This window comes from Sceloporus occidentalis, unplaced genomic scaffold, assembly GCF_023333645.1.
Source record: "Sceloporus occidentalis isolate IW3139 unplaced genomic scaffold, rSceOcc1.0.p SCAF_3, whole genome shotgun sequence".
Classification (NCBI taxonomy): domain Eukaryota; kingdom Metazoa; phylum Chordata; class Lepidosauria; order Squamata; family Phrynosomatidae; genus Sceloporus; species Sceloporus occidentalis.
This window is the reverse complement of record NW_028316983.1, coordinates 96,474,358-97,627,790: the sequence shown is the minus strand read 5'-3', so window position 1 is coordinate 97,627,790 and position 1,153,433 is coordinate 96,474,358. Positions and strand designations below refer to the sequence as shown.

The 1,153,433-nt window shown below is 39.7% G+C and overlaps 1 protein-coding gene and 1 non-coding gene across 21 annotated transcripts; one reads left to right on the top strand and one right to left on the bottom strand.

Annotated features, from left to right (window-relative positions):
• Nucleotides 1-400,020: 400,020 nt before the first annotated feature.
• ADGRL2 (adhesion G protein-coupled receptor L2) lies at nucleotides 400,021-1,110,005 on the bottom strand. Of its 20 annotated transcripts, XM_089515518.1 has the most exons (27): nucleotides 1,109,733-1,110,005; nucleotides 1,011,267-1,011,410; nucleotides 971,358-971,418; nucleotides 696,833-696,875; nucleotides 588,034-588,210; nucleotides 503,647-503,860; nucleotides 478,788-478,897; nucleotides 466,148-466,948; nucleotides 452,038-452,331; nucleotides 451,401-451,504; nucleotides 448,699-448,884; nucleotides 447,963-448,001; nucleotides 444,377-444,560; nucleotides 438,954-439,076; nucleotides 438,485-438,690; nucleotides 437,243-437,416; nucleotides 435,183-435,392; nucleotides 433,106-433,326; nucleotides 430,777-430,843; nucleotides 418,435-418,526; nucleotides 417,342-417,386; nucleotides 417,015-417,041; nucleotides 416,086-416,254; nucleotides 410,273-410,401; nucleotides 409,536-409,632; nucleotides 405,379-405,507; nucleotides 400,021-401,834 (listed from the first exon to the last, which is right to left on the bottom strand). In XM_089515518.1, exons 5-27 carry the CDS (start codon nucleotides 588,104-588,106, stop codon nucleotides 401,080-401,082), a joined length of 4,449 nt encoding a protein of 1,482 aa, XP_089371644.1. In that variant the 5' UTR covers nucleotides 588,107-588,210; nucleotides 696,833-696,875; nucleotides 971,358-971,418; nucleotides 1,011,267-1,011,410; nucleotides 1,109,733-1,110,005; the 3' UTR covers nucleotides 400,021-401,079. The 20 variants fall into 20 exon arrangements, with proteins under 20 accessions (XP_089371644.1, XP_089371642.1, XP_089371645.1 ...); XM_089515530.1 differs by lacking the exons at nucleotides 696,833-696,875; nucleotides 971,358-971,418; nucleotides 1,011,267-1,011,410; nucleotides 1,109,733-1,110,005 and adding exons at nucleotides 402,565-402,617; nucleotides 640,646-641,661 and having other exon boundaries at nucleotides 401,745-401,834; XM_089515516.1 differs by lacking the exons at nucleotides 696,833-696,875; nucleotides 971,358-971,418; nucleotides 1,011,267-1,011,410; nucleotides 1,109,733-1,110,005 and adding an exon at nucleotides 640,646-641,661.
• Nucleotides 1,110,006-1,138,534: 28,529 nt separating this feature from the next.
• LOC149316455 (U1 spliceosomal RNA) lies at nucleotides 1,138,535-1,138,703 on the top strand. The gene has a single exon (XR_016280794.1). It is a non-coding gene; the product is annotated as a U1 spliceosomal RNA (small nuclear RNA).
• Nucleotides 1,138,704-1,153,433: the final 14,730 nt, after the last annotated feature.

Sequence of the window (1,153,433 nt, the reverse complement as noted above, 5' to 3'; positions counted from 1 at the left end):
CGTTAGATCCTCTACTGAGGAGGAACTATAGACCAGTCTCCTTACTACCATTCTTGGGCATGGTGATCGAGAGGGCAGTCGCTTTCCAACTCCAAGCCGTCTTGGATGAAACCGATTATCTGGACCCATTTCAAACTGGCTTCAGAGCAGGATACGGAGTCGAGACTGCCATGGTCGCCTTAGTCGATGATCTCCGTCTGGGCATCGACAGGGGAACTGTGACCCTGTTGGTGCTCTTGGACATCTCAGCGGCCTTCGATACCATCGACCATGGTATCCTTCTGGAACGCCTGAAAGAATTGGGTATTGGGGGCACTGTGCTCCAGTGGTTCCGGTCCTACCTCTTGGGAAGGTTCCAGATGGTGAGGCTGGGGGACTGTTGCTCTCGGAAAAGAGAACTGACATCTGGCATCCCACAGGACACCATTCTGTCCCCCATGCTGTTTAACATTTACATGAAGCCGCTGGGAGAGATTATCCGGAAACATGGAGTACGGTGTTATCAGTATGCTGATGACACCCAGGTCTATCTCTCCATGTCTCCAAATGACACAGTGACTAAGGAAGGCATCTCTCCTCTGGATGCCTGCCTGGAGTCAGTAATGGGAAAACAAACTCAAGCTGAATCCAGAGAATACAGAGGTACTCATGATAGGCACACCAGGTCCAGACAGGGAAATTTGCCATCCAGTCCTGGATGGAGTCACACTTCCCCTAAAGGACAAAGTTTGCAGTTTGGGAGTACTCCTGGACTCATCTCTACAGTTATCATCTCAAGTGGATGCGATGGCCAGGAGTGCTTGGTACCAGCTTCGGCTGATATGCCAACTGCATCCCTGCCTGGACTGAAAGGACCTTGAAACTGTAGTACACACACTGTCCGGGATTGCTGCCAGCAATCTCTGACTTATGCTGATAACCAAGCCTTCAGCCAACACGAGTAAGCAAAACAAACCTTGTGGAGAAGCAGTCTAAGAGCAAGCCGAGGAAACAAGCCGATGTCAGGGTTACAGAAAGTCAAGCATACCGAAAGATGAGCCGAAGTCAGGAATCCAGAAAGCAGCATGGTCAAAACAGTCCGAGGTCACAATAGCCAAGAGATAACAAAGGTCTGGTCCGAGGTCAAGATAACAAAGCAGCAAGGTAACAAGATATCAGGAGCTAGAGCAACAGCAATCACACCAAGAGCCCATGCAATAAACTCTAGCAACAAATTCAAGACTCTCTCCCACTTAAATCAGGGAAACTCTCCCTTGAGCCACCTGAGGCTGGTTTGCTAATTGTCTTTCTGCAGTCCTTCTGGATCTGCGCCTGCAAGCACTCTCAGCCCGTCTCTCTTGATAAGAAGGCACCTGCAGGCAAGCCTCGTCTCCAGAGTCACCACTAGGCTGTGGCACCATAGGAGGCCTCTCCTCAGCACTAGGACCTGGTTGGACCTCCTGCTCTGGGGCTGGGGAAGCACAGCTGGGACCTGGCAGAGTAGACCTAACACCTGGCGTAGCCTCAATCAGCCCTTGCTCTGGAGGAGGCTCATCCTCCTCCTCATCCTCCAAGAGCTCATCTTGGCTGGCCATGACACACACTGGTAACCTCTCGCTTAGATTTCTGTAATGCGCTCTACATGGGACTACCTTTGTACCAAGTTTGGAAGCTTCAGCTAGTCCAAAATGCTGCAGCTAGATTGGTCGCTGGAATCTCAAGGTCAGACCACATAACATCTGTATTAAAATCTCTTCACTGGCTGCCAATTCGCTTCCGGGCCCAATACAAAGTGTTGGTTATTACCTTTAAAGCCCTACATGACTTGGGCCCAAGTTACTTGAGAGAACGCCTCTCCCTACACAATCCGCCCAGCTCTCTCAGAACAACTGGGAAGTATCTACTCGAGCATCCCAAGGTGAGACTAACAACTACTCACCAAAGAGCATTTACGGCCATGGTCCGTACTCACTGGAAAAATCTTCCGGAAAAGATCCGACTTATATCTACCCTAGATGCCTTCAAGAAGGCGCTGAAAACTCACCTCTTCCAATTAGCATACCCCCCTGACTCTCTATAATAGAACATCATTCCCAAACAGGAGCCTACCTCAAGATGCTAATTAGGATTGCACATTGCATGTTTTTAGACAGATGATTGTTTTTATACTTTGTTTTTAATAATTGTTACTGGAATTGTTTGTAATTGCATTTGTATCTGTATTGTTGTATTATATACCCTGATTGTAATCCTGCTTTGATCCATCAGGAGAAGCGGGAAAATACAAATAAAATTTATTATTATTATTATTATTATTATTATTATTATTGCATGTGAACAGCAGGTGAAGTGTCAGGACTGTTTCTGCTTTGTGCCACATCACGCCACAGGTGTGGGTTCTCTCTACTGAATGTTTCTGCATATAATTAACACACCTCTTGCATATGCAAAATGTGATATTGGTAAGAATGAGTTTGCCTTCTTGGAGTGATTTGTTTTTTTGGACAGGTTTTTCCCTTCCAGGGGAAGCTTTTGTGGGGGGGCAGTCTGAAGGAGGGGTTAGCAATCTCCTCCAACTCTGCACAGTTCATTTCAGTTTGTTTTCTGAGATTTGAGGTAAACTTGCAAAAAATGACCAAGTGCTTAGGAGGTGTTGTCCTGCTCCCTCTGATGTCTTGCTGCCCCATCCTCCCCTCACTTTCAGTGTTTCCCAGTACTCAAACACAAACTCTAAACTTTCCTCTCCTTTCCTAAATTTTCCCTTTCCCTTTCTCTTCTTCTTATTGTTTTCTTTTTTGTATGTCTTCAAGTCATTTCTAACATATGGCTGCCCCAAGAACCTATCATGGGGTTTTCTTGGCACGATTTACTCTGAGAGGGTTTGCCTTTGCCTCCTTCTGAGGCTGAGAAAGTGTGTATGTAAACATCTTGTATTGGGAAGGGGAGAGTCTTCCCTTCCCTTCCAGAAGCCAAGGGAAAAAAGAAAGCCTCCTTTGTGACAGTGGAATATTTCAACAATGTGTTCTCCTTAACCATTAGAAAGTGGAGGGTGGGCAGAGGCTGCAGAAACTGCTGGGGAGTGCATGTGGCCTGAAGGTTACTTGTTACCCATCTCTGATCATGAAGTTAATTGTCACAAGAATGAGAAGAATACATTCCCTGACCAAGGGCTAATCTGCACTGCAGAAATAATGCAGTTTGACACCATTTTAACTGCCATGGCTCCATCCTATAGAATTCTGGGATTTGTAGTTTCATCAGATATTTAGTCTTCTCTGTCAAAGAACTCTAGTGCTCTAACAACTTACAGTTCTCAGGATTCCATAGCATTAAGCCATGCCAGTTAAAGCGGTGTCAAACTGCATTATTTCTGCTGTGTAGATGCATCCTGAGCATAGATAAATAGTGTTGAGTAGATAACTAAAGCTGTTTCAGAACAAGCTTTCTATCTCATGCCAGAATTGGAGCTTTTCCACTGCTAACGACTCTGATACTTTGCTTTCCCCCCACACCCCCACAAAATAAAAATAGATTATTTTAAATCAGCACATCACTGGAGTTTAATTTGGAAGTGGAGGTTAAAAGTAGATACCTCACATCTTCCTTTAAATTTCTACAAGCACTCCTTGCTATAGTGATTTATTTATCAAAGCTGTTAACTACAAATCAGACTTGGGCTGAGTTGTTTTAACAAGCCACTGTGGCTTGTTAAGACAGCTCAGCCTAAGCTGAATTGTAGTTCACAGGCATGACAAATAAATCAAGCTGAAGAGGAGGAGGAGGACTTCCTAGCATTTGCAAAAAATCAAATTTTAAAAAATCATAAGTTTGGAAGAAACAACTTGAGACCCTTTTAATATAAAAATGAGGGGAAAACAAAACTGAAAGAATAATCCATCCAGTGGGCTTTTAGATCTTAAAATACTGTCTTTAAATTTCTGTGCATTCTTCTATGTTTGTATTACAAACATAGCTTTGCCATCTCTGCTATCTCTTTGCTCTCAGCTGACATTCTTTTAAAACCCTATGACTTGATAACTCTTCCTTTGAAATGATCCAAAACAAAATAAATAAATAAAAATCATTATGCAGTTCTTGTTCAAGTTTGCCTCTTATTTCCTGTTCCAAGATCAATGTCCAAATGTGACAAGAATGTTTTTATCAATCAGTTTTATTTTCAAACTTTCTGGCTCCAAAATTCATAAACTAGAATAATTATGCAAACTGATGAGAAACAAGCATAAATCAGCCTCACTTTATGCCATTGTAGGATTTTTTAGTACAGCGCATCTGTGCCATATGCTGGCTACCATACGTGAACTCAAGGTCATGGGGACATTGAGTCCTGCCCCATTTAATGGCACCCACGCATGCATGCAGCATATGCACTGTGTGCCACTCTGGAGTGTGCCACCATTCAAATCATTGGGACTTGAGGTCTCACAATATTTCCCTTATCCAGGGCAGTCTGGAACAGATCCCCCACTTAAAGCATGGGACCGCTGTATTCTGTATGTGTTATTCCTTGACAATATAAGATATCGGGACTCTCTATCCACTTAACATATCGGAATAATAATTTATACCCCAAAAGGTCTTTGATTCATTTCCTTCTAACTTATGTTATATGAATCTAACCCTTCCATCTCAAGTGGATTTTCACTATCGACGTTTATCAGCCTGTACGGTGCCTCATGTTGAAGCAGGTTTTTGAGCATATATAGGTGAACTTTAAAAGAAAATCCCACTCCAATCACCCTTTAAGATCATTTTTATTGAAATCTAGCTTCTATTTAGTGAGGGAATACATCATCACTTTTTTTTTTACATTAATCACCTTGGATAAGGAATAATAGTTGTTATGATAATGTCACAGACACAGCTGCATGAGCCAAAGGGCAATACAGGAAAATAACAATGTGATGCAGCTGTAGCAGTGAATATAAAGTGACTTTAGTGATGCCCTCAAAAAGAGTTCATTTTCTTTTCATTTGTACAAATGTTTGAGGGCATCATCTTCTTTCTTGAATGTTGTTTCCTTGTACAAGGTCTCCATTGTACAAGGTACAAAAATGAAACAGATGTGAAATCAGCTGGACTGCTATGGTGCTCTGAGATAGTCATATGCTTCTATTTCATTGTTGAGCCAAGATACAGGTATAACAAGACCTAATTCTACCAGCAGTTTCTGTGAAGTCAGTAAATTACCTATTTTTGAAAAAAAAATCCTCAGAAATGAAAGGATATTCAAATGCTCAGGAAAATGGAGAGTATAGGAGGAAGGATCATGTAAACATGGTGTCTAGTAACTGAATCCAATTCTTCATCTCAGCTAGAGTAGAGTAGGTCAATGGGGATTTAGTAAGTCAAAATTTATGTAAGTCAACATTTATGTAAGATACATTTATTCAAAAGTTCTACTCTACTAACAATTTAGGTCTAAATCATGGGTGGGCAATTGTGGAAGCCTAGGTCTTTATTAACCCCTCCATGAGACCTTGGAGGGCTGTACTTCCCACTACATTTTGCTGCAATTTTTATGTGCTCCTCAATGCCCCCAAATAAGCTTTAGGGAAATTATGGTCTTTTATGCCATGTTTGAAGCCCACCCAATCTTGGCCACCTTAGGTGCAGGAGAGGCCTTTTAAACAATGAGAAGAGAGTGAAAGTCACTTCTAGTTCATTAATTTATTTATATACTTATATATTTAATGTATATCCCACCTTTATCCCAAGATGGGATTCAAGCTATCTTCTTGTTTCAAACAAAGACCTTTCCTGAAACTAAATTTTACCTGGAGTAAAGTGGCAAATATGTTCCGTCAGGTCATTTGAGGTCTTTTTAGGCAATAAAAGAAAAGAAAAGATGACAGAAAGGGAAGAAAAAATGACTTCACACTTTTGCCCACCCCTGGTCTAAATCAAAATTGATTTATACCTCTCTGGGCTTGTCTACATTGGGCCAAATGAAAGTGTCACCTCATTTTTACTGCAAGGAATCCACACAACGTACAGGAAGATTTGGGCCAAATCGGGGCCTTTTAGGGCTTTAATCTAGAGGTTTTAAACAGTGGCAATTTACTCCAGATTTGAGTGGAAAATCAGGACATTCATGTGTATGCATGGACTGCACTCCATAGTGACATAGATGTTTGTGTGTGGGGGGGGGAGGCTGTTTGGTTCTGGAAAACCTGGTGTGTGTCACCATATTTTCATACTGCAGTGTATGTTTATCAGAGCAGCAGTGAGGGGTTAGATCAAGCTACTCCTTTCCTCCCCCAGCCCAAGTGTTATATTTGTTTAACTTTTTGTGCTCTTTCCCTTCCATTCACCCCACACACACACACACACCTGATCAATGTTGCCTTTGTTTTGGCTTTAGTGACTGGTGCACATGCATTCACACAAACACACACACACACCGATCATTTGCTTACTTGCTCATGTGGAGATCTACAATGTATGTATGGGGTGGGGTGGAGAAGGGAGTAGATGTCATCGCACAAGTGAATGAGTGAATGGTCAGAGAGGGGAGAGAGACTGTACACTTTACAATTTAGCAATATGCCACTGAGATTACCATGCAAAAGAAAGTGTATTAAGTCGGAGTAAATTACTTGTCCATGTAGCTCAGTATTGTTGAGATGGACTGGTAACATCTGTCTAGTGGAACATACTTCTGAGGATATGTGTCAGATTCCATTATTAAAATATTAGTCCAACCTCGAAAGTGGCTTGGGTTAAGGACTTCCAGAAGTGCATCCCTTGCAGTTTTGACAGCAGGAGAAAGCCATGTTATACTAGTGACAAGACATATAGTGAAAAATCTTCTGAAAATCTATGTCATGATTATAAATCACACTAGAAATGTTACTGGTACTTCGTTCTGCAAAAACTGGTTCTGACAACATTGCAAAGAATAAGTTTCAGGTAAAATAATAATTCATTCTGACAATGAGCTCAAGATAAAACTGGATAACAGAGTTTAGTAGCCATTACTTAAAATAAATAATTAATCAGGATTAATTACTCCCCTCAATTACTAATATGTAAGTTAATAGCATTGCAGTTGCAACTTAATGAAAGCTGATGCTACTCCTTTTGTGGTGTAACATCAATTTTAACATTGCTTCTGTTATTACTGCAGAGGAGAAATATCATACATTGGGCTGTAGCTACTACTGACGAATGAACCCACCCCCCACCCCCGTGTATAATTAAAAATAGCTAGTTACTTTTGAGAAAAAGAAAAGTAAATGGATATATTTTGAAAAGTGTAACTATAACAGTAATTTGTAGTTCTATGATATACTGAAACTAATTAAACAGCAATTTGCCAGTGTTACCTATGTGAATGTCAAAGGAGTGCAGTTAGGTACAGTGGACCCTTGTTATATGCTGGGGTTTGGTTCCAAGATCCCCCGTGGATAACAAAATCCATGGATGCTCAAGTCCCAATAAATATAATGACATAGTAAAATTGTGTTCCTTATAAAAAATGGAAAAACAAGGTTTGATATTTGAAATTTATACTTTTTGGAACATTTTCAAACTGTGGATGCCTGAATCTGTGTATAAAAAATCGGTGTATAAGAAGGGCTGACTGTATATCTACCAGACACTGCTTGACTCACATTTTTATAAGGTTGTTGTCCCAAATAGGGAAGAAAAAATGTTTGTGACTTGCTATTCTCTTGTGAATTATCTCAGGAAATGTACTGACAGACACTGTTTACTGAGGATCTCAATTTCCAGCCTCTGGAGTGATGGGTCAGATGAAACTGATTATTGCCATCCCCAGAATGATGACTCTCAATATCTCTGCAGCCTCACAGAACACCTTCTATTTAACCCCAAATGAAATTTATGAAGTTTGCGCAGCTGATGGTGTACAGCCTGAGTCGCTTCCTCATTATTAAAAGTGCACTTTTCTAATCTTGCCCCCTCTTTGTTCTCTATTTAAAAAATGAAAATCAATATTTATGGCACAGAAAGCTTTTCTTTTCTCTTCAGTGAAATCTCTCAGCACATCCTGCTCTGATTTCTCATCACCGCCTGTGCATATCATAAACATAATGGATGCATTGCAACCAACATTAAGCACTTTTGAATCCAAATTATTTCAATGGGTAATGCTAAAGTCTGGACTTAAATTGTGGATTAGGATGAATGGAATTTTAAAATACTTATCTGTGGTTGGCTCTAGCCAGTTCTTCCATAAAATTAACTGGAAGGAAAAGAAAGAGAAAACAATGGACACAATGCGGTGTGTTGAAGGTATAATGCTTGAGGGGAAAAGTTGTCACTGGGACTAACACAGCTCTTTGTCCTATCCAACCTTATCCTTCATTCAAGCTGAAGACTGATTAATCTGAATTTTTGAAGGTTTCTTGTTTTGTTTTCCATTTTTCTACTCCTTAGTTTGATCCTTTCTACTTCTGCATCAGTTTTCCACTTTTTAAAAAAGTTCAGATGAAAATCTACATTCATTTTTCTGGGCACCCTTTCTAATCCACACAAATTTGTATGCGTTTTTTGTCTTTTTTGGAAACAGTTTATCTTTTTAGAATGGAGAGTATATTCTTACACTTTTCCCTTCACATATTTGCTTTCTCTATGCCCTTTCTGGCTGGAGAACTCCATCACAAAATTCTGAAGAAACGGAAAGATAACTGCACTTGGGCATGTAGTTCAATATGGAAAATGTGAATTTAGTTCTTAAAATATGCACTACATAAAAATTCTCCCATTCCTGCTTCTATTGTACAAATAGACAACACAAAGAGTAGTTAGGGGAAACAGAATGTTTCTGAATCCTTTGATTATTCCATCTCTGTCATTATTTATAAATAACATATGCAGAATAAAAGGAAGGATTTTATATTTAATATCTCAAGATATTAGCAATGAGAAGAACAGAGGATGATATGTGGGTTCCCAATAGGATCTCATTCTTCCTACATGTGCACTCATTCTTATGTGTAGGCTGCTGGGCAGGTAATGTGGTTAGTAATGGAGTAGTTAAAATATTGGATGAAGACTGAGCACCTGGGTTCAAATTAAATGTCAGCCATGAAGCTCAGGCTGGGCCAGTTACTATCTGTTAGCATACCCACAGATATATTTTGAGGATAAAACAATGCAGGAGGTCTATGTATGCCACCATGAGGAAACTGGGGTATTCATGTTACAAACAAACAAAAAGATGGATCAGGACTTCTGTTTTTAAAAAACTAAAGAGAAAATTAATTGGGAACGGATATATATCCTATATTTCGAAAAGGCCCAAAATATACACCACCAATTCAGGGGAGGCCAAAGAAAGAGACACACATTGGTGTCAAATGTGAATGTATATGTATATGTATAGATGCAAATTTAGAAAGAATGCCTATAAGTCAGATAAAAACGCAATATTTCTCATTGTATCGTTACCCAGGCTTTAATTTTGAGGAGCAATTTCAAAGTTTTGGATCTATCTCCTATTGTTTCTCAATCTTTCAGTCAGAATTGCATCAGACATACTTTCAAATAGAGGACATCTGCAACAGACGGCTGTCCTCAGATGTATAGATCTTCTTTTGTGCACCTTCAAGTTGTTTCTGGCTTATGACAACCCTAAGGTGATCCTATATATTTATATGCCGCCCAGATTCCCAGTGATTGGGTGGCATATAAATAAATCCAATTATTATTATAATTATAATAATTATTATTATTATACACAGCAGATTAATTAGTTCCAGTATCTCACCAAACTACAAATTACTATTATAGCTATATGGGGGTGGGAGCAAGATTTTTCAGAAGGGGGTTATCTTTGCCTTCCTCTGAGGCTTTGGCATACTGAAGGTCAACTAGTGGGTTTCCATGGCTGAGTGGGGATTTGAAGCCAGGTTTCCCAGTGTCCTAGTCCAACACTCAAAGCTTTAGGCAATGCTGGGTCTCATAGGACTGCCCTCTATAAACCAGAACATATGGCCACCTAATCAATTATTTTTACTTGGCCGGGATGCCTGCTATAATATTAATTAAAGAAAAGGATTTAGATGAACAGCACTTATCTTTGGTAGACAAGATAATAGTCATTGTAGAATTTCTCTCTTAATACATTATTGAGATAATTGCTGAAGTAATATCTCAGGAGCAGCATAATGAGAAATTCAGACCTTGGACTATGCAAGAGATCTTGCAAGAATACTTATATATTGGTTATTACAGGACTTGAGGAATTTGTTTTGTAAAAAAATATTCTAGCCAATTCAGTCTCTCATTTTCTTTCTTTCTTTTCTTTTCTTTCTTTTCCTTCCTTCCTTCCTTCCTTCTTTTTTTTTTTTTTTTTTTTTTTTTGAAACAATGAATGAATACCCACTATAAAAGGAAAAAGTATGCTGGTCAATGAGCTATTCTGTACTATATGTAAAGGTGAATTTCCAAATACAAGAGCTGTAAAATTTGTTAACAAGTGAACCATTATGATCAGGAAAATAATCATTGTTAAAGTGTCCCTAAGACTAAGAGTATATACATGGCATTAAAGACTGTTTCTATTCAACTCACATTTCAAAGGTGTTTAAGAAAGAAAAGGAAGACAAAACTTTTACAGGTAGAGTTGCAGCTGAAATATCAATCTGAACTGATAAAAGATGCTCACAGCCATTGTAACCTACTTTATTTCAAGTGACAGTGATGGATAAGAAATCCTGTCCAAACTGCAAAATTATTTGGTAAGGGAATTCTCCACTGAAGAGCTCTGCATCACTTCCCTAGCAGTACTGCAGCTGTCTAACAGGGAAATTTAAGTATCTCCCTAAACTACAAACCCCAGGATTCCATGGGATAGAGCCAGGGTAGTGAAATTTCTCTAATCACTATAATTCTATAGTATGGATACACTCCAGGAGCACCCAAAACTGTGCATCTGATCCTTCACAGAATAAGCTGGATAGACCACAGCCACTGACAGGTTCAAGACAACCAAGAGATGTGTATAGGTTCCCTATCCTTCTGGTGATACCACAGAGCAAACAAGGCAGTTTCCCAAAACCAAACCTGAAGCTTAACTGAGGGGCTGAACAAACCAGCTGTACGCACGGTGAGGGCTGATCGTTCGCATGCTCTGAGTCCTCACCACACCACCCAGGCAACATCTTGACACATGCCTGTACACACGGCATGCACCATGATGATGCACATTGTGCACAGCACCCAAATAGTGCTGAACGGAAGGGATGTCATGACGCAGGGCGCTTGTGGTGCCCTTTCAGCAACGCCAGAAGGAGCTCCAAAATGGAGCTCCTTTTGCTGCACGTATCGCTGCCGTGTCCTTTACATGTAGTCTTTGAGGCCCCAAAGTGCAGACAAAGGAATAACAACAATCTAAGATATGCAGATGACACCCTATTGCTAGCAGAAGACATCAAAGGCTTGAAACAGGATTCCATGGGATAGAGACATGGTAGTGAAATTAGTCTCTAATTACTATAATTCTACAGTATGGAAACAGTTACTAAGGAAAAATAGAGAGGAAACTGCTAAGGCAGGCTTATTATTGAACAATTAAAAAACAAAAATCATCACGATGGTGTAGATACAGCAATTCAAAGTACACAACATGGACATTTGAATAGTTAAGGATTTTTCATACCTTGAATCAAGCACTGATCAGAAGAGGGAATGCAGTTAAGACATCAGAAGAAGACTAGGGTTAGGAAGGGTAGCTTTTAAAGAACTAGAGCTTAAAATGGAAAGATATCAAGCTGAATACCAAAGTCAGGATCGTCCAAGCCGTATTTCCCATCACCATGTATGGATGTGACAGCTGGACAGTGAAGAAAGCCAACAGAAAGAAAATTAACTCACTTGAGATGTGGTGCTGGAGAAGAGTGCTAAGAATAATTTGGACAACAGAAAAACAAACAAATGGATCATAGAACAGATCAAGCCTAGATATTTCATATTTCAGTCATATCATGAGAACAGATGTCTCACTCAAAAAAACAATAATGCTAGGAAAGATGGAGGGCAACAGTAGAAGAGGAAGACCACATACCAGATGGATAGACTCAGTTAAGATGACTACAGTCATGAGCCTACAGGACCTGAGCAAGGCAGTAGAGGATAGGGGGGCTTGGAGGTGTCTGATTCACAGGGTCATCATGAATTGAGATCAACTTGAGAGCAATTAATGAGAATATCAACAAAAACAATGAGTAATTAGCATACATAGATAATTTTTATTTGTATAATATAAAAGTCTTGTCTGCTATGATATTATGTTAGAGCATAGAACTGAAATGTAGACAAAACTTCATAATTTCCTTCCAGATTAAATTAATTAGAAAGTGTTAGTCTCAGAACCATTTTAAGAATAGCAGCTCTTTAAAACCTTTCTTAGCAGACAGCGGGATTAAAGGACTATAATAGGATCAAGGCTGCAGATCTCTGCAATGAAACAGAAAGACAAGGAAAGGGGCAGGAAACTTTATACAATGAGATTAGAGAGGTATGTATGGATAATAAGATTGTGATGATGGGTGGATAACCTGCCCATAATACTAATGTGAAAAACCTTCCAGGGGGAGGAGCACTGCTGTTATGCTTTCCTGCTTCATATTAGAAAAACTGAAATGTAACCCCACACAGACAACAATTATTACATCAGCCAGTATCATTAAACAAAAATTACATAGAAATACTAATATTAGATGATCATAGTAAAACAAAGCAAACTAGACTTTTGTATTAACAAAAGGAAAATAGAAATTCTGCAGTCAATCTAGCTCTAGCTCTGAAGACAGGCCCATATAGTGGCTTCTCAATCCCAAATGACTGTTTATAGGACTGAGGCTAGAAATATCTATTTCCTTCAGATTCTAGTAATATGACAGTAAACAAGTAAGTTACAGCTTGACCTGTAACTTACCTTTTTGTATAAAGCCCTTCTGATACTTTGATTTCAGCCTGTGCCCTTTCTCTTGAAGGATGTAATCAGAATTATATATATCTATATCTATATAACAGTATCTTCATACTTATGATATGGATGTTTTGAGAATTAACTTGATCAAGCAGATGTTTCTCCCCAGCAAATTTAGCAAATCTACAGCACACAGAGCTCAGTATGAAGTTTACATGGACAAAATTTGCATGTGAGTACAGTGGTACCCCGGGATACGAAAGGACCGGGTTACGAAATATTCGGGATACGAAAAACGCGGCTTGTAAAAAGCTGTCCCGGGTTACGAAAGATTCTTCGGGTTACGCAATCCTTTTCGGCGCGAAATTCAAAAGATGCAAACTGCAGCGATAGGCTTTCCAGGGATTTAAAGGGCTAACGGCTAACCCAGGGGGCTGGGTTAGGGGTTAGCTTTGGCGCGAATTTTGAATTTCGTTAGCAGCAGTGATTGGCTTGCGAAATCAAGCTGATCAACTGTATTGGCTAACGAAATTGGGGGGGGTGGCCTGGCTTGAGGTACAAAAGCCGGCTTCCATTGATCTGCTCCTTTGTCTGGCCCTGTGGACTGTGTGAGGAAGAGTTGATATTTTGAGCTCTGACTCTTGGGTTCACTTGCGGTTCGGACTTTGCCTGGCTTTGGACTTTTGCTGCCTTTGCCAGGTGTATCTTCGGATCAAGACCGGCCATCAGGAATTTCTCTACAGGTAGGTTGATGGATTTTTACCTTCTTCTTGTGGGGTGGGGTGGGCTGAGACAGTGTGACCATGCTTTTGCTCTGGGGTGCTGGGGTGCTGTTTTTTTTTTTTAAATTTTTTTAATTTTTTTTTAATTTTTATTTTTTTTATTTTTATTTTTTTGGTGTTTTCAAAGTGTGGATTGTGGGTTTTGCTACACTACTGGCATGTTCAGATTTGTGGATGATGGGCTAGAGCTGCTGGGTTGCATTTTTGGGGTTTTTTTGCTGTTTGGGTAACATGCTCTGATGTGTGGATGATGGGTTAGAGCTGCTGGGTTGCTTTTTTGGGGGTTTTTTGCTGTTTGGGTAACATGCTCTGATGTGTGGATGATGGGTTAGAGCTGCTGGGTTGCATTTTTGGGGGTTTTTTGCTGTTTGGGTAACATGCTCTGATGTGTGGATGATGGGTTAGAGCTGCTGGGTTGCTTTTTTGGGGGTTTTTTGCTGTTTGGGTAACATGCTCTGATGTGTGGATGATGGGTTAGAGCTGCTGGGTTGCATTTTTGGGGTTTTTTTGCTGTTTGGGTAACATGCTCTGATGTGTGGATGATGGGTTAGAGCTGCTGGGTTGCTTTTTTGGGGGGTTTTTGCTGTTTGGGTAACATGCTCTGATGTGTGGATGATGGGTTAGAGCTGCTGGGTTGCATTTTTGGGGTTTTTTTGCTGTTTGGGTAACATGCTCTGATGTGTGGATGATGGGTTAGAGCTGCTGGGTTGCTTTTTTGGGGGGTTTTTGCTGTTTGGGTAACATGCTCTGATGTGTGGATGATGGGTTAGAGCTGCTGGGTTGCATTTTTGGGGGTTTTTTGCTGTTTGGGTAACATGCTCTGATGTGTGGATGATGGGTTAGAGCTGCTGGGTTGCTTTTTTGGGGGGTTTTTGCTGTTTGGGTAACATGCTCTCATGTGTGGATGATGGGTTAGAGCTGCTGGGTTGCTTTTTTGGGGGTTTTTTGCTGTTAGTGTGGCATGCTCTGATGTGTGGATGATGGGTTAGAGCTGCTGGGTTGCTTTTTTGGGGGGTTTTTGCTGTTTGGGTAACATGCTCTGATGTGTGGATGATGGGTTAGAGCTGCTGGGTTGCTTTTTTGGGGGGTTTTTGCTGTTTGGGTAACATGCTCTGATGTGTGGATGATGGGTTAGAGCTGCTGGGTTGCATTTTTGGGGGTTTTTTGCTGTTTGGGTAACATGCTCTGATGTGTGGATGATGGGTTAGAGCTGCTGGGTTGCTTTTTTGGGGGTTTTTTGCTGTTTGGGTAACATGCTCTGATGTGTGGATGATGGGTTAGAGCTGCTGGGTTGCATTTTTGGGGTTTTTTTGCTGTTTGGGTAACATGCTCTGATGTGTGGATGATGGGTTAGAGCTGCTGGGTTGCTTTTTTGGGGGGTTTTTGCTGTTTGGGTAACATGCTCTGATGTGTGGATGATGGGTTAGAGCTGCTGGGTTGCATTTTTGGGGGTTTTTTGCTGTTTGGGTAACATGCTCTGATGTGTGGATGATGGGTTAGAGCTGCTGGGTTGCTTTTTTGGGGGTTTTTTGCTGTTTGGGTAACATGCTCTGATGTGTGGATGATGGGTTAGAGCTGCTGGGTTGCTTTTTTGGGGGTTTTTTGCTGTTAGTGTGGCATGCTCTGATGTGTGGATGATGGGTTAGAGCTGCTGGGTTGCTTTTTTGGGGGTTTTTTGCTGTTTGGGTAACATGCTCTCATGTGTGGATGATGGGCTTCATTTGCTGCTTTGATTTCTTCATGGCTGTGCTGTTTTCAAAGTGTGGTGTGAGACTTTTAACACTTTGGCTATGGTCACATGTGGCCAGAGACTCTCACCATAGGGTTGCATTTTCAGATTTTGGGTTTCTGGCCTATGGGCTTGTGTTCTTGTGTGCTTTGGCCATGGCTGTGATGATTTGAGAGTGTGGGGTGGGACTTTTGCAAGTTTGGGCCAGAGAGTGTGACCATGGGGGTGGGGGTGGTTTCCAATTGTGGCTTTTGCTCAGTGCCTGTGCCTTTTGTCCTTTTTAGGCTTGAGCTACTGTACAGTATGGCTCCCAAGCCAAGCGGTGAGAAGAAGAAGAGGGCTCCCTTGTCCTTGGAGGACAAGAAGGACATCATTGCCAAGCACGAGAGGGGCGTGCGCTTGGTGGACATTGCCAAGGAGTATGGACGCAACCCATCGACGATTGGCACTGTCCTCAAGCAGAAGGAGGCCATCAGAGCTGTTGTGGCTCCAGCGAAAGGCGTGACGACCATCGCCAAGCAGAGGACACCGAAGCATGAGGAGATGGAGCGCCTGCTTCTCCTCTGGATCAAGGAAAAGGAGCGAGTCGGGGACACTGTGACCACCTCGGTCATCTGCGAGAAGGCCACCGCCATCTACGAAGACCTGGCCAGCAAGGAGGCAGGCGAAGGAACTTCTTCGCAGGAGGAGCCAGCCACCCCGGACTTCAAAGCATCACGTGGCTGGTTCGACAGGTTCAAGAGGAGGACCGGGATCCACTCTGTCGTCCGTCACGGCGAGGCGTCCAGCGCAGACCACCAGGCCGCTGAAGCATTCGTCGTCGCGTTCAAGGCCATGGTGGAGGAGGAAGGCTACGTCCCGCAGCAAGTCTTCAACTGCGACGAGACGGGCCTCTTCTGGAAGAAGATGCCTCGCCGCACCTACATCACCCAGGAGGAGAGGAGACAGCCAGGCCACAAGCCAATGAAGGACCGCTTCACACTTGCGTTGTGTGCCAATGCCAGCGGGGACTGTAAGGTCAAGCCCCTGTTGGTGTACCACTCCGAGAATCCCAGGGCGTTCAAGGCACACAACATCCAGAAGGACAGGTTGCCAGTGATGTGGCGCTCCAATGGCCGCGCATGGGTGACACGCCTCCTTTTCGTCGAGTGGATCAACAGTGTCTTCGCCCCGACAGTGAAGCGGTACCTGGAGGAAGAAGATTTGCCCCTGAAGTGCCTCCTCCTCTTGGACAATGCTCCTGCGCACCCGCATGGCCTGGAGAAGGACATCCTCGCGGAGTTCTCCTTCATCAAGGTCCAGTTTCTGCCACCCAACACGACCTCCCTCTTGCAACCCATGGACCAGCAGGTGATCGCCAACTTCAAGAAGCTGTACACCAAGCACCTCTTCAAGCGTTGCTTCGATGTGACCGAGAGCACACAGCTGACCCTTCGTGAGTTCTGGAAGCAGCATTTTGACATCGTGGTGTGCTTAAAGATGGTGGACTTGGCCTGGCAGGCGATCACCAGGCGCAACCTGATTGCTGCGTGGAGGAAGCTGTGGCCTGATGCTTCTTCCTTGGAAGGGTCACAGTCCGAGGGTGCTGAGCCAGGTGAAGAGGAAGAGGTGCACGAGATCGTCTCCATCGCGAGGTCCCTGGGACTCGACGTGGACAACGAGGACGTGGAGGAACTCATCGAGGAGCACAACGAGGACCTGACAACAGAGGACCTGAAGGCCTTGGCGGCGATGCAACACTCGGCCGTGGATGAAGACGTGCTCCATTTCGACAGGGGCCAGGAGGAGGAGGCTGCGGGGGCATCTCTGCCAACGGCAGAAATTAAAGACATTTTGCGGCAATTCCACAATGTGGCTTCCTTTGTGGAGAAGCACCACCCTGAGCAGGTGCTCACCAGCCATGCCATTGCCCATTTTGATAATGTCTGCCTTAGCCATTTTAAGAACCTGCTTAAGGGCCGGCAAAAGCAGACATCCTTGGACCAGTTCTTCCCTAGAGCGGGAGAACCGTCTTCCAAGAAGGCAAAAGGTGACCCTTAAAAAAAAGGTGACCCTTAAAAAAAACACCAAATTCTTTTTAAAAAAATGGTTAACTTTGTTAAATTGGTGGCATTGGCTAAATTGGCTGAATTGGTTAAATTGCTTGAATTGGCTAAATTGGCTGAATTGGTTAAATTGCTTGAATTGGCTAAATTGGCTGAAGTGGTGAAATTGCTTGAATTGGCTGAAGTGGTTAAATTGCTTGAATTGGTTTAAATTTGGCTTTTTGGGCTGCCCCTCTCCTCCTCCTCCTCCTCCTGCCTCACTCCGAGATGCCAGGACCAGATGCCAAGACCAGCAAAGATAAGAAAAACACTTTTGTACTGTATGGTCATGGGTGTGATGATTTGAGAGTGTGGGATGTGAGGTTTGCATGTTTGGCCTTGATTTGATGTGGGCCAGAGAGTGTGACCATGGGGTGGCATGTTCAGATTTGGGGTTTCTGGCCTTTGAGTTTGGGTTCTGGGGTGGCATGGTCATGGCTGTGATGTTTTCAAAGTGTGAGATGTGTTTGGCCTTGCTTTGATGTGGGCCAGAGAGTGTGACCATGGGGTGGCATGTTCAGATTTGGGGTTTCTGGCCTTTGAGTTTGGGTTCTGGGGTGGTATGGTCATGGGTGTGATGATTTGAGAGTGTGGGATGTGAGGTTTGCATGTTTGGCCTTGATTTGATGTGGGCCAGAGAGTGTGACCTTGGGGTGGCATGTTCAGATTTGGGGTTTCTGGCCTTTGGGTTTGGGTTCTGGGGTGGTATGGTCATGGGTGTGATGATTTGAGAGTGTGGGATGTGAGGTTTGCATGTTTGGCCTTGATTTGATGTGGGCCAGAGAGTGTGACCATGGGGTGGCATGTTCAGATTTGGGTTTTCTGGCCTTTGAGTTTGGGTTCTGGGGTGGTTTGGTCATGGCTGTGATGTTTTCAAAGTGTGAGATGTGTTTGGCCTTGATTTGATGTGGGCCAGAGAGTGTGACCATGGGGTTCCTTTTTTAGATTTGTGGTTGCTTTGGTCATGGCTGTGATGATTTGAGAGCAGCTCCTCCTCCTCCTTCCCCTGCCTCACTCTGAGATGCCAAGACCAGCAACACTTTTTTTCTTTATCCTTTAGAATGGGCCTTACCATGGGGATGCATGTTCAGATTTGGGTTTTCTGGCCTTTGGGTTTGAGTTCTGGGGTGGTTTGGTCATGGCTGTGATGTTTTCAAAGTGTGGGCATCGATTTTTGCAAGTTTGGCCTTGATTTGATGTGGGCCAGAGAGTGTGACCATGGGGTGGCATGTTCAGATTTGGGGTTTCTGGCCTTTGAGTTTGGGTTCTGGGGTGGCATGGTCATGGGTGTGATGATTTCAAAGTGTGAGATGTGAGGTTTGCATGTTTGGCCCTGATTTGATGTGGGCCAGAGAGTGTGACCATGGGGTGGCATGTTCAGATTTGGGGTTTCTGGCCTTTGAGTTTGGGTTCTGGGGTGGCTTGGTCATGGGTGTGATGTTTTCAAAGTGTGGGCATCGATTTTTGCATGTTTGGCCTTGCTTTGATGTGGGCCAGACAGTGTGACTTTGGGGTGGCATTTTCAGATTTTGGGTTTCTGGCCTATGGGCTTGAGTTCTTGTGTGCTTTGGCCATGGCTGTGATGATTTGAGAGTGTGGGGTGGGACTTTTGCAAGTTTGGGCCAGAGAGTGTGACCATGGGGTTGCTTTTTTAGATTTGGGGTGCTTTGGTCATGGGTGTGATGATTTGAGAGCTCATCCTCCTCCTCCTGCCTGACTCTGAGATGCCAGAACCATCAAAGAGAGAAAAAAACTTTTTTTCTTTATCCTTTAGAAAGTTTAGAATGGACCTGTCAGTCATTGTTAAGATCATTAGAAAGTTTAGAATGGACCTGTCAGTCATTGTTAAGATCCTTAGAAAGTTTAGAATGGACCTGCCAGTCATTGTTAAGCTCTTTAGTGCCTCAGGCAACTTTGTATTACATTGTATTGTAGGGTACTTAGCTTAATAGGCCTCTATTGTGACTTTGTTTTGACTTGCAGGTTCAGTCTGAGGTCATGGAACGCATTAGTTATTTTCAATGGGAAAAGCGCTTCGGGTTACGAAATTTTCGGCTTACGAAAGGAATAGCGGAACGAATTAATTTCGTAACCCGGGGTACCAGTGTATCTGTACCTTTCTGAATTTTGTGATGCAGGGCAGACAAACAAGCAAGCAAGCAAAGTGTGCCTGACAACATGACATTTTTTAAATGCATTAAGAAAAAAATACATATAATGTGGGCAAGCAGCCTTCATGGAATATCTGTCCAAAACTGCGCACAACTGAAAAACAATTGAGCACAATATTTATACAAATGTTTATATGGATTTCTGAGAGGAGTGAAACATAAAACTGGAATGGAAAAAGCCTGCTGGTAGGAAAATGGAAATATTGTTGAAAAAGACTATCTTACCCAATTTGTGTAATTCAGTAAGCCATCTGTTAACACTTAGAAAGGAATGCTGTGATCACTAAAAGTCAACATGTGCTTCTTAAAAACAAGGCATGCCAGACAGTCTTATCACTCTTGTTTTTATAGAGAGAGTTACAATTTTGGTAGATGAAAGGAATGCTGTGGATGTAATATATCTTGATTTCAGTAAGGCCTTTAATAAGGTCCCCCATGATATTCTTGCAAAAAAGCTAGTAAAATCTGTGCTGCACAATACTACTGTTAGGTGGATTTGTAAGTGGTTACTGACCAAACCCAAAGGACACTCGCCAAGGGCTCCTCTTCATCCTGGAGAGAAATGACAAGCAGGTTGCTACAAGATCGTGTCTTGGGCCCAGTGCTCTTCAACATCTTTATCAATGACTTAGATGAAGGAAAAGAAGACCTGCTTTTCAAATCTGCAGGCAACATGAAATTATGCTACATCAATAGTAGTATAGTGTCTAGATCAAGAGAAATAATAGTGCCACTCATATTCTGCTTTACTCAGATCTCACTTGGAATAATGTGTCCACAATTCAAAAGTTAGAATGTGTCCAGAAGAGGGGAGCCTAAATGGTAAAAGGTCTGGAAACAATGCCCTATGATGAATGGCTTAGGGATCTATTTAACCTGGAGTAGAGAAGGTTAAGAGATAACATGATAGCCATGTTTAAATATTTTTAAAAGTGTCATACTGAAGATGGTGCAAGCTTGTTTTCTGCTTCTCCAGATACTAGGGGGTGTATCCACACCGCAGAATTAAAGCAGGTTGACACTACTTTAACTTCCATGACTCTATCCTACCAAATCATGGGTTGTGTAGTTTAGTGAGGCACCTGAGCTCTCTCACAGACCAGACTGAATACTTAACCAAACTATGGCCTGTTACAGACAGCCAAAATAAAGCTGCTTCGAGTCACAGTGGAGGTATGATGTTTCAATGATGCATGCGTCCTAAGAGTCCAGAAGCCACACCAAAGCCACGCTCCAGTCCTTAGGGCTGGAATGTGCCTTTGGTGCGATTTCTGGACTCTTCGGACACATGCATCATTGAAACACCATACCTCCACTGTGACTTGAAGCAGCTTTATTTTGGCTGTCTGTAACAGGCCAATAAATCCTAGTTTTGTGTAGGATAGAATCATGGTAGTTAAAGTGATGTCAAACTGCTTTAATTCTGCAGTGTGTATACACCATAAGGAACAGAGCAATGGATTCAAGCTACAGGAAAAGAGATTCCACCCAAACATTATGAAGAATTTCCTGACAGTAAGAGCTATTTGGCAGTAGCATAGACTGTCTCAGAAAGGGTCGTCTCTCCTTTTTTAAAATTGAGGCCGGATGGCCATCTGTGAGCAGTGCTTTGACTGTGTCTTCTTGCATGACAGGGGGTTCAACTAGATGCCCCTTGTGGTCTCTTCCAACTCTATGATTCTATAATTCTAAGACACTCACTGTGAATCTAAGAATATGTTTTAACATATTGATGATATTTATTCAAAACAATGTTTCACTTGTCAGTTTTAGATAAGGAAGTTACACAAAGAGTTTCTTAAAATTGCTGTCCCGGAAAGGGATTTGTTGAAGCAACTATGAATTTGCACTAACATTCATAAATATCAATGTCATTAGAGACCCTGTACTTTTCACCTGAACCTTTTCGTTTCAGTTTATGAGATAAGTTTTGTGATGAAATTTTGGCTTTAAGAATAAACTGAAACTGACTAAACAACTCTATGCATTTCTATTCAGAAGCGAGTACCATTGAATTCAAAAGGTTTTGGTCCTAGGTAAGTGAGGATAGGATTGCAGTCTAACAACAAACTCCTATGTGTGACTATCATATGCACGTCTTAACTGAGTTAAATGGGTCTCATTCTCATGTAAATTTATATAAGTCAGTAGCTTCTCACTCTTCCTGGCTTGTTTTCAAATAACCTAAGCAACCTCATCTCTAGACAGCTTCATTTTTATTTCCATGACCAGTGCGAGTAGGCAGCCATGTGGCATTACAAATGTCTGTATCTGTTTGGAATAATAAGCCGTCTCTCTCATATATATATATATATATGAATGACATGAAAAGGGAATGATGAAAGTAGAACAGGCATGTTGCAAAGAAAAATTAATCTTTTCAAATGTCACTCCTCCGTGTCATCTAAAGAAATTTAGCAGTCTTATCACCAAGCACATCTTTCTGAAATGCCTGCTAATATAAAGCTATCATTTTGCTCTTCCCCTTTTTGAACAGAGTCTTGGGGAAACATGTCTTGGAAATGATGGCCCTTATCAAAACAAGGCAATATGGGATGAGTCACCACTCTACATACAAGAAACATCACCGTCAAATAGTAACAGTGGCAGGGAATACTGCATCATTTATTTTCAGAAGTCCCTTGAAAATCAGTCTAATGGTTCTGGAGTTTACTGATTAAATTTTCTGGCTTCAGAGTTACTCTATTTTAGGTATGATTTTAGAGGGATGGTTTAAATAGGAAAACCTTGAAAGCTCTATGGCCAAGCATAAATTGATTCAACACAATAAAACACCTGAACACTGCTCGTTGTTCAGACTCATTTGTGTACCAATGGTAGACCTTTGCGTGAAAATTAAACATTACCAGCTGCTGCTGACCTTTCTTAACGTTTGCATGTTCAATGGAACATTTTTCCTTGTGCAATAAACCCTGAAGATGAGAATGCAATAAACTGCTTTATTTCACTGTTACAAGGTCAGGGGGCTTTATACTCCATCAGAGATGCAATGACGTAAAATAACGAAGGAGGGAAATCTTAAACATAACCTAAATGATTTAAACATAAAAGAGATATGAGAAGAGATAACAGCCTTGGTTAAACAGAATTTTTGTATGTCCATGATCCCCCTTGTGAGCTCTTTATTATTCTCCTGCTCTTATAGCATGACATAGTAAGATCATCAGGCACAATTCCTCTTACCATTAAAAATTAATGATAAAGGCTCTTGTTACTAGGCCACAGACATTTCTTTTGCTGGTTGTCACCAGAGTTGGTCCACAATATGGCAGAATGAGTCAGATGAGGGTGGAGATAACAGAGTTGCATATGTTTGTGTGCCCTGTGGCCTGCTGTGATCCCTCTTAAGCTAGTCTGTTTCCTCAGTACATTGAAGCATGCTGCCCCATATCTAGTGTTGAATTAAGATGCAACTTAAAGTCTACAGTGGTTTATTTTGGTGCATGGAGATAGGCAACCTTGTCCTTTGTCTCTGGCAGTTCTATGCCATATCAATGCTATATACCACACATGCAAAATAATGTGATGGGAAAATAATATTGGAATAGACAGGCCTTTGGGCTGTTCCAGCATGGTTCTTAGAATCAGCCCTTCCATTTCAACAGCACTTGCATAGATACTTGTGAACATAGTCTTTTGATAGTTTCTTATTCTGTTTATTTCAAATCAGTAAGATCACCCAGTGTCTTCCAAGTTATGCAAAGGCCATTCAACCTTCTCATGACTACCTTAAAATGGCCAGCGATGTAGACTCAAGTCAATTGACTTGGATTCATGCTGGACTCAAGTCAATTGTGTAGCATGAACAGGCTGCTGAATAGACCTCATTTTTTTAAAATGCAGTCTTGATAAATTTCCTATTCAATTATTTTACCTAACTTTCTGCAAGTCATCTTGATTTCCTAGTTACTGAAACTCCAGACACAACGCCCCATATACCCCACCACCACCTCTTTGTTTTCTATTAAAGTTGGCTCCCAGACTTGAGACGACTTGAGATTTGACTTGAAAGTATCTTGCTAGGGCTTGAGACTTGAGACTTGAAGATAGAGACTTGAAACTTGGAGTAAAAGACTTAAATACATCACTGGAAATGGCACCTTTATGTGCCTAAACAATACCTCATGAAGTAGTCTCTCTGGAAGCAACCATCTTCTACCACTGTACTGTGCTACATGCACAGTTAATAACTGTTCAGTGAAGTAATTAACAGAGTTAATAACTTCCCTGACTGGTAGCCTGAGTGGGAAACATTAGAACTATGCAGGTATGGAGCTGTTTGAGTGCCTTCTGAAAACCCTCATGGGTTACTGATTTTATAGGCAGAACCCACCTGTTCTGAGCACCACATGTATCTACACAGAGCTCAGTGAATTACTCACAGACCCATGATGCCTTGTGATGCCTCCTAGGTCTTTCCCCTAGTTCATCAGCACTCAGCAGTGGACATTGGTCTTCTCTGGCTAATGACCTCATAAGCTACTGCTTTATTAGAAGCAGCTGGGAGAATGGTCCTTTAGAAATGGACGTATTTAATTTATTTGATTTAGCACCTAATGATTACAGTCTGACTAGTCTCTGTATAGCATTTATTTAGCTAAGTAAATCATTCAGTATATTCTCATAGTCTTTTTGTCCGATGTAATTTGAAAAGAGAAGCTTATTAAATTAAAGTCTGCCTGTGTTAATATGTGTGTGTGTGTGTACATGTGCTGTACAAATTCTTTAGACAGCTTTTGCTAAACTGCTTTAGAACACCACTGGTATTGTTGTTTTTCTCAGGCCAGAAATCATCAGCTTGTAGAATTACTCATTATAATCCTATTTGTGTTTATTAAAGATCACCAGAAGCACTCACAGAAATATCTGAAGGAATAGTTGAAATGCTGCTTGCAAAAGCCTTTGTCTTGCAGCCAAATCTCATAAACATGGTAATATTAGTATTGACCATTAATTTGTACAGCATCAATTGAATTTTGCAGCAGCTTAGAGATAATATTAAACTTCCCCTAGGCAAAATCTATAAGCAGACAATTATATCCACTTCATCTGCATAACTGATGTTGTGTATGTGATAACAAAGGATGAAATTATAGAAACAGGCTGAGAACAACAATTAGTGAAGGGTGGTGTTTTCTATTTTTTTCATTCGTGTATGACAGTTCCAAAATCCCAACTAATAATGATAGCATCATGGTGGGATGTTTTTCCTGCTTTTCCCAACAGAATTGGCTCTCACCCTTTCTTCAGGGTCGATTGCCATGGTGACATTAGCAGCAGCTTGGTAGTAACAGTGTTTTCAAATATTCAAAGTATAGCAATGTCTGCTACCTCCAGTAGCCAGCTGAGGAGCACAGCTCTGTCTTCAAATTTTGTATTCAGGTACGGGCACCTGAGTACTAAATATATGCATGTCTTGCTAGGTCTGAAGTGCTGCATGTGTAAAATGTGGCATGTCTCTCTTCAAAATACTTGGAAATGATAACCATGAACAGTGTCCAAGTTTTTAGAAGGAACTATGCACTGAATTTTATATGTACCTTCAGGATGTGTGAAAGATGCATGGTTTAGGAAAGTTATTTATTTGGATTAGAAATCCCAGAATCTCTGAGCAAACATGGTAACTGAATGGGGAATGTATTTAAAACACATACACACAACTTTTCCAGACTCTGATAGGTGTGTCTATATGTGGTGTGTGTGTGTGTGTGTGTAATACATTCTATAGTAGGGAAACTAGCTTCATCACAATGTAACTGAAATACTAATAATAATTCTGATTAATGACATTATCAGATTTGAATGAATGGAGTGTCCTATTCACTTAAGTTTGCTTCCTTTGTGGCGAAGTAAGTCCTATTCAGCAGCAAAAGTTGCCACCTGAGCAGAAAAAGGGCTGTGTCAAGTAGTCCAAGGTAGTCCAAACCATGATGTGATGTCACTGTATAATTGCACCTCCCACCAGGATCCATACTTACTGAAAATATGCTTGCAGTCAGAAGATCTTTATGTGTGATACTGTACACTTGGTTCTGTAGGCTTCTGCATCTTGTGGAAGGCTCTGTGCATACTGCAGTGTATATGAAGGCCTCTCCATTCCAGATCTACATTCTGTAAAGCCGTGGAGCTATGCAATCATATCACAGCACAGGGCTTCTTGGCACAGCCCTGTCCCTGCATCCATCAAGAGTTTCATTACTTTTCATAACACCTACATATGGCCCTGCTCAAAGACAATTTTTTCCCCAGATTTTAAAAACAGTATGCTGGGTTTAGATGGAGTGATCAGTGCTCTTGTCCATTTTGGTTTTATTGCTCCCCTCCCACCAAAAATTCATGTGCACACACACAGACACACAAACATTAAAGGCATTCAGGATCATGGAGACACCAGAAAGGAAGATATCAGCTACTGCATGCCATTTGAGTCAATATAATGTTGTGGAAATAAATAGATGAACAAGGGATGGAACCAATATTGAAAAATATTTGAGAAATGGTTTAAAAAAAAAGTGTTTTATAAGTGTTTTTAAAAGCTGATTAGGCAAACATGGGGCTAAAAGGAATCTTCACAGTTTGTGACTTATTATGCACAAAGTTTGCTCATGCACTTTTTTGCACCAAAAACAGTATTTTTCTGCATAGGAAATAGCATTTTCTGAATACTATTTTCTGTGCAGAAAATGCTGTTTACTGCACAGAAAGTACGGTTTTGTGAACAAAGAAAAATGTGTATGCATTTTGCACTTAATAAATGTCAAACTGTGAGTATTCTTGGAAGTTTCTGAAAGCTCTCTCAAAGAGAAGAAAACAGCTAAATCATTGTTTCTTTCAAGGACAAAATAGCAAAGAATTCTATCCCTATGTTATGGTTTATTTGGAAGAAACGACCTTCATACAATGGATTATGCAGATGGATTGTTGGAACAAAACACAGCAAAGCAAAATGGAAGCAAAGGTTTTTGTCTTGTTTTTTAAATCTTCTCAACATTGTCATATAAGGGTGAAAGAATGCATTCCAATGTAAGGTTCCCCTGTATTTGTTCTCATTGTAAGAAATCAGTTTATATTCTAAACACATGAAGAAAGGTAAACAAATAGAACAAAAAACATGTTTTCCTACACAAGGAGGAATTGCACTTTATCTATATTGGGATGAGAACTAAATTTATTCTGTTCAAAACAGAACTGATAACCCAACAAACATCCACTGAGGTTCTTGTATACTCATTGCCTGTCTCTGCTTACTGATGGTCCACTGGGTTATTTGTTTGCAGCTGCACCTTCTCTGTTGTTTTGAACAGAAATGCATCCCTGGTGATATAGTCTTCTGGTAGAAGAACCGGTGCTCCTGCAGTAACTCTGGATACAAGCAAGGCACTCCTCTCTGTTTCTTCTGAAATGGAAATTTGGGGTACTGAGGGTTCCCCCAGGTCTTCAGTTGAAGTACAGTTTTCCACAGAGTTCAAAGCCTCTTCTTCCAAAGTGATCACTACTGTGTCTGGGCTAAATAGAAAACTGACAGAAGGCAGATAAATGTACTGCAAAGTTTACTTCACCAAAGGCAGATATTCTAATCTGAATAAATCAGTGCAGAGCTAAGTGTGAAGTTCAGTATTCATTATTTCAAGATTAGTATATGTGTGCTTATATAGTCATGTTCTTTCCAAGGTGTTGTGATCCAAATATGTGCTTATTGCCCTTCCTAGTTCTGAATTTTTCACTTTATTCAGTATCAAACATTTAGTAGAAGGTACCAGCCCTAGTTTAAATTCATGGACTATGTGACAAACCTTGTGATAATGTGAATAGTTACTTCTTATGAGTGGTGTCCTTCAGTTGTCTGGCCATCCCACGCTCCTCCATTAGCAGGTGCATTTTGCACAATGTAAGCCATGAAGAACTGAACTCTGTTATGTGCAAGGGGAAAAAACTAAAACTAAAATGAGAACAAGACATTCTCTTCTTCTATCTGAATAGGGACAGTACACAGATGTTTCCTCTTTCAGTTTAATCTTCATTTCTCTCTCCAGCCCTTACTCTCATGCCGAGTTTGTTTTTAAATTTGCTTAACTCCTCACCTCAGTGGCATGGTTTCTTCATTATACTCTACCCCTGCTGGCACTGTGTTTATTCAGAGATTATTGTCCCATGGTGACATTTCAAGAATTTCCTTCTCTACCTTCTGACCTCAAATGCTGCTATTCTATATTGGAGAGTACACCCATGCTGAGGGTGCATTTTGGAGAAAAGCCATTGCTTTTCTGGATTGTTATGTACCATCTGATGAACACTGGCTAATGCTAAACATTAGGTGACAATTCTTGATTATAAGAATAATTAACAATGAAATGGGCTTCTTTGGAAGGTAGTGGGGTTTCACTATCTGGAAATGCTTAACCAGATACTCTATAGCAGGGATGGGTAGTTGTAGCCACCCCAAGGACCTAGTTTTGCCCTAGAGACCACATGGATGGCAAAAATCCATTCCCCTCAACTGATGTTAACTTCTGAACTTGAACAGGCACTTTTAATGTTAAAAAGTATATAGGAGGTTGCAAACTATTTAAAATTTGAACTACAACTCCTGGAGGTTTTCAGGAAAGTCCATTTTTCTTGTGGTCAGAAAAATAGCAGTCCAGCTGCCCCCTTCCCACAAAAAAAAAGCCTTTGGGCTGCATGCAATGGCAGGTTAGATTTTGTATGTACTTGCACTGCAGATCCTACATTAATCAGGGATTTGGAACAGGTGACTTTCAACCTTGCGCTTCTGTGAGATAATGAAAGTTTGGGTTTGTTTTTTAGAGGGGCTACAGACTCCACAATTACTCAGCCATCATGGCCAGTGCCTATCTTTGCTGGGACATTCTGAGAATTATATTCTCCAAAATATAACTCTTCCAACCTCTGGATTCTGTCACTGGAATGAATCATTAACATAACTAATCACATTTTAAAAAAGTGAATTTATGTAGGTTCTCCATGGTCATTTTTGTTTCTTTATATTCAACAGTAAGCCTAACTTTTCATTTTCTTCTTTGATCTTTCTTAGTAGTTGTTCAAGGTCTGTGATGTTTTCTGCTAGTATTATGGTGTTGTCAGCATATCTCAGATTGTTGATATTCCTTCCTCCTATTTTCACTCCTCCTTCTGTGTCCAAGCCTGCTTTTCTTACAATATGTTTTGCATATAAGCTGAACAGATAGAGTGATAAGGTGCAGCCTTGTCTGACTCCTTTGCTAATTCGGAACCATTCTGTTTCTCCATATTCTGTTCTGACAGTAGCATCTTGTCCTGAGTACAGATTCCTCATTAGCACTATCAGATGGGTTGGCACTCCCATGTCTTTAAGGGTATTCCATAGCCTTTCATGGTCTACACAGTCAAAGGCTTTGCTATAATCTATAAAGCACATGCTGATTTTCTTTTGGAATTCCTTGGTGTGCTCCATTAGCTATCATATGCTTGCAATGTGGTCCCTAGTGCCTCTTCTTTTTCTGAACCCTGCTTTGACCTCTGGGATCTGTCTTTCCAAGTATAGTTGGAGCCTATTTTGCAACATTTTGAGCATGATTTTGCTTGCATGGGGGATCAGTGTGATGGTCCTATAGTTGCTGCAGTCTCTTGTGTTTCCTTTTGTGTGAACAGGGATGTACACTGATTGCTTCTAATCTTTTGGCCATCATTTTGTTTTCCATATCTGTTGATATATGCTGGTTAGCACTAGAGTTGACTCTGTCAATGTGGATTGAAGCAGTTTGACTGGAATATCATCTTTTTCTGGAGACTTGTTTTTGCCATTTCCTTTTTGCAACTTTCACCTCACTTTTTAGAATCTGAGGTTCATCTTCATATGGCTCTTCATTCCATGTGTCCTTCATGTTGTCATCTCTTTTATATAACTCTTCAGTTTATTGCATCCAAAGTCTTTTTATTCCTTCCTAGTCTTGAATTATGTAATTTTTATTGTCATAGAGTGTCATGGTCCTTGGTATGAACTTAACGTTTGTTTCCTAAATCTTGAATCTTTTGGAATAGGTCTCTCATTCTTCCCTTTTTGTTGTTGTCTTCTGTTTATCGGCATTGGTTTTTGTAGTAGTTTTCTTTATCTTTACGCACTAGCCACTGAAGTGTTGCATCCATGGTTTTTAGTTTATTCTTATCACTTTTTAAATTATTATTATTATTATTATTAACCTTTATTTATAAAGCGCTGTAAATTTACACAGCACTGTACATACAATCTTTTTAATTAGATGGTTCCCTGCTCTCAGACTTACAATCTAAAAAGACAAGACACAAAAGGAGAAGGGAGTAGTGGTGGGGAAGGGGATGAGGTCCAGCAGTTCCTCTCTACCTCCAAGGCCTGGACCAAGGCAGATGGACTGGAGGGAGGGCTTGGCTTCATAATGGATGGTTATATTTTATTATCCTGTCCAGGATCTCCCCTATTTTTTTTCTTATTCAATTTGTAACTGCCTTCAGAATTTGTAGCCAAACAAAGGAAAGGAGGGCTTTTATTTTGGTCCAGCACAAAAGCTGAATCTCTTTTCTTGTCATTCAGGAGACAAACAGAATTTCCATTGTTACAAATTGGCACCAGCTATTGTAACAGAGAACCCTTACTGTATCAGCATGATATAGAAAAAACATCTACCTTGAAATTATGTAATGAGATGAGAGAAATTCCTTTTGGACTAAGCACAGCGATCTTCCTTCCTGATAATTAGCAATGGATCCAAAATTGAATGAGTACTTTCATGCAGAGCCAGCATCTGGTGTCCCAAACCAAATCTAGATTATGGTGCTCCATATGGAATGATGAGCCACAGGGGACCTTTTTAGCAGAGGTTTTCAGTAGCTAAATGAAAGATTTAAGATTTAATTTTGCTTCAAAAGAGAGAACACCGACAGGAGCACATCTTTCCCTTATGCTATCAGTTGACAAAATGTTAGCCATATCAGTGAGGTTACAGCTAAAGAAGAATGTGTGAGCTCTTTGGATGGAAGCACAGCTTCTGAGGCTTTTTTAAAACAAGATGCTCTTTGGCAGTGCCAGGGCTGCCAAAGACTTCTGCTGCTGCTTCTGCCATCATTGGGACAGATGTGACCCACCAAACACACTCAGGCATCAAAGGAAACCAAACATCAGAAGAAAATGAATAAAAGATCCATGTGAAAACAGCTGCTTCCAGGCCTCAGAGTGGAACTGGCACATATACAGAACCCCTAGAAAGCTGGCAAGAAGACAACAGCCTTTACAGATGGGCAGTTTTAATTTAAGAATGGGGAGGAAAAATACAAGACATGTCTTGTTGTCTCAGACCAAAAGATGCATCAGTAGTACACTGTTCCCAGAAAGAGCTGACAGACAAATACTTGGACTGTCAAATGTACATGTTATGTGGGTGTTTCTTTCTGGTACCAAGAAGAGAGTGCCCTGGCTATACTGGCTGATGGATTCTGGGAGTTTCAGTCTAAAATTAAAAAAGTTTTCCAAGCTTTGGCAACTGTGGAGAACAAAATATAAGAGTGATTTGTGGGTGGAGGCGGGGGTAGGGAGATTGTTGTTTTTGTATGCCAATAATAATAATAATTATTATTATTATTATTCCGCCTCTCCCGAAGCAAGATTACAGCTCACTAAAATATATATAAAACACATCAATAAAATGGAATAATAGTTCATATTATAACTAACTCATCATCAGGTGGAAATGTGATAGAGTTATACAGTGGTCAGGAGGATAGGAAATATCTCAAACACAAGGTAAGGTGGATAAGCTTGCCGAAAGAGATCCATCTTAATGCCCTCTAAATGCCTCCAAGGAGGCAATAAGACGGATCTCTTCTGGAAGACCATTCCACAATTTCGGTGCAGCTACAGTAAAGGCTCTTTGGAAAGTTGACATGAGCCTAGTCAACTTCCAATTTAAGTTGTTTCCAATTTGTGACCATTCTAAAGTGATCTTATAAGGTTTTCTTGGCAAGATTGGTTAAGAGAGGGTATCTTTGCTTCCTCTGATGATGAGAGCATGTTACTTGCCCAAGGTCACCCAGTGGGTTTCCATGGCTGAGCAGGGATTCAAACCCTGGTCTCCATAGTCATAGACCAGAGTCATAGTCCAACACTCAAACCACTACACCTTTCAGGGCTGGAGCTGATAGGCGGCATAATGGATCCTCTGGGTAGACAAACCTAACTCCCATTTTATGGCACTGACATAGGTTTCTCAAACAATGGACCTGTGCAGATGGGCCTTAAAAGCCGGCTTGGGGGCAGAGTTGGGATCTAGCGTCTACATGATGTACACCCTAGCTCTGCCCCCATGACACCCCTATGACCATAAAGCTGTGGTGCCATGGCTATCATGCCTTTTCCAGGGCACAAAAAGGAGATGCTTTTGGTGGCTCCTTTTTGCACCCTGGAAAGGCCATATCGGGACCATGGCATCCAGTTGCCGTGGCCCCAAACTGGCTGTTCAGAGCTGTCTGCACTGCCTCAACACCTTACAAAAAATTGAATTTTGGTCCAAACAGCACAGCCATCACACTATATCTTGCTTAAAGACAACTCTTTATGACAACTCCCATATTCTGAGAGATTCTGGGAGATATAATAGAAAGGATAATCTTTCCAAATCTCTGGGCACTACCAGTTGTATTGTTGGTACAGCTGAAGTTAGGAGTAGATATTCAAATGTGTCTACAATTATCAATGAATTCTACCTTTATAAAAGTACAGTGTGTACTTCAGTCACCAGAAAAGTTGTTTTAAAAATATGAAGTTGCTTGGATGGCAAAAACCTAGGATTGCCAATTGACCAAAAAGTGACTTAGCTTTTACTTAGGTTTTTCCTTCAGACTGACTTTAAAACAATGGCTCTGTTTGGCCTTGGCAAGAATGTCTGGAATCCCTTTACCAGAACTCTTAGGCCCATCTTTGGCCCAACTGCTGAACTACCCTTGGACTCTAATGCTGATCAAATGTCTGTACCCCATGTTCCAGAATTCATTACCAGACCTTTTGATTTTCAGAAATGTCACAACTCTAGAAAGATTGCAATCTTGGAGAGATGTTGTCAGCACAGTTAATCAAACGTACATTTGTATTTGTCCATACTTTTTACTTTTACTTTTACCCAAATAAGACCATAGGATAGATCCCAGAGACGTATGTTCATAATGCTGGGTCTTGTTTTGCTTCTGTATTCCCCCTAGCACTTTGTAGAAATGGATCTGCATACCCGAGAGAGAGAGAGAGAGAGAGACTGAAAATCAATATATGTGTATATATATATATATATATATATATATATATATATATACACACACACACACACACACACACCTTAGAATTGCTTAGAGGTGGGTCCAGTTTTCATTCCCTGCCCCACAACTAGCTATGCTGGCACACCAGCTCCCTGAAATATTTCTTCCAGGTAACTTTTTATTCCCCAGTGGCTTGGAACTGCTGCTAAATGTTCAAGTTATACTCCATCAGCCTATTCTACACATCTTAAAAACTGCTGGAATCTGTCAAACTTAACAAAAGGAGAGAAACAGGGAGTGACATTACTTCTGTTTCAATTTCAGCCAATTTTTGACCAGTGGAGAGGAGGGGGAAGTAAGTTTTTAAAGGTATACAGGAGACTTGGGGGTCTGGGGGAGCAAAAGCTGAAGTGTTTTACAACACGTTTGAACCATTTTAGGGGTGAGTGAGCAAAAAATTGCCAGAAAACTTAATTTTAGGGCCTTGGCAGGTTACAGGTAACAATTTGGGAGCTCAAAGCTCACCCACCCCCCAAAAAAGTGTATGTTGCATCATACCAAACATAATTCTAACAATTTGCACACTGGCCAATCAGTTGCCTAGAGGAAGCCTGAGAGGAAAACATAAGCAACAGGACTCTTTCAGTTGTATGGAAAAACTTTCTGGCATGGTGTATGGCAAAGAGGTGACAGCTGGTAGGAAATCAACAGAAATCAGGATGGGTCACTTTCATGAACACAGGTTGTCATTTGTTTGAGCAGCTCCTTAGATCCCAGCTATTATCTCTGAATGGGGAAATTTTATTCATAGTTGTTAAAGCTAATAAGTATTGATGGATTTAACAAGAATGACAGATGATGTAATCGGTTTGATTGATAGGAATTGTGTGGGTGAGAGACAAAGAAGTGAGAATGAGAAATAGGGAGAGTCGTAGAATTCTGTAAAGAAGCGAGTCCCCTTGTGAGAGCAGAGACTAAAAGTTTTAAAAGCATTGGACCTTCTCCCAGTTTTTAATGTGGGGTTAGACCTTTCCCCAGCATTGATGACAATAAGAGAGAATTAAATGTGTGAGACTTAGGATTTGAGACTCATGTGCAGGAATAACAAGTAAATTGGTTTTGTAATTATCATTATCCAACTTTTAAAAGTAAATGTTAAAACTCAAAATAACCACAACAAAAACTGTCTCAAATCACTGAAATACAATGGAGGAAATCCTGAAGCAGGAGACATCACATAAGACTGGTCACTTTACTGATAGCATAACTAAATAAGGGTGGAGAAAATGTCCAGAGGTTTAGAGAAGAATTTATTTGGTGGAATTAAGGGGCTGAACAGACAGCCCCGAAGGGGTAGCCTCCAGCTGCCTTTTTTACAGCCAGATCAGGACCATGGCAACCGCACGCTACGGCTCTGATCTGGCCTTTGCAGGGCACAAAAAGAAGCTGCAAAAAGCAGCTCCTTTTTGTGGCCTGCAAAGGGTGTGATAACCACAGTGCTGTGGCTTTATGGCACTCCTTCAGCACTGTGTTGTGTGGATGCAGCACCAGAAGAATGCTGTGATGCCACAAGCTGTGTGGTGTGGCATGTGGCATCACACTGCCTTGGGGGCAGAGACGGGGGTGTGCGTCATGTAGATGCTACACCCAGAATCTGCCACCAACCCAGGCTACGATGCTGGTGTGCACAGCTCCTAAGTCTCTCGCTACCCCCACTCCACCTTCAATCCTTTCACAAGCTCCAACTTTCAAAAAAGAAAAAGTCTGCATTTTCAACATAAACTAAGTAGTTCTCAAAAGCCACCCTGCAGCAGAGCAGGTTAGAATCTCAGCAGGCCTCCTGTGGAGATAATCAATAATACAAGGCCCTCCTAGAGATCACACTGATATACAAATTAACAATACTTAAGAGCTTGTCTACACAGAATTTTAAGCAGTTAATCAGCTTGTGTTTTCAGCAACAGGGCTTACTTAAGGTTAAACCCAGTTCGTTATCCTTTTCTTACATTCTTGGGTGTGAACTACACGTGGCGCTTCAACATGGTTGGCTTTTTCAACAAGAGAAGCAGGAGAGACAAATCTTAAACATTCATGGACATGCTCAGTGCATTTACTACTTGCTGTGTAATAAATTACGCTACTCATCTTTTTTTTCTTCCTCCAACATTAAAATGAGGGGGAGCTTTGGAGTAGGGTGATTTGGAGCAGGGAAATGTTGAGCAGGAAAGAGTTAAGTAAACCACCACTTTCCCCTTTAAACCTCTACCTTGATGCTTTTCTTTTTTTAAAAAAAATCCAGTACTTTAAAAATGTCTATAATGTACATCTGTACAGCTGAAAGTATCCACTTTCAACAAACCCTAAGAAACATAATTGATTGGAACTTGAAATAAATTTCCTAGTGTTTAGTTATTTTATTATAACTTGGTACACTTTTACTAAACATATGTAAAATTAGAACAAAGAGTTACCCACATTCAACATCAAGAATTACCCCCAAATGGTATCCATAGGGAGCAGCTGAGAGACCAAATGTGCCTTTATAACACTTAGAGAAACAACTGATGTTGAAGGTTGCATGATATTAAACCAAGGGTCAAAGTTTCACACCTCAGCACTACACTATACATTTCCCCTTGTTTTTCCACAGTGATTTTTAGTTCTGAAGACTTATGACCCTTGTGGGGAAAGTGTCCTTTCCCCACAAATGCAACCCAAGCATCTGGTGGTTTTGTTTTTGTTTTACAAAACAGCAGTACTGTAGATATGAAAGAACTAGAAAGAGCCTAAAGAATAAAGACATACAACTGAGGACCAAAGTTAGAATTGTCCAGACCATAGTATTTCCCATCACCATGTACAGATGCAGAAGCTGCACAGTGAAGAAAGCCAATAAGAAGAAAATCAACTCATTTGAAATGTGTTGATCAACTCATTTGAAGAAGAGAGCTGAGGATACTGTAGACAGACAAAAAGAGAAACAAATGGATCCTTGAATAGATCAGACATGAAATGTCCCTGGAAGCCAAGATGATCACACTGAGGCTATTGTACTTTCGTCACACTATGGGAAGACATGATTCATTAGAAAAGACAATAATGCTAGGAAAGATAGACTATCATTGAAAGAGAGGAAGACTGCATGCCAGAAGGACAGACTCAATCAGGGAGATCATGGGCCTGGATTTGCAGGACCTAAGCAGAGCCGTGAAGGACAGGAGCTCTTGGAGATGTTTCATCCACAGGTTCACCATGGCTTGGGGGTGAATTAAAGGCAGTTAACAACTACTACAATAGCTAGAAATAGTTTCTCTCACACCTTCCAAGTTCTTCTGCTTCTATTCACTCTCCTCTGCAGTTGTATGTCTTATACTCTTCCTCAAAGCTCTACTGAGAAGATTTCCATACCTGCCTGCATCACTGCTAAAACATCCCTGAAACATCGCTCAAAGATGGAGGAAGCGCACATGTCTGGAGGCCTGGCACTCTTCCTCAATTGTCAGGAAATCGTCGCTCCCTCTAGCACCACTGAATCGTCACAAGGGGAGCAGATTTCCTATGAATGCAAAGTTTGCATACAGAGAAAATCCACTCCCCAGGAACAATTCAGGAATGCAAAGGAGGGAGCAATGATTCCCTGACGATTAAGGAAGCACGCCTGGCTTCCAGACACACGCGCTTCCTCCACCTCTGAGGGACATTTTAGCAGCAACGCAGGCAGGTATGCAAATCTTCATAGTCAAAAAATTTGGTACATGTAGTTTACAATATACCACTGTAATGGTATATTTCTGCTCCTATCTAGGGATTAGTTTGAGAGTTCCCCCTTCTCAAGTGGTGTTCTTGTCAGAGAGATGTCACAGAAGCCTCTTCACACACTGGAGAATTAGGAAGCCGATATTGATCATAAGCTGAAACTTTTCTTACGCCTCTGCATTTTAGAGCAATACAGAGGGATAGTTATGTGGTAGGAGAGCTATCATCGCCAGTTAGCTAAACCCAGCTGCTGCAGAGGATACAGCAGGAAGTCCTCCCCTCTGGTATGTTTATACGACTATAAGCTTTATATGTCAGAAATAAAAATTGGAAACACAGTCAGTGCAAATCACCCAGCATGGATGCCATTGATCCCCCTGGACAAAAGCATTGATCAGCAGTGCTATTTGTTCCTACAATATGTCAAGCTATATGTAGATTTGTGTTCCAAGAGTATACACTAGCGAAACGCTTTATAACAGATGAATGAATACACAACCATCATCACAGTATGAGCAGTCAGAAAGCTCTCACTTCAAACAAAGGCAATTACTAATGTTAATTATATTCATTCTTCTTCCCAACTTAAAATTTCAGCAATTTTGGCAGTACTGGCTTCAAGATGCATTGTTGGGGCATGATGGTTTAGCTATTAGGAACTACCACCTAGAGAAAGGAACTAAAATAATATTTCATTGACGAGCTGCTCCATGTGTATTGCCAAAACCTTAATTGTAACAATGTAAATGAAGATGATAATGTACTGCTGACTGTTACATTGAGGACTGAAATGGTGCCTTAGAAAGGTAAAGGCAAATAATTCGACTTGAGCTCAGAAAGAAAATGTGTCTCCATGTACCTTTTATAAGCTGATGACTGGTTGACTATGAAGGTGTTTTTGGCCAGTTATGTGACATTTATGTTAGATTCAGAAATCCTACTCCCTTTCTCAAGTCACAGGTAACAGCAGAAATTAACTTGAGTTGAAATATTATGAAATAAACCAGGAATGACTTGTACAGTGTGATCTGATTTGTATAGTATGACATAACAAAGGAGCTAGTAGCTTCACAAAGGACTGGGTCAACTTGGATCTCAAGAAGAGCATCTCTTTTTGTCTTGCTAATGTAATTTTAATTGTAAATTTAATGTAAATCTAATGTAAGTTGTGTAAGGTAATGTAATTTTTTTTCCTGGAGTATCTACATAGCCAGGAGGAGGAGCGGCTGGCTTGCATGAATGTCCCTCCAACAATACCTGAAGTGAGAACAGCAACATCTTGACAAAATTCAGGGTTATGACTAACATAGTCATTTGGGAAGGGGGGGTATGTATCGTTTTAACACTTTTGCCTAACGAAGAAGGCAGTGGAGCTTTGAAAGTTTGCAACATGTGTTTTGTCCACTTTGGTTGGGCAATAAAGATATCACTATTTTATATAGTATGAATTTTTGCATACAATAGTAATGCTTCCCCCCATACACAGATTGGTTTGAACTTTGGTTGGAGGGTTTACAAAATTCCAAGACCTTCCATGGTGTGCTAAGACTTTATTTTTTCTTAATAGGTGGGGAGAGAGTTTTGCCAACCATGTTGATTCAGCTATCCAAGCAGAAAATTAGAAGCATCCCAGCTACCTCAACTGAATGCCTACAGTACCCCACCATGAAGGGCATACCTGCTCCTCCCATTAAGAATCTTTGACATTTTGCATGTTTAAACAGTAAGAAATCTGTCCCAAAGATTGTAGTACTGTGTGTATGTTTGTGTTTAAAACTCCAAGGATGCCCCCGAGAGGATCTTTTTCTTCCCTGGATCATTGCCACGGCAATCACAACCACACGAGTGTGGCAATGATCTGCTCCAAAGAGGAGCTATAAAATGCCATTAGCTCCCTGGAGCAGCACGGTGACGTCTCTTGTGCACTAGCCTGTTTGGACGTGGCACACAAGGCACGTCATTGGCACACATGCTGTGTGAACGTGCGTACGCCAAAATGGCACCCAGAGAGTACAGAGCATGTGGACTCTCAACTCTCCCAAGTCCTAATTTCTGCCCCAGGATGGTGCTTTTTGCCTGGCTTTATCAGGCCTTTGATCCCCCAGATAAGAGTTCTGTTTTCCACAGTGCAATTTTATTTTAGTTGAACATTCAGTTTCCATTGAAGGAGAAGAGGAGAAATATCAAATTTCGAGCTGTGAACAGTTTTCAATATCTCACTCCCTTCATTGGGAAAGAGAATTTTTATTTGGGGCTCTATTCCTTCATCCACCACCACTACCCACAATAGCCACACAATTGTAGGAATGTTTGCCTCTGTCAAGACCATGTTACACCCTGATCTGGAAAATGACATGGATGTGGCCACTAGGTGGAACTGGAGCAGAAGTTACTACTGTTCAAGTGGCAGGTGCATGAGTCAGAATTAGGTGAGCCATGCATCATGGAAAGTCTGATGCAATATGCACAGTAGGTGAAGTCAGCCAGCAGTGCATCATGGGTAGTGTTCTGATGCAACAGGTATTGGGTATGAAACCAGCCAGGTTTCATTGGTGGCATGACTGTCACTTGACTGCCAAGAAGACCACCTATATACGGGAGAAGTTGACTATCTCCATTATTGGGTTTTTGTGGTCAGTGGTTGGTGAAGCACTTTGTTGGATTGTATGATAGTGAGTATTCAAGATGGCTGTCTGGTACTCAGTGTAATCTTTGTAAATAGTTTGCAACAAAGATTAAAAAGCCCTCATGTTGAGTGAAGTCTTGCTGTCCAGAGATTCTTTCCCTCATGTTGGGAGCTCAAGGCTGCAGCCTGTGTGTGGGAGGAAATTTGCTGTGCAACTCAGAGGCCTCACAGAACCTTTGCTCTTCACAGACCTTTTTCTAGACATCCAGCCTATGTGCATTTACTCTGTGTGCGGTCGTAAGGGACACAGCTCTTCTATCTACACCCCAAGAGGCTTGGCATACAATCCAATCAGTTTTTCTTAAAATTTAGAAGAACAAACAGTTAAAAAAGTGGATGCTGAACAACTTGATGTTGGTATCATCTAGCTCTACTGTGTAACAAATGGAGATAGGATCAGTTTCAGCAGGTTGCATTTTTTTGAGCCTTAGTGGCCAAATTATTAGTTTTATTTCTCTGTGTCACAATGTCTATTACAAAATACTGTGCCAATAAAATATACCTCCTAAAACAGATTGAAGGTAACCAAAATACTTACTTATGTGTGACAACAGAATCATACAAAAGGTAGAAAATAAAGGACAACACAAAAGTTGAGGAAACAATCCAGTCTGAGACCATTTTAACTTCCCTGGATCTGTGCTAAGGATTCCAGGGCATTGTAGTTTATCGCAGCACCAAAGCTGTCTGACAGAGAAGGCTAAATGTCTCACAAAACTACAGTTCCCATAATTCTCTAGCATTGAGCCAGGACAGTTAAAGTTGTCTCAAACTGGATTATTTCTGCAGTGTGTTTTAGACATAAAATAACTATACTGCTTTGCAGTTCATTGTCAACAGCGTTTTAAAAATTGCAAAGAATCTTTTAAGCTGCTAATGTGGAAGTGGCAAATTTGACTGCAATATATTTAGTGTGATTTGCCAACAGATAATGCCAGGCAATGCCCATCCAGAAATTTCTCTCAAAGTCGAAAGTCTGTATTGTGGGAATATAGTGTGCCTGCGTCATAGGCAGGCACACCTTATGCGGCTTTCAGCATATGCTGAAAGATGCAAGGGGAGGAAGGGGTGGTGCATCCCATAGGGACAAATGGGGTGCGCTCCTATGGCACGTGCATGCCACCACACCACCGCGTGCACGAGCCCCATTCATTTAAATAGGGCTTGAGCATAAGCGTTATTTGTTTTACACGGGGGAGTCTGGAACAGATCCCCGTGTAAACAAAGGGTGCACTCTACCATTATTAGCCCTACAAAAATATACAAAATAAAAATATCAGCAAAAATAGTTTATTTTAATTTCAGTATGTTCTATTGTGTGTTTGTTCTGTGATCAACACTGATACTCTTGTTAGGTTTTGATGTAAGTGATCAATACATTATACCTCAATATGCTCTCTTAGGCCATCTGGATTTTTCTAAAAGTGAAAATAAGATCAGCTATTTTCCCTAACCTGAGGAACAGGTCTGAAGCATTCCAAACTTATGGTTGCTTTTTATATATGCAGAAAAGCAGGGTGCCTTCATGTAGAAGAGTGGAGGAGCGAAAAAAAACCCTGGGAGGATCCTTGTGCCTCCTGCTACCACTACCACTGCAGGATGATCTTTCCAGTTTTGGTTTTTAATCCAAGGCAGAGAAAAGTTCAAAACTTATATGCTTGCATCTCATTTGGAATGAGCTTTACCGACTCCAAAAGCTTGCTTCTGGATCTTAGCCAGATGAACTTCCCAGTCAACTGTATTCAAGATGTTTATGCCCATGAGACCAGCCTTGGATAAAAGATTAATGATCCTACAACCACTATTAGCAAGGTTTCAGTGCTGTATTGACAGTATCAAGATTAATTTAGCCAGCTAAACTCTGTCTACTGATGTATGTAACTAGCCAAACTCATTTTGTACATAGGTCAGGCCTTCTAATCCTACTTTCCTCAATGAAACTTCCCCATTCTTAGTAGGAACTATTTGTGTGTGCATTAACTACTCAAAGGAAACCTACAGGAAGAATAAAGAAAAGTTAAAACATAGGTACGGAAGAGACTTTTTAATGGAGGAGGGAGATAAAAAAGAAAGAAGTTTTTGGCTCCTCCTTCTCAGTCAAGATGTAGAAAAAAGGTGAAGTAGTTTGTGAACTTGTGGGATAGACAGTCAGTTTTCATTAGTGACTACAATGTACTAAGTACAGAAAGAGGTTAGCTATTGTCAGAGTAAGGCAGATTATAAAAGGACAGTGCTTGAGGTAAAAAGGGTACTTGAAAAAATAATTCTTTCTTTCCTTTACCCCTTCTTTCTAAGCAAAGGGAAAGACATAGAATCAAACTATTTTTTCATCTGAAAAGAATGAAGAAACAGATTTCTTGAGGTCAGTGCAAAGACTTCAGACAAACATTCTACTTTTTAAAAAATGAAGGGTGAAGAGAGTAGACTGTGAAACTTCAAGGTATCTTAATACAAGTGCAGCAGCACTGGTTTATACAATCATCCAGGTGCGAAAAGATGCAGTTTGTTATAAACCTGAAAAGATTATACTGACCAGTACTGGGAATGGGGACTGTGTGCTCACAGGATCTGAAGTCAAGTTATCTGGATGCTACATGCTCCCTACCCCACCCCCTTGAAAAGGAATTCATTTGTGGGCCTTGGAAAATGTGTACAAAAGTTTATAAGTATTACCATCTAGGAATCAAAAATAAATCCCAGCACCTGATATGAACAAATGGCAGGATGAAAATGTGGTAATAAGGCAAACATTATGCTAAGCATCACTACACATATTAAAAGATTGTGGAATGTGAGAAGCATGAGCCAGGGGAAGCTAGACATAGTTTTTAAAAAAAGGAAATGGAATGCATTAAAATAGCTATACTAGGGGTCAGTGAGCTAAACAGGACAGGAATGGTTCAGTTTGGGTTAGATAACTACACAGTGTTCTACTCAGGAAATGAAAAAAACATGAAGAAATGGGGTGGCTTTCATACTAAGGAGAGAAGTAGTGAAAACAGTCAAAGGATACAATGCAAAGTAAGACAGAATCTTGTCAATAAAGCTTTAGGTAAAACCTATAGAAATCACCATAATTCAAGTATATATGTCCCAAAGGCAAAGAAAGATGAAATTAAGAGATTCTATAAAGTAGTCTAGGAATAAATTGACAACACACCAACAGAAGACTGCAAGCTAACCATAGGGGACTGGAATGCTGAAGCTGGTAGCATCAAAGAATGAAAAACATTAGGAAGATTTGGACTAGGCCACAGGAAATGAAGCAGGAGAGTGACTAATAGAATTTTGTGAAGCCCACAAACAATCTATTCATAGCAAACTCCTTCTTAATACAACCAGAAAGGACACTATACACATGGACATTACCAGATGGTCAATACAAAATTTAGACAAACTATATACAGTCATCCCTCCATATTTGCGGCTTTGATGTTTGTGGATTTGATTATTCATGAATTTCATTAATATGTTCTCTCTAGGACTGTCTAGGTCCTCCAGTGCAACTCTGTGGTCAACTTTAACTAAAAGTTGCACTGAAAGACTATTTGTAGCTACTCCGGTGCCATTCTATAGTCAGCGTATGTTGGACATTGACCACAGAGTTGCACTGGAGGACCTAGAGATTCCTAGAGAGGTGTCCTTCAGGTAAAAACATGGTGTTTTTGTTATTTGTGGTTTTTCCCTTGTCTTATTCCCCTAACCCTAGCGAATATGGAGGGACAACTGTAATTGGAACAAAAGATGTAGAAGCTCTCTTCTTGTGGCCCAAACTAGACTAGGCACTGACTGTGGAACAGATCATTGACTACCTATATCAAATATTAGAATAAAGCTGAAAAATAAAGCAAAAACAGTCACCATATCAGAATATAATCTGAGCAATATCCAACAGAATTTACAAACAATGTAAGAAATAGATTTGCTGTATTGAGCATAATCAATTGGGAACAAGAGGAACTATGGTTAGAAACCAAGGACATAATCAAGAGAGAATGAAAAACAGTGGCCAAAAAGAAAGAGAAGAAACAATGGATAACACTGAAGCAGTAAAGAAAAGAAAAGAAACAAAAGAAAAGGATGTTAGGAACAAAACTGGAACCATGAATATAACTGTCTAATGACTAGTGAGCTAGGACAAAGAAAACAATCAATTCAGAGAAATAGAATAGAACAACAAAAAGAAAAAACGAGAGACCTCTCCCTCAAGATCTGGGAACTCAAAGCAAAGTTCAAACCAGGGCCAGGGATGCTCTATGATCAGAAGAGGAACTTACAATTAGATCAAGAAGAAATAGAAAGATGATAGAAGCAATAGACAAGAGAATTGTATAAAAGTGAAGAAAAAAATGAATGACACATGCAGAGAAGAACCATAGGAAGATGAACCCCAAATCTGAGAGGATGAAATGGAAACTGCTATAAGAGATATTGGGAAAAATAAATTACCAGGAACAGATTCCAGTAAAATTGCTACAATCTACTTAGACAGAATCAACTCCAGTGACAACTAAATTATGCCAACATAGATGGAAAATAGAAAAGTTGCTAACAGACAGGGAATGCTCAATATATATCAAAGCCACAAAAAGAAGACACAAAAGACTACAGCAGCTATGGGACCATAACACTATTTCTCACACAAGCAAAATTATGTTCAAAATTCTGCAGCATAGACTTTAATTATATATGGAGAGAGAAATAGAAGAGGTACAAGTGGGATTCAGAAAAGGCACTAAGGACCACATTTGCAAACATACAATGGTTAATGGAGTGCACCAAGGAAGTCCAGAAGTAAATCAGCATGTGCTTTATAGACTATAGCAAATCTTTTTACTGCATTGATCATGAAAAGCTATGGAATGCTCTTAAAGACATGGCAGTGCCACTACATTATATAGTCCTGATGATAAATTTGTATTTAGTACAAGAGGCAACTGTTAGAACAGAATATGGAGAAACAGAATGGTTCCCAATGAGGAAAGAGGCAAGTGTGCATTCTAGCTGCCTGTTCAATGTGTATGCACAAAATATCAGACAAAGAGCACATGTAGACTCAGAAAAAGCAGAAGTGAATAAAGGAGAAAAGAACATCAACTTGGAACAATTACTAAGGAAGGTCAATGGAGAAAATGCAAAGACAGGCTTACCACTGAACACAAAGAAAAGAAAAATAATGACTCCAGAGGAACCAGATAAATTCAACCTAGATAAAGCGGAAATTGAAATGGTTAACCTAACTTAGATCAAAGATTGATCAGAATGGAGACTGCAGTCAAGAAATCAAAAGAAGACTAGGAATGGGAAGGGCAGCCATGAAAGAACTAAACAAAATCCTAAAGTGTAAAGATGTACAGCTGAACACTAAAGTTAGAATCATCCAAGCCATTATATTCCCCACGAAGAAATTTGAAATCTCTCCCTAATTCAATAGGCACAACTGTTTCTAGTAAGAAAAAGACAATGGACCTATCCACACTGCAGAATGAAAGCAGTTTGACAGCACTTTAACTGTAATTACACTATCCTACAGAATCCTGGGATATGTAGTTTGGTGAGGCACCAGAGCTCTCGGACAGACCAGGCCGAATACCTCACCAAACTACAAGTCATGGTAGTCAAAGTGGTGTCAAATGGCTTTAATTCAGCAATGTTGATACACTCAATGGAGATTACCACACTCTCTTTTAATGGTCCATATTCCCAATGGGATAAAGGTGCATTTATTTTTAAAACAGGTTTTATTGCATTTGCCCGGGGGATGGAGAATGCATCCCGTTTACAGGCCAGATGCCATCCAGGCTTATCCTGCACCTTTTCAAATCCCGTTCTTGAAAAGCCACAGAATAAAACCAGCTGGTATCCTGGCTGTAAATGGGATGCATTTGCCTGCCCATGGGTGAATGCAATAAAACCCATTTAAAAAATAAATGCACTTTTATCCCGTGGGGAATAAGGAGCGTTAAAAAGAGAGTGCACTAATCTCCAATGTTGTACCTGTCTGTCATGTAGCAATTAATGCTGAGGAGTGGGTCAGATAACAAGACGTAGTAACCCTAGTTCAGAGCTAAACTATTTACATAAGAATTTAAACCCACATGTTTAAATTCTCAAAGTCCTCTACTTGAATGAATCTTCTAGTGTCACTTTATGTCACATTTGAATGTTTAAAAGCTTTGCCTTCTTTCTGTCAGCCTTATGTTCTAAAGTGCAAATTTTAAAAAAGTTCTTATCAGGCATGAACTAAATGAAATTATCTTCTGTCAATAGTATCCTGTGCCATTCTTTAGTATATAATTGAGTGCAGACCATAGACATGAGCGGAGCAGTTCTTTACAGTGATTTACAGTACCAGAAATCTGTTTTTGTTTATATTTATTTCTTACAAATAGCCAATGCATCTTGTTCTTGTTTAAAAAAAACAAAAACAAAATGAGGGCATGCACTCTCCTTCACCTGGAAATCAATTTCACATAAATTATATTTAATGTTAATTTAATTATAAGACCCAAGCATAGCATATTGAACATTTATGATCTATGATACACATGTTTCTGCAGAACTAAAGAGAGAGACTATTAAATGGTTGGTCACCTTCAATAAGTGTTACTATCAATTACACCCTTAATTATTATGATCTGTCAAGATAAGTTCTATGAGTGAGTACACGGCAGGGTTAAGGGGTTATGTTTCTATGTCATTAATTTTAAACTTGAGCAAATGAGAAAGTGTTTGGGAAATTGATCTTTGATTCTGCCTTTTCCCCTCAAATGAATAATCTGAAAAGATTGGTGTTGGGGTGGAGGAACAAACGGTCCAGTGGATAGTGCTAAGTACTACAATCATCAGTCTGGCTAAGCCTCTGGCTGAGAAGGAAGAATCTTGTGCAATAAATATACACTGCAGGTATTAGAGATAAAACGTTGACCTTTTGTGCATAAAATCCATGTGAAAGATACGGAGTTAACATTGCACCATATTCCCTATTGTAATTTTTCTGTTGCATGGGTTCTCTGAGAACTACAAACTATGTTACTATCCTGAAAGTGTTGCTGAAGATGGCTGTAAAGCATCCTGGATATATTTTCTGGCAGACCTTATGCTGTATTGTCCACAATGTCATTATGTGGAAAATGACAGGTCCTTGTATACAGTTGTTCAAGCACCGTAAATCATTCCAAAAATAAAAAAGAAGAAAATTTAAAAAGTATATCATTCACAAAAGTAATAAGAGATCTGACAAATTTTGCCTACAGCTGGAGAAGCAAGAGGTTGTCTCTAATTTCTAATACTGACACAGTGAAATCTGATACTGTTGCAAAGGGTCAACCTATTGCAAAAAATGAGCAAAAAGAGTCTAGTATTTATTTCCTATTTGTACATCTGGGTATACCTTTTGGTGCTGTTAGCTGCCTTCAAACTGATTTTGATTTTTGGCCACCCAATGAATGAGAAACCACCAAGTCACATTATCCTCAAGAGAACTGCTCATGTTGTACACTCTCTGGGCTGTGGTTTCTGTGATTGGGTCTATCCATCTTGATTGTGTACTTCCTCTTTTCCTACTGCCTTCTGCCTTACCAAGCTTTATTTTCCTTTTTAGTAAGTCATGCCTTCTCATGATATGACCAAAGTATGATCGCCTCAGTTTTGTCATCTTGGCTTTTAGGGATTGTGCAGGCTTGATTTGGAGCCCTGGTGGCGCAGTGGTTAAATGCCTGTACTGCAGCCATTCACTCGAAACCACAAGGTTGCGAGTTCAAGACCAGCAAAAAAGGGCCCAGGCTCGACTCAGGCTTGCATCCTTCCGAGGACGCTAAAATGAGTACCCAGACTGTTGGGGGCAAATTAGCTTACTTGCTAATTAGCTTACTTGCTGTTCACCGCTATGATCTTTGGAATAGCGGTATATAAATAAAACAAATTATTATTATTATTGATTTGCTTTAGGGTCCATTTATTTGTCTTTTTAATAGTCCAGGGTATCCTGAGAATTCTTCTCCAGCACCACATTTCAAATGAGTTGATTTTCTTCAGTTCACTGTCCAGCTTTCACACCCATGCATACAGATGGGTAATACTATAGTGTGAACCATCCTAACTTCAGTGATATATTTTTATCTTTCATGATCTTGTCTGGTTCCTTCATATCTTTCATTCCAAGTCCCATGCTGCAAAATAAATGCAGTTTGGCACCACTTTAATGACTTCATCCTATGGTATCTTGGGATTCATAGTTTGTTGTGGCACCAGAACTCTCTGATAGAGAAGGCTAACCATCTTCCAGAACTGTAAATCCCAGAATTTCATAGCATTGAGCATTAATTCTGCAGTGTAGTTTCAGTCCCAGTCTTCTGATTTTTTTGACTGTAGCCTCCATTCTATTTAATGATTGAGCCAAGGTATGGAAAATCATGAACTATTTCTCTGTCTTCATTGCCTCTTTTAAAATTATATAAATCATTTGTATCACTATTTTTGTTTTATTGAAGTCCAGCTGTAAACCTACCTTTGCACTTTCTTCCTTTACTATTTCAGTAGTCATCTCAAGTCTTTGCTATTTGTTTGACAATAACTCTGGCAACCAGGGTTCAATTTCCTGCTCAGCCATGGAAATTCACTGGGTGACCTTGGGTAAGTTATACACTCTTTGCCACAGAAACCCGCCTGATACAGGAGGAACATAATGGAGGATGACGCCAGCAGATCTTAATATCCAAGCAAACATATACAGAAAGAGGTGGTCCCTCAAGTATTGATGTGATAAGCCATTTAGGATTTTTGATGTCATTGTTTCTATATGTTGTTCCACACATGGTAAATCAGGGATGGGAGAAGTGTTATCCATGGGACACATGTGGTCTCCCAAAGGTGTTTTGAGGTCCTTGGGAATCCCATTTCAGTTGGGAGAAGGTTGTCTCCAAATATCTTCCAAAAACCCTGGGAACATGAAGAATAATTTTATCATGATTTTGCCACTCCTGGGCCATTTTAGGACAAGAGGGCTTCTTTTAAGCAAGACATGAAGCTGAAGTTGACTAAGTATGGGACCTGTGCAACCCTTCAAATATTGTTGGACTGCAACTCCCAACAGCCCTAGTCAATTGCAAATAATGCTGGGAGTTACAGTTCAGTAACATATGGATGGCAACAAAATTCCTACTCCTGGTTTAGGCCAATCAATTCCCTAGTAAGTACTTGTAATATTCAAAGTTTGTCCAATCAAATACACTGCTTTTTATTTCTTTGTTTCTTTTAAAGAAATTATCTGAAAGTAGTTTAGCAAATACAATGTGACCATATATTGAAACACTTTTGTTTGCATCCCATGCAAGATTAGATAGAGTATCTCTCTATAGCTGCATTATGCAGGTGCACTGACATTTTTAACTAGCTCACTGAATCTCTGACACCATAAAGCATGACAACATAGTTATTTCAATCCATGCTTAATGATAATTGAATTATCAAACCTGAACGTACCATACTGAGCATTTACAATCATCATGTATCTCTGTGAAAAACAAAAGCGAGAGAGAAAAGCTGTTGAATGCTTGGTCACTTTCAATAAGTGCTATTATCAATAATAGCCAGTGATTCTTATTATTTGTCATGATCTGCACCATGAAGATATGAGAAGTAGCTATGCATGCAGGAGTTTATTTTTAAATATTTATAACTCAGATGTTTCCATTAAAAATAAGTAATCTGGTTTATATTACATGATAAGAGATTGAGGAAAACAGATGAAAAAAGAGTTTTGAAATCACTGAACTTGAAAAACCATCCATAACAAATAAAGTACTTTTTAGTTATCAAGCCAAGTCTTTTGATACTATATCATGTTTCAAAGCCACAAATGAAGTATATAGTAAGTGCAAGAGTAATGGAAAAGTTTGCATTCCAATGCTCAAAAAGTTGCTTGCAAGTTAATAGAAAATCTTCCACATTTAAATTTATATTGTAAATAATGAGCAAGGGCCAATAGCAAACTTTTGCTGGAAGATGTCTCTTTTGACATCACAGCCTCTCCCTACATTGGGGGCATCACAGAGGGTTGTACGGTCAGGGAAAGGACTTATTTACATTGTGACTACCAGAACAACACTGGCTTTATCCCAAAATTCATACAAAATCAAATAGGGAAGAAAACATGGTTCGGTTGTCTTACTGCTAATGTGGAATGAAAAGCTATAACTGTATAACTATAAAAGAGATTCCACCCCAACATTAGGAAGAACATCCTGACAGTAAGAGCTCCTTGGAACACTCTCCCTCAGAGTGTGGTGAAGTCTCTTTCTTTGGAGGTTTTTAAACAGAAGCTGGATTGCTATCAGTCAGGGGTGGTTTGATTGTGTGTTCCTGCATGGCAAGGAGTTGGACTGGTTGGCCCTTGTGGTTTCTTCCAACTCTAGGATTTTATGATTCATTATTCACTCATTATCCAGATTTTTTGCATACATTTATTTGCATACATTTCAGGGTATAGCACCCTTCATATATACAATATTGTAAATATTTATGTCCAGCATATGTGCTTTCGCAAGCAATTCTGGCTTATACAAAGGACCAAACCCTATTATTTAGACCCCAGTAGAGGACACTCATTGAATACACTGTTGAATGGTGAGTCAACACATAGATGAATCCTTTTGATTCATTGAGTCTACTGAAGCTGAAGCTAATGATAGGATTCGAGGCAATGTGTTGTGTACATGTTTTTACTAATGTAAGCATTATTGGTGCATTTTTATTTATTTTTTTGAAATCACATCTCACAATTCTGAGAAGTTCAGATATGAAGGAGATTATCTTCTCCTTTGCATATTGATTTGAGAAGTACAAGCTTGATAAATTTCTAGCAAAATTACAGTTTAATGAACTTGCTTCCAATCTCTACTAAAAGGTTGAATATAACAATCCAGAATTACAGCAGAATCAGATTTGGCTGTGTGTTCTAGCTACCTCTGGTAGGACTCTACATCTGACAGTTTCAGCGTGTAATTCCGATAACCCTTCTTTTCATGAAATATGTAAGACCTAGAGATGCCCCTTCTGTGAATATTTAGATATTAACTTAGAGAATGACATGAAAGCCCTGTAGGCTAAGAGGAGATAACACAGAGAGCAATGTTCCCTGTAATTTTCTGACACCACCAAAAAAGAAAAAAACAGATGGCTTCAGGTTTATTATTTAACTTTTCTTAGCCTGAAGACTGAAGGATTTGCCGTTATTTTTCTCTCTGTGTCCCACGCTTGCAAAGAGGGCCACAATATCTATTTTTAAAATGAGCAAGCAACAAGCAAGTATGTGGATGCATTTCACTTGTTCTCTAAACAGAGGAATTACTAACTATGATATACCACATCTGTGGAAGTGGACTGCCATGCAGGGGAAAACAAAAGATCTAACACAAGTTCAAAGCCAGTCTCTCCGAACTGTAACTGTCTGCCTTGACACCAAGTCTGCCCAGCACCTCCTTCACACCTGGGGACTAGTGTGGTGGGGAAGTCATTGACAGATTTCCCCTGTAAATGAAAAGGGACATCCTAACACAGAAGCTACAGGTCAGGGCAGTGTTGTGTAAGAAGTGTCACCAAAGCCAATCTTTTTCCTGACTGTAATTGTGGTTTCAGAGCCACATAGAGAAATCTCCTCAGTTCCATTTGCAAGCCTGTGAGGTGTAAACTAGAAAATCTCACAAAATGTGAAATTTCACAATATAGACTAAACAAACTTAACACCAAACACTATGAGAACTTCAGGTCTCCAGATGTGGCTCATTACATAGTCAAAATGGCACTAGGGGAATACCCTAAGGTTTGCAAAAAAAAAAAAAAATTCATAAAAGTGGTGGAGGGGGTTTGAAGTGCAAAGTCCAATGAGGACTAGTTATCTTTGTTGGCCATGTAATGCTGACTGATATATTGGGTTGGTGGGGGGGATCAGTATGCAAAGGGATCTTGTTGCACCTTTGAGATTAAGGGGTTTGTCACATTGATTAAAAAGAGGGAAGCTCCTGACTTTGCAAATCAGCCGGCTGAGCTCGGATTCTAGCCAGAAGTTACCCAGGATACACCCACCCAGCGGCGGCAACAAAGTGTGTGTGATAGTATTCAGATGCAGCCCAAATTAGAATTCAATTTGGCAGCAGTAAGTCACTTTTTAAAGCAATGCAATAATCTCCTAAATGAAAGAAATTAGTAGAATGAGCTTTTGTAGACTTGAGCCTGCTTCCTCAGATGTGAAAGCTCATGCTACCAACTTTTTTTTTTCAGTTAGTTTCAATGGTGCTATAAGTTTGCATACTGAATTTCCAGACTAATTTGGCTATGTCATTGAATCTTGGGGTGGGGGGAGCAGGACCAAGGGATGAGAAAACCAGTGCCAAGGGAGAATGGAATGGAGTGCCCTAAAAGAAATCATGGCTAGCTGACTAGAAAACAAGAGATTCGGTGTTGCAATATTTTGTTGCACATTCCCCTTGTTTTAACTGTGGCTATTATTAGACTAGTAATATGTTTTCTAAAGTGAATTTAGAATGGCTTTGACTCTTCTATAATAAAGAAGTGAAGATGTTTGCATGTAGCTATGAGGTGGCATTCCTGAAAAGCTCACCAGATTAAGAAAAAAACTTACCAATAAAATGTCTTGCAACACTGAAATGGTTCAGAGTTCTTTCCTCTTTTGCAATAGCCCTGCCTTCACATGGTTCAATATATCATGCACTGTAAGATCTTTCACCTCACCTTTGGTTAACCACAGGCAAGTCTGTGATGACTTACTTATAGTTATGGTGCATGGTTACAAGGGACAGGTTCATTGCTCAGTTACAGCAGTGTGAAACATGGTACATTTTAAATCAAGCCATGAAACTGAGTGATTTAACCTTTCCTTTGGGGTCAGTGACCCACTCTGAAAACTTTTTTAAAAATCTGCAGTTTTATTGTGTCATTCAGTATTTCTAATGGAGTTAAAGGAACAGCAGGCATCTACGTATCTATTATGATTCAGGAAGTGTCATGTTTATGATCTGCTAATGTCTGTTTCCAACTGCTTCCCAGTTTCCATGTTGGCTTATCCATCTTCTCAGCAAAAGCAGGCATGGTGTTCCTTTTCTGTTTTATCAAACAAAGTGAAGTACTCAAATGTTTTAGTGTGCTGAATAACATGATGTTTAATTACATAATAGGCTGCTATATTGTTAGTCAGGCAGGGACTTCAATGAGGCTTTAGTCTATAGAAGAACCTCTGGGTCAATAGCACAGTGATCACTACAAATCTGTACATTTTCTGCTGTGTAGCAAACACAATGCTATGTCCTGTTTAATCAGTGAAAATGCTTCACACTGTGGTTATTTGCTGAAGTTCTGAAAATGTGCTTTGTCTCCAAGGAGTCTTTTTTCTCTGTTGAACTTGTTGAGAGTTTCATATACACCTGGCTGGGCAAGCACTGTTTTGCTTTTGAAAATCAAGAAAGTAATTAAAATACTGTGAAAATGTATTTGAAGTGTATCTCTGCTCCACAACCAATAGAAAGCTCAAAGCAGCTGATATTTTGCTATGAACCAATGTAATCCTTTCAAGTACTATTTCTGAAGGAGCTGGTGTAGCATAAAGGCTAAGACTCAAGCAACATGTTATATATGGAGTTTTGCAACACTTTCCACCATATTTTTAACCCACAGCAGTATGTTCAGTGGAGTAGAACAAGAACTGTTGAATGTGGTTGTTTAATCCTTTCCCTTTCTGGAAAATTCAAAATCAGTCACCCCCACCAAGCTGCTTTTTCAACTAGCAAGGCAAATACACAGGATTCCCACAGGTATAATTTTACTTATATGTTTAAATATACAGTTTGAATTTCTCTTGAGACCAGAAGTGTTTTGGATTTTGGATTTTTTTCCAGATTTTGGAATGTTTGCTTATACAGAATGAGATATTTTGGAGATGGGACACAAGTCTAAATGTGAAATTCATTTATGTTTTGAATGCGCCTTCTACACATAGCTTGAAGGTAACCTTACACATAATATTTTTAAAATAATTATGTGCATGAAACAAAGTTGGTATATACTTAACCACTGTAAAGTAAAGGAGTCTTTATCTCACCCCCCATGTGGACAATGTTGGATTTTGGAATATTTCGAATTTTTAAATTCCAGATAAGGGAAACTCAACCTGTAGCTGTAATTTGAGGCAGCTTGGGAATGAGAAAAAGTTATTTAGGGAGGAAAAATTTGAGATTTTAAAAACAAAAAAAGGTGAAAATATAGCCTGTAAAAGAAAGTTTTATGATTTAAAAAAAATGGAAACAAACATTTAGAATATTTGGCCCGCATCATTTGATCGTGATGCACCCTGTTTTAGATTGCTTGGGGTGGGGTTGTTCTCTCTCCCCACACACAAACACAGAGGAATAGGAAGGCTATAACTCAATGATAGAAGAAAGTTCCAAGTTCAATACATGTAATTTCAAGTTAAAATGGGTAACAGTTACTAGGGAAAGCCACTTTCTTGGTGCATCTAGATGGAACGCTGCCACCACTCACAGTTCAAAAGCACTGTGATACACACACACACACACACACACACACACACACACACACACAGAGAGCCTTCTCAGAAAGAAGAAAAAATGGGAAAGCATGTCATGATGTAAAACTTGCATAAATGTCAATGAATGTAGCTTTCTGACTATACTGGGAATGTCAGGGATGATGAGAGTTGTAGCTCTTCACCTCTGGCTCGAACTCACCACCTTGTTGCGCACCGACGCTGACCAGTTTTGGCCAGTGGATAAAGCTTTGCTCTAAAGCAGCAGAGTTACAGAGAATAGGCTGAAGACCCTGACAAACTCTCCAAGCCTTCTCACTCTTGCTTCCACAGAAGTCTTCCCACTTCTTCAGGATCCAGCTGGCTCTTGTATCTTCACTCAAGACACCAGACAACTCAGTAGTCTTATATAAAAGATCTACTTTATTCTACTATATACAGCTCCAATAATATCCAACACAACAATACTCCTCACTACTCCAATACTACCCAACTACTACCCACAAAACACATTGGGATTCATAGTCATTATTATAGTCCTTGGATCATACCACCCACTCTTGTCAGTATCCACCCAGTGGGCATGTACAACCACTTTCACTGGTTCTCTTGTTTCTACCCAGAATTGATGATTTCATCATCTCAGCCTTGACCACTTAACAATTCTCAGGTGTGTTCAATTAACTACTTTGCTTTTACTGTCCTTGGCATTCAGGACTTGTTAATTGCATTACCATTTTCACCTGTATGGCTTCTGATTTGCTTCTGCTGAGTCACCCTGACTCTCACATACAAGTTTTATTTCAATCACTGTATGTCCCATGTTGCTTTTTCCTTAACAGGGAATGCCTTGTCCATCTGAGGTCTTGGAGAATGGCTATCAGACAGCGCACACAACTTGAGGCCAATCATCGACAAATATGGCCTCCCGACACAGCGGGCAGGCTGCGTTGCCACCGGGGGTCCCCAGTGCCACTGGGTTTTCAGTGGGCCCAGTTGTGCACCAGCATGCCTTGCTGGGGCATGTGAGGCCACAATTAGCTGGCCAGGAGGGGATGGGGAAGGACTTCAGGGTAGCCAATTGGTTGGCTGGCATGGGGGGCAGGGCTGCCTCCCTCCCGGCTCCTTCCCTGTGTTGGCCTATTTAAGGCTGCATGGTGTCTTTAACAAGTGACATTTGCAGCTCAGCTCTGCAGCATACAGAGCTGAGCTAGAGAGTGGGGAGCATTGCAGCCTCCCTGGCTCTTCGTCCAGGCCCTCACCAGCCCAGTCAGGACCTTGGGTGCCCCATAGCGTGCCGCAGCCACCATTTTTTGCAATCTTCCCGTGGCTGCCATCGCAGCTTGGGGATGGCTTGTTCGTTCACTCAGATGCAGCTGGGAGTCTTGGTTTTGGTCTTTATTTCAGAGTCAATGGTGTGCTCAGCACTGGCCTCTTCCTTATTGTGGTTGCAGTTCATATCTGGCGCCTCGAGTTCACTATTAATCTTGTGTCTGTTTTTGGAACGACAACAAGGCAGTTGTTATTTGTTAGTCAGTCTTCCATGTCTGAAAGAGTTATGTTTTTAGTTCATCTCTTTGTACTTATCTGTTTGATAACAATGCTTTTTTCACAACCCCTTTTGTACCTGGCCTCCTAAATAATTTGCAGACACTCTTTTATTTTTTGGAAGCTAGGTTTCGCCTGTTGCCACCCGAAGCTGACCCATCGCCCACTCCCTCCCCAGAGGACCTGTGGGAGGTTGGATGTTTGATGTTTCGCAGGGCGTCCTGTCGTCCCTGGCCCCTTGTTTACTCAGAGCTTATAAGAGAGCTTTCTCCAAGTTATACAAATTTTGGTGCGTCAGGCCTCCATGCTAGTTGGCCAATTGATTCTAATGTTGTCCTCCAATTGTTTTTTGGTGTGGTTAAAACATGCTGGTATTGCTCCCAGGACCATTTTGGTCCACCTGGCAGGTATTTCTTTCTTTTCTAAAGCAGCAAGTGGATTTGTTGTTCCATGTTCCTCCTCCCTTGTCAGGAGGACCATGTAAGATTGGAAGAGATCTCACCAGGTTTCTGTGGAAGCCAGGTGTCCTATTTGTATTCAGCTGCTTGCTATGATTTCTTCACAACTCCCACAGTCCAAATGCAATCAGCTTGGTCATGGATAGACCATCATATTGAGAATGCTCCATGGCTCCCACCTCTGCCTTGTACGAACCCTGCACAATTTTGGTCAATTCACCCATCGATTAATGGTTCATTGTTTATCCCCGGTGACAGATCCCTGTTGATACGATTCCATGGCCATACGTCGCTTGAGCCTTCCTCTCGAAGAATTTGGAGGAAACTCTTTTTGGATTGGAGCGGCAACTTCTGCATCTCAATCTAGAGTGCCTGTGGAATCTATGCAAAAGCTGGGCAAGTGGAAGTCTAGAGCCTTCGCTGGCTATGTCTGCCCGCACTTGGATTTTTGTGTTGGACTTAATTTGTTTGGGTGTAGTGTTGGCAGAATGGAATGGTCTTTGGTGGCAGCATAGGTCTTGGCTGCAAAAATGGTGTTCCCTTAGCCCCTAGGTCATCCTGAAGCCTGGCCGTGACCAGGCATTTCGGTTCATCGAACAACCAGGTTGTTATTCTAGACACAGACCTTATGCTTTGGGCCAACCCTACCTTGGTTGCTGGTTGTTTAAAAAAGTTGTGGCCTTTCCTCTATAAACTAGACCTTGTTTTTCATGTGGTGGCGTCCCTCCTAGACAAATATGGTCACCAGACTCAGTGGGCAGGCCGTGTTCTCACTGGGGTCCCCACCGTCACTGGGCCTTCGGCGGGCCCAGTTGCCCAGCAGCATGCCTTGATGAAGTGCATGGGCCCGCAATTGACTGGCCGGGAGGGGATAAGGAGGGACTTCTGCCTCCCAGGATCGCTCTGGGAAGTGTGGGGTCTCTCTTTATGGTTGCTCCAGGGCAGCCGATTGGTCGGCTACCCTGGGGGGCAGGACTGCCTCCCTCCTGGCTCCTCCCCTGTGTTGGCCTATTTAAGGCCAGGTGGCATCCTTAACTGGCGCCATTTGCAGCTCGGCTCTCCCACCCTCCCTCCCTCCGGTTCATGGTTTCTCCTGTCACAACTTCTGGGGTGGCAGCATAGGTCTTGGATCTGGTGGGCATGGTTTCCAGGGCTGCATAGCACTGGATCAGGACTCCTTTGGGGACACGGGAGCACTGAAGGTATGCATTGTGGCCATTGTGGGGGCCACATCATGGCAGCGCCTCCCGGTGACTAGGGGCTTGATTGAGTGTATGTGATCAGCTGGCTGCATGGCTGCAAAAGCGGCATTACCTTAGCCCCTAGGTTATCCCAAAGCCTGGCCATGACCAGGAACTTTGGTTCATTGAACAACCGGGGTGTTGTACGATGTTCCAGATCCAAACCTTATGCTTTGGGTCAACCCTACCTTGGTTGCTGGTTGTTTAATAAAGTTGGGGCCTTTTCTCCATACGCTGGATCTTGATTTTCCTTTGCCCCTCCTAGGCAACCAATAACTGAATTATCTTGTTTTCCTTTTCCCTCTCCAGCATGATTTCCTTTGTCTGTCTGTCTTTTACAATCTCCTTTCTATTGATGTGCATGCTGTTTGGGAAGGCTTTCTGGCCAAAAAACATGGTATACATGCTGTAGAAAAAACACATCAATAACTTAAAGAAAATCTTATGAATTGGAGTTTAAAAAAAGAAAGGAGCACAAACTGATTTCCTTTAGCACCTCCTAATATGGTGTTTGAGCCTAAGGACTTTATCACACCACCCCTGTTCTTGTTGTAATGGCATCAATAAAGGGAAGTGCATACATACTGATTTGGGAGCTCTCCCTACCAAACATACCTCCATTAGCACAACTGGGTTGCTACTGGCCCCTCACACTCTCTTGCACCCTTGTCCTTAACCCCTGCCTCCCTGACCTATGACCTATCCAGCATGCCTTGCATGTGTGTGTACATGTTTTGTTTTGTTTTAGTGCAGTCCTAGAGTAATGCTAATGTGTGTGTTTTAAAAAATTAAATAAAGTATTGAAATACAAATGGCTATTCTGGAACAATGAAGGGGAGGGAGGACAGGTGAGAGAAGGAGACACTGGCATCACATGATGGTGCAATCCTGGAACTGCCATGGGAGTAATTTATCACACCTGTAGACAAGTAGTATACCAGTATGGTTGGGAGCTTATTAATGGGTTTTCCCCACCAGTGTCAAGGTGTAGGCTATTCATGACTGGAAAATAAGGCAGCAATGAGGAGATGGCGTCATGTGATAGGTATCACTAAAGGTGTTATTATCAAAATTTTATGACAGTTTAAAAACCACATGCGATCAAGCCCAGAGAGTGAGATTCTTAGACCAAAAGAAATATCCATTTCAAACCTCATACCAGAAATAAACTCAGCGAATAGTTTTAGCCTATTTTCTATTTCTGTTTTGTTTTCATCTCCTGGATATGGTCTTCAAATATTGTTAATTCTAACTTCCTACTTTTTAACAGTTTAACAGTCATCTTCTCCAACTGTTCTAATTTGGCATGGACTGTCCTGTTTATTCCTCTGCCATCCCACTTTTTTCATCTGCTTTTAAAATGTCCCAGTTTCTCTTTTCTCCTCCCACCTCTCCCTTTGATCTCAGCTTACTTCGCCTACTACAAAAGGAATTTAAAGGGCATAAATAACTGGCACTCACTTAACTCAGGAGTGAGTAGAGTGCAGAATCTTGCCCTTCCTAGTAGGCTGAGGCAAAAAAAAAAAAAAAAAAACCAACACTTCAGTTTCTCCTAGCTAATGTGTAGCTTCTCATTAATTACTTTTGCCTTCTTAATCACACTTGAATGATCAAAGATATAGCTGTGTTGGTCTGTAAAATCAATATGCAGAGAGATCTTGTAGCACCTTTGAGACTAACTGAAAGAAAGAAGTTGGCAGCATAAGCGTTCGTAGACTCAAGTCTACTTCATCAGATGCATTTGAATGTTGCTTGCCATATGTGTTCTGGTTTTTATCTGTGAAATGAAAGGCCCATTTGAAAACTACTCAATATTTAGTATGACAATGGTACTTATAATTATTTTTTACCATGAGCAATGAATGTCTAGAAAACAAATTAGGAAAGATTAATACCCAGGAACCATCTACTACAAGACAAATTAAAAACTCAAAGTGAAAGAACACCTCTAGTTGTTACCTACAGTCTCCAGATGAGCACACTCAAAAGTGTCATCAATACAACCAATTCTAACAAATAACATAGCCCTCTCACAAGCTCTGGTTGGCAGGCCCTTATTGGCCTTCAGATAGCCCTCAAACCTTCAACAACAACTCCCTTACAACAGCATACGTAAAATGCACATTAATACAGGGATAAGACTATCACAAATCCAGATGCCACCTCTGACCCCACATCTTCTCTGTAAGAGACGGGGCAACATCATCACCCACAACTTCAGATGTACATTTACGTGCTCTTCCTCCAATATGAAATATGCCATCCTATTCCAGCAGTTCCCCTCTATTTGCTACAGTGGACAAACAAGGGACCCTCTCCACAAGAGAATTAATGGACATCAGTCTGACATTAGAAATGGTAATAGAACAAAACAAGCTGCAGAGCATTTCAACCTTCCTGGACACACACATGTGTGTAGTGTGTGCCTTCAAGCCATTTATGACATATGGCAACCCTAAGGCAAACCTATTATGGGCTTTTTTGGGCAAGATTTATTCTCAGGAGGTTTGACACTGCCTTTCTCTGAGGCTGAGAGCATGTAACCTGCCGAAGGTCACCCGATGGGTTTCATGTCCAAGCAGGAAAATGAACCTTGTTCTCCAGAATTATAGTTCATCACTCAAACCACTACTGTGCCCTGGGCATATAGTAAGGGATTTACAGGCTGCAGTCCTAGAACAAGGAAATTACAAAGGAAGACTACTCATAGAAAGAGAGACAGATGAATTGAATTATATTATATTCACAAGTTCCAATACATAATCACAGATACAAACAAATACAATGGCTTATTGGCACACTACATATATTAATCTAAGCATCCTTGTTACTGCACATATAAAAAAGTAAGCTACTCAGAGAGAGTTGTGAACCCAGGGAAACTGATTTTTGGTAAGCAGATTTATTACTTTCACATATCAACACTAACTGACCACCGAAAACAACAGAAAGACCTGTATAACTTTACCCAACTCTTTGAAAATCTCGAGCAAGGGACATAATTTGCATCTTTCTGGATCCTATTAGATTCTACCCCTCTCCCACAACTGTATAAATATGCTTTATAAATGAGGCCTTAATATCACTCAGTACTGCCTCAGAAGAAGTGGGTTTCTATCCATGAAAGCTCATACTAAAATAAAAAGCAGTTGGTCTTAAAGATGCTGCCACATTTCATCCGCCCTCCTTGCTCCCTTCCTACTTTTTATGTTAGAAATTTTGAGTCTCTCTCTCTCCCCCCCCCCCATTCGTAATCCTCTTTTGAAGTTTTAAGACCTGCACTTGGAATGTGTCCGTATGTGGAGGGGGTGCTGGGGGTGTTTCTCTTAAACTAGCTATAGCCAAGACTTTGTAGGCCACATTTCAACCTGGAGTGAATGTGACAGTTGAGTTATTGCAGACATTGCTGTAATAACAACATTACCATCCAGAATGGATGAGTACACTGAATGTGCTCTACACAGGGACTCAGATTGCTTGTTTGCAATTCAAAAAACTCAGCTTGAGTAGTGAAATGGCTTGTGACTGTGCAATGATGTCCCAGGGTAGGGCTTCAGGGAATCACTTGCTAAAATTATATCACCAAACAAGATTTTTTTTAAAAAAAAAAATAAATCCTTATTATTTTTGCATGCCATAAAATCATAAATGAAATTTGAAGAATGAATCATTTTTGCCTTCAGGATAAAAACAATTATTACAAACTTGTCATATGGCATTCATATCTGAGGAGCAGCTAGCCAACAATCTCACTTTTCTTCTCATTCCATTTTTGCTATGTCTTCTAACGCAGGGATATAATTAGAATATGTAATACAATATTGTAATGTAATATGTTATTATAACATAATACGTTAATGCTACATCTGTCTCTCTTTCTCTCTCTTGCCACACACATAATTTATCTCTTCAGATTACACAGTCTTGGGGAGCATTTCAGAATTCTCTGTCTGTTTTCAAGGACAGCGTCTTATGTATCCAGCCCAAGGGCACTTGATAAACATTTGCCCAATGCTGTCAACATACTTTTTGACAGTCAGGGTGTGAAAGCACAGTTCTGAACATGTTCATACTGGATGAGGATGTTATGTTTCTTCCCCCATTTATTTGCCCCTGGGGTCTGGAATTTATTTCATGTCAAATATGAAGATGAGGTACAGATTATTTTTAAATTGCTGAAAGAATGAGATCTTACCACTACCAGTATAACAGCACAGATGATATTGAACTAAGTGGAATACAATAAACATGAGAAAATATTTCTTCTTTCCAGCAGGGAAAGTGGCAATATGGCACTCATACACTGTGCCAAGTTCAAAGTATGATGTTAATCAAGAGGCAGTAATAGCACTGTTCGACCCAAGGCACAAACTATATTGTGATTTCCTTCAGTACAGGATTCCTTGTAATGATAATTCCATTATAATTAATTCATTTGCCTGACAGACCACTCTAAGCATTTGGTGCTTAAGATCTTAAAATGTAGGCTGCATAATGTTCATTGTTCACAGGGGACTGGTGCTCTCACAGCTCAATCTGAGTCAGAATTTAACTCCAGAACTCATTGTGTATGGGGCATATAAAATAATGATAAAATGCACAGTTTTTGTGAACATTTACAATGTATCCAAAATTCACAGCAACCAGCTGCTCAGACACCTGAGGTCCTCTCTTTCTCACATGGGAAAGATGTGTAATTCCAAGAGGCATGCTAGGCTGAAAGACTTGATTCACAACTTTATATCTTCCCAGTTGCAAGACATATTATATTCAATGGATTTCTTCCCAGACAAGTGTGTATTAGACTGAAACTTAACTGGATAACTGGTTCCATTTAGGGAATACCTTTGCATCATACAGACAAACTAGAATGTAAATAGATTCCCTATTCTTATAGAGGACAGTTCTCTCTTTGATCTGTTGACCACATGGCATATATTATTCCTGAGGATTGGGGGTTAGCCATTATTATTCCTATTTTTTTAAAAGGAGAAAAATTAGATCCGGCCAATTACAGACCCATCAGTCTTCTGAAGATAATCAAAAAATTATATGCCTCATATCTCCATGAAAACTGATCTGTTTAAAAGGCTGTCCAGTCCTCCAGTTTCAGAATAAGAAGAGTCAGGCACCTCCTAAAAGCTTTCACTTGGTGGCAGAGGGAGAAGAAGGAGGGAGACATCCTAGTCTACCTAGGGAATGAGGTCCAAAGTCTGGGGGCCGTGTAGTCAACAAACATTCCTGGGAATAGACTTTGAGAAATCAAAAATCCCAAAGCCTCCAAAATCCAAAACTTTTATCATACGTGGCTAAGATAGTGACACTTTTGCTTTTTGATAGTTCAGTGAACTCAAACTTTGTTTCATGCACAAAATTATTAAAAATGTTGTATATAAAATTTTCATCCGTCTCTTTATAAAGTGGACATGGGTCCAATCTCCAGGGTATCTCATTATGTGTATTCAGCTATTCCAAAATCTGGTGGTGGTGGGGGGGGGATCCAAAACCCCAAACACTTCCATCCTCAAGCATTTTGAATAAGGGACACTCAACCTGTAGTGTTTAATTATTACGGCAGAATACAATTCATCCAACTAAGTCTTCACATCAGATCACTCTAATGGATCTGTAATGTCAATCATTCCTGTCTTTCTTCCCTATTGTAAGAATGGGCAATTTCACAAATTTGGTCACCACATGTCTGGGAGAACATGGGACCTTTAGTCCACTTCATAATACATTGTTTTCAGAAAAGAAGACCATGTTTGCTCTTCCATCATACAAATAGGTACGGCAGCTTAAGATAGCCTATCTTTGCAGGCACACATCTTTGCTGACACACAAGATTTGGACACAAAGCTGTGTGATGTACATTTTGGAAATTAATTGCTCATGAGAATGTTGTTCATATCCTTTTGTAAACCCCCCTCCCAAGTCTGGCTACATCTCTCGCCTGATATACTCTTATGATCAGTTTCAGGGGGGAAAACAGTGCTATGTTTATTAAAAGGTCTTTCTTCTTTCCAGACACTTGCCTTGTTTTGTATTTTTCAAATGAATCTCAAGCATAAACAAAGTCAGTGGGGAAACAGCCAAATAGATCAGCTTACAGTAAATGTTTTGCAGGAAGCAGGGGGAATGGACAAATATCAAAAAAGCAGGCATTTATGTTACATACTTGCCCCAGGCTGGTCTAACATGCATGCTGAGTCACTGCTACTATCATAAACACCACACCACAGGAAACCACTAACACTACGCATGACCAAAACAGTCTTGTCTTTCCAACATTCTCAGTATAATTGCTCTAATGAACTCACACAGCATTAGAAAACTTTCCAGCATACAGTAGTAATTCACTATTAAAAGCAACTGGCTGCATACAATAGGGTCCTGTGTTTCCATCCCATTAGGAAACCATTTCATCATCCCTACCTGGGTAGAAATACAGTATGGAGTAAATGACAAGCACTTGCAGGTGGAAAGTTATCTAAAGTCAGCTATAAAATAAGACATAACTCTTGTCAGAGGCAGATTAAGACCACAAGGTCTACTTCATCCAGGATTTTAGGTCTCCCTGAAGGATTATTCACCTATTTTCACTAAAGGGAAGCTGTGTTGCAAGGTTGGGATTTATTTATTTTTTTATTGTCTGTTATTGGAAGAATCCATAAAGTGGCTGTCTTAAAATGAAATCATGTCCATTGCCTCTAGTTTTGAGAGACTTTTGAGAAGAGATATATTCATGGCTAGGGATTAAAACAACACTAGATTTCAAACTCAAAAAAAGCACATTGGAATTCTGACTTGTTTCTGGGTTTATGAATGTTCAGAATTAACATACCCATTTTTTTCCTTTCAAAACTTTTTGTTAAACCTAGATGTGTATCTGGGTCTTGGAAGATTTGACTCAAATACTGAAAACTAAGAGACATTTAAAACAAGAAAGAAAATTATTTAGTAACTTTTGGGTTTTATGATTAGAAAGATAAGTCACTGAAATAAGATACTAGAGAAGTTGCTAATATGTTGCTAATGGAGTTTAAATTTTATTTGCTGGATTTTATTACTGTTTGTCTCTCAGAACCCACATGTCCAAAACAGGAATGGTCTCTGTCTATATGGATAGTCTTCAGTACCATCTTAACTAAGAACAACAGCATCTTGACAAAATGTAGACCTGTGAGTCTGACATCATCATTTTTCTTTCTTTCTCCTGTATAATTTTAAAACCTTTGATGAAGAAGCCAGTGGAGTTTTGAAAACTTGCATCATGTATTTTGTACATTTTGGTTGGCCCAACAAAGATATTTCTGTTTTGTGGATATTGGGTGCTGTTCTATTTATACGTATATATAATCATCAAGAGGAAGTTTGAAAGTTAATTTTTTGCCTTCTCTTCTCTTCTCTTCTCTTCTCTTCTCTTCTCTTTCTTTCCTTTCCTTTTCTTAATTTCTGTAATTTTAATGTATTTTTTAAAAATATTTTAAAAAAGAAAAAGAAATGCATAGTTTTTCAAAACCTTTCTTGTAGAATAAAAAATCGTTTATGTTGCTTCCTTTGAGAACAAAACTAGCAAATATTTATTTCCCTGTGTCTCATAGATATGCACCTCAGGAGGTCCTGTACAAAAGGTGTCAATAGGAAAAATTCAGTGTGGTGTGAGGAGACTTCTGTTCATCTGATCTAACTTTTCCTTAATATCTTTCTCCTTCTGGCTTTCAGGTTCTCCCAAAAACTGCTCTAGCAGAGGCATAAGAAACCCAGTAGCTGAACTGTGAAGTTGTATAATGGGACATCAGCAAGAGTGTTCCAATGAACATTGGTGTCTGGTGCTCATTGGGACCAATGCAATGTGCATTATGACCAATGTACATTGGTCCCATTGTGCAATGGTCTCATTGTGTAGCACGCACCAGTGAGCATCAGACACTTTGCCAGATCTGCTATGTATTAATGTAACAGCAGCCCTCTACTGGATACAGATGTTGCTCAACTGCACAAATCTGAAGACCCAACCATAATGGGCTAAGTTGATTTTCAGGTTTCTGTTAAATTTTTGGATCTGTGATAGATATATATTGTATGTACTGACAATGTTAACCCCAGGCAGGGAGCTAGCCTAAGTATAAATAAAAAATAAGCTTGCGATAAATAACCAGCTTATAATAGTAGCAAGACCCTTCTGCTCATGAAAAGGAGACCTCAGTAGAATTTTGAGAGAAGACAGACCTTGGTATGTGCACTGGTTGGGAAAGATAGAATAATAATGGCATCTATCTTATCTCAAATCCCAGGCAATTTCTGATAACCTGAACTGCTATGTGTTGTAAGATATTTCTTTCTTGATGTAGCTTGTTATTTAGTACCCGACTTAATGCTGGCATAGAGATAAGGTTAAACAGGCATGCTAGCAGAGGGGGTGTAACAATTTGCTATATAATTCTAATAGAGGTGTACACTTATTATAAGAATGTGCCTAGACATATTTGAAGTATGCAGTATGTAAACTGTGCTGCTGAGGTCACCATATTTATCTGTATTATTTGTATTACTAGATTATTATTATTATTATTATTATTATTATTATTAACTTTTATTTATGAAGCGCTGTAAATTTACACAGCGCTGTACATGCAATCTTTTTAGTTAGACGGTTCCTTGCCCTCGGGCTTACAATCTAAAAAGACATGACACAGAAGGACTGGAGGGAGGGCTTGGCTTCATAATGGATGGTTAATCATTTTCCAGGGAAAATACATACTCTCAAGTAGGATAATACATAGCAATACAGGAATTGATTCGATAAAACAGACAGAATAAAAAAAACAAAATACTAGAATAAATCTTAGATTAATTCTGCAACTTGTTCTCCTGTTAATTTCCTGATAGATGAAGGCTTAAAAACACTTAAGGGAAATACAGGTGGTGATCTGACTATTTGGGGTAGGTTTTGCAACCTTGAGAACTCAGGCTTCAGATTCAGACCAATTGGTATAAGTCAAAGAATCTTTAATCTTCTATGAGGCTTAGGAATGGATGAATCATACCTGTGTCATAATGCCTGTGTTACAATGCTACAACAAGATTCTGACTTTTATTTGTAGTCCAGCAACATTAGAGGACAAAAGTTTCCCTATTCTTGTTCTAGTAATATCATAAAGGAAAATCTCAAGTGTCATCTGTGAAATTTGTGCAATTCTACTAATAACCAAGTTCAATAGCTCCAGTTGCTTTCCTGAGCTCCTCCCCCTGCCCTTCCTCTTATGATTTATTACACATGCCCTGCTTCTCCTTTGAGAAACTTGGAGTTTCCAAAAGCATGTGAAAATTCTTAGTGCATGTCACACCACTATTCCCACCTAGTCCAGTATGGTCTCCATTAAGTAGCAGTAGCTCTCCAAGATCTTAGGACTCCACTACTTTACATCCATCTAATTGGAGATGTGTTTTAATTGTTACCTGATAGGTCTGCAAAACACTGTCACATTGACAAAATTAATCATGCTGGCTAGGCCTGCTAGGCCTTGCAGTTCATCAACATCTGGAGGGCCATATGATTCCCACTCTTGCTATAAATGGAATGTTTATTGCCCTGTTTAACAGAGTACAAAGGGATCTTATAGCACCTTTGGGACCAATTGAATGAACAAAGTTGTAACATAAGCTTTCGTAGACTTGGTCTACAAAAGCTTATGCTACAACTTCTTTCATTCAGTTAGTCTCAAAGGTCTACAAGATTGCTTTGCATACTGATATTCCAGACTAAGACAGCTATGTCTCTATTTAACAGAGATTTTTTAAAAGTATGCAGAACAAGCTATGACTCTCATTTTTTTAAAGTAAGTGGATATCTTTGAATCAAGCTTAGAACACCACATTATGTAGCCTTACCTGATGTGTCACAATCAGCAGCAGCAGCAGCAGCCGCCACCAGTTAAAAACCCTCTCTGTGTGGGCAAGCAAAGCTATGCCAATTACCTAAATCGCACTGACCCAGATTAGTGCTAGAGAAAAGGACTCAGGAGCTGCTGTCTATTGCCCTGGTGAAAGGGACACAGTATTTTAAGAAAGCCAATATAGCTTGTGTGAGATGGGTAAAGAGATCAGCCAGGGCAGAGACATTTAAAGCAAGAGAGCTAAAGGTCAGGTAATATTATACAACATATCACATAGGCAGACTACTTCTGAGACACAGGAAAGAGAACTGGAAATGGAAAAAGAAGAGCTTTGGGAAATGGGTTTGGGGGTCTACAACCTTTCCAATCCCTCAGCTAATGACCTGGAGGAATTTTCCCACACTCTAAGGAAGAGGTGAAGCAGAAAATCTCTACAAACCTATTTCCACAATCACAACAGATAGCTTCTGTCGGATATAGATGTCACTTCTTTCCAAAGAAAACTTCAAGTTAGAGAGGTCCTAGATGATATATCACTCCATCTGGAGGTGTAAAGACAAAAGAGCCTTTGCATTCAATGTGTGAAGAAAATGGGACCATGTCAGCCCTGCTTCCATCTACATCCATCCATTGAATCCACAGGCAATCTCAGCGCATTAGATAAGATGCTGTGCCATATTGTCTACACATACAACTACATGCATATAGGGCATGCATGTGTGATTTGGAATGTGCATGATATCCCATTGTTAGTGAGACTAACAGTTTTTTGAGATTTGACTGATTATTTGTTGTGGAAATAACATAAGCAGTAGAGAAAGGGTTCTCATACCTGGGATCAAACATTGATAGAAAAAGAGTCTGTGGTCAGGAAATCAGAAAAAGATTAAGAATGGGGAGGTCAGCTATGAAAGAACTAGAAAAGATTCTAAAATGCAAAGATATACAACTGAACACAAAAGTTAGAATCATACAAGCTATTGTTTCCCCTGTTGCCATGTATAGATGTGACAGCTGGACAGGAAGAAAATCAATTCATTCTAGATGTGGTGCTGGAGAAGAATGCTGAGGATCCTATGGACATCCAAAAAGACAAACTAATGGGTCTAGAGCAGATCAAGCCAAAAATCTCCCTCAAAACCAAGATGACAAAAGTGAGGCTGTTGTACTTCAGACACATCATAAGAAGGCATGACTTGTGGGGAAAAATGATAATGCTAGGAAAGGTGGAGGGAAGAGGAAAGAGAAGAAGGATGCATGCTAGATGGGTGGACTCTAATGGGGATATCGTGGGTATAAGTTTGCAGAACTAAGCAGAAGAGTGAGGGACAGGGAGTCTTGGAGATATCTCATCCAGAGGATCGCCATGGGTTGAAATTGACTCGAGGGCAGTTAACATCAATAAAACAAGGGTTATAGTATAATTCCAAGATTTATGGATCTTGTAGCTGTATGCATGTGTGTGTGTGTGTGTACTTGAACATGGGTGAGCATTTGGCATAGTAAATATTAGAGCACTTTAAAGGATTAAAAGGTGCACTTTAAGAAACAGTGGCCTTAAGCATGTGTCTAATTCACTCTTATAGCCAACCGTTTGTCAGGCTTACATATCTTTGTCACAAGTATTAAAAAGGCAACTGAAAGCAAAGCATTCTCTGCTGCATTGTGTCTCTTTTTGCTTCAAATGTTAGTTTAATATGATCCAGCTTCCTCTAAAAAGACCTTTGAGGATACTGCCATTAGATAAATGGCCATCATCAATTTATGCAGTAAGTGGACCAATTGATCTCTGAGGTAGCAGTAAATCACTGCCTGTATACTGAAGATAATATACGTTTATTTGGTCTTCTTCTCTCCTTGCCTTTCTTTTCTTACAGACTTCCTGTGACAATAGGGCTGGATTAATCATTATAGTATGGACGCAACAGTGTTCATACACCTGCTGTGAGGAAATAAACTGGGAGCACTCTGGCATGAAGATTCAACTTGTCCTACTACCTTTAAAATTCTCCACAGACTAGTCCATAGTTGTGAGGAGGAGCACATCAGTTTCTTTTACAGGAAAAACAAGAACCACCTGTTGTGATTTTATATTCTCAACACTTACAGTAGGCTGTCATGTTTTACTTTCCTGCCTGTTCTTCTGTAATAATAATAATAATTAATAATATAAAAATCACCCTGATTTGAAAAGCAACAAAACACCCTATTACTCAGACATCTTGCTGGGTTATGAGGTGGAACCGTATTCTTTTTATGGTTGCAAAAAATATTGAATAGCTAGAAAACGTTGGAGTTTTACCTCTTCATTGTAGTTATTTAAAAAATTAGTTTATTTTAGTTTATTGACCAGTTTCTTTGCAATTGTGTATTTTACCAACCCCGGCCTGTTTTTAAGAGCTGTTTTCAGTTCAATCAAGGACTTGGCCAAGGCCAGTGGACCATTCCACATTTGATTTTTAAATAGTGGACCATTTTCTGTGATATTACAAAATATGGAAGCCCACTCCACCCCTCCCCATTCCAGAATTAGTTGTTAAAGTGCCATTTAAACAGGTCTAGCTAGTTCCTTGTTTCTTTCAATCCCGGCTCTAAGATTGGTTAAAGCATGTCTTAATGTACTATTTACATGCAAACTGCTTACAAAAAATACAGGGCTCACATCTTTGCCATGTCATGGAGAGCTGGCTCCATTTTTCAGTCATGTAACGCTGGAAGATACCAATATTCTGTCCATTACTATTCACCAGGGAAGATTACAGATGAAATTTGAATAGAAAACTGAACACTGTTTGACCTATGAAGTTATGGCAGATCTATGTCTGAGTTCTACAACAGTGTGGTTCAGGTCACGTTAGTAAATATTCCTTCATATGATGACAAAAACCAAACCAACAAAAATATTGTGAGGGAACTGGATAAATCTACTCCCTGGGGTGTTACAGAGTTGACCCCATACATGCTAACTACACATATTAAATTGCAATAAGAATTAAACACATTAATTGCATTACACAATTATGTGATATATAGTTTAGCCCCTTTTTTATTCCTGAAGGTGCAAAACATGGTTCTGTTCTGATTCCATGATTTCATCATAGGCCTAGATATTCTAAAGGCACCAGAACCCATCTTATCTTGGAAGTTAAGCAGGATCAGCCCTGGTTAGTACTTAGATGAGAGACTACCAATGAATACCAGTTGCTGTAAACTACATTTCAAAGGAAGGAACTGGCAAAACCACCTTGGAGGATTCCTTGCTTAAGAAAACCCTGTGGAATTCATAGGGTTACCATTCGTCAAAAGGTTGTTTTGAAGGCACATATACAAACACACAAGAAGGGTGTTGATTTATACCATGTGCACTATGTGGACATGGATGGCTCTCCACAACCCTACATTGAGATGTCAGGGACTGAACAGGGGAACTTCTGCAAACAGAAGTTGAACTTATTTAAAATATTAATACAATTCCACATTTCTTCTGTGATTAATAGAACTCAAGGTGGCATACTGAAAATATCCAAGTGGCCTCTCATCCAGACACAGGACTGACCCAGATTTACCTAACTTCAACAAAAGTCTATTCCAAGTGCCCTAAAACTTCAGCATATTCCTTTGGTTTGTTCTGTTCTGAAATAATAAAATAGTTAGAGAATTATAGCACTGGAATCCTCGGCCAATGCCTGAACACCCGGACTGAAGCATCCCTAATACCCAACCTTTGTTTAAAAATCAGGGATGGGATATTTGAAGGTATCCTCCCATTCTCCCTCCCCTTTGTTTCCCATCCCATCAAAATTGGTGGAGAGGAACAATTTTGCACTAAAATATACAATAGCAGGCCCAAGTGTTGACGGAAAGGCCGTAATTCCATATTTTGTAGTGTTTGGGCCCTCTCGCACCTTTTTAGACTGCTGGCCAGTTGAGGGCAAAAACAATTTTCACCACCACCCTCTTTTCTTTTGTGGGGGAGTGGACCCTTAGGAACCACAAAAGCAGCCCAGGGAGTTTTGCTTCACCCCTGCACAACATTCACAGCATTTCTGTCATATTGTAATAAGAAAAAGAGAGAAAAGAGAGAATGGAGATTAGTCTGGCATGGCTTATTTTTAAGAAACCAATGCTGTCTCTTAGCAATTAGAATGTTCTTGTGTAAGTGTTCACACTTGTCTAATGGCCTGCCTAATGATCTGTTCTTGAATTTTTCCTGGCCTTATTGTTAATCTGACTGGTCAGTGCTTTCCTGGGTACTTTTTATGAGAATACTATGCAAAAAGATTTAGTCAATATTTTTATATCAACAGCCTTTTCAGTAAAGGAACAAACTAAAGACCTGAAATAGGGTGTTGGGTCAGAATCCTGTATCAGCTTATAATTAACGAAGTACTTAACATAGGGGTAAAGAAGACTGGCAGTAAGAGCCAGCTTGGGGGTGGCATGGGGACATGCCGCCCACCTGCCCGTCCAGATGGTGGGCAGCATGGGAATGCTCCTGCGGCACAGTGATTAGACACCGCATGCCACAGGAGTAGAGAAGAGTCACAGTGGCAGCAAAAGGGGCACCTTTTTTCTGGTGCAAAAAAAGGGTGGTGTTTTGCCACTTGTTTTTGGGCTGGAAAAACACCAGATTGGACCTGTGGCATGTTTAGCCCCTAAGTAACATCTCCTGGCCTGACCTTCCAAAAACTGATGGAAACATCATTCGCCCATATTCTGACTGCCAGCAGAATGGCCCTCCTTCTCCCTATTCAGCTGATGACCAGTAAAATGATTCCAGTACTATTGCCACAATGATAACTTACCCCAAACCTACTTTTCTTGGCATCAGCTGCATGGAGAGAATGAGGACCATTTTGCCAACAACTGGAGCATGGTTGAATGATGTTTCTATATAGTTTTGCAAGGTCAGTCAGGAGAAGTTACTTAGCTAAATACTTAAGCTGATACAGGATTCCAGCCTTGATTTTTTAAAATAAGACAAATCATTTGTTCTCAGTGGCTTATATAATGAAAGTATTGCAGAAGTTAAAAAAACCCCTATACTTCAGACTTCTGCTTTATGCATTTATTTAATCAAACTGTAATAATTTAAGCTTATTTTCCACACTGTCCACATAGTTTTCTCCCCCCCCACCGCCCCGTAATTCAGTTTGGATTTTCCTTGTGCTGGGTGTATGAATTAACATATAAAGTTGTTAGCTTTTATTAATGGCCTGGGACAGTGAAAAAGCATTGCCGTTGTTGTAAATATCCTCTGGAACATGGAGAATGGTGGTAGGTTAAAGTGTTTTGGATAGCAGTCCTTGCACATTTATTTTCAGGAATGTGCAGGTTTCAAGAATGGGCAACTGTCTCTTTAAACTTTCCATCATTTCTTCCATCTCATTTCCCCTTTCTTCTACTGGTAAAGAAAAACTGGTTGTTTCCATCATGAGCTCACTTCAAAGAATGAAAATAAAAAAGGTGGAATGAAATTATGTAGTGTGGATCCTGTTAAATTTTGCAGCTGGAATTTTAATTGATCCCTGGCAGTTGCTTGGAACTGAATTCTGATTCTGTAGCTTTAATGATAATGGCAGAATTCTGGTGTGATAAATTTCTTCAGCTTCCTGACTTATGGAAAGGGAAACATTTAAAACCTGCTCTTTCTTCCCCCTCCCTATGAAGGCCACTGCTGCTATTTTACAGCGTTACAGCATTTAAGGCACTGCCATATTAGTTCACAGTGAAATATGTCAATGAGCAGAGCAGACTGTCCTGATACAGACATAATGGACAACTAAGGTTTTCTACTATATGGATGAGCTTTAGGTTTATAAGATCCATTTTTTATATACAAGAGATAAATATTTGAAGTAATCACTTTCCATGTCTAACTTGAACCACTGTTCCTCATGATTTCTCAGTTTGGGAAACTGCAGTTTGCATTATGACTTCAGAATAAATCAGGTTCTGAAACCATAATTTGTTCCTGGCACGTTTTCTCTAACTAACCATCATTTAAACAAATTCCTGTTCAATTAAAATCTGCAACAAAAGGTGTTGATCTTCTTCTGGTGGCACCAAAGTGGTAGATGTGAGCATATGATTTACTGCAATTCATTCACATAATGCAAAGGTGGGCAGGTTCTGGAGGTTCCCTCTCAGTTCAGTTCAGGACACAGTCCCCCAAATGTGGAAGAAAAGCTATGCAAAAAAGGAAACCAAATACCTCGAAGGGAAATATAAAAACATCCTCAAGGAGCAGTGTGTTTCCATTTGTGGAAGTGGGGATATTGAAGACACCATACACTATATGCTACACTGTAGGATATATAAAACCCCAAAAGATAAGTCTCTGAAGCAAAGTTTAGAACTCATAGCTAACCAAAAGGACCTGGAGAAAATCACTTACTTGTTAGCTAATACAGCAAAGTCTGTTATGTTTAACACTGCCAGATTCACTGTGTAAGCAGCAAAACTTGGATCAGATTTTGAGGATAAAGGCCTGCATGGGAATCTGCAATAAATAGATTATACTAATTTGAATGGATTATGTAACAGTGTGATGTATGAAATATATTTTTGTAAGTTTAGTGTAAACATTTTGTTTCATATGTTATAGAGCCAACTGGGACTGTAAACATTTTACACCAGTTTAATCATTTTTGTAATTTGATGGCTACAACCTGTATATAGTGGTCGTGAAAAAACTGCACATATTCAAAAAATCTTTGTTAAGATTGGGCCAGAACAGGCCAAAATAAAGCTGCTTCGAGTCACTTTGGAGGTATGCTGTTGAAATGACACACACATTTTAAGAGGTCAGAAGCTGCACCAAAGCTGTGCTCTAGTCCTTAGGACTGGAGCATGGCTTTGGTGTGGCTTCCAGCCTCTTAGGGCGCAGGCATCATTTAAACAGCATACCTCCAAAGTGACCTGAAGAAGCTTTATTTTGGCTGGTCTGTTCTGGCCTATTATTTCTTATTCTTAACCCATGGTTGTACAGAATATTTCAGATTTTTTAAAATGACCAATATTAGAAAAATGCTAAGGGGGAAACAAATGCACAAGCTGTTATTTGGAGACTTATTTCATCTACTGAGTGTCCTTTAGAAGAATATAGTTATTGATTTGAGTTTAAACCTTCCCACTCATTCACTGCCACTATTGCTTTGAAAAATGAGGAGAAGTGAGTTATACCATTGATATTGACAGTATCCATCACAGTACTGTCATCAAATTAAGAAGGGCCAGCCTGCAGAATGAAAGATCCATGACTGTCAATGTTCACTCTGCCCTGACAGATGTCACGATGACAGAGTGTCTTGTTGGAAATAAAGTGTTGATACAGTCTTCATGTTTGAAGATGATTTGGTTTTTTTGCATGGCAGTCACGTTTTCTGGGTGCCCACAACATGTCTCTCAAAAACACTGTGCTGATGGGAGCTGATGTCAGGGATTCTTTCTCTGTACATTGGCATTCTCCAATTGGTGGCTCTCAAATGTTCTTGATTACAACTTACATCATCCCTGGTACCAGTTCTCTTGTTCATCATGAAAGAAAGATTACTCCATCCATATTCTTATAGAACATGGGATAAATGAAACTGAACATTCAAAAAAGAGGATTTATGGTGAAAGCCATTTCTCTCTCTCTTTCTTTCTCTCCCACCATGTGAGAACTAACTTTATATAAATACCTTGCTTTTTTTTTTTTTTAACAGACTGCACTGTTATGCTTAAAGAGGCACAAACATGTTGGGAGATGGCTGTAAGAGTGAGGTCTAAGTCTGTGTAACAGAATCTTCCAGCCAACCAGGCTAGTATAGTATTGTATATTGTAGTAAAAGGAGGAAGAGGAAGAGGAGGAGGAAGAGATTTTTCAAGTTCAGATAAAGAGTACATTCCATTAGGAATTCTTAAAACTTGGGAAACTCCTGTCTTGCTTAGTCCCAATTGCAAAGACCCATTGGTGCAGTTATTGAATGGTGAGCCAAGACTTAGTTAAATCTCATTGATTCAATGGCCCCATATAGACAGGCCAAAATAAAGCTGCTTCGGGCCACTTTGGAGGTATGTTATTTAAATTATACATGCATCCTAAGAGTCCAGAAGCCACACCAAAGCCACAATCCAGTCCTAAGGCCTGGAGCGCAGCTTTGGTGCAGCTTCCAGACTCTTAGGACGTATGCATCATTTAAACAGCATACCTTCAAAGTGGTGCAAAGCAGCTTTATTTTGGCCTGTCTGTATGGGGCCAATGAGTCTACACCAGGTGGGACTTAAAAAAATGATTTAAAGCTTTCAATGATGAAAACCATCTGGTTATTTAGGAAGGATGAAATGAGCATTTTCTTAAATGTCATTATTCTTATTGAGACCTATGGTTCAGGATAGTGAGGAAAATGTCCGGAGGAGATCATAAGACCAAATAAAGTTAAAGCCATGCTGAAGGAAAAATATCCTCAACCAAGAAAAATGTTAGAAGTCATAGAATTATTAAACTGCTAGGAATCTCAAGGAAAAGCAAATCAAGCAGTTATTGAACATACTGACCTACTGTCAACTAACTGGTACTTTCTAGTAAAAACAATAACAATCTCAAATGTTCCACATAAATAGTTTTTTCATGGTGCTTCCTTAGTAATTTTCCATTATGGTTTAATGAAAGCTGATGAAGAGAAAACATCTGGCATGTTGTCTTCCTCTCTTTATACTGTCTTTCATCTTTCCTCATAATGTGGCCAAAATACAACAGTCTCAATTTGAACTCTTCCAGAGAGAGTTCAAGCTCAAGGCAATGCATTCTAGAATCCATTTGTTTATCTTCTTGGCCATCCAGAGTATTCTTAGTACTTTTCTCCTGCACCTTGTCTCAAATGAGTTGATTTTCTTTCTATTGGCTTTTTTCACTTTCCAGTTCCTACACCTGTATGTGATGATGGGGAATAAATAACTGGAGAAAAATATTTCAAGGTATTTCAGCACAATAGCTGAAATTTGGAATAACCCATTTGTTGAGAGATTAAGCAAGTCTTTTTTTTCTTTAAAAGCTTATCTTTTGAATCAGAATATGGCAAATTTAGAATTGGTAACAGAAAACTGACTTTTTAACTCATTTATTTGTCCTTTGGTAGGTTGCATAATATACACAAAGCATAATTCCCGTGGGGCAAGATGAGCGGCCTGTCTATTTTTTTTAAAGCAAGACATTGTTACAGAATCTCATTATCTGTACATTTCTCATACACCAGATTTTTATAATAAGCTTGAAAGAAGAAGGAAACCCCAGATCTAAGGTATACATCTTTCAGGAGCTCTGCTTCAGGTTCATTATATCCTGTGTGCTTTGACCAGTAATCTCTGCATGACCGTGACAGTTGGAAAAAAATAAGGGGTAAGGCAGACTTTCTGGCTCACAATATAATAGGATACTTAATGTACTTTATACTCTTTTATTCTGTATTACACCATTTATACCCATAACACTTTACAGACTTCTGCTGCAAGTGTTGTGGAACTGGAGACGGAAGAAAACAACTCCCATATTATAGATGTCTAATGTCACCCAAATTCATTCCAGAGGGCAGGGCAAGAAGGAGGGGTTGTGGTCTTGCAATTTTCATTGACTGTTTGCGTTCCAAAAGTATCTTCATTTGAGCAATCACTTACACAGCAGTTAGGCATGAAGCAAATCCTTGATTACTTCCAGATAGCTGGCTGAAAGAAAAGGCCACCTGTTCATAATGCAGGTACCTGACAAATTCACAGCATTCAACACTTTTGTCTTCCATCCATCAACCAGTCTCTCAAGAGCCTTTTGAATGATTGTGCTGTGCAAATGGAAAGGCATAAAGAAGCTTGCATTTCCAGACTGTTGAAGCAGTGCACTGTTTAAGAGCAGGAGTCCTTTCCATACGGCACGATTATAGAACTATGATACCCTTGCAACTGTGATGGCTACACCCTATGCAGTCCTCATATTTGAAATTTGGTAAGGCACTAGAGCTCACTGGCAGAGAATTCTAAATGCTATGCAAACTGCAAATCCCAGGATTCCATAGGACTGAACCAGTTAAAGTGAAATAATTAATGCTATAGGTGTATTGAGTGAATGGCCTCCAGGAATCTCACTCCAAGTTTTCTGTAACATGTAGCATGATGTCATGGCCCCCCTTGAGAGTTGGGCTTCTGAGGATGAAGCAGACCCAACCATTAGGCCCCACCTTGATAGTCTGGCTTCTGACAATGAAGCAGACTAACTACAATTGTGCCCTCCTCCAGTACTGTCTGACAGCCAACTGAGTGCTCCACAAGAGGATGAGGTAGGAGAGATAGTCCCAACTCCTCAAGAAAGGAAAAGGTCTGGCACAGGCTCAGTCCCTCCTCTGCAGGCAAAGTGAGAGGCTGTGCATACACAGTGCAAAAATGCACTCCTGAAATACAGTATGCAAGTTGGGTGGGGCTGAGTCAGCATGTTTTATAAGTCAAGGGATTCCCCCCCCCTTTTTTTTTTTTTTTTTTTTTGGTTGCTGGAAACAAACATGCTTTTGTTCTCAAGCCTGCATTACAGCAAGATCTGACTGTGATTTATGGACTATTTTTTTTACCTTAGTATGCGCTGCCTGTGGGCTTTGCTTAGAATTTATGACCCTAGACTGTTTGGTTTTGGATACTGCTTTCTCCTTTGGCTTCTCAAGGTCTGAAACCCTGCCTGCTGGTGGAGTGTGAAAACAGGTCACATACATTTGTTCAGTTTCCTTTACTATGAGGATCAGATCGAGATCAAAACACTACACACTACCATGACAATATGTGTTAGAGGGCTTGATGAGGTCCTTATCCAGACTGGGGATAACACATCTTTACTGACATGTTGACAGACCTCCATTGAAGTGAATGGAAAAATGATAAAACATTAGGCTTCCTTCAATGTTTATTAGCTTTTAACTAAGATTATAAAACAAAAACAAAAACAGAATTGTAGTACTACTACATTATAGTTGTTTTAAATGAGGGTTGAGTCTCCCTTATTCAGAATTCCAAAACCTGAAATAGTCCAAAATCTAAAATTGTTCACATGGGTGACTAAGGGGCTTGACAGTTCTGGAGCTGCCCATTTTTTCTCCGGAGGGAGCCTGCAGCAACCAAATCATGCGGGCTCCCTCTGCATCAAAAAGAATCCGCTAAAAGTGGGTTCTTTTTGGCGGGCGCAGATGCCGCCATCAGTCCACCATTGCATACTGTGTCACATCAATGACTCAAGCATGGCGCCCCGATGCATCATCATGGCGATCCCCATATGGATGGGAGGCCACCATGATGGCAGCATCCATACAGACTAGGGCTTAGAAGTGTGAAGTTGGTGTGTGATCCTGAATTCTAGAATCAACATGGACAAGCCCCTTCCCGCCCATCTGTCTCGGGCCTAAGATAACACCTTTGATTTCTGATGGTTCAGTATACACGAATAATTCATGCACAGAATTATTAAAAATACTGTCTATAAAATTAATCTTCATGCTATGTTTATAAGGTGTATGTGAAACATAAATGAATTTCATGTTTAGACTTGAGTCCTATCTCAAATATATTTCATTTTGTGTATACAAATATTCCAAAATCCAAAATCCAAAACACTTCTGGTCCCAAGCATTTTGAATAAGGAAGAGTCAACTTGTATAATATTTAAAACAGATCACAGAACTAGTAAACACGCTTTATTGACCCACCTTTGTATCTTCCAGGAAGTTTCTTCTGTTAGCCTGTAGAGAAAATCTGTATGTTAAAAAATATGTGAACCTTTCCACAATAATTACATTCCCATTATCTCTTCTAATCCCCTGAAGGATAGAAAAATGAAGGTGTTATCTCGCTCTTTGTGGGTTAGTGTCCCCTTACTTTACACGGGGATCCGTTCTGGACTCCCCCATGTAAAGCAAATACCACCAATGCTCGAGCTCCATTTAAATGAATGGGGCTCGTGCACACAGTGGCACAGTGGCGCAGCGGCACGTGCCCCATTCGTTCCTATGGGACGTGTCGCCCCTTCTCTCCACTCGGCTTTCAGAGTATGCTGAAAGCTGTGTATGATGTGGGTGCGCTGTATATAGACACGTGCATGCATGTGTGTAATTCTTCATAATATCAAAAACTAGATTACCTTCCAAACAAGCTGTAAAAATATTTTAAAAGGTAACACAACATTTTCCTAATATTATTATTTTCTTACAATGCAGTTTCTTCAGGTCTGCTGTGCAGGAGAGCAAACATTTCCTTATATTTTCCTCTTTTTTAAAGGCATTTTTAATAGAACAGAATATATAATTTATTAGCCTGAGAAAAACAAACAAAAGAAAATAGAATAAACACAAAGGCTTCAAAGCTTCAAAGATTGTACCAAATATTGTTGCCCCTGTTAAATAATACCTCCTTTAAAAAAAACCCAAAATACCACCCAAAAAACAAATGGCACTGTTTAACCCAGTATGCTTCTTCATAGGTTTCCATGTGGGGGGGGGGGGGGGGGGAAGGATGTATAAACCAATTCTGAATTTACTATGGAATAAAGATTTTCATTCGTTTGATTATTCCACAACACCCTCATATTTTGTGTGAGTTTCTCAATTAACATTTGATTCCATACTAAATTAGTACTATTTATGAGGAAAATTTATATATTTTTCAAATATTTTCATGGATAAAGAATCTGTGGAAATGGAGGGCTGACTGTAGTTTCCATGTTTTAGACATGTTGTTGGTATTTTCAAATATGATGTTAATTTGGTTCCATGTATATCAGGGGTAGGCAACCTTTTTGACCCGGGGGCCGGGTTGCTGTCCCTCAGACAACTGGGGGGCCGAAGCAAAAAAATAAATAATTAAATATTTTTTTTAAAAAAATTACATAAATAAATAAACTGGGACAAATGGAGGACAAAATTTTCAAATGGAGGACACTTTTAAAAAATGGAGGACACACGAAAAAAATTGCTGATTTTTAAAAAATGTTAATATAAATGCATGCTTCTATAGACAATTGCCCCCCTTGCCTCCTCTTGCCCGCCGCTTGCCCACCTCCTCCTGATAGGCCAAAGGCCCCGCTCCCTTGCGCGAGAGGCCAAAGGCCCCGGCGGCAATCGGCGGCAGGACCGGGCTGGGGCTGTTCCCAAGGCCTCACCGGGCAGAATCTGGCCCACGGGCCGTAGGTTGCCTATCCCTGATGTATAGGATCTGTATGTCCTGGTTTGTGACTGAAATAACTTGATCCATTAATCAGTGGATTCAGTCTTTCAAACAAAACTATAAAACACAGAAAACTAGCAACCATCTGAGTTATATAAAATAGCCCTGCACTATCTATCCTCTGTGAATAATAACAACAGATCTAGCTCAGGAAACTTCAGCATGAATTTTCCACCCTTTTTGTAACATTTGTTTCCCAAATTATATTAGAACAGAACAATGCCACCACATGTGAGCATACAAGACTATAGCTTCCAGCATTTAATGCCACTAGAAACAGTGATTTAGCTTAGTAGTGAAGTGTAAGATACCACCTTTAAATGACTTTAACATCATGTTCTCTGGTTTTTGATGAAACAGATTTCATCACTGTCATTCACTTCATCGCACTCTAGTCATTTCCCTCAATATATATATTAAAGTTCTATTCCCAACTGTCTCTAACCCTCATTGAATTCCCCTACCACACATTAGGAAGCAAATAATAGAGTTTAGGTTCTATTGCATTTTACACTCAAAAAGTCAAATCAAGTATTCAAACAAAGAAAGAAATTTCACAACTTGTCCTTTTAACTGTGAGACAGGAAAGTGGAAATATTTCCTGTTGGACTCTGTAGAATCAGTAGATGAGTGCATAGAAAAGGGAAGATGAAGGGGTCCTCATTTTGTGCCTTTCCTACCATACACTGAAGGTTGTACACATGAATGAATTACTGAGCAAGCAGATTGTTCTGAGTGTGGGTGGTGGAAAAAAAATCTTTTAATTTATCTACAATCCAATTGGAAGCCTTGGGATCATATGGCCTTTCATATTTGAAGATAATCCAGTTTGCAAGGCAGAAAAGATTTCTCAGTGTCTCCAACCTATCTTCCTGGAAACATTGTATGAGGGCTTTGGGGAGCATCAGCTTTCTCTAAGTATGTGATTGCAATGTCCATTATCCTTGTCAATGTTTTAGCTAGATTGGGTTGGACTGATGGGAGTAGTAGTCCAAGACATCTGGAGGACACAACATAACCTCAGATTGTCTCCTGTGTAAGGAGACACCATCGTCTAAGCACCTGATTTGAGTCTCAGTTCTGTACATGGGAAGAATCATAATACTGAAACAAGGCGTTTACATAGGTTGCCCTGAGGCTGTGGAATAAATTTATCCTGACATTCACAATTCTCCTTCTCTATTGACCTTCCAAAGAAAGTTTAAAACCATTTCCCTCATTTGGGAACATAGTTCATAGCTCAGATGACTATTTTGCTTGTTCATTTCTGTTTTCTTGGCAAGTTTTGGGAGGTGTTTACTCTGAGCATTTATTTTACTGCTTTACTTCATTGTAGATTGCCTTAAGCATATGGAAAGGGAGTGAATGCATCATTTTAATAAGCAAACAAACAAATTGCCTTTCAATGGAAAACACAACTCTGTAAACACATGGAGCTTTAGTAGTTATATGCTAAGAACTCCATGATCAAGTATTAGAAATCTTAAATCTCATTTATTCCATGATGTGTAAATTGAGCCCTCAGGGAAAGGTCTTAAAAGACAGGAAGTGTACAATATCAGCCACTCCAGACAGATGCAACACAAAAAAGGACCTTCTGTTGTTATTTCATGGGAGCTACTAAAGTATGTTACCAGTATTAACCATACTAACAAGTTGGGCCCTTTGTTGTTGGTTGAAGCAACTTGTATGTCTGAACTGTGAGCACTGGAAATTCTGTCAAACCCTATTCAAATGTTCATCCTAATATAAATAATAATAAAAATAAAAGCTTTATTTCTAGCCCACCTTTCCAGAGATCAAGGCGGGTTACAGTGGTGGATTTTCCAATCCAACAACACAGAAATTACAATAAAAACATTGATCACAATATCATAAATACACAGTATAAAAATAACAATAACAATAACAATTCCAAGCTAGCAGGATGTAATATCAATATAACAACAGTTATAACAACGGTGATAACAACAGTGAGGGGGAGAGGAATCACAACAGGGCTATTGTGGGTATGCCTGTTGGAAAAGATGTGTTTTCAGCCCTCTTTTAAATTGGTCTATCCCTTTGCCTCTGTGTCATCATCTAGTCCTGGTGCTTTCCATGCCTGGGGCAGAGGAAGAGTGAAGCAGATAGTGTACTCGGTGCAAGCAGGGTCACTGTATGTGGAGGAAGCCAGAAAATAGGAAGACTTCCACTTCAGACCTTCTGCATCTAATATGTGGAAGACCGTGAGTTAGAAGATGTGACAGATGAGTAGGGGGCCATGACTTTTTCTTATGCAGTTCTGATCATATGAGGAACAGGCGATAAACCTAAACTGTTTGCCTGATCCTTGAGATCAGTTCAGCATACTATGCGAAAAAGAAGTAATTTAAGCTCTTAGAACTTTGACTTTAATGAACTCGAGAGAAAACATTGCTGATTGTGTTCGATGTTGCCCTGATCCTACAAATGCATGATTAGATAGATTTTCACACACACATGCACAGTTGCTACAGGCATTTTGTTGCCTGAAAGTGCCATTTGAATGAACTTATATTCCTCCTTGCTTTTTTTAAAAAAGCCTTCAGAAATGCAGAGGAAACTAGTGACTTTCCTTAAATTGGTTCAGTAATTCTCTAGACTGTCATTCCCCCTACAGTGCCATTTGAACTCAATTTGCTACCACTTTTACCAAAACAAAATATTCAAACACATTCATGGGAAGCTAAAGGATTTGCTTGTGGGCATGCCCTGTTTCTTTAAAAGATTCTAACCACAATCCTGCTGGTTGCATAAATGAGCTTAACCTCCGATGCATGCCCCTTTTTGTGGTTGTTGTAGAAGGCGGTATCCAGGTAACTCCATGTGAAATGTCTCCTTCCTCATGCAGCAAATATGTTTATGCTCAAAGGGCAATGGCTATTACTTTTTCCTGGCTATAGAATTACAATCAAATTTTACCTGCACCCACACCTCCATGATCAGCTGTGAGTAGCAACTAAGTGCACCCAAAAAGTGGGCATAGGTTTTCCATTATACAGCAGAATAACAGTTTGCTGACCAACCCAGTGAACAACACGATCAAACACAGAGAACTGGGTTATAAAATGGGCAACTTTATTCAACTCAACCTATTTATTATAATGGTCCCTATCTAACTCTCCCTCTCAGCAAGAGCCCTATTTATCCTCTCCAGCCTTCACTGTGATTGGCTGGCACCAGCTCCCTTCCTATTGGTTGTTGTTTGGCTGGCTTATCTCTGCCAGCTCTCTTCCTACTGGTTCTATTGATTAAGAGAGCCCCTACTGGGATATCTTAATCGCTGCCCTCATCTGAAGAAACCACTTCTTATATATGTTTTTTTTTTTTTTGGGGGGGGGGCTTTGGGGCAGGACCCCTAAACTTACCTTCCCCAATTCCTTTATCGAAATATGGATAACCCAGTATTGGCAGTGTGTGTACCTAGATGACAGCCAGATATATTAAAAAAAAATCTTAATAGCAATATCCCATCCAAATATCAACCAGGGATAACCCTGCTTAGCTAAAAAAAAAAAAAAACAGGGGGAAAAGGGGGTGGGATGGGGTAGGGAGAGTATACAATAGATGCCAAACTTCAATTAAACACTATGTGAATTTGGAGCCATTGAAAATTGCTTTCAATGAGTATTTGATGGCAACCAAAATCAGGAGGTGAACAAATACCCAAGTTTCTAATGTCAAGCCAAAATTGAGTAGGATATCACCCCACTCAACCACACATCAGACTGGGGATGGTGTGCAACTGTGTTATAGTAAAATATAAAGCCAAAAGCAGTTGCATTTATTGGTGGACTCCCATCCAAAACCCGCCCAGACTGACCCAGCTTAGTATGGCAATTAGCTCTAAAACCAGTGATGTCAGTTTGCTATTGCAGAGCTGGGGTCCTCTTATGTTGTATAAGATCCCCCCACAAGGCCACAGGCTTATTCTAAACAAGTGCAGGGATATAAAATAGCCACCAGGCCTATGAGCAAAATGGCTATAGGTGCAGCAATATAAAATGGCTGCTGGGCCTATAGTCAAAAGGGGCCTAAAATGGCCACTGGGCCTATAATCAAAATGGTTGTGGGGCTTAGTAGTGGGAAAGGGGCATTACAGAACACAGAAGGGCTCCCCAACTCAAACAACCCAACAAGGGGGCCTAGTGCGAATGACCCAAGCCCCCCAGCCCAGTAGCTTAGCCTCCTTTATTATGTGAGCGATGCCAAGTTTCTTGCTGCCTCCTCAGGAGGTGATATCTCCCAGCTGATCTCCTGGTTTCTGGGGGTGCTCTGCTGTCCAAAACTGTCCATTTCTCTCACTGACTGCCGCTGCTCCAACAAAAGAGCCAAGAGCCAATGCCAAATGGCTATCCAGGAGAGAACTGGCTCATTGGCAATGCTGGCTCTCGCTCTCTCCCAGTCAAAGCTCTCCAGACCTACAAATCAAAGAGTTAGAGCAAGGCAGGATCGTCCTGGCTCCAGTGTTTCAGGAGACTAAGAAGGCAGGGTGGGCAAGCCTCAAGTAGGTTGAGCCTCAGGAAGGCATTCAGGGGGAAGCCTCAGAAAAGCCATTTTTATTAACGGGCTTTTTTGTTAATAAAAATGGCTTTTCTGAGGCTCCCCATGAATGCTTCCACGATGGAAGGATAGCGGGAAGCCTCTATGATGTTTCAGAAGCACGACGGATGGTCCCACCTCCAGCACTTCTGAAACATTTGGGTAACACTTGGGCAACACTTCAGCAACGTTTGGGCAGCAGTAAGTGCCCCGTGTGATAAACTCCTTACAGGCCAGCAAAGGCTCCTTCCTGGATCACAAGAACGTGGGAGAAGTATTCTCTTTGCTTTGCTTATTGTCTTTCTTTCTTTCTTTCTTTCTTTCTTTCTTTCTTTCTCACAGGTATATTTCCTGCAATAAAGAGATAATAGAACACAAGGTAATAGAACTAAAAAGATAATAGTCCTAAAATAATAAAATAAAACTAAAAAAATCAGAGGGCCTTGAGTCCAAATAGAAAAGCTGACATGGCGTTTGTGATTGTGCTTCTTTGCTAAGATGACAGGCAGTTCCTCTGTTATGTGCATAAAATTCACCTATTTCTATAAATGCTGACTTAGTTGTCAGGAACAGTTTCACCATTCTTTTTAGCCTCGTGTCATGTAAGATTCCTTTGAGCAACTTTTAAGCAACACCCCCCAAAACAGGCACAATGCATTTGATTTTCTTTCTTCCCAAGGGGAAAACATCTGACAGATGATAAATAGCAACTGCTGACAGTCACCAATGTGAAGCCATCATGCTTTTACATTAAATACAAAAACAGAGTTGTGAAGTCACAAGGGATAAGACTTTCGACACATAAGAGACAAATATATAATCCTTAGAACTAAATCAATGTTGTGATCTAAGCAATGGAAAGAAAGCACAGCTGCTTTTAGAATCTCACAAAGTCAAACTAAAGCTAACTTTGATATCTGGAACTATATGCATGGTCCAGTCCATTATTCCATAATTTGCATACACATCATCTGTTAAACATATAAGCATGTTTGGAGTGTTAAGGCACTTAAGACAAACAGAAATGTTTTTTGGTAACTCTTTTCATTTTCCATTAACAAAAAAGGCATTCAAAGAAGACATTCACCTGAACTGTAAATGCCTTTGTTTTCTGTTTTGTTTTATTTATAAGACAATAAAATGGGGGGGGGGGGAGGGGTGTGTGAAAATTAACAACTGATAATACTGCTGTTAGGTTCTGAACCAAGACAGAAACGCTTGCAAACTCAGCATAGAAAAATGGAATTTTTCCTTATTTCCCCTCCAAAAATGTATAGAAGCCTTATCTTTAAATCTCATGAGGATGACACTTTTGCAAATCATGCCTGTTTTTTAAAATAATAATAATAATAATAATAATAATAATAATAAGTAGGACTGATTTTTATTTTCTTACATTGTGCTTGATGCTATATTTTTATAAAAATATAGGATGCTGAGTCCATAGTCTTTAATGTCAAATATTGGCAGTTAGGAGCACCCCAAAAGTTAAAAAGAGAGTATTTTATAACCAGGATAATGAAGGCAGGAAATAATTGGAATCAAGATTAATAATTAGTCATAATGAGCTTGAAATTTAGGAGCCAAACTGAATATTCAAACAATCACCAACCAGAATTTACATTATTTTGTTGTTATTGTTGCACGGTAGAATCACACAGGTGGAGGGATCTATTAAGTCACTTAGAACCATGCTCAGCTTGATGCAAGAAATCCAGAACTGAAATCTCTCAAACAGGGTTATCCATCCTTTTCTAGAAGACCTGCAGTGAGTGTCCAGTATCAAACCACCTTTAATAATGCCTCCTACTGTTCACCTGAATTCTTCCCCCTTCAAGCCAGTCAAATATAATCCTGCCACCCAGCAGAGAATAGGTCCTTCCTACTTTATGTGGCAGACCTTCAGATTCCCCACAGTCTTCTTTTCTCATGGTAAAACACATCTAGGCCCTTCAAATTTTCATCAAAGAATTTATATTTCACAGTGCTCATCATCTTTATTGCATTCCTCTAAATGCATTCCATTTTGTCTACATCTCTCTTAAAGGACTTTAGAATTAGTCACAGGTCTTTGGCTGAAGTTTGATTACTGCAGAATAAAGGAGAAGTATTGCTTTCATGAAGTAGTGATATATTCTACTTGTGATCATCTATAATCCTGAAATCTTTTTCTCTAATTTGCCCCAGGATTTAATTTAATTTATTCTGCCATAGGATTTAATTTAATATCCTCTTGATTAGGTTGATCAGCCAGACACATTTTCTCCAGTCTTTGTGAACTGAAGTAGCTCCTCCTAACAGACCTTCATTAAAGAAGTTTAGACCACTGCCAGCAAAATCCATCCTCTCTTATTGACACTGTCTGTGGAGCCAGTTAGATGCCTGGAGCAGTGTGCACATATGTTCTCTATCTTTTACAAGCTGTATTGAAAAAATACTACCATAAAACCATAACGTCTACCATTTTCTTCCCGAGAAATTTGTCTACAGGAGCAATAGGTCCATTGTGCCTGGTGGTGCCATTCAGTCCCACATGGCTCAGCAAGAAGGAACAATGATCAATCAATAGTTTTGATAACCTGTCTCTCACATCATAGATTCATATGCAGAGGGATATTGTAGCATCTATGAAACTAACTGGCTTCTTTCAGTTAGTCTCAAAGGTGCTACATGATCTCTTTGAATACTGATCCATTTTAGCATAGATGTATCTTTGATTTGTACCATCATACATGCAGGAGAAGAAACCATACGTCATAAGCAACATCGGGGACTGCCTGAAGGAAGAGGCCCCTCCCTCTTCAACTGTCATCTCGGCCTCAGAGGGAGCCATCAGGCAGACCCAGCAACATCAAGGTCTGCCTGAAGGAAGAGGCCCCTCCCTCTTCAACTGTCATCTCAGCCTCAGAGGGAGCCATCAGGCAGACCCAGCAACATCAGGGACTGTCTGAAGGAAGAGGCCACTCCCTCCTCAACTGTCATCTCGGCCTCAGAGGGAGCGATCAGGCAGACCCAGCAACATCAAGGTCTGCCTGAAGGAAGAGGCCCCTCCCTCTTCAACTGTCATCTCAGCCTCAGAGGGAGCCATCAGGCAGACCCAGCAACATCGGGGACTGCCTGAAGGAAGAGGCCCCTCCCTCTTCAACTGTCATCTCGGCCTCAGAGGGAGCCATCAGGCAGACCCAGAAACATCGGGGACTGCCTGAAGGAAGAGGCCCCTCCCTCTTCAACTGTCATCTCGGCCTCAGAGGGAGCCATCAGGTAGACCCAGCAACATCAAGGTCTGCCTGAAGGAAGAGGCCCCTCCCTCTTCAACTGTCATCTCGGCCTCAGAGGGAGCCATCAGGCAGACCCAGAAACATCGGGGACTGCCTGAGAGCTGGTGGAGGACTACTTCTGCCGCTGCCCCCCCCCCCATGTCACCTGGGAAGAAGCTCCCCAGAACTGCAGAGGACTATCTTGCCGCTGTGGTGGCTTTTTACCAGGGGGGAGGGGTCAGTGAGAGAGGGGGTGTTTTTATGTATTCTTAATTGTTTTATTGATATTTGCTGTGAACCGCCCTGATCTATGGAAGGGCGGTATAAAAATAAAAAATTTATTTATTTATTATTATAAGTTATTGAAGCTCCCTCTGTACATCTTCACAATGAGTTCCCAACCACCAGAAACATTCTCCTCTTCTTCTTGTAGATGGTAGCTGTGTGACTTCTGCTCTTGAAGGGTGAAAATCTTTATTTCTATCTAGCATCTATGTAGCTTTTTTTAAACTTAGGGGCTGTACAGACTCTGCTCCCAGGCCGGTGTGATGCTACCTGCAGCACCACATGCTGCATGGCATCACGGCACTCCTTTGGTGCTGCGTCTACCAGATGCAGCACCAAAAGTGCACGGAAAAGCTGTGCACCAGTGGCTCTGGTGCCCTTTTGGGGGCGCAAAAAGGAACTGCTTTTTGCAGCTCCTTTTTGCTCTGTGGAAAGGCAAGATTGGTGCAGCGGCATGTAGTTGCCGTGGCCCTGATCTGGCTCTAAAAGTCTGTCGAGCCCTTTAGTCTTGATATTGTTGCTGTGATCTGGATTGTTTGGTTTTAGGATTGAGCCCTGGTGGGACCTCATTTTCTTAATGTAAAGCAAAACAGAGGATAAGCAACAACATATCCTATAGCTATGGCACCCAAACATTGGTTCTCCAGATGTTTTGGATTTCAACTCCTAGAATTTGTGACTGTTGGTCAAGCTGGTTAGGGCTTCTGGGATATGAAATCCAAAACACCTGGAGGACCAAAATTTTGATAATCAATATCCCACAGCATCAATTGGTTATTTAGGTATTTCTTGAACCAACAGCTGAACAATAATAGTTAAATAACTGCTCACAGTGGGCCCGTACAGACAGGCCAGAATAAAGGACTGGATCGTGGCTTTGGTGTGGCTTCCAGACTCTTAGGACACATGCATCATTTAAACAGCATACCTCCAAAGTGACCCAAAGCAGCTTTATTTTGGCCTGTCTGTACAGGGCCAGTGAAAGCAGGAGAGGTATGTAAAGATCTGTGGACATTTGGTTTTGCAGGTCAAGCTACAATAGTGAGATTTTACAGTATAAAGTTATACCAGCAAAGCTACTGCATGAGTGTGCTTTATTAACCTTATAAAGAATTACATAACCTGCATCGCAATAATGTGTCCCTCTAAAAAGTTGACATAAGTGTGACATCAGCAGGATTCTAACAGGGTTACCTGGTTCCAGTTGTAGCTCACACCACGTTGAGCATCTGAAGTGGGTAAAAAAAGTTGAGAAGCAACAGTATGTATAAGTAACTATTAGAATCACAGTAAATACTCATCAAGCGCATCAAAAATTTGCTGAGAATAGATAAGCTGTTATGTGATACAAAGTCTTAATATGCCTGAAAATCCATCACACACCAAGATAACACATTCAGGTAATGTTTACTCTGTCCTCTCCTTCCTTGTACTTCAGTAACAAACTTATGAAGTTATAAATGATATGATTAGAATTTTTTCCTAAGGTGATATGGTGGTATTCCAGAGATAAGCTCTTGAAGAGCATTTTGTCTGATGTCAGTGCCGGGGAAGAGGCAGCTCTAAGTTCTTTCACAGTTTCATAGAAAAAATATTAACCATTTAAAAGTATGATATGGTATGCTTATCAGTGGTAAGAGTAAAAATGTAGTTCTGGAAAATTTAAAATAAAACATTCTGAGGCAAGGAAGAAACATCAAATGATAAGAAAGCGAAGACAATTGCAAAGTCTTTCACTGAAATTGATTAGAATGGTGACAATTTGGCCTCCCAAACATTTTGAATTCATAAACATTTGGAAGTTTTAGAGGGTGCTGTGCTGTGGCCACTGCTTTCCAAAATATCCCCCGCCCCCAGTTACCAGCTCAGACACATACAAAAATGCAGACAAAGAAATACAAACCTTGCTTTTTGGTAGTTTGAGCCTAGGTGAAAGTGCAGAGTTTATCACAGGGGAGCAACTGCAAAAATCCCATGAAGAAACAGGGTTTAAAAACCAGGGGTGGGGAATGCAAAAGTGGGTACTTTTTCCACACACAACAGGATTAATGTGACGTTAACCCAAACAGAAAGTAGACAAAACCCGTCCCTTTTTACTTTCAGGATTTTCCAAAAATAAAAAAAAACGTGTTTGGTTTTTCCGTTCAGGTTAATGTCACGCTAATTCTCATTAACACTAACGTTGTCTGAAAAACTACCAGCTTTTGCAGGTTTTTTTCCAGTTCAAATCCAGTTTCTGCACAGGATCTGTCCCATGTGATGAAATCCTGAGACCCAGTATATTAAAACCAATCTTGAATTTCTATGATTTTTACAGATGGCCCTCCTTAAACCAACACCAAACTAAAGTTTACTTGAGTGTCTAAAAATCACATCTCTGACATTGGCAGAGACTGATAGCCTGTAATTCCTTACTGGAATCTATAGATATAAGCCAAAAGTTTACATCATGATTTGTTGTTATTTGGGCCAAACAGACCAACAGCTTGGAGTGGCATTTGGCTGCTCCAGCCCCAGTTGCTCCTCATTTGGTGCAGGACTGCGGCAACCAGACACCATCGCCCTGAGGCTGTCCACTGCAGTAGTCCCGAACAGGCAGCCAGCAAGGAGGGCTTTTATTTTTTGCCCTCATTTGCTGGTGGCCTCAGGCTGTCTTAGGCAGCCATAGTGAGATGTCTGCCTGATCCAGGGGTGTGTGTCATCTGTACACTGCACACCCAGATGAGCCTAAAGCTGGTACTTTGGCTGATGCGTTTTGGGCTATTGTTAACCCTGGTGGCACAGTGGTTAAATGCCTGTACTGCAGCCACTCAGTCACAAACCATAAGGTTGTGAGTTCAGTACCAGCCAGGAGCTCAGGCTTGACTCGGCTTTGCATCCTTCTCAAGTTGCTAAAATGAGTACTCAGCTTGTTGGGGCAATTAGCTTACACATTGTAAACCACTTAGGGAATACTTAAGAGCATTGATAAGTGTTATAGAAATGTACTTGCTATTGCTATGTGCCTTCAAGTCATCTCAGATCTCTATCATAAGACTTCCTTGGCAAGATTTATTCAGAGTAGGTTTGCTGTTGCCCTCCTTTGAGGTTGAGAAAGTACAACTTGCAGGAGGTTTCATCTTGTTTCTGAGTGAAGATTTGAAGCGTCTCCTAGGATCCTAGAACAATTGCTATGCCATGATGCTTTTTTTATCAGGCTAATGGAGTGTAAATTACTGCCAGTGTAATTATGGAAGGTGGTAGAGGCAGTGGAGGCAATTGCAGCTGGAAGGGAGCAACCAGGTGCTGCTCCAGCTCTCCAAGCCACTGATCAGCTCCAGATGTACACTTAGGCTTGTTTCAGCTGCTCTGCAGTGTGGAGAGAAGATGGAGCAATATCTGTTTCTAAAAGTTATCCAGCTGGTGTTGCACATTGATGGGAGTCTTGCCAAACTAGGTATGGTACAGTGGACCCTTGTTATACGCTGGGGTTTGGTTCCAAGATCCCCCATGTATAACAAAATCTGTGGATGCCCAAGTCCCATTAAATATAATGACATAGCAAAATGGTGTCCCTTATAAAAAATGGAAAATCAAGGTTTGATATTTGCAATTTATACTTTTTTGGAACATTTTTAAACTGTGGATGCTTGAAGCCATGTATTAAAAATCTGTGTATAAGAAGGGCTGACTGTATACCTCCTTTCACAAGGTCTGAAGAAGTCTAATTATAATCCCATAATAACACACGTGTGTATCACCAACAGGATGTCAGCCATAAAAGCTTGGACATCACTGTGAAACAAACCTATACAATTGTAAAACTCTGTTTAATAGTGGCAATTTTAAATCACCAGGGCCAATGCTATATATAAAGGCAAAAATCTTGTCTATCACAGATGACACATAAAGCTCTGCCCCTATAATTCTGCTGGCCTTCCCTTTCTGCCCCTAATGCAGCAATCCTTTTCAGCACTAAGAAATGCTCCTATGGCCTGTTAGTGTCAGGGGGAGGGCAGTGAATGCCAGGGTTGTATCCAGCTGCAGTTCCACAGTGGCAAGTACAGGACACAGATTGCCCTTTAAGAGGTCCAATAAGTGCACTAGATTTATTCTCATATACACTGGCGATACAAGAGAAGGAGTTTATCCGGCCTGTCTAAGGAGATCTGGCCACTGTTTAGGTTGCCTCCCAGCCTTTCACAGAGAGTAATTTGCCATGCGGCATGCTTCAGCAACAGAAAGATCCTTTGCACCGGAAAGGATCATTGTGCAAGAAAGTATTGAATGTTTCCACCCAGAGTGACCAGAAAATCACATATACTGTGTAACAGAAGATTGTGGCAGTATATGTCACCAATGGGATTCTGCCCCCAAAATCTATGTAGATCTGAATTTATTTCTGTGAAATCAAGATAGAAGCTATCCAAGAATACTGCCTTCATGTATAAGATTCCAGGAGTAAAAGGATTTAATTGGAAAAAAACTGAGCAAGCTCTCTTCTTTTCTGGACTTAATTACTGACCTGCCTCCTTGTGATAAGGGAAGGTTTGTACTTTTTGAGAATATTTGGGGGGAAAGTATAGTAAGTGCATGCCACCATTTTTGCACATGTATGGGTTATTAAGATGTCTTTTTTTTTTTTTAGTGAGATGATGTCAATGATCTCATTAATGCATTTCCATTTTGTTGTTCACATTATAGAATCTCATTCCTGTGCATCTCTTTGAGTTCTGTTGCTCAAATATGTCAATGATGTGAATTTATTCAAAGTACATTCAAGGCATGCAGAGTTTTATTCTGGTTTATCCCAGGTCTATTCACATTGGTTATTCACACAGCTGATGATGCAAATATTTTAGAAAACTTCAGAAACATCTGAGATCAATTATCCTGGGTTAAATGGGTTTTTTTTATAGCCCTCTCAAAAATTAGTCAGATAGATTCAAAATGCATGCGAACAACAAAGATTCAACCCAGATTTTACCTGGATTATTTTCATCATTAGTCTCACTTCAGATTTATATCCTGACATGGAACAACAAATTGACCATGATTCTTCATTCCAGTAGATAGTGCCACTTTGGACTACAGGTGAATGCTTTTTTGATGATTAAACAAAAAATGTCATTGCAAAGAGAAAGCCATCACAGCAGGCAGAAAGATTCTACCTCAGAGTTATGCCTGCTTGTTTTTCAAATAAATATTCTCATTAAAAGTTTTGATTGATTTAAAGCTAAATGAAATGTAACCTCTTCTTGAATCTTGGTTCACTCCTAATTGCTAGCACACTTCAGAACTAAGTAGAATTTTCTGCCTTTTGCAGATGGATAAATCATCCTCTGAAGTACTGATATCCATCATATCACACCTATTGAATCTCAGAAATATGTTTCATACCATATAATATGGAAAACAGAATGACAGATTTTGAAGATGTATAATTCAGAGACGGACCATTATCTACAATTAAAACACAGGACTGGTTTTAATAAACACAGGAGGCAGAAATTGCCTTTATTTTAGTTTTTTTAAAAAAGAACAAAGTCAATTCCAAATAACATATTGCTCTCACTCCTAATTTGCTTAATTTGTTCTCAGTGAGATAATGTTTTATTGGTTTAACCAGTTGGAAATGTCTATTTTAAGTGAGAAAGCATTTAATATATTTTTAGCATGGTGCAGTGGTTTGAACATTGGACTATGACTCTGGAAACCAGGGTTTGAATCCTTGCTTGGTCATGAAAAATCACTAGGTGACCCTGGGAAAGTCACACTCTGAGCCTCAGAGGAAGGCAATGACAAACCTGCACTGATGAAACTTGCTAAGAAAACCCAGTGATAGGTTCACCATAGGGTCATTATAAGTCAGAAACAACATGAATGAAAAGAACAACAAAAACATTTTAAAGTCTTGCAAATATTTATTGCCAATTATTATTGTTTTGAATTGGTTTTAATGTAAGCCACCCTCTGATCCTCTGAAAAAGGCTGAGATATAAATATTTTAATTAATAAATAATCACATACCCATGTATCATTAGCTATACAGTTTCAAAATCATATTGTTTGCTATGAATTTCAAAACATTATGTTTTAAATATGTTCCCCATCTTATGTTCCCCATCTAGTCAGTCTGACATCAATACCAGGGAAGATTCTAGAACAAGCTCATTAAACAGAGAGTCTGTGAAAATCTAGAAGGCAATGCTATAATCACTGAAAGTCAATATGGGGTTCACAAAAACAAGTCATGCCAGACTAATCTGATCTCTCTTTTTTAAAAATAAAATTACAAGCTTGGTAGATGAAGGGAATGCGGTAGACATAGCATATCTTGATTTCAGTAAGGCTTTTGACAAATTCCCTCATGATATTCTTGCAAACAAGATAGTAAAATGTGGGCTAGACAATACAACTGTTAGATTAGCAATTGGTTGACTGAACCATCCACAGGTTGCTCAGCAATGGCTCCTCTTCATCCTGGAAAGAAATGACCAGTGGAGTGCCACAGGTTCTGTCCTGGGCCCAGTGCTATTCAACATCTTTAGCAATGACTTGGATGACAGAATTGGGGGTAGGAGGAACTTCCTGACAGTGAGAGCTGTTCAACAGTGGAACACACTCCCTCAGAGTGTGGTGGAGTCTCCTTCTTTGGAGGCTTTTAAACAGAGGTTTGATGGCCATCTGTTGGGGATGCTTTGATTGAGAATTCCTGCATGGCAGGGGGTTGGACTGGATGCCCTTGTGGTCTCTTCCATCTGTAGGATTCTATGATTCTAAATAATTTTGTTGAAAGCAATTTTGAAAACCTTCAGAATAACAAGGTAGATTATCTAGCAATAAATATGTACAGGACAGAAAAGAATGCTGGGACTACTCCAAGAACAAGAAGCCCTTTATCTTTCAAGCAATGGTATCAGAAATTTGAGTCTCTCAGATTTCATGTTTTATAGTCAAATCTACTCATAACTAAAACTACAGTGAAGGCATTGTGTGGGGAGAGGTGTTGTTGTTTGTTTGTTTTTGCAAACAAAAACACCTGGGACAAAAATATACTCCCTGCAAATCTCCTACTGTTCTTGTCCCCCCTCTCCTGACAAAACTGGAATTACCATGCCACATCCTCTTTGTTTTCTTTTCTTTTTGGCCTAACTGACATGAAACAAATTAGAAGTGACATGCTCTGATCATCAGTAGGGTAGCCCCATTCTGGCATGTGGAGATAGGATTGAAATTGTCTTTGGGGTCGCTGATCCAAGAGACATACATTAAACAGCCTTAGCCATATGATATATTAGAATTCTCACTAGGTTCAAAAATTCATTCAATGCAAGTTGATGTTGTTGCTACAAATGCTGTTCTTTAAATACTGGTGCATGAGAGTTTAAAACTGCAAAAGTGGCATATTAGTTGGGCGGGGGGGGGGGGGGGGGGACCTGAAGGAAACAGAAATGAAAAGAGGGGGGGGGGAGAGAAATGATCAGATAGATAGATTAGATTAGATTAGATTAGATTAGATTAGATTAGATGACTGACAGATAAATGGATGGATGTAGCTGTGTGTGTGTGACTTTTTGCTTCCCACCGAAAAGGTAATTCTAGTCCCCAGACAATGAGATCACGAACATAGCAGCAGCCCTATTAAATTTAGGTCCTCCTTTACTGACTTCAAAGCTCCACTCTCTTTGCTTCTAACAACTGCAGATTACACATTAAATAGTTTTAACATACCAAATCTTTCCTTCCTTTGTCATATCCTATTCATTATTATGTTTTAATTTAGACAGGCTGTAGGATTATTTTTGGTCCCTCATCTCATTACCTTTTATTTCTTTGCATGGAAATGCATAAACTACTTAGCATCCCCCTAAGCTTAATTCTATCCAAATCATTATGACTTTGTTTGCTCTGTTCCTCTGTATTTACTACCTCTCACTTCTGTGCCATCAGCACATTTAGTCTTTCTGGAAAAAGTGTCCTTCACAAGGTCACAGCTGTACAAGCCAAATAAGAAGAATCCACGTGTGAACATTTGTAATACCACAGGATGTATGTCTAAGGGTGCATCTACACTGTAGACATAATGTAGTTTATTACCACGTTAACTGCCATGGTGCTATCATCCAGAATCCTGGGATTTGTAATTTTGAGAGGCAGTGTTACATTTTGGCAGAGAAGGCTGAAGACATTGTAAAACTGCACTCCCAGGATTCCATAGGATGGAGCTACAGCACTCAAAATGATGTCAAATTGCATTATTTCTACAATGTAAATGGACCCTAAGGATATCCTAAGGGTATTGTTGGCGTTTTAACCCTCCCATGATGAGAGGCCAGTAAAAAACATCCTGACATGAGTGTTTCAACATGAAGCATGGGAGCCAGCTGGAGTTTTTAGAGGCTTGTGCCATCCCTTGTCTTCCTCTTTTCTCTTCAGTTCTTGGCCATCCTCCCATCAGGTCCCTGTCCCATCATATTCCCATTGTTCCCACCCGGTCGCAGGAACGATTTTCATACCGGATTTGCACTTATCCTGTCCAGGAAGCATGAATGATGGTGATTGCAAAACAGGCTTTCAGATGAAGTTACGCAGATCCTGTCATTATCCTGCCATTAACCTGTTATTAAAGTGACATTGGCTAGCATTTTGCATTTATGGAAGTTTATGTTAATGCAATGCTGCTTTAGTAATCGGTGCTACGATTTGAAAGCCTTTCACAACATCGCAGTCATAGCCGGGTTAAGGATGGGATAAGGATGGGGGAGCGATCCCATCATTATCCCATCCCTGTGTGAAAATCTTCATAGTGCAAGCTTGCTGGTTACTTCAAGCCCATTTTTAAAGGATTTTTTCACTTTTCCATGGAGTTTTGTTTGGTTGGTTATTTTTTGCCTAACCTACATTGTCCAAAGGGGAATTGAAAATTAGACTGGGGACGTGTTTTAAATAAGTAGTCACTTGGCTAGTAGTAGGGAGAGCGGTAGGAGCTTGGTGAGCACCCATGGCACCCATTTGGTGGGAGGCCTCCAGAACTGCTCCTACATGTCACGAGATACAGGATAGGATGGGGAAGGAGACTGTCCTTTGGACTAGCCTGAGGTTCATTGGGGTGGGGAGCTCAGGGTGGTCTTCCGGTAAATGATCAGCCTGGAAGCAACCCACTTCCTGGGTTCTCTTTGGAGCTCAGGTGTCTCATCCAAGGAAAGCTAGGGAGAAGGTCTGGGGGAAACCCTTTGTTTCCCCTCCTCTTTACACATCTCAGGGGACAAAACCTAAATAGTAAAAGTTTAAATAAAGCACCCCATACCCAGGCTGTGCTGTGTGATCTCACTATTTCATGAGTTCATCAGCAAAAATCATCACCCTAATTCAGAAATAGAATGGAGAGGACTTAAAGTGAAATGGGGAAAATGAGTAACTGAGAAAAAACTCTTGAAACTGACAGATTCATCACCATCCCTGTAGAACATGCATATCCATATCTAGGTTCTAAGGTCCAGTAATAGAATTCTCTGGTTAAAGGATATTAGGTAGCTGCTGATGTAAAAGACCTCGCACTGCTACTGTGAATTAGAGTAGATAGTGCTGAATTAGGTGGAGCAATACTCAGTTGGGGACTAGTCAGATTTTTATGAGACAATACCCCAATTTTGTTTGGTGCCACATCATCATACAGTCCACTATGCCACCATACAATCCACAACTTGTCCCTTTGATATTGACAGTTGTCTCTCATGCAGCTCTCAAATGGAGCCTCCCTTATAGAGATAATGATAAGTCCCTGGCACCTGAGGCAAGGAGAATGAATGTATCACATGCATCTATATGTACAAGTACTTATATACGAAGCAGGCAGACAAGTAAAGAGACAGCATGGCTATTGAGGGACAGCAGGAGGTTCATTTTCTCTGAAAGCCAAATGAATTCTTTGCCTAAGTGTTCCCAAAAGAAGGGGAAGACAACATTCCAGAGACTGCAATACATTCTCCTTGGGGAAATGTGAAATGTTAAAAGGTTTTACCATCATACTAGAGCAGATAATTAGGCAATTATGACTATTAACTTTGACAGAGCACCAGGCTTAAATGCATTACATGCCAGCATTCTGAAGGAAATACCAAGGGAAATAGTAAAATCTTGGGTGAATAACTCTGTGAGCTCTTTTATGACAAGTTAGCACCAGAGGACTAAACAGTGTGAAAATAATACCCTCATTTTGGAAAGGAGCCAAGAATGATCCTGGAAACTATAGGCCAGTAATCTTGAATTTTGGCATCAGTTATTCCAAATGTTTATAAGAAACATGGCTGAACATAATGAACAGGAGGGAATAAAGCAAAATACAACCGGAACAAAAGCTACAGTAACCTTAATGTGTCAGACTGAATTTCAGAGCTGCCCCAAGGTTCATGGTGGTAGATCACAATGCTGGATATAAACTTCTAGCATTTTAAAAAAATTAATAAATCAAGATACAGACCAATGTAGAGCAGTTAATAATTATTTGTAGTGCTTCATTCCACTCCACATCTGTGATTCCCTGTTCCCAGAATTTAGATAATCCCTCTCCCCAGCACTTCTCCAAACAGTAACTCTCAAAATGTCTGACCATTGATCATGCTGATAGGGATTTCTGGGAACTGAATTCCACAAAATATTGGGAGGTCCAGAGACTGAAAAGCACTCATTTGTCTTTTTATTTACATTTGTTTGTCTGCAAGTTTGAATATTGTCTTTTATTTCCATAGGCTTTTGATAATGTTTAAGATTTCATAGATTTCAATTTGTTATTGAAATTTATGCCCTGCCTCATGACCTGCCATGAAGAGCTTAGGTATAACAAGTTGCTAACTAGTTATTAGTAACTAGTTACTTTTAGAGCTACAAGTATAGCAACATCACATTCCAAAAGTAATGTAATGAGAATGGCATTATTTCACTGGAATATTAAGTAACGGTTTCTAGTTATTTTAATTTCAAAGGATATTTTATATGTATTTATAGCCATTAAGGAATTTTCAGGTTTTATGCCATTGTCCTATCAATCCTATATATTTTTCTCTTTCAGAAAAGTAATGGAAAGTAATAGCATTCTGTCTGATACTGACACAACATTTCTCTTTTTGTCATCAATGAATCAATGATAAATTGGGCAAGATTTATTGCCGATATTGCAGATGAATTCTCTGGGGACTCTCCTATATAATCATAGAATTGTTGTTTAAACTTGATGTGTTTTAATTGTACTGATTTTATACACACACACACACACAAAATCTATAATGCTATTTATTTAATGTTATAGTTTTATATTGTTGCACTTTTACATTGTACTTATTTATTTTGCATGCAAATGGCCTATGGTCTAAGCATCAACAAATTACTACTACTAATAGAAAAGTAACAGGCAGTGCAATAAATAATGTAACAAGTTACTCTTTCAGCACTGTTAATAACAGCAGGGATGAGTAAATTCTCAAACACAGCAATAACTAACACAAATGAAATCCTTTTAAAATGTAATTTTCCAACTTGTCTGTTTATGTTCTTGCTTCTTAGCACTGGCTCTCCCAATTCATTTCAGTGCTGTTTCTTTGCGGTTATCTATTTTTATTATAGGATTATTGTATTTCATTTTTTTTAAAAAAATTTTTTTGATAGCCATTGTGAATATCTCCAAAAAGGTGGTATATATATAATGTTTAAAGAATTGCATGGTATAGAAATATCAATAGGGCTGTAATACCTGAAGGCATGAGATCCTGTCTGATCCTGGAAGCTAAGGAGGGTCAGGCCTGGTTAGTATTTGGATGGAGAACTGCCAAAGAATATCAGGTTCTGTAGGATATATTCAGATGAAATAACTGGCAAAACCACCACTGAGTATCCCTTGCCAAAGAAAACCCTGTGAAATTCATGGGCTCAACTTAAGACAACAGGTGGCATACAGACAGGCAAGCTATGATTCAGGATGGTGCCACTGTATCTCCTATACGTATATATCAGATATACATAAGGAAAAATGGCTGTCAATAGTTCCTGTCAGAATTATAGTCAGTGCATCAGTGAATTCATCATGTTTGTAAGCTAGAATTAGAAGCAAGAGTAATTGTTGTTGTTGTTGTTATCTGTGCTCAAGGCAATTGATTAAAAATAATTGATTAAAATTGTTAAAAATTCACACATAAACTGAGAGAGAGAGAGAGAGAGAATGACTAGGAAGGTGCCCAACTCATGTCACTATCTTCATTTGTCGATTGATACTAGAAAAGTGTGTGTGTGTCCATGTGTGTGTGTTAGATCAGGGGACTTTCCCAGAAAATCCCACTTGTGCCCCATAACTAAATAACTGTCAGCTTTCTGCCTTTAATAATACCAAAATGTTATGTGTCTTCCTTCACCTTGGATCAATCTTATTAATACCAGAATCTGTGGCCTTCTCAGTTCTTGTCGATGGTGATTGTAAATATGCACAACAGAATGGAATATGAATAACCTTCATCTTGTTACTGGATTTTCCCCCAGCAGTGTCTGCACATATTCATATTTGTATTCTTCTCTTCTATAGCCCAGTTCAAGGCTAAAAGTCTGTCTGGGCTGGGATGCACATATAACCATAACTCTCAGTATCTCCATCTAAAGAGGAGTTTAAAATATTTTTGCTTGATAGACTAGGTTTTCTGATAATGCAGAATCTTTTAAGCTTATTCAGTCAAATGTACTTGGGCACCCACTTCAGATCTTCATGCTCTGTGCGTGGAAGATAAGCCCATATGTGCAGGAACAATGGGGAATTAACAACATTAGTCTGCTCTTACTTAAGTTAACTAAAGCGCGTTACAAACTGCCATTTAGTACGCGCTCTGCGCATACTAGGGTTAGAAAGGGGCATGCTAGGGTTAGGAAGGGTCTTGCCTTCCTAACTGGCCCTGTCCCTAGTACGCGCGGAGTGCGCAGTAAATGGCGGCACCCATCCACACGGGCACTGCCATCTTTACATCTCGGACGCGCAGCGTCCGGACGTGGCGCAGCAGAAGTGATGCCGCGAGTGCGCACCTCGCGCCTCGCAGTGCCACGTCCGTGTGCCAAGAAGAAGCACCATTTTGACGCTTCTTTTTAGGTGCGCCGGGAAGCCTCACGGTCTGGTCGCTGGGGCTTCTCGGCGCAGCTAATGACGGCGGCGGCAGACCGCCCGCTTTTGGGTGGTCTGTAATGAGCCAAAGATTTTTAATAAGTCTTTTTGTGACTGCCCAGCACTCTTTTCCTTCTCATCCTCTTTCTAGCTGAAAGTTTTAAAGCCACATTTGGAGGAGAATAGATAAGAGTGACACATTGCACCAGCATGTCTGCATCAAACAGCGTAATAAACTGACCTGAGAAAGAATGGGATTCTACAGAGATTATTGCATTACCTTTGCTTCTGACATAGATGTAGGATGTAATTTAAAGAAGGTGGATCTTAACACATTTACCTATTCATTTTTCTCTTCTTTTTAGATATGCTTATCACCTTCTTTATCTGTGTTTTCACTGGCTTGAATCAGCCATATCAAGTATGTCTATAAACATGTAAGCAATGCATTCCAATGCTATAAGCAAGGTACTCCTGATACTCTAAACAATATGTTTCCCCTGCTCATCCCTTTTATTTTGGAAGCTAGCATGAAGGAAAAAATAACCTGGGCCTTTAGCTAGCTGTTGTAGCAACGGTCGCCCACCTCGCCGGGCAGACTGTTTTGCCGCTAGACGCGGCTGGACTACAAGCCCCAGAGTGCTCTGGGGCTTGCCCGGCTCCCTATTGGTGCGCGGGGGCGGAAGGGGCGGCCCTTCCATTCCGCGATGCTCTGGGAGACGGTTTCGTTGGTGCGGGGCTTCCGGTCCTCCAAGGCTGCCCATTGGTGGGCTGGGCCTTGGAGGCGGGGCCCCGCACAGCACGCAGGGAGGGAGGGGCCTAGGCCTATATAAGGCCGTGTTGCTGGCCCTTTCCCTCAGTCGGTTGCTTGGCTTCGAGCAGAACGGAGCCAAGCTGTGGAAGGGAGCAAGTCTTGGTGCTTCTCCCGCCTGCCCACCACTGTTGTTAGGTGGTTTTTAGTCACAACTTGGCGGCAGCATAGGCCAGGATCTGCACGTTGTGGTACCAGGGCAATGGAGCGCTGGTTTGGGAGTCAATAGGTACCCGGGGGCGAATAGGGCAGGCGTTTGGCCATTGCGGGGGCCAGAACGCAGGAGCGCCTCCTGGTGACTAGGGGCTTTGTGAATTGGTGAACGCAAGACAAGGTTTGTGGTCAAGTTGTGTTCCTTAGCCCCTAGGTCATCCCAAGCACTGGGTGGGTGCCCGGTTTGGATAATCAGACTACATCGGGTGGTTTGATTGCACAGATCCTGACCTTATGCTTTGTGCCAACCCTACCAATTGTTTGCAAATAAAGTTGTGGCCTTACTTCCAACATGTTGTACTGTGGTTATTTGACAGCAACATCTGAGGCAACTAACATTCCAGACTGTGCAGAAACAAGAACCGTACAGAGATTCCATTTGCCCAACTGGCTGTTCATAACCATTTGCACAAATGATAACATGCCCAAGGGACTCACAAAAACAAAAGTCTTCCCATGCATGCAACCAGGGAAAAACAACCGCCACAGAACTCCCTTGACATACTGTTTTCCTTCACTAATGTGATGCTGAATCTAGACCTATATCTCTGTATGTGTATGTGGTTGATCGTATGTATTCCCACTCAAGAACAGAAATCTGCTGAAGTTGTTCTCCCCTCATGGGAGCAATAACTGTGGGAACGGGAAACAGTTTTTACTGCTAAATTGGTATTACTTGGACAACCTCTAATTCCATGCTACAGGATGAGAGATAAATACTTTAATTAATAAATACACCCCCTACCCCAAATACAAACACAAAAATACTTGGCACTTCAGAGTTGTATTTGGTGTAAAATCTCCAACTTGGCTTTAATTATTCTGGCCTAGATGAGACAATAAGCTATCAATGATATCATTACAGGTGTTGTTGTTAATAATACTAATCTTTTCAAACCTAGAGCTTTCATGTAAGTAGCCACCAGTGACATTTACAAATTTGTTCTAGGCTTCATAGCATTTAAAGAAATTCAGCAGGTTGTTCCCCTGGTTTCAATAGACACAAACACTACTGACAGTGACACAAAATACCAAGTTAGGAATGTGGGGTTATGTTATGGAGTTATTTAAATGAGGTGAATGTTGACTGAGCAGTAAGCTATATAAATACATTCTCATTCCAAGGTGAGGAAAACACATTTTTACAAGTTTCTGAAAAAGCCAATCATTTTTCTTTTCACCTTGAGTTTTCCTGAGGAAATGAAAAAGGGTTCAGTTTTCACAGTTGGAAGAGAATTAGTTTTGCATGGAAATATTTGTAAGGTGCAAATCAATTTTTGGACAGCTGTATGCAACACATACAACATCCAGCATTTTTTCAGCCAAGAGCATCTAGAGCGTACAGATGTTTTGGAGAGAGCTTTGATATAAAGTCAAGGGGAGGGTCTCTCTCTTTCTCTCTCTATCTCTGTCTCTCTCTTTCACACACACACACACAGTGATTCATATAAGTCAATTCAGTGTTAATATATACAGCTTCCTGTTTTCAACCAAGTATTCATAAAATGAGAATAAATCAGTCCTTCTTCAAACAGTTAGCATCGTTCCAATTTTAGTCAAGGGATAAGTTTAACAATATTCTCCTACTGATTGTGTGCAACCATGATGAAATATTTGGTTTGTTTATTATAATATGTGTTTCTCAGAATAATTCAACACTATAACCTTTAGTATCTCCACAATTCCTTTGTCTTCCAAAGCTACGCCTATCATCATTACCAAAATAAGCCCATGCTAACCATCTGGAAACCAGGTGTGCGGCTTCTAAGAGCTACTCATTTCATTGTTATTTTGCATGATACAAAGATAATATGTGCAGGAATATCACCCCCCCCCCCCCCACACACACACACATTTTCCTAACTCCATCACTTCTCTCCTTTCCTAAATGTAACCCTTTCCATATATCCTGACACTAACATTCTCTTGCCAAGCCACAGAAGTCAGTCAAATGTTCTAGCTGTGACTCTATAAGAGTCCTGTTGGGTCACTTGAAGGATCAGTCCAATCAATATCCTGATTTCAGCAGTTGTCTGCTAGGTGTGCAGATGGGAAAAAATTCATTTGGTTTAAAAATGATTGAGAAAAGTATTCATTTTGCACTCTTCAAGATCTGGTGTGAGACAAAGCACACCTTGCCTTACAAATGCAGCTACCTGTCAAGCTTACAATACATTTCTGAAAAATAAAATATACCCATGTTTTTAAAACTCCAGACAACTCAAAAAGACAACAATTTAGTCAACAGCAAATATAGATAAAAAACCTACATAAGAAAAAATACAGACAAAAGTTAAACGCTTTAGGGCAAACTGCATACCAAAATATGAATGAGTTCCCATGTGGGAAGAGGGGGAAGGGTCTTGTAAAAGAAATGGGACAGAATGAGTGTGTTTTGGGGAATGTGAGAAATTAATGAAATTGAAACTGGCAGTTTTTCACACACAACTGCTTTCAGAAAGTCTACAGTTAATCCGGAAAAGCAACCTGTATCTACACTACAATGTTGTCAACATGCAGTGCACTATCTTTGAATATGGGAATGCAATATAAACCAGGGGCTATTGTTCAGTGATAAAACACAAGTTTTGCTACTCAAAAATATGTAAGCTAACCTTGTATTAGATAGCTTCCTGTGCTGCAACATTTACCAAAAATCTTACCCAGCTGCACCATGAGAAGAGAGAGTTCGGGCAAATATTCTATTTTAGGTGTGCTTAAAGTGCATTTCAAGTGTAACCATAGACATAAATATTTTAATTGGATATCAGTTACCAGGGAAATGATAAACATCTAAAAAAAGGGTTTTTTAAAAAAATTCAGAACAGGATACTTCTTGTGGATTTTCTAAAACTCCGAATGATATTTGATTTATTTCTTGCTCTGTCATGTATTCCAATTTTGATAGTGCATTGATAACATTGATCAAACATCTCTGGGGGCAAAGAACTTGGTTTCTTTAGAAAATATCTATCTATCTATCATTATTGATTTATTAGATTCCTAAAATAGGACACAAGACAATAAAACAGAAAACAAAAGCTATTTAAAGTTTATTTAAAATAGCATCTGCTGGAATCAAAAGTCCCTGTTGCTACAAGCCAGTTTAATACCAAAGGCTTGTCTAAATAAAAAGGTCTGTTGGTGAAGGGAGCTGCACATCTTGGGAGCAGCCATTGAGAAAGCCTTTTTTTTTTTTTTTTTTTTTTTTTTGCATCCCCATCAAATACGCTTCTCAAGATGGCAGGGCTTTGAACAGATCATTATTTTGTACCTTATATGCTGCTTCCCTGTGGAAAGTATTTTGAAATGGGCAAGTGAAAAAAGGTAGAAATATTAAGTATTTATTATATCACTGCCTATATTGGGGAGGGAAGAAGGATGCAGAAAGCAAAATGGCAGAACAACTAATCTGTGAGCACACTTATCAAATGATTTGTTCTGTTCTGAAACAGTCTTAAAACAAAATGCTCATATAAATAATCTGAATTTCATTCTTTGAGAAGTAATATATTGCAGTAACAACTTCATTCAAGCTCTTTCCTTGTTTTCAGAAGCACTGCTAACCAGGGTCTTGCCTCTTACTTAGCATTCTCCCTTCTTTCTTCGGAACAAGTATGTTTTATTTACTGTATTCATTTCACCTTCTGAAATATGAGCCAACATACTGCTGCAGAAGTGTGAATATTTACCTCTCAAAAGCTGTAGATCTTAATGAATAAGCTTGCTGCTCCTTGCCACCTAATCTTCTATTCCAGTTTAAGGAGCATCAGTTTTTTTAATGGCACTACAACTTCATACTCCTTTCTTGTTCCTCCTATTCCACAGAGAATATTCAGGCTTTGTAACATATCCTCCAATAAACTGATTTCACTTAGGCTTACCAGAGTGCAACCATTGAGACAGCAGGCAAAATGGCTGCATAATTTTGCTTTGTTTTGCTTTTGCTTTTATTTCATTTCTTCCTCTTCCTACGTTTGATTCTCTACAATGCCAAAATATAATAATGATGAATTAATAAAGCCTTTCCAGTAGTCCTGCACCACTATTCAGTGCCATTCATCTTGAAACAGCAGTGGGGGAGTGGAAGTATGTGATTCCACCATCATCCCTTAAATAGTATGTATTTTTCTAATTCCTTGGATGAATGTTTGATCCACTCTGAATAAGTAAAGGAGACCGAATTGGCTATCTCAGTTATGATACCTTTCTCCATGTATTGTGAAACATGACACTGAACAGTTATTCAGGGTGAACATCAACTGACCATTGAACTAATGAGGGAGAAACTTCCCTTGTTTTGAAATATATAATGCTTGTCAACTGCAAGCCATGTCTGAGCATTGGACATTTGGTTGTATTGCTGTTGTTCCTAATAATAGTAGATATAAGAACACAGACTGTCAATCACTGTTTTAGATAAAAGGAAAACATTTTTGAAAGAGGTGTGCGAATGGACATGCTAATGGTAATGGTGGTGGTGATAATTATGCTCATCATATAACCAAAATAGCAGTAAAATTCAGTGAAGAAAGCACAGACTGTCTTTCCAACTAATGCACTTTTCATATTGATTTTTTTTTTAAAGCCAGGGACCTTTAGCAAGACAAAGCCCAGGAAAGGAAGAGGGTTGCTGGAGGCCAGCACTGCCAAATTTGAACAGAGCCATTGGGAAAGGGAGGGGGAAGAAGAGGAAACTCTGATTCCCTTGTAGGGAAAGAAGCTGGCACTGGAGTAGTCCTGAGGGTGAATTACCCTGGAAGAAAAGGAGAGTGGGACTGACCATCGATTAACCAGAAGGGGATTCATTTGGGAAAGGAGGAAGGGATTGGAGGAGAACTGATGCCTATGAGTGTCCAGAAAGCTGCCAGAGCTGACAACTAGGCAATTACTCAGTCACAGAGATAACTGACTCATAACAAACTGGAGGCAGTTTCAGAGGCAAAATAGATCCAGGAACGAGAGATACACATAGTAGTCCAATAACAGTCCGAAAGTCAGGGCTCACAGCAAGTAGGGTCATCAAAAGCAGGTCCAAGATAAAACATAAATTCTAGGCAACAAAGGGGCTATTCCCACTTGGGGTATTCCAATCCAGCTCTGCCCCGCTTTGCAAAGCCATTCCAAAAGAGTCCATGTTCTCATTATGAAAAGGGACCTTTTGTGGAATTGCTTTTTTTGCTGGGAACACTTGTCCTTCCCATTAGATGGAGCTGGGGAAGGCAGAGCAGCCCTTCAGCCAGTCGCACCCTGACCAGACTCCCCCCTCTTTCTTTCTTCCTTCCTTCCTTCCTTCCTTCCTTCCTTCCTTCCTTCCTTCCTTCCCTCCCCCTTCCTTCCTTCCTTTTTCCTCTTCCCCTTTCTTTTCCTTCCTTCCTTCCTGGCTCCCCCCTTCTTTCCCCCACGGAAGAGACAAGCCCACTTTTTTGAGTAACATCCGGCAGCGCATGGGCCTGGCCAGCTGTTTCAAGTCACTTTGGAAGTGTTCTGTTTAAATGATGCATGCATCCTAAGAAGCTGGAAGCCACGCCAAAGCCATGCTCCAGTCCTAAGGACTAGAGCCCAGGTTTGGTGCAGTGTCTGGCTTCTTAAGATGCATGTGTCATTTAAACAGCATACCTCCAAAGTGACCCAAAGCAGTTTTTTTGGCCTGTCTGTTCAGGCCCTGAGATAAAATGGAAGATGGAAAATACAGAAAACAGAAAACAATAGAACCTGAAAATTGTTGTAAGACTTGGGATTGTCTATACTGTACAAAAATGCAGTCTGACAACACTTTAAGTATTCCAGCTCCATCCTATAGAAACCATGGATTTGTAGTTTTACATGGTCTTTAGGCTTCTCTGCCAAAGAGTGTTAGTGGCTCACAAAACTACTAATCCCAAGATTATGTAGGATGGAGCCATGACAGAGTGGTGTCAAACTCCTTTATTTCTACAGTGTAAATACACCCTAAAGGCCCTTAGAACCTGTGTCAAGAGTGAAGGAATCTGCTAGAGGAAATGTTCTACTTTCTGAGGTTCACCTTTGTGACAGCAGATGATATTTTCACTATGGCTGTTCTCACTGATAGACTTCCACTAATTATGGGGGCCAAAAATATAGTAGCCTAATAGGATGCTGGTATGGCTTTGGTCTCCCAAAAGCATAGCCTTTCTGAGACTGGCCATCAGTCCAGAAACTGCACTAGTAATTAATTTCACCCCATTTTAGACAATAAGATCAGAGAAATAGAAGGAAAATAGTATAATTGCCTCTACATTACCATCCCTTTGAAAAATGGCACAGTTTAGGGAATGATGCCAGTTCCACTACAAACATCATCCTTCAGTAGCAGCAGTGTTGTTCTGCAATCAAGATTTTACTTATGAATAGAAAGGTAGTCTACATGTAAGTGGATTATGCGATTTACTGTGCATTTTCATACATTTGTATTCATGTTTAATTGTCCTTTTCCTGGTGCAAATTCATCTCCCTTTGCATCTGTTCAAACTCCCTAAGCCAAAAATGCACAATTATCTGAAACCAAGCAAAGCAGATGGATGGCCAGGCATGTGAGGATGCACATTTCTGCAGATTTCTGCTGAAACTCTAGTAAAAAGTGTTTTCCTGCAGTGTTATGGATTTTTTTCACCCACCAACCCCCCTCCAAACTCCTGTAAATTGCATGTGGCCAGATCACATGCTATTCAGCTGGAATGAGGAGTATTTTAATCATGTAGGCTAGAAATGGTGACCACCGAAGACCTCCACAAGTTCAACCTAGACAACGAAGAACTAGAAAGAGTAAAAGAATTCCCATACCTGGGATAAACATTGATAGAAATGAGGACTGTAGTCAGGAAATCAGAAGAAGATTAAGAATGGGAAAGACAGCTATGAAAGAACTAGAGAAATCCTAAAATACAAAGAAATAATAATAATAATTTGTTTTATTTATATACCGCTATTCCAAAGATCATAGCGGTGAACAGCAAGTAAGCTAATTAGCAAGTAAGCTAATTTGCCCCCAACAGTCTGGGTACTCATTTTAGCTCCCTCCTCGGAAGGATGCAAGCCTGAGTCGAGCTTGGGCCCTTTTGCTGGTCTTGAACTCGCAACCTTGTGGTTTTGAGTGAATGGCTGCAGTACAGGCATTTAACCACTGCGCCACCAGGGCTCCATATACAACTGAGCACAAAAGTTAGAATCATACAAGCTATTGTATTCCCTATTACCATGTATGGATGTGAGAGCTGGACAGTTAAGAAACATTATAGGAAGAACATCAATTCATTTGAGATGTGGTGCTGGAGAAAAGTGCTGAGGATACCATGGGCAGCCAAAAGGACAAACAAATGGGTCCTAGAGCACATCAAGCCAGAAAGTTCCCTAGAAGCCAAGATGACCCAACTGAGGCTGTTGTATTTTGGACACATCATGAGAAGGAAAGACTAATTGGACATGACAACAATTACATCTAGGATTAGTTAATAAGTTATCTAAATTCACATGAACAGCAATCTTGAGTAGAAGGGGGAAGTGAAATTCTTCCACTGGTCCTGCCCCTGACCTTCCAAGTGCAAACCCATGGAGCTTATACACTGAACACAGATATACGAAGGGTAGAACTAACATGGGCAGATGCACTCATGTAAGCTTTCTTCCTCAGAATTTTGTGTTCAGCATGGTGTTGTCAAGGAACAGACCTGGGTGATGGGCAAGACACTGCGGGGTAGGAACAATAATACAATCCTGCTCCTCTTTACAACGCTTGCCCCATGTTGTAAATGGGGTTAATGTTTCACTTAGAGCTCAGAAAGATTTCCATTTTAGACTATCTGCAGAGCTTTTCTATACATGTCTACTCAGAAGTCAGTCACACTGATTTCTATTCGATTTACTGCCAGGTAAACACATTTCTTCCTTAAAAGGTAAACTAACTTGGTGAAATAGTGATTCGTACTGAAAATCTCAGGCTGCTTTGGGAGCCAGTGAAATGAAGGTGTCCATGCAGCGTAGTTTTGAGAAATGACTGTACATGATGAGGCTTTGAAAGTGTGGGATGGAGGAAGATTATTAGAAATGGTTGCAAGAGAAAATTGGAGTGACAGAAGGTAGACTGTTGATAAAAATAAATAAATAGATAAATAAAGATACAGGCCTGCTACTAGATTGATTTTCTTGTTACCACTAGCCCTCCCCAAAGTCATACATGAAACTAAAACAGAGACAAAATGTTTTATAGGGAGAATTGTGTGGAGAGATGAAGGTTGCAGGCAAATGGGATGGAGGCAGGCGTAGGAACAAAGAACTCTGACAACAAAATACTGTCAGTTTGGAAACACCACTGTTGACAGTGCACATGACAGGCTTGCTAAATTCTATTAACCTGTTTGTTCAGTAGAAATAATTTCTGTGTGACAGATGAAGAAAAAATTATTATATTTTCCACACTCATCCATCATCCTGCTAAAGTGGATTTGTGCCCAGGCAAATTTTTAAAACAATTTTGTTACATTGCTCTCCTTTACATTGTAACCACCACAATATTTGTTCACTCTTCCCTCAACTCCCTTCTCTCTTTCTGTTTTATAGTCAAAATCCCCCCCCCCCCGGTTCAAATTTCTGCAGCATCTTCATTTAATTGTCTCTTCCTACAGACTGTGTTGTCTTCATATTAGTTTTCATAATTCTATTTTACTTTAGGCAGATACTATCAAGAAAATCCTTGCATTTTTAAATAGAAAAAATAAAATATAATAACACATTTGTATATATTAGAAGCATACAAAACCAAGGGCACCTAGAAAACAACAACAATAATTTCATTATTTTTGTGGGTTTTTCAGGCTATGTGGCCATGTTCTAGAAGAGTTTATTCCTGATGTTTAGTTAGCACTTCCCAGCAGACAATGATCACCAGTCAGCAGACACTAATCCTCTTTTGCGTATCCTCCCACCCTGAAGCCCTGACATCAACAACAGAACAATACACAGATTAACATGAGAATCACTCCTCCCTAACCAGGGTCACATAGTGTGTGTGTGTGTGTGTGTGTGTGTACACACCCACTCTCTTACAGGTCAGCATTCTCTGAAGATGCCAGCCGCAGATGCTGGTGAAACGTCAGGAATAAACTCTTCAAGAACATGGCCACATAGCCCAAAAAACCCACAAAAAACTATGGTTACCAGCCATGAAAGCCTTCAACTTCACAAACAACAGTTTCACTTGTGTGCTGTCTTGCTCCCAGATCAGGATCCAAGGTGGCTCCAAGAAAGAGTCAATTAAAAAACAAAACTTCATAATAAAAATTTAAAAAGTATTAAAATCACATGCCTATACATTAAAAGCCTGCTAAGATAAAACAAGAAAAAAATCTTTGCCTGCCAAGGAAAGCAGGGAGGGGGCCAGCCAAGCCTCCTCTAGAAGGGAGTTCCAGAGGATGGGAACATCGTACAGCCTCTTTCGCGTGTCCTCACCAAATAAGCCTGTGGTGGTGGTCGGACCAAGGCAAAGTATTCCCCTGTACATATTAGACCTCTGTCAGGTTCATATAGGAAGACACAGTCTTTCAGATATTCTGGACCTAATCAATTTAGGACTTTATAGGTCATGGTCAGCACTTTGAATTGTTCTTGGAATTAACCTGGCAGCCAGTGAAGCTGTTTTAAAGGGGAGTCATATGCTCCCTCTAACTGGCCCTGGGTCAGCATTTTGGTTGCAGCATCTTGGATCTGCTGAAGTTTCCAAACAGTTTCCAAAGGCAGCTCTAGCTAAAGTGCAATACAGTAGTCCAAATGGGATGTAATCAAGGCATGTGTCATCATAGCCAGATCTGACATCTCAAGGAACAGGCGCAGCTGGTATACTAGTTCTAGCTGTGCAAATGCATACCTGGCCATTGCTGAAACCTGGTGTGACAAAATGTTTTCCCGACAACCAACCCTGGTTTGGGCTGGCTGTGGGGCAGGTGCTGCTGAGGGGAGGAGTAGATATAAAAGGAAGGAGTGAGTGACAGTTAACAGTCCAGTTAGATGTAGTTGAGTTCAGCTGGTTCACTGTAGTGTTCAGTTAGTTCAGCTCAGAGTTTCATTGAGGGAGCAAAGAGTCAAGCAGATGAGTTAAGTCAGAGTTCTGTTCAGTAGAGTTCAGGGAAGAGAAATTGAGAAGGGAATTGTCTGCAACTGTTGAATTATTGTAACCATACCACCTTTGAAACTATTCTACATAAGCTACATTTTTGCTACATGTTACTAAATAAAGTTAAAATTTGTTACGAAAGACGTTTCTGCCTGGGTGAAGTCACAACCATACAGGCTCATAAAACATACTACAAAATAGATAAAACTTGTAAGACTCGGGATCCTAGCCCTTATACATTTAGGGAAAGTGTATAAGGGTGGATGCTGGGCAGGTGTCATTGACAAGGGGTTTTCAAGTGTTTCTGAGGTAAAAGGTAATCTCAAGGCATAGTCAGGAAGCCCCTTGTGACATCTGGGCCTTGTTCACACTATGGTTTAAACCGGTTCGTGATTCCAAATGCTCCGGTTTAAACCATCATGGTTCCCACTTAATTCGAATCACTGAAGCGATTCAGAAAGGGGGGCCATGATTTCTACCCATTTAAGCCATGTCAAAAAGTTGTTGGTAAAATGGGGTGTTTTTTGGGCTGAATCGATTTATTTAGAAATAAATCAATTCAGCCCAAGTGGGAACCAGGCAGATTCAAATTGGATTTGAATCCGCCCTGGTTCCCACTGGTAGCAGCTTCCCCGGCCTCCTAGCCATACCTCCATGCCTGCTCTGTCCTCAGTCCTCCGTCCTGCCTCTCTCCTTTCACCCCAGCCTCTCCTCTGCCCCCTTCCTATCGGTATAACCAGGAGAACGGAGGGAGGCATGGTGGGGAAACCGTGGCTGTTGCTTCTTGCACCAATTCTCAAAACCGGCACAAACACAGTGGGGACTACTACGTTTGCTGAACCAGTTTCAGGAATCAGTTCAGGAATTGAATCAAGCGGTAAATAGGAATTGGGCCCAAGGATCCTGTCCACATCCTCAGACTGCACAAACTGAAACATATCCAATAATACAAGAAAATCAATCACCACAATTGCATCCACTGGACCTGTATCAACTACAGCATCCAAGTCATGTAATACAGACCAGTTTTAATCAAGTATCAGCAACAAATGTAACATTCTAGTTGATGTTGCTACCTTTTTTTCCATCTGATGATAGTATCTGAGGCTACTTATGCAAGCATGAATGTATGCAGTGTTGTTGGCAAGCTTAGATTCCCCAGGGGAGTCTATGAAAAATGAAGGTGTCTGGCTTTTTCATTGTTTTTTCTCTTGAAAAATCCTAGCCTAGAGTCCATTATCAGTTGTTGGATGAAATAAGTGATGTAGAAGACTTTAGTTGATTATATCTGTCCCTGCCATTAGTTGTCTTCATAGTATTAGGGCTAGAACAATGAATATCCTAAAGAATTCAGTGCCTGTCCAAGAAAATATAAATGTATTTTTTAAAGAAGAAGGAGAAGGAGAGCATTTCCATCTAATGCTGTTATATTGTTTGTGTATTAATATGTGTAAGTTGTTTCAGCTGCATTGGCATTGTAATATATGCCACTCTAAAGCCACTGACAAGTTAATAATCTATCACTGATTCCTCAGTGCCTCTTGGGTATCCAATTCATTAATTATTTTTTCTCTGAAATATGTAGGTTGCTCACCTTCTGCCTTTTATTATTATTTTTCTAACAATATGAATATTTGTCTGAAAAAGAAGAAGAGAAAATTAGTGAGAAACCTAGTGGACAGAGGTGGAGAAGAGATATGGCTTCTGAAGTTTAAAAGGCAAATGTTACATTCTGTTGTAAACAAAATGGAAATGATGTGTTCAAGGGGGAAAACTAAAATGGATTGGAACATGTGCAGCACAAACAGACTTCCTTAGAGATATCACAGTTAAGAATAGATTAGTAGCACTGATCACTGTAATAAACAAAAGCTAATGATCATGATATTGAAGTCTCCTCTGTAATATTTCTTTAGAGTATCATGACACTCTGTAAAGTTCTATGGGCCAAACTAGATGTAACACGTATTGCATTAATGTAATTAATGTATACATCTCTAAATAGCAGTAGTAAATTTGAAGGAATTAAGCAGAATCAGAACCATGAGAGTGGGAAGGTACAAAGTAACCCATCACTCTGTACCTTGCAACCCACTGCAACCCAAGGAGCTGTTGCAAACAATGTTGGAATGGAAAGGCTCTTCACTTCCTTGATGAAATGTGGGTTTCTGAAGAGTAACTCAGGCTGTATCCACAGTGCAGAAATGCTCCATTTTGGCACCACTTTAACTGCTATGGCTCAGTGCTATGGAATTCTGGGAAATTTTGTTGGTTGCAGCAGCAGAGCTCTCTGACAAAGAAAACTAAATAGCTCACAAAACTACAATTCTCAGAATTCCATAGCCATGGCAGTTAAACTGGATTATTTCTGCAGTGTGGATGCAGCCTCAGAGACAAAATTGTTCAGAGTTTTCAACCAGTCTGCGCACATCCTGAAATGTTTCAGGAAATTGTTCTGTGCTAAAACATGTGTTTTTTTCCCCTGCAAAAACATTTTTGCACTATAAAAAAATCACTTGTGATTCTGGAAACTGGTTTTTTTGTGGGGAGAGGGAACACAATTATACACAAAAAATCCCAACATATGTCACAATACCTAATGCTTTTCTAAAACACTTGGGGAAATGTGAACACCAGACTGAAAGTATAAATAAAAGAGTGAAAAATATTGCATCTCTAATACAAAGGATACAATTAATGCCAATAGAAGTTTTCTTTCTGATGCAAATAGCAGCTTTATAATAAGGAAGGCTTGAATCATCATCCTCACTAGCCACAATTTTGAACCTGCTCAGCCTCTCTAGAACTGCTGTTTATATGTTTTAAAGTCCAAATTGCACTCAAATGATATTTACTTTTCTAAAGTGAACATTAATTGTATTTGTATATATTAATTGGGTATGAGAAGAATGGATGGAAAGTGTTGAAAGTCCTATGGCTAAAATGCATGTTAATAGCTAAAATGCATGCAATCAGAACAAAATATTCATAAACACACATTAATCAATGGGGTAGTTCAGTCAAATTTCATAGGTAGGTAAACTGTGGGAATTATTTGTAGGCAGGGGGGGGGGGGAAGGACAGTAAAATTTGTGCAAATGTCAGAATGGGAAGAAAACACTAAAGTCCCACAACCTGGCATGAAACAAGGCAGGAAGAAAATAGAGGTGGGACTTGGAAGAAATGAGATCAACTGAACAATTTTTGCATCGCTGTAATTAATGTTGCATCTAGTTTGGCCTTCTCTCAAAATGCTCTCAAAGGCTTCCCACTAGTCAACAACATGCAGAAGATTTTGTGAAGCATAAAACAAAAATATGGAATTAGAACAGCTTTATAGCAGACAACAACAAAGTAAAGACCACCAAATGTGCATCAAAAAGATTTTATAAGGTAAGATAAAACAAACCCAAACAAGAAACATTTCAGTGTGTATGCCAGCTTCAGGCACAAGAGTGGAATAAATCATCTCACTTTGGAAAACGCATTTATTCTAAATTCCTGCACAATCTGGCATATCACTTAACGACTGACGACTGAACTACATGATCTACTAAATCATGTGGGGCAACTCTTCTGACAGCTGAACTGCACCAATGGGGACTATACTTGTGAAGCCTTTTTTTTTCCTGGTGCAGAATTCGTGATGCATTGGTTATGTGGTTGTGTAAGTCTCATACATAATTCAAATGCTGGATCTTAGCATTTGTTAATTTCTGCAGGCTGTATTCTGGCTTGTCTGTGGGTTATTTTCATTAGGTTTTATATAGTTAAACTTAACTAAGCCTGGAAAAATATTTAGGTATGGAAGACACTACACAAGGTTGAAATGGCTCTGAACACAACCTAAACCTAGAAAAACTTTCATATCCATAGCTAATGCTTTTGGCTGCTAATTTCTAAACGTGTTGCCTTCTGCCATGTTAGTTCTTCACTCTAATTGTGTAGTGTGAAAAGGCCTCTTATCTACACCTCCTGTAGTGATACAGAGACTGGGATGCAGCTATCCCCCAGATTTTGCATTTTCTAAATCTTATGTCAAAATGCATGCAATTATCAAAAATATATATTCTGATAGAAAAATGTTATAAAATGAATTTCGATTTTTTAAAAAATGCATAAAATAATTTAATCTATGTTTTAATGTAAATCTTCAGGGATTTTAAAAGAAAAATGCAGATGAATGAGGAAACAAGAAAGAGCAGACAAGTAATGCATATAAGAAACAGGGTGTTGGCCAGTCTCTTTTTTCAGGTAGAAATCTTCTCACTGTTGCTTTTGAAAAATATTTCTGTAATAAAATACATTTGTGATATGCATACTGTTATTAGACACATGAAAAATGTGTCAGAAAAAACACATGACAAATCAATCTGAAAAATCGAGCATGTTGTTCCAATGCCAGTTTCAGGAACTTGTTATTGCTGTTGTGTGTCTTCAAGTCATTTCCAATTTATGGAGACCCTAACGTGACCTCCTTCATGGGGTTTTCTTGACAAGTTTCTTCAGAAGGGCTTTGCCATTGCCATCTTCTGAGAGTGAGAGACTGTGGCTTGCCCAGGGTCACACAGTGGGTTTTATGGCTGAGCAGGGAATTTAACACTGGTCTCCAGAGTCATAACCCCAAACTCAAACCACTACAAAATAGATACCTGACATGTTGATATGGAACTGTGAATCCAATGAATGAATTTCTTTGCTACCCATGCATCTGATCACATTCATGTAATCCTTATGTGCAGGGATATTTCTGGATACTACAGAAGAGATGCAGAGTGCTTCTTCTGAAGAACAGAGGGGCCCCTGTGGGAGCAGACACAATTGCAGATCACGTCTTGCAGATCAAAAATATCAGCTCTTGACATGATTTTTTAAAGCTCTTACAAAGAACATGAAAACAAGCTTGATTCACATGAAATACCAAAAAACAAAGCAAAACAACAAAAAGGTGTGAGGCTATGACAAATAGTGGTATTTTGACATTCAAAAGAAACAAACAGTACCTGCATTTTGCTCTTCATGTCAAGATGGTGATAGTTGGTTGGTTGGTTGGTTGATTGATTGATTGATTGATAATACTGATTATAATTTACAATACAATAAAATATTTAGAACAGCATAAAATGACAAACACTAATCACTACAAAGGTAATAACTAAAAAACTGAAATAGCAGTCCCCTCCACACGCACACACACACACTAATGAATGAAGACAGGAGAATCAACTTGGATTTAAACATGAGTTTAACTTTATTTAAATTAAACCAGATTACAATGTGTTAACTAACATCAAGCAGTGCAGTTCCAGGGGCCATTCCTTAAGGGCAATTTGAAGGTGAAACACTTCAGCTGAAAAGGGTACACAAGGTAATGCCCCATGATGTCCTGCCACAACCAAATTTCTGAGCTGGATACACAAATGGAAGGTTTTCCCAGTGGGCCATAACAGGGTTGGGCATGCCCTTGTAGTAGCACACCTGGAAGTCTGCCACAGACATGTCCCAAAGAAAGGTCCCTTGCTGGAAGACTGTGAACACACTCCCAGCTTGAGAAATTCTTCATTGTGATATTGCTAAGGTGTTCACCAGGAAGTTCCAAATCTATATAACCACTTTGGAGCACACCATGCTGTCTAACTTCAGCTGTCAAACTCAGTAGTCAAACTCAGAATGATTAAACAGCACAAGGAATAAAAGCCAATTAGCCAAATTTCATAACAGAACACAATGCCAAGCTAAGCGGTAGTTCACATAATCAGATTAACCCCCCAAAACTGATGAAAATCCATCCATGAAGGCATAGCATGAAACAAGGGGGGGGGAGGAGGTGATCTGCCAACATTCATAGTCCTCTCAAAAAAAAATCAATGTAACCCCAAATATGAAAACTGGCTAAACTCATACTGAAACTCAGTGCAATGAGAAAGTTGATGTCACAGAAAAAGTCCAGATTTGAAACAATAGAGGGATGGGAATTGTTGTTACTGAAATCAACCCAAGTGTGAAAGCCACCTCTTTGGCTAACTTCCCTTAAGAAAAGAGATAATTGTCTTCACTCCTTCCCCATAAATGGGGACAGAGAATCTGCAAAAGCAGCATCTAAATAGATAATCTGGGCCCAGGATAGACAGCTGTGGCAACCCCACTAGTCCCTTCTCTCCAGGATGAAGAGGAGCCATTGGTGAGCACCCTTTGGGTTTGGTCAATAACCAATTACAAATCCACCTGATAGTAGCCTTGTGTAGCCCACATTTTGCTAGCATTTTTGAAAGGATATTATGGGGGACCATGTCAAAGGCCTTACTGAAATCATGATATGCTACATCCACAGCATCCTCCTCATCTACCATGATTATAATTCTATTAAAAAATAGAAAGAAGATTAGTCTGGTATGGCTTGGTTGTGAGAAACCCATGATTTGGGATAATTTGGTGTACAGGAAAAGGCCACAAAATCCAAAATCACAAAATGGTGATGCCAACTAAAAAATACAAAATACATCATGCATGCTTTCAAAGCTTTTGAAACCTTTAACTAAAAGGAGTTAATGGACTGGGACTTAAGAGTTTGAGGTTTCTACCTTCAGCAAAGATAAAACTCTTTCATTTGAACTACAATTGGCAGGGTTTAGCTATGTGCATGTGTATATATATGCCTTAAAGTCATCTGTTGACTTATGGCAACCCCATTATTTTCATAGGATTCTTTTAGACAGGAGGTGATTTGCAGTTCCTCCCTTTGAAATTTAGGAGATTATAGCTCCCATGAATCCTGGCGGGAGAGACGTGAGATCTAAATGATGAAAACGGATGTTATCGCATTTACAGATGTCCCCTTCTTGAAAAAGCCACTGCAGAAGTCCAGGTTTCAGGTGGGCTGCCCAAGTGGATAGGGGCTGTCTACAGCCCAGAGACAGGTAAATGCAATAGCATCTATTATTGTCACTTAGATCATGCACCTTTCCTGCCAGGATTCTTGACTGTGATAATATCCATAGTCTACAGCACCTGGTATTTGCTGGCAGACTCCTATTCAAGTATTAAACAGGACTGACCCTGCTTAGCTTCCAGAATCAGATCAGATCTCATGCTTCTAGGATAATTAGGTCCAGTTTTACCTATACAAAACCTAAACGTTTTTCCAGATGTAGCAGTAGAAAGATTTTTTGAGAATTCCAATGTTTTCTGCCTAAGAAAGGAATAGTTAGCCTTGCATAGGAAAATATCGCCTGGATCTCAATGGAAGATACTTTGCTGCTGCTAGTGGATTTGAATCCCCCTCTGCCCCTATATTTTACTACTATTGCATTGTTTTCAATCCCCACACAGGAAAGAAGGGAAGTGATCTCTGCCTGCTTCAATATCATCCCAAGCCACCTTAACTGACAAGAGAATTAACACGTAAGACAAAATGTAGGCCTGTGACTCTAACATGGCCACTTTTTTCTACTGTATGATTTTAACATCTTTGCCAGATGAAGAAGCTAGTAAATTTTCTAAAGCTTGCAAGATGTATTTTGTACTTTTTTGTAGACTCAATAAAAGTATCACAATTTTGTGGTGAATTTTGGATTTTTAAAATATTTTTGTTGCATGGTCAACACGTTTAGCCCTGAATATGTTTCAAGGAAAGGTCACATCTTAAAACGCTTGTACGTGAACATGAATAGTAACAACAACAACAACATGCTGCTTACTGTGTGGGCATCCTGAAATTAATGTAACAAAGAAAAATGCTATAATTAGGGGAAAAACAAGTCAGATATGACTGAAATTATGTGTCTCATATAATAAATCCATGGGTTTCATACAGCAAAACACTAAACCAATGCTGGTCACAAAAATGTCAAGCTTTTGTGAATACACTAATACATGTTTGATCCATCATTAATATATGTTTTTAAATTTCCCTACCATGTGTCTTCTATTACAACCAGTTCATTAAATGTGACAGAACTGAAAGACAGCCCCAGAATGGCATGTTCAGTGCTGAAAGAGTAGATGTCCACTAATTTCCATCTTTCTGTACTTTGGTTAAATATTTTGCAGAGAAACGTAGTAGGAAGACTTTCTTTGTTGGCTGTCATTTACAGGACTCTTTGTTCTGTCCAAGACATCATTCACTCCCTTCGACTTTGCTTCAGAGATACTCAGGGGGGTGTCATTGCTTGCTTGCATTTGGTGCACCTGATCTTCCTTGTAAGTTGGCACTGGCCAACTGCCCAGTTTGCCACCATCTGTTGCTGTTGTCAGTAGCGACTCATCATTAAGTGTTTGAGGGAGCCACCATCCCTCCCAACCCATCTGCCTTTCCCATGACTGTACATAAGGAACCCAGAAAGCTTAGTCTTTCTAACTTTCCATTCCAGATTATACACCATGAATTGGAAGTTGCTTAGGAACAGAATCATTTATAATTATTTTCCCCCATACTGCATGGTTTGTTTAACAACTTCCAATGGAAAAGGCCAAAAAAAATTTAGAATTCAGAAATACAGCAGCAAATTGATATAAGACAGACTATGAATGTTCTTTTCAAGCTAATTTTGAGATATATACCACCTAAATGAGAGATTATATCATACAAACAATTTTGGAGTCTTTTACACTGCAGTGCAAAGTAAAAAACTTCACTGTCCAGATCCGGAAAACCTCACCACAATGGATGTTATAAAAACAAAACAAAACAAAAAACCTAAACCTTGACATAGGAACTTTTGTACCTGGTAAAGAAATGAACAGGATTTGATAGGTATGCTGTTAACACTAAATATAATAATGGGTATGGTTTCTAGATTTCTACCCAGTTTTGCTGCTGTGTGTTGCCTATCATGCTGTCAGTTTTCATTCTCATTCTCATCTCCTTCCTCCCTCTCTCTTCTTTTATTTCCATCAGAGTTTTCTGAGTTTGATGTATGAGAAAAGAACTTATTTGGGACATTTATTTTGTATTATTATTATTACACATTAAGATTATATGTTTTGATATTATTCATTAAAATAAAACATTTATTCAGTATCATTCTATCTGACATAGGGCTTTTGGTCACATTCTGACCTTTCTTCTTCAATTATTCTCAGGATCTACCTCCTTTCCATGCAGCAGAAATCCTTAAATGATACTCCCCAAATTGAAATTTGATCCTGGCCTCAAAACAGTTCTTTGTCCCTGCAAAAATACAATAACAGTATATATCTGAATCACACCAAACATACTGTTATTAGGCAGAAAGGCACTTTTCCATTTAATTGTTATATGAGTAAACCTGAGTTTTAAGATCTTTGGGGGAGGTCTTTCTCCCAATTTCACCAACATTATAGGCCTGCCTGATTGAGAACATGGGAGAAAGGGGTCAATCAGATTGTGAAAATGTGGGTTGAATCTTTGTTGTTCCTATACATTTCAAATGCACCCAAGTAAGTTTGATGGGGGGGCTGCCAAAACTCAATCCAGCATAATCAATTTTGGCTCCCCCTCCCAAGTTTTTCTAAAAGATTCGCATTGTGAGCTGTGGGAATAAGTGATGCGAATAGACCAAGGATAAACCAGGATATTCTGCATGTCTTGAATGTGTTTTTAATGCATTCACATCATCAGCTCCATCTTTATTCAAGTGTTAACACTTGTCAGCAGCAGAACTTGCAGAGATCTGATTCCAAACAACAAAACTGGAATGTGTATGTGAGATTATTCAGATAGTTGAGCTAAAAACCACAGCAACATCTGAATAGCCTCAAAGTCTTCTCAATGGCTGTATTTAGGCTGTGGAACATTTCCTTGGGAGGTTCAGGTGTCCCCTTCCCTATTCTGTTTCTGACAAAAAGCTAAAACCTTTCCATTTAGGTAGGCCCTTGAATTTAATCATATAGCAGCAGGATATTTGAAAGTGAGTGTTGTGTTTTTCTCTTGTATCCTTTCAGTTGTTTTTAAAATCTATTTAAATGTTTTAACCATAACCTTGTTTAAAACAGAATTGTAATTTAACAGTGGTTGTAGTTTGGTAAAATAAATTTTTAGCTAAACTTTTAATTTTGTAAGCTACCTTTGAGCCCATGTCAGGAGAAAAATGGAATATGAATTATAGTAAATGTACGCACAGCTAATCTGCAGAACAATAAATTTCCTAAAAACTCTGCATCGTCTCAGTCACAACCCTAGTCATATTTTTGAGAAGAGAGAGAGTAATAATATCTGGAAAAGCAACATGTCTTGCAGCACATTTTATTTTTAAAAAATGTGTTATTTTTCTATATTAAGAGAGAGATGATTTTTAAAGAAGAGAAGGCCAGATTGCAAGGTTATCATAATAACATTTTGAATTTGTTTGCTTTTGATTTTGGAGATACTAACAGTTGTCCACATTTCTTTCAAGCAGGTGAAATTAACAATTAGGACCTGTCACAGATGCTGTTTATAAGAAAGAAGTGGTTTGCACACTCTAGGTGAGGTATGGTTTAGAAAGTTGCACATGGCCCTGAAATAGACAGACCCGGGGGGGGGGGGGGGATGGCTCAATCCTGACTTTTCCCAAAATGGGTCAAAACCCTGCTGCCTGCACAGTCCACTTCCAAGGGGTTGAATGCACATGGCCCAACTGCACTGCGCAATGTCAAGCTGCACCACTGGGAAATTATTTTTGTTGTCTCTACACCATACATGTGCATCATCATATGAGCACACTGCCAGTGACCCCCCAAGTACCTCCTAAGTTCACCCAGATGCCATCCCATTGGATGGCTATCCCTTTGAATGGCCACACATTCTGATGTGTGATGCTCTTTCCGTACACAGCATTAGAGCATCAGTGTGAGAGAGGTACATTGGCAAAGTACAATCATAGAGCCCCCCCCCCTACATGCCCCCTTCATCCCCCCCTTCGCTGCATGACCTCATTGGACTGTCTGGTTTGTGTGTGTGTTGTAATTAAATCTATTAGGGTTGTCGCACTTTAATTTTGTTGCTTTCCCATAGCCCCCCCCACACACACACACACTCACTCACATTGGGGTGTTTGTATGCAGGCACGAAAACACACATGTTTTGCACTAAGCTGGACTATGCCAGGTTCTGTTTGCTCTGATTTTTGCTGTGGAGTGCAGCTTGGGTCTGGTTTCCACCAAGTTTGGAGGCATGTGCCATGTAAACACCCCACCTTCAAAGTGGTTAGAAACCACTTTATTTTGCCCATCTGTTCCACTACTTAGTTATTTGTTCAGTTCAGCAGCTTTCAAGAGTGGATATTTGGAGACAGAAATTACATTCCACAGTGGTACAGTCTGTATTGGGAGGCAGCATGGTAGTGGTTTGAATGCTTGGCTAGGACTTTGGGAGACCAGGGTTCAAATCCTCCCTTGGCCATGGAAACCTACTGGGTGACCTTGGACAAGTCACATTCTCTTAGCCTCAGAGAAAAGCCATGGCAATCCCCGTCTGAAAATATTTTGCCAAGAAAACCCTGTGAAAGGTTGCTCTTTGGACTTCTGTAAGTCAGAAACAGCTTGAAGGCACACCACCATAACAACAGTTTGTGCACATATCTACACAGTTTGTTGTTCTATACACTAACAGAAATATTTTTACAAGCTTCTGCATGAATGTACTTCAGGTGCCAATACAAGCACAATGTACTTAGTGAATCCACCCAGAATCAGGACATATTTACTCTAGATCCAGGCAGTGTAAGTCTAGAAAGTACTATTTAGAATTAGAATTATTTAATGACATTTTATACTTAACATCTTTTTTAAAAAAAAAGCTGAAAGATTACAATTAAAACAGATAAATTTCTAAAATTAATAAAATAACAATAAAGCACACACAAAAAAGAACTGAATAGAACTAAAATAGTTCTTTAAAAAAGGGGGAACTGGAAATCTTAAAAATCAGGGAAATAATCAGAAAAATGTCTGAAAAAGTAATTAGGTTTTTATATGACAGCAGAAACAGTTGGCACTAGGAGCCTATATAATCTGGAACAGGAAAGGTATATTTCTATGGAATGTCTATAGTATAATTAAAATTGCTTTCTGAAAGGCTGAAAGAAACTTCACAAAACTTTGTTTCAATGACATTTGGCAGGCTTAATGCTCCAAAGGGAATATGAAGTTGGATACCCTAAGATTATAGTAGATCATGAGCATCGCTGGACTTAAGGTAGTCAAAATAGATTTTAAATACAATACATCTGGTTCCAACCCATGTAGTTTAGACAACTGTATGCTGGAGATGTGATAATTTACCAGCATATCTAGTGAAAGTGTCTTAATACATGAGAGACTTTACTTTTCTGCTTCCATTGCAACTTCATGATGTGGAAACTGAAGTTATTGCAGGACCTGGTGGACATGCTATTGAGAGAATCAACCTATAGCAAGCATGTTGTACTTTTGCTATAAGAACAATGCTGATTGCTAATATATTGTGCCACTGATGAGCCCAGTTCTGAAAACATTGCATCAGGTAACAAATTAGAGAATCTAATCATACAATGCTTCAAATGAAATTCTGGCTCAAATGCTATGCATCTAATCAAACACTATGCATTTAATTGCTAAAATGAATATGGTTCTTAAGAAACATTAAAAAAGAAATATTTATGTTGAATAACTGATTTCCTAACTTGGACATAATAACGGAGGGGAAAGTCTACAAAACAATACAAGATATACAGATGCCAGTAGCCTTTTTAGTCTAATAAGAAAATGTCAGGATAGAATGTTATGAATCAAGGATACATTTAGAAACAGGAGCCCAGAAATATGAAGTGGCAAGGATTTTTCTCTTGAAAAAACAGAAAGGCAAAAGAAGCCCTGAGACTAGATGAAGAGGTTACAGTGGTGACCAGGAGTGTATTTGCCTAGTTAAAATTAATACATCAACTGCACCTGTTGCTAGAGAGATCAGATCTGCCCATGTTAACACATGCCTTGGCTGTATCGTATATGGATTACTGTAATACATGCTACATGGAGCTTCCTTTGAAAAGTGTCAGAAACTTCAGTTGGCTGCAGCCAGATTATTAACAGTGGTTGGTTGCAGGGAGCACACAGTTCCCTTGTTGCAAAGCTCCACTGGCTGAAGGTCTGTTTCCGAGCACAATTTGCCCTAAATAGCTTAGGGTCCAAACTAATTGAAATACCGTATCTCCACTTTTTAGCCCATTAAAGATCTTCTACAAAGGCTCTTCTCTTTTCCATCCCCTTCTCAGGCGTATTTGGTAGGAACAAAGGAGAGGGCCTTCTCAGTGGATATTCCCAGAATTTAGAACTCCTTCTCTGTCATCCAGGATAGTTCTGCCAACAAGCTGAAACATGTTGATGCCATCAGGATTTTAGAAACTGAGTGAGGTGGCCTTTTTTAGCTGTGTGCTGTGATGCTTTATGGGTGTATGTAACCTTTTAATTATTTTTATGGTTTGTAATATCACAAATTGTTTAGTAGTTTTTTAACTTTTATATTTTTACTTCTATTGACATGTTGTATACTTCTTAATCTGTATTGAATTTAAACATAAAGTAAGCTGTTAAAATGTGTGACCCTGAGTCTCTGGAGTTTATCTTACTAGGGAGATCCCAAAGAAAAATGGGATTTAAAAAAAAGATTAAGATTTAAAGAAAACCTGAAAATGCTGGAAGTTTATCACACAAAATGATCCCCAATGTGAAATAACGCAAAGATAAATTGAACGTAAAGCAGAGAAAACCGGCAGCTTTTTACATTCGGAAAGTTCTGAAAGTAAAAAGCTGCTGTTTTTCTCTGCTTTACGTTTGGTTTAACTTCACGTTATTTCATTTTAACAGCAACATCATCTGATAAACTTCGGGCATTTGTGGGTGGTTTTTTTTTTGCTTTAAATCTAGTTTAAATCCCATTTTTCTTCGGGATCGTGTGATAAACTCCTATGATGATTTCTTTTGCTTTGCTTCAGTGCTGCTAGAATGTGTATAGTAGTTGACTGGCAAAAGAGCAAACATCTATGTGTTTTCCAAGTTTAAACAAAAAGTTAAATAATGTGGCAAATTGCTCAGTAGGCAGATACAATTTGTCAGTATAGATGGGGACAAGCAGGAGTTCTTTGCAATTGCCCTACAACCCCCATAAGCTTTAATGTGTCTAATGATAAAGATTACGAGAATGACAATTCCAAAACATCTACAAGGGGCCTGTTTGTTCACCTGGATTAGAAGATGTCGGTTCCTACACAGGTTTCTATTTAAAAAACAACAACCCTATGCATTAAAAATTACAATGTTTGGTTGAACATTACTATTAATTGTTTCATCGAAAAATGTACCATACATTGTAATTTTTAATGCATATTGTCTTTCCATTTCTCTTTTAAGGAGAAGAAGGAAAGGAATGGAATCCTATATATCTGCTCAAATGTAGCTCTCCTAGCAAACATGTATAACAAGTCCTATCAGATGTTTTGACCCTGCAATACCATCAGCACTAACCGCACAGTTGAAATCCAGCAACATCTGCAGAGTGGGTGGTAGTTATGAGCTGCCTACTTTATAGGATTTCAGTTCATGCCTTTACCTCTCTATTTTTTTAAATGTAGACTCAGATCTGAAAGGAGTAATTATGCACTTTATAATTATAGTCTTCCCTGCCTAAATAAATATCACAGACTGCAAACTATTTATTTCTCTCAATCTGTATGAAAGACCATCAGATGGCTTCTGCTGTCACATTTTCAAAATTTGTAAGTGACATTTGTTCAAAGGCAGAATATCAAAGTATTCTTTTCAAGCTTTCAGAAAGGACTAAACTTCAAGAATAATTCTGAACTTTTGTGTAAAGCCTTGAAGTGGGCCCAGGAGTTCGCAACACTTAAAACTGACTTCTATAGTTCAGACAGATTCTGACAATTTAACATGATAATAAAAATGTCTTACAACCTCAAAGATTAAATAAAACACTTTCCTTTTCTCTCTTGGTTGGGAACAAATATAAGCACTTAATGCCTTATGTTGCTATTACAGAGCTGTTTAGTTTGAGTCACTATATTATTCTGGGATGCTCCACATTTAATGAAGAAGATAAAATTTGTAGAGTCTGGGTAGTACATTTATGGAATTGGTGCTGGTGACACCCACAATATGCAGAGCAGATGAAAGTGACTTTTATGTTCACCATATGCACTTCTCTGGATTTTTCAATGCAATTCTCTAAACTAAAAATGTGTATCAGCAATGGATATATTAGCAATGGATATATCTGGGACAAGTTCACAGGCAAAAAACCATGCATTTATTGAAATAAATGGAGAAAAAAGTTGTTATATATGAATACCCCTTGTTTCTCAAAATAATAATAGTAGGCAAAATTCTGCATTAGATTAATCTTTCTAAGGATATTTGAGGTGGGGCCAGCAGTTGTTGGTTTTTTTGCAGTGTACCATGGACCAAGACTACATTTGCACCCATTGTGCAAAACTGTTTCTTTCTTTCCTAGTTACCAGTGACTAGCCACCAATGGTTGAGGTTGTGACACAGGCCCAAGGACCACCACTTTGAGTCTAATAAAAATGCATGTGTTAGGGAAAAACTGAGAACCGGTGTGTCCTCCAGGGATTTTTTTCTGAACCCCAGCACCCCCGCCCCCCGATCAAAAATGTTTTCCCCAAAAATAAATTGCTTCAAAAAAACCCAAAAAACAACACACCCCAAAATGACCTCTGCTGTTGTGGAGGGCATTTTCACCATGGTTTGAGCCCCACTGGATCCCCAGGGATAAAAACAGAATTTTGCAAAAATTTACAAAAATGCCCTCTACAGTCCTTGAAAAGCCCCAAAATGTGCCCACATGTTAGAGAGCATCTGCAGGAAAACAAAAAGGAAAGGAAAAAGAAGAAAAGAAAAAAGATTATTATTTTTTTCTTGGAGGGGAACTAGTTCAGAGGGTTGTGGCCATCCAAGCTCTCCTAGATGGCTAATGTGGCTTCTAGTCTTCCAAAGTTGTCTTTTTTGTTTGTTTGTTTGTTTGTTTTTCAATTCTTCATAAAGAATTTCTACAGTCCTTTGGAAATGGAACATATTATGTTTCCTATTTTCATTCATTCCCTTTTCTTTGTGGTAGATATCCTACTGCCTGCTCCCTCCAATGCATGGAGGGATGCAGGGACAGGTGACATGCATGTAGTAGAGAGGACAAGCCCAATAGGTTCTAAGTGTGAGATTTGACTACTTAGCTTTCTAGGGGGAAATTTCAAGATATCATTTCCTCTCATTATTGCCAGTGGGTTCTAACTCCACAGGGTGTCACTTGCTTTTCTTTTCATTCTCCCTCTCCAGGGTTTTTAAAATAATTATGTTGGGGTGGAAGGAAGGCAAGTGTTCACAAAGACTGTATTTGTTAAATTAAATTTAAAATTATATGCTGAATGTTAACTCAAAATGTGAACCATGTTTGTTCAGAGCCAAGGTCCATCTAGTACACCATTCTCTTCCTAGAATAGACATACAGATGTTCATGTGGCAACATAAAAGAAATGAGCTCAAGCAAGACAGGAACACATTAGCAACCTCCTACCTGTTTTCTGCAGCAACTGATATTGTTGCGATGTGGCTTCCACTTGACTCCCACTAATGGAAACCCTATCATGCAAGGGTTTTCTTGGCAATATTTATTCAGAGGAAGATTTCCATTGCATTGAAAGAGCATGTCTTGTTCAAGGTAGCCCATTTGGTTTTCATGGCTGAACAGGGATTTAACCCTGGTTTCCTAGAATCTTAGTCCAAAAGTCAAACCACTGCACTGTATTGCAATGTAGTAGCAACTGATATAGTGGTAACATCAATCCATCATGATTAGGAGCCACTGATAGCTCTGTCCTCAGGTTGATAGAACAATAATGGTTGGACTGGATGTCCCTTGTGGTCTCTTCCAACTCTATGATTCTCCGATTCTGATTCTCTTTGAATCCAATTAGAATCCAATTCTAGAATATCAGAATCCAAAAATTTAGATGGGTCATAACCATTAGGCCATAATCATTTATAACCATAAATCCAAACTTATATAGGCACTACCATCACAACAAGCTTTTTTGCCCTCCCCTGCAGCCTTCAGTGACACTCTAAAACCAGCTATAGACCTTGTAAAACTACAAATCCCAGGATTCCATAGGATGGAGCTACAGCACTTAAAGTGGTACCAAACTGCATTATTTCTATGGTGTAGATGCATGCAAGAATAAATAGAATGATTATTACTGGATAGAGAAGATGGATTAAAGTAAAGAAAAGCTCACAATAACATTTCATCAATGTCATCAGAGCTTCCAAACTACAATGTCTGTGTACCCCCAGGGATTATGTTTTCCACAGGCATACACACAGTTGCCCTGCAGTAAAAGCCATGGAAAGGTTGTAAGGAAGTTTAAGTATTTCATTCTGATACTTTTGGACAATAGAAAGTCAAAGCAGTCAAAATAAAATACCGCACTATCCCTCCATGGCCTGGAAGCACAGTGTGGGCACAAAAGGATCAGTTAATTTTTCAGATAGAAGGGTATATGTCGATTATTAATATCTGGAATGCTATACAGATGAAGATTCAGCAGCCTAGCTGCTGTGTTCTGTGTGATAGCCTTCATTATTCGATGTCTAAATTATAAAGAATTTAAGACCATGACAGGCATCAAGACGATGTCTGTGAAATGTTCATGTATGTATCTGTTCTGGTGGCAAATACTTTCCTAGGAGTCAATGCTTGATCTGGAAGGAGAGGTGGCTGAACTCATGGAAGTTCCTTCAGCAGTTCAAAATGTGTTGGAGCTCTCATGAATGTTATTTGGTGTTTCACTAAATATGATCATTTGTAAACACAAGTTCCACAAATTCAAGAGAAAGAAAAGTAGACAATCAATGCATGTGTCAGTGCCACTCTGTGACCAGGAATTTGCCACTGGAAACCCAGATTCTAAAAAATATTTCAGAAGGAGTGAATTTCAAAGGCACATGTAGTAGAAGGCAAGGCCTTGTTTGCACATGACATTGTAACTGAAAATTTGCATTCAGTTTTAAGCTAAAATAGAATGTTTTTTGTGGTGTCTTTTGGGCTATGAGGCCATGTTCTAGAAGAGTTTATTCCTGATGTTTTCTCAGCAGCTGTGGCTGGCATCTTCAAAGAAATTCTCTGCATTATTATTTCTGCAGTGCTGATGCAGCCCTAATGGTGTTGGAAATGAATTAGATGGCCCTGCCCTTGCCTAACTTTCTGCTGGTATTGCAGCAGTGTTCCTGGGCTGGTGAATATTTGGATCTGACATAATTTGGGTCTCCCCATGTCTCACCTCTTCTTTGTCTCATCTGCTGGAGTATAGCTCTGTCAGTACATCATTGAATTCAGATGGGAAAGGATAATTTTATCTAATCCTGTTCTGTTTTGTATGCTTTATTGCTGATTAAACATTTTACATTCCAGGATCTAAGATGTGGTATTTTATACATTATGCTCTTGGTTTTACATTGTGAAATGGGCTATTTATTTATTTATTTATTGTGCAGACTATGATTTCCAATGGCTTTTATCTTGCCACTTCTGATGGTTTTAAGAGAAACAAACTAATAGTAGTAATAATAAATTAAATGGCTTAGACAAGACAGGAATAGCTTTGTTAGGCTGCTGTATATGTTTCCATTTGCTGAGAGATGAGAAACAAAATGACATTTTTACTGAAATAATTAGTCCTGTTTCTCTCCCTGATAGATTACACTTTTAAGAAATTGTGGTGATGGTGGCAGTAGTGGAAGTGGCAGCAGACTGTTGTTGTGTCATCATTCTTGCTGTTGTGTTGTTTTATTGTCATTCATTCCACAGAAACTGCTTTGAAGGAGCTTGCAAGTAACAGAGTTAAATGTAAGAGATTCTAAAAATGGAGTTCTAAACAGATTTTAAATTCAGAAGTATCTTTTCTGGGAGCTTGGTATGGAACTAGTATAACAAGGGCATCCCAGTAAATTGTGGAGGGGGGCACTGAGGTGTTTTTCTCTCCCCTCTTCTTCTTTTCTTTCTTTTTAACTTTCCTTTTCTTTTTTACTTTCAGGAACTATTACCTAGCTCACATTCTAATTCCATTTTGAGGGGTTGGGTGTCATTTCCCACTCATCACATTCAAAAGATAAAATCCCATCCAAAAGATTCTATTTCAAGTGCTTGGCCCTAGAATACAAACCAGCAGCAGAGATGCTTTTCAAATGACAAATGTGTTTTGGTGCCAAGAGAGATCCATGGAGAGGTTAATATAGACTGGGTTGCTTCGTTGAGGAGATCAGATGGGGAGAATGAGCAGGTCCCTCCATCAGAAAAAGAGTGTGGCAGAGCTCGAAATGACAGCCACAGCGTCAGCTGCTCTCTCTTTGCCAGACGGCTCTGGCAGAAATGTTTGAGGCAGCAGGGTGACAGGCATAACGGGTATGCAAATTGCCCAATTAGGTGTAACCTGCTATTGAAGAAACATTTGCAAAGGCAACAAAATACAGTGGAAACCATTCTGCAACACTGTGGTGTCAATTTAAAATTTGTCCCAGATTATAAATATAGAAGACTTTTTTGTTAGTTTGTATGCTGAGAATTATAAGGATCCCATGAAATATGCAGTTCTAAAAATGTCAGGTACCCTGTATACATAATAATAAGGGTGTGACATGCAGGAGTTCTGGTAAGAACAAATGCTGCCTCCTGGCTCCAGTCGCATGCAAAAGGTCAAGGTTTCCATATACGTAAGGCAGAAGTCAGTACCCTATGTTGATCTTCAGGGATCTGAACTTTCAAGGAGCCAAGTGCCTTCCATGGCATGCTGAGCACACTGAATGTATGTTGATTATAGTGGGATGCCACTGGGACTCTAAAACACATACACAAAGACACACACACACACACACACACACACACACACCTCATTCTGTCAACTGCCAAGTAAAATATCTAGTTACTCCCTTTACAGTTTTATTTTGTATTTCACCCTATAGGGCAAATACTTATTTTTAATAACATAATCATCTCCAAGGGATCAATGCAGAGCCAGGATCTACATCTAGCATCACTGGGCAGTTGTTGAGGTCTCATAAAACACCAGGTGTCACTGATAATACCAGATTTCCACCTGCCCATTATCTTTTCTTATGTCCAGGCATTTATGCAATCCCAGAAAAATTGGTCTTACTTTTTTTTATTGTCCACAATGTCCTTTATTTTGGGATGGTTAGATCCAGTGATCAGCTTTGCTTCAGGTCCTGCTGCCAAGTTAGATAGCCTCCCAATGTCAGGAGACGGCAAGCCATCATCCCCCCACCTTCAAATTCAGAGGAAGCTCTTGGCTACACACATAGTCCTCAATACTATTGGTAGATCTGTTGAATAAATGAGATTTACCTACGTATTGGCTCTATAGTCAAAGTTGCTTCAATAGGTCGACTCAAGTTGGTCGAAACCAACATGATTGAAGACACATACACTCTGTATGAAACACATGCTGTTTCAGAACTTAGAAAAAAATGCTTTTTTGAGCTGTAGTTCCCAGAACCATCCAGCCAATATGGACACTGGTCTGAAACATTCCAAAGAAGTAACTTTCCCAAGCTCTGATCAGTTTCATTCTCTCTCTCTCTCTCTCTCTCTCTCTCTCTCTCTCTCTTTTGGTACAGTTTGCATTAACTTAACCTGGCTGCCATATTTTGAAGTACCTGAAGTTTCCAGACTAGGCACAAGGGTAGCTCCATATAGAGCGCATTGCAGAAGTCGAGGTGTGAAGTTACCAGCACATGTACTATAGTTTCCAGTAAGGAACGCAGCTGGTGTATCAGCCGGAGCTGATAACAAGCGCTCCTGACTGTCGTATTTATCTACTTTGACATTTGAAGCGGTGAATCCAGGAGTACTACTGGATTCAAACCTTGAAGAGAAGCTAGAAGAATGGAGGAGGAGGAGGAGGAGGAGGAAATTGGTATTTCCAAGCATTTTGCCACTTCTCTTCTAGAAATTCTTAAGAGCTTATCACATGACTTAATAATCCGTATTACCTCCATCCATCTTAAGTCTTAATTTGGGCTGCATCCTTATCATATCGGAAGGTTTTTTTCCTGCTGAATCTGCGACCTTAATACCGGGTGCATCCCCGCTTCCAGGAGTGCTCTGTCAGCCATTTTCTTAAGCTGTAAAACTCCCAGATCCAAAAAGAGCCACAAGGAGTGCTCCTGGCAGCATGGGGATGCACCTGAGATGTATTCGGGTGGCAGATTTGGCAGCAAAAACCTTCCAATAAGATTAGGATGCAGCCGGAATTAAGACTCAAGCCAGATAGAGGTAAAACTGATTTTAAGCCATGTGATAAGCTCCTTAGTAGCAGAAGCAGCTACAGCAAGAACCCTCCACTAACTTTAACAGTTTAATAGCAAAGGAGAAAAATAAAAGCCAACAAATTTCTCACTAGAAATGTGTGAAACCCTCCCTCTATCAGAGGGAAAAATTCAGGGCAGGATAATTATAGTGTTGACTGTTCTTTACAACACTTTCCTACCCATTCATGGCTCTGTAATGGGCCATCTGTGAACAGTGTGTGTTTGTCCACATATTTATTTTCACCATTTGTTATTACAACCTCCTTCACAATATTTGAAGTTCAGCCATGCATAGATTAAAGAAACACATCTACTTTACTTTTGTGCCTTCATGAAATTCAAAAGCAGCCAGCATTTGGTCCTTTCTCCCCATAAGGCTAAAATCCAATATTCACTTCTCTAAAAGCATGACAAGTCAATGGATTCTGTGGGATTCATATGTGAATCGAAAGTTGTCTGATTTTATTGCAACTTGCAATGATTTCGTTCCATATTACTGAAGGATCCTGGCTGTCTTGGGTGGGTCTACTTATAATCGGAAACCTAATCACTTCATTTATTTTGTTTTATTTTTGAACCAATACATTAAGTGAAATAGATTTATTTTTTAGCGTTTACACTCTCCTACATTTGGGGAAGATGTGTACTAATACACAATGTATCTGAAAGGTGCATACACAATGAGAATTATTATTGCAATATAATGTACAGAAATGAATTATATTAGGGAAAATTTCTTGCAAAAATGGGCATATTAGTCAAAATCGCTTACAAAAAATCATATTTTAAAAAAAATATGATGAAAGAAGAAATTTAATCAAGTTAATAGAACTTCAGATAGAGTGACCAATAATAAATATGCACACATTCATCTATAAATGGGTTCTAAGAAAGTATACATACAATATCTTCAATAACACACTGTAGCTATAATATTGGAAAGAGAGACTATTAAAGCAAATTTGAACATGCACATTTTAAAAACCTGGGTGAGCAGAAAGACCAACCTGTGAAGGATATAGTTTGGATGCCTGTCATACATAGAAAACATTCAGAGTGAAGATGCCATCTGTAATCAAGCTCTCCCTTTTACATACTTGGAAGGTAAATGCTTGGCATGACAGAAGATGATCTTGTAGATAGTCTGATTCCTCAAAACCGACTTCTTGTAAAATGATAGGAGCCTGGATAGGGTTAATTAAACTAGTGCAAATGTAATATATATATTAAAAACACACACCATTCAATCTCACAGTGGAACAGGCTTTCTTACTGGCTCTGATGCAAATACAAGCTGCTCTGAAACCTAGTAGGTTAAGTGATCACTCCTTTCTAGAGGATTGCGTGCAGCCGGCATTTAAATGTGCATTTATTTTCTATTTGTTAAATCATGTTCCTTTATTGGATAAATTGAATGGCTTACATATAGTATCATCTGTAATTAATTGATATGCTTACTACTTAAGAGGGCACATACAACTTGTGTTATTAAATGGTGTCATGTCAGATTTAATGGATGTCATTATAGGAGTACCTCAGGGATCTCTCCTTGGACCATTGTTATTTACGATCTTTATAAATGAACTGACAAGTTGGCATACTGAGTGCAGTGTTCATTTTTATGCTGATGACACAGTCCTGTGCAGGCACTTCTAGTCATTAACTGAACTTAGAGCTGACCTGCTTAGAGATTTCAAACATTCAGCATTGCTTGGGTGCCAAGTGTTTATAGAAGACAAGATAATGACATTAGCAGTGTTCATTCTGTAAAAGCTTAGGCCTCTTAGGGTTGTATGTTATTTAAAATGTCCTCCAACAATAACTTCTTCTGCATATAAGAAAACTGAAAAAGAAAATTTCAACAGAATATCATGTTCTCATTGGCTTCTGTGAAGGCAATAATACGGCACTGCCAAACTCTCTCAAAACCTTTCACTCCTTTTCACATGGTGAGATTCACCCATCCTACTACTTTTCTCTTATGGCCGCGCAATGGTCCTTTATATCCCACCGCTGCTGCCAATATGTCACGGGGTGGAAACTATCCCACCAGTTTGCTGCCTGATTTGTGATGCAACACTCAAACTCAGTTCTCTTCTCTAGTGCTACCTACACTAGAACTCTCTCTAGATGCCAGCCTTCTGGGTCTTCTAATCCCCTCCCTGCTTGGCCCAATTACTCGTTGACAACCACACACCCACTATCCGATGTGCCCCAAACTTAAAATACTGTTCTTTCTGTTTCTTTAACCACTTCAGACACTGCTTGTTGAACAGTCCAGAGGCATCGCGTACCTGATCTTGCTATCACATACATGCTATCTGGCACTTTTTGAAAGAATGGGATTTTCCCGTTCTTTGCAAAGAATGGGAGAAGTACAAATCAGGAACGGGATGCCAAGATCGGGTACATGATGTCTCCGGACTGGGCATGGAGGTGTGTGATAACACCCATTTTTAAAAAGTTTTCAAAAATTTGAACCCATGCTGAGGCTGGAAGGAAAGGCAGTGCTACAATCTCTTAGGTTCTCACAGAACCTTTATCTATCTTCTGTATCTTTTAACCCTTCTAGTTATCTGTGACTCCACTAGTCACCAAGCACTATATTTCCCACAAGATACTACCACAACAGTTTAATTATATTTCCAGTGCATGTTTCTCAAAATAAAAATATAAAAAAGGTTTTGTACCCATTCTTCCCCTGACTAAAGCACATTTGTGCTCGTTTTTTCAAATGTGGATATTTTCAGATGTATAAATGTATTTACCATTTGTGTGTGTGTGTTTCATACTGCAAAACTGACAATAATGAAGTCTTTTAGGTAGCAAATTTTGGGGGTCAGTGTTCAGTTCCAAGAGATGCAAACTGGATAATCGCACATTAAATGTAAATTCCCAACAAATTTCTTATTCATCTCCATTAAGTAAGAAGCACACTTTGTTTAAAACTATGCTAACAGCCAGTACTTTCTGGTTTTGTTTCATGTAGTAACCCAGTGCAAACAACCAGTTAATATTGATTTTAACCAGTTTAGGTTTTTGATAGGCTGGATGTTTAACATTACATCAGGAGGTAGGGAGCCATTAAGATTACTTACTTTAGATTTATCTATTGCACAGGCGTACAGTATCTATAAGAAACATTCCCAGTCATTTCAAATGCCCTTCTTTCAGTTGTCTAGTGACTATTGCTGAGTCACACTGGCGCGTTACAGATGGGCCCATGAGGTGTCATCATCGCGCCGTCATTATGCGCGAGGGGCGGTGCTTCCTGATGCGCCTTGCCCCTCGTACGTAATGAGTGCATCAAAATGACACCGCTGCATACGGATGGGCGCCGCCATTTTGATGTCGCAGATGCGCAGCGTCCGGACATTGCGGACCAGAAGTGGCACTGCAAGTGCGCGCTTCGCACTTTGCGACACCTCTTCCGGGACCCGGGAAGAAGTGCCATTTTGGTGCTTCTTTGTTGCTGCGCCTGGGAACCGCGTGGTTTGGCTGCTGCGGTTCCCGGACGCAGCAACCAGCAGCGGCGCGAAACTGCCCCTTTTGGGCGGCCTGTAACGCGCCACTGACATTATTTTGTTCCAAACAGCAATTGTTCTCTAAAGCTATATCCAAGGTAAAAGTGTGTGTGTGTGTGTGTGTGTGTATGAATACAGGGAATGATTGCTTTAAAAAAAAACAACCTTTGGGCCTAAACCAGCCTTCTTCACTGGCCATGTCAATGGGAGTGATAGGAAGCACGTGTGGAGAAGAGCAAGAGGAAAAAATTCAGCCATCTGTCATAGTACCAGGAAGACAATGCAATTTATTGACAAAGTTCCTTGGGTAGGAAACAGAAATAAGATAATTTCCTGGAGGCATTTGATGTTTCAGATCACATGATCCAGCATGTTAACGAGCCCTTCATGACAGCTCCACTGCTAACTTAATATAAGTATAAAAGGAAAGGGAAAAGAAAGATAGACAACTTATGGACTTCTTGACTGTATGACTCTTGCCCCCTGCATCAGAAGGCATGCACCCTATTAATTTTAAATTTAAGAGGAAGAGGATAATTTGACATATGAATGGGATAATTAATTGAAGGACAAATGATTTTTGAGTAAGACTAAAATTGTTCAGTTTTGATGCCCTTAATTGTTTTTCTTTACTTAGTGCACTGGTTACCTCCCATTTGTTTGATGGCTATAGTGTCATCTTTTAATCAGATTGGCTCATGGGGCCCTTTCACACTACACAGTTATAGTGCAATGTTTCCACTTTAGCCATGGCTGCATCTTATGAGATCCTAGGGCTTGTAGTTTGGTGAGACATGAAGATCACTGACTGAAAATTTTAAATACCACCTTCATAAACTGCAAATCCCAAGATTTCATAGACAGTTAAAGTGAAAGTCTAGCATGATAATTTTGTAGTGTGAAAGAACTCAGGTTTAGGCATGCACAGTGAAATTGGATTTTTATTTACTCCTTTCACTTTAGAGTTGTAGTCCAACCCCCCCCCCCAAACCAAGGGACCAAGGATGAAAACATAGAAAAATTGACCTAAACAGCGATGACCAACAGCCACCTTTCAAGGAAAGGGAGACTGTCTGTTCTTTGCTACAGTTTTCAATACTTTGAGAATTCTAGAAATGAGGAAAGAAGAAAGGTACATAATACATTTACCAGAAGAAAATAGTGGATGTTTCCTAACATCCATGCCTCATCAAGAAAAGAGAAAAATAAGTGTATTGCAGAGCATAGTTATGGCAAGTGACTCATCAGAAGCACAGAGCACCTGAGATTGAAATAATTATGTATCAAGAAGGTTTCCTGCATATTTAGTGTATGGCTCAAACCACTTCTTCATGGAAAAATAAGTTTTAAAAAGTGAGCTGTTTGGTATTTTCTCTCTAAAAAACTGCCTCTTGGAGCTAGATGCAAAAGCAAGACTTTTTTTTCTAAACAGAAGCAGATATCAGGGGAATGGTTTCCCTAGTGATGATCTCCGCCTGTTTTAAGAACCCAGCTCAAATGCATTATGCGAGCTAGACAAAGACTAAGCATGGAATGACCTACCCTCTTGCTCCTAGGTTGGCAGAAAGACTTTCCTTTTCTCTCATGAAAATGTTCAGCAACAGATGGCTCTTCTTTGAAGAAGCTGGCCTGTTATCAAAGAATATTTCAATTTCAGAGTGTTGAAAGTAAGGTTCTAAAATACTTCAGCCAGAGAATTATCACCAAATCTTACATGGGACTCTTTCCAGCATATCTCTTCTAGGGGATTCATTCCCCGCATTATCACAATTAAGCATAACTACTTCCACTTATAATGTGTGTCAGCAGAACTAGACAGGGTGACTCAGGTACTGGGGGATGACTTAAGCATTGCTAGGCAAATATTATGTACCAAGAGTATGGCATGGACCATGGCAGTAGCAATGGGGAGAGATGTGGCTGGTTGCATTACAATAGTATCTCTATCAGCACATCTGGAATGTGCTGGTCCTTATGATTCCACTTCAGTACCATTAATACATAGATACTTGTGATTACAAATACCTTTTTAGAATATAAATATATAATGTTGTTGTTGTTGTTGTTTTTATCCACCCTCGAGTCAATCTCGACCCATGGCGACCCTGTAGATGAAACATCTCCAAGATTCCCTGTCCTCCATTGCTCAGCTCAGTTCCTGCAAATTCATTCCCACGGCCTCTTTTATAGACTCCATCCATCTAGCATGGAGCCTTCCTCTCGTTCTGCTTCCCTCCACCTTTTCTAGCATTATTGTTTTCTCCACTGAGTTGTGCTTTCTTGTGATGTGGCCAAAGTAAAACAGCCTTACTCTAGTCATCTTGGCTTCCAGAGAGATTTCTAGTTTGATTTGTTCTAGGACCCATTGGTTTGACTTCTTGGCTATCCATGGTATCCTCAGCAATCTTCTCCAGCACCACATTTCAAATGAATTTATTTTCTTCCTATCCCCTTTCTTAACTGTCTTGCATCCTTACATGGTAACAGGGAATACAATGGCTTACATAAATTCTAACTTTTGTGCTCAGAATAAATCTTTATTACAGTCATAGAACAGAGCAAGAGGATGAGGTACTTTCAGTTAAAAACATAAAAAAATAATATATACATTTGAATTTTAAATTTATGCTTAAAATATAAATTATAGAAAAATATTAAATTATTATTATTAATATTTTTTAAAAAAAAACATTACAAATAGTATGTAAACCATCCTCACCATCTATTTACAGAACAATATTCATTAGGTCTGCTCTGTGGCATCGGTCATCATCCAATGAATTCTAAACGCTGCTGCACAGAGCCTAACAACATTGTATGTTATAGCAGGATTAGTGTTTGAAAGCAACAGGAAAGTATAAAATTGTCCCACAATATGGGTGAAATGAGGCTACTGCAGATGTCTCTGTAATGGAAACATTGGAGTAACACGTGCTCTATTGTTTTTATATAACCAGACTCATGGGGCATTGTCTCTCTGAATGAGAGATCTTCCTATTGGCCTCCAAGGACAATTGAGGAGAGAGCATGGCATTGTGCTAGTAAAGGCCCTCTGATGTTTAGATATTTCTAAATTAGTTAAATACGCCATAGGGGAGGTCAAGTACCTGTTAGAGTCACCAACAATAAAGGCTGGAAACTGAACTGAATTTGATTGGTTTTCTATGTCTACTACATATGGTTTAATGGCATCTTTGGCTTTATCATATTGCATATTAAACAGAAGGTCTAAAGAGAAACCAAGTGATAAAATTTTATTTATCACTGCCTGTTTCCACATAGACTAGAAATCATCATTCAAAGTTAGTGATTATATATATGTGTGTGTGTGGAAACAAAGAGAGAGTGAGAGCTCATTTGCTCTTATTTAGAAGGTTTGATGGTATCAGTATACTTTACTGGTTGCATGCTTTAAAAGTACTGTTTCATTTGGAAAGCCACAATTGCTTTAGCATAGTTCATTTTCCTATTAAAAGCCAATTGCCATTTCCCCAGTCCCATCCTCTGTCCTAGTTAGGTCACCAAAATTTTTTCAGAGGTCAAGACCCAAACCTCTCCCTCTGGCAGGAATTCACAGCGAGGATGGAAGCTTGTAAAAATGCTATCACCCAAGTCTGCATTAGACTTACAGCTCCTTGAGATGAATGATCTTCAATTGCCTGACTGGCTGCGGGGAGTCATTGACATGGACACAACAATGTCATTCAGCTTCCTCCCCCAGGAGTTTTACCTCATCTTGAGGCCAATTGCCTTCCACTGACAAGCTGACCCAGGGTGCCTCCTGACAGCTTTCAATGTCATCTTCCACTTGCTGTTTGTGTCTTCTGTGAAGTCACCTTGAGTGTTTCAGCTGCTTCTATTAGGATATACTTCTGCCTTTTAAATGTCTACATTAACTGACCAAACTTGTCCCACTTAATGCTGGACAATATTGAGTCTGTCCTTTGACTCTAGCCATAACTCTCTGATCAGTCCCCATTTAACTTATTGTTAGTTGCTAGTCCATCGGTTTATGAGCCAAATGAAGTGTCCAAAATGTTAGCTAAACAGCTCATCACAACCTGAACTTTTTAAAAATTCCTTTGTCCAGCATATAAAACACTAAGACCAAATGTAAAATTGCTAAAGCAGTGATGTGCAAGTTTGTTGGGACTGGAAATAGGACAGGAATCTACAGGAGTATCAAGAAGCATTTTGGGTAGAGTAAAAGAGAGGTTGGTATTGCAGAGTAAAATGAATCTTTCTCCAGGTTGGCAGTGCACTTCCAACCTTTGGTCACCTATCACTCACCTTGTCATTTTACCATTGAGATTCCCTTCTGGATCTGGTACTCGGATCTCAGTGCGACCTCTATACTGGACAAGGGGCTGTGATGATAAGTAGGTTCAGGGTGGTAGTGCATGACAACTCTACTTTTCATCTCTTAAATGTAAACAGACACCAAAAACAGTTGGATACAGAATAAAAAAAATAAAGTAAGTTTCCTATAATTACCAGGTTGTCAACACTAGGTCTCAGTTAGAGGAAGCTTTTGTTCTCCCATAGATTGTTGTTGTTGTTGTGAGCCTTCAGGTTGTTTTTGATTTCTGGCAACCTTAAGTTGTTTTCTTGGAAAGATTTGTTCAGAGAAGGTTTGCCACTTCTTTCCCCTAAGGCTGAGAGTATGTGATTTGCCCAAGGCGACCAAGTTTTCCATGGCTGAATGGGGATTTGAATCCTGGTCTCCAAAGTCACAGTCCAGCACTCAAACCACTGTACCCACTTATAATAAAAGCAATTAAACATTTGAACCTTAGAATTAGGTATAATTTTTTATCTTGTTTCTCCATGGTATGGTCTGGGGAGACAGATTAATAACGACATCTGATGTGACCTGGAGACCATCTTAGGCCTCCAGAGATGAAAATGATTTAGTCTCAATATTCAAGAATTGATAATCTGAATATGTCAGGGGGGATTTCTGCTTATGTGATATTCACCAGAGACCAATTATAGACTTTAGGGTACACAGACAGATTGACAAGGAATTTTTTTTATGCTAGAAAGACCAGAATAGGAAAAGTGTCTTGCACTGTGTCTTTATTCCAAATTTTATCTCAATTTCATAATTCACATCTTATCTAAGCAGCATGGATGCTTCTTCACTATGGCGGGTTATAGACCGCCGCTTTGAGGTGGTCTGCCGCTGCCGCTGTTTGCTCCGTAAGGGAGCCGCTGCAGCCAAACCGCGCGGCTCCATTATGGAGCAAAAAAGCAGCTCCAAAATGGAGCTTCTTTAAGCGGCGCCTCTATGACGTCGCGAGGCGCCACGAGCGGACTCGCGACGTCATAGACGCCGCGACACGTGCAGACGCACAGCGTCCGATACGTAAATATGGTGGCGGCCGTGCAGAAGCACCGCCCCTTCCTAACCCTAGTACGTATTCTGTACGTACTAAATGGCGGTCTGTAACCCGCCCTTGACTGCATTTCACAATGTTCTATTAATATATGAAATATGTGATTGTGGGGAGGGACTTCTATGGAAAACCACTGAAGGTGGCTCAGATTGTCTGCTGTCCAGCTATGGCTGAAGTAAAAAATGTTACACTGTGTCGCATTGTGATATGTATCTCAGATGTCATTGCAAGAATGCATCATTTGTTTTAAAATCTGTGAATCCAAGATTTTTTCCCCTCCTCATTTCATTTCTATGCCACCTTTCTCTGAGAAAGGAACCCAAGGTGGCTCACAAATAAAATCATTTAAAACTTTACAATAACATTTTAAAAGACAATTAAAATCAACTACCTAACTTTTTTTAGTCTCTAAATCCTTTGTATGAGCCTCATTATCTATGTGGAATGCATAATATTGTAAAAGTATGATCATAAACATGCCTTACCTAATTGGGAATAAGGAAACTCTGGCCATTGCAATGCTCCCAAATTCTACACTTAGCTAGGGCTGAAACAAAATGATTTCTGCTTGCAAGAGGAGGATCAACACCTCACTGGTCAAACAAGGTTTCATTTCAAGCTTGAAAAAGGTGGAAAAGATGTGAAAGGGATGTGAAAGATTTTTCCCTTCTTTTTATGCACTGGGTCACAATGAGAAACTGCTTCCAGTCAGAGCTAATAACACAAATCTAGATGGACATGTAGCCTATGCTTCTTCAAGGCATCTTCTCTTACGTGGCAATATTCTGCTATCTCATTGCAGGGGATGGACTGGATGGCCTTTGTGATCTCTTTTGATTCTATGATTCTATGAGACAGAGTACATACTTTGCTTACAAAAGGTCTCATGCATCTGCAGTATGACTGAGAAGGACTCCCTTCCCAAACCCCGAAAAGTCACCGGCAATTAGTGCAGGCAATACAGAACCTGATAGAGTTAAGGGATAGAATCTTGTTGGTGGCGTACAATCATGTAACACTTGGATATACCCTTCTTTGGACATTGCAGAAGGATGTATTCAATATTTGTAGTTGCTGCAGATCTTCAAGATCTGTCTTTTCCTGGCTGCAGAACTACAGCTAGTTCTGTTGCTTTGGTGCTTCCTTCCCTCTCCAAGCCATAAAATGCCCATGGCAGGGCACCCCAGAGCTTGTAGGATCCCAGAAAAGGTCCAGTGATCCAGGATATACAGAGTTCCATTGACAAAATACCAACTTATTTAAGATCTCATTGGGTAATTGTCAACAAGCTAGTGTCCCTCAGCCTCAGTTCCTGAAAATTTGAACAAACTGGATATACATAGCACAGGGCTGTTCTGGCAATAAAAAACCCAATATTCTAACCACATGCACATTATTATCATGTTGTGTACATGAGAAGCAATAGAATAGAATGGGACAGAAGAAGGGGTTAGTTGTGGGGGTAGATGAAATGTGGGATATAGGACCCAAATCTGCCATAGCATTTTCTGTCTAAATAGGTTCTTTAGGTTCTGGAAATAGGTTCTTCAGCACTCATTTGGACTCCAACCCCAATTCCATACTGTGTTTCCTCAAAACTAAAGATCCACTAAATTATATGGGGGCTTATTATCCAATGAGCTTGGGATGGCAGCCAAAAGCACACTTACTAGGAATTAAGACCCACATACACCTCTATGGCTCTTTACTCTTAAGTAAACTGTACCTTGTGACATGTCAAAGACTGCCAAGTTTTGTTTGGCATTTTGTGAAGTGCAGCTTAATTCACTAGAGGTAAATTAGCTGAAATCTAGAAAAGCTTATGTCAAGTAAAAACTGTGCAACACCTAGTTACACAACTTCTTTGAGCTCCTGTCTGCTGAGCATTGCTTGTTGAGGCACAAAGGTCCTTGGTGTCGTGTGTTCTTTTTACTCTTTCAAGAAGGAAGAAAATACTTTCCTTGCAAGGGAATCCTTTGGGTGAACTGTCCCATTGGGAAGGTGGAGAAGGTCTCTGGTTGGCTTCTATAAGACAAAATAGTAAAAATTAGCAACTCTCTGTGTGAGCAGGCATGCACATTTTCCTTAGCTCTCTGGAAGCAGGGGTTGTGTGAGCTGCTCCTTGTCAGAAGAGGAGAATGAAATGAGCACCTCAATAGCAGATTGGAATTGTGAAGGAGAATAGCCCATCCCTTTTTGTATTTCAGGACAGGAAAAAAGGAGGTCTAGTCAATTACCATCTTCTGCCCATGTGCTGCAAATGAATAAGATGAAGCAAGCCCACTTTTCCTTCACCTATCTTTTGAGAAAAGAGAAATATGTGTGCCCTTAAAGCCAAAGCACCATTTAGATATAACAGGGAAATATTGAAATAAATTATTTATTTTAAATAAGTAAGAATAAATCAGGCTAGTAAGGCATCATACAGCTTACCTGTCATGATTTCAGGAGGAAAGGGGACAACATCAATAGTAGCACACAAGCTGGGACATCACACATTCATGTTTCTATCTACTGCCATAAGGGCTGCACAGGTGAGAAACTTCTCAGCCAATACTTAACCAGCTGCTTGATTTGTGCTCCCAGAGTGACTGGATGCAAAGAGAGCATTGACCAAGCAGCCAATCGAACAATGATCTAGCAGCCTCTCACCTGCGTCAGCCTTTGCCACAAGGACAGCAGTAGTCAGAAGCATCTTGGGCTTGCTTGCTGCTCCCAATGTGATTGGTGCAAAGGGAGCAGTGTCCAAGATAGGTTGTTCTGAATTTGCAATAGACCTAATATCAAGAAAATTGGGGAGGGCTCTCGGGTTGTTATTGAAGAGGAAAGGTGGCAGTAGCCAAAAAAAGTTAAGGAGCCATTCAATTAAAATTATATGTTGTGGAAACAAAGATAACTTGAAGTGATGTCAATTACTACATAAATTTAATATGAAACAAGTTTTTAAAAAAATTATTAAGCATTCACAACAATGAGATGTATCTATGGCTCATCTACTGTCTCCAGTATCTTCAGTGCAAAGCCCAGCTTGTAAGAAAATGAAATGGCTGTCTGTTGTTCTGTATGCTTCTTCTTCAGAATGAGGCTCTAGGGAACATACTGCCTCAGAGCTCTTTAATTCTGAACACTCATATCCAGTGCTGTGCAGAGTCAGAGTGGCCATTCCTCTTAAGCTGGTGATAGTAGGGGGAAAGCTGTCATGTGTGCTATATTACAGTAGTTCTTTGTCACTGGAGGTCTCATGGACGCTAAAGGAATTTTGCTAGAGGCAATAACAGCACAGCTTAGAACTATTTTCAGGCAACAGGTCACAAGAGTGAATTGGCCTCTGCACATTTATCTAGTATGATCAAGGTATTAATATTCATGGCTTCAGGTGTTTATCTTTCCGACAGAGCCTTTACTATAAAAGATACTATGGGGAGAATATTATCCCCTTAGTGGATAGAAAGACCTGTTCACTATCATTTTCTTTCACTACTGAGAATTCAGTAGAGATGTTCAAATGAATTTTAGGGATATGATTAGCTTCCCAGTTAGAGTTATGAGCATATTTGATATGTGTTTTGAGCTGAACTATAGCTAAATACTTGGCTTTTCAGTACAATGTCTCAAAAGATAAGAGCAGACACTTGCATTAACCTCTTACTAAATCAATTGTAACTCTTTGTAACATAATTTGCTGTCTACCTGAGTTGCAGCATATTACTTCAAGGTAGTAATACATCTGCAAGGCTGATAAAATCCTGCTATACTGCCCATAAAGACTTAGAACAGTAGGGATGTGCAAATTAATTTTAACAACAGAACAACTAAACCATGTCATTGCTTAAAAATAATGAACTGAAAGGTTTTACTGCATTTATGTTAGGAAGCATATGTGCCTTTCAGAATGCCTTCAACTATAGGCAAGACTTGAAACCACCATCAGGTCTGCTGCCAACCTGATACATATATAAGACTTAATGTTCCATTATCTGTGCAACACATTATAGCTTGCTTCCTCAAAAGTTTTGCAAGTAGGGATGTACATATTCCTCACAAATACAGTAAGTTGTTTATTCAGTCATTGACCAGTATAAAATATAATTAATAAAATTACAATAAAATAATAATTGTACAGTACAATTATTAGAACAGGATTCAAAGAACAAACATCAGAGTCCAACTCCACCAGCTATCATCAGTTGTCACCAGCCACTCACAAATACACTCAACAAGAAAGGGTGTCTCAGCACATCATGAAAATGGGCAGCCGCTGTGAGACATTTTTCTTTTCTTTCTTTTCTTTTATTTCAGGACTCAGGGGCTGTAAAGAATGCCCCTAAGGGGTGGCCTGCAGCTGCCTCTCCCTGCACCAGAGTGGGGCCATGGCAATCTGATCTCACCTTTCCATGGCACAAAAAGGAGCCACAAAAAGTGGCTCTTTTTTGCACCTCAGAAAGGGTGCCATAACCGCCGTGCAGCTTTAGCGCACCTTTGGTGCTGCATCATGTAGATGCAGTGCCAGAGGACCACCATGACACTGTGCACCATGTGGTGCAGCACACGGCATCATGTGGATGCCATGGCCTGACTCCACCCCCAAGCCAGCCTTAATCGCTGGTCTGTATAGCCCCTTATTTAACAAAAATTCATTTACACATACACAAGTGTTTTAGGCAAAGTACACTATTTTCTATGCAAAAAAGTATGGGTTTTTTGCACAAAAACTTTTAGGCAAATATGCATTGTGCAAAATAAGGGCTGAACATATGGGGGGAAATTAAAATGAGGAAACACTCTCATAGCCTTGTTCAACTAGCAGATGTGAGAAAGAAATAAACAAAGATTTATATCTTTGCTAGCTTGTGGGTGAAATGGTCCTTGATCAAGAGGGAAACGATTGCTCCTCTTCTACACTGCTGAAACCTACTTTATTTTTAATTTTTTCAAAAATTAAAAATCATGGAGAGCAGCAATGGAAATTAATCCCAGGTTGCTAAACCTCTAAGTTATTGCCCCTCCCCATTTTTGAATTATCCCTCACTCTTGAACAAAATATGACTTTCTTGTGCCACCACACAAGTTCCAAAAATGCCTTATCTCCTTTGAATCCCAAGTATGGGACTGAAAAAGTGGTGAGTGGTACTTTAAGATTAGCCTTGATTTACAGGAACAAAATGAAGAATTGTAATCAATGAAATTATCATGTGATATATTCTCCTTTCATCATCAGATTTTAAACTGTTTAGTATAGGACTGCATCAACAATTCTCCCACAACTCTCACTTTCAGCAAAGTTATTAAGAGATTCAGTTCATCCATTAGTCTTCCCAGCACAGACAGGAATCTCAAACATCAGCTTAAAAACAAAACAAAAGGGTTTTTTTCTGGCCTATCAATCCTGGTAGTCTTTGTAACAGTGATCATATTAAACAAAAGCAGGGGGGGGGAGGATCTATTTCCACATCTTAATACTTCTTGAATGCCAGTTATGGAAAAGGGGGTTGTAAAGTGATAAAGACTTATCTTACACATAAGACAGAAAATGTGGAGAGAAATGTCATTTCCCCTAGTTTTATTTCACATAAGGATAGAGGTTAGGAAGGTTATTTTTTTTGGGGGGGGGGGGGACTACAATTCCCAATGGCAATGTTGGGATTCTGACAGCTGCAACCAAGAAAGGAGTGATTCCTTATCCCTGCATAAGGAGAACCTGCCAAAGAGGTTCTGAGGAGCATACAGTTGCATACTTGCTGGAAGAGATATTCCGCTTTTCACTTCAGTTTAAAGCTGGCAGTGAAAGGATTTATCTTAATGTGGCCACACAATTGGCCTCTGCACAAGTGAACATGTTTAAAATCAAATTTGGCTTTAGTTTGTTGAGCTGACACAGCTTCCCACTTATATGACAAATCACTGAAAAAGCAATTCAGACAATGTGAAATTTACATTAGTCTGTTGCTGCATGAAAATAGAAGTGAAATATAGTTCAAGAATAAATTAACAGTCTAGTTTATACTTCTTAGAGAGTTTAAATGTAAAACACCATTAAATGTTGGCATTTCAATCAGCATTTAGTTTTTTTAAAAGTCCGGAGAGAGAATGAAGGAAAGGAAAGGAAAGGAATCCACAGTCCCCTCTCTCCGTGTCAATAGGACCCACCATCTTCTTTGTCAATAGTTGGTTATCTGGGTTCAGAGAAGAAAACGTGGTTACCCAGCCCTGTAAAATACTGTTTTTCCCCAACTAGAAACAGAGAGGTGGGAATGACAATCCTCATCGATCAGCTAATCAATGGTCCATGATGATACAGGGATTACCACACATACCTTCCTATAGATCCCATCTATAGTTGACTCAAGATTCTTTTTGTGTGCTGCATGTAAGCTTTGTCAGCCCATCAGATGCTGAGATCTTCTAGAGAAGCCCTTCTCTTTGTCCCACCACTTTGTCAAGCTCATTTGATGGGGAAAAGGAAGAGGGCTTTCTTGGTGGTGGCTTGTTGACTGGAGCTCCTTACCCTCCAAGGAGGCCAGGATGATTCCATATTTGCTTTACTTCTGTCAGCAAGCTATAATGAATTTTTAAGGTTTCTAATTTTATAAATTGTTAAACTGCCTATCAAAATGAAGTTTGGGGATAGTTTTTAAAATTGTTTTAATCACTGATCTTACATATGTTGCAATCAATGAATAAATAATTCTTGCAGTACTCTGAGGGAGCTTTTCCTCTTGGGGGAGTAGATTTTCAGAGGGGTTCTCATTTAGACTTTCCATAAGCCAAATTCAAATTGTCCATGCGGAAGAATTTTCTCTGCCATCATTTCTCTGTACCATTTCTTCTTCACAGGCATTTTCTTCATTCTCTGAATACCTTTAAAAGGGGGGGGGGGGGGTTATAGAAGCGTCTAAAATTGAAGCATGTCCTGTCACTTTCTTCATTTAAAATATCCTTCTCCTCCACTGTGGCCTACAAAAAGAAGGTAGCCTTGATATGATCCTATCTGTGTTTCCTCAAGGCTCTTTTTGTGTCATCCACATAAACCTATGACAGGTCTATGACAAGCTTGTGAGTGTTAATAAAACATGATTTCCCCCCACAAGTGAACTGCTAATTGGGAAAATAATTCTTCACTAAATTGCTTCTCAAAGGTAGCAACAAGTAATTTCTGCAGTTTTCTTCTTGCTGTGAAAAAGTCCTTAAGAACCGCAACATTTGAAGTCTATTCCCAATTTGAGACTTATTCACAACAACCTGCAAAGAGTGAGGAAAGCCCACAAAAGACCATCTGGGAGTGAGGGAAAGGGAGTTTGTTGCTGCTCAGCAACTGTGTATCCCATCTGCCACCTCTTTCTTCACCCAGGGACTCCTGCACCTCCACAGAGAAAGGTGCCTCTTATCAGGACTGAGGCCCAGCCAGCAGTTCCCAGGAACTGCCCAGGTCAGTGAATGGTAAAACAGCTGCCATTCAGGACCTGATCCTGGATGAACAAGCTGACCTGGCCTGTATTACAGAGACCTGGTTGGATGAGGCTGGTGTGTGTGTGTGAATCTCTCTCAGTTTTGCCCTATAGGAGTCTCTCTGCAGCAGCAGGGAAGACCTAGAGGGCGGGGAGGTGGAGTTACAGTGGTCTATCGGGATACTATCTTCTTGACCAGGCATCCTATCCCTCAGTCTGCAGGGTTTGAGTGTGTTTATTTAAAGGTGGGCAGGTGGGACAGATTAGGGATTCTGTTGGTGTACCACCCTCCCCTTGCACACAAATTCCTGCACACGAAAAATCTGTTTTCTACACAAAAATTGCTGTTTTCTATGCAAAAAAGAAAAGAAAAGGATTTTATGCTCAAGAATTAATATTTCTGTGTTGAAATAGTACTCTCCATGCTGAAAATGCTATTTTCTTTGCAAAACAATCATTTGTGATTTTTGCACAGCATAAGTCCTGAACTGCAATGTTTCTTACCAGCCCAGGATTCTACTCATCAGGATTTCTCAACAATCAAAATACCAGCCTCTGAGAGCCATGGATGTGGGCAAAACGTCAGGAATAAACTCTTCTTGAACATGACCACATAGCCCGAAAACCCCACAAAAAACTCAAAATATCTGTTTTTCAAAGTTTTTCGCATCCTTAAGTATCTGCAATCCAATATGGCAGCCCTAGCACCAGTCTTTGGATGAAGGTAGAAGAGACTGGGCATGCCTTGCTTTAAGGGAAAATCATGTCTCCTGAATGTTTCTTGATCCTTTTTTATTTTTTCAGAAAAAAACTGGAGCACAGCATTTGATTTGGCAGCATGTTATTCACCTCTATAGACACAGAGAATCTAAAACAGAGAATGAAGTCATAGATATTGAAGACATTATATATGCTCTCTATATAGAAAAACTATCCTGTACAAATTATTTTACTTATAATAAAACATCTATCCTGTGTTCCCCTCCAAACTCCTCATAGTAGCTATCCGAGCATTAAAAGCAAGCTAAAAAGAAAGTAAAGAAAAAGATAAATCAATAGCTGAATAATTAAAAATTGGGAGGTAAAGACTCAAAAGAGACAACCTATGCAAATAATAATGCAAATACAGTTGATTTTAAAGGATGGGATAATTTGCATGGGAGGAGCAGGTCCTTCAAAGAGCTTGGTCCAAGCTTTAAGGTAACAACCATCATGCGGAACTGTGCCAAAAGAATAAACAGAAGACATTGAAGTTAATCCAGAACATCTTGGATCCAGTACTTAAACCTGATTCTTAAAGTGTACAATCCCATAGAAAACAGAGTTAGCAACTAAACTGCATTCAAAAATCCTCCCACCCACTAGATGAATTTCAGTTTGTTCATTCATATCCAAATTGCCATTTGTTCTTAAGCACAGTTAAAAGCAGATTTTATAAAAAGAGAAAGAGAGAGCGAGCCCAAGAAATGCCTTAGAACTCCTTCCCTGCTCTCCTGAGTTTTTCAAAGATCACAGTTTGTTTTTGTTATATTTTAAAACCTGGTTACTTTAGTTCTGAGGCAGCTATTTGGGTAATAAAATTAATTTCAACCTCTTTAGGCCTTTCCCATTGAGCAAAGCAAAAACAAAGATTTTTTTAAAAAATAATCCATAGCAACATACTGATTATGACTTTGCTTCCTCATTGTCCAGAAATGGGAAAACAGCAGATGACTGGATCATTTACAGATGATGAGAGTCTGACTGTCTGGCCATGCTTAGGCTAGTCTTCAGAGAGCCATTTGCACTGTTAACTCATCATTTGAGTGTCAACATTAATGTGCCTGCTGCACTATCTGTACTAGCAATTGCTGCAGGGGTTGGCCTCTGAATGCTCTGAAGCTTCATTGTCTGACAAATTAGAGGAGGTAATACAATCTAAAAATATTGAACTATGACTCTATCTCAGGAGATGACCCTGACTTTATCACCCTAGCCCACCCCCATACACATTTCTCATAATGGGCATTACAATTTTAGCAGTTTAATAGCAAAAAAAAAAATCATCACAATAGACTTCACTACAGCTTTGGTAAAGAGAAACCTTTACAAACTGTCATGATGTAGCTGAGCATGGAGGAACAGAGGATTGTGAGAGGTGGAAAAGGGGGAAAATTAGTGCTTTTTCCTGAAGAGGTGTCTTTCCATGTATCAACCCTCTAACTAGAAAGCCTTTCTCAATTAGACCCATGTTGTTAGGCTTGTTAGGCGGCGGAGGCATTTCTAGCTCCAAAATTTCTCAGAAAAGAAATTTTTATAGATGAAAACTGGGACACATATGGCCAAGCAACATCAAAGTGTAGTCAAAATGGTAAAAGTGATGATGATGATGATGATGATGATGATGATGATGATGATGATGATGATCATGCTTGTTGCAAATCCCTTTTGCCTGAGAAGGGACAAGATTTCACCTCCTCCTCTCCTCTCCCTGCTACTGAGGGCAAACTACTTTTATACTTTGAATTCAGTTTGTAATAAATGAAGTAAGATGAAGATAAAGAGGGAAATGGGGGAAGGAGAAAGAAACTTGGATCTTTTAAAAGCAGCTGGAAAAAGTGGGATGACAAAGGATTAATTAAGACTGTCCCTTCCAAATCAGGAGAGTTGGAGGACATAAGGCAATTATTTAGCCCATAAAGAAGTAATGTAGAGAAAGCATTTATATAAAATTCCATATGGGTTTTCTGAGCAACTAAGCATTAGATTTCCTTTTTTTACATACTGCATAACATGGGATGTAATGAGCCAAATTAACCATGTATTGTGAACCACCAAATGTTTTGACAAGCCTCATCTCTTTCATTTAAACTACTCCAGGTTAGCCACCATCATACATACTTATAGGATGCTATCATCTTGGTTGGCCAAAATCTGCATTCTTTTGCTACATCACATTCTTTAATGGTGATTCCTATATAATCATAGCAGGGAATCCTTAGACCCCATGTGGGCAAAGGGCAGTCTGTGTGTTATATGTGGCCCCATAGGAGCCTCATTCCCTGCCCCATATTTCTGTCTCCCCACTTTTCTAAAATAAAATCTTAAATTGAAAATTGGCCTTCATACCCTTTTTTCGGGGAGCCCAAAAGAGCTGTCCTAGTATCTTTCTCTCCTGACCTCACCACATTTGATGGAGGTGCCTGGAAGAGGGCTATAAATGAAAGGATATACAACTTTAAATACCGTGATCCCAAGCCTTTGAGGATTTAAAAGTTATACCATCATTCAGTTCTAATCATGCAGTTTGCTAATAATCATCAGGGCTGTAGTGCATGGAGAAAGAAGAGATAACCTGTCGCACCACAGTTTTGATCCTACTGAAGAGCTCCCCTTCACAGCAACTGGGATTCGGAGATGGGGCCAAAGCACTCATTGTCCCCAGTGAACCTCCCCCCTCCAACTTAATTAAGATGTTGCTGCCTCATGCCTTCAAGTTGTTTGTGACTTATGGCAACCTTAAGGTGATATGTTCATGAGGTTTTTCTTGGCAAGATTTGTTCAGACATGGTTTGGCAGTACAGTGGACCCTTGTTATACGCTGGGGTTTGGTGCCAAGATCCCCTATGGATAACAAAATCCATGGATGATCAAGTCCCATTAAATATAATGACATAGCAAAATGGTGTCCATTATAACAATGGAAAATCAAGGTTTGATATTTGAAATTTATACTTTTTTTGAACATTTTCAAACCATGGATGCTTGAATCCATGTATAAAAATCCATGTATAAGAAGGGCCAACTGTCTGACTTGGCCAAGATGACCCAGTGTGTTTCTATGGCCAAGTGGGAATTCAAATCCTTGTCTCCAGAGTCATAGTCAAACACTCAACTACATCATTCAGGCTCTCTTAATTTGCAGTTTAGGGACATGTTTCCATAGAATTTTAGCTCAGATAAGAAGGGTTCACCTTCTTTGTTTTGTTTCAGGGGAAAGTCTACATCTTCATTACATCTTTTTTAAAACGATGTAGTTGCTAAGGACCGCCCTGATGGTGCAGTGGTTAAATGCTAATACAGCAGACAGTATTGCAGCCACAAGGCTGTGAGTTCGATCCCAGGGCTCCAGGGTTGACTCAGCCTTCTATCCTTTCATAGGTCAGTAAAATGAGTACCCAGTCTGTTGGGGACAATTGGTTTACATGTTGTAAACTGCTAAGAGACTTCTTAGTTCAGTATGAAGTGGTTTAGAAGTGTAAATGCTATTGCTATTGCTATCATGTGTATTGTGCTTGTGAGTTAGCATGAACCTAAGAACAGGAAAAGTTCCTTATTTGACTTTTATTAACTTGTGGTGAGATCAGGTATTTCCCTTACTTCCAGTTATTGATCTCTGACTCAAAGGAGGACTCTTTTGTCTTATGTCAATACAAAAGGCCAATTTTCTTTTTCTGTGTCTAGTTGTCTCTTATTGCACACCCAGAGTTTTCTCATATCATGTAACTTACCAATTGCCTGACTCCAGTTTTTCTCTGAAAATGGGTCAGTAAAATGCAACCAACTTCATTCAGTTCTGGCAGGGGGTGCTGTAGGAGACAGTGCCATTTCATTTCAAAGCCTGTCAATTGGGATGCTTCATGGCAAAGAATGACTGGAAAAAGACCTGTCTGTCATTGCACAACCTTTTAGAAGAAAGAGGCAAGACGCGGGAATAGAGTAAGCCAGATCCACTTTGTTCAGATAGATTCACATGGATGTCTAGTTATATATAACTATTAACAAGGGGATCTCGAAATAGTATATTTTAAGTAAGGTCAGATTTCCATTGACTGTCCATAGAATTGGTGATTCTCTCCTGGTGGTAGCAAGGTATATATAGTTGGCTATTGATTTTTTATATATATACATGGATTGAAAATATTCAAAAATAATATAAATTCCAACAGCAAACCTTAATTTTCTTCTTAATGGAAATAAAATGTTGTTGCTTTTGCTAGTGGGTGCCATGTAATGTTTCAAGATAACAGACATATAATGATTATATAATAATCATTATGTGAGATGATCACTTTTCTGTAATAGATATAAAGCTAGATTTTATTCAAGAGTATTTCTTTCATGTTCACTGATGGAAACTTTTCAAAGAGAGAAATTAAAGCTAAATGAATGATTTACAAAGTGTTGATAGAAAACAAAAAAGATTAAAATTAAGAGAAATAGAATATGGAAAATATGCTAAACTGATTTTGTTGTAGACAAGTATTTGAAATGTTTTAAATGTACAAAATAATTACAGAGTTTGAAACAATGAAATCTGAGTTGCAGATTTAATTATGTACTGATGATGACCATTTGATTGCTAAAATGTATAAACTGTTATTGGGATTTGAAATTGAAGGGGAAAACGTAAAAGATTACATGATGGAGACAAAATATTGGCTCCCCAATTCAAATGGACTAACTGGGAAAGATGTGGACTTTGACATTTACTTTGTTATGATTTGAGAGAAAAGTTTTATAAGATGATGTACAGATAGTATCTAACTCCAGACAGATGATCAAATATGTTCAAATAAATTTTGGAAATGTAAAGAGAAGATTGGAACTTTTTACCATATATGGTGGATTTCTGATGAAGCACAGAAATACTGGATTAAAATTCATTTAATGTTGGAAGGCATTTTCAAAGTTAAAATGCAGCTGAAACCATACACTTTCTTGTTGTGAATGTTAAATGAACAAATTGATAAGAAATTTGGAATGGCTTTATAATATATGATTAACACAGCTAGAATTATCTAAAAATGGAAAGATGATGTTACCCCAATAAAAGAAGACTGGCTGATGAAGATAAATGAACTTGCTGAAACTGACAAATTGACAGTGTCAATTAAGTAGAAATCTTTGAACATTTTTAAGAAAGATTGGGAATTGTCTATTACATTTTTGGAGTCCCACTGGAATTATACATCTGTCTTAGGCTTTGTAAATTAAACAGAATTTATATGCAGTAGAAGCATAAATATAATATCATATAAAGGAAGTTTAATAATAGTGGAATATAACCATCAGTTTGGGGGTGGGAAGTCAGTCGTGTTAGCAATGTTTGTTTTAATTTTGTTGTTCTGTTGAGTATGTTGTTCTGTTGTCATGTATCTTTTTAAGTATATGTTTAAAAAGTGTATGTGGTTATGATGATGTTTAACAAAAAAAGTTTTTTTTAAAAAAAAGGTTGACAGAAATATAATCTTTTTAAAAAACAAAAAAAGAGAGAGAGAATTACAGCAATAAATACAACAGCGAACAACAATATTTATTCTTTCTGGATATCTCCAATGATAATGTGCCCTAGGCTACCCCCGAAGGTTATTCCTCTGCCTACCTCTGTGTCAAACAACCTGAAGGGAAAATCAGATAATCATCTTTCACCAGAAAGGAATATTTGGCAGCGTATTGTCATTCTGGATGGAACCTACTGCACTAACCTGCCAATGAGGCCATTCACTTAAAGGCAAAAGCCCAATCTGGATTCCTGTCTTCAACCAGGGAAAGACAGATGAAACCATCATCCCAAATGAGACAGGAGGCAAAAGAATTCCTATGTTGCCCTAACACAACCTTCACTGGTCAAAAGGGATGAGTAGGTAAACTGATAAAAAACAGGGGGAAGGCGTGACAATATTCTCTTTTAGTGGTGCCTTACCCATCATGATGGGTAACATTTACCCTCTTAGTAGGATGTGAAAGGCTGGCTCCACCCAAAGGAGCTGTGAGTTCATTGGGGTCATATCTGAACATGGGCCCAGCATAGGACATAGACCTTGTTCAGTCCACCTCTTTATCTTAATGTTATAGTTACAAGTGTGCTATTTCAGATTACAGAATGGGAAAAGCAAAGAGATGGTAGGGGACAAGACCTACATATAAAGACAAGATTTATAAAATAGATCTGCAAGAAAAGCTGCATATTTTAAAAGCATTTATTGTGGTTACTTTTCATACCTTAGAACAGTTTTATCAGATTACTCATTTGCTGTCCTTGGCAAGTACACTTAATTCATATTAATTTACTCGATTGCCCAGAGCATAAAAAGATAGGGATTGGGCTCCTGATGAATCATCACAAGAAGTCTGAGACACAGGAAATATTGCTGACTTCTCCCTTCATTAAATGGTGCCCCTACAATGATGACAGTATAATGTGACACATGTGAGGGCAGTAAAATTATTTGATGTTCCAATTCCTTATTCCAATATTTTCTTACCTTACATGATGTTTTCTCCAAGCTTTTCCTTTGTGTTCAGGGAGTTAAACTTCTGCATTTTTCTCATGTGCAAGATCATTTTTAAAAAAGCCAATATAATATGGATCCCAGTCCATGCATATAGCTAATATATTTAGGAGACATCTGACTGTGCCCTACCCCAGTAGCTGCACATCCCCTGTCTTCTATGTATTCAACATGGCACTGGAAAGGGGGCCTCTGTATGTGTTCATTGGGTTGCCAGGTGTCAGGGCACTAAAATTTCAGGGAATTGCTGTGCTTCCCTAGATCTCCAGGTGGAGAGGCAAACCTCAAGGCAAGCAAAACTGAAAAAAGAAGGGGAAAATATTTTACATTCTGCCCTCCATATCTATAGATTCCTTATCCACAGATTCAACCGTCTACAGCTTGGAAATATTTTTTAAAAACATATAAATTCTAAATAGCAAAGCTTGACTTTGCCATTTTATAAAAGGAACACCATCTTCATATGCCATTGTATTTAATGAGGCTTGAGCATTTCTGGATTTTGATATCCATGAGGGGGGTCCTGGAACCAAATCCCAGCTGATACCATGGGTCCACTGTATTTTGTAAAATGGCCTTAATATCTGTGTTCATTTCCTCTTTGTTGCTTCCAGGGCTGATATGTTGTATGCATGTTTCACTTCTACAATGTCAGTATTCCAAAAAGTCAGGAGTAAGGAAAGGAGGCTGGGAACAGAACTGGTGGGTCATACACTTGAGCCCACCATGCTATTTGGAGCAAAGCAGGAAGTGAATTGTAAGGAAGGATTGTAACTTTGCATTGGCATATTACCTGTTTAACACATTTTTATTTAACTATCATGAGGACCCACTACTTGGTTTCAAGTGTTGGCCCTGACAATGGGATGCTGCAGACTTAGCAATGCTATCGTACAGCTGTGTAAGCTCATATTTTCTCTATGATCTGAATTCCCCTTTTCACATCTAAAATTTTGCTGTGGTAGGCTCCAATGTCAGATCTCATGCAAATGGATGGGCATGCAGGTTAGGGGAAGGAGGATCACCAGCACAATTCTTCTGGCTACTTCATGTGGCCAGAAGAACTTCCTCTATATGTGCTGTACTGACTGAAATTCAAACAACTGGATTAAACAACTAGATTAAAATTGCTGTGCTGTTAAGTATGCAGTGGGAAGCTAAGTGCCCAAAAATGGCAGGAATAATAAAGTGCAAAGCCCACTTATATATGGTCTAATTATAATTATATGCATCACTATAATGGGCAGTGGTGGCAAAAGGAAGGTATTAGTGGAAATGAAATGGATACAGCATACAGAGGTGGAAGATATAGAGGTATTCCTGCAAAAGAACGTACTTGTGTATATGGTTGTCAAGAGGTAGAAGACCTTGTTCATTACATGTTATTTTTCCCTCTCTACGAAGAACCAAGAGAAAGGTTCATTATACCTATAATAGAAACCAGTCCCAGTCAAAACCCACAGGATATGATTTGTTATCTTCTATTGGACCTGAATAAATATGTAACCTGGAAAGTAGCTTTGTTTGCCTTATCAGCTAAAAAAAATCAGGAATAAGTATATAACAGGGATAGCCATAAACTGTAAAGGTGATTACTATATTTGACAAAATTTTAATGCATAATGACAATTGTTGCTTGTTCGTTTAGAAATTCTATACCAGATATGAGATACCCGTATTTTAGATATAATTTACGTGTATTTTTATAGTGTTATATTGTTATATGTATTGTTATATTGTTGTGCTGTGCAATGACCTTTGGTCAAAAGCAATAAGGTTTTGAGTTGGAAATGAAATACAAAGGATGCCAGAACATTTAAATGTAACTGCTAGCCCCAGAAAAGCAAAAGGAGCATAATAGAAGAGGTAGACTGATCCAGTGGACAAAGGAGAGCAAGATTGTGAGCAGACATGAAGACAAGCAAATCTGGCAGTGACGTGCCAAAAGGTAGAGAGACAGAGGAGGGAATGAAATGATGGATATCTGAGAGAAGAGAGAGTAGGGAAATGCTGGAGGCTTTCCCTGTAATTTAGCACCAGATCAATATTGCTGGAGACTCATCTTCTCTGTTCATCTGCTCACTGTGAAAAATCTGGGCAGCATATCAACCCTTAACTCTAACCCTTCTTGAACTCTTAACATGCAGAGACTGCCTCTGAGAATCAGAGAATAGTTCACATTCAGACTTTAATTTGCCTGCTGAGATTACTGACTACCTCTGGAAAAAAAAGAAATGCTTACTATCACCTAACCATCTATGCAGTGAACTCAAATCACTCACTTTGTCCAAGCCAAAAGAAAATGCTTGGGGGTAACTAGTATTTACTGAACTGACATTTGTGAGACTCTGGTGTGAAAGGCTGAATGTCTATGTATGAGAACTTAGGGGAAGGCCTTTAATAAGTAATGTAGGTGATTTCCTCCAATTTTGATCATTACCCGTGTACCCTATATTCTCTCCAAGGAGCTTAGAGAAGCCAAATGTTAAATAGCCTGTAATTTTAAAAGCTATTCCAGTATACCTTTGTAGAATTGGTAAGATATTGGCTATTTTCCAGTTTTCTAGTAGGAGTACAATTTTATGCTCAAATGGTGCTGATTCTTGTTAGAAACATGGATGCTCAGTGATAGAAAGACAGCAATCTGATCTGTCCCTACAGTGCTAATGTATGGACTGGAATGCAATTTTCCATCAGATTTTTCATCTCCCTCATTTCTTAGATTCTTGGACTACAATACCCAGAACTCCCATAATAATTGGCCATTTTGGCTGCTGTACTCTGTGGATACAAATCCAAATCTGCCTAAACTGAAATAATTGTCTGGGAAAGCTGCCAATGAACAGCTGATAAGAGTGTGACAGGCAAAGGTAAACAAAAGCAAAGAAACAGTTCCGAATGAAAATACCAGTCCAATGTCTGATGGAGCAAAACCAAAAGCCAGTCCAGAGTCCAGGGTTGCAGAGAATTGTTCCACAAGTCCAGTCCAGGGTCAAGAGTGCCAGAGAATAGGTCAATGAGTCCGGTCCAACGTCAAGAGGTCTAGGTCTATCCGAGGTCTAGGAAGCAAGGAGTCCGGCAACAAAGTCCGAGGGATTCAGAGAGAACAGGTTTCACCAAAAGAATACAGATAGATTCTGACAAAGAGGCTTGGCATCTGCCAGGTGTTTATATCAGGCCAGGTCCTTATCGCAGCTGCTGGGTGATTAATGAGCATTTCTCAGCTAACCTTCAGGAATGCCAAAGGCACGCCCTTTCAGTCCTTCTTTGACTGAAGGTAGGTACCTCAGTATTTTGTTCCTCTATGGCGGGGTACAGACCGCCGATTTGCGGCGGTCTGCCGCCGCCGCCAGTAGGTCCGCGGGGGAGCCGGAGCCTTCAGACGGCCCGACTCCCGCGCGGACCGAAAAAGAAGCTCCAAAATGGAGCTTCTTTTACCGTCGCGTTTGCGACATAGCGAGGCGCCAGGGGCGCGCTCGCTACGTCACAAGCGGCGCGACGCGTACGGACGCTCAGCGTCCGATACGCAAAGATGGCGGCGCCCATGTGAAAGGGGCGCCGCCATCTTGTACGTATAGAATACGTACTAGGGTTAGGGGGGTGCGGAAGCACCGCCCCTTCCTAACCGTAGTACGTATTCTATACGTACTAAATGGCGGTGTGTATCCCGCCTATGTCTCCCATACCTGGAACCTCTGCTAGGGAAAGACTGGGCTGCTGAGGGTCGACTGGAGGTGATACAACAGGGCTAGGGCCTGGCTGAGCCAACTCTCCAGGAGCTGGGAGAGTAGAGCTGGGACCTGGCAGGGCAGAACTGGGGCCTGGCTCAGCCTCAGGTTCCCCTTGCACCAGAGGGGCCAAGTCCTCTTCGTCGTTCTCTGAATCCTCCTTGTGACTGGCCATGACAATAATAAAATTTCATGGTGATGGATGACAGACAAGATGGCTGATCACTCTGAACTCCTTGATAATGTAGCTTTGTCCTTTTGAGCAACATTGTCCAATCTGATAAAATTTTAAGGGTCAGAAAATGTTTAGGCTTATTTTTTCCAGTTACATTTCAGTTTAATTGAATAGAATAGAAACATTATTATGATCATAGACCAGCACAAATAAAAAAGGGGATACAGAATAAAAGAAGGTAAAAACACAGTTTAAAAGCAGTAAAGTATCCTTTCAGATTCCAGTATGGCAGTCAAAATTGATACTAGCCTGCTGTAGAGGTCATTGCATGGCGAATTTTAACTACAACTGCACAAAATCTGGTAATATTATATGTTGTATCAGGGCTGATATCTGAAAGCAACAGAGAAATATAAAATTGACTGGTGTGTCCTTGATATTTATGCAATAAAGGAAAAATAAGGCTGAGGTGGATGCCCTTGTAGTATGAGCTCTGGAGTAGTGCATGCTCTGTTGTCTAGGGCATAGTCTGTGTGAGAAGGAGATCTTCTAATATCAGCTTTCAAGGACAGCTGAGGGAAGGACATGACATTGTGCCAAAGTAAAGGCTAGCTGGTGTTTAGGTACTTTGCATTTTGCTTAGTATGCCATAGGTGATGCAAATATCTTTTGGCACTACTAGAAATAAAAAATTGGGGCATTAGCTAATCTAGTTGGTGCTCTATATCTACCACCCATTGTTTGATGGTTGCTTTAGTCTTGTCATATCCCATGCTGAGCAGAAGATCTGGAGAGATGGCCAGTGATGAAATTTTAGTCATCACCATCTGTTTCCACATAGACTGCAGGTCATCAGTCATGATTAGTGCAGTAAGGCCGGTGGGGAAGAAGGATAGTCTGAGCCAGTAACTAAGGGCCTGAACAGACAGGCCAGAATAAAGCTGCTTCGGGTCACGTTGGAGGTATGCTATTTAAATGACACATGCATCTTAAGAGGCTAGAAGCTGCACCAAAGCTGCACTCATGTCCTTAGGACTGGACCGTGGCTTTATCATGGCTTCTGGCCTCTTAGGACACTTGCATCATTTAAACAGCAGACTTCCAAAGTGGTCTGAAACAGCTTTATTTTGGCCTGTCTGTTCAGGCCCAAAGTATAGTCATCCACACTCTGGCCTCCATTTTTATAAAGCCTGACTCCAGTCTCAGAGTTGCATTAGATACACATTTTGGAGCTTTGAATGCTGATCTTAGAAATTTAGATTGCACAAATTCTAATGATGCAGAGTTGGGGAGGGGCCACACTTGATATCCCTAAAGCAGTTGTGCAACTGATTTGGCTTCAAAAAGTTTGAGTGCCTCTGGTATATAATGGCCTCCTTTTCTCATAAGAAATTTGAGAATGGCTGTTGAGCTCCTCTGTGCATTACCAGCAGCATACCCCCCATGCGCTTTCCTACTACCAGTAGCATGAAAGATTACCCCCAGATATTTGAAACAGGAAACCTGTTTGATCTTGTGGCCCTCTCTACTTCAGTTATGTTCTTGGGCCTTTTAATAAATGCCATGATTTCATTTATTGATAGCTGAGTTCTAGCTGATAATCTCCGCAGTACTGTGTTAGTGATCTTAGTGATCTTTTTAGACCAATGGGTGTTCTTGAAAGTACCTTGTCAAAGGCCTTACTGAAATCAAGATATACTATATCCACAGCATTCCCTTCATCTAACAAGCTGGTGATTTTATCAAAGAAAGAGATCAGATTTGTCTGGCATGACTTGTTTCTCTGAAACCCATGTTGAGTTTTTGTGATTATGGCATTGCCTTCTAGATGTTCACAGACTCTCTGTTTAATTATCTGCTCTAGAATTTTTCCTGGTATGGAGGTCAGACTAACTGGACCATAATTGTTGGGATCCTCTTTTCCCCCCTTTTTGGGGAAGATGGGGACAACGTTTGCCCTCCTCCAGTATGCTGGGACTTCTGTTCTCCAGGAGTTCTCAAAGATTATTGCCAATGGTTCTGATATTACATTTGCCAGTTCTTTTAATACCCTTGGATGTAGTTCATCTGGTCCTGGAGACTTAAATTCATTTAGATTAACAAGATATTCCTGTACTATCTCTTTATTTATTCTGTACGGAAACTCTGATAGAAAGAGCTAAATGTATCACAAAACTACAATGCCCAGAATTCCATAGCATTGAGCCTTGGCAGGTAAAGTGGTATAAAACTGTATTATTTCTGCAGTGTGGATACAGGCCTAGTTTAATTAACATAGAACTATTATAAAATACAAACATGTTTTGTACCGACACCTTTCTTCTCTTTATAGCAACCTCAATATATACAGGATGTCTGTAAATTATTTTTACAGTTTCAATTGTATACAGAAGTGAAATTGTAAAAATAATAGTCAAACCCCTAGACACTGTGTGAGTAACTGAAGATTGTTATACTTTTGTTACAATATATTCTCCTTTGTCTGCCTTCCAAATTCCATTCTTTTGCCAGCTCAAGAAAACGCTCAGTAATTTGGTATAGGCCGGGAATAGCTACAGAGTATCTACCCATTACTATATTATTTCCTGATATCGTTTTAGAGACAGCAATTCTGTGAAAAAATGTGTTTCTTCAATGTTTTTGAGAATACAGGATCATTCACTGTCTAACATATAGGATACAAATAGTACCCATCTTCATTATATTTATGATCTCTTTGTTTTATGTATGGGGACAATCAATTCCTTTTGATGTCTTTCTTTGAGTTTTTCTGGCAGGTTTACCCAGGTTCACAAATGCACATAGAATATTAAATGGATTTATGGTGGTGAAGGTGAAACTATTTACAAAGCAGAACATATTTTCATGGCAAATTTAACCCTATTCCCATCCCTGAGCCATCTGATCCCAGAAAGGGTCAAGGACAGAAAGCCATAGCTGTATCAAATAATGGATCCAAGTAGATAACAGCTGCATGATTCAGAGATATAATTCACCTGAAGAAGGAGAGTGCAGCTAAATGTAGACCAACACTCTAAAATAAAAGGCACTTAGACTTGCTGTTGTTGTTTTCCATAGCAGGTTGCAATTTTCTTAAATAGTCTGTATGGAGTGATCTTTTCCCAGCCTCAATATATTACATGTTGCAGTACAGCTTGAAGTGGGCAGGGCTGAGTTGTTTCTGATTACAGCTTTTAGCAGCTACTTTTTGGCTGTGCTGATAATTGAAAACTTGTTCATTGGCATTGTTTGTTGTACATTATTTAATTGCAATTTCTCCTTGGGAACTGGTTCTTTATCCTTTTAGAAGCTGGCTCTTTACACAGACCCTGTGTGTGTGTCCACGTGTGTGTATACGTAGGCAGTGTATTTGTGTTTCCCATCAGGGTAACCCAGCTCCAAGCAAATAAATGGATTTGTAATTTGGATACCGTGGCTAGTCAATAGCTATCTTGTCACCAAGTAAAGCTTTGAAGTACTTACAGTATTCCAAGGAATAAGTCTCTCTGCTAGTAAAGTACTCACATAAAAGAATGAAGTGTGTTCTTTTAAAAAAATGGATTAGCACATCTGCTGTCTGCTCAAGAGCATCACTGAAAACATAGACCACCCGATATTTCTGGCTTCTTATTTTAAATCTGTAGAGTTTGATCAGTGCTGCTCTGTTTATCAAAGTGGACCCTTGTTAATTGCTTACATTTCTATTTGATCAAGCTATATACAGCCTATATGGCTTCTGGTTCTAATTTGATTATCTCCTTTTCATCTTCTGCTTGACTGTTATTTTAGACTCATTCTTCATTAGTCCAGAGCAGGAAGAATGATCACAGAACTCCAGAATCCAGTTCTTTAGGGTCTTTCCCAATTCTGGCATTTCATAAACATGCATGCATATAATGTTAAAAGGCCTAACTATCAAAGGAACATGACATGTAAGAGCTGCTGGCAGTGCCCCCCTGCCCCATTTAATCTAGTTTGCTGGCAAACAGAAGAATTTATTGGCTTCTGCTACAAATGTGTACACATGGTCATGCTAAAATCCATGCAAAATGTATAAAATAAATCTGCTCAGTGAAAAATATTATTATATCTGCTTCTCACTTTCTCATCTACATTACTGGCAGAACTTCAACCAGTTAAGTTCAGTTTTGGCCAGCAAAGGAAACAGGCTGAGAATGCATTTAACTTTGTTGGAGTATCTACTAGCATTATTACATAAGAGCTGCATCTGCACTGCAGAAATATTCCAAGTTTACACTGTTTTACCTGACACGACTCAGTGCTATGGAATTCTGGGAACTGGAATTTGTTGTAGCAGCAGAGCTCTTTAACAGAGAAAGCTAAATGTCTCACAAAGTATAATTCACAGATTTCCATAGCACTGAGCCATGACAGTTAAAGTGATGTCAAATTGGAATATTTCTGTTTTTAATCTCTCTACAAAGCTTCAGCTCATTCTGCACTTTAGCTTTTCTAAATTTCTCCCTACACAGGCTGGCTATTTGTTTGAATCCCTCTTTGGTGATTTCCCCCTTTTTCCATTTCTTGTACATGTTCCTTTGAGGTGACATCTAACAAAGGACCTTATTGCACACACAATTTTCAACGTTTTGGGAACTGAAGGAGGACGCTCGTGTGCGCACGCGTCCTGCAGAAAATGGAGTTTATCGCACAGGAAGACGTCCTCCAAGAGGCCCTGTTCCGTCCCCCGGCGTGCACCCGTTCACGTCCAGTCCTGACGGGCATGATTTTTGCCTGACGGATTACCTTCAGGCAAATTACCTTATTTTAACTGAATGTGTTTCTTGCTGAATTTAGGATTCACAGCTCCTACTTTTGAAAGGTATGCACTGTCACAGATTTTGCAGATCACACTTCTTGATTGAGAGTGGGAAGCCAGAAGCACTCCAAACATTTCTCATTTATAAGTTTTTTCATCCTTGAGTCACTTGCAGTAGATAGTGTCTTCTACCTAAATACACATTCCCTTCTAACCTTTAACTAAAAAGATGTTTCAAGAAAAAGTGTACAAGTTTCAGAGAGCAGGAAGTAGAAAGAAGATACAGATCAGTGACAAAACATTACAAGTATGATACCATATCTTACTGTCAAACCAGACAATTTCTAGATATGTTGAGCTCCCAATCATTCTCAGGCAACAATTTTATTATGAGGTTTATATTACATTTGGAAAAAAAACAGGTTAGAGGAAGACAACTTTAAAATAACTAAAAGATGACAGTGAGTTTCCATGACTAAGGGCTGAAACAGATGGCTCAAATGCACCGTGCTGGCACTGATTTTAGGGTTAGGGACCGCTCGGCAACCACACAGTCGCTAACCCTTGCATGGCATGGTGGCACTATAATGGCAGTTTCCGTCCATACGGGTGCCGCTATTGTAACATAAGCAATGGACGGTGTCTACACATCACCATGCATTGCTTACATAAGTGCGCCATTGGCGTACATTACATCTGCCCTGAGGCTCTAAAAGAACCCATTTTTTTCTTGGTTTTTTTTCCTCCGGAGGGAAGCCGCACAATTTGTCAGCTGTGGCTTCCCTCTAGATGATTCCTTTTAGTTGCATAGCTGGATGAAAAAGTGTAATAAAACCTGAAGAAAATCCCAGTAGGAAAGCAAACTGCAGACCATGTGAAGAAACATGTGGATGTAGAGATGCATGTGTACTAGTACCTACACTCTTAGCCTCAGAAGAAGGCAAAGGAAAACCCCTTCTGAACTAATAATGCCAAGAAAACCCTGTGATGGGTTTATCTTAGGGTCACTATAAGTTGGCAACAACTTGAAGGCTCACAGCAACAATAGCCTAGATCTCAGAGTGAACTAACTTTTAACAGAGTAAAGATAGAGGACAAACACAAAGAATTAAAGGAGCACACAGGTTTCACAAAGAGTCCTCTCTCTCTTTCTCCCTCTTCGAATATGAACTAGTTTGTTATTACTTTGAATGGAACCCCTACTGATATTTAGCCTGTGGTTTATTTTTCCATCCAGAGAGATTTGCCTGGGCTGTTTTAAGGAGCATGGGCAATTTTGCACCACTTAGCATCCTGCAGTGAATTATCACTTGATCCAGTAGCAGACTGTGACAGATTTGAACATATCAGTATCCAGAGAACAAAAGGTCCACACAAAGAAAACACAGGTGCTTTTTCTTTAAAGCAAACTTCTTACCAATATGACTCTATTCTATTTGCATAGCTATTCAAAATGGTTGCTGCTTATGACTGCCAAAAGCCAACACTGAACTCATGGATTTACTACTGGGAGTCTAACCAACTTTCATAAATATATATTCATGTCAACTTAGATTCATAACAAAAAGAAATATTCTGTTTGCATTATTTTCTGTGAAAGACATGGGGACAGCCACCAAGTAAGGTACTCTCTTCCTATCTCTCTTTCTCTTTCTTTTTAACAAAAGAACTACCAGATAATTTCCCTTTGTTATTACAAACCTGGTAGATGTACTATTTGGGGAGTAAAAAGGGGGAGACATAAATTATTCTTTCTTCTTCCAGGTGCCCATAGTATAACCTGAAACCTATTTTGTGAGTGGGAAATAAAGTAAAGGTGGAAATATCTAGACAACCAAATGATTCCCACTCCTGCAGCAATAGTAAGTCACAATGTCATTTGGGGATGGGAACCATATGGCCCTCCAGTTATTGCTGGACAACAATGTGGCACTCCTCATCATTGATTATTAAAGATTTTGAAGGTTTTTACAATGGGCAACTACAGAGGTTGCACATATATAGGGCTTCTCATACATAAATGGTCACATTAACATTGTCATTGCTGCATCATTGCCAGATCATTTCTTTCATAAACTCCCTTCTGTCTCTTTCTCTCCCTTCTGTCCCCCAACCATTCTCATTCTCCTTGTTTCTTGCTGCCATTCCCAGTGTGTTTGGCCATGTACAGTATTTTGAGGGATTTGGTAAAGCCGAAACTTGGTGCAAAAAGATAAAACTATCAAAATTCATGTTCTGCTACACTTTTTTATGACAACTACTCAGAAAAGTCTTCTCAGTAAACCTTAATTTCAAGGTAAGTAGGAAAGGATTGTCCCATCCACCTATAATAAGCCCATTTTCCTCTGATGATCCAACAGAGAAATTCTTAGGTCTCCGTTATATTATTTCCTTTGTACACTTATCCAGTCCACTTTTTGGAGTCAAGGTTTATTCATACAAAAAGAGCGAGCATAAACATAACCTTATTTCATTAACCTCACAATTGAAGGTTAAAAGGTTTAAACATATAGGTATTAAGGTAAGAAGTGTGCAGGAAATAATGGGCTTATTGGATATGTGTTATTTTAAACTAGGCGTGCTACAAATTGAATTTGGAATCACTGGCTCCTACCTGCATAATATGAACTCTGCCATTCATTGTTGCAGATGACAATTCTTGCCTGGGAATGAAGGTAGGATTCCGTTTAGCAGAAAAATGTTTTTGTATCCTCAAGGGCTTTCAATAAATTTGTGATTTGATTCTCCACCCTTTATTCACTGACCAATCTTTGTAGCTACAAGCTGTGTCTCCCTTATCTGGAACTGTGAAATCCAAAATATTCCAAGAACCAAAAGTTTTTTCATGGGTGGCTGAGATGGTGATAACATCTGCTTGCTGATAGTTCAGTGTATACAAACTTAGCTTCGCACACAAAATTATTTTTAAAATGTTGTATAAAATTACCTTCAGGCTATATGTACAATGTGTAAATGAAACATAATGAATTTTGTGTTGAAACTTGGGTCCCAGGTATTTTGTTATAAATATCCAAAATCCCAAACATCTGGGGTCACAAGCATTTTGGCTAAGAAAGGCTCAACCTGTACTGACTTATTGCTCTACTTATGTTGGGTCAGTTTTTTCGATCTGAAATAAATGACTCCTTTATTAAGCTTTAATAAATAGGGCATTTAAAAAGCCATTGGAGTGTCCATGTTGCTGAGGTTGGAAAGAAAAAGAGATGCCGACAAATGAGTTTACTAGATAAGATGGCATGCTTTGCAACAGCCTTTCCCATCCTGACAGTTCCCAAATGTGTTGGATTCACACCTTTCGTACACAACAATCATATTATGGCTTTTGTAATCCAAGTGGGCGTAAAAATCCAGATTAGAGGCAAACAACTAGAAGATCAAAAAGTGCCTTTTTGAAGGATATAATAACAAAATGTGCTCCCTTATGGTCACCAGAGAAAGTTTCCATGTTATAATCTGTAAATTCTATGTCCAGCCCAACACTGAACTCTTGATCAATGATTTCTTTAATAACTTCATTGTTTATTTTTTTCAGCCACTGATGCTTATAGTATTGAATCAGTGTTCCAATTTCAATATTATTGAATTAATTTTGAAACCTCACGTAACATTCCAAACTTTTCTCCCGCACACACATCCTCTTCCTATTTTCAACTGTCATATATATATAAGATGGGTGGTTACCTAAGGCTTGATAGGGCTTTTCCGGTGGTGGCTCTGCATTTCTCGAATTGTTTCCTTAAAATCCATTTCTCATTCACTTTCTGATATGCTGTGTCAGACCTGAAGCAGCCGAGGAGGGCTCCAAAAAATGGAGCCAGAGGGACACAGAAATGGCCTTGGGGCTGCCATAGCTCACTCACTGCCCACTCTTCCTATGAGGCTATAAAGAAACTATTACATTACTGAAACTATTTCAGAGGAAAGGTGCTGTTAAAAAAGAGCTTTTAAAAAGTTTAGACTGAAACCTGGAGTGCATTGAGTACCTCACTGACATGGAATTCACCAGTCACCATTGATCCAATGCATAATAGGACATTGTTTTGAGAGACATACTTCTTTCATTTTTTTTTTTTTTTTGGTTTTTAAAACTAGATATAACGAAAGCAGAACTGAACAAAGAAGCATGCAATCAAAGAAGGACGAATGTATTTAAATGTCTCTCCAGGATTTGCACGTCATCTTAAAAGCCTTCAAGTTGTAAATCTAAATAATACGAAATAAATCAAATTTGACAAACATTTCTGCTAAATGCCTTCTGCTGTGATCTGAGTGCCAGCTGTGTAATGTCTTCACATATAAAAAAGGTGGTGAGGCTAGGCTTAACGTCATCCCACCCAGGAAGGTGAAAATGGTGTTCTCGCCTCTGGCTGCATCAAGGTGATAATTAACTAGAGATGAAGCTGTAAAGACGATGCAACCGTGATATGGATTTACACTGCTGATATTAGGATGTCAGTGGAAACCTCCTCGTACGCATGTGGGGTCAGACTGAGAAGAATAACAAGAAATGTGGATTTTTGGAAATTTACGTGCTTTTACTAATCCCAGGCGTTTTGGCAGAATAGTTAATGAGTAAAATAAGAGCTTGTCACTGACAAACAAGGCATCATTTTAATCCTGACATCAGGGCCAGATTAAGAAATGTCGAGAACAGAATGTTAACTTCTATATCCCCAGAAAATATTGGATTATGTAAAAATGCAGTTCAGTTAAATATAGAAAGAAAGAGAGGGAGAGGGAGATTGAGAGAGATTCCTCATAATCGGAGCCCCTAACAGAGAAGACATTAGGAGTAGTGACAGGTATTTGATCAACAGTAAGGTCTTGTAAAATACCACCAACAAAATTATTTAGACCTCATCACTGGTACCCTTTTCATCGTGATGAAATAGAAAGTGGGTTTTTGACACATCATGTAAAGGGAGAGAAATTACAGAAAAGGAAATCAAAACCTTTCTTAATAAGACAAAAGAAAATATGGTGGGTAAGCTTGTTCTGACATAATATTAACACCTAGAAAAGGCTTTCGCATTATGAAGGGGGAGGGAAAAAAGCTTTGTCATTATGAAGGAGAGAGAAAAAAGTTTACAAAAATGTTAAACATCTGAAGTATTTTTGTTTCCATGAGAGCTGGATTGTAGGATGTGCCAATTCAATGCCAAGCAGGAAAATAACTCTTCTTTGTGAGAGGGCTCGTTTTTATGCCAAATTTTGTTTGTGGATTTAAATGAGATGTCATTATTTAATATCCCCACACATTTCTTATTCCAGTTTTTCCCAGCTATGGTTTTCCATTCTCTCACCATTGTGTCGCTAGGCTGGAGAAAGTACTCTTCATCTCTGTTAAAACAATTGCTATTTCATCCATTCCATGGCTCCACGGGTGATGTACTGTCCAATCATTTATTTATGGCCATCCTGATTCTCATACTCTACAGTGCTGGATTGGTAGATAAAATTTTCCATCACATCAGTATTAGGCGACCCCTTGGATGGAGGTAACATGACAGCAAGGATTCTCCCCCCTTCCCCAGTATATCTCACATACTTTGAATATAGAATAGGGATGGCCAGTTTCCAAAATCTAGAGAGCATGTGTACCCCTTGCTTCACCTACCTCCATTGTCTTCCACAAAGGAAGGAAGGAAGGAAGGAAGGAAGGAAGGAAGGAAGGAAGGAAGGACAGACAGAGGGACACACTCACAATTTGAAAAAAAAAGGTTCATGTGTTCTCTAGGCCTTCTGAGAAGCAATTTTTCCAGATTTTCATTGCCAAAATGTAATTTAGACTAAGGAGGATTTAGGCTAATGATTTTCAAAATCATTAGTTTTGAAAAAATGTTTCCCCCTCGGCCAAAAACAAATGGGTGGGTCAAAGGTCCTCTCCTAGATGCTATAGAGCAAAGTGTCTTGTTCTCTTCATATGAAAGAGACTGTCCCATAGTCCATTTAGCAAGTGACCCAGGAAGCAGGTGGTTGGAGTGCAAGAGCTGTTGGGTAGTCCAGTCCAGGTCAGTCACAGGTTATTCAAACAAGATGAGGGGAGAAGCAAGAAGGTGGTCAGCAGTCACTCCAGAATTCATACCAGCAAGTTGGTAGTCCTGAATTCAGAAAAGAGTAAACATAATCTTTACATTCTATCCAGTTCAAGTTCAAGAAAACACAAACTCCAAAGAATACTGCAAGTCACCTAGCTAGGACAGTTGCAAGCAACCCCATGAAGCTGCTGAGAGATTTATAGGCAGCTGTCTCAAAACAGCATGTCCCTAATTACTCAATGTCTCCTACTGAACAGCCACTGGGAACATTATAACCTCTCAGTGTCTCCTTGCCAATTTGCAAAGGATGGCATTATGTCTTCAGCATCTGCTACTTTCTGCTGGGGAATAACCCACCACCACCACAGCTCCCAGATCCTTGAACTTGGAAAAACCATGGTCATCAGTAGTGGTAAATTTCTGGACATCTGACTACAAACCATTTTACCTTGTTTGCCTCCAGGTATGCCCTCAAATCTAGCCCAAACCAGAGCCTGGAATTCTGAGAGTTGTATCTTAAAAGGGGGAACTTTTCAAAGCTCTGCCCAAATTCTAGGTACTTTCTTCCCTAGCCTCTCAACCCATCGTTAACTAGACCAGCAGCTGGCAATGGATCCTGCTGCTAACCCAAGGCAATTTTCCTGCTTTCCTACCCCAAATATGCACAATTCCTCTTGCAGATCTTGAAGAAGAAGAGTGCGTGGGGGAAACTTGAGCAGGATCATTTTGTTGCAGGTATGATAATAAATATATTCTACCCAAACTGTACATAGAAAAAGGTGGGGATGCCATTTGCAATGCAAGCACTGGACATATTATTGTAGTACAGTCGGCCCTTCTTATACACGGATTTTTTATACACGGATTCAAGCATACACGGTTTGAAATGTTCCAAAAAAGTATAAATTTACCTTGATGTTCCATTTTTTATTAGGGACACCATTTTGCTATGTCATTATACTTAATGGGACTTAAGTATACACGGATTTTGTTATACACGGGGGATCTTGGAACCAAACCCCAGCGTATAACAAGGGTCCACTGTATTACATTATGCGCAGCTTCCTGAAAGGACAGAAGAGAATGCACCCATGAATCTCTATTACCACCATCTACCTTCCCTCTCCCACCTATTGTGATAGATGCTTGTTTACCCTACATGAGCAATTTGAATGAGCTTCAGAAAGAAACCTCTCTAAGGTGACCTCACAAGTTCATGACGCATGTCATAAATAGACTCCTGGCTTTTAACATCTGAGTCTTCACTATCTTCTAAATCATGTTTTCTCAGAGAAATGACAGCAGGAGAGAGAAGCCCAACTTCCCAATAATAACAGTTTTTATGTTCCATGATTTTAATAACAGGGTGTTTGTTTTCTGAAACATCCTACCTAACCTAAGGCAATTTTTATCATTATTATTATTATTATTTAGATGTATTAAATATTATATTGCCAAAACAGAATGGGTGATAGTTTCCTTTCCAGTATCAATTAAAGGGGGGAAAAATCCCCTTTGCCCAGCTTAAATTATCTCCCTGCACAAAGGCCCTTTTTGACGCATTGAGGTTTATTGTGAAATGAAAGGCTATATACCCTTCCTATAGCTTTTGATGAGATATTCATTTTGAAACTTGGTGTCAGGAGATGTACGAGTGTTATCTGTAAATGTGAAATGTATGCAAGGTAGTCAGCCTCATGCTGAATTTCAATGAACTTTTTGGGTTTCAGCGTCATGACGCTCTGTCAAATGTTAACAGAAATTAAAGGTAAAATTCATATGGAGCCTTCACAAATCACAGCCTTATCTGTCAGCATTTTATAATAACCTAACATCTATGATCTATCAGGATACTAAAGTGTAATTCTAAGCCCCAGAGGAAAAATCATGACATTCTCAGACCGCTATAATAGCGATATATATTTCCATTGAGCAGAATTGTCAAGCTTTCCTTTCAAACTTTGCTCACTAATTGCATTTCAAACAAGTTCCATTGTGAATTCTAGAAATAATAGACAGAAAAGACACCTAGTCTGTTATAATTCTGAAATATTTTTCGTTAACCATGGTTCATGTTTATTTAACATTGCTTTCTCTCAGCATTTAGAAAAAATAACACTGATTTTAAATTTTTGATAAGGTAGCTTTCTTTACAAACACACTGGGAAAAAGAAGTCCCCATAAATTCCTTTTAACAGTACAAATGAAACAGTAAAACATATTGAGCATTCCATTCACTATGTGAGTACTATTAAATTTCCTTTTAAAAATGTCTGTGTTAGATAAACCTAGGCAATGTGCTGTAACTCAATTTTATATTCAATTACTAGACTCCTTTCATTTGAGAAAAGAAACCAAGTTTCCAGAAAGAGGATGGGCCCAAGACATTATTTATTCTTCCTAGTCTACTATGACTAGTGACCTCATCATGAAAGGCCCTGATCTTGAAGAAGGACTTACACTCACATGCATGCTTGATGACTGAAAGTTTGGATTAAAAAAAAAACCTTTCCCCAAATATTTTTACAGACATTTGAGGGAATCACAATTTCCTAAAGGTGGACAGTTGAGTTGTACTCTGTCTGCCTTGCTAGTGCTTAATTGGAGGATGCAGAAAGGAATGCAATCAAAGATTTCTACCTGAATGGTCAAGGTGAGGAACTTTCAGTTCATTTGTTTCTTACTTTGGTATCGAAGGAGCCCTGGTGGCGCAGTGGTTAAATGCCTGTACTGCAGCCATTCACTCAAAACCACAAGGTTGCGAGTTCAAGACCAGCAAAAGGGCCCAAGCTCGACTCAGGCTTGCATCCTTCCGAGGAGGTCGCTAAAATGAGTATCCAGACTGTTGGGGGCAAATTAGCTTACTTGCTAATTAGCTTACTTGCTGTTCACCGCTATGATCCTTGGAATAGCGGTATATAAATAAAACAAATTATTATTATTATTATTATTATTATTATTATTATTATTATTATCCTGTGTGGAACATTTGGAGCTTAAGTACTACCACAAACCTGTCTATGTTTCTCCTTTTTCTGTGGCTATTGTCATATCAAGATGTTTGTGTTCATGCCAAGATGTTTGTCATCAAGACCACTTTGCTAATGGTCACTGTAATCATTTATATATCAGGCTTCTTTAATGAACTAACTGGAATTAGGCTTCTTTGTAATTATATAATGGCTACTCTCTGCTTTTTGCAAAAATATTCTCCCTCATCCACTTACAGCATGTCTTCCAACTCTGGATAACACTTCATATATTAGTCATGTGTCAGACTGTTTTCTCATGGAGAATTGGTGGATCCTTCTACAAAAAAAATCCTTCTACAAAAGGTACTGATTCCCCAAGCAGAATGGAGAGAAAAAATGTCTTTCTTCTGCTTCCATTTCCCCCTATAATCTCTAATGATCTGCTCAGGGATATCCTAGAGGGCTAATTTGATGGGGGAGAAGGGCTACAAGGAAGATGGAAGCAAAACAAAGTTTCCTTGTGCAAATGTACAATATTGCAACCTTGGATTTGTGCAAGGTTGGTGTCTACCCAGTGTCAAATCTTTATAAACAGGTTTGCCTATGGCATTAGAAAGGTGTCAGATGGTAACTGTGGCATCCTCTTTGTCAAATAGCCTTTCATTTGGCACCCTTTTCCTGGTGCAGATGAGCATTTAGAAAGGATGGAGCCAGTGAACCAAAGAGATCGGGGCGGCAATGCAAAAAAAGTGTGACACCTCCAATGGATATAACATACACAAACAGACAGTCTAAGAGGGGGCATGGGATGAGGTGGGGTGAAGGCAGCATGTGAGGAGGGTATGATTGTGCTTTGCCAGTGTTTTACTGAGCACATTGACACTCTGGTGCTTTGTACTAGTGGAAGATTGCAGGTGCAACTGTGTGGCCTATCAAAGGGGCAGCTATCCAATTGGGATAGCGTCTAGGCATCAGGCAGTCACCAGTGGTGTGTTTGTGTGATGGTGCCTGAGGATGGTGGGGAGGTGACAAAAATAACTACCAAGTGGTGTGGCTTGACATTGCACAATGTGGTCGAGTGATGCACATTCAAACTGCTCTGGGAGCAGCTGGTGCAAACTTGCTTCTGGAAAATGCAGTTTTCAAACACTTTTTCCTGCCCATCTCTCCCCTCCTTTGTCATGGGGACACATTCCTCAGTCATCTCAGATCCCAATGAAAATTTCTCCCATCTCAAAAATTGGTATTTCCAATAGGAAACATTCATTGCATGGCATATATGATTTGTTGTTATCTTCTTTCAGGTCAACTTAAACTAATAGTGACACCATGAATGAGAGACCTCCAAGCCACTCTATCATCAACAAGTCTTGTAGATTCAGGGATGCAGCTTCCTTGATTGAGTCTATCCATCTACAATGCGGGTGTCCTCTTTTATTGTTGCCATCCATTTTTTTTACAGCACTGTTCTCTTTTCCAAGACTCATGTCATCTTGTGATGTGTCCAAATCTTTTCCAACTGTTTTTTTTAATCCAAAATAGTTAATTAAGCTGCATTATATTACTAATTAACCTGGCCTAAATATCCTAAAGGCACTAGATCCTGTCCCATTTTGGAAACTAAGCATGGTCAGCCCTGCTTATTATTTGTATGGGAGACTGCCAATGAATACCAGATACTGAAAGCTATATTTCAGAGGAAGGAACAGGAATAAAAAACCACTCTGAATTTTCCTTGCAAGATAAAACCCTATGAAATGTATGGGGTTGCCATAAATTGACAAGTGACTTGAAGGCACAAACATGTATAAATGTTGTTATTCAAAAATTTGTTTTAAAATATTGCTATCTCTATTGGATTTTTTGCTGTTTGCTTGTTGTTGTTATTGTTTTGTAAGATATATTAGGTTTTGCCTTATTATACATTTTCTTTCTCTTGTTCATTTTATCTGAAGTATCTAGACTAGGATTGCCTGAGAATAGAGTGCCAAAGTAATGTAGTTGTGCAGTTAAAGAGGGTGGACCTTGGTGATGTCACACAGGGTAATCCTTAGTAATGTCATTAAGCATAAAACATTAAACTTTAAATGCCAGTTACACAGTGTATTACATTCCAATTTATAAAATCTACATTTAACAAATGAAAATATATACACAAATTTTTCAAAGCAGTGCTCTTGCTCTGGGATACATTATCTTCATCCTGAGCACAGAGAAGAGAGTTCAGTTCAGGGCCAAGCCATGAAATCTGGGAGTCCCACTCTAGACCCATTCAGAGTTTGGAAGGAATAGCTTCCAAAAAGTTGAAAAAAGTACAAAAACATTCTTGATTTACAAGCAAGGAAGAACAGGCTGCAACCCCAAAATGGGCCAACAGAAACAAGCCATTTTGGTTGGTGTAGCCTTCTTCCCTCCTACCCACCTCCTCGTCTAATACAATTGTGTTTTTGTTTGTTTCATGTTATTGTTTTTTGTATAACATAATTTCTACACAAGAAGAAAAAGCATTCTGTTTGTTATACAGAAAAAGAATCAAAAGACAACATTAGAAAATCACCCTACAATGAAAAACACAATCAAGCATCATAAAAATGAAATGAGCAATAGTAATTGCCTAAAAACAAACTAACCATCTGAACATGTTTTTGAAAGCAAATTATCAGCCTCCTTGCACCCTCCATGTTTTATTATGCTTTTGGCTTGAAAAAAAATTATAAAAATAAATACCATATTTACCTGTGTATAAGGCGACTGGGCATATAAGACGACCCCCAACTTTTCCAGTTAAAATATAGAGTTTGGGATATACTTGCTGTATAAGACTACCCCTCTTCCAATGCACACCAAATAAAAATTTAAAAAATCAGATTTGATTTCAATATGGTAATTTTAATTCAAACGCTTATGACATGCAGGTACTTTGCAGGAAAATTTGTTGTATGCAAAGCCTGCTTGAATTGGTCAGCTCTCCCTGCCTGCCCAGCCCTCCCTGTCTCCAAGATTTTATTCTACCGTACTTGTACAGCACCTACCTTCCTGCTTTTATATGGTCGCCACATATGGAGAGGATGTGGCCGTGGCCATTTTGAGCTCCCCCACCATATACGGCAACTGCAGATTCTCCAGTCCAGCACCTGCCCTATAAGATGACACCTGGCGTATAAGACGACCCCTGACTTTTGAGACGATTTTCCTGGGTTAAAACATAGTCTTATACGCCAGAAAATACAGTACTTCTTCTGGTACTGAAAAGACCACAACATAGGTGCCAATGAAATCTTTTGGGGGCAGGACAGTCCAAAATTATGGCATCACAAATCAAACAATTCTCTTCTTATAACTTCCCTGCCTCCCCTGCATGCACACCCACACACACACATGCACTTCATTTGGTGAGAACACATGGAGAAGGGCCTCTAAAGATCATCCACATAAATGCGATGTTTCACATTCCCCAAGTGCTAGACTAGCCTTGGGAGGAGGTTGTCTGAACAACCTATTTCTAGTATTAAAGAAATTATGTTTTCAAAACTTCAAATGGATTTAAAGCAGGAGTGGGCAACCATAGAAGTCCTGGGGACAGAAAGAATACCAAAAATCCCCAGAAACAAAAATTTAAAACAGCAACCTGGAAATGGCCAGAAGTTCACCTCTGGTTTTGAAAAATAGGTTCTTCTTTATGTTTGGTAGTGCAGGAGAACCATGGAAGCTATTTAAAAGTTGAATTGCTGCTACTAGAGACTTCCAGAAGAAACAGTTTTTCATCTTTCATATGAACAGAAAAGAGGCAATCATGGAAGTCTTTACTATCCCAAAGACAGCATTGGAAACTGCATCCAGTGCAGCCTTGAGACACCCATTGCCAACATCTTGGGCCCTTTCGCACTACATAGTTATACACTGTGATTCCACTTTAACTGCTTTGGCTTCATCCTATGGAATTTGGCATTTTATTGCTTGGTGAGGCACTAGAACCCTGGTTGGGAATGACTGGAGAAAACGGGATAGTAAATAAAACTAACTGTATGGAACCAAACTCATTTAAATTATGGTACTGGAGTAAATACTACAAACAGTCAAAAGTCAAATAAATGTGTCTGAAAGCAAATCAAGCCTGCACTTTTGCTAAAGCCCAAACTGTCTAAATGGAGGCACTTATACCTTGGGTAGTTCAGTTCATATTTATTACGGTCATAGACCAGCACAGGTAAAAAGGGGATACAGAATAAAAGAAGGTAATGTTAAAAACAATGGTAAAATCAAGGTAAAACAGGGTAAAACCAGGTAAAAACATAGATTAAAAACAGTATAGCCTCAACAGGATTCCAGCCATTTGCTGTTGGGGATACAGAATAAAAGAAGGTAAAGATAAAAGCAAGGTAAAAATAAGATAAAAGCCAGGTAAAAACAGTATTTCCTTTCAAAATCTGGTGTGGCAGGGCAGGATTAATACTAGTCTGCTGTGGATGTCATTGCTTGATGAATTTTAACTGCAGCTTCACAGAATCTGGCAACATTATATATTATATCCAGATTGGTGTCTGAAAGCAGTAAGGAAGTGTAGAATTGGCTGCTGTGTCCTTGGCGTTTATACAATAGATGTGTGATAAGGCTGAGGCATATGTCCCTGTAGTACAATAGTTCACAACCTTCCTAATGCTGTGACTCTTTAATACAGTTCCTCATGTTGTGGTGACCCCTAACCATAAAATCAGTTCCTAAGACCATTGGAAATATGTGTTTTCCAATGGTCTTAGGTGACCCCTGTGAAAGAGTCATTCAACCCTCAAAGGGATCGCAACCCACAGGTTGAGAACCGCTGCTGTAGTATGAGCACCGGAGTAATACCTGCTTTCTATTTGGCCAGAGTCACATGGGCATAGTCTGTCTGAGAAAGGGTATATCATGCAGTGACATGACTCATTATACAAGATGATAATACTCAACAAAGTGAAAGGCAGTAAGAAAACAGGAAGACTACAGGTGGATAGATAAACTCAATTAAGGAAGCCATAGACCTGAGTTTGTAAGATCTTAACAGAGCTATTAATAACTGATGTCTTAGAGGTCTCTCAAACAGCCATAAATCAAAACTGACCTGACAGCAGTTAACAACAAACAATAAATCCCAGGATTCCACACGATGAAACCATGATGTTTAAGGCAGAATCACATCACTATACTTGTGTAACGTTCAAGGGCCCCAAATTTAAAAATCTCATATGAGACAGAGGGACAGAAATAATAAATGAAGGGCATTGTTTATTTTAAGACAAGTAATTATTTTCATTTGGTGGGAATAATGGCCCATAATTTCCATCCTGTGGAAGTAATCACCTTCATTTTTTGGATGACATCAGGAAAGGAGTATGTGCTTTCTCCACCAACAGTTTAAAATTTTTCATAGATTAAAGAGGGTTTATTTTTACATGCCCTGATGATTTTGAGCCAGATGCATATGTGAAACTAACCTTTAGGTGCAGTGCCTCAAATAAGGCACCAGTTCACTTCAAATAAATATAATCTCCATTCCTTAATATAACATTAGTTGTATTTTGCTGTCACTATTTTTCTGTGCCTGCAGTAATCAGAGAAGTGGGCATTCTGAAACAAAGTAAATGATCGAAATAAATTAGGGAATCATCTTAAGTAAGCAAATTCTAACTCAGAAATGACAAGGGCATAAGACAGATGAAGCACTACTCTGTTGCTTCTTTTACTTTTAGTCTAGAATTACAATCTGGACTCCTTTTGCACACATAGGTTAACATATACAGATATGTGTATGTGCATATCTGCACCACTCTTTTGGATTGACTGACCATGACAACATCATCTATAAGCCAGAAGAAGGGAGTGCACAGGTTTAGGTTCTGATTCAGAAAACAATATGAATCCATTTGATTGTGAAACAGTCTGTTAGTTTTTAATCTCAGTCCACAAAGCTAGTGTGGATATTCTACAATCATCAATTTAGGTATGTGTAACATTTCTTGATCTGATCCCACCCTAGCTCACCTTATCAGCAAGCAGCCAGATTGGGCATAGGAGGTCTGTTCAGCTACCAGTCAGGATGCAAGAAGGGTGATGTTTCCAATACCCTCCTGCCAGCAAGCAAGATTGCAACAAGGACTTGTGTCAGGTTCCTACTTCTGATTTTATCAGCCTCACTTGCTGATGGGAGAGAGTTGTAATTGTCATCCTTCTTGAACCCTAAACAGCAACTAAAAAGATCTCCTTCATCCAATCCAGCTACTGGCTGTTAAAATTGGGTGGGGGCTTTACATAGTCCTACAGTGAGACTACACAGTCTTATTGAATATAGAGCAGTTACGAATCTGTAACTCTATGTTACAAATTCATAACTGCAATACTGACTGATTGCCCTTATCTTCATGCTTGCCATTGGCTACCAGTGTGTGTGTGTGTGTGTGTGTGTGTGAAAGAGCCAATGTGACCTAGTTATTTGGGCATTGGTCGATGATTCTGGAGACCAAGGTTTGATTCCCTGCTCAACCATGGAAACCCATTGGGTGACCTTGAGCAAGTCACACACTCTCTGCCCCAGAAAACCTTGTGATAGTTTTGCCTTAGCATTGCCATAAATCAAGAAGTACCTGAAGGCACAGAATAGGAACATAATGATCCACCCTCCTTATCAAAGCTGGATGAAATATGCACCCATAATTGTATCTTGAGAAGAGACTATTCCTGCCAAAGTGTATGAACTCATTCATCCTATGCACCTTGTTTTTTAATGATCAAAATGCAACCAATAACTGTTTAAACAAAAAGTCTAGGCTGAATGGCTAAAATATGCATGGGGCAATTCCCATTCTAAAGGGATTAAAACATTCATCCATAACTGTACCTTAAGAAGGGATTGAGTCTGTCAGCTGTGAACCTCACAATATAAATAAGAATGCAAGCACTGAATTAAATTCATCCTGTTGTTTACAAAAACAACCTTTAGGAAGGGATATGTTTAACACACCACCCCCCAGTTTTGGTGAGGATCATTGTTCTAGGAATGACATATAGAGTAGATTTGGCCCTACTTAAAAGATCTGGGGGGAAAATCAGAAAGATAGTGCAGAGTTGGGGGTTGAAGGGGAGTGTGTACATTTTTAGGCTGTGTGCTTTTGTTTCCCCATACTATTACTGTACAGATTTGGGGTGAAAATGGTCTAGAAATGCCCACAGAAAATAAATGTCCAGAATTTCAGAAGGGTAAGTCTGGGGAACCAGGGAGTTATAATAAATGAAATACAACTGAAGACTTCATTGATTTTCTACTTAGTTGCCACCAAAGTCACAGAAAATGTAATAGAACCAGGATGGATGAAGGATGTGCAGCATACAAGGATACAGGCAGGAGGACTTGAGCATTAGCAAGCCCCATGCTACTCTCTTTCACATCCCACAGACTCCACCAAAATAGGTCTAGTATTCCTACTTTTTTGAGAGACAGAGAAAGCAATGATAATAACAATAAGAATAATGACTAAATGTGTGCTGCATCCTTCCTTGAAAGCCTAAACACAAGATCCCTAAAAAAATCCAGTGTGATCTGAAGTGCTCACAAAACTCATTGGTGTCAGTAGGGTTGGTATCACCCAGTGCAGCAACTCATGTTGTCACCTCCCCACATTGAGTTCCTCCCATATCACACCATACAGAACCATTAGTAATGTTTTTGTATCAATGTTACTCATAAATCATAATTGCTATATATCACAATAGTTGTGACAGAACTAGCAAAACTAAAGTTATACCTTTAAACTGCAATGCCATGCACACAGATTAAATATATTTACATGTACATAGTTTCATGTGCTTACAGTGATTTTTGTAAGTTGTGATGTTTTAAAAGAAAATGTTTAAAGACTTTAAAAAAATAAAAAAAATTATAGGAGGCTTCCCTTTCCTCCCACTAAGCCTCACACAACCATTTCCTCTGAGCTCCAGCATTTTAATGGGACACAGCTGAACACCACAATCTGTTTCTGTTTCTTGCTCAACCTTTTTGAGCTTCCTTATGCATTGATGACTAATCTCCTGGACTAGGCCATATAAGTCAGATGTATTAACCTCCATCCCTGCCTTCTGTAAAGCTCCTTTGCATGCTTTTGCTGAGCTATGGATAAAGAACTGTCCATTGTTTACCAGGATCCCTTGGGAATGGAAGGGTGCACCTGTAGCTCCTGTCAAACAAGGTAAGTAGGCGAAGATGGGTGGAGGTCCCTATTCAGGCGCTACTTGTAAAGAAATCAGATAAAGACAGCTGCCACCTGGTATGGACAATTTAATTGACACCTGGCCAACTCAACTGACACTTGGCCAATTCAATTGACATTTGAACTAGGCAAGTCTCTTCCTTTTTATAGACAGAAACAAACAGGTAGAAAAATACAGAATGGTTGGTTAATCAAAGCGTGGCTGGTTAATCATCTGTGCCTCAACCTTTGGATTTGTGTACTGGTAACAATTAACTTGTTTTCTTCCTTAGACAGGAAGTGCCAGATTAACTAGTAGGAAATTCTCCCGTTTAATCCAAAAGACAAGTGCTTCTCATGTTTGCATAAGCACAAGGATTGTCCCTCAACATGTATGGAAAAATTCTCCTACATGGGTATTATTTTTAACTCCCCTCACTCAACCATCCCTGGTGACTGCCATCCCATTGGATGGCCAGCCCTTTGAAGCTCCACATAGTCACATGTGCAGTCTTTTACCGGGACAGGGCATCAGAGCAGAGCTGTGTCCATGAAGACACTAGTATGGTACAATCATGCTGTCCCTTCAACCCATGCCCCCACTTGCACTGTCTGGTTTGTGTATGTTGTATTGGCATCCATGAGAGGTGTCACACTTTGGTAGCTTTCCATTACTGCCTCCATCACTTGTGTATGATGGCTCTGTCATTTTAAAATGTGCATCTGAATTAGTGCATTTATATGCATGGGGTTATGATAGATCGTTCCTTTAGAACCACTCTGGTGTTGATGAGTTTATATGCAGGGTCAAAAGTGCACACCTTCCAGGAAAGAGCAGAAAAATTCAGCTTCTTTTAGTCTGGCTTTTGTGCCCTTAGAGGGGCTGCACCGCAGTTTCTGATTGCTTCAGGGTGTCATCTAAACCCCATATCCCCAAAGTGTCCTGAAAGCACTTCTTTTTGCCCATCTGTTTGAGGCTAAAATCACACTCCTAACCAGTCTTTAGAAGGATTCAGTTTCTGAAGTGATTCTTTCAGGAAGGGGCCTGTTTCCTTTCAGATATCTCCCATACCCTTCTGAACCAGCCCAATTTAATTCTGAATTCAGGATTTGCCTGAATTCAGGATAGATTATCAGATATACTATCCCCTTGTCTCCCACTTCACTTCTGGTATTTTCCTTCTATTGAGTATTTGAGAAGAAAGTATTCATATCTATGTCTTCATATCTGGTTTGTAGTGCTGTCAATGAGTGGAGGAAGCCCTTCCATTAAAGATACAAACCTCAGATATTTTGCCATTGTGGAATGGATCTGGCTGATATACTTCTGTCTGAATGCAAACATTACATTTAACAGAGAACAGTCTAAACATTAAGAACTAAATCCTGTAGTGATTTTTAGGGATTTACATTGTGATTCTATTTACTCAGAAATAAATTGTGCTGTGTATGCTGGACTTACTGACAAGGATGTGTAAACAAGACTGTAGCTTTACAGTACGTATGTTTATAGCAGTACACAGATATAAGGCCTACTAACTTCAGTTAGTCTTGTGTATGAAATAGCTACCTAAGCATCTATGGCCTTAGTCCCTAAACTGCTGACCTGACAGTGTGGAGCATTCCACTTTTAAGATGACTCCATCTGGAAACACTTGTTAAGGATGTGAACCGATCTTTTGAGAAAGAGAGAGAGTGATACAGAAAATAAAACTGAATAATTTAAGTCCAAAGTACAAACTGGCTGTGTTTCTCCTGTGTATCCCTTTTAAAGATGGGCCTTTCAAACTGCCTTTTCAAATTAGTCTATGAGTTTTTTATAGATTAATTTAATTTCCTGGTTCTTTAAAATATTGTATTGTAATGATGAAGGTTGCAATGAGCCTGAAGAAAAGGACAATACATAAGAACAGAAAAGATAAATATGGATTTGATTGGCATCAAACAGCTTTTGAAATTTTGTTTGCAAGTTGCTGTCCTTTCTTTTGATGAAGTGCTTAATGGGCCTGCCGAAGCCCAAAGGGAAAATAAATGAGGAGGGAAGAAAGAATGTTATATTTACAGCAAATGACTGGAGACACAAAAGGTTATATCTGAATAAGAAAAAAATTCATTTTACAGATCAAGTCCAACTAATAGTGCTGAAGATACTTAATGAAGGCCAATAAAGGAGAGCATGAACAGAAGGTTTTTTAAAAGATGTGGCTAATTTTTTTGAATAGGAAATAAGGTGTTGCTTCTCACATCAAAGGACTCTTTTTATATTATTCACAAGGTTACCTCTTTTGTTCAGATCAAGTAGCTGCAAATTTAATTTTTATTTTTGAAAAGGTTATATGAAAATGTGCCAATTTATTGAGCTTAACTGGGAAAAAATATTTTCTTGTGGGCAGAGATGTCAAACAAACACTACTTAGAAAACTTGATTTACCTGTTTTTAATTTCAGACATGTAAATTACTGGATCCCTTCTAGGAAACATATACCAGGATAGCCATGTCAGCTAGGCTGCAAATTACAGCAAAATACAAAATCCACAAAACACTGATAATTTCATTGGACCAGCTAAAAAGCTTTCTAAGCTTTACAGGCATCTTCGGGGGGGGGGGGGGGGATGTTAAAATTCATAAAGGAGGAAAAAAAGTGACAATTTCACAGGCCTACTCCTGTTGTCCATTAAGATGGTCTGGAGGGATCTAAATGCAGGCAAAAGCCACTCCACTTCTTGGCTATGTTGAGGACCATGAACAAAGAGCATTAAAACACAGGCAATGCAATTTCAAATCCATTAGCAGCAGCAAAGTAATGTCCATTGAGAATTAAGAACTGTGCATTTTAATTGGTTCAACAAGGTATTTTGTGCATTTTATTTATCAGTTGTACTACTGATTTGTTTTTGTTTTGTTTTGGATTTTGGATGACTTCAGTAGGTTTGATTTATTAGGTGCAATGTGTATAATTAGATTTTACAAGGAGATATCATCACAATTTTTATAGCTCTTCCTTCAATTTACGTTCTAAGGCAATACTGGCAAATAGTTCAAAGATGTGTGGAAACATAACTAGTGAAACAGTTTGTATATTCTGTGCATAAATTCCCGAGACGTACAAATGCACAATCAGCTGAACAGATACCTGAAGCATTCACCAGTTGCTAATTGTCCTTTTCTCACATATTTCAGTTTTTTTTTTCTCACCTGCATCTTTCTATAAAAGTCACATGGGAAGTAGTCCCATGGAGAGTATAATCAAAGCATGCATTATCCTTCCCTTTGCAAGAAGGACACTTAAGACCTCTTTTTCTACCCTCCTTTTGGAAGATATCCGCACAAAGCTGTGAAAACTAACTTGAAAATGTAATATGGTAAGGGTGACTCATTCATTTACTTCTAAGAAAAGATGGAAAACTTGCAGAACTATTCCAGCAAAGGATCTTGTCTTGTCTTGTAGTACAAAGGAGCTTATTGAAGATGGACACATTTGTGCAAGGCCTCATTTTCCATATAGTTTGGTTGCTGGCTGCAAGCAAAATGTTAAGCTAATGAGTAAGCAAATTGAAATACAGTATATCTATATTCAGTGTAGCCCTCTGCTTGAGCTGAGATTTGGATTGATTTACAGTACTATCCAATGTATCTCTTACTCAGAAACATGCCCCACTGAGATGAATGGAGTTTACTCCAAAGTAAGTACGTCTGCGGCTTCAGCTTTCGTTGCATTATTGACTGTTTGGAGATTATCACAAAACTAAAAAAAAAGAAAAAAGAAAAGAGGAATTTGATCAAAATAAAAGCAGTTTTGGCCAGTACTTATTGCATAATGTTGTATCCATCCTGCTGCTGCTTTGAATCTCATTCTTTAGTGTTGAGCACCTTTTTACTCATTTCATTTCATTGATTTCATTTCTGCCTTGGTATAGTAAGTCCCTTCCACTGCAGTTCCACTTCTCATGCAGTCAAATGGTGTGATTGGGCATGATTCTGCTCCTCTCCTCCCCAATCCCTCCTTCTTGCACTGATTGAAGCTGCCACTACTTTCCTAAAGCCAGTAGTTATATGGACATTTAGACTGGCTTCAGAAACCTGAAAGATTAAATGTATAAGAACACTGATGATAGATGTTGGAAGTGTAAAAGAGGAAAAGGTACCATGATGCATATGTGGTAGATGTGTGTGAAAGTAAAAAACTGTTGGTCCCAAATTCATAAAGAAATAATGGAAATCTTACAAGAAAAATGTGGTAAAAATCCTTAAAAATTATATTGGGTATGGTAGAAGATGATCTGAAAAAGAACATATAACTTATATTATATGATTACAGCAGCAAGAGTAGTATATGACAGAAAATGGAAGGAGGAAAATGCACCAGAGTAGAAATACAAGATGTATGATTATTTGAAGAACAATAAATTAACTCCACTGCTTAGAGATGTCCCAATACAAAAATTTGAAAGAGACTGGGCAAAGATGAGAAAATATTTTTAAAAATTACTTTAAAACAGAATCACTTTTTTTTACAGTTACTGAGAAGTATAACTAATTGTAATGAATGGTATTCAAACATGAAGAGGTACAAGATAGGAACGGTACTTACAGCCCTGAAAAGTGGGCTGGAGGTGCCCAGTTTTCCTCTGGAGGGACACCGCAGCAGCTAAACTACACGGTGTTCCTCTGAACCAAAAAGAACCTGGAAAAAGCTGGTCCTTCTAGGAAGGGGTTCAGGGCCCGGAAGCAGCCAGCAAAAAGGCCCTCTCTTGTCTTCCCAGAAAACATGACTGTGAAAAGCATGAGGCCAAGAGAAGGGCTTTTCCTGAAGGCCTCTTAGCTTGGGCAGGCTCATATGTGGGGATTCAGTCCTTCAAATTATAAACTGTATAGAAATGTATTGGTTATAACCAGCACTTTAAATTGTTCTTAGGGGAGCTCTCATAATAACAATGGCACTGTAGGCTACCTATAACTGACCATGGCCAATAGTCTAGGTATAGTTCTTTGTTTCCTGCTGAAGTTTCAAAATGCTTCTCAAAGGCAACATCAAATACATCTTGTAACACTAACTCAGATGGAATGTAACTAAAGCAGAGTAGCCTATCTCGAACCTATGAGAATATAGTCAGCCCTCTGTATCCACAGGTTCTACATCCACAGATTCAACTACTGAAAGCTTGAAAATGTTTTTATAATATATAAATTCCTGAAAGCAAACCTTAATTTTGCCATTTTATATAAGGTACACCATTCTGATACACTGTTATATTTAATGTGACTTGAGCTACTGATTTTGGTATCCATGGGGAATTCTAGAACCAAATCCAATGGATTCTAAGGGCCCACTGTACCACAAACAAGGCATTAATCCTTTTCCAATGTGGCTTCCAAGCAACTAAGAGGCTTGTCTATTCCAGTAAAAACAATCCAGCTGCAATTCAGAGTATTCTGCCCCAAAGCTGCCCCAAGGAGAATTTTTTTTTCCCAACATGGCTGGTCTTGGCCTGGCCCTCGTAGCTTGAGAGGAGGGAAAAGTCTAAGTAGATCCAGAGGAGTGAAGTACCTGTTCCCTTTCCTTTTCAGATAAGAGGGCTACGTTCCTAAAAGGGCGGAAGTGTGCTGATAACAAGGGAAGAGTCTAGGACATTTGATTTTACAGTAGTTCTGTGCAAGCTGCAGCAACTTATCTCCCCCCCCTCCTTTTCCTCATCAAATATCTGACAGTGGTAAAGCAAAGACTCTTTGAGCAAAAATTCAGCAGGTTCTGGACTACCCTCTTCCCTCCCATTCTTCGTTTATTGTGTGTGTGTGTGTGGAAATATAAGCATTACAACACCTGTATTAACAGAGGTAAGGCACAGAGCAGAGTGCATGTTCTAAACAGCAATCTCTCCAGCATCTTGCTACTGCTTCCTTTCTACAGCATCTGGTATCCAATGTGCTCATTTGAGTTGGTTTAACACAATTATATCACTGTCCCATCCATTCTGTCTATTCATCTGTTTCCCAATGTATAGAAAACAGATCTAAAGAGCGTGGTTTTAAGACCCTTTGTAAGAACAACATGTGGGTTCTTACAAAGAAAACCAGTAACATCCCATGATTCAATTGAATGTTTTGTTTTTCAAAAGTGTAACCAAACAAGCTAAAGATTTGGGGAGAAGCTGTTTGAAATCCATGCCAGTTACCTTACTTCATGTGGCTTTCATCAGTGAATGTTCAATAAATGGCAGCTGTTAAGTAACACACCTTCAGTGGAAAATCTTACGCCAAGCATTACCAAGAGAGCAACAGATCCATTAAGTTCTTAATAATAGATAAAAGCTTCAATTGATCTCTACTGTAATTTTAAATGCATGGAGGAAGAAAAGAAATTAGAAATGTCAAATGAACGAACTTGACTTGTTCGTCTTCTGCTTCACTTGCTGTTTCTTGGAGAGTAATGTCTTTCCTCTGTGAGATAATATTCATGGGTGTTTCTCACAATTAGGAGCAGTCCATTGGTAAAACTTTACATGCTGCTATGCCTTTCTTGAAGAGGTGGGATTCTATAGCATATTAAACAAGAAAGGAAGACATTTTCCCACAAATTAGACCTCTCTTTCCAAAACATCCCAGGCAATAATGTCTCCTCAAGCTTGACCCTTTGGTCTCTCTCAGAACTGAGTGTCAAATGTGATGTACTCCATAAAAGACTCAATCAAGGGGATCAAGGCTGAACTCTCATTTCCCCCACAATCTTGACTATTCTGACACACTGTCAGAGCCTAATGCGTCATCTCAAGGGAAATCCATTTAATAAAATGAGGGATTATTATGGTTAATTGTTATATATTCTCTGAATAAAATTGCTTCCCCCTCCATCATAGTGAAACATATTTTCTCTTACTTCAATTCACTGCAACAATTATTTAAACTGATTTCAATTACCATATTACTTTGCACTAAATTAACTGTTATTATGAACCCAGGAAAGGAGATAGATTTGACAGAAATGGTTTGGTTCTCTGTGCAATGTAGAATCAAGATGATTAAAAGAAAACTTTGTGCTGAATGGATGAACTGAAGCTTGCAAATGTCCCTTCAGATGAGGAAAGAGAGGAAAGAATTGGTCTATAGCTTATCAAAAGGAGTGTGTTGTATGTGTATAGACACACCATTACCTTATACAGTTCAGGGCACTTCTGTGGTTTGATTTGTTTTTCCCCGCAGTATGGCAAAGAATTTTAAAGATAAAAATTTGGGCTATCCTGAGACAAATCATAATTCACACTTCTTCCAAATGCTGCTGAATGTTTACACATGTTAGTCTTAAGCATTTTCTCCACTTTGCTCTGAAAAAAATAAATTTAAAGCAGGTTAATTTTTTCTAAAAGTTCTCTGAAACTCTTTTGGCAGTATCATAAAAAGGCACTAGAGAATCTGTAGCCTCTGCATGTTCATGGACTGCAGCCCCCCAATAGATATTGCCAGTATAGCCAATGGTGAAGGATTATTCATTTGCAATTTTCACACTAACAGACCAGGAATCAATAAAAAACAGGACTAGCATGTTCACTGCATTAAGTGATTGATCCTTTTTCAGTATTTACATAGTGATTCATATCAGTTTCTCAGTTCCAAACATGGAACAAGAGGGAAGTGTCTCCAAATTAGAAAAACAACAAAAGAAAATGCCCCCGGGGGGGAGGGGGAGCATCTCCAAACCAATTATCAAAAGAGTATTAAAAAGAAATAAATATTATGAAGTATATAAGCAAGCAGTAGTGCGTGTGTGTGGTGCATGTGTAATGTTTGGCTGTACAGTGGGCCCTCGGTATTTTTGTTCAAGAACCCTCTGTAGATGCTGATGTCCCATACAGACAATGGATAGTAAACTTGTGTCCCTTATATAAAATAGCAAAATCAAGGTTTGCTTTCTGGATTTATTTTTTTTTAAAAAAAAAAAAATTCTAGTATGGTTGAATCCGTGGCTAAAGATTCCATGGACATGGAGAGCCAACTGTATATGTCCGTACTAACTGTTACACATTGTCATATTGTACTGCTTATAGACAGCTATCATTTTGATTATATAGTGGTCCCTTACTTTACGAGGGGATCCGTTCTGGACTCCGCCATGTAAGGCAAATTCTTCCTATACTTGAGCCCCATTGAGAACAATGGGGCTCATGCTTGCAGTGCGCAGTTCAGGAAATGGCATGGGGCTTTCAGCGTAAGTGTAAGATGAAAGCTGCATAAAAGGTGCCTGTGTATGACGCGTGCGCACTGTATATTAGCTTACCAACTCTTAGTTGTAACCTTCTTTATACACCTCATATGGAATCCTCATGCAGTTAGTACTGGCATATATAGGTGAAAACAGTCCCTTAGATTATGATACTCTCGCAGGCCTCCTGTGAGCTAAACAATTCCCCCAACATTTAAGGAGATACTGACATGATTGGGATCCCCAGTCCCACCACACAGAGACCTTTTTGGGTAACAGCTAGCAAACACTTATTACACTGTAACTCTTGACTGATTTGTGAAATTACATTTTTTTAGAAGCAACTCAACTAAACACAGCATAAACTGTGATTTAAAATATTCGGTATATTTTTTGTTTGTCAGTGAGAGGAGTGCCTCGTATTTAGAAATCCATTTCTGAGGAGCATTTATTTGATACTAACATGCCTTTTGCTATAAAAGAAATTTTTACTTTTTAGGAAATACATCATGTACAAATAATGTTACAGTCTGGAATTCAAAAGAATTCACATACTGGTTCTTCATAAAGATGGGTGTCTCTAAGATCCCTTCCTGTTTCTCCACACAGTCCTTCACACTTCATGCTGTTAAAGAAGACAATCTCCAAACTCAGGAGTCATTTCAGAAAAGCTTTTAGTACAGCATAAGTAATTAAAATCAGGAAAACAATAGACACCGAGGTCTGTGTGCAAAACAACTTTTGTACACCTAATGAATTTCTGGATCCATCTGGCCTGTATTTATTTTATTTATTTATTTTCAAAAAATGAAACTTTAGCTCCTAAACACAATGGCCTGTCTGGGCATGCTGTAGCAAGGTTCATTCTTACTCTGGAAGTGCCTTTATGTTTTCTATTTTGACATGCTTTATATCCCTCGTATTATGCATACCTTTTCATTGTGGACACAATTTATATCCTTGGGCATGTCTGCATGAATTGAGGCTTTGCTGATAGATTAATTACCCCATGCTGTCATTCAGTGCAAAGAGATGGAAGGCAGCAGCTATGAGCCATTATTTTATTTTCTTGTAAGGGACACCAATGCCCTGGTGATGAGTGTAAGGTGGAAAAGATGGCAATATATAACCCATCTAGATAGTGGCCCTGTCTGTTAGACAACAATAGTGCATATAACACAAAATAGAAGGGTGATAAATGATGGTGTGTGACACAGTTCCCCTTCTTACCAACTCTCTATATCTAAGAAAGGAAAAATAGAAAAGTATGCTCTCCAATCATCACTAACACAGCTCTAGTGCAGGCATACCATGGACAGAGCAACAGGTATACTATAATTAATGAAGCAGATATGTTCCTGGACATTAAGTCTTTAACAGAAATTTATACCTGTAGATCTGTCTTTTTTTTAACCTGCTGGGGACAGTTGATGCATCAAGCATATCAGCTTTCCTTTTTCTCTCTGTTTTCCTGGTTATGTATGTTCAGTAAGGGATTCTGGAAGGGGCCTATTGTAGGAAGACACACGTGGCTACAGTTAGATCGGCTAGGGTAGAATTCAGTTATTCCCCATCTCAAGCTTTATTATATTGTTCATTGCAGATAGACTAGTGCAGTCTAGTGCAGCAAGTTTGTTTTTCTTGAGCCTTTCTTCATCATTCTCCCCATCCTGTTAAAATATTTCCAGCTGAGTAGAATTTGAGGAGGGAAAGCGGGGCTGGATAGGTGTAAAAAAAACCTTTATAAAAAGGAGCTTCTTTGTTACCTGAGATATGCCTGTGTGAAATGAAACAATCAAGTCTCCCCCAAAATACAAGTTTACTATTCTGTTCCCAGGTGTCTCTGGAAAATCCACAAGTTGGAAATGGGTGCAGCAGCCCTATCCCACTTGTCTGCCTCAGCTATTACACAGAGAAATTCTGGTCTGATAATAGAACTAGAAAGAGAGAAAAGGAAAGAGGAACCAACATGACTAGCAATTTTTGTTGGTGTCAAGATTGCCATTATTTTGTTTGTTTGGTGGCAATATTTAAGCAACAGATCTTAGAGACCATCATTCTATTTATTCAGTAGTGTGAGCACGATAAAATGGTTCAGAGATTGTTTAAAGGATAAAGTTGAATCAGTGCAATCTCTGTACACTGTATAATCTCATCTTCTATGTGAGGAATCAATTGTCTGAAAGCATTTACATTTAAGTATCATAGTTGATATTAGAAATGCATCACGTCGGGCCATAGTCTACCAGTAAGCAAAATGAGGTCACTAGTCTCATGTAACATATATTTGGAGCATCATTAAAAGACCATTTATTTTTATATGTTTATTTATTATGGGACAGTCATTATTGAGATTTTTATTTCAGGCACTGAAATCTTTTATAGCATTTTTGACTTCTCTCTGATGGGTTTGTTTTTCTGTTAAGACACTTCAGCTGCTCGCATACAATTTTTCCTGTGGGAAGATTGCACCACAGCAGTTTTGCATCTTTAACTGCTGAAACTTTTGTATTTAAACTCTGAGGCTGTGATTCACAAGCTCCAAAATTTTAAAAAAATTAAATCTGGACAATGGGGACAATAATAAAGACAACCTTATTAAAATATTTTAGGAGTCTTCCAGACTGGCAAAAGCCACATTGGCAAGTGTACATATGCATATCTGGATTTCTTTTTATTAAAAAAAATGTTGTAGCATATTATTTACTTCCAGTCTGAGTCTATTTTTCATGAATTTCCAGGACTAGTCATGACTTTACCAAGACAGTTCAAGACTTGAACCAAATTCTTGGATTCAAGATTTGAACCCAGGACAGTTTTTTCCTCTGTCTCAAGAATGGCCAGTACATAGAGAAGGTAAATTCCCACATTAATATCCATTATTTCAGTTTCTTCTGTACTTCTGAGCCATCACACTGATGTCATATTGACAAGGATGTGAGCTTTGCTACATAAAGTGACTTTTCTTCCTTGTTTGCATTTCTGATTACCAGTCTGAATGCTTCCTCTGTGCTGTGCTACATTCACATTATGATCTTTTATATTCTGTTGTTATGGTATTGGTTTTTTTCTTCCATTTTGTATATTGATAGTATTAAAGAGGTATATCACTTTATCTTTCTAGCACTATGACTTTAAACATTATTTTAAATAAATAAATAAACATGCCAGATTGTAAACATATATACTAGGGGAGGAACTTCGTTGGTGTTGAGTTCATAGTGGAGGATGACGAGAAGGGAAGGAAATCCTGTCCATATCACAATTAACCACATTCTAATAGTGGAGGGGGGGAATAGATGAAACCCTGGTCAATTTAGGAAATGGCCAGATAGTGGAGAAGAAAGAACCATTACAAGACACATGATCAGAACAATTGGACAGTCTGGAAAAGCCCTTACAAGATCTGTGTTCTCAGAACTGTGAGTCATGCTTTGTGAATTAACACAAAATATACACACACCTCATATTGGAATACAACAGGAAATAACTTTTATTGGTTACCGTTGCGCATAAACATGGTACTCATATGAGTCCAGATCCAGGTATCAAGTGACACACATGTTGATTGATGAACTGCAAATCCCCGGTCCACTTGCCATGCAGCTATAAGCTTGGCAGCTGTGAGACTCCACCTGGGTGTGTCTTGCTGCACAGTTCCCTTGTCACCAGGAGTGTGGTCAAAGCAGACATCCATTGGCTGGATGTGACCCTGTCCACTGATATGGGACAGCACAGTGGTTAAATGCTGGTACTGCAGCAGAACGTTGTGAGTTTGATCCCAGGACTCCAAGGTTGACTCAGTCTTCCATCCTTTCGTAGGTTGGTAAAATAAGTACCCAGCTTGTTGGGGGCAATTGGCTTACAGATTGTAAACCATTTAAAGAGTGCTGAGAGTGCACTATTAGGCACCATAGAAATGTGAATGCTATTGCTATTGCTTTATTATTCTGAGCCTGTAGCCCATGAATACCATTTTCCTGGATACACATCCCGTTCCACACTTCTACAAAAGGCAAGCAGGGGTGTGCCCACGCCTACCTACTTCAGCTGCAACCAACACCAAAATTCATAACTAAGGAGATTACATCACAAACCTGTGAAGTCAATACTGAAGAGGGAATACATTGACTTATTCTGCCCCACACTGCACGTCAATGTTGATACACTGTTATCTTGTTGCTTTTGTGTTTTTATAGAGCTATATCACATTCATGAGGGAGAACCATGAATGACTACCAAGCTCACTCCAATAGTGGAAGCCCACTTGTGCAGATCCTTATAGCTATGCTGCATTAATAATGCATTCCTACATGATATGTTATTAGGGATGTCTTATCTCAGTCACCCCAGCAACATAACATCACAGCAGTTCCCGTCTTTGTTGTCAGGAAAGATGTCAACTGCTCAAAAATAATTAATACTTGAAATAATTTAAGTTTATTGTAGGTTGGATTCCCCCCCCCCCTCCTAAGGAAAACTCAGGGCCATGGGGTAGTGAGATTTTGCTTTAAAAAAATTAAACACTGCATGTTCATTAAGAGAGAAGTTGTAACCTGTGCAGAAAACCAATGAGAAACACGTCTGTTAAAAACCAAGGACAATGCTGGATTTACAAGATAATGCAGAAAAAGTTATTTCAATAACATCATTGCCTTCATTGTGATTACAAGAATGGAGTTGTGTGAATGCAGGTGAAAGCACATACAGTAATGTCCTAAGTGTATACAACCACATATCCTGCACCCATTCTGACAAATGTACCCCACCCAGCCTATACAGTGCCTCCTGACAAGACACATCACCAAGTCCCTGATTACCTTTGCCATGTTAGGCCACACTACATCCAACTTTTCCAACTGGTTCAATCCCCTCCAGCAATGCCATTCCAGCATGTCAGACCAAAGGATAATTGTCTATGGGAAAGGGAGTAAGCTTCTCCCAAATCCCTCCTAGCCACATCCAACAAGTCCAACCTTGGGGAGATTCCCAAATCATTATTCCCCAGCTGTAGCTATTCACACTGAACTTTCTGCATGGAGTGGGCATCAAATTGTCCTACAGCATTCCTCTTCTGCAAATCCATGTGATGCATGCTTGGTCTTCCAGGCATAAGTGCTGTCCCCATCTATTGCGAGACAAATGCATATAGTAGACACTATGCTTTATTAAATTGCCAGCACACTCTCTTCTGGGAATCCTTTTTTTCCTGCCCAATAAGAAGGCTTGATAGTTTTCCCTTTTCCTTTATGTGTGGGCCAGTCATGCCCAGCCAAAACTTCTCATTAATTAGGTCCCATCTGTCCTTCGTGCTCTAGGAGGATCTTTTCTAAAATTCTCTATCATACTTGATAGTAGCCAAGTCACCAGCCACAGGACAAAATTTCTGCATATGTCTCAAACTGTGGGACAGCTGCCATTCCTGCTCAGGGTAGGCTGACTGAATTACTCGTACAAGTGCAATGTAGCCCACAGGCCAACTGCTGAAAGAGCATTCAACCAGCTTCTTGATTATCTGGTGCTGCACTTCTTCTATACTTCTAGATTCTTGCTGGATGTCAGATGCTGTGGTACCCCTCTTATTCTTCATAGGGGCCAGATCTGCCCAAGATTTTTGTTCCTGACCTGCTTGCCCTCTGGTTCTTGGCAAAGCTTGCTGCTGGGACTGCTGCATTTTCTTTCCCTTGAGAGGCATCCTAGAACTTAAGAAAAACACACCGGCCCCTTCCTTCACTACTCCACAAACAGCCAACACTAACATATAGTGATTCAGGTTTTTTTAAAGATGTGTTACAGATGCACTTGCTTGCAATAGAAAGTAACCAGAAAGCCTTTTATGTTGTTATGGGGTTAGTGCCCATCCAGATAGCCCTCCTGCTCTTACTAAGGCTACTTACAAAATTATTGCCCCTTAGCTGGATGACTCAGCCAACTGCAGCACTGCTTTGCTCTCCCCTGCTAATCCTCCTAGTATTTCTGCCGTGCACCTGTTGTTTCTTCAGCTGAAGGGAGTCTTTTACCAGGTCAAGGGCTCAGCTCTGATTCCCTTATGAGATATATTCCTTTAGACCACCTCCCCTTGGGCCATTCTTGTCTTATGTTATAGTCCTTGTAAGGGCTTTTTGTCAGTATTTGGAACAATACTCTTACCAGGACTGTTACACTATGTGGGTGGCAAAAGCATGAGCCACCAGCTCAGAGGTCTTTATAAGGACTATATGATGTGGCTGCAGCAGCCTCCATTAGCATCTTCCTCCCTTCTGCCTGTTTGCTTGTCAGCTAGAGCCAATCAGTGCCATTGCTCCCAAGACAGATCACTGCTGATGCCATTTCTCCTGCCTTCTTCATTGTCTCTGGGTTGCCTGCAGCTGTCTGATCACCTGCTGTTGCCTTTGCCTTTGTTTTCTCCACGAAACTCCAAATCAACTGCTGGCTGGTGCCCTGAGAAGCCACCTTAAATAAGGTGGCACCCAATCAGACTGAAACGTACCCCCTGGCTTTCTCTAGCCCCACTTAGCAGGCAGCAATTTCAAACTCATTGGTTGTTGGGTTTTCTCCTTCTTTCTGAAGCGTATTCTAGCCACATGGGGCTCTGGGAAGAAGAGAGTGACCCAGTGCCATTGCCGCTCCATTCCATGACACTTCATGCTGCTGTGCAGTAAGTCACAAAGTGCTTTCCTGGGAAATACTAAGGATTCATCTTTGGCAAAGGTTCCACGGTTGCCGGGAAACCACCAGGAAGCATCTCTGTGTGTTCTCCTTGGAAAGCCTTCAGATGTGTGTGACATCATTAACTGGCCATTCCTAGAAAATTAAACCATTTTCTGTTTGCTGTCAGTCTGAGATATTTTGAAAATGTAGTAGGCTTTCCGGTTTTACTCTAATTGCTCCATACCAAAATGGAGAGGGAGGGAGAGAAGGTCTTTTTGTTAACTTAACCAATGCCATGTATGGATAGGAAACGGTGTGCAATATATTTTCTTAGAGTAATCACAGTGGATATATCAATAACGCAAAGTTCAAGATGTGCATTAAGCAGAAATTACATTTTAAGGAAAAATCCTTTCATATATAAAGCATTAGGATGACTTATAATTAGGTAATTATTAAGAATGCATGTACCTTTCAGCATAATTAATGACACTTAAAACAGGAGAATGTGAATGGCAATCCATCTATTTTAAATTATGCTTAGAAATTAGCACAGCTCAGAAGAAAACAAAATAAATGTAAGGCTCTTGGCTTAATAGGTATAGAATTGGTAGACTAAGCTTGCATTTAAACATAGAAACACACAAAGAGTAAACAGTAAATATAATAAAACATAGGGGAAATAATAATCATTTTACAGTTAATCTAACTGTAGGATATTTTCCATAACTAATATTGTTATCTTAGCTAATTTCTCAAAGAGAAAAAATGTGTTGTGTAAATAAGCCCTGTATGAAATGTGCAAAGTAAATGATAATGAATTGATCCTAATGATTTCTAATAAGTATAGACAAAAAGTTTTAAGAAGAACAAACTTTTTTTCCTTATAAGGGTATAGCAAATTAATAAATAAAAACAATATAATAATAGGATCTGTGGACTGATGAAAAGAAAACCAAAGTATCAAAGCTTGCCTCTGTGGCTTAGGTCCAGACTATCTTGAAGACCACTTCTTCTCATACGAACCTGCAGGAACACCAAGATCTGCAGGAAATGCTTTTTGTATGTATATGATTGTAGCCTAACACTGCAGACTTGATCATATCTATGCAGAAGTTAGTGCCATTAATGGCAAATGTGGTCTACTTCCAGTTAAGTAGGCATAAAACTGAAGTATTAATGATGCATGTTATGTAAAAAAGATTCTATTCATAACTGATTTTTTTAAAAAAAAACACCACATGAACAATGTCTTTAAGAAACTAATTTTGAATCAGCTATTATCTTTACATTACCAGCCACATTTACGAACAGATTTATAATTTAAAATAGCCCCATAGGAGTTATCCCAAATGTGTGTGAGCTAGTACAACTTCCACTAGCTCTTGAAATTTACCTGAATTAATTTGGGGGAAAAACTCAACTTGCCTATGGAGTTTATCACACGGGGCACTTACTGCTGCTCAAATGTTGCTGAAGTGTTACCCAAATGTTTCAGAAGTGCTGGAGGTGGGATCATCCTTCGTGCTTCTGAAATGTCATAGAGGCTTTCTGCTTTCCTTCCGTTGCAGAAGCATTCACAGGGAAGCCTCAGAAAAACCATTTTTATTAACGAAAGATCCCGTTAATAAAAATGGCTTTTCTGAGGCTTCCCTGCTAATGCTTCCACGCTAGAAAGAAAGCAATGTTTGGGCAGCAGTAAGTGCCCCGTGTGATAAACTCCTATGTGAGAGGGGGTAATGTGATAAGCAGGATCCAGCACCAGCTATACCAGTACTCATGATAGAGACTCCAGGCACTGGCACAATTAAGCTTCCTCAGGGTCAGCTTCAATCCACCCCTTTGGGATGGTCTGTTTCACCCCTAAGTGTTGTAAAGTCCATGATCAAACCTTCTCATTCTCCCAAACATTCAAACAAATTCTTCAGTTTGGAAACCTTCTCAGATTCCATCAGAAGTAATCATACTTTTGGGTTTCCTATAGAACTTCCATGGGTTAAAAGTATAAATTTTACTTCCAAATATTACTTTCCCATTTGAGTCTTCATTCTTCCTGGCTTTCTGTGGACCTTTCTCTTCAGGTATCTATTGCCTCACCCAACCCTCTTTTTCCACTGTTCTCTTCCAATTCTCTGTATTTTTTTAGCTCTTTATGCTGTGATTTCAATGTGTGATCTTAGTATGGATACTACTATATATACATGGATACCATGTAGAGTGGTGTGCAGCATCACGGCACCCTGGGGGCAAAGTCAGGGCATGTGTCATGTGGACACCACACCCCAACTCTGCCCTCAGGTCAGCCTTAACAGCTGGTCTGCACAGGACTTTAAACCACTTTTGGTCACTATACATTAGGATAAATTAGTTTATAACTATATAATTATTATTGTGTATGAAGCCCTTTTAATTTAAGATTGGGCAGAGCAAAATGCCCTCAAGGACACATGTATGATCAAGATGAAAGAACACACAAACTAGGAGAGGCTGCAGCAGTTCCTTTCTGCCAGACCCTACTGGGAAGGGCAAAATTCTGCTTCTCTCTTCTTTCCCTGCTTTTGAGTTGAGTGAAAATGATTTTGCACATTGAACTCAGTTTGCAACAACTGAAACAAACTGAGGACAAAGGTAGAACCTGGGAGCAAAACAGGAATTTGACATATTAAAATACCACTGAAAATGTGGAATGACAGAGGATCAAGGCAGTTGCCTCTCCCAAATTAGATCTATTGGAAGCTAAGGACCAACAGAAGGGAATCAGGACAGGGAAGGTTACTTTTTAAAAGGAAATATATTCAGGGTAGCTGCATTGGCTGTGCAGCAAAATACAAAACAAAAAACCGCAAAATCCACAAAACAGTGATATTTTATTGTGTTCTGGAAGGCCATGTGGCCAAGAAGAAGCATGGCTTCTACCTGCATTGTGATCCCTCCGAACCATTTTCACTGATAACCGAAGTGGCATCTGAGACAAAATGTAGGCCTATGATTCTTAACATGGCCACCTTTCTTCTCCTATATGATTTTTAGCATTTTTGCCTGACGAAGAAGCCAGTGAACCTTTGAAAGCTTGTATGATGTATTACATGCATCATATAAGCCTTGTACAAGATATCGCTGTTTTGTAGATTTTGGATTGTGTTGCATTTTTAAAAGGAAGTCGTTGTATTGCTTGCTAAGGATCGAAGGTGAATGTTTAATTAACATTATCCGTTTACTTTTAAAACTTACTTAGTTTCATTGCAAGGAACATTACCTTTTATTGCTTACCTCCTCAAGTGCTCTCTCTCTCTCTCTCTCTCTCTCTCTCTGTGTGTGTGTGTGTGTGTGTGGTCAAGACGGTGTACTTTCCTGAAAGATAGTAGCTTCTCAATTGACCAGAATCCACCACAGCACTTTTCTTACTATAATGCAACACTCCTTAGACTGCCCAGAAAGTCAGACAAATATCCTAAAATGGAGTACAGAATGATGTGCTAGCTATGGAAAGTACTGTTGAGCAATAAAGACCTCCTGTTACTAATTTCATCAAGAGATTTTATTCATTCATTCATTTATTTTATATCTTGACTTTTTGCAAGTATGGAACCCAAAGTGGTTTACATCACATGTAGTATCTAACTAAAAAATCCATCCTAGCCTTCAAAACCAGTTAGAAGAACAATTAAATCATACTAAAAATGGCAGTGAATTAAACAAAATTTAAAAGCATTTAAAACAAAACAGATACAGGAAAGATAAAAAGGACTGCAACCCCCCCCCCCTTAAAAAGAATCTCTCTCACATCAATCAGGTAATAGGCAAAAATCAAGAAAAGTATTCATCTGCCAGAGAAAGGACAACCGAGCCTAACTGTGTAGTATCCTTTGCAAGGGAGTGTTCCACATCTTTGGAGGAGCCACTTAGAATGCCTTCTATCTTCAACTGATGTGCCTGCAATGGTGTTGGGGGGGAAAAAAGCTTTCCTCTGTGGATTTCAAAATTGGGGCAGGCTCATATTGTTGGTTCTCATTCTGTTAACCTTTAAATATAAAAGTATCCTTTATCCTCATTATTCAGAAAACCAATGTGTATCAGATAAAAGCATGAATTTTAATGTGCTACTACCAAGCTATGAAATAAATTACACACACACACACACACACACACACACATATATATATATATATATTCAGTTCCATTATTTGGTTCACATATGAGTAGATGGTATCTGCTTTTACCTTTTATTGTAAACTTTTCTATCACCTCTCAGGTAGTACAGTGGGATTAATAATCCTCATTAAAAATTGGTTCCATAGCAATTAATGGAAGACACATGATCCACATAGTGCCATGAGCCCACTTCAAGCATTAATTATATGAAGGGTGGCTCCTATGATTACCAGGGAGCAAGGCTACCCTCTTGGAAGTGAGAGGAGGGTAGACTAAAGGTAAATTTATTATGCAAATTGCTGTGGATTTTCGCACATTCAGATCAATGCTAAAGTGTTGTCACTCTCCTGCACAAATTTGTATCTATTCATGCTCCTTCTGCTGAAATTGCACAGGCATGAATCCATGAGAAACTGATGGACAGCCACAAATTCAATATTGTGGATACTCCAGTAAAAACCATGGATCCTTTTTCAGTGGCGTTTATGGAGTCCCCACCCCCACTGCAATAATTCCTCCAAATCACATGTAGCCAGATCACCGTCTACTGGATTTGATGGAGGAGTATTTTAATTCTGTAAACAAGCCCAAGATTATGAGGGGGAAAAAGTAGGACCACTCTTACATCACACTGCCACTGACCCCATCACCAGATATCTGTGAAATAATGGAGATATCTCCACAAATGAAGTCTATGCATGGTCAATTGCTCTCATCTTCTGTGCAATTAGGACCCTGGATCACTGGGAAGTTTATTGATGAGCAACTGCTCACACATAGACTTTATCAAGACAGAGAGATCCACACCAACTTGTGGATATGCGTTGTTTCAGAATGCCGCCAGCTGTTTAGGCCTTTTCTTTGGTAATTGTGTAAAGCCCCTTTCACTTAATTAACATGCAAAGGGAGTGTTAATGACATGACAGCACATTTCTTCAGGCAATAGCATAGGTAATAGACCCAGGTCTAGCTACTTTACCTTCAATAATGACATTTTAGGAAGGCTGCTGTCATTAACTGTTCTAACTGCACAGGGAAGACATCTCAAAGATGCACTTACAGCTGTAAAATGTGACTGTGATAAATATGTGTTTTTTAACAGTGATATCAACTGGCATCCTGCCCATGAGATTGTAAAATGGCATTAGAATGTTTTAACTGCTAATAATTGATGTGGTAGATATTGTTTCCCAGTGCTCCCATATCCAGCCCTTTTGAAACACTTCAGCCAATGCATTGCCAAGATGAAACTGTAGGTTTTTAAGCATTCTCAGAAGTAAATATGACTATGGAGTAGAGATGTAATTCTTCACTAATTTTCTTCTGGAAGGAAGCAACAAGTATTTTTTAGCAATTTTCTTCTTGGTGAAAATGTCTTTGAAAACTACATAATTATCAAAGCTCATTGAAAATTCAGGATTTATTCTGCTCAAAAGTTTGCATGTGTTTGATTTGCACAGAAAACTACATTTTGTGCTCAGAAAACATAGTTTTCTGCACATAACAACTATTTCCTATACACCAAATCTTCTATTTTTGTGCATGTTTGCCATGTACAAAGTTTGTACAGAATAAATCCCAGACTGTTGAAATGCTTGTCAGTCTACAATTCTTAACAAAGAAAGAAAGAAAGAAAGAAAGAAAGAAAGAAAGAAAGAAAGAGAGGGGATTTGACATTTTTTGAGTATTTTTGAATATTCTTTCTATCCCTATGATGGTACTTGGTCACTGTAGTTATGTTGATGATACAGGATATTGGCTTTCATATATGTAAACTTTTCAGGGAGATTAGTCAATGGGAAACTGAAGTATGAAATTAAATTTAGGGCAAGCAGCAGTTTTCTTTAAATAAAAAAAGGTTGTTAGCAGGGTGAGATATTAACTTATAATTTTAGAGGCTAGCTCTCAATTTATATACTCACTGCATTTATAGCTTCTTTATTTGCCACCAAGTCATAACCCAACCAAGGTAGGTTACAACATCATATTTGTGCTTATATGATTAAATTTATGCTCCATCTATCCTCTCAGAACACTAGCCAGGATATATGGTTCTCCAAGTATTCATATGCACACATTATTCTGTCTTTGCAACAACCTTGTGAAGTGAGCTGCAGGGAAAGATAGTGCTTTGCCCATTCAAACAGTTGGCTTCATGGCTGACTCAACAAGCAGATATAAAAATGAGTTGGCCTGACCCTAGCCTACCATCAGAGCTGATAGTTCTTGGGGGCGGGGGTCCCTTTTGGACTACACTTCCCAGCATTCTATGCCCAAAATGATCACTGGCCATGTTTAAAAGGGAATTCTGAAAACTGTGGACCCAAAAAATGTAATATTTCCAAGCTCTGTTCTACCACATGGGCTCTCAGTTTACATAAATTTGATAAGAAAACAAGACAGTAAAATAAGCAGTGAAACCTTACATCTGGAAGTACTAAATATGAGCACATGCAGAAATTAAAGTAAAAAATACTTTGTTGCTTATGGAATCCTTCCGTAGAGACAAGGCTGGGGAAATTTTTTACCAGAAGTAGATTCATCAGGTAACTAAAATAAGAGATAAATTTGACTGATCAAAGTCATTCCATCTTAACCTCCAGATATATTCTATGAGCAGCAGATAATGAGATATGCTATTTTAAAAGTGGCAAATTACACCTTGCAGTGTGATTATTTTAACAATAGGAGTGAGATAACCTATGGGCATTATTTCTTTCATGAGTGGGACTATATTATTGAAACAGGAATTATCCAATTACATGTGTATTTTATCAGGTTGTGAGCAGGCTGAGAAATAAACCAGGCTAAATGAAACCAGGAAACTGTAAGTAAAGTAAAGCAATATTTTGTTGTTACTGCTACAGGCTTAGTTAAGGATTAGCGTAATTCAAAACCAATACCTTCATGAAAAGTAAGAAAGTTGTTGAAATTTTTTAAAAAATACACACAGGCAAACTACTAGGAGGATTAAATTTTCATTCTAAAAGTTTGGGATATTTTAGATTTAAAAAACCCTGTATCTTCACTAATACTGTGGCATGATTTCTATGCTCTGTCCTCACCATGTGATTATGCTTGATGGAGTATTTGTGAGTGTCTATAGGATAAAGGAATGGTGAGGCATCAGTATATGCAATATAATCTGTCCCTGTTCCAGTAAAATACATAATAGTGAACACCGTCATTCTCCATTAGGACTATACTGTGGTGATATCTACTTTCTTGACTCTGGAAAATTGATTGCTACAGCATAACATTTTGATTGAAGAGAACATTTTTAGATACCATAAGTTTAGTTTGTGGAGGCTTGCACTAAAAATACATCTTCTGCAGTTTCTAATGCTACCACTTTTGCCCAACAGAAATGCAGAGGACTGAGTCCATGTAAAAGGGGAAGCAAAATAGCAAATGGTGCCATATTTATATTTCAGTAGTCAGAATACAAATAAACATCCTTGGTGAAAACACATCACTGCTTCCAATTAAGGCAATATAATTGCATGCTTTGAACTGGAACAATGGAAAAATCTGACAATCCATTGTGTTTATATGAGACACAGACTTCAGAGACATCTAAAAAAATCTCATCTAATCTGTATAATGCATCTACTATGAACTACTTTTTGCACAACATTTGAGTATTGTGTGCAAATATACTGCAGGCAGATAAACAGAAGGCATCGCTGATAAATAAGGGTTTGAAAAATGAATGAAATCAACACTCTTTAGGTGGTTTCCTGAAAGTATTCTTTGATTACTAGTTTGGATTTTCCTTCTGTTTCTTCAGATGTATTTTAAAAAAGAAAATTAGGACAAAGGGCAATTTGTACTTTGCTACTATTTTCTGGTTTTAATTGATATTTTCTTAATGAATTGTGGCCTTTGTTTTTCATTGAATCACCTAAAAGCACAGTAACTATGTGTCTGCTGGCCAATTATATGATGACAGAGAATTCACAGACCTAATGTAGATAACATTAAGAATCCACAATTAGTTGCAAGAGATAAAAGCCCCTCTTTAACTCCGTTGGGGTCCCCCTTTGGAACCAAAAGACACAACAGCAATTAATACTCTCTCAATCACCACAGTGCAAATGGTGAGATAGCCATATGCTTGTCAACTTTGCACTGAATTTTCACAGATTTATTATATACTAATCCAGTAAACTGGAATATAATACATACTATTCCATAGCCGAGGGCCTGTGATGTCCTCACAGGGGGTCCATGAAGGATTGAAAGACTGAAGTCTCCATAGCCTACCTCCTTCCACAGCAGAGTGGCCACATGACAGGAGCCAAGGCAAAAGCTGGCTGGCTGACCTGCGAGTTGTCGTTCAATCTGCACCAATGGCAAACTGGTGTGAAGATACTGTTGCAAATGTTAAAGAACATTATTTGGTTAAAATATATAGATTGTTATTCACTTGTCCCTCTGCTGCTAAGTTGGCAAACGTCCCTCAACTGGCAGCTGTTTGTGCATAGGCATCCATGTAATTGGGATTCCCTACCACATGAGGGTTTGATGTGAAACCTGTAAAAAGCTGTGAATGGATACTTAGGCCTCCTCCATGCCAGTTAGTTTGGTATACACTGAATGTAGAGGAGAAAGCAAAACTAGCAGAATTACTCAATCTAGTGAGTTTTTGTTTCTTAAAAATCCAACTTTGAGTCTATGTATTCAATATTTTTAAGGTGCTGAATCAGGCTGCTACTTCTTTTTTTCTGACTGGCTCATCATTTCTAACAGCAATATGGGAGACAAGTAAAACATGCTCCAATCGAGGTTATATCTCTTCAATCTGACCACAGAAAATGATTGCATTTTTGGTTTGGTTCTTTTTTTTTAATCTAAGGAGATTATTGCCCTTATTAAAAACCTTACTGCTCCCCAGCAGGATACAGTTGGTTTGTAGGTTGCTACCAGGTATTATCAGACTTAATTTGCTGCCAATTTCACCGGGCAATTGCAACACATCTGCATTCTGGGTCCCAGGTGTGTTTCGGAGGCCATTTTTCCAAGATGGCAAGCTCTCTTTTTTTGCAAAAGCTGCCTCCAAAGGGCTCCTGGGACTTGGGATGCAGCTGGGTTGCAATCACCCAGTGGAATCAGTGGTGAATTAAGTCTGATAATACCTGGTAGCAACCTGTAACCTGACCTTATCCCTTTGGGGAGCAGTTGGGTTTTAAGTAAGTGTGATAATCCCCTATGAATGTGCCAAAATTTGCACATTTCTTTATGAACAGGATGAAAACAAGAAACTAGCAGATTAGGTGATCTTCAATGAATGTACAGCGGCAGGGTGAGCACTGTGGGAATCTCATTGCAATATATAAAGCTAGTTTAATATCCATTTCAATAAGTTACAGAGTTAGAAGGTTAAAGAGACAATTTTTAGATGAGTTAAGCTTAACACAGCGAGAAGGCATATTACTAGGAAAAGTAGCAATGGAAATAGTGTTATTAAAACAAAAGATTTGAGTTGAATTGGAAGCTGTGTGTGTCTGTGAACTGGAAATTGGCTTGGGACTCTATAGTGTTATTTGCCAGCTGTAATGTGGCATTAGTGGTCATTCAGCAGGAATTGATTTGCTTTTGTTTTGTTGTACTACTGTCATCGACATGGACAGTATAAGTCTCCAGCACCAGTGGTGTCACTAGGCAGCTGTGGGGGGTGTGGACTGCTCCAGGTGACACCCTGAGGGGGAGTGGCACCACTGTTCCTCAAACACCTACCTTTTGGCAGAAACAGGCTGTGGCATTCGCCTGCTTCCATTTAAAATGCTCTAAAATATTTCGCCCTTCAAAAAGTTTTTTTTTTTTCAAAATCATGAACTTTTAAATAAGCCAATTTTAGATGCTATTGGCATAGCAACTTTTTGAATAAAAAGGTATCAGCAATAAGCTGTCTTGGGAATGTATTGATTCATTCACAGTGTGACATGGTACAGTACCTTTTCACTGTTCAGGAAGGCAGCTTGCTACAAAAATGAGTAATTGTTGTTTGCTGTGCCTTTTCCAAGTATTTGAAAGTTCAAGCTACTTATTTCTACAATAGCACTCAGCTACTGATGGAAATCAAAGCTGCTCCAGGCATTCTGAATGTAGCCTTTGAATTAAGCAAGATGAAGTAGGTCATACCATCCATTTAGAGGATGACTGGAGATGGCTTTGGCTCATAACCTAGGAATCACTAGGAGTGATATCCCCCCCCCCATTTCTTTAAAGCTGATAAGTGCATATTTCATGGTTGCTGTTGTATCACTGTTCCCGGGGCCCCTACCCCCGGGGGAGGCTGGGGAGGGGTGGTCCCTCTATGTATAGCTCACTGAGTCGTTGGGGAATTGCTTGCTCAACAGCAAAGTTTAATGTGCTTCAGAGCTGAAAGAGAAACTAAATACCACCCCAAAGGGAGAGGAGGAATGTTACTGCACACTGCCCCTTGCTTCTTCCTTGAACACCCAACAATCCGGATAGTCCTCCAAACTTAAGGATTCTGTGTCCTTAGCGTTGTTGATACTTTTCTGCCCGTTCAGCTTCAGCTTTTTCAAAGCCCCCCAGTTTTCAATAGCAGTGGCTCACCTGTTGGTGTCTAGCAAGGGCGTAAGCCCTGGGTCTCTGGAGGAGTCAGGCTCCAGCGCCGACATCATCCCAGAGGTCTGTGGTGACTCAGAGCAGCTGTCCACCTCTCGTGCTGGGCCCCCTGGACTCTCTCTCACGCTTCGTCCCATACACCACACCATCCTCATCACCCTTCTCCTCTTTCATCCTCCTCCTTGGACCCGCCTCTCCGTCATGCTTTGAATCCTCTCCCTCCAGCCCTGGCCAGGTCCCAGGTGTTTCCCTTTCCGTTCCACTGGTCCCTGCTCCCCTCATCTTTCTTCCATGATGGACCACTTTCCTGCACTCCACCAATCTCTTTGTCACAAACACTCTTCAGTGTTTTTGGTTAACTTGTCTCTTTGTTGAAATGCTTCTTGAAATACTTAAAATGGAACAGCTAATTAATAAGTTTGTCCTCCATAGATGAATGGGTGGGACACATGTAAACTACAAGGCTGTTTTCTACTGGGGCCTAACAATTGACCATCTTGACCAGTACTGTCGTCTTCAGATGGTAGCATCACCCTGGAAAGTCTAAGGTAGATATCTTTCTCAATCCTGCCTCTTAAAATCCTTTGATCCCACGATCACAGTAACTTAAGCATGCACCCTTTGTGCAGACAACTTCAAGGACTCAGTGAAGAAAAATGAAAAATTGGCCAATGGCAGAAAATAGTCTTTGGTTCATTTAGAAACCATTATGATGTTAGCCCTGTTGAAGTATTTGGCATGAAAGCTGAAGGTGTGCCATGCAGTAGTAGGCCCATATCTTAGATGCCAAGTTGTGATCTGCATCATTCTGAAACATACACATCAGACCTTTTCATGTTTGTGACTATTAAAGTGCTGAGGTGGGTTTAATGCATAATAATTTAATGTATAAGAATTTGTTATTTCAGAACAGAATCATTCCCAATATCTTTTTTACAAGCAGAATAACCTCTAAATATAACTACTAGTATTTACTTAGATGTAAGTGATGCTTTATAGCCAGAGATCACTATCTCTAAGTGCTTCTCACCTAAATTAATTTGCTAGTTGAGGAAGATAACAGAAGAAAGTGGGGGAAAGGCCTTCCTTTGCCAAGATGGTACCCTTTGCTGGCTCAGGGTGCTTGGAATTAAAGTCCAACATATCTAGAGGATGCCAACTTGGCTAGAATAACAAGGACTAAATTTGAGGAAATGCAAGAACTCAATTTTGGGTTTTATTTCAGAAAAGGATGAAGATTGCTACTTACATTATTATTTATGTTAGGTCAGGTCAGGTCATTCCATGTCAGGTTTTGTAATCTTGCATGATTACAGCCTTTGGAACTTTAAAACAAACAAACATCAAACTCTATTTGTTTTCTTATCATAACATATCAAAGGACTGTATATCAAATTATTTCTCTTTCAGTGGGGTTTCTTTTATTTTCTTATCCCTGGTGAATTCCTAGAATATGCTCTTGTTCTTTTGATGAAAGCCAATTATAATGGGAAGGGTGGTCAGTTGTGTGTGGCCCTTTCAGCTATGTGAACACTAGATAACTGGAGGTTAGACATTAAATATTTCTCTAATGAGCAGAGGGGTGAAAGGGAACAACAATAGTAGTCATAAAAGCAAAATACCCTACAGACTGTAGCAGATGGGCCTAAAGCTGTCCTGAATATCAACACTTGTGCAGATAGCAAGAAAATACGAATAAAATCTGTAGAAAAGTACATGGTATATAAATTGAACTGATTGACCAAAGATATATTAGCAATCCAGAAATGTGCTGAAAGTAGCATTAAATATATCTTGGGATTTCATGCTTGTGATTTTCCATATTTAAACTAGCAATAGCTGTGGACCAAGATCATGCAACTGATATAGGGAATTTTAACCCTTCCCACCAGCCATACAATTTAAAAGTATCATGCAAATATGTGGTGTCCCCTGAAGCTGCCTTGTGGGACAGCTGTCAATTAGGAAATGATATTGTTAAGAAAATCTCAACTTCCCATTTAATCCTCGGCTATCAGTATCGTAATTTCAGTTTGAATTTCTCCTCCCTTAAACTGGTATTCTTAGAACAAAAACAACACAAATTCCTGCCAGATCAGATCTTGTGAGCCTCATGTTCCCAGCGTCATATTTTCATATTCTCAAAAAAAGTTCTCAGATTAAAATCAGAAGACCAATGGCTGAGTAACATCAGGGTCACCAAAAGGGTGTGGCTAGGAACTAGTAGGCAAAAAATTAATAACAGGGAAGAATAGATTTTAAAAATATTTTTTTAAGCAGAGAAGCCTCATATCTTGAGTTCAGGAAAGCATTTTTTTAAAATCTCTAATTCAGTAAATACAATGCTCTATGTATGTGGTCATGCATGTATGTATGCGTCATTATTTAAATCAATATAATACATAATACAACATTATAAAATCAAAATATTTTTATCAGACCCTGCTCAGAATTCCCAATCTATGACCACTGTATAAGCTCTGTCTTCATGCCCACTCTTTCTACCCAATTCAGAGCTGGTTGGTGAAATCCTAGCTACTCCAACAGTCATGTAGTTACCTCACAGCCTAACCTACTTCAAAGGGCTGTACAGATTTTTTAAAAAGGGATGGTGGGGAGGACTAATGTACAATACTTTTAACTCCAGAGGCTAAATAGAATGAAATGAGTACTGTTGATCCTCCGTATCTGCAGGTTCTTTATCCATGGATTCAACCAACCATGGCTTGAAAATATTCCAGAAAAAAATTCCAGAAAACAAATCTCACTGTTTGCCATTTTACATATTGGTCACCATTTTACTACATCATTGTATATAAGGGGACCTGAGCTCCATGTATTTTGGTATCCATGAGGAGGGGAGGGGGAGGTGTGCCCTGGAACCAAACTCCAGCAGATGCCAAGGGCCCACTATAGGTGGGGGAAAACATGTCTGCCATAAAGAATTCTACACATTCCTATTCCCTTTTCTCCCTTAAGCTACAATCCTGTACATATTTATGTAGGAGTAAGTCCCAGTGAACCCTTTGGGATTTACTTCTGGGTAGATATGTGTATGATTGCATTGTTAATGTAAATAGAACATTGCTTTATGAGGAAGGGACTTTCAAATTAGACTAAGGCCCAGTACAGACTGTCGGTTTGAGGCAGCCTGGGGCCAAAATTAGGGCTTGGGAGTGTGGAGTATCCATACGTTCCTGAGCCCTAGCACGCGGCGGCAGTACCATCATAGCGGTCTCCTGTTCACATGGGGGCCACCATGATGACACAAGCATGGTGCAACATCCACACATCGCGGCGCCACGCTTGCATCATCAATGCACAACAGTGCACCAGTGGTATATTCATGGCAGCGGCCACGCATACCAAGGGAGTAAATAAAATCAGCAAAACTGTGGAGCTTATCGCACGGGGCTTGGGGAATGCAAATGGAGCAGAACGGAAGGGAGTGGGGAGGGAATAAACTCCCCTGTCTTAATATCTGAAAACTAGAACTAATGTGAGAGAATTATTTTTCCAAATCAGGAATTATTTTCTGCAATACATATCTTATTTTAGGAAAATTAGAAATGGAAGAGAATCTAACAAAACAGATTAAGGGTGGGATCTGTGTATGGGAAAGAGATATTTTGAGACAGCATGATGCACAGCTCTGGGGACATTGCAATTCAAAGGGAATTCCTTCAAGGAAATCCTTAGTAGGTTGTGGTATTTAGTTTTTTTCCTACTGAAAGAATCAATTGGGATCATTCCTTCAAGAGGAAGGTTCCTTCCAGAGCTTGAGCATCTGCAGCACATTTTCCTTTACATCTTGCACTGAACCTGCTGGGATGTACAAGACTTGCCTGATCCTCTCCTCACCTCGAGAAAGGGGGTGCTAAGGAAGGCAACTGAGTGCAAAGTATTTGTCAGCTTTGAAGCTGGCTGCAAAAAGTCACTTTGCAGCCAACTATTTAGGAAAAAGAAGGGAGGAATCTGGCTCTCCTTAAGACAAACTGAAAACCCGAGGATGCAAAGGACCTGGCGTGATTTTCCCAGCCAATTCTTGACTGCTGGAGTGCATGTGTGTAGTTGCTCCCTAGGCCTGGCAGACTGAAGGCTTGTGTGGAATTTGGGGCAGTGCTCAGTTGTTTCTTAGCTTGTACAAAAGGACTCAGCAAATTTCAGACGTATTTCACCAGAACCACATGAGGGGCATATTACTGTCCATTCTGTTTCTGCTAAAGCTACTATAATCAACATTTGGCAATGGCTTCTATATTTGCTGTGGTAGCTTTCTACTGTGCAAGAGGGACTGAGAGACTGCAGAGCAAAACATCTGCTTCCCTACCTGAAATGACAGCAAGGAAAGGTAAAGAAGAACACTGCTCTGATTTTGGCAGTGTAAATCATGGCAGTTGCCAATTCTGCAGTGGCAGAGGTTAAGGCTACCAAGCAGGGATGCTGGGTTTGTGTGGATTTAAAAATAGCTCTAGAAATTCACATTGAAGCCCTATGATACATTCACAGCCACTAGAGCCAAGGCAGTGCAATGCAGTTAGAAACAAATTTAGGCATGACACATTTTGCTTCATAATTCATTCCACAATTATCAGACTGACAAATACTAAAATTAAAATCCTGTACATACAGCTATTCTGAGTAGCCCTTGACTGACACAGCTTCTCATGTGGTCTAGCTGCAATATAGCAAGAGACAAGACACTGGCCTTTTTAATTACAAATTTTCAATCCATCAGATGATTTAGTGGGAGCTTTGCCATTAAGGCTTGGAATACAGTCACACTTGTGATTGTTTCTTATATTGGTTTGGTGATTTCCCAGTACAAACCGTTCTAGAACTCAATTCCACAGTGGGTTTTTTTTTTCTTTTAAAGACAAATGTACTATAATTGACTCATCTTTATGGGCTTAAAACTAGTTTGTTTAACAGAGGCAGATGGATTAGACACACATCTGAATGACTCATTGTGTACTGTGGCAGCTATGAGTTTAATTGAAAAATATATGTAAACTGCTTATTTTGTAGATATGTATAACAGGACAAACATATCAACATGGCAAAAGGAATTCTGATTGTTTGCAGCACTGGCATTCCTTCACTACAGATTGTTGTATTAGAAGAAATGTCTTTCCTCAATCTACTGCAAAACAGCAGTCTTAGAGACGCAAAATTCATCCTTAGCTGTAGAACAGGGTTCTGCCCGTGCTTCTATTTCCTCCAGTAAAGAAAATATCCCTAAGGAAAGTGCCACAGTGCCACTTTTTCTCCTCTCTTCTTTCTTCTTCTTTATTCATTTGCAAAGATATTCTGTCTCATGTCCCAGTGCCAATCAGGAATGAAGCTCAAGAGGCAAGTGATGGCAATGACATTTCTGTTACTAGGCTGTGACCTTCCCTTTTCTTTTAAATTGGCTTTAAAAGACAAAAAAGGACATCAAAATGAGACACGTATACCTGAAACCTAACAACCATTCAAAAGGTCACAAATCCTAATCACTACAGTACCCTCTCTGCCCCCTTCACCCCATAATAATTAAAAAAAACTGAAGAAAATATACGCTATTGTTATTAATTGATTGCCTTTCATCAGTATCATTGACTCAATCAGTATCTATGATTGACTCCATCAGTACCATTCATCTCCCCCAGAGTAAATGTGGAGGGTTTTTCCCTCCATCCATACTTTGTCTACAAACAGACTTATTATTATTAAGAGATTAAGTAACACTCTATCATGCCAGTTCTTAACACAACTTTATAAATATTCTAACTATATAATACCCTTTGATAACAGAGTGAAGGTTATGGAATGGTTCCTCACAAGGCTTCCATTTAATATTCCCTGTTCTCTCTAGACACTAATTTTCTGTGTTTAGTATGTTCCAAGTTGCAGCTGTGAAATTTTTCCAGGTGCACAAACTATTCACTTATATCTTCTTTGAACCATTTTAACAATTTACTAAGAATTGGTATACTTACTAGATCTGGAACACAGCTTACTAAGAATTGTTTTATAAATTGCTTTTAAGATCATTGTTGGAGCAGGACCCATTGTTGGCCTAACATGAAAATCAGAGAGAGAAGTGGATTTTATGGGTAGGACTTTCTCGGTTGTGATGTCTACATTAGGGAACCTTTTCCCATGGGATGCATGGCTGATGCCCTCAGTTAGAGAATCAGAAAAGGCTTTGAAAACTCATTAGGCTTGAATGGCTTTATACTAGTGTTTCTTATTTTAACCAATTCTGTTGAATACATTTTTGTTGGTGTATTTGAATATTAATGGTTTATTAAAATATGATAAGGTGCATTTTATTTCTATCTATACAGCTAGTATTAGGCCATACTAGCCACTTTACTGATAACAGCATTTTCCTCATGAGAAAAAAATATCTCTCAATAGAACTACACATCTATTAGGAGATCTTTTTTTTCTCAGTTCTGGAAAGAGTATTGCTGATTCTCTCTCCAGGAAATCTAGTGGCTCCACAAGCAAGTGACATCCCATGTATCTTGCTAGGCATACATCACATTACATTGCATGTGTGTTAGGCTGAAGGAGCACCAGAATACTTTCTTTTTTAAACAAAAAATATGTTACTTTGTTCTCTTAAATGTTAATTTGATTTTTTAAATATTGCTTTTCCTTTCAGTTTGTAATCAAGACAGCCATAGTCTGTATCGTCAGTGACTTTGTTTATCCTTCTGCCCTCCTTGTTCAAGATATGAGTAGATCAGACCTTCCATAGAAATATAACTGCCCATTTGGCAGGTTCTTTGGAATTGGGATAGCAATGGTTGCTGTTCAGCAACTGTTCCGGGTTACTAGCTTCACAAAAGATGAAGGCGCTCACACTGGATAAAACACAATTTGATACACTAACAGTTTTAGTGATGAAATATCTATCTCTCCCTTCATCTTATTCTCAACCCAGGAAGATCAACTCCTTTTGGGGCCAGATTTGGGCCGCGCAGCACAATACCAGAGTGGCCTGTCCATCTGTTTCAGGCTAAAGTTATGCTTTCAGCAGATATTTATTTTTCTTGGTCAGTTACTGTCTGATTAAACTGACAGCTCATCTACTATACAATTCAGACTTCAGACTACAATTTTTTTAAAAAAAACTGTGAGAAGAGAGGGTGCTTAATCCTTCCTTGCAGCACTTCTTTCTCTAACTTCAGACAGTGTGATATGCAAGTTACAATTCTGTGGACATCCATAAAATGATACTGGGAGCACAGTTCAATTTCCAGTGAATCTCAGCTTTCATTTAACAAAGAGCAAGCTTCCACCCTTATTGCAAATATACACCTGAAAAGTGGGGGTTAAAGAAAAGCTGAGATCTAACATATTTTGATGGATCTCCATCTTGTTCATCTCTCTCTTCCTGGAGAATCCATCCATCTCCTATGTGGGACTTCTATATTGCCATTTATGGGGAACAGCTACAACACATCCAGATATAAACAATGATAACATCGTCCTCTGGTACCTCAGGAAGCTTCCAAGAGGTCAGGAGGATGATATTCTGATTGTATGTCCAGCTATAAGAACATAATTGGATGCTAAGCAGCTGTCTCCTGCCCTCCCTTAATGTCCATGTGGGAAGAGTAGGAAACAGGGAGTGTAGTAGTCTGGGAGCTGTTACACAAGGGAAGAATTGAAAATCTCCCTTTGCAACAACTATACAAAGACAAGCAACAGTGTAAGTTGATTTATGCCTGCGTCTGTCACCAACAGGGTAATATTAGGGAGTATGACCCATGGACCATAGTTAGTCTTACTACTGATTAAATGTGTTGGTTACAATCATGAGTAAACTCTTCCAAGTGGATTGCAAAGGGATCTGCTGTTCTCCCAAATTCTTTCCTGGTTCTTGTGAAAAGAAAACCAGTAAATTATGAAAGCAGTTTTTAAAAATGCAGAATTAATTATGTAAATAAGAAATTATGCAAATTTCCCCCTCTACATAATTTACGGAGGTCACAGAATGGTGCTTTTCTCAGTGCAGTTTTTTTATTTTATTTTATGGGTGCCGAATGTTAATATTTTTAGCACAAATTTTGGTGTGAGGGAAAAGTAAGTGCTAGCCATTTATTTCATTAATTAAACATTGGCTAAAGTTGAAAAAGGACAAAGCAAGGGCATTGAAGGAATTCATTCCCAAGAGGAGACAGAGGTAGTGAAGTTTTACAGGGCTAAATTAAATGCAGCCAGAATCCTTGGTGAACCCACTTTTGCAAATATAAAAACTAACATATAGTTCTACACTTACCTATAGTTCTATGTTAACAAAGGCCATGGTGCAGACCTAGCTAGTGACAATCATGAGAAGTGTGTGTGTGTATCCTTGACTTCATTTATATAAAAATTATTTTCACTAGCCAGGTCTGCACTGTGGCTTTTGTTAACATCTAATTATATGTTAGTTTTTATTCCTAGTTGCAAACGTGAGCTCACCCAGGATTGTGGCTGCATTTTAATTCAGCCACTCAAGTTTTCCCTAGCCCTGCCTCATCTTGGAAATAAGTTCCTTTAGTGCCATTGTTGAGCCCTTTTCACTTTTAGCCAATGTTTAAGGACTAGAGAGACTGAGGTTGAGATTATTTTGGCTGAGTTTTCCATTACAGCTAAACATTATCTCAATTTACATTTTTAAATGTGGCTTATAAACTAAAAGGCATAGGTAGATCTTAGGCTGAATTAACACTGGAGAGATAATCCAGTTTAACAGCACTTTAATTGCCATGGCTCAGTGCTATGGAATCTTGGGAACTGGAGTTTGTTGTGGCACCAGAACTCTCTGGCAGGGAATGCTAAATGTCTCACAAAACTACAGTTCCCAGAATTCAATGGCCATGGCTATTAAAGTGTTGTCAAACTGGATTATTTCTGCAGTGCAAATGCAACCTAGGTCTCGGTACAACAGTCAGTCAACATCGACATATAAAGAAATGGGAAACTGTTTAAATGGTCACCATTTAAAATGTCATGGCAGACAGATACTTTGAAGTTTTTACAAACAGTAGGCAGCAACTGAAAGATAATCAGAGGCAACTGCAAAGTATAGGCTAAGGGGAAATACAGTCATAGAAAGCCAAGACCACTTTGATAATTGGTTAGTTGCCACTTAGTCTCACATGTGGGAAGAAGTTGCCACGAATTTCTCAAAGAAAGAATACCAGGAGAGTCCAGTCCGCAAATCAATGATGTTGGCAGTTCAGAAGAAAGTGTGGCACACAGAACAACAAAACAAACAAAGAGTGAGAAGCTGGTACAATCACCAGCAAACACGGTTGACCATGACCCCTTAAATATCACAACAGACCAGTGGTCAAGGTGAGTTCCATACAGTGGGCTGTGTGCTAGTAACCTCTAGCAACAACAACTGAATGAACATTCTTTATTAGAAACTATTGAAAGGAAAGATGTGCCAATATGTATAGGCCTCTGAAGTAAAATAAGAAGTAGGAGGGATGTGGAATTTGAAGGACAATCAGAAGAGCTATTCACAGTGTGTGAGAGAGAGTGTTAGGTGAAGAGAGGACAGTAGATCCAAACCTGCTGTGTAGGAGCTTATTAAGTGAAGTACAGAGTAAGATGTGTTGAACAGATGTGAAACAGTGATCAAAATTCTTTAAGATTCAGGTTATAAATAAGTGGGAAATTATCAAAGAAGTCCAAGAGGAACAGTCACAATTGACTTCAGAGGAAATGTCTGAAAAAGTGAGAAGGTTAGTAAAAGGAAAGTTGAAAGGGAACATCATGATCTCCAAAATGGTTTAGAGTTATTCAAAACCACAGTAAAGCTCTGCTAAAATGAGTCACAGAGATTAAGATAAGTATCACTAGGGTCAAGGGAATGCATTTCTGGCAATCATACTAGAGAACAGTTTCTGCTGATGAAGAATCAATGTGGCTTCTAGAAGCAGACAGATAGGCATGATCTAACAGGCACTCTGTATTTGCACATTCAAAAAGTGTATGATAATGAGTACCAAAAGCTCCTGAATAAATTCAACAGTCATGGGATAAGGGAAAGGGATCTGTTATGGTCTGATAATTGGACACAACATAAAGCAGAGGATAGGAGTTAAGGGACAGTGCATACAATTTAAGATGCAAGAAAGGTGTAAAAAGTGGGATGTAATGACAGGTCCCCCAAAGATTTTTATTAATCCAATGGTTTTTTATTTGTTTATATTTGATATGACGGTACGGGCAAGCAATGAGGTTGACACGTTTGAATATGACCAGGTAGTAAAAACCAAAAAAGATTGCAAAGAGCTCCGAAAAGATATTTCCAAACCAAGCAAACATACAACTAAATTATTAAAGTGGAAAATGATCCACTGTAATACAAGTATAACGTGATATGTTGTGGGGCAGAAGTTCTTTCCTCCACACATGCACCATATTCTGAACTGCCAGTGACTAACTAGAAAATCATCATGAAGTCATGATAGAAAACCTAGTGAATATATCATCCTAAATCAAAAATAATATTGTTAATGTTGTATTGCGTCCGTACAAGTTTATGGTGCAATTATATTTAGAAAACCATACTGTAACTTAAAAATGATATTGTACAGCTCAAGATAGGTGTGATAAGAGAAAACCAAATGATCAAGACACTGTACCTTCTCCCCAATGAGGGATAATTGCCATGTTAGGGACTGTTTGTATTAGATTTTAAAAAGGTGAAAAAGGAAGACAGATATCTGGGGTGTATTAATTATGTTTGGCATGGTATAACTTTTTCTCCCCTTTCTCATAATATTTGAACTTAAGGTCATCTTGTGAAGCTGAACAATGTGTGATTCATACCCTTTTCTCGACACATAGGCTATACGTCTGCAGTGTTTCGTTTCACATCTCAATAAATGGTACAATTACATGCTGCTGTTGAATTAAACCAAAATGCACCAGCGTACAAGACATAAGCAAACAAACCAGAGTTTGTAGAATTCTTTGTCTGTATGTACATTTTAAAAAGTGAGTCATTTTTGAACCTCAGTGAGAAATGAATTGACAAGCCCTGCAATTATTCAGCTAACAACACTGTCATGTAATTAGTATTTCAATAAATGTGCAAACCTGGAATTATTACAGAAAATACAATTTTACTGCAACAAAGGCTGGTGACAGTGAATCATTGAACCACAAGGGTGTGCTTAAATGTTCTTCAGTCATACTCAAAGGAAGCTGCATTTTTAAAAATTCTTACCGGGAATTTCAAGTGGATCATTTCAGCTGTGCAAATGTGGGAGAAAGATAACTGAGTATTGCTTGCAAATGGCCAAGAACATCAAAGAAACTGCTCAGAAAGCAGAGTTTCCATGCTCACTGGTGGAAAGGTACTTTTGCAGTGACAAAACATGAACCATGTGCCTTTGGAAGTGCTTTGGTCTTCACAAGCTTTATTTCAGAAACAGCTGAGTGATAGGTGCTATACATATTTTTATATATTTATTTAAACAGTGTCAAGTTTTTATGTCTTCCCCCATGGCCAGTGACAAGTAGTATTTTATATTGTTAGCTGTTTCCATTGTGGAACATCAGCATTTCAGTTTTTCTTGTTGTAGCCACACCTGTGCACTCTCTAAGTGTCATGGATCAGCTGGGATGGCCACACTTAATCCTCTGCATTCCTGGTTTCTCACTGGGTGATGTCCCACTTGCCCCTTTCTCAGCCACTGTGTTGCTTGCTACTGTTTTCGTTATTTGCCATCAGACACTGCAAACTACTGCTAAGGATATCAGCTTCTCTCTTCTTTTTGGTGATAACTGTGGGTTTATGCCTTCATTATAGTAGGACTATGTTGCAGACAATGTCATTTTTTATGGTTTGTTATTTATTTCTAATCCCTGTGCATAATAAATCACCAGCACGTGCCCACCTTTTCTCATGATGGGCTCTACAGAAATAGAGAGCAAGATATACCACTTGCTGGCCTCTTGTTGTTGTTAACAGCCTTCAAGTTGACCTCAGCATGGTGACCCTGTCAATGAGACATCCCTGTGTCCCCCTATCCTCAACTGTTCTGCTCAAATCTTGCTGGTTGAGAATCATGATCTCCCTGGTTGAGTCTAGCCACCTGGCATGCAGTCTTCCTCTGTTTCTATTGCCTTTAACTTCCCTAGCATTATTGCCTTTTCTAACAAGTCATGCCTTCTTATGAGGTGGTCAAAGGACGAGAGCCTTAATTTAATCATCTTTGCTTCCAGAGAGAGTCCAGGCTTCATCTATTCTAAGACCAATTTGTTTATCTTCTGGCCACCAATGGTATCCTCAGCACTCTTCTCCAGTACAACATCTCAAATGTATACATACTTACAATATAAACAGTGCTTTGTAGAGTTATTCTAGTAAAGTACAGTGTTTGTGATGATTCTTTCCCATAAGTCTCCAATAAGTATCAAATTACTGTATATTTTTCATTTTTACTCATTCTTTGGAACATGGATAGTTGTTCAAAACACCTTTTCGCAGACCAATGTAATAGAGTGCATGCAATCATACTATCATGAATGAAAAGTTCAGATTTGTAGGAGTGTCCATGAATCTTTCAGAAGTAATGTTGGTGATGAATCTGTTGTTCTTTGTAGGAACAAAGAACAACAGATTCATCACCAACATTACTTTGTCCCTGTAAAGATATTAAAGATATAAGAATGAGTTTCTTATGACCCATCCCTAGGGGGAATACAGAGGGCTCAGATAGCCCATGTTGTCCACCTTAGAAGCAAGGCAGCTGTCATTCTGACTTCTTTTTAAAGAATCCAGGTTATATATCTAAATTGTATAGGATGATGAAGACATCACGACCACTTCTTCATTTCAAGACAAAGCAATTAGTTACATACAGATGTGTGTAGCTAGCAAACCATTATTTCCTTTCTCTCTCCATCTCTTCTTTATTTTTCTCAAAAAGATGTTTTGGAAGCTGGGCATTTTGGCTGGTAATAGGAGAGGTCTCTGCCCATCATTTCCACTTTCCAAATGCTTCTCATGAACCTTTGCTTCTTGCAAAATTTCAAAGGTGTTCTTCCTCCAGCTTTTCCACTTTGAATTGCACCCTCTTAAGATGGTATACAATTACAGCCTCATTGTAGAATAAGCTTACATGGGATTCTAAGACTCATGAAGTGGGTAGTCAAATCAGTTAGTGATGAGTGTGCACATAATAGAGAGTAAACACAGTTAACAGTGTAAAGGGGGTGGGGTGGCAGAACAAATTAGAATCTATAACCTGACTACAAAGAGGGGGAAAGATGGATTTTGTACAAACTGAGGCCAAAAGATCAAGGAATCGAAGAATAAAGTCTTGCATTGCTTGACCTTTTTGCCTCACTTCAATCAATCAATAAATAAATAAATAAAGAGGGTTGGGTTTTTTTTTTCTGAAATGAGGGCATATATGTTTGGATCTCTTCATGCATCTGATGAAGTAGGTTCCGGCTGTCATCCAAGAAAGCTTCCACTGCAATACATGTCATTTCTTTAGGGTGCCACATGATATTTTGTTGTGCAGCTGTGACAAACCATCATAGCTACTCCTCTAAATTAATCATTTTCTAATGACATGTCAGCGTAATTAAATATAAGCAAGTTCCTTGCAGAAATAGGTGTTGTGTTTCATGTTCCTGAGTTGTTAGTAGTTAGTACACAATGAACATGAAGATAATTTGGCCATATCTTAGAGGGCCCTTCCTCAATCTGGCATCTCCCAAATGTGTTGACTGTTTATTCCCACCAATCTGGCCAGTATAGTCAATCTCCTGCTGGCTGGATACAATGAGAGTTATAGTCCAAACAAACTGTATACGTCTCTTTTAAAATATGAGAGAAAGGAAACAACAGGGACTGTTCCACCAAAAACAAAAGCAAAACCTGTCCAACTGCCAAAGAGAAATACTACAGTGCATAGCAATTTAATGCAGAACGTCAGCAGTTACTTTTTAAGAAGCCAGAGATATCTTACTTTAAAGGTATGTAAATCTTTTGTGGTCATTATTTTTGTCTTCTTGATAGTCAACTCTAATCCTGTTTTTTGTACTTTACTTTAGTTACTCATTTTTAAACAGCTCAATGCTACAAGCTACTGATCTATCGTTGAAAGCCCATGTGGTATTGTGGTTTGACTATTGGAGTAGGACTCTAAGAGACCTAAGTTTAAATCCACATTCAGCCATGGAAACCCAGTATGTGGCCTTGGGCAAATCACACTCTCAGCCTGAGAGGAAAGCAATGGCAAACATCCTCTAAACTAAGCTTCTCAAGAAGCCCTTGATATGGCTGTCACAAATCAGTGCTTGAAAGCACACAACTGCAGCAACAACAACAACCAACTAGTCTATGGCACAAAAGCGTCTATGTTCCTCATTGTCACCTAAACACCTGCAATAGAACATCTGGCAGCAGCATGCTACCCATGAGGCAGCATTTGAATCTACTTAAGCTTGAAAGCCCCACAAATCTTTGTGAGCTTTGCTTGGACTTGGCTGGCAGGTCGAAGCTGAACTGCTGCTCCTGCTTTCTTTTATAGGGCAGACAGAGAGAAGCGGTAGGAGAAGAAACAATGTTTGTGGGGGAGGAGATGACTTAAATCTGTGTATGGAAGGCACATCTCTGGGAAACTAGGAAAAGGAGTATCTGGAGTAGATTCTTGGAAAGAGTCCTTCACCTTGGAGTGTCTCATGTAGTTAAAATCTCTCCCTTTCCTCATTCATGCCGGTTTCCATTCTAGAGCATATGGCCTTTGTAAACATCCTACACTCACACTGGCTGCAGCCCTCTTCACCCCAGCAAAGAAGGATAGAGAGTCCTTCCTCACTGGAGAGAAGCTTCTCCTTTTACACCTAGTCATCTTGGGTGCAGTAACTGATCAGCCAAGCAAGCAGTAACTGAGAAGCCTCTTGCTCACACTGGCCTTTGTTGTGAGGTTGGCAAGGGTGAGGCTTCTTGGTTGCTTCTCCCAATGTGACTGGGTGCAAAGGAACCAGCATTCAAGATTAGTTGTTTTGAATGTTCAGTAGAACAACACAACTAATATCAAGAAATAGACATTGGGAGATGCTACTGTTGTCACTCAAGAGGAAAGGACACCTCAAAAATGTTTGGAGACCTCTGGCCTAGAGGTTGTGTGGTCCCTCTCAGCCTTGATTTCCCAGGGAGTCTCCATCAATATAAAAGTCATCCCACACCACTGGTTCATGTTCAATGTATGGGGTCCTGGTATTCACTACACTTGAAGGGGGCTAGTAAGTTCATCTATGAAGAGACTGACTCTGAATAGAACAATTATATTCCAGACTAGATTTCCCAAAATCTTTTACTATTAGCCATGTTGGCTGTGTCTGATGGTATTTATAGTCCAACATAGCTATAGGGCACCAACTTGTCTGCTGCTTGATGTAAACAATAGCAGGGTTATGCCTAGTCTCATTATGTAATAGTGAACCACAGTTATATGTGATTTCACTGTGTGCATTCAAAAGTGTAAGTACTCAAGATTCTACACTATATTATTCTCCTGGACATATGAATTATCTGTAACGTATAGTTTGGACCCACATTGGCCAGTCATGTGGATCCCACAAAAAGAACATATGGGAAAGAAAAAGAAGCTGAATAATTTGCTTAAGGATAATCTTGACAATGTATCAGACAGAACTATAGGATTTGATTTTAACAAGCCTCTCTCATCTATTTGATAGGGTCAGTAAGATGTAAACTCCCCCAGAAAGCTAAATTCAGAATTAAATCACAATGTACAAAGTTTTGTTGCATTAGAAATAAGCATAATGAAAGAGTTTATCTGTTTTCCAAGTTCTTTCTTCCAGTTTATAACATTGGTATGTGTTGATGGTAGCATTTCTTTTAACAGGTGGCTGTTCTCTGAATATCAGCATTGATAATCACCATGCTGGTGGGGAGATTCTGTAAGTTCAAAGAGGTAACTTTTCCAAGCTCTACACATTGTTCTAATGCATTGTCCTCAAGAAACAGTAGTCCTGTTGGTGGAGTAAATCAAAACTATCACCTCTAATTTGTCATTCTGTTTGCCGGTAGTTAACGAGGGGGGCTATTTCAGTACCAATGGAAGGGGTCACAGTTTCCCTCCTGAAGTGGTTTTGGCTCCCCAAAACTAATTATCCCACCAGCATGGCATTATTTTGTAAATTTCATGTCCATTATAAAAGTCCATATAGGCTTTATTCAGTTGTCCAATGATTGTGAGGGGGGAGGACAGGAGGATCCCATGCCCTAGGGTCCTTTCCCTTCTCCTCGTGTCCTTTATGTTGATGGAAAGGGCTACAGTAGAAATTTAATCTTGTTCGTACAAATGTGGTGGCAGAGGTGACGGAAACAATGATAAAGTGGGCTCAAGAAATTGGACATGTTATACCATTTGAAAATTGGGAAAAAGCATGGATGCAGTCAAATAAATTTACATGCTCCCAAGACTTAAAAGAAAATTATTTAAAAACAGCCAATAGATGGTATTACACCCCATTGAGACTTTCAAAAATATATGGAATACAAGAAAATTTATGTTGGAAATGTCAAATTAAAATAGGGTCCTACTATCACGTGTGGTGGACATGTAAAAAAATTAAGAAATTCTGGAATAGAATACATGAAGAGATACAAAAGATAATTGATTTAAAATTTCCATGTACTCCGGAATTTTACTTACTTAATATGACCTCGGTATTAGGAACAGAAAAGGAAAAGAAATACTGGAGACTGGTATTGTATTTGATAACATCAGCTCGAATTGTCTTGGCCAGACATTGGAAATGGAAAACAACACCTAATATAGAGGAATGGTTGGAAAAAATAGTGGAAGTGAGAGAATTGGATAAAATAACGGTGTGGAATAGAATAGAAAAAAATCAACAGACTATTGGGAAAGAGAATGGCAACCCTTAACAATGTATTTGAATAATTTAGGTGGGGAAAAAATTGTAAGAACATATGAGAGGAAAACATAAATGGATAATGGTTAAGATTTTGTTATTTGTGTAAGCGAAAGGGAAGGAGATTGGGAAGAAGGGAATAGAAGTTAGAACGGAAGTTCATCGGGAGATGTGTGTATGTACAGTTTATAAGAAATGAATTGGTGATGTTAATTTGTATATAATATTGTACATGTGAAAAAGATAAAAACAATTTTAAAAAAAAACAAATGTGGTGGCAGAGCTCCGAACGATCAGAAACTTTGATATGACAGGTCTCATCTATGTGAAGTTTTTAAAAAATGTTAAAAAAATTAAATAAACTTTATTGACAAATCAGTTTACAAAAAAGTCAAACAAAACACTTACAAAATAAAAAATGAAATTGACTACAAATATAAAGAAAACATATACATACATAAAACCATTATTCCTTCCCCCAACTCTTCCCCACCAATTCCCATTGACTTCCCACACTATGATCTCCAACTATAACATCTACTTATGCCCCTAGAGCCTCGTGCCTTATGTCTCATCTATGTGGAGTTTTGTATACATGGCCATGGTTGTATTTATGCTGTAGATCTTTCAGAACAGTGAAGTCACAAGTACATGGGGCAAGACCAGAGCACATGTCCCCACACCTCTCTAAGCTTATAATGCTTGAACCACCAAATAGGGCTCCAGTTTTATAGTAATCAACAAAAGTATATCATCACCCAACTTCTCTGGATGTGCTTTCAAAGTATAGTGAAACAAGCACTTAATGCATTACTTCTGCAGGACACAATGGGTCATGATACAGGATTAGCCCAGAGATTCAATAGACTTCCTTGTTATACCACTGCATATCTTCAAGCATCACAACTTTCTGTAGACATCATTTATTGTTTGAGAAAAGTGCTGTTGATAAATAACTATGCATAATTTTTTTTCTTCTTTTAGCTAAAAAATATGTAAAGTTATATTAGGCCTAGTATAATGGGCAATTCATTCCATTTACTCTTTCACAAAGGCATCGTTATTTTTAAAGTAATTATTATAATAAATAAAAGTAAATAGAAAGGAACAAACGTGCCCATGCAGAAATCGTACCTAACAAAAGAATGTACAAGAGTTTATACGTTTTGAATGCAAATGAAGGGGAAAAGGGTTACAAACACAACCAATTATGCCTTTATAATTCAGGAAACACTCTATATCCATTAAACTAATGGTAAAAAATGTTCTCGCTTTCCTTTCAATAAATTGCAAGAGGAGAAAAACAAGCTTTTAGTTTTGAAGGATGAACATCATTCCTTAAATTGCTGAGCAACAGCATCTGATAACAGGTCATATTTCAAATATTTTTGACATATTTCTCTACACAATAAATTCCTACACTCATAGGCTATTTGACAACTTAGTTTATCTGAATTTACTTCCTAACACCACAAATCCATAAATGCCTACTCAAAAGTATATCCAATTGAGACCCATAGGGCTTATTTATTTATTTTATTTATTTATTTGCTGCCTTTCTCCTGGAGTGGTACCAAGGTGGCTCACAAATAAAATTAGTTAAAAAAAATTCCAATCCATGATATGCATATTAAAAATCCAGCATATAAAAAACAATTAAAATCATTTTATTTAAGCAATATAAAATTATGTTAAAAACACAAAAGTTAAAAGTGTAACTAAACACAGCACTCACCCCAATGAGAAGCCTCCCTGAGGATGACTGCATATTAAAAGTCTGCTTGAACAGAAACATCATTACCTGCTAGCAAAAGAAGAGTAGGGGACCAGCCTAGCCTTCAATGGAAGGGAGTACCACAGGGTAGGAGTAGTCACTGAGAAGGCTTTCTTTCATGTCTTCACCAAGCGAGCCTGTGATGGCAGTGGGACTGGGAGAAAATTTTCCCCTGGTGGTTTGGGTATTGGACTGTGGCTCTGGAGACCAGGTTTCAATTGGTAGCTCAGCCATAAAACCTACTGGGTGACCCTCAGGGGAAGGCAACTGCAAACCTCCTCTGAACAAATCTTTTCAGGAAAACCCCATGATAGATTCATCTTAGGGTGATCCTTTGTCAGAAATAATTTGAAGACACACAACAACAACAACAAGTTAGTATCTCCCTTTCCCTTCTAGCCTAGTCATTGGCAGACACAGAAATGAAGCAAGATGTGAAGTACTGGTAATGATCATATACCAGGGCCTAGGCAGGGAGCACCCAAGATCAAAATATACACATATACACAAACATGGTATATGGTGGGGAGAAGGAAAAACATGTGGGTTCCCACTCAACAGTGCATACTTTCAGAAATGCAGACATCAAGACAATTTGCATAGCCAAGGAGAGCACAAAAATGGTTTTATTACACTGAGTTCAGTTCTCCATTTCTTCATCTGAAATCTCTTTGAATCTTTCATGATTGCCTCACATGATACACTTTGTTGAGAGAACCTGACTCCTAAGTCAAACCTGGGTCAGAACTGCTACAGATTTTGCATTCTCAAAACACTAGAAAAACATGAAGTAGACTTTTTTAAGAATATCCCACTAAAGTCTTTGGCACAAATAACCCTAGATCTCTTTGATTTTTTTTCCAGCTGACTACACTGAACATTCTGAAGAATATCTCGCTTGGTTCCATGCACAATGAAAAACTGGTTACAAATATATTGTATTACTACAGAATTATTCATTCTCATTTTGGCAGTGTAAAATTGCCCTGCAGTCTTTTTATTTCTGTGAAATGAAAGAAATAGCAATTTTGAGAAGATTATGAAAATATCAATAGAATGCCATTTTGTAAAATTGAAGGGGACACTCTGTCTTCTTAGGTAAAGATTGGTGTCCCTGCTGACTCCTGGATGCATGGGCCCATAGAATGAACAATACTAAACAAGAATGGTTCCAACTATTTCAGACCAACATATAACTATGCAGCCATAAATTCCATCTTTACAACTGACTTACTGCTACCTTGCCCATTACAACTGAAGTATGTTTATTATTTTCTAAATCACATCTTTCCAGTTGTCTTAGTATGTTCTTATAGATAGTCCATCTAAAAGCTTTGTTGAAAAGAATGCCCATTCACAGTAGAAGGCCAGTAGAGCTATTCATGAAAATAAGCTTCTTTTAATAGCCTTTCTGTACTAAGGGATCTTTGTCCAGTAAGCTGTTGTCACACACACCACTTTTGATTTTGGAATCAGTTCTGAAAGAACTGCCACGTATTTCAGTTGTCCTGGGCAGAACAGAAAGTTTGGTACCAGAGGGAGAAATACTATGGAAAAAATGGGGCTGGCTTCCTGCATCACCACAAAGAGCAGTTTGACATGTTGAAGCAAACGTTTCAACCAAAATTAAAAATATGCACATGTGAGATGAAACAACCAGGTAAGGTAAACTTTGCATAAGTAAACAAAAACTTTGTGAGCCTTCTAGAAGCCACATGAAAACCTCTTCTAAAATACACACAGGGATGGGTTTGCTTTTTTCTTTCAACAGCCTTCATATTTCTTATGATTTACATTTTAGTGGCCAGATATACAGATCCATGGCTATTGCTGGTTTTTTACATGCTGGGGAGGAGGGTCACTTGCTTTCCCCTTTTCCTTCTTGTTTTGCAGCTCCCACCTAGTCAGTAAGGGATTCTGGAGGCAGCAGCTGTTTATCTTGCCTGTTGTTGTTTATCTTGCCTGTTTATCTTGCCAGCTGTTTATCTTGCCTGTTGCACACAGAGTTCCAGTTGAATTTGTTATAGAGAAGAATCCCATTCTAGCCCAGCTCAAGCTTGTATTGCATTGTTTACTGCAGACACACTGCTGTAGTCGGTCAAGCTTCTGAAGTGTCATTGAGGCGTTCCGCTCATTTCCCAGCAATGAATCATTTATGGAGCAACCATTTCTGTAATAACAGAAGTTCTCATTATTACAGAAATGGCTGCTTCATGAACGATTTGTTGATGGGAGAAGAGTGGGATGTGCTCCAGTGACTCCTTAGAAGCGCGACTGGCTATCCCACCTCCGGGCTTCTGAAGCGTTTGGGCAACGATTCCAGTGTGGTAAGTGCCTCATGTGAAAGTGTCCTATGTAAAAAGGAGCTTCTTTGTCAGAGGCTTTGTTAACTGAGATTTGTCTGTACATCCAGATGTGCATGACTGAGATCTATTCTTCCATGGAATTTTCTCCCTCTCTTTCTCACTGCAGGCACCCATCAGTTTTCACTAAATTTATTTTCCACAAATGCCCCAGAAGGTCAAGGAATCACTTGTAAAGGGACTGAATGAGGCAATGGCAGCTGGTGGCTTTCAGGTCAGTGGTGTGTTGAATTCACTTCACATTTTACCAAACTTGAGCTGTGCCTTTAAAGATGGTCAACTTATTTGGAGGGAGGGATTCAATTTTCACTAAGTTTCTTCTCAAAGGTAGCAATAAATCATTTGAGCAAGTTTCTTCCCACTGCAAGAAAGTCACATAGTTTTCATATGCTATTTGCAATTCAGGACTAAGGGGCTGTACAGATTGGGGGAAAGGGGCAGCCAGAGGCCACCCCTTTCTCCCCTGGATGGAGGCCACAGCAGACAAATGCTGCGGCCTCTGTGAAGCTTAAAAGGAACCCGCTCCCTGAGGGTAATAATAATAATAATAATAATAATAATAATAATAATAATAAATATTTATTTATATCCTGCCTCTTCCTTTTTGGGGATCGAAGCAGGTTCTTTTTCTACTACACACAAGGCACCATTGTGCAACAATGATGTCTGTGCAGTGCAGCGCTGTTTGGGCACCACACAGTTCAGACATCATAATTGAGTGCCCTGTATGGACAGGTGTGTGCAACCATGGCACCCACACGGCGATTGTAGGGCTGGATGCGTGCAGTTGCCCAGCCCTACAAAGCCCTAAAATCAGCCCCAGACTGGCACAAAACGCCGGTCTGTATTGAGCCCAATTTTGCATAAAATTCACACATGGTTGATTTGCCTAAAAAACATCATTTTTTGCAGGGAAAATAATATTTCAATGCAGAAATATTAATTCTTATGTAGGAAATACTGCTTTCGTCACAGAATATGCTGTTTTCCATGTAAATCAACCATGTTTGAATTTTATGCAGAATCCATAAGTACAGTACAGAAAACATTTTCTTTACAAGAATTAACAGTTCTGTGTTGAAATATTATTTTCCCCACCGAGAATGCTTTTTCCTGCACAGTAAATGCTGTTTTTGCACAAAACAACTTCTTGTGAATTTTGTGCATTATAAGTCCTAAACTGTGAATATTCTTGACAGTCCAGAATTCTTCTCATCAGGGTTTCTCAACACTAAAAAACATGTTTTCCAACAGTTTCATGAACATTTTGAAATATTTTTTTCCAGTACTATTTGGAGGATAGGGTTCAGATTCCTTGATAGGTTCTTTAAAATTCAGACAAATACCTGGCTTGATCACCTCACAGACACTGGGGCTGCAAGTGTCCACTGGTATGAGGAATTGCATTGGCATCAGGTACTGGCAGGACTGAAGCAGTGGGCTGCCTGTTCAAATAAAATTGATTTCCCACTTTGTATTCAGCCTTAATTTTTAAAAGATTTCGGTCCTCCTTTGACTTTTAGTAATATTTTCTAGCTCTCTCTTCCTAGCACTAGTCTAAATTCACATCCTATCCTACTTCTTTCAACACGACTTAAGCAATTTGCACAGAACAGAAAAGTCTGCTGTGATGGTGGAGCTTACTTTTCTACAATAAATTTATTGGACAGCAGAAAACAGAATTATCATCATAGTCACTGTTAATCTTTAGACCAATTCCTTTACAGAAATGTTGTGGGATGGTGTGACAGGTGAGACTGGTTTTATTGGAAATGTTACAAATTTTCATTCATGGTTGTCAGGCAATACTTCTGGAAACCAGGCAATAAAAATGAGATATGCTCGGCCCTTTTCAATATTTCACATGAAACAATATGTGCTTGTTTTATGACACATAAGAAAGTCTTGTCTCCTGAATCAGTGGCATCATACTTCTTCATACTAGTTAGTTGGCAACTTAACCAGAACAGTGTCATTGTTCATGCATGAAGCTTGTGTCATGTATGCAGGCTTCCCATAGGCATCTAACTGCCTACTATAGCAACGGTTTGATGAACAGACAGTGTTAATAATATAATTGTCACAGCCAGTACTTTCTTCATATCATTTATGTCTAATCTGACATCTGCAATCCCACTCCAAACACATGGCCCTGTTAGCATACAGTCAGATATGTACAATACGTCTGCCAAGTATATCTGTATGCTCAAAACCTGAACCACATTTAACTCTCTGGCCTAGGAGAGCAAAGATTAGCTGGAAAAGGCCTATCCTGATCAAATCATATAGCCTGTACTTCTGCTGAACTCAGTTATGTACCAGCATCACATTTCCCTAGGTTTTCTGATTAAAAAATTGAAACACAGAATATGCCCAAGACAAGGTTGTATCTCTCCCAGCATGTGGCCCTGCAGTTAGCAAATAATTCATTACAGACAGGAAATGACATTGGTGTGTGTGTGTGTGTGTGTGTGTGTGTATAATTATATATATAATTATAGGGGCAAGGGGATTGACTCAACAGTTATGTATTTATGTACCTTTTCTTAAGTGGGTGCTAATCTGAGCCATTACCACCTTTGGTTAACCCAAGTATTGGATATTATGACTCTTGATGTTCAGGTAGACATCCTTTGCTTGAAAAAGTCTCTATGGCCCGATACACATGGGCACAAAGTGGCGTACCACTGCCGATTCTAGGGTTCTGGACCGTGCCACCATGATGACGTGCATGACGCACAGCGTCTGCACGTCCACAAGAAGAAGCAACATCATAAGGGCTGCAACACAGCCCATATGACGTCACAGGAAGGTGCTGCATTTTTTAGCTCCTTCCTTGAGCGGATCATTCCTGCAGCAACCACATGGCCACAGGAACGATCCTGAGGAGAAAGGGGCCGTCCCTTTCTCCTCTGTAGGGCCGGGATGTCCGGAGACATGAAGCCCCAAGGACACCCCTTTTCCGGGACATGGAGAAGCAGCATTTTGCCACTTTTCTGTGGCCTGGAAAATGCTGGCTTGGGGCCGCAAGGCTGCTGGTGAGGTTGCCCTGGCTCCAATCCAGTGTGAAAAGGGGTGGGTGCAGGCCCGCCAGCGGTCTGTACTGGACCTTTGTTTTAGAGAATTTTTGACATCATGCTTGGGCCTGATGTGTTTCAAAAAGAATTCAAAATTCAGATCAGTCTATTCTGTGGTGGGGTCTATTTCAACCAAGAGCATGAGCTACGTGCCTTCTGGAAGCCCCTTGCTGAGCTGAAATAATTCTTTCAGACACCCCCCCCCCCCCCCGGAATGTTAGATTTTAGTCAGAGACTCTCATGAGCTTATTCTGTTTTCCAAGTTTCGAGCATGGATGTAAAGGACTTTGATCAGCTTATCCTCCTTTCACTGCACTGTTCCAGATTCCTAGTTTCTCACAAGTCTAACAGGACCAAGAAGAGGTAATTTCTCAGTCTCTTAAATCAGTCTTTCAGGGAGTACTTTTCCTTGCACATTACTGCTCACCCAAACGTCCCTCTTTCTCTGGTGTGTGTGTGGCTTAGGGAAAGTGTTATTTTGCCCTTACTTTTGAACCTCTTCCTCTCATCTTTCCCTCCCATTAGAAACCCCTACACCTTCAAGCTATTTTTAAATTCCAAATCCTCACAGCCTTTCAAGTTTGCTATTCTGCATGTACTGTTGCCATTTTTGAAGTTCTACCGTAATATTTGTTATTCCCCAGTACAACTATTGTGTATATTTTAGTTGCTGTATGCTCTGTAAAATTTCTCTTTTAAAGAATTCTTTGAGAATCTGGATTTTGAGTCCAATTTGCTTGACACACTCTTTTGGCAAAGTAATAAGATCCCCGATAGGTATGCATATTCAAAACATATATGAATTTATTCATATGTTCTGAGAGCAAACCTGGTAACACACTTTTGAAAATTATAGGAAATGGGCATAGCTGATTAGATGTGTTTTTGCTCTGCTCTCAGAAGGATTCTTAATTCTTTAATTGAGCAGGATATAATCTTGCGCTCGTGGCAGCTGTCTCCCAGGATTTTTTTTAAAAAAGATGTGAGACTAGCCTTCTGAACTGAACCTGGGTGGGCACAGGTCTTCCAGCCTTTCAGTTATAACCCAGTTGCACCTGCCTCCATTGGTGCACCCTTTTCCGGCTTCAGATTTTGGGAAGAACTCCACTCTTGGCACTCAACCCACAGAAATCTTGCTTGGAGTTATAGTGGAGTGGGAGACTGGCACTCGCCCAAGTTCATCTCAGAAGGAAGGGAGAGAGGAACAGGGCCTCAGGGCTGGGCCTCCCTTTTACTCCAAAGAGCCTTCCTTTTTGTCCCTCCTCTATTTACACCCCTTGGCCAAGATTTCCTCCTCAGAAGCCTCATTTCTCTCCTCGACGGGCTGGAAAAAAAACAGCTCAGGAAAGCCAAACCCCGGGCAACCTGGGAGAAAGGTGGAGGCATCATGGTGCCAAGGGAGAGGGAACTATGGCCAAGATATAGGCCAGAAAAGGAGACAGAGATTAGGAGAAAGGGGTGAAGAGAAGGATAACAACACTATAGGAGATGTTTGGAGCAGTGCCTGATTGTCCAGAAGGCTGAGGCAATGGAGGAATGGCAAGCTCAGCCTCAAAGTGAGGTGTATTTTATTGTCACAGAGAACATCTTAAAATGTTCGGATTTATTTCACATTAGCAGCAAATAATGTGACTGAATGTTGAAAACACATGCTACTAAGTGTGCAAGGATTATCATACATATACAACAATCAAGATTCTCTATACAAACTGGAAGAGTTGCGCCCTCTCTTCCACCAAATTATGAACATAGCCCACCACTAAGTTGAGCAATAGGTCAAAAAAGAAAATCTTTATTAGGTGATCTGAAAAGCCACAAACATGTACATGATCAACATTTCCTTGAGGCAATACATTGCAAAAAAGCAGACATGTGTTTTGTGTGTATCTAGAGAGAAGACAACAGTAACTGTGTGTCTATCAAGCCAGCAAGAAGGTCAATGGCATTGTGCTGTGGAAGATGGTGGGGAAAGGAGCAGATTATCTGTTCTCCTTGTGTTGCTGCTGCATGAAGGGATGACGTACTCCATAAATAATAATTATAGTTTTCTGCCTCACAACAGTAATGGTTTGTGGATACTGTAGAACACTGCAGTTTTGGCTTTTACTTTCCAGTTTCTAATTGCTAACTCAGGTGGGCTGCAGGCTGCTTCCATTCTTTGGCAAGGCTGCTGAGAAAATGTAATCAAGACCTGTTCCGACATTTCTGGGTCTCCAGCAGATGATGTTCAGCCATTGTGGGAAGTTTAAAACAGAGGCCTTTTGCTTGGTGCTGGAGGTCCCAGATATGGTGCTAAAACTTTGACTGCTGGCAGAAGGTACTGGATGGAGGTTCCATGTCTGATTTCACCAGAATTGAAATAGCTTGTAACAATTTTCACATGAGAAGGAGGTTGAGCTTGGTTTTCCTCAAACCACTCTTTATTAGATGCAGTGCAAATATTTCATGTCTGTATGTGTTTAGAGAGAGAAGCATGGTCATCTGATATTGTAAGTAAACCTGATGGAATACAGAGAACAAATTCCCAGAAAGGATAGGACTGCGCTCTCTTATGTCACTATAGGATTTTTAAGGGTACCTATTTTAATGGATCCAGTTAGGCCACAAAACTAAGATACTGTACCATTTGTCCATTAAGCAACACAAAAGAGCCAGAAGAAGTTGAAATGGCCCTAGAATTTTCTTTGCAACATGAAGTTAGACCTTTGTCTTCATACACATGATTTTTGTAAGTAAACTTGTTTTTTATGTCACTCTAACTAAAGACTCTGTTTTAATTTGCTGACATGTGGGGCTGGGAGATAAAGTGGACCTAGTTTCCTACTCACCTATATTCTGCTACGTTTGCTTGGCTGGTGAGATTAAGCAATCTCTCCAATTTCCTGAGTTTTCTAATGAATATCAAGAAAGAAAATTCCAACAAATTATGTAAACATATAACCAAAGAATTGAGGCATATTTCATTAAACAGAAAATGTGTTCAGTCTCTGTTCTCTCTGCACATTTTAGTTTAATTTAGAGTGAAAAGTGTCTAATTCATTAAAAGAATTCCAGTCAAATAGTCTCTTAATGTGATGTCTGAGAGAGTAAGCATTAAAATTATTTGTCATTCCAGTCATTTCCACTAATCCTCTGATGCATGGGTCACCATTGAAAAGCTGTGGGTTTTTTTCAACTTTCATTCAAAATGAAATTGTGAAGGTGAGATAAATAGTGGTAATGCCCCCTCCTCTTCTCTTCTCTTCCCTTCCTCCTTCTCCTCCCTCTTTAACTGTCATCTCGGCCTCAGAGGGAGCGATCAGGCAGACCCAGAAACATCAAGGACTGCCTGAAGAAAGAGGCCCCTCCCTCTTTAACTGTCATCTCGGCCTCAGAGGGAGTGATCAGGCAGACCCAGAAACATCAAGGACTGCCTGAAGGAAGAGGCCCCTCCCTCTTTAACTGTCATCTCGGCCTCAGAGGGAGCGATCAGGCAGACCCAGAAACATTGAGGACTGCCTGAAGGAAGAGGCCCCTCCCTCTTTAACTGTCATCTCGGCCTCAGAGGGAGCGATCAGGCAGACCCAGAAACATCAAGGACTGCCTGAAGGAAGAGGCCCCTCCCTCTTTAACTGTCATCTCGGCCTCAGAGGGAGCGATCAGGCAGACCCAGAAACATTGAGGACTGCCTGAAGGAAGAGGCCCCTCCCTCTTTAACTGTCATCTCGGCCTCAGAGGGAGCGATCAGGCAGACCCAGAAACATCAAGGACTGCCTGAAGGAAGAGGCCCCTCCCTCTTTAACTGTCATCTCGGCCTCAGAGGGAGCGATCAGGCAGACCCAGAAACATCAAGGACTGCCTGAAGGAAGAGGCCCCTCCCTCTTTAACTGTCATCTCGGCCTCAGAGGGAGCGATCAGGCAGACCCAGAAACATCAAGGACTGCCTGAAGGACGAGACTTCTCCCTCCTTTAACTGTCACCTTATATTTGTTTTGTATTCAATTTTTACTGTACACCGCTATGATCACTGCAGAATAGCGGTCTATAAATAAAACTTATTATTATTATTATTATTATTATTATTATTATTATTCAACACACTGATAATCTCAATGTATAAGGATATTATAAATATATACTTTACTTGGAGGAAAAAATAAGAAAATATGACAGTACACTACCAGAAAGAACACATATTATAAGATTATGAATAAAGTTTATGATTCTTACTGTTTGGTTAAAGAAAGTGATGGTTTTATGTAAATATTTGACACAACAGCAAAAGACAGAGGAGCCTGATTTAGTTAATTTCCGTTTGAATCTCCTTTGATTTAGTGATTACATATCTAGAATTTCATGACATTACTTTTGTGGAACCCTGATGTATATCAGTGTACAATATTTGGCCCTTTCCCTCAATATGATAGAATCTGAGCATGAAGCATTGTTTGAAATGGCATGTCTGAAAGGTTCACAGCTGCTGTGTAGAACATAGGGTTGTAGTGTTCATCTTTGCAGCACCACTTTGGTGACCCCTCATCAACACCTACATGATAAAGCCTGCAGCAAATCTTCTGGCAATGCCCTTTAGCCAGAACTGACTGCTCAAGAGATCTTATATGACAGATCTAATGTCTAAAGAAGTACAGTGAATGACCTCACTCAGGAACTGACCAGGGAATGAGAGTCAACCATTCAAAGTTGTCTTTGTCTTAGGATACTGGCAGACAGAACAACCCCAGGCTCTTCAATGAGTAAAATGTGTAGTATCAAACCAAAGTCCCCTACAGAGTTCTGGAAATGCTTTGAGACACCAATACTCAGCTGAGTTTGGACTTCATGTGACCAACATTTACCATCAGACAGATAGCTCATTTTCCTGTATTGTTTATCAGCGCTTTATTCTATTATTGCTTATTGAACGATGATATTCCATAGTTTCCATGTTAAATTGATAGTAACTCATATTTTTACAGAGATTCAAGGCACTATATTTTTAAATAGGACAGCAACAAAATGCAGACATATGTACAATGACTTCCTTCCTCATCATTTATGTACATAGGCAGTGAAAAGGGAGCTGATTGTGTCTGGCATCTTGCATAGGCTACCCCAACACTGGAAGGTTTTTCTGAGGGCCAGGGTAACATATTTTATAGAGCTGATTTTGCATAGGGACAATTTGTCATTGAAACAATTTGACATAGAACCCAGACAAACATTTTTAAAATTTGCTTTGCTCCAATCTGACTTTTTTTGCTGCAGTTCTTTTGCAGACTTAAACCCTATTGAGTTAGATGGGGTGTACCTCTCAGTAAATAAGCACAGGACTGCATTACATGACCCAAATATGGCTAGAACTAAGAATTTCCATGTTCACTGTTTAGCACTGATAGGATGAAAAATATGGCTATTTTCTTCCTCCTTTTTCTTCTCTGCTATAGTTTTGTGCTGGAAGAATAGAGAAAAGATTCTGTGAGCCTCTGGAATAGCTTTCATTTAGAGATGACTTGATAAAGGAAAGGAATAAAATATCCTTTGCCAGAAAGCTGTGTGTGCATTTTAATTAGAAAGCAAAACATGGTTTAAAGAGGAAAGCGTTCCCCCTCCTTTCTCCCCTCAATTGTGTAGCATAAACAAGACAAAGTAAGCCAGCTTTGCTTTCGTGTTTAATATAGCTCCAGTTGCCAGGTTAGTCCAGTGTTTCAAATGCAAGCCTTTTTCAACTGATAAGGCTGCCCTCCCTTGCCTCTTACATTCTTTTCATATTGTGTTCAAAGTGAATCTGCATGATCTATTGTTGGCTCCAAACTATGTCCTTTGTTTTATCCAACCCTATCTGTTTTTAAATTAGTAATTTTCAATCCTTCACACAATCTTCTAAATTACTTTTTGGAGTACTAGCTATTAATATTTTAGGTGGCTTTGATGTTTTACTTTATAGTCTTCAATTTTATTTTACATTTCACAGGTTCCTAGTTGCAAATAATCCTACGGGCAATTTTTTCGCATTGCAACTATTCCTTGAAAGATATGCTAATGTAACCAGGCACTTGTAGTACTGGAGGTTAAGTTAATCACCCAAAATGAGTTGTATTACTGTCAGCGGTGTATAAAGACATCCCACACTGAATTACAAGGCAGACTAGTATCAAAGCTACTTTATAAAATACCCAGAGCTGAAGATGGGAAGAAATAAGTATTCATTTCAAAGTCCATTGAGCTAAGGAACCAATTGTTTGTATGTGCATTTGTAAGAGTTTTCCCTTTTCCTACCCTCATTCTGCTCTTGAAGATATCAAGTAGAAATAAGCTGATAGCAGTTTCCTTCTTTGGTAACCCTCCTCTCCTAAAAACACTTATTGGGATGTTTCTTTCAAATTACAGGATTTCTGGTGATGACATACCAAATGACAGTCTCTGTCCATTTCTTCTGTTTTAATTGGACAGGGAAAACCAAGTTTATGAACATTTGACTGTTAAAACTAACTAGGTCATTCCTAACAGTTTTTGAAAGGCTGTTAAGTTGATGATCTTTTGTTGAACTGACATCTGCTGATATGAATATGCGTACTGCTGAATTACACAGGATGCTTCATCTGGCAAAGAGAATGAGTGCAAAATGAGTAGTTGCAAATGCTTTTTCTGGAACATTTTGTGTGGAGGTGATCCAATTACATAGGCTAAAATTCTCTGCCCAACTGTTCATTTTTAAGTCCCACCAAAGTCAATGAGATTCAACACATTTTGAGAAGGGACTCCAGAGGCCACTTTTTATTTTATTTTATTTTCCACATGTGCAAACTGAATTACCAAGCTATATTGGTTAGTTGAATAACATCCCATCCTTCAAAATATAAAAATTATCAGTGTGTTTTGCAGTTGATGAATATTACAGTAAATATAATGTCAGACTCCTGTTGGGCATCATAAACTAGAGTTATACACTTGTGACTGTTTCATATTCATAATCTCAATGTAGCTCCTAGTTTAGTTTAGCAGCTACATAAGGACCATGAACATACTCTAATCTCCACTTACTGGGCAGCTGCTTCCTGAGTGATGGGAAAAGATCTTCATCGGCTGCAGTATGTGAAGATTGGTGGGACTGGGAATTAACTGTGAAGCACCACAACTATTATGCTTATGCATTCTTAACTCCCCAACCGAATTCCAGCCATAAAAAGTAACAATGTTACATAACAATAAAAATAGGCAAAAGCAGCATAAACTGTGTAACCAATTATTTCAGATAGTGTTAAATGTTCTTTAAAGGGTGCAATTGACAACACCGATACCAAATAAGTCCCTTTGAGAAGATCCAGGAGTGTAAGTATATGGAGAAGGCAAAGTGAAGGTACTGTCCCAAGTCCCCCTCCCATGAAATTTTTCTTTAGTCACCAGATTTCTGTGGTCTGCAAGTGGCTTGCCAAAAAATAAGCAGAAGAAGAACAGTAGAAAAATAGTTTAATGTCCATAGCTGTAGCAATAGCACAAGAGGACTTTGAATAGATCAGAACCTTATTTCTACTGAATTCCTTCACCTTTGGCTTGCTCCCCTGATGTCTGTGTTGTCCTGTTGATATATGTGCCATCTCTCCCACCCATGCGAACTGGAGCTGGCATTTGAAACCAAACATCAACCTGCTGATCCAGGACAATGATTTTCTGTCAGTGTGGCTTCAGGCCCCAATGAGAATGCTATTCTTATGCATTTCTGGTACATCTGTATTCTTGCTAAGGCAACTTTCGTTCTGCAGGCTGGTTTTTCTGTCAGCCCTGATTTTTTTTGGTTCTATCACTAGCAATGTCATCACGTTGCTCTGTAGGAACAGTTAAACAAGGAAATTTTTAAGACATCTATTCTGTTCCACCAAAAACCTCATTTCCCAAATGAGAGAGACAAACCCAGACAATGTTCTGGGCTAACTTTTCAGTGCAGCAGAACCTCTGTCACAAACCTCTACTTCTAATAATGATAATTTGTCTTTTATGTCTGGAGTAGAGGCTGCATGGGTAGAGAGGAACAACAGGGGACCAAGATTTAGTATCTTAGAAGGATATGGATTTTAAGGAGGATAAATGTACTTTGAGGAGCAGCTTTGTATATTTGATTTACTTACAGCTTTGTGCAAGAATGCTTTTAATAGCAGAATGAGTGCTTGTAAATAGATTTAAACTGAACATACTATTTATTTGGTAAGCAATTATTAAATACAATCAGCTTTCCTTATCTACAGAGTCTGTTTCCACAGATTGAACCACCCACAACCTGAAAATATTAAAAAAAAAAATCCCAAAAGCAAACCTTGATTTTGCCATTATATATACACCATTTTACCACACCATTGTATTTAATGGGACTTGAGCATCCACAGAATTTGGTATCCATAGAGAGTCCTGGAACAAAACCCCAGCAGATATCATGGATCAACTGTACACAATAGTGTCTTATTGTCCTCAAGTGTAGTGAAGTATACTGGGTTTGTTGTTGTTCTTTTACCAGTGGCAATGTTTCAACAGCAATCTGATCAACTATTGGACAGGAAATTCCAAGAGGCACCATTCTGTCTTTCAGTACAAGCCAGAAATGTCCTTGGCAGCACTAAAAAAAAGCATTACTGTTGTTGTTGTTTTAAGTCAATCAATCAATCAAAACAAAACTACTGAATATGTGAAAGGTAGCTAAAGGACTGCACATTGCCATACAAATGGGCCCACACTGACATTCTCTGAGAACTGGCTAATAAATCCTTTTAAAAAAAATTGATCTTTTTTTGTGCAAATGTTTCAAGTGCCTGAATTCTAAGACGATGATAAAATACCTTATTGCTGCATCTTCCTTTCAATTCACTTCCTTATAAATTTATATGTTGTAGTGGACATCCAAAATTTATTAAACCATTTAAAAGCCAGTACAGTGCACCTGCTCCATAGGTGGGTGCACCATACATAGCTTCCTGTTTATGCGGAAGCCGCATTACTATTAAATGAATGGTGCACACACGAACCATGCACACACACTTCACCACCACAAGCATGAGCCCCATTATACTGAATGGGGTTCAAGCTTACATGGGATTTGCCTTACTCAGGGGGGCAGGCGGAATGGATCCCCCGCATAAGGCAAGGCTCATTGTACAGTTCTTTGTACTGTTGTCTGCCTTCATTGGTAAACAACAAAAATAACAGGAAAAAATATTTTGTTGTATTTCCAAAATTCAAATTTTCACCTTCCTCCCACTTACAGTCACTGTAAGGTATAGATGATGATTCCCCCCCCCCCCCCCTACGTAAGTCAAATATTCTAAAACAAAGCACTAAGTATTTGGAATTATCACTAGGGTAAAAATGGCACACTGTATGTATTGAGCTCATTACATCGTTCATTAAAGACTATAAAGATAAATGATTCAATAATAAAATATGTTTCAAAATAATTAGGGAAGTAGATTAAATACTATACTACATTAAGAAATGATGATGATTATAGTTCTGTTTCTCTTTTCAGAGTGATGACAAGTTAGGAGTCCATTATAGGCTTCATTTCCTTTTGAAAAGAACACTGGAGGTTGTGGTGCTTCTTTCTGAAATTTAAAGGTGTACTTAACATGTAAATTAAACAGACAATTAACAAAATATTAGTGCTCTGTACACACATCACACTAGGCCATAGAATGCCCTATAATATAGATTTGTTAGACTGTCAGGGTTCCCAAGGATTCCAGGCTCCATGACATCCAACACAGGAGTTTATCACACAGGAGGGAAGCGGCCAAATCCCATGCAAAAATGGTTTAAAACTGGGGAAATCCCATGAAAGCGGGATTGTTTTCAGACAATGTCAGGCACACTGAGTATTAACGTGACATTTGGGGAAATCCCAAAAGTAAAAAGTGGTGTGATTTTGTCCACTTTCTGCACAGATTAATGTTGCATTAATGCTCAATGAGTCCAATGTGTGTGAAAACAATCCCACTTTTGCAGAATTTCCCCAGGATTTAAACTCCATTTATGAATGGGATTTGGGCACTTTGCCTCCCATGTGATAAACTCCACAGAGATGTTTAGAATACACAGATAGGAAGGAAAGCCCATGCTTCATATTCTTCCCATACATCCATTGTTCCAGTTTCTATCATGTAGAGAAGAACCACCATCTAAACGCCTCAAACATGCTTGAACTTTCTGTCACTTCCTTTGTAGTGTTGGAAAGAGACGTGCTAAAGTACATAATAATAATAATAATAATAATAATAATTTATTTGTATCCCGCCCCTCTGAGAACAATCAGGACGGCTAACAAATTAAAAATATACAACATATCAAATACCTGGTACCCTCCCACCCCCTTAAAAATGTATTAAATCTAACAAAGAATTAAAACCATACAGGTTAAAACTGACCGAAGGGTCAAACAACAAAACAATACGACAGAACAACAGAACAATAATCAATACAACAGTGATCAATGGGAGCAGCAGTATCTCTTTATGAGATTTTCCTGAGGCCGGGTTGGCTATTCTGGAAAGGCCTGCCGGAAGAGATCTGTCTTAACATCTCTTTTAGGTGTGTGGCCCTTTCAGACTATTCAGTTATAGCACTATGATTCCATGTAACTGTCATGGTTCCATCCCAAGGAACCTCAGGATTTGCAATTTAGGAAGGGATACTTAGAATTCTCTACCTGATAGCTCTAGTCTCTCACCAAATGACAAAGTACAGGATTCCACAGGAAGCAGGCATGGCAGTTAAAGTAGAAGCAAAGTACTTTAACTGAGTCATGTGAAAGGACATGCAGATTCTTTTTCATATTCTTCAGTACTTCAGTAATCTACAGCACTATATAAATAAAGCATAATAATAATAACAACAACAACAACAACAACAACAACAACAGGTGAAATAAGCAAGGCAGGCATTCTCTTCCTTTCAGTGCACAGCATAATCTGCTTATTCCATGGCATGTCTGGGCCACATCTGAGCTATTTCTCTTAGCTGAGGCATGCAGGTTCATGAACACTTTAATAGAATTTTCCTTCTAGTACATCAAGGTTCTTTACATGGTTTGAAAATCTAGGAGCAACCTCTGTGCTCCAAAAGCCTACAGATAAAATAGAAGTACATTCTGGATAATCTGTGCAAGATTGCAACATAGTTTACCTTCTCTTGTTCAGATTAGTCTTAAACAGGCTGTCAAGAATGACCCTGAAATTATAACAGTGCAGATATGCTCCTTGCCTTCATTTTTGGGAAATAGGATGCTACATCATCACAAGTGCGTAAGCAACAGCAAGTAAGACAAGAAGGAGAAAGCGGGAGCAGGATTGTATGGATTTCTGGCAGACAGCCACCCTGCTGGCCCCAGTCTCTCTGTGGCTTTTTGGCTGTTCAAGTGGTCAATGGCAGGGCAGGGATGGGGGCAGGAAGCACCTCTAAGACTTTCTGGTCACTTTGGTGGTTAGTGGCAGAGTGGCACCGGGGGTGGCAGATGTCTGACAGCTGGTATCCTTGCCAGTTCTTAGCCTCTCTTCAGCCTTCTTCCTACTCTGGAGGTCTGGTGGTGGGATGTACCTAATTCTAATCATGTTAGTTTACACTGTTTTAAACGTATTTTATGTGTATAGATAATCTCACTCTTGTTGATTATTCCTCATTCTCCTCCTGTATTTTTACTCATTACCTTTTGATTCCTTTTTTTTCTATAGAAAAAAGTAAGAAAATACCTCCAAACATGGAAAAAATCACCTCAAAACGCCTTCAATAGCATATAAACCCCAACAAGAAAAAGGAACAAGTCATTGTTCCATTTTTGTTTGTGTAACAATGGTACCTTCTGGCAACAAGAACATTGTTCTTACTGGGGTCCCCCCCCCAAAAGAAAAGGAATGGCACTATACCCTTGTAAATCCCAAAAGTAACTTGTGGTTCATAACACTTTTCTTCTAAATTCTGTGAGTTTCATTCATTCATTCATGAATCTGCTGTTTTGGAGGATCAGAGCACTGGTGTACAAATATAACAAATATGTTTTTTTGGTAGAGTAGCTCTATTAACTATAGCAGTATAAAACTGAAAAGAGTGCTTATAACAAACAAGAAATGTGATAGACTGTCATGGAGATTATTTGCTCCATGTTTGCCTTATGACTGCAGTCTTTAGTCTGTGTTCTGTTTCAGGTTGTTATCATTTTATTATTGCAATGCCCTGTGGTTAAACAATAAAACTAACTTTGTTTAGAGTTGAAAGTGTGATAACACCTATGAATGGCACAGAGAGCTCTTCAGTGTAAAGCAAAAAGAAGGGGTTATTAAATACTCTGTATACAGATTTGTTGATTGACTTCTCTTTCTTTGAACATTTTCCCAAGGATTTTGGCTGGGTCATGCTCAATTAAAACAAGGGAGGACAAAGTAATGTCCTGGGACCTCATGTGGCCTACCAGTGCGGTTGTTTATGGCCTTGAACCTCTCTAAACCTCCCAGATTGGCTTTTATCTGGATTGGAAATGTGAAAGAGCAGCAATTCTCCTTTTAAATGCATTGCTGCAGCCTCCTACATTGTTTTAATATTTTACAAATACCTCTTCTTCAAAAGTAGAAATGGGCTTCTGGGCACATCTTTCTGTTTGCCATTTTAGGCAGTCTGTGAGGTCCCAGAAGATCTTGGGGCAGACAATTGCCTCCCCCCACCATATCCCTGATTTAAAGACTAAAATGAAACAAAAGATTGAGGGGGGGAGACAGTCTTGGCTGGTTCACAAGTCACATATGCATCACTTCAGCATCCAGCGCTGGCATTCATATGTGAATGATCAAAGACAGCATCAGTGTCCAAACTGGGGGCATTTGGAATATGAACTCACACATGTTCATCCAATATGACATAAGCCTGAACTCAAAACTGAGACCTGGGTTAAATTTGCCTCGTCCCAAGGTTTATTCTCCCATTTCCAGTCCTGATAACCTGACAGAGCTATACAGAGAGACATTCTCTATATGCTGATATTTGGTGAAATGCTGGTCCTGTTTTGCCTTCACAAAAATTCAAGATCTTTAGAAGTTAAAATCCTGCTAAAGAGGAGGCGGGGCCTCTTGACTCCTATCTAGTACATGCATGCATATGTGCACATATGGACAACAAATGCTGTCCTTATATCCACCACCATCCCACTTCCACCACAGCCACCCCAGATTTCCTGCTGAACACATCCGAGTTGCAGTTTTTGTTTAATAAGTACAACCAGATCCTTTACTTTTTTTTTAAGTAAACTGTTCTGGTCAGTTTAATGTCTAACAGATGGAGAAGAGCTTTTGGCAATCTGCAGAAGAGTGTGTCCATGTGCTCTGGCAGTGATCCTTGTTGTTAGAATATAGGCATTAAAAAGTACTTGTGAGTCTCTGTATTTTCATCTGTGAAGCATTGGAGGGTATGTGAAGCCTTGCTGGTTTTTCTGCATCCAAGCTCAGCACTTTTATACAGTTTGCTGTGCTGCAGGGCTGTGATGATGATATGGTTGGAATTGTTTGTCCTTTGATGGTGTTTCTGCTGGCAAAGTCAGTTATTCGCATTCAAGAAAAACAGAATCCTGAAACTGGGTCCCTGTGCTGATTATGAAATGCAAAAAACAAAGAAGTCTCCATGTTTCTTTCCATGTGTTAGGATAATTAAATCTCCCCATATGCAATTTATATCAGTAGCGGCTGGTGTCTGTGGGGCCCTGAGTATACTCTGCATTGCTGTCCAAATCTTAAATTAGTTGCCCAAGGGGTTGAGACCTCTCCCCCAATAACATTTTGGATAGTTCCCAAAAAGTTCAGTTTAAAACCTGGAGCAGATTCATTGTCATCAGAGACATCATCAGATGTTCTTTTATACACATGGCATGTATAAAATCTGAAGCTGCACATTTCTCATTTCACATTTCACTGCTGAAGTGGAATGGAACCACTCAGAAACAGAGTGTCTAACTGAAGGTATTTATATCTGTAAATTAACAAAACAACCCTCATGTGAAATCAGAGTGCATTTATGGTTGCAATGCTCTAACATCCAAACCAAGACATGTTTCTGCCACTTCCTTCCTTTAAAAACATCTCTGTCCCTTCCCCCAGCTGCTGCAGTAGGATGAAACTGCTTAGTCTGACTCCCAGGCAGCTTTAAACCTCAGCTCCTCGTTACGTTGAGAATGTGCTGCAACATAGGGTGTGTTTTTTTTAATATTAGTTAGCCAGAGTTCGCACCAGAATGTCCACATTACATCCTCTCATTTTAGATCTTGGTGAACCAAATATCAAAGGTAAGGAGAGTGCTTCAGATGTTTCTGCAGAGGCAAAGAAGAGGGAATAACCACTTCATAACTATACACATCATACCACATACATTTCTCCTCAAAAAATATCCAAAGTTCCTTTTCTTCTATAGGATCAAACTAGATGATACGCTATACAATCATAGGATTGGAATCAACCTCAAGGACCATCCAATCCAATCCCTTGCCTTGTAGGAAGACACAATCAAAGCACTCCCAACAGATAGCCATCCAGCCTCTGTTTAAGAACCTCCAAAGGAGGAGACTCCACCACGCTCTTAGATGATGTATTTCCTGTAGTTTTGTTAGGAAGGATCGAATTAGGGGAATTTAATTAGCTCAAATTTATGAGAAGCGTGTCCTAACAATGCACGCAACGGGGTCGGGTCCGTATGTGTATACCAGAGGTCATCTAGTCCAGCCTCAGAGAGAAAGAGACTCAAACCGCCAATGAGTTGCAATAAAAATATAAAACATTTATTAAAGCCACACAACAAAGGGGATCACACACGCATACACACATTCAATGCTAAAGCAAGGGAGGGGGTGAGTTCGGGAGTAAAGGAGAAAGGATAGAGGCACCGTTGGGATAATTACTTTAGGAGTCTTCGCCAAAGCGACGGATGTGAGGGATGATGAATGATGAGACACAGCCGCAAGAACGGGAAAAGTAAGCGGCAGCCGCGTTGGCTAGGATCTGAGTTCCAGTGGGCAAAGCTAACAAGAGGCCCGGTGACAGTGAGCTTGGCTTCGCTCAAGTGATTTCAGCAGAGCAAAATGCTCAGGAAATGCAAGCTTGGAGCAGGCGGCTCGACAAGCAAGAAACTCAGGCACGGAACTGAATCTACAAGCCCACTGGAGGGTTGGAAGTGGGGTCCTTTTATACCCCTAAACATAACCTCAGGCTATGGCAGCCTGGCGAACAAAGGCTTGATGACTTTATCTTTGTTTAAGCTGAAACTTACACAATGGATACACAAAGAAGAGGGAACAAATATCTTGATGGCAGAACTGATAAGTTAATCACTTGCTCATTGAAAAGGAGGCTACCTCTATTGTCCTCTCTTCTTTGGGTAGCTTGCGAAACTAGTAGGGCAACTCCCAAAACTGCTTGCTGAAAGGTTTAAATTCTACCTTTCCTTGACCATGCCTAGCAAGTAGTAGCTGGCTATGTGGTCAGCTCGCTTTTAGGGTAATGGCAATGGGGTCAGTCAGGGGTCATAGATTCAGATCGCATGGCACCCAAACTTTATATAAAACCAAACTTGATAACAGTTTGAATCCATTGCTTTGTGTCCTAGTCTATGAAGCTGCAGAAAACAAGCTTGCTGCAGTCTCAATATGATATCCCTTCAAATATTTAAACATGGTGATCATGTCACCCTTTAGCCTTCTCTTCACCAGGCTAAACATATCCAACTCAATAAGCCACTCTCATAGGGCACAATTTCCAGACTTTTCACCACTTTGGTTGCCCTCCTCTAGACATGCTCCAGCTTGTCAATATCCCTCTTGAATTGTGATGCCCAGAACTGGACACTGTATTCTAGGTGAGTTCTGACCAAAGCAGAATATTGTGGCACTACTACTTCCCTTGATCTAGACACTACACTCTTATTGATGCAGCCTAGAATCACATTGGCTTTTTAGGTTGCCAGTCATACTCTTGACTCATGTTCAGCTTGTGGTCTGCTGTTGTCAAGGCAGGTGTCATCCATCCTATATCTGTGCATTTCATTTTTATTGCCTATGTTTAGTACCTGGAATTTCTCTTTGTTGAAAGACAGGTGAAAAACATATGTGGTTTTCCTCTTCTGTATGTCTTGCATTTAATGTACTTTGTTTTGTGATTGGTCACTGGAAATTAAATGGTTGAATTTGCAAGTCTGATAGCTGAGGCATTTATCACTGAGGAATTCCTATTTTCAAAACAGCTTACTCCTTGGGAGTATGCATTCCCCTTAATATCTAGGCTGACCCTAACAAACAGAAAACGTGTACCTTTTTCCTTGTCCACCATGTCGTTTAACGTGTATGGTGGTAAATGAAAAATGAGAAATCCCCTCCTCAAGTTGATTTATGCTAGTGGTTATCAGAAACAGCCCACAGTTTTCTCTTATCATGTGTCAAAAAATCCAGTTAGCTGTGGAACAGCAGTAAGTCTCTCACACATAAACACACCATAGCCACTGAGGGTGTTTTAGCTTAAGGCTCAGACTATAAAACCTTGGGAAATTAAGTAAACCTGTCAGCCAATTAAGTCACTGTGTTGCTTTAAGCAATTAATTGATTACTCAAATCAATTTTTAAAAACTTAGCACAAGAGACTCTCTCTAAAGTCTTTTGACAGGGGTGAGAGTAATAGAAATGTTTCTCCTCTCTATTTCTTCCAAGGTGAAGAGACTTGCCTCTATAGAACCACCCCAAAATATTCATCTTCCATCCAGCATTTGCTTCTTTGTCCCTGTCATGTAGGAGAGAACTCTGTTCTCAGATTGCTTTAACTCCCTGAGTGGTCTGTTTGTCTCACTGTTCCAGTACTAAACCAACATAGGTTCAGTCACCTTGCAATTTTTACAGCAGCAGAGAGTGACGGTGGTAGTTGCAAGAAAATGAAACATGCAGGCAGAAAAGTCAGCTTCTCTTTACTTTTAGCTGGGGGGGGGAGAGCAATTAAATGATTAATCATATAGGCTAATCAATTAATTCCTTTTGCTACAGTGTTAAAAAATCATCTAGGACTCAGTCCTGTGCCTGAGCCAGGCACCATGGCAGCTTAGACACTATGTTAAGTAAATTGGAAGGTAATACAAATATAAAGCTTGGTATTAAAGGCAGTAATTTCAAAAAGAATCAGGCTAAAAGAGGCATGCAAATGCTGAATTCTTGTCTTCAATTGCTAGCCTTGTATTTAAGCAGTGCATGATGCATGCAAAATGAATATAACCTGGCTATAGGCTATTACATAAATAGATAAGAGTGCAGATTGGTGTTAAGCCGAATAATTTAGGCTTATTGTCGTTTGGACCAAAGGACACCTTGAGTTCAAAATTCAGCAACCAACCTGAAGTCTGCATTTGTATTTCCTCCTTACAGAAAGTTAGCAACAGGTAACATCACCTTATCCATTGTATTAACCAGCTGCTAGGCTACCACAAAACTGAAAACAAAACAAAACAGGAACAACTGATTTTAGTATGATGTGCTAAGGGCTGCTCCTCCACTGGTAATGTTTAGAACTGCTGATGGGATCCTTCTGGCTGTATGATCCTATGTTATGCAGGAATAAAAAAATTAAACAAAAAAAACCCAGGGATTAATTTTAATCCAAACATCTGAGAATTTTCTACTGCAGTCAGGGTACCTATTCCATTTATACTTCTGGTGCTTTGTGGAGTACCATGACTACTGATGGTGCAGTGGACCCTTGTTATATGCTGGGGTTTGGTTCCAACATCCCCTGTGTATAACAAAATCCATGTATGCTCAAGTCCCATTAAATATAATGACATAGCAAAATGGTGTCCCTTATGGAAAAACAAGGTTTGATATTTGAAATTTATACTTTTTTTGAATATTTTCAAACCGTGGATGCTTGAATCCATGTATAAAAAAATATATGTATAAGAAGGGCCAACTATACAATATATCACTAACAGTGATAGTAGTAATAGTAGTAATAAGGTGGATAATAATAATAATGCTAGCAATTATAATAGTGCTGATGAGTTTGTGATGAAGGCTGAGAAGAGTGAACTGAGTCAATTCAAATACCAGAAAGTGACCACAGACAAACTAACATGTCTCAGCTTCTGCTCTCCATTTACAAAATGTGGGTATAGTATCCTACTTTCTAGGTTCCTGAGAGAAACCTCTGAAGTACTGCAAGAACATGAAGGCTCATTAACTAAATGTTTGAAACTGCTGAAACACATTAAGATAAGATTGTGTATTTTGCATCACAATCATCACTGTGGCTTTTCTCATTGGGTATGCAAAAGGTTTGGTGGCTATTTTCAAATATGGTCTGAAATCTTTGTTTGTTTGTTTGTTTGTTTGGTCCTGACTAGAATCAATTTGAATCAATTGGATTTACCTAGATATTGATTCACCAATTAACTATTGATTCAGTGGGACCATTCTAGTTGCAACTAACCAATAGGATTCTGGCCATGGTATGTAAACACTTCCAGATGTGGTACCGAAACCAATCTTCTTTCAGGTTCCATTGGTTGGACAACTTAGTTTTGCCTAATGTTGGCATCATGCAGTAAGTACTAAGTCCATGGACAAGGACAGTTTCAAAATCATAGCTTGGATTGGGAAACCAAGCAGTGCTTGCCAAACTGTTCTTTTCCTTTTGCATATGATGCAGTGTAAGTATTATCACTTATTAAACTGGTTATGGAGAAGGTTACGAGTATGACTGTTCAGTTTTAATTAACATTCTTGCCAGACACATTACCAAACAATAGCCTTTAATAACAGTTTGTATCCATTGTCCTGCCCCCATCCCCTGAAAAAGATGAAGAAGTTACTGAAACAATAACAAAACTAAGACAGTAACTTTTGTTAATATGGGGCACTGTATAACTAGCTAATATCTATGATTATTAAAAAAAAGAGTTCACAATAAAGAAGACTATCTCAGTGGAGAGATTGACTTCAGGAGCAAGCTCTTTATGCTCATTTTGCGTTTATAACCTCTGCAGGAGGGAGGCGGTTTCCTGTGGAGTTTATAATCACTTCAAGGGCAAATTGTGTGGCTTCAAGACGCAATTGGTCAGATGGGTTACTCTGTGCTGGAGAGTAAAGGATGGATGCAAATAAATGGGAATTAATGCATCACTGCAGGACATCTACAGCCATCTATTTGCAGAGTTTATTGCACAGACTCTTTCCCAAAGAAGATGGTGTCCAACTTCTACAACACAGTGAAAGCAGGAATACCTTTTCCCATCCTAGCTAGGGAGAATAGTCTGTGTATTAGAAAAAGAGATTGGGACATGAATATGGATGGCCTCTGAGAGATAGAACAGCAGCCAGACACAGTATCACTGTGCCTTGATTCTAACAGCTGAGGAAAGACCCTTTTTCTATGCCAAGTGCCATTGCTTTGGCCTCTCAGGACAGGACAGCAGTCAGTATTTGCTGGATTTAATACCCTCTCCACCCCCCACCCCCCACTGCCATCCTCTTTGACTTGTGTTTCATGTCTTTTTAGATTGTAAGCCTGAGAGCAGAGAACTGTCAAATTAACAATTTGTAACACCTTTGAGACTAACTGAAAGAAAAAAAGTTAGCAGCATGAGCTTTCGTAGACTAAAGTCTACTGCCTCAGATGCATATGGTCCATGAAAGCTCATGCTGCCAACTTCTTTCTTTCAGTTAGTCTCAAAGGTGCTTACAATTTGTAAGTTGCTCTTGTAATTTGTAAGGAGCCTTTTTGTCAAGGCAGGGTATAAATGTTAGAAATAAATAAATACATAAATACTATAGGTAGTATTTTTGGAGCGACTGCAAAAGAAAAGGATCTAGTTTTAAGCTCTGGGAAGTATGTTTGAGCGGATTGCTTCTCTGAGATACAGGAGTATATTTGTGTTGGACTAAACAGGGTATCATCCCAGGGCCACAACACAGTGTGTGTCGCCTGGCACCATCTGACCCACTAGGAGTCTCTGCAAAACTGTGGCTTGACCAGTGCTATCCATCCCTTGTGCTCCTGTTGTCTTTGCCACTGTACCTTAGGAAGCCACATCCACCAGCACTACTATCCTGGACTTCTCTCCTCAGAGTCCTTCTACTTCCACCATTTCAGCAGCAGAACATCCATTCTTTTCCTTTCTTAAGGGTACCCAGCAGGACAACCACTTCCTTTCTTTAAGTCCAAAGGAGAAAGTGTGAAGCAAAATGAGGTTTTTAGGGGCTGGGGGCTGGGGGGGAGTTGCTACTAAAGCCCCAGGAAACTAAGCTGTTGAGGACTCATCTATACTAGCCATAATACTCTGGACTGTTCCTGGCATATTCTCCTACATGTAGCATCACCATAAAGGGAGGAGCTACAATCAGGTCCTTATGAGCTTGGCTGAATCTTCCTTCAGCTTGGCTGATGGTGAGGCATGATGGGAACAGTAGTTCATCAGAACCTGGAGGGCTTTATGTTCCCCACCCCTGGATTATGGGAATGATGGGGTGAATTCAGTGTGGAAGTGGCCTTACGTCGTGAAGACAGTCCACCCTTGAATCAGGAATTTGGTCCTGTGTTGTGTAAACAGATTGTAGTGAGGACAGGGGGAAAGCAATTGAAATGGTCCATGTAAACATACCCTGGGTGCAGGGCAGCAGCTTTGCTAATAGAGAGCTTTAGCTGTTTCCCTCCATCTCTGATTGACCCATGTGTACTTGGCATATTTGCAAGTAAAGTCAAGTATTGCAAAGCACCATGTACCTTGAGTAGTGTAGTTTGATAGCATGCTTATCCTAATGTTATGCATATGCTTCCTTAGGTGGTCTGATACCTGTATGACAATTAAATATGGCATTGGACTGAACCACATGACCACAATGCTTTATTAAAACATGTCCAGACTAGCATAGGAGCTACTCAAGAGGCAAATGCATTCAAACTGTGAAACATATGTTCATTATAATGGGGATGGTTCCATCTATTTTGGAGACAAGCAAACTGGTAGTTGATTCCACCTTAAGACTTGTAGGTTATGAGAAAAGTTAATATCAATGACAACTATGAAAACAAAGTTAAAAGGTAATATATGGATTCTTTTATTTACTGATTTTATTAATTAATTAATTACTGCTTTTTTATCATTATAGTTTTTATGAGGCATCTTACGAGACTTGTAGGTGACTTAAGAGAACAGAAAAAAATGGGAAGAAATATGCCCTCCCACCCCCATATGATATTTGTTACCTAAAAATTGTGGTGAAAGAACAGGCATGTTGTGACTGGCAAGATGAAGATGTCTCTAAGGTGTTATTTCCCTTAGTGATAGTAACTCACAGAAAGAAAAATACCATTAAAAATGCTACCAAAGATCAGGGATGTTTTGGCTATTATGCCTTTGGTAGAAAAGAAAAATAAGAATACTATCCTGAAAATGAGATAAGGGCAAAATCTGGAATGCAAGCGACTATCAGTCTTCATTTTCTTCCTCTCAAGCATGTTTGAGGCATTCAGCTGCCTGACTTCAGCATTCACCTTTCCTTCATGTCAGTGAAAAACCAGTACAGATAAATTAAGGCACTTCAGTATGAATCCCTTGGTTTCATTGTCACTTCAGTTTACTAGATATAGGAGAGATTATAACTTCAGAGACACTAGGAGAGGAGATTTTATAGCAAAGCATTAGTGACACTAGAGAGAAGGTTAAGAGGGTACATCCATTATAAACATCTGTATTCAGTGGCTTAGAACTTCAAAATACAAACTCCTCTCATGCTGAAGTACTGCACACAGAGGCTCTGTAGTTCCCTAAATGAGATTTGATTTGTTATTTAGATACAAAAGATACACAACACATACTTTACAAGGGCACCGGGTAGATTGGGGGGGGGGGGGGATGAAGAGTTTTTATTTTTCAGAGAACCATTAAATTAATTTTTTTTTTAATATTATAAGGCATGGTAGGTAGCACATGGTGATCTAGAGTGATTTACTTTTAACAAATACACAATTTTTAAAATAATAATATTTTCAAATGACAGATGTAGTTCAAGACTGAATACTGGCTGCAAAAGGGCAAAGTATTTCTGCATGACATTATCAATAATTAAATTACTGGTATGTGAGGAGGGGTTAAACTTGCAAACATTCACAGTTCAAGCATTTCCATTCAATTGGGTGAGAATGGGAATTGGTGCATTACAGATATTAACAAACAGATCTGCAACAGAATATAAGAATGCATGTGTAACATTCCCTATGAGGAGTGATTCTGTTCAACAAACCAGACAGTCTAGAACAGAAAGCCTGTAAGTGTGAGGAGGCTAAACAGAGTAGCTAATTATATTAATAAACTGCAAGAGACACTAGAAATCTGCTGGTGAACAGAGTGAACTTCCATGCCTGTATTGGCAGAGTATTCTTTAAGGAGTTTATCGCACAGTCACTTTTGCCTGATCTGGACACGAGACGGGATCAGGACTGAATGGGGAAAAACAGGTGTTATCACACACAAAAATGAAGACTTTGGGGAGGTCTGCAGCCACCCTTTTATTGACCAGATCAGTGCCATGTCAACTGCATGCCGCGGCACCAATTTGGCCTACATATACCACAAAAAGGAGCCAGAAAAAATTGCTCCTTTTTGTGCCCTCAAAGCGGCACTATAGCCACTGCTGCACATGATGCCCTTCTGGCGCTGCGCTATCTGGGCACTGCACCAGAGGTGCGTCATCATAGCACATGTCGTGTAGACCAGCATGTGCCATAATGATGCCCTGCTGGCAGCAGTAGGGTTTCAAGAGTGTGGACGCTCAGCCCTCACCCCACCACAGGCTTTTCGTTGGTCTGTACAGAGCCTTTGTCACAGGGCACCACAAGCTGAACCCCAGCTGTGCTTAGCTGGCAGATTTTGTGGGACAGAAAGCCTCCATCCAACAAAATTTGCTGGCTAAGCACAGCTGGGGGACAGCTTGTGGTCACCTGGTGACAAAGTCCACGTTTTTGGGTGTGAATCAGAAAACCATATGAATCAGAACCAGATCATGTGAAGTGGCCTCCTCCTAAGAGGACAATTCCACTAACTTGTAACACAGTGCAGATGGATTTTGGGTGGCATTCTGACAGCTCCTGCTTCAAAGCTTCAGATTTACTTCCATATGCTAGAATAATGTCTTTCCTTGTCTCTGGTCACTGCCATTTACTCCTGAACATAACTTCTTATTACCAAGATCATGTCTGACCCTGATTTTGGATCACTCTGTCTGGCTTTCTTGTGTGCTGGATTGGAATTTATTGTTTGGAATGTGGAAATGATTCAGAACAGTGCTACTGGGTCTTATCAGAAGCATAGACAATAATATTCTAGATAGAGGCTGGACTCCTGATGGTTAGTAATGCCATTCAATCAGTTGTCAATCAGTGAGTTAAGACATAGGTAAATCCAGTTCAGTAAATGGTTTTATTTATGCAAGACAAATAATGTGACCTATATAAAACATTTTCCTATGTTGTTATAATGTGAGTTTGTCAGTTTTTCAGGTGGTTGTCAGTACTGAACACAAACATTTTATAACTCAGAGTGTACTGAAAAGGGGGGAAAGTCAATGTAGCGGTATGTTCCTTTGGATAGAAAGCACAAAACAGATTAAATCTGATCTTTTGAGGCTGGATGGTATTTTATCTCTCATGATCATGGTGATGATTATGACAATGATTATGATGTTTTTAACACATTGTATAATCCCAGGAGCATTCCAAGAATGATTATCAGACCTCAAGACTACATTAAGATCATAGAATCTGGAGTTTATCACACAAAGGAGGCCAGGAGTTTATTCCTTGAACATCCGGAAAGATCACGTAATTACGCAAAATGATTTCACATGGAGTTGCACAAAACCCGCCATTGAAGTGGTCACAAAGAAGCATTAACACACATCTTTTTACTTTTAGGATTGCAGCGACAATGCATTTCCAATATTACTTTAGAGGAGGTGATTTTAGTAACTGTTTAGACGTGTTCCTGAAAATCGCCTCATCTGGGGCAGATCTGGAATGCAATGGGAACTTCTGACAGTGGTGGCGTTCTGCTGTACAGTAGAATGGGTGATAGCACCCATTCTGTTCTCATCCTGCTCCCTTTCATCACATCCCCATCATGTCCCTGAGGGCAATGCAGTAAGGTCCCTAGACTCTGGAGCAGCAGAAAACAAGCTTATTCCATCCTCAATATGATACCCCTTCAGATATTTAAATATGGCCCCTTAACTTTCTCTTCTTTAGGTTAAATATAACCAGATCCCCAAGTTGCTCCTCATATGGCATCATTTCCAGACCTTTCTCCATTTTGGTCACTCTCCTCTGGGCATGTTCCAGCTTGTCTATATCCCTCTTAAATTGTGATGCCCAGAACTTGACACAGTAGTCCAGGTGAATGATGACTAAAGCTCCAGCTTGTCAACATCCAAGAAGATCCTCATATCAATCAGAGTACATACAGATATTTTTAAAAGTAAAAAGAGACACAGACAAGGATAAACCACCACTTGGCTAGTTCTGAATAAAGTTTAAAAGGGAAGCATTCAGCAGTGTTTCTCCAATGCAAATTTCTCCTCCTTTCCCAAACCATCTTCAGAGACATATTCTTTCTTCCCCATAAATACAAAAAATATATAGGTGACGAATATTCTGGATAGTTTTAACTTTAAAATGTTTAAGAAAAAAATAAAAATAAAATGAAGTAACATACCACCAATGTGTTTGTTTCTTTCTATAATGTCTCCAAGCTTCACTTTGACTCCATGGGAGAGCAGCAATTAAGAGAATAATGATGTCAGAAATTCATTATTTGTTCCCCTTTCTTTGGCAATTGCTGTTTATGAGAAGCAGTACTATGATAGTTTGCTGCAGAGGTTGATGTTTATTTGATTAATATTCATTTTCAGTTTCCATTCATATTTGACTATAGCTGTAGGTACAGTTGTCCCTCGGTATTCTTGGGGGTTAGGAGCAAAGGACCCTCATGAATTCAAAAATTTCACGAATAACCCCTGCACCCCGCCCCCAGTTTCAGAGTGACAGGGAGGGATTAAAGAGGAGCACATGCACTTGCCTCTCTTCCTTCCTCCGGTGTCTCAGAGAGTTTGCCTGAGTTCTCTGAGGCTTGTGAATGCTGCTCTCATCCCTCCTCCTTGTCGAAGGCAAGCTCTCTGAGGCATCAAGGAAAAGAGAAAGAAGCATGCGCGACATTTCCCCACTTCCCTTCCACTGCTTCAGAGAGCTTGCCTCAGCTATCTGACACATCAGAAGGAAGGCAGGGGGCTCGCTTTCTCTTTTTCTGGCTGCTGCCGCCCTGGAAAACCTTGGGAGAAGCCTCCCCAAGACCTTCCAAGGTGGCAGGGGCTTGGAGGAAGGACATACTGTCTTCTTCCAGACCCTGCCACCCTGGTAAATATTACCTCCTCTACAATCCTAAATTTCCACTGTCCAATTTCCAAACCTCTATTTTGGTTAGCTCTGTATCTTATTTCTTTTTTAATTACTATTGTGTGTTTGGGTCGTACTCATGCATATTTCCAAATAGAATCCTTCATATATTTATTAAACGTTGGAGTCCTCCTGCAGTTATTATTAATATACACAGGTGAAAATGATCCTCAGGTTACCCAACCTCTCACAAACATCCTTTTAAGCTAAGAGAAAATTTACAGGCTTTTTCACACTACACAGTTACAGAACTTTTATTCCTCTTTAAATGGCATGGCTGCATCTTATGGAATCCTGGGATATATAATTTGGTGAAATGGTGCTTTCTGGCAGAGAAAATTACAGCAGCAAAACACAAAACTACAACTCCCAGGATTTCATAGTATGCAGACATGACAGTTAAAGTGGGATCAAAGTGCTATAATTGTGTAGTGTGAAAGGTCTCGCACAAAAAGAACTACATGTTTTTTTTGTGATAAATTGTACCTGGATTGTAGTTGCCTGCACTTATCTATTTGATTTTTGACACCTTCTGACATTGTGAGTCCTTGTTCAGCTGCATAGTTTGGATCTACCCATTATCTAAAGCAAAGATGATCATCTGTCAAATCTCAGCTGATATGTATTCATGAGGATACTGGATGAATTTGATTGGGAAAACCAGTCACATTAGAAGTATTCTCCAAACAGCCCTTCTTAAGATCAAATCTCTAGTCTCCATACTCGTATTTATGAGTTCAATATTTGCTTTCTCCTGTATTCACTTAAAATTCATTGTCTTTATTAACCTTTCTACAGATTGGCTTGTGTGCTTGCGTGCACACACAAAAGGGAACACAAGGAGTTGTAATCAGCAGTTAAATATTGCTGTGGGGCTCTTGAATAAATGCACACACATAGATAAGACAAGATTAGTTATAAACAGTTATTTATTTTGGAAATACCCATGGAAAATATCTACTGATATTAGCCCAGCTCTAATCAGCAATTGTGTATAACAACAAAGATACATTTGCTATCCAGCACACTCTCATTGTCTCTCGTCATAAGGACTCTATGCAGACTTGGGAGCTGACCATACCATCTGCTTCCAGCTGCTTCCCACATTATGTGATTAATTAGCTATGTCTATAGGTGTAGGAAAAGAATACAGATTATGCATTTAGTGTAGAATATTATAAGCACTGTTCCAGTCACTTTGGTATTGAAAAGTGTGGGAAAGTTCTGATGAAAATACTGAAATGAGGGGAATTTCCCATGGCCAAAAAAACAGGGCTGTGCTGCCCCATGTATTTCATCTGCTCCTTTCTGTAACAAGCAGCAGCAATATAGGCTTAGTACAGGTGCAAAAATATGAACCTGGATATATACACATTTCAACTTCATAAATTACCCACATAGCAAAATTCAGCATTTTAAATAGAAAATTTGTACTTATTTGGGGTTGATTTTTTGATTTTACATGCACACATAGAGAGCACCCTAGTTAAAATATGTTGACTATCATTTACGGAACAATTTCTTCTATGCTGCTCAAAATAATCAACAATATGACAAGAAAGAACCATGGGTAATTACAAATGTTCAATGTGATTGTGAATTCATATTTCCTACCCTGTTGCTTGCTGGCCATCACAACAAATGAAATCCACACACTTTTGACTTCCTATATAAAATAATGCCAGTATAAATGGATTCCTTGTTCAGCACACTTCCTTCTTTCCAGTTGTTAGGATAGCTCACAGCAGTTGCCATCCCAGTCAACCCTAACTACCATCACCATCCACTTTATTTCAATTCCTGACACACTTCTTTTGTACTTTACCCAGATGTCCTTCATTACACAGATAATTCTCAAAACAGGTGCACCGGTTCCTGGAAATGCCAACAGAAATTCAAGGGAGGTTATGTGGTGGGAAGGAAGTTTTTTTGCAGTGAAGTGAAGAGGGGGTGCAGGGGACATAATGCTTATAATGAGATCCTTTAAAAGAGTTTCTCTGCTCAGATAAACAATTCAAACAATTATTAGATTTGCTGGACTTTTTTTTTTTACATTAAGATTGCAGTGTGTTGTTCTGAGATACCAGTATGCACGCAAAACTGTAGCCGTTGTATGTTGCATTTCCTTACAGAGAGTTTCAGCAATGTCAGCAATGAGATAACCATTCAAATAAGCCTTTTTGCTTCTTAGGAGATTTACTGCTTATTTGGCAAGGAAACCATGGAGGATGTGTTACAGGTTTGCTATTCATTTCACCAGAAAGAATACCTTTGTCACACTTCCTTTCATATGCATAGACCTGGCCCCACCACTGAAACAAAGATAGCAAACTGAGTAGAACTATTTATGTTCCAAAATGTATATGGGTGCAGAGTTCTTTTCTACCTAAAATGAGGGCTGATGGAATTTTCAGCTCATGTACTTGATTTAGGTCCCAGGACCATTTTGTGGGCCCTGGGACCCTCCCAAGCTGACTGACTGCCTCCCATTCCAAATGTCTCAGTTTGTCAGGAATAGTCCTGACTATTATCCCCAGCTGCTTTTAAAATACCTCAGTTTCATTGTCCTCCTTTTCCCCTTTGTCCTCAGCTTACTTCAGTTGATGCAAACTGAGATCAAAGTACAAAAGTAGTTTGCACTCAATTAACTCAACAAGGGGAAGAGGAGATAGTGAAACCCTTCCCGCTCAGTCATTTCAGGCCTAAAAAATTGTTGCAAGCCTCCCTGGCTTGTGTGTTCTTCTTCATTAATAATTTTGGCTATTTTTACCATGCTGTGATGTTGCTTGCTCACTGTGTCCTGGTTTTCATCTGTAAAATGTTGGAGGACATGACACACTGATATTTATTTTGTAATAACTCATCAATTATGACCCCAGAATGCTTACCAGAACATCAGTTTTGCATGAAAACTATTGTACCCCACTGTGTCTAGACCCTCCACCCAAAAACTCAAGATGTGGATGTCCAACTACAAATGGTACTAACCCCCCCCCCCCCTCATTTTAGAGGATGGTGCTTCCCACAATGGTTCCCGGACTTTGGAGTCTTTCTCCACCCCAGACTTTCAGAAGTTTCTCAAATCTGAGCTAAAGCATCTGGGTCATCATCAAAAGTAGGTCTTTGTTGGTTATAAAGCCAAGAATGGCCATGGGCAATCCAAGTTTTGAACACCAAATGATGTATAAGAGTCAGATGTTAGAAGGCATTCCTTTTATCATCCATTCACTCTGATGAAGGCTGTTTGCTCCAGAAGCAAGAGCAGCCAGTGAGTAGTAATGGGGGCTGAATATAACATTATAAGAACACTTGATCAGACACAGTTACAGGTTGAAGACAAAGGAGGAAGTGGAACAAATGAGTTGATCTTTCTCTCTTGTGGAATCAGTAGTTCCTGCCATCCATGAGGATGTAAGTTTCTTTTCCTGGTTCTGAATATTAGCTTTAGCTTTTCTTTTCTTTTTTCCTTTTTTAAAAATAGCCAATCCTAATAATATTGCTACAAGTATAGCTACGAAACTATGGATGCCTGAGACCTTTTCAGAGCAGCTGTGCTGTTTTTAATCATGCTAATCTTTTGTCTTATTTTCCCAATTCCAAATACAATGCATCTCTTTGTGCAGTCTGGCTGCTGAAAAGGTAGCAGTGTGTGTGTAAAATAGCTCATTTGCAAGCTGAAAACTAAAGCCAAACCAAAAGCTAAAGCCATGTTGATGGGAGGGTATTTATTTAGGATGGGAAGAGATTTTCCTTCCGAGGAAAAAGAATGACTTTAAGGTCTTCAAAGATGCAACATTCTTTCTAGAGCATGCATTAGTGATAAACAATATCTGTTGCTATGGTTCAGAAGAAGTCTACACTGAACTCCCCAGAACTCTTTCAACCTCTCATCTCTAACTGGCTAAACATGAAAGAAACAATAAATCTTGTTGACAATTGCTTCCACATCTATTGGCAGGAAGTCAGCAGCAGTGTGAACAGTATTGTACACAATATGTGTGGCGTAGCCAACACCCATTAACTATCTCCCTAGTTTCCCCAGTGATTCATACAACATGGTATTTTCCCCTAGAAAGCAACTTTTCAAAATGCTCAAATTAGTAATATTAGCACCAAACACCACTCATTTGTCAGCCAAGCTCAGTTTTTTTCCATGGGGCTCATAACAGCAGATGATAGCTACTTTGCTATGCAACTGAGCGAAGATGAACATTCAGGGTAGACCTCCATTTGTATAATTTTGGGAAAGTGGATTTAAAAGAAAATAATGCAAGCACTTCCTAGAAATTGTACTGGAAAATCACTGATGCTTCTAGTCAAGCAAAGCCATTTATTAAAAAAGTAAATAAAATAAAATCTAATATGTTAAACATGATTTTCTTTTAATTCTATGCTTTGCTATTCTGTAAGACAACTGCTGAAAATATTGGTCCAGATCCAAAAAGCATTTTTAAACATGATCAAAGTGTTACTCAGTGGTATTTGGGCCCATGTTTTCTCAAAGAACGGGCCTGTTCCATGATCTGTGATGAAGTACATTTGAAAATCCAGTGGAGGCATGTTTAAAGGCAAACTAGGCTAAACACCCTTGATAATAGAGAACAACTTCCTCTGTTCTTTGGTTCTTCAATGTAAAAGGTAAATATATTTTAAAAAATCCTCCTGGATGCTGGCATCTTTCTCTAAACATGTTACATAGAAATAAGCTTTCAAATGGTATAAAGAAATGTTTGAGATCAATGGGCCTCAAATGCTTAGTGGGGATTTTGTGGAACATTGAAATCATGTTCAATTGTGCACTGATGTACCTTGGTGAATGGGTAACTGAGGGCCTTGACAGACCAGCATTAAATGCCAGCCTTGGGGCAGAGTGAGGGCATGGCATCTGCACAACACATGCCCTGATGCTGTCCTGATGCCACTGTCACACCGTGCATGCAACTGCATGGCGGGCAGCATCACGACACTCCTCTGGTGCTGCATCCAAATGATGCAGTGCCAAAGGAACGCCAAAAAGCTACAGCACTGGCCAGAAAGGTGCCCTTTCCATGGCACAAAAAGGAGCCACTTTTTGCACCATGGAAAGGCCAGATTGGGGCTGCAGCATGTAGTTGCTGCAGCCCCAATCCAGTGCTTTAGGGGGAGTCTGTTCAGCCCCAAATGCATGAGAGCTTCATGGTGCATCCTAGTTGTGTTTTTTCAATTTCAGTAATCATCATTTCATTGACCATTAGTTGTGCAGTATAGTATGCATGCTTACCAGTGTGTGTGGCTTTATGACCAAACAAACCCACAACTTTTTTTCAGCAGGGACCAAAAACATCAGTTAACAAATAGATCATTAAGCCTCATTAAACCCATTTCTAGAGTTGCACAAATTCTTTGTTCTTCCTTTCAAAAATAGAACAATTCAAGAGTTAGTGGCTGGATGCTAAGAAAATACTCTGTCTAGAAAAGACTGAAAAAAAGTCTCCTTTTCCCATACTTTCAAATACCTGGGTGGTGGGGGAGCAAATATGGTTATTTTATTTTAGGTAGACAGTAATCATGAGCACTGAACTTATTCACACATATTCACTCAACAAATATCTATGTATATAATGAATTCATAGCCTGTAGGAACTTCCATCAATATTAGTGAAGGGGAAACAAGCACAGAATATGAAATAAAATATAGTCACTGGTTGAGGGAGAAAAACATTATTCACAGTGTAGATTCAACTTTATCACACAGTTAATGAAGGCAAACGTAAATGATACAAGCTTGAGTCATCCACAACTCCTTATTGAAATTCACCAAGTGTCCCTCATAAAACCGCACACCAAGGCAAGCTCTTGTAAATAGTTCCAAAAGTTTTATCTAAATTCTAAATGTTCAATTCACCACTCAAACCGAACATTGCTAGGCAAAAATGGAGCTATATGTAACCCCAATTAAACAACACTTCCTGTTGGAGAGACTTATCCAATGGAATTGTCCCTTAATTTGAATCCAAGCACTGGAAACTGGTCTCAGTTAGGATTATATAGCCATTAGCTAGAGAAGGCCCCCTACCTCCCCCTTCCCAGTTCCAACTTGCATGCCAGATTCACAAAGGGTTAGGTGCAATGGCCCATGCCACCACAATTGAAAATTAGACTGGAAGATTGTGATATTATATGTGGTTAATCAAAGGGTTTAATCCACAGCTGCATGTTATTATTTTTAGCCCGGGGGTTTAATCTACCCTAAGACTAAAATGTCTTTCCTTAAGTCTGTGAATGGAGATCTTAAGCCTTCTCCCATAAGTAGGTCTCGTGGGACATGCTCAAGCACTCTATTAAAATACATGACAATCATGACAATCAAGTCAGGGGGCTGCATGCTGCGGAGAGCAACAGCATGAGAGGATTAATGCTGCCTCATGTGCTTCCTGGTAGTTTAAGAAATGAGGTAGTGAATTAGCCCTAAATGTGGATATTGCCCTATTAGACAGCACAGGAGGGGAATGTGGGTGGGTTATAATTCGGCTGACAGCTGTAGTTGGTCTTTTATGGTCTGCAGATATTTCATTCAATTGAAGAGGACTTCTGACATGTAACTGTGTATGCTTCTCTAAGGAGAGCCAGTGTGGCATAGTGGTTGTCTAGGCTTATGCCTCTGGACACAAGAGTTCAAATCCTGGCTCAGTCAGGTAAACCCACTGGATGACCTTAGCCAAGTCACACTCTCTCAGACTCAGATGTAATGGTCTTTTTGGTGTATTGCTTTCAGATTGTGGAATTATGACCCCCCCCCCACCAAGCTTTTAGGAAAATGATAAGGCATATCTTTTTCAGCATGTCTTTTAGTGGTCTTTTTCTTCTATGTGGGTGTGTGCTATTGTTTTAATGGGCTTATATCTCTATGGTTTTATTGTTTTGTTTTATATTTGTTGTATGATACCTTGGTGGATTTGGACAAAAAAGACAATATAGAAATATCAATAAATATTGAATTAAATTAAATTAATCCCCGTATGTCAGATGGGATTTTGAAAGAATGAAATAGTAGCATGTCTAGAATAAAACAATAAAACAAAAAAGTAAAATTAAAGCTTGCCTAAGGCTAGCTATTGAAGTAAGATTTGGACAAAAGGCTTCTCAACTCACACAGTTACTCACTTATCCGTGCATCAGCTCTTGATGTGCATGTTAGAATCTTTGGCAGTTTAGATCATAATTCAGCAACATATAAGAATGAGCCAGATTTACAAGATCAAATCATATAAAAATCTTAATAAATACTATCTGTGTCCACTGCCACTTACACAAATTGAATCACAATCAGTGTTCTATGATAAATTATGCAGTTTCAGACAGCCTAGCTTGATATGACATCCAGATTTTGGTGAGAGCAAAGTTAAACAAGCTGGGAGAGAGGGATTCTACTTCTATGGTGCCAACATGGAAACATTTGTCTAAAAATTTCTTTTGAAGATTCTTGGGGGTTGTCCACATGGGCCAAAAGTCCTGGGTCTCCCCCCCCCCCCCCAGTCTCATGTCATTGAGTTTAGATGACGCAGGCCAAAACCATGGGGCCAGATCCGGCTTGATCTTGGTAGAGCAGACATAGATACAGTGGATCTGGCCCAATCCCAGGGTAAGCAGTCTTTATCCTGGATCATTTTACCCTTGGTTTGCAATTTAGTTTCCTGGAAACTTTGCAGTAAACCCCAGCTGTTTACACACACACACCATGCTATACATAGCACTCAGTCCGAGGAAGCTCATCATTTGTACGAGCGGTACAATTGTTACACAGAACTGAGTTTGCCGTTTGTGTGAAAAGTCAGATTCACTGCATGATTAAGGATTTTGTTGTTATTGTTAACTCCTCTCATGCATGATGACCTTGTTGATGAGACATCTCCAAGACTCCCTATCCTCCACTGCTCTGCCCAACTCCTGCAAACTCATACTCATGATCTGTTTAATACAATCAGCCCATCTAGCATGCAGCCTTCCTCTCTTTCTAAATCCTTCTACCTTTCCTAGCAGTATTGTTTTCTTCAGTGATTCATGCCTTCTTGTGATGTGTTGAAAGTACACCAGCCTAAACCTTGTCATCTTGGATTCCAGGGATAGTTCAGGGAGTCCTGGTGGTACAGTGGATAAACCCCTGTAGTGCAGCCACTCACTCACAAACCACAAGGTTGTGGGTTCAATAACAGCCAGGGGCTCAGGGTTGACTCCACCTTCCATCCTTTTGTAGGCCGGTAAAATAAGTACCCAGGTTGGTAGGGGCCATTAGCTTACACATTGTAAACAGCTTAGGGAGTGCTTAACTGCACTGATAAGTGGTATAAAAATTTACTTGTTATTGCTACTGATCTGCTCTAGGACCCATTTGTTTGTCCTTTTGGCTGTCCATGGAATCCTCAGCACTCTTCTCCAGCACCACATCCTATCTTCTTTCTTAACTGTCCAGCTCTCACATGGTACTGGGGAATACAATGGCTTGTATGATTCTAACTTTTGTGCTGAGTTGTCTATCTTTGCATTTTTGGATCTTTTCTAGTTTTTTCATACCTGTCCTCCGCATTCTTAATCTTCTTCTGATTTCCTGGCTGCAGTCCCACTCCTATCAATATTTAATCCCAGATATGAGAACTCTTTTATTATTTCTATTTCCTCTTTGTCTAGTTTGAATTTGTGTAAGTTCTCCATGGTCATTACTTTTTATTTCTTTATGTTCAACATTAAGCCTGCCTTTGTGCTTTCTTCTTTGATCTTCCTTAGTAGTTGTTTGAGGACTGTAAGGTTTCTTGCAAGTATTACGGTATCATCAGCGTATCTCAGATGGTTGATATTCCTTCCTCCTATATTCCTAATGAAAAGCCCCTTCTTCTTCTCCTGCTTTCCTTATAATAACTTTTGCATATAAGTTGAACAGGTAGGGTGATAAGATACAGCCTTGTCTGACCCCTTTGCCAATTGGGAATCATTTTGTTTCTTTGTGTTCTGTTCTGACAGTAGCCTCTTGTCCTGAGTACTGATGAAGGATGCCTGAGTACTGATGAAAGATGCCTGTCACTGTTTCACTATAGATTTAACCACAGTCAGTACATTTAAATGGATCTTTAAAGCCTTTGTGGGTAAAAGGCTTGGAAGCATTTGGAGGCTTCCCAGCAAATATTTGTAAGAAGTAAAGCAAAGCAAATTTAAAAATATGTGTATCTGGCTGAAGATTTTCAATGAACTCTGTATGTACATATTCCGTCTTTGCCTAGGAGGGGCGCCACTGAAATAAACCACAGAAACTTGTCTTGGAGGAAAGGCCACAACTTTATTAAAATGGCAACAGTAACAACCACAGCAATTGTATAGGGTTGGCCCATAGCATAAGGTCATGATCTGGACAATGGGACAACACCCTGGTTGTTCGATGACAGCAACGGCTGCCCTCGGCTGAACATCGGGGTGACCTAGGGGCCATGGTATGCCATAACCAGCCATCTGGATGTATATCTCGATAGCCCCTAGTCACCGGCAATGCCAAACGTTATGGCCCCCGCAATGGCCACAACGTACGCCCTCAGCATACCTGTGTCCACTCCCACTCCAGTGCTCCGCAGCCCTGGAGACCACTACCCCAGATCATGGCCTGTGCTCCGCCCAAAGTTGTGACAAGCAACACCAACCCAAGGGAGGGAGGGTGGGGAGCCGAGCAAAATGGTCCTGAACATTGGGCCGCGCAGCCTTATAAAGGCCTAGCAAGGGGGAGGGGCCAGGAAGAGGTTGCTCCTCCACCTCCAGGCTGCGCCAATCAGCAGCCTGGAGGACAGGAAGAAGCAACCATAGAGAGGCCCTCTCAGGGTAGAGAGGCCTCTCCCCACCAAAGCTCCTTCCAACCCCTCCCAACCGGCTCAGCCGGCCTTGGACACCCAGCAAGGCATGCTGGGGCACTCCGAGGTGTGCACACAGCAGCAGCAAGGCGCGGCCTCCCCGTGGGAACACGGCTGAGCTGGTGAGCCCGCCTGCTGTCCTTTCTCAGAATGTTCACCACCTGTTTTGTTCCAATGCCCCTTGTACCCCAAAAAGGGGGTGTCTCAACAAAGCACTTTGCTGACTGAGTCAAAGAACAAGGTGGTAGCTCATCCCATTCCATATATAAACAACAACATGAAATGGTAGCTGAATCTTTCTTTGCTAATTTTGTTCTTTGAGGAAACAAAGGAGCTTATTGCACAGGGCCTGGTGCAGAACGGAAGGGGACGAAAATGGGGATATCACCCATTTTACCACACGGGAGTATACTGCCAATGCCGCCGGAAGACCCTGTTCCGTTCGTTCCCCATCCATCCCACAGAGGCTGATTTTCAAGAACTGTTCAGAACAGTTCTTGAAAATCACCTCCTGTGAGACGGTTGGGTAATGGAACAAGGACTTCCAGGGGCATCGGTGGTGTTCTTGCAGAGTTGCCTCATGCGGTAAAATAGGTGATATCCCCATTCCACCCCCTTCTGTTCCACACCAGGCCCATTCCTCAGGCCCCATAGGATAAGCTCCAAAGAGTAATTACATATATAAGAATTTTCTTCATGCTGGGAGAATTAGCACAGTTTTCAAAGAATATTCAGTTTGTGACTTATTCTGCATTAAATTTTCATGTGGGGTGTATCTAGAATGCAGTATTTTCTATACAGGAAATAGCCATTTTTATGCACAGAAAATAATACTTCTGTGCAGAACCATTATTTTCTGAGCAGAAAATGCTATTTCCTGTGCAGAAAAAAAATTAGTTGGTGACCTATTCTATAGAAAATAAACACAAAGTTTTATCTGTGTGTGTGGGAGTGTGTTTGTGTGTGGGAGAGAGAGAGCAGAGAGCAGAGAAAAACAGCTGAAAACACTTTTTCCCCAGCCAAAAAAGGTGTTCAAATTTGCACAGAAGTTCTGAGCTGCTCAGTTCAAGATTTTCCTCATCTGGGTTTCCCAACATTGAAGAAAAACATTTTTCCATAATTTGTTTATCAAAAATTGTTTGAATGGTCTTTCCATCCTTACAGCTTGCAAACAGAAGACTAGCTAAAGGGGGCTAGAGGCTACATGGCCTTTAACGGTCAAATCCTTCCATTTTCCTTTCTCTCACATTTGGCTTTTTTTTTTTTAAAGACTCCTTTTTTTTCTCTTATGAAATATATGAAACATTTTGGTCATTGAAGAATGTTCTTATTTTTTTAAAAAAAATATATAAAATTATCACCGATCTCTTCTCATGGCTCCTCCTCCAATATCCTGCTCCCACCTTCCAGCAACAACTGATTGTGTTGACTTTCCTCCCTCTTTCCTAATGATAGCAGAAGCCCTGTCCAAAAGCCATACAGTTAGAAAACCGGTACATGTTTTCCCTAAAGGAATGTAAACTGCTCAGAATGTTGCTTCATTTGAAACATTTCGACAATCCAAGATTATTGAAATACTAAATTACAAGCACACATGATGATGAGATGATTGTTTTCCTGCATTTACTGTGCACACAAAATGATGGATTGGAAGGGAATCCCAGCAAATATTTTGACTATTATTTATGAGATAGAACAGCCTGATCTCCACAAAAGAGAAGATGCAATGGAGATGGAGAGGGAGTGCCGCAGGAAAGAGATCAGAAGAGGCAAGAGCGAGCTTCATATTACAAGGGAGATAAAATTAAAAGCCTTTGTCAAACTAAAAAAGAGAAACAGACTTAATTATTATTTTGTGTTTATTCCATTTTGGGAGCTTTAGCTCAAACGATAACTTACACAGAGCAATTAGAAACAAATGGTGCCCAGCATGAGTACTTCTCTGGTGGATTCTCAGGGTTGATTGTCTTCATTTCGGCTCTCACATCAGCAGCATGATACATTGCCCATTGGAAGCCAGCAGGACTAGCTGCAGAAAAACAAAATGCAAGCCATGCAGTGATTTAAACATACAGCTCACTTTGCATGTTCCACATGGGACCTGCAACCTGGGCCACAGTGTCACTTCCTCCAAATAAATGGTTTCCTCCAATGAGGCCGAGCTATATTAGTTAGATTATCCTGTCATTTGAGCAAAAGGAGGAGACACAAATAATTTCCTAGAACAATCCAGAGAATTACTGTACGCCTCCAATATTGATCGCCTGGGAAATAATTTTATAAACATTTTAGAATATCTCCCATTTCCTATTATGAGCTTTTGGATTTCAGCAATTTGAAAGAGGAGATAGTGCCTTTAGAAAACTAATTATATTTTATATATATATATAAAATTCTCAACTCTAATGGAGTGAATCAAAGAGACTGAAAAGATTTCCATACGGAAAGATCAATGTTTGGAATAGAAGATAAAGCTTCTTACCTAAGCATCTTCCTTTCTTCATCTTTGTTTTCCTTTCTCTTTGTTCCTATTCACTGACTAATTAGCTGAGCTTTTGTTTTGTTTTTAATGCCCTGTACAGTGGGTTAATTTTGCCTAGCTCAACAGCAGGGGTTTCTGTAATAATAATTCACATTGCAATGTCAGTGATTAAAATCCTTTCATTACCATGGAACCTAAAATAAAAATGAATGTGAAATTTATACACAGTCTCTGGATGTCCAAAAAAAATCTTTTTAAAACAAACAAACAAAAACAAAATATAAATACCTTATGCACAAAGAAAATTACTTGGTAATATTAGATCTTGCTAACAGAACAAATGAGATCTTCATCCGGGGTGTATGACAAACACAAAGCTGTTTGAATCAAAGAGCGTTTATTATCACTACAATGATGTCGTCTGCCGCTTTTGACAAAAGCGTTCTAATAGTGTACTTGAAGAATGCAAAATAGGCATTCAGAAGTGCTAATTTTCTGGCATCCTTTTTTTGGATGGCAGGACTGTCAAATCACAGGTAATTGGCAGAAGGGTGAAAGGGCTTCAAGCTTCATGTTGCCAGCAACTGTATCAGAGGTGTTTGGTGCTGGACAAGACATTCATCCTAAATCTCCTTGAGAATTTTAAACATTTTAGGGTTCTTGTTTTTTTTATTTCCTCTGAGTCAGAATAGAGGGGTCTTAATTAGGGAATGCTAAATGTAATTTGGGTATACAAAGTTTCGATAAAACAAACAATTTAGGATCTACTCTTACACTAAACATTCACTCTTTAGAGAAATTGCCTTTTCCCTACACGCCCAGCTTATTTTACTTAATGCCAGAGATGCTTGCCTTATGAATTCACTCAAAGTCAAATTGTATTACTAATAGCGAGAAATGCCTTGGCAACAGTGACAGGGTAGCATCATTTCCCAGACTCTGTTTCTTCTCTTGCATTCCTGTCATTCTTTCAAACAGAAAAGAAAATCAAGTCAGCTCTTATTTTGGCCATGTTAATATGACATGGGCCTGTTACAGACAGCCAAAATAAAGCTGCTTCGAGTCACAGTGGAGGTATGGTGTTTCAATGATGCATGCGTCCTAAGAGTCCAGAAGTCACACCAAAGCCACACTCCAGTCCTTAGGGCTGGAGCGTGGCTTGGGTGTGACTTCTGGACTCTTAGGACGCATGCATCATTGAAACACCATACCTCCACTGTGACTCGAAGCAGCTTTATTTTGGCTGTCTGTAACAGGCCATAGTTCTAGAACAAAAGGTAAACTGAAATCACCCCAACAATTTTTGGATTTTTTTTTGGGGGGGGGGAATCCTTTCAGGGGGTTGGAAGGACTAATGTTAAATTGTGTTGGGAATTGTTAAGAAAAAAGTCAATTGAAGACGTAGGGGAGACAGCCCTGGAATATGAGTGGCTGAAATGAAAAGCTGTGTCTATGACCTTATCGGGGGGGGGGGGGGGGGGAATGTTGAACTATTGGGAAAAATTTAGTTTCAGCCAAAGTATTTCTTTCCTGGAAATGCCATATTGTGGACAGACATTTCAAACTCTGTTTATTGATCTATGATATTTGTTACATGCTTCATAACAGATTTTTTCCCCTTAGGGGTGTTCAATACAAAATAGCAAAATAATAAGCAGGGATAAAATAAAACATTAATAAAATGCTCAAATATTTTATTTGGCTTTAGAAACTTTACAGTGGAGAATGATAGTTTCCTGTTCATAAATGGGCAAAAAGAAACTTACAGCAAGAGGAAATGAAACAGAATATGGATTATGTTATCAGAAACCTGACTGCCCATTTGCCTTTATATTAAACCAGATGAAGGCTGGCATTACATTTTATACTAAATACTGGGGTACATTTTCTCTTTGGCTGATTAGAGTTTTCATTTTTAGGCAACACAAGTTTCAGGAAAAAGAACCACATTAACAAAAGTTTCCTTTTTATTAAGTTATTTCAAATGACCTGGTTCATAACTTAATCTGTTGTATGATGTTAATGGAATCTGATATCAAATATGTGCAGTGGATATGTGATTCCGCCCGCCCCCCCCCCCCCCCCCCCAACAGAGCTAGCTCTGTTCTTAGAGTGAGGCAGATACCAATGGCAGTAGATCTTGGAGAGGGTCGCTGACTACTAAACAAAGCTGTGTGAAAGGACAGAGCTGTGTGTATTATGCACTGCCAAAAATAGCCTGCTGCCCTCAGATGCAGTAAGTAGTAGCTTCCAGTGACCAAGGTTCAGGTAAAATTGCAGTCCAGTTGGAGCCAGAATAGAGATGTGAATGTCCACAGAAAAATTAGGAGGAAAAAAAAAACATTTTTGTCTCTGTGTTGTTGTTTTTCTGAATCATGCTAAAATAAAATATTAAGGACTATGGAATGGAGGAGTGTCTTGCCCCTTGCCTCATGGCAGCCAAATAACTAGAGCCAGACCTGGTGAGTTTGCTTTGAGATGGGTTACATTTTGGGATTATGTTTATACCACAGAGATAATATTCTAATAACACATAGTGTGGGACATCTGCTGAGACTTTGCGTTGGTAGGCCACCTTGCAATCCAACTATTAATACCATTGTTTCTAGACATCAAAAATTAGGGGCTGTATCCATTGCTGGTCTTCCGTTCATCCAGCATAGTATGTGAGGGAGCAAAATCTCTTTGTCAGGCTATGCCTACCAAGTACTCCCCAAAGATGCTCCATTGGGCTGGAATACTCCCCCAAACATATTTTCAGCATTAGAGATAGCTACAGAGGGAAGGGCTGAAAAATCCCACTGCTCCTGTAAGGATTACATTAGAGTTAAGCAAGGCTTGTCACACACAAGCATCTCAATTATACCTATAAATGAACAGAAGCAGCAACCATCATTCCAAGTCTTGTTTTTGTCCCCTCCTGCACTGTTCAAAGTTATTGGGGAAGAAATGGAGAAATCAGCTGGGAAGAAGTGGAAACAACACTATCTTATTTCACTAATCTTTCAATAGCTCATGTCTGATGTGCACACTGGCAATCATATCTACAATTCACATGAAGTGAACGTAATATAGAGAAATCCGGGATTCTTCAATCATCTTGTCCATGGGACTTTGACCATGTCAAAGAGCACTGGTGGTTGGAACTACATAGACTTTAAAACACAGACAGATAGTTTTTCCCATATATGTGCATTTCACAATAGCACTTTTCTTGACATTGCTGCCAAGTGTACAAACTCTTTAAGCAACTGACATCTAGATCTACAACTACAAAATTCAACATTACAGAATGTGCAGCAAACAGCTGCTCTCAGGATGGACTTCCAGGGAAAGGTGATTCATTTATTTAAATAAATCACATGGCCAGTTTAAAAAGGAGTCCAGTGGCAGGGTAGTTAGATCAAATGTTCATTGGGGTTGAGTCTGTTCTGTAATTTGCCTGTGGATATGCTTTTTGTTTTGTTTTTTTAGTGTACAGCATTTCCCACTGCTCTCATAAGCACAAATAATTACTCCCATTTTTTAAAACGAAGGAAAGCAAGATATAGCCCCCTAGAAAGCTGAGCCACTCTGCTAGCTACAAAAATTAATATTGAATACTCCTAAGTAAAAGTTGCTACTGATAAAGACACTAATATGAAAGCTGTAAATAATGGCCCTATTTAAGAAAGCTCCAGGCAAACTTTGTAAGTTTTCTTTTCCAGTTAAACTTTCAAGGTTAGGAGTTCTGTTGCTACCTCGAGAATTGGTGTTTTCTTTTCCATTCATCCATAGCTGTTTGTCAAAGGTAACTTGCTGTTAACTTTGATGCAACTGTACAACAAAGAGAAGCTGTGCTTACAGAGAAGGTAGGAGATCAAGAAAAGTAGCATACATCTCCTGACAACTACTAGCACCAGCTTTATCCCAAATAATGGCAAGCCTTGAGCCTACATGCCCCACCTTCTCCCCTCTCTTTTCAAGCACATACATAAGCCATGAAGCCTTCAGATAACTACATTCAACTGAGAAACTATGATTTTTTTTTATTTGGAACAAGCCAGGATCTTAATCCAACTTTTCAACATCTTGTTCCAAACATAGTAACAATCGTTTGTGGTTTGGATGCAAAAAATAAATTATTGTTCACTGAAGATTTTAGGAGTTATTCACACTGAGTGTATGGATAAGAAAGAACAGAATGGACAGCACATGTGCTGCCCACTCTAAGCTAAGCATAACTCAGCTCCAAAATGGAGCTCTTTTTGGGTGCCACATCATTCCTGCAGCAACCAAACAGCTGCGGGAACGATGCTGGGGAGAAAGAGGCCAGATGGCCCCTTTCTCCCATGGCTTTGGCTCCCAGAGTGTCCAGGAGCATGAAGCCTCAAGGACACCCTTTTTCCGTGCCATGGAGTAGCGGCATTTTGCCGCTTCTCCATGGTCCAGAAAAATTCTGGATTGGGGCCGCAAGGCTGCCAGTAAAGTTGCCCTGCCCCTGACCCAGAGATAAAAAGGGCGGGTGCAATATGCCCCAAAGGAGCGGTATGTACTGCACCTATGTTAGCTAGGTTATGTATTTTTACACTAGGCCTTTGTCAATAATAAAGTGCCCACATAATGATGCCAGTTTGTTAACTTTCTGAAGGAATGAGGTAGAAGTTAGGATTTGAGGGAGGTCAATCCTATTCAAGCTATTTAAAAATGAGTATACATAGCACTTAGGTTACACACATACACTGAGTGTACAGTGAATGTACCACCAAACCAATTGACCTGGTCATTATGCATAAATGATCTGAGTTTTAAAAATGTAATAGCTTCTTCATAAAGCACTGCAACCAAGAATTTGCAAAAACTTCCTTATCCATTCAGCAAACCTCATAGCTTTACAAAGTTATTGCTTCAGTAGAATACATCTTACAATAGATTACAGCAGTGGTCCAGTAGGTCCTAGCTGACATTACATACTACAAATCCATAAAGTATGCATTTTGTGATGTTAAGTGGTCAACTCCATGGTCATATTGCCAGCATGAATAAATGGTGAAGCACATGGACCACTATTACCTTCCCAAAGTACCTATTTGTCTACTTGCATTTTTACATGCTTTCAAACTGCTAGGTTGGCAGGTGCTGAGACTAGTGACAGGAGTGCACTCTGTGCCACGTGGGGCAACAAATACACTCTTGATTTTACTGTCACTCCTCTTACATGTTGCTTGCAGTTGTATATGAGCTGTTTCAGTGGTGGAGGCTATCTGGGAGTTTCAGCACCAGTGGAGCTCCCATACAAATGAGAGCAGCTAAAGAAGGAGAAGCAGTAAAACGAAGATTGGATTGCCACCCCCATAGTGGCAATCCACCGACAACAACTACCCAAACAAGAAATGCCAAAGATGCAAGGAATGAAGTACTTCTGTATCTGGAAAATAACTTTGTAGCAAAGGAAAAGGTTGGCACTTGCAATTTTCCTTCCCATCTACTGGATAAACCACACCTGCTAACAACTGTAGGACATCAACAGGAAGAAAAGCCTTCTGCTTTCTATCTAGTCACTTTACTCAAGACTGGCAAATACATTAGGCTTCTCATTGTTTGTGATGGAATGTTATGATAGGCCTAGTCATGTTGCACATAATAAAGAGGTAGAAAGTGATCAGACCATAACAGAAAGTTCATATACTTTCCAAGGAAACCTGACCTGATTTTTTGTTTGTTTGTTTGTCTTGTGTTCTATGGATGAGGGAAGGGAAGGGAAGAGAGGGAGGAACTTTTCCTTTCTTACCATCCTCATAAAGTAACTGTGATCTAAGAGCAAAGAATCAGCAAACAATCATATTTTTAAAGGCTCTTGAGCAAGAAAATGTTTGAAAGCTTTTACTTGAAATCTTTCATTCAAAATTGATCATTCAGTATAGGAAAGCCATGATCTTCTGTCTCTTAGACTAATTCAAGGGCACTCTGCCTTCATAAGCCTTGAGTCACACTTTGTTGTAATTCAATTGGTGAAAGCCATTTAGACTGGTGTTTTTTTCAATTAGAGAACAAATTAAAAGACTAAATTAACTTGTTTTCTCACTGAATTATATAAAAGTTCTCACCTACATTACTGCTCTACTTAATACCAGGATACTCTTAAATAAGCAAGGGATGAAGTTGCTTAGTGGTTAAGATACCAATTGTGACGATCTTAAGGTCGGAAGGTTGGCAGTTCGAGGCCCAAGCACCGCAAGATGGGGTGAGCTCCCTTTACTAGTCCCAGATTCTGCCAACCTAGCAGTTCAAAAGCATACAAATGCAAGTAGATAAATAGGTACTACTTCAGTGGGAAGGAAACAGCATTCTGTGCAGCCATGCTGGCCACAGGATCACGGTGTCGTCTTTGGACAATGCTGGCTCTTTGGCTTAGTAACCGAGATGAGCACCACCACATACAGTCAGTTACGACTGGACATTCATGTGAAGGAGAAACCTTTACCTTACCTTTTTATTCCTAAATAAAGCACAATAAGTTAGGAACCATACTCTCCATGGACATTTCAACTCCTCCTCTCTTTCTTGCTCATGACAGCTCTTCCTTCCTGGAATAGATGTTTTTGTTATCTCCACTACTGGATGTCTTGTGGTTGTTGAGGTTTTATTTATTTTTTCAGTCTTTCTCATTATGAGCTTTGTGAAAGGGACCTATAGAAAATGGCAAATTTTTGTCACTGCCCTTATTGTCTGGTATGGGATTTAATTTCAATACATCACAAGCCACCAAGACAACCCTGGCATTGCAATTTGTCACAAGTTTTTTATGAGCTATATCTCACTGAAATGCAGTCCCTGTCCCCCCGTCCCTCAGTCTACTGCCATAGGCTTCAAGTTTAGAACAAAACTCTCTTGCATAGTGAAAGAGGTTTTTAAAAAATGTATCAGATAAAATTAATGGCCACTATTTTACATTTCTACAGACCTTGGGATTACTCTTTCATCAACTCAAGCTCAGTAAGGGGTCCACATTGTCTGCCTGAACTTACGGAACATTTTATAAGGCAAGTGGTCCAGAAGGAAATGGCATTTTGATCTTAAATCAAATGATTCAGGTGGTTTCTCAAGGCTGCTTACAAACCAGAAAGTCTTAGGCTGCATCCACACTGCAGAATTAACCCACTTTGACACCACTTTAGCTCAATGCTATGGAATTCTGGGAGTCATAGATTGTTGTGGCACTACCAGAGTTCTCTGATGGAGAAGGCTAAATATCTCACAAAACTGCAAATCCCAGAATTCCATAGCGCTGAACCATGGCAGTGTCAACCTTAGAAGGCTTTTTAAAAGATGAAGACTTTGTGATGCTATAGGAGCCTTTAAAAAGGCTGACTTGGGCTTCTTTAGGATTATCTATTGGGTAGAACAGTGGGGTTTGGACAAACAAAGTGAATTGGAGGTGGATTGATATATACTGTATAATATATTTCCATGTGCCTTTTTTTAAAAAAGAAAAAAATCTCAAACTCCCTCATCTCACTGCTTTTTACCCTAAAGATAAAAACACACTAGCACCTATACTGTATATGTTTGTATATGGTGAAAAAATAGGGTTTGAGAAAGGGGAAGTACATACCTATTCTTCACCACTACTTCACTGATCAGAGCTATGACTGGGAAGAAATTTCATTGGACTCAACATTCTCAACAAAGGTAGTATTTTTGCACTTCCCAAGACTTGTTATGAGAAAATCTGCATCTTGTCTCATGCATTCACAGATTTGCAAAACTTACTGGGCATTTGCAAAAAATAAAGTGCATGCAAAATGTGCATATTTTAAAATGTGAAAAGCTAGCTAGATTGAGCATAACTGGAAAAAATTCTTGAGTCAATGGGGAAAACTTCTGCAAATGAGGTAACTTGCACCAATAAATATGCAAATTAGGAAAATGGGTTTTTAAAATGTGTGAATCTGTACAGCAAGAAAACACAAAGTCTCATCATCCAATATTAAACAGACAGAAAGGGAATGAGAAAATAAAACTGAGATAAAGGTTTTCACAACTTTATCCAGCTTTTTTATTCTAAGCTGGAGCATCTGTGCCTCCATGAGTTAACTCTGAGCAGTAATGTGGTATCAAGTGTTGAAGTGAAAGACAGTTTACAGGACAACTGCCATAGTCCAAAAAGGCTCCAAAACTGCAGGTCTATATCCTCTACTTCTAGCCACTCTTATTTCCACTTAGAATGGTTTTGTCTTCTTTTCTTTTTTTGTTTTTTTTAAATATTATCATCATCATCATCATCATGTAAAACTAAGAGCATTAATGGCCAATTCAAGACTAGCTCTTCCTTTCTCACAATAATATATTATTGCTGTTGGAAAGTCCATCCCAACTACTGAGATGACTAACTAAGCTCAGAGAGAAGATGGATGCTTGAGGAAGAGGGGGGAAGATGGCAGCCTTATCCCTGATCAAGAATTCCTAGCACTTTGACTCTGGGAAGTCCTGACTCCACTATACAGTGGTCCTGAGAGGTCCTACAAGGAGATCAGGAATGGAATTCATGCAGAAATGGAAGTCCAAGCAGGAATGGAAATGAAGGCTTGAATTTGCTTGGTGTCTTATTCACAGATATGTTTCCTTGAGAAAACAATTGGAGATTTTTGCTCAGTGCTCAACATTTGCCTAGCAGGGGCACCGCCACAATAACCACATAGACAGTATTGGAGGAAAAGGCCACAACTTTATTTAATCAAACAGCAAACAGAGTAGGGTTGGCCCAAAGCATGAGGTCAGGATCTGGATTATCGAACAACCCCCCCGGTTGATCGATGACCAAAAAGGCCTGTCCACGGCCATACCTCGGGATGACATAGGGGCTAGGGAATGCCATCTCGCAACCATGCAACCATCCGATTGCATGTTTCCCCCTGAGCCCCTAGTCACTGGGCTACGCAATAACATTATGGCCCCCGCAATGGCCACAACGTATACCCTCAGCACTCCCAGGTCCCAAAGGACTCCCGCTCCAGTGCTCCACAGCCCTGGAAACCATTCCCACCAGATCCATGACCTATGCTGCCATCCCTTAGTTGTGACTAGCAAAACACCAATCCCAGGGAGAGAGGGTGGGGTGCCAAGCTAAAATGGCCCTGGCCACATGGCCTTATGTAGGCCAGACAAGAGGAGGGGCTGGGAGAAGGTTGCTCCTCCCCCTCCAGGCAGAGCACCAATCAGCTGCCTTGGAGGACTGGAAGGAGCAACCACAGAGAGGTCCTCCCAATTCCTAGAGAAGCCTCTCCCCAGAAGTCCTTCCTCCGGCCCCTCCTTCAGCCAACCACAGGTTCCAGACGCCTCAGCAAGGCATGCTGGGGCATGCCAGGCCCAGCAGAGCCCCGATGGCTGGCGCGGCCTCCCGGCTGCAACGTAGCTTGCCGGGGCAGTCCGGCGGCCGTCCTTTGCATTCAGATCAAGCCTGGAGAATGAGAATTGTACATGCAGTGCCATTAGACATGCAGACATGCGCTCTTGACCAATCTGTATCTTCCTGCCCTTCAACTGTGTGTTAAGTTGTACATTCAATTGCCTATCCACTTGCTCATTTTGTTGTGCATTTGCCTTCACAGTGTTGCCACTCAATACAAGCATTGTGTGGCACAATCAATACAGAACTCTGCATTCAGATTTCCACTATACATTAGCAATATAGGATATCAGCCCTTAAGTTTTACATCAAGATATCATAAATATGTTCCTAGAGAACCCTGGATTTTGTGACTAGTCTAATTTGTTCAAATTAAGCAAATTTGCTTGCATTATCTTAATTTGTACAATTTGTTCTTCTTTTATACTATGAAGCTATTGAATGGGCTAAAGCTCTTTGTCCAATAGAAATCTCATCCTCTCTTCTCTGCTTCATCAGTGACAGCAGTAGGAAAGGCATTACCATAGATATTTGACACTATATCTTACCCCGCCCAGCCCCCCAAAATGAGAAACTTGGTTTTAGAATAAAAGCTAAAAGGCTAAGGACTTGATTTTAGAATAAAAGCTAAAATTCTGGGCTTTCTGAATTCTTAATCACTTTCAGTTTTCTGGAAAGCAACAGTTCAAGTGTAGAAAAATAATTAGTAACCTGCAACTAAAGTAGGAGAAGTATGGGAATGGAGGTGAAACCTATCTCATCTTTGTCTGTGGTGGTGATATGCCAGTAAATAAATCTCTGTGCTTGAAGGCTACTGGGCAAGTGTAAACATAACAATGTGACAAAGCCTAGTTTTCTTCCTGTAAATCAAGACAAAGGGGAGATGATTTAAAGCATAACATGAATTGATGGCAGAGGAAAACAGGAACATTTCGCCACCCTTTCTTTTGCACCCAATAAAAATAAATCTTATAAAGTCATTAAACTCAGTGGGAATTACTCATCGTCTCCACATCATCTCCACACAACTACAGATTCCTCATCTCCCCAGTACACTCACCCCTCCACATTTGTGGTTTTGACTTTTGCAGATTTTATTGTTCACAGATATGATTAATATGTTCTCTCTAGGAATACCTAGGTCCTCCAGCACAACTCTATGGTTAACTTTAACCAAAGCTGCACTAAAGGACCTAGAGGTTCCCAAAGAACACACTCCACTAGGCATTTGTAGCTCCTCCAGAGGAAATCTAAGGTCAATGTCTGGCAGATGTTGACCACAGAGTTGCACTGGAGGACCTAGAGAGATTCCTAGAGAGGTGTCCTCTCAGGTCAAAACATGACATTTTTTGTTATTTGTGGTTTTTCCACATTCAGGGGGGTCTTGTTCCCCTAACCCCAGTGAATGTTGAGGGACAAGTGTATTATGGTTTTACACTACTATTAAGCACAGTATAACTACATGGACCCAAGGAATTAGACTCAGCTCTACAAAAGCTCATTCTACCAACCTCTCTCTTTCAGTTAGGGGAGAAGCAGATGGGTGGCTAGGAGTGGCCTCTGCCTGCTACAGCTATGATCAGACCCTGATTGGGACCACCATGACCAGATAGCCCACTCCCTAAGTGGGCTGTTGCCGCAGTCCCAAATGAGCCAGTTTTTACCACTCCTTTTGCCAGTGGCTTCAGGTTGCCTCAAGCAGCCTCAGAGCATCTTCTGTCCACCTCAGGGGTGTGTGTCATCTGCACACCATGCCCCCCCCCCCCCAATGCAGCTGTGAGCTACTCTATTTGTTCCGTCTGTTTCAGGCATCAGTCTCAAAGGTGCTTCAAAATCCTTTTGCATATTGATTTCCCAGACATGGCTATGTCTTTGACTTCTAGGTACAATTAGTCTTGAATAACTTTAAATAAACTTAAGCCATTCAGGATGAGTGACCAAGATGGAAATAGTTCTGTTCATGTCACTTCCAAGCGTATGGGTGCCTTTTAAAGGTAAACAACATTAACTACACTGGAGTGTGTGGTTAGTCTATTTTGCATTACGATGGAAAAATGGGAACCTTTTATTATCCTAAATTGGATTATCCTCCCAGGATCATTCTTTGTGTGGAAAGGAAAGCTTCCACAAGTGTCAATGGACGTTTTCCTCCAGCCCTAGTGGGAAGAATTCCAGATCACAACCATGGTAGAAGCCAGAGGTATAGGTCTCTTACTTTGCAACGTTCTGGGAGGGACAAGAGGTTAAAGTCCTATGCCACATAATCCAGATCTTGACTAGATTCTCCCATGGCTATTTTCATTAATGAAAACATACATTCAATTCATAATTTTCTGAATACCATTACTTCTACTATGGCCATAGCTTGTACCATAGATTACAATAGAATTTAGTCCCAAACTATATTTTCCCTTTCAATTTAATACATATCATGGATTTTAAAAATTATTATTATTCAAATGGGAGGTATGATCTCATTTATGACTCCCATGTAATGGATAGAGAGCTTTATGTACTTTACCCCCGCTGTGATTTCAGTCTGGATTCCTCCTACCCTCTGACTCCATTGATGCTTTTTTTTCCCTTATGTTAATTACAAGTATTCCCACCCACCCCAAATCTGGATCTAGGCCCCCATCTTCCACACTAATGTGGTTGATGATAGAATGACTTGGAGGTCTCTCATTTATAAGGTCACCATAGATCAAAGTCCACTCAATTGCAGTTAACAATAGTGACAAATAAATAAATAAATAAATAAATAAATAAATAAATAAATAATGACTATAGTCTTCCAGATATATAGGACCTGATGTTCTCCTATATCACATCATGATAAATAATCAAGGTGCTGTTAAGCACACAACCATCCATGTTTGAATAAGAACTCAGAGATATTGTTATTCTACTTCACGTTTCTCTTCAAGGTCAGCAATTGTATGCTTGTAGGTAGGAATTATTCCCTGGCAGCAGTGAAGGGGATGTTTCCCTTTCAAAATTCAGGCACACGTCTGATGTCCAGCTTAAGCAATGCTTGTCGTTTGCAAAAATGCCACTTTTAATCCTTGTGATGATTTCCCATTATATTTCTTTGTATCATTATCCTTATCATGTCAAAGTAGTTTGCCTACACAGAGCAGTTTTGTTTATATCTAAAATCATATATTAAATTTTCTTAGAATTCACTAAAGAAGATACAGATAAAATCTGATTAGGATTTTATATTCCTTATTTTCTGCTCAGATAACAAGTTTTGGTACAAGCTGGTTTGCCATGAAAACCTGCCCAAGAAAAGATGGAAATGACATGTTAAACCCACATCCAGAGACATAACTGAGAATGCTAAATACAGATTGAGTCTCCTTTATCTCAAATTCCAAAATCCAAAATACTCCAAAAATAAAAACATTTTTCATATGTGGCTGAGACAGTGGCACATTTGCTTTCTTATGGTTCAGTGTGTACAATATTAGTTACATGCACAAAATTATTTAAAATGTCTTATAAAACTACCTCCAGGCTATGTATATAAGGAGTATATGAAACATAAATGAATTTTGTGTTTAGACTTGGCTCCCATCTCCAAGATATCCCATTATACACGTATATGCAAAGACAGGCGTACTGAAATCCAAAACACTTCTGGTCTGAAGCGTTTCAGATAAGGGAGCTCAACTGTATCTGCAAAAAGAGCAATGGAGAGGGAGTTAGCTGGTGTCGTACTAGTGTGTTGTGAGAGGGTAAGTCCAACATTCACTATCATAAATCACCTTTTTGGTCATAGTAGTGGTTGGTGTCGCCAACCATGCAGTGACCAAAATTCCCCTCAAAAGCTATCTTATTCAATTATACAGTCCTCCTCCAACATGGCTATTTCCATGTTGGACAGCAGTGAAATCATCTTGCATGTCCAGCTATTTTCCTGGAGCTGGACAACCTCTACAGAGATCATGTGCAGGGACTTGCCAAGGACAATGAAATGGCTCCTGCAGATGCCTGATGTAGTGTGTTGTGCAATGGGAAAATACCTTGATAAATTTCCAATGATACCCAATCAAATGAAAATGTTCATTTTGGGTAGGCTACATTGTTTTAACAGTGGGTGTTGTGGGGAGGTGGTGGAGAGTCACATGAGATGTAGCTACAGAGATGTAGCTATCTGCCAGATGTATGCCACAGTCACTGAAGAGTCACAAAGCAGATCACCAAAAGAACCAGGATAGGCTTTTAAAAAAAATGACCTATTTGTGTGATTCGCAGAGACCACGAAGAAGATATATATATATATATATATATATAGAGAGAGAGAGAGAGAGAGAGAGAGAGAGAGAGCCAAAAAGTCATAGCCTGACGGGAGTGTCAGTCCTGTCTGCCAAATGAATAAAATCAGTAACATACCAGAACCATAAGACAGTCCATTTTCTTCCAATCAGAAAAAAAGAGGACAAGAAAATGCACTTGACTTTCAGTGTCAGTTGTAACAAGGAGTCATGGACCAGTGCCAGTGTTGATATCAAGGAGCTGTAGCATCACTTTATATGTTATTATAAGCTTTCCTCCCCCCAATGAAGGGGCAGAGTGCACTTTACTGGAGGTCAGATGTCCAAAGGGGTCCAGCCCAGGTGGCAGTCCCCATTACTGTGAGAAAAACATTGAGGAGAAACTTGAAATTGTGCTGGGGGATGTTTGTAAAAATTATTTCCTTTTATTGATGTAGCTTCTGCCCAGGTCTTGTTGGATATGTTGGAGCAAATCAGAAGTTATGTTGGAGCAATGTCAAGCAATATTAGTTTTTTGTAGGTTTTTCAGGCTATGTGGGCATGTTCTAGAAGTTTCACCTGCATCTGTGACTGATATCTTCAGATAATATTATATTATATTATATCTGTTTATATATTTGTTTATGTATTTGATTTATCTCCCACCTTTCTCCCAACGTGGTACCAAAAGCAATGGGACCTAATCTGGTCCCAGTCTAAGGCTCTTCTCTAGAACAGAGGTAGTGTATTTGTGCAGTTAAAACAGGACTGAGTAAGACAATAAAGATTTGTATCATAGAATCATAGAGTTGGAAGAGACCACAAGGGCCATCCAGTCCAACCCCCTGCCATGCAGGAAATCACAATCAAAGCATCCTCGACAGATGGCCATCCAGCCTCTGCTTAAAGACCTCCAAGGAAGGAGACTCCTCTACACTCTGAGGAAGAGTATCAAAACCTGCAAACCCACGAATTTCTTATGTGTAGGCAAGAGGAAAAAACATTTTGTGGGAAGGGTAAGACAGGTAAGGCAAAGCACCACAAACAATGGGTGCAAGTGCAGATACTTCCTCTGGGGAGATTTTCAGGTCTCTGAATAAATGTCAGTCCACTCCCACCCTCTTTTATACTGACATGTCTGGCCGTGACTATAAATACAAATCAGGCAGCCAAAAACACAAGGACAGCTTTCGTATCAGACATGCCCTTTCTGCAGTCAGATACTGTATCAGTGCAGTAAATAGGGAAACAGATGAGCAAAATCAAGCTGTAAATGATTTTAATATAAATCCCAACAAGCCTGTGACTGTGACAAAAACAAAACAAAAAAGGCTGATAGAACAGACATCATGTGACCTCAGTGAAAAACAAAAGATGCCAGAATAGACATCATGTGACTCCAATGTAATGCCTGCTATAAGTTGTACCAGTGGTACTCAATTTTTTTACTCTTGGGATCCCCGTTGACATCTACATGTGAGCGTTGTGCTCCCCTCCACTCAATGTAGTATATGAATAAAAATAGTTTGTTTATTTAGTGTATTGTCATTCGCACATTCATGTATATTCATATTTTAATATTTTATAAGGAAATAACATAGTTCAAACTAGAACAGTTTTATTTAATTAAATTCAATATTTAAATACACACTTATGTAAATTTCACACATAAAAGGTTTGGGAAGAAGAAGAGGAGGAGGGGGGATCAGGGCTTCCATGTCTCACACACCCCTCAAGCAATTCTTGTGCCCCCCTGGAAGTCTCACCCCACCTTTTGAGAGCCACTGGGTTGTACACAGCCACATTCATAAGATTTACCCAAAACAGAGGTGTGTTATTTTTCAACAAGGCTTCATAACCTGGAATCTGAAGACCCCAGATTTCAAGGTGTCTGTAAACCTGAATTGGGGGTACGTGATATTTTCACTAACTTCTCTAATGGAGAAGGTAGACTACAAACAATGCTATTATTAGCAGTACTGTGACTGTGTATCGCCAATACACAAATATTTTCATAGCACATTGCAGATATTTTGAAATATCATTTACATTCATTGGTACTTTGAAATTCCTGTAGTTATAAGACTTACAGAAGGGAGTGAAGCCTGTGGCCCACCACTATTCTCAGAAGGGGTCTACAGGGTTTTTCCGGATTGCCCAAGAACCCCCGTTCTATTTTCAGAGGTACAGGCTTAGGTCCTGAAAACATTAAAGAACCATCAACATTTTATCTAGCTTTTGTCCTGACTTTTGAAGAGCAACAGAACCTTGCAAGGTCAATGTGGAGAAGATGTTAATGGGAGACATTTTCCTGACTTTTGTTTTTTTCCCAAAGGAAAATTCAAACATTTTCCAAGAGACTGGCTTGTTTGGAATGATACCAACCAAGCACTATATGCTTTTCCATGCTTTTTAGTTCCCAGAAGGGAGGTATAAGGAAAACAGTATGCTAGTAAAAAGGGAAGGATAGTCACTGATTGTGGTAAAATGTCATAATCTATATACTAAACTATACTAAACGTCCTTAACATAAAACTCACTAAACGTCCTTAACAAAAAACTCACTACTGCCAATGGAATCAATTACATCAGGCACTGTATGAATGAAACAGAGGAATGAAACAGAAAGGATTTGATCATGAGACTACTGAGCCTGTATGTTTAGGGGTTTTTTTTCTGTTCAGTCCAACAATTTGTGATATTGAGGAACTAAAATAAGCTTCTAAATGTCTCCTTCACAAATATCCCACAGATCTTCCATATGAAAAGTTGCACCTGAGAGGAAAAAAACTCCACACCTACTTTTAGAAAAGAATATTAATAATTCCCATTTATATTATTGAATGAAATATATAAGATACAACTGAAGTGTGCACAGCCCTACAGATGTTTTCTTCACTGACACTAATGGTCACAGGAGTTGAAAGAAGTTTCTGTAAATTGATAATAATAATTTTAAAAATGAGAAGTTCCAAATAAACTAGGAAGAATTAAACCATCTACTTAATTGAATATGAATATTTAGCAATGAAATGGGCCATGAAAAAACAAGGCTTCAAAATTAATGGTCTAAAATTTGGTCCACTAGAATAAAAAAAAACATCAAGATAATCTCGGGCTATTCTCTTTATTAATAACTTCCCAAAATAACAAAATAACACACTTGTAAATTCTAAGGATAGATATTATTATTAAGTAGAAATAGCAAAATTAATGTTCTTCAAAAGTGTAGAATAAGTAGTAATAATTTGTGAGTTAATCCCACTCTAGACTCTTGAGATTATATGTATGGAATAAGTAGAAGGTGGCCTTGTTACAAGTTTGTAGTGGGCTACAAAAAATAATCATTGAACATTGGTGGTAAATAAGGAATGGCCTAGTGTGGCTTTGTAGCTCTCCATTACTGTTTTTATGGCTCTTGATTCCACCTGTCTCCCTAGACTGCCCTTTTTCTGGCCAATAACAAGATGTGAGAGAGAGACAGAACAAGATTATAGAATGGTATCTCCCAAGACCCTTTCAAAGTACACAACTATAGCAGTATGATTCCACTTTAACAGTCATGGATGCATCCTACCCCTCCCTAAACTGCTGATCCTGGGTTTCCATGGTAGTCAAAGTGGAATCATCCTGCTATATTTGTGTAGTATGAAAGAACACTTTGGCGGGTTACAAACCGCTATAAATTACGTATTGACTACGTATTAGGGTTAGGAAGGGGCGGTGCTTCCGCACCCCCCTAACCCTAGTACGTAGTCAATACATATAATATGGTGGCGGCCGTTCCACACGGCCGCCACCATATTGACGTAGTGGACACTGTGCATCCGCACGCCGTGCGGCACTTATGATGTCGCGAGTGCGCCATTGGCACCTCGCGGCGTCATAACAGCGCCGCAGGAAGAAGCTCCATTTTGGAGCTTCTTTTTTGCTCCACGAGGGAGTTGCGTGGTTTGGCTGCTGCGGCTCCCTCGCGGAGCAAACAGCAGCACTGGCAGACCGACGCAAAGCGGCGGTCTGTAATGCTCCTTTGAATGTTTTTACTCTACACAGTTATAATGTTTTGATAAAAAGATGTGCCCATCTGAAACAGAATCACAAATCAGTTCAAAAACAGCATGTAATAAACTGGATTGATCTGTCCATTTCTACTTTAAGCTTACCAGTTGCCTCCTATTCTGCTATAGTTCCTTCAAAAACATTAGGGGAAACTAAAATGAAAATATTCCACTTCTTTGAAAGGCACATAAAGTTTCCCACTTAAAATGAATGCCACATTTCTGTTGGAATAATTATACCCATTCTGGCAGTTCTAAAATAAGTAATTTATATGTCAACAGAAAAAGCCTTGGTATGATCTTTTCAATTTCTGCTTTTTCATCAGTGTTTTTCTAATCCCACAACTGCTTTTGTATGGCAGTAGAAAACAGTCTCTTTATCCATTCAAAGAATATGTTGAAGTAGAATTACACTTCATTTTGTTGTCCAGGAGTATTGAGTTTTCCTGATCCATGTGACTGATTGGTTTCAGACTCTGAAGTCGCACCTTCAAATCTTCATTTGATATGCATAACTGCAAATAATGACATAAAAATCAAAATCATGTTCTCCAATGATTTACTGTTGTCCACATTGCTGGAAGACCAAATGGCTGGGTAAGCTAAGTGGCATCATGCACGTGTTATTTTGCACTTCTCTGCCATTGTGTTGGGAGATTTTTGCAATGATGGACAGCAATGAAAGGCTCAGAAACGACATACAAGCTGTCCCCCTGTGTAATATATGCAGAAGAGTTTCACAATAACAATTTGAGAGTCAACAGGGAAGCTTGGCACAGAGAAGTGCCATGAATCAGGATGATCAAATGACTTTATTAGTTTACTTTAATTAGTCAGATCTATTACCATTTTTAATATGACCAGGGAAACAAAACAAAACAAAAAAAGGAGAAACAAAATAAAGTAATTGTAACTAGTTTATCAAATCAAGCCCTTGCAGAAACCATGCCACTGATAAACTTGCTTTCATTCAAATTATGCATGCTGGGGTTTTATGTTTGTTTGTTTGGCTGGGTAGATGTTTTGCTTTCATATTTTCAGAATGCATTCTCTGCAATCATTCATCTTTCTCTTGTTGGAAAGGGATAGAAAGGGAGACTATGAAATGAATGACAGAACCACCTTTTTGGTTGCATTTCGGAAAACAAATTCTGAGGGGGTAATTTGTCCCATTTGGAGTCCTACTGGGCAGATGAGGTTTTTAAAGGCAGAGGCAGGATTAAAAACAAAATCATTAATTTGTCTTCAAACTGCAGGCTATAGATCCATCACAGTCTAAGCTCTGCCAATGTTTTTGCCCTCTCTACCAATCATGGGACCTTCACCTGGCATAATCACATGCTCAGTGGGAAGGAAGCGATTCAGCCACCATGACAGCTAATTCCTAAGCTTCCCCTAAGCAAAGACAAACAATTATTATACACTGTTGCAAATTATAGATGGTAGTCTCTGCAACAGAGACTCCTGTAGACCAAGCTGGGACAATTATCAAATGAAAGAAAATATTATTATTTTAGGAAATAGTAACGTTTTAATACAATGTGAAAAATGATGAGGGAATAATAAATGGAGGACATAAAAATAGCTAATAATAAAAAGACGCGTGGTGAGGAATCCCGCTGTCATATTTGCATTTACCCTGAAACTAATGTTGTGCACGTTTTGGAATGCAAATAATTCACAAGGGGAAGCGAAATGTGAATGTTAATAATAACTTTTCCTTTAATGAGGAGCTGCGCCTTGACTAAAGGAAGTGATAAAGTGGCCCAAACGGAACCTAACAAAAGGGGATAGCCCTTTCTCTTTTCTTTTTTTTTTCTTTCTTTTTTGAGTATTTGAAGGAATACTTTGGAAAAAAATATTCTTTTATCTGAAATCCCCAGCATGAGTACACGTCTGAAATTTTATTTCAAATTTGTAAAGATGTGCTGGCAAGAGAATTAATTTCTTCTATGGCATCCTCTTTCTTTCAGCTTCCTTTTGTGATGAGCAATATCTCGCAAAATAGCTCACAAAAATATCAGTATTTCCTATTATTTCATACTGCAAAAGACTGTGGAATAGTCGTCACATTAACCTAAGACTAGGATAGCCTCTTACTGCATTCTGAAAACTGATATGACACGAATAAACAAAAAGACACAGGGGTGCATCTAACCAGTAGAACTAATGCATGTAGTTCCATACTATGGAATCCTAGGATGTATCATTTTACAAAATCTTTAGCCTTCTCTGCCAAAGAGCGCTGCTGCCTCACAAAACTACAAATCCTAGGATTCTGTAGGATGGAGCCATGGCAGTTAATGTGGTACCAAACTGCATTATTTCCACAGTGCAGATACACCCACAGTACTTAAAGCAGTTTAATTTCCCAGATTTAAAATGATGCATAAAACAGGAAGACTAAGGGGCTGTATAGAAGATTCCTAAGGTGTGGTCCCGGCATTTATCGCTGGTCTGTTCAGGTCCTAAGTTATCTAATGTGGGGACTGGCAGTTTTTTTCCTCAGTGTGGCAGTGACTGGCACCATATTAGTGCCCATTGATTATAGCTCGCTACAGTCAGCTAATACCAGGCCAGAGACCACCATGTAGAGTGACACTGGCCTAAAACACAAGACATTCTGTATAGTGGTCCTCTGGCTGCAGAATATCCCTCCAAAGAGAGTCAGGCTGCCTCCATGAAGATCCTTTCATTGAGTTGTCTATACAGGAACCACTGGCAATTAATACCTTTCTTTAATAGTTTTTCTCTCTCTTTCAGTTTAGGTTCTTTTTCTGTCCAGTTAAGTAAATCCTTGTGCTTCATCCAACCACTATCGATTAAATTTTCATTTTATAAAAAGGCTTCACGAGGGGAAACACAACCAGGTATTTTTTAATAGATCTTCTGTTTATATTCCTGCCGTGTCATCAACACAGCTCTTCTTATAATGTGATCATTGAATTCTTTATTTGTCTCTAATTTGTTGTACCAAAGGTATGCATGCTATCTGTATGTAATGTTGAATTCTTCTAAACTTATTAATCTTGTGTCTTTTAGTAGTACCCAATCCTTCAGCCAATGTATACAGCATGCATGATGGTATAATTTGGAAACCTGGTATTCCAAATCCTCCTCTGTCCTTAGAGTCTTGCATAATTTTCTGTCAGATTCTCAGTTTCTTCCCTGCCCATATGAATTTAGAGATGTCCTTGTTCCATTGGGAGAATGTTTAGTCTTTTTATTATGATGGGCCAGTTTTGAAAAAGATAAAGACTTGTATTTGTTAACAAAGTTTGCGTTCATAGGAAATCCTCTCCCCTCAAATGATTCAGGGATGCTAAGAGGGAGTGATGATTGCATGACGATTGAGGAAGTGCACCTGGCTTCCACACGCGCATGTTTTTTCCACCTTTGAGGGATGTTTGAGTGACATTTTACCAGCGATTCAGGTAGGTATGGTGTGCAGTTATTGCAGCCCTGATCCGGCTATCAGAGTGGTGGCATCAAGCCGACACTTTGGGACTGTCCCTTTTGCCCCATATATTACACAAATAATGAATAAAAATACACTACAGTAAAAAAAATCTCTTACAAAAATGCACATATTACGAAAAATTAGCACAAAAATAAGTACAAATTTTTACACTGAGGGTAGTTTTTTAAAAATGCAGACAAATACCAGGACTGTTCTTTTCTTCCATTTTCTCTCAAGATTCAATTTTTCATTATTTTCTAACTGTGAAAAATATATGAGTTGTGATGTCTAATGAAAAGTACATGTTAGAGTACTGTCTGCAACCTAAACTTCTAAATAGCATCTGGAGTCTACTTGAAAAGTCTATTTTCCATGCACAATGACCAGAAGAAGTTTGGGAGAAAAATTAAGTTTTACAATTGATTCACTTTATATGGTTGCATAAAATAAATGTTTAAATTTGAGATGTAAGCAGATAATTACACATTCTTATATGGGATGTTTGATCCAGATCAGAGTTTCTCTATTATATATTTCACAAAGTGAACACCTGCCCTGGGCACGACTCAATATTATTATGTCCCAGGGCTGCTCTCAGAACTCACATTTACTTCATAACCAAGGAGTAGTAAAACACTTTATGCTAACCTAGTTAAGTTTCTCAATTCATCTTGGCAACTAATGAAATCTTTAAAAAAAAAATCATTGCAATCACATCCTGACTTGTCACCAAGATTATTTGTCTTATATAACTAGTTATTAGAAATCTGACAAAATGGCAGTAAAGCCACCTTCATCAGAACAAAAGGCACTTCATGGAAAGAAAGGAATCATTTACAACCAGTTAGATTTACACCAATCTTACATTTATTTACCCAGAGACAAGCCCCACTGAAGAAAGCAAGTGTGCCATAGTGTATTATTATTATTATTATTATTATTATTATTATTAGATTAGCACTCTGAAAGACCAGGTTCAAATCCTTGCTGCCTTGACCATGAAAACCCACTTGGTGACCTTGAGCAAGTCACACTCTCTCAGAGGAAGGCAATGACAAACTTCCTTAGAATCAGTTTTGCCAAGAAAACCCAGTGATACACAGTCATCGTATGTCAGAAATGATTGGAAGGCACAGAAAAAATAAGCTCAAGCCTACTCATACTCTGTAGATACAAAGACAAGTCTGTGATGACCTCTATTGGCCATGATTTTTAATATTTGACCGGTTTGCCAGAAGTTACTTCATGCCTTAAAAAGACAATGCTTCATTTAAGGAAAGTTAATCACTAGACCTAGGTCTCTTGCTAGATCCTTCTCTCTTTTCATGTCAATAACAGCCTCTCTCTCATCTGCCTCATCTTCATTTCCATCTTTTTTTCTATTCCCTGTTAAGTGTCCTTAATTGCTCTGGGAAATTTCACAAGATCTTGGCCAGTGTTTCCCCAGAATAGTGTTCCAATAATAATGCTATCTTTCCCTTACAATATCTGATTCAAATACAAAACAAATTTGTTAGTAGGTAAATTAAAAATGGTTACCTAACTCAGCCCTCCTTATCATAAAGAATGGAAACTTAATTAGCATGTTTCATGACTGGCTTTTCACAAAGCAATATTAATAGGCCCATGTCATAAGGTACACGGATTCTCTTTTGTCCAGTGCTGGCAATTCTTCGTTGTTTTCATGATTTTTAGTCATTTTTAAAAGCTTTAATTAGGTCCCTGCAGTTTGCAATGAGCAGTTATGGGGGAAGTAATAGTACCATTATTTTGCTTTAGGCAGAACTCACCTGGCATCTTGTGTCCAGTTCTGATCACCACAGTTCAAAAAGGATGTTGACAAACTGGAGTGTGTCTAGCAGAGGATGGCCAAACTGGTGAAAGGTCTGGCAACTATGTCCTATGAGCAGTGGCCTAGGGAGCTGGGTTTTTTAGCTTGGAGAAGAGAAGGTTAAGAGATAAAATGATAGTCATGTTTAAATATTTGAAACAATGTCATATTAAAGATGGTGCAAGCTTGTTTTCTGCTGCTCCAGAGAACAGAATCCAGAAAAATGGATTCAAACTACAGGAAAAAAGATTCCACATCAATATTAGAAAGAACGTCCTGATGGTAAGAGCTGTTTGACAGTACAATATGCTGCCTTAGAGTGTGGTGGAGTCTCCTTCTTTGGAGGTTTTTAAACAGAGGCTGGATGACCATATGTCAAGAGGGCTTCGGTTATTTATCCCTGCATGGCAGCGGCTTGGACATAATGGCCCTTGTGGTCTCTTCCTACAGTGTGATTCTATGGCTATGAGTAAGAGACAGAAGCCTGGAACACATGGGCCAAAAGAAGCGGCTTTCAGTCACTTTGGGGACATGGTATTTAGTGACGCACATCCCCAAAGCAGCAGAAAATCACACCAAGGCCACAATCCAATCCAAAGGACCAGATCCAAAAGTAGTCAGTTTAAACTGATGTCTGGTGGCATCAGCTTGGGACCACAAGCAGCCCACTTTGGGAGCAGGCCATGTGGTTGTTGTGATCCCAGCCCAATCACTGCTGTAGCAGCCAAAGGCCGCTCCTTCCCAGCCATCTGCTCCCCACCTATGATTCCAAGTTCTTCATCTAGTGCTGAAAAGACAGTCCTAGACCCTTATCATATGAGAAAACAAAGCAGAAATTGAGCCAGAAAGAAGCAGATTTCTCCATGTGTTACTGCATGTCATCATAGCACTTCAGTTCTATTCACATGGGAGATGGTTGTAAAAGTGCATCTTTTGCTAAATGGATTGTCCAAGCTAGGAAAAAAGAAGTGGCAGTTCTGCCAAAAGAACCCCTGAACCTCCCAGCCCCACAACTCAACCGTTGTTGTTCTGCTTTCTAGTCAGTTTTGACTCATGGTGACCCTGTGAGTAACAGATCTCTATGTCTCTCTTTTCTCAACCTCTTTGATCAGGTCCTGTAGGTTCAGGCTCATGACCTCCCTGATTTGCATCTGATTTGCAGTCTTCCTCTCTTTCTAGCATCTTTGTCTTTCCTAGCATCCTTGTCTTTTCTAATAATCCATGCCTTCTTGTAGATGAAACATGACAGCCTCAATTTAATAACCTTGACTTCCAGGAAGAGTTCAGGCTTGATCTGTTCTAGGACAACCAAACTACACCATACCAAACTACCAGCAGCACATTTTCAGATCACTCCTGACACATTATTGTAGGTGGTGTAATTTCACGCAATTGGGGGATTTGTCACAATGCGTTGTCATTGGGTTTGAATATTGGTTCCCACACTGGTGACAGTGGCCTGCTCTTGCTCTAACCACTAAACCATACTGATGCATTTATCTCTCATAGTTCTTGCCATTAGTACATGTATAATATACAGTTAGAATGGGTCTTTGTCACAGTGAGTTTTAGTGTGATAGAAACCCAACCAGGTATATGCCATGGATGTCACATGGCAGTTGAGAATCATCATCATCATCATCATCATCATCATCATCATCATCACCACCACCACCATTTCTTACCTGCCTGTTCCCATGGATTAAGCCAAGGAACAGCAACAGATTAAAATACAACCCATGTTGGTTAAAAACACATAACATCAGTTAAAACACAGAAACCAATTAAACCATATAACTTCAGTTTAAAAGAATATGTAAGACCAATACTTATTATAATCAGCCCATAGTATTCAAAGATATAACTGTGTTAGTCTGGAAAATCAGTATGCAAAGGGATCTTGCAGCACTTTTGAGACTAACTAAAAGAGAGATGTTGATAGCATGAGCTTTCATAGACGCATAGAGGAAGTAGGCTCAAGTCTATGAATTCTCATGCTTCCAACTTCTTTCTATCAGTTAGTCTCAAAGGTGCAGCAAAATCCCTTTGCATAAGTTTGTGGTCTTCATGTAGCAGTGGTATTTTTGCATTTTATATTGAATATTTTAATAGACAATGTTTATCTTTTTCTTCATCACTTTAAATGAAGTTGAGATGTGCTGAAGGATACACTGAGAACAGAAGGTGAGATATAAATCCACTATATTTAATTGTTTAATTTATATAAAGATCATTGTTACAAAATGTACTGCTTCAGGACAGTATAGGACTAATTGTCCCTAAAACATAAAGTTGTAAAAGATGCTGAAAAATCTTAATTTAATTAGTTTAATTAAATCCATTAGGGCTTCTAAAAGAGATTTAACACTAATTTGAACCTCTAAAATTGAGAATTTAAATTGTTAATCAGTCAAGTGAGATAGAGGGTTATTCTGTTCATTATGTATATTGGTAGAAGGGATGATCAGCAAAGAGGTTGGTCTGTGCCAGCCCTATTCACTATGGATCAGACTTCCCATGAAGTCAATAGCAGGCAAGAATTGTTTTTAATTCTGTTATTTTTGTACCAAAAGGCATTATGCCATATACTGGGTAAAAAGGAATGGAAAGGAACCCAAGGGTCTTCCAAAGCCTTTGTGTCTGTTGAAGTGGAAATTATATTTTATATCCCATCTTTCTGTAGTCCATTCTTGGGGGGTTTTCCCCCTACATCCTTCCATGCTTCATTGTTTCCTTTCTTCCTTTCTCTTCACCCATCTCTCTCTTTGTGCACAATATAAATTTTTGTTTGTTTCTTTGTTTATTGCACTAGAAATCCCATATTCAAAGGCCAATGATTCAGTCATATATTCATTCAATTTGTATCACAGTTTATCATGCCGCCGCCACCAATGATGCTCAAGCTTGATGATTATAATAATGTTGAAGTCTAGCCTGGGAATGCCTCAAATGAAATTAGAGGGATGGAGACTAAAACTGTCTCAGAAGAAGAGGTATCAGCAGAGTCAATTCTTGCACAACTATCATCTTCCCCTCTACCATTGACCACTATCATGGAGCACAATCTCCGCACCACAAGAATACTATAGTGTATTTAGAAGCCTGCCTGCAGTGAGGAAAATTAATTAAAGTATTGCTTTATCCCCTTCAGGAATGAGTAATTTAAAGAAGCGCATCCCTGCTTCTCTGCCATGATAACACCTGCACAGAGTCATCAGCCAGAGCTGTCTCGGGTGGTTAGAAGCCTTCTGCATCTGTCCTATAAAAAATAGAATGCAGGCAACTTGACAACCTGCTGTGAAGAATTTGCAAGATCTTTTGCAGACAAAATAGCCTGGATTTGTTCTGAGCTGGATGATGTAGTTGATACAGATCTAGTGAATGAAATCTTGGCTCCTGCTTATGGATACCTTAAAACTTGTGCAGCCTGAGGATGTGGAAAAGTCATTGGAGAGTTGAGAGCCACCACATGGTGTTAGGCACATGGCTTTTCTGGCACATAAAACTAGGCAAGTGGGGGAGGGGTGACTGGTTGAACAGGTGAATGCCTTACTGCAAAGTTAGGGCTCCAGAGGATGAGGTGAGAACTTTACTGAAAAATATTCTCAAACCTCCACCAGCCAGTCTCTAATATCCCTTTTCTGAGATGGGTTCTGGAAAATGTGGTGGTATCTCAGGTCCAGGGGTTCCCAGGCTATATTATCTAGATTTCCAGGCTATATTATCTAGATAATATAGCCTGGGAACCCCTGGACCTGAGATACCACCACATACTCCAGTCTCAATCTGGCTTCAGTCCTATATAGGGAACATAAACTGAAATCTCAGGTTCATAGCTTGGGCCTTCGTGCTCTTAGACTCAATCTTGATGATGGTTGGGAGTGCATTTACACAATTAAAACTAATTTTTCAGCTCCACCTATTCCTCAAGCTATCAGATCTGGCCATAGTAACATATGCCTTCATTACCTCCTGTTTGGATTACTGTAATGCTCCCTTTGTGGAAGTATGAAACCTTTAGAAACCCTTTGTGAAATCTTTAGAAACTATTCAAGAATTTAGGCAGATCCACCAATGCTGCAGCTATACTACTGTCCAGGCCTGGGCATAGGGAACATTTAGTTCCCCTGTTAAGACAACTTCACTGGTTACCATTTTGCAGGCATAATTTAAAGTGCAGATTGCAATTTATAAATGTTTATGCAGCTTAGGTCCAACCTATCATATCTTCTCATATAAGCCTGTCTGAGGTTTGTGATCTTTGCAGGAGAGCTTTTTCTTTCTTTCTTTCTTTCTTTCTTTCTTCCACCCACCCAGGCACCCACTCTCCCACTGTGTTGAAGGGATTTTAATTGTTTTAACATTTTAAAAATTGGATTGGTTGTGGAATTTTATTTTATTTTATTTTTTTACATTTTTGCATTGTATATTGTTTTAGCTACTTTTTAAACATATATTATAAACCACATTGGGTGCTATATCATGGAAAGGGTGGGATAGTGAAGCAAGCAAGCAAGCAAGCAAAAAAGAAAGAAAGAAAGAAAGAAAGAAAGAAAGAAAGAAAGAAAGCTTAAATATAGGCCCGGTCCAGACCGGCCTGGCCATGTACTAGGTTTGCACAAGGGCAGAGTGTCCGCACGCCCTGCAACCCTAGTACATGGCAGTGGCAGCATCATGGTGACCTCCCATCCACATGGGGTCCGCCATGATGATGTCACACACCCGCCGTGTCCAAAGAGTGTGGCGCGTGCATGATGTCTCCGTGCCATCCCAGGCACTTACCAAACGGCTGCGGGAACAATACCAGCCCCTTTCTCCCATGGCTGCGGCTCCCGGGGTGTCCAGGGGCATGAAGTGGTGTTTTGCCGCTTCTCCATGGCCATGAAAAACTCCAGATTGGTGCCACAGGGCTGTTGGTGAGGCTGCCCTATCCCCAACCTGGAGATAAAAGGGGAGCCACAGACCTGCCCCTTTGGGGCACTCTGTACCGTGCCATATTTTGATGGTCCCTTTGTTTCTAAAAGAGACAACATTTATACTAGAGTTCCAACTGTTTGGTAGTAATCACTGCCATTCATTTCTGACCCTGACCATGCTGAAGTTGTGTCAGAGGTATATTTTTATGGGTGGAAGCTACAAGATGTCTTGTTTATTCCATCAAACATCAAAAAAATTGCTATCAATTGTCTAGAAGCTTTGCCACAATCACAAGAGTAGCAAACTCAAGCCAATGTGAGATATTCAGAAGTTAGATGATGTTCATCCACTGGCACTGGCTTTGCTCTTCATTTTGTTGGAGGTAATCCAATCATTCTTGCATTTCTGTACTGACACAGATTAGTTTCCCGAAATCAATGCAAACATACATCAGTGAATACCAATATGGACAGGGGCTTTCTGCACTCATCAGGGAACACAGGGAAAGAAATCTGGACTCACTTGACTGCTTAAAAACTGACTATTTGATTCACAAATAATGAAAATACAGCCTCATAGCCTATAGTAATCATCAATAATTCTAATTATAGTTGTAGGGAATAGTCATGTAAACATTTTCAGACAGATGTTAATATCCATGGTAACCAGATAGAACATGGTCAACATCCATGGCAACCAGATCTTGGGACCATGTTTAAAATAGTTGTGTAAATAAGGCATTGATTGCCAGGCTACAGCTAAACTGCAGGTTTGATGCATATTCTCTTTACTGGTGTTTATGTGCATCTGTCACTATTAAATATCTACTGTCCTATGATTGGTGAAGCAAATAGTGCCATTTTATTTATTTTATTATAAATGTTGAAAGTGTTGGCATATGAGAACTGTTGCCAATGGAATCCTATACTTTGGAGCCAGCGTGTGTGACAGCCACAGGTGCCAACGGAAATACTGTGCAAAAATATTGCTGATCACCCTCTGCTTCAGTATTCAAAACAAGCAAAAGCCAGTGATGCCATATGTTCTAAAATCAGTGAGTATTTGTTCATGCACAGGAAATGCTGATACTTGTTGTTAGAAATCACTGTTAGATCAGTAGCAAGCACAGAAGACTGAGAAGAGGTTAATTAATTATTCTTTCTACTCTGTTCCCTTCCTATATGATATAGGAAATGTAACCGTCTGGAAACTATATATGTACTGGGTAAATTACAATTAGGTGTTAGTAAATATTATGCTTAGGACTGAGCAAAGTTCTTATACCAGGATTTAATTTCAGCTATGCATGTAAATCCTCAACTATTTTATCCTCACATGAGAGAATGAAGCATTATAGTAGTTTTCTCTCCACTGTGGAAAAAAATGAATATCACCTTGCAAGAGTCTTCCTATATTCAAACATTCCAATGTGTTGTGGAGTAACCATTCGGCATAGAAAAACACATAGGTTTTAAAAAATCCTGGGGTCTGCACAGAAAAAAAAATCCTGCAGAGGAAACAATGTTGTTTTTTCTCAGAAGACAGGATTTTGCACAGAAAACTGTTTTGGGGGGGTTGTTTTGCACAGAAAATTCTCATGCATAATTCTTCCACAATGCTTTGGGACATTCAAATACTGCAACAAAACCATTCAAATTTCTTTCTGGTCCATTATTCTTCCCAATGGGGTTTCCTAGCTCTTGGAAATCCACATTTTTGACCTGGGGACAAATAATAATTAATATCTTTTCCATTCCTACTCTAAGCTCTAAATTTGCTTGGGGAAAATGTGAGTTTACTATCACACTGTACTGAAAACTGGACTGGTATTACACATTAGGCCACTACCTTTAAAAAGGCCTAGAATTCAATCTAAGAATTATTTTAATTGTCAGAATTACATACACATGTCTCTCCTAGAACCAAACAAAACAAAGAAGAAAATGAAGACAGGAAGTTGACCATACATTTGTATTTTATCTAGTGAAGGGTAATCATGAATTTTAAAATATATACATAAACCAGTGGTTCTCAAATGGTGGAGTGGGACCCCTGGGAGAACAAAGGGGGTGCAAGACTTTGAGGCCCTAATTCCTTCTCTTCTTCTTCTTCCTGTTCCCAAACTTTTTAATGTTTGAGATTTACATGTGTTGAATTAAATACTGACTTTACTTAAACAAAGCTATTCCAATTTGATTGATGTTATTTCCTTATAAAATGTAAAAAAAAAAAAGAATGAATATACAGTACATGAATGTACAAATGAAACTATCCACACAAAATAAGTATTTTTATCTTATACTTTGTTGAGTTGGATGTGTGTGATGTCCACATGAAGATGTAAAGGGGCCTCCCAAGGTTAAAAAAAAAATGAGTACTACTTCCATAAACACATTTTTATTTCATGCCCGAACCCTTCGCCTATTAATCTCCATGTTCTTTTGCTTCAGAAGCAGCATTCCAATTCCAAAACCAGAAACTGCCTGTGCTGAACTTTCTCATTATTTAAGATCCATGTATACAGCACTGATGTAGAAAGAATTCTGACAAAACAACTTTAAGAAGGCATCATGAAAGGCACATGTAGCATGTGTGCCTATGCATTCTTCAACCATGAAGGGGTTTTCCCCTAATATAGACCTTTACACAGTTTACCTAGAATATCACCAGAGAGTTGATCTATGTATTGCAACCACAGCATGAAGGACCTATAACATGCTTCAGTGTGGTTATGGTGTGATATGTTTCCATGGCACCGGTAGGTATTCTTGAAAATGAATAATGGACAGTGTTTAAATTATTAATGCAAGTGAAGAAATCCACATTATGCATTTCATCATTGGTTCTCCGGCTGTGGTCCTCCAGATGTTTTGGATTTTCCCACATGCCCCAGCCAAGGATTTGTTACATTGCAAAGTACCTATAAAATATAATGTTGGCAACCATTGTTCAGTATAGTACAGATATTTTGAGGATATGTCACTGAATGGAAGCTGGTTCAACTGACCTCCAGAAAGTGTAAAACAAAAAACATGGTTTAGTAGCAGCAGACGCATTAGTCTTTTTATTGCAGAGGAACTCATGATGGTAGGTGGAATTATGATATTCTTCTAAAATAATAGTTTTGCTAAAATTTTCTTTTAATCTTCCATTTCTTACAGTCTCTTTTTTCAACTCTATCCACCAGACAACTATAATCTGATCTATACCTGCAAACTGAACCATATGCTGATGCTCACAAGAGGGAAAAGGTGAAACAAAGAAGCCATGATGATACCCAAACAGTAATGCTAAATGTTGTACCAGGAGCTGGAAATGGACAGAACCTCAGTCATAAAACAGTGTCTCCTTTGTGAACCCAGCTGGTTATTTGAAGGCAAGTTCAAGGCTATGGCTTCCTTGATTGCATCTATCCTCTGGTAATGCAGTCTTCTCCTACTGTCTTCAACCTTATCAAGCAGTGTTGATATTTCAGATGAGTAAGCTTAATTTAAAAAAAAAAAGATAGTCAGCCATCTTGAATCCCATCTTAGGAGAAAGGCAGAATATACATTAAATAATAAACAAATTACATTTTGTCAACCTTCCTGCCACGCCCCCTCTGCCTCCTCGCCGGACACCGCCGCCAGAGCCGCGTTTCTGCCGGGTGGCCTCCTCCCGGTGGTGTCGGAGGTGCGCAGCTGCGAAGCTGCGCATCGCCCCGGGAGTGCCACCCACGGACTGCAAAAGGGGACCGCTGCGGGACTCTTTTCTCCTTTTGGCTTGCCTTGGCGTTTTGCGGCAGCCGGGGAGGGGCCCTTTAAGGAACACCTGGGGGGAAGGCAAGGAGGAGAGGCTCACCAGGTGAGAGCGGTGAGCATAAAGACGGGCGTCCGGACCTTCCTGCCACGCCCCCTCTGCCTCCTCGCCGGACACCGCCGTCAGAGCCGCGTTTCTGCCGGGTGGCCTCCTCCCGGTGGTGTCGGAGGTGCGCAGCTGCGAAGCTGCACATCACCCCGGGAGTGCCGCCCATGGACTGCAAAAGGGGACCGCTGCGGGACTCCGCAGCGCTACCACCGCGCAGCTGCGCAACTGCGCAGCTCTATTGGGCTAGGGAGGGTGTGGGTTAGCCTTAGAGCAGAGAATGCCTGAGGTGGCTAACCTCTGCTCTCTGAGTTGCTGGAGGAGGGTGGGGGGAGGTCATGGATGCGGGGGATGCAGGGGCTGGGGAGGAAGGGGATAACATCGCCTTGAGCGGAGCTCCCATTGAGGTTGTGTGGGGCAGGGGGAGGTATGGCGGTGGGAAAAGGGACTTGCGTTCCAGGGGAAGGCGAGATTGATGCGTCATATCTATCTCTCCTTCCGGTCCCCTTCCCAACCTAAGGGACCTGAGGGTCGCTCCAACCGTGCCACAAACCCTGTCGCTGCTCCTGTGCAACGCCAGATCGATTAACAACAAGTCCCACATCCTCCACGATCTGCTGGAGGACCAAGGTTGCAATCTGGCTTGCATTACCGAGACCTGGCTTGGGCCTGAAGGGGATGCTGTGTGGGCTCAGGCCCTGCCTGCCGGTTTCTCGGTGAAGGACCAGCCCAGGTTAGGTGGGCGGGGGGGGGGTGTGGCCTTGATACATAGGAACACCGTGTCCCTCACCAGGAACCACATTCGTCAGACGTCCTACATTGAGTGTATTTACCTGACCCTAAAAGCAAAGGACAGTCTAGGGATTCTGTTGGTGTATCGGCCACCCCGTGCGCTAACGGACTCCCTTAACGAGCTGACACAGCTGGTCGCTGAACTGATGCTGGAGACACCCAGGCTACTTGTCCTGGGCGACTTCAACATCTCCCTCACGGCCAGCTATGTTCCACCCGGTGCAGCTCGCGAATTCATGGATACCATGGCGGCCATGGGCCTGTCCCAGCTGATTTTGGGTCCCACGCATTGTGCGGGTAATACTCTTGATCTGGTCTTCTGTTCGGATGCGGAAAATCCGTGGGCGGAAATAACTAATATTTCCCCCTTGCCATGGACGGATCATTTCTTGGTTGAGGCAAAAATCAAGGTCTCTACCCAAATCCCTCCCGGGGGTGGTGGACCTATTAGGATGGTCCACCCTTGAAGGCTGATGGAACCCAAAAGGTTCCAAGAAGCCCTAGAGGGATACATGGTTGGAAGTGACGGCGACTCTGTTGATGCCCTGACTGGTATCTGGAATACCGGTCTCTCGAAGGGCTATACACAGTATCGCTCCTTAGCGCCCTCTCAGACCTGCTTCCAAACGTAAGCCCTGGTATACGGAAGATCTCCGGGCGAGGAAACGGGAACTGCGACGGCTAGAGTATCGTTGGCGGAAACACCTTCGCTTAGACGACAAGACTCTCCTAGCCCAACTGTTAGTGGACTACAGAGAGGCGATACGAGCAGCTAAGAATTCGTTCTATGGTGCTCGTGTCGCGTCCGCGGAGTCGCGTCCAGCAGAGTTGTTCAGGGTAGTCAGGGAGCTAACTCAGCTCCCTCCTGCCCCGAACCAGATCCTTGAACCTTCTAAGGCCTGCTGTGACCAATTTAACAACTTCTTCACGGATAAAACTTCTCGGATAAGCGAAGGTCTTGACGCCGACATTCAAGCAGAACCTAGGGTAGAGGCATCCAGAGCCTCCGTGGACTTTGTTAAACTGGATCGGTTTGAGTTGGTAAGTACCGATGATGTGGACAAGATCCTCGGAAGTGTTCGGAAAACGACCTGCTCTCTCGATCCCTGTCCCTCATGGCTAGCAGCCCAGGGGGGACTGGCAGTGACTTCACTGTTACGCCGGATCATTAATACATCCTTGAGGGAAGGGCAATTTCCATCTGATCTCAAATTGGCCACTGTAAAACCTTTATTAAAAAAGCCCTCCCTTGACCCCCTGGTACATAATAATTATCGGCCAGTCTCGCTGCTGCCATTTTTGGGGAAGGTGATCGAGAGGGCGGTTGCAATCCAGCTTCAGGCGGTCTTGGATGAAACGGATTATCTGGACCCATTTCAAACTGGCTTTCGGGCGGGTTACGGGGTTGAGACGGCCATGGTCGCCTTGGTCGATGACCTCCGTCTGGGCATCGACAGGGGAAGCGTGTCCCTGTTGGTGCTCTTGGACATCTCAGCGGCTTTCGATACCATAGACCATGGTATCCTTCTGGGGCGCCTGGCAGAGGTGGGAATCGGGGGCACTGCGCTCCAGTGGTTCCGGTCCTACCTCTCCGGGAGGTCCCAGATGGTGCAGCTGGGAGACGTGTGCTCCGACGAGAGGGCCCTTAAAACTGGGGTCCCTCAAGGAGCCATTCTGTCTCCCATGCTATTTAACATTTACATGAAACCCAATGATGACACCCAAATAATTTTCTCTATGTCTCCGACTGATGCAGTGACCGAGGATGGCGTCTCTCCTCTCGTGGCCTGTCTGGAGTCAGTAATGGGCTGGATGAGGGAAAACTGACTCAAGCTGAATCCAGAGAAAACGGAGGTACTTGTGATAGGTTCCCCTGGTCCAGGAATGACGGTGGTTCCACCTGTCCTGAACGGGGTCACGCTCCCTGTGAAGGACTCCGTGCGCAGTCTGGGGGTGCTTCTTGACTCGTCCCTTCACCTGACTGCTCAGGTGAATGCGACGGTCAAGAGCACCTGTCATCAGCTTCGGCTTATTCGCCAGCTGCGTCCATACCTGGCCCAGAGGGACCTTGAAACTGTGGTACACGCTCTGGTAACCTCGAGACTGGATTTCTGCAATGCACTCTACATGGGGCAACCCTTATACCAAACCCGGAAGCTACAAATGGTACAAAACATGGCAGCCAGGCTGGTCACTGGTACTTCCAGGGCCAGCCATATTACACCGGTGTTAAAAGATCTGCATTGGCTGCCGATTCGCTTCCGGGCGCAATATAAGGTGTTGGTGATGACCTATAAAGCCCTAAATGGCTTCGGCCCAGGATACCTGAAGGACCGCCTCTCCCCATACATTCCGTCCCGCACCCTCAGAACATCTGGGCAGCAATTACTTAGGGTCCCCGGGGCTAGGCTTGTCTCCACCACTAGGAAGACATTTTCCATCGCCGCCCCGACCCTTTGGAATACGCTGCCCATAGAGCTCCACTCGGCCACCTCCCTGGCCCAATTTAAAAGGGATTTGAAGACCTTCCTTTTTGGTAATGCATTCCCCGATTAAGATGTCTTATGGACCTCCTTCCTCTTCACTGGCAAGGGGATTGGCTAACTCGGGGCTTTTCTGTTTTTATTGTAATGATATTGTTGTTGTAATGTACTGTTTTTAAAATGCTGTAAACCGCCCTGATCTGTGGAAGGGCGGTATATAAATAAAAATTTTATTATTATTATTTAACCATATATAGAGATCAGAAATAGTATTCTATGGGTAAACCTAAGTTTGATATTCTGCGATATATCTTTACACTTGCAAATCTAGTCTAGTTTCTTCACCTAGTTTACTTATTGAACTACTATACTTACCATTAATAAAATGAAGGGAAGTTTTCCAGACATAGCGCCTCTGTAACCTTTGATAAGGTAGAATAGAAATCAAATAAATAAATAGTTAGGAGCACTAACACAACTGCTCTAGAAAAAAAAACAATACTTCTCTCTGTGTGCAGTGTTTGAAAATCTTATCTTGGATACTATGCATTGATCCAAAGAGGAAGGGATAGAAATCAGATTTTGCATGCTGCTCATGGTAGCTGCGAGGTAATGAATGAAGAAAAAGTCACTGACAATATTTTAGGGATTTAAATAGTTTCTCTCATTATTTTCTTCACAGCAGGCTCCAGGGCAAAGATTTAGCAGGAAAAATACCGAGGGTTAAATAGAACTAAAGAGGAATTCAAATATATTTTAAAATATAGTTTTCTCCTGGGCTTTATTTTAGACATTGATTTGCATACCTCTAAAAAAACCTAAATGACATTTTTAAACTTTTGCAAGGATTTTTCTATCCCTTGTTTAATCTTTAACTCCTGGCTCTCACATTATTAATAATATCAAATATTTGCCTTCAGAATGTTCACTGACTAGCAAAGAAGAAATGTGACTTGGCAATGTTGTTCCTTCTGTTAGAAATAGAGTGATGGTTTAATGTTAATAGTCGAAATTTTAGAGTCAGCATCTTGCTAGAAGAAAGTATGACAGTCTTGTCTGATTGCAATGAGTATCAGATTTTTTCTAATTGCGACAGAGAATATGCATTAATAAATTAATGGACTACCCACTATAGTAGTTAAAACACCTTGGATCCATGAAGGAGACTCCTCAAGGAAAAATCTTGTATCATAAATCATATTGGAACACTCTGACTGTCACAATCTATGAACTATGTACCTGTGAAACTGAGGAGATCTTTGCCATTAAAAAGCAGCAAGAAGACTTGCTATTGTTGCTGCTTTTGTTGTTGTTATATGTCTTCATGTTATTCTTGATTTTTAGCAACAATTCAGTAAGAATTGTTCACAGGGAGTTTTCATTGCCCTCCTCTGAGGCTGAGAGAGTATGACTGCCTCAAGGTCACCCAATAGGTTCCAGGTGACTAACATCAAATGGTACAATTTCAAAACAATATAAAATATAATGCAAAAGCATTTTAAATTAAAGATTTCCATACTTTCATCCATGGCTGAGTGGGATTTAAACTGGTCTCCTGGAGTTCTTGTCCAACACTAAAATCACTACCCTACTCTGGCTCTTGACAAGATGACCTTAAACAGTTGTTTTTTTAATTTATTTTATCATTTTTATTATCTATTAAGGTCATTGATAAGTGGTATAGATATGTACTTGCTATTGCTATTGCTATTGTGTGATTTTATATTGTGTGTAGACCACAAGTTGAACATGAGTCAGCAGTGCGATGCGGCAGCTAACAAAGCCAATGCGATTTTAGCCTGCATCAGTAAAAGTATAGTATCTAGATCAAGGAAAGTAATAGTGCCACTCTATTCTGCTTTGGTCAGGCCCCACCTGGAATATTGTGTCCAGTTCTGGGCACCACAATTTTAAAAGGATGATGAAAAACTGGAGCGTGTCCAAAGGAGGGCATCTAAAATGGTGAAAGGTCTGGAAACCATGCCCTATGAGGAACGACTTAGGGAGCTGGGAATGTTTAGCCTGGAGAAGAGAAGGTTAAGAGGTGATATGATAGCCCTGTTTAAATACTTTAAGGGATGTCATACTGAGAAGGGAGCCGACTTGTTTTCAGCTGCTCCAGAGACTAGGACCCGGATCAATGGATGCAAGCTGCAGGAAAAGAGATTCCACCTCAACATTAGGCAGAACCTCCTGACAGTAAGGGCTGTTCGACAGTGGAACAAACTCCCCCGGAGTGTAGTGGAGTCTCCTTCCTAGGAGGTCTTTAAGCAGAGGCTGGATGGCCGTCTGTTGGGGATGCTTTAATTGAGAGTTCCTGCATGGCAGGGGGTTAGACTGGGTGGCCCTTGCGGTCTCTTCCAACTCTATGATTCTATGATTCTAGATGTTTTTAATTCTTTTGAATTTTATTGAGATTTTAAATGTTTTGTCTTGGATCCCGCAGGGGAGAAAGGTGGCATATAAATGAAATAAATAAATAAATACATTTTGGGAGATTTAAATCTAATAAATAAAAATAAATACAATGTGTTACTTTCAGACTTCAGCACAAACTATGCAAGTTCTCTATTTCCATTGTCCTTGAAAGCACAAAATAGAAGCATGGCCCTTTCATTTCCTCTGCTATATCCTTTAATATGTCCAAAAGACCTTCCTTTTAATGTTGGGAATTAGCTTGTAAAGGTTTGGATACAGGACTCTTGATGTTTAAAAAAAATGTTTCCTCTCTCATTGTTCAACTTTCATTCTTAAATTAGCAGATGGCATTTTTCAAATCTATTCTTCCTAGTGTAACTTCTGTTTTCCCTTCCTGGGATTGAGGCGACCTGGTTTCCCCCTCTGGAATAAAGAAAATCCATATTTCCTTCAGCCAATATGTTTTAGCTAATCCAGCAATTAGTAAAGAAACAAAGCACAGTATGCCTCCTACTGTGAATCCTCCTTGAAGTCTTTTAACTACATTTCTGTATCATTTGAGAAGTTATCCCAAAGTGAGGTTTGGTCTAATAGTATGTAGGCTTTAATTGAACTACCTTGATCTTTTTGGCAAATGTATACATATTTTAATTTTCATTCCAATGACTAATCATCACACTATTAGATATGCTGACTTTTCCCTGCATTACAGGCAATGGCCTTTATTCTCAGCTATAGTGCCATTATGAAAGTTTATGATTACAGGAAACCAACAGTTTTGCAATGGGGAGGATAACATCATGATTTAGAATATTTTCGTATCTTTTTTCTTGTTAGATAGATCTCATTAATGGGGGGGGACTAAAAATGTTTGATCATGTGCCCCATAAGCTTTGCTCCCTTCAAGCACATGTTGCCATTTCAAATAATTAAAGGAAATGAAGTGCCAATCCCTGTTATTTCCATATAAATATGGTCATTAAGAATTCATTTGCCAATTTCATTTCAAAGAGATTCATAACAGTAGGGTGGAATGGTTAAATGGTCATTTAAAATATTAATTTCCTTTTATTCTTGTAGAAATAATAATCATTAATGCCTGTCTGCTATTCACAGGGAAGGTTCATGACCTGAATGTGACTAAATTGTATCTACCCACAGTTTTTTCATGATTTTTATTTTTAAAATCTGTTGTTTGGATATGTGAAAATAGTAAAAGTAAGGACTGGTGATTTCTCTAGACCATTTTCAACCACTACATCAATTCCAATCAACCTTGTGCCAGTTATTAGAGGCTGAGTCTCTCCTGAGAAGAGTCTGTTACCCTCACTAAATTGTATAGTAGTTTCATGTGAATAAATGTGCACCAGGGATTTCACAATGGGGACTCTTAAAATGGTTTCCCTTTCATAAGGCAGACAGATATTATACTATGCGTCTGAAGGAAAAGAAGAATTGCCATCATATTTTAAAGTCCACTTAAGTGAGTCCAAGAACTTATTATGCAAGATAGAAGTAGCAAGCTGAAAGTGATTATTAGAACAATTATTCTTTTCAAGCAGAACATTTCTGACAGCTTACATTTTTCATGTGTTATTCAATCATGATTAAAAATAAAAAAAAAAATCACACAATCTAAGATTTGTTCTTAGGAGTCCTCTTTAGTGAAAGATCTCCTGAGGTGCTGTATCTGTGCTCTGAATACTTCAGGTTCAAATAAAAGTTTTGTTGCTAGATAACCAAACAATAAGTGATTTCCTGTACAATGGAATCATATTGATTGCTAAGATGTCTAAAACAAATTCAAATCATGAAAAAAAACCCAGGTTTTTGCCTCAGAAGAGCATGGTTGCTAGTGCTACATGGTTTGAATTATTCAGATATATATGCAGATTTCAGATAGGGTCATTGCTTTGAAGGGAATCAGTGCAGAAGTGTAAATTTTGTTGAAGGAAAAGCCTACTTGAAACAAGGCTAGTCAAATGGTACAGTGCACATATCTAATATTTGAAAAAACCAAATGGAAAAGAGCTTGGTATAATTGGATCAACATTGTTGAATATATTTATTATTATCAATTTAGGGACCAATATAGGTTTCAGTTTCATATTTATTCATTTTCCCCTAAAGTTATGCTGTGTATACTCATGTAAAAATTATGCTGCAGGAAAATATAATGTTCATGAACATGTTTACAATATTGCAGTCAGGTATTATAAGTAGATTTAAGAAGTTCAGACAATAGGCCAGTGTGACAGTACTACAGTAGTAAATCATTTTAGCAAACAATACTGGAGTATATAGATTGTGTGGAGTCCATCTTTGGCACATGTATAAACCATTATATTGCTTCATTGCACTCCCAGCTTTCGACTCAACCCATTTTTACCATGTTCTGTCAATTTGTAGCTGTTGGTATTGACCCAATAAATCTGAGCTGAACTGTGCTTGGAACCACTGAACACCTTCACTGGCAAAGTTACATTAACAATCATCTAGTTTCCTTCAGAAAGAGCCTGGGGGAGTATGAAAAAGCTACAACTGTGTTTAGTGATCATATCAGTCATTCCAAGTGCGATGAATGCCTTGTATTAAAAAGATCAGGTTTCGGTGAACCAGTTCAGAATTTTCTTTTGAACTGGGGTAATATGGAAGTGTTTTGTCCTTTGATGAAGATTATTAGAAGAAAGATAATTAATGTTTAATTTATATCCAAAGCCAGATTTATGTGCCATATTAATTGAGCAGTTTCAACTAATCATTTTTGGACGGCCAATTTCAGGATAGTGGTGAGCTATTCAGCTTGTCTGCTGGTGGGGGCTAGATGTACCAGTACCAAGTCCTGGTCAACTGTAACCCACCACACAGAGTAACAGGAGTATTGCTTGGGGGGGGGGATGGGGGGTTGGACTAAAACTCCCAGAGTCCTCATAGCCAGGTACAGTTACTTTTCCCAGCTCAACCTCAGAGGCCAGAACAGGCCAGAACTGGCATCAGTCACAGACCCCACCAGGGTAGCTTTCTGCATATGCTGGATGCTTATGCCAGCTCTAATTTCAGGTTGCCACTTTGGGCAAGCAAGTGCGATATCGCTGAGGAATTTTAAAGCACATACATGTTTAGCAGAAATCTCAAGTTGGTGTTCACCGAGAAAGTCTGTCGTAGAAATAGAGTAGAAGATGAGATGCCAGTCTCTCATGCTGAGCTCTGTTCCCTTCTTTACCAAGAGCAAGTAGTTGCAGTTGAGTTGCAGTCCTCCAGCTAATTTATACAGAGCATTCCTATTAGAGGTTTTCATACAGGCAACGACTCTAGTGTAAGTGTTTTGGGGATTGCAGCCAGACACTATCAATCAATCTAGGTTAGATGGTTGAGTATAAACTGAAAAAGGACCCCTGAGTGGGCCTAAATTTTTAATTTTAAAACAGAGCCAAATGCTTTATGTGGTATCATATGGGCTTGAATCTACATCTATGCTATAATTGGTATGCTTTTATGTTCTTAATTCTAATGACCTTTTGTTTTATTAAAAAGGTTTCCTTAGCTAGAGGGGATGGCTTAGGGATCTAAGCATATAGTTCAAAATATATTAACTCCCTCTCTTCAGGGTTTTGCCTCTTGTCAGGGCCAACTCTCCAGTTTCGTCACTGAAAATTGTTGCTGTGCATATACTTTGCATATTTAGTAACATTTACTTTGTACGCTATTCTCATATCTTCATGTTTATATATGAATTTCTCTATTGTAGGGAAACATGCATGTTATATTTCTGTGTTGTATGTGGCTTATTTCAAAACATGCGTGTTATTACATAAGAGCCAAGGGGGCAGATGTCCATCTTTTTCACCAATACCGTTCTCTCCAATATTCCTTTTATTTTTATTTTCATATTTGCCTAAGCAATAGCATCATCAAGTAATCCTTAGATACGTCATACCCAGTTTACTTCAGTGGCATTATTTTTATATTTTATACTAAATAATAATCAATATTAATAATAATGTTTACACTGACTGTTTACTTATATATATGTAACTAAGGCCTGTTACAGACTGCCAAAATAAAGCTGCTTCGGATCTCTTTGGAGGTATGCTGTTTAAATGATGCATGCATCCTAAGAATCTGGAAGCTGCACCAAAGCTGCACTCCGGTGCTTAGGAATGGAGTGTGGCTTTGGTGCGACCTCCGGACTCTTAGGACCCATGCATCATTTAAATAGCATACCTCCAAAGAGACCCGAAGCAGCTTTATTTTGGCAGTCTGTAACAGACCAAAGTAACATCTCCTGGTTTCTTCATCCTCAGCCCACTTTAAGAGCCAACAGCTGGTTTGAGCAAAGAAAGCCATTCATCGTCTAACTGGGGCATAAAAAGGATGACTTTTCCATTCCCTCCAGAAAGGAGGCTGTGACAAGAACTAATGATTGTCACAAACTTGCTCACTGGTGGTAGGGGATAGTAAATGTCATCTTCCTTGCACCCCAGTTAAAAACCGAATATACCTCCTTTGCCCTATCTGGCTGCTGTATCTTAAGATGGACTGGGGAGGCATTTACCTAGTTTTAATAGTAAGACTACATTGTCTTAATGAATTCAGAGCAGTTATAGATCTGTGATTGTAAGTTATGGATCTGTAACGGCAATATCGAATGCCAGCTAATAATGATATCTATTGTTGTTGTCCGTTTTATTATCCATGCTAAAGCAATCCCTAAATATAACCATGGCAATTTATTAGAGGGGCAACAATTGACAATGCTAATGTGGTCATAATTTCATTATCCACATGTATTTCAAACTGAACAGCTGCCACACCTGCAGAATCAGTACAGTAAATTCTCATCAAAGTGTGTAATATGGTGATATAGGCTAAAGAGGCCACAATGGGGAATTAAAATGGAAGTCAGCTCCTAAATGCTGTCCCCTCTCAAGGAGGAGAGGACAAGACAGGTGTGCATTGACAGAGTCCTTGGATCCAGACAATTCCCTTTGTATGCTGGTTAGTTGAATTAGATCTGTTTTCTCACATGCTACTTCTGCCAAACAAGTGACTAATAATTAAGGATCTTCTAAAATTAGAAGCTCAGGGTAATTTTGCAGAAATATCTTGTTGTAGACCACTGTAAGATTATGTTATAGAACAAAACAACAAGAAAGCAAAATCTTAGTTTGTTGCAGGAGCAAAGTCAGATAAAATAACAGCAGGAAGGTGGGCTAGCATGAGTAACTGAAAAACTATGTAAGATAACAAAACATCATGTTTATTTTTATGTAACCTAGGCTGTATTCTCTTTCTTCACATTGCAAACTTTATTGCCCTCTCCTGCTTTTGCCAGGAGAAGATTTTTTTTACTTAAGAATAAAAATAATGATTATGCTCAAAAGATGAAAAAAGAAAGAAAAATAGAAGAACAAATGATTAGGGGCTATTGTCCTTCACCAAATAGGATGGAAAATATTTTAATGTTTAAGAGAATGAGCTAATACAAGTAAGTCATCAGAAATGAATTCCAAGGTTATGAGAAACAAACTGACATGACTGGTGTGGCAATTGCACATAATAGAGAAATATGCTGTTGTTCTGAAGTTAGAATAATGTATGGGAATGATCAGAAAATTGATCCCTTATGTTCAGAGCAATTCCATAGCCTTCAACAAGCTAAGATCTTAGTTCTAAAGAAATGGACTGATTATTTATTCAGCTAATAGAGAGATAAATTGGATCTCATCTTATAAAAGAGGGGGGTGATGTAAATATCTTGCTGGGATTAAATAGAAGCAGCCCTGGTGAAAGTATCTTTTCAAAATGCTATGAGGGATACTCATTTGTTGAGTGTGTTCAACATTTCTTCTCAAGGAAGCCTGTCTCTTTGCATTACCAGCAATCACATACTATTTCTGGGGAAATAATACTCCTTTCTGAACAGACACAACTCTCTCATATTACAGTAACTGAAGTGTTCAATGAAGTTATGGGGGAGCATTATGGCATCTGTGGTGTAGCACACACTTATGTGCTAGACCTCACATCACCAGGATGGGTTGCCCGAAACTCTAGAGAGCCACTATCACTATAGACATTTATGAGATAGATTGACCAAGTTTCTTATGTTAACCTTTCATCTATTATTATTATTTATTTATGGTATTTATATTATGTCTTCCATGTCACAGGTGATGAGGGATAGAAGTTTCTCCACCTACAATTATGGCTGTTGCAGATTGTGATGAGCATGCAAGTAGATTTGTTTTGGGAACTGACTGCTTTCAAGCCAAAGTATCAAGAAGCTCTTATTTTTACATGTAAGTATATGTATTTTTAATATTCATAAAGCACCTCTCCTACTTGAGATACCCAAGTTAACTGAACATTTATAAAACAACATCATACTGAACAATAACAAAAATCAAATTAAACTGCACATATACCACAGACCTCAGATGTTGCCTTTACACCAGACGTCTACAGGATTTGCTTTAAAACAAATGAAGTTACCTGTCAATTGAACATTCAGCTAACGGCACTTATGCTTTTTGGATTGAATCAGAAATACAACCACACATGCTGGATATGTACACATTTGCATGTGCAAGTACTCAATGGACATTCTGGCTTGTCCATTAGTAGCATCATTTCAATGCTCAAATTTGGAGGGGAAAAACACATCTGGCAACATTGTACTAAGTGCCACTGCACTCACTCTCAGTGGACAACTGAATAGGACAGCTGACATGACAAAGACAAGAATAATCATGTGAGCCTTGGTGTACTGTGTGGCAGTTTAACAGTTACCAGATTCTAATTCTGATGTATTCTCAAAAATAATGCATATCACTAAACTATTATTACTATTTTATTATTATTTTACTATTGTGTGTGTATATATATATATATATGCACACACATAGTTGGACCTTTGTTTTCATGAGAGATCCATTCCAGACCCCCCCCCCCCCCCCACAGATACAAAAAAATGTGGGACTTCAAGTCCTGTTGTTCACTGGGGACAATGGAGCTTGCCATCTGCAGATGACTAAATCCACAGACAACAAGCCCACAGATAGTGGGGCCCCAGTGTGTGTGTGTGTGTGTGTGTTCTTTCTCTTTTTTTGTGGAACTTGGTTCCGCTGCACCATTTGCAGTTTTGCACCAAATGTCCTATCGTAAATCCAACAATAGAAAATATCTGGGGTGCCCTCTTCCCTCAATGCCCTAAGCACATGCTTATTTTGCTTATTGGTTAATCCAGCCCTTATCCCATAGGAACCTGACTCTGCCTTCTCTATGTTAGGCCTTGTTCAAAAATGTGTCAGCAGAAAAGAAGACAAATAGGATACAGATTTACATAAAATGTGTATATAATATTGCATAGATATAGGTGCAAATTTAAAAATTTAGAAATCAAACTTAGAAATTTAGGGATGCAGTGGCTGAAGTGGTTAAGATGCTGACTTTGTTGATTGCAAGGTCGGCAAGTTGGCAGTTTGAGGCCCAGGTGCCACGTGATGGATTGAGCTCCCGTCACTAGTCCCAGCTTCTGCCAACCTAGCAGTTTAAAAGCAAGCAAATGCAAGTAGATAAACAGGTATCACTTCAGTGAGAAGGTAAACAGAATTATGTGACGACATGATCACAGAGTAGTCTCTGACAATGCTGGCTCTTTGACTTAGTAAGAGATAGTCAGACACAGCTTGACAACCTTGTCAATGGGGAATACCTTTACCTTTACCTTTAATTTACCCTTACAATCTCAATCAATTTGCTCATTCACTCTTTCACTCTCAGTTCACTTACTGTGACCTTCAATCACTTGCTTGAACTTTCTACTCTTCATCTTCATTCATACAGTACTTCCATCATTTGCCAATTTATCTATCCCTCTATTACTGACTTTCTAACGTTAATACGTGTTGCAGATCACATCTACTTAAATTGTTATAGATTCATTACAGCTAATGCAAGGCACATCTTTTCATGCTTCAGTCATGCAAGTGAAGAGTGCAACTCTCATTACTTACATTATTGCTAGTCAAGCCAAGAGTCAGGGATAGGAGAGTAACTTCCAAAGCACTTCCTAGGATTGGAACTCTGTCCCACACAAAGTGATATTTCTGCCCAACTTTCAGTGGATTCTTTTGTGTTTGAGTTTATAAGAACATAAGAAGATCCCAGCTGAATCAGTTTAAGTCTTGGCATAATCCAGCATCCACAATGACCAAATTCTATGGAGAAGCCCACAAGCCAGTCATGAAGACATCCACCCCATTCCTTTGTTTACATCCCACAGAATAATTATTATTATTATTATTATTATTATTATTATTATTATACCGCCTTTCCAGAGATCAAGGCGGTTTCACAACACAACACATATCAACGATAAAAACCATTAAAAACATCATAAAAACAAATCATACAGTAAACATGTTAAGGAAAATGCAACATGGGATATACAGTGAATGAAATAAAACATGTATGTGAGAGTCAGGATGACTCAGCAGAAGCAATTAGGAGCCACACAGGTGTAAAAGGTAATGGAATTAGCAAGTCCTAAATGCCAAGGACAGAAATGCAAAGTGGATAATTGAACACACCTGAGAATTGTTAAGTGGACAAGGTGAAATGATGAAATCATTAATTCTGGGTAGAAACAAGAGAACCAATGAGAATGGATGTACACGCCCACTGGGTGGAAACTGACAAGAGTGGGTGGTATTATCCAATGACTATAATAATGGCTATGAATCCCAATGTATTTTGTGGGTAGTAGTGGATAGTTGTGTTGGATAGTTTTGGAGCTGTATATAGTAGAATAAAGTAGATCTTTTATATAAGACTACTGAGTTGTCTGGTGTCTTGGGTGAAGATACAAGAGCCAGCAGGATCCTGAAGAAGTGTGAAGACTTCTGTGGAAGCAAGAGTGAGAAGGCTTGGAGAGTTTGTCAGGGTCTTCAGCCTATTCTCTGTAACTCTGTTGCTTTAGAACAAAGCTTTAACCACTGGCCAAAACTGGTCAGCGCCGGTGCGTAACAAGGTGGTGAGTTCGAGCCAGAGGTGAAGAGCTACAACTCCCATCATCCCTGACATGCTAGCTCAACAATGCTGCTGAGAGGAGAGGAGAAGGGAGTACTGAAATAGTATTTAGAGGTACATTGTGTCAACAGTTTCTCTATGCATACGTTTATATAAACAAATATGGCATTCTTTCACACACAGGTTTTTCTTTTCATAGAGCTCCAATTTTACACATACTTGGCATAACCTCATAATGCAAGAATGTTTTGACAAAGCAATGATGGATGATTAAAAACAGGCTGATATCCATTTTACAGAGCAACTGTTTCACAATCGAATGCTGTGTACCTTTAAATCATGTCCAGAAAATATTTAAATAGGACCATTAGCACATATATTATAAATAGCACATTTGTAGATGTCCTTTCTGGAAACAAACACACATACTTTTCCTGCATTCCTAACTGGGGTGGGGAAATGGCAGCATGAGAAAAACACAGTAGCTGTGTTCCCTCCCATGAAGCAAGTCTGTTAAGCTAGCCCCACATTCTGCTGACAAGGTCTCTGATCTGCATCATCCATAGACACAAGTGTGGCAGCTCACATCGTCTGAACTCAGGCTGCACATGCACTGCAGAAATAATGCAGTTTGACACTGCCTTAACTTCCATGGCCTAACTCTATAGAATTCCATTATCTATTGTTTTGTGAGATATTTAGCCTTCTCTGTCAGAGAGCTCTAGTGCCACAACAAACTACAAATCCCAGGATTCCATAGCATTGAGCCATGACAATTAAAGCAGTGTCAAACTGCATTAAAACTGCAGTGCAGATGCAATCTTAGGCACTGATTTGTTCATCTCTTTAGGTACCTATTCCACCAGAACTGTTCCTTACTCTTCCCATAAGTCCATTACCACCTAACATCATGTGAGAAGCAACCCTATGAACTGCAGTATTTGAATAGTGATTACTGAATATTGTTAATAGTACATTGTTTTACTTGTAAACCAATTTGGAAGGATATGTTGAAAGGTGGTATATAAATGATTCTAGCATTGATGGTGGTGAGCATACCAATAAAACTACATTCCTTCCCTTGCCCCCCATTTAGATCTGGAAGTCTTTAGGCACCTTTGGGTTTCCCATCTGTACAGACATTATCCTTCAATGCCTGACTGCAGTTCCTGACTTTGGCTACAATCTCCAGCACGGAATATGATAGGAAAAAGGCAGATGGATATTCCTATAAGCAAGAAGAAAAATTGAGCTTTTGAATGGGAGACCATTATTTATAAAGAAAGGCAGATCCAGACACTGTAAAAATAAAATCAAAACCATATGGAGAGCAAATAAAAAGCAACCCCCACTCCTCAATGAATATACACCACTCCTGAAATATTACTTCAGTTGGGCTGTTGCTCTTCTTATTTGTCATAAATGTGATACAAAGAGGCTGAGGGAAGATATTTTTCTTTCACAAAGAAGCTTACAAATACAGAGCTCAGTGCCTAGAACCATGGTAATGTTTGTTTGAAAATAAAACACAACATTGAATCAGGCAGTACAAATTTTGCAAACGATGCACTATGCCCTAAAGATGAAGACGTGCTCAGTTGTTCCTTTTCTTAATGTCACAAACAATACAAATGCTTCTGACTAAGTGTAAAGGTTGATGGGGACTGCAGCCTTCAGTTGGATGGCTTACTAAGAAGGACGTGGTCCCCAGTTTTAGGGAGCATAAGCTAGCAAGTCAAAAGCCCTCTCATTTTTGACACCAACTCTTTTTGGTTGAGAAAAGTACATGCAATCCCTGGGTCCCAATTTTGTCCCCCCCCCCCATTACCCAAATTTCAGGGGGTCCTGGAAGGGCACCCACTGATTGAATTCAACGGGTGAATTAATTTAGCACAATAGGAAACAGCAAGAAGGCTAGGGTAACTGTAGTCGGCACATTTAGCCTACGTATATTATTCCAAACCCAGAACGCCAGAGGCAGGTTCCAAATTAGTTAGTTTTATTTATAACAACAAGGGGAAGCCAGATTCCACTCAGAGACATTTACACACTCAAGAGCTAACAATATAAAAGGTGAGAGCCTGATATAAAATCAGAGGATAGGACAATATATTATCAGTTCCAGAGATGAATGGATTGTGCCAAGATCATTACCTGGAAGTGAATTGCCTAGCGTACTGAGGAGTCTAGCTGAAATCCAGCAGAAGATTAGCCTGGTTTCAACTGAGACTGAATAAGAATGGCCCAAACAATTGTTTATATAAGGCAAACTGGGTCTTTCGGGTAATTTCTCAGGAATTTTAAGTGGATTTTTCCAGGAGGAAGAATGGCCAAAGATGTGGAAATGAATGGGCAACAAATGCAACCATCCTAAACAAAGAGATGTTACTCCATATGGCAATGTCCTTTGATTTCACACTTTCCTGGCAGACATCTGGTGCCATCTCACCATCACATTCCTATGTGAAGGTATTGTACATGTTCCAACCTAAAAGGGTCTATCCTGTCTACATGTGCTAGTGCTTCAAAGCTGAGTCTACCACATCCCCATATGTTGGCAGAGGGATAGCTCTGATGACTTTCTGTTGTCTTTACCTTGCATAAGAACTCAAAATGGGAAGTGTAGGCCAGTGTGATGCTTTGGAGCCAATAAACCCCAGGGCAGGGAAATCCTTATGCAGTCTGTGTGTGATGACCTTTTCTTCCCCACTGAGAGAATGGGCAGAGTTACAGTTACATATTGTTATTTAACTATTTTATCATAAACCACTCTGGAAAGAGCCAGCATGGTATAGTGGTTTCAGTGTTGCCCTATGACTATGAAAACCAGGGTTCAAATTCTCATTCAGCCATGGAAACCCACTGGGCAAATTACATTCTCTCAGCCTCAAAGGGAGGTAAAGCAAACCCGCTCTGAACAAATCTTGTCAAGAAAACCTCATAGTTCATCTTAGGGTTAGAAATGACTTGAAGGCACACAGCAACACATCACTACTCTGGAAATATATTTGAAAGGTGGAGGGATATAAATGTAAATAAATAACAAAACCAGAACACCAGTACAAAATAAGATCTTTATGCTGATGCTGTCATAACAATTCCAGAAGCAAATATGGCGACATTAATATTTCCGTTTGGATGCCCTTCTTAGTTTCTATGTTGGTTGACTGGTTTTATTTTGGTCTTGGATAATATCTTCCAACAGTACCCCAAAGGAGGAGGGGGCTTATAGAAACCAACTATGTCCTCTTACCCACTGAACTTGGCATAAAAGCAAAAAAGAAAAGGAAAGAGAAAAAGAAAGAAAGAAAGAAAGAAAGAAAGAAAGAAAGAAAGAAAGAAAGAAAGGACACAGACACAAACGTTTCCAGAATGGCCACATGCTGCATTTTCATGTACCAACTGAAGTATTTGTCTACATAAGACAGGAAAAATGCAATGCGGTATGGAAAAAGGGCAAATGCCTCCAAAGACAATGCATTTTTATGCTTACATAAGCCACATATGCAACTGCTTATATTCTGCTATTGCTTGTAAGATACCATTCAGTTCTGGCATGCAAAAGATGTGAGAGACTGAGTGCTTACTGTGAGGTGCACCTTAAGCCCACTGTTTCCTTTCTCTTTCTGACTGAAAGAAATCTATCCAACACACCAAGAGGTTCTGTCATTGTGGGACAAAAAGGAAACCTGAATCATTTATTAGGTGGAATACATGTATACTCATTGAATCCCAGATTGTGTCCATTATCCTTTGGCATATAGTGGATCCACTCTGTGGGATGGGAAGCTTTAGAGCTGAGTGCTCTTAAGGTGCTATAATACTTTTTTCCAAATACTTTTTGAAGGGGAGGATAAGATTCAGCTCCCATACTTTGTCTTTCAAAATAGTACACCCTCCTATCTTGACACATGGTTCTACAGAAGCAATATGATCAATCTGGTCTACAGAAGCAATATGTTCAGTCATGAGATGAAAAAAGATGAATCTCAAATATATGACAAACGTGTGTGTGTGTGTGTGTGTGTGTGTACATAGCCTTCAAGTGAAATTGTGTTTGTTTTTTAGTGTTCTGTGTGGATTTATTTTTAGTTTTGTATTTTTCAATCATCTTGTAATGAAGAACATGTTGAACGTGAAATTTTGGAAGATGCTTTTACCACCATCTTGGCAGTCTTAAGGTTGCTGTCCATAGGTCAGTTAAGAACTGGACATCTGTGGGTATCAGCAGTTAAGAACTGGACATCTGTGGGTACCTGTGCCTTAGGAAGTGAGACTGGTAAAATACAGTTGTAAACCTGAATGATCAATTTGTCATGTGGTATGTTAATGTAAATACAGAAAATAGCTTATCTGTACAAAAAGCAAATCTTGAGGAAAGCAGTGAATTGTTATTATTTTTAAATTAACCAAAATAGGCTGATTTTCTACAAATCTCAGATAACATGGAAAACAATTCCAGCATTTCCATCCTGCCTCTTTTTATTAAGTGATGTATATGAATGCCCAGAGCTAATAGTATGAAACAGTCTAGTCTGAGCACAGAATAAGACAGCAACTTGGAATATGTCAAAGGAGTCATACTAGTTTACTCTGTATGCCTGCATTACAAGTTAGATGTTTCTAACTACGCCATGCACATTTCCTCAACTTGTCTTCCTTGGGCTTTCCATAGTTTTGGATGTCCTCACTGCATTCCAACTTATCCAAAGAGCAGTTGCTAAAACTTTGCAATGAGGTTGAATTAGTGCAAAATAAGTGGAGATTTATTGAAGATCCTGTATCAGATGTAACTAAAATGGTAGAACTCCATCTTTGTGGTTATACCTGATGTCACTCCTAAAAGAAATCTACTGTTTCAGCATGGCAGCACCTCAACTAAAAGGGTTTTGAGGCACTGCAGATCAAGGGTACTGGAAAATGACATTTACAGAACTCACCTTGTCACGGGGCCTGTCAAGAATAGGCTCCTGGAGAGACCCTTTGGAGTCCTGACATGACTGCTTGCATCAAGGCACTCTCTAACTGGGAAAGCACTACATGTATAATTTCCCAGTGGCCTAATCTCCAGTGCGTTGTCAGCCCTTCAGTTGAGGCACTGCCTGTCTGAAACAATAGGTTTTAGGGTCTTGTTTAGTTGTTAATCACTGTACATTTGAATCCCCAGCAGCTACAAAACAATATGATCTTGTAAGTTCTGAAGAGGATGCCAGTTGGACTGCCTCCTGCATTATAGATTCATAAGTAGATGTTCCATATCTGTAACTGCTCCATATTTTCCTATGCTATATGTTCACAATTGTGGCACAATTACCATGATCATAGATGCCCCCCCTCCCCCCCGAATCCCACTTAAAGCTCCAGGGAATGCTCCATGTGACATCTACAGAGGTCTGCAGTGCTGTTGAGTTGGACACTTCAGGATGACATGCTCAGTCTCCTCCTACCCATATCCATGGTGTGATAAGGAGAAGCAAGACTAAGACAAGCTCACTGGTGGGAGAGGGCTGGCAACATCACTCTGAAGTGCCCCACTCAACCATACTGCAGACCTCTGTCACTCAGAGTAGCTCCCTAGAGTTTAGGGCAGGTTTCATGGGTCATTTATGGTGTACATTGTTGGAATGGAAAGGTGTAACATAGAATTATACTTTCTTTGAGGAAGTGGCCTCTATGAACATTTGTGCCATAATACAGGTCTATACAGGTGCATTAATACAGATGTATTATCTATATTAGCCAGCAATTCTATGAAGTCCCCCATCATGACTAATGATAAAGAATTCTGGAAGTTATGGTCCAACACAACTGGAAGGCCAAAGATTTCTTAACCTGCTCATAATTCATCTTGTTAGTTTTTAAAGTATGAACTATCTTTGCTGGTTTGGATACACCAGACTAACATGACTATCCCTTTGGAAATTTGTCTTAATTTATTGTAGTTGGTGGCTGCTCTGTAAACAGATCTATGAACCTATGCAATACTTAATTTTAAAAGACAATCAATATTTGGTCTATCAGCCATCCTCTATCTTCCTGGTTTATGGCATATTTCAAGTAGATGAAGAGAAAGTAAATAAAGATGAAGGGGAATTTGGAGAAGCTGTATTGAAAAACTGGATCACCAAGTGATTTCAGCCCCCTTCTCCCCAAAAGTTTATTTTGAAGATAATGGCTGTTGGATGAGAGTTGCTCTATGGATTCAAATGCACCTGAACACTAACAGCTGTTTGCTTGCTTTTGGTTTTGGTTTTGGTACCTTTTCAATCTGGCTGCTCCTGTTGATGTGGGGCTCTGACAAGACTTGTGGCCTTGGTCAACAGTCTGAGCCTTAAAATCAATAAAGCTAATTGTACCTTATTGATTATGTTAATCCCATTAATTGCTCCCAATTGATTCTCTCTGTATGGTCTTTGATAGTGTTAATCATATGTTGGTCCTGGTGCAATGAAGAGACAGGAGGCCATTCACAAGACTACTCTTGTGATGTTCTGCCATTCTTATGCAAGCAAGTCCCAGGAAGGACTGGTCACTTGTTCATCATTGCCCTGCAACTTTTCCCATGGGAATTTACAGGTTCAGTTTTGCTGAACATGGAGACATAGCACTGTGGCCAATGGATGAGATCATATGGATCTTTGGTGCTGTCCCTATGCTTGTAATGTTTACTTCCATTTGCTTTTGTTCCCCACTCAGTCTAGATGCTGGAGTTTCATGCTTACTTTATGTCTGACCATCTACTCTGATGCCGAAGTACAATTGAGATGAAACTGAACATAGGCATGCCAGACACTGCATTTACACTGCAGAATTAATGCAGTTTAACAACACTTTAATTGGCATGGCTCACAGCTATGGAATGCTGGGATTTTGTGAGATATTTAGCCTTGTGTCTCAGAGAGTTCCGGTGCCACAACAAACTACAAATCCAGGATTCCATAGGTTGGAGCCTATGGACAGTTAAAGCAGTGTTGAGCTGTATTAATTCTGCTGTGTGGCAGCAGCCTGAAGCCATTGTAATTGGCTGATCCTGTGTTGTGGTTCTCTTGATGACTCAAGTTTAGTCATGGTAAATGTCTGAAGATATCTCTATATCTGAGTTGTGACCAGGGCCACTTTCTACAGAGAGTTGTGCCCTCCTATCTGAGGGAGACCTCCTGACTGGTGATAGTTCATTCTTTCATAATCTCAGAACTCAGCTGCTGTAATTCATTCCACATGAAGCTTCCTTTGATGGGTGCCCAGAAACATTCTGATGGGGATAAAGCACTCAGGCTGTCTCTCATCAGAGACTCAAAACATAAAGTGGTAAGGATAGATAATTCTGCCTCATTTTCTGTAACGTGCATATTTCAGCAAGCACAACTTTATTTAGGTTCATATCTGCATCAGTTTGTACTATATTTTTTAAAAAAATATGCACAAAATATGCGTATTTCTAAATAATGTCCCCTAATGTACAAGTGCTTGCTATTAGTGTGTGCCTTTCTGTATGCTGCTTTCCAGAGAAGTAGTTGGGGGTGGGGGTGGGGGTGGTTGTAAACACATTTGTCATAACAGAACCACATTAGAAAATGCATGAAAAAATGTGAAAAACAAAGTATAACTGTGTCCTTGTTAGTTTATTAGTTTAGTAAGCACACACACACGAGAGAGGGAGAGAGAGCCAGACAGCCATACACAGAGACAGACAGACACTTGTTTTAGTGTAAGCCCCATAGAATGTAGTGAGGTTTACTCTCAAACAAATATGCAGAGGTGTGCATTGGAAGTGCAAATTAGGTCAGTTCAACTTAAAATGTGTGTGGGGGGGATTCTCAATTTCCATAAAGTATATAATTTTTCACTGTTATTTTGTTGACTTTTCAGATATTAAACTTTGAGATTATTGTCACTTTTTTACTTACAAACTGTATAGAGATTTTTCTTATCAATACTTATTCACTCTTGTTTAAACTTTTTTTTTCACATCCGAAAGTGATAACAGTGGCCATAACACAAATAAAAACAAGTGCATTTTTCAGGATGTCTCTAAAGCTGTTCACAGTAGCGACGTGGAGAACATTTCTTTTCCTGGTCAGAACCTTTCCACTATGCATCTTGAAAGGTCTATTTGATTTTAATTGACTTACAAATTCTAGCTGAATCCATGCAATTTATATCCATCTTTTCAATTTTAATAGTGTTACCAGGGAAAGGACCTTGGCTTTTCCGTTCTTCAAATTTGCTCCCATCATTTTCAGTTTCCACCTACACAATCTGCTTATTATTACTAGTATATGTTAATTGCCAAAACCTTAGTGTAAATCAAGGCATTAATTGTCTTTACATCTGTGAAAATACAGGGAGAATACAAGAAGTACAAACTTTGGAAGATACATAATAGGTCTGGTTGCATCATCAGAATGCATAGCACAAAATGATTCACAGCATCACTGCAACTAGTAGCATCATGGTTTTAAAAGGGCTTACTGGAGGGCCTAAATACCCTAAAGGCATGAGATCACATCTGATCTTGGAAGCCTAAGCAAGGTCAGGCCTGGTTTGTAAGTGGATGGGAAGCCAGGAACAAATGCTGAGGAAGGAAATGGCAAAACCATTTCAGAAGAAGAAACAGTCAAAAAGTACAGTATTCATTGCCTAAGAAAGTCCTAGGAAATTCATTGAGTCACCATAAGTCAACAGTCAACTTGAAGGTATAGTGGATCCAGATATTTTTCAGGAACATTTCAAGTTTTTCAAGTGGGAGGTTATAGTATGTTGGAAAAGTAGGAATGAAGAAGGATGTAGAATGTTGTGCGGGTGAGACTAAGTGATGGAGATTGGAAGAAGGGGTGGAATAGGATGAGGTTGGAAGGAACTGGAAGATGATAGAAAGATAGAGAATGAGAAAATAGAAGGTTTTTAGATGGGATGGGGAAGGTGGTGTTAGGCAAAATACAAGAAGGTATAAGGAGTTAGGGTAAGGAAGAGAGGGGAAGAAAGAAGATGTAAGGACATGAATGGTTTGAATGGGGAAGAAGATGTGTGGTAATGTTTTTATGTGAGATATTTTGTATTGTATATGTATTGAATAATTTCTATTGTGTTTAATATGTGTCTACAACTGTATTTATTGTGTGTGTCTGCATTTGTATCCTTTTTAAAGTTTAGATTTGTTTTGAAATTAATAAAGATTATTTTTTAAAGTTTTTAAAGTGGGACTGCAATGCATTCTTACAGTTTGGTCAGGATACCAGCCACTGTATCCCATCCCTCTTCTGGTGGTCTTCTTTCATTCCCCCGAAAACCCACACTCTCAGGCCACTGAACATGGTTGTTCCTGTAAATACTTTCCAAATTAGATTAAAAAGTTATTATTTGGATGTGTGTCTGGCAGGGATTTAATTCCTTGCTAATTTTCTTTTCATTGGAAGCAATGATTATTTTTAGCAATTTCCTTCCCACTGCAAGAAAATCTTCAGAAATCTTCATACTTTTTTTTAAGCTATTTTGCAATTTGGGATTTATTCTATGTAAAATTTGTGTGTTGTGGTTTTGCATGGCAAACAGCATTTTTTGCACAAGGAATAGCATTTTCTGCACACAAGGTGATATTTCCATACAAAAATGTTATTTTTTGAACAGAAAAAGCTGTTTTTATACACACAAAAACACACATGCACACAGACACAAAACAACCAGGTATAAATTTCTCGTCACTCCAGGATTCATCTTGTCAGGGTTTCTTGACACTTGAAAAGCATGTTTTAAACCATTCTTCAAATATTTTGAATATTCTTACCATCCCTACTAGCTAGGCATAGAGCACAAAATTTAAATGCATTGTCTAAGACGGGGGAAGGAAACACTGGACTCCAAAAGTCTTTGGGCTTGGCTACAACCTTCACCTGTGTGGACCCCACACCTATCTTAAGCCCTGCCCATGATGGCTATTTTGAAGGGAATCTCTATCTTCAATCGCTTATCATAGATAGCAGAGATTCTGTTTCTCTTCCCTCTTCCTGACACCAAGAGTAGGAGCTAAGCCAGGTACTCTCAGCTGAAATGTGAAAATGTTGTGCTTTGTGCTTTGCTATTCCTCCCACTTCCTTCTGAAGGAATGGCAGAAGGGGTGAAGCTGGTCCCCAGCCAAAGTACTAAAGGAGTTTCTCCACCTGGCCAAAGTACCAAGTGGAAAAGTTGTATCCAGATCATTGGGCAGAAACCCATTCACAACAGAGGGTGTGGCTATATGGACATAGCACTGATATCTCTTTTATGCATCTCTATGTATGGTCATGAAAGTTGGGAGGTGAAGAAAGCCGATAAGAAGAAAAGCAACTCATTTGACACATTTTAATAATAATAATAAAATATTTATTTGTATCCCTATTCTCCCTTTGGAGGACTGAGGATTTAGACACATAATTTAGATTGTACACTCTGGCAGGATGCATTGCTTTCATTTGTTGAGCTTATAGAATGTCATGTAAATTGACTGTGCTACATAAATAAATGATGATCATGATGATGGTGATGATGACGATGACAATGATACCATGGACTGCAGAAAAAAACAAATACAGAACTCACAATTATTATTATTATTATTATTATTATTATTATTAATGTTTATATCCTGTCCCATCTGCACTCAGGCAATTGGGGCGGCTTACAGCATTAAAAATTATACAAATCATATCCCCCAACCCGCCATCCCTTAAAATTGAATTAAACATTTTACACTTTAAAACATGTTAAAAGATAAATAACAATTTAAACAATAGATAAAAACAAACAAACAACAATAGACAAGCAAACAGGAAACGGGATTGATTCATTACTTTCTCTCTTTGGTGAGCGAGCATCTATTCAGGAAAGATTATAGAAAAGATTATAATACTTGGTAAGGTGGAAGGCAGTAGGAAGGGAGGAAGATTACATTCTAGATAGGTAGACTCCATGAGCAAAGACACAGCCATGGATCTGCAGGACCTGAGCAGGGCTGCTTAGGCTATGGTAATGTGGAGGTCTCTTATTCATGGGGCCACCATGGGTTGAAGTTGATTCAAAGGCAACTAACAACAACAACAACAAATTCTCTGATCTAAAAAGGAATATGGGGGCTCTTCTGCCACCCATTTTTAGCTCCCACCCTTGCCAAAAAAGCAAATTGTTGGGGATTTCTATATGTTATGTTGGCCAGATGTCAGTCTGCCCACCACAATGTGTTTAAAAAACTTTTTGGTTGAAGAATGGTAGCCATTAAAGATTTGAATCTATAAGACATATCTTGTATAGATGCAAGAATGAGGACTATAAAATAACATTTTTTTTAAAAATTGAGAGAAACAGAAAAAGGGGGGCTTAGGGTTTTTTTAAAGTGTTACAAAACATTCTTCAAGGCAATTCTCTTTTGTGACTGAATACTTTATTTAAATAGTACAGATAACAATCTCTTTGTTGTCTAATTTTGAGTAAAATGATTCTGTTGAAAAGGGTTTATCCTCCCACATTTCTCTCAAACTGTTGTTAATCCTTGTGCCCATATGCTGGGAAAGATAGAAAAGATAGAGCTGAACTTTGCTTGAAACTTCTTTAATCTTTCTCTATAGCTTTCATTCTTGGAGCACAACTTCAGCAGTCAGATCTCAATCTTGTATTCTTCCATAAAACTTACAGATTCAGAAACCCCGCTGTCAAAGTCTCCTCTTGACCCATTGCTGAAAATCATCCAGATAAGATAATCAGATGTGTTGAAATCCTAGCACTGGCCACAAGTTAATTCCATTGCCCTGTAACAGGTGACTGCCATATGTGTATGACAGAGAGTGAATGTGAACAACCATTTCTCATGCAACAGTAGAAGTGTGGAAATAGATTTATATCTCTTTGCCATGTATCTGTATACAATATTAAAACCTTTGCAATCTTCTGAGATTGAAAATTTATGACTGACCTGAGGAAGGAAGTTTCAAGTTTTATTTACTGAAAAGCTTAAATGATGTTGAAGGCAGCAAGTTGTGACTACAGAAATATGTATTATAATATTGGCCAAGATCCTGGTAGGGGAAGTGGAAAATAAAGTTTTCACTAGGCAGAACTTGGAAGTCTCCCCCTAAGTTCTTGGTGGGTGCACTTGTCTCTTGTGGGGTTTCCCGACACAGCAATATAATGTTGAGATATATAATATAATGGAGAGAATGACAAGCAGAGAAGCTCCCAGCTCTGTTTGTCTAGAATGATGGACACACAATGACAAAGCCATGTTCCAAGACTTCTGAGGTCCTGAAGAGGTCACAGATAGGAATAACTGAAAATTCCTCTGCCACCCCATATTTCCCATTGGTCTCTAAGTGGCTGTGTTAGGGGAGGGCACAAGAAACAGGTGGGTTTGGAGGTTAATGCACAATGAATGTGCTGAATTCCTCCCCACCACCACCACCATCACAGCAACAACCCTGGGAAAAAGAGCAGAGAGGGAGCCAACTTAGGTTCCTATGACAGGAAATTTCAATATAGTCATTGTTATTTCATTCAGAAGAAGATCTATTTGAATATTTTATTCCACCAAGCCTTTGTTTACTATATTTATATGCTGCTTTTAACACATGGTCCATAACAATATTGTTCCAGCTTGATTCCCTCTACTGCAGACCTTCTTCCGTTGCTGAAGAAGGCTTTTATTGTTGTGGTTAACTGCCTTCAAATTGACCTTGACTCATGGCAGCCCTATGAATGAGACATCTCCAAGACCTGTCCATTCAGCTCAGGTCCTGCAGACTCAGGGCCAGGGTCTCTTTAATTGAGTCTATCCATCTGGTATGTAGTCTTCCTCTCTTCCCACTGCCTTCCACCTTTCCTAGCATTATTGTCTTTTCTAATGAGTCCTGTCTTCTCATGATTTGGAAGGATTACAAAGGCTTTGCTTGTTGTTGCATGCCTACAAGTTGTTTCCAATATATGGTGACCTTAAAACAGTCCTATCATGGGGTTTTCCTGGCAAGCCTCTGCAGAGGGTGGTTTACCATTTCCATCCTCTCAGGCTGAAATATTGTGAGTTGCCCAGTTGGTTTCTATGGCTGAGTGGACATTTGAATCTTGGTCTCCAGAGTCATAGTCCAATACTCAAAACAGTAGGCTATGCTGGCTCACACTAACAGAATTCATAAGATCGGGAACCCAGTTAAGGCACATGCTGAGAGGATGGTGCCGGAATGCACATCTCCAGCTCCCTCTATATAGATCGCATGGGGAGGAGACACCTAAATAGGGCTTGCACCTATGCAAGAATCTGCATGTGCCATCAGTGATGTGATATGCAAAACATAAGCCATTTAATAAAAACAAGATTATTGAATAGTAATGGTTGCCAGTTTTCATCAAGGCCATTTTAAAATGAGGAGGGATACATACATTCCTCCCATTCAAATATACAGCTAGATGAAGCCCCGGAGAATACCCTGTTTGACTTGTGTTGATGTTTCCTGTGTCCTTTGAAGTTCAGGTTACATCTCCCTTCTTGCATTGGTTCCTTCAGATCTCTCCTACAACTGTTTTAGTAAAAGTATATAAATAATCTTAGATAGAATTGTCCTTTGTTCTAGTAAAAGTATCCCATCTTGATCAAATATAGAATCTACCCATGGAAGATAAGGAATGAAAAGGCCTAGAAAAGTCAGTGGTCATGTTTCAGTTGTGGTTTGATTAACAGCTGCACAAGTATTTTTATTTGTTTAGTAGCTTCAACTTTTATTGCTTGTGAAACTCATCCCACAGCCTCATCCTCATCTTCTCCAGATGTACACACCTGGACTACATTGGCTTTGATTAGAAAGGCAGCTACACAGAGAGGAAGCGAGAAAAGAAAGGAGTTATTGTTCATGGAGATTTGAAAAGTTAAAAAGAACCTCGAGGAAATCTTGCTATTCTTAAAGTATATACCTATCCAGAAATGTACAACAGATGAGTAGAATAGGATTTGATTTCCATTCCAGAACCTATCATGAGTCTCCTGCATTTCTTTCTGAATTTGATAATGTTTTTAATTAGCAATAGCAGAAGAAGATGTATGCAGGGAATAACATGACAACAAATCATTCTCGTTGTCATTAGAAGTCCAAAGAGATAATTTTTGCAGTGAACCTGAAAGAAGCTTATGGAATGGGAAAGTGATCAGATGCATAATTGGGCTGAAATTAAAAGGCAATGAAGTTATTTGTTTAGGACATGAGTGCTGAGCTCCAAACAGTAGGAAAATCTTTCTCTAAACCTTTCTTAATTTGAAACCTTAACTATCGAGATTCATTGATGAAACCCTGTGGGCGGTTAACCTCTTTCTGATACTAATTCTACAAGGACAGTTCCCATAGCAACCCTGAGGCCACTTTTCATGTGGCAATAATTTTCTGTAATTCCCCACCCCCACTCCATCTTCCCAGAACATTTCTGAGGCACTTGCAAAGCAATGATTAACCATGGCATAGTATAAATTTAGCACATGCTAAGACTGAAAGTCAGCACATCTCAAAGGGCCAACTTAGTGCCAGATGTGACAACGAAATTCTCCTTGATCCTAAAGCTTAACAGGACAAGACCTTCACAGATCTGCAGTGTAATCCTATAAATGTTTACCCTGGAGTAAATCCTGCTGTGTTTAGGTGTATCTGTCAGTTCCTTTCTCTCACATTTTCATTTTCCCCCATTTTCAATTCATTCCATCTGATGCTGTCCCAAGTAGGCATGAAAAATTGTATGGTTCTAGTGAACATTTCCTCCCCAACTGGCTAATTTCCTTCGAAAGTCACTTATCATCAAGGCCAACCACTATACCATAATTCTGTTTTGTTCATTCATCCTCCAAAAATATACATTTTGATGTGCACTACTTGCACTTCTGTATGTACTATATGTTCAGAAGAATTTCAGAAGAAAATCACCCTGCGTTTTATACATTATAGCAAAGCCTTTGATTCTGTGGATCATAAAAAGGTGTGCAACATGATTTGATTGCCCTGAACACAAGAAGCTTCTGGTAAACAGAATACAGAGAAACAGAATGGTACCCAATTGGCAGGGGTAAGGCTTCATTTTACCACCCTCTCTATGTAACTTGTACACTGAACTTGGGGGAAGGAGGTGTGAAACTTGAAGGAAGTAACATCAACACTTTAAGATATCTAGATGGCACCACACTACTAGCAGAATATAGCAAAGACTTGGAACTATTACTGAACAAAGTCAAGGAAGAAAGTGCAAAGACAAGTTTGCAGTTGAACATTAAAAAAAAACTGACTAGAGATGGTTCACATCACTTTAAAATAGATGATGAAGACATTGAATAGTTCTTACCTTGGCTCAATCATGAATGAAAATGGAGATTGTCAGGGGCGTCACTAAGGGGATGCAGGGAGTGCAGACCACACTAGGTGACATTGAAAGGAGGTGACACCAATGCTCCCAAAAGGGCTCTGGTGTCTACCTGCATCACTTTAAAATGCTGAAGGGATGGTGTGAGTGGGATGATACTTAGTTGGGAAAGAAAGGAGAGGCCCAAGAGTTTTGTTTTTTTAATTAAATTTGAAATATAATTTTAAAAATTAAAAACTTTTTTTAAAAACCACCAAATTTTCACTTTAACAACATGAAATCATGTACATGTAAATACATTGAGGTTGTGCCTATGATACTGTAATTTAAATGTTTCTAGTTGTTTATGTCACATCTATTTTCATTACATTCAGTGATACACAGAAATTACAATTTACAAGTAACATTAATATTTTTTAAAATTACTAAGGATTCTGTATGGTGTGGGAGGAGGTCAGTGGGAGGGGTGATGCCATGAGTTACTGCACTGGGTGATGACAACGCTACTGATGCCACTGGACGCTGCAGTCAAGAAATCAGAAGAACACTAGGATTTGAAAGGACAGTTGTGAAGGGACTAGACAAAATCCTGAACTGAATATTAGTTACTATGGCCCATGTCATCATATTTCCTATTTCTTCGTATGGTTGTGAAAGCTGTGCCATGAAGAAAGCTGATAGGAAGAAAATCAACTCATTTGAAATGTGGAGATGGAGAGGAGTTCTGCAGATACCATGGACTACTCAAATGGCAAATAAAGGAGTCCAGGAAATCAAGCCTGCACTCTATTTCTAAGCTAAGAGGGATAAACTGAGACTGTTGTACTTCAGCCATATCATAAAAAGACATGATTAACTAGCAAAACCAATAATGCTTGGTAAGGTAGAAGACAATAGGAAAAGAGGAAGGCTCAGTCCAGATGTATAATCAGGGAAGCCACAACCCTGAGTCTGCAATAATTAAGCAGCTCTGTTGATTATAGGGTGACTTGGCGGTCTCTCATTCGTAAGGTCTCCATAAGCTGAAGTCAACAAGACAGCAGTTTATAACAACAATAACATATTTTGTTGTTGTTGATCAAAGGACTGCATTGCAAAAATGCGGAAAATTTGAAATTGGATTTCTGGCCTTCCACATGCAGAAGCATGTGTCCTGCCATTAACCTACAGACCTAATCTTCCCTTTGCTACTTAATGTGCAGATTAGGGAGCCATGAACCTCCAAACAAAGCTGCTCTGTGCTCATTTAGACCATTGGTCCCCATTACCCAGACTTATCTACTCTGTTGCAACAGTTTTCCAGTATTTCCAGTGACTTTGCTTGGCTTCTGAAATCAACCAGATGGTAATATTTTCCCTACAAAGCTGAGAAGGAAAAGGATCCATCTGGTGCCATACCAATTCCTTGCAAACTTTTTTTTAAAACACTTATGTCATTAGGCATAGACTTGCCAAGCCTCAGGGCACTGGCTGTAATTCCAGGAACTTTCTCTGGGTGTTTAGATGGGAAGATGAAAGTCTAATTTTCACACATGACTTGGATTCCAAGTCTGGTCACCCATCATAACCCATTCCAAGCTGGCAAATGGGCTTAGCACAAATATATGTGCATGTGTGTTCCACTTGTATACACAGAGCACCAGAAATGGAACAGAGGAAGGAGAATGGAAATTTCAGAAACATTTGAATGAAGGCAGAATGAGGAGAGCCAGCATCGCAACTCATCAACCTTCTTGTCCTATGACAGTAGTACAGGACCTGGGGGGGGGGGGGGCAACTTTGTGTGAGATGGTGATAAACCTTCCTGAAGCTCCAGTATAGGTAAGGATATATAGGCCATAGCAGGAATGCCAGCTGGCCAGCCATCAAAAATGAGTGCTCCTTCCTTTTGTCTTGCTTGCCAAATTAGCTGACTGGTTGTATTTTATTCTGTCTTTATTTGCCAAAAGTTTCTGTGAAAATTTTCAGAGTCAGCTGCCCCAAAAGTAGTTCTAAGGTCATGGTCCCAATCCTTGCCTACGTCATCTCTGTGACATCACAAAAGCCTGCCTCCTAGCCTGACATTTTGGATTGGAAAATTTTAGGGAGTCAGATCAGTGGCATCCCCCCCCCCCCCAGTGTTACCTGGCATGTGGCAGGACATCTGGAGCAGTGGCCAAAAGGGCAAGCTTGCCCGTTTTCTGCTGCTGCTGCAGGCCATTCTACTTATGAGTAGGGCAGTACTGCGGCAGTGAGGTTGGAAAGGCCGTGCTCAGTCCTCTCCACTGTTGTAGTGTGAAGGGCAGTGCCACAGCAGTGAGGTCAAAAGGGCCACACTTGGCCCTCTTCTTCACTGCTGCAGTGTTGATGGGGAGGAGGCCCCTGCTGCCATAGTGAAACTATGAGGGTCGCACTTGCACTTTTCACCCTACAGGAGGGAGAGAGCCCAACCAGGTATCACCCCTCTTCTGGGATGTCAACTGGTGCATTCTAAGCACCATGCACCCTCCTATTGACAGCACTGAGTCAGGTGCTTCTGACCTGAGAACTCTAAGTAGACACAATAGTTTTAGTAAAACAATTAAGTTGAATGCAACCATTTTTATAGGTATAGTTTCTCATTTCCTACAGAATTGGGTTCAAGAATTCTTTTTTATTTGTGTCTGGAATCCATCCTAAATTGAGGATTTATGGCTGTTTAAACCAGCAAATCTTAAATTAGATAAAGCCATGCCTGTGCAGTGTTAACATAATGAAGTCCATTACAAAGGCAAGCCTTTTTGAAGGCCTGTGTTAAGAGAGTAATGGCACCTTAAACCTCTGAATCACCAGAACATAGTTAGCAATTATGAATGAACTAGTTTGGGAATCAGTGTGATAATAAGATTCCTGAATGTCTTTAAAGTTTGGACTTCAAGTTAGAACAACAAATGAACATTTACAAGAAAACTGCATGGCAGAGCTGTATATTTACTTGGGGGGAAGAGTCAATGATGGTTTAATTGAAGCAAAATGTTTTATTTCATTTCTTATGTCTCTGCTATCAAGTAAATGTCTGCTTGTGGTTATTAGCTCTTGAACCTCATGCAGGAAACATGATGAATGCCTTAATGTCTGCCCTTTGTGTGAGCACTCCAACATTACCCTTTGCTTTCAACTTCTCCTTCCCGCTTGCTGTTCATTAAAAACAAAGTATTGATAATTACATAAATTTATTGTCTTATTACTATTCATGGGGGTTTAAAATCTTTTTAGTAAATAATGTCCCCCATAGGTTTGTCCTCCTTTCATTCTGTTTATGTGATTAGGAAAGCTAATGTTGGCGACTACAGATAGGTCATTTTTGTCAGAGGTGGGTACATAGTTTGTGTTACATTTTTATTTAAAGCTCAAGTAATGTGCGTAGTCAAAATGACAACCATTGCTGCATTCAAAGTTAAGTAATGAACTCATTGTACTCTAAGACTTCCTCTGTATTCTTTGTTCACTTTCATCTAAGAGAAAATCTATAGACAGCCCTAAACAAACATTTATTCAACATGGTCCCATCCTGCCTAGAGCTCCCTACATTTAATTCATATTGATAAAATGAGAGTAGTAGATTTAGCTTTCAGCAACAGCAATTTTACTTTAATATATGATGGAAATCATTGCTTCTGAATGTGATTGTCCCAATTTATTCTCACAATAGTCCCTCAGACCCAGTACAGAGCACCGGTTTGTGGTGGCCTGGGGCCAATTCTAGGGTTCCAGAGCTCGCAGCATCCGCACGCTCAGGAACCCTAGCACATATGGGTGGTGCCATCTTTATGCAGTGCTGTCCATATGGCATGCGTAACCATGACGCAAACGTGGCATAGAATCCGCACCTTCGTGTGCCACGCTTCCTTCATGGATGTGTCACAGTGCACCAATGGCACACTGATGATGTCGTCCATGCACACCAAGAAGAACCCAGTTTTTCCAGGTTCTTTTTGGTCCAGAGCGACGCCGCACGGTTTGGCCCTCTGGAGGAAAACTGGGCACCTGCACCGCATCCTTTTGGGCGGTCTGGAGAGCCCCACAGATAGGAGCTGATCCATGGCTACCCAAGGAGCTTGATGGCCAAGTGGGCATTTGAATTCAGGTCTTATGGATATAAATCTGATACTCTTGCCACCAGATCACGCAGCATCTTGTCTGTGTCATGTCCAAGTGTCTTTTGGGGGGCAATGAACAGATTGGCATTCTCTTCTTCCCTCTGTGTTGACCAAAGCATCTCTTCTCAGTCACCACTCAACCTACTGTAGAATTGCAGCAAGTACCTAACTATTCCATGCCTTGTGAGAGTGGTGGAGGATCAGAGAAGCATTTGGCTATGTCTCCACAGACAGATGTGAAATGAAGATGACATTTGTTGAGGCCACCAGAGGACTCAGTGAACTTCACTGGAAGATGCAACCATTTCACTTCTGGCTATCGGGACATAGCCTGACACTTGTTGGTCAGTCAGAGGCCTGCTGTAATGCAGTTGCACATGTGGAACTACTACACTAAGCTGGGATATTCAGGATTGTGGCCATAGACTCTCAAAGCTTATTCTACACAAATATTATACAACCCCCTGTTCTCTCTGGAATGTAATTCTTCCACTTTCAGACTGTACTGATTTCTTGTCTTCTACAATACATAGTTAAAGCCCTGAAGAGTATTTTACCCCATGGTGTATTTTCATTTCCATCAATAAAATGATCATTCTTCTACACTTTTCTTAGCCAGTCACAGTGGAAAAAGTCAAATGATAAAACCTTTCCCATTTTGCTACTCAATGATTTCCAATCTTTTTAGTTTTCTAGTTGCAGTGTTCCATTCAATTGTTTGAACAGTGGTCCTCCAATACCAATTTGATTTGGGGTAATTAGCAGGCAGCTGTGATAAATGAAACCTTTCCCATCATATACGTACGCAAACAATGTTACAAGGTCTTCTTTTCTCAGAAGGCAGCTGGGCACATATTGAACATATCTTTGTTCATAAAATATTGCTAATCATTAAGGTTTTGGGATTCACTGCTCTCTTGGAAATACCTTGGTTTAGACAAATAACAGGAGCCATATCTGCAGTGGTGGGGCTGGGAAAAGCAACATTGTACTTTAAACAACATGCATATTGTTATTTGAAGCACAGACAACTTTCATAATGTCATTTGTGTCTTAAGGCAGGCAATAAAATTAAACAGAATTGCCCATTGTTTTACAGAAGCTTCCACAGAACAAACAAAAATACATCATATAAAATAATGGCAACTCTATCTAAATAAATGTTTCCAAGATGAAAAGAAATGCTTGCCCTCCCCCAGACTCCCATACAAAGTGCGTTGTACACTTCAGCTAAGGCTTCTGAAGGCTTCTTAATTTATGTGTGAAGGTTTGGATACACCATCATAATCTATTCACTGACAACTCTTGCAGATAAGGGAGCCCTTAGGGGCCTAGATAAGCACTTCTTTTCAGCCATTTTTAACTTCATTAGTGACAATAATCTTGATGGTTGTTTTTATGACTTAGGGAACATTCTGAAGATTTTGAGTCTTTATGGGAAAGGGGAAGAAGCATTATAACCGCTGCTGCTGCTGCTGCTGCTGCTGCTGCTGCTGCTGCTTCCTCCTCCTCTTCCACCCTAAATAGAGGGATCCTTCTGGCAGAGTAAATGTTGTGGATGGCTACAGCATTTGTTGCTGTTGTTTACTGGGTTTTTTGTTTTGTTTTGTTTGAAAAAGATAACCCAATGAGATTTTCAATGTCCCAGACTATTCAGTGGCAATTCCTCGCACTGGTAGCAATGACCCATGGGAATTAGATAGTTCAGTAGTTGCCATTTACATTGGGTTCCCTGCCCACTAAATCCTCCTCACTACAACTGTGGTGGGGGCAGCAGGGAGACAACTGGTAGCAAAGATGTTCACTTGAAAGAAAGGATTAAGGGCCCCATTCCCACTGGGCTATAAAGTGACGAATCTTGCTGCAAGTCTGGCTTGGATCGAGTTCCTGAGTCGTATTCAAATCATATCCATCATTCCCATTACAAAAGGGAGCAAACAGACTCGGTTTTTCTTGAACCATGTTCTCACTCCCACTGAGATTTCTCCATTGTATTTTGATGCAGAATTTTGTTCCCTGTTCCCATTGCATGTCTTGAACCAGTTTTTTTTCTTTTTCAAGCTGTCAATCAAGCTGTCAAGTTACAGTGATGTCAGTTGCTTCTATGCATTTTGCTGTGGGTTATTTTTGTTCCCCGTTCCCATTTGTATCTTTCAAACCTGTTTTTCTGTGTTTTTTTTTTTTATTGGTCAAAGGATCGCTGAAGCACCTGAGCGATTGGGCAGCTAGGCGTCATTGTGATTGGAAGAGGAGGAGGAGGAAGAAGAAGGGAGGAAGAAGAGGGGGCTGGCTTGGTGGCTAGAGAATTGGAGGATACAGACTATCCATGCAAACCCACTGGGAGACCTTGGGCAAGTCACACTCTCTCAGCCTCCCAGGGGAAGGTAAAGGCAACCTCCGCCTGAAGAAAAGGAGTTGAAGGCACACAACAACAACAACAACAAAAGAAGAGGACGGGCAAGGAGAAAGGAGGAGGAGGCGAATAGGAGAAAAAAGATAAAAAAGAAGAGGGGGAAGAGGAGAGGAAGAAGAAGGGAGGAAGAAACGGAAGAGGAGGAAGATGGGAGGAAGATGGGAGGAAAAAGAGGAGGAGGAGGAAAAGGAAGAAGAAGAGGGGAGGAGGAGGAGGAAGAAGAGGAGGAGGAGGAAGAAGAGGAGAGGTAGAAGAGGAGGAGCATGAGGAAGAGAAATAAGAAGGGCCCAGCCAGCCAGCAATAAACCCCAACTCCCAGGACTGGGGGCAGGGGAGTGTGCACGCGCCAGAGAGAAAGAGGCTGCATCCACACTATTGGCACCTCTTTCACTCTTTTCTGGCTCTAGGCTATGGAATTATGGGAGTTGGAGTATGTTGTTGGGACCAGAGTGGAAGAGGAGGAGGAGGAGGAACAATAAGAGGGGATCTAATTCAGATCCAAAGGTCTTCCCGTGTGTGTGTGTGTGCATGCGTGCCCAGTCCCACAACAAACTCCAACTCCCAGGAGGAGGAGGGGATCACGCAGACGCGCACGTGCCAGAGAGAGAGAGAGACTGAGGCTGCATCTACACAGGAGAAATCAGCCAGTTTGGCACAGTTTTTAAGCATCCTGGCTCAAGGCTATAGCATTCTGGGAGTTTGTTGTGGGCCCAGCTCCCAGAATTCCATAGACTAGAGCCAGGAAAGAATGAAAGCGGTGCCAAACCAGGTGATTTCTCCAGTGTAGATAAAGGCTACGTTTCTCTGTCTCCCTCTCTTTGGTGCCCCCTTGCCCCAGCCTAGCTATGGGCCGGCCACACATGCAATCGCTTCCTGCACCACTGAGGAAAGGCTACACGAACGAGAAAATGCCACTGGGAATGCCAGAAAGAGAACATGGCTCTCCCATCCCAAAATACCCAAATCAGACACCTGATGTTTCCATTAATTTACCCCGGATCAGACATAGTCCCTGGCAAAAGAACCGCTGGAAAAATGGTGTCAGGATAACCCGGGTTATCCACCGCTGATTCGGGTTTTCACTAGAGAAATTGATCAAAGTAGGATCGAATGCAAATTCAAATGGGAACGATTTTCCTTAAACTAGGATCGAACGCGAGTAATCTGATTCTTGATTTGCTTTATAGCCCAGTGGGAATGGGGCCTTAGACTACTGTTCTGGAAGAAGAAGAAGAAGAAGAAGAAGAAGAAGAAGAAGAAGAAGAAGAAGAAGAAGAAGAATGTTCACAGCTCCAGAGCATATTAGTGAGTAACCATGCAGAGCCCACAACAGCAAGGAAAGACAGTGAAGAAATTTGAATGATGATTGACCAGGTTGCCTGTAGAGTCATCTGGTATGAATGAAGTTTGGCTCAACTGCTTGTACAGCTTCCTTCACCTTCTGGCACAGTTCCCAGCTTCTCAAGGGACTAAAATAAGCTGGAAAAATTCCAAGGGGATGAAGAAGCAGCATCAACAGGGAACCAAACAGCAGTAAAGGAAGCTCTTTGTTGTGATAGTTCTTGCTTATTTGTAGTAGTCTGGAAGGGCACAAAGTCTCTTTTTTGAATACAGTGAGCCCGCACTATACACGGGCTCCTTATAGGTGGCTTTCAGCATATGCTGAAGCCGCCTGGGAAATGCGTGCATGCCCTGAGCATGCGCATTGCCACACGGTGACCACAAGCCCCATTATATCCAATGGGGCTCACAAATCATGCACGTGGCTTACTCATTGTTTGCTTTATGTGGGGGGGTGGGGTCCAGAACAGATCCCCCACGTAAAGCAAGGGCCCACTGTACTTATCTATGGATGAAAAAGGGATCTTGTAGCACCATTGAAACTAACTGAAAGAGAAAAGTTGGTGGCATCAGCTTCCATATACTTGAGCTAATGCCATACACATGATCATTCTGACATCCGGGTGGCAGGGTCTCCTCCCCCTTCTTTCATTGTTGTTGTTGTGTGCCTTCAATTCATTTCTAACTTACGACAACCCTAAGGTGAACCTATCATGGGGTTTTCTTGGCAATATTTGCTCATAAAAGGTTTGCCATTACCTTCCCCTGAGAGTATGTGACTTGCCCAAGGCCAAGCTGGGAATTGAACCCTGGTTTCCAGAGACATAGTCCAACACTCAAACCATAACAGCATGCCATCAGTATAATTTCCTGAACATGATCAGGCATTTTTTGCTTGATCATAAATTCAAGTTTAGCAATCTCTACCGCCCATTTGCTTGCTGAATCAATAAACCCTTAGACTAGGCCAATAATTGTTATATTAGAGTCTCACAGACATAGTAAGAGACCATATTGCCTGTCTTCCAAATATTCCCATCTGAGCTCCACTGAAGTCAATTTATCTCTTCTAGGGCTAATCCTAAAATGGCAGGTTCAGGTCTAGCATTGCAACTCAAAGCTACCTCCTCCAGAGTAGCAGCTGTGATTACCATTGGGATGGTTGTGGGAATTAATATTGACAGCTGTGGTATTATTGGCTTCATGGTTACTTTTACCCTAACCTTTCCACCTTTATAGGAATGCTTTTTCTCTTATTATGAAGATTGAAGAAAATTGCCTTTTACAAAAAGATTGTTTGGTTTCACCAGACATAAAATGCTGCCAAAGACATAAAATAAAGATCCTTCAAATGGAGAAAAATATTAGCTGAGATCCTAGATTAGTTTATTTAAGTATACTAAACTTGGGACAATATCACACTATGCTGTTAAAGCACTATTATTCCACTTTAACTGCTATAGCTACCTCCTGTGGAATCCTGGGATTTGCATTTTAGGAAGGGACATTTAGGATTCTCAGCCAAAGAACTTTTAAACCTCAGTAAACTAAACTACAAAACCCAGAATCCCACAGGAGGCAGTCATAGCAATTAAACTGGAATAATAGCACTTTAACAATGTAGTGTGATATTGTAGCAAGTAACATCTTCTGGCCTGACTCCTCTGACAAATCTGACTAAACAGGCAGCAGGTGCTATGAGCAATGGGGCTCAGTTCTCCTGTTGACAGAAGTGCAGCATATTGGTGCTTCCATCCCTCTGCCTCCTGCAATCCCTAGCGTGATGATCGGAAGCAGAATCCCTCTCTCAATTCCTGCCCACAATGGAGATCACTGGCAAGAGGAGGAGTAGAAACACCAGTATGGTGAGTCCTCCTGATAGGAGAATACTTGCAGTGACTTCTACACAGTGAAGCAGGATTGGGAGACTTTTATGATCACAAAAATAGTGACTATATAGGGATGATGAATACAAAACAGTTATGTTAACAATGAATTCTAGCTATTCTTTTGTTTTCTCACTTTGCTCCACTGCATCATGCTGTTATTTAAAACAACAGCAACTAAAAGAGACTTACACCAAGTAGTAACTTTGAAATAAAGTCTGAACCTTGATTTATTTTTTTAAGTCATCATTATCATAATGGTGGTAGATTTTTCTCTATATCCTGACAGCTGAAATTTAGTGAGATGAACCAACTAAAAAGAAATTTCTTGTTCAAAACAGATGTGTGTGTGTATGTGTGTGTGTGTGCTGAATCCTTTGGGTACGGTATTTTTTGAACAGTTTGGGATGTCTTTTCTCTGTGTCTATATAGTATAAATTGTACCTTCCCTTTTTCTAAATAAAATATTGGTTTTGAATCCAGTATAGTAATCTCATTAGTATTATCCATAGACTTGGGAACTGCTGGTCTTCTGATGGATACTTTGGACTGTCACACTAGTTTCTAACATTTCTAACGCAGCCAATTCCAGACAGATGTAACAAAAGAAGTCAAAATAGTGAAAAATTAAGTCACATTGCAAAGTCTCATGGTGCAATTATGATCTCTTCAAAATAAAAGGGACTATGGAAGAGACAAGGGATCAATGACAGAACACATGAAAACAACAGTCTTCTACTCCTGGGAGTTAGTAAGCTGATGTCCTCCATATGTTTGGACTAAAAGTTGCATACGCCCCATTCAGCATAGCCAATGGTTGTTAGTAAGGGAACTATAGTTTAAAACACCTGGAACACTATTTGCTATCCTGGATCCCATAGAAAAGCAGGACATGCATTCCCTTTTTCCATACCAATTTTGTTATAGCACTTGCTTTAATTCCTTTCACAAATGAGCATATGCCACAAGCAGCTGGACCTTCATGGCTACCACAAAATGAATAAATATGCAACAAGATATGCATCTTTCAGCACTGGTGATCTTAGGTCCAAGTGGGTTAGGTAGGTGCCTTATTTTGCCAGTGCGTGGTAAGTGCTTCCCTAAACCATAGGCTCCCAGTGTCTATCAGGAAGCAGACCAGGGCTGTGTACAATGGAATGTGTGAGCTTTAGATTCATATTCAGTCCAAGAACAACAACTTGCAAACACTCTATGGACAACAGGAAGGAAGAGATCAGTGAAAGTCAGCAGATAATTCTCATTGAAAACTGCTGTTACTTATGGACATTTGATGTGCTATTTTTAATATCCTCCAAAAATATTCCACTATTTTAAATTCATGAAGACTAGTGGATTTCCAGGGTTACAGATTTCATATCAAGAACAAGGAAATGTTTCCTTTTCTTACACTTACAATAAGGGATTAACCCCAAGAGTATCTACTTAATTTCATAATATATAGAGTGGTGCACTAATAATGTGAATCTACTAAAATGTAATAAGGAAGCAACTGACCTTTTACTCCCATGGGATTTTTCTGTACTGCAAAAAAAAAAAAAAAAGAAAGAAAAGAAAAGAAAAGAAAAGAAAGAAAAGAAAAAGAAAAAAAGGGGAAAAAGAAGTAAAATAAAGAAGATGTTGAGTTAACAATTGCCAAAGATTCACCAGCTCGAGTGCCCCATGTGATTAGACTTGACACATACAAGTGTTAGGTGATCTGATGTCATGAGCTGGACAGAATGATTGTTTTTCATGCTGTGCTTTGTTGGGAATCATAAAGGAAATAAAAATCTAGAAAGGAAAGGAAATAATCTGTAATCACAAATCTCAAAGGAAAGTACGATACAAATTATGTATCAAGGGCCATCTGTACCCAAAAGCATACAAGACATTTCCTTTGATGTGTCATCCTTTACCACAAGGTCAGCCCAAAATATTTCACTGTCTAAGGTGAAATACAAAATGGCACTCTTCTTGCGGGTAGATATAGAGAAGCTTACCACACTGGGAGACATTTCCTACTTCAACACTGGATATGGGACAAAGTTCTTCTCCACATCATAGGCAGAATACTAGCTTGCGAACAAGGACGTGATGAGAGGTATACTTTAGCCCCAGTATCTCCTTCCTGACTTAAGCTCCTCATGTTGCACAATGATAGAGCCTGGCCTATGTTTGTACAATTTCAGAACAATGCATTCTTGCCAAGTAAGCAAATGTTTCCAATTTTGTATAAAGAAAAGAACAATAAAAGAGGCTTCTGTTAGAAATAGTTCCTGTGGAATCTGAAATACTAGATTTGAGACAAAAGGAATCTTCATCAGAAAAATGGCCCCCAACTCCATTCCCCTGTCAGTCAAATACGTCAAAGTTGATGACCTAAACAGATGCCTTTTGGGGGAATTGTGCTGACCACAGAGGGTAATTTTAGGACACATAGGGTGTTATTTATGAAGCTACAGAGGCACTTTGTCTTCCGCACAAAAGTCAGCTATTTACAACTCTACTGTGCATGATCCCTTTGGAGATCTGTTAGAGCAGATGTCAAAAAGAGGTTGCCTGGGAAATGCTGAAAATGAGAAGTGCTAGAGATTACTTGAGGGAACAATGCATCATAAAAGCCTAGGAGAGAAGAGAAGTCAGAGTCCCATGTATTGCTAGAGAAGCCATCAGATGTGTCAGGAAGACATTAGCTAGATGCAGAGGAACAGTGGGGGAACTGTAAGAAAGGGTCAAAGGATCAGGTGAAAAGAAGACAGACAATAACCAAGGGAGGCTGAAATAAAGAAGCAGGAAGGGAACAGATATAATTCAGACAGAGAAAATCTTTTCTCGTTTCAGCAAGGAGCCTATCAGACATTTAAAACAGCCAGGCTGACTAATGCAACCGACTGAATACAAAAGCATTGCCTTTTAACTATTCTATATCCCAGGGTCATCGTTCTAAAGCAAATTCACAGTCTAGTATTTTAAAAACTTGGTTTAACAGATTCCACTAAGAATTATTAATTTTGAATCATTTGTAGTTTCTTCCTGTATCTGTAGAGAATGTTCATGCCTATGTGCATATAGAAAGTACATACTGTACAACCTACGTAGGTATGTGAGGGATCATACAGATGATGCACTAAATGTGTGTAAAGAGGGAAGACCTGGTGCTCCTACAGGTTAACTTCTGGCTGTAGATTACCCAAACAAGTCTCATTATCTCCTACTTTCACACATTCCAGCACTGCAGACAATTTCATTGTAGAAAAGGAAGAGGAAGCAACAAGGGGATCGGTTATTTTGGATTTGATCCTAACCAACAGAGATGAACTGGTCAATGGGTTTGAAATAGTGGGATACTTAGGTAGGAGTGACCATGTCCTCTTGGGATTTGCTATATAGAGGGAAAAGGGAGCCAAACACTGTCAAACAATCACACTGGACTTAAATAAAGCTGATTTTGGTAAGCATAGGAAAATACTGGGTAAAATCCTATGGTCAGAAATGTTGAAAGAAAATAATAATAATAATAATAATAATAATAAATTTTTATTTATATACCGCCCTGTGGCGAACCAATCCGGGCGGTTTACAGCATTAAAATAACATACAGCATAAAAGAAAAGAAAGTTTGTGATGCATGAGAGTTCCTTAATGATGAGATAAAGTTGTAAACAATTCAAAGAAGGAAGAAACGTGAGAGGTCTCTAAAAAAAAACCAGAGCAGATGTACAAAGAACTTTCAGATAAGCTGAAAATTAAAAGAGAGATATATAAGAAATGGAAGGGGGAAAGTCAAAAAAGCTTATGCTCAGGATGAATTGAAACTCAATAGAGAGGTTAAAAATAATAATTAAAAGGGGTTTCTTTGGCTATGTTTGTACAAAGAGGAAGAACAGGGAAATAATAGAGAAGACAAAACAGTGGACAGAGGCAGGGCCAAACTATTTAATACCTTCTTTGCCTCAGTCTCATCCCAAAAATATTACAGTGTTCTAAATGGAAAAAGCAGAATAAACCATGCAGTAAGGGGAATACAACTCAGAATAGGTAAAGGAGTAGTAAAGGAATACCGTATATACTCGTGGATAAGTCGACCTCATGTATAAGTCAAGGCCAACTTTTGGGGCCAAAAATGTGGGTTTTTATATGACCCGTGGATAAGTCGAGGGTCCGACTTAAGGGGGAGTCCAGCTGGGGAGAGGCTGTTGGTGAACGCGCACCCTTGCAAGCCTGTCCCCAGCTGGGCTTTCCCCCGCGGTGGCAGCCCAGTGAGGGAGCGGTCTCCAGGGCAAACGCTCGCCCTGGGAAGCCTTTCCTTCACTGGGTTTCCTCTGAGGAGGCAGCCCAACGAAGGAGAGGTCTCCAGGGTGAAGGCTCGCCCTGGGAAGCCTGTTCCTCGCTGGGCTTCCTCTGAGGAGGGAGCCCAGCGAAGGAGAGACTCCAGGGCGAACGCGGGCCCTTCCTGGGCTCTCCCCAACTGGCTGCCTCTTGTGGAGGCAGCCCAGCTGGGGAGAAGCTTGGTCAAAGACCTATTGCCCCTTGCATAAATCTACCCAGGATTCTGTAGACTATTTTGGGGCAAAAAATTTCTCGACTTATAGTCGAGTATATACAGTACCTAGATTTTCTAAATGAATTCAAGTCTCCCGGACCAGATCAACAGCATCCAAGAATTCCAACTGTAACCTCAGAGTCACTGTCAATAATCTTGGAAGACAGAAGAGATAACAGCAGATTGGAGGAGAGTAAATATTGTCCCTTTCAAACATGAAGGAAGACGACCCAAAAACTACCAACCAGTCAGCTTGATGTTGATATCAGCAAAGATTCTAGAACAAATAATTAAAAAGTCAGTCTGTGTGCACTTAGAGAGGAATATGGTGCTTACTCAGTCAGCATAAGTTTCTCAAAAAGACGTTATGCCAAACATTTCTATATAGAGAATTTCAAGCTTGTTAGCTCTGAGAAATGTTGTGGATGTAATATATCTTGATTTCAGTAAGGTGTTTGATAAGGATTCCCAGGAAATCTGGTGGACTGTGGAACAGACAATGTTACAAGTTATGGAGATTTGTAACTGGCTGACAGACCAAGCCCAGAGAATGCTCACCAATGGTTGCTCTACATCCTGGAGAGAGTGACTAGCAGGGTGCCTCAAGGTTCATTTCTGGATTTGGAGTTGTTTAATATTTTTAAAAATGATTTAGATGATAGAAAAGAAGAAATGTTTAACAAATATGTAGATGACACTAAATTGAGGCAGTATGATTAGTTAAAACTCCAGATGACAGGATCAGAATTCAAAACATCCTTGAGATATTAGTCAGGTGTGCCAAAACTAACAAAATGAATAACAGGGATAAACATAAACACAAGGCACTACATCCAGGAGGGAAAAATGAAATGCACAGATGTAAGATGGCTGACACCTGACTTGAATGCAGCACATGTGAAAAGGGTCTAGAGACCTTAGTAGATCACAAAGTAAACATCTGTCAACAGTGTAATGAAGCAGCCAAAAAAGCTAATGCAATTCTGAGCTTCATCAACAGGACCATAGGGTCCCAATCAAGGGAAGTATTAGTTCCATTCTATTCTGCTTTAGTCATACTTCATCTCAAATACTGTGTCCAGTTTTTGGTGCTGCAGTTCAAGAAGGATATTCACAAACTGGAATGTGTCCACAGAAGTGTAACCAAGATTTTCAAAGTTCTGGGAAACAGGAACAATTTAGGGAACTGGATATATTCAACATAAAGAAGACAGAGGTAACATAATAGCTATCTTTGTCATACAGAAGAAGGATCTCTGCTGCTCCAGAGACTAGAACATGGAGCAATGGATTCAAATTACAAGAAAAGAAATATTACCTAAACATTATAACTTTTTTTTTACCATAAGAGCAATTCAAGAGGGGAATAGATTGCCTCAGAAAGTGGTGGATTATTCATCTTTGGAGGCTTTTAAACAGAGGCTGGAGGGGCATCTTAGAGGCGTCCTTTGGTTGTGTATTCCAGCATGGCAGAGGATTGGACTGGATGACCTTTGTGGACTTTCCAACTCTGTGATTCTATCATTCATTATTATCACTTCTGCCCAAATATCTAGACAGTACTGGTACAGTGTTGCAACTATGTCTGTTCCACTAATAAAATATGATTTTGCTCCAGCCAGTGAAAATTAAGTTAGTACTAAAGTTGCATTTTTCCTCCAACCCAAAGCTCCCCACCACACAATGAACAAGGTTTAGGACAGACAATATTGGAGATTCCTCCTAAAGTATATAGTGAATAAGACTTTGCACCCAGTTAAAAAAAAATTGGAAACAATTTTGGAATCCAAGTAAGTGTAAGTAAGGAGCAGCTGAATTATGGGCCACCCTACATCTTCAGTCCATTTTATGCAGGGCAGACATATTGTTAAGAGGACTATTCTAATACACCAAGGAAGGAAGTAAAGTTCCAGAAACCATGGCCAGTGCTGAATCGATGCGTCTTTCAGAAATCAGCACACTTCTTAATTACCCATGTCATTTCAATACTGCTCTTTCGCAAAAATCAAATAGAGTAGATCCTTCCATCAATGAAAATCAGAATTTGAATCCAATTGAATAAATTATTCAGTGATGTCTGTCTGACAGAGGAGTGGAGACTTTCAGAACAGGTTCACCCTCCAAATCATCTCTGTAGAATTGGAGAATTATGTGAAGAACATTTCAGGGGAGATAAGAATAAAAATAGGCCTTGTACCACTGGAAGTCTGGTTCTACAGCACTGGATGTAGCCTAATGAACATTTGAGTAGCTCAGCAAATTACTGTAGCAGTTTCTCACTAGTAGCATATTTTGCTGCCAGTTGAGGATTTGCTAATTAATTCATTATTTATTAAAGATTTGTAGACCCACAAGGTAGTAAACAAAACATCACACAATGTAAAGTAGTACGAGGTTGTGAGGTTTTTTTTAAAAAAAAAAACTTTAGCCTAAATTCTATTGTTAATACCAACTCTAACAGACCAATTTAATCAATTGAATGTATCCAATGGAATTTATGAGACTAATCCATAGGAATCAAGTGTGTGTGTGTGTGTGTGTGTGTGTGTGTGTGAGAGAGAGAGAGAGAGAGAGAGAGAGAGAGATGTGAACAAGGCTAGAATAAGAATTAAAGAAAACAATTGTTTTTCCTTCATGAAAGTTATTTGAAGCAAGAGGAGGTGACTAGGAAAAAAAAAGACCTATTCTGACTAGCTTTGATCCTTGGCAATATACATGACACCACTGATCTTTCAAGAGACCCATTGAGAGAAGATTTGTTTGAAAAGTGAAGAGAAATTTAAAGAAACACATCTGTTGGCAAGATAAGATATGTATCTGGACATTCATTCAGGTCTTGTGTGGATAGAACTTTACAGCCCTCTTATAAAATGAAGTTATTTCACTAGGGAAACTATGTCATTTAAGCACTTGTTAATACAAAGATTTATGAAGCTATGAAATGAAACACAAAATCTGAATATATTGAGTGTGATTCCAGTGCACATATGAAAACTCACAACCAAATCCCATTTGCAAGATCTTTTCAAAATCACCTCCTGTTCTTCCAAATCAAATGACAGCAATGATCGAAAGACTCCCAAATACAGAGCTGCTGGGATCCTTAATTCACAGTAACATCCTAGAGTGCAGCAATATTCCATACCAAACGTGTGCAAGAAAAGATCTGTCAACAGTTATTAGTCATGATAGTTAAATAAAACTTTCCCATTCAGAGGTCATGTATTTCTGACACCAGATGCCAGGGGGAAAATAAAACAGGAGAACGCAAGAACACTAATGGATCACAACAGTAGCCAATATATGCCAGTATTCCTTTAGAGCCATGGACAAACAGGTGCCTGTGGGATATTAACAACTGGACATAATAATAATCTTTTGCTCTTGTCCCACTATTTACTCTCATTGGATAACCCTAGGTTCTGTGTCTGTGAGAGAAGGAAACAAGCAAACTCATAAAAAGGCTTCTTATCCTATCCCGCTATCATGTCCCTGTTTGTATTTTTCCCCAAAGCAAAACAGCTCCAATTTTTTTTTTCTAAAAGTGGAGTTGATCCAACCCCTAGCTCACTTTGGCTATCCTTTCCTTCACCTTCTTCAGATCTCGTACATAATTTTTCAAGTCCCATATGAGCAGAATTTTACACAATATTCCAGTAGTGGATTTGATATGTTTCGCATTTTTGACTTGTTAGCCACCCCGATTGTTCTCAGAAGGGCGGGATACAAATAAATTTATTATTATTATTATTATTATTATTATTATTATTATGAGAATTGCATTTCTAGGGCTTTATCACACAAGCCCCAGTCTCGCCTTGGTTTCATCAGAATTGCATTAATTAAAGAAAATGGAAGCATACAAGTTTTGGCGCTTCAATTAACACACCTGTCTTCAATATCACAAATGGAGTTTCTTGTGCCATCGATGGTACCTCACATTCTTTTCCACATTCCCCCTTCAACCCACCTCCCTGCTTTATGATCTACCCAGCATGACTTTCATTTTGTGTGTGTGTGTGTGTGTGTGTGTGTAATGCAATTCTGGAGTTATGGGAATGTGATTTAGGAGATTATCACACGAGGGCTATTTACACATTAATAGCACTATTCTAATGTTATTTAGAACGAATGATACAATGGTGAAATTGCAACACTTACTTTCAGACAGTGTCGCAATAATGGGGCATTAACGATTCACGAACGGTAAAATAGTGCTTTTACATTCTACACGCCAAAGGGCAGGCTTGTGATCGGAGAAAAAAAATGGGTAATCTTTCGCCACTAAGGAACTCTCCTGTGACTCACAGGTGTGATATAGAAAGTGATTCTGTTGAACAACACACTGGGGGACTAGTGGATTCAATTTATTTCCGTAAGGTTTAATGATAGATTCTCAATGGCACTATTGAAACGTGATTGCCTTTCACACATTTGCAATAGTGCTAATGAAGCGCTATTGGCAAGCCATTACCTTTTTTTATCGTTAATGAAAAGTTGCACTAGCACAACACTTCAATGACAGGACAAGGACAAGTAACGTATGTGCATGACATAGTGTGAAAATCTTCCTGTGATCGCGCAAACTTGACCGGAGCATACTGCTTTTCTCCTGTTTCCATGTGACTGTCCAATATTGGGACGTCCGCAGAATGTTTCTTATCACACTTGTGGTGTTAAGGGGTGGCAGCACAATTGGATGCTCATGGAAGGGTTTTTTCATCAGTGAAAAGATGCACTATAACAACAGCTTCAGAGGCACAGCAATAACAGGTTGGAGGTGACATCATGCAATAGGTATTGCCAAAGACACTATTCTCTTGCTTAAATTATGGTTTATAATGTCTCTCTGTGTGATAATGTTCCAAGTTCTTTCCTTTCCTAATGATGCCCAAATAACATTTGCCTTTTTCATAGCATTCATATTGTTGGTCAATATTTTTGTCAGGCTAACCATCAGAAACATCTTTTTTTTTCTTGGCCAGTCACTGACAGCTCAGACCCCATCAGTGTACATGTGAAACTAGGCATTTTTGTCAGTATGCATCACTATACAATATCAATTACACTGAATTCTATGTGTTATTTTGATGCCCATTCCACAGCCTGAAGTGATCCCTGTAATATTTTTCCACTGTACATTTCTATTTAAATTATTCTAAACAAATTATTCTAAATAATTTTAAACTTAACTTATATTTTTCTAACAGGTTTGAGGCTGAATGTTTGGAAGAAGGGCAGTTCTACATGGCCCGTATCATCATAATTGGTGTTTAGTTATGATTCTGGAGACTAGGGTTTGAATCCTTGCTCAGCTATGGAAACCCACTGGATCATGGGCAAGCCACATTCTCTCAGCCTCAGATGAAGGCAAAGGCAAGTCCCCTCTGAACAAATCTTACCAAGGAAACCCTGTAATAGGTTCACCATTAAATTGCCATTTGTCGGAAGCAACTTGAAGGCACACAGTAACAAACAACCAAGTTCAAAACTAGCCACTTCCTGAGAGTGTATTGATTGAGACAGAACTGAAAGAGGATATATAGAACTCAAGGATTCTTAAATATTCTTCATTAATTTCTGGTTAACTTGGTTGGCATTTTGTCAAGATCTGAACTAAGTGCAGTATGATGAGAAGGAATGGCTCACTAGCACAATCACTCTCCACCATCTTCTCTGGCATTGTCAAATCAAATTCATTATTATTTTTACTGAGTACAAACAGGCTGTAAAACATGCAGGACAACAACTAGAATGCAAGTAACACAAATCTCCTAAGACCGTAGTAGACCTTTTCTGGATTGTAAACAGGTTGTTAAAATCAGAATCAGATTGGGAGGTGATGGAACACTTGAAGAATGCTGTGACTCAGTGCTGCATCCAAAGAAGTGGGTTTAGATCCACACAAGTCCATGCTAAAAACAACGATCAGTTAGTCTTAAAAGTGCTGCCACATTTTTTCTGTCCCACCCCTCCTCCTTTTTGTGGGATCCTTGCCATACAAGAGGAATTATGCAATCCATCAACGCTGACTTTACCTTGACTCTTGGATCTGATTCTTTTCTATGCCAGACTGTCGGTTGTTTATCTTGTGGGTGTGAACTTCACCTTGACTCTTGGTTGGTTTATTTCTTATTTCAAAAACCACAAAAGTTGTAGCTAAATGGTAGAGTAGTCACTCTATGTGCAGAAGGCTTAGGTTAAATTCCAGACATCTACAGAAAGGGGAGGAAAAACTCCTCTCTGAAACCCTGAAAAGTTTCTGCTCATTAGTGTTGACAAAGGATCAAATTCAATAGAAGACGGCTTCCTATGAATTCTTATGAACACCAGTTTCTGAGGTCTGGGTTGTTGATTCTACCTATTAAGCATGAGCTGAATCTTCAGCACTTCTATTTGCTATAGCAACATAGTTGCCTACACTAACACTCAAAGAAGAGACAGTATAACAATGGAAACTGGTGTTACAATGAACACTTGGTAACATTACAGTTAAGAGCCAGTGTGGTGTAGTGGTTTGAACAATGAACTATGACTCTGGAGACCAGGGTTCAATTTCCCACTTGCCAAGGAGACCCCATGATAAGATCCTCATAAGTCAAAATCAAGTTGAAGGCACATAACAATAACATTACATTACAGCAGGCCCTCCATATTTGCTTGGGTTAGGATCACAAGTTCCCCATGAAAGTGAAAAAACCGCAAATTAAAAAAAATACTACTTTTTTTCCTGCCAGCCCACCTCTCTAGGAATCTCTAAGTCCTCCAATGCAACTCTATGGTCAACATCTGCCAAAAGATGATCATAGAATCATGCTGGATGACCAACAAATGCCTAGAAAAATGCTTTCTATACTTATTTCTAGATCCTCCTGCACAACTCTATGATCAATTTCCAGCAAAAATTATCTGGAGGACCTGGAGATTCCAGACAGAAAATATTAATCAAACCCGCAAATAATCAAAACCACAAAAATCAAAGCTGCAAATGTGGAGGGCCAATTGTACATTTAGTCCAAACAAGGGGTCTGAACACCACAGCCCTAGACCTCAGTTTTTCAATTTGTATATTTCATTTCTTAGGCCACTACTGCACTGCAGAAATAAAGCTGTGTAACACCACTTTATCCTGAGATTCGGGTTGCCATAACCCAGCTGCAACTGGGATTTTCCCGGTTTTGGCGGCACGTGCCCACTCCCGTCCCGGGTGCTGCCAAAAAACGGGACAACCCCGGTTGCAGCGGGGTTGCGCTGCAACCTGCGGGGCCTTGCTGCCCTCCTCCTCCTCCACCTTGCATGGCCGTGCGGAGGAAGAGGAGGGCAGCGAGGCCCGGGGTGGAGGAGGCGAAGGGGGAGGCGGCGCCTCCTGCACGCGGCTGCGCCACCCTCCCTGCGGCCTCCTCCCTCCTTCCCAGCCTCCAAGGAGACCGAGAAGGAGAGGAGGCCCCGGCGATCGCCGGCGGCCCTGCTCCCTCCTTCCCAGCCTCCGAGGAGACCAAGAAGGAGGGGAGGCCCCGGCGATCGCTGGCGGCCCTGCGCCCTCCTTCCCATCCTCCAAGGAGACCAAGACCTCAGCAGAGGCCGGGAAGGAGCGCGCGGGGACGCCAGCGATTTAATTATGAAATATAGGACACTTTTTTTTAAATGGAGGCTCCATTTTTAAAAAAAGTGTCCTACATTTCATAATTTTGTCCTACATTTGTCCAGGTTTGGAGGTCCTGATTTATGGCAACCCTACCTGAGATTTATAGTTTGTTGTGGCACCAGAGCTCTCTGACAGAGCTAAATATCTCACAAGACTACAAACCCCAGAAATCATAGCATTGAGCCATGGCAGTAAAAGCAGTGTCAAACTGCATTATTTCTGCAGTGCAGATGCAGCCTTACTAAGAATGCCTTCTGTGCCTAGTAGAGGGGAATAAGAACCAGTTCTCATATGCCTCTCTTCCCCAGCTGTTTTAATCCCAGGAGATACTATTTTCCAAACCAGGAAGTGAAATGGAAGTAACTTCTGGTTTGAAAACATACCCCCTCACACACACACATACATTCTAAAACACACACACACACACACAGAGAGAGAGAGAGAGAGAGAGAGAGAGAGAGAGAGAGAGAGAGAGAAGACCTTGCAAAATTGCTCTCCACACCTAACAGAGAACATAGGACATTTTGAGATTCTTTTTTCAGCAACCTTGGCAAATCACATGTGGTACTATTTCCTCTCCTGATTTAAAGATTATAATAGTTTTAAATCTTGCCATTTCATATTTCCTCATTGTACTGGACATTCAGAAACAAATTTTAAATCCTTATACCTTCCAAGTGAAGGTAACATGCACACAAAAATATATATATGCAAGTCCTTGTGACTAGCAGTCATCTCACCTATCACTTTACCTAAATGCCTATACCATTATAAATAAAAAAAGAAAAGAGTAAAATGCATTTATGGATGCAGGCCATTATGCTTTACAAACACTTTGCCTATCAAGTAACTGATAAGCTGAATGTATTTCATCCACTTTCTTCCTGGCGACAATGTGCACAAATTCCACTCTGGAATAGTTAACTTGAAATCTGTCAACGGTATCTTCTGTTGCCAAGTCTGGATAAGAAAAAGTAAAATTGGTGAGCACCCAGCATGGGGCATGTCATCAGGTCGATGAAATATGCCTGGCATTGTATTGCTTCACCAGTTCAGACTGAGCCATTGCAAATTCACATTGACTTTGTAGAGAAAAAGAGGGGAGTGAGATGGTAGCAATGGCAGTAAATATTATCACCTCAAATGAAATCACTCCAGTCTTTAGAGCTTTTGATCATCTTTTCCCAAAAGATACAAAAATACAAATGAGACATCAGTCATCACTTTCTTGCTTTCATCAGAAGAATGTGTAACCCACACAGGAGCAGCTGCTTGCCATAACTTGGACAGAGCTTTGCCAAACAATAAAAGAAATAATGGCGGGATACAGACGGGCAAAAAGGGGTGTATTCATGACGTCATGAAGGTAGAGCCTTCAGACGGGCTTTACCTGAATGCCGTCATGAACACGCCCCCCGCACGCCCCAAGCGGGAAGAGGCGGCATTAAAAAGGTGCTGCTTTTCCCCGCTTCTTTTTGATTTGCGGCGTACGTGCGCAGCTCCGTATGTAAGCTGCTGCACCGGTACGCCCGAATTGCTACGCCGCAAATATAAGTTGCCTGTTTAAAAGCTCTGTGTCAGCTGCGTCGCATAATGGGTCGGGGTCCGGGACATGCGTGGTTTGCAGTCAAGCTTTAATTGCAGCGTCCGCTGCCATGTAGCTGTGGAAGCTGCGGCACAGCTGCGGCGCATTTTAAGGCTCGTAACCCTAACCCTAGAGCCACTTGTGCGCATGCGTTGCTGGAATCGCGGGAAGTTGTAAGTTTTGCCGGCGGATGTTTTGGTTGGAGAAAGTGATAAGGGAAAGTTTGGAATTTAAAGTGACCCCCTACACACATTCCTGCGCCATTTTCACCTGGGAACGGGCACAGTTCGCTGCTCCTGGCACAGCTGTGCGGCGGCTCCCCTTTGGCACCAGGCAGGATGGCTCAGCCATCCACCAGCACCCCGAAAAAAGGCAGGGGGACGTCTTGGTCTCATGCGGAGACGGCTGACCTCATAGCTATATGGTCCCAGCCAAACATTTTGCAGAAACTGGAGCAGTCCTACCTGAATGCTGACACATATCAAGAAGTGGAAGAAGCCATGAGAGCTGCTGCACCGGTACACCAGAATTGCTACGCCGCTAATTTAAGTTGCCCATTTAAAAGCTCCGTCGCATAGTGAGTTGGGGTCTTGGAACATGCACAGTTTGCAGTCAGGCTTTAATTGCAACGTCCGCTGCCATGCAGGTGTGGAAGCTGCAGCACAGCTGCAGCGCATTTTAAGACTCCTAACCCTAACCCTAACCCTAGAGCAACATGTACGCATGCGCTGCTTGGAAAGTTTGGACTTTAAAGTGCACCCCTACACACATTCCTGTGCCATTTTCACCTAACAATAAAAAACCCCTAAAACTGTAAATATTTACATATGTACAAGGGAGGTGATGGGGGATGGCAGGGGGACAGCGGTGGCAGCGGAGACAGCTGTGGCTGTGCATTGCAGATTCAGCAGGAGCGCGGGGACCAAAGGAGAGGAGGCATCTGTGATGCTGGTGACACTGGCAAAGTGCAAGCGGGCAAGGATGCCAACACCAGCTGATCACCAGCTGGCAGGAGACCACCATTGTTCTTGGGCAGAGCGGGGGGAAAAGTTTTAAAGGGGCCTGGGCACTTTAAATGCGCACATAGGCTTTCTGCCGCCGCTGCTTAGCGCTGTAGCTGCGCAGCTGCGCATCCACCAGCCGGCAAAAGAAAAAAAAAACACACAAATTTTTTTAAAAATAAACTTTTTTATTCACAATAATAACAATAAAAATCTTATTTACAATATTTACAAAGGGAAGGGGGAGGGTGAAGGGGGTGGTGGTGAAGGGGGGATGGCAGAGAGGGCAGGGGAGGGAAGCTGCTTCAGGGAGGGGGAGGAGGCGGTGGGGCGGGCAGCCGGCGGAGGAGTTCCTGCAGGGTCTCTTCGATGGAGGAGACTCTCTCCGCCAGCTTGTCCACCTTGTCCTCCAAGGCAGCGAACCTCCTCTCCGTCCGGTTCTCTGTGGGGGGAAAAGAAAGAGGATGGTTAGGGTCAGCCTGTGGAGCCCATCACCCACTCCCACACGCAGGGTTTCTGGGTGCCCCCTCTCCCTTCCCTGGGTTCACCTCCCCACTTACCTTGCTGCCGGGCTTGGAGGACCCGATCCAGGGTCCTGGCATCGAGGGCCAAGTCCCCTGGCTCCCCTGGCAGGCGGCGGCTCGGGCCAGGCTCCTCGGCGGCGGCAACAGCAGCAAGGACTTCAAGCCCTGCAAAAGAGGAAGGAAAGGCCCAACTTACCATGCTGGCATGGCAGACGAGGGCACAAGTGTCGTGGGGGCTGCAGTCAGGCAACCCCCACCCCTCACCCTAGGGACCTACCTGCCGCCAGAGGAGCCTGCTCTGGCTGCGGAGGGGCCACAGCAGCTGGTCCCGGCTGTGGCCCACCCTCGGGGACATCCTCGTCCCCCGAGGATGGTGGAGAGGGTGACCTGGCACGGTGCCCTCCCTCCCTCCGCCTCCGCCTCGGCCGCACGCCTGCAGAAGGGAAGAGGAGGGATGGCATTGGCACCATGCAGGAAGGAGAGGAGGGCAAGGGAAGGGTCAAGGAGGGGAGGACAGGGCATGGCAAGAGCTCTGGCTTACCTGGAGGACGGCGATCTTCCGGTCTGGGCCGATCTCCCCTGATCCACAGGTCCTTCAGCCGCTCAAAGAATGGTGGCCGCCTGTCAACCGGGGGGTGCTCCCCGAAGTCTTCGAGGGTTTCGAAGAAAGATGCCTTCAGAGTTTTAAACTTTACTCTGCACTGATGCATCTTTCTTCGAAACCCTCGCTCTTCGAGGGCACGGGACGCCTGGAGAAAATACCCCCGGTTCGGCTTGTTGGTGCTGGCCATCACCCTTCGAGCGGCTGCCTGCGGCATCAGGGAGTCCAGGAGGATCCCGACCTCCTCATCGGTCCAGTAGGCCATGCGGATTGGGACCCTCCTGCGTGGCTCTGCCATCTTGATCGCCGTCCTGGGGTCTTGCACAGTTGCGCACGGGTATATATGGGCACCTGTGGCTCAGGGCCGTTAGGCCAAGGTGGTCCTAGGCCAATGAAAGCTTTCAGAGGAGCAGTTTGAATCTCTCCCCCAATAGATGCCCTCTGGGTGCCCTATTGATACATTCAAATGGGCCATTAGGAAAGCTTGAATTTGAGGGGGATTGATACATTGTCAAAGGGGCAATTGGCAGTTGGAGCTGATGTATCTTTTTCACCCAGGAAAACAGGCGCCAGGAGACCTTTTGTGTGTGTGTGTTTGTGTGTGTCCCCCTCAGGCACGTGGCAAAACATGCCCACAGCACAGATCAGGAATGATAGGCAGACTCAAACTGTGGATAATGGGATACATTTATTCATGTGCTTATGCTATTACAGTACAATGCACTCTGACATCACAGATGATGGCACAGGAGCCATCCTTCAGATTCTCCTTGTCAGAAAAAAATCTGCCAGGGCATTCCTCACAGTCTCCCCTGCTTTCTTCTTCTCTTTCTCTTGAGCCTCTGTGATTGGTGCCAGGGTGGGCAGCACAAAACAGCGCCTATATCGCATGCCCTCATCCAGGACCCTGCCCTTGGTCTCACAGATGTTGTGCAGAATGACACATGATGCCAGGATGGGCACCACGTTCTCCTCTGCCACCATTGTTCTTGGGCAGAGCGGGGAAAAAAGTTTTAAAGGGGCTTGGGCGCTTTAAATGTGCCCATAGGCTTTCTGCCGCCGCTGCTTAGCGCTGTAGATGCGCAGCTGCGCACCCGCCAGCCGGCAAAAGAAAAAAAAAGCCGCGGCTTGGGCCGCCCGTGCGGAAGCTGCCCCTTTCTTTGCGGCGTCCTCCGAGGCGGCGGTATGGAAGCTCCGGGTCCGAAACGGACCCAGGTGAGGCGTCTTCACTGCCCCCCGTGTGGAAGCCCCGACACCTGAAGCACGCCCCTGGGGCGGGCCGTCTGGAAGCTCCGCATTGAGCTAAATACACCTCCAAGACGTCTTCTCCTGCCCGTCTGTATCCCGCCAATAAAAGAAATAAAAATACTTAATTCTATTCTTCTCATGCAGTATAGGGCTTTATTAAGATACCTTTGTAGTCTTGCGCCCAAGTGCACACCTTCACTTCTGCATTTCTGCATTGTTTTGTTATTAATAGTCAAAGGTGACAGCACTCTAGTTTTGAAACAGGCATCCAAAGTGAGCAAACTAAGTAGAAGCAGGATTGTATCCTAATACAGTGGTCCCTTTCCTTGCAGAGGGGATCTGATCTGGACACACACACCCAGCATAAGGGAAATACCGCGTATGGTGGAGCCCCATTAAAAACAATTGGGTTCATGCCTGTGGCATGGCATGGTGCAGTGCATGCGCCATGGGCATGTGCACCATTACGTCTTCTGGCACACACCATTGCTCCTTTTGGCCCGAGTATGATGCAGGTGCACTGTAGTTAGGTTTATGGGAGATAACTGTATTTCCATGCATATTTTCTTGGAAGTAAACTATTTACTAAATCTCCTATTTACAGCATCCATTGAGCTTTAAGAGAACATGTCTTGGCAGCTGAAATGCAACTATTCACTTCAATTAATGTATTCTTGCAAAGAAAAAGTATTACCTTTTACACAGCTACCCTGATGTACCGCAAAAGTATCCACCCTCTCCTTGATCTTCTTTATAGCAAACATTGGCGCGTTACAGACTGCCCCTTTGGGGTGGCCTGTTACCGGCCCTTTCTCCGCCGGATCGGGGCCTCAGCTGCCACAACAACAGCCTCCGAGGCCCCGATCCGCTGCTTTTCAGGCCGCAGGGAAGCTGCTAAAGGCCGCTTCCCCACAGCCTGGAAAGGGGTGTCCTCAGGGCTTCAAGCCCTGAGGACACCCGATGGCGGCAGGGAGGAGGAGAAAGGAGCCGCTTGACCCCTTTCTGCTCTGCGTCCCTGGCGCAGCAATGTAAAGGCTGTGCCCAGCGACGCAAACCCCAGAAGGAGCTCCATTTTGGAGCTCCTTCTCGCGCTGCGGAAAGGGCGCTCTAGGCGCCCTCGCACGGCACAACGACGTCACAACCGCACCGACTCGTCGTAATGGCGGCCCCCATGTGGAACGGGCGCCACCATTTTGTATGGACTGGGTCCATACTAAGGTTAGTCAAGAAGTGACGCCCCTTCCTAACCCTAGTACGGACCCAGTCTGTACTTTTATGCCCGTCTGTAACGGGCCTAAGTCATCATACCTGCTTTGGAATGATAATCCTGGAATTGAGCCCCATCTCCATTCCAAAATTGCTAAAGTGTTTCACCGATTCTACAAACACACATTTTTTATTATTCAGAGACAAGTATCATATTGCTTCATGGAGGTGTACCATGATCTGAAGACCTTTCTATGAAATATCAACTTCCATAAATCCATCAGATTTCCATACCTAGTTGTCATAACATTGACATTAGCTTTGTTTCTTTGTTTTGCTGCACTCTTACTTTCAAGGTATTACAAATGCTGCTATGTTAGGTAACCAATTACTATGAAAGCTGGGGATATGATTATAGTGAGGACTACACGTGTTGCTGAAATATTATGTATTCTGGGAAGGTAAACCTTTACAGTGGAAAAAGGTTCTGGTCACTGTGACCTGTGAAGATAACTCCTGGATTTCAGACGGTGTGCAGGACAAAATACTCATTTATGAAACGCAGCTCATGAAGAGCAAAAATAGCCTTAAATATGACCTAGTTCAATGGGTTTGTTAATTTCCTATCTTTCTCACTTTGTTACCAAAGCAATAGATTTTCTGACACTGGTGCACTAGTGACTAGCATGACTAATCAACATACTATTGTATTTCCATGGTGGAAATAGCTGTTTATATCTCCATTGTTCTATCTCCCTGTGAATTATCATTAAGAGCTATTACGTTCCCTTTAGTATTTCCAGACATTTGTTATACTCAGCAGAAACACACTGCTGAATAATGGCTAAATATTTCTTATCAGTATTTTCAACAATTCCCTTCTTTGCCTGTTTTTACTTTATCTTTTCCTCCTTGGTATTGAAGGGCAAAGCTAGAAGTACGGCCAAGTATGGTTGTAATTGGAAAGGGAACCCATTTATGTTGGACGTTTGTAGTCTTATACCAAGAGAGATTAGGGAAATGTGTTGAAATTCATTTCTAGGGATCCCACATGGATTTTTGTAGTTTGAGACAAGTTATAGTTTATCCCTGTGGGTCTCCTTTGTTAAACCTACAGACAAAAAGGACCACTTTCTTGTTTCTCCTGCAACAAGCAACTTCCCAGCTTGCCTTCCAAGCTGGAGCACATTTCTAGCTCTGTCTCCTTCTCAGAAATAACCATCATCATGTCTTCTCCAGTATAGTCTTAGAGTCACACATGTTCCATTTTTTCCTAAATAGTTCATATTGTAGTCCTTTCCTAAAAAGAACATTGTATATTTCTCCAAACATGTGACTGAGGCTATCATCTATCTAGGAATAAGATCCATTAAACATACTTCTGAATAGACAGCTGTAGAAGTGCACTGCAATTCCAAAATCCAAATTTGGGCAAGAAACAAGATATTAGTGATGATAACTTGGATGTTACAAAAAGTATTCAGGTAGCAGTGGCAATGTGGAAGACAGAGGGGTGTCAGGTAGGCACAGCAACAAAAACATGGAGTGTTGCCTTAGTTGTCAGATTAGTCTCCATAGCTTGAATGGGGTGTAATCTCTATGTTACAAATGTAATTCTTTGCTAATTTTCTTCTTGAAAGAACCAACAATTTTCTTCTTGCAGTGAGAAAGTTTGGAACCTCTGCACCAAATGCCCACATGGTTGTTTTGCCCAAAATAACTGCTCAAATACTGCAATTTTGCTTTGTTCAAGAAAATGTGTTCCTCTTTCTTGCACAGAAAATGCTGTTTCCTGAAAAAACACATGCAAACTTTGCATAGATCAAGCCCTCCTCATTCACTTCAGAGTTTCTCAACATTCAAGAAACACATTCTTTGACCATTTCTTGAATATCTTTGCAAATTCTTCCCATCCCTGTTTTGAGACACAAAACTGACTACAATATAACCTTTCTGGCATTGTCTGCACTGGACAAGATACTCCAGGGGCAGCCCGGATTTTCTGAGCCACCAGCTGCCCCTTTCTGCCCACCTCCATTTCTGTGTCGTGGTTGCTATCTACATGGGCATCCCACTGAGCCACCCAGGGCATCGCGTGCTGCTTGCTTCAGAGGTAAGAAGACGGTGACCAACAATGCTGGGTTACATACTGGGCACCTTGTTCTGATCTCAGAACAAGCAACTCATTGTGGCAGTAGTTTGACAGGCAGACCAGCAGGATGCCTGTGCAAACAGCTTCTGCAACACTGAAAATGGGGGCTACAGATATTTCTGGAAGATCCAGAGTAACAGGTAAGTCTTTAACATAATTTTAACTTTGGTATACCCTGGTTCTGGTGTAGAACATGTCATATGTTGTTAGAATGAGGGGGAAATGGGCCTTTTGGCCATGCAGACAAGGCCTCTCTCTATGTATGTCTGTTTTTTATCTCTAGAGTTGGTACACTGAGTCCTTGGGTTCATTTTTGATCTCTGTGGAGGTTGGTACAATGAGCTGCTAGGGTTTGGTTCCAGGACACCCACTGGATACCAAAATCTGTGGATGCTCAAGTGCCATTAAGTAGAATGGTATAGTAAAGTGATGTTCCTTATATAAAATGACAAAATCAAGGTTTGCTTTTTGGAATGTTTATAGGATTTTTAAAAATATTTTCACCCCGTGGATGCTTGAATCCATGGATAAAGAATCCATGGATACAGAGGGTAGACTGTATTCCCTTCCTCACATTATAGAGGCCAAAGCCCTCCCTACCCTCTAACCTACCATTGAGCTTTGATTATACTTGCCTACAGGAGAGCAGAAGCATTTGTCCATATTCCCAAAGTCAAACACTAAATGATTACAGGATCCAGTGAAGTCTACCAGGGTCTTACGGAGGTCTCAACAGCTGATGTAATTGCTTCCTGTCCGGATACGGGGCATGGCCAGACATTTCTGGTCTTCTACTGACATTAACAGGCATGGGTGAGGAGCGTTGGTAGCTCTACAGTAGGTTCAGAGGGTGGTACATGTCACATTGTGGCACCTGCATGCAGAACTGTTACACTACACTGCAGAATTGAAGCACTAATTGGTGTAGTGGATTATGGGCTATATAATATGTGCATGTTCACAGCAAGTCAGGGAAGAGAGAAAGGAAAATGAGCTCCACTGAGTTCTATTATATAAATGACTGCACCCAATCCATTATGGGCCATGTCCTAAATTACACTGGATGTGCAGAGGCATCTGCCAAAAAGAAACTGTTCTAGACGTATAGACTCATGCTGTCTAAATCTTTCAACTACCATTTGGGTCCTTAAAATACACAAAACAGCAGCAACAACAACTTTCAGCTGATGAAGCAGCAATTAGCAGCTATTATGGGTGAGAAGCAAAGCTGGACCACAAAACGGGGGGGAAAGAAAAAAGGATTGATTATTCTAATTGCCTTTAATTATACTTCAACGCTTTCACATATTTTTGGTGAAGCATGTAAGCTTTCCATCCCAAAGCAAAATCAGACTTGGCTTTGTTTTCTTTTTAAAAGAAGGCCACTATAACCACTCTGGAAATGTGGTCTTAATCAATGACATTAAATTCCTGGCAGCAGAGCTTCTCTTGAGATTGTCTGGCTTCATTATTATCAGTGAAGGGAAGATAGGCTTAATCACTATGTAGGTCCTTTCTCAGTAAATTAAAATATTAATTACAAGATGCATTGTTTTATCTTTCTTCCCACTATTAAGTGACTATTGGTGAATACGACACTTTCGTGTTGGAGTCATTCCTCTTAACAAAACATTCAGACAGAGTGTTTAGCTTAGCTTACTCCCTCAAAACTGTTCACCTCCCCATCAGGATGTAAAATACTACTACTTGAGAATGTGCATGAAAAATTGGGTGACCGTAATATTTTTCTGTTAGAGATAACCCTGCAATTCCAAGCACTCTTTCTAGAAGCTGATGGTCAGTGACCGGTCCCCAAAAAAACAAGGGCTAATGGTGGTTGCTTGAATGGTGCACCATTTTTGAAGAAGGCCAGAAGAACATTGCTTTCATGTACATCACTCTTGAAAATGGACCTATGAACTTCCCAACACTCCTCTACGTGCTCCCAGGAAGCTGCAGAGCTTCGCACTTTTGTATTAGAAAGAACTGGAGTTTTGTAGTATCAATTTTGGTTACAAATATACACATGTAGCATGTTGTTGTTGTTGTTATTGTTGTTGTTGTTGTGTACCTTCAAGTCATTTCTGACATATCATGACCCTATCATGCAGTTTACTGAGGCTGAGAGTGTATGGAGTTTATCGCACAGGCCCCTGGAATGGGCTATCACTTTACAAAAGGGGACGTGATGGGAACGGGAGACGGCATAGAACGCAGTTTATCACACAGGAGAATGCCGCTGCTGCCAGAAGTTCTCATTGTGTTCCAGATGCATCCTAGAGGGGGCAATTTTCAGGAACTCTTCTAAACAGTTCCTGAAAATTGCCTCCTGGGGAACACACATAGTACAGTATACTGGATACAAATAGATTAGTGGGTACTACTGATCTTGTGTGAGACATCTTTACATCAGTTGCATCCCAAAGATGTTCCATTTTAGCTGACTCTTTCTAAAATCTCTCTCCTGAGTTTCTCTGATTTGGTTGAAGGGCAAACTGCCTTTTTCGGTCTCCCTCAGTATGTTGCAAAACAGTGCCCTCAGATCCCAACTACAAGTAAATTGACTATTCAATAATATATCTCCAGTTATTATCTCCCATTAAAGATAGCAGCTTAACAAAGGATGTTCATCCAGGAGCCATAACAGCCTAGTCACTTGTCAATTAAATCCTAAAACATACAGGCTTCAACGCAACTTTCTATTAGGATTAATTTATTTGAACAGCCATGACATAATCCTTTTTTAAAATATCCTTGCTGTTGTGTCACAAACCTAAGAACTGACAGAAAAAACAGCATAGTAAAAGTAGAAAGAGAAAAAGAAGAGAAATTGTTTAATTTGTGAAGCTACTAGGCAATGATCTTAATGAAACAAGCTAAACATTTGTGTGCTATGTTCATACAGATCATAGAATCATAGAGTTGGAAGAGACCACTAGGGTCATCCAGTCCAACCCCATGCCATGCAGGAAATCTCAATCAAAGCATCCCTGACAGATAGCCATCCAGCCTCTGCTTAAAGACCTCCAAAGAAGGAGACTCCACCACACTCCAAGGGAGTGTGTTCCACTGTCAAACAGCCCTTACTGTCAGGAAGTTCCTCCTAATGTTGAGGTGGAATCTCTTTTCCTGTAGCTTGCATCCGTTGTTCCATGTCCTGGTCTCTGGAGCAGCAGAAAACAAGTTTGCTCCCTCCTGAATATGACATCCCTTCAAATATTTAAACAGGGCTATCATATCACCTCTTAACCTTCTTTTCTCCAGGATAAACAGCCCCAGCTCCCTAAGCCGTTCCTCATAGGACATGGTTTCCAGACCCTTCACCATTTTAGTTGACCTCCTTTGGACACACTCCAGTTTCTCAATGTCCTTTTTGAATTATGGTGCCCAGAACTGGACACAATATTCCAGGTGGGGCCTGACCAGAGCAGAATAGAGTGGCACTATTACTTCTCTTGATCTAGACACTATACTTTTATTGATGCAACCTAAAATCTCATTGGCCTTTTTAGCTGCCACATCACACTGTTGACTCATGTTCAACTTGTCATCTACTTGGACTCCCAGATCCCTTTCACATGTAGTCTTGTTGAGCCAGGTGTCCCCAATCCTATATCTGTGCATTTTATTTTTCCACCTTAAGTGCAGTACCTTACATTTCTCTGTGTTGAATTTCATTTTGTTAGCTTTTGCCCAACTTTCTAGTCTATTCAGGTCATCTTGAATGTTGATCCTGTCCTCTGGAGTATTAGCTATTCCTTCTAATTTGGTGTCATCTCTAAATTTCATGAGTATGTCCCCAATTCTGTCATCCAAATCATTGATGAAGATGTTGAATAGCACTCACCTCAGGACAGAGCCCTGTGGGACCCCACTGGTCACTTCTCTCCAGAATGAAAAAGAGCCATGTTGAGCACCCTTTGGCTTCGACCAGTCAACCAAATACAAATCTATGTAGCAGTTGCCTTGTCTAGCCCACATTTTACAAGCTTGTTTGCAAGAATATCATGGGAAACTTTGTCAAAAGTCTTACTGAAATCAAGATATACTATATCCACAGCATTCCCTTCATCTACCAAGCTGGTAATTTTATCAAAAGAAGAGATAAGGTTTGTCTGGCATGATTTGTTTCTCTGAAACCCGTGTTGACTTTTTGTGATTATGGAATTGCTTTCTAGATGTTCACAGACTCTCTGTTTAATAATCTGCTCTAGAATCTTTCCTGGTATTGATGTCAAACTAACTGGATGATAATTGTTGGGATCCTCTTTTTTCCCCTTTTTGAAGATGGGGACAACGTTTGCCCTCCTCCAGTCTGCTGGGACTTCTCCTGTTCTCCAGGAGTTTTCAAAGATTATTGCCAATGGCTCCGATATTACATTTGCCAGTTCTTTTAATACCCTTGGATGTAGTTCATCTGTTTCTGGAGATTTAAATTCATTTAGATTAACAAGGTATTCCTGTACTATCTCTTTACTTATTCTGTGCTGAAATTCCCCTCATCTGTCCTCTGCTTCATTATCCTCAGGTTGAGCACCCTTTGCCTTTTCTGAGAAGACTGTTGTTGTTAAAGGTGTGTCTTGTAGTATCACTGGTTCCCACGTGGACCAAAAGGAAGGGGTATTGGTCATTAGACTTGTCACATCATGGATCTTTGCCCCTAGGAGACAACACACCTCTCGAGACATCTTGTCAGGCCTACAAATAACTGCTTCTGTACCCCTCAGCAAGGAGTCCCCCACCTTGACCACACACCTCCTTCAAGGCTTAGCAGCTACTGTTCCCTCTGGTTGAACTCTCAGCCCCCCCCCCCCCCCCGCTCTGTCCCTGAAGTCTGTCCATGCTGCGCTTCCTCATCCTCCTTGATAAGGGAAAGAGCTTCGAATCAATTCTCTAGTTGCAAGCTCCCAGAACAATCCCTTCTTGGCCTACTTCTCTGTGTGACATTCCCCCAGCTGTCTGCCTCCTGTGTATGTAAAGTGACTTCCTCTGCATGATACTCATCCAAGATCGTTAGTTCCGTTGTGTCCAGGAAAGCCTCTTGCTCCCCAGTATGCTGAAGTGTAGCTACGCTGGACTCCAACTGCTGTACTTTCTTTTCCAAGAGTGCTACCAACTTGCACTTGGTGCATGTGAAGTTCTTCACTTCTGTAGGCAAGAAGACAAACATCCCACAAGGGTTGAATGTGACTGCAGTAGTTTCCTCGGTGTCCATATTGCAAAGTCTTTAGTAATCACTGAAACAGGACTGTCGGCTTCCTCCTCAAAAAATCCTCTGGTAAACACCAACGTTGAGGCCCTAATGACCTGGTCTTTTCACCAGTCTCTGGCATCAAGCTCAGTCTACTGGGAATGTAACTTTATAGGAATGTCCTGGCTGCTAGCTTGTACTTAAGGGCAAGGTTCTGACTAAAGGTTTGCTCCTCACCTGCTGTCTCTGCTGTAGATTTCTTTGGATCCAAAAAACCTGCATGCTTAGTGGCACACAGCACTGGAAGGAGTTATATAGAGCTAGTCTGCTAGCTCCACTCCCTTGTGACTCACAGTTGTGACTCACAGAAGCTCCACCCCTTCAACAATAAGCACTCTCTCTTAAAATGGCCACCCAGCTACTCCTCTCCTTCTCCTCTCTCTGGCAGGACTGCTCTGGAAGGCTCTGGAAGGAGTTATATAGAACTAGTCTAGCTCCACCCCCTTGTGACTCCCAGTTGTAAACACAGATGTATGTTTAATGCAAGTAAAAGGGTCCAAGACTGAGAGAGAGAGAGGGAGAAAGAGAGAGAATGATGGTCTGCATGGTTAAAATATTCCTCATTCCAGTCAAATAGAATGTGATCCAGGTCCACATGATTTGCAGGAGTCCTCGTCTTGGGGGGGGGGGGTATGCATGGTTAAATTCTCTTAATAGTTTTAATGGTCTTTTTTTTTTTTTTACTGTAGTGGCCACAAAAATCTGCAGAAATGCACATTGTCATACATGTGGGTATCTATTTGCATGGATTCAGATGGCTGCACATGTTTAGGAGAAGGAGGGTGAACAGATGCAAATAGATACAAATTTTCAAAGGAACGTGCAGATAATTAATCCTCTGTATGAATGGATGAATTCCGCAGCAATTAACATAATACATTATATGTAGACTAGTCCAGAGATAGAATAGTTGGTAAGGATCTTGAATATATTGGTTAACAATTACAGTTCTTGAAATGGACTGTTCCTTGTGAAGATGCTCCAGTGAATGTTGTGGTGGTAACTCAGAGCATATCCTAAGTGTGGTGTGGTGGTTTAAGTGTTGGACTACTACTCTAAATACCAGGTTCAAATTCCCACTCAGCCATGGAAATCCACTGGGTGCCCTTGAGCCAAATCAGGCTCTTTCAGCCTCAGAGGAAGGAAAAGGTAAACCTCCTGTGAAGAAATCATGCCAAGAAAACTGTGTGATAGGTTCATTTTCTTCTTGTTGTTGTGTGCCTTCAAATCATTTCCAATCTATAGCAACCTTAAGGCAAACAAACCTATTACAGGGTTTTCTTGGCAGATTTCTTCAGAGGGGGATTTGCCTTTGCCTCCCTTGCAGTCAGAAACAACTTGAAGATACACAACAACAACAACAACATTTTATAGCAATTCAATTATTTTGCTTCAACTAGCAGTTACAACAGACTGAAAATGACACATTGGAAAATAGAAAAGTGAATTTCAATACTGTTGCAACACACTCTATATCATTACCTTCTGGTGAAAATGGTAATAAAGCATTTAATTTTTATTTAGTATATTCAGTATATAAAGTATATAAAGATCCTTAAAGTCCTCTTGCATGTAACAATTGTTAATACTTTTGTCCATCTATTGAAATTACAAAGAAAAAAAAATTAAAACAAAAGGTCATATTATCTAAATCCATGTAATTCAAATCTATGTGCTTTTAACAGTTGTGAAGAAGTGAACATCGAGTGACAACATCGTATACTGTGTTGGACCCCACTGGACAGGGATAGTGGATATAAACATGTAGGCTGTGGCAGGAACTTTGGAGTGCCAAACAAATTGCAAAGAGCAATCCGGCATATTTACTCACAAATACATCTTTTGCTGAAATGGTTTCAGAGATGGCCCAGCACTAGTGGAAGAGCCATAGTTCCATGATGAAATAAATGCTTTGCATACGCACACTTCCAGACAGAAACACCTGGTAAGTCTGAGAAGGATACCTAATGAGAAGCCCCAGGACCACAGCAACCTAATGTAGATAGATATGAGAAAAGGGAATCAATGTTCAGACTTCGTATAAGGCAGGGGTGGGCAGCTGGACCAGGACTGAAGGCCAAAAGTTCACCCCCCAGCACCTGCTATGGGCTGCATCAGGCCGGAGAACAACAACAAAATGTTGTTCTGTTTAATGAAACAATACTTAAGTGATTGGGCAACCACTTCTGGGTTTGATTTTGATTTATCATGGGCAGTACATATAGGAACCCACAACATGGTTCCGATATGTGGATGACACTTTCACCATTTGGAGCCATGGAGAAGAAGATCTGGGTGTGTTTCTGAACCATCTGAACAACATCCACCCAAACATCCAATTCACAATGAAAAAAGAAAAGGAAGGAACGCTGCCATTCTTGGATGTCGTAGTAATCCGCAAACTGAACCAATGTATACAGAAAACCTATTCCCTGATTTACCTCACTTTCTGTTTGGATTCTAACAGGTTTGTCCACAGCGTCATCTGAAAAGCAATTGCAAAATTGTCCCTAATGCCTTGGATGACCTTGCATTGTGACCAGTTTAATTTTCCACATGTGATAAGGTCCGCAGTGGACTTGATGAGTCTGGTTAGCCTCTCTGTTACATCATGGATTTTTGCCTCAGGGAGACAGTACACTTCTCAAGACATCCTTAGGCCTATAAATAATAGTTTTCGTTCCTCTCAGCAAGGAGTCCCATAGCACCAGTACACATGTCCTTTGAGGATTGACACGGGGCATTCCATGTGTTGAATCCTCTACAGTTACCTGCAAGTTCTCTGAAGACTGACACTGTTGCTCTTTTTACAGTTTATCATCATCCCTGCTAAGTGAGAGAGCTATGAATCAGTTCTGTAGCTCCAAACTCAAACAAGGATCCCTAATCCTTCTTCTTCTGTTGTCCTCCAAATGTCAACCTCCTGTGTTTAGGAACTGACCTCGTCTTCAGAGACATCCCCTGTGTGTTCTTCACTCTTCTCTGTCCAAGAAAACCTCATGAACCTTAATATGCTGAAGAGTAGATACATGGGCCTCAAGGTGCTGGTCCTTTTCTTCCAATAGGAAAACCAACTTGCACTTGCTGCAGGTGTAGCTACCTACATTCTCTGGCAAAAACACAAACTTAACACAGCAGTTGCATGTGAATTCCAGCAGTCCCTTCACATTCCATATCCAGTAGTTCTAAGGAGGCACTGAAATATAACTCTGGATCTCCCCCTCAAAAATTCCCCTGCTGAACACCCATACAAAATGCATATTTATCTTTACTATTAGCAGAGCTCCTGTTAACCTTTTACTGATACAGTTGTGTGTGCCACAAAGCACATGCTGAGAAGCAGCCAAAAACAAACAGCCCCTTGCACAAGCCTTTTAAGAAAACAGTCACCATCAAAGATGACGCCTCCCCCCCTAAACACAGCTCCCCTTCTGCTCTCTTCTCAGATAATGAGCAAGAAAGACTGTGGCAGCAGTTATATAGAGCTACTGGTTGCTAGCTCTGTCCTCAAACAAGTCATTCACTCAGCAGAAGGATACCCCCCCCCCCAACACAGCTTATGAATAGGTTAGTGGTTAATTATTGCACTCAGAACACTTGGGAGAAATAAGTCACCAGAAAGAGATGACATATCAAGACAGCTTCTTAGATCTACAGAGACTGGATCTAGTTCTAACTAAAATCTGTCAACAAATATGGACAACAAAGCAATGGCCCACAGATTAAAAACACTCAATATCCATGTCAATCCCCAGGAAAGGGGAGACCAGGGATTGCAGTAACCACAGTACAATTGCATTAATGTCCCATGCAAACAAAATTATGTTAACATTACTACAATAAAAACTTTTACCACATATGGAGTGACAAATGCCTGATGTCCAAACTGGATTCAGCAAAGGAGAGGCACTAGGGATCATATTGCAAACACATGTTGGACAATGAAGTGCACCAAAGAATTTCAAAAGAAAATTAGTCAGTGCTTAATAGTTTATAGTTTATAGCAAAGCTTTATATATCTTGAAAAATATGCACTAAAATATATACAAATATACACTAAAATAACACAACTTAACAACCAGACAAAAACAATACCAGAGATACATTCATAATGACGTTCCATTCCTACTTGTTTCCCAATATATGGAAGAAGGGACAATAAAGATCAAATGTTCTTCCTCCTGATAAAATGAGATAAAATAATCGAATTCAAAATTATATTTAAGATAGGAGGGCAAAACTGAAGTGGCCTTGATTGCAGCTTGCCCTTATTAGAAATTTTATTTCAAATAATAATACTGTCTTTGTCAATATTTGATCTGGCAAATGACACATTGTGAGCCACCAAAGGAAAAAAATGTGTGTGGTGGGGGGTGACTTGACTCTCTGAACACCATGCTATGCATAGTACCTGGCTTAATTGAATAAATGTTATGAAGCATACAGCATGTAAGGATTTGTAGGATTTCCTGTAGATGGGTTGTAATGATTTTATAAAGAAGAGTAGGGAGGGCAGTTCCAGGAACCCTATTCCTGACCTGCTGGGTTTGATTACACACAATACACAGCTGAATGTCAGAGACCCCATGCACAGGTGCAAATGTAAAAATTTTATAACCTTCCAGCATTTCCCACAATTGTTTTCAAAGCTCCATTCATAACCATGTGGTTAGAACACAAATGAATATTCATATGCAGACCAATTTCCAGTTCAGAGCTTGAATGAGGATTTATAAAAGCTAACAGGAGACAATGTTTTGTTGTCTCAGTTTTGACAGAGAGATCATTTTTACAAAAAAAAACTGTGGCTGGGGTATTTTCTTTAATAATTTGCTAAATTACTTGCAGCAAAATGTCTTCACCTGATCTTTGTTTCCTTAGCATTTTAAAGTCTGGATTTATTTTATATCCTTCCTTCAACAGACTTAAATTCTCTCACTGAAGTCAGATTTGTGCCTCACAGTTTTCTGAAGCACTGAAATTCTGACCTAATTTAAACCAAACAATATACAACATTTGCTTTATTTCAGTCTTCCAGTCTATCTGTTGTCATTCTTGGCTCTTTTTCATTTAATCTTCATTTTCTGGTGTCAGACACTTGCTGTAGTATTGATTTTTCTTGTTTGTTTATACGTTCCATTTTGTAATTTCTCTCCCATTACATAGGACTTCAGATTCCAGCTAAAGAAAATAAGCTTAGTTAGAAGATAGACCTGTAAGATCTCTGGCTGGCCTTAGTTTAATTTGAAGCCATGCAGTGAAACAAGTTTTGTTCCAAGAGTAGATGACCCTTCTAAGGAAAAGCCATGAACCAGAAGCCTATGGAGCGCTTCAGTATTCAATGGAAGGAAGTGAATCAAGTGAAACTCTGTCCTTCATTACAAATTTGCACTAGCCTGCACTTCATTGAATTACATGTTTTAATGACAGGCTAATATAGTATCAAGAAAGAATTGAACAGTCATTTATCAATTAATTACCCATGAAAATCTCAGACAAGTTACAGGGTAGTAATTGTACCCTGGGTGTGAGGCATATGGTACATTTAAAAAAACCAGTCACCTTGAAATTATATGAACAAAGACTTTATTCTACTGAATATTAAGCTCACGTGTCTATGGATGTGGACCCTACAAATGCTTCAGTTTTCATGGATACTTTTTGAAAGGTTTAGCAATAAAATAATATGTTTTAAACTGTTACACTACACTGTAGACAGTGTGATTATAATTTCACCATAACTTCTTGTATGTTTGTACCTACATATCTTTATATACGTCTTTAATTTCTGGGGGAAAGGTGGGATTGAAACATCATGTTTGCTGTCATAATCATACAACCATCCAGATGTTGCTGAACTGCAACTCTTACCTGCCTTAGGCTGCTGCCGCACTTCTAGGATTTGTAGTGGGGCATGAGAGCTCTCTGACAGGGAAGGCTACATATCTCACAAAACTACAAATCCCAGAATTTTATAACATTGAGTCATGCCACTAAAAGTGGTGCCAAATTGCTTTATTTCTTCAGTGTGGCAGTATCCATAACTAGCATAACCACAGAGAGAATGGGAGCTGCAGAGTAACCCATCCCTCACCGTCAAATTAGAAACTGACCTGAGCTTTGCCTCTTTTGAGTGTTACTGTGTTACTCCCTCTTTAAAAGAAACCAAAGACATGTCTATACAGGCCACATGAACTGATTCCCCTCTGCCCTTACAGCACTCTAGTCTCAAGACACTGAGCCAAAACCCTGCTTTGAGTGAAAACTGTCCTTAAACTGGTTTTAAAAGACTTGCCAGTTTGCTCTGGAACAATACCAGATGGCTGTCTACACACATGTCGCCTGGCACTGGCACGAGTCACTCCCTTGAGATCACAATGATATCATTGCTTTTTCAGCTACACAACTGATGCTGGGCACATTGCTTCTGACCTCAGAGGGAATGACATGCACCAGAGGTGGCAGTGCCAGACAGCACAGTGGGACACATGTAGATAGCTGCCTGCATGGCATCACTCCAGAGTGCCTGTGTAATGGTGTGTGTGTGTGTGTGTGTTCAGGCCAGCTTTGGGGAGCAGCCTGGAGTATTCTAGCTAGTGCAGACCCATCCCAAGAAAGTTATATTAGAGCGAAACCATTTGTTCACTAGATATATGACATTCAGCTATTCTGTTTCAGTGAGGTATATTAGAAATCTGCTTTGTACAAAGCGAGAGCACTTCTCATCTCTCCCTCTCATGCAGGAACCACTACGCTAGTAATTTCCAACAATATGTGGGTGTGGGTATGTCTCCAGATGTTGGCATTCAGCTTCCAGAAACCACAGGTAGCACGCATCTGAAGACACAGACACACTCAGTGGAGAACCACTGTTCTAGACTGATGGGCTTCTCCAATTTCAGGCAGCAGTATTATTATTATTATTAACCTTTATTTATAAAGCGCTGTAAATTTACACAGCGCTGTACATACAGTCTTTTTAATTGGACGGTTCCCTGCCCTCAGGCTTACAATCTAGAAAGACACGACACAGAGGGAGTGGTGGTGGGGAAGGGGCATCTCTAGTAGGATAATACATATAAAATACATAGCAATACAGGAAATGATTCAATAAAACAGGCAACAAAAGAACATCAAATAGCAAGTGACAATTATGCAATGCCTGGGAACGCTGCCCTGAACAGAATGGTCTTCAACTCCGTTTTGAAGCTGTTTAAGGAAGTGATGGCTCTTGCTCGCGGGGGAAGAAGGTTCCAGGAGTGAGGGGTAGCGAGTGGAAAGGGGCGAATCCGAGATGGGGCAGAGGAAATCCTGGGCTGTGACAGCAGGCCTTGACTACCAGAACGGAGGGCCCTAGTGGGAAGGTGAGGAGAAATAAGGTCTGATAAGTAAGGGGGGGCAGCCCATGGAGGGCTTTAAACGTCGACAGCAGGAGTTTGTACTGAATGCAGAAAGGGAGGGGGAGCCAGTGAAGGGATGCCAACACAGGAGAGATGTGGTCAGAGAGGTGGGTGGATGTGATAATGCGTGCAGCTGAATGCTGGACAGAAATTAAAGGACGGAGGTGAGAAAGACGAAGCCCAGCCAGGAGGACGTTACAGTAATCCAGTCGTGAGATCACTAGGGCATGGACCAGGATCTTGGCAGTAGAGAGATATGGTCAGATTTTGGCAATATTATACAAAAAGAATCTACAAGCCTTGGCTGTGGTCTGGATCTGAGGGATACACGACAGAGAAGAGTCAAAGATAAAACCATATGGGCCTATTGTATGCAAACAGGCTTGTTTTGTCACAAAACTAGAGGCCTTCTCAATAGTGTATATTGGTCACAGAGCTCACTTCATGTCAACTGGTGTCTTTCACGTTAGGGGGAGGCATATAAAATCAATCAATCAATTAATTAATTAAAATAGCAAATCTACTCTAATTTTAGTTCAGATTTTAAACAAGCTATCTTTAACTAACTTTATTCAATGATATCATTGTTTTTTCATGCCCCCTGCCCCCACAAAATGCTCCATCATCCCAACCAATGCATTTCCAGGCATTTTAATTACTACCTCTCTGATAGAAGCTACTGTTAAAAATCACTTTATCCAAGCATTGAAACCTTACTGGACAGTAACAAGCATCTGAAGGCTTCCAACTTATATCGCCTGCTTAGACATGGCACAGAAGACACCCGAATCCCAAAGAAATAGCTTTCCTTTTTCTAAAAAATGAGAAAAATTATTATAAATGTCACTTAGTTCACCATTTCCTCTCTTTTCTTTTTGCACATTTTGCTGAAAATGTCACACCAGTGAATGGTACACGTTGACAAGCTGAGAGGGCTTAAAATGGACTGTGTCCTAAAGAATATCTCTAAGCTGCCTCTTATTACATGCATTAAAGATGCATAAAATGGCAACCTCTTTCTTTCTTTCTTTCTTTCTTTCTGCATAGAGTCTACATATTAAACCAGAGTTTCTTTTTATTATATTTGACTATAAGGAGGGAAAAAAGTGAAGAAGAAAAACCATGCAGACAGAGCTTTATTATGCTACCCCCTACTAAAAATATCCCATTAGGAGTGGAATTACCTCACAATGCACAATCTCTTTGGGCTTTAATGTATGTTTTCATTACCCCCCACCTCTGAATGTTAATACTGTGTATGGTTTAATGACTGATAAATAATTTAATATGACCATTTTTTAAAGGGGGTGTTATTTTGTGTCTATGTGGAATTATACAGATTCAAGGCCAACACTATTTATGTGAAGTATGATTCACTGGAACGTTCTTCTGCTCACGTTCTGTTGAAATAGATGAGAGTTGTGCAAGGAAAAAATGTGGTATTGCACAGTAAGAGTGCAGTGTTTCTTATATAGCTCTGATTCTCTTTAAAGATTTTTTTAATGTGAGATAACTGTGTATGGTGGCTTGTGCTCTTAAGCATTTGCCAGCAGCAAAAATATATAGTGGTAGATGCGGGCATTTCTGAAGTCTAACTGTGTAATATCCTTCTACTCTTCCACAGGGCACAATGCACTCTTCATCATTATCCCAATCTGAATTGTTGCTAGAGATGAAAAGGGTAACTGCCACTGGAAATCTGCAAAGTGTAGATTAATTAGTGTGTTTCATTATGTAAGAGAAAACTGCCAAGGTTCCCATTCCATGTCAGTTTCAGAAGCACTGGAAATTAAACTCAGAGAGGAACAAATAGAGAATTAGTTGAAGTTTCAAATCATACCATGTCAAAAATTGAACAGGCAAATCTGGACTTTGTTTCTCAAAGAGGGAGAGCAAAGCAGGGGGTTGGGAAAACTGCCCTGAGCAGCTTCAATAAGTACAAGAGGATGAAACACCAGGCTCTCAGTTAGTCTGAGATTACATTAGTCTGGGTGTTAGGCTAGTACATTAATAGTCTGGTAGAAGAAGCTCTTTCCTTCCCACATAGGATTACCATGTGATGCCCCATAATTCTGTAAATTGGAGATAGACTAGGCCAGACCTGGAGGACTGGCAATTTCCATAAAGGTAGAGTTCTGTTCCTAGAACTTTCATACCAGACTAGAGAGCTAGCAGCCCCAATCTTCCCACACTATTTAGAGATCACTAATTTTTTTCTAAAACAGAAAATTCCTAAATCTCCACACACACCCCCACCCCCCCCAATTACAGAACTATACCCGCCAAGTGTCCTAATCTGGCAGAGATAGCCCTAATAATTTCCTCATGGTCCCACTTTTTCAATTGCTTTTAAAATGTTCCATTTTCTTTTCCCTCTTCTTCCCACTTCTCCTTCATTTTCGTCTTACTTCAGTTGCTGCAAACTGAGTTCAAAGTGCAAAAGTAGTTTGCACTCAGTTAACACAGCAGGAGGAGACGAAGAGAGGGGGATGCATAATGCTCTTCCCAGTGGGCTCTGCAACAGCAAACCAATGCAGCCTTTTCTGGTTTTCATCTGCAACATGTTGGAGGATATGGAAAATCTATGTGTGTGTGTGTGTGTGTTTAAGTTGTCTGTTGATGACAAGCCCATGAGAGGTCGAAGGCTTTCATGGCCGGCATCCATGGTTTTTTTGTGGGTTTTTTGGGCTATGTGGCTATGTTCTAGCCCATGAATCTCATAGGGTTTTCTTAGGCAGGAATTACTCAGAGGTGGTTTTGCCAGTTTTTCCCCCTGAAATATAGCCTACAGCACCTGTTTCTCATTAGAGAACCTGTACCATTTCCATAATCAGTTTTCAGCCATTTCCCCACCTCTGCACCAGTTTTCTAGAGATAAGATAATGAAAACAATATGCAGAAATTCCCTATGATTTACATAAAGTTGTCACATTTTTATTTATTTAAAATATTTACATCTCACCTTCTAGGCCTACCGCTGCTACTGTTGCAGATGCCTCTGTGAAGAATGTATTTCCTTTTTCAGACACATAGACATGCAGCGTAACCCATCCCTGTTTGATCATTGGCTCCACATTTCCCTTCAGCTACTGGTAAACAATTGTTGAAACATGTTTTTATCCAGAATGTAAAACTTAACTGTAATTTTTACCTTTCTGTTTTGCAGCTGGCAGAATCCTTTAATTAGACACAGGAAGACTCTGCAGTACTCACTCGCTCTCTTTCTCTCTCTTGCTTCCCCCCTCTCTCTAACAACCCCAGTAGAGACAAGCTGCATTCAGGAAATGGTGGAAGAAGAATCTAAGGTAACAGAAAGGTAATGTTAAGAGCAGAGCAAAAGTTCATTGGGGAGAAGGAGCAGAAGCTTCACCCTCTTTGGTGAGCAAATACTTTCAGACAGGTATTGATCTAATGGAGAAGGAAAAGTGTTCACTTGCCATCATGAAATTGCTCTTATTGGGGTGAAAAATGCACGAACAAGGTTACTAGTGGTGAAAAGGAACTAAACATTCCTGTGCGATCAGCAAGCATTCAGAAGGACCAATAAGCATCCACACACAGAGCCCAGATTCATGCTAGTTCCAGAGTTTCCTGAAGGTAACAGGTAAAACCCATGGATGGGGAATGCAAATCTCTAAATACTCAGGGCCATAGTGTATTGAACATGCGCTGAGTGTATGATTGACCACAGCTTCCTCTCTGTCTTGTCTTCTGATGCATGTTGCTCCTTTTCTCAATGTATATGTTCCCCACAAGGAACACTAAATGTGTAACGTACCCATAGTCCTAAAATAGCTTTTAAAAAAAACCTTTTCAGATAATGCTGGTGTTAGAGACTGCCACATCTATCCACACAATGCTATGATGCTTAATGTTTCTTATGCAGGTTTTGGACACGTAAAGACAGAGAAAGAGAAAGGGGTGGGACTAATTCATGCATAATAGGTGTTGGATGCAAATGGTCAGCATAGCTTAAGAGTTCCACATGCAGGATTCCACTATGACTCTCCATCACCACTCATGTCTCTCTGTTAAATTGTGATAGATCCCACCCACCACCCACCCCCAGCTATTTTGTTGATGGTGGAGAGCTATGTTCCTGTAGCCAGATGCAGACTGAGGACATCTTCCACTGAGATCCACTGAGTTTCTCTGGAGGTATCAGCAGATGATGGCATTGGTCTGCACCTGGCAATGGGAACATAGACACTTATCTGATTAAAGAAGATAGAATGATGCTTCACTTTGGCTTCAATAGAGTGAGGAAGCAACAAAGTACAGCTGAATCCTCTGCTTTCTCTCTGACCTTAAAGTATATTCCCATTTCCTTTTAACACTGTTGTTGTAGCTACCAATGGGATCGTTCATAGTCAGAACTAGCTAGCCTTCATTCACCACTGGATAAAACTGAATATCTGGATTCTTTTCAGTTTGGTTTCAGGTCTGGTTTTGGGACAGAAATCATCTCAAATAAGAAATCTATGAATATCACCACAATTCAAGTATATGTACCAATCACTGAGGCAGAACAAAAAGAAACTGATAAATTTTACAAAGGAGTACAGAAAGAAATTGACAACATACCAACACAGAATGCCAAGCTGATCACTGGAGACTGGAACGCAAAGGTTGGAAGCAAAGAAGAATGAAAAACAGTAGGCATATTTGGACTAGGCAAAATATGGTGAGCATCGGTTTTTGTGAAGCCAACAACCTATTCATTGTAAGTACATTTTTCATACAACCAGAGGAAAGGTTATACACATGGGCATCACCAGATGGCCAACACAAAAACCAAATAGAAATATCCATTTCTTCTCTGTTGTGTCCACTAAAGTTAGGTTTGTCAAACAGCAGATGTTCATCTGAGTTGCCATTTTTATGGGTCACCTCTGGGTGACAGGTGTGTGTGTCAAATGTTCCAGTTCTTCTGGGATCAGCACTGGGCAAGAGATAAGGATGCCTGCAACTCTCTGGTAAGGCAGGGAGCCTGAATGCAATGGGATTTCCATCCAACTGTACGTGGGATGCAGTGGCTTAGTGGTTAAGAAGCCAATTCTCAAGATCGTAAGGTTGGAAGGTTGGCACTTCAAGGCCCAGGTGCCGCATGATGGGGTGAGCTCCCGTCACTAGTCCTAGCTTCTGCCAACCTAGCAGTTTGAAAGCATGCAAACACAAGTAGATAAATAGGAACGACTTTGCAGTGGGAAGATAACACTGAGTTTGGTGCAGTCATGCTGGCCACATGACCATCGGAGTCATCTTCAGAATAACCTGGCTCTTTGGCTTAGTAGCGGAGATAATCACCACCCCCTATAGATGGTTACGACTCGACATTCGTGTCAAGGAAAAACATTTACCTTTATGTGTGTGTGTGATATATAGAATAGAACTACATATATAGAACTGCTCTATGAATAAGGTTTCCAACAGTCAGGAAGTGGTACCAAGTCTGTCCCTGTGAAGCAGACAGCTATGGAGTTTCATGTATGGTTTTTTCCCCCCTTTCTTTTCATTTGTATAGTATGGAATGTAAAATAAATAATACTGTGCATACTTACATGATTTTTATGTTTTTGACAGAACTCCAAATTAAACTTCACTTGATACAGAATTTGTCAAGGATTTTGATACAATATTTCTAAGAACTCCAGTCCTGGTATGTGTAGAAATACCTGAATGCTCTTTTTCTCCTAAAGGACCAGTTTGTTTTAATCTGGTTAATAGAAAACCTTAAAACATGACATTAGGCTTTATTTTGTTACCTGTTATGCTTCCTCCACTGAGGTTCATTAGTTTCCACAAACCTCTACTTGATGAATTAATGGTTCTGGTCACCCTCTTCCCTGCATTTTCTGAACTGCTGGAAGTAGCTGATTGTGAAGTTGGGGGCCAGCTTGCTTACCTACCAGAAAATGTGCACTATATTTTGTCATTTTCCCCCAACTGTTTTATTCTTCTCTACCTGTTGAGAAAAATGTGATTAGGCAATAAGCATTAAATTTACCAGCAGAGTTACAAGAAAGAGTACAGGGATGTGGAACAGCATTTGCAGCATGATAAGCTAATGAAACACAGGGGAGAGCAACAGAGATATGTGACAAGAACCAAGCCATTAACATGTGGAGGCATCTACCGAGCTCTTGACTATGTGGATGGAAAACCACAGTAAATATCTTTTTAAAGAAAGTATTTTTTTAAGTTAAGGAGCAGTTTAAAAAGTCTATCTACTAACTTCCAGAGCCTGGTAAACAGACCTTTCATTGATTATCTTTTTAAGCACTATATACTATGCTCAGTTCTTGTATACATAGCACTTATGCTTTTTTTTTTTTTTTTTTTTTTTGCTTTGCAAATATTTTCATAGAGCTCAAATTAGCAGTAAAGTTATGAGCCCATGTTGATTCTTTCTTTTAATCACTGATTCATTATGAGCCTGTCTGGTTGGCTGAAGATTAAATATTGCCCTATTCTCTTCTTAACCATGGGATTGGGTATGATGCACAATTGCCTTCCAAGTCCAGGGCCTGGAAGTAATGATGTCACTTGCAACATGCTATCTTTTGAAGAAATGTGGACATAATGCTTTTTTGTGTGATGCCTCTTAATGACTGATTCACACATTGCTATAGTGAAAGCCATACTTACACATGTACACAAGATTTTGGCCATTGTAATGATCCATTACAAGAGAGAAGTGCACTTAGTGGAGTAATGCACAGTGGTAGGAGAGAGAAGGGGGGGACTCTCTGTTTCCAGAGATGTTGCCTTTCTCCTTTCTCTCTTGATACGGCCAGTCTGCCATATCCAAAGATTCTGCATCCACAAATTCAACCATCCACAGCTTGAAAATATTCCATAAAAATAATAATCTCAAAAGCAAACTTTTTATAAACAGACACCATTTTACTACACCATTGTATATAATGGGATTTGAGTATCCATGGATTTTGGTGTCCATGGGGGTCCTGAAACCAAACCTCAATGGGTACCAAGGGCCCTATGGGTACCAAGGGCCCACTATAGATAAAACTTCCTAGGGTGCCTGCCCTCCAATCACCACAGCACCTATGGTAATTTTACACTATTGCGGCTCCTCTCCTTCCTAGACCTTTGCAATCACTTATACCTAGGTGAGATGTTAACAGGATTAGTCAGGATTGTCCCCACCAAATAGGAACAGTAAGAGGGTAATATCAAGAATAGAGACTTTGAATTAATTGGAGTTATCGACAGATTCACTTACTGTTCAGAAATTGGTTGAACAGATCTACTCTACTTGGGACTAACCAGTAGGACTTCAGCCATGCAGTTGCACACTCATGGATGGCAAGTAACTGTCAATGCCTTTACTGTATCACTTCATTCACTGGGATTACAGAAAATAGCACTACATGCTCCCCTGTGCACAAAAGGATAAGAAACTAACATATTGTCAAATACATAATCAGTTATACCATATTGGTTATTTAGAGAAGAATGGTATAGACAAAAACTGTGTCTCACACATAAAGCAACTGATACCTAATCAATATACAAAGAAATGGTGGCTGGAATTCTCTATCATCTATGTGCCATCAGCTATACCTAGGTGAGATGTAACCACTGCAGTTATGTAGCTACATAATTATTGACCCTCCCATCCCCATTTACTGGGAATTGATGTGGGTCTGTGTCCTTTTTGACCAGGAAGAACTGACTGACATTCCCACACCCTCCATTTCCACTATGGAAAGCAGAATCAGTCCCTTCCACACCAGAAATTGCTCTGATGAGGATGGAAACATCAGTAAACTGCTTTTCGATAAACATGGAAACTGTCCGTGATAATCCTCACTGATGGCTCAAGAAGTAGGGACTGGGGAACTTTCACAGTCTCTATGTATTCATAAATCAGTGAATATGTGGAGATCATGATCATGAACCAGTCACAAATGCATAACTCTGTGTTACAATATCTCATACAAATGTTATATAAAAGTTCGGAGTGCCAGGTGTCTCTCCAGATATGGGTCTTTCACTATCCTCCTACCTCAAGTTCTAACTGGAGATGCCAGGGATTAAATGGATTTTATGTCTGTAAATAGTCTGTGGCAGACTGGAGGGGGCTTGATTTTCAAGTCGCAGTATTTGGCTGGAATTCTGTTGGTGCACTGTGATCATGACTGTACCTTTCCCAGTGTCACTCAGCGGTAGTGAGGTAAAGCAGTCAAAATTTCCCAATTCTGGATAACCTATTTCTCCCGTGCCTTCCTTTTTCATGGCTACTGCACCTGTGGGCTTTCCCTTCCTCTTATGGCTTTGCCTTTATCCATACTCTGACCTTTATCTGTATAAGATTCTGTATAAGAATGGCACTACAACTCTCCACATCCTCTGTCCTTGCCTTTCCAAATACTGAAAGGAAGCTTAGTGGGTTTTTTTTTTTCATATTTCACTGCAGCCTTGCTGAGTTTGCTTCTCCCAAGCAGCATTATGCCAAGAGACATGTAATGAGCTGTGTAACTTTAATTCAACAAATTGAATACATAACTTGATGAAAGGCAGGTATTTTAATTTAATCTTTGCCAGGCTGAGCTCTTATTTTACTTTGCTCTCCTGCTGGCATCTCTGTTTGACTTACATTCAATCTCTCATTGCCGACTCAAGGGCAGGATGCCCCAGGAACAGCAGGGTGCCACCCTTTATAATGAATGGAACCCTTGAAAGTGTGACCTGGAAGTGGTTTTTGTTTTGCTGAGTTTCAGGATTATAGCCACTTCACATTTATATCAGATACACACACAGTTATTCCTTGAATAAAAGGTCCGAGAGAGTAGAAGTTAAATAATACCATTAAAAGCCATCCACCAAATTGTGATGAATCCTGTCCCTGTCAATCTATGGAGGGAGGCACACATGAATAAGCCCATCTTCAGAATTATCCATTAGAATCCTATACAATCTGTTACTTCATGCACATACACCTAGCTACATAGCAGAGGTGCTAAGAAAGCTTACTGAATTGTGAAGATGCTTAATGGGACACCAGCAAGAGTGATTGATGTGCATTGGAATGTATTGGTATTGATGTGCATTGGTATGTATAGTACACTGTTCACATTAAAAATTATCTACATGCATTGAGGTTGGTAGCATGCTTTTCCATTGTGGCAATAAGATACATGACCCTTTCAGAGGTTGAAATACTCTCTTACAATGCAGAAGAATAGAATTACAGAGTTGGAAGAGACCACAAGGACCATCCAATCCAAACCCCTGCCATGCAGGGATTTAAAATCAAAGCACCTCTGACAAATGGCCATCCAACCTCTATTTAAAGACATCCAAGGAATCCACCACACACTAAGGGAGTGTGTTCCACTGTCAAACAGCCCTTACTGTCAGGACATTCCTCTTAATGTTGACGTGGAATCTCTTTTCCTGCAGCTTGCATCATTTGCTTCAGGTCCTAGTCTGCAGCAGCAGAAAACAAGCTTGCTCCCTCCTCAATATGACCTCCCTTCAAATATTTAAACAGGGCTATCATATCACCTCTTAACCTTCTCTTCTCCAGGCTAAACATCCCCAGCTCCCTAAGTCCTTCCTCATAGGACATGGTTTCCATACCTTTTATCATTTTGGTCACCCTCCTTTGGACACACTCCAGTTTTTCAACATCCTTTTTGAATTGTGGTGCACAGTATTCCAGGAGAGGCATGACCAAAGCAGAATAGAGTGGCACTATTACTTCCCTTGATCTAGACACTATATTTTTATTGAGGAAGCCTAAAATTGCATTGGCCTTTTTAGCTGCCACATCACACTGTTGACTTATGTTCAACTTGTGGTTTACTTGGATTCCTAGGTCCCTTTCACATGTAGTCATGTTCAGCCAGGTGTCCCCCATCCTAGATCTGTGCATTTCATTTTTCCGCCTTAAGTGCAGTACCTTACATTTCTCTGTGTTGAATTTCATTTTGTTAGCTTTTGCCCAACTTTCTAGTCTATTCAGGTCATCTTGAATGTTGATCCTGTCCTCTGGAGTATTAGCTATTCCTTCTAATTTGGTGTCATCTCTAAATTTCATGAGTATGTCCCCAATTCTGTCATCCAAATCATTGATGAAGATGTTGAATAGCACTCACCTCAGGACAGAGCCCTGTGGGACCCCACTGGTCACTTCTCTCCAGAATGAAAAAGAGCCATGTTGAGCACCCTTTGGCTTCGACCAGTCAACCAAATACAAATCTATGTAGCAGTTGCCTTGTCTAGCCCACATTTTACAAGCTTGTTTGCAAGAATATCATGGGAAACTTTGTCAAAAGTCTTACTGAAATCAAGATATACTATATCCACAGCATTCCCTTCATCTACCAAGCTGGTAATTTTATCAAAAGAAGAGATAAGGTTTGTCTGGCATGATTTGTTTCTCTGAAACCCGTGTTGACTTTTTGTGATTATGGAATTGCTTTCTAGATGTTCACAGACTCTCTGTTTACCTTACATTTCTCCGTGTTGAATTTCATTTTGTTAGCTTTTGCCCAGCTTTCTAGTCTATTCAGGTCATTTTGAATTTTGATCCTGTCCTCTGGAGTATTAGCTATCCCTCCTAATTTGGTGTCATCTGCAAATTTCATGAGTATGTCCCCAATTCTGCCATCCAAATCATTGATGAAGATGTTGAATAGCACTGGACCCAGGACAGAATCCTGTGGCACCCCACTTGATCACTTCTCTCCAAGATGAAGAGGAGGCATTGCTGAATATCCTTTGAGTTCAGCCAGTCAAGCAATTACTAATCCATTTAACATTTGTCATTGTCTAACCCACATTTTACAAGCTTGTTTGCAAGAATGTCTTGGAGGACCTTGTCAAAGGCCTTACTGAAATCAAGATATGCAATATCCACAGCCTTCCCTTTATCTACCAAGCTGGTAATTTTAGATAGATAGATAGATAGATAGATAGATAGATAGATAGATAGATAGATGATAGATAGATAGAGAGAGAGATCAGATTAGTCTGGCATGACTTGTTTTTGAGAATCCCATGTTGACTTTTAGTGATTCTGGCATTCCCTTCTAAATTGGCACTATTTCTTTGTTTAATTATCTGCTCTTTCCTGGTATTGATGTCAGACTAACTGGACCATAATTGTTGGGATTTTCTTTTCCCCCCCTTCCCCCCCCCCCCACGTCCCAATTCCTATTCACTCACAGTTGTGTCATTGGTATTCCCTCCCTATCAAGATCAGCTGGAAGAGCCTTGCTATGCTTTTGATTTTGCCCTTTTGATTTTTTCCACATTTTGCTGTGTTACAACCTGGTACTGAAATGGATCTAATTGGCTTTGTTGCCATTTGATATGTAGTATGTTTTTTTTTAAATATACAGAATATACAGGCAGGAACATTAGGTGATGAATAGTCAGTAACCTACGCAGTGAAGTGTGCTGCGGTCAGCAGAGAGAGGATGTTTCAGAAGTGTGTACATGTCTAGAGCACTTGGATGAGCAGTTTCATTAATGAAAGTTGGCTGCTAGCAAGACAGCAGAATAAAATCTGAGATTAAAAGCCACTGAGATCGAAGCCATGCAGAATTTGAGGATTCCTTCCTTGGCAAGCAGCCTGGGCAGACTCTCTGGTCTCTTTCACAATACCCCGTAATTTCCAACTGTTTCAATCTGCAGTCCTGATTAATCTTCTGTACCCCCTTTTCAACTGATTTTAAAATGTCCCAGTTACTTTCTCCTCCTTGTACTTTCCCCCTTCATCTTCATCTTGTTTCAGTTGCTGCAAATTGAGTTCAAAGTGTAAAAAGTTGTTTGCGTACAGTTAACTCAGCAGGATGGAGAGGGAGGCGTCTTAATTTTCACAGTAGGCTCAGGAAAATAACGAACTGCTACAGTCTCTCCCAACTTGTGTGCGCTTCACAATTTTTGTCATCTAGACCACACTCTGATGTTGCTTAGCCACATGTAAAATGTTGGAGGGTATGATGCTAAATAGTGATAGTAGTTTGATTCCACTTTAACTGTAATTTACCTTGTAATTTGGTGAGTCTCTGCAGCTTTCTGGCAGACAATTCTAAATCCCTTGCAAAACTAGAAACCCCAGGGTTCCATGGGACTGAGCCATGACAGTTAAAATGGGATCAAAGTGTTATACAGTTGGCCCTTGGAACTTGCGGGGGGATCTGTTCAGACCATTCAACGAGTTCCAAATATTGCACGTATTCAAGCCCCATAGGCTTGAATGGGGCGCATGCATATGACTCTCAGTGGATTTCCAGGTCTGCAGACTGGGGGGGGGGGGGGGGGCAACTGTAATTGTGTAGAGAGAAAGATACTTCCCTTACATACACACTCAACAACAGAAGGGCAGGCAGGGAGAGGGTTAACTTTGTCCCCTTTTGTCCTTGTCTACTTCCAAATTGCCACATTAGAGGTACTTTTTATTTCAGCTGTCAGAGGAAATATTGGGACCGACTAAACCTGGGTGCATGGGTGAAACAGACTACAGAGGAAAGGCCCATGTCTAACGCACCAGGGCTGAGTTGGAAGAGACCCCAAGGTCCATCCAGTCCAATCCCTTTCTGCCATGCAGGAATACACAATCAAAGCACCCCCATCAGATGGCCATACAGCCTGTTGAAAAATCTCCAAAGGAGGAGACTCCACCACACTCTGAGGGAGCATGTTCCACTGTCAAACAGCTCTTATTGCCAGGGAGTTCTTCCTAATGTTGAGGCAGGATCTCTTTTCCTGTAGTTTGCATCCATTGCTCCATGTCCTATTCTCTGGGGCAGCAGAAAACAAGCTTGCTCCATCTCTTCAAAATTTGTGTGAGTTTTTTTTTTTTTTTTAAAGAAAATGGAAAGAATCTACTTGAACAGTTTTGAGTCAGAGGCTTAGTGTGTTCTCCCTGGACAGAAGTGCAGAAGACATAGACACTGCAGCAAATGGCTTTGAAACAAACTAGGATCCCATTGAGATGATAGACTGTTATCTCTTGCCCACTGAGGTATGAGCAGAGATTGGTGTTCTCAGCCTATATTTAATTTGGCCCCTCTTCAGCCCTGCCCCTTGTTCCTCTCCTCCTCACTGTCATATGGAATGCTGTTACTTTAGCATGTCAACCAGTTTTATCAGTGTTTGTCAGATACTTGTTCTACCTTCAGCACATCAGATAGGAGACAGAGAATAGCTGAGTGTTCCTACGTCTATGGGAATATACTGAGGAAAGTGGCGGGATTTATCTCAAACCATTAGGGAGCCCTGATATTGCAGTGGTTAAATGCCAATACTGCAGCCATAATGTTGTGAGTCCGATTCCACAGGGCTCCAGGTTGACTAAGAATTCCATCCTTTCGAAGGTAGGTAAAATGAGTACCTAGCTTGTTGGGGGCTATTAGCTTACATGTTGTAAACCACTTAGAGAGTGCTGAGTTCACTATTAAGCAGTATAGAAATGTAATTACTATTTCTATTTTTATTTCACTTTGCTTGGTAGTGTCATCTGCTTTCCCACCTTTTGTCTACTTCTTCTGGCTTCACATCTCTGTGAATGTGACCACTGGCACTAAACAGGAGTTCCAGGATTTGTAGCTTCTCTTAAGGAGCCAATAATTGTCCATTATATTATTGCAATGTCAAGACTTTTGGGTGAGAAAGGAATATTATACTATAGGGATGTTCTGTTCAGGATGTTCTACTGTTCTCCCCTAGGAAATGTCATAATGAGGAGTTGCGTGTGTTTGTTTCAGCTGCAGCCTAATCTAAATTAACCCATATCATATCTTCAGACGCTATCAGAGACCACTAGAACCAACCCTACAATATCCTTGTGAAAGTCTATGGGAGATGAGAGGACTGTAGGACTTTTCCAACCACATAGCCCATCTTTTGCATATATAAACAAATTACATCTTTTGGCATCTTGTAGGCCTCCTTTTTACAGATTCTTGGAACTGCAGTGGTGCTTTATGGCTAAGAAAATGAGCTGAAATGAGTTTCTAAGTCTTGGTTTTCATTACAAGTTACAAGCAATCCATCCTCTTGGCCACACATTGCTTACTTCATCCTTTCCCGAGGGCAGTTTGTAAAATCTTTTTTAAACACTGTGGCCCAGATATAAAACAAAACATGGTCTGACTAGAACTGGCATTCAAAATGCTGTGGCCACCCAATACAAAACCAAAAAAAGTTGCCTTGTAACTCATTCATACCAATGGCTTACTCATTTGGTTTCTCTTAACAGGAGAAAGACGCTGTCCTGATTTTGTGCCTCTTTGTGTGAAAAATTCAACTCTCCTGGTTCTGTGATTTTACAGATGCTGAAGACCAAGCCTTCTTCTTCACACTTTCAGATTGTGTGTTCTGCCACTAAAACTCTTAAGTGGCATTGTGACAACTTTTGCTGTGATACTTCAGAATGAGAAATGGGAGCTAATTAAAATGAGCAGCAGAAGGGAAATTCATTTTATAATCTCTATGACTATGAAAACTAGAAAAGAAAACTCAAGAATGATGAGTCGTAAGAAATGATGCCAGTGGCAACAACATGTTCCATAGCATTACAGCACTCAGATAGCTATGACTGCATCCTGAACATCTTTGTGATTTTTAGTTCAGTGAACTAGAACTCTCTGGCAGATTATTTTAAATAGCTTACCAAACTACAAATCCAAGAATTCCATACATTCTTGCCCTGGCAATTACATCCATATTGAAGATCTATAATTGTGTAGTGTGAAACACAACCTTAAGCAGTATAACTGAATTTCTATTGACACACTCAGCCCAACCTTCACACAAGCATTCCTGATATTATGCACACTACAAGTCTTCACAAGCTTCTGCCTTTTCTTTTTACAATTGTTCCTGTTTGTTTTCTACAACAACATTGCTCTACAGGGTTTTTTTCCTCAGGAAAAAATATTAACCCACGTTAGCCCAAGGGCCTAGTCTACATGTTTAAAATACTCCTCTCTCCAATTGAATACAATGTAATCTGGCCACACGCGATTTGCAGGAGTTTGGGCTTTTCTTTCTTTCTTTCTTTCTTTCTTTTTCCTGGGGAGGGCAAAAAATTCCTTGAACTCTGCAGAAAAAGGCTTTGTGGTTTTTACCAGAGTACCTGCTGAAATCCACAGAAATGTGTGTCATCACATGCATTTGGATGGCTGTACATTTTTGGCAGAGGGAGGGGGAACAGATGCAAACAGATGCGAATTTACGTACGGAAGTGAAGAGAATTAAGTTTCAATGCAAATATATGAAAATACACACCAGTTCGCATAGTGCATTTACAAATAGACTAGCCTGGGACTGACAATCCTTTCATAGTAGGGCCCAAATACATCATAGTCTGAATAAGGCAAATCATTGTTGAAAAGGGTTCTCTCTGCACAGGATATGTCATACGCTAGCTTCACAAAGGTATTTTTACGGCAATGTGACAAGGGATTTCCTTAAAAACAAGAGAGTGCCTTCAGGTTAAAGTTGTTTATTAAGGAGATTCAATTTAATTTACTATATTTTAGCTTCAAAACACCACAGAACTATTCAACTAACAATGCTGTCTTAGGGAACTGATACCACAGAAAGGATAATTCTGACTGAGTTCAATAACCTTTTCCTGAAGACATTTAACTCCAAATGAAGCTATTTTAAAAAAGCCATAAAAATAGCATAATTCAAGCTTGAAGGGTACTTTAATAAAATTCTGACTCTCGGGAGTTAGTAGAAAGCAATGAAACAAAACAGAGACTTCTTTCACATTTCAAGAAGCTGAACTGGAAGGCGATGAACAACAAAAAAAGGAGAAACCCATTGAAAAACACTAGTTGTTTATCCACTTCTCCTTTACTTTAACAAACAAAGGCTGCACAACAGGTAGCATGGAGAAGAAAAGAAAAATGAGTGCAGAAAATGAAATGGGGAAATAGCAGTTATACTATTACAGATAAATTTCTTGACGGGGGGAAAAGACAAGAAACACAGGAACATAGTACCTTCAATTACTGTGGCAACATTGATCATAACTCTCAAAACTGCATCCAGAATTTGATCTAACATCCTTAAAATGTTCTTCAGAGGCAGTGCTTTTTAGAGTTCATAGTCTTCAAGAAAGCTATTGGGAGCTTTTTTATTATTTCTCTTAGGGAACAAATTCAGTCTGGAATTGACTGCCCTGGAGAAAGATGTGAAGACGTGTTCCCTTTTTTGTGACTTTTGTTCCACAGAATTTCTCATTCAGTATCAGATTGTAGGTCTTCTGCTTGTTGTTATCCATGGTAATGCTGCCTCTACTCCTAACTCTGGTGTTATTGGCATTTTATATGTATATATTTAAAATCCTGCATCTAACTTGAATGTACAAGGCGCAAAGAAAACCCACGTAGGCATAGGTGTGTGATACAGTCTTATGCACTAGCACATGATAATCAACACCAGACATCTGAATAATCAGCTACTGCTTGCAGATGAAGCCACCACAATCCCTAACACATTTAGGGTCAAATTATTGCAATGAATGTGGATCTTCCTTTGGGGTCAAGCCACCTTGGGACTGCTATTCCATATAGCAAATGTAAGTTAAATCCCCATGCCTATACGGAGTGACAGACATTGTTATTACTCACATGAGAGAGGAGCAGGTGCTAATTAAAATTACAAGCTAGAAAGAGCATGAATTAAGGAAACAAAGAACATAGAAGCCAAAAGAGACTAGTCTGTGAACAAATCTCCCTTGACTTCCTAATTCTCAGTTGCCCCAGAAATTGGTAGACAAAATGTATTTAAAAACAGCATCTATCATTTCATAGAACAATCACCAGGATAACCTACAATTAGAGCCTCTTTAACTACAAGCAGCATGTGGCATTCAAGCAGGGGATGCCAAATTGTCCCCGAAGTGATCATAAAATCCAAGACACCCCTGAGAGCTCAAAAATGTTTGCTCTTTTCTCCTCCACTCACACTCTCTCACAGTTTACCCCCTCCATACTCAAAATGTCACATTTTCAAACTGAACACAAATGGAATTCCGATAATAAGTAGAGCATACATATAGAATACAAGATGGTCCATATTCTATTTGTTCATATTCTATTTGTTTCCATTCCCTGCCTTTTTCTCAGGACTTGGGGGGTGGGGGGGGGGGGAAGGAATATTGGCTAGGGATACAGGATCTCATCATACTTTCAAGGGCCCTGGAAGAAAAACAGTTGTATAGCAATGAATGTATATGTGTTATTTGGTTCCAAGTCTCTGAACATCCATGCCAATAGAAAAGATACACACATCTGCCTAGATTAGGTTGCGTTCAGTGGACCATTCTTTCTACCATTCACAACATTTGCTAGCATGTGTCAGAAATGAGCTTTTCACCACCCATGACAACTTCTTCTGCCACTTTATTTTGAAATAAAAGTAGAAGACATTTTGGCCAAGTCAGGATAGAAATAAATATTACCTCAACTGCACAGTTGGGAAATGAAGAGTTCAACTTCATTAAGAAAGCTCACAGCTCCAACTGTCTATAGAATTCCTCCAAGAGATCTCTTATAATGCTTCATTCAAAAACTGTTAATGACTGAATAACATACAACGCACAGCTTTTTTATGCTATGAAAATAGAAATGGATGGAAAGAATTCTATTCCAAATATATTCTGAGCAATCTTGGTTAGCACACCAAAAGCAATTTATGCATCAAACAGAGACTTGCTATTAAGTCACGTTAAATGCACAGGTAATTTATAAGCAAACAAAGAAATCTTTCTCAGAATTTTTACATGGCCAAGGTCATGTCTCTCTGCTTCTCCACTGCATCTGAAATCACACTTTGTCAGACAGTGAGCAATTTTATATAATGGATGTTGAACCAAGTTGGGGGAGGTACCAGGCTCAGTGTTAGGGGTATGTCATTTGGGTGTACAAGGAAACCAGGCTGAGTCATTGACATTTCTTGAGTTTAAAAAGGTCCTGGGTTGAGAAAGACCACTGACACTCTAGAATGCTGCTGCCTGTCACAGCAGGGATTGTGGGGTTAGAGAGACAGGTATTATGTCATAGTAATACTTTGGATTAGTCATTAATCAGAATGGAGATTGCAGTCAAGAAATCAGAAGACGACTAGGATTTGGAAGGGCAGCTATGAAAGAAATGGACAAGACCTTCAAGTGCAAATACATCTCACTGAACACTAAAGTTAGGATTGTCCATGACACTGTATTTCCCATCACTATATATGGATGTGAGAGCTGGACAGTGAAGAACATTGATAGGAAGAAAATCAACTAATTTCAGATGTGGTTTCTGCAAAAGAGGGTGGGGTTTTTTTTGTTTTTTTTTTGGGCAAGAGAGTTCTAAGAATACAGTAGATGGCCAAAAGGGCAAACAAATGGGCCCCAGAAGTCATGCCTGAATAACCTATGGAGTCCAGGATGACTAGATTGAGGATGTCAAATTTTGGACATTTTGGGAGAAGGTATGACACACTAGAAAAGACAATAATGCTAGGTAAGGTAGAAGGCAGTGGGAAAAGAGGAAGACTATGAGGATTATCATACCAGTGCTTACCACTTCTCAAACTTTGAGAAAGCACACGTGTGAAAGCCTGGAGCACTTCCTCAACATCAGGGAATCGTCGGCTGCCTCTAGCGTCACTGAATCGTTTGGGGAGAGGGGATTTCCTCTGAACGCAAAGTTTCCATTCAGAGGAAATCCCCTTTCCCTGAATGATTCAATGACTCTAGATGAAGCCAACAATTCTCTGTGGAGGAAGTGTGCCAGGGTTTCACACACACACGCTTCCTCAATGTTTGAGAGGTGATTTACCAGCGCTTAAGCACCAGTGTGATAATCTTCTACATTACAAGTGGACAGTCTCAATCAAGGAAGCTACAACCCTGACACTGTTGGGAACAGAGCCTTTTGGAGATGTTTCATTCAAGGGTGGCAATAACTGAGGCTGACTTGAAGGCAGTCAACACACACATTAGGCAATTTCTTAATATTTTTGTTTGTTAGTGAAACACTTTTATGGTGATACTTCACTGAAATTCTGGTCTGTTTCCAAGATCTATAAAACCTCATGACCAAAATGTCTAACATAATAAAAGAAGTCAATAGGCATATATTACCAAACTTTAAAAAAACCTCATGACCAAAATGTCTAACATAATAAAAGAAGTCAATAGGCATATATTACCAAACTTTAAAAAAAATTAAGCAGTTGTTCTTATTAACCTCATATATAGCACACTAATGTATACAAAATACTTTAACATTTATTTAGGTCACATTCCCTTTCAGACAGGTTGAGGTAGGTTAAATGAAATAGTGCTCAGTAATCTGTGTGAATAACTAGATATATCAGTTGTCTAGAATACAAACAAGCCTGAAATGAAAAACAAAATCTTATACTTCTACAGAGGATAACCAGTTAGAGCTTTGGATTCCATCCACATTTTCAGTTGCTATAGAAAGCTCCCACTTTTAACCCTCCTATTTGAATAATACTGAGCTAAACCCAAGGGACAATAAACTTCAATTTATAGAATTCTAGTAGTGTAATTTTGTCATTGTCATCTTGCCTATAGAGTAGCATTCTAATCAATTTAAGCATTAAAAACTAGCAAGGCTGGCAAATACGGCATTTCAAAGATTACAGAGTTGACAAAGCCAGCATTTCATTAAAACAAACAAGTCTTCCTCCCGCCCAGCTAGTTCCATCCATTTGTTAGCTGAGGGTAGTGTCAGAAAGAGACACTAGTAATGAGCAACTGAACACTTATACTCTCCCTCTTTAATTAAAATTCTTGCTTGTGAACGTACATGTCTCTGTTGCTGTAAATGTTTGTTATCTTTCATTTTCAAGGCTATATTCTCTCCTTTCCATCTCAGAAACTTTGACTTGAATGTTTTCCCCCCTAAAAATATCATTGACCAATTGATTTGTTAGCTGGCTGTGTGTTCTACTACAGCACAAGTCTTTTCATCTTACATTAAAAATAAAATAAAACAAAAGCTGAAAACATGGACAAGGCTATTTCAGCCCACTCCCCATTTACTGTGGTAGTGGATGATAGTTAACAAGAATGTAAGTTGAAGAGTATGGGAGGGGGGGAGATCTAGAAGGGCCCTGAGTATATTGAAGATGTCAGATTTAGACATCTGACATCTTCAGAATACTCAGGGCCCTTCCAGATCTCACTACCCCACTACCCTTCACCTTATACTCATGTTAACTTTCATCCAGTAGCACAGTAGATAGGAAGTATATATGTAGCAAGACACAGAAGAAATATTCATCCTGGCATCCTGTTAAGTACCGGGTCAAGCAGACTGGCAGCTTGGAGTATCCTCCAGCCCCATTTTGTGTGGGACCATGGAAACTAGATGCTAAGGTCCTGCTGCTGCCGCAGCCCCAAACAAGACACCAGGAAGGAGCGGGGGTTTTTGCGCTCCTTTTGCTGTCGGCCCCAGACTGCCTTAGGCAGCCAGTGTGGCGTCAGTCCAATCTGGGGGGCATATGCCATGTGTACACCATGCCCCCAGATCAGCCTAAAGCTGGTGCTTTTGGTGTGTGTGTTGTGGGTCTATGTTAACAGTGCAGCATACATATGAAAAAGTGCCATTTTGTACAGGCCATAAAGAGCTATTCACTTGTCCTTCCACTCTGTCGAGAAATCTCCTTGGGCCCTGTTGCTGTCGTTTACCGTTGGTAAACAATTCAAATCATCATGATTCAGATCATGATCATCCAGCTCCTTCAAGCTCTCAGGGGAACTAAAACGCAGGTGCACTCCATTCGAGAGTGCATCCTCATTTTTTAATTTAATTTAATTTAATTTTCAACACAGTTGAAATGAGCTAATTCTCCATGGTCTGAATCATTTCCCTCTGCATCCCTCTCCCTCAGTAAGCAAAAGAAGCAGGGACCTCTCCCAGGGCTTGACAACTGCCAAGTGGCAGGAGGAAGAGGAACTGTGTGTCCAAAGCTGCAAGCTGATGTAGGACTTACAGAGGTGCTATGCGAAACAATGAGTGAACAATGAAGGTTGAATAGCTGACAATGGAATCAAACTTTTGCTCTTTGCTTTAATGTGCAAAGTTGGATCCACACTTTGACATATCCTAACTGGCCAAATGATCAAGGACCAGACCCTCTCAGTTGAGGGATGCTGGCAAAGTTGAGGCCGTGTACCTGGGCTGGCATAACTTGGCTCCTCTCTTGAGATTTATCTACCAATTCTGGATAGGAGCAAGTTATGCTTAACCTGAACCCCTACAACCAAAGCTGCTTTGAGTTAGGGCTCCTCCACCCATCCAAATCTAATTTGTATAGGTCAGTTTGGTAATTAAATAGCAAGGTAAGTACCCTTTTGTAGGTGCCTAGAAACTAGTTCTAAATACTTCTAATTCAGCAAGTTCAGTAAGGGGCGAAGCAGATTGCACCTTTGTGCTGGATTGGGGGAGTGTCTGAGAGCACCGGAAAGCCGCACAGCTGACCGCACATGTGCCAGCTTCACGACAGCGCGGCATTTACATGCATTGCACTACAGAAATGCCAACAAGCTGCTGCCATGGCAGAAAGGAAGGTTTTTCCACCCCAAATAGGAAGGTTTGGGGCAGAAGCTGACCGGATTGGGGCCGCAGCGTGTGGTTGATTCAGCCCCAATTCAGCTCTCTCAGGGGTGGCATCACACTACTCCTTCAGGGCCATCTGTTTTCTTTGCTCTTACCTCAAAGATCTGAACTCTTTGCATATGTTTTCTAGGCACTGATTCCAGATTTGCTAACTGTGTCATGTACATCTCTACCATTCTGTGGATACCCCAAAAAACATTAACCACACTCCCTACATACCAAAACAAGTAACAACTTATTGAACTTATCTACAGAAATATTTCCTGATAACCAGAGACTCTGACAATTAGCTGTTCAAATACACTTTGGACATCATTGATCTTAAGGTCTAAAAAGGCACAAAAAGGCACATGATTGTAGGATGTAACACAGGTCTTATGGCCAACTCTAGTATCAGTTTAAACAAAGATACATACTTGTGTCTTCATGCAATGTACTAGCAGTGGTTTATCGCATATAACAAGAGGTTTAGGATAGATGGAAGTGGGGTAATATAGAGCATGTATTGAAAATATAATGGAATGGATGGAGGCTTACAGGGAATCAGGGACATAAAGGAGCAGCAGAACTACTACTTCAGGCACTGTTTTACATGTTACTTTTCCTTTTCCTCTTACCATCTAATGATGGCAGCTGATCTATCCAAAAACCTTCCCATATAGCAAATACTGTTCAGGCGTGAGGAAGGAGGCAGTCCATACCTGCTATCCATGCATACAACACAATACATACTAAACTCTAGCCTGGGGAAAGGATATAGTTTTCTATTTTGGTGAAAACGTGTTTTGGTTAGAGGTTAAAAATTAATTACTGAAGCCAAGATGGTCTTAGGGAATCACTGTACCTGAAGTAATTTGGTGTAACACCTAGCTCATGGTGATCTCAAGGTATATTTGACAACCTTCCTAAATTGTATATAGCTGGCCCCTGTACTCACAGATTCTGCATCCATGGATTCAGTCATCCAGTTTTTGAATATATATATTTAAAAATCCACAAAGCATATAATTTTGCCATTTTATATAAGTGACATAATTTTATTACCCCACTGTATATAATGGGAGATGAACATCCATGGATTCTGATATCCATGGCAAGTCCTGGAACCAAACCTCAGCAGATACCAAGGGCCCACTGTACTGAAACAGTACAAAGGAACAAGACTACACTGAAACCCCATTAATCAACATGGAAAAGCCATTTGGAGGTATTGCTACAAAAATCTCATTTTGGCCAGTGGTACTTCCATTTAACTTAGTAGATTGTACCCAACAGCTTTAATTATTAAAGAAAAATGCTGGCAGGATATGCTTGTTTAGCTAGGATTTTATCTAACAAGCCGGGCAGTGAGAAGAAGAAAAAGAAAAGAATGGGGGCAGTGGGGTGGAACGGTCATTCAAGAAATTGCAATACAGGACCTAAAATCCATCAAGAAATAGAATATATTACATAAATCTAAGTTACTGAAAATGAAGATTGGAGTTTGGAGTGATCTAAACACAATGTAATGTGGAGGAATGAAAAAAGCGTTTCCAAAGAGTATGTCTAAAATTAAAGGTTGCTTCTGCTGGCAACATTCTATAAAGCTTTGGGCAAAGCATCAGCTTCCTGCCACGATTCTCCATTTGCTAATAGTAGTAATAACAGTAACACTAATTTGCATATCACAAAAGGCTGCTGTGATTTACCATCTTTGCAAGGCCTTGAATATTCACAGCACTTCTATAAATGCTGCAGTATAAGTATTTTTTCCTTGTGACAAGAGCTTATCTTTATCGCTAATTATAGCCATATAATTACAGTTGCCTGAAATATGACTGCACAGTTTGCAACCTTTTCTTATTTTTAATAAATCAGATTCTTATTAGAATTTTAAAAATCTGTTATGTAAATGGAGGAAACTGCTGCATACTTTTGTAACAGAGCTCATGTTTCTGATCTTGATCATATGTAACTATGACTAGAATATCAAGTAGCAGCAATGACCTCTATTCAATAGAGATATATAGGCAGCTCCTACTCCAGCTTTTTCCATAAAAATTGAGAACTGTAAGGGAATGATCTTAAGAAGAATTTAGCCAGCTCACACGGCAAATATTCTAGTTCATGACTCATAGGTAAGAAAGCGCATTTTACCTATTTGGAAAAAAATTCACATTTATTTACTGTCAAACAGGTGTTAAACTTTACATTGGATATTAGTGATGGGCTCATTATTAACAGGTTTACACAAAGGGATTGGAAAAGCAAAGCAAAAAAAAGTTCTGAAACAATGTACATTTAATTAGATCTTTTATCATAAAATAAATTAATTACTAAATATAGGCAGAAGGCGTATGGAAGAGTAATATTTATATGCTTTCTCTTAGCTTAAAAAGGCCAGGCACCTTTAATTCATTAGTATGTCTGAGAGTAATATTTTGGCCTTCTTTGGGCACTCACTTTCCACTCTGCCTCCCCATTCCCCCCCCCCCCCCGTTAAAGAATGATAAGGGAACTGATTTTTAACTTGCTAAAAGGTTGTTGTTTTTACCAAATTCGTGCAAGGCATGTGGCATTCATTGGCATCTAAGAGAATCCCCTACCCCACCCGAAAGTATGTTGTTTTGGCAATAAGAAGTTTAAAACGTAAAAAGAAATACTAATGTCAAAGTAGAACACAGTTTACAGTGAAAAGGGAGTGAAAATGGATAGAAGTTCCATTTTAAACATATTACTGTACTACGAACCAAGTGTAAGGAAAAACAGCTTGTAGCATATGTGCAACCCAAGAGCATTTCACAATATTTTCTTCAAACTCTTTCAAATTATTTTAATGACAATTATATCTCCGTTTGGACACAAATGTATTTATTTATTTTACCCTAGCAATAGAACAAAATATAATTTCTTTAGCCATTTTTTTCATGAGAACAGTTCTTTGTACAGTTGAGGAAATATATGAAATAAGGCCTGTGGCTTGATTGCTAGTGGTTAGACATGTTTTCAATCTTTGCCTAATGGAAAAGATTTGCAGTGAACTGCAAACGGATGCAGAATCTCTCTCCTGCTTTTGCAAGTCTTGTCAGGAATAGTAAGGTACAGTAAATTTGTCCCACAGGATTTTAGTGCCTACGTCTTGTATATAATACAATGCAGGCCTACAAAAAATGATGCAGCCATATTTACAAATTTAGTTCACAAACTGCTGCAGTAAAATGGCTGGAACACATTGTGTGTGTGTGTGTGTGTGTGTGTGTGTGTATTTCACAATCTATTTTATGTCAGCAGCAAGATATCTTAAAATACCTTGATGGTATCTCTTTTTTTCTTTGTAACAAATAATTCATTTAGTATACTCTGTGTATATACAAAGCTTTGTTTTATAAAAATTCACAGAACTGCAAGGTCCAGTCATCTCCTTTACATAGGAGAAACCACAGGGACAACAGAATTGTCACTTCAAGCGGATATGAGGGAGCCTGCATGGGGCCAATTAAGTCTGTTTAATACTTGCATGTGGCCTTCAGTATTCCTTTGCTACACTATTAAAGGCTTGTCACTAGTTGCATTTGTCCTTCCCTAACGTCCCCTTCTGGAATACATCCTTCCTTGTTAATGGGAATTATATAGCCATCACTATTGCCCCTGCTGATTTGATAGTACATCTGAAGCTGATTGCCAGCTCCAAGATTTGGCATGCTTTTGTAATATATGTCCTCGTTTTCACTCCTCCGGGATGGAGGGAGGTCTTCTTCGATGTCAGGACTGCTCTCTGGGTAAGGAGAGTCTCTTAGGTTGGGCATGCTCGTGTACAGGGAGTCTCTATTTGGGGACTGGAGGTGGTCTTCAACTTCAGCTGTCAGCTGGGACACATAGCTGTCTGTTCCTTCTGTTTTCACCTTCTTCTGTGGCTGGTACAGAAGGGAATGAGTCCGCTGAGGAATCAAAGGGGCCTCAAGTTCTTTTTGGTGCAACTCCAGGCCTGGGTTATCACTGTGCATTAAAGATGAAGCATCCGCTACAATGGCATCATCTTCACTACTGCTCCCACCGATCACAGCTTTGATTGGCAATGTGCGCTCTAGGTTATGGTTCTTGTTGCTGCCTCGCAGGTTGTTGTGCACTAATTCTGAAATGATCATTTTTTCAAATGCGGTATCATTCAGGCTTAGTCCACAGTCTACAACTTGCACACTGTCATTATAGTCCCCATTGCGCAAAGAGTAGCTGTTGTTGAAATTACCATTTAGCGGTAGAGTATCCATGGCACTTGTATCCCTGGCATTGTTCAGTGAATGTCCTGCAAAAGAAAAGTGACACCTTTTGGTTATTATCTACACTGGAGCAAAGTTTCTTATTCTATAAAGATCTTTAATGTAGTTCAGGACAAAGTTGTACTTGGAAGTAAGACTTGAGAAACATTAGGGTGACTGGACATTCCCAAAGGTAAAGAGTCACACACCTTATAGAAGAGAGAGAGAATTTTAGAAAGTAACACTGCATCTCCGTGGAGTTTCAATGATAATTGAAATTAGAAATTTGACAGCAAATGTAAAAGATTTAAAGCAATAATTTAGCACCCAGTTATACAACTCCTCCCACAAGGGAGAGGAAAGTCACTCCATGCCCTTGCATATGTAATGCAAAGCAATTAATTCATAAACATTTATATTTTAAGTACAACACCATGATTCAGGAAAAATAAAATTAACTGAATTTGTCCTAAACAACACTAAATTAAAAAAGAAAGAAAGAAAGAAAGAAAAGGAACCAGGTCACATACAAAACAGAAGGTAAATGCGTAACAATAAATCCACATAATTTGCAAGCAACTATTCAATAGAGCATTTCTAACATTTTCTTGTGTGTGTGTGTCTTTTATCTGAAGATGGAATAAAGAAAAGAATGAAAAAAATGGACAAGTACAGAGGTTTCATGTTAAGCACAGACAGCCACCTTTCACACTAAAAGGGACTGAGCCCCACAAGCACCATCCAACAACACGGAAGACAGCAGGTGGAATGACTCACTTTGGACAACTCACATCATGTCTGTCTGCTCAGGCTATCTGGCCTAAGAGTAGCTGATATATAAAAGAAAGTAAAATGATTTATTGTAACATGATGAAGAATTACTGAGCTTCTCAGCAACTTAGTCAGAGCAAGGGTTCAGCAAATTAGATTGTCAGCAAAAACAGCTTCCCCCCACACTCGAATGTAGATTTTTTAGGGGGGAGGTGCATTTAATATTCTCTCTGCCAGCAATGGCCCCAGGTTTCAGAAAGGTCAAAGTTGGCCTGCAGCCCTGCAGTCTGCATCAGTCACAGTGACAGCACTGAATGGTCTATTTAGAGTTAGGCCCACAGACATTATGGGCATATGAAAGTTAAAAGCAGAAATGTTAGGGATTTCTTTAAGCATGGGTCACAGAAATTAACCGAAGAAGAAATATTAGCTATGGAATGGGAGGAGATTATCAGCTTGGGCTGACATCTTTCAACTGCTGGAGAAATGGAGAAATTGGATACATCTGCTGGAAAAATGAAAAGAGGTTTAGGAAAGGAAAGGAAAAGAAAAATAACTGGAATTTTATGGTGACATGCTCTTTTTCTAGAGAAAAAAATAGTATTTTTTTCCCAGAGACACAAAGACATGTAAACTAAGACATCACATTGCTTCAGAGGCAGAGAAAAAAAGAAAGCTTTGAAAGAAACTGAATGGCATGTATCATGGAAAGTTACATGATTTGTTAGTAGGATCCTAGAATAATCACTTTTATCATTGGAAGCAAAGTTTGGAAAAGAAATTACGAAAGAATGAGGCAGTGTTGTTGGAATGAAACTGACCACTGTGAGGCTGCTGCATTATATGCAAGGCTTGGAGTAGATATTGATAAAGCAAAATTTGTCTATGGGTCTAAGAATGTTTCCTGTTTAAGTTTCTCTCTGTACTTAAAGCTGCAGCTTAACCAAGACAATTCAAGTTGCTTCTATAAAAACAAAAAGATTGAGTTGATAATCAATGGAGACTTTTCTTTATAATAGGAATTTTGAGCTGCAGCTAAGCATACATTGTGTTGTTCCAGCCATTCATGTGTATTGAATTAGTTGAAAGGGTAACAATTCTTTGAAAGCCTCTCTAGGCTTTGATTAAACAACTTTTGTAACTGGATAATTTCATGTATGTTCCTAGATCTTTCTTGCAAAAGCTTTATCCATATGGAACATATGGCATTCATAAGAGAGAATCAGTGCATGGACCACATGCCGGTATTAATTTTCCTATGAAGGCATTCTCTCTCTCTCTCTCTAATAATCTCATTCTTTATTCTCTATTAAAGAGATATTGAAGCATATTTAATAATCCAAAATGAATTTTCTGTGATATGCTGCAGAGTTAAGCACACTCAAATGTTCTTCAACCAGTTTTAAAGAGGCAAATTTTGTTGCCCAAGAGCACGTAATTCACTTGGAGTTTCATAGCCTGTAGCAAGATTACTGTGAGAATGTGGAAATGTTAAGTCAATTATTAAGCATTTTTGCTTAACGGTGCTCTGGTTTTATGTCGCAAATTATTTCAGCATTGGATATCATCAGCTATCAACAGGGCTTGCTACAGACCTCTAGTGATTATTAATATTTGTTTGTTCTCCCCAAAAGGCGTACATATGTACTGTTTGAGCATGGTTAGATTTCCTTTGCAAATTGTGAACCACTTGCCCGCTGAGTCTACTTCATGACCGCTAGTTATGTTTTAATTGTGCCCATTAAAAATCATGCTGAAAAAATTTACATTTGATAGGCAAAGTTAAGTTTTACTCCCATACTTGTCTCTCTGTAGGTTGCTAGAGGAAAGCATAAGGAAAGTAAGAAAACACGAGAATGAACATAGAAACTGCAGTTCAGGGTTCTTTTTTAAAAATAATAATAATCAGAAAATCTGACATGTGACAACAGATTATTTTAAACATATTATAAAATGTTTAACAAAATAATTTAGTTATACTTAAGGCTAGTATAACTGAAAGCTGACTCCACTTATAATAAAGCTGTATTACATTTTGAATGGTCTCACTAGTTAAGAAAAGCAGTTGGATAGTATAGTATAACAAAAGCTTTGTTAGAGATAAAGCCTTGGTATCCTGATGCTATGTGTTTGCCTACAGTGCTAAATTAATGCCCCTGAAACTGAATCAAATACCTGAACAATGTCAAGTTAAAAGACAAATGCTCTCAGCACAGCCTGTCCTAAGCATTTCCCTGCTGACATAGCAAACAGTCTTAGGATTGGGCTGAACATCCCACTTAACTATGCTTTTCTAACTGTAACCAAAAACTGAAGAAATTCATAAGGAAAATCAAAGCACCTATAAAGCTGCACTATACTATAGTTTGCCTCTAAATATGACTCTGGGTGCAGTTCCCCACATCAGGACAGTCGAAATGTCAAGATATCCTGTGCAGGTTTAATAGTCTGATCAATAAGCAGATTGTTTTCAGCAAACTTTTGAATAATTTTTATTACATAGACATGATACCTCTAAGTGATATATATCTTGAAGATGGGCTCTCAGACCATGTGGTGTCAGTCCTGTAATAGTATATTAAGATTTATGCCACCTGTGTTAAAAACATGGATGATTATTGGCAAATACTATTATGGCAAAGGCATTATCACTATAATATAGTGCAGATTTACAAGCCTGGCATTATCAGCAGTATTTCTCGAGTGACAGGAATCCTGAAGGCAATTCTAAATCTCTGACTAAATTAGGAGAAGGGGCTCTGAGTGAAATATCGTTTAGAAACAAATGCAAAATCAACATATCCTGAAGTGTGGGCACACCTGGTGAGTTAAACACAGGAGCTGAAGGGGCATTACATACAACGGTTTCAGCGAGCAATGTGTTATAAGGATTGTTAGTGCCGTGCGGTCGAAGAAGAGGGTTTGTTAGTAGGTAATTGCCAGTCATTCCTAAAGCAAAGAAACAGAAAGAGAGACATCAGCTCTTTAATTTGATTCTGACAGTTCCAATAAAGTTTTTTAAAAAAAATGTCATCATGAGTCGTGTATATCTTGTCAAATTTAATTCAGTTGAACATTTCTGAATGTATTTGAACTACTAATTTGAAGGAAGAATGAAAATGTAGTTAGTTAGATTTCAGTAATTCACAGGTGCTGGCCAAATCCCCAAAGTAAACACCTGCTGAGAAGGACATTTGCTAATTTATACAAAATGGCTGTTAAAACAAGAATAGCAATTAAATACAGAGACCAATGTTCTATTTCAAGATGTTACAGCTTAATGTCTGTAACCTTAAGCATGGGTAGACACCAGAATAGAGAAATCAAAAATGGTGTTAATTAGAGGCACTGGACAATCTTTGACGGAAACATTCAAGATTTACTATGAACTTAGCTACAAACACAGAAAGTAAAAACAACATCTTCAGCCAAAGTAAGTGATGACAAGCTGTAGAAAGCCTCTCTTATTATATGCAAAAGAGTACATGCTGAAGGGACGGTGGGAGGGTAAATCATTCATATATTCTTTCACAACCAACAGATGCATGCGGCATTGCTATCTGGGAGGATTTTTTAAAGTCAATTATTTTAAAGTTATGTCTGTGCTTTCTGTTACAGTAATCTTAAATGAACACATTGAAAGCTAGAACAAACAGTTATCTCTGCAGTTTCAAGTCCTATTGCATCCATACTTTTGCATAACTTGTCAAAGAAGACAACAAAGTTTCAAAATAATTTGCAAAAACTTAGGCATTTAAAAACCCACATTGATCTTAGGTTTCTCAGATTGATATAGTTGTCGGAGGAGATAAAAGTCATACTATAGTCTTTGTGGACACAGAAATACATCATATATGAGTGAGGTAAAAGTGCTATTCTGTTGAGAAGTATGACACAGTGAACAGGGGAGGTGGATGTTCTCTCGACTGCATTATGTGTCCAGAATAAGATAGAGCACAGTCTAAAAATTTACATACAAAATTTAAATTGATTAGCTTCTCATTCTGGCAATAGAGGCAGATATTACATTTTAAATATTAATGCCTTTATCACTACTCAAAACATTATTACTGTAGGTAGCAAAAGTCCTGGAGTTCCTGGAATTGCTTTACTGACGGATTATGTTAATCTTATTTGGTGTTTGGTTTCATTTATTTGATTTTCACAGATTTGTTTTTTAAAGATGCAATCTAAACACAAGAAAGGGCAACTCAAATAATCTTCCACTACACTGTACCGCTGCAAACTACAAACCTTCCAAGACATAGTAATTTCAGGTAATCAACCTAATTTATGATACTGCAATGCTTCTATATTCCTACATTTATTATCTCTGTCTTACTAACAGGTGAGATAGCTCTGGGAACATTCTAAATATAATTAAAACACATACACACATATATAGTAATGGCTCACTAGAAGTAGGGAGGACATTTCACTGGATAAGCTTTTCTGAAAATTCTGAAAGTTGCCTTTATGCTGTCTATTTCACTATGTTCTGGGTGTGTTTTTAACTGTTTTAAATAAAACTTTAATTTGATTAGTTATTTTCATCGCTATTTCACATCTGTATCTTTTATAAGTTTTACTTTGTTTTAACTTACACTGTAAAGGCATTTTATGTCCTATACTGGCACAAAGGCAAGCTATCAATAAAATAAAATAAGCAACATCTTTTGTTGTATTCCGAGAAGGAATAGAGATTGCCCATAAGGGAAATATATTTAAATGCATAGTACAGCCTAGAGAGGTGGAACTGGGAAGAGCCTGAGACCATGATTAGGTTGATATTTTTCAAGCAAAATTTGAACTCTCCTACTTTGCAGTAATATTTTAATTTTGCTACAAAAATTGTTTAGTTGCTTGACATGTGCTTGGCACTGTGCAGAAATATGGGTAAAAAGCTTTTAGATGTGGTAGGTCCATATTACCTACCAGGAGCACTATACACATTACATCAAGAAAACATGTAAGCATAAGCCACATGAAGTTTCAGACAAGCAGTAATTCTCTGCAATATCATATGTTTATTGGAAAATAAGTGTTACATTTTTGTTATGTATGATAAAGTGTACACCAGCAAGAATGAATGATGAAGCTCTTAGTCATTCAATGCAAAAGGCAGCCTTGAGCAAATGAATATTTCTGAGCCTAACCAATCTCATCTCATTATATGGGCGTTTAAATTAAATATGGTTAATAAAACTCTCAATATATGGTGCTGACAGCCAGTATGATGTAGTAGTTTAAGTGTTGGATTAGAACTCTGGGAGACCAGGGTTCAAATTCATTCTTCGCCATGGAAACCCACTGGGTGATCCTGTGCAAGTAGCACCCTCTCAGCCCCAGAGGAAGGCAATGACACATTTTTTCTGAACACATCTTGCTGAGAAAACCCCATTATAGGCTTGCTTTAGGATCTCTACAACCCATCCTATGTTGTGTGCCTTGAAGCCAGAAATGTATTTATGTACATTTTGGTCCCAAACATGAATCTCTTATGAGGTGGGGATTCAGTGAAACCCTTATTTAAGAATACTTGCTTTGTACATGTAGTTGCACTCTCTTCTCATTATTGTCATGTGGGAAAATCTTGTGGAAATTCTGTTTTACACAGTAGAAATCTAGATAACAGAGACATTGATTTAAACCCAGTTTCCCACTGGTTACCTGTGATTACAGTACTATGGAAACTGGAAACAACGGATCCAGCATTCAATCTGCCCTCTAATGCACTTGCAACACTGGCCATAGTTATATTCTCATTTTTGCAATGTTGTAGTGATATAGCAGATCTTGGGATCCATGCCATTAGTATGGCAGCGTTGTAAATGGAAATCCCAGCACTAACTTTGATACACTAGCTTTTTTGTTATTATAGTTGAAGGAAGGCTCCTCTTCTTATCCTCTTCCCATAAATTAGATTTCAACAAAATGACTGTTACTTAAGGTTACAGATTTATATTTTAAGATAAAATTGTGCATCATTATCTTTTTTTTTTCTAGGGGAACCCAACAGGTAAGGTGGGGAGAAAATCTGGTTAAGTCTTCTGCTGGAAATAGTAATATTTTGTATTATTTTGTATATCTATGGCCTGTTACAGACTACCAAAATAAAGCTGCTTCGGGTCTCTTTGGAGGTATGCTGTTTAAATGATGCATGCATCCTAAGAATCTGGAAGCTGCACCAAAGCTGCACTCCACTGCTTAGGAATGGAGTGTGGCTTTGGCGCGACCTCCGGACTCTTAGGACTCATGCATCATTTAAATAGCATATCTCCAAAGAGACCCGAAGCAGCTTTATTTTGGTAGTCTGTAACATGCCTATGTGAAGGGGATTGAAGCCTTACAGTCAAAGTTAAAGTGATGAAACTGTGATCAGAGGTCTTAAATGTAGTCTGCAGCTATGTTATCCCCCCTCCTGAGGCTGTCATGTGGTAGACAAATGCTGTGCATTATAGACATGATCAAAACTATACCTGGGGGGGCATTTTTTGCAGATGTCTTTTGTATAGAACTGATGTCAATTTGATTTCACAGGCAAAAAAGTCTGCATATGGAAATCTAATGCATTTAAAATGTTACCGTGCCGGTACTTCTGTTTCAGTTTTAGACTACAAAGGTTAGCAAAGGTTTAAAATTATGTTCTTGCTTTTAAGTTAAATTATTGATGAGACTTATTTAAATACACTTTCCATGAATAGGAATGTCAGCTTCTATCCCAAGCAAGGAGGCTGAAGGAACTATGTTTTAAATGTGTTCAAGACAGAATTGAATGGTAATTTTATACATTTATTCTCCTAGCATCTGTGTCTGTTTGCATTCCAGTGTGAAGCACTCCATCCTACTCACCCAAGACCACATCTGTTTAGTTTGGTTTGATTACTGGAATCTAATTCTCCTATATTTTTATATGCCAGATATTATTTCAAAAAATAATAAACTAGAAGTAGAGTGAAAATTATCCAATAACTGACCTTGATTAAGTGTTGAAGTGCTATTGATATCACCTGAGATAAAGGAAGATTCGGATTGTTTTCGCACAGTGTCATTCCACATCCTTCTTATTCGGCTCTGTACATATAGAAAAAATTGGACGTAACTGTCACACATCTCAAATTATTACAGGACATTCTATGCTACCAAATTTACCTTAAAGTAAGGCCTAGCAAGTAGGTGAGCTTTTAACTGAACATGCATAGGTCTGTGCAACTAATCCTTCTCTGTGTAGCATTAGTCATACATAACCAGAGTACTGGAGAAGAGCACATACGTTATAAGGAACGGACTGTGGTGTTTTTGAATTCATGCGAACTTCTAGCTTTTTGTGGCCACAGTGGAGTTATGCTGCTGGAACATCATCTTTTTCAGCATAAACAGGTGGTGCAAGGACAGGAGTTGAATTCTTTGCCCAATCTAAATTCCAATGAGTTTAAATTATCATGTCATTCAACACTTCAGGGCTAAAATCTGGGCTACAAGGCTGAAGCTGTGAGTCAGAAGTTAACCTCATCTGCCTACCAGCTAACAGATAAACCCCAGATTTTAGGGAATCTTTAGAATCAGGTCCAGAATATAAAAAGCAAGAGATTGTCAACAAGATTGTTATGAGAACACAGTACATATAACTGAAACACATCTCGGTGGGCTTTTAATAAATAAGGTTAATTAAAAGCTGGCTGTCATTAAATTCTGGTGTCAAAACATTTGTTACCTGTGTGCCAGAGGAATAACGGGCACTAGTTCTTGTGGTTGATGCCTTTACTGAACTGTGTGGGCTTTCTGTTGGTAATCCTCCGCAGCAGTACGAATGTCTGAAACACTTGCCATACTCTTTACGTACCTGTGCATAAATGATAACATTCAATAAGCATATATTTTCATGCTTTCATTTTAAAAAATATTTTTTTAAATATCCATAGAACTGAGGCAGACAACAATAGTGAATCATGGCAAGGGCATTTTTAAGTGGATTAGGGCAGATTGTTCATTGAAGCCTTTGCCTGCTGCTTCCTTTTCCATTAGGTTTATGAAACACACATTGATGGGCTTCTGAAATAAATGACTTGGCAAAAACAAAGGTATGCCTATACTGATGTGGCCTCCTCATATTTTAGGACTGGGTCAACAGTGCTCTCTGTTTTAAAGCTCTCACTAAGATCTTTTGGAACAGCCCCAGTTTTAGATTTCCAATTAAACACATAACTTATTACTTTAATTGTTGATTATTTCTCAAAAGCTAGTATGTTTCAGTGGATAGCCAGTATGACGTAGTTTGAGCACTGGACTATAACTCTGGAAACCAGGATCTGATTCTCCACTCTGTCATGAAACCCACTGGGGTGACTTTGGGCAAGTCATACACTCTCAGCATCAGGGGAAGGAAATGGGAAACATCCTCTGAACAAGGAACAATCTTGCCAAGGAAACCCCATAATAGGTTCACATTAGGGTTACCTTAAGTTGAAAATTATTTGAAGGCATACAAAAACAAACTACGTTCCAGTAAGAACATATAAGATTTGAATTGGTGTGGCTTCAGATTTTCAGCTAGGTATACATGTTCCCAAACATCTCAAGTAACAGAGCGATATACACATGTATGCATGCACATGCACCCACCCACACATAAACAAATTGTAATTCAATGGGTCCATTGTATCCATGGGCAAGCAATCACAACTTGCCATGGTCCCTATTATTCAATGGCAACACCTCAAATGGATATGCTTACGTGGATGTGCACATGTTGCTGCCAATTGAATAATGTGGGGTACATCCATCCATGTTTTTCTCCATTTGGGGCAGCAGAACTGAACCCCAGTGGATAGGAAGGTCCATTGTACATACAACTTTATTCAAATGAAAAGGGGCTTCTTTCTAAGTAATTCATAATTTGCTATGAAACACCAATAACCCTGTATCTAGTATTCTCATCTACTGATACACTGACCATTCTGAGTAATGTGATCATTAACAAATGATCAAATACTCAAGAATGGTTTGAATGGGCTATGAAGCAAAGTTCTAAGTGGACTGAAATATAAATTTAGCTTTGGTTTACAATGCAAATCCAGAATCTAGAAATTTTAAAAAAGTGTTGGAGGGCAACAGCTGTTCCTTCTTTCATGTCAGTGTAACAACAGCCAGATTTGGGGATGAATGCAACTCTGCTCCCCCTTCAACCACAGATCATTGTGCAGAGGCTGTCGCAAAACCAGGGAAGAAGCAGCAGCATTTATGCTTTAGTTCTCAAGTAACGTTATGTAGCTTTATGTTCCGCCAGGATGGAATAGGATAGTAGCCTCTTTCAGCAGGATGACAACTTTTCATTCAAACAATCATTGAGTCATACAGATGGTTTGCTTTCCATGCTGCACTATGTTTTAGCCTGTGTTTAAATTTAACGCTGGTTTAATTGGCTATTCTTATATATCCTTATTTGATTTTTAGATGGTCTTGTTTGCTGTGGGACTATTGCGGGTTTTACAGTTGTTTGTCACCTTGGATATATTTTATGTCAAGCCATGGAAAAAATGAAATGAACAACTAAAATAATGACTAAATAAAAGCTTTCGGCTTTCTGGGTAAAATGAAAACAATGAAGATGTCTGGACACCATAGTTACAGTAGCTTAGGCAAAGGAAGATTTATGATCATTTTGTCACTACATGACATAGAAGCAACCCCCAGTCTACCAACCCCCAAGTTATTCTTGGTTGTTTCTGCCTTGAATATGTATCTACATGTTATAAACTTGGACCCATTTACATGCGAATAAGGTTTCCGATTTCAAGAGTGCATTTTTTGTGACTAAGCTTCTTTGAAATTCCAGGTCCAAAGTTTATCTCAATGTTCAGTACTGCTAAGTTCAAAGAAATGTAAAACTTTATACTAATGAATGATGCTAATGCCTTAGGGAAATATGTATATATAAATTTAAAGATTTTAACTGTCTCTGTCATGAAACTGAGAACGTGTGACCAGAAACACGTTTCCACACCCCTTTGTAACACTCCCTGGGGCTGATTTTGCCTAATGTCTATACTGCTGAGAATGTACATTATCTGTCAGTGCTGCACATTCCACTGTCATTATTTCAAAATTACAGCTTGTTCAAAACTCAGGTAACAGCACTATCATCTTGTCAGGACTGGAAACATAATAGTTTTCACTTTCACAATTCTATTTCTCTGTTCAATTTAGTGACCAACTAGTAATAACGGAATAAAAAAGACTGCTTTAGCTATGTATATAGAAGTAGAATGATATCCAATGAAAGACACTGGAAACTTTTAAATGGCAACCTGAATGTTCTTTCAGGTATGAATAAGTTTGTGTTAGGTTAATGCTTTTCTGCACTTGACTGGCACTTTAATACCATTTTCCACTGACTGCTTTAACAGAAAAACAATGCATAATTCTAATATGATTTTTTTTTAAAAAAATTTGACTTTATATTTTAATATTTTTTAAAAATATCAACTTATAACTTCCATGTCTAGGAAAAATCTGATTTTAAACCTTCCCCCCCCCCCCTTTGGTAATGTTCAGATATTCATACTATTGTTCTAATTTAGAGGATTTTTAAAAAAAATCAGTATATCAGTGGTCATACACAAATTAGGGGGGTTGCAAAGTCTAAACAAATTTTGAAATGGCAACTTGAATTTAAATACAAAAACTGAATTCTATTTCAGTGTTAATTAAAAAAAATATCCTATATGTTACAATTCATCATGCTTTTTATCCAATGATGTCAGATTGATGAACTCTCCCGTAAGCCAGAAATCTCAATGTGTGAAAAGCAATCTTTTTTTAAAAAGCCTAATAAATATGTATAAAACATGAACTGCAATGTGACAAATAGTTTATGAATTATCAGTAATAATAACAATTCTTGTTTCTTATTTTTCATCCAATGACAATCATTTCTTACTACTACTTCTCATTTGTATTGATATTTATTTTAAGCATGGAAATTGGGAAAAAGATATTCATACTTGGAAGGGAAGTTTTAAACTTACCGGGCTAGTGTTGTTACTGGGGTGGAAGGCACCCTAGTCTCTGCAACTGCAGAAACTTGTCTCGCCCCAGCAGCCTTTGGGCCGGCGGGAAGGCCCGGCATTAGCTACTGGGGCAGAACGGGTGGCTCTTTTGCACCGGGTGCTGGGACTACATGTCCCAGCTTGAATTGCAAAAGGGAAGAGGCCATGATTGGCTGAGCGCACCCAATTGGTGGTAGGGGCATGGGAGGCAGTGCCTCTGCTCTTTCCAGGCACCCTATTGGTGGGCAGGCCTATTTAAGGCTGTGTCGCGCGCCATCCGTTGCCATTTTAGGCCAGCTCTCCCACCCTCCCTCCCTTGGCTAGGGTGTTTTTGTCACACCTTTGTTTTAGGGTGGTAGCATAGGTCCTGGATCTGGTGGGCATGGTTTCCAGGGCTCTGTAGCACTGGATCGGAAGTCCATTGGAACCAGGAGTACTGAGTGCAGGCGGTGAGACCATTGCGGGGGCCACATCGAGTGAACATCTCCCAGTGACTAGGGGCTTATTGCAATATGCGACTGACCGGTTGCATATATACGAGAGGGCATTTCCGTTGCCCCTATGCTCGGTCGTGACCAAGCAACCTTACATCAATCAACTGGGGTGTTGATTGATGTTTCCAGATCCAGACCTTATGCTTTGGGCCAACCCTATCCTTGGTGCTGTTTGTTAATAAAGTTGTGGCCTTTTCCTCCAATTCTGTGTTGTTGTCTTATTGGGCAGCTTCCTTCTCACAGCAATCTCACTTTAATTCATCTTTTCATTTTATGTACTTCATGATACAGTAATATTTGATCCAATAATACTGGCTAATGATTATTATTACACTACAAGTCTATACTAAAAGCAACCTTTTTTGTAATGGAAAGTTATATTCAACAAAAAGGGGAATTGTTTTTTTCCCCCCTAAAACAAAACAAAACAAAACAAAACAAAACAAAACAAAACAAAACAAAACATTATTTTAGCAGATTACATTAAAACCTTGTCTTGTTTTTGAAACCCAGAGAGTAAGTCCAATGCTATGCATAACATCGCATTGACCACCAGGACTCTTGGTCAACTTGTTGGTAACAAATTTTTGAGGAAACCTTCTAGAGATGCTTCAGAAATTTGCCCTTTACAAATTCCGTTGTGAATTGACCTATCTGTACTTCTCATATTAATGCACTGAGCAGATGGGTCAGGAAAGTACAGGCTGAGTTCACAGTATTCTGGCCTGGGTGCTCACCTGGGTTGGTACGGATGGGCGGGTGTTTATATGCCCATCCCTGTGCCACCCAATAGACCTGCTACTAGGGAGCCCTCTCTTTTCTTCAGCAGTGTCGGTCTTATAGAGAAGCCCCCAAGCACTGTTTGTGATGCAGAAATGATGTGCCTGGCTGCACCCAGGGTGTCAGGCACCCTATTTTCATGAGAGACATGATAATGGGGGGCTTCCTGGTAGGGGAAATGGCACAGAAAGGTACAGAGTGTGGGAGAGGGCTGTTTAAACAGCTGGGGTTTTCCACAGAGTAGCCAGGAAACTCCTTGGCAAACTGGGAGTCACATTGACTTGCATTATGGGTTGTTTACACTGGGACTGGGTCAGATCCATCAGATCCATGTTCAGTCTACCAGGATCTGACTTGATCCTGGCTCTGGAGTTTTGACCTGCGCCGTCCAAATAGGACATTATGAGGCCGGAAGGAACATGTGTTTTGTTTTTTGGTTGACAGGCCCAATGATTAGAATGCAATTATCTGAATTCACATTTCTTTGCAATTTGCAAAATGGTTCTGGGTTCAAAAAAGTATCAAAATGCATTTAAAAATAATTACTTTAGGATAAAGTACTTTTAAAATTGAATACTTTTGTGAGAAAGTACTTTAAAAAGTACTAAGAAAACATATTCAATATACATTTAAATAGCTATTGAAATACAGTTTTGCATATATTTTTAAATGTACTAATCAAAATTTAGTTTAATTCAGGCAGAATTAGAAAAGAATAGATTTATGAATGAACACATGAAAAAATGGCTTAGACCAGAAATAAGCTGATCAGTCCAACCCTGAAAACTTCTCAAATCATCATGAACAAGTCTCCGTTAATAATCTGAAAAATTAAATACAGTTGTGCTCCAGGGATTGTCAATGGCTAACAGTTCCTTGTTGCTGCTTAGACTTGGAAGAGTCATACTAACACATCATTGTAATGGCCAGATGTGATTTACATTTTTTTTCTGTGCTCCATAATGAGCATCACATATGTTTTCTGAAACATTACTCCATTAATTTTCAGTTTTTGTTTGTTTTTAATTCAATATTCTCCCTCTGCTTTTATCTTGCTTTGAAGCTTGTGCATTTTATACACTTCATTGTGTATTCCACTGTCTCTCTCTATACATTATTAACGAATGTTATAAGGCTATCTAGAATGATATATATAATATATTTGGGATGATATACAAAGAAATTGTGTATAATTAATAACTCACTTTCTTTTGGAGTGCACAATGAAAGATGAAAATAAACATTCCTTGGAAAGCATTAAATACTGTGAACAGGTATGCCATCACAATGGTTTCCTCATTGATGTAAAGCAAGCCAAAAGACCATGTTAGGCCAAGGAGACAGAGAAGAGCAAATGCACCTAGGGCCCAAGACCTGAAAAAGAAAATTCATTTAAGTGACACTGGTAATTTTAAATATAACACATTGCAAACCTGCATATTAATTTTTACTAGGTTCATATACAAGTGTTAAAAAAAGAGAGAGCAAAACGTGGCATTAAGCTTTCATCTGTTCAAGTAAGAACAATTCTATTTGGTACTTTTAGTCTCCAGTGGAAACAGCAGTGGTAGATATGACCCTTCTCTTACACAAGACTACAAACAATATCAGTACTAATTGACCTGCTAAGCTGTGCCCCAAGATTCAGAAGCCTCTTACATTATATGTATGTGTGTGTGTGTACATCTTTTACAATTTCATTATGTACTTTAATCAATAGTGGAAACCCATATTTTAAGAAATGTGCTTGCATTTGACACACATACACAAATAACACAGATGCACAAAGGTTAAATGGCAGTTGAAAAGCCGATAATCTACGGCTTCAAGACTCTGCTAAACTGAGACTAGATAGTCTAACTCTAATGAGAGTATCTTGCTGAAATGTGATAAATATATGGACTTAGCCAAAAAATAAAGTCTTTAAGTGACAATCCTATACTTACTTGCCTGGGAGTAAGTCTCATTGAACTCAGTGGGGCTTACTTCTCAGTATACATGCATAGGATTGCACTGGTAAAGATATTTTGTTATGAATAGTTTCAGGGGAGAAAAAGAAATTGCAGAGAACAGCACAGAATGAAAAGGGAAAGGGGTTTATTCAGTGCATTCCACATCTAACTAATGATCTTACTTGATAAATGGCTTATTATCTTCATAGCTAGAAAGCATTATAAGCAGAAAAGAGAAACAAAATTATTAGACAGAATTGAAATTGAAATTAATAAGAAAGCATTTTTAGTAATTTTATACAAAAATTAGTCAAAATTAGAAAATTCAAAGTGCAGATGCAAGCAGTTGAAAATAATAAAAGGCATATAATCGTTGGAAATAGTTTAGAAAATTAGATATCTCCAAAGTTTTTAATTAAAATCAGGGACAATCCATTAAATTTGTCCAAATTTGCAAAGATTTTGTTTTAGTCATGCTTTAAATTTGTTAATATAGGGTTCTGTCTTACCCAGGTAAGTCCGTATTATAGTAGCCATCACAAACACGGTAATTACTGGTGTGGATGAGAAGATAGAAAGAGGAAGAAAAGGAAGAAAAGAGAGAGATGCTAAAGATTAGCTCTCTCTCTGACATGCAACATGCAATGAAGCTGATACTGTGACCTATCTAAGCAACATCTAGTTTGTACTGTTAGCTTTTTTGTAAATCTGCCCTTGCCATATTCTGTGTTCAATGACAATTTAAGACCCAGTCCTAACCACATTTTACTTGAATGCTCCAATGATCTCAGAGGAGCAGGAAAGGTTATGATAACAAATAGCTGTACCCCTACATCTAATTCAGCATAACAATTTAGTTTGGAGTAATACTATACAGAATGAGCTAAAGTAGAGGTAGGTAATGTAAGGCCAAAGAGCTTTATCCAAACCACCCCAAAACACTAGACATCTGTTCCTATCTTTATCCATGCAAAGGAAGCATGGTTTAAAGTAAGAAGACATGTCCTTATGTTGGTCACGTCTGGCTTTTTACATGATCCACCACTGTGACATTTTTATTAATTAATTAAGCTCTTGGACTATTTTCTAGAAAGAGAACACTGTGACCTATGTATAATACCAGCATAAAAATAAGTATTTCTTAAATTAGCATGAAACAGATAATCTTCAAGATAACCATTGTAATAAGACTAAATTCTCTTAGGGGAAAGAATTATGAGCGGGGAAGCTGCTAAGAATTTCTAACTGCCAAGAATAATTTAGCAAAACAAACTCAGCAGAACAACATCAGCCATGCAAAGAGGAGCATCATTTGGAGCTACATTTTAAATGCAAATGAAATTATTGCAGTGCTGTGGAATTTCCATGAAGGCACAAAAGCGATTTCTTGACTGTCATTCCTAGCAGAAGTTAATTTTGACCCTCAGCTGTGACATTATAGCAACAAATGTGACGAAAGCAGGACTGGTGCTGTTTGCTTTTAATTGATATCTGTGGTTGCTGGGAGACAAAGCCACGTGTTTCTAATGGAGAAGAGCTTTCAACCACTAGAACAATCAGAAAAATAATCACAGTTCTTGGATTTGAATACAAAGCACTTACTTAATGTTTTCCAACCTGCTAGAGTCTGGTTTCAAAGTGTTTGAGTGCTTCACCATTTTGCACAGTGTGATCACCAGGAAGATAAGATTCAGCTGTCAAAACAGATACCAGTGAAATTAAACCACTTCTAGTAACAGGTTGATTAATTATGATGCTCTAGACTAAACAAAAAAAAAAGTAGGAGAAAGCAGTGATAATTTTCTGAACTATTCTGTCAGCTGGTGACAAGCCTGCCAATAAAGATTAAACTATTGTCAACATCCAGCCAGTCTCATTCAGTACACATCTACTATTTTTTTCATGCTTCCTGGCATTTGGGTTTATTCATACTATATACATTTGATTGTTAAATATGTTTCTGTGCCCTCCCTTACCATGGTTTTATATGTTTATACTCTTCCAGCCACTGTGAATAATGCTTTTTAGATGTACAGCTAAGATGTTTTCTGCCCACCTAAAAATGTTACAGTATGTCAGAACACAACAAAAACAGTTCTTGTGCAGGAAAACTCCTCCAGGATTTATGACTGATCAGAGTTTGGTTTTTTTTTTACAGTAAACATTATGACTTTGTCTAATTCATGAAATAACCCTTAACCCTTACAATTGGAGCTTTAACTAACAACCAATAACAACAAAAACAACAACATGGATTTATATTTTCCCTTTTCCCAGTCTAGATACTCAAGGTAGCTTACAAAAATTAAAATGGACAGTTAAAAATTTGTATAACTGAAACATATTAAAGTTAAAATATCATGAAACAATCAATACTGTTAAAATCCATTTAAAAGTATATCAGGAGATATCAGATCTACTACAGTTAATGAGAAATGAAGATCCCAATATGAATGTGTGATGAAATAAGCAAATTCTGAACTGAACACAATTCAGTATTTAAAATAAATCACTGCAGAAAAGAGTGAGAACTGAGAGTGATGTATACTATGGAAAATTAGCTTGCTTTGAATACACAGATTTACATCTTTTATTATGTTGTTGCTGTTATTATCATGCATACAGAGTCATTAATCATAGTAAACATACAATAAATTGGCAAATTGCACTTGCGTAACCCCTCATTCCACTTGTGGTTGGACCTTCTCGAATTTTGAGCAAGGGGAAATCCAGTACTTCCTTGAGCAAACATAGGAGTGATGTTTCCCCTGCTATTGCTGTCAATGAGATTTGCTTAGTTGCCTCTTCCTCTGTACTACAATACAGAAGCAACTCAAGCTGTGCTAAATCACTTTTTGCCAGGGTAACTTGCCAGAAATACAGTTGAAGGAGCAGAAAAAGAAAGAGGCTTCACATATGGCAAGCACACTGTTTTGGGGAGGAGTAGAGCCATTGCTGCTGCTCCTGTTCTTGAGGGCCTCCCATTTCCTTGGGATCCACTGTAGGTATGCTGGCAGGGCTTTACGATCTTCTGATATTATATAGCATTTCAATTAGGATGACCAACATAGAGAAACCATTTTGGTATGATTTTGGCTGACACTGTTTACAGTTAAAACACTATAGTTAAAACTTGGGGAGAAATCTGTACGTTAACAGTAAACAGGTTCAATCTGCTGTTGCCTCTGCTAGAATTAACATTGGACAAAAAATTATTTTCCACTTCTTTGCAAGTCATGGTGCAAGTAATGGCTTTATTTGCATTATACAGTGCACCCTTCCCTTGCCCAGGGATCCATTCCGGACCCCCCCCCCCGTGTATGGTGGAGCCCCACTGAAAACAATGGGCCTCCTTGTGCCCACACTGTGCCATGGGCGCATGCGCCATTGTGTCTTTTGGCATGCAGGTTTCAGCATATGCTGAAAGCCGTGTATGATGCGAGGCACACTGTATCAATCTACTGATTGTTTGAGGTGGAAGGAAAAGTATACCATAAGATCTTAAAAGACTACAAAGACTCTTACTTGAGTCATATTCTTCTCAAAGATATTCTCAAAGCTAGGAATCACCATAGGAGGCTATATTTACTTCTACCAAAGGTAACAACTACAGTTTAACCATTCCCTGTTCCATTGCTTCACTCTTTACCAGGGGTAGGCAACCTGTGGCCCGCGGGCCGGATGCGGCCCGGCAAGGCCTTGGGACCGGCCCCAGCCCGGTCCTGCCGCCGATTGCAGCCGGAGCCTTTGGCCTCTCACGTGAGTGTGTGGGGCCTTTGGCCTATCAGGAGGAGGCAGGCAAGGGGGGGGCAAGCAGCGGGCAAGGGGGGCAATTGTCTATAGAAGCCTCCGAAACATGCATTTATATTAACTTTTTTTAAAAAAATCAGCAATTTTTTGTGTGTCCTCCAATTTTTAAAAAAGTGTCCTCCATTTGAAAATTTTGTCCCAGTTTATTTATTTATTCATTAAAAACAAATTTTATTTAATTATTTATTTTTGGCTTCGGCCCCCCAGTTGTCTGAGGGACAGCAACCCGGCCCCCGGCTCAAAAAGGTTGCCTACCCCTGCTCTTTACCATTCAGCTCATGGTACTTCCTTGTTAGTCTTACTTAGTTACAGCAGCTATACAGTAAGCAGCTGTCCCTAAACCAGAGTTTAATCAAGGCTATGCACTGCACTGGGGAGATGAGGTTTCTCCTTTTCATACTCAGCTCCTTTTTTCCAAAACTCCCTTGCAATGTATAAAATAATACAAAAAAGAAAGAAAGGGGAGCTTCCTTTCATAGAATCAGAGTGAGAAGAGATCACAAGGTCCATCCAGTTCAACCCCCTGCCATGCAGGAATACACAATCAAAGCAGTCCCAACAGATGGCCATCTAGCCTGTTTAAAAAGCTCCCAAGGAGACTCTACCACACTTGAAGGAAGTGTGTTCTACTGTCAATCAACTCTTACTGTCAGGAACTTCTGCCTAATGTTGAGATGGAATCTCTTTTCCTGTAGTTAACCAGTGTACAATTTTATGATTAGAGATAGTGCAAGAGTGTCTGGAATTTTGCAATAATGGTTTTGTTATTATATTATTTCTTGTTGCTATTGGCTTTGTTTTATTTTCCAGTTTGCAGGCAAGGTGAGCTTGAGAACCTGACTACAGTTCACAAGGATAAGATTGGTTTACTGGGCCCACAGAATCTGAAAATCAAATTTTTAATTTAATTTGCTGCTTTCTAATCCAAGAGTTGTATACTATTTGAGCAACTTCATTTGAACCATATGCTGTCAGATACTGGGAATGGAAAGCATTGTTTTATAAACTAAAAATAAATAAAACAAAATTTTCAGACTGCAAACATTACCCACAGCTATGATCTAAGACTTCATAACCAATATTGTGTTACTAATGCCATGAGATAGCTCATGGAATTAAAGACAAAAGTAAGGACAAAAGTATCACACACACACACAAAATCAGCACATCCTGGAATCTACAAACAAAACTATGCATTTCCTTTTATATGGAGCCTTTCAGGACTCATCACCAACACATTAAAAAAGAAAAAAAAATACATAAGCATATGTAAGTAAGAGAAAATAAGTAAGCAAGTTAAAGATGGTATAGCTTCTGAATATGGTAGATGAAAGTGAAAGTCTATTTAAAAATATAAGAGAGTACTTGTAACTATGACAACAGGATATATGAGCACTGTCTTCCACATCTCTGTAAAATATGATATAATCGAAAGCATCAGGGAACAAAGATTATAATTTGCTATCTAAAAGCAACAGTCAGAAACCTTACTTTGCATATGCTGTTACAAGATTATTTAACCTCTACAAATGTACACCAGCAGCACCATGGTAGAGAAAGAACCTGAAAAGATACAACCCCTTTACAACATCATTTAATTTCCAGTTAGGGGTACTGGAGTGGGGATTTGCTCTCAAAATAAACAGACAGACAGATGGAGATATATGTAGTATATGAACACTTATTGTTTTCAATGGCCTTAAGCATACTAACTTCGTGCTGAATGGCCAAGAACTTGCACAACTTGCGATTTGAATACATAATATGGAAAGCAGAAAAAGCAAGGGAATCAAATGAAAATTAATATGCTTAGAACAAACAGTTTTCACATCAATTTTAATGGAGGAAAGGAACATATGAAGGAATTATTTTATTTCCCTCTACTGATTTTTATCATTATTTAGCTAATTACCCTGTTTCCCCGAAAATATGATATACCCATAAAATAAGCAGTAGCAGGATTTCTAAGCATTTGCGCAATATAAGCCGTACCCCGAAAATAAGACATGGTGATAGGTATGGTTATGCAGAATACTGTGCGGAGTGGTAAAGAAGATGGGCAGCCCTTCTCATGTGCCACTTCCTAAAATAAGACATCCCCTGAAAATGAGCCATAGTGTGTTTTCTTGAGGAAAATAAATATAAGACAGTGTCTTATTTTGGGGGTAACACGGTACACACATCCGTAGTTTGTGTGTTTGCATATGTGTATGTAATGACAGGTTAAAGGCTTAATTTCTCAAAACAGGATCATTTTCAATAGATCATTGCTAGCAATTTAAAGTATTGGGCTTTATCACACAGGCCCTTGGAATGGGCCTGTCGCATTACAAAAGGAGGCGTTATAGGAATGGGAGGTGGCATAGAATGCTGTTTACTACACAGGAGAATGCCACCGCCACCGCCAGAAGTTTCCATCGCATTCCGGACACGTCCCAGAGAGGGCTATTTTCAGGAATGCTTCTAAACCATTCCTGTAAATCATCCCCTCTGGGATGCATCTGGAACATGATGGGAACTTCCAGCGGCAGCATTCTCCTGTGCAGTAAACAGCATTCTAATCCGCCTCCCGTGCCCATCACGCCCCCTTTTGTAACGCTACAGGCCCATTCCAGGTCCTGTGCGATAAGCTTAATTGTATGTGCTGAAAGCCACTGAATGTACCTTCTTCAACCAATGGTTTCAAACTGCCTCAAACAAAGACTTTTGCTATTCTATCATCATAATATTATCCAGATAAATTTCCTTTATAATATTCTCATGGTAACTCATTCTTCTGAATGTGTCTCATATTGAGACCTGCACACCCTTTTCACTATGGCACTATATGCATACAGATAGGCTGGGATGGACAATGTCATTCAGCAGAACTAATACGATTTCTTTAGAGTGGCAGCTAGTATATTTCATTATTTATGAATGGAACCACCTCCAGAACTTTCAGGTTAGTAGTATTTTCTAAGGTTCGTGACAATCTCTCACAAAGGCCCAACAAGAACAACAGTGATACCAACTTCAACAATGCACAGGGGCAAAGCAAAAGTTAAAATGTGGCCTTTTTTTTAAACCAGAGTTTACATGAATGTATTGTTTGTTTTATAGACATGAAACTGCTCAATTGAATCACATTCACCTGAGCCTACCAGCTTAAAATTCATTCCACACAGCCTGAAGTGCTGACATGGATATGATAAGACAGAAGAGGAGAAACACCACTCTGAAGTAACCTAGCTGAACTGCACATGTTCTGACCCTGTTTGTCCTCCCTGGAGCTTTTGTTACCTGGCAAATGCAGCTCGAAAATTGCTCTTGTATCTCCAGATCTTTGCTCTTAGCCATGCAGAAGCCCATTCCTCCCTGGGACTGGCAGCCAGAGACATGTTATCTGAAGAAGGCTTCTAAATAAGTGTGCAAGATGAACTCTCACTGAACTGAATTAATTATTAAAGATGCAGATGGAGCTGTCCAAATGATAAGAACAACTCCTGATGTGTCATGATCCAAGCTTTCATTATATCATTTCAGGCATACTAATGGTTTTCTGCACTCATTACTTATACACACTTTTTTCCCATAGATATAATAACCCTGGTGCCCCACAGGCATGGAATATGAAAGACGTTAACTACTCTTCTCCACAGAACCCACCCAATTTTTCTTCTAAACAGTCTAGGAATTGTAAGATCTTTGGGAAGACGGCCCAATTTACACAGACAAATCTTACATCAAGGGCATATTTAAATTTATCATAATTGCAACCCCCTCAAAAACTATAGTTTTTTTTTTTTAAAAATATTTATTTATTTATTTAGTATAATAAACAAAGAAGTATAAGGTCAATAAGTTTAAGGCCCATTAAAAAGCAAATTTGTTAATTAATGTGCCTAATTTATTAAAATATAGAAAGGAGAGTACTATCCACTTGTGTATCAAAAATCTCTAAAGAGCAACCAAATCATGCTCTATTACCAATTAAATACAAGCTACCACAATGGAAAGAAGATCATCAATTACAAAACAGACACATCTTTTTAAATGTATTTTTCTTGAAAACCTTCTATTCCTGCATTTACAAAATTTCCAAGTGATGGAAATGAATGATAAGGACAGCTTCTAATAGCAAAGAACATAATGAATAAAAATATGTTTTTGTTACAATCCTGTCCTTAAAATAGCCAACATGATAATGAGTATCTAATTTTCTGTTAGATTATAGACTATAAAAAAGTACAAACCTATGTGTAGCTATTCAAAAGTAAATCCTATTTACTTCAAAGGGGTTTATTCATAGCTAAGTGCATGCAAGAGTACAATCTGGGTTAGTTGTTTGCCTGCACTATAGCCATTAGAATAGTCTTGTAAAACACGGTTTTACTAGCTTCCTTGTAGCTGACAGAGTAGGGAATGCATTTCTATGATGGGCAAAGAGGGATTCCTTCATGCTTGTTGTCTTTGGTGAGGGAAGAAGAAACAAGTGATCCATCCCTCCAGAAGCGTCCCATCCCAATACAACCATCAGGGAAAAAATATGCCACCGTATATCATGTAGTTTTGAAAGCTGACTATTAACTCATAGCTCACACATTTTGAAACTTTCCATACTGGTTAGAAGAGTGCAGCAAAAGACACAACAAAACAAAATTGCCACTCTTATTTGCTAGATTTTTTGTGTGGAAGTCACACCCAACTATACGATGAATATTATAGCACAATGTTTGTGTTAAAATAAACACCAACAGCCGGAGCAACACTCTTGCAGAAGTAATACAATGATCACCAGATTACAAGGAATATAATCTGAAAAGTGATGCCAATAATGTACACACATTAACGTGTGTGCCATGGCTCTTCTGTAGTTGCACTGTTCACATTAAACTGTTCTTGAATCATTACATTTCCTTTCTTTTGGTTGGGACGATTAGAGGGCAAAGCAATTGCCAGAGAAGAATTACTCCCAGGAACTGTGTGGTGATTGCTACCTGCTGTTTCATATTTTTTGAAGTTGGGAATACTGCTCCCAAAGGCCTTTCACTTCTCAGCCTAAATGATTTGCAGGAGGATAATAATGTCATGGCCAGTAAATAATAGTAGACTCTAACAGTACATGGTCAATATGATTAAATGTCCCTTACCCCCGAGTTTCACTCTGACCTGGTTATGAGGGAACACCAATATCTACAGCAATGCCCAAGGCCCACACAAACTGGAATATTACTGAGAAACAGGGGAGAGGGACAGGATAAACCAAATAAAGGAATGCTCATAGTAAATAATGGGGGAAAGAAGAAGAAAAGGGGTAATAATGAAATGTATTTGGCATTAATATATTTTCAGACAATTTATTTCCAGTCTAAAGTTGTAATTGAGGAGTAGGAATGTAGTCGTGAAATTGTGAAGTGGCACAATGGAAGGGAACACTTCAGTTACTGATAACCTGCATTTTGAATGGTACTATTTGCTATTTTGTAGGAATCGAAGCTTCTGTGGCTGATACACACATACACAACATCCTTTCCCTAATAAAATGAATACCTTGATGGAAAGAAGCAGTGAAACTGGATAAGTTTAGTCTTTCTTTTGAAACATACCAAGCTGTCATACAGACTTTAAAACCTGACTTAAAAGTCAGTGTAGGATGGTTATTTACAGTATCACCTAAACCAGTGATGGCAAACCTTTTCGAGACTGAGTGCCCAAACTCAGACGCATTCCTTCACTGGGTGGCACTGGGTGCCAGGGACATCTGCCTTCTGGGGGTGTGACTTCCAGGGAAAAACCCAAGGTACACTCTCTCAGCCTCAGGCTAGAATAACAAATCCTCCTCTGATGAAACTTGCCAGGAAAACCCCATAATGTTTTCTCTTTAGGGTCGCCATAAGTTGGAAGCAACCTGAAGGCACCGCACACACGTCACACTCTCTCAGCCTTCAGCAAACCTCCTCTGAAGAAAATTAGAGTTGCCCCAAGTTGGAAAAGACTTGAAAGCACACAAAAGTAGATGCAAGACACATGCTCTCAGCCTCAGAGGATGGCCATAGCAAAAAGAAGAAGAAAACCTCTGACAAAACCTTGTCAAGAAAACCCTTGGGTCGCAGTAAGTGAGAAACATCCACAATCCTGCTCAAAATGGAGGACTTTTTGGACAGCCTCCTTGACAGAAAAGCCACATATAAACCAAATAAAATAAATAAAATACAAATAAATAAATTTCTTTTGGTTATTCCCAACTAAGGAAGACATATTCAATCAACTGCTGAACAGTGAATGAACATGTAGGATTCCATTGATTCAGTGACTTTAATATAGGCTGCATCTTCACTGTAGATATAATGTAGTTTGAGACCACTTTAACTGCCATGGCTCCATCCTACAGAATCCTGGTATTGGTAGTTCTGTGAGGCATCAGCACTCTTTTGCAGAGAAGGCTGAAATAAAACTACAAATCCCAGGATGCCATAGGGTGGAACTACTGCACTTAAAAATTGGCGTTGAACTAGATTATGTCTACAATGTAGAATAGATGATGATAAAAAGGAGCTAGCATAGTGATTTGAGCATTGGCAACTTTGTAGATTAGAGTTCTCATCCCAGCCTGGTCATGGAAACCCACTGGGTCACACTCTCTCAGCCTCAAGGTAAGGGCAAACCTCCTCTAAAGAAATTGGCCAAGAAAACCTCACTATAGGGTTGCCACAGAGGTCAGAAAGGACTTGAAGGCACACAACTACATAACAACAACCCTTTACAGCTCCCCCTTGGTCTGCCCCCATACACACACACACACACACACACACACACACCCATATATGTGTGTGTGTGTGTATCCCACACACATATACACCCACATATCTATTTATATATATAAGCCTCTCCCTCTCTCTCTCACACACACACATATGCACACCCATCCACAGACAGATATATATACATATAGATATAAATTGGAAATGACTTGCAGGTACACAACAAGCATTTTAAAAGCACAGAAGGCATACAACAACAATAACAAATGTAATACAGAGAGCCAACATGGTGCAGTGGTTTGACTGTGTGACTGGAGACCAGGGTTTGAATCCCTGCTCATCCATGGAAACCCACTGGGTGTCCTTGGACAAGTCACACTCTCTCAACCTCAGGAAAGATCATGGCAAACCTTCCATGAAAAAACCTTGCCAAGGAACCTGATAGGTTCACCTTAGAGTTGCCATTGTCAGAAACGACTTGAAGGCACACAACAGTGACAACAACGACAACTACTACTACTACTAGCAGGCTCCCTGCCTCAGAGGGAGAGATGAAGAGGGAGGGGGAGCTTGGGAGTTTGAATCCCCACATGTCCATAAAGCCCTACTGGGTTTCCTTGGACTAGTCACACTTTCTCAGCCTCAAAGGGAGACACTACCAACCCCCCTTTGAGCAAACCTTGTGCTCCACAAATCCCCACCACCAATAACAGGGTCCCTGCCTCCAAGGGAAAGATGAAGAGGAAGGGGGGAGCCTGGGAGTTGAATCCCAATGTGTCCATAAAAGCCCACTGGATTTCCTTGGGCAAGTCACTCTCTTTCAACCTCAAAGGGAGGCACTGGCCACCCATCTTCCAACAAACCTTGGGTGCCAAGAAAGGCCTGCAAAGTCACAAACAGGCAGGAAACACAACAACAGCAACTGCAACCTCTGCAGCTTCCCAAGGAGAAAAAAAAAAGGGAGCTCAGAGTTTGAATCCACACGTGGCCAAAGGAACCCAAGGTTTGTTGGGCAAGTCATACTCTCTCAGCCTCAAAGGGAAACACTAGCCATCCCCCTCCCAACAAACCTTGGATGCCAAGTGAGTCCTGCAAAGTCACAAACAGGCAGCAAACACAATGACAACAACTGCAAGCTCCACAGCTTCCCAGAGAGAAAAAATGGAACCTGAGAGTTTGAATTCCCCACGTGGCTATAGGAACCCACTTGGTTTCCCTGGGCAGGTCACACTCTCTCAGCTCAAAGGGAGACACTGGCCACCCCCCTTCTCAAAAACCTTGGGTGCCAAGAGAGTTCTTCAAAGTCACAAACATGCAGCTAATACAATGACAACAATTGCAACCTCTGCAGCTTCCCAAGGAGAAAAAAAAAAGGGGGGGGGTAAAGGGAGAGGAGAAGAGAGGAGGAGGAGGAGGAGACAAAAGATGCTGAGGGCAATAAAATAGCTTCCCGCCTTGCAATACTGCCTCACTCCCTCTTCTCCTTCTCTGTTTTCCTTCCTCTCTTTTTCCAGGCTCCTCCTCCTCTCTCTCTCTCCCAGCCTCTTCCAGAGCCCAGCATGCACACACAGGGAAGTGGGGTTCCCTGCAAAAGTGCCAGGAAGGCCCGCATGCCCACAAAAATGACTTGGCGTGCCACCGTCGGCACATGTGCAACAGGTACACCATCACGGGTAAACACTGTGGTGGTTTGAAGGTTGATTCATATCTTTTGCTAAACCATGAATTAGTGATTGGGCCAGATTGAAATGGCCCAAACAAAGCCCTGAATTCTAAACCAAGCTATGAAGTTGGCTTGTTTATCTCACCATATATATATATATATATATACACACACACACACACACACACACACACACACACACTACAACTTTTAACAATAACCCAAAACCCTGCAAAAGACAATCTATGCACTAGGGAAATCCTTCTTCTAGCCAGGTTGAAGGAAGAGCTGAAGGCGTTTCCTCTCCTCAACTGCTGTACACACCTCTACCTTACATGTTGGCATTATGTGCAAAACATTCCAAAGAGGTTTGCACTCTCAAGTTTTCTTCATTCACTTTTACATCAGTAATGACACTTGAGGACACAAAAGGAAGACTTTTCAGAGCAGATCTTTATATGCTTGTAAAAGAGAATAATCTGTTTGCTCTATAGAGCATGCTTCTTGTAGGCACTCCAAACATGAGGAAAGGGGGGAAATCCTTAACAATTCGTAGTAATGGGATTAAAGAGGGAAGCCATGAGTAGAGTTCTGTTTTTGCTATTCTGGACCAAAGGAACTCACTGTAATGGTTTTGAACAATGAATGCTGTCTGGTCATTATCTCATGGTTTTACTCACAAACCTGAAAACCATTTCCCTGGAGGATCAAGAATGGCAATTGAACAAATTAATCTGCAGGCTAGGATTAATCTGACATTACCTGCCTTGACTAAGACTTATTGCATCCAATGGTTTATAGGATCAAGTTTATAGAAGTATGACTACTTCTAGATTAATCCTTTTTGTGCAAAAAAAAAAAAAAAAATTTTGCATCAACACATCCAATAAAATCAATTGACTTTGGTACAACCATGTAGAATAGATTCTTAAAATAAAAAGATTTGAAATAAATTATGGAAGTTTTCATGATGGCATTTCTACTTTGTGAAGGCACATGTCCAAAGTTTGACAAGTCAAAGCTAAAGGTATCAGGTCCCAAACAGAGGCCATATATAAGACATTATGAAGCTGCATGCACATTGTTTGACATCGCTTTAACTGCCATGGCTATAAGGTATAATTCTGGGATTTGTAGTTTACAGTGGCACCAGAGCTCTCTGAAAGAAAAGGCTAAATGTCTCATAAAACCACAGTTCCCAGAATTCCACAGCATTGGACTGTAGCAGTTAAAGTGGTGTCAAATTAGATTACTTTTGCAGTGTGGATGCAGCCTGAGCAACTCTGACGAACAACAAATTTTAAACAGCAGAACAAACAAGTTGAAACTAATGAATGTAAACAGGAAATAATCAAAAGTGAAAACATATTTTAAGCTCAATAATGCGAAGAAAATATACAAATCTGTAAAGCATTATCTCTTCAGTGAACAGGGTTCTGTGTGAGTTATCGCTAATAAACACACTTCATGTATGACCAGTCACAGAACTATCCTAGTGTGAAGGGACATGTGGTCAGATGTGTACATAGGTTATGTCACGTACACATCCCTCGGCCCTCATTAATTTCAAAGGAGATCATTGCTCTGAGATCAGAATTCATTAGTAATTCATTTATTTGTACGAGAGATTTTTAATGGCAAATATCTTTCAAAGTATTTTGGTGAAAGCCATAGGAATAAATGGCAAAGGGGAGGAAGAAGCAGAGATAAAAGTGATGACATTCTTACCAGAATAATGAAGGTAACAGGCCCAATAAAGCTCCAAATAAAATAGTTGTCAACCTTCAGCCAGCAACTGTTAGGAAAAAGAAAAAAAAACACTACATCAGCATTGGGACAATCCTCTGGAACAAAGAAAATGTCTCTGGGGGCCTCTTCACATTGGATGATTTATCTCCCTATATTTTAAACAGAAACCTAGACTGAAACTCTTCGTTGAAAGACATAGGGTACAGAGGCATAGTTACATCTCTATAGTACAGCTGCCTCTCAAGACCATTTCTGTGTTGTCAGTGAGTGGGAGAAACAGTGTAGATATGTCCAGTTCTTTTCTAGCAGCTGAACACCCTGTAACAGACACCTATCTCTCCCCGCCCCAAAATGGGCCTGAAGTGGTGTCACAATTTTTCAAACATCTAACCCAATGTACAATTGGCCCTCCACTTTCATGAGAGTTAGGGATGGAAGACCCCCGCAAAAGTGGAAAAAACACAAATAACCTTGAGTCCCCTGCCTCCCGTTCCATGCCTCAGGGATCAGAGCAGCCCCTGCATGCGCCTCCCCGCCTTCCATCCCTTGTCTCAGGAGGGAGGAGTAGGGGGAGTGTGCACGCACATGGCATGACACTCGCAAATAATCAAATAATCAAATTCGTGAATGTCAAAGCTGCAAAAGTGACAGAACCACTGTATAACATAAAAACATGCATATATCCTTTTCCCTTCCTCAGTATCTCTCCCTCCTTCCCTCCAACAAATTTCAGAAAGGAAATGATATTGGCTCAGCAAGTGCAACATACATTAGTTTAGGGGTAACTCGCTTGTTGATGAGCATGACAAAAATGTCCTTTGATGAGAGCTAGTGTGGCATAGTGGTTTAAGTGTTAGACTGAACTCTCAGTCTCAGGGGGAAGGCACTGGCAAACCTCCTCTAAACAAATCTTGCCAAGAAAACCCCATGATAGGTTCACCTTAGGGTCACCATAAGTCGGAAACAACTTGAAGGCACACAACAACAGCAACAAACAAGCTAATGAACATAATAGAGTGCTTGCTGGGTGGACAGAGCTACCATGAGAAGCCACTTAATGCAGGCAAAATCCCAGAATTTGTTAAAATCCAGAATGTTCTTCTAAGCTAAGTCTTAAGCTTCATTTAAGTTAAAATATATGACTGGCTTAACCTCACCCAAACCCCTTGGTTTTCATAAATCATTGTTTCATTAAGTAACTTAATGAGCCCCTGGCAGAGAATTGTTCTGGGTCCTATTCACACACACACACCATTTTCTCTTTAACTTTCCGAATCTGCTGTTGCCCATCCCACTGATACATCCAGTGGAAAAAAATGATAAACAATGCAACCCTATTCCCAGAATTAAGCCCCAAGGAGCTCCACGGGTCTTACTCCCGTGTAAGTGGGTGTGGGATTACAATGTACACACCACATTTTTCAGCAGAAGAACATATTATCAATAAAATTACTTAAGCCTGCAAAATGAAGATGCAGTGCTTAGAAAAATAAATAAATAAATAAATAAATAAATAAATAAATAAATAAATAAATATTAATCTAAATTAAGTGTCAGCTTATCAGGAGTCCCCGCACTTGACAATTTCTCCCTCATATACCACGGCTCCCTGCTGGTTTTATTTGTCTTTCATCAACAGCAAAATCAAGTAGCTTTCTTTAACAGTATCTCCCCATACTGTAACTAATTTCATCAAAGGACAAGTAAGCACTATTGGAAGGTACGTTACATGCCTCCAGCAACATAAACCCTCAGAAATAGTATGTCTACTTTCTGACACTTTCTAAACATATTTATTTTCTAAATAAAAGGCAGTGGCTAATTTTAATCTTGTTAATTCTTGATAAAATATTATCAAAGTATATTATCAAAGTATATAGTCTGAAATACCAAATTACATTACTCCAGGAAGAGAGCTATAAAGAAGAGCAGCTGAATAAAGTTACTTAATGAAACAATGATTTATGAAAACCAAGGGGTTTGGGTGAGGTTAAGCCAGTCATATATTTTAACTTAAATGACTGATTTTATTATTATTTTACTTAATGTCCACTGCTGTCCCAATCTTTTATTTATTTTTTCTCCAGTTTATTCCAAGGTTTTGTGTCAAAAAGAAATTCCATAATTTAGGATTTGCCACACAGAAAATTACACAAATCCTGATTAGGATTTACGCACAGCCCTGCCATTCTCTTAACAATAAAGCTTTCAGGTGCTATTTGAGTCTGTCAAGTGCATCTTTGACAGCTAACGTACTTTTTAAAAAAAGAATCAATTGAAAGACTCAAGGTCTCTAACAATTACTTACGCGTTTTTTGCTCCATAGCTGGTATAGTCAATAGCTGCCGAGACACCAACCACAGTGGCAGGGAAGAGGTAACCAGCAACATAGTAGTACTTCTTCCTAGAATATTCACTTTCAAATACTTCTACTAACATGAGATAGAGCTGCACCCCTTCTAGGCACATCCAGGCAAAGGCTGCCAGGAAGAAAAAGTGTAAGAGGCCTGCAAATATTGGACATGCAATCTGCAAAGAAACAGAAACAATAAAATGCAAACTACAACACCTACAACCATCCCATTATTCTGATGTCTGCAAAGTATAAAATAATTTACTGTAGATCTAACAGTAACAGTTTAGATTGTATTGACAACACATGCATAGTCGAAACCTCCAAAACAAAACAAAATCTTGTTCAAAACTAAAACTTTATAGTCAGAACTGCAGAACCTGGATTATATTTCTAACAACTGCTCCCTCTCCTCTGCTGCACTCAGTGAGTTGAGATATGGAAAATATGTGCCTATTAGCATTCTTCAATGCAATGTAACAGAGTGGAAACCACTCCATTAATTTTGGTACGGAAATGTTAACACTGTGCTCTAAGGCTTATACTGCAGATGATTTGGTACAGAAAGATAAAGAGACACTGCTACTAGATGTATTATTTATACCTTCTGTTGAAAATTCTTATGTCACTGTCAGAATATTCTATTTCCTTTAATATCAAATATCGTTGCTTTCCTACTTTAGGAGATCTGCTGTCATATCAATAGCCCAGTTACATTCTCTCCTCTGTAGGTGAAGTGTTGAATGAAATCCTACCAACTGACTCAATTCTGAGGGCTGCTTATTTTAGAAAACCATGGATTTTGTCTCATGTCTTGAGAAGTAGGAAAACACTAATCTGAAATGAGAAGTGAAGACACAGAAAGGAAAGAATTCCAAAGCCTGCCCTGCCCCAGTAAGAATATTTTATATTTCTGTATTATTATGTTACAACTTTGTAGACATAGGATGTAGACCCCGTAGACACAGGATGCATCTACAGAACAACAGCAAAATGTACCGAGGTATCTCTGAAACAAACTGAATTATTACCTTGGTTTCATTGAATAGGACATATTTAATACCTTAGTTCTATTATATCACTAAGGCATTGCATCTGAAGATTACAGTCATTGATCTTTCTCAATGACCACAGGAGGCAGCTGTACAGTATGTCAGTTTGAATTGTCACAGTGATAGATACTTGTTCCTGTAACTTCTCCTCCACCACCCATTGCTCATTAACACACACACACACACACACACAAGCCCAACATACATAGTGCTGTAAAAATATTAATAATTTCCTCCTTCCCAGCAGAAAAGTGGATCTGAATATATTCAGGTACCCCCATGAACATAATTTAAACTTCCATGGAATTCCCCCATTTTTTTTCTGGACAACAGCACCAATAGCACAAAAATACTGTTTTGTGCATAGAAAATACAATGAAATGCAACAAAATTTCTATTTTTGTGCATAAAACTCTCATAAGTGGAAAAAAAACATTTGAAATTTTTCCTTCATGACCCTGGATCAAACCCCTGTCACTCATTAATGCAAGGGTTCCATGCAACTAGTTCTGTATTTCCTGTACTATTCACTGGAGTGTTAATAAAAGCACATGCCACTTGTAGCATAATATGCACCAGAGTTTTTACCTTAAAAATAACAATTATTCTTCCATGAATGAGTTGTAGCATCTATGTTATATAAATTTATGTTTCATGAAGAATAAGGATTGCTGTTTCCTGTTCTTAATCATTCTTGATATTATGTACAGATGAAATAATGTATTTTCTGCAGAACAACTAGTTCTGATTTGAAGACAGAATTTCCAATCCTGTATTCTGCCCCCCACAAATGAAAAATGGAAGTAACTTCTGCTTCTCTCCAACCTGCCACATTTTCTTTTTAACTTTCCTTTCCACAACTACTTTTACTTCTTAATGGACAAAAGTGGATGGAGAGAAGGATTGCAGTGGAAAAGACTGACAAGTATGTTCACGGGTCACAGAAAAATCCAAAGATGTGTTAAGTGCAGAGGACTTACCGTATATTCTGTTTTATCAATGCCTATTAGGAAAATAAATTCCGCAATGAGGAGGTTGATGCAAAGGTTCTTGTGAATCGTGTTTCGATCACTTTGAAGGCCACGGAAGAAACAGAAAGTGAAGATGCAAATTGCCAGGCAGACAAGGGAAATGACAATCCCCACCCAGGTGATGACAGTGAGGAGTAAACCATGCATTCCATTTTTGTACTGGAAATGATCAAGAGTGAAGAAAATTAGCATCATCACTGATCAACAGAAGCTCAAATATCATGTTCACAGCTAGTATTCAGAAACTACTATTTTATTTTATGGTTGGCATGTGAGTCCAAAGGAGAGGAATATAGTCAATATAAGGGTAAATTTCATTAAATGCCTATAGTTCTTGGTACTTTTACATGGATTCATAGATGAAATAAATTCTGTTTGTTGTATGTCATTGCATGAATTGAAGGCAAAGTCAATAAACACTAATTATTACATATATATCCACAGGGTCATGCAAATCTGTTTTTATCAGTAGGAAAACAAAGAGTTATTAGTATGGTCAATTATTATTATTATTATTATTATTATTATTATTAACCTTTATTTATAAAGCGCTGTAAATTTACACAGCGCTGTACATACAATCTTTTAATTAGACGGTTCCCTGCCCTCAGGCTTATTTGTATTGTGTTCGTCCAGCTTACAGTGTACATTAGTTTTAAAACTCGTACATAGTCCAACTGTATGATAGTCTCAAATGTGATATAATGATATGTACAATGATGTAATGATGTATTCACTACCAATAATTACCATTAACTGGCTCAGTTTACCATCAGTAATGTGGAGTAGAATCTACATTTCTGCTAAAAGCATGCATTAGAAGGTTAGATTTCCATCGTTTTATCCAGCCTGATTAGGAATATGGTAGGAGTGCAGAAAAAAATAATTTAACCTGAACCAGCTAGACAGCTATAAAATTCTTTGGTGTTTATCACATTACTTACTTCCCGCTCTGCTCCTGTCACCTCAGCGTCATCGATCTGTGATGGAAGCCACCTGGTGGGATCACGGATGGCGCTATTAAAGGGGAACGCTTCCCTTTTCGTCATGGAAGCGTTCTCGTAATTGTTTTAAAAAGGGCCCTTTTTAAATAATGGATTAAATCATTATTAAAAAAGGGCCTCTTTTTAAACAATTACAAGAACACTTCCATGACAAAAGCGGAAGCATTCCCCTTTAATAGCGCCATCCGTGATCCCACCAGGAGGCTCCTGTCGCAGATTGATGACTCTGGGGTGACGGGAGCAGAGCGGGAGGTAAGTAATGTGATAAACTCCTACGAGATGTTATGGAGAAAGCAAGAATAGGAAAACCCAGATTAGGTCGGTCTAAATATCAGCACTGAAGGGAATACTTCAGTGCATATTTTAGTCCTATTTGAGCTTCTCTGTTCAATTAGCATGAAAAAGGGAAGTGTGAATTCAAGCTACTTAGCTCTGGCCTTAACTTGCTGCAGTCATCAGCACACTCTGTATATCTGAGGGTGATGTTTTTCATTGGAACTATTTTGTATTTTTTTTTTGGGGGGGGGGGGTAATAAAATAAATTTTAAAAATCTCTGGTTTTCCATGAAGTGAAGGACTCTAGATTTTCTGTAGTTTTACACTCAGCAGGGAGTCTGCACTAAAGACAAAAGGATTTCTGTGGAGATGTTCACTAGTATATGGACAATAGTATAAAAACAATGACGGAGGTGAGAAGATGTGCTCGTTCTCATCTCTCTCACACACATACCCCCAGGTGAAGAATGAATTAATAGAATGCTTGGATAAAGCTAGAGAGAGGGAGTTCCCTTAATGAAAAGTTCAACATTAACTATAATAGGCTAAGCATATACATTATTTTCCTCCGCCCATTTTATATCTGAATCTACAGAAAACAAAAGTGATGGAATACCAGTTGTCCAGAAATATTCTGCAATAACTACTGGATGTCTAGATACAACACAGAACTTTAATGGGGTCTCGAACAATATTATTTCATTACTCATAAAAGCCAACATTACTTACCACAATTCCCCTATGGGCCATGAGGATTGCAAAATTGGTTAGATGGCTACATGCACATGTGGTATGTGTTTTATTTGTATCAATCAGCTTGCAGCCTTGAGTTGACCAATATCCCATCATAGTCCGTTCTGAGTAATTCCAAAAGGAACAATTGGCATTGAAATAATTGTTGGGCTGTGAGATAGAACAATAAAGGAAAATTTAAAATTACATGCACAGAAATGCTATGGTTTAATATTAATGAAATATAATTTAAATTCTGCACATATTGAGGTCTGACGTTTTAAAGGACTAATCAAAGGATGGTTAAGTCTTTACACACTGGCACTTAGAAAGACCCAGGACAGCAATAGGAATTTTTCATCAATCTACTGAAAACCTATATAGCACATCTAGTTTAATAGTGGACTTCACAAAATAAAATACACTAAAGCAGTTCATAGAACTACAGATTTAATTTTATTCAATTTCAGCTTTCCACTTTCAGTTCATTACATATACTGTTCAGTGGCGGCCATTCTTTTGTCACCAGTAAGAACATAAAGGTTTTTTTCCCCTTCATCCAAAGGCGTTCTAGAATAATTGAGGATTTAGTGATGCATTCTCTTTCCCGTTCTCAATTTAGATCAGGTTTAAAGAAGTATAAGAGGCAAGGTGGCTTCTTAAACCAAATTAAATTGAACTGAAAACTTTTCCGAACCCTTGCATTAGGTGAAGGGGAAGTCTCAATCTGGACAATAAGAAGCACATTGACCCAAACAAGCAAGTCCCTGGGAATCAGCTAAAGAAAGACAAACTGATATATCAAGCTGGTTCAAAGAAAACACCTCCTGTTTTGACTAAAACATATTTGAATACATGTAAATAGGCTCTGGAAGACAATATGGAATTAGAACAAAATGCTCTAAGTGCCATTAAATTTTGCTACATTAAGCAGACAAAATTGTAAGAGCTTATGTTTTCTGCCCTGCTGCTAAGGTAAGAGTTAATCTTCACTTAGGAACAAATTGGAGCCATTTACATTTTCATGTTGATTACTGAATTAGCTTTCATTAAGAATACACTTAAGTTCTAATAATCACTGAACCAGGCTCATTTAATTTTATGTTCGTAGGCTTAAATAAACCTGTGTCTCTGACCTAGTCTGACATACAAAATTCAAATTGAAAGATTCTTCTCCCAACCCTTTCTTTGCTCTTTCTGATTTTATGACCTTCCCATTAATTCATTATCATAACTCACATCAATGTGTGCCAGTGTAAAAAGAACAGGATCAGTCAAATAGACACGACTGGACTCCTTGTTGATGGAAGCTGCAATGACATCAGAATTCACAGCAATAGTACTGTTCCTGCCAGCAAACTCGCCTCCTAGTTTTATGGTTGCATTTTCCGTACTGAGGAACCGGCCCAAGCTTTTGTAAATGATGAAAACCAGCTTTGCTAAGCCTGTGAAAAGAAAGCTCCTGTTATACTGACTTGAAAGAACACAACATATGTTCAATAGCATCTCTCATTCTCATCTCCCCAACTGTAATATAAAACTGTAGCGCAGGAGAATCGATTCCAAGCAAAAAAGCCAGCCAAACAGTTTATGTACAAATGAAAGCCACGAATGAGCTATTTTTAATGTTGCTGAGGGTGTATTCACACACCAAACTGTAAGAGTTTAGTTGCTAGGGCTGAAAATAAATTGTCTGCAAAAGACGTACCATTTCTGCTGTTTTGTTTCACAGTGCTTGAAGAGAGCTGAATTGAATTGCCTCCTGCATTGCCCTGAGGAAATTTCAAGTCTTGCACCTGTCCTTCTGTACTAAGCACCGCAACTTCCAAGACTATAGACCAAAAGAAAAAAGAAGGGTTGTTGTAGTCAGAAGTCAGAATTGTTTTGGGGAGTTTTGTTTTAAAAGACTTCCTATTTGGCTGCTTCTGTCTAGTTGTACACAGCACATGCATATTGGTGTATTTCAACAACATGGAGGTTTTTTTCCCCTTTAAATTTTAATCAAAGTTGAGTGCAGATGCCACAAAAGTAACAGCACTTTGGTTCAGAGAACATGACATCTAACCCGATTTTAATGTAAGCCTAAAAAGATACCATTTTAGAAATCTCAACAGTTCTTACTTGGGAGATGTCTGGCATTTGGAAACCAATGCAGCTGTGCTGTGCCTCTGCTCTGCTTACTGTGACTAATTTAAGATCAAATTTAAATTACTCGGCTGTAAACCATCACTTGGTACCCTGGGATGATTGACTAGTCAACCTTTTTGTAGTTGTTATTTATTATTTCATTTATATCCCAACTTTCCCCCAATACTGGGAATCACAGTGGCTTAAAAATGTTGAAACAAATAGAGTAAAAAAATGCAAACATACAAAAAGCTATCATTATAATTCAATTAAATTTTCCATAGAAAAACCATTTAAAACAAATCCATTAGGAATGGGGGGGGGGGGAGAGGGCAGGGAGGGATCAGCAAAGCAGCATACTATTAAAAGCTATCAATGTTTCTATTAATAACATAACATTATCATTAGGTTGTGAGAAGATACCTTGAGCTCCTTTGGAGATAGTTGGAATAGTAATAAAGAAGGGAATTAAACCTGAAAGGGTTACATCTAGTCTTTGACCATGGCCATGGTAGAATTTACCACTACCACTTTTATAGTACTACCACTGAATTTCTGAAACCTTTTGGCAAGCAAAGTCAACTATAACCTTTTGTTGAGATATTATTTTAAAAAGAAAAATGGCTAGCCTATTCCATTTGTATTTGAATGTTATGATTTTGATTGCTTTTTATTTATGATGTAGCATTGTTGCTTGGCTATTTTTGGTTTTAGAGTCTATTTTGTTGTTGCCTGGCCCTATTTCTGGTGGTGGTAGTGGTAGTAAGATTTATTTCAGTTGTTGACCAGTATACAAAATAACTTGATAAAATAATAATTGCAAAATACAATTATAATTGTTAAAAACCAGATACAAATTCAAGGTCATGTTATACACATATCAGTTTTTGCCAAACAATTGGGAGTGTGTTTTACATACTATGTCACAAAATTTTGCTACATTATGAACATCACTTGGTTTCTGATTGTCCAGAAGATAACATAATTAGAACGTATCAGTATGTCCAGGGTGTTTGTTTAGAAGAGGAGTAATCAGCTGGTGGCAACTGTCCTTGAAGAATTGACACTACAATAGAACATGCGCTGTAGTTTCCCTGGTGGGGTAATTTGCCACTGAACTGTAGCGATATGGTTTTGGGTATGACTTGAGGATCCAAAGTGGCTGGAGAGGTCACATGCAGCCCATTTATATACATCAGTTTATTTATAAAGGCATGGCTCTTACCAGTTTGTCTAGAACTAAATTAAAAAAAATAGAAAAGGCTAGTTTTTCTGTGTCCAATAATGCTTTTTCATTTTGCCTGGTGCTCCAGTTACACCCCTTCCTTGACCTCAGTGATCCTTACTTTATTTCTTAATCAGATGACCATAATGTGCAATATATGAGGCTGCCCTTGAGAAATGTTAGAAGCTCTACCTACTGCAAAATCCTGTGGCATGACCGTTATCCAGCATACACTTTAAAGAATCACTGGTCTTATACAAATTGCTCTGGTTTCCAAATTGTTTCTGAGCTCAATTCAAGGTGCTGGTTTTGACCTACAAAATCCTGAATGGCTTGAGGGTAGTGAGATCTGTAAGACTTCCCCTCCTCACATGTGAAACTTCCCAGAATCTGAGCTCTTCAACAGGAGGAGTCCTGTTGTACAAAGTGGGGGAAATCCCTCCAGAAGGAAGTCAGGAAAGTATAATGTATCTCAGGGGCCAATCGCTATTGAGCTTTGGACACAGTGTTGGCCTTTAGTTTTTGAAAATAATTTTAAAAGGTTTAAAATGGATTTAGATCTGGTTTTTAAAATAATTGTTTAATTTCTTTTTGTCCATTGCTTTGTGGGCTCTGGTGAGCAGGAAAGGGATGAATAATAATAAATATGATAATGAATAACATGCCCAAGGCCACCCAGTGGGGTTTCATGGCTGAGTGGGGAACTGAACCCTGGTCTCCGGAGTTGTACTCAAACACTACATCATGCTGGCTCCAGCTTAGAATGAAGGTCCTGTTTGTTTAAACACAGTTGAACAGCATGATTATAGCACTTTTGAACTAATTTAATTGCCATGGCTCCTTCCTTTAGAGTCCTGGGATTTGTAATTTACTGAGACATTACAACTTTCTAGCAAAGAATTCTGAGTCCCTTATCATAAAACTGAAAATCCAAAGATTTCACAGGAACTAGCCATGACAATTAAAATTGTATTAAAGCACTATAATGATGTAGGGCAGATACATCCCTAATGTAACATAGGCAAACTTTAATCAAGTTATATTGATGAGGATGTGGAACATGTTTCTTAAACATGTTTTCCATGTATACTTCCTTTCTTTTTGCTTTTTTTAGCTCCAAATAAAATCTGCCCTTGCATGTAAGGCAGAGCAGTTTCTGGCAAACATCCGACCAGAGTGAACTTTGTTTATTTGTTTTAACTAGAACTCTCAGATCCAACAAAAGGCATGTGCATAAAATTAAAGAACATTTGGGACATTTGTGTGGAATACCAAAACTGAATGGAGCTCTCAGTCCATCCAGACAAAAACCTGTTCCTAGTTATGGACATTTCTTTTATTTCAGCAATGCAATTTGTTTGGTTGATGCTGTTATTAGAGTCAGGAAAAAAACTTGCTGATTTGCAGAAATCACTCAGAGATCCACCACAGATCCCAATTTATCTTTCACTCATCCTTGAGATATACTGTACACCCTGACAGAAAGAAATGCTTTTTACAAAGTCTTTTTGTATCTGCTCAGCTACACTTTTCCCTCCTTGTCTTTTCTGTAGTTGGAAGTTTATTTAGCAGAATAAGCATTAGAGGGATGGTAAAAGAGGAGAAATACAGACTTCTGAAATCAGACTGCAGCAGCAATTCTGAAATAAACAATGCAATGAAGCTTAAACTAGGAAAGAATGGGATTCTACTCTAGCTGATCGTACTGCAGCTGTGTGTAAAGTAAACATCAGCTGCCTCCAGAATCTCTTACTGAGCATGCATCAACAGCAAAAACATAAATAAAAAGAGAAAGCAAATATGCCTGCCTCACCGGGCACCCCAGGATTTTAGAAAGCATAGATCTGTAAGTTTGGATGGCAAAATGGAAATCGTAAGAAGAGTGGAAGCTGAAAGGGAGAAAAATATCCCTTGAAAAAGCTTTCAAGTAATCTCCAGAAGGATCTAAATGTTTCTTTTTACTTAAGCAAGGCTTACCTGACCTGGTTGTTTCATTTCACATGTGAAAATTATTAGTTTTGGATAAAAAGTCTGCTGAAGTGCTCTTCTTTTTTTGTAGTGTGGGAACCTATCCTTATTGTCTCCAAGTTATTTCTGCCTCTGGTACTAAATTTTCTGTCAAAGAAGTAATGTCCAGCAACACAACTACTTTGTTAGCTAAGGTATACCTGTACAATGTTTACAAACTTTATATATGTCTATTGATATTTATACCACGTGATCACTCTTTGAAATAATATGGTGCGGAGTCAGTCACTTCAATCACAGTACCATCCCCATCAAGCAAATTCAGGCCACATGCAAGAGGAGGCTTTCATGCTTCCAACTATGCTGGATTTAAACCACTGCTGCATGCAGAAAAAGGGTTTTGCAAGCCAGGCCTCTTCCTGGATCAAAGTCACACATGCACCTATGGGATACATGGATGGCACTACTAATTTTTAGTCATCATTATCCCCAGTTTAGGTAACAGGTGGGACCAGATTCCAGTGATTTGCACCATCATAGTTAATGGCACCAACCATTTGTTTGGGAAAGACATCCTCCTCCTGAGGAATATGTGTGGTTCTGCTGAACCAATTTTTTTTAGACACAGCAGACTATGTTCTCAATAACTTGAAATTATCCAATAATTTGAACTTGTGAACTGCTGCCAAGTTGACTACGAATTATGGTGACCCTATGAATGAGATACCACCAAGTCATTCAGTCATCAACAGCCCTGGTCATTTTCCCAAGTAAACATGCTGGGATTGTGCTGCTAAGCTCCTAAAGATATTATCCAGCACCTGTGAACCTCTACCTCACTTTCAGTAGCAGAGGCAAATAGTTTCATTCATAAATCCATGGAAGAGACAGTCTACCTCATGCATCAATGAATGTATTTAGTCTCCAGGCATATCCTCACTAACTCTGCAACACATTTATTTTGCACTTATATAGACTGGGCCAAATCTTCAGGATACCAGAGGAATGACATATTAAAGTCAATATCTAAGCAGCTGTCTTAAGCACAACCAGAAGATACACCTGTATATGCCAAAAGAAGCATTTCATCTACCTGCTATAATTTAAATTATCAATCATATTTACAGTATCTGTAGCTGTTTCATCATCTAGAAAGCATGGTTATTTAGATTGTGGGAGAAGTAGCTCACTGGACATTTAGGATACATACTGAAAGTCCAAAACGGACACTGTGGTCTCCAATAGTATTCTTCACTCATTAGGAATACATGTAATGGAAAAATAATTTCCAAAACAAGAATTTCAGGTACATATATTTCCACTTACACAATTCAAGTGTTCAAATACTATCCACACAGTACTTACAAATCTTACAATAATCCTTTAAGGTCAGCTAATATTATCTTCATACTGTAAATCAAAGCTGGATCTACTGTTTTTGTTTGTAACTCTGGTCATGTTGATTTGGGCTGCTGAAATTGAAGTCCAAAACCTCTGGAGGGTCAATGTTACCCTGCTCCTGTTGTAGACAATGGAATGATGGGTTCAGCGACTTGCCTAACACCCTCTACTTGAGTGGATTTTTGTCTAAAGTGAAACTAGAATTGGGAATTTCCTGTATATCACCCATTGATATTTTTCCTGATTTTATATGAAAACATTACTAGCACTAATTATACTACTTAACAGTCATCTTTTCTTTTTCCTCATTCCTAACTAGGTAAACCATTGTTTCCCATAAAATGTGACATATGGATATGGATATATCAAAATCATGCTCCCCCCTTTTCTGTCAAAATGCAGTCACTTACCAATGTGATCTGTAGGCATTGCGACTCTTGTTGGTTCTAAGAGATTGTCAGCCAAGACAAAAGCCCCTTCTTCTAGTGTATCAAGTAACATTGTTGCAGCATGTGCTTGTTCAGAAGAATTCATATCTTTCCAGGATTCTAGAGCTTCAGCCCTAAGCAGGTTGTCCACCGTGTCAACGATAGCCTGCATTCATTAGAAAAATATTAGGCTCTACTGCTTTAGGCAGCAGGAGAGAGTTCCTAACATGATCAGATGGCAATTGTAATATTTAGCTGTCAACATGATTTACAGTGATGTAAAGATTTTTTTTAAAGCTACTGCTTTCCCTTAGAACAAAGAGCATCAGCATAACATGCCTTAGAGCTGCTATGAAAAAGAATGTTATTAACATACTGAAGAATGCAAAAAAGTGAGTGCTCATGGTGTTAAACTGAACGCCCAGGCTGGCAATCTAATACTTCACAGGACTTTGATACCTAGACAAAGTTCTGGGGCAGGTGACTTCCCCATTCATTCAATGCTACGAAATGCTCAGTAACAGTGGCTTGGTCTCACAGAATTAAACATACAGTGTTGCTCACAATGTAATATGACACTGAAAAGACAAAGAGGGTCTTATGTGAAACACTGTCCTGCTCTGGATGAGCAAATCCTGACTCAGCAAGCTAGGACAAGGTCATGTCCCTTGTAGCTGAATGTGACCCATTCTCCTTTTAAGTAAATGCAGAGGCTATGAAGCTCCCAAGTTAACCACAACTTCCCATTAAGTGGAAACCAGGAAATATGGCAAATAGCTTTCCACCAAGCCAACTGATGTTTGGCTTCCAAATCTGGGTTGCTTGGTTCATGGTTCACATACAGTGAAAAGCTGCGATCAAGCGTGATCCAGGTTTGATGCCCTGCTTGTGCAATGGGAAGAGTGAAGTGGGAGTAAAAAAGGTGCATGAGCAGGTTTTATGGAGATTGTTCATAATCTGATTTCTTAAACCAGGAATTTGATCATCTAATTACAACCATTATATGCACCCTGCAATATGATCAAATCAATAGCACCAATCAAACAATCAACAGAAGGGAGGATCTTACATTCATGCATAATGTAGCAACATCCTGAATTCATTATGCATTTCTGAATTACCCTTCTTATTTTGTCCCATTTACTTAGTTATGTGTTATTATCCACACATAGAACATGGCCGATCATTTTCAAAACCAGTGGGAATGAAAACAGGATGCATCACACACACACACACACACACACACAAATATGTCATGTCCAGAAAACTGTTCTCTGTGCCTGAATGGATAAGGAAAAGTTAGCTGGAGCTATTGTCAGGAGCAAAATTAATTAGCCGAATCCATCTTAATATCCTTTTTCTGTCTGTACTGTGAGCCTCCACAACGGCAGGTGGAAGACACTTTGGAGTGGCATGAAAGGATTTTCTTCTCCTCCTCTAATGGAAAACTGAAGAGTCAAACTGCTCACATTGATACTGCTTCAGCCATTAAATAGAGTGGAACAGAAATTGGTCTACAGAGGCCATATTCATTAGTCACCAAGAAATACGGATTGGAGCCTCTGATCTGGGTTACAAATGATCTTCTATCACAAAGTGAGGACTTGCTTCATTTGCATAGGCATCAGCTAGCTTCTGATTTGTAATTTTAAGAGGTTTTATTAGTGTTATCCAAACTGAGAAACTCATTTGAGACCTACTAAAAATGATCCCAGTCAGAAATTAAGATCATGCTGCAGTTTGTGTTGCGTGTATGTATATACTGTGCCGATTATATAAATCTATTAGCCTGATTCACTCCTTATATTTTTTTAATGTCATATGACTTGCTGCTTCTCTCCACTGGAATAAAAATATTCAGAACGCGTAATGACACTTTTTTTTTCTTGCCAGGGAAGTAAGTGGGAGAGAGAATAAGTTATCAGGCATGACATAGCCAGACTTTAGCACTTTTAGGTCTTTTGACTCCAGTGGTGGAGATTTAAGAGTATGCTTTATTTTCTCACTAACACTGATGGGAATCAATGTCTATGTTTTGCGTGATTTTGCCCAAGACTTTTACTATTGCAACAGCAAACATTTTCCCAGTAGCACACACAAACTACTACATTTTACGGAGTAACATTTATTTTTAAAGTGAATTGGAGATGCAAATGTACAAAAACCCAAAAAACAAATGGAAAAAAAAACCCAACCCACTTCCTTACTACTCTCTTTATCAATGTTATAAAATCTCTCAAAATAACTGTACCATTTTTAGTATTCCTCAAAATTTTATTGTGCACTAGGGATAAATGTAGAAGTGGAGAAGGAGGAGAAGAGTTTCATTTGGGGCCAAGATAGAAATAAGACTGCATGTGGTTAAATAACCCAACTATTGTCCATTGTACTGGGAATCTCCTCAATCCACTCTCACTTTTAAAACAGGAAAATTTGCAAATTTAACAATCAATCATTATTACTCTCTTTCAAGATAATTTGTTCTCCAGAAGCAAGAAGAGTGAGGTGTGTTCTAAGCTGTGTAATTGTTGTTCAACAACTGGACAGGCGACATATCATGTAGTTTACGAAATATTGCTTTATTCTGTTGTGTGCTGTTTCAATTTACTCTTGTTGTTGATTTTAATACCAGTTAGAAGTATAACTGAAACATGTGCAATACATTTATTTAATACAAGCAAGATCAGCCAGCTTTTCTACCTCGTATTTCTACAACCAGTCAAAAGTGTCATATATAGATACTGGAATTCACAAGAACATACAAATCAAGACCTGTTAAGATATTCACAGTTACTCAGGATTTTCAGTTTCTTTACTTCTCTGTAAACCAGTAATATTCCAGCAGTATACTAGTTACTGCTGGGGCAGACTGTGGCCATCAACCCAAAATGATGCAATCCACCACCATTTTATATTAGAAACTGCCAGGGAGTTATTGGAAAGTCTGCACTCTGTCTACAATTCATGGTACTGAGGTTGGCCTTAAGATAAATTTATTCTTCAATTGACACAATATATACATCTTGTTGAATGTAAAAAGTGTACCAAAGTGAAAATAAGAGTCATTCAAAGTGTACGTGTTTTTGTCATTTTGTCATGCACAAACATGGAATATAATCCACATCAGGCATCTTTGCTATGCCAGCTCCACTGAAGTATGTGGAGGAAGCAAAGCAGCTGCAATTAGTGGATTATACTTGCTATGGCTACACAGTCTTTGATAGACAGAACTACAAATATAAAACCATTTAATATTTATTGTCAGATTGGTTTTTCTTCTGCAGCCATAAAGAAACAAAGCTTTTGCTATCTCCAATCCAGTTAATGATCATTACTGCTCTTGTAGTTTGTTTTAAAGAGAAAAAGTGGGAAAGGAAGTATTGATTATTGGCTTATTCTGGGAGCACTATACCTGTGCAAAGCCAACATTTTGTATAGTTGGTGATGAAGGGGCACAATACACATTTATCAAAGACTGAAATACATAGGATCATGCAGCAAGAGGATAAAGCGTAGCAGCGGGTTGCTGAAGCAGGGAGAAAGCAAGGTGACAGCACAGGAGAGATACCTTAAGGTAAGCCCTGCATGTCTTCTCTCGCTTTTGGAGCTTGTTAGTAAGAGAAAAAAAAAATCAGAGGTTAGACACAAAAAAGTGTAATAGTAATATTATTATTTAATTATTCTTTGAATGCTTATGTATTAATCTTAGAAATAAATCTCTTGATTAAAAATAATAATTGTAAATGTGTTTAATTAGTTCTTCTGAGTGAATCTTTTTTTTAAGGAGACTAATGAAGGGCATGAATAGTTCAGTGAATTCAGGTTAATTCATTGATTAGTTGGTCAAATACTTCTAGGATTCCAAATCACAATAGCAAAGGACCAATTTCAAGGTAATTAGTATTTCTTCATTTTTTTGCCCCTTGCCACTTCAATATTTTAAGGTTATAATGGACCAAAGCACACAATAGAGTTGATTTTTACTAATGTTAGAAACATTTTGTTTTTAAATTGCTGCAAAATATAGTTAATATTGTCTGTTCTGTTCTTACTGACCCCATGGGAATGCTCATATTCATTTTAATTTCTTGGTGTACCAGCCTTGTGGCATTGTGATATAGCCTCAGTGTCCACATGTCTTTATCAATTTGTTACTTTCTCCTCAAATCCTTGCATGTGCCTTACATCTGGGACTGTTGCAAGACAAGCAGGCACTTTGATTGTTTCTGGGGTAAAATAAACAAAACCATCAGCTAATGGTGTTTTGAAGCACACCAGAGAAGAATGCTCTGGTCTAAATTTACCTTGTTATAACTCCGTCCAGCAGAGTCTTTCTCATTAGGCTTCAAATCTTGTAGCTGAGCATCAAGAATGTCCACCAACTGTTCCATCAGTCTGACTGATGAACTCACATCACCAGCAAAGATTGGTCCTTTGGTGTGTTTAGCCAGTTCATTGGCAAGGCTAGCAGCATTTTCTCCACTTCTAATCTGAAATGACAATTCAAATTATTGTTACAAGTTTCCCCCTTGCATCTGATTCCGTGAACACTGCATGAATCAGGAGCTGTATCTGAAGATTTAATAGATACCTTTTCCTCAATTTCCCTCCTGCACACTTAAAAGAAGCAGCAGCTTTTAATCCAGGGTCCAAACAGACAGGCCAAAATAGCTTTGGGTCACTTTGGAGGTATGCTGTTTAAATGACACACACATCTTAAGAGGCCAGAAGCTGTGCCAAAGCAGCGTTCCAGTCCTTATGACTAGAGTGTGGCTTGTGTGTAGCTTCCAGCCTCTTAGGACGCGTGCATCATTTAAACTGGCTATTAGACTCTCAGCTCTTCTACACTGAAGAAATAAAGGACTTTGATACTGCTTTAACTGTCATGACTCTATCCTATAGAATCCTGGGATTGGTGAGTTTGGTGAGGCATCAAAGCTCTTCCATGGACCAGGCTGAATATCTCACTAAACTTCAATTGTTTGGATAGAGTCATGTCAATTAAAATGGTGTCAAACTGCTTTCTTTCTGCAGTGTGGATGCAGCCCTTGATAAAGTACCACAAATATCAATGGTGCATATTCACTCCTCCATCTCCTCTACGTTATAGGTTTAAAACACTGTGTGCAACCTGTCCTTTAGCCAACAAAGATTCTCTGAATAGCTTGCAAATATCACAACTCTCAGGTTTACAACCTACGTTTAAGGAATGACAGGTAAAGGTTTGATGCTGGAGACTGTTGGAGGAGAAAAAGTTTAGCTCCTCATAAGAAGTGACTGGATGGAATAGTTCAGGTAGGCCCTAAACATACTGGCACTTTGTGTTGGCCTGGGCCCCTCTCCCAGACAACATTTCATGTATTGTGAAGTCGAAGGCTTTCATGGCCAGCATCCATAGTTTTTTGTGGGTTTTTTGGGCTATGTGGCCATGTTCAGAAATAAACTCTTCTAGAATATGGCCACATACCCTGAAAAATCCACAAAAAACTATTTCATGCACTGTTCTTTGTCTTCTTCCTGAGGAAGGTGAGGTGAAGGTGGCAATGTTTGTATTCCACTTCAAACTCCCAGAACCTGGATTTAGGATGGACTAGTTCAACTAAACTAAAAATTCTGGAGGTGGAGGCAAGCATTGGGGAACCTCTGAAGATTAGACTAAAACATACAGCAAATTAGATGGCTCACAGACATCACACTGACCAGCCTTCTTTGAGCATTAGTCAGGGAACACTGACTCTCCTTTCACAGCCTCTCCATGCTGCTAAGTACAGAAGCTGTGGTTAGACAGTGAAGATTGTCAGACCTGTGCTTACCATGGGGTAAGCACTGGTAAAATGCCACTAAAACATTTAGGAAGCACATGTATCTGAAAGCCTGACACACTTCCTAAATGTCAATGAATCGTCCCCTCACTTCAAGAGTCCCTGAATCATTCAGGGAGCAGCAATTTCCTATGAACGGAAACTTCGTGTTCATAGGAAATGGCTGTTCCCTGAACGATTCAGTGACACTGGAGGCGAGGGGACAATTCCCTGACATTAAGAAAGTGCACCAGGCTTTCAGACACATGTGCTTCCTAAACATTTTAGCGGTGTTTTACCAGCGCTTACTCCATGGTAAGTTCTGGTCTGAAAATCTTCAATGAAGGAGAGAGACATTACAGTTTGGAAGATCAGAATTATTACATGTGAGGTAGCACTGGGGTATAAATTGTCTATCCTGCAACATTTCTCTTCTCATTCTGAAAGGGGATAGCAATATATACATGAGTTTAAAGCTTCACTTTAAGGCAGCTCATTTAAGACTGAATCAGAAATACATTTAATGTGCAAAACAAAGTCAATTATTTAAACACAATAAAAATTGAAAGCATAATTTAAAATAAAATAAAGAAAATATAGCACCCATTTGGTTCAAAAGTCACTTCTTCAGTAACTGGTCTGTTGTTGAAATCGTTCTTGAATAAAAAGATGAAGGCCAGCTTCCCAAAGACTGGGAATCTCTCTATCCTTTCCACCAAAGTGCTTCTGAGTGTGGCACAGCTGGGAAAAGGGCCTCAAAGCCTGATCACAACACTCTCTTCCCTTCTTCTAGTTGAAGAGAAAAGCCAGGCAGCAGCCTTATCCTCTATGGAAATGAAATATTTTCTGTTAAGGATGCTGGGTCTAGTAAGCTTCATCACATGCTGATGACCAGGGAGGAGGAACTGGGTTGATGGTGGCAATTCACAAACAGAAAGTGATGCTGCTTCTGTTGCCACACATTCATGGAGAGAATGTAATTTATGTGTCCCCTCACATGTTCATGATTTAATGAAGTGCCTATTACAGAGTCTACACAGGTAGTTTTATTTCCCCTTTTCCCTGATGTACAGGGAGGTTTGGATGGATTGGGCTGCTTTCGCAGAACACTTAGGTAGTTCACATGATTGCCAGGGTTTCCCAGAAGCATTTGTGATTATGTCCAAGAATGATGATCATTATATTAAACAATTCTTTCAACTCACCTTCTGAGCAAGCTGATTTACCCAATGTGAAGTACAGTTGCTGAGATCAGGGCCCTTAGGGTTCCATGTTCCAGAGGAAACCATGCAGAGGTATGAAGCTGTTCCTATAACAGACATAGGAAAAACAACACTGAAATAAAAGTGTTTGGCTCTGTGTTAACTTTTTAAAAATCTGCTACAAGGTAATGCTGGACTATGGCTTAGTAGCTTCGTGATATTAGATTATGACTACTTAATAAAGGCAGCCAACAGCGAGGTGACAAAATACAGGAGTGTGATGACAAGCAGTGCTTATCAAGTCACAGTGTAATATCAGACTTTATGGTGAATAAACAAAGATAAAAGGGTCTTGTCTTTTTCTTCTGGAAAACATGCAAAATTGAAATCACAATGGGAAATAGGACAGTAAGCAACAGGGAAACATTCAGCTAAAACATATGATTTTGAACCCTTCAGAAGGGGTTGCAATTGTTTGTCTAGACTTCAAGGCCACTACTGCTTAAAATCTGAAGGAACAGTCCCTATAGTGCCATTTCCTCCCAATTAACCAAAATCATATGAAAGAGAGTATTCAACAAGGAAAGTGATTTTAAAACATGTTCTTGACTTGACCCAGAAACAAGGTCTAAAGAGTTACCACGAGTTCCTTTGGGACATGGGCGTTCCACCACGATTCCTCTTTGGGTCTGAGGCCAGTTAATGCCCCTAGCCACATCAGGTTCACAGAATCTCTCTGGTAAAGGGAAAAAACTTGTAACAGGAGGAATTTTGGTTGTAGAAATGGCCGGTGGTGGTTTGGGACCTCTGCTATCTTCTCTTGTTGTAGCCAGTGTTGTACTGATGGGAACTTTTTGTGGTGTAGTGCTTGTAGTTGATACAGTTGTTCTATAAACTTCTGTGGAAGGGGTTATTGTCTCTGCTGTGGTAGGCACTGTAGAGAGAAAAGAAAATTTAAAATTAGATGAACAAATGGGTAGGGGTTCTGAACCTTCTCCTTTCTCCCCTCTCCAATTATTTCAGGAGAATGCAGAATGTAGAATTATTCCCAGAGAATGTACAGATGATTTGGGTGGGGAGGATGGCAAAACAATGGTTGTTATAATAGTAATACATCCACTTGCATATGACTATCAACACAGCCATTTCTTGAAAGTTAGTGGTATACAGTTTTAGAATAATTAGAAAAAAATATATAGATTAATTAAAAACTGGTGTTTTTAATTTATTTTTATAGGATCCCATTCAGTTTTATTTGTTGTTGATGTGTGCTTTGAAGTAGATCCTGACTTATGGTGACCCTAAGGCAAACCTATAATGAGATTTTCTTGGCAAGGTTTGTTCAGAGGGGGTTTGCCATTGCCATCCTCTTAGGCTGAGACAGTGTGATTTGCTCAAAGTCACCCAGTGGCTTTCATGGCTGAACTGAGAATTGAACCTTGGTCTCCAGAGTCGTAGTCCAACACTTGTATCACTATGCTATGCCTGACTCTATAGAGAAAACACAAATGTGTGTGTGCATGCCACTGTGTGTATAAGTGTGTCAAGGTAGGTCTATAGAAGAGGTTCAACTGCAATATAGTCTGCCACTGCATTTTTTTTATAGAAGTGGCTATCTAATACAAATAGTTTGTAAATAGCCAGCTCATTAAAACACAACAAAGCTTTCTCTAACTTCATGTCAGCCACTCTGCAACTTGCAGGAAGATAATTATTATAATATCTTCCCACCAGCAGTCATTCTTGCTTGAGAGATTTCCAGCATGCCTGGTTAGACACAAAGGGGAGTGGACTGTCTTGTGTTGTTGTGGATATACATGTGTTATTTGTGTTTCAACATTTCAGCCTTTACACATTCCTTTCATTCTATTTGGATAATGAAAGAAATAATTCAAAACAACGACACCTTAATAATCTATGTCAAGATAACTGGTTTGGAGCAAAAAACATCTGGTCTGAATTCCTGAACTGTTAATTCCACTAAGCTGACAAGAGCAATACATTAACTGAAATGATCAAGGCAACTGTTCCAGCCAATGGATTTGACACACTATGTTCATTCATTCACATCCCAAATGTATACTAAAATAAAAGAACATACATTTGTATGCCCCAAATGTATGTTAAAACAAGAGAATGAATGAAATTCAGTAGTAAATTTAAACTCTCTTTTGTTTAGTATTATAGCATGGCTAGTAAGGTCTAGAACAGCTGGTTCTTCAGCTGTTTCAGACTTCAGTTCTTGATTTATTCCCAGGAGTTTATCACACTAGCGAGATCCCGCTGGAAAATGGGATTTAAACGAGAGTTAAATTAGAGAAACCCGGAAATGCGAAAGTTTATCACACAACGTCGCTGTTAATGTGAAATAATGCAAAGTTAAACTGGAGAAAAACGGCAGCTTTTTACTTTCAGGAAATTCCAAAAGTAAAAAGGTGGTGTTTTTCTCCACTTTAACTTTGATTTAACTTCGCATCATTTCACTTTGGCAGCAATTCCCAAATTTGTGGGTTTGTTTAAATTTGAATTTAATTTAACTCTTGTTTAAATCCTGTTTTCCTGCAGGATCTCAACAGTGTGATAAAGCTTCCAGAACAAGAAGAGAAAAGAGGTCTAAATATACAAAGACAACACACATTCTCCTACTTAAACAATCTTGAAACTTTCAGATGTCGCATGATACACTGTGTCTGTAGTTTACTGTGACCAACAAGTAGCAAAATAAGCACAAATCCCAACTACAGACTCTGGGAGTGCCTTGGATGTAATGAATCCACCCATATGTTGATTAGAATCTGAGAGGCTATAACTAAAATTAATACCTAGCCACCAAGATTCAGTTGGATAAAAGTACACACGTATACATACACATTTCCATCTAAAAACAGCCTCATTATGCACACAGTGTGCAAGAATAAATAATCTAACCTTTTCAAAAGAATAATGATTTCAATTATATATGCTGGTCTGGAAGCTAATTGTGCCATTCAGCATGTCAAGGTTGCCATTAGAGCTCACACAAAGCTGTGACACATGTTTACTACGAAACTGATGGAGTGACTGAGAACCTTTGGTGAATACTTCTGCATCTTTCTTTTAGAATACACACAAGATTTTATCCAGGAATAACTTCCACATCTGGACTGTCTATACACAATTCAATACACAACGAGGACTTGATTCACCCTTACATTTGAAATTGAATTGTAAAAAACAAAAAACATATTTTAACCATATGTACATTCCAAAACTCTAATTTTAAATTCTCATTCTAAAACTCTAATGTAAGTTGAGTGGTCTGATATAAGTGGACTTGTGTACATGTCCCAATTAAACATGATTCTTAAATTAAATTTCTGTGCCTGACATTAAGTAGTTTTGTTGTATTATAGTACAGAAGATGTACGATATTAACCTGCTGTACCATAAAATATGCAGGGGTAGCTGTGTTGGCCATATAACAAATCCAGTAACAACAAAAATTTAAAGGAAAACTTCACATCTTAAAACTGGGACCTTACTATTTGAGATTTCTACCTCCAACAAAGGTAAAACATTTTTTCTCTAAAAATTTTGGACTGGACGGGTATGTTTTACCACACCATCACCTACAGTTTTTCTGATACAAAAGCCTGAAGGCTTCTTGAAAAATTTAGTGTCCTCTGCCTACAAAGGGGCCCGTGGCTTCAAAAAGGATGGAGACATATTGGATTGCAAAGGAAGTATCTTCTTTGTGTTGCAAATGGATGTTAAATTTCCTGGATTCTGAGACTCTCTTAGTAGTCACATGGCCTGAAGGAGGAGGTTCCAGCCTACAAGAAATACCCTTCCATACCATCTGAACTGAGAACAAAGACAGCAAAATGCACTCCTATGACTAACATCTTCAATTTTTTTCTCCTGCATGGTTTTTAACATCTTAGCTGATGAAGAAGCCATGTAGCTTCGAAAGCTTGCAACATGTATATTCTGCATTTTGGTTGTATCACTGTTTGGTGGATTTTTGTTGTTACTGGATTTGCTATACCATGTTCACTTATGTGCCCTATATATACATTAGACTTCAATAAATAATTTTTGTGATGGTTTACAAATTAAAAACACAGAAAAGTAATTAAAATCAATAAATTTATCAATATATCAAAAATCACTAAATCATAATAAAAGCAGCAGGAAAAGTTATATATGAAGGTGCTGAAAATATATGAAACTGAGCTTTAAGTTCAATATGATCTGCATGAGAATTCTTTAGCTCTCCAGATGTTGGACTCCATTTCTCCATACTGCTCACCATTGTGTAAGATATCTGGGATGGATGTGAGTTGCAGTCAAATAATATCTAGAGGGTTGTGCTTAGCCCAGCTCCCTTAGACAGTAACTGTGGTTGAAGCTGGGACCTTTTATATGCATGGTATATGCTGTATGACTGAGCTACAGCAAGGTCCCCATGGACAACTTTCCTTTTGACATTACACATTTTATTTCAAACAGCAGAGGGCCTGAGCAGGCAGAGAGGAAAAACCAGGTAGATCCCGGTTTCCCCCCAAATTGGCTGGAAACCCTGCTGTCTGCACAGCCCGCTCCGAAGACCCATGGGCAGTCCACACCACATATGCTTGAATTAAAAAAAAAAAAAACATAAGGTGAACAATGGTGCAGGGTCCCTGGGTGCATGCTCCAAACTGCTTCCATACATTGTCTGGGTTTTCCCGCATTCCCAAACTTGGTGCAATGATGCATACTTTCTGTGTTAGAGTGGAGTATGGGTTTCTTTTTGCTCCTGTATTTAGACCCAGAGCACAGCTTAGTTGCAGTTTCATCTAGTTCTGGCCTCATGCATCATATAAACAGCTCAGACTCAACACAGGTTGTACTCCCTTGAGTATCTTGTCTACATTTTCAGTGCACAGCAACTGAAATTCATTCTATAAAACCAGACAGTTTTCTGAACATGTGCCTAAATTGACTTCCAAAAATTCAGATGAGATGGAAATAATCAATTTAGTTGTCTTTAAGCTAGAGTGTTAATTCTGGCTTTTTACTGCTCCAATTGGAGAGATAAAATTCAACTGGAGAGATAGCTAAGTGATGAAGTACTATGAATATAAGTCGATTTTAGTAAGGTCTTTGACACGGTTTCACATGACATTCTTACAAACACGTTTGTAAAATGTGCGCTAGACAAGGTAACTATTAAATGGATTTGTAACTGGTTGATTGGCTCAACAATGGCTTCTTTTCATCCTGGAGAGACGTGACCAGTGGGGTCCCACAGGATTCTGTCCTGGGCCCAGTGATATTCAACATCTTTATCAATGACTTGGATGACAGAATTGGGGGCATACTTATCAAATATGCAAATGACACCAAATTAGGAGGAATAGCTAATATCCCAGAGGACAGGATCAAAATTCAAAATGACCTGAATAGACTAGAAAGCTGGGCCAAAGCTAACAGAATGAAATTCAATATGGAGAAATGTAAGGTACTTCTGTTAGATACAATGAATGGTGAGCGCCACTGTACCGCCACACCCAAGCCCCATTATAATAATGGCACTTAGTCTGGACCCCCCCTTCCCAAAATCCTGGCTGGAGTGTGCCCGAAGGATGGCGACTAAAATGGTGAAGGGTCTGGAAACCATGGCCATGTTTAGCCTAGAGAAGAGAAAGTTAAGAGGTGATATGATAGCCCTGTTTAAATATTTGAAGGGATCTCATATTGAGGAGAGAGCAAGCTTGCATTCTGCTGCTTCAGAGAACAGGACCCAGAACAATGGATGCAAGCTACAGGAAGAGATTTCACCTCAACATTAGGAGGAACGTCCTGACAGTAAGGGCTGTTCAACAGGGAACACAATTCCTCTGAGAGTGGTGGAGTCTCCTTGGAGGTCTTTAAACAGAGGCTGGATGGCAATCTGTTGGGTATGCTTTGATTGAGAGTTCCTGCATGGCAGGGGATTGGACTGGATGGCTCTTGTCTCTTCCACTTCTAGAATTCTATGAATCCTAGAATGTTTGTTTGTTTATATTGTTTATATGAAGAGAGGCGGGATATAAATAAATAAATTATTATTATTATTATTATTATTATTATTAATTTCAGGTAACATTTTTTTCAGGAAAAACTACAAACAAATCAGTCAACCAACAAAAGTTACTTTCAAAACTGAAATGTATCAGGATAATCTTCCCCTCCAAAAGACAAGCCTACTTGCCTATCAGCATATTAGTATTCCCCTGGCTGCAACAAAATTCGAACAATATTGGCTAGGAGAACAATGCAACTCATAAGTTAGGTTTGTTTTTCATTCAGCTATTACTGCAGGTATGACTGTCACTTTTCAAGGAGACAGGTCCCTGCCTGGAGGAATTTACAGAAAGTGACATCTATTCACTCCTTTTTGTGCCAGACCTTCTGGAAACAAGTGAATCTGACACTTTTCAGGTTTACATTTTTTTTCCCTTTGACATTTACTACCTGAAGGCTTACACTTTTTTTAAAAAGAACTTTAAACCTCTTCTATCCTTAGGCTAGAACTTAGGAAAACATATATTCTTGAATATAAATTGAATTTAACCACAAATGCAAACAGGAGAGAGGCACCAGTTTGCCTTTCAAAAGATTTGAAAAGAGTGTTTTGCTAAAATGTCCAGGTGTTTGAGAGTGGGGACAAGAGTATCACAAAATAAAAGCCTGACACCAGTCTTTTTTGTTTGTTTGTTTGTTTTCCTAAAACAGTGAGAGCTCTAATCTTCCCTCATCTCTGTATCATTTTTCAGTGGAATATATTACAAAGAAAAAATGGAACATAAACCTTTAAATGTGGATGGTTTCTGAGGACAATGGATTCCAGCAAAGAGCTGAAAATGTCCACAAAGATTAATTATTGCCACTGTTGTATGTGGTTCTCATGGTTTTATCGATGTTCTACATTTTAGGAAACAAGGAAAAATAAATAGAGAGGCCTTTTTCTGTTGTGTTCCGTTTCTAACTGACGACAGTCAAAAACCTGTTTTTCAAAACCATGGTTTTCTTATTCTTATTTTGTATATCAAGCCAGAAACTTTTGAGTGCTGTTTTTTATCTCTTCTCTGATCGAGTGCCACCATGCAATCCTGCTGAACTTTCTTACTTAGCCTACCTGCTGGAAAAACCTATTCAAACCTGTCTATCTTCTCTGCAAGCACTTGCCTGACATCTTGTGAAACCTCTGTAATTTTCTTTTGATTACAATGCAGCTAGGCTTCCAATGCTTTCTCAATTAATGTTTGTCAAAAGCATCACAAGCGCTTGCAAAAAAGCATCAAGAAGCTACTGCTGATTCAGATCTTGGGATGTTATGGGAGGGATGCAAGGAAGAATTTTCTTACTGCTATGATTCTAGACACCATGATTTTAATTACGACATTCTTCATGACAGAAATCTGTATCAACAATAGTACAATTATAATACCCTCACAGATCCTCTTTCAGCAGCCTCACTAAGCTACATCCTGCCCTATAGCTTAACACCACTAAAAGGGAGCATGATGACTCCTTTCTGAAGTCCAGCTATAAGACTATAATCACATGAGCACATAATTTCACCTTGTACTCTATGTGCAGCTTTTCCTTTACCAAAACAGATTAAAAATAAATCCTCAAATGCATTTGCCTGTCCTAAAAAATTACCTGCACACTTTTAGTAATGAAGGTAAAACTGTTCATAAAATTATTTACAATTTTAAACTAAAAGCTATGCATACATGCTTAAAATTACATATGACACCAGGTGAAAGCTCAGACTCAGTGCCATGCTTATCTACCACTGAAAAACCTGCACATCTTTCCCTAAAGGTGGCACCACAAGCACCTGAACAGATTGGAAAATGCAGAAATGGAGAAAGCCTTGCAGGAGAAAACAATGGAAGAAGAAATACATTTTCAACCTCAGTATTAACACATAACCACCAACATTTCACAGATGAAAACCACGGCACATGTGGCCAAGCAACAAAAACAATGCTGTCAAGATGGCAAAAGTTATTAATGAGGAAGAATATAGACTACTACAAAGGGCATAATTTTTCCCACTTCTCTCATTTCCCATGTGCTGAGCTTTCACTTGATGTCATATGTAATTTTAAGCAGTTAGTTGAGTGCAAACTACTTTTGCAATTTGAATTTAGTTTGTAGCAAGTGAAGTAAGTGGAGCACAAAGGGGGAAAGTGAGAGGAAAAGAGGAAAATGGGGACATTTTGAAACCTTCTGAAAATATGTGATAGCAGAGAGTTAATTGGGGCTGCCCCTGACAAACTAGGATATTTAGAACAATATATTAGCATATATAGCCTCTCACCCTGTTGTCAGAAGACATGAGATGTGCTGAGAAAGAACTGTCAATCTCCTACCCTAGGAAAGCTTCAAAGTGGTCCACTGCAGTTGCCATTACGTTGTATGGTACATTGAGAGTATAAATTTCCCATCTTCATTGTAGAATGAATCATGGTGGCATCAAGTATTTACATGCAAGAACATTCCCACTTAAATAGGAGCAGGAAGGAATTTCTCACAATGAAACAACAGACAACAGAAAAGCCAGCATAGATGTGTCTCAATAATATTAGACCTGATTATGCAAGTTTCATTCTTTCATCTTTCAACTTGTTTAACTTTGCCACCTGTCATCTGCCTGTACTTTTTGGCTTCTCTGGAAGGGCTGCAATGCACCCAAACAAATAATTGGGAAATATACATACTGGAAATCTTTGTACTACCTATAATTATAATCAACAATAAATGTAGAAAGAGGTCAGCTGAAATCTGAGAGAATAAAAGGAAACAAAATTAAGATCTAACAATAGCATAAGTAACTCAAAACTAAAGGGAATAAAATCTGAGCACACTTGCAATAGCAAGTACATTTTAATAGTGCTTACTTATGTACTAAGCTGTTTACAAAGTTTAAGCTAATTGTCCCCAAGAAGTTGTGTACTCATTTTAGCGACCTATGGAAGGATGCAAGTTTGAGTCAACCTGGAGCCCCTGGCTGGTACTGAACTCACAACCTTGTGGTTTGTGAGTGAGTGGTTGCAGTACAGGCACTGAAGCACTGCATCAACAGGACTCCAATATGCCCCACTGAACACAATCGGACTTAGGTCCTAGAATATATAGGCAGAATTACACTGTTTGTTTACTTATCTTGGAATTTAAATATTAGCAAGTGTGAAGTCGAAGGCTTTCATGGCCGGCATCCATAGTTTTTTGTGTGTTTTTCAGGCTATGTGGCCATGTTCTAGAAGAGTTTCTTCCTGACGTTTCGCCAGCATCTGTGGCTGGCATGCCACAGATGCTGGCGAAACGTCAGGAAGAAACTCTTCTGGAACATGGCCACATGGCCTGAAAAACACACAAAAAACTATTAGCAAGTGTATCAGCAAAAATTTGTATATTCAGAAAAAGTGTTATCTCTTCTATAATGGAAAGGAGGAATGATAATCAAAAGTGCTCATAAAACTGAATTGAAATCTCTCTCAAATACTTTTAATTCATATTCTAGAAAATAATCTAAAACATGTAGTCCATGAACAGTTTGACAAATTCTTCAATTCCTAAGGGAGACTAAACTTGTATTCATGCAATATCAATGCCACTTCATTTGTAGAAGGACACGCCAAATTGCTTTTTAAAAGTGAAGATAATATAAAGTGCAGTGCGGCCCTGTAGATAGTTCAGAAAAAAATAAATCAAAATTCCCATTAACACTCCAAAAATATACATTCGGATCCTTATCATGATTTAATTTTGCTATTTGAGTTTAGATTTTTCAGAAGAATTGCTGTATATGCTTATGTATACAGTAATCTAGAAATTTTAGGCAGAAAATTGACCCCAAAAACTTGAGTCAACTTATCCATGGGTCAATCTAAGTACTGTCCTTTAACTCTTATGAAAAAAGGAACCATCCCCTGATGAAGGCAAGAGTGTAAAGTGTTCAGCCTTTAGTGTGAGCACAAACAGTTATGCCTGCTAGCATTTTGTAAGTTCTTTGGCACTGTTTTCCTTTGCTTTATCCTTTGGATCCTTTAGTGAAGTGGCAAAGATTGTTGACTTTAAAGCCACCAAAATGCATCTGAAGAAGTAAACTTAAGTCTACAAAAGCTCATACTGCCAACGTCTTTCTTTTAGTTAGTTCCAAAGAGGCTACAAGATTTCTTTACTTTTGATCCTTTGTTACATGTCTCTAGATTTTACCCTTGACTTATCCATGGGGTCATATAAAAATCCATAATTTTGGCCCCAAACCTGCCCTCGACTTATACATGAGGTTGACCTGTAGTTGACTATACAGTTGGCTTTCCGTTTTCACAGTGGATCCATTCCAGACTCCCCCCCCATGAAAACAGAGACTCGCACATATTGAAGCCCCATAGGCTTGAATGGGGGCATGCCTGTGAGCACGTACGGGTAACACACTGCAGGGGCATGCCCCATTGAGAATAATGGAGGTCACCCCCTCCATGAATATTCAAGAACGCGGATCTCAAAAGACCACGAGAAAGGAGGGGCAACTGTATGTGGTAGATGAAAAATGGGCTTAAACAACCAATAGCTTTGCACTAGAACTATTATTACCACTCACTAATGTTTTTTGGCATGTAAATGTATCTTGCTATACTGTGCCACTTCAGAAAGCATCTCTCTTGTCATAAGTTTGTAAATACAGTCAGACCTACCCATAGGCGGGCTTGCCTTCCGTGGCTTTGAGCTTACGTGGAAGGCAAGTCTTGAGAGAAGTAATAGCGTGCATACCTGTGCTGCACACCCCGCACTGTGCTGAGGAGGGTGGACTGTATGCTGAATCAGAATGCAATCCATAGCAAATGCACTCAACATACGTTTAACTGTAATTTTTTTTTTTTAAAAAAAAAATTAAAGTTCCCAATACAACGCAACACAAACCTATAACATGGGCTAGCAACACAATCTATGAAGCTGTGCCATGATTGAAAGCAGTCACTGCATGGTGAAAAGAACTGGAGAGGGTGACCTAAAACCACACAACTTTTAGTACTGGATGAATGAAAGACTCAGTGTGAGGTTATATTGTTGTAGTGCTATAGCTATTGCAATCTGGATAGTTAACATGAACAATATCCCATGTTATGTCTGTGGAAAAAGCACATGTTTGAAATAAAGAATGATATTTAGCCTAGGGCGTGAAAATATGCCCAGGAGAGCAAGTGAAATGAATGTAATAAAAGACTTCTGTTAGTCAAAAGAGTACAGATGATAGTGTTTCACCATTTTTGTAGTAGGAAACTGTGGTGAAGCAGGCACTGACAGGCAGAGAGATGAAAGAGAGGGCTCATTGAATAGGTCAACATATTATTACTGCTCTCATCACAAGTGAAGTGGCATCGATTGCTGACTTTTTGATAATGGTCCCAAATTAGGCAGTCCAACAGAAGAGGCCATGACTTCTCCTGCAGGAGCAATGACCCCATGACATCATTAAGCACTGGATTTTAGGAGGACTTCCTTTGTCCAAAGAGCTAAAAAATGCTACCATTATATCCAGCTTTATAAATACCACATCATCCTAAGCCAGATATCTCCAACCTGATGTCCTCCTGATGTTTTGAAATGCAACTCCCTTGTTGCAGCTATGACGGGCAATGATGAAACACCACAGGACTTGACATCCAAACCATCTGGTTAATGTTAGCGGAAGGCTGATCTGAACAGTTTGTGCAGCCCTAATAATTTAAAAATGTTTCCATCAACATCATCATCATCACCACCACCATCATCCCATTTCTAATGGTGACAGTTCAGTTTTGCAAATAGGGAAGACAAGACAAAAAAATTGATAGGGGATATTTGGCTTGCAAAGGGGATCTTGGGATTATTCTTGATCATAATTTGAACAAGACACAGCAGTGTGATGCTGCAACAAAAAGGGAAAACGAAATTTTAGCGTGCATTAAGAGAACTACACTTTCTAAGTCAAGGTAAGTAATAGTGCCACTATATTCTGCACTGGTCAGGCCTCTCCTGGAATAGTTCTTGGCACTTGGTTTTAAGGATATAGACAAGTTGGGTCAGGTTCATACAAGGCGGGAAAACAAATCATATGAGGAAAGGTTGGAGGAGCTGGGCTTGTTCAGCTTGGTGAAGAGAAGACCAAGGGTGACAAGACTGCACTCTTTAAACAGTTCAGAGATTGTCAGAGAGAGGAAGGTGAGGGATTGTTCCCTGCTGCCCCTGACAGTATAACCAGATCTAAAGGTTTTAAGTTAAAGGAGGGTTGATTTTGAATGAACATTACAAATAACTTTTTCACAGTAAGAGCAATTTGAAATGGAACCAATTGTCTACAGATGTGGTGGGGTCTCCTTCTCTGGACATCTTCAAAAAGAGCTGGACCTACTGGGGATATTCTTAACTGGAGATCCTGTACTTTGCAGAGGTTTCAACCCGATGGCCTATGAGACCCTCCAACTGCTCTATAATTCTATGATTCTCATGATCAGTGGTCTGGATTCATTCTGATATACCTTTTTAAATTAATATCCTTCTTTGTCTTCAGTCTTACCTTTTTGCAAAACTGATACGTCAACAGAACCAGTTAATTCAATGAGACTTGACAAACCTAAGTCCCTCTGATTTCAATGGCTTTCTATTAAGTATAGTATGACTACATCTTCTTCCTATGCAGTTATCTTTAAATCCAATTAAGCAATTTAGGGTGAATCAGAGCAATTCCTGCCATGTTCTCAAGATCACTTGCTTTAAGCAGATTAATTAGCCATTATCATATTTTTACGGTACTCTTTGAAATGACATGCTTGAAGAGTATGTTGTGACTTTTCTATCCAAGTATTCTTGGTTATAATTTCTAGTAGGTGCTTCACATCTGCTGTTCACTTGCACAAGGAATCTATATTCAGATAAATAAATTTAAAGCATGGCCAAAATGGAAATAGATCCCTCTGTTAAAGAGCATATTTGTATAGATACATGTTTTAACCTTCTATTTTAGACCTTTAAAAAGAAGGAAGTCTTAAGTAATGTAGGACATTTCTATGAATACTAATATGTATTAAACACACCAACCATTCATTAGAACAGTGTGAAATAATAAACTCTATCCATATTTATTTATGTGCTAATATTTTCCTGACTTAGCAATAACAAAAAATATTTTGGACTAACACAAAATTCATCTACAATATTCTCTGACTAAAATAGCATTTGTAATGTACTGCAGGGTATGTGTTAATGTTTTGAGAATAACTTTAAAGGTGTTTTAATTGCATTATTTATTAAGCTAATGTTGATTTAAATTATTACCGTATGCACTCACAGCCTCTTTGCCAGATTTCCAGTAATATTTAATGAATTCACTGGTTCATCATGTGTTCAGAAATGAAGCGATATTGTGTGCTGGGCGATATTCTCAAATGTATACAAAACATCTACATTCCTACTGTCTGACCAAATAGTACCACAGGCTGAGCATCCCTTATCTGGAATCCTGAAATCCAAAATATTACAAAATCCAAAATTTTCCACATGGGTGGCTGAGATAGTGATATCTTTGCTTTCTGATAGTTCAGTATATGAAAACTTTGTTTCATGCACAAAATTATTAAAAACTGTATACACAAAATTATCTTCAGGCTATGTGTATAAAGTATAGACTTGGGGCCCATCCCCAGGAAATTTCATTACGTATTTGCCAATATTTAAAAATCAAAAACACTTATGGTCCAACTTCAGACAAGGGAGACTCCGACATGTACTATATACATTTCTACATTTCTTCCATATGAGCATATGGTATTTCTGTTGCATTCCTGCTGGGCACATAGGCATCTAACAATATGGCCATGCACTACTTATATTACTTCCACATTCCTATCATGTTGCCAGTCTTATATTGCATAATGGAAGTGATAAAAACCAAAACCTGTAACACCTAAATAAAAATATTTGGCAATAACATATGGAGTGGGGGGAAAGTAAACTGAAAGCATATTTACTGCACTCTACAACAATACATAAACATTATTCTGGGAGCACTTCTTTTTCTAACTTGAGTAGAATTTTGCAACTTACTAACAGTGGGATTTTTTCATCCATCACCTGCATTTTATATCTGCATGTGAGCCATGGCTATGCTTTACTGGAGATATTTACTGGAGATATATTAGGTAATTTATAATCTATACAGTACTTTAGGTGGTTATGCTCAGTTGTAGTACACCGTCATACCTTTGCTACACAAAAGGTTAATATTAACATGTTGAAAAGATATTGGGCAATTCTCCTTTAAAACTGCAGCAAAGAAATATAAAATTCACAACATGTCTCAAACAATGTATCTTCACCAAGATCTTTCAATCGTGTTTCTTCCAACTGTGTCTTCATATACAGTATATTGCATTTTAGTTCCAAAGTCAGATAAAAGAACCAATCCTGAACTATTTCCCAGTAGAAAGGATTGTAATAAGTAGTATAGCAATAGCAACAGCAAGTACATTTCTATACCGCTTGCTGACGTACTAGTATGGAATTAAAATGTATTACTGGATATATTGTTGTAGAACAGATAGTATAGGGACAATTTTAAATCCACATTTTCTCTTTTTGTTTTATTTTTCTTACAAAATAGGTGATCTGATGGCCGCCTTCAAATACCCTGGAATTTATTAGGAAGCACTTCAAAAACATGAAAATAGAAAAAAATGAAGTCTTACCTTGCGCAGGGTCAGGTGGGCCAAATTCGAGAGAATATCGTAGGATGAAGTTGTTGTTCCATACATATAGTTGATTGTCTCTTGGATTGTAATCCACAGCAGCAATGTAATGGTACATGTTGGGAAAGGGAATATCTACATATTCTCCTCGGTTTAACCTGGTATTATATATGTAATCAATTGAGTTTTTTCCAGTTTCACTTTCATTGTCTTGGTATACTGATCGCACAACATAGAGAACCCCACATATCATAAAGGCATTAGACGCTGCCCGTTTGTCGTATGTTGTTTCCCATGTTGCTTCAAAACGCAGAGTATATGGGTTCAGTTGGCTAATAACTATCATTCCATTGTTTTGTTCTGTAGCATAAATTACCCACAGGCCATTTTCGTCAACCGCCAAATCAATGTCAGTCTTTCCACCCCATCTATAAGGGGAAGTGTCATGGTAATTGGCATAATTTATAATAGCCTCTCCACTCTTAATTCTAGTTCTTAAGTCGAACTTTACAATGTTTCTGGTTCTTTCCTTGTTAAAAAAGACTGCACCATCATATACCACAAATCCAGTACCATCCACTCGATTTGGAAGCTTATATGTTGTCTGTTGGCGTCCATTTTGGAAGTCCTCTAAAGAAGCATATTCTATCAACGTATCAGTACGGTATGGAGTCCATGGCATGAAGTATATTTTATCTGCTGCCTGAAGAGGATCTTTGCACCAGGCACCTGCCTTCTGTTCAGCTTCATATAAATTTGGAGAATCCACAACAGCTTTCAACGTCCCAGGGCAAACAAAAACTAGCAGTCGCAGAAGGAAGCAAGACAAGATATTATTTTTAAAAAAATAAAATAAAATTCTCATGCTACCTAATAAAATTGCAAATTTTAGAAAGAAAATATCCTTTTAAAATGGCAACAATGTTTCATAATTCATATGTAATTAATGCATGTATTACACTTTGTTATTCATGGTTCCTAAAGTTACCCTAGTAACCAGTATTTGAAATATTTTGCCTAGTATCACCCAAGGTTCTATGCCATATCAATCTGTCTGAAACTATAAAACTATTCTTGTATGTATCATGAATACAGCATTTCTTCTCGAGACTTTTAACTGGTGTGCAGCAGTTCAACTGATTTGTGTTTTTTCCACAGATAATTTCTAAAAAGCTTTAAGAAACAGTAAGGCTGAAAATAAAAGTGCCCTCAGTATATAACAAAATTAAAATTATAGCAGAATAAATACATGTTTTTATAGATAGATAAATCTTCATTAGGAACAACAAAAATAAAGGCCAACCAAAGCAATGAATGAAACAGACCAGGAACCCCTGTAATTGTGGCATGCTATGGAGAGGGTTCTGGAAGCCAAGCAAGATGACATTTTTATTAACAAGAAGTAGTTGTGGGTGAAAGAAAGACAGGGAAAGAGAAAGAAAGGGAGGAAGGAAGGAAGCAAAGGGAGACTCCATCCCAGAGCAGGTACAGACACTAAATCCCACCACCTGCTTCAAATAGCTGAGTCAGTTTAGCAGCCAGGTCAGTTTATTGCAAAGTCGCCTTCTTTATCAGGGGTACATATGCGATCCTGCTGATCATCATAGTATCGGAGTGTTGTGGGGAGGGGAAGGGGAGGAGGTTAACATCCATAAGGCACATAACAAGGAGCTGGGGTGGGATTGGACTATATACGTTATTTACCTTTTTGCTCCACTTCTATTTCAAGCATCGGAAGAAAAATGAAAAAAAAGTGCAAGGGAAAAAAAAAGAAGATTAACACAAATTGGCTATTAGGCGAAGATTAAATTAGTTAACAGATGTTAAACACAGGAAGAATAAGAACTGCACTACATTGGATAGAAAGAAACAGACAACAGGAAAACCTAGCAGGAGAAAGATTCTACAGTTACAACAGTGAACATGGATCAATTATTTTAGTAGGTTAAAGAAGCAATAAAAATATGCAGGGATGTCGTTTCACTTAGTCAACCTGAATAAACAATGAAAGACTTGACTAATGCATGAAAGATACATATAAATATATCCTTCCCCTTCCCAAGCAACCATGTCAACTTCATCTATAAAAGGACTTTCTATTAATATGTTGTTGTTTTTGTGTGCTTTCAAGTCATTTCTGACTTATGGTAGCCCTAAGGAAAATCTTTTTTTTTTGGCAAGATTTTTGCCTTTGCCTTCCTCTCAGGTTGAGAGAGTGAGACTTGCCCAAGGTCATCCTGTGGGTTACATGGCTGAGCCAGTAAATTATCCAAAGAATTTTGGCTGAAAGGGGGAATAGATTTATGCTCTAGAAAGCATGGGAAAATTCACTTTAAATGCTCATGCTTTTGCTTTCACATCATGTAAGTTATAGGTGGGCAAATGCCAGGGATTGGGATGGGGTGCGGTGGGGTGAGGGAAATGCACTCTAATTCAGCAGTTCCCAATCTGTGCTCCATGGAGCCCTTAACGTTCCGTGAGTCAAAAAGGTTGGGAACTCTTGCTCTAATTCTTCTGCTATGCCCCATCCTCAAGAAATTGTGGAGATGTGCTATTTTCCGGGTCTTGCTCAATGAGCATCTGATCACTTCCTATTTTGAATTAAGGCCTATACATGATTTTAAAAGGTATGATGTCCTCTGTATATTTTCTCAATTGCATTGAAATGGCCAACAGAGGCTTTGATGTTATTACTGGCCACTTGTGGACATAAAATTAACCTGCCCTCTCCCCATTTTGAAGTGACACAGGAGCCCTGATGGCCACAACAGTGTGCATGGGGGACAGTGGGGTGCAGTTTGTGCAAACCCACACAAGCTACAGTGTCATTTACAGGTTTCATGCACACCATGTCTTAAATTTTTAAGCCCAATTCTCTTTCTATACATGATAAATGAACTTGGAGAAAGCGTCAGTAAGATATTGTCACAACACCTTTAATTTTGACAAATAACCTTTTGTAAATATAATTTTAAGCTCTAAGTTCCAATTCTTTTCCTATCCTTTCCTATTGAGCCTGGCCATTCAAGACTTTGCAGGCTTATACTGCAAACATAAGTGGAGACATAAACAAAAATTATTGTATTGTTCCACTTCTAATAATATTATTAATCATATTCTTGTACACATCATTCTTCTTTCCTGTTTTGGCAATATATATAAAACCTACCACTGATGAGATGGGTTTTGCCTGAAAACCAAATGAAACTGTTCAGTTTATAACCAGATGCTCAGTAGCCTCTACAGTCCTCATTTTCATTGTCCTTCCTAACCTTCAGTGGATGAAGACTAGTATCAGGAATTTTGTATGTGTCCAGAGCTCAATTTGTAGCCCATAATAATTGTAAGGTGGTGTAATGCCACTATGTCTTACATGTAGAGAAACAAAACAATCAACTTAAACTGTAAGAGCTTTTGGTCTCTTGAACCAAAGGTTTCTTGAATCTAAAGGTTCACCATAAAAGACAAAAGAAATTAATCAAATTAAATGTAGTCAATTATTCGTGCAAATTATTTGTACAACAAGTACAAATTCTCTGTGCTTCCCAGCTATCTGTAAGATGTAAAACTACTGAAGGTGATTACAAATCCCTTGTTACATGCAAGCCCATTCAGACATGATATGAAATCCCAGCAGGTCAATTTAAGACAAGACAACACAACACTGTCACAGGCACAGAAGAAGAACTAAAGGGCATGCAGAACAGACAACTCAAGCCAGTAGTTCTTAACTGTTTTTGTGTCATGGACCACTTTAAGATTCTGAACAGACCCCATTCCCTAGGGGGAAAAATATACACACGTGCACACGCACATGGCACACAATTCATTTCATTCCATTGGAAATTGATTTCCTTCGTGTAGATTAGTTTGGAATGAAAAAAGAAAAAGAAACAAAACTACAGTGGACACTTAACAACCCTTAAATTTAACCTTAAAAAAAATCACCATCTCTAGAAAAGTTCAAAAGAGGATATTGAAGGCTTAAAAAAAATTTTTTTTACATCCAATTCATTGAAATGACTAGAAGGCCCATGGATGCCACATTAAGAACTCTGCAAGTCACTGTGAAAACTATTTCTCTATGTTACAAATAAGGAGCACTAAGGTTCAAAGTGTAGTCCTAAGGCTATGGCTGGAAACTAACTATTTTTATCTTCTCTGTTTCTTTTTGACACACACATGCTTTCCCATGCAGTCACACACTCCCCCATACACAAGCACACAAACCAATATATACATATGTGCTCTACTACTGAGCTATAACTTGTCATACTTTGGGATAAAACCTATTGCCTACTTGCTTACAGGCTTCACAAGCTATCTGCAGATTCTTCCCTACTCTGCCAAACAGGAGGCAAGATCACTTTTCCTTTATCTGTGGGCTATTTCATTTTCAAGTGTCTGTTGCCAAACTATAGGAAGCAATCTTCAGCGAGGGAAGACGCCCACCTTCTCTTTCAGATTAGCTAAATGAGAGGAGCTGACAGATGCCTTCCTGAGAATTGAGTTGGCTGGGCAACTCAAGGTGGAAGGGGTATTTTTCTTTCTCTACCAAGCTCACATACTTCATCAGGACGAAATGGAAAAGTTCAACTTTCTCTCTAATGGACGGAACTTGCTCTGCAACTCATAAGAGAAGTGGGAGGGGAGAAACAATTTTATCTAAGGGGAGCTTTCCCTCCCTTCCATTCTCCCTGGTGGAATGGGAAATTTGACACCTTCACTCCCAAGACACTTCATTAGTATTATGTTTTTCCTTTCATCTTTCTGGAATAAGGGGTGATAAAAAGCCTAAATTACTGCACAACCATTACATAATCAAGGGATATTATTACAGTAGGGTGTGTGCGCCCCCCCTCTCTCACACACACACTGCATGTCACTCTTAGCCACGGATAGTAGCAAGTGTTGACAGTTGTGCCTTCAACAGGTTACACATCTGCCAACATATTTAGCCAACCCATCGTGATTCAGGTGCTAACAAGGATCATAGCTGTACAACCTGCCCTCTTTCACTTTCCATTGATCAAAATGGGAACTTTGAGACCTCTTACCTATAAGAATACAGAACAATATTTCACTAAGGCCTGTTACAGACTGCCAAAATAAAGCTGCTTCGGGTCTCTTTGGAAGTATGCTGTTTAAATGATGCATGCATCCTAAGAATCCGGAAGCTGCACCAAAGCTGCACTCCAGTGTTTAGGAATGGAGTGTGGCTTTGGCGCGACCTCCAGACTCTTAGGACGCATGCATCATTTAAATAGCATACCTCCAAAGAGACCCGAAGCAGCTTTATTTTGGCAGTCTGTAACAGGCCTAAATTAGCAAACACAAAAAAGCTTGAAATGTTTGACATGGGCTAAAACAGAGAAAAGAAGGAAGGAAGGAAGGAAGGAAGGAAGGAAGGAAGGAAGGAAGGAAGGGTAGGCCATGAATCACATTAAACACAGAGGAAAAAATTAAACCAAGGTAACATCTTTATTAGAGTTCTCTAAAAGTTGACCTGTTTATGTATTCATGTAGGCCAAGTAGAGTTTTTCCTGAAAAGGTCCATACTGATAGAATAAAACATACTGATTTTTGATAGAAAAGAATTTTCAGCTCTACAGGATGGTATACTGAAAAATCAAGGACATATGTCTGGGTGCCCATAATATCTTAAAAAGTGAAATGTGCACTACATAAATCCCCATTACCACCATTTTGTGTTATGTTTAACCCACCCCACCTCTTTTCTAACAGAAGCAACTTATTTTCATTATCTTTTCTTGATGTTTTTCATGGATGAATATTCATCTTGAGAACACAGTGACTTTTCAGTCTTGAACTGACATATCTGTCTAAAAGGAATAACCATAAACCTCTAGAAGGAAGAAGCAAAACACAGTAAGAAATGGCAAGGAGGAGAAAACAGAAAATAAATTAAGTTTATCCCGTTTACACATTCTTCAGCACGAAACAAGTGAAAACCAGGAACCTAGTGTATAAAACGTACCTTACCATGTACTTAGGACAGATACCAAAAAATTCTTTGTCATCTTGGTATTTTGTTTTGTTTTTACAGAAATTTTGTTGTTTGTCCATAAACAATTCATTTAAAGAAAAGTAATTGTGAAACAGTGCTTGAAAACAACTAGTTACAAACAATAACTTGCTATTAATTCATTTTTTGTAACAAATGCATAACTAAGTTAAACTGTTATTTAACATATAACAACGTTAACTATGTTAAATTGTGATTGTAACTTAATAGAGACATGTGGCATAACTATGACTTTTTACTTTTAATGCACCCAGCTAGTCTCCTTTAGCTGGATGAGCTGCAAGCATATCACCTGCAGGGACATCCCAACTCTCCTATTAAATAAAAGGAAAATAGATGGACATATCACCACTGATCCCCTAGCTCTCTGGCAAGCTGGTTATGTCTATGGAGGTGTGTGTGCCTGCATGTCTTACAAGATAGTTTTTAGGGGACTAGCATAAGGAAGTATGGCTATCTGAGGTACAGCTATGTGAGATACATATGTCTCCTGATCTACAATCTTAGCCACTGAGGAACAAGAAAGTAAACAGCTACGTCCAAAGGTTCTAATGGTAATGCAAAAAAGCTTCTATGGGAGAAGAAAAGAACAATGGACTCAAAACGGTAACTAATTAATTTTGCAATGTTCTTTTTCAAGGTCTAGTATGAAGTACATTCAGATAACCATGCCAATTCAACAGTCTCTTTCCGATGAGATCATTCCATAGGGTTTACATACATGCAAGGACTGTCTCATCCATTTGACTAAACAAACTTAATTTGTGCAATATATGTTCCCATGAAGAGTTCTACTTTCTTCATTGTCATTAAAGAGATATTATAAAATGTTACTACTTTTGAAATGCTGATCAAACCATTGTTTATGTGGCATGCTTCACTTGCAAGGAAATCTATAATGGTTTAGACCAAAATGTACCTGAAACATAGTGGCATCAAGTGAAAATATTTTAATAACTATATCGATCTAAAACAAATAATAATAATAATAATAATAATAATAATAATAATAATAATATCTACCACTTAAATTTTTAGGAGTCCTGTCAAAGTTTCCAAAATCAATCTCATGGATCAGAATTCAACAAGAGTTAAGCACCTTTGAAGTGGGTAATTATTATTACTTCAGGTCTATTAATATCAGTGGGACATAGATATATCTAACTTTGACTTGAGGATGTTCATATCTCCTAATGTTGATTGATCTATATGTGCATTTTCCAATTGTGCATCATCAACTGAGTATTCAAGTGATTAGAAAGTATTCACATAAACAGATCAGAATGTTAAAGCTTGTAATTTCAACACTAATGACCTCCTGATGATTCTGTATGTGAGCTTATTCCACATTAAAATAAAGCAATATTGAACCTGCTTAAAATAAATAATAGTAGAACAATGGCATAAAGACAACAGTAACAAAATTATTAGTGGTGTATCTGTTGTAGGTACATTGCATACAGCTGTACATTTTCAGAGAGGAATAGATTTGCTAAAGTAAACAAAAACTGCCAATTGGTACAGTCAGAGAATTAAATACTTTTGTGTAGTTTCCAATGAATTCCAAGGTCCAGACAAAGCTTAAAACAAAATGTCATGCACATATGTAGAAAGTGATGCTTCTGATATGCTTATTAATCCTAAAAGGACTGACTTAGGTTATTTGAAGTATCAACATATATTTGTGCAATGTAATTGAGAGAAATGTCAAGTGGAGTCCTCTCAATTCCTCTGTAATTTGATCAACAATACTCTCATTCAAGGCCAAAGCAATATATTCCAGGTTTGTTTTAGGATTCTGATTTTCATGGCAATTCATCTGAGGCTTGTTTTGAAAAGTTTGGGGGGGCATGGTGTTGGTGGTGATAAACCACTGCAATAGAAAGGATTTTTTAAAAAAAGAAACAAAAAACACCCAATCATTAAGTATATCTTTCAAAGGACTCTGGAATCAGAATACTTCTATGTAATGCAACACATGAAGCTGTGAAAAAGTTAATAAACCACATGAGGGCTTCCCATTTTCTATGCTATACAGAGAGGTCTAACTATTAAGCACAATCTAGTATCATTCCGCACTCCAATAAACAGATGGAGATGGTGTAGTAAAGTTAAGAGTGTAGGAAAGACAAAATGAAGCTCAGGACAAGGGAAGTTCTTTAATACTTTGGACCTATTACGGACCTATACGATTTTACCTGGGAGTAGGTGTGACTGAACTCAATGAGATCTTACATCTGAGTAGACACGTATAGGACAACACTTGTAACAAATATCTGGTAAGCTTCTTTAAACACCATACATGTTTCAGAAATGAATCACACTATAATGGGAGTGGTCTTCATGTTTATACTGTTATTTCCTTTGGAGAAACAGTCAGGTGTGAAGGCGAAAACCCTTTCTCCATGTGGCTCCTTGTTGCATAAACTAAATGTCTGTCTCACTTTTGGTACTTTTCATAGGCAACTCTGCAACGAACACACCAGCAAACATAGGTGTAGGCAGTTGGCCTAGATAGATCTGAAGCACTATGCCCTGCCTTGTTCATTTGTCAACCAAACCTGAGTCTTTCCTTCTGTATCTTCACCCTCCAAATTGATACTCCATTTCCAAATTATCAGGAAAGTAATTCATTATCAATCATACATTGGATTTATAGATTACAAGAAAAAAATAGTTCTTCTCTTTCTTTTACATGCCATTTCCGTGTGCTTATGCTGAGAACCTACATGCTCTTTTGGACACAGTAATGCTTCTAAGCATGCAGTTCAGGTGTCTTTATCATGCATTCCAATGTGACCCATGAACAACCTTGCTCATTTCCACAGTTTGAGGATTCTTAAACACATCTGGCTCTGTGGGTTCTTGTTTATGTGCTGATATAGCAGCTTAAGATGACAACCCAGGAGTAGGGGGAATATCCAAATCTACCCATTCTGCATAGAACCTTTAACTGGAAGAGGAAATAGCTGAAGGAGGGGTAGGCAGAAAACGTTCATCCACCAAATGTCAAACGTGGGTCAGCTATAAAAACTAAGGCTGAAGTTTAGAAGCTGTACAGTCAGCCCTTTTCATGCTCACTGATCATGCTCAAAATAAATGTAATTGAGAGTGCACTGTATCATAGCTGTTCTAAAAGAGAATTAGCTCAGAGGGAGAAGTGTACTGCCTCAAAAGGATGGTCTCCTTTCTCTCCATGGCCTTGAACCTGGAATACCTATGGATTGTAAGAGCATTACCTCAGTACAGGAAGTGGCCCGGGTATAATGTAACATACAGTGCCTTGGTGCAAGTAGAGCAGACACACAATCTTAAGTGCTGTGTTTGTGGGCTCATGTGTTTCACGTACTTCAGAAATTCAGACGTTTCGTAGGGGATTGAGATTGAGTACTGCAAATCATTCGAAGTATGCATGTCTACACATAAAACTTCAAAACCCTCCCCTTATATACAGAGAGTGAACCTTAAAAAAAGAAAAGCACAGAAAAGGATCTGGGACTGATTGAGAGAAAAAAGCTGAAGATTAAACGTAAGTTCATACGGAAATGGTAGGAGATTCAAAAGAGACAATAAAGCTTATGAGAACATTTGGAATCATGGTCAAAGTTAGGGGAAATTCATTCAAAGAAACTTATTTCTGAAAACACTACTACATTTTGTACATCTTACATCTGCTGTGTGTGAATTTGGAGTTCATTACCCAAATATTTACAGCAGTGGTATTTCAATATTTGTTACTGAACATGTTTCTTAAAAACATTTGAAAATGCATGCAACTAATGAGCATACATAGTCTTTACTGAGGAAGTATGCTCACAAATGCTGCATGAAATTAGAAGAGGGGGAGGATTTCTTTAAGTCATGTAGTTAGGGAATCATTCAGGAAGGGGTTCTGGTGTACAACAGAAACAATCGCTGACTTTAGCTGCATCCGCGCTGCAGAAATTAGCTAGTTTGATGCCACTTTAACTGCTATGGCTCAATACTATGGAATTCTGGAAACTATGGAATTCTGGCTCTGCTCTGGTGCCACAACAAACTCCAGTTCCCAGAATCCCACAGAATTGAGCCATGGTGGTTAAAGTGGTGTCAAACCGGATTATTTCTGCAGTGCAGGTGCAGCCTTTGTCTTTCTAAAGACAAAAGATTGAACTAGATGTGATTATTCATCCTTGCATGGGTGGTCTGTTTTCTTCCAATAAACAGCAAGTGTAAGGAAGGAAAGACACATCAGGACTTCAATATTGCATGAAAATGGAATGGAACTTTAACTAGGATTATTAAGCAACACATTGTATTAACATTTAATACCCACATTAGCTATATATTTGTTGAGGAGAAAAATCAGCCACACGAGGGCTGAAGATACAACCATCTTTTGTCTGGCCAAAAATTGCAATTGAACAAGTCTAGCTATGCCAGGGAAACAAGTTTTTCTTGTCTTTTATTCGTGTCAAATTTTCATTAAGTCAAAATTTTAAGCTGGAGGTTTAAATGGTAAAGTGTTGCAATCCTGAACCCATTTATGCATGCTTAATCACTTTCAGTTCATCTTACAGTGTTGACATATAGAGCGGGTTCTGTACTACAACCAAAGTTTATTCTTGTCTGTGAACAAAACATATATTACAGAGTAAGCATCATCGTACTATCAACCATTTTTTGTACGATGTAATATAAGCCAGAACAAGAAAATGAAATTCACATTAAATCAGATTCAAATGCGTTCATGCAAATTAACTCTGAATTTGATTAACAAAGCAGAAACGAAATACCCTGATGCATTTCAATCCTAGACAGAACAACTAAGAAGAGTATTGTGATAAAATGAGCAGTAAGCAGTGAGCACACTGAGAGACAGATATAGATATTTAAAAGGAGTAAAATAACTACATGTTAAGTATTCTGCGTTGGCAGTGCCGTGCAGAGTATCCTTCTGTTAACTGCAAAAGAAACAAATTTTCTGTAGATAGGAAAACCCAATCAGCAGGGCATAGCCACACTTCCAGCCCTAAAACCGCATGGAAAATTATCTGAAATCTGAAAATAACACTTGTATAAAACTACTGCCTTTGTCCTACAGGAACTGCTCCAAAGAAATACAAACATACTGGCATTTCAATGATTGTTATAGCTTAATAAATTTCAGTGGAGTTATAGGTTAATCAGTTCACTGCTTCTTTCTGGGAAGTTAGGAACAAAAACTGTAGTCTTAATGTAATGGTGATTTCATGAAACAAAATTGTTTTTTGTTAAGTAGGGACAATAGATTCCTATTTCAAGTGCCACAAGAAGAATGGTTATGGACACAGGAGAACAGATACTAAAGTTCAGTGTATGCAGTTGGCTTCCAATTTTACCAATGGCACAGAACACTAAATCCACAACAAGCACCTGTTTCACAATAGAACAGAAATACATAGCAATAATGGGGAAAAGGTGATGTGTGTTCAGCCTTTAACTAATGCTTAGTAAAATCAATATGTTGATTCTGTATTAAGCATGGCATTGGTGAAAATATGTTTATACATATTTAACCATATAGTAAGTGAGAAAAGCAGAGTCTGCATATTATACATTTTTACAGTTTATTCAAATATAAGATTTAATGTGGGAGTATGGAAACTGTGGGTCCTGAAACCCACTCCTCCCCTTTTGGAGTCTTTGGAGCTTTTCAGGACAAATCTACATGCCTCCAGACCCATTTTTCTCCCAGTTGCACTTTTGCTATACAGCTCTCAAAACCACTGAGACCCCTTACTCAGACCTCATTCCTGGGTCCCCAATTACTGGAATATTGGTCCAAAACCAATCAAAAATGAAACTGGAGTGCTTGTTGCTGTGGCTTTGGCAACCAATGCCAAGGGAATGAATATATACTGGCATACACATGTATACATATATGCATGTATACATACATACATACATAAGTTACATTATTTATTCTATGTATGGAAGAGAATATATATGGAAAATATTGAACTAAAGTATGTTCAAATAATGGCATTACACTGACTAAAAAGAAGAAAACTGTAATGTTATGGAGTTACTAAAATGATGAGGTTTATGATATTTTATCTGAAAATTAATGCAATAAAATAAGCTTTGCTAAATCAAATAATATTATGAAATAAATTAAAGTCCTGGATACGTCCAAGGTACTTTTCATCTATACACCAAAGTTACCCCAGCAGGTAGGCTTCTCAAAGCAATTTTGAAAATGAAAATGAAAGCAAATGGTGATTTTTCTTCAGATAACTGCAAGCGAAGCCAATATGTCAGGACCTGATTAGGACAAAAGTACAAATTCCTATCTTGCCTTAATAATAGCTAATTCAAATTTGTTTTTGGAGGGTGGGGTGAATCAACCACAGTAGCCTTAAAATCCAAACACAGACAGATGCTTGGCCAGCATCACAGGATGGGCTCCTTTCCACACTTTGTGAAGTTAATTGGAGGCTCTAGTTTGTTAAATGCTCTGCATGCATAATGGTTCTCAAGTCATAATGGTATGCTCTTTTTGTGGATTTAGTATGACTCCAGCAATAATTGTGAAGGTAGATGAGTGAGCAAGAACAAAAAGTGTGTACTTACTGTAAGGGACACATTCATATTGGACTTCGAGGTATTTATATGTTCCGGGACAGGGATCAGGAAATACATCTGACCCAGTGACTACTATACACTGGGTTCTGTTGTTACACCTAGAGGACAAAGAATGTAAACATATTAAATTAAAAAGAGTAGTTTAGCTTCTAATAAATCATACGAAATAAAGCAGTGCTGTATCTGTTGTGAGTGTGGCACACAAACCTTCCCCTCATGATAAATTTATTAAATAATCCACTCATTCATCCAATCAATTTATATCCCACTGTTCTCAGAGCATGGGATCCAAAGTCACTTATAATGATTTAAAATAAAAGTTTAGCTAAAATTTTATTTTATATGTTTTTTTAAAAAATTAATAACCAATTCTATTTAAAAGCATATGGTTAAAAATGTTTAAAGTACATTCAAAACATAATTGAAAGGATATGAGATAAAAACACACCACCCACTTTTCAGACAACTGGTGAATTAATAAACTTTCTGTTGTTGTTGCTCCTTCTATTGTTGCTGCTATTATTTTAGGAAGCAGAAGTGACATTGGTATAGCTAAAAGATTTATTTTATTTTATTCAACTATCTGGCATTCTACCCTTCAGTGTGGCAACTCCGGCAGTGTTTTATGATAATCCAAAACAATATAATAGTAAAAACTAAATGAGATATAAATTAAATAACAGAAAAAAATAAAAAGCATGAAACAATAAAAGGAAATCCATTTTTAAAACTTGTCAGTAGCAATGAAAATCATATTAGAGAACATGCTGAAAACTAAGCAATGGGACTAACAAGACCTCAGGTTTTGTGCCAAATAACCTCTTTGGGAATAAATTCCATATGCAGTGTTTCACATCTCTGAATTGTTGCTTTCATTAAAGTCATGAGCACCTTGTAGTTTATAAGAAATTAAGCCAACAGTACAGTGAAATATGTAGACAGAAGTCAGCCCTACTGAATATCATGGCTTAAATACAGTGCACCCACGTCATACATGGGCGCGTTTTACGCGGCTTCCACCATACGCTGGAAGCCATGCCAAAAGGAAGGGAGCCATGCACTAGAAGAAAATAATGGCACGCGCTCCCGTGGCATGTGCCCCGCGTTTCACTGCCACGGGCACGAGCCCCATTCATTTGAATAGGGCTTGAGCATCCGCGTTTTTCCCCTTACTCAGGGGGGTCCGGAATGGATCCCCGCATAAGGGAAGGGATGATTGTACAATTGTTAGTTCCAACTAAAAGGGACCCACAATGGACACTTGGAAAGAACACTTATGGAAGTTCCATTGTTCAATAAGTCTCCCCTACTTGGAATTACAAACTGGATTTAGGTCAATGGGACTTTGCGTATATGTGTGTGTGTGTGTGTGTACCTTCAAATCCATTTCTACAGAGGGCGACCCTATGATTTTCATAGTGTTTTCTAAGTCAAGGAATACTCAGAGGTAGCTTCTGTCCATCCCTTCCCCTGTAATATAGCCTATTGAACATGGTGTTCATTGGTGGTCTATAAATAGCATAGGAGTAGTGCACCCTAAACATTTTGCATAGGGGTAGGGAATATTAGTCCTCCAGATACTGTTCTCTCTAACTTCCATTATCCTTGATCACTTGCCATGTTGTCTGGGGCTGATGTGAGGTGAAGTCCATGATCATCCCCTGCTTTATTTTTTTTAATGCTTTTCAAAGAGACTAGATACAAAGGACAGTAAAGCTGACGGATTTCAGCCAAAATTATGCATTTTAAGGTCTCATTGATTTTAACAGTAGTATCAACCACACCATATGCCTCAGTTCAACACTAAGTACGTTTAGCCCAAATTCAGCCAAAATTATGCACTTTAAAGTCTCATTGATTTTAATGGGAATGTCAGCCACATGCTGTAAAACAGCCTGACAGTATGCATGGTTACTTTCAGAAGAAATATTCATGTTTACTCCAAATGCCTAGGACTATAGTAAGTTTTTTTAATAACACTGCCTTAGTTGTGTCCCCACAATGCTGGCTCATCCACCGGCATCAAGCAGCTCGAGCGATGGGGAGGGCATCTTCTATAAAATCCTGTGATAATGAGAAGACACTGGCTTGTATAAGATCATAGGCAAACATAAAATGATTGTACTGTGGATGGTCAGATGCTTCAAAAAGACTTCTCGTTTTGGAATACAGATGAAGACAGACTCGTCAAAACTTTTTAAAAAGAGAATAGTAAAAAACTTCTTCCAACTTTTTACTTTGGAAGAAAAGGAAGGAAAGAAGGAAAAGGTCAGAAACGGTTTGCTGATTAAAACAAAGAAAACTTGGCTGATCTCCTGGGTGAGTTCTGTTTGTCAGTAAACTGAAGGAAGCCAGTTCTTAAAAATAACAGCCTAGCCTTTGACTCCAACCATACATCAACTCTTGCAATCTAAGCACTTCCCACACTACTAAATACCCTTTCACAAGTAATATCTTGTATCTTGAATTTCTGACATTTGTCCTCTGCCAATAGGTGCAAGATCAAGCTGAATTCTGGCTGTACACAGGTATTAAAGCTACTCTAAAGTTTCAGCAGAACTTGAATGCTCATATTAATAAATGAGAAATCAGGACAGCTCTCTCACTTTTAGGGTGGTTTTGAAACAGACTATGGTCTGTTACAGACAGCCAAAATAAAGCTGCTTCGAGTCACAGTGGAGGTATGGTGTTTCAATGATGCATGCGTCCTAAGAGTCCAGAAGCCACACCAAAGCCACGCCCTTAGGGCTGGAGCATGGCTTTGGTGCGACTTCTGGACTCTTAGGACGCATGCATCATTGAAAAACCATATCTCCACTGTGACTCGAAGCAGCTTTATTTTGGCTGTCTGTAACAGGCCTATGATTCCAGAATTCTTGAGAATATAAAGAACACTAAGCATTCCTTGCTTTGCCTGGAAGACCATACAAAGGAAAGACCGGTTAAGTGGATTGCTTATTGTTTCTTTGGGGCCCTTGTGACAATACTGATAGCTGTCATTTCAGTTCCAACAATTACAGTTGAATGATTTGTTGTCATCACTTCCTGAGAAGCAGAAAAATAGATGCAGTACTAGAAATCAAACTTTGTGAAACTCAGCTTGCTTTCATCCCTTTTGCTATATAAAGTATAGTGCACCCGTGTCATACACGAGCACGCTGAAAGTCACGTGATGGAAGAAGCAATGGTGCACGTGCCTGTGCATGAGTCCCATTGTTTCAATGGAGCTCGAGCATATGTGGTATTTGCCTTACGGGGGGAGGGGCTGGAACAGATCCCCTGCGTAAGGAAAGGATACACTCTACATTGATTTCATGTCATTCCTTATATAAAGCAAGCTGTTTTGCTACTACATATATAACAATATACAGAAAGGCATGTTGGCAGTGACTGGTAAAATCTCAGCATTCTAAAAAATAGTTGGACAAGACTTCCAGTGGTCAAGGAGTAGACCTGCATACATATACATATCAAGAGCCAGAAATGTAAAGATATCTGTAAACTCTTTTTAAAGATGCAAAGATAAAATGTTAAGCTGAGGTCAGCTAGATTGAGGGAGGTGGTGAAGCAGGGAAATAGGAGGTAGTTGCAGATGCAACACATCCAGGACCTCGTCTCCCTCCCCATGATGATGTTAAGCCAAGGTCAGCTACAGTGAAGGGGCAGTGGGGTAGGAGGAGGTGTTTGAAGAGACCGAAATCAAAAAACTGATATTGTAGGTGTGACTTTTTCCTTTTAAAAAGTATAAAGTAATATATTATTTTCTTTCTCTTTTCTAACATCAACCTAATCTTGCTAAGCTTACACCAAGGGGCAAGTCATCTTTTTGAGGAATAGGACTTTCTCTTTCTCCTTTTATTTTGTGCTTCCCTCAATACTGCTCCAATGGGTGCATCCATCACCCAGGGCAGATTTTGAGGGAGAATGCTTTAAAGAATTTTATTATGAGTGACACAAATGCAATATATCATTTGCTTTGATCCCAAAGTGATCAGGCACATAGCAGCAGATTAACAGTGCTACATTTTATCTTAAGTTAAGGTATATTCCCCAATTTCTTATCTACCACCTCTTATTCCAAATCATCCCAGTTAACACTGGATATTAATTTTGCAAGCCTTTTGAACATTTGCCAATTGCTGTAACTGTTGCATTCAAATCTATGCTTCTGTGGTAAATTATATATAAAGTTCTCTTGGTTTCAGGTGCAGGAGAATATAGTTTTTCATTTATTGCAAAAGTGGAGACTGGTGATATGTTAAAACTATCTTGTAAAATGTATTGGTCAAAAATCTCAGTACATCAATCTCACATATGGAGTAAATATTCAAACACTTTTCTATGTTATGTTGAAAATGCCCTTTCCCCCCTGAAACCAGGGGATGTTCTAGAATCTAGATGTATAGATAACTGTCAAGGTTCGTTTACTATATACTGTATGCTCATCATCTACTTAAACGATACATTTAAAGGCCATGAAGATTTGTTTTATGTTTTAACAATCTCCATATTAAAATATATTTCACCTAAATATATGAAAAGCTTTAATTAAGCTAGTGTGGAGATAATTCCAAAGGAAATTTGAAACCAAACATGGACAGCTAATTAACAATGCCAGTGAGACAATGAACTTAGCAGACCTCACTCAAAAGACTGGTGTCAATGCAGGTCTGGGCTTGCATCAACTGAAGATCCCAGAAAATAAAACAAGAACATGGGGAAATGTACAAGGTAATTTTACATCTTTCAATTGCTATTACTTTTGGCCACTTTCCATTTATGTCTGCAAATAGTGTACGTTTGTTCTCGTGTGCTTAACTTTAAAAGCAGCCCTTGTTTCCATTCTAATTTGTTTGTGTTCCTGCTGTAATCTCGACTAGTACAATTCCCAACAAATTGCTTTTGCTCTCTTGATTATCTTATGCTCATTATTACACTTTACCAAGTGAAAAGTATGGAGATGAGATTCCATGTGTAATCTATTTGTGTGAGGTGTTTTAATCAATGGTCTTGCTCTGCTGATTAAGCAGAGGCTTCTGTTTTGGCAAGATAACATTAGTTTCTCCTGTCATGCTCCAAAAGCCATTGGGAATCTTCAGCAGATCATTAGATATGCTACAATAAGGCTTTGGTACATTCCCTTTTCTTCCTTAAATTACTTCACTGTCCTATCATTCCCCATCACCACTGGCACTGCATTATTATTACAGCTCCCCTGAAACTTGCACTAGAGCTCTGTCTCCAGGCCATAGGATGCCATTTTCAATTGAGGCCTCTGCTTGAAAATATAAATTAAGAAAATTTCATTATCTCCTGCCAGGGGCCATTATTCACTACTGTTCTAGAGAAGATTAAAAATGCAAAATCTACAGTCTTGAACAAATACTTCAGCTCTAAAATGAAAAGCTTAGTATATAATTACAAGACCAGCACACCAGAAGAGCAAGAAGTAGTATGGAAAGTGAGAAAATGTACATTGTTTTTGGTGTTGTTGTTTTTTACATGCACAGACAAGCAGAAGTGACAGGAGACAGGTTGAAATAGATAGAGAGTCAATTACACTTATAGTAGGCACGTTAATTCCATAATGCCAAGATGAGGCTAATCCAATCCAAGCTATTCATTTCAATTAAAACTTAATTTAAACTACCTTTATATTGGGCTTTGCTGAGATAGCTTAATGCAAGATACTCTGGGAATGCAGTTTTGTGAAGATGTCAATTGGAAATTGATTCCTAAATCCCTATCTATTGTACAAAAGATCAATAATTTCCATTTTCTTCTGCGGAAGATATTTTAAATGGTTAGATACGTCATTTTAGAATCACTGTACAGTATTTTGATACTGCCATTTGTAATTAAGAATCATCACTACCAGACCATACATGCATGCATTTGGCAGAATAACTACATTCATCTTGCCACATTCACTGAGGTTAGGGGCACAGGATCCTCGTGACTGTGGAAAAACCACAAATAACAAACATACTATGTTTTTACCTGCAAGAACACCTCTCTAAGAATATCTAGGTCCTCCAGGGCAACTCTGTGGTCAACATCTACCAGACACTGACCTCAGAATTGCCCTGGAGCTACAAATGCCTAGAGGAGTGTTCTCTGTAGGAATATTTAGGTCTTTGGTTAAAGTTGACCATAGAGGTGCACTGGAGCACCTAGATATTACTAGAGAGAACATATTAATAAAATCTGTGAATAATCAAATCTACAAAAGTCAACGCCGCAAATGTGGAGGGATGAGTGTACCTTCAAAAAGAGTAAAGGGGTCTCTTTTGCAAGAACAAGAAGCCAGAGGAAACATATCTTACTATGCAACCAAACAGTGATGTTAGTGGACAATTAAAAATTTTATTAACTAGACTAGGCAGGCAGGAATTCAGCAGGTAAAGATTTATCTGCTTCTTTATCTGCAGTAAAAGGTGCAGAAACCTCATAGGAAAAAAAAAGGAAACCCTATTTATGAAAACCACTAGGAACTTGTGACCAGGAGTTACACAATGTGTTGGTTTGAAGATAAGATGACCCACGAATATTCATTCCTTTTTCCACCTGTATTCACCCAACGCCTGTCAGGTGAATTGACCTCACTTTGTCAGCAAGAACATGGGCGTGGGAGATGATGAGAAGGCCGAATGGCCCAAACTGCTTATCTGCCATGTCCCACAGCAGCAGCAAATGAAAACCCGACATTCAGAAAGCTTCTTGAACCTGCTGAATGGCTTTTGGGGTATGACAGGTGCTGGAGGACAGAAAACCTTTTATCCTAGAGCCTCCTAACCTGATAGAATCATAGAAGAAAACTTGGTGATTACCCCTACTCAGTGCAGGGTTCTTCAATGCAAGTTGCAGCTGCAACATCTCTGACACTTGTCTGGCTAACCCCTGCTTAACTACATCAGAAAAAGAGAACCTGTCCCTTGTGAGGCCATATGTTCCACTGCCAAACACCTCTGCTAGGAATTTTTTTTCCTAATGTTTTAGCCAAAACCTGCATTTTCCATCTATGAGTTCTAGTCTTGCCATTTGTAACAACAGAGAACAAATCTGCTTCATCTTCTGCATGTCAACCTTTTACGTTTGAAGATCTGTCATATTATTAAACATCTTCATGTTAAACATACCCAATTCTTTCAACCATTCCTCAAAGGTTTGGTTTCCACATTCCTCGTTTACTTAGATGGACGCCAGTTATTTTAGCTTATGTTAGAATACAAGTTGGACTTGCATGCTGTGAAGAGGGCTCAGTCTAACAATAGGTCAATAACCACTAGTAATAGCATGAAGCAGTGGTTTTAAAACTTTTTACCCTTCTGACCCCCTTTACATTTACATTCAGATGTCATGCTCCCCATGTGATGTACTATATGAATAAAAATATTTTGTTAGTTTAATGTGCATATTTTTATTCACACATTCATGCATATTCATATTTTAACATTTTATAAAGTAAGAGTTCTCCTCTTCCCACAGGCAGAGATTCCATGTGCCCTCCTTGCCTTTCTCTTCCCCTTCTGGACAGAAAAGGTTTGGGACAAGAAGAAAGAGGAGGGAAAGGATCAGGGCAACTCTGGATCCCCTTGAGTACTTCTGGGGGTCCTGCCCCACTGGCCTGAAGAAACATAAGAGACTATAATAAAGATAGCAGGACCTTTGCATAAGCCAACAATTTTTAACAGCACAAAAGAATTGCCAGCAGAGTTTTCTTTTGGTGTTCAAGTACTGATTATTTGTTAAACCTTCCTAAATAAACATAATGTTAGGAAAGTAAATGTGCTGCAATTAATATGACAAAGGAGGTGTTCCATAATAATGATTCCATTAGTCATAATTAATGTAACAGGCAGTGCTTGTGGCAGATATTTTGAAATAATAAATACAGCTTTCTTTTGTATGCTTTTCTTGGCTAGTTCTGTAAAATCTATCGTGGACTTCAAATTAATTTGAGAGTAAATCATTGAATCATGCATCTGTACCCAGCAATTCAATCCATTTTCAATAACAGACACCATTCACTAAGTGTTAGTGACAGGTGAAAAGAATAATGTGCAACTGAAATAAAAGGTCCAAGCTCAAACTGTGAATTGTATTCAATGACACATATGCAGAATTCTAGTCCCATGACAAGAGTTATCATCAATTCCTCATCACTATAACTGTCTGTGGCTTCTGCTAAAGCTGCTGTGGCCCTTGAAAAGAGCCAGGGTGTTTCACGAGAGGCTCAGTAGAAGGGAAGAATCAGTATAAATCAGAAAGCAGTTCTGCATGCACAAAACTTTTAAAATTGAGAAATTGGTTTGGTTAAAAGCGTAACGCTGAACATTTTCAGCATATAAACTTGTCCTCTAATAAACTCTCACCCTAAAAGGAAATCTGCCAATTTCTCTTTTTCCCCAGTATTCAGCCTAATGCTAAAAGAAGTTAAGCACACCAAATCCTGCAGAGCCATGTGAACAACTCTGCATAGCAGTGTGCTAATGTTAGAAAGAAAACTCTTGTTAATCCTCATGATAACCCACTGACCAAAGATTTGTTAGTGACTTAATTTGGTTGCACATTTATTTTAAGCATTTATATGGCACTTTCCTAGTTAAGCAACATAGTTTAAAACAATCAATGAAAAATAAATCCAATTAAAATAAATGATATAAAGAACACAGAATAAACACCATCAGCAGATCACATCAGTATAACAAGGGATGAGGACAAGATAAGCATAATAAACAGTGAAATCCTATAGTCCCGCTAAATTCAACTAAACTCACTTCCAGTTAAATGTGCAGTGTATAGCACAGACTGTGAAAATACTCGGGGAATAAAATACATTTATTTGACATCTGGAAACAAAAATGTCGACATCTCAATTTTTTCCAGGAAGAATTTTCACAGCTCAGGTGACAGCACTGAAATGGTCCTTTTTCCTGTTTCCCAATCATCTAATCTGTGAGAACAGAACCATTACCCATGGAAGAATGGATCCTCTGAAGTAGACCTCATAAAGAATGAACAGGTTCATAGGAAAGAAAATAATGCTTCATGCGTGAGTCAAGACTTGCAGCACAAATCTAATGAAACTTCACTGTATGCTAGATTTTAGTAAATTTAATACATTTTACTAGTATAAATTCAAGCAAGTAACTTACAATAGATCAAGGACGTTTAGCAATATGTACTGTTGGCAATTGTGGATTTTTTTTTTTGTCTTGTTATGGCAGTCCTCAGCACCTCTCTAAACAACTCTCCTGAAGGTCAGGGAGACCTCAAAAAGGTCTTAGACTACTGTACAGGGTACAACAGTAAGAGAAGGATATCAGGTAAGACAACACCATCACCAAAACCAGGCAGAGAATTCTGTGCAAGCTATCCATGCCTGTTTTTTGTTCCCCTCTTAAACTCCTTTCAGTATGGACAACTCCTTTCAACCATTGGAGAAGACATGTTTCCCAAACAGAATTTCCATTTTCTAATCTAGTGTCTTCTAGATCAGTTATTCTTAGACTCTGATCCTCCAAACGCTGGAGACTTCATTCCCAGAATTACTGAGCACTGGCCATATTAGCTGGCATTTCTGGAAGTTGAGATCTCAGCTATCCAAAAGACCAGAGATTGAAAATGTCACTCTAAATGTGCTATACTATAACTTCTATCACCCCTAGCAATCAAATTGGAAAAGACTATCAGTAAATTTCATTTGTCTTGCTTCCATGTTGTATGCTTATTGCTGTTGTTATTGTGTGCCTTCAAGTCATTTCTGATACGGTGACCCTAAAGTGAACCTTTAATGGGATTTTATTGGCAAGTTCCTCTGAGACTGGGCGTGTGACTTACCCAAGGTCACCCAGTGGGTTTCTATTGCTGAGTAGGGATTCAAATCTTGATCTCCAGAGTCAAAGTCCAATACTCAAACCACAGCACTATATGTGCTCACTACTGATGTAAAGTAGAGATACAATAGATTTGGTAGGAGAAGCTTTAAAAAAAAACCCTCCAATGTCCATAAATGTTGTTAAAATGTTATTTTGTCAGTCTGCAGATTTTATATAATGTAATTTGCATATATTTTAAATAAAATTTAAAACTGCCTTTAAAAGCTTCTTTAATTAGCCAAATAAGCATTTTTTTTAAAATAACACCAGTAATTTGTTAACGAAACCTCTGATATGCTAGAGGGCTTGATAATTCTGAGCAATTTTACAAGACCTTTGGGTCAGTTTAATGCAAATTAGGCCTGACTTGCTCAGAGTCTTATTAATCCAGACCAACTTCCTTGTTTGCAGAAATGCACATTCAACATAAAAGTGGGTTCATTTTAGGAGTAAAATAAGGCATATTTATTTACAGAGCAGACCACTGAGACTCCCTTAATTTCAAAGGGTCATCGTGTCTCAACATAATGCAGGGACGTTATCGCAGATACACAGGGTGAATGAATGTATGCATACTTATTTATTTAAACATTTATAGGATGCCTAGAGTTTTAAAACTTCTCCTCGGATAATTACAATGTATCTCTCTCGATATATTGGGGCCAGTGTCAATTAGGACCAATTACTTATGGAAATGTTCCCTACTGCAGTTTTCACCTACCGAAACCATCACTCCCCATTTTGACAAGGGGAATGGGAAATCACAATGGGATGTCCTACTTAAGATTTAAATTAGCAAGAATCCCGTTACCAGGCCATATAGGAGTTACAGTATAATAAACAGTGACCTTGCAAAACCTTGGAGGCAATCTAAATCCCTCTCCCCTCACCTGTTAATTATCTGCAAAAGTCATCAGCCCTTTTGTGTGGCAGGTTATTTTTCTTGGGAGGGTGCAAGGGGAAGGCATCTTTAAATATTTAATTAGTTGCCTGGTATGAGAATAGCTGTACACATCAAGTACTTTGATAAGGAGGACCATGTTCCTCCTAATTATGTTCCAATTTAGATTGGTCATCACAAACCTCTAGCGCCTGTAATTATTTAATCCTTAAAGATCCTTCCACAGAGAAATATTTTTCACCCTCATGGCTCTGGGTTTCCCTAAATGGCTCTTCTAGACCATTAATTACCCTCTCAGAGTACTGCAATGAGTAATGAGGCACAGGAGGCTGGGGAGAGAAACAACAGGCAATTCTTTCCAGGCAGAATAAACTGATCCTTATAAGCAGATACATTTAATATAGTTCTTTTTATGATATTTCTGGCAGGGAGGCAGAGTTGGGTGTGATCAGTAAGCTATTCGCCCATGTGAGATATTTGCATGGCAGTTCTGAAGCACTGTGGCACATTCCAATACAAAGTGAAACAGAATTTTAATAGCAAAAGAAGCCATAAGATGACTAATTTCAAGCTGTTCCCTAATGATCTGAATCCTCCCCCCATCCTATTCTGTCTTTCCCTTCTTCCTTGCACTGATTAGATTGCAATCGGAGACAAGCATGAATATCTCCCCCCCCGTTCCCCCTCCTGCACCTTTTAAGTAACTTTCTATTCATGTCTTTAAAAGTATAAATGTCAGACTGGTGACTAATAACTAAATGAAAGGCTTTTGATATGATCTGCTGATTTCCCCACCCCTTTCCCCCCATGTGGTTTAAAGCATGCTACAGAAGTGGTGTCCCCCTGGAAGGGTCTTTAATCAACTCAGTATCAGTGGTGTCATTTTCTATTAAAATGCATCTCTGAAGTTTGGGCAACAAGTAATACACTGTGTGTGTGTGTGTGTGTTTCCTTGAGAGAACATGGATGCCACAAAAGAACTGTTATTCCTCAGCCACTGTGGTATCTGGATATAATTAGCATCTATAAAGTTTGTAAAGCTTTCAGGTATAACACCTCCACTGAAAACGCATCTCTTGACTCCTTAAAGGGGAAAAAAGGAGTGTCGGTTGCTTTGCATGATTTAGTAGGCCTTGCATGATCAAACAGAAAAACTGTGTTTAAAAATAAATAAATCAAATATTTGGCAATAGCTGTTTTGTTGTTCCCCTCTCCCGAGGCAAACAAGTCCAGAAATGTAAGAATTCTGCTGACCCATCTCTATCGGCTCACAGCTAATTTTACTTGAATTGAAAATATTTACAATCTAATCCTTTTATCAAATTTCCTGCCACTGCAAGAGTCATGAATTTGCACAATTAAAAGCTCTGTGTTCACAAGACAACGCTGCATTACTAGATGTAATGCTGCATTACATTGGATGCAAATTCTCTTTTGTTGGAGTAAGTGCTAGGTTGACAGCAGGAAGTGACTGATAAGAGAACACGGCATTGCTGATGGCATTTGTGATAACTGAAAGCTGATTCATAGGTATTTAGTTTTACGGTATGTTATCCAAAGTGCTATTTTAAAAACAGTGAGGAACCTTTGCACTATATATATGAATACTAGGTATATATAGTAATTGACAATATCTATTATAATGGCAGTAGAATAATGGACTCTGAGTAAATAAGACACCATCTACAGATCTTGAAACAGATCTTGGTTCACCAAATTTATCTCCTGAAAGATACAGCACATATGCCATGTGTATATACCATATACCAGTGATGGAGAACCTATGGCACGCGTGCCAGAGATGACACTCAGAGCCCTCTCTGTGGGCACAAGTGCCATAGCCCCAGCACAGAGTTTGCCAGTTTGTTACTAGAAAGCCAGAGGGACACGGCACTTTGCAACAAATAAGTGGGGTTTGGGTTGCAGTTTGGGCACTCGGCCTCTAAAAGGTTCACCATCACTGCCATATACGCTCAACTATAAAGTACATGTATCAATAGAAGGCCAGTTTGGGGTTCAAAATTATGGATTTTGATATGACCTGTCAAGGGTAAAACTAGGGGCATGTAATAAAGAATCCAAAGAATGAAGCAAAATAAAACAATGGCAACCCCCCCCCCAAACAAAATTCCAGCAGTCATAACTGTGTGTGCTCACTGTCAAGGCTGGATGGATGAGGGGTGTGTGTATGTGTGTGCTTCCAGAACAGGTTACACTCTTCCCTTTCACCAGGAGATTCTTTCTTTTTATATATAGGGTTAAAGTACAGTATTTACTTTGACCTGTTGATAAGTCCACTCAGGTTTTTGGGGTCCATTTTTTGACTTTTTTTTTAAAAGATTTATATATGCATATATATGGTAAGTGGAATTATTATTAAAGAAGACTTAAAATGAACCCAATCTGGCACATTACCAATCCAGTACTACACATATCTTACATAGGTCCTAGGTTGAGGGAAAGCAGTATGATTTATATCCAAACAATAGTTTTACAAGGCTTCTAAAAGGCCTTGTTCATTTTAGATTTTTCAACATCTTTATCCCCATTTACTTAAGAGTCACAGAAAAATAGCAATACTGAGGAGTAATATGAAAAAGGTAAGACTTCCACAAACTGCCAATAATAAAGTAAACCTGATGATGCTACACTAGATGAAATATGAGTTAGAATTACTTTATTTATTTATTAGATTTATATCTCACCTTTCTCTCAAACTGGGATTCTGAAGTAAAGGCAAAAAGGAGCTAGATAACAAAATTAAATTGTAATAGAACAGGGCTATTTGTGAAACCACATGAAGTATTTAATGTTTAGAGTTTTTAAGATGATAATTGTATGGAATGTATGTGTATGTGCCTTCAACTTGCCTATCGACTTAAGGCGACCCCATGAATTTAATAGGGTTTCCTTACAAAAGGAATACTCAGAGGTGGTCTTGCCCAGTTCCTTCCCCTGAAGTACAGCCTACAACACCTGGTATTTACTGGCAGTTTCCAATTCAAGTACTAATTCAGTGCTGACCCTGCTTAGCATCTGAGACCAAATAGGATCTGGTGCCTTTAAGTAACTATACCAGGCATTTAAGGGGGAAAGTACAGGTCACACATACCCAGATCATCATTACGAGGATGTCTCTAAGAAGTGTTTAATTTGGTGGGTTCTACTCTTGACTGCGCTATGTTGAGAGAAACCTTGAAATATCACAGATTTTATCTGTGGAGATAGGCTTGCCATATCCTGCCTGGGGGCGGGACTTTCCCGGTTTGGGGCGGGGCCACAAGGTCCCGCCCCGGTTTGGCCCCTCCCCCGGGACCTCCCCCCCAGCAAGGCCCTGGAGGCAGCTCCAGCCCTCCCTCCCCATGGCTGTGTGCCACCCTCCCCGCCTCCCTGCCTGGCTTAGCCTAGAGAGCAGGTCTTCAAGACATCTGCCACTCAGAGCTATTGCCAGCCCACTTGGTATATATACCCTGCAAAAGGCATTACTTTCAGGTTACAGTGAGCAAAGAAAAAAAGGCCACAAATCGTTCCTGTTTCCCTGGGAGTCTAAATGCCTCCTCATCTTTTAAATGTATAGCACTCAGTATTGTTGTAATTCTTTATCACAGGGTCGTTTTTGAGGCCCTATACACCTTTCCTTGTAATATGCAAATTTCTCCCAAAGCTGACCAATGGGAAAGAAGCAATCAGCCCCCCTCCCCTTGGGTTGGTTTTCAAGGGCTTGGAAGGAAGAGATTTTGCCTTGCAAGTTGCTGGTAAATAATAGAAGGCTTTGGGGTTGCAAAAGGCTGCAGAAATAGTTTGAACCCCCCCCCCCTTAAACATCCATGGCTCAGTGCTATGGGATTCTGGGAATTGTAGTTTCTTGTGGCACCAGAGCTCTTTTGACAAAAGGAGACTGAATGGAGGCGTTGCCTGGCTGGGGGCAGAGCCTCTTGCCAGCAGTGAGAAGGCTGCGATGATGAGGAAAAGCAGGGGCTCCTCTGGTGGTCCTGGCCACTTGCCTTGGCTCCCTCCCTCCTCCTCCTCCTCCTCCTCCTCTTCCTCTCAGAGCTCATTCACACTCCCTGGCTTTTCTCTCCCCCCCCCCCCCTCTGCACTTTGAGACCCCTTTAACTGCCAAAGCTCAATGCTCTGGAATTCTGGGGTCTGTGAGGCATTTGGCCTTCTCTGTCAGAGAGCTCTGGTGCCACAATAAACTACAATTCCCAGGATTCCATAGCACTGAGCCCTGGCAGTCCAAGCAGTGTGTTTTGGACACAGAGATCCTCCAAATGAATCCAGTCCCTAGCTTTTATATCTCTCACACACACTGCAGGAATAATAACCCACTTTGAGACTGCTTTAACTCAGTGCTAGGGAATCCTGGGAATGCTAGTGTTTGGGAGACATTGAGACTTCTCTGTCAGTGATGGCTCTGAGGCCACAATAGACTACAATTCCCAGGATTCCCCAGCACTGAGCAGTCTCAAACTGGACCATTTCCTCAGTGTGGATGCACCTGGGGAGGAATTCTGGGAAGTGCAGTTCAACTACGTTTGGAGGGTTATGGGACTCCCTGTCAGAGATAGCTCTGGGGCCACAATGTACTACAATTCCCAGCATTCCCCAGCACTAACCCAGGACAGTTAAGTCACTCTCAAACTGGATTATTTCCTCAGTGTGGATGCAGCTTTGGTGAGGCACTCTGGGCATTTCAGTCCAGCTATGTTTTATTTCTGCAGTGTATTTTGGACCAGAGACAAGGTGACCAGGCATCCTCCTCCTTTTCCAGGACATGTCCTCTTCTGTCAAATTTCAAAATGTCCTCCATTTGGATCATGGCTAAGAAGCAGGAATTTATAATTACATGGGTGATTTTAGCTTTTATTTTTGGCCATGTCCTACATTTTTTTGCTTGGGTGCCCTACATTTTGGGGTGAGGGCATTGGTCACCTTGGTCAGAGAGCTTTCCAGGGGTTAACTGCCATTCTGCTGTGGTGCTGGAACAAACCACCATTCCCAGAATTCCATAGCATTCAGCCAAGACAGTTAATGTGGTCTCAAACCAGATTATTTCTCCAGTGTAGATGCAGCCCAAGCCTTTTGCCTCTCTTATGCCTGAGATTTCAAAGCCCAGCCCTGGCACCACAACACACTACAAATCCCAGGATTCCATAGGATGGAGTGATGAGAGTGAAAGCAGTGTGGCAGCAGCCTAAGTGTGCTTAATGCAGTTCTTAACATGGTGCACCTCTTGCCTACAGAGTCTCACAAGACTTTTTTGTTTAACAACTTGTACCCATTAACTCCATTTCATGTCTCCTTTATTTAGTGGGGAGGAATACAGACAAAACAAGCCAAAATGAAGAAAAACCAAAGTCCCTTGACCAAAGGGTTTGGTTGTGGAATAAGCCTCTGAAATATGCAAGAGGCAATGTTAAAATAAAGCCAGCTTCAATGCTCAAATGTGCTGTTTGGAATGGGGAGAGGGGGGTGGCCAGAAAGGGAAGTACATTTCCGTGATCTGTCTACAAATAATGTCAAAATGTCCTCCATTTTGATCATGCCTAAGAAACATGCATTTATATTAACATTTCTAAAAAAAGCCTCAATTTTTGAGTGTCCTCCATTTTTATAAAATGTGTCCTACATTTGAAAACGTTGTCCTGCATTTGTCCTACATTTGTCCCGGTTTGGAGGTCCTCACTTATGGCAACCCTATGTGGAGATAAGGTTTTATCTGTTGGGGGGGGGGGGGGGTGGATCCTATGGACCTTGTTGTATTCTTTAAAGCCATTTCTAACTTATGTTGACCCTAAGGCCATAAAATGGTTTTCTTGACATAATTTATTAAGATGGGATTTCCCCCATGCCTTTCTCTAAGGTTGAAGGAGTGTGACTTGCCCAAAGTCACCTAGTAGGTTTCCATAACTGAGTGGGGATTTAAACCCTGGTTTCTTAGGATCTTAGTCCAACCCTCAAACCATTGCATCATGCTGTCTCTCGCATGGGTCCTATAATAATCTTATATGGAAAAGGAGACAATTTTAATGAGTCTAAGAAAACACATTAAAACAATAATTTTAAAAGCAGACAATTACCCTGTATAAATCTGTGGAGCACAATTCTATTCAGTAGTTTGGTAGCATTATTACAAAATCAAGCAATTTTGACTATGATGACTGATACTTATCTTTAAAAAAAAACCTCAAGTGATTTTTCTGTAGCAGGGTAAAATTATTACACCGAGTGAAGTATTCAGTCTAAGTTACACCCATTGACTACATTAACTTAATAACAGTAGCTTGGTTTATAGACTCAGTTCATCATGACCTATAAAATGCTAGGCAGAGATGCTTTAAATATCTGCTAACACCATGTGGAGGCCTGGGAGTATAAGACAGTGTGCTGTGAAGCAGCAAAAACAGTATTCTGCTGAGAAAGAAGCACACACTCTTATGTCACTGATATAAACAGGGCAAGTGTGTTGAATAATGTATAACATGGCAAATCTTTATAAATGATTGCAAATCTGACTGGATCTGTTCTACTTCCTGTTTCCATTTTCTTCAAACAGAATTATACAGATATAAATAATTGTAGTGAATTTTGGAGCCCAAAAGAGTAAAGGATCCTCCAGTTTTTGCCTATAAAGATAAGCTTTATATTTTAACAGTTGTATATTTAGCTGTATGGTTATAACTGCATCATCTTTATATTTATTAGCTTTAAATTGCTATCTGTCTTGTATTAGATTGGAATGATTTGTGAATAATGATGATCAATGCATTAGGCAATTAGCTGCACTGTTATTAATGGAGCACTGGTTAACATCATGCTATTCCTCTTATCTGGACCCTTAAATTCTCATATTTCAGCTATTTCAGTAGTAAAGTGTCATTATAATTTTTGACTAAAAAAGGACTAACAGGGTGTACAAGTAAAAAAAAAGGATGAAATTCACTTTTAAAATGTATCACTTTCTCAAATTGTATAACAAAGGCTGTCATCCCAAAAGGTGAAGATAATACTTTTATTATAACCTTAACCATAATTATGGACAACACAGCCTTCACAATTTGAAAGACCAGTGATTATACAGTACAGTACAGTATAGAATTGTTTTCTGTTCAGTCTATCATTTTGCAATTATCAGAAACATTTAATTTGCCTATATTTTAAAACTATTTCTTGGTGCCAAATGCCTATCCCTCAAAAAAATATAAAATTGAAAGATATTACTATATTATTTTCATTTTAATCTACACTCCCATAACGGTTTTCACTTTGTCTTCTCAAAGTGTCAATTCTGTTTACTACATGATATTCAACAGATATCCTATAGAGCAATGAACCTGAACAGAAAGCTTTAATTGCTTTGCATAGGAAACCACATTACTATTAATTCCACAGCAACCGTATAATATATAAACTATTGCTTTGCAAACTCCAGAGCAATTAGACCTCTCGGCTATTTGGCTAACTCTGCTTCATGATACCCAGTGCAGTTAATTATATTTTTTTGATGTTAATAGTCTCTGTCAGTTTCAAGCATAAATCTTCTTTGATGAATATTTAAATTATATTTGAATAAAAATAATCTTGGTTACATTTCCTATTCAGCAGTCATCATAGCTTAATAAAGGTCTCTCCAGGAAAGAGCTGAGATAAATGGGTCACAAGTTCCATGTATAGGATCCCTAAATCCACTTCACATCTGATTTAAAGGTTAAAGCGGCCAATATAGAAATATAATTAGCTATGCTATGAGGGTAGTACTCCCATACAATTGTATTATTGCTTTTATAAATAATGAGATTACTGTAAGCTTTTTGTGTGTTTATTATGTATATTATATACATTGGATATAAAACAAAAAGTTAGGTCTTCCAGGGAAACAGAGAGGTAGATTTGTCAAGAAACAAGCAGAGGGGGAATAATGGTCTTCTCCAAATGTTATTCTGGCTGCATCTACACGGAAAAATTAATGCAGTTTGACACCATTCTAACCGCCATGGTTCAGTGCTATGGAAATACATTCTGTCAGGAACTGTGAGATTTGACAGCGAATCTGCAACCTAAAGCTCTTTTCTCCTCCTCCTCCTCCTCCTCCTCCTCCCTCCTCTTTAGACAAAATATTGATTAATGCAATCCTTAGATGTATGTCTGGCCACTTACTTTCCATCAAGATAAGATTCCTTTCATCAGCATGTATGTAGCCATTAGATGGCTCTGGCATGGGCAAAAACTCTATTACACCACAGCTAACCAGAATGCTGGACAGAAAATGTACAGGCAGTAATATACCTTCATGCCATCTGAGTCAAAGCAACTATGAGCATTAACAAAATGCTATATATGAAAACCTGTTAAAGTATATGCAACTTATTTGCCATTTTTTTTAAAAGGAAAAGAATCTATCACTCTAGATGTTGCCAAAAGGAACCTATTTATGCCATGGTTTACAAGCAGACTACAAGTTTATTTACTTTTCCTTCCTCAAAGTATTAAGTTAGCTTTTATTTGGGCTGCAGTAGTAAAAGGCTGCTGTGGTTTTTTAAAAATTCAATCAATCCATTGTATGAAATAGATTTAATCTAGAACTTTAATAGAACTGCAACAGAATTAATTAGAAGTGTGAATTACAAATTTCAGAGACAGCTGGGCATTGTGTTCAGTGCTGTTTTTCCCTTCTTCTGTTAAACAATCAAACAGTCCATGACAGAAGTTATATTTTGGGAAATAATCATAAATAATATCAATGATCTTCTATAGTAAAATCCCTTCCCACTGTCAAAAACATTTTTGCACACAATGGCCTGTTTTCAACATGCTTTAATCCTTTTGTCCCATTAGCAAACAGTAAAGGCAGTGATATACATTACAGTCACCCCTCCTGATTCGTGGGGGATCCGTTCTAGACACACACACATACGCACAAATCTGGAAAAATGCCAATTTTTTTATTTCAATGGTGCCGCTCACCTATATGCACTGCTGCACGTGCGCCTGTACCATTTTGTCCCTTTCCGCTTGCCGACCACCGACTCTAAGTTCGCAAATTTTGAGGGGCGGCTGTACTGTGCTATCTACTACAAATTGCACTGAGTTTATGGACAAGAGGCTTAAAATAATTACCCTATGGATAAAACTGCATTTCAGTTGAAGATGGTCAGGTACAGTAGATTATAAAGCAGTATACTTAGATTAGCTAAGGTATATCCTGCTGAGTCGTTGTTATGAGCAATAACACACTCATATGAAATGTTAGGAAAAGCATGATTAACAATAACAATAAAAGAAAAACATCATGGATGTGTAAAGAAAGAAAGTAAAACACTACTTAACTGAAAGTATTGTTAACATATTTTTCAGGGAACTAAGAGAGTCCAGTTTTGCACATCTCTCCTTTATGAAGAAAATGTATTCACAAAATTTAGCCTATTTCTTTTGTAAAAGTGATCCTAAATAGGAAGAACTCTGCAACAGCCATCCGACTACAAATTTGCCCTTTGAGACAAGTATGTAGAAAGAATGCCTATGTCTGTAAGTCCACTTTGATGTGAGCTGAAGCCAGCACCAAATAAAGGAATGCCTAAGAGAGAGTGTGTCTGGCTCTGATAATCATGTACAGTAGAGGTTTGTCAAGTATCTTTCAGACTCGGGCATTGAAAGCCAATGACATGCCAAAGGAAAATAAGGACCTGATATTTGAGATCAGTCATTTACAATGACAGCTTTGATGCACATTCATTCAGGGAATGCATTCGTCCAAATTGGTATCTGATATGTGACAATCAATACAATCACTTCTGGGGCAGAGAAAGAGCAGCAAGTATCCGAAGTACCGAGTGAAAGAGAAATAGAAAAATGCAGGTTGTAGATGAATATAAGACACCTTTCACATAGAACACCTTTTAGAAAATAGTAGGTGATTCAAGCTGCAGAAGGAACTGCTATTGCATTGATGTAAAAACCAGTAAAGCAGAAACATTTCCATATCTATGCTTTATATGGATGGCAAAGCTGGAGATAAGTAATTTTAAGGCAATGTTAAGAGCGTTTTAACAGTGTATTGTTGTACAATTTTACAAACCATTTTTGGTGTTGTCACAAGGCATATATAGTGAGATCCTACAAAATGATTCTCAGTAGAGTTCAGTTAATGCAATAATTTATCAGGGAATTTTGTCGAAGTGGTTTAGGTTTTTAGCCTATGTATGCTTGAGGTTTAAGGGGCAAAGCAATTCAGGATGAGATTATTCTGATGAGACGGGTGATTTCCCCATCCAACTGTCCAAGTCTGTGGGTTCTAGTGAAAGCCTTTCCTTTATTCATTATCATTAGAAAGAAGAGGGCTAGCCTTGTTTTCACTTGAAAGGAAACTCATCTGATATTCCCACACTCCCCCCTCCGTTTTTTTTTTTTTTTTTTTTTGAAGCCTGACAAGCAAGGGAATACTTGTAATGCTCACAGGATGGGATCTGATCAGAAAGGTAATTTATTTTTGTTTTGTTTTTTCATCCATGTGTCAGTCATGTTGACAAAAGGAATTAAAAACATTTGTCAGAAGATACCTGACTTCTCTCTGCTCCCTGCCCCTTCCTTTCCTGAAATAAATGAGCTTTTTAAAAAACAAATCGTACATTTAAGACAACAACAAAAGGGAGAGGAGATCCCAAATTAAGAGTCTTAAGAATTTTAAACAACCAGATCACGAATGTATAAATAGAAAGGTCAGGAGAGCAAATTAAAAAGTTTGTGTACTGAGCTCCAATTTTAGTCCAGCTACTGCACGTAGGATCAATGAGTGACCCAACAAAGGAAGAGGAGAGCACTTTATTTTGAGAATACGTACAGTATGGCATGCAGACCTTTACTAGCACAGCATGCTTAATGAATATGAATCAGCAACTAACTTCAAAGTATATCCTTTATTACTGTATTATTTATTTTTATGAATTTCCTTTTTAAAAAGTCTACTTGCTTTAACAGAGAAATATAGGTGCATTTCTCTGTCAGTGCATTTTGGGGGGGACTGGCCTTCGACTTTACAATTAATGTTAATAACAGTAACAACAAGAAGAATAATTAAAAATCTGTGTGTGGAGACTACACTTCCAGCCCATTTTGTGAGTTTTTTCTTGAAGAAAAAAAAATACCTGTAAATAATACAGGTAATACAAGTATTTGTAGGTAATCATAATTGTCATTAGATGTGCAAAAGGAACTTTTTCTTGGGAGTATACAATACAGTCTAGACATACAAAGGACAGTAAGAATCCTGGGCTTAGAGGCTGTGATTTATAGCATTAAAAAGCAAAGGGAAAAGGAAACACAGTTCAGCGAAAGAAATTTATGATAATGCTCAGCTTTCCTGTAAAAAATGTTACTTGAAGGTGTTTTGCTTTGGCTGGATTGTTCCCATTTAACCAAAATTGAAGCAAATTGATCAGAAAGCTTTAGTTTCACATAAGTGTATAAGGAGAAATAGTAACATTATAATGCCGGAAACACATGGGCCGAATGAAGCAGCTTACGGCTGCTTTGAGGGCATGGCATTTAGATGATGCACTCCCCCAAACTGACCAGAAGCCACTCTGACGCTGCAAAAAGGAGCCTGACACCATTGCAAACAAGAGTTGGTTTAAGCTAACTCGTGTCTGGTGTGGCTTGGACCCTGCGGTGGTGGCCCACTTTGGGAACAGGCTGTGCATACACCATGCAGTATGCCCAATTGAAGTCAGAGTGGCCTGATCCTGCTTCTTCCCAGCTGTCTGCCTTGTCCCTTAGTCTATTTACCACCCTGAAATGTCAGGCAAATAGTGAGCACAGAGAATTATATTACTATTGAACAGAAACTCATATCAATAAACATATGTGGTGTTTTTTTGGCTATTAAGCATTCAGAAATTTCTGAAAATATAGATAAAAGATAATACTGGTTACATGTTTTAGCATTACATGAACAGGATTCAGATTTGTGTACTTTGTTCCATGTCCTCATGCATAGCTTACAACTGGAAACTTTCGTTTCCACTTTCAGTTAGCAATGGTTTAATGTTACATTTGAAAAACATACCGAAGATATATTGAAACAAATGCAAAGAAAAATCCATCAGTGATACCTTTATTGGCCAACTGAAATGCACAATATACTTGTTGCAAGCTTCAGATGGCCAATAAAGGTATCACTAATGGATTTTTGTTTGCATTTGTTAAATGGCCAACACAGCTACCCCTACATATACTGAAACAAATCAACTTCCTAAACAACAATTTGAGGTTTGCTTGTTTGTCTAGGTTTAAACGTAATGCTAATTCAAGGATATACATCATGCTTACATGAGTCACACTGGCACTTCTGATCTCCCCATCTTAGGAATTCTACCAATAAAAAGAATATATATGTATATATATCACAAAGAGGGGGAAAAATTCCTGAAAGCTTCCAGGAATATTGGTTTTCCTTTTTAAAAAAGGGAACAGCCTCCCCATTCTTTGTTTTGCAGCCCTTCAAAAGTGTTTTTGGATGTGTACATTACCTGTTTTTGGTTTCATTTTAAAGGGTTGAAATTTTCAAGTCCCAGATAGTAAAGCTTATGCATCCTATACTAAACTATGGTTTACTAAAAATAGAAGCAAACACTACCAGTATTTTGACAACTATAATACAGTATCCATGTTAGCCAAAATGTTAAAAGTGCTTGTTAGTCATCTTTTAGCATACTCTCCAACATGTCATCCATGAAAACCATGACACATGTAACTAAGCAACATCAGAATGTGGTGAAGATGGCAAAAAATTATTAATGAGGAAGTACCGACATCCTAGGAAAAACTGTAGCAACTTGTTTTTGCCTGAGCTTCCTGAAAAGGGTAGTATTTCCTCCTGTCTTCTGAGGTACTTGAGTGCAGACTATTTTTGCACTTTGAACTCAAGTTTGCAGCAAATGAAGGAAAAGTGGACAATGGCAGAAAGCAGGAAGAGGAAAATCTGGGGCATTTTAAAAGCAATTGGAAAAAGTAAGATGACGGAGGATTAATTGGTACTGTCCCTGCCAAATTGGGACAGCTGGAGAATATGACTTTAACTTTCACTGTATCAATTACATAAAATGTTTCCAGTTTTGTTACCTGCAATGCAACCGAAATGGTTTTGTCACTGCAATGCAATCTAAATGTAGTTATTAATACTACAGGAATTATTAGAAATAATTGAAATGTTTAGAAATGTGGTACACCACATCGGGTTACAAGATTTTCTTGAATTTAAATTAATCTGGTGTCTTTAAAACATATGCTCAAAACAATTACACATTGGCTTCAGGTAAAAAAAGCAATAAAATAATTAAATTTCAAATTGTGTATTTTATTAGCTCTAGCCATTAGAGGCGACTCATTCTTTAAATTTGTATTGATGCTGCATCTCCAAACTGCTAGTGATCATTTTAATAAATGGGTGTGTGTGCTCTCATTTGAATTCAAAGTAGGAAGGGGAAAGAGAAGTGGGGTGGCTTTTGATCTACCCAATATCATCCCATCCCATTATATGTCAGGTATTATAAAGGTTAAGCATCGTCAAGATGAATTATAAGAGCATTCCAGTGGACTACAGGTATAAACAGGTTTAATTTCTGTTTAATATACTTTGTAGGGGGCCCAGTTATTTATTTATTACATTAAATGTGATTAATTATAATGAATATTTATAAGCCACTTAAACTGGCAGCAGCTCTCAGAAAACCTCTGAATGGTTGTTTGACCTCCTATAAGACAAGAATAGGGCAACGTTTCAAACATATTAAAATGACTCTCTCTCTCCTTGCATTCATTTTCCTGCTTTATTTTCAGACAAACTTTTAACTTTTTAAACTTTAAAAAGAAGTCCAATCAGCATGGCAGGTTTCTTCAGATTTTTTCCTAAATAAAAATGGTGATACCTAGATTATTTTCTTTCCAAAATGGCTAGGGAAAGGCATCAGAAAATGCGCTAGACCTTTCCGAAGATGTGCAAACGTAATCAATTCCATATTAGCTCAATTGGTTCTTTGTAAGGCATCATAGTTAGCATGTCTCTTACCTTTGTGTCATGATTTTGTAGGCATCAGGAAGGAAACATTCTGTGTTCTCCATCTGGAAGGGGTCAGCATCACAGATCTTGTCATCTGTCCGTCCATAGTTAGCACTTTCTATCATAATGACATCACTTCCTGGACACCGAAGATCAATGGAGTAGCCCTCACAGGATAGTTCTCTCCTTACCAAACCAAATGGTAATGCAGCTCTACTGAAGCCTAAAAAGAATTAAGAAAACACATTGAAGAATACAACTATTACTTTACCTATGGCAGCAGGGGGAGGTCAAATATTTAAGATCCACAGCACGTTTAATAATTCCCACCCCCACCGCAACATTTAAACACTTGGCTCTGGTGTTTAATAAAGTCACAATGGATTTGTTCAGTCCCCTAAGGCCCTATACAGACTGGCAGAAAGTGCTGGCCTGTGGGCAGAGTCAGGGTGCAGCATCCTGGTGATGTTTGCCCTAACTCCACCCCCCTGGCACCATTTTGGCATGTTCTGGTCCAGACAGCGCACGCCATCATGATGTACCTCTGGCACTGCATCCAAATGATGCAGTGCCAAAAGGTCACTACAGCTATGGCACCCTTTGGAGGGCACAAAAAGGAGTGGCTTTTTGCGGCTCCTTTTTGTGCTCTCCAGAGGCTGGATCAGGGCCATGGCGTGAGGTTATCGGGCCCCTGATCTGGCCAAGAAAGGGATGGTTACATGCCACCCCTTAGGAGCAATCTGTATAGCCGCTACGTCACACTGGATTTCTTCCACATGATGACTGTGTAGTCAAACTAAGCAGCAGATGGTTTAGCCCAGTGACGTCACTAGGGTTGGTGTCACCCAGTGCAGTAACTCACGGTGTCACCCCTCCCTTTGACCTCCTACAAATTCACAACATATAGAATTCTTAGTAATGTTTTTCCCCCTAATGTTACTCATAAATCATAATTCCCATATACTACTGAATGTAATGCTAATAGTTCTGACATAAATAACTAGCAAAATTAAAACTATGCCTTCAAATTACAGTATCATACACACAACCTAAATGTATTTATATACATATACACAGTGAAGATTTGGTTAAAATGTGATATTGTTAAAGAAAATTTTAAAAGAATAAAAATTTCATTTTTTTAAAAAAATTAAAATTTTGAAATTTGAAATTTGAATTTTAAAAAATTCTGGGGCCACTCCTTTTCCCCCCCACTGAGCTTCTCCCCCACCACTCTCACCATCTCTTAAAGCATTTTAAAGGGAAACAGATGAATGCCACAGCCTGTTTCTGCCAAAATGTAGATGTTTTAGGATATCACATGGTGCGTCTACCCCCCCCCCCCATGATGCCACTGGTTTACACTATTCCTACATCATGTTTCAATACAACTATTATTCAGAATACATCATCCTACAAATAAACACATTAGTGGGAGTTCATTCCCCCCCCCCATAATTTTGAACTTTAGAGCATATAGGAAAGTGCTAAGAGAAAACAGGATTTTTCTCAATCGCACACAAGTCAAATCCTTCAAGGACAATGAATGGAATTTCACATTAAATGTGAAGCAGTGGCTGAGAGACTAGGTCACTTTTTAGTCAGCCTGTTTACAACCATGCTTAAAACCATAAACCATGCTGAACTTGCCCAATTTTGTGTTCTAACTAATTTAATTATTTTTGACAGATGTTTGTGATTGTTTTTGTTCGTCCCTGGGACTTGGTCAACATTTGGATAGATGGCATTTTAAAATCAAGTGCTGTTGAACAAGTCCTATTTATTTTAACTGACCTTACCACCCTCAAAACTATACTCAAACCACTCCAGTGTTTCTGTAGCAAGCCCTCAAAACATCATTCCTTACCCCCTGCTTCAAAATAACTCTACCTGTAAAAAACACACACAATAAAATGTAAAGGGCTCAATAAACTCTGTAACCTAAAACCAGAGTGTGCCTTAATCCTTCTCTAGTTTCTCCCCCACCTCCTTTCTGTTTGTTCCTTTCATCTTCGCCCATAGATATGTGTGTCTTTCTCAGGCTTTCGCATCCATTCCCCCCTCCTTTGGAAATAACAGTTTGCAATTTGAAAATTTCTACTACATTTACTAATAAGGGTTTTATTTTTCAAAGATGGCTTCTGTTGTTTACTGCTTGATGGAACTTTGAATAGCTGTCCTGTTGAGCTATATTTTGACTTTTGACTAGTTCTGCCTCTTTCGAACAGAACTAAGAGGGGATTCCTTATGTCTCTGATGCTGAATGGAAGAGAACATATAAACATGAGAGGGCTATCCATGTGTCTGGAGGTTTTAAGAAGATGTTTGAAAAGGCTGCATATATGCTTAAAAAGCACAAGTAAAGGATTTACTCTCATGACCTCTTATGAAAGATTAGCTTCTTCTTAAGAACATTTAACTTTTGCTTCTGATTCCATGCTTCTTTGTGTTTGGATTATACTTAGGGGAAAAAGAGGGAAAAAACCTGGCAGGTGTCTTATGAATATGTTCATAAATCACTCTAAATTATCATGACAATGAAAGGGAAAGCAAGTTAAGAAATAAACATTAATACAATGTCCATAACCTCTATGTTTTAATTTTATGTTTGAAGCGGGCTCTCTTTTTCTGAAAAGTATGTGACTGCTGTTGAGCCTATAAACTGAGACTCAAGGTGGCTTACAAAACTAAAGCAAATTCTAAATATGATCACATATGGCTAAAAATGAGCAAAAAAAATGTGATTAAAGCAGTCTTAAACAAACAACAACCTTATTATCATTTAAAACATTAATCTAAAACAAAAAGAAAAAGCATTGCAACACATTAAAAAAACTCTTTTCTTGTAAAATAGTAATATCCCAAAAGCTTACTGAAATAAAAAAGGTATTTTCCTGCTATTGAAAAAAGAGCAAATAAGGAGCTCCTTATTAGCTCACTGAGATTTTATTTGTATGTATGACCAAACAGAATTGCAAGTGTACAGAATACAACTGGACAATGATATCTGAGGTGGAAGATAATTGTGTATCAGTGGTAAAGGACATGTTTTCTATACAAAAAAGACCCAGGTTCAGTTTCTAGCATCTTCAGGTATGTATCGAAAGGATTCCCACCTGGAATCAGTCAATTTAGGACATTCAACTTAAATAGAACCATGATATGATTTAAGACAGTTTCTTAAGACTCTTGTTTAACAACAGCAGAGTAAATATTACCAGAAATATTCTCCAAAATAAACAGAATTGTCTACTGAAGCTTTAGATAGAGCCTATCTAGGGCCTATCAATGAAAAATATCAACCTGTGAGAGTTTGTGCATGGACAAATTAATCTATCTCCACTGAAAGCCACATGGAATTACTTGATATACAAATATTTAGTTTGAATTAACAAAATCAAAACATGCCTATAATTGTCTCCAGCACAATTTTTTCAGTTCAGTGTTATAATATGAAATAATTGGGTGTTTTTGGTCAGTGCTGAACAAGCAAAAGATCTAAACATAAGACTCTGTCTGTGGAGATGCTGTTGGTGGGCCCTGCATGACCTTCCCAAAAATATACCATTTAGGCCCTCACACATTTAGACAAATGCTTGAACACAGCTTGTGACATCCCCAGAAAGGCACTTTATGGCTCAGCAGGGATTTAAAGTTGAGCCTCCCACATTAAAATCTCAACACAATTTATTGCACCACACTGGCTCCTTTCAAGAGCTATAACAAGAGCCTAAAGAATGCTGATAAGATGAACTGCACCTAAAAAGTTCACAGAAATAGAGTGGCAGCATTTAAGAAATGATGGGATGGAGAATGTGTAGCTGCATAGGGTTCAGTATTATAAGTCACAATACAGTCCAAAACCACTACATACAGTGTGAAAGAAATGAAGTATTACACTATATTATTATTATTATTATTATTATTATTATTATTATTATCATCCATGTGGGAGTGGATAATTATTATTATTCAAGATGGGGAGTGAAACAAAAGCAAGGCCAAGTATTATAATGATTTGGAATATGTGACAACATATTATATGAAAAGGTCAGTTATGGTCTATTCAGTTTATGCTTTTGAACAATAAAGCAAGATCATAACAAGATCAGAATACATCAAGATCAGAAGCAGGTACATGACAGCTAGTCCACATCCTCCAAGTTCTTTTTTACATTGGTTGCATCCACAATTCAGAAATAATCCAGTTGACTCCTTTTTAACTGCCATGGCTCAGTACTATGGAATCCTGTGAAGTGTAGTCTGTTGTGTTACCAGAGCTCCTTGTCAGAGAAGACTAAATGTCTCACAAAACTACAATTCCTAGAATTCGCAGCATTGAGCCATAGCAGTGAAAAAAGCGGTGTCAACATAGATTATTTCTGCAATGTGGATGCAGCCAACAGAGAGATGCAGTATAACTAGGGTTGCCATAATTGTCCACTTTTACCAGGGACAAAATGTGGAACAAATTCAAGACCAAACTGTAGGACAACTGCAGGACAAAACTCAGCCCAAAATGTAGGACATTGAAGAAAAATGGTGGACCTTAAATGTCCTACATTTTGAGCTGAGTTTTGTCCTGCAGTTGCCCTACAGTTTGGTCTTGAATTTGTCCTACATTTTGTCCCTGGTAAAAGTGGACAATTATGGCAGCCCTAAGTATAACCAGTACCGAGGAAAGGGAAGGCATTGCTTTAACAACATAACAATTTTGACACTGGTCCATCTATTTTGTCGCTAGAGTAAGCATCAGGCAAAACACTGATCTTTCTTGATTATCCAGATGTTGTATGGTCCACCATTCCTCAAGATCTCCTTAAACACCAACTTAAAGCAAATATTTCAAACAAGAAGCTGGCCTGACTCTGACATCACCTCTTTTCTTCTTTTGTAAGATGTTTAACATCTTTGCTTGATGAAGCCAGTAAGCTTTGAAAGTAGCATGGTGCATTTTGTATCCTTTAGTTGGTCAACAGATACCACTGTGATGTGTGGTCAGAAATCGGCTTATTGTTTTCATTATGGTTGCACAATCACTGCAACAACTGTAACAGCAGCAGCAGCAACAACAGAACTTTTTTTTTCCATGTTCATGTTCCTTGATATGCTTCTACAGTAATAGTAATAAATTAGGCAAATGCCAAGAATGCTAAAGTTAGTTTTGTTCTCTGTGGAATGCAATGATTTAATTTTGCTAGATGCAGGTACAAAAAACATGAGAGTGATAAACAAGGAAAGGTACAGATGCTTACTTAAAAGCACTATCCTTTAACTTAAGATATTTGTGTTCTTTATTTGAGTAGTCTCTAAAAAGAGTACTCAGGTTAAGGTCTAGTTAAGTCCCAAGTGACAAAAGGTATCATATGACAAAGAGAGACAAAGGAGATTGCTGTGGAAAGGAAGCCGCCCAATAAGACAACAACACAGTATTGGAGGAAAAGGCCAAAACTTTATTAACAAACAGGACAAAGGGTAGGGTTGGCCCAAAGCATAAGGTCTGGATCTAGAAACATCAATCGACACCCCAGTTGATTGATGTAAGGTTGCTTGGTCATGACCAAGCATATGGGCAACGGAAGTGCCATCTCGCATATATGCAACCGGTCACTCGCATATTCCAATAAGCCCCTAGTCACTGGGAGATGTTCACTTGATGTGGCCCCTGCAATGGCCACACTGCCTGCCCTCAGCGCTCCCGGGTCCAATGGACTCCCGATCCAGTGCTACGGAGCCCTGGAAACTATGCCCACCAGATCCAGGACCTATGCTGCTGCCCTAAAACAAAGTTGTGACAAAAACACCCTAGCTAAGGGAGGGAGGATGGGAGAGCCGAGCTAAAATGGTGCCAGACAGCGTGCAACGCAGCCTTATAGGCCCACCAACCAATAGGGGGCCTGGAAAGAGCGGAAGCATCGCCTCCCATGTCCCTACCACCAATAGGCTGCGCACAAGGGTCTTAGCCAGCCAATCATGGCCTCTTCCCTTTTGCAATGCAAGCTGGGCCACCAACACCCGGTGCAAAAGAGCCGCACTTTCTGCCCCAGTAGACAATGGCAGACCTTCTCACTGGCACAAAGGCGAGACAGGCCTCCGCAATTGTGGAGACTTGGGCACCTTCTGCCCCAGCAACAACACCAGCCCCGTAAGTTGGGCGGTGTAATTTATCACACCGCTGAAAAAAGCGTCTTACCACTGCCAAATTCAAGCTTCATTAGGGCTGTACCTGATGTTACTGCATGGCTTTTCTCCCCCAAACCACCATCCAGGTACAGCCTAGCTCCAATGCAGGTTCCTGAATTCACTTCAGCAGCCATTTTTCAAAATCAGAAAGCTCCTGACTTTGAAAAATGGCCACTGAAGCGAGTTCAGGGATCTACATTGGAGCCGGGCTGTACCCAGATGGTGGTTTTAGGGAGAAAAGCTGTGTGATAACACCAGGGTACAGCCCAAATGAAACTTGAATTCAGCAGCGGTAAGACGCTTTTTTCAGCAGTGTGATAATCCCCAAACTATGAGAAATAATGGCTGTACAGCAGAATATCCTCTATATTCTGGACACATAAGGTTTATAGAGGATATTCCTCTATAAACCTTATGTATGTAAGCATCATCATCCAAATATGAAAAAATACCTATAACGAAAAGCCTTGTGGTGAGCACTGTGATTTTTTTAAGTCTTATTTTTTACCAACAATGACAAAAATAAAGATTTCAGGAAGCAGTGTGTTATCCTTATGAAACTGGCAGTGACCAAAACAGCAACAGAAACAACAACAGGAGGAAGAGGAGGGGGAGAGACAATTGAGTAGGAGTCCCTGTGAATTAAAAATCAGTATTACAGCTTTGCACCATGCAAATGTGACTACTGCCAAATAGCAGTGCTTAGCAAAATGAACTGTTTCACTGCACTCTCTGAACAAATGCTTCTGAAAATATGGGGGGTGAGGTGGGGGGGGGGGGTGAGAAGGGGCTATAAAATACCAAACAACTTCCAGTGCTTTAGGCAAGTAACTGGAATAAATATCTCCTGGCAACAGGTGCAGTGTTTTAGGATTGAATATATTCACATACAAGAGATAACTTATGGTAAACAGATGCACTGCTGCATGTCAGAAATTAGTAAATCTAATCCCTGACCCTTGTTTCTGTAATATTTCAAAGCCATTCAATACCCTACATTGTTTATGCACCACTTAGTTAACAATGCTTAGTTAAAACCAGCTATTTGTATTTTGGACAATGACTCTATGGTGGAGGGTGGGATCACAGTGCGACACACAGTCCTACTTTAGAAGCAGAACTATACATAAAGTACATTTAGTACTTCACCGAAGACATTGGACCTTATCATACGTAGGGCAAATGTGGCTGAAACATCATCCAAACATGGAAGCATCAGGGTCTGATCATGGCTGGCGCTTTAAAGTTAATTGAGGCTTCCCGCAATGTTCCTGTCATGGAAGATGGACATCCTGTTATTCAGAAAATGGCTCCTGGCTTTCCTGTGAACAATTCCATGACGGGAACATAGCAGGAAGCCTCAATTACACTTTAGTAATGCCAGGCATGATCACATCCCTGGCACTTCCACATTTGGATGACATTTCAACCACGTTTTGCCCTGCATGTAATAAGGTCCATACAAATGCCAGGCACTATTACCATTAGATCGCAGTGTGAAGCAAGCAAAGAATTTCTAGTGTTCTTACATTGTTTGGAAATCAATGTTACATTGCAGGGAAACCCATGATCTACTGATTATTCCATTTTATGGCATGTGACTTCTAGCACCACTGAATTATGGGCAGAATAATCCTATACACACACCTAGGAATAAAGGCATAGTATGGGGTTTACTTTTGAGTAGATGTGCACAGCATTGTACTGTAGATGGCAGAGTAGACTGCCTCTTAGTCATCTGCATTTTAAGCTTGTTAATATGATGTCTTGCTAAAAACTGAAAGAGGAAAACTTAAGTGAGGAAAAAATAATAAGCATCTAACAAATAAACAAGTTACAAGTCAAGCATGTGTCCTTTTGCATGCCTTTTAAACTAGCAATCTGTATGCCCTATGTATCATCCAACTAAATAAACAAGTGCCCACTCACAAAATAGTTGGAACTAAACACCTTCAATGAAGAGATGCTTATGGGGATTATTATTTGTGTTCAACATTAACCTTTCTCTACAACCCATTTTTAATTTAATAAGAATACATGTGTAAAGGAAGGAAAGAAAATGAGATAAACTGCTTCTCTATAAGAGAATTTTAAAAAGCTTCATGCTCAGTGAAAATTGATCTCAGGTTTATCAGAACTGACTTGCTTTGTTCTATTTATCAGCCCTGTTCTTTGCTTTAGCTAGTTCCTTAGCTCAGTGGTACTCAGACTTTTTACCCTTGGGAACCCACTTGACATACATAAATAAAAATATTTTGCTTACTTAGTGTGCATATTTTCCTTCATGCATCCATGTATAGTCATGTTTTAACATTTTATAAGGAAATAACATCGTTCAAATTAGAAAAAGTTTTATTTAAGTAATGACCGAACAGACAGGTCAAAATAAAGCTGCTTCGGGTCACTTTGGAGGTATGCTGTTTAAATGATGTGTGCGTCATAAGAGGCCAGAAGCTGTGCCAAAACCACATTCCAGTCCTAAGGACTAGAGCACAGCTTTGGTGCAGCTTCTGGCCTCTTAAGATGCATCCAAAGTGACCCGAAGCAGTTTATTTGGGCCTGTCTGCTCAGGTCCTAAGTTCATATTTAACTCCATGTGTGTGTAAATTTTACACATAAAAAAGTTTGGAAAGAAGAGCTATTCTCATTCATCCCCTGAACAGCTCTCGTGCCTCCCCAGGAGTCCTGTCCCACCATCTGAGAATCACTGCTTTAGGTTCACTCAAGAAATGGATTGAATTTAACAAAAAAAAAGGTAACCTACGTTAATCACAGTACAAATTTGATAATAAAAATATATGATTTTAACCATTTAAACAGAAAACACTACAGACTTGTAGAAAGAAAGAAAGAAAACTTTCATCTTTGGATTCTTCCTGAAGCAGAGGCAAATAAAAGTGACAATATGCTGCTTCATCTTTACATTAGTATTGCTTACTGTTAACAGTGAGAAACCTTTGGTAATGCATGAATCAAGCCTTGGCTGAAGAGCGGGGTATAAATAAATAAGTATTATTATTATTATTAGCAGTAGTAGTAGTATTTCTTTTCCAGAAATATAACATTATTCCAAGAAACAGTCTATTAATTACTGAGAATGGGGACATACAAAAATCCATCTTAGCACAAATATCTATTTCTTAAAAACAAAATTATTTTCTCATCCTGTTATTTTTGCTTCACTGGGGGGAAAATGGATTTTGCAGCAACCACATCCTCCACTCTGCACAAATAGAATGTTTACAATTTTCATTTCAACTTTTTGGAAATCATGAAACACGATGACACAAGTTGCAATGATGTGTGCTGTGCAACATTTCAGTGCTTCTTGTAAAACAAATGTAATGCTTCATGGAAAGGGATGATTAAATTATCAATCACAAAATAATCAGAACAAAACAAAGACCAGAGGAAAAAAAGACAAAATTCAGTGTGTCATATACTAGATATTATATGAAAAGGAAGTTTTTACATTTTCAGTTCCGATCGCAGACCTATGAAATTGTAGTATGGCAAGAGAACCATGGAGATGGTCAGTCCATGGCAAACGGAAGGACATTCAATCTTTTTCTTTGCTTTCAGCTGAGTACCCTATTAAATCCAGAGATTAATGTAAATCAACATGCAACTTGAAGAGACATTATTCCTACTCTTAACTCACTAGCTTCAATTAATCTTCTAGCTCATCTGCAAACTATCATCTACAGTTAGTGAAAACCTTTCAGACATAACACTTACTATAACCTAGACTGAAGACAAAAAAGTAAGCATTTTAAGGTTGCTAAAATACTGCATTTGTATCATATTATGTTCTCAAGGAGAGCCAGTGTGGTGTAGTGGTTTGAGTATTGGACTAACTACGAGTTTGGAGATCAGCATTCAGTTCTTTGATTGAGATTTCCTGCATGGCAGGGGGTTGGACTGGATGGCCCTTGTGGTCTCTTCCAACTCTACGATTTTATGATTTAGATCAGTTGTCTTCAATGGTTTCTGAGTCATCCTATTAACTATTACTGTTACCATTAAAAGACCCAAGATGAGGATTTCTAAATTCTCAGAAATTAATTGGGGAAAAATACAAAGAACTAGCTTAAAAACACCAGTGACTGCAACATATTGTGCAGACATTATTGAGAATAAGATAAAACATTTGTGCCCTCCCTTTTCCTTTTTGTTTTTTAAGAAAAATAAATATTAAAGTAAGAATAATGCTAAGAAAAATCTTTGCCAAATCTCATCACTCTACTCTATGCAGGTAGGACTTGTATTTATAATGTAAACCGACAAAAATATTCACTGTATTTATGAATAAGATTGTATCCATTTATTAGTTGTTGTTATTGTTATTGTGTATCTTCAAATCATTTTTAACTTATGGTGACCCTAAGGCAAACCAATCATAGGGATTTCTTGGCAAGATTTGTTGAGAGAGGATTTGCCCTTTCCTTCCTCTGAGGTTGAGAGTCCTGACTTGCCTATGGTCATCCAGAGGGTTTCCAAGGCCAAGTGGGGTTTCAACCCCAATGTCTGGTCTGCTTGCATAATTCTGATACAAGTGGAAAGCCAGAAAATCTTATGAAAATAAGGATAGTTCTGAAGTCCTGTACACGTAAAATACATCCCCAAGTTTCTGCCCTTCTGCATGTCAGCTTCCTATACTATCTATACGCAGGATTATATAGGCACAGCATCTGAGGTGCCTAAGCATATATGGATCAGAGCAATGGTATACCTAAGGCAGTAGCTCTTATTGCTGCACAATCCACAGGCTTACGTTGCTAAATGATGGAATGTATACGTGAAATGTTCCATCACAAGCACATTATTGCTGACATCAGTATTTGGCCACAGTCCATTGTGACTTCCCCTGGATTTGCTAATAAAATTAACTCCATAATTAGTTTCAGAGAAATACTGCATTTCATACAGAAGGGTTATGGACTTTGTAGTATTTTTACACAGCAATAGATAAGTCTAGAAATCATGATGAACTGCATACATTTAAAAAAATCTAAAAACCACACATATGCTCACTGGCCCCTTTTACTTGTAAAATAATAAATAATAATAGATGATGATGATGATGATGATGATGATGATGATGATGATGATGATGATGATGCTTTATTTATAAAGCGCTGTAAATTTCCATTTTTGGAGACAGAACACTGTCTTCTCCACACATAAGTGGAGCTCTTTGGATCAGGGCCAGTGTAGTTAGTGAAACAACTATAAGTTAGACTAACTAAGACCACTGGTTCACAACAGAGTTACAAACCATGTTTAAAAATCCTACTGAATTCAATAGTAAGCAGCATGGAGAAATTCATGCTGGGATTTAGCATCTCAAAAACTATGTTTCAGGGCATTTGTCAGCTGGCCTCTGAGAGCTTATTTTCCTTTTCTCCCTTCAGATAAAAAAAACAACCTTCTGAGTGTGCTACTTGTCAGGAAGGAAAAGGTTCTGTGTTAAGAACAATTTCAGGAGTAGTGAGACAAGGAAGCACACAGAACAAAGGAGTTTTTGTGTCATAAATTGTATGTCAACAGAAATTTCCTGCTGAATTCCTTCCCTTGAACAGACATTTGTAGCAGAACAAAAATATAACCCACACATTTTTGGGGGGAAGTTTGCTTTGTTTTGTTTATCAATCATAATTACTTGATAAACACTTTTTTAAATTTTGAATTCTTAAGCAGTGTCTGTCAGCTTGGAAGTCTGACCAACCACAAGCTTGATAAAAAGAATGTAAAAACTAAGGAAGGGGAGCAACAACAAAAGTCCCATTCTAAGCAAGATTCAAAAAGCCACTGCTGGGTTCATAAACTAACACAGAAAAAATGCTTTTGTTCCCAGCCTTTATAAACCAAGTTGGCAACAAAAGCCTCTGAATCATGAATGTGCACTCTCTCCTCCCCTTCTATTTCCCCCCCCCCCCCCATTTCTTTACATGGGTGACAATGACTGTGGATGAAAAAATACTCTGCTTATAGAAGACCAAATTATCATAGCCTCTAGCATGTTATGACTTTTATATAGTCGGAAAATTGCTGGGCTCTGAAGACATCACTAGGAACTATATTTCTATAGATTTCAAGTGGGAATTTCTTTAGTGATTTTATTGTTCTGTCTTTCTTTTTCTCTTCTTTCCTTTCCTTTCCTTCATATACACACTCACACACCACAATCACCCCTATACATAGAGATATCAGGGGCAATAAACAATAGAACACAATGAACTATAAAACATGATAAAACAATTTTGAACTATTTTACAAAACCAACAAGATGAAACAATGTATAGAAATCTACAACTGAATATGTCAGAGTGAAGCCAAGGCCATTTTGCCCCAAAAGACTTGGGCAAATGCATTTAATTTTGGTTTTGAAATTAAAACCAGTGTCAGTTCCAAGCAAACCTCATGCTTTATTTGTTGCTGGGCAGCATATAAAGGATACATACTTGGCATAGCTGTCATGGGGTCACTCTGTTTACACATCAACATTTTTTTCTGATTGTTCCACACATTCTTGCATACAAAATTAAACATCTTTGCTTCTTCATTATGGAATGTGCCTTTACTGACTCCATTGGCAGGGAAGGTGTTAAGAACCATATAGGAGGGGAAAAAAATTGAAGATGTTACTCACAGGCCTGCATTTTGCTGTTTCTTCTGTCTAGAGGAGCTACAAAAGCTTGCAACATGTATATTGTGCATTTGGGTTGGCCCAATAAATGTCTAACTGTTTGGATGCTACTGGATTTGCTATATGGCCAGCACGACTACCCCGGATGTTTTTATTTACTTATTTATTTATTTCAAGATGCCGCATTATAAACGCAACAGAGACATCCTAAAAAGAGAGCCAATGGACTGGGACTTACTATTTGAGGTTTCTACCTCCGACAAAACTAAAACTTTTTGTTTCTAATATTTTTTTCTAATATTGGGTCTGGATTGGTGTGTTTTAATAATAATAATAATACTTTATTCTTATATACCACTATTCCTTTTTCAAGATCATAGAGGTGTACACGTTAAAAAACAGTATAAAAACAGCAAAAACAGCGTTAAAACATCAAATAACAATCTAAAAACAGATAATAAAACATCAACTCATAGGGGGGAAAGCTTGACGGAAAAGGAAAGTTTTTAGCATCCTCTTAAATCCATCAAGGGATGAGGCTGTGCGGAGCTTGTCGGGCAGGGTATTCCATAATCTGGGGGCTGAAGTCTTCTTGAGAAATTCAGTGTCCTCGTCTACAAAGGGGCCTATGGCCTCACAAAGGATGGTGACATACTGGATTCCAAATGAAGCATCTTTTTTGTGTTGCAAATGGATGTTACATTTACTGGACTTTGAGAATCTCCCAGTAACCACATGGCCAGGAGGAGATTCCAGAATACAAGAAATACCCTGCCATACCATCTGAGAACAAAGACAGAAAAATGCACACCTTCATTTTTTCCCTCCCGCATGGTTTTTAACACATTGCCTGATGAAGAAGTCAGTGTAGCTTCAAAAGCTTGCAACATGTAAATTTTGCATTTTGGTTGTCTTAATGAAGGTATCATTGTTTGGATGTTATCAGATTTGCCATATGGCCAACATGGCTACCCCTGGATATTTTTTGGATCTCCCCTAACAGAGGTGATGTTTTAAAAAGAGAACAAGCGTTTTAAGCAGCAACACTCTGTTTTACGCCTTCCTAGAGAAACTGTCCTGCAATTCAACTATGCTGTATTTCAAGTGACAAGAAAAATCAGTTTTATTCAACCAAGTACAATGGTGGTTGTTGTGTAAACTCTAACTTTACAGTTGGCCCTCTGTATTGGTGGGCTGGCTAGGGATGCCATATCCCGCCTACAGGCGGGGCAATCCTGCTTTTGGGGGTCCTGGCCCGGTCCCGGTCAGGTCCAAAAGCGGGGTTTGTGCCGCCCGCAGCCACCCTCCTCCTCCTCCTCCTCTGCTCCCCCGCGCACCCTTCTAATGGCCGCGGCTGCTCATGCAGCTGGCGGCCACCCACTTCCCCTTCCTCCTCCTCCTCTGTCTCCTCCTCCTCCTCCTCCACTCCCTCACACGCCCTCCTAATGGCCGCGGCTGCTCATGCAGCCGGCGGCCACCCTCCTCCTCCTCCTCCTCCTCCTCCTCCTCGCCCTCGCACGCGGCCACTCATGCAACCTGCGGGCCCTCTGCCTCCTCCCCTGCCCCCACGCGCTCCTTTTACATGGCTGCGTGCGGCCGCTCATGGGGCCTGGCTGGCCACCCACCTCCTCCTCTGCCGCCTCCTCCGCGCCCGGCCGGTGGAAGCACGCAATCGGCCCACTTGCGTGGCTGGGCCCTGGCCATGCGCCAGCCTCCAAAGGGAGCTAGTCCCCTTAAGGAAGCGGAGGCTTAGCAGAGGAAGAGGAGGAGGAGGTGGAGCAGACTCTGGGCCAGAGGGAGGGGAAAGGGCTCTGGCGCCAAATACAAAAAGAAAAAGGAGCAGCAGGAGAAGGGGAGGTGAGTGGCCATTTCAGGTCTCCCTTTTTCATTTATTTATTCAGGGCAAGCCTGTTTAAGAGAGTCAGTGTGGTGCAGTGGTTTGAATGTATTTTTTATTATTATTCGTTAATTTTTAATGTTATTAATATCCAAGTTTCCCTTGTTTTTTATTTTATTTTTTGCTATTTTTATTATTATTATTTGGCCAGAAAGGGAAGTACGTTTCTGCCATCTTTCTAGGAAAAATGCCAAAATGTCCTCCATTTTGATCATGCCTAAGAAACATGCGTATGCATTAATATTTTTTAAAAATCATCAAATTTTTGCATGTCCTCCATTTTTTTAAAAAAACAAACAAACACGTCCTACATTTGAAAATGTTGTCCTACCTTTGTCCTACATTTGTCCCAGTTTGGAGGTCCTGGCTTATGGCAACCCTAGGGCTGGCTATCTGCAGACTGAAGCAACTGCAAATGGTCGTGCGTCATTATTGTCAATGGTGGCACATTCATGCAGCTTATACTTACACTTACACATTGATATCTACTGACAATAATGAGATTTGAGATCCAAAGATATTTCGTATCTATGGGGGGGGGGGGGGGCGCAGACCAGAACCAAACTCCTGCTGATGATACAAGGACCAACTGTAGTTTGTGTTTTTATCAGTACTTTTAAGCTTAAGAGTGATATCATATCGTTTTTATTTTGTGGTCTTCCATTCTTCTAACAGCTATGGGATATTAGACAGAATTGAAATGGTTCCAAATAACCAGTTTGTTTTTATAGAAAGGAACTGCAGCCAAGAGGCTGAATAGCAGTTTGTTACACTCATGAAACTGACTGAAGCTGGCATTAAAGTAGGACACTTTGTGTATCATCATGTGTAATATCCTGCCACCTACCCCATGTTGAAGACTAGGTGGCATACTCAGAAAAGAAATGAAGCTCTTTTGCTGCCATTTTGCATACTGGCACAAAAGAAGTCAGAAGCAGAAGAGGATTCTCATCTTGTATATTCTCAGGAGCTGAAAATAATTTTAAATATTCTCCTTGGGATTCATTTTAATATAGTAAACTTTAAATACTATTCTTAAAACATGAATGCATCTGTTTCTTCTTACCCAATAAATGTCTATATATCATAGCCCATCACATTTCTGAAATAAATCAACAAAATATTTGCTTCTATGAAAATATCAGAGAACATTTAAGGTATGAAAATATGTCTCAGAAAGTATCTATAAGGTATGAAAATATCTCAGACACACAGAAATAATGAGAACTTCTGGCTTTTCTAAAGTCAAGTGGTTTTTCTGCTGTAGCCATTTTATTCTCATTCAGGAGTGGCAATTATTTAACATCATCATATTGTTTTTATTCTGTACAGACATAAATGATAAGAAATTTTATCTACTGGGAAAGGTTGCTGAATCCAAACAATCCACAATCTGTATTTGTACTATAGTGGTTAAACCTAAAAAGCAATACATAGCCCATGCCTGGAAAATAATGCAAATCTGCCCCACACCGAAAGCAAGTGTCTGAAGAAGACAATGATTTCTAGCAACAGACATACAAAACATTCAAATAGCCCTTGTAATGCAGTGTACTGGTGAGGTTTTTCCTCACTATCATGGTTGCATATTTTCCCCAAATTGATGTCACTAGATGAATGAGTGAGAGAGCGCACACATACAGAAACACAGAGTAGACTACCAACTAGTGCAAAGAAATGAGGCAACAGCCTGACTTCTTATGATATGAAATGCTCATGCAGCAGAAAGCTGGGTTTCTAACTTTCAAACCACAACATATTTATTTGCATGTTTGCCCAACTAAACTGAAAATGCAAGTTCTCATAGGAACTAATGAGTATAATACATGAGATTATTCAGTAAAGCCCTCTATGGTGTTCATTAAAGCATGACAGTAGCATCACTATTGTTGGGGATCATTACTGTAAGACAATGCTTTTTTCCAAAATGTTGACTCAAGCTATATTCTCAAATGAGGTCACGTTAACTCTGCTTTTGTGTGAATGTATGTATGGATTTGTGATAATATTGTTCCAAACAACGACTGTCATTTTATTTACAAAAATAATTTTTATAGTTTAACTTGCATGGTATTACGTGATTGTGTTCCATTAAATCAAATGAACTATGCAGGCTGAGTACCAATTGACGGCTAAGATGCTACTGAATCTACTAATGAGTCACACCAATATCCTTAATATAAGTTATGGTGGCATTTCTGGCAATGACCTGTTCAGTGCAGTTTTATTATTTCAGGATGTAATACAGATAGCTGAACACTAACGGCTAAAATATCTTCAGATATTCATCCTGAAGATACCCGAATTTGCTCATTCTAAATTTAATGCTGGGCAAAATGGAGCTGTAAATCCCCAGAAAAGTTATAAGAAACAGTTAAGACCATGTCTTCAAATACCTTGTTGGAGTATAATCAGAAGCTTCTTAAATACAGGTAGACAACAACCAATGACCTAGTTAATATCAAATGTCTTTTAGGAAAAAGCAAAGAAATAACCGGCTATTTTCCAAGTGTTAAATTCAGTATCATTTCATCAATGAAACTAATCAAATGTACTTGAGAAACTTGACACTGGATGACCAAAGGGTATTTTCTAATACCAAAGTAGGAATCAGTTAAGATCTTGGGGCAGGGAGACCACTCAGGTTTTAACCAAAAATTCCCTTATCATTCAATCAATAAGCTACATAACAGAGAAATGTTGAAAATAAATAGAAGAAATCTATATTCTAATAATTATTTCCACCTCAGTTAGTGGTCTCTGGTATCCCAAACTTGTTTGATTCATGGATTCATTCCTGAGAGTTAGCACAAAATATATATTATGACAGTACGCAATATGTAGTTTGGTCCAAAGAGACTAACTGGGACCATCAAACTTTGTCAGCACAGAAACTCCCAAGGGCCATAAAGCCTGTGACTTCATCACAAAGACAGAAAATCAGAAGTAGAGTGGCAAGCACCATTTACAATTCCAGATTCCCTTCCCCATGTTTTAATTAAAACATCACCTTCCTCTGGAGACTTGCATGGTACAGTTATATATACATTCCAGAAATATTTAAAATAAAAACTCTGCTGCTGGGATCTCGCAGCTGGGGACGGGGGGGAATTACCAGTGTTACATGTAGACATGCTAGTGAGGAAAAAAAAAAAAAAAGGGGGGGGGGGAGAAAATAGGAAGGTTACCAGATATTACTCAGTCCCAAAGCCCCAAAATGCAAACTTGTGGTTTTTGTTGTTGCTGTTGCGTATTTGCCAACTACCAGATGTGTTTTCAAACTTACTTACTTTGAAAAACAAAAACTGAGTACATACTGCAAACCACTAGAAGAAGGAAGTGTTTGCATATGCTAATTTTCCATTAAAGGAGTGCACAACAGAGACAAGACAATGTATCTATGGGAAGAGTTCCAAGACAAAACTACATATAGTATATATAGGAGGGGTGGAAACAGCTACTCACTGCAAAAGTGATAGCCAGGAACAAGTGAATGAAATTTTCCTTCACTGCTATTAATACCCTGGAAGATTATTTTACCAACTGACCAGTAACATGCACATTGTTTACCATGATTTTCTTTGGAATCTGCAAGACTGGAATGTAAAGGATCCAGTTGTTAGTGGCTATGTACTATGATGCCAACAGTCAAACTTCCTAATGCCTGGCACTACTGTGGCCACAAGAAAATTTATTTAAATAGTCTTGGGTTGCTGTTGTTGTATATGCCTTTAAGGAGAGTGTTTGACTCACCCAAAGTCACCTAATGAGTTTCCATGAGTGAGTGGGGAATTGAACCCTGATTTCTAAGGTTGTTGTTCAATGCTCAAACCAACAGCATGCTGGCTCTTAAATGGTATCTGTAGGCATTCCATGATATTGAAAAAGAAGAATAAATGTTATTTCATCAGTACTAATGAGAGGCTGCTTCCATCCCTATGTCCATTTCATCAAGATACAGCAAAGGGAGAGCAGGAAAGCTATTCCAACATTTGAACTGAGAAGATAGCTGCTTTTGGTTTCCTTAGTTGTCAGCATCAGGCTACCTGAATGGGTTTTCATTCCTGCTATTCATTATAATAGAAGCAGTGTCTGCTTTTCCTTATTTCCTCTCTCTTCTACATTCTTTTTTCTTGTATTTAATGTATTTCAGATGGTAAGCCTGAAGGCAGGGACTGTCTTACTCTTGATTTTTATAAGTTGCTCAGGGAGCCTTTTTAGCTTAAGAACAGAGTAAAAATGTTTGATTTTTTTTAAAAAAATGTTAAGCTCTGGCGTGGCAGAGTGGAAGGTCATGGAAGTTTGCCCTACCACCTTCTGCCTCACTGCATTGTACCTTATGACATCCAATGCTGCCAGGAGAAAATTTAATATTTTAGTGTTCCAGCTGTGGCACTATGGCCAAAAGCTACTTAACATTGTTTAAGAACAGAAGAAAGACTACAGCTCAGTATTAGAGAATATATGTTACATGCAGAAAGTCTAAGATTTATCCTCTGGCAGCTCCAGTTAATATGATCATGTATCAGGTAATGAGAAATACCTGTCTCTGTCTGAGATCTTGGAAAGTCAATGGCAGAGTAGATAATACTAGCCAAAAAAGAACAAATATTCTGAGCTAGGCAGTTTCTTGTTTTCTTAATTATGGTGCTGAGAATGCACAGACAAAATAACCTAAACAATGGCTCCTTAGTCCATATACCCATGGCAAAAATATCTTTAGGCTGCAGTGCCACACATGATGCTGTAACTCTTTTCTAGGTTGTACCACATCAGCAAATAAATATAGTATAAGAATCAGGACAGCCAGTGTGGTGTAGTGGTTTTGAGTGCTGGAACAAAACTCTGGGTCAGTAGCATTCAAATCACTGTTTAAGAATAAAGACCCACCTGGGTGACCTTAGGCAAAATATATACGCTCAGCTTTATAGAAAAGCAATGGCCAAATAAATGAATAAATAATAAAAACAATAATGAATAAATCTTGGGATGAAAACTCTGCAAGAAAGTTCTCGTAAATTGTAAGTGCACTTAAGTACTTACAGCAGCAACAAAAAAATATGAAGCAGGCCTGTATCCTTTTACTGAGATTTCCTTGGGTCCAGATTGCTCTGAACTGGGTCTGAAATTTGGGTCTTCCAGATTCAAAACCAACATTTGCCACAATATTTGGGTATCCTAAAATGAGCCAAAACCTCCATCAATAAAACAAACTAGGGATATGGTGAATAATCAAATTAAAAAGAATTTGAAAAACACAGATGACATGTGGCAAAGGAAAAGAAGTGACCTGTGGACAGATCCAGACCCACACTCACACTCACACTCATGAATAGATCAACCTGCAAAAAATGGTCATTAATTCCTTCCTCTTCCTTGGCAGTTTCCCTCCACCAACTACAAACAATAAAGCCCCCTAATTTGATAAAGAGAGGGTTCTGATCACTGATATTGGAAAGATCAGAGGCAAAAATATAAAATAATAATGGGAAAATACCAGCCTTGAAAGTATATTGCAAACATATGGAGAGTCTGCCTTTCCTGTCAGGACCTGGCTTCTCTGGCTTGAGAAGATGCCAAAACTCATTTATCTGGTGAGAATAATGATTCTGAGCATTCCCAGAACTGTCATTTCCTGTGCAAAGCAGGGAGTTATAATTATATTTAGGAAAGGATACTGACCCTGGCAAGAAGCTCTGAACATGCTCAGAAAATCATCTCTAACCCACTTATGTTTTTCTGAGGCTTAGAGATGCCTTAAATGTTGATTACTTCACTTTCCCTCCACAAAGGTATTTGTGTGTGGGGTTGTTCTTGTTGCCATTGTTTATAACAAGAGCGGTCCTACAAGAGTAGGACAAAGTAGCGTTTGCAATCACTCTTTTGTAGGTGGCTGAGAAAGAATATAGTAGGCCTTTGGTATTTACTGGGGTTTGGTTCCGGGGGGCCCCATAAATACCAAAAACTGTGGATGTTCAAGTGTAATTATATACAATAATATATAGTAAAATGGTACCTCTTATATAAAAAGATAATAAGCAAAGTTTTATTTTTTAGGGGGGGGTTGGTGGGGAGAGATATTTTCAAGCTGTGGGTGTTTGAATCCATGGGTACAGAATTCGTAGATATGGAGGACCAACTGCAACTGCAAAATCCAACTGAGTTTCAAGAAGAGCATAAAGACCTTGGCATATTTATAAATGTACCATCATTCCAAAAAAATAAATAAAAAAAAAATCAAAACTAAAAAGAACTTCAGAAGTAAAGAAGCTAAGGGCAGACTATTCATTGTACATTCAACATGGAAAGTGGTGCAATACATTAGTACCTCATGATAAAGGTTTCCCACATACTGGCTCACCATACATACGGGTGGATTTAGCCAGGATGCTTTATTCTTCATAGTCAAACTAAGACTAAGCCACTGCATCTTACTGAGTATATGGACCTTATCATACGCAGGGTGAAACATCATCTAAACATCATGCAAACGTGGCAGAAACTTTGCGGAAGTCTGATAAGGATGTGCTCATCCGTAGTGCTTCTAAAGTGTAACTGAGGCTTTCTGCTATGTTCCCGTCATGGAATTGTTCATGAGGAAGCAAACAATTCCATGACAGGAACATAGCGGGAAGCACCAAATCTACTTTAGAAGCGCTACAGATGAGCACATCCCTGGCACTTCTGCAACATTTCTGCCACGTGTGCATGACATTTTGCCCACGGCTGATAAGGTGTTATCTCTTGTATAGAAAAGTTATCACCATTCAGAGGCATCTCTGAAGATGCCAGCCAGATGCTGGTGAAACATCAGAAAGAAACTCTGCTAGAACATGGCCACATAGCCAAAAAAATCCACAAAAAAATAAATAAATAAATAAATTTAAAAAAATATCACCATTGTCTCCTTAGGACCACACTATTTTCTATTGCTGTTTTATAGTCAATCGAGGTGATTAAAAAGGTGGTTTAGCCACCAAAGACTTTGCCACTTCATAATGCAAAGGGTAGAAAAACAAGACCTCCCCATGTGTAAGGAGTTTTGTTTGGGACATTTGTTTGTTTTTTTAAAATATGAACATCCAAACATGACTTTAATTATATTTTTGAAGTACTAATGGTTGCAGAACTATGCCACAATTGTTTCTGTGTGATGTCAATCACAGCTAACAACAGTACTATATTATTTATTGTACCTAAAAGACAATCCAAAAACTGTAACAAATCTGACGGTTCCATTTCCGCAACAGAAATAAAATTTTGCTGCAAACTTTGCTACAGAAACTAGCACCCAAACCTTTCATTAGATATACTGTGTAGGTCAACTAAGAGTAGGATTGTGCAGGAAAATCAGAATGTGGGAAGGAAATCTCTGGCTTAAAAAGCTGCTACAAAATGCTGCAACTTCCTGGAAGTACAATTCCCAGCAGGCTTGGCTCTACGTCATTATTCTCAGGAAGATTAAATTCAATTCCTTTCAATTTATTGTGTGGGAGACATTTTTGATGGGAGGGGAGTTTAAAACCCTGTCTGCTCTACTGAAGCATAAAAGACACCACAATGTGTCAGTAGGCATGTATGAGTGCCGTTGTTAAGCTTATTATCTATTTCTTTGTAATACGTTTGATTTTATAAACCCATTTTGTGACTTACTTCAAGCCTCTCATTATTTTTAAAGCCATTCAATCAGTTGCCATTACAGCAAATTGACTTGATAATTAAGGAAAACAGAGGCATATTCATTAATGACAACTTGCATTCATGCAACTCTCTGTGAAGGACACTAACAATAACATTGTGCAATATTTTACACACATTTTACTTTGCTTCTGAGGGCTCATCCAGCTGAATAGTAGTATGTTTAGCTGTGCTAAAAAATCAAACTTTAGATTAGAAAGTCCACCTCATATTTGGGGGAGGGGGGGTCAAATGGTGGAGATATGGAGTTCAGTTAGAATATGGGAAGAATTCATGAAAGGCACAGCCGTTTACAGAAAGAGTGCATGCTCTTTACATGCTGCAGAATTCAGTGAATCTGGAAAAATATGGTGCTTAGTTCAGGGATGGGTCAATCGAACTATCTGGCACAGCAATGACTTTATGTTTAAAGGTGTGTTCAAGTGCTTCTCAAGCCTAACAGTAGCAAGGAGTCCATAATGAGATGCATTTGATTTTACCATGTATATGGGGCTTCCTTAGCCTGAAGGGGGAAAAATACTTTCTTGTAGTTGTGTGCCTTATGGCAGTTCTAAAGTGAACCTATTAAAGGGGGGGTTTGTTGGCAGAATTCGTGCAGAGAGTGTTTGTCCTTGCCTCCCTTTGAGGCTGAGATAATGTGGCTTGCCCAGTGTCCCCAGTGGATATTTATGGTTGAATAGGGAATCAAATCCAGTCCGACACTCAAATTGTTACACCACTCTCTCTGACTCAGAAAGAGAGGAACGGAGTGAGTGAGTGAGAGAGAGAACTAGCATGGCAAAGACAAGTCTAAAACCTTTGTTCTGCTTTTCTTTGGGCAGGCATTTAAGTATTTGGCTATTTGTTATATAGAAACTCGTTAAATAATATGGAACGTTTTAAGCATTGGACTATGACTCTGGAGGCCAGGGTTCAAATTCCCACTCAGCCATGGAACCCCTACTTGGTGACCTTGGGCAAGTCACATTCTCTCAGATGCAGAGGATGGCAATGACAAACCTCCGCTGAAGAAACTTGCCAAGAAAATTGCATTATAGGTTCACCTTAGGGTTGCTATAAGTTGGAGATGACTTGAAGGCACAACAATAACAACAGTTCAGATAGAAGTTTGCTTCCTCAACTTTTACTGAAATATCAGGCTTCAGGATACTTTTTATTTATTTTTAAATAAAATGATCACGGCTCTCCAAAAATTAAAACCAATACAGGATTAATCCCTAGATTTACAATATAAAAGTCTACATGTGTAGTGGAGTTCTTTAAACAGAGGCTGATGGCCATCTGTCGGAGGTGTTCTGATGGTGAGTTCCTGCATGGAAGGGGGTTGGATTGGATACCCATTGGGGTCACTTCCAACTCTAGTATTCTAGACCAGGGACCCTGGTCAATTAGGGCATTATTGGTTATGACAGGACAATTACATTCTACCTGGACACAATTAAGATCCTGGATGACTCATGCTTTGAAGAAACGTGCACAGCTGCATTCTACATGAGGTGATGCTTCCAAATATTCTACACAGGCTGACATATAAAATGTGTTGCAATAATCAACACTTGAGGTTGCAATAGCAAATAGTTCTCTTGCTAAACTGTAATTACCCAGAAAAAGTCTGCCACGTTCTGAATAGACAGGACTGATGAAAGCAGAATATTCTAAATGCTTCATGCTGATATTTGGTGGGGAAGAGTAGAAAGACAGAGAAAGATAGAATGCCTATTTCCCCCTCATACAGTAATGAGACATCACCCAGCATACCACCTGCTGAATTTCAGCTAATGGTTGTCTAACACAGCAATCCTGTACATACATTGCTTCAGCTCAGGAGATGCATCACACCAACACCAACATAATTGCCAGTGTATCAAATATGCACTCAGACAGAGAAGGGAGGAGAAAACATGCACAACTAGAAAATATAAACTAATCGGAGAAAACAATAACAGAGACACCCATAATATCCCTGAAAAATTCTACCATTGTCCAATGTTTAGGTGGTGTGTTTCCTTCAGTCTCATATATTCTCTATGTACTACTAGTAAATGTATCATGATCATATGTCCCTAACACATACTCCTGAAAGAGCCAGCCTGGTGTAGCACTTTGAGCACTGGACTACAACTCTGGAGATTGATGTTCGATTCCCCACTGGATGACCTTGGGTGTGTCACACACTCTCAGCCCCAGAAAACCCTGTGCTCGTCATGAATTGGAAATGACTTGAAGGCACACAAACACAACAGTACACTCCTGAATGACCACAGACATAACAAAGATTAAACACCCCTTGTGGCACACCAAAAGTGTCACAGCTATTGCCAGTCCTATACCATCTCTATGGGTATAGGATCAAACCTCCTTAAATTTCTCACAACCACTGTTTTTGAGCACAATATACAAAGAAGGAGAAGTACGTACACAACAGAGCAGTCACATAAATCTGTAGTGAGCATGCAAAGGCTTGAATGAAAGGCCCAAGACAACCCAGAAGAGGAAAAACTATTTTGCCACGCAACCAAAGAGCATGTTGCCAAGCAAGCAATGATGTATACCAAGGGGAGGCACAGACACACAATGAGAACAACATCCTTTAGTAGACAAAACTGTACAGAACATAGGTCTGAGAACAGAAAATTTTGTAAATACAAGCCCCACCAGCAGAAAGAGAGGAAACATAAGCACATTGCATGTGAGGTTAAACAATGACAATGTCCACAGAAAAAGAGGCAAATGTCACAGGACTTGAAATCACAATGGAAGCAATTCTCTAAACACTCAGAAAAACAGCAGCAAGAGGACAATTAGGCAAACCATGGGGTGTTTGCATTCTCTCTACACCGGTAATGGATAAAACTTATTGTCCTTTGTGAATGTCCATTTCCAGTACAGGATTGGACCTCAAGTGACCTGCCTAAAATTCCATTGTGTTGGAATGCTGAGATATATTTGGTTGCAGTTTTAGAGCACCATCAATTCAGGATGGTTGCAATGCTGTCACAACAATAGCACTGGGATGTACAAGATTGGGGAAGGGACAGACATATGGAAATCCCGCTTCCTAATTAAATCACAGAATGAGGGTTTGAAGTGGTAAATAATAAATCACAAAGAATCTGCAATCTGGTTGTCAAGGAAACCGGCATGCCTTTGCCATAATTGCTGTGAGCCCCATCTTGCCCTTTTTGACACCAAGCCTTATCAAGCATTCTGGTCAGAGAATGAGAAAGTTGCTTTTCTGTTCCTCTCAGGCAGTCATGTAACATACATTGAGCTTGACTGAACAAGGCCATGCTACCACACAAATGTTGCATTCAACAACATTCCTTCCCCTCCGCGTCCCCCCTCCCAATCTGTAGACAGTCAGTAATTAACTAGCAAGCTCTACTACATTTGTAGCAACCTCGAGATTAGAAATAGCACTAGACTATTTGACAGTGCTTTAGAAGGTCTCGACAGCTGTGTTTACCAGAAAGTTTTCCCCCGTTTGTTGTTGTTGTTATGGAAAAGGAAATCATTTCAAGTAATTTGGGCCTGTTCCTAGTCATGGTTATCTCTGGAAGGGTTTTATTTTCAACCGAGAAAATAAATAGTTAGAGGGCTGTCGAGAACTAGATTAGCAATAGTAGCTTCAATGTAATTTTCAAAGCAAAATAGAAAAGAAAGAAAGAAAGAAAGAAAGAGAGGGAGGGAGGGAGGGAGGGGCAGGAAGGTGGTATCCTAACCTATTTGTGTCTTCTTCTCTAGATTCTATTATGTACCTGTATGCACATATTCTTCAAGAAGCTATTCCAAGATAACACATTGCCCCAATCATCTGTGATATCTCCTATTTGGAAGTTGTTCAAAGATCTTCATTAGTGAGAGCCAGTGACTTCAGATGAGTCCTGGTGAGAACTCCTTTAGGTGCCAGGATACCAAGATTTGGGAAGCATTTATAGTCCCTGATTGGTTATTAAGGCCTCACCTGGGCTCTAGCTCAACTTTTTGTATAAAGCTGATTACATCTCTCCTCCCTCCACCAAATACTGCTTCAATATAGTGGGCTCTTGGTATCCGCTGGGGTTTGGCTCTAGGACCCATCGATATAAAAATCCACGAATGCTCAAGTCCCTTTACAGTATATACAATGGCATCGTAAATAGTGTCCTTTTTACAAAATGGCAAAATCAAAGTTTGTTTTTTGGATTTTTTTTAAAAAAAAAATATTTTCAAGCTATGGATAGATGCTTGAATCTGTGGATGCAGAATCTGTGGATATGTAGGGCTCACTGTACTTAGAGTCAAAGATCAAAAGACACCTAAGGAAGTCCCAGGAAGAAAAATAACAACAACAAAGTCTTACAATCCAAAGAGGAAGCTAGTGTTTCCAGACAGAAGCATACATATATGAAACCTATATTTGGTAATTGCAGTTCCTCAGCTCCTCTCATTCTTATCACCACTTTCTTTTCTGGTCATTATGGAATGATTACATGTACACTGGAACTAGGTAAAATCTTTGTCTATAAATCAACTGTAGTTCTGTCGTTTCCACTCCAGCCTCTAAACTTAAACTTCTGCTTGCAACACTCTATATAGCTCCAAATGTTCCCATTGTCTAGCCTTCCTAATATTAACATCCTGATCTGACGAGCTGTTGTGGATGTACACACCTGCAGGTTTGAAACCCATAAGCTAACACTGTGACCAGGGACATAGCCGGACCCTCCCTTCCATTAGATACAATGAATGGGTGTGTGCCGCCACACCCAAGCCCCATTATAATAGTGGCAGTCTGGACCCCCCTCTTCCCAAAATCCTGGCTACGTCCCTGCTTTGATTGATCTAGAGCTGTCAGACTCATTGACAAATGAATGTTTTTACTTTGTCCCTATGGGGAAAAACAGACAAGGATATTTTACTGAAACAGACCTGACAATGGTCCTTCATAGGTGATTCAGGGGAGTGACAGCGTGGCTTCAGTTGAGGGTTTGGTTAATGCCATGTAGCTGCCTGGCAACAAGCTCTATAACCATTATAGTGATGTTGTATCTGTCTGAAGGTTGAAGGATTCTACAGAACTGAAGAGATTCTGCAAGACTGCTCCACTTAGTAGATGCACATATTATGACGAAGCATCCAAATGGTGAATGTGACCATCTTCTGAATCATGGAATAATCCATCTCATAATTTTCTTTTCATGTATTCACTAATTATCACAATGCAGATCACTAAATGTTGTTGTTATGTGCCTTCAAATCATTTCAAATTTATGGTGACCCTAAGGCAGACCTATCACAGGGTTTTCTGGGGCTGAGAGAGTGTGATTTACCTGAGGTCACCCAGTGGGTTTCCATGGCAGAACTGAGGATCAAATCAGGACCTCCAGTCCTAGTCCTATGCTCAAACCACTACACCACACTGGCTCTCACTAAATTGGCATTCCCAAACCAATTTTGCAAACACTATCTGAAAATTTTATACTTTCTGGATTGGTTTTACTACCACAATTTTTTAAAAAGTCACCATTACCGCACAAGTTCGCAAAATGTCAGATAGGGGCAGATAGGAAGGAAAACACAAAGTAATTCCTTACACTTCATTACAGTGTGTTATACATGAAGGAACACAATGGTAGCTACTTCAATACAGTGCCATTCTGTTTGCTAACTGAGTGCTGGAGAAGGGCAACTTGAGACAGAGGGCAGAAATCTCTAATTCCTCTCCACACAAACATAAACAAAGAGTTCCAGCATCTCATCCCTTAAAAACTCATACAAGCCTATCCCAACCTGTTCTTTCTACTTCTATTTAATCTGACTGCCCCCAAGTCACAAGCAATATTAAGCATTGCCTGGCAAATTGCCCATCATATGCATACCATAGTTAATCTAGAAATGTCTCAAATTATTTTAACTTTTGCAACTGAAACATTTTTTTAACTGATAAATTATTCTGAAAAACTGACAAGGCCTATCATTCATAAAACACTGAGCTGTCTAGGCTGATGGAAAGGAATCTGAATGATCCTGATGGATCACTTAGCTCCCTTGGTTGATATGGCATTTTATTGTAAAATGAGGTTTCACTCTTTTGGCAAAAGACTGATGTGATGTTCAATGAACCTATAGCACTATGGAAACAGAATATTTGATTTATGTCATATAAAAACCCAACAGGTGAAATAATTTTTTATATACTTAGCCAGGGTCATATACTAAGTAGAATAGTTAAGTAAATACTTTTTTAAAAAAAAGTATCCCGATTTCCCATTACTTCTTTAGCTGTATAAGGATGTCCCCAAGAAGTTCCATTTGCTGAAAAGGGTAATGGTATGAAATCTAAAATTATAGCCATGATATGAGGAAATAATCAGAGCCTTATTGTACAAGCCTTTTTTAAAATTGCACTCTCGTGCTCTTCCGTTACTTCTCTCCATTGTAAAAACAGAACTGAATCTGCCTTATTCATTAGACACTATTGAAACAGTCTGTTTACAAGGGAAAAGGAAATACTAGAAGACTGGAAATATTCCTAACTCCTGATTAAAAGCCATATAAACAATGATGATTGTATGATTGTGGATAAATACAAGGGAAAGCGCTAGTGCTTCTGTCATCACATTCATCTGCAAAATGTTACTGTTGTTAGTTTCTGCAAGAAGTGTTATGATCAAACAATGTGCCATACCAGTGTGGGGAGAAAGTCAGCCTAGTTTTGGATTACAAGTATGCCACCTTCTTTCAGGTGCCTGTTGCCTCCTATGGACAAAATAATCTGACCTGCACAGTTAATACCAAATATACAGACATTTTTGTCCTTCTGTTTGTCTGCAGTTCTACAATGACCATCTTTCTTTTTTCTACCTCCTGCCTTGCTTTAGAAACCATGAATACAGGAGAGTATTCAGGTTCTGCATCAATATATTCTTTCCTCTCTTCCAGGGCTTCACATTCCATAAGCACCACACCAGGCATCATCTTATTGGTTTTTCCAGACACACAACATGCCACAGAAAGAGCTCAAAATTATCTGTACCTGCACTTTCATAATCCACTGTGAAAAAAATACCTCATCCTCTTCTGTTGGTAGGAAGCCCTGCCAACCTGATATTTCTTAATCTGAACTGTTTTCCAGGTGGTCGATTTGATTTGTCAATGCTCTAAAATCTTTAGTATATCATCTGTTAGAACAGCACTGAAGCCATCAATCATTGTCTCCATGCCTTCAGTTTTCTCTTTCCCCCCTGCAAAGCATTCAAACTTTCTATCCATTTTAACACTTGAGTTTGAATTGCATCTAACCACTTACTAATATTCACTGAGTTTTTGTAGACAACTGTTAACACATTTGGTAAGATAAACCCATCTCTTTTGATAGCATGCTATCAAAAGCAAGCTAGTCCCTAAAATAAAGCTCACAAATAATAAATATAGAGAAGATAGATCCATTGTTTTGTGTGTGTGTGTGTGTGTATATATATATATATATACACACACACACACACACATACACATACACATACACATACATACACAAAATAGACACACCACTACCACTTTTGCTTCCTCTCCCTCTCACCCATACACAAGTATATAATGGTTACTAAACTCAGCTTTATACTTAATAATAATAATAATAATTATTATTATTATTATTATTTATACCCCGCTCTTCAGCCAAAGCTATCAGAGTGGCTTACAATTTGTTAATTAGACATTTCCCTCCCCTCAGGCTTGCAATCTAAAAAAGGACAAGACACAAAAAGAGAAGGGAATGGCAGTGACGAAGGGGGAAAGTCCAGCAGATCTGCTCTCCCTTGGAGGCCTGTTGGAGCTGGCTTGTCTTTCTCTCCTTCCAGATGGTGGATAGAAGGAGGGCTTTTTTCTTTTCATACAAGGCCTGATGGAGTGCCTTGCCTTTCTCTCCCACAAATATTCCTCTCCACCCTGGAATTGTTGCTTGTATATTTATATACAATCCTCCCTCCATTCTCATTGTTTTGGAATGTCCCTTGCTTATACACAAGGGATGAACAGAGGGGAAAATAATGGGGCACGGGACCGAGGCGCACACATGCGCACTCCTGCAGCCACATGCCTATATTCAAGCCAATGTGGCTTGAATATAGGCGAAAATCCATTTTTGCGAGGGAGTCCAGAACGGATCCCCTGTGAAAAAGGAGGGGTGACGGTATACTATAGTACTGTCTGCCCTCCCCATACACAGGAGACCCATTCTGACCCCCCCCCCCCACATACGGGGGAAAGAGCGTATGCTCAAGCCCCAGAGAAAATAATGGGGTGCGTGATCGTGGTGCTGCACAGGGCGCACGGTGCGAGTACACACCCCATTATTTCTGCCTGGGCTTGCCTTCTGCATGAGCTCAAAGTCGTGGAAGACAAGCCCGCTTATAAGGAGGGCCGACAAAAAAACTAATAGCACTGTCTTTGGGCAAATTCTGTTTTCCAGAAAGATACCATACAAAAAATTGAAGTTGATTTAATAATATCTAATAAATTAATAAAGCATCACTTTGGCTTCTTGGTTCTTGGGTGATTTTGATAAACTGCATCCCTTAGTAGTTATATAATTCCCAGAGTCTAGCCATGGAATTGAGAGAATGGTGCTGGAGGTAAGAGTGGAATTATCTTCTAAGAGGGAGCTGAAATATTTTATTCTTGGAAGTGTAATTTCCTGATGCAGAATTTTACTTACACTGTCTTCCTTGTTCATGTCCAATGTTGGAATCATGCTCAATTTTGTCATCACATTTTCACCACAATGGGTTTTTCTTATCAAACAAACGAACACAGCCAAGTCTTCCAAAATTATAACAAGACCTCAGTGTGTAAAGAAAGTATTGTGAAGACTACATATTCCCTTTGAGCTGAAATGTGACTAGAAAGATAAATGTATTACTCTCCAAAATACATGATAACTCAGCTTCCCCTTAGCCCTTTCATTTGTTCCTTAGTCCTCAATAAACTAAGCCTAAATATTTATAACTGCATTTGCTCATATTAATTGCCTAGTTTGCTTTTCTCTTTAGACCAATGACCCTCTCTGCACATGACAGACACACATGTGCACAGACCAGCCCCAATCACATTAGTCCAAAACACACTGCAGAAATAATTCAGTTTGAGACTGCTTTAACTGCCCTGTCTCATTGCTAGGGAATTCTGGGAATTGTAGTTTATTGTGGCACCAGATCTCTCTGACAGGGAAGGTTAAATGTCTCACATAACCACAAACTGGGTGATTTCTGCAGTGTGTTTTAAGACCATAGCAAGCAGTGTGTGCATGTAACATTTAACTGTAAAAAGAGGGGATTAGAATTGACCAGCCCTGGCAGCACCTTTGCCAGACTGAGTGTACCAAAGTTGGACTGACCGAGGGGGGGGGGGGGGCTTTTAAAATTTCTGGAATATGAGACACAGTCGTGGGGAAGTTTCTGTGGTCCTCACTTATTTGTCTTCCCTTCTGTTAAAAATGACCCTCACCATCTTTTGCTACAGGACTGAGAAGCTCTGTGTTACATAGGATTGCCAACATTACATCTTGCTTGTTCATGAGACTATAAGCTATCTGGTGGAAACATTTTATGCTGTACATAATTGAATGAATAAGAAGTAGTAACAATACTAAATGATGTCAATTTCCATATCCATCTATGATCAAGCTTTCATTAATATCATTTTAAAACTAACTCACTTTAATTTTACCCAACCGTAATTTTTTTGAAATGAGAAATTATGAAAGCACATGCCTTGCTATCCTCCCACAGAATCTACTTCTTCAGGTGACGTATAACCTAATAAATGTAGATATGATTTTATTACTGGTATGTATTTAAATGTTTGCATTATTAATTCCTCTCTTATTTTCAAAAGTGTATATAAAGGTAAACAAATGCCTTCTGCAAGATGTAGTTTGGAAAAAAGTTACTTTTCTCATTAACACTGCAAAGTTATCATGTTTGCTCAGAAATAATTCCATTTTGTTGACTGGCGCTTACCCCCAGGTAAAACTACACCTGAAAAAATGTTTTACAAGCTCTTTTTTCCATGGTGCGTGTGACAAGTTGGCATTAACATTTTTTTAGAAGATAATTATTTTCCTTCTGCATACAAGAACTATACACCATCAGAGACCTTATTTTTTTAAAAAAAATCCCACGATGCCATTTACTCCTGCTTTTAACCTTTTATGTGACTTTGAGCTATTTTATAATCATGAAATAGTTTTTTAAAAACCAACCTGTTAATTTGAAAGGGACACATTATAGCATCTCTCCGTGGCACTATAATAATTTAATTTCCTTTTTCAAGACAAATCAGTTGGAAAGTGACCATCTGGTAGTGAGCAAGCACTATTCAAGGAAAATAATGAACAAAATGTCCTCCATTTTCAGGAAGAGAAGGCCTCATTAACTGAAAGGAATTCATGAAAGAAAACATATGAGGTTAACTGAAAGATTCGCTACAAAATTAAGTTTTAGTTTCTTTGAATGTTGTTATATCCACTGGCTGCAGAGAAGACGAAACATAAATGACTTTTAGCTGGGCATTATGCACCACATAAAACAACGCTAGTAATTGGACCCTTTTGTTAAACAAAGTTTGAAAAGGGTAATTCAACTCCCCCTGAAGCTTTTGTTCCTTATTCGTACTGCTCACCCTTGCACAAATAGCTGCTGGCTGAGAAATTACACACTGTTTTATTCCTCAAAATGAAGTTACTTTCAGACAGTCTGAATACTGTGTTACATTGTTCAGGCATTTGGTATCAAATTAGTAATGGGTGAAGAAATGGAGAAAAATACTACCAAGCAAAAATGTGATACAGCAAGTAAAACTGGGTGTATCACGGTACAGACTGTCACAACCAAGCTGAAGCTAATAAGATATGTAATACTTTTTTTTTCTTTCTGTCCCCAAGTATAATAAAAGTTCATGAAAGAAGGTGTCCTGGGAAGATTCGTGCATGTGCATTCTATTGTTTGAAAGAATATTGTCATGTTTGATTAGAGAACACCTATTTTCAGATTCATGGAGAAAAGCCACCCAGTTGTATCTACAGAGTTGGATGCCTCCCCTCACACTCTGCACATCAATTTTATGTTCAGATAACATTTCAAATAAAGATATATGAAATGTTGGGCAACTCAAGCCACACAGTTCATTGGGCTAAATTTCCACCAATGTAGTGGTCCTTATTATGTACCTTCAAGAGCCCTAAGATCTGCAGAAGGCTTTCTCTCGGTCCCAGCAAGATCACAGGCTCACCTGGTGAGGACACGAGAGAGAGCCTTCTTGGTGGCTGCTCCCACCATCTGGAATGCCCTTCCTTGGCCTTTCGCCACCAGGTAAAAACATTTTTATGTCAGCAGGGTGGTTTTATGAAGCAGGTAGGTTTTTAGTCTGTTTTTAATTTAACAATATTTTATGTAATTTTATATTATATTATATTGTATATAGTTTATGTGATTTTATATATATATATGTTTGTTTGAATTTTATAACAATTTTATATAATGCTTTATATGTCTCTCCACCTACCAATTTTTTCCTCTAATTCTAAGCTAATTACGTATTGTATTTTATTGCTTTTAATTCTGATTATTTAATTTGTATTTAATTTATCATCGGGATGGAGGGTTAGGTAGGGATTAATTTTGTATTTTATTGTATTTTAAATGTATTTTTACTGTTGTAACCCGCCCGGTTTCTTGGTGATTGGGCAGGCTATAAATTATTATTATTATTATTATTATTATTATTATTATTATTGGTTTTATCTGTGAGTTGCCTTGGGTCCCTCCGAGGAGAAAGGTGGGAAATAAATGAAAGAAATACATGTACATAATACCTTTAGCCCTTGGATTTAGTGGTCTCAGAATCTTCCAAGAAATACAAGCTTCCATCCAGTGAAGGTAGCATGGACTTTTATGATGAGAATTTTAAAGTGAAATTAAAGTGCCAAATTTTGTTGGCAAAATCAGCAATGGTGCCAGCAGGGGATCATTAAGCAAAAAAATGTATGGAGAACATGTGTCTCCCACTCATGATGCACAGATTGAAAAAAACTGGCTTATTTACTGACAGTGTGATAAATCATCATCAAAATTCCCCACACATGATTTCAATTAATTTGAATTCTGCCTTAGATCAAACCAAATCAGATCTATTATTATCCAGCACTTACTTTGTTCCTAATTAGTTCCTTTTCAATTCATTATTCACATTTATTCTTATTTCCTTACAATCTAAAATAAATAAGTTTTTCGGTAGCTTAATTTGTGAAAGGAAGTAACCAGTTAGCATCCTATGGCCAAGTTAGCAAATGATCCAGGAGTGAAGGTAGTTAATCCAGTCTTGGTCAGTCACAGGTTATCCAGCAAGGTGAAGAAAGAAACAAGAGTGAGATCATCAACTGTAAGTCCTTACTGAAAGTCTAGATAAGCTGAGCCAGCAAGGAATAAAACAGAGTCCTCAGTCACAGCCAGTCCAAGGTCAAGAAAACACTAATGCCAAATGGTACAGTCATTCACCATTACAAAGCTACAAAGATGCCAGGGAGCTGGTGGGAGATTAATACACAGCTCTCAAGACACCATATGCTTAATGAGCCAGTGTCTCTTATTTAATAGCCACTGGGACCGGCATAGTCTCTTCAACAATCTTCAAAAAATGGCAGTGTCTCCTCCTGCTAGGATTAGGGTGCACCACTGCCTCAGCGCTTAACTGAATTCAAACAAGCCAACATCGTTGGGACCTGTTAATTCCTGGAAATCTGACTTTTGTGTCTGAATCTTCTCACTCTGGTGATTTATGACAGTGAGTGATCTTTCCTCTTTCTCTTTTTACTTAAAGGTTGAGGGGGAGGAGCAGTGTTCAAAGAATTGGACTGTTCTAAAGTTTGCTTTTGATTTCCCAAGAGACCCATCCAAAAGTTCTTCGTGCCATGAAAGCTACGAGCCCAATTCTGGAACTGTGTGAGAAATGTTTCATGCTTCACTCCAAAATGCCCCTCCTGGGATGTGAGTCAATTCAATGCTCTGTATACTTACTAGAGAAATGAAAGATCTGAAGGTAATGGAAGCCATATCATGGTCAGAAGTGTATAGACTATTAATTGTAAAGTGTTTGTATTACAACTGCAATGATCAAACAGTGCAGACATTGCAGAATGAATAATTCCATGTAGCCACACCTAGTATCACCATTGCTGTTGTATTCTGGACTGGGTTTTATATTTCAAGTCTTCTAAGGTAGCATCAACCCAAACCTGGTGTTACTATGGTATGTGTTATAGAAGCCAAATTTGACTTCCCTGTAAATTAGTACAATTAGCATACCTGTCTAATCTGGCCCAAAGCATTATTAAATGTCACCACAAAAGGAAAGCCAATTCCAGAAACATATCCAAACTATGACACTAGAGAAACATAAGCTCTTATTTGACAAGGGTGGATAGAAGTAACAAAACTTCTAAAATAAGCAAGTCCAGATTATAAATCAAAGAATTTTCTATGACATAGGAGAAATTGCCGATTTCAGAAATGCCTTTCTAAGTAAACAGTTCAAAATAGTGAACTAGGTGCTTTTGGTATTTCCCCACTGGTCCTGATGGAATGAGAGAGGCAGTTCAATAATTTCTGTAGGTAGAGTTCCACTGATGTCAATGGAACTAAGCCATTGAAAATAATTACCAAATCACCCCATAAGACTAATAACTATGTTTCATTTATTAATGAAATATTAGGATTTTGCATGATTTTAGACGCCACCACATCTTGCTGATTAATCATTGATTAAATGATTTATACATCCAGGTGTCTAATAAGTACATGGATCTCACTACTTCCCCTTTGCTCCCTTTAAAAACATGTTTCATAAGAAGCAATAAGGCATTTTCTGCCATGTATTTCTCAGGGAATATAGCCCTACTGGGACCGATAAAGTCACTCTGCCTTCATTCAGCCTTGTAGCTCTGTATGAAGTGCAATAAACTTTGGGATATGTGATGCTTAATACATGTCTTTGTATACATTGTTTCATCCCAACCAAATTGTACTTAGACTTTCAGAGGGGGAGAGAGAGAGGGAAGTAATGCACTGTATGTGGGGCTGCCTTTGGAAACTGTCTTGAAACGTCAGCGGGTTCAAAATGCCACAGCCAGAATGCTGACCGAGGCCAGTTTCAGGAAGCATGTAACTCCTTTGTTAAAATAGCTTCAATGGCTACCAGTATGCCCTTTAAAGCTGTGCATGGCTTAGGTCAAGACTATTTAAGATACCATATCTCACCATATAAACCCGCTGGAGCCCTAAGATCTTCAGGAAAAGGCTTTCTTTTGGTCCCGCCAAGATCACAGGATCACTTGGTGAGGACACAAGAGATAGCCTTCTCAGTGGCTGCTCCCACGCTCTGGAACTCCCTTCCTCAGCAGGCTAGTTCCCTGCTGGCCTTTTGTCGGTAAGTAAAAACATTTTTATGCAGGCAGGCATTTGGTATATAATGCATAACAGGGTGGTTTTTGTAGAGCAGGTGTGTTTTTAGTTATGCTTTTAACTTTTAATTGTTTGTGATTTTATAATATGTGTAGATGTTTTTAATTGTTCCAAATTTTACTGAGATTTTAAATATCTTGTCTGTGATTAATGAAATATATAAATAAATATACACAGACAGAGGGAGAGTATGCAATGCCTTCAGAGGTTCATCTACAGTTTAGATAATATTCAGACAAACAGACAATTTAAACTATGATTTCAACAAGGAAAGCAAAAAAGGAAGAGTCTCATTCCCCTGCTAGCACAGCATCCTACTGAATTAAGTAGATATTTAGGTACCACTGGACTTGCTTCATACCAGATAATTTTGGTAACTGCAAGCAATTTCTTTCGGTATCTCCACTTCTCGGTAAAAAACACTTTGTGCCAATTACCAATAATAAAACTGCCATTCAGACTTGGGGCTGACAGAATCCATTGCATGACAATAACCTTTGCTTTTCTCCAGTGTTCAATAAAGTACTTTAGTAGAGGGATGTGCCTTATAATGTTCCAACATTTTTATATATTCCATTTATCTTCTGTATGTGTTTCATCCAAAGTAACTAGGAAACGAGAAGGGGTAGTCCTAAATCTGACTGATGGGATGAATCTATTATGTATCTGATCCTCTTTATGTACTATGGAATAGATTTCTTTTGGAAGACAATTTACAAAATCAAAATCATGGAAGATTGAGCAAAATGAATAAATTTCTATTTACCTGGAATTTTTCTTATGTGTGTAGTTGACTTCAACCTGTTGACTGTATTTGCCTTCAAGTCACTTATCTTGTTCATTAGTGTTTTACTCTTTATATTGTATTGTATAATTATTATAGGATCTATCTTATTATTTTTGTTAATACAGTATTACTTTTATTGTCATGGTTATTTGGCCACATAATGAGAAATCACTAGAAAAAACAATAATGCTAGGAAAGGTAGAAGAAAGAGAGGAAGACCACAAATAAGAAGGATATTCTCAACCAGGTGGGTTGTGGGCAAGGGCTTGCAGGATCTGGGCAGAGTAGTGGAGGATAGGGATTCTTGGAGATGTCTCATCCACAGGGTTGCCATGAGTCGGAACCGACTCAAGGGCATCCAATGTGTGTGTGTGCGTGCGCGTGCGCGCATGCTATGTTCCAAAGTCAGATGATGTGACTACACTTTAAATAACCAATGTATATATTTAGATATACTTTAACCATGCTGGATTTGTAAAAAACTGTATGTTCCTTTTGGATGCTCCATCAGTGCTAGTCCCTTGCTCACATTTTTCCTTGAAGGTACCCAAATCTACAATCCTGGTAACTGTTGGGAGCTGCTCACTCTGCCTGTCTTACCAAGTTAACACAACTTTGATTTGCCTTTGTTCTGACAGTAGCAAACAGCTGCTTGTAAATGAGCCACTGTCCCTGGGCTGCCTCCCATTATTCCTTGCTTTTGTCTGACAAGGTCACTTGCTGAGGGGATTTTGGGGAGAAAGACTGAGCAGCCTATAGAACTGGAGTTAAACCACAGGCAACCCAGTTTGAATTCTCTTATTCTTCCCACACTGCACCAGCAAAGCAAAAATAAACAAAGAGAAAATCTTTTGCCTCTGTGAGCAAGTCATCCTGGTTGTTGTTTTTCCCCCAGTATTGATTTCATAATCCTAACACTATCTTATAAAAAGCAAGTCATGTTTTCACAAATCCCCTTTCAATTCAAATCTGTATGAAAGTTATATAAAAGATGGATTTAATTACAAAACAGGATTAATGAAAACAGATTAATATTATACTATTCATTTGACTGCTGGTACAATACATGAGACAATGTGACTCCATCTAACGGCAACCAAAACAAACAGTATGCAGAGATACAACTTTGAAAGCCTGAAATCCTTCTGCTAGAACATTTATTTTTTGTACTGGACCAATTCTGGTCCAAAAAACTTAGACTTCCAATAAGCAGAAGAATATCTGAAGTAAAATATTATACTTGCAGATTTTCTAATCGGTTGCCAATTCTCTATAGGACTTTGGAGCTAGCTTCTTTTGGAATTTGTTCTCAAGAAGGTTCCCGATCAAATGCCACTGAAAATGTGCTGATTCACAGAATGTTCCCTTACTATGCCAACATGACCAGAAATGTGACCTTAAAATAAAAATAAATGAACTTTAGGTGCTGTGTCTTTGTTCTAACTATTGCTTTGAATCTGGGCATGAAACCAACAATGAATGGCAGACATTAAAAGCAATGTTAGTGGGAGATATCCTGTGGCATTTGTCTGAATGAGCTTGAAATACCTGTTTTTGAAATCCACAAAAACAGAAGAAAGGGGTAGGGGCTACTTTGAACATCTTTTTTGCTTCTTCATCACAGGCCATTCAAACAATGAATAGAAACCTTTATTAAAGGTCTTCCTTGGCCAATACCTGTCTAATTCCAAAGGGCCATCTATGATTATTCTATTCTGCATCTCATCAGCCTCAAGAACATTTCAGCTCTTTGCAATATCTACCATATGTGTGTAAGCCAATTATCTGTCAAGCCAAAACAGAAAAGTAAAACCAGGTATGTAGTATTACAGGCTGTATTTGTAAAAAGAAGGGAAAGAAGCTGCTGTTGCACAAAAGGTTAGAGTAACTTTCCTTTTATGTATAGTATCATTTTCTGCTGTCTTGAAGGAAACCTGGGAATATGGTTCACAGTATACTATCTATACTTGACTATACGTCAATCTCATGTATAAATCAAGGGCATACTTTGGGCCCAAAAATATGGATTTTAATATGACCTGTGGATAAGTTGGAAGTAACAGTTTCTTGCAACTTCCTTACTGCTAAATAATTTGACGATGTAACCTGAACAGTGTACATTTACACAAAATATGGTCAAATAATTCACAGACAATGAATACTGGTGTAATAAATAAGAATCTAATTACTTATTTTGCCACTTAAATTTTTAACAAAGTACTCTGAACATTAAATTTTTGTATATTCATAGCAAAACATCAGGCCAAAGAGTCGGGTAGCCTTATTTGTATTCAAAGGCAATAATATAATGAAATTTCATCTACATCTTTTTTACTTCCTTACTGTGTGTTGACTGCGGGTGGGCTATTGATACCTCCTTTGAAAAAGGTAGGTAGTTTAAAATGTGCATGTATTTAAGTTAAACACCACAAATTACAAAATACACCCTGGGATTTAACTTTTGTGTTGTCTTTATGCAGACTGCAATAAAGTATCTATAAATATAGTACTTTGTTCTCCTTTAAATCTACAATCCCAGAGCTGGCTCTGTACCATGAATTTACCCAATATAATCTTGTATGTTAGCAAAGGGAAATGCAGATTAAACCCATTGCAGGTCTGATCAAGTGGCACAGCTGGCAAAATATGTATCTTAAATGACAGGCAGTAAGGTGCCAAATTCCTTTTGTTTGCTAGAACATAGGATGAAATGGCTGCTAAAATAATGAACTGTCAGTTAAAAACACTAAGGAACTGGATTCAGGATTAAAAATGAAATCTTCAGTTAAAGTGCATTCGCTCTGTAAAATGAGGATGGCTGGCAAAGTTCTGAAGAAAACCCTTTAAAAATTAAAGAACCACACCAAGGGTTTCTTAAAAACAGCCTTAGATCATTAAATTGAGCTTAGCTTCTAATTAATTCCTTCATGCTAGAAACAGCTTTCTGCAATGCCAGTCTCTTCATCTGGTTGAGAACTAGTAGCTGGACTAGATTAAAATTGTTGTACAATTCCAATGACATATGCTTCCCATTATTACTGCAACCAGCAGACAAGAAGGGAAAGAAATAAAATATCTAATTGTTTGTGTTTGTCATCACATATAGTTGGTGATATGCCCTATTAACACATCTTCTGGAGATGGAAATCAAATATATTGTCTTGCCCACAATAATATGTATCTAGTGTTAATAAAAAGACTGTTGATATGGTTAAAAAATGTTGTCGTCCCACACCACTTATTTTGTATGGTTACACTAAGACTACTTACTTTGTTCAGCAAAGGACAAAGCATACAATTACTTTTTCTCCAGTGATTCTCTGTGGTCACTCAACAAGTGTTTGTAAAAAATCTCACTCCCTCACTCAGTGAGAACAAGATAGCTCGACAATGAGCTCCTAGTTATATCATTTCCAAGTCTATCAGCTTGCTAGCATTCCCACAGTGTCTGTGCATTCAGTATTAGTGAGAAACAGGCTATATGCATACAGGGATTCCCCACTCAAGATGGATCAGGTATTTTAGTTGGGTGGAACAATAGTTACTACATTGGACCCTCTCCACTTAATGAAAAATATGACTGCCACTAGAGGGCTGGTATGCACTGGTGAGAACTATGGCTAGTGGTTGTGTTCACAGATTGCATGAAATAACTGAATATCCCTCTGACAGCTGACAAGAAATATTCACTGCAATTCAGTGTACTCTCCAACTGAAGAAGTCTTGACCTTATAAAATTTCCCTATATGGTTAGCCTGTGACATGAACCATACATAACATATGTGCACATAAATATGTCGAGAAATGAGAGAATAAAAGAATGATTAGATTTGGTTTTGACAATCCAGCCCAAAGCTCCAGGTTTCTTTGAAGAAATAAATTTCTTAAAACAATACGGTTTGTAAGAACTACTGACAGTTCAATATCCAAACAGCTAGACTGTCAGTTCCAAGAAGATTTATCAGGCACTGTCCAGTGTTTTGAGGATCAGGATGTAGGAGAAGGAAATAGGAAAGTTAGTGCTTGAAGAAGCATTGCTGATGAAGATATGCATGTCTCTGCACCACCTGCACTGTCCAAATGTTTTCAGAATTAAAAAAAAAATCCCCACACCAGAACTCATACAGGGAAGACATGTTTATAGCACACTGCACATGTCCCTAAACTACACATCCTACTAGAGCTCTTTATGGAAGTAACTTGCCCCTGATATCACAGATGTATTGAAGCAATTAGATGCATTTAAAACAAATAATAACAACATACTGTTATGGTCATTTGATAAAAATAAATTTTGATTTGCTAAAGATGAAGGGTAATCTTAAAGTGTAATTAAGATAAAATTGTTTCAAAGCCTAAATGTGTTCTTAGATGAGCTAATTAGAAGCTGTAAGGGAGGGAGAGAGAGAGAGAGAGAGAGAGAGAGAGAACCTGTGGTTAAGAAATCCAGGCTTCAGTAGTGAAAATAAGAAGACCTTATTTGGCAGCTAGAGATGTACATCAGAAACAGTAGTCGTCAGAATTATACAGCAAGGGTTAGCAAAGCATAATTAAAGCACATACAATTTCAAATTTTAGTTGGGCTATTGTCATAAAAGCAAATCATTATCTTATTTCTCTGTTCTCATGAAGCGTGTGTGCACACACACACACCTTCATCTTCAGTCTGCATTCCCAAGAGAGTGACCTTAGATCTTCTAGAGACAGGCTCAGTTCTCTTCCATCTGCTCATTAAGCACAAAGGAATGTGATCAACAGTTTCTCACAATAAATACCCTACTGCAGGGGTAGGCAACCTTTTTGAGCCGGGGGCCGGGTTGCTGTCCCTCAGGCGACCGGGGGGCCGAAGCTGGGGGGTGGAGCTTCGACCCTCCGGGGCGGGGCCACGTGCCAGGGGTGGAGCTTCCACCCTCTGGGGCGTGGCCACATGCCGGGGGTGGAGCTTCCACCCTCTGGGGCGGGGCTATGTGCTGGGGGGGTGGAGCTTCCACCCTCCAGGGGTGGGGCCGCATGCCGGGGGCGGAGCTTCCACCCTCCGGGGGCCAGGCCTCCCCATTTTTGCTGGCCCCTCACGGGGCCCTAGGCCCCGTCAGAGACCAGCAAAAAAGCTGGGGGCTCCCAGGGCGGCAGGGGGCCCTGCAGGAGGGCTCCCAGGGTGGCAGGGGGCCTCTGCAGGGCCCCAGGGATGGCAGAGGGCCCTGCAGAGGCCCCCTGCCACCCTGGGAGCCCTAAAGCAGGGCCCCAGGGATGGCAGCGGGCCCCGCAGAGGCCCCCTGCCACCCTGGGAGCCCTAAAGCAGGGCCCCAGGGATGGCAGAGGGCCCCGCAGAGGCCCCTTGCCGCCCTGGGAGCCCTCCTGCAGGGCCCCAGGGATGGCAGAGGGCCCCGCAGAGGCCCCCTGCCACCCTGGGAGCCCTCCTGCAGGGCCCCAGGGATGGCAGAGGGCCCTGCAGAGGCCCCCTGCCACCCTGGGAGCCCTAAAGCAGGGCCCCAGGGATGGCAGCGGGCCCCGCTGAGGCCCCCTGCCACCCTGGGAGCCCTAAAGCAGGGCCCCAGGGATGGCAGCGGGCCCCGCAGAGGCCCCCTGCCACCCTGGGAGCCCTCCTGCAGGGCCCCAGGGATGGCAGAGGGCCCTGCAGAGGCCCCCTGCCACCCTGGGAGCCCTAAAGCAGGGCCCCAGGGATGGCAGCGGGCCCCGCTGAGGCCCCCTGCCACCCTGGGAGCCCTAAAGCAGGGCCCCAGGGATGGCAGAGGGCCCCGCAGAGGCCCCCTGCCGCCCTGGGAGCCCTCCTGCAGGGCCCCAGGGATGGCAGAGGGCCCTGCAGAGGCCCCCTGCCGCCCTGGGAGCCCTAAAGCAGGGCCCCAGGGATGGCAGAGAGCCCTGCAGAGGCCCCCTGCCGCCCTGGGAGCCCTCCTGCAGGGCCCCAGGGATGGCAGCGGGCCCCGCAGAGGCCCCCTGCCACCCTGGGAGCCCTAAAGCAGGGCCCCAGGGATGGCAGCGGGCCCCGCAGAGGTCCCCTGCCACCCTGGGAGCCCTAAAGCAGGGCCCCAGGGATGGCAGCGGGCCCCGCAGAGGCCCCCTGCCGCCCTGGGAGCCCTAAAGCAGGGCCCCAGGGATGGCAGCGGGCCCCGCAGAGGCCCCCTGCCGCCCTGGGAGCCCTAAAGCAGGGCCCCAGGGATGGCAGCGGGCCCCGCAGAGGCCCCCTGCCGCCCTGGGAGCCCTCCTGCAGGGCCCCAGGGATGGCAGAGGGCCCTGCAGAGGCCCCCTGCCGCCCTGGGAGCCCGCCTGGAGGGTCCCAGAGACGGCAGCGGGCCTCCCAGAGGCCCCCTGCCGCCCTGGGAGCCCTCCTGGAGGGTCCCAGAGATGGTAGCGGGCCTCCTAGAGGCCCGCCGCCATTGCCGCTGCTGCCGCGGCGGCCACTCTGGCCGCCGCCATTTTGGGCGGCAAAATGGCGGCGAGGTCGCGCGAGACTTCGCCGCCATTTTGGGCGAAAAAATGGCGGCGCCCATAGCCCCAGAGGCCGCTATGGGCGCCGGCATTTTTTCGCCCAAAATGGCGGCGAAGTCTCGCGCGACCTCAGGGAAGGTCGCGCGAGACTTCGCCGCCATTTTGCCGCCCAAAATGGCGGCGCCCAGAGCGGCGAAAAGCCGCGACGGGCGGCGGCGGCGGCAGGGGCAGCCGGGGGGCGGCGGCCAGGCCTTCGCGGGCCGCATCCGGCCGCGGGCCGGAGGTTGCCGACCCCTGCCCTACTGGATATCCCATCATTTTCTACAGTACTATATAACACATTGATATTGGAGATTTTGCTATGGTGAGAATAACATTGGTCATTTCACTCTTGCACAAAGTTGAAAAATCTTGTGGTAACTGAACAATTTTTTTATACTGGGTTGGAATATCTATGGTCGGGGGTGAAGAAATTAGTGACAATTCTTTACATTTCCACGTTACTAATGCTATAGGCTTCTTCTACCATTCATGACACCTTACAACTTTCTTTTTTTCTGCAGTACCACACTTCTTATATCCTTTCACAGCATCTCCATATTTGTTCCAGGGGCCGTTTCAAAATCAGACATATCCATGAAAGCCATAATCTGAATCTAATGTAAGCTATAACTGTAAATATTTAAGTGTATTTTCTTCACCACAGTTTCTCAGCCTGTATCTGCTAGAATTCAATAACAAGATTTATTTTAATGGTCCTTGATGATTGCTGAGGGTGAAGCAGGATTTTTTTTCTTGATCTGATGTCAAAAAATTAACATTCCAAGGCAAGGAAACTTTGTATAAAGTCTGGAGAAGGCAAAACAAAACATATTTTAAGCAGCTGAAATTATTGAACTTGTTATCCAAGGAAGCACAATGTCAATCAGTGAGTTAGAACAAAAATAAGACAGCACATCCAGCTGTAACATTAAAGAAGAGTCTAGTTAAACAACAAAAGCCTTGATAATTCAAATTACACCCAAAGTGCCAAGCAACAAAGTAGGACTACACTGTAAAAAACCCCACACACCATGCAATCTCTATATTCATTTGATGATGGCAGCCATAATTTGAATCACACTCTAAAAGATGAACATCTGAGGCACGCACAATGGTAGGGAATTGAATTTCTGTCCATGAAAATCTTTTGTGCAATTATTTACTCCGCACACATACACACACATACACTTTGGTTAACAACACAGGAAAACAGAGAACCATCTCAACTAATCTAGACCTACAGTCCTAGCTCTTAAGTAACCTTGCATAATGGATTTGTAACTGCAGATACCAATTTATTTTCTAGCAACTAAAGCATGTTCTCCACTTTTAATGATGTGCTACCACATCACTCCTACCAATGGTTCATTAAGACACAGAAGTAAAATATAAAGTTACATCAGATGCTTATACAGGGCTCTCAAAGTATTTCATTTGGCCTCAGGTTAGTATTATAACTAACTAAAACATCAGGACTAGTCTGTTCTCATGGCTGCGTGATGTGTCTTCTACTTAATCGCTCAATTAATCACAAAGATTGCAAAGGAAGTCAAAATCCTGTCTGGATAATGAAGCTGAGGTTACAAGATATCTAAAATAGCAATTGTAGTGCAAAATCACAAAGCAGAGGTGTCCATTGGGGAACTACAACAAGCTTCATATTTGGACATCACTTAAGGCTGTTCAAAATGTTATGCTTCATTTTATTTATTAGCTACAAAGGGTGAGATTGTATCAAAACAGAAGTACTGTTCATAATACCGAACAGATATAAAATCAGAAATAGCTAATTGATGAAGCCAAGGTGAAGTGTACACTGAATGCAGGTTTACCAACTTGCTTTAGGATCCAACAAGGTATAAAGTAAGTTAATTACTGAGACCACTGATATAAGATAATATACCAAGCAATGTTTTACTATTGCTCATAGTATCCAAAATATGTGCAGTCATCACAGTTATGAATAAATAACCTGTTCTGTATTGATGATCCCTATGTAGCCTCCCAATCTTCACTTATCAGGAAGCAGGAAGTACAATTGATAAGGGTCAGGTCACCTGTCCGTAAGAACGAAGGTGGCTGCTGTGTCCACCTCCCCTTATGCGAGTGATCTCTGGCACGGGGGGGGGGGGGGCAGGGTCCTTGTTTCATTCAGTGGAGTGGAAATGGCAGCCTGCTTCTTCCAGTGCAACAGGGGAGCAGATCCTCAGCCCCCGACTGCAGTGGCTACTGTCCAGTAAGTGAGAATGGGGTGTGTACACAACAATTCAGTTCACAACATCATAACTATGGTGCTTACACATGCACTGAGACTGTACAGGATTCTGGCCATATAACTACAACTTTTTCTTGTGTCATGAGATTTCCGTTGCCTAGGTATGATCATGAAAATCCCTAAGATACTATTTTCTGTTAAGAGAGAAAAGATATGTACAGATTAGCCTGATGTTGAAAATAATTCAAAACGTGCTTACCTCAAAGGCCAGCCTTTATTATTTTACATCCACAGTTTAGACACATCCTCACTCATTTACAAGGAATATATTAAAAAGTACATGTTGTTAAATATAAATTTAATATCAATTTGACATTCTTCCATCCCATCCCAAGTCAAATTCTTGCTGCTGGCATCAAATCACAGAAATGTCCTATAGCTGAAGAGCATTGTCCTTTAAAACAGCAAAGGGACACTGAAAAAAAAATTCACACCTTATGTCTGTATAAAAAATTATTCTGGCTGTTACTTTAAAATCATTTTTGCAACTTCTACATATGCTTTCATAAGCAACCAAAATTAAAGGACAAAAGTCATTATTAAGAAGCCTTTGTGAAAATTTGCAAGAGTGAAATTTAATAGGTGACTTGCTTCAAAAACCTGAATTAAAGGATAATTATTCCGTTGGATGAATAATTGCCTGGAATGTTCAATTACTTCTAGCTATGAGTATTCCCCAAAGACATTTTTCTTCAGTCACATTGTGAAATTAGGATAGTTGGTCCTCCAGTTCCCAAGACCAGTCTGGAGCTTTATTTCACTTTAGATATTTTACCATGTTGTTTGCTTTTTCATCTTATTTTTAAAAACTGAATAGATGATTCAAAGAAACCCAGAGAAAAATGCTGAATTCATTCCCCCCCTAAATTTTTGAATGGGGAGGGGAGCAGACAAATAATTATTTGATTGGGGGAGATGGCTGAATATATTCTTTTAGCTGAGGAGATGTTTTGCTAATTCAAACTACTGATGTTAAAACAGTCTGATACATAGTAAATTTATTCTGGTGGAAAATGAAGGAAAACTTGGAAGAATTCTAAACTGCCAATATTCATGGCACTGGACACCCAGCACTAAGGTATGGTTTAATGGGACCAAAGGTCCTATCCCTACTGACAAACTATTAGGAACTCTTGTTTTAGGATCCTCAATTGTCTCTATTAACATATACAACCTTTAATGTTGGAGTAACAGAAGTGTGAGTATTTGTGTGATTTAGAATCCAAGCAACATATACAGTCTAGTTCACTCTCACTGATTCCATCTTATTATCCCAGAAGGAAATGTGGGAAGCCGGGTGCCTTAAGTCACTGTACTGGAAGATCGTTTTCATTGGATTTCTCCTCCACTTTCTATTCAAGCTGATCATTTCAAGAACTTGTAACACAGTCAACTAGTACTTCAGTTTGCTTCTTCTCCTCCTCCTACCCAATCCCCTTTTCCTTATCTTACCATAAACCATATTGGGAGTATTTTTGTCTGAAAAGTAGGACTAAAGGGGGATTAAATAAATTTTAGGAACTCTATATAAGAGTATAAAAATAACCTGTTTGGATCCTTTAAAAAACTTTTTATCAAAGTGGGTGCTAAACAGAAGTGTATACTGTGTAGGCCCTTGGATTTGATTCCATGACCCCCTGTGGATACCAAAATCAGTGGATGTTCATGTCCCATTGTATGCAATGGCATAGTAAAGTGGTGTCTCATATAAAATGGCAAGATCAAGTTTTGCTTTTGGATTTTCAATCTGTGGGTAGATTCAGAATATATTGATATGGAGGGATGACGGTATTCATGTAGATTGTCTAAAATGACAAGACTGAAACTTACATTGATATCAATTATATGTAAACCTGAAATTTGGGAACTAAACTTCAGGTAGAAATGATTTCATATGTAGAAATAGCTTGCACTAGAGAAAAAAATATATTCTAAAATTACGCTATAGCAGTTCTATAAAAGAATGGAAAAATCCATATTTATTTTGGGGAAAAATACATAATAGACAAAAAAAATCAAAGTAATCATGCAAAATGTATCATTTCATTAACATTATATCTTGACTGGTAAAATATGAAGGATAAGGATTTCCATATGCTCACCTATATATAGGATACCAGTCAAACAAATGACTGTAATGAATCTGGCAAACCAAAGTTTCCCTTTTACTTTAATAAACTATTGCCCCACTCATTCAGTGATGGAATATTCTGCATGGCTTAACGGCAGTTGTTGAGGCAAACAAAAGAAGTCTTTATGCTCCATCTAGACATTGCAAGGTGCTTATTCAATTTCTTCTGCATCAAGAGCAGTGTTCCTTACCTAATATGTATACATTTGCTGAGTGTTATTCAGCCTTTGTTGCTTCTGACCCTCACTTGGCATTTAATTCCCAGTCCACCAGGGTATTCATGCTTGATGGCACTGATGCACACACTGAATGCTTTATTTATGTAATGGCAAAGGGAATGAAGCTATAAACTGTATTAGACAATATCCTGCTTAAGGATGCCAATGGCTAGTGTCACTGCACTACTGACCCCTAACCATTGTGGGGAATGTGTCACCTGATTGTAGAAGATAGCAGATAACAATTTGTTAATACAAGATAAACAGAAGCAGCATGTGAAAAATCTTAACCAAAATACTAAATAGTATAGAATCTCTATGTAGATATAAAATCTTTATGTATAATAGTTCAGCTGTTATTTATCAGTCATGGATGTATTAGTGAGAAATTATCACAAGCAATCTGAGAGCCTGTTCATTATTATTTTTGCTGCATCATTAGTTATTTTTATTTGAATTGCAATGGAAAAAATAGAAAGTTCTCTATGGGGCTAAACAGACAGCCCATTTGAGTCTGCTTGGGGCTGGTTTAGAGGCGAAGTGTTTAGATGTGCCATGCCCCAAGTGGGATAGAAACCAGAACGACAATCACACACCAGTCGGCTTCTCTCCCGCTTGGGGGGTTGGCACTTAAATGCCACTCTTCCCAAAGCTGGCTTTTGCAGAAGAAAAGCTGGCTCTATGGGGGAAGGGGCGGCTTTTTTCCCATCCCCAAAAGGGGCGGATCTTATCTGCTCCTTTTTGGGGTGGAATCTGGCTGTATTGGGACCAGGCATCTGTTTGCCTGGCCCCGATCCAGCCTAAAAGAGGTGGTTCTAAGCTGGGCTGTCTGTATCCCCTCCCCTAAAATAGCATTGTTTCAGTAATTAAAATTCAATGTTCAAGGGTGAGCGTGTATCTGTGGGTCTTTGGTTTCTGTGGAGGATGCTAGTTAACCTGGAGATTCTTAAGCCAATGAGTCCAAGGACCCTTAAAGGAGAAGGCCTATAGCTATAATAATAATTTATATCCCACCTCTCCCTACAGATCCAGGCGAGTTACAATAACTTGGAGAATCACTGCCAGTCCCTTCAAAAAATGAAGTACGCTACACCAGATGTCTTACTTGCTTAAAGAATAATATACTTTTTTATTATGGCCATTTTATGAAGAGCATTAAACATGTGGACCTGAGACTAGTAATATTTATCAGACATAAGATTTTCATACCAGTGCTTACCGTGGGGTGAGCACTGATAAAACGCTGATAAAACATTTAGGAAGCCTGTGTGTGTGAAAGCCTGAAGCGCTTCCTAATCAGCAGGAAACTGTCCGCTCGCCTCCAGCGTTCCTGAATCTTTTGGGGAGCAGTTATTTCCCATGAATGGAAACTTTGCATTCATGGGAAATGACTACACCCTGAACCATTCAGGGATGCTGGAGGCAAGCGGACAATTTCCTGCCATTTAGGAAGTGTGTCAGCCTTCACACACATGCACTTTCTAAACGTTTTAGTGTTGTTTTACCAGTGGTAAAGCACTAGTATGAAAATCTTCCCAGTCACAGTTGTAAGCAAGACAGAAGTGTTTTAGATACCAGAAGGAATTCAAAATACTGGACTTCATCGCACAGGCCCTAGAACGGGCCTGTTCAGTTCTAAAAGGGGACATGATAGGGACGGGAGGCGGCATAGAATGCATCTTACCGCACAGTAGGTAAGACGCTACTTGCAAACAGACCAAGGAAGTGCTTTTCAATTGGGAGTTTTCCCCATAGAATGCAAGGGGACGTGAATGGGAACGGGAGGCGGAATAGAATGCATCTTACTGCACAGGGAGAAGGCTGCCGCTGCCGCCGCACATTCCCATTGCGTTCCGGATGTGTTCCCCAGGGGATTATTTTCAGGAACACTTCTCTAGCATTCCTGAAAATCGCCCCTTCTGGCATGCATCTGGAACGTGTTGGGAATGCACAGCGTAGTGGCAGCATTCTCCCTGTGTGGTAAGATGTGTTCTATGCCGCCTCCCGTCACCATCACATCCCCTTTTAGAATGCAACAGGCCCGTTCTAGGGCTTGTGTTATAAAGTTCATTGGCTAGCATCCCATTCAGCAGTTACTGTACTGTAAACTGGACACAGGATAGCCTAACTGCTGAGGATTCACATTTAAAGTCAAGAAGAAATTAAATAACCCCTAAGACCTACTTTCATAGCTTGGAGCATCAAAACCAAAGCATTTCTGAGGCACTAGAGATTAGAATGCTAGGATATGATGTCCACAGTGTGCTCCCAGTCACATGGTGTCTCAACACAACCAGCTGTGGCAAACCCTGAAGGATCTCTCCAGTTGCCTGTTTTGAAGCATGAATAATATTTCTCAGCTCCCTGATATCCAGTGCCTCAGAAAGAGTCTGCCATGTTGCAAAGGTAGTTTGAGAAGGGACTGTATCCCACTTGCAACAATGATCCAGAATTTCTGCCAGTGACTTCAAGAAGTTCCATTTAGATATAGGGAAATAAAGAAACACACTGAATTACAATTAGTCAGGCTGCACTGAAATACTACTTGATTGTTTTAATACATTAGGTGGGATAACTAAAAACAGTCATGTCCACATTTAAATCATTCAACACAATACCAACTAAGCTTGGCATGGACGTTCCCTTAGGTAGGGAGCTCACACCTTTAACGTTTTCAGGCAGATCAATTATTTACACCAATATATGTATATCAACTAAATGGACAATGTATTTTCCTTGTTCAAATACATTATTTCATAGTACTGAATACCATGTGTTATTCAAATGTTCCCTTTAAAGTGTCCTTTCATCTAAAATTAACCAAACAGCTTTTAACTGCAACACTCTGAATACTGACCAATACAGCCCTGACCTATTGACTTTTGCCCCATTTCCTAAAGTGAAAGCACTGACTGAAGGGAAATATCACACAGATGCTAATAGACACAACAGCAAGGGGTATTTCAGTGGGACTTAAATTATTCTGGAAGCCTGGAACTTAAGATCCATAACAGCCTATATCTTCTGTTGTTTTTAATTATGTCTTTAAAAAAGGTCCCCTGCTGTGTTTTTGAAATACTAAATGGCCTCCACAGCTATGTGACATAATTCATTCTAATTCATGATTACAAGATGTTTTCAAAAGATTCCCTCTTTCCCAGCAGCTACTTGAAAGCAGGGAGGAGAGAAATCATTTATTTTCTCCCACCCTCTCCATGTTCTCATTTTATCCATCCCTTTCCAGGTGTATACCTTCCACAACATTACATGAAAGATAAAACTACACAACATACAGCTTTTCATGTTTGCTGTACTTCTATTAAAATAGGTTGTGAACAACAAAAAGCAGCTGATTGCTTTGTTTTGTTTTTAATTATTTTGTTTTGCCGAGTTAAAACTTCTCCCAAATACACAGGATGAATTTTAGCAAGCATTTTATACCTGTACTATGATTCTACCTTCTCTTAGTAGGATATTTAGGGCCTGATGCTTCCCACGTACCATTTTGGGATGTACAAAACAGAGATACCTACAATCAAGAATACTGTCATTACCAGGATGTTCACTTTCCTTATACCTTCCTTCTAACCTACTTCTGTCCTACAACACTTTCAGATTATTGTGCCTGCAGGTATTCCAATGATAGTTTCAGTTTGCAAAGATTTTCTATTTGTTGTAATGTAGAGAACTTGACATGGTAGAAGCAAAAATCTGACTAAACTGTGAAACACTCTTGGTTGCTTTCTGAACTCAACAGCAGGAATTAGTTACAAGACTTTGCTGAATGAAGGCTAAATTGTAATTTGTTTAAAATGAACAAGGAATTTCATGCTGTCAGCCAAAAGAAGCCATTTGTACTGAAACAAACAAACAAACAAAAAGCTAAAACTATACTTGCTGCCAAAGGCTATTCGAACAGCTAATCTTCTGGAGCTCAATTCTACACAAGGCTAGGAACTGATTCAAGTGTCTCTGAATCTTGTAAGGAGAATCCTCATTCTCTGAACCATCAACCCAGCCTTACAGAAGAGACCTGCATATAGAATCTCTGCCAATTTCCCCATTTCTGGAAGTGGGAAGACCTGAAGTGGAATTCTGGCTGCTAGCAGTGTATTTTGCCACATACTAAAGATTCTGGACGCAACCCAATTAACACTAGATTATGGCTCAGAATTCAACAGGGATTAAAACAAATGCTCCTACAAGGAATTTGGCCTAATCCATCTCCTGATTTCTGTCACTACAAGTGATGGTGGGATGGATTTATAACAGGCTGTTTCCTGTCATTTTAAGCACTTTACACCTGATTTACTCGGGCATAATCTCAATAATCTCAGTCATAATGGCACCACCTCACCCCAAACATTCTTTTAACTCCAATACAGGCAGACTTTTTAAAGTATTTCCACTGAGTGACTTTATCTGGAGAATTTCTTGATCCCTACAAAAATTCCAATGCATTACAAGGTCTAAAAATGTCAGAGAAACTTCATGTTTGCTTAACTGGGGTATTCCCCAATATTCAAAGGACCTAGAAAGAGAAGGGCATGATCAAATGAGATGAAATATTTACTATCACTAGCTCTCTATACACCTTCATATCATATCATATTTATTTGTATCTAACTCTTTTCCCAGAAATGTCACTAGAGTGGCTTGGGCCCACTGACGCTATGCAATTATATTGCTATTATTTCACTTTTAATGCCATGGTAACATCCTATGGAATCCTAGATTTGCTGTTCAGGAAGGGGCATTTAGAATTTGCAGCCAGAATGCATCAGGCTGTAAACTCCAGGATTCTATAGGATGGGATCACAGCAGATAAAGAATAATAATAATAATAATAATAATAATAATAATAACAACAACAATAACTGCTGCTACTATGTATACACTTATAATTATAAGTGTGTAGTATGAGTAGGCTCTTTGTTGTCGCTGCTGTTGTTTTAAAAAAATCAAACACAATACATACGTTGGGACAATTTTTGGTCTACCTGGGATTTTTTGTATATAAAAATATGTGGCAAAATGGCTAAAACTTTACAACTGTTCAGGTGGCAAAATGACTACCTTATGGGTCTAGTTGTGTGTAACCTCTGTAAGACATTGTGAATAACTAAAATGCCCTGTTTTCCTGTGAAACACAATAAAGCACAAAAGCTATTCTTTCGCCTGAAAGCTAGCATGATGTAGTGGTTTGAGTGCTGGATGATGTCTCTGAAGACCAGGGTTCAAATCCCTACTCAGGCATGGAAACAAATCTAGCCAAGAAAGCCCAGTGACAGGTTCACCATGAAGTCACCATAAGTTAGAAATGACTTAAAGGCATACAACAACAACAACAACATTTTAGCCTTATAAATTGGCCAAAGGTCTGATATTGTTTTGAAGCTGTCTATTCCCCCCCCCCCGGGCTATCTGTTTCCAAAAAGAACACACACACACACACCACAAAAAACGCTCCAAACCCTAAACAGGATTCTTTGTCATTTGTAAGGAGAAAACCAAGAAAACCACATGATAGGCTTGCCTTAGGATCATCCTAATTCGGAAATGACTTGAAGACACACAACAGCAATATAGAACAAAAAAACTGCCTTCAGTCATAACAAGCAACTCATGGTACAAAAAAGAAGCAATTTTTGAATGCAGATTTGTTTTTGATTTTTTACAAAAGTGTGCCAAGCATGATGCATACTATTTCAAATTCCTTTTGTACAACGATACTTAAAACAAAAAGCAAGGTTCATACTGGAAGAAAAAGAGCTTTGGACAGTTTATTTCCAGTATGCTGCAGCTAGAGCTCAGTTTATCTGGAATAATGCTTGACAGCTGTACATCCCCCAAGCACATGCTCTGACACAATGCCCTGAGATGGGTGAAGCATGTATAACAAAATGATGAAACTTAAAGCAAGACAGTCAAGTCAAGCTAAATCCCTATTTCACAGAGTCCTTCCATGAGTGATAGATATAAGGATGGTCACTTAGAAACTAGCAACTCTGGCGAGGAGCTCCATAACATTCAGCTGTTTTCTTTCTCCTTTTATTTTATTTGTGTGTGCCCGCATGATACTTCTAGCATGGGTTTGAGCAGCCCATTTTTTAAAATAAGCTGACAGGATCAATAGAATTTAAGACACCGTTGTAATATGGATTTAACACCAGAGTAACACCTTTGATCAAAGAAGTGAAACCTGTGACATTCTGACATCTACATCTATCATCCAGTTACTGTTGCTGCTGCTGCTTCTTTCCTCTCCTTTTTAACTGAAGAGAATTAACAACTTTAGGAAAATAATTAAAGCCTAGCTGCCCAGAAATGTCAAGATGAAAATCTGCATGGCACTTTATCATTCTTGTAAAAGTTTCATTTTAATCTACACGGTGTGCCAGCTGCTTTGTGGCACTACAATAAAAGTCATCAAAATGCTACTGGGAATTGCCAGGATGTAAGGAGGAACAGCACTACCAGCTGCCAGGCACAAAATGACGTATGTACTAGTTATTCCACAGAAAATGAAACACCAAATGAACAACACAGTTGTAATCAGTGATAAGAAAATCCCCACTCAGCCATGGGTGACCTTGGGCAAGTCACACTTTCTCACCCTCAGAGGAAGACAACAGCAACTCTTCTCTGAACAAAAATTGCCAAGAAAACCCTCTGTTAGGCTGACCTGAGGGTCTCCATAAACTGGCAACTACCGGAAAGCACACAGCAAGAAGAAAAGCTAAACCATTCACTACCAGCATGATGTACTGGTCAGAGTGTTGGGCTATAACTCTGGAGAACAGGGTTCAAACCCCTGCTCAGCCATGGTAATGCACTGGGTGAACTTGGGCAAGTCACACTCTCCCAGCCTCAGAGGAAGGCAAAGGCAACCCCCGTTTATTTATATTTCCCGCCTCTCCCAAGTAGCGAGGTGGGATTACATCATTAAAATTATACATAATACAAAATACAATCAATAAAACACTAATACTGAATTAATCAACATTCCTATTAGTCTTCTAAAATAGCAATTCATCAATTAACCAACAATCATAGTCAAAAGTGGAGCAATCGTCATAATCTTTTATATGGAGTTCAGTGGATAAGCCCGCCGGAGGAGATCCGTTTTGAGCACCTTCTTAAAGGTCTCTAAGGTAGTGATAAGACAGATATCTTCTGGTAGGCTATTCCATAATTTTGGGATTGCAGCAGTAAATGCCCTATGGGAGCTTGACATTAACCTGGTATTATGATGCTCTAGTAAAAACTTCCCAGATATTCTGAAAGTGCGAGGCAGACTATGTAGGGAGAGGTGTTCCCGCAAGTAACTCGGGCCCAAGTCATGTAGCACTTTAAAGGTAATAACCAACACTTTGTATTGTGCCCGGAAGCTAATTTGCAGTCAGTGAAGAGATTTCAATACTGGTGTTATATGGTCAAACCAAGATGTCCTGGTGACCAATCTGGCTGCTGCATTTTGAACCAATTGAAGTGTCCGAATTTGGTAAAGGGTAGCCCCAAGTAGAGCACGTCACAGAAATCTAAGCGAGAGATTACCAGTGCTAGTACCACTGCTTCAAGGTCCTTTTGGTCCAGGTAGGGACTTGAAGGCACACAACAATAATATTTTAGTTAAAAATTATTACCGTATATACTCGCATGTAAGTCGACCTCATGTATAAATTGAGGGAAGGTTTCAGGGTCAAAATCCTGGATTTTGATATGACCTGTGGATAAGTCAAGGGCAAAACTTAGGAGGGCATAAGGAAGGATGGAAATGGGGAAATACCACTTCCGTCCCTCCGTTTCCTTCTCTGGACCTCTAGGAAGCAAGTGGATTTAAATGGAGAGTTGTTTCCACAGGAAGCAAAGGCTTGCAAAACAGACCAGGGAAACAAAGGCTTGCAGATGGACCAGGCAAGTGCTTTTCAATGGGGAGTTTCCCCATTGGATGCAAAGGCTTGCAAACGGACCAGGGAAGTGCTTTTCATTTTCATTTTTATTTTATTGTGCAAGTGCCTTTCAAAGGGGAGTTTTTCCAATAGGATAGGAAGCAAAGGCTTTCACACGGACTGGAGAGGGAAAGAATTCAAGGAGATTGGGGCATCAGGCTTGCCTGTTACAGGACCTTTCTAAGCACTACTGCTGTGTTGACCCTTCCAGAAGTCTACCCAAGATTTTAGGGGCAATTTCTCGACTTATAGTTGAGTATATACGGTAAGCAATGTTTGTCACGATAAAACAAAACAAAACAAAACCCCTCTTTCCAAAAAGAAATATGTTTTCCAGAAAGAAACATACAAGTAAATAGTGGTTAAGCTTCAGAGAAGCATCTGGAGTCTCCATGGACAGATGCATCTATTTTCCTTCCAATCTGTATCAGTAATGTAAAATTTACCCTTCCTGCTCTGCAGATGACACAGACTCACTGAGGGGATACACTCCAGAAATGCATGTAGTACTGGAAAATGGTTTTCAGTTTCTAGTATTTATACCAGTATTCAGACTCAGGTTTATGGAGGACTGTTTCCAGATTCTTTCAATGGTAATTAGGTTGTTTCAGTGCCATAAGGATCATAGATTGTGAACAGCTTTAACATATAATCAACTATTGCTATCTACTTCTTTGTTCCATTACACCCATAGACTGGACGGTCATGTGTGTATATGATTATATATAATACACACACACACACCTATAGCAAGGAAGCAACTGATCATCTCTTGAACAAATTTACAAGACCATGCATCGACTACAAATCAAGAAAAACATGGGAGAGGGAAGACCAGGATTATGAAAAGAAGGAGAAGAAGGAGGGGGAAACAGAGAAAGGAGTATGTGTGTGCCATGATAGGTACGTGGAAAAGGCAATCATGTGTTTCCACTTAGTTTCAGTCATGCAACACACTGTTGCAGCAATATTACTCACTCCTGAAGTTAATTAAGCAAAAATGTCTTGGCAGAACAACTAAGATTTTCAGACAGGGCATCACAAACTATCATGCATTTTATCAAACTACAAAACCATGCTATCTTCATAAGCACTGTCCTTGTAGTGACAAACGCATAAAGTAATGAAAATATAATTACTTATCAATGTAGCTCGTTTGTATTGTTGTCTTATGTCAAGGAGCACACAGAAAGCTACATGGTATCTCCACATATCTTCACAACTAGATTGTACAGAGCCGACAACATTCTCAACACTACCATATAAGTATCATAGCTAAGCTCAGCTTTGAACTGGATGTTTTTCAAGTTCAAGTCCAATACTCTCTCCATTAGCCTCACACTAGCTCTTCATATTTGGCAGTTCAATTGATTGTAAAATCCATGAACTCATGAAGAAATCATGTAGTTTCTATTTACAGTATATTTTACTGCATGACAAATTCCTGAGAGAATCCAAAAAGCTGGTTATCTGACCCTCCTGTGCAGCCTGTATGGCAGGTCTATCCAGGATGACCAATAAGTCATTTAATTACAATTGTTGCTTTTTTAAAAGCAATCGTGAGCTTATTACTACTACACCTTTCTCTAAAAATATCTAAACATGAACAATAACATTTATAATTGCAATATAAAAATAATTTAAATATACACTCAAAAAGATATAAAGCAAGTTAAAAATTAAAAACTATACAGCATCCTCTTAAAATCTCATTCTTAAGGCCTTATTGCACAACAACCAACACCACTAACCAGCATGGCAAGTGGCCAGGAATTATGGAAGGTCTAAAACATTTGGAAGGTGCTAGGTTGGAGAAGGCTGTCCTAGACAATGTGAACAAATGGTCTATCACAGCCCAGGAATCCTGAGCAGCACAAGGCTATCACCTTGTAAAGTCTTTTAACCTTTCAGTTCTTTAATTAATTCAAATAAACAATGAAGTTTCTCAACAGTGGCAAAAACTGAAAATATTTAATTAAGAATAACATTGCCTCTTGACTAAACCAAACCACTCATTGCTGAATAGTCATCAGTTGTTTACAAGAAAGCCATCAACACTGATTACCTTTTCACCAGGGGTTGGGAAGTCTAATTAGATATTCAGATTTTAAATCTACAATTAATGTAGTGTTCAGCAGACCACATTTTTAATAGTGTATCATGTGCAACACTGAGCAAGTCACATTGTCTTGCTGTACTTAAAATTGTGAGCAAAAACTGAAAATACCTTAGTCTTCTACATCAAAAAGGATTCTTCTGAGGGAAATTGTTTAAAGAGCTATTACAAGGAATGGCAGGCAATGGATAGAAATCCTTATTACTTTGTTTTAATGAAAATACTAAGTACTGAAACAATCCTGACCCCTTCCTACCTATACTGCACAGAATCAGTTGCATTTTATTACATTATTATTGGAGTTGGTTTACAAGACCATCCCCAACAGGCATGACCTTTAGAAAATGCAGGCACAAGTATGGGAATGCAGAGGGAAGGAGGAGGGAGAAAGATGAAAGATGATGCCAATGCCCTAGTCGTCTAATGCTAAAGACTTGATTTGGATGTGTAACTCATATGGCGGCAGCCAGAAGAATTTGAGAGCTCACTTTTCAGCAACCTACAAAAACGGAGTGTTTCGTTTCAGGTCATGTCATCATTGTCATCTTTATTTTTGGTATAAAACTGGAAGTATGTATAATCATGATATCAACATTTTTTTAAAAAAAATGGTAAATGATTAATATTTTTAAAAGGTTAATGGTTAAAAAGTGCTGCCATATAGATTGTACTTTTATTAGTCTGTTATTTTGGCCTAGTGCTAATGAAACAGATAGACAAAAAGACACACATGTAGGTTCCTTTAGTCATAAAAGCAAAATAATATAGAGGTTTAGAGAATGGTGTATATTACAGTCCTGATGTGATCTTTTGCAGCCTTTGGTTTTCTGAAAAATTACAGTGAGCCCTCCACATCCACAATTTTTTTTATTCATGAATTCAAGCATCCACAGTTTGAAAATATTTTTAAAATATACAAATTCCAATAAGCAAACCTTGATTTTGCCATTTTATATAAGGGGATACCATTTTACTATGCCACTGTATTTAACAAGACTTGAGCACCCATGGATTATGGTATCCATGGGGGGCCCTGGAACCAAACCCCAGTGGGTAACAAGGACCCACTGTACCTTTTTCCTGTAATGCATATATTCTTTCCATTACAAAAATCTGCATACCAACTATGTCAAGAAAATTGGGACCCTCGGTTTGGTGTTTCCTTGTGTTTTATATTTGTGAAAAAGAGAGAGAGAGAGACTAAGAGGGTGGAGACAGTCAGACTGATTTTGTGCAACTTTCTCTGCTTTGGCTAGAAAATAGGAAGAGCAGGGAGCCATATTTTAAAAAAAGCCTACCTCAGAACTAATCTAATTCTGAGATTCCACTTCATAATCAATCTTAGAGGCATTTTATGTAAGAGGAATATTGCTTCTGAAACAATGTTCAGATTTTTAAGATGGTGAATTTTGGTCCAGTTATCAAAATATGTCTTATACTCAAGTCATGAGTCCTGTTCAGATGTTGTGCCTAACCACAAAAATTCAACAGAAGGCAGGAGTTATATGCCTCTCCACTCCAAATGTTTTTGGCCCTCTTCTCTCCATCTGAGTACTCCCATATTTAACAGAGAGGTCTGACACATCCTTCTTATACACACTAAGCTGAATGCTAACTGGAGTTACTAGGTGACCAGGTACCTTGCTTTGCCAGGACTGATGGCAGGGACGCAGCTAGGATTTTAGGAAGGGGGGGTCCAAACTAAGTACCACCATTATAATGGGGCTTGAGTGTGGCAGCGCAGCAGCACACACCATTCATTTTTCTAATAGAAGGGGGGGTCCGGACCCCAAGAACCCCCCTTGGCTACGTCCCTGCTGATGGCCACACAGTCTTCTATTCTGATTCAAGGGAACAGACTGGAAGGAGTAGGATATTCTGGGATGTTGCAATTGGTACATGTGACTCTTCTCCCACTACACTGCATGGGTTCCCAGTATATGTTCATGCATAACGTGTGAACAAGGTTATGGTTAAAGTCATATTGGTTACAAAATGTCACCTCACTTGATGAAACAAGCTGAGTAGACATCCATAGGATTACATTGCATTTCTTTCTGTACACACCACTGTCAAAGTGGTTTACAACAAACTATGAATAATTGTACATTGCTATTTATTCCTATATAAAAAAACCATTTTCACATTTAAAACAATGAAAAACAGACTAATAGGTATGTGTTCTTTTTTAAAAAAAACTCATTACGAATTCTTTGGTACTAAGAAGGAACGAGAAATAATCTTAAGCAACCTTAAGGACCTCACAAATTTATTATGGCACATGTTTTTGAGGACTTAAGTCCACTTCATTAGATGTATGCTGTTTTACCTTCAGGAAAGACAGCTTCTGGACTAGGAAGTAACATCAACTGGCAGGGAGATTGTTCCAAATGCAGTATCAACCAGTCCTTGGTCTTAAATGTAATACAGTGGGCCCTTGGTATCTACTGGGGTTCAGCTCCAGGGTTCCCCCGTGGATACCAAAATCTGTAGATGCTCAAGCTCCTTTAAATACAATGACATAGATAGTAAAATGGTATCCCATTTATAAAATGGCAACATCAAGATTTGCTTTCTGGAATTTATATGTTTTAAAAATATTTTCAGGCTGTGGATGCTTGAATCTGTGGATAAAAAAAATGTGGATATGAGAGGCTGACTGTAGAAACAAGATAAAGCACACTTTTGCTTTGATGGTAAATCACAAAAGTCTTCTCTCCATCATTATGGTGGTCAAAACAGAACAGCAGCTAAACAAATCCTTTTTAAAAGACCATGTCCTCTGGAAGAGATTTCTCTAAGGTATTATATGTATAGTTTAAACTCAAAGTTTGTTTTAAGTGAATATCTGTACTCACATGCTAATACAGTTGGCCCTCTGTATCAATGGGGGTTCAGTTCTAGAACCCCCCTGTGGATATCTTAAAATGTGGGACCTCAAGTCCAATTACTGTCAATGGATGTTCATGTGGACATGGACGTGTTGTGTAGCTATGTGCATGCACTGCCACTGACGAAAATCTATGAATGCTCCAAATTGTGGAGGGCTAGCCCACCAATACAAAGAGCTGACCACCATATTTCCCACATAATATAACCAGATAACAATGTGCCAGCTCACTGACCTGCACTTATGGGTATCAACAAGTACTGTGATCTGTAGTTTCACAATTGTCTCCTACTGAACTAGCCTCTATCATGTTGGGACAAAGTGTCAGAACTCACACTGAGATTTCTTCTGTATGGATCAAACTAAACATGTTTGCTTTCCTACATTATTTTTCCAGTTTGTCAGCTACCTTTACAAACAACACAAATTATAAGCAAATTGCTACTGTGTGTTCTGTGCTAATTAAGCTATTTCTAACTTTAAAGGTGTTCTATATTTACACATTTAAATGCAAATATACATACATATTTCATAGACTGTTGATTCCAAACAGACATAATTAAAAAGGAAAAACAAATAACAACTGCTGGCAGAAGCAGTACAGCAGTGCAATGTAAGTATATTGTATCTTACCCCCCAAGATTTTTAAGTTTTATTAATAAAGGAAATGATGTGTAAATGTTTGCTTTTTCTATTGCCTAATGAGTACAAAAGAACACTGCAGAAGAATAATCTAGAGACTCAGGGAACCTCCTGCTCCCGTCACTAGAGATTCAACCAATAGGTCCTAACAAACTGGGTCAAAGATGTTTGAATTATGTGCACAGCTACTTTATTTCCTGACTGAGTTTATGGCCCTTCAAAACTCACATGTGTCATATGCAAAGTAAGGTGGTATGGTGCATAACAATCACTGTAATGACATTCCCAGCCTGCTCTGAGAACTATACAGTTCAAGGGTGTGCTAGGTATCTGAGACCCTGTTTCCCATTATTCATGAGTTATTTATGTGACTAATTGTTGTTAATGCAGATGCAAAAGTGGAAGAGAAGCAGTTGTGTTGATTATAAATCATTTGAGGAAAGAGATGTTTTATGCTTCATGCATAAAAAATACTTTAATTGTAAAATAGCAAGAACAGCGAACTAGGCCATCTGCTTTAGTTTTGTTGTACACACTAAAGTGGAAGGAATAGTTACCATACTTTCTACTTCATACAGAACCTTACCAGCTCAGTTTTCCTTGACCTGCTGCACACCAGATGTGGTGGACTACAGCTCCCATAATCCCCAGGCAGCATGTTAGGGATGATTTAAGAGTTACAGCTGAACATATCAGGAGGGCAAATAGTTGGAGAACACTGTATACTCTGATGAATTCAGATATCATATCAAAACATGATTTATAACACCCAAGACTTGGGTAACACTCAAGTTAACAAACCATGATTAGCTAACAAACCAGAAACAGAAACCATGGGTCAAAGTTGACTTTCAAACAGAGATTCCATTGCATATCTAGACAAGAAAATCAATAAAATACATTTTATTACAAGTCCATACATGCTCTAAGAATTAAAAGACAGAGCTCATGATTCTAGTTCTAGTAAATCCACAGACCACTGGCTTTTTATCTTCAGCACATCATGTCCAAATTTAGGAATAACATATATGAAAGCACATTCTTCCCGAGTGCTGGTCTCTTGGTTCACCAGCTAAGTCTGATACATTAGGACAAGGGGGCTACCCTTAACAAGCCCACACTTACTTGCTTATTGCTCATAAACATGGCTGGCATACACTGTTAACTTCCTCTCTGAGCTGTCTCTGAGGCTGTATCTGCACTGCACTCCAGACTGGTACCACTTTAACTGTCATGGTCAATGCTATGGAATTCTGAGACTTGGAGCTTTGTGAGACATTTAGCTTTCCCAGCACAGAGAGTGCTGGTGCCACAACAAACTACAATTCACAGAATTCCATAGCATTGAGCCATGGCACTTAGTGGTGTCATTGGATTATTTCTACAGTGCAGATGCACCCTGGCTCTTGCTTTGCAGAATTCAGCAAGGAAATCCTTCCTACACAGACACACATATTCTCTTCTCTATTCTTTATAGTTATAGGACTATCTTCTTGACCAGAAGTGTTCTCTACACATTACAGAAGCAATGAGAAAGGAGGTGCAGCAGAGGTTGGAAAGGAAAAACTGGCAGGCCTGGTCAACAGATTCTTATGGAATAATTGACCAATCAGAGATTCAGGGAGCAGACCTGGTGCCTGCATTGAGAGGATTACTAGGGTGCTGGTTCTTTGCTTCCAGTTTTGCTCTGATGCTTAGTAGAGTCCTTCCACTACAACTACTCTGGTAGCAGGCGAAGACGTAACATTTAGATGGTTTTATTTTCTTCTGATTTTCGAATATTGCAGAAAGATCGAAAACTTATTTTATTTTATCTTCTCTGGTTTAGAAACCTGTTCATGCTTGGAATGGCAGCAAAGTAGTGGCAGGGAGTTGAATCAAATCTAGGATAGGACAAGCAAGGCCAAATAGCTCCTATAGTGTAGGCCAGTGACACTGCAGAATGCAGGCAAGCAGCAGCAAGCAATGCATTAGCAAGATGCCCAAATACAACAATCAATTCAACAGCAACATCTGCATACATAACTTCCACATCCTATTCACCAGAGTTGATGTCACAATGGTTCAGGGTCTTAAAATGGTATAGGAAGTAAACAGAATTATTCGAGTTGAATTTTATCAAGCTATTCAGGACAGCATTATTGTCTCATCCACAGCTTCTCATCAATGAAAGCCTACTAAACATTGACTGAGTCAATGTTTACCTGTAGGTTCCACTCATTACTGAACAGATGGCTAAAATTGATCATGAAGTCTTTGAGCTGGTGAGTTCGATGCTCCTGGCTTTGAAAATCGGTCAGCTGAGCACAGCTTCTAGCCAGAAGTTAGCGGGGATTCAGCCAGGTGGCAACTTCAACCACATTTTGTGTGTGATAATACCCAACTTTATCCCAAAAGAGACTTCAACACAGCAGTAGTAACTCAGGTTTTTAAGCCATGCAATAAACCCCTTTGAAGACATGTCAACAGACCTCTGGCACTGCTGTCTCAACATTTTTGTATGCTTCTCAAAGCAAGCCATTTGAGGTTACACCATTTCACTGCAGCTTCAAGAGACATATTCAGGTGGCATTTAAATTTCTATGTTCTGCTTTATATTTCTGCTGTATGCCATTTTAAGCTTATTCTCTTGTTGAAACTGTCTAGGAATGTTTGCTCTGAAACATACTTGCCTGTGCATTCCCTGTAGCCCAATGCAACTCCCATTATCATTCTCTCTACATATACATTTGCTTTTCTTTTATTTGGATAGACCAACAAAGACATTGTCCTAAAATAAGTACAGTATGTTTGAAACTAGAATATACTTACTAGGAAAAAAAATAAAATATATTATAGTTGAGTTTTAACCCCCTTTGAGGACACTTGTAAACTCTCAAGTTTTGTTCTCTTCTCAGAAATCTCTCACACACAAAATCAATGTGGCACCAGTGAATAATCACTCAGGATCAACTGTGAAATTCTGAATTAAGAAACAGTGCACTCAAAATACTGAGTTTCCAATTAACTGCTTTTTCTTCCATTCAGGATACTAACATGAGCCCAGAAACTCATTCATAGCAAAGCAAAAATGTACCACCAACAATACTGGCTTACCCTGCATCATCAAATCGTCAAACTAAGGCATCTGAGAGGACATGAAGCTGGACAGACTTCTAACCTGCATCTAAGCAAGCATGCCCTATTAATCTGCTGCCTCCCAGGCATTTGTAAAGAATGATGAGGAATGGACGCCAAAAGACATATCAAACTGGATCAAAAAAGCAATGGAATGTATATTTGTTTTTGTTTTCTGGCATATTTAAAATATATACCAGTCAATTAGAGGAGACATATGTTAAGATCAGTGCAAAGCTTCAGTCTTCCATAAATAAACAAGTCTTCCCAGAATTTCTAGTCCCCATGCCCTCACGGCACCATTGTTGTTGTTGTTTTTCTGATAATCAGCAGCCATGAGATTCTGAGAAGTCTATTGGTCTATATACCACATTTAGGGGCGGGGGGGGGGGGGGAGGCATCATCATTCCTTTTTAACAGTTGTCTAGAAGTTATCCTTTAGCTTTTTTGTCAAATTTCTGGTTATTTTTTGTTTCAGAAAAGGTGTTGTACAAGCCAAAACAAAACAGGAGGCCTTAAAAATTGTTTCTAATACCTCCAAATGTTCGGGCTAAGGGCTTAAGGACACTATTAGCTATTTTGTTAATAAAAAAAAATATCCCCTGCAGAAAAAGTGGGGACTAGGATGTAGAATAACAAAAGGAAGGTGACTGCCCAGTCCCTGCTGATTATCTCTCCATTAAAACTAGGTTCATGTGCTGGAAAGTGGGATAATTCCTTTTTTAACAAAAATTAATGTAAAAGGAAAAGCTTTTTTAAAATGTGCAATTTAATTCATAAAGTTAAGATTCGCCCAAAGGTGGATAATTCCTGACCAGCCTTCCTCCAGAAATATCTGGCCAATGGTAGTGCAAGAGCAGCATCAGTCTGCAAATAGGAAAAGCAAAGCCATTTAGAAAAACTGACAGAGGCACACAGGAGGTGAGTAAATCAAGGTACAAGACAGTACAAACCTAGGAACCAAATCAATTTTAGTTTCCCTGTACTTCTCAAACCTCAAACTGCAATCTGGATTTTAAATTATGATTATCACAAACCACAGTATGGTATGCTAACATGAGCTGACATCCACAGTATATCGTGAACATTCACAATGCATTATTCCCCCAGGCTTCTCAAAGCAATCAGAAATGCAAACTCCCTATTCAAACAAAAATACTGAAAGCATAAAAGACCCTTTTTCCAATACCCACAACAAAGCCAAAGCATGTAGCATATAATATGCACAATGGATAGCAATCAGACAGTGGAATGAACATTTAGGAAATGTCTTAGGCCTCATCTCATTAATTAACAGACACAGAGGAGGGATAATTCATCTTTCTGGATTATTAGATTATGAGGAAGCAAAGTGTATTTTCGCCAAAGCGTTCAAAATCAAGTGAACTATAATAGCAATCTTTAAAAGAACTATAAAAATGTTATCAACTCAGTTGTACTCTGCAAGTGATTAACTGTAGCTCACAAAGAGCTAGCTTGGTAAGAAATTCAGAAAGGAGACTTCTTTGTGTCACTGGCAGATCAAAGCAGCATTGCTAGAATTATGTAATCCCTTTAAATGGGATACTGCAAAAAGAACAGAGCAAAAAAAAAAAATTCACATATTTCTGAGTGTGTACCAAACCAATGGATTGTGCTTGCAATTTTTATTGTCTGAATTGCTGTCTTTGAAGACTTTTCAGTTACAAAATGTAGTGCATTAGCTGATGTTTCATTTATGTACAATGTCACATACGATGTTATTTTTTTTACCAATTTCCTCAATGATGGTTTACAAAAAATATACAAAGAAGCCCCCTTTTTGGCATCCGTATGTATCTAGCAGACCTTTTACTCATGTACTTTATAGTCAATAAGCAGTAGAAATGTGATGAATTTTCTAAAAATAGTCATACTTGAAACTGGGGTACAAAGTTACCCCTACAGTACATAAATGTTTATCAACACTGTGTCAAACCATCCCTTACTAGATTAAATTTGGGTGCTACCAAAATTCTATTAATCTATAAATGACACAACAGAACAGTAACTGGGTTCCACAGCTAATCATCCTTCAATTCACTTTGGGTATGACAATCAAATATATAAATATGTCCCTCTGCTGCTGAATTCCTTCTAGTATTTGTTCAGTCATTTCTTCTTAATATTTTTTACCAGGCATGGTATCATCTCATCATTATTTGACAGTGAATCTCCCAATACAGACAAATTTTTGCCCATATCTCCAGATTCTTGTCTTCTTCTACACTTTGTCTGTTTTATTAACTATACCAATGTTTCCTTCTGTCAGGAGCATCAGGCCAGAGGTATAGAAATGAAACAGCATATCTGAAGAAATATAGGAGAGAAGACTAATGCAGTGAAGTAACTATGACTGTGACCTAAAAAGATCCCATAAAAAATAACTTTTTCAGTTATGAGCTCAAAACGAGGCATTATGGGAACCATCATTCTCTTAAGATCATTGTTCCTTTCCTACTTTAATCATAATAGTACTGGACAATCTGACTGGATCACTGTAAGGCTTATCAAGAAAAAAAAGTGATGTGCTACAAAGACCAACACATTAAAAAGGGCTGCATATATGCAAGCACTCTCAGTATTGCTTTAATGATCAAAATGATGCATCTGTGAACACATTTTACTCTCTCAAGAAAATATACAGAGTTGATGTAGTTCCCTAAAAGCTGCACTCTGACACTTTGCCTAACCTTTCCCTCCCCAGCATCAGAATCTCCATTATATCCAGAGTCTTGGCTTTGCTCGGTATTAGGCAAAGGTCGCTAATTTTCTTTTTATTCAAAAGAATTACCGGGGGGGGGGGGGGAGAGACTGCAGAAAACCACCATAAGTCAAGAACATTGATGTCAACAGTATCACTGCCACACTGGCACCTGGGTACATTTACTAGGCTCAAAGAACTCAGACTTTAATAAATACAATTACACAGACAGATGCAGATACTAGCAGCATTCTGTATGCTGTCCTTTTCTCTACATGAGCACCTGCAGCCTTGCACTGTCCTGCTAGGTGTTTCTGAAAACACCTGGGCAAGCTGTTTGCCCAAGATGCTAAGAGATAATTAGCAAATAAAACCACTCCTGGCATCCTTTCAACATTAGTGTCGAGCCGCAGCACCAAGCTGGCACCTGGCAAAGAGAAATGCTAGATGCGATAATTCCAATTTACACATTCAGCACAACGTTCCATCTGCCTGTCATCGGGAAACAGTTTCATATTCAGTGATAACACAGATACCCCCAAAGAATACCGTGTCCAATTGCTGACATGGAGATTCCATGCACAAAGCAAGCACCAGCTGCAACCACTTTCTTTGCTTACTTGGTAAGGGTCATTTTTCTACTGTAATAAGAAATCAGGATGGGGTGGGGTGAGCAGGTAAAGAAGCAAACAAAAGAAAACTATGTAGCAGCTCTGTGATCTAAAGATGGTCAACACAGACACAAAGCAACCATAATTTCATCTAAATGTATTCTGGGAGGGGGGGGGGGGCAGCCTCTAGAAAGGCAGCCATATGAGTCTGTTATAAGAAAAACAGTAAGCGTCTCTAGAGGCATGTTTTGAGACTAACTAATTAGTTATGACGTACATTTTCATAGACTGAAGTTCACTTCATCAAACACAGATAACCAATTTGCTAATCTTTTAGATGTCATAAGATTCTTTTCAATAAAAAGAAATACACTGATGTTATAAAAACCACAGTGGTTAAAACAACAGCAATTGAGTTAGTTCTCAGATGGAACTGGGGAAAAAATACAAATATATACAGTTGAAGATGAAGAATCAGGTTTTCCAAGAGCTGCCCAGAATGGCTGCCAGCTTTGAGAGTGGCTCTGTCCTCTTCTTTACTGATGAGCAGAGGGAACAAGATTGAAAATTTTGTATGGTTATTTATGTGGTGCATGGTATCCTTTTTCCAATCAAGTAAAATGAATGGGGTGGGGCAGTCCTAGGATGGAAATCTTGTTCATGTTTATAATAAACTAAATTTATTGTTCCATCATGTAAGCAATGTAAAATGGAATGTGGCTGCCCACTACCTTCAACAAATTATTAGTATGTATTGGCTGAAACATCAAAGATGGACCTCATTTTTGGGGTGGCGGGGTGGAATGGAATTGAGAGAAAAGCGAAGAATGTGCACATGAATTTTAGCCTAGCCAGATTTGACTGCAATTTTGTGGTAAACATTTATATGGGAGCAGACATACTCCACCACAATGATGGACTATGTCTGGACTTATTTCCTATTAGGTGTGACTGGGACTACACCCTTAACTTACCAAATTATAGCAAACAATTTGGCAATTGAAAAACGATCACTTTTTGTTCTAATGTAAAGCTTTAATCTTCTCCATGCCCCAAGGGGGAGAAAATAGTTTATCTGTGATACACATACAAATATGATACTTTGGAGGTGGGGAGTCTATGAATAATTTGAACAGGGCTAAGCAGGAATGAACTTCATTTTCACTGTATTTGTTTCCATTGGAGCCATATGAAACAATTGTTTGCAGCCTTAGAAAGAAAGAGGTTTCCATTTACTATCCTTCCATTTTAACCTGCCTTCGTCAGTTGAATGAACGCACTTTAGGTAAAACGATTCCTTCAGTTGCCTTAGCTACAAATCCCCATAGTATACTATAATTGAAATCTACTCACGTAAGTTAGGAATAATTAGGACCCCAAATTAAGCCAAATAGAAAGTTAATTCAAACAGTCAGCTGCTGTCATTTAAACAGTTACGGGTTTTTTACTGTTGCTTAACATCTCTGGATGTGTTAAAAATGCACCCATGCTTGATGTTCGTCGTCAGAATGATAACCAGGGTTGCCCGTGCTTTATTCTTAGCCCCACCCTGATAAATTCTCACTAAAGGCTTCCCAGTCACTGTGAATGATCTTTGCTATGATCACATTAGCAACTCTCCAGAGAAAGAAAAAATATAGTAAGTCTGTAAATAAAGCAGGTATACCATAACAGGCCTTGACAGAAAATGAAGAAAGAAAAATAAACATGAAAAACTCTCTCTTTCTGGAAATTTATAATTATAGATTGCAATGAAATAAAGGTGATGTTTAAAAAAACCATTTGTCATCTGCAAACTACACGAAGAAAATGTGCTTCTATGTGAAACAAAAATATAAAAATGAACACATACAGTAGTAGGAAAATAATGCTTGTTATAGCTATAGAGGTCTCCTTACAAACCACTTAATGGTTAATCAAAAGACTGTGTATACTGCTTTCCCTAACACAACTCACCAAGGATGTTTATGGTTAAATAAATTCCCTGAATAAATACAATTACAATACTATATGATAAAGGTCTTACCTACAGTGGCCAAAAAACCCATACTCATCCCGCATCTGGTGCAATGAGTCCTCATGATGCACCTCACAAATCAGCTTTTTTAAACCATTAATCTAATTTATCAGAAAATGCTGTTAACCCAGATGTGTTGGACATGAGGACAGCTGGATCCAGCCTCTCTCAGATGCCCACATGTCTACACACCCACCACACTGTCTCCAGTGGCCTATCCCCCCTCAGTTTCTCCAGTGATCTCATTGCAGTCTTACTGACCAAGCATCTCCTTATAAGATCCGGGCCTTCATGGTCACTGGTGAGTTTAGAATGGGATACCCCACCATGTGATCAACAAGGAGAGGGTCTCTACCCCCCCTCTTCACTGACTGCATGGGCACACTGTTCTGACCTCAGCAGAAATTATAGCTATGGCCAGGTTCTCAACAGGAACCTGCTTGGCCAGTGAGACTGGCAGCGGCGCCAGCAGCACCAAGGGGGCACAGGCCAGGAGGGATCATGTGGTGTTGCCCGGGGCAGTTTCAGAGTGTAATGCTCTGGATTTAGGGAATCGGTATAGATGCGCCCCTATTTACACTTTATAAATAGGCCCAGTGTACTAACTTCCTATAACAATACATTCTAGCGAAGTTATTGATTATAATTTTTTCACATGAGACATATGACATACACACTCTGGTTTTTAAACTATGATCTCGACTACAAGACTTCCCATTTATCGAACTCTGCCCATGGTTATTGTCTGGATTTTAAAATGTTAGTTTTAGTTTTACACTGTTTAATCTTGTTTTAAGGGGGAGTACTGTGCATATATGGATGTATTTTAGTCTGTTGTACGCCACTTGGATTACTTGGCAAAAAGTGGGATAAAAATAATAAAAAAATATTATTTTATTAATTCGATAATGCAGTACTGAGTGTCCACACTTGGGATGTTAATAGACAGTACTATAATATACTGTACATGATTTGACTTTATATTGTTTAATCCTTTTGAAATGCATTTGCACACTGTATTTTTATTAAAGCATCCCAAAACACATGTCCAGTAAAGAATTTATTTAAGGATGAATCAGAAGCTTACTTATAACACACCTGACACCATACTGATTATGAAGTCAACACAATCATCCTTCTTACGCAATTAAATCAAGCATGTATTTATGATTCCATATTTGTGGTGTTTGTTCTACTGTGAACCACCTGATGTACAACTGTTGTGAAGAAAGGCAGGTTGGTAATTAATCAAAGAAAAAAGGAAGGGAAAGTAATAATTCTAGTCTCAACATGCAATAATGAATGTGAAAAAACCCAACATTTTGCCCCTTGTTGCTTTCCAGCTCTAATCTGTATGCATGCTAGCTTCATCTGTTCTAAATTAAGTAATGAAAAAGGGCAAGAAACAAACTGTGTTTTTCTGTTTACTAAGAGCAGATTTATCTCAAACCCACTGAAATGTGTAATCAGGTCTAAATGGCCACAAAACCTCATTTTCCCAAACAGAATTATGATACGGAATATACATTCAAATCTGAATTACATGATAGGAACTCATTTTACAGACATCTTGTTCCAATAAGATTCTCGTTTTACAATAAAAATGGATGGATGGATGGATGGATGGATGGATGGATGGATGGATGGATGGATGGAGACAGACAAACAGACGGACAGACCAACAGATCTTAGAGTATACTGTAGCACAATCAGTGGAGAGATGTTTCTACCTTACCATACTAAGTGGAGAAGACAGGCTAGAAAAAAATTACAGCTGATATACAGTACTATGGAAGAAAAGGTTGCATTTGAGTTGCTAGACAGATTACTGGATCCATGGCCAATCATATTCTTATGTGTTGGATGCCTTATAGTAATTTCCAATTTGTAACAATCCTAAATCCTGTCATGGGGTTTTCATAAAAAGATTTGTTCAGAGGAGGTTTACCATAGCCTTCCTTGAGGCTGAGAGTAACCCAGTTGGTTTCATGGCCACAATGGGAATCAAACACTGGTCTCCAGAGTCATAATTCAACAGCTGAATCGCTACACTACAGTGGCTCTCCACTAACTATATTTATATTTGGTAGGTAATAGAATGCAAAGTTAGCCTGCTTTACTAGAAACTCCAAATTCAAAAAACAAAAAAACAAAAACACACTTTGTGTTAATTCTATTAACTCCATAACTGATAAGGAACAGGAGCTTCTTGTACAAGAAACCAATGTCCACTTATGTCTATCATAAAGAACAGAACAAACCCTTGAGTTTTTCCTGTCTCTGGAGCTTCCACTAGATAAACTCACAGATTATGCAGTTTAGAAAAAGTCTTTTCGGAAAAATCTGTTTAAACGTAAACAATATAAATGTAATAGAAGTAGTTCAAATGTCAATATGCATACATGTTGCTGTCAAATGTGAATGATAGCTAAGCACTTCAATCACTATTTTGTCTCCTTGCATTTAGTACAGGACTTGAAGCAGTGACTGTGGAATTATTAGACTATGCAAGGTGATCTTGTTATTTAAATGGATATACATGTTCATAAGTGATAGCACCTTTTTAAAAGGATTTAAATAAAGTGTCTATCACTTCATAAATGGGATTTGAAAGAAAATCTCCACTATGACATTTATTTGTTTTAAAATACTGTTCTAAGCAAACAAACAAAAAATTGTGAGCTGCCCAACTTTCTTTTAGGAGGATTCTCTAGTGACCTAACAACTTCAAGTTACCATATATACCAGACTGTAAATTGACCTCATGTATAAAATGAGGACAGGTTTTAGGGCCAAAATTATGGCTTTTGATATGACCCATGGATAGGTTGAGAGTAAAACATAGGGGTATGTAAGAAAGGATGTAAAGGATGAATCAAAGGGAGAAAATGCCAAAGAATTTGCAAAATTCCAGCAGGCATTAACTATTTGTGTTCACATTAAATATTGAATAGATGTGAGGGTAGAGAGGGGTTACTCCTTCTAGGACAGATTATGCTCTTGCCTTTCACCAGGGGATAGCTCTCTCTATATATATATATATATATGTGTGTGTGTGTGTGTGTGTGTGAGAGAGAGAGAGAGAGAGAGAGAGAGATAGTGTGTTAAAGCACAGTGCTTACACTGACCCACAGATACATCAACTCAGGTTCCTGCATACAATAGCCTCAAGCTTTGGGAGAAGGGAGAGTGGTGATGGCAAGTCCTGGATGCCAGGTGTGCGCCACTTCCACCTTGTGTGTCAGCTTTCTGTAATTGACTTCTATGTACACAGGTCCCTTTTTAAACAGGGGACTATTAACTTAGTCTCATGCTCTGTGCAAAAAACCTTCTGCACATATCAGCTTCAAGCTTCAGAAGAGGGAAGTGGTGGCAAGAGCCAGATGTACATTCTTCCTGCTTTGCCACATTCAGAGAGTGTGTTAGCCAAAGACCAAAGAGCAGAAGTGCTGAAGGAGAAAGAATGCAAACCTAGTGCCCAGGGTTTGCCACCTTTACTGCTGCCTTAGGGACACTTCATAGCCTGGTTGCCCTCAATCTCAAATACAGTACAGTACAATATGGTACAGGATTTATTTTTAATATTATTATTTAAATATTATTGCCTTTTCACTCCCACAGAACTGGGACTTCAGCATTCACATTTTTGGGTATCTGTGGAAGACCCTGGAACTGAACCCCTGGAAATTTCAAGGGCCCACCGTATTACAACTGTGTTTCAAAGAAAAGGCTATGGATAAAGTAATTACAAAAAATCCCAGTACAATAAAATTTTCAAGGTTAATAGAGAAGTTTGGGTTCTATTTTGACAGAGAAGAAAATTACCATTAACTTTTTACCGAAGAAGAAGAAGAAGAAGAAGAAGAAGAAGAAGAAGAAGAAGAAGAAGAAGAAGAAGAAGCAGCAGCAGCAGCAGCAGCAGCAGCAGCTCAAATCACTTTCACCAAGATTTTTGTTTTGCCTTAGGAATTTTCAGATTACTACCGATTTGTTTACAAGAATTAAGGGATCTAGGTTGCCTTTTGCTTACAAAAGCTTCTTAAAAATGAAATCGGAGGCTAAACATAAGAAGATCAATTGAGGTCATTCTCCAGCACTTCAGATGTAACATTCAAAAGGTTAGCAACACCTTGTCACTCAATGAATCTGCCAGGATGGATAAGATTTAATAGGGCGATAAACTAATGCTACACAGGAAAGTGAAGGAGAGAGAAAAATTCTGACTTTGATGAGATGAATATATATATTTCTTTCAAGACTTGGATCTAAAACAAAATCATGCAACTTGAAACAAATGAATGCAAACTGTGACTATTATAGAATTGAAAGAAAAATCTTATTCTGGCCAATTGTTTTTTTTATATATATAACTAACACAATGTTACTCAAAATACAGTATGTTATAGCAAAACTGGCAATGAGATCTTGATAACTAAATACTGTAACATTTATTATGTCATGAGCTTCCATATCTAGTGCAAAGTAATTTGAGGACTAAGGAAGAGGAGGTGTGCAACCCCAAAATGTAGAGTTAAACACATTCCCTGTACTACAAACCTGCTATGACCTAGTACACAGAGTGGATGCAAGTGGTAGGGGGGGAAAGCAAATTGCAGAACCTTCCAAAATCCATGGCCAATTGTTTTATATTTGCCTCAGATGCTGCTGCCGAATAACTACAGGAGACCGTGCTGGAGCAAAGGCCACCACTTTATTAAGCAAACCATTGGTAGGGTTGGCACAAAGCATGAGGTCAGGATCTGCGAAATCAAACAACCCCACGTTTGTCTGATTAACCACAACCTGGCACCCACCAGGCATTGGGATGACCTAGGGGCTAATGAACACCGTATGACCGCATCTCTGCCATGCGTTCACATATTTGCTAAGCCCCTAGTCACCGGGAGGCGCTCGCGCGTAATGGCCCCCGCAATGGCCATACGCCTGCCCTATTCGCCCCCGGGTCCCGACTGACTCCCAAACCAGAGCTCCGTAGCCCTGGTACCACACCGTGCAGATCCTGGCCTATGCTGCCGCCCCAAAGTTGTGACAAAAAACCCAAACCCAAGCGGTGGGTGGGTGGGAGAAGGCTCAGCTCCTCCTCCCTTCCTGCTTGGCTCCTAACCATCCGGAGCCAAGTGCCGACTGAGGGCCGGGGCTGGCAGCACGGCCTATATAGGCCTAAGCCCCGCCCTCAGTACCACCTGACCAGGAGACTCCTCCTCCAGGGCAGCTGAACCAATCATCTGCCCTGGAGGACCGGAACTCCCGATCACCGAGCCCAGCTCCCAGAGCGTCGCGGGGCGGAAGGGCCTCCCTTTCGCCCCACGCACCAATAGGGAGCTGTGGCAAGCCCCAGAGCACTCTGGGGCTTGTAGTCGTTCGCTGCGTCTAGCGGCAAAGTGGTCAGCCCGCCGAGTCGGGCAACCGCTTTATTTGTTCGTAACAAAAGCCTTATTTATGAGGTGCTGACTTAACTTTGTTCAACAAAAAGGAAGAGGTACACATAGCCACACACACACACCGCCACACACACAGACACACATCAGATGGCTGTCATCTTCTTCACATGGAAAGCAACATGTAATAATCTTTGGAAACTACCAGTCCTAACAAGACAGTGTGAATTGTTTTATCCTAAATCAGTGTTCTTTTAACCTAAGCCAGAGTGGGTAGTGGTTTGAGTGATGTTCTACAACTCTGAAGACCATGGTTAGATTCTCAGCTCAGCCATGAAACCCCCTTCGGCAGCAGCAGAGGCCTGGAAGAGGCTGGATGCCGGCGCGGGAGGCCTCCGGTGCGGCAGCCCTGCTTCCTTGCCGTCCGCCGTGGGAAAGGCCCGGTGGCGGTGCTGTTGGGGGCCAAGAGGCCTCCAGCACCACCATCGCGCCCTTTCACTGAGGCGGCGAGGAAGCCGAGGCTTGGCCTCCGCCGCCGCCGCTGCCACCCGGCTTCCCTCGCAGCAGCGGCGGTGGAGGCCAAGCCGCTGCACCGCAAGAGTAAAGTAAGGGGAAGGGAAGGGAGGGTGGCAGGGAGGGAAGGGAGGAGGGAAGTGAGGCAGGGGAGGGAGAAGGAAATTGTCCCCAATGGCGGCGCGCGTGCACGCACGCCGCCATTGGGGACAATTTCCCGATTTGCCATCCGCGGATGCTCAAATCTGCGGATGGCAAATCCGCGTATAAGGAGGGCCGACTGTAATTCAAATTAACAGAAAAATGTATTAATATATCTTTTGATGGCCAAGGGCAAGGATTTCCAAGTTAAGTCCCTAAACAACATTTTCTTTCATTAAGCACAAAGAATGACAGCTCACACACTGAAATAGTCAGGGTCATCCTGTTCTCTATACCTCAGCATAGATGGTTTTCTGGCACATCATAAAGAATATTTTTCTTTTCTCTTTCATATATCTAGTGTACTAGAACAAGCCTTGCTAGAAAGGGAACATGTAAAAGGACACATATTTCATGCTTTTACAGCACAGAAATACATACTAGAACTCAATACATAGCCTTGTTTAGCATTTGCAATCAAGTATTTTCTGCTACCGTATGTGAAATTAAGGCCAAAACTACCTATCTTTGTTATCACTATAACAGGTCAATAGAAAGCTTTGGATGCATAAAATGGAGGACCTGGAATGAGGAACTGAGGTTCAAATCCCTTCTCGTCCAAATACTTCCTTTGTTTGATTTTATACCAATCAGTATATTTCAGTCCTTACTTCACAGTCTTACTGCAAAAACAAATCAAGGTAACTCCATATAGCCCACTCCTGAGCTCACTTGGAAGGGAAGAACAGAAACAGGATAAAACAGGATAAAAATATAACGATAAATTGTGGACTGTGACTATGCATGGGTATGAGGCATTATTTAATCTGCAGACTTCTCATTCCTCTAGTGACTTCAACTAAAGAAGAATACCTTGATAACAGAAGATCTAGGGGTCTTTCTAAAGACAATGGCAATACATGTATTTTCTATCTGAGCTCCATTAGATTGGAAGCCTAACTAGAACAATACAGATTTTTTAGTAGAATGGCTCATTCCACAATAAGTCTACGCCTACCATTTCACTCTTTTAAAATGTGTTTTCCAAACAGAATGGCAGGGGGTTGGACTGGATGTCCTTCTATGGAATAATCGACTCCAATTTATGGAAATCCTATCATATGCTTTTCTTGGCAAGATTTATTTAGAGGCGATATTGTGATTCCTTAACCATATTTAAAAGACTCAAAATGGACTATGAGAGAACATACATTCTCTCTGTATTCTCTTATCTAGTACAACTTCCACCTGTTATTCACCCTTGTTCCTGTTCCGTTTTTCACATGTACCATATCAAAATACATAGTGCCTCCTGAGTCTATTACACATTTGTTAAGCAGAAAGACAACATTTTGTGAAATTATCCCATAAAGTAAGATTAATTTTCCTACTTTGGCATGAAGCTACCTCCACATTATTATTCCCTTGCAGAGTAGAGAACCACAATATTTGGTTTATTTTAAGAATGTCTAATTAATGTGGCTCCATTCCGTCTACTCTTCCCAACTTCTTTCCCAGTTTTCTTTTAAGTGAGAAATGCAGGCTTTTTAGAAAGAATTCAATTCAGTGCTAAAGCATCAAAAACTGCCTCTGGCAACTGCTGGCTACTAAAAGCATGAAAAATAAGAGATGAGATCATCACAGGTTTGAAATGTTAGAAATGAAAATGAAAATGAGCTTGGAAATAGTAGAAATTCATCATTTCCTCTTTTTTTGTTTTTGTTTCCTAAAGTATACCGATGAGATTCTCTTTACTAAATAGTGCTTGTTAAACAGCCCTAGTCTGACATCATTTCTATTTCTTCTCTTTCTTATCCATAGTACTTGTGCTAAACTCAAATATTTATCAAAGTAACACTAAGATAAGACAGGCTTCTCCACACACACCCACATACACCCCATGCACACAATTCTAAAATAAAAAACTAACAGTATCCCATGGCAATCCAGACATTTGTTCTGGGTTCAGGAACTTTCATGAGTTCCTTGAGAATCTTTAAACACAGGATCTTCTCTATTTCGTTCAACAGAGAGAGATAAATTACATGGTCATTTTATGTGCATTCTACTCTTCTAATGAACTGGAAACAATGAGCAAAGACACAATTTAGCCCAAGGACAGTGCAGGAGCAAGAGAAATGTACAGATACTGTGGCCTGTTACAGACTGCCAAAATAAAGCTGCTTTGGGTCTCTTTGGAGATATGCTGTTTAAATGCTGCATGCATCCTAAGAATCTGGAAGCTGCACCAAAGCTGCACTCCACTGCTTAGGAATGGAGTGTGGCTTTGGCGCGACCTCCGGACTCTTAGGACCCATGCATCATTTAAATACCATACCTCCAAAGAGACCCGAAGCAGCTTTATTTTGGCAGTCTGTAACAGGCCTGTATTTTGTATGAAGAATGCTCCATGTTTAAGGCCTAGCAGCTCTACTTGTAAATCTCCAGGAAGCAGAAGATAGCAAGACATCTGTCTGAGTCCCTGGCAATTATCACACAGAGCCTTACTATCCTTGAAACGTGGCTAAATCATCCATGAAGCATGCGGGTGTGACAGCCAATCATGCTTGCCTCCCATGATTTAATTGAGGTGTCCTGCTCCTCTCCCATCATCAACGTATTCACGGAGCATCCATTTTTCCAATAACAGAAGTTCATGTTGTTGAAAAATGGCTTCTCTGCGAACGCTTTGAAGACGGGAGAGGAGTGGGACGCCTCAACAATGATTAAATCACAGGAGGCAAACACGATTGGCTATCACACCAGCACACTTTACAGATGATTTAGTCACATTTCAAGAACAGTAAGGCTCCGTGTGATAATCGTCATTGCCACCATACCACCCTGAACCACCCTGATCCCCTCTGATTTTGAAAGTGGAACAGGAATGGGCAAGGTTAGCAGTTGGATGGAAGACCACCAAACAATACCAGGGATATCCAAGTAGGGATAAGAAATAATCCTGCCTGAAAACCTTGCGACCTCTTCCCAGGTAGAGGACAGTTCTCACCTAGATGGACCAATCTTCTAAGTAAAGGATCCTTCCTAGAAAGCTTAGACTGGTGCCCTCCTTGCTGTGTTTGTACAGGCAGCTGAATACTTTTTTGTTATGGCAGACCTTTAATAATAATAATAATAATAATAATAATAATAATAATAATAGGTTTTATTTATATACCGCCCAATCACTGGGAATCCGAGCGGTTTACAATAGAGAGGATAACAGATAGTTCCCTGCCCACAGGCTTACAATCTAAAAGACACGACACAAAAGGAGAAGGGAATGGTGAGGGAGGGAGGGAAGCAGGTCCAGCATTCTTCTCTCCCTCTGAGGCCTGGACCAAGGCAGATGGACTGGAGGGAGGGCTCTTCTTCTTCAGGCTAGCCCCTGATGGTACTGGGCCAGCCTTCTCTCCCCCTCAGAGTCCGGATGATGACAGGGAGGGAGGAGCCTCTTTCTTCAGGCTAGCCCGATGGTACTAAGGACTGACTGTGACTGCTCAAAGTAAATGGGCCTTGCATAATGTGCTTTATTGTCTTTACTTTGTTTCCTTTTTAATGACTTACATTTCCAACTGGTGTTCATTTTATTGATAAATTTGAATTTTTTATTTTTGTATGAGGTGTATGTATGTGTGTTGTTTTAACTGTTAGGAGCCACTTTGAATCCTGGACTGGGGGAAAGGCATAATACTACAATAACAAATCCATTTCCTATATTTCTCTGTTCCAAGTAGATAAATAATCTGATATGGTATAATATACTTGATATAAAGCTGCTAAAGCACCTGTAGTATTTCAAATGTGTTTCTAGTCAGTAAACAACCATGAGTGGCATTCTTTTTAAGAAGGACTTAGTAGTTATTCAATCCAAGCAAGATACAACAATCATGGTTGCATGAAGGAACCCAAGCTCCTAATTAGCTTTTACCTTATTTACTTTGCAAAATTGGCTGTGTAATAATCACTTCTCACATATAAACTATACTTTCAAAGGAAAATCAAATTTCATTCACTACTAAAGACATAAAGGCCACCAGGAAGACACATATATAGATATTAATCTCTTCCAAATTACCATTTAATGAAACCACAAATTATACATATTGGGCAAGATTGGTCTTCTGTACTGAACCATTTCAGATGAATGGGGGCAGGAGGGAGAAGCATCTTAAAAGTTGGTCAGGCAAACTAGGCTTTTGAAGGGCAATATCTCCCATGAGAGATTACTGGTCTACATTCTGTGAAATCTAAATTGGAATCCCCCCCTCCATTCAAGCCCATGAACCATGTTTTAGAACTGAGGCAAGATTAAACTAAGTAGCTATCTAATGTAAAAGATTTTATTTTATTTTATTTTATGTTGAATATTCATGGAAGTAAACAGTTGTGCTTATTGCTCAGCATGCTTTCTGGGAATTAATTACTAGCTGGGCTCTTAAAGTATCTGTAAAGGGTTAACACTTCATTCACAGCATCACTCCCAGGTATGTTTCCTTCTTCCCAAGTTATTGTCATGAAAGCAAAGCTGGGATGATGGGTGATTATCACCCCAAAGGAAGAAATCATTGCAGGATTCTGTATGTAAGACAGTAAGAAAACAAAATTGCTGATGGGGTGCCCCCAAGAGAATTTCTAGCAGAAAGAGACTTGGTTTACATATTTTCTGTTCTTAGCTGTTGTTTTTAAGATACAGTAGCAAAGAAATGAAGTATTAAACGCCAGCAGTGCTTCAGGCTGGACTGGCTCAGGAGCAGAGCCTATTAAATTCAGTGGAATTTCTGGATGAATATGCATTCAGACTGGTAGGTCTGCTATGAGAATCAAGTTGCCCTCCAGATCTTGCTGAACTGCAACTCCCAGCATCCCTCACTGTTGGCAAAATTGGGAGTTGCAGATCAACAACATCTGGAGTGCTCCAAAATTCCCATAGATGATTTATATAATGTATCATTAATTATGTTTCTTCCTCCAAGCATCTCAAGGCAGCTGTTCCAGAGAATGCAGCTATTCCAGAGTATTCTTACAACAACTCTGTGGGCTGCCTCTGTTAAAACAATGACTCTAAACAGTACTCTGAAAGAGAGTACGTAATATGCAGAGAAAGCTGCATATTACAGAGAGGCTGTAATCTAGGTTCCCCTGTTCACCACACTACCTCAATCTTGAGTGGTGTATAATTTTGTTTCCTAATTACAGAAGTGCAGATTTAGTAAAAGAACCAGTGTGGAGTAGTGCTTTGAGCCCTGGACTACAACTCTGGGGAGCTGAGTTTGAATCCCCACTCAACTGAGGAAATCTGCTGGGCAGTCACACTCTCTCAGCCTCAGAGGGTGGCAATGGCAAGCTCTCTCTGAATGAAACTTGCCAAGAATCCCCCATGGTATTTTTGCCTTAGGATGGCCCTAAGACAAACGTCTTGAAGGCACACAACAACAACAAATATTTGGCAGAAAAGTACATTAAGAAGAATGTAACTACTTGTATTGTTAGGGCTAGGACTTGTGTAGCATCCATTCTGCCATGATTTGTGTAAGTGATGTGAGCTTTTATGTTACTTTTAAAACTAAATAGCTATTGCAACTTAACTAGTCCTAGAACCCTCAAAGTGATGCTGAACAGATGCTCAACTGTATCTACTTTTCATGCACGTTTAGTAAAATAAAATAGATATATGGTGACTTTTAATTTATTTATGAATTTATTTAACAGATTGAACCTTTTTATTGCTATTTAGTGCAATGCTATTGCACCACTGTCGCAAAACTAAGGCCTGTTACAGACTGCCAAAATAAAGCTGCTTCGGGTCTCTTTGGAGGTATGCTATTTAAATGATGCATGGGTCTTAAGAGTCTGGAAGCTGCACCAAAGCTGCACTCCAGTGCTTAGGACTGGGGTGTGGCTTGGCGCGACCTCCGGACTCTTAGGACCCATGCATCATTTAAATAGCATACCTCCAAAGAGACCCGAAGCAGCTTTATTTTGGCAGTCTGTAACAGGCCTAAGATTCAAAGGAGCTCTAGAAACTATTTTTAAAAGGCAGAAACTGATGAATACACTATATTACAATAATAAAACACAATGATACTAATTATCAAATAAAACTGCACCCATACCAAAAGCAATTTTAAAAGAGTTCAGCACAAAATAAAAAAGTATTATATTTCCCATCTAAAGCATTCCAACTGGCAAAAGACTGGTGTTTTTTTTAACATTCTCAGGGTAGGAAAGGACAACAGGGGGCAAGGCAGCCTAGCCTCCCTTGAAAAAACATGTCCTCGGAGCAGACCCTGAGAAGATCCTTATGGAATTCAGCTCATCACGAATTGCTGCCATGGAACTGCACAGCTCAGAAGAGTCTGTAAATAAATAATGGAGGCTGAACAACAGCTTTTCTTGGTGATCTATGCCATCAAACTGCTGTGCAGGTGTAATGCTGTGGCAGTGCTGTGAAGGACATTATGCTAGCACTGAAGGGAAACCTGCAGATACAAATGACTAGGTATGGTGGAAGTAAAGCCGAACAATTTTATTCTAAAACAAGGGCAGTAAACTTATTCTTCTCTTCCTTTTGATTTTACTCTAGCCTTGAGTATTGCATGTAATAGTAGGTAAATAAATTTCAAAAGAAGAGCATGTAAGTTGATGGTGACCCACTTTAAATTTCAGTCAATAAATTCTGAAATGGCCAGCACAGATTCTTCACTAACAAATTGCCACCTTGTTACCAATAAGAACAGGATCTGAGAAAGCCTATATATATTAGCCGCAACTGCACTCTCTCTTCCATAGAATCATACATATTTAAAGCTGCTGTGTCTTGTGTTTATATAACTTGCAAGCTGGTATTCAAGGACAGCATTTGTGAGTGAGCTAAAGAAGAAGTGTCCAAAAATAAACCACCTGCCACTCAAGGGCAGGCACCCTGTTATTCCATTTGGCAGACTTGGCTTTTCATGTTTCAATTAATCATTTTAAAAGAAAGACAGCAATTTTTTTAAATGGCTATTTTCCTTTTGTACAACAAGCATTTAATAAAGAAAATAAATCCTGGAAACAAAATATGTGGCAGATTATTCCTTCAGACTTCACTGAGCAACTGATAACTGGAATCTGGCCTTAATATTATATCTTAACATTATTAAAAAGACATCCATGAACAGAAGGGAAAACTAGTAGAGGGGGACACATAGGGAGGGTAAGCCAACAATACGACATGAATGTTAAACACACATTACAGAGTCACCAAGTACAATGTCAATAATATGTCCAAAGGAATAAACTGCAGAAGCTGCCCAAGATATAAGCCTATGCTGAAAAGGGTGACCATCAGAGTATACTGAAGAACAGATATGAATCATTGCTTATGAAATAAGGGAATGTTCAGATGTGTACTCTCAAATGTGACTTTTGTAGTTTAGTCTTGTAAGTGAAAGATGAACATAACTTACCTTCGGAACACTGCAGGAAGCTGACTATCAGAAGCAGCCAAAACCTTTTCATTCTGCAATCAGAAGTCACCATTATTGACCCCCCTTTTAAAGTATCTTCTTTATATCCCTTAAAGATTCCAGTTATAAATGTCCAGGGTCATTCAAGTGGATGGTCTACATTGTTGATCTTCATACCTGGGGAGAGAAACAAAAATGGGGGATCAATTCACGTTCATCACTTGCTTTTTTTAAAAAAAAAGAAGAAGAAAATTTGGTAGTAACAACTGTCCAACTTAAGTTAATGTCCCAAGAGAGTCCTCCCCACTAGAAAACCATGAAAAATAAATAGGAAGTATCAATTACTCTGGAATAGTTCCTGTGACACAGAGAGAGATAAAGAAACTTGATTTCCTGGAAGTCTCTAGTTAGAACTTGGTAAGACAACAGAAAGAAAGCCACAACATTTTCATAAAGTAGAGCTGCAGCCAAAGAAATTAAGCAGAAGGTCTCTTCTCCACAGCCTCTTTACATGTGCAGCAGTAGTGCCACCCTTTGTGTACTGCATGGCTTTGCACCCATTTAGACAAAAAACTGAAGCAGCAACAATACAATCAACACAACCATTTTTGCTGAGGCAGCTCCTGTCATTGATAAGATTTTTCCCCCTTGTGCCAAATTCAAAATATCTCTTCTGTGGAGATGTGGCTTTTTGGAGCCAAAAACAACAACAAACAATCAAAGGCTTAATGGAAACTGTTTGCAACTTGACAGCAGAGCAGAATTTTTGCTTCTACCTTAGGTTCTACCAGGACTGCCAGGGAATGCCCGAGCTTTACTGTAACAATAACACTTAAAAGAGTGTCTTTGAGGATGTACAAAATGTCCTTCTGCATCACAATCAATTAATTATAGACCAGAAGTACACACTGCATTAGAGTAAATCACTTTCACGCAGCCTTGACCCTCAGGAAATATCTTAGAAATTAACCCCTGGGCCACCATTTCCACAGTATAAAAACTGCCAAAAACCAGACGGCACTGTATGCAAATACATATTACTGAAGGTATCTTCCCCCCAAAGTCATACAGAAACCAAAAACTGATATGTGCCCATTTATCTTCTCTGCACTATGCTGCAAACAGCTTTCTACTGCACAAGGGGAAGCCAGATACTCTGCATTTCTGGGAATTTTAATCTCTCTTTCAAAACAGCTCTACTGCTAAGGCTACAAAAGCAATCTTCCAAATGCAAACAAATAAGCCTGCAGTGTTGTCCGTAGACAAAACAGCTCTGGTGGCCATTGTTTTGCTCACTTCTTTGTCAAAGAACAGCAGAGTCAAACAAACAATCTAAGCTCTAGAGTTGCTCTTTTTCCCCCCTGAATCTTGCAAGCAGCCAGAGAAAAACAGAATCCTGCCAAATCCACCCTGCTGTTGCTTATGTCTGTATGTCAAGCCGCATGCAATAATTCTATCACTAGAGATTACTATGATGCCTACAGGTCAAATGTGATTCCCTGGACTTGGCTGCTGTGCAATTGTTAGCTCTTTTTGTAAGATTGGGGGGCAGGGACATTAAGGACTTCCCAGATAGGATTTCTGTGCAGAAGAGGACTCTAAATGTCAATAATACCTACTCTGCTTAATGGGACTGCAGCAGTTTGGGAGACTATGGACTCACGGGGGGGGGGGGGGGGGGCTCTCCACTAGACAATTCTAGACCAGTCCTAAAAATGCAACTCAGAAGCAAATGCCACTGATTAATTTCATTTTAATGTGATTTCCTTTTAAATAAGTGCCTTTAAGACTGCAGCACCAACAGTAATCTGCCCAGCACCAAAGTTCCACATTACATGTTTTTTTCTGTTGCAGTTATCTAGAGTCTTACGTTCAGAAAATGGTGGATTTTCCATACTTTTCAATGCCTTATAACTTTTGTACCATGGTTATTCTATATGAACATAGTTGGCCTTTAAAATAAAGGGAAGACTGATTCACAAGCATGTGTGCCCTAATACTTTGAAGAAGTTTATAATGAAATGTAATAAATAAATAAAGGTTAATAATAATAATAATAATGAAAGAAATGATAAGAGTAAACAAGAGGTGTCCTTCCTAAAACCCCACTGGCAAATCTTCCACTCTTACGTAAAATACCTATGACTTATGTTCCAACCGCCCTGTATAGCTCCAAATGAAATAACTGTAGAAGGGCCAAAGTCCCTGACTTCACTGAGGGAAGTCCACTTCCTGGGAGAGTCCACAGAAGCAGAACATATTACTAATCTAGTCCTGAAAATGATTGCAGGCAATGGCATCACTAGGGTTGGTGTCACCTGGTGCAGTAACTCATGGTGTCACCCTCCCATTGACCTCATCTCATACCACACCCATATGGAATCCTTAGTAATATTTTTTGTACTAATTTACTCATAAATTGTAATTCCCATATAATCACTGAATGTAATGGTAACAGTTGTGACATACACAGGTAGCAAAGCCAAAGCTACAGGTATACCTTTAAATTACAGTATTATATGCACAGAATAAATGTGTTTACATATTCATCGTTTCATATGGTTGAAGTGGAAAGTTTGGTAAAATGTGATGTTTTTAAAGAAAGTTTTTAAAAAATCTATTTTTTTTAAAAAAAACCTTAAAGTTAAATTTGAAGTTTGAAATTTTAAACAACTGGGGCCTCTCCTTTTTCCTCCCACTGAGCCTCACTCTACTCACACTATTTTGTCAGATTTTTAGAGATATATATATAGGTGAATGCCACAGCTTGTTTCTGCCTAAATATAGATTTTTTAGGAACATTGGTGCCCTCTTTTGGGGTGTCATTTGGTGCGGTCCAAACCGCTCGCACCCCTTAGTGATGTCACTGGTTGCAGGTATGCTTCAAATCAGTTTCGGGGGGGAAGCTATCGTTTCTCAGTTTTTTCCCAATGATATGATCAATTGCTGTGCTGTTCAACTTTTGAACAAGGGCAGGAACTAGAAATATTCATACTCTGTCACAAATAAATATTCAGGATAGGGCCAGGGCCAGGGCTTAGTACTTAGGTGGGAGACAATTAACAAATACCAGGTGCTGTAGGCTTCCTTCAGAGGAAGATATTAGAAAGCCACCTCTGAGTATTCTTTGCCCAAGAAAACCCTATGAAATTAATGGGGTCACCATAAGTCAATAGATGGTTTGAAGGTATGTGCATACACACAAAAAAAAATCACACCGGGCAGGCAGTGGAGCATTTTCAGTGGCATAGGGGAAAAGGTTTAGTGCAGATGAACAAAACACAGTTCTCTCCCTGGCAGAAACCCAAGTACCTGAAGGTAAAAAATAAAAAAGGGAAAAGAAAAAAGAGAAAAGATCCATCACTAGTTAATCTAGTGGCAGCACGTCAGCTGCTGCAGGAGTTTCCTGAAGCTGACACAAAGGAATAGTCATGTTACATCTTGAAGTCTTTCACCCAGAGCGGGCTGGGCTCTCTATGCTGAAAAATCTATAGTATCTGTAAAGAAACAGGCTGTATGTATAGCTGAAAGGAAAAATGGTCTTTTGAAACAGCCATTCCCCAGTTAGGGAAACCAGTCAAGCCATCAAGCTAAACGCTGGATTTACTTGTATGCACATACCTACATACACACACAGAATGCCACAAATGCAGATTAACTCTTTATTTGTCACAACAACCCAGAAAAGTAATTGCTGAACCATTTCACACACTTTACAGACAGTGCCGTGTGACTTGACCTAACCATTAGAATAATTCGAGCGCAAGGCTGAGGCACATTAATGACTGCAAGGGAAATTAAGCCAGTCTTTTGATTACTCCCAAACCATTCAGAGGATTTTTAGATTTGCTGAGATTTGGTTTTAATGGGTTTTTCGATTCCTGAACATAATGCTAGATGGACTGCTTAGCTGCACACATCATTCTGATGGAGAAGGGGGAAGGGGGTTCCTGCCGCTGAATGCTGACAAGCCTTGTGTTCTGTCACACCTCACCTCGCTGGGCTGTTGTTTGCAAGAAGCAGGAGGGGTAGGGGAAGGCAGGCAGGCAGGCAAGACAGTACACTGAGGGAGACTGGAGACTTTTTTGGGGAGGGGGATAAGAGCAACAGTTTTCAAGACAGAGAGAATGGAGGCAGAGGGAATAGACCCTGTCCTGAGAAATTGTTACCACTCAAAAATAGATTGAAAATATGTCTGGAAAAGTGCAAAAGTCTCAGCAGTAACTGTCAGCTGAAGAATAGCAAAGCCAATATATCCAAGTCCAACAAAATATGAAGAATGTGGGTAGCTGGCGGGAGGGGGGGCTATCTTGATTCCTGGCTGTTCGACTGAGAGGCAAACCTGAAGCTCTATTGAAGAATTTGTCCCTTGCGTTGGAACCAAATAAATGTTTGTTCTAAGCATCCATGTTAAAATCAAACACTTTTAGGCAAACATTTTAGAATGAAGGTTTATTTGCATATAATAATAAAATAATAATAAAAATATTTATTTATATCCCGCCTCTTCCGATTGAGGATCGAGGCAGGTAACAACAAAGTAAATACAATATACAACAATAAAAACAACAAGCCCCACAAAACCCCGACCCAACCCTTCCTCCCAACTATAAATTAAACAGTAAAAAAAAGTTTGAAAAGTACATAACAATACATCAAAGTTAAAAACAAATCACAAATAAGAAAAATAATATATCCTTACACTTATATGCACACAGACACACACATATGTTTCAACAATCAACTATTAAAAATTTATTTCATGCTCCCAAAGTTATTAGCTTATGCACTTACTTCTTTCCTAGTACAAGCAACCAACTAAATAATTCTGGCATCACAATACAAACAGAATACTACCGCTACATGCATACAAATACACACAGGTTCCAAAAAAGTTACCAGATATCAAATGGAGCCAGGGCATATTTATAGGTAAAGAAGTTGCTGACAGCCCTGCCTTTTAGGCCATGTAATTGCCACAGATAAGGAGACAGAGTCACTGGAATCTCACAACAACCCAAAACAGACAAACACCAGCAGGAAAAGCCATATTAGGTTACCTCTTTGCAAACAGAAAATGTAGATCACAGTAAGAGGCCATTCGGTGCAAATAACCCATTTCCCTTCAGACCTGGGGAGGGGGGGGGAGGAATCATATATAGCTCTGCCTGACAGTGGGGAAGGGAGACAGTCTCTAGAGCCAAAAGGCAGATTAGATTTCAGAGAGCAGCAACCAAAGCTGCCTGGAAAACTTCAGTTGTAACTTAAATCCTTCCCTCTGGGAAATAGAATGGTCTCCTTCAAAAATGTATCCTCTAGGAGAGTGAGAGGTTGCAGCTAAAGGCTTTTGTTGTGCATGTCCACTTAAAGACAAAAAGGTTAGACAAGTATAAAACTACCCATTTTTAAAACGCGTAGGCTTTGGCCAATAACTCCATTCTCTTACATGTACATCTTAGCATACAGCAACTTAATAGGCACTTGAAAGGGAGAAAAGAAGGAACATATAAAACAAAATCTGGGTAAAAATCAAGATGGCTGTCTATGAACACACACATACAAACTCCACATACATACAAATTCATTTCAAAATGAAGACTGGATCCAAGGTATTAGTAGGATCAAATTGTGGGTAAGACAGTGGGTGGACAATCTTTGATTTTTTTTTCTTTCCCCTTTAGTATTATCCTATGTTTCTCCAGCTCTGAAGAACTTCTCAAAGGAACATGGAAAGGGTTTGCATAAGAAAAGTTAAATTGCTTCTCCATCCACACTCACTAGCAGAAAAGTTCTGCTGGATTCCAGTGCCTTCTATAAACAGTATGGTCACTATGAGTCCAGCCCCAAGAGTGTATTTACAGCCTTGAGAAATATATGAGAAAACAAAGCCTAAAACAGAAAACAGGCCCACTAAAAACAGAAAGAAAAATACAAAGCCAAATAGATTACCATTTCTCAAAGGCAACATGGAGGCTTCTACAACTAAGCTGCAAACCATAGCTGGTAACCCTCATTCTCATTTATGGCAATCTTTCCCTGTCTTACCTGGGCAGCTCTTTCCATTCCTTCAACCATCTCTCACACACAAAAACAAATCAGCCAATCCTCATTCAAGCTCAACATACACTCACTTTTGATGCCACTCAAATCTGCAGGCCACCAAACCAGACTCCAAGGGGACAGGGTTGATTGAAACAGGTGAAAATAATCAACCCCTTGATTGTAGTATTACCCCACTTCCAGCACCCTTGTAGAGGGTGCTAAATTTGCCAGGCAAAAACAGACAGGTGGAAGAGCTCAGCTCCTTATTGCTCTCTGATCTCTCTTCACCAAATATCCTACAGGTGCCAAAAAGCAACAGCAGCACCATGCACTATATCTGAGTCCCTCCAGAGATTGCTGGACTGCAGTTCCCAGCTGTTTTAGCTAGCAAAGCACGTGGTAAGGAATTTTGGGATCTCCACCCCAACAACACTTAGAAAGGCACATGATTCCTGACCTGGACCTATAGATGAGATGGAATTGGGAAGGGTTATGTTCACATATGGGTGTCAGTTCAAGCACAGGTGGCATATTCATGCTTACCCTGTGACATACTGTCTAGAGTGGCTCTGCATGTGTGTGTTTAGTAGGAGGAAAACTAGGATCACTAAGATATATTCTCACCCTCTTTAACCAGGGTCAGATTGATACATTTCCTGATCTCTACATGTCAGACAATGGAGGTGGATAAAACCAGGTCCAAGCATTATCCTCCATAACCCATGTTATTAGTCCAAAAAGCTAAAGTAGCATAGGAAGAAATATCTTTCTAGATATGGAGGAGATCCTCCTTCACTCCCCTTTGATCAATTACAAACCACTCTCAATAGTGGTTTAGCTAGATTTGAATTAATAGCTAATAGCCAAGTTTGTATTAATCAATAGTAAGGGTAATACAAAACAAATAATATTAAAATCTGACACCATGTCATATATAGTCATAGGATCATGCTCTTACTGTTCATATGAAGATATCCGAGATAACCACCACTTAATTATAATAATATTTATTTATACCCCACTCTTTAGCCAAGGCTATAGTGCGGCTTACACATCCTGATTCTGCACATCAATTGTTATCCTTTCATTATCCCAAGGAAAGAACTGTGCTTCTATTAATCCTTTCACCATGCTTTATCCACTCTGGTTGGGAATATAGTTGGGACATGACTAGCAGTTAAACTGAGGAGATAATCCACACAATCATAAAAATACACAAACACAATAAAGTCCTCTGGAGACGGGGTAAGTTAGAATACACAAGCTTAAATGCTATCTTTCATCAAGAAAATATCTATCATGATAACCTTCAATGAGTGGAAGGTAGAAATTCTCCCTGACATGCTAGCTTTTAAAATGCAAGGCATTAATGATGCTGGGAAGAATTCATATATCTTTTCATCTGCATTTGTTATGAGGCAGTCCCACAAGACTTGTATCACCAACTTTTTCTGGATATATATGTAGATGCTCAGAATATCCAAATCTGGTAAGTAATCTGACTTTGACCTGCTTCTTCAGACAAAAAAAAAAAAAAAGATAATAAATGGTCAAATAACTACAAAGAGATTGCCTTTCCATTAAAAACACTGCAGTGTTCAAGACCACCAGGGAAGAAGGAGGAGGTTATCTCTAGGTCTGTGCTCAACAGTTCCCATTAATTAACACCTTGAATTTTGATTTTCTAACACCAAACATTTCTAAGTCATACGGAAGGAATGAAGTATCAGGGAAGGGAATAGCTCAGTAAGTATGAGACCTGACCAAGGTGACCCAGTGTTACAGTAAGGAAGTAATTTTTATGCACTCAGCTGCTGTGCGCTCTGAAGTGATACATCAATGCTTTTTAGCGAAGCCTGAAACAGTATGGGATAAATATACATGTACCCTGAATCTAAGCTGAAAGAGAGATCACAAAGCTCAAGTCCCACCGGACTGGATCCTGTGTTAATCACTACAACAGAGTTTACTCACAAAGGAAAATCTACCTGTGTGACAAGCAAAACACTATACAAAACCATTTCAGCTTTACAATTTATCCTCTCTGTCCACAGTGGCACAGTGGTCTACCTCAGTCACTCACAGGGAAAATAAATGGGATTTGGGCAGGCAGGGAGGAGGGGAGAGAGGGAGAGAAGGGAGAAGGAAAAGAAAGAAAATGAAATGATCAATATTACCAATTTTCATACCAGTATAGCCAACCCTTCATTTTCTAGCAAATTTTATTCATTTCAGCATACCAATGCTTTTCTGACATGTTAGTTCCATCTTTTTGTTAATCCAGGATAACACTGGGATCCTCAGGGGACTTCTTGTTTAACAATACTAATAAGTGTTTTTTTGTCTTTCCTGTTTTTCTCTCTCTCCTTGGCACTTCTGCATTGCCATTATTATCCCCAAAAAGGAAATATACCCTACACTCCTGTAAATCTACAGGTCTTCTATATCATGAAAATTACCTATGATTTCCTCCAAATCTACCAGAAAGCAAATCTACTAGAAACCTACTAGAAAGCAGCCCCTCTGAATCATGATTATCCATGATTCATATATGTACTTTTGTTCCATTTCACCCCATATACAGTAATACTGACTGACTTCACAAATTCAAAAACAAAAATTATTTGGAGCTTCTTACATACTAACGGTTTTGCCCTCAGGTTGACTCTCTCTGCTTGGGGGAGGGAGGGAAGAGAGTCTGCAAGTCAATTACAACTATTATCAGCAGTAATATCTTAGCGTCATGCTGAGCATGTTAAATATGCTGATCACTTTGGACACCAGAGGCATAATCTGAAGCTGTTTACCATTCCCTTCATTAAACACTCCTGGGCCTGCAGAAGAACTGAAAAACAAATAGGTCTCATTTTCAAACCTGATGCAGGCTACATTTTTTGCAGGTTTTTAAACAGCAATAAAATAATGAATAGCTACAAGGCAGGCATGTGCTATAACCACACAGCATCCCAAGTCAGGTCAAACTGCAAATTTAAAAGAGAGGAACAAAACGACAGAGAATCCTGTGGATTTCCCAACCCCAGCCCCCATTTTTTTTTAGATCAGGATTCTTTCAGAGAGCCAGAATAATATAGGGTGCACATTTTACTTCTGCCATTTTTTTGGGAAACCCATTATCTCCCAACTTCAATTTATTGCCACTATCCATATAGTATAATAAGACCTACCTTGCAAGAATGCCCTGAGGGGGCACTCACTACATGGCACATGAACACTGCAAGGCACTGTGATTTTTTTTAAAGTGCTACATGGTAATACAAAAATCTAATTCTTCTTCCCCTCAAAAAAAAGACTCATATTATTGCTTTGTTGGGAAACTGTGTTTAGGAATACACTGAACTGTTTATATACAGTTAGTTTTTCACAAGTGAAAGATTCAGTGCTCTCTTTTTCAGAAAGTTGTTTTGTTCATTACACTGCCTTCTTTTTCTAGGTGTGTGTGTGTGTGTGTGTGTGTGTGTGTGTACATGCATGCATAAAGAATTTGTCTGAAGAAGAAGCAGACAAATAATGGGTCTGTGACCAGACATGCCTACAGCTCTGGAATGGAAGTGTCACGTGAAACTTTCTGTAGCTCACTATGAGGGATTTAACATACTTGATATGCTTTCTGACCTTTCTTTTCTTGGCATAAGAAAAGCAAAGGTGGTGGGGGCAAGTTTCAAAGAAAAAGAGGGTAGATGAATGCCATTCACAGCTGACATCCTGATGTAAATAACGTCACCAGCCCAAGGCCCTCAACATCCACCTGACAAAATAAAATCAAGACTTGCCTTGGCAACAAATCAACTTTGTGGCTTATACATACTTCATTGTTTGTTTAACCATCCTGAATAATTGGGTTAAATAAAGCCTAGACTTCCAGGGACTGCAAGTTGCAACTGTACTGTTAAGTGGGCCTAGAGCCAGCCAAATGCAACTGAATCCTCCCCACGCCATTCCAAATATGTAGGGCTACCTAGGTCATGCAAGGAAAACCTATTTAAACTTTCCAGATTTACAAGAACAATAAATGAAATTAAAATTACCCTTGCATTGGTAATATAAAGACTATTAAGAATAACACCATGAATCTTTAACTATATATTACCCTAGAGCAATCATTTGTGTATTTTGTTTTACAAACTTCACTTTTTAACTCACTCTACTTCCATCATACTCTTGATGTAAACTATTTAACTTCTATATGCCCTACGTACAAACCAGTCAACTAGTAGTTCTTTTGTTCTGACCTGCTGCTGCTAATCCCCTGTGCCCTCTTTCAATGACTAAGGAAGTATGATAGATACATGCAATTTCTTTAGAGAACAGAAATTGTTATTTCTGAATCCCTAGAACATTCATTTTTTAAAATCATGATGGTAAGCAACCAATGACTTTAGTGCCATTCCTAAACTGCATGTGACTAGTAGTTACCACTTTCCTCACAAATGCCCACACTGACATTTAGCAATAGCAATTGCAAGTATATTTCTATACCACTTATCAGTGAACTAGCACTTCCTAAGCGGTTTACAATGTATGTAAACTAATTGCCCCCAGCAAGCTGGGTACTCATTTTACTGACGCATGAAAGGATGGAAGGCAGAGTAGACAATGGAGCCCTGCCTCGGATTGGACTCAAAACCCTGTGGCTGCAGTACTGGCATTTAAGGACTATGCCACCAGGGCTCCCTTTAGCCTTTCTTAAGCTTCTCATGGCTCCATTAGAAAACGGCTAACTACTGGAGTTAATCTTCAATGCCCAATTCTTGAGAATGCACTGCGTCCCCTCAATCTTCAATAAAAAGCTATGAGTTGATCTAATTTTTTTTGCTTCAAGTTGGCAAACTGCACCTATAATGACACAAGCAAGAGGTAATCTACAAGTTACAGATATCAAGGTTGAAAACACCATTATATGATGCTTTATGATCACACGACACCTATTCTGTGACTGTGGGCTAATGCTGTCCCCCTCAATTGATGTGTTGATGGTGACACAAAACTGTTCCATGCACGCACACAAAAAAAACCCTAAGACAATGCTGCTAATACCCATTGAAGCCATGTGTATTGGTCCTGTCCCTTCTAGCCATGGAAGACACAATACACTTACTGAATATACTCATGTATGTCTAGAAATTTTAGTAAAAAAATTGACCCAAAAAAACTGAGTCGACTTATCCATGGGTCAATGTAAATACTTTCACTCTTACATAAAAAAAGGAACCATCTCCTGATAAAAAGAAATAATGTAATCTATCCTGGAAGCACTGACTCCCCCTCTATTCTCTTATTTATCACAAACAGTTATGCCTGCTGGAATTTTGTAAGTTCTTTGGCATTGTTTTCTTTTACTTCATCATTTAGCTCCTTTGTTACATGCCCCTAGGTTTCACTCTCGACTTATTCACGGGTCATATCAAAATCAATAATTTTGACCCCAAAATCTGTATATATGGTAAGGACACTTGTCCAACAGTTCTTTCCCTAAGCAGAAAAGAGAAAACAATAAGAATTGGAATCTGAGTGTACATTCTGTGTGTTTTATTGTATTAGTTTAGTTTATTATTGAATAAGCCCCCAGATTTGACCCCCAAACCCTGAGTTGACTTATCTGCAGGTCAAAGTAATTACTGTATTTAACTCTTATAAAAGAAAAGATAAAGATAAAAGAAATCATTCCCTGGTGAAAAGCAAGAGAAAAATCTGTCCTGGAAGCTCTGATACACACACAGCATCTATTCTTTCATCCATCCAGCCTTCAGGATGAGCATAAACAGTTATGCATGCTGGAATCTTGTAAATTTCTTTGGCATTGTTTTCCTTTGCTTCATCCTTTACATCAGTGAGTCCCATACTTTGGTCTTCCAGGTGTTTTAGACTTCAACTCCCAGAACCCTCAGCAAACTTGGCCAATAGTCAGGAATTCTGGGAGCTGAAGTCCAAAACATCTGCAGGACCAAAATTTGGGAATTGCTGCATTAGATCCCTTGTTACAGGCCCCTAAATTTTACCCTTGACTTATCCACGGGTCATATCAAAATCCCTAATTTTGGTCCCCAAACCTGCCCTCAACTTATACATGAGGTTGACTTATAATTGAGTATATGCAGTAAGTCATTGGAAAAGACTGCTTGGGGAAGAAGGGAAGCATGGGGTCCTTCTACCTGACATGTTACCTTACATTGCAAGGCCGAGGTGGAGAGGGGGAAGAATCAAATATGAAATTCTGTGCAGTCCGCAAGCTAACAATTAACTACATGATTTCCTTCTGCTGCATCAAACGGGATTTGTAATGCCTTTCTTCCCCACATTTCCACTGGGATCATCATCATCATTATCACTACTTTCAAAATGTGTTAGGAAATTCATTTCAAATACAGTTTGGGATTTCTGGGGCAGGGAATAGCCAATGATGGCAACAAAAACATATTGAGCATAAACAAGAAGGTGAGGAGCAACAGTGTGGGTTGACCAAGGCACAGGCTGGTCAACCCTTTTGTATTTGTTTTCAAAGTCCATGTTAACTATGCATTTTAATTATTGATAATTAACTATACATTCTGATTCTTTTACAAAGTGCATAAAGTTCAGTACTAATATTTGTGATATCACAGTCTAATCACTGTGCAGTGAAATATGAAACAAAATCAATGATAGCTCATAATATATGATCTTGCTACTCTGCTTGGCTCAGTGTGCTGAATTCCTAGCTCATAAATCATTGTTACTAGCCATTCAGTGAATCAATATTCAGATTCCCTCTTGGTCTATACATACAACCACTAACTGAAATAATAATGACCCAAGATCTGTCATATGTTAGGTCATCAATACCACCAACAGAGATTTCTTGGCAACCATGAGGTAACTGGAGAGAAAACACATCTGATAAGCAAGAAAGCAATTATGAAAAATCTGTAACTATATGGAGAAAAAAGAAACTCACCACATAGGACCGCACATGTTCTTAACCACAATCCTTAAACCACTTATCTGCACAATATTGCTGAAACAATTTCTGAACAAGGGAGTAACTCATGAGTAAATGGTTCGAGACCTAATTAGATCATGATCTCAGATAACTGTGTTGATTAGGACAGTGCAATAATTTACTTTCTTAAAAAAAAGAAAAGACCACCTTTATGACAAGACCAATACTAAATATATTTAATTAGACTGTAAACATGTGATCGTTAAATGCTGTCTTCTGTCTCATTCTAAATCCCCCTCCTCTCTTCTTTGTCTTTTAAAAGCACCATTAGTACATCTGTAAAGAGAATTCCTCAACTCCTTGCTCTCATTCCGATAGCCCCAAAGCCCCAAAGGAACAAAGATTAGTCCCATTAAAAACCAACAACAAAAAAATAAAATAAACTATTAGAGTGCTTTCCGTGAAGCCTTATTCCCCAAATGCTTTACAGACCATTTAATTATCTCAAGGTAGTGGAACGCCTCTCAGCAGACAAACGTGAAAGCTACTACTACTACTCTCTCTCTCTCTCTCTCTCTCTCTCTCTCTCCAGTATCCCACATGTGGGCCATGGTGCTATTTTAATCTCTAATGGTAATAATATCTGAAAGAGCTAGCAAGAGAAAAATGTTGGCTGGGACGCACTACTTTAGCTTTAAAAAAAATCAATACCATGGCATCTTTAAATTACCACCAAAACAAAGCAAGAGAATCCATAGGGGCAAATCTAGATTGTGGGAGGAAGCTACACAAGACTATAAGCCAGCCTTTCACCTAACCCCACTATGCATATCCTCAGCAGAAAAAGCAATGTTTGTTGCCAGTCACTGACATAAAATGATTTTCCAGACATGCCACTTTACTCAGCAGGGGAGCAGCACATTTAGGAAGCTTTATAATAATTATGGTATTTAAAAAAACAGGAGGGGTTAAGAATCACCTCTCTCTTTCGTTCTCCTAGGTTTACATCTTATGTGTTTCCATGCTCCTCCTAGAACATTAAAAGAATACATATCACAAATTATAGGGTAGAAAGACTATCCATTTAAGCAGACCCCCACCCTCCACCACACCACCTCAAAAAAATAGTAAAAGACCAGTACAAAGACTTAGCACTAGATTTTTAAACTGGAGCCTTACAATTTAGCCAGTTTGCATGAGGTGAGAAGCAATTGCTCTCCAAAAGCAGAGGGCAATAGCAGCACTGCTGTCCAAATGCCACAACAGACACAGGTAGTATGAGAGCATTACAGTGGCTTTCTTTCCATTCCAGGTAACAGCAAGCGGACAGATGGTTTCCCTAATGTTTTTAAACTGTCTTAAAGCATTTGTTAATGGAGACAAGTTGTGTCCCATTTGCTTCCCTGTATCTTGTGTCACTAATGGCCACTACAAGACAAAAAGGAGAAGAGTGTGCCAACAAAATTCTGAACTGTGTAATTGCCATATTAGAACCACTGCAATGCCATAAATGTGGCAAGGTTATGCATTCCCAACTACGTTCCCTCAAGGAAATATCCACTACCCATTGGGGTAGTGAAAGCATAGCTTGTGGGCACTCACAAGCTGTTTTTGGGGAACCAAGACTGAAAGATTTTTTAAAATGTGTCTAGCTCCAAAATGTCCCTCAAATGATGGAAAATGTAGCAGAATGTGGCTGCTAGGCGGCTACCTAGAAGCCACATTGTGCTACATTTTACATATACTACAGAAAGGCCTTTTCCCAAAAGCAAACGTCCCAGAAGTTGATTTCTCAATCACCTTCTATAGGGAAAAGAAGCCCTTTCGAATGTAAAACAGCTCAAAGAATGCAAAATACAGTGAAATTGCCCCTCAAACACCCCTAAGGAGGCAGTGGGGCATTTGGAAGGAAAAAAGACATGTTCTTTCAGGTGTGCAGCCTTCAAAGGTGCTGTGGGGCAACACAGACCCCTAAACTCCAGCAGTTGCTGACCTCTAGACTATTTAGTACAAATTTTATATGGTAAGGGCAGAAACTTTTTAGTTCAAAATCTGGCCAGGTAAAGGGTTAATCCAATGTTGGCTTTGCAGAATTACCACTGAACATGCCTGTGCCAAACCAGGTGCCCATTTATACCTTTTCTATGAAGTGAGACACTTTGTACAAATCTTTCAAAAAAGAATACAAAAAAAAATCTGTTTACATATGTCTACTTTTGGGAAGGGAAGAGGAGTCTGCCCCTCCTACAAAGATTGCTAATTCAGACCTTTGCCCTTGTGTGAACTTACTAGATAAACGTGTGCAAAACATTCTTCTTACCTTCACGTTTTCAATATGGAGAACTGTCTTATGGGGTTCTTTTAAGGATTGCAACTAGGCAAGGCACGTGAATATAGAATGTAAGTGTAGAATGTAAATGTAGAAACCAAGGTATAATGTTATTAATGAAAACTAGTGCAAAATACAAAGTGGGATACATTCCTCAGAAAGAGAATCTTTTCATGAAGGAGACTAAAGTTCAGAGTGTGTTTCTGGAAAATTAGATTTTCCTCAGTCCAACATGGAATTAAGTCAAAGGATTTTAGAAACATTGAGAGTCAAACTGAAAAAAAGTTTTGCGATCCCTAGAGAAAGTTAAACTTTGAACAACCACTGTATATCATGCACAGCTTTTGGGTGTGTTAAAATATATATCATCAAGTTTTCAGTTCCTTTTCTGTGTGTACTTCCACAAACACCGTAAGGGAGGTTCACGCTGTAAAAAAACAAACCCAAAACCCATGGGTATTCTAATTTAAAAATTGCTTATAAGTTCTGTATAAAGCTCTTATTTTTAAATATATGAATATACATTGTTCAAATAACATTGTTTATTAACAACAACAAGCTTTTAATAAATAAACCTTATTTACTGTACATTTACCGTACATTTACTGTACATTTACTGCAAATACACTGCAATAACCTGACACTGGAAGTCTGTTTTCCTCTAGCCCTCCACCATTTCTTAACACCGATGCTGCTAAAACACACACACACAAACACACACATTTAGGTGCACAGAAGGGGGGGAAAGGGGGAAAAAGGAAAGGGGGTAGAGAAGTATAAAAAGACTTTGTAAAAAAGGAGCTTCTTTAACAAAGGGTTTGTTAACAGAGGTATGTCCGACTGGTAATTCAGACTGTGCTCTGTTTATTTTCTATAAAATGTTTGAAACCAACTTTATGGTTTTTAAGCCACAGCTATGCCTCTTCCATTGAGCCATGATCCATCCATGCAGGGAAAAGAAGAAAAACCTCTGAACCCATATCTCATCAGCATCCTAGAATGTTTTTTGTTATCAATATTCTGTGTTGTATTAAGGAGAATGGAGGTTCTCTTCAAACTACTATTATTACTAGAGCCAAAGGAAGGTCAGGGCATCTTTTATCAGCTTACACTAGTATGTCTATCTGCTCTCTCTAGTAAGAGAGAGCACTTTGCAGTAGTTATCCATAATCTGGTAACCTTTTTAAAAAAAATCACAGCAAATTCTGGGAACTTCTGTTATTCCAGAATAGAACAGCTAAATTGCTAACTGGAACTGATAGATATACAATACTTTGCTATCTGCACTGGTCGCTTCTGCTTTTTTAGCCCAATGCAAAGTGTTTCATCTTTAAAACATTAAATGGCTTACACTCGTGTTACTTGAAGGCATGTCTCCTCCCATACCCACAGCTTTCATCTCAGGCCTTCTCACAGCAGTGTTATGGAATAAACCAAGAAAAGTGGCTATGGGGATTATCACACAAGGCACTTACCATGCCTGAATCGTTGCCCAGACACTTCAGAAGTGAGGATGTGGGGTAGTCCATCGCACTTCTGAAGAGCCACTGAAGCACGTCCCGCTCTTCTCACTTCAACGAGTCATTCACAGAGCAGCCATTTCTGTAATAATGGGAACCTCTGTTATTACAAAATGGCTGCTCTGCAAATGATTCATCAACGGGAAAAGAGCAGGACGCTTCAATGATGCTTCAGAAGTGCGACCAGCTATCCCACCTCCGCGCTTCTGAAGCGTTTGGGCAATGATTGCAGCGCAGCAAGTGCCTCGTGTGAAAGTGTCCTGTGACAGAAAGGGATTTTCGTTGGTGGCACAATTTCTCTAGAAAAACCTCCCCTGAAAAGCTCAGCTGGTTGTTATGCGATAGTATTCCCAGTATCAGGTGAAGATTTCTATTCGCCAAAGTTTTTACTCACTTTTTCAAAGGATCTTTAGATTTTAGTACTCTTTTTCCATTTCTCTGTCAGTTTTACTATGGTTTTATATGCTGCCATTGATTTTTTAACATTGCAGCTGGGGTTATTGTTTTGTGTATGTTTTTTTTTTAATGTCACTGTTATGTTTTTGTATTGTATATTTTAATGTATTGTCCAAAGAATTCCAGTTACTGGATAATCTAAAATTGCAATAAATAAATGAATTCTCCAGCCACGTTGCTTTGAACCTTTCTGGAACTACTTTTCTCTCATAAAAAAATTGGTGACTATATTTTGCATTACATTTGTAAATTATAACTTTTTTCTTATTGTAAGCCACTTCCAGAACCTTTGGTTATGGGGAAATATATAAATCTTATAAATAAAGTGATTTTTTTAAAAAAATCTTCAATTTTGCTGTATTTTCTGTTTAATCTATCTATTAAATGCCTGTTCCTGCCACCCTCTACTTCAAACCAGCTTTGAAACTCTTAACTCGAAATTTCCTCTTAACCATGAAGTAAAACCAGTTTAAGGGTATTCTGGCTGGTCACTTGTGAACTTATTCAGATCTTTACATGTTTTGAATTATCCTTCTTCATTTTTTTGCTTTTTGAAGTTTATTTCTTTCTTATCATGATTTTCACATTCACAAAATCCTTCTGAATTTGATAAGGTTGTCATTTAGTTTCTTTGCAATTTAGAGATAACTGTTTTCACACTGTGAAAAATTCATTCTGTACATTCCTACTGTCTGCCCTAGTAATTATGCTTATGATGTTGGCCTTGCTTGCTTTGCTGCAACATGCCACTAATACGAATTACATTTTTGAATCACAATTAACGGCTCACTCAATTTGCCTTCTGACAATCAGATAGTAAAAGCACACTGCAAAAAAGAAGAAAAGAAAAGCACAAATGAAGCCAGAATTTGTCCATCAACCTTATTTATAAGTGAAAAGAGTGAAGAAGATTACAAAATTTTAATAAGAGCATTATATTATGGTAGCAATAATCTAGGTGTTTTACTGGAAGCGAAGTGGATTACTGTAAATGAAATTTTAAAATGTCCTTTCCATTTTACAGATAACACAAAATTACTCCTTTCATGTCTCCTGCGATAAGGATACATTTGCCACACATTTAAATGGTGCCTTCACCCTATCCAACCCTATGTATAAATTAATAATTCAGTGACATTAATACAAGAAGATAAATGATAAAGAGGTTGGAGCACAAGGGCCAACAATACACACAGTCTTCTTCTGGAAGAGCTAATACCTCTCTGCCAATTACAGGCAGAACTTTTTAACAGTTTTCAATGGCATTTTTACAATCTAAATAGCAGCTTATGCACACACAATTTCACACAACTCAGGCTTAATAAATTTCCTGCTGGTACCAAACAATCATTTTAGGGGATTAAAGTGCAACATCTGCTACCATTAATAAGCATTTTATATAGCCATATGTATAAAAGCAGTCTCTACTGAATTGTTAGTCTCTGAAAAAGCTTCTAGACCCAGGCACTAGTTTAGCATAAATTACACCTTTATCACCTGATTGGTGATTTTAGCTTATGACAACAATGAAGGGTATTGCTACATACCAGCTCTAGAATGAAAATATATGGTAGGCAGAACTATTATTTTCCAGCATGGCAGTGTTTCAAAATGTTTGAAAGAGAAAAGGCAAATTACAGAGCCACATGCAAAGCATTTTCAGTCAGACTTTCCAAACACCAACATGTTTTGAACACACTTTTTCACATCAGAAAGTATATCTTGGATGTTTTTTAAAAGAAAAATGAGAGAATGCTGTAAAAACCATATTAAAGTTCTGTGACTGACTGATATTCTGGGAACACAATCTACCTAGAACTGTAGACGTACAATCTCCTTGGTCTTAATGCAACATGCACAAAAGCAAGACTCAGTTTTACTACTGTACTATAATCATAATGGCAATTAAAATAATTCTGGAAGTATTCCACCCACATTAACAGCATTACCTCCACAGTAACTTAAGTCCTCTACAGACTGACAGACAATACATGCCAGCCTGGGGGCAAAGTGGGGATATGGCATCCACATGACACACACCTTGATGCTGCCCTGACGCTGCTGTCACGCTGTGCACCCTACCACATGGCGGATGGCCTCATGGTGCTCCTTTAGTGCTGCATCCAGATGATACAGTGCCAAAGGAGCACCGAAAAGCCACACTGCTGGCAGCTATGGTACCCTTTTTGCAGCGCAAAAAAGAGCCGCTTTTTGTGCCACGGAAAGGCCAGAGTTGGGCTGTAGCATATAGTTGCCACAGTCCCAATCCTGCAAAGAAAGAAGCGGCTGCAGGGCAACCCATAGGAGCTGTCTCTTCAGCCCCTTATTCAACAACTAAAATGCTACTATATATGATAAGATTTGTTTTTAGAAAAAAATATTTCATGAATACATTTGTTTCTTACAAAAACAAAAACAAAATGGAAAGTTTGAGATTCTAAACAGTTAACATATTTCTCATCAGGGATTTGAATAGTATAGATTTTAATCAGAGTTGGCAAGTTCTGAGAGTTTCAGGAATAATGGTTCCTAGCACAACACAAGAATACTATTTATTGGCATACACTGTTCAAGAATCTCTGTTTTTCACTGCCAGAAAACTCCAACCCCTGCTGGTTTGGTTCTGAACAATGGAATACCACAACCTGCCAGTCATGTCCCATCATAAAAGGAGGACAAAAAGCAGACAAAAACAAGCTCTATTTCACTATTTGTTTCGGTTTCAAAAGGACTGAAATGACTAAATGAATGCTTTCATTCGGACAAAAACGGGAAGAAGAAAAAAACATTCAGAATGTGCTGTTATTTACCCACCTCGAATAGACAGCAAGGCCCAAGTCAAATATTATTTTCTATGTGAACAAAGCCACATCTTCTAAGAAATTTGATATATACACAAAATGTTTTTAATAGCTTTCGTTAGACACCACCAGAACATCACAAACACAAGGAAACAGCACTGTCTGATATAAAGTCACAACCGGTGCCAAAGTGTGACAGCTAACAAAGAGGTCGGAACATATTAGCCATCCTGGGCTTTGAACTATTCACGGCTGAGGCCAAAGACACTCTTAGCCAAGGGAAACCAGCTGCTGGAAAAGAAAATGGGGCAAAATGTGTATGTGGGGGGGAGAGACTTCTGGCACAAACCCATGATGTACGCTGATTTAGACTCCCTTCTTTTCCTTTACATTGATGGCAGGGTTTTGGCTGAAAAATATCATCAACTCCCATAAAATAGTTCAAGAATGGAAGTGATGAAACAGAAGGGATTGGACAACTTGGACAAAGAGTGTCATTAAAATACAACAAAATCCAAAATTCACAAAATAATAATACCTTTATAGGCCAACCAAAATGCAGAAAATATATCATCCATGGTTTGAAGGTTCCCTTGAGCATCAGTGTCAAATGCAGCATCTGCTCAAGTGAAGCACCGAGCACTACCAGACATCATTGGTCATGTCAACAAAAGAGAATGTGGATTCTGTTTTCCTCACCCACAACTAATGTTTGAAATTATTCAAAAATACTGACAACTTGCACAATCCAAGTGGTCCACAGTTTAAAAAAAAAAAACCTCGTTAGCCAATGCAAAATTGTCAACCCACTCCTTTTGTCAGTTCCTTACCAGGTTACTTGATGGTAATCTCTGCTTTGAACTCAGTAAATGGCCTTATGGAAGCCACTGTCTTTCATCAGCCTTACCCTTCAGACCCAATCCGAATTACAGGAATAATACAATGACCTATTTTAGAGCAAGGCTGCCTGGATTGAAACAAGAAAAAACATGGGAGGTTCAAAATGCCAGTGTGGAGCAGAGGTTATAATAGTAGACTGAGACTGTGGAAATCTAGGTTCTAGTCCTCACTGCATCACTAAACTCATGCCTTGGGCCAGTCACTATCTATCTCAGCCTGACCTACTGTACACAGTTTCTTCAGATACCAATTGTACAAAGTGGGGAAGAAGAGAGCTAGACTTCCACCTTGAACTCACTTGAGGGAAAATGGGATATAAATTTAAAAAATAATTTAAACATAAATAAATTACAAGTGTCATGAAGTATTCAAAGACACAATCATGCTATTCCTTTTCTGTTTCAGCATAAAAGACAAAAGAATCCTTTAGAAGTTTTGAGACTAATTGAGAAAAATAAATTTCTATCATCTGCTTTTGTGGGTCCCAGTCCACTTCACCGGATACATGGAGCAGACTGGAGTCCATGAAAGCTACAGACTTTCAATGTTACAGGCTTCTCTTGTAAGTACAAAGATTACTAAATAACTTAAAAGACCCAAGCAATGCACTCTGAAAATCACTGCCATAACAAAATAACTTCATCACCAGGTGTAAGAATTGGGATAGACAAAAGAAAATGTGGGTCAGTAGCTTGCAAAACCTTTAGTTCACTCTGACATAAATCTTATTGATTTCAATCAGTTGTACTTCCCTAGAAAGTTTGCTCAGAACTTATTACAACAGATCTACAGGATCTCAAATTGACCCATTATTATTTTGTGCTCCAGAACACAACTATTTTTGCCTTGGTTAGCATTTTTAAAGCTAATCAACCTCAATGCAGGGGCCAAAATGTGTTCTCCATAAATACGAGCTGCTCATTTTGTACGAAGCTGTTTGAATGCTAAACAAATAACAGTGAACCAATTTAATAATTAGAGTTACTAAACAGTGTAATATATATGTCTGGACATAATTTAGAAGACTAAAATTTTTTGCACGTAACACTCTTCAAACTGGAAACAAAAGACTGGTTCTGGCATTTCATTAAATTAGAATCCTAGATTCCCACAGCAAGAATGTGAATATGTAGAGTTTATTAATGCTTTAAATTAAACTATTATTCAGCTTTGCATAATGAAGTCTACTACAATCTTACATGGTAATGACAAAGAGCATTTTCTGTAGCCTGAACGTGATTTCTAAATGTGCTAGAGCAGAAGCATACTTGAAATCACACCCTGTACAAACCTCATTCCTGATGCTGGATGCTTTTAATCAATAATGAAAGGGAGATATACTGCAGGTAGAGTACTTCTATCTATCTATCTATCTATCTATCTATCTATCTATCTATCTGAAGAGAATACATACACCAGAGGAATACATACCAGTATACGCTCTATATATATCAGAGGGACCTTTCAGCATTATCAAGATGCCACTGAGGATCAGCCCTGGTAAATTCTAGTTCCCGTTTTCTAAAAGTCATGGATATGGCATCATGTAGTGTAGTGTTAATCAGATGCCAACTGAACAAATGAACTATCACTAACAATGAATTGAGGAGGGGAGAGTTTTCAGCAACTGCAGATGCATCCAAAGAACTCTGCCAAAGCAAACTGCATTCTTGTCCAATAGGCCTTCCTATCACCTCACTGTTGTCCTCACTGTCAGGATAACAAAGCAGTTGACAGGGCAATGAATGAACTGTTGATCCCTCTCTGCAAGGAATTTTAGATGGTGACTATATGATAGTGATTTCAGATCAAAACTGAAGTCAGCTTCTGAATGATCTCTCTCTCTCTCTCTCTCTCTTTTTTTTAAAAGTATCCACTGACCATCAATTCCCGGGTCCCCTAGAGTCAATGGAGTAAAGGAAAAAGACAGCAAAAGATCACACCATTTAGTAAGAGCTTCAGCAATTAAATAATGTGGGGCATGTTGGATAAAGTACTTTCATAGTGTTAAACACAGAATGAATGCAAATCCCCACCCACTTTACACCTCAGAGTCAGCCAAAATTATAACAATCCCATTAAAGAGATATAGGGAAGTGGAGGGGGGAAAAATAAAGAGAAAAGTATTTGGAAGAGGCACCAGTATGAGAAAATAAATTTTGAAAACATTAACCTTGCAGTGAAAGGAAACTAATCCTTCTAAACGAGTCAAGTGGAACTGCTAATTTAATTCCATTAAAACAACATTTTAATGCTTTAGAATAGGATAGGCAACTGCAGCAAATCCCAAGGGTTCATTTCCATGGGGCCTTCTGGGGAATTCACCTTTGTGTGCGTGCGCGCACACACGCACGCAAATAACATCCAGAAGAGGCTAGAAGTTGACTTCAAATTTTAAAAAATCTTATTGTTATCTTAAAGAGTGAAAGCACCCATTTGAATATTAAGTTACTCAATTAAACATTATTACTGTGATTGTCTAACAGTTCAGCTTTGCTTACACAGTTCTACATCCAAAGGGGTGTCTACAATGTAACATATTAAGACAGATATTGTTTGGGAATATTTCCCTCAGGCACTCATATCCCAGTGCAAAATCTGTAGTCAAACTTCCCTGCTTCTATTTGGTTTCATCAAGCAAGTTTTGTAGGATGCCGAAGACATGGGAAAGAAAAGCTTTTAAAGATCCCTTGTTCAATAAACCTTAGTTTTAATAAGATACTAAAATAGATCTAACATTTTCATATGTCAGCTCTTATTACGCCACTTTTGCACTACTCTATAATGTGTCAATATACTTTGTCTCAAAAAGGCTTTCTGATCTATTTTTAAAATACACACACATTTGGCTAAGAGTTCAACCAGTGCTTCTTGATCTAAATCAATTCCTTTTTTTCTTCTGTATTCTTATAAACATTAAAATATCCAGCACAAGATTAGTAGTACCTGTTCAGATTTTGCAGCAGAATTCTTTAACATTCAAAAATCCCACAATGATCTCTGTAGCAGATGGTAAAGAGACCAAAACTAACATTGTGAAAATGAAATCTTGATGTTTTCCCAGAGTATTATCACTTGCTAATTGAAAACAACACATATAATGTCTGACTATGGATAAATATAGAAAATACCTAACAGACATTTGTTAGAGGTCAAACAGAACAATGTGAAAATTAGGAATCTGCACATATCCACTATGATGAAGACCACTTCCAAAATGACCAAAATCACCATTTCCAAAATGGATATGAAGTTCATGTTATTATTTGTGAGCCATCTTGGGTCCCTTTCTGCGAGAAAGGCAGCACAGGAATTAAGTAAGTAAGTAAGTAAATGTTCTTCCTATAGGGATAAATGTGCAAATTGTAGATAAAAGTAAATCTACAGCACTATATAAATAAAGCATAATAATAATAATAATGGAAAACTGAAGCATCATTTGTACATTTCCTCTTTGTGTCTTCTGAGAACATGTACTTGTTTATTTAAAACACTGCTGTCCTCACTTCTCCCCACTGTTCAAAGTAGCTTTCAAAAGCCATCTTAAAATAGGGGTAAAAATCAGCGATAAAGGAAACAACAAATCTATCTGCTTTTAGCTAACACCACAATTTCATCACTTTACAACATGGGGGGGGGGGGATGTGCTAAGCTTCGAAAAGCTTATCCAAATAAATAAGACTTTCTGAGCTTCTTAAAGCTTAAAAAGGGAGCACAGTGGTAAACTGACTCTTAGTTTCTGTATTGGAAATATACTTCTACTATGACCTAGAGGTTCAAGATTTTTGTACCACTTGGCAAAATGTAGTCAGTGTTATGTATGGGCTTCTTTGAAACCAATGTCCTGAAATCAATTTGTCGAGGACTGTAGCCCCTAGCCTTGCCACCTGATGTTCTCCTGTTTAGATGATGCAGCCCCAGGCCAGAAACAGGGACCCCATTTCTACCCTTATGGGCAGTGGCAGAGGCCTGCACAGAGAACAGCAGTGGTGACAATGGATAAGACACCAGTGGCTCCATCACCGCGCTAGACCAAGTAAGTGCCAGGGGCAGGAACAATCCAGGTCCATGGGCAGCATATGACTGGGTTGGCCCGTTGCATCATGCCCATTCATTCAGCATCTCAGTCCATTCATTTTTGCTCCATTTAGGTAAAACAGAAAAGCAGCTGTTTTACTAGACATAAAAGCAAAATCTGACCTTATTAAAAATTTAATGAACCACACACAATAACCTATGAATACTGTACATACTCATATATTAATCTAAAAATGCTAGTAAAACAATTGACCCCCCAAAATTGAGCAAACTTATCCATGAGTCAATGTAAGGACTGTACTTTAACTCTCTATTTTCTAATCCATCCAATCTTTAGGATGAGCACAAACAGTTGTGCCTGTTGAGATTTTTTAAATTTTCGTGGGCACTGTTTTCCTTTAGACTTGATCCTACAGCTCCTTTGCTACATGCTCCTAGGTTTTACCCTCAACTTACCCACACGTCATATCAAAACCCATAATTTTAGCCCCAAAACCTGCTCTTGATTTATACATGAGGTTGGCTTATAGTCAAGTGTATATAGTAAGCATTTCTGCCAAGTTCAACCCTATATTCTGAAACTGTAGGCAAGTTAGTGTGCTCAGCACAATTCTAAACACTTTAAGCAAAAAGGGATCCTTTCAGTTCTGCTAATAGCTAGGGAAATGTTCCATTCAAGAGCAAAAATGTATTATAACACTCAGTAAGTGTTGCGGATTGGGTTGCTGGTCTTTCCAATATTGAGCAAGTGTGGCGGGTTACAGACCGCCATTTAGTACATAATGAATACGTACTAGGGTTAGGAAGGGGCGGTGCTTCCGCACCCCCCTAACCCTAGTACGTATTTTGTACGTACAATATGGTGGTGGCCGTTCCACACGCTGTGCGTCCGCACGTGTCGCTGCATCTATGATGTCGCGAGTCTGCCCCTGGCGCCTCGCGACGTCATAGAGGCGCCGCTTAAAGAAGCTCCATTTTGGAGCTTCTTTTTTGCTCCGTAACGGAGCCGCGCGGTTTGGCTGCAGCGGCTCCCTTACGGAGCAAACAGCGGCGGCGGCAGATCGCCGCAAAGCGGCGGTTTATAACCTGCCCTTATATCTTAATTATTTGTGTGCACACGAACCACCAATTACCTAAGGTAGACAATTTCCCCTTTTTGCCACATATTTTACAGTTTAATAGCCATTGAATTAGCCAGTTGTGAACACATTTTCCCCCTTTCCAGCTGTAGTAGCTAATTAAAATGGGGTAAAATATGCTATTGTTGGGGAACAATTTCTGTAAAACTAGAAATTGATTATTAAAGTTTATTGAGAAATGCTATCAAGAAGGTGATTAATTTATAAGACTGGAGAACAAAAAGAAAGAAAGAAAATGTTGAAGAACAATTAATATTTGACAAGAACTTCAACTGTTCAGAAATCTGGCATTTTTAAACAGTAGGATTATACTCTGTTCCCTCGTTCCTGACTAAAACGCTATTTTCTCAAAGGTCTTCAATGCAACCTAAAACCAGTTATTTCTAGATGTCAGACACCAAATAATGTTTTACAAGATAATATTATTCAGTATGTTTTATATATGGTAGTCTTTGAAATTTTGTACCAGAGTTTCATATACCGCCAACAGTAAAGAAAAAGGCATCATGTATGCAGCAACAGAGTTTAATTATCAGTGGATGATAAGCCATCAAGATTAAGGACCAATACAAACATTATCTCAGCCACATAATTGCTGCCAAAAATCACTGCCATGTAATAGCTCCACATGGCTGCACAGAGAACTGAATTTTCCTCTCCTCCCAACTACATCATCTGGTAGGAATCTGCACTCACACTCTATTTCCTTGGAAGGCCACAATATTAACATAGCTACATAAAAGAGTATCTAACTTGACTCACCTGAAAAGCACATACATTTGTACACAACACAGAATCATGAAAGCAGTGAATTAATTTTTGCAGCAGGTACTCTACTGAACTAAATTGGCCTAAACTCTTATAAGCAAACGAATGTGCAACCCATGTGTATCCAGCTACTGTCAGTTGTAATCTGACTACTGTTTCAAGCCTGCTAATATAAAATTAATGGGGGTAACACCACCGATGCTAACTTTCTAACTATGTGATATCCAGTCATGATTAATATCAGTGATTCCCAAAGTGGGCAACAGTGCCCCGCTAGGGGCATTGGAAAGGTCAAGGGGGGCACTGAGGGGGAAAAGGGTAGCAGGAGGCACTAAGGAAAAAGGAGGTGCAGCAGGGAATTGTGGGGATGAGGGTTGCATGGGACTTCTTTTATACACCATTCTGGGACATGACATTCTGGTCCATCCGTCTAGATTGCAAGGCAAGAGACCCAGCATGGCTGCTTTGGCTTTGCCCCGTCCTGGAGCAGAGCAAACAGACCCTGTCTTTCCCCTTTTCTCACTCCCTCCCCTCTCTGGGCACCAAAATACTTGCCATGCCCACCTTTTGATAAAAACTGCCCAGCTTCTCCCTGCAAGGAGCCCAAAGAGAATAGCCTCTTTGGGTAAGAAAAACATGGGCTGGTTCTAAAACAAAAGGAAAGGGAGGGCGTGGATATGCACAAGCTCTCCTCTGTTCCCACTTGCCTTGGCTAGATAGCTCAGCTATCCAAGGCAAAAGGGAAGACAGGGGTCAGACATGTACACTCTCCCCCTTGCCTGCCTTGACTAGCTAGCTCAAGCCAGCTAGCCAGGGCAAAGGAGAACAGGGCGGGGGAGGCAGACACACACAAGCTCTCCTCCCCTTTCCCCATTGCCTTTGGCTAGCTACCATTGAGGGGGGGGGGGGTGCTGTGGTTCTCACCCAAGACAAAAGGGAGCAGTAGCCATAAAAGGTTTGAGGACCACTGATTAACATGGACTCCTATGCTCATACAACTCATAAGGATCAAAGAAAAATAGGAGCTTGACAGACTCCTAAATTTAAGAACATAATTTCTCAACAGTCTTTGAGTGCCATTTTAGGTAGAAATGTAATAAATAAACCAACTAACAAAACCTACTATGCATCTGAGTAACTGGCCACTCATTCACTGCATCTACACTGCCTTATTAATGCAGTTTGACACTGTTTTAACTGCCATGATGCAATGCTATGCAATTCTGGTAAACCCACAGAATTCCACAGGATGTTGCCATGGCAGTTAAAGTGGAATACAACAATATAACAGTGAATGTAGGGGCAAAACAAATGGCCCTGAAGAGGCAGCTTGATGCTGCCACTTTGAATCGCTGGATCGGGGCCGAAGCCTCAATCCGTCTATTTCCAGACCAAAAAGAAGCAGCTAAATGCCGCTCCTTTTTGGGCTGGAGAAAAGCCGTTGTTTCTGCTGTGGGCTTTTCCCCATTTCTGAGGTGTCGTGCCTGTAAACTCCATGCCACAGAAACATTATGATTCCATCTGCTTTATGGGCATTGGGGTGGCATGATACCAGCTTGGGCGTGGTGTTGCAGCATTTGGCATGTGTACACCATGCTCCCACACCACCCTGAAGTTGTCTCTTTATGCCGGTCTGGAAGGCCACAATATTAACATAGCTACATAAAAGAGTATCTAACTTGACTCACCTGGGAAAAGCCCACTTGTTCTTCCAAAGGATCCACTAAGGAATTGTTACCAGCTTTGCAAGTACAAAGAAAAGTAACTCTTCACCCCAGTACCAAAAAAACCCACCATTCCATACAATTCAATTTGTTGAATCCATAAATGCATCTGTGGACTAAGATACCTGCATATTTCCATGTATTTTTTTTAAGATCAGTATGTAAAACATTTTTTACACAACCACCACTGTCAACAAAATATCCAGTTGATGCATTATTTTCCACTTCCAGTGTGTGCATTTCTCTGTGAGCAAACTCACCGTAAAAAGGTAGCATATTAGAAGTATATTAAACATAAGTGAACGATATGAGGTGGCTTTCAGTGGTGTCATTCTACAAATGGAACTGTTTCTGACAGCAAAACTTGAGATGGTAATCTCTCTGAAGCCCTCACATCCAGTACCCTCAAAATCATTTCTGGAGGACTGGGAAACTTTTCAGAGCTAATGTTTTAGCAGTGTGGAAGGTTTTATTTGTTTGTTTTTTCAAGGGGAATAAATGTCCTATTTTTCCTAATGCAACATTGTATTTATTGGCAAACAATTTTTGATCTAACAATCAATAATTCACAAAAGACAAATAGGAATTGGGAAAAATATATTGCATATTTAACTGAGATTGTTAGATCACAATTTTCACAATTCTTATCTTTTTGTGTTTTGGTTATCCAAAATTTTGCATATACTGTCTTTGAAAGTTTTCTTGGCTTCAAAATATTTTCAACAAGTAACATATTTTCACTTATTTGATTTATATCCCTCCTTTCTCCCACCATGTGATTCAAAACGTAGGATGTCACTATTAAAAGAAATGTGTCCAAATCTTTCATGGTTACACAGAACTAATAAAAACAATTATTAGGCTCCAGGCATTATCTTCCGTTATTACTATCTCCCCAACATACTATAATAAATGTTTATGTCATCTACATGGCACTTTATGGAACTGGTGTTCATGGTTTCCTACCGATACTTCCATTTTTATTTTTTGCCACGTGGGATTGTGTTTGCTTGACTTTCTGAACATAGGCTTTCAAAACCAAAGTTTTCAATCTCTTGTTTTTTATGGGTTTTTCGGGTTATGTGGCCATGTTCTAGAAGAGTTTATTTCTGATATTTCAACAGCATCTGTAGCTGGCATCTTCACAGCTGGCTTTTCTGAAGATGCCAGCCATAGATGCAGGCAAAACATCATGAATAAACTCTTCTAGGACATGGCCACATAGCCCCAAAAACCCACAAAAAAACTATGGATGCCAGCCATGAAAGCCTTCAACTTCACATTTCCAATCTCCTGTTTTGGGAGTGGTCCTAATGATCCTGGCATTCCAAGAAAATATTTTATCTGTCTAGCTTCCTCCCTCACTTAGAACCACACATTATTAACTGTATAAAGAAAATACCCATCAACTCAACCAAACATAACAAACTTGATATTAAAACAACCAGGGGTGTATGTGTGTGTGGAGGAATTTGCAATCCATTTCCAAATGTTAACACTTCTATTCCTTTTGGGCAGATGAAAGTCAACTATAAAAGAACTTTTAAAACCCCCAACTTCTGTCTTATTTGAAAGCTTTACCTGAAGTTAGAATATATAAAATATATCAATATTGTTAGCTAGTTAGGTATAATTTCCCCCTTTTTTAATTCTTATTTGAGATGTGTTTATTAAAACTGAGAAGTAGGAATAAATACAACGTTAGTTCTATCCAGAGCAGACACATTGAAATCTATGTCTCTTATAGTAATTGCAATTAAAAAGCATTATTCATTTCAAGGAATCTACTCTAGGTAGGACTATATAACATCTTTGACTTTTTAACTGTATTTTGGGGAGGAGAACAAACTTCAGTTCTTTGTACCTTCAATTTAGAAGTAGGTCACTCTCCGAATGCAGTGTTCTTTAAAATTATCTTTTTATCTTTCATGAAATCTCTATTTCAAGCAGACTGTTAGCTGTTCTGAGCTCTTATAAGGAAAGGCAGGATATAAACTGAATGAATAATACATCTGTTATCGTGAAAACAAAAAAAATGCACTGAAAAAGAAATCTAATTTACGAACAAGACAAATAATGTAGCATTTCCAGCTGGAACTAAGATCCACTGAACTCAAAGGGACATAATTCAGATTCAACATGTATTGGATTGTTCTGTTAGACATCTACAAAGTTATTTTCCTACCATGCTTTTTTTTTTCATTTAAAATGTCAGAATGGGATGCTAACTGGCTATACAATATACTTTTTAAAAGTGTTTATATGGAAAGAAATAAAATTAATAAATGCTTTTCTTTTTAAATGAAAAGAGAAATAGTAATACCACTGAAGATACCGTTTACTGAATACAGAATTGAATGTTAAAAATTGGTATTCATAGAAACAAGCATCATTCAGGAACTATGAAAATTATTAATGATTTAATGAAAATTATTAATGATTAATGATGTTTTACAATATGAAACACACACACACACACAGATTCCAGAAATGACCTTCTTGCTGTACTGAAATGATGGAGGAATTAATACAGTTCTTATTTTAAAAATCAAGTTCTAAAAATTAAGGTACTATAACCTTCCATGGTTCGTGGATAATTTGAATTTTAGAAGATACAGATGAGGTTGAAAATAGAATAAAGCAATTCTGTAGATGGCACCATTCGCAATCAGCAAATAAACTTTGTGACATCCCAGACAGTACTGGATTTTTCATTTAAATAATTATTTTAATTAAAAAGAAACAAGTGTATATAAGTTGTCGTGAGAAAAAAAGCATCAGGTTCAAGTATTGTGTACTGTTTTGAACAATCAAATTGCTGTTCATTCAGGAATTCTCAATTCTTTAATTACTGTCAAAGATACTGTGAAAACACAGACATAATTAATTCATTTCTACTTGAGTTTAATCAGTAGCATACTTAAACTACTTTTTCCTGACTTCAGTGCAAATAGCAATTAATTCTGACTTTTAGTCAATTGATATGTTGAATTTTAACCTGGTAAAATATGGGTGACATTTCATTTCCGAAGAAAGGAAATGGTATTCATTCTGATTCATTCATTCTGAATTTTGAGAGCAATGAGGAAAACATTACAGAAATAAAAGTCATACTAAAACTAAAACAAAAACATTAAGCAGAGCAATACAGAAAAATATTTAGGCAAACTATATTTTAGGGAAGCAATAGTCAAACAAATCAGCCAATCAGATAAAGGTACGGACTATTAATTGAAATTTATTAATCCAGCAAAAAAATTATAAACCATTGTTAGTATTCCGTACTTCTAAAATGACTACAAATATTATAATCTTGATACTATGTTAGGAGAAATGTTTTAACAAAATACCTTGTTATGAAGCAGAGAGATTTATATTCTGTGCAGCTGACAAGTTAAAATGAAAAAAAAAAATCATCCCCAGGTCTATTTCAAAGATTCCACTGCTTTGATGTAATCTGTACAGCAGGGCTTTCGCCCTCTTCCATTCCTCATAAAACAGCTCCTGGTAGCTTACATTCCAATTGCCAAATAATAAAAAAAATTATTTAGTCATATCCATGGCCCTCTTTCAAAGGTAGAAAGAACTCTCAAACAAAACAAAACAAAAATCTTTACTCTATACAAAATCACTGCTCTGTACATAGTAAACGTAAATGCTTTCCCACCGTGACTTGCTTGTGGGGTGTCAGCATCTAAAATGAGCAGTGATAGCAAAAGGGCTGCAGCGCAGGCTCACATATAGATTTGTGATCTCACTAAAGGGGGAAAAAGCTTCAAGCTCACACTTGCAAGATACACAAACATAAGCGCCAAATGAGACTGTGGTGAACTACTCAGGTAGTGTAGCTTGTTTGTTTTCCAAGATGCACACGAATGCACATGCGCCTGCGCACACCCACCCACCCACACTAAAGACATATCAATAAAGCAGATAACAGCATGGCAATTTTAAAACTGCCATGGAGCATTTTCCCCTCCTTCTTTTACATACCGGCTGTTAAGAAGGAGAGGGGGTAGGTTAAAGGCAGTAAGATTTGCCAGCTTCAAAGGAAGATACTTTGGATTTCAGCAGCAGACATAGGCGGGATACAGACGGGCAGGGGAAGACGTCTTGGAGGTGTATTCTGCTGAATATGGAGCCTCCAGACCGCCCGCCCCGGGGGCGTGGCTCAGGAGATGGGGCTTCCACATGGGGGGCAGTGAAGACGCCTCACCTGGGGCCGTTTCAGACCCGGAGTTTCCAAACCGCCGCCTCGGAGGACGCTGCAAAGAGAGAGGCAGCTTCCTCACGGGCGGCCAAAAACGGGGCTTTTTTTTTTCTTTTGCCGGCTGGCGGATGCACAGCTGCAGCGCTAAGCAGCGGCGGCAGAAAGCCTATGGGCACATTTAAAGTGCCCAAGCCCCTTTAAAACTTTTCCCCCCGCTCTGCCCAAGAACAATGGTGGTCTCCTGCCAGCTGGTGATCAGCTGGTGTTGGCATCCTTGTTCGCTTGCACTTTGCCAGTGTCACCAGCATCATAGATGCCTCCTCTCCTTTGGTCCCCGCGCTCCTGCTGAATCTGCAATGCACAGCTACAGCTGTCTCCGCTGCCACCGCTGTCCCTCTGCCATCCCCCATCACCTCCCTTGTATATATGTAAATATTTACAGTTTTAGCGTTTTTTATTGTTAGGTGAAAATGGCACAGGAATGTGTGTAGGGGCTCACTTTAAAGTCCAAACTTTCCAAGCAGCGCATGCGTACATGTTGCTCTAGGGTTAGGGTTAGGGTTAGGGTTAGGAGTCTTAAAATGCGCTGCAGCTGTGCTGCAGCTTCCACACCTGCATGGCAGCTGACGCTGCAATTAAAGCCTGACTGCAAACTGCGCATGTTCCAGGACCCTGACTCATTATGCGACGCAGCAGACACGGAGCTTTTAAATGGGCAACTTAAATTAGCGGCGTAGCAATTCTGGCGTACTGGTGCAGCAGCTTACAGACGGAGCTGCGCAGCTGCGCATCAAACGGAAAAGAAGCAGAGAAAAGCAGCATCTTTTTAATGCCGCTTCTTCCCGCTTGGGGCGTGCGGGGGGCGTGTTCATGGCGGCATTCAGGTAAGGCCCGTCTGAAGGCTCTACCTTCATGACGTCATGAATACACCCCTTTTTGCCCGTCTGTATCCCGCCATAGAATAAAGTATGTATTAGAAGCCTACTGATCGAAGTTGCAAAACTGGTTACCTCTAGGTTTTTATTTTGTATTATTTTTAAAGCTTTATTTATTTACTTATTTATTTACTTAGTGACATGTTACAGAATTCCAATCATTATGAATTTATAAACTATCACTTGATTAGGAACCACTGAATAGGGTTGTTTACTTCTGAGTAAATATGCAATATCGTTAGACTGTGCAAATTGGAAGCCATATATTCTACAGGAGCTAAAATTTTCTATTATATGTCTTCTTCTGTTCCAGTTAAGTAGACATTAGAACTGAGCTATTGAACCTAGTAATTCATATTTTAGGGTTGCAATACTTGTAAAGCAAAAGATACTTCAAACCACCATGACTATGATAACCCTCAGTTTAAACAGTAGTACTATATAAGATGTAATAATTGATACTAGAAAGATTCCTTGATTATTTGGTGATATTTGATAAGGCCAACAGGTGATCTGATTACTTCAAGCAGTATTAGAACAAAACCTGGAATCAGAAGCACATTGGTTGTTCAACCATTGCTCCAGCACTGCAGGCTCAAGCAACAATCCTGCAAGGTAGGGCTGTAGCAGGGAAAACTGCCAAGGAGACCAAAAGGAAGAGCTACAGAAAGCAAAAGGGACAATGAAAAAAGGGTCTTGAAAAGGGGTGTGGGGAAATAATCATCCAAGTAATCTAGAGGAGATGGAAAAAGCCCACAACATTTCATAATACATAGGAGCACCTTCCTTACCAGGGCTGTTGTTGCTGCGATTCTCCTTTCCTATTTCCTCACTGAGCCCCATTGATGCAGAACTATAACCTTGGGCATCCCTAGTGATAGGATATTCTCAATATGGCAGTTCTGTTTTGTTCCATAGATCTGCAGTAATTAGTTACAAACGCAGCTCGCTTCCATGTTTCAGAGGTGGGAGAAACTCTGTAACAAAATCCAGACATAAACACACACATACCCTGGACAGAAATGTTAGCTCTGAAAAAGAGGACATGTCTGAAAAAAGGAGATGATATGGTAACCCCAATATATTTCTAATAGCTTTTCTTTTCCAAGCTGTGAATTTTCTTTCAAAAAAAAAAAAACTTGCTATATATAAAGGATCAGAAACCTTAAACTGCTCCACTGAAGTGTGGCACATATAGGTGTTGCATTAATTACTGACAACTCCTGGAAAGGGCAGCTGCTTATAATCTGAATCACAAACTTCATAAAGAGGCATGATTATTTATTACTACAATGCCACTGTGTAGCATACAGCAGCGATGATTCCTGAGAAACCATCCTAAAAGCAAAAAACTATGGACTGGTTTAGGGTTAGTCACATCCACTGGGAGATGATGGAAGCAGTCTTCCCATTCCCTCCTCTCCATGGCAGCACCTCCAGTCTCTCTAAAATTCTATGCAGAAGATGTATCTCTGCAATTTCCAAGGATTCTCCTCCTTTCTTCTCAGTCCATGTGAACCAACTCTACTTATCAGTGTCCTGTGATCACCTATGCACTAGTTTCATGTGTGTGGAAGGATGGGATGGGCAATTCTCTTTCTGTTACTATGGAAACCCAAATATGGGTCTAATTCTATGTCAGTTCAAGGTGCAACCTTTTATACAATGTATATTTTCACTTCTGTCATGTAGCCATCCATAGCATGACACACCATCTTAATCTGTATGCAAAAAGAAAGAGGCCGGGTTTGACCACAGTAACAATTTAATATGAAGAAGTCTGTCTAATCCTCAATATGCTCAGCAGCTCTCTCCTCTAAGACAGCCATAAGGTGGTCCAAAGGATCCACTTCCACTTTTTAAATTAAAAATAGATTAATCTGAGTTTGTCATTGTATCTCAGCTGTGTGATAAAATACACCCAACAATGAAAAGACACCTGAAAAGGTTCAGCCCTTTCTCTTTCTGTGTGTAACGGACAGGCCTCTAGTTAGTTTACATTTATCCTATGATTCATTCACTAACTAAGCTTATAAACTATAGTTTGATCCCAACGTGTTTCAACAAGCCATAGCTTAAATTTGCAAGAGCTCCTGTTCCATTTAGAAGAAGAAGAAAAAACAACTATAGAGCCAGAAAAGAAAGCAGATGGCCACACAACAGTGGAGGGCAGACATGCACAAGCCTGAGGCTTGTGCAGACTTGTTCACATAATACTAAACAATGTCAGAGACTTATGTGCATCAATCTAATGAAATTCTTTCACTTCATTGAGTTGCTAACAGATCAGGTCCTACTGCTCAAGATCCCATTTCTGCAGATTTCACTACCAGAACAGCATATAAGCACAGTATATTTTTATCAGGTATCTGGATACAGACAATCATACTTTCAATCTACAGAAGCACAGATGCCTAAGCAGTGTGTGTGTGTGTGTGTGTGTTTGGTTTCATGTTGCTTGTTGACTTATGGCAATCCCATGACTATCACAGAGTTTTTGTAGGCAAGGAAATATAGCCTACAGCATCCGGTATTCATTGGTGGTTTACCATCCAAGTACTAACCAGAGCTAACATTGAGCCTGTACAGACAGGCCAAATTAAAGCTGCTTTGGGTCACTTTGAAGGTATGCTGTTTAAATGATGCATGCATCCTAAGAAGCCAGAAACTGTGCCAAAGCCACGCTCCAGTCCTAAGGACTGGAGTGCAGCTTTGGCACAGCTTCTGGCCTCTTAAGATGCATATGTCTGTACAGCCCCATTGTTTAACTTCCAAGATCAGATAGAAACTGATGCATTTAGGGTATTTAGGACCACCTCTGCTACACAGTAATTATTAATGCAGATGATCAGTTATCTATAATTATTATTAATGCAGATGATCACACCACTACACTATAAGACTGATTCAATTGTTTGCAGAAAATAATGGATCAGAGCCAGACTAAACACTTAATGCATAGAAAGATTTCTTATATTTTGAGGGCAGAAATCCAGCAGAAGTTCCCTACTGGAGGAAATCTGAATTTCCTCAGTCTCAATCTAGACTCCCTCCAGCTACCTCTTATGCTGCCCTGGAGCGTCACACAGCAGAGGAGAACCAGGAAGCTTCTTGGAGGAAGAGAAAGGACAATCACCTTCCCGATCCATGCAACGTAAGTGTAATTCTACTAACTATTCCTCTGGACCCAGCCCAACAATTATAAAATATACCATATTAAACAGGGGGAAAGTTGTTTTAAAACTATTCTACACTTGCTTGGCACTGTTAAAAAGCCAGCACAGACAATAACCTCTTGTAATGCTTTGGGAAAAGATTCAGGCTCAGATTTTTTCATGAATCTCTGAGAGGGCAATATGCCAAACCTGTGGGAGAATTCCAAAATACATCTAGAGACATCTTCAATCCCTAATGCTTTGTATTTTGTGCATAAAGGGGTAATGGGAGCAGAGAATTCTGCAACAATCTTAAAGATTACATTATAACCTACTGAGAAAATGGTAATCCCAAATAGTCTGATAATGTATAAATTAAGCCAGATTCAGTTGGAATGATTAAAAAGTACCATATAAATGGGCAAAAAAAATCCCCATATATTTTAGTACATAATAGATATGCTTTAAATAGATCCTGCAAAATTAACAGTATAACTGACATGTTATGGAGCCTTAGTGGCAGCCACATCTAACTGGATAAGGAAGAGAGTCTTTGGATTTTCCAGCTGTAACATATCCCATTCCATTTTGGCTGTTTTGGCAAACATCAGGAGCACTTTCTGGGGTGGAGTGACAGAAGGAAAGCCAAGGCAGGAAAGCCCTTTGCAAACAATTGAAACTTTGCTTATCTGCATTAGAATCCAACCCATTAAAAATATATTATGGAATGTGAAGATTATGGTATTTATTTATCAAACTTTTAAAAAATATCTCTCAGTTCAGCAGGACTCCCAATATAACACACAATAGAAAGATTATTTGAAAACAAATTAAAAGTTTTTTAATAAGATATTTAAATACAGACACAATCAAAACAGCCTGAAAAGCCAATGCTGGTTTTTTGGCTGCTATTTTCCATTTAAGAAAAGAAGCTGCCGCAGCAAAACTACTTATTATTCTTATTACTATTATTATTGCTGCTACTATGACTGTAATCCCATAGAATGAAATTACACAGTATTATCACTCTGATAGCCTTCCTGCTTTCCTGAGCTAGTCAGAGCTTCTAGGTATTCTTTTCAAGAAGAAACAAGCGCTAAAATAATACTTTTTCAGGCATGTGAAACTAGGTTAGAAAATACAACCCTTTGATATCCAAAGCACACTTCATAAGGCAAAAATTCCAATTCAGCCCATTCATTCAAATGAAAAGTTGTGAAATCATTCATTCTTCCTTGTCTCCCTGCCCCCACCAAAATGGTCACAATCTATTTTTTTTATCTCATCTTACTAGATGAGTAACGTCTATATCCAACTGCAAGAATTCTAAGCTTCATGAAAAAATCATGATGATCAATAATAAGCAGAAAGGAGCCTTCGCCAATCAAGCTTATGCCAGTCAGAGATGATGGACTTGTAGTTCAAGTCCATTTGGAGATTGAAAGACTGAGGAAAGATATAAGTAATATCTTTGTTGTGTTCAGAATACACGTAAAAAAGCAAACTAAATTTCAGATGAGCTAAGGTTCCACAAAGTCTACCTAGGACTATTTCACTTACAATCATAATCCTATTGGAGCATAATTGTTGTGCCTAATATTTTTTACCATAATGAAAATGTTCCACATAAATGGGGTACCCAATTGTTAACGATAACACATGATTCATGCTGTGAAAGGGTAATTCCTATACAATAGCCTTGCCAATACCATAAATCTCTTTATTAGACAACAACCTATTACAGGAGATCTACTTAACTGGTTCCCTACTTAAAGGGCCATTTGGTGTTACAGTAACAAGCTGATTTTTCACTTCAACAAGGATTAGCCAATACAAATAATGAATCAGCACCAAGATGGTGTCCTTTTGCCACACCGATAAACCTTTTGTTGTTGTTTTTTGAATGATAATTCAAAATGCAATAAGACTGCACATAATATACACATTTTCAAATTTACAACAATGCAATAAACCCACAGAAAAATCAACTCTCAAACCAATTTTCTGGGAAGATTTATTGCAAGTGCTGAGTGCTGTTTCTGTTTTATGGAATGTGCCACTATGCATAATGCTTTATTTCATATTAGCATCCCAGCAAATAGCATGCAAACTACCCAAACTGAAAAAGAGCAGCACTGTTTTCCAAAGCTAAACAATACTGATTCCTATGCCTTTTCTTTCCTCAGCCAGCAAAATAACAAGTCATATTAATTTTTCTTACCAACATTTCTTCTACTTCTTGGAGACTCATATGGCTTCATTATCAAGAAAATATAATTTACATTCTAAACATGCAGATATATCCCTATTGCCAAACTGTAAAAGGCTGCTTTACAAATTCAATAGTCGTCTCTTGGAAGAAAGTTTATATTTATTTATTAATAAGTTAATAATCCAGTATTATTAGTTCTGCTCTGGTCTTTTTCAAGTAGTGAACAGTTCTGTATATCTCCTCCCTACACACATACTCTCTCACACACAACAGGTTTAATATTGTATTCTAAACGTTTATCTGCCATATGTCTCATTTAAGTATTGTTACACTAATTTCATAATTATGTTAAATTCATGGGGGAGGGGGTGTTAAAGTATAATTGTTAAGAGTTAATCTTGCAGATGTACTGCAACCAATCTAACTCAAAAGAATACTCAGCTATAAAAGAAGAAAGAAACATTCATTTACTACTTTCCACTGAACACACCAAGCCCTCCATCAACTAAGAGAAGTCCTGCAATTTGCAACAAGCAACAAAGATATTTAGCGGCTAATTTCTTGGCTAAAAGCATTCTTGTTTCCAAAGTTTGTTTACAATTCTTCTAAGATAATGCCATAGATATTATCAGCAAAGAAAATAAAAAAACTGTTTTAAAAGCAAAATAAAAACACGGCATTTGTACCAATTATATAAAAAATAGCATTTTTACAACACATTAAATCTGTATGGGTTTTCCACCTACCATCAGAGAAGTCAGCTTTTCTCAAAGCATACAGCTTCCTGAGCATAGTTTACATATAACACTTTTGTCCTGAGGAAGTATAACAGGCAGTGCTGTTACAAACAGAAATTTCACTTATACTGAAAAACAATTTCAGTCTTTAAATGCCATGATTGTTCTGGTTATATCATATACAAGCTCCCTCTGCAGGTAATAAGAAGAGTTAGCAAAAAGTATGTGGAAAATGTAAAGTTTAGCATAAGAATCCAAACAACTGAACACCAATGGAAATAAGTCCCGAAGATAGTCTATGTACCAAAAGTTTTTCCTAATTTGATTATCAGTGGATTCTAAATGTATATTCCCCATCCTACTCCACTATCCACCCTGGCTAACACAGCAATCTTGTTCTTCAAAAAAGCTAAACAATCAGCTTCAAGTTTTCTGCATACCAAGATGCAAAAGCTTCTTTTTCAAAGTCACATAAAGGCTTTTAGGGGAAAAGAAAAATCAACACCAAACCATCCTGTAGTGGAAAGACCACCCAAAACAAGTCATCACTTCCAGGCTAAATCATCTCCTTATCCAAAATAAACAAACACAGCACTATGGCTCTGTTTAATGTCCCTCTGCCACCTAAACCAGAACCTATTCCATTTGGGATTAACTCTCTGACTCAAAGTTTAGTATCAGTTACACTGAATACAAATGTGGGTATTTTAAGAAAAACAAACACATAATCTTAAATAATGGGAATACTAATGTTAAAGAAAACCACTTACCAGTTTTCCTATCCCATTTCCCCACTTCATAAGAAAACACTTTTGCTGTTTCTCACACAGAAAAATATATTTTTAAAAATACTTTTTAAAAAATAGCTGGGGAGGATGTTCCCAGCAAACTCTAAGTGAATGAAATTTATGCATAATGTGTGTCAAAAATGCTAGTCAATCTGAGTTCATTCTCTTATTTCCCTTAATTATCTGAAAAAGCCCACTCATACAACCTTTTAACGGTTTGTATATCGTGACTCCATACACTTCTCGCCAGACTGGACAAATCACCTGCAGTTGCTAATAAAAGTTTACTTCCTTAACTGCAATATTTTATCCTCAGGGTGTGGATGAACTTGCAAATTATGACAGGCCAGGGGTGTTAAAGCATGTCAAACAAACTATTAGCATAGAATGGAGAACAAAATATTGATTTTTTGGTTTTAAAATACCCAATTTATATTTAACAAATTAAGGCAAGATGGTGCAAAATATTTTGTAGAAATAAAATGGATAAAATAGACTGCGAAAAGGTCACTTGATTAAAAAAAACACAACACTTCACAGAAAGGGTATCAAATTACAACATACACACAAGCATACATCCAGTTGTTTTTGGCTACAGGAAAGCCTCTAGTGGCCAAATCTATCATCTGTCATTAACAGGTCCTTTCTGATAATCTTTAAATGATGTGATATGGCCTTGAGGGACTAGGGCAGAGTTGTGAGAAAGGAAACAATGTTCCCCCCTTTCAAAACAATTAAGATGTTTAATAAAATAAGAATCTGGGGGAAAACATATTCGCTTGGAACAGCAATCTGTGTATTTTATTTTTCTCTGCAAATTAAGAGAAAAATGGAAATAGGCCAAAACAGAAATCAATCTCTCTGGGTTTTCTCCCTTTCTTTTTCACCTTATCTATCAACAAGATTTTATTTCCAACCTTTCCCTTCCACAGCTGAGCAAGATTAACTTTAATATACCGTGCAAGATACATTCTGCATTTTTTTCTTCCACACAAACTAATATAGCTATAATTATTTCAAATGACATCCATTTAGTCTAAATATGTACCTGTTTTCAGCACAAAAGGAACTGGGTCTTCTCAGTCAGAAAGGAATATCTCATCCACATCTAAGGGCAATCTCAATTGTAGCTGAGCTACACCGCTAAAAATGATACACAGTGGTTAAAGAAACCACCTTGGAGAGAGAGATCTTTGGAGATTCACCTTATTTACCCACTTGAAAGAGATTCTGTATCATTAGTTGCATGCTGGTTGCAATTCTATTCAGTCCTCATAAAATGCATCAAGCAGTGACATGGCAAAAAAGTACTTAAAAGAATGACTGAGTCATATCAACCACCATGTTCTATCATGAAATCTTAATGCAAGTGCTTGCCAAAAATGCCACCCAACAATATACAGAAAACCAGTAGTTGAACTGGCTTAGCAGAATTGCTTTACCGGTTTAATCACCTCCCCCCACCCCATCTCTCTCTCACACACACACACACACACACAGACACAACATTTCTTGAATAGAAGCAGGTAATAGATTTTCTTGGCATGCTACTGGAAAATCTCACAATGGGCTCTATTTCTGATGTTCACACTGTAGTGCCATTGTTTACATAGCCAAAACGGCACCTGCAAAGACCAAACATCAGGTATCAGGATAAACTGAACTGAACATCTATAATCTGACAGTATTACACATTCCAAATTCTTATGATTGTTTGTGCATTTTTCCTTCCTTCATGTTATTTACCCTATGATTTACTATAAATTAACTATGTGTAAGGTGAAATATGAGTGGTGATAATGTGAAATTCTGCACATTTCTGAAGCACAGTGTTTATGACTAATTATTCCATGACTCAGCTCCCAGGGAACTTGATTTCATAGGAAATTTTGCTCCCAAATCATTCCAAAATTCCATATCAACCCAAGCATCACTTCGAATGCCCTATGCATAGCATTTGCAAGCAAGGCTCTCACAATCCAAAATAAGATTAGTCATCCATTTCCCTAGCAGCAAAGAACAATTTGGGATATAATGGAAACTAAAGTATTCTGTCATCTACTTTCAGAGTAATAATCATTCTGAGGTGTTGATTGATATGAAAATACCTACAGCAGACACAACATGCTGTTCAGGGAAAGGATGAAAGAATTATTTCAATATAATGCTGAGTTTTTCATTCTGAAGACAAAGCAATTGGTTTAAGATTTTTAAATACAAGGGATGGCAAAGGGTGCTCAGAAAAATTATGTTGTCTTCCTCAAAAAAAGTCGAACAGCAACCTATTAAGAATGTTCCTTTTACAGCTTCTGGATGATGCAGTTAGCAACAGTAAGTTTGTACTTAATTGTCTACTGCCTCAATAAATGAAGAAAGCAACAATTAAAAATTCTCATCCACTGTCAAATAGCAGGGTATAATCATTTTGATTAAGAATGAAAATCTGGTTCATTTCAGCAGCCAAAAGTGAAATATTTTAAAGTTGGGAACTCAGCAGCTGAATTTCTTACTGCACAATGTATTGTATGCCCCATTTATAAATCCTGAAACAAATGCAGGCATGTGTAGCAGCCTTTCTATTCCACACAAAATGCGAGTAGATAGCATCAAGTAGATAGCATCAAGTGGTGAGAGCATCTTCCGGCAGTTTTGCATAATTTAGTTTAGTGCACACTCAGCATGCTCTTGATTCTTAAAATGAACAGAACTAAAATAAAATAGATAATTAAAATAAAAGTTATTATTTGCCACAAATTCATTAGAATAATGCAAATTTATTTCAAAGACCTGAATCAGAACTCCAGGGTTTTTTGTTTTTTTGTTTTTGTTTTTTAAATGCCTTTCTGTAGTTGCTGTTGGCAAAACATGCAATGTACAATGTGCTCCAGTGACAAGAGCACTGAACTTGGACACAGATCTTTGACAACTTGCCCAGTTCAGATTCTTGTAAAAGATTCTTGTAAAAAAAAAAAAAAAAAACTACTAACATTGCAACACATTTTGTGAACTTTTATCACAAATCATCTTCAAAATAACTGCTTCCATTTAACTGCAAGGTGGTGTTTAAAATTCAGTGAAACACCTAGGAGACAGCTAAGGAGTACCACTGAAGACATGAGCCATTCTGTGTGAGCACTTTCCTGTATTTTGGAAGAAAAACTTTCTCGTTTACCTGCAAGGCAACCATCATAACTGACACAAAAGACAGCTTGCACATCTGTATCCAACTAACAAGGTAGAAGAAGCTGAACTAAGAAAAGTGTATTTTAGAACTAAGATGCAATGATTTAACTACCCAAATATATTTTAATGTTTATAATGTCTTCACTCTAGACTGTCAGCCGACAAGAAATCCCTCTTTTCTCTTTAATGCATGTTCATTCTCAGGCCATAATTAATATTGTGCTCTGTAGAGGGAGACATTACATCCGGGCTAAAGCATACCTAAATTTTACCCTGAGGCAGAGGTCTGGTTTAAACATCTCCATTTAATGTGGTATTTGTTTTCTCTTTTCAACTTCTTGATTCAGAAATTCTAGTGAGATGACTTTGTGACCTACAAATGGCCCATAGGATTTAAAATGTTATGTCACCTGCCCCTTGCAGCTGAGACAGTATGAGTAATTCCACGAAGAAGGATTGTATATACTTTAGGAAAATGAAGTGAAGCAGGTGTTCAGTGAAAACAGCTACAAATTCTAGGTTCCTAGACAGCATACAGAAATTGCATTTTAGGACTATCACAGTACACATCATACAGTCCACAGATATGTCTCAGCATTTAAAAAATATCAGAAAAATATTCCCTTTATACATGTAAAAAATATCATCTTAAGTGATCAGCAAAGTTTCCCACATTGGAAACATGAGTGTGGGTTTTATTTTTTAGCACTCTGAAAAATGTGTAGTGTAATGCAATATACAACTACTTAGAAGTACAGCTTATTGAGTTCACTGGCTTTTCATCTCAAGCATTAATTTTTGCTTAGCAATATATATTTGCCTCTTATAAAACAAGACAGACCTACACACACACATCAACCGATTATGTGGCCATTTCTCTCAAACAAGCACACATTGAGTCCCTCTTACCCAGAATTCAAAACTCAAATACTCCAAAATCCAAAACAATCCACATAGGTAACTGAGATAGTCATATCTTTGCTTCCTGATGGTTCAATATGCCCAAATATGTTTCATGCACAAAATTATTTTTAAAATTGTGTATAAAATTACCTTCAGGCTATATATATAAAGTTTATACAAAACATAAATAAAATTTATGTTTAGACTTGGATCCCATCTCCAAGATCTCATTAGCTTATATTTTGTAAAGCGCTTAGGGATTGCTTAAGTGCACTGAAAATCAGTATAGAAATGTACTTGCTATTGCTGTTATCTATATGCAAATATTCCATAGTCTGAAAAATTCTGAAATCCAAAATACTTCTGGTCCCGAGCATTTCAGAGAAGGTAGGCTCAACCTTTACGTAATGTAATGCATTACATCAGTTGCCTTGTAAAGTTAAAAAGAGCATCACTATGATTTAAAAAATGAACAGTGTCACATGCTTGAAAGTTTAAACCAGTCTATATTCTTCATAGTGTATTAATTATAGCAACTTTCAACAATGACAGATAATTCAGACACTGCTGGCAAGTTGCTGCTTAACAAGGTAATCTCATTTCTGTGGTTTTTCAGTGTAAATTGATTTTTTCCTCTTAGCTGCTCTGATAATTGAACAAAATTATACAACCGTGATGGGATTTTACTTACCAGCACACAACACATAAAATCATCTACAAAGATAAAGTACATTACTTCATAAAACTTATTTTGTTGTAATTAAACAAATTGTATTTAAACTTGCCATTCATGCCCCAAAAGCCATCAACAGCTTTTGTTGTTGTTGCTACTGCTACAGACTGCACTTTACCTGCAGGTGTTAGGCTCTGTATTTACTCCAATAAGACTGCAATGTTCTTGATGATTATGCCTTTCAAAATAAAAATTTGGGGATGAAAATAACAGGCTTCTGCACAGTTCAGCCATTAATGCCTGACAAATACTACAAGAGAGGAAAAATAATGGCACATGCAAATAATATATTGCTTCTTTGACTCATAAAATGTTCCGTTTAAGATAATGAGCAACAACTTTGCTTGTGCTCTAATTCAAAATTCTGATCGGGGACCATTTTCATTTAGGAATTCAAATGATAGTTCAAATTGTATCAGGTTGTGGCTCATGTTTTAATGCTTAGACTGTACTATATGTACATTAACTTCACAAGTAATAAAGGGCATGCATAGGAAGTTATGAATTCCATGGAACTGATCTGATGTAAAATTATCAGCTTCAATGGGCTACATTTATCTACTAGAGATTTTCAGAAGCTGAACTAATATTAGGACTGATGAAAGACTTCTGGCAAATCCTCAAACATCACTAGATGCATGTGTGTCCAGATAGAAGTACTTCAGCCTTTTAATCTGTACTCATATACACTTATCTGGAAGACAACCCCAATAAATGCAAACATTTGAGAAGGCATGCACATGTTTGTACCCTTAATCTATGAGAATCTCTCTTAAAAGCTCTTACACATGTTACACACTTGTAATTGCTTCTTTGGAGGAGGATTCATTTGCCTTTATGGCCCGTCATATTGATTACATTTACAGTTCTGAGGTGCACAAAGTTGAAGATTTTAAAAATGAGGATTGTGTTGAGAGTCTGAGGTTGAATGGTATCTAATTCAAAAATAGACTTCCCCCCCTTGCATACACGCTGAAATCTGAAATATACTTAGAAAACAGTTTTGCGTACTTCCATATATTTATCATTTATATTAATCATTTATAATTTCACTAAGATGTGCTGCATACCCGTTTCCTTATTCGTGGTTTTAAAATGACAGACCAAGTTTAACTACTATGTCTTATGCTTCTCCTTGTAAAGGCATCATCAGTTACTCAAAGGTTTTGGTTTAATTATCATTTTAAGCACACCCAATGTCCTCCAGTTCTAAGACTTGTCCAAAAATATTTCTGTATCAAAAGTTCAGTTCTTAAAAAATCAAAGGAAAATATTTTGCATATGGCACTATATTATATTAAAGTAGTTCTTTACAAAACTTTGTTACAATGGAGAGGTCATATTTTTAATTAAAAATATTTTTTCTACTTTAACAATTTTCTAACTATCATTTAATTACTTCTGTAATATATATCCCTACTTTTCACTGTCAATCTCTTCCAATCTTAATTAAGCAGTTTCTCTTAAATGATACTAGCATGTGATGTATTGCCGGCAGGTGCAATACATCCTAACAGTAAAAATGTTGCACCTTTCCAACTCTTCTGTATTTGTATTTGTGGCAGCTAAACAAGTTGAAAGATTAGAGGACATCGATTGATATTATTCAAAATTAATTTTGAATATGTTGCTTTTAAAAGTATATGTTAGGTTCCAACTCCCAAACGGTTATCTTGGCAGAACCCCATCTCCAGGACCACATCTTAGTAATTTCCTTTGCTGACATATGACACTGAAAGCTATATGAGAAAAATGAAACATGGCGGCAGCTTCTAAAGTGTTCAAATTATGAGCTAACTGCTAAGTAAACTTTGTTTTTTAATGTTCTCTTCTTGCTCATTTTAAGGAAGGAAAACACCCAGAAGCCTGGTGTTAATGTCTCTGCTGATTGTGAAAATTGCTGCAATAAAAACTCCAACTGCTTGCCTTAAATTAAGGCTTCCAAGACTACATGAAAGATCTGTATCTTTGCATTGGTTTTTATAACATTTGAAAGTTTGGCTGCCTGCTTTGATGTTAGTCTATTAATGAACAGGGGAGCCAAATGTGACAGAGAAGAAGAAAACCACAAATGTTTATTGGAATCTCCCATGTCAAAACCTGAAGCAATTGGTTTGTTCTACCCCACATTGATTCAATATCCTGATTTCACTAGCAACTAGTCTCTTGAGTTATCTGAATATGTACGTTCAGTTTCTGTTTCCAAGGCACAGTGACCCACTGTGATTGAAAATGGCAGCTGAAGCACTGCTAAAGCACATTAATTTCTGTCTAAGTGGTCCAATTTTGTCTTATGAAATGTTGAAAGTATTCCTTCCATGACATTTTACAGCATTAGAGATTTGTCAAATTCTGATATCGTCATCGTCATTTAAACTGAAGTGCAACGTTTTCAAGACAATTTTTAGATTATCTCTAATAGCTCTAAGGGATAAATGCACTTCCTTCACAGCACTCTGCATCCAAAACAGGCTAGTTAAAAGCAACTTAAGTGTTATAATGACAACTACATCACCATTCTGTTTGCACCACTGAAAGGTACTATCATATGTATCTGAAAGCATTAAGGTAAATAATACAACTGCTGAAAATTATCTCAGTGCAATAACGCACCATTTCAGCACTCTTTTAAAATATATATCTATCCAATCTAAAGCCTGAAACGTTCTTGACCATTATAAAACAATGAAATGCTCAAACATCTTGCATAACGCACTCTCTTTTGCTAGGCTTTTACTTCTAAGTTCCCCAGTTTTCTTTCTGAAATTAAACTTTTAAAATGTTTCTGACTGTCAGAAATCTTGTCACTGTAACAACTGTCTTTTTCTTAACCAAAATTAATAACCACCATATGAAGAAACTTCTATGTCTGTAAAACAGTAGGATATAATTTGCTAAAGGCAAAAAACAAAACAGCCAAGAGGTCTACTTGGTGGAAAAGTTCTTTTTTTGTTTAGCCTGACATGACACCCAACTAAACCTCAGCTCCCATCGATGAACGGTCTATTGTTTGGAAACCAGCCCAGGTTATTAAAGGAGTGGTATATTCTGCTTAGCGCCTCATCTTCCAGATTGTGAGTACTGATTTTTAAAAAAAAGATAATGAAAGAGTATACAGAACTATAGCTCTTTGCAAACAAGGAGTGAAAGGAGAGTAAATAATGAACCAAAAATTACACAAATGTGACGGCAGTATAAACTAACTTCGAATACAGTGATGAATATTCAGCAACCAGACTGGCATGGCCAGTTCTTGCCACAGCTGTTTGGAGAATGTTCATTATGCTATTTCATTTGAGGATCACAACACAAAAAGACAGCGACACATGACTGTCAATAACACACATAAACCTCATCAAAGATGTATTTTGTTTTAATTGTCCAAGAAGATAATTTCTTTGTTTTCTTGTTAGCATTTGGGAATTAATTGTCATAACAAAAACAAACTAAGTTTCAAATATTAAAGACTGAAATCACACCCAATGAGATCTACAGTCTCCATACTGCTATTTTGAGCAAGGTGCTATTTGCTTCAAAAGTTGGGAACTGACTGGTCTTTTAATTCAAAGGTTAATTTGCTTTCCTAAGTAATTAGAAGTCCTTTTCCATTGAGACCCCCTAATGCAATAATGTGTAGGCCATATCCAAAGCATGAGTCCAGAAGAAAAGGCCTTGCAAATCCCACTACAGAACAGATAGCAGACACCAGAAACTATGCAACAGTGGCTGCCATGACAAAGGTCACCCTTTTTCTTAGAACAAACCATTAATCAATAGAATATAATTGTCTGGCCGTTTGCAAGGGCCTGCAGCATACAGACTGCGTTCTTCAGTGGCATAATTACAAAACAGTAGAAGTTCAGAAACATAACCCAAATCCGCCTCCCCTTTTTTACACCTTTACAATTCTCCACTGCCCTTTGGGCCTCTGCTTTGGAAGCAAATGGAAGCCAGGCTGAAGTTTTCTCAATTGAGCTGAAAGCTAAGAACCCTTTGATATGCTAATGGCCCCCTTCAAACGGTAAGAATTCACACTTGCATTAATTCAAACAATTTGTGCAGAATGATGTGAAATGGCTCCTCTTTTAGTGGCAGGCAACAAAAGGGAGGGAATCAGAGGGTCTGAAGAAACCAAACAACAGAACATTTGTTCTGCAGAATTCTTTCTCTCTGACCACGAGAACATTTTTTCTGAAGGAAGAGAAAAACACACACCTGAAGCTCCAAATAAAGATGTCTTTACTCTCTGCCCAACCAATTGTGACCAAACCCCACCATTTACTACCAGGGCGCAAATTAAAAGGGGCTTTTATTACTGGATAGGAATCCAGAGACTTTTAACAAAGTGTCTCCAATACACAAAGACACACATACACACAGTTTGGAGGAAGAAACCTGAAGCCTATACAAACTACCTACTCTTTCTTCTTATTTATTTAAATTGTAGCCAAACACACTTTTCATGCAGAGTAGCAAAAAGATGTTCTCATCAGTCCCAACAGGGGGGAAATATATATATATATATATATATATATATTGAGACCTTAAAATGTATCTGGAGCATACCACGCACACTTTCTTTGCATTGTCTCCAGATGGCCCCAGATTTCTACAAGTGAAACAACAACAAAAAAGAAAAAGGGAAAGCCAATCTTTTTTCTTTGGGCCACAAACCAGGAAGGTTTCTCATATCTAGAAAGCTCTTTCCAGAAGTGTGTTAACAGGGCTGGCGGGATCACTTCTTGCTTTCTTGGGCTTTTAAGTGAAATAAATAAATAAATGTGCAACAAGTCTTTATTTGCCAAAGAGATGGGAGTTGAGTTTCCCCCTCAATCTCCCTTCCCCTGCTCCCCCCCCCTTTTTTTTCCAGCAAGCAATGGGAATTCATGAGGAGCAGCAGACTTTTTAGTTTGAGGAAGGCCTGCCAGGCGCACACAGATGTATGAATGGAGTCAAAAAGCCCTCTCTGAAGGACTCCAAGCCAAGGGAGGCTTCCCAGCAAAGACTGTGGGAGCAGAGCAAAGAAAGGAGAGGAGAGGAGCCTGTTCCAATAACAGGACCCAGATGGCTCTGGCTGCTAGGAGGAGGCTCACAAGGTTGCTTGGAGGCATCCCTCCCTTTTGAGAGAGAGAGAGAGAGAGAGAGAGAGGAGGGAGATTCCTAACACACACACACACCCACACACACACACACACACCCAAACACACACCCAACAGTCCCCCTTCCACCACACATCAGTCCCTTTCCATGAGAGATAATACAGATGCCATGCTTAGCAAAAGACAAAATGATAGAGCACAATCTGTACACACCTCAACATACACACAACATACACACACACACCAGTCTCCTCCCATGTGAGATAATACAGATGCTGTACCTAGCAAAAGACAAGGTGATAAGGGAAAATCTGTACACACCCCCAACACACACACAACCTAGATATATGTATACACACACACACACACACACACACACAGCAGTCCCTTTCCATGTGAGATAATACTGCTGCCATCCTTAGCTAAAGGCAGGTGATAGGGGACAATCTGTGCACACCCCAACACACACACAACTCACACACACAATTCACATGCATACACACCAGTCCCTTTCCATAAGGGATAATACAGCTGCAAAAGGCAGGTGATAAGAGAAAATCTGCACACACTCCAATACACACACACAACATGCACACACACACCAGTCCCTTTCTATGAGAGATAATATAGCTGCCATCCTTAGCCAAAGGCAAGCTGATAAGGGTCAATCTGTACGCACAACATAGACACACACACACACACACACCCCAGTCCTTTTCCATGAGAGATAATATTGCTGCCATCCTCAACAAAAGACAAGAAGAGAAGGGGGAAATCTGTACAGCCCCATTTCCACCAAGTCTTTCAACGAAACAGTTTAAAACCAGTGGGGAGGTCTTCCCTTCCCTTCTCCCCCCTCAAAACAAACCAACCCCAAACCCTGTAATAAGATCCTCCATTTGGGGGGAAACCGATGCCCACCCGCACCTTCAAGCCCAGCTGAAATCCCTGGCTTAGCTGCCCCCCCCCCTTTGTTTGTTGTTGTTGTTTCTTTTCAAGTGAGAACAAAGTTGTATCAAATCCATGAGAAGCGCTGGCAGACCCAACGGGGATTCAAGGGTCGGGGGAAGTTGAGCCAGTCGCTGCATCCAGACTGGAGAAATAACCTGGTTTGGAAGCGCTTTAATTCCTTGTCTGGGTCTAAAGCTATGGAATTCTGCGAGTTGGAGTTTGTTGTGGGGCCCAGAGCGGAGCCCCACAACAAACTCCAACTCGCAGAATTCCATAGCTTTAGACCCAGACAAAGAGTTAAAGCGGTGCCAAACCGGGTTCTCTCTCCAGTCTGGATGCCACCCCTGGCTTCTCAAAGGGAGAGGAGGGAAAGCCCAAAGGCAGCCCCCTCGGAGCAGGCCTGGCCGCCCTCGGAACCCCGGGCCCTGGTCCAGCCTCCCTTCCCAAGGCCAAGGAAGCCCCCCAAAGGAGCCCGGCCCCTAGCCAGCCTCGGCCCCTTCCTTCCCCACAAACCCAGCACAAAGAGAGCGGCATCTGGACCCACCGAGGGAGGGAGGGAAGGAGGGATCCAGGAGAAGGGACACACTGGAAGGGGGCCCAGAGGCAGGGAATCCAGTGGGAGAGCTCCAGAGGCCAGGAATGCAGAGGAAGGGATCCGGTGGAAGGGAGTCCAGTGGGAGAAGTCCAGAGGACAAGAATCCAGGGGGAAAGGGTCAAATAGAAGGACTGCAGGGCCAGGGGCGAGGAGCAAGCTGAAGGGATCCAACGGAAGAGGTCAAGTAAAGGGGACCCAGTGAGAGGGATCCAGTGGAAGGGTCAAGCAGAGGGGAAGCGGGGGCAGGGATGCAGGGTTCCCTTTCCCTCCCTGCCAGGGAAACAAAGGCTTGGGACGGAGGAGCATCTTCCTCCTCGCTGCCTGGGCTGCTAAAGGAGGCGACCCAAGTGAGCAAACAGGTATGGCAAGCAGAGGAGAGAAAAGAGCAGACACACCGATCCAGATCCCTATCTCTCTCTCTCTCTCTCTCTTTCTGTGTCTGTGCTTCCCTCCTTACCTGTGGGTCTGGAGCCAAAGCCCGGCCGGGGTTTCCGTGGCATCTGGGGAGAGGAGGACGAGGAGGGAGGCCTGGGCAGGCGAGGTCCAAGGCGAGCCAGGAGGCTGCTCTTCTGCTTCTTGTCCTCCTTCCTTTCCTTCCTTCCTTCCTTCTTTCCCTTCTTTTCTCTCTTTCCGCCGAGGCAGCTTTGCTAGGGGTTAAGTCAACATCTTCTCCCCCTTCCTCCTCCTCCTCCGGCAGTTCCCAACAGCCGCGGATCTCCCTCCCCAAAAAGGGAGATGAAAACAATACAATAACAATCAAACAAAGCAAGGCTTTGGGGTCTTCGGAAAGAGCAGGGCGCGCGCACCAAGGACAGCCCCGCGGCTTTTGCGGTGGTCGTGTCTTTGCAAGTGGCAACAAAAGATTGTTTGAATGGAAAGAGGGAGTCTGCCAAATGAGTCTTTGGGGGGGGGGGGGAGAGCACCAAAATAATAATAACAAGGGTGCAAAAAGAGCAGCAGTCCCCCTCTTCTTTCTCTCTCTCTCTCTCTCTCTCTCTCTCTCTCGGATGGAGGCGAAGAAAGGCGACGCCAAGGGGCTTTTTTTGCCAAAGGAGCCGGACTCAACTCAGGGTTTGGTCGAGAAAGAAGCAAAGGAAGGGAATGGCTTAAAAAGGGGGAAGGGGGAAGAAGGGGAGGGAAAGGTCCCCTTGGCTTTCCTCCGCCGCCCTCATCGGCATCTTATGCTGGATCGGGTGCCTTCTTCTCCTCCTTCCTTCCTTCCTTCCTTCTTCTGCTTTCCCTCTGGGGTTGCTGCTGTTTCTGCCCCGCAGAGCAATGGGGGTCCAGAGAGGAGGGAAGAAGAGGCGTGAAAGCGTCCAGAGAGAGGGGAAGGAAGGGAGAAAAGGGGAAGAATGACGAGGATGATGATGGTATGGATGGTGGTAAATTCCCGGCGTGTGCCTGGTGCTGGCGAGCTCCTCTGGGTCCCTGCACCTCTCCTCGCTCGGTCTGCGAAGGCGAAGTCCCGACACAGACTCGCCTCGGAGCCGAAATGGAGGAGACGCCTCCTCCTCCTCCTGCGCTCTGCCTCCAATCTCCTCCCCTTCCTTCCCTGCCCCTCTCGCCTTTCTCTCTCTCCCCACACACCCCCTTTTCCCTCCCTCCCTCTCTCTCTCTCTTCTTTTTCTCTTTACAATCATAGGAACCTATTATCTTGGAGAGCAGCAACAGCAGCAACTCCCCAAAAAGCAAGGAGAAAAAGGGAAAGAGCGAGAGAAGAAGGGAAGGGGGACAGATGTCTCCTCCTCCCCGCCAAGGAGGACGGGGCACCCCAACATGGAGGACCATGCGACTAGATGTGTCCTAAACGCAAAGGAGGAAGAGGCACCGCCAAATGTGTCCAAGGAGGATTGCAAAATGGAGGGCCAAGATGACCAGATGTCTGGCCGCCAAGGAGGACGAGGCTCCCCAAAATGGAGGACCAAGGTGAGTAGATGTTTCCACTGCAAAGGAGGACGAGGGACCGCAAAACGGAGGACCAGGGTGACTAGATGTGCCCTCCATGCAAAGGAGGACGAGGCGCCACAAAATGGAGGACCAAAGGGAGCAGATGTCTTGACTGCAAGAGGAGGACAAAGCTCCCAAAATGGAGGACCAGGGTGACCAGGTGTCCTAAACGCAAAGGAGGACAAGGCAGGACAAAATGGAGGACCGAGGTGAGCAGACGTCTGACTGCCAAGGAGGCCAAAACTCGCAAAATGGAGGACAAGCTGAATAGATGTTTCCACTACAAAGGAGGAAGAGGGACCAGAAAATGGAGGGCCAGGGTGACCAGATGTGTCCTAAATGCAAAGGAGGACGAAGCACTGCAGAATGGAGGACCAGAGGGAGCAGGTGTCCTGACTGCAAAATGGAAGACCAAGGGGACTAGCTGTGCCCTGGCCGCCAAGGAGGACGAGACCCCGCACCATGGAGGGCCAGGGCGTCCTCAGCCTAAAGGAGGACCAGGGAGAGAAAGAAGGCGTCCTAACTGGCAAGACTACAAAATGGAGGCCCAAAGGAGGACAAGGGCCCGCACAATGGAGGACCAGGGATGCCCTCAGCCCCGAGGAGGACCAAAGCCTCGCAAAATGGGGGGCCCTCAAGGGAGAAGGGAGGACCTGAGCCAACCAGAGCTGCCAAAGGCTGAAATGGAGGGTCACCCCGGAGGAAGGGAGACCAAAAACAGCCAGCTTTGCTTTGCTGCTGCTTCTCCCTGGGCTCCTCAGCCCCCAGCCCCTTCCTCCCGCCCCGGATTTGAAGCTGGAGAGGAGGAGGGGGAAGAAGAAGAAGGGGGGATTCCTGGCGCATAAAAGCCGCTTAGAGCCCGCTAAGCACCGAAGAGGGGAAGGCGATCAGCTCCAGGAGGCTCGAGCTGCCACCCCTGGCCATTTTCCACTCCATTTGAGCAGGGGCTGGGGAGGAGAGGAGAGGAGAGGAGAGGAGGGGGATTCAGCGGGGGAAAGGGCTGCCTCATGGCCGCCAGGTTTGGGGCAGCCCCACAGCCAGAGCAGGGCCCTCTTCACGCCCCTCCAGATGCTCAGCTCCCCACACAGCCTCCTTTTCCAGACCCTCAGTCCAGGAGGGAGTCCAAAACGTCCTCCATTTGGAGCAGGACCAACAAATCATATATATATATATATATATATATATAGCTTTTCTTTTGGAATGCCCTCCATTTTCCCCCCTTCCTTTCATGGTCCCCTGCAGTGCACTTTTCCTCCTCTTAAGGCTGCATCCGCACAGGAGAAATGTTCCGCTTTGACACTGCTTTAACTGCTGCGGCTCCCTGCTATGGAATTCTGGGAGTTTGTTGTGGCACCAGAGTGCAGCTTTCACATACAAAGTCCTGGCTACCCTGAGTTCCAGACATTCACAGAATGAGGTTCTCTGCAGTTTAAATCAGGTATGAAAAGGTCAAAAGAGAAACCTCAGCACAATGGGCACCTGAAAGGAACGTAAACCAGAAATTGTGGCACCAGAAATCCATACTATGGAGCCAAGGCAGTTAAAGCGGTGTCAAACCAGAACATTTATCCCGTGTGGACATAGTCTCCATTCCCTCAACTTTGGGAGCCAAGGACCACAGGGGACTGAGGTGAAAATAACCCTCTGAAAGGCAGGCCCTGAGGGACCCCCAGTTGCCCCCAAACTGGATTTTTACATTGCCCTCCCCCCTTCTTCCTCTTCCCTGCCATGTTAGTGAACAGAGAGGCCCCCTGAAAACACGCGTGTCAAGATTGATAATGTGTGGAAACGGTTTCTAGAACATGGCCTCACAGCCCAAAAAACCTGGGGTTTTTATTTATCAGTCAGGGGAAGTTCCACTTTGTCTTCCTCTTCCCCTTGTTTCAAAGACAAGAAAACATTGCTCTGGCTTCTCCATCCCTCACCCCTTCAGGGTGACCAGATGTCCTCACTGCCAAGGAGGACAAGGCACCGCAAAAAGGAGGGCTTTCAAGAGAAAACTGAGGACCTTACCAAACAAAAGTTTAAAGCCTTCCTATAAAGATAAATCCATGCTGCTCCATAACATTCTGAAGTCGTGCCTCCAAAATGGAGGCATTTTCCTGGACAGAAGGTTGAAAAGGAGGCCATGTCCTGGAAAAGCAGCAGCTCTGGTCACCCTGCGACCCCTCCATCTCCACACACTTAGGCCATTCAGTTTTTTGGTGGTGTTCTCTTTTATCTAGAAAACCAAATGCTTTTAAAACAGTTCTCCTTGAGTTGGTTGTTCACACATTACACTTTGTCACACCGCCTTGTGTGGCAACTGTGGATTGTGACCCCATGTGCTGTTACATAATTATTATTTATTGCATTGAAAAGACGCTGAAGGGGAACGTGAACGGCCTCCTGTGTGTATTACACCATAACCCTGGAATTGTTCTAGACGTGAGGGAAAGGCAAGACTGAAAACATCCCTTTCCCATTGTTTATACATTCAGAGGCAAGCCCACTCTGAGCAAATGCCAAGAAACATCCTTAGGGTTGCCATAAATCTGAAATGACTTGAAGGCACACAAGAACAATACATTCAAGATCCAATTAGTTATATTGGTTAGGTTAGCATCATTGTAGTATTATTCCACTCGTATTTTAATGGTGTTGGGGAAGACACTTCATCCAAACAACCACCCTGTAAGGTGGTCTCATCTCAGAGCAAATGGCTTATCCAAGATTTTAAAAACAATCCATTTTCTATGTATTGTCCCCTTTTCTTTTAACAGCCCCTGAAGATAGCTATAAAAATATAGTATTTCCAGGGCCAAAAACATTGGAGCTAAATCATCTTTTTTTCTCCCTAAACATCTGGAGACATTTAGCTGCACCAACACTGCAGAAATAATCTGTTTTGACACCACTTTAACTCCCATGGCTCAATGCTATGGAATTCTGGGAATTGTAGTTTGTTGTAGCACCAGAGCAATGCTACAATGCAATACAATACAAACTACAGTTCCCAGAATTTAATAGCATTGAGCCATGGCAGTTTTAGAGTGGCATCAAAACAGATTATTTCTGCAGCATGGATGCAGCCTTTGTCTCTTTTTCCAAGGTTACCTAGTGAGCTTCTCAGTCAAAGTGGGAAATGAAACTACTGCATCCTGGTTCAACATTCAGCAAAGCTGAATGTAGTCCCCAGACTAGTGCCCTGTCAAGTTTCCAGAAAAGAAAGAAACAATTGTATCCAATGGGAACAAATATAATACTGGTACCTGGCACACTGAAAAAATAATAATTGCCAGTTTCCTGTATCAGCTAACCTGAGAAGCAGCACGCTTATTTTACACCATTAAATGGGAATCTTTCAGGCTGCTTGATTTTTTTTTCCTTTTGGATATTGCGGGTATTGTTCTCGCTTACATTGCAACTAAAGGCATTTTGTTTATTCTGGTTACGCTTGAGGACTATAGTTCAGCATTGTTAATGTTTATAGCATCACACAAACACAGACTTTTGGGGAGAAATGTACAAAAATAGTTTGGGATATGCTTAGGCCATAATCCAATTGCTAATCCTAAATGGAGCAGAGCCATTAGATTTACATAAAGTGTCGACTTGCTGGTCAGCAACTGATTCAGTTGGCCTGCACCAGATGGGACTCGAAATTGAATTTAAGCCTTCCTTGATAAATCTGATTTTATTCCCTCTCCCATCAACCCCCTTCCTCATGTCAGTGTTATCAATACAGGCTGCATAATGTTTATTTATTAGTATGCTTTTATCCCACTTTTTTCTCTTAAGCAGTCAAGGCAGCTTGAATTGTCTTCCCTTCAGACAGCTATTTAAATTCTGTGATTCAGCAAAGCAGCTGTATGATCGTATGCCCTTAGACTAATGGTTCCCAAATTTTGATACTCCAGATGTTTTGGACCTCAGGGCCCAGAAGTCCTGATTGTTGGCCCAAATGGCTAGGGCTTTGGGAGCTAAAGTTCAAAACACCCACAGGACCATAGTCTGGGAAACACTGCCTTAGACTATGACCTAGTACATTCCTTAACTGATGCGCTTCCTTCTCTTATAACATGGCTTCAGAATACATGGTCCTCTAGATCAATGTTGATCAAGATGGGGGTCCCTAAACCAGTATCAGTCCATGAGCTATTAGGTTATTCCACAGATTTCCCTGGAAAGACAGAAACAGTTCAAGCCAATAGGGATAAATATGGTACAAGTCCCTTTGTTAGAGGGGAAATGTCATTCTCGCACATCAGACAGCATGAGAAACACTGCTCCATATAATAATAATATTAATAATAATAATAATTTATATCCTGCCTCTCTACAAAATGCAATCGGGGCAGCTTACAAGGTTAAAATATACAGTCCAAAGACCCACCCCCACCCTTAAAATATAATTAAACAGTGTGGAATTTAAAACATAAAACATACTTTAAAAACAATTCAATAAACTGTGGTGAAGTCAGAGGTCAGCAAATAATAATAAAATGTTATTCTGCAGCTCCTATCCTCCCTTGGCTACAGTGGCTAAGAACCACAGTCCTACAATACTGGGAGATGTTTTCAGACAACACTGTTGAAATGCCACTTTAACTGTTCTGACAACGTCCTGTGGAATTATGGGGATTGTAGTTTAGTGACAACCAAGATCTTGCTGCTTGAGAATTATAAATGACTCTCCCTATAACTGTGATGTAAAAAGGCTCTTTTGAAACATGTAGTCTGTACACTGGGTTAGCTGGAATCTGTTTCATAGACACTTGTCTTTGCACTGACGTCCATGGACTCATGTTCCCATCTACAGAAGGGCTAATATTCATACATCTTAGCAAAGGTAGCCTCTGGACACATGGACATTTCTCCAGGATTTCAGATACAAATTCTGAGTTTTAGATTTTTAGGATTCAAATGCACATTCTGAAATCTGGATGCACATCAGGGAATGAATCTGACAGATATAACACATTATAGTTGTGCTATTAGTGGCTAAAATAAGTATGTGCTAATTTCTCATCCTTAGAATCTAGGATACATTACCCATGGCTTCGAATCCCACCATTAGACAGTACTTTTAATTTCGGTCCCATATTTCTGGGTCATAGCCTGCTGAGATGGGATGAGGCTCAATCCCATTTGCTGTGTAGGGAAAAGGTGTAAGCCTAGGTCACAGGGAAGTTGTTGCAGAAGTTGTGAAAGTGTAAGAGGAAGATGAACATCATGTTTCCTATTTTCAGCAATGGCTGCACATTTAGTATAACATTTCAGCTGAATGTCTGCACATTTAATCTGACATTTCAGCTGGATTCTATCTGGTGTACTATGTGAGTGGTTTCACTTCTTCCAGGGTCACTCAGAAGCAGCAAAGGAAGGCAGAAAAAAATGACCAGCTCTGACCTGCTTGTTTCTCCAGTGCCTTACTTCATGGCCATTGCATCTGTAACCTTTTGTCTTCTTTGGCCACCACATATACACACACCAGCAAGAACTGGTTGCACTTTCTGGCCTGTGTGGTCTTATTCCCAGACTAGAAAGGAAATGTTGTTTAAGATTTCTTAAACAAAACAGAACAGTGAATTTTAAAGACAAAATTCTGGTGGTATGAATCTATCTATCTATTGGTTTCATGCCAGCAACTCTATTCTAAGTTGGGTTTTGTTTTTTTTTGGGGGGGGGGGGTTGATAATATTTAATCAGAGGATGTTGACTGCTATTATCTTCCTCTGAGGCTAAAAAAAATGTGACTAGCTCATGGTTGCCTGGTGGGTTTTATGCCTGATCAGGGATTCAAACCCTGGTCTCTCCAAGTTGTAGTCTAACATTCAAACTACTATACTATACTGGCTCTCAGCGCATTAATATAATATTAATGACATAGGGTACAAAATAATGGCAGCTTTGAATGAAGGTGAGACAGGCCAGTCAATGTTGCAAACAATTTCTAGATTTTGGGACATGCTTTATTCCACCATCCCTGCCCCACATTCTTTTCTTGCTGCAATGGCTGCAAGAGGCTAAATTGGTATTTAAAAGCCTCCTGCATTAGCTTTGTTTGCCCCCATTTATTGCCCTAGGGTCATTCTTCTGGAGTGAGTTATGTCTGCTTTAGGGCCAGTCCTTCCCTATCTGCTCAGTTGTACCACCACAAATTGCCCTAGGGTCACTCGCCTTGAGTGAGTTATGCAGTCCATGCCAGAAAAACAGGGGTTGTTAGTTCTGCGTTCTGAGAAACTGCAGTGAAAGTTGGACAGGGGAAGTTTTTAAGCTTCATTAGTCTTCAGAATTATCATCTTTTGGCTCTGTCGTCACAAAAGAACTTTAGTGTATCAAAAATATATAGCAGTTTTATATTTCTCTGTTTAAAAGACTTAACTATCATTCTTTCACAGCAATAACTGTAGACTGAAGCATTTTAAAAAGATGTTGCTCAAAAGTAACATCTGCTTGAAAATGTGGTAAAATTGTTGGGTTTTTTCCAGGCAAGCCAGAACAAAGAGACTGCTGCTTACTGTTGCAAGATATTTCTGGCGATCCTCAAGTCTGCTGTAGCATCTTAGACACACAGACGTGTTTGTTATTCCTGCATGAATAATGATTATATACTCTGTAGAAACTTGTAATAATGAAGGACGGATCATCCCATCTCAGTGGCTTTTCTATGGCCAATTAAAATAGGATTGAAGTTAGAACAATGTCTGAAAACTAACTGAAGATGCTGAAGGGTATGTATTTGATATTTTTCATATATAGAGATTTTTAACTCTGAAACAATTATAAAAGAACATTTACATGCTTGTTTTGTAAATATCAAGGTTGGCAGTGCATACCTAACTCAAAGACATTCTGTCTACAATGGGTTGAGATTGAACACAAGCCTCTTCAATCTCTGCTGGCTATATCTGACAGTGGAAGAACAACAACAACAACAACAACAAAGTGGTAGAGGAGTGAGCAAGGGAGGAGCCAATTTATGTCAGATTCAGTTTTCTTCCTCCTAAGAACACAACCAGTATGCTGGCACAAAGTTATGTGAAGGCTAGGGTAGTCCGTGGTATTTTCCATCATCCCCAGCTGAGAGAAGTGTTGATTGTGCATAGCTTCTGCTAACAGTGTTACTTCATTGAGCTCTTAACCAGTTAGGATTGTGTTCCACATCCAGAATGATCTGGGGAGAAGATGGACAACACACAGCTTTGATCCTTTCTCCTATCTTTTTCACAGCTGTTTTATTAAGAAAAGAAACATTGGACTTCATGATAAATGGCAGGCACTAGAGAGGAGAAAGTCTCCTCTAGCACTTTTATCATCTTGTGAAAGAAGACAGAGCAACCATAAGATACTTGAAAATATCTTGCTGCCTGCCAGAAAAAAAGTATTTCTATAACGTTATTGATACTATTGTAACCACGTCAAAGGACTGCACAAATGCAGTGCAAAAGCACACCCATGTGGTAATCTCCTCATTCAGTCAGTCAGCCCAAGTACTGACTACCCACAGACAGATGTACAAAAGCAAAATGGTAGGTGACAATCATGGTGGAGTTTATGGGTGGATAGTGTGTGTCTTGTAAGTTTGAAGGTAATAAAATAGAAGGTACATGGGGGCAGAATCCAACTAATTGCTTCAGCAAAAGTAAGGCTTCACTTAATGATACAGAGATGGATGGAACTTAATACAAATCCCCACTCCACTATACGGACAAAATGACAAGGGAGTAGATGCAGAGAAAAATATAGCCACGGAGCATGGAAGAAGAACAGGAGGTTTGAAAAGCACAGACTTTATCTGAGTACTAAGTGCTCACATAGACAAGGGTTCCATTCCTGCTCTGACATGGAAATGCACTGGGTGACCTTGGGCAAGTCACACACTCTCAACCCCAGAAAACCCTATGAACACCTTAAGGTCACCAGGTTCATCTTAGGGTCACCATAAGTCAGAAATAACTTGAAGGCACACAACAACATAGACCTGTTCTGGGGAAAAACAATCCCACAAGTAATACCCAAACATGTAGTAAACTGTTTGTTCTTTGTTCTAAATCAAATTACTAGTCTTAACTACAGCAGACTCACTGAATGCAAATTCACTAAGTTGTTGGCTTACTATTTAGCAGTTGAGTCAATGGGTCTACTCTAATTAGGACTAGCAATTGACTTTAAACCTCTTCCTCCAGACAGATCCCTGAATCTTTCTATATTCTGTGCTATAATGATAGAATCATTTGCAAGCAGCTAAGAATTTCTTGGCTATAATCAGTTTTACTATTAGCCCTGTTTAAATTGCTCTCTTGCCTTTCAAAAGGATCCTCATTGATCTCTCAGATGAAGGTACGGGACCTTTTCTTTCTGTATAAACTGTTCAAAGCACATGACAGAACATGAAAGCAAAAGATGTTATACACAAAACGGGCGATTTAATTAATAGGCTGAAAACAATACTCCAGCTGATACTGGTCCTTTAGCTAATTTCACCCCTCCCTTTGGGCTGCAAAAGTACTACTCCTGTAGAGATTTCTTAATCAGAGTAGGCATTTGTGAAATGATTCATCAAATGCATTACGTTATTTTCTCAGCTATATCATATTATGTGTAATATATTTCTCCTTTCCCAAGGTAGGTGCTAGTGCACATGGAAAAAGACTTTGAAAATGGAGCACACTGGTATAGGGACTGCTTCTGACCTTTGAGCAGCCAGAGAACGGGAGCAAGACTGGGTCACAAACCTTGCAACAATAAACAGGGATTATTGTGTTTGCTTTTCTTTTTCCAGGAGAAAGAAGAGAAATTCCTTCTTATCTATAAGTCGTCAGGAAAAGACAGACAGACAGAAAGTGTGCACAGGGGTTAGGAGTGTGGCAAGCTCAGCGCCCAGTGAAAGTTTTGTGTCTCAATAAGGATTGCAGGCATTTGTGTTTTGTTGCTTTAACCTAGACTACAAGGCACAGCTGTATCAGAAATGTTATTTCTTTCCACATAAAGGGTTGTGCAACCTTCTAAAAATCTGAAACAGTTGGCTAAAATATAGGGCACAATCCAGCTGTATAGTTAAGCACTTTTAAGTCCTATTGATTTTAGGAGGAAAGTTAAGCACATGCAATCAATACAACCTAAAAGTGCACAACTAGAACTGGATTGCTGCTACATACCTTGGGCTGCTACATACAGAGATCTTCACTGTCTTAAAGTTGATTAAATCCTCATTAAGAGAATCAGAGAGGCAATAAATATGTGTCATGGAATACTGATTTTTAAAAGTCAGTCACAAATTATTTATTTTACTAATTACATATTCCCCACAGTTTTGGGTAATAAGAAAATTATACAAATACTTAGCATAGTTCTACTGTAACTTTAACTTGAATTGTTAATATTCTTGTAGTGCTAAACATATTTTTATTGGAGCTAGGTAATATCCATCTATATCATATTATGGAACTAGCATGGTGTAGTGGTTTAAGCATTGACTTAAGACACTGGAGGACCATGGTTCAAATCCCAGTTCAGCCGTATAAACCTACTGCATGACTTTGAGCAAATGGCACTCTCTCAGCCTTAGAGGATGGCAATGGCACCCCCCCCCCCCCCATGAAGACATTTGCCAAGAAAACCTCATGGTATGTTTGCCTTAGGGTCACCATAAATTAGAAACTACTTGATGGCACACAACAACATCCATCTGACATAAAGCTGTATGTGCCGGCCTCACTGAAATCATAGTATCATAAACTCATGGAACTGGAATCTTGGAAGGGATCTCAAGAGTAATATACTATACTAATAAAACACACTACCAGCTCAGAAAATCCACAGCAAATGCATCCATCCAGTTTCTGCTGAAAAACTGCCAACAAAACCCATCATCCTCAAAGGCAGTCTGTTATACTATCAAACAACTCTTACTATCAAGAACAGCTTCCTCATGTTTGCTTGAAAACTCATTTCTTGTTATTAGGTCATAAGGTCCCACTCATTGGAATACATGCACACATGAAGAAGTTTGGAATAAATGTACACAAAAGATAAAAAAGCTTGCTGTTTTCTGGCCAAAGTCTGCAACATGAGAAGAGAATTTTAAACTTGTAGGGCCATTTCATTCAAAGCTATTGTGTTGTATATATTTTATTATTTTAACACACACACACACACAAAGAGCAGGCCACTTTATCTAACACAATTCTATGTAATGTTAGGTTTTGTAACGTTTTCCTTTTGCCTTCATGTCTGCTATATGTATTGTTCCGGTCAAAGCAGTAGGAGCTATTCACATGCCTACTGGATAAGGCACTTCAAGACTAATGGCCAGTTGTTATGGATTATTGCCGTGATTCTCAAGGAATTGTATACAACTTGACTGTATATGGGCTCTAATGAAAGGGTTCCTGACAACACTTTTTGCCAATTGTACTGACAGCTGCATTCTTGGGGAGAACACATTTCCAGAAGGCGATTGAACCTATCTGACAAAATGGGTCAAATTGCGCTCCCAGTTATAGCCACACAAGACTGTTCCCTTTGCTAGAATGAGAAATTGCTGAGCATGTGAAGCTACTTAGAAAGAATATATCATTGTACATGGCTTTATCTGTTGTCATATGAACAAAAATGATTGAAGTGATGTATAAGGAAGTTAGCATATCCATTGCAGCTGGATAGTGGCTAATACACACACACACACACACACACACACAGCATCCAAAGAATTTACATTTGCTAAAGAAAAAAATCAAGTTTCTAGCACATAAGAGTATGGCTCCTGTAGTTGCCTTATGGGTTGTATCTGCATTGCAGAAATAATCCAGTTTGACACCACCTTAACTGCCATAGCTCAATGCTATGGAATTCTGGGAATTGGAGTTTGTTGTGGCACTAGAGCTTTCTAACAGAAGAGGCTAAATATCTCACAAAACTACAGTTCCCAGCATACCATAGCACTGAGCCATGGCAGTTAAAATGGTGTCAAGCTGGATTATTTCTGCAGTGCAGATGCATCCCTGGATACATAAGTTCCATTATGAAATCAGTTGGATATTTTTGTCCAATGCAGAACAGCATGCTTCAATTCATGGTTGTGGAAGCACAATGGCACATCCACTGCCATTGTACAGGTGAAGATTTAGTTGTACATTCAGTTGTACATTGTCTTGTTTCACTTGCACAACCAATTAGTCATTCAAGCAGCACAAGTAATGTGTAACTCAGCATGCAGTACAGCAGAATTGCAGGTTCTTGACCACTAACTGTAGGCTTGATGCAAACTCTTAACATGCTACAAATGGAAAGCGAGTGCACCACAGCAAAGTCTCTACTATTTAGGGTTGCCAGAGTGAAAACATGAGAAGGCGACTGTACCCTTTGATGGCTTTATATAAGATGAAATTTCAGCAAGTTTTGCTTGTTTTCAGTCTGGCACTCCTACAACTAATACTTCAAGAAAAGATTTTTTTTTAAAAAAAAAAATTAGGCCACATGCTACAAAAAACACAGTTTTTCTTGAGATAACACTCCACATTAAATAGCCTACAACTACCATTTAGAGCAGGCATGAAAACTTCAACTGGTTTGGAGGCCGATTTTCTGCACCAAAGACATATGGAGGGGTTGCAAAGACTGCCAAAATTTGAAAGCAAAATTAAAAAAAAATGCAAAGAAACCTCAAACTGGAAGTGCCCAGACATTTGATTCTGGGTTTGGAAAACAATGGTACAGTAGTGAATTGCATCTCCTGAGGACTTCCAGGAAATATTCAAGCCTCTTTTGCTCTCTATTAACAGCATGATTTCAGGACTGCATTCCAAAAGCACACAGTAGGAACAGTCATGTCTAAATAAATGAATCAGCCTTCTGGAGATCCTGTGCTGCTGTATACTATGGTCTTTACCTCTCAGTCCTGTCTTTTTTTTTTTTTTTTTTTTTTTTGAAGCTTCTGGCAAACAGAACTGTGTACATACGCAGTTAGATTATCCACAGTCCCATCTACTCCATTGTAGCATTCTCAAAATCTTCCACTATAAATAGAGAATTCTTTCTCTCCCTCCTACCAATTGCTCAACTTTACTGCATCCATATACATGATCACTGTTTTCTGGAGGCACTGGTTTTAAAACTTTCTGCCTCCAGGATATTTTTACTTTATCTGCTTGCTTGAGGTATTACCGAGTGTCTAAACCTCTGCATTTTGCAAATAATTTTGGGGTACTCTAGAACACACTTTCTGTTCTTCTGAGGCACTGCCAAATTTGCTGAGCCTGTCATGCATCCAATGCTCCCAATATGTTCCTGCAGAGAAAGGTCAATAGAGGCAGCAAACTCAACACATTGCTCAGACATGTGGTTACCAGCATTGGGGTGGGGGGGGGATCTATGTTCCCTGCACAAAAGGTAATAAATGTATACCTCATCCCTAGCTATCTCAGTGCACCTGCACTGCATAAATAAACCAGTTGACACTATTTTAACTGTCATGCTATGGAATTCTGGGAACTGGCACAATAGCTCTCTGTCAGAGATGGCTAAATGACTCATAAAACTACAATTCCCAGGATGAGCCATGGCAGTTAAAATGGTGTCAAGCTGGATTTCTGCAATGTGGATGCAACCTCAGTTGCCACTTGTAACTAATCAGATACTGTTGAAATAAATTGGAAATGACTTGAAGGTACACAACAACAACAAAGTCTTATTTGCAGTATTCTTCATATATTGCTTCCATGAGGATTCCATGGTAATTGTTGATGTCCGGCTTGACCCTGGATAAAACTGTTTTATGAGATGCAATACGTGTTGCTATATAGGAAGTAGACCAATCCGGTATTTGAAACCCCCTTCACCATTTGATGAGTTGTGAAAGTTTCCAAGATCTCCTTGCTTTGTTCTGTAATAAATAGCTGACTTGCATGATGCATTATGTACTGTTCACAAAGGTTGTGCAAATGTTGAATCACACTTTAATCCACTTTGGCTTTGAACCAAATTTCTATGATATACTGTCTTATTCTGACAATATGTCTCCCCCAAAGGTTTCTGTGTCTGGATTCTGGTTATTGAATAATTTTAATTGTGTTTGCCTTTAGACATATACTTTTCCAAATTTCAGCTGCACCTCTGAATTCATGTACTTACTGATTCTTTTTTGAGTATTCTGATTTAAGTGAGATACTCTGAGAAACAGATGTACCACTAAACAATGCAACAGGTCCTGAATAACACATAGTACCCCATGCTGATACAATTGCTTTGGACATTGATAAACAGTATGGTGTTGCTTTTCAAGATACCAATACCAGCCTTGTTATGAGACTAGATGCTCATAATAAGATTCCGTCCATGAACAAACTCATCTCCTGTTGGCTTTTGCTATCACTTTCTACTTCTCTCTGTTAGACCCAACCCAGAATATCTTCTAAAGTGAGTAAATAAAGTGAACACAGTTTTTTTAACTTCCTTTTTTAACCACTGAGCTCTTGTGGCACTCTTTTTAACCACTGAGCTCTTGTGTTGGTACTGCAGCCACTCACAGCCACAAGGTTGTGCATTTGACCCTACAGGGCTCCAGGGTTCATTCTCTTGTAGGTTGGTAAAACTAGTACTCAAGCTTGTGGGGGCAATTGGCTGACATTGTAAAGTGCTTAGGGAGTGCTAGTTCACGTATAGAAATATACTTGCTGTTGCTATTGCTGTTTATTCCTTTTGCTTGGTCATTACTTGGAAAAGGACAGATAGGCATTCAGTAACAAGGAGGTAAGAAGCTATAGATGAGAACATGCAAATTGCTAAACATAAGGATGTGAATTCTAGAGGTGAAGATGGGCAAGATGATGGGAACCACCATAGTAAAAAATTGCAGTAAAATTAAAAAATGTGAACAAACAAGGCTGTAGATGTCTATACACTAACGCACAAGAGTGTGGGAAACAAACAAGATGAGTTTGAGGTCCTACTGCAGGAAAGTAAATCTGACTTTAATGGAGACTTGGTGAGGTTATTCCCATGATGGGAATATAATTGAAAGATATGATTTGTTCAGAAACTAAATGCATAGGTATGGGATGCAGGATACATGGCTCTGCAGTACTACACATGAACAGAACCTTGAGATTATTGTTGATCATACGTTGACTATAAGCCAGTGGTATTATGGCACAGCAAAGAAAGTGAATGCTATTTTAACCTGCCGGCAAAGATGCTGACACTGATGACTGCAAGATCAGCAGTTCGAAGCCCAAGCACAATGGGATGGAGTGAGCTCTCATCACTAGTCTCAGCTTCTGCCAACCTGGCAGTTCAAAAGCACATAAAAGTGCCAATAGATAGACACCATTTCAGTGGGAAGGTAACAGCATTCAGTGCAGTCATGCTGGCTACATGACCACAGAATTGTCTTTGACAAAGTTGACTCTTTAGCTTAGTAACAGAGATGAGCACGCCCCCTAAAGTTGGACACAACTTGACAACCTTGTCAAAAAGAAATATATTTACCTTTACCTTTACACAAATTAGAGTGAATTCAGAGAAGGGCAAAAAGGATGATAATATGTAGGGACACAAAGCATATGAGGAGAGGCTGAAGGAGCTGAGCTTGGTGAAGAGAAGACTGAGGGGTGACATGGTTGCACCCTTAAATACCTTGAAGGCTGTCAAAGAGAGGAGGGAATAGATTTGTTCTCAACTGCCTCAGAGGGTAAGACAGGTCTAATGGTTTTAAGTTAACAGGAGGATTGAACATTTGAAGTAAGAGAAGTTCAGCAATGCAACCAATTGCCTAGAGAGGTGGGGTCTCCTTTTATGGGTGTTCTCAAAAAGAGGCTAGACAGCTACCCTCTTAGAATGTTTTAGTTGGAGATCCTGCACTGAGCAGGGAGTGGGACATCATGGTCCATGAGGTCCCTTCCAACACAATCGTATTTTATGACTACTTGTCCATCTACTAGTCACCATTGCCTGGCAGACACTCTCCAGGAATTCTTGCTTGGAAATGGCAATGTACAAAGCAGATACATTATCACTGAGCTGACACCTAGTATGGGTGGCCACTTGGTCTTCCTGCTTGAGCTTGGACCTCAGCAGATGCCAGCATTATGGATACTGATTAATAATGCCTGTATCTTTGTCCTTGTGGGAAGGTTTGTGGAAGGGCGCGCGTGTGTGTGTAGTCAAGATGTATGATATAAAGTTACAGACATCTATTTCCAAAGATATGTAGATATATATCATCTAAGATATGAAAGCAGGGAACTTCCATTTTGGTTTCAATGATGTTCCAAAATCTGGAGCATGTTGTAGTTTGCATTGGTGGACATGATTTAAACTTTCTTTTTTCTGAGAGAAAAAAATTGTGAAATCTTTTGGATATATACAGTAAGTTACTCTAAGGTTTTTGCTGAATCTTGGTGTACTTTAAAATGAGTATAATACTGCAGCTTTTTGTCATAATATTGCTCACAATTTTCTCTCTCCTTATTCACTCCTGCTCTAATATCTGTTTCTTCTGCTTTATAGACGTTTCCTCTTTCCAATTCAAGGTTTTCCTCCAGTCAACCATTTTACTACCAGTCTATGTAAAAGGTTGACAATTTCCTGGATTTAGCCCTCTGGTTTGGCCTCTGCCAATTTGTTTCGTAGCCATCTTCTATTAGCTTGTGCTGTTGAATCCTAACTCCTAATCCTCAAACCATGTCCAAAACACAGTTTTATATCCCTGCACTTAGCCAGAGTCATGATCATGAACCTGGAGAATGTTGATGCTTCATTTTGACATATATTTTCCTGCCTGGCAGGATTATTAACTCATTATATATACATTACAGAATGGACATTCCTTTTTATTGTGCATTGTTCCCTCTACTGCAATGTGCAAAGAGGCTCTTGTTTGCAAACACTGCAGGGAATACCTAATTAAAACAAAATTATTTTCATTGTTAGTGAGTTTTTAAAATCCTCCAGTGTAACTCTTTTAATTTGGGGCTGGCTTGGATGCTACATTTGGCTGCTTTTCCCCCTTTCTCAGGTGTCCTCCTCGCATCAGAATCACATGTTAATTTAACATGTGAGCTGGGATCTCTGCCATGGCAAACTTTCATGATCCCAAGAGCTTTGGGAAATTACAGGATTTGCTACAGCAGAGATCCATGAACTTGCAGTAAATTCACTGCAGTGGTTACTTCAAATGCAGCTGTCAGTAAAAATCTAACTAATATCCAAAACAACTAAGGCCTTGTATGCACTTGCTGGGATAACCTGGGGATAGCCTGGCATATCCTAACCCCACAACTTCTGTTTCTGTGCTGTGGTGTCTATCTGTTGAGGTATGCCACGGAGCTGCCTGGTGTATGCCACCATGGGTCACTCACTTCTAAGGTCAGAATGAGGTACCCAGCAACTCAGAACAAGTGACCCACAGCAGCACTGGGTGTGCAGGATGGACCAGTAGGATGCCTGTGCAGGCAGCAATGGCAGCGTGGGAATGGAGGGCAGAAACAAGTATATTTTTCACACCTTTTCAAGGCTGACATAACCTGGTTCTGTTGCAAAATATGCTAAATGTCCAGACAGCTCACTCCAGGACCAGGGTTTGAAACATCCTTCATCTGAAAAGAATTATGCCACAACAGGAGGGGAAAATCAGGGTTTTTGGCCCATGTACACAAGGCCTAGGTTCTGACTCTAGATCTGGAATAAGAAGGAAGGGCAGAGTAAGCATCTGGTAATCCTACTTTAAAAAAAGAATAAGATAAGGTAAGGTAAAATAAAATTTCCTATTTTTTTAATGGATAATGTATGGATAATCTATTTTTCATTATGGATAACAAATACACAAATCAATTTTAATAATTCCTGATCTAAAGAGTTATTTAATAAATGGCAATCCCATTGATGTATTCATAACACTTGATAATTGTTTTCTTTCTCTTCCACCCCCTCAAAAAAAATCTACACATGACTAAGGAAACACCCAGTTCCATTTGTTTTATGTTAAATCAACATATAACCACTCTTGTGATTTTGTTCAAAGAAAACAGAAGGAACACATTAGCTTTGTGGTTAGAGAGATTGATAGGCTTCAAACACTTTAGCCATGGATGAGGACTATCCTTCCCCCCACCAACTGCAGAAGCTGATGTTTTTAATTTAAAGAAATTCAGAGAAATAAAGATCATTTTATTCAGCATAGCTGCTTCTTGCTTCTTACACAGAAATTAAGTTTAACATTTTAAAGTCAACTAATATTTGAGCAAAAGCATTGTTTAAAGAGACTAAGGATACACAATAAAACACGTCTGAGGATGATAGATCTGACACAGGCTCCTTAAAGGAATGAGGGGAGTCTTACTTGAATAGTAAAAGGAACACATGTCAGATGAATTCACAAAAACACACATACAACTTAACCCTGCGCTCAAATATAATTCTTTGTCCTCTTATAACTACTTTCTTTCTCATTTCTGGCACCAGAAAATTTAGAGTAAGAAAATAATTGTAGGTGGGATGTAATGAGTAGAAAAGTTCAGACCTCCTCTTCTACATAATACTTGTTCTACTTGTAGAATAACATTCTGTCCTCTCTTTATAAGGAAATGACACAATAATGTAAATGGTGGCCCCAACACATCGAGTTTCACATTTTTAATAGCATTGGTATTTAGAGCAATAGCTTTTATAACTCTAGAAGACACAGAAATAAAGTAAATGTGAAATTCCAGCAATAAAAAATGAATGGAAGAATTATGTGAAAGAGCCATTCTGAAGTAGTGTTAAGAGTGTTAGGCCCTGGCATAGGGCAGCCCAGAGCTGCCCTGATCCTCCCCCATTGCAAAGCCCTCCATTCTGATGCGAGGCAGATGACCGTACATATATCCCCTGGAACCACCCACTGCATTCGCCACCCCAGGTCTGAGGTCAGAACAAGGCAACCCTCAATGGTCGCATGTCTGGGTGTCTTCTGATCTCAAAGCAAGTTACTGGTGGCTGTGGTGGATGCACTGGGCAGTTCAGCAGGATGCCTTTCAAACAGCCTTCAGGCATCAGAACCCAGTTCTGGTGTTGAACAGGCCAGGTGTCATGTGGTCTGCTCACACCAGAATCAAGCTTTGGGCCTTTGTGTCATCCAGTTTCTCATGTCCCTCTAAGGCAGTGGTTCCCAACCTGTGGATCGGGACCCCTTTGGGGGTCGAATGACCCTTTCATGGGGGTCGCCTAAGGCCATTGGAAAACACCTATTTAATTACAGTTATGAAGTAGCAATGAGAATAATTTCATGGGTTTGGGTCACCACAACATGACAAACTGTATTAAAAGGTTGCGGCATTAGGAAGGTTGGGAACCACTGTGGTCTAAGGAACATGGGGGGGGGGGAGGCTTGTTGTATTTTGCAGAGCACAATCCATCTGGATGAGACATTATTTTTTAATAAATAGGAGTTGTGCGAAGACAGATAATGCTCCAATATCAGACTTAGGAGTGGAATGTATAGTATAGACATTTATAGCCCCACATGGCCTAGAGCCTATGCCTGAGGTACAGGATCAACCTGTCTGGTCACTAGATCCTTAGTGGCCCTCTTTTGGATGCTCCTGTCCTCTGTGATTAGACAGCTAGCAACCAGAGATGGACCTCATTTGTGGAACCTTCCTAGAGAGGCTTGCCTGATATTTATGCTATTGTCTTTCAAGTGTCAAATTGTTCTCATTTACCCAGGCCTGTGATCTTGGTTGCCCATTTATTTCTACTGTGATTAATTCTTGCACTGCTTAGTTTAAATTATCTGTTTAAATTAAAATAACTTCATTCTGGAAAAAGCACAAAACTGAAATCTCAACTTAAGTCAAACAATTTAGTTAAAATAAATGTTATTAAGTTTCCCATTTTTATGAGAAATTTATTCTCATTCAAATGTTTTTTAATCCATTAATTCCTTTCACTCCCCTGGGATGGTTTAGGTTCAAAAGTAGAAATGATGTCCACTTCACTTTCTGATTCAAAAGAGGCACCTCCTGGCCTAAAACAGATCAATTGAGAGCAAAAACATGGTTAAAGTGTCCTCATTTCCTCTAAAGAGTGTAGAGAGGACATTTTGAATAAAAGTAAAATTCAAAATTTTGGGAGAGTGCAGCATGCAAAGGTGTGCTCCCTTAACCTCCAGCCTGGAACAGATGGGCTGGAAGGAAAGGCCAGAGGCTACTCCAGCCGTGATTGGGCTGGGACCTTGGCAACCACACAGCTTGCTCCCAAAGCAGACCGCCACCACAGTTTGGGCGGCCACTGCCAGGATCTGGTTTTAATCAGCTCCTTTTTGCAGTGGCTTTCGGCTCCCTCAGAACAGCCTCAGCTGTTTTGGGGGTGTGCATCATGTAAATGCCATGCCCTCAAAGCAGCCAAAAGCTGCTTCTTTTGGCCCATCTATTTTGTGCCTTTGTTGCCTGCCCTATCTTAGTGTGCTATCCAAATGAAAGCACAGTTTCCCTTCTGGCTGGGTTTCTCTGCAAAATCAGAGAGGAAAATCAAAAACAAAGCCTGGATTAATTCTCTTATTTATTTGGAGATAAACAAACCAGAAGAATAACCTCTGCCAATATGCAAATGACATGCTAAGCAAACCATAGAGCAACGTTCAGTGGTATGTTTAGCCAGCAAGGGATGGGGCAATTGGAGAGCATTGACTAGCATGACAAATAAGGTAGAGTTCCTGGGGTGCATCTGTTATTGTTGTTGTTAATTGCCCTCGAGACAACCTTGACTTATAGTGACCCCGTGGATGAGACACCTCCAAGCCCTGTAGATTCAGGCCTTTGACTGCCCTAATTGAGTCTATCCATCTGGCACATGGTCTTCCTCTTTTTCTTCCTTCACTTTTCCAAGCATTAATGTCTTTTTGAGTGAACCATGCCTTCTAACGATGTGGCCAGAATACAATAGCCTTAGTTTTGTCACCCTGACTTCCAGGGGAATTCTAATTTGATCTATTCATGGACCCATTTGTTTGTCTTTTTGGCTGTCCATGGTATCCTCAACAGTCTTCCAGGACCGCATTTCAAATAAATTGATTTTTTTCTTATCCTTTTTTTCACTGTCCCACTCTCAGATCTGTACATGGTGATGGGGAATACTATGGCTTGGACAATTCAGTTGTATTTAGTGTTCAGTTGTATTTCTTTAATCTTTAGGATCTTATCTAGTGCTTTCATAGCTGCCCCCTCCCATCCCCAGTCTTATTATTTCTTAGCTACAGTTGCCATTCTGAGCAAAGTACACTTCCCAGAATTCTGTACCATTGAGCCATAACAGTTAAACTGGTGTCAAACTGGATTATTTCTGCAGTGCACATGCAGCCAGAGTGGTATCAAACTACATTATTTCGACAGTGTACATGCATCACAGAGGTTCCTGGCTTATAGTTCCATCTGAGCAGGCCCATTGTAAACATCCTCAGAAAATTTTAATGGAAGATTACAGTCACCCCTCCCCATAGGAGGGCTTGCCTTCTGCAGCTTTGAGTTTACGTGGAAGGCAAGCCCTGGCACTAGTAATGGGGTGCATACCCATGCCACGTGCTCTGCACTGTTCCACGAGTGCACACCTCATTATTTTCTGTGGGGCTTAAGCATACGCTCTTTTCCCCATACACGGGGGGGGGGGGGGGAGAATGGTTCAACTGCATATGGGGAGGGCGGACTGTATATGAAATGAAGAAACGAATAAAATGTGGTTCTTTTTTTTGTTCTAGAACATCTTTTCTTTGCACTTAACCCCATGTTTAATAGTAAGTCCCTCACACAATCAAACAGTGAAAAGACCGCTTTAGCAAAAAAAGTATTCTAACTGACATATGCTTCTGTCAAACCACCTGGTGTGAATCTAGCAACTGCAAAAACTGTCATTTTTTTTGTTTGTTTAACTGAAGATAAAGGGCTCTGATTCAGCAATTATTTCTCGTACATTACAAATACCTGAAGGAAAGGACCACAAGAAATCAAAGATATTACATCTTCTTCTCTCTTCGCTTTCCTTAAATAAGCATTTACTTTTAAATTTCTTGCTTTTGAGAAATACTACTCCAGTTGATTGAAAGCCTGGTTATGCCTTTCTAAAAACAGCAGTCAAAAGAGTGATATCAATGCCACACTACTGTTTCAAAGAACATCAATCAGTTGCTAGTAGTAGTTCTAATTATATACTCATATTAAATAATTCATTAAGACGCTACTGAAGATTTCCACTGTAAGAACTGTATAGCTGTTTATAGTCTAACACTCCAAATGTCTTTATAAGAAATTAGGGAGGAAATGGTATGGGGGACAAAATTTCTTAAATGTAGTGTTATGGTATGTCTGTGAACTTGAATGTCTAGGTTTTGGAAAAATCAATCAAACAAGAAGTTCGGAATAAAATCATAAGAAGAGCCCTGCCGGGTCAGTCTGTAGGTCTTGAGAATCCTGCATTCTGTTTACACAGTGGCCAGCTGGTTGCCAATGGGGAGTCTTGTATGCCCTCCAACATTTCCTAGATTAAAACTGGGATATATCTGGCCAAGCAACATCAGAATATGGTCAGAACAAAAAGTTACTAATGAGAGAGAACACACAAGCTGGGAGAAGCTGCAGTAGTTTGCTTTTGCCTGAGACTACTTACAGCTTACAAACGGAGATGAGCACCACCCCCTCCATTAAAATTACAGGCGATAAAATCTAAAAAACAATAATACAATAATAAAATAACGGTGGGCAGAGTCTTCACTTATATGTGTGTGTGTGCAGGGGAGCGTTACGTGGCCGGGTTCTATTCCGGGAAGACCTGCCAGAAGAGATCCGTCTTGACAGCTTTCTTGAAGTACTGGTCAGTATTCCTCTGTGATACAACAATGCACTAAATATGGTACACATTAAGGAAACACTCTTTTTATAAGTTATTTACACTGCTTAAAAGGAAAGTCTGAGTAGGTTAAATTATATTAGTTAAAATGTATCTGCAAGTAATGAGGAGCTGATTCCTGCCTCTTTCCCCTAGTAGAGCTTAGATCTCTTTCCCCCACTCCTCTACAGCCATTTCCTTGGAAATCAGATCATTCCTCAAGAACTCTCAAAATGTTGGCCATTATAGTTTTCATGAATGGCTATTTAAATTAATTTGCAACATGCTTTAACCTTGGCACTTTGCTGCAATTGTGTTCGGAATTTACTGTAGCGTTAATCATTAGAAATCTGTCATCACACAATGGTTTATCTCTCTGCCAGAAGCATAGACACCAAGTCTTTTATTATTGTATTGCATGTTAAAGGAGCCAAATCTCACTCTGACAATTCATCTAAGTTGTATTCATTTTATAAAAAAATGAATAGCAGAACTACATTTTCCTCTGTGTTCTAAAGCTAGAAAAAGATCTGTATCATCTGATCCATATGGAGACAGATTGTAGGACTCAGCCTGTAGTGGTGCAAATTCACAAATTGTGGCTAGGATCCATAGATAAAATTCACAAATTATGGCTAGGATCCATAGAACTACTTTAGGCATCTAATAAATATATTAGTTGTATGTAAGTAAGTAAACAAAATATTCTGGTGATTTAATTGGAATAACTCACCAACTTTAGTCCCTAAATTTGATGAAGTTTTTTTTCTTATGAAGCCAAACACAGTCATGACTGTTCGTATCTTAATATTTCTTTGTGAAATGATTATAATGTGTTCTGTGTGAATTATCTTTGAAACTTTAATTGGTCATGAAAACAATTGCCAGCACATTAATCTGAGCTGAGATTTTAGAATTTATAACTCAAGAATATTATCCATCTGCACTGACTACCAGTTTTCCCCAAATTCAGCTCAAAATGCTAGTTATAGGCCTGTTACAGACTGCCAAAATAAAGCTGCTTCGGGTCTCTTTGGAGGTATGCTATTTAAATGATGCATGGGTCCTAAGAGTCCAGAGGTCGCGCCAAAGCCACACTCCATTCTTAAGCACTGGAGTGCAACTTTGGTGCAGCTTCCGGATTCTTAGGATGCATGCATCATTTAAACAGCATACCTCCAAAGAGACCCGAAGCAGCTTTATTTTGGCAGTCTGTAACAGGCCTTAGTTGCCAAAGTCTAAATGATCTTGGACAAGAATATTTTAAGAATTGCTTCTAATTTATGATACTCCCTAGCCTTGGTGGTCTATGGCAGAGGTGGGCAACTAAGAATGACTGGGGGGGGGGGCACACATTGGCCCACCAAGAGACCATGGAGGGCTGTACTTCCAACATATTCGTCTCCACAAAAAAATAACTTAAAAGGGTGTGTGTTTTAGGCCCCAAACGCTATCTGGGAAAATTTTCACCATGTTTTGGAGCCTCCTATTTTAGGACCAGAAGAAGCCTTTTTTAACAACAGAAAGTGAGTGGAAATCACTTTCTATTCATTTATTTAAAAAAAAAAAGGCTTATCTGAAACCTAAGTTGGTCCAGCCCATGCCCCCCAATGTGTGGTGTAAATGCCCCCCTCACTCCTCCAAGGGCATTTGGGTCAATCTAAAAAATAAATAAATTGTAAAATATATTTTGAGGGGTGGACATGTTTAGGAAAATTTTGATCCTTCCTGGGGTATACTGAGGGTTACAAAAATGCTGAATTTCTGTCTGGGTTGTGGGAGATCAGTACAAGAGGAGTCCTTTTCTGTCATGTTGGTTATGCAAGGAATGGTATTTGATTCTCTCTGTGTGTGTGTTTGTGCACCAACACACACACACACATTGTGTGTTTGGTTTTCTGTTTACTGCTCCAACTATATTTCTATAGAAAGAGAATACAGAAATGATGGGGGAAAAACATACATGAATGTTAACATTTTTATTCTGTCTCCCAAAACTTATTATTGGGAGGCAGCTTCCCTAGCTCTCAGAATACTTGTTGGAATCTGTGTGACGTCAGGGGGTAGATACAAACAATTTGAGGCATGTCCTGGAAATAATATGCAGTAGTGTGTGTGTGTGTGTATGTGTGTAAGGAATTTATATTCCGCCTTTCTCCCAAGATCGGATTCAAGGCATCTTACAATAATTTAAAAAGATAGAACTAAAACACTGATTATAAAAATTATAGTCAAAACCAATAAAAACATTAAAACAGCACACCTCACTATACAAATATTGTAAAATGTAGTCACCAAAAGCCTGGCGGAGGGCTCATTCACACTACCAAAAAAATCGGTTCTGAAACCGATTCAATCACGTGACGTTCATACTCACCCCGAATCTCACACAAGCGAATCCGAGGCTTGCACACCCGTTCCGTGGTAAATGGCCCCTAGCGCGGTGTTTTTGAAATTGGCGCAAATACTGTTTCTTTTTAAAAACCCCGGGTCCTGGGAATGAGAACTTGGCCTCGATCACGATCGAGGCAAATTGAGGGAGGGATTTAGGTCAGAGGGTGGGCAAAGGGCAAGGCATTTCCTCCCCTCATCGGAGGGGAGGGGGAAGAGGAAAGAGCCCTGGGAAGAAGGGCTGCTGCTGGGCAAGGAGCAGGCAGGGCTCCTGGCGCCGGGAGGAAGGGGATGCTCTCCTCCTCCTCCTCCTCCTCTTCCTCCTCCTCCTGCTGTCCTGCTGGCCCCTGCTCCCTCCGGGGCCATTCAAGGCCGCCTCTCTTGCTGGGGGACTTGGCTAACCCCAGGAGGGCACATTGCATGCCCACGGAGGCAGCCGCTTCCAGCCTGGAGCCTGGCACCCAGAGAGGGGCTCCCCCGAGAGCCAGCCTGGCAGCCAGGGGATGGCGGGAGGAGGAGGAGGAGGAGGAGGGTCGCTGGCCAGGCAGCAGCAGGCCTCCAGCAGCTGAAGCAGGGAGAGAGATTCCTCTCTCTCTCTCTCTCTCTCTCTCTCTCTGTGTGTGTGTGTGTGTGTCAGAGGGAAAAGGGGTGGTGGTCTACTTCCCGCTCCCGCAGCCTCCCCATTGCTCTTCTCCCTCACGATCCCAAGGCTGGAAGGGATCCCCAAGGGACATCCAGTCCAACCCCCAATCAAAGCAACAACCCCCCCCCTTTTCAAGCACCCTCTTTTGACAATCTATGCGCATTTTTGGGGGGGTGACATGCCTGGGATGTAGGGAAATGGATGCAGGAGAAGCACCCTCTTTTGACAATCTATGCACATTTTTTTGGGGGGTGACATGCCTGGGATGTAGGGAAATGGATGCAGGAGAAGCACCCTCTTTTGACAATCTATGCACATTTTTTGGGGGGGTGACATGCCTGGGATGTAGGGAAATGGATGCAGGAGAAGCACCCTCTTTTGACAATCTATGCGCATTTTTTGGGGGGGTGACATGCCTGGGATGTAGGGAAATTCCCAATTGATCCCATGAGGTCACTCTCTCTCAGCCTCAGTGGAAGGCAATGGCAAAGTGTAAGCAGGAGAAAAGAGTTCAGCAGAGGAGGAAGCTACAATAATGTTGCAAAAGACCTCACAATCAATGTTACACTTTTAAACAATTTGTTTGGTGAGGAAAAGGAAAGCTAAAATGTTGCTTTTAAAAGCAAAAAAAAAAAATGCATGGCAATCCCATCCTTTGCCTGGGACAGGGGCAGATCTGACCCAAAAGCCCACAGGTTTATAAAAAGAGAGAGAGAGAGAGAGAGGCATCTCTCTCCCTGCTTCAGCCGCTGAAACCCCTGTGCCTGGCTCTTTAAAAAGGGAGGACACTTTCCCCGATGCCCTGCAAACGTCACCATGACGATAGCTTGATTGGCAGCGGCCACCTCGCCAGCAGACTTGAATGCATTCAATTTCTGAATTTGCAGGTCAAAATGCATTCGATTTCAAATTTGTAGTGGGCACTTGGTAACGGAGTGATTCGGGGGAGGGGCATCCAGATCAGCCCAGTTCCTTCCAGGTCTTTTAGACCAGTATGAATGGGGCCTAAATAAAAATGTCTTCAGCTACTGGCGAAAAGAGAGCAGGAGAAGAGAGCACAACAATGGAGACAAGTGCACCAGCTTTTATTCCTGCGCTAAGCATGAAGGATGGGATTTTCCCCCTTCTTTAAAAGGTCTGGGAGAAACCTGGGTTGGGTACAGGATGAGTACTGCCCGGGGATGAGGCTATGTGATAGAATCCATCCCTGTGTGTTTACATCCCACACCTAGTGCAGGAATAAAAGCTGGTGTGCTAATTGCATTATTTTGTGGTCTCAAAGTTAGCAGCCAGTACAAAAACATTGCTTTCACCAAAGAAAGAAAGGACAAAAACAGCAAACAAACAAATACTGCAGTAGCCAATAAACTCTTGGTTTTTCCCTTGTCTTTCTGGCAACTTTTCCCAAGGCAAAAAAATCTTAGCTGTCAAAAGTTTTACACTCTCTTTTCCTTTCTCCCATCCCTTTGTTAAGTAAATCAAGTGACTTTAGGAAACACACAATGAAATAAACATATATATATACACACACACACACACATATAAACTCTTAAAATGTTGTTTCAATCTGCCAGAGGAATATCCCTTTGAACAGATATTAGCCTACCCTGAGCCTGCGTTTTTGAAAAGAAGTGTGTTACACTCTACTGTAGTTTTTGATAAAATTCAGTTCATTTGGGTGCTTCCCTAGAATTAACAATAGTCTTTGAATCTTGTCTTTATTCATTTAGAATATGTACACTCTGCCTTTCAACCCAAAAGGTAATGAGACATGGCGAACCTAAGGTGAACCCAGCATGGGGTTTTCTTGGCAGGATTTGTTCAGAGGGGATTTGCATTGCCTGCCCCTGGTAATAGCTATGTTGGCATAGAGTACAGATAGCAGTGTTGAAATGGAGTCCATGGGCCATTGGATCCAAGCCCCTGCCCAGTGTAGGATCTCCACCTAAAGCACCCCCAGCAGGTAGTTTTCCAGCCTCAGGAGACAGAGACCCACCACCTCTCTAGGCAATTGTTTCAATTGCTGAACTGCCAAGTTCAGTCAAAATCTAATCTGCTGTAACTTCAAACCATTAGACTTGGTCCTACTCTCTGGAGCAGCAGAGAGCAAATCTGAACCCTCTTCCCTGTCACCGCTCTGGGGATATTTAAAGAAAACATTTCCAGCTACATTGGTAAGAACTGAAAACCAGGAGACACTTTGTTTAGCAAGAAATTCAGACAAATACATTGAAGTGCAATAGATTGATTTTTATTTGTAATCACATGAAACAGAAATTCAGCATTTTCAGCAGAAACCATATGGCTACAAGCATACACTCAATAAAGGAAGCAAAGGCCTGTTACAGACAGCCAAAATAAAGCTGCTTCAGGTCTCTTTGGAGGTATGCTATTTAAATCATGCATGGGTCCTAAGAGTCCGGAGGTCACGCCAAAGCCACACTCCATTCCTAAGCACTGGAGTGCAGCTTTGGTGCAGCTTCCGGATTCTTAGGATGCATGCATCATTTAAACAGCATACCTCCAAAGAGACCCAAAGCAGCTTTATTTGGGCAGTCTGTAACAGGCCAAAGTTTCTGTCTTTGTGCCTCCATAGCTATTCAGGACAACAAAGTTTTCACTGTTCTCAGTTTACACCACAGAATCATCCAAGTCTCAAACATGATATCAGTTGGAGGTGATCAATGACAGCACCAACCCATTTCCCTGCTGGAGATTCAGATGGACGAATAAGGTAGATTGAGGACAGAGGAGAACTTTGCTGCTCTAAACAGTTTCTGTGAACAATGACAGGTACTCAGGCTGAGTTTTCACTTCATTTACTGAAGCAATGTGGTTTACTCTGAAAGTGTTGGATTTCCAACCAAGCTGTTTAATGTGATTACAAATAAATGCTAATTTATCACATTACAAGTTGTGTATCTGATTTTCTACACCAAAATAAAAGAACTCTCGGTTGTTAGTTCTTACCAGTGAAAGTGCTATATGTTTGCAACGTGTGCTGTTTTTGATAGGGAAGTCCAAACTCTTCCTAAAGTGTAAGAGAATAGTTGAAGTCAAAATGCATTGCAATCCTAGATTGATGAAAATATTAAAGGAAAACAGAGCTTTCAGGTTAAGGCCTTTGGATATAATTGTGTGTATGATTTTTTTATAAAGTGACTATTCACATAAATCTTCTCATTTACAACTATGGACTTGCGCTGTGTGTGTGTGTGTGTGAGAGAGAGAGAGAGAGAGAGAGAGATGAAAGGGGATACAGAAAATTAATTTCCAGATTGTACTTTCAGGGCAGTAGAAATGGAGAATCGTTCATTCCACTTGGCTTGGTACACCTGCAGTCTCAACCTGAGTTACCATTAACTACCAGTAAGAGGCCTAAATAATGTAAAGTTACCAGATCCCATTGGATGTTGGAAGCTAAGCAGGGACAGCCCTGGTTAGTACTTGGGTGGGAGGCTGTCAATGAACACCAGGTGTTGTAGCTCATATTTCAGAGCAAGGAACTGGCAAAATCACATTTGAGTATTCCTTGTCCAAGAAAACCCTATGAAATTCATGGGTTCACTAAGTGGATAGATGACTTAAAGGGACATACACAGAAGCATTATGTTTGTTCCATGCCAAATTTATACTGTATATTCATTTACATATATTCCTGAAAATTTTGTTTCTTACTGTGTTTTACAAAATTATGGTCACCAAGGTCTTGTTTCCTCTCTTCTCTCTTTCCTTCCAACCTCCTTCCCTGCCTGTCTGTCCTCCTTCCTTCCATCCATCCATCTTTCTTTCTTTCTTTCTTTCTTTCTTTCTTTCTTTTTTTGGAAAACAGATTGTCCTAGTATTACAAGTAAGCATGCTGGAGTAGTTTTCCTTATGGCAATGAATTATATGCATACATACTTTATATAACACATTATTTCATTGTGTGTATATATATATATATAGTTGTTAGGAAATGCTTAGCATTTTTTTCTAATCTGTTATTTACAATACTTTAAATAAAACATTTCATTTACCACAGACATCTGCAAGTACATTTATCAATGTTGTCTTCTTTCTCTTTAGCAATCTACAGATGAGGAACAGAGAGTGACAAAATTTGCATCACATGCTGCAGTTAACTGCTGCAATTTGCAGCCTGTTGGCATATTTTTTGGTGCAATGCAACTAACAACATTGCACAAGTTAAGGGAAAGTTTTTCTCTCTCTTTTCCAATGTTCTACTTGATGAAAGTCGTATTTAAATACCCTATAGTTAGATTATTAACTTTGGCAAAATAGAAACAGATGTGTGTCTTAGTATGCCATTAAATTTATGATTTACATACTACCCTTGAATGCATCAGGAGAGGCCAATGATTCTAATTTGCTCTAGATTTACAATAACCTGATCTGGCTTGTGTAAGTACGGCAACACTTTAAACAAAATTAGAAAGCCATTGCATTTTGTTTGATTAAAGAGGCAGTTTGCATTGGGCTAATGAGAAAAGTTAGAAAATGTTTCTTCCCTGATGGGTTTTTCTTTCATTTATAAACATGAATGCTATATTTTATACATTTTTGACACTATTTCCTCATTTTAAGAATAAAGTAAACTACTTGTATTGCACTGGAATCTATCTGATATGATGCCAAAAGCTAGTCTTAAAATGTACAGCAAATGCCATTAAAAGGAGAAAGAAAATAAAACCCAGTTCTCAAGGACACGTATATTAAAAGTATACACTCAAAATGCTCTTTTAAAAGCAATAATGCATTTTATAGCACAATCTTATGCATTTACAGGACAATGTTATATATAATTTGCTCAGAACTTAATCCCACTATATTCAGTTAGGGTGCTCCCCAATGGGGCTATACCTCTAGCCTGTAAAATGATTCCACTTGTTTGATCGAGGCCTAGGTGCAACTGTTAGTCCTAACTAGGATTGCCTCATTCAGTAACTGGAATTTCCTTTAAGGGCTGAACTAACTTTCAGTAATTGATTACTCTGTCTGAAGCTAGGGCAGCTGGCCCTCCGTATCCAGAGATTCTTTATCCACAGATTCAAGCTTCCACAGCTTGAAAATATATATTTTTAAAAGTATAAATTCCAAAAATAGGTACTTGATTTTGCCATTTTATAGAAGGGACACCAGTTTACTATGCCTTTGTATTTAATGGGACTTGCGGATTCACAGATTTTGGTGTCCACAGCAGATCCTGGAACTAAACTCCAGGCATAGTGGGCAAATGCCTGGGAATGAAGCACTTTAGTCCCCCATCGTAACCTGGAGACGTGCCCTCACTTCCATCCACTCTACATCTGAAATATTTGCCCCACCAGTATGATGTAGTGGTTTCAGTGTTGGACTCTGACTCTGGAGACCAGGCTTTGAACCCTCGCTTGGCTGTGGAAACCCACTTGTTAGGCAGATCATATTCTCTCAGTCTCAAAGGGAGACAAATACAAAACCTCTTCTGAACAAATCTTAACAAGAAAACTCTGGGATCGGGTCCCCTTAGGGTCACCATAAGTCGGAAATAACTTGAAGGCATACAACAACAAGCCTATAGTTACCTTGTTTGGAGATACTTTGGTTCCCCTCACCATCTTTAGGGCTATAGACACTTTACTCTGGCCAGCACAACCTTTCTTAAAGCCAGTGCATAACCGGATCAAAAAGCCCAATCATTTCTTGATTATATTACAGCAAAATGGTTGTTATATATTTAACTTTAGAATATGAAGCAGATATACTTCAACCAGATTTTGGCTCTAATCATGAGTTTGGCCTGCCATCAGAAGCATTATAGGAGTGAATAAGGCCTAGTAAGTGGATTTGACTTTTCAAACAATTAATATTTCAAAAATTTAATTATCAGTAGGCTCACAAAAAAATTACAGACTAAGTCTTTAAAATTTCAAAAGGCCTGTCAGACAGTAAGGTCTAACAAATATACCGCATGTGGTGGGGGAAATTATTGTTCTGTAACATGTTCTTTTGAATTCTGCTTAATCTCAGATGAAATGTTTATAAATTTTCATAATCCTCCCATTTTAATTCTATATAATTGAATATAATTAAAACTTGAGGATTTTACTTTTAATATATTTTTAGTCATATATGTGTATGTGTGTGCGCATGTGTGTCCAATACAACAACTTTGTTTGTTTCTTGGCTGAGTTATCAATTGGGGTGGAAAGACAGGGAAGAAGTTTATCCCTTGTTTGTATAGTGTGTACTGCCATTAAACATGGTGGGTCACGACATTTGTAAGTTGTGTAGGCCTGTATTATACAGAAATGCGGAGGGGAAAGAGAAAGAACTTTTGTGTGAAGCATTAAATTTTAGGTGCCAGATATTGCATACATTTGGCCTAATAGACCTGGAGTTTAGTGGACACTGGGGTTTGGTTTCAGGACACCCCTGTGGATACCAATATGTGTGGATGCTCAAGTTCCATTAAATACAATGGCCTAATAAAGTGGTGTTCTTTGTATAATACAGAAAAATCAATATTTGCTTTTTTGAATCATGCCATGGATGTTTGAATCCATGGATAAAGATTCCCATGGATATGGTGGACCAAGTGTATGCTTGATTACTGTCCAAAAGGTGTCTCCAATTCCAGAATTGTTAGTATTGTTTCAATTTTCATTTTTGAAAACTGGATCTCCAATACTTCAGTTACTCTTCTAAATCCTGATCACTTTCACTTATTATGCATTTATTTATAAATTTAGATTGTACCACTTTCTTATCATGGCAGTGAACAGGGTGCACACAGAGCTTACATTTTTTTTGGACTATTAGCTCCCCAATAGTCGGAATGATAGATGGTTGGGAAATTCTCGAAGCTCCCTCTCTATCTGTATTCCAAGCTCTGTGTCCTCCTAGGTAGACCTCTTTTCTGGAAATCACTAATCCTGGACTGGATTACCATCAATAATGTACAGTAACTGCACCATATATCCAACTATGACAAAAGATGAGATTCTCTGACAAGTTCAGTTCATATAAGGCTATTCTAGAAGGTACTACATAGAATTTTGATTTCTGTTTATTTATTTAAATGTGCTTGGCCTAAATGCTGTTAAAATAAAGCAGAGTACTGCCACTGAATCAACTGAATTTACCTGCGCATTCTCACCACTCAACAGTTGATTCAATGTATCTAGTCTAGCTGAAGGTAGCCAACAGGATTCCATCCACTTATTGGCTCCTTGTTCAACATAAGAGCCATCTCACTGTGGCTTACAACATTAATAAAGCATCAATAATATCAACTGAAACCAATTAACATCTTCAAAAATTTTAAAAAGCCAAAAAACTGCATCGAACAACACTGTTTACTTTCAAATACTACCTACAGAGCCAATAGGTTTGAGTGTTGGATTATGACTGTGGAGGTTTTTGATTCCCAGCTCAGCCATGAACCTGGGTGACCTTGGGCAAGTCAGACTCTCTAAGCCTTAGAAGATGGCAATGGAAAACCCCTTCTGAAGAAACATGTCAAGCAAATCCCATGATAGGTTCACCTTAAGAAGTTTATCGCACAGAGGCTCAGGGAACGGTCAGAGAACGGAAGGGAAGAGGCCAGGAACGAGTGTGGGATGCATTTTACTGCATGCAGAAGTCCCTCACTCATTGGTTTCCATTCCCCATCTGTTCCCCATTCATCCCAGAAGGGTCAGTTTTTGAGAACTGCTACTTGCATGCAGTAAAATGAGTCCCCCACTCATTCCGTTCCATTCCCGGCCCCTTTTGGACCATTCTCCGACTGTGCCAGGAGCCTGTGCGATAAACTTCTAAGTCTGAAACTCAGGCCTGTTACAGACTGCCAAAATAAAGCTGCTTCAGGTCTCTTTGGAGGTATGCTATTTAAATCATGCATGGGTCCTAAGAGTCCGGAGGTCACGCCAAAGCCACACTCCATTCCTAAGCATTGGAATGCAGCTTTGGTGCAGCTTCTGGATTCTTAGGATGCATGCATCATTTAAACAGCATACCTCCAAAGAGACCCGAAGCAGCTTTATTTTGGCAGTCTGTAACAGGCCAAAGGCACCTAACAACTGCATAGAAACAATGTTCTGCTCCTGTGCCTTTTTTACATGAACTAAAGTGAAGGAGGGCCTGCCCACCCGCCCTCCCAAAAAACATTGCAGCCTACATACACTCCTACTGCCACATGGAGTCAATATTAATATGAGGCCCTAAAGACTGTTTCCAATTCAGTGAAGGAGCAGAAGGAGAAAAGGGCAGAAGAAGAGTAAGAGTAAGAAAGGATAGTTTTAATTTTCACTTAGAACAAGCTACTTCAGATATAATGGCAGCAGAATCTGGGGCCATAAAAATAAGAAGGAAGGCCATGTCTTGTTCACCCTGAGCTAATTTTATAATGCTAGTGGTCTTTTTAAATCGGGTTTATTGTGTTAATTGTCATTCTTATGTCTTTTGATAGATACGATGGATTCAGTAGTTTATGATGACAGACCTTTAATGTGTGCCACCACAGAATATTACTGGGAAAGACAGGAAATGAATGCATTAAAAATAATTAATGCAAATCTGTATGTCCCAATTCAGAGTATCTACACATATTTACTCTTGAACAATTTATTATTCTAACAGATGTTAATGTTCATATATAGTGTTAAGGTAAGCTGGGACATTAAATTCCAAAAGTACAACCCACAATATACAGTCACCCTTTCACATTCGTGTGGGTTAGAAGTGGAGGACCCACATGAAAGTGGAAAAACTGTGAATATGTCAGCCCTCCACAAACATGAATGATAAACAGGCCTTTCCCACCAAGAGCACCACCCATAACTCTCTTTGCAACCTTGCAACACATAGAAGATTTTCACACCTGGCTCCATCGCTGCTAAAACATCCTCCAAACAACCCTAATAGGTGGGAAAGAGCCTGTGTCTGAAAGCCTGGAATGCTCCTGAATCGCCATGGAAATGTGCCTCCCTCCTTTGCGTGCCTGAATCGTTCCTGAGGAGAGGAATTCCTCTGAACGCCAACTTTGCATTCATAGGAAATCTGCTTCCCTTGCAGCGATTAAGAGGTGATATGATAGCCCTGTTTAAATATTTGAAAGGATGTCATATTGAGGAGGGAGCAAGCTTGTTTTCTGCTGCTCCAGAGAACAGGACCCGGAACAATGGATGCAAGCTGCAGGAAAAGAGATTCCACCTGAACATTAGGAGGAACTTCCTGACAGTAAGGGCTGTTCAGCAGTGGAATGCACTTCCTCGGAAGGTGATAGAGTCTCCTTCCTTGGAGGTCTTTAAACAGAGGCTGGATGGCCATCTGTCAGGGATGCTTTGATTTGGATTTCCTGCATGGCAGGGGGTTGGACTGGATGGCCCTAGTGGTCTCTTCCAACTCTACGATTCTATGATTCTATGATTCAAGGATGCTAGAGGGAGCCACATTTCCATGGCAATTCAGGAAGTGCTCCTGGTGTTCAGACACAGGGGCTTCTTTTCCCTTTTAGCTACATTTGGAGGACATTTTAGCAGCGATGCAGGCAAGTGTGAAAATCTTCATAGCCTCCCCCACATTTCTAAAGTGCTTCCACTTTCAATCTGATATTAACAGCCACCGCAGTGGAGGAGCCATCTTCTATCCTCCCCTTTCCTCCCGGCCAGACTAAAGCAACACCATACTTTTTCCTGCCAGGTTTTCCAAAGTCCATCCACTTTGAATCTGATGTTTGCAGCCACCGTCAGAAGGGATTAAGCTTCTCTCTCCCCACGCCTCCCCCTCTTTCCCAGCCAGACAAAAGCAACACAATACCTTTCCCTGCTTTGCCAAACTTTGCATCCACCTCATTTCCAAAGTCCTCACTGTGTATCTGATGTTTGCAGCCACTACCGCAAAGGGAAGGTATGGAGTTGCTTTTGTCTAGTGAGAGGGAGGAGGAAGAGGAGGAGGAGGGGAGAGAAGTTGGATCATCCCTGATGGTGGCTACAAACATCAGATTCAAAGGGAAGGACTTTGGAAATGAAAACTGGGCAAAGTGGGGAACATACGCTTTTGCTTTTGACTGGCTGAGAGGGGGTGGGGAGGAGAGGGTGAAGAGGTTGACCTTCCTAAGCAACAGCTACCAATTCATGAATAGTCAAAACTGTGAATCTGAAACCCACAAATGTGGAGAGCCAACTATATATTAAATTATACTGGACATATCTTCGGTCAATTGTATGTTTTGAGATCATATTGCAATTTGGCAATTTTCTAGTGCATCTGTGCTACTCTATAGTCCTAAATAGCTGTATCAGCTATACAACTTGATGCAAGTGTTTGCAGAAATAGTTTCAGGTCCCAATGCAATCTATATTCTTAAATCCCATTAAACCAAAGGGATTAAAGCAAGTGTCCTGGATTGTGATCTAACGACTTTACTGTTATTGCATGGTATAAATAATTTTCATCTCAGTTTCACCATCCATACAATGGGAATAGATCATCACAGATTTTCTTAAATTTCTTGCACAGAGAAATTAGTAGATGAACAGCAAGAGAAATAATCTTTTCCTTTTTTTTCCTGTTAATATTCATGCAAGTTTTAAAAGAGAAGAAAAATCTGTTGGCATCATATTATTGACTTCATTGTTAGCATGCTGAGTTGCATTTTATCTTAAAGAGGTTCATTATTAATGTGGATACAATTTACATAATTTATTTTCCAATAAGCCCCATGGCACAATCCTGCTCCTATTGAAGTTAACAGGAATTGTTCCACAAGCTTCAAAAGCGTCTGGGTTTGGCCTCATAAAACCTAGCTTTAACAAGGCAAGGGAAGCTTTTCATTAGATATTTGATGTTAACTGTCAATTATCTTCAAATAGCAGCAGAAAGCACATTTCTAATAAAAGAAGGGCATTGATATACTACATGATTATATAAAAATCTATTTTGAAATATTTTTATGTCAACGCTCAACAATTAAGAATATGTTGGAAGGATAAAAATGCACTTAACGTTTGCTCTTGGCTCTTTTTAATATGAAAAGACACAGTGTAAAATTATTAATTAAACCTTGATTTTAGAAAAAATATCATGTACATTTGATTATAGTTAAAATAAAATAGGAATGAAGCTGCCAACTTCAGATTCTTTCTCTTTGTTTTGCTTTCTTCTTCTTTTGCTGTAATGTAAACTAGCTAAATGACTAACCTATAGACAAGCCAGTTAAGTGAGCTAAATCAGCTTAACGGAACTAGCAAATCAGCTTAAATCTACATGTTTCCACTTAACTGAAATGTAAATCAAGGATGAAACTCAGTATCTGACTTCTATCTGAACAACATGTACTTAGATTACCCCTCCAACTCACCTTGTCCAACAGGTGCAGGACAAAACTAATCCAGTGGACTGAGATGCCTACTAAAACTCACAACCTTTTGCTTTCACTTATGAACTAAAATAAAACTATATCAGTTTAATCTGCTGGGTGAATCTGGCTTTAACTATAAAACACATGCATGATCTGGAACCTGCATATAATAGTGCTATTTCTCTCAATTCCACCATTCCTTGCCTTTTTGTTCATCTATTAAACATTTTGAATCACATCCTGCTGAGAATTCGTACAAGTTATACCCTACTTTCCTTTCTTTTTTTAATATAAAAAAGTTAACAATATAATAATGCTTATGCAATTGTAACATTCATAAAATCAATGCGCAGGGAGGGATATGGTGCTTTCCCCTACTGCAGCAAATAGCTTTAAAAAACAAAATGGAAATTGCAGTCATTCTCCCCAAAGGCATTCCAAAACACTACCTGAAAACTCATAGATGGGGCCAAGGGAGCTTTGGTGGTGTAGCAGTTAAATGCCTGTACTGCAGCCACTCACTCACAAACCACAAGGCGGTGAGTTCAGTACCAGAGATCACAAGTATGAATTTGTAAGAGCTAGATAGCGCAGTGGAGGACAGGGGGACTTGGAGATGCCTCAGCAGCAGGGTCACCATGGGTCAAGGTCAAATCAGTTAACAACAACAACAACAACAACAACAACAACAACAACAACAACAAACCCTCCAGAGGTCCCTGGACAGCATTATTGCTGGCTAAAAGATTCAGGGAGTTATAATGCAAAAAGTAACTTTTTCAAGTTCTGGTGACAGACCCCTCTAGCTCTGACCAGTGGTGGTCCTCCAAAGTTTCAGATAGAGGTGTTTCTTCCCTGCCCTCCCTAGATATTACAGGGATAATGAGACCTTCTAATCACAACCAATGCAACCTCCATGCAAGTCATTTTTATTTTCTTCTAAATCTGTTCTTTGTTTTTGGGGCTCGACAGATGGGCAGCTAAACTCTCCCTCATTTAGCCCCAGATGGTTGCTGCAGCAACGATCTGCTCTCTCTGGGAGCAAAAAGAAGCTGCTGTATGCAGATTTCTGGAAGGGGCACCATAGCGGCACTCATGCACCATGACACCCCTTCTGGCCAGTGCCGTTTGGGTGTTGCACCGCCCGTGCAATATAATTGCACACCCCATGTGGATGGGCACACGCCATAATGGCGCACGTGCAGTGGAACTAGGGCTTTGAGCATGTAAACACTCAGCCCTAGTTCAGCCCTAGCATGCAGTCAGGCTGGCTCAAAGTGCCAGTCTGTACTGACTCTTTGTGTGCTTTGAAGTTATTTCTGACATGCGGTTACTCTAAGGTGAATCTACCATGGAGCTTCCATGGCAAGATTTGTTCAGAGAGGATTTGCCATTCCCTTCAACTGAGCCTGAGGGGGACTTGTTCAAGGTCACCGGCAGTGAGTTTCCATGGCTGAGCAAGAATTTAAACCCTGTTCAGCCAGACTCCTAGTCCAACACTCAAACCACTCTACCACACTGGCTCTAATGTGCCCTACTTGTGATAATTCAACAAAAGAAACAATCTCACATCCATGGCGGTATATCTAGATTTTAAAAGAATGACTCTGGAGTAATTTAAATCTTCCAAACTTTATGTAATGCACCCAATCTCTTCTGGGCATCTTGAGAAAAAATAAAGTTCAGCTTCATGCTATGTATTTAGTGTAGTATTGTGTGCAGTGCACACAAAATGGGAGGAGAACCCTGGCATCCAACTTCTCTATAATGGGGGAAATGGGCACACTGTGTGACTGCAAAGATCATTGGTGTGTAAGTGCAAGCCTGCTGTCTTCTCAGTTGGCTCTATCCAGACTTCCTGTGGGAACTGCAAAAGTCTTAGGTGGAAGAGAAAGTAGATGATCCATTTTGGAGAAGAATCTCTTGCATATTAGTAAGTAACTGACCACTGCTTAATGCACTGCATTTGCTTGTAATGGATTGTATGTTTTAGTTCTCTATGCCAGCAGATAGGGAGGGCTGTGCATCACTAATCTGTTCCAGATGTTTGGGGAACCCTAGAGTAGTTGAAGAGGAGAGATTAGGGAGGTAGATTGGGGAGGAAAAGAAAGAGAGATCACACTACATAAACTGATTCTGCTCGAACAATTTAAAATGTTGCCTGGTGTAGATCAGCCCTGCAGCCTACCACAATGAGCAGCCTACAAGTCTCAACTAACCAAAGTTGAGCCATAGTTCTTTACATCTTACATCCCCACTTCTTTCCAGCATAATATAATGAAATATAACCCAAAATCCCCAAACACACCTCAGGAAGTAATCCAAAATTGTTACTGAACTTTCTACCTTCCATTTTTTTTCTTATATTGAAATGCTTTCTCGAAAAGTTTCTTCATTATTTAATTTCTCCTTTTCTTCCCCAGAGTGTGCAGCCAACACAATCAGTTAGACTTCTTTATTTAGTATGTTTCAGAGAGAAGAACACCTGCTGGCATCTTTAATAACAAGTTGTCCTTACTTGGGTTATATATGAAAACTATAGCACAGAGGGGAGTTGAGAATAACCTTTAAACATTAAAACTGTATTCCATTTTTAAAAAGGTCTAGCCTCTGTGGTGAAGATTGCTAGAATAAAATTGTGAAAGCTTTTCAGAAGGATCATTTCTGTTTGTCTTTTCAATTTTTGGATAGTTTTTTTTCTGAAAGGAAATGCTAATGCTATAGAAAATAATGTTTTGAAAGTAGCTTTTTAACTATTGTTAGCATTGTCTATGAGACAGGTTTTCGAAAATATTTACCTTGCCTTGTTCTAAGGCTTTTTCTTTCCACAGGCTGAATTGAGTTTGAATTGACTAAAGCATAGACTTTAACAGCTGGTAAATTCCATAGCTTTGGAGGCATTAATAAAGGTCCAAAGTCTGCACTTAGAACTGATAAAATCTGGTCTGGCTGAATTTAAATGTTTCTTTATTCGTTCGCCAGGCTCTTGCCTTAACTAAGGCCCAAGACAAATGTAAATATGTTGGAACCAGGAGTCTGCTGGCTCGGATCCTAAGCCACCTCTTTTGAAGGACAGACATATAAATGTGGAAATTGTTCTTAGCTTGGCAGAAAGCTTTCTTCCTTATTTCTGGATTGAAGCTGTCTGTTTAAAATGTTTGTTGTCTAGTTCTTATGAAAATCATGAAGACTCTGCTTTGTCCCATTCCAGCTAGTCATGCAATATGATATTTGACTATCCTTTGTGACAATTATGACTTTCAGAAGAAGCTGAATTTGGCCAAAAATGCTTTCCTCCCCATCTAACACAGAATATCATTAGTAAATTTATATTTACTGAAAATGAATGCTGTGTGGATTTGTGTTTCTCAATCACAAAGTAGCCATATGGATTCTGATAGCTGGTTCATTTACCCCAATATACTCTCTTTTGAGTAGCTGTATTCATCCTGTATCTCTTCTACAATGTTCCTCAACCCCGAAAACTGAAATATTATAAAGTAGAGGCCTGACACTGAATCTTTATGCATATATACACATTCAAAACATGTGCATGCTCATATTTTCTACATTCACTAATATTTTGTAATTTCTGGTAGCTGGATGAATGCTGCTCAATATCAAGCCTGCTTTGAAACAGTCTTTGTGTGCAGCTATACTATAGAAATAGTGTAGTTTGACACCACTTTAACTGCCATGACTCCATTCTACTGAGTCCTGGGATTTGTAGCTTCGTGATGCTCCCACAGAGAAGGCTAAGACCTTGTAAAACTTTCAATTCCCAGATCAAACTACAGCACTGAAATTATTTCTGCAATGTAGGTGAATCCTAAACCTATTATTCATGGATATTTTTTTTTAATGAAAGGGATATATTTTGTTCAGTTTTGACCAGAGTCATGCAGTATCTCAGAAACCATACAGAGAATAGCCCTATCCAGCCAGCACTAAAAGCTACCATCTGAGAAGAGATGGGGCCACACCTGCATTGCTTTACCTTTATATTCATGCTCATACAACTGCATGGCAGAGGCCTTAGCATGAATAACTGTACATACAGAGCCTTTTGTGTGAGCCAGAATTCCTCCCTTTTGGGCTTTCCCCATGTGTTGTATCTGCATATGCCTATGCATGAATGCATAAAGACTGTATGATAAATGTCTGGAGTTGGGAGCTAAACAACATACATGATCTTGGGGATGGGACTGCCAAGCAATCCTGTTAATGTATTGCTTTTTCTAATGTAAAATAATGCCTGAATGGGTCCAATTTTCACCACATTGATGTGTTGAAAACTCCAGCACTTTCAACTCATGCAGACAAAATTTTCCCATGGTCACTTAAAATGACAGTGTGTAACCAGAGCCATGACTGTTCTTTAGGATTACAGGACCAGAAACTAATGTGTCCTGTTAGTGCTTTTGGTCACCTGTTGTATTTCAGCCACCATCACACTCCAAACAATGAAGTGCCCTCAAACACAGACTAAATGGCAGACTCAGTGAGCTGTGTACTTTTATCTCTCTTCACTGTTGTGTAATGTTTACATTTTCGTTTAGGGCGCCGTCTGGCTACCAAGGCAATGGGTGCGGTGTAGAAACTTAAACAGAGAAGGTAATTCCTTCAGTGGTACTAGAGATGGTAAGGCAACTCTGTGTAAAGAAATAAGTAAAAGTTGGTCACATTCCTTGCCAAAAGGAAAAGAAGCATTTTTGGGACTTCCAATATACAGCTAAATCAAAATAATTACCCTTTTTATTATTATTTATGGGTGGGGAGAGAAGATGCTATCATAGGAGCTGCCCTACCCTTGAATCAGACTGCTGGTCCATTCAGTTCAAGGGTAAGCAGACTTCAGGATCATCAGATTTAGAAGTTTATCACATGCACTTTTTTGTCCATTCTGGGTATGGACTTGGGGACGTGTATGAGCAAGGGAAAATGGATTTTTATTGCATGCTAAACTGCAATCGCCATGCCATTGCCCGATCATCACCAGTCTCTAAGCTGGGTTCAGCCACCTGATTTTTCTCTGTTGGAAAGTTTCTGACAGAGGAAAATCAGGCAGCTGAGCCTAGTTCACGTGCGTCCCCAACCCATGCCCAGAATGGACTAAAAAGTGCATGTGATAAACTGGTTACTTTGTTGTTGTTTTTTGCTAGAATCCCAGAATACGTTATACTAAGTCCGATGCAATAGACTTATTTAGAATTAAAGAAGGGGGATACCTTTGGACATTCTAAGCCTTTTAAGTTGTCGTGACTAGAAACTGAACTGGTTACTCTAAATCTCTCTTCATTTACCAGTCTAATGTAGATGCAACAAGTTATTTTGCATATTGAAGAGTCAGAAACCCACCCTGATCCACTGCAAATTGGCTATTTTGGATGCCAGGTCAGGGGCATAGCAGACCCTGAGATTTAATTGCCAAAACATGAGATCTGGAGATAGACCCTGTTGATGTCACAGAAGCAGGCCAAAATGATAACCCTAAACATCAGACACTAAACATTAACCTCTGCTACTGAGAACATTTCAACCAAATTTCAAAACAAACCAAAACGCAACAAGAAATGCATTTCTGGTTGGAAATGAAATGTTCAAAATTCTACATTGAGCAGAATTGGTCAGCAATGTCTTTAGCGTTTTTCCAAGCACAGCTTTTAACAACATATGGGAATTGTATCCCACTCGAGAGATTTCCAAGATCTGTTTGAACAGAAGAACCCAAACTTTTTCCCAGTTCTAATTTTACCACTTTGCAAGGACTGATTTTAACACATGGCAGTTAAAAGAAAGTTCTTGTATGCATCTACAACGGAAATTTGAAAATTTCCAAACTTTGTTTTTAATGGAATGCTCTCATTAGGGCATTCCTTCTTGGCCACTTTTCCCCCCACTCAGATTGCGGGATCGTTCTTCACTCTCTAAATAATTATAATAATAAACATATTAATGCCTTGAAGAATCATCAGAAATTTGTGGGAGGAGGAAATGATGATGATGGTGATTAATAAGAGACCAAAAAGGCTATCCTATTTAAACATTTAAGTAAGAAACAAGGGCTATTTGATTTAATTGGCCTAACCAGATTAAAATATTAGTCATTTTAATTTTCAACTTTCTATAGGGTGAGGAAGACAGACAGCAAGGGAAGGAGGAGGAAGAAAAGTATAGCTGGGAGAAATGGGGATACTAAATACTCCAAAGCAGTGGTTCTTAAACTGTGGGGCAGGACCCTCGAGGGGCAGGGGCATGAAAGTTGCATGAGACTTGGAGGTCCTGAGCACTTCCCAGGCTTTTTTTCTGTTCTGGAGTGAAGAGAGTGGCAATTTCTGCCTGAGGGAGGCAGAGGAGGAGGAGGAAGGATATACAGTATGGCCAGTTGGACCTCCAGAGAGTCTACAGCAATTGCTCCAAAGCAGCGGGTAGCACATAGTACATGTATGTATTTTTTCACAGTAGCGTTCATGCCTGAGAGCCATCTGGTCAACCTGGAGCCCATGGGAGAGATATTTGACAGCATCTGTAAGTAGATTCTGACCTTCTGGCTTTTGGGATTCAAACATTGATCTTTCCTTCTCCACCAGCAGATGCCTGGGATGCAGTAAAGCATGCATTTTGGTAGGCTTGCCAGGTAAAGTAAGGCACATGGTTTCTGTCTCTTTAACAAGTGTGTAGAAAAGGACATTTCTGCTGATGTTACTTGTTACCTGGTTACATGACAAGCAATACCTGTTGACACTTCCTCTTCTATACAGTAAAACCATTAAAGGTACCGTCCCTTATTTCACCTGGTAACTCTATCTGCCCCTGAATTACTACTTTTCTCACCTTTCAAGTTAAACTTCTAAGAAAAAAACACACCAGAATATTTAATATCATATTAAAATAAAATATTTTCTTCACTAATTTACAAGCATGGACACATCAGCATTCATACAGCATAGTCTTTGTGTGATGTGGATGTGGATTTTATTTTCTTCTTCTTCCATTATTATTATTATTATTATTATTATTATTATTATTATTATTTTCAGCATTCCAGCTTCTGAACCAAGCATAGCATATACGCACCTTCCAAAAGTGAAAGGCAAAAAAACTTGCACAGGCAGCAAGTAAAGGGGACACATGATCTAAGATGTCCCTACACTAATGCACAGAGCATGGGGAATAAGCAAGATGAACTTCAACTCCTAGCACAACAAAGCAAATGTGATATAATAGGCCTCACTGAAACCTGTAAATGTAGAAATAGAGGGGTATAATCTTTTCAAGAGAAACAGGCCAAACAGAAAAGGAGGAGGAATAGCCTTATATGTCAGGGACACTGTACACCAGTGAAGAGATCTAGGACATCAATCCTGGCAGCCAAGTGGAGAGCATCTGGATAAAAATGAAAGGGAAGGGAAACAACAGGGATGTTATTGTGGGAGTCTACTATAGACTCCCAACTCAGATGGAGGAATTGGATGATGCCTTTCTAGAACAGATGACCACACATTCAGAAAAGAGAGATGTAGTAGTGATGGGTGACTTCAACTATCCTGATATTTGCTGGAAGTCAAACTCAGCCAAATCCTCAAGGTCTAGCAGATTCCTCACTTGCCTTGGAGACAATTTCATTGTCCAAAAGGTGGAAGAGGCAACAAGGGGGTCAGCTATTTTGGATCTGATCCTAATCAACAGGGATGACCTAGTTAATGGAGTGCAAGTGGTGGGATCCTTAGCTGGGAGTGAGCATGTTCTACAATGGAAAGGAGAAGCCAGGATTGTGAGATACACATTCTAGACTTTAGGAAAGCTGATTTTAGTAACCTTAGAGAAATACTGGGGGTGATCCCATAGTCAGGAATACTAAAAGAGAAGGGAGTTCACGATGGATGGGAGTTTCTCAAGGAAGAGATGCTGAAGGCACAATTTCAAACAGTTCCAATGAGGAAGAAAAATGGGAGATGTCTCAAGAAAACAGGATGGATGAATAAGGAACTTTCAACTGAGCTAAGTTTTAAACAGAACATGTATAAGAAATGGAAAAATGGGGAAATCATGAAAAAGGAATTCAAAGAAATAGCAGGCATGTGTAGGGGTAAAGTAAGAAAAGCTAAAGCGCAGAATGAACTTAGGCTTGCTAGAGAGGTTAAAAAGAATAAAAAAGGCTTTTTTGGATATGTCCGCAGCAAAAGGAAGAAGAAGGAAACGATAGGGCCACTGCGTGGAGAAGATGGCAAAATGCTAACAGAGGACAGAGAAAAGGCAGAATTACTCAACACCTTCTTTGCCTCAGTCTTCTCAGAAAAGGCAAAGGGTGCTCAACCTGAGGATAATGGAGCAGAGGACAGAATAGGGGAATTTCAGCACAGAATAAGTAAAGAGATAGTAGAGGAACACCTTGTTAATCTAAATGAATTTAAGTCTCCGGGACCAGATGAACTCCATCCAAGGGTATTAAAAGAACTGGCAAAAGTAATATCGGAGCCATTGGCAATCATATTTGAAAACTCCTGGAGAACAGGAGAGATCCCAGCAGACTGGAGGAGGGCAAACGTTGTCCCCATCTTCAAAAAGGGGAAAAAAGAGGATCCCAACAATTATTGTCCAGTTAGTCTGACATCAATACCAGGAAAGATTCTAGAGCAGATCATTAAAAAGAGAGTATGTGAACATCTAGAAAGCAATGCCATAATCACCAAAAGTCAACACGGGTTTCAGAGAAACAAGTCATGCCAGACAAACCTGATCTCTTCTTTTGATAAAATTACCAGCTTGGAAGATGAAGAGAATGCTGTGGATATAGTATATCTTGATTTCAGTAAGGCTTTTGACAGGATTCCCCATGACATTCTTGCAAACAAACTAGTGAAATGTGGGCTAGACAAGGCAACTGTTACATGGATTAGTAATTGGTTGACTGGCCGAACCCAAAGGGTGCTCAACAATGGCTCCTTTTCATCCTGGAGAGAAGTTACCAGTGGGGTCCCACAGGACTCTGTCCTGGGCCCAGTGCTGTTCAACATCTTTATCAATGACTTGGAGGACAGAATTGGGGGTATACTTATCAAATTTGCAGATGACACCAAATTAGGAAGTGTAGCTAATACCCATGAGGACAGGATCAAACTTCAGAATGACCTTAATAGATTAGAAAGCTGGGCCAAAGCTAACAAAATGAAATTCAACACAGAGAAATGTAAGGTACTGCACTTAGGGCAGAAAAATGAAATGCACAGATATAGGATGGGGGACACCTGGCTTAAGGAGACTACATGTGAAAGGGATCTGGGAGTCCAGTACATCACAAACTGAACATGAATCAACAGTGCTATGCGGTAGCTAACAAGACCAATGTGAATTTAGGCTGCATAAATAAAAGTATAGTGTCTAGATCAAGGGAAGTAATAGTGCCACTCTATTCTGCTCTGGTCAGGCCCCAACTGAAATACTATGTCCAATTCTGGGCACCACAATTCAAAAAGGACATTGAGAAACTGGAGTGTGTCCAAAGGAGGGTGACTAAAATGGTGAAGGGTCTGGAAACCATGCCCTATGAGGAACGACTTAGGGAGCTGGGGATGTTTAGCCTGGAGAAGAGAAGGTTTATGGGGTGATATGATAGCCCTGTTTAAATACTTGAAGGGATGTCATGTTGAGGAGGGAGCGAGCTTGTTTTCTGCTGCTCCAGAGACTAGAATGCAGAGCAATGGATGCAAGCTGCAGGAAAAGAGATTCGACCTCAACATTAGGAGGAACTTCCTGACAGTAAGGGCTGTTCAACAGTGGAACACACTCCTTCCTCGGAGTGTAGTGGAGTCTCCTTCCCTGGAGGTCTTTAAACAGAGGCTGGATGGCCATCTGTCAGGGATGCTTTGGTTTAGATTTCCTACATGGCAGGGGGTTGGACTGGATGGCCCTTGTGGTCTCTTCCAACTCTATGATTTTATGATTCTACATCCTAATCCTAATTTCCTAAAAGACTAGGAAACGGTTTGTTCCTTTCATGGAGTCTTTGGTCAGGCCTCTGTAAAGAGGTCAGCCCACACACACAGAGTAATAACTACAATGCATTGTGGAGAAATATGTAAGGAAAAGGAGTCTGCATGTCTTTTATGAGTGAGGCCTTGGACTGCTTGAATCTCCCACAAATAGTAGTTAGAGCCAAGGGACCATAGCCTACTTTTGACCAAATGGATGTAGGTAGAACCAGTCTGAAAACTTTATAGATTCTAGGTTTCTTCCCTATTCAGCTAGTATGGTAGTGTTAGTAGTCCTGTATTTGTCCTTGCATTTATTTTAATTTTTTTGTCCTGGGCATTTAATAAATTAGAGGAACAAAACCAGCAAGAACACCTTTTCCTATAACAATGTGGCTACTGTGAAGAACTTATTCACCCACTGAAAGTCTATCAGTCATGTTACTCTTAAATACATCAGAGCCTTGCCAGGAATATGGTAGAATATGCTATTTTCCAACTTTTGTATATTACATATTTAAAATGGTGGGAGGAAAACAAGCTGCTCCAGAGATTAGGACCCAGAACAATGGATACAAACTACAGGAAAAGAAATTCCACCTCAACATTAGGAAGAATTTGATGGTAAGAGCTGGTCAACAGTTGAATACGCTGTCTCAGAGTGTGGTGGAGTCTCCTTCTTTGGAGATTTTAAAACAGAGGGTGGATGGCCATCTGTCGGGAATGATTTAGTTGTGCATGGTGTGTGTGTGTGTGTGTGGGTGGGTGTTGCACTAGATGACCATGGTGGTCTCTTCCAACTATGATTCTATGAAACAGGAACTGAATTTATTATTTAAATTTCTTTACCATCACACTCACTATAATCTCTAAAGCTATAGTGCTTTTCTTTCCTCCCAGTAATTATATTATGTGACACAAAAGTTATATTTTGCATGCCATCTTATGCTCTCTCCCCCCCCCTTTTTTCCTGTCCCACTTTCCTGCACTATTGAAGTCCTCCATATGATTATTTTTCTTGCATAGGCGTGAAGAGATGTTTGCTTTCAATCTGGCTCAGCTTTAGAAACAAATGCTAAAAGGTGACGATCTGTTCGATCATTACTGACAAACCTGTATTTTACTGCAGAGAAAACAAATGATTTGACCTTGCAAGCCATATAATACATTTTAAAAACAAATCTGCAGTGCCTTCCTTTCTTTTACATAGTCATGATTTGCATAGCTGAACTCTGAATGCACAGCCATAAATAGTGGTAGAACTTGAGTTGGCATATAGCCCAGCAGCTATTGGGGCAGCCTCTTCTCAAGTAAGCTGTTTGGCCAAATAAGCTGATATCTGACAAAGAAGCTACAAAGCTAAAGACAAGAACTTGCCTTGCTGCTTATCAGGATAATCTAGGCTGATAAGCACCACACTGAGCAAACTCTGCCTTGTAAAATGAGAGAAACACAGAGTAGTTCATCTATTTGTTTTTACTAATTAAGATGACTATTATTCCTGTGAAATGAACAAAAAAAAAATCCATTGATACCAAAGCCATCCATGATACATGGGAAGAAAAAAGAGCATTTTAATTGAAAGACTTTCCTAACAAGTCAAATCAGTGTTCTAACAGAAGGAGCTTCCAAGAAAGGGTGCCTATCAACAACCAAAAAGCTGCAATCCTGGAGCTCTGCTGCCACGACTTAAGTCTTAAAAATCAAAAGAAACAAGGAAAAGAAATAAAAAAACAAATAAATGTAATCAAGGTACTTTGGAATAGTGAGGGGGAAGGGCACAGGGGTGGATGAGAGGACACTGACACCACATGAGTGCCAATTGTGCAACTGCCCTGGGAGTAACATTACGTACCTGGGGACTTGCATGACTGCCAGCTCATTCATCAGTTTTCCCCACCAATAGAAAGGGGTGGAGTCTGGAAGAGGGCAGCTATGGGTCAGAGGCATCATTGCGCAATGAGTATCTCCAGCCATTTCTTTCCCACTTTAATAACAGTTTAAAAGCTGTGTGTAGTAATGTCCAAAGACAAAGTCAGAGAGAGACAAAGGCCTCAAACAGATGGCCCCAAAGGGCTGCCATTGGATTGCATTGGGGGTGGAGTGTGCACATGATGCACACCTTGAACACATTTGGAAGCCACCCCAGCCATGGCTCTTTTCAAAAGAAGTGGCCCAAAACTGGCCCAAAAGGGAACAGAAAAATCTGCTCCTTTTTGGTGTGCCAATTGGGGATTCTAGTGGCATCCCAAAATCAGGGCCAGGCGTATGCGGCTGCTGCAGCCCTAACATAAATGGGTATCCCAGGATAGATCCAAAGACAGGGAAGAAATAGAAAGCAATTTTAATACATGGAAGGGTTGGAAGTGTCACCTTGTTCCCCATAAACTTCCACAAATGAGGCAGGCTGATCATACCATAAAAGCCTCAGTCAGAAAACAGCCATTATCTGTAGACAATGACAGACATTCAAAACATAATTATTCTTTATATAGCATCATTGAGTTATGTGCCATTTGTTTCAATAACAGAAACCAAAGTGAACTGACAGAGAAAAGAATCTGCCCTGAGGATCTTACATATCTTAGCTATGGGCTGTATGAACTGTAAGAAGCAGACTGAAACACAGTTCAGTTTCTTAACCTTAAATGTTGATATTTAATGAAATTCTTCCAGTATATCTATATTTAACATTAACAGGTATCAGATCATTTATTAGCATACAGAGTGCAGGAGAGCTGTTTTGATTAAAACCTAGAATGCAGTATGACTATTCATAGTAATGTGCATTTAATCTTTATTCATTAAGCACAGCTAGAGGTGGAAATGAGAAAGAACGTGTGTTTTGTTAAGGTGCAGATTAATTATATTCAACAATTTATTTTCTTTGGCTATCTGACATTTATCACCCTACCCATGGTTTAAACGCTCCCTCTTCCACCACCACCCACCCACCACACCTTTAACTACACTGATGAAAATGATATGAGTAAGTTCAGTTGGAGTTTTATTATGTGAAAAACATCTAGCACATAGTTATGTTTCAGTTAATGACAATGAAAGCATGTTCGGAACTGACAAACTCAGCAATTGACCATCAGATAATCTTCACCTGAGCAATCTTCATTGTGTGAATGAGCATGTGAGTATGTATGACTTCTGGCAGGCCTTTCCAGACTAGGTTAGATCCATTAGACTTGCCTTCCCCTCTATTGATACCAATATCAAAATTGATTGATACCATCGTCCCCGTCCCCGCCTCCTCTAGAGGAAAACTCATTTCTAGCACTAATCTGCCCGAAATTTTAGTGTATTCATATTGGACAGTTTTAATTTTTTTGATGTTTAATCTTTTTAGGGGTTGATCACTGTTTTTAAGACTAGGGGTAGGGGTCGGGTTTGGGTTTTTTTAAATTGTAATTTTTAATTGTTTGATGTTTTATTGACACTGTTGGATCCGCTTTGATTCCTTTGTGAAAAAGCGGAATACAAATAAATATCATCATCATCATCATCATCATCATCATCATCATCATCATGTGGATGTTACTCAGGGTCACCCAGTGAGTTTCCATGGCCATGTGGGGAATTGAACCCTGGTCTCCAAAGTCATAGTCCAACACTCAAACCACTACACCATGCTAGCTCTCAAGGGCTGGTGTAGGGGTGGGCTAATGGATCTAACCTAGTCTGGAAAGGCCTGCCAGAAGAGAGCTGTCTTAATAGCCTTTTTAAAGGCTTCCAAGGTGGTAATATGGCAGATCTCATCCAGCAGGTCGTTCCAGAGCCTGCGGGCGGCTGATGAAAAGGTCCTCTGGGTCACCGCAGGGAGTCTGGTCCTCTTAGGTTGTAGCAGATTCTTCCCAGAGGACCAAAGTAATAGATATATGCTATTAGTATCAGGAGAAGGGAAACTTCCTCTGAACAAATCCTGCCAGAAAAACCTCATGATAGGTTCACTTTAGGGTCACCAAAGTCAGAAACTACTTGAAGGCACACAACAACAACAACAACAACAACAAATACCAACCCTTGCCCCATGCACTAACAGTCCTTCCACTCTCAGATCGGTGCCACAAACAAATAATTTTGACCTTCTTGGCCACCAGGAAAAAACTTGATGTGTCCAGGAGAGCTGTAATTAAGTTCTCCTCTGTTTGTGCATGTTTGTAAATGTGCACCCTCAAATTAGTGTAACATGGTTGGCAAGTGTGGCATTGGACTAGAACCAGCTTACTCCAGATCAAATCTCCTAGTCACTCTCTCTTGGTTTAACCAGCACACAGGATTTCTGTAAAAATAAAATGGAGTTGCATGCTGCCTTAAGTAGGGGTGGAAAGAATAGTCATAATTATCCATTGGTTTTCCTGGCATTTGATAAATCCCATTGAGAAGAAAAACATCAGCGTCTGCTGGTGTAATTTACTCCCCATATTTGAACACGCCAAAGCATTTTAGGAAACAATTATGCACAGAAAGAGACATAGTTTTTCCATGCAGGCAACTCACAGTTATCCGGCACAGAAAAAAAAAAAAGGTTTTTGTGGGTTTTTCAGGCTATGTGGCCATGTTCTAGAAGAGTTTATTCCTGATGTTTCACCAGCATCTTTGGCTGGCATCTTCAGAAAAGAAGATGCCAGCCACAGATGCTGGCAAAATTTCAGGAATAAACTCTTCTAACATGGCCGCATAGTCCGAAAACCTACAAAAAACAATCGATGCTGGCCACGAAAGCCTTCGACTTCACACACACATACAAATAGCTTGCAAGGTACCAAATTTTCTGCACACAAAATAGTTTTGTGCAGAAAAATACACACTTATTTCTCTGAAGAATAATTCCCTGTAACATTTTAGGCTGTGCAAATATTGGAAGGATACTCACAGTTGAATTTACATTTACATTTCTAGTCTCAGGTTTATTGGAAGGAGCTTGGGATATAAGTGTAGTAATTTAAAAAGATGTTTTGTTTGTAATATAAACCTGAATCAAATTGCTAGTCCAAACTAAAGTTGAATCAATGAGATAATATGTGTTGTCTTATCACTCAGTGAGTAAGTGATTCTGCTCTCGTTGGGACTAGCAATTGGATTTAGCCAGGGAGTTCCTCCATGCATTTTACCTTTTAGAAATAGAGATGCAATTCTTCAGTAAGTTTTTTCTTCAACAAAGCAACAAATTAAGTTGCAAGTGGTTGTTTTGTGCAGAAATGTTATTTTCTGTGTAGAAGAAGCTATTTCTGTACATAAGGATTTTGCACAAAATTAGACCATAATTACAGTGCTTTTTGTGCAGCATGCCGTTCCTGCGCAGAAAAAGCTGTTTTATGCATAAAACAACCTTCTTCAGATTTTGCACAGAATAACTCCTGAAATGCAATGATTCTTGTTAGTCTAGAGAGAATATCGCACAGGCCCCTGGAACGGGCCTTGTGCATTACAAAAGGGTCCGGGATGGGTCTGGAACTAGTGGGGGACGCACTCCATTCCGTCCCTCATCCATCCCACAGGAGGCGATTTTTGAGAACTGTTCAACAAGCGTTCTCAAAAATTGCCTCCTGTGGGACGGATGGGGGACAGAATGGAAGGGAACAGAACGGGGACTGTTGTGTGTGGTAAAATGTGTCCCCTATTCATTCCGCACTCATTCCCGGCCCCTTTCGCTCCATCCCCAATCTGTCCCGATGCAATAAATTTCTAGGATTGTTCTTGTCAGAGTCTCTACATGTAAAAAATACGTTTTTCCCCACAATTTTTAAGGGAATATTTTCATATATTATTTCCATCCCTATTTAAAATGCAAGCTGACTTTTTCTTTTATGTTATAGTTGCACAGTTCTTACTAGTACCTAAATATTTAGCAAATAATAAATGATAATGGGACTGAAGAAATAGCAGAGGTCAAAGCCATGATCATACTGGATGTTTGTTCCAGGATTTGTAAAACACAATAGCAGAAATTACAAGCTCAGCCCTGCTTCCTTCCCCTGCCCTGGAATGAGCTTCTTCATGTGGACACACCTTCCTTTGTTTAACCAATACTGCTTACAGAGCCAGTTTTTCTGTTTCCTTGACTTAACTTGGAATGCATGAAATGTCACACTAGCAAGGGATGGGAGGAGGACACTCTTATGGGCCTAAATCATCTAGGGCATAAACCAGCCACAATCTTATAGCTCAGTCAACTGCATAATAGGAGGTACCAAATTAGGATGCTAAAATAAGGTTTTCCAGTTGTAGCAGCAAGTTCAAAAAGAAAATGATCTGGGTAAGCTAGCAAGAAGAGGGATTTTGTTTTCATGAAGATGTTCTGATACAGGAAGGGCTTAATTGAAAGGTAACCGGGTGTGGGAGCCTTGTCCACTGGGAGATTAGTTGTTGTGATTGTTTAGTGGTGTGGGAAAGTCAACCACCATATGCTCACACCCACTCTTATTACTGATATCCCATATCTTAAGATCTGGAGTAGTGTCTTGGGAACATATGCCTCATATTTATTCTTGCTTCCATGGAGAGAAGAGGCAGATCACAGATAAATGCCCAGTGGGGCTGAGGAGCTCACTAGTCTGAGAACGCTAAGCTTAAGATATTGGCTTCCAGGTCCTATGCTTAGGAAGTAGCTGTCAGGCCCTACACATAGCAACTCACTTAATCATCATGCTTTTTTTTAAAAAAAGTGCACTGCCTTCTGGCACTTCCATTTTTGAAATGACATCCTCACTGGCAATATAGTCTTATTGACATGATTTTCAAGGCTGGGGAGTAGTGGTGATTTTGGGGTTACTCCTTGTCCTACTCCAGAGTAAGATTTTTTTTCTTCATGTTACTCTTGCACCTACTCCTGTAAAAACCTCTTACTCCTTTACTCCTACTCCCCAATGTGTGTGTAAGGGTCTCTCTTTGCCTCCCAGTCCCTTCCCCAGTGCAATTTAATAAAATTGCTTTTTGGTGTTTGCATGTACAATATAATAACAGGAATAAGGAGTAACAAATGTATTTTGTTACTCCCAGCTCTACCTAGACATGAAAGGTTTCAACATTCTGTATGTAAAACATGTGCTCTACCACTGAGCTATGGTCTCCCTTCTTTATGGATGATGGAATATCATGTACAGATTATGGCAACTGGTGGTCTTTTACCCATGTACTAAGTCTCACAGTATTGCATAAATAAATAAATAAGATTGCTTCTGTTTGCACATGAAAACCTCTTGGACCAGAATATGCCACATTGTCTCCAGCAGATCAACAAGAATACCTAACTCTTGTTTTCATAAAGCTCTGTATGTGCATGTGTACATGTGTGCACACGCGTAATTCCAAAGAATATGTATCCACTCTTGGAAATAGAAGGTCAGATTTTAAAGTTTAATTTGAGTCCTTTACTTCTGTTATCATTTTTTTTTTTAAAAAAAATCTGAGAACGTCTTTGCTTTTGTATTAAAGACAGCAGATTTACTTTTAAAAAAAAGAAGCTTCACACTGTTCTTAAACCTTCATTGTTTTTGTCCTTTCCAATAAAGTTCTTGAATAATTGCCATTTTTAAAAAGCAGACTCTGAGTTCCTTCTGGGATTAGATAGGAGAGGTTTCAATTGTAACACTTGAGAAAAAGCTACATATGTGATGGGAAAAACCTTCCCTCCCTCAGCAATATTCCCTCCACCCACATTGTTAAAATAGTTTAATTGTATGATGCTTTTATGTTTATTTCAAACAAAATCGTTAAAGAAAGAGAAGTCGAAACAGGGATTGTAGGAGGCAAGGGGAACTGACTGCTCCAAGAACTGTCAAGCACATCTCCCCTTTACTTTACTTTTCTATAAAGTCTCATTTTAGAATGACCTTTTACATGTACAATATTTTATTTGATTGCAAAGATGTTATGATCAAAGGGTAAAATAAATATTGCCTTTTCCCAGTGTTAAAAAAAGAATGAAAACTATCTGGGTGTTGTTGTTTGTAACAACATGGGAGCATGCCCCTCTTGGTGGAGAAGTTGTGTCTATATTCAGAAAATATACCTTTTTAAATTCACATATGCAGCAAAACCCTGGTGGGATATAAATAAGGATCAATTTTATACACTTCAATACTGTAAAACATTATATAGGCCTAACCCTGTCTCAGTCTAAGGGAGAGATACAATTCCTCTCTCTACTGATAGAACGCAAACCATATTTATGTGTGTCAGTATGTATATATTACAATAAATTATGCAGCAAACCACATTGGTGAACACGCCAGGTTTCCAAAGCACTTCCAACAGAGAGGGTAAATCTTTTATGGTTTTTTTTTAAGAAACAACAACAAAAGATACTAGTCAAAAATTCAGTGGGAATTTTAAATACGGCTTTATAGAGTTTAAACATTCAGATGCTTATAGCTATGTGAATAATATCCTTATCAAGTTGAATATTTATTTTAAGTGAATTTTCATTATTTTAAAATGACAATTTGCTTTTTCTTCATTTTATATACTGGTGTCAGATATAGAAAATATTTTTCTGCTTACCATTCCTGGGAAAGATGAAATTTATCATTCTGCCAAAAATACCCTGAAAGCAAAGAAATGTTATTAGTTATTATGCCCTGATCCATGGGGATTCTTACTTCCAAACACAGTCAGCAGCCACACAAAAATGAGTCAAATCAATAACTAAAAATACAAAATAGAAATGTTTGTGTATATCAGAAAAGTCATATCACTCAAACCAGCACTGGCCAGATTCTAAGGGGAACGAATAGCCAGTGAGATGTTAGTAGATGATTTCCAACTTTTTTTTTAAAAAAAGAAGAAAATGATAAACCTTCCAAAGCTGTAGATTTTGTTAATGGAAAAGTCAGCAAAGGCAATTCACATATTTCCACTAGAATCATGTTGCTAATCATGCTCACATTTTCAGAAGATTCACAACATGGAGAGACACCAGGGTGAATCCAGAATCACCCCACCCATGAAAACCACTGCATGTTCTTGGCACAGTTCCATGTCATGGTTTAATCAATCTTGCATGTTTGATATGAGCAGAACTTGGATATAATTGTTAACAATCAGTTAGTTACAGTATCTCTTTTTTATTATACAACTACTGTATTTCTATCTAAGGTTAAAATATCACTTAAATCATTTAGATGACAATGGAGTGGATAATATGAGTGATTTGTGTGAATTGTCCTATTAAGTTAATATGTTACTTTGGGGATTGCACCATTTTTGTAATTTTAATTGTTTGTACAGTTGGCTCTCCACGTTTGTTGGGGTTACGGGTGCAGGACTCCCGTGAAAGAAAGAAACAATGCAAATAAAAAACCTATGTTTTTTACCTGGAAGAACACCTCTCTAGAAATCTCTAGCTCCTCCAGTGCAATTTTATGGTCAACACTCACTGGATGTTGACCATAGAATCATGCTGGAGGATCTATGCCCAGAGAAGTGTTTTCTCAACGAATCTCTAGTTCCTCCAGTGTGACCCTATGGTCAACCCCTGGTAGAGGCGTATTAAAGGATCTAGAGATTCCTAGAGAAAATATATTAATCAAATCAGTGAATAATCAAAGCTGCAAAAGTCAAAGATGCAAATATGGAGGATGAACTGTAATGGAAAACAGTTATTCAAAATTAACAATTGAAGCATCATAATGATCACTAAAATCTTAACCTTACCAAATGATCTACCAAATTTAACTTTAACACTAACTTTAGCAAGCTCTGGTTGTGAGCTTCAATGTGTTACTCTAGCCACCTTTTAGAAATGAAGGTTTGATACTAAAATAGTAATCAATGGCGCATTCTACATGTGCCAAAAATACGTGCTCGGCACGTACTAGGGTTAGGAAAGGGCATCCCTTCCGGACACTCTAACCCTAGTACGGGCCAAGCACATACAAAATGGCGGCATCCATTCTACATGAAGCGGTGTGGAAGTGACGTCCTGGTGCCACGTGACGACACTGGCGCGCCCTTTCCGCGGCGCCAGAAGGAGCTCCGTTTCGGAGCTCCTTCCGGTTTTGTGTCACTGGCACAGCCTTTAGACGGCCCCTTTCTATTTGTACCCACCGCCGTCAGGTGTCCTTGGGGCATGAAGCCCCAAGGACACTCCTTTCCAGGCCGCGGGAAAGCGTCCTGGAAAGTGGCGGATCGGGGCCTCAGAGGCTGCCACTGTGGCAGCTGAGGCCCCAATCCAGCGGGGAAAGGGGCAGGAACAGGCCACCCCAAAGGGGCGGTCTGTAAACCGCCAATATTTGTTGTTAGGTGTCTCCAAGTTGACTCCACCTTATGGCAACTATATCATAGGAATTTGGGGGGCAAGATTTATTCAGAGAAAATTTACCACTGCCTTCCTCTAAGGCTAAGAGAGAGACAAGGTCACCCAATGAGTTTCCATATAGTATTTGAACCTTCATCTCTCAGTGCCTTAGTCTAACATTTGAACCACTATGCCATGCTAGTTCTCTCCTGTAATTATTATACATCCCAATTTAGATCTAGTTCTAGATATTCTGTCCCAGACATATCTAGATCAAAATGTTAATTACATGTCACAGGCAGCAATTTCAATACCCAGAAAGTTGGTCCGTGTGACATGCACCACATACTCCATACTTAATTTAGTGTTATCAGTTTATCCATTTCTCTTCTTGGAACCCGAAGCAACACTTGCCCATTTCTACAGGTTCCTCCTGAACCCTTTAAGATGAGCTGCTCTGCTGACCATAGAATGTCAATTTTTGTATTTCTGCTGGTGTAACATTCATGATGAATCTATAAGGCTGGATTCATATATTCCCAGGAACCACCTCAGTTGCAATTAGTATTTTTGTTGAATCATTCACAAGCAGAAGAAGCATATAGTGGCATCTCATCCTTTGTGAGGATGAGAAGGAGAGAAAATAAAGCCATGTGAATCTATCTTAAAGTTAAATTAACTTTTACATTATTCTGAGTCTACATTTAATCTGTTGTTATTGTGCGCCTTCAAGTCCTTTCTGATTAATGGTGACCCTAAGGCGAATCTATCATGGGGTTTTCTTGTCTTCTGAGACTGAGAGAGTGTGATTTGCCCAAGGTCACCCAGTGGGTTTCATGGACAAGCAAGAATTAAATCCTGGTTTCCAGAGTCCTAGTCTATCACTCAAACCACTATGCCATGCTGGCTCTCTACATTGAATCTATGTTTATAATTTTTCCAAACGTTCATATCTAAGGTGGCCAGAGTTACTCTTTGAAGCTCACAATCACAACTTCCAAATGTTAGTGTTAATGCTAAGTTGATGGCAACCAATATTCCAACCAGTGGTGTGCCTCACTGCAAAGTGGCACCATCCTTACTCAGACTGTGGGTTTCCAATATGCTTATCTTCCTTTAAAATTTTTGAATAAAATTTTGAAGCCAAATTTCCCCATAACCAGACCTAGTATTCTAGTCCTCATTACATAAGTTGCCTCCTCTTTGAAGATTCTTGCCATACCTCACACAGAACCTAGTATTTTAGCTGATAATAAATTCAAGGCACAGGTATCTTTTACTTACCTTTGTTCCTTTAGAAATTATAGCTCATAGCAAATAAGTTTGAGCTATTAATTATGCCATACTTAAAATGTTAATTTAGCACCAACAATATGATAAGCAAATGTTATCCTTACATTGCCCTTTGCCTTATTTAGTTATCCAGATTCAATGCATGAAGGCACAAATTATATAGGATGCCAAGACCATATGTCTTTCCCCATCCTCATAATACTGGCCCATTTCCCCCACTCTTGAACACTTAGCAAGAGGATTTTATGTACATTTGGTTAGACACATTGAGACACTTCCCACAACTGAGAGCCTGTTCATTTGAAAATTTTAGGATCTCCTTTCAAGTCTTTGCACTAAACCAGGATTGAAGGTTTGGGAGAGGGTTGCACACTGGCTTCCTGGAATCCACCAGATGGCTGGACTCTTTTGCATCATTGCTACTGCTTCCAAAACCACATCCCTGACACCAAAGCTTCCATTGGCCATTTCCAGACGGGCCCTTTGCAGTGCTTCCACAACGTGCTAGGGTTGCCTTGGGGTGGCGCGTGCACACGCCCTGCAACCCTAGCATGTCGTCAGCACGCTGCAGTTGCGCAGCACCATACAAATGGCACGCACAATAATTACGTTGCAGCTGCATTGCCTACAAATGATGCTGCACAACTCGACGTAATGGAGCTGTCTCTGGCGCTTTGTGGCACCACAAAAAGGAGCCACTTTTTACAGTTCCTTTTTTGCTGTGCAGCTGCACAGCACCGTATGTAGGCGGCGGTGCTCCTGTGCAGCAAAGAGAGGCACCGAGGAGGCCCCTCTTTTTGGCTGTCTGTACCCCACCATTGACACCAATGGTCTCTCTGCCACTGCTCTCAAAACATGGTATTCAGGAAGCATGTCTTGTTTTGTAGTAGAGATATACTTCTAATAATCATGATACAGAACTGGGGAGTATGGCTTAGGTCTCACCAATTTGGTGAGTTCCTCATTAGAGAGGGACCAGAGCTCAGTTGAGTGAGGAAAGTTCAGTCCTGATATCTCTATTGAGGTGGCAAGTGATATGAACTCTCTCAAGAGCTGTTGCCAATCAAAATTTATAATAATAGGTTAGATGGACAAATGATCTGACCTAGTATGAGGCAGTTTCTTATATTCCTCATTTTGTAATATGTATAATGTCAGCCTTGTTGATACAAAATTTGAGGTCAATACATCCATTCCAAATAAAGAAATCATGTTGTTGTTATGTTACCTGTAATGGCGTGATTACTGCACCCATCTTGAAGCATGTTATTAGCATCCATGAATAATGCTCGACAGGGAGAGGCCTTTGACCTTCAACACCTGTATTCCATTCCTCCCAGGGTGTTGCCAGGGCAGAAAATAGCAATATCACCTACCCATCCTATGACGTCTCACTTTTTCAAGGTGTTACTGATCTGACATGTGAACTGGTCACACAAAAGTGGTAACCACACAGCCCTTGTGACTCAAGGATGCATTTATTGTTTTAGATCAAATGTATGATTGAATCAAATGCCTTGCTGAATTTGGTTGTGTATTTTTAAGAGATTTCAAACAGCAAACTGATCTGACTTTCTCTTGTGAAAGTCTGTGTTATAAACTCCTTTAGTGCTTGGGCCGACTGACATCTATAGAATTTGTGATGTATAAGTGCCTCGTGAGGCTGCCAATTATTTTCTGTAATTACTAGTTCAGCCCCACGATGACATTTGGAGTTGCAGTTTCCCAACAACAGCCTTTAATGTTACCTTTCGTGGCAGCTTCTGTTAATGTTTTGTCCTGGCCATTCTCTGCTAGCCCAGTGCCAATATTGCTGTGTGCTATGAACTCAGTGGATTGTGTAAGGTCATATTAACTCCTTGCACTTCCTTGAATCAATAAACACATTTAAAAGTTCTTTTTTAAATCACCGTTTCCTGAAGAGGGCAGCACGTTCTAGATATTATTGAATCATAATCTAAGACATAACAGCCCATTTTTACAGTATTACAAGAAGGAGAGAAGAGTGGGGGAGCTGGATATTTTGTGTCGCAGTTCCCATGGAACAATAAACCAGCTCCGTCTCTTGGCAGCTACAAGCCAAGGTCAAACCTGCATCCAATTATTAAAAAGAACATTTAAATAAGGCACCTGGAGCGACATATTTAGTAAAGGGAACAACAAAATATCAACAAGAAGAAGTACTTTCACCAGGAATGGGTTTTATCTTTAATACTAGAGATAACTTTTTCTTATTGGCAGTGCATAGACTGTCAAAAACTTCTAAAGGGGTTAGATTTAATTATCTCACTCCTTGCACATTTCATCTCGATTGCTATGGCAACATGCAGTTGCCTCAGCAGCCATGCACACTTTAATCAGATATTTCCTCACTTATTTCTCTGTGCACCACAGCAGTGCCATGAAATTTATAGCCAAGCCCTGGCACATGTTGCAGCACCTCAGAGGAGCGGATGGCATCCCTTGCCCCCTTCCTGGCACTCCAAATGTGTGCACACATAAGCACACAAGCATGTAGATGCACAGTGAGCCACCCATTCAAGTATTTGCAGAGAGTTTGGTACTCGAATGACATGGAGACGAAATGGGAAATGATAAGTATGTGTACTTTAAATGCATTTCTACTTCATTGATTTTTTTAAGGCTGTTTCCTTTACCACTCCCTCTTTACAAGGCATCCAGCCACTTATTCAGCAGCCCAACCCTTCCAGCTAATGGGCAGTTCCTCTGGTTTCTGCAGGAACTCTATTTAAGTGTTGAGAACAGAAAACATAATAACCAGCTAGACAATATCATTTGTTCCATTTCCACCCCTCCCCAAAAAGCTTTTTGTTTGATTACTCATCCCTTGATTAGACACCTCTCAGAGGATGACACGGCCTCTTGCAACTGCTTGACTGAGAAATCAGGGACAAACGCTAAAACAAAAATAATTAGGGGCAGGGAACCAACAGCAGGAGTGCAATTCAAAAAAGCAGACAATGTGATCATTCAGACAACTACAAAATGCACACAGGGTCTGGTAATAGGAATGTGTGGCATTTTCAAAGTAGGGGAAATGTATGAATTGGAGGAAAAAATGCAGGCAATTGAGCATGAAATAAATAGAGTGTTTATGTTTCACACATGAAGATCTAACAATGAAGAGTAGCAGTAGGGGTATTTTTTTATCATATTGTTTATAGCAGGCCAAATTCTGTACTTCCAAGAATTACTACCAAAGATTTAATTTGAGTTGTCCCAGCTTTTGCCACCCTAGCAGTTCAAAAGCATGCAAATGCAAGTAGTCTAATAGGTACCACTTTGGTGGGAAAGTAAGAGCGTTCGGTGGAGTCGTGCTCGCCACATGACCACCAGAGCAGTCCTCGGACAACGCTGGCTCTTCAGCTTAGAAACTGAGATGAGCACTGCCCCCTAAAAATGGTTATGACTAGATATTCATATCAAGAGAGTACCTTTATCTTTTAACTGTAGTAATTAAGACTTGTGCACACTTCGGCTAGGAACTGTGACAATGCTTAGTCATGCAAAAAGATCTTGTAGCACCTCTGAGACAATGCAAAAGAAGTTGTAGCACAAGCTTTGTAGAGTTTATCTATTTCCACAGATGCATGGCATTCTGAGCACAATTCAAAGAGCTAGTGCTGGCATGAATCTGAAGAGGCAGACCAGTTTATGAAAGTTTATGCTGCAGCTTCTTTCACTCAGTTTCAAAGGTACAAGATCCCTTTCATACTGATATTCCAGACTAACACAGCTATGTCTCTCAATACTTAGTCATATTACCTTTGCTTGCTGGAGTAACAAACCTGTATTATTATAACTCTTACAGTTTTGGAACCAAACCCCCCTGGATGCCAATGACCCATTGTCAACTATCAAGGTGACCAAAGCCAGGCCTGAAGACACATTGAAATGGCTCTAGTTAATCCATTTCATCCAGGAACCTGTGAAGCTGGGAGGCCACCATACAATCTAGAAACTTGCCTGAAAAGAGAGATTGGAGTCTGGCATTCAGTATGGTAGGGTTCAGGCAGAATTTTTCAGTAACTCAATATTATAGCCTCTTTTAGGCAAAATGGAAAGCTGCCTTGTTGTAGTGAAGTATTCATTACTCCAATTACCCACTTGGCCAGTCCCCCTCTGGCTACTTGTTAAAATCCAGGGGGGCCATGTGGTGTCTCTCTCTACTCTAAGGCTCCTGTTCATATCTTCACACTGGACAAATCAGAACATATCCAATAATAATAGGACAAACAGGGTCAAAGGTTACATCCATTGGACATGTATCAACTACAGCACTCAAGTCAGAAGGGATCCAAATGATTTTGTCTGCAAAGCGCTGTGCAAATTCTTCCCAGAAGGCTGTCTGTGTTCTCTTCTTGCAAGGCAGAGTATACAAAACAAACAAACAACAAGCAAACAAAAAACCCAACCCTAAACAGTCAAGAAAATGTTTAGTGACAGAGAAGGAAGTCATGGCACTGATCTATGCTCTTGAATCATACATTATTGCTTGAGGTTTCCCCCCACTACTTAAAAGGAAAAGCCTAAGTTGTAGCCTAATATCATCATTACATTTGTCTCTTACATTTTTACCAAATTCTGCTCAAGGCAGTGAACAGCAGTGGTGCACAAAACAACAATCAAAATGCATCATTAAAATCAATGAAACAGATGGAAAGAACCACCAGTTAAAACTCATTGCATCATATTAACAATGACAAATCAGCTTATAAATCAGCTTATATGGTCAAAGGCTTGTCTGAATAAAATAGACCTTGGCTGCCAACTGAAGGTCACTAGAGAAGGGACAAGATGTTTTGCTGCCTGAAACACTGCAGCAAACACTATCCTACAGTTGCTCAAGTCAAGACCAGTTGTTTTGGCATTTAAGGCAGAAAATAACCACAAATATTTCTCCCAATCCCTTGCAGTAAAAGTACAACAAAGATAATATAGGCCCGGTATAGACCATCATAATGCAGCGTACCAGTGCCGGTTCTAGGGTTAGGGACCACGCAGCAACTGCGCGGTCCCTAACCCTAGAACATACTGCTGGCATAACAATGGCAGCACCCTGTGTACAAGGGTGGCACCATTGTTATGTAAACACCATGTGGTGACCACACATTACTACGTGGTGCTTACGTAATGAGTGCACCAGTGGCGCACTTGTTATGCTGCCCCTGCGGCTTAAAAATAATGCTTTTTTTCCAAGTTCTTTTTCCTGCGGAGGGAAGCCATGCGGTTTGGGGGCTGCGGCTTCCCTCCAAAGGAAAAAAGGTCGCCACCGCTCCAGACATTCTCTAAGGTATGTTCCCAGCCATATTTCACTATTTACTCTTCTTTCATGACTTTTGCACTCTGAACTATTCTCCTCATTTTACCTAATGTAAGGTCAGCCCGTTAAATGGGCTTGTTTTGGAAAGGAGGTCCAAAGCATTGTCTTTCATTATTCTCTAGATCTTCCTTCCATCTCACTTGTACTTCCAGATCTTGTATCTCATCTTAGCAAGTGCAGCAGGAATGAAGCTTCTTCATAATTGCACTGGCCATATGTGTCTTGGAATTGTCCCTCCAATACTGAAAACATTTTCTAACATGTGTCCCTACACAAAGTGAAGCAAGAACTTTAAGTTTCCTTGTGGCTATGCCAGCATTGGCACTTATTCTTAGCAGGGATAACCAGATGAATGCCCTCAAGATGGATATATCTGGAAGGGAGTCAGGCTGAAAAAACCCACACAAGAGTCTCTGCCATTTTTTTTAGCAGCTATTCATATATTTAACAGAACTGTTATAAGGAGGAAAAACATGATACAAGCCATGCCAAAATGGAAATGCACGTTAACACAATCAACAACTTTTTGTGCTTTTGGAATAACATATAAAGGTGAAATCTCTGCATTTTCCTGTACATTGTGAATATGCATGTCTTTCTTACTGATTACCACAAGATGTGGAACCACTTGTATTTAACACAACTCAGCACCATGTCCATTGTGTAGCCTGTTGCTACTTGGTCTGCAATATCTCTTGTGCTTCCTCAGCATAGCTAGGAAATGTATTGTGTACAGAAGGAGAGGAGGCCTACCCTCAAGTGATGTATCTGATGCTATTTAGGAATGTACTTTTTCTCTTGATGCCCCATAGGCCTCTTGGGTCAGCAGCTTTAGGAGTGGCAGGAACAAGAGAGAGCTGGGGAAAGGTTACAACATCATGTCCCTGATGAAAAGCATGTAAAAGTGGCCAGCATCCCTCTCAGCTGCCCCACCCTTATAGCTATATAATTTGTTGTAAAGTATAGGTCAGGGAGAGAATAATGCAGTTCTCTCAATGTCATTGAACTGCAACTTAGAGAAGCTTGACACTGGGGATAAATCCTGAGAGCTGCATTTCAACCTCAGCTTGTCATTATTTCCCACCTCTTGGTTTAGACCAAATGGGGATATATTAATATTTAAATTTAATCCGTATCTTTTAAAATTTTAAGCAAATAAGCAAATGTTTTCCCAGCAAATGCCTCACTGAGGGACTGTGGTGAATCCGTTATCAAAAATTCCATGCTATCAAACTACAGTCTACAAAAGTAGATGTACTGTGGGCAAAATATGAGCAAGCAGGCAAGGTCATTTTGTAACAACCAGGTATGAGAATACAGATGTTTTCTTAAAAAAAGAAGAAAGATGGAACTGTATCTTAAAATTTTGGTTGCACTTGAAGGATATACAGGAAACTTCAGGACAGACTGGAGGAAACAGAATCATGAATGAGTGGGAAAATGATCTGTTTGCAGTTTCTGCCTATAATATGCAATGTTACCATTCTCTCAGATAACCACTATCATAGGAAATATTGATTTCTTTTACCCCTGCTGTGTTTCCTAATAGCTCTGAAAATGATTCTCTGAATGTAGCTTTAACATAAAATCTTTTTTGTGTGTGTGCAGAAAGTAATTAGAAAAAAATGTTTGTCATAAAGAAAAAAGATAGAGGCCGTGGACAAAGGGTGTGTTGAGAAACTGAATAGATATTCTGGAGAGACAAATAAAATGAAATAATATAAATGAAGTCATTTTATTAAACTTTTCATATGAACATGTGCTGCACATTGTGTACACTATCATATGTAAACATATAAACAGATTGAAAAACAGAAAGTGGTTATAAATTGCTGCAGTTACTACACACAGATATTCATTCACAATCTTATTGTATGTTCATAGTGTTACTCACACTAGTTACTATGCTAATTCCATAGGCACAGTCTTGATAAAGTGGGTTGCACTTAGGTTTCCTTCAAACCAATGGGACTTAAAAGAACACAGTGCAGCACTTAACTCACAGACTTGCTTAATTTTTTCCAGGCTTTACCCAGTGGATCAACGTGTAGGATTTAATGGGTCTGGATAGCAGCTGAAGTTAATTTTCATACTGAGGCAGCCTGCCTGAACTGAACTGTGAATATATCTGAGAATTGGTTCATTCATCCTCCACTCTAGAAATCATAGTCACATATCAAGCAAAATAAAATAAGTTTCCAGACTACAGTAACCCTGATAGCTGGGGTATCCTGGGAGTTGGAGCCTAAAGCAATAACTTTTCTGAGCTCTTACACCAGATCAGTGGGCCAGTGTGTGCGTTCCTCATTGTGGATGTGGTGCAACATGTGACTGAGACAGGTAGATGCTTTTCATAATTCTTGTATTTCAGAAAATTGGACATAAGTATCATGGGAAGCAGAGGTATCACACTCTGGATCTACTTCATATGCTCCTTTTACATGAGATACTATACACAATGATGGATATAGGCTAGGGTCTCCATTCTACCACATGGGTGTATACAGAATTTGAGAAACAGCCTTATATTGAGTTAGACCATTGGCCCTTCTAGCTTAACATTGTCTATATTGATTGGAAGCAGCTCTTCATGATTTCAAAATAGGATTCTTTTCTGAATCTCACCTGGATGTGCAAGAGCCTATATCCTACCACTGAACTATGGTGCTGCTTAAGTTTATATTTCTTACCACTCTGCTTGCTGGATCCCATACTCCAATTGTATATTACCACACAACAGTACACAATGAACCTTTTTATGCTGAATGAGAGATAGCTTTTCTGTGTACTCTTACTTGTCTCTGTAAACTTCTGCAGCACAAACAAACACTGGTTTCATACAGTGTAAGAGGAATATCCTTGTTCAATGTCTAGCTTGTGTTTTTGGGAGGAACATACATCTGGGGTCCTATGAATGATTTAACAGCATTTCTGAAGTTTGGCAAGTTTGAAAATTGCACTCTTTGCAGAGGTGTGTGGGCCTGTGTAACATGCACTATTGCCCTCACATCTACATCATTCAAGGACCTTAAAAATGAACCATAGATTTGTGCATAAGATACAACAATAAATATTCTCCAAAGCTCTGTAAGACTATAAAGTCATCAAGACTGAATTATATCAGTTCATCAGAAAGTAGAACCCTTCTAATTTCTCCTTCTTTGACCCTGAAAGAATGGTGGGATGGTGAATAGTGAGGAAGAATTTGTTAGGAATGCCTGCCTGCCTATATTATTTATGAACTTGATACATACTTTTATTATAGCACTAACATTCCCTGAAGGGATTATTAAGTTGTTAGACAAATTAAAATTAAGTAAGAAGGAAAGGTGCACTTGAACTGAAAACTGTTTAAACATGACTACAGGCAAGGACTAAAATGAGCAGTAGAAATGCCTCCATGAGCTCCTTAAGACTTGTTACCTCTGTTGCCAAGTAAAGTTCTAGCACAGCATGCAGTGGCATTGCAGGTGGAAAAAAGGTTGTAAGTGAAATGTCTTATCTTACGCCCTGACCAACTGTTAATGGTGGAGAGTGGATATACTTCAAAACTAAATGAGGAGAAGATAAAAAGCAGTGCATGTTGCTATTTTAATTACAGGCCCAGGTACAATGTTTTGTTGTTGTTGTTATTGTGTGCCTCTAAGTCATTTTTTTTTTTACTTATGGCAACCCTAAGCTGACCCTATCATAGGGTTTTCTTGGCAAGTTTCTCCAGAGGGGGTTTGCCATTGCCATCCTCTGAGGCTGAATGTTACAATGTATACATATTTCTCTCCTGTCAAAATTGTGATTGTGAATTTAACAAGGAGATGAGAATGAAGTGTGTGTGTGTGTGTGACTTTCTTGACTACGCCGTTGTTGTGGAAGACACCATAGCTCATTGAGGACCATTATAAAATGAGTATCATGAAGGCTTGAGCATGAACATTCCTAGCTTCACTTTCTCTCTCTCTGGGGTCTTTCTTCCAAAATCACTCTCTTTCTCTCTTGGGATCACCCTGCCAAAACACACTTTTTTCCTTAGGATCACTCTAGCCACTTTTATTATTCTGAAAACAATGATGGTGTTGTTGTTGATGATGATTTTCTCCCAATATCGGTACTTAGCATAGGTACTCAAGATAGCTAACAAGGTTATAGCCTGCCTTTCAGGACTGTACTCAGGGCTTCTTGCAACGATTAAAACCAATAATAAAATAATCAAATTACAGAACAACAACAATGCAACAATAACAGCAATAGTCATCATCATCATCATCATCATCTAAATGGTAGAGGACTTCAAACATGCCACATTAGCCAATAATATCTCAATGATTCCTAAATTCTTGGATGAAAAATTATTGAACATGCAGCAACACCCAGCATGTAAAGAGTTAAAGATGTTCTAGAGAGAAGCAGTAGGATCTGAGCAGTCCCCCCAGCCTTCTGGCCACAACCTGGAAGGCTGGGGGTTAGGTGGGAAATGGCTGCTTTCCCGGCCCTGCGTGGCCATCAGAAGGCCCTTTTAGCCCCATCCCTGGAAGCTCCACCCCAGAGGTCCCACCGCCCCACACCAACTAACATCCTGGGCAGGGACGCCATTGCTTGTAACAACTTGATAAACACATGATATTTGGTATTTCCATTTTTTAAAATCTTTGTGCCCAACAGTGTGAGATGGGTCTTATTCTATTTTCTTAAATATGACAAGGGGAGGAGGAAGAAGATTTACACTTATAATAACTTTGAAATGCCAAATTTTTACTTCATAACAGCTACTGTCAATTCTGGCTGCATGACAAGAATATCTGTATGCTGAGTGTTTTCACAAACCTGTTTGCTAGTTTCACACTTTGCATTTTTAAGGGCATGTAAAAAAAAAAAAACATCTTTGGTGTATATAAAAACTCCTCATATCACAATCTGACACATTTGTACTTAAAAAGAAGATCCTTGATTGAGTTCACTAGACCATACTCTCAGATAAGTGCTCATAGGATTACAACCCTGAAGTGTGAATTTCCTCAAAGTGTTCCCAGTAATTATGGGAGATTCCTTGCACTCCAGCTTCAACAAGATTGCTTCCATGAAGATTTGAAAACAAAAGCAAAACAACAAAAGCAAACTTGATTCTGGCACAGGCTAGAATTTAGAGGCCTCAGTGTCAGGATGTAATGATTCAACACAATTGTGCCAGTTTAATCACTGTGTCTTCCACTTATGGAATCCTGGAATTTGTAGTTTCATGAGATGCTTTGAATTCTCTTCTGGAGAGCTGCAGTACCGTAGTACAGGAGATTGAAGTAAATTCTAAGCAAACTACAAATCCAAGGATTCTAAAGAATGCAGTTGTAGCTATTGAAAGTCAAAGTGATAAAAGCTGAAAACTAAATTATTGGCACTAATTTTCAGGCATCAGAATATTTCAGAACACAATGTATTTATTAATTTCATACTAGTTTTATTCCATACCACCCTGTGGGTAAAGCATCACTATTCGACAAGCATCCTTCTGATAAGATTAGAGCCAAGTAAACCATGTGCAAATTCATCTTAAACACCTGATTACCCTATCTCACAATGTTTTGACATTGGTGTCTATGATTCCCTCTGCCCCACCTCTCAATCAGAACATAGCAGGGACTTAAAATTAAAAGCTGACACTGCCCTCTCTTTTCCCCCAGACTCTTCCTATGGGAATACTATTACAATATTCAACCTCTATGTGCACATAAATATTAATGCAGAAAAGTTTATGATCAAAGAGAACAATGCACTCCCCACTCCCACAGCATTTTGAACATAATTGCCATTATCATTTGGATACATTACATTACATTTTATTTATTACGGCAAATAGCCAGCATAATAATAAAAAAACTGGTTACTGTTTTGTCTGTCTGTTTCTTCCTAGGGACTCCTCCATCTCCCATTCTCTTGAGCTTTCACTGAAGCTAGATGGATTTTGTAGCATCTGGAATCATTGTATGGTGATCAATGACTTGAGCTATTTAGTACACAGCCATTGATCACACAGAAGAGATACATATATCTTTGGTAAGCCCTGGCAAACAGCTGCTTCTGTTTAGCCTGCCAAGTTGTTTTTGTCTGATTTTGTTTCAGATCGAGGGAGGATCTGGAAAAGTTTGGAATCAGTCTAATTAGATTGTATAATTCAGTCAAGGTGGTATTGTTTTTGCACTGTGCTGTGTGGTGTTGAGCCATTAACACTGCTTTGCTAAGCCTTCACATGCATGCATCAATACAATATATATACAAAACAAGCTTCAGTGCTTAATACCTGGAAAATGAGATGCTGTGGCTCAAGGCCAGTTGGAAACGTGAAGGAATCACATGTCTGAATGTTTCAAATTGTGAAAAGACACAGATTTTATTGCTGAAAATTCTATGCAGAGCAGGGGTGGACATAGGATTGTAGATAGCTACAGGGTAGAGCAAAATGTTGGCAGTGCCCCCAATACGAATTTTGCCCCCTGCCATGAAACATTCTTTATAAAATGTGGGAAATGGTGTGTGTTCATGAATGAGTTTTAATAGATGCACAATAAGGCAATTTCAATGGTCTAGCCATCCTAGAATTATATCTCCAACAGAGAACAATGGGGTGCTTTGGAAGTTCTAACACAATGTTAGATGTAATAGAAATGCCTTTCCCTCTTAGCCCCTTTCTCTCTGTATCCAGCACACATAAAGTATAATCACGAATGCATGAGACTGGCATTGTCATTCATTAAACAGCAAGATCAACTAATATGCCATTATTTCTTATGCTGCTTTCTAGCTTAGGTCTAATTAAAATAGAGGAAAAATACATTTGTTAACAAAATAGGAAAGGCAACAAAGATTGAAATATAATTCTACCTACTTTAATTTTTCTAAGCTCAACAACTTGGTTATTTCCACCAACAAAAACACTGTCGTTCAGTAGATATGCTGCAATAACTGGACCTGTTCTGCTACAAGACACACTTGCAATGTCCATAACCCACATTTAGACATTAGGCGTGTATAAGTAGGATTATTCATAGTAGCAGCAACATGATATTAAGAACCTTGATCCTCACCCTCTTATCCTTTCTGAGAGCATTCAGACACGAAAAGGCAAAGTGAGATCAAGACATTGCCAAATGTGAAAGGTGGGTATTATGGTATTCATTCTATAAATAGCTGTCAATAAGTATCACATAGGTGTGAATCACCGAGGATCAAAGAGAAGATGAATTATTATTTCCCTCTTCTGCTTCTAAAAATAAATCCTCAGAATTATTGATGATCTTTCAGATCATTAAAATAAACAAGAAAATTTAAACTTCAATAGATTTTTGCCAATATGCATGATAGCATTTGCTCTAAAATGAGCTCAATAAACAAAACTGGGCAAATCAGCTTTTTTCTGTTTTAGTTGTTCCTAAAGTCAATGTTAGTAAGACTTGTATGATCATGTGCAATCAAATCCATTGTATTTCAGCACATAGTATGAGAATCCAATTGGATTAAGTCCAAGTGCTTAAAGCCTCACAGTGAGAGGGCATTCCCACTCGGCAGATAAAACGGATTATATTGGCGCGATTCTGATTTGGATTATGTTCCAGGAATAATTCGAATTTTTCCATCGTTTCCATTACCAAAAGGGGCAAATTACCTCGATTCATTTAGACTCTGTTTTCGTTCCCATTTATTTGAAATCGCTTTATTTTAAAGTGGATGAACTTGTTCCCCGTTCCCATTTGTGTCCACAAGCTGTCAATCAAGCGCGTAGGCTTCAGACATCACAAGTCTAGGGTTTTTTTTTTTATTTTTAGGGCAGCCAATGAAAATTGGCTGCATCCAAGGCTCTTCTGTTGTGTCTCCCCAGATTAGAAGGAGGCTTGGCAAATCGGATAAAGGAGGAGAAGGCAGCGGGCTTCATTATTGGGGAGAGAATCTTTGAGGAAGAGAGAACATAAGGCTCGATCCCCCCCCCCCTCAGATCCCTGGGCATTCAGGCTCTCCATTCCTCAAAATCGCTTTGCCTCCTTCATTGCTCCCTGGGGTGTTTGGAGGGCGATCAAGCAGGGATGTCCTGCAAAGCCCATGTCATAGTTCCTCTGGAAGGAGCCTCCTTTCCCTAAAATTGCTTTGCCTCCCCCATTGCTCCCTGGGCTGTCTGGGGGGCGATCAAGCAGGCATGTACTGCAAAGCCCATCTGCTGCTCAGGCGTTCAGGCAGAGGCGAAAAAAGAAAAAAATAATCGTTTAAAATGGTGTTCAATGGCTCTTCTCACACATCGGTCTATGAATGAGGAGCAGAGGGGAGGTTGCAGTCCACCGGGGGAAAGGCTATGTGAATTGAAGAAAATGGAGCTGGCGATGCAGAAAGAGACCAAAGAGGGTCACGCCCCAGGCCAGCCCCTTGAGCGCTGCTCCTCCCAGCTCCAGGTTCCCGTATCAGACACCCTTGTTGTTCCCATTCGGATACTGTGAATCGTACCCCGCTTTCAAAAATAACCTGCTTTATAACCTACTATTTTTTAAAACTGGTTTATAGGCATCTAATTCGAATTATACGATATAATTCAATTTTGAATTGAATTGCAGTGGAAATGATTCCGGGGCATTGAGGAACTAATTCGAGCATCAGTGGGAACGACACCTCTTAATACGCTTCATGATCCGCTTTATAGGCAAGTGGGAACACCCTCTATAAGCCCATTTACGTCCGAGAGTATTACAGCCATTTATAGTGATACTGTATCAGGAGCATCCCAGGAAAATCTCAGGGCCAAAATATCAGAGTTAAGGATGGCCCCAGGGGATACACTGAGATCAGGCCTTAGTGATGCCATGAGGGCAAGTCTGGTTGATGTCATGAAAGCATGATTCATTAAGCCTCAGTTGCTCAGAAAGTGCAATCCAAATAAAATCACACACAAACTCTAATTTTTTTTAAAAAAAATGAAATGAAGTTTAGATATTAAATTTTCCACATTGATGGGGTGGGTGGGTATTGGAAGCTCTCTTTTTAACATCAATGCAAAAGCTGTAGTCCAGGCAAAGAAAATCTTTTAAACTGCTTTTAGACACATGAATGTTGTACTCCAACTGAAAAAAAACTTTCCAACAAAAAGAAAGTTTCCCAAACTGCTTTAATGGGTTGCTTCCATTAACTGGTGTATCTCACTGGCCACATCTGCTTCTTCTCTTCTCTTCTCTTCTCTTCTCTTCTCTTCTCTTCTCTTCTCTTTCTGCTTTCCTGCTTGTGGAACCCTACCTTATCCTACAAACAATGACCAAACAATCATACTAATGATACTAATAAATGCCAATTATTGTACAGAGGAGGAGGAGGAGGTGATAAACCAACAAAATACAATGACCAGCAGAGCAATCCTACCTTGCATGCCTGTTTGAAGGAATTTCTATTAAATTTAATGGAAGTAACAGACTCAATTAACATTTCTAGAATTAATACAGTTTCAAGATTTTCTTATGTGTTGGGGGGGAGCAGGAGTGATAAAAAAGGAAAAGGGAAATGTTGAGTTTAACTAGGAAAACTAGGATCGGAGAAAGAGGAGGAGAGATATGGAAGGAAGGAAAAGACAAATAGAGCCATGTGAAATAGGGAGGGGAAACAGAGAGGGGAAACTAAAGAAGAGGGAGAAAGTGAGTGAAATTTGGAAAAGTGAGTATTGTGGGAAAAGAGAAAGCGAGAGAAGGGAAGGAGAAGATATTTAGTTAGAAGCTGTGAGCAGCTGAAGGGAGAATAAGAAAGTGTGTGAGAGAGTGTGTGCATGTGTGTGTGAGAGAGAGAGAGAGAGAAAGAGAGGAGGGATGCTTACCCAGGAATTGTAGAAAGTAAAAACCAAGAGAAAAACCAAGAGAAAAAGAGGGGAACTAAGGGACAAGTATGAAAATCATTGTAACTAGAAATTGTGGGGAGATAAGAAGTTTAGCCAGTTGTGGAGTTGGGTGGTAAGAAAAAAGAAGACACAAAAAAAGAGAGAAGTGAAAGCACAAATTGAAAGTGCCTAAGCGGTGGTAGAGGGGGAAACTATTTGTACTAGGCTTTTTGCTAACAATGGTGTTACCCTATGTGTATCCTGATCAGGAAAGTAAATTGCACTGCAGCTTTAGACATTTAAAACAGGGTAAAGAAGGTGGGAACAGATCTAGGAGAGGTAAAAATAAAGCAAGAAAGGAGAACTCCTGTAGCACCATATTTAGTGACTGCAGAGGCAGGTCCGTATTTCCCCAATCCTCGCATTCAGCCTTGGTGCCAACTACAGTTTGAGAAATTTTGAGGAGAAGAGGAGGTGGCCAGGTAGACCTCCTATGGGATCTACTCCAAGCTCTGGAACAGCCTGCAGCAGTGGGAGCCAACAGCGCACAAACCTAAAACCTTTTCTTCAAGGCAAACCTTTTGTCCTGAGATCCTGACCTTGAAGCCCACAGAAGAAGGGCTACACCCTGAGAATTAACAACCATGGCCATTTCAGGGCAAGCTGTCATCAAGCTTTTCTATGAAGCTAAGAGTTAGAAGTAGCCTTTTATTTTATGACAGCTTGCACGGCAGCAAGAACCTCTTCTAGGTGTTTGGGACTTCAGCTCCCAGAACCCCACCCCAGTATGTCCATGATTATGATGGTTATTCTGCCAAATCTGGAGGTCTGAATATTCCCCATCACAATATGATATAGAGAACTGTTGTGAGAGTTTTCTTGTTTTCCTTTTTTGTCCCAATTCTTTTATCCTTTTGTGTCATATCTGAATTGATTGTAAGCTTGAGAACAGATGGCACAAACATACAGGCCAAAATAAAGCTGCTTCGGGTCACTTTGGAGGTATGTTATTTAAATGATACACACATCTTTAGAGGCCAGAAGCTGTGCCAAAGCAGTGTTCCAGTCCTTAGGACTGGAACATGGTCTTGGCGCAGCCTCTGGCCTCTTAGGACACATGCATAATTTAAACAGCACATTTCCAAAGTGGCCCAAAGCAGCTTTATTTCCCCTATCTGTTCAGGTCCAGAGACACTCATATTTCAGTTGATTGATAAGAAATTCTGGGAGCCTTTGCAAGCAAACAGCAAGGTACAAAGGGTTTAAATAGAAGCACAAATAAAGAAAGTTATCAGCTGCACTTTGTCTTTTGTTATATGTTATTTCCATTAAGTCCAAACCAGTTTCAAGCTGCAGTGATTATAAGGGTCCAGTACAAATGCAGTACTAAAGTGGACTCAGCACTGCCAGGACAGTAGCGTAATTCTCTATTGGGATTTACCCCCCAAACATCCTCACGTATTTGTTTTGCAGCTACCCTAGAGGTGTTTTCCTGAGGAATGAAAGCAAAAGACTCTGACATTTGACTGCTAGGCATTGACATAGATGGATAACCATCAGCTACCTTCAATTTTTGCTTCAGGTTAATTCCTTTTTACGGCCTAAGCTTCATTGGCAATGTGTAACCATTCCATGTTCTCTGTGTACTAAGTATATAGCCTTTCAGCTTTGATGTGCATGAGATTTTGCTTTGATATTCTGGGCTGTTCTGGTTGCACAAGCCACCCACGTAATTGCTTGGGACAACAACCTTTTCAGTGGTGCCAATGGAAGAATCTGTTTGTCAATAGAATATACCTTGTAGATCACATAGTCTGACAACTTTGTAGTTAGGATGAAGTGTTTTGAGTTGACCCTCTTAGTATTTTTAAATTTCTGCCTTGAAAATTTAATTATAAAATGGCAGCAACTGTTTGGCTACCATTTTATGACCTATCTATATCATTTCTCCCATACTGCCCATCTCATTTAACAGTGAATTAGGTTATATTGCAAGAAATTATATGCCTTTTGGGCATGGGACATGAGTGTCTTCTTTGTGTTTGCATGCACCTATTTTACATAGGCCTAAATACCTTGAAGGTGCCAAATACCCTTGTTTGATCTTTGATCTGAGCAGCAAGGTTAGTACTAGGATGGGAGAAGGGTAAAAGGTACTATAGGCTATATTTCAGAGGAAGGAACTGGCAAAAACACCTCCAAGTGTTCTTTGCCTAAGAATACCCTAAGAAATTAATGAGCTTGCCATAAGTCGACAGGTAACTTGAAGGCACACACACACACATATTTTAAAGAACAAGAGTCAGAAGTGAATATCACATGTTTTCAGTGTCAGTGGCTTAATGTAACAGTGACAGCTTCTTGCATTTTTTGTTGGTATCTGCTATCTTTCCCTGACATTTCTATGAGTTTCCAAGTACATACATTCATCTTGTAATGGTTCTGTCAACTTTCTGCATTCTGAAGTAGCGTTGTTGCATTTCATCATATAGGAACTGAAATTCAGCTTCCTGTGGGCCTATTGTGGAAAAGAGATGTTTCTCTTCTCAAGTCTTTACTTCTCTTAAATAAGAGAACATCTGACAATGACTGCAGCTGAACTGATGCCAAGCCAAAATAAAGCTTTATTGAAAGAAAACATTTATTTCAATTATTTAGTATTGTTCTATTTGCTAGATAGATCCATCAAAATACTGTCAACAATTATCATGGATCACAGAATAGAGAAAAGTGTTCAGATTATTCAGATTCTTTTTGTATATATTAAAGATGATAATTGCTCCAAATATTAACATCCATGAATTCTGTACAACATCTAGTGTACAGTTATTAGACGTAGGTCTTCACACCATGCATAGCTGAACATGGCATATCCAGCTGCCTCTATAGGGAAGGATGTGGTGCATCAACTTTATTCTTGTTTTCTTTGTACTAGTCATACTACATATCACTCCACCAGCATTCCTTTCTTTCATCTCAGGAACTTACAACATTATGTAGTCCCTTCTAAGAAAGATATCAAATTCCTCATCAGTATCTTATTCCATTGGCAGCTAACAATAGAAATCTCTTTCTCAGTCGTTTTCTAGGTAAATGTACCAGTTTTCATTGATTTGAAAATGCTTCTTCTAGCACAAAAAGACCGATTATCTATATCTATGTCTGTATATCTGTATTCAGATCACTGGAATTTCCCCTTCAATGCTACTGAATAGATTTTAAGATTCTGTTTTTTACATCCAGGTTGCTTCTAGTGTGTGATCTCAGCATTCACTATCTTATGAAAGTGACTGGTCTTCCTTTTGTTATGCTTGCTATTCATATTATACTTCCTTTCTCAGTGAATTGTGTAGTGATACTTTTTTTGGACCTTTTAATATTTCCTTCCTTCCTTCCTTGGATAACAGACCTTTAAAAAAATACCCAGTTTTAAAGACGGAAATGAAGTTCTATTTTCTGTAATTGTCATAATTTTTCTAAAGCTCTTATTGCAACTTGTTGCATTAGTGTTTTCCCAGAGTGCTTTGTGAAATTTCTCAAAAACCTAAAAGTGTCTGTTTTGCTGCTTTGTTTCACTGTCATCATATATTTTTTTGCATTGTTAGAATAAAAATACCTATAGCACTTCACAAGGTTTTTGATAACAAACCTCCCCCTCACATAATTTACTGAGAATTCAGCATAAAGGGGCAACTTGAAATTGTTCATCTAAACCAATTTACTCACCAAGTATTTACAGCTGAGATGCCTATCTCAAGCTTGGTGTTTTTGTAACCCAGACTTCCAAGGAATGCAAAGAGAGCCTATTAAAGCACTTTGTCAGAAAGTAGGAGGGGGAAAAATTACAGATTTAGGGCAATACATCAGCAAGATAAAGATCTCACATTAAGATGACCTTTACGTGTGAAAAGCAGCTTCCTTGCAAGCAGCTGCCAAACCCGCTTTGACCTGCCACAGGTCCCAAGGCTATGCAGATATGATGTATTAGTTTCTTTCTTGTCTGAAGCAAAGTTAGTGCAATCCACTTGCATATTGCCACCTGCAAAACTGGCTGGTTTAAAAAAAATGAAAAGAAAGACTCTGACAAGGTCACCAATTCAAGACTGTCCTTGGAGAGTTCAGTGGACTCTCCATGGAGGCATGGATAAGCATACTTACTATATTTAGTGATTCCAGTAAAAAGACCAAGAACGTATATAGGGTTTCTGCCTCTACTTCTGTTCACAAAAATCTTCTGAGCTTCTCTGTGACCTAGCAACTGGCCCGCGATTAGTCAGTCACAAGCTTTTGTGCCTTAAAAACAGTGTCCCAAATCTTCAGTTATTTCATCCTTGCACAAAAGGAAGAATAATTTTGACAGATTTCTCCCCACTGTATCTGAATACCAAGTTGTCTACACAGTTTTTTTTAATCACTATTGACACTTCAGGAAGAATTATTTTGCTCAACAATACACATGATTTTTCTGTATCATCATTAATATTCAGAGAAAACATGCATTTTCCCCATGTATTTTTGTGCAAATCAAAAGTGCTAACAGACTTCATGAAGTACAACAAATCTCGCAGCTGTTCTATTCTAGTTTGTTCTTTTTTTTTTAACAAACAATTTGTTTCCCAGTTGTTGGGTGGTGTAGTGGTTTGAACATGCTATTCTGACTTTGGAGAGCATAGTTTGAATCCTTGCTCAGCCGTGGAAACCCATTGGGTGTCCTTGGGAAAGTCACACCCTTTCAGCTTCAGAGGAAGGCAAAGGCAAAGGCAAAGGCTCTCTGAAAAAGTCTTGCCCAAAAGCTCTGTGATATCATTGCCATAAGTTGAAAATGACTGGAAGACACACAACAACAACAAGAAGAAAAATGAGCAAGTACCCTAAAGGCACCAGATCCCATCTAATTGTGGAAGCTAAGATGGATTAGCTCAAGTTAGTACTTGGATGGGAGACCACCAATGAATACCAGATGCTGCAGGCTATATTTCAGAGGAAAGAACTGGCAAACCACCTCTGACAATTCCTTGCCTAAGAAAACCATATGAAATTCATGGAGTCATCATAAGTTGACAAGTGGCTTGAAGGCACATACACACACACTCTCATTCTATCCCTGTTTAAAAGTAATGTCCTTGATCTAAGTCCAGCACTTTAGCAGCGCTTGGAAGAGTTAATTATTTGTCCACCACTCCCAAAAACTCCATAGCCAGCACAACCATGAACTTATAAATGTGGTCAAGCCAGCTTGGGAAAGGGTTTGGAGAGAGGGTTTGGTGGCGCAGTGGTTAAATGCCTGTACTGCAGCCATTCACTCGAAACCACAAGGTTGCGAGTTCAAGACCAGCAAAAGGGCCCAAGCTCAACTCAGGCTTGCATCCTTCTGAGGTCGCTAAAATGAGTACCCAGACTGTTGGGGGCTAATTAGCTTACTTGCTAATTAGCTTACTTGCTGTTCACTGCTATGATCTTTGGAATAGCGGTATATAAATAAAACAAATTAAAATTATTAATTATAGTCCATAAATGTAACTTTCTCAAGATTTTCAGTCTAGTTCTTATGAGTTAGGGCCCAAACAAAGAAAAAGCAGCTTTGGGGTTGGAGGTGTGCTGTTTAAATGACGCATGCATCCAAAGAGGCCAGAAGCCATGCAAAACCACACTCTGGCCCTAAGAACCAGAGTACAGCTTCAGTATGGCTTCTGGCCTCTTAGGATGCGCACATAACTTAAACAGCACACCTTCAAAGTGGTCCAAAACTGCTTTATTTGGCCTGTCTGTTCGGGGCCTTACTTTCTTCTTTGATTTAAAAATAAAGCCCAAACACCACATAGAACATAACAAACAACATATAACATAGTTGCCAATATCAGAAGATTCTTCTAAGATATATTTTATCATTTTCTATCTATACACTTCCTATCTTCATTATTTCATCTTTATTACTGTAATATACTTGAAGGGATATCATATTGAGGAGGGAGCTAACTTCTTTTCTGCTGCTCCAGAGACTAGGACCCAGAGCAATGGATGCAAGCTCCAGGAAAAGAGATTCCACCTCAACATTAGGAGGAATTTCCTGACAGTAAGGGCTGTTTGACAGTGGAACACACTCTCTCGGAGTGTAGTGGAGTCTCCTTCCTTGGAGGTCTTTAAACAGAGGCTGGATGGCCATCTATCACGGATGCTTTGATTTAGATTTCCTGCATGGCAGGGGGTTGGACTGGATGGGCCTTGTGGTCTCTTCTAACTCTATGATTCTATGGTGCTTTTAGAGCAGTGATATCCAAACTCTGGCCCTCCAGGTGTTTTGGACTTCAGTTCCCAGAATCCCAGACTATTGGCCAAGGTGGCTGGGGCTTCTGGGAGATGAAGTCCAAAACACCTGGAGGATCAGAGTTTGAAGATCACAGCTTTAGAGTATTTAGGCCACTACATGAAGTATATGGACTCAAAAAAGAACTCTACCCATCTAGCCTATAAAATGCTGCTTTTGAATATCTGCAATATTCTGTCAAGACTGGGTAAATAAATGAAAGGGGGAGAGTTAAAAAAACAAAATTGCCCTAGATCTTGTAAAAGGCATTTGGGGAATGTTGTTAATGAGGCCAACCAAAGGGGTTGGTGGAGTGGTTAAAGGCAGGCTCCAGGTACTAACACTCAGATCCTCCTCACTCCCCAACCCAGACCTGTCATGCTGCTAATGTGTTTGTTTTTTGGATACGGAGAGAGGATGGGGGGTGGCAGTGAGGGATGTGATAATGTGTTTTTTCCCTCTCTCCCTTCCAGCAGACAAAAGAGGCTGCCCACCTGCCTGCATAAGCCTCTGACCAATTATCTAAAACAGGACCAGGCAGAGAAGAAGCAGCTGAGGAAGATTGACTAATGAAGCATCCTTTGTGTCCTTAAAGAAAATGCAACCTCCGCAGAGGAGTCTATTAAAACAAAGCTAAAAACAAAAAACAAAACCACAACTCTACCTGAGAGGCCAGGTTCTACAAAGGACAACACTCCATTTGTCTATAATAAGGACCAATTCGTGTTCTTGTTCCATGAGCTTCCGTCCTATTTAGTGTACCATCTTTTGTCAGTTCAGATTGAATGTGAAATGTTCCTATTTAACATTGCTCTTTATTGTCAACTGCTTTTGAGTTGACTTCGATCCATGTCAACCCTATAAGTGAGAGACCTCCAAGCCACAACCACACTGCTCAGCTCCTGCAGATTCATGGCTGTGGTTTCTTTGATTGAGTTTATCCATTTGGAAGATGGTCTTCCCCTTTTCCCATTGCCCTCCACTTTAGCAAGCATTATAGTCTTTTCTAGTGAGTCTTTTCTTCCCATGATTTGACCAAAATATGATAACCTCAATTTAGCCATCTTTGCTTCCAGGGAGAGTTCAGGCCTGGTCTGCTCTAGGCCCCAACCATTGGTCTTTTTAATGGCCCACAGTATCTCAGCATTCTTCTCTAGCATCACATCTCAGATGAGTTGATTTTCTTCTTACCAGCTTTTTTCACTGTTCAGCTCTCACAACCATGTGAAATACAATGGCATGGGCAATCCTAACTTTAGTATTTAATATACTAAACGTACATACTTAACATACAGTTGGCCCTTAGTGTATATAACATACAGTTGGCCCTTAGTGTATATAATAATAATAATAACAATAATAATTTATATTCTGCTTAATCTCAGGGAATCCAAGCAGATTACAGCAGTAAAACAACATACAATTAAAAGAGAAATGCATTAAAAATTCCAAAATCCCAACCCTCCCCCCAGCATAAAAACACAATCGAGTCCTAAAAAGAGATTAAACCAAAAAAGAAAAATTAAAAACAATGTACAAATACACTAAAATGAGATAAAAAAATTTCAGGTGGAGTCCAGGCAGAGTAAAGGATAAAAGATGGAGGATGAAGGAAGAGAGGGGGAAGGGAGGCAGGTCAGCAAGGGTGTTCTAGTCTGGAAAGGGCTGCTGGAAGAGATCCATCTTAATAGTCTTCTTGAAAGTTTCCAAGGTGGTAATCTGATGGATCTCATCTGGCAGGTCATTCCAGAGTCTAGGAGCAGCTGATGAAAAAGATCTCTGGGTCACTGCTGAAAGTCTAGTCCTCTTAAATTGTAGCAGATTCTTCCCAGTAGAACGAAAATTGCGGGGTGGATTATATGGGAGAAGGCGCTCCTGCAAGAAGTCAGGACCCAAGCCATGTAGGGCTTTAAAGGTTAAAATCAACACCTTGTACCTTGCCCAGAAATTGATAGGCAGCTAGTGGAGCGATTTTAGTACCAGTGTAATATGGGCAGTTCTGGATGTGGCCATGACCAGCCTGGCTGCCATATTTTGTACCAATTCAAGTTTCCGAACTTGGCATGAGGGTAGCCCCATGTAGAGCGTGTTGCAGAGGTCCAGTCGAGGGGTTCTGTTCCAGACCAACCCCCCCCCCATGCCAAAAGCCATGGGACCTCAAGTCCTGTGGTCTTTAATGGTTGTGTACATGCCCATGGCCACACTGCAACAGGCCTGAGCACATGTTGCCATTAGGGCCCATGAGGCTTGACATCCACAGATGCTCCAATACACTTGTGGCAAGCCCACAGTTGGGTGGGTGGGCTGTACAAACTATTTAAAATATCTATAGGCCCGAACAAGCAGGCCAAAATAAAGCTGCTTCGATTCACTTTGGATGTATGCTGTTTAAATGCTGCATGAGTCCTAAGAGGCCGGAAGCTGTGCCAAAGCTTTGGTGCAGCTTCTGGCCTCTTAAGATGCATATGTCATTTAAACAGCATACCTGAAGTGACCCGAAGCAGCTTTATTTTGGCCTGTCTGTTCGGACCCACTGCAAACTATCTTTATGACATGTTTTGTTGTAACATGTTGTATTGGATTGAGAATGGACATTGAAGGCTTCAGACAACTGCTTTCCTACATCCACTTTCAATCTAGGAATAAGAAACAAAGGAGATTATCGCACTGCGTTCTGAGAACGTTCCTATCATCACGTGATGAGAACTTTCCTGGAACAGATATTACTGCATTAGTAAACTAGAACGTGATCAGACCGTGATCAGAACTGCATTTTACCGCACAGCGATTCCTGAAACCGTTCCGAGAACATATTCCACCAAGGCCGCCTCCGTCTCCTGATTGGCTGAAAGAATGACAGGCAGGGAGGCAGGAAAGCAAGCAGGCGAGCGACTGCAGTGAGGGAAGGGGGGTGTGTGAGAGAGAGAGGGGGGAAAGGAGGAGGGAGGGAAGGGAGGGAAGAAGGAGGGATCGGGAGGAAGGCAGGGAAAAAGAGAAATGAGGAGAGATGAGCCTTGCCAGTTACATCCCAAACCTCCTTGGCAAGGCTGGGAAGAAGGAGGAGCTCCATGCAGGTCTCTTCAAGCCGAAGAAAAGCAAGTTGCCAGGGAGGGGACTGGGCCAAGGGCAGAGCCCCGGCAGCCATAGCAGCTCTTTAAACCGGTTAGAAAAGAAGAGTCCTCTGCTGTCATCCCAATTCCCCATTTTGGCTGCTTGTCAGCCTTTTGCCTCCTGTGTGTGTGCGCATGTAATGTGTGCCTTCATAGAATCATAGAAACATAGAGTTGGAAGAGACCACAAGGGCCATCCAGTCCAACCCCATTCTGCCATGCAGGAAATCACAATCAAAGCATCCCCAACAGATGGCCATCCAGCCTCTGCTTAAAGACCTCCAAGGAAGGAGACTCCACTACACTCTGAGGAAAGAGTGTGTTCCACTGTCAAACAGCCCTTACTCTCAGGAAGTTCCTCCTAATATTGAAGTGGGATCTCTTTTCCTGGAGCTTGCATCCATTGCTCCGGGTCCTAGTCTCTGGAGCAGCAGAAAACAAGCTTGCTCCCTCATCAATGTGACATCCCTTCAAATATTTAAACAGGGCTATCATATCACCTCTTAATCTTCTCTTCTCCAGGCTAAACATCCCCAGCTCCCTAAGTCGTTCCTTGTAGGGCATGGTTTCCAGACCTTTCACCATTTTAGTCGCCCTCCTTTGGACACGCTCCTTTTTGAATTGTGGTGCCCAGAACTGGACACAATATTCCAGGTGGGGCCTGTGAGCTTCCCTCCCCGCTTTAATTCTTGTCTGGCTCTTTGCTATGGAATTCTGGGAGTTGTTTGCTTGCTTTTGTGTGTTGCTCCAAACAGAGGAGCTTTTGTGGGTTCCTTCCTGGAGGGAAGGAGGAGAAGGTCCTGGGCATCCCTGCCATCCTTGCCTCCTGCAGGCTGCCAGCACAGGAGCCCCGCTGGACATGACACTAGAGGCCCCCCGCAGAAGCAGCCAGACCCTCTCCCTCTTGATCTCTGCTCTGGCCCCCCTGTTTCCCTCTCTCTTTCTCTCTCTTTCCCTTCTTTCCTCTTCTCTCACTTGTCCCAACTTTCCTCCCTTCCCTTCCTCCTTCTTTCCCCCCTCACACACACACACCTTCCCTCACTGCAGTCGCTCGCCTGCCTGCCTCCCTCCCTGCCTGTCATTCTTTCAGCCAATCAGGAGACGGAGGAATGCGAGAACGGATTTGAGAACAGATAAGAATACCGCACACACCTCTGTTGGAACGTTCTCATCCCGTTCCAGCTCTCTGGGAACACATTCATATCTGTACCCTCCTGGAACACATTTGGAACGCATTTAAGCGTTCTGAGAACCCGATTGGAACACATACTGTGCGGTATACTCAAATGCGTTCCGTTCTCATCACGTGATGAGAACGGTCTCAGAACGCAGTGCGATAAACTCCAAAAACTCTCTCTGAATCCTCTCTCTCTTATACATATATCCACAGACCAAAGTGGATGTGTGCATAGGTCCCAAGTGAAATTAGGAGAACTGAAGGCAGACACGGAGACAGATGGGCATACATTTTACAGGGATTTCAGAAACAGATCTGTCGAAAGATATTCCAGAACAGCTACCAGCACTGCATATGCTGTGAACTCATAGCTTCAGACATTTCCACTTAGTGTATCAGTTATGTCTTACTTGGGTACAAAAGAGTACAGTTAATAATGGATTATCCTGAAAATTGTGTCACAGAAATAGGTGTCTTTGTTCATCTTTGATCTCTGAAATGTCAAGCTATTTTTAGAAACTACATTGTTAAAAAACCATTTACCATTTGGGATGTGGCTGCACAGTTAATACTTATTATAATCAGAGGCCTATAGTAATCGCAACCCCCCTCTGAATAACTCTTGCCAAGAAAACCCTGTAATAGGTTCACCTTGGGGTTATCATAAGTAGGAAACAACTTAGAGGCACACAACATGCAAACAAACAGTGATAGCCTTTGATTTTTTGTTGGCATTAATTTTCTATGTGCAGGGGAGTATGTAGTGACTTAAATATCCCAAAGGTACTATATCCTGTTTAATCCTAGAAGCTAAGTAGGGTCATCCCAAGTTAGTACTCAGATGGGAGCCTGCCAATGAATACCAGAGGAAGGAACTGGTAAAACCAACTCATAGGCGGGTTATAGACCGCCGCTTTGAGGTGGTCTGCCGCCGCCGCCGTTTGCTCCGTAAGGGAGCCGTCGCAGCCACACCACGCGGCTCCCTTACGGAGCAAAAAAGAAGCTCCAAAATGGAGCTTCTTTCTGTGGTGCCTCTGTGACGTCGCGAGGCGCCAGGGGCGCATTCGCGACATCACAGGCGCCGCGACACGTTCGGACGCACAGCGTCCAATACGTAAAGATGGCGCCGGCCATGTGGAACGGCCAGCACCATGTTGTACGGACAGAGTCCGTATTAGACCCAGGGGCGTCTAGAAGAGACGCCCCTTTTTTAAAATGGGACGTCCTGTGGACGTCCCAAGTGCCGGTTTGTAACCGGCCTGAGTGTCTCTTGCCTAAGAAAATCCTAACAAATTCATTGGGTCACCCTGACAATCCCCTTTCCTTGTGTGTTGTGTCTTATTTAGGTTGTTAGCCTGAAGAAAACTGTAACAATTTGTAAGCCACTCTGAGAGCCTTTGGGGATGAAGAGCAGGGCATAAATACCCTAAATAAATAAATAAATATTATAACAGGTGACTTGAAGGCACATGTCTGCACACCACACTTAGACACACACATAGACGGACAGATGTTTTTAAATATTTGAGATCCCAACTGCATTCTGTAGTGGGGCAGCCAGATTCTGATGGACACAGGCTCCACCTCACTAATAAATTGACATAATTTGTCATTGGTTCAATATCCTTGGACTGAGGTTTGTTTGTTTTCGTATTTAAAAAGCCACACTGCTGGGTTTAGTTTGGTTAGCTGAATAATCCTGACTTGATAGGAATAAATATGGAATTGGCCCAATAAATATACTGCTGCTTGTGGGTTTGGTATTTTATTGTATCAGACCTTGAATATTTTATTGTTTTTTAATATGTGTTACATTTTTCTGTAGTATCCATATATCAAACATATATAGTGGACCCTTCCCATCTGTGGAAGTTTGGTCCTGTCCACCCTATGAATGGGTAAAAAACATGGATGCTCAAGTCCATTATAATCCATTGGATGGTGACATTCACACGCCTGCAACAGCATGCCCATGTGCATGTACCATCATTGGATAATATGGGTGTGGTGATCTGTAGACATTCAGATCTGTGGATAGTAAGCCTGCTGATACTGAGGGCCTAATATGCACATAAATATGAATTCTGTGATACTAGCAGATACCTGTGCTGTAGATGACATTTTCTGATTAGTTTAACTATGATAGGTTATATATTTTTACTCAGAGGACTGGAAGAATATTATATGTCCTTTCTATGATCTAAAAGTGAAAAACATAGTTTTTAGTGTTGTATGGCTCCTAATATTATTGCTATCACCATGGTCATCAGTTGAGTTTACATGACAATATTTTAACTCATTAAACTAAGTTTGCTCACCATATACCATTGTGACAGTACTAAAACAAAAAAAGTCTGAAAGGAAAAACAAAAATAAAGAGAAGACCAAATTGCTTCTGCCCTTTACTTCTACATACTGATAATACCTGTTCAATCACAGGAATGTTTTTTTACCCCTAAAAGAAAATGTTGCTCCTCCATTCTTCTCATGCTTTGTGAAAGTGAGACTGTAAAATGTTGTTAATAGGTTGGTCCAAGTTTTAATATTAATACATGTGAACTTAGGCAAGTGGCTGCCAATGCTGTGAACATTTCGTACAAACAGGTAGTTAGGAATCAGAAGAATTTATCAGATCAACAAAGGTGCTGATTCAGCCAGCTATAGTTGTGTGCCAGCTTCATAAGAGAGATGTGAAACCAAGAGTTTCAGATACTTTAGGACTCAAAAGTGGATGGTTTCACTTGAGCTGTAAATACATATTGTAATAATATATGAGGGTAGTGCTCGATCTGATTTCAGTCACAATAGAACTAGATTATTTAAGAGACACGTAGAGGTTGTTGAAAACAGCAGATCTGTATCTCTTTGTCCTGGTATGACATCATCTAATTTCATCATTACTGCTTCATTGACTTGGGCTTTCAGAGAAAGAATGGAATGAGATGATATAATTCTGTTGTTGTTGTACTACATATGTTACCATGGAAGAGGAGATGTGGAAATGCAGGTTTGCTGCATGACTGGAAGTGACTGGAACATTTCTTTGAGTTCCATAAAGATGGTCACATATCGTCTGCACAAAGTTAGGAGAAATCAAAAACGGTCGTCAGCCCTTCTGTGCATGGCCACCACTTTCTCACAGGAAGAATCAATGGTAGTAGCTCTATTCAAACCCCTAGAACTTCCTAAGCTCTAAAAATGAAAATGAGTGACTTGTATTTCATTCCAGAAAGGTACAGGATACCCCAATGGATACCTATCTGCATTACTGACTGGGTGATGGAAAGATCAATGTGAGCAGCACTGACTAATATCTTCCAAAATGTGGCCAACATTTTTTTCATTTCCAGTTTTGTGCTAAAAAGCTAGAGCAAAAATACAGAACAATCCAATGAAAGATGCATCCCTATAGATCAGGAGCATTCCTCAAATAAAGGTTTCTGCCCCCGTTACACTGATGTGAATAGGAACTGCTTTCTATGCCCTTCCCATGTACTTCCACAGACCTTGGACAGGAACTCTTTCTGGGAGATGATACCCTAGACCAGGCTGTGATCCAAAGGTTAAAAGGCCTAATTATACTATAGTCACTCTAGGAATTAATCATGCAGACCTAAATATATTAGTTTTGGACAGCATCTTGCTGTAGGCATGTTCATAACAGTCCGTCTGAATATTTTATTTGCCTCACGATCCTACTTCCCTACATCTGGCCATCATGCTGCTTTCTCATTTTTCCTCATATTGCAATATAAAATCTGGCAGGGCTTTGGGTTTTCTCTCAGCTCATTAACACTGTGTCCACATCATCAGCTTTTTGAGGGCCCCAGCCATTCACTTCTATGCAGTTAATGCTTTTCTCCCCAGAATCTAATATCTGCTTAAGAGCACTAGAAGATGAAAGGCATTCAAAGTCTTGGAATGCATTGGGCTTTCCATGTTGAACTGTATATGTCTGTTCTTTTCTGTGCATGATGAATAGCTTGTTGTACTTTTGTTAAACAATAAAACAATAAAGCTACCTGCCCCCCAAGTAATAATGTGGTATTTATGTATGGTAAAAAAATAATTTCTTGCAGACAGACAGAGACAGGTTCAGGTAGATTTTTTTTTTAACAAGAATATGGTGTATACGAATGGGGCTGTGTGATGACATTAAACACTGACAGAGTACCAAAATGCAGTCTGGAAGGTATTGTAGAATGGATCTAATATTGCCATTGAAACTGCCTAAAGCAAGAGAGCCAAACAAATGGGAAGCTGGAAACCAACCTAACATTTTCTGGATCACAAATGTCCAGTGAGAGCTCTTTGGCACAGGCTTGGTAACAGATCTGTGAAGAGAAAAGATACACTCCTTTGCAGCATCAATAAGAATTGTCAGCTTCTCCCTCCTAGCTTTTAGGAGCTGTGAAGGACATGGATTCAACTGCAAGTAACTGCATGAAATGTTGAAAGCTCCCAGTCAGCATCTGAAAACCTTACCAAAACAGATCTGAGTGACATAATGGTTTTAATTAAACCCTTCCCAGCTCAGAGGGTCTCCTGCCTCAGTATGATATTCAAACTGGGCTGGATGAGAATAACCTTGTTTCCTAGCAAATGTTCAGTGGGCTGTAGATGACTCATTCCAATAGGGAATGAATGAGAGAAGGTTTGTTCATCTTTCACAATGAGGTCACTGGATGTTTCACACTCTTGCACTGAAGATGGGAAAAAGAAAGTTCTGTGCTACCATCATGACAAACAGCATTGCATCTCAAATAGATTTTATGCCCAGTTTAGCTGGGTGCTCCAGATGTTTCTTACTATTTGTAGTCTAGACACTTGTCTATTATTTTATCGGGTTGGTATTCCCATACTGATGAATAAACTGCAGAAATAAAACATTTTGATTCCACTTTAAATGCCATGGCTCCATTCTGTGGAATCCTGGGATATTTGGTGAGGTATTCAGTTTGATGTGTCACAGAATTCTCGTGCCTCACCAAACTACAAACCCCAGGATTCTACAGGATGGAGCCATGACAGTAAAAGTAGAGTTAAACTGCTTTATTTTTGCAGTGTGATAACAGCCTCAGTTACCCTCTTTTATTTATTTTTGCAGTGCAGATATAAGCTCTGAGGAACAGCACCTTGGACTTCCTGAGTCAGTGATCTGAGCCAATTTTCTATTCCAGCAGATAATAAAGACATCAAAAAGATAGTCATTGATGCCAGTGGATAACAACTCCCAAAGTTCTTGAAACCAATAGAATCCATGAGTCTCTGACATAATCCCAAATGGCCCTCTCCTGAGCCATCATCAAATATAATCACTGACTAATTGATTAACTGCATTTTTAGATTTCAAATAACAGACTTTCTTTGAGTGATGAACCAAAACAGATCAGAAAATCCAACTAATGTTATACTATAGCCATCAGAATAGAGTACTCCTGCATGTTAAAGAATGAACTGACATGAACTCCATTGTAGTGGTCTCAATGCTAGTAGCATAATAGAATAGGCCCACAACATATTTTTTTCATGTTAGATGTCACTAAAACATCTATAATGTCTATTGCCAGATATAGGATGCTAGGAAAGAAAGACACCGTTTTGAGCCAGAAATCTGTGTTTATATCATTTATGTCTACAACAATACTAATTTATTTTGATATTATTTACCATTCATAGAGCCCTTTTCAATAAATGTTATACTGGGTATTAAGAAATCAAAATACCAATATGGCCATAGCAATAACAGTCAAATACTGCCATAAGGAAAGATTAAAACCAAGAAACAGCAACAAACATAATACCTAATCATCAGAAACTTTGTCTGAAAGGAGCAGTCTTAACCATTTATTTAAAAGAAAGAAAAACCCATATTCACCACAAGATGATTTGGGTACTGCTCACACAGCTTAAGACAATACTGTGGAATGTTTGGCTGACTAGATATTTCGGACTTCAATTCTAAAAAAGGGTTATTCAGCATGACCAATGGTAAATCTCTGGTGGAGTTTCTTAGAGTTGTAGTCAAAGCATATGCGAAAAGTCCAAAGTTCACCATCCTTGGCATAAAAGGGCAGGGTCACTAATGAATAAAATAGTTTGAGGGTAGCCCCCAAGCATTTGGCCTGCCAGAAGATTTTTGTCACTATTTTTCAATGGACAAGAAAACAAATCCAAATGAAAAGAAATCCAGAAGTCTACCACGCATGCCACCTACACTGGACCAATTAAAATAATATGATCCACAGGCATTCTGCTTATCAGATACAAGTGGTGGTCAGGTGTACCCTGCCAAATGTTAACAGATACGGCTAAACAAACCATAGAATTGTGCTGTGTGGTTTGCTTAGTATGTTGTCTAAATGTGGACACACCTTCTTCAATATTTGTTTCTTCCCAACAAAGCAGAAGAATAATCCAGGATTTATTTAGGTTTTTCTTCTCTGGTTTTGTGGGAGAAAGACAAACCACAGAGAAAGAGTGTCCACTTTTGGCCAACAACTCAAGCAAACCACAAACTGAAGCTCTATGGTTTATCTCCTCCCATGGCAAATGGTTTCTCACAAGCCAGGGTTTCTATGAAGTTTATCGCACCGGGGATAAAACGTTCCCTGATGTGTTACAACGAGCATGAGCGCGGGTGCGCACGGAGCGTGATGGGAACCCGGTGGGGCCCAGAACGCAACTTTACCGCACAGGGAACGCCGCTGCCACCGCCGAGCATTCCCATCGCATTCCCATCGGGTTCCAGAGGGCGCCATTTCTGGGAACTGTTTCAAAAGCGTTCCCAGAAATGGCGCCCTCTGGAACCTGATGGGAAAGCGATGGGAATGCTCGGCGGCAGTGGTGTTCCCTGTGCGGTAAAGTTGCATTCTGGGCCCCATCGGGTTCCTATCATGCTCCGTGCGCGCTCATGCTCATTGTAACACATCAGGGAACGTTTTATCCCCGGTGCAGTAAACTTCTATGTCTTTTTTATTGTATGAACCAAGCCACTGAGTCACATATCTATCCAGCATCGATCTAATCTAGTCATCATTGATGGTGTCTATATTATCATAGGCACTGTACTCATTCTATATCCTGCATTATTCATCCTGTGCTATTATTCCACCTATTGCAACCAAAGTGTGGAGTACATTTTTCCTAGTGTTGGCACAGCTTTGCCCTACTGAAAACATTGGCTAAGTAATGAACATAGAAACAGGTAAAAATCTCCATGCAGTTCAAAAACCAGAAATAAAACCACAAGAAGCTTTAAAGAACTATTTCAAAATAATCACAAATACAATTTCAAAGAAACAACATGGAAGCAAATAAAGAAAGTGAGGGTTTCCCCCCATTGCTTCCACTGAACCATCTCAAAACAGAATCCAAGGCCGATTAAAAAGCCTCTTTGAAGAAAGGGTTAATAACATGAAATTCTGAAGGCAGCATGGCGTCCCATGGATTCTCAATAATGAAAATTCAAATGTTCATTTTTTCTTTAAAAAAAAGGCTTTCTGTGTCCCTTTCCCCAGCTAAACCAAGATAATTGGTTTTTTGGGGGCTAATTTCTGAAGCACTTTAATAACACCTCCTGCTAGACGTCTCATGTAAACTCAGCAAGAGGAAGTGTCCAGAGTAATAGAAAAGACTTCTGCTCATTTTAAAGCTCAAATTCATACTTTTTTGAACAAAGGAGATCCCCGCTGTTTGAGTTTGGCAACTGCCAGGCCAACTGCATTGGGAAAGATTGGATTAGGAGGGGCAGCTGACTGTGCAGTAAAGTCTCCCTTCTCCAGCTGGATTTTTATGTAAATTCCACTACAGTCCATGTTCTGGGAGATAATGAAATGGATACAAAAACACTTAGCGGTTTTCAAGGCAGCAAAATAATGAAGAGGGCAGGCAGTGAGCTGCTTTAATACATTTTTGAAAAATGTTTGGTCACTTGTGCGAATGGGATTGCTATGTGTTACAATGACTTTTTCTTGTGCATGGGATTCTGATGTAACACTCCAGTCAAAGAGCTCACAGCTCTCTAAGTTATTAGTGATGTGCGAATATCCCCTATCAAGAGCTTTTCATGTATTAAACTCCAATAAGCTGCATAATTTGCCTTATGCTTCCTTGAAGGAACGGTGTCAACAATCCACAAAGAATATCACTACTCAGTTCCTTGTGCAGAAATAAATCCTCAACTTTACAGCTTAACTTAGCTGGCAAGGAAGGAAAATGATTGGATAACTGGATTCAGAGTGGCTAAAGCAGTCACCATGGCTCCTTTAAAAAGCCCATTGCATCTACTGTGGTTGGTCTTTTATGGAGGCAAAGAAATAAAACCTTTGGATCGTTACCAATTTGCAAACCAAACTTGATTGTAAATTGCTGTCTCGTTACACCCAGAAAATTCAGGTTTACGTGTATATTTAAGGAGCAACATTTCCAACATTTATGGAGTGTAACGTGTTTTCTCAACATTTCTTTGTTGCATTCACATTAACATGCTCATATGCACATTAAAACAAACAAACACACACACTAATTATATACCTAAAAACAAGCAAGTGTAAAGCTATCCATCAAATAAGTGAGGTTATCTTTGCTTTCTCCAGTCCCAAACAACTATATCTGAGCAACGTGATAGACCGCTATATCCATTTCTTATAGTGAATAAATCGACAGTCACAATTTCCTCTATCTCATTGTGCATATGTACTATAGGAACTAACACTTACTTTCTCCAAGTATGCATGTACACTTTCTATATTCGTGTATCTATCACCTATAATTCAAAGACATTGCTGTGTTAGTCTGGAAAATCAGTATTCAAAGGGATCTTGCAGCCTCCTTGAGTCTAACTGAAAAACAGAAGTTGGTAGCATGAGCATGAGCATTCATAGACTTGAGCCTACATCCTCAGGGCTATGAAAGCTTATGCTACCAAATTCTTTCAGCTTCTCAGAGAGGCTGCAAGATTATTTATCACCCATAATAATCTCTGTGGGTTTTCATGCATTCTTTTACATCTAGGGGACACAACCCACAATCCCAGGGGCTGCATATGGCCCCTGCACAGGGGTTCCAACTGTCCCTGTCATCTTTTCCCAACCAGCCTCTTTCTGCTTTTGACAGTCAGAAAAGAGTGGCTTTATGAGGACCTCCAGGGACTGGTTGAGAAGAAGGCTGAGATGTACATATTGCGCGCACACACACCTCTCAAATACAAAGAAGAAGCCCACAATACTGAAAAGGTTGTGTATTTTGTTATTCTTGTTTTTGGAAACATATGCATGTCAAAATGACCTGCAAGACTGTAATTGCATGCACACTGACTTGGCAATAAGTCCAATTGAACTCAGTAGCAGGGTTCCTTTCCTTGCTGAATTGCCAACTGTAGCATTCCTGAACTACATAAGCATGTAAGGACAGTTCCATATACTTTTTTCTTCTGTCCGTTGATTAATAAATGGTTTTCTAGACATAAATATTTTCATACAAGAGAAAGCTGTCTTACAAACTGTTCCCACAGTCTGCCTTGGAGGCTCCAAGCTTAAAAGAACTTTCATTACATCCATTTTGATTTTATCATTTTTCTTCTGACAGTCTTCTTCTCCTTCTCCTTCTTTTTTTAGAAAGCAGTTTAAAATCTAGATTTCACTCCTTCAGTATTAATGTTCACATGATTTTATCAGAGGTTAACTATAAGATTTAATGACCATAAATGGGCCTAAAGAATATTTCTACACACTGTAAAACAATGATTAAAAAGGCAAGCAACAGGGTTAGACCTGAACTGGATTACAGGAAATCCACATTTTCATTTTTTTAAAAATCTGAGCCTTTTTTCAGTGACCAAGAACTTCCTTGGTTAGATTAAACACAGTCTGCAACCGTTTCTGTACTGTGAATTAGATTTTTTAAAGGGTTGTATATAGTTTTTAATACATTTTTTCTTTTAAAAAATATTATTATAAGTGAACAACTATGTACAAACCATATCACAACAATAATGCAAAATAGAATAATTCATCAAACAAATTTGAATTGTGTTGCGGGTCTCCTTCTTGGGTTCTGTTCAATGTAAGTGGTCATTTAAAAATCCAGTGCTCTCTTTGTGTAAATCTAGAACTTTATCACACACTCCCCCCCCCCCCCCGTTATAGGAACTGGAAGGGGACTCTCGGGGCCATGGATCACCTGCAAAAAATGGATTTTATCGCACAGTGAATCGTCCTCAAAAGGGCCCCGTTCTGTTCCCCAGTGCCAAGCCATCCCCATTCAGTGCTGAGGGGTGTTAAATGTTCTGGTTGGAAGTCTTCCGACCAAGGAAAATAGCTCCACTCAGCACTGAACAGTGACGACTTGGCGCCGGGGGATGGAACGGGGCCCTTTTGAAGACAATTCGCTGTGTGGTAAAATCCGTTTTTTGCAGGTTGCACATGGCCCCGAGAGTGAGTCCCCTTTCAGTTCCGGGGCGGGGGTAAGATGTGCGATAAAGTCCAGAATGTCTGTCCGATGCTTCAGATAAGATGGAGGCTATGTCTCTTGTTTCTGTCTTTATTTAAAAAAATCATTGAGTGGGAACCATTTGTCAAGACCACTTTATTCTCCACCACTATGTTTCTTTGATGACAGCACCCTGGGCCTTTTCATCCCATTGCTGCCACCAAACTGTCACAGCCACGTGTATTTTTAACCCTATTTTTCTTATTAATTTGTGATCCTGCCACCTCTTTGTGATTGTCACTTTACCCCCAAAATATGTTTTGAATTGTTAGTAGCTTGGTTCAGGTTCCAGATAAGTCTTTCTTGAACAACAGTAAAACAGTCTTAGCAATGTTTTACGTATTGAGCTGTTTTAAACACTTGTTACTGTTACAGTTTCTTTTACACACACTCTCTCTAGAGAAAATTGGTTACTTTTACTTAAAATACACACAGTCTTTATATTATATTCCTTTCTCAAATTATCTCCACACTAGCCAACCAGGCTAATTCCTACATGATATCCCACTCCAGCAACTCCATCTCCCAGAGTTCTGGTAGGGAGACCTTCACTTTTGGACTCTATCCCTAACCGTCCCTGTCTCACACTGGAATCCTCGCTACAACTGTCTATTTCTCTTGAATCCTGGCTTAGCCATGTAAAGCCACTAGGTGACCTTAGGAAAGCCTCAGGCCCTTATCACATGTGAGAATGGAACTCAAATCCAGAGTCAATTCGAATTGAAGGGGAAGGGACATTATCAGACAAGGGAAATTGGAAGTATAATCCAATGGCAATCCGAATGCAATCATGGGGTTTAATGTTATTGCGCGATAGACTACCACACGCAATTTTGGGCAATGGGAAGTCAGTCCGAACACAATCACGGGGCTTCACATTATTGCGTGAGAGGTGATCACATGCAATTTTGGGCAATGGCAAGCTATTTTCAGGCAATGGGAAGTCAGTTCGAACATAATTCAAATTCACGTAAATTCGCTGAACTATCATTCTGAACTAGCGAATTTACGTGAATGTGTTCTGGCCCCACTTTCTTTTCATTCTAAATTAAGAGAAATTCCTCCCGTGTGATAAACTCCAGAGTCAATTTGAATCCAAGGCAATTCACGTGATGAATTATCACAAGTGAAGAACAAAATTGTGGTGATTCCTGAGTCAAAGCGGAGTGAATGCACATTAAATTATCACACCGGTACATACCATGCAGATTCAATGATTCGAATTGGGACCCTTGTGCATGCTCAGTGGGGCTCTGAACTCATTGTGAACCTTTGCACTTGCAGGGTGAAGAAGGGGGCCACTTCCTGGTCCTAGTTTCACATGAATGCTAGCCTCACGTGAATGACAGCTTCACCTTTCTTCCCCAATTCTATTTTCCCATCCCTGGCAGCCAAATCCAAATGGGTCCTCCATATCAGAGCCCCCATCCATTTCAGCCACATCTACATCTATCCTCCATCATTCTCCTCATCTATTTCAGCCACATCTACATCTATCCTCCTGTCATTCTCCTCATCTATTTCAGCCACATCTACATCTATCCTCCTGTCATTCTCCTCATCCATTTCAGCCACATCTACATCTATCCTCCTGTCATTCTTCTCATCCATTTCAGCTACATCTACATCTATCCTCCTGTCATTTTCCTCATCTATTTCAGCTACATCTACATCTATCCTCCTTCTGAGCACTGGAAGCAAATGGGGAAAAATTGCAGCACAGCATCATGGGAAATGTGGGACCTTGGAGGTTTGGGGAGGGGGATGTACCAGGATGGAAGCAAAGTTGCATTCCACACCAGACCAATTCAGAGTGAAATCGAAGTGAGCTTAGAAGCAATTTTTGTGAATTCACTTGTTACCAAATTTACCAAAATGAGAAGTCACTTTGGATTCACTGCGGAAGTGTCTTGGAACAACCCCCCATAGAAAGCAATCATGTGAGATAATACATCATGTTTTAGCATGAATCTGCATGGTTGGACCCGCAGTCGTGTCAGAACAGAGCTGCAAAACCTTCCGTGTGATAAGGCTCTTACTCTCCCAGCTTTAGAAGTTGGCAATGGCAATATCCCTCTGAAGAAACTTGCCAAGAAAAACTCATGATAGGTTTGCCTAAGGGCCACCATAAATCAGAAACAACTTGAAGGCAGACAGCAGCAGCAGCAGCAGCAGCAGCAGCAAATCATTACTCTATCCAGATCTCCCCATTTACCAACCAAAACAACACCAAATGATATGAAAATGTCTAGAGAGGTTCCTGGTTAAACCCAAGTGAGGAGCTGGATTTAGGAGTGAGGTGGGATGGAGACACAATCAACATCCCATATCTAATCCTTCTCTAAAGAGACATGTTTAAATATTTGAAGGGATGTCATATTGAGAAGGGAGCAAGCTTGTTTTCTGCTGCTCTGGAGAATAGGACCTGGAACAACGGATGCAAGCTTCAGGAAAAGAGATTCCACCTCAACATTAGGAGGAACCTCATGACAGAAGGGCTGCTTGACAGTGGAACACACTCCCTCAGAGTGTGGTGGAGTCTCTTTCCTTGGAGGTTTTAAAACAGAGGCTGGATGTCCATCTCTTGGAAATGCTTTGATTGAGAGTTCCTGCATGGCAGGGGGTTAGACTTGTGGTCTCTTCCAATTCTATGATTCTATTCTTCTGTGACATCTCAGTTGTGATCCATGACAATGTAGGCATACAACACAATGAAGACCATGCCTGATTGACCATATGTCAAATTATTTTTGATTTCTGAATACTTGTGCATTGGATTGGTTTATCAATGTTAAATGTATTTTCTTTGTTCTTGTTGGGTTTTCCTCTGTCCCCTGGTTTTGTTTTGTTTTGTTTTTTGACAGCATTTGCAAACACAGATGAGGCACACTGTGAGGTGGAAAACACTTAAAACAGCTTAGAGTGAAGCACAGGTGCATCTCCACAAACATGATCTACCTGCAGAGGACAACAAGGTGAATTCTCACCCAAGGTTTTTTTTTAAGAACAAAGAAGGATGCCTAGTCAAGCAATTTTGTTTCAGGTTGTTTAACTTTCTTTTGCTCTCTCCTGCCTTATTAGAGGATGAGATTGGTTGGTACTTAAAAAAAGAAAAAGGTTTCTATTTTGTGTCTGTAATAGACCAAGCCTTTTTCTTTTCCTGCTCTTTTACATTCCTCTTCTTTAACTTCTAGGGAAAAAAAGACAATGTAGACAAGAATCTGATAATGTAAGGTCCTGAAGCAGAATTAACCAAAAACACTAAAGACAATGAACTGGTCGTGATATCTTCAAAGAACAAGCAAGCATTCTACTTTGCAATAATGAAATGAGAAAACTGGAGTAGCTGCTGCCAAATTCTGATACCAATTTGCTGACAAAAATACATTTTCCTTAGCTAACCATGATTAAGCGACAATAATTCTACATTTGTATAGCCCTGTGATGGCAAACCTATAGCACGCAATGCCATTTCTTCCAGCACATGGCGGGGGGAGGAGGAAGAGTTGCACACCTGTTCCTCTTCCCTTCCGACCATTCCCGGCCTTGTTTCACATTATTTGTTCATTCATTATCCTTTATTTCATGTTATTTAGGCAATTCACCAATTCAAAATCAGTCCAAAGCAACCTTGTACAGTACTTGGTTTGAGCATTGGACTATGACTCTAGAAGGCAGAGATCGAATCCCACTGGGTGACCAGGTGCAAGTGACACTCTCTCAGCCTTCACAGAAAATGGCAATTGCAAACCCCATCTAAATAAACCTGCCAAGAAAACTCTGTAGCAGGGGTGAGAGAGAGAGAGAGCCCTGGCCAATCCCTTCCCTCCAGTTGGAGAGGATGAGTTTGCAAAGGGAAAGAGCTGGAAAGGGCTGAGAGGGAGGAGGGAGGGAGGCAGGCAGTGTATTTGTCTCTCTGCTTCATTCCCAAAACAGCTCCAGAACTCTGAAAGGAGAGAAAAGCCCCCCACACCCAGGGGGAGGGAGGGGGGAGGAAAGGTAGACTTTGGTGCTGGTCTTTTAACTCTTTGGGTAGGCCAGAGCATTTTCTCCCCCTCTGGGCAAAGGAGCTTGTGAATTGTAGTAGGAGTCGAAGGCAATCCATGGGCGACTAAGACATGCATTCCATACCTGCCAAATTCAAATTGAACATGACTTTGGAGTGGAACAGGATTTGTAAATTCTATATTTCCCCGAATTTACACATCTCTCGGTAGACTCTGGATTGGGTTCGAATTGACATAGCATTGACTTTGATTACGTGTGATAACCTCTCGTGCAAAAACGTGAAACCCCATGATTGCATCTGGGATCACACTGCACTGACCTTCCAATTTCCCCCCGTGTGATAATGTCCATTGTGTCTCATTTGTTAAGTGCTGACTGGATACTTACAGGAGACACTTTTAAAACCACAGTTCTAACACTCTCCACCTTCCAAACACTGGCCCATCCACTCATAAGAAAATCCTAAGAATACTGTACTAACTTTCTTTTGAAATAAATTATTCAGGACTGTCAGCTTGTGGAGGAAAACCTGAATGCAAAATTATGCTGGGGACCCTGAAAGGACCAATAGTATTAATGGGAAGCAGCTCAGCCCTGAGGAAAAGCCCTGAGGAGAAGGGTGTTAGAATGGCAAGGGGAAAAGACCATTCAAATAGACATTGCAATTTTTGCTTGCCATAAATTACAAACCAAGCAGCTTGCCACAGTTGCTCATGAATTTCACATTTTCTTCCTCTAACTTCCAGATATAACGGAGCCTATTTCAGCAAAAAATAAATAAATGAAGCAGTCAAGACTTTTGAAGATATGAAACTTACAGATTGTGGCCCTATGTTCTTTATCATGAAATTACTAGTCCTGCCCAAAGTTGTTGCTCTCTGCCTGATTTATGGCTATTCTACCCTAATGTTTTCATGTCCAAAAAATGTTTGTCATTGCTTTCCTCCAAGGCTGAATGAGTGTGACTTGTCCAAGTCCATCCAGCAGGTTTCCATGGCTGAGTGGACATTAAAAGACAGGTATCTCTAGGTCTCTAACAATAAAACTACAACACCGCACTAGTTTCCCTCGAGTAGGTATCTACCATGAGTAGACCCACTGAATAAACTGCTAAATGGTAAGTCAAAAGTCATGTAAAACCTATTGCTCAAATGAGTCTATGCTGGCTAGGACTGGCAGTTGGTTTACGCCTGTTTGCAGATAGATTTGAGTATGTTCACACACAAAACAAAATAAATGGTAAGGGTCTGTCATGGCACAGGATAGATCATAGAGCTTGGAAATAATTCATTAAAATGAATATGTTACCATAATTAAAATTTTCAACAACTAATTTAACAGTCATTATTTTAATCGGAAGGGAGTGATTATGTGGCCTCCAAGTCGGCTCTCATTGCTATGCCTGCTGAGACTTGCAGTCCTACAGCATGATGAAGGCTGCATCATTTCCACTCATTGTAATCCTTAAACAAGAAGAATATATATATTTTTGAATAATGGCTAACATTTCTAATTATTTATATTACTTTTTTTCTTGGGGACAGGTAATTGGTAGTGTGGACATTTTTACAACTTAACATCATTTTAAAGTAACCAATTCATGATTAATTATTTCCAATCAATGATTAATGCAACAAATTAATTTTATAAATTGCTCTTATGGTTTTAATGTAAACAAATTAATTTTCTTTAATGATCTAATGTTAATACATTAGCACTAATATTTCCAAGCTCTGGTGAACTGTGGTAACTATTCTAGTAGATATGTTATGCTTCATTATAGTTTATCTCTATACCAAATTTGAGCCCAGAAGGTCTATTGGGTAGTTTACTGACATATAGAAATATCACATTAAGCCATGGGAGCCCAGCTGGGATGAAAGGTGATTAACAATTTTTATAAATAAATAAATAAATAAGGTAAATAATGCAGCAACATACTGAAAGCTCTAATTCAACAGTATCACAATGAATTTATAACTTAAAACAAAAACATAAAGTCCAAACAATATTCCATTCACGCTTGAAAGCAAATGCTAAATGCTAAAAGAGAGTTGGAGATGGAGCAAAGGAAATGGGACAGCTTGTCATTGATATTAATAGCAGCTTCTCTCTTCTGCAGCAGTGTCTTTTATTTGGGATTAAGAATAGCACTTACACAGATGGTTGTGCCCATGGTTCTATGTGTTTGGGAACAGGGAGGTATGAGATGTGTTCACATGAAACACATTGGCTGCACACTGAACCCTCATACCAAGTGGGCAAAATACATGTCAGATGTATCTAAAGGTAAACAGAAATCGGGCCCACTAGCACCACCACCTACTTCAGTGATGGCAAATCTTTTAGGAGCAGAGTGCTCAAACTAAAAGGTCTTCGGTGCTGGGGACGGGACTTCTGCCCTCAGGAAGTGGGACTTCCAGGGTGGGACTTCATCCCCCAACCCTCCTGGGCCTTCAACTGCTTCTCCGGGGGGGGGGGGGGTAGAAGAGGGAAAGAAGAAGATGAGGCACATGCCTGTTCCTTCTTCTTCCCTGCGCCATCCCTAGCCTTCAGCTGCCTTTGAAGAGGGAGGTTGAGGACGGAGAGGGTCGGGAAGGAGGAGGAAGTGGCATCAGCTTCTTCCTCCTCCTCCTTCTCCTATGCTGGTCCTGGCATTCAGCTGCCTTTGGAGAGGCAATTTGAGGATGGGGAGGGTATGAAAGAGGAAGCAGCACATGCCTCTTCCTCCCCCCCCACCCCCGTGTTGTCCCTGGCCTTCAGCTGCCTCCAGAGAGGCAGCTGAAAGCCTGGGATGGCCAGGAAGGAGGAGGAATAGGCATGTACCTAGTCCTCCTCCTCCCTGCCCTGCACGTGCCAGGGGAAATGGCTTCATGTGCTATCTCTGGCATGCCTGCCATAGGTTCACCATCACAGACCTACTTGCTTATACAGTTTCTGCAACTGCATATTGCTTTGGCAGCTTTCAGGTAGTTTAACAGACATTGTTACATATCACAAGGTGCAAAGATACCAAAAAAAGTTTAAAAGATTGTGTTGAAAACTTGGGTAACAAAGAAATACATGGGTATTGTGTTTAATTATAGACTAAAAGCATGGAATCTTAGGTCTCAACCAGATGTGGTTAACTAAGGGGGGAAAGGGACTACCCTTCCAAACCTTGCGGGGGGGGGGGCACACTAACAGGCCCAATACAATTGAAATGATATCACTTTTGGTTTTGGTTTTGTCCAATTTGTAAACAATTTGAGTTTTTCCAATGCACAAATCTATTTGGGGTCTCAGGGCTAAACCACATTTTACAGTGATTTTGAGTTGCTTTTTGCCATTTTAGAATATTTTTAATGACCACAAAATAGAGTACCACAAGTGTCAAGATTTAAAATTGAATACTAAAATCAGGATTGTCCACGTCATTGTATTTCTGATTTCTATGCATGGTTGTGAAAGGTGGTCAGTGAAGAAAGCTGAAAGGAAGAAAATCAATTCATTTGAAATGTGCCGGAGAAGAGTTCTGTGAATATCCTGGACTGCCAACAAGACAAATAAATGGGTCCTAGAGAAAATCAAGCCTTTACTCTCCCTAAAAGCCAAGATGACTACATTGAGACCGTTGTATTTTGGACATGACTCCTTACAAAGACAATAATTCTTGGTAAAATAAAAAGCAGTAGAAAAAGAAAAAGGTTGCAATCTAGATGGATAGATTCAATCAAGTAAGCCATGTCCCTGAATCTTCAAGACCTGAGCAGAGCTGCTAATAAGGGGACTTGGAGGTCTCTCATTCATAGGGTTGCTATAAGTCAAAGTTGACATGATGGCAGTTAACAACAACAACACATATCTTTTTGTGACATTTGTGTTCTGGTCCCAGGGGAAAAAATAGTTCTGAAAAGTTAAACAAGATTCATTTCCAGCTAAGTTAGCTGAACTTTGGGCCGGTACACAGAGCCCTAAAGGGTCAGCTTGACACCGGCCATTTGAGAGCAGTATCAAGGCTGCAGCAACTGAACTGCATGCCACTGGTGTTTTTCTGGCTCAAAAAGAAGCGGCAAAATGCCACTGCTTTTGGGGGATGCAAAAAAGCTACCCTTTTTACTGCAGTGGCGGCTCTTCTGCACTCCTGCAGCATGCACCATCTGAACACCGTGCTGCTGGTGCGCCACAATGCTGTCTGCCATCTGGTCAAAAGGGCGGTATGACACTAGCTTGGGAGTGTCTTTGGGGCATGTGTCATCTAAACACCATGGCCCCACCCCCAAACCCTCACTTACATCTGGCCTGATCTGGCCCTTAGTTTCCTATGAAAGCAACTTGTCACAACTCACTTGACCCATAGATTTCACTGGAGCCTAAATTTGTACCCAAGATGTTCAGTCAGACAGACCTTGTGTTAGAGGCAAAAGATTAGGCCCAAGACACGGGAAGAGTAACGCTGTAATATAAGACATCTGGGTCAGCTGCTGAGTTTTGCATCCCAGTCCTAAACATATTTGGAAATGAATCCAACAAATTTAAAACAAATTGACAGGTCACCACAAGTTCTTAGAAGTCTCTCTGAGTTTAATGTGAATTTGATGGTAATTACTTTTGAGTAGATGAAGGCACACAACAACAATCAAGACATAGTTTAGATTGCAACAAACAGGTGAAATCCAATAAAGAGATGGTTGTTGTTGTGTGTCTTCAAGTTCTTTCAAACTTACAGCAGTCCTAAGGTGATCATGTCATAGTGTTTTCTTGGCAAGATTTTTTTTTCAGGGGCGGTTTCCAAACGCCTTCTTCTGGATTTCCATAGCTGAGTGGAAATTTGAGCCCTTGCCCAACCATCAAACCACTATGTTGTGCTGCTCTCAATGAAGAGGTAGCAATGTGTAAATTTCCACTGGCAGAGTTCAACAGTGTCTGCGCTATGCAGCTGACATACATGATCATACTGCTGCACATTTCATTGGGTACTGGAACTACACAGATGTTCACTCCAATAGTGAGGTGAGATAGCATGCATTTCCCATTTACACCAGAAGATGCAATTATAGAATGCCTTAAAAAGCACAAACATTTTCACAAGAGCTACATCTGTGGAAATCCACTTATACAACTGAATTACATCAATTAGACAGCAACAGCAGCAAGAATAACAACATACAAATATAACAGTGCTGAAAAGGTGATTACTGCATCATATGACTCCAACAGGATTTCAGCATTTCTGTGCTTAGCAGCACAGTTAAAATGAAAGATAGCAAGAGTCCTTTAGGCACAAGATCTAGACAGAATGAAATCACAATGCAAGACACCTGGTCTTCATAGATCAAAAGGAAATGTCAGGTTCTGAACACCAAAGGAGCTATGCCTATCCAACCGCTATGGTTTATTATGTTGATTTATGAGGCCAAAAGGGGAATGTATGAATGAAAGTTTACAAGTTCTGTTGTTTAGTGAGGTAAAATGCATGAAGGCTGAAAATGTCAATTCATTGACCACAGCTTTTTTATATTGTTTAGATCACATGCCTGCAAAAAGTTAGTTCCATATTGTATCAGTTAAGAATAAAATGTAATGGGGTTATTTGAAACTAACAAACAAAAATGAAAGAAAACATTTGCGAACAAATGCAATATATAACTCTGGAAACACTTGGCATCTCTGCTGTAAATGGAGGGACTGTTTTTTCTCCACAGAAAGTCATTGTTTCAATTCCACTTCATATTTTGTATTCTCCTGTTTTCCAAATATCCTTTCCCCCCTGTTGTGATTATTTAGACCGTTTCTCAAGTAACCATGTGTTATGTCCTTTAAACGCTTCATCATAACTTACGGTTTTCTAAAAGTTTCTCTACTTGTTGTTTGTTTGCCTGTTTGTCAGGGTTGTGTCTGTTTTTTGTTTCATAAAACTAAAAGGGCATATGTGACCTTCCCCAGAGTCTGTGCAGGAAATGCTTTTGGTGGACTACAACAGAGCAGCAGATCTGAATAACTCGTAGACAAGGAGCAAGAATAAAAAATGCCACCCCCAGAAAAGCCATTACAGTTGATCTTCCATGATCCCCCTCCAAAGTTGTTTCCAGATTATGGGCAATCCTACCATGAAGTTTTCATGGCAAGATTTGTTCAGAAGGCAATGTGCTTTAGCCTTCCTCTGAAGTAGAGAGAGTGTGATTTGCCCAAGGCCACCCAGTGGGTTCCAATGTCCAAGTGGGGCTCTGAACCCTGCTCTCCCAGTGTCCTAGTCCAGTGCTTAAACCACTTCACTACACTGTCCTTTTGCACATACAATGAGCCCTTACCTTACGCAGGGGATCCGTTCCAGACCCCCCACGTAAGGCAAAAAGCACATATGCTCGTGCCCCTTTGAATATAAATAGGATCAATAAACAGTGAACATTTCAGTCTCTTGAGCAGAAGTACTTTCCACAGACATAAATCCACATTTGGATACAGCCAATAAATTGGCAATTCCTTGAGAAAAGTGTCTGTCTTCTGTCACTATGCCACTCTGTAAAGTTTAGTATATGTAGGACTACTATATAAATAACCATGAGTGTGTAGTGCAGTTATTTGAGTGTTGGATTACAACTATGTCGATCAGGATTCAGTTACCTGCCTGGCCATGGAAACCCATTCAGTGACCTTGGATGAGTAACCTTCTCTCAGCACCAGAAAACCACATGACAGGTTTCCCTTTGGGTTACCATAAGTTTGCAATGACTTGGAGACACACAACAACAAATATAAATAAATAACAAAATTTAGCAAATGGTTTTGTTTGGGCTCTTTCTCAGTGATGTAAACACTCTTGGCAGGAATGGCTCAAGACATTTTGCTTTCTGGGGGGGGGGGCATGCACATGATGCTCCCCCACTTCAAGGTGCATGGTGCCTTGAAGCCAAAGGTGGCTGGTGACTCCCAAATCAGTGAGGCAGTGATTTCATATCACAGGTGAGTCCAAATGTCACAAGATCTATTCAAGGTGCTAAACTCTAACCCAAAATTCATTTAGCATCTTAGCTAGTTCTTCTAAAGATTGGACTAAAACAAAGAGTGGATTCAGTGCCCTGTTGACAGGGGAGCCAGTCACCATTTTGCAGCATAGGGGCAAGAAATTTCCTCAAGCCCTTTTCCTCATCTCTAGTAGTAAATAAAATAAGAAATGATGAGGATGGTGGTGATCCACCCCTCCTCCCCATCTCCTCTTGCTTTCCTTACATGACACACAAAACTGAGTTGCCTGTGTTGGCTACAAGGCTACTTTGCCTTGGCTGGCTCTGCCTTTGGGGCAGAATCACTTTTGTGTTGCACTCCCATGCCCTGATTTCAACTGGGCTTTTACACTGATATGGTTTATGCCTGATTGTGCCCCCAGACATTTGGGTTCTTGCTGGGAAGCAGCACACACACATCGCCACCCCAAGGAATGGAGAAAGAGGGAGTCCTTTCTGGTCATGCATGCGAGGAATTTGACACATTCCTGCAAACCCATTCAGTGCAGTGAAAATCTTGGGCAGGATCTGCTTAGGCACTGGGGAACAAAACAGCTTTAAATAATAATAATCTTTTTCAAAAGAACACAAAGGGGATATTTCTCAGTTTAACAGAGAAACGTTAATACTTTGCAAATGAGAAACATTCTTGGGTGTTAGGCAGGGTGGGAGGGGGAGGACAGGACAGCAAATAAACCCACATAACTCAAAAACATGCTTTATATATTATTTTCTCTTATGGGGCATAGACATGCACACAAAATAATTGTGGCAGGAATAAAGAGTCCCAGTCTCAGTCCTGACCCCAGATTAATGACTGCAGATTGAAAATGCCCCTGGAACAAGAACATCATTATTAAAGACATGAGAGGAAGTTTCTGGATATAGCCATATTACAGATGTTTAATTTGTTCCCATTGTTTAAGCTGCAATAAAATCTTTCCAAAGCATGGATATGAAGAGAGAGCCCCCCCAACCCCCAGGGCTACTCTGGAAATAGAGACCTCTTTCCCTTGAAGATTTTCCATAGCAAGGGACATGTTTCTGAAATTTCACAAGAACCTTTCTGGCCATGGTAGTTTTAGTGGAAGGTGTCAGTGATCGAAGGGGGTTATCCTACGTGATCCTCATGGTAGCTTATGATAATCAATCAGCCAATCAATCATTTATTATGGCCCAGAGATCCAGTACAATCAATTTACAGTTATGATAATCAAAGTCTTTTGACTACTATATTTAATGTATTATATACACACACTAGTAGACTAATTGAATATTAACTACATTCAAACATTGCATTGTACGTTACTTTACATTTGCTGGCTTGCTTTAATTTTTAATATTTTAAATGGTTTGTTTGTATTCAAATTATTTATTGGAACTATAAATGTTCCTGGAGGGACCAGACAAAGGAAAGGAAGAAAAAGAGGAAAGAGAGTTCTCAGCACAAACAAAGGAATTGTTGTTGTTGTTGTTGTTGTTTTGCTGTCTATGATCCTGCAACCTTCTGAATTTGCAGCAGAAACAAAGGCTACTGGGATGGTTCCAATACCCTCCAATATTTCACAGATAAACATGTGGCCAAACAACATCAGACTGTAGTCAAGATGGAATAATTTATTAATGGGAAAGAATTTAAAAGCTAGGGAGGCTGCTGCAGCTTGCTTTGCCTAAGCCTACTGGGAAGGACAACATTTCACATCCTCCCACCCCCACTGAGTTTACTGAGTGCAAACAACTTTTGCACTTTGAACTCAATTTGCAGAAATTCAAGTAAGCTGAGGACAAAAAGAAAACATAAGGAAGAGAGAGAAACAGGGACATTGTAAAAGCCAATTGAAAAAGTGGGATAGCAGAGGATTAATTAGAGCTATCCAGTACATCTCTTCCCATATGCCCTCATAACCAGTTTGTGTTGCATCCTTGCACTACCACAAGGACTAGTACTACTGCTAGGCAGAGTGAGATGGCCACATAAATCAGCAAATTTTGAGTGTCATGGAGGAACAGCAAATTCTAATTGACTCCTCTTGTTATTATTATGCAGGGAAAAGAAGAGGTATTTGTGGATTTTGCTATCTCAGATGGCATAATAACATATGTACAGGATGCCATTTGTCACTCTGCTTCAGGCTGCAAAATGTCTCAGGCTGGACATGTCAGTCAAAAATATCCCTGTTGTCAACTGAAGCAGCAACATCAGTATCAGCCATTTTAGTTTGGGGTGGCTGCATCCATTTGTGTGTCGATGTTGTACATAACCTACGCTTTATAAAAAGTGCAGAGATTCCAAGTTCTATTTCTCTCATATTGTTTGGATATTTCCCAAAAGGCGTAAGACATTCCCAAGTGCCAAGATCACTTTGGAAGCCAACTATGACCTAAAGCCCATTGTTTGCTGTTCAATTTCAAGTATTAACACTTGTCTTTGTTACAAACAGAAAATGGTTTGTTATGGAAACCATAATGTCTACATTATGTCTGTTACTCATAAAAAATTTACTGGAAAAATCCTCAATTGTAAGATGTAATAACAGCGGCAAAGACTGATATATACAAAATACACCTGAATGCAAAATCTACTACACAGTCCTATGCTTCATTAGAGTGAAGGGGAAAAAATCATTCAGAAAAGTTACTCTCAAATTCCAGAATCCAAGCTTCTGGACATGCTGGGCTGAAGAATTATGAGAGTTCTGGTAAAAAAAAAAATTAGCACAGTACAGTGGTTTCCATGCTGAACTTGGAGATCAGGGTTCAAATCTCAACTCAGCCATGGAAACCCACTGGGTGACCTGGGCAGGTTATACTCTCTCAGCTTCAGAGGAAGGCAAAGCCAAATCCCTTCCAAACCAATTTTGCAAGAAAACCCTTTGATAGGTTTGCCTTGGTTGTTGTTGTTGTTGCCGTGTGCCTTCTAGAGCCAGCATGGTTTGAACATTGGACTAAGACTCTGCAGCCCAGGATTTGAATCCCAGCTTGTCCATGTAAGTCACATCCTCTCAGCTTCTAAGGATAGCAATGGCAACCCCCCTCTGAAGAAACCTCCCAATAAAACCCTATGATAAGCTTGCCTTATGTTCTCCACAAGTCAGAAATTATTTGAAGGCATGAAACCACCAAAGATGAACCAATCATGCAGTTTTCTTGGCAAGTTTATTCAAGGAGTGTTTACCATTGCCATCCTCAGAGGTTGAGAGAATATAACTTGTCCAAGGTCACCCAATAGTCATCTACTTTAACTTCCATGGCTTAGTACTATGGAATTCTAGGATCTGAACTTTTGTGACATACAGTATTTAGGCTTTTTTTTCAAAGAGTTCTGGTGCCACAACAAATTTCAAATCCCATTGAGCCATGTCAGTTAAGGTGGTGTCAAACTGCATTAATTCTGCAGTGTGTCAACAGCTGGAGTCAATGATTAACCTGTTCCTTTTGTACGTAAAACTATTTAAAAACCTTCACAGAGAGAGAGAATGAGAAATGTGACATTCTTATTCTGTTTGTGAGATAATGTCTTCTACATATGATCAGTGTGGTAAGGTATAATACATATAATCTGTGCGGTAATGTCACAAGGCATCTCCCATTAGCCACCTAGGAGTTGCTTCCTTTGTGTTTGGTCGGCTGTTCCTGGGAGAGGTGAATGCCACTCCATTAAAGGTGCATGTGTATGCATGTTGTCATGGACACTGGAGGAGCAGCTAGCAGACATGTTTGAGTCTTTTGTTGGGAGTGCTGTTGTCTGACGGGAAGGACTGTGGCTCCATGGGCAGAATGCCTGCTTTGCATGCAGAACTCTTGGCATCTCTGGCTAAGGGCTGAGGTCAAAAACCTGGTCTGTGAAAACAATGCACTGAATCCACACAAGCTCCCTTCTTTCCCATGTTGCTCCTAAAAGTGCTTCTTTTGAGAGTACAAAGGATCCTGACTAAGCCGCACGGACCTTAAATTGACAGAATTTGATAACTAGAATGATGAGACTACTGGATTTCTCTCCCCATTAAATGCCATTTTTTTCCAGCCCTCTCCCTAACATCCTCCTTCAAGCCTTAGCATTCTATTTCAGCTGGAGGTTAGGAGACAAGCAGGTAGGGAAGCGAACATAACCTGCCATCAAAGAAAATGATGCACTGTATGTTTTGTGGAAATTCTATTAAAATGCAGAAACATCTGACTTCTGTTTGCTAACTATAGTACAATACAAATTAGTCTGCAGGCTGTGTGTGACTGCTATACCCTGCCTCCATGCCAGCACTACTTACTCCCAGTGTATTAATGAGTAAGTGCAAAGATTTGAACAATCAGCATTTCAGTATTTGCATGCAAACTCTCATGCTGCGTAATTATACACAGCCCTGGCACTCAAATTAATTAAAGCTGATTTCTCTGTGACTGCAAACTGGTCATATCCTCAGCTTTGCTATCATATGAAGTCATCAGCCTACATTCAATGTGACACTTTATGTCCCCAGCATTCTTAGCAATGCTAATATGAAACAACTGTAAACGAGAATGTATTTTACAAGAGCAAGCTGATGCTGGCTGTTGGTGATTGTTGGGATGTGTGCGTGTTAATTTGTCAGTGCATTGGGTAGAAGAGAAAGAAGCAGGCTATTTCTATTGTGTTTGCTTTGTAATTATGTGAAATAACAATGTAAACAAATTACGATACATTGTTCCAATGGATAGCTGCCTACATTTGATTACAGATTACAGAAAACTTGTAACAAAAAGAGAAAGCAACTACAATGGAATGTTTATTTGGTGGTAACATACAATTAGGCTTTGACAGATTCAATGTTAATTAAAACTCTCTCTCTCTCTCTCTCTCTGTCTCCTCCCCACCTTCCTGCCAGTACCAAACAGCGGCCTATTTCAAAAGCACATTTCTTACCATTCAACCAGATTACTGTTCGGTTTGTTGAAGATTCAAGCCTCTCTAGACATAAATGAGGCTATTCCTCTCATTCCCAACCCATAAAGGCTGGCTGATGAAGGGATAAGAAATCTTCCCTGCATCGCCCAACTACCATATATATTCGACTATAACTCAACGCCATGTATAAATCGAGGGCAGATTTTGGAGCCAAAATGATGGATTTTGATATGATCTGTGGGTAAGTCAAGGGTAAAACTAGGCGCATGTAACAAAGGATGCAATGAATGAAGCAAAGGAAAACAGCACCAAAGAACAAAATTCCAGCAGGCATAACTGTTTATGCTCATACTAAAGGCTGGATGGATAGGAGAGTAGAGCAGGGTCAGTGGGCCCTTTCACACGGTGGAGGCAAGTGTCATTAAAATGTGATTAAATCATGGTAATAGTGCAATCGTGTCCCGTGCGTAAACTGTATTGGACGCATCATTGGGTAATAATGGGAGTTTCCGTTATGACCCAATGAGGTGTCCATTACAGTTTACGCATGGGACACAAATGGGAGAAGTGCACAGGGGTGTGATAATCTTTCCCTTGATCGCACTATTACCATGATTTAATCACGTTTTAATTATGCTTGCCTTGCGTGTGAAAAAGTCCAGGGCTTCCAAGACAGATTTCACTCTTGCTTTTCACTAGGGGGTGGTTTCTTTCTTATAAGAGTTAAAATACAATACTTACATTGAGCCATGGGTAACTCAACCCAGGTTTTTTGGTCAATTTTTAAACTACATTTCTAGACTTATACAGGAGTATGTGCAGTAATTAATAGCTTATTCTGGGGTAGCCATGTTGGCTATACAGCAAAGTATAGTAACATCCAAAATCCACAAAACAGCTCGCATCATGTTTTCTGTGCATTTTGGTTGGCCAATAAAGATTTTGGATATTATGTACTTTGCTGTATCACTAACACAGCTACCCTCGATGCTCTTTCTAGATTTGAAGATACCACATTTTAGATGTAACAGAGGAATCCTAAAGAAGAGGGAACTGAGGACTGAACTTGTTGAGGATTTTACTGCCAATACAGGTAAAACTTTTTTTTTTTTTTTAAAAAAAACAAGACTGCATTTCTTTTCTTTTACCTAAATAGCATCTAAAAGTTTTCCAGATGCAGCAACACAGACTTCATGAGAAATTCAGTGTTCTCTGACAAAGGAGGGGGCTGATAAATTCAACATGGATCTCAAAGAAGATCCTTATTGTGTTGCTAATTGACTTTAAATGTTACTTCCTGGAGTTTATTCTTTGTCTCCCAGAACCCACATGGCCAAGGAGGAGTAATGTCCTCTGCCTACATGGATATCCCTCTGTACCATCATAACTGAAAACAACTATAACAATATCTTGATAAAATATAGCCATTCAACTCCAACACCATCATTTTCTTTCTTGTTTGATTGTTAACACCTTTGCCTAATGAAGCCAATTGAGCTTCAAAAGCTTGCATCATGTGTATTTTGGTTGGATAATAAAGACAGCACTGTTTAATGGATTTTGGATACCATTGTATGGATTCATAGTTATGAACTGCCCTTGTTCTATGGTCCATGCAAAAGTGTACTTTTCTCACCTAACTGCATCACAATCTCAGTGTATTCTGAAAATAAACACTGTGATCTTTCATTCCTCAGATGTGCCTGCATTTATATGATGAGAAATAATAATCTACCCAAGAGCATAATTGCTTAACATATGCTAAACAAACACAGTACATTCTGTCTCTTGCCATGCTTGTTGTCGTCACATGCCTTCAACTTGTTTCCGACTTATGTTAACCCTAAAAAAAAGCTATCAGTGGGGCTGAGAGGGTATGACTCCCCTAAAGTCACCCAGTGGGTTTCCATGTGTGTGTGTTTTGTGCTTTCAAGTTATTTCAAACTTATGGTGATCCCAAGGTGACTCATGGTCAAGCGGGAATTGAACACTGGTCTCTAGAGTCATAGTCCAGTGCTGAAGCCACTACACTATGCTGTTTCCATGGTTGAGCAGGGAATTGAACCCTGGTCTCCATAGTCTACTACACCACATTTACCAAGTTGCTATGGAGCAAAGATTGTGTATTATTGTAACAAGTTGCTTTAAAACAGGGATAGGATTCATGAGGCCCTCCAGCTGTTGCTGGACTGCAATTCCAGCTTGTGGCAGTCCAGCAATATTTGGAGTCTCACAGGACTCATGGTTTAAGATATACCTAGATATTGGAACTAAATGTTCCCTAAATGTTAAAGGTGAGGGCCGGCTGCCTAAGAACATATGGAACTCAACAGTTCTGATTATGGTAACATTGGTAAAGCAAATACACAGTCTCTGGGTTGACTAGTGATTCACACTTTTCCAATTAATTGGCTTCTGTTTGAACGATGTGGGAAAATGCTAAGCAAGGTGACTAATCACATGTTTCTTATACTGGATGTTACTACTGAGGAGGGATGCAATTTTTAGTTATTTTTGTGTCTGTGTGAGAGAGAGAAAGAGGGATAAATGCAGTTTTGCAGGTTTCTTCCTGAGAAGAAAATTGGTTTTGCAAATTAACCACATTACCGCACTACACTCTTATAATGCTGCTATTCTGCTGTAACTGCTCTGGCTGCCTCCTGTTACATTCTGAGATTTGTAGTTTAGTGAGGCCTATCAGCTCTCTGGCTGAGAATTCTAAATGCCCTCCTTAAACTGCAAATCCCACAATGAAACAGGAAGCAGCCAGGGCAGTTAAAGTGGAATAGCAGTGCTATGAGAGTGTAACCTAGTGAGTCTCCCCACCACACCATTTTCTGATGTCATGTAAAGGCCAGGAGAATTTGGGATGGTAGCCAAAGATTGTTTGTTGTTGGCTATGATTGTTGGCTATGATCAGACTATCAGGACAGAGCCAGGCAACTCATAGGTGAGCCCTGCCTTCCACCTGTATCTACAGATCATCCAAAAACATGGAGCACGGTGTTTCCGACTGATATAGTGACTAAGGATGGCACCTCTCCTCTGGATGCCTGTCTGGAGTCAGTAATGGGCTGGATGAGGGAAAACAAACTCAAGCTGAATCCAGAGAAAAGAGAGGTACTCGTGATAGGTTCCTCAAGTCCTGACAGTGGAATTTGTCATCCAGTCCTGGATGGGGTCACACTTCCCCTAAAGGACAAAGTTCGCAGTTTGTGAGTACTCCTGGACTCATCCCTACAGTTATCATCGCAAGTGGATGCGATGGCCAGGAGTGCTTGGTACCAGCTTCAGCTGATACGTCAACTGCGTCCCTGCCTGGACCGAAAGGACCTTGAAACAGTAGTACAAGCACTGGTGACCTCTCGGTTAGATTTCTGTAATGCGCTCTACATGGGGCTACCTTTGTACCAAGTTTGGAAGCTTCAGCTAGTTCAAAACGCTGCAGCCAGATTGGTCACTGGAATTTCAAGGTCGGACCACATAACACCTGTATTAAGATCCCTTCACTGGCTACCAATTAGCTTCCGGGCTCAATACAAAGTGTTGGTTATTACCTATAAAGCCCTATATGGCTTGGGCCCGAGTTACTTGAAGGAATGCCTCTCCCCACATAATCCGCCCTGCATTCTCAGAACTACAGGGAAGCCTTTACTCAAGTACCCTAGGGTGAGACTAACATCAACTCACCAAAGAGCTTTTACAGCAATAGCTCCTATGTATTGGAATAAACTCCTGGAAGAGATTCGACTTAGTTCTACTTTGAAAGCCTTTAAGAAGGCGTTAAAAAGCCATCTCTTCTGGTTAGCATTCCCTCCCGACTCTTCATAAAGAATTATTCCCTAAAAGAAGTTTACCTCAAGATGTTTAATTATGACTGTTAGGATTTACGACTGTTTATATGCTGTTTTTAATAATTTTTTATTAGAATTGTATTTGTATTTATAATTATATTGTGGTATGATGTGACTCATGTATATTCGACTGAACTGTAAACCGCTTTGATCTTGCTGGAAAAGCGGTATATAAATAAAATATTATTATTATTATTATTATTATTATTATTATTTATTACATGGTGGGCTGGGGTGGGCCCAGGAAAACAGTCAGTCTCTGATGGAAGAGAGAAGATGTGGTGTACTTACGCTACCTCTCCTTAATGCAGGACCTTGAATTTGGTGCCTCTCATCGGGGCCTAGGCTTTGGCCAGGATTCTCATCCTTGGGGTTACTCTGCACTCAACTCACCCCTTTTCATGCCTCCTGCAAGTATCTGAATATTATTTTGCCATCATACCAGAAAGAATTTGGGATGGAGACCTGCAGACTACCCATGCACTTTTTGCTGTCACCAGGGTGTTTATTCTATATTCATACAAACAGCTCCGGAACAGGATACATGCCCAGTAAAGCCAGCACCAAATGTCTATGCATTATGAGGTCAGATGCCCTGGTAAGGATGATAATGGGCATAACCCTATGCTTTAATAATCAATCAATCAATCACTCAATCAGTTCGTCAATCTGTCCATCCATCCCTTCATTAACCAAAGATCTGCCCAATGTGTAACAGCATGCACAGGGCTATTGGGGAAGCAACAATTCATTCCTGCCCCCCTGCAGTAATCTCTTCGAGCCCCTGAGGTTGTCTTTGATTGATCACCTTTGCCTTAGTAATGAGAGTTCTGCCAGGGGGGCAAAGGGAGTATTGCCCTTTAATCTTTGCCTCTTTCGGGAAGCCTTGTCAGGATTTCAGTAAAGTGCTACTCTCTTGCTTCACTTTTGACCTGGCCTCTCTGGAGGAAATTAGCAAGGCTCTTTTGAATTTATTTCAAGGAGCAGCAGGGGTGTTTAGTTAGCCTTATGCCATATTTTTTACCTGTGAGAGTCACTGTTCCAAATCCAGAAAGTTTATGGCAAGGGTGTATGTCTGTGTGTGTGTGTGTGTGTGTGTGTGTGTGTGTGTGTGTGTGTGTGTGAGATTGAGAGAGAGAGAGAGAGAGAAGCTCCTAGACTACTCATTGCCAACTCTCTCTATTCCAGATATCCAGGATTTGTGTTGTGGAATGTGTTGCAAAATTTGAAAGTGCCCAAATAGGAGGCACCATGTGGCAACAAGTTAATATTATAATGTGCACATTTTTTGGTATAATTTCTATAGTTTCTTACACATATGCCCACACATGCACACTTATAGTGCCATCCTATTGCCTGCCCACATTATATACTTTATTTGCTTGCTTCCAGATGTGGAGGTCAATTAGGTTTGGCACTCCTTTTAGGGCTGCAACTAAGCAAATTGAAAAACAACTGTCTATACGAAATTCTCATTGTGTATCATTTAGCAATCTACAAGTAGAGACGTATACCTCTTTAGTGTAATAATTACTGCAGAACAGTTTACAATAGCTTCAGAGGTCTCTTATCTATAACCCAAAACCTGATACATGTACAATGTAGAAATGATGCAGTTTGACATCATTTTAAGTGCTCTAGCTCCATTCTATGGAATCCAGAAATTCGTAGTTTTACAAGATCTTTAGCCTTCTCTGCCAAAGAGTGCTGGTGCTTCATAAAACTACAAATCCCAGGATTCTGTAAGATGGAGCTATGGAGTTAAGTGGTGTGAAACTGCATTATTTCTACAGTGTTTTCCTCCAGACCAAGTGTGGTATAGCTTCTTTCTCCATGCTTGCTTTAGTTCCAGTAATGATCAGACTCCCTAGCTAATGCTTTTTGAATTTTTGAAACCTGCATGTCAACTGCAAATATACTTTTGACACCCCCATGTCTAGTTTGACTTTAAAGGCCATGAAACATTGGACAATCTCCAGTTCCAGCAAAACAAGGATCGGCCTCTTTACAGATTTGGACCAGACACATAGCCTTGGAAGCCACTTTGGTGATCTGATAACATTCCTTTCCACTTGGCTCCTATCCAAAGTCTCCTTGAAGGATAGCTCCACATTCCTTCAAAAATGTCACCAGTGTGGGAGGACTCAAGAAGATTGATTAGGAGCTAGCCAAATTTAAGGGGAAAGCACAAAAAGCTATGTTGGGAGGATTGAAATCAGCTTTATAAATATTTTTAGAATCATTCAAACTTAACTGAAAATGTTTTTTCACAAAATATTTTTACAATGACTTTGTTCATTTATTTTTCCCTTTGAAATCCAGGAAATCCAAAGTCCCACATTCTTCAAGTATGTTTCCCAAGCTTCCACCAAGCAAGGAAAAATAAAATACTTCTATTTTTATTGTACTCCCCTCCAGATTTTGGACTGCAGCTCCCATGATATTTCACAAGTAACTATGTATTCTAGAAGATATGGTAGCTGCAGTCCAATAACATTTGGCATACCCAGGCCCCCAAAAAGTTCAGGGCCCAGAATTCTTGACCACTGGCTTTTGGGAGTTGTTTGTGGCTTTTGGGAGTTGAATAACAAAATACCTGGAAGACTAAGGACATTACCGCATTCTTACTCATTCTTGCTGCAGTCATGTTACTTAAGGAAAATGGAAACATGCTGGTTTGAGAGCAGCCATTATCACAGGTCTCCACAATAGTGGGACTGGAGCTATTTCTGCCATCATACTCTCTTTGGCACTCTCATTAATTCCACCTCCCTGCCTCATGCCCTCCCAAGCATACCTTTCAGTGTTTTATTTAAATTGCTTTTTAACAAATATCTGGAGTTATGCTAATGTGATTTCAGGAAAAGAAAGCAGAATAAATAAATAAATAAATAAAACCAGCCTACTTGGGAATAATGAGAGGGAGAGAGGAAGAGACATTGACACCATGTGATTGCAAACATTGGAACTGCCACAACAGTGATATTTTGCACCCGATGATTAATGGGACTGCAGTGTGACTGGGAGCTTTCCCCCCCAACAATGAAAAGGGACACCCTAACAATGGTTCAAACACACACCAACTACAGGTCAGAAGTGATATAATGCAACAAGTATTGAAAAAGGCACTAACTTCGGACTGTAATTGTGGTTTGAAAGCTGCACGTAGTAATCTCCCAAAAGTTGAGATAATCTTTAAAGAACAGAATATCTTGGTAAAGAAAAACTGGCCCCACAGTGACTGGCTCCAGTATTAAAATAAAAATTAAAAAAAAAATGAAGAGAAAAACAGACCACCACAGGAACAGATATAACTATCTCTAAGGCCACAGTTCTGTACCCATTTATATGGAGCTTATTTTAAAATAAACTTTTAAAAGATTACACTGTAAAAAAGATGGTTCACATAAATGATCATTTTAGAAATACCTTATGTATAACAGGGCAGGAATCTGCATTTCTGTACCTCCTCATCCTCACTGTAATGTGTCCTGCAGCCAGACCTTCATATCCATTGGGGGATCCATTCTGGAACCCCACCTCCTGTGGATATGAAAAAACATAGGACCTCAAGTCCTGTTGTCCCTAGTGGCATTGTGACATGTTTTTGGCTGCTAATGTGGCTGCATGCACACACTGCCATTTGGGATAATGGGGCCTTCCATCAGTAGATGCTCTAATCTGTGGATGGTAAGTCCACGGGTGGCAACGTCCCTATGTACATGAATAATTATGACCAAATGTTTGTGATTCTTCCACTTGAAGAAGAAGAAGAAGAAGAAGAAGAAGAAGAAGAAGAAGAACAAGTTCCCAAAATTTAGAAGCCTGAATCCTACTGGAGTTTTCTGACTGAAAACCCTAAATGCTCCTCCCTAAGCTGCCAATCACAGGATTTCCTAGGCTGGAACAATGGTAGTGGAATAATAGTGTTCTAATTCTGTAGTTTGAATGGGCCCCCAGAGAATCAATGGTTGAGTGATGAGGCAACCTACAGGCAGATCCATTGAGTCAATTGGTCTACTCTGGTTAGGACCAACAATAGAATTTGGGCCAGAGTATTAGGTTGTACAGTTCTCTGATGTATGTGAGGAGTGAGACCAAGGTTATGCACATATTTATGAGCTGTCTCTGTTTACAATTAAGAGAAAGGGAGAGAATAAGAGAAAGAAATTGTGTAGAAACAAAAATGGCTTGCTTTCTCCTGTTGGTGTTCATCTGAATGTATTCAGCTAGGCAGTTTGATATTAAACAATTAGTTATAAATATTAGCAATTCGCAATATGATTTTGTAAAATGTTACATTGTCTAAAAAAGAACGTAAACAATATTTTGAATCCACCATTTTGAAATAGTGTGGTTTCTTTTTTGACATTTTATGCAGCAACAAAATTAAGGGTAAGCTGTAGCTTTAATAATAATAGTAATAATAATAATATTTATTTATTTTTAGCCCTGTGGATCGAGGCAGGTTGCAGTATAAGATAATAAAATACATCATACATTCCAGCTAGAAATTAACATTCAGTTCCCCCTGGGCAGGGTCCAGCGGTGGTGTTCTGCCATGAAATGGGAAAGGACAATTCTGCATAATCCTTTAGTTCCTATCTCAAAGAAAAAAGCATAGCAGCATCCTGAGAAACCAGGAAGCAGAGATAAGGGAATGAATGGTATTTACTATAAAATCTTAGGTGTATCCACATTACATAGTTATTCTATTTTAACAGTCATAGCTTCATTCTATGGAATTGTGGGTAGTTATTGTGTGTATGTGTGTTGTGTGCTTTCAAATAATTTCCGACTTACGGTGACTCTAAAGTGAACCCATCATGGGGTTTTCTTGGCAAGATTTCTTCAGTGGAGGTTTCCCATTGCCTTTCCCTGAGACTGGGAGCATCTAGTTACATTAATTCTCTGACAGATACTAGAAATCCATTCACTGGAGTCTCCAAGACAATTCAAAGTACCTCACAAAACTACAGATCCCAGGATTCTATAGGTTGGATCCATGGCAATAACAATTCAAACTGCTATAATTTTGCAGTGTGACTATGTCCTTTACTGCACATGCTGTAAGCTATCTGAGATCAAAGGAGGAGAAAAAATGGAAAGCTTCTTGATGCTATTAAAGAAAGACTGCCTTGAGTCTTAATCCTGATAACCTCTCCAGAAATATGTGGGAAGTACCTTTCTCATGTTTGCCATTTCTTCACACTTACCTTTAATATGTCAGAGAAATAGTAGATATCTTAAGACCACATGCTGGAAAGAAGGCAACCTGCTTAACTGGCTGGTCATTACATTCCAGCTAGGTTTCAGGTACTGGCAGGTCCATTGAAAAATGAATCATGAGGGGATGATGATTCATAAGGAACAATAAAGTAGACATTCCTGAGTATTAGCAGCTGGAAATGGGTATTCTGCTCCTCAAGAAACCAGATCATACACACCTACTCCTTAGAATCAGAATAAATTCTGCTGCTCCAGACTAAGAGGGAGGGGGATTCTTGAAAATCACATCTACACACTTCACTAACTGACTGTGGGAGCTGTTCTACCCATCACACCAGGGAAGGGCAACTGTGTAGGGAGTGAGGCCCAATTTTTGGCCCTATGGCCACACTGGCACATCAGAGCACACTGGAAGTGACATCTCATCATTTCTAGTCACAATTTTGGACTACCTTTCAGTTGAAAAAAGGGTCTTGGGATTCAGGAGTGTGACAAAGCAAACGTGCTGCATTTGCAGGTAGTTTTCTTCCATTTTGTGCTGTTTTCAGTGAAAAAATATCACACCGAGAAAAAAAATATTTTCCATCAGCTGAGAAAAATGATAATTTCAATTGGGAAGGGCACTGCTAGAAGGCTTTGGGGTTAAAAGTGGGCTTTGGGGTCACATGCTGCCCATTAGTTACACTTTCCTTAACTCCAGATGTGGTCAAGTGAGTTAGTAATAATAATAATAATAATAATAATAATAATAATAATTTGTTTTATTTATATACTGCTATTCCAAAGATCATAGCGGTGAACAGCAAGTAAGCTAATTAGCAAGTAAGCTAATTTGCCCCCAACAGTCTGGGTACTCATTTTAGCGACCTCGGAAGGATGCAAGCCTGAGTCGAGCTTGGGCCCTTTTGCTGGTCTTGAACTCGCAACCTTGTGGTTTTGAGAGAATGGCTGCAGTACAGGCATTTAACCACTGCGCCACCAATAAGTAGACTTATTTGGTAGACAAAGGTTGCATCTGCACTGCAGAAATAATCCTCTTTGACACTGCTTTAACTGCCACGGTTCAATGCAATGGGATTCTGGGATTTGTGGTTTTATGAAATATTTAGCCTTTTCTGTCACAGTGCTTTGGTGCCACAACAAACTACAAACCCCAGAATTCCATAGCATTGAAACTTCCATGGAAGTTAAACTCCTATCAAACTGGATTATTTCGGCAGTGAGGATGCAGCCAAAGTCTGGATGAAATTGTTTCCCAGCGCAAGGGAAAATGTGCAGTTTAAAAGCTCCATGCAAAAGAATATGCTAATGTTTTTAAAGCAGGACAATACTATTGCATACTCTCATTGGGGCATAATGCTAGCATGCAAACTGCAATGTTGTATTATATTGTAATAATTAATATAATTATTATAATTATAATTATTAAAGAGTCAGCACATAGGAGGGAGAAAAAGGAAATCATCACATCCATCACCCCAGGAAAGAGGTCTGCTGCCTGCCTGGCTGTTGCTCTGCACCTCTCCTGAGGGACTGTTGCCTGCTCCAGACTGCTCCTTGCAGAACTCCAGATACTCAGCTAGTTACTGGCAAAGTAAACCAGAGGAACACCTGTACCCTTTGCAAGGGGATAAAAACTGGGCTCCTACTGTTACTGAGGAAGTCAGCATGTGGAATGGAGAAGAGAAACCCCAGCATCCCATAAAAGTCTGCTGCCTGCTGCAGACAGTCCACCTCAGGAGATAATCTGGTCCAGATGGATTCCTGATGGCTCTTGAGAAGTCTCCTGTTGTGGTGGCAGGTGATCCTATTGAATCCCTGGCTAGTCTCTGGAATAGGAAAATGGCCTAGCTGCCCCTGAACAACCCCTCCAATGAAGCAGAGTCAAGTGAACCCCCTGATTCACCAGGGAGCTGGCAGTGATGAAAAGAGTGGGACGGAAACTAGATGATGGTGGAAGAGGAGCGGGTCCAACTCAATGAGCTCATTGAAAGGCACATGCCAATGTGATAGTGGCAGTGAAGAAATTATACTTCTCTGACACCCTTGCACCTACACAGTGTTGTCCAGCAGAGCTGTCTCTGGCCCACAAGAAAGAAACAAAGTGCACCAAACAGCCCACTACGATGAACTGAAAAAATACTTTGCAGACAAAATTGTTTGGATCCACTCTGTCTTAGCTATTGTAGCTGAGACAGGTATAAAACCTGGCAACTTCTTGTCCTGTATTATTGCATACATTTCAGTTTGCACAGTCTAGGGGATGTGAAAAGGTTCCTTGGAGAAGTGAAAACATCCACATGTGTTCTGGGTCCTTGCTTTTCCTCACTCGTGGGGCTGCCTTTGGTAATTGTTCAGAAAATTCAGCAGGTCCAAAATGCTGCAGCCAGAACATATCTGTTTCAGCAGGCATTTGAATGAATAAGTTGTGTGTGTGTGTGTGGGGGGGGGGGCTTTCAATGGGGATGTTTTATTTTTTTTAACTTTTGGTTGTTTTTAGAATAATTGTAATGTGTTTTACAAGGTGATTTTAATTCTTTTTTACTTGTTATTGTAAACATTTTTAATTTACTATTTCTGGAAGCCACGTGGTATTCCACTTTGGGAGAAAAAAAAGGGATTTAAACAAAATTAAAAGATAAATGCATAAAATAGTTGTGGAAGCAGTGCATTTTTTCCCCAGAGGTTGTTGAGTGCAGTCTCTAGCACAGACAATCGTTCTTCAAGCACACACCCAGTCCTCCCCTTCACTTTTTACTTGATGGGTGGGGAGCTAATTGACTCTTGCACAGTGGGTGAGCTCAAGGTGGGTGAGCTGTTGCACAATTGTTCATGATTCACCACAACTACAAAGGCGTACCTTTGTTGCACTAAAAATGTATAGATTATTGGCCTAAAGTTTTTTTTTTTAAAAAGCTTTTTAAAAAAATGGAGAAGCATTCAGACATGACCTGACCTCAAGCTTAAAGAGGTCCATCTCTAGCAAAGACAAATCACTGTACTACTACTGTTTATAAAATTTGGACTTGATATATTCAGTTCATAAACTAAGATAATGCTTTGCCCCTGCAAGCAGAACAATGTTCTGGGTGGTTATGCTCCAGGTAAACTGATATTATCCAAGACTGGAATTGTGTATAATGTAAACATATTTAAAACTTTCCAAGATACTCTTGATCTCATCTGGATAAATGCTTGCATCCCATATTTATTAGAACTTGTCAAACCACTATGAAGAAGGAATGAGGACAAGGGGAAAACATTAACTTCTGTCACAACTACTCACACTGGTGTCTTCCATGTCAGTAGGACAGTGAATCCACTCTGTGTTTTTGTATGAATTTCAAAGAGCTGTGAAAGCTGCTGGACTATATATTTTTTCAAAGTTCAACACTTTGGATAGCTCCTTCTGAGATGGGAGTTCAACCTACAGTAGATTCACCACCACACTGACATGGAAGGTACTAGCTGCCATTGGTCACAAACAAAAGTCTCATGCTACATGGTAGTAATAATCTTGAAGCAGCAGCGGAGAGGCCACCAGAGGATGGCAAGGACCTCCTTTGTTTACAGTTGTCCAGTTGTTATGATAGCAATGAGGGTTGAGCTGACGCTGTTCTAGCCAGTGTGCCTTAATTTTGCTGTTGTTATCACTGTTACTACTGCTATTATTTCTTACCCGCCTCTCCCGCCTCTTCTTGAGGCAAGGAACAACAACAGATCTAACAACGGGTCCAAAATATACAGCATCAGATAATAGAATATCACTTTAAAGAAGCAAATATGACACATACATGTTACAAACAATGCATATTTGAAAATTCATCCATTTAAATGCATGATTTAAATATCTGGGAGGCCTGCCAGAAGAGATGAGTCTTGAATGCTGTTTCAAACTCAGACTGTTTAAATTAACTAGAAATGTTAGGCTGTTCCACAGACTAGGGGCTGCTGAAGAAAATATCTATAGGTAGTTCTCATGGGATATATCAGAAACACCACAGAAGCACTCCTGTTCCTTGTAAGAAGATACTCCAGCTTGAACCTATACTGATAGGAATCCAGTTATATGGCTCCTCATAAACTCATTAAGAGAGAAACCAACTTGCACTGGTTTCTCCCTCAATGAGTTCATGAGGAACCATATAACTGGTTTCCTATCAATATAGGACTGGACATTTGGAAGGGGATTCTCAGTGGTGCTCTAGAGAACCTATAGATAGAAGTAGAGAACTATTTCTCAAATATCAATACAACAGGGATCACACAGTCTAGATGCTGATTGAGTCAAGTATTGGACTCCTGAAAAGACTACGGATCTTAAGAAAAGTGGTTTTATATAAGACTCAGATTTAAATTGATTTGCTTTTGAGACATGAACTAAGCTATCTATCACATACTAGCTTAAATCCTCCAAATCTACAGATAAAAATTATATTTTAATAGATTATGGAAATAAGTCAAAACAACATTCAGCCATATGGAAATTAAAATTCAGGTTTATATTTTAATGGCTTCATTGGTTAGCATTTTAACCTTCATTTTCAAGAGCCCTGGAGCCCTCCCAGGGGATTATGAAACTATGATCACTGGGTTTCTGATAGGCATAGTGGACAGTGACAGATTTGTAAAAAATGAGGGCTCCTACTTACACAACGTCCCAGCTTACACAACCCTCAAGTTTCACTGTGCTCATTGACTTCCCAGAAACACACCCTTTAGTTGACCTGGCTGTTCCACACGAAAGCCTGGGAACAAAGGCTGTTAACTATCAACACCCTTATCAAGAAATCAAAAGTTCTAGTTACAACCACTGGACATACTTGGAAATAAACTTGCCTACAATGAGGATGCCAATGCAGCATCTCGGAATAATTTGTGATCACAAGCCCCATGGTGTGGTCTGCCAGGTGCTTGAAAATTACCATGTATGATTGTTCTTCCAGTCATAAACAAAGAACAAGATTTAGATGAATCACTGACAATCTGACTAGCAGCCATTAATGGGTAACATTTCTAGTTACTTTCTTGATACTTTTAAAGAAAATGTTAAGGCATCTTAAGCTTATCTCTGATTAATCTTAAGGCCTCTTTTAATTTAAAAAAAATTGACAAATCCATGAATGATGTACTAGTAAAATGCTCAGTCACTAATCTATATGTATGGCATTAATACAGAGGGTTAGTTATGAGTTATATAACAAATTACTTTCTAAAAGAAAGTTTACCATCTCTGGGCTTTTGCTAAACTTCAGAATAAATGCAGTTTGACACTGCTTTAACTTTGATAGTTCCATCCTATGGAGTCCTGGGATTTGTAGTTTGTTCTGGCATCACAATTGTCTGACATAGAAGGCTAAACATCCCACAAAACTACAAATCCCAATATTCCATAGCACTGAGTCATGGCAGTTAAAGCAGTGTCATACTGGGTTATTTCTGCAGTGCAGATTCAGTCCTGGTAAAAAATGGCAAGGGCCTCCAATATATTCACTGATATTAATGACATTTGGAAGTTGATGCAGATTTTAGTTTTAGACGGAACACAGATTTTTTCTTTGCCTACAACAACGACCTACCTCCTATGAACTTCAGTGGATCTTCCTACCAGGGAATGTGTATAGAAATGGATCCTTAATTGTACAAAGCCTAGCAAAAAGATATGTGTTAGAAATATTCACTAACATCAAAACTTCATGGTATAATCATCCTGGCTCTAGACTAGGCAAATCTGTAGAAAACAGACATATCAAATGCATTTAACTCAGATGTTCAAATTTGGCTTAGGATGTCAATATTCTTTAAGCTTCTAGTAGCTTGGAGTGAATGGTTTGGGATGTTTCATTATTGATCTCTACCGTTATACACTCAGGCTAAAGTATTGGATGTAAGTTGTCTGCATATTATACTGGAAGAGACACACTGTTAGTTTAATGCAGTGAAGGGGTTATGTTATCCAAATGGTCTAAAGCAGGGGTTGGCCATTTGAGATGTTTTTTGCAGAGCAACTCCCATAATCCATAGTCCATTGCCGTTAACTATTTGACGTAAGTTTGATGGGAGTTATAGGGGGAAAGCCATCTGAATGGTCAACATTGCCCACCCTACATTTTAGGCAATGAAAAGGCTAAACAGTTCTATGTAAAGCACATTTCCACTTTGATGGTCCCTTGCCTTTATAGTTCAGTATTAGAAAGAAAATACTAATTTACTGACTACATCCAGAATTCATGGTCAGATTTGAATTGCCACTCTTAAGTGGTAATAAGGTACAGTCTTTTAAAGACTTGTGCGTGAGTGAGCAATGAATCGATTTCCCTTACCTTTATTTATTTTTCTCATAGTACCCATCCAATATTATATGGACCTAGACTCAAATAACATATAAGGCAATGATGGGCATATACAGAAGAAATATTAAGACTATGGAGGGAAAATTAAGCATATGTCATGATTTTATGAAAGTGCCAAAAGAGCCACAATATGTGATATTTTCAGCTTCCTAAGAATCATAGGACCTTTTGGTAGCAATCAGTGGGTTTGAAGCAACCTGTCAATTACATCTCGGATCTATGTATCACAGAAGAGCCAGCACTCATTAAATCTTTTTGCAAGTCCAGCTGTCAGCTACTTGCCCCTATAGCTTCTAGCTACCACTTCCCAACTTACCAATCTCTTTCTGCAGATAATGATAGTGTCATTTGTGTGTTTGAAGGGCTGAGAATTTATCTAATGTAATCATTTCAGAATCTCAGAATCACTTGATTTTGGAAACATGCTGAAAATGATCGACCAGTTTCAATGGCTTAGAGTGTCTTCTGGTTCTCTAGCCCACTGACTTAATTGCAGTTTTCTCACTGCTACAATTCTCATCTTTCCCCAAGAGTAAATCCCTGTTTATGTCCTTGTTGTAAGGTCCCCTATGGTTCAAGAAGCCCTCATCTCTTCTAATGAGCTGAAGTTTGGAAACTTGCTCATGCTGATTCTTTCTCCTCTTCCAACTGAGCAGAGAGCTCACACTGTCTGTAGATATTGTCTGTGATGATTTCAGGCAAGAGCTAAGCATAGCACATACATTGCAGGTTGCCATAACAGAGCTCCCCCACCATCCATCTTCTTCACCTAGTTTACATCTAAGCTATGCTGTTACTGAGGAAGAGTCTTTGCTTTTTCCTTCACTGATCACATGAGAGGGCAACCTATGCCCTACAGATGTTGGTGGCCTCCATTTCTCTTCAGCCTCTATCTTATAATCCAGAACGGCAATATCTCAACTGGAGAACTGGATATTTTCCTCCCCAGCCTGAGTTTTTCTGGTATACTGCTGCATGAATTGCTGGCAGGTAAAACATAAACTGGAAAAAGGAAAAAGTGGTAAAAAGAAAAAGCCTAAGCCTACACTTTAAAAATACAGTTGGTCCTTCACATTTCTGAGTTTGATTATTCATGGATTATTTGCTGCCATCTCCACTGTGCTGTTTTTAATTGGCACTTCAAGGCTGTTTGTAATGCAGTTTGACATCACTTTAATGGGCACAGTTCCATTGTACAAATTCCTGGGATGTGTAGTTTTGTGAGTCACCAGCACGCTTTGGCAGAGAAGGCTAAAGACCCTGTAAAACTACAAATTCCATGATTCCATAGGATGGAGCTAAAGCACTTAAAGTGAAGTCAAACTGTATTATCTCTACATGCATCTTTAGGCAGCTCTTGCTAATTACTTTACCTTGGGTGAGGCTGCTAAGTAAATATACCTATTTGCTGCTGTCTCACCAGATTTTGGTCCTCTATTGGAGAGAGCAGGGTTGAAAATGATCAAGTCCAACTCAGGTCACAATATTCTCTGGCATCTTCAGATGAAGCTACTGTGAGAATATAGAGATGGTATAGGACCATCATTGCAGGGAAATCATATGTATCATTGTCACATCTGGCCTCATCAGACTTTTGCCCCTGTTTCAGTGTCATACAAAACACTCGGTTCTATATGTAGTTTGAATGAACATTCAAAGTTGAGATTGCTCCTGCACCACTCCTTTTATGGCCAAACAGATGTGTTTCTTAACGTTCCTTCCTCTCATTCATTAGCTCCTTCTCCCTTACATTTAGAAGTCATTGCTCATTTCCTGAACATTTTCCATGGCATTGCTTTTGTTCAGTGTATGAGTAACAGTAGGTCAAATGTGTTTCAGACCATACTATTAGGTCCATTAATTTTCTCCCCTTCCTTTATTAAAGACAGCATGATTAATGAAATGAATAATCTACTTTTTAAAAACATAAAACACTCCTGTGCAGGAAAGTAAACACATTCTTGGTTACAGCTCCACCTGCTTTGCTGATGTTATGGTGCCGTGACTATCAGAGGAGACACAATTCCTGCTCTTCAAGGCTGAACTAAAATTAGCCCCCATCTGCAAGATGTTAATAAAGTCTTCCACAGCTGCATCCCAGATACAAGTTCCACAGACTGCTTTTTGGAACGCTTTGCAAATTTCTAGCACAGACGCATTGAGAAAAAAGAAGCCTCCCTCCATGCCTAACTCTCTGCCCTGCAAAAGGCATTATTAATGATAAATAGAAATTATTATCACTTTAATCATGCTGACGAGCAGTCTCGGAAATAGATCCACTTCAAATGTAATTGGATGCCTGCATCTCTCTGTATTTAACCACTTTCCACCAGATGTAGGTGGCAATCTTCTCATGTTCTTATTTAGCACCCTTTCTGCAGCATTCATTGTTGCACTGACTTTCTATTCCCTGTTAAGTTTTGAAATCTCCACACTCCTATTAGCAAATTAAACTTTATGACATTCTGATGTTGAATGTAAGGTACTTTTTTGTTTGTTAAGAAAACCACCTATAATACCAGACAAAGATGACTGAGCACTCTCTAAAATCCACATTTGAGAAGATATATTTTTTATTGAAGAGAATCAGTAGAGCTGGGCCTGTATCATTTTGCAATTCACAACGCTCAAGAGATCACAAGTGCCATTTCTGTCAGCCGATCAAGAGCTCAATACATTCTGCTTGCTCTGCCTGAGACAACAACTGTCAAGTCCTGCTATAACCAGCCACCTGGTAGGGCATTATACATATTTGGTAGGCTTGACATCTCTTGGTGGGTTAGGACCCTGTTTTCCCCAAAATAAGACAAACCCATATAATAAGCCATGGAAGGATTTCTAAGTATTTGCGCAATATAAGCCATGCTCCGAAAATAGTGATAGGCTGGGTGCGGAATTGAAGGGGGTGGGAAGGGAGAGGAAAGATTGGGGCCAATGGTTCTAAGGGAGTTGCAAGAAATTCAAGATGAAATTCTGTGTTTGGAGAATTATGATGACGTTCCAGAAGAAGATGATCTAACTATATTTGAATAAATGTAGATTGTTGTACCATACTTAATAAAAATAAGATATCCCTTGAAAATAAGCCATAGTGTGTCTTCTTGAGGAAAAATAAATACAGTGTCTTATTTTCGGGGAAACATGGTAGTTGCACACACTTGCTCTACAGAAATATGTATGCAAGACCTTACACTGATGTTGTGATATAAAATATATATTGACATTTCATCCCAAAATTTAGCTTTGCTCCTCTCATCCTTCAGCGATGTTCATCCTTTCTCCTTACCAGGGGAACTGGACAGAGCATATCACCTTCTAGCTGTCTCTTCACAAAATGTTTTCTTTGTTGCAGCTGGACAAAGAGACCATGTCTCAGGTAAGACAAAAAGGCCAGATGCAATTCTGGAAAGACATTTGATGGACTTCTCAGAGATTGCTACCAAGGTCCTCTGATCTGAACTTAGAAGATCAGCATTACCCTTGTCAGGTGTACTACAAGGCATGTCTCTGCTCTTATAGGCCTGTTATAAACCTGGTAACATAACATAATGTTTTGCAGGCATCTCTCTCCCTCACTGGGGAGAATCAAGCAAACATAACATTGAAGTAGGCCAGTAGTTGCATGTATAAAGCATCTATGAGACAGAGGTCCAAAACACACAGCAGAAATAATCCAGTTTGAGAGTGCTTTAAATTCCGTGGCTCAGAGGATGCTTTACTGACGTTTCAGAAGTGCAACCAGCTTTCACATCCTCACACTTCAGAGACATTTTACCAGAGCTTTACTGGTGCTTAACCCACGGTAAGCACTGGTGTGAAAATCTTTAGAGACTACATGCTGTACCTAGGATTAAAGCAATATACAGTTACATATTTCAATTCTGCATAAGTACTAAGGAATGTTTTAAATTCAGCATCTCTCATGGAAAGCATGCCAGGTTTAGAATATGAAAATGAGCTGAAATATGTATTTGGGGTTCTTTGCTCACCCATGGGTACCCTTTTTAATATTTCAAGAAGGGAAAAGTTCTAAATGTTTTCTAAGAACTCTAAAGCAGTGTTCTTATGTGCTACCTGGAACTAATGGGCATGCGATGGTTAAGTTTGCTAAAATGAGAGAAAAATAAGAGAAATATGTTTAGGTCAGGCACTGGACAGCTGGTTGTACTCAAAATTAAATAAATGAGAAAATGTGCTATCAAAATTAAGTCTGTGATTTGCAGTCTCATTATCAGCCTGGCCTAGCTGTAAAGCAATGTAATTGGTATAATTGTGTTGGTTGTTGTTAAAAGGGACTCAAGTTTGACCCCCTGGTTAATGCCATAATTTATTTCCCATTTTAGGATATTATAGTATGTCAGTAATTTAATCACAGAGGACTATCAACTGACCAGGCATAGCTCAAACAAACAGTTTGTTTATTTTTGCTGCCCAATTGCTGCTGTCAACAAAGAAATAGAAAAGGAGGCTTAAACTTCAATTCCTAGACAGTGGCTGTCTCTTGCTACAGCGCAAGCCATTAAAGACTTGACTGCCTCCTGAGATGGAGCAATTCTAGTGGACAATCTCACAAAAGGCTCTGCACAACAGCCAGCGGTGTGGGAGGGGACCCACTTAGATAGGTTTCACTCACTGGTAGTAGCCCAGGGGGAAGTGCATCCAACCAGCTGCATTGGTTCAGTTCATGGTATAACTTTACACTATTTTCTCTCTAAGTCGCTACTAATCCCTTGGGTTTACATGTTTTTTTGGGCTGCATCGGGGAAAAGCAGTGTGAAATTGCCTGAAAGCCTCCTTATAAATAAGACTTACGATAGAGACTAGCTTGGCTGATGAAAAGACTGAAAGCAATGCCCCTGAGGATCTCCCCCCAAAATCATTTTACAAGTCTCCTGCTGTGATTTTTGGTCTCTGTCTAATGACTGATTCCTTAAAGGAATAAAGGAAGAGACAGGGGTGGTGTGGGAAGAAGTGGAAGGAAGCCCATTCTAACTGTATTAAAGTCTCCACAGCCTGCTTTGGTGGGTCTGAAAATGAAGAAAATACTTCCAAGTTGAGTGTAAATCTTCTTTGACACCTTCTTAATAAGACAATGCTTTCTCTTCAGAGCCCTACTGTATTATGTGGGATGCTTAAATCATCCATGATTCACTCAAAGATGGCAAGAGTAGGTTACTGCTTTACAGAAATCCCTCATACCATCCCTCACTTACACTCTTGCAAGTGAAGGATGCTATGAAGATAGATGGGCATGGATAGATTAGGATTTTACAGGATATTAGTGGGTGGTCAGAAAGAGTTTTACACTCACAGTTGTTTAACAAAATGATGTGGAAAATTTGGTAGTATGCGGTTTTTATAGACTTGAGCCTACTTCCTCAAATGCATCTGAAATGCTCCAAAATGTATCCCATTGAGCCTACGTCCTCAAATGCATCAAACTGTACAGTATACCTTATGCATTTGTCTCTCACTGCTGGATCTTGGAGTTCTGGGTAAAAAAGCAAATTTGACCCAAGAAGCCTGAGGTCTGCCCAGTGTATTACATTATCTGCATCTGACTAAACACAGTGAGGGTGAAAATCCAGGTTCATATAAAACACCATGTGTCAATTAGGCTTTATTTAACCCCTGAATGTGAAAGAGGATTGAGTTATGCATGGTGGGAGCCATATGGATGTCTGATCTGGGGAATATTTTGGCTTTTGTTGTTGCTGCTGCAGATTTTGGTAACCACTAAATGAAAAAAAAAATACTGGCTTTGTTGACAACTTGTTTTGTCCTAAGGATCTTTAGAAAAATAGGGTGGGAGAAATGACACCAGCCTGCTCTAGACTCAGCAGTGTAGATGGTAAATCACTCTGTGTGTGTGTGTGTGTGTGTGTGTGTTATCACATTTTTATCTGAATGACTTCTAAAGTCATTGTAGGCGCCTTGATTGAAATGACCTCAACTTGTTCCCACCTGCTTTTTGCGAGAACAAGTCTATTAAATTTGATATGAATATTTAGGCAGGTTCATATGGTTCAGGAGAGTCCAGTTAATCCCAGCTCATATTGTTTATAGACTAGCTTTCCCCAGCCCCATACTCTCCAAATAATGTTAGAAATATGGCAAAAGGATTGTGGAAGTTGTCCAACTCAGTTGGAGGGTACTGGGAGAGTGGTGGAATTGTACTTCAGAACTTTTAGAGACCACCAGTTTGGGAAGTCTGATTCAACAGGAGTTGGAAGAAAATGAAAAGAAATAGGGAATAAACGCCACTTAAGTTATACACTCAGCAGAATGACACTATGATGTCAGCTATATTTTCAGTCAATTCAAGTTACTGGACACTTTACAAAGGCAACACCTTTGCTTATTGGGAAACTATACTTAAACAACTTCAGTCTTCCCCTCAAGATTGCACAAGGAAACATCCAGTACCTTTCTATGTAAGCCTTCCTCCATTTGCCCAAAAGAACTGTAGCCTATCTTATGTGTCAAGGTGATCCCCAGGCATAACTCTATCCCTATCGCTAGTGACTGGCCTGCAGAATGTGCCACCAAGTTCTCTGTGGAGTCCTGGAACTGCTTGTTCTCCTGTGTAGTTGAACATCTCTATCTTTTCTTTCTAATGATCCTATGCAGAAAAATTAGGGAACTTTCTATGACAGTAGACTGATGTAGATATTGCAAGGAAATGCATGATATAGCCTGTATAGATGTGAGTTCTGTTTTGTCATCAGACCTAACAAGTAAGTCTTTATGACTAATCCTAACTTGGTATTTGAATAAAAATAATAAATGGATAACAAGTGGGTCAAGAAAAGCCCTAATTCAGGCTTCTTCATCCTGTCATCCTCCAGATGTTGTTGCTGTGTGCCTTCAATTCATTTCTGAGTTATGGAGACGCTAATGTAACCCTATCACAGGGTTGTCTTAACAAGATTTGTTTAAAGGAACTTTGGTTTTGGCTTCTTCTGAGCCTGTGTGTGACTTGACCAAAGTCACTCAGTAGGTTTCTATGGCTGAACAGGAATTTGTACCCTGGTCTCCAATATCCTATGCTTAATCCACTACGCCATGCTGACTCTCAAAGTGCCTTAATCTAACACTCTAACCACTACACCATGCTCACTCTCACCCTCCAGATATGCCAGAAAACAATGTCAGTTCCGTACATAAGCCCACCCAAGGTGATGAGAATTGTAGTCCATCACATCTGGAGGATGCCAGAATGAGGAAGACTTGCCTAACTGTTTAACTAAACTAGGATTTGTTTGTTATCCAGTACAGGATACTGTAACCTTAGATGCAAATAAGTGCCTGACCTGTAAACAGCACTTTGAATCTCCTGTGCCTGAGCTGAATATGACCAGTGAATGCCAAATGAGTGTAGAAGACTTTAAAAGAAGCCTTAATACCCCTCTCTCTCTCACTGGTGTATGTGTATGCACAATCTTTTGCAGTTAACCTTTGTAAGCATACATTCACATGCATGTTGATTAGAGACTTGCCTTCTAAAGTAGAAACAATGACTTCTAAAGTATAAACAATGAATACAGAAACAATAACTACAGGGCACTGAGCTGGATATAGGTGCATCTGTTCTGCTTAGATGGACATGTCAACACTGCATGCTGTTTGTAATCCAAATGATGATCTAGATTCCCATGTGGGTGTCCACTGCATGTCTGTTTCTCTTATTCCCTCTTTTAGACTTCATGTATGTCTTCAATGAAGGTGCCAGCTCAAGAAAACCATCAAAGCTGTTCAACATTGTGTGCGTGCGTATATGCTGCCAATTTATGGAGACTCTATGAACTCCATAGGGTTGTCTTAGGTAACAAATCCTTAGAGATCATTTTGGTAGTTTCCTCCTCTGAAATATAGCCTACAGGACCTGCTATTTGTTGGTGGTCTCCCATCAAAGTACTAGCCACAGTGGATCCGGCTTAGTTTCCAAGATCAGGCCACATCTAGGAGCACTATTTTGGGTTCAATGATGTAAAAATTTCTGTTCACAATCTTGCCTCTCCACTATATCCCTAGTATAGGTTATGAGACTTTTAAACAGCTGCATGGTGGTGGGAATTCAACAGGTGTGGGGATTTTTTTACTGGCAAAGAAAAGCAAAAACGAAATAGGAAATGTTGTTTTAATTTGTTTTCCCCTCTACCCCTTTCACAGCTGTTAATAACACAGAGCCTACACCAAAAAGTGAAAAGAGTCAATCTATCTCTCAATCAATCAATCTCTTCATTTATATCCCATCTTTTCCCCAAAAGCAAAACTCAAATAACATTTATTCTTGCAGTGAGAAATAATCTCAATCCCTCTCCCCCTTATTTCATTTGTGAAGGTACCATTACTTTCTTCTCTCTAACTTCCTTGTCAATGCTTCTGTAATAGCTATCATGCAAAACTCCAGGAAGGTAAGATTTCCTGATAACTAGCTTTGCAGTCTGAGAAAAGCTACAAGGGCTGAGTGTCACACACCTATAATATGCAGGACCTCTTCAAATACAAGGATGGTAACTACCCAAAATCTGAAAAATGTAAGAAGACGGTTTTTAATATATCTATATCTATATCTATACACGTGGAAGTCAACCTATGAAGAATTTAGGCCACACTGATAAGAATATAACAAAGTTACACTTATTAACAGAGATTCCCTTCATTCTGTTTCTTTTGCATTTTGCTGTGATCCCATCAAAATCCAGTCACCCACTACACATTTATAGCACTTTATTACATTTTAAATGCCACGAAATCCTGGGATTCATAGTTTAGGGAGAGGCTTTTAGAAGTGTTGTTGTTGTTGTTATCCACCCCCAAGTCAATCTGAACCCATGGTGACCCTGTAGATGAGACATCTCCAAGACTCCCTATGCTCCACTGTTCTGCTCCAGGTCCTGCAAATTCATATCCATGACCTCCTTAATAGAGTCCACCCATCTAGCATAAGGCCTTCCTCTCTTTCTGCTTTCCTCCACCTTTCCTAGCATTATTGTTTTTTCCACTGAGTCTTGCCACCTCCGGATGTGGCCAAAATATGATGGCCTCATTCTAGCCATCTTGGCTTCCAGAGAAATTTCTGGTTTGATCTGCTCTAGGACCCATTTGTTCCACTTCTTGGCTGTCCATGGTAACCTTAACAGTCAGCACTCTTCTTCAGCACCACATTTTAAATGAATTAATTCTCTTCCAATCTGCTTTCTTAACTGCCCAGCTGTCACATTCATACATGGAAACAGGGAATACTATGGCTTGTATGATTTCAACTTTTGTGCTCAGTTGTATGTCTTTACATTTTAGGATATTTTTTAGTTCTCTCATAGCTGCCCTCCCCATTCTTAGTCTTCTTATGATTTCTTGACTGCAGTCTGATCAATATTTGATCCTAGGTATAAACATTCTTTTACTATCTCTATTTCCTCATTGTCTAGGTTGAATCTGTATAAATTGTCTATGCTCATTATTTTTGTTTTCTTTATGTTCAACAATAAGCTTGCCTTTGCACTTTCCTCCTTGATTTTCTTTAGTAGTTGTTCCAAGTCTGTGATGTTTTCTGCTAGTAGTATGGTGTTGTCTACGTATCTTAGATTGTTCATATTCCTTCCTCCTATTTCACTCCTTCTTCTTCTGTGTCCAAGCCTGCTTTTCATATAATATGTTCTACATACAAGTTGAACAGATAGGGTGAGGGGATGCCAATTGGGAAACATTCTGTTTCTCCATGTTCTGTCCTGACAGTGGCCTTCTATCCTGAGTAAAGATTCCTCATTGGAACTGTCAGATGTGTTGGTACTTCCATGTCTTTAAGGGCATTCCACAGTCTTTTGTGATCTATGCAGTCAAAGGGCCTTGCTACAGTCTATCTTTTAGAGAATTACAGGGGAAGGGGAAGATTCTACCTTGCATTATTAGAACAGCTGTGATCCCAATATATATTCTGGGGATCCCAGTGTATAATCTGTTTCTGCATTTGTAGTACTAGGTGAGTACTTTGTAAGTGGCAAGCAGGCAGAAATCATCTTCTGATGCTTAGTAAGTGTAATCCTATTTGGATAGTTGGAGCACAGTAATTAATTAGATACCAGTGTTGTGAATTGCTTCTCACCTTCTGGATTTAAATATACATTGAGTTAAAATAGATGCCTGACAGACGAATTGGAATGTGTAACCTCTACAAATGCTAAAGGGTTAAATGCTGATTAAAATGATGATCAATAATTACAAATCATGCTATCCCCCCCCCCCCGCCAGCAGTGCCTACCCTTTTTCTATTCCAAATAAAATACCCTTGTTAACTTTAGTTATATGGCATTTAAACCATTTTCTGACACTTGTAAAATTGGCTAAATGTCTTTTCTGACAAGTTTAAAACACTCACCCATGGATAGATAAATCTGTATTTCTTCCGTCCTCGTCTAATGGCATTCATCAGGTTCACTTAAACCTTCTGACAAGTCTGTTTGTGACTGAATTGCAACAAATTAGCTATTTATCTTAAGCTTGCTCTGTTCATATTTTCAGGGAAAGCTAGGCACCTGTTCAATACTTTTGATATGATATAAATCAAATAGAACTTGAGTGACAGTACAGTTATATTCAGAATGTACCGCTCAAGGGCTAAGTCTACATTTTAGATCAGGTGCCTGCCATCTGAACTAAAATGATTTTTGCTTTTAAAATGTTGGTGGAGCAAATATGAAATGAAATACTAAATCAGCAAAGTGAACCCAGAACAGCAAATTCAACATAGTCCAAGGGCCAGTCTAGAAATAAGGTGCCGGGGGTGGGAGATTTCTGGATATACTGAAAGTTTCTAGTTCTTTTTTATTTGATTTTACATGTTTATTCCCAGGCTTAGGCATGATCAAAATGGAGGACATTTTGACATTATTCGTAGACAGATCACGGAAATGTACTTCCCTTTCTGGCCACCCCCCTCTCCCCATTCCAAACAGCACATTTGGGCATTGAACATGGCTTTATTTTAACATTGCCTCTTGCATATTTCAGAGGCTTATTCCACAACCAAACCCTTTGGTCAAGGGACTTTGGTTTTTCTTCATTGTGACTTGTTTTGTCTGTATTCCTCCCCACTAAATAAAGGAGACATGAAATGGAGTTAATGGGTACAAGATGTTAAACAAAAAAGTCTTGTGAGACTCTGTAGGCAAGAGGTCACCATGTTAAGAACTGCATTAAGCACACTTAGGCTGCTGCCACACTGCTTTCACTCTCATCACTCCATCCTATGGAATCCTGGGATTTGTAGTTTGTTGTGGTGCCAAGGCTGGGCTTTGAAATCTCAGGCATAAGAGAGGCAAAAGGCTTGGGCTGCATCTACACTGGAGAAATAATCTGGTTTGAGACCACTTTAACTGTCTTGGCTGAATGCTATGGAATTCTGGGAATGGTGGTTTGTTCCAGCAACACAGCAGAATGGCAGTTAACCCCTGGAAAGCTCTCTGACCAAGGTGACCAATGCCCTCACCCCAAAATGTACGGCACCCAAGCAAAAAAATGTAGGACATGGTCAAAAATAAAAGCTAAAAACACCCATGTAATTATAAATTCCTGCTTCTTAGCCATGATCCAAATGGAGGACATTTTGAAATTTGACAGAAGAGGACATGTCCTGGAAAAGGAGGAGGATGCCTGGTCACCTTGTCTCTGGTCCAAAACACACTGCAGAAATAAAACAATGCTGGACTGAAATGCCCAGAGTTCCTCACCAAAGCTGCATCCACACTGAGGAAATAATCCAGTTTGAGAGTGACTTAACTGTCCTGGGTTAGTGCTGGGGAATGCTGGGAATTGTAGTACATTGTGGCCCCAGAGCTATCTCTGACAGGGAGTCCCATAACCCTCCAAACGTAGTTGAACTGCAGTGCCCAGAATTCCTCCCCAGGTGCATCCACACTGAGGAAATGGTCCAGTTTGAGACTGCTCAGTGCTGGGGAATCCTGGGAATTGTAGTCTATTGTGGCCTCAGAGCCATCACTGACAGAGAAGTCTCAATGTCTCCCAAACACTAGCATTCCCAGGATTCCCTAGCACTGAGTTAAAGCAGTCTCAAAGTGGGTTATTATTCCTGCAGTGTGTGAGAGAGATATAAAGGATAGGGACTGGATTCATTTAGAGGATCTCTGTGTCCAAAACACACTGCTTGGACTGCCAGGGCTCAGTGCTATGGAATCCTGGGAATTGTAGTTGATTGTGGCACCAGAGCTCTCTGACAGAGAAGGCCAAATGCCTCACAGAGACCAGAATTCCAGAGCATTGAGCTTTGGCTGTTAAAGGGGTCTGAAAGTGCAGAGAGGGGGGGGGGGGGAGAGAAAAGCCAGGGAGTGTGAATGAGCTCTGAGAGGAGGAGGAGGAGGGAAGGAGCCAAGGGAAGTGGCCAGGACCATCTGGAGGAGCCCCAGCTTTTCCTCATCATCGCAGCCTCCTCTCTTCCACCGCAGACTGCTGGCAAGAGGCTCTGCCCCCAGGCAACACCTCCTCTGTGGACCATTCAGCTTCCTTTTGTCAAAAGAGCTCTGGTGCCACAAGAAACTACAATTCCCAGAATCCCATAGCACTGAGCCATGGATGTTTAAGGGGGGGGGGGTCAAACTATTTCTGCAGCCTTTTGCTACCCCAAAGCCCTTCCTATTTACAAGCAAGGCAAAATCTCTTCCTTCACCAAGCCATTGAAAACCAACCCAAATGGAGGGCTGATTGCTTCTTTCCCATTGGTCAGCTTTGGGAGAAATTTGCATATTACAAGTAAAGGTGTTTAGGGCCTCAAAAACGACCCTGTGATAAAGAATTACAAGAATACTGAGTGCTATACATTTAAAAGATGAGGCATTTAGACTCCCAGGGAAACAGGAACGATTTGTGGCCTTTTTTTTTCTCACTGTAACCTGGAAAGTAAGGCCTCTTGCAGGGTATATATACCAAGTGGGCTGGCAATAGCTCTGAGTGGCAGATGTCTTGAAGACCTGCTCTCTAGGCTGAGCCAGGCAGGGAGGTGGGGAGGGTGGCACACAGCCATGGGGAGGGAGGGGTGGAGCTGCCTCCAGGGCCTTGCTGGGGGGGGGGAGGTCCCGGGGGAGGGGCTAAACTGGGGTGGGACCGTGTGGCCCTGCCCCAAACCAGGAAAGTCCCGCCCCCAGGTGGGATATGGCAACCCTACTCCCCACTCTTTTCTTTCCCCTTCTTCCACTCATGAAATTTTTCAAAAATTGATTTTCACCAATTTTCACTGAGGCTTCTTTATTATTATTTAGGAGTTATAGTCAAAGTGCATAAGAACTCCAGCAATGAAATATTAGGATTGTTTTGTTTTAGTGCTAGAATTTCTCTTTCCCTCACTTGGTCTATGTTGAATCAGTGTTCTGGGATCAGTAACCGTGTTTTACTGGTGGCAGCCATCCTAGCTAATGCTGACAATCAAACAGATATATATTTGCTTTCAAAATCACTGGGTTAATTTAAAATACAGTAATTTGGGAAATGGGAATGAAAAGTCCTCGATAATGCTGTGAGTTCCCAAGAAATAGTTCAGGATGTAGAAAACATCATGCAGATTTCCAAAATGAAATCAGTTTGTACAGAAACAAAATCTGGGCTTCCAGAAACATATTTTTCTCATGTGGAAGGGCTCTAAGATTGGGAGTCTGACCCCTTAGATACTGCCACATTACATCGGCATATAATGTGCTGTTTTATTTAACAAGGATATGAATAGTCTGCTGTGTTTGTGGGTTTATGAACATGTTTGTTTTATTTGCAATATAATAAATTTCATCATAGGATTATCAACTGATTTAGTCTTCTGTCCCCATAATATAAAGTAGACCAATTCTGAAAGTTTTGGTCTGTCTATCTATCTATCTATCTATCTATCTATCTATCTATCTATCAATAATTTATTGTAGTTTGTTCTAACTGGCTTTCATCTTGGCATAGCCTGTTGAACTTATACACTGTAAATGTACAGATGTATAATGGACACTAGCACATTTTTAATGGTTAAAGAGTTATTATGAGCTTTAGGTAACTCGTTACTGGTTTGGTATGTTTGGTATCAGAATCTTAACACATATTGAATTATCTCTTCAAGCTCAGGTATATAACATAATTAAGATTACACAGCATCTGTTACAGTCTGCCTTCAACTTGTTTCTCACTTATGATTACCATAAGACAACCCTATCATGGGTTTTTCTTGGAAAGATTTGTTCAGAGGGGGTTTGATTTTGCCTTCCTTTGAGGCTGAGAGAGCATGACATGCTCATAGTCATCCAATGGGTTCCATGACTGATCAGGGATTTGAGTTCTGGTCTCCAGAGTCACAGGCCAATGCTCAAATCACTACACCATGCTGGCTTCCTATACATTATTTACTAGAGACAAATAGCAAGGCAATGAAGAATGGAAAGGCCATTACATCCACTAAAGAAACATATAGAGCATGTTATGCTTCCTTGAGATGTGAGTGAGAGGGCATCTCACATGCAAATTTTGGGAGACTCATGCAAAATAATCAATAAGAGACATAATTTACCACACAATTTCAGTTACAAGGAACAAGATGCTATAAACTATCTCAGGAGCAACCCTAACATTGTCTTCAAAGAGGCTGACAGAGGAGGAGCTGTGGCCATCACAGACAAATCTGATTACATGTCAGATATTGAGAGGCAACTGTCCAATGCTAAAGTTTACAAAATCCTGTCATCCTACAGATGAATACCAGAAGCAATTACACAGACTACTAAGGGAATTTCCATGGGCAAAACCAACCTGACATACCATAGAACTCTCAACCAAGCACATTCTACCTATTATCCAAATAAACAAACAGCAACCCTGGACAGCCCATTGTCTCACGCAATGGGACCCTCACAATTGGTGCCTCTGGATATATGGACAATATCCTTAGATTATATGCCAGCAGCACTCCCAGCTATATTAAGGACACTACAGATTTGCTGCAGAAATTACAGCCCATCCTTAACCTTCTGGAGAACACCATTTTAACAACCATGCATGTGCAATCCCTATATACTAACATCCCACACCAGGATAGACTACAAGCTGTCCAGAACATTATTCCAGATGGTACCATAGCAGATCTAGCCACCAATGTCTGCCACTTTGTTCTCATACACAATCTGTTATTACATTTGGTAATAACACATACCCTCAAGTAAATGTTACTGCCATGGACACATTCATGGCACCATAATATGCCAATATCTTCATGGCTGACCTAGAACAATGTTTCCTTAACTCCTGCACCCAGAAACACTTCCTCTACCTGAGAAACATTGATGATATATTCATAATTTGCACTCATGGAGAGGATCCACTCAATACATCCCACAAGACTTTCAACAACTTTCACCCCATCATCAATCTCAGCCAGGAACAAGTCCACTTTCTGAACGCCATCATATAGCTGTACAATGAAAATCTGATCATCATCCTATATCTCAAACCTACTGACCACTACACATCCTTATATATGTCTCCAGTTTTCAACCTGATCACAGTAGCAAATCCATAGATTACAGTCAAACCCTCCAATACAATCACATCTGATCAGACCCATAGGACAGGGATCCCATTCTAATGGAATTACAAGCATCATTCTTCAACCTATAGTACCCACCATGTGAAGTAAAAACAACAACGACAGCAACCAGACATCAACAAGGCAAGGCTTGTAATGAGGACCAATTTATTACAGAACAGACTGAAGGCAGGAAATTACAGAACCCCATCGGTGGTCACATACAGCTTCCAACCGAGACCATTCAGATGTAAAGTGACTGAACTACATCCTATTTTGGATAATAACGCTGCTCTCTCAAAAGCTCTTTGTTGCAGGCCATTATCTGCCTACAGCCAGCCTCCCAGTGTCAAACAGTTACTTACCAACAAGTGAACACACAGCACAAATGGGGAGAAATATATCCACAAACCCCAACCCATCATCAGTGGGTTGAACAGAAACAATGATTTCCTGGTACACTACACACATGATAACACTGGTTAACATCCCAGTTTTGTGAGGATACCCTTGGCCAGTATTTCATGTCTCCTTTCCATCTCCACACACCACATTCCAAAACTTTTTCTGTCATTCATATGGCTATTCACACACCCTGGCTTTCCTTTTGCCTTTGTCCCTCAACAGCCATAGTCACCTTATCACCATTCCTACAAGTTTTGCATTTCTTTGGCTATTCATACAGTCTGATTATAAAAATTCTTCCTGGACACAAGTTCACTCTGTGCATCTGAGGAAGTACACCAAGTCTATGAAAGCTTATGCTACAAAGTCTTTTGCTCATTTAATCCCCAAGGTGCTACAAAATCCCTCTCCATTTTGAATTTTAACATCACTATCGATAAAACTTGTCAAGGAAAAAATGATGTTTTGATTCTTTTTAGGACACTACTGAGAAAAAAAGTGCAACTTTAACTAGACAAATGAAAAATTCTTCCAGAAAATGGGGCAACTTTTAATCCACTCAAGCAAGGTGCCTGACTTAAAGACACTTTCGGAATCTCCATATAGAATGGCATTCATTTCAAATGCATTTGCCTTAATTTGGTGAATCCATAAGTAGGCCTGTCTTCAGTGCAATTCAATACAAGTCTACTCAGTAGCAAGAACTGTTAAGTTTAGTGTCACTTACTCTGAAGGTAGGCATTTACAGACACTGTGTACTAGTCTGAGCACCGGGTGGGCACCCCATCTGGAATTCTGATGATCATTTGAATTTTTAAAAATAAATGGCAAAAAAGAAAACAGACTACTTTTGATCTAGGTTTCAGTTATTCCTATTTGCGTGTTGTCATTAAATACAGTTCCTTCCATTTATATGCTGGAGTTTCTAGAAGGGGTCTTGATTCATGCCACTTACCTCAAAGTTGAAGAAAAGGAGTACAGTGGTATTGCCTCCAGCACTTTTGTTTATCAGGGATCTCTTTTTGTGTTTTTGCTTATTTGTTTAACTGAAAGGCATTTCCTCTATAGAACGGAAGTTGCTTTTGACATGCAGATCAAGCAAGGCTGGCTAATATGTGTTTTCCCTTTCTTGAACATTTGATTCATGTCACAGTGTAGCTCCTTTGGCAGTAGCAAAGCCTGCTCTTGATATCTTTAAAAAAAACTTGTAAAGATGAGCCTTGCCAATGGGCTCCTTGGCAGAAATTCCTTGAGCACTTGCCAAAAGCATAGGCCCGAAGGGGTCCTTTAGTTCCATCCCTCTCCCCCTCAGCATGAAAAGCACTTTTCTGTTGACTTTCACTTTCTGTAAATTAACTGCTATCAGATTCTCCTCTAATCGCTCAAGCTTTGCTGGGATCTCCTTGAACTGAGAATGAAGGAGAGAAAGGAGGAAGTAAATCTTGCCCTCCCCGCCACTATATGTCTATGTCAGTTTCTCAACAGAGAAGGAGTAACACAGTTCTTGAATTTTGTTTTATATTCTAGGCAGTTTAAGGTGATGAGGGAACAGGAAATTGGGTGGAGGAATGAGGAAGCTCAACAATTAAACTCATTTATTTGATATGCCTTGAGCCATAAGAACCTACAAAGCATGTAAGCACAGGATCTGCATTAGTTACTAATTGTAACTAGCTCTTTTCTTTACCCCATACTGAGTCCAGCTGCAACCCAAGCAACAAATTGCTTGAAGACATTTCTCAGCTGGAGTGTAAAGAACCTTAACTGGAAGGTTTGATCTTATCTTGCATTTATTAGCATTAGTCTTGCTCTAAAGGAATGAAAAAGCACCCCACAAGGTTCAAGCATTTATTAGAATATTTCAGGAAAACTTTCATCAGTATTGTGTTGGTTGGCTACCAACAATCTTCTTGTTGCTTTTTTATATATACACTCATACATTTCCTAAGAACAATTGCAGACTGCACTAGGTAAAACAGGAGAAGAACCCCTCCCTTGGTTCCTTTCCCTTCCTTCACAGTCAAGAGCCCACTATTTACTCTGCTCAAAAACACCCCCTGGCTCAGAAATCCTTGCCTGGCTAGCAGTCACCCACTGGTGGTCCATGTCCATCACATAGATCTGTTGTTGAAGTGATGCCTGATTCCCACCCCACCTCAAAACTGCTTTCAGCAGTCCTGCCTATATGGATGTTTATCTATTCACCCACAGCATGTGGACTGTGCCATGAAATAGCCTGCAGTGGAGGCTCATTGTGAAATAATTGGGCTGACGCTATAAATAATGTTGCTGTTGTTGTGTTGTGTTTCTGAGTTATGGTGACCCTAAAATAACCCTTTCACGGGGTTTTCTTGAAAATATTTGTACAGAGGGGTTTTTGCCAGGGCCTCCCTCTGAGGCTGAGAGAGTGTGACCTGCTGAAGATCACCAAGTGGGTTTCCATAGCTGCATGGAGATTCCAACCCCGGTCTCCAGAGTCATAGTCCAACATTCAAACCACTTCATCACAATGGCTGCAATTAATAAATAGATGTAGGCTAATACAAACGCCTAGAAAAGGATGTGCAGAATTGCTTTAGGTGACATGTTTTTTCCCCTTAATTAATGGCAGCTACTGAAACCACAGATAGGTAAAACTCTATGCCTGGCCATTGAGGAGGATAACTCATCCTGTCATTATCATTCCTTATCCAGAGGTTATCCACTGGTTTAAGCCTGGAGTGATTAAGCCAGCACCATGTCAGCCTTCATCATCTGAGCTGAATATCACACTACACAAAACTAATAGCACTATTTTTCCATTTTAACTACAGTGGCTGCTTCCTGTGGAATCTTGGGACTTGCAATGTAAGGAGGGGCATTTAAAATTCTCAGCCAAAAAGCTCTTGGGACTCCCTAAACTACAAACCCCAGAATTCCACTGGAGGCAGCCATAACAGTTAAGGAGAAATAATGCTATAACAATATAGTGTCATGTTGGCCTGAATCAATGATTGCACCAATACCCTTGGTACGCTGCTTCCACGTGACCATTCAGCAACTGTGTGCAGGCAGTCACTCTCCCCACTCTTCCTTGGAATGTTCCAGAAGGGCACAGTTTGGGTTGTTCTGGGAAAGTTAAATAGATTTTCCCTGCCACTGAAGAAAGTTTATCTCCCTGTTCCAGATGGCTGATCAGTAGGATGATGAAAAGGACCCCGATTATACCCAGTGGAGGCTGTGGGCTCCTGTCTCATTGGCAGTGAATCTGCTTCTGATTTCAGATCATACTTTAAGGAAGTTATGTGAAGTGTAGATGTTTCATCTCAAAGCAGGTTTATACTAAATGACGGTGTGGATTCACCCCCTACTAACATCAGAACCTCATGGCCTATACTGTTTCATATTCCCATTTTATTCTTGGCATTTGTTGTGCAACAAATGAAAAGTGAATGTGGTAAGTCAGACACCTTCACATGCTGAGTTAATCAAATGGCCTGTACATCACAATACGTTTAGCACCTGTGGGCTATACAAAAGCCACCTGACCTGCAGGGACCCCACCCACCTTGTTTCACAGCCCAGCTGACCAGCCGTGCTAAGAGACAAAATACTCCTCCATGCCTTCTGAGGTTCTAGTCTTTGGATTGCTGGAAGAAGCAAAAACAAAACAAAACACAAAAACAGAAATTACAATGGAAATTGCAAAGGAGAGCCTTTCATCACCACTACTGGTACCACCTCACTGGGCTGGGAAGAGAGTTAAACTTCTCTGTGCACTGAGAAAATATTCACAATGTGTATGTATGTATGTGAGCATTTTGGCTGTGCATGTGTAGAAGCATATGCATACCTATCTGGACACCCATGCATGTGATTGTGCATGTATGTGTGTGTGGCCTCCAGAATGATCCCAGCCAATTCTGGATGTGGTCTTCAGGCACAAAAAGGATGGACACCTCTATTTTAGCACAACACTTCGATTGAGCTTGATCCTTGGACGTGTAACATGCTGAAAGAGATTCTGATTATTTCCTTTGGTAAACAGCTGCCTGTAATCAGAACCAGATGTTGTTGCCCTGATATCTTTCTGCACTCATCTCAGCCATCTGCCAGTCCATTACTATTACTGGCCCACTGCTTTGGACATTACTAGAAGTCCAGTAAATGGGAGAAAATATCCTGAGGATGCTGGTTGTTGGGATTCAGGGACAATGATGTTATTCATGAGTTGGATGGGCTGTTCTGCCAAATGTGCTCCTGCCAGCACTCTGAAGTACCTTCTGTACTATGGGAAGCTGAGTGCAATGTCATGTTTAACTACACAATGTTTTGTGCAACCTAAGCTTTCTGAATAGCAACCAGCACCAACCAATCACTGTTCCCAAAGCTTCCCTTCTCATTAATCACCATGCAGGTGCACAAGACACAATGCCTCCTTTCATAGCAAGGTGCTCAAGAACCTGAATTCATTAAATGCAAGAGATATATTCATTTCATCTCATTTCAGGAAATTAGGAAAGCATCATGCGGTATTCATAACTGAAAAAGACAAAGCCCTTGAGAGAACAATAGCTAATGATGATGATGGTAATGAGGATAATAATAATGGGTTGAAGCAATTTTAATGAAATCAAAAAAAGGAGTTCATAAAGAAAATGTGTGGAAGTGCCACAGTTTTTACTTTTACTACTGGCAAGGTGACTTACTATTTGATAGACTGCAATTCAACACCAATAGAAAAAGTATAGGGGCAAATGTGCACTGCAAAGAAATTTCATTTTGTTGTATATTTTTAAGCAAACTGATCTAAGATATTTTCCCCAAATTAGCATGTGGATCAGAATACAGTTATCCTTCTCAATGCACTCTTCTCAGGTTGCTAGAAGATAGTTTTAATCTCAGATTGCCAGTGTGGTGAACTAATTTGAATGTTGGACTAGGACTCTGGGAGAAGCAGAGTTCAGATTTCCACTCAGCTATATAAACCCACTGGGTGCTCTTGGGAAAGTCACAATCTTGCAGTTTAAGTTGAAGGTAATGACAAACCTCCTCTGAATATATCTTGGTGATAGGATTGCCATAAGACAGAGATGACCTAAAAGCACACTGCTACAACAATAAAGTTCTCAGCCCAGAAATTGTATACACTGATTGGTACAATGATTACAAAAAGCTGCATACCAAAATGCATAGGAAAGTCATGTATCAGGGAAAGTTGCTTATGAAATAAAGTTTGTGCTGGCAGAATTGCTATTATATTAGCATAACCTCTTTCTAACAGATGATCTCTTACATTAGAGAATAGCAATAGCAAGTACATTTCTATACTGCTTATCACTGCACTTAAGCACTCACTAAGCAGTTTACAATGTACATGCTGATTGCCCTCCAAAAGCTGGGTACTCATTTTAGCCTAAAAGGATTCCAGGCTGAGTCAACCCTGGAACCCCTGACTGGTATTGAACTCACAACTTTGTGACTGTGAGTGAGTGGCTGCAGTACTGGCATTTAACCACTGCACCACCAGGGCTCCTGGCATCTATGGGCAAAACTGTACTACCAGCTGAGATCAGCTGGTTAAAGAGCCACCCAAAAGGATGTGTGTGTGTGGAATGGGTGTGTGTATGTATGGAGAAGTGGGAGGAGTGGGAGGAGCCAGGTTATGCCCAGTCCAAACTGCCTCCAGTCTAGAGGCACAGAACCCATGCTACCATAAATTTAGGCCAAGGCTAGCATGATCCTAATATTTCCCATTTACTCTAGGTTGAGGAGGTTTGGTTTTAGCACAACTTCAGGTTGTCTCACATAACTGGCTCTCTCAGCCAGCTTGATGAAGTAAGGTTATGTTGTAAGGTCACGGGAACAAATGGGAACAAATCCCCAAATAATCAAGGAAATTTATTAGGACACAGGCAAGAAATGGGGCAGTGCTGTGCTGCAGCTTTAAGTCAATCAATATGCCTGGACCTTGCTGCTGAGGGAGGGGTCTGTCTTGTCTTCTTTCTCTCTCTCTCTGTCCTTTCAAATTGCCTGTTGAATTATAGTGACCCCATGAATTTCATATCCTCAGAAATCTCTTTGCCAGTTCCTTCTGCTAAAAAATATAGCCTACAGCACCAGAGCCTCACATTCCCTCCTTGAATTTACACCTATGATAGTAGATAGCAGCTTGTGATTGAATCCTGGGGTGCACCTACACTGCAGAAATAATGCAGTTTGACACCACTTTGTAGTTTTACAGGCTTTGTAGATATACAGGGTCTTTAGCCTTCTCTGTCAAAGAGTGCTGGTGCCTTACAAAACTGCAAATCCTAGAATTATGTAAGGTGGAGCCAAGGCAGTTAATGTGGTGCATTATTTCTACAGTGTAGACGCACCCCTGGTCCACCAAGGACTTTATTCCTGCTCATATGGAGTACCAGAGGAAGAGGAGCATACATCCAGAGACACTCACAGATCCACTGTTCCTCAATCCCATCAAATGCAGTAATCCAGTCTCCACTGAAATAAACCTTGGAAAAATCTTCTGTCCATAAATATGAAAATAGCATCCTGTATGAGCCCAAAGGAATGTAGAATGCAGCTACATTGCTGCTACATTAATATATGAAAGGGGAGTGTAGGATTCACTTGTCAAATAATATGACGCATAAGTGATCTGGATGGTTTTTTTCTTCCCCCAGTGTGAATGACAAATGAGCAGGAAGCCACCTTTTGTGCTTCATTTTACTTGATGACTTTCCTTTTAATATAACATTTAAAAGATTTGAGTATTTGTAATAAGAAAGCTCTTAGGCCAGGTAGCAAAACCAAAGCTCTTTTTTAAAGAAAGAAAAAAAACCCAAAAATAACACACATAATATCCTTTTTCTATAAATAATCTTGCAATTAGCAAATCAAAACAATCCACTAGGATAGTGCAATTTAAGCCTAATTAAACTGAGAAAAGAATTGCTATTGTGAAAAGATGAATAAATGAGAAAATGACAAGCATCTATCATTTTCTTTCTCCTTTCTCTCCTTGCCCTTTTAAAAATTAAAGTAACACATAAACATAATAAACCTCTATCCTGTCATGTATCCCAATCCTTAGATCTTTCTGGAGCAGTTACTAGCAAGCCAAGAATTCAATAACCTTCTGTAGCTCACTATCCTCAGCATCTGATATTCAGAGATAAATGTTCTTATGAATGTAAGGATTCTGTAAACATATTGAATTATATTTTAAAATAATGTGCATTATCACCACCCATGGCAGGAGTGTCATCAGTTTACTGTTGCTTGATGAATACTTTGGCTGAAATCCTGCATCGGGGGCTATAGCCATGTCTTCATAGATCCACTCCCTGAGTTATCCCCCCTCAAAATCTACCTTTTAAAGCACACATCTCTCCCAACACAGTTATTTCTTAGTAGCTGAAGAGCAAGGGGGAGGAATGATGAGGGTTATTGCAGCAGCCTGTAATAGGAAGAGGGCTGGGTGTGTCATTGTGTGTCTTCAGGTCATTTCTGACTTACAGGAACCCTAAGGTGAACCTAGGGTTTTCTGAGGCTGAGAGTAAGTTTCCATGGTTGAGTGAGGTTGGTTGGCAGAGCTGTAGTCCAATGCTCAAGCCACTACACCACACTGTCATATCATGACTCACTGCTATTTCTCAGCAACTAGGACATGGCTATGTTGAGAGATTGGGGCTGTTCAGCTTTAAAAAGTAGGTTTGTGGGGAATTTTGAGTTGTTGAAATAGGATAGCAACGATTAAAGTGAAATGTGACAACATCAAACTGCGGATCAGGATGCTGATCCTTATTTCATTTTTTTATGCCTAGGACTTCTTGCCAATCAATAATGCTGATTCCTAACCATTAGTACCACAAAAAGAGGAAATAATGCTTTCCTATCCTCTCGTGAGTACCATTAAGAAACTTAATACTAATAGTGCAATCTTATAAACGTCTGCTGAGAAGGAAATCTCATTGGGTTCAATGAGACTCTGATGATATCCAGATGGGTGATATACTATGCTTTGAGGAACTCTTAAGCATGGGACTATGCAGTTTTTTTAAAAAAGATAATCCAGATGCATGTGTTGATCTGTAGTGCCCTAGTGTACTTCTCATCCTTGTCTGAGTTAATACACCCCAGAAATAATCCAGTAAGTAAGTCTGCTATGGGACATTCTGATTATCTTTTTCTGTATGAATTACATGTAGAAGGTTACACTGGTGTGGGGGCATGTCTGGCAATGTGTGTGATGGCCACACAACAGTGTGGACTTTTCTCCCTCTTTTCTTTTTGATTTTTAGTCCAGATTGGAAAAGAACGATAAGCAGGGGAGGGATGGTTAATGAGAGCATTGCATCCCCAAATAATGACATGGATCCCTCGAAAATGACATTTTTCTTCAGTTCCCAAGTTTATAGCACTGTACAGAATGAGACAATAAAAACTGTTCACACCTAGAACTCTTATATTTGCTGTATTTAATTGCATTTGATTGGAGTTCCTATCATGCTTCCCTTCATTGTGAATAACACGATTTATAACAGGACTGATGAAACTGTAGGCCTCCAGATGCTATTGGACTTGGTTACCATCAGTCTCAGCCAATTGAGCCCAAGGTGCTAGATGATGGGAGTTATAGTTCAGCAATATCTGGAAGGCCTCAGAAAGCTTTAGGAAATGCAAATGTTCAATGGATTCTAACAAAAGCTAACAAAAACATTTAAAAGACTGTCACAGCAAGAAAACCAAACTTACCATAATCATGAGCTTTTGGTTTATATCAGATCTATATTACTATATTACTCATACAAACCCATTTGTGGTAGTGGTAGCTTAGAATATGCTATTCTTATAGTTCAGGATGCAAACTGTGCAGTCTATAGGATGCATGTAAGCACAGGCTTCTTCCCCTAGATTTCCAAATATTGATCCTCCAGATGTTTTAAACTTCAGTTCCCAGAAGCCCCAGCAAGTTTGGTCAACAATCAGGAATCCTGGAGTCTGAAGTCCAAAACATCTGGAAGACCAAGATTTGGGAACCACTGTCCTAGATACTACCCTGGAAAAAATTATGTGTGGGGAGGTGGGGAATGTGGCTTTATTCTTGGGGGGGGGGGGGGCTGGGAGATTCTGAGATTGGTCCCTGGGGCCCAGAGGATACGCCCATGAAGGTGGAAAATGAATAAACAATAAATAATTTCATTCAAGAGAAACAAAGCAAAGAAATGAAGCAGGAATGCAGAAGCATGGGAGATTGGGAAGGACTTTCACTGACTTTCTTTTGACATCTGAGTGTATGAGTCAGAAGTAAATTTCTACAGAAAGAAACAAAGAGAATATATTTATCAAGTTGACAAAATATATCATTTTCCCCTAAACTGAAAAGGACCACACAAGCTGTTGCACACAACAAAAGAAAAAAGTGGAAACAAAAATGAAAGGAACTGGCAGTTTATAAGCCTGTGAATATTGGAGGTCTTACTGTGCTCCTCTTGAGGTTCTAAGTCATGTGGTTTATGTTCTGAGCCAGCTTTTCATTCCCCTTTCTTTTCTTCAAATGAGCATAAGAGAAGAGAGAGTTACAGGTTTGAAATTAAGAAGGCACAGTAAGACATTAAGAAGTGCATATAAATTAGTCTTGTTAACATGGACTTCAAATACAGAGTCAACAACATGACTTTTCCATGTTAAGACAATTTATGACCGGGGAAACATATTAGACTCCACTAACTAATATTTCTTTTCTTTTCCCCCCCAACATATCAGAAACCACAATACATTTACCACAACTAACTTACCAGTTTCTCTGCTGCATCAAATTAATCACTCTTAGCATTTGTATGCAACAGAAAACCTATTCTCGCAGTTACAATCCACCGGGCAATGACCTATGAAGGAGACTAGCATTAATCTTGCCCTGCCACACCAGATTTTGAAGGGAAATACTGTTTTTACCTGGGTTTTATCTTGGTTTTACCTTGCTTTTACTATTACCTTCTTTTATTCTGTCCCAGTATATCTCTCCTTCTCCCATTTACTTCTTTTGCTCTCAGCTTACTTCAAGTGCTGCAAACAGAATTCAAAGTGCAAAAGCAGTCTGTGCTCAAGGAACCCATCTGGAAGGATGAGAGAACTGGGGTAGAATTTTGCCTTTCCCAGCAGGAAACTGCTGCAGCCTCTCCTTTGTCTGTTTTTCTTCATTAATAACTTCTGTCGTCTTGATCATTCTCTGATGTTGCTTGGCCACGGGTGCCCAAGTTTCATCTGTGAAATGTCGAAGGGTAAGAGATGGTGTCTCTTTCCCTTTCCATGTACAAACGTTGATCACCCAGGCAGCTGAATATTGAAAAAGTGACAACTAGTTATTATTTACTAATCATTTACTAATCTTTTTTTCTAACACTAGCTCCACTGTGCCCCTGCGGATTATGCAGCCCATTCTGAACAGTTGGTTTCCTTGGGAGATCTATCTTTACTTTACTTACAGCATGTTACTATAATTACAGTAAGATAAAAGCCCCATCTACACTGCAGAATTAATGCAGATTGGCACTGCTTTAACTGTCATGGCTCAGTGCTATGGAATTCTGGGATTTGCAATTTTGTGAAATATTTAGTCTTTTCTTCCAGAAAGTTCTGTTGCCTCAACAGATGACAAATCCCAGGATTCCATAGGATGGGGTCATAACAGTTAAAGTGGTGTCAAGCTGCATTAATTCTGCAGTGTGGCAGAAGGCAAAATATGATAAAACAATGGCCACAATATCATGCTCTGTGTTGTGTAACTTTACACAAACTTAGCTATGTAGCAGAGACACTACAGAATCTTCCTAGGACATTGTAAAGATGTGTATAAGGCCACCAGCAAGAGTGTCCCAATGTACACTAGGCTGTAATGATGCACATTGGTTTCTGATATACACTTTTCTCAATGCACAATGGTCACATTGCTGGCTCCTCTCCATAGTCACTTCATAGTAGTTCCCGGCCAAATAAGAACATTATGAAACTGCTGAAATATTTTTCTCACACACCTAAGTCTACATACAGGATGGATCTCCCTTATTTGAAAGGATCAGAAGGATTCTGGATTTTAGAGTTTTTCAGATTTCATAATATTTGCATTTACATAGTGAAATACCTTGGAGATGGGACCCATAAATGGAATTCATTAATGTTCTGTGTACATCTTACACAAAGCTTGAAAGTAATTTTATACACAATATTTTAAAACAATTTTGTGCATGAAACAAAGTTTGTGTACACTGCTCTATCAGAAAGCAAAGCTGTCACTATTTCAGCCACTCATGTGGACATTTTTAGATTTTGGAATATTTCAGGTTTCAGAATTCTAGATAAGGGAGCCTTATCCTGTATGTAGATGTAAGTCCCATACTCAGTTCCAGCCAATACAAATAATCGTGATATTCTCTGCATCCCAAGACATTATTTTTATATAAGGTCCTGTATATTATTGAAAGCTGATCTTAATTAAATGAAAAGATACCAGACGTGTGTATGTGCACATGAGCATTCTCTCTCTGAACTCTCACTGCAACACACTTTATGCAAACTTTGTGTAATTCATAGAATCATAGAGTTGGAAAAGACCACAAGGGCCATCTACTCCAACCCTGCCATGTAGAAACTCACAATCAAAACATTTCTGACAGATGGCTATCCAGCCTCTGTTTGAAAACCTCAAAAGAAGGAGACTCTACCACACTCTGAGGGAGTGTGTTCCACTGTCTAAGAGTTCTTACTCTCAGGAAGTTCCTTTTAAGGTTGAAGTGAAATCTCTTTTCCTATAGCTTCCATCCACTGATTTGGGCCCTGTTCTCTGGAGCAGAAGAAAACAAGCTTGCTCCATCCCAATATGACACCCATTCAAATACTTAAACAGGGCTATCATATCACCTCTTACCCATCTCTTCTCTAGGCTAAACATACCCAGCTCCTGTCTCTCCTCACAGGGCATGGTTTCCAGACTCTTCGCCATTTTAGTTGCCCTCTCCTGGACATGCTCCAGCTTGTCAACATCCTTTTTGAATTGTGGTGCCCAGAACTGGACACAGTATTCCAGGTGAGGCCTGACCAAAGCAGAATAGAGTGGCACTATTACTTCCCTTAATCTGGACACTATACGTCTATTGATGCAGCCTAGAATGCATTGGTCTTTTTTGCTGCTGTATCACACTGTTGACTCATGTTCAACTTGTCCTAGGACTCCTGGATGCCTTTGACATGTACTGTTATTATGCCAGGTGTCCCTCATCCTATATCTATGCATTTCATTTTTTCACTCTAAGTGCAGTGCCTTATATTTCTCCTTGTTGAAATTCATTTTGATGGTTTTGGCCCAGCTTTCTAGTCTATTAAAGTCATTTTGAATTTTGATTGTATCTTCTGGGGTATTAGCTACTCTTATAAGGTGCTGGTTTTGACCTAAAGCTCTAAATGGTTTGGGTCCAGACTATTTGAAGGATTGTATTTTCCTATAAAAGCCAGATCAAGCACTAAGATCGCCAGGAGAGGGCTTTCTCTCAGTCTCACCACCTTCACAGTTGTGGTTGGTGAAGACTTGGGAGAGAGCCTTCTCCATGGCTGCTGCCAGACTGTGGAACTCCTTGCCACAGAAGGTCAGGTCAGCTCCCTCCCTGCTCTCTTTCCTCTGGCAGTTGAAGACACTTTTATTTAGGCAGGCATTTGGTGGCTGAGTTTTACTTGTGCTGGTTTTTCACTGTGTTTTAATGTATGTGTTAATATTAATAATAATTAATATTTTTTTAATTTTTGTAAATTAACATTTTTTACTCCTGTCTTTTAAAATTATTTTGTCCTTTTAAATTATTGTAACTCGCCTTGAATCCCACTGTGGGAGAAAGGCAGAATTTAAATCTATGAAATAAATAAATTTGGTGTCATCTGCAAATTTGATAAGCATGCCCTCTATTCTATCATCCAAGTCATTGATAAAGACATCAAATAGCACTGGGCCCAGGACAGAACCCTGTGGCACCCCACTGGTCACTTCAGTCCAAGATGAAGAGGAGCTATTGCTGAGCACCCTTTGATTTTGGCTGGTCAACCAGTTAAACAGAAAGATCTGAATCATTCTGTTTAAAGAAAATTAAAAACATTCCTATGAGAAAAGATTTTTTTTGACAAATCACAGGCTGTAACTCTGCATGGATGGTATATATCTTCACTTTTGTGGGATCTGCATTTCGTAGCTGTGTGTGGCAGAACTACTGCCATATTGAGCATGCAACAAAGGCCTCTGCTTAAGAGCAGCAAGACATCATGTAGCCACAGTGGGGCAAGAACTGGTTCTGTACAATGTAGTATTTGTGGCTTATACAAGAGTTGTTGATGGAGAAGAGACAGTCCCTAGAAAGTTTTTTGACCAATAGCAGCTGTTGGGTACTTACATAAAGCAGCCTTTATATACAATTTTTTATTTTTATGGTTCCTTGTGCATAAGATCAAAATTATATCTATGCAGGAACATAATTAGAGGATTAATGGCCAAAGCTTGTACATAAAGGGAGAGATTTCCCAGGGAAAAATGTGTTATAAGCAGTTTTATTTTTAAACAGCTAGGCTTTTAAAAACAAACTCAAAATATAAAGACAATAGATTTCTTGTACTGAAAAGGTCACATTAAACAATTCCATGGCATTTATCTACCTGAACCAGGAACAGGTTTGGTCACTTGGGCTTGCCAAGACTGATTTGTGCACAGTTTATTTTACTCCTGGATCTGATTTCTTATGTCTTAAGAATTAAAGCTAATTGAGGGGAAAAGTTCACTTATATAAAGCAGGTTCCTTATAAGCAAATTAATATATATAGGGATGAAACTTCGTGCTACTCAGCAAACACAAAGAAAAACAGCACTGTAAATATTTCATGTGTTCAGTTTATGAGTTAGAGAATATTCCAATGATTGGATGGAAGAATCCAACAGAAGAAGAATCTAAGAGAAAGAATCTAGAAAAATATGTTTATTTGTTTTTTTAAATGAGGAAATTAAGCTAATTCGTAGTCTTGAGAGTTATTTGGCACATACTTCAATTGTTTTATAACATACAAATGATGCTAAGAATACTTTTTATTTAAAGATATAAACCTTTAAGTGGGTCAGTATTAATAGTATTTTGCATTTATACAGATTTATTCTGCATTTTCAATGATGTGTTGCACTACAGCTCACATCAGCAAGAATAAAACGTGGTTGGGTATCATGGCAGTTGTGCTCCAAAGCATCTGGAAGACACAAAGCTGTGGAAGGCTGTTTTAATACATGATTTTGCTCTAATCTATATGAAAGTCCTGTACAGAAGCTGAATAAGAGGGGAGGACAGAAATAATAGCTGTAGTGGTACTGATAAAAATAATAATATACCCCACATTTTCCACAAGATTTGAATTCAAGACAGCTTACAAATTAAAATGCTTACAATATAGTTACAAACTCACACATCCATAGTTTAGCAAAACTTTCATTAGTAATCATCAAGATATCACAAATGTATGTAAAGTTTTGCATTCCCCAGAACACTTCATCAGGCTATTCAGCATCAAAAATGGAGACATGGGGTTTTGGGCTCATGGCCAAGAAGTCCACTTTAAAGACCCAGCCAATGGTCCTGGAATGTAGGATATATATATATGCATTAGTTTTGCCTTCTTCTTGTCATCCTCCTCACAGGGAGATCAACTTTCTGAAGAGGAGAGTCTATTTTTAAAGACTCACTATGCAATAACAGAATGCTAGAAAATCAGTCTCAAAATTAAGATTGCAGATATAATTATAGGTGCACCAGTATTGATTTACACACACACACACACACACACACAAAATGCACTATAGGATAAAGAAGGGGCATCTTCCTGAGGACTGAGGTCTGCTTGGAAGTCCTTCCTCTGAGTCCCACCTATGAGATCAATGCATTATGTAAGGATGTGAGAGAGGACCTTCTTAGCTGTGGCACCCCGACTGTAAAACATTTCCCCCTTGGATACCTGATTGACATCAACTTTAGCTTTATTTAGGCACTGGGTTTAAAAACAAACAAACAAATCAGTTTACTAAAGCCTTTGAGCATAAATGATTTGCTTGAACATTCTTAGGCCCATGGCTTTAAATTGTTTTAATATTTTAAACCTGTTTTAATTTGTTTATGTATTAGTATGTTTTACTCTATTTATTCATGTTTTTGTTTTAAACTATTTTATATTGATTAAATGGTTTATATTAATTTTACTTATATGCCACTCTGAGATCTTGTGGCATAGGTCGAGACAGAAATATTTTAAATAAATAAATAAATAAATAAATAAATAAATAAATAAATAAAATAGACAATAAATGATTTTCCCTCCATGACCCAATTGCTATTGCTCTGCCCTATGAGGGAGAGAAGAGCAGCCAGAACCTGCTGGATTTAATCCTGACCCCCATAGCCATCCCTATTTCCTTATGCATTATGTTTCATTTAAACTGTTATCCTGTCAAATTAATGATGTGCAAGCTTTCCTGGGAACCATTTTGGCTGAAAGATGTGATATAAGTAGTCTACCTTTCCTGTGGTGCGTTACACACCTCCATTTACTACGCACTCCGCATGTCCTAGGGTTAGGAAGGGGCGTGCTAGGGTTAGGAAGGGTCTTACCTTCCTAACCAGTCCTGTTCCTAGGACGCACAGAGTGCGTAGTAAATGGCGGCACCCGTCCACACAGGCGCCACCATATTTATGTCTCGGACGCACAGCGTCCGGGCGTGGCACGGCGGAAGTGACACCGTGAGCGCGTACCTCGCGGTGCCACTTCTGGGGGCCAAAAAGGAGCGCAATTTTGGCGCTCCTTTTCTGCTGCGCCGGGAAGCCTCGCGGTCTGGCTGCTGGGGCTTCTCAGCGTAGCTAATGGCAGTGGCGGCAGAACACCCACTTTAGGGCGGTCTGTAATGCGCCTTTGATTGTGTATTTCTGAACGGAAGGGGAATAGACTGGATGGCTCTTGAGGTCTCTTCCAACTCTATGATTCTAACCCAAATAAAATAAAAAAATAAAATAAAATAAATTCTGAAAACACAAAGATCAATGATCTTTCTTTCACTTTGTTCAAAAAAGCACAGGCTTCTGACTTCACATAGACAAAAAACAGGGAGATACATGACAGAAATCAACACCAAGGCCATGACCCTAACACTCACTGTGGGGAATAAACCCCACTGAAATTAGCAGGCCTTATTTTGAATAGGTATGTTGAAGATTGTGCTGCAAGAACACAGTGATTTGATGGCTCAGGGGCTGTACATACAGCCTGTAAGGGGAGGCCTCCAGCTGCCCCTTTCCTAGCCGGATTGGGGCTGTGGCAACTTTATGCTGCAGCCCCAATCCAGCCTTTCCAGGGCATGACAAGGAGCCACAAAAAGCAACTTCTTTTTGCACCCTGGAAAGGGTGCCGTAGTTGTGTTGCCGAGGCTATACGGTGCGCCTTTGGTGTTGCGTCTTATGGACACAGGCCCAGAGGAGCACCATGTGGAATGGTGCACACCATCAGGGTGCCCTGGGGGTTGAGTCGGGGCATGCATCATTTGGACGCAACGCCCCAGCTCCACCCACAGGCCAACCTTTCAGGCCGGTCTGAACAAGGTCTCAGTCCAGATAACAGTCAGGGACTTATCCATTCAGGCCTTTAATCTTATGCTATGTCCATTCTATACTGTGATACACAACATGGAAGAGACCAGATTTCAAACTGAATAGACACTCTAGCTAATGAAAATTCACATGGACACTGAAGATGTGGGAAATGCCAGTGAAGATACAAACTGTCTAAACAATCCTGATCCACTGTGGAGAGAAATTAAAAATGTGTGTATTCTTTTGTGCATAATTTGTCTTAGAGAAACATCTTTATTTAAAATCATAATTAGAAAATAAGAAATACAAAAATAGGAAGGAAATATTACCCCCCCCTCCCCCGAACCTCCTTGCTTTCTCCATTAGATACTTTTGAATGGTCTCCTATAAATTCTTTATAAGGAAGGAGGTAACCACTCCCCTTGTAGGTGAGCTGATATGAAAAAGAAAGCTCTAGACCTCAGGGATTAACAATGGAAGGCCTTCTGGGAGCATCCAGACATTCTCTTTTGTAACAGATAGTAAGCTTCTGTGCTCAAACTGTGTTGTCATATGTTTTATTCATGGGCCATCATAAGGGCCGACAAACAGATTATCATGTTTACATCAGGCCTCCTTCGAGAGATAAATTCTTTAATAGTTGAACTGGCAGGGTTAGTCAGTTCCGATATACCTGCTGGGCAGCCAAATAATAAATAAAAGAAAGAAAGAAAGAAAGAAAGAAAGAAAGAAAGAAAGAGGGTAGAAGAAATGAAATCAAACAGAGAGACTTTAGTGATGTCCTTCAGCAGCCACCAATCAATATGTTTTATCATTTGCTGAAAAGGTCACATTAAGGTTCTCCTTTTATTTCAGTGGCATCCTCCCTTTTCTTCCCTGCAGTGAACAACTGCAGATGTGCATGGAAAAAAGGAGTCTACAAACAGATCACTTCATTGGAGTTGACAAACCTTTACAAATACCTATTTGTGTTGTTGCATCCCTTTAATGCTTCAGATTCCTTGTATAATCAAAGCACCACAAGGCATTTTCCAATTCAAAGAAACATATTTCAGTAGACACAATGAACATGGCAACCTTCCCTGCTCTACTCTTTTTTTTTTGGTTGGGGGGGAGATTAAACAACCAGTTTGAGAGCTTCTGTTCATTCTGCTTTCAGGTTGAGGGGAAGGAGAGTCTTTGTCTCAGTGTTGTTTATGGTGTGAATACTTGTCTAGATATGGCCACTTGTGGGGTGCGTCTGATGCTGAGCTAGTGCAAGGCATTGTGCAAGCTGTCCCTCAGGCCATTTCACAAGCCAATGAAGAGGCTATTGCAATTTCAGTAGTGGCTGGTGAACCGGCAAAAAACTGGTTTTTCCAGTGCTGTCATGGTTTTGCAGCACTCCTGTGGCATGCAGCATGTGAAAGCTGTATTGCCAGAATGCCACAAAGCTGGATCATGTGTGGTCAGGCAGGCAATGTGATGCCATGCCCAAAGCCAGCACAAAGGGATGGTCTGTTTTGTTCCTTAGAATGCCCCAAAACTCTTGCAGAATAGCTTCATTGAATTTGATGTTGCTTATTCTTTTCATTTATTTCTCAACATATCTCAAAACTGCACTTTATCACTATATCTCAGGCCAGAGATATATAATCAATTTAAAAAAATCCAATGTAGAGCCATACAAATCAATATTCAAAACCTCAGAAAATAAATAATAATTGAGCTATAGTCAATAAAATCCAAATGCTTGGGTGAGGAGCCAAGCCTTCCGCCAATGCCACTATGAAGCCGACTTTGTTGCCAGCCAAGCTCTAGGTGGAGAAAAATTCACATCGGGGTACCAGAGTGAAGAAAACCATATGTACCTCCTAAACTGTGGGATACAAAGGCAGAGCTTAATATGTGGGTAGGTCTGAAGAAACTTGCCAAGAAAAACCCTTGAAAGTTGGAAATGACTTGAAGGCACACTACAACACAATATGAGGAGAGACATATTTAAATATCAAACTCCCTAGCTATTTAAGGCTTTGACTGTCATCACTATCTCCTTGTCCAATCAGTGCTATTCCTTTAAAGTTGGTGTCCTATGATTTTCACATATTGTTCCCAACAGCAGTCCAGCTGTCAAATTGTATACTAGCTGAAGTATCTTTGTAGTCACCAAGGACAATATAACATAGAGAAAAATATGGTAACCTAGTAGTGTTCTAGTTGTACTGATGGATGTTCCACAGCAGTTGTGCTAGCATGAGTAGAAAATGCCTACTAAACACCTCTATCGGTTTTCAAAATGGTTTAGTAGCACCATTTGAAGTACACGGTCCTTTGTGAATTGGCCACAAGGCTATTACCAATGGGGGTTGGAAACAGCAGAGAATCAGATGTTGCTACTGGTTTCATGGGATACTGCCATTCACATATTACTTATTTATTTAGATCCCATCTTTCTCCCCAAAATAGGATGCAAGCTGCTTTACTGTCTTATTGAATGAAAAGTACAATCGCCACACAAAGTGAGTTAGAAAATGAATTAAAGGCACAGTTCAGAGCAATTTAAAACATATAATTTTGGAACATACAGCACCTAGCTAGTACCAAGCCCCTTCATCAAACTAGTCAGTTGATGAAAATCTGCCTGAATAAAAAAGAGTTGTATCATGGTTATGAGGACAATTGAGTGCTTTGGATGATGGTCTTCTTTGAGAAGTATGGCAGCTTGGTCACACATTCACTGTGGCATGAGTGGCAATTCCACTCTTGATTCTACTGCCACTCCTCCTGTAGCTCCTCTATTCTGAGCCCTGTAAAACACTGGGAGAGGTCCCATTAAACCTGGAGCTACCAGGGGAATAGCAGCAGTAGCAGTAAAATCAAGGATCATTTCTCCACCCATACAGCCATCATCAGAACATGGCTATGGTAAATCTGTACCACTTTCAGTTCTAAAAGAAACCAATACCCAGAAAATGAATACTGAGACCCCATGGATCTTTTACTTTATATATATTTTTAAAAAATCTACCAAATACATTTGCAAATTTGAGGAAAGCATTCTATAATCATGGGTAGACAATAACCCACCTTAAATAAATTTGGCCATCCATCTTCCTGCCTTATCATTTCAAGAGCAATGAAAAATGTCCTGAAGCTTTGTAGCTGCCCCTTGACTTGTTAAATGAAATCCTTATTATTTGCAGGTAATAGTAAAGAAATACCCCTAAGAAGTTGCAGAGATATTAGTTCAGGCTTGCCAGCTCAGCCGCATGAAGAAGATAAAATGTCTTGCCATAGAAATGTACTCCAAAAATGCTGGGGGGCAAAATGTTAAACTGTTTGCATCTTTTTCTTTCCTCATAAACAACATTTTAAAAGCAATTTTGTAAATATAGGACATCTGCTTTATTGAGCTCAAAAACCCTAAAAGATATAATAGTACTGCTTTGAACTGTTCTCAGCTCACTTACATGCAGCATAGCTCAGTTATTTTTCCCCTTAAAAAAGAGAGAGAGAGAAAAGCGGCACAGTATATCTCTCTCATTTCAATTATGCACCGTCAGTATTTCATTCTCTTGAAATCAAATGCATCCTGGGAAATATAGGATAGAAAGTAGGTTGCAGCAGTAAAATATGAAAGGCTCAGCCCTTTATATTACTATTCCGTATGCCCAAATCTATGTGTATACTTGCACATATTTGACAGGGTAACAACTATCCTGCAGGGCAAATTCCATTACGTTTCTGTAAAAAAGGATGCTGCCTGCCAGTTCCTGATTTGTATAATATTCTTCTTAGAGAAGAACAGAGGTGAAAAAAGGTATTTTAAAATATGGCACGTGATTAGGTTTATGGTAAATGGAAATGGCCTTGGAGCTATGTTTCATAACTGTGAAAAGTTTCAGAGCAGGTAGCACTTCTTGATATCATATTGCTTCAGAGTCATAGCTCTGGAAAAAAAATGGATTTGAACATGCCTGTCAATTCCATGGCCCACTTCTGTTTTCCAGGAATAGAATTTAAGAATTGCCACGAGAAACCTCTTGACTGGGTTTTATTATGTGTGTATGTGTGTGTGAGTGTGGGCACATACACACACATACACTGAGTGATTCGAAAAGAATGGTGCAAAAGTAAAGCTGTTATTTGGTTTTGTACCATTCTTTTGTAATCATCCTTTATATATATGCCTGTGCACTTACATGTGTGTGTGTGTGTGTGTGTGTGTGTGTGTGTGTGTGTGAAAGAGTGTGTATTACAAGAGTACCTACACCTTTGTTTATTGTGATTTTCATTTAAAAGAGAAAGAAAATAGCCACAGTGATTATCTTTCACATTTGCTTTTCCTGAAACTGAAGCTGAAATATATGGAAGAGCAGGGAGATAAGCCTCACCTTGCTGACTTCTCCCATATCTTTTCCAAATACAAATGTGAAATATTACTCTCACACCAATGGGAAGGAAGGATTTGTCTGAACACAGAAGTGGCAGCAGCAGCAGCAACAATGATGTATGAATCTACAATGCAAATGTTATAAATTATTATTATTGTTATTATTATTATTATTCATACAGAAGACATGAGTTAAGATGTGTATATATGTGTGCAGGATTGTGAAACTATTGGAGAGTAGAGGATTAAATTCTTCCATCCGAGTGAGGCTTCTTTTCTGATCAAAACTGGAGTCCCACTCACTGTAGCTGCTCCAAAATGTTGGAAATTAAATCAAAATTTTGGGAGAACTGATCATGAGCTATCACACATCACAAAATGATGGGAATTAAATGGAAATGTTGGGAGATTTGATCATGGGCTATCACACATCAAGTTTACTACATCTATCTATACAAAAAATCATCATGTCAATAACTATCCTGTATTTTCAGCGTATTTCCTGTAATTTTACAGCTGCACAAAAACAGATGTCATGTTGTGGTTGTGTTCAGTCATGGCTATAGGTTTTCTCTTTTTATGAATAGTTAATTCAGAGTAACTGGCCACATGAAGAAAACCTATGTGCTCCATAACACCACAAATCCACATGTAATCAGCCTTGATGTGGCAGTCTCTTCACTGAAGGATTCAAAATGTCAGCTGTCACTACTTCTTGTGGTAGCAAATTCAATAGTTTAACTATGCACTGTGTAAAGAAAGGGTTTCTTTTATCTATCTTGAATCCTTTACCACTGAGCTTCAGTGGATGACCCTGGCTTCCAGTGTTACAACAGAAGAAGAAAAGCTCCTTCATTATCCACTTTCTCTGCACCTATGCATAATTTTGTGCACCTCTCCCATGTATCCCCTTACTTGCCTTTTCCCCCTTACGCCAAACAGCTGCAAACATTGCAACCTTTCCTTACAGGATAGCTTCTCTTGCTCCTTTTTGGTACTTTTTCCAGAAGTATAATGTTCTTCTTCTGGACAGCCCAAGACTCCTGCTGGCCAAAGACTTTTGTGTCTACTGTTTCAAGATTCACTGAAATATGCTAGGGGTGATGCAAGGCAGGCAAACAAAATGGACACAGACTATAATAATGCCTTTCTTCTCTCATGAGATTGACATTACAAGATTTAATGGCTATCTCAAAAAAAAAAAAAGATGAATGCAGGCCTTTTTTTTGTGGGTTGAAAGAAGACTGCTTGAACATCTTGTTATGTTTGAGTTCCTGAGGAAGTACTACATTTCTCTTTGAAAACACCTTTCTCAATAGCATTGTTTAAATATGTTACAATGGCTTTTTATGACTTCTCATATACTGCAAACTATAGTCCTGAACAGATGGCTGAGGAAGTATCAAGGGACTATTCCCATCAGAGTGCAGAGATGGGGGTAAACATGCTACAAGGCAGGCTATTTTCTGGATCAGCCTAAAGCTCAGGAATGCAGAGAGGAATTTAAGAGGATAATGACAGAATGCACTGCTTTACTTACATTCCCTCAGAAGCAATCAAGGAACAATTGTGAAGAAGCAGAAAAGGGAAAATGATAGAGGCTTGTGACCTTCATATCAGGCTTTATGAAGAAACACATAGGTTGCAAAAATAGTCTTAGGACTTAGGAGCTGAGTCTATCCAAAACTGCCACAAGCAGAAGGATCAAGAGAAAGTGAAGATTCAAAAGCAACATATCATCGTCGTCGTCGTCACTCACGGTGGTTTACAATTTAAAACAAGTAGAATCTAGTTAAAAATATGCATAAGTCAGCATTAAAGCAGAATTAAACTATTTACAGTAGTAAAACAAATTAAAAAAACACCTAAATAGGAAAAACAGTCAAACATAGTTCAATAGAAACAATACAGTAACTTGTAAATCGACTTCACAACTTGAAAATCCCTTTCTTTAAAAAGCTACAGTTCTAAAAGCCTCCTGGGTTTTTTTAAAAAATAGTCTTTGTTGATGGAAGAAGAAGAAGAAGGAAAGGACCATTATGATCCCTTTGGGGAGGCAGTTCCAGAGTCTAGTGGCAGCCACCGAGAAGACCCTCTCCACTCTGCTTGTGAGGCCGGTGGCATTAAGAGAAGGGCCTCTCCTGAGGATCTCAGAATCTGGGAGGGCTAGTACATTGAGATACAGCCTGTGAGACAGCTTGAACCTAAGCCATATAAATAAATATGCAACCTTGCTAAGGAAACAAACAAATCCATGAGCTCTCAGTAGTCCTCCCTACCACTTTTTACACCTCCAACTTCTGTGTTAAGAGAGCATGCTGTTTCAAGTATATCTAAAGACATGAACATGCCCACTGAAACATCCAGATTCCACATATACGCCTTCATACATATAGTATTGCAATAACATCATAAAGTATTTTTAATATCTCATGTACATTTGAAAAATTTCTTATGGTGTAAGGGTATGCATGTTTACTCTGGCGATCATCACACGGAGGGTAAGGACGAAAGCAAAGCGGATTGCTCCTGTCCTTATCCCATCTCATTCAACGATCAGGGGAAAGATGATCACACTCAGCACACTTATCTCATTCTTCTCCTGTCCATGAAGTGTAATGGAGCCATCATTTAGTATTAATGTAAACTCCCGTTAATACCAAATGATTGGTCCATTACACGTCATCAATGAGAAAAGAATTGGGTAAGCATCGTGCGAATGAGACAAGATAAGGACTGGAGCAATTCGCTTTGCTCCCGTTCTTACCCTCCATGTGATAAAACAGAGATGAATAGTCATAATTATTCATCTTTGGGTTAAAAAGCAGGTATCCTGACAGTTGGGGAGAATAATGAACCAGTGAGAGTTTTGCACAATTTTCTGCTCATATTCAAGCAAACACAGTGTTACAGAAAAAATATGCACAGAGAAAAACACTTGGATTTTTTTTGGGAGGTGCAATGTCCTTCCTCTGTTCTTTGTGATGAAATTGATTTTCTCCACAGAAAACAGGGGGTTTGCATTCACAATGCCCCCGCCCCTATATTTTTATCTGGAGAGTAATTCTTTTTTAACACTCTGGGACATTCAAATACAGGGAAAATACTGTGGGAAAAATATTCATTTTCATCCACACTGCAAGGAAAACATTATAATTGTCTGTCCTTTCATGAGATGACAAGATAGCTGAGAATTTACACCCTTATTCAAATAAAGTCTTGTGTTATTTTATGGGCATCATTCCCAGTAAATATGCAGAGAGGTAAAGTCAGAATACTTCCTAGTTAACAAGCTTGCTTGGGGACACATATTGTCTGGCACATGTTTGAACCTGATCTCATGTTTCATGAGTGTATCTTTCTGAATAAAGAGATGATTGGGATGTTAGTCTGTTACTGAGAGAATCCCATTGGAATTTATTTCCCATCCAGAATAGTAATTTGTGGCTATCTGCCTCATATTGCTGCCTCAAAGAATGTGTGCATTTGGCAACTTTGCCAAAGCAACTTTGCATAACTTAATGCCTCTTTGGTTTAGATCACTTTCCTCCAATGTGGTGCCCTCCAATTAGTTTGGTGTCCAAAGCCATTCATTACCTGTCAGGTTAAATTTCCAGTATTACTCAATTATTTTGCTTTATCTGCATCAATAACAATATGCTGAAATATTGTGAAAGATATCTTTCATTTTAGGCCACAATTATAGTGCTGACAAATAACTGTATTAAAAAAAGTTGTTCCATTGGTTCAATAGGTCTACTCTAGTTATCTACCCAGCCAATCAGGCTTATATGCATTACATCTGTGTGATCTATTGATAAAGTGCCTTGGAAACAGGGTGTGTGTGTGTGTGTGTGTGTGTGTGCGTGCGTGCGTGCGTGAGTGCGCGCGCGCACACATACTGCACAGGAGAAAAATAAAACGTTCATACCATCTTGAACCACACTGGGGCCATCTATTCAGAAAGAGCAAGACAGCTTATGACTAGACTTCTGAAGAACAAAATGAGTCTCACTCTTAAAGGTTTGGGCTTGACAGGTCTTCAGGTTTTTTATATGAAGGAAAAGCAGCTGCTAGATACCATCACTATGAAAACTGACAACTTGCAAGTAGCAATATTTATGCAACCTGGTATGACAATTTGTGCAGTGATTCTAAAAAGTAAAAAGAAAAGAAAAGAAGAGTTTGCTAAGTGCTTGCCTTAATCTATAACCTTTCTAGATCTTTACACAAGGCTGGAAGGAACTGTTTACCACTATGCCACAGATTGAAAAACAAGAATATAGTTTTATCATCAAAATATCAATAGTGGTTAAGTTTGTGTGTAGGTGGGAGGTGGCTGAATGAGAATGGGATTGTGGCGTTTTGGGAGAGGGACAAATTATTTTGACCTCTACTCTGTTTCCCTAATCAAATAATAATAATAATAATAATAACAACAACAACAATAATATTTTTTAATTTGTATACCACTTTTCCAAAGATCAAAGCGGTTTACAGTCGATAAAACCAAGTACAACACATCTCATAAAAATCCATACTACAAATATACAATATATAACACTAAAAATTCCAACACAATCATTCAAAGGGTAAAGCAGAGAATCGATGGCACAGAATACACAGCTTCATTCTTCAGGGGGGAAGGCTTGACAAAAGAGAAGGGTTTTCAATCTCTTTTTAAATGTTTCTAGGGGGGTCATTAGACGGAGCTCCTCGGGAAGATTATTCCACATCCACGGGGCCACCACTGAAAAGGCCTTTTGGGAAGTGGAGACATATTTGGATGAAGGGACTTCCAACAGATTCTTCCTGGATGTTCTGAGTGTGCGGGGCGGATTATATGGGGGGATGCGGTCCCTCAGGTAACTCAGGCCCAAGCCATATAGGGCTTTATAGGTAATAACCAACACCTTGTATTGCGCTTGGAAGCGAATGGGCAGCCAGTGAAGATTTTTCAGAATGGGTGTTATATGGTCAAACCTAGATGCTCCAGTGACCAGTCTGGTTGCCATATTTTGTACTAACTGTAGCTTCCGAGCTTGGTACAAGGGTAGCCCCATGTAGAGCGCATTACAGAAATCTAAGTGAGAGGTTATCAGAGCACGTACCACAGTTTCAAGGTCCCTTTGGCCCAGGTAGGGTCACAGTTGGCGTATCAACCAAAGTTGATAGCAAGCACTTCTGACCGTCACATCTACTTGAGATGTCAACTGCACGGACGAGTCCAGAAGTACTCCTAAACTGCGAACTTCGTCCTTCAGGGGAAGTGTGACCCCATTCAGGACAGGTGGATAAATTTCCTTCCCTGGGCCTGGGGAACCTATCACCAGTACTTCCATTTTCTCTGGATTCAGACTGAGTTTGTTTTCTCTCATCCAGTCCATTACCGACTCCAGGCAGGCATTCAGAGGAGGGACACCATCCTTAGTCACTGCATCAGTCGGAGACACAGAGAAACATATTTGGGTGTCATCAGCATACTCATAACACCGCGCCCCATATCTCCGAATGATCTCTCCCAGCGGTTTCATGTAAATGTTAAACAAAGTGGGGGACAGAATAGCTCCCTGAGGGACACCAGATGTCAGTTCCCTCTTAGAGGAGCAAGTGTCCCCCAACTGCACCATCTGGAATCTGCCCGAGAGGTAGGAACGTAACCACTGGAGCGCAGTGCCCCCAATACCCAACTCCCTCAGGCGTTCCAGAAGGATACCGTGGTCAATGGTATCGAAAGCCTTTGAGATGTCCAAAAGCACCAACAAGGTCACACTTCCCCTGTCAATGCCCAGATGGAGATCATCGACTCCATATCCTGATCTGAAGCCAGTTTGAAATGGGCCCAGATAATCGGCTTCATCCAAGACTGCTTGGAGTTGGAAGGCAACAGCCCTCTCAATCACCTTACCTAAAAATGGCAATAATGAGACCGGTCTATAGTTATTTCTCACCAGGGAGTCCAGGGAGGATATACCCTTATACCAGTTAACTTCATCCCAGCCAGGTTCCACTCCAGTTTCTATGCATCCATCCACACACACACATATATTTAATAGTACAGCTAGTTGTATGCTGACTTATATTGTAAATATATGTTCCCAATTCTGGTGTGACTGAGCAGCAAGCCTCTTCAGGATGAACTGATACACTTTATTGTGTGATATCTGGCCAGATTCTTTATATCAGATTCTGTTTATTAAAAATACTGCATGTAAAATTACATCCAGGCTATGTGTATAAGGTATTTACACAATATAAATAAATTTAATGTTTAGACATGGATCCCATCTGCAAGATATTCCAAAATCCCCACCCCAAATCCAAAACTCTAAGCATTTTGGGTAAGATATACTCAACTTGTACAATAAAATATAAAGGGAGTGTATATACATTCTAACAATATTTTCAAAATTTATGGAACATCGTGTTTATGGACCTACCATGTCATGTGTAGTTTGGTGACAAGTTATATAAAGACATATATTTAAAGAAAGTGAACTGGAGTTACTTTTATCTCACTTCAGTTTGGGTTTCCAACAAGAATAATAATGTCAAGGTAAAGATGAGATTACTCTTTCCCTGCTCTGCCAATGATTAGCTATACAATATTTTCTCTGTTGATTTTACAGTGAATTTAGCCATCATGACTGCCATTTTAATCCTCTCAAAACACACAGTCAACTTCACCTTGCCACAGAAACAAGATGGGACAAAACTTAAGACAAACTAAAAATTCCAGTAGTATCACTCTTCTGTTGGCTTGGAAACAGTATGCAATTTTATGATGTGCAGGAATCTGCAGATCCTGAAGATATGCATTATTCAGCCACAGCAACTGCTGCAAAATGGAATGCTGAGACTGATGATGAATGATAAAAAATCCACCACTTGGAAAGTATTTTCCTTTCCTGGGTCATGACCTACATATAGTATGATCAACAATTAGTCATAAGAATGTTTGAGATAAAAATCTAAGAGTATTCTCTTTTGGAATTTTCAGTTCTCCTTTATTATCATCATCATCACCACCACCATCACCAACACCAGCATCAATCATCTTATATGTTACCCCAAAATAACCCTTAGGCACTTTCACACTAGACAGTTCTAGCTAGAGAAGAATGGTTGGGTAAAAACTCTTTCATTTTTCTGAGAAGATGGCTAGACAAAACTTCTATGGTTATTTCATATTGTACACTTAGATCAGGGATGCAGTGGCTCAAGTGACTAAGAAGCTGACTCTGTTGTCTCTAAGATTAGCATTTTGCCAGTTCAAGGCCTGGATGCTGCATGGTGAGTTAAGCTCCTGTCACTAGTCCCAGATTCTGCCAACCTAGTAGTTCGAAAACATACAAATGCAAGTAGATAAATAGGTACCACTTCTCAGTGGAAAGGTAACAGCATTCAGTGCAGTCATGCTGGCCACATGGCCACCAGAGCAGTCTTCAGATGTTGGCTCTTTGACTTAGGTTACAACTAGACATTCATGTCAAGGGAGTACATGACCACCTTTACTTTTTACACTTAGATCACTATAATTCCACTTTTAACTGCCATCCTATGGAATCTTGGGGTTTGTCGTTTGATAATAAAGATCTCTAGCTGAGTATTCTAAATGCCCCTCCCTAAACGAAAAATCCCAGGATTCCATAGGATGTTGCCACAGCATCTAAAGTGGAATCATAAACTAAACTAAACAAAAAAATCCCAGGATTCCATAGGATGTTGCCACAGCATCTAAAATGGAACCATAATCCTATGATTTTCTGGTTTGAAAGGGTTCTAAGACATGATTGAGGTCAATTTAGTATGAAAATTTGGAAATCAGCACATTCTCCTATGACTGACATTATTATATATCAGCCTTATCAGAGAAAAGCTCTGAATCGGTACTTAATATTCGATTGCCCACATACTTGTGGAAGCCAGAAATTAGGATATTCTTGGAAATTTTCAAAGATTACTTCTATGGGACAAAATCACACGTCATGTGAGTGGATTTCGGCTTGCACAACAGGGTTTCTCCATCCTCTCCTTTCCCTTGCAACCTCATGCACCCCAATATCTTTTTGAAGGGTGTCCCCCAATCCCCCTGAGGATACATGAGGGGGCTGAGAGGAGGTAATCAGTCTCTTCCTGCTCTGATGATGGATACTATTTCAATTTGTGTAATATAACCAGTGAGGCTTACAATGTAATTCTGTATTTGTCTAATCAGAATTAAATCCCATGGAGTTCACCTGGACATGTTGCTGTCATGTACCTTTAAGTCAACTCTTATTTCTCAAGATCCTATCATTGGTTTTCTTGGCAAGATTTATTCAAAGAAGGTTTACTGTTATCTTCCTCTTTGAGTTAGTGAGTGTGACTTGGCCAAGCAGGGTTTCTAAGGCAGAAAGGGAATTAAATCTGGGAATCCTAGTCTAACATTCAAACTACTACACAACACTAGCTTCTGCACCTCATCTCTTTTAGACTTATTCAAAGGTGAATAAGTAGAGAATAGTAATAGTCTGCCATCTGAGGCAGTGTTCCCAGAATCTAATGAAATTGTCATGTCCATAAAAATACAAACCAAGTTAAGTTTAAAGAGCCTCTAAGGTGCCACAAGATGTTTGTTTTACTTTGCTTTTGCTACAACAATCTAAGATTGCTCTCGCCCTGAAAAGGCCCTGTCTGCATGGGCTGAATAAAATGTCACCCCTCATTTCCCAAGCAATAAGTCTGGAGGATCCAGGGCCCAATCCCCAGTTCTGGTGCAAACTATCTGGATGACATCTGGCCATTTCAGTATTGTACCCAAGGTATACAACCCTTTCAATGTTTTTATTTGTTTCCCCAAAATTTATTTTTATTAACATTTTACAAAGATGCATACTCTTCAATATCATTCCATTGTTTTCCATCTCATGTATTAAAAAAGAGAACACAATAAAAAATTATCAAGACTTATTAAATCATTCCTAAATAACAGTCCTCAAGTTAAAAAACAAAAACAAACCAAATGAACTTCCACAGTGTCCCTGACAGAAGGACCCTTTGCTTCTAAATGTTATACTTTGTCATTTTGTCTTTTATATTTGTGCGCTACAAGATTCCATCAACTCTGAAACCATTAAGGAAAACCTTGAACCACATAACTTGCTTGCTACTTCCATCTCTTTTTGCAAAATTCACATATGGGAAACGATGTTTCCTCTATTTTTTTCTATATCCTGATTATTCAACCAAGCAGTTAGTCTATCCATTTCTTGCATGTCAAAAAGTTTTGTAAGCCAGAAAATGTTTTTATTTTATTTTTAAATTACCTTTTGTTCCAGATCTTCTGGGAAGATCCAGGTCCTCCATTGTGATGCTGGGCAGCTGTTTACAATACATCCCTTTGTGCCATCTGCCACTACTGTGGTGCAAGTCACTTGCACGGAGATCACAATCATATGCCCAGCCATGTGACTGACACTGGGTGCCTTATTCTGACCTCAGAGCAAGTGACTTTTGGCAATGCCAGTGGCACTAGACAGCACAACAGAACACATGTGAACATCTGTCTGGCATCATAATGGAGTGCCCAAAGTAATGGGTGATGATGGGGCAGATTTAGGGCCAGAATACTCCAGGCTGCTTCTGTGCGGACCTAAACTTAGAATCTGTTTGTTGTTGTCATGTAACTACATTTCTGTGGAAATGTGGCTTTCCTAAATTGGCAACAAACTGCTTTTGGGGGGGGGGGGGAGTTCTTTTTTCAATATTAAAATTGTTCATGCTTTACTTATAGCAACATTTATTCTACCTTCAAATTGTTACATTTAAAGTAAACACAGAGAAATACAATAATAAATATTAACTGGCAAGGCTTAGAATGAAAAATGTGGAATTGTATTTATACCATAATAGCAATGCTTTAAGTTAAAGTTACTATATCACAGCCTTCATTAGAATAAATCTTGTTTATTGTCACAATAAAAGCCATGTGGCAGTATAATTAATGTTCCCATTCCTTCAGTGCAAATTGTAGTATTATCAGCTCTTATTACCACTAGAGGCTAACATGATGGGTTTGGTAAAAAAAGAAAAATGAAGGAAATATTCTGAGTATGTAAATAGTGTTGCATGTTTTATTCATGCAGCATTTTTACATTGTCCAAGTTAGAGACGAAACAATAACAGCAATTTGGTGTTCATTTTGAAGTCATATTGCTATTTTCCCATACAAAATGCAAAGCTCTATGAGCAGGAAGAACAAACTTGTATGGATCCATGTGTTTATTAGAGTAGGATACTAGACATATCAGTCATCTTTAAAAAAACAACAGCAGTGAAGCACTCAAGGTTAATAACATGATGCACACTGTACAGAATAGATTGAGAAATTAAAATTGGGTATGATGTTAGTGATAATACATGCCTGCTCAGAAGTAAGTCCAACTAAATTTAGGTGATGTTATCCCTAGTTCAGTGAAGTGACAATTACAATAAAAGTTTGTAACAATTTGGAAAAGTACAATTACTTTAGAGGGAAACCAATGTTGATTTTTATGGAACTTTTACCATTTAAGTATATTGTATCATTTGAGTTTGACTACATACACTAGAGAGAGGGGTATTTGGATAATCCAATGCAGATACACCTCTGGTTAAATGAACCTCCAAAAGGAAAGTCTGAATCCAAGCTGTTAGAATTGCAGACGTAGAAAACTGGTGGCTTTTAGATTTCCTAAAGGAAACAATTTCCCCTAGCCACTCTACTTTCACATCATTATCATTATTAGCAGGCAAGGCTTCCCTCACACTTTCATCCCCTTCCCCGTCCAATTTAGGGATGTGTATGTGGGTTGTGGGTTTGTTTAATGTCTGTCCTGATAAAACGTCTAGAAATCCAAATATGTACTCACTTACTTGTGACTTTTCCATTCGTCCTAATAAAGGTATTGCCTGACTGTTACTTTGGGATCTCATGGATTTTAGGCCTGCTGCTAATCCTGTCTACAGTAAATCCCTATAATTAAAGGAAGAAATTCCCCTCTCCTCCTGCCTCCGCAACTTAACATTCTCACTCTTGTGTGCTGTTCAGTATAAGAGAACCATTATTATCTACAATATGCCTAAGTACATGCTTTTCTACTTGGATATAGAGTACCGGTCATGACAAATGTTTCTACAAAATTGATGTTCCCCCAGAAATGGTAATAGTATTTCATGTTCTCCTGAATTTTTTGCCAGGCTTGGGTTGGAGAGAGAAAAAAATCACACTGCAAAGTTTTAGAAAAGATGAAAAATGATTGCCAGAACATGTTATTGTTGTGTGCCTTTAGGTCATTTCTGAGTTATGACAGCCCTAAGGCGATCCTATCATGAGGTTGCCAGCACATGCAGCTCTGTTGTTGTTTTTAAAGAAAACTTTGCAAAATACTACAATTCCCAAGGTGCTTTGCTCTCCCTTACAAGATATTACTAGATATTATCTGGGCAAATGCTTTTACAGATTGTCTATCTAATTTGGCAGAGGTAGAGGCAGGATCTTGAAAGAACAAGGAAGGGTAAAATTGCCCATATTACTTTACATTATGTGTAAGTATAAAGATAAATAACCCAATGCAGTGATACTCATAGCTATCTTTTGCAGGCTTTAACCGAGAACAAATAATTTTAGAACCACAAGAGTACTCTACAGATGTTGTTTGGAGACCCTGAGCATGCATTTTCATGAAACTATAAATGTATTGAAGTCCAAAGTTTATGTACCTTGGAGCATTTTTTAGCTTGCAAAACTGTATTAAATCTGGGATGTATTGTTTCACTGACCCTAGTTATGATGAAATGATATCTGCTGCTTCTTGAGGCAGGCTTAGGTCTTTTACACCTCTAGTTCCCCATATGATTTGGAGCCTTCATGGTGATAGAACATTTGGAATTCATCCTTGAGTTATACACGTCTCTAGGTCAATGACCAGTTTTCCACTTCTTAGTTTTGGCTCATTTCCCAGTTTGGGAATTACATTCTTTTTGACACCCCTGGGAAAGTAGAAATGTTTCAGACCTATACCTGCTCTGAAGAGCTGAAAGTCAGCATTAAAATATTGTTTGGGGAAAGTCATGCGAAATTGCACAGTCGTGCAAAGAACTATGCAGAAGTCATTAATCTTGCAGACTAATACATGGGTGTATGGTATATGTTAATGTCCTTTCAATACCAGCTGAAGGATAGATAGTTGGAAAGCAGGGTCCACCCAAGAAAATTCAGGGATTTTTTTTTAAAGAAGCCTATGGTTAAACACTTTTGTATGTTTTTACAATTTTCAAAAGCTTCTTAAACCATTTCACAGGACAAGCTTCTGTTTGAGCCTGTAACTGCAAAGGTCCAACAATGGATCTTGAGATTATTGCCACTCTTGAAAATGTGGTGCTTCCACAACTGTCTGATATGAAAAAATCCGGAACACAAAGAAAATTTATTACAAAACATTTCCTTTGGCAATGTATCATATATGTCAAGTCAAAGGGCTTGATTTTGTATAATCGGTATCTCTTATATAGTGATTTGTTTCTGTGAAAAAATGGATTCTAGAGGAGGGAGGGAGGGAGGGAGGGAGGGAGGGAAAAATGTTTTCTCTGTGGTCCTAATGATGCCAATGGTCCCCTTTGGTTCACTTCGAAATGTTGTTGTTGTTGTTGTGTGCCTTCACGTCATTTCCAATATATGGAGACCCTAAGGCCATCCTAACATGCAGGTTTTTTGGCAAGTTTGGTTCAGAGAGGGTTTGCCATTGCCATCCTCTGAAGGTGAGAGAGTGTGGTGACTTGTCCAGTGTCACCCAGTGGATTTACATGGTTGAGCCAGGTTTCAAACCCCGGGAGATTTATCAGATGAGGGGCATCCCACCCCGTCCTGTCATGTTCCTCTCATGTGTCTGTCCTTCCTGCGCTATCGCGGGAAGGACTTTCAGATGGGATTTATATTTATCCCATCTGAGAAGTACAAATGATGCTGATCACGTGATAGCCTTTCAGATGAATTCGTGCAGATCCTGTTATTATCCTGCCATTAACCTGTCATTAAAGTGACACTGGCCGCGTTTTGAATTAACGGACGTTTGCGTTAATGCAATGTTGCTTTAATGACAGGTTAATGGTAGGATCAGTGCTACAATTTGAAAGACCTTTGTGCCATCGCAGTCATGGATAGGTTAAAGATGGGATAAGGATGGGGGAGTGATCCCATCCCTATCCCGTCCCTGTGTGAAAATCTCCCTGGTCTCTAGAGTCATAGTCAAAGTCCAAGATTCAAACCACTACACCACACTGGCTCTATATAGTAATAACTTAGTAAGCTGGGATATCAAGGATCCTTTTGCCTGTGAAGGTAATCATTTTGTATGAACTGTGATTAAAGCAGAAAGTTTCTAATAAACTAGGAACTGGGAAACTATGTTTTTTCACTTTGGAACAAACAGGATCTTATGCTCTAATTTAAAGATGGCTTAAGTTCCTGGCTGTTCTGAAATGTTAATGGTGTTTAGACAAAGGTTCTGCTTAATTAAAGGAAATGAGTCTTCAAGTATTGGTATAAATTTGGATGGGCCATTTGTGCTTCCCCCCGCCCCCTCTGTATTGCTGGACTGCCAACACAGATATGGTAGGGATGAAGGGAGCTGAAGTCCAACAACATCTGAAGTACCATCATTGGTCAATCCTGATTTAACATTTCAGGCATTTCTTATATTTTAAAATGTTTTTGATCATATGCCCTGTGAAAATACTTTGGGGGATACAAATAGGGAAAAGGGAGCACCGAGATGCTGTCCCTTTCTGCCCCCGACATAGGTCGCAGCAACCAAGCAGCGCAGCCTCCGGGAGCCCTAGAAAGAACCAGCTCCCAGCAGAGCTATTATAGTTCCACTCTCCCAAAATAGCTAGTTACCATGATAGCAATTTTAAAAAAATAATAAAAAATGAAAAAATGAAAAATTCAACACTTTCTTTTCCTATTTCTTGAAAATAATCAGAACAGTTACTTTTAGCAACTTTAAAATACTGGAACATAACAAGCTACTAGCCTTGTGGTGCAAAGCACACCTTCCTCCCATTCACTTTGTCATTTCTTCAACACCCTGAACAAAGCTTGAAGCAACAGCACAATTCAGCACATGAACATCATTATATTCCACATTTGTTAAGCCACAACTCTGCAACTACAAAAGTAACTGAATATTTGTTACACTGCAAAAGGATATGAAGTACTCCTTTGTTAAGTACCACTGGAAGGTAACACAGTTATGACTTAGTTATTGAAAAAAATATCAATTATAAATACATTTTTGAGTACCAAATATATTTCATTGTAAATCGACTTCATGTATAAGTTGAGAGCAGGTTTTGGGGTCAAAATTAAGAATTTTGATATGACCCATAAATAAATTGAGGGTAAAACCTAGGAGCATGTAACAAGTGAGCCAAAGGATGCAGCAAAGGAAAACAATGCCAAAGAATTTAGAATATTGCACCAACTCTTTATGTTGACCCTAAAGCTGGATGGATGAGAAAACAGAGAAGGGTTAGTGCTTCCAGTACAGAATACACTCTTGCCTTTCACTAAGGGATGGTTCCTTTTTAAAATAAGAGTTAAATTACAGTACTTATATTGACCTGCGGATAAATCGACTCAGATTTTTTGGTCAATTTTTAAACTTAAATTTCTAGACTTATACATGAGTATATACAGTAGGTGTTCCTTGTACAGTTGTGGTATGATCAACATGTCTTATAAAAGCGAACCCAAACAAAATAAAACAAAAACACAAATCCCTGGTGTTAAACAGTACCTAGGGAACTCATAACACTAGGAAACATACTGTAACCCACAGAGCAAATCCTGTGCTCACAATACAAAATGTTGACTGTCAGGAAAATAAAAAAGAAAAAAGAAAAACTAGGGAGTGGGGAGTGGAGAAGAATTGTACTGTTTGGAGTATATAATGAGAAAGAATACAAACTCCTGGCCCAGTTCTCTTTTGTGCAAAACAAACAAACAAATCAACAAATCAGCACAAATTCAGAACAGATGTTTGACTGAAAGGAGATTTAACTGAAGCTAGTGGGGGTCATTTCTCCAATGTCGGCTGTTTTGAGAAAGTTATGTATAAATCATATCTGATGTCTCTGATCTACAATAAAATCTACATAACATAGCCAGAAATTAGCGAAGCAATGATGATGTTTTCTGATGATACAACCCGTAGTGGAAAGTTAGAGCTATCAGGATTAATTAAAGCATTTTGCTTTAATGAATAACTTGGCTACTGCTTTGCAAACATAGTTGTCTGCCTGCTGCAAGTTGAAAGATCTATTTATGTCAAAGAAGAATATAAAGGGTGCTTTATTTGACTGGTATGATACAGCAGACAAAAAAAGTGAACAATAAGTTAGATGCTCTAAGTTCTTGCCAAGAACTCTCAGTGTTCACAGATAAGACATTGTTCCTATAGCCTTGGTGATAAGACTCAGGTTCAAGCTTTTGGAAAGACTGTATCGTCCAGGATGAGTTTGCTCATGTTGTAAGATCTCCAGGTGCTTATTTTGGACCCACCACCTTCTTAGGCATGTCTGTGGTGAACAATGGACCTTTTCCATGGATATTCACAGGATGTGCCCTTCTGGATGTCCTTTCATTCACAAATGAACACTTTTCTATTATGAAAGACTTTTAAAGAAGTACTCTTAATAGTTGTCATTTTACAGATGATTATCATTTGTCTTTTTCTGGATTTGTTTTCAACAGTTTCAATTTTATGGATACTGTAAGTGCATTTTAACAATAGCTTTTGGTATGTTTTATTTATGCCTTTGCACATGCTTTTAACGGTATTTCTTAACCTTTGTAAGCTGCCTTGAATATTAGTTTTGGCAAATGTATGACCCCTCTTCTCCTCCTATTGTTAACCATCTCCAAAGTACAGATATATATGAATGACAGAAATTGTGTATTGTTGGGGTTGGGAACTGGGCAGTCCACCAGATGTTGAACTTTTATTCCTTATCAGTGGCTGTGTTGGCTAAGGGGTAATTCAGACGTCTTTTTTTTTAGTGGAGTGATGTCAGTAACCTCATTCATGCATTCTGGATTTGTTATTCACACTATGGAACTGCATCTATATACATCTCTAGGAGTGCGGTTGCTCACACATGTCAGCATACAAATACAGTGTGCCTGCGTCATATGTGGGAGCATTATACGTGGCTTTCAGCATTTGCTCGAAAGCAGCGCCAGAAGAAGTGGTGCCATGCTCCAGAACAAACAATGGCAGGTGTGCCGCCATGCCGCCACATCACCGCAAGCATGAGTCCCATTATTTCTAATGGGGCTCAAGCATACGCACAATTTCTTTTACACGGAGGGGTCTGGAACAGATCCCCCACGTAAAAGAAGGGCGTACTGTAAATATGGGAGTTGACATTGTGAATGTATTTGTAACATGTTAAAGGCATGAAGAGTTTAATTCCAAATTATCCCACATCTATTCGCATTGGTTATTCACACTGCCAATGATGTGAATCTTTTTTTGTTTAAAAAAAAAACTCAAGGAAAAAAACCCCAATATTGATTATCCTGGGTGAGGTGGGTTTTTTGACAGCTCTCTCCAAAACTTAGTTGGGTGCATTTGTGATGCATGTGAACAATAGAGATTCAACCCGGATTCATTCCTGAATTATTTTCACCATATGAATAGGGCCTATAACTGCTGGGAGTGCACTCCAGCAATGTCTGGAGGGTAGTACAATTCCCATTCCTGATGCAGAAGTGATCCAAACACTTTGAAAAAAGGAGCAATGCAAGGTTGTATCCAATGGTGCCAATTCTGCTAGCTCCCTATGGAAAGGAGTAGTGGTGAAGCAGTAAATTTAGAAGATGAACACTTCACAATTTACCATTCCATCTTTATTTCCATCAATGGGAAGCTTTGCCCACTATAATCACTGTGATAATAGTCCACAAAGCAAATAATAATTAAGTTATTAAAGAGGTGACCACGAAGCAGAACCGGATCTTAGTACCAAGGGTAGGGAGAAACATGGTGAAACAATGCTGTATTGAAGATACAATAATACTGAAGATAGACTCATCATGGATACTGAACAGTAGTAACATTACCAAACTTAGTGTGTCACTCGACAGAGAGCTCATGTGTAGTAACCCAGGGCCTTAGTCATGAACATGCACTCTTACTGTATCATATATCTAACAGTTTTCTCAATAAAATTTATTGGCACAAGCTGTCCACATTCTAATGTCAAAGTGGCTTAAGAAACTGAAATTATTTCCACTTTACCACTCAGTTCTGAGGTGTGGTTAACCCTGCAGAAAGATAGCATATGCATTAGAACATTGTAAGAATCCTTCTGGATCAGATCAAAGCCTTATCTACTCCACTTTCATGTTTCCCATAGTGGCTATATTTAGAAGCTCAATCAATCAATCAATCAATAAAATTTCAACTGCTCTTCACCAATGTGGACAGAATTTTCTTTAAAAAAGTAACATAGTAACAAGTATACAAGTGCCAGGGTGAATAAATACACCTCATGTTTTAGGTGATCCACTTGGATTCATTTTCACAGCAGTGTGGAAATTTAGAAAGCTTTGGCAATGACAGGTATGCCACATTTTCTGTGCTCAGATCTGAGAACCAGTTCAAATATTCCAAAAGATCTGAGAAGGTGTTGAAGAGTTATTATGGCTTTAATTCTTTCTTCTTCAAATGTAGGCGGGGATTCCTGAACTTCCTTGGCAGTAGTATGTCCTCAAGATAACACCATTAATCTCTACTGGCTGCAGACACTGGGACCCGTCCTATCTTTGGCTGCATCTGCACTACAGAAATAATCCAGTTTGACACCACTTTAATTGCCATGGCTCATTGCAATGGGGTTCAGGGAATTAGAGTTTGTTGTAGCACCAGAGCTCTCTGACAGAGAAGACTACAATTCCCAGAATTCCTTAGTAGTGTCAGTTAAAGCAGTGTCAAAGTGGATTATTTCTGTAAAACAGACGATCCCTGGTCAAAAATAGTGTCAAACTAGATTATTTTTGCAATGCAGGTGTAGTCCAGTGAGATACACTGAAAATAAATAGAGTTTTCAGGAAACTCAACAAAATGCAGTGGAATAATTGCACATTATTAAGTTTCCAACATCTTTCTCTAAAAGAGACATCCATGATGAGTACTGCATTGAGTAAGGAGAGTTCTCATAAACTTAGGAATAGCATGTTGAAAGAACAAGTGCAAAAGTACTTCTCAAAGGAATGTTCACATTTGACAAGGTCTTGATCTTTGCCAATACCCTTGGAGGTCAGAGATCGCACAGACAAAACTCTCACCCATCTCAAAGATTTCTGGCTTAATGAAGGATCAGGCACCCCTGCGGGGGAACTATATTGTGCAGTCACTTGGAATGCTATTTTGAATCTAGGGGGAAAAGGGGGGGGAGCACCGTATTCAGTACTATTGACACCATCGGCAAATTAAAAGACCCACTGAAGTTAATATTTTCACATTAGAGCAACAGAACTTTCATAAATTATTAAAACTGATACAATTTATTATCCTGTCCAAAGCTATAAAAAGCTGTAAAAATAGGGAATGTGGAGTATCAAAGCCATTTTACTTAATTAATGATTTACTCTTTTTTTTAATGCCAGGATGTGTTGTGGTTTATAAATCACTGTGCTAAATCTTAACACTGCTTCAAGAGAGCATGTTTACTGCCCTTGACTTTCTCTGAACAGCAAACACCTACAGAGCCGATACATTAACATGACCATTACTCCAGCAGGAAATGCTTTTGCCCCAGCATCTTCTTCTTCTTCTTTTTTTTTTGTAAGGAGATTAGTAGCCTCTGCATTATTATGATCATTATTAGAAACCACCTTTAAACAAGGTGGAGACAAGGAAGAAGCAGATACAGACTCTGCATTAATTTGTTTTGTTATCTTCATTTATACTTGACTGGTGCTTTGCCCAAGAGCAGACAAAACAGGCAGGCACCGACATGTCATTTCAACATGTTTATTTCTTAAGCAGGTACTCTGGGAAGAGTTTCAGCTTTTCAATAGTTATGGTGTTACACATAGGTAATCTGATCTATCTTTCAGTCTACCAACTGTATGTTTATCTCCTGATCTTAATTAAGAAAAGAGCTAATTTTGTTTAATTAATAAGCCTGAATTCAAAGTTCAAGAACATAAAGCTCATATGGATGAAGTGGAACCATGCCATGGAAATATCTGGGCTACCCATAAATTACATCCTTCTTTAACTATGCATGGTAAATCTGTATTTTATACATCAGGTCTGAGTTCAGAAACTGATAAGGTGATTTCTCCCCTTTAAAAAAAAATCATATACCAAGTGATGGTTGTATATGTGATGAATCCAAGTGCAGGAGTTTATCATGACACCACTATAGCCATGCCTGCTGTAATATTTCTCAGGTCAAAATGTCATGAAAACAATAGATCCCATCTGATCTTGAAAGCTAAACAGGATTCGGCATGGTTCTATAGATGGGTTCTATAGGCTACATTTCAGAGGCAACTTTCTTGCCTAAGTAAGCCCTATGAAATTTCATGAGGGTCATCATAAGTTGTCAGGTGAGTTGAAGGCACATATACTACTTACACAATATTACTATATTATTTGCTTTTCTCCTCAAATTAGGATTCAGTATATTGTTTCAGAGGACATCCCTTTCTCCATAGCTACTGTGAAAATTCCAACTAAACTCAGAAGGAGGTACATGGCAGATGACTTCATTATCAGTATTTATCAAATATTGCCAGTATATCAGTGTAGTGAGGTACTCAGGCTCCACTACTTCACTGTGGTGGTGGTCTAGTGTACAGAAAGTGTATAAAAGGTTCAGCTGCATACACAGAATCCCATCTAGCACTATCTAAATATAAGCCTCGTTGTTTATACTCAATTCCATTTGTGTATCAGATTTCACTGAGTTAGTTGAACTAGTTTTCATCCTGAGCAATCCATCCCACTCTATGCTGTTTGTTGGATAAAAAGGAGAAAGGAAAGAAGAGGGGGAAACATTGAAGTTTGTGGTTTTCATGTTTGCAAGCACTTTAATGGATATAAACCCACTTCTTTGAAAGCAGTTGTTATTCTTGTTGTGTTCCTTCAAGTCATTTCTGACTTATGGTTATCCTAAATTGAACCTATCATAGGGTTTTCTAGAGCTGAGAGTGAGACACCCAAGAAGGCTGCCAATGGATTTCCATGGTGGAGCAGGGAATTGAACCCTGATGTTCAGAATCATAGTCCACTACACAATGCTGGCATGTTACCATGCAGTATCAAGTGGTATTAAGGTCTCAGGCATAAAGCATATTTATACAGTTGTGGGAGCGGAATAGAATGTAACAGGATTCAGGAAGATGCAAATAATGACTCTTGTCCTAAATTTTCAAAGGGCTGTGTAAGATGATACAGGTCTTTCATATCTTTATGGTGGTCAGTTAGTGTTGATGTGTGAAAACAATAAATTTGCTTACAGAAACTGAGGCTGCATTCACACTAGATGTTCAACTGATTTTTGCACTGGATCGTTTTGAATTGATGGAGCAATTCAACACCAAATAGATGTTCAGACTATTGCTTGCCACGACTGAAACTGTTCATGTTTGCAGTGAAGTTCACATTTAAATTTGTTACCAATTGATCCTTGTCAATTTGTTTTTTCACCTCCTTAGGTGTGTATTGCAGTTTGAAAAATGTCTGTTGTAAATCCAAGAGTTCTGAATCTTTGTGGGTCTGAGCAGATGTTGTATCAGAGGGCTTGGCTGTAAAAAAGATTTGGTAGTGATTTTTGGCTGGAAACTAGTGGCATGTAACTAGTGGGTTTTTGAAAATGTGTGGCTACTTTAAAAACTGCTTGTTGAGACTGCTTTACAGGGTAGGCAGAGACTCCAGAGAGCCAATGTGGCATAGTGGTTTGAGTGTTGGTCTACAACTCTGTAGACCAGAGTTTGATTCCCCAGTCAGCCATAAAACCTGCTGGTGACCTTGGGCAAGTCACATGCTCTCAGCCTCAAGGGAAGGCAATGTCAAACCTCTGAACAAATCTTGCAAGAAAACCCTATGATAGGTTCACCTTAGGGTTGCCATAAGCTGGAAACAACTTGAAGGCACACAACAACAACAACAACAACAACAACACTTGAGTATGGCAGCTTCCAGCTTCTGGCAAGCTAATTTATGTGCTTTGTCGCCATATGCAAGTTCAGCTATTCCACTGTCAGACGTAAGCAGAACAGTTCCTCAGTTGTCCTTTTAACTCGGTTTTCTTTTCAAAGTTATCATTATACTTTAAAAGGGTTAAGATTGAAAAGTCAGTGTGATGAGTCACCTTCCAAATGAATCTGACACAGCAGTAGCCCAGTATTAACACCGAGCAATGTGTGATTGTTACCAGACACTTGCCTTCTGACAATCGGAATGAGCCAGCTATGGGTCAAACATATCTAACGCTTCCTGCTTGTTTCAAAAGCCACCTTGGAAGATGTTTGTGGCAAGATCCTACCTAAGACTATGATGAACCATCACTCCTGCATGCTGTCGTGTTTGTCCAGTCCTAATATTTATACATGCATCAGAGAAATGCACTTGTAATCATTAGAACAGAAATAAATTACTGCTCATTTTGACTTCTCTGAGCAATGATTGCAAATAACAATAGACAGTTAAGGAGGACCCCAGAGGTCTCCTAAGTATTATTAAGCCCACAGAATTATTGGGAATGCACAGAACTACAAAGGTAAAGAAATGATTTCATCTGTATATGATTTTAATCAAGCTTGGCTTGCTGTTAAAAGGCTTGTTTAATGAAGACTGCATTTCCCTCCAGAGAGGCAGGAGCAGGCAGCACACTATCAGCCAAGCAAGGCTTATTGCTCTAACAATAGCTAGGGGGGTTACCACACAAAAAAAGTTTTCCTTTGAGTCTGTTTCTGATCACATATTGAAAAAACAACAGCCAAACAAGACGAGGGAAAGAGGAAAAGAATCCAGTAAGTAACAATTTGCATGAGGAAGATGTAGCTCTATATCCTCATAAAACTGGAGTGAAATGAAAGTTGGGAGTTGCGTAATTTTATGTTATTGCATTTTTAAAAAAGAAAACTGCAATTGTAATGAGAATGATCATTTTTCATTTCATATTGTTCATTTTTCTTGGTAACAATATCATTTCAGACATGGGAATGTAAAAGTGATCAATGCTCTGTGACTTCACCAAGGGGAAAAGAAAATATAAAATACTGGTAACAATCTTAGTAGTAAAGAAGAGTGCTGGGACTTCTCTATCCTGTTCTGAATTCTCCTTTCGGGAAGCTGTAGGGAGGGGGCTTCCAGTTCAGACTGTGCAATTTTTAAATTTTGTTTTCCTTTAGTGTGTGTCCATATTATCATTCCCATTTATGGCAATGGGATTAGAGACTGGAATTTCCAGAGTCTTCAGCAAACCCTTTCCCAGAGAAGTGGTTTCCGCACAGTCGAGGGAGACTCCATATGTGAGTACAGATCACTCACTTGTGTGGGGACTGCGTGTTGATTCTGTACTCCATCCAATTGCCAAATGTACTTTGCTGGTATTTATACGAGAGTCCATTTTGACACATTTTGTTTAGTTAAGGCAAGGAGCCCATTTGAAAAGAAGTTCTATTGCCAAAAATATAAACAAATGGAGCATTGATGAATATAAATATTTGAAAGGCAGAACAATTTGTTATATCTTGTAGAAACAGTCCTGATACGGCAGATGGAAGTGTGCCCTGTGGATTAGAGGAATCAACCAAAATATGTCTACAGTGGGCAATTTTAAATAATGGATGGATAGTCTTGGATGGACTGGATGGATTGTTTCTTAGCGGGCATTAGACAGCTCAAATGGACATTCTGTTCATTTCCAGTTTGGTAGGATGTTACTTAAAGCATAAACCTCTTTAATTAAAAAGGAATCATTAAGTTTACTCCTATTGCCTCCTCTGAGACTGATTTGCTAATAAGCAACCGGACAAGGGATGTGTGAAATGAATAGCTGAAGGAAAACTCTGCCAGCCAAAGAAAGGTCTAGAGGGTGAAGCTAGTTGATTAGGCCCTGTTTGTCATGAATGGGTCCACGGCACGTACAATAGTAAATCCCTCTACCTTAGAAGATTAATTCTGAAGGAGGCACTCTTGGGTCAAAGTATACATAAGCGTGTGCCTAATCTCAGAGAAATCAGGCTATTTTCTCACAGCAATTAAGCAGAGGTCTAGGGTTTCACCCACAGTGTATTTAAACACAGGATACAATTAAACCCCACAGTATTAATATCTTTGCTATGCAAAATTGTCTGGGAAATAGATTTAGCCCTCTTTTCAAATGGAAAGCAGGGCGAATTAAAGAGGATGACTTTATCGGAGACTGCCAGAACAAATGTAAGGTGTTCCTTTGAAACGAGTCTCTGTCACCTGAATTCCTCTTAACAAATTAGGAATAACTTGATGCTGCATTGGCGAAAAGGCAAAATACAACTTAGTTATGTGATCCCTGAGCATCGTGGAGGCCTGGTTTTATTGCTGGGGCGGGTGCTTTAGTCTATTTTTAACTTTGTATGTTTTAAATTTCATACATCGTGTTTTAAAAACTTTTTGCTATTTTAATTGTTTTTAAAGTGTTGTTTTAATGTGTGTGTGTGTGTGTGTGTGTGTGTATGTGTAGTGAGCCGCTTTGGGTCCCAACTTTGGAGAAAGGAGGGATAAAAATAAATAAATAGATAAATAAATTTGCTTTAACATACATCAGACACTGGCTCCTCTATTTCTATGACTTCAGTGCTAGGAAAATGATGTTTCAATCAGACTAGTCCATGACTAACAACAACACCCCCCCTTTCTGCGACTTGCAATCTATAAGTCTGGGGGGAAAGGGGGGTAACCGTAACATCTTATTAAGCTATGAATACTTTAGAAATATTTCTTCTGCCATGTTGTCTAAAGATTTTATAGTTACATAATCAAGAAGTAGGCAGTGTGACTCAAAGAAAATGAATACCAATTTGAAACAGTTCTTGGACGAGAAGGCATAAACTTCTTAGTTCACAACATATTCCTGGCTATATATTGATCCACTACAGGAAGGATATTTTAGCAATTCAAAAAAAAAAAAATTATTAAATAAGCTATCTCTTTCTTTGCAATGCCAAATAAATATCATTTGTGTGTTGCGAGACTTCTGCATTTATCTCTAATAGTGTTATTTCGCTTCTGTCTACATATCAGATACATAATCCATTCTACCACCATCTTTTCCCTGCTTAAAGGAACTAAAAATCAATAGTTCCCCCCTCCTCCTCATTTAGAGAGATGATTGATGTTTTCCACTGGACAATAGTTTGTACACAAAGCAAGATACTGTGAACAAAGAGGAAACCATGTGGTCTATATTGTTTCTTTTTCCAGCTGCCAGGTCACTGTTGAAAGAATCACACACACACACACACACACACACACACACACACACACACACACCCGAACAGTCCTATCCTATCCTATCCTATTCTGTGCATGGCATCTTGGAAATAAATCCCACCGTGTTTAGTGCGCATAGTTTTGCAGTATAATTTTGTGTGAAGTTCAACCACATCCTCGGCAACCAGGATTAACCCAATGGAAAAGTTCACAAATGCAGTCAATAGTGTGAGTCTTTTACTGCCAGACTCACAAACCTTTTAAATAAGAAGAAACTGATGAGTACTGATTAAATCCAAGCTCCGCTGTTGTCAGCTTAGAGTCTTATACTTCTAGATGAAACTGTTCCTGGGATATACTGCAGGGTTGCTAATAAATGCCTCAAATTTTAAAGAAATGTGCAAAAATTGCAGTTGTGGTTTTAAAACAAGGCCAATGATTTACTTCTAACTGACACTGCTGGCTATTTAGACTCTTTGTTAACCTTTGAAAATGCAGCACTGCCCCCCCCCCCCCCAAAAAAAAACACCAAGTTGCTTATTAAATGCATGTTCTATTTTTTTTAGTCTAAAGGAAGCTGACCTTTTAAGCGATTATTTTTCAGCACTTTCAAGGGAGAGCCTTTCACCTATCATCTTTACATTTTTGATGTGCTGCAGTGAATAGACCCCTAACCTTTTCTGCAAAATATAACATGCTGCACAACACAAAAATCAGTTGCTAACTTTAATTATGTTCCTTGAGCAGTCATCCTTCTAAAGGTGGTGGTGGTTGGGAGAGCTCAGACTCTTTTCTTATTGTAATGAGTGTAACAAGGAAATAAAAGGAAAGGGGAAAAAAACCGACAACAGTTCAGCTTTTACTTATAATTACTCTGATTCTGCCTTCCCAAAATCAACAGAATGTATCTCTAAAAGAAAACCTTTCAAACAAACAGATTCTTAAATATTACAATATATCGGAGATAAAGTGCTTTTACCAGGAATTTCTTAAGATTCTGATTTGAGATCTGCTAATTAAAAACTAGTGGAAAAACTCAATATGAAATTCTTGATAAAACTTCAAACAAGTTCTGATCATCATGATGCCACTGTTGTGATTTATATAGTACACATTTCAAGACATTTCACACACTGAATGTTAATTCGAAACAAACTGCCCTGTACTGAAAAATTCTGAGCATTTCTGTAAGCTACCTTATATGGGGAAAAATATTTCTCACAGGCAAAAGAATTAATACATTGTGAAGCAAATAAGAGACAGATCCAAAACTAGAAAGGAATCTGTGCTTTCCCCATGAAAGTAACTAGCTCTCATCTCAATTACAAATCTAATTTATAGGAACTGTTTAGTTGGAGGGTTTTTTTTTAACTGAACCTGTCCCTGGCAACCTATCCCTGATTTTAGTAATGAGACTGGTTGAAACTTTTAATGCAGAGGCAGAGGGAAGAATTGCCAAAATTACCTCTGAATACTCCTTGCCTATGAAAATCCTATGAAATTTCTTGACCAGCAACTTGAAGGTGTGCACACACATACACACACTCAGAGTAAACCTACATCTCAAGGGTTGAGCATGATCATCATCATTGCACTTTTGTTCCTGAAGAACCCTTTCTTAAAAACAGCCCACTTTCCTTTCATGCTATATGGGCGGTACATAACAACATTCCCTATTATGTTTCTCAGACTGATACAGACATGTTCCTTTAGCATATATCTGTAAAATTATGTAATCATGCGCTATGAAAAGACAGCTTGTGAGATAGCCAATGATTCCCCATCTATATCGATTGTTCAATCAATCGATAGCCTCCAAGTGTGACTCTAAGATGTGAACCTATCGTAGGGTTTTCTTTGCTGTTGCTGTTGCTATTGTTGTGCCTTCAAGTTGTTTCTGACTTATGGTGACACTAAGACAACCCTATCATGGGGTTTTCTTGGCAAGTTTCTTCAGAGGGGTTTTGCCATTGCCATCCTTTGAGACTGAGACTGTGACTTGACTAAGGTCACGCAATGGGTTTTTATGTTCAAGCTGAGAATCTAACCCTGATCTCCAATGCTCAAATCATTATATATATATATATATATATATATAGAGAGAGAGAGAGAGAGAGAGAGAGAGGAAGGCAGTGTTGTGTAGTGGTTTGAGTGTTGGAGTATGACTCTAGAGATCAGGGTTTGAATTCTGGCTTGGCTGTGCCCTTGGGTAAGTCACATTCTCTCAGCTTCAGAGGATGGCAATGGCACCCCCCCTCTGAAGAAACATGCCAAGAAACCCCTGTGATAGGGTTGCCTTAGGGTCACTATAAATCAGAAACAACTTGAAGGCACAGAACAACAACAACAACAACAACATTCTGTATTGTCACTGATGTCTTATAATCTGCTGAAATAAAGGAGGGAAGGAAGGGAAATGGGGATGGAGTGGGGTAAGAAAATTTTCATGTATGTAGAATTTCCCAGTGCTTGTTCAAGATAGATATCTGATTGGACGGGTAATCATGTCATTTAAACTGAGAGCAATAAGGCAAAATCGACTCCCTGTCAAGCCCTCATCCCCTCCTTGAGTGCTTATTATGTGTACTAGCGGCAAACACTGCAGGAGAGATGAGAGTAGGTAGTGAATCAAACAAACTTGCTACAGTTTACATTCCTATAAAGCTAAGTATTTGCATTGCAGTAAATGAATATTTATGGTCAGAGCTTGCTTTCGGTTGCTGAACACTTTTAACTCATGCATTACCCATCGTGTAAATGCAGAGAAAGAACAAACAGGAATGCTGGCACATAGCAAATGTGCCAGTAAACAGGGCTTACTAGACCAACATCAAGCCGTCTATTGTCTCCTTATGTCCACAATTCCCAGACACTGAGCAAGTTGCCCTTCAGCACAGCCTCATCCAGCAAAACAGACAGGCACTTTACTTAGCACTTTATCAATACATAGTTCACCAACACATGCTTATTTCAATGTGGTCAGAAGAGGGCTTCTTTTTTTATTTGAATGGGGGGAGGTTACTGAATCAAACATGTCTATGTGCACAGAAAACACTCTGGCCACAGATGTGACTGGTTAACTGTACAAGCAAGGAGGATAAATCCACACAACAATACTTCATTCACCAAGGAAATCTGCAGTGGATTACACATTCTCTATGGTTACGTCTGTTCTTAATTTACTGCTTTTATTCAGTTTTCAACCATAAATGAGCCCCTTATGAGGCATTCACTATGCAGAATTGACAACTCTTTTTATCTGCTTGAAAAATATTTTTGGATAATAATTTATGGTTAGGAAATATTTTAAGCATTTTCAATAGTTACATTATATTCATTCACTGCTTAATGATGCAATGACTCCCCGCTTGCAAAACGAAATGGCAAAGAAAAAGAAATCCGGGGCAATCCAGTAATTTCACGTATTTATAACAAAACATAGCATATACAGGAACATAAAATTGTAAAATGTATATTTCACGGGAACTGTGATATGTTTTTTTCCTCTCCTTTCCCCTTCTCTCTTCTCAATTTTGTTTAGTATTATATCTCATGAGAAAAGGTTAGGCTAGAATTTCAGGTAAGTTTGATGTGTGCACTGAAGGAAAAAAATTCTTGGCATGCAGGAATATTTTATGTTTATGTGTATATGAGAGAGAAAAAGAGAGAGATGTTCACAGAATTTAAGTGTAAACAGTACCAAACAAGGCTAGATCTAGAAGATTACTATTAGTGCTGAAAGACACAACGGAGGATCAGCATGCTATTTATCTATCAAACTAAGAAGTGAGCACTGATGTGTGTTAATCTCTTTTATAGTCAAGTTTTGTTTCCCATAGTCTAGTGGCATACTTCAGAAATAGAGCATTTAGACACCACTTTAACTGTCATGGCTCTCACCTGTGGAATCCTGGGATTTGTAGTTTGGTGACACATTCAGCCTGGTCTGTCAAAGAGGTTTGATGCCTTACCAAATTACAAATTCCAGGATTCTATAGGAGAGAGCCATGACAGTTAAAGTGATGTTAAAATACTTTATTTCTGGAGGGTGGATATGAATCATAGAATCCTAGAGTTGGAAGAGACCACTAGGGCCATCCAGTCCAACCCCCTGCCATGCAGGAAATCTAAATCAAAGCATCCCCGACAGATGGCCATTCAGCCTCTGCTTAAAGATCTCCAAGGAGGGAGACTCCACTACCCTCTGAGGGAGTTTGTTCCCCTGTTGAACAGCCCCTACTGTCAGGAAGTTCCTCCTAAAGTTGAGGTGGAATCTCTTTTCCTGGAGCTTGCATCCATTGCTCCAGGTCCTAGTCTCTGGAAAGCAGTAAACAAGCTTGCTCCCTCCTCAATGACATCCCTTCAAATATTTAAACAGGGCTATCATATCACCTCTCAACCTTCTCTTCTTCAAACTAAACATACCCAGTTCCCTGAGTCTTTCCTTATAAGGCATGGTTTCCAGACCCTTCACCATTATAGTCACCCTCCTTTGGACACGCTCTAGTTTCTCAATGTCCTTTTTGAATTGTGGTGCCCAGAACTGGACACAATATTCCAGGTGGGGCCTGACCAGAGCAGAATAGAGTGGCATGCCCATAGTCTGAATCTGGGTCTCACTATGCTGAGGCAGTATTATACAGGTTTTCATATGGATCATCTAGGAGGCAAGTGACATAACTTCCAATATTCAACAGATGAAAATTAGGATCTGTGTGGCTAGGGCTGCTGCCACACTGCAGAAATAAAGCAGTTTGACATCATGTTAACTCCCATCACTCAACATTACAGAATCCTGGATTTGTAGTTTGCTGGGGCACCATAGTTTTCTGACACGGAAGGCTAAATATCTCACAAAACTACAGTTCCCAGAATTCCATAGCATTGAGCCATGACAGTTGAAGTGCAGCTAAACCAGATTATTTCTGCAGTGCCAATTCAGCCTATAAGACCTTTTTATGACATACACTGAAAATAAATAAATTTCTCAGGAAACTCAACAAAGTGCAGTAAAATCAATGCATTTTGTTGAATTCCCCACAAATTTCTCTAAAAGAGACAAACTGTGTTATTTCTGCAGTGTACAACAGCACAACCAACATGAAAGTGTGGTCAAAATGGCAAGAATTCTTAATGAGAAAGAACACACAAGACAGGAGAGGCTACAGCAGGTTGCTTTATTCCAAGCTTACTAGGAAGGGTGAGATTCCATCCCTCTTCTCCATCCTACTAATGCAAGCTACTTTTGTACATTGGACTCCATGTGCAGCAAATGGAAGTAAGCTGGAGACAAAGGGGGAAAGTCAGAGGTGGAGGCAGAAACTGTGACATTTTAAAAGCAGCTGAAAAAAGTGAGATGACAAAGGATTAATAGGGATAGTCTCAAGATCGTTGGAAGGTCTGGCATAGGCCTTGATAGGTGTCTTATACATGCCCCATTTAACAATGTTTTCCTGACCAGGGACAAATAATGCTTCTTTTTTTCTGTACAAGGAAACCTCACATGTAATGCCACATCTCAGGACAGAAACCTAGCTTAAGGGGTGCAGGATGAATATCTCATTTTCCATTTTATCTACAATCTGAATCAGGGGCTTCATTCTGCTTAATGGCAGGACTGGCACTGATGGAATATGATAAAAACTGACCACAGGACTTTTGATATGCAGAGGATGTGCTCTAACGTCAAGCTATGACCTATTTATAATTCTCTTTTGGCTTATAGATATCAAGGAGATTTTTCTGCAACTGCTGATTCTACCACTTAAGCTGAGTAAGGGTAAGATTATTATCTTATTATAATATTTATCACCACCACCACCACCACCATCATCATCATCATATAAGGGTGCCCTATTATTAAGGAGGTGATGGTGGCTACCACAGATTTCCAGTTACTGTTGAAACTATGAGCTGCTCAGATGCTGTAACTGGAACTTAGTTCACTCAGCCTATAGCTTTCCACATCATTCTATGTTTCCAAAAAATGAATTGAGTAGAAATTCTGTTCAGTGACACTGTCCTTAATGGGTCTAACTCAACCATGTCATTATAGCTACTGGCCATTTGCTTGCCCTGCAGTCCACCTACCCAGAGAGCTCCAGACAGGTGGAGGAAATTGTGTCACTTGAATAAGTGAATAAGAAAGTGCAACAAACATGATTGTTAGGTCAGCAGCATCCCAGGCTCTGAGATTTCAGGACCCAAAGGGAAGACCTATGTATAGCCCCAGTAATGTCACACAGTGCAGTCCCTGGTGTTGTCATTTGGTTTGATACATTAAGCATCAACCACGGTTGATCTGAACATGTCATTTAAATACATAAACTGTACCAAACTGTGGGGGAAATTGCTGATTTGGTCATTAAAGTTTCCAAACTCAACCCACAAAACAAAACAAACAAACATACCCCCCCCCCCAAACTTTAACTAGTTTTGGCACTTGTGCAAGTAACAACAGATGAGAAGTGTAATCAGCCCAAGAACATTTTTTTCCAAACTTTGAATAGGAAACATTTTTCTGGTCCTTGTAAAAACACCTTCCTTAGCACTACTTTTTAATAGCACATGGGATTTGTAGTCCAATCAAAAACTTTTTTAAAAAAATGTGCTTTGAATAGAATAAACCAAACCTTTCCCAGCTGTGGCATCAACAGATGGGAGCTGCAATCCAATGACAGAAACTAAGGTGCTTTACAGAGCGCCCAAAAAGGGGGCTCTGCTGGTGCCCGTGTTTGCTGTGTGAAGGAGCCGCAGTGGACAAACCGCGCGGCTCCCTGCGCAGCAAAAAGAACCCACAAAAAGCGGGTTCTTCTTCCGGCGCAGTTGTGATGCCGCAAGGCACCAATGGCACACTTGAGGCATGACAACCACGCTGTGACGTGCAGATGCTAAGCGTCCGTCACGTCAAAATGGCGGTGCAAGTGTGTATAGGGCACCGCCATTTTTACTCCCCCAATATGTACTAGGAGTGAGGCCTGATTAGACGCTGTGTCCTTGGCCAACCCCTAGCATGTACTGGGGGCAGAGCAAAGGCCTGTCTGTAACGGGCCTAACTTAAGCAAAAATAAAAGGTTTCAAATGCTTTAAAAATGTGTTGCATCTTATGGCTAAATCTTCTTTTGTTCATTCCCTTTTCCTTTACTTTTTGTCACTCATTCCTAAAATATTAACAATCATGACCATAATAATTTTCAAATATTTGATGAGGGAAAGGTGGTGATGATGATCCTATGATGACAATGATGATAGACCAACAGGAGAATAGAAAATGGAAAGATGATAGACCAACAGGACAGTTCTATCGCTTCATGTCTAAAGGGGACTTACAGTTTTAAATGCAAAGAATCCAACATTCTCAGTCATGTTTCAAAATTATATTTGGGGACTTGGCAGAGAGAAAAAGTAGGGAAGAGAGGGGGGGAGGAACCGAGATGATGACATGAAGGAGAAATAGGAACTGAGGGAGAAAGGTAATGAGAGAGATAAAGGAACTAAAAAGGAGGGAGAACAAATTAATAAGCAAAAAAAGCTGGTTATGGGAAGAAGGAGAAAGAGATGGAGGCAGGAGGACTCAGGAAGGAAGAAGATGATTGCAATGAGGAGATAAGGGGAGGGAGGAAAAAGAAATAAGAAAGTAAAATGTTTAGCCAGGCATTCTGTGCTGTGTAGTAGGAGAAAGAAGACAACAAAGGGAAAGGGGAAGAAAGTGAAATTAAAAATTGGAAGATAAAAGAATCACATGCCTAAGCAGAGCTAAAGAAGAACTAAATACCACACTTTTTCCAAACAATGTTGTTACCCATGTGCTTTGAAATCAATAAACAAAACTGTACTACAGTGTCAGCCATTAGAATATGTTGGTGAAGGCAGACACATTCAACCATTTGGGTATGTGTGTGAAGAAGGCAGAAAGAGTACTAAGTCCAGATCCTAAAGTCTAGGAAACCTAACTAGGAAGATGAGAGTGTTCTAGGGTATGCTTTACATCACCAGGCATCTGTCAAGTGTGTAGGATTCAAAAAGTAGTTGGCAACAGCATTCCTGATTATTTCTTAAATTAAGGGACTTGGGATCTCCATAACTTAATGAAGTAATGTACTTTGATTTCAATTACCATGAACTGATGGGCCCAATAATGGCACAAGTTAGCATTTAGACCAAAGGGTGCTTTGGAAACTGCCATACAGTTCACAGATTTTGAAAGCCATAATTGTATTGTATATAATACAGTGAAATCGCATATTTTGTCAAATTTTGATTTCTCGTGTGCTTCAACATAGCTCCTCAGAGAAATGTCATCCATTGGTGTCATAATTGGCTACAGAGGAGGGGAACCGTGTCAGTGATATGGAACTCTCTTATTAATTGAGACAATAGTGACGAAGCTGTAAAAAGCTTTCCAAGATGACAAATTCCCCTTTGCATTATTTCAGATTAATTTAAAGAGCTGGCACACAAAGCTTTACAACTTTATTCTTGGCAGAATATGAGCACTTTCAGACTCATTGATACTCAGGGATTCTTTTGCTATTACAGAGGAAACTCCCAGTAGATAAACAAAGGAAAACATTTCAATGAGGTACTTGCAGTGTTTTCCTCATTAGCGGCTACAGTGTCTTGAGCAGGGAATGAGTGTTTTGGGAAAGGCTTTCTTGGCATTAACAAGAAAGGACATTGCTTTTACAGGCAAAAACACTTCATGATTTTCTGACACATCCTATCACAGAACTATATCTAATTTATTTTTTTAATATATATATATATATGTATGTATATGTATATATAATAAAAACAAAATTAAGTGCTTGAGTTCCTTTCTAGAGAGGATATACACCTATTTAAAGACAATCCTATATAGTGAACTAATTTTAAGTTACTCTAATAAAATGGGAATGGTTTCCAGGTTTCCTTTTATTTCAGTATATAGGCCAGTAGGTTTAATTTGGTTTAGATACAGAAACAGTGTTGCAATAATATTTAATGTCCTTGTTTCTGTCTAGTAAACACATTATGACTGAACAGAAGAGCAAGGTTCCCTTCAATTCATCAGAGGCTCCTCAAGGGTTATCAGATGAAACAGTGAATAGGATTCTGGAAAGGGATTATCACAGATAAAAATGTACCAAGGGAACACAGTATTCCTACCTATGGGCAAGGTTGGCCTTAACATTAAGCAAAGTGTGGCAGATGCCTCAGGCAACAGATCTAGGGCATCTCAAGGAACAAATTCTCACTCCTTTGTTTGTTATTATTCAGATCTACTGCTAGTAGGATGGAAAGAGGTGCTCATGGACTCTTCTGTCTCGGGTGCCAAAAAGGTTTGCTTGGTCTTTGGTACTATGTATTCATATGCTGTTTCATCTCAGATAGCAAAATGCCTTGGCTTAGGAGCAACGATTTAAACAGGATGTGATGGACATTCTTCAGAATGTCCCCAGAGGGTCATTTACTCTTCATGCTTGCATTAGAATTCAAAGGAAAATATGATGAGCAAAAAAACTTTATCTTCTGCAGTCACAACTCTGCCCAAGTATCATGTTTCAACTGTTTCTTTTACACATGGCCTTGTGCATCCTAGCAAACCATTCATTTCTGAGCTTAGTATTCTGTCATCAGCTATCCATCAGTGCTTTGCTTATACTACACAACGCTATTTACATAGAGTACTGAGAGACATAAGGTGTTTGGAACAGTCTTTGGAACACACTAGTTAATCCTCCCTTGTATTGTTTTCATGTGTGAGAATGGGAAACTTAAAAAAAAAAAATCCTTGCCTACAGGACAACAATATATTTTCTGTCAGTCACAAGGGAGGTTTTTAAAAATATATATTGGTGGGTTACACACCGCCAAAAAGTACGTGCTCGGCACCTACTAGGGTTAGGAAGGGGCATCCTTTCTGGACGCCCCTAACCCTAGTACATGCCGACCATGTACAAAATGGCAGCACCCATTCTACATGGACGCTGCCATTTTGATGTAGCGGACGCTTAGCATCTGCACGTTGTGGCACAGAAATGACGCCGCAAGTGCACCATTGGCACCTTGCGGCATCATAACCGCACTGCTAAAAGAACCCGCTTTTTGTGGGTTCTTTTTGCTGCGCCGGGGAACCGTGTGGTTTGTCCTCTGCGGTTCCCTTGCGCAGCAAACATGGGCTCTGGCAGAGCGCCCTTTTTGGGTGCTCTGTAAAGTGCCATCTTTACAACACTTTTTGTGCAGTATGCTCAAATTTTATAAAATGAACCAACTGTATAGTGAAATAATTCATTACTGGGGGAAAGACATAGTTATAAATAAATACAGTAAATAACTAAACTAAATTAAATAATGCAAATTGCTGCCCTGTTGCATAGATTTTTAAGAATTAAAAACATCGGGTGGGCTATTTGTGTTATTGGTCAATCAGAGAGTTGTGCACACACAGAGAGAATATTTTGAGACAACCTTGGTAGAAAAACAAAACAAAACACCTCTTTTGCCTTGTTTGAGGACTGAAAGTGAGAAATTTCATAGAGGTTAATGAATTCTCAACAAGCTGTCTTGACATGTCAAGACACTTGTTTCACAGGCGCAAGTAATTTAGTGTGATTTCTTCACATCCTTAGTTGGGAAGACTCCTTGCATAAGGGAGTACTCCCAAGCTTCCTATACTCACACCTTTTAGATCTACACATTACAGAATACAGTCTTACTCTGGCAAAGAAGTGGCTTTTGCTCCCTTTATGATGTTCCAAGAAGGTAAACTTGAGTTCTAGAATACTTTTCATGACGATAAAGGTTGGTTTCATTGCGCCAATCCTATCTCATAGGTTACAAACCGTACAAAATAGGACAATAACATTGTCTTACATTAGAGTACTGTTGACAGGATTATTAAAATGCCTTCAAATTGCACCTTACAAATGCTAACTGTGCTTATACGTAGACTCACAGGGAGAAAGCACTCAATGGTTGCATCCATAGTGCAGAAATGATCCAGTTTGACACCACTTTGACTGCTATGGCTCATGGGAAATGTAGTTAATTGTGGCACTAGAGCGCTCCAACAGAGAAGGCTAGATGTCTCACAAAACTACAGTTCCCATAATTCCATAGTATTGATCCATGGCAGTTAAAATAGTGTGAAACTGGATTATTTTTGCAGTGTGGATGCAGCCAATATGTGCATTCTTTGAGTTATCAGAAGTAATTATTAGATTAAGGGCTCCTTTTACTTACACCTTAGGAAGTGTTGAAGCTAGTGCCTCTGTAGCTGCTTTCCACATTTGTTCATATCCAAGTAAAAACTAGTACCTGAAGCCTAGTACAAGAATGTGGAATGTGGACCTCTATTATGTTGAAATAACTTCCGACCCCAACTGTTTTGAAGTTCTCTTCTATACATATATACTATATTTCCACAGATCTCCCTGGATTGTGATGCTGCTGTTTAGCATAGCTGTTGCTTCGCCTTTGTTCAGTGTAGTGCAGAGCCATTTGCTCAGTGGACAGTACATAACTGGAGGAATTTCATGTTTTAATTATTTAATATCTGTGTGTACACACACACACACACACACACACACACACTAAACTGCTTCATGAATTTAAGCTTTGCTATGGTCAGCATGAAAGACTTAGCTTAATCTCCATGTGAATGAAAAGTGTGGGTCGGTCACCTTGGTGAAATAATTCCTTTATCTTTGCAACATCTGACTCTTCAGGATACTGCAATATGACAACCAAATGGGTACCTCTGGTGCCATGATGATCAGGTGCACAAGGCCATGTCTCAGAATTGGCAGGTAGACTCTAGTGGGTGCATACTACAGCTCTGAGATACAACCCGGTAGAGTGTTATCGCAAGAGCACTTACAGGGAACTCGTAATAGCTGTTCATTATTAACCTACCTTTAGAGCTTACCCTGTTAGTTCAAATCTTGACTTGAAGTATTTACTGTTAAATCTACAGTAAATGTTTATTTCAAGTGGATTTCTGCCTCTACAGACAAAGGGGAATCTATGCTGGGCTCCCAGATTAGGTTATTGCAAGCCTTCAGATCTCAATTAAGGATGGCATTTGTACGTATATGTTATATTTGTCTTAATGGGCTTGGAAGATGCTCAAGGCCTCAAGTTAATCAGAAATTCAGGTAATCAGGAGCACTGTTTACACAGGATTATGATAATGTCAGGCTACATGAAAGACATAAAAGTAGATTTTGACAGCGGAGCATTCTGGATAATTGAGGCTCAGATAACAGAGAGGCTACTGTAGGTAGTCATAATGTTGAATTATCCTTTCTTGTAGGTTTGGAATCCAAGATTTCATTTGTCCAAAAGAAACATGAAGAAGTTACTATTGGGAGCGTGTGTGTTTACATAATATAGGTGCAAAATCTTCAAAGAGACAAGCTCAAACATCCAATTCACATATTACATGACAAGATAGTATGTCTCACCTTGTTTCTCCCATATTAGTTTTGTGTGTACATATACAAGTATCAAAACATTGTATATTTCTCCAGTATGGAACCTCAACCATGTCCAACTGATTTCTCTGCCTGCATTTACACTGCAGAAATAATGCAGTTTGACATTACTTTAACTGCTATGTCTCAGTGAAATGGAATTCTGGGATTTGTACTTTTGTGAGATATTTAGCCTTCTCTATCTGAGAGCTCTGGTGCCATAACAAACTACAAATCCCAGGATTCTAACAGCATGGAGTCATGAAAGATAAAGCATTAATTCTGCAGAGTGGCAGCACCCTCCATGGCTATATCATCAAGATAGCATGTGAAAGAGAATTCTGGGAGCTATTGACTGTACATACACAGCAGAAATAATTCAGTTTGGCACCACTTTAACTGCCATGGCTCAATGCTATGGTATCCTGGGAATTGTAGTTTGTTGTGGAACAAGAGCATTCTGACAGAAAAGGCTATATGTCTCACAGAACTACAGTTCCTAGAATTCTTTAGCACTGAACCATGGCAGTTAAAGTGGTGTCAGACTGGATTATTTGGGCAGTGCAGATACAGCCATAGTCCTCAAAAGGCAACTTTTAAAAGCTCTGATCCAGATTCCCCATTTTTTTTGGTTCAGTTTGCTTGGTACTAATTGAGCAGCTTTGTTATTGTGACAGAGGCGGGGTACAGACCGCCGCTTTGCAGCGGTCTGGCACCGCCGCCAGAAGGTCCGCGGGGGAGCCGGAGCCTTCAAACGGCCCGACTCCCGCGCGGACCGAAAAAAGAAGCTCCAAAATGGAGCTTCTTTTTGCGTCGCGTTTGCGACGTAGCGAGGCGCCAGGGGCGCGCTCGCTACGTCAGCAGCGGCGCGACGCGTCTGGACGCTGTGCGTCCGATGCGTAAAGATGGCGGCGCCCATGTAGAAGGGGCGCCGCCATCTTGTACGGACGGAGTCCGTACTAGACCATGGGGCGTCTAAAAGAGACGCCCCTTTTTTAAAATGGGACGTCCGGAGGACGTCCCAAAGGGCTGTTTAGAAAGCCCCAGAGTAATATTTTATTTACAACCCCCTTGCTACATGGTAAAGAAAATACAGAATTGGAAATAATACATGGATTATTTTGGGCTATGCGTCTGGCTTAATATGAGTTAGGTCAACTTCAAGTGATAATAATGTGTGTACAGAGCATTTCTCATTCTGTCTGGTAAAACTGTTCAAATTTAAACCTAGTTTAAATCTTGATGGCCAGCCCAAGTTTTCTTTTTCATTTTGGAAAATCCATTGTATGCTGCCGATGTAATTAATGGAAAAGTAATTTGCTGATATCTCTTCAGACTTTCTTTGTAGAAACGTACAAAACTAATCTCACCAAACAAAATGCAAAACAACAGTTGAAAGTGTGTCCTTTAACCTTTCAATGAATTTTAAAAATGCCTATTGGAGCTGCACATTAATAAAGGCTGTTAAGCTCAGTGGAGTACTTTATATTCATCTGTGCTTCATCAGGCAGGTTCACGGCCTCTGCCGAACTGCAACAGCTTCCTCTGTTCTGAAAACAGTATGGGGGAAGGATGGTAAGTACCATTTGGTAATTAGAAAATGTTACGAGAATTGTCGCAGGAAAAATATCTAATGTTAAGTATGTTTCCAGAATGAAAATACACATCACTAAGGATGCAGGAGTCAAAGGAAAAGAGTAAAATGTTTTGCTGTGTGGTAAATATGGAACATAAGTACACCATCTTTTTCCTCAGCACATTGTCTTCAACTCATCAGTCACTTCCCTGCTCAGTTTTGTGTCCACTGAATGCATGCAGCAATCACACAGTATTTGGAAACGGGGAAAAAAACAACATAGCAAGCGTTGGGCAGACATAAGGAAGTTACTCAAAAGAATTAATGTCTTTAGCTAATTGTTCAGAAATTAAAAAGTCTCATTCAGTTGCACTTGTATTAGAAAGGGAAAAATACTAGTCATGGCAACTTAATATTTGCCATAAACTTTAAGCTTAATGCTTTACCAAACTGAAACTGAAAAATGCCATCTATGATTTTACTACCACATTTCTCTGTTTTGAACTTGGGAGAGAAAGACACATCTGTGTGCATTTTTGACATCATTTCTTATTCACTTGATCAAAAACTCTTCTTTTGCCTAGCCTTTCTGCCTCCCTTATAAACTCATCTTATCCCAGCTCTTTCTTTAGCTTACTGATTTCTCTGCATATCCCAGTAAAAGTTTATTTATTATTTTCTTTTCCTATATCCCATCTTTCCCCCAATATAGGGACTCAAAAGGTCCAGGATTAAGAGCTTCAGTATTTACTTTCCACAGAGAGCTGAAGAGCATCTAGGCAGTGTCTGCTGTAGAAGACAGGAGGACAATCTGGATGGAAAGAAGACTACTTTCTTCCAATAGCCCCTACAGCAACTGGTTTAAAATATTTCAAACTTGGAATTAACTGAAGTCTATCACTATCATATCAGTGTCAGCTAACATACTCTAATAATACATTAATAAGTGGCTTAGATGTTATGATCGAGACATTAACATTCCCCAACTCAAAGAGACCAACAAAAACAGTAAGATTTTAAAAAATCCATAGGAACTAGCCTTTGGATAAAGAACCAGTTGGAAACTGTTAAATTTGTTGGCTCCTTAGTACATCTTTTCATGTAATTAGTTACTAATTTAATAAAATTAATAATAGCATGATTCCAGGATTATATTACTGATGAAATTCCAATTTACTGGCCAGTTAATCACTTTAGTTAAAAAGAAATTTAACTATGGCCCGGAACAGATGGGCCTTTGAGGCGCCCTGTCACGTGTGAGGGCTGCCTGGTGGGCAGAGCGCCCACATGCCTGGCAGCCCTCGCACGTGACGGGGGTGCCACAGCTCCAGCGCACCCACCAGAAACAGCGCGTATTGGTGACATTGCAGCTGCGCCGCCTCCAAATGGGGCGGTGCAGTTGCGACATCACTGTGGCATTGCTGGCACTTTAGGGCGCGGAAGTCTGCCGCAAAAAAGGAGCAGCTTCCCGGTGCTCCTTTTTTGCTCCGCAGGAGCACCATGCAATTTGGTTGCTGTGGCAATCCTGCGGAGTAAAGAGAGGAGCCGGGGACATGCCTCTTTCTGGCGGTTTGTACCCCGCCTAAGTTATCAACTTTTGTTTGTAAATTTCAAGTCTTAATTTCTCATTTAGTTGGTATTAACAAGTCAGTCCTTTTCTTTGGGTTTGAATCACAAAAAGGAAAAGGGGAAAAAAGAAATTCTAGAATCACAGTCAACCTCTTTCCACCTGGAACTTCCAATTGCAAAGGCAATTGTCTTGGTCACTATTCTTATAGCATTTTGCCTCCAAGGACTGCTTCCAGACAATGTTGACTTCTTGCTCTTCCCTTTGTTGCAGTTGCATCTGTACCCTTTCTCACAGGGCTTCCCACATTAGCATCCACCAAGGATTTTAGGCTGGTACAGTTACTTGCCGGGATCTTAACTAGATCCCATGTGTGCACTGTGAGGGAACTGAAACAGCAGAGGCTGTATTTTCACTGCAGAAATAATCCAGGTTGACACCACTTTAACTGCCATGGCTCAATGTTGGGGAATTCTGGATACTGTAGTTCTGTGAGATATTTAGCCTTCTCTGCCAGATAGCCCTAGTGCCACAAACTCCAGTTCCCAGAATTTCATAGCATTTAGACTTGGCAGTTAAAATGGTGTTAACCTGGATTATTTCTGCAGCCAGTGACTGCACATTTCACACAGCCAGTGACTGCATGTCCTTGCATTCTGAACAGGGGCTGGGCTCTGTATATTGTGAGACTTATTTCACTGTAGAGTAGAGAAGAGACTCCTGTAATGTGATGATCACCATGCAAAATGATTTGCCTACTGATACTAAACACTATCCCAGTGCAGAGTGTTTTTGCCATCAATTGAAGATCTGTTTACCCAGATATTTTCCTGTTTATTTCCTTAACTGTTAAGTCTATCTGTTAGTTCTACTTTTTAATGAATGTTTTAATAGGGTTTTTACTATTTTATTATATCATTTTATCATTTTATTTTCTTTTTTATTGTATGTGTTTTCATCATTAACCATTCTAGGATTTTTAAAAATTTAAGTGTCATATAAATGCTTGAAATAAATAATATAATGACTCTGTTCTAGATAGGACTAACATTGGACTTAAACCAATAATGGGCAATAAAACTGAAGTTTGAATAGAAGGAGTAAAAAAAGAGGGGGAAACCTATTTTTCTTCTCATATTATTTAAATTTATTTACATCTAATGAAAGTTCTTGGTACTCAGTACAAAGATACAAAAGTATTTATCATTAGCACTTAATTAAGGTATCTAACAGATTAACAATTAATGTGATAACAACCCGCTTAGAGGTCTTTATCATGATCAGATAGATTTGGTGAAAGACAACCATTGGCAGAATTATTAGCAGTGAGAAGGAAAAAAGGTGCTTCTGTAATTAGAAATATTAAACCTCTCAATAGTTTGGCATCTTATCATGTTCTATTTGGACATTATATACAGAGCTTGGTTAGATAAACCCTAGGCCAGAGAAAGGCCATTTTTAGAAAGGCACAAGATCTTGACTTACTACCGGAAAGCAAAAATTCAACAGTATGTTAATGTTTGTTTAGCTACATGGCTTAGGATTGGAACGAGAAACCCTCAGTCTGTGGGCTGTGTGTAGGCTATGGGAATAAGAATAAAAGTACAACCCTCTCTCCATTAAAAGATCATTCTGTAGAGCCAGTCAACTGTCAAATGCATTTTTAAATTAAAAAGTCTTTAACTAATGGTGGAAAGAGAGGAGAGAGATGGCTGCCTTGTCCTTCTATAGAAGAGAAATCACTCAGAAGGTCCCCCCATGTCTCCTTACAGATGGGTCTATGACAATGGTGGAACTAATTTTTAATCAATTATCAGCAATTACAAAGTATTTGAAGTGAGGGCAGGTTTTGCATGGAAATGAGCACTGGTTTGTGACATGAAATATTTAGACTAGTTTGCAGTCTCAAAGGTTTTATATGGAATGGGACATCTGATATGCAGTTTGGGTCTGTAAAGAAAAGTTTGCACAAAACAGTTCCACTTTACAGACTGGAAGGTTGTTGCACAGAAGTGAGGTATGGCTTGCAACCCAGAAAGCTGTTGGGCAGAGAATAGACATGTGTCGAATCAATCTGTGCTATATGCACTATTTGGGGAATAATGTCCAAATGGGTAGGATTGACAACCTCTCAATTTGACTTCTGCAGCACGCTTTACATGGGGCTACCCTTGTGCCAAGCTTGGAAACTTTAATTGGTGCAAAATATGGCAGCCAGGTTGGTCACAGGTACATCTAGAACCGAACATATAACACCTGTTCTGAAATCTCTGCATTGGCTGCCAATTAGTTTCCGGGCAAGGTACAAGGTGTTGGTTATAACTTTTAAAGCGCTACATGGCCTAGGTCCAGACTACTTGCAGGAGCACCTTCCTCCACATAATCCACCCCACACACTTAGGTCCTCTGGGAAGAATCTGTTGCAGCCTAAAAGGACAAGACTGGCTGTGGTGACCCAGAGGACCTTTTCATCTGCCACTCCTAGGCTATGGAACAACCTGCCGGACAAGGGCTGTCATATTTCCACTTTAGAAGCCTTTAAAAAGGCTGTTAAGACGGATCTCTCCCAGCATGCCTTTCCAGATTAGCCCTTCCAGATTAGTCTCCCCCTCACCATCACCAACATCACTGGCCCTGTTCCCCCCAGAAGACGATACTTGTCTCGCCTCAAATCTACCTGTAATTTTAGCGAATTTGTATTTGAAATTTTTAATTTATCTTGTTGTTTAATTTCTGTTTTATTGCTCTTCAGTTAATGTTTTTACGATTGGGAGAGGGTTGGGATATGGGATTGTTTATAATTGTGAATTTTTATTTTGATATTTTATTGTTATATTTGTGTTGTAATCCGCCTTGATTCCCTCAGGAAAAGGTGGAATCATCATCATCATCATCATCATCATCATCATCATCATCCAGCCCTACCTTGCTTTGCTCTGAAGTAGTCCTATGTCTTTAGTCCATCTTTCAAACGTGCTATCCAGTACCCTTCACAAAATAGCTCTTGTGGGGAGGACTTCACTCCTGTTTTAGAATAAACAGAAAATTATCTTTCTCTATAATATGATCTGTGCAATAGGAAGGTTACTTTCTGAAGTTCTTTTAAAAATATGCATCTTAGGATATGTGTTGATATTAAATAACTGAACTATATAGACATATAGACTATTGGAAAATTCACTTTTATGTGGCCAGTTACTTTACCAGCCGAATTTAACCTATTTGTGAATTATCTTTTCACATTTCTCTAAATCATCTTCCAACATACCTATTAAAAGAATTAGATCAATGAAAGGCAAAAAGCAAAGAGGGTCATAAACTGAAAAGCTGAAATTCCAAAAGTTGAGGCTTGACTAGCAGGGAGCCTAAATACTTCTACAGTTGCAAGCCACATGTGCTTTAAAACATTACTGCAAATGAATGGATTCTACAGCACGAAATGGAAATCATAATGAAAATATAAGAGCAGAAGCTCATAAAGGTGACAGGCTTCAGCTGAGCTGCGTCGAAATATTTTGACCACAAATTTGCTATCAAAAACTCGGCAACAATAATTTCCTATTTCACCTTCTTCTCCCTCAAGTTGGTCACAAATAACACTAGTGTAAAACATTTATCATTTTTCTGATTGCAGATCAGTGCAGAACTATTAGGAATATCTACACTTCAGTGGGGGAGTGTGAAGTGAAAAGGTGAGCAAGCCTGGTGGAGGCAGCTGACCACAACTCATGGAATGCTGTGGAGGGGATCTGAAAGGCAAATATAAAACCAGAGGCTGTCTGCGAAACAGTTAGATAGGACCAGTCAGAGACAAAGATGATAAATTAGAAATAGACTTAGGGCCAGTTACAAAGAAGGAAATGGGGCAGATCTGAATAGGTTTAGGAGCCAAGAGAGTGAAAAGTATTCAGGAAGAAGTGCTACTTTGAATTTGAGGAGCTTATTGCATGGGCCCTGAAGAATGGGCCTGGCACGGAATGGAAGGGGGTGGGAAGGGAAGGGAACAGAGATATTACATATTTTACTGCATGGGGGAACACCGCTGATGTCACTGGAAGTCCCTGTTCCATTCCACTAAAACATCTAGATCAGAACATATCACACCGATATTAAAATCTTTACACTGGCTTCTGGGTCCATTACAAAGTGTTGGTTAATAATAATAATAATAATAATAATAATAATAATTTGTGTTTCCCCGCCTTGGCTCAGGACCAAGTTACTTGAAGGAACACCTCTCCCTACACAATCCGTCCTGCACACTCAGAACATCTGGAAAGATATTACTAGAGTACCCAAAAACCAGACTGAAATCGACCTATGATAGGACATTTACTGATGCTGCCCCCAGACTTTGGAACAACCTGCCGGAGGAGATTTGTCGCATCAACACCCTAGATGCTTTTAAGAAAGCACTTAAGATGGATCTCTTCTGGCGGGATTATCCATTTGATCCACCATGATGGAACCTCGGTAATACCCTATCTTACACTAGTTTTATATAGGTATGGACTGTATTAATTTTATGAATTTGTCTTGTTCATTAATTGATGTAATTTTATATAATCTGTGATTGTTGTAATGCTGATTTTATGTGTTATACTCCTGCCTCGATCCATGGGGAGAGGTGGGAAATATAAATAAAGATGTTATTATTTTTTAATTTATTCCCCATCAGTCCCACAGAAGCTGATGTTCAAGAACTGTTCAGAACAATTAATTTAACACCTGTAATTGTTTAATTTAACACCTATAACTGGAAGGTGGAGGAAGTCCGAAGTCCCAAGAAAGTTCCACCTGACTAAATTTGCATTGGATTTTTTGTAACCTTTTATAACTTCAGGATCAGCAGAAGAGTGCCCTGGGAAACTGAAACTTTTTCATACTTGCTTCTGAACATTGACATTTTTTATATTAGATCTGTGTTCTTTTATTTCCTGAGTGTAGAGATTGCCCTGTTTGTCCTTGTTTAAGTTGTGGTAAACTGTATTATAATTATTAATGTTTATGGAAAGAAATGCATGCACATGTGCACATCAAGACAATAGAGTTCCTGCAAAAGCCTTCCTTAGGTGTTTATCACACGGGGCACTTACAGCTGTCTAAACGTTGCTGAGGTGTTGCCCAAATGTTTCAGAAATGCTGGAGATGGGATCATCTGTCACACTTCTGAAACGTCATAGAAGCTTCCCACTTTCCTTCCGTTGTGGAATCGTTTGCAGGGAAGTCTCGGAAAAGCCAATTTTATTAACGAAAGGTCCTGTTAATAAAAATGGCTTTTCCAAGGCTTCCCCATGAACGCTTCCACGACGGAAGGAAAGCAGGAAGCCTCTATGATGTTTCAGAAGTGCGACCTGTTTGATAAACTCCAATGGAAAAAAAAAGAGATGGTCTTGTTGCATATTTCAGCCAACAGGTTAACAGGCAGAGCAAATAAGAATGCTGAACAGCCAGGACTTCTCAGTGAAACATAGAAAACTCACAGACTCACACCCATAGTATCCAAGCATGGGCAATCAGGATTGGATGAATAAAAACTGAGGAGAGCATTAAAACATAAAATACAGTTGAAAGGTATATTTGCTGAATTTGCAGTAAATGCATGTAACTAGTTCACAACATTACTGCAGTCCATTTAAGTATGACATCTAAACATCTCTGGTATAGCCTAAAATGATTGTTTCCAAATGTTCTTCTATTGTGGAGGACTTTACCAGGTCCAGGCCCAATTTTCTGTTCCTGGGAAACCTCAAAGGCCAACACAGACTGTCCAAAACATACAGACACACACCAACAGAAATGGGAGGAGAAAGAAAAGGAGTTGTGGCTTGGGAGTCCACTGCTAGTGTTGAGAGTTCAAGAAGAAAGATGGATATTTGTTATTTCAAATGGTGCAGGATTCCCTGTGACCTATTTAAAAGGTGAATCACCATTATTAGAGGCTTCCAAGATATGAAATTCACCCCTTCATTTTAAAGAAGAAAGGTGATACAGAGGAGTTAGGAGCTGCAGAAACAGCCATGAGGGACACATGTCTCCCTAGGGTTTTACTTTGTCCGTATCTGCTTTTAACAGACAAAGAACATTTTTTTTAGCTAGAATACCAGTTTTCATTGACAAAAAATAATAAAAAGAAAGTACATAAAGCTCCAGAAAGAGTCCTATTTCCTACATCAGCTTACAATTTTCTCTAAACGTTCTGTGTTTCAATAAGCTAAGACAGATAACAGAAAATAGTTATGGTGCAACACACACACACACACACACAAAACAGAGCCGCTTTCTTTACACATTACAACAGAAACCTTCATATTGGAGCCACCAAAATAGAATGGTGCACATTCTTTGTATTTTAATTTGTCCAGACATTAAAACTGCCAGTGAAAGTACTTTTTTTAACCTAAAACAACATTTAAAAACTATATTATTTTGCTGCTTAGCAGATTGTTTGAGTTATCTTTCCCGTTTTTAATCGAGGGGATTACTCAACAAAACCAATGTTCATTCAACAACATTTATGAAATCTGTTGTGGATTACCAATATCATCAGTTAAACCTGTTTCAAATTTATTGCTTTCATTCAAGTTAAATTATAAAAGGGTCCATTTGTACCACCACATGTATATACATGAATTCAGCTTTCATCATTTCCAACAAGTTTAATCCAGTGATTTATGTTTTTGACACAGTTTTCGGGAGAATCTGTTAAAGAAAGTCAGACAGTTTGATAGAAGAGTTAGACTGGATTAATGTGCTATGTGCCAAGTTTAAAACCAGCCCATTAAAACTGTTTGTAGAAAGAAGAATGTGTTGGATTTTTAACAGTCTCAACTTCCTCGAGTTTCTAATCATTTTAGTCACTTTAGCAAAGGGTATGGAGTTATGATAGGAAAATCCAAAGACAATGATCTTTAGTATTAGAAAATTGTTAAAATGGCAAAGAAGCAAAACTGCCTTTTCTTTATCCACAGCGGGAAATAATGCTCCTCGGATTACAATGTTCTGATGTCTAAAGAGCCAAGCCAAATAGCTGCATGTTCACTTAGTTTGCAAATTATCTTCCTTTTAAAACTCTCCCATTTATATCCATATTAAAAAATACAAAAAACCTAATACACATTAACAGACAAAGAAAAAATGAAATGTAAAATGCTTATCTCTTATGTTTCACATCACAGGTGGAGAATTCCAATTTAAGCTCAAGGGAAAGGAGGTCAGGATGACTGAAGGTGTTTTTTTTAAAAAAAAGGGGGGGATGACAAGTTTTTTTTTTTGTCATTACTTTGTGTGTGTGTATACATGCACACATATGGGAATCTAGAAATGTAGAAGACATATAATGTTGGCTTCAAGCATCCACAGCTTGAAAACATTCTTAAAAACAAAAAGTATAAATTCCAAATAGCATACCTTGATTTTTCATTTTATATTAGAGACATCATTTTCCTTTTCCATTATATTTAATGAGTCTTGAGCTTCCATGGATTTTGTTATCCACTGGGGGTCCTGGAACCAAACCCCAGCAGATAACAAGGGCCCACTGTATATAGTTTAGCCGTAATGTAGGAGTTTCCTACATTGGTTCCTTGGTGTGGCTGGATTATAACTTCCATTATTCCAAGATATAAAAGAGGTGAAGTAGACCACTCTGAAAGGGCAGCTTTAAGCCGTCCCTTCTGAAGGCAGATTGGGGCCATGGCAACTGCACTCTATGGCCCCAGTCCACCTTTTTGTTACCAAAAAACGGAGAGGCAAAGAGCTGCCCCTTTTTTGGCTAGCAAAGAGCAGGATTTTCTGTCCCACTGTAGCCAGAACCCAGCTTTAAGGTCTCCAGCGGCATGCAGCACAGAAATGCTGTGCCACCAGAGCACTTGGAAGTCAGCCACCATGTAAATGGCTGGGTAGTTCCCCCAAGCCAGATAGAAGCCAGCTTTTTATGCTGGTCTGTTCTGGTCCAAAGTTAATGATTAGCATGGTGGCAGTTGTAATGTGGCAACTACATCTGTAGATCAGAACTGGAAATTACTGTTCTAGAAGAAAGAGTGCCATAATAGTTGTGCCGCTAGCCATGAAAACTGATGTAGATGGAGATGAAAGCGGTAGAAATCACACTATGCTGAGGGAGTGATGTATTGCTTGAACCTCAGTTTATTGCTTGAACCTCAAACCTAGAAAGGAGCAAGCAAGTGGTGACTGCATAAGGCAGGATAGGATAGATAAAGTATGATCCTAGAAAACGAAGAAGCAAAGTGTGGAAGACAGTGGACTAAGAGACATGTATCTATTTGGCTCAAAAGGAGATTTGCACAAAAGCATAATGAGGGGGAAGAGAAGAAGGTCAAATGGAGCTGAACAAAACAGGGAGAATAACACAAGACTAAGAGAATAGGTTTTTGTCTCAAACAATACTGTATATGCTTGTCACAGTTTCAGTTTAAGTACTGGCTAAGTTTATCTTTGATAGATTAAACAGGCAAGCACCTAAGAAAAGTTCCAATGGATTAGACCAAAGACCATCCAACATTTTGTTTCCCACATTAGCCAGTCATCTGTCAATGGGAAACTCACATGTAAGAGGACATAAATGCAACAGCATCTTCTTACTATTGCCCCTCTTTCAAACAAGGCCTTCCTGTGAAGCCCCATACTTCTCCAATGTGCCAATAGACTTAACCAATAGATGTTGCATTGTTACTATAGGAGTTCTGGTAACAATTTGGTTTGTTATTCAAATCAATAGGTAACAACACAGAATTTTCTACCTCATGTAGACTTCATGACAGAATACACTTAAAAAAACAGATTCAGCTGAGCTAATGTATTTGTTTCTTTTTTTAAAAAAAAATACGGGGTATACAGCTAGTTCTTCCCTTTCATCATGTTATGCAAAGAAGAAATGAAAAGCAGTAAGAAATGAAACAAAGTAACAAAAATTCAGGCAAATTAAAACTGTTATGAATCATAATGAAGTTTTCAAAGGGGTGAAAAGAATTTGAATATTCATCAAATTAAAAATGCACTAGTCATTTCATCTTTAATTTCTGATATGGGTGGGAAGGAATTTCCCAACGCATTTGTTGTCAAAGTACTATAGGAATTAGAGGACTGGAATGTACGGCTCTAGGAACAGATTCCCACAATTCATGTGGTGAGAATATTTCAAGTAGCAACTTTTTAATCTTCAGCAGCAAATTAAGACTTTAAAAAACAAAACAGCATTGTTCGGTAAATATGCCTGTCTCTATCCTCCTACAAGCTATTAGTAACCAAAAGCTTTGAATAGGAATGTTTTTGTTCTCCTTGATATTTGATTCAAACAACTATTTCACATTTTCACAAAGTAGAGCTTTGCTTCCCTGTTAGAACTTCTCATCCTGTAACCCATATCAGAGTTGTGCGACCTTGAGCACATAAATTATAACATAACAAGAGGGAATGTGTGTGCTGATGCTTACAGTGGGCATTCTAAGTTAGGGAAAAATGTGGCCAGTTAGGTACAAACACATGATTTGTCCAGGGAGATGAAAAAAAGATGGAAAGAAAGGTAATTTGGAGCCATGGGGAAGAAGATCTGACCATGTTTTTGAAGCATCTGAACAATGTCCACCTGAACATCCAATTCATGATGGAAAAACAAAAGGAAGGAACATTGCCATTATTGGATGTCCTGGTCATCCTCAAACCAAACTAATGATTTGGTCACACAGTATACAGAAAACTTACACACACTGAGAGATATCTATCCACACAAGAACTCCAACCATCACCCAGAACAAAAAAGAAGCATAATAAAAACACTGGTAGACCATGTAAAAAGGATCTGCAAACCACACTTCATGGAAGATGAAATGAAGCACCTAAATTGGCTCTACATGCTAATGATTACTCCAGGTCAGACATCAGAAGAGCTGCCAGACCCAGAAAAAACACAGGAGTGAAGAAAAACAGCCACCCAAAGGGAAGGTATTTTTTACCATACATCAAAGGAGTCACAGAGAGAGAATAGGAAAACTGATGATGAAACACAACCTCCAAATGATCTACAGACTGACCAAGAAAATCCAGCAAATGTTGTGCTCAGGACAGGAGAGACCCTCCCATGGCTGCAGGAGTTTACTGCATACTGTGCAGCTACAGACAAATCTACATAGGGGCCACCAAATGCAGTGTTCAAACATAAATCAAGGAACATGAGAGACACTTCAGACTGGGTCAGCCAGAAAAATCAGCAGTAGCAGAACATGTTATAAACCAACCTGGGCATAAAATGCTATTTGAAAACAGTGAGATTCTGGACCATGCCAACAACTATCAGGTCAGAATGCATAGGGAAGCCATTGAAATCCAGAAACATCTGGACAACTTCAATAGGAAAGAAGAAAACTTGAAAGTAAACGAAGGCGAGATACAGACCACCCTTAGGGGCGGCCTGTACCCGCCCCTTTCCCCGACAGATCGGGGCCTGAGCTGCCACAGCGGCATCCCCAGAGGCCCCGATCCGCCATTTTCCCAGGCCTCAGGGAAGCGGCAAAACGCCGCTTCCCCGTGGCCTGGAAAGGGGTGTCCTTGGGGCTTCATGCCCCAAGGACACCCTGACAGCGGTGGGGAAAGACAGAAAGGGGCCACTCAGCCACTTTCTCTTTTGTATCAGTGTGAAAGGAGCTCTGTTTCGGAGCTCCTTCCGGCGCTGCTGAAAGGGCGCCATAGGCACCCTGCAGCAGCGCTGGGACGTAATAGCTGTGCTGCGCCGTTTGGACGTGACGCGGCAGTTATGTCAAAATGGCAGCACCCATGTAGACAGGGTGCCACCATTTTGACGTCCTGGCGACATACTAGGGTTGCAGGGCATATATAAACAATGCCCTGAGGCAACCCTAGTACGTCACCTGGACGTGCTTAATGGCCCATTTGCACAGGGCCAAAGTTTGGCTACCAGTCCTGAAAACACCAAAATCAAGACTCAGCACATGCAAATTAACATTTCCTAGGGTCTGGGGGTTTCTCAGCAAACAATGGATCACAAATTAAGTAGACACAAATCTTCCTCACATATCCTCCCACCCTGAGGCCTTGCCATTCACTAACAGACCGACACACAGATTAACATGTGAATCACTTCTTCACAACCAAGGGTCACACAATATATATACCCTACACACCCATGTCATCATTCTCTGAAGATGCCAGCCACTGATACAGGCAAAACATAAGGAATAAATTCCTCTAGAACATGGACACATAGCCTGAAAAAACCCACAAAAACTATGGATGCTGGATGTGAAAGCCATTGACTTCACATGTATTTGTTTGTTAACTACATTTATATGCCACCTTTCTGCTAAGTCACCCAAGGATCTTTATTTATTTGAAAGGTAAAACCCTAAAATAAAATGCATCTGGGGTAACCATGTTGGCCATATAGTAAATCCAATAACATCCAAACAATGATACCTTTATTGGGCTAACCAAACTGCACAATTACATGTTGCAAGCTTGAAACAAACTAACAAATCCCCAGACCAAAACACAATAGAAAGTTTTGTTAACAGAATGCATCCTAAATCTGGACTCTTTTTTTAAAGGATTCTTCCTAAACAAATAAATGTCTGCCAGTCTTTGTGTGTGTTTGCAGGGTATGGTAAGCCTTAGTGTGAGGCATTTCTTAAATGCAGAAAAAGAAATTTCAGACCTGAAGTGCAAAATTTTCATTCATGACCCTTGAGATGTAGGTATGGACTCAGGTTATGAATAGATACTCCTGCTCCCAAACTGATGCTTGGGCATTGCCCACAGGGAATGCAACTCTTAAGCAGCCCAGAGGAATGTGGGGAAATTGTTGCCAGAACAGTTCTCTCAGCTGTGGTTGATCCCTTCCTGAGTCGACTCGGGAGCATGAAGTTCCAGGACTTCTTCCCTTTTGAAGAGACTACAGGGGAGTATTAAAACAACTTTCTTCCTTAGGAACCTTCTTCCTTCTTGAAGAGCTTTCCTTCTCTCATTTCTCACTTTCTCTGAAGTGAAAGGAAACACCCCTAGTCACACATCATGTGATAAAATTCCTTCTGTAGTCATGTGCCTCACTGAAACCATAATATACCTATACATTTCTTTCATATACTGACATATAGCTTGTGTGTACAACATGGAAACTCAAATAGACCAATACAAGAATATATTGTTCTAGTGAATATGAGATGAACAAAGAAGAGACGTCTTCAGCTTTACAACTATAATGAGAACATGAATGGAGGCTATAACATGTGGCCATAAAAAATTGTTAACCTAAGAACCAAAATTTATGCTCCTAATCTTCAGAATTCAACCAGAATTTAACTAGAAAAGCACCAAAAGGATATAGATGATCCATACTTCTGAAGAGCTTATGACCATGACTGAGGCTGCAGTCATATACGTACTAGGAGTCTGTCGCATTGAGTTCTCTAGGATTAGACACTAAATCCTCTGGTTAAACTAGTTTCGTCATTATATTTGCAGTTGGAGTCTGGTATACCAGTCCCAACTCAGTTATTATCCCAAGTCAACTCTGACTACGTCACCATATCTCAGTCTTGATTCTTGCTCTGTTTAATGGGACTAGTAGTCAAAATCCAATGACCATTAAGGGATGTTAATGGCTATAAAGAACTTTGAAGTGCACCATAAAAGACTATGATTTATCTATGTAGATATGACATTTAAACCAATGCTTGTAAAAGACTCCAGAAAGGCTAGACTAGAAAAGTCCTCCCGCTCCACCCCACAAGTGCTAGATATTGTTCCTGTTATGTTTTGAATGCCTAATCAAAAAAGAACAACTTAAAACAGGTTGCCTCAACAGTTCCAAACTGAGAAAGGACTAATCTGTATCACATATAATATAGTCATAATAATATGACTATAAAAGAGATCTTTATGTTTTAAAGGTTTTTTTAAAAGTTTATTTAAACACACACACACACACACACCCAAATCCGCAATGCAGAAATCTGATAGCAATAATACTGATGGAATCTTCATTCACACTTGATACTAAACCAGGATTCAGTACTACAGATCCCTGTGACTTTTGTGGATTTGATTAATATGTTCTCTCAGGGAACCTCGAGCATAAAAACTCACTGGATGACCTTGGGCAAGTCACACTCTCTCAGCCTCAGAGGATGGTAATGGCAAACCCCCTTGGAAGAACCTTTCCTTAAGGTTGTGATAAGTCAAAAATGACTTGGAGAGACACAACAGCAGCAGCAAAGGAATCTCTAGGTCCTTCAGTGAGATTCTATAGTCAGCGACTGCCAGGGGGAATCTAGAGAATTCTAGAAAGAACACGAATCTAGGCATCTGTAGATGCTCCAGTGCAATTATACGGCCAGCTTCTGGTAGAGGTTTTCTAGAGATGAATATTCTGTGTGGTTTTTTTTAATTTACTGTTTTTTCCCATTTTCATTGGGGGTCCTACACCCCTAACCTCATTGAATGTGTAGGACCAACTGTCATTTTAGAAGCTGGATAAAGCCTTCTCTATTCCCTCTATTTGCATAACTGAATAACTATAGAGTCAAACTGAGTTTAGTTTCCGTTTACATGAAAGCTACCTGCTTGCCATGGAAACCCATTGGGTGACCTTGGGCAAGTAACATTTTCTCAGTCTCAGAGGAAGGCAAGGGCAAATTCCCTCTGAACAAATTCTGCCAAGAAAACCCCACTATATGATCTTAGGATCGCCATAAGTCATAAATGACTTGAAGGCACACAACAATAATAGCAACACATCTTGCCCTATATCTGATGATCTCAGGGTGAAAAACAAGAATATCGGTTTAGCACTGACAATAATGCTGAAAGATGCAATGCATATTAAAACAATCATGATGATTTATAACCAGTTTATAACCAGTGAAAACAATTTAAACTAATGCAAACCATTGCACATGTACAAATAAAATGTATCTTGGCTCTCGCTTTCCGGCTGCTCCTGCTTGCAGCATAAATAACTAAAAAACTATGAACCTTTGGTCTGTGACTTATTTCTCATGATATTTGGATGTTATAGCTGTCAGTGCTGTACCTAGCTTCTTCTGAACAAGCCAGAAAAATAAATCTTATAACAAACACTGGCTATTCTTTTTCACTGGGAGAGAAAACACCTGAAGTTCTGTCTGTTGCCACCTTCAGACATCAGAAACAAGTAATGGCTCACAGTCCTGCTGCAAAGTGGCTAAACACAGGCAATATGAAAGTCAAACCTAGCACACGGGTTCTTCCTTCATAAGACAGAATCTGGAAAATCTGTTTGCTGGTTTAAAGATTATGAAAACTAGTTTTGTGATTAGTATTGGAAAAAGAGAAGAAAGGGGAAAAATCATTAAAATCTAAAGTTCACCCAGGGCTTTTTCCAGATATAATAATAATATAGTTTATTTATACCTCCTGCCTCTCCCACAGATCGAGGCAGGATTACAACCTTAAAAGACACTTAGTACAATTTACAATCAATACAACAATAAAATACTAACACTGAATTTACCAAGAATTCCTATTAGTTCTCTAAAACTTACAATTCGTCCAGATGATGCATGTCATACTAAATCCTGGTTTGATATTACATGAACTGGGATAGTATCTTGCAGCTGGGAAAACGATCAAAATATCAAACTTTTTCCTTTTATACAATACTCTGAAATATAGATTTAAAGGACAATGGATCATTGGATGGATGGGTGTGAGATAAGTATATGGCATATTTATTGTTTATTTAATAAATAATAAATGTGAGATAGATACCCTATGTAGATTTACTTACTAACTGGAGGGCAAAATAGGGTATTGGAACATGGATGTTCACTGAAGCTCCATCACAAAACATCACCAAGAACCCAGCTGCCTCCCAGCCCTTTATATATTGAGCATTATATGTTTGTTCATTGAGTGCTATTTGGAGAAAATTGCATGCAGTGGAATTACTGATCTGTGACTGGTAATCTGGCCTTATCCTGGTTTCCAGTTATGATTTCCTTTGTGGTTGAAGCTGAGAGAGTGTGACTTGCCCAAGCTCATCCAGCAGGTTTGCATTGTTAAGCAGGGATTTGAAACCTGGTCTCCCAGTGTCCCAGTGTAGTAGTAGTAGTAGTAGTAGCAGCAGCAGCAGCAGCAGCAGCAGCAGCAGCAGTAATCTGCTTTCCTCTTAAATTGGGTCAAAGCAGTTCGCAGTTTAAAAGAATAATACAAAGTTCAACACTCAACTGAATGCTGTTAGAGCGCGTTGTACAGAGCTTCATGGCTGTTAGGTTTTTGGAGGCATTCAGAATGGGACTTACAGATCCGCCTACAATCCTGTGTCCAGTTTTTGCCAATACATGTGAGCAAGTGAATGGCTTCTGCCAGGGATACCTCATTGGGAAATTATTAAATAAATAAATAAATAAATAAATAAATAAATAAATAAAGATGGACTATAAAGTGAATGAATTAATGAATGAATAAAAATATGCAAATAGATATTTTTAAAGAGCGTTAAAAAAATCTGGAAACCTAACATCTGCTAATGCTAATATATCTCGCCAGTCTGACTCCCGCAACAACACAGCTTTCCTGAATAGATGGGAATATTCACTGTGGGGAAGCTACATTTTTAAACAGATGGCATCGATGCATCAGGCTGGAAAGAAAGAATGACAGAAGAGACAGACAGAAAGGAAGATATTTAATAGACTCTGCCATTTGCCAGTCTACTGGGAATTTTCAAATCGCTTCTTGGCATCCTTCATCACTCCAGCCTGCTGAGAAGAAATGTATGTTTTGAAAATCTGAATGTAGCTTTGAAGCAAAACCTGTCTGTAAATCTTTGACAAATCTTTCAGGACATAAATGTGCAAGTGTGGTTACCAGTGTTAGCTAGGAAAGTCTTAATGACAAGGAACACCCATTTATCATCCATACTCTGTGCATACCATTTACTGAATAAGGTAGAAGTTCAAGCGCAGGCAGGCTAAATAGCAAGCTGCCCAGCTGTTCTTATCAATCTGCCTCACAGTTCTGGAGTCTCTCTTCCAAGCAGTTCAGCACAGAGTCAGTTAGTGCCACCTGCCTTTGACTTCTCATTGGTACAGAAGCCTAACTGGTCTGCTTCATGCATGGTCTAGTTCATTGGGCCCCCTTTAAAACAGTTAATGAAGCCATCCACAGCAACGCAACACTTAACAATTTGTAAGAGGCTGAGGGTAAGGTAATATGGATCACTGCATGCTGTTCGTTGGGGAAAATAAAAGCACATTTTCTCCAAGTCTTAAAAGTAAGCCAGCATGTGTGCAAACACTCCCACATACATTTACCCACAAAGAAAGCCAACCAAAGAACTGAGGCTTGATTCTATGCATTGCTGAGGCTCTGGAGATCAAATTTCCATCAGCAAATGTGGCATTTCTCACCAGAGAAAGGAAACAGAAGAGAAAGGAAGTTTATCTTTTCAGAGATAGTATCTCTCATTAACTAATCGACACTAGCACTTTTGCTTATTCCTTTATTTATTAGTTACCACTGTGCTTAAAGGAACACGGTTTTCCTTTCTCCCTACTTTAGCTGATGCTGCACTGCAGAATGAATGCAATTTCACACTGTTTTAATGATAATGCTTCCATCCTGTGGAATCCTGGGATTTGTAGTTTGTTGTTACACCAGAACACTCTGAAAAAGAAGGCTAAACATCTCATATAACTACACCTCCCAGGCTTCTATAGCATTAAGCCATGGCAGTTAAAGCAGCATGAAACTGCATTCATTCTGCAGTGTAGATGCAGCCTTTGTCTTCATAACCATCCTGTATATCTGTCAGGCTAAATGAGTTTTATGGTTCTTTGGGGAGTTGAAACTGGGTCTCCCAAGTCCCAGTCCAGCACTCTAACCAATAACACTACTGGTCTAGGATGTCTATGAGGCAGTTTTTAGGTAAGTTACTTTTGGGACTACAACAGAGCCCCTACACTGGGTAGGGGATTCTGGCAAGGGTAGTTGAAAAATAACTTTCCTATGATGTGCTAAGGCATGTGCTCTGTCTGAAGCTTGTTTTCCATAAAGGAGCAACCATAAAGCACAGAAACATTCATTACCATGACCTTTTCTGAAACTGTTTAATCCTTAAATGCCATTGTTTGACCCATAAATGCCATTGTCGGAATTCAAACACAGGACCAAAGAATACTTTTATGGTTTGTTTTATGGAATCTATTGATCAGCTAAAGATTCTGAAGACCAACTGGACATTTTATTGGTCAGTGAGATAGCCTACTCACCCTTGGCTTGGGTGGTTGGGTTCAGGTTCCCTTAAGATAACTTAGCTGCCACTGGTTTGTTGTTGTTTGTTTTCTTTAGAAAATGAAGACCTGCTTCTTTTTCGCATTTTTTTTTCTGTGCAGTTCAGAGACTTGGACAGAGGGGAAGTTGCTTTATGGTACAAGAGTTAGAAGCTAGATTACAGAAAGGTTCACTGGTTTGAACTGCATTGGGGATACCTGTAACGAAGAATACGTGTGGATTGTGTGTGGAAGGGAGGCCTTGCTATCTTTCCTAGGAGTCCCTCTCTTCTTCATATTTTAGAGTATTAATATTAGATTATTAATTATGGCTAATAGTGAAAACTAGGGAGTACTCAGTTCTAGCATCCCCAGCAGTCAGCAGGGAACCTAGATATAGATATCTGAAACCATTCCTACTGGATTTTGTTTACAGGCTGAAGAGCCAATGTTATTTCTAAGTAGAGTGGACCATTCAATTTGTAGGATTTGCCTATATGCTAACTTGCCATTCAACAATTGTTTCAATGGGTCTGCTCTAACAGAGACTAATCAATAGGAGTTAGGTCTGAAAAACCAGATACTAGGCCAGGAATTCTCTTCTGGAGCAAGGCTGGGACACCTGTGTTTGAAAGCTCACTTTTCATGTGGTTCAGCATTGCTTCTTTTGGACTTCCATACGTTCCCCAGTATCTGAATGTCACATAAATAAAGGGAAATGGGTTGTTCCCTTTTAAGTATGATAATCTATATTTAGCATCTATTTCACACTCACTGTAATGGGTTTACTGCACACCAGTTTCCAAATACCCAAACCTCACCCCACTATCCATTCCTTCTGATTTTGGTTTGCTCCTATTAAACACAATTTGATCCTATTCTACATGGGCACCGCCGTTGGGACGTCACGACTGTGCCACCTCCGAACGGAGTGGCGCGGAAGTGATGTCCTGGCGCCACGCAAGGGTGCCTGGGGTGCCTTTTCCGTGGCGCCGGAAGGAGCTTCCAGGTTTGTATCACTGGGCGCAGCCTTTACACCAGTCCCCGCCACTGTCGAGTGTCCTTGGGGCATGAAGCCCCAAGGACACCCCTTTCCAGGCCACGGGAAAGCGGCCTTTTGCCGCCTCCCCGCGGCCTAGAAAGCAGCGGATTGGGGCCTCAGAGGCTGCTGCTGTGGCAGCTGAGGCCCCGATCCAGCAGGGAAAGGGGCAGGAACAGGCCGCCCCAAAAGGGCAGTCTGTAAACCGTGTTTAACAGCATATCTTCAAAGTGACCCAAAGCAGCTTTATTTTGGCCTGTCTGTATGGGGCCTATAATGATAACTGATTAGGTTTTTTTATAGCAACTTTTTAAGCTCTGGATTTGAACATATGTCCACGGTGTCACTTTGTCCTCAGACCTTAAACCTCTTTTCTCTCTGGAGAAATTAATTTAATTTAATTTAATTTAATTTAATTTAATTTGTTTTATTTATATACCGCTATTCCAAAGATCATAGCGGTGAACAGCAAGTAAGCTAATTAGCAAATTAAACGATAGAAGGGGTGGAAAGGGTAATGGAGCAGTGTGTTTGATTTAACAGCATATTGAACCAATGTAAGAGGCTTTTCTTAAACTCCTTTGGCAGTCAAGTATTAAAAAACAATACTTTAGTACTTAATTACCATTAGTTTTCTAATAAGGGAAATGAAATGGACAAAACTGTAGCTCCTCCTACTGTTGGATAGCCCTACATTTCAGCCTCTCAGCCCCAATGCTCACCATGCACTGTTAGTTATTTCAGAAAGAACAGAACTGGTAGAGTTTGCTGGAATTTCATGGCAAAAAGGGGCTTGAAGTAGGCTGTGTGTACTTTATAATATCTGGCAGAACTGATGGCTAGTAAGGCTTTTTCACAGGTGATGCTTCAGTCATTGTAAGTTGGAAAAATGTGCTTTTCCTTTCCTTTGCACCAATGGAGGTTAAGTTTGCCCAGAGCTGATAACTGCTACATTACCTTTTCTTATTTCTGTGTTTTAATATAACCAATCTAAAAATGACAGACATTTTGTGGTTTGCGTGAAGGGAAAACTGAGCCTCCTTACAGCACCACTTTTTTATACTAGCATAAAAATGGCATCGACTAAAGTTTTTGTTTTTTAAAAAAGCAAAACAACAACATCAGCAACAGCAACAAAGGATACTTGTTTGCACTTGACCTATTCGCACAAACCCAGCAGACAGAATACAAGACATATTTAACAAAGGAAGCACTGCATTTACCACTACTGATAATTTTTGGAATGCATGAAAACCTTTCTTTAGAAAAGAAGATACTTTTCATTGTGTTTTATTATTATTTTCCTGTTCCAGCACGGAAGATTGCTTGGATTTCACTTGCTTAATAATGATGTATTCTTGTATTCATGCAAATCCCTTAGAATTTGTTGTTAACTGTGCAGTAAATATAAACCTGAATGGTATTTTTGTACTGCTATCTGTATTTATCTGGATTCTAATGGCTGAGACCGAACATCATTTCCTTTCCAGTTACATATTCAACCTCTGTCTTCCACAGAAGTAGCAAAAGTCAGAGGAAAATGTTAACATTCCAGTGGTGTATTGAGAGAAGATATTGACAGGAGTGCTTCTGAAATAGATTATATCAAAACACCAAATATATTACCTTTACCTCAGCAGTAAGCTTTTGTAAATTGAAGTCAAATATGTAATCGTTGAACTCTGCTATGATGATAAAAGGAACAAAGAACAGACTTTAGATGGTGCACATTTATGGATGGAACTGTTCCATGTGGTCATTCCTCCTAAATGAATTTTAAGGCACACTGTAAAAAATGCTCCTTTCCATACAGCCTTCCTACACTAGAGTTTCAAATAGATCTGCAATTCTTACAGAAGCAAGACTCCCATGAGAATCAGTGGAACTATTATCTATATAATGACAGTGAGATACCTTGAAATCTTAGTAATAATATTGGGTATAGAACAAAGAGTATGCTTTGAACTTAAATGGAATTCTACATATGAAAAATATGAAACACTTGGGACATAATTCAAAAGCTACCCAATATGGTGTGCTTCCACTTAAGTCAGTTTGTTTGCTTACAACAGACATAAAATGTCAACATAATGCCTGGCTTTTTGCTGCACTGCCACACTGCAGAAATAAAACAGCTTGACACCATTTTAATTGCCATTACTTAATGCTATGGAATTCTGGGATTTGTGAGATATTTTGGCTTCCCTGTCAGAGAGCTCTGGTGCCCCACTAAACTACAAATCCCAGAATTCTAGAATGGTGTCAAACTGCATTGTATCTACAGTGTGGCAGTAGCCACACTATTTGGTTTGCTACATCCCAACACTTTTTGAGTGGTACAGAAAAATATAATAATAATAATAATAATAATAATAATAATAATAATAATAATATTTATATTTTCCCACCTCTCCCAGATGGATCGAGGTGGGATTACAGTCCGCTAAAACACATACATCAGAAGTAAAATACATACGTCTTCATGTAAAATGTTAAACATAAGGGCCCATCTCACATGTTCTGCAATGCCAAAAAAATTGCTATCAAACATGCACATGGTTGTGTGAGCCAGTCTCCACACCTGATACATTCACAATATTTTCATTCTACTTCAATAAAATCTAAAGTGTGAAACAGACTTAGGATAGGATTCCCAATCAATTTGACTCCAGTATAAATTTAGGTTTGGTCCAGACCGGCACTTTGCGCTGGACTGTCCACATACTATGATTGCCTGGAGGGGGAGCGCCTGCATGCCCCGCAACCCTACTATGTGGCAGTGACGTCATCCTGTCAGCCTCCCATCTAGGGGGGGGCCCGCGATGATGCTGGCGCTGCTGCTGAGCACCAAAACGTGGTGCAAAGGAAGTGGCGTCATGACGGTGCCATTTCCTGGTTGCTGCGCCATAACAAAAGAGCTGCTCTAGGCAGCTCTTTTTTGTTGCAGTGCTGCAAGCTTCATTCCCGCACTGCAACCAGATGGCCACGGGAATGAAGCCATGAGAGAAAGGGCCCAGTGGCTCCTTTTTCCCATGGCTGTGCCTGTCGGTGTGTCCTAGGGCATGAAGCCCCAAGGACACCCCTTTTGGGGACCAGAGAGAAGAGGAATTTTGCTGCTTCTTCATGGTCCCAAAAAGCGCTGGATTGGGGCCTCTGGGCTGCCGGTGAGACTGCCCTGCCCCCAACCCAGCAAGCAAACCCTCAGTCATGCTGTTTTTCATTCTATTCTAGTGAGAAGTCCTATTTTTCAGTCTCAGTTTCCCCTCTGTAAAATGGAAATAAGAGTGTCCCAACCCCTGTGGTTGAGGTATATAAGAAAAAGTGGGTTCGATCCAACTAAACTTTTAATTGTTGATATGTGCACCTTCAAACCATTTCTGACTTATGCCAATCCTATCATTGGATTTCTTGCCAAGATTTGTTCAGTGTGTGTTTGCCATTAGTTCCCTCTTGGTCTTAGAGAATGTGACTTGCTCAAGGTCATCCAGTAGGATTCCATGGGTAAGTGAAATTTGAATCCTGGTCTTCTGGAGCGCTAGTCCAACACACAAACCATTACACCACACTGTCTTTCTCAACTGAATTAACTCTATTAATTTTAACTGAAATGACAGAGAAAAAGAGATGTTGGGGTGGGGTAGAGAATTGCTAACCCTATGCATGTTTACAGAAAAGTAAGTTGTAGTGTGTTCAGGTAGTGATTACTGCTAGGTAAATATGTTGCATACTGAAGTATAAATTGTCATCTTGGTTTATATTTCTTGTTAGGCATGCCAAGTAATGTCTGGTGATATTCTTGTTGCACTGAATACACCATTTCTTTTATGAATCATTGGAAAAGTACACCTAAAATCGGATATATTTTATATTTATCGTCTCTAAAATCTGACCCTGAATTTATGAGTTCTCTTTTCTCCTACCTTATGTGTACAAACTGGTTGCACCACTTTTGCCTGGAGGTGCCTGGGACATCCCAGCTTTTCTTTCTTTCTTTCTTTCTTTCTTTCTTTCTTTCTTTCTTTCTTTCTTTCTTTCTCAAATGCACTCAGTGACTCTGAGCACAAACACAGCAACCTTTCTTCCTTACTTTCTGATGACAGACATCACCTCAATGACACCTTATTGACAACACTTTCCCTGACTGGAGGAATGAAACCAGTTATCCAAGTATATCAGGAAGCTTTTCCTTTGAAACATTTCCTGCTTCTGTTGTCACACCACTAAAATTTTCACTGCAGACATGTATGCCTTTATAGAGCCTTTACTCTATATCTGCTTCAGTTATGCTATAGAAACACCTGGGACAGAAACTGATCATTATGTGCTCAAAGCTCAACATACCTTTAACTCAGGGGTGGGCAAGTCTAGAGGGCATGAGAGCCAATTCCAATCTTTGTGGTAGGAGATTATATAGTCCTGCAGCCTACATCAAGCCTATTTGGGCTGAAAAATCACTGCTGTGAGTTACTTTTGGCCATGACTTCCCAGTATACTTTAGATATTTTGTGATCTGGTATATTTTCATTAATTCCACTCAATAAAAAGCAGAAATGTACATTTTCAAGCTTTCTAAAAACTTTCCTCCTTTTTATAAATTGTAAACTTTGGGAGCTGAGGAATGCCAAAAGCCTGGGGAGGACAAAACATCTGTGAGCCAGTTATACACTCTATTACACAGTTCATCCTGTTTTAACTGATAGCTCTTACAATATTTCTGGGTTCCTTTTGTACACTGTAGATATTTTTGGTCTATGATATGTTCTTGCTACATAATTAGTTACATTATACTTAATTCTATTCTTAAAAAAATGAAAGTCAAGGCAAAGTCTTGATACAACAGAGGACACGTAGGAATAGCAGAAACTGGACAGTAGCCATGACCATCTCCACAAGAAGAGTGGCACAGAGGAACCAGTTCCATACCACAAGCACAGACATAATAGACCTGCAAATGTATACCTTCCAACATTTCACAAATGAAATGTCACATCTTCTCCATTACAACAGATCATTTGTCATCAGTTTCCCAATACCCCAAGGTTCCCAGCCTGAGCAGCAGTATAAAGCTCATGTGTGGACTGGTGAGGATGCCTTTCATGCTGGCAAGCTAGGCGAAGAACTGCTGTTTATGATTCAAACAATCTGTCAGGATGAGTTTGGGCCTGTGGGTGACCCAAAGATATACCCAAATATAGACAGAGCTACACAGTGTGTTTCCCTGAGATATGTGGCTTGAGACAGAAGAGTAGCAGAAAGAAACAAAAGTCATACCCTCTAACATTTCATAGATGAAAATGAAGATATGTATGGTCAAAGAACACTAGAGTAGGGGTCAAGGTGGCAAATTATTCATGAGAAAGAATACGTAAGCTAAGAGATGTTGCAGCCTTTTGCTTTTGCCTCCATCTACTGGGAAGGATAAAACCTCACATTTTTCTCTCCATTAACTGAGCTCAATCTACTTTTTCACTCTGAGCTCAGTTTGAATCAAATGAAGTAAACTGAGGAAGACGGGAAAAAGTTGGGAGATGAGATTGAGATTGGGAAATTATAAAAGCAGTTTAAAAAGTGGGATAATTGAAGATTAGTAGGAATTGCCCCTGCCAAATTGGGACAGTTGGGAATATACAAATGCTTTGTAAGTAGTAATAACAAGAAAGTCCAAGAGAAGTTGTACATAGTGAATGTCAGAGGTGGGCAACTGCTGGACATCAGAGGGCTACTCTATCCTGCCATGCCTTCTACCCTCAGAACATTTTTTTCTCAAAAGAACTATGACCCCATACAGACAGGCCAAAATAAAGCTGCTTTGGGTCACTTTCAGATGTGTTGTTTAAATGATGCATGCATCCTAAGAGTCTGGAAGCCGCGCCAAAGCCACGCTCCAGGACTGGAGCGTGGCTTTGGCTCGGCTTCCAGATTCTTCGGACGCATGCATCATTTAAACAACACATCTCAAAGTGACCTGAAGCAGCTTTATTTTGGTCTGTCTGTATGGGCCCTTTGTTTATTTTCCTGCACCAAGGGAGGAAGGGACAATTTTGCTATTGTACAACCCTCCTGGCTGTTTGGAGCATCAAAGAGGCCTTTATTTAACCAGAAAGCAAAGCACAGTTTCCAATGTATTTCTTGGGGTCCTATGTCATTTCCTCAACTCAGAATAATGCCCAAATCTTCAATTTTCATAATCATGGACTGATCTCTGCTTGCTACAAATGAGTGAGCAACTAGTGAAATAAAAGTTTATTATTAATCTGTTCCACCCTAAACCCTCAGATTACTAATGATTCATCATTATGGTATATGCAGTTGCAAAGATAAAATTAGTTAACTGCTTAGGACAAGTAGCAAGGTCAAACAGGGGTACTATTTATACTACAAATTCCCAACTTTCTCAGGCTGGTTCTGCACTGCAGAAATAACACAGTTTGACATCACTTTAGTTGCCATGGCTCAATGCTATGGAATTCTGGGACTCATAGTTTTGTGTAATATTTAGCTTTCTCTGTCAGAGAGCGCTGGTGCCACAACAAACTTTAAATGCCAGGATTTCAAAGTATGGAGCCACGTCAGTTAAAGCGGTGTCAAACTGCAGTAATTCTGCATTGCAGATGCAGTCTGTGTCTCCCGGGAAAGAAATCAATCACCTGAAATTACTGCAAATTACCTCAAATTACTGGAATTAAAGTAAATCAGTCCATCTAAAAGTGCTTGTTGCAGCATTTGAAAACAGAAGGAGCCAAGTGTCTTTAAGCCTTCTAGAGTAGAGTCCTGTCCAACCCCCCAGAAGGCTCTGGTGACTGAGACTAATAAATAAAATTATGTACAAGGTAAACCATATTGTCACTGGGCAAGGAATTTAGCTAGGGTCTGCCATGTTCAAATACATTGCACCATATAATAAATTAATTTACTTACAAATTGGAACAAAAATGCCCCTGTATCCATTTATGCCCATGAGGCAAAGTTTTCCAGAGACTTCCCCCTGTTGTTCATGACCAGCACAGTTCACTTTAAACACAGCTTTTATAGACATATGCAGCATACAGTTATTGTTGTGAAGAAGAAAATGGCAGCTCTTTGGAAGTTGCCAGCTGAAATGACTGCTTCACTGTAAGACCATCAGCACTACATATATTCCATCAGAAGCCATTTATTCCATCAAAAGTAAAATTACATGACAGAGAAATCGGTCTGATCAACCAAGATTTTAACCTGCATGTGTCTGGAATATCTGTCCATTACACATACAATATAAATATATGAAGCTGAATGTAAAAATAAGAAAAGTCCCCCCCCCCCAAAAAAATCTATACCTTCTGGTTCAGGTCTGTTCTTTTTCATTATGTAGCTCCTTCCAAAAATGACAAAGTAGAATTAATATGGGCACATTCAATGATTTCAGGATGGCCGATGGGACTTTTCCTGCTTAAACTAACAAACACACAACATTACCACATTCCACATCCTGAGCTGCTATTGAAACTCCCTGTAGTTTCAAAATACATTGACCATAAACCGCTGGAGGGAAAGAGAGCTTTTGTATCAGAAATTTCTTAATCGCTGGTGCATGTGTGGAAATAGTTATGCTTGATTCATGTTTTTGGAGAAACTGTAGTCTTACTTGAACCAGAGTTTGTGGACAAGTTGGGAAACTGCTGTCCATTGAGATTTTTGGTCAGCAGTAGGCAATTCACTAAATATGGATAAGGAATACTACAACTCTGGATATTAGCATTTGCATCCAGCCCATGTGTCTGCTTCAGTTCCCAGAAAAGCTACTTGGAGCAGGTGCATTGTATAACATTGATGGCTTAGAACATTGACCTCTAACTTTGGGCCTTTGCTAACTACCTTGTTCAGTTTTCCCTTATCCTCATCTCTGGAGGAGAAGACAAATTGCTGAGGCAGCCTGCAAGCATTCATGGGAAACTGCTAGAATGGAGATAGATGTGGGTGCATACAAACACATACATCTTAAGTATACTCCTGCTAAATAGTCACTTTCCTGTCATTTTCTTTTATTCCTTCAATATTTCAGACAAGATTCTGAAAGCTGTTATGAGGCAGCATGGGATAGCAGATCACTACTTGGCTATGAAAACCCACTGGCCATGGGCAAGTCACAATCTCTCAGCCTCAGAGAAAGGCAAAAACAAACCTGCTTTGAATAAGTCATGCCAAGAAGGCCGATGATAAATTCCCCTTATGGTCACCATAACTCAGAAATGACTTGAAGGCACACAAGTCCAACACAGGACTGTTTTGTCCTATACAGCCCTACCTGATAATGAAGAGATATTGATCTTAGTGCCATCATCATCTCAGTGCCATCCAGAGAACCACTATGAGAAGCATGGTCTTCTCTACAGTGGTGCTGCAACTCTGTAATGCCTTTCTGATTGGCCCTTTCTGAACTGGCCCCTTCCACCATTAACCCAAAATTATCATTCCCAAACCCCACTCAGCTCCTCTGTCATTGCTCAAGAGCAATCACTCTTGATGTTAGTAAGGTCATGTAAAACTTTACCAATTGAAAATGTTAGTACTATTTATCTTGAATAAATTGGACAGCTGCTGGAATGGACTATCTAGGAAAGCACTTGCATCCTTTGTCTTTTGCTTGCTTGGAAGAGAAAACAAAGAGAGCTTTGACCAATATATGCTTGGTGCTGAACTTTGATGCAGAGTCCATTGTAATAACAATAAAGTTTAATGATGCATGACTTTGAGAGACTGACAAATTCCCAACCAAAGTATTGATTCCTAGAGAATTTATGAAGCACATGCTGTATTCTCTGTCATTATACTCCATTTTTTGGCTGAAAGAATCATGTAAAATAGATTTTTAAATGAGTGGTAATAGCCAGACATAAAGAAGGTATTGATGTGTGTCATGAAGGGTGAAATAGCATGCCAGGTAAAGGCATATAACAAATTGAAAACAACAGCACTGCAACTCCCTACAAATGTAAATTTGTTTTTTAGTTATTAATCAACTCTTTGTTTCAATGCAGGTGCACTCTCTCGCTCTCTCTCACATACGCCAGTTTTAAAAAAATATTACAGTTTGATTTCATGCTTGGCATTTAAATTTCGGTAAAATGTATATCTCACTCACTGACATATTAATCAATATGAATTGTATATTACATTATACAAAAAAAGCCTACCTCTGAGTTTATTAGAGAGGAGTTTTTTGTTTTTTTAAATGCTAGTTCTGCTTAGTTGAGGCATATGTGAAATTAATAACTTGAGTTTCCAATGAGAGTGGTGTGCAGAAGAATAAGTCCATTTGGAAGGGAAGGAGAATTAAAAATGGAGAGCTCCTGTAATATTAAACAACATGCTGTGACAAGGTAAATCACAATTTTAGAAGAGACAAAACTTGAAAGAACTGCCATGGGAGGAGAGAGGGGGCAGGAGCAGAAAAGCTCACACAAAGCTGGAGAAAAGGGGAAGAAGACAATAACTGATTGGGTTGCTAAGGTTTTACAGCAAAGTAACACTGCATTTTAATTGCATTCCAGCAGTCTCTTTTTGAACAGAAGGGGGAAAAAAAGAGGTCAGCTAGGTCTAGCAGTGTTAAGGCCCCGACACAGTCCAGACATAAATATATCTCCCACACACCCAGGAACACCATGAGAATCAGCTAAATCCTCCTCTGAGCAGCTGCTTTCCAACAATTCAAGAGTTTATCAGCCTAATGAAGGAGGAAAAAAGAATGTAAAAAAAAGGGGGGGGGAAGAGTTGCTTGGTGTGGGAGGAAAAAGAGGCTGACAGACTCAATAGGTTGTTCAGTGGCTCAGCAAAGCCTGAAGAACCCTTCATGGCATTAGTCATCACGTAATGGAGGCCTCTGAAGTGGTCCACTGGCCTGTCCTGCAAACAACCAGCAAGCCTGAGAGAGAGATTGAGGTTATACATAAACATGTTTCCAAGGAAGATTCAAAATGTAAACAAACAAACAAAATCCAACCCAAAACACCAAAACAAAGCTGATTCAAAGTTTCAAGATGACAGCATTTTAAGTGACTGGCAGGATCCAGGGAAAAGCAGTTTCCACCTGTATCATTCAGTTTGTTTTTGGTGTGGTTCATGGGACTGTTTTGAATTGGTATAGAAAGGCTATTCCATTTTTTTAAAAAAGAAAAATGGACAAAAACATAGTTTTTTGAGTGATGAGATGAGATGACTCTTTGGGACTGTACATAATTCACATGTGATTGTTTTGCACAAAAAAGAAGCTTTTTCTTTATAGGAAACATTTTTTTTCTGCAGAGAAAATAATTTTGCACAGATATTTGCACATAATTGATTTGTGCAGAAAACAGCATTTTCTGTACAAGGAACAACTTTTATTTAATGTGCACGAAATGCTGTTTCTTGTGCAGGAAATGCTGCTTTTTGTGTAAATCAACTATGTGCAAATGTCTGTGCAGAACACATTCTGAATTTGTGAATATGCTTTAATAACTGTGTTGTTTTCAAATGTGTTCTTGTAAACAGGACATGATTGCCCAAATTACTTGTTGCTTTTTAAAAAAGAAAAGAAAATGTGTTAAGAATTACATCTCTGTTTTTGAATGCTGCACTTGCAAATGTGTGTGGCACCAAACATATACAATGTATGATAACTGTGGAATTAAATAAGAACTCATTTTAGAAATGTAGTAGTCTGAGTCAGAATCTGGATTATAATAAATAATATGTGGATTCAAAGACTGATGCTGGCAAGCTGTTACATATAAGGGGGACTTTCTGTACTGGTTCACACCACGGAGTCAGGAATGGCTATAGCTCCTGGTTGTGTCCCTGTTGTGTGTTTGCAGTCAGGTAGTAGTGTAAAACTAGATTTTTGACTGCCCCATTTTATATATGGGTGATTGAGATAGAGTGACTTGTCCAGTATCAGCCAGATCTCATACCTGAGCCAGAATTTAATAATTTGAAATATATGTGGTTCAGATTCTCCATCAGTTACTTTGCCTCACCAGTTCTTGTAGCAAAACAGTACACTAATGAACAATAAGATTGTGATATTAAAAACTGAATGGTTTTGATTTTGATAAAGTTAATATGCTTTGGTATTGTAACTCTCTGAGCTTCTAAGTAGTTTACATTTGGTTTTGTAAGAGATTCATACAGCTTGGCAATATCTGATTTCTTCCCTATAACAATTACCAGAGAAATAGGCTTGTAATTAGAGCCCTGAGGAAGCCCTATTTGTGTCCAGGCCACAGCATAACCACAGTATTCTGGTGCCAAGGAACACCTCATTATCTATAAAAGGGAGGAGCAGAACTTTAGGCTTGTGGCATCTACTTTCTTTTTAGTATCACCCACCCCAACCAGAGCCTGGGACAAAAGAAATCCACATTTCAGCTGTATAGAATTAAAGATTTTGTCCCCTAGAAATTTGTTGTGACAGAATAAAATTCAAACATCTGCTGGTCTTCAGGATAAAAATGGCACCTTGTACCAAGCTTTTTTGTTTTTCAACTGTTTAACTGGAGGGAACAGGATTCTATGATTCTATGGATTCATTGTTGGTGGTATTGTTAACTAGGAGTCAGAAATCCATTCAGATCTGCTTCAAATCTCCTGATGTCCTTCCATGGGATTTTTCAATCTAGGGTGCTGCCAAACTGCAGAATTAATGCAGGTTGACACTTCTTTAACTGTCATGGCTCCCTCCTATGGAATCCTGGAATTTGTATTTTATTATGGCACTAGATCTCTCTGAAAGAAAAGGTTAAATCTCTTACAAAACTACAAATCCCAGAATTCCATAGCATTGAGCTGTGGCAGATAATGCGGTGTCAAACTGTATTATTTCTGCAGTGCAGATGCATCCCCAGACTTTGACAGGTCCTATTCTACAGAATGTGCCACATGAAGAAACTCTTCCCTTATAGGAGATATAATATTTGTGCATTCTCTTCTCCTCCTTATCTGCTGTGCCTCACCATCTCTTTCTGTAAGATAGCTGTGCTGCCAGAAGCAGTGTTTATTTTTCTGCCTTCTGCATCTCTAAGCCAAATAGGATTTGCACGCATGCCCAACTTCTATTGCCCTCTTTTCTCCATATTTGGCAGCAGGCTGCTCCTTCCCTTATCTCCCCACAGAGTTAACCAAAATATTGTTTGTCAGTGTTTCATATCTGTGACAACACATTAATTTATACCATTTAATAATATAACTGATTCCCACAACCAATCTGTTCTCTTGTTACTATTTTTCCAGCATAAATGTAACCTACCCCTCCTAGTTAAAGACTGGAAGAACACTAGTACACGTGCACATCACCCAGGTGGATGGGAATATAAAGAAGCAGAAGTGTAGTCAACAATAAATAGTCACAAGCAATACACACACACACACACACTCCTAGGAAATGAGAAGTCAGAAGACATAGTGGACACCTAGACTGTCACTGTGGCACCTCTCATTTTAGACACTGCACTCTTCCCACGTGAACCTGAACATTATAAATAACCACTGGCATTAGTAGTGTGATTGTAATAAAATCCCACTGGCTAATTTTTCCATTTGTAGACTCTTCCATGAGCTTCAAGCCATGCACAAATGTGGAAAATCCACTGTTTCAATTCATGTTTGCCCTAACTACAATCTTGCAACAGCAGATCTTTTATTCCACTTTTTTAAAGGTTAAAAAAAAGATTTAAGAAGGATCTTGGCACAATCATCACCACTTGATTCTATGCAACCTTCTCCTTTAAGGTGTTTTCCTTCTAGGGCTCTTGTCAAACCACACAATTGTAGCCCTATTTCCCACTTAAACTACCATGGCAACATGGAAACTGCAATTTAGGAAGAGGAATTTGGAATTATCAGCCAGATATGTCCTCTGATGCCCCACCAAACTACAACTTCCAGGAAGCCATAGGATGCAGCCATGGCAGTTCAGGAGGAATCATTGTGCTATAATTATGTGGTGAGAAAGGATCTCTGATATTAGATAGCATAGAAAAAGAAAAAGAAAAGAAAATTACAGAGGGAATAGCTCTGCAGAAATAAGATTCGGCACCTCTTTTTTTGGCTGTAAACTCCTAACTGCTTGAGAGGAAATAGGGGTAACAAACACACCTTTAAATCATGTAAAGTCTGAACTTCTGCAATGGAAACATTAAATTTCACATAATTGTTCTTAGAAGTACTTCTAAGGAAAGTCAACCAGACAAACAGGTTCAGCATGTAATCTGGTGGCTTTAGAGGCTTGTATGTTTCTTCAATGTGTTGTTTTATTTCAAAATTATAATTTCACACACCATTTCCTCTTAATTCAAATTCCCCTGGATGTTGCCAGTTTCAGACAGGCCACTTTTCAAGTTCTTGTAGCAGCTTTTGCATTTAGAGATATGATAATGCAAACTGAGATGGATGTAATTAGCACACTGGACTGCAACAAATCAACTCTGGTCCAACAGAACTGCCCCTTTTACTGGGATAGTAAGAGCTGAAAAGAAAGGAGGGAAATTAGTCAATTTACTGGCATATTAGATTTAGCAAATAAGCTACTCTTACTGTTATTAGTTCATTCGATGACAGGCATTCAGGAACCATGTTTGATCAGTGACAAGGCCCCACAAAAGAATTGTATAAACTATGATAAATACCTATAATTAATATATGGCTATTCCTGACCTACAGCAAAGGAATGACTTCACATGGCTCAGAATTTTTCAAGTTGTTTACTTACCAATCCCTGCTGCTCATTTGTCTTTTCAAGCTCTCCGCCGAATGAGTCACTCCCCCCCCCCCAATCTGCCAGCGTACAAATTGTACACACAAAAGGGTATTTGTACTATGAGTGGCTAGTTTTTGTGCTTAAATAATTACAGAAATCACAGATGAAGAGCAGGTAACTGTGTGACAATAATTGGCCATTTTTGCATCTCATTTGTGAGCATTTTTCCTAGGATGGCAGTTGCAAGCTAAGCAATTGTACAACAGCGCAAATTAAGCAACAAGTGGCACAGAAAAAAAGCAAGCTTCCCAGTTCTGAGCTTTGAAAATGTTTCTTGGCTTGCGTTGTTGGAGACAAAATGCCTTCCACAACAATCATGCCAGCTCAAAGGCTATTGCTGAGTTCAGAGGAAGTATCAGTTGCAGAAAATTGTTCTGAAAGCTGGCAGCAGTTTACAAATCATTCTGCCCCCCCCCCCCTTTGTTAGCCCCCATCACCATCCATGAAACTGTGAAGAAATAGCTGCAAGGAAGCCATCCTATTGTGTTTCTTTTCTTCAAGGTTTATTCAGAGGGTCCAATGCAACAAAATTAGCAGAATTGTTCCAGATACTCCCAGATTTCAGTAGACCTAGGATTCCCTTGGTCTACGTTTGACAACTGTAGCCTTTCAGATGTTTTTGGCCCTCGCTAACATGTAAAATGGTAATGAATTCTGCAGTTGCAGTGGATAAAATGTTGTCCATCTTTTCAGTTGGTGGAAAAGATTTGAGGTCAATGGCTTCTAGCCTAGTGAGATTCCTCAGCTTAGCATAGCCATTTCAATACATGGCAGTAAGTATGTCAATAAGCAGTCTGGGTAAAAAGTAGGTGTGCCTCTTTTCAGGCTTTTCTCCTATAGACAAAATTTGTGGAAGCAAGTGGAGGCCTATACATTTAGTGCTGCTCTGCATTATGATTTACTGCCATCATGGCCTGAACTATACTTATCTGAACTGTTGGGATTGAATGTGCATTTGAGTCATATTTGCCCCACCTTCAGAATTTCCTTCTCAACTGTTTTTCAACTTTTACTCATGAGAGCCACCTGAGACAGTAGTTCCACCCAAATACATTTCTGTAATATTCTTGTCATATCCTTGTTGAAAAACTGAGCAGAGTTTTAGCTATTGAAATATCATATTATTCCTTTAGAAATCTTGCAATTGGAATACCATCATTTCTTTAGAGGCACTCATTATAGAACCCTCATTCATCTGTTCTCTCTTTCATCCAACCTGCTCAGCCCATTGCTTCTTAGAGTCCTCTCACACACTCCAGTCCTTCCAAACTCAGGTGCCAGCCTCTCCTCACTTGACACTCTTCTCCTCCCTAGAGCAGTTCAACCAGATCATCTGCACTTGACAATTTTGTCACCTAAAGCTTCACAAATAATAAAATAGGGCAAGATCACTTTAGTTGTGCCCACATCTTAAACCAAATGGCTGACATTCCTATCTCAATAGCCTCTAAAAACCTCTTTCATATTTTTGAATCTGTAAATATATATTGAAATAAATATATATTTAAGGTTTTTAATCTCAGACTCCACCCTTTTAAATTAAATGTAGCTTCACTGACATCAGTAGAATTGCCTACGATTTATTGTGGTGTAATAAATGATCTTGGAACCTTTCACTTTGCTGCTAAAAGTCCTAGTAGTTTTTTTTCAAACACGTATGTCAAAATACAGCAAAAATGTGAGCAGGATAATAAGTATGCTTAAAAAGACACACACTTGGAAAAAAGAGAGAGTACTTGTAATTAGCTTGCTAACATTTCTAGAAATCAGTTACAATTAGTGTTGTTCCCTGTGATTTCACTAGCAGTTTGAAAGTCATGTCAGACAAAAGAGTTCCTATTTTTATATTTTTGACATGTGATTACTACATTCCTAGATTACATTTGGATATATTTCCAATCCATGTACATTAGAGAGAAAAGGCAGCATTGACTAACAAAATAGGATGTAGGTTGCACCAATGTGTGTGTGCATGTGGTGTGTCTCTGTGTGAAGAGGCAGATCATCCACCACCATCCATAGCAGGAGGTGTGTTTTTGGACCTTTTGTTGTTGTTGTTGTTGTTGTCCTGCACTGGTCCTTTTTTTTTTTAATTACTCTATTACTTCTGCAACATGAGTTGGTTAGGATTTAGTACACCAGCTACATGCTGGGTGGGGGATGACACTTGATCTGTCTAAAACATGTTTGGCTATTTTTGGAATAAAATCCACTTTGAATATATTCTGACATTTTTGTTTTACACTAGATGGTGGAAGATTCAGTGGTCTGAATGAAGAAATCTGTGAACCAATAGCATGATGGCCAGCTTTGCCATGTTCACAGAATCTTAGAGTTGGAAGGGCCCTATATCTCACTGAGTCCAACCCTCTGAGCACAGAGCAGAATTTTCAACAGGTATAACTAATTAATTAAGATCACTTATACACTGTCTTTTAGCTGAGGCCTGGGCATGAGGTAGCTGTGTCTGCCTCTTCTTCTTTCCTCTAAGATCACAGCAATAAAAGTTCGGGTAGAGGCAGAAACTTTCATCAGCTGCTGAGGCCTAGGCATAAACCTCTATCACCAAGAGCAGGTGCATGCTCACTTTTTCACAACTGAAAGGAGTAGGATGATTTTGCTTAGCACAATGGCAGCTGATGCAGTCTTGGATTGATAGGGCAGAGGGTGGGATCACCAAAACCAAAGCCAAGGGATTATCATAGGTGAAGTGAATTATATGAAATTTGTTACCTAACCTCTGCACTTGCATGGTTTAGGTACATCAGTGTACCTCTCTTTGCTGGGAATGGTATTGGAAGTTACGTGTGTGGTGCTCAATGTTCTTAAACAATAGGACTACCTATGAGCTAGCACATATGGAGCCAATAGTTTAACAGTGTATCAATTTGTAGAATACTTATTTAAAAGAGCAAACTAGAAAAACTATAATTTTAGTACAATACAAATGGTAAGATCATAAAAAAATGATATTACTGGATCATACCCAAAGTCCATGTAATCCATATATCTCAAATTGGCTAGAGAAATAATTACTAGTATTTTATACAGGCAATAGGCCTCTTATCTGGTTAATCTCAAATATTTTGAAGTCACTGGATGATAAAATCAAAGAATGGGAATCCACTTGAGGGCAAAATATGGCCTGTGGATCATATATAACCCTGGTCATTTTTGTGGCCACTATGCTGGTAGTTACTGATGCAAAAATATTTTATGGTGGGAGTGGCCTTCAAGAAACAGCTCTGCCCTCCCCAGATGTTGAGGAGGGCCTCTTCCTCACCTGGCACTAATCTGATCCAATCCCATTATTGATTCAGGAAATCCAGAGCAAGAGTATACCCAGGAGAGGGCTATCCCACATCTATAGCAAGAGACTGCTGGTTAGACCTTTATGTAATAATTGGCCCCATTGTCAAATTGCTCTTACCACTGAGAAGTTTCTTTTGCCATTCACCTCAAATCCTCTATTCTAATTGAGCCCATTAAATTGATCCTGCTCTGTAGCACATTTCAGAACATGTTTTTGCTATCTTCTGTGAAATGGACAGGGACTGGAAGAAAGCTATCATGTCCACCCTCAGTTTTCATTTCTAAAGACTACCTCCTCCACCCCCCTCTGTCATTGTAGGGTCTGCTTGGCTATTAATGCAAATTTTCATTGAGAGAGTCATCCTCCTTGAACACAAACCTTTCTTCAAGTTATCAAAGCTTCAAGCTATAATTTATGTGTGTGTTTTTTTAGTCTACCCATATCATTTTTAACCAAAGTGACTGCATTTTAATAGTGCTGCATGCTAATTTCTAGGTCAAGGATATTATGGGCTTTAGCATAGTTTGTGTTATTACTATATCCACTGTGTGTGGATGAAAGCATTAGTGTTGGCAACACAATGTGCATGTGAGATGAAATACACAATATATACAGTTGATATGTTTTTCTGTAGTGCTCCTGCTATACTTCTCGTGGTTTTATTGATCATAGACATCCATGTTTCCTATTCTAAAAACAAAAAATGGTATGAGAAGATTGTCACATAAAACCCTTTCTTTAAAACAGCTGTAGAATACAAGGGATGGGGAACTGGTTTGCACAGGCCAGTGCTACTCAATATGGTGGGTCTGGGAAAGGGGTTAAACGTAAACCATCAGCTGCTACTAGTTGGCAAGTTTTTAGGACAGAAAGAAACAACTGCAGCTAATGGGCACAAATATGATATTGATTTCTTGCACACTGGGAGGGGGGGGAATGCTGGTCCCCCACATCATATAGGGTGAGAAGAAGTAGACTATAGCATTGCACAAGAGGGTATGACCCTTCCCCTGCACCACTTTCCTCACACATATCTCCAATTCTTCTGTAGACAATTAATCTATTAGAGCAATGGTTCTCAGTATTTAGACTTCCATTTGTTTTGGACTTCAGATCCCAGAAATCCCAGCCAACATGTCCAACAATAAGGAGTTGTCACTTGGGCCTGTGAGGGAGAGAACAGGCTGGCCTGAAGAGACAGTGCCCTCCCTCCGTAACTGTCATCCTTGGGCCTGTGAGGGAGAGAATGGGCTGGCCTGAAGACACAGTATTCTTGACTGTATATTATATTGTAACATGTTTAAAATGTATATTCCCTTTGAACTTGGAAACCGCTTTGATCTCCCAGGAAAAGTGGTATAGAAATAAATATTTTATTTATTTATTATTATTTATTATGGGAGCTGAAGTTCAAAACATCTGGAGGAACGATGGTTGGGAAACACTGTATTAGAGTAAAGACATGTATCTCTTATGTCATCAGATGTAAAAAATGAATGATGTCATCAGTTGTAACCATTGGGCAATGGATGGGAATGAATGGTCCTCTAACTGGCTCATAACCCACTAATCCTGGCTAGTATGAGCCACAATGGGTACAAGGAACTTCGGGCGGGTTACACACCGCCATTTAGTATGTAATGAATACGTACTAGGGTTAGGAAGGGGCGGTGCTTCCGCACCCACTAACCCTAGTACGTATTCTGTCCGTACAATATGGCGGCGGCCGTTCCACACGGCCGCCGCCATATTTACGTATCGGACGCTGTGCGTCCGCACGTGTCGCGGCATCTATGACATCGCGAGTGCGCCCCTGGCGCCTCGCGACGTCATAGAGGCGCCGCTTAAAGAAGCTCCATTTTGGAGCTTCTTTTTCGGTCCGTGTGGGAGCTGTGTGGTGTGGCTGCTGTGGCTCCTGCATGGAGCAAACGGCGGCGGCAGCAGACCGCCGCAAAGCGGCAGTCTGTAATCCACCTGTGTCTAGGAACATCTGGAGGGATTCACATTCTCCATTACTTCAGTAAGCAATGAAATTGTCAGAAAAGAATAAAAGTAATTTGCAACAACTGCAAACTCATACAATATAGCACCTGCCACACTAATTTCCAATTAACAGAAGAATATTTTCCTCCTCTTCCTCAAAAATTTTAACCATGAAGAGGAAGGTCAGAGAACAGCTATTCCTCAACATCTATTGGCACTTTCCTTTGGTCCTATTACAAGTGCCCCCTGACTGCACACAAAAATCAGAGCCATTCTGCCATTGTGCCTTGAAGGAAGAATATCAAAAGACAAGGGCAAGTGATTCCTTTTGCCAGTTACTTTTACCAATTCCTTTAAATTAAGACTTCCATCTTCATGTATCACTTTGCTCCTTTCCTTCTTGAGGGGTGAAGACTGAGCCTATTAGCCTAGCAGAAAATTGTAACAATAGTCACGGCTGGATCTTAGATAGGCATGGATGATAACATAAGCACTGAGATAAAATGACTGGATGACTTAAAAGCCAGTTCAATGGACTGTGATTTTCTGTTTATATGGAGACTTCCTGGGGTAAAAAGGAAGCACATTTTTTGCACTCAAAAATTCTAGAATGAAACTGAAATAATTGTATAATTGAAGGCAATATTTAATATTATCGGAATGGCTTTAAAAGAATGTACTTGCTCTTGCCAAGTTTGTTAAACAAATAAAAAAGCCACTTGAGCAACAATGTCTTTCTTACCAATTGTGTAGATAAAATAATATGTTTAATTAGAGAATGACTGCTGTACAGTTACAGCCAATATTGCCCTTAAGCAATACCACTGTACCTCTGTGTGTACATGTGTACAAGAGTTGCTGTTCAACTGGAAATAGATTTTTAATATGTTGTAACCCATATTGTAGGTCCATCTTTATTCCACACTCATTTTCTGCCTTTTCTCAACCTTCTCCATCACATCTAACATCATATATTTGTGCCTATGAGTAGCAAATGGATCCGTTTACAGATATCCCTTTACAAATGGACAAGAACTGCTGGACCTGATCCCATTCCCCACCACCACTCCCTTCTCCTTTTGTGTCGTGTCTTCTTAGATTGTAAGCCTGAGGGCAGGGAACCATCTAACTAAAAGATTGTATGTACAGCGCTGTGTAAATTTACAGCGCTTTATAAATAAAGGTTAATAATAATAATAATAATAATAATAATAATAATAATAATAAAGGAAGGGTGGCTGCACACTGTAAGTACAAAAAATATTTTTGAAGGGGAACAAGAGAAAAGAACTGAACATGTGCATTGTTCGTGAGGATGTTGGCTTGGGCCCAGGGTACTTGGAGGACCGCCTCTCCCCATACAATCCGCCCCGCACTCTCAGATCGGGTGAGAAACATCTTTAAGAGTTCCGGATGCTAGGTATGTTCCATCTCGGAGGGCCTTTTCTGTTGCAGCCCCACAGCTCTGGAACTCCCTCCCCAACGAGCTCCGTACCTCCACCTCCCTTGATGTCTTCAAGAAGAACTTGAAGACTTATTTGTTCCACCAGGCTTTCCCTCCGTGAGCCTTGTTGTTATGTTTCCCCTCTGCAATGTTTGCTGTATTCCATTCTACACAATCACTTGTATTGTTGTTGTTGTTTATAAATGTTTTTATTGCTTGTTTTATGATATTGTTGGGGTAGGGGGTTGTGATGGGATGTTTTTATCTGTTTTTATCCTTGTTGTACACCACTGTGATCTTTGGAACAGCGGTATAGAAATAAATTATTATTATTATTATTATTATTATTATTATTATTATTATATGTTGTTTGTGAGGAACAGAACAGGAAATGTACAGAACCTGGACTGCTTTATACCAGCCTGAAGGGTTTATAACGGGAATATACAGTATACAGTATAATCCCAGTTATATTGGGGATTATAACTGGGAAATGGTGGGATATTTGTCCATTTTCTCAGACCAAAAGGCAATTTACTAGAACCAGGATAAAACTGTTCCTCAGATTCCAGTCAATTGCTCCTGAGAACAAAGGGCAGAGCTTGGCAAAGGTACTGTTTTGGACCACAACACTCCCAGCTGCTATGAACTGTCCCAGCTAGCTGTGCTTGTCTGAGCATTCTGGAAGTTGACAGGAGCAGAAACCCTAACTGGTTATATATCTTGAAGCCAGGAACGAGCATCTAAGAGATCAAACCTGAAGCCTATACAGTCAATACTTCCATACACCATAGGAGAGAGAAAGCAAACCTCCTCACCATTCTCCACACTGCAGTGCACAAATTTAGGGCTAGAAGAGCAGCTTCACTCACTTTGGTTTAGCCAGCAAATTCACAACAATGCTAGACTGGAGAGATTCAGGTACAGCTAAGCAGGCTGACCTAGCCTCAATATACAATCATTGTTCTTAGCCATCATGGGAGAAAAAGGAGGGGGAATTATCCCAATTATTTATACTCATGTGCTTTCCACTACATTGCCTTTCCAACTTTTCTGTGAAGGTTTGTGAGCCTGCTGTGACAGGAGCTGTGAGCCAGCTGTCCTATGTGAAAGGAATGAATGCCTCCATGTTTCCTTACAAAATTCTGTATGTACCAAAATTAGGGCTACAAGTCAATGAATGTAGTAGGTGTCTGCATTCACTGGACCATTGAGTGATGCTGCTATAAGGGCAGGCAGTGCAGTATGAGAAGAAACCCTTTCACAGAAGGGAAGCGGCTCCTACTAAGACTATAAAATGAGAATCACAAGCCAAGAGGCAGGCTTCCAAAAGCATGACAAGCAGGGCATCAAACAAGGAGCTTTTAAGGAAATTGCTGTGGGTCTAGGGAGAAAGGCTTCTGAGGCTGGGATGGCCAGTACGAGTGGTAAGAAAGCACAGGAAAGAGAAGCAAAGAAGTGCTAGATTCCAGATTAGCTAAGGTCATGAAACCATCCATTGTTGTTCTTAACAATCATGCTAAATAACTGAGTTTGATTTGACTTTTCCCTCTTCTGTATGTTTGTTAATATGTGATAAATATTTGGTGCCTTTATGGACAATTTAAAGAAATAAACATGGTTTTTCAATTGACACAATTGTGTATATATTTGAAAAATTGAAAAAAAACCCTTATCCACCAACTCATAAAACTTCTATTGGCATCAGTTTTAATATAAAAAGGTTATAGGCTGGTTATTTACTGCTGAGCTGTTTGCTCTCTTTTTCTCTCTTAAAATGTTTTTAATGCTGATTTCAATGCAATGTAATTTTTTTGCATTAATTTCATTCATATTATTGAGTGCAATAGTAATATGCATGATTCTAGAAAAGGATTTTCAACAGATTTGTTTTAATAAATCCAAATGGACATAAGCGAACCTTTCTCTAAAGAAAGGGAAGGTCAGTGCTTACTTAAAGATAATGTGATGGGGAATAATTACTCAAGCCATGATGGGTTTTGCTTTGCTATTTGCCGTATGTTTTATCCTCTTCCTATTGGAATGTAACATTTCAGTGTCGCTGTAATTGCACCTTTGATCAGATCACTTAAAAAAAACACTGCCTGTTGTATTAAGAATGAGTCAATGCTATCTTCTTCTGAGCAATATGACACAAAACAGCATATGGGCTCCATTACATAAAGGAAGCAAAAAAGAAAATAGGGATAGATGATTTCTTTAGAGCCTGAGGCAAAGGATAGAACATAGATATGTACAGAAAGTCACCAGGTGTGCAGTTTAATCTGTATTCAATGTCTATGATGGGGCAGTGTCCTTCATTACACCTATTTAGTTATTTTAAGGGGTGCATGCCAGATCATGTAGCCTACACTGCTGTCTCCTCCAGAACTCTACACCTCTACACACACACCACTTGGCTGGTTGCCTACTGGCTGCCTACCAATGGCATCACTAGAGGAGTGTGGGAGATATGGCCTGGACTGAGTGAAACCCCAGAAGAGGGGTTACACCTGATTAAGCCTTCCCCCCACTGCAGGCTGAGGAGTGGCAAGTATGCCCCTTATAGTTTTGCTTCAGCAGTGAGGAACTCTTCTGCATCCCTACCGACCTTGCTGTTATGATGCTGCAGAGAGGGCTGAGCATGGCCCTCTCAACCTTGCTACTGCAGCACCACTGTAATCATGAGTAGGGTGGCCAGCAGTAGCAGCAGCAGTGAAGAATGGGTCTGTGTGCCCTAGTGTCCGCTGCCACAAGATGCTCTGACCCCCACCTAGATCTCTGCCCCACCCCAGAAGCCATCCCCTCTGCACCGGGTGACAGCAGGGGTGAGGATGCCACTGCTGCCTACTCAATTTACAATGCAAGGTCCAAGGTTCTTTGGAAACACATCCAGGAATCAAGAGATGAGAGGGTTGCCTCCTCCTGAATGGTTAGTTGTTAGCAATGACCTCCTGAGGTAGTTGCTGGGTTATGTATGGCCTAGCAGCCTCTTGCAGCTATTGCCTGATTAATTAGGTTTTCCTGTTTAAACACTCTGAGTGTCTCAAACCTTCCCTCTCTTGTTTGCGTTCTATTACGATCAGTATAACTGAGTCCATGTCTCTGTGCTGTGGCTGTTGGGAAGTGTCACTGTCCGACTCAACCACTGGTATGTTCCTCTGTCCTTCTTTTTCCCTGTCTGTCTCATAGTCTGCACAAGGCACATATTCATTTCCTTCTGGTTCACTGTCTGTCAGGATCTGAACCTGGGTCCTGGGAACAAGGCACGACACACATAAAGATGACACATACATCTACATGATGCCTTTTGGAGTACAGTTGGCCCTTCTTATACATGGATTTTTATACATGGATTCAAACATCCACGGTTTGAAAATGCTTCCCCCCCCCCCCCCAAAAAAAAAGTATAAATTTCAAACATCAAACCTTGATTTTCCATTTTTATAAGGGACACAATTTTGCTATCTCATTATATTTAATGGGACTTGAGCATCCATGGATTTTGTTATTTACAGGAGATCTTGGAACCAAACCCCAGCATATAACAAGGCTCCACTGTACTAGGCTATTTCCCTGGCTACTTGTTCAGTTATGAGCCCTTCTCAGTGGCACTGTTGGTAATATACTGAAAACAGATGAGATACTCAGCCAGCCCAGGTCAGTAACAGGTGAGTCTCAGAAGATTATCAGACTAGGGTTTACTCTCTCTCGATCATCCCTGGATCGTTGTGGAAGCTTGCATATATGAAATCATGGCATGCATCCTCAGCATTATGGAATTGTTGGCTCCCATCCAGCATCACTGAATCTTTCAGGGAGAGTGAATTTCATCTTAATGCAAAGTTTCTGTTAAGAGAAAATTCACAAATTCACTCTCCCTGAACGATTCAGCAACTCGGGATAGGAGCCAACAATTCCATGACACTGAGAGAGTGCACCAGGATTTCATACACATGCGCTTCCCCAATGATCCAGGGATGATTGAGAGATGGTTAGCCCTAGTGTGATAATCTTCTCACTGCCACTGGTATTCTGGCATGTCCATAGAAGGGTTTTTGGGAGGCTGTGTAGACAGGCTAGGATAGTATGGGTTGAGCCCATGCTATTCTGGCCTGGGTGTTCATCCAGGTTGGTACCCAGGGTTGGTGTGGCAGCAGGAGGGTGTTTACACACCTCTCCCTATGCTGTCCCAGGACCCGCTACTGGTGTGTTCTTCTTACCTTGATGCACTGTCACTCCTATTGAGAAGTTCCCCGTTGCTTGATCTGATGCAGAAACAACATGCCTAGCTGCAGCCATCTGGCCAGTAATCCTGTTTCTGCATCAGATGCGGTGAGAGGTGGCTTTTCAATAGGAGCCATGATGCAGCAAAGTAAGAAAAGCAGGGAGACAGGGGCCAAGTTGACCCAGGGTAAAGGCTGTCTACCCCAGGATCAGACTGGATCCACTGGCAAACAGGACAACATGAGGCCAGGGAAACACAGGCTTTTTTGAGCCTATGCAGACAACCGCCTGGAAAACACAGCCAGCATTAGCCACAACCCTACCATTTTTTCCGGCCTTCACCACATGAGGTAGCCATCCTTATTATCAGCTTCATTCCACTTATTATGCCAGATGATTGTGGCATACACACAATGGACCCAGGGCTATCCAAATGATGGGACTTAATTTGAGCATCAAATAGGCCCATGGAAGGGTAGTTCAGGACCAATGCCAGTTACAGCAAAACTGAAGAGCTTATCTCATGAACTTTAAAACCAGCTGAAGTTTCCTGGGCTACAGATGGAATATGGGATGGAGGCAGGGATTATCGCATGATAAATCGCCGCCTAATCGCTGGCCCCATCAGCCTGGGTCCAACCTGCACTTCACCAGCATTTTTTAGAAGCTGGAAAGCTTTCAACTTTGAAAAAGTGCTGGCAGAGTGCAGCTGGGACCTGGCTAGGACCCGCCTTGGACCCAACCTGATGGTGGCTGGCGATTAGGCAGTGATTTAGCACACGATAATCCCCACCTCCATCTCGTGTCCCGCCTGCAGTCCGGGACGCTTGAGCAGGTTTTAAAGTTCATGCGATAAGCTCCTCAGTAAGCTATCAGAGGTTAGGGCTTGACCCCATTAAGCCTATGATTAGCTCTCATAGGTTAGAACATGTATCAGAAGACAAGCCATGTACATGAATTTGTCACTACATGCAAGAGCTCATGGTAGTGATTTATGCTGATATTAGCATTAGTGAATAAATGTTTAGCAGTGTTAACTTAGCAGCTTATTCATACTGCAGAATATTTAATACTGTAGTTATAAAACATTAATTAGGGCATTCTATAATTAAAGTATAAAACGTGTTTAATTTATAAATGAAAGTCTGTAAAAATAGGCAAGCTGTCACCTTTTGTTTTAAAATGAGAATCCACTATTCTTTTCTGCTCTTTTCAGAAAAGGCTTATATTAGAAAAGCTCAATGTGTTCCATAGTTATAAAATGACTGAAATTAATGATGTAAGACTTACTGCATTTTCTCTATGAAGCAATTTATTTTGAATGGTCTCAATTGTATTTTTACATCTCTTCTTTCATTTTTATGAACACTGATTGCCTCCACCTTCACAGATACCTCACAAGATGTACAGGGAGCATGGTTTCATCTTAATACTCTTAATGCAAGAAGCATTATTTAACTGCCTGGGCTACAGTCAGATGTCATGTCAATCCTAAAGGTCTATGATTTTATGATTCTGTATTTGGTGCTGGGGGGGGGGGGAATAAGGCAGTGCTTTTTAAACCAAAAACTCTTAAAAACTTGATAGCTGAAAGGCTATACACAATGTTGCTTATGTACATGGTCAACCTTGTGATGCTGTAGGCTACAACAAATTACTTCAGGTGAAACTATAGGGTGGAGGAGAGGACAGACAGAAACAGGAGCAATAATTTGGTCTTGGTAGAAAACCCTCTTGGGTAGAGGAATATTTCTTCTTCAGACCCATTGCTTCTTACACACACACACACACACCACCACCACCAACAACAACAACAACGGAGGGGGCAAGACTAGCATGCCTCAATCCAAACATATTGCTTGAGTAAATATGTTTCTGAGTAAACAAACTTGACTAGGGTTCCTGTGTTCTTGTATATCCAAAGCACAAGTTCTGTCACAGGTCTCCTTAGGGTTGCAATCCACTTAACAGGGGTGGGGCTCAGAGTGGTTGCAGAGAAGCAGAACCAGGTGGACCACATAAGTACTATCGCTGTCCTATACCTCCCTTTCATCAAAGATTCAATAAAGACTGATCATGAGCATCTTCTCAAAGTGATTCTGAATTTTTCCCCCACCCCTTAAGCGAACACCTAATATTTTAGCTGAGTTCCTATACTAGAGCTGAATAGTGTAACTGCTTATGGAGTTCAACAGTAATTGTCCTTTTAATTGAATGTGACTGTAATGCAGCTGAACCTAGACACCAAATTGCACTCAAATGCATGTCCAGATGTGCATGTGCAGCCACATACAATACTTAATCCAGATCAAGGTGTGCTGCACATCTACTAGACTCTGTTTCTGCAACTTTGAACTGCATATGGGAATTCTGCATCAGACAAAAATGCACAGTTACTTCCATAGTGCGAAACTCACATGTATAAGACACCAATAGGATTGTGACCTTTTTAACTGTACCTATACATGTGACTGAAACAGATATATTCACATGTAACAGACAGACCAAAACAACTTACACACATTCAAACTAGACAATGAGGAAATAGAAATAGTAAAAGAGTTCTCATATCTGGGACCAAACATTGATTGAAATGGAGACTAAAGCCAGGAAATCAGAAGAAGATTAAGAATGGGGAGGGCGGCTATGAAAGAACTAGAAAAGATCCTAAAATGCAAAGACATACAATTCAACACAAAAGTCAGAATCATACAAGCCATTGTATTCCCTATTACAATGTATGGATGTGAGAGCTGGACAGTCAAGAAAGAAGATAGGAGGAAAATCAACTCATTTGAGATGTGGTGCTGGAGAAGAGTGCTAGGATTTCATGGACAGCCAAAAGGACAAATAAATGGGTCCTAGAGCAGATCAAGCCAGAAATATCCCTAGAAGCCAAGATTACAAGACTCAGGCCCGGTAGAAACTGGTGCCATAGCACGTCATGAAGACATGTTAATAATAATAATAATAATAATAATAATAATAATAATAATAATAAAAACTTTATTTATATACCGCTTTTCCAAAATGATCAAAGCGGTTCACAACATCAAATATCAAATAGCCATTACAAAACAGAATAAAATAGACAGAATAACATAGACATATTTAAAAACATCATATAAAAATTCCTGAGTATCTTAATCGAATCGCAGTCGAGCATCTTGAGGTAGTATCTGAGAGGGGATAAATTTCCTTAAAATAGTCGGGAGGATATGCTGAATGGAAGAGATGAGTTTTCAGAGATTTCTTAAACATGTCCACAGTGGAACTGAGGCGGATCTCTTCTGGAAGTTTGTTCCAATAATGTGGGGCCACTGCTGTAAAAGTTCTTTGGTGAGTTGTTTTCAGTCTCACCTTGGGGTGCTCCAATAATCACTTCCCTGATGTTCTGAGGGTGCAGGGCGGATTGTGTAGGGAGAGGTGTTCCTTCAAGTAACTCGGGCCCAAGCCATGTAGGGCTTTATAGGTAATGACTAACACTTTGTATTGAGACTGGAAGCTAATTGGCAGCCAGTGAAGAGATTTTAAAACAGGTGTTATATGGTCCGACCAAAAGGTTCTGGTGACCAGTCTGGCTGCAGCATTTTGAATTAATTGAAGCTTCCGAACTTGGTACAAAGGTAGCCCCATATAGAGCGCATTGCAGAAATCCAAGCAAGAGGTTACCAGTGCATGTACTACTGTTTCAAGATCCTTTCAGTCCAGACAGGGACGCAGTTGAAGTATCAGCCAAAGCTGATACCAAGCACTCCTGGCCATCGCATCCACCTGAGATGACAACTCAGACCTCGGGGGGTCTATTACAGACACCCTGCAACCCTACCACGTCTTCTGTACGTCAAAATGGCGGTGCCCTGTACAGATGGGTGCCACCATTTTGATGCAACGGAATGTCACAGCGCCATAATGATGTCACGAGTGCACCATTGGTGCACTGCAGCATCATTATGGTGCCACAAAAAGAAACCGCTTTTCACAGGTTCTATTTGCTCTGGGAGGAAGCTGCACAGTTTGTCCGCTGTGGCTTCCTCGCAGAGCACACCAGGGTGCCGGCAGACCGCCCTTTTTGGGCGGTCTGTACCAGGCCTTAGACTGTCATACTTTGGACACATTATGAGAAGGCATGAACTGTTGGAAAAGACAATAATGCTAGGAAAGATGGAGGGAAGCAGAAAGAGAGGAAGGCCACATGCTAGATGGATGGACTTTATTAAAGAGACCATGAATATGAGTTTGCAGGAGCTGGGCAGAACAGTAGAGGACAGGAGCCTGGAGATGTCTCATCCATAGGGTCACCATGGGTCAAGATCGACATGAAGGTAGTTAATAACAACAACACAGGTAAATTGGTTGCAGGTCTTTGGGGGTAAAGCAGCCACATTGCTCCAGGATCGTGGAGACTGGATGCCTTGAACCCAAAGCCAGCCACTGCAGCAATCCTGAATGGGTGATTGACAAGAGCAGCTTTTTGCAGCTCCTTTTCAGGCTGGCTTCAGGCCACATTACCAATCCCAGAGTGGCTTCTAGCCACTTCAGGTGTGTGCATCATTTGAATGCCACACCTCCCAAATGCCCAGAAGGTGCTTTATTTGGCCTGTCTGCTTTGGGCTTTGTTAAGCATATCTCTGCTGCTTTAGCTAGTCCAGAATAAGCAGGGGATTATTTCTACTAAATGGCCTAAATACCCCAAAGGCATCAGATCCCATCTGAACCTGGAAGTTAAGCAGGGTCAGCTCTGGTTAGTACCTAGATGGGAGGCCACCAATGAATATCAGGTGCTGTAGGCTATATTTCAAAAGAAGGAACTAGCAAAACCACCTTTGAGTATTCCTTGCTACAGAAATCTAATCAAATTAATGGAGTTGTCATGAATTGACAGGCGACTTAAAGGCATGCACACAGACACAAATATTTCTACTAAACTCATGTGTGCACACATTTGGTAATGTCAGCCAGCAGAATCAGTGTGACTGCCTTACCAGCCCATGTTGATACTTTTTTAAAGGGCAACAGGGCTGTCCTATTTCATATTTAATTTGGACAGTATACAGGGTGACCAACATGTTGTTCTCTCTTTTTCATGTTTCACATCGTGCACCCACCTTGGTCAACCACCCAAGGGGACTGGAGGCATTATCTATTAAATAGTAATAAGCAAGTATATGCAGCATTGCTCTCGTCTCTAGTGCCTGAAAGATGAAGACCATCCCCTTTTAAAACAAAACAGAACAAAACACTCTCTGTTTCAGGGCAGAATATCTGAAGCCAGCGCAACTACTCTGAAGTAATTGCTCTGGAAATTGGAGCCGGAGAGACCTCAGCACCACAGGGGGTGAAGTGGAATGGAGAAGAGATGAAGGCAAAAGCCTCTCTCTCCCACAGTGACCCTTAAGCAGGGATGATGAACGAGGGCATCAATCTGTGCCATCTCTTCTGAATTATACAGAATATGTGAGTGAATTAAAAGAGAAGGTCAAATGAAAAACCCATTTATTCCTACAGGGCCACACATCCTGTCATTGTCGAGTATATGAACTCCTACTGACTCATAGAGCTTTATATGCAAACAAGGTAGGGTTTTTTTTTGTTTTGTTTTTTTTAGTCCTAGTCCATTTTTGGTTATGTTTTGTTTTATTTTCTGAAGGGTAACATTAAAAATGGTTAACTTGTTATGAAGGAGGCAAGAAAGTTTGTTTCAAACCTCCTCCAGTTCAAGGAACAGAATATAAATTGTGTCTCTCTCACACTGTCTCATATCATAATTACATGCTAGCTTAACTGTTCTGAAAGTATCAGTAACAATGTAAAGATGTCACTAAAAGTAGATTATCACTAACAGTAGCTCTCCTTTATGTGAAAGAAAAAGATAAGGAGATGAATTCTGGCAGCTCTTACAACAACCGTACAAATATAAAAGGCAGGGAAAAAACCCAGTGATTTAGCAAATATCTTGACACTTTGTTTTTTCTTTTTCTTTTTAGAGATATAAGTTCCAGACATAAATAAGGGACCTTGAAGTCCCAGTCTCTTCATGAAGCATTCTCTGTATCACTCTAGCCCCATCCCAATAGGAACCGATAAAGAGGAAACAGAGTAAAGTGCCATTAATAGTTATGCTTGTTAGTGAGCATTACTGAAGCTTTGGTGTTGGCATCATTTTATTTTTGTCACCTTTTCCCACTTTGCAGCAGTAGCAATAGCAGCTTCATTTATATACTGCTTCATACTACTTAAGTAGTCTCTAAGCAGTTTACAACTGTAAACTAATTGCCCACAACAAGCTGGGTACTCATTTTAGCAACCTTGGAAGGATGCAAGCGTAAGTCAAGCCTGAGCCCTGGCTGATACTGAACTCAGCACCTTATGGTTGGTGAATCAGTGGCTGCAGTACAGGCATTTAACCACTGCACCACCAGGGCTCTTTCTTTCACTTCTCTATACATTCATATGAATAAAAGCTATAAAATATTCCTGATCACTGTCTATTTTTAATCCTTTCTCAAGATTTCTCTGAGACACAAAGCACACCAAAAGAATATGAACTTCTGAAGTTATTCTTTTAGTGGAGTATCATTTATTTAATCACATACAAAAACTTTGTATTAGGGCATTTCTTTGTTGCATACCTTTTTAATTGAGAATTGTTCATATTTCAAATGAAATGGTTTGATGGATGCCTTTTGATTTGTTGTATGTTCAAGTCAGTGTACTTAGATAAGGCAAAGTTATCATATTTAGTGTCTTTATATCACTCATGGGGGAGTCTGACTTTCCCATTCTGTCTTCATGCTTTTAAGAATGCGTTGGTCTCTAGTATTTATAACTGCTGGGCCTGGCAACCCAAGAAGCTTTAAAATGAGGTCTCTGATCAATCTGCTAGGCTGCCTTGTGCAAAACCAGCTTCCAGCTTTTATGACCATCATCCATAATGGGATGACCAATTTAGCAAAAGAAGAGCAGAAGGAAGGGGAAGGGGAGGAGGAAAATAAAAATGTGAATAGCACCCCTTGGCAGAGGAGACTAAAGATATTATTTTTAAAAACCTACAAAACTATCTGTGGCAGAAGAAAAGTGACCAGAGGTTACATGATCTCCATCTCCTATATAGAAATACATTACATTGGCTAGAAAAGTGACTATACTTTAACATATGTTTCTTTCTTGTACCTAATGAAATTTTTGTGCTAATATGACTATAGGCCCATGTGATAGCTTATGGTTGATAAAGTACCAGCATCAATGTGTCCAGAGTCTGCTTATTCCTCTTGTGTAGTTTCCTTTCCCTGTATGATGACTAGCTTCAGCTTTGGATATAGTCAGGGATAGCCAAAAAAATATCAGGATGTGTTGGTAGATTTCTGGCAGTAGATCAGAGAGATGCTTTGACTTCCTGTGTTTTAAAATGTCGACAACAAAATGCTTACTCTTCTTTCTAAATCTGGCTCCTGAAATAATAATTAAAAAAGTTAGAGTGGGGGAAGCCACAAATGTGTTTTTAATGTTGAAAATGAGTTATTGGCTAGAACATGCACATCTTGATCCCATTCTTTCTATGCACTTTATAGTGGTATGATTCCACTTTAACTACCACAGTTCAGTCCTGTGGAATCCTGGGAACTGGAGTTTAGAATTTAGGTTCATTTAGAATTCTCAGCCAGGGAACTATAGTACCACACCAAAGTACAAAATCCAGGATTCCATAGGATGTTGCCATGACAGTTAACATGAAATTATAGTGCTATAACTGTGTCATGTGAATGGATCTCTTGCTTCCTCAGGTCTGTTTCCCACCCTCTCCTGACTCACTAGTTTGCATAATTGTATTATTTTTGCAGTGGACCTCAGGTTTCTAGGTTTAAAAAGTCCTGCAAGTGTTCCTCAGGATAGCAACCAGAGAAATAAAATAAACTGGTCACTTATGCCAGCTATGCAGTGTACTCCACATAATGATTTCTGTACAGAAATTTGTCATATAAAACAAAACATTTATGTCACCAGCCAGTATTACAGTGGGCAGATCTGTCAATTTCCTAGTAACCATTACTCAGATAGCTTTCCTCTGTGTCTTATATAACCTGGTTTCAGCAATGAGGATATGTTTATTCCTATTTAATACAGAGAAAATACTGAAACCAGAAGAGTGACAAATACTATTTTATTTCACAGTCCAGCCATTCTTGTGGTGAATTGTTACAAAAACAGCACTTGGCAGTTTTGAACAGAGGGAGTGTTTCATAACACTGGAACAATCGCAATGCAATCTCACCGTCTAGTATCAGCATAGTGACACCACACTGTCACACCACCTCCATTACAACAGATAATTTGTCATCAGTTTCTAATGCTCTAAGGCTCCCAGCCTGAGCAGCAATTTGGAAACACATGCATGCCCCAGTGATGACACCAGTCTTGCTGGCAAGCTAGGCAAAGAACTGCTGTTTATGATTCAAGCAATCTGTCAGGGTGAGTTTGGACCTGTGGGTGACCCAAATATATACCCAAATATAGCTAGATCTACACAGCATGTTTCCCTGAGATCAGTGGTGCGAGCCAGAAGTGCAGTAGACTACAGCAAAAGTCATATCCTCCAATATATCAGAGATGAAAACCTGGACAACTGTGGCTAAGCAATATCAAGTGGAGTCCAATGGTAAAAGATATCAATGAGGAAAAGCACAAAAGCTAGGAGAGGCTGAAGCAGTTTCCTTTTGTCTGAGTCTATTGGGAAGGGCAGGATTCTGCCCTTCTTCTTTTCCCCTGCTGAGTTGAGTGTAAACTAATTTTACAGTTTTAACTCTGTTTGCAAGAACTGAGGTTAGCTGAAGATAAAAGGGGAAAGTTAGAAGAGAGAGGAACAGAGACATTTTAAAAGCAGCTCAAAAAGTCAGGCAATGGAGGATTAATGGACTATGCATGCCAGATCAGGAAAGTCAGAGAACCAGTGTGGTGTAGTGTTTTCAGCCTTGAACTTAAACTCTAGAGACCAGGTTTCAAATCCCTGCATAGGCATGAAAACCCACTGGGTGACCTTGGCCAGTTCACATTCGCCCATCTTCAGAAGAAGGCAAAGGCAAACTCCCACTGAACAAATCTTGCCAAGAAAATCTCATGATACTTAGGGTCACCATAAGCTGGAAATGACTTGAAGATACACAACAACAATGAAAAGGTCAGGTTCCTTGTATTTATATGAAATTAGCCAAGCCAGGGGATGTGCTTTTCAGCCACAGTGTCCAAATGTCTCTATAGATATCTCTATATCATTCTGCAGTTGAAAAGTCTGAACTCATTCAGCCAAGCAAACTTAGAGTTAGCACCCCTCACCTTCAAACAGCTACTGGGACACCAATACATGGCAAAGAACATGGGCAATAAATCTGCTCAAGGGCCTTTGAGCTGGGTGGCAGGTTTCTAGGAGCTGCCATTTTAAATTCATGAGAGATCCAGAAAGATGTAACAGCTTGTGTGTATTAGGACTCTGGGAAACCATGGACTCTATCACACAGGAGGCAAGTGTCATAAAAGTGTGATTAAAACTAATAGCGCGATCGGGTGGAAGATTATCACACCCCCGTGTGCTTCTCCCATTCATATCCTGTGTATAAACTGTAATGTATGCATCTTTGAGTAATAACAGAAACTCCCATTATTATCTAAAGACGTGTCCATTACAGTTTACGCACAGGACACAAATGGGAGAAGCATGTGGGGGTGTGATAATCATCCCCCCGACTGTGCTATTGCCATGTTTTAATCACATTTTCATGATGCTTCTCTCCTCTGTGTGACAGCGTCCCATGGTTCAAACCTCTGCTCAGCCTTGTTCATTCATGTTCTTTCAAATTTATTTGGATTTCCTCTAAATAAATCTTGCTGAGAAAACCCTATAATAGGTTTGCCCTAAGTTAGAGTGGACTTGAAGTGGACATAAATTCACTCAGGCCAATACTATTTTGGAAATAAACATTCACTTGATTTACAAGCATGTGTTAGGACTGTATCTTTTCAAGAATCTTTCACAGATCGCATAGTTACAGTAGTCAGAGTACTTTAACAGATACTAGTTATTTCTTACTCAGTTCCCTGACTTTACTCTTTCAAGCCTAAACTGTTTCTTGCTTCTTTTAAAGTTCTCTTATACTTTTAAGCTTCTTCCCCTTTAACAGAACTATGAATTCCACTAAGGTACACTGGCCTGAATCCTAACAGACAACTCTCAGAACGGAACTGCTCTGAACTGACTCTTATACTAGACTCACTCCTCCCTCAGCAGCCCCTCCTTTAGAGCCAGCCTGAACCAGGATTGGCTGTTGGGGAAATCAACTCTGTCTAGTGGCTCACCACAGCTTGTTTAAGACTAGCTAGGACTTGGCATGGATATACTACTCCAATGACATGGGATCCACCAGCTGCAACCGATTTGGGCTTTGCCTACAGACATCCCATAGGGGCTGTCAGACCGGCCACTGAGGCCAGCCTGGGGCTGGAGTTGAGGCATGATGTCCATAGGACACACAACCCTGACTCTGCCCCCATGGCAGTGTGATGCTGTGTGCACCTCCACACGGCGAGTGGCATCACAGTGCTCCTCTGGTGCTGCATTTACATGAAGCAGCACCAAAGGAGCACCTTAAACCCACAGTGTCGTGGCTATAGTTCCCTTTCCAGGGTGCAAAAAGGAGGCACTTTTTATGGCTCCTTTTTTGCACCTTGGAAAGGCCAGATCTGGGCCATGGTTTGCGGCTGCCACAGCCTTGATCCGGCACAGCTGGAGGTGGCTGCAGGCCACCCCTTAGAGGAACTCTGCACAGCCTCTTACTTGAATTCATTCCCAATATGAATGAGCCACCACTGGCCTTGGCAGGACCAAACCATACTGAATCTAGATGGAATCACTATTCTTGCTCACTACATGAGATCTCATGCCCTAAGCATTTTTATCTGGAACCTGATTTTTATATTGAACCTGATGGGTTCAATATAATGGACTCAGTATTGGTGAGTCATTTTAGGATTGAAAATAGATGCTTGAAGGGGCAGTCTGCAAGGTATCCCAGGACCTCTGTTGGGACAACAAACTAAAGTGAATTATTTCAGCTGTGCATACAACCAGGTCTATTATATAGCTATAACTGAAGGATCTGTTTCCCAAGATGAAAGCTACTTATGAGTTTCCAAAATGATTTTGTTCTATATTCCTTCAGAATATAGATTCAGCCTTTTAACAGTTTAACAGCATATGCTGGACATGGCTGAGAAGCCGAAACAATGAAAGGTTTCTAGGGCTATGATGAGGTTTCTACCTTTATCTTGGGGTTGGCAGTTTGGAGTGGTGTATACAGAATTCCCAACCAGACAGTTCTAGTGCTTCCCCAAATTAAAATCCCAGTATTCCATAACATACAGCCAATGGAATTAAAGTTGAATCATAGTATTACTACACACAGCTTTTAAGCTTTTAACAAATGCCTTTGATGATACTTATCGCATGAAGATGTCTCTGACCCATAGCTGCTGTGTTCCCTGAGGTGTGCCTTTTCATTGCTGAGGGAAGCCTTTCAACGAATTCACAATTGCACTATTCCCCAGATATGAAACCTTCATTTTTTCTTAAAGAAGCTTAAATCACAATACTAGAACTCTGGAATTGCACAAAAGAGTGAAAATAAAATAAAGATTAAAAACCCTGAGAGGCATGCTGGGTAGGGCATAGAACAGGGAGGCAGAGTTAAGGGAGGATGCGAAGGCAGCAGCAACCTCAGTTGTGCAATTGTGTAGTCATACAGTCATGGCTACTACACAAACAGGTACAGATACATTTTCATTTGCAAGAACAATTTTGTATAGTGCTAAAGGGCTCTAGGGACAGAGAAATGGCAGTTTTAACGCTTATGGTGTAGTGGTTTGAGCACTGGACTATGATTCTGGAGATCAGCCATGGAAATCCATTAGGTGACCTTTGGTGAGCCACACACTCTTGGCCCCAGAAAACCCCATGACAGGTTTGTTTCAGGGTCACCGTAAGTCAGAAATGACTTGAAAGCACACCACCACCACCACCACAACAACAGTCATAAATCTTCAAAGGACTTATTTAGCATAAATATCCCTTAACATGTGAAAACTAAAAACACAGGTTTCCCAGACTACTGGTCTGTGAGCTGTCTCCAAGAATTATATATTGACAGTTATATACTGAAACAAACTAACATGGCAATCTCTTTCAAAATTGCTTAAAGGAAGAGCCTGCACATATGAAGTTTCAGTTATGAAATAGAGACAGCTGTAGAAGAATGAGGTTGCTGTTCCCCAGAAAGCAGCATTCTTAATGGAATTTCAATGTATGTGAACATTAGGAATGAAAGGAAAAACTCTTTTGAGTGATATGATCTATTTGTATCCATCTTTGTATTTTCTTTTAGGGCTTCAAGGTTTGTGTTTATGTGCCTTCAAGTCACCTGCTGAATTATGGTGACTGGTTCTGAATGCCATAGGGCTTTCTTCTACAAGGAATAGTTAGAGATTGTTTGCCATTATCTTCCTCTGAAATATAGACTACTGCATTTAAGTCCCTATATCAGGAGAAAGACATAAACAGCAACAACAAATGTTCCTCCATCCCTCTACTAACCCTGCTTAGCTTCCAAGATCAGATGGGATCTGGTGCCTTCAGGTTGTTTAGACTCCACTTCAAGGCTTGGGGCATCAGAACTATTGGTCTTTGTCTTGTATCAGAGAAGGTTCTGAGACTGAATTCCTGACTTCAGGAGTTAAGAGATTATGGGATTTTTTCAAACATTTCCTGCTCTAGTTTTTTATTGGTGCATCAAACTGAGGGAACAAACTTAAGTGCAGTATCCAGTTTGGGATGTTTGTATTGTTGTTGCAGTTTTAAAAATAAATATCCTTGCAAAGATGTTCATTTCATTTGCAATAGAAGGTACTAAGATAGAATTCAAAAGAGAAGTACAAAGGGACTTTCCTCAACTAATAATTTCCTCAAGTTCATTTGAACTTCTTTCAAAGTTCTGATTAACTCCCAATCAAAGACAGATGTCTATATTTTTATATCATCCCCACAAACAATATATGCTTTGTAATGCATGTTTCCATTTTCCCTTGCATGTTGAGCTTCTCGTTACACTGTTTTACTAAACTTGTCTCACAAACTTGCCATGATATATTGCAGAAAAGGATAGTAATCAGTAAATTTATGAATTTCTGTAGTGATCGTGTTGTACTTGTTGTACTGTGTTATCCCCTGGTGTTTTTTTAACCTCTATTTTAAACTTTACTTCAAAACAATACAGAATACTACTTTTTTATTTATGAATAATACATTTCATTTGTGAATAATAAAAACATTTGGAAAAAGCAAAACAAAAATAAATGGAATTCTGCAAACGAAGCAACAGAAAAACCCTCATTGATTTACCTCAACTGGTTTGGGAAGAGCAGGTATCCTAAATGAGAATACAATTTAGGCTGAAGAATGTTTTTCATAATCTTTAAAAAAATACATCATGTATATTTCAAAAGACCAATCATTTGTATTTACCTACCTGATGTCAGGATGGACCTGTGACTAAAAGCATTTTTGCTATTAGCAGAGGTTGGATACTCAGGTTTTTGTTTTTTAAATAGCCATGAGAAAGCAATGATTCTGATTAAGTAAATTCAACTGAACTCTTTCTAGTAAGTATTATTCAGGTCATGAACATTAATTTGTCCTGGGGGGTTGAGTAATTACCCAGAAAAACGATCAGCTTTACTGAGTTGCTACAAAATAGTATTACTGAATGGTGTGCACTTTAACGGAAGATGACCTCTGTGAAAGAGTATAAGAGGAGAGACTAAAATAAAATAAAATAAGACCTGATGAGGCAGACTGGAATGAAAATAATGCACCTTTTACCTTTGAGGAAGGAGAGAATTAGAAATATTTCTAGGGTAGTTTTGTTTCATAGTCAAATAACATTTGCATACAAAATTATGCCTCTAAGAAGTGCCACTGTGACACCTACAGCAACTGTGGTTTCTGCATATTTAAAGTTGTGTGGAATCAGAACCATCTTTTTTAAAATGAAGCAAATGTGTCACATTGGCTGCATTCCAGCAACTGCACAGAACTGCTGACACTTCTAAAATCGAGATAATTTAATCCCATATGGGAATCCATACCACAATTATATTGTCCCTGTTCCGACACAGTCCTGATTTTGCACTTCTTTTAAGCCTCGCTTTTTATAATTTTAATTCCCTTCGCCAATAAAGCAATTTGCATTCACCAGAGTCTTCTTGGCTATGTGAGACAGAGGGAGGCAGAGATGGAGGAGAGCAGGAGGAAGGGGGGAAGAGCAGGGGGGAGAGAATGAGAAAAATCTGTTATGTGACCCAGGACTCTTTACAGTTGATTACAAGGAAACAAACTCTGCAATGAAACCATTTGCTCATCTGTTTTTAATTGATATCGAACATCACATTACAAATCATGAGAGGGCTAAAATGTCCAACACACTTGAGAACAACCATTCCCTTCCCTTTATAAGGATGTTTTCTATGACACACATACATGTATGCAAGATATCTATATATTATACCGGAAGAAGAAGAACAGCCTGGATTAAGCTCTCTCTTAGGTATTAATCAAAAAGGCACTCCAAAATTTGTTATTCATCTCAATAAAACAAAACAAAACAAAAAAAAAATATCTACAACCAGAAGGAGCTATTAGGACTCACAGCATGCGTCCGTGTTGGGATGGGGGAAAGAAAAAAGAAGCCCTTTGGGTATTACTGCTATTGAAAATTCTCACTTTTATTTTTTGAATCATTTAAAAAGAGAATGACCTGTCTTTCAAATGAGTGTTATTCATGGCACAATTACATTGTGTATACATGGGCCCACCTCTATTCCCCCAGCCAAACCAGACTGATTGTGTGAGGCAGTGTCAATTCACAATCTGTAGCTTTGAAGGAACTTACTTAAAATTATTCAATGTAAATAATCTCAAACACCTATGGGCAATTGCTGGTTAGGAATTTATCCCCTGGGGGGGAAACTGCAGCTCCATAACACACTGCATGCTTTTCCTGAAGATTTCACATTCAGTTCTGAAATCTCTAGGTTGTTGTTGTTGTTGTTGTTGTTGTTGTGTCTTCAAGTTATTTTCAATTTATGGTGACCCTAAGGTGAACCTGTCATGGGAGCTTCTTACAAGATTTATTCAGAGGGGGTTTACCTTTGCTGTAGCTATTGCCTTCCTCTAAGGCTGAGGCTTGCCCAAGGTCATCTAGGTTGTTTCTATGGCTAAGAAGTGATTCAACCCTGGTCTGCAGTATCAGGGCAGGAAAAAATTGGAAATTTTTCCAAGCACTTAGTATTACACTCAAAAGCCATTGCCTACCACTCTTTGTCAATAGTACTTTGCTGGATTCCAACCTGAGGCAGCCTGGGGCAGCTTCTTCTACCATTTCGTTGTTGTTGCTGTTGTTACTGCTTTAGTCCATCCATTGATGGTGGACAGATGTATTAGCTACTTCCTTCCATAGATGACAAATGTATGGGAGGAACCTCTTCCAAAATGCAGTTTCAACCACTAGGATAAAGGGAAGAAGAAACACCAGGAGGTAAAATAAAAGAGGTTTATAAATGTCAAAGCAAAGGGTCACAAACACATAGTATTCTCAGTAGTACCTGCTGAGAAGAGAATGCCTCACACCAAATGTACATATTCTTTTTTTGTTGTTGTTGGGTGAATGTGTTCCCTTTACAATTTTCTGTACAGTTTTTTTTTTTTTTTAAAGAAAAATAAGATTTTCCACTACAAGGAGACCATTCTCTTCATTACATCTGTATAATGGACACACTGCGGCCACATCCCAGTTCTACCTGGATAAATCCTTAGATTTAACCCAGAAGTCTCTAGTTAGTGTGAGTCTTGACATTAATCATGCCATCACCACCACCACCACCACCTCCTCTTTCAAAAAAGAAAGAAAGAAAGAAAGAAAGAAAGAAAGAAAAGAGAAAAGAAAAGAATATTTGTCTTCCCATTATATAGATTAAGCTTGCAATCTGGTACCAAATGACATGGGAATAATCTGACTACTTTGGAGTCTGGGACTATACTGTACAGCTGTAAGATTAGCACATCTACAAGCTTCGCTAAATCCAGTGAGATTTACTTCGTCATAATCATGGTGTAAACTTGCTCCAACATCAGTTTCTAGGGGGTTGTGGTGGCTTCCAACCAAATTGTCTTTTTCACGCTATCCATTTCATTTAAAGGGCAATATGTAGAATTGCATTAAAATAATTAACACTGATTGGAAAGAAAACCACATTACTGCCATGCTTCTTTTTGAAATCTCCAGTGGGAGAAGAATATTTAATATGCAGGCCTGCTGCATTTATTATAAAGGACAGGAGAGCTTCGATGTAAAGAATTACCAAGCTGTGACAATTATTTTAATTAATGTGAGGATCTGTTCCTATCATATATGGCTTTAAGAGAAATTCAGACGCATAAGTGTTCCTAATGAATTCACTAAAGTTGTAGATTTCGGCAGGCAGTGGCCAGATGGTAGGTTTTAAGAGCTGTAGATGATCTGTTGGAGCCAACTTTCTTTGTGGTGTGCACTCCTGTGTTTTTTTTTCCAGCCCTCCCTCCCTGTCCTGGCCCCTGTCAAAAATATTTTGTAAGGATTAGTTACTTCAAATCCTGTAAAACATGTTGGACCAGAGCACAAAAATAATGTGCCATTGTGTATGCCACCTTTATTTTCAATTGTCTTTATACATTCAATATAAATTGATCAAAGGGCTTTCTTTAATAGCTGATGAACTGTCCCTTCAACTATTGATGAAACAGACAGGCCAAATGAAGCAGTTTCTGTCCACTTTGAAGGCAAGCTGATTAAATGATGCACACCTCCAAAATGGCTGGAAGCCACGCCGAAGCCACGCTCCAGTCCTTAGGACTGGAACAAAAAGGATAATTTGACGCATGGTGGCTGGTCGGCCCCTTTGTCCATGGCCTGCCTTGGAAGCAGCCCTGTGTCCATGGCCTGCCTTGGAAGGACCAGACTTGGGCCACTCTTTTGTACCCATCTGTTCCGGGCCATTGATGTCAGTATGAACAACACCTGTTTTACCACATGTGCCATTTTGAAGAAAGTAATTGAGTAGGGTCATTGAACAAGGTTCAGATCTCTGAAGGGACCTCAAAATATTCATATCCTTATGCACATAGATTACATTTCAGAAGTGTGTCAATTGTGTATGAGCCAGATATAAATACTGATAACTAGAAGGCAGACTAACTCAACACACATGTCTATGATAGCTCTTATGTTAATACACAAAGTCTAGATTTTCTTACAGTGCAATCCAGTGGAGTACACTGATCACTGAACTAAATGACATCTGAACTGTTTAGATATCTCAGTGCTCAGTAGTTTATCAAGAAACCAACCTACAAATTAACAAACAGCATACTTAATGGATAAATTCTGATGCACTTTGCTCAGTCAATTAAGTTTAGGGTTTTGCTTCCACCACGAAAGTGATCCTCCCCTTTAGTCTTCCTTCTGTACTTGAATGCAGCTGATTAAATGAACACTCATAATTTAGCTCGTTACATCAAAATCCACCAGGAAGGCCCTCTGTGTACATTCTACAGAAATGTATGAGTTCCATGCAAGAGCATTGCTACATGCACAACAGCCTTCCGGATCGTGTTGTGCATTTTTCAGTTTGTTTTTCCATGCTTAGAATCATTTTCAAACAACTTGGAAAACAAACATAAACAAAGAAACAAGCAAACAATCTCCTTGCATAGATGACCTTGGCAATACAAAATGCTAAATTATTCTGAGAATCTAAAATAGAAAATAGAAAAGTTGGTGATATTTTTGCATCATTTCTGAACTTCAGCAATGATAAAATAAGGTACAAACAAAACTCGGTTGCTACAGAGAAATCAATGCCTTTTCTTGATTTTACTTCCATTATAACTCCACCTCTTAATCATAATCTGATGGAAGCTTTATTTTCATTTTTAAATCAATAGGCTCAAAAAGGCACCTATTTCCTAAATCTATATTCTTTGGAATACTTTTATGGTTCTTTTTAAAGGGAAAATGAATAGCGTATGTATTAGTGGCAGAATCCTTCTTTGAAAAGCGCGAATGAGAGTGTTTGTCAGGTTATCACGTCTGTTTTTAATAGGAGTTTCATTTTTCAGACACTTGGCCCTCTACCCAATTGGAGTTGTCATTAGATAGACTTTGAGATGATGTGAAGGACCCAAGAAACCAGGGGAAACAAAACCCTGATGATCTATTCAGCCTCTGTTCAAAGGTGACAAAGAAAGTATTTCCCAGGCTGTGAAAATTTTGAAAAAACTAATTCTGGACTACTTTTTTTTCCAGTAGAAGCTGGAGTAGTTAGTAAGGGTTAACTAAAAGCAAAGTAAGTTATTAAGGTAGATGAAGCTTGTGGTTATTAAAATGAAGGAAAGAATAAACAGGCTTTATTTTGCACTGGCATCATTCATGGTGAATCCAGATTTTGGGGGTAAGGGGTGGAGAGGGACATTAAACTTGTAAAATATGCTAACAATGTTTCCTGCACTGCTGCTTCCTTCAGGCTGTGAAAGCTTCAGAGTAATTTCTCAACACTCCAAAAAGTTTTCAGTAGTAAAAAGATGTCAAAGGGATTAAAAAACAGCTTTCTCTGTGTGCACTTTAGAAAATTGCTTCATACCATCCTTGAGGGACTGGACTGTCTGAATACATTTGCCCTGTTGAGACAAGCAAAATTCCTAGTTTGAACAATTAGGCAGAGCACCAAGACTATGACAGGGAGTAGCCCAAGTTAAATAATCCTGCCTTTATGAACAAAACAAAAATAGGGATTCCCCAGTCTTACTCTTACAAAATCTCTACATCTTTGTGTGCTTTTAAAATAGAAAAGAAAATATAATTTTGCAAAATAGCTACCTTCCTGATGAAGGTAGGAGGACCAGGCAAATACCCCAGTTCCATGTGGGACTAGAACAAGAAATATAAATTCTCGCACCCTCCCCAAGATCAGGTCCCACCATCATTTTGCATAGAGCGGGGTAGGTAGTGCTAGGAGGACCCTCACTGGTTAGACAATTTGGGTAATGCCCCATTCAATTCAATTTTATTTAAACTGTGATGCAAACAAGCAGGGAAGTTGCAATTCTTTCAGACAAATCTGACTATCAAATGGCTTTATCAGTCAAATAGGGCAGAACCATTAGCCACTGTAGAAGAACCATTAACATATTAAGGAAGAGAATGGCAGAACGTATCCACCATTTCCTTGGCAGACAGGGAACTTTGGAAGTTTCATTTCTGTGTGATATCCTACGACACACGTATTGTTTCCAAATCTAGACTAGTCAGCTTGATGTCTATGTATATGGGCGTATGTGTGTGTGTGTATGTGGGGAGTAAGTATGGTTATGACCTTAAAAGCCCCATATGGTTTGAGATCACATTATCTAGATCACCATATACTCCATAAAGCTTGTCTCAGCTTTGAGTGTGAGAGGCCCTCCTCTCAGTTATGTCACCTCCTGAGACTCTTGAAGACACAAAAGAAGGCCAACCATAAGCGGTCGAATTTCCAACAGAAGCTGAGATGGCTCCGTCCCAATTATCTTTGTTCTTTGCTCTGTATGGGACTTTTAATGGACTGGTTGATGTATTTTCTTTTTAAAATTATTCTAGTAATTTGTACGCTTTAATTATATTTGTTTCATTTATCTTAACTGAAAGCCTAGGGGACAAAGCTGGGATATAAATAATACCAATAACTGTAATAAAAGAATAAATGTCAGTGTCAGGGATGTCTAATAGCAGCTGCTATTTGTGGGGAGGTTGTATCTGTGTGGGGATCATTGGCAGCTGGGAATGCCCCTCTTAGTTCAATTGCTTGGGGCTGGCCCTACCATTCAGCAGATCTGGATACTGGATGAGAGCTGGAGGTATTGGAGGATATAGACTTATGCTAAATAGTTTGACTGATGGCAAGAGCTGTTTCACAATGGAATACCTTGGAGTGTGGTGGAGTCTCCTTCATTGAAAGTTTTCTACAGACTGGATGGCTCTGGTGATCTCTTCCAACTCTATGATTCTGTGATTCTATGACCTACAGTCCATAAACTAGCTTGCGGTCTTTCGGTGCATGGAAAACCATATCAGCATTGTGGAATTTGTATTCACTTGCTAAGCTAATCAGCTTCTGCTTATGGAATGAGGAAAGAAATGCCATTTTGTTCTTTGCCCCAGTCAGCAATATGCTAATTAGCTTACTTGCTGTTCACCGCTATGATCTTTGGAATAGCGGTATATAAATAAAACAATTATTATTATTATTATTATTATTATTATTATTATTATTATTATTATTATTATGTCTTGGGGAATCCTGGCAGTCACTAGTTTATGGCTTCACCATTGTGTTCTTAAGATTGTTAACTGACCAGAAAATATTCCATTTGGCCTGCTCTTTTGCTTTAGTAACTGTTTGATCTGTAGAAATCAGCCATTAATTTGTTTTCACAAAAGGGAGATAAATAAGATTGTTTGCTAAGATTTGTGCACCAAGCTTCTGCTAAAGGTTCAGATCCAAAGGCCAGCTGAATAGCGAAAAGTCTATTCATTCACTAAATAAAATTCATTCTGAAATCTACTACACATTTGCCAAGAAGTGTGTACTTTTTGAAGTGTTAGGGTCAAAACAGATCAAACATTGAACTTATAATTAGAAAGTGTTGGCATGTTTTCCCATCAGTAACAGGACTGCTTTTGAAATGCAAGTGTAGACAGTAAGACTTACAAATGAAGCCGATGTTTACCTTCCAATAGCAAATCATACTTCTGCTAGTAAAGTCCTCCACGTTACCCTGCAGTATCTTTTTGTCTGTCTGTCACTTTCCATGGCATTTTTATTCAAGGACTCTTCCCACATCTGAAAGTGTGACTATTTGGTGACAGCAGATAGAGCTTTTAGTGGGGAGCAGGGGTAGCATTTTTTATTTCATTATATTTTAAATATCTTTCAATGCTGTTTTAACTTGTGTTTTTAAATTAGTTAGCTGAATTGCATTTTGACTTTTATATTAAGAGGGTTTTTAAACTTGTATGACACCAAATTAGGAGGAGTAGCTAACACACCAGAGGACAGGATTAAAATTCAAAATGACCTGAATAGACTAGAAAGCTGTGCCACAGCTAACAAACTTCAACAGGGAGAAATGTAAGGTACTGCACTTAGGGTGGAAAAATGAAATGCACAGATATAGGATGGGGGACATCTGGCTTAAGGAGACTACGGACCTTATCGCACACACAATTTTCAACGTTCTGGGGACCGAAGGAGGATGCTCGTGTGTGCGCGCGGCCGCCCAAAAACGGATTTTATCGCACACAATTCAGTCCTCCAACAGTCTCCATTCCGTCCCCCGGCGCGCACCCATTCACGTCCAGTCCTGACAGGCTTGATTTTTGCCTGACGGACTAGCTAGGTATCTAGGAGTCCAAGTAGACCACAAGTTGAACAGTGCAATGCGGCAGCTAACAAGGCCAATGCGATTTTAGGCTGCATCTATAGAAGTATAATGTCTAGATCAAGGGAAGTAATAGTGCCACTATATTCTGCTCTGGTCAGGCCCCACCTGGAATATTGTGTCCAGTTCTGGGCACCACAATTCAAAAAGGACATTGAGAAACAAGAGCATGTCCAAAGGAGGATGAATAAAATGGTGAAGGGTCTGGAAACCATGTGCTATGAGGAACGACTTAGGGAGCTGGGGATGTTTAGACTGGAGAACAGAAGGTTAAGAGGTGATGTGATAGCCCTTTTAAAATATTTGAAGGGATGTCATATTGAGGAGGGAGCAAGCTTGTTTTCTGCTCTCCAGAGACTAGGGCCCAGAGCAATGGATGCAAGCTACAGGAAAAGAGATTCCACCTCAACATTAGGAGGAACTTTCTGACAGTAAGGGCTGTTCAACAGTGGAACAAGCTCCCTCGGAGTGTAGTGGAGTCTCCTTCCTTGGAGGTCTTTAAAGAGAGGCTGGATGGCCATCTGTCGGGGATGCTTTGATTGAGATTTCCTGCATGGCAAGGGATTGGACTGGATGGGCCTTGTGGTCTCTTCCAACTCTATGATTCTATGATACTATGATTTTAGGACGTTGTGCACTCCCTTGGGTCACACACTGGGAAAAAGGTGGGATATAAAGAAATTAATTAAATAAATAAATAAATATAAAGTAACATGTAGCTGCTCTCTAGTCATGCTCATGATGAAAGCAAGAAATATAGGTATTTCACCATGCTCTTTTTCTCTCATCTAAATTGCTAAAAAGACAAAGGGAGAGGGGAAGAGAAGAGTTTGTCCTCTACTTTACATTATAATTGAGGAAGAGAATGTGGAATTAGTATTTATCATTCCTCTCTCTTGTACAGCAAACCAGAAAACTAAGGAAAATGTTTAGTCCCTATAATTAACCCATTTTTTTCTCCCACATGGAAAGCTGAAATGGGGCAGGGGAGAATGGAGGGGTGAATCAGAATTCACCTAAGGTTCTTCCATTTCTGGGGCAAGGAAAGTGCAGTGATAGTTATGGCAATGTAAATAAAGAAAATTGGCAGTGATGCTGTCTCTACAGTTAAGTAATAATTTCAAATGAGGAGAAATGGTGGCATCATTTTATCATTCATTCATTCATTCATTCATTCATTCATTCATCATGATCTAGAATGTGTTCATGCATTTGTTTCGGTAGGTCTGATTTACCCATTACCTCCATCACCTCCAAAAAACTTGTCTCCCTCAGAATGTAGCCCTTCCCACACATTGGGAATGCAATTGTCACATCTTCATTGTAGAAAAGGTTTTATTGGGGGGGAGGGGCGAAAGAAAGAAAGGGAGAGAAAGAATGATGAAAGAAGAGGAATTCTCTTTTTCATCCCAGTAATGAAGGGGGGAAAAAACCAGTAGGGAGGAGACATAAGCTGGACATTTTCATGTTTATACCTATAGACAGAAGCTGAGATGCAGGATTGTAGCATCATATGTGTGAAACGAAGCACAGACAATCTTAGATGCAAAGTTGAGGGGAATAATGTGTTTTTTATTATTAGATAACATCAGTCAAAAGAAGGAGTACTCTTTATAAATGTGGATTTAGTGTATTCTCTGTTTTGACCCTTATCTGTGCAGGGACAGTATCATGACAAGCACATCTGAATATCTTTTAACTATAAAAGTAAGGGACACACAAAATGTATCTTCCACACATTGAATCAAAATACAGTGTGAGCAAATGGATTGTGTGTGTCAGCCCCACTCATCACCACTGCCACACTTGCTCCCACAATCTCATGGTGAAGGTCGACTTGATGCAGCAGTTGCTGGTGCATTCCTTGCCAGCTGGGCAGTGAATCCACTCCAGGGTTTAGGCCAAACTGTAAAAGAGGTATCCAAAATGCTGAAGCTTATTCCTCACATAGTTCAGTGTCTTGGACAGCTTCTCTGAACTGCTGATCTATCAGAAAAGCTCATGATTGGCCAGGTTTGTCTTTGTGTGTTGGAACCCTCCACATCTGGGGAGTGATAGACATCAGATAAACATTTATTAGAGGAGTGTGGTGCTCTTGCAGTGGTTGCAGGTTAGGACTAGCTCTGACAACCAAGCAGTCCATGGAAGGAGTCATATATATGCATCTATTTTAAAGCCAGCACAAATACCCAATTTGTTGTAATCTGTATTTCATGAGTTTTTGGAGGTATCTGTAATCCATAGTCGTCTCTTTGTTCACTTTTACACATTCTGAGAGAAGGAAAACTATATTTGTGAGAAAGCTACAATTTATTCTTCAGTATATTAGCAACAGCAAGCTTTATATAACAGTTATTCTGCTGATGAACAGAGAGCACTTATATGGAGGCTCATGTATAGACTGCAGAGCTCTTCCAGAATATTGGAAAGTACCAGATTTGATTTCATTTGCACCAGCAGAGATCAGGGGTTCCCACAGTGCAGATGACACATTAATGTAGCTAAACGTGTTCTTATTGAGAGCTGGATTTGTGTTTTCTATGATCACAGCATAACTGAATATTTCATTTTTAAACAGTTGTGTCAATAGCAGAAGTATAAAAATTGTGATGTAACTTCCTTTACACGTTCCAAGTGAGATTTGCTTTAGTCCCCCTGATCTGACCAAGGACATAGAAATACCTGTCTGTGAGAATCCAATTTTGATATCCTGTGCAATCCAGCTTCTTAGCCTTTCTTTTGTGTATTTGCAGTTGTTTTCTGTTAAGGGACTGCTAAGCCATAAGAATCCCAAGCTGATGCAAAAGGGGAGCCCTCGGTTTATTTACAACCCAGACAGCTATAACAGCAGGCAGCTGAGGTGTGAATCTCCCGGTGACAGTCCCACTGAATAAATATATGTTCTCTCCTGCTGGACCTCTTTCTCTGTAGAAGTGACAAATGATTCACTCCTGGTGCTTATTCAGTTCTGACCCTCACCTGAACACATCAATTTCAACAAATGCCTTGACATTCAGCTGGTCCCAGCTGGCTTCCGTCTTCAAATTGAGAAGAAGATGGCTTGGGATCCTACAAGTAAGTGCTGGACTACTTTTGTCAAGTTAAACACCCTTCCCCTTTGCAGTGAAAGTTTGAAGCCTTGACAACTGAGAAGACAGACCCTCAAAACAACGCATTATTTCAGGTCAGGATTTTTCTTTATACAGGCCCATATGGTGTTTTTAAAACACATCTAGTATTGTACTGTGACACATGCCACAGAAGAAGTGCTAGTGTCCTTTGAGCCCTTGCCAAATTTGATGGTGACCAGTGGTGATTAAAAATTATCCCTTGGAAAATTAACAGTGTTTCCAAATTCCTGGTTCACAGCATATTTCCCACCATGATTTTGCTGTTAAAAATAAAATAAAAAATCCACTGGACATTCTCAATTCATTTGTGACTGAGTACTCAGTCAGTAATCTTGACAGCAGTACTATTGAACCAGAATCTTCCTGCTTTCATTTGCAAATATTTCTGCTGTTTATAAAATAAAACGATACATGGGTAACAACTCTGTGTTATGAGTGTGCAGTAATGATAATCTCAGTAAGGATAGCTTTGTTGTTGTTTACTGCCTTCAAGTTATCTTTGAGTCAGGGTGACCCTGTGAATGAGACATCTCCATGATTCCCTATCCTCTATAGCTCTACTCAGATCTTGCAGGTTCCGACCTGTGGCCTCCACGATTAAGTCTAACCATTTGGCTTTACCTTTCCCAACATCATTGTCTTTTCTAATGAATCATACTTTCTCATGATGTGACTGGAGTAGAACAGCCTCCATCTAGTAATCTTTTGTGTTTAAGTAGCCTTTAGACTTGATCTCTTCAAGGACTGATTTGTCTTTTTTGGTTGTCCATGGTATTCCCAGCACTCTTCTCCAGCACTGTATCTCAAATGAATTGATTTTCTTTCTACTTGCTTTCTTCACTGTCCAGCTTTCACATCTGTACATGGTAATAGGCAATATAATGGCTTGAATTATTCTAATTTTAGCGTACTGCTAAGGATAGTTTACTACTTTCTATTTCCCTTTTTCTTGCCCCGAGGCCAAATCATACACAGAAGTAGCCTCTCCTCAGCTCTTTTCACTTCAGGTGGAACCCCAAGTGGCCTTAAGTGAAAGCAGCCTAATAACTGGCTTTGTATTAGTTATACCTGTAGGCCAGACAAAATTGCTTATGGTTATTTGGTGTGTCAAAAAGCAATGTTGCTAGTGCTATGAGGTCATACATTAGTGTGTGTGTCCTCAGGCTGACTACTGTAAGTGAAAATAAATCGTCATTTTAGGGACCCATCTCTTGTGTTAAGGTAGGGATGAGGGTGTTTGCTCACAAAGCAGGTTATATGCATAGTTCTGTCATAAAAAGTAACTGGTTAAAAGATAATCAGTAACTCGTTAAAAGATAACAGTGTATTGTTTTATAAAGATACTTGGAAAAAAAGAAAAGTTTGTTTTTAGTAGAGCTGTTTGTTTTGTCTTTGATCAGTTAGACAGGGGACAAGAAACTGAGGGCATTATGGATAGGTTATTTTGTCATCATTTGAACTTAACATCAAAGCAGAAATAAAAATTAAATCGTTTCCCCCCTAGTTGGCTTTGGTTTTCCTTTTCTTTTTGCTCTATCAATTGCTGTCTCAAAACAAATTAATGTATCCAAGCTTTGATTTTGAGAGGTGGTGGTATTTAGGTAGTTTAGTTAGTCTTGTGGGCTTATATTTCAAGGCTGACAAATACTACCATCATATCAGAATCTAGATCTTGGGCTTTAGACAACAAATATGCACATTGTTTCCAAGGTAACATTGAATTCTTTGCCCAGCTTCTCAAAGTTATGTTCTTTTTCCTACTGATGTCAGCAGTTCTTGAAGTAACCAAACCACGAAGATTGGTACTGAAATACCTCAGATATTGATTATACAACCTTCTCTTCTAACTCTAAGACTGGGGAAAACTGTAATGAGTCCTCGTTGAATTTTTCATATTTTGCATCACATATTGCTTGGTATCACATTAATAGTATTACAACCATCATCACACAGTTTACATCATATGCAACACCTCATAAAAATGTTCACATTTGTTTTTTTAAAGGAAAGCCAAAATTATAATTTTAGAAAGGAGTCCAACAAAACAGATGAGAAGGAATGTATAAACTACTGTACATTTGACTAAGTAGGTCCTGAGTGCAAGAAAGGCCTTAGCTTATCATCTTTCATCTAAAGAGCAGACTATGTGTCTGTATGTGCTTTCATGTCATTTTGAACTTGTGGGGAATCTAAAGTAAATCTATCACAGAATTTTCTTGGCAAGATTTGTTTAGAGGGGGCTTGCTTTTGCCTTCCTCTGAGGCTGAGAGTGTGGTTTTCCATGGCTGAGTGAAGATTTGAGACCAGGGACCTTCTGCACAGGGCTCCAGGCATGGGATGAGAAAGGTCCAAAAGGGGCCGGGAACGGAAGGGAACGAGTGGGGGACACATTTTACTGCACACAGGAAGTCCCTCACTCATTCCATTCCCTTCCCTTCCTTTCCCAATCTGTCCTAGAGGAGACTGTTCTGAACAGTTCTCAAAAACCGTGTCCTCTGGGATGGATTGAGAATGGAAGGGAACAGAATGGGTACTTTTGTGTGCAGTAAAATGCATTCCCCACTCGTTCCTGGCCTCTTCCGTTCTCGTCCCACGCCTGGAGCTCCTGTGCGGTAAGGTCCATAGTCTCCAGAGTCTTAGTCCAACTACATCTGTATTTTTTCCTGGATGTGGAAGTGGGGGATTGTTGTTGTGTAATGAGATACTAAATATCCCCTGCCTCAGTGATAAAACAGAAGAAAACACCAAACCACATAAATTGGCGTAATTGAGGTCATATCAGCAACAACCACCAACAGGGTTCCAGCTTGTGTGTACTGTGTGTACTCATTTTATGGTGGAAATTTAAACATGCACACATGCACAGAAAACCCAAATTCACCAATATGAATTCATCCGGAATGAATTGATGGCATCCATACCAACATCTCTACATTCACAGAAAACCAGAATGTCAGAAGGAAAGTTTTCAGAGAAACTTTGTACGTGAGTTGCTAATTTTCTATAAGCAGAGTACTCTCTTATCTCTTTTAATGTGAATTAAGAATTCAAATATGAATTGAATGGCATTCCAACAGGGATTCAACCCATGCTCTTCTGCATGCATATAAAGGTTATAATTTACACAGCTTTGGAAACATAAGTACACAACATGTAACAAAACTCTTCCACATGCAAAAGTGAATAAAAGCATTTAAGATGCCTAAGGTACACACATATGGAGAAATATTGTAGAAGAGCCAGCTGCTTATACTGTAGTACAAAACAACTCAGTAGCAGGATTGTGGCAGCCAACAAAGGTTTATTGTGCCACTGAGTATAAAACTGCAATGTACCTCTCTAATATATGTCATGTCCCTTCTTATTGTTTCCTTTACAGGATGAAATATGTAGGTGAGCTCCATGTGTTATGGCCTTCCAAAATTAGAGGGTAACAAACTGTCCTTATTATCCAATGCATTGGGTACACAACCATAAATCAGTGAACCATTGCTAGTGAGCATCTGGTGATTTCTAAAGTTAAAGCAAATCTAACCTCTTCATGTACCTGCCTGCAGCTATTTTTGAAAAAGAACAGCTAGACAAAATTATTACACTTCCTGCCCTGGCCATTTTTACTTTAGGGCCATTGCTAGCCTTTTATTTTGCTGCTTATTGACAGGAAATGCAGGATTTATAGAGTCTGTCTGAATGCAAATATTTAAAGATCTAATTTTCTCCCTTCATTGTAGCTCCACTGACAACCCCCTCTACCCAAGCCAGAACAATTGCAGTCAAATCAAAGTTTTGATGGTGTTGTTCTCCTTTGAAAACTGGAATTTGTGACTTACTTCTAGAATGGAACTGTACCAGTCTCAGACAATTTATGAAGAGTAGCGTGCTTGTTTGTGCAGCAAATATAAGTAATCTGATGAAATAATTAACGTTAACTCTTGTCTGATAAATACAGTTAGGAGGACTGACACAGCAATCACATTCAAATGATCAGGTTCTTTGTTTGTCTGCTCAATCTGTCAGCCCAATATGGGGGAGACAAATTTTGGTGAGCAGTTTGACAAAGAACAAAGAGATACAAAAAGTCTAGTCTAATTAAACCTTAGTGAAAGATTAAAGGATTCCAAACACTTGCCAGATTCCCAAGATGTTATGAATAGGCCTATGCAAACAATACTGTGGTCTTGGTACATCACCCATTTCAACTGAAATTGTATCGGATGTGAGGTTGTGTGCTGACTCAATTTTTCCTACTTGTTTTTCATAGTTTACGTTGTGAGAGGTTTCTTTGCACTAACCTGTGGTTTTAGCGACAAACTTCTTAAAGCTAATTTGTGGGATGAACAGCTGAGCCAATTCATTTTGCTACCCGAAGTAAAGGAAAATATGATTTCCCCCTTCTATTCCATATCCAGCAACCAACTGGACTGGCTTTTGAATCTGTTTTCAACACCCTGAGAGCCTGGAATCAGCCTGGTTGGTCTGACAGTTACAGCATCCATTTCAAGGGATAATATAGCCTCAGCAGTTCTTACTTACTATTTAGATTGCTTCAGTGAGCTCTATACAAGGCCAACCTAAATAATGGCATGGTGGCTGAAATCTAATGACAGCTGGACTTCTGGTATCTTTGCAACATGATTCATTTCTTTCTTTAAGGGATTTATTTATCATTTTTAAGTCACCAGTGTCTGGTGGCAAATGGCAGTTAGACGTCTGGAATGGCAAGTAGACCTCTGAAGCATAATGGCAGCCCAAACTTATATAAATTCTATGATGCTGTATTTAAAGGCTGCTGATACACTTCTAGTCCATATTCAAAGTGTTTCAAGTGTTCAATATGACTTTCAAAGTTCTAAGCACTTTGGAACCTAAAACTTGGGGAAATGTCTTTGCGTACCTATACCTGATCTCCTGGGTTGAAAGATCTTCTGTGTCACACCATTGGTAGCATTAGATCATGTGGAAGTTCAGGAGAAAGTTTCCTTGACTGTAGTGCCACGGTTGTGATATGCCCTGCTCTTACTCTTAGAATCCTGATATTACTCTTATTTTAGCACCAAGTTAGAAATAGTCCTTCACCTGATCATTTGAGTCTTGTGAAATTATGGTTTAGTGTCTAATCAAGCAATTAGCTGGTTTTGTTGTGTTTGCAATGTTAAATAATTTTTGAAATGACTTTTTAAATTAAATGCTTTACTTAATAAAGATTGTTTTAAGGTTAATTTATTGATTTTGTGCTGCCCTAAGAGCAAGTAGAAAAACTCTAGTAGATGACACAAACTCTAGTAGATGAAGCAAATCTAATGATAAGCAATTATTTTCTGGAACAGAGTTTTAGGAATGAAATAATATTGCCTTTTCATTTCTCCTTATTTTCCAGCAATTTCAGATGTAAATCTGAATCCCGTTGGTTCTTTCCAAGTTGACTTACCAAGAATGGTAAGTCAACACTAATGAAGATTCCTTTGATTCCCAAAGGTTTTATTCTAGTTGGTGCTAACAAAAGGATCCAAGCCATTGCTTCCATTTTTGTGAAAACATCCTTCTTTATACTAGAAATATTTTTGTCCTCAGATATCTCTAACTGAGGAAGTACAGCAAGACTCAGTATACTTCTAAAAATATTATTTAGTAAACCCATGACATTAATCACAAACATTGCTTTCTTCTACAATGGGCCCTCCACTTATGCGGGGATCCAGCGTATGCTGGAGTGCCATAGGAAAAAATGGGTCTGGCGCCTGCAGTGCACAGCAGCCCAGCAGCATGCATGCGCCATGGGCAAGTGCCACATTAGTTCTTCCGGGGTGCTAGAGGGACTCTTCTGGCATAGCTTTCAGCATATGCTGAAAGCCGCATATGGCACACCCGTGTAAAACATGGGTGCACTGTATTTGAAGTCAATTTTATGCATGTTTTGCATTACAGATTTTTGTTCATCCAGAAACTGAACATTCTTATTGGTTTATTCTTAACACAACAGTATATCGAAACAGTAATGAAAGAAAGCTCAAAAGGCTCAGAATTTTCAGGCTGGTATTCTGTACATATTTTTGCATAGTCATTTATAAATACCATGATATTGGTTTATAGATCTCTGTGATTGTACATTTGGAGACTGAGACTACTGCAAGAGGAAACACTGTTGTTCACATTAAGAGCCCAGTTATACAAATACTCAAACAAAGGTGAGTCAACGTAGCCATGAAGAGGTTCTGTTGAAATCTCATAAGCTGGATTGTCTCCTTGTTGGAATTCCAACTGGTTTGAATTAAAGCCTATTTTTTTAAAAGGAGGAGGAGGAGGGGAAGGAGGAAAGAAAGAAAGAAAGAAAGAAAGAAAGAAAGAAAGAAAGAAAGAAAACATCCTCATACAGAAAATCAGTGGCAGGATGAAACTTTGAAATAATATTCTGAAGCCTTACACATTCCAAGGGAGATAAAATGACCTGAGCTTGTTATTCATGCTATATTGGTTGCCTGGGGTCAGTTTTAACTCTAGATTGTTCTTTTTAAAGAATCTCCTTCCTTGAGGTGATGAAACATTCTAATACACAACATTCGCCTTTTGAGTGGGTATTCTGAAATAGGTATTATATTATTATTATTATTATTATTATTATTATTATTATTATTGCGTTACGGTTAGCTTGGGAGTTCTGTTTTCTGACCAAGACAAATGAAGCATTTACATCTTATCCATATTTATAATCTTTCTTTTCAGCCTTAGTCTAACATATCTCCATTTGTTGCCTAGGAAGACACATGCTATGTGTTTAAAGTTTCTCAACACACACACACACTTAAAGAGAGGGATTAGGATGCTTCCCTTTTCAAAACAGGGCAGAATAGTTTGCTGCTAGGTGAATTAATACTCTTGAAGGGCTTAGGAGGCCAGAACAATCATCATCTCTTTTCTGTGTGACAGGAACTGTAATTAATGGTTTCTCCTGTTGTGGTTAAGGAGAAGGGGGAAACTATAGAGTTGACAGGCATTTTATTAATGGTTTCTGCCATCTTAGCATACATAAAAGATCTTCTTACTGGCTTCAGTACTTTGTTGAAAGTTCTGTTGTTGCTGTTGTTATTGTTGTTTGGGAGGAAATGCTGGAGATGGATGAAAAATAAAGGCAATCTGTCCATGGCTGTTGAAAGTGGGGTCTTCAATAATAAAATTAAAACTATTGTGACACTTCCTATTGTGCCTTTTAACTATCTGCCTCCTGCTGGCACAATCAATAATGACATCTGCAGGGATGTTGTCATCCTTACCTAGTCCCTCTCTATTTAACAACAAAACCTGTCAATATTGTGTCTCATGGCTGCCTTACCAAGAAGATTTATCATCCAGCTAGGTGGTGGTACATATTTGAATGACTGCTACCCTGTTGTTGTACTGGGAACCTATAGGGGATAGATATTCAGTGTGAGGCACAAGGAATTAGACATGCATCAACCAGACGTGACAATCAGTTGCCTGACTAATCCATAGGGCACAGGATTGGAAATTTACTCAGAGACCTTGGCTATGCTTGGGAAATTAAAGAGACAGAAGGGGGACGCTAAGTACAATAGGGCATTGCTCAAGAAGCCATTTCACAAATGCCTGCAAATTATTCTGTCCTAAAAATGGTGTGCATGTTTCCGTAATGTACACTAGTAAAGAAAGGATGGAAAGGATTTCCAGGTGGGCAGGGTTCATAGTATAACAGGGATGATACCATATCCCTAGTATGTGCAAATACATTGGACCCTGGGTACCAAGTAACAGTGATGAGTAAAGAGATATCAGAGCTAAGCAAGAAAAGGTAATCATATGACAATGAGCAAGAAGAATTAAGAGAACTGACACCCATAAAAAGGCAACCTCCATCCTCCACAGTTTTGCAGTGTGAGAAAGAAAAATCTACCAGCACGAGCCATAGGAATTCTTTGACAGCCAACAACAGGAGAGACTTACTGGCCCTATAGGCAATGCTTTTATGTAAAGTGGTTTGCACACCACAACACTGGACTTCTCTTTCTGCCAAATGTGACACTTTTAAGGCTCATTTTAGAGCAGTGGTCCCCAAACTGTGCTCTTTAAGGGATTTTGGACTTTAGCTTCCAAAATCCCAGACTATTGGCCAACAAGGCTGAGGCTTCTGGGATCTGAAGGCCAAAATCTCTTAAAGGGCACAGTTTGGAGATCACTGTTTTAGAGGAACAGAAAAATTCAGGGTATTGGCTGAGTTCACAATGGAATGCAGAACTGTTATTTTGCCACAAAACTGAGCTCACACCTCCCAGAAAAAAAGTTCCTTATTTGCTGGCTGCAATATCAGTTAGTAATTGGCATGTGCGGATTAGAGAGATCAAGCACCACTGATGGTGGCCATTCAGTAGAAAAGATTAAAACTGGAATCAGTTCTCCATATTCAATAGTGAGTCCTTATGTGTTCAACAAATAAGTCAGGAGGAATCAAGTGATACACTTGCATACACTAACTCCTCCCTCCCCAGCCCAACCTTTGCATCCCATTTTTATGCTATTGAAAAGTGCTTCCCATAACCCTGCCCACCACAGAGAAAGATAGTAATTTCTTCTGTGATATTTTGTCCAGTATAGTTTATTTTGCAACTGGTATATTATTGATTCAGCGTTTGAATTTTTTTTTTTTTTTGGTTTTTGAAGAATCAGTTTAAAAAAAATGAGAGAGTTTTCTCACATGAATTCACAATAATGGAATCGGGGGGACACTCATAGGGTCTAGCACAACTCACATAATCCTCAATTTAAAAGCAAACAAGAAATTAAATATGTAAGGTCCCAGTGTTTTATTGGAAGAACTGCTAGGATTTCCTTTCTAACAAGGAATCTTTGCTGATGCTGCACTGTTGTCTCACAACTGGAGACCTTGACAGATTTATCTGCTTTAGTTCATTAACAGAACATCCCCTTAGCCTTGTTCAGGATTTCTGATTCAGATTTCAGTTTCCCCATTTCTCAGTGCCACGGGCTTGGAAGGCAGATGGAAGTGTTCAGTTTACGCATTGATCTTGTACCAACTAACTAACCAACCATTGTCCTTAGGATTTTTTAAAAAAGAAATAAGCTTCCTTATTGGGAATATGGTAATGACATCCCCTATGATTAGTGATTTTCTTTGAATTGTTATTCCTCTGTGGGCAAAGCAATCAGAAAGGGAGAACAGGAGATTTACTTCTTCCTTGTGTGCCTTCCTTCAGCCATCTGGTCTATCCAGATTCATTTGAATAAGATTTGCAGTTTGAGGTTCTTTACTCTGGCATTCAGGGGCATTTTAAAGCTTAAAAGGAGTTAATAGTTATCTGTCAGTGTCACTGGTGTGGCCCTGTGATGCATTGGAAGAGTAAGTTTGCCTTCTGATGGCTTAGAGGGCCAGATTAATTTTATTAAAATTAACAAAAGGGTGGGGTGGAAAGTTGACATAAATATAAATGTTCCTTAACAGCTTCATTATTTTAGACGCCTTTTGTGAGGCTGGGCAATTATCTGGAGCATAAATGCTGCAAGAAAATAGAACACATTTGCAAAGCAACAATAATTTTAAAAACAGAGATTGTTAATCTAAAATACTCAGGGGGAAGGGGGGAGTATGAAGAAAAATTGTGGTTTTAAATAGGGAGGAAAATAGCCTTTCCTCACTTGTGAAATATAAAGAAGGAGAAAGACAGACTCTAAGAGAAAGAGGGAAGCAGGGAGGGAGGGAAAAGGTTAAGAAAGTTGTTTTGATTGTAATAGATGTTACTTGTCTCCATCCCGATTCCAATTAAATTTTTCTCTCAATTTAAAAACCTGCCTCTCACAGTGAGATCCAGCTTGTAATGTTGAATAGTTATGGACAGAATGTACTGTTTAAATAGGATGTCTGTCTTCTGCTCTTTTTACATGTACAAAGCAGGTTCAAAACAACACCACTGATTGATTGAAGCCAGTTTCACAAAACAGAGGCAGAAAAGTGGGGATTTTGACAACTTAACAAAAATCAGCTGTTGTTGTGGAATGCTTTGGCTTGATGGGCAGCCCAATCCTTGGCATGTTTACTTGGAAGTCAGTTCCTGCTGTCTACAGAAGGACCTGCTTCTGAGTAAATTGTGCCACCGATTGGAGATTTAAGCACCATCTGACATTATGCAGTGCCTAAGACATAACTGATAGAAGGAAATGTGCCTTTTTCTTTTCTTCCCTAAATGAAGAACAGTTTTTAGACCTAGGAACAAAGAACTGTCTTTGATTGTGTGTGTGTGTGTGTGTGTGTGTGTGCGTGTGCGTGTGCGTGTGCGGTGGTGGTATTCTAAATGCAATGTTAAAAATCATTCAGAATGATACATTGCAAACATAATGAAGAATTCTATACAGAAATAATATTGAACTCTTTTTATTTTAAATAAAGAAGATTAGCTATAATTTTGCATTAATAGTTAACATTTAAGAAAGAAGGGTCAGCACATCCAGAGTGCAATGGATGAGCCTCACCCTGGGAAAACCACCTTCTTATTTGAGCAGGAATAGTCCTTTTTCTTCCATGATTGGCCTACTGAATTAAAACAAAAACACTACAAACAATTAGCAGCTTTTATTGATTAGAGTTCATTTTACTTTTGTAACACAAGGCTATTATGAGCTTAATAACCATGTTGAAGCCTAAATAGTAATAGGCTGAGAATGTGCAATAGAGAGACAAATGGCCTTAGAATAACTTTCAGTATCTCCAGTATATTACCCAAACTGGTCTTCTCTCAAAGAGGCTTCTCTTGGAACTCTTTCCTTGGGTAATGCCAGCTAACTTGTTTAAAAGCTCCCTTCTTTCATTTCTGTTAGCTTAACTTAGCTGTAGATCTGGTCAAGAGTAACAGAGCTCAGTGCAGAGAAGATTAAATGGCGACTGAATGCAGACTGTGAAATATGTTCTATGTAGGTGGTAAACACACAGTTTCTAAACTTTTGTTCCCTGTCCATATTTTTCCTTAGCACTTCACCTTTGTTCTGTTTGAATTATAATACAATGGGTCCTTGGTATCTGCTGGGGATTGGTTTCAAGTACACCCGTGCATCCCAAAATCCATGGATGCTCAAGGTCCATTGGATACAATGGTGTAGTAAAATGGTGTCCTTTATATAAAATGACAAAAATCAAGGTTTGCTTTTTGGATTTAATTTTTTTTTCAAGGCATGGATACAGAATGGCCAACTGTACTTTTCTAAAAACAAAAAATTTAAAAACTGCTCTGAGAAGATGCAAGAGGAAACAAGGTAGCTTTGTGACTGACACAATGGACCAATCGATTAGTACTGTGTTGTATTCTGCTCTGATGAGACATGTAGCCAATCAGTGTTGTGGAAATCCATTTTTTCTTTGTTTGTTGAAAAACAGAAAGTCAGGTTTCTTTTGACCCTGGCCCACAGAAGAGATATATGTCCTCACAATATGGTTGACACCCTTCAACAGTTGGCTTACCATTATAAACTATCAACACATCTGTGGACTTTTAGGAGTAGGTTACTGCAGGCCACTTAAGTTCTACAATTTCTATGCTAGAAAATGAAACCAAATCAATGTGCTTATTATAAGATAAATTGATCAATTTAGGGTAGGAATGTACAACTCTTGTACTTTAGAAGCAGAGTAGCAATAGCTTATAAATAGTTGTCAGAAGCCAGTTATGAACTTTAGGCACATCTAGAGATGGAAAAGGAAAAAAAATGGCACAATTAGGGCAGATCTTTGGGATTTGTAGGTCATTTGAAAATTTGCTTAGTTATGCATATCATTTTACATTGTTTTAACGTGGTGTATGCTTTTGACAAACACCTAAAAATAGAAAGGCAAAATGATGTCTAAATATTTCATGAGATGAAAGTCTTAAGAACTCCAAATTAAAGATAGGCAGGTAGCCAATGTAATATGGAAGAAAGGTATTCATAAAAATGTTTTTTTGATGGATAGCAAGTAACCTCTAGCTGAATACATCTATGTTCAGCTGCTGGAATATACTGCTTTAGTGGTATATAGGGTACATCAGTGAAAATACCTCCTAAGAACAGCTGATACATAATTCATATAATCTCTTGAGTGTCCCTGGTCAGGGCACCAAATCTGAAGTGAAAGCCAGAACCATATTATATTGCCGATTATGTTTGGAGACATGACAGTGCTCTTCCCTTACTCACTGAGATCTACTGTCTACCAGTATGCTACCATAAACTTAATGACGTAATTAAAGGGATTATTTGAGTGGGCTTTTGAGTGCAAAATGTCTAAGTTCAGAATTTAAATTCATTACACATTAAATAGAACATCTAATGTAAAGGTTATATATAAAAAATGGAAAATGAAATGTGACCAAATGAGATAAAAGAAATGCTGAAGTATAGGGCTCTCATTCACAAGTTTTAGAGCTACATTCATCATCACGTGAACAGGTTTCCCCTTCCTCCCTGCTTCTGGGTCCTCCCTGTACCCCAAGAGCAGATGGACAGGAGAAGGATGTAAGGAGAAGGAGGAATCTATTCCACCAATGGTGCTGGATCCATCCTTGCAGAATTGAAAATTGAGCTGGTGGCATCATCATATCATTTGACGTTACAATATTCTGGTATATTTTAAAGTATACAACTCATATAGAACTGGAACAAAATTTTGCAAAATAAGGCATAGCTTTGCATTATATGTCCTCCTACACATTTTTCTATTGCCCCTAACCCTCTTGTGTTCACTTCTCAATTTCTGGCATTTGCCTGAAGATCTGTGTTTTCTTTGCAGTTCCTAATTACTTCGTTCAAAGCAACTGTAATTTCTCTGCCTCTCCTTTCCCCCCTCTAACGTCACTTCTCTGAATTGAGTGTCATGGTTCCAACTGTTTTACAACCCTTTGCTGGAGAGCAGCATAGCGGTGAGCAATTTTTCAAAGGCCTGTCTTGCTGATAGACAGACAGCTGAGTCTTGCTGCAAATAATACCCATGCAGTTTTCTGTGTTCCTGTACAGAAAACATTGCACTCTATATTCAGCCATGTTACTAATAACTCTGGAAATTAGTCACTTATTTTGCAACCTGAAAGATGTAAACCATCTGCTCTCCATTGCTGGCAAACTCATTTTGCAGCAGGGAGTGAGAGCCCAGCCTGGTGGGTTTGTCAGTGGCAGGTAGGAGGGTGAACACCTATGGCACCCATTTTGGTGAAGCGATGGACTGTGGAAACTGCCTCTTTAGGTCATGGGACCAGGGGGTTGGGGAAAGAGACTAGCATTAGCTATGCCCTTATTTTAAATCTCATGACTTGGAGGAGGGATTCCCTGGTTTGCCTTTGATAAGGGTCAGTCAGGAAGCAATCCAAGTATTCGAGTTCTTCTTGGGGCTCTGGTGTTTGCCCAGTGCTCACTCACCAGCTTGCTCCATTCTATTGTTTATCACAGAGTTTAATTTGGTTGAATAGTTTAATAGGTCAATAAAATGACCCCTATCCAACCCAGGTTCTTGTGTTTGGTCTTTTTATTCCCACTGTGCCTCAACAAATGCTCATGCCATTTTCTGTGTTCTAATACAGAACACACTGCATTATGTATTCAGCTATGTTACTAACAACTCTGAAAATTAGCCACTTATTTTGCAGTCTGAACGATGTAGATCATCTGGTGTCCATTGCTGGTGAACTCACTTTTTATAACACTAAAATAAAAAAGCAAAATAATTATCTCAAGTTATTTTGCAAATACAATGTTAGATCAAGACAGTCACACTGGAGAAATAAGGCATGGAAATTATTTATTTCCCTTGGTTTCAGTAGCTCTACTCTAAGTATGAATCTAGGTGCATCTACACTGTTGAAATAATGCAGTTGGACACCATTATAATTGTCATGGCTGTTTTCTACAGAATCCTGGGATTTGTAGTTTTTTGTGGCACTAGCACTATGCAGAAAAGGCTGAAGATTTTGTAAAACTACATATCCCTGAATTTGATAGTATGGAGCCACATCACTTAAAATGGTATCAAAATGCATTATTTCTACAGTGTGCACCCTAGGCTTGGCTCCAATACATAGTTGTTTCAGAAGATCCAGTCACTTTTAAAATAAATATTACAGTTTTATATGTCACTTTTTTGTAAGGAGGTCAGTGTGATGTGCAGGGGTTATAGCTCAAAAAAACCTTGTGAGGTTGGACAAGCTAAATTTCCAAAGGCTAATTATTTGGCTTTATGAATTGTACAGGCATATGATCCATGCTTCCCTGTCCATTATTTTAACCTGGTTCTTGTCTGTGTGTTCTTGTACAAGACAAATATTTAACAAGCATCTGTAAAATGATCTGTGATCTGAAATTTGCGGTTGGTTTTAAAATGCCATCGCCACTGCCATGAATTGAGTAAAATGAATAGCCAATTTACCCCTTATAGAGCAAAACTCAAAGGTGGCTCAAGCAGCTACTGGTTTTACTCAGCAGTAAAGAGAAAAACTTGCAAGTGTCGTTTACACAGTACTAAATCCTTGTAAAGTCAGACTGAAACAAGCTTGCTATGTGACCCAGCCCTTAGGGCTACTTAAACACCTGTGGATTTATAGAGTTCAGATGTCTACAAGGTCTCTGTTAACGTTCATTTTCAAACCAATACCCCAAGTGACACACATGGCTGGCATGGTTATGCAATGTTTTGTTTGCTTCTGGATTGCAAGGTGATCATGGGAAGATATATGGACAACAGTTATCGTTATGTCAAAAACCTTGCAAAATAAACAGGAAACAAATTTTTGAATACTGTGAGATTTATTTTCAGGAGCCTAGCTGAACAATTCATTTCTTTGAGTTTACCTCCTCAGCAACTTCTTCATGAAGGGGTTTATAATGCCATTGACTTTCAAGCAGTAATTCCTCTATGCTTTAATGAGCAGTATTCTTTTAAGCAATATAGCACAACATAACCAGCAGAGAAAGGAAAAGGCTACAATCACTAAAAAAAACTCTGTATTATAGATGATTAATAAGACACTGAAAAGAAATGAAAGGTTTTATGGTCTTTATTTGGCTCCCCCTTTTGACTTTTTGCCACCCCCACCCCCCGCTGCTCCACCCATCCAATAGAACAGATGAGAAAACTGAAGTTGAAAAGCACTGCTTACCAAAGAAGAATGGGTTCCAGAGCATAGTCTTAAATCTAAGGGTGTCTCTGCACCACACAGGTAGTTACAGCAGTTTGATACCAGTTTGATCGCTCCATCCTAGAGAATCCAGGGACTTGGTGATATACTTCAAATAGTACACTAGGGAAATATAGTTCAGGGCAGTGCACTACAACTCTGAAGCAGTGAATTATAAATACCACACCAAATTACAAATCCAAGGATTCCATAGGATGCATTTAAGATGCATAGAGCAGAGTCTAAGAATTCTAAACTCATCATCCCATCCAGATGACCCACAGTTTGGCTTAGTCTCCAATCTGTTGTGGGTTCTAATAACCAAGGATACAATCCATACAATGAAACTTATCGCACCCATTTCCCCCCATTATGGGCATGGGAAGAGGCCGCTTGGGGCCACGTGAGTCTGAGGAAAAACACATTTTACTGCGCCTCAAAGTGTCCTCAAAATGGCCTCATTCTGTTGCCCAGCCCCAAGCCGTCCCCATTCCGACCGAAGCAAAGGACACACTTCAGCACTGATTGGGGATGGCTTGGCTCTGGAGGATGGAATGGGGCCATTTAGAGGATACTTTGCTGTGTGGTAAAATCTGTTTTTTCTCGTTCATGCGCACCTCCGTGCATCCCCTTCCTGTGCCCATAACAGACAAAAAATGGGTCCAATAAACTTCAATGTTGGCATCACTGCTTAACAGGCCATACGGAGGGGCCATTTCTGAATGATTAGTAAATTATTTTAAGAAAAAATAATATAATGACATGCTGAAGCCATGCATAATGGAGCAGTGACAGGATGATGATCTGGGTGCAGATCATCATCCTACCACTGCTCCATTATGCATGGCTTCAGCATGTCATTATATTCATTCTTTTTAAAAGGAAAAGCTCTGGTAATCATATGCCGGTTTCCAGGTATTTTTAGGTTAAAACGGGTAAGATAGCAGCAGAGGGTGGGAAAGATCTGTGTGACCCTGTGGGGCAATATTTTGGCCTTGGCTAATGCACAGTCACATGCATTCAGTGCATGGTAAACCACAAATAAAGGATGAGTATTTGTTGGGTAGGGAAGAAGCATATTAACATCTTTCCTCCTGTTGCCCTTCTTTGGATTGGAACAAAAGACCCCATTGTTAGTAAAGTTAGTGTTCCATCTAGTACAACCTACAGGTATAGGAACTGATTTAAATTGAGACTATAGAGGAGGACAAAAATGTAAAACCTCCTTCCTGTTGGGATTCTGATCCAGCCTGACATCTTTCTTTTTATTCATTTAGGGGGGAAAAATCCATTCACATAATTGCTACTTCCTTGAATCGTGTTCCATTTAGTCTGGTCCTAAGTGGAAGATGGATGAGAAGGAACAGGCAGCTTTCCCCTTTTGCCTGCTCATGCATTTCATCATAAGATGACCCTTCCTGCTAGGTGCATTTTCACACACACACGCACACACATGCACACACACAGGAGGGAAACCATATATTTTTCTCCTTGAATGGAAAGGCAGCTTAAGGAAAAGGAGAAGAGTAGTAAGGGTGAAGGAGCTGCTCTTTGCATTGCATTCTTCTACACAGACATAGCCTGTGCCCCCTTGCTCTCATACACTGTGTGTGTATGAGAGAGAAAGAGATTAAGAGAGAGAGAGAACAGCTAGTTAGGCGTTCCCTGCCTTCTTTGTTAAATTCTACCCAAGCTCCACAACCTTCAGGAGAGATTCTTCTTTTGGTCCCAATTCATAGGTGCATATGGTGGGAACATAAAGAGAGTCTCCCAGTGGAAAGTTGAACTGACTGTCTTCCTTTTGTCTTTTAGATAACAGTCAAGGACTTATTTGTTGAGGCGGGCTTTCATCAGTTGACTGTCTGGTAAGGAATTTGTACAGGATGGCATTTATAGGATTAATATTACAATTTAACTGTGTTTTAACATTATATGCTTTTGTCTGTTTGTAAATCTGTACCTCTTTCCTGTCTGCTTTATTTATATTGGCTTTAATCTTGTTATGAGTGTCCTTATATCCCAGTACTAGGGCAAAGGTGAATGTAAGTCAAATAAATAAATATGTAGAGATTCAATTTATTGTTGAGGTATGAATACTTCCTATGTGTATATACTAGGATAATGATAAAATACTAAAATATTAAGGTGGTCTCCTCCTCCACCTCCTCCTCCTCCTCCGCTATTAGTAAACCCTGAATATTTTGCACTGCTTCTGGGGTCCCCATATGTCCTATTTCATAATTGGAGCCACTATGTTCTCGAGAGATCATGATGACCTTTAGGAACATGAGGTTAGGTTCTCAGGAGAAAAGGAGCTAAACCTGAAGCATGTGAATGATCCAGGTAATAATACGATCAAAGCTGCTAAGTGTTCCTTCCTTCCCCCAAGCCATCCACATTTCCTGTTGCACCCTGAGACATCCTTACATCCAAAGCAGTAAGCCAGCCTCGTTGTTGTGTAGTCGGTCAAATTTCCCTGTCCATCCACCCTGGGGATATCCTGATCCAATCGTTGCTTTTGTCACACTAAAATTAAAGTCAACAACAAGTCGGGAATCCCATTGTTGATTCCTAGGAAAGGACTTCCAGCTTTTGTTACCACTGCTTGTGTCTAGATTTCAGGTATAAATATTCATCTAGTCTCTGCACATTCATATTACGCATACAATTGTCCCAGGTTGCACTCCGTTTATGTAACTGACACCGTCAGCCCCCCATGTCTGAGTCACTCCAGCTTTCTGTTGTCTACTCAGGTAATTATCACTTTCCTGCAAACCCTTCAGACTCCCCTATCCTGTTTCTATATTTCCATTTCAGTTACTTTGAAATGCTGTGCCTGTGAGAATTGCTATTGTGTGTCTGAATGTACTCTGCATTTTTCAAAATAGAACTTTATTCATTCACCTAGACCTGTAGTTCTCATCAGTTATTACTGTTATATACAAGTGCAAACGGTCCTAAAGGTTACATGGCCTCTTGCAGAGGTTAATTTCCCTAACATTTAAAATAATGCTGACATACTTGGTGGGAACCCCTTCCAGTCCACTACCTTTCTTTGAATATGACCACAACTCCTCCCCCCCTCTCTTCTTTGTGGTTCTCTGTAAAAGTGAATTCTTAATATGTCACTACCATTTCAAATCTCAGGGGTCTGTAGGATGGACCTATTGCAATAAAAGTAGTACAGGCTGAATCTCCCTTATCCAAAATATTTGGGCCTAAATGTGTTTTGAATTCGAGATTTTTTCTCCCAGATTTCAGAGTATTTGCATATACATAATGAGATTCTTGGAGATGGGATCCAAGTCTAAACAGGAAGTTCATTTACATTTCATATATACATAACCTGTAGTAAATTTGTACATAAATTTAATGATTATGAGACAAAGTTTGTGTACACTGAACCATCAGAAATGCAAAGGTGTCTCTATCTCAGCCACCCATGTGAACCATTTTGGATTCTGAAGGATTTTGAATTTTGAAATGCCTGATAAGGGAAACCCAACCTTGGTACAATTGTGTATTGTACACACACTCAATACCTACTACAATTACTCCCAAATATCATGTCACCTATACACTTGTTTATGGGCTCTTGTGTGAACTGTTTATAGTTGCCCCTACCCAGGGAGATGACCTTACCTCACATCTTTATGGTAGCTTCTCTTAATCACTTTCCTACCAGTGAGAATAAGAGACACATGTCATCATGATTTCATAGGTGTTTGTGACTAGCCATAAATGACAGATCCCCTCTCATCCACCTCATGTAACTACAGTGAATGCACAGCTCTACTGTGCATTTCATTTAAATCATTTCTGTAACAAGTAAATATTTTGTTTTGGAAGTGTGCTATATAACTGTTTATAATTTTCTTTTAAAGATCAACAAATCTTACAGTCTGAAGCTTGATAATTCTCAATTAGATTCTGTCTAGAGTACACAATATTTGTACAGTCTTTTTATTTTAAAATGAAGCCCCAAATGATTAATAACTCTTACTTTTTTATATTCCACTCCATATGGCTTCCCAAACAGGTAGGTGTGTGTAATAAAGCAATATCAAGTCTCGTCTCTTGCTGATCTATCTAAATTTACATGCCTCTAAATCTTTTTTATTGCTCTTGACAATATGTTGTTCCGTACTTTTATATCTGAACTTATATTGCTTGTAGTATGTGGTTATCATTACAAGCTTGAATTGCTCTAAAAAGATGTATCTGTTTATCTAGATCATATACATTTTGGTGATAGTTTCCATTGCTTCTTTTTTTAAAAAAAAAAAACACATTCATATTCTCTTTATTTATTCACATGAAAACAACTGTCTGCCACCATTTCATGACCCATAATAAGGTAAGAAAACAGAAGTGGCTTATTTGTGGCCTAAGCAACAAGGGGCAATTTTACAAATTGGCTTGTTAAATGAAGTCACTTTCTTACTGCTCACTCTGAGGACCTCATTTGTAACATAAAGCCAAATAAGCACCTGTGCTCCAGCAAGGGTGGCCCACACACATCATAACATTTGGTGAGAAAAGGCCCTCCACAGAGAAGAAATCTCACATACAAATCTTCTTGAATAATTTATTACGGCACATGGCCCGCACAAAATAATAAAAGGTTTACAGAAATTACATTGCATTGCATCCATCAGAAACATTGTATTCTGACATTTCGTATGACATACAAATCACGAACCACATTCTTATATGGCATACATCCCTCCAAAGAGATGGTCCAGGCCATTGCTTGGTGGTAAACTATTGGTTTTTGTGGGTGTAAGAAGGATCAGAAACAAATGCAATAAAGAGAAAGTATATATTAATAGAAACTACATGACTGGTAGATAGTCATGCCAGCTGTGACTACATTACTAAGATAAAGATGGCAAGAAGATGAACTAGATGAACAAGAGAGACCTGAAGTCAAATTGAAGAACTTAGACTTCATGTCAAGTGATAAAGACAAGGAAAAAAAGTTCAGACAAGACAAAAAAGAAACATGCAGGAAATACAGTACTTTACTATCCAGGGTTTCAATTACTGCTCAGCCATGGAAACCATGGTGACCTAGGGCAACTCACACTCTCTCAGTCTAAGAGGAAGGGAAAGACAACCCCCTTCGGAACCAACCTTACCAAGAAAATTCCATGATAGATTTATCTCAGTGTTGCCATAAGTTAGAAATGACTTGAAGGCACATAACAACAAATCCCTTGAAGGCATATTATTGCTTATACAAGTGTAGTTGCATTTTTCTACGTTCAACACAAAACACATGTTCTTCTTATGGCCATTCCCAGTTTCCATCTTCTGTATCTTTGGAGGGATCTGGGGGAGAAAAAAACTCATTTAAAGTTTAGAGATTTGTTGTTTATCAACCCAGAGGTTGGGAAGCTATTATTAAAAGTAACGAGTTACAGTTTGATTTTCAAGGGTGCCCATTCTTGGATAATTTTAAAGTCCACTATTGAAATAATTCTTTACTCTTATTACTGAAAAGTAATTGAAAATACATTATACTGTAGCTACCTAGTGCCAAAAATGCTACAAGCTGCTGGTACAAGAAAAATGTAGATAGTGAATGCACCTCATAACTATAAAAGTAATTGAACCAGTTACCTTTGTATTGCAAGAAAAAGTCCACTTATCCTTATTACAGTTACATGTTAATATTTATATCTTGATTATTGGTGGAAGTAATTAATTATAAGTAGCTCTTTCTTTGGAGCCATGTAGGGTTGTGGTTTCAATGATGGGTTAGGACCCTGGTAGACCAGGGTCTGAATGCCTACTCTCTCATGGAAACTTACTGGATGACTTTGGTCAAGTCATACACCCTCTGTCTCAGAGGAAGGCAATGGCAAACCCCTCTGAACAAATGTTCTGCAGAAAATCCCATGAAAGGTTCACCTTAGTGTTAACATAAGTTGGAAACTACTTGAAGGCACACAACAACAACAAAACTCATTATTTGTAACTGCTTAATTCCAAGACTAAGAATGTGAACAAATAAAAGCAGAAAAGTCTTGAAACCAGTAATGAGAAAAGGATCTAGGGATCTTAGTAGACCACAAGCTGAAATGAGTCAACTGAGTGATATGGCAACCAAAAACACCAATGCAGTACTTGGCTACATCAACAGTAATGCAGTTGAAAGTCTGATCAAGTGAAATAGTAGTGTCATTCTATTCTGCTTTGGTCAGATGGTTCCCTGGAATGCTATGTTCATTTCTGGGCACTGAAGTTCAAGAAGGATATTGACAAGCTGCAATATGTCCAGAGAAGGGTGATCAAAATGATAAATGATCTGGAAAAAAAGCCCTATGAGGAATGACTTAGAGAAAAGAAGGCCAGGAGCTGTCATGATAGCCATCTTTAAATATCTCAAGTGATGTCAAATAGAAGATGTAACAAGCTTCAGAAACTAGTGCATAAACCAATGGATTCAAATGACAAAAAAAAGTTTTCACCTAAACATTAGGAATATCAGTTTCACTGGGGATCTACAGATGCCCCTAAGGGGCAGCAAGATACGCCCCTTTCCTGACTGGATTGGGGCCACAGCAACCTCATGCCACAGCCCCGATCCGGCCTTTGCAGTGTGCAAAACAGACCTGCAAAAAGCGGCTCCTTTTTGTGCCCACCAAAGGGCACCACAGCCATGTGTAGAGCAGCTCTGTGACACCCCTTTGGTGCTGTGTCATCTGGATGCAGCACTGGAGGTATGCCATGATGCCATGCACCATCTGAAGTGGCATGCGGCATCAGGGCACCCTGGGGATGGAGTCAGGGCATGCATTGACAGGATACCGTGCCCCAGCTCACCCACAGACCAGCCTTTCTGGCCAGTCTGTTTGGGGCACTGTAAAAACTGTAAAAAAGTGGAATAGGCTGTTTTGAAGTTTATTGATAGTTGAATTCTATTTTTAATTGTTGTAGGTAGTAAACTTTTTAGCTGTATTATTTTAATCCTTGCAAACTGCCTGAGTCCCAGAAAAAGTGGGATATCATCATCATCATCATCAACAACAACAACAACAGCAGCAGCAGCAACATTCTATTATTCACAACAGAATCCTAAACATCCCAAGCCAAGGTCCTGGATTGCATGAACTGACTGCAAAGTTTGGCCAGGTATGACCGTGCTTCCTTTCCCTCTTCACATGCTTCATTTACCTATCTGCCACCAGGGCATCTCTTCCCCCAGCCATTTAGTGACAGGGGATAGCCAGGCAATGGCTCGCTATGTTAGGATGATGTAATTTTCTCAAACCTCCAGGAAACCGACAAAAGATCCAGAGAGATGACTGCTTCCTGTGAGCAGATATTTATTATGTATTCAATAAATATCTTTCATTCAAACATCAATAAGAATAAAAATCTGTCAGAGTGGTCCTTTTTAAGCTACCTGATGTGGGTGACTGTGAGATACCAGGGACTGGTACCTTATTTGTGCTCATTGGCTACAATTGTTTCTCTCTTGGAAATGCTTCAGGGCCCAGGTGCTGCTGACTATGGGAGCAGAACTGGTCCATGGACCACCACTTTGAGTAGCAATGTCTTAGAGCACAACTGTAGGCATGAAGTAAATTATTGCAGGGATGGACAATTCTGAAGGATGGAGGGCCATTTCCGGCTCCTCTGTACTTGGTAAACTACATTGGCATGCTCAATGGCCATTCAAAGTGATGTTTCAGGAAAGTAAAAGTCAATGTTAGTCACTATCCAAGGTATTTTATTTTTTTAAAGAAAACATTTTGGAGTGGGGTGATGCTGAAATTCAGCATATATATATATATATATATATATATAGAGAGAGAGAGAGAGAGAGAGAGAGAGCGCTGATTCCCCATTCCCTGTGGTGGGGCTTTTTCAAGGTCTCTACATGGTTCAAGGACTTTACAAGTTCTGCTCTTCTTCTTCTAATGTGTTGAACATGGAATTGTGCTACCCATGTCATCACGTTACTTTTTTCTTTCACCTTCCCAAGAATGCCTTCATTTAACTAAAATAACCATGAAGTGACTGTTGAGTTCATTGCAGCCTTTCATGAGAAGACATTTTTGAAAAGGCATAACTCAGGCTTCTGAGTTACCGGTTTGTTCCCACAGACAATAGCAGCATAAAGTCCCTAGGGGAGTTATCAACCTACTTTTCCTTGGACCATATTTGAACATTACTTTTTGGAACTATTACAGTTTCTCTTTTTCACTTTTCTCTGACAATTTATTTCCCCTTTGTGAAGTGTTTCCTACTCTGTGACAAATGTTGAAACATGCTGGAAAAGGCCTTCATCAAAGAGCTAAAGGGTTGCTATTTTTAGCTTTCCTTTTCAGATTTTTCTCCCCATAAAAAGATACAATTTTGTATGCTGTCCTAAATTTTAATGAGCAGCTTTACTGATAATCATGGTGCATCTATATTTATAGAACCATCATAAATGTGGAACTGTATTTTTACATATGCTAGTACCCCATAGGTATGAATTTGGTGAGTTAATTTGTCTAGTAAGAGAAATATGATAACTTCTAGCAACCCCCACCAACACACAATATTCTATTGGGATGTAAAATTAGACCCGACCAAAATATTTATGGTTAAATCTAGATTTTTTTGTTCCATTTCCTCTTCCCCGAAATACAAGGGTACACCTGATCTGATGCATACATCTTAAAAGATAATCTGAAATCCCACTGAAGCTATGTGATATATGATGATAGCCAATCCCAGCTTTAAAAAGGAATAAGAATACACAATAGCATAAAGAAATAGTTATATACAACTTATTTCTAGGTGATGACTAAACTTTAAACTAGGGTTGGTAAGAATTTTCTGTCCATGGTCACAATCCTTTTGGGTAATCTAATGGGATCTACATGCTACTGGTGAACAATCCTACTTTCTCTTACCTTCTATCTATTCCTTTGTCTTTTCCCTCTTTTTCCTCCCAGGAGAAGAAGAGGTTGTCATAGGTTTGAAGTGGCAAAGCCTAAAGTGATCCCTTACAAAGGGCTTTTGAAATTAAGCCAAGGGTCTCATCAAATTAGTCTTAAAGCCTCATGATATCCTAGGGCTGCAGCTCATCCAAGCTTTAATTCTTAGAAGCCTGAGGGTCATTTGCATGTTATTTTCTGTACTTGGAAACTGGTGGGTTCTTTTTGTTTTTGATTGTTGTTGTTGTTGTTATATTTATTTGTATCCCACTTTTTTCTCAGAACTGGGACTCAATGAGCTTTACAATATTAAACACACACACACACACACACAATACAATTAAAAACATAGAAAATAGGTTCTTTAAAAAGGAATTAAATTATTACAGTGTTAAAATAGTTATTAAAATAGATAGCTATTAAAATAATAAAATACATTTTAAAAACATAAAACTATAAAATATGTGTACAATTTGTGATCTTTACAAGCAAAACTCTTGAAGACTCATGTCTAGTCTGATGTTGTATTTTTAAATGATATTCTCACTGAATTTGTGAACTGAATTTGCTAAATTTACTAGGTACATTTTACCCAGAAAACCAGGATCTTTTCAAGCTATGAAACAGAATGCAGAATTTTGTGGCCTCTCAACACTTGAATTACTATCCCAGGTCTCAGTGATTGCTGTCTCTCTTCAGTATCTCTGCCACTTCATTTTTTTTCTTGAAGAAAACATTTTCTTGTAACATTTTCTAGTAACATCTTGTAAAGATATGCAAATTCTGAATTTTGTGTACATATACAATACACTGCAACATATGGCTAATCAATAATTGGGAAACTTTTTTTACACGTGGGGCTGAAACAGACAGGCAGTAAGCACCGCCTTCCTGGTGGCATGGGAGTGTAGCATTCAGACAGCTCATGCCCCTATGCTGCCAGGAAGCCACATGGCTGACCACATGTGCACCAGCATCATAGGATTCCAGCAGCACAGCATTTACAGTGGTGGAAAAGATACCTCAAAAAGGAGTGAGGTCGTGGTGTGCGGTTGCCGCAGCAAGCACCCAGCTCTTTTGGTGGTGGCATCATGCCACTCCTTTGGGCTGGTCTGTTTTGGCTTATACTCCATGTGTCTCAGTGATCTTTCAAACCTTGCTAATAAATGTTTAGGACTGAATCTGTCTGAATAAACCCAATCCAATTTAAGATTCAGAGATGTCGCCAGCCCCAAACACACCCATATTACAGGATATTCTTTTCAATTTGCAAATTCTAATTGTTTTTGAACTGGAATTCTTTCTCAGCGTTGAATCATAAGCCTACTCAAATTAACAGAACAACCTTATGCCTGTCTCCACAGAAATAGGTCTATTTAATGAGTTTAATGGCATTTACTTGCAAGTAAATGCATTAAATATATAATATAAAAACATTATAATTTCACCCTTGAGATAATGGGAACCCACCCATCAAATACATTAAAAAGTTCTTGGCTATGAGAATTATTGCATTATAAGCTCCTGTCATAAAAGTTTTATTCTGTGAGCCATAAAACACCCTGCAAGTTAATGTTATGCATCTGATTAATGCTTCATTAAAAACAAAACAAACCTAACATGATTGAGTGAAGGAACAAATTGACAATCTACCCAGAATATTTTTGGATGCATTTCTTAGACCATTTATGTATTGAGAAGAACTATATGAATATGAATACAAAGAGAGAGAGGAAGGAGGGGGGGGAAAGACAATGAAGATCAAGCCAGGAGCAGTCTTGAATCAGTTTTGCTTGGAATTGCCTAAGGCTGAACACCAGGGACATGAAACAAACTTTTCTTATCACATTTCCCCAAACCTAATGATTTACATGGACAATGAAAGTGCCAGCGCCAGCTGCACTTTAAGAAAGCACCACATGCCTTGATGAGCTCCAGGAAAATGGGAAAAAGCCCAGTTCAAGCTGGAGGTGTCAACCTCCTCTCGCCAGCTGGGTGACACAAAGCTCAAAGTGATGAGGTGCTAATTAGAGGCCGATGAGCAGAATCTTGGAGTGGAAACTTGTCCAAATACCCTCTGTCTGTTCTGAATTGCAGGCTTATAAGCCGTCTCTTATCTCCCACTACAGAGACCTGACAGAGACACAGAAAATTAGTGTGAATCCATGTATCTTCATATATTACTTTTTAAGCTGTTTTGGGTTCCCCTGTCTTATCTTTTGAAATTACTATAAACTCGCTGTGTGCGATGTATCAGTCTTGCCACAGGGCTTTCCACTGGCATATGATAGAAAGAGAGCCTGTTTAACAGAATGCAAAATGAGGGGGTTGAATTGTGACAGTGTGAAAATGGAAAGGGCGATCATTTCTATAGGGCCCCTATGGACATGTCCTGCTGTAGAAACTTCTGAATTGTTCTAACAAGTATATTCTGCTATAACACAGAAAATATATATTCTCACTTAATATTATCAGACATAATATCAGTTGCTATGGCCTGCATGAATTTGCCAGTTGTTTTTTTTTTTTAAGCAAAAACAAAATATGTTATGTTCCAAATATTTCTATACATGCTCCTCTGGGAAGGCGCTCCAGTTTAAACAAGGGGATTGATGTGAAATCATGTGTAGGACAGTGCTGTGTGATCACTGTAGTTGTGTCAATCAAATATAAGACTGACCTTTCAGTAAAAATCCCACTGAAACAGCAGGCAGTAGGCATGGATTTCCACACTATTTAATGTTGAAACCATAGCTAATATGATGCTAATTGGTCTCAACCAAAATGTATTATTGTTGTGTGCCTTCAAGTTATTCTGACTTATGGTGACCTTAAGGCAAACTTATCATGGGGTTTTCTTTGCAAAATTGTTCAGAGCAGTTTTGTCATTGCCTTTCTCAGAGGCTGAGGGAGTGGGACATTCCACATTGAATTAGTGGCCAAGTGAGGAGTTGAACCTTGCTTTTCCTGAGTCCTAGTTCAACACTCTGACCACTATACCACACTGACTCTCCAAAGCAGACCAGTTGACTTGCTTGTTCCATGATTAGCCAAAATGTAGATTATTCCATTGATTCAATGAGTCTCATCCTCTTGGGACTAGAAGTCAATATGTTTCCTGTGAGTTCTTCATAACACAATCAACAACAAAAATAATACTTAATACTTTGCCACTACAATGCACCAGATCTCTAGACAACCAAGACAAAGTTATTGTGGATTATCAAGACAAGGCTATTGAGGTTCCCATCAACAGGAATAACCCGCTAGTGTGTGAACAGTACAGACTGAGAATGGTAAAGATGTGACAACAGGATTGTGACTAGTGAAGTGGACCAGATAGAGTTACCATCTTATCTTATGCGCCAAGCCCCAGAAAATCAAAACAAAAAACACCCATTCACAAGGATGAATTATTTGGAAATTTTGTATGATCTAATAGCACAAGTTTTGGTATAACAATGATCTAATATTAATATTAATACAATATTCTAATAGTAATCTAATATTAGATAAATATTAATCTAATATTGATCTAATATTAATTAATACAATGATTTAATACTATTAGTATGATCTAATAATACAATTAAATATTTTGATTTGATTTGATTCCTTTAATGAGTGATGTTTCAATTTCGTATTAGTTTAATGCTATTTTACTGTGCACATTTGTATGTTTTCATAGAATCATAGAATCATAGAGTTGGAAGAGACCACAAGGGCCATCCAGTCCAACCCCCTGCCATGAAGGAATCCAAATCAAATCATCTCCAACAGATGGCCATCTAGCCTCTGTTTAAAGATCTCCAAGGAAGGAGACTCCACTACACTCCGAGGGAGTTTGTTTCACTGTCGGACAGCCCTTACTGTCAGGAAGTTCTTCCGAATGTTGAGATGGAATCTCTTTTTCTGCAGCTTGCATCCATTGCTCCGAGTCCTAGTCTCTGCAGCAGCAGAAAACAAGTCAGCTCCCTCCTCAGTATGGCATCCCTTCAAGTATTTAAACAGGGGTATCGTATCACCTCTTAACCTTCTCTTCTCCAGGCTAAACATCCCCAGCTCCTTAAGTCGTTCCTCATAGGGCATGGTTTCTAGACCTTTCACCATTTTACTTGCCCTCCTTTGGACACGTTCCAGTTTTTCAACATCCTTTTTGAATTGTGGTGCCCAGAACTGGACACAATATTCCAGGTGGGGCCTGACCAAAGCAGAATAGAGTGGCACTATTACTTCCCTTGATCTAGATACGATACTCTCACTGATGCAGCCTAAAATTGCATTGGCCTTTTTAGCTGCCGCATCAGTTATACTGTTTTAATCTGTAAGCCACTTTATGTCCAAATTTTGGGAAAAGGTGGTATTATTTGGAAAATAATACACTGTGTTCCCTTGAAATCATTTTTGACTGGTCCTTCTTTGATGGATCTTCCCTGTTTATTGGCTTTCTGATTGTATTTTGAAATAAAAAAAAATTGAGGGAAAGCCCCCCCCCCCACATCTTCATCTTCTATTTTAAAGTTTAACACTTGTGTGGAAGACTTTACTACTAGTACTTGAGATCCCTTGAATAGATTCTTTATCTAATATACTGAAAGGAATTTAGAATTTGTTCATAATCCATCCATCCATCACCCTCTATGTAGGGTCCCACCTGGATTTGTTGACAGTCTTATGTTAGATGTTCCCATGCTATACTTTCCTTGGTTGTAATCTGAGTATATTAAAATCTGAAATGTATGAATTACAGACCTTTGTGTGTCAACTGAAAAGAGAAAAATGCTAGCTTGATGAAAACTTGGCATAAATTAGTCACACAACACATTCAGAAATGCAGCCTTATCTCTAAAGAGCACACAAGATCTGCATAAAAATCAGACGTAGTTATTTTTTTCATCTGAAGAGTATTAGATTTAGTTTCTCATATTTTAAATAATACCACATAACAAAATATGAAATATGCTTTCTAGCATATTTGTAATTTTATTCAAAGTAAACATGCTTTTCCATATGTTTTTCTCTCAGCGTCTGTAGTGTTGGCGAAGATTAATTGTTATCTCTGAAGAAGAAAAATCTTGTATCTTTTGAAAAATGTTAGACTAACTCTCCAGTATAATGATGTTCATCTGATTCTCCCTCCTTCTCTTTGATTAGGCTTGTATAATTCTGTATTATCTTGGTAGCTTTCATGTGACCAAATTTGAATTATCAAGTATGGTACAATAGATTTATAATCCCAATTTGGAACAAAACAAATCACTTGTTTAAAAAAATAAATCTTTAGTACTAGCATCTTAGGACATGTTAGCTATAATTATTCCACAGAACACATAGTTCTTTCTAAATATTTACAGCTAATTATCAATTACTGGTCAGCTCTCTGTGATTTTTCCCAGTGGCTTTGCATAAGAAAGTTTGGACAATTTTGTCTTGGCAATAAGTCGTTATACCATTTCTTTATGATATATAGATGGATGAATGGATGAATAGGTAGTAAATGACAGAGAGACAAACAGAGACCAGTCATTCAAATGAATAGATTGCCAAATTAATTGCACAGGATGAAATGTGATGCATAGGTACTGGAAGGCAGGGAACTAGTAAACTCTGTGTAGTTATATACATAACTAAAATAAATATGTACATCTGGCATTTATATAATACACATTCTTCCCAGTAAGAAAACGTGCAATGAATCTTTAGACTTTGGTGAATGTTCATATGAATGCCATGTACATGGAGGGCACTATATAAATAAATGACGATGACAACAACAAATTCAGAATCTCAGATAAATTTTGTCAATGCTCACCGACTTCTGCGTTTTTCATTACCTTTCAACCACAGCCATGAATCACACCCAGTTGGCAGTCAATATATCATGGGGCATCTCTGATTTTCTAGACATTCACACCATTTATCTGGGATTGTTAAGATTTATGTTTGAATGTCAGCAAGATTTTGAGATTCAATGAAATTTATATCATCTTGTTCCATACTGGAATGGTTTGACTAGTCGTAATGCTAAATTTCTTAGTGGAAACTTTGGAATTGTCTTTTACCCAAACCTTTCTCACGGAACTGTTCTTGCAATTAATTTTTTTTAATGCTTTTCTTCTAAGCACTTTGAAGGAAGGCAGGGTAGAATGAGGATATAAATGAAAGAGTCCTGGATACATGTATACATGTATGTAGGTATGAATGAATAGCAGTTAGTGAATGAAAATGAACCATCATGATCTAAAACAGAAATATGGAAGTCGAGGAAAAGAAAAATTGTGGAAACCGAATTGAATATTTCATAACATTTTTACCATGGTATTTATTTTATATCATAATTTAGAGAATGTAATGTTCTCAGTAAGAATACATTTGATAAATTCTGAAAATAATATAAAAGGTCACAACTAATATGACACACCAATTATTCCTCAGTAGCTTCTGCTTACCCAATTTCTATTGATATTGTTTTTGATCTTCTAAAAAATAACTTGAAGATTTAAATTAAATGACTACCGATTACTCTAAAAAAATGTAAATTGTACTTTTGCTCAAATGAGTCCTGGAATGATGGAAACACAAACCTGTATTTGAATTCCTAATGATTCTTCCTTTTGCATTGATGTTAGAACCTGTCAATCAGCAATGAAAAGTACTAATCACTCCCAGAAAATCCCAGCCTCATAGACAAAAGTAGCAGCGAGTGTACAATAATAATAATACCAATTGGTCATGGATAGAAAAGAAATCTCACTAGGGATCTAACTACACAATGGGATTTATTAAGTCCCTTTTGCTTGAGCCTAGTTCCACTTGCCTCCAGAAGACAGAGACTTTAATTTCAGAGTCAGCTAAAATTCACCAAGGTAACTTATATTTCAGAGCTGTCTGAACTGCTATGAAATCTCTTGGTTGTGAGAATGATGTTGCATTTCACCAATGTCAATGTTGCTGCTTATTTTCATTTCTTTGTCCACGCCTCCCCATTTAAAGAAAAAATGACATAAGAATAGCAAGATCAGTGAAATTAAGGAAGCAATAGGAATGCTGAAGTTAACTAGGGACACGACAATAAGCGGAAGTGGAATTAAACTACTAGAAACAGTCATACAATATACATGTTATCAGTGGAAGTACTGTACAAAAATATAAAAATGAAGAAAACAGAAACACTTTAGATGTAGAAAGTTTATTTACTTTCAATATAGAAATGGCAAATAACAGGATGACAGGTATAATTGTATGGATATATATATATATATATATAATGTATATGTATATGTGTGTGTGTATGTGTGTGTGTGTATAATGTTACGTTAATAAAAATAAATTAAAAATCCTAGATAGATGGTGCTTCAAAAATCTTAATTGGCTCACGTGTTCTTTTGCAGGCATTTTCAGAGTGGGTTCTCTCAAAAATCAGATGAATTGTGTATGTTAAAGCCTATTTTATAGTTAATACTTCACTTCACAGTGGATCCCCATTTGCAAAACCCCTTTACATTTTCTGTACAGAAGGCTATTGTGAAAAGTACATAGATGCACCATAAAACACTGTCACCTCAGGTCACCGATGAAGAATAACAACAGATTTTTTTTTAGATATAATAAAAAGAAAAACAGCAAATAGCCTTGACACACAACCATCTGTCTTTTTAAAAAATGTATTAAAATTTTTATGCCTGGCTCTATGATCACTGTGAAAACATAATACAGAGTACCTTCCTGCATTCTCAAAGACACAGTTCTAAAGTGATATAATTAAGGCATAGACAGCAATTACCTTTCAGTTATTCTGATAATGATCACCACCTCCTGAGCAGGACAAAAAGAGATGGGAAATAAGTACAAAATATTATTCTTTATTGGTTATGTGCAATGATTTCTAGGTCACAAACAGGGTATTCTAATTACCTAACATTTCACAATTAAGTTTGAAGATTCAGTTTGTCAGGCTAAATATCAGACCAAAGTAAGGTGTTTTCTCACAACTTAGAAAAATGTCACGAACAGAGAACCTATAGAGAAAGTACTAATTATATATCTTGAATTTTTAATTGTATATTTAGTGTAGGGTTGCAGTTAGGTAATTTTAGACTGTGAACTGAATGGTCTTACAGCCCTTTAAATGCTATTGTGTGTTACTTCATTTACTTCACAATGTGTTAAACAAGCACTGCTTTATTTAGCCACAAATGAATCTTGGATCTCAGGCCTAAACCCCTATCTGAAGGCAGCACAGATTTTGTGGGTGGCTTTAACAGCATTTCCCATATTGTTAAGACTTGAGGAAAAAACACTATGATCTGTTCAGTTTGAACCTCAGGCTTCTTATACAGAAGGAGAGTGGGATGTTTACTCTTTCCAGATCACAAGCTGAACAAAACTTCTTTGATTTCTCATTGATAGGTGACTCTACATGAAAAGAAAACCCAGCTGAGTAGGTCAACAGTAAAGATTTATTGCTTCATCTTTGTATTGCTCCAAAGGTTTGATTAAGGTCTGATTTATACACACCTTTTTCATGCCAGTGTCTGCACCAACATGTGAGCCATTTACTAATTTCTGGAATGAAAAGGAACAATTCATTCAGCATACTCTCGTGTGAGTCAAAGCTTCACATATAACCATGGCAACCAAATAACACATCTCATTAACATGAAAATAAAGATTTATAACCATAAGCCAATCTGCAGGGAAATAAGAGCTTGTGATTAATTCGTTGATTTACTCGTTGGCTTATTAATTCACTTTTTTTCCTAGTGATTTCACATACGTTACTTGATTTCCCAATTAACGCTAACATTAAAAATATTCTATAGTGAATTAGGTCATCAGGGTGGGTGCCCCTGTCACCTTGTAAAATTGGAAGGCATGCTGCCACAGGAAAAATATTAGGATTAGAGGAAATGCATCACATGTCTTTATAATTAGGAAGGCTGATCTTGCTGTTTTCTTTGGGAAGACAAGAGAGAGGATGCAAGAGGGAATTCAGGTCAGCTAGCTAGGTTTATGGAAAAGAAGAGCAGCTACTGTTCGAGTAAGAAGAAAAAAGAACAATGGAAAAAAGTAGGGGGGGGGAATGAAGGGAAGGGGGGTAGGGGAATGAATTTCTTACTTAGCAGAATATCAAAGCCATAAAGTAGCCAGGGTCCTTTCCGACTGTTCCCTTGGACAGAACGGAGCAGTATTGAAGGGAAATGTTTGAGGTCTTTCTGGAGCTGGGTGTGTGTGTACTGTGACCCTTTTCAATTACTCATCCTCCTCAATTGATTGATTGAATGTTCTGGATTGTAATATACAGTTATTATATAATATTATTTGTGCCCTTTCAGAATGGCCTTTTGGGCATGATGGCCTCTTAGACCTGGAAAAAAGCCCCTTTATGGCTCTATATGAAAGCAAGATGTTTGGCATATTTTGGAGTTTGGTAAATTAAGACTGTCTTCAATGACCTCCCCCCCCCCCTTTACTGAATTTATTCTGGGCTGATGTCTATAGTATATAATTATATTATATACCATTATTATATATTATCATCCATGGTAGTATAAGAATAATTTTGCTCTTGCTAAAAAAAGATTCCTTGAGGCACTTTCCCTTTCAACATTGGATTCAGTACATTCTCTAATTGAGCAGACACTGTATCTACAAAAGCTTATGCTGCAAACCTTCTCCCAGTTAGTATCAAAGGTGATACAAGATTCCACTGTATGTTGATACAGATTAATCCTCTGAAATGGCTATTTAACTAAACAACTATGGGATGAAATAGACCCAATCTGGCCTTCTCAAAGGTGGCTTCAAGCAGCCCCTTTGAGGCGGTTGCCCCTAACTAATATTTATATATGATGTTCATGAACAAAAGTAATGAGGTAGTTTACAAAATGAAATGAGTGGAGTTCAGTTTTGCTAACACCCACCCACACACCAGAGCCAAGGATACCCACATGATTATGCACATTTTTAATAATCATTGGCTGCCCCGTACTAACCAATCCCTGTGTCACAAGACTGCAAGAAGATCATACTTTATGACAAGCAGTTGTTCAGCAATTATGAAAGGCCCTAAGCAGACAGGTCAGGAAAGCATAGGCTGAGCCCCTGCTATTCTGGTCCAGGTGCACTATTTTGGTGTGAGGATGGGCAGGTGTTTCTACTACCATCCCTGTGCCAGCTTAGGGACTGGCTGTGTCTTTCTGCTAAGAACCCCCTCATTGCCATGTTTGACTCAGAAATGAGGTGCCTGGCTGTACCCATATGGCCAGGTGCCCTGTTCCCATATGAGACATGGATACCGGAAGTTTCCCCATAGGAGTGAATGCATGGAGGGGTGAAGTAGGAGGAGGCACAGAAAGGTCAGGAGCACAGAGGGGCATTTAAACAGCTAGGGGTTGCCATGGAGCTTTCTGGAAACTGCGGCAAACAAGGTGTCATTTTGACCCACCTTAGGGGTGTTTGCTTTGGGATCAGGCTGGATCCATTGGATCCATGTCCATTCTGCCAGGATCTGCACCAATCCTGGCCCTAGGACTTTGGACTGTGTTGTCCAAACAGATTGATGTGAGGCCAGGGAAACATATAGTAGGCTTTTTGGCCCATGCAGACAGCCCCAAAGCCAGCTATAATATCTTTCGTGTTATACAATTAAAGAATTTTAACTACTTCAAGCCCATAACAACTTCCTACAGATTCTTGGGAGTTAAAGATTAGTGAGGCACTGGAACTCTCCATCAGATAATTCAGAATGCCTCACAAAACTTTAAATCTCAGGATTCTGTAGAGCCAAGAGAGTTAAAGTGGGGACAGAATGCTATAAATGTATGATTTGAAAGAGACCTAAGTCAGAGTATCACCTAAAAAACACCTTGACAGTCGGGTCCTGCAAGCAGACCCATCTAATAATGTAGTCCAAATTGAGTTCTTCATTCATTTTAAAGAGGAAGGGAAGGGTGCAAATGTGAATTTGTGCTGTTTGTGAGATTATAAGCCCTTCAGGCACACTAATCCTGAAGTATATTAATCCACAGTGCCATCTAGCCACATGAGTACATTTGCTTTAACTTGGATCAAAATATATATTTTTAAAAAGTTAAAAACATCCTTTCTAAACTGTTTAATTTTTTTTAAAACATCCTCAGAATTGCTGGCCACAAGGGAGAATAAATGGCTTGTCTGGGGTGGTTTTGCCAACAATTGCTGACCCAAAGGAAACCTGCAAACCTTTACTATCACTTTAGATTCAGCAGCTGCAACATTATAAACTGGATATTAGCTCCATTAAATCATAACGAACCATACTGAATTTCAATGAACTGTTCTGTAAACACCTGCTTTATGCAATACAACACTCTTGCTTCCAGGGAGGGGAAAAATCATTCCTTTTAGTTCTCCATACCTTCAAGGTAAAAAACAAATTGTTTTTTAAAAAGAAAATATTTTATGTTTAGCAGTAGCTAAGCGTAAAAGGATCTTGCAATCTCTGTAGGGTCCTATTACTGTAAAAATAAGGCAAATAAAGCAAAATGATAGCCAAATTAAGCCAGCCATTAAAAAAAGAAGCCCTTCAATTACTTCTTAACAGGAGAGTAGAAAAGAAGCTCAGTTGTAGGATATTGGGAAGGAAGGCTGGAACATCTTGTTAACTATTGATTGCAGAATTTTTATACAGTGTACCCTTGGTTTCCGCTGGGGTTTGTTCCAGGAACGCTCATTGATACCAACGTCCATGGATTCTCAAGTCTTATTAAATTCAATGGTATGTAAAAATTATGTCTCTTATATAAAATGGTGAAATGAAGGTTTGCTTTTTGGAATTTATACATTTTTAAAATGTTTTCAAGCCATGGAAGCTTGAATCCGTGGATAAAAAAATCTGTGGATACGGAGTGCTGAGTATTCTCACCTGGTTAAATCCCACTTGATTAAATCCACCAAGGAAACATACAGTGCCCTTCTTCTATACGGCAGGTTTTGTTCCTGCATTAGCAGCTTTATAGCAGAAGCATTTACTAGAACTTTTGGATGGATTCTGACATATGGCTCAATGTAATATTGATTGAGGAATTGGACTTTGCAAATGCAGTATCAAATATCCTGTGGAAATAAATAAATTAAATAAAATATTTAATGGAATGAAATAAATTTTAAAAACCCCACATGGATTTGAAAGTCATATCTCTAGGCAATGGCAAGGTGAAAAAAGCAAAGCTTCTTCTGCGGTTTGGTTCAAAAGCGTGACTGTATTAACTTAATGGAATTAAATATCATGCCATCTAAAATTTTGCAAATGTAAAATAGGAACACATGTGGCCAAGCAACATCAGAATGTGGTCAAGATGGCTAACTTATTAATAAGGAAGAACACAAGCTTGGAGAGGCTGCAGCGGTTTGCTTTTACCAGAGCCTACTGGGGAAGGCATGATTCCATCTCTTCTATTTTAGCAGCAGGTTCATGCAATTTAACTGCTTAATTTCTTAAACTGTGAATGAATAGATACACAAATGGATAGAAAACAGTGACAGTTTTTGGTTGCATGTCAAAAAGTTGCACCCACAGTTTGGTAATAAGTGCAGAGTCACCAGACGCATTAGGAAAAATGTTGAACTGATGGAAGTAATGCAAAAGGAACGACATCACTTAAAATCTATGCCTACCAAATGTGCAGTTTGAACTATTGTAAAGTACACAGCAGGGCCAGTTTCTGAAATTTTATTTGTTAATTTCTCTGCTGGCCATGTGATACCATTGCCAAACAGAGCGTTATTTACAGCACCGTATTTAAAAAATAACAATATTTTTAAAAGCCATTTTTAAAGCATTCAGCAAAATTTCAGAGCGGAAAGCAGACAATATGTATGACTGACTAGCCAGGGGCAGGAAGCCATCACAGCTGGGAATTAGAAGGAGCTATCGTGTTTCCCATGAGATGCGAATTTGGCCCAAGAATAAGTATTCAAACATTTTCTAAGCTGGTTTTTAGAACATTCACATACCTTCTTTTGGGTTGTTCCTGTGCGACTTAGCTGTACACTCATGTTACAGTGAAAATTCTTGAACTCATACTTTTCAGTAAGCACCACAAAGAATGTCCTAAAGGCATGGCTTACTAAATAACAATTACGAGCCACCTCCTCTCATGTTAAGGTATATGCTAATGTGGGAAAAACACAAAAAAGCTGGTCCTATTGAAAAGAAAGAGCTGCTTGTAAGATATTGTAAAGACACACACACACACACACACACACACAAGCCTTATAGACTTCTCCTGCAGGAACTGTATCAATTAAGGACGCTAAAAGCTCTAACGTACATGGGCATTGCACACAGCATGTCTGCCAGTGTTTTATTATCAAGTCCATTATGATGAGTTCTTGTCCCAGACAAAGGAAGAACAGAAAAAGAATTCAGGCTGACAAATTAGACTTGAAATCAGTTTCATTTACATAACGACTGGAAGTTCATTAATAACAGAGTTTTAATTATTCATGCTCTTGTTTCACTAGATACAGCAGTTTTCCCCCTGCTGTGCTAGATGTCTGGATTAGCTAAAATGAACCGTGGCAAAGTGATAGACTGCCCAGATTTCTTGATTCTTTTCTGTATTCAGCACTACAAAGGAGAGGGTAGCAAAGGGAAAGGATGTGTCTCTCTGTGTTGTGCGTAGCACCGCTGTTTTCACCCACATTTCCAGTGTACTTGTACTTGTTAAAGAACTGCCTGTATCGGGAGAAAACTTCATTAGGAATTTGAAAGCAGTCTTGTAAAGTCTTGGGGGGGGGATGTTCATCCCTTGCATGTATTTTTCAATCAATATATACATTTTTTGCATTATGAATATTGCACACTTCATGAGAGACTTGTACAATCTGTTGCTTGCTACACATTTTCTTTCAAATATTGTCAAAACTTCTTTGATCTGTACAATGTGTAAAACAGATAGGAGGTGATTCTGCTGCCTATGGTTGTGCTCAGAAACCATTTTGCATAGTTTATATTCCACTATTCTCTTTTTTTCCCCCTGCCCCAAGGCAGAGCTTGGAAAAATTATTCTTTGGACTGTAGCTCACAGAATCCCCCAGGCAGTATGAATATTGGCTATGCTAGCTGGGGGATTCTGGGAGCTGTCAGCCAAAGAAGATAACTTTTTAAAATCCTGCCTTTGGGTTAAATAAATAAAGATAGGGCTGAGCATATGCAGACTACATTTCCTCATTAGCAAGGTGCTAGATTTCTGGGACAAGGATCAGGAAACCTGAAACCTGATTTCCAGTTAAATTTGTCAACAGATTTGTACATTCATAGAGCCACTTCTAGAAATCTGGCATCCACAGGACTGTCTGCCCAAAAAGGCATGCATCACATATTCCCACAATCTGTTTTCACACACACCAACATACAGAATAACCAGGCTGTGCCTTGCAGAATGTAATGCAACATCTCGAAGGAAAATCATGTAAATAAGCCAGCATCTATCCTCAGAGTTTCAATCCTACTGATCTCTTGGCAAATCTGTGTAAAGGAATTATCAGAAGTAGTTGGCAAGAGTTTCAGGCTTGCCTTGCCTTGTCATATAAGACACATAGATTTGTCCTTGTCATCTGTCATTCATTGAACAGTTACTTAGCATCACAGAATAAACAAAGCTCTAGCTTTTGTATGAATGGGAGAAAATAGTGCCCATAACTTGTGCCAACATTTTCCAGTCCAAATGAATTACACCAACATGCAAGAAAAGTGGCTGATAACTCTGAAACATGTTAAATGCTCTGGGCAGGGGGAGACAGAGGAAATTTTACTTTTGGTTGCGCTATCTGTTTCAAAACTTCTCAGAATTTTTCTTTTTTAAACAAGTAGATGATAAACAGAGGCAATTCCCAGCACAAACAGAAATATTTTATTCCCACCTAAGGACAGCACCCTTTTTATTCTAAGACACATCACAGACAAAAAACCCTTTTGTGTGTGTGTGTGGGGGGGGGGGAGAGAATTTGTGGTTGTATAATTTAAGGGATATTCCTTTTGATCAGAAGGAACAGCACAGAACCAGTATACTAAAACAGTAAGATATTTGGAACACTGTCCCTTTAGAAAAGAAGGCATGTCCTTGCAGTTCTTCAGGGCCAATAGTGAGCAAAGACACAAAAGAAATCTATGACTGATCACAGCATTTTGAACTCTGAATGTCTAGTGAGTAAATTGCATACCCAGCTTCTTTCATCCTCCCTCTGTCACTGTTTTCTGGAGCAAAAATTGAATTGGTTTGGACTGGACTGAAAATGAAACTACTTGTTCTAGGTGGTCCCAACTGATAATAAATGATTTTCCCCTGTTGTTGCAAAAGTTGTGAAAGGCTCAGGGATTCAAACTCATACTTTTAGAAATTCAGAACTGAGGACTCTAGAGATTAATGGACTGTTCTGTAGTGTTGATTATTCCCACATTTGAATCTTGTTAATAACAAATTCATCCCATCCTGCATATGAAAACGTTTGTGGATTTTGAGGTATTCTTATCAAACATGAACTGAATTGAAATTCACACTCACACTGAAGATGGCAGTTTGGCAGGTGATGCAAGCTGTAGGCAGGAACACTAGCAGCAGCAGCATAATCTGGCGATTAAAATAATAGCTGGCACACTACCTAAGAATTCTTTTTTGAAAGCTGTGGTATACATATTGTACTCAACAATGTCTTCCATTTCAGCACTCTTCAGTTAAAAGACTGATGTTCCTGATATAGATACAAATGCAGCCATACAAATGTTCTGAAGATGAGAAAATGGAAAATCAACAATATACCTCCCATTAACACAAAATGTAATAATCAGAGTTTGCCTCTCTGACTACAGCTTGCTGCTTGACTTAATTCTTCTTTGCTTTGTCACCCTTGTCCTCCACAGCTTTGTGTATATAATAAATTATCAAACTAAAGGAAAAGCTAAATACTTTTTTTAAAAAAAGTGTAGCAAAACAGACAACGCAGGAGACATCTGGAAAATGTTTGATCTGGCAGCCCCATTTAGAGACTCCTCTTAGGCAATTGCTGTGGGCAGACTGAAAGGGTTTTCACTTTGCTTACATCTGATGTCCAGGTGCAGATGTACACTCACCTAAATCCTCTCCAGATGCTACCACACCTCAGTATAAATCTTTTACTTTTTTGAAGAGCTGAACACATCATGCTCACCTGATCCAGACATATTGTGGGATGTCTCTAGTTTCCAACAGAGTGCTTTCCACAAGCCCACCTTGAATGTTCCATTTGGATTTTCTTTTTAAAAGGTCTCATTTCCTTTTTATTTAGGAAAAGATTCAGACTTTTACAGCAAGTAATTTTTCTTAGAAGAACCACTAATGCTGCTGCCACACTGCAGAATTAATACATGTCAACACCATTTTAACTGTTGTGTCTCAATGCTATGGAATTCAGGAATTTGTAAGTTTGTTGTGGCATCACAGCTCTCTGACAGAGAAGGCTTAATAGCTCACACAACTACAAATCATATTCTTCCTTCAGCTGTCCTTGAAGGATGCTATAAGAATATGCCATATCTTTCTGATTCTGGTCAAAGAGAATCAGTGGAACATATTCAATATAGTATAGACATTGGAAAAATAAGATCAGTACATAGGTCTCTATAGTATAGAGACCTACATACTGATCTTATTTTTCTATATTCCACAAACTTTCAGAACAGTCTCTTGTTTATAGTTTTTTGTGGGTTTTTCGGGCTAGGTGGACATGTTCTATAAGAGTTTATTCCTGATGTCTCTTGTTTCTTTGCTGCTTTCTGAAACAAATCCTACTATACTGTATAAAGTAGCTAATTTTTTTTTTTTTTGCAGCAGCAGCAATTGAAATCCAATAAGTGATTACATGTACCACAGATTAAGAATTGAATTACTTGTTGGGCTTTATCAGGACTAGCTGGGCTCTATCGTCTGACAGATAATTTTTTTTGTATCTGTTTTTTAAAGGTATATTTATATGCATTTTACTTCTTTTATGAGTTTTTGATTGTATTTTGTATGCTGTATTTTGCTGTTCTTATGCTGGTCCATGACTGTAATAAATGTTTAAAGGTAAAGATTTTCCTTTGACGTGAATGTCTAGTTGTAACTGGCTCAAGGGGGTGGTGCCCATCTCCAGAATTAAACCGAAGCGCCAGCACTGTCTGAAGATGACTCCGGTGGTTGTGTAGCTAGCATGGCTGCACCGAACGCTGTTACCTTCCCACTGAAGGGGTACCTGTTTATCTACTTGCATTTGTATGCTTTTGAACTGCTAGGTTGGCAGAAGCTGTGACAAGTGATGGGAGCTCACTCTGTCATGCGGCACATGGGCCTTGAATTGCAAATCCTAGTATTCCACAGGATCAAGACATGGCAGTTAAGAGTGGCACCAAACTGCATTAATACTGTACCCCAAGACAGATAATATGATCAATGCCTTATTGTAATGCCTGAAGAGACAGACCAAAATAAAGGTCACTTTGAAGGTATGCTGTTTAAATGACACATGCACCTTAAGAGGCCAGAAGCTGCACCAAAGCTGTGCTCCAGCCTCTTAGGATGCACACGTCATTTAAACAGCATACCTCCAAAGTGACCCAAAGCAGTTTTATTTTGGACTGTTTGGGCCCAAAAGCCTTGTTCTGGTCAACAGCACTATTTTTAAACCCAGTGGAGCTCTTATGACTGGGTTTTGTGGTGCAAATCCTTGGTAGTGCTGAAATAAAAATCCAGAATGGTGGAGAATGGTTGTGGGTGGCAAGCAGCACAGATTTCAGCAACTGGATTGAGTTTGGGGCCCAGAAGCATTATGGGGGGCATGGAGATGACAAATAGCTAGAGCCTATGCCAATGTTCTTCACAAAGTCTCCAGCAACCCCAATTGACCCTTTTCCACCACCAGGGTTAAATCTGAGAAGGCATCCAGAGGGAGGGGAGAACACAGAATAGAGTTTCTTTGTCTGTATACCTGTGGTTCATACCTGCTTAAAATCAAAAGTAGATTAGTGGTGTCTTAATCCATATGAGCAAATTTAACCTTCCAAATGGACACTTAGCCAGACTGTCTTTTTGCCTGTCAGCAGATGTATATTCATTTACGGTTCTAGGGAGTCAAATGATTTAGGGCTTAGAGACATAGCTAATCCAAGGTTTAAAGTATGATGCCCAAAAGACACTTGATTTTAAGGATACCAGATCTAACTCACTAGGTTTTCTGTGTGTTTTGTGTGTCTCACATTAGGTAATTATGAGCTGCATATTCAAATCTTCCCTTTAGCCCCAACAAGTAAACTTTCAGGTAGGTTTAGTGCTAAAGATTAAGACTGCATTAAGATTAAGTCTGAAATGTTCTGCTACCAATTAGCCCTCTAGTATTTCTGTAAGCCTTGAATTTTTGATGCGATCAATGACACCAAGTGGAGCCATCTTCAGTGGAGAGGTTATTAAAGATATAAAAATCAATGCAAAGATGATACTTGGAAATCTATATCACGAGATAATGAATCACCATGAGAGCCGACTAAGAAGGAATGTCAGCAAATCAAACAGAAGGTTTGTGCGTAAGAAAGTATTTGATGCCAGAAGAATTTAAGCTAAATTTTGCATGAGACAGAAATCTTCAGGCAACACTTACGATACATTTGCATGGCAACGTTTTAATGAGATGATGACACTAGCCAAACCAAGCACAAAGATTTTTGTGTGCATTAGAAGGGTGGGTGGGAAGTGGGGGAAGGGAATCAGGGCTGGGCTTGATAAAATGCTTTCAGTTGCTTTTCTTCTATGAAAAATTGCACTTATTTATTTATTAGTAAACTGCATTGTGAAAGAACAGATATACATGTCTGGCTACTAGTCTCAAGTGAGAGCAGAGAATAGAACTAGCGCACTGCAATGTTCCAGCCCATGTGTACCTCTTTTAAGTAAAAATGATCTGTAACAGGATCATTTCTTGGAAATGGCTCCCCCTCCCCCCTTAACACACATCTCCTCCCACCCTCATTTAAGAATCTTCATTATACTGCATCAAATTATTTTCTCTGGGTCTAAACTTTCAGGTAGGTTTAGTGCTGTAGGGCTCAATCTGAGCCCTACAGAGTGTGAGGGCTTTCTACATGATTAAAATGTTCTTTTTTCCCAGTCAAATAGAATGCAATCCAGCCACATGCAATTTGCATTTTTGGCAGAGGCAGGTTGAATAGGTGTGAATTTGCAAAGTGAAGTGAAGACAATTAACTGTCAATGGGAATGTGCAAAAATCTGCAGCAATTTGCAGAATATACTTAGGTGTAGATTAGCCATGAGCCAAAGTTCTTTCACATCTTCTGTGACCCTATCCTCTATGGCTGTTTTTAAAAAGCTTGAGATGCCAGTTACCAAACCTGGGATCTTCTCCATGCAAATCATGTGCTCTGCCTATGAACTGTATCCTTTCCCTTATCTCAATGCTTGTGCATGTTGAGAGGGCATTTGTTTATTATTCATCAGCTAACCCTTTCTCATAGTCTAAAGCAACTTACAACAAATTGCATACACATCCACTATAGGGTTGCAGGTTGACTCTCCCTTATCTTCCAAAATCCCAAACTTTTTTCATGCGTGGCTGAGATAGTCATAACCTTGCTTTCTGATGCTTCAATGTGCACAAATGTTGTTTCTTGAACAAAATTATTTAAAAATATTGTACAGCGGGCTTTTGGAACCCACTGGTGTTTGGTTCCGGGACCCCCCATGGTTACTAAAATCCATGGATACTCATCCCATTAAATACAATGCCAGTCTAAAATTGTGTCCTTTATATACAATGGCAAAATCAAGGGTTGCTTATTGATATAGATATAGATATAGATATATGTATATATATATATATATGTATATATATATATTATTTTCAAGATATTTGAATCAGTGGATAAGGAATCCGTGGATATGGATGGCTAACTGTATAATATTGCCTTCAGTGGAATGTATATAAAATGTATATGAAATATAAATGAATTTTGTATCCCATCTCCAAAATATCTCATTATGTATCTAGACGAAAATACAGGTATTCCAAAATCCCTCCCTCCCTGAAAATCTAAAACATCTCTGCTCATAACCATTTTGGATAAGGAAGACGCAGCCTGAACTACATATTAAGATTAAAAGGTTTAATCTTATCATCAGTAACTGGGAAATAGTAAAAGGCACCTGAAACGGGTGTCAGAGATAGAAGCTAGTGTCTTTGGAGGCATCTCACACCCAAAGGGAACTATTTGTCTAATGCATCCTTTGCCAACCTGGCATCCTACTGTTGTGCTAGTCATCATGGAAGCTGTAGAGCCAATACATCGTTCAGGAGGGAAAATTAAACTGAGCTGTACAGTCAGCCCTTCATTTTCACGGGGGAACCGTTTTGGACCCCCCCTGCTGTAAAAATGGAAACTCACCAATATGCAAGCCCCATAGCCTTGAATGGCAGTGCATGCCCCCGGGTGTGTGCAGGCACACACCATGGGCACATGCCCCATTATGTCCCCCCTCTAGTTGCTGCTTGTGCATAAGCGAGGGTGCAAATTCCAACGCCGTGCAAATAGAGAGGTGACTGTATATCTGAAAATAACAATAACAGTTTAGGAAATGCCACGGTTGTGCTCCTGTCCTTTGAATTTCTGGCATAGTGGCCTGTTACAGACTGCCAAAATAAAGCTGCTTCGGGTCTCTTTGGAGGTATGTTATTTAAATGATGCATGGGTCCTAAGAGTCCGGAGGTCGCACCAAAGCCACACTCCATTCCTAAGCACTGGAGTGCAGCTTTGGTGCAGCTTCCGGATTCTTAGGATGCATGCATCATTTAAACAGCATACCTCCAAAGAGACCCGAAGCAGCTTTATTTTGGCAGTCTGTAACAGGCCAAAGCCATGGTGTCCTCAATTAGTGTATGTTACTAACATAATGCTGTGGGAGTGGCTCCCTGAAATGAAACCTCTTGCTACTGAAGAGCATGTGTAAACAGTGGGTTCTGTGTGCTTGTTTTCACCCAGTGTCGGTGTTCCAGACCATGGCTGGTGGTGCTAGGCTTCTGACAACCATCTGGGTTCTGATCTGACTGCTCCTGGGAACAGCTGAGCTGGATCCTAAATGAAAGGCAGTGCTCACTGTTTGAGGGGTGATGATACAGCTCCAGGCAGCTGTTTCAGGTCTTGCACAATTGCTGGGCACGTGAGAAAGTGACATGATGGCCCTTTTCACTAGCTCAGCTGCTGCACTAGCCTCACACATGGTGTACCTCTAGCCCCATGGCTGATTGCTTGGGAGTAGCTGACATATAGTAGATACCCTGCTGGAAAACACAGCAGTGCTTTGGTGAGCTACTTCAGACCAGTACTAGCACATTCCTAAACAGGAAGAGACAGCATGATTTTGACTGCCCAGTTATGGTGACACTATTCCATGATTACTTTTCTTGTCAGAGCCATCTCCAGGGCACACATTATTAAGGTAAAAGAACTGTAACTTGACTTTAATGGCCGATAAAAGCAAGGGACATGTTCTGCAGTTCAAAATCTTTCTTCAGCTTTTTCTAAATGAAACATTTGTTTGGACTTTTAAGGGCTTGTTGTAAAGGGAGTGACATACTGGAGCTTTACTGTATATTGCAAATTTAATTTGAACTGGGAATTGATTCAGATGCCTTCAAAGTCAGGTTTCTCCCTCTCCTAAATGAAAGGAGTGCATGGTGCAGCAAGCCCATTTAGGTTTTCCCACTTGAAACAATTCTTTAACATTAGTGACATTTATGCCATGTTCTGCCTCCTATAATAACACCTTGCCATTGTTGTTTTAAAGAACAAGGATGTACTCCCAAAAGTCTGATAGATCCTCCGAGTATATTCCCCTTTGTAAACAATGTAACTTTTGGATGATGCCACCTGCATTTGAAACTGAACTATGAACAACTTCTGTAGGTCTCCAGTTTCCAGTTGCAATAAAGGCTAAGTCCATTATCTGTGGTTGACTCATTTTTGCTCCCTTGTTATTCTTGTGGCTCATATCCATCTTCTGTTAATGCTCCTCAAGGGTTTTTGTGCTATAAACCTTGGAGAAGAAACCTGTGTGAATGTGTGCTTATGTTACTTTTTAAAATCTCATATATATTGATCACACATCACTGTACAATCATGCCATAAAATTGCACATCTATGGGATGATTTTTATAGCCTCATTCTGAAAATAGATCAGAAAATAGTGTTGCTTCTATTATGAGTTAACCTTTGCTCTCACATATTCTTTTAGTCATGTTTCTCTGAATGTAACTAAAATTCCAAATTCTTGGATAAAGCAATGAACAATGGAGATACAGACAAATGCAAGCACAGAAAAGGAATGTGCTTCTTTACTAATTTTCTTCTCAAAGGAAGCAAAAAACAATTTCTGTAATTCTTTTGCCCACTGTGAGAAATTCTTTAAGAACCATCTAGTTCTCTAAGACTATAAACATCACAATTTTATGTTTATTCTATGCAAAATTTGACAGTGATTGTTTAACATTGAAAATAATATTTTCTACTCAGGAAACTGCACTTTTTCAGAGTAAGAAAATAATATTTTCTTCATGAAACAATGACATGCATCTTTTTCTCAGAATAAGTCCTGAACTGCAAAGATTCTTGTCAGTCTGTTTATCAAGGTTTCTTGATACTCAAATAACATGTTTTTTTAAATCATTCTTCAAAATTTTTGAATATTCTAGTACATTCCAAATGCTGGAGGAATATTAGGACTGTTAATAAGCTAATGCATGAGCTTTTCTAGTCTATCTTGCCCTCTTATCTGTTAAGTCTTCCCCAGAACATACCCTTTCTTTGAAGCATTTGAACTAACCCTTAGGTGTCCATGTCCTGTTCCAACCTTCCTCAAGGCAGTACCTTCTAGATGTGCTGGAGCATGATACCCAGCATCCCCAGACACATGATCACTGGCCATACAGCTGATCTGAAGCAGAAATGTTGTTCAAAGCGTCTGCTGGGCACAAGGTAACTCATCCTGTAACTTAGGATCACATATAAATGTGGAACAACTACATATTGTACACTGATTGTGCTATTTTCTTATTCTTGTTGTTGTTGGCTGGGATCCTGTTTGGGATTTACAGTTGTGAATTACTTTAGTTATGGTGCTATATATTAACTCCTGTCCCAATCCCCACTACTCCAGTTACTTGGCCACATCAACTGCAATGACTGCTTCCTGGTAAGTGGAGATTGAGAGACTTTCACAGTCCCTATGTATCCCCTAAACTAGGATCATGAATACATAGCAGTCATGTGTGCATAACTCTAGGTTACTCATTTGTAACTGCCCAACATGATTCTGACTATTAGTAATAATAAATAATTTAAACCATTCACAAAAACTAATGTAGCATATGGTAGCTGTATTGTACACCATGTAATAACAGAACACAGAAGTGTGGCAAGAATGCACACTTTCCATTATTCTATTTGAATCTGTGAAACATTATTGGTAGTTTCTTGGCATTTTAGGTTTTCAGGAACCCCACAAAATAACAATTAAGTATCAAAATGAAACAAGAATTGACCAATGATCAAAATTCCCAAAGTGATAAAAAATACTGGACATGGTTTGGAGAAAGTAAGCACTTTCAGGCTTCAGTGTGATAACATCTGTGGTAAAAAATCTGAAAACATCAAGCTTTTTTTTTCCTGGCCCAAATTTTTATTTGTGGTTTACTCATTGCCTAAAAAAAAACTGGATATGGAATCAGGAGCAAGTGAGGTTGGACTGTGGTTGGACACATGGCTTGATTTTGGGCTGGTAAATCCAAGCTATTAATGTCTGAGAACATAGCCTCTGTATCTCTTGGAAATACTGAATGTTTATTCCCATGTATCTTTCTTTCTCTACAAGCTGTTAAACTGTAGCTCTCAGCTATGCACAAACACAATGTCCCTGTTTTTCTTAAAGAAAAAAAGGCAACAGCTATACCATTACATTTCCCATTTCAAAATCATTTAATTCTGCATTCATCAGCATCAGGACACTTGGGGTTTCACAGCTCATTGTGGTACAACAGTCCTAAATACTGTTTCTCCTAGACATACCGGCTTTCACATTTGCAGCTGCTAAGTAACAACACTCACAGATAATCATCCTCACAATCACAGCCTATTGTTCTTTTTTAACAGGACGCTAACTGCAAGGCAAGTATTCTTCGATAATCAGTAGCTTACAGTTGATTTTTCCAGATAGGCAGAAGCTTTGGGTTTTCCATTTTCACATTCTGTGAACTGTTAGGATAAAGCCAGAGTTGATGAGATATACTATATGGAACAAGAGAGAGGTCATCATTATTATCTAAAATCATATGGGCTGGGTCGGTATGTTGTGCTTTGGTATGCCATAGCAGTGCCTGTCAACCTAACATTTTGCTTTTCTGACTTCGAAACTATAACAGTCTGAAGGCCAACTATTACAATTGTGGCTTTCTAAACCAGTCATTGCCATCCACACTATACAGCTGCTGCACATGGCCTCTGCACTTTTACTTTCTGAATGAGTAGGCAGCATACAGACAAGTGTTATGTTGTGGAAGCAGAGCTGAATGATGGGAGATTCAAAACAGGTGAAAAGAATCACTTTTTGCACACCAACTTTGGAATTCACCATGCAGGAAAAAAAGGGAGGTATGCCAGCATGGACAACACTAAACGATGTTGGGAGAAAATATTTTACAATTGGACTATCAGTGGTTCCTATTTAGTTGGCTATATATTCCCCCCAGCACCAAAAGGAGTATACTTTTCTATATCACAGATGGGGATCAGGAGGATTCTGTTGCACCAATGTGCTCCTTGTATCCAGGTAACATTGCTTTTTTGTATGAACAGGTTTCATACAATTCATACAGAATTCATAAGAATTCTGCAGCCAGCATGCCCCAGTTAGCACCGCATGCCCCATTATTTTCAGTGGGGCATGAGCATACACTCTTTTCCCCATACGCAGGGGATCCGGAATGGATCCCTTGTGTATGGGGAGGGCGGACTGTACTTAGATGAGAGACTGCCAATGAATATCAGGTGCTGTAGACGGTAGGCTGTATTTTGGAGGAAGGAACTTGTAAAACCACCTATGAAATTCATGTGGTCACTCTAAGTCTCAACAGGCAACTTGAAGCTACATACACACATACCAATGAATTGTAAGATTGCTTGTTAGCTTCCTGTGGGCAAGTAGTTGGCTTCTTTGTCAACAGAATTATGAAGTAGCTAGGTGTTTGTTCTGAGGTAACACAACTGTTGTGGTGCTATTATGACTCTCCAGATTTTCTTGCTCAGAATTTAGTCATTGTGAGGGGGATTGCTTGTGATGTTCACAGCAAGACTGGTTGGCAGAGGACTCTTCACTGCTCACACTATGATTACAACAAGCAAAGAAACACAAAAATTGGAATTGAAGGCTTTCATGGCCGGCATTCATATTTTTTTATGGGGTTTTCGGGCTATGTGGCCATGTTCTAGAAGAGTTTTCTTCCTGATGTTTCATCAGCATCTGTGGCTGGCATCTCCATCTTCTCTGAAGATGCCAGCCACAGATGCTGGTGAAACATCAGGAAGAAAACTCTTCTAGAACATGGCCACATAGCCCAAAACCCCCACAAAAAACTAAACACAAAATAGCTCTGAAAGGTTTTCATGCACAGTTTGGCTACTGTGCTGTACCCTTTACATTAGTTGTAGGCTACCAAAATGTAGGCTGCTTTCTACCTTTGATCCTGGATACACCTCCAGTCTTCAACAAAAATAAAAACAAAACCACAAGCTAGCTATGCTGTGTGATGTAAATGGCTAAGAAGTATGTGCTTTCTCAAATGTCACATATGAGTGCTCCAGAAATCTCAGCTCCATTTACTAGGAAAATGGGCTGTAGTCATTTTTCTTTTTAAGTTAGTTGGGAAAGGTGTGAGGCAACTGTGGCAACAACATAGGAGAAATCATGTTTGTTGGCTCCTTTTCTGCTCTGAAACTCTTTAAAGAATGGGAAAGGAATGCTCTATGTTTCCAAGTGGATACCATTCATATTTGTCTCTTTCTCAGATGTATCTACACTGTTGAAATAATGCAGTATGGCATGACTAACTGCCATGGTTCCATCCTGTAGGATCCTGCAATCTGTAGCTTTGTGAGGCACCAGCACTTGTTGGCAGAGAAGGCTAAAAACCTTGTAAAACCATAAATCCCAGGATTTCATAGGATGGAGTTACACCATTAAAGCGGTGTCAAACTGTATTATATCTACAGTGTAGATGCACTTGTAGTCATTTAAAAGCCCAGGATCTGCTTTGGCACATCTATGGAGGTTTCAGTAGATATCAGCATTCTGATTAAATATACACCTCTCCCTGTTTTATTCCCTAAAGGCTTTGAAGGCAAATGAGCAATCAGTATAAATAAAGTAATGAGAATCAGCATAGATGGTGATAAAACACAGACCTCTTGCCAGCAGCTTGTCTTGTAGAGTACAAAATGTCTTTGCTGCTGTTTAAAAATTGTGCAGCCTTGTGATTGTTCTGACACCTCTTTATTGTGCCTTTTAAGTGCAAATGTTTTGGAAGCATCACTACATAAATGAAGCAATAATGTTACTTTGCCAGTACATTCAGAGACTATTAAAGCTTATATTCATTCTTATTGGGGTGGGGTGAGTGGAACGTACAGCTGCTAAAGGCTTGGGACACCAGCACCGTCTATAGAGCTTCTGTGCTATCATTCCACAAGGGAGGACAGATTCTTCTAAAATGATTATCTTGATAGCTTTCAAACAAACAATTCAATGAAAATGTGTTTACTTTAGACTGTACTTGATCAGTTCTGTGAATCAGAGCCAGGTGTCATAGTTTGAGTGTTGGACCCGAACACTGGGAGACCAGGGTTCGAATCCCAATTTGTCTACAGAATCCCACTGGGTGATCTTGGGCAAATTATATTTTCTGAGCCCCAAAGGAAGGTAATGACAAACCCTCTATGAACATACCTTGCCAAGAAAACCTTGTGATAGTTGTGTCTTAGGGTAACCATAAGTCAGAAACAATTTGAAAGCACACAACAATAATGCCTCTGAATATACTTGTGAGTCTCCACAGTTTCAGGCAGGATTTATTCTGCTTTGAGATGCTAGGAATTGAATAGGAAACAGAATAGGAAAGTCTGTAGCCCTCCAGAGGTTTTTGGACTACAGTCTCCAGCAGCCCTAGCCAGCATATCCAATGGTGAGATTCAATACATTTGGACAGCCTCCCAATTTCTACCCAGGGTTTAAAGCAACACTAAATAATATCAAACCCTCCAACTATCCCAGTTAGGTGGGGAAAGGCCTGATTAATATTTTGTTGTTTCGCTTTCTCATCTGCCCCAGTTTACCTTTCATCCTCTTAGTTTCCCCCTTCATCCTCATCTTACTTCAAATCCTGCAAACAAAATGCAAAAGTTGTTTGCACTCAATTAACTAAGTGCAGGGAGAGGAGAGGGTAGAATCTTGCCTTTCCCAGTAGAGTCAGGCAAAAGAAAATGTCTGCAGCCTCTTTTAACTCATTTTTAAATTTTTGTCATCTTGATCACACTCTAATGCTGCTTGGCCAAATATGTGCTGGTTTTCATGTATAAAATGTTGGAGGGCATGTATATTAAAATGAATCAAAGGCCTGATGAAATAAAGCAGCTTTCACAGCCTCTGAAATTCTGTGAGGAATGTAACTGCCTTTTGTAGGATGCTGCTGCAAAATGTAATTGTCTTCTGTAGTGTCTTGCTGAGATGGAACCTTGTCTCTCTTGGTGAGATGGAATATGTTGAAAATAAGTAATTGCAAATATACAACACAACCCCTCTGCCTTACATCAGCTGCATATGCATTATTTGCACTGACTGTGGCAGATTAGAAAGTAGTATGTGGAAGAATGTAATTCCAAATATGATTTATTTGAAATATTTACTCACACTTAAGACTGAAGCCAGATACAGCCAAGATTCTAGGTAGGGAATGATGGTGTGTGGGTGGGGAGGGGTTTGTTATGTGTAAAGGACTTTATCCACAGGGACATGAACCTCTGTTTAGAAGCCTTCTGCATGCACACTGATATTTGTATAAGGTCCCCCTCAGTTGTTGTTGTGTGCCTTTAAATTGTTTCTGACTTACAGTGACCCTAAACTGACCCTATCACAAGGTTTTCTGGGGCTGAGAGTGTGTGACTCATTCACGGTCACCCAGTGGTTTTCCATGGCTGAGCAGGGAATCAAACCCTGATCTCCAGAGTTGTAGTCCAACAATCAAACCACTACATCAGACTGGCTTCTTCATACTGATACTAATTATGTATGTATTTGGAACTGGGCTATGACAGACACACATGTTGCTGTTTAGTAGTGAGGCTAACCTGTTTGTTAATGAGAGCATCTTCACATGTTCACATGTGGGGTTCGGTTGTTAGATGGCAATTTCAGTTCACATGAACCTCAAGCTCCAGGATGTTACAAACACATACTGCACCCGGCTCTGTTGGTTTATTTGTCACATGCTAAGTTTCTTTTGAAACCTGGAAATGCCTTTCATTATGTTGTTATAGTTATTCACCACTGTTTCGTGCAAATTCCAGAGAGTCCATGAGTAGAGGTATTTATATTTTCCATCTACAGTCTCTTTCTGCTATGATGGTGGGAGAAGATCCACAAAAAACTAGTGTTGTGTTGGGAGATCTACTACTGTTCAATGGCATTTTCCTACCACATTAATCACAAAATAGGACCTTGCAGGGGATGCTTCTGGAATTATTTATTAGTACTGACCCACACCTTACTACAGGGTCCAGGAAATAATGATGTTATTAGAGTACAACTCTCATCATGTTAGATATTGGCCAGGGTGGCCTGGGCTGATGAATGCTGGAATCCAACAGCACCAGCCCTTACTATAATGTGCAGTTGCTATTATGCCCTAACATCATTATGCTATATTTCTTGGTCCCCATTCTCCACACTTAGCTGCCACTAGCAGAGGTAGTAAGTTTGACTGTTCATTACAGAGTAAGAAGGAAAGAATTCTGTATGGACTTACAGGTTTAAATAACAGCTGTGTGTTGTTTTGCTTTTCATTTTGTAACTGAATGTTCCATCAAGAATCCATCTCAGTATGTGCTGTAGCCTAATAACACATAGAATCATAGAGTTGGAAGAGACCCCAAGGGCCATCCAGTCCAATCCCCTGTCATGCAGTGCTGAAAGGGCATCACAAAGTTGCACCACCATGACTATGACATCCTTTAGAGAACACAAAAAGGAGCCACTTTTTGCAGCTCCTTCTTGCACTCTCTGGAGGCCGGATCAGTGCCGTGGCATGCGGTTGCTCCAGCACCAATCCAGCCACTACAGGGGTGGCTGGGTGCCACCCATCTGTACAGCCCCTTAGACTAAATCAGATCATTGTTTTATCTCGTTCAATATTATTTTACACCAATGTCTGCAAATTCTAAATTATTGTTAGCTTATTGGCTAACAATAAGACTGAAGGAAACAAAAGAAGCAGAAATATAAATTAGCTGATTAGCAAACATAGCTCAGGTTTGGGACAGAAGGAAATGCTGCACATTGGTAATCCATGCATTGCTGATACGGCTGCTGTATGTGGGAAAGCATCTGAAGAGCTTCTTGCTGAGATGTCTTGAATTACTTCTTGAAAAATACACTGATTGTACTCCACTGCCTACACAGTGCTCAATTTGCTTAGCTAAAGGAACGATGTAGTTTGGGAGCCACCTGTTCCAGCCATTGATAAATTTGTCTTACCAATTTATTTAAGTCCAAGGAAAATTAAAGTAGCCCATTGTTCAACAGAAATCTTAATCAACCATAAATATCCAGCTGTGACCATTTAAAAACACAGCTGAGTGATAGCCTTAGAGGCCTTGCAGAAAGATTAAGAGTGTATTCTTCTTCTTCTTCTGCAAAATGAACGTGGTGGGTTGCTGTTATTCCTCTCTTTGCCTTCCTACATAGGAAACAGAGCTGCTGGGCTGAACTAGACTGGAGATAGATAGGATAAAACTGGTCATGAAGCTCATGGACCCCAGAACTGTTTTTAAGATGGTAGCTCAACATTGCGAGGCAGGCTATTATTGATTTTGCCTACTTGCAGAAGGATGGCAGATGACTTTTCCCATTCATTATAACTGAAACATTCTTAAATATTAAAACTCTTGAGAGCCAGTGTGGTGTGGTGGTTCATGTATTGGAGTGAAACTCTGGGAGACCAGAATCTGAATCCCTACTCAACCATGGAAATCCACTGGATGACATCTTCAGCCTTAAGGGAAGGCATTAGTAAACTTCCTTTGAATAAATCATTGACTTGATAGACATGTAACAATAAAGAAGACTCATACAACCACAGTGTGTAATTAGAACTGTCCTCCATATGTTCAGAAAAGCTTATTTCCAAGTAAGTGTCCAAAGGAGACATTGCAGGCAAGCTTCTTGGGAGGGTTCAGTGATAGTATCTATGCTATTGCTTCACCAACAGTACAGTCCTCCCTCTGTTTTCTCAGTTTTTGAACCCGCGTCCCTAACTTATACACGAGGGAGGAATAGAAGGGGAAATAATAGGGCATGTGCCTGCAGCGTGCAGTCGCACGCCTATATTCAAGTCAGTTAAGCTTGAATATATGTGAAACTCCATTTTCATGGCGGCGGCGGGGGGGGGGGGGTCCAGAACAGATCCCCCATGAAAACAGAGGGTCAACTGTACTTTGTTTGATGGCTGTTTTGCACAAGTCACATCTTGACACCAGCATGGGCCAATTCATATATGCATGCAAATCTCTTCAAACAGCAATTTCAGATATTGTGTTGGCTTTTTGAGGCACACAGATACTTTAATTACACAAACAGTGTAAAAGGCAGACCAAAGGTCAGGTCCAAAAAATGGCAACCCACCCAGCCTTAATTAGCCAGTAAGTGTGGTCTGTTTGGCTCTAGAAAACAAGCTTGTTTTTCAAGTTCCAAGTGAGGGTGGGTGGGGATATTTATCAAGAGCCTGATGAAAAGCAATAGAAGCTTGGTGACCTGTATTTGGTAAGTCATATGTTGTTCAGATCTGTCAGTGCATAACCAGTGATAAAAGAGAATGCATACAACAGGGAAGTTGACTGATGCAGCTTGTCATGTACAAGTAAAACTGTATCTATGAAATTGTTCTCTTCTTCGTAACTGCTATATTTAGTGTTAGAGCTGAACCAAGACATTTTGCTGCCCCAAGTGAAAGACAAGATGGCATTTCCCCTCTTTTCCATGCACAGTGACCAGACTGGCAGTTTAATCTTACTTCAAGACTGGTGATGGGACAGTATTGTCTACTACATATGAATGGAAGGGCCTATCTTACAGGGGCACAGGGAAGAATAAGCTGCAACACCATGTTGCTTATTGTAATGAATCTGCCTGTGTAGTAGACCCTTCCTTTGTCTAAAGGCCTTGAGTTATTAAACTGCAGAACTTATGAGACATTGCCATGCCTTAACCTGACTGATGTTAATATTATGCATGAATAGGAATGAGTAGCAGCAAACCTGAGCCTGATCCTTTGATCCTAGGAGCCCTTGTTTCCTTTCATTCCTCTTAGTATTCCCACCCCGCAAAAAACAAAACAAAAAGGAAAGGAAAGGAAAAAGAAAAAGAAAGCCTGAGCAAATGAGCAGACCAGTGTAGGATTAGGCATTAGCACTAAGAAACATTCAGTGATGGAACAGGTGATTTCTTTGAGAGTCACACAACTGTTCGGTCCTGAATTAATAATATAATACCAGCAAGGATTCTCAAAGCATTCCGTAAATAGTTTATATGGACTGGGGAGCTCTATGTGGCACAAAGAGCTTGATGTGTAATTCAGGTAAGTCCCCATTATGCTTGTTGTTTCACAGTTAATTCCAGCTATATGATAAAGAACCTTGTTTTCTTATCCTTCTCTCCTTCCTTTGTTGTGTCTCTCAGTATCCAGAAAAAGAACAGAATCAAAGCCGTGGGAGAGGAGCTCATTGCAGTGGGCCATCCTGCTGATCTACTAAAATAATAACTTATCATATGTTTTATCTCTGTGGCAGTACCATCGGGTTTTATTGTTGTATCTTGTTTTACCAGCAAGCATAATTGTAAATGACAGTGGCTCTCCACAGACCACAAGAACAGACAAAGGAAAAAAATAGATATTCAAAAGGTCTGGGAAGATGGAAAAACTGAACAGTGAATGAGGTTTCACACCCAAGCTAGTTTGTAGCACAGGTGTGTGTGCACGTGTGTGTGTACATGCCTTCAAGTTTCCTGTTGACTTAGGGTCTTCTTAGGCAAGGAATACTCAGAGGTGGTTTTGCCATTTCCTTCCTCTGAAATATAAACTATAGCAGCTGCTATTCATTGATGCATATACATCTCAGTAAACCACTGCCTTATGCAGGGGATTGGAGAGGGTATACACATTTTCATACTATGCTTGACTCTTAAGTATTACTTTTATTTAAATTTACATTTTATAGTTTTAAAACATGAATAATCTTTTTATAAATATAAAAAAATATACATCACTCTTCACTTCTTAGTTCTACCAGAGGAAGATAATATAGCAATACAATAAACCTGGCTGACTATGCACTAGCTAGAGTGTTGGACTGGGATTTGGGAGATCCAGGGTTTAGCTCCCTCAGAACCATGAAACTCACTAAGTAATCTTGAGCCAATCACTCTCTCCTTCATCCCAAAGATATCTTACAAGAATCTTGAGGAGAAAGGGAGAGCGCCAAGGGTACTGTCTGAGCTCATTGAAAGAGAGCGCAAATATGATGGAGAGAAAATCAGAGTATTGTATATATGTGTTTTTAAATGCATTACATATAAAAACTGGTTCAATTTAAGAAAAGGTTTATGAGTTGTGAACACAAATTATGAGATGGATCTGCCAGTTTAATCTTCAGCACAAAACTGAACTCTCTGGAGACCCTGGACAACCACCATGTCTTCCGAGGATGAATATATTTTGTACCTTGATACATTAGAATTAAACTTTATCTTCCTGTCTTTTTTTTTTTTGCCACAGTTATAGGCATTGAACAGCATCTAAATGACATGAGAGCTATCTGACAAGTCTGAACACTGACAGAATGTGCCAGAACCAGCTTTATTTTCCTGGTAGGATTTGCTCTACCTCTTCCCCTAAGATCTCATTTTTTTTCGTATTTCGTTAGGATAAAATGGTACATAAATCTTTCACTTTTTTCCAAACAGTTGGTTGCAGTTCAGCACTTGATGGCCACATCCATTCTCTAATATGTTAATTGACTCATGCTGCTTGTTAAACATGCAGAAACATCTCAATTAAAAATGAGTATTAGACTAATGGCATATCTCTCTTAAGAAGATGGAAGCTTCACCATTCCCCTATATACTTATTAGGGAAATAGGTACTTGAGGGATCTGTCCAAAGTGAAAAGTTGTGGGTTTGAAGCTCTATTGTCTACCTGTCCATGAAATTTTGAGATAATAACTACTGCCACTACTAGCAAAGTGGGTCAGCAGTAGAAGCTGGACAGTTATGCAGAAGTATAAAACATTATTATATAAGAACCAATTACTGGAAGGGAAACTATATTCCACAGTAGGAAGTTCTGCTGGTATTCAGAAATTACAATACACTTGACCTTTTGCATTTGTTCATCCTACTTCCTCTCTAGTAGCTTCAAGATTTATGATAGTCAGCTGACACTTCTGAAATTTGTACATAATTGTTTCATAGTAAACAAAGATTATAATATTTGCACAGTATAAATGCTTATGGAATCTAATTCCAAGGGATCTCCACATAGAAGTTTCTGAGACGGTATGTTTCCTGCCAGGGTCTGAGAGCTTTACGGAATACCAGACTACTGAAAATCTTTCACATTTTTATAAAAACACAGATACTGAAACGGAAACAGAGAGTGATATGTGTACTCCATGAATTAGAGATTCTGGGTTATAGTCCAAGAAAGCTTATGCTATAATAAATTGATTAGCCATAAAGGTGTCACAGGAGTCTTCATTATTTCAGACCAGCATATGTATCCTTTTAAACAACATACATTAATGGTGTGCTTTTGATCTGGATCAAGCCTAAAGGGAATCAGGCCAATTTGGGCAGAATCAGGAGGTGTATGAATCAAACTGAGGCACTTTCCAGACTGCCCAAAAGGGCGGTCTGTAAAGCACCCTCATTTGCTGCCTGGAGGAGCCTCAGTGGCCAAACCGCACGACTCCTCTGCACAGCAAAAAGAAGCCACAAAAAGTGGCTTTTTTGTGGTGTGATAATGACACCACAAGGCGGATATGGGGCACTTGCGGTGTCATTACTGTGCCACAACATGCAGACGCTAAGCATCCGCTACGTCAAGATGGCAGCACCCATGTAGAATGGGCACCAACATTTTGTACGTGCTCGGCACATACTAGGGTTGGGGGCGTCCGGAAAGGACCCCCCTTTCTACCCCTACTACGTGCCGCGCATGTACTTTTGGCCTGTGCGGAACAGGCCTGAGATTCTCCAAAAGCAACTATGGTTCACTGAAACAAGCCATGTTACCTATGATGTGGCATTGGGTTGTTTCAAAAATTTAAGATTTAACACAATTGAGATGTCACAACAAACTATGATTAATCACAAATTTAAGAGAAAACTTGCCACAACAGAAGAGGAGAAAGGCAAGACTCATTGTGGATTGCTCCCATAACGAATTACCATCATGAATTAGGATTTTTTATTCTGTACTTGACACATACACTGTGAATGGAATCTTTAAAAGGGCAACCCAAGTGAGAATTCAGGGCCTGCTTTCCAAATATTACTCAAAAGGTATGGTTCACCTACCCTGCTTTCAACACCACAATCCTCCACACCAGTTGATGCAATGTCCTAAAAAGTTGTCCATCTAGAAAAAGGGAGAAATACTTGCTTTAGATCCACTGTAATTGCAACTACCAAGCAAACAAATGCACATTTTAAAATAAACAAGTCAGGATCAATTAAACTCCTTGGTAGAGTGAACACTTGAGTCTATATTTATTTGACTGAGCAAAGGGCATGGGAGAAGACTTCTTTCTTGATAGTCAGCCCTGAGGAGAGACAGAAGGATTTTGTAGATGTAAAGGAAAGGTGGTGGGATGACTGGCTGACTATCTCTGTGGAGCAAAATGTCTGAGAGCAGGTGGAAGGCTGCTGTTACGCTTCCCAGTGCAAGGAGGAGGTTAATTGGGTAATCAATTTCCAATCTTCTGCCTTTCCTTGGAGAGCCAGCCATTGGCACCTGTTTACACTGACTGGGTGGAAACAGCCAGTCACTAGATTTCCCTGGAAAACCATCACCATCTGAACACATCTCGGATTTTTAAAAAGATAATATTCCGAAGTTGACATAATTCTGATAGTTCCCCTCTAGCATCTGTAGGAGGAATTCATATTAAGGTAGTGAAAGGGAGAGAAATATTCACACTTTATATAACAATAAATAGTTTCTATTGTATGACTATGATTATAATTATTCCACTTTGGTGAGCACTTAGGCAGCAATTCTAAAATCCTTATCAGAGAAAATTGAATTTCTATTCAGGTAAACATTCCTAGGACATCACTTTTAAGCATTCCAAAATGGAACGTTACTTTTTAGTCTTGTGCTGCTGACTGTGTGGTGTTTTGGTTTTTGTTTGTTTGTTTGTTTTGGAAACAAGGCTTTATTTCATACGTGGAAGTTTTGTTGTTGTTAACTACTACTATTTCATCACTGAACCACCTGCCTGTTAAAAAAACAAAACTATCACTCAAGACTGCTAGTAACCATACCTAAAATCAATGCAAAACAATAAAACCATTAAAATAATTATGACAATAAGTAAACTCCTAAAAGGCCAAACTGAAAAGATGCATCTTCACACACTTTCTGAAAGCAGTGAGAGTGAAAACTAATTACAATTGCATGGCAGTGTATTACTCAATATGGGAGCAACACAAAAGACAGTGCTGTCCCACAACAAAGGGACTCACAGGTAATCTTTAGTTTGGGATCTTTAGGACAGACTTTTCTGATCTTCGCAAACAGATTGGTGGTTCCTTAGATACCCAGCATGACAGCCGTTTAGGAATTTACGGCTGTATCTGTACTGTAGATATAATGAAGTTTGATGTCACTTTAACTGTCACAGCTAGGGAATTATGGATTTGTTATTTCTTGTGGCCCTAGAGCTCTCTGACAGAGAAGGCTAAATATCTCACAAAACTATAAATCTCACAATTTCATAGAATTGAGCCATGTCTGTTGAAATGATGTCAAACTGCATTATTTCAGCAGTGCAGATAATAATAACAATAACAATAACAATAACAATAATAATAATAATAATAATATAGGATTTATTTATATGCCGCCCAATCACTGAGAATCCAGGCAGCTTACAACAGAGGGGAATAATAGACGGTTCCCTGCCCTCAGGCTTACAATCTAAAAAGACACGACACAAAAGGAGAAGAGAATGGTGGGGGGGGGGGGGAATCAGATCCAGCATTCTTCTATCCCTCTGAGGCCTGGACCAAGTCAGATGGACTGGAGTGAGGGCTCTTTTTCTTAATCGAGGCCTGGCCCGATGGCTTTGGGCCTGTCCTTTCACTCCTTCCCAGGCCCGAAGATGACAGGAGAGCGCTTCCTCTTCAGGCCCGATGGCGTTGGGCCTGTCCTTTCACTCCTTCCCAGGCCGGGGGAGTGGAGGGCTCTTCCTGTTCAGGCCCGATGGCATTGGGCCTGTCCTTTCACTCCTTCCCAGACCAGAAGATGACAGTTGGAAGGAGGGAGGGGAGGGCTCCTCCTCTTCAGGCCAGATGGCATTGGGCCTGTCTTTTCACTCCCTCTAAAGCCAGAAGATGACAGTTGGAAGGAGGGAGGGGAGGGCTCTTCCTCTTCAGGCCCGATGGCATTGGGCCTGTCCTTTCACTCCTTCCCAGGCCAGAAGATGACAGTTGGAAGGAGGGAGGGGAGGGCTCTTCCTCTTCAGGCCCGATGGTGTTGGGCCTGTCCTTTCACTCTTTCCCAGGTCAGAAGATGACAGTTGGAAGGAGGGAGGGGAGGGCTCTTCAGGCCCGATGGTGTTGGGCCTGTCCTTTCACTCTTTCCCAGGTCAGAAGATGACAGTTGGAAGGAGGGAGGGGAGGGCTCTTCAGGCCCGATGGCATTGGGCCTGTCCTTTCACTCCTTCCCAGGCCAGAAGATGACAGTTGGAAGGAGGGAGGGGAGGGCTCTTCCTCTTCAGGCCCGATGGTGTTGGGCCTGTCCTTTCACTCTTTCCCAGGTCAGAAGATGACAGTTGGAAGGAGGGAGGGGAGGGCTCTTCAGGCCCGATGGTATTGGGCCTGTCCTTTCACTCCTTCCCAGGCCAGAAGATGACAGTTGGAAGGAGGGAGGGGAGGGCTCTTCCTCTTCAGGCCCGATGGTGTTGGGCCTGTCCTTTCACTCTTTCCCAGGTCAGAAGATGACAGTTGGAAGGAGGGAGGGGAGGGCTCTTCAGGCCCGATGGCATTGGGCCTGTCCTTTCACTCCTTCCCAGGCCAGAAGATGACAGTTGGAAGGAGGGAGGGGAGGGCTCTTCCTCTTCAGGCCCGATGGTGTTGGGCCTGTCCTTTCACTCTTTCCCAGGTCAGAAGATGACAGTTGGAAGGAGGGAGGGGAGGGCTCTTCAGGCCCGATGGTGTTGGGCCTGTCCTTTCACTCTTTCCCAGGTCAGAAGATGACAGTTGGAAGGAGGGAGGGGAGGGCTCTTCAGGCCCGATGGCATTGGGCCTGTCCTTTCACTCCTTCCCAGGCCAGAAGATGACAGTTGGAAGGAGGGAGGGGAGGGCTCTTCCTCTTCAGGCCCGATGGTGTTGGGCCTGTCCTTTCACTCTTTCCCAGGTCAGAAGATGACAGTTGGAAGGAGGGAGGGGAGGGCTCTTCAGGCCCGATGGTATTGGGCCTGTCCTTTCACTCCTTCCCAGGCCAGAAGATGACAGTTGGAAGGAGGGAGGGGAGGGCTCTTCCTCTTCAGGCCCGATGGTGTTGGGCCTGTCCTTTCACTCTTTCCCAGGTCAGAAGATGACAGTTGGAAGGAGGGAGGGGAGGGCTCTTCAGGCCCGATGGCATTGGGCCTGTCCTTTCACTCCTTCCCAGGCCAGAAGATGACAGTTGGAAGGAGGGAGGGGAGGGCTCTTCCTCTTCAGGCCCGATGGTGTTGGGCCTGTCCTTTCACTCTTTCCCAGGTCAGAAGATGACAGTTGGAAGGAGGGAGGGGAGGGCTCTTCCTCTTCAGGCCCGATGGTGTTGGGCTTGTCCTTTCACTCTTTCCCAGGTCAGAAGATGACAGTTGGAAGGAGGGAGGGGAGGGCTCTTCCTCTTCAGGCCCGATGGTGTTGGGCCTGTCCTTTCACTCTTTCCCAGGTCAGAAGATGACAGTTGGAAGGAGGGAGGGGAGGGCTCTTCCTCTTCAGGCCCGATGGTGTTGGGCTTGTCCTTTCACTCTTTCCCAGGTCAGAAGATGACAGTTGGAAGGAGGGAGGGGAGGGCTCTTCCTCTTCAGGCCCGATGACGTTGGGCCTGTCCTTTCACTCCCTCCTAGGCCAGAAGATTATTATTTATTATTATTAACTTTTATTTATAAAGCACTGTAAATTTACACAGCACTGTACATACAATATTTTAGTTAGACGGTTCCCTGCCCTCAGGCTTACAATCTAAGAAGACATGACACAAAAGGAGAGGGGAGTGGTGGTGGGGAATGGGATCAGGTCCAGCAGTTCTTCTCCACCTCCGAGGCCTGGACCAAGGCAGATGGACTGGAGGAAGGGCTTGGCTTCTTAATGATGACAGTTAGAAGGAGGGAGGGGAGGGCTCTTCCTCTTCAGGCCCGATGGCGTTGGGCCTGTCCTTTCGCTCCCTCCCAGGCCAGAAGATGACAGTTGAAATACCTTGAATTTGCTTAGAAGACTGTTGACAGCCATTGGAGGTATGTGAGTATCATAGTAGCATGAAAATGAAATTATGTTCCAGTTAGCAATATAATACATTTTGTACTGGCTTGTCTGGACATTCTTCAAGATTAGCCCCACACAGAGTACACATCAGTCATTTAAATATGACCTAAAGAAGGTAAGGGTCATTGGAAAGATGAACATTTCACATCTCACTTTGCAGTGACAGAGAAGGTACAACGATAAAAAAACAAAGTTACAATACACTTTTTATTCTGAAAGACAGATGATTTCGTCTGTAGCACCCATCATGCAGAAAGCTACTTCTGCCAAAAAGCTTGGACATCTGCAGCTTACAAATAGCCACTTTTCAGACACGTAAAGATTAAACTGTCATTATTCTGCTGAAGAAATCGCTATGTGCAGCCCTTTTTGGGGGGATTATTTAGGTAAGCAGCATGATGGCCTCTATGGAAAAGGAAAAGAAAATGATAGCATCTTAACTTAAATATGATATTTAACTCAGTTGTATTGCTTTTGTTTTATCTATTTTTGCTTGTTTCCCCCCACACATCAATGCTTTTTACAGATTGTATCCTGTATTTTATATTTGTTGTACACCATTTTGATATATGTTTTAACATTAAGTGACAGATATGTCTATCAATAATGTGGTATATATTCTCTCCTTTGGTCCCCGTGCTTTTTCTGAATCTGCAATGCGCAGCCACAGCTGTCGCTGCTGCCACCGCTGCCACCGCTGTCCCCCTGCCATCCCCCATCACCTCCCTTGTACATATGTAAATATTTAAAGTTTTAGCGTTTTTTTATTGTTAGGTGAAAATGGTGCAGGAATGTGTGTAGGGGTTCACTTTAAATTCCAAACTTTCCACAATTCTAGCAGCGCATGCGTACATGTTGCTCTAGGGTTAGGGTTACGAGCATCAAAATAGAGTGCAGCTGTGCTGCAGCTTCCACATCTGCATGGCATCTGACGCTCTAATTAGAGCCTCGGTGCAAACTGCGCATGTTCCAGGACCCCGACTCATTATGCGACGCAGCTGACTCGGAGCCTTTAAATGGGCAACTTAAATTAGTGGCGTAACAATTCTGGCGTACCGGTGCAGCAGCTTACAGACGGAGATGCGCAGCTGCGCAGTATATAGAAAAGAAGCGGAAAAAAGCGGCACCTTTTTAATGCCGCTTCTTCCTGCTTGGGGCGTGCATGCGGCGTGTTCATGGCGGCATTCAGGTAAGGGCTGTCTAAAGGCTATACCTTCATGACGTCATGAGCACATCCCTTTTTGCCTGTCTGTAACCCGCCTATGTTAGTTAAAGTGGAATAACAGTGCTATAACTGTGGTATGAATGATCCCTAATCCTTTTCACTTCCCCTTTTTAGTCCTTCAGTGTCCTATTCTGATGTTCTAATCATGCATGTAATTAGAATTTCAGTACATGATGGATAGTGAGCACATCTTTTCTGGCTCCATTCACTATGTCACCATCTTCATCCCTGGTGCTGTTACTCTCCAAAGATTAGAGAGGGGACATTTCCAGCCTCCTCTGGTTTGTGGAAATCTCTTTTCCTCACAAAATTAGAACCTGGACAAACAGAATTATAAACTGTACAGGAGGATTACACAGGTAGAGCAGGCTCCCTGTTAAAGGTGACAATGCATGGAGGTTAACAGTGGTGCCAGTGGCCCAAGCACTCTAAACAACTGAAGTGAAAGTTTTCCATTTGAAGTGAACATCTCAAATAATGAGAGAGCTTGCCTTGGGCAACAGGAACAGTGTTAGAGGGGACAGAGCAAGCGTGTTTCCCTCATTCTGCCTCACAACTCTAATCATGCACAAAAGTAGAATGCCCCAGTAGGGCTAACTGATCTTCTCAACTGATGTTTCTTACCTGTCACTCAGGGCCGAAGCAGACAGCCCAGAAGGAGCGATCTCCAGCTGCTCCAGCAGTGATTGCTCTGGGATCTCAGCAACTGAATAGCTCACTACTGAAGTGGTCTACTGTCATGATTCCAAACAGGCTGCTGGCAGGAGCAGATTAAATTCACTTCTTTTGCCAGCAATTTTGAATCGCCTTAGGCAGCTTTGGAACAGCTTCTGGATGCTTTGGGAGCATGCATCATCTGAATGCCACTCCCCCGAAGTGACTGGAAGCCTCTTTATTTGGTCCATTTGTTTCAGGCCTGAGTGACACTCCCTCTCACAATTCTAATCAGGTGAAAAATGCTCAAGCAGGGCTTAAATAATTTTCTCAATTTCATACTCTAATTGTCCTTCTTGGCTCCCTTTATGTAGCCCCCTCTTTCCCCCTCTCACAGTTTTAATCAAGTGAAAAATCTGAATGCCCAAATAGGGCTTAATTTACCCTCAACTTCTTACTCTATCTGTGCTTCTCAACGGACATACCTGACCTATAACTCACTCACTCAGGGGTGAAATTGACAACCCTGTTGGGGTGGCTTGGAGCCGCTCCATTTAGGCTGGATTGGGGCTGGAGTAAACAGACAAAATCCTCACCTATTTGGGGCAGAAAAAAAGCTGCCCCTTTGTCTCTGGAGCTGGCTTTTTGCCAGCTCCAGGATATGTGGCATCTAAACACCATGCCCCCAAGTCACCTGGAAGCCTCTTAATCACTGGCATGACTTCTAGATGACTTGGGGGCATGGTGAGTAACTGTTTTGGCCCTCACTCGAGCTTTTTTTTGGATCAGAAGCCAGCTGTGGCCATCCAGATATTATGGATCTTTTCCTCCAATTAGTCTTAACCAGCATAACCATTGGTAAAGTATCTATAGGGCTTCAATTGCCTTAAAATATTGTTAAAAAGAAGCAGTATATTATTTCTGTAAATAATTTGAGCCACTTTCTGAGAATAGAAACTGGAAGGGAAAGAATGGGCATCTTTCATCCTAAAGGGACAAAATATAGTATGCTTAAGTGGGTGTATCTCCTCAGAATGTTCTGAATTTGTACAAAGGGGCAGTATGTCTTTTCTTTCCCACAGGAACAGAAGATTCCAGTTGACTTTTCAAACACAGAACAACCATCAAATTAAGAACAACCATTTCTGTTAAACTGTAAATAGGAAGAAGTAATTGATAGGGCATTAGGTTCGCTGATCCTACACACTGATATAATAGTAATTAGGAAACCCTGCAACTTCAGCAGTAGGAAAGAACAAGGAAACCCAACCAAGAAGTTCAAAAGAAGGATTTTAAAGGCTTTGAAAAAAATACATAGGTTCGATGGACTTGAGAGGATATATTCCAAAGAGCTGTGAAGTGAAACAGTGTGTGAAACCCCATAATGTTGTAATTTGCTTTTGCAGTCTGAACAGATCTTAGTTTGATCAGAGGCTCAATAGGGCTTATTTCTATAGTCAGTGTTGAGTATTAGAATGGAAGCCTAGCTCATTGGAAGGATATCAGAGCAAGTCTGACCATGTGCAGAGAGTACCTCCTCCTGTCTCCTATCAACAATTTCAATTTTTAGAGTTTCTACACATTTACAGACGTAAAGCTTTCTCTATGAGATGGAATGACATTCAGTAAAATCTTAGGTGAAAATTCAGATGTCTTAAAGCAAACACACATATTTGCTGCACTTTTCACTGGAAAGTGCTAAACTACAGAAATCAAGTTTTCCACCAGCCATATCACCATGTCTTTAAAAGCACCACAGAATGTGAACATTAGCCATTATCCAAGCTGAGTTTGGCTTGCTGTTATACTAGAACAGCTGCCACATATTTTCTAACCAATGTCCATCATATCACATTGAACTCACCACTTCCTCTCATTTCAGAAGCTAAGCAGAGTTAGCCTGGTTAGTACTTTCACTGGAGACTTCCAGGGACCTCCAGCTAGATCTCGGGAAGAATCTTACCTGAAACTTTGGATAATCACTACCAGTAAGAGTTGTCAATTTTGGGTTAGATGGACCAATGGTGTGACTCAGTAAGAAGGAGTATTAAGTATATGCCATGAATAAAAATGGTTTCAGAAAGTGAAATCTATGTAGCCTTGATTTATACAACTCTGTTTCATTTAAATTATATCTATTTAGATACCTTCTTTGGTTGTTTCTTTCATGATTTTTCTTCTGTGTCTAAAAACAGCCTGACATTCAGAAAAGTTAAATAATAAATAAATAAATAAATAAATAAATAAATAAAGTTAAGCATATACATCCTGGTGAACAAACACACAATTTTAGCTCTATGTCAGCAAAATGCCATCTTTTTAAATTGTGTGCATCAGGTTTCTACTTAGTGTAGGAGCAAGGTGACAGTGGGGAGGAACAAGTCAGAATAGTAAACCCTTCTCCCTACTAAACCAGGAGTAGCACAGTATCCATTTGGTCCTCTTTGTGTCTAGAAAACTGAGGTCTCTAAAATTAATTTTCATTTTAAAGTAGATGTCAAGAGATTCAAAAGGGTCAGTTGGGAACAGCTGTCAGATCCACTTTTGCATGACAGAAGGGATGTGTCTCTTTTGTCCATCATCTTTTGTTTCACCCTTGAACATGTCAATTTGAGTAGCCCTGTTGGGTACATAAGAAAGAGATAATCAAAGTGAGCAGATGCATAGTTGAAAGAACATAACCACACTTCTGTTCAAAAGTCGGAGTCTGAGAAGCCTTCATTCCTATAATGCTACTGTGTGTCTCCAGGAGAATGTGATTCAGTGCAGTCACAAGGGGTATGTTTGGTGGTTGTCTTTCCACTGAGCTCAATGGGCATTAGATGAGGTCTGAAGAGAGCTAAAGACTTGACAGCTGTCAGGAGTGGTTATGGTCTACTGTGAAACTCTTAATGACAGTCTTCCTTCCAAGAAACCTATTCTTTTTTATCCCAGGGAAGCAACCAACTGATCTTGAGAGCTGTTGAGTCACATTGACTTCACATCTCATTGTCATGATGGGGCCCTTAATTCTGGGAAAGAGAGGACAAAAAAGCAAAACAAAACAAAAACCCCAAACAAAACCTTGCTACCAGTCCTCAAACTAATATAGTGTAAGAAACACAGATTCCCAGGAATGGCTGAGCAGTGATGGGTTCACACCATTGCTGAGCTATACCGGAAGAAAAGAACAAGTGAATTTTCAGAGTGCAGGGACTAGTCTGTTCATTGATCAAAGCTTGAAGGCTGTTCCAAATTATGCTTCACTTGTTGTGGCCCTAGGCAGCCGTTGCAACTACCAGGATAAAACATATGTTGCAATGTTCTAGGTCTGCTGATGCCTTTTATCTCACTGCCTCATTCAAGATGTATTGGAGCTATTATGCAAGTTATGAATCTCCATGTAGCCTGTTAAGTTGACTTTCAGTGCTGCATCCAAAAATCAGCTCAGTAGCCTATAATGGAAGAGCAACTGCTTCCTTTCCATAACTTTTTTTTTCTCATATGTGAAACAAATAAAATGCCTAGTTATTGAGCCATTCTGGAGAAAAACATTCAGCAAGTGGCAATGTGCTCTTAAATACCAAATATGTCATTTGTTCTGCTTTCAGAACTGATTGTAAATCAATTCTTTTATCCATGGAAGTCTATTGTAGACTTGTCTGGGAATTTTCTGTTTGCATTTTTTTTTGAGAGAGAGAGAGAAAGAGAGAAAGAGTGAGTGAAAGAGAAAGTAACCAAGCTATGATGTTATGCTTTTATACAAATTGTAACCATAGGTTTACATCTCTTTAGTCCCAACTCTTGTGTGCTATAGGTAGAAACTATGGTGTAAATTCACCATTTAGGTAAGAATTAGCTAGTTAGTGGCTAATGTTCTGAACTTGGTTAGATATGCTTAAAACCACCTCTGTATTGACTTTTATGCATTAAGTAGTGGTTATCCATCAGCTGTGTAAAGATGTGACTTTAAGCCTTGGCCATAGGCAGACACCTTTTGGGATGCATGTTCAAGCTATAAATCGGAAGTGGATCACTGACTATGCTAGTCCCTGGTCTGACGGTCTGATAGTCCATGGTCTGCTTGGTAGAGAGGCAGCGGGTTATGATTCTATTCCCACAGTAGTGGGTTGAACCCCTTCCACCTGGGTCTCAACCATTGCTAATAATCTGAGGGGCTGTACAGACCGGCACATGATGAGGGTTGAACATCTGCACACTCAAAGCCCTCACATGCACCTGTCCGCACAGCATGCGCCATGGTGATGCACGCCAGGCACAGCACCCAAATAGCATTGTGTGGAAGGGGCATCATGACACTGCACTGCAGCGCTTATGATGCCCCTTCCAGGATGCAAAAAGAAGCCCCTTTTCAAGGCTTCTTTTTGCTCCCTCTGGAGGCCATGATGTGCGGTTGCTGCAGCCTCCATCCAGGGCACAAAGAGGCAGCACTGAACTGCCCATATGTACAGCCACTCAGTGTACTTTGGAGCAAATTGTACTTTTCATTGTCTTCTGTGAGATTCATGGTAATCCCCTGACTATACCAAATCTGAAGTTTTTCAAAGTGAAGCATCTCAGGTCTGTGCCCATAATGCATCAGGTGAAACAACAGTAAAATGGTTTTCTCCACATATTGTTCTCCATCACTGCCTCCTTCTTTCAGTAAGGAAGTCTGTAGACAGGCTGCACAGTATGGTGAGAAGTTGGGAAAGGATAGATGAGTGAGAAAAACCTTAGTGTACCAAGACAAGAACATGTAAAAGCATGAAAATGTGAAATTTCTTTAATCCTGAAGACCAAATTCAATTTCAGATGAGTACCCAGGTGCAACATTCTAGTTGGGGCAGAGCCAAAGGTAAAATAATGGAACCAGCACAATTTAGTTTAAAGCTCTTACTGTTGTTGTTGTGTGCCTCAAAGTCATTCTTTTTTTTACTTATGGCAACCCTAAGGTGAAGCTATTATAGGGTGTTTTTGGCAAGTTTCTTCATCCTCTCAGGCTGAGAGTGTGTGACTTGCTCAAGGTCACTCAGTGGATTTTCATGGCTGAGCCAGGATTCAAACTCTGGTCTCCTGACTTCTAATTCAAATGCTGAAACTACTGGCCCTGTAAACAGTACCAACCAATCACTAGTAGAAGAGATATTGCAATATATTAGAATGGGAGAAGGGCAAAAGATGGAAAATGCCTAATGAGAAGGGGCCAAGGCTGACTGGAGAAGCGCAAAGGACACAATTGGACTCACAGAAGGGCTGGATTCAGCCCCGTGACTAGGGTTCTCCATTCCTAGTACTGACTGAACTTCACAACACTATCTGAAGCCAAGTCAGTAAAAGTAAAAGTGAACCATTCCTGGAAATCTTGCAACTTTATTTTCATCTTACCAGAATTTCCATTGATATGAAAAAGAAGTTAAATTAAGTAAAATAAATAAATAAATAAATAAATAAATAAATAAATAAATAAATAAATTTAGGACACAAGGAAATTTTTCCTTCAAGGGAATGTTTACTTGATAAAGTAGACCAAACAGGTAAATAGTATCTTCAGGCAGTTTGAGCAAATGGGAAAAGAACCTAAAGTTGATAGGGTTCACAAGCTAGAACTAATAAACACATCTTATTTATTGCCACAGCAGATGGGGAACCAAACTGTAATGTGCCAAATTGCAAAAGTAAAGTGAAAAAACAAACAAACAAACAAACGTTCAGATGCAGACATCCCATTACCTAAGTATCCCTAAAGCTGATACTTTTAACACTTTTCTGGTTCACAGGGACTGCAGTATTCACCATACAGCTGCAATGGCAAACACAATGGCCAAACCAACAGGCCAGATTTGGGGACTTCTTGTCTCATCTTCATCCCCTAATTTTTCTGGGTCTAATGAACAGTTCTGGGATTGCCTAAAATTCTATGACTGTTGTCCTACTCTGATTTTGATTTTATTTATGGACCACAAGGTTGCTTTGTTTTTCATTTTCAAATTATGAATGGTAGAATATAAACATTGCTTTGGCTGAATATTATCCCTGTCAAAGCAACAACAGCCGCACCCTGTCAATGCTCGTGACTGGCCATCTCTTTCAAGAATAGAGTTCCATTACACAATCAGAAATATAATTTCTAAAGAAGAAGGTAAGAAGATACTCCACCCACAACAGGAGATGGGGTAAAGGCATAGCCAGTTAATAAAAGTACAGGTTTTGCATCATGAAACCAACTTGCAGTAACTAATAACTCAGTTATTATGTGCAAGCTACTGTTCCCTTGGTAATGATGAACACCACTGATTAACTCTTCTGAGAATGTTTCATCTACCGCACCTACAGGAAGGAAGCTAACAATCAAGGACACCATTCAGGTTTCTAAAATATAAGTTGTGTTACATGTAGAAAGGAGCCTAATGAGACCAGAGACAGAGAAAGAGATTTGGCAACTGGAGCTGACAAACAAGAACAGCCAAGACATCCAGGGATACAGAGGATAGGGAGGGGTGCCGTTTCATTTTGCAAAACATGGCAGCCACCACTTTGTGAGAAGCCCTACATTCCAAATGAATCTCCTCCTAGCTAGTTGCATAAATTCCACTGGAACCCATAGGGATTAATGTAGTGTGACTCAATTAAAATTAATTAATGGGAAATCAGATAACATCCCCATCATCTGTCTCCTATCACAGATGGGGAGAGTAGTTTGTATTAGATTACTGCAGCTGGATAGAAAATGCACCCATGAAAAAAGCTAACACCATCACAAGAGTCTACGTGGAGCTACTGGAGCAGGAATGGTGCTCTGGTAGCATATGCTCTGCAGTGATGCATAACAGCATGGAAATCTCAGCACAGCTGGCTATAATGTGCTTTCATGTTTACTTCCACAACTCTTTGGTTCTTCTACAGGACAAAACATGGGCTGCCGAACCCTTCTGATGCAACTGGGCATTTTTTTTGCATACCCACTAAGAATGTTTTACAGTTAGAAAATATATACCTTTTTACCATATTTTTACCAAATGACTTTGTCAACTGAGTTCAGGGACACACTACAAAAAGAGATAGATCCATGATTAAACAAATACCTTACCATTCCCCCACCTTCCCCCCCCCCCCCAATTTGATCAAATTGGAGATTGGGGATACTGAATGCACTCAACTCTCTCTCACAGAAGACCTTTCCAGTCTAAGCCACAGACTAGTGGAATGTTTTGGCACTCTACCATCTCACCCAAGTGTTTCTGCTTCAAGCAAGCCAGTGATTCCTATGGCTACAAAGAAATATGAAATCTTCCCTCCCCCCCTCTCCAGAATGACACATAGTTTTTGTCTTAGGAAGGCTCATTTTGGCAAAACCTATTAAAATAACATTTTTTGGCTTTGCAATCAGAAGTGTGCTAATACACCACTGATTTGTCTTTTGGTCTTCAGATAAGCATATCAAATTTACCAGGTAAAAAAACAGTACCAGGGATGTGCTTCATTTGTATTATACCCAATCTAGGGAATACCGTCTTTACTATGGGGGCATTCACACATTTTTTGTCCCAAGGAGATCCAGATATCTATGGTGATGCAATACTGGATCGGTGTTCTCACTACATTTTTCCATTTCTGAATCTCTCTGTGGCATTGTAACCTTGTTGCCATTCACACTTGTCCCTGAGCAATTTTAAATGGGGATGCCTCCATTTCTGGGAATGATGCAATGTGATCTGAATCAGTTTGGTAGCTTACTTACACTACTGAAGATGTGGATCATTGCAGCTCTTTAAAAAAAAACATGGGACCCATTCCCAATGGAGGAATAAACCACGTCCTGATTTGGCTCTGCCCCACAATATTAATTGATTCCAAAAGGCCCCTCATTGCCACTGTGAAAATGTGGCCTGTTTGGATTCGGTTTTTTGGGAGGGCACACTTGTTGTTCCCATTGGAGCTGGTGAAGATTAGCAGCCCTTCACCATTTCACCCAGTGCCCCCCCCCCCCGGACCCCTTTGGAAGGTCTTTCCCTTCTCTCTCCAATTTCTCTTGTTTCCCTCCCCTCTCCTCCCTTCGTTCCTTCCTTCCTTCCTTCCTTCTCCCTCCCCCTTATTCTTTTTCCTTCATACCTTCCTCCACCGCTTCCCTGGCTTCTTCTCCCATCCTTCTTTTCCTCTTCCCAGCTCCCTTCCTTCCTACCTTTCCTTCCCACTACTGTACCACCACTTCTCTTGGTTCTGGTGGCGCTTCCAGTGCTGCTGCTGCACTGCCGCTGCTCGCCCCATGCTGGCCCACACAGGGAAGCAGCAGAGGCCCGGCAGCAATACCAGAAGCACCGCCAGCACCAGGAGAAGTGGCAGCGTGGCAGTGGGAAGAAAAGGTAGGATGGAAGGGGGCCGGGAAGAGGAGAAGAAGGATGGGGGGGGGGTGGGTCCTTTTTTAAAAAAAACCTCAAAAGTGATCGCAAAATCGGTAGAATGGTCTAGCAGCTACTTGCCTTTGCAAGTGATTAGTTTTGATTTTAAAAAAAGGACCCAAAACAGCAGCAATGGGGGTGTGTCTCTCTGGGGATGGATGACACACACCCTTCCCTCTGCCATTCTGAAAGAATCGATCCCAATCTGACGTTCCCACATGTTGGATGCAGGTTGGGATCGATTCTTACAAAAGAACTGCAAAAGAACCGCTAACAAAATACTCTGGGATTTTGGCATTCACCCTGCTTTTTTCGCACTGGACTCGATCTCACGAGGATCTGAATCAATTTTCAGTTGGAACTGGGGCCTTTTAAATCGACTTAGGATACAAAGCTTTTGGTAGTGGGAATGAGCCTATGAAGAAAAACACATTAGGGTCTAAATGGGTTTTCTGGTAGCCCCCCATCCCCAAACTGCACCAAGTGTACTAAGGGTGAATGTGAATACCACCAAAAATACCCCAGTTTCACGCCAAGTTATTTTCATAGTGTGAATGGGGCCTATGAGACTTTCTCCTTGTGCTCCTCTCTCCTTCTTATACCCCCATCCTGGAACTTTTGATGCACTAAGCTGCTATATGGGGGAACAGAGAGCCAATTGGATAGTCTCAAAAGCCAGAGAGTCATTTGGACAGACTCAATGAAAGAGTCATCTTCATTTGGCAAAGAGAAAATGCTTTGGTTCAACATACACAAAAGCAATCCTGTATGTAATGAGTTAACTTGGGGCTAATTCTGTGTTGCTTGGAAATGACACTCAGCAGTGGGTAGGGGGCAGCTCATATGTACCCCACTGATGGGTAGCAATGGAAATAAACAAGCTTATTTTGTCAAGGCAAACATGCTCTTTAACACCATTTCCCATACTAGCAGGACACCTTGCTGTTCTTTTTAGGGGCATGTCATTCACGCAGGACAACTTAAGAGAAGTTCAAGTGTTGCATAATTACCCCACGCAGGTCCTAAAGAAGACTATCCTGTTTTGCTTCCTGTACACTCACTAGGGTAGCTCATTTGAATCCTTGACAGCCTTCTAGCTCTGTGAAAAAAACATTAAGGCCCTTTGCTGATCGCAGCTTTATACATAGTGTTCCTCAGCAGTAGGACTCTTTCTTCCCAAAGCGTTGTCAGACAATTGCCCCATTGTTTACTCACCAGTCAGAAGGAGCGTCATGCTTTTCTTCACTCTGTAGGGCCTCCATAATCCTAACAGTCATGTTTGCGCAGCAGTAAGCCTAAATATATGCTTCCCATAGGACTTTCAAATCTATGCTATACAGATTAACATCACTGAGGCTTGATGCTATCTGCAACAGCTTTCCACTATCATTTTTACACATGCACACAAACTCTTTGCTTCTCATAAATGAAATTTCAAGTGCAAATACATTATTATTGTTGTTGTTATTATTACGATTGTGAAAAAAATAGCCTAATGATAGACAATATCACATTCAGAGTGCTATGTCAGCAATGCTTCATCTTATTATGTTACACTGTGCTTTTTTTCAATATTATTATGAAGAAAGGGACTGAGAGACAGAGAGAGCAGCTCAGTTGTGTATGGGTGAATCAGGAGACTTCACAAACATTCAAGGAACACACATGCCACTACAAATTAACCATTAGCTCTGCACGGTATTCATCCTTTCTGTCACACACTGTGGGAAGCATGCCTTATTAGCATGGAACCATGGAGTAATAGTATCTCAGTCGACTTAGCATGCCCTTATCTTGGAGAAAGGAAAAAAGCAGACAATCACAGACTCAAGCACCCAACGGTCTTTGCACTTTGCTACCTACTCCACCCCAACCCCATAAACTCCCCTGTCCCTGATTTATGCTTTGTGATTTAAAAGTAAAAGAATGAAATAATCCTAAACCTTGTGGCCTTTTCTACTGTTCTCTCATTTGCCCTAGAGTTTACATTGTATAGTGGAGTTTGCATTTTTAAGCAGCCTTAAGCATAAAGCATTAAATGACCCCAGTTGCTGCAAACCTTCGCTCTCCCCTCCCCATCCTCCCATCTCTCCCACCTCAACTATAACCGTTTCTCATTGGCTTTGAATCTGAATAGTATACAATGTATTGGGGCCCTTCATGGAACCCAGATGTCAAACTATAGGCTTTGCCCTATTGTATCCCCCCCTCCATGGTAGTGAAGTTCATTGTTAATTTTTCTCCCTGTGATCCAAATAGCCGCTCCAAGTTCCATGTGACTATGAGTCAGTCTTCTGATTTCCTTACCTCAGCAACAAAGAAAGCTTCTTATTTTTTTTTAAAAAAAGTTACATATATGTCTTTTAAAAATAGCACTTTTAATGCATTCTTACCATAAGAAAGAAAGAAAAGAATTCAAAAGAGCAGTTCCCATCTGATGCCTGAACAGTTTATAAACTGCCTTAAGAGAGGCCCACTCCCCCTACCTGTGCCTCTTTACATGCTGTTTTATTTAAGAAATCAAGAGTCTATTTCACAACCACTTTGCCATATAAAAACCAAACTTTTACAACATAAAAGTGACTTTCAAGGGGAGGGAAAGCTTATTGCTTGTTTCACTAGCTTCTTTTAGAATAAACTTGTAAAAATAAAAGAGATCTAAATGCCATCCAATTTAGTAAAATCTAATGTAGCAGCAAACTAGAGCCTCCCACTGAGCTAAAAGCAGAGCTGGTATTTTAAATGTTATAGTGCTGTAACCTAAGCACTAGAGGTGGGGGGGGGATTGAGGGGGAATTTATGACACAGTGTAACCCAACACAGTGGATTCCCGAGCATAAACAAAATAAAATAGGAACATGGGGAAGTTGGGACTTCTATTCACTCCAGTTTCAAAATAGTTACAGACTTTTGCTCATAACTGAGAAATACATTTAGCATGGAACAATGGGGGAGGCAGGCTGTACGTGAAGCCAGTGCTCACCACTGCAAAGTCCAAGAATATACTCCAAAAGCCAACATTTGATACTGAAATGAGTTCAGTAATAAGGAGGGTGACTCTGAGTAAGTATAGAGTGGAGTTCCTTCATCTCTAATGGACCCTCCCCTTCCCCTACACACCTGGGATTATATGGTTGGCCACCCAGAGCCAAAAATTATCCTTGTAAGAAATTAAACATCCTATACAGGTCTGTTCCTTGAAGTTTGGAAAAATGATGATGGCATGATAGATCAGGTGCTGGTTACAACCTTTTGCAGTATTCAAGGGTATGGCACATCTCTATTATCAGATTTATAAGACTCAGATAGATTTTTTCCCTCATGCTTGCTGCTATGAGCAGATGCCTTGCCCTATGCCCACTGTGCTATAACAAACAAAAACAAACAGCTTCATTTATATACCACTTCATACTGAACTAACAGTGTCTAAGTGGTTTACAACTGTAAGCTAATAAGTCATGAAGCTATTTCCAGGTCCATAGCCTGCTTCTATCTTGACCATGAAAGCCATCAACAACATAGGCCCTTGTCTATAAGAGTTAAGTCTTTCCACACAGTGTTTCTCACCAAAAAATTCTCTATCAGTATCTATATGCAGTACCTGTTGGCTTATTTACAAGCTGTTTTGATTCCATCTCTTCCTTTTTGCCTAGACATTTGATCATTTGTAATTGTAATTGATGATTGTAATAGATGTTTTATAATTGTTGTACACCGCCCTGGTTATTTAGAAGGGCGGTATAGAAATAAAATTTTTATTTATTATTATTATTATTTGTGAAGTCGAAGGCTTTTATCCATCATGATTTGTGGGTTTTTTTGGGCTATGTGGCCATGTTCTAGCAGAGTTTATTCCTGATGTTTCACCAGCATTGGTGGCTGGCATCTTCAGATTGTTTACTTCACACAGATTTTACACTGGGCCCTTGGAATCCACTGGGGTTTGGTTCCAAGATATCCCAAGGATACCAAAATCATGGATGCTCAAGACCCACTAAATACAATGTGGTTGTAAAATGGTGTCCTTTATATACAAATGCAAATTCAAGGTTTGCTTTTTAGAATTTTTCCTAATATTTTCAAGCTACAGAGAGTTGAATCTGTGAATGAAAAATCCATGATACAGACGGTCAACTGTATTTGCTAGTTTAAAATAAATAAATAAATAAATAAATAAATAAATACCTTAACAACATTCTGTTTTTAAACATGTGCCAGTCACATATTTGAGATCAGGGGCTGAAAGAAGCCTTGGTTATAAAGAGATGATGCCCCTCAGGCCCAGCCGTTTCTATAAAAAATGCCCTGAAAACTTTTGCTACCTGCCCTTCAGACACACTGTTTTATTTAGGATATTGAGAGGGTAATTCACAACCACATTGCCACATAAAAGGGAAGCTTCTACAACACCCCATTACATTTCCTCACACTTCAAATCGATATCAAAAGAGAAAGGAGGAAGTAATCATTAAAAAAAATAGTTAAGGGCCAAACTACAGAAGATTCAGGAAACTCGTGAAAGTTTTTTTAATTTCTTTTTTAAAACTTAAAGCAGTCATGGGAGAGTCTGAATTGGAATGGAGTAATGGTACAAGGTTGTGTGTATGTATGTGTGTGTTGTATTACTCATCTCCTCCCCCTCCCCAGTGTAATTTTCAGCACTACAATCAGGGTTGGGCAAGCTGTGGCCCTCCAGATATTGTTGACATATTAATGGAACTGGGGAGTTGTAGCTTCTCCAGCCTCACCAGGGAAAAAAAGAATAGAAAAATATAGATGTTGCACTCCAACAATTCCTTAACATATTTTGTAAATATCCACATGTGCAGATATGCTATGCCAGCACTATACTACCCCTGTTCAGAATAGCATCATCATCAGCATGCCAGTGACTGGTGTCCTTGTCCAGTGCTCGACCACATTGTGTACTGTGCAATGCATGATCACAAATGCACAATATGCAATCAAAATGTACAACCTCTATGCACAATGCACAACTATAGTGTGCAGTATTGTTGTATGTGCAGCTCCGCTTCTCTTGCTGCCAGCAGAATGCAGCCTTTGCACCACACTGAATCATTTGCCCTGCATGTGTAGTGCAATTTGCACAAATATATGTCACTAACAAGAAGCCAGCCAATGGTAATAACATACTAATCCATTGATATGCCAGTAGCAGCTTCTGAGGAATAATATTAGCTAGGAAACAGCACAAAGGCATGAAGTGATGGGGTTTTGTTTGTTTGTTTTTAAAATGCTCTTGAGAAATGGATTTGTGGAAAAATTTACCTAATAATTTAAGAAAAAATAGTGAAAGCTCCTGTCCAAACTTTCCCCCATAGATTCCAACATGCTTACTTGGGAAGAAGTCCTAATGATTCTGAGGCTTGACTGTGACACCATCACTTTCCTCCCCTTACATAATTTTTACTGTTTCCCTTATAGAAGAAGCCAGGATTCTTAGAGAGCTTTACTGTTGTGAATTGCCATCAACTTGACTTCAAGTTATGGCAACCCTATGAATGGGAAATTGGCAAGTGACACTATCATCAACAGCCCTGTTCATGTCTAAGACTCAAGCAGTGGCTGCGTTGATTTAGTCTATCTATCTGGAATGCAGTCTTCCTCTTTTCCTACTGCCTTCTGTCTTGCCCCTTGGAGCCCATTCGCTCAGAGGAAAGGACTGAGGAGGAAAGGGTGGGCGGACGCTTCCTTCCCCCTGCGGGACTTCGCTAGACCTAAGGTGTCCTTTGGAGGACACCTCAGGTCTGGAGAAGCCCCTCAGAGATGTACAGGGGCCGCGGGCCTCCTCCTCCTTCTCCTCCTCCCCTCAGGGCTTTGCTAGACCTGAGGTGTCCTTCGGAGGACACCTCAGGCCTGGCGAAGCCCCGAGGAAAGGAGCAGGGGCCTGGTCCTCCCCCTCCTCCCCACGAGGCTTCACTAGACCTCAGGTGTCCTTCGGAGGACACCTCAGGTCTGGCGAAGCCCCAAGGAAAGGAGCAGGGGCCGTGGGCCTCCCGCTCGTCCCCACAAGGGTTCTCTAGACCCGAGGTGTCCTTCAGAGGACACCTCAGGTCTAGCGAAGGTCTGAGGAAAGGAGCAGGGGCTAGAGGCCTCCTCCCCTTCCCCACAGGGCTTTGCTAGCCCTGAGGTGTCCTTCGAAGGACACCTCAGGTCTGACAAAGCCCCGAAGAAAGGAGCAGGGACTGCGGGCCTCCTCCTCCCTGTGGGACTTCGCTAGACCTTAGGTGTCTTTCGGAGGACCTCAGGTCTGGCGAAGCCCCTCAGAAAGGAGCAGTGGCTGTGGGCCTCCTCCTCCTCCTCCCCGCGGGGCTTCGCTAGACCTGAGGTGTCCTTTGAAGGACACCTCCGGTCTGGTGAAGCCCTTCAGAGAGGAACAAGGGCTGTGGGCCTCTCCCTCCTCCCCCCAAGGGGTCTTACTGGTCCCCAGCTGTCTCTGAGAGACAGCTGGAGGCCAAGGAAAGGGCAGGAGGAGCAGGCACATGCCTGTCACCCGTCCCACAATTTCCCCCCGACTTCTAACTGTCTCTCAGAGACAGGTGGAGGCTGGAAAAAGGTGTGGGGGAAAGCCCCGCCCCAGAGGCCCCACCCTTGGAGGGTGGAAGCCCTGCCCCCGGAGGGTTGAAGCCCCACCTCCGGAGGATGGCAGCCCCGCCTCTGGCATGCGGCCCCACCCCCGGAGGGAAGAAACTCCGCCCTCGGCATGGCGAACCAAAAAGATTCGCCATCATTGTTCTAAAGAGTAAAGATATCCAACCGAGCACTACAGATAGAATTCTCCTAGCCACTGAATTCCCCATCACCATGTACAACTTTTGGAACTGGACAGTGAAAAAAATGAATAAGAAGAAAATAAATTCATTTGAGATATGGTGCTGGAGAAGAGTGCTGAGCATATCATGAGCAGCCAAATAACAAACAGATGGGTCTTTGAACAGATCAAGCCTGAAATCTCCTTCCAAGACATGATGATCAAATTGAGGGTATTGCACTTTGGCCACAACATGAGAAGGGATGACTCATTAGAAAAGATAATAATGCTAGGAAAAATAGAGGGCAGGAGAAAGAGAGGAAGACTCCACACTAGATGGACAGATTCAGTTAGGGAGGTCATGGGTCTGACTTTGCAGGACCTAAGTAGAGTGGTGGAGGACAGGGGATCTTTAGGATGTTTTTTAAACTTTTTTTAAAAAGTTTGGAATGCATATCTTGAAATTTCATTCAACAGAACACTTGGCGTACTTCAGCAGTGATCAGTAAGAAAAATAAATACATGTAATATCAATAAAAGATAAAGCTTGATTTTCAGGCAGTGTCCACATCTGCTTTAGAAATATAAGCTAGTAACTTATAAATGACCACAAAATTTAGTTCTGGGTGTGAACAAGTTTGCCTCTGATATGAAGCAAAGGGAAACCGCCAGTTCAGACATGAGATCTAGAGGTGCACCATTTTGTTTGCTATATCATTTTGACTTTTCACATGACAGATGAAAATTTCAAAGGCAGGGAAAGCATTTAGACTTTTTGGTACCTGAGAAAATTACAGTGATGTCCCTTTTGGTGGTAAAAATTTAATGACCGACTAAATAATTACCACATTTGCTGCTGTTAATGGTATCTCAGACTCTTTTGTTTAAGGCAGGCCAACCCAACCAGATTTATGGCAGGAGAGTCTCTGAGGTTAGATTAGTTCAGTTGTATAGATTGTACTAATTGCTCACATTTCTCACACTGGATGTTAAGCTAGTTTAAGAAGGGAGAGGAAGGGGAGGGGTAAACTGGTGTCTGGTCAGTCTCATTACCTTCTCTCTTCATTTTGGGAGAACTTTTGTTTTTGTTTTGTTTTTTGTGTTTCCCTACAATGGCGTGACAGCATGTAGCTATGAAGCATATGTGTGAAGAAGCAGAGGAGTGATTACAAGAGAAAGGGGGAGAGCAGGGAGAGGAAGAGCTAGGCGGGAAGCTTTTACAATACTTCAAAGCAGATTTGACTTTGACCTCTCCACCACTCCACCACCTATGCCTCTCATTGCGTGACCTTACCATGCTGCCTCTCTTTTGGGAGGCCTCCAGCTTATGAGAAGCTGCATCACAAGCAGGAGGGACAGATGGCAGCTTTGTAGGTTTAGGAATGAGGAGGGGGAGCTTGGGGGTGAAAGGAGAGTGATCTGTTCCACCAAAAGATATGCTAGAAACAAAAAATATCAGTGCAACAGCAGCAGTAGTAACAACAACAAGCACTACTACTAGTAGTGCTTCTGCTGGTGCTCTTACTGCTCCTGCTACTTTCAGCCTGTGCCAAAATTCTGGACAACCGACTGGTGAGAGTCAATTAAATTAGTGTCTCTTAAGGGCATGAAAATCTGCCTAGAAAGAGTCAAAATGTTGTTCAAAATATCACAACAATTCACTTCGCAGATCCTTCTTGTCAAGTCTTCTTTTCCAAGGCTTGTCAGAGACTGGAATGAGGGTGGAAGGAGGGTGAGGGAGAGACAGACAGAGAAAGCAAGAGAGAAAGAGAGAGAGGGGGGGGGAAGAGTAATCCACACAAGGTATTATTGGGAAATAACTTGCATTTAGTACGAATCTCTCTCTCAGGGCAATGCATAAGCAGCCATAAGCACTCATCCAAGACTAACCATCCTTGCATTAGGAATTCCTAGCTGCTGCTTTTAAACTGCTGTAGTTTATTGTTTGCTTTAAATCAAAGCTGAATACCACTGTGTCTGTAAGAAAATCATTACAGTACCATTAAAGCCAGAGTCACAGGCGGGGTGAACATAGAATTTTCTCCTGAGTGTATGTGTGTGTGTGTGGGAGAGGGGGGGGGGGTTGTTGTTACGCACTGCCTCCCTTGATTATCTGTACCAGTTCTGGTCAAGAGATACAGCTGTCACAAAACACTCAACAGATGGTAGTTGCTGGGTGATGCCTCATCCATATTTGGATGCTCTGGTGACATCTGAGCTTGTGCCTTCCATAAATGCTCTCATGCAGCCGCTTTCATTCCCATAATGCCAGGCTTTGCAATGCAGAGTGACAACATTCATCTTTCTCAGGAATAGAGATAAATTGAACTGCCCTTATGAAAAGCTCTGTGTAAAATGCTCAGATTTATTGTCCTTTAAAACTTTTAACTGGTGTCTAGAAAGAGAGGTGGGTGGGAGAAAAGAAAACTCACATAGGCTGACATATTGGGAGATGGATCTCTTTTTCAGGGAGATGAAAAACAGTGGTAAACTCGAGTTTTAGTCTTACAGTGATCTTTAAAGATTGATTTAACTCACAAAGAACAGCAGTTTCTCTCCAGATAACATGAAACTGCTAGGAACCAGAGAGCTTTGGGAGGTAATTGCACTGATCAATTTCTTTTAAAAGAAAGTTAAAATAGTCAAAACAATGCAGGGTTTCTTGGAGTTTTTCAGGCACTGAAATCTGCTTAGTGGCTTTGTTTGAAATTAAATTTTAAAGTCAATTCCTTTGGATTCTAGATGTTGTTCAAGTTGATGTGTTGAGGAAGGCGATGAAACTGTTTTAAAGCTCCTCCTTCTAAGAAAATCCCATAGCCACTTAGCCAATAACTTCTGCAGATGTTGAACATTGAAAGGCAAAGTAGACCTGGTATTCTTAATTCAGTTAGTAGTTATGTCAATATTTTAATTTAAAAAAAAATCCTGAATACTGTCTCTCTGTGTGGGGGGGAATAACTAAATTGGAACTAGGTAGAGGTTGTTACATTTTCAATTGCAGTGCAATTTCTGCTTAGATTTCTCTCATCCATCATGATTATTATTTTCATCTGTCAGAAAACTTCAGTGGGGACAACTACTAATTACCCAAGTAATGTAATATTTGGTTCCAGCATCACTGTGTGGTTAAAGAAATTACACTTATGTTTTCATTGTAATTTCTTTAAAAAAACATCAGCACAGAAAACTATTGCAATTCTATTGTGTTTTTCTTTCCTTTCAGTTCACAGGGACTCTTTGTAACTTAAAATGCCTTTTTGATCAGTGGTATCATTAGGGGACATGGTGGTGAGACCTGCACCAAGTGACACCCCAGAAGAGGGGTGACATCCGATCAAGCCATCTTTCCACTGAGAGGTGAGAAGGGAACAAGAGTGCCCCTTCTGGCTTTGCCATGGTGAAAGACAAGGCTGAGAGTGTACAGCCCTGCTTCTCCAGAGTGACAATAGTTTTCTTAAAAGAAGGCCATGGCAGCAAGAGAGAAGGCTAAGTGTGTCCAGCCTGCTTTTGCTGCAGTGACAATGGTCTTCTCATGAGGAGGCCATGGTGAAGGAGAAAGGGTGAGCACATCATTTGGACACTGGTGCCCCCCAGCAGTCCACTCCCACTGAGTGACACCAGGCTGAGGACACCACCATTTTTGATATAATTTGTGAGCAACGCCTAGTACTCATCATATTAAAGACAGAACAACTCACATGCCTACAGGCATTAGAACTCCGAGTAAGGGGCAGATTACATTATTTATTTATTTTTGCTGTTTTAGACTCAAAGAAAATAAGTTTTTGTGTCCAGTTTCCCCAAAGGACTCACTGTTATATTTTAAAAGGATCCAAAATTATACAATTATTTTAAAATATATGCTTTATCTAAGTGTTTAAAAAGTAATTTCATCAGTATCTAAAATTTCTGATTTTAGTCCCCCTCATCCTGAGTGTACCTGGTTAGTACAATAAAGGTGCACCAGCTTCTATCTGGAAAATCAGGGTTTGGTGCTGAGATGCAGAAACGCTCCAGCTGATGCAGGACAAGTCACATTCTCTTAGTCTCAGAGGAAGGCAATACCAAACCTTCTCTGAATAAATTTTGCCAAGAAAATCCTGTAAGAGGGTCACCACAAGTTGGAAACATTTTGTAGTCAGAAACCAAGCAGTACCCTGCATCATGAATAATCACATGTGACCTCTGCAAGCTCTCTTTATCAGACCTCCCCAGTTTGCAGTTTTGTAGAATTGATGCCATTTATTTTACATATCTAATCAGTATTCCACCTTTGAAGACCCAGCATAGTGTAGTGGTTTGAACAACTATGACTCTGGAGAACAGGGCTCAAATGCCCACTTGGCCATGAAATCCACTGGAGGTGACCCTTGGCAAGTCACAAACTCTCAGCCCCAGAAGATAGCAATGGTAATCCCCCTCTGCAGAAACCTGTCAAGAAAACCCCTTAGGGCCACCATAATTGGGAAATGACTTGAAGAGGTAAAATAACAAAGGCCACCTTCTCCGTCACACACTAATCCTGTGACTCAACACATTTAACAATAGAAGCAAAACTTGATACTATTAGCAAAAGCAGCTTCATTTATATACCACTTCATATCTCACTTCATACTCTCTAAACAGTCTCTAAGTGGTTTACAGCTGTAAGCTAATTACCTCCAACAATCTGGGTACTAATTTTATTGACCTCAGAAGGATGCAAGGCTGAGTCAACCATGAGCCCCTGGCTGGGATTAAACTCAAAACCTTGTGATTTGTGAATGAGTGGCTGCAATACTGGCATTTAACCACTACCAGGGCTACCATTGAAAAGAACAAACACATAGAACAAGTTAATTAATATTAATAATTTTCAGTCATCAATATTAATTAACTTGTTCTATGTTAGAAACACACCAATGGAGTGAAAACACAACCATATGAATGAAAATCTAACAATCTGTGGCATTTAACTGTCAAAGATCACCTGAATAAAAAGATTCTTGCCTGACTTAAGGGTGGTGCCTAGCCTCCCTTGGGAGGAAATCCAGCAATCTGGGACCAACCACTGGTAAAGCCCTCCCTTCAAAGGTGGTCAGAAGAAAAGAAGGGCTTCCACAACAGATGGAATAAGGACATATATAGCCTTATCAATCTTTCTTATCAGCCTTCTTTTCAACAAGTGTATGCCCAAAGTTAAGAATGCTGAATCAAATCTCAATTTTTTGTTCAAAAAACAGGGTTAGTATAACATCTGGGCTCCTTTCATGCAATAGCCATTAAAAGCTTTGTTAAACCACCTAAGAATTATTCACTCATTTCATAACTCTTACAACACTCATGCCAAACTTAGTTCTCATGACCATTCTATCCATTCTCAGAAGTCCACATTCTCATTGGGTGCATTTACACTATAGAAATAATGTAGTTTCACACCACTTTAACTGCTATGACTCCATCTTACAGAATCCTGGGATTTGTAATTTGGTTAGGCACCAGCACCCTTTGGCAGAGAAAGCTAAAGACCTGGCAAACCTACAAATCCTAAGATTTCATAGGATGCAGCTGTGGCACTTAAAGTAGTGTGGAACAATATTATTTCAACAGCGTTGATGCATCCTTTTCCTTCATGAACGTTTGCAGCAGTATATTGGAGACAAAAATTATCTTTTGTGTCAAGAGATGTTTCTTGTCTTTCTGTGCTGAAAATACTGAACAGAGGAGAAAAAGCAGTCCCTTTTCTGGTCTCTTACCTAAATTCTGCCTTGACATGAAGGAAACAGAAAATGGAAATGAAAAGCATTAATATTAGATGGGCCTTTACAGGTATGGTAAACCAGGAATTCAGTAATATTACTGGTAGAACATGTATTTGTTTTCTCATGGGTGGGTGGTTCTGTATTTCCTCCTTCTGTTTCCAGCAGAACCTGATCTAAAAGAAGCATTCTCAGAAAGTAGTTGCTATATTGCATTTTCTTCCTGATCTTTCTTGAAGAACTTGATCTGGAAGTATTACTTTTAGAAGTAAAACTTTTGAAACGTAGGGAAAGCAGTGAGTCAAGATGATATCATTGTTTGTTTATTTGGACAAGAACGTGGGGTGTGCATGTGTGGCCAGAAGCAGCAAACATAGCTAATTAAAGCCAGCTAATTGTTTAATACTTTCTTTCCCAGAGGAAGGTCAAATAAGTTATTTCCTTCATGGATGAACCCATTTATCAACAGCATCTGAGCAAGGCCATGGGAACTTTGACCCGAACAACCTATTCACAACTTCAGTGAGATTATTAAATACCTCACAAATTGGAAAGTTAAAGTTTACAATTATAGTCACAAAATGTTGTTAGCAATCATCATAGTTGAATATAAAAAAAGTAAAGGCAGAACTTGTTTGTTTTTTAAGTCCCATTTCTTAAAAGTAAGTAAAAGTATTTTTGATTAAAAAGGGGGGCAAAGGAGGGGGAGGAAGGGAAAAAGTGGAATGTTGCAGCACCTTTAAGACTGGCTGGTTTTTATTTAAGCATGAACTTTCATGGATATAAACCCACTTCTTCAGATGCAGTACACATTGATATTAAATCCCCAGATTATAAAGTATATTTATACAGTTGTGAGAATGGGATAGAATAAGCAGGATCAAGAAAATGCTAATCATGTCCCTTGCTCTACATTTTCAAAGTCCTCACTATGGCATATGTAACAAAAATAATCTTCTCAGAGGAGGTTTTGAACCCAGGGAAAACTGATCTTTGGCAAGCAGATTTATTGCTTTCAAATATCAGTAATAACTGACTACTCAGAATGATCTGAAAGACCTATATCACCTTATGAAGCCCTTTGAAAATTTAAGGTGAGGGTCATGATTTGCATCTTTTTGGACCCTATTACATTCCATACTACTTCCACAACTTTCTAAATATGCTTTATAACCCTGAAACTTTAATATCACTATGTACTGCATCTGAGAAAGTAAGTTCATATTCATGAAAGCTCATGTTAAAATAAAATAAAATGTCTTAAAGGTGCTGCAGTTTTCCTTTCCTCCTTTTTTATGCTGCAAGAGAATAAAATGGCTACGTCTTAGAAAAACATTTTATATTAAATTACCAAAACATCAACAACATCTGAACAATATGAGCTTCTGACCTGTGATACAAAACACACTTCCCATCTGTCTGCTTTGTTGCTGTCTTGAAACTCACAGCAAATCATAGTAGCCCAACCAACACATGAACCATGTCATATTTCTTCTCCACTATTTAATGAGACAACACTCCTAAACTATAAAAAAATGGTTATAAAGTTACAGTTCCAAAACATGAGGAATGATGTTATACCCTGATTACTGGAAAAAGGGAATTAATTGCAGGTTACTTACAAATTCTGAAACAATTAATAATGATTTTATTTCTTAATTCATTTATATTCCTCCTTTTTTCTAAAGTTTGGATGCAAGACAGATAACATATTTAAAATGGCTTCCAAAATTATGATGATCAAATGTTTACTAATTCTAAGTCTGGTTTTGATGATAAGCCCTAGGTCCTGTTTGCATGGTCCAAAAAACTCCATTCTCCCCGTTCCCATGGTGAGGATGCCAGGCAATGCAAGGCATAATCCCTAGTTCTGATACAAACTGACCAGACAACATCCAGGCAGTTCAGTAATGAATTCCCCATATATTCCCCTTAAAATGGTTCAGAGTAACTCACTGCTTGTTCTGTGTCTTCCTAGAAGATCCAGAGACCCCTGTTGCAATGCTGGGTAGCTGTTTACAGTATGTCCTTCTGTGCCTCCCAGCACTACTACCACATGTTGCTCTGAGGTTGGAACAAGGCACCAAGCCATATGATCAATGCTGGGCACCTCATTCTTATCTCAGAGTGAATAGTGAACAGCGGTGGTGGTAGCAGGCAGCACAGTGGGACACATGTGCAAACAGATGCCTAACATCACAACAGCCTGCCCAAGCATTATGGGGAATCTGGGACCTCTCCGAGGCCAGAATCCTCCAGGCTGTTTCTGGAGGATTCTAGGCCATGCTATAGTGTGTGCAAGATAGGATTGTGAACCAGGAAGTAATTAATTTAATTTTAGAGTCAGAAATTAATTGTAATGGAGTTGAAATTTTCAGTGAAATTATCCATATCTCCCAAGACTAACTGCAAGACAAAGGACACTTTGCCCTATTCCCCCAAATGACCTTTTGTGAGGCTTGGACTACATTTCTGAAGGGGGAAAACCCCACATGAAATGATACATATACTTGAAAAACACTAGGCAAATCACACATTTTCAACCTTGGGGGATTGCAAACCTCCTGTGAACAAATTTTGCCAAGAAAAATCCATGATACATTTGCCTTAGGGTCGCCATAAGTCAGAAACGACCTGAAGACACATAACAACAACAACAAACTTTAAAAATGTAAATGCCTAAAATGAATAGAAAAATACACAGAAATACCTTAAACATGTAGCAGAAATGAATACAAAATATTGACATAAAATAGATCTATTCCATTACATGAATGCATAAGGAATTTGAATATAAATCTCCAGGTCATTCCAAAATTTTACAAACAAAGAATGGAGTGGAAATCCAGGTAGGATTCAGAGAAACAGAAACATATCAAAATGGTTTTACACAGCTCTGGTTCTTATCTTGCCTTTGCCACTAACTCATTTACAACTCTTAAGCAAGCCTGTTTTTCTTCTCAACACTTCTACAGTAGGAACCCTACCTTACAAGGCTCTTGTAAAGATTTCTGAGGAAATTATGTGCAACATTTTCATGACTCTGAAAGCACCAAATAAATGCTAGTAATGCATTCCCACACAACATGTCAGTTATACTTTGATTTGTAACCCAGCCCAAGAACAAGGTTGTGTTCTGTCACCTTTTTCTTTTAAATTGTTTTGATAAGTGTGCAGCTTAGCTTTTAAAATTACACACATGGGGCACTATAGACTTGAATTCTTCAATTTCCTTTTCATTATCTATTTATTGGTATGGTCACAATCTCTATCAGGTTGCTAGCCATCATTTTCTATTATGGGTGGAAAATTAAATCATTTCACCCACATGCATTTAAGATGTACACTTCCTAATATATAATGTGTAGATTAAGGATCGATAGTTTAAAAAGCTTCAAAAAAATTGCTCCACAAATGTTATTTTACTATTTTTAAAAACTAGGACCAAGGGATGTTTCTATGAACTTCATCTATGTGGGGAACAAAGGACATTTGCTTTTGATCTATGCAAATCTGCACCACATTTTTTACAAAGCAGTCATAAGAGAGGCACAAGAAGCATCACACAAAAGAGAGCACAAATACATTCTCTGTTTTAGAGTCAGATATTTGTTCATTACTACTTACTAACTGATGAAAAATTGGACTGCATTTGTGCATGTTGTTGGCAATGGCTTTAGTGCTGGCCCTTCTTCAGCATTTTATTGTACAATTATTAAGAGCAATCCTACACATAGCAGAATGCAGATGTTGGTTTTTAAGGAGAGCAACTCACCACAGTGCTTTTACTCAGCTGGTATTTAATGATTTAGCATTTAATTCAGTTCATCATTCATAACACAGAGTTCAGACAGAAGCAGCAGCTATTAGGGATGCAATAATATTGAACTCGCAACCAAAGATGAAAGAAAGCTTCTTTTACAGCCTTTGCCACTACGCTCATTGGGTCTTTCACTTAAATATGGAGTATGAAGAAGATAAGAGTGAAACCTTTTACTTCTCCTCAATGAGTTTTTTTTCCTGAAGAAAAACCATAATTAGAATTTTTATGAAACTAATTTACACTCAAAGGACAATGTCCGTCTCAAACTATGGATGAAAACAATTCATTTTATCTCATTATTCAGAGCCCTTCATAATTAGCCAGAGAATATTGGATAGAATGCTAAGATGAGATCAACTGTAATGCCAAGGTGTTTCCTCAGTATTCAAATAGAGACCTTGGTCATTCAAGAACCATTTCTTCTTGCCTTGAAAATGCAAACATTTCATTTGGACTCTGATTAAAGAAAGTGAAAATATTTTTGTTATTGTTGACATGTGTAACAATTGCCCCAAGTGGTTTTCAATTTCTTTTCATCAACCTTCAGAGAAAAGACAATAAGCAAGCAACAGAAATGTTATTACTCAATTTCTTTTCAACTCAGTTTCCTCACCACTACAACCATCACCCACATTCTTAAAGTTTTCCTTAAAGCAATAATCCTGTGTTCATTTTGTGTGAGCGGCTCGCTAGCAAAAAATAGATTAAACCCAGGCTGCTTCCATTTCTGACGACATCTCTTGTCTGTTATGGGTAATTCTTGGAGAGACTAATGAAGATCATGGGTAGTTTAATTTTAGTCATGTCTTGAAGGATATGCGCCATGGATCTTCAACAAAAGATGTCTAGACAGGATGTGACCAAAACCAACGGAGCTATGACATTTTGACATGCTTTAAGGGTGGCATCTAAAGATTTTTGTGAACCACACTGATGAGTATAGTTATTAATATGAGAAATGAAGATGTTTGCAGAACTTCTCTGGGACTGTTCTGTTTCACTCGGACTGATTGATTCCATGTCCAACCTGGTCACACCAACAAGGCCAGAATGTATATTTAGATAAGAACTCCTCAGACATTATGCAAAGAAAGAGCAAAATCATTCTTCCAGGATCCACTTCTGCCACTAATATACTACAGTGGCCTTGATTCCCAAACTTCTGAACAATGCATATAAGGGAAACTTGATGCACGTACACACCCATGCCTGCAGATATCTATACAATTGGCAACTGCTCTTTGATCATCATAGATTCCCGACCCTGCAAATGTAATGTATGTTGAGTACTTGTCTTTTCTCTCTCTGGACCTTATGGCAGGGCAGTGACATGGAGGAAAGATTAGGCATCTTCTTTTCCTAACTCTGGTGGGCTAATGATCTTTGGACCTGACAGCCAATGGATTCCTATACCCCATAATGGCAGCATAGGCATGCAAACACATTAATATGGATGTGTGCACATCACCACCTATTGAATAATATGGCATCCAAAAGTCCACATTTTTCCCATTTGGGGGTGGGGAACTGTGCCCCCTCATAGAGGGAAGGGTCTATTGTATTACCTCCTAATTTTATTATATTTTTGCTTAGGCTAATGTTGTTTTCAAATATATTAAAGAACAGTTTTTTTCCTCTCTTCTCTGCCCTATAATCCACTCGGAGTTAAAGGCAAGATTTATTTTTGAAAGGAGATAGTAACAAATAATTTGAACTCGAAAATTTAGAAAAGTTTTTTTAGAGGGCCCAACTGTTATTGACTTCCTAAACCTTAATGCTCAAGAGTACTGCCTTTATAAACAGATTATCCAATCATGAAAAACCAGTGATGCTTAAATTCATTGATCTGAATAGGCACATAAGAAATGTCACCTTAAATTCAAATGATTAAGGCATCCTGTACCAAGGCTGCCAGTGTCCAGGGATGGGGCAAATAAAGATTTCATAATGGTGTCAACTGTTCAATTGGACTAAGATATTAGCTGTATCATGTTTCCCAGGTGATACACAGAGCTGGATTTGGGCCCTGAATCTGGATAGGAGGGAAGACACATACTTTTTTTTTTGTTTTTTTTTTGCCAAAGGTTCCAACCCACCACCAATTCCACCAGCCTAGTTGAGTAACAAGAGCTGGACAGATGGACAAACTTTATTTGGAAGCACCAGCAATTTATAAAACTCAGTCATAAAGCAACCAGCACCATACATGCCCGCTTCACACCTTCACCCCATGTCCCCCCCACCACTGGACTGTCTGGTTTGTGTATGTTTTAATCACATCAATTGCATTACTGGTGATCTGACATGTTTGTCATACTTTTGCATCATGGGTTGTGTGAGATGTGCTGACTCAGTGGTGCAGCTAGTCACTCATGTGCCTATATGCCCAAATGAAAAAAAAGTATGGTGAACAATGGTACTGATGCCTGCATTTCACTGGTCCCAGAGCACATGCTCTAGACCACTTCCATATGCTGCCTGGGATTTCTGGCATTCTCCCACTCACACCATGCTGTTTATATGCTGGCGTGATGATCTGCATTTTCTGCATTAAAGTGGAGTATCACTGGATTTTAGCCCCAGAGCACAGCTTCATGTTGATTTCTTCCTGGTTTGGCCCCATTCATCGTATAAACAGGTAGTCTTCAAGTCGATTTGAAGACTTCAAATCGATTTATTTTGACAGCACAGACTATTCCTGTGTGGTCTTTAAAAGATTCCAGTGGCATAAATCTGCCTCCTGACCCATTGCAGTTACCCACCTCTGCTATAAAATGTCTATAAAATGCCGACAGATTTCTACAAGTTTGCTTCCTGACAGGAGTTAGTCATATAAGTAAAGATACAAACATCATGAAAACTTTCTTCGTAGCTTCTTTTCGTTCAGTAGCAAATAAAACGTTCATAATTACAGTGAAATAGGAAAATATCTATGTGCCTGTTATTTTGGACATCTTTTATAAAACTTCAAACACATACTATGACATTTTGATCACATACTCCACATTGTTCAGAATTGGTTTAAGACAGGATAATGAACCTCACCAGCTTTAAGAAAAGTAGTTAAACATTGTGGAAGACAGTTTCTTATGTAACCATACTTCATGTATCTTTACAAATACAGAAAGGCTCCATGGCTCCTGCTTTATCACCCTTAATTCTCTGTTGAGCTATCTGTTAAATTAAAATGCAGTTGCCTAAGATGGCAAGACTGCGATAGGAAATAGTTCTTGCAAGGATCATTGACTAAGACAGCTTTCATTTCATCATGCGATTTGTCTGCTTATTGTTCTTGGTATTATTTGAGGTGGTTGTAATATGTGGGTGGTAAAGCTCACCTAAAGAAATACGAGGCATGCAGACCAGATGAAAGAAATCAGATGTTGGGATATGAAACCAAACCCTGACGTACTGATGTTTCTGGTGCTGGAATTTCACAACTAAAGGACACAGTCTACAGACTGCATGTGGGTGCATATTTGTCAATGAATTTGATAATATCACCAGGGTCTAGGAAGATCTGCAACAACATTGGTTTACCTCGCTTGAACACTGGACACTCTCTCCTATTTCAGGACCACCAAAATGAAGAAATAAAGATAGGAAAAGTAAGAATGGGGAGATTCAGGAGAGACAAGGTCCTTGAATACAGAAATATCCAGAGGAGATTTCTCCCTACTGATCAATTCATTAGCAGTATAGGGTATATTCCTGTATTTCAGCAGTGATGCCATCATGCATGTGATGTCATAACAAAATGGACTGAAGAGCCATGCATGAGATGCCCAGTAACATTCCTCATTTGTCACTCCAAAATGTCCCAAATATATGCAACACCAAATAATTCAATCAATTTCCATTAAAATACTAAAATTAGGAAGATTAGAAATGGTTCATGTAGAAGTCTGAAGAATTCTTACACATTCACTACTGGGATAAAACACCTGACTGTCCACAGGCTATTTTCCTTTCCTACCACAACTCTGACCCTTAACCACAGTGCTGATCCATTTTAGCAGAGATGTTTTTAAATTCTTTGCTCACAATTTCACCTGCATGTCAGTGTGTTGTACTGGCCAGAGTCTTGGACTCCAACTGTGGAGGCAAGGGTTCAAATCCCTGCTCAGCCATGAAAACCCACTGAGTGATTTTGGGCATGTCCCACTCTCTCAGCCTTAGAGGGAGGCAATGGCACTCCCTCCAAACAAATCTTATGAAGGAAACCACATGATTGGGTAACTTTAGGGTCACAATAAGTCAGAAATGATTTGGACGCATACAACAACAGTGTCAACCTGGCCTTTTCAAAGAGGCAAAGTGCCCTCTCAGTATTCAGAGAATCATTTAACTTTTCCCATGTCCCCGGTGTACTGTTGCTACAGGTCATTATGAGAAATTAAAATGGTGCCACCTGCTGGCAGTTCCCATAAGTATATACTAAAAAGAGAGAGAGAGGCTAAAGCATGGCCTTTCCAGGTTGCAGGGCCAATACACTTATTTTAAAAAGCTACTGGTCTTATGTTTTACTCCCATGGCCTAATGATTTCCAGCTCTGTGTCTTAGTAGCATGCCCTTTATATTACTGTTTGAAATAGAATGTGATTGGGGGGATGGGGGGAAAATCCAACACATTCATTTTTCAAAATTTCATTTTAAAAATACAGGAAAAGATAGGTCAAAAAGTAAAAGCAAGAGAATTTTATACCTTGCAGAAAAAGCCTTACAAGTAACATGATGCTGTCCATGTGTGTTGGATGACAATATCCATTGCCTCCACCCAGCCTGTTAAACACATCTGGAGGACATGCAGGTAATAGAGACTGGTCTAGAACAGTTATTAAATGCTTTTGCTTTTGAGATTTCTGGAGTGAATGAGAGAGAGGTTGAGGGAGAGAGAGAGAGAGAGAGAGAGAGAGAAGTTTCCCTTGGAGGAACTCTAGGTATCCAATATTCTGCCTAAATGCTGAACAGAAAAATTCTGTACTTGTCTACATAGAAGAAATACACAAATGAATTTAAGAGCACTTACTCCCAGGGTATAGGACTGCATCTTGAATGTCCTGAATTACTAAATGACTCACTGAATCTCTTCTAAACATTTCAATGCTTTTATTAGCATTCCCAGTGCTAGCAGGTTTTATTCTCATTCATTTATTTATTTCCATATCGTTTTAAAGGTATTTTCTCTTAATTTGCACTTAATAATATTGTTGATATTCCTATCCTTACCCCTTGCTAATCCTACCATGTAGGCCTTCTTTGGATTTCTGACAAGTACTCTCATGTTTGAGCTTATCACCTAGACAGGCAGTCTCCAGGTCCCTAATAATTGATCCTGTTTTTCTTTGAACTCCTTGCAATGTGCCAATAGATTTCTGGCAATCAGGTGTCTAGAACTGATAACAATATTCATCCTGTGGTTATGTCAAGGCTGTACACAGGACAATAAATCTCCTTCACTATGATGCCAAAAATGTGTTGGCTGTCACAACATGTTGCATGCTCACTTTGCAACACATAGTGTATCTTAAGTCCCGCCCCCCTCACTGAATCATCCAGGCCTGTTACAGACAGGACAAAATAAAGCTGCTTCGAGTCACTTTGGAGGTATGGTATTTCAATGATGCATGTGTCCTAAGAGTCCAAAAGCCACACCAAAGCCACACTCCAGTCCTAAGGACTGGAGTGGAGCTTTGGTGCAGCTTCCAGACTCTTAGGACTCATGTATCATTGAAATATCATACATCCAAAGTGACTCGAAGCAGCTTTATTTTGGCCTATCTGTAACAGGCCAATGTGTATATAGTGGAGGCCTTGTCTGTTTAGGCTGTTAAAATATGAATTCATAAACTAGCTAGAGATAAACACTGGCTGATGATGATGATGATGATTCTGTGGCTGGACAGTAATTCAAAGCCTGGCCTCCCAGAATCCTAGTTGAATACTCAAACCACTATCTCATACTGCTCTCAAAAGGATCTCTCAAGCTGCTCTCAAGGCAGTGTGTTAATGTTGTGTGCCTTCAAGTAATTTCCAACTTACGGTGACCTTATGACAAACCTATCATGGGGTTTTCTTGGTAAGATTTGTTGACAGGAGGTTTGCCATTGCCTTCACCTGAAGCTGAGAGCATGTGGCTGAGCTTGGAATCAAGCTCTGGTCTCCTAAGTCATAGTGCAACACTCGAACCATTATACCACACTGGCTCCCTCAAAGCAGCTTACACTCTGTTTAAAATCAATACAAATTAAAAACCATATAAAATATCTGTCTGTCTGTCTATCTTCTCCTCAGTAGTGACAAAAAAATAAAATAAAAATAAACAAGTAACTTGGCAGCACTCATAACTGTAAAGGAGAGTTTGGATATTATCTTCATATTAAAAGAACCCCACATAATAATGAGAACATGACCCTGTGCACACTGACTATTGTCATCCAAGGTACTCATAAAAACCCAGTAGTGGTTGATGGCTTCCATGCCAGTGAGGTGGTCAATCTGCTCTGGATTTTAATCCCAATTGTAAAAGAGCTGTCCAAGGTGCTAGAACTATTTCTAGGATAGGGTTCAGGAAGTTGGATATCTCTTTTACAGTTTGAACTAAAACCTGGAGTGGGACTTCCACCAAGTCACACAGAAGCCAAAAATAGCCACTGAACTCTGGAAGCCAATAAAGCCATGGGACATGTTCAATACAAGAAAAGATGAGGGCAGCAGTGAGGTGTTGTATCTGGAATCACTGTTATTCACTACAAAGGAACAAACTCATTCCATTTTAGGAAGTGGGCAGAGAACTTGGAAGCAAGCCAGTAAAGAAGGGTGCTGGCCTACCTGTAATAATAATTTTAAAAAGTCAACCCTTAATAACTTTATCCTTAAAGTATATCTGTAGTCTTCTTTGGTAAATATCAGTCCAGTTTGCCTACACTGGCAAAAAAAAGAAGAAGAAGAAGAAGAAGAAGAAGAAGAAGAAGAAGAAGAAGAAGAAATATAGCATAACTAGTTGAGCAACATGCTTGTTTCATAATGAGGTCCACACACCCAAACCCTAGCCATTAATTTGTTCTTCTTGGCTAGCAGGTAGGACACACCTTTTGCTGGAAGACCTGAGACATTATTAAACAAGTAATTAAAAATGTGCAAGTGCGGGATTACTTCATTACAGACGCAACAGGTGGACACAGGATCATTATACTGGAAGCAGCAGATAGTTAAGTAATGAGACGAAGCAAACAGAAGCTGACTATACAATTGTCCCAAGGCCAGTGTGGTCAGTTGAGGGTGCTACTATTCAAATGTGTGACATGTGGCAAACCAAAGTAAGTGGATTGTATGTAGCACCTTTCTTCATGGAAGCCTCAATTGCTGCAGTATGTATGGCATCTTCTAAAAAGAGAGATACTGTTTGTGTAGGAGTAAGTTCAACTATACAATCTTCTATTCTGGGCTGTCCTGGTGTTGCCTTGGAGATATTACAATGCAGTAAATGGCTCACTGGACAGTAGCAATGAGAAGAAGAAAGGAGAGAGTGATAGTATAGCTTTCCTGCATACATTGGATGATTGCCTGTCTGACTATCTGTCTGTCTGTCTAGGTATCTAACTATCTAGCTATCATCTCTATCCTTTGTAAATATATTAAGCATAAAGCTCAGAATAACAAGTAATATTTAGAATATTTAGAATAACAATATTAATGCCAAATACGGATAGAAATGGTAATTCACTACTTAATTCAAATGTCTCATATTGCAAAATGCAAATGACCAAGAAGAATCTGTATAAGGATCCCTCTACCAGCCCCTGGGAGAGAAATTCAGCAAATAAACAGCCATATGTAAAATGATAATGGCATTATATGCAGTTTGTAGGTAGAGGCATAGCCATCCAGTTTGAAACTATTTAGTGGATGGTCAGAGTTTAAGGCAATATGGTTTAGGTACTTAAACAGTATAGTTTAGTACTGAATACTACAAGTTAATAGTTAAAATATTTAGCTCAGGAACTGGCGAAGTGGCAGGTTTGATTGCAGTCCTCTGTAAACAACTCACCACAACAATGTTTTAATTAGGAAATGGATTGCAATGAACATGTTGGTTTTTCTGAAATTTTCAATATGCCGTTAAGAGATGCTGCAATTAATGAAATTTATTTATGGACTGTATCTTTGCCAAAACAATGAAAAATCTCATTACAACAGAATATGATTTAATCTGTTTAAAATGTCATCAATAGCTTCTATCAGTTTAACTCTAATCCTATTTAACTCTTTAAGTCTGCTTTAAGAAGCCAGCTCTGTGTAGTGGTTTGACCACTGAGCTATGACTCTGGAGACCAGGATTCAGTTCCCCACTAGGCCATGGAAACCTGCTGCATGACCTTGGGTGAGTCTCACACTCTCAGCCCCAGAAAACCCCATGATATGGTTGCCTTAGGGTTGTCATAAATTGGGAACAATTTGAAGGCACACCACCACCACAACAATATGTAGTAGTATATTGATTCTGAATGATAATAATAATTAATTTAATTTGTTTTATTTATATACCGCTATTCCAAAGATCATAGCAGTGAACAGCAAGTAAGCTAATTAGCAAGTAAGCTAATTTGCCCCCAACAGTCTGGGTACTCATTTTAGTAACCTCGGAAGGATGCAAGCCTGAGTCGAGCTTGGGCCCTTTTGCTGGTCTTGAACTCGCAACCTTGTGGTTTTGAGTGAATGGCTGCAGTACAGGCATTTAACCACTGCGCCACCAGGGCTCCATCTTTGGATACTTTGGTGAGTCTCCAGTGTAAAGAAATGCTATAACTGGGAGGTCATTCAGAACATGTTTCTGTGCGATCTCTCTTCCTGTATCTGTCACATTTATCTGTGTGATTTAAGAAAGCATCTGTCCTTCAGGTCAGTCATCTCCATCTGAAACTTCAAAATGGTCTACACATGTTTTTGTCTTACATTCATTTCAGTGGCTGGAGAATTTTGCTAGATTTCACTTCTGGTGAAACAGCGAAACAATAGAGATCTGAAAAGCCTTTCTTTAGCCACACAAAGCAAATAGATTATGATTGCTCTCCCAGTCCCTCCCCCTTTTCTCATTTTTTTCATCTAAGCTAAACAAGTTCATACTAAACCAGTCTTACTTCTTCAGTGTTAGGAAGGAAGGAAGGAAGGAAGGAAGGAAGGAAGGAAGGAAGGAAGGAAGGAAGGCAGGCAGGCAGGCAGGCAGGCAGGCAGGCAGGCAGGCAGGCAGGCAGGCAGGCAGGCAGGCAGGCAGGCAGGCAGGCCTAGGAAAAGGGTGGGATATAAACAGAGTTGAAAAGTGAATAAGAAAGAAAGGGGAATTTTAAGTAGAGATTCAAGGAGGGATTTCCTTGTTTGTTTGTTTGTTTGTTTGTTTGTTTGTTTGAAGAATTTATGCCCCATCCTTCAGCCAAAAAGGCTTCCAGAGCATCTTAAAAACTGTCAGTTCTCTGTCCTTGGGATAATAATCAACACAAAAGGAAAAGGAATGACAGTGTGGGAAGAGATTAATCCTGCTGATGCTGGATGCTGTTCTCTCCATCTGAAGCCAGAGCAGTGACAATTGAGATGAAGGGAGGGCCTTTCCTCAACTATGAGGCCAAGCCATGATGGAGCTTTGCCTGCCTCTTCTCCTCTCCTTCTAAAGTCAGAACAGTGGCAGTTGAGATGGAGGGAGGGCCTTTCATCAGATGTTGGGCTGAGGCACAATGGAGCTATGCCTGCCTATTTTTCTCTCCCTCTGAGGCCATAGCAGTAGTAAAGAAAGGAATTTACAAAACCACCTCTGAGGATTCCTTGCCAACCCCGCCCCCCCCCCGAACCCTATAAGTCAACAGGTGACTTGGAGAAGTGCACGCACGCGCACACACACAAGAGAATAGTTTATTTTGGGTAAAAGAGTTACATTTTAAAACAGCTTGGGGAAGGTGCTTTTTTGAATACAATTCTTAGAAGCAAGGGCATCAGTACAGATGTCTGAGTTATGTGCATCACACCAGGTGACACTCTAAGGGAGGGTGATATCACTGCTCCCCAAACATTTTGGTGTTCGCCTGCATTCTTTCAGAGATGGTGTGAGTGGGGCGATGCTCAGTGGAAGGAGAAAGGAGAGACCTCAGTGTTTGTTTAATTATAAATTTAATTTTTAATTTTTTCACATTTTTAATTAAAATAGTTTTTAAAGTTCTTTTAAAATTTCTTTATAAACATCACATATTGTTACATTTTAACTTTAACCAAATAAAACTATGAATATGCAAATATATTTAGGCTGTGCGTATGATATTGTCATTTAAAGGCATAATTTTAATTTTGCTACATGTTTATGTCACAACTATTATTACATTCAGTGATACATGGAAGTACGATTTATGACTAACATTAGTAAAAAAAATATTACTAAGGATTCTGTATGGTGTGGTATGGGAGGAGGTTAATGGAGTAGTGACACCATGAGTTAACACACTGGGTGACACCAACCCTAGTCACACCAGCGCCAGAATCCTGCAGCCAATGGACATACTAGCTAGGGGAAAGTACAGTCTCCAAATAACACCACCAGGATCTGCCTTTGTAGTAGTTCTTTGATTTACAGATCTAAATGAAATAGGATGTCTGTCTCTTGTAGAAGGCAGCAACACTGTTGATCCCGCATTAGATTCTCAAACTTCCTCTCCTATTGCTTTCCATCTAGCTAAAGGCTCCAGTTATTTCCCTGATGTGGTCGCTTCAAAATGAAAAATTTCAACAGCACTATTTATCTGCCAACTCCCATTAGTTGAAGAGTGTCATGTTCCAAAGGCAGCAAAGGGAGAGTTTCAGTCATTAACTCCCATTTAGGATATAAAACCAACAATTAGCCGGCAATTACCTCTCAATGATGGATGGTCATCCAACAACTGTAATACAGTGAGGCCAAAAACCCAACCCTAGGATAGGGTTTCAAAAGAGAAAGACCAAAGCTATGCTGAAATGGGAAGATTACACATGACTAGAGAGAACAGATGTAGGGGAAAGACTTGATGTACACCTAGTTCTGTTCAAAAAGTATGCTCTTTACTATGTGTCATTGAGGCCCGGTACAGACTGGCGCCATAGCACATCCTGGTGATGTGCTAGGGTTGCTTCAAGGCGTCTCTTACAGACGTCCATCAACCCTAGCACATCTTCCATATGTTAAAATGGCGGCGCCCTGTACAAATGGGCACCGCCATTTTGACGTGATGGATGCCTAGCATCATCATTGTTGCAGCACCATAATGATGTCACGAGTGCGCCATTGGCGCACTGTGGCGTCATTATGGCGCCGCAAGAAGAACCCGCTTTTGGAGGGTTCTTTTTGCTCCACAGGGAAGTCCTGTGGTCTGGAGGCTGTGGCTTCTCTGCAGAGCAAAACCAGGCGCCGGCAGACTGCCCTTTTTGGGCGGTCTGTACCGGGCCTAATACACTTTGAGGAGGTAGTAAAGGGCTCCATCTGGTTCATTGGTGCACCAAAGACAGTCTTCAGGCCCACCTTGATTCTGTTTTGTCCAGCATTCCCCAACAGGGATCTTGAAGACGAACTACAAAGTGCCTCTATATACACAGCACATGAATAAAAATGACATCTATAAGACTCCTCATAACAAAAGACACCCCCCCTTGTGAACCTTAAAGATGAGTGTTCAAAGAAGAAGAAAAAAGGAGGAGGAGGAGGAGGAGGAGGGAAGGAGAGAGGGAGATTTGTCCCCCCTTCCCTTTACAACACTTTACAATACCACTTGTTGAGATTAACAACTTGAAAACTGGAACCAATAGTCAACCTGATGAGGTCTACAAACACCACTGATTAGAATTGCATTAAAAATTGTCCCAGATGCAACAAGACTGATAGTTCAGCTATATCATTTATCACTTTTGCTTCAATTTTCAAAGCCATATCATAGCTTTCAGTAAACTCTAGATGAAAATTACATGTATACTTTATTCAGGTGTCTCAACACGTCACAATCATTGGCTTGGTGAAGCAGTAATTGAAAGGATGTTAGGTTTTTCTGCCCTGTAAAGGCTTGCTGAGACTTTTTATATTTTGTTATAAAATTTGAATGCTGCTAATATTCCAGTACTTTCAGGGGAGTCTATGCTGGAAAGGGAATTTAGTGAATTAAAAATATAGTGTTTACTCATTCACTTATGGAATGTGATCTCACAAACCCAAACTGTATGTTACTGGATGGATAGGGAGTGTGGGGCATTTGAGACTTTAAACTGTCTGCATAATGCTTAGAGTACAACTCTTCTTGGCCTTGAGGAATTGCCACAATAATTTCTGAAGAGGAGTTATCTGTGGAACAATTCTGGGGGAGAGAGGGAGGAAAACTATTTTAGACATCACAGGGTAAATGAGTGAATAAACACTGAAATAATGTTAAGAGACATAGCTATTGGCACCACACCCCAGATCATTAGCATTGGTACTCTTTTCACCCTTCTTAGTCAGAGAGATATGATCCACTGTTTGTCTCATTCTGCCAATTCCCGATGTAAGCAACAAACAGGCATGGGCAAACTCATAGCAGGATTCGTCTAGTCTATAGGAAAGCTTGGAGAGCCAGAATGGCATAGTGGTTTGAATGTTGGGCCACTTCTCCGGAGACCAAGGTTCAATGCTCTGCTTGGCCATGAAGCCGACTGGATGATCTTTGAAAGTCACATGCTCTCAGCCTCAGGGGAAGACAATGGCAAACATCCTCTGAACAAATCATGCCAAGAAAACCCTTTGATATGGCCTTAGGGCCGCCATAAGTCAGAAACAACTTGAAGGTACACCACTACAACAACAATAGTAAGGCTCAAATACTATAGATAAGACAATGCAGAACCAGGGCATTTTTTTTCTGGTCCTTCATCCCCTTGCATCTGGATTTAGGTCTGAAAGATGAAGGAAAAGTGTGAGTATTCAGAAAGTAAACTTTAAGCAATCACATATAAACTAGACAACAACATTATGAATCATCAGGTGTGCCTGTAAGCTTTATCTAGTATGAGATAATCTTACATTATCTTTGCTTTCAGGTAAGTTTACAGACATTGAATTATAGTTGAATCCTAACAATGTGGAGCTATTAAAAAGTGTGAATGAACCTGCTGTAATTATATTTAAAAGGCTTTTAAAAAGGGCATTTCCCACATAACTCGAGGGAACACTTAGCAAAGGAATTCTTTACCCCACCTGCCCCACAGGGCATAGCTGTATGTCTCATCCCATTGCTTCTCAAATGGAGATCATTTCCTTTACACACTCTGCCTCTTGATAAACTCTGCCATGTCATGGCAAAAACAATCACAAGTGACAGTGACTGAACTGTACAAACATGCAGACAACTGATTAAGCAAAAATAAAACAAGAATCAAATAGCTCATCTGCATAATTCCTAATTTGCATGCATAAACAAAAAGGTGGCAAGGCTCCAGGTCTCCATGCATTTCCTAGAGCAGCCTGAATAATTTCATTCTCTGTGCTCCTTCATTGACAGGAATTTCATATTTATTTTTCTCTTTCCATCCATGTACAGGGAATGAAAAATATTGCTATGTATCATGCCACAAATCTTGAAACCCTCCCTCATTGTAGCAAACAGGAACCTTGCAAAGCCAGCTGTTTATCCACATGTTTGGTGCCAGAAGATATAGAAAAAGGCTATGTGTGGAGACAGTGGGAGGACTATGTACTGAATACAAATAAAATAGTTACCAGAACTTTGACCATAATTATTCTAGAAATCTAAACTGGTTTTAAGAGGATTAGTGTATTGGTGCCCTAACAGTAATGAGATTGAGGAGCATTTTGGTGAGAGTTCTAGGAACTCTCTATCAGTTTATACAGAGTAAAGATTACATCCTATCATTTCATATTAATTACTTGCTTCCTTCCCCATTCCAAAGTCTCATCAACTAATAAAGATCAGATGAATTGCTCCAAATATATATACATTACAAAGAGAAACAGAAACAGAAACAGGGAGAGCTGTGCAGAGTAAAAATGTGAGATTATCCATGCACTTTCAGTATTCGCTTTTTAAGCACTTTGTATAAGCACCTACAAAAAGTGACTATTTCATGGACACTCCATACAAGGAATTGCAAAATGCCCATAAGTACTTTAACCATTGCAGCCCCGAAGTCTGCCTGTTTTCCTATGTTCTCCCAAGAGCCACAGAGTTTATCTTGGTTAGGAGAAGATGGATGTGATGCAACACATGCTTTAAGTGATTCAAATACCTGGTATGGGGTGGGGGGGATCCTTTATTGCAATGTGCTACAAATTCCAGCATCATCCAAGAGAAATGATCAATCAGTTTATTAGCTTACCTATCAATTTATCCTGGGGGGAGATCTAATGACATAAATGATTCATCATAATGTGTCACAAGGGAATTATCAATGCTTGTATATTTTTGCCTACTGGTAACTATGGCTATATGCTTTGCAGGATTAAAAATATATTGAATTTTTCAACCACTTTTTTTAAAAGCAACTCCATTCTATTTAATATTTTGATCACTGAAAACTGAAAAGCAAACTCAGGCCCTTGTAAATCAGGCACAGCTACAGATAAGCATGGACAGAGAACAAATTTTTATGTTATACTCTCTGAGCAGTATTACATGATATAGAAATTAATGCTCCTCTAAATTAAGTGGAGTGATTTAGTGATTTGTCATTATGAAACCTGCCAGCACTAAGAAATACATTTGGGTGGTACTTCCTCATTAAGCAGAAGGCTTCTTGTACTGAAGCCCTGAAACAATTCACTTCCTCCTCATCAAAGTGTAGTCCTCTTAGACTGCAATGTATCATGGAAAATAGAGGTAAACATGACATTTACCAGTACATTCGAGTCTGAGGATCAAGTAGACCATTTAGTGAATAAGAATAGGGAAACATGACATTTGTCTCTCATATCCTTTTCCTGTCCACCATGTATGCTCCATTTTGTGACCTGCACCACAGTGCAGAGTCAAAAACATGTGGATGCCATGGCCCAGTCTGTAGCAGGATTCCAAATAAATTCCATGTATGTTTTAAAATATAGCATTAATAAAACCTCGGGTTTTGGAATCTTTTAATCTTGCTGAGATTGTCTGGCTAATTTATATATCTGAAAACTGTATACTGTAGAAAAACTGTATAAAAACAGAGTTCAAAGTCTGTCTGCAATTGTGATTCTTTAGCCATACCAGACATGGTTGCTAGCACTGATTATTCATTAATTCCTTATTCCCTTTCACGGGCATGTGAAAGTCTTTTTCCTTTGCATTAACATACTGCAATCTCCAGCAGTTCTAGCAATGGCAAGGGTCCTAGAACAGACTGCCTGCCAACATTTTTATAGTTAACTGGGCAATGGTTAACCAAATTCAGACAAATAAAAAGAGTTTCCAAGTATAAACAGTGTGCAGTAGGGCATGGTGTATTTACCTCCCGGAAAGCTGAGAGCTCTTTGCCAACTGAAACAGTTAACTTCTCTTGTGCAAGAACGGTGGATTTGGACACATCCTGCTTGGCAACATATAGGGAGTAAACAGAATAAAACAGAGGAAGAAGGCTAATCCTTCTTTCTGGACAAGACAGACTATAGATAAGGCAAAGGGATCTTGTAGCACCTTTGAAACTAAAAGAGCAAAAGAAGTTGTAGCATAAGCTTTCTTAGACTTGGTCTGCTTCCTCAGATGCATGGAGTGAGCTGGTATCCAGGAAAGACCTTTATAATCAGGATAAGGAATTTACTCTAGAGGAGGGTAATCTAATTTCTCTTGTCAAAGACATTTTTTTAAAAAGAAATTGAATGTATGAATGATGTTATTCACTCCTTTTTTGAAATTGTATGTTGCTGGAAATATGAGTTTATGAGTTGTTGTTTATGAATTGTTGTTGTTGTTTAAATGCCTCATGTTTAATGTGTCAAGGGCCCCATACAGTCAGGCCAAAAATAAAGCTGCTTCGGGTCACTTTGGAGGTATGCTGTTTAAATGATACATATGTCCTAAGAGTCCAGAAGCCACAGCAAAGCCACTCTCAAGTTCTAAGGACTGGAGCATTGCTTTGGTGCAGCTTCTAGACTCTTAGGATGCATGCATCATTTAAACAGCATAGATCCAAAGTGACCCGAAGCAGCTTTATTTTAACCTGTCTATATGGGCCCAAGATGTCTTAGGAAGACTACTGGAATTGAAAAGTGACCAAGAAATCAATTTAATAAATTTCAATTTAAATGGATGAATGAATGCAAGAATGAATGAATCAGTCATACATTTATCATATAAAATGTGCTTATTCCATACAACTTGGAGAACCTAACCCAAGTAAATAACATTTTGGGCAGCATGAAGTAAGGTCACATTATAGCAGCCCAGCCTAGAGGTCACTAATGCATGGATAATGAACCAAATCTATCCTTTTGATTCAAAACTTTAATTGATATAGCTGTAGTCAATCTTGGTTTCCTGGGACCCTTTTTACACTACACAGTTATAGCACCATGATTCCTCATTAGCTGCCATGTGCTACTAAGGAATTCTAGGGTTTTTAGTCTGGTGAGAGACTAAGGCTATCTGGAAGATAATTCTAAGTACCATCCCTAAACTGCAAATTCCAAGATTCCATAGGGAAGACCCATGGAAAGTGGTATCATAATGCTTCAATGGTGTTAGAACTGATATAACAAACTAGGATGGGATGTGCACCCCCCCTTTTTTTTTTTTTAAATGGAGTTTATATAGAAATCTCATTTCTATATAAACTGTCCTTGGAGACCAGATCTTGTGTCACAAGAAAGCAAGTCCATGCTTCCATTAAAGAATAATCATGGTCATATCTAAAATATATAGTGAAAGAAATCAAGTATACAAAACATTTCTATGACTGCTTTTGTCGGTAACTTGGCTTTCTGAATGGCATATCTTTAAAGTGATAATGATGAACAGAAGGCTCAAGAGAAAGTACAAGGCAAATGATGGCTCCATTAAAATGAATGCATGCAAGCATAAAGAAATGTGTATGCGCATGCACACACGCACACACACATCTTTAAAAGAAATCCTGGCTACTTACTGTGTACCAATAAACACCTAATGAATTCTGATTCCTAGATTTCATGCTACATGCACATACTCAGGTCTGATTACCTATGCTGACACTTTAGTTTATATATTTAATTAGCATAAAATCTTTGTAGCGACAGCTCTTTTTTTCTTATCTCAGTTATCCAAATGTGCAAAGGATACTTAGAACAGATTGCTAACAGCCAAATGAGAAGGTCTGATATGAATGATTGAACTCCCCCCCTTTCTTTTTTTCCTTTTACAGAGGGAGGAATGCTAATGGATAATTGAAAGGGAGAAACTGAATATTTTACTCAGGAAAGGATATTTTATCCATGTACATAACATGTTCATTAAAAAAGAAGGTCTGTCTAATTTGGTTTGGAAATGCAAAACTAAACTCTCCATACTCTGAAGATGTTTATTGGATGTTTGGAAAGAGAACAGTAGCAAATTGGAGAATATGGAAAATTGGGAAAGGGGGAAAGGGAAGGCATATTTTGCTTTGATTAGTAGGTCCAAGCACATAAAATCTGCTGTTATAGATTTAGGCTGTTGTTATTTAGGCTGGGGGGAATGCATGATCTATAGTATACCTTGTGGCTTGACATATCACATACTTGAATACTCTGATTTGCATCAGGTAACCCTGGAACACATTACTGAAAGTTACTGCTTACTTTGATACGCTTCCCTATATCTTTGCCAAAGATAGTGCTAGCTTCCAGCTATTATTGAATGTCCTTGGAAAACAGTAAAAGGTTTTATATGTATTCAAGTCGTAATCCTTTTGTTGGTAGTAATGACAAATCTTGGGACTAATGATGGACCTTTTCTTTCTTTTTATATGTGTGTGTGTGTGTGTGTGTGTGTGTGTGTGTGTATATATATATATATATGATTTCAACATCTTAGTTTTTCAGACTAAGCTCCTCCACCCCACCCTCAGTTGGCAGAAAGCTTTATGGAAACAGTCCCGAAACAGGGACACAAAACTGTGTACTCTTGTATGAAGAGCTCTTGGCTCTGCAAGGTAAAATATAGATGTGGAATTCATAGCTACAAATCTTAGAATAGAAATTGCCTTACTGGATTAGACTGGATCAATTGTTCCATTGTTTGACCCTTCACTAAACAAGCCACATTATTAGGTTATTTAACCTGGAATCAATAAAACAGCACAATTCCGTTCTCATTCATTAGGACAAACTAGAATCACTAGTCTATAGTTTACAGCCCATTCTGAATACTATAGTTAACCACTTCAGCGTTATGCAGTCAACACCTAACAAAATACTGTCTTTACAGTTGGAGAGAGTATGTTTGCTCCCATTCTCTCTGTACCTGTCTTCCAAGGTCTTCTACATAATGCCAAAATGAGTACAGTCTGTTCACACATTGATATAATTTGCATGGACAGGCTCTACACATGGAAAGTTTATACATCCAGAGACACTGTGCAGAAGAGCTCAAGAATATATGAAGGCTGACCAAACAGGTGTGATCCAAAGCAGCCTTCTCTCTTCTGCACATAGAGTTTTTTAAAGCCATTGTGAAAGGTTAAGCCACAGTAAATTTTTGATATTTTACATTTGTAGATACATGTGTACATTCTTTATCCTAGCTGAATTAATTTGTGTCCTTAGTCAGTAACTGTTTCATTCACTTTGGGAGGAAGAAGCCCCTGAAGTCATGTTCTGCTACCGAGTTAACGGCTGAACTCCATGCTACTTGCCAGTACAAGAAACCAGACCTCAGTGAGTGATGATATTTCTATTTATGGAAAACAGGAAGGACAGGAAAAAACACACCATATGTTTGGATTCACTTCTCTGGTGCGGCGAAACAGTGAGTGGTAGAACTAGGAATGAAAAACAGAGAATTTGAATGAATTCTCCCCCTGTCACCTGTTTTCACATTCCATGTCAGTGGTATGGAAAAGGAATTTACCATATAAGAAAATGGTGCCTCTGTGTAGTTTTGGTTTGGTTCCCTATGTTTGAGTTTAACTGATTTATTTAGTACTAACTATGGCATTTACCATATAAGAAAACAGGATGTATGTATGCATGTTTTGTTTCCATATCTTTAAAATTAACATAAGAATAACTTTAAATGTATTTAGAACTAGGGCTTGGGCACAGAGGTGTTTGCTCTTTGCAAGTTCTAACGTTTTAAAATGCAGATATGAACTATGTTGACTTGCATTTCTGATTGGGACTAAAGTATGGAACAGATTGCAGCTACCAGAGCTGTGTTTTGGATTCAGATTCAAGATATGTTTCAGTTTAACTAGGGCTTCTCTTACATTGTCTAAATCTGAAACAGAACAGTTCTGAAGAAGTGATAACAATCCCAAACTGAAAGGACATTGAAATACCTGTCCTCAAGCTATCCATCTAAGGAAAATGCAATGGGGAGGGGGAGGGAGAAAGGGGGCATAGTTTTGTTATTGGCAGCTCTAGCTTCTAATCATAGTGAACTGTTTTGAAAGACTTCAGCCCTAGTTTAAGGCAGGGAAGGATAGAGAAGACTTAGAAGTAACATATTGCAAGACTGAGAGTCCAATGTTCTTGGCATGTGTATCTATCTGTCTGTCTATCTAGTCTCCTTTTTTCCAGGCATCGGTGGATTCTTGTAGCATCTTATTATACAAATGTTTAAAAAAACAATTCAACAAATGAATATGTTAAAAAGCACACAGTTAAAACAATTTAAAGTAAGTTAAAAACATTATTAAATAGGTAAAATCACAGCAGACCACATTAAAAACAACCTTCTGCCACATGATTTAAGAACTAAAGTCCTGTCCTAACTAAAAAAAAGGCTTTTGTCTGCCAACAGAAAGAGAGCAAAAGGGGAGAGGGGAAGAAAGCCCACTCCCCAAATCTTAAAATCCAGGTGTATAAAAAGATAAGGGTTTTCAGATAGTCTAGTCTCAAGTCATTTAAGATTTTAAAGTCATAATGAATACTTTTAATTGTTTTTTGTGGGTTTTTTAAGCTGTGTGGCCATGTGCTAGAAGAGTTTCTTCCTAACATTTTGCCAGCATCTGTGGCTGGCATCTTTAGAGATGTTTGGAAAATGGTGGATACTAAAGACCTTCTGCTTCCATCCAAGACAGATCAGGCTGTTTTATGAATGGCCAGATAGGGGTCCAAACCAAATCTAATGGCCTGTGCACATGGCTCACAGCTGTCCATTACAATTCACAATTCTAAGAAAGTTGAGGTACAGTCCTTGGTGCCAACAAAACACAAGAAAACACAACAGCAACACATCAAAATGCTTTTAAAAGATAACATTCAGAAATATGCATTTTGAAAGAAAAGATGTATTTAAATATCAATGACCATACAGAATGTCATGCATTTTTTTCCCAGTGAAGGGGCAAAATGAAATTGTAGCTCAATGCAGGGACACAGTGGAAGAACTACAAAAATGAATACATGCAAAAATGACAAAGACTATATGGCAAAAAATGCTCCCTATCGCCTTCCTTCTGGTAGTTTTCCAATTAGTTGCTATCTCAAAACATGGTTATTGTCTGATTATTCACCCTCAGCATTCATTCCTTGCCACTCAGCTCATATTGAGGAGATCTGTAGTCATGTGCAAAATGAACTCATTGTAAATAAGTCAGTATCTGCTTATCAGAGTCCAAGGCTCAAGCCCAAAATAAATGGATTAACATTTAACTGTGCTTGCCATGCTAAATGAAAAGAAAAAAACATGTTACAACTCTATTTGAAGTCCAAAGACGAAGAAGAAGGAAGCACCAGCTGTGGTGGGCAGGTACAAGGTGAAATCCTATTAACTAAATAGATAATTATACTCTTTGTAGACTACAGGTCTAGGAAAGTAGAGAGTCCATTCTTTTTGCAGTGTTATCATTGCTTTTCAGTGTCTAAGTAGTCAACCTGACCTTCTCTACCACCTTTCTTCTGATATGGGTGCAATCTTCCTTTGACATGTAGAGCTGAGAAGTGTTATTAAAGAAACACAGCACAGCATGAAAATAAGATACACTGATACACTAGAGTTTCTTCAAGGAAGTGGCAGTAGAAAGCTCAAAGCTGCTAAGAAATCACTCTTTACAACATCTTGTATGTTTAATGATTTACATTTTGGGACTAAAAGGTTTCAGCATGAGTTTTGTCTGTGTGTGGTAATTTGGTCCCCTGTTACTGATAGCACTTTCTAGTGTTAAGCACCTGTTGGCTGTAATATTTCCTCAGAGTGTGTTCCCATATTAGTCTGCTTGCTGTTCAGATATGCTTCCCACATCTTGCAATCATTATTGTACTCGGGAGAAAAAGGAAGGGGCAAAAGGACATGGTTTCAAAGTGTGTTTCTGCCCAATTCATTTTGACTCTGTTTGGAGACCAAAGCAAAGCTTTATTGAGGCACGTCCTTCCTCAGCCATTCATCACCACTAAGCTGAGATATAACCAGCAATAACATGGCTTGGGATAGATTAGCAAAGCCATCTCACTTGTCATACCTTGTTTGGGCTTCAGAACTGTCCCATTTTTTGGTTATGTATTATACTATTGAAAAAATATCTCAGGCACATTTTTAAACATTTTTTTAAACTGTCAGCACAACTCCTGTAAAAACTTCACAATTCCGGTAAAATCCCTCTGGAGACTATATTGGGATACAGAATAGTCTAATAACATGGTCTTGTTAAATGGCAGTAACTGCCATTGCCATCATATCAGCAGAGGCATTCCTGTCTCTGACCTTGTCTGCACTGACCAGGATACTATGAGCATAGCTGGAACTCCTGACCTGGAGCTGCCCTGACTTCCTTCTGTTACCTGGACCTCCATTTCTGTGCTGGGACAGCTGTCTGCATGTGTGTCCTACTTAATAACTTGACATGTCTGTCACCTCTTAGTAGGTCAGAACATGTCACTCACTGGTGATCACATTGCTGGGCACATAGTTCTGACTGCAGAATGTGCTACTGGCAACAGTGGCGGACATACAGGATAGCTCAGTGAGATGATGTTTCTGCAGACAGCCACCCCAGCATGGGAACAGAGGGCTTCCAGATTGTCTCTAAAGATTTGGGATAAGAGGTACATTTCAAAAATTCATGTCCTAGGGGCTGAATGTGCTGGATGTCATCTCTTTGCATCAGAACTGGGATTTGAACTATATGTCATATGAATGGGACACCACCAAAAGTGAAGGAAACAGTTCTTTTGACCTGTGTGGACAAGGCCTTCGTCATTAATTCCATGGTCTTCGCCATTCCTAGTGTAAACATGTTTGAACATACAACACAGTTCTTCCAAGGAAGTATGTTCCTCTGTCAAATAGTGTTTGATGAACATCTTGATTCAAAGGCCTGCATTGTATCTGGAATGCCAGTGTTAAGTAGCATTCCAGAGCCTAAGTAGAAGGACAGACTCCCATCTAATTTCATTTTATTGTGTTTTCTTTGCAACTATCTGCCATTTTTCATCTAAGCAATAACTATACAGTATAGGATGAAACCACTTCACCTCATATCCCCTCCTCATTTGTCCTTGTCTCTATCTTTCTGTGAAAGCCTTATAATTAAACAGTTAATTGACACTTGAGTACTCTTTCAATACAAATATTTATTTTCTGGGTAAAGCTCTGACTTGCCATTGCTTCCTGAATGTCCTGGTCAACTACCAGTCAGGAAAGATCCTGGTTCTGCACACACATCTCCAGACTATCTTCTAGTTGACAGGGTCAGAATTGGACTGTGAAGAATGTTTGTCCTGTTACAGCATTTGAACTAAATTCATGTTCTGGAAGGACTTACTCCCTGAAGCAAAAATATATATATATATATATATATATATATATATATATGAGAACACATATCTCAATCAAGCATTGTAAAAATCTCAGGAGAAGAAAGAAACATTGGAGATTATCAAATGGGAGGAAAGTATCCTTCTCCCGTGCTTAATTAACATTAGTAGTGCAATTGGGGGAAACTGCTGCTGAGGGAGGTTGCCAATGAAAATCAAAACACAGGGTTGCAGGAAAGGCCACAACTTTATTCAATCAAACCAAACAGGGGTAGGGTTGGCCCCAAAGCATAAGGTCTAGTTCTGACATCAATCAATCCCTGGTTGGTCGATGAACCGAATTGCTTGATCACAGCCAAGCTTTGGGATGACAAAGGGGCAAAGAAAATGCCCTCTCAAGACATGCAATTGGCCGATTGCATGTTTGCAGTTGAGAGATGTTTAATCAATGTGGCCCCTGCAATGGCCACACCACATGTCCTCAACTGTCCCGGGTCCCGAAGGACTCCTGATCCAGTGCTAAGCAGCCCTGGAAACCGCCCAACAGATCCAGGACCTATGCAACCACCACAGAAGGCTGTTCCAAGCAGGAATGACTTCCACCAACTCTACAAAACCAAACCAAAATCAAACGTAGAATTCCGAACAGGAGTCCATATGTGGGTGAACATAACCAGTAAAGGCTCCAGATTTCCACCTGCCCAGTCTCTTGATATATTCAACTGGCATGCTGTATTCTGCTGCCGAGGTTGATGCGCCAATACGAAAGGAATGTTCCCTAAAGTCCTCAGGAGGGAGTCCTAAATGTTGGATGGCCATGCACAGCACTGGCACCACTTGGAAATGCATCAAAGGGGATCCATTCGCATGGCAAAATAAAGGGCCATAAGCCTGAGGGCAAACTGACATAAATTTGCGCAGTGCCCATACTGTTGGGAGCCTTGGAGCTGTCTCAGAATGATGGTCGATCTGTGACCCAGGCCCCGGCAGAAGCAGCTCCCCCCGGCAGCAACCAGGCCGGCCCCGGTAAGTCAGGGAGGTCCCATTTATCACACAGACACCCTGTGCTTATCCGGCTCTTTTTCCATCTGTAAACAGTAATGGTCCCGTCATTTGGTATTAACGGGAACTCCTGTTAATAACCAGTGACAGGTCCATTACTATTTACAGGCAGTAGAAGAATTCGATAAGCTTGTGGGGTTGATAATCTTCCCTCCGATTGCAGTAATAACACAAATTAAGCACAGGAGAAGAATGCTTTCCTCTCCTGTGTGATAATCTCCACAGTTCACTAGACTAGCCACCATGGCTGGATGAACAGGTAAGAAAGCTGAAAGACAAAACTCCCAAATTTCCATGCACACCAGTGATCTAAACAGCTCCCTTTGCTGCAATGTGAAGGTTTCTAAATACACAGGGAGAGGAAAGACACTAATTTTTTTTTACCCAAGATCACATGACATGGATCCTTTCAAGATGTCTCTCATAAATTACAGAGACATTGGTCCAAAATAGATGGCACTGATCAGGGCAGTTGGAGCCTCCCCATTTAGGCTGGATTGGGGCCACAGCAAACAGACGCACAGATCCAATCCAGCCAGCTTCTGCCCCATTTTCCATTTGGGGTGGAAAAAAGCTGCCCATTTGTCTCCAAAGCTGGCTTTTCACCAGCTCCAGGGGCATCTGAACACCATGTTTCTGAGTCACTCGGAACCTGCCAAGATGTAATCACTGACATAGCATCTGGGTGACTTGGCGGTGTGGTGCATCTGAACACCATGCCCCCAAGCTTGCATGAAGCCAGCTTTACTGAGCTGTCTGTTTCACCCCATTGTTTAGTGGCATTAGTATCACACTTCGGTTCCATAGGTTCTGGTGCCAATATCAGACATTTTCCCCTGTACATCTGAATTAATTGTTCCATATGGTACAACACTGTTCACAATTAGTTGTTCATATGCTGTCTTTACACTCAAATATTTTAAAGGAAATTTTAGTTAAATTTGCTCTTTGATAGCAGTTACACTCTCATGCACTGATAAATAGTAACAGAACCTGTATGAAAAAGATATGTCAAGTTCTCTTATGAAAACTTTCCATATTGTTTCACAGTACAATATTTTTATTCTAGGAAGAATCAATGATAATAAATAACAATAAAATAAAGATGCAAAGTTCTTTGAATGAAAAGATGGAGATTTTGCTTATTGCTAGTAGATAATGAATCTCATAATAGATTCCAATACTCATAATACATTTTCATGACAAGAAATAAATAGATTGCTCTAAGATTTACTCATTGCAAATGTAATCTTGATTATTTGATTAATTTTCTTTGCATTTTACTCCTTGAATAAATTGAGGAGCTATTGTCAATTGGTTTATAGCAGGGGCAGACAAAGTCTGTCCTGGGGCAATACGCACCCAGAGTGTTTTTGTGGTCCTTGACAGACAGCATTCTTTTTTTCCTTTTTTTTGGCCCCAAAAGGTGAATTGTTGGTATCCAGAGGCAAAAAATTGATTCCTAAGCCCACCCCAGTTGGCCACCCCTAGTTTACAGGTTTTAGTGTCATCAAACTGTAGCCAGAATTGTTTCTGCAGAATTTTTGCAAACAATGTTGTTAGGGATATTTGAAACAAGGAAGATATAATATATCAGATAAAGATTGCAGCCAATTACAACCACAACAGGTTAACATTTCTTTTGAGCAAGATGTGAACTAATGATAATGGGCTGGGGAGGAGGAATCAGCTGTCACCCTTATTTTGGGTGTGTAAGTTTTGGGCCACTGCCAGAGAGACATAAGATAGGAATGGAATGTGCTGACTCTCAAATACAGTACAAAGTGAAAAAGCAATCAAATGAGGTCTGGATTTGTATTTCTACCTGTTGCAGTCTCTCCTTGTCTGAGAACATCTTGGCAATTCTGTGACCTTGTATTTTCTTTGGGAATGAACTAGCTGCTCAGTTTTTTCTTTCTCCTTCCTTTTACAGCATCTGCATTATATTCTTCTTATCTGTGTATTGTCAAAAGGAGATGCTTTAGACACATAACAACACTGGGGCCAAATTAATAATATTATTTTTTGTCTTCTCTGGTGCGTGTGTTCTAATGCATCCCTTATATATCTGAAATGGGGTGCTTTGCCTTGACATGAAAGCAGAGAGATCAGGTTGTAAAGGAATCTCAGAGGAGCAGAATAAAAAACAGCTGTTATCCACTTGTATTATTTCCCCCACCTTCCTTACTGCTTAAGAATTGTAAGATAATGATGTGAAACAGTGGGCTGCCTCCAGCCATAAGAGCTTTTTCCACAAAACTGAGATGCCATGTGTTTGAATCATGACTCCTTTCCAGTCCCTAATGTGCTCATTTTGGCTCTTCTCATGGCTGCTGGTTGCTTAGTGAGCTGATAAATGTGAAGGAGGAAAACCACCTTTGATAGATACTCAATTGGACATGCCAGTTGGCAAATCTCCTACAGGTAGCCCACTAAAATTAGGAGCAAAGCCTGTAGGGTCTTGTGATTTTGTTCACAACTGTGAACAAGGAATAGCTGTTCCTCCATATCTAACTAGAGAGTGCAAGGCTGGTCAGAATTAATCAAGATGCATTTAACACTGTTACACATGCCTTGAAAGAAAGGGCATACTTGGGACAATATTTCACTTGGTTAGGATAGGAATTGAAAAACTGCCCGTAAAAAGTCATATTCTGCAGTAGGGCTTCTGTCAGGAATTTGGGATTGCAAGTGAAGAGGCTGATACAGGGTTCATTCCTCTTCAGTTCCAGACTGTTCTCAGAGGTTTCACAGCATTTGCCTAGACTGACAGGCCTAAACTGCATTTAACTCCCAGAGGCAACCTTTCAAACTGCAGATGTTGCTGTGTGACTGCAGTAGAAGTCATCCATCTCTCCCACCCCACATCCAATGATTTATGGGCTCAAGATGGATCAACCAGTGGAGGCCATAACTCCTACCTCTTTGTAGGAGAGGATGGTCATTTCCTCCTTTTAATGAATTATAATTGTTAGCGGATACTGCTTGAAATTTGTCTCTTTTCTTAAAGGACAAGGGGGAAAAAACACATGCTGGATTCTGCTGAGGACACATGTAATAAAATATATTCAGAACATAAGATTCCTTTCCAAGGAAATCAACATTTAGTCCACCACCCTGACTTGTTGTGAGGGGGTGGCATATTTAAGTCAACAACACTAGAAGTCCCATGAAAATACACTTTTTTCATGGAAATCTAAATAAATAAATAAAGGGAAAGGGAAAGGGAAAAAAGTTTTGGTTTCACAATTCTGATTTGCCTTGCATGTGTTTGTCAAAATAACCACAGAACACCAATATGGGAGAAAGGCCACAACTTTATTAAACCATTGGTAGGGTTGGCACAAAGCATAAGGTCAGGATCTGTGCAATCAAACAACCACCCTGTTGATTGATTATCCAAAGCCGGGTCCCTACCCGGTGCTTGGGATGACCTAGGGGCAAAGGAACACCGCTTGAGCGCAAACCATGCCTTGCGTTCTCCAATTCACAAAGCCCCTAGTCACCGGGAGGCACACCTGCGTTCTGGCCCCCGCAATGGCCAGACGCCTTCGCTCATCGCCCCCGGGTACCTTGTGACTCCCAAACCAGAACTCCATAGCCCTGGTACCACCAACGTTCAGATCCTGGCCTATGCTGCCGCAAAGTTGTGACAAAAAACCACCTAAAACAGCGGTGGGCGGGTGGGAGAAGCTCGAGGCTAGCTCCCTTCCCAAGCTTGGCTCCGCTCTGCTCGGAGCCAAGCGCCGACTGAGGCGGAGAGGCCTCCAAGCAGCAATTTATACTGCTCGGCCCCTCCCCTCTGCGTCCTTTGCGGGGCCCCGCCCCCAAGGCCGAGCCCACCAATGGGCAGCCTTGGAGGACCGGAAGCCCCGCACCAGTAAGCCCGGCTCCTAGAGCGTCCCTAGGCCGGAAGGGCCGCCCCTTCCGGCCCCACCAGCCAATCAGGAGCCGAGGCAAGCCCCAGAGCACTCTGGGGCTTGTAGTTTTGCCGCGCTGCTGCGGCAAAGCAGTCTGCCCCGCTATCGGGGCGACTGCATTTTGCCTTGCATGTGTTTGTCAAAATAACCACAGAACACCAATATGGGAGAAAGGCCACAACTTTATTAAACCATTGGTAGGGTTGGCACAAAGCATAAGGTCAGGATCTGTGCAATCAAACAACCACCCTGTTGATTGATTATCCAAAGCCGGGTCCCTACCCGGTGCTTGGGATGACCTAGGGGCAAAGGAACACCGCTTGAGCACAAACCATGCCTTGCGTTCTCCAATTCACAAAGCCCCTAGTCACCGGGAGGCGCACCTGCGTTCTGGCCCCCGCAATGGCCAGACGCCTTCGCTCATCGCCCCCGGGTACCTTGTGACTCCCAAACCAGAACTCCATAGCCCTGGTACCACCAACGTTCAGATCCTGGCCTATGCTGCCGCCACAAAAGGCCTACTAAAGAGGCCTGCCGCCAACCCTGCCAAGAGCGATTTAATGTCCACCACATTGATCCAAATGTGGGCGAACGTAGCCAACAAAGGCCTTGGATCTCCAGCGTCCCACTTGCTTGATATCCCTGGCAGGCATGCCAGCCCCAGAGGCCGCAGTGGCCGCACCAATCCGAAAAGAATGTCCACCAAACTCCCTGGCAGGGAGTCCCAAACTTGAAATGACCATTCTGAGCACAGAAACAAACTGGTATCTTGTCAGGGGAGAACCATCCACATGTATGAAAAGAAATTCGGCCAACGAAGGCCTAACATCCCAGAAGAATCGAAGAGCTTTAACTGGGCAAACAGGGGAGCCACGAAAGCGACGTAGCACCACATTCTGACCAACCCCTAACTGGTCGCACTTGGAGCGACGCAAAGTTAAAGAGACACCGTGCTTTATAAAATTTAAGTCGGAAGCACGCAGTGCCCTGCCAGACAAATCGCTCTTGGACCCAGCAACTAATTCGCCTAAACGAAAGGCGCCAAAAAATGCAACTGCAAATGCAGCACAAAACAGCTGAACTTCGTATTTAGAAGAACAAATGACAGGAAGAGTAGCACAAATTTTACCGAGCAATTGTAAACAAATAGGACGTCTTGTGTCCTTATTAACAGCATAAGCGCGCTTCCAACCTTCAACTGTCCTTTTTACCAAAAAAGAGGCACATGGATCGGCAAATCCCCCAGCCTTAGAGAAAAAAGAAATACCAGCCAAATGGATGGACATTGTCTTAGGAGCCACCTTATTGTGGCGTAACCAAACTAAAAAACGCAACACCACCTCGGTAGACAAAGGCCAAACGTGCTGAATTCCGGAGTCATTAAAATAATCTGACAGCTTTCTTATGGCATTTTTGTAAGTCTTCAATGTGGAAGGAGCAATGGATCCCAAAATCCCATCCATTATTTCTGACAGCCAACCTCCCACATGGAAGCAGGACATGGGGTAGGTTGAAGGTCTGCCTCTGGGGCTAATTGTCGAAATCGCTGAAACTGAAAACGAGAAATTGCATCAGCAATGCCGTTATATATTCCATGAACATGTTTAGCTAGGAAGGAAATATTGTTAATCAAACAACACAACACAAACTTCCTTAACAAACTCACAACCCTGGGGGATTTTGCTGACTGCTTGTTGATAATTGACACCACAGCTTGGTTATCGCACCAGAAAAGGACTCTTTTGTTTGAAAATAGGGTGCACCAAATTTGAATGGCCACAACAATGGGAAAAAATTCCAAGAATGTCAGATCTCTGAGAATGTCTGACCCTTGCCAGGCCTCAGGCCAGCGCTCAGCACACCAGTGGCCATTGAAAAATAAACCGAAACCAATGCTCCCAGCAGCATCTGAATGAACCTGCAAAGAGTCATTAATGTGCCAGGTTCTCTGCCAAATGGCAATACCGTTGAAACTCTTGAGAAATTGGAGCCAAATGCGAAGGTCATCCTTAACATCTTTAGTGATCCTAATGTGATGGTGAGGCAGCCGCGGACCTGCTAAAGATCTGGCTAATCTAGCACAAAAGGCTCTGCCAGGAGCCACCACCTTGCATGCAAAATTAAGATGTCCCAGCAGGGATTGTACCTGCTTTAGCGTGAGCTTGGGAGCCTGGAGGGCCTGCTCTAAAAGTTCGCACAGCACACCAATTTTTGAATGAGGTAAAGAAGAAAAACCATTGACTGAATCTAACTGAATGCCTAGAAAGGACATAGCATTAGCTGGACCCTCTGTCTTGTCAGCCGCAAGCGGAACCCCAATTTCCGCAGCTAGGGAAGAAAAGGCAGTTAATAAATCCAGACACATGTTAGAATTAGCAGGTCCCACAAACATAAAATCATCCAGATAATGCGTAACCAAAGAAGAAGACGCCCTATGCTTTAACTCCCACTCCAGAAAGGTGCTAAAGGTTTCAAATGCTGAGCAACTTATGGAGCAACCCATAGGCATAGCCTTGTCGAAGTAAAATTGACCTTCAAATTGGAAACCAAGGAAATGAAAATCGTCCGGATGAACCGGAAGGAGTCTAAAGGCTGACTGAATGTCACACTTGGCCATAAGTGCACCTGGGCCGCAGGACCTGACTAAGCGAACTGCATGATCAAAGGAAGCGTATTTAACTGAGCAAAGCTCATCAGGGATGGCATCATTGACAGAAGACCCTGGGGGGTGAGAGAGGTGATGAATTATCCTGAACTCCCCAGGAGCTTTCTTGGGTACGACACCCAAAGGAGAGATATGGAAATTATCGAAAGGAGGTGCAGGGAATGGGCCAGCAACCCGCCCCGCCTGGATCTCCTTGTTGATCTTTAAACGGAGTACCTCAGGCATGGATCTGGCAGATAGCAAGTTCTTGGGAAACCAATGTGCCAAATGACCTGAAACAGGAATCCTAAACCCAAATACAAAACCATTGGCCAAATAAGAGGCAGCTTGCTTATCAGGATAAGCTTGTAGCAATGGAATAAGAACCTTAGGATTTACCGGAGAAAAGGCTAACGAAAATGCCTGGGTGGGAACAACCGAATTATTTTTGGCTCCCTGCTTGACCGGCACTCGGCCCCCCGGCCCCATCGCCTTTTCCGGTGGTTGCAGAAGCAGGGCGCCCGCCTCGAAAGGGCTGGGAAGCTTGAGAAGGACGGGAACAAGAAGATTTAGGGTGGGACCCTCTACAAATGGAACAGCAATGCTCATATTTACAATTAACACGGGTACAACGACTAGAATTGTAGTCCCAACAAGATAGAAACTTGGAGTCCTTTTTTACAGGCCCTTTTTGAGAGCCCTTGGGCCTCGCTGACGTGCCCACTTCCAAGAGCCAAATCTCGTGATGAAGAAGGTCCCAACGTTCACGAGAGTTCTGCGATGCATGTTGGCGAAATGCAGCATCATAGGAAATAGCAGCTGCATCTCCAGCGAACGCCCTGGCGCGCTGCACGTTCAACAGATGGCTAAGCAAATGCCAAGCACGCTCAGGGAACGCCATAGACACTACAGCGGCAAAGATGGTAAAGCCCTCCAACCAATTAGAAAAAGTAGGCTCAGCCGGAGCAACCTTAGGCTCATGCCTGTTCTTTTTAGTTGAAGTGACTGCAACCGCCTCCTTTCCTTTAGGCTGCAGCAAGGTGAAAACATCCACGTAGCAACCTCGAAGAATGTTGTTACGTATCTTCTTCGACAGATGGGCTCCAGGAGGGCGCTCTCCGGGAGAGCAAACCGGGAACTCAGCTGCCAGCGGATCAACCCAAACACCTTGCACCCCAGGTCGCCAAGCTCGCTTCTTAATGGCCCACCGCGGCAAGCCCGGGACCATAGCATGGTCAACCCAAAAGCCATCCCTACCCACTGGCACATCAGGGTGAAAACCACCTGTAGGAGCTGATTGAACCGAACCAGCCTTCCGCGCTCTCCGTCGTTTCCTCTTGGCCTTGCGCTTTCTCTTCTTGTCCCGGCGCCGCTGTGTCGCTGACACTCCGGAAAGGTCATCCTCGTCCGATGATGACGATGAAGAACTGGAACTCGAAGAGCTGGATGAGCTGGAAAGCTGAACCTCCCGTCGACGGGAACCAGGGCCGGACGACCGGGGGTCTTGAATAGCTGCGGAAGTGGATGGCTGTACCGACAGACTAGCGTCCTGATGTCTTGGCTGAAGAACTGGAACTGTAGGCGTCGATGGGTGAGGCATCCGACCAGCATCAACAGCATGCTGAATGAATTCGGTGATGGATCTGGATAAGTTGGCAATAGCATCTGGATTCATCCCAGCAGGAACAGCTGGCTGTGCAATGTCTGCCACAGGAGGATTGCTCACACTGTGCGGGCCAGCATGTGCAAATGTAGTAGTGAGGGGCCCATGACTAGAGGCCTGAGACCTACTTGGCAAAACATGAGGATTTATAACCGTCCGAGCCCTGCGAGCCTCAATCCTCTGTGACCTTTTAGGAGACATCTTGGACAGATGTAAAAAACAGGCAACTGCTGAAATTGCAGTACACAGTCACAGGCACTGGCAAGCAGAAAAGATCAAGGTGTGTAAAGGTCCCCACACAGCAAATGACCAAGCTAATTGGCACTAAAGGACAGTGTCCAAGGACTGCAAAAATAACCCCAAGGGTTATAAAGGGGTGAAAACAATAATATTAAGGACCCTTTATTGCTGCAATGGCCATTCCCGCCAAAATTAGGCACTTAAAATGGCGCTCCCGCCAAAAAGGGGGAACAAAATGGCGCTCCCGCCAAAAAAGGAGCTCAAAATGGCGGCTCCCGCCAAAACTGGGGCCTAAAATAAAGGCCTGGCGCCAAAATAAGGCCCAAAATGGCGCCTCCTGCCCCCAGCAGGCACCCTAGGGGGTGGGGGGACTCACCCCAATGGCCGCCGGGCCGCGGAGAAGCCGGCAAAATGGAGGCCGCGGACCAAGGCAAATGAGCCCGGTGGAATGGGGATCCGGGGAGGGAACCTCCCCAAACCACACCACCCCACCAACCTCGGCCCTGTCGGCCTCCAAAGGAAGGGAGAAGCTCGAGGCTAGCTCCCTTCCCAAGCTTGGCTCCGCTCTGCTCGGAGCCAAGCGCCGACTGAGGCGGAGAGGCCTCCAAGCAGCAATTTATACTGCTCGGCCCCTCCCCTCTGCGTCCTTTGCGGGGCCCCGCCCCCAAGGCCGAGCCCACCAATGGGCAGCCTTGGAGGACCGGAAGCCCCGCACCAGTAAGCCCGGCTCCTAGAGCGTCCCTAGGCCGGAAGGGCCGCCCCTTCCGGCCCCACCAGCCAATCAGGAGCCGAGGCAAGCCCCAGAGCACTCTGGGGCTTGTAGTTTTGCCGCGCTGCTGCGGCAAAGCAGTCTGCCCCGCTATCGGGGCGACTGCATTTTATGGGGTTTGCCCTGTTCATCATTAATATTTGTGAGGCTTGTTTAATACGTGACTTCCAAATGCTGCCAAAGATTTTATCCAACACATCTGTTTGTGTCTATGAAGCTGCAGCACCGAAGAGCTCCAGGCACAATGCACAATGGAAAATATTAAAACACTGATGAGGCAAGACTTGAAGTCTGAGGATTGATTTCCCTAGACCATGTATATATCAATAGGATTTATGTGTATTCTACCTAAATTTGTTAAATTTAATGGAAGAAAGAAGCTTGCTAACTATGCTTTGAAGGAGGAGGAGGACAGGTCAGAAACACACCCTGTATATATTCTTCCCCTACAACCTGCATATGCCATCACCTACATTCCAAGCTATCCCAACTACTTCAACATGAAACTTCCATGAGGCATGCAATGTTTGTATAAGGAGCAATGTGAAACAAACAAGGAACCATCAAAAGACTCGGTGAATAGCCTTGAGCAAATTGAAGATCTCTAGCCTAACCAGCCATGGTAATTAAATGAAAATCAAAATTAGCTAGTGCAGTAATATATATATATGACACATTCAGACTAGTTCCAAGACTTTATGTAAGACAGAAAAGATATAAATTATTTTTTTAAAAAAATAACATAAAATAATTGGAGGTTTTAGCCTCATATGTACATTTTATGTTTTATATACTTTATTAGGTTATCCATATAAATGTACAAATCACAAACATCAATTACACAAACAAATTATAATATACCTCTAAAATAAACTCATCTAATATATATCTAAATGAGATTGGTTCATTTGGTACATTTCAATTAGTTCCTTAGGGCCAGGAGATTCCCCCTCCTCTTTCTTCTTCTAACCCTCCTCTTCTCTATATATGTATATTTTATTAATGGACAACAGATTGTTCTCTTATGATGCCATGAAATAATTACATGCCAAACATGGAGATTTTTAGGAATAGGAACTAAAACAGCAAGCAAAGTGATTCTGCCTCAGTGGTTTTCCAACGGGTATCTTTCAAACATCCCATGAGGAAAAAGCAAACTAACATTTCTCCCAAGAAATATCTTGAAGTTTTATATATTTCCTTATATTGTAAGAATTTATGGTACAAGCAACATATTTTTAAATAGTTCTTATTCCACTTTTATCAAGCTTTGAAGCCTGCTTCTTGTTATTGATTTTGTCCCTCCCCCCAGAATTAAAAATATTAGTAAAATACCAATTTAACAGGATAATGTTAATGGATGAGACCTCTCAATAGCCAGAAGCCATGCTGAGTGATGGAATTCTGTTCACTGGCAAAGAGACATTTCCAACATCCTCCTGCCATTCATCTGTGGTGTGATAGGAATTGCAACAGAGGTCCTGCTTCTGATTGCAGCCTCATTGGCTGGTAGGAGGGGACTGGGAAAATCACTGGAAAAGACCTGTATTGCTTGGAACCATTCCCTGGGAATTTAAGGTGGAAATCAAGGTGGTCATTTACAATCAATAATGAGAGGGTGTGTTGAGTGACCTGCCTCATACTGCTTGTTGTACAATGTCTGGACTTCACAGTAGGGCTTCTTGATGTTTCCCATGCAACTGAATTAAGGTGTTGCTAAAGCAATATCAAAGGACTGAATCTTCATCGAAAAGGAAACTTTTCCCAAATATTGTTCCTTAAGCTAGCATTTTATGCAACATATTGACTGAAATCTTGTTATATGCCAGTATACTAGAAGGAGTGTAATTCTCCAAATGAGATAGGCCATAGCAACATTCTGCTGATATGGTGCCATTCCAGTCTTGGGGAAGGAAATGGTACTATGCGAACATGTAGATCAACTTTTAAGCCATACCATTGCATGTGAGGTTAATAAGAAATCACTTAGGTAAAGTGGCATTCAGTACAATGGAGACTCCATATTCATGGACTTGCCATCCATGAAGTTCAACATCTGCAAACAGCAAGCCCCCATTGTCCCTAATGGAAGAGCATGCATGCAGCTGCACTAGTGGGCACAGATGTGCCATACCACCATTAGGGAAAATTGGACTTGAGGTCCCACATTTTTTGGTATCTGCAGGGGGTCCAGAATGGATACCAAGGTCTGACTGTAGTTCTTTATGCAGGTGCACACTTGTTGGTCTAACCCAGAGTTACTACAGGTTCAGCACAACAGCATTCTTTTATTATTTTCATTATGTTTATATCCTACTCTTCCTTTATAAATTTCAGATAATCTTTATTTGGTTTCGGCTTGCTGGGTCACAGTTTTAGTTGCCCAATGTTGTGTGATATAATGGAGTACTATAATGCATTACATAATAAAACAATAGGCCCTTGTTATCCACTGGGGTCTGGTTCCACGACTCCCCATGGAATACCAAAATCGGTTCTAGTCACATTAAATAAAATGGATAGTAAAATGCTGTCCCTTATATAAAATGGCAAAACAAGGTGTGTGTGTGTGTGTGTGTGTGTGTGTGTGTGTGTATATATATATATATATATATATTTCAAGTTGTGGATCCTTGAATCCATGGATAAAGAATCTGTGGATATGGAGGGCTGACTGCTTTCCAAAGAGAAGAATGCATTTTTTTGGTAGCAAATAATAGTATTACTATCACTTCTTTCTCTGAGCAATTCGTTACAGTGGAACCTCGCCATAGGCGGGCGCGCCATACGCGGCCTTGAGCATACTCGCTCAAGCCGCTGGGCGCGCGCGGGGCGAAAGGGGCAGCGCGTCCCATTCAGTTGAATGGGTGCGAGCACTTGTTGCGCCGCGCGCGCGCCCGTTGCGCCGCGCGCACCTCCGCACCGGCGTGCACGAGCCCCATTGTTTACAATGGGGCTCGAGCATAGGCGGAAATCGCCATACGCGGCGGGATCCGGAACGGATCCCCGCGTATGGCGAGATTCCACTGTACAGTCAGCCTTCCACTTTTGTGGGCTCAGCATTCATAGATTTGATTATTTGCAGTTTATTTTGTTTTGTTTTATTTTATTACCTGCATCCAGTAGAAGTGGAGCAACGGGGGCCATTTTTAATAAGAGCATAATGCATCATAAGCTTCTCTGTAGAAAGCCTGTGGTGGTCATTTTTAATAGAGGCAGAGGCAGGTTACAGACCGCCATAAGGGACGTCCTTAGGACATCCCATTTTGAAAAAGGGGCATCTCTTCCAGACGCCCCTTACCCTATTATGGACAGAGTCCATAACAAATGGTGGAGGCCGTTCCACATGGCCACCGCCATTTTGATGTAGCGGACGCTCTGCGTCCACATGTCGCGGCCCGGATGTGATGCCGTGAGTGCGCGCTTTGGCACTTGCGGTGTCTCTTCCGGGTTGTCGGAAGGAGCACGATTTTTGCGCTCCTTCTTTGCAGCGCAGAGGAGTCGCACAGTTTGGCTGCTGCGACTCCTCCGCGCTGCAACCGGCAGCGGCCCGAGACCACCCCTTTTGGGCAGTCTGTAACAGGCCAAAGTCTTTTTTAAAAACGGCCATGACTACTCCACCTCCATCAGAAGTAGGTCATAGGATCATGCTAGAAGAACTAGAGATTCCTAAAGAAGTGTTATCAGGTGAGAAAAATAGCTTTTGTGATTATTATTTTTATTTTAGTGTGTGAAGATAGGGAGGTTTCCAAGCAGCACCAAGAGTAAAGAGGGTCCCTGAGACAGCCTTTCTTTCTCACTCCACCTACCTGCTCCCCATTTGTGCAGTGCTTTAAAAACCTATTTTTTCAGAGATAAGCTGGAGGCAGGTTTCTTGCCCACTGAAAATTAGTGTTGCCAGATTGAGAAATGGAGAGAGTTCCAGCACTTTTCATGGTTGCGTAGAAGAAGGAATTTTAGAAGGCATTGCTTGTCTTGCAACCAGGGAGCAAGCAACTGGCAGCTTTAATGCAGATGGAATATGTAATAAAAATGTAATATAGTAATACATTACTATATTACATTTGGGGCAAGTAATAAGTAATATGCCCACATTTTTTTACAAGTAATATGTAATAAGTAATCTGTTACTTTTCAAAGGAACATTTTACAGCTATTCAGGCGTCCTACATGAAATAGTAAAGTTATTCTGAAATTTTCTGTGCACAGAACCCATGACTGCACAATTAGGTGGACCAGCTTTCAAGAAGAGGTTAAGGTCATTTCAATCAATGTTTTGTCCTTCCTCTTATGTGCAGTGCCTGAACAATCCTTTACTTCAATATCTGTTTCCAGAAGCTGCTCATCTCTATCATTTTACTAACATTGGTGGGAGAGAACCCATACTATAAGATAGCTCCAAGGGGCCAATCAAGGATCCACAGAATAGCAAATAAGACAGAATTTGATAACAGGTTTGTTGAAGGGATGATGGTGTAAGTCCTTCAATGGCAAATCTACATCTGGAATATTTAATAGATACTATTAAAACCAAAGACGACATTTGCTGGAAACTGGGATTTGCTCTGAAATACCAATTTAATATAGATAATTCTTTGTGATTTCTGAGCGGGATTTAATCAAAGCTTTATCAGCCAAGCTTTGTTAGCATTAATTGGGTCTTCTGGAATGTGGGAGCCTACATTGGCACAAATAGATGAGCTGTGGCAGCAGAAAATCCTTAAAGGTATTACTGGATGGCCAATGAACGAATTTACTTATACTCAGTCCAAATAATTTTAGACTGAATGATAGAATATTCTACAACAGTTTGATTAGAAATATTCAAATCCTTTAAAACTACTTGTGCTCTATGTCTGTTCATCTAAGTTATATATCACAGGTATTCACTGTTGAAAAAATAGGGTACACTGGGTTGCACCCATTTATTTACTTATTTTTAACAGTATTGCTAAACCAATCCCACCCACCAAAAAAAACCCCATTAAAACAAAACAAATAAAGGCTTATTTAAAATAGATCACAATTATAATAGCCAAACCTTTGAGGGAATAATACAGTTGCCTGTCTGTCTGAAATGCAACAAAGATAAAACCATCCTGATTTACCTGGGAATGGAGTTCCTCAATAGAGGTACAGCTATAGAAGTTGCTTTGTTTAATTTATTTTTTGGAATAGTTATGATCCTGTTGGTTTTCCCAACTAGAGTAGAGCCATTCAATGAATGGCTGAATTGTAAGTCAACACATAGGTAAATCTGAGTGTTGCTATGAGTCCGCTTACCAACAGAATTCAGGTCTACACATTGATATACTGTCCTCTATCCAGAGATCTCAGAGCAGTGTATAATAAAGCCAAAAGGGCAAATTTAAAACAGTGTAAGTAAACCAAAAAAACAAAAATATTTTAAAAGGCTCAAATACGTTAAATAATTTATCAAGTTAAAAAAAATAAAACCAGTTAAATATTTATATCCATTTGAATCCACATATCTGTGTGGGTTGGGTAAACATCCATGCTTTCACTTGGTATGGAAATAATAGTAGTGTTGGAGCCAATTGGGCTTCCAAGCAGCAGATATTCTATAACTGGGGTGCTGCAACAGAGAAAGCCCTCTTTAAAATCCCCATTTCATATTGCCCTGACTGTTGAACACAGAGGACAGCCTCTCCAATAGAACTTAAATCTCAAGTGGTTTACATATAGAAAGGCAGTACTGCAAGTATCATGGTCCCAAGTTATTTGGGGCTTTAAATGTCATTAACAGCAAATTTGTTTAATTCCTTTAGTTTTAAAAGAACGTTAAACTAGTGTTAACTAATGTTACATTCTGCTTGAGCCTGACTCCATCATGAAAACTCCCTCCTTTCAGGGCAATATGACATGGAGGTTTTAAAGAAGGCCTTCTCTGTTGTGGTACCTCAGTTATGGAATAATGACCTTGGGCCCAGGGTACTTGGAGGACCGCCTCTCCCCATATAATCCGCCCCGCACACTCAGAACATCCGGGACAAACCTGTTGGAGGTCCCTAGGTCTAACCTTGTACGGACCTCTCAGAGGGCTTTTGCCATCGCTGCCCCTTCATCTTGGAATAAGCTCCCCGCAGAGCTTCGCTCCGCCGCCTCACCAGCTATCTTCAAGAAAAATCTGAAGACGTATTTATTTCGGTTGGCCTTCCCGCCTTAGTTAGATTGTTTTTTCCTGCCCCTTATTTTTCCCCTTTTGACCCCGGTTTGCTGTAAATTAACTCTTCTTTTTCTTTGCCCTTGACACGCATATTTTATTGATCTCCTGTTCCTGTTTTTTGTAGTAATGTTTTTAACTTTTATATTTGAATTTTCCTTTTCTATTGTACTGTTTTTAAATTTTGTAAGCCGCCCTGATCATATCTATGGAAGGGCGGGGTAGAAATAAATTTATTATTATTATTATTATTGTGTTAATTGTATAACACCATCCAGATAACTAACCTAATGGAATTGTCTGTTAAGCATCCCTTATATGTGTTTTTCTGTTAACTCATATCCTATGCCTCTTTGAACTTTTTGCTGTGGTTGTTTTTGATTTAGTATTCTTTGTGAAACTAGTATGCAGCTGTTTTGCAGTTAAAACAGCATATTTATTTATTTATTTATTTAGGCAGAGGAAACTGCAAAATAACCACATGCTAAATTTTGCACAGACTATGTCCCTGTAAAGCATTTTAAGCAGGAGAAACAGAATTTCTACACAGAAAACAGTCTGTATGATATATATTTTTCTATGCAAAACTGTTTCATGCATAGAAAATATAGTTTTCTGCACAAAGCAACCATGTGAGAATTTTGCACAGACTAAATTCTGAACTGTATATATTGTTACTTCAAGGTTTCTTGACAGTTCTTGACATCAGGGTTTCTTCAAAGCTAAGCAAGATGTTTTTCAACCTTTTTTCAAATATATATTTTTAATATTCTTCCCATCCCACACATGTTGAATGCTGAATTGAGTTCTTGTGTCCTCAAAGAGGTTTTCATAAAAATGTGCTGGGTAATTTACAATATTACCCACATCGTTATCTCTTCTCTCTCTTTTGATGAGCAAGCTAAACTATTCTATTTAAAATGACATTCAGATTCTATATTTTAGTGTAGAGGAGCGTGCAATTGGTGTGCTGTTCTTAATATGCAATATGTATTTTATGCTTTTTATTTTCTTAAAAATAATGTCTTACAATTTGTGTTTTAATTAGATTATGTTATTTAGTGTTGTAAGATATTGTTTTGGCTATTTTATTTTCACTTATATTGTAAGTTGCTTTGAGTCCCATTCTGGGGGAAAGGTGGGATATAAAGTGGGATATAAATAAATAATGAAATAATATTGGCCCCATACAGACAGGCCAAAATAATGCTGCTTCAGGTCACTTTGGAAGTATGCTGTTTAAATGATGCATGCGTCCTAAGAGTCTGGAAGTTGCACCAAAGCCATGCTCCAGTGCTTAGGACTAGATTGTGGCTTTGGCATGGCTGCCAGACTCTTTGGGCGCATGCATCATTTAAACTGCATACCTCCAAAGTGACCCGAAGCAGCTTTATTTTGGCCTGTCTGTATGGGGCCATTGAGTACCAGATTTGCCTCTCTCTCTCCCCCAACTTTATATTTGAAGATGTCCTTTCTGTCTTGCGGTTCTTTTTTCTTGTGGTCTCATTAGCAATCAAAAAGCAATGAACCTTAATCAAAATCTCCTGGAAATACTCTTCTAAATCTTTTATAGCCTAACATGTCTACTGAGGTCAATGTATATAGCACATCAGTGGCAATAAATATTGAATATATGAAACTGATTAGTGAATCAACCCTTTGAGGTCTTTACAGAACTCATCAGACAGTAACTGTTCTTTCAGCTCAAACTCCATTTAAAAAAACAAATAAAAGAAAATGCACATTTGAATCAACCCTCCACCCACCACTTCAAAACTACTTGATACAGTTCGACCTTGCAAATAATTATTTCTTAGTGTCAGCAAGGGCTTATTGAGATGCAAGAGGGGGACCTCATTCGGGATGTCATGATATGGTTGGTAGCCATTCTGGAAACAGAGTAATATATAATTGCTATCCAATGACTTTCAAAGCACTGTTTTAAGAAGAAGAACTCCACAACTGTGAGACAGATGGAAAACACAATTGGTAGTGAGCACAACTTCTGACTAGCCTCAAAGTTGGCAAAAATGGGTTGCCTATTGATAGAGGCAGTAGTCAATCAGTAGTATAGATGAGGAAGGAAAAACCCATGACAGTGAAAGAGAAAGTAATACAAGGGGCACAAACTATGCAGCTGAGATTTTATTTCTTCTTACTTCAAATTAAGTCTACACACCCAAATACAGCTCAGCTGTGAGCTTAAAACTCTCCCTCCCACACTAATGTTACTCTCTTTAATATTTCCCCATGGACTTGTCATTTTCACCTAAGCGGTTTTTGTTTGTTTGCTTTTGTTTCCATGCAGAGTCATCCACATACTATGCATGTAGCACAGCATGTTGTTTTGCCCCAGCTCTTAGTTCATCAAAAAGCTTTGCAGAAAAACCAGATGTCAAAAATTACAGAGGCAAAACCTTGACTATTTAGGGAGGCAAATCCTTGACTATTTCATGTTAGTGTGTGAGAAACATCTCTAAAGATGTAAATCCTTGACTATGAGATGTCCCTCACACAAGGAATTGTTTTGTCCCCATTGTGGGAGAAAATCAAAACTTCTCCACTGTATTCTCTCCATGTTCAAATTTTCTGAAGAGCTGTGGAGGAATTGTTCTGTAAAGAAAAACAGATTTTTGTTGTTCTTGAAAAAAAAAAAATTTCTGCTTAGAATTTAAAAAAAAAAAAAAAAAGCCATGTGTTTTTCACTGCAGAATAATTCCTCTGAAATTTGAAATGCCAAATACCAGTGGAGAAAATATACAAAATTCTTGTTGGTCTATTATTCTTTCAAATATAGTTTCCAAAAATTTGGGAAACCCATTTTGTCACCTTGAGACAAACAATTATGAATATTCTCCCGATTTTGTGTATTTTAAAAAAAGGACAGAGGGATGCTGATTGTGGCTAAAAAAGCAGCTTGGAAGAAGGGGGAAAAAGAAAAAATGAAAAAAAAGGTGGAATATTTTATTTTATTTTTTAAAAAAGACGTTATTCAGAATGGAAGGAGAGAAAAGGATGAGGAATTAGGCACCTGAGAAAAGAGTTATTGTCTGGGTCAGAGAGAGGCGGAGAGAGTTGTACTCCACTTAACTCATTTGGTATGTAGATTGTGACTTTATTTTTTCAAAATCATTACACATGTTCCAAAATAAATATCTATACAAGTAGTTCAGTCTCTAGAGGATGGATGGACAGGCACAGATTATGTAGAAGACTGGAATAGTTTAACAATATTTTATTTTGATTTAAATACTGCTAACCAAACTGAGTTTATCTTGCATCCCACTCCATTCTTAGCATTACTTCACCTGATAAAATACTGAGATTGTTATGACAGTCAATTTAGTTGTAAAGGAGAGTTATATTGCATATTTCTTTTTTTAAAAAAAAAGGACCAAAGAAAACACAATTGGAGACAGTGAGGGTTCAGAGAGAGAGGGGAAAAGTCTTCATAGTTAATAAAACACAATAGGATTGTCAAATCTACAGAGGGTTCCATAAAATGGCTAGTGTCATTTAAAATCTTCCAAAGGCTTCTATCTAGACGTATTGTTGAAAACATCAATTTTAAATAGCACTGGCTGTAAACAAGGCATCCACCTTTGCTATTTAAAGGATGGAGATGGCATATTATCATTCTTTCAAGGTTGCAGCTTAAAAAAATATACACATGTTTGGTCATAAAAGGCAGGTTGCAAACACAATAACATTTTTATGTGAAAATGATTGCACTAACTTCAGCTTTTTCACTCCACAATATGCTTTTATTAATGATTTTACTATTAGGATCACTGTCACTAATAAAATAGACTAACAGCTCTATGAAGAAAATTAAGGTTATTTTTTCTTTTAGTAGCAATCATCAGGGAAAAGGTACCCAAAGAAACTCCAAAATACAATCTTGCTCTAATTTAATAGCATCAGCTTCCATAAAGTTTTATTTCTTTCTCTCCCGTCTCTCAAATTCTGGTTGCATGCCAAAGGATAATTTCTACTGTACCAGTTGTGTTCCATAAAAAAAAAGAAAATTGGTAAAAATCAATTAGAGTCATATATTCTTGAGGAACACCTAAATATATGGAAACGTTATTAAGTTAAAGCTTATTTTGTTGTTTCTGGCAGTTCGCCTCCAAATTGTGTCCAAACCACTTTGTTTCACTGCAGAATAAAGGAAGCAATGTGTTTTCTTTTCTTGGCAGGTTAAGGTAGAACTAATACAGAGAGGAACTGCTGTGTAGAGTGTGGGGTGCGGCGGAAGCAAGTTAACCAATGACATCACCCCATCGTGAAAACCATTCTTCAGGTTCTGGAAATCAAAACAAGCTGCTGTCCAGTAATGGTGCCATTGAATTGAAAGGTGCATGATCTGAGCACCAGGGAGGAAAAACACCATATATAATTCCATAATGAAATTTCACCTACCCAATTACCCAATTACACACCCTGCATGTAAGTTAAATAACAGTGCACCAATGCCATAGCCTGATACAATTATACAATATAGATCAGCAATACTTTATTTTATTGAATGTATTTCTAGCTATTTAAATATATTTTAGGTACAGAGGAGATTCTTAAAACCAATCCAATTCCCCATGAATGGTAATTATTATAGCAGTTTTTAAATGGATCAGGTGATGCAAATGTGGGCAACGGTTTTCTTGCAGTGAGCTGGATGGCGAAGCTTCTGTAAGTGAATTGTATGGCAATGTTATTATCCTAGGCTGAGCTGCAATTTGTATTTGCAGTGAAACAAATTTCCGTAGAGCCGTTAACTCATCCCCAATTTTTCTTCCCACCTGAAGGAAACTGTATAATCATAAATTAATATTCATATTCTACTTTTTAATGCAAAAACTTATTCACTGACATAATTTGCACATTTCTGATATGTCAGCATTTATGATTGCATGAATGTGACTCAGAATTTATCACTGTTTTTGTGTATGTGTGAATAGTTATTTTCATAGGGTATATCCTTTGAGACAATGTTTCTTGGTAGAAAAATAGCTTTATTTGCAGTTAGGTCTTCATTTAATACATGCATCCTACACAAACGTACTGTAAAATGATCACCAGTAAATGTAAACATACTTAGGATTTCATTATGAACAAAGAGAAATATTGTGTTTAACAGCTTTTACTTGTGGAGTCTTTTCTGTAAGCTATATTTGAATCTTTTATCTCATCACCCCCAATTTCAATTAATTCCAAATAAGCAAATGAGGGGTATAATGAATAACCACCAAAAGTTACAGTTTGGAGAGAAATAAAGTAAAAAGCACTTTGGCTTGGATCTCATCTTAGCTTTGCTTAGAGTAAACCCACTGAAATGAGCAGTGCTTACCCATTACAAAATTTTCCTAATGACTTAATAAATGATTATGTTTAAATCTAACATGCAAATTCTTTTACTGTATATGTCTGTGTGTTTTGTATGTTAAAATGTAACAACAATAAGTGCCCGAAAGCTTCTTTACTTCTTTTAGGTGTAGGAAACAAAACAAAATAAACCAACAAACATTTGCCACATCAGTAAGAGAGAGAGAAAGTGGATATGTGTGTGTGTAGTCTTACATATTTTACTGCAACAAATAATAATGCTGTGTTCAAGTTTCTGGCATTTGTCCCTGGATTTTTTTCATTCTGATACTATCTAAAGTTAGTATTTGACTATAAATGCTAACATTTATATACATCTTTAAAACAATTCATATGTTTCTCCATCTGTTTTATAGAATATGTTACCAAATCAGAGGACAACATATATTATAATATCTTTTTGTGCTGGTTGATGTCCATTTGTGTTTGTGTATGTGCATGCATGTGCACAAGTGCGATTGAACACCTTTGGCATGATCCTAATATATCTTTGAAAAACCTGTACACTACTTCTGGTAGAGAAAGAACAATAAAACAAGAGTCTTCAACATCAGTTCTATGTATCATGGGAGTGCTGACATCGTCAACTGTAATTCAAGTGACTTTTGCTCTTAGTTGCAATAAAGCTATTTCTTCAGATTATTCTATCCTGCCCTTAGGGGCACTTATCCTGAAGTATAACCGTTTTCTCTAACATGCTAGGAGCACAAAAGTCTCCACAGCAATTACATATCCTCCCTACCAATGGCAATATTGGGAGGTGAAATTCTTTGTTCAAAGAGTCTCATTGAACATATCCGTGTTTTAGTCTATCAAATCTATAACCTTGCCAAATGTTTTTTGAAAAAATGTGTTCCCATTCTGTTTCTCAAATGGGAATTCTTTTTCTGATGAAACACCAAAAAGACTTTAGAAATCTGAAAGGCAATGTTCCACAGTGAGAAAGAGTTATGTCTGTTGAAATTTTGTAAGTTCTTTGACATTGTTTTGCTTTGCCTCATCCTTTAGATCCTTTGCTATGTGACCCTAAATTTTACCCTTGACTTTTCCATGGGTCATAGCAAAATCCATAATTTTGGCCCCAAAATTTGCCCTTGATTTATACATTAGGCTGACTTATAGTCGAGTAGATACAGTAGTCAAATCCAACACAGCATCTTATTACAACATTTTAGAAAATAGCATCTGATTCAGTGACACAGAATGAAAATAATTTTTATTGATGATCGTTGATGTTAAGTTCCCTTTTTAAAGTTGGGATAAATTTTGGTAATCTCATGTCTGTGCAGAAACAAGGAGGTCTGACCGTAAACTGAGTGGCAGACATCTAATAATTTAGAGCCCTGGTGGCAAAGTCGTTAAATGCCAGTACCGCAGCCACTCATTCACAAACCACAAGCTTGTGAACCACAATCCCAGCCAGGGGGCTCAGAGTGGACTCAGATTTGCATCCTTCCAAGGTCGCTAAAATGAGTACCCAGCTTGTTGGGGACAATTAGCTTACGGTTGTAAACTGCTTAGAGACTGCATAGGTGGTATGAAGCGGTGTATAAATGAAGCTGCTATTGCCATTGCTAAGTTACTCCAGAAAAATGTTAGAGGTACAAAGAAACTTTTCTCATTGCACTAATTGAAAAAAAGCCTCTACACCGGTATATAGATGGGCATATGTCTTCTTTCAGAGAATACAGTGAACACATATCAGGAGACAAACCTTTCTGACACTGACACACATTTGTCGTACATAAAATAAAAACAAACAACATCTCAACAGAGTTTATGCGGCTCTATTAGCATCAATATGCCTTGGTGGAAGGAGGTCAGACTTGTTAAAATATCTACCAAATAATTTGTTTGTTATTATTTCAGGAGGGAACATAGGCGGGTTACAGACCGCCATTTCGGACGTCCTCAGGACGTCCCAGTTTGAAAAGGGGCGTCTCTTCTAGACGCCCCTACTCCTATTACGGACAGAGTCTGTAACAAATGTTCCACACGGCCACCGCCATTTTGACATAGTGGACGCTGAGCGTCCGCACATCGTGCCCCGGAAGTGATGCCGCGAGTGCACGACTAGCGCCTCGCGACGTCTTTTCCAGGGCCCAGGAAGGAGCGTGATTTCTGCGCTCCTTCCTTGGAGCGTCTGGGAGCCGCGCGGTTTGGCCGCTGCGGCTCCCGGACGCTGCAAGCGGTGGCAGCGGGAGACCGCTGCAATCCGGTGGTATGTAACACACCATAGTTAATCAGTGTTCCTTTTTAAAAATGTGTTAAGGTCCACAAAAATGTTAAACGAATTAAACAGTATACCAGCAAAAAACTTTATTTTGAAGAGTCTTCAAATCCCTTTCTAAAAAGCAAGGTATATAGGCCTCTTGGTAATGACCCATCTACTAATTTCCAGATGACAATATCACCAAATCTTAAGTGTAAAAGGAAAGCCACTAAATTATAAGACTGAGCATTCTACCCTATACAGTGAGCCCGTGCCATATGCGAGCTCCTTATAGGCGGCTTTCAACATATGCTGAAGCCGCCTGGAAAATGTGTGCATGTGGCGAGCACAAGCCCCATTATATTCAATGGGGCTTGCGAATTGCGCGCGTGACCACACAGCGAGCATGAGCCCCATTGATTATAATGGGGCTCAAGCTTACGCATTATTTGCTTTACACAGGGGTCCAGAACAGATCCCCTGCATAAAGCAAGGGGTCACTGTACAACTAATCGTATTTGACTGTCTGTTGCTAAACTGTATATCAAAAAATCTATAATACAATGCACTGTTGGCCTTCATCTTTTTTGCTCTTTCCTGCCTTCTTTGTGGTAATAGCTGTACTCATATAGTAATTCACATGGACATTTGGTTTTCAAAACAGTTAAAACAAAAACTCTATCTGCAGTCTCCCAATCTCAAGCAAAAGAGACTTCTATGGAAAACAAACTGTGCCATGGAGGATAAAACATCATTTATACTGATTGCACAAAGTTAGCAAAATCTACACTTAAAGGCATCTTTAACAAAATTTAATAATTTTAATAACAAACAAAAAAATGAATACATCATGGTGGCATCATGGGGGAATAAACAGAAAATATTTTAGAATATCTACAGAGTGTGACAAAGGGTGACAGTGGTGATAGGCAGGATCCATTTTAGACCCATGTCATATACCAAACAGTGAATGTGAAAGAAGCTGCAGGAATCTCTGCCTCTTCAAATATTTAAATACTGTACTACATGCTATCTTTGTTTCCACATTAAACTATCCCTCATTTGCAAAACAAGAATATTGTATTAAAAAAATAGTAGCCTTCTTTTAATGTGCTGACTTTGCTAGGCCAACAAAATTCTGGTGGGTACTTCCAATGAAAATTTGAAGCACCAACATTTACTTTTCTTTGCCATTTTTATTAAGATATTAACATTAATCATCACCATTTTTGTTGTCATTATCACACATTCATCACTATAAGGCAAAATATTATCTTAGTAATAATTAAGCTTTAAATTCAGAACAACAGCATCATCAAAAGTATCCTAGATTCATAGTATCAGAGTTGAAAGGGACCACAAAAGCCATTTACTCTAACCTTCCAAGGCAGGAAGCCACAGCTAAAGCACTTCTGAAAGATTGTCATCCAACCTTCTTTAAAGACCTCCAAAGAAGGAAAGCAGGGAATTGAACTCTGGTTTCCAGGGTCATAGACCAATACTCAAAACTGTATCACTCTGGGTCTAACTGATTCCACTTGCCCCTAGCTTTTCTGCAGTTTGTACCATGAGGTTAGCTATTTCCACCACAGTTCTTGAACTCTCCTTCCAAGTCTCACTGATTTCAACGGGAAGCTTAAGCATGTGCTTAAACCTTTCCTCTTTAAATCAACAGAGCTTAAAAGTTATTAACTTTTGCTGAATTGTGCCTCTTGTGATTAGAAATACATGTGCCTCAATTAGAAGAGGGAATTAATTACAGGAATATAAATTCTCCTCCTAATTAAAATGCATACCCGTAAAAAAAAGCCATTGCTGACCCCAATAAAAACACATTGCAGAGTGTGTAGAAAGGTAGGTTCCCTTCCAGGCCTTCTTCAAAGTGAACCACAGTTTACACTCGTTCTTCAGTTAATCATTATTAATTGCTAAAATAGCAATCATGCCAGCATGTTATATAACAAAAATTTCTAGGCACTGCTGAAAAAATGCATAGTACTATTTTATGGTGGGAAAATACAGTTCTTATATACTGAACAGCTTCACATTAACATTTTTATGTTATTCATTTTTCCTTGATGTTACAGACCCATAATTCTATCATTTGGTATTTTATAGACAACATACTTTAAATATATATTCTTAACCAGAAGTTTTAGCCCATCTGAGTTAGTGGCTGAGATCATTTCATATTAAACTCTGGTTACACTATCCTCTGTGAAAGCTCACACTCCCTGCCAAAGACACATTTGTTAACTTCAAATGCCAAAAAAAAACAGCATTAGATCATCAAAAGCATTTCACTTCACAAATAAATGTTTTGATACAACATCTGATCTTACATTACTGATTAGGTATGACAGATTCTATCTGTCGTGTGGTTGAAGTAGACCTACATTTTGCCTGTGATCTGATTACAATCCCAGCCAGAGTCCTCCAAGTATAGAATTTAACGATACAGCTGAGGAGAAAGGGATGTTCACATCTCTCAGAACGGATTAGATATAATTTCAGATTTCTCATACCCTTTCTCATCATGGTAATTACATAAAGACAAAAACATGGTTATGATTATGTTAAATTGCCTTAAAGAATGCCCTTGGGAGTCATTCAGAATGAAGTTCGTAAATTATCACAAGAATGCCAAAACATGCTTCCATTTACTGACATTTTTGAGGGGAATTTAAACCGTAAAGTAGGAGTAAGTGTCGGGGGCGGGGGGGAATCGAGAACAAAACAATGGAATGCACCTTAAGGATTCAAGTGGCAGTAAGAGCAGGATATTAAGGCAAAGTCCTAATCACTCTTACACAGAACTAGAGGAAGACTGCACACATGCATTTACATCACTTGGTATCTCAAGCACTTGATTGTATAACTCTAGATGATGCACAGCTGAAGGGATTTTGGCTCTGCTGACAAGCTTTTTGCTTGGAATAATATGAATGTTATGTCTATGATTGCTCACTCACATCCTACATTAATATTTTGAGCTCTGTTCACATTCTATTGCCCAAAACAAATTCTTAGGCGCAGAATACTCTGATTTTAAATTTATGCTTTTTTCAGCTTGCTCCTATTTGTGTATCTCAGTAGAAACAAAAACATAGCCCATATGGCTGAAGTCTGCTCACTCCTGTACTGCTGTCACACCACAAAAATAAAGCAGTTTGACACCACTTTAACTTCCATGGCTCAGTGTGATGGAATTTCAGGATTTATAGTTTAGTGAGGTATTTAGTATTCACTGTGAGAAAGCTCTAGCATCCAACCAAACTACAAATCCTAGACTTCCACTGTATTGAGTCATAGAAGTTAAAGTGGTATCAAACTGTTTTATTTCTGCAGTGTTGTAGCAATCCTGATCTAAGCCTAGACCATGCATTTGGTCTAGTTCCACCCCTGTGAAAAAATAACAGCTCTGTCGTACCACTGAATTTGGGCTTGAAACTGGGAAATATCTTTAAATGAAGTAGCACATCCTATTTTAAAGTGGGTTTTTAAAAGTGTGCATCTGTGTAAGTGTGACTCTGTGTGTGTATGGGTTCTTTGGGAGTACTGGTAATCTGATGTGTGGTAGCTGACCTGCCTTTGTTGAAAATGTCATCTCCAAGAAGTCTGTTTAGTGCTTTCATGCAAATAAATTTCCTGGAATTTCATCAAAACAATGAAGTGTGAAATGGAGAATTTAAGTTTTCATTGTAAACACCATGCAGAAACTCCCTTGAGATTATTTCCAAATATTTAAGATACTCTTTAACTTTAACTTACTTTTAATCCGTTTTTATTGTTTTAATGTGGTGTTTTTAAATTGATTTTAATACGTTTTTGTAAATGTTTGTAAATGTTTTTAATTTGTTGTTATGGAAGCCATCTTGGGTCTCGGCCCAATACTCAAATTACTGACTCAAGAGGGGCCCATTTGATATCTGTGAAACAATTCTAGAACAAGTGCTCTAAAGACTGAATCACTGTGCAATTGGCATGTGCTGCATTTCACCATCTAAAGGTAAATTACTTCACCAATCTTAATCTAGCACTGAAAAGTCTACATAATGTATATAGTTGAGTTACACTGAGTAATTAGAAGCATCATTGTATATGCTAATAACGGAATAAGTGTGACAGATGGTTCCTCTGATCCACAGTGCATAACAATCTGTTGAGGTCAATACTAGTCTATATTACAAGACATTTGAAAGATGTAAGAGAGTAATTGTCCTGCTTCTGGTTTCAATTAATTGTGACTACCAATACCTGGACACTTCAAACAAGTGACATCCGCAATAAGGCAGCAAGAGTTCTGATGCATTTGCTCATTCAGATAATTACTTGTGCTATGCTGGCTGAGTTTCATATTTGGAAGTCATGATAGAATCATATAATACAATTCCCAGATGATGTAAAGACAGCCGAATTTGCTACCATTCCAAAACAAACAAAGCCAGAAAGGACATCAACTGGAAAATATATTCTTTTTATTCTAGTCCTCATTTCTCCACCATACATTAAATGTAACTAGCATATTAATGCTATTTGAGTGAACATGAATATTACATCAGCATCTAGCCGGATCAAGAGAAAAGCAAGTTTCGATTTGCTTATTTTCAGCATCCTTTCCCATGAAGGATAGGATGTAAAATACTGACAAATCAATAGGCATTCTCCAACTTTCCTAAAGTTTGTGTAAGAGTTGTTTATTTATTTAATTTCTGTGCTGCCTTTCTCTCAGAAAGGGACCCACAAATAAAAACATATTACAATAAAACAATTGAAACATCACGTAAAAACAATATAAAATTACAAACATGAAAACCACAATAAAACCACAATACCCACCCCATATAAAAAGCACCCCATATCAAAAAGGCAGTTATTGAAAGTGTGGTATTTAAATAACTTTCATCAAGCAGAGAGGGTTAGCTGACTAGGACCATGGAAGTATTGTAGGATGCGTGTCCACTCTTGAAGATACTCCAGGAGGAGATTCAGCTCGTGCAAGAAGTGGTAGCTAAGTTGCTAACGGGTAGAGGGTATCAAGATAATGTTTCCCTGACACTGAAAAATTGCACTGGTTGCCACTTCCTTCTAGAGACAAAATCAATGTATTGATCTGGGGACCTGAAAAAGACCATCTGTCTGTTATGAATTTATCTAGACATTCAGATCTTCAGGAAAATGCCTCCTTTAGCTTGCTGTGGAGCTCTGCTTGATAGGCATTTGGGACAGGGATTTGGTTTTATGTTGTTTGTGCAATGTGCCCCCAGTTAGGGATGTCACTAGAAAAGTCCTGGGAGTGAGGTTCATACCAGGTGACAGTCTAAGGGAGAGGTGAGACCACTGGTCCCTAAATATCTGCCTTTGGGCAGAAATGGCCTTTGGCATTTGCCTGCATACCTTTCAAATGCTGTAGCTCAGTAGAAGAAATGTTGTGAATGAAGTGAGGTTCAATGGGAAGAAAAAGGAGAGGCCTTGGAGGTTTTATGTATTTATTTTTTAAAATTTTATTTAAAAACACCACATATAACCAAATTTTCACTTTAGCCACATGAAACGACATGCCTGTAAATACATTTATACTGTGTGTATGGTATTGTAATTTAAATGTATTTCATTTTGCTCATTGTTTATGTCACAACTATTGCCGTTACATTCAGGGATATACAGAAATTATGATGTACGAGTAACATTAGTACAAAAAGAAAAACATTAGTAAGTATTCTGTATGGTATGGTATGGGAGGAAGTCAACGGGGGCAGGGAAGACACCATGAGTTACTGCACTGGGTGACACCAACCATAGTGATGCCACAGCCCTCAGTTGTGATGAATTAGTTCCCAGGCTGGATGATTTAGGAAGGGAGCGAAGGAACATTTCTTTCAGCTAGTATTATAAAATATGACATTTTAACTGATTGATTAATGTGATGTTTATTTAGTAGTATGGGTTTTTAAAATATTTTTTCTAATTTTTAAAAAATGGTTCTTAGATGTCATGGAAAGGTAGGCTCGAAATAGAATTAATAGATGAAATAAAATTATAAAATTGAACACAACCTTCCCTTTGTCCTGCAATGATCTGGGAAGCTTCATATGCATGTCTCAGTGACAGAAGGAACAAAGACACATTTATTGATCCCTACAGTGATTCATGCTTAGGAACTTGACTTGCATTAAGAACTGTTCCCATATAAATAACAAATGAAGTTATCTAAGGAAGCTATTTATTACAAGTAAATGGAATAGGAAAATTCCATTTATCATAATAATACATAAAAAATATATTACACAGAAAAAAGGGTATACTTTAATTATTCTTTCTCTTAAAACATTACTCTAATTTCCTAAGGATCTAAACTTCTTTAAGGACAATTGAGACTCATTTTGATCTTGAACAAATGTGCATTTGAATCACTGAGTAATTTTCTTTTTGTGCCACTTTATAAATCAAAACAAGTCTGTGGATTAAGACCATCTTTTTCCTGTGAAAATATTTGAAACTGTACTGCCAAACTGCATGCAGAGTTTTCGACGTGATATGATTTGAAATGGCCAGAAGAGATAAAAGCCATGAAAATCAGGATTTATTAATGAATAGGGGAATAAAAACACTGTCTCCTGTAATACAGAGAGGAGATAAACATTATGAAAAGAAGCATGTCATATACTTAGTGGCTCTATATCTCAAGTGAGAAAATGTGTTTCATTCAACACACACACACACACACACACATAAAGACAACAGCTTAAGAATGAATTTTAAAACACTGATTTGTGAATACCCTAACTAGCAGAGACACAGTGGACATCACATGTACCTAGCGCCTTACAGAATTAAATTTCATTGAGATCCCTTGATGTCATTGATATATATATATATATATATATATATATAATATCTCAGACCTCAGTGCTCCAAGTAGGCACTTAAGCACACACCTGCTTTGAAATTGGTCAGTAGTCTCAATGAGATCAATGGGACTGATCATATGTTTTAAATTAAGCATACATTTTAAGTGCTCTGCTGGATTTGAGCCGACATACTCTTACAGTTTCTTCCATGAGAAACTGGCAAGAACAGGTTATGCTGATCCCAGTATTGAATGGAATGCAGTTCCTTTCTTCCACACTAAAGTACGTTAAGGGATATTTTTTACATTATCACTATTATTTAGGCTGGAGTGCTCAGTCATTGAGAGATTTGTTTATACCTAAAAAAAATTAAAAAACCAATTAACTCCTACTAGCACTGTTTAATTACTGTGGGGTTATTTTATATAAATATGTATGTATGCATGCATGCACTGATTTTTAAAGAATTCATATTCTACCTTACCTGACTAACATATACGCAATGTTTAATTCAAATAAAACATTATATGATGCTGAAGCCAGAAGTGTCTGCCCGATCAAGAAGGCCATCAACTACGATACCAAACTAGCTTGTCAGGGCATGACATTCCAAAGTGATACTGCTAGATATTGGCCCTTTATATTTCACAGGAAGGATAAAATGTATTGTGGGACAAGAAGAATCCAATGTTTCCCTCCGTTTTTACATTACCCTTACTCTTTCTGCCTCATCTGTGACAGCACAAGTGTTCCATACAGTTGTGTGGCTGATGGGAGGGGCTTACCATCTGTTGGGGATGCTTTGATGGAAGGTCCCTGCATGGCAGAGGGCTGGACTGGATGGCTCTTCTCTTCCAACTCTATGATTCTATGATTCTACCTCATAAACCAGTGCCACTGTGTAAACTATTTCCACTTTGTTGATGAAATGGTGAGATTTTATACTGTAAATAGCAGTCATATAGATCCTCTGAGATGAATTTTTTGAGGATCCAATGTACACTGGAGTCTCATCCTGGAACTAATATGGAGTATGCCTGAACTAGTTTTGCAACACTGGAGACACATGGCCTTATTTCAGGAGTTTATCGCACGGGGCTTGGGGAACACGACCGGAGGAGAACGGAATGGGAAGGGAACAGAATAGGGGACAAATGCATATTATCGCACAGGAGAATGCTGCCGATGCCTCCAGAAGTATCCAATCAGTTCCCCATCTGTCCCACAGCACCCGATTTTCAAGAACTGTTCAGAATCGTTCTTGAAAATCGGCTGTTTTGGAACGGATGGGGAACAGATTGAGGACTTCTGGCAGCATCAACGGTGTTCTCCCATGTGATAATAGGCATTTCCCCCCGTTTTGTTCCCTTCTTGCTCCCTTCTGTTCTGCTCTGGTTGCTTTCCTCAAGCCCATTGCAATAAACTGTTTAGTTTGGTGCTATAGTGGGACAATGAGCTATATGTAATTCTGGATTGCATTCAGTTGAACAGGTTATTCCCATTGTACTCATTTGAGAGTTTAGTTTACATTAAATTGGGACAGGCTTGAGCACATAGAATTAGCAGAGCAGCAGCTCCTATCCTCTGTTTGTCCTTTTATGTGTACTTTTAAATGCAGTAGCATGCTGTTTTGTTTTTAGTTGGTTGCCCACTCTGGGACCATGCCCATCTACTTGGATTTCCATATATGTTATAGCTCTGAACTATAGCCCAAATCTGGTGCTGTTTTGGAAAGGAGTAAAATTCACACGGCCTGTTTGAGCTAAGCTGTTTCCCCCCTCCCCATAGAGTTTCAGCCCTAGTGGCTAAAAGCAGATCTTGGAATTGACTCACTAATTAATTTGTTAAGATATTAATTTGCTGGATTTTCTAGTGATTTCCCTTAACTCACTACATTCCCCAATTAACACTGAAGTTAAAAGTATGTGTTAGTGAACTGGGTCATTGGAATTTATTAGAATTTATTAAGATGGGTACCTCTTCTTCTGTCACATTCATGAAAACAGGAAGGCCAGTTGCCTCAGGCAAAGAACTATTAGAAGTGAAGGAATGCATCACATGGCAGGAATATTAGACAGGCTAATCTGTACTATTTCTTTGTGAAGACAACAGGGAGGGGTAGAGATAACTTTCTTCAGCAGAATAGCTGGTTTTCTGGAGCAAGAAAACAGCTGGGTTCAGAAAAGAAGAAATAAAGCAGAAAAGCAAAGAAGATGAAATGAGAATTTTGGAATGAAATAGAGGGAGAGAGAAGAAATTATCCCCTTGTTTAACAGAGCACTGGGCTCCTTTCAGCATGTCAGGACTTTTTGGCAATAAGACATGAAGAAAAATGTATGGAGTCATTTTGGAGGGAGGGTACATTATGACTCTCTTCACTAATTCTTCTCTACTACTATTTATATTCTGGACTGTACATTGATGTAGAATAGGCAATTATGTAATATCATTTGGGTTGAGTTGCAATCAATGCCTGTGTAACTTTGCCCACACATTAGATGCTTGGACAGGTAAATGAAAGGTTCTCTGTAAACTGCCCCCCTTTCTTCCTTTTCTGACCTCTTTTATTCATCCCCCCCCCCCCCCAGGCACTACCTTTCCTATTCTGCTTTTTACCACTGTCACTTCCTCCAGTTACCAATCTAATTTGGGATCACTGGGTCCTGTATGCAAAATACGTGCACACACTGATTCCATCAGAGCACCCTGGGAACAGGGAGGAAGAAAGGATTCAGTTGAGCAGAAAAAAGTTCTGCCCATGTTCAGAGGTTCTCAAGCAAGTTCTGAAATTCACTTACTTATCTTTGTAGCTATTCACTTATTGCCTTTTAGCTCAAATAAAACACTCCTTCTTAGGTACAAACAAAAATCCATCAGTGATACCTTTATTGGCCATCCAAAATGCACAATCTACTTGTTGAAAGCTTTCAAAGCTCCATGGGCTTCTTCATCAGGCAAGATGTTACAAACCAAACAGGAGGGGGAAAAACAATTGGAGATGTCAGTCAGATGCCTGCATGTTGTTTCAGTCCTTAGTAAAGATGTTATGATGGGGAAGATATCTTTTGCAAGCAGGCTCCTCCTCCTTCTGGCCATGTGGCAATAGGGAGATTTGTCAAAGTCCAGGAAATTTAAAGTCCATTTACATCTCAACAGAGACCCTTCTTTTGCACCCCAAAGGAAGAAAATGTTGGGACATGGAGGGATTCTGAAACAGATGAAACCATTCACTGAGGTCCTTCTTGAGTTTTCACCTTCTTATAGCAATAACAAGTACATTTCTATACCAATTCTCAGTGCACTAGCACTCCCTATGTGGTTTATAATGTGTATGCTAATTGCCCCCAACAGGCTGGGTACTCATTGAAAGTACAGCATGCCCGCATCATACGCGGGTGTGCTTTACGCGGACTTGAGCTTACGCGCTCAAGCTGCGGGGTGCACACGGGGCGGAAGGGGTGGTGCGTCCCATTCAATTGAATGGGCGCACGTGCCCGTTGCGCCCTGCGCGCCACTGCGCTGCCATGCCGCCATGCATGAGCCCCATTGTTTCCAATGGGGCTTGAGCATAGGCGGAATTCACCTTACGCGGAGGGGTCTGGAATGGATCCCCGCGTAAGGAGAGGGCGGACTGTACTTATGAAAGGATGGAAGGCTGAGTGGACCTTGGATTCCTGCCTGGGATCAAACTCTCAGCCTTGTGGCTGACATATAGGCATTTAACCGCTGTGCACCAGGGCTTCTTCGAAATGTAGGGAGCAAATGGCTGAAAGTTTGTTGGTTGTATAGACCCAGATATAAAAGACTCACCCCAGGAAGACTTGCCTGCCACCTGTGGCCCTTTTATATCATACAGCTATAACACTCTGATTCCATATTAACTTCCATGACTACATCCTATGGAATCCTGGGTTTTGTAGTTTGGTAAGGCTGTAAATTATAAATTGTGTGCCTTCAAGTCGTTTTTGACTTATGGCAACTCTAAGGCAATCTATAATGGGGTTTTCTTGGCAGGTTTCTTCAGAGGGGGTTTGCCATTGCCATTCTCTGAGGCTGAGAGAGTGTGAATACTCTTCCTAAACTGAAGATCCCAGGATTCCATGGGAAGTTTCCAAGGCAGTATAAAGTATGAAAAGGCCCCTGTTCTTTAGCGATGGCCCTTCTGTTTTTTTCTGAGAATTTTAAAACTTCTAATTGCTCATATTTTTCATTGGACTGATGAATTTTTATACCCATTCCAAGGTGGCTTCCTTGTCACCTACTTGTTTGGTGTCTGGGTAGGTGGGTTAAAAACTTTATCTTTTGGATTGCCCACAAAAGTATGGTGTAGTGGTTTCTGGACATCAGGGTTCAGTTCCCTGCTCAAGCATGAAAACCCACAGGGTAACTTGAGTGAGTCACACATTCTCACCCCTAGGAAACCTCATGATAGTTTGCCTTAGGGTTGCCAAAAGTCAGAAATGGCTTGAAGGCACACAACAACAAAAAACATTTTCATGGAAGTGATTTAAAAGAAACAGCATAGTAAAATATTCAGGGTATTTGATAGTGTACCTCATTTGTCACAGTGTCACTTTAGCCAGAGATTAGAACATTTTAAAAATAATTCAGTAATGTTAAACAATAAAATTAAAAAACTAACCATAAATGTTAATAATTGATATTAATAATATAAATAAATAAATAAATAATCTGCTATATCATTTAGCTGGTTAGGTTATCATTAGTTTGTTGTAGACATTACTCTTGGGCCAGATCTTGAGATTTAGAGCCAGAGCAGATGGGCAGAAAAAGCAAATCCATTCTGTTTTTTACAAAAGCTGATTGAAACCCCACTCTCCACATGGCCCACTCCCAAGGCAGGCCCAATATGCACAGCCTGACCACACAAATGCAGAGTCAAGTTGTGCCACTGAGTATTTGTTTGTTGCCTCCCCACCTGCCTCTTTGATCACCCATAAAGTCACTCTGCCAGTGCAGGGCATCGGTGCATTGGTGTGCCAGTGATACATTGGCAAAGTGCAACCATGAAGGTCCCCCATACATTAAACATTTTAATTAATATTTAATTAAAACCTATCTGTGGCCCAGAGAAGTTTAGCCTATTTTAATTTTGGCCCCTTCTTACTGCCAAGTTGTGCAGGTCTGTGTGAAACTGACACTCAGTGATGGGGATGGAATCAATAGTCACTGAGGAACATTACATAAAAATAAAATGTTTTAAATCAGGTAGTTGAGTTTCTACTTAAGAGGGCATGGCTACTAAAACTCTTAAAATCAGTCACTCCTAATAAAAGAGCAGCAACATGGTGGCATCTTTAAACAAAGCATTAGATGCAGCATGTTCCAGGATGTTGTAGGAACGCTGAAATGCAGCTGACAAGGAAATATAAGAAAACAAACCATAAAAGATATGTAAAACCTGCTGCTTCAGCACCTCAAATTCCAGGTTGTGTTGTGGAATACATTCTACACACACACACACACACACACACACACACACACTAGCTCTACTTTTAAATACACACAAATAGCAAAACAGTTCCATCAAGTAGAATGTAAAACAAACAACGAATGTTTGCTCAATCATAAAAAAGAAGATAGGTATTAAATTGACATGGCAATGATGGAAAACAACAAAAACCAGGAGGCTTGCAGCTAATGGAGGGAAGTACCTCTGAGAGTCCATGCCATTTGCTCTCCTACAGCTAATTATCCAATGACACCTCCTCTAACTGCTTTCATGATTGTGCTCTGCTTTTGTCTGTGCATTAAATTGTTGACACCTCATTCTTTTAACATAGGCTGTGGATTTAGGCATTAAAGCTAGATTCACTAGGGAGGGTGTTTGACATTTCAAAAAGTGTTGGAGGCCCATTCTAATCCCTGGAGTTTTTCTAGGCAGGGGAGGGTGGTACGGATGTTGTTGTTTATAATCAGATCAGGGTGCTTTCATTTGCTGACATGCAACAAGATCTTCTGGTGAAGGATTCTGGATTGAGCTTCAGACTGCTTTACATGTTCTGGCTTCCCCCACAAATACAGTAATTGGGCAAGTAAGTGATGGTCTTAGATTTATTGTTTTTAATGAAAGATGAGAGTGGTGGAGAAGCATTGAGCTCTCAATTACGCAACATGGTTGTAATTGTAAATCTAAGCCACAGCCCTTGATATTGTAGGCATCATTTCAAATTATCTGGTGAATGACTATTTTCCTTTTACAGCCAAACAGGAGTTTCCACTTGTGCATGTGAATACACAATTAACTGTGTAATGCAGTCTTCTGCACATCTGGATGCACCATTATCTTATTTGCATATTATTCTTAGGCAAGCGGCTCTACAAGGAAAATGGTGCTCAGTGCAATGTTCACTGGATCATGACCATGATGGGAGGAAAATAACACAGTATTAATCTGAAGACAGACCTCCACTTAGAATACACCTTTACAGCAATCTCAATTGCATTAGTAAATATTAAATTAAAACCCAGTGATTTCAATAAATCTGCTCTAAGTATAAAGTTCTCTTTTATTGCATCTGGATCCAACTAGACTTCAAAATTCCATGGGGAAACTAGGTTTCTCCTGAGTAAATGCCTACTAAAGGTCACTTGAAAAGGACTGTGTGACTTGCCTAAGGTCACCTATGGAGTTTCCATTGCCAAATAAGAACCAACCTCTAATCTCCAGAGCCATAGTCCCAAACTCAAGCCACTACACCATCCCTGCTCTGTGGTCACTTGCAGAAGATATTAATGGAGAATAACACATACAACTCTGATGTACAGTGCGCCCTTGCTTTACGTGGGGATCCATTCTGGACCCCCCTGCGTAAAGCTAATAGCGCGTAGGCTTGAGCCCCATTGACAATAATGGGGCTCATGCATTTGGCGCAGCACGATGCGTGCACCACAGGTGCGCACATCATTTTGGTTCTGTCGCATGGGAGCACTGTATTTATATCTATAAAAATGTGCCAAGGACATAGGTAAAGAACATCTTTAACTCCTGGGGTCCCAATCCAGATTTTGGAAATTCCTGAGAAGGCCACACCATCCTCCCCATCATGCAACTGTTGTTAATTTCTCAGGCTTTTCCCTCCAGTTCTGCAAGGCTGAACTACTTTATTACTGAGAGTAAGAGCTTTAAGCAAAAATATGCTGATAGTTTTGATTTTGCTCTTTTCTGTTTTGTCCACAACTGGAATGTGCCATCCATAATCTCTCTGAACTGACTTCATACCGAAAGTGTTCAGGGTAATATTATAGAAACCTCCAAATTATTTATAATCTGGCAATAAATCTATATTGTATCCTGTATCTATCCAAGTCATCAAATAGCACTCTTTGGAGCATGCCACCTGTGTAGATCTCCCCCCACCCACTTACATCACAGTTGTCTGAAGCTCAATTTGGCAAGCGCTTTTCAGAGACTTCACTCTCTGCTTTCGTGTTCCAGTCATAAATTGTGGATAATAACTTTTCTTTACTCCATCTCACTCTATCTGCTGAGAGTTTAAGTTCTTTGGGGTGGGGGCAGGGAGGAGGCCAACTCCTTCTACAGATATTATTAATGTTTAGTACAATAAAGAAGCTGAGATCAGCAGGAGCCTATAGATGCTGCCAGAATTTGAACAATCATCAAATGGTGAGTGTGGGATTCTCTTTTTGCTGAGACCTTTGGACTGGGTTAGATGTAGGCCTCATTTAGACTTAATCCCTGGGGTTTTACATTGATTTTGCTTGCTCTCCATTGTTTCACACTGAACTCTTACATGCTTTCAGTGCAGTTTTCATTGTTCAAACCCCACTGTTCTGACTGAACAGAATCTCTTTTCTCTCACCCCACCCTGAATAGTAGATGGTACAGAAGAGAAACATCTAGCAGTGTTTTTGTTGGTGTTTTTTATGCCTTAAACACCCACTTTATAATAGTAATACTGCTTCACATTTCTATTTTGAATGCTCAGAAATAACATTCTTGTTGTACTGGAAAAGGTCATACTGATATGTAACATCTTTTTTAAAATACAAAAACAGAGACTGCATTATGTTTTCTGTTATTCTGAACAAGAATCATTACTCAAAAGGCATAAATCAATAAAGCATACTGATGCATTACTTTAATTATCATTTCTACTCAGAGAGTTCATTTATATCATGCAGTTGTTTACTGCATCCGAGTCTCAGCTGGGCCACTGATGTAAAAAAGTACAATACACTTACAGATTAGGAGTAAGAAAAAGAAAATTTCTTCAACATGTATTTTACTATATTTACTAGATGTTAAGACCAGAATCCTGAATGTGATGGCATAGGCAGTGCCAGTGGGGAGGGAAAAAAGGTTATGGGTCCAGCATCCATGAACGAAGGAAGGAAGGCATGCAATGATTCCCAAATTTTGGTTCTCCAGATATTTTGGACCTCAGCCTCCAGAATTCCAGTTTCTGGCCAAGCTGTCTAAGGCTTCTGTGAGTTCAAGTCCAAAAAACCTGGAGGACCAAAGTTTGGGAATCACCTCCTAGAGCAGTCCTCTAGATTTTTGAGACTTCAACTCCCAGAATTCCTGAACAATGAACATACTGACTGGGACTTCTGGGAATTGAAGTCCAAAACATCTGGAGGCCCAAAGGTTGAGAACCACTGTCCTAGAGTAATATCTTCTCAGATCCAAAATAATTTGTCTATTTTTCTTCTCCACTGGAACAATCCTGGAAAAAGTATACCTGCCTAGGTAGTTCACCAACCACACCTGAATTTGGAATTGACAATTGTCATCAAAATTCAGTTGTTTTGGGTGTTGCCCTTTACTAACTTAAAAAGATGATTTGGTGAACTACCTAGGCAGGTATACTTTGGGTGATTTGGGTGTTGCCCTTTACTAACTTAAAAAGATGTTAACCAACTAGTTAATTGGTGTTAGTAATGAATTTATGCTACAGTCGGCCCTCCTTATACGCGGATTTTCCATGCGCGGATTTGAGCATACGTGCATGGCAAATCCGGGGATTTTGTCCCCAATGGCAGCGCGCGTGCACGCGCGCCGCCATTGGGGACAACTTCCCTCCCTCCCCTTTCCTCCCCCTAACTCTTTCCTTCCCTCCCCCCTTCCTCCCTTCCTCCCTCCTTACTTACCTTTTCTCCCCGGTGCAGCGTCGCTGCTGCTGCCGCCGCCGCCTCAGCCGTAGCAGGGGGGAAGGCCGGGTGGGGGTTTTGGAGGCAAAGAAGCTTCTAGCCTGCCACCCGGCCCTTCTGCGGTGGCGGCGGCGGCAGTGGAGGACCAGAGCCAGAGGCCTCTTCGGCCTCCTCTCCGCCACCGCCGCCGCCGCCAGCACCTCTGTGCAAGGGCCGGGTGGCGGGCTGGAGGCCTCTTGGCTCAGCTACGGCTGAGGTGGTGGCGGCGGCAGCAGCGATGCGGCACTGGGGAGAAAAGGTAAGTAAGGAGGGAGGGAGGGAGGGAGGGAGGGAGGGAGGGATGGAAAGAGTTAGGGGGAGGAGAGGGGAGGGAGGGAAGTTGGTTGCCCACTCTGGGACCATGCCCATCTACTTGGATTTCCATATATGTTATAGCTCTGAACTATAGCCCAAGGAAGGAAAGAGTTAGGGGGAGGAGAGGGGAGGAAGGGATGGAAGTTGTCCCCAATGGCAGCACGCGTGCACACGTGCCGCCATTGGGGACAATGGGACTTGAGCATACGCGGATTTTGGTATACGTGGGGGGGTCCGGAACGGATCTCCGCGTATACCAAGGACCGACTGTATTTATAAAATTTCAGTTATATCCTTTCCTCCAAGACCTTTGAGGTAGTATCCATGGTTCTCTTATCTTCTGCTCCCACTGCCCATAGTTTTAGGCTTATTACAATTCTGTGGTATAGATTGCACTAAGAACATTTTTTAAAGGAGACTTTTATCATATTATCATCCTGGCTCACTAGCTAAATTTCCAAGGAGCTTCACATGATAGCACCCCCTCACTTGTTATTCCCCCCTGCTTTTGCATTTCCTCTTCTGTTGTTGCTGTTGTTTTTAAACTGTGAGGGAAAACCTCTCAAGGAACAAAAGGTGAAAGGGTGTCTTCTAACTGCTAGTGAATTCTTCATCTCAAAATGCCTTGAGAAATAGTGGTTGGCCCATCATCACCACCCAGTGATTTCTATGGTTGTATAGGATTAGAATCTTAGGACAATGCTGCTCGCTAGAGTGTGTGTGTATAGCATATATATAGCATAGAGCACTTCAGCAGGTGTAAAATGGCTGTGAGTGCTACAGTGATAGGGAAAGATAACACAGAAAGCCCTTGTCAAGAGAAAAAAATGTCTTGTAGCTCCAGAACTACTAAAAAGTGAGCAACACTGCTTTCTTTGGTAATACAAATGGTTTTATCTTGTTTCTCCTCCAAAAAGTGGCTTACATTGGCTATGCTGACATAGATTTTGGGAGAATCCTATCTCCTTAACTTTTAATTTATTCTTAAAACTGGTCTATTCAGGTCAGCTGACATATACTGTTAAATATTAAACAGCTGTCCATTGTTGCATGTCACAGAATGATATGCAACATGTTGCAACATGATTACATGCTTCAGGATGCTGTGTTCTCTGAACCACCATCTAAATTATCCTGAATCCCAGTTCAAACCTTTATCATTTGATCTTTGATAGTCTACTTAGGGCACATTTTCATGGGACACCCTCCCACACAGCCCAGGTAATACAAGAAACCCTATGATACGTCAAAGTATTCCATTCTGTGAGTCCTCACTCTAACATGACACTTGAACTTTTCATGTTCCCCTAGAGTTTTTATAAGATTGAAATTTCCACAGAGGCAGCATGTGGCTTCCATGCCTGTGGAGCAATGAATGCATTTTATGGTTCCATCGAAATTCTAAAGAAAATATCCAAGTGCTGAACTGTATCCCTGCCCCAAAACAGGTTTAGCATCCTAGATACCACATTTAAATTTTAGACTAAACTCCACAACAGGTTCGTGAAACAGGAGCCAGCAACTGCATCTGTCTAGTGAACCAAGAACATTAGGACTTAAAGGAATCCAGCTAGATTTATGAAAATCTGGATCAGTTTTATTGTGTTACTCCATATCTTGCTGCATTTTCTTCCTGTCTTATTTTTGTCTGTACTGTGGATGCTGGTGCATATTTTTAAATATGTTTTCTTAATATGCATATGAGTCATTATTTGAATGCATGAGCCAGCATGGTGTAGTGATTTAAGTGTGGACAGTGACTCTGGAAACCAGGGTTCAAATCTCCACTCAGTCATGGAAATCTAATGTGTTACCTTAAACAAGTCACACAAACAAATCTTACCAAGAAAATACCATGATAGGTTCACCTTAGAGTCACCACAAGTCAGAAAATCTTGAAGGCACACAATAAAAGCAACATGCTTAACAATAGACCCACTGATATCATGGAGCCCTTTAAGATTTTCATGTTTGAATTCTCAAGGCAAGGTGTGTTTCCTCAAACAAGGTCTCAAGAAGTACAAAAAAGACTACTTGATCAAGACTGCTGAATCCACTTAAATTCTTTTCCATCTCTAGCTGTGACATATATATGCAGAAATCATTTTTATTGAATGACCAGCAAAAATTCCACGTAGCCTGAGCACATGGCATTCTGATGAACTGAAATAAGCAATTCCACATGTATCTTATATAGTGTTAACACATCAGGATCTAATACTGGAACCAGCCCACACTAATTCCACTCATAAACTGGATCTCATTGTTGTACACGATTTCCCTTCCCATCCCCTTGTGCATTTATTGGCAGGGGCAGAAATCTTTTTTTTTTAAACAAACATTTAAATATTGTTGTTATGTGAAATACAAAAATAACTCTCCCTTCCTTAAAAAAATGATGCTACAAAAAGAATTTCATATCCATTTCCTGTTGATATCTTATATTTTGCAAGTCTGCCATTTCCACACACACACACACACACACAAAATCATTTTAAGTCAATGCAACTAAATATGTGTATTCACTCCGACAGTCCACAATATATCCAGAGTCAATACTTTTCCTATTGGAAAGTTCATGCTGTGTAAAATGATCTTTGACAGAAACATTTTAAATATATGTTTTAGGCTGCTTCCACATTAAACACTTGAGGGATTTTTCTTTTTCTTTTTTTTATTGCTGTCTTCAACACTGGAAAAAAGGCATCGTCCTTCTATTATTAATTACCTACTCTATTCAATTTCCCAGCATCTGCAGTAGCCATTACTGTATTTATCTGTTAATATGGTAATATCACATTTTGTAATTGTTTACTGAGCATCATAAATTTGCTTGATGCACCATAATATTCAGGGGGAGGAGAGGGCTTGGTTTCCTGATTTCTCTGTAACATCTGTGTAACGACAGAGCAATACTGTGTGTGAAATGACAGAGAAACAAGGATTAAATGCTATACAGGAAAAAACACTCATGCAAAAGGTAGTGAATTAGGGCCATGATTTCTTCCTCTTATGCACATGACTCACAGATCTGAACAGGACACTGCTGTGTCCTTTTTTACTTCTCACCTCAAGTCCTTGGCTATGAGCATGCAGTGGTACATTCATAGCTTGTGAGGAGCCATAATTTGAAGTGGGTAGTCCAATTCAGGCTATCTGAAAGACTATATGGTCTCATATGAGTCAACGCCAGCTCTATGATCTTTAGGGGAGGCACTTCTTTATGATCTTTAGAAGAGGTTAGGATGGCTCCTTCTTTGCTATCTTTTGAAGACTGTTCCATTCCAGCAAGCCTTTGCAAACTAACAAAGGGCTTTTTATGGTGCTATATTGCTTTCATTCTTTGTTTTAAAATAATATTTTAAATTATTTTAATTCTGTTATTTTAACATAAATGTTATGTGTGTGTGTGTGTTTTAAATGTATATGCTTCATAATAATTTTGTCTCTTTGGTTGTCCACCTTGAATCCCAACCTGGGATAACACCAGAGTATAAAGAAAGGGATGGATGGATGGTTGGTTGGTTGGTTTCCAGCCCCAGCAGTACTGCCACAGACATTTACAAGTCATGGAAGAGGTAGAGGGAAGGCCACCAGGCATACCCTCTAAATTTTCACAGGTCAAAACTGGGACATATGTGACCAAGCAATATCAGTGTGTGGTCAAGATGGCAAAAGTTAAAAATTATGGAGAACATTCAAGGTAACTGCAGCAATTTGCTTTTGCCTGAGTCTTCTGGAAGGAGCAAGATTCTATCCCCTCCTCTCTGTTTCCTCCTACTAAGTTGAGTGAAAACTATTTTTTACTCAGTTTGCAGCAATTGGAATAAGCTGAAGGCAAAAGGGGAAAGTGGGAGGAAGAGAGAGAAATTGGGACACTTTAAAAGCAACTGAAAAAGTGGTGCAAATAAAAGGTCAGGGAAGCACCCTCAGAAGTAAGCGCAGAGCTGCATGTGCAATGTGTTATTCTCTGCAGGATTTTATGTAGAATTTCAGCTATTATATTCATTCCTCTTGAAAATAACTTTCCACACTGTGCTTAGACCTTTTACAAAAATGTGATAACAAGAATAGCAAGCATCAAATGGGTTAGCAAAAAACAAACAAACAACAACAACAAAATATTATCAGAACTCATTAGGGCATAAGCCTGGTTGTTCCACTAATGATTCATGTTATACAGTTTGTATCAGTATAATTCATATACTCAGACAAAAAACACCTCCCAGCCAATTTCTGTGGCTCATCATCAAGGTAATAAAAAGACTTTGGCTACTGAAATCCTCAACTTGTCTGCTAAATCAAATTGTCACAACACTCCTAGCTTTTACTGTTATTAAGACTTCAAGGTCCCGAATACAATCGTAATTGATTCTCTTATTGTGGTTAACGCTCAGTTTGAGCTCAATGTGTATGTGGGAGAGACAGATTCAAATCGCTGGTCAGAGGGTCACCTTCAGCAAATCATTATCTTCCAGCCTAACCTATTTTGTAGAGATGTTGTGTAGATAAAAAATGAGATAAAGGTGTTCTGAGCTCTTTTGAGGAGAGAGAAGACAAAGAAGTCTAAATAAATAAGATATAAAAGTGTTTTCTGGATGACGATATCCAGCCAAAGCCATACAACTAGATTATGGTTGATCCTTGAATTAATACACTCTAAATTTTCCACTAACAATGAATTGTACTTCAGTTCCACTGCTACGTAGAGCTAGGTCTTTGAACAAGTCTTGCTACATACAGTCTTTGTTCCCTGGGTAGTTATTTCCAATTTTAACTCTAGATTGGTGCTCAGTTTGTCTGTGCAAGAATGGGGAAAAACCCATGTGCCTTAACTAAATACCCTAATTTGTGGCAGAGAGAGGATTTATTTAAATTCAATAAATTCAGTTCAGTATATTCAATTCAGTAACAGTAGCCAGATTGGCTAGGAGATTTGGGGACTTGTAGACAAAAAAGTTACTTTTCCAAGCTCTAGATTAAATAATGATATTCAATATAACCTAGATGTTTTACTATTAAAATCACATCCATTAACAGAATGGTGTTCTCACAGACATATCACCCAGGATTATGACCAGTGTAGTGTGGGGAAGAATTTATTTCTGACTGTTCTAAAAAGTGGAAGCAAAATTGCATCAGACAGAGAAGGTACAGGCAGTTTTGCCTCTGGGCTACATGTGGCCGCAACTCCCTTTTGTAAGCCCCAAATTTCCCTGGACTCAGGTTGTATTTTACCTGTTCCCAATCTGCCAGCTCCTGATAAGAGCAATGCTGCAGGAAAGGTTTCATTCTTAGGGCCTGGACTTGGTACATAAGAACTGTAGGAATATACACCTCACTGAGTCAAAAGGCATTGTAAACTAGAATGTCTGTGTGTTCTTGTACTAATGTATGATCTTAACATGCTCAAGAGCATCTAAAGCTTAGTTTAAGTACCCAAGACCTCTCCTGCTACCACCCACCACAATGGTAAGTTTGCTTAGAAGGCTGGGCATGTCTTTCACGTTTTCTGGGGCTGCTGCCACACTGCAGAATTAATGCAGTTTGACACTGCTTTAACTACCATGGTTCAGTATGATGGATTCCTGGCAATTGGAGTTTATTGTGGCACCAGAACTGTATGACAGAGAAGGCGAAATATCTCACAAAACTAAAAATCCCAGAATTACATTGCATTGAGCCATGGCAGTGAAAGCAGTGTCAAACTGCATTAATCATGCAGTTAGATGCAGCCTGAGATAAATCTTAGGAAAGAAAACTTCACATTCTTCCTTAGAGTTCTATGAGAAAACTATGAGAAAAACTGAGTTAATAACTAAATAAGGCAGGGGGAGCTCACCCATAAGTGCTCAAAACTTTACATGTTGAAATGGTAATTTTGACATTCAGATGGTTACATGACTCAATATTCCACGCTGAATTAACAGGCTAAATGCTGGATTTGGCAGCAAAGTAAAATGGCACCCATATTTGAAAATAGATTACTGACATTGGCTGTAATCCACAAGCTGCATTTTTCCTCCGGAAATTAAAAAGTGGGGAACTAATTAATTCTGGAATGTAAAACTCATTCTGAGCAACAAGGGACTCTGTTTATTGGGGGAACTGGCCAGTTGTTCAGAACACTTTGTCATCAAAGGTGAGGCTAAGGGCCAACCTCCTTTCCCGTGTGGCCAATACTGCTGCACCATCTGACCACAGAAGGAAGCATCATTTCTCCCCAAGCAGAACCCGAGTCTAGGAAAACAAATTCACCTCTTAAAACAATACACCCCATAAAACAAGTTTTTCCTTCTGGAAGTTCACACCACAATACCTTTGTTAACCTCTAAGCTTCTACAGGATTCTTTCTTTTCCTCCAGCAGACAAAACAGCTAGCTTTCTGTAATTTTCCACATAAATGGAAAATTATTCTGGTGTGTTCACAGACCAGAATAATCTCCAAGAAATCGCCCTGATCTCTGTAAGAACATTTCAAGTCTTCTTTCAAAGATGTGGTTTGTGGATTGCAGCCTTTGATCATGTTTGACCATAATTCTCCTCACCAATGAAAACAGGCTTTTTCATTTATCCTCAAGCCCCTTCACATTACACCTTACAATATATGGTTATAAACTTTCCATTACAGGTATACCTCAGTTAACAAAGCTGACGTGCTCTTGCATATTACTTCTTTAACAGAAAATGTGGTACCAGAGGCAGAAATAGCATGGAAGAATAGGGAGAGTTTCCTTCCCCACTAGAAAGTTTTGTTCAGCAATATTTTTTTTGTCTATAACTTACAACCAGGTCAGGTAAGCCTTCTAAAGTAAAGGAAAACATTCTGAATCCTTAAGAAGCCACTTGAAAGCCTCTTTCAAAATGCATAGGATGATTTTTTTTCTTTCTTTCATTACCCTCCAGTTTTTTTTATGATTTTCATTCTGGTAGCTAAACTTACAGATATATGATTCTTGAACATGATGTGGGGTAGCTAGCTTATCTGCTCTCTCTTTCTCTCTTTTTGTAATGTTCAAACATGCCCCATAAGCATTCTGAGAGGAGCTGCTCTTTACCCTGACTATTGTAGCCAGGTACACAAACCTCCATCAGTTGTATTAAAATCCCATTTTTACCGAGCTTGAACTTCTATTGCATTGTTTACTGCAGACATACTGGTGCAACCTGATACTAAAAGCCAGTGTTTCTCCAACCTTTCTTCACCATCCTCCCAACACTGACATGATTAAAAAACTTCAGCTAGGCAGAGGACAAGGAAGAAAACAAAGGAGAGACTGAGTGTAAATAAAAAGGAGCTCAGTATTCCACAGGTGCCTCAATCTCCTTCCATTCCTGTACCATGGTGGCTCTCTGCCCCACTGAGCTGCCCAGTGTGTCTGCCACTGCCATGGGTTGCTTGCATCTGAGCTCAAGACCAGGGCACCCAGTGATGGTCACCACCAGTAGTGGTGGCGGATGTGCTGGGTGGCTCAATAGTACATCTGTACAGACACCCACCATGGCATGGGAAGGGGAGGAGCTCCAGGTCTTCCCAGAAGATCTGGAGTAACGGGTAACTTTTTAAAAAAAATCATTTTAAGGCTGTTATACTCCAGTTCTAGTGCAGAACATTCCAGATGTTGTCTGGATTGTACCCACCAGAACTGGGGTTTGGGATGTGTGTCATCCAAAGACAATGATACCAGAGGCCTTTTGGTCCATTCAAGCAAAACCTTGGTCAATTGAGGTATGCCTGTAATGCTATTGCCATCTAAAGAAAACAAAAATGGGGTTTTTAAGCATTGTTTTGAACTACCACTCCCACATTCCTTTACCTCTGGCTATTCTGTATGGCACTGACCATAGTTATAGGTCGCTAACATCTGGAGGAACATTCAATTCCTACCTCTGCTTTAAGCTGCTAATTTCTTTCATAACACAGTTCAGTTTTTCCAAGATCCGTACAGTTATGTTTTCAAAAACAAATGGCAGATCTTGAACATACACAGCTGAATAAGAAACAATATAGGACAATATGAAACTTTATACTGTCAGTGGATGAAAGGTAGACGTGATGAGAAAGGATAAGAAAAGTAGGCAATACACTGCAGAAGGGTGTAAATAGGAAAGAGTTTGGGGAAGGCCTCTGGAAAGGATACCTCTGTGTGTTTTGTTTTCCTCTTGGATATTGGTTTGCCGGACAGTATGCTTTATGGCTCCCTACTGCCCCCTACTGCCTGAAATGGCCACCCAGCACCTTTTAAAAATCTTACAAAGAAGCAAACTACTGGCTCAACTACACTTCAATGTTACTTCTTGAAATAAGTGGAAGTAGAAACATCAGAGATGACAAATGAAAGAAAATCCGTTTCACAGCTGTCATCCCTTCTACAAGTTCATGCCTCACATTTTCAAAAAGACATTGAAAGGGCATTATGAGGTCAATTTAAGTTTTCTAAAAGCCTAGATCATGGCACTCTGAGAAATGGGAAATGACTCAATTCATTGTCATTGACCAAGAAAATTACATTTCAGTTTAAGCTAATGTAGCTGTGAAGGTAGGGCTATAATGTACAGTGCATAAGTGAGTTTGGCTCTAATGGTACCCCCTTTAAATAATGGTTAATTCTTTTCATGATTTATCATTTTAAATCCTTGCTCTCCAGCCCACTAGATTATTGTGGCTGTCATGGAACTGAAAAATTGATGGTACTTGCTGATGGGATAGAGCCAAACACAGCTCTTTACACTCCACTTAGTTACATAGATAAAAAGCCATATTTGGAAAGCCATATTATTCATCCCTTACCAATGTTGCAGTTCCTTTTTCATTTCATCTGTCTTGTGGCATAAGACATGCTGGCATTTCCTGAAACATTTTAGCACAGCCCTGGATCCAGCATTAAGTATAACCCCATCCCTTTAAGTAATATGACTTGCTATGTATCCCAGGTAGAGCTTGATAGAGCTTCTTTTCTGAACTACCCTTCTCAGAACACCTCAGCAAGATGAGTTTGGGTTGGGGGCAAGCTTCATAAGAAAATGTATCAGGCTGAAGGGATTTCCGGTGCAATAGCATTTACAACTACTGGGAGCCATGGTAAATGTAACTTCTGTGGTTGTCACAACCTCTGCCAGTATCCAGAGATGTCAAGAATGATTTAAAAATTTTTTTTCCAGTGTATCTATGTGTCACTGAGCATGCTGAGTATAGGAAACTATAGGATTATGTTTTTAGGTTTCTCTTTGAAAGCTTTGATATATTTGTGCACTCTCATAATATATAAATTCTGTCATAGAATCTGCTGTGGCCTCTTCTCATTTTCACATCAAGATATGGAAGGAGGATGGGATAAGGTAGTCATAGGAACCCTAGCATAGTGCTTCCAGTATTATTACCAACCTAAAATTCTATGGAGTGGCAAATGCACTAAATGGAAAAGGAAATGCGCACCTCTCCTGTCCAGGATCCTAGCTTCATCCTTTACCATTCTGAAATCTTCAGAAAATTCACCAAAGCTTAAAGCTCAAATTCATACATGATTTGTTTTCTGGACAGCCAACTCTTAAAATGTGTCAACCTATTCAACATTTTGAATACAATAGTGAAGTTAACATTACATGTGGTATTCAGGAATAATTACACATTTGTTTTTAGATGGAGATATTTAAAAACATATTAAGTGACACAGCTACTACCTTAGCAATGAGTGCACACTAGGGTTGTCATTGCTGCTGAAAAACTGGGTAAATCTCACATAGAAGGCTTTGAAATATGCCCTGGCCAGTTCAAATCCCAGATTCCTGAAGGCAGGAGTGAAAAGTTGCCCTTCCCTCCAGCTGCCCCCATAGAAGTGTGTGTGAGAGAGGGGGGGAGGAGAAGGATTTCCTCAGCCCCATCCCAGATTCGCTCCTTTTCACTTGCTGCCCCTCACTCCTGGAACCTTCTTCCCCCACAAGCAAGAGCCATCACTTCTTTAACTAGCTTCAAAACAGAGTTGAAAACCATCCTGTTCAGAGAAGCCTTCCCAGGCATTGCATAATTGTCGCTTACTATCTGATGTTCTTTTGTTGCCTGTTTATCGAACCATTTCCTGTATTGCTATGTACTGTATATGCATTATCCTACTTGAGAGTATATATTTTCCCTGGATGAAGATTAACCTTCCATTTTGAAGCCAAGCCCTCCCTCCAGTCCATCTGCCTTGGTCCAGGCCTCGGAGGTTGAGAGGAACTGCTGGACCTCTTACCCTTTCCCTCCACCACTCCCTTCTCCTTCTGTGTCATGTCTTTTTAGATTGTAAGCCCGAGGGCAGGGAACCATCTAACTAAAAAGATTCCATGTACAGCGCTGTGTAAATTTACAGAGCTTCATAAATAAAGGTTAATAATAATAATAATAATAATAATAATAATAATAATGGGGGGCCATGTGGGCTCTGGAAGACAAATAGTAAAGTCCAGAAAATAAAATTTGCAAATAAGTCCATTTGCAACACAGTGAGATACATGCTTTCTTTTTCTCTCTCCTGGGTGAAGCTATCTGTTCTCTCCTTTGGCAGAGAATATTGAATTTCTCAAGTTTCACAGTTGCCACATCTTAAAAACCTTTAGATGCTACTTAAAACACATCAAATACAGTCCCATTTTTTAAAAAAAGGTTTTCCTTTCTTGGAGGCAAGGACCTCAAATAGTTTAGTCCAAGTCTTTTGTTCCCCTTTGTTTAGAATTCCCCTCTTGTGACCAAAATGCAGTATCTTCAAATCTAGAAAGCATATCCAGGATTAGCTGTGTTGGCCATACAGCAAAGTACAATAATATCCAAAATCCATAAAACAGTGATACCTTTCACCTGTTTGATTTTTAAAACCTTTACCTGAAGAAAAAGTCAGTTGAACGTTGAATGCTTGCATCATCTGTTTTGTGTTTTTGGATATTATCGCATTAGTTTCACTGCCAGGATAGACCCTGGATGTAACTTTCTTAAAGCAGATCTTATCACATTCACCCATTACCGGGCAGTATGCAGCCCATATGCAACCTGGGCTTCTCTTGCAGCTTTTTAAGAATGGGATTTTCCTGATCTTGAAAAGATGCAGGACAAGCCTGGAGAAGCCCGGGTTGCATACGGGCTGCATACTGCCCAGCTATGGGTGAATGCACTAATATCAGCCCTAGAAAGTTACTTCCTGGGTCTATCCCAGCAGCGAAACTAATACAATGATCTCCATAATTGGCCAAATAGCTGTATGGCACCGAGACAGCTTTGGTCACCTTGGAGGATGGCCTACATAGGAAACTGGACAAGAGGAATGTGTCCCTATTGGTCCAGCTATATCTCTCAGTAGCTTTCGATACCATCAACCATGGTATCCTTCTGAGCTACCTTTCTGGGATGGGACCTGGGGGCACCTCTATGCAGTGATTCTGATCTTTCTTGGAGGGGTGGACCCAGAAGGTGCTGGCAAGGAACTCCTGTTTGACTCCTTGACCACTGGCCTGTGGGGTACCACAGGGTTCTTAGTTGTACCATGAAACCACTGGGAGATGTCAGCTGAAGCTTTGAGGTGTCGTGTCATCATTATGCAGATGACACCCAACTCTATCTCTCCTTTCCATCTTACTCCAAGAAAGCTGTCTCTCTGCTGAAGAAGTGTCTGCTATCACTAATGGACTGGATGAGGGAAACAAATTGAAACTTATTCCAGACAAGATAGAGGTGCTCCTGGTCAGTCGTAAATCAGATCAAGGAATTGGGGCTTTGCCTGTGCTGGATGGGGTTCCACTCTGCCTGAAATCTCAGGCTTGTAGCTTCAGTGTGCTCCTGGACTCAACTCTAAGCTTGGATGCCCAGGTCTCAGCAATGGTCAAGAGTGCATTTCTGCAGTTAAAACTAGTGTGTCAGCTGCACTCATTCCTTGAGACATCAGATCTGGCTACAGTGACTCATGCCTTGATTCCATCTCATTTGGACTACTGTAATACACTCTATGTGAGGCTGCCTTTGGAAACTGTTTGGAAACTTCAGTGAGTTCAAAATGCCACAGCTAGAATGCTGACTGGAGCCAGTTATAGGGAACATATGAAACAGCTTCACTGGTCACCAGTTCATTTCTGAGCAAAATTCAAAGTGCTGATCATGACATATAAAGCCCTACACGATTTAGGTCTCCCCATATGAACCAGCTAGAGCCCTAAGATCCTCAGGAGAAGGCTTTTTCTCGCTCCTGCCACCATCACATTCTTACTTGGTGATGACACGAGCTAGAGCTTTCTCGGTGGCTATTCCCACCCTGTGGAACTCCCTTCCGTTGGAGGCTAGACTGGCCCTTTCCCTGCTGGCCTTTTGCCAGCAGGTAAAAACATTCCTGAGCAGGCAGGCTTCTTTAAATCATGCAAGCCTGGTTTTATTTGGGGAGTGGGGTTGTTTTAAATTTTTAGATTATGTTTTAAGTTTTGTATGTCTTAAATTTTAACTTTGTAGTATTTTAATTAGGTTATTTAAATTGGTTTAATTGTTTTGTTTTAATGTGCTTTTATATTGTGAGCTGCCTTGAGTCCCTTTTTTGGGAGAAAGGTGGCATGAAAATTAAATAAATAAATAAATAAATAAATGTGGTATTACTATTTTGTGGATTTTGGTTGTTATTGTAGTTTGCTATATGGCCAACACAGCTACCTCTGAATAGACCTTCTAGAGTAGGAGGGAGTTCTTCTTACTCTCATAGCTATTTGGGAGCTTCTCTCCCCTCCCCCTCCCCCATAAGAGTGAAACTCCCCCCCCCCCACACAAAAAAAGCTTTGCTAAGTTCTCTTCCAAACAGCTAGAATTCAGAGACATAGGTTTAATTTGTATTACAGAAATTATGCAGTTTGATACTGCTTTAACTGCCATAGGTCAATGCTATAGAAATCTGGGATTTGTAGTTTTGTGAGCTATGTAGCCTCTGTCAGGGAGCTCTGGTGTGACAACAAACTACAGTCTGTCCTTCCCTTATGTGGGGGATCCGTTTGAGGCTCTCCCCACGTAAGGGGGATTTTGCATATACTCAAGCCCCATTTAAATGAATGGGGTTCATGAATGTGGTGGTGTGGTGTACAGCGGGGCATGTGTGCACGCCATTATCCTTTCCGGGGCACAGTCACCCTTCTTCCGGATTGGCTTTCAGCATATGCTGAAAGCCGCATAAGGTGCGCCCGTGTATAACGCTGGCACACTGTACAAATTCCAGAATTCCATAGCATTGACCTGTGTGAATTGATTGCAGTATATAAACCAACAACAACCACAACTGAAATGTGCAATAAAACAATGTTAAATGTGAAAATGTGGTGTGTGTGTTTTGAGGGATTTGGGGGGGGGGGGTGTTCATTGATAAGATGCCTAATCCAGTCCTGTTTTTGTGGAAGAGAATTTGGCAACCCTAGTGGGCATGCCATGTTTTATGCTCTGTCTGCTGCTTAGGGTAGCCAGATAAATGGGAGAGGGCTCCTGTCTCTTTAGTGGCTGAGGAAATTTCACCAAGTATTGCTTGTTGTGCACTTAGGAAACAAGCAAGACCTGCTGAAATTCCCTTTTCTTCTCAACTGTTAAAGGAACCGGAACTCTCTCCAGATTTCAGTGTGGCACGTCTACTGCTTCTGAGTGGTAAGAGTGTTGAAGAAGAGAATGAAAACGTTGTCTTCTACTAGGAAACCCTCTAGGAATCTCCATTATACAACCTAATTACACGAGCTCTATGTGGAGACTCCCTATTTATATACACTTCATGGAACTTAAAATTCTCAGGATTTGGGACAGGGTGAAAGATGATCCTTGATTATTAAACTGATAGAATACAATTAGTGTAAGCTTGTATAATAATTATACCTTCAGGAAATCAAACGTTGTCTGGAAGACACTGCTGCTTTTTCTTTTGTCCAAAGACAGAAAACAACAAAATGTTCTTAAATCCCCTGAAAATCCTGTTTTGCCCAAGATTTCAGTGGGACAAAAGCAGAAAATCACTATATTCCTAGAGTATTACCTTGAATGTGTTGTCTCCAGCAAGACCAAATGATAACCCAGATTTTTAAAGAAATAGTTGCAATGTTCTTCCTGCTCTCCTTCCCCCCGCCTGCCATATTACTTTCTTACAGTCAGAAAAATAGCATTGTTAACAGTGGAAACATTTTGTATTCTATAGTTTGTCAAATGTATGTTTCTCTTAATTTATTATCCTTTAAAGCAGGACCCGCAATGGCTTAAAGGAGAACATTTGACCTTTTGTTAACAGCAACCTTCATTTTGTTTCATCTTGTGAATAATTTGTGTCTGTATAACTCTTTAATATTTTTTAAAGAGTTGGATGTCAGAGAACAAGAAGAGTAAGACAAAGATCATATGCTCAGATGCTTTATACACATAGTCATTTATCTTACTTTTAGTTCATTGGTCTTGGCCAAAAGCACATCATATTATTATCTAATTGGTGTTTATTGAGAGCTTTGTGGTTATCTTCTAACTAAGGTTCATGACAGAGAGCAGATTTTCAGCCTGGAGCTTCACCAATTCTTTGACATTAGATCTCATATTGAAATATGGACAAAACAGCTACATATTTTTGGTAAACGTATTTTATATGCAATTTTAAAAAATACGTTTGTGTATCTGTTTTAACTGTATGACAATAGATAGGTAATGTATATGTATATATGACAATAATTGGCTAATTAGTTTAGCATGCCACTGGTCATAGAAAGGATGGCTGTCTTCCACACAGCTATTGAAACTAATGTAAGCTTAGAACATTATTTGAATAAATTAAGTTATGGCATCCACACCATGCACCTGTTTCTAACAGTGCAATCCAATACATGACCACTCGGAAGTACATCTCATTGAGTTCAATGGGTCTTACTCCCAGGCAAGTGGGTATATGATTACAGCCTTAATCCCCTGAAATGAAAGGAGGACTGAATATCTGTTAACACATAGTGTTTTTTTTTTAAAAAAATCATCTGCATGATACTGAAGAAGCATGGCATTTTTAGCTCCCTATCAGCTGGAAACCTATCAGTTGACTGGCATGTATCAATTGCCTTCAACTATGCTACCAATTAACAGATGTATGTCTCATTTTTCTGGGATGCTATTTTTATGAACCATTAGAGTATTCAAAATATTTTGTTACTGGCAAAGTTTCTATCTATCCAGTCAGCAAATATATATTTTCCATATATAGTTTCTGTATATTCAGTAAATGTGTCCCCCCCCCCCCGTATATGCTTGTTCAAAACTATATGTGTGTGTGTGTGTGTGTGTGTGTGTGTGTGTGTGTGTGTGATTTTTCAGAGCAATGAATTTCATGAATTACGTTTTGGCATGTTCTGCCCTGAATATAGATGTGATGGGGAACAGGAAGGAGAATAAGGTTTAGAACACATTTTTTGTAACATGCACACACTCTTTTGAAACATGAACTAAACATCTGTTTCTTCTCCATGCTGTTTCTTCTCTCTCAGCTATACTGACAGAAATTAGGCTGATCTTCCCTTTGGATAAATGGGATATGCCACCTGGCATAATCTGGAGAAAACATTTCTAGGTCTGTTTTCTTTCCCTTTTTTTAAACATGAACAACCGCTGACCAATTGCACTGTGCTTTTCTCCCATCCATGCCCACCATACAGAACAAAACAGCTCTCTCTCTAACACATGCACACCCCCTCCCAAAATCACACACATATGATAGATGATAGATAGATGATAGATAGATAGATAGATAGATAGATAGATAGATAGATAGATACTTCTTGCCTTTCTCCCTGCACAGGATTCAAGGTGGAATACAATATTTTAAAACAACACAATTAAAGAAATCTAGTACAAAATTTAAAAACATAATTAAACTAAGCTCCAATTTAAAACAAATACAAATTAAACACAACTTTAAAACATAATTTAACAATTGTTTAAAACCTAATGAAGCAAAAGCACTATGCCCTCCCCATAAAAAGTTCTGTTGTCTGCAACATACTAAAAACCATGCATCCTTAAATAACAACGGTCTTTACTTGCCAGTGAAAATAGGGCAAGAAGGGGGACCACTGGACACCAAGAAGGGTCTCTCCTTTGTCCTCACCAAGTATGCCTGGGATGGCAGTGGGATTGGGAGAAAGTTTTCCCCTGCAGATCTGAAGGCACATGCAGCCTCATGTTGGGAGAGATGGTTTTTCATATAGTCCAGACACAAAGCAGAAGGAAAAGGCTGAAGGTGTTAGGCACTGTCCAAAGAATATAGTATTTATCTTGTTTACCTAAGCCCAGAACAAGAAAACGTAGCTTTGTCAATTATTGAGGTACCAGTCAAAAATTGGTTGATAGATGTCAATAGCACCTCCTACCAAAGACATTGTCATCAGAAGGTCTGCTCTGAGTGTCTTCATATTAAGGATTTTAATACTGTATTTTTCTATTTCATCTTCACAAATGAGAACATATTATTTCCACAGTTTTTTCTCCCAGGGATACCAGAATCTGTGGATGCTGAAATCCCATTATATAATGGCATAGTAAAATGGTGTTCCTTACATAAAATTGGATATATATATATATATATATATATATATATATATTGAATTTTTATATTTTTTTTATATATTTTCAAAATGTGGGTGGTTGAAACTGTGGGGGGGGGACCATACCAGATGAAAACTACAAAATTCTCTCTGTTTATTCTTCTTGTCCTGGTTTCCCAAGTGTCAGGAAATCCTTACTTCATCCACTAGGGCTGCATCCACACTGCAGAATTAATGCAGTTTGACACATTTTTAACTGCCATGGCTCAGTGCTATGGAATTCTTGGATTTGTAGTTTTGTCAGATATTTAGCCTTTTCTCTCAGGTGCCGTAACACACTACAAATCCCAAGATTCCATAGCACTGAGACATGGCAGTTAAAGTGGTGTTAAGGGGGGTTGTTTCTGCAGTGCATTTGCAGCCTAAGGTAAAGGTGCTCAGAACTTGGAAACATTATTCTTTGGATTACAACTTCCAGAATCACTTAGTCAGCATAGCCAGTACTGATGGGAAGTGGAATTCATAACAATACCTTTCCTTATGTCTGATGATGAGGCTTTTTGAGTCTTAGCATCCCTTCGGCAGTTATGGAATACCCTCCTCAGAAAATTCTACCTGGTGCCTAACTTGTCATATTTTCTGGGTCAGGAAAGGGGCTTTTCATTTCACAAGCTTTTAAATCCTTGGTATACATCTACCACTATGATATGTTTTAAAGTAGTTTTTATCTTTTATAGTTTTAGATCTCTCGAGGCCTGTCATAGACTCTGTTGACTTTCTAGGCTGCTTTAATTTCATTATTATATTGTATTCTTTCTATGTGAGTGTTTTCACTGTTATTTATGCTTTTATTGTAGGTTGCTTTCAAAGCTGTATCCTGTAATGAAAATCTTAGAAATAAAAAAAAAAATGTAATGAATAAATTCAAAAGTTTGTTCTGGTTTGACTTTTTCCTTTGAGTGCAATCTCTTATGTGTTAAACTGTTTCTTTATAATAAGTACCTGGAAATCTATCTTTCAGTAACACCTTCATTAAACCAATAAAAAAGGGCACAGACATATATGCTAGGGAACAATTTCAGTTATTGGATTAAGTAAAGCAACCCAATATAAACCTTTTTGAGTAGCTTTAGAAAGGGGTTGGGGAAGATAATTCCTTGGAGAATAAATTCCTTGTTTCGGGTGGTATAAAATCACATTTCTATAATGTAGTGTTCCCACTTCTAGTTGGCTTAATCAAGATGTTATAACCATACAGATTTCAAATTTGTCCTGTGGCCAACATGGTTACCTCTACAATCAGGCTAGCTTAATTTTGAGATGCAAAAGTGTTCAGAATCTTCCCCAAGTAACAGCATTCATCTCCCCATCTCCTTGGCACAGTGGTAGCTCATATGTGCCTTGAATGCGCCTCGGTACTTTCATCATTGCCTTCTGCTCACTCGTACAATCAGATAATCTCATAGAGCGGGCTTCAGATGTTTTAACAGGCTTTTCTCCCCAAAGTAAAACAAGAACACTTCAACATTGTAGGATAGCATTCAAAGCTGTGAAGAGAGATTTAGAATGTGTGGGCAATGCTGTCTATCTACTAAAAGACTGTAGCTCATTGAACAAGAAAGAATTTCCAATGAATTCAGTGGAGTTAATTTTGCTGGAACATTTTCTTGTAACCCTACCACATAGCTATTGAACTGCCTGCTTTGTTAACAGATATATAGCTTACAGAGACCTCTGAGGAATGGAGGTTTGCATATCTGCTTGAGTAATTAAAAAGGATAGCATTAACCAGGAATGTCACACTATCACAAACTTCTTCCCTTGAAGTTACAGGAACTAAATCAGATCAGCCTTGTTTAGTCCGTCTGACTTCAACAGGAAAAAGAGCACGATGGAGCAAAGCCATACTCAATGTCAGCCTTCCTAGGACTTAATTTTTAGGACTATTCAAGATAGTCAGACTACAATCAGACACTATGATTTAATCATTCAGTTTTTGTGATTCTGTGGCATATTCCTGATTCTGTGACATATTTAAAAACCATTTTTTAAATTAAAAAAAGAGAAACAAATGATAAGCTTACTGCAATATGCCACAGAATCAACAAAATGCTTTGGAATAAATCATAGTGCCTGACTGTAGTTCGACTATTTTGAATACCAATAGGAACTTTGTATCTATATGGGATAAGGGCGACCTTTTCAGGGACTCATGTAGTTTAAAATCACAATCCTTAATTGTATCTAGTGGTGGGCTGCAGTTACTTTTATTTTCTTTCAGAATGCTGATTTTAAAGTAAAAGGGACTAACAAATGACAACTATTGTGTAAATGGGTTTTTTTTCACTAAGAAAACCTCCGCTATACAGTAGTTACCGTAATTATATAGACCATTTTACAAGCAACCAGGGAATGCTTTAGACAGATGAAGCAAAAACACTCAGTTATCTAACACACACTGCGTATTGTTCACACCTCTTGTTTCCAATGGACTACTCCATGATGAAATCTGATTGCTCATTTTACTAACTGGGATTTTCACCTAGTCCAAATAATATTTGATCTTAGTTTGAACCTCTTTAAACAGAAAGACTTTCAAAGACTGAATAAGGTAGAGAACCTAGAAAAATTGTTCTCCCTCCCTTTTTTCTTTTAAAAACATCACCAGTATGTTGCTTTGTTTTTTAAAAGCAAACTTTAATTGAGCTGACCAAGCAGTGTCATATAGGCACATAGAGCATCATGCTTCTAAATACTGAGTTTTTTTTTATACACGGCACCTGATCTTATCCCATTTTTTTTTAACACAGAAAAAATATTTGAGCTTCAGCACATATTATGCAATTCAAATTACATCTGTCTAGCCTGAGAAATATAGGAAATAATTAAAGCAATATATATCAAAGTGAGCCTGTGGTGAGAACATTCGTAAAAAAATCAGTCATTTTATTTCAAATACATTTAAATTGTTCTTGTTGCTTTTTGATGGCTTGAGAGCCACATGATTAAAAATATCCACACTGTTTTTACAGCTCACTATTGCTGAATGTAGAAGACACATACTCATCATGATAAGACTATGATATCTGAATGTTACTTCATGTGTCAGTTCCACACTGTTCCCAGGCTTGGAACTGCACTTCAGAACCTATGTGGTTTCTACATAACCTAGATCCAAATAGGTGTGTTTACATCTCTAGAAGATTTTCACCAAGAATGATTGGATATGGGCAAAACAGTGGTGGTACTTGACTGTCAGTTAAAAAAACACCCTATAAAAGACTTCCAAGGCTGCATCTGAACTGTCGAAATAATCCAGGTTGACACCACTTTAACTGCCATGACTCAATGCTATGGAATTCTGGAAATTGTAGTTGGGTGTGGCACCAGAGTTCGCTAACAGAATAGGATAAATGTCTCCCCAAACTACAATTCCCAAAATTCCATAGCACTGAGCCATGGCAGCTAAAGTGGTGTCGATGTGGATCATTTCTGTAGTGTGCATGCAGCTTTAGACTACCACAAAAATCCTTATATACTTCCTACTTACCAAATCTATGTAGATATATGTTTATGTATTTTAGAATACTTTGACCCACATTTAAACTCAGCAACCTGTGCAATAGCACCACCACTACCCCCACATACATACTTTCACCCTGCAGCGCCAATACAACCTGCTTTCTCAATTCACTGAAGCAGTTCAGGAGTTCATACAGGGATTTCCATGTTGTGACCTTAAATAGAGGTCTCCAGACACAAAATGGCAGTCAACTCTCTCTCTCTCTCTCTCTCTCTCTGTGTGTGTGTGTGTGTTCAAGTCACCTGTCAACCCATGAATTTCATAAGTTGGCTTAGGCAAGGAATACTTAGGGGTGGGTTTGCCAGTTCTTTCCTCTAAAATATAGCCTACAGCACCTGGTATTTGTTGACAGTCCATGAACAGTGGGGTCTGGATTTCTGTTGGGGTTTGGATCTAGGACCTCTCCTCCATCCCCATGGATACCAGAATCTGTAGATGCTCAAGCCTCATTAAATACAATGGCATAGTAAAGTGGTGTCCTTTATATAAAATGTGAAATCAAGGTTTGCTTTTTGGAATTTATATATTTTTAAAATATTTTCAAGCCATGGATGCTTGAATATGGGTATGGAGGGCTGACTGTACTAACAGGACTATACTGCTTAACTTCCATGATTCCAGGATCTGGTGCCTTTAGAGTACTTAAAGCCTCAATAAAGTTTACATTCTTTTTTACCCACTAAGTGAGTATTTTATCCTAGTAAAGTATAAGATCAGGCCAACTCCTTTCCCTCCACATTCCAGCTGGCAACCTACTTTGGAAATAAAACCAATGTGGCACAGTATTGTAGCCAAGTGGGGAGCCAAGGAAGTGTTGCTGGAGGTGGAGAGGAGGACCCGGCGAGAGAGGATGGAGAGGAGCCATCCAGGAATTGGAGGGAAGATGTGAAACACCTGTAAGGGGCGGGGGAGATATAAGGAGGCAGGGAATGGTGGCCAGGGAGGCTCGGGCCGGAAGACGGGGGTGCGGAGAGGCGAATGCGAGAGGGGCAGAGAGAGTGATGAGGAGTCCAGGAAGAGAAGGCTGGCTTGTCTCCCTGCTGCACAGAAGAGGATGAATCACTGTGGGAGACAGCAGAGTGGTGTTGCTGAGAGAGCTGGCTTGGGACGGGGACCTTGGGACTAAGAAGGACAGCTGGTTCACCCGAGTCCCGAGGGGCACCCCCACCAACTTGGAAGGGACCTGGTGAGACGAAAAGGGTGAGTGCTGGGAGCAGGGACCTGGACCCAGACCCCTTGAAAAGGCGGAGTTGGAGCCTAATGAGAAGGGAGGATGCCGACGTTAGGCGGGGAGTCCAGGAGGAACCAGAAGGAGTGATGTAACTCCATTCCCCAGCCCTGGAGGAGGTTATTTTCTTTGTGTAAGTTAGTAACTGTTGCTTTGCTGGCCTGCATTGGCAGGGGGAATTAAAACTGAGTTGCAGCACATCTGGAGTCAAGAGTTTCTTTTTCCCCGTTGCATGGAGGTGAGTGGACTCTTGGACGCCCAGGGAATGCAGGCCCTGCCCACAAGTATATAAAACGTGACTGAGTAACCTGTAATCTTTCCGCTGTTCTGGGATTCTCATCATCTCTCACCACTGACAGTTTGCCCTAGAGCAAAGGGATTTGCAGTCCAACATCAACTGGAGAGTCACATGATGCCCATTATAGGGGCAGAATGTTGGACTGGAACTTAGAAGATCCAGGTTCTAATTGCACCTGAACAGTGACACTCAATTCATGAACTTGGACCAGCTAATCTCTTTTAGCCGGATCTACTTTACAAGGGTGACGTGAGGCTAAAAGTGGGGAGGAGGACACTGAATGCTGATTTGAGCTTCTTGGAAGAAATACATGTTGCAAACGTAAGAAACAAACATATAAGGAACCACTTCAATGAATAGCCCTAGAATAACCTTTTATTCAAACAAACAAAAAAAAAAATTGGATGAAGTCCTAGTTATGTGTACTTATCCTTTAGGAGAATGCAAGAAAGGTCATTAATTTACTGCAGGGGATGCAGTACTAAATTAGAACAGTTTGTAGCTCCTGGATATTGTAAATTATTTCTCATTAAAACAGTATACAACATATTTTACAAAATAAATAATAACATTTGAGTTTAACTGGGACATCTGTCAAACAGACACAGCAGTAATCTTTTCTGCATATTTGCTTCAGCATGTATTGATCATATGCAGAACAATCCTTTCCTTACTTACTCTGAACTAAGCTGCAATGAGTCCAGTATACCTTTCTCCACATAGGTTTCTATAGATTAGCTACCTCATGTATCAAGATTTAGTAAACCTACTAGGATTAAACTAGAAGAACCTGAAAGACACACAATGTATAATATAATAATAATAAATTGCATTCAGCCTAACCCCCTATTTGAGTGATAAGTTGTATCTAAAAAGATGATCTGAAATATAATTTTATTTTTTAAGAAAAAAAAACCTAGCTAATGGACAGGAATAAGTTGTCAGGAAAAAGTCATCTCTTCTCAGTGGGTATTTATGGTCCCCACCATGAGATAAAAGGTACACAGCATGGGATCACAGTAAACAAAAGGAATCTCTCTCTCTCTCTCTCTCTCTCTCTCTCTCTCTCTCTCTCTCTCTCTCACACACACACACACACACACACACACACAAATATTACTAAAACTGGGCCAGGAATAGAAGCCATGGATTGTATCCACAGGATACAAATTGGACTGCCCCGCTGGCATGGAAACAGCATGGGTATTCAGTGCCTCTCACTGATACACTAGAGATTTCAGGATATGCCACAGCTACACAGCTCCATCCCAGTCTCAGTGACCTATGCCAGTGTCCTGTTGCTGTTCATTATGAGGGTCACCAGTTCAAACTCAGCATGAACCAGTCTCTGAAGAGAGCTGATATTTCAAAATTCTATTTTAAGAACTACTTTAGTGCATGGCTTAAGATAATAGCAGCCATGAATTCACTAGATAGCCTTGGAGCCAAAGCTCACGATACATTAAATGGATATATTCATTTAACATATCTTGGTATTACTTTAAAGCTAGATGGAGAAGGGGAATGATTATGACTGGAAATCTGATACATGAGGTGGAAATCTAGCTTTTTATACCCCTGCTGTTCAGTCCTAGTGAAAAGTGCCTCCTTGATGAAACTGCAATTTGCCCTGAGATTGGTGTCAATGTCAGGTTCCTTGAAAAGAAAAACACTTGGTGGCTGAGCCATAGGAGGGACTGAAAATCCTGAAGCTATTGCTGAGGAAAGTGGAGATGAGGACACTATGGTAGAAATATAGCACAGAATAAGTAAAGAAGTAATATAGAAAGACCTTATTAATCTAAATGAATTTAAGTCTTTGGAACAAGATGAACAACATCCAGGTATAGTAAAAGAACTGGCAAATATAATCTTGGAGCCATTAGCAATAATCTTTGAGAACCCCTGGAGATCAGGAGAAATCCCAGCAGACTGGAGGAGGGCAAATGTCCTCACCTTCAAAAAGGGAAGAAAATATGATCGTAACAGTTATCATCCAGCTAGTCTGATATCAATACCAGGAAAGATTCTAGAGCAGATCATTGAACAGAGAGTCTGTGAATATTTAGAAGGGAATGCCATAATTACAAAAAGTCAACATGGATTTCTGGAGAAAAAAAGTCATGTCAGACTAATCTGATCTCTCTCTCTCTCTCTCTCTTTCTCTCTCTCTCTCTTCTTTTCTAAAATTACCAGCTTGGTAGATGAAAGGAATGCTGTGGATATTGCATATCTTGATTTCAGTTAGATTTTTGACTAGGTCTCCCATGACATTCTTGCAAACAAGCTAGTAAAATGTGTGTTAGACAATGAAGCTATAAAATAGATTTGTAATTGGTTGACTGGCTGAACCCAAAGAGTGCTCAGCAATTTCTCCTCTTCATCTTGGAGAGAAGTGTCCAGTGGGGTGCCACAGGGTTCTGTCCTGATGTCATGCCCAGCCTGGCTGAGGAGTCAGGGGAGGACTCTGAGGCTGAACTGGAGCCTCAGCTTGAACCTGAGCCTGGCCCTAGTTCAGCCTTGAGAACTCCAGCAGAGTCCATGGTCTGAAGGGAGACTCAACAACCAAACCTTCAGGCCCCAGAGCCTTCAGGCATGGGAGACATGGAGGAGGAGGACACCAACATACTTACCTTTGGCCAGCGAAGAGCTGAAAGAGTGTGCCTCCGGCGCTCAAGGAGGCTTTATGAAAAATGCCAGCTAATCTCAAAATGGCTGAGTTCATGAGAGCTGATTATATAAACAAGTGAAGGACGCCAGACTGGGTGTCAGAGAATGGGTTTGCTGGTGAAAGAATGCTTATTCCTGACCTTTTCTTCGGAGTTTATCGCACAGACCCTGGAACGAGCCTGCCGCATTACAAAAGGGGGTGTGGTGGGAACAGGAGGCGGCATAGAACACAGTTTACTGCACAGGAGAATGTTGCCGCCACCATCGGAAGTTCTCATTGCATTCGGATGCATTCCCCAGGAGGCGATTTTCAGGAACTGCTTAGAAGCATTCCTAAAAATCGCCCCCCTCTGGGATGCATCCAGAACGCAATGAGAACTTCCAATGGTGGCATTCTCCTGTGCGGTAAACTGCATTCTGTGCTGCCTCCCATTCCCATCAAGCCCCCTTTTGTAATGCAACAGGCCCGTTCCAGGGGCCTGTGTGATAAACTCCTCTGTCTTCTTTGCCTTGACCCTTGATTCTCGGACTGTCTGATCATCTTGCCTCTCTGGAACCCTTAACCTTGGATTGTTTGACTACACTTCTCTGGAACTCTTGACCTGAATTCTCTCTTGGATTGACCCCTGGACTTCAGACCACAGAACTTTGGTACGAGACTTTGCCTTTGTTTTGGCTTTATCTTTGCAAGTTCCATGAGGTGTTATTTTGCTTACTATTTTAACTGTGGCTATCAGCTACTAGGCTGCTTTCCCAGATACCTGGGTCCAGTGCTATTCAACATCTTTAGCAATGACTTAAGAAGAATAGAAGGCATGCTTATCAAATTTGCAGATCACACTAAATTGGGAGGAATAGCTAATAACCCAGAGGACAGAATCAAAATACAAAATGACCTTAATAGATTAGAAAGTTGGGCCAAAGCTAACCAAATGGATTTCTTTCTTTTTTTAAATTAATCTTTATTCAAATTTCTTAAAATATACGGACATCTTGCAATAAACTAAACATCCTCCACCCTGCATTGTGAATCATTTACATGTCTTCCTTTGCTTTGAGGCTCTTATAAGTACAGTCGGCCCTCTCCTTACGTGGGGGATCAGTTCCAGACCCCTCCGCGTAAGGCGAATTCTGCCTATGCTCAAGCCCCATTGGAAACAATGGGGTTCATGCACGGTGGTGTGGCGGCGTGCAGGCACCACGGGCACACGTGCCCATTCAGTTGAATGGGACGCGCCACCCCTTCCGCCCTGTGCACTCCTCACGGTTTGAGCGTGTACGCTCAAGTCCACGTAAAGCGCGCCCGCGTATGATCCGGGCACACTGTACCTCTTTGAAATGCCTTGGCTTTCTAGACGGAATCAATTCAATTGTTCTTTCATTGTAGTTATCCATATCACTTAATCTATATTCTATTGCTTTACTCCCTAATTTTTTTCTTTTCGTCTTAATCTTAAAATCACGAGCAAAATAAAAACAATAAAAATCAAACAAAGCTTAACATAAACAAGTCAACCGAGTTCCATTAATGTCTTATACAGAACAAAGTAACCCATTAATTAGATCCCAATCAGATTCATCCTTAACATTATCTTCTAATATGTCTGTTAATTCTATTATTTCTATAACGTCATATAATTTAAACATCCATTCTTGTACATCTGGTATCACCTTAGCTTTCCATTTCTGTGCATATAACATCCTAGCTGCAGTTGTCAAGTGAAATAGAACTTTACCATATTTTATATCAGTCTTGTCCTCAAATAAACTTAGTAACATATATTCTGGTTTTACTGCTAGCTCTTTTTTTAACATTTCATTTATTGTTGGAGTAATCTGAGCCCAAAATGTTTTAGCCTTCTTGCACGACCACCAACAATAAAAGTATGAGCCTGAAGAATTGTGATATTTCCAACATAAATTATCTTTTTTCTTACAAATTTTTGAAGTCTTGGTTGGAGTAAAGTGCCATCTAAAAAAAAACTTATACCAGTTTTCTTTCATATTTTGCAATTTTTTAAATATTTTATTCCACAATTTTCCCATTGATCTAAATAAATCGAAAACCCCAAATATTTTGCCCATTTTATTATCCATAACAAGTTCATCCTCTGTCTCCCATCCCACTATTATATTGTATGTTCTTCCCAATAATCTTTTCCCCCTTCCTCTCCAAATTTTTTTCAGCTTTGTCCCTTTTCCCCATTAGCCCTTGCCCTGTATATCTTGTTTAGCCCTTTTGTATAATTGCCTGTAAACAAACCAATTCATTTCAATTCCTTTATCAATGAGTTCTTGTTGTGTTCTCATTATGAAGACTTTCCTTTCTTTTAGCAATAAAAACAAAATAAATTTCAATACAGACGTATAAGATACTGCACTTAGGGTGGAAAAATGAAATGCATAGATATAGGATGGGGAATATCTGGCTTAACAAGACTACATGTGAAAGAGATCTAGGAGTCCTAGTGGACCACAAGTTCAACATGAGTCAACAGTGTGATGAGGCAGCTAAAAAGGCCAATGCGATCCTAGACTGCATCAGTGGAAGTATAGTGTCTAAATTAAGGGAAGCAATAGTGCCACTCTGTTCTGCTATGGTCAGGTCCCACCTAGAATATTGTGTCCAGTTCTGGGCAACACAATTCAAAAAGGATGTTGAGAAGCTGGAGCATGTCCAGAGGAGGGGAATCAAAATGGTGAAGGCTCTGGAAACCATGCCCTATGAGGAGAGACTTAGGGAGCTGGGGATGTTTAGCCTGGAGAAGAGAAGTTAAGAGGTGATATACTAGCCTTGTTTAAATATTTGAAGAGATGTCATATTGAGGATGGAGCAAGCTTGTTTTCTGCTGCTTGAGAGAATAATACCCGGAACAATGGATGCAAGTCACAGGAAAAGACATCCCACCTCAACATTAGGAGGAACTTCCTGGCAGTAAGGGCTGTTCGACAGTGGAACAAACTCCCTCAGAGTGTGGTGGAGTCTCCTTCCTTAGAGGTCTTTAAACAGAGGCTGGATGGCCATCTGTTGGGGTTGCTTTGATTGTGAGTTCTTGCATGGCAGGGGGCTGGACTGGGTGACCCATGTGGTCTCTTCCAACTTTGATTCTATAATTCTATGATTGCTGGACTAGGTTCTAATCTGCACTGCAGAAACAATGCAGTTTGACACCACTTTAACTGCCATGGCTCAGTGCTGGGATTTGTAGTTTTTTGTCCTCTGTGACAAGGAAAGCTAAATATCTTATAAGGATAGCTAAATATTTCACCAAACTACAAATCCAAGAATTCTACAGCACGGAGCTATGGCAGTTAAAATGGTGTCAAGCTGCATTATTTTTGCAGTGCAGATTAGACCTAGGACTCCAGGACACTAGTGTTTGAATCCCTACTCAGCTGTGGACAACCTTGGGCAAATCACACTTTCTCAGTTTCACCATTCACAAGGTGATGACAAGTCTCCTCTGAACAAATTTTGCCAAGAAAAATGTCTATGATAGGGTCACCATAAGTTTGCATTGACTTGAAGGCACATTACAACAACAGTGACAAAAAGTATCTGCTATCCCATTTCTTACAAGTGGCAAATTAATTATTGTAAAAACAAATGCACCCCTGAATGCTAGAGTCCACTAGCATGTGGTACAAAATACTATATAATGTTCTGGCACCTATCTCATCATTACCTCAATATCCACAAGAGACCATGAGACAGCAGCACAAGGTACAGAGTAATGCAGCAGTCAAAACTTGTGGCATTCCTCCACCATTTACACATGCCAGCCTCATGACATTACATATAACTAAAATTTTACAGTTATGCTGGGGGAAGGAGTGAAGTTATCCCTTAGTAAGTTACCATCATCCTAAAATGTAGTTATATTTCTGTTATTGGGGAAGGGGACAAATTATAACTAGTTGTTTCTAATAAGCACTTCCAAGCTCTTGTTTCAATTTAATAATTATGGGTTACTTGATTGATGCAATCTATCAATCAAAGACTCCCAAAACAGTGCAAATAATTTTCAATAATAATAATAATAATAATAATAATAATAATAATTCTCATAAACATTTCAACCAGAGAAACAGAAAAACAGTAAAAACAGTAAAAACAGAAATCAGTCTTGGCATATATGTCTATGAATATGAATATCAATGATTGCTTAAGACAGAAAATAAAAATATGTGCACCTTACATCTGAACACATTTATGGAGGTCCTTCACTGAATGGACAAGAGGACCACATGTAAAATATGAGGTGATGTCACTAAAAGGCATTCTTCCACATTGCACTCAGTGGCCTTGTCTGCAAAGTGCAAAAGGCCCATCCACTTCCCCCCATTCTGACATTGTCTGTTAAGATGACCCACAGCTCAAACCCCAGTTCTGGTGTGAACAGTCCAGATAACATCCAGTACTTTCAGTACCAGAACCAGGGTATAACAACCTTAAAACAAATTTTAAAAACATACCTCTTACTCTGGATTGTCTGGGAAGATTTGGTACCCTCTGTTTGTGCACAAGAGCAGTTGTCTGCACAGTCATCCCACTGAGTCACCAGCATGTTCTGCCCTGTCACCAGTCTCTCAGTTTGAGGTCAGAACAAGGTGCCAAGCCATGCGATCATCTTTGGGTGCCCAGGGATCCCAAGATGCCCAGCCATACGACCCCAGACGTGAGTTACTCATGGTAGCAATGCATTGGGTGGCACTGCAGGATGCCTGGACAAACCCTGGCACAGGAACAGAGAGCCAGATAACTGTGGGAAGTTGGGCTAGCTCAAAGGAGAGGATACTCTGGACTGCCCCAGAGCATCCTGGCCAGTGCTAACAAAGACTACCTCACCTGAGGAAGTAGGGGCACTTTGAACAAGTCATGAAGAAAATCTTGATAGTTTGGCAATCTTTTTTGGCTCAAAGATTTAAAGACCCTAAAGAGGAAATTAATTCAGAAATAAACTGAAAACCAATAGTGATTTGAAAATAGACCGAATATTTTCTTAATGATCAGCCTCAATTAACAGCCTCAATAGGGATAGGAAGAATAATTGAAAATATTTGCAAAATGGTAAACAAACAAAACAAAAACCATTCTTCTCATTTGTCAGCCAGCCCTGATGAGAAGAATTATGATATTCACAAGAATATTCAGAATTCTGGACTTATTTTGTGCAAAAATTGCATGTGGTTGTTTTGCACAGAAAACAGACTTTTATGCCAGGAAATAAAAAATAAAATAAAAATTAAACACTGAAAATAGTATGGACAAATTTTACACAAAAAATCTTGAATTGTGAAAGGGCTTTGAAAATTGTGTATTTTTTCTTTGTTTCTTTCAGGTGTAAGACAGGAGAGTGTCAATATTGCACAGAGATGATCTGTGCCATGTCTCACTTCCGTCATATCTGCTCTGGGTAATGGTGCTGTGATTTATTTGATCACGCTCTTACATGTTTCTGTTCCATGTTCTACCCTGTTTTTCCTAAACCTTGACTAGTAACTACACCATGAACAAATATGATGGCTCTTTATACAAAATCCAGGTGAGCCTGTGAGAGAAGAGAAATCGAAGGGCAAAGTAAAGGTCAAAGCTGTCTCCTCAGGGAACAAAGAAGCAGTATGTTTGCAGATGGAGTGTGAACAGTGATCTCAAAACACCGAGATCTGTATATGGTACCAACATGGTTATGTTCAGTTGTTTCTATCATTTAATTAGGATATACTTTAAAATTAAATTTGGTTCCAGTGAAGCTAAAATGGTTGATCCTTTGACAAGATTTATTTCTAGACACAGAACAACACTATACTTTATCTATTATTATTATTATTATTATTATTATTATTATTATTATTATTTATCCCCAAGCAAAAGATTTAGCTTTTCTCAAAAATCTGGATCAATATATCTTCAAGAAAAATGGTAAAATGTTCATTGTAGCAAAAAATAAAAGGAAAAAAAATACCTAATAACATTTTAAACAAGATTTTTTTTCATGGGGACATTCTATAAATTGCATTTAATCTGATTTGAAGAAGATATTCAAATAAATGGAAACCATCATTTAAAGACTTTTTTTTATTGGAGTGCTAGCACATGCTTTAAAAGATAGCAACTCAATAGCAGGCATTTCCTTACATTCTTTAAATTTTCAGAAAAATAATGAAGGCACTGAAAACTATTTACGATCCCAATTTTTAGCATAGCTAAGGAGTAATGTATTCCTTATTTATGCTTTCTAAGCACATCTGCACAGGAAAAAAAGTTAGTTAAAACTTTTAAACAACTCAGTTTGACTGGGATTTTCTTCTTAATGAACTGAATGAAACGATACCTTTTAAGAAACTGAACATTTTTCATATATAGCAGTAGAAAATTTTCTACTCAAAAAGCCCTCTTGAATATTGGTGTCCTAACACAAATGCAAGATCATTTATGGGGAAAATCAGTACACAGACTATTCATTTTTAATAATGAACTATTCCTGTACTTTCTTAATTTTACTTATAAATGTCACAGTTAATACTCACCCACTCAAACTGACCCACACAGTTAGACACTTTTCCAGCATGGGTAGGTATAGATAGAAACCACCATGGAAAACATAACAGGAAAAAATGGTGTACATATCTGACTATTTATGGCACATAAATAGTCTCTCAAAAATGTGTATTGTTTCCCCTTTAGAGTACAACCTAAGTGGGAATTTTCATTAATTATAATGAACAGAACATACAAATTTTATATAGTGGACATATTACTAGATGGGGCTGCTTTTGTTTCTTCATTTAGAGCACATGCTAGGTTATGCTTTCAAGGCCTTGTTTCATAAATATGTTATAAAAGCAGAGCAACAGTTGAAAACAGAGTCATGTGAAAGCTGGAGCTTTTATAATAACCATTAAAACAGCGTATGATTAAGGTATGAAGTGGCAAAGCTCAGAATAGGGCTGATGTAAACTCAGGAACAATACCTCCCCTAAACCACTCCAAATGTACTAATTTGTGTTTCATTCAAAACTGATACTTTTTGATGCAGAACTGCTGCAAAGTAATAATGCTAATAATAGACTTGACATCTTTATTTTTAATAAATAATAATAAATAAAATAAAATTTTTATTTATATACCGCCCTTCCATCAGATCAGGGCGGTTTACAGCAGTTAAAATACAACAGAGAATAAACATTAAAATCCACTCATTTAAAAGAAAAAAATCTTATATCTTTCAGTTTCCTAAGAAATTATTTAGAAAGAATTTGTGTTCTGCACACAAATAATTTTTGGTTTTTGAACACATTATTATTATTGTTGTTGTTGTTGTTGTTGTTATTTGTAATTGTCCACAATACCTGACGTGAAATGAAGTAGATATTTAAAAGCAGAAATTCCCAAATAATGGTTCTCTTTCAATGTGTTACAAATGAAATACTGCTATACATCCATTGAGCTGTACAGACTTTTTACCACTGTAGGCTTAGATGAAAGTTGTACACACTTTACAGTTATACTATGATCCTACTAGGCAAGAGAAGACAGGAGTCTTTGCATGTATATGTTAAAAAAAAAGATGTGAATAATCGGCCATTTATTTTTGACCATCTACTCTTTTCCATGTATAAATATTTCATGCATTTTGAAAATGTGTCAATTATATGTCTTTTCAGAGTGCATTTGTTGTTTTTGAGAGAGAAAAAAAACACAACCCAGAAGTTTAAACAATCATAATGCCTTTCTTTCTTTCTTTCTTTCTTTTCTTTTCTTTTTCTCTTTCTTTCTTTTAAATGTATTACTCATTTGTTTAATAGAGAACAAGGTGGTTTTCAGCACTATACTTAAGACCCAGTCTTTCAAGATACAGGGTGAAATCCAGACAGTTAAACATGTCATGGTCCCATTAATTTTGATAAAGTATATCTTGCCTGCTTGCCTCTTCCCCCAATTGCTAGATGCTATGCCTCTCTGAAATATATTCTGAAAAATGCATAGCGGTTCTAGAGGAAAAAAGCACACACACACCAGACTTCCCCATAGACTTAATTTAGAACAATAAATTAGTCTAATTTTGGCTTTTATCAGTAGATGAAAAAAGGCCATTTAATGAAAGCTATCTCTAGAAACTAGTACTCTAAATCCAGCATCTAACTAAAAATCTAATTTCTGCTGATAGCTCTTTGGAAAAAAAATCCTGGTGAATTTCTGATCTGATATTTAAAGAAGATCTTGTTTAAAATGTTTTGTAATATAGATTTAAATTCACACACATTGTTCTACATCTGTGTTTATAGTCAAGCAATTCTCACTGCGGATGTTTAAGATTTTATTTTAAGTTATTATTAAATACGTTATCAAAACCCTTGGAAATGTCTGAGGAAACATCACTATTGCCACTTTTTCCAGCTGAAACATATAAGTTGCATATTTGGGAGTGAAGTGAGTGGCAGAAATCTGTGACCATAATTCAAGAAAATAATGAAACAACTAACCCATGATACCACAATTAACTTGTTAAGTTATGACTTGCACTTATCCAGTGATATACCAAATCATATGAAGAAATATGTACAGCTAATCACTTTTTAATAAATAAATAAATAAATAAATAAATAAATAAATATGTTGAATCCTGACCTTTAATCTACCTTTCTCCCTTGATTATGAATGACAGTGACCTTTATCTAATAGAAAACAGATCTTCTCATGCAAAACTATGCATACTAAACATGTAAATTCAGAATTAAGATGGAGAAGTGCACATTCTTTGGGGAGAAATTAGTTTTGTAGGAAGCACTTATTAAATTTGAGGCAATTGAGCAGACAGGGAAAGGTGGTCTTTGTGAAAGCAAGAAAGGGCTTGGGAGAAATAACAGCTTTAAACATTTGTTTAGGGAATCCTTATTACACTTTGAAATATATGTATCAGTACCATTTCTTTACTGAGGATTTTGTTGTTTTCATGAAATCATCAAAAGGCAACATGATCAAGCAAGTACTACTTTGGTATCTGGGAAATAAGATTTTGATTTGGGAATAAGAGGTCACTGATGTACCTCCACTAGTGCTATGTTTTCAAATGCTTTCTTCCAAGCAAACAACCAAACAGTAAATTTAAACGTGTTATATTCAGAAGCCACAATTATTCTGGGTTTATTACACAGAATTAAGGAATGTTCTACAAAGACTTGCAGCTCTCTTTCCCTGGTCATTGCATTTGAGTTCCCAGCTTAAATATACAAGCAGTAGTATATGATGTATCATATTTAAATATACATGGGCATCATTCCCTGACTCCTATCCAAATATTTTTTTAAACTTCTGTTAACAGTGGCTATAATATAGAAGGCAAAATCCATTTTTGTTTCTCCCCCCCCCCCAACCTTTTTTATGCTTTTAACGCACATTCTGAATTCAGCATATTACACAATAAACACGAACACTGAAACATGATCAATTTTATGTGAATGTCCCAAATCAACTTTCTCCCCCACTGTTCACACCCCTGTAAACATGTTCTCCCCTTGGTTAAAACAAATAAGCATACAGTGACAATATCTGTGACAAACTCAGCGAAATGTGAAAATGGAACTGCAGTCTAATCCTCTAATCCACATTTTCCGCTCCTTCACTGTTCTTTCCTATGAATAGCTGTGTATTTGAGGGGGAAAAAAGATCTGCCCATCAATTCTCTGATTCGATTTCATATTTTTAGAAAAGAATTTGGGAGGGACAAATAGTGGAACTAGCTGAAAAGAATTCATAACATGAATATATGAGTTTGTTCCTCTCCTCTAAAAATCATTCTGGAAACGGAAAAAAATCAACTCAAGAGTACCTGGCATGCGCATGTACTTTCATGATTAACAACAGGGGGTTGTCAGACTGCTATTTCTGAAATAAACAGATTTATTCTGACAGATAATCAGCATTTCGCACTGCCTAATACATGTTTATCATCCAGCACTGACATCATTACTCTAAAAGCACGCTTACTGTAATCTTTCATAGGAAATTAAACAGGGTTATATACTTAAATGGATTTTATATTTAATTTTTTTTAATGTATTAGGACTGGGGTAAGGAAACTACAAGGTATGGGAACCTATGAACAGAAGAAACGATAGGTAGTTCAGATTATTGCCACATTGATATGAATGTGCAAGGATTGACTCGAAAGAAAATCAAAGCAAATATTTTGAAAACTGAAGCCATGCCGATCTTTCTGGGAATAAGTATTTGTAAACTCAATGAGACTTATCTTTTCAGTAAAGACATGTGAATTTATATGCTAAAACTTTGTCTTATGCATAAGCTGTTCTCCAGTGTTTTTCATCATGACATCCATATGATATATTTGCCCATATATTCAATTTCATACAATCAACTAAATGTTACAGTACTGAAATCACCATTTAGCATAAAATGTGACCCTGAAATCAAACTACCACAGATTTCATGTATCTATAAAATCCAAATTGTTTCACAAATGACACTTCAGTTCACAGATTTCATTTTGCAGAATGTGGGCCATCTGAATTCAAAGAGGAAATTAATTTAAGCATGAATAATTTGAGACATGATATTTTAATTATTTTTACACCACTTTTCTCTTTTTCATTCATTCCATTTCAAACTGCTTGAAAGGCAAAAAACAAACTTTCATGGTAAACTTGTCACATGAAATCATCATCATACCATTTCATACTTGATATTAATCCTTAATGAATTTATAAGATTTAGAGAGTCACAGTAATAAAAATGCATTAGCATCCTAAATGTGTTAGTTACTATATTAACATTACAGTTTACCATCTAATATAAAAACTGCAAGACACTATTACTGTTTATAATAAAATAATGGTTGCTATTGTTTACTCCCAGGTAAACATCCATGAATTACAGTTTTTCTGTAGTTAAGACCATTGCTATAAATGGGTTTCCATCTCCTGTTGGATTATGGCCACAACAAATTATGTTAACTGTAATACTCAGTTCTAAACTACATGTTAAAAAACAGTGAAAAACTGTTTAAATATTTAACCACAGGGGAAAAAAATAGTTTAATTACAGGAGTAATGAATAAGTAATGTCAGGAAATTATCATATATGAGTAGAATTGTGCAGTATTTGTTAAAGGATACACAATATAGTAAAGATATTCAATAGATACCCCTCTCAAAACAACAACAACAACAACAACAACACATATTAATACATTGAAAATAACTTGCCAGTTATCTTATGAACAAGGTAACATTAAGATGTGAGCAGCTATTTGAAAAAAATGTCTGGGGAAAAACTCTGTATGCTGGACCGATCATTTTACATATATAACAGAATTTTGACAGAATTTTCTTGCACTGGATATTGTTTTTAAAGTTATTTTGAAAACAAGGTTCCTGGTGTACAAAAATAAACTGTCCAAATCTTTTTCTGCAAGAAAATCCATTGCTCTTTATTATTAAGGGACGGGGAATTTTTTCCTGTTAAATGCAAATATTCCAGTCATGCAGAATATTGACTGTACTTGACAATGTTCTATTCAGAGGCTACATCTTGCAAATATTGCCCTTAGTCCCAAAATTGTGTGTGTGTGTGTGTGTGTGTGTGTGTGTGTGTGTGTGTGCGTGCGCACTATGGAGAGTAAAAACATCCTTCTAAAGCAGTTAACAGCAGCACAAACCAAAGGAAGTAGCTCTGAAATCCACCACTGGAATCTCTGCTCACTGAAAGATGTTAAAGTTTGGGAACAATTTCACAGGCAAATGACATGTCTATAAACAGACGACCCAGAATCTGTGTCAGCATCAAACATGGAACTGTGAATAGCTCTGTGAATAGCTAAACTGGGTAAGACCAATTTTCAACTCCAGTTTAAAGAAATTCCTTGCATTGGTACTTTATTCCTAAAGTGCAAGGAAAGAGGGAAAAGACAGGAGAAGTGACATCAGATGAAGATCTATTCAGGATGCAGAGACATCAAGACAGTCTAATCCTCTCATAAGTAGAGCCTCATGCGGGCCTTCAGATGTTGAAATACAGATCAACTATGACCTCAAGGAATGAGAGAAACTCAATCTTAACTTCCACAGGCATTCCCTTGTTAGTTTCATTTTTATTCACTGCTTGTTTTCACAAGGAATATGAACAGATGTAGTGTAAGTAGAGGGAGACAGAAGTTGCAATAACTCTGTTTACACTTGAGTAATTGATATAAATGGGTTTCCATTTATATGTTCATCATACTGAACAATGATTTGTAATTATGTTTTATTAGATGGGTACTCCATGGACCAAATTTTTGCCCTCACACTGGAATCACCCTGGACATAGCCAGCACTAAAAATTTGAGACGGGTAGAAAGAAAAAAACAACCTTGAAGTGGTTGGACATCCGCTTTGCTTTGTTTTTTGTTTGCGTGAGGGATTGCAAGCAAAAGAAGCCACCATTGTTTTGCTGCCTGAAAGTTTTGATGCCAGAAGTGAAAACTATCATTAAAAAGAGAAGAAAAAATGAAATATAATTTTGTGGGAGAAAGAGGGGCTCTGGAAGGGACCCAGTGCATGCAAAAAACAAAGCAAAACAAAAATCCAGTATTGGGCGCAGAGATTAGTTTGGCCCACCCCAGTTAAATACAGTGTGCATGAGCAGGAGAGAACTACAATTATTCTTATAATCATTCTGCTCTTCTCCTATACAGTTTGTAGGAAAATTCTTAGCTAACTGCAGCTTCTTCTGTCATCCAAACCAGGAAATAAATTGCACTAAGTATGTTAAAATACAACATGACAGCTGTAGAAATCATGGTTTACAGCTAGCTTGTTTAACATTAACTATTACACCCAACAACCCAACAAATAATAGTTATCTAAAAGTAAAAATAAACATGGTTGATATCTTTTAAACCACACAGAAGTGTGTGTGTGTGTGGGGGGGCTTGTTGAAATTCCTTCCTCTTCAGGTATATCCAACTACAATGTGCTTCAATGTGACTCAGAATTTTTACACTGATATTAATCACATTGTTGGGGTCTGATCATAGTTGGAGTCTAAGATCTCAACAGCCACAAGTTCTCTGCTCTGGTTTAGTGTGATGTGTGAACTCAGTCCTTTTATCAGAGCTCCCCATCTCATAAATACAAAATTATTCAGGGATAACAAAATAAATTTCAAGAATGTAATAAGACTGCAAATTCACCCATACTTATTACTATTAATGGGCCCTTTGATATTTATAGGTGTGGGGGGGAGGATTCAAACACATCATATACTGTACTTAGTGGTGTTTTATATGTACAGAATGTGAATGTCTCACAGTCTCACAGTTTAGGGCTTGTTTTGGCAACTATTCATAGTTGCAGCTTTTCAAGCAGTTGCTGTTCAGCACCAGAAGTTGATCTTCCACAGATTCAGCATCTGTCAACCCAGCACCTTCATACTATGCCAACATGGCTGGATTAAGGGCAATGACTGGCTTGTCAAGCAGTTGCAACTGGGCACGAAAAGCTGATCTGTACCAGATTCAGCACATATCAACGTGACAGCATTTCATATTCTGCCAACAGGACCAGGCTAAGTGCAATGGTTGACTCAAAATCCATCCTTTCATGGCCCAAAATAATCAAAGAAAAAGGTATCTACTACTGTGTTGCTGTCCCTCCTCACCCTCAGCCCCAAAAAGATATTCTTGATGCTCAAGAGGATATTGTCTAGGACAGAAAGGCAAACTCTTCCTGCTCCTTCTCCTAATTTTTTCCTCCACAACACATCAGACCTATCTTTCTTACATGATTGATGAATATAATTGACATAGAGAAGATTAAAACAAACAAACAAACAAACCAAAAAACCCTATCAATGGTGGGGGGATGCTCTGTCTAAGGAACTTGGAGTGTTTCCATGATTTTTAGATGCAACAACTGGAGTCTTGCATATGATTTCTGGATGACGCATGCCCCCAGAACAGGCTGAAGCTATGCCATGGCCACCTAAAGTGGTCACAAAAGGAGCAAGAAAAAATGTGTGTGTGTGTGGGGGGGGGGGGGGGGCAATTGTGATTTCCTCCAGCCTTGCATTAAATTCATCATCAACAGAATGAAAATGGGTGCGGATAAGAGATTTACTTTTGCAGGATTTCCCCTAAAGTTTCTCTTTGGCTATCAATAATTGACTCTAGAAGTCTCCTGATGTTTTGAGTCATGAATGAGAAATATTGTGTTATGTGCTAGAGTGTGCACAAATAGTCTAACGTCTATAATGATGCATTCATGCCTATTTACATTCATAAACAAATAAGTACAGAACAGCAGCTTAACCTTTTCACTGTAATCCTATATATGTGTGTTTAAAAGTAAACAAAATGACTTCAATAGAAATTATTCCCAGGCAAGTTCATGTTCGATTACAGGATTTGTTAAGCAGATAATGAAAACAGAATGGGGCTTCAAACCTTCAATTGCAAGATGCTGAATTCAGTTCCTTATAACATTGATATATTGGAACACTTTTTCTTTTCAGATGGATCTTGAAGTATGTTGCACATAATTAGTCTCACTCAGGTAAGTTTCAAATTGTATATTATTTTAACATTCTCTGATCATTTTCCTGCTAAACTTTGGAATCTTCTCCCGAGAGGTTCTGAATTTCCTCACTAAATGATGGAGCTTTTTCTGTTCACTTCATATTACATTATATTGGCAGCAAAGAGAGGTTTAAGTAGCAGTTACAGAATACAGTTTTTGAAATTTTGTTCACACCAACATATGTTTATGTTTCTGGGATTTCCTTTAAACTGTTGCAGCAATAACAGAGTGAAGTGAATGAAGTGCCATTGTGACAAATAAAGTCTTCTGAGCATTTTTTTAAAATGACAGTTGCAGTGAATAGTTTAAATCAATGCACACTTATGAGACAAATACTTAATTTTAAAAATTATTATTCTGTGTGTCTTTGCTTTTAATAGCATATTCTTTTCCAGCCTAATATGTGCATACTTCAGTCTCAGTGTCATTGCAAGAGTTCAGTATCTTTTGAGTTTGTTGGTTAAGTGCATTGGTGGTAATGGATATGACCAGCTTAAGCACAAGAAAAGCATTACTTTGTAAGAGCTTTAGTTCTATGGTAGGTATATCAGTGACATGTTTATGACCCTCAACCCTCTAGTCAGCATCAGGCACAAATTTGAATTAGCAAGGATGTGAAATCCCTTGGCCTGAGATTGAAGAGATCCTGTGGCTTTGCATAACAAAAGTAGTGATGGAGGTGGCATATGCCAATTTCAGTATGTCTGCTCTGAAGTAAATCTCCCTGATTGCTATGGAACATATTCCTTGTTAAGTATCATACTCTTTGGCAGCCTCATTCTCACTCAATGTAACACATTTTTTTTTAAATGGCACATTTTTCTCCAGTTTCTTACAATTTTAAGAAATGACATTACAGAATAATTCTAAGTATGATAGTTCTGGGGACAGATGGGGTAATTAGCATCAAATAACTATGTCTAAAGTTCTGTCGACCGTTTTTGTTTTGTTGGTGTTGTTCTTATGTGCCTTCAAGTTGTTCTCAACTTATGGTAGCCCTAAGACAATCCTATTACAGAGGTTTTCTTGGGAAATTTCTTCAGAGGGAGTTTGCCATTTCCATTCTCTGAGGCTTAGAGAGTGTGACTTGTCCAAGCTCATCCAGTGGGTTTACATAGCCAAGCTAGGATTTGAACCCTGGTCTCGAGAGTCATAGGTCAATTCTCAAACTACTACACCATGCCGGTTCTCCTAGTATCCATATATCTATTGACTAATAATTGAGAAATGTATTTTCAGTGCCTCACATTTCTTACATTTATTATGAATTTCAGACAGTGGTAATTTTTTATGCTGACATATTGTACAGTATTCCCAAAGGGTTAAATAGAACAGCTTTCAGATCAAATTCTCTAGGGAAGGCAAATCTCCTCAGCAAGAAGACAATTGAGGGAACAGTCTAAGCTAGCACAAATAAACAGAGAGAAACAAATCAACAATTGCTTTCTTTTTTCCTTGGACTTGTTCTTGTTCATTTTTCTTTTCAAGATAACACTTGCTGACACACTGTCAGATAACTATGTTCAAAGTTCCACAGACTAACCATTCAGAGATGCATTTGCACTCTGTATATTTTCCTTTATCTGGTGTTTTGCTTGGCAAAATTTTCATTGGCTCTCCAAAACAAAAACAACAGTTTTGAAGAGAGGAAAGGGTGTCATTTTTGCACACCTCTGGAAATCACAAAGCATGAAATGACATGACAGAAGCATGCAAGATTCTGATGAGAACAGTTGTTTGCATAAAAATTTTAACTGTTACCAGCACTTCAATAAATGTTGCACAAAGAAATAGATAGATAAAGCCCCAGGTTAATTTCCATCATTACCTAGCACTTTGCGCTTGCTGAAGAATCCTAAACATATAAAGGAGTGTCAATCTTGTTTCATGAAACAAGAGTTAAAAAGAAAAAAGAAAAAAACAGAAGAGCTTCAAAGCCTGTCAGTAGGGAAGTCAGTCAATTACAGATGTGATTCACTTCTTAACCCCTTGAGGTATCAGGAAGCTTTTCCTGCAATAGCAATCATTTTCAGAATTCATTTGGATAAAAGGCCCAAAGTTTGCAACCTGATATTAAAGCCATATATATTGGAGCATAAGGTAATGAAAGGAGTTGTAAAATGAGAACAGGATATAATCAAGTATGTAAATTGACGAGAAACCTAAGAAAACGTGTTTTCCTTTCAGGCTTCTATAGGCCATCATCTCAAGCGGCAGCACCAGCTTGGTAAACTTCTTGCCAATTAAGTTCATTTTTCTGCTTTCAGTATTTGGAATAATCTGCCATGTGGTCATATATTTATTTCCTTGGGTATGTCTTAAGATGGGAATTTCTCAAAACACAGCAAAGCTAAGGCTAGGGGACCTGTAAGAACTTGGATAGAATTTCTGAACAGCCTTTTATAATATCCTATAAAGATGACCATTTGTCTTTTTAACTGTCTTCATAAAACCAGCAGGAAGTGATCCCGATAAGAGAATGTTGGCTGAATTATCTACAGTACATGGCTTAGTGCATTAACAAGACTGAAGCACATATGAAAATGGGACAACTTGTACTTGAAAAGGTGCTTGCTTCAGCATAGAATCTAAGTTTACATCTAATGCAATAGAGACCACGATACAAATTGCAGGCAGGCTGCAAAATATGAAAACTGTTGTGAAAGACAAAACAGCCAATCAAAAACTAAAACAGACTAAAAGTTCTATACTTTTGGAAAGACCTCTTGGAAATGCATATTTTAGAATAATTGTCATTTTTGGAAAATGCAATTTTTCTCAGTGAATCTGAAAGTAGGAACTCTGTGTATTTCTGTAGACAATATACAAGCCCACTATTAAATTATTTTAAAAGATATTACTCAGAACTCATTGGAATACATTTCCTTACCAGCAAAACTTTGGGTATTCAGAAAAGTTCAGGAGAGGGGGGGAAAGGAAATAAGTGCATGCCAGTGTGCATATATATATATATATATATATATATATATATATTAAAAGAAGATCTTCTGAAAGGCCTTTCATCTCCTTTTCATATCTCTACCAGTGAGTCATCTAATCTCACCTCACTTTATTGCCAAACTCCAAAGGGATCATCTTTAATCCTCAACATTATTTGGGCCACAATTCCATTCAAACCAAAGGAAACCCCCTCTGTGTCTTTTCATAAACTTCAGCATTTTTTACCTGAGATTTGCTTTGCAGGTTGCAGCTTAGCAAGTATATTATTAGTTGTTTTCAATATAATTTCCTTCCATTCTTGCATGAAAACCTTTGTTCTTCTTCCAAATCTAGTCACGTCATAGGTTCCCTCACCCCCTTTACCTTTTATCAGTGTAAACAAGTAAAGGAGAAGGATGAAACTTTCACTCGTTTCACAGAATTTAGTTTGAAAAACGTCTATTTGGGATACTAGCTGCATTTTGAAAATTCAGATTACTAGCCTTCACACAGTTACAGGCATTTGAATGCTATTGAATTAAAAGGACAGTGTTGCATAGGGGGCAGATACAGAAGTTATAAACACATGGCTTGGTGTTACTTGAGCAGCATCATGGGTAAATTCTTTGACAAACAAATACTTAAACAAACAATATATAGAAACAATTATCATTTCTACTGATGAACAGAAAGTCAAAATCTTATATACAGTTTTGAAGAGATTTCATTGGACACTATTACAAAACTTAATTCTTTTTCTTATATGTTATTGCAAAGCTTTATGCTTTGCAAGCTGGCTAGCATACCAAAAATATTTCATATTATCCAATATTCAATAGAAAGATGCATTTTTCCTTGAGCAATTGCTTGCATAATGTTTGTTTTATTGTAGAAACAAGACTCACTGGGTTTCTACTATGTTCAATAATCAGCAGATGCTTCAGCAAAAGGCAGATTATGCTCCAGATGCAAAAGACACCTTCTCTGGATTTACAGGTCATTCTTAGTTAGCAGGTTAAAGTTTCTAGAAGATATTGCCATGCTCTATTTGTACATGACTTTTCCAAGTAACAGCTTTAAGATGCAACCCTAGAACAATGTTACATTTAACTCAGTGACATTTATTTCTGAAAAGACATATAGGATCACATTGCCTTAACTTTTAAGCATCGCCATGAACATAACTTTGATAAACTTCTATAATCTGGATTTATCATAAATTTATAAATTCTAAATTCTAATTGTGCTCTACTGTTTATGGTAGCATTTATACTACCAACCAATTCCCTATAAGTTTGGACCTGAATAAATCTCTACTTCTTTTTTTTTCTTTATGTCTAAGGAATTATTGTAATAGATTTGCCTTTAGACAATGAATTTTCCCTTCCAGGGAACATTTTTTAACTGATTTGGCTTCTTCAAAATGATGCTATAATTATAGACATCCCAAGCTGTATTTGAGATGGAGTAAAAAAGAGAGACATGTGTTACTCTAAACTCTGCCACCAAATGCAAGGAACTATCCATGGTGTCTGACTGGATTTACTGTAAAATCTGTTATCTTCCTCTGAAAACTGCATTGATATTTTTCACTGAATCATTTCACTAATATGACTGAGACCTTATTAGGAAAATAGCATCTGATTTTGCCTTTTTAATGGCAATGTGAATAATTACAAATGTTTTAGGATTGTGTGTGTGTTTGTGTACACACATAGAAAGTGCTTCACATCCCACATTTCTTTCTGTGAAGCTATGTCTAACAGCACTGAAGTGGGGTCTCATTCCTAGGAATATAGTGCTGGCATTTCTGTTAATACATACATTTATAGAACACACCCATATTTACTTTGTGTAATGAGGCCTGCATCTTAATTGTTTGCATGCTACAAATAGACAAAGGGTGGCATAAATATATCGTTTTACCTTTTAAAAAAAGCACCTAGCAATCCCCTTGTCCCAAACCCAGTTTGTTCTGGTTAAGGAGATCACCTTAATAAAGTCAAGGACAGACCGGGAATTTTCATTTTGGAATTTTTCATTTTGTGGAATCAAGGACTGGCACTTATTAGGGAAAAAAAACTAGGAATGGGAAATCTTGAGGAGTTTTTGTTTTGGTTTCTCTCCCCCCCCCCTGTTTTTTATAAGAGTAAGGGGGGAGTGGAACTAGGAGGTTGCAATTTCTACATAAGAGAGAGCCTTTGATAAGACCTTCCTTTGCCACTGTGCAAGAGGATAATAGCTGGCTGAATCACCATTAGAATAACTGTTTGTTTATTTTTTACACAATTGCGACTGTGCATACAAGAAACAAAAGCATCAGGCACTTGGCATCATACTTTTCAGAGGTAAGGCTGATAACAGTAAGCATCATCATTATTGCACAATCTGATATAATGAGCAAGGAGCAGAGGTATTTCCATCACTTTAGAAGAATCAGACTTCCTACCTTTCTTGGCAAGATAGCTGGAAGGTATGTCCCTCTTTTAAAGAAAGTTGTAAGGAAAACCAGGCAGCAGTTGCAGTAAATTGAGTCCTTTCAGTCACTGTATACAAGCAGCAATTCTGCTGTAAGAGGAAAAAAAATATAATGGGAGGAGCAGCTGTGAACGAGTGACCTCCTGAAGCACCGCTCTCTTTGTGAATCGAGCACTTGGGAGCCAGTGGCTCTGATTTGCATGGATTATCTCCACTTCAACAGATACATTTAAATTTATCTGGCACAGTGGCAAAAGATGGAAGAGTAAGTGAGTGCAAGAGACAAGAGAGGGAAAGAAAGGGGAAAAAGCAGACAAGTGATCGGAAAGCTTGGCTGGGGAAGCTAGTACAGGCAGACCTAGGCATGTCTCAGAAGAACCACAGCTCCCTCTTCATGTCATACTTGTAAGATAAGAAATGCTCTCATTACAGGTTGCTTAAATGAAGGGAGAGGGGTGCGGCGGGGATGAGAAATGATTTTATTTTCTTTTTTAAAAAAATATGGTCAGTATACATTCTTTATCATATCACAGGAAAACCAGAAAAAACAAATATTCACCCATGAATATATAGGGTGAGAAACTGTAGCTCCCCACATGTTACTGAATTACAGCTTCCATCATGCCTGACCATTCACTGCACTGTCTATAACAGATGGGAGCTGAAATCCAGCAATGATTTGGAGGGCCTCAGCTCCACCCCATTTCTTTATAAGTTTCATCAAGGTTTCATATGCAGTCTTGGTATCCCTTGCAGCCCTTTGGTCAAGCTGCTTGTTGTTATCCCTGCAACAGAGATGGATGACTTGTGCTGGAAGATGATAGAATGGTTCATGGTACTTGGCAACTCAAGCTGTAATCTTATACTTACTTTCTGAATGTGCACCTCAAAATGAATTTGGTGGGACTTAGGACCTTATCGCACACACAATTTTAAACATTTTGGGGACTGAAGGAGGATGCTCATGTGCGCACGCGTCCGGCAGAAAATGGAATTTATCACACATGAAGATGTTCTCCAAGAGGCCCCGTTCTGTCCCCTGGTGCGCACCCGTTCGCGTCCAGTCCTGACGGGCATGATTTTTGCCTGATGGACTACCTTCCATCAGCAAAAAATGGCACCCGTCAGGACTGGATGGGAACGGGTGCACGCCAGGGGATGGAACGAGGCCTCTTGGAGGACGTCTTCATGTGCGATAAACTCCGTTTTCTGCCGGATGCGTGCACACATGAGCATCCTCCTTCAGTCCCCAAAACGTTTAAAATTGTGTGTGCGATAAGGTTCTTGGTTTTTAGTGAGCATGAATAAAATTTGCAAGACTGTAATCCTATTTCTATTTCCATACAAATAAGCCCTTTTGAGAAAAAGCAAAACCTATTTTCCTGTAGCAGTTAGAGACTGTATACTCCTCAAAGTTGGTGCCACTGAGTTCAGTTGGACTAATCTGCAAGTAAATCTTTAGGGATACAGCCATGGAACCCAAATTATACATTTGTATTCAGACTCAAAGGCACATTTAGAAGCAAGAATCCATTGGGACTCGCTATCAAGAATGGAGAAAGGCTGGAAATACTATGGATTAAGATCTCCAAGAGGAAAAGTAATTAAAAGCACAGAGATGAGCACAAGGATGGAAAGAATGGCCATCAGTGTAAACACAGAACTCTGGGACATGGATGAGACTGAAACTTCTCTTCTAATTGCTCTCACTGGATGCAGTACCTCAAGCTGCTCTGCATTTGGTCCTTCCCATTTCTTTTTCCTGAGAACCCATAATTACTGTCTTTAGGAGGGGTGACAAACCTGCAACCCATTTCTGTGACCCTCCTGAACCCCCTTTTCCCTCTAGTTTTGAAAAAGAGTAAAAAATGGCCCAAAATGTCACTCAAAGTATTGTAGTATTTTGACTTCAGGGCACATGGACTTTCCTGGTCCACATAACTTATTTTAAATGCCAGAAAACAGTCTTAATCAGCTGGAGGTGGGTGGGGTGGAATTGCAAGTTGTGATGCACTTTTTGACCTTACAGGTAAAAACTGGGGCTGTTGCAGTTTGCCAGTCATGGGCTGAATGGATGAATGGATGGATTCTACTCATGGGCCTGTGGAACACAGAAAGCATCAAAGGGCAAGTGACCTGCTAAGTCCCTTGGTCACTAAGAAGACTACATGGAGTTGATCTGATTAAAATAGTATCCACAAAATGTTTTTGGATACCCATGCAACACATAGATGGCCTGTGGCTAATATGACTAATATGACATTTACAGGGAAAGAGACAGATGGAATGATTCCCCATTTTCCTCCTCGATCTCTCATTGCTCCCCATGGTCTACGGATGGATTATTCCACAGTGGCAGGTTTAGGCATTCCTCCATTCAGGCAATGGGCTGCTGGTTTCTCAATTGCTTTCAGTACCCACAGCCATGATATTCTGGACACTCTGGCCCGGTACAGAGGGGCCTATTGGGTGCCTTCATCACGTGCTAGGGGTTGGCCGAGGCCACTCCGCCCACACGTGCCTCAACCCTAGCACGTAACGAGGGCATAACAATGGCAGCACCCTGTATAGATGGGCGCTGCCATTGTTACGTGCAGGACACCTAGCGTCTACACGTCGCAGCACCATTATGACATTGTGAGTGCACCATTGGTGCATTGCGGCGTCATAATGGTGCAACAAGAAGGCCCGGAAGTCACACAGTCTGGAGGCTGTGGCTTCCCTGCGGAGCAAAACCAGGCGGCGGGAGACCAGGCCTCTGGTTAAACAGAGAGTTGGAGGCACTGTTTTACAGTACTTTTGTACCTATTTGGGTAGCCAGTTCCAAAAAGTGGTGCTAGGGAACCAGAATTTACTTCCACAGAGGGTGCATCTACATTATAGAAATAGTGCAGTTTGATGCTGAACTGTCATGCTTCTAGCCTATAGAATTCTGGGATTTTTTTCTTTGGGAAGGCACCAGCACTCTTTGGCAGAGTAGGCTAAAGACCTGTAAGACTACAAGTTCTAGGATTCTAAAGGATGGAGCTGCAGCAGATAAAGTGTTATCAAACTGCATTATTTCTACAGTGTAAATTTTTTATTCTTTTACAGTGTAGAACAGTTTTATTCAGACAGACTTTTTAAAATCATGATAAAAGGTGGCTTTTATGTGGTGTGTGTGTGTTTTCACTATGTTTTTAACTTTGTATGTTTTTAATCTTATACTTTTTAACTTAATTATTTTAATTTTTAAAAAGTTTTAAAGTGTTTTTGTCTTGTGTGCTGCCTTGAGTCCCTTTTGGGGAGAAAATCAGCATAAAAATGTAAACAAACAAACAAACAAACAAACAAACTCAAAGTCAGAAAATTAGCAGTGCTGGCTGGATGATTCTGGTACCATTAATCCCAAACAGCATTTTTAACAACATTTTGGCCTGTGGAGGTTTTGATACCCCCAGATCTGTATCACCTTTTCTGCTTCCATTCTATTCATGGGAAACCACTGTAAGAGAATATTAAAGGTGTGAAGTGTTATCAGTATGTGGATGATAGTAATCTCTTTCTCTCCTTTCAGTCAAGTGCAAGTGAAGCCATAACTATCCTGTAGCAGTGCCTGGACTCAGTAGAAGGCTGGATGAGTGCCACTAAAGTGAACTTCACTCAAGAAATAATCAAAGTGCTGCTAGATTTGCTCAGCTGGTTCATTGGTGCCCAACACTTGCTTTAAATGGGAATACACTTTCTTGAAATAAGGAGGTTGTTCATCTATTGATGCTAATAGATAACAGATCTGTTGAATCCCACATGCTTTCCATGGCACAGATTGCCCCTTTTCTATCACAGATGACATACTAGAGATGAACCTGCCTGGCCCACTACTTTTATCTATGAACTCAGCAACTCTCACATGCATTAGTGCAATGTATTATATGTGGGGTTACCACTTGGTTTCCTTTTTTGCTTCTTCTTTACAAGAGTTCAGTATTACCCTGTAAAGTCTTGTTGACTTATGGTAGGGAACCAACAGGTCATGGGTGTTTTCAGGACTGGGGCTGTATGACTTAATTTCTGAGAGTATCCATCTATCTGCGTTGGGAAAAGCTATGAGTACTTATACATAGCTCAGTATTGAATAAATGCTTCCTAGAAATAATCACATTTACTGTAAAAACTCACATCAGATAAATTACCAATTAGACACTGAAGAAAGTAGAGAATATATTTAAAATCCCATCATAATAGCTCTGTGACTCAATATATTAGTAGCTGTCTGTGTGCTATAAACAACTTCTGACTAATAAAGATGTACTTAGTTTCTTCAAAAAGGAGAGTGTAAGAGCATAATGTAACTCCTAACCACAAAATAGGCCTGATACAGACCGGCACTTTGTGCTGGCCTGTGGGTGGAGTTAGGGTGCAGTGTCCCCATGCTAGACACCCTAACCCTGTCCCCAGGGACCATTTTGGTGTACGCCAGTTCACACGGTGCGTGCCGTCCTGATGCTCCTCTGGTGCTGCATCCACATGATGCAGTACTGAAGGGGCATCATAAAGCTGCACTGCTACAGCTATGGCACCCATTGGAGGGCGCAAAGAGGAGCTGCTTTCTACGGCTCCTTTTTGCACTCTCCGGAGGCCAGATTGGGGCTGTGGCATGAGATGGCCACAGCCCTGATCTGTCCAGTAAAGGGGCAGCACACCTTTTTGGGGTGGTCTGTATAGCCCCAATAGTCTCTCCCCAATGCCCAATATGTAGCATCTCTTTAAACAAATGAAGAGACAAACAAAATATTGTGAAGTAAGCCATGGGAAAGGAAACTTTGGCCCTCCCTAGAGGTTTTAGACTTCATTTTCCAGAAGAGCCAGTCAGCAAGGCCAAGATTAAGAGATTATGGGATTTATAGTCTAAAACATTTTGAAAATCAGGCATTCTGCAGCCCCGGAGAAAGCCAAACCTTACCACAGCTCCTCAAATAATTCAGGCCCAATGTACATAGTACACAAAATGAGATAGTAGACCAAGGAGGTAGAATTCTGAATTATAGGTAGTGGATGGTATATGTGCATTGTTTTTGAATGTCCCTTGCATTAAAACATTCATGAAGCTAATTGGTTATCATAAAGAAGCACATCAGGGAGCAACATTTAGGCTAGCTCCTTAATGTGCCAATTATGTGCAGGAGTCTTTTAAAATGTAAAATGGTGCTTTCAACTGCAGAATGAAATGGCATAATTTCTGACTTCAGTCTATTTATTTTGTAGATTATAGGGATTAACAGGGTACATCATCCCTTATTTACCATGCCACAGAAATTCCTGCCTCCTACTTGTGTAGAGTAAAGGTGCACAAATGGCAAACCTTAAGATGCATGTTTGCCATTCCTGTACCTCTACTCACAAATGGCAGACTTTAGGATGCATGTGAGAAAGTCAGCACTAGTGGTTTGAGTGTTGAACTATGACTCTGTAGACCAAGGCTTACTTGGTGACCCACTAGGTTCACAAGGTGATCCACTGGATCATCTTGGCAATACATATGCTTTCAGCCTCAGGAGAAAGCAATGGCAAACTTCCTCTGAACAAATCTTGCCAAGAAAACTTCAAGGTAGGTTTGCCTTAGTGTTACTGTGAGTTGGAAATGACTTGAAGACACACAACAACATCAGGATGCATTTATCCCTTGGCCATTTTCTGTGCACTCCCCAAATCTGAAGAAACCCCAACAATGCTTCCTGCCTTTAGAAGCCACAAATTTGCAATAAATAACTATTGGTAAAACACTATTGGTAAGTAAAACAACTACAGACTGCCTTTCCTTTATGCGGAGGATTCGTTCCGGACCCGCCCCCCCCAGTGTAAATGGAATTCCACCTATGCTCAAGCCCCATTTAAATGAATGGGGCTTGTGCATGTGGCAGTACAGTGGCGTGGCGGTGTGGCAATATGGCGGTGTGGTGGCATGGCAGTGTGGCGGTGCAGCGGCACACAGTGTGGAAATGTGGCAGTGCAGCAGCGCGGCAGTGCATAGGCATACGTGCACCATGGGTGCATGCCCCATTATTCCTTATGGGATGTGATGCCCCTTTTCCCAATGCAGCTTTCAGCATATGCTGAAAGCCGCGTAAAGTGTGCCCGCGTATGATGGCACACTGTAGTGGCAAACAGCACAGCTGTTGGCAAAGCACTTCTTTTCAAAACATTACAGTGTATCTGATGTTTCACTTCGTGGTACAGAAATGTCATTAGACACAAGAATACTAAAACAAGAGAGAATATTGGTTAGACAGTATAATACCCACATACTGCATGATCCACCCCTGGAAGATAACACATGCCATCATTTATTCACTATGGCACATTCTATCCTCGATGTTCCGTAACAGTCACCTGCACTACATCCTACTTGAGAGCAGCAGAAGAAAGCAGAGGCAGAAATATCTTTCTATAGAATTTTCATATTTCTGTGACAAACAAGTGTATTTAGGCCTTTGTGAGGGATAAATGTGTGAGATGTATTGGATTCATAAGCAAGGAAACAAAATGCAGCAATCAGGCAACCATAGAATACAGGGAAAGTATGGATAAGAAAAAAAATTAGAAAGGTTTCTAATGGACCCAAAACTTGAGAGAGCTGCTTTTTACTCAGAGGATGGTATGCCTCAACAAACATCTGTGAGAGAATTTGGATCAAATGCACTGCAATGAATGAAAAAAAAAAAGAGCTGACAAAATTGTAGCAGAAATGGAATGCTAATTTATGGCACCTATTGAAAGAACCAGGACAGCAGATTATATCTGCATATAAATGGCCCAGATTAGTGTTCAATGGTGGCCCCATTATCTAGCCAAAAGGAAACAAAACACATTTTTAGTGGACTGAGAAAGGTAATCATCAGACACTTTCTTTAGTCTCATTACTTATATTGCATACATAGGCTTAAGGAAACCTTGGAATAGCATATAAATAAAAACAAACTTTGTTACTGTGTAAAGGAAGAAGGCGGTGATAAAAGAAATGTGCCATAAACATTATGATGAGCACCAAAGAAAAAACCTGCAAAACCTAGAAGTGCAATCTAGGCATTGCTGTAAAAACATTATTTTACAGCAGAGGTCATGAAACCTAAGTAATTTAGAACATCAGGAAAGATCATGTGAAGATGAAATTATCTAAAAAAAAAAGGTTTCATATGTTTTATGTGGAGAAGTGGGGAGCTGATCATTTCCCAGTGATCTCACATTGCTATTTTTTGCATTTAAATTTCAAGTAATTCTTTTCCTTTGAATCAACATAGTCTTCTAATTCTTTTAACAACTGAGGTGGAAGGGGGGAAGCAAGCTGAAATCCTATTGTGACGTTATGAATATATAACCTACAGTTACTCATTTGTAACTGCTACATATTCATGATTCCTATGTCGCCCCTAGTTTAGGAACTATGTGAGGACCATGAAAGTCCCCCAAACCCCTCTTACCACTACTGAAACTGGTCCATTTTCCTGTTGACTGAGAAGCATTTGCCTGACGTTCCCATCCTCCTTCATATGGGTGATTTCCAGCAGAAACGGGGTTTGTGGTAGGAGTCCTTTTTTCTTCCTATCATGCCAGAGATTCACAAAAATGGGTGGGAATATCGGGCAGCCATTTCTCAGTTGAAAGGGGAACTGATCCCCATTGATCTTAGTGGCTGCTTAGTGGCAAATGAGGATTTCTTGGGCCCGAGTGGTGGTGGATCTTGCTGGAATCCACAACGTATTATCATAGTTATGTAATGGTTATATTGGATTCTGCTGATCTTTAAGAAGTGGAATGAAAAATAGCAATCCTGTCCTTCAAAACAGAGATGAGTTTTAGATCATACATGATTATTTTCCTTGACATTTGTGCAAATTCTTTCATAAAGTACTCAAGAAGAAACGTTTGTCATACAAAAGGTTTATTTAACCCAGAACGGGCAATCATTATTGGCAGTAGATTTCCTCAAACACAGATAGGAAGACTTTCCTTGACTTCTGTTGGAGAGTTATTTAATTGAAACATACCTTATACTGAGTCAGATCATTGATTAGTCTAGCTGGCTCAGTAGCATCTGCTCTGACCGTATAAGAACTTTCAGAGTTTCGGGCAGCTGTGGATATGTGAACTATGGCTAGTTTCCACATCTAAGGTCTAATCTGCACTGGAAAAAGAATGCAGTTTGACACTACTTTACCTGCCATGGTTCAGTGCTATGGAATTCTGAGGTTCATAGTTTTGTGAAATATTTAGCCTTCTCTGTCGGAGAGCTCTGGTGCTAAAACAAACTACAAATCTCAGGATTCCATAGGATGCAACATGGCAGAGTGGTGTCAAACTGCATTATTTTTGCAGTGCAGCCAATCTATATGCAAAGGTAATTTACAGTATGGCACCTTATATTAGGCTGAGTTGTGGACATGAATTCTGGAATTGAGTTAGGCTGTGGTGAATCTACACTGGGTTTTTGTTGGAACTTTAAAGGGGCTATCCAAGATGAGCCTTTGGGGGGTAATTCAGATTCAAAACCATTGGATAGTTTATTAAAACTAACTTCAGACGTCAAACTAATACTGGGAACAGATTCATCACTCCACTGACATGGAAGCCCCCAGTCATGCTAGCATACTAGCTCAAATGGCATTGCAAATATATATTGCATCGGTTTTGTTTGTTTGTTTTTGCAATGATGATAAGACTTGAAGATAAAAGAGGATGAAAAAATCTTTAGGCAGAAGAGAGATGGTCAATAATGTGCTTTGTTTTGTCATTTCCTGTGGCAAAAATCTGCCCACCATGGCAAGGTATTACTGTGAAATCAACTCATGTGTAGTGATGGACCAGATGAGGCACCAAGTCTTTTAAATACTAATAAACTTTACTAGGGTTAAAAGAAAACATATCTAAAATATGGAGCAGATAATCTCTGCTGGCAGAGCCCAGTTGGACAGATAAAAGGTGCTGGGAAGAAACTGAGGACAATATCACACCACACTATTGTAGCACTATTATTCCACTTTAACTGCCATGGCTGCCTCCTGTGGAATCCTGGAATTTGCAATTTAGAGAGGAGCTTTTAAAATTCCCAGCCAGAGGGCTTTTAAAACTCATTAAACCACAAACTCCAGAATGAAGCCGAAGGAAACCATAGCAGTTAAACTGGAATAATAGCGCTATAACAGTGAAGTGTCATAATGATCCATTTTAAAGAATGGGAAATTCCCAAGAGGCCCTTCACAACTTAACAAGCAGATTCTGGTTTAGATTCGGGTTTCAGAGACTCACTGCCTGAGTCTTCCAACAGGTATCAAGAAATTATGCATTTTTTAAAAAAAGAAAATGAAAGAATGCAATCTGGAGCTCAATTTGTGCACTTCAAAGTCAAAAACCTAAGGAAAAGTTCCCATGAGTTATGTACACTACTAGATATTGACTCTTTTCAGAACATCAGTAAAGAACATCAGCACCCCGACAAATTAAAATCCTGCTACACTCAGTTTACCATCAGGTGTTGTTTGTTCTTCTGTCTCACGCTGTCTTATGAAGACTATGGGAAACAGACTGCAATCTCTGACACAGAGGGGAAATGAGCAGAAAGTAGCACTAACAAGAACAAGTGAATCACTGGACTGGTATCATGTATTAGCAGAGGAATTCAAACAATCCCCACATTTTGGGATGAATTAATTCTGTGGGAAAAATAAATGAAGCAAGGTTGAATTTAAGCAGCAAATTTAACCTTTCCCACTGTGTTACATAATGCAACGATATTAGTTCATGATGAGCATAAAGTGCACTTAAATTCTACTTTATCTAGTCATGCTGTGGTTAAATGTCCCATTGCTGTGTTCTTTCTTATTAATGTTTATTCTTCACTGCAGAAAGATCTCTTTTCTGAAAGCCCTTCATATCAATGTCTTGCAGTGCATGGGCCCCAGAGAAATTATTTAAAAATAAAAATGGTGCCTGGCTGACTATACCCTGATGCTTTGTTTTTAAATATGTCCAGCATCCCAGAGAAGAAGGAAGCTAAGCTATGGTGAGAGAAAGGGAGTAATAAGGAATGAGAACAACTAAGAATTAACTTGATGATGAACTTAATTATGAACAACTTCAGTTGCAATACTTTTAAAAATAATTTTTACAAATTAGTCCCTAAGTAGGTTCTTAGAATTGTTTAGAATTTGTTTGAGTAAGTGCCTTTCCACCCATCACAGTCAGGGAAAATGGAGATTGTTGTCTCAGGAGAAGTATTAAAATTGAAGGAGATACATGACATGACATTGTGGTAAAGCAGTCTGATCTGTGTGATTTCTTTGAGAAGAAACCAGGAGTGGGATGAACTTTATGAAGCAGAAGATCTGGGTTTGTGAATGCAAACAACAGCAACAGCTGCGGTTGAGAAGAAAGCAAAAAAGAATGACAAAGAAAGAGAAAAGTGAGGTTTGGAATGGGATGAAATGACATGGGAAGAGTGAGATAAAGAATAGATTCTTTTGCTTAGCCACTGATCTGGAGATGCCGCAAGCTGAATTTGTGATAACTATATCCTTTATGCAAAACATGCACCCTGCCACTGATTTTTCTTGACTGGGAGTGGAGATGAAGTAAGGATTCAGTTGAGGGAAAAATATATATTCTGTATATGTTCAAAGGTTCTCAAGCTATTATTCAATTAAAAATTCACTTGATTCAGTGGCTGATATTTGTAGTTGGACCAGTGTCTTCTAACTGAAATATATAATTCCTTATTAACCTTTAACAAACAAGGCATTTAAACAGTGACTGAAATGTAGCTACTGGATGGAAAGAAAAGAGTGCCAAACTGAATGGAAGAAGTTGTAAAATGAGATGCCATTTCCCAACCTGTCATTTTGCAGATGTGTTTAACTTCCACCATTTCCAGGGAACAATCACATTATGGACTTTGTAATCTCTCTCTGTGTGTGTGGGATCCAAGTTCCAGGTAAACTTTGAAGGACAAAAAGAACCCTTTCAAGGAGCCAGTAACAAAGTGCGATCTCCCCCACCCCATTCTCTGTAGACTGAGATCACACAAATGTGTTGTAAGTAAATCAATTAATGATAATTCAAATAATCCAATGATAACAATTATTAGTATTTATGGTATTGGATACATCTTCTCAATTTCTCAAAATGTTGGCTGCATTTATCTCTCAGAATTGATGTAATTTGACTCCGCTTTAACTGCCGTAGTTCAATGCTGTGAAATTCTGTGATTTGTAATTTTGCAAGCTATTTAGACTTCTCTGTGAAAGAGTACCACAACAAACTACTACTAAGCATACCCAGAAGAGATCACAGCTGGAGGGTTACTGGAAATTAAAAGTGAAAATTGTTTTGGCATGTGGGGCAGAAAATCCCATAGATTAAATGCATACCTTCAGACAATAAACAAACAAAAATTATATACCAACAAAACATTCAGTGGCATCACTCAGGGTGTATGTGGGGTGCAGACCACACCAGGTGAAACCCCAAAACAGGGGGTGACAGTTAGTCAGCCCCCCACCTCGATGCCATTGTCTCATTCTCTTCATGAGGAGAATGAGCAAGCTGCCTCCAGAAGACCCAATCCCTGCACTGTGTGACACCAGGGGCAGTGACACCACTGCACACATTAAACATTTAATATTTTTCTGTCTTTTTATGACTTCTAAAATCAATTGCCTGTGACAGATGCTTTATTATGCCTAATCATAGGAATGGCCCCTGGAGAGGGTGTTCCAAAGCTTAGGCATATCCACAGAGAAGGCTCTGCAAGATGGAACCACATACTCTACTGTTCAATCTTTTCTCCATTACCTACTCCAATTGCTGGATTGTTTTTGGCCTAGTCTAAGGTGGCAGTGCTTACAAGTAAAGCTACTTCCCTGAATGATGCATTTCTTGAAGGTGATTATCTGCCAATAGGGTTTGTTTCCCTTAGTCTGTAACTGGCACATTGAACAGCAGAACAAGCAGAGGCCCCTTTCTATTTAGTGGATGCTGAATATCACCTCACTTGCTCAAATGCATGAAGAATGCATCTAAACATACTGATAAAGTCTGTTGGCATGACAGTTCATTTAGCTAAACCTGAGGAGAAAAAAGTCAGCCCACCACAGTGAACAGTTGAGAAACCATGTTGGATAGGATCAATTTACACATAAGAGAGAAGCCAAATACAGTTCTGTGGATCCATGTGAAATGTTAAGTCTTTCTCTGGCAATGAGCTAACTTCAATATTTGTAGTATTCAAGGTATTTCCTACAGCTTACATGGGATATACAAAAGAACACAGCAGAGAGTTTCAGTTCTTATGAACTGATGAATGCTTGTCTCCCTTTAGGGTCAAAGGGAGTTTAGTGTGCTATGTACTCCAGTGCAGACACTTAGCAACCTTGAAGACATTTCTTATACTAAGGATCTATTTATCATAGGCTTAACTAACAAACTGTTCAATATCCATTTGAGAGAAGAGGCGAGACAGAAAGGCTGTAGGAAAAAAGTGAATTCTGCTGTCCTAAGCAAACAGCTCCATCAACATTGAAAGAACTCTGTGGAACAACAATAAAGTTCCATTTGCCCTTTACTAGTAATGTCAGTAGTAAAGTAATCAGTCTGAGCTTTGATGTAAATATATGTCAGGAACAAAGTAGTCTAAAACTAATATCATTTCAGTGTTTGTGGCACAAAGATGCAAATATCATGTGGCTTTGTGTGAGTCAAGGAAAAGGTATGATTCTTCAGAGTATGTTTCTGTACTAAACTAATAGAAGTAAATATTCAGAAAAATCTGTCCAAATATTCTTTATTTACATTTTCTGCAGAATGACTATCTGCACCTCCATCATGTTTGTCTGACCTATAGGCATGTATTGCATAATAAATAAATTATTATTTATGAGCTCTATATCTGTCTTGTTGATAATGAGACATGATAAACTTTTATCATATGAAATAAAAGTGTGCATTTTTAAATACTCAAAAACATGATGCAAATTAGTGAATGGGTGTGACTCTCTAGTAAAGTGGTTCCACGTTTTGAATCTCCAGATATAGTTTGACTTCACCTTCCAGAAGCCACAGCTAGCATGGCCAATTCCGAAGGGTTCTGGGAACTGTAGGTCAACAACAAATTGGAAACAAAATTTGGGAACCACAACCCTTTTTCCATTGGCACCAGATAGGCTGAAAACAAGTTGTTTTGTTTTTCATGGCTGTTCTTGATTTCAACCACTTTAAAGATGAGTAAAAAAAATTGTTTGTTTGTTTTTTAAAATAAAACCTTGCCAAAATTCACAAATTGCTTTACAAATTCAATGGAAAGAATCTTACGGTTTTAAAACTGTGGGAGAAAACAAAATAGATATTTACTGATACAGGCCAGCTGGTTTTGACTGCTTAAATATGAAAAGTTATAGTTTGAGTTCCTATGTATCCAAGCTTGGTTTACTGCCATCCTTACTTTCTGAAAGACTATTAATCTTTTAAATGGTTTGTGTATGGCAGGAAAGTGCAACATAATCCTCTCCACACATATTGAATGAGGACAGCAGAATTTCATTTTGTTCACTTATGACAAGAACTTACAAAATTCCACAAATTTGTTCTTAAATTTCACAAAAACAACTTTAGATATTTTTTGAAAAATTAATTTGAGATAAAACCAACAAGATTTATTCCTCCTTCAATCAAATATCCTCAATAAAATATGCCATTCACTGCTGTGTACGCTCCTTTGCAATCATTCCTAATTTAGAAGAATAATGTTTTTCGGTAGCATTTGATCAACTGCAAAAAAAGAAAAAAACAGACATAGGAAATGCATGGGATTTAATCAGATCTGCAGATGGTATGGAGTGCTACCACATCCTCCTTCCAGCTGTGAGATCTGAGTCTTCTATTGAGGCCAAACAGAGAAACTGCTAAGTACTCTGCAGGACTCCACTGAGCCACCATCCACAGGGCACAAATGAATCTCAAATGAATCTGGTAACATGGATAATGCTGGACACGGTTAGGAAAATCCTACTGGACTCCCGCTGGTGATCACTTTACATGCTGGAGCATGAGATGTGATTATGTAGTGTTTGGAAAAATCAGAGAATGCCTAGTGAGAAAAAAAAATCCAGTTTTCAGGGCACCTCTCCAACGAAGCAAGCAGAATTCTATCACAGGAAGTGTTCTGTGGAAGACAACAACCTCTCCATATGAACCTACAATTCATAGTTGTTCCATGCCTCCTTTTTTTAAAAAAGTAGGCCATGGATCTATCCAAGCCTGTCCCCTTCAATGAATATCCTATTTTTATCCCTTTCATTCCAAATCTCATTATTCTTTTTACATTCTGCCTCGCCTAAGAATAAACTATAATAGTGTATCAAAGCAGGAATTTTCATTTTTTATGATTTTGATTATAATCTAGATTATAGACTATATGTATATAATCTATAGTGTATAATCTATGATATAGGTTATTTATATTATAAAGCAAAATGGTGGCTGGTAGCTAGGTCAGCAGGGAAGTGACTTCACTTTGGATTATAGCCTGAACTCCAGGTGTTTCTGCAAATTTTGTACCTTTATTGCTATATTAAGGTAGTCTCCGAATTAAAAGAATCATTGAATTAGAGGAGACCACAAGTCCAACCCCCTGCCATGCAGGAAGACACAAAGTGCTCCCAACAGATGGCTAAAAAAGGATGGCCAAAGTAGTAGACTCTACCAGATTCTGAGGCAACATATTCCATTGTTAACTGGCTCTTACCATCAGGTAGTTCATTTTAATGCTTAGGTGGAATCTCTTTTTATGTAATTTAAATCCATTGCCCCATGTTCTAGTCTATGGAGCAGCAGAAAACAAGCTCTCTCTATCCTCAAGGGTTTGGAGTTCAGTACCTTGGATAGCCTCTTTCAAGTATGGAGTTAAACCTGGATTAGATTTATCACCCAACTGACACAGAAGTTACTAGCTGCCACTGATATACAGAGCAGATAGCTAGCAAGCTTGATTGTTCAAAAAAGCAACTGAACATAACTGTCTTGAGGTGGAACCTAGATCCCAGAGGGATTTAATAAAAGGTTTGAAAACAAGGTGTTCATGGTTGCACTGAAATGAGCTGTACCTTGTTTTACTGTTAGCTGTAACAAAACAAGACATCCTTCCTAATTCTAGTGGTTCTATCCACTTGTCTCTTTTTTAGATGGGCATATAAAATGTCTGTGAAGAAGCTTTCTAAATTTACTGAAAGATAATACTTTTTCTTCCCACAGGTACCCTGAAGTGAATATAGTGGGAACTGCAGAGTTCTATCTATGAATGATACAAACATGTGGCCAGGGCCAATTGTATGGGTCTTTGCCACTTAACTTGGATTGAAGTTCACACAAGGAAGAATAATGTATTCAAAGAAGCAGATATAGTGGGTAGAGTTAGAAGTGTATGTTTGTGTGCTTCCTGTGTCTTTTCTTTTTATGCCAGCCAGTTAGAGATGTTCATGCTAATATGTGTTACCCTTTGAATGTGGAGCTATATGGTGATGTGGTGTTGGAATGGTTTGTATCCTTATTTATGCTAGCATGGTACTTTTTACCACATTAAATAACATGTGAAGAGGGAAACAGTGACATTGTGATGCATATATAATTCATAATGAGGATCCAAGTAAGGGATATGTATAGACCATTGGCACATCAAAAGACAGAGAGTGAATTGCCAAGACTGTTGTCCTATGTCTGTGTACCTAGGAATAAGACTTGTTGAAGTCTCATGAGAAACTTGTGCAAGTCTGATTTTAATATGTTCCACTATGCAACAGAAAGAAGCAGCGGTCGCCCGCCTCGCCGGGCAGACCGTTTTGCCGCTAGACGCGGCTGGACTACAAGCCCCAGAGTGCTCTGGGGCTTGCCCGGCTTCCTATTGGTGCGCAGGGGCAGAAGGGGCGGCCCTTCCACTCCGCGACGCTCTGGGAGACGGTTTCGTTGGTGCGGGGCTTCCAGTCCTCCAAGGCTGCCCATTGGTGGGCTGGGCCTTGGAGGTGGGGCCCCGCACAGCACGCAGGGAGGGAGGGGCCTAGGCCTATATAAGGCCGTGTTGCTGGCCCTTTCCCTCAGTCGGTTGCTTGGCTTCGAGCAGAGCGGAGCCAAGCTGTGGAAGGGAGCAAGTCTTGGTGCTTCTCCCGCCCGCCCACCGCTGTTGTTAGGTGGTTTTTAGTCACAACTTGGCGGCAGCATAGGCCAGGATCTGCACGTTGTGGTACCAGGGCTATGGAGCTCTGGTTTGGGAGTCAATAGGTACCCGGGGGTGAATAGGGCAGGCGTTTGGCCATTGCGGGGGCCAGAACGCAGGAGCGCCTCCTGGTGATTAGGGGCTTTGTGAATTGGTGAACGCAAGACAAGGTTTGCGGTCAAGTTGTGTTCCTTAGCCCCTAGGTCATCCCAAGCACCGGGTGGGTGCCCGGTTTGGATAATCAGACTACATCGGGTGGTTTGATTGCACAGATCCTGACCTTATGCTTTGTGCCAACCCTACCAATTGTTTGCAAATAAAATTGTGGCCTTACTTCCAACATGTTGTACTGTGGTTATTTGACAGCAACATCTGAGGCAAGTGTCTATATTCATTTGTGCAATTCTCACCCCATGTGCAGACACTTTATTTTTTCTTTTAAATTTATATTTTTATTCTTATTTATTACAAATCACAATAATCTCATACCTTCAACATTAAACAACATATACCATAAAACCTACAACATATAACATTGGACATAAAAATACCATGTGCAGACACTTTAAAGAGGAAAATACAAGGAGGCTGAGAATTCAGTAGATTTTATGTTTATCATCTGAGCCAGAAGTCTATGGGCAGTCTCTGTGTTCAACATTTTTCTTTTTAACTTATCAAAATTCCAGAGGTGGACATTTTACTTTTCTAATCATTATTAAATAACATGTGAATTATGAGCCCTGGTAGCGCAGTGGTTAAATGCAAGTACTGCAGCCACTCAACCACAAACCACAAGGTTGTGAATTCAATCCCAGTTAGGTCAACTCAGCCGAGCTCACTAAAATGAGTACCCAAATTATTGGGGGGCAATTGGTTACAGTTGTAAACCACTTAGAGACTGCTTAGTGCAGTATGAAGTTGCTATTGCTATTATTGCAAAGATTTCAAAGAAGGGCCAGTCAACACCACTGACTTCCTGAGTCAAAGGAGAAGATGATGTCCTCCTCTATTCCAAATACAGAAATGAAATGGGCTGGCACATGAGCAGTCTTTCCACACTGGCAATAGTGTACCATCCCCCATCACTCCGGAGGGAAGCAGGCAATTTTAGGAAGATATCACTAACAGCTCTGTTCTCCAAGAAAAGAGAATGAGAGTCTGTGCAGATGACTCCTAAGGGACATCCTGCAGCTGCCTTCAGCTATGTCAGATCGGGGTCCAGCAACTGCACACCGCAGCCCTGATCTCACCTTTCCAGGGCACAAAAAGGAGCCACAAAAAGCAGCTACATTTGCTTCCTAGAAAGGGTGCAGTAGCCATGGTATCAATGCTTTAAGGCATTCCTTTGGCCCTTTGTCATGTGGACACCAAGCCAGAGAAGCGCTATGACACCATGCACCATGTGGAGCGGCAGGTGGTGTCACGCCACCATGGGGGCAGGGTCAAGTCGTGCATCATACAGACATCACGCCCCGACTCCTACCCCAAGTCAGTCTTAATGGTATGTCTGCACAGCCCCTGAGTTGAGTAAAAAGCTCAGGAGGAATGGTTGGGGGCTACCTCTACTGTCCCCAAGGCCTCTGCAAAGGACAGTTACCTCACTATGCCTAATGGCAGCAGTGGCCCAGGATGCCATGGAAGTGAACTGTCAAAGCTGCCTTAACACTCATAATATCATCCTTATATAGTCTACTGAAAGGAACCTAGTGCAGTGCTACACTAGATAGAATAAATGTTACTGCATGTAATAGCTTGGACAGCTCAATTCATTGTTACTGGATCCAAAACATTTTAGAAATACAAGCAGAGCAGTGTATCACATCATTGAAATGTGATCTGAAACATGTTCCCCTTTCTGTGACACTCCAAATACGTTATAGATTTTATCTGCAATAAAAGCTGTGGCACCCCTTGCCACATAATACATTTGTAAAGGTCAGCAATATTTTAACCTCAATCTGTGCCCAGAATTATAATGCCAAACGTTTCTTTTCAAGGAGGCTCACAGAAGAGTTTCCCTTTAGATCTTAATGCATACACCAGTTAGGAAGAGCACTTAGGCTTGTTGCAGAGTACATTGTGGTGTCCTTGAAATTTACAGACTGATGATATAAGTACAAGTAGGTTATTACAAAGTTTGTTGATCTCTCCTCCCTGTTACAGGGCTGTATAGTTACAATCCTGAGATATTATTTTATCACTTGAAACACAAGAGGAACTTCATTTTAAAAAAATACCAGCATTTATTTATTTCATTTCAAAAATGTTGTTTCATATTCTGCATAATGAATTAAGTCTCCACAGAAACACTGGTGTATCTCCCTCTCTCTATTCCTGTTTCTAAAATCTCATTTTACTACTGGATCTTTTGTTGTTTAAAGTGGTGGTGAGGAGATAATTTAAACAATATTGGTTAATTTAGAGCCCATTACATTGGTTCTAATAAATGATCACTCTCAGTACAATAAACCTATTTTATTGGTCCCAGTGAACAGGTGGATAAAGATTTAAATGCCTTAGATTGTTAATTACCTCAAAATGCTTTTTAGATTTGCTAAATAGAGAAATTTTGACTCAGCTCTGTGTCTTATGTTTAGGCATTTGATTTTCCCTGTAATGTCATTAGGATGTACCAGATCAAACAATGTTAAAAAAGTAATTTTGAATATATGAACTACCTAAAATCATAGAATCATAGAGTTGAAGGCCCCAAAGGTTACTCAGCCCAAGCCTCTGCCATTTTAGGAATACACAGTCAAATAATTCCCAACAGATGGCCATCCAGCCTCTGTTTAAAATTCCCCAAAAAAGGAGACGAAGGACTTTATCTCACACGAAATTTTAAACATTTGGGGAACTGAAGGAGGACGCTCGTGTGTGCGCGCATCCGGCTGAAAACGGAGTTTACTGCACGCAATTCCGTCCTTCAACAGTCCCCGTTCCATCCCCCGGCGCGCACCCGTTCGTGTCCAGTCCTGAAGGGCGTGATTTTTGCCTGATGGACTACCTTCTGTCAGCCAAAAATGGCGCCTGTCAGGACTGGATGGGAATGGGTGCGTGCCGGGAGATGGAACGGGGACTGTTGGAGGACGTCTTCATGTGCGGTAAACTCCATTTTCAGGCAGACGCGCGTGCACACGAGCGTCTTCCTTCAGTTCCCCAAACATTTAAAATTTCGTGTGCGATAAGGTTCTTCATCACATTTGGAAGTGGCATATTCCACTACTGAACAACTCCTACTGTCAGAAAGTTCTTTCTACTGTTTAGGTGGAATCTCTTTTCTTGTAATTTGAATGTACTGATTGTGTTCTAGTTTTTGGAGCTGTAGAAAACAAACTTGACCAATCTTCTATATGACATTACTTCAAATATTTCAATATACCTGTCATGTCACCTTTCACTCTTCTCTTCTCCAGGCTAAACACACCCAGCTCTCTTGTAGATTAAAGTTAAATTTTGTAGACTAAAATTAAATCATGTAGTTCACATCTGAGAATGATCTTTCCTATTAGGCAAACTTTCACCCAGGTTAGATTCCAGACTGCACCCCAGAATATTTTGCTGACAAGATTTTTAACAGGAATGACTTTGTATCTTCAGATCGTTTCAGGCTTAAGTTATTGTACTTTTTAAGAAAAAGAAAGTTAAGAACTTTCCCCCCTCCTAGGCCCACAATAGTATTATCTCTCAAGGGGATTTCTTCATTTAAGTGAATTACTTTCCGTTTTCATGATTTGTACATCAGGAGTCTGAGGTTCATTTCTTTGTATTTTATATCTATCGTACTTTGTGATTTATATTGTAATGACCATTGGCTACAAGCAATAAAACTTGAATGATAGATTGAGTCAATTACTGGTAAGTTTCCTTTATCTTGATGAGATATCTTCAAAATTAGTTTAAACTTAGTCAAAGTTTGAAATGCAAAAACTTTTAGGGGCCTACTAAAAGAGAATTACCAATGAAAAGAACAACCCTAACTCCAACATCCTTTCAGCCCTCCAGAAGTGCAGTGTCCGTGGTTGCCATAGTCCAACACATCTGGAGGACATTTGCATGGAGGAAGCTGGTTCATACATTTCACAGGATCTATGTGTGCCAACCAATGTTTGATGCCATGTGTTTTTAAGAGAGGAGGGAGGAGCTCTATCTTCTATTCTCTTTAAATAACTCTTGGTAGGATGAGCATGAGGAATTTAGCTTTCCTTCAAAATTTAAGCCCTCTGCAATTGTGTTTCATCATCTGCTGAACAACATAATATTGCTAAATGACCAAGAGTGGAATGGGATAGTATTTCCTTGTTTTCATTTCTGTGACTTCTTTGTTTGCTGCCCTACTTGCTCCACATGGCAAGTGAAATTAACATCTCTGTAGCCTGTGTCTCAGAATGTGCAGATATCATTCCAGTTAATAAGCCCTTGGCTTGCTTTTGTGCACCTAAAACAAAGATGGTTTTCAAAATGAGGCACCCCACACAGTTACCAATCCCAAGGCTGGTTGCCAGAGGCAAAAGAAAAGAGCCTAATTCACATATTACAGATAAACAGGATTGACAGTTGAATCTTGTTTAACAATGTTGATACAGCATCCTACCTTTGATGTGAGAACTTCAGACTAGCTCAGGGGGCACAAGTTATACTGTATGAAACACAGAACACTAACAGAGTGGAAGGTTAATGTGCTCTCCCATCTACACCACTCATCCTCTATTGCCTGAAGTGACCTCCTCACTCTGCCTAATTGTAGGATTGGCCCTGATTTACCTAGAAGTACACTCACATATAGGGTTGTCTGATCAGGAGACCCCTGAGATTTCAATGCCAAAATCTGAGACCTAGCAATGGCTTTTTCTGTGTCAAGAAGGCAGGCCATGGTAACTACAAGACTAATGTTACAAGTGTCAGGCCCAGGTTATGCCATTAAGCACAACACATTTAGTATCAACCATAATTTCAGAGAATATGCCATTCAAACAAAGACTCAGGCCTAATAAAATTAAGAGAAATCATTCACACAAACTTTTCAAGGGAGCACTCTTATCCTGAGATTCCTCCTGCACGCTCTGAGGACCAGAAGAAAGAGTCCTGGCTCTGAGATCAAGGAACACTACTCATGTTCACATTCACATCTACATATCGTTTTATGTGGAGGTGGTTTAGATATGTCTTTAACTTTTGTATGTTTTAAATTTTAGCCTTCTAGTGTTTTAATTAGCTTGTTTTTAAACATGTTGTTTTAATGTGTTTTATACTGTGAGCCGCCTTGGCTCCCTTTTTGGGATAAAGGCGGGGTAGAAATAAAGTTCCTTAAAAAAATAATATCAAATATTTCTGGCCCTGAAATTCAGAAGAGGACTTACATGTGGAAACTTACTTCCTTTATGCAGATGGACTTTCAGCTTCAGGCAAAGAACAGTCAAAATAAACTGTCTAAGGCCTGTTACAGACAGCCAAAATAAAGCTGCTTCGAGTCACAGTGGAGGTATGGTGTTTCAATGATGCATGCGTCCTAAGAGTCCAGAAGCCACACCAAAGCCATGCTCCAGTCCTTAGGGCAGGAGCGTGGCTTTGGTGCGACTTCTGGACTTTTAGGACGCATACATCATTGAAACACCATACCTCCACTGTGACTCGAAGCAGCTTTATTTTGGCTGTCTGTAACAGGCCCTAGTCTATTATAAATTATCAAAAACTAAAAACATTGTCAGCTGAAAATCACACATATTATCTTACTGAAATACTGGTGGGCTGTTTTTGTTTTGGGTTTTCTTTTCTTTTTTGGAATATGCATGGATATTCATTCCTCATTTTTTTTATTAAGAAATGTTTGATTTCCTGTGTGTCACATTGTAGCAATTCACACTTAACACAGTGACAGTCCTTCAGACTGAAGGCAGACTGTCATACTTATTCAGTGGTAACTGTGGAACTGATAGTTTGATTTAGTTATACTCAGTACAGTGGAGCATGTGATTTAAATAACAATGCTTTCAAAGAAGGCATGAAAGAAAGGAAATCTCAGGGTTTTTATTTCTATAACCATAACTAAATATACTACTTTGGGCTTATTTTGGCACTGAGTCCTTCTAATCGGAACTGTAAGAGTGGTTGCTGATTTAATTAGTACGCAGTTTCAACTTTTACCTTTTCCCCTTAAAACACGGCTCCAGAAAGCATCTGCAGAAGTCTTGTTTTGATTACCTCTTTATCTTTTGGGCCAAGATTAGGATCAGGACCTGTTCCTTCCCGCTCCCCTCCTGACCATAATCCATTTTAGGAAATCATAGGGGAGACTGCAGTATAACTGAAACTCTACATTACGTTTGCAATTATCCATAGGATTTGTGGCGCACAAAGCAAAAATGTGCTCTTTCAGGGGACATCTGCTATAAATAAAATGATTCCATAAATCTGAAAGACAACCACTGCCAGCACTGTTGTTGCAAAGGCAAAACATTTTAGCTTGTCAGGGCAGGTTCTCATGTTCATCCTTTTGCCAGTGAGGTCAATCGTGTTTACTTTTGGACTCTTTATACACACCCTCTTCCCCTGCTTTAATGAAATTAGCATGTAATGCTTTCGACGCCTACATATATCAACTTTCATTCTTTGGGAAACATGTGAACATCATTAAAACACACTTCTCTCTCTATTTTCCAAAATATTTCCCTATCAAACTTTATGAAGCTCAAAGCAGGGGGGCTCATTCTGATTCTATCTTTACTGATGTTGCATCTGTTGAAGGCTGCTTGAATATTAGCATCGGTCATAATTTCTGGTTCAAATTCCCATGTTTCAAGAATGAACAGACATTAATGGGGCCTAATATTTAGTATAAAGTGTTCTGACTCTGAGATAAGATGCAATCTGGATTTTGTTTTATTTTAAAGCAATCACCAAGCCTTTTCTTCTGCTCTTTTGAAGACAGGAGGCAAAAAAGAAGTTTCCATAGCAGGCAGATAATGATAACATAACTTGTACCAGGCACACAGCAAAGGGAGGGGGAAATTCAAACTCAATGTATATATGATTCAGACTAGACCAAAAAAGGAAGCCAGACTGGGTTGCTTCAGGATTTTCTACATTTAAGTGGGCTTCCCTATAAAGTTATAAGAGCCAATGAAGGACCTTAGCCAAAGGCTTGAGTGGGATTCAGGATCTGAACTCTTTTGTGTGCAGTTTGTGTGACAACAAAAATAATACCACTTAAATTCCCATTTCTGTTAAAATTCCCAAGGCAAGGAAGAGAATAGGAAGAGAGACTGAGTTATTGACAGATGCACCTTTTAATTCTGTGGCATGATTCCAGTTTTTTCCTATGTTTTGGGCACAGTGAGGTGTTACAGAGAGCTATAAATATTACTAAATAGATAGTAATATTTGTTCTTGATTCAGATTCTGTGTGGAATGATAGACAGACTAGATTACTGCACTACACTCTTATAGTGCTGCTATTCCACTTTGATTGATCTGGCTGCCTTCTGTTGCATTCTGGGATTTGCAGTTTCCCAGAATGCAACAGGAGGCAGCCAGACAAGTAAAAGTGAAATAGCAGCACTATAAGAGTGCAGTGTGCTAATGTGGAGAGTGTGACAGTTAGGCACACTGTAAAGTGTAGATGTTACGTGTGTGCTAGACTGATGTGATCATGAGATGGACATTATTTAAACATCATCATGCTTCACTATTTAAAAAGCCTTAAATCCAAGAGGCTGGAACAGATAGCCTTTACAAAACAACTTCAGGGCATCATCAGAATGTGGTGTTTACATGCTGCACACTCTGAGGATGCCCTGGGCAGCTTCAAAATGCTCCAGCAGTGTAGTGTTTAGATGCTGGAAGCCTCTGGAGTGTCTTGAATCTGCCATGGGGTTGTGGCGCAGTCGCTAAAGGCAGCTTTTCCATGGCCACAAAAGCAGTAGATCAGTGGGCCAGTACATACTGGGGGTGAAATGTTGGCCCTCTTTGCCACACAGCGCTGCCTCAGCAACCAAACCATGAGACAAAGCTGCGCAGCAAAAAATAAGCTGCCTAGAGCGGCTTCTTTTTTGCAGCATCATAAGGGCTGCAACGCAGCTCTATGACGCCGCTTACTGTAAGAGAAGTGTGGGTGCTCAGACACGGATGTTGCGAGTGTGCCAATGGTGCACTCAAGATGTCACAGATGCGGTGCAACATGCGGATGCTATGCGTCCATCATGTCACAATGGCGGTGCCCATATACATGGGGCACCACCATTAATATGGTGCCACACCTTACTAGGGTTAGGGACCATGCGGTTGCCGCACGGTCCCTTAACTCTAGTACGGTGCCAGCACAGTGCTTTAGCACCGTGTGTACCGCATCATAGCTACCATTTTAATCATAGTCATTGCCTTATACTCAACTGATCAAATACCTGCTTCCAGATAGATAGTCACATTGGGAGAACATAAGGATTAGATCAGTAATTTTATAACGAAGCTTGACTGAATTCTTTTTACTTGAAAATAAGACCTTCCAATTAAAATAGGATACTGTAATAGAACTGGGTCATGGTCTAAGCTTTATATACTCGGATAACAGAAGGAATAACAACCTTGTATAAACCAAGAATCTGTGAATATACTGTTGGCTAAGTTTTTGGTTCAACTCCCCACCGGTCCTACTGGAAACCTTGGGCAAGTCAAACTCTCACAGCTGCAAAGGAAGGCAATGGCAAAAACTCCTCTAAACAAATTGTGCCAAGAAACCCAGACCTGTGATTGCTTTGCCTTAGCATCACCATTACATGTAAATGACTTGAAGACACACAACATGATTACCAGAATCAAGTGCTTGCTTCCTCTGCTTTGACTTGAAACCAGAATTTGCATCTGAATAGCTAAATATTTAATGAAAAAACTTGTTTGATTGATATTCAATAGATTGTTCTCAGAACAGTGTGTTCCAAGTGCAGGTAGTAAATTAATAAGACCATCTAGTCTGAGATATGGAGCCAGTGTGGTGTAATGATTTAAGCACTGGACTACTACCCTGAGAATCAGGGTTCAATTCCCCATTTATCCATAGAAATCCAGTGGTTGAGTTTCAGCAAGGGTGCACTCTCAGCTCCCGAAAACCCTGTGATAGGTTCACCTCAGGGTCACCATAAGTCAGAAACAACTTGAAAGCACACAAAAACAAAAGTATTAGATAAAGACACAGCATCATCAGTTTATAGCAGCACCATTTTTTTTTATCATCAGTCAATTTAGGAGAATGAGAGTTAACCTGACAAAGATAAGATGCCAAATCATTTAAAAAAGCAAACAAAAAAGTACAACTGTGTCTAATATCCCTGGTTGTAGGGATAAGCTTGGACAGCTGTCCTTGTTCTCCACTTCTGACATGACTAAAAGTTTGATCATACATATATCTAATGAAGAATAGCAATTGCTTTTCATTTTTTTTAAATAGACCATAGGAATTCATTTCAAACCAAATCAAAAGCACATTTGAGATTGATGAAAACAGCAGGGGCAAAACACAACAACGGACTAAAGTTGAACAGAGAGTTTTGTATTTAATCTGTTCATCACTTATAATTTGATTATCCTTCATCCAGGTAGAAGGCTTATCTTTTAGGCAGCATAATAATTTAAAGAAGGCTAATATGACAATAATCAGCTGGTTTTGTCCTAGCACTTTTCTTGAAAAAAGGCACTATGATAACTTTACTCCAAATGCTAGGAACTTCATCAGATTTGTTTATAAAAGTAGAGAATACTAAAAGTACAGGTGCTCACCAGTCTGGCTTCAATCTTAACAAATCAGGTGCTATAGAATCTGGACCAGCTTGAGGTTTCAGTTCAAGAATTTCTACCAGAATTACAGGTTTTCACTTTGGAGGCAGTTGAACGGTGTGAAATGAAACTTATTACAACCTGCAATCCTTACTCATAAATTTTTGCATTTCAAAACCTGATTCAAGTTTAGGATCTGATTCAAAAGGCTCTGGCACCAATCAAGTCAGAAACTAAATCTTGTCATTGGTGAGTTGATTCACCAATACTGTGAAATAAGAAATGTGGACAGGGACATTGGCCCCATACAGACAGGCCAAAATAAAGCTGCTTCGAGTCACTTTGGAGGTATGCTATGTCAATGATACATGTGTCCCAAGAGTCCGGAAGCTGCACCAAAGCTACACTACAGTCCTTAGGACTGAATCGTGGCTTTGGCATGGCTTCCAAACTCTTAGGACGCATGCATCATTGAAACAGCATACCGCCAAAGTGACTCGAAGCAGCTTTATTTTGGCCTGTCTGTATGGGGCCATTGTGTTCTTTACAGATTTGAATTTGGTGGAGTTCTGCTGGTGTTGAAGCAAGATGTAGGGATGTGATCTTTGTTAGTTCTTTCTTCAAATCTTGGTGCCACGTCCTTCAGACTTCCTTCCATGGAGTTGTATCCAGACATACTAGTTTACTACACTGGGGCTAACTTCAGCATTAAAGAAAGATTAAAATGCATTTAAAGCATCCTGCAAATAAAGCGAAAATGGCGAGTAATTGAGTGAATGATTATCACATGCAATCGTGCAAATAAAGTGATATCGGAAATGTGTTGTCACTGAAATCCCAAAAGTAAGATGTGTGTTAATGCTTCTTTGTGACCACTTTAATGGCAGGTTTTGTGTGACATCATAGAATCATAGAGCTGGATGAGACCACAAGGGCCAGCCAGTCCAACCCCCTGCCATGCAGGAACTCTCAATCAAAACATTCCTGACAGATGGCCATTCAGCCTCTGTTTCAAGACCTCCAAGGAGGGAGACTCCACCACTCTCTGAGGGAGTGTGTTCCACTGTCGAACAGCCCTTACTGTCAGGAAGTTTCTCCTAATGTTGAGGTGGAATCTCTTTTCCTGTAGCTTGCATCCATTGTTCCAGGTCCTGTTCTCTGGAGCACCAGAAAACAAGCTTGCTCATGTGAAACTGTTTTGCATAATTATGTGATTTTTCCATATCTCTTTTGTGTGATAAACGTATAGTCATATAGAGCAAGATTCATTGAAATCAATGGGTCTTAAGTTAGTCATGACATAACAATGGCTTTAATTTAAGGGAGTCTGGACTAGGGCTGCTGCCACAATGCAGAAATAAAGCAGTTTGACATCATTTTATCTTTCATGGCTCAATACTATGGGATTCTGGCATTTGTTGTTTGGTGGGGCACCAGAGCTCTCTAACCGGGAAGGCTAATTATGTCACACAACTACAAATCCCAGAATTCCAGTGATGGCAGTTAAAGTGGTGTCAAATCCCAGATTTTCTGCAGTGTAGATTCACCTCCATTGTTATGTATTTCGCAAAGATTAAACATATTTGCAGAGAACAACAATTAGCTGTTCTCAACAGCAATTACTATAATAAAAAAGCTGCATAGAATCTCTGAATCAAGAGGCATCCTTTTGCTGGAAACTAAAAATGAAATCAAACATCACCAGCAGCTGATTTTTCTTCCCTTCATCCTTTTGCAGCTCCCATTGAACACTGATAACCCCCTCCCCCCAAAAAACCCCTGTTCTAGACATCTTCACAGACTCTAGTAGTGGGATTCAGTGGAAGTATACATTTGGATCATGGCCCAAATGCTGTTCTATTCTGTTTATGAGCTCCCATATCCCCCACCAGAATACTGCTAGAAACATGATTCTTAACTAAATGGATCCCTGCTTTGATCCAACATAGTTCTTACAAAGTTAGGTGAATAACAGGTGTATGTGTCCAAGAATGACATGTGGTGCTTTCTAGTTCTATTGAGATAAATGATCACACACTCTTTTTTTGTTTTTCCTTGAAAGCCTATGTGAAAAGATACTTTTGTGTTAAAAGAAGGATTCCACTCAAATGAGACAATTTATTATGCTTCACACAGTAAAATTGTATCATATGGCTTGGAATTCAGCTAGTGCTGAATTGAATGGTTTCTGATTGGCAAGTCAGATGCATATGTTTTAGGAGGAGTTCAAATACACAGTCCCACTGGCAGATAAACAACTGCTAAAAAGACTATAAAGCACATAAAGTTTTGACAAAGGGATTCCATTGCCCTTGCAATTGTGACTTAAATCTCAGTAAGACTGCAGGAACAGTGTTTAGTTGCCTTAATGCAATAATTTAATATTCTTATCCCCCATCCCAATTTATATTACATTGCCATTATGGCTAAATTATACATACATAGCTTAATAGGCTCTTGCCAGAGCTGAAGGCACTGGGACTTACTTGAACCTAGGACACAGAAGACATGTCAGTGGGTGTGCATAAATTTGGTCCACACCTGATTGTGTGTTTGGAAATGAGGTTGCAAAAAGTGATGGTATTGCAGAGCACCCACATCTTTAACAAAGGTCTGGACTAGAGCAAAGGCCTTTCATAAGGATCAGGAAGTCTACAGAAAAGTACTTGTCTGTCATGTCAGCCAATCTAACAGATTTTAGCAAGGCTTCTGTTGATCTTGAGGCCACCCCAGCAGCTTCATACTGGTGTAGGGGGCATTTTAGACAAGCCTGTTATATATTTGCCTGGCAAGGGAGTTACCATGATCACGAAGGTGGTTTTCCTGTGGTGAGGCTCATCCATTGCACTCTAGGTGTGCTGATGCCTGTGATTTCCCAAAATGAGGAAAACTTGACTGAATAATTTGTGGTATGTTTAGAGATAATTACCAGCACTTTACCTTGGGCCTGGAAAACACTGGCAGTGAGCACCACATGAACATAATTGATGTTACAGTACAAGTGGCACAGTTATGCCTTCTGATTTGCCATGGCCCCAGAAGTAATCAGCTAGCTACATTCTGCACATGGGGAAACCTATATATGCTTAACTCTTTCTTTCCTTCCTTCCTTCCTTCCTTCCTTCCTTCTCTTTCTTTTTAAAATTGCTCTCTCTTACCAGTTCAGCCCTTTATCCCAAAGCTCAGAATCAGTTTCATGGTTTGGTTTCAGTGGGCACTTGCTAAGGAGTTTATCAGACAAGGGATATTTGATATATAATCCAATGGCAATCCAAACGCAATCATGGGGTTTAACGTTATTGCGTGATAGACCACCGCATGCAATTTTGGGCAATGGGAAGTCAGTCCGAATGCAATCATGGGGTTTTGCGTTATTGTGTGATAGACTACCACACGCAATTTCAGGCAATGGCAAGCTATTTTTGGGCAATGGGAAGTCAGTTCGAGTGCAATTCGAATCACATAAATTCACTGAACTGGCGAATTCACGTGAATGCATTCTGGCCTCACTTTCTTTTCATTAGAAATTAAGAGAAATTCCTCCTGTGTGATAAACTCCAATGTGTTTCTTGTAGTGTTTATTACAACCAAACTGGAGTTGCATAAACTCACCCACCAACTAAACAACTGTCAATCTGTCCCTCCTAGCTTTTCCCTGCACTATTGATGATGAGTTATTTCTGCTTAATTGTTCCCTTAATCTGTTCTTTCCCTCAATGTTATACATATCTAACTTATTTCTGCATTCACTGAAACACTAAGTTGACCCTTTTCAACTGGCAAACTTCACAGCTTTTCATCTCATCCTCCTGACTGCTCTCATTGGTCTCTTCCACAGTTCACAACTACAACACTTGATACCACTTTAACTGCCATGGCTGCATCCTATGGACTCCTGGCATTTGTAGTTTGCTAAGGTACTAAAGGTTTCTGGCAGAGAATTCTGAATAATTCACAACATTCCATGATTTTGTATGTGGGACAGTGGCATTTAAAATGGTATCAAAATTCTATAATTATATAGTGTGGGAGAGACTGCTGTCTCTTCACTGGCTTATGATTAGCAAAGCCAAAGAGAATAAATGGTAGCCTCTTTTTGCCTTGACCAGTCCTTCTGGGAGTGGTATGAACTGGATCTATAAAAAGACCCTATACCACTATATCTCTGAACATACCTGGGTCCCTTTCACAATATACAGATATAGCAGTAGGCTTCCTCTAACTGCCAGGGCAACATCCTGTGAAGTCCTGGGGTTTGCAGTTTAGGGAGTGGTATTCAGAATTCTCAGACAGAAAGCTCCTCCAGTGCCTCACCAAACTACAAATTCCAGGACTATATATAGAATGTTACCATGGCAGTTAATGTAGAATGATAGTGCTATAGCTATGTAGTGGAAAAGGCCCTCTGATCTTGTTCAATTCTGGAAGCTAAGCAGTTGGGCTTGGTTAGAATTTGGATGGCATATCACCAAGAATCTCTAGGTAGGGCTCAGAAAGAATAGAAACCCTGAAAAACTGTTGCCCACCCCATTTCACAGACCAACCTAGATAGAGCAGTGGTGTGACCCAGTATAAGGCAGCTTGCTATATTCGTATGATGAATGTAAGCAAATGGGCATTGGTGAAAGTGACAAGTAAGGAAGCTCAATGAGAGAAGGGACTTCATTGATGATATATTGTCCAAACCCTTCTCCCCCTGCCAAAGGATCAACACTGCTCACACATCTTCTTCTAAGCTACTCCGTGGCTGTTGTAATTGTTGTTTTTACATTTTAGATCTTCCTGTCACACTCCACACTCCACAGTTTCTTCCTTTCACTGGTCTATTTCCATGAGAAAATCCTCTCTAGTTACATTAAGTGTGGAGGAGATTTCTGGAGCAGGAGCAATACCACCCATGTTTTGTGCAGTGCCTACTGCACTTGTGTCACTGAATAAATGTTAAGTAGGAGCAGTAGCAGCAGTGAAATGCATCTGCCCATTAGATTTTATGAGATACAAAATCTTAGACAACACAGTATTTAAGTGCTGAACATTAAATCCTCTTAGCTGTTAATTTCTTGTTTTGGAAAGAATCCAATCTAATTTATGAGTGCTCTGCTGCTGATACAGAACAGAAAAAAATGCATTAATTTTAACACCTGAGATAAAAATATGTCATGAACTACGGGCAACAAACATTAGCTAAAGGTGTGGGTGTCAATCTGATAATAACAGTATAAATGGTTTGGGAAACATGCATTGGAAATTGCTAAGTTGGAGGATTGTTGTAAGTTATTATGGAGCAATATATGCCTGCATAGTCTGATAATAGTGAGCCCTTAGGGCATATGTGTTTGTGAAAGCTTGTGTTGTCTGTGTGGTCACAGACCAGTCCAGTTGATAATAACAATTACAACCATAAATTAACAACAATTAGAGGGACAGACTCAGGATATGAAGTTGAAGGCTTTCATGGCCGGCATCCATAATTTTTTGTGGGTTTTTCAGGCTATGTGACCATGTTCTAGTCTCGGGATATTTCTGAAAAACCATTGTGCGCTTGATGGACAGAATGATAAATACAAACCATATACCTGGACAATATAGTTCGCATTCAGAGTAATTCTATAAAGATTTTATTAGAATTACTGTGAAAAGTTGAGGGAGTGTTTCAGTCGGAGGCACATCCAATGGTGGCACACATCAGCTTAATCACTAGTTATACCAGTGCATGAACTTTTTGGGCCATTGAGGAAGGAAGTATTTAGTAACTCCTTGTTAAGGAAAAAAGCAACATGGGACATACAGTGATTGAAATAAAACATGTATGTGAGAGTCAGGGTGACTCAGCAGAAGCAAGTAGCAACCACACAGGTGTACATGGTAATACAATTAACAAGTCCTGAATGCCAAGGACAGAAAATGTAAAGTGGATAATTGAACACACCTGAGAATTGTTAAGTAGTCAAGGCTGAGATGATGAAATCATCTAATCTGGGTAGAAACAAGAGAACCAATGAGAGTGGATGTACACGCCCACTGGGTGGATACTGACAAGAGTGGATGGTATGATCCAATCACTATATTAATGACTATGAATCCCAATGTATTTTGTGGGTAGTAGTTGGGTAGTATTGGAGTAGTGAGGAGTATTGTTGTGTTGGACAGTTTGGAGCTGTATATAGTAGAATAAAGTAGATCTTTTATATAAGACTACGGAGTTGTCTGGTGTCTTGAGTGAAGATACAAGAGCCAGCTGGATCCTGAAGAAGTGGGAAGACTTCTGTGGAAGCAAGAGTGAGAAGGCTTGGAGAGTTTGTCAGGGTCTTCAGCCTATTCTCTGTAACTCTGCTGCTTTAGAGCAAAGCTTTATCCACTGGCCAAAACTGGTCAGCGTCGGTGCGCAACAAGGTGGTGAGTTCGAGCCAGAGGTGAAGAGCTACAACTCCCATCATCCCTGACACTCCTTACACAACATTTTCACCTTGCAACAACACTGGGGGCTTGCAGGTACAGGTCCATCTCTCTGGCACCTAACAAAGGGGGCAGGAGTGTACATCTTGAGCTCATGAAGACAAATGAACAATCTTAAACTGGCAGCAACAACTACTATATCCTTGGGTGCTCCTTCATCCTTGAGTGCTCCTTCATCCATGGGTGATTAAGAGCAGCTAGAACATGTTCAAGATTGCTGTCATTTCCTCTCAATGATCAGGAAAATGGAGCTGCACTCATAAGCCCCTTTGCAGGATAAGTAATGGTGGGGAAGGAGTAGCTTCTGCCCCCTCTGCCAAAGTGGTAAGTACATCAAGAAAATTTTTCACTCCCACAGTGCTTTACAGGATTTTGGCGAATGAGTGCAACTCACATAAACTAGATCAAGTGCTCCATAAAACATGCATGGCTCTTGAACAAAGTATAAACAGAGGCATTCACACATTCACTGAATACAAGATCAGGGCTGGCTGGACACTCTCCAACAATACAATACTATTAATTCCATTGCCAATTGGGCTTGATGTTCAAGGGCCTCAAGATCAAATGTGTGGTTTCCTGTATCTTTTCTGGTCCTGTAAGAGAAGTTAGGTTGAGAAATAATAACTATCTCATGGTCACCAAAAGGGCTTCATTGGTCAACAACTCTTGAAAATCCAGATTATGATCTGCACATAATGTCATGTCCTGGATAAAGTGAACATCTCCATCTGGAACATTTCATATACATTAGGTTTGCAAGAAATGTTTTCCTCCAAATTAATTGTATGCAAGATTGATTGTTTCATACTTTCTGCAGTGTACTGTTACAAAAGCATGTATCACTATGACTTTCTCCCTTCTGTGTCAGTTTCTTTTTTCAGCACATTTCACATTCCTAATCATTTTCAACCCTTCTTAAATATTGCAACCATATTTGCTGGCTTTCAGCCTGGTCTCCTATATCCATCTGATGGTATGTACATTTATTTGTTATTCTATGCCTGTACCATCTTCGGTTATTAAGTTTCATCTTCCTTCCTGTTCTCTTTTACATGTCTTCCTTGTCTGCGCTCCTATTTGGGCAGAACTGGGGGAGGGGAAAAATCCACAACCTTCTTCTATTAATGTGGTTTGCATTTTCAGCTCTAGTGTGTTTCATTTAAAAGCTGTTTTCCCCCTCTTTGCCATTTCAATATCTTTATCTCCTCTAAAGTATAATGCAGTTTCAATTTATAGACTGCCTTTCACGTCAAGTAGTTCCAAGTCATATATAAAATGGAGGAGGACGTGGAATCTTACTAGTGTTTGCAAATGGAAAAAGAGCTTGATTTAACCTTAGATAGTATAGGGGCAATCTATATTTCACATTTCCCTCTACTTTACTTCAGTTTTGTACTTTCTGTTTTACTCCATGGAACAATTTATATTTCCAGTTTTTTCTTAGCTCTTTGGTTTGTTTTTTTAATTCTGTAGGTACAATAGCCCCCCTTCCCAATTGTTTTGACACAGATGTAGTATGAAATGAAGGCACAGACCAGATAAGACTTAGGACTAAACACACTGCAGAAACAATCCAGTTTGAGACTACTTTAACTAGAGAGCTCTGGTGCCACAATAAAGAACAAGTCCCAGGATTCCTTAGCACTGAGCCAGGGCAGTTAAAGTGGCCACAAACTGGATTATTTCTACAGTGTGCTTTGGCCCTTAGACATTAAAGCACTGTATTCTCTCTGCGTGGTATAGTGGTTTAAACCAGTGTGGTGTAGTGGTTTGAGCATTGAACTATGACCTTGGAGATCAGAGTTTGATTCCCCCACTCAGCCAAGGAAACCCATTGGGTGACCTTGGGCAATTCACACACTCCCAGCCCAAGAAAACTCCCTGATAGGTTCACTCTATAATAAATTGGAAATGATTTAAAGGCACACAATAACAACAAATTCTCTCATTACCAAAGGAAGGGTTGTGCACTAGTTCCACCTCTTCTGACAGCATTTCCTTCCTCCTTCTATGCATGGAAGGCAGGTTTATGGACCAGAGAACTTTCAAAATCCATGGAAACTCACCACACAACTTAGAACTTTGGAAAATGAGGGTTACTCTACAAATTACAAACAGAGCCTCCACTGATGGTGGAGTCTCTGCATCAGACTCTCATGTGCCACACATAAAAAGGTGATGCATATGATGGTACAGGGAGGCAGTAATAGTGCCCTAACCTTCCTATCTTATTGAGTTGAAGTGTTTCCCTTAGAATGTGCAGCATGGAGTTGTTGTCTCTAGACCCTAATGATACACAGAGGAAGTTGAGAAATAATATTAGTACATATTCTGAAGTCACTGAAATGTCATTTTACCATCCAAACTGTGAATCTGGAATATATAAGGCTGCATCCATACTGCAGAAATAATCCAGTTTGACACCAATTTAAGTGCCATGGCTCCATGTTATGGAATTCTGGACATTGTATTTTGTTGTGGCACCAGAGCTCTCTGACAGAGAAAGCTAAATGTCTCACAAAACTATAGTTCCCAGAATCCCATATCACTGTGCCATTGCAGTTAAAATGGTGTCAGACTGGATTATTTCTCAAGCACTGATGCAATCCAAATTAAAATAACAATGCTATATTTGGATGTGAAATGATACTTCAGAATTCTTATTTACATGTTTTAGACTACAAGTGTTATATTCTCTTTCTGTGGAAGAAGTTGAACTGAATATCAAGTTAGTTATCTCTATTATTACACGGGATAGTTATGAATGGGAAACAGATATGAAATGTGAAATCTTTTTAAAAAGCCTTGAAAGATCAAAAACTACTAATTCTCAAATATTGCCAAGTAAAACTCGTATTCCAAAATACTGTTTCATGTTGTCTATCAAATACTAAATGTCAGTCCATGCCAGTTAGTGAAAAGCAAGAACTATTAAATACCATTTATGCATTCCAACTGCCAAACTTAAATATTTAAAATCAAATATCAAAGTAAACTGTTAAATATCAACTCAAGTATCACCACACATTGACTACCAATATTTATATGCATTTATCTAGATAGTGAAGAAATCTGACAGGGAGAAGGTAGCATGGACTGTTATAAAGACAACTAAGACCAGAGCAGATGGGCAGGAAAAAAGGAGCTTGGTCCTGCTTTTTCCAAAAGTGTGTTCAAACCCTGTTGTTCTCATGGCCAGCTCCCAAGGTGGGCCGAATACCATGGGTAGACCACATGATGTGACATTAAGCTGCACTACTAGTTTGTTGTTGTTGTTGTGGCCTCCTCACCGTGCATGTGTACCATCTCACAAACACACCACCTGCAATCTGTGACAGTGAAAAATTATTAAGAGAGACATTTCTATTTACACAGTAAATTTCCATTTTGCCATTCTTATTCATAGCACTATAAATTGTTCACAACAAACTGGGGATTTTAGCAAGCCAACTCTTGATACTCTTTCATGTTTAAACACAACTATAGATGTGCATCAACATGCAAGCTATTTCCCAAAGGAGAGTGGTTATTTCTTCCAGACTATCCCCCTCCCCACATCCCAGATATCAAAAAGGTTCTGTATTTCCCTTTGGTCCACACTAGGAAATAAGATTAAATTCATGCTGTTTGTCAGCTACTGAATGTTTACTCCAATTACATTCTAACCTGGCAGTCTGCATTGTTGCTTTATGAAGAACAGAAGTCAGAGGAATTGCTTGGGTAGTTTTTATTTCAAATTATTCCTGAAAAAAGAACCCTCTGCTATATGCAGACTTATACAGGTTGAGATGTGCTGATCAAGAATAAAGAAGCCGGTGAGATCTCTTTTAAATGGAAGACTTCACTGCTGGAAACAGTACTGGTGACAATCCCAAGCTAAATAAAGATGACTCCTATTCTCTCCCCGGCACACATCAGGCAAAACTATTTTCCATGAGGGAAATGTTTTCCATTTTCATTTATACCCTGAACTTTTTTACTGGAAAGATTTTTATTTTCTCCCCATACTGCTTCCTCCCTCTCATATTCTCCTATGGGGATTTCATGCTGATGAGTCCAGCCTGTCTTCTTCTTGCAACGTTCGGCTGATCCCCTTTCTCCTTGATGGACTCATCCCTCTCCCTTGTAAGTGCATTGGATAAGGCTGGCTTCCTTTGCTTTGCCAAGCAGCATAGCTTACTTTTCCTCTCCTGTGTAGAAGCATCCTGTTCTGCTCTGCCAGAACTGTCTCCCTACGTATTCTTCTTGAATTCCTTTCTTGCACCTATTTCTTTCATCCAGAGAATAATAGAATTATAGAGTTGGGATGCATGCGCTATCGAGTCCAACCCTCTGCTCAGTGCAGGATCTTCAGGTAAAGCATCCCCAACAGGCAGCTGCCAGAGAAGGACACCCAACCACATATCTAGGAAATTGGTTCCATTGCCAAACTGCTCTTACTGTGAGGAGGTTTCTTCTAATGTACAATAAAAATTTAACCCCTTGGAACTTAAAACCATTAGACCTGGTCTCATCAGGTGACACCATAAGGGAGGTGGCACCACTGCTCCCCAAAATCTGTCCTTTGGCATAAATGAGTTGTGGCATTCACCTGAATCCCTTTGAAATGCTGAAGAGATGACATGAGTGGGGTGTGGTTTAGTTGGAGGAGAAAGGAGAGGCCCCAAGCTTTTCTTTTTTCTTACCAAATTTTCACTTTTACCACATGAAATTATATACATGTAAACACATTGAGACTGTGGGTATGTAATTTAAAGGTATAATTTTAATTTTGCTAGTAGCATTCAGTGGCATATGGGAATTATAGTTTATGAGTAACATTATTACACAAAACATTACTAAGGATTCTGTATAATGTGGTATGGATGAAAGTCAATTGGTGTGTGTGTGACATCATGAGTTATCGTACCAAGTGATACCAATCCTAGTGATATCACTGCCTGGTTCTACCCTCTGGGACAGCAAAGAAGAGGCTTTCCCCCTTCATCTCTCTGTCAACCATTGAGCTTTCTAAGTAATGCAATCATTTCACCCTCCACTCTTCTCTTCCACAAGCCGAACATGCAAAGCTCCTTCAAGATTTCCTCATATGTTTTGTTTTCCATACCTCTTATCATCCTTGTTGCCCTTCTCTAAACCTGCTCCAACCTATCTATAGCCTTCTTAAAATGTTGTGCCTAGAACTAAACACCATACTCCAGATGAGGCTTGACCACAATGAGCTTTCTCGAATCATGTCTTCCTCAAATGTCCTTCTGTGTTAATTGAATTCTCTCATCACCAAATTGGTTGAAGTGATCACATAAACCATAATTCCTACGATTTTGAATGCAAATCCCCAAAACGATTCAAAAACATTGATTTTACAGATACAACTGCTAGGTTGTAGGAAACCTGATCATAATCTGTGGGGCTGAAATATGATATAGCATGTCTCAGTGCAGAGGAATCTCCAGCCAACTACAATTAACTTTTTAAAATACAAACTAAATTGTTGTTGTTGGATATATTTTTTTTTTTTTTGTATGAAAAGTAAATTTGGAAAAGTAGCTCAAACTCATGACTGTTTTTCTGGTCTATGTATTGATGCCATGTGATTATAAAAATGAGCCACAAAAATATTTTTAACTCCAAGGTATAACAGTGTCTCTTTTGTTTCTTTTGGCAAACTATTACTTTGGTGGAAGCATCACAGTTTTTAAACAAAACTCTTTCTATGAGCTACAGTGAGGTTAGAAAGAAATCATAAATCTTTTATTTCTGAGTGACTGATGAAAAAGAAAAGGTCTGTAAAGCAATGAATACCTCTTCGGGTAAAAGATGAAAGCAAGTCCCATCAAAAAAATAATTGATACTCTTGTGATCAGTGACAGCAAATTAAAAACCTGTCTCCTCTATGAAATTATTCTCTGGTGTGAACTGTACAAAGGTTTAAAGTTGTAAAATATTTGTTTTCCAGTAGGTGATTCATGATGAAACCCTTTGAACGTGATGTTCCAGTATGGAGGGAGGGGACTCATTGCAATGGGACAGCATGAATTGCTGTGGCAGTTTATTTATTTATATTTCTTCATTTCCTTCTGGACATCATTTAAAAAAAAAGATGACATTTAATCCCTGACCAACAGTTAATTACTTCTGTTTGGTACTAAAGCATTTAGTTCCAGCACCTTCTCTCGATAGATTACAATTTAATATATGTATGTATGGCCCTTGTTGCTCTTGTAGAAACCATCAAGACCATCTAGAGGGCTCCTAGGAATAATGAAATATTAATTTAATGGCAAAAATTAAGTGGCTTAAAGAAAGAAGCTGTTGTATATCCCATGAGTAGCTTTTAAGACACTGATGTCAAGCTTTGAACGCATCTATTTTTAGCCAAGCAAACCACATGTAATGAGACCTAAGTAACTATCTGACTTCAATCAAAATGATCCCTGATGAAAACCACAATTTTCTCCTTTCTGTCAAAGCATCTGTATTAGAAACATTGTTTTAGTCACATTACTTTTACAAGGTTGGAGATGAAGGGATTTACTTCATTTTGTTTACCAGAGTTGAGAATCAGCTTCCTCTTCAAATACAAGAATTGTACAGAGAAAGGGGGAGTGAGGGAGAGAGAAGTCATATCTATTGTGTTTATCATATAATTGGATACAGTAGGGACTCTGTCAGCTTGATTACCTTCTGTAGTTCGTTATTCTGTAGTTCGTTATCTAGAAAAAAACCCAGAGAATTGTATAAAGATGTTATGGTTCAGTGGGTCCTCCTTATTCATGGACTTACCATCCCCAGATTTGAGCATCCATGGATGGCAAGTCCATACAGGAGCAGTGGAGGAAGAGGAGGAAGGCATGGCACCACGTGCAGCGCAGCACAGCAGAAGAGAGGAGGAGAAGGAGGAGGAGGTAAAGGTGGTGGTGGGAAAAGGAAGAGGAAGAGGAGGAGGGAGGAAGAAGAGGCGGAAGGAAAGAGGAAGAGGAGGAAGAGGCGGAAATAGAGGTAGCGGTGGGAAGAGCAGGAGGAGGGAGGAGGAAGAGGTGGCAGCAGAGAGGGAGAGGAGAGGGAGGAGGCCACCTGGGGGACAGCTCAGCCAAGAGAAGGGGCTCTTTCCCAGCCGACCCAAAGCCTACCATGCCTTCCTCTCTTCTTCCTCCTCCAACTCTTTGTCCTTCTGTCACGTGCTTGTTCAGGCCTGACCATGGCGGCAGGAACCATGAGCCTTGGGCATCTTTTGGCTGGAAGGAAGACCTGGATGGAAGGAAGGTCTGAGGGCGGCGCTCTGGAGAGCCGCCTCTGGGAGGGGGGGCTCTAGGGCCCGGCTGCATGACCTCACGGTCCATTTCAGCTCTGGTCCTGTTGAGACTCCACTGCTCTGCTTTCTGCCCTCCAGCCCTCACCATGCCAACGACTGACAGAAGGACAAAGAGTTGGAGGAGGAGAGGAAGGCAAGGTAGGTTTTGAGTGGCTGGGGAGGCAAAGTGTCATTGTCCCCAATGGTCGCACAGCCATGTGGCTGCACCACCATTGAGGTCATTGGGACTTGAGCATCCATGAATCTTGGCATCCATAGCGGGAATCTGGAACAGCCCACTGTAAAACTATCAAGCAATCAAGCAAAAGTGTCCTTGGTGGTGTTGGCTGCCTTCTGACTTTATTGGCAGGTTTCTTCAGAGTGGGTTTGGCATTGCAATCCACTGAGGCTGAGAGAGTGTGACTTGCTTTAGGTCATCCAGTAGACTTCAGTGGCCAAGCCAGGAATCAAACCCTGATTTCTAGAGGCATAGTACAAAACTCAAACCAGTACAGCATTCTGGCTTTCAAAAAAGTGTCTCTTGATAACATAAAAACTACCAAATGGTTTTGCAGAAGTGTTGATGTGCTGGAACCCATCTTTTCAATTTTTTTTTTTTTTTTTTTTTTTTTTGCTTATCTAGTAAGAATGATTAACTAAAGACTTGTATAAAAACACACAAATAGGCTAACTAGATCCACACCATCAAAACATTTATTTTAATACCTGCAATGAGGCTTTAAAAAAGTGTTCAGAGTGTTAAATCTCATCAAAGACTTATGAAGGAAAGGTCAAGTTGTATATAAGACAGATAATATGGTTCTGTAAAATAAGAATAGTAATAGAAGCATGATAAGATGGAGACACTATTATTTCGAAACTGTTATGCCTGTCATAGTTGGTATAATTGTGATATTCATCAGTTTGTAGATGAACTGCAAATGACACTATTCAGTGAGGACTGATTTCAGGCAAAGTATTTAACATGTGAAAGCGAGAAAACATATATAGTATTTTATTGGCGTTTTAGAAGCACAACTACAAAAAAGATAAGGAGAAAGAAAGGATGAAAAAAGTGGAAAAGGAGAATACATAGGATATGAATCTGGATTGGGGAAATAATAATAATAATAATAATAATAATAATAATAATAATAATATGTATTTCCCGCTTCACCAAAGATCGAAGTGGGATTACATCATATTAAAAATACAGTACAATACAAATATAAACTATAAAATACTAATACTGAATTAAACATTCCTATTAGTTCCTTAAGATATATAAGCAACTGTAGTCCTATGAGCGTCATTGGGAGTAGAACATTAATTATAGTTTTATATAGAATCAGGTGGATATGCCCACCGGACGAGATCTGACTTAAGTGCCTTCTTGAAGGCATCTATGGTGGTAATAAGACGGATCTCTTCTGGTAGGCTATTATATAATGTGGGGGCTGCAGCTGTGAATGATCTATGGGAGGTCGATATTAATAGATTCTTGCCAAATGTTCTGAGTGTGCGGGGCGGATTATGTTGGGAGAGGCGTTCCCTCAAGTAACTCAGGCCCGAGCCATGTAGGGCTTTAAAGGTAATAACCAACACCTTGTACTGTGCCCAGAAACTAATTGGCAGCCAGTGAAGACATTTTTAACAGTGGTGTTATATGGTCAAATCTAGATTTATTGGTGGCCAGTCTGGTTGCCACATTTTGAACCAATTGAAGTTTCTGAACTTGGTACAAGGGTAGCCCCAATTAGAGTGCATTACAGAAATCTAAATGAGAGATTACGAGTGCATGTACCAATGCTTCAAGGTCTTTTTGGTCCAGTTAAGGACGTAACTGACATATCAATCGAAGTTTAATATGAGCTGACCATATTTCTCAAAACACTAATGGGACTTAATTTGGGCTGGATCAGGCCAATTTGTGATTGTACTTGTATAATTATGTACTTGCTGCCTCAAAATTAGGTTACATTGTGTTTTGTGCAATGCACCCATGATTATGACTTTTACTTTTCTGTGAAATATTACATAGAGTTCCAAATAGCCAGGCAGTTTATTGTATGATTTATTAGCTCATGAACTAACTAGCACATGTGATCATGCATGCAAACACATGCATTCAAACTGCCTCACTATAGAAGCAATATTCAGGTATATGGAAAAGTCTTGATTTCATTACCCATGCTTCATGGTACCATACTTCAGTGGAAGGGCGCGTCTTTATTCATACATTCCATTGACAACACCCATATTTTAAAAGACACAAAATGTCCGCACATCATGGCACCATTACGACATCGCGAATGCAGCATTGGCACACTGCGATGTCATAATAGCATCACAAGAAGAACCTGCTTTTCATGGGTTGTTTTTGATCTGTGGGGAAGTCCCGCAGTCTTGAGGCTGTGGCTTCCCCGCAGACCAAAACTAGGTGTTGGGAGACTGTCCTTTTTGGACAGTCTGTCCCATGCCATTATGATCTTAACTTATGAAGAACTCAACTCAATCATATCAAAGGCCCACATATCCAACACTTTTTTTCTCATGATGGTCAAAGGCATTCGTATGAGAAGTCTATAAACTGGACATGGACAGAATAGCATTTTTCTACTATTCAGCAACTGGTTTTCAGAGATATGTTGCCTCTTATACTCTTGGTTTCTAGCAGAAAATAGCAAAGGCATGGAATGACCATTGAAGAAAGGCAAGGAAGAAAGTACAAAAGCATGGCTACATCTGAACATTAAGAAGATAAAAACAATAATGATCTACAATTTGCACAACTAAAGTGGGTGATAAAGATATCAAAATAGCCAAAGGCCCGATACAGACAGGCCAAAATAAAGCTGCTTCGAGTCACTTTGCAAGTATGTTGTTTAAATGATACATGCATCCTAAGAGTCCAGAAGCCACACCAAAGCCATGCTCCAGTCCTAAGGACAGGAGTGCAGCTTTGGTGCAGCTTCCAGACTCTTAGGACGCATGCATCATTGAAACACCATACCTCCAAAGTGACTCAAAGCAGCTTTATTTTAGCCTGTCTGTATAGGGCCAAAGACTTCCTATATTTTGAGCCAGTCATAAATCAAAATGGATTCTGTAGTAAGTAATTCAGAAGAAAACTACGCACTGGAAGTGCAGCTATGACAGAAGTAGACAAGATCCTCTGTGAAGGTATATTATTGAGTACCAAAGTAAAGATTTTCCACACTATAATATTCAGCAGAAGAAATGTTCTAGGAGTAGAAGTCTTAGCATGAAAATGTATCTGAAGGAAAACCTGCAACAGAACAAGATCACACCCAATACAAAGGGAGATCACAAGCATATTCATCAGAACCCCTTCCGCATAGTAAGCTATTTGTGACCACAATAGATCTGAGCTAAGGGGGAAATAAGTAGACTTCAAAGTTTAGCATGATCTCCTCTATCTTACATGAATGCTCAGAATTTTCAGTTGATAGGTTACACAAAATGGACATCTGTGTACTGGTGGCAGTCTGTAAACCATCTACTGCTGTCCCAGAGCAAGTTTTGAGGAAACAAAGGAACAGTTGTAGCCAATGGGCACAAATGTGGAACTCATCACTGGCACCTTAGGAAAAAAAGGCCAGTCCCCCACAAAAGGCAGCAAGAGAAGCGTTGAATTAAAATCATAAGCTCTCTTCTAGCATCTGTCAGCTAGAATGGCAGGATCCGTACATCAGCCAATTTTAATTCTTAATCTGTGTTTCCTGCTACATACTCAGCCTTGCACCAATATCATCAGATGGAAAGGTAACCTCATGGTCCCATTCATCTTTGTTCTTTTTAAAAATGCTTCTGTCTGGTTCTCACATTTTGCAGTCCCCTGGAGCTGTGTGATTCAAGGATTGCAGAGCCAGGCAGTTGATGTCTGTTCTGCTGATTCATAC

Bases quoted from the DNA above. Each gene is read 5' to 3' on its own strand.
- ADGRL2 (XM_089515518.1), bottom strand. From the start codon at position 588,106: ATGGTGACTTCTGATTGCAGAATGAAAAGGTTTTGGCTGCTTCTGATA. The intron at 466,949-478,787 runs GTAAGTACACAC...TGCGACTGCTAG, and splicing joins ATATGAATGTGTCCCTTACA to TTTTTGTTTGCCCTGGGACG. The intron at 410,402-416,085 runs GTGAGTTATTAA...ATTTATGCACAG, and splicing joins ATTGTGCACTCCAAAAGAAA to GTACGTAAAGAGTATGGCAA.